Raw genomic sequence first — 1109421 nt, forward strand, 5'->3', positions numbered from 1 at the left:
AAGGCATATTTAAACCAACCAAACAAAAAAGTGCCAGAGAGATCCAAAGGAAAGTGGTAAAAGCATCACCTAGAGAAATTTTTATTCTTGAAATAAGTGTGTTAAAGATGAAGAAAACCCTCAAATTTATAAACTGAGCATTCATCTCAAAAGTTATAAAATAAAAGACTAAATGCCACAAGGGTGGAGGGAAGTCAATAATAAAGTAAGGAGCAGAAATTAATAAAGATAAAACCAAATACACAGCAGAAAGGAGTAATATAGTCCATCCCTGAGAAGCTTAATAAAAGTGTTAAATCTGAAAAGGAAAAACCAGAAAAAGCACATCTAATTGACATCAGTGCAGATCTCTTGGATGTGACCATGAAAGCATATTATGGTGAGTTTATGCCCCAAATATGACCATTTGGGTGAAATAGACAAATTCATAGAAAAGATTTAAAGTAAACATGCTGATTCAAAAAGAGATAGGATCCATGTATGTTTATGTCAAAATACACTAGGTTCCTGTATAACTAAAAAGAACAAATAAAATACTTAAAAAAAAATAGGAAACCCAAACAGCCCTGTAATCATGGAAGAAATTATATTAGTCAGAACAATTTTATACAAACAGACCACCTGGTCCTGGTGACCTGTGAGTCAGGGATAAATGCAAAGTACCCCCACGTAGGCTCCTCCAGCTGCCATTTTCTGAAGTTTTACATTGGAGGCCACATGTTCCGGGACAGCACAAGATAGTAAAGGAAGCTCTGGCTCACCTCAGATTTTGAGGCATCAAGACACAAACTGCCAGTGTTTTAGCCTCTGGGATGCTGTCTGAAGGTCTGTGTGTGGCAGTGAGTCAGTATCGTGACTCATACTCAGGTGTATTCATCAAAGAAGCCTGAATTCCTACACCCACAAATAATGACTGAATGATTGTCTGAGTAATGGCCTTAAGTAGGCATTTTGGTCTTCCTTGATTTTTTTTTTTTTTTTTTTACCTGTTAAATAGATTTTTAAAACTCCATTGAAATGATTTTACCTTAAAGTTTTGAGATAAATAAACATGGATGTACACTGGTGTTTTAGAATCTTCCTAACCAAATGGAAGCAAGAGTCATAATAACTACATAGAGTTCAAATAATATGTATGATTAAGTTAAAAACCAGTGATCAGAGGTAACTGCATTGATCGCCAGAGATAGCCGCAAAGACTCCCACCTAAGTTCCAAGCCAGGTTGCGCTCAGATGCAGTTTGGAAGAAGTCACATCCCATCTAAGTTTTATCCTGGGACAAAAGTGCCCCTTATTGTCCTAGTTGGTTAGATGGGCGCCAAGAATAGGTTAGGAACCGAGCGGAGAGGTGGATGCCAAGTCTCCTCCCGAATAGTCAGAACTTTCTTTTCAATGACTGTTTTTCCTCATTTTGTTTATTTTAATTTCTTGTTTTGTTTTTATTTGTTTGTTTGCAGTGCTGAGGACTGAAACTAGGGTCTCATGCACATACTCTACTACTACATCCCAGCCCTTAATAACTGGTCTTGAGAGTGCCGCCAGGGAAATTCAGTTATGAGAAATTAGCAAGAATGAAAACAAGGACTATTGGCAATATTTGGACTTATTCAGCAGTTCTGCAACTAACAGATTCTCAGGAGAATCCCTGCTGCCCCTGAGTCGTGGCCTGAGATGCCCCTAGAACCAGCTGCTCCTGAGAAGTGCCATCTCCATGCACATCTTTCACTTGGGGCTCCTGTCTGGAGACACTGTCACCATCTCTGAATAGCTGGCATGGTCTGAGCCAGTATCAATGCTCTGGAGAAAAGCTGTCAATCTCTCAGAGATGCTCCACCCCAGCCCCGAACTGTAACAGAGTGAATTTCAAGTATGTTTCATGATTTTAAATTAAATCTCCCACTGCTGTCTTCTGATTTTCACAAAATTTGAGAGTAGAAAAAAAATGTATTTATGGAGATATTTTTCCATTAAACACGTTTCTCCATTAAACATTTTGACAATCCTAAAAGGAAATTTAGGGTAATTTAAGAGTGATAGAATTAATATTATAGCTTACTTTTTAGATTTTTTGAAATGTTGGGTTACTTTAGCAATATTAGGTAAAATTGAATAAATAAAAAAGCAAACTGATTCACAGAAATTTTTCTAAATATTAATTCAATGTAATTCTGAAGATTACATTTTATACTTGTGCCTACACACAAAAATGTGTCTTATGCACATGAATCTATACACCTACACATGTGTGTATGTATACATATAAATCTATAAATCTACACATGTGTATGTATATGTATGCATGTAAATCTATATACCTACACGTTTTTATATATGCATACACATAGCCCTATAAACTCTTAGAGCTGTAAGAATCTTAAGAAGTAATCTTTCTTCCTTTACAAAATCTAAAATTATCTATGTGGCCTGTGGTCATTTTAAATCTATTTATGTTTTAATTTTCATATTAATCAGTTGAATTGCCTGGAATAACAGAGAAGGAAAAAGTCACTGGATATTAGAGCCAGAGGAAGCTTAGACCCAATTCAGCCCCCTGCCAGGAAAATGATTAATTTATAATCATAATGAGAGGCGACTAAGGAAATCAAGCCCAATTTTGTTAACAGGTGTCTCCCGGGAGTGATTATGTCTGAGCCAGAAGCCAATTTCAAGATCTCTCTCCTCTAAGTAGTTCCATGTTCCCTTCTTTGCTGTGTTTACAGTGCTGAAACCAAACTGCCAATTGAGCCACGTTAGTGAACATGTTAAAAAAATTTTCACGTGGTTGGTCAACATGATACTAAATCATCAAATTAACAGATGTTTGCCCTAAGTCCAGCAGATGTTTTGGTATCTGGAAGCATAGTCTTTCTGTGGGTGGGGCTTGGGACTTTCACCTTCAGCTGTCCTCCCCTCCAGAGTATTACCCAAGAGAGCTGAGTCATACGCACCACACTCAGAAATCCAGGAGTCAGTTTCAGATAGATGGAAGGCTGACTTAACCATGAAAAATAAAACAATTAAGCTTGGGAGAATATTTTCATGACCTTGAAAGAGGCCAAGGTTTCTTAAGAGGACACAAAAAAGCACCAATGATAAAGAAAAAAGATCGGTAAATTGGAAAGTTCTCTTCATCTAAAGATGTCATTTTGAGGCTGATAAGCCACAAGAAGATAAAGGCAACATTTTCAAAGACAAGGAAATTATATTAAGAATATTTAAACTTAATATACATGTTAATAAAAAATAGACAACCTAAACAAAACATGGACACAAGATATGAACACATACATCACTAACACCACACACACATGTGCGCACACACACACGTAAGACATTCAAACATATGAAAAATTATACAACATCATTATTCATCAGAAAAAAAGCAACTTTAAAGTAAAATAAGCTGGGTGTGGTGGCACACACCTGTAATCCCAGTGACTCAGGAGGATGAGGCAGGAAGATCAGGAAGTCAAAGTCAGCCTCAGCAACTTAGAGAGGTCCTATGCAACTCATTAAATAAAATATTTTTAAAAGGTTGGGGATGTGGCTCAATGGTTAAGCATCCCTGGGTTCAATCCCCAGCACCAAAAAAAGAAAAGTAAAATAAGATTCCATAATGCACCTAGCAGAACTATAGTTGAATAACCTGACCTTGCCAAGTCTTATTAAGAATGTGGAACAATAGTAATTCTTGTACGCTGTGATGGGAGTATAAATTGATATAGTGGTGTTTAGTAGCACCTACCAAAGATAAATATGGATACATTCTGCTCCTATATATGCTTACATACATACAAAAAAAGGACATTTATAAAAGTCTTCATATTAACTATATCCATAGTCATCCCAAACTGTAAACAACTCAAATATCCATGAGAAATAAAATGAACAGGTATTTTCTTCTTGTAAAGTTTTCTGAGCTCTTTATATATTTTAGATATTAATCTTCTGTCAAATGAGTAGCTAGCAAAGATTTTCTCCCATTCTATAGCTTCTCTCTTCACATTCCTAATTGTTTCCTTTGCTGTGAAGATTTTTAATTTGATGCCATTCAATTTATTAATCTCTGGCATTATTTCCTGAGCTTTATTGAGAAAGGCATTGCTGTGTCTATATACTGGAGTGTTGACCCTCCATTTTCTTCTAGGAGTTGCATAGTTTCTGGTCTAATTCTGAGGTCTTTGATCCATATTGAGTTGATTTTTGTGCAGAGTGAGAGATAAGTGTCTAGTTTCATTCTTCCACATATGGATAATCAGTTTTCCCAGCACCATTTATTAAAAAGGCTATCTTTTCTCTAATGTATGTTTTTGGCACCTTTGTCAATAATCAGATGACCATGGAAATGTAGGTTTGTCTCTGTGTCTTCTATTCTCTACCATCAGTGAATTTATCTGTTTTTATGCCAATACCATGTAGCTTTTGTTACAATAGTTTCATAGTATAATTTGAAGCCAGGTACTGTGATGCCTCCAGAATTGCTTTTTTGGCTTAAAATTGCTTTGGCTATTTTGGATCTTTTATTCCTTCAAATGAATTTTAGGACTCTTTTTTTTTCTAGTTCCATGAAGAATGTCATTGGTATTTTGATGGGGATTTCATGGAATCTGTGTATTGTTTTTGGTAGTATGACCATTTTAACAATATTAATTCTACCTATCCATGAATATGGGAAGTCTTTCCATCTTCTGAGGTCTTCTTCAACTTCTTTCTTCAATATTCTATAGTTTAAATTGTAGTGGTCTTTTACCTCCTTGGTTAGACTGATTTTTGTATATTGATTTTGGTAACCTGCTACTTTGCCAAATTTCTTTTTTAGTTCTAGAAGTTTTTGGTGGAGGTTTTGGATCTTTTAGGTATAGAATCATATCATCTGCAAACTGTGATAATTTGACTTCTTACTTTTCTTTCTATTTAGTTATACATGACAGCAGAATGCATTTTGATTCATTTTTGTACACAAATGGAGTACAACTTTTCATTTCTCTGGTTGTACATGATGTAGATTCACACTGTTCCTGTAATCATACATGGACATAGGGTAATGATGTCTGTCTCATTCCACCACCTTTTCCACCCCTTTGCCTCCTCCCTTCCCCCCATTTTCCTCTGCCCAATCCAAAGTTCCTCCAGTCTTCCCTTACCCCCCCATTGCCCCATTATGTATCAGCATTCACTTATCATAAAAAACATTTGGCTTTTGGTTTTTGGGGATTGGCTTATCTCACTTAGCATGATATTCTCCAACTCCCTCCATTTACCTGCAAATGCCATAATTCTTTTCTTCTTTAGGATTGAGTAATATTCCATTTTGTATATATACCACAGTTTCTTTATTCATATATTGAAGGACATTTAGGTTGGTTCTACAATTTAGCTATTGTGAATTGAGCTGCTATAAACATTGATGTGACTGTGTCACTGTAGTATACTGATTTTAAGTCCTTTGGGTATAGGCTGAGGAGTGGGATAGCTTGGTCAAATGGTGGTTCCATTTTGAGTTTTCTAAGGACTCTCCATACTACTTTCCAGAGTGATTGTCTTACTTTTCCATTTTTATCCCTTTTATTTCCTTCTCCTACTTGCTCTGGCTAGAATTTTTAGCACTATATTAAATAGGAGTGGTGAGAGTGGACATTCTTGTTTTGTCCCAGATTTTAAAGAAAATGCTTTCAATTTTTCCCCATTTGCTATTAGGTGGGTTTTGGGTTTTTATATATAGCCTTTTTGATATTGAGGTAGGTTCCTTCTATCCCTAGATTCTTCAGTGTTTTTATCATAAACGGGTGTTGAATTTTGTTGAAGGCCTTCTCTGCATTTATTGAGATTGCTGTGTGATTTTTGTTCTTAATTCTATTTACGTGATGAATTACATTTATTGATTTGCATATATTAAACCATCCTTGCATCTCTGGAATAAAACTAATTTGGTTGTGTTGTGCATCATACTAATATGAGGTTGAACACAATTTGCTAAAATCTTGTTAAGTTTGTTGTTGTTGTTGTTAACTTTTGCATCTAAGTTCATTAGGGATGTTGGTCTGTAGTTTTCTTTCCTTGATGTGTCCTTATCTAGCTTTATTATGAGTGTAACACTGGCTTCATAAAATGAATTTGGAAGTGTTTTGTCCCTATTTCAGGGAAAAACTTGAGGAGTATTGGCATTAGTTATTCTTTAAACATTTGGTAGAATTCAGCTGAGTATCCATCTGGTCCTGGGTTTTTCTTTGTTTGAAGGCTTTTTATTACTGCTTGTATCTCATTATAATTTATTGGTCTATTTAGATTTTCTGTCCTCTTGATTCAGTTTTGGCAGATTGTTTTTGTCTAGAAATGTATCCATTACTTCTAGGTTTTCCAATTTATTGAAATATAAGTTTTCAAAATAGTCCCTAATCATCTGCTGGATTTCTGAGATGTTCTGTGGTGATTTCTCCTTTTTCACCTGTAATTTTATCAATTTGGTGTTCCTGCCTTTTCCTTTTGATTAGTTTGGTTAAGGGTTTATCAATCTTGTTTATCTGTTTAGAAACCAACTCTTTGTTTTGTTGATGCTTTGTATGTTTTTTATTCTCCAGTTTGTTGATTTTGGCTCTGATTTTAATTGGGCAAAATGAATTACAGACATTTCTCAAAAGAAGAAATATAAATGACTAACAAAAACATGAAAAAATATTCAACATCATTAGCAATTAGGAAAATACAAATCAAAACTACACTGAGATTTCTTCTCATACCAGTCATAATGGCAATCATAAAGGATACAAATAATAATAAATGCTGGAGAGGATGTGGAGAAAAAGGAACACTTTTACACTGTTGGTGGGATTATAAATTAGTACAACCATTATGAAAATCAATATTGAGTTTCCTCAAAAGACTAGATATGGAACCACCATATTACCCAGCAATATCACTCCTAGATATTTATCCTGAAGAATTAAAATCTTACTACAGTGATCCATGGATAACCATGTTTATAATAGCCAAACTATGGAACCAACTTAAGTGTCAGTCAATGGATGAATGGATAAAGAAAATGTGATACATATACATGATGGAATTTTTTATTTTTTATTTTATTTTATTGGTTTGTTTTAGTTATACATGACAGTAGAATTCATTTTGATATAATTATACAAGCATGTAATATATCTTATTCTACCTAGGACCCCAGTCTTGTGGATGTATACAGATTCACTGTGTTGTATTCACATATTTACCTAGGAAAGTTAAGTCAGATTCATTCCACTGTCTTTCCTTTTCCTATCACCCCTCCCTTCCCTTCATCCCCCTTTGTCTAACCCACTGAACTTCTCTCCCCCATTTTGTCAATTAGCTTCTTTAGGGATGAGTAATACTTCATGCAATGGAATTTTATTCAGCCATTAAAAAATTAAATTGAGAGCTCAGAGCCATCTTTTGTGGGTATCAACACTACTAGCATTCAGTTGATCATCTGGAAGGATTCAGTATGTGAGAGGAAGTGGGTTTTAAGGACTGGATAAATAAATATTTAAATACTTGGAGGTACTTGAGGTTGTCAATTAAATTATTACAGTTGAAAATGTGTATACATGTCTTCACATTCCCAATTTTCTATAATTCCCATGGGTCTTCTGCCAGTGTTTCTGAACTAATGATTCTTTAAAAAAAATAGAGGATTCTTGATTAGTGAGTAGGGAAGAGTATTAACTGCAAAAGTACAGTCCAGTTGATGAATGATGGAAGCTTTAGCTCAGCATAAACAACTCTGAAGGTATTGACCTGCTTTCAGTTGTATTGTAGAGACAAACTTGGATTCAGAAGGCTGTGAGATTGTTACAAAGCTATGTCACTGATAACTAATCCATCACATGGTTCTCTCACCTCTCCACATCCATAGTAACCTTGTGAAATGTCTGATCATGTTATGTCTTTTAAATTTCTTTAAGATTATAAAATCTCCTGTTTCTATGTGGTCACAAGCCATACATAGTCCATTGGTATTGAGCAGACAATCATGGAGTCCATTCAATGTGGTAGGTGCTGTTCCCAACACTAGATGGTAGTCATCAATGTGTAAGAAGTGAGTACACATTTTTTATGTATTTTGATGGTAGAAGATACTTTTGTAATGAATTGAAAATGTGTGCATGGGAGGAGGGATATAAATCAGGGATGATCCTAGGTTTTTCTCTTACAAAATTAGGATGGAATTGTGATATATTAAGATGGAAAAAAATATGTGGGGGAGATCATACTTGTAGGGTGGAAACAAGGCATTCAATGTGAACCTCCTTATTAGGTTGAAAATGCTCATTAGACATCCAGGGTGGAGATGTTAAGAAAGCAACCAGGTGTCTGAGGCTCAGATTCGGGAAGAGGTCCAACATGAAAACATAGGATTTTCTTTTTGTTGTTATTGTTTGTTTGTTTTAAAGCCCAGGACAGGGTGAGATCACCAGCAGTGTATAAGAATAGAGGAAAGGACTGAGGACAGAACCCTGGGCACTCCAAAGTTTGGAGATCTGAAAGATAAAGAGACTACATCAAAGGAAATCAAGGATAGACCAGAGAAGTAGCAGAACCAACAGAGAGTGAGTTCTGGAATGGGAAGAAGGGCTATCCTGCTAGGAAGGAGGCTAGGTGAATGTAGTAGAGAGTATAAGTGCAAAACAGGTGTCTAGGAAAGTGGGAGAAGGAGCAAGCGATGGTTCGGTGGTTCTAAGGGCACACTAAAGGTTAGCACCATGAACAGACAGCGACATGACAAAAGGGGTCTGTGTTTTTCTCAAGCCTTGATCAATTGTTCCAGCATAGGCATTAGAAGACCTAGAGCTGAGCTAACCCAGGGTGTGGGCTTTCCCAGATGGCAGCAAAAGGAGAGAAAGGCATTTGTCCAGCGATGTCTAACCCTGAGTCATGGAAGCTAAGCTGGGTAGGAGGGCAGTGAGGCTAAGCAGGAGTGAAGAGGACTGAACTGGCCAGAAGGCCAGTGGCTTGGAAATCTTGGCAAGGTGGAATAATTTCTGAAGTTGGGGTGCACAAAGGGGTGAGGTGGCAAAAGAGGTGGTGATCTCCAAGTGGGGTACCTGAGACAGGGGTCAGGAAGGGGTACAGTAGTGAGTAATGCAAATGTGGGAATGAGGACTGAGAGAGGGCAGGGGCCCCAGTCAGTGGAGAAGAAGAAGCTGCCAGGGAGCTGGGGTGACAGGCAGTTGGGCAGATCATTTCTGTTGAATCTCCTGGAACCACTCCAGGACTCAACTAGTGGACTAGAAATAATAACTTGCTATGAAAAGAAGAGGCTGCTGGGGTCATTGAGTAAGTAGACTCCTTCCAGGCCTAGTACCTGGTGGTGGAGTCCCGTGCATGTGCTTTAAAGGTGGGGGAGGATATTCTGAAGGCAGGAGTAAGGCACCAGACCAGGACAGGAGGGTTAGAGAGAGGAAAGTCACCCCACTGGAGAGGGGGTCTGTGCTCACCGGAAACCCCACATCTCCTTTAGAACAAGAGATCAAGGACACCATGGATTTTGCATCTTCAGCCCATTCAGCAAGCAGAGGGGAATGCAGGTTGTCGGTGTTAGACTCAGGTTAGACTTGGGCATGGGAGACCCTGTGTTGAAGAAGGACATGGCAGTCCTTGAAAGCCTGTGGTGCTTTCAGCACAAAGAGCAGTGAGCAGGATGGGGTTGGGGCTGAGGCTGAGGGAAGGGGAGAGAGGTGGGCACAGAAGGCCCTCGGGCTCCTCCTGCCTCCCTCCCAGGCAGGCCTGGTGGCTAAGGGTCTGGCTCCATGGCTTTAGAGAAAGACATACTTCCTGAACGCCAAGCTCTAATCATAACTGTCTCCGAGAGAAGTAAGGAGAGGCCTTTGTGGAAGTGAGTGATGAGAGCTGGGAAAGGGGAGGAAAACAACTGCAGAAACAACTTCCATCATTATTTTACCCGGTTATCGATGCTCAGATGGCAGTTCCATCAGCTGAAAGCACAGGTCTATGCTGGGACTGATGAGCAGGAGGCAAGAGTGGCATGGCCCTTCTTTCTGCAGGGGGCTGTGAATAGGTTTGGGATTTTAAAACTTCCTTTCCTTTTGCGTGAAAAGCTAGGATGCCTGGCAAATTCTACCCTGGACACGGATGGTTGGTCGAGGGGAGCCCACTGGCAAACGGACACCACCTGTTGTGGTCCGACTCATCAGGAAGCACGTGGAACAGCAATATCCTGCTTACCCAGAAGAGAGGGAGTTGTTACAGACAGCGAAGAGGAAAGCCAGCCGAGTTCAGGTGTTCCCAAGGCTGCTGCTGCTGCTGCAAGCAAAGCACTGTGAAGCCTAATGGAAGGGGGGACTGAAGATCAGCCAAGAATAGAAGGCCGCGCTTTAAATGGCTAATGGATGAGGAGATCCCTGATGTCCTAGGACGCTCCTCTCCAAAAAGTCACCTTTTAAGTGATTTAATTTCACCACCACACCGTTTGCCTATAAGATAAGTACTCAATTAAGGCAGAGGAAGAGTGGCATTTGAATAGATTAACATTTTAGGCTTTTAGATCCCAGGCAGGAGGGAAAAAAAACAAAAACAGGAATCTATTTCTTTCACCTGCCAGAATGACACTATCTTCCTTCTCCTAATTGCTGCTGGGAGAGTCCAGTCTCGAATTAGTATCCAATCCAGACTGCTTTCTCTAAAAGCTGATTACTTGGAGGCCAGAAAAGGGCAGCTTTGGAGAAGGACTGAAAAGGGACAGAGCATTGCCTTACAGAGGTGGCACACTTTGCCCCAGAAAAATCAGAGGGTAATTTGTCTGTATCCTCCTTGGCTGGCTGGACATCTTTACCTGGTTTTTAAGCCTGAGGTCAGGTTCCCTAGGGCTCTGGTATCTCGTCTCTGGGAAGCAAGGTCTGTTTTAATGGGGAACATTAGTGTGAAGGAGAGAGATGAGCTTCAAGGTGAAGGGCAGTAGCTGTTTAATAGCCACGGTGTTTACATGGCCCTGACTGCTACAGAGCTCTCCCTACTCATGCTGGAAAGTGTGCAGGAAGAAGTTCCATTGTGAGGGGAATCCAAAGGCAGGGCTGCAAAGACAAGTGCTGACATTAAAAATCTCATTCAACCTCCAGATGTATCTCCTTTCCTTTGCGCCAGGGGCAGCTACTCTCAGGGGAACCCATATGTGGAAGGTCTCAAAGAACCGTCTGTCTCAACAGCTTTCCTGGTGTCCAACCCTTACCCAGCAGAAAGATCCAAACTGAACACCAGTGAGGCTATGCTCCACCCTCTGGGCGACGGGGGATGAGTCTGTCATCACACGTCTGAGAATGGTCGAAGTGCTGTGTGGACAGGTGATGGATTGCTGTGAAATCCAGTAAGAGATTACTGAAGGGAGCAGGTCACAGGAGGTCAGTGGCTACATGATTTCCTAGTGACCTGAAAGAGTCTCAGCGCCTCCCTCGCCCCTAATTTAGTAGTAGAGGGTGCCTTTTGGAGTAGCCAGAGAATCTGGATCTTTAACCACAGAATCTGGAGCTTTAACCCTAGCATCTTGGTGTTTAAGATGAGAGGAAAGAGGATGGAGTTCAGGGGAAACTGCAGAAAGTTGGTGAGTTGTTTTTTTTTTTGTTTGTTTTTTTTAATTGAAAGGAATGTATCGTAAGCTTACATTTGTGGTTTCTTAATCATGGAACATCTTCTTGGAAGTTTTGGACTCTTACACTCCTCAGTATGTGTGAATATGTGTATACCTGTGCACAGGTGTGCACAAACACAAGTAGATTTTACACACACTTGCAGAGGGTTTATATATTCCTAAGGTCTACCCCTAAAACCCATTTTAGGAAGCATTGCTCAATATAGAATGGGAGGGAAATGCTTCATCTCATAACAAAATCTCCTTTTGAAAATATTTTTCTTAAGGTGGGCAGGAATTTCTCATTGGAATAAATGTGTAGATATGCTTTCTTTTCCCCCTTCTACTGAAGTAAATTCCTGAATATCTGCCTCTGGATTCTCTTCCAGGCTTCCCTTGTCAATTTGTCACCTACAGAATTAAATATGGTTAAAATTGAGTCATCTATTAACAAAATATGTATTTAGCATTTACAAAGTGCAAACAAACATGCTAACAACCCTGCCAAGAATTCAGTGATAACAATGCATACCCTAGATGCGCAAAAAGATTCTGAACTCATTGCAAAAATGAGATTCTTGACAAAAGCAACTTTCATATAACATAGAATGTGGCATTAGAAAGGAGCCAAAGAGGGCCAGAGGAGGAGAGCTCATTACTGGATGAAATAATCTGGAATGTTTACATGAATGATATGCAATTTAAGCAGATCCAAACCAATGTTTTTCTGACTTGTTTATTCCTGTACCCCCAATGAAAAATGCATTTTATGTCATAGTGTAGAACACATATTCGGATAAATCTGAAATAAAAATTTCACAAAATAGTAATAAAAGCTCACTTCTCAGCTCTACTGGTACTCGAGGTGCTCCTTTGGTGATTGATGGTGTTCCATGTCACCCAGAGTCTGATGATTTCTGCTGAAACGTTTCCACTGTAACTACTCATCTCTCCAATTACCAACCAGCATCTCCCTGGAACCACCTAATAGTGCTCCAATTTCAGCATGTCCAAAAGAGGACTTTGGGTTTTCATTCTTTCCTACTATAACGCTACAGGATATTTTGGTAAATAGCACCAAGCTGCTGTTCAGATCCAAGACCAGAGGATCACCATCAACTCCTCATAAACCCTCACCTCCTACATCGGACCACAGGGAAAACCACTTCCCCTGCTTTCTAAAAGCATCTTCTGCACAGTCATAGGTTCTTGCTTTCTACAATGCAGTCATGATTTCTCACTGCCAGAATGTGCTTCTAGACCTCAACAATGTTCTTCTCACTCAACCCCCAACTCACCCTTGACTTCCTCCATGATGTTGTCCACTTATCAAGGAAGTGCTCAAGGAAAAGGAAATCAAGCCCAAATCAGACCATATCACTCACACAGACACCCTTGTTTCCTTCAAATATACCCAGCATATTTCTTAGTATTTGCACTTTCCTTTACTAGGAAAACACTGAACTCAAATTTTGCCATGACCTTCTCCTTCATGTCATTTTCAAGTGTCTTCTTCTGTAAGGCCTACCAGGTTACACGTCTGAAAGTCTCCATTCCATCACATTTCCTTCCATTTCCCCGTGGTCCTTGGCATTAGCTGAAATGACATTACCTTAATGTGCCCAACCACGGTCTCTCCATGTAGACTGTGAGTCAGGAGGACTTAGATGGTGCTTTGTTTATACTATACCAACACTGACCTTCAGAAGTGCCTGGCAGAGTAAGCACTCAGTGGCCATCAATCAAATGAACAAACAGCCATGAGTAAATGACTAACTGTGGGTTTTTATGCCAAGTGTAAGCAGTGCTCACAGAATATCACACAATCCAAGAAATAGGTGGATGTGGCCAGGGAATCTGCCCAGGAGAGAATGTGATGCGCCCTTCAAATATATATTAAAATGTCAGTGACATTAGTAGTGACATAAACACATATTAAAATTCTCAGGTAGCATTTCTGCTCCTAAGATTGGTACCAATTAGAAATTACCTACAATCTTTGCCATAGAAGGAAATGTGAGAAGATGGTCATTATTTTACCCTGCTGCAGAAAAGTCTCAGTTGCTACTAGAATAATCTGGTCATAAATATTAATGTGAAAACTGCACCCTCTTAACAATATTCTTAGAGGGAATCTATAATATAGAATTAAAATCACATAGAAAAACCTCTACTGATGAATTGTTTGTAGACTTCAAAAATATAAATTCCAAGGTCCTTTGATAGTAGAAAGATTTTATGATTTGTTATGCAGCTACCAAGAAGAATAAAGAAAATCTGTATATACTTGTTTGAAGGGATGTCTAGTTGCCTTAATAAGGAAAACTGGAAGTGGAAGACTAAGGTATATAGTGTATCCATTTTTTATAAAAACAGATAGCAAACAAGAATCTGCATGTGTGTACAAGCTTGTGGAAGAAGGTTGATCTGGCTGTTAGCATTACTTCAGGGCAAGTGCAGTGCAGAATGACAGAGGGACACTGAATTTTTCTTTATGCATCTTGTATTTTTTTGCACAAAATGTAACATAAGCATGTTTGACTAATCCCTTCATAACAAAAACATATTTTGTACAATTTAATTTGAAATTATTTATTTGTGAGGGAATAAAAGTGACATTGGCTCTCTGGTTACACAGGAAAATATGCAAATAATTAAACTAAGAAGTATTACATTTTTAAATTGAATCACAGTTAGAAATAAACTAAAGCTATTAGATTTGGAAATCTTGATCCAAGTCTGTTCTATAAAATATATGTTATCACAATTTGAAAAAACAGAAAACCTATAAAAATCATAGCTATTTACAAATGAAAAAGTTATCAAAGAATTACTTTTTCAAAGTCTAAGCCCTGATGAGTGTAGTAGTAACTGCCTTTAAAGAGTTGATTTTAGTGCTATAAAAAGAGGCAAGGGAAGGGAAAACCTATAAAGTTGTTTTATGCACGCCACTGAAATGGAAATATGTGTGTGTGTTCATTCATAGTCCAGAACCTTCACACACACACACACACACACACACACACACACACACACATCACTATGATAAAGAATGCATCCATTGCCTTCCTGGGAAACAAGTGTGAAACTAGAGAACAAGAAACTGAGCACTATTTGGAAGAAAAAATAGACCGGATCAGAAGGGTGGAGAAAAGAGAGAAAAAAAAATAAAGAAAAATATTACACCGAGAAAGGAAATGTGCAGACCAAAACCACACTTTCCCCCAGTGGAGCTGTGGGTCACTTAAGTTTGCAAGGGCTCATGCACTTGACTGAGCAGAAGAAATTGCTTCTGAGTTCTAACCTGGAAAATAGAACCATTTTAATCTTGTGGGCTTTGAAGAGCATATCTTAATAAATATAAGACCATTTCTAAATTATAGAAATGTAAGGAGAAATTAATGGATCTTTTCATCCAGGGGACAGCTTTCTTACCTCTCAAGCAACTGGTAGGCCTGGAAGACAAAAAATCAGATAAGATGAACAAGATTCAAACAATACCAATGGTCAGGGGAGTCTAATGACTATTATTAAAAAATAGCCACCAACCTATCTGTCAGGCAGGAGTCAAGAAGGGAAAAAGAAACCACTTCAGTGATTTAAAACAAGAGTGGGAGACTTAGAGTGAGAGAAATTGGTTCCACGTGTGAAGAAGGAGTCGCAAGACAGATGGCTATTGTTGAGACGGGAGCCCAGAAACGGCAGGAAGCCCCACCACCCCAAGGCTGGGATCGGTGGTCACGTCACGGGCAGCTTTTTCAAGGAATTTTACCATAAATTAGCTGGAAAGGGACTTGGGGTCAGGCCTTTGTTTTGCTTTTTAAGGGATCTCTTTCCCTGCTCTGGAGGAAGAGGTTTTGAGCCTCCCTTCTCTGCGGCTGGTGGAGGATTAAGGTCTAAGGGGAGAGAGCGGCTTAATAAAGAACATATGGAGACCCGGGCTGCCTCTTTCCTTCCTAAAAAAAAAAAAAAAAAAATCAACTAAATGCATTACAAGAATAATTCCCTGGCAAGTCTGCAGATTGAGGCAGGAACATACTGGATTCCCAAAACCTGTAATGTAGGAAGCTGGACACAGACTATTCTGGTTCCGCGGTTGCGCTCCAAAGATGAAGGAGGATTTCTTCAGACATCTGGGTGGCAATGTCGAATAACTCAAGAAGGGAATGACATCAGCCTGCCCTCCAACATGCCTCTGGTGACATGCAGAGCCAGGAGACGGTCGTGCTGTGTTCTGAAGGAAAGAGCCAGGGAGAACTGTGAGGCCGAATAACATCTTCCTTTCAAAACCAGCTCTGTGATGAGGAACCTCTGGTTAAAAACACATGGAGAATTACAAGAGAGTTCTGTGAGAACAGTAGCCCCAGCACAAGGCTCAGTGCAGTTCTCTGTACATACGCACAGGTTGCACACGAGCAAAGTTGGCCCAGCACGAGCCTCTTCAGCAGATTACTAGATGATGAAAATCCAGAGATGAAGGAAAATAAAGGACTTGGAAGTGAAAATACTGCACTAGTGGTGAGCATTACATTTATCTCTATATAAAACAAATACTAAAGAATGTTGGGAATTAAGGCTAGAGAATATAAATGAAATAGGAGGAATGAAATTGCTAATGTATTTATCTAGCCCTGCAGGTAATCTGCTGGCACTGTCTAAAGCTATATTGTGTATTTGATGAGACATAATGACTCCACATTCTCAATGTTTTAGTTAGTATCTTTTCTTAGTTTTACAGGGAACTTTTGTTGGAAAATCCGTCATGAAGTGAAGGAACATTTATGTGAAAGTTAAATGGTCTCACTGGTTTTGCTGCCATTTGTTTTTCTTCTCTTAAATTCAGACAAATTACATTTAATACTTTTTATTGAAAAAATATAGGATTCTGGTTTTATGAAAATCCAAATGTTTATTCACAGGTAATGGAATCTGAGTATTTTACTTTCATCTTTGCTTTCCTTACATTAATTGGATTCTTTATTAGTGGCATGTGTAGTTTTTCCGAAAGCTAAATTTATTTTTATGAAAAAATTTAGTAAAATATTACCCCACCAAGAGGCGCCAGTCTAGAGGGCTTTATTGGTGAGGTCTGTTAAATTTCCAGGTGCTGACTTTCTGTTCTGAGACTGTTCAAAGGAACGGAGAGTTAGATAATTTCCGATTCATTCCACAACATATCACTGATCCTACACCAAGGCACGCATTGCAGAAACAATCGTGCACTGATCACTTTGAACACAGACGTAACAATAGCAAGCAAAGCATTCCAGCCAATCAGTCCCCTGTGAGTGCGCAGGTGCAGCCGAGGGAGCGGGCGCCTTGGAGATGACCGCGCCACCTCGACATGGACAGGCTGGAGGTGCTCTCTTCACCTGGGCGAGGGGAGTGCAGGGCCGTGGCCACCAGAGGACCCAGCAATGGGAATGTGTAGCTTGGACTTCATGGGTTCAACTATGGTCTCCACGGTAGGGGAGCAGATAAGAGGAGGCCCTGCTGTCCTCATGGAAACTCAGAGAGCAGTGAGCAGTGCAGGGAAGGGGACCTGAAGAAGAGTACGGTCATCTCCCTGCAGTGGGCAGCAGAGACTAGAGTGTGGGAAAGACAAGCGTGGGATCTGCAGGGCACAGCAAAGTCCAGGAGAGTGCTGGACACAGCAGGAGCGCCAGAGCCACCAGCTCCTCCAGCTGAATGCTGAGTTCTGCTGCGTAGGAAACCAGGAAATGGCCAGAGAACCAACTGCTGAGGAGCCTCAAGCTGGACAAGTCCGAGAACTCAGAGGAGGAGAGAGCTTCGTGCTGCATCCAGCCAGATTGGAAGGCCTGGAGCCCAGCCAGAGTGTCCCATAGAGATGCCAGACATGTCCGATTTTGGTAGTGAGACCAAGCAAGTCCTGGTGTAAAGGGTTCTTCACTGAACACAACCTAAAAATAGACTTCAAAATCATCAAGTGGCCCATGGGTAATGTTAGTAGCTTCCCGAAGTCCAACATTCTTTGCAGGGAGATAACCAAACCCAGAATAACACTATGAAGTTCACTTATGACCACGATCCTTCCCGTGGAAGAATATCAGAGTCAGATGGATTCAGTTCAAGTCTAACAGACTTTGATGGAAGAAATCAAACCAATTCTTCACAAACTCTTCAGCAAAGAGCACCCACTTCATAAGCACAGCACACCGTTAGGAAAGCCTGACAACTCCTAAGAAAAGGAAGCCACAAAGCAATCCTTGTGAAAATAGCCACAACACCCTTAGTGAAGTACTAGAAAATTAGTGTGTTAATTTAGCAGTCATAGTAATGTGTCATTATGACATTAGTAGTAATGTTTAAATTAGCAAGATAAATATGCATTCATTATATATATATATATATATATATATGCATACACATCTACATATATACACACATACACACCAATGTTTATGTGTCAAATTTTGACATATTAATTGAACTGTACATTTAAGATGCATGCCAGTCTTTACGTATATGAAACCTCAGTAACAATTAGAAAAAAATGAATAGAACAAAATTAAATAGAAAAACATTTGCAAAATATGTTAAAGGATTTGTATCCAGAATAAAGAACTCACTATCAAAAAGACAAATAACCTAATTAAAGGTGGCAGAGTGTCCATACAGCTATTTCTCCCCATAGATATACAAATGACTAATAGGCTCATGAAAAAATGCTTGGCATAGTAGTTAATAGTGAAATACAAATCAAAACCACATTAAGATATCACATCAATAAGTTGGAGACAGTCAAAAATTTCTAGAATAAGGATGTGCAAAAGAGAACCCTTATATAGTGCTTGTAGGCGTGTAAGCTGGTATAGACTCTTTGGAAAACAGCCTGCCAGTTTTCCAGAATTAAACCGGAGTTACCATTTGACCTACCAATTTCATTCCTGGATATATATCCAAGAAAATGTATGTTCACACAAAATCTTATACATGAACATTCATGGCAGCATTATTCATTAGAGCCAAGAAAATAGAAGTGAGCCAAGTAGCCACCAACTAAAAAATAAATAAACAAAATGTGGTAGAACCAAGATAATAGAATATTATTTGACAGTAAAAGTGATCAGAAGTGCAGCTGACAGACCACACTGTGCATAAACCTGGAACACATCATGCTGAGTTAAAGATGTCAGTCACAGAAGACAGCATGTGGTATGATTCCACATGTACAAATTGTCTAGATCAGGCAAATCCATACAGAAAGAAAGCAGGCTCTGGCTGCCTCAGGGTCAAGGGCTGGGAGGTTGGGGGTGATGGTTGAAAGGATGTGAACTTTTTGGTGATGTATTAGTCAGGGTTCTCTAGAGGAACAGAATCAACAAGAAGTATGATTATAAAAAGGGGAAAAAGGGGATTTATTAGATTGGCTTACATGACCAGAAACTGGATAGTCCACAATGTCTGTCTACAACTTCTCAGTCCAAGTGGTGGAAGCCCCAGAACACGAAAGATCAACAGTGCTGCCCTAGGTCAAGACCAAGTATTCTAGAAACTACCTGGAGAATCACCAGTAGAGTCCGCTTTGGAAGGGTGAAGAAGCAAGAGACCAGTATCCTCAGAGGTTTGAAGCAGCCATCAAGAACTCGTTCAAGAAGAGCTGAGCTTTCATCTGCGTCTGTTTCCTTCTCTTCCAGCTTTTATTCCACCCAAGCCAGCATGCTATTGGGAGGTGCTGCCCACACTTAGGGAGGGGCTCCACTTCAGTTCACTATCCCACATGCCAATCATGCCTAGACACGCCCTCACTGACACACCCAGAGGCTTCTTAATCATTGGCATCTCTTAATCCAATCAAGATGACAATTCAAATTAACCATTACACGTGGGGGTAAAAATGTTTCCATTGGTTATGGAGATGGTTACACAACTATGTGAATATGCTGAAAAATGCTCAATAGTATTGATTATATGTCTGTGAATTATATACCAATAAAGCCATCATAAACAAATAGAGTAGGTAAGAATATAGGGGGAAAATTGAAGTTTCAGATACCATGGATAAGTAAATTAAGGTACAGCTATGGAAAGCAGTTTACTAGTATGGAATAATATGAAAATATACCTACGCTGGACCCAGAAATGTCATTTCTATGCATGTGATCTGCAGAGCCCATGTTTGGCTTGCCCCAGAATGTAAACCCATCCATCACTTACTCCTTGAGAAAGCCTTGCTAGAACATGTCAGGTGATTTGGCCAATGTCATTCCCCAGTATTTCTCCTTTCCCTCCTCTCCTGCAGCCCATCAGTCAAATTATATTGTCATATTGTATGCACATACAAATATGTAACAAGGAAGTCCACCATTATGACAACTCTAATGTACCAACAAAATACGGAAAAAAGAAAAGAAATGTCAGGTGAACTAAAATGTGTGCCCTGTGATATGGTCGACTCTTCAGTCACTGATTTTGTAGGACTAATATTTGTAGGTGAACAGCCAGTGTGTGGACTACACTTCAAGAAGCACAAGTCAAGAGCAACTTGACCATGTGCACAAAGAAGCATCATAAGCCACTGAAGCATGGTAGCACAGAGAAAAAACAGAAACAGTACAGCAGTCCATCAGTAAGTGCATGAATAAATTAAAGAATATTAATATGATGGAATATCAGATATTGAATAAAAGGAATCATATATGGATCACAAAATATATAATTTTGAATGTAGGAAGAAAGAATAATTTCTCCTTTATGTTAATAAAAATCATACAGATCAATGCTCTTTCATGCAAATATCTATGTATAATTTCCATTGACAGACTATAGAAAATATAAATTAAATTCCTGACCAAAGCTACCTTGGTGGAGGGAAGGATAGATTCAGACTAGAAATAGAGAGGAAAGGGGACTTCAATTTTATACAGAATGCTTTATCGTATTTACTTTCCAAAAACATATTTAAATCAAACGTGTCAAAATTTAACAGCTTTCAATGCTGGGTGATAAATAGGCTCACGGATATTTGATGTGTTGTTTGCTCTTGTCTGTATTTTTAAATTTCTTAAGAACAACACAATAAGGTGACTGTACTTTTAGTAAAATATGGCTGCATGTTGCCCAGATATCTGCTCCAGCTATACTGAGAGGCTGGAAGTGTGAAACTCCACCATCTGTTAAAGGGATCTTGACATCCACACTTAGCACAGGAACATCCAGGACTGACGTTACGACCACGTGGCACAGCAGAGCTGCTTGGCCACGTCCCAACGCCTGTCCCGCAACCAGTCCTGGAAACAAAAACCAGATTGTGCTAAAGAGTCAGAGAGGACCGTGCAGAACTTCAAGGTGAAGTTCTCAATGGTATTGATTCCGATTTCATGACTTTCCATTGATTTTTCTGCTGTGCGGGAATCAGAAACTTTTTAGCTGAATAAAACTTGTTAAAAGTGCAAGCTGTTCCCAGGAATCCTTGTGTGTATTCCAGGCGGTTTTTATGGGGTGCGGAGTGGAAGTGTGGGAGGAGCCCAGACCTTGCAGCATCTCTGCTTTCCAGGCTGTCCCTCACTAGAACCAGCTGCTCTTCTGACTCATCCTTTGTGCAGACCAAATTTATCGAAAAGCCCCTGCTGACCATAGGGCGAATTCCTTGCTGACCTTTTGTACTGGAGACCTGCTGAGGACAGACCATGGTGAAAATTTCCAAAAGTAGGTTCTCACTGTGTGAGTACTTTTCTTTGTAAATAGTGCCCCAGTTGACAGGTAATTGTGCAATCATGTAGTCATTTTTTTTCCTCATTAAAAAATCATTGATGGACTTATGCTCCAATTCCAGTCGTGGGTTTAAAGGAGACAAATCCACAAAATATATCACAATACTGTTTGATCTATGTGAGCTCATAGATATAAGAACTTTTGGAGAAAAATTGTTTGACTTTTTTATTTTAGTTCAACCAACACTTATTTAGTCTTTAAGTGCCAGATACCTCGTAAGGTACTGAAAATATAAAAATAGAAATTGCATTTCCCACCTTTTAGCTGACTGTCAAACAGCAAGGAAAACAGATACATAAGTATATTTGTAGTTGAATTAGATATTAAAAGATATTATAACTATGCAAAATTTTAAGGTCTATGTGGCAGGACCACATTTTCCTTTTTAACGACTATGTCTCGGGAATCAGCCTAGTGCCTAAAGCATTTAACATTTTGAATAAATATTTAGTTTTTTGTCTCAGTCCATTTGGGCTACTGGAACAAAATATACTAAGTTGCTTTGCTTATAAATAACAGAAATTTACGTCCGAGAGTTCTACAAGTTGGTACCAGCAGATGTGGTGTCTGGTGAGGGCTCTTTGCTTGGAAGTTGGTGCCTTCTCACCGTGTCCTCACAGAACAGAAGGTGAACAGGCTCCTGCAGACCTCTTTAGGCCCCTGGTCCCACACATGATGACAGATCCCGCCTAACCTGCTCACCTCTCAAATGCCCGCCCACCTCTGAGTACTCCCACATTGGGATTTGATCAGAGGGGCACAGACCTTCAGACCACAGTTTTTATTAGTGAGCAGAAGTGCAAGAGAAGGGCGGGTGGTTATGAAAGTAGAAGCCATATTTTGAAATCAGCATGGACAATTGGTTAATCAAAACATTTGGTTGAAGTGGGGAGTCAAGGAAAAGAATGCAAATGAACCTTAAGCATTAAAAAATCTTTTTTTTTTCATATTGTCAATCCTTAGAGAGCCAATGTTTTTACATGTTTAAAATCATAGATTGCAAAACTGAGACCTCTTTCTTGTATAAACTGCATATATAACATATTTTCTATTTCTTGTTTCAATGTACTTACAAACTAGTGAACCCAAAGCTCTCTTATAAAGCAATGGCATTTCCTAACCCTCCAGATCTATCATTGTTTTCCCAAAATTTCAAACTCCTTTTGCCTATTTAGTTTTTGTACTGTGTGTGTGTGTGTGTGTGTGTGTGTGTGTGTGTGTGTGTTTGAAGACTTAACCTTCATTGAGTCTTCTCCAAAGGGCATTTAAATTAGTGTTCAAAGACAAATATTTTGCACATGCACATTTTCTTGCTTTGTGCAAGATTTGCATTGTGTGACTACAATGACACAAACCATGGGTACAAGTGGCTTGAAGTGACTCTTAATGAGCACACATCAATTTGAAGGGAAAGCAGGCAGGGCATGGGAATACATCCTCATGGTAGCCTGTGTGAGATGAGCTGAGGTGTTTTGCAGAACAGGGAAGAAGGGGGTCAGGCAGTGACAACTGATAAGAGAGATCATTGAATGTCAGAAGAGCTGATGCAAAACCAAATTTAAAAGATGGTTAAGATTTCCTAGGTAAGCTGGGCGTGGTGGCATCCACCTGTAATTCCAGTAGCTCCTGAGGCTGAGGCAGGAGGATTGCAAGTTTAAAGCCAGCCTCAGCAACTTAGCAAGACCTGTCTCAAAAAAATAGGGGGGGGGGGTTGGGGATGTGGCAATTCCTACAAAGATATAAAGGTTTTATAAGTAGTATTATAACTAGGTGAAACTGGTTTATTGTGATACATCTTTATAAGGGTTCTTTGAAACAAGTAATTGCTTTTTTCCAACAGAGAAAAAAAAAAACCAAACCAGGATTATCAACCCTGTTATTAAAGTGATTGTATTAGTCAGTTTGTGTTACTATAAGGACATACTGGAGACAGCCCATACATAAAAAGCAAAGATTCATTTAGCTCACAATTTTGGGGATTCAAAGTTCAAGATCAAGTGGTCCTTAGTTTGGCCTGTGTGAGAAACACAGATGGCAATACATCATGCAGGGGCATGTGTAGGAACAAATCAGTCACCTCTGGAACCTGAGCAGAGAAAGAGAGAGACACCGGGGTGCAACAATCTGCAAGGGCATGCCCCCATGACCTAAGGACCTTCCACTTGGCTTTGCTTCCTAAACGTTCCACCACCTCCCACAGTGCCACTGTGGACCAAGTCACTTGAGAGACAGCTCTAAACCACAGCAGTGATTAACTGAGATAATCAATACAGTGGCTGTTTTCATGAACTCATTATTGAACACACTCTCTCCACAGAGTTAGATTTTGGGTAGGGATAAAAAAGAAGGAAGATGGGAAGGGGTAATGGAAGGAAGGACCATATGTAAATTGATTCCAAGCAAAAGCTTTCTGTAAGAATAGTCCTGACTTACATCATGCCATCCCCCTGGCAAATTTACCTAGCAACTTTCCATCTCAATAAAATTGAAAAACACAACAAATGTAGAAATTATTTTGCTCATGGATTTGTGTCTTCATCACAGACAGATATAATCCCCTTTAATATATAATTTGACTTGATAATATGAACATAAAGCTAATCACAGTCATAATTGCAATATTTATATTATAAGGAATAGAACTTATCATTATAGTCTAATAATGTACTTAAATTTCTATTAAAAGCCACTCCCAAGAAAAAATGGTATTTCATAAGATGATTCATAGGATTTACATAATTATTATTATTACAAAGATATAAAAGAGTGGAGATTGCTACAAAGTTTTTATTTCTTTAATTGAGAGACTATAATTTTGTATTCTAAGAGAGGAACATTTTGGATGTGATTGAAAGCTCACTGTCTGGATGGCTAATTATTTTTTAGATTTTTTTTCCCAATAAATTCTTCTTTATGATGTTAAAATTCTCCTGGCAGAAAGCTGTCTAAAGTTTCAAATCACCTAGTGTTTTTGGTGGGGTTTACCGGGCCCATTTAAGAGTGTACAGAAATATTTGCTAAAACCATGGAAACAAACAGAAAACCAGATCCTGGAAACGAGTCTTCATTAAGGAGACATTTTTCCTTCATTAAGGAGTCAGATTTCCTTTATTGCAACTAGAAAAGATATTTCGTGTTTTCCTCAATTACTTGTAGATAAATATTTTAATTTGTATCAGAGTAAAACATGTTCCTCGTTTCCTGTGATATTTATAAGGAAAAACCAACATCCTCTGTCCTGTTTTTATCCTCTACTTTTTGATGTTTTCCAGGAACTTGCCTCATGTTTTAATATAACAGTTTCATGTTCTATCTCCTCATTTCTAAAGTTTAGGTGTCTACAGATTCCTACTATGGTGGAAGAGAGCTTTCTTCTGTTTCCCACCTATTTTCCAATATGTGTGTATCACACTTCGTCCTTGTCAACATTGCGACTACAACCGCTGCTCACAAGTGAGCCACGTGTGTGATCAGCGTAGCCTAGGGGACTAGGAGAGCTCCTCTTGCCCGACATCACTTCCTTTCCTCCTGGGGACAGCCCTCCCAGAGTCCTCTGCTTCCCACTCCCACATGGGAGAGTTGTTACCGGCCGAATTTTGTTCTATTTTGTTCTGCCTTCACCCTTGTCTCCTGTCCTCGTAGGTTGGCTGGGTGTGAAATTCAGAGAGGAACTATTTCCTGCAGAAGTTGGAGTCGTGGCCTTATCCTATTCTAGCTGCTGTGCTGATGGGAAGAAGTCATATACCATTATGACTCCTAATGTTTCATATGGCTGACTTTTTCCTTCTCTTTGTCAACTTTCAGATTTAAGAAAACATACAGTTGGTGTTCTGAAGTTTCCAGAGATGCACTGTGCTGAGGTTTAGTTCTCTTTATTTTTTGGGGTACTCAATGGCCTCTTTCAATCTTCAAACTTCTGTCTTTCAAGGAGTTCTAGAATTTCTTTTTAATGACTTCCTTTCTATTTTCTCTTTGCTTCAACAATTCTTATTAGTCAGATGTTGGGTCATCTGATGCATTCCTAACTGATAGTCTGATATCAGCACACTTAAACACACACTCACACACACACACCCCTTATGTAACTATTCATATGTGAAGATGAGCTGATTTTTAACACCTATATGAAGACAAATTCATGAGTAAGAATTGTTGATGCAAACTTCTATAAGAATTGTTGATACAAACTTCTCTAAGAATTGAGTCCATGCTTAAATAGTGACTTCACATATTTGAGATAGGCATTGCTATATATCTGTAGTCCTATCTGTATGTAGATATTTTATAGATATAACACTTATATATTGATATTCTAAAAGGCTACAATAGGTGTCAGTACATTCTAGATGTTTGTTAACTCTGGGAAGTCACAGTGGTAAGATAAAATTGTTATATTATGAAATGCTTCAGTTCAATATTCTAAAAAATTCTTAGATTAAGCACAAACATAAATGATGATAAATTCATGAAAAATAGAGAAGGAAATCATGAAGAGGGTAAGACTGGAAAACCATCTGATACAACTCAGTCAGATACCACTAGAATGCTGGTCAGAACCCCCACACTTGTAGACCAGGTCTCCCCCAGAACACGGTGACTGTGATTCTCCAGTAGCTCCTACAGTACAGTTGGGAAGCAAGCTTGGGTTGTTATACTGTGCAAATTATTTTCAAAACAAATAATTTTTATAAAATATGTGCTCTTTCTGCCAAGCACATTTTCTGTACTGGATAGGGTCAAAGTTACTATTACATTCTACAAGAAATCAGGACAAACCTCTTGTTATTGTAGAGTTGCCTTAATTTAAAATCTGACTTTTTCTTTTTCTTTTTTTCTTCAGTTTTCTGCTTGTCACCAGCATGTGATGAAGATTATGTTACATCCCCATCTTGTGGCCATGATACCTCAGGCAAAAAGAGTTAAAACACAATCCGTACTGGAAATCTACATATTTTTCATTGTCTTAACCTCAAATTTGTTATCCAGATTATCCCCTTCCATAAAACCTCAAAGTGCCTTAATGATAACTAATGTCCTCTCCTATTATAGCTTTTCCAGTAATGCTTTAACCAGATTACAAATTGGAAAGTAAAATTAAAATGTTACCTTAAGTAACAACTCTTCTTCACAATTTTTTAATTCACTGCCTCCATAAGATCTCTCTCTCTCTCTCTCTCTCTCTCTCTCTCTCTCTCTCTCTCTCTCATGTTCAGTATTTAACTACTTGAATTATAAGAATACAGTGCAGACCATATAGCCCATCTGGTACGGTGCCTGCCTCTCATGCTGGAGACGCGGGTTCGAGTCCCCAGCACTCTGGGTTTGTGGAATTATAAGAATACTTGAAACTTTCACTTTCTCAAAAAACTGATACCTTGATATTTGTGAAAATTTTGAATGGGTAGCCATGTGTGTGACCAAATAAAGTTTAAATTCTCAACTCTGAACATTTACTAGCTACTGTGCATGTCAGGTACTTCTCGAAATTTCTCCCTCTTGAACTTCCCCTGTCCCTGAACCCAACTCTGGATGATGATGGAGGCAGCACAAGTGTCAGGTCCCACGAGGCAGACAAATAATAAATTCTGTAGTCGGTCATTGGTCAGTATATTCAATGGTAATAATGTGGAATGAACTCTGTTACTTTAAGAGAGATGTCAGAGATTTCTGAGATGCAAATCCCTCATGGTACCTAAGAATGAACATATGTCTCACTTGGAATCCTCCCTGGTACCCTCTGAGATCAGCAAGGATGGAGATGACTGTGTTAATGAAGCCAGAATTTTAATGAGCTTCAGTGAGCAGTATGCCTTGGTTGTGCTGGGGTAGGGCATGTCAGGGATAGGCAAGGTGACATTCGACACAGTTTCTTTATTTAAAAACAAAAAGTAACTTATTGTTTTGTCACACAAAATATTGAAAATAAAGCCTTAAAGAATTTCTCCCTGAAAAAAAAAAAAAAAAAAAAGAATTTCTCCCTGGATAGTGGCTATGACTAGGAGAGGAGAACATACCAAGATTTTCATGATTATCAAAAAGAGCCAAGGATCACACTATTGTGAAAAACTTATCTAAACAATGGGGGACATTACATCATCTTTCAACTCCCTGATTTAAAATCTCCATCTGGCCACATATCAGAAAGTAGGTTGGTGACAGGTATAGAGAATATTGGACAATAAGAATGATCGCTTATCTCTATTTCCAAACCATTCATAAATCGTTTAATGTTTTACATTGGCTCTTCTATTATGAGCCATGTCATTATTTTCAGACTTAAAACTCCTTTATTACTCTAGTTTCAGACTGAAACCTTTCTAAAGGCTATACCTGTTATAAGAGGTATTTTTAGAAATATTTTCTATTTTTTCAGCAGGAAGATAATCCATGTTTGATAACAAAATTCTAACACTGAAAGAAAAAGAAAGCGAGAGGTTTTCTTTCACATAGAGTGACCATGAGAGATTGGACAAGGGTCTTGGCTTAGTGATTAAAATAATCTGAGAGGGTGGTTTCCTCACAGCTCCATCAAAAAGCCCAGGTCAAAATACTTGGCTTCTGTGGGAATCACTGGATTTGCCACTAGGGGGCAGACAAGCCTAATTTTGTGACTCAGCCTTCCAGAAATGGAACTGAGGCTTCAAGTGTGTTTTTGCAGACCTGAGAATGAAAACAAACTCCCAAAGAACAAAAATAACTCCTCCTCCTCCTCAGGCCACTTTTATTTGTGCATTATAATTATACATAATACACATAGTGGGATTCATTGTTAACATATTCATACATGCACACAATGAAATGATATAATTTGGTCAATTTATTTAACCAGAACCTCCCTTTTCCCTCTCTTTATTCATTCATCCATTGATGGATACCTAGACTGATTCCACAGTTTGGTTATTGTGAATCGGGCTGCTATCATATGATGACTTTAATTCTTTGGGATGATAGAGGAGTGGTATAATGGGTCATATGGTGGTTTCAGGCAATTTCTTACAAAGAGAGAAGGAAAGGAAAATAACTGTGTGGTTTTGTTCAATTCAGTTGAAAACACTGGACAGCTGTACATTTTTATATGAATGCAGGTGAGCAAACATATTAGGGAACTATTGTCTATCGCCCGAAAGCCTAATAGAAGATGAGAGGGTAGAGCACTTTTAAGGATTTCCCAGAGGCCACATAATCAAGCGGGTGGGTAGTCAGGATAGAAAGATATGTTGCTCCTCTCACATCCATACATTTAGTAGGCTTCTGAAGCTTGGGAGATTTCCACATACGCATGGAATCCATAGGTATAATGCTTATTATATTTAAATGTACAGATGCTCATTGACTTACAATGTGTTATATCCCAATAAACAAATATAAATAAATTGAAAACACCATAAATCAAAATGCACTGAATACACTCAATCTACCACACATCCTAGCTTAGAACACAGAACACAGCAGAGTATCCATTGTTTCCTTGTGATTGAGGGCTGACTGGAGCTGTGCTTGCTGCCCCTATCCAGCCTTGCTAGAGAGTAACTTCTCATATCACTAGCTTGGGGAAAGATCAAAATTCAAAACTCAAAGTCTGGTTTCTTTTGGATGTGAATTGCTTTTGCACACTTGTAAAATAAAAAAAATAATCAGCTGAACCATTGTTAGTTAAGACAAATATTTTACCTTAATATCATTAATAATTATTTGTTGATCGTCTACTTTCTGTGTGCCAAACAAGTTAAACATCTATTTGTTAATAGACCATACAAAGTTTCTAGGACTTAAAATCAGATAGAAGAGAGTTTAAAAATTACATATATATCCATATATGTTTACATTTATACAAATATGTGTATCTATAATTCAGGTTATAATTGTGAGCCAAACGAGTAAGATTCAGCGGTAAAGCATAATAGGAGGGAAGTACTTTGTGTACTGCAGTTAGGGAAGGGTGTTGTGGGATCTTAATTTATTCCCAACCTGAGGGAAAAGACACGTGTAAATGGAATGCGGGCAGCAGGGCATGACTCCATGCGTGAAGGCCTAAGTCGGATGCCTGGGCAACTGAGGAACCATAGCTCAGGAGAGAGTGGCCACAGGAAGCTGGAGAGGTAGTAGAGGTCCTGAAGGTGAGACCTGTAGTCCACGGTCACCCACAGATGTTGAGATGCCCACGTTACTCTTTCCTGCTGCATGGATACCCTTATAAGTGGCAGTAGACTCCTTTGGGAAAGGTCAGGGTGATATTGGCACCCAAGGGCAGGAAGCGTCCTCAGGACCCCTGTTGAAGAAAGGACACTGGGGTTCATGGGCAGCTCAGTGGATCCATGGGTAATTTCCTCAGTTTCCAGATGTGTTATTGGAATGGACATAGATAGGCTGAAAGAAAAAGTATAGGAAAAGTGCTGAGCCAATGCTAGGGATTAGCAAGGTAGCGTGACTATTTTAATGTCAGACAAAGAAATCTGCAAGACAAAGTGTATTGTGAGAAATGCACAGCAACAGGTCGTACTGATAAAAGAGTCATTCAATTAGGCTAGAATAGCAGACATAAGCTTATATGACTCACAAAGAGAGCTTCAGATACACAAAGCAAAAGTTGACAAGACTAACAGGAGGCTAAGCAATATGTAATGAAAATTCAAGTGCTAATCACTTCCTTAGAATTTCACAGAGTCAGATGAAATACCAGTAAGGTTATCGAAAAGTTTAAATGCATTCCCAAACTTGCCTTCTACTCACAGTGGAAGAATACTCAACAGTTTCAAGAGACATAAATATTCACCAAAATAGACTATGTCGCTCCATTAAATACATTTTGAATCATCTCAAAAGATTCCATAATGTGTTCTTTGACCACAATGCAATTAAGTTAAATATATAATCATAATCATAATAATAATATATTTAAAAATCTCCAAATATGTGAAATCTGTTGGTCAAAGTGGATATCAAGGAAAATAGAAAACATTTTAAACTGAAAAATAAAAATAGCATGTAAAAATTTAGGAAAACAGCTGAAGTAGTGCTAAGTGCAAATGCTTATAGTAGGAAAGGTAATCATTCTAAAATCAATGATTTAAGTGCATCTTACAGAGCTAGAAACAGAGGAGCACATTAAACCTAAAGAAAGTGTTAGAATTAAATAATAAAGGTAAGAGCAGAAATCGTTAAAGAGACAAAAAAGATAATAGAGAAAGTTAAAGGGAGAAAATGATTCTTCAAAAAGAGTAACAAGTTTAAAAGGATTTATTGAGGAAAAAGAAAAAAACAGATATTGAGATTGAAAGAGCAGATCACTGTAGTAATTAAAAAGAAAAGAAGGGAATCATATAAGTATCTTTATAAAAGAAAATAAGGGAATCATATAAGTATCTTTATGCCATAAAGTTGAAAACTCTGATGAAAAACAAAACCTCCCGCTTATACAGTGGAAACAGAAGATTTTGTAAAGGAGGTTGAATTTTCTTTCAAAATTGTTCCCACAAGAAAAACTTCAGATCAGGATAGTTTCACCAGTAAATTTTATCAAATATTTAAAGAAGAAATAATACCAAATTGCTTCAGAAAGAAACAAAGAACATTTCCAACTCATTTTATGAGGACAGAATCATATAGGTATAAAAAGGCAAGCAGGCAAGCAAACGAAAAACAAAAAGAAAAGAAGTTAAAAGAAAAGAAAATACAGGTTCATAACCCTCAAGAACACACAAGGATAAACAAAACATCTTTAACAAAATGTGAGGAAATTGAATCAAGTGGTGTAAAAGAAAGAATAATATATCACAGGGCTTACCAGAGGAAGGAAAGTTTGGAAAAACCTCAGAAGAGCAATGCAAACTACCACATTAACAGAATAGAAGAAAAAAACACTATGATTCCATCTTCAAAAGATGCAGGAAGTAGCATTGACAAATGCTGCTACCCATCTGTATATTAAAATGCACACGGACTAGAAGAATAACCACATCTTCGTTTAGGCTTCTACTGAGATGGTTGAGGGTATACAGGAGGCACTCATGATATTTTCAAAATGCCTCTGTGTGACTAAATGCTATGACCTTTGGATCCTTTTGAGGCAATACTAAAAAGTTCTCCAGTTGAATTCTTGGCTTCCTTTCCAGAGCCCTCTTTATAACAGTGAATCTCTTAATTTTGGCATCATTTGCAATCTGCATCAGCTGAGAATTTCCCAAATCATTGTGTTAATTTCATTTTGCTTACCAGTTCTAAGCCCAATTTATCTCTTTCCTTTTGCATTTGACTATAAATAGGAAGTAGAAACCAGGTCACATTTTTAGCATTCTGCTGGGAGATCCCCTCAGCTAACTATGCAAGTTCATCTCTCACAAGTTCTGCTTTCCAAGCAACTGTGGGTAAAAATTCTGCTAAGCTTTGTGTCACTCTCTAGTGAGGAGCTTTCCTTTCCTCCAGTCTCCTATAACATGATTCTTTGTTTCTTTTGAGTTTCCAGTAGCATTACCTTTACTGTCCAGGTTTCTATCAGCAGTCTTTTCGTGATTAAGGGTATTTTTAAAGATAACATAGAAGCCATCCCATTACCTTATGGACTTTTGCCAGCAGAATTCTTAACACCCAAATTTCTTCTAATAGTCCATTCAAGGCAATCTCACACTTTTTAATACTATGCTCTGCAAAATTTGCCTACTTTTTCTCGTTACCCATTCTAAGGCTTTTTGGTATTTCTTGTAGCAGTACCACTCATATTCTAAGTATGAAAATCTGCATTTGTTTCCTATTACTGCTATCATAAATTAAGACAAACTTTTTGGCTTGAGACAACACAGATTGGTTACCTCATCAATCTGGAACTCAGAAGTGAGATCAGTTTCACTGGGTTAAAATCAAGGAGTCAGCAGGACCATATTCCTTCCTAGGAGAGAATCCATTTTTTTTTTCTCTTTTCCAACTTTTAGATGCTGCAAGCATGTAAGCATTCCTTGGTGTATGCCCACATCCCTTACTCTTTTTTTTTTTTTTTTTTGACATAAACATTTTATTACTTACAGGTCCTTGGGAATTTACAGCAAGAGGCCACGCAGAAGTCAGGGAATACATAAGGGGAGAGAGAAATGGACAGGGTACCCATGGACCGGTGCCTTCACAGGGCCATGGTGTTGTACAAACAGGTTTTCCATGGGGAGTTTTAATTGATGGCTTTGAAGCAAGCAGGCCTGAGTTCCACAAGGTCACACTTTGAATGCCCCACATCACTTTGACCTCCGCTTCTGCTATAGCGTCTTCGTGGACTCTGACCCTGTGTCTCCCTCTTACAACATTGAGTATATTCACATGGCACAAATGTTTAAGAAACTATAAATAAATTGCAGAAAGATCAGTAGAATAAAAGGAGAGGAGTGAGACGAGAGAGGAAGGAGGAAGGGCAAGTGCTGGAGACTGAATTAAAGAAAACTGTATTCTCCATGCTTTTGTGATTATATCAAAATATATCCTGATGTTTATGTAACTAAGAAGAATCGATCAAAATAAAAAAAAATACTTATGATCTCATGGGACTCTGGCTCACCCAGGTTATCCAGAATTATGTCCATATCTTTGTGTTCTTAACCACATCTGCAAAGCCTTTCTTGAGATTAAAAGGAACACATTCACAGATTTTTCAGGATTAGGTCAGGGTTAACTTTGGGGGAACATTATTCCACCTGCCACAAATGCTTTTATTAAGAATCATATTTTACCTGCTATAATATTTCTCTATTTGCTTGATTTAACTAATTTTCTAACACAAATACTTTTATCCATTTATTCTTATCTTCCCCACATTTTGTCCCAATTATGCCTCTTGCATACTGTCTTCTAAAATTATTCTTTTAGAAAATTAATTTGAAATTTCTTTCTCTGAATAGATAACATTAATAGAGTTTTCCAGATTTATTAATTTTTCGAAGTCACTGTATGCAGAAGAGGTGACTTTTTCTTGTTAGACAGAATTCTCTGTTATCATCTTGATTCTCCTGCCTGTTTTCTTTTCTTATGGGGTTCATGGACAAGACCCAAGTAGAGAACATTATAATCTGTAAATTTTTTATCCATCTTTCAAAGAGGACCACATGTTTGACAGTTCCTGGAAATATGACTCAACTCAGACATCTGTCTGTGCTTTTATTTGGGTATTAGATGTGTCTTCTTGACTTATGTCTTTGAAGTCTTAGATTTAAAATCCATGAGGATTGTGCAAACCATGCATCTGCTGGAACAAGGAGTAAAAGGCTTACATAAGAGGAGTCTCAAATAGTAGAGTCACATAGCAAGCCATGAGTGCTGATGATTCAGGACCAAAAGGTAGAATCCGATTGCAGCCCTGGCCATGCCTGGTCTTGAGGATCAGCCTTGGACAAGCTGATTCTTGACCTCAAAGGTTTTTCTTCTCTGACTGCAGCAGAAGACACATCTGCAGGACTGCTGCAGCCAAGACTGATCCCTGGTCAACCCCCTGTTCTCACAGGCTGGACTCTCACCTCCTAATATCCATTATGAGTCTCCGAATTGAGTGACATGGTACAAAACCTCCACCTCCCTTTATGCTACTGCTGTCTCAAATTACATCTTTATATATTATGTGCTCATCAAAACATCTGTGATTATTTATTTATTTATTTTTAAATTTTGATCATTGTGCAAAAACGGGGTACAACTTTCATTTCTCTGGTTGTACACAAAGTAGAGTCACACTGTTTGTGTAATCAATTATGTACATAGGGTAATGATGTTTGTCTCATTCTATTGTCTTTCCTTCCCCCGGCCCCTCATTTTCCTCTATACAATCCATTTATTTATACAGTTTCCCTTTAAATAAAATAGGAGAAAAGATTACAAACAGAAATTATACACTTATGTTTCCTTTTGTATTTATTTTTATAAGTTTGTGAATATTGACTGGCTAATTTTATTCCCCCTTGAATCCGAATAATGGGTCTGATAATTCCAAGTATGATAGATGTTTCTTTGAATCTCATCCGTCCATCTGCTTTTGTCCCATGGTGTCTAGGTAAATATAACTCATTGATAAGCAGTGAGGTGCTGTATGGAAGATGGATGCTTTGGCTGATGCTACAAATAGATTGAGTACTGGGTACTGCGCTAGGTGCTGTGTGTAATAAGAGATGCATGCTCACCAGAGAACTAACCCCAGAGGGGAGGAAACAGTCAAGTTATCAGGCAATTTTATGACAGTGTTTTAAGTGCAATATTTACAGGTGTGTACAGTGTACCATGGGAACATGCCAGAGCCAGCCTTGAGCAATCAGGGAGGCTTCCAAGGGAGATCAGAGAAGGAAGGCAGGAAGAGAGAGGAATTGAATAGACACGCAGATTTTTTTTTTAAATTTAAGATCACTTTGGCACAACGTGGAAACTGGTATGTAAACAGTCCAGCATAGGAGAGGTAAAAGCCAGGTAGGAAGCGTTAGTACCTTGTCCCTGAGAAATGTTGGGGAGAAGCAGGGCTGCAGAGAAGAGATGCATGAACTCTGGAGACACACCAGAGTGCGAAGTGACTGGAGAGGATGGTTGTCTGGAGTGGATGGAAACCAATGCCTGTCAGATGCCAGTCGTGGGCAAGGCAAGGAGGTGCGGTTTTCTGAGAGAGAGAGAGCCCGTAATGAGCTGACAGCGGTGGCAATGCTGGAGAAGACAAGTGGAGCTTGAGAGGACCACAACGAAGCTGCTGTGGAAGAACCCCATACAGCTATCCAGCAAGGCACACTTGGCCAATGTCCACACGCTGGACACCATTGCTGGGCACTGGCAAGACCAATGGTGCAATATGGCTCGTTCCCTGTGGAACGGAGGAAAACATCTACAATGCTTTCAAATGACAAATGGACATTATGATAAAGGACAGTAAATGAAGTGACCATATTAAATTCCAGGAGCTTTGGGTGCTCACAGGCAGGGCTCTGAAAGAAAATGAATTTTAGGGAAGAATTTCCGGAGTAAGCAATATCTAAATTCAAGTGCAGATAATGTGTAGGTAGGTACAAGGCAGGTGTGTGGTGGTGTAGGCAGGGTCCGAGGAGGTGGAAGGGGGACCATGGGGGAGTTAGAGGATGAGTCCTTTCAGAGAGGGAAAACAACGAAATGCAAAGACCTGGAGACTCGAAAAATCAAATGGACTTTTATAAGTGAGCCAAGAGTTAATGTTACTGGAATACAGGCTATGAATGGGCAAGAACAGGAGATGGCATTGCAAATGAAATTAGGAGGCAGGGGAGGCGTGAAGAGTCTCATAAACTCTCAAACTCGAGGAATTTGAACTTCATCTTGAAGAGAACAACCAGCCATCCCCATTTTCCTGGGACTGAATTTCCCTGGATGTAGGATTTTCAGAGTTGAATTAGAACATTCCAGGTAAATGGGGCCAACCAGTTGCCCTAGAGATCCATGCTGGTTTTAGGTTGGGAAGACCAGTGTGGCTAAGGTATGAAGAAAGAAGTAGCTAATGCAATAATGAAGGCAAGATATGGTGACGGTCACACTAGGAGAGGGGGCTTAAGAGAGACAGAGAAAAATGGAAGAGTTAAATTTTAAGAGATGCTATCATTTAACAGACATTCAACTATTTAATAAATGATAGTATTTGAAGGGGGAAAAGGGCAAATGGGTGGATATTGATGCCATATCCTAATTCTGAAGATAGAGACAATAGTGCCTTAATCTTGTACGATAAGATGAAAAGTTTGCTTTCGGACATGTTAATAGGGTTTTCAGATAAAATATAGGATATCCAGTTAAATTCAAATTTCAAAGAATGAATAATTTTCACTTTAACTATGTTCCAAATATGAGTATTTTTGCAATGTGCATACTTACACTAAAACTTATTCTTTATCAGAAATTCAATTTTAAATGGACATTCTGTATTTTTAACTGATATGTCTGCTAACCTTATGAATTTGGATACCTGGAGACATCCAAATGGTACTTTGGATGTTCTTTGAGCACTTGGAATATGAGTTTGAAACTCAGGCGAATATCTGACCCAGAGGATGGGGCAGGATAATCACAGTGAAATTTTTATTTTGCTGCAGAATTCCACAAAGCATGGCTATTGGCTTTCAGAGTATTTCTGGCCCAGGAATTAGTTTCTCATGAGATACAGTTTTAGATATTAGTGTAAATTGAAGGGAGCCCCTTCGTTCCCTCACCCATGCAGAATCAGGTGCCAGCTGCCTCCTCACTGCCAACCAATTTGACCAAAAGATAACCTGCATCATCCAGAAGCAAGACTTTACATCCTGCCCTTCTGCCAAATGAGTTTCCAAAAGCACAGGACCAAGTCAGAAGAGCACATTGATAGATTTTAGAAAAGGTTTCCATAAGAAACCCTGAAATAATTCAAGTTTAAGTGCATGATATTTCCTAGCTAGGCAACAGAATTCATTAGCTTAAAAGTAAACATGTTAGAGTGACAGATATTTTTAACTCCAAATAATGGACACATAGGTAGGCAGACATTCTATTACCTGATCATGGAGGCATTCAAATAATTGAAGATTTCATTCCGACTTTACTGAAAGCAACCATGTCAATTTTTTAGGGAACTGCCAGTGTTGTAGATCTATTTTCAAGAAGTGGTATGATACTTTGGGAGGAGGAGGGATGTGTAAGAAGCCCACAGCCCCATTCTTCTGATTTTCTGAAGCGCTTGCACATTCCTCCTGCCTCCAGAGTGAGCACAGGTCCAGGGCCATGGCTGGTTTCCTTCAGCATTCACAGAGTGCAGTAGCGGGGACGCTCAGTGCCTTTGCAGGGTCTCATTCCTATTGCTTTTGGTCCCATCTGCCAATATAGGACCTTTAAGCTCTGCAAATCCTGCCCCAGCAATTGGTAGGACTTCCGAGAGAAAGCCTTGCTCTCATTGATAAGCAAGTTGTGTTCACTATCACCTGGTGGCCATAGCTTTCTCTTTTCTAGGCTCCATGGTCTGGTTGGGTCCTGCTGGCCACATGGAAAGGGAAGGAATCTATGCTCTTTCCACATTTCCTCTCCTGTGTCTAGGTGCTGCTGCCTCTGAGGCACCAGAGGGGCCCTGAGCAGTTCAAAATCCATTGTGTTCCTTGTAGAAGTAAGGAGACACGTTATCTCCCTGGGCAGTGATTTTCCATATTTGTGCTAAAGCAATGTGTATACCCAATGCTTTAGAGATGCCCTAGAAAAACAGCTCCCTTGTCCTCCACCATCTTCACTTCAGCCACACTAACTCTGAGTCACTGCTGAGGCAGCGGTGCCATCTGCAAAGGGACACTCTTTCAACCAATAATTATTTCCAGATTTTGAAACTCTAGTAGGGTCAAAAACACACTGACCATAAGCATAGGCCTAATTCCTGAGTAGCAAGAATTGCTTTATTTTTAAAGTGTTGCAATGTATATTCTTACTGCTGAATGGATGTTATTTACTATTTGAATAACATACATATGAGATTTCTAACCAAAATAGGTGAGCAGGCCAGGTCAGGGAATGCCCTAGATGACACCATATTTTTGAGATTTTTTAAATTGAAAAATGCTAGTTCATCAGTTGTTGTGATATTATGGAGAACAAGTTTCAAACTAGTTGTACAGAGGCACAAAACAAACCAATGAACAACCACCGTGTTTCACACTCAGTCATGATGGTATAGCCTAATGATTAGACCTGCAGACTATATGGTAAGGATCTGGGTTAGAATTTCTCCTGTGTCACTTAGTAGTTATAATTCTGGGAAAGCAAGAAAGTTTCTCCGTGATTCCTTTTTCTTACTGGAAATAGATAGTAGTACCTATCTTACAGGGTTGTCATTAGGATTAATAGAAATAATTAATAGAATCATTTAAATTAGTAGAGCTAATATAGAAAAGTACTTAGCATGGTGCCTGGCTCACAGTAAGCACTTTATGGGTATTGTTGCTTGTATTTAATTGTTAATATTCATTATTTATTATTTTACTGTATTTAAGTATTATTTTATTTTGATAGTGTTATGAAATGTCTCACATTAATCCTGAATGATGATCTGGAGAAGGAGAGGGAAAACAACAACAACAATAACAACAACAACAACAACAACAAAAAACCCTGGGCTGGGGAGATAGCTCAGTTGGTAGAGTGCTTGCCTTACAAGCACAAGGCCCTGGGTTCAATCCCCAGCACCGAAAAAAAAAAAAAAAAAACTTAAAAATACCGGATATTTCATTACTGTCAACTCTATAGTAAAACAAATCTGCCTGGCAACCCTCAAGTTCTACAAACCTCCTTCCGAAATTAGAAAAAGAAAAGATTGCTTTCTTTAAAGCATTATAAATTGTTGTATTTCTACTAGCAACTGAATATGTTAAAAAATTCAAAGGAAGAAATAGAAAGCCTTTTTTTTTTTTTGCATGAAGATAGAGTCCTTTTAGGATTCCAAATGAATGGTTTTCTTTTACAGTTTTAAAATAGCTATATGTTTTAAATAGAAACAGGTATTAAATGCTATACTAAATATAAGCAGATCCTGAAAATCAGCATATGTTAAAGGGAATCATTTAAATAGCAATAACAGAAAGTCCACCTAATGCAAACCACCACAAAGATGTTTCTTGGTGAGGTGTATCTTATCCCCTACTTTCAGAGAGACAAAGCAAAGATGGCAACAGTAACCACAAAAATATCAGAATGCAATGCCCTATTGTTAGTGTGGATTCAGCTTATGTCTTTTGTTGTTTTAAAAGGGAGGTGTGGAAAGCCCTTGGCGCCCCTGTGTCAGGTGCACCGATGCACAAGGCAGCAGAGTCCCACCCAGCCAAGGGCAGGACCCTGTCAGCATTTTCCTTTTTAAAATTAATAATGTGGGGGATTTTTCAATTGCATTCTTAAGTTTCAATCAAACTGTACACTAGCAAGATGGGGCAGCTTCTACTTGACCAGGTTGAAGGAGTAATCCAAGTCGAGTTCAGAATCACACTGAGACATTAAATTCATATCTAAGGGCAAAAATTGATCAAATTTATACTTAAGTGCCTTCAAAACTGTTTTAGGTCCAAAGGAGGCAGCCAATCAAAAAAATGCTTTCCCTGATTAAGAAAAAACTCATAACATTTGAATATTCTGCAAGCCCATAATACTTGAACAATTGAGAAGTTGAAATCAATCCAATTTTTACCATATTTCAAATGAAAGCATAAAAATGAAGAATTTAGTGCTTTATCTACTTTAAATATGAAACGATATCAATAAATTTGTAAAGAATTTCATGGTAAAATACCAAAGTGTGTTAGCTTGTTGTCTGTTTCTAATTAAACTTATTTCATATGGGAGAAGATGAAAGCTGATATCTGCAGATGGGACCTAAGACACAAATATCGCATTGAAATATTTCATTTCATCACTGCTTCATCTAACAGAAAATCTTGTGACTTTTTTTCTGCTTATTCAACGGCTAGTAAAATTAGAACAATTTATTGAGACTCTCATATTACTATTAATATTAAAGTCATTATAATATCAATTATTGATATTAACATTATCAATATTAATTGACCAAAGCAAAAATATCCATATCCCTGGGTGAGTTTCCTTACATATCTAGGGCAGCTCTGAGAGATTGAGATTGACAGAAGATACAAATACACTAATTCTGTTTTAAAAGAGAGAAATAAGCAAAAAACTAACAAAGATTCTAAAAGTTTGTGCGTGTGTTACACAACAAAATCACCAAAAACTTGAATACCTAGATGAAAAAGATACATCTCTAGGAAAATTGATTGGAAAAAAAATTGAAATTGGAAACACAAATGGGCCAAAAGCTATGTGAAAAATTGACATTGTAATAACAAGAAGCCTCAGACCAAGAATGAACAGGTGCTTTTTACCGTCTTCTACAAATGGAAGGCAAGTGACATGCATACATCCTTGAATCCCTGCTAGAAATAACAAACAATACAAATTAACTCATGTGGAAGGGTTATTCCAATTGCCCCTACCATTGTTCTCTTAGAAGCTCACACACCTGGATCTGAGAGTCCAACATCAGCTTGGGCTGATGTTTCCTGTTGTACTGTGAGTCCTTGGCCACATCCCGGACTGATCTCTGACCCCATCAAAACTAGCAGGTGAGAACGCAGTCTTCTGCCGACACCAAGTTTTATTCAGGTTCAGTTATTGATATACAAATAGAGATGCTGAAAACTTTCTTAGCAGAGGGTTTTAGGCAATCCTAAACATTTCAATAAACTTCACTTGGGTACAGTACCAGCTCAACCTGACTTTCAAGATGTATGTAGGCGGGAGGCATTTGCCAACCTTGTGGTTTGAGTTCTTGCTAATTCAGAGGTAGATCAATGCAGACAATCTTCAAGTGGTCTTTCATATGAATCATGCACGTTAACTAAACCTGCTTAAAGATGTAACCTGCAAAAGATGTTCTCAGTTGTCTGCATGAGGTAATTATCTTATTATAGAATTGTCCTTGGACCTAATTCATGTTGAGATATGAGATAATACTGTTATTACTCTCTATTAAGATGTTTTTGAAGTTAAAAACATGTACTCATTCACTCCAGTTTTTATACAGTCAGATAAATACTATGTAGAGTTCAAGATACCAGGGAGAAATGGATGAACAACACAGACAAGGTCCTTTCTCTTAGGAAATTCATGATCTAGTAGAAGAAGACTAATAAACGTGTAACAGATACTGTAATTTCAAAGGATGCATAAAGTGGGAAAGATAAATAGTGTAATAAGAGGGTGATGTAATAGACATTGAGGGGAAAGTCAGGGTGTTATGGGACTTGTTGGAAGAGGTGACATTTGTGCCAAAACCAAAGGTTGAGGAGGTATGAGTCGTGGGAAGATCAGACAGAGCAATCAGCAAGTCTACGGGCCCTAACTTTGAAATCACTTCGCTGTGTCCTAGAAACATCAACAAGGCCAGTGTTCCTGGAGATAGTGACTAAGAAAACAGAAAAAAATCTCAGAGAGGTGGATGGTGATCCAGTGACATAAGGCCTTGGGAACCCAAGCAAGGAGTATGGTGACAGACTGCTGTTCTACTTTGTGTCTTAATGCTGAAGTGTTTTGTAAAAAATGTTTTATTACTTAAAAATTGTTATAAGGAAAAAACCATTCTTGGATGTGTCCCTAGTTTTTAAAGAATCAAGTCCTTTTGTATGCAGTAGTTTCATTAGAAATAGACAAGGGAGGTCAGAAAGAAGGAATTACCATGAGATTGGTAGGTAAAAATCAATCTCCCACAACAAACTCAATTAACTACTTTAGTGAACAAACACGGTTTTGTATAACAAAACACTCTTACCAATGTGATTTCCTTTGCTAGACATTTTTAGTCTCCATGATACATTTCAGTGGTTCCTAGAACTTTTAAAAATACTTCCAACATTGCAAAGGTCAAAGAGCTATTCTGTGAATGGAGGAAATTCACTAAATAAGGACAAAAGCAAAGATTTCACTTAAATTTTGGGGTATCTAGTATGCTTACATTCTCTATATTTTCCTTCTATTTACCTCACACAACGTCATCCCAGCTGAGCCTTCTGTCTTCTCAGGCACTCACGTTCACGGTCTTCCATGATTCCAACATTCCTTATTAAACTCTGACAGGAGGTCTACAGCTGCCTCTTCAGTTCCATTTCCAGAATTACAAACATGGACAGCATAATTTACTCTTTCCACAGAGGCCTGATTTTATTTTGTGTGCAGCAGAAAGTCAGTGTAGGTTTTAAAATGAGAGTAGTAGGATGCAATTCATATTTCAAAGAAGACTGGGGCTGCTCTCTGTTTCCTGGCAATCTGGGAGAGAAGGTAGGGACCTAGTAAGAGGCTATGGAAGTTTACCACATGACAGATGTGGGACCTCTGATGAGGAAGGTGAAGGATATGGGGGAGAAGCAGTGATAAGTGGTCAGTTTTGGGAAATATTTTGGAATTCAAGCCAACTGGGCTTACTGTTGGAGTAAATGGGTTTGTTGGAGAGTTGGATTGAGAGCAGACTCAAGAATGACTTCTCTAGGTTTGGAGTCTGAGCACCTGGATGGACACTGGTGTGACTATATACGAGATGCAGAAGGTTTCCTAGGTGTGGAGCAAAATAAAACTTCTGTCAGGTATCTGAAACCTAAGTGGTCAGTGACACATCAAGATAGAGATGACTGACAAGTTGTTCCTTCTATGTGTTTGGTCATTAAGGGAGATTTTTGGTGGATATACATTGACTTCTAGGGATTGAATGAGATTTTTCTAGAAAGAAAGTATAAATAAAAAGAAGAAAAAGAAATGAAGGTGGAGCTCTGAGTCTTTTCAGCATTTACAGAGCAGAATGGCAGAAGGATCCAGAAAAGGAGAAGATAGCAAGGCTAAAGGGACTGCTGGAAACACACCATCCCAGAAGACGGGTGAGTCAGCTAGACAGAAAGAGGGAGTGGAGGGCCTGCCCGGCACATGGGGGTCTGTGTGGACTCGTGAGGACAGGCTGCCAAATGTGCAGGAATGAATGGGCCAGCGAACATTTATGTTCCCCTGGGCCACTTGTCCTGCACAGGTGTACACTGCAGCCTCTCCGGGACATGGGCTGGTGGCCATCCTGTTTAGACACAGGCTTTCATTCTTCACAGGACGCCAGAATGTTCTCAGCGAGTCATGCATTAGCTCTTCCAGCTCTCCTGGGAACCACACAGGCCACTCTGTTCCCACTTCATCAGCCAAAGGAAGTAATTAAAGGTGACTTCGAAAGGGGCACCTAGGGCAGCATTGCCATGTGCCCAGAAGGAGTTGGAAGGGGACCCTGTAAATACCAGTGAGGTGCTGGTGGTGGTAGAGGAGAAGGTACTCTCCAGCACCTGGGTGGCCCTGGAGACCAGAGGAGGTCTTAAAGAAGCCTCTAAAACTTTAGTCACCTTGTTTTCTGGGCTTCAAAACTAACAGAGAGGAACGACTTTCCTCCAATCATTGCACAATGCCCCCAGAAAAGTCACTCAGCAGTTTCAGTGCACTCTCCTGTCACAAGGCTCTGACACCTCAGCACAACACCAGGCGGCGTGGGCCTGAGTTTCCGGTCCAACACCCATCTGCTGTGGCCCAGTGTTGCTGGTTTTCAAAATTTTCTTCCTAAGATTTGATTAACTTAAAGAAATATCACAAAAATACAAAAAGGTGTTTCCATTCTTCTTTGGGGGAAATAGCAGACCACGGTTAGTGAGATTTAGTTTTTATATAGGACAAGGAAGAAAAATCAAGAATTTTATATACTACATACACTTTAATTATACACCATAGAAGTCAACACTTCCTGAACATTGACAGAAAAAGAAAAACAAAGCCAAAACGGACAAACAAACCAAAACCCCTATTGGGGTCTCTTACCTTCTTTTGAAATTCTAGGCGATCAATGTCTTGATGGAGAGGATTTAATGGAAAGAATCATTGACAAGGTACAGGTGACCACAGAGCAGGAGGGACAAAGGAGAACTTTGAACATGAACAGGGCTGCCCATTGCAGGCAAAGGTTTTGAAGTCCTCCTAAGGCTTTGGAGTCCTTGCTGAGGTTCTGAAGTCCTTGCTGAGGTTTTGGATCCTTGCTGAGGTTTTGGATCCTTGCTGAGGTTTTGGATCCTTGCTGATTGCCCTTGGTTCAGTCAACAGGTCGAGCAATAAAGTGATAACTGTCCCACCTGTGTAGCCAACTGAGTGCTTCTCCAATGCTGTTTCCTTACCTATAAAACAGGGAGAACAGTACTAGAGAGCCTCAGAGCGGAGTTGTGGAAATAAACGAGGACATGCGCATGGCTGGTTTTGTTTCGTACCTGTTGAAAGGGTGCACTGCTAAGATGCCTCTCCATGCTTTTAGAATCTTCAACGTGAGTTAAAACCAGAGGAAATGTTTTCTGACCCACTGTATTAGACAGTTTTTCTGTCCCTGTGACCAAAATACTGGCCAAGAACATCTTAGAGGAGGAAAGGTTTATTTGAGGCTCACAGTATCAAAGTCCCAGTCTATAGATGACTGACTCCATTGCTCTGGGCCCAAGGTGAGGTGGTGCATCATGGGGAAAGATCCCTGCAGAATAGGCTCAGCTCATGGCAGGGTCAGGGGACAGAGTAGGGGTGGCAGGGGAAGGGCCACAGGGAAGATGCAAACCCCTTGGCAAGCCCCCAGTGACCCACCTCCTCCAGTCACACCCCACCAGCCCACCTCTCAGTCAGACCATTCAAACTATGATGGACTGATTAGGTTACAGCTCCACAGTGTAATCATTGCATCTCTGAACATTTCTGCACAAATACAGGAGTTTGGGGGCAGGGGGACACCTTATATCCAAACCATAGCACCACTGAGGAAATTTTTGGCATGCCCATTCATTCTCCTTTGGGGAAAATAGCACCACAAATAAATTCTGGATTTAAAGACCTTGCATTCAGACATGGGAGAGGAAACAGGTATAAAACACAAACCCATGTAGCTGGAAGACCCCCACCTCTAGAATGACCCCCCCACCAAAATCCAAATTCACATAAATCCTTCATTCTTTCAGCATCCCTAGTAATAAACTGAATTTGAGAGCAAAGCATCCAATTTAAAAAGAGTGTTATAAAACAATGTTATATAACAAGTATCAACAATGCCAACACCAAAAACACTGGACCATCGTTCTGCAAGAAAGTGCCTTCGACCGCCCCTAACTTGCCTGGGTTGGAATTTTTATTGCTCTCTAGACATGCAGCATGTTTCCCACAAAGCTGAGAGTCCTTGGTGAATTTATTTCATTTATTTTAACAAGGAAGGCTTTAAAAGGAGGGGGAAATGTCCCTGAAAACAAGCTGGTACTCATCGTGGAAGATGGCTGGAGTAAATTTGTGCTGGGAAACAACCTTAGGGATGACACAGAAATACAGACTCATTGCACTTTCCTTATACGCATCCTCAAGATTCATTAATTAACCCCAGGGAGAGAAACAGTGTGAACCTTTTGAGGTCTGCGAAAGTAGTATTCATATCATAGGGCAATTGCCAGGTCTTGTTGGTGCCTTACCAGGTCTGACACCTCAAAGACATCCACTCCCTCCCTGAACTGGCCACTCCCCCTTGTGGTATGGCTAGCATGCACCAAATCCTAAGCTAGGCATAGGGAAAACAAAGGGAACGAGAGAGACTTACAGGCTAGGGAAGAAGACCCCCTAACGTAAGACATGATCCACTGTGTCTGGCTGTGTTTAGAACTTCCTGAAAGCTCATGCATTCAATCATCCAGAGACTGGCCTGCGGTTCCTTGTTAGATTCATAAAGGGCTCATCTTGCTCCAAAGTTGTTCTTGGAGAGCACAAACAGCCAACACAAGTTAGCACTCAACGCACGGCTGCAGGCTGAATGCTCTCTGCCTTGGGCTGGTCCTGATTTCTTTAGCCAAGTCCCTGGCTGGATGCCAAATGACAACTCACTTCGTAGGTATTAGAAATTCACTGGAGAAAGTGCTCTAAAATTTTCTAATTTTGAGTCACCCCTCTTTGATATCTGGTTCTGATATCAAAGACAAAACCTCCAAGAGGTGAGGGAACAACAAATATCCATTAAGCGGTCCCCTTAGCACAAGGACAGTGGTACTGAGGGACCATAAGTTTCCCTGAGAGACGGCCTAAACAGACCAATCCTCCATATCAAAACATTAAATGAAAACTCATGAAAGAAACTCATAAAAGCATTCAGAGAAAAATCTCCCCTTTTCTAATATCAGGAGGAATCTATGGGGTTTGGGTGCTACTCTCTGACGTCCTCAGAATATTGCCTCAGTGTTTCGTTCAGCAGTGTGCTACAACTGAAATGAACACAAGATAGCCATCAACAGAGCCAGCAACAGGGGCAGGGATGTCAGGATTCTATTTTAGAAAAAGCCACCAAAAGACATAAATGAATTTTTGTCATATCCTGCTCTTCTTTTTGTAATCTTGCTGCTGCCTGGTACACTCAGATCACTCCCTATTCTCTGAAATAACCTGACCCCAACAGCCAGAAAGACCGTTTGATTCTATTTCATGCAAATATAGCATGGTGCCAATATGGTTTCACAGGAGCTGTGCAATAAGGGGCAGGCTGGCAGGGGTCCTTGTAAAATATACCAGTACTTATGTTGTCCATGGCAAAACCAGGCCCATTGGCAAGGCTGTTGGCACCAATGGGACAGGTCAGGGCTTCCTGAAGATGTTATTGCCACTCATGTCGAGCATCCAGTCTTCAGGACTGCATGATCTCTGCCTTGTAGTCAGGCCGGCAGATGCTGAGAACTTGCAGGGCGGCACATTAAGAAGTTAGTTTTTATGTGCAGGTGATTACTATAGCTTGTCACGTGGCCAGAATAAGGCTCCAAGGCCAAGACACTCAGGTTGGGTCCTTGAAAGGATTCTCAGGTTGATCTCTTCATATCTCAGTCCACCGGCTTCCGGTCTGGTCTGTATACACCTCTAGTACTGACCGAAGGAGAGGCCATGGCGTCACAGTGAGGGTCGGGGCTAGAGTTAGATTTTACAGATTTCATATTTTGGATCAGCTACTTTCCTATAGCTGCGTGATTTTTGAGAGATCGTCAAACTCACTGAGCCTCATTATCTCACATGTAAAATGGGAATAATAACAAATTCAATTTCATAAAGTGTTATTTGTCATCAATAATATCTATTACATAGTATACAGTAACATATTCAGTCAAACATTGAGTTTTTCCTCCCAGCCAGATCGTGAATTTATTTTAGATAAGCATGAAATCTTGGATATTTTTAGTTCACACCTGGTTGTAACTCCTGACTTTGCAATCGCCCTTAACAGTTTCCCTGACGGCATATATTATATGTGCAGTTTTAAAGTTGCCCAGTCTTTCTACAAAACATTAGGGAAGCATTTTCTTGAGAACATTCAGGTCTCCAGAATTAAACAACTTGTCCAAGGTCATCCCATTAGAAATACTCACAGCCCAACTCTGCATTACGGTGATTGTCATTTCAAACTCAATGGCTGCCTGCTCATGTCACTGGGCTATTCTTTAGTAGGCTCCCCCTTAATGTATGTGGCACATTGTGGTTGATTGATGGGAACACTAGTCATGGTGAACCTGAGGGGGACTTGGGAGTTCCCCAGAAGGACTGAAGAGACGGTGAAGAGATGGAAATGGGCCCTTCCACAGATTCAGCCCTACCCACTGGCTTCAAGCATGATGTTTTTGGTACCTTGCTATGTGCAGAGTATAGGTCACAGAGAGACTGATAGCAACAGTAGAGGCAGGTCCAGACTGGTTTTTGTTTATTCCTGCACATGTGCTTGACTAGGGTCAGTGCACAGGGGCAAGGAGGGGAAGGATGGTCTCTAGGACTCCAGCCTCAGAACCCAGCACACTGAACTCCTGTGTGCAACACACTCTCATTCCTTGCTTCAAGGAAAACAGTCGAAGGGCAAGAATTTGTTTCCTGAGCTTTCCATGGTACACAAAGAGAAAGATGTGGCTGGAAAGCCGCGAACTTGAGAAGCATGGGCACATTTCCCGTGATTATTTCTACTGATATATCACAAGAAGTTAAAGCAGTAAGAAGTCCTTGACAACTGTCCTGTTAGCTCTGAGGACAGAGTATTTGCAAAGTTGTAATATCCTCCTTGTCTTCAGTAATTTAATTTTTACAAAGCTTGTGCATAGAGTAAGCTTTAAAAATGTCAGGTACAAACAGATTGCTGTCTGTCACAAAGTCCTTCAGGAATGAAACCAAGTTATTGCCTTCTCCTCGCCCTCCACCCTTCTCTCTGCCGCCCCTAACCCTGGGTATGTGTACACAATGCAATGGTCCTTTGGGGCAGATTTTCAAAGGTCTCCACTGTTACTCTTTTATCTCTTAAGACACAATTACTTACATGTTGACCCCCTATGGATGGAGCAAGATCCCTGCAGGAAGAGTGCACCTGGGATGAAGGAGTCTAATAAATCACATATGTGCAAACATCGTGACTAAAGGACATTATCATTTAAGGCTCTGAGCTACAGTGACTCTGAATGGAGCTTTGCAATCTGGAATGGAATGCAATAATACACTTTTGTGCACATGGTCACTGAGAGATACAAATGTACCAGAAGCTAGTGATAATCCAGCTCACTCACAGCTTAGAAAGCCAGGAACCAGAGGTGATAGAGGCCATGCCATCAACCTCAGTCAAAGATAATCAGTTTTTGATATTTTCCAAGGTCTACAATCATTAGAAATAATGACTTAAATGCTTTGTCCAAATCGACATTTCTGAAAATGTTTTTAACTTTGATTTTTCTAGGGTTGAACTTGAGTCAAACGCACTGTATTCTAAGAGAAGGCCAGGGTTGATTTCCCAGGCACACAACTAGAGCCCCGTTTCCCACACTTGACAGGGTTCTTTGTTTGGTTTAATGCGGTGCTATGACTTTCTGGAAATCCTTAATGATGCAATCCTTGAACTTCTGTATGTAAGCAAAATATGATGGGACAATGGGGCAGGTGTGTGAGTAGACAGGGTATGTGCAAGATGCATGACCAACAGGATACTTGCAAGATGCATGCCCACCGCCCATTACCTACAGCCCTGTTTGCAAACAGCATTCACAGTGCCCAAGTCACAAAGATTCTGGTGAACACACATGGCGTTAGAGTCCAATGATACTCTAAGAACTAGGTAAGGGTGTTACATCTGTGGTTGGGCAAAAAGGCTTTGTTTCCCAGTTGAACTAGAACTTGCTTGGAACAATGAAGGCGAGGACTCCATCACAACCTATCTCATGTGTTACTACTGGATACTTGCACTACAATTATGACATAGAAAAAGAGGAAAAGAAGGGGGATCCATAGTTCATTCTTGATTTCTGTTTTTCCTTACTTGTCAGTAAACCAGGGATAGTACTGATAGAGTATGTATATATGAAAAAGCAAAAGAACAGCCAAGTTAGTCTCATGCATCCTTTCCGTTGTTCTGGTAAAACCAAAACAAAACACACCTGTATGAGTTTTGAAATATGGCTCATAAAACTCGGAGAATGCTTCATATAAGTTAAATGCTCCCATAAATGGTTTAAACGTGGCATGGCATCATATAAAGATAGATGACCAATTTTAACGTTGATAATTTAGAGTTTTAATTTTTCTTTAGAATGACATCAAATAATGAGTTTAAAACTCTGTGACAGATTGAGAGATTATAGAAGAAAAGGAAAAAAATCATATTTTAATGCCATTAAAGGAAAATTTCTCCTGATTTTGAAACTAGGAGACCCAGATTGTCATTTTGCACAGGGTCCTGTAAATAATATAGCTGACCCTGCTCAAGCAGTAATGAGTGCATAGGTATGTGGGGTAGAGACAGTGTCCACTCCGGGGCTTCATGGTGGGACACAACGTGGACAGAGCGCCAACTCTTTCACAGGGAAAGTGACTGATGGCCCTGGGTACAGAACCTGATGAAAACCCAGCACCCCCGGAGCTGTTCTTTTATCATAATTGGTCTGGAAGGTCAGTTATTCAGAGAACAGTCCTGCGACACTCCTTCCATCCTTACACACGGTCACACTCACTGGCGGCTACCCCCTGGGAATCACTGTGACAACCACAGAGAGCAAAGAAAACCAGATTTTAAAGGAGTTCTGAGGGATCAGAGTACTGGTATACCTTTATCAAATAAATAGATAATAAAACTACCAAATATGGGTGTATAACACTTTGAGATGACAGTGACCTATTTGCCCCTAGTTAAAAATAAAATAAACAGAGAACTAGGATATAAAGACTCAAAAGGCTTCTAAAGGGCCAGAGAGGTTTGCAGAGGCCAGGAATAGACCACCTCTGAATATGGAGGACAAGGGAGTGAGTTGCTCTGTTCTCCAAGCCCTGATGAGCCAAATGGAGCATACGTTGCACCTTCCGAGATCACTAGACAGTTGTGAGAATTTAACCAGGGTCTGTATACAGTTATACTCGCAATTTGGATTAAAGTAGGATTTACAACTTAAAAGGATTTTTTAAAATTCCAATTTAATGAAATATCAATTTGGTATAATGAGGAAGGGAGGAACAAATAAACAGCTTAACGATTTTAACTAACAGTCATATATCAGCATACAAAGCAGAAAAGCACAGACTCCTGAGGATTGTCTATGAGAAGCCGAGAAAGGAATAAATAGCTAACATAATTAAATTACTAGTGTTTTTATTGTTTCTAAAAGCGAGGGCTCAGGCAAGCTACTCTAAGATTAAACCCGATGCTATCTTTACATTTTGCTTCTATCAAGTTCCATTTCAATCTCCTCTTTTTCACATCAGCTGGTCCACATCCAAACCCTGTCCATCACAGAGATGAACTTGTCTGGTTTATTGTTCATAAACCCCAGGCTAGTTGAAAACTATTTTGGGTTTCTTACTCAAATCAGATTTCAACTTCGATTTTTCAAAGGTTAATAGGTTAGTACAGTGGCCCTGTTGTGTCAACAGAGCCCTAGAAAAAAATTAATCATGAAAACCATACAAAAGGTCAAAAGGAAGAAATTGGAAATGCTACAACAAAGAAATCACAGAACCTATTATGTGTGTTTCTAAGGCATTTCAATTCAAATGCAGAGGCATGACAAAGAAAATATGATATTGCCCAGTTGTGGATGCTGAAAGGGAAAAGTGACATAAGATATTACCAGGGAAAAGAGACACCTTTCAGCAGGTCTCTAAAAATGCTCATGAAAGAGGAAATGTCCTAGTGGAAGAAGGAAAGGAATCTCTGTCTACATTGTATTTTTTTTTTTTTTAATGTTAGGTGAAGTTCATGTAGTCAGCTTTGGCTCCTATAGAAAATGTAAACATAACTTCCAAAAGCCTGTGTTCAATGTTCCATTCACATGAGGATAGAACAAGGAAGTGTTCAAAGTTGAGAGCATTGCTAGAACAAATTTTTTTTTTTTCTATTCACTTCCACCTCCATCATCTACTCCTGGTCATTAGAGATGCCACTTAGGGCTCACAAAAGTCACAAGCTGCATTATGGAAAGGGGAAGAATATGGGGGTAGTTTTACATGGTAGGGATCTGTATGCATGCCTGTCAGAAGGAGGGTCTTTATGGTAAAGAGAAAGATAATGTTAGTGTGATCTACTGGCATTAGTACAGCTTCCTTATGCTGGTAGTAGACTTGACATTTACCCCTGACTCGCTGACTTGCATTAAGTAAGTAGTGTTGAGGGAACCTATATGATTTTGTCCAAAATTCTTATTATAGTTTCAAATATCCAAAAAAGAAAACAAGGAAATAAAACCTCAACCACAAAAGTAAACATCAGAAGATGAAAACCTGAACAAATAACTGAAATACAATATGTAATTCATGTCACCCCACACATAAAGAATAGAATAGGAAGGCTTAATCCTTGAGATAAAACAAATAGTTTATTTCTGACATTTCCTAAGATCTTCTTGTTTCTTTGTAGAAACTTGCTAATAAAATATCTGAACCAAATACCTGCCCAACAGAAAACCTAGTGGACGGCAAAGTGCTAAACACTTTTGACAGCTTTTATTACCCTGGCCTGCTCAAATACTCCCAGTGGCTCCCCAGGGCCTATGTAATTAGATACTAAGACAAAATCTGTCTTAGTTATCTATTTTGTATAACAAATTACCAGCAACTTGGTAGCTTGAAACAACACACATTTATTATCTTCTGGTTTCTGTGAGTCCAAGGTTAGGAGTCCAAGCACAACTTAGCTACTCTTCTGCCCAGAGTCTCACCAGACTGCTGGCAAGGTCGGCATTCCTATTAGAGGCTCAATGTGGAGGGATCCATTTTGAAACTCCTTCAGGTTGTTGGCAGAAATCATTTCCTTACAGACTGAAGGTTTCATGACAGCTAGATTCTTGTGGCCAGAATTGAGAGAGCACTTACTATCTCCACAGCAGATCCCTCCCTGTTCTATGGTTTAGAATTACCTATCTCTACTACTCTCCTAGATGGACTATTTTGGGGGGAAAATTTCCAGGCAAAAGGGACTTCATGCAATTACCTAAGCATTTCTTTCAATTCTTAGCCTTCTGTTTTGGCAGAAGCTGACTCCCTTTCTGGAATTCCTTCTTAACAATGTCTCCATTTGTCGAAAGCCTAACTAATGTCCCTCTCAAATATATGCTACATTTCTTGGAAATTTCACATTTTGCTAACATTTCTCATGAAAAGGGTCAGTCCTGCCCACCTATTTTTGTTGTTCGTTTTAGAACATTCATCATTAAGAATAGTAGAGTGAAACAGACCTTAGTACCTCCTGGACATAGATGATGCATGACGCACGTGATCCTACAATATGCACAATCAGAAAAGATGTGAAATCACACTCCATTTATGTATGATCTATCAAAATGTATAAATGCATTCTACTGTCAAGTACAACTAATTAGAACAAACAAAAGAATTAATTAAAAAAAAAAGAGGCACTGGCTTCTGCCCAAAGGCACATCCCCAAGGATCACTCATCCATGGATGGACACCCAAACTCCAGGCTGTTCCTTACTTCATCACTCCTGTCCTTTCCTGGGATTTCTCAGGCTTGTTTTCACAAGGCAGCTGTGCATCCTGTCTTGCTTTGATGAGGACATCCGTCTATTCTGGTCTTCATGTGATTGATCTTCCAAATACTGTCTCTACTCCAAGTTAGAGCTGCCCTTGCCTGCTATGAATTGCCCTCCTTTGAACCACTTTCCCTCCTCTAGCACTCTCTGTCTCACCCTCATCTGGTCCCGTTGTTCAGGACACACCCTAACTATAAGGTATGGGAATCAACTGGAGGAAATTAATATAGATGCCAATCCTCAGGCTTTGTTCTTGAAATGTGTATCAGCAGCTCTGATGTGGACCCTTAGCATGCACACTTTCCTCAAGGACCAGAGAGGGTCTGATGCAGACCATCCATGCCCACATCTTGAGAAGCAAGAGTTGTACCTATTTAACCTCATCTTATAATTTCGAACCCTTATCGGTGTTCTCAGGATTCCTTCTCTATGGTCATCTCCCTGACTCCCAGCAGATGATTTAGCGCAGTGGTTCTCAAACATTCCTTAATATCACAGTCACCTGGCAGGCCTTTAGAAACCCCAATACACAATCCACTTCCCATTCCAATTAAGTCAGATCTTTTTTTAGGAGTTAATTAATTTTTAATCAAGATAAAATTACATACAGTAAATGCACAAATATGAAGTATCTAGTTCAGTGAGTATTGACAAATGTCCTCACATCACCAATACTACTTGTAATCAAGATGTCAGACATTTACATCACCCAAAAAGTTTTCTCTTGTCCTTTCTGGTGACCATAATAGTTAAGTTTCTTCTATTCTAAAAAACAATACATTTAAAGCCTTCCTTTAAACATGTCCACCATCAAGCTACATCCTTATTTCTTTGTTCCTATTATTGCTAACAAATTTTAACTTCCCATATTTATCCTTCACCCTATTGCACAAACTAGTTCTACCATGTGACTGACTTTTTCCAAGATCACCAATAATTTCTTACCCAATTCAACCTTTTCAGTTTAGTTTTCATTTTGTTAATTTCTTGCCCACACTTTGTCCACATTTCTTTTCAGATGTTCAACTCACTGGAGAGAGACCAGTGATCTTGGTCTTCTGAAATCTAAAGAACTCAGAATTATTTAAGATAAGTAAGGAATAAGATTCTTAGTTCTAGTAATTGCCTAATACTGTAGGTAATCATCCTTGCCTTCAATATGTTGTACCTGTTTAAGGAACTGTGTGATGCCCAAAGAGGAGACTATGAACGCTTTCTCTGGAGGTATGGGTGATCTTGTTCAATGCCAAGACTCAAGTTTATGAGACTATTGTAGCTTTTAAAATCATTTAAGAACTTAAAGTGAATAAATGCAATATTGTATGGTACGAACTTTACTTGTTGTTTACTTGTTGAATTCAGAGGAGAAACAAGTATTTCTGGGCAAATAGAGTATTTAATTAAATTTTAAAGAAATTATAAGATTCAAATCAGGGCAGTCCAAGCAGGAGACTTTCCCTGGGAAAGGTGAAGAGATCAATTTCTTGAGGAATCTCTCTCTTCCCTGACTTCTTTAGACTCCTTTTCTAGGCTACATTTTCTTCAGTCTTTCCTGCCTGTGTTGGTCACTACCCTTCACCCCCTGGTGCCTCCTGAGCAGACGGGCACTCCTGTCTTTGACTCTTATCCTCCTGCCCAGCTCTGCCAACTGCCTGACTTTTTATGTGCTTCTAGAAAATCCTAGTACTATCTCTCAAACCATGCTGCAGGTGGATCTAAATAGACCTCTAACCAACATCTTCCCCAGGGACTTTTAAATTGTCCAGAAGAGAGCCCTTTTGAAAGTGTCCACGATGACACGTCATTTTGAAAACATATTAAAAAGCACTGGATGATGTTCACACAGAAGTATAGCAAGTGACTCACACTGGCACAGCAGTAACATACTTGTGTTGTTTAATAAACAAATCTTGAAGTTTCTCCTAGAGTTTTACAACTAAGATCAACTAAGATCCCTTTAATCTGGAATTGGCCTTGGAGAGTGATTTATCCAACCACTGCTTTTCCTTCATGGTCTCAAAGGTGCCTGAAAGGGAATCTCCTTTTCCGTCTAATTGAGTTGCTTTCAAAATTAAAATTTGAACCTCACACTCTGCTACTGTGGTACTGTGTCCCTCCGCAGTACCATAATGTCTTCCTCCTCATCAAAGAAATATTGTAGGGATTTGGAAACTAGAATAATAATTCTAGTTTCCAGTAGAGTGTAGATCAAAACCTGGCTTGATTTCATCAGTATACCTTCACTGAGAAATTCATCTTAAGGGCATTAGAGAATAAGTTAGCTTTTGTTTTTAAAAAAATAATCAAGGCATCTCATGATATCATGTGGTATGATATTATATTATGATATAATCATATCATGTTATGACTAAAGTTACAAAAAGTAGAACATGCTATAAATGACTAGGAGTGGCAAAGTCAGCCATAGCTGGAACAGTGGAAATGGACTTCATGATCATCCAAAGTTTGGGTAACGATGACCAAGGGAGAGAGAAACAGAATGGTCCACATTCAGACTATTGTTCCCTTCTCAATAAAACTGAATGAGAGTTATGATTTTTTTCTAATATCTTATTTCTTCCCCCTGCCAACCAAGTTAATGGCTTTTGGGAGAATGCTACCTGATGCTGCCTTCTGTGCAGTATTTCACGGGACTCTTTACAGCAGGAGACCCTAAGATGTCAGTGCTTCTTAATTAGAGAGGTTTTGAGTTTATTGATCATCATGAAGATAAACCTCATCCCTCGCTTCAAAGGTGCAATCGCAGCACAGGACAGGTGCCACCTGCCGCTTGAGTGGTTTTGAGTTCCGGTGCCAAGATCCTGTTCCACTGGGTGCTCGCTTTGAAGAAGAAAGTGCATTTCTGCATTAGGCAAGAGACCAGTTACATAAGGTCTTCACTTCAAGTTGTTGAAGGGTAGCCTCAAGGTCCCAAGTTTGAAGTTTAGTGTACAGTCTCAAAGAGTTAAATCATTTTCTAATGCAAGTTGTCTTAAGGACATATTTATTTTCTTTCTGTAGAGATTGTTCAATTTCTATATTGGGAGTTATACTCCTTGTACATATATGTATGTATATATATAAAAAAAAAAAAGCCAGCCTCAGCAACTTAACAAGACCCTAAGCCAAAAACAAAAACAAAAACAAAACCGAAAAACCAAAAAAATGAAAAAACGGGGCTGGGGATATAGCTCAGTTGGTAGAGTGCTTGCCTTGCAAGCACAAGGCCCTGGGTTCAAACCCCAGTACTGAAAAAAAAAAAATATATATATATATAGATAGATATAGGGGAGTATTTTTATTTTTTTCCCCTGCAAAGCACTAGAGCAATGGTAGGAATTTTGAATTATAACAAGCAATGTGTACAGGTAAACAATAAAATGTAAAAATACAATTAGTTCATAGTAATCATGTTGGTGGAACCAATTTAGTGTATTGAATTATGGCAATTTTATGTCTGACCAATGGTTTCCATGGATTGGCCCAGCTACTTCCAGATGGGGGATGTGGGGAAAACAGAGGGCTTGGTCAAGCTTTAGTTTTACACAGGTTTGACCTTAGGCTTGTCATTTGAACTTCTCTAATTCTCAATGTCCTTTGTAAAGCTAGACCAGGAGACTACATTTAGAAAAACAACTTCTTATAAATTGTCATTAAAATATGCCAAACATAAAATTTAATGTTTTTTTTTTTTTTTTGGTGGGAGTACCAGGGATTGAACTCAGGTACACTCACACTCAGCCACTGAGCCACATCCCCAGTCCTGTTTTGTATTTTAATATTTAGAGACAGGATCTCACTGAGTTGCTTAGCACCTCGCTTTTGCTGAGACTGGCTTTGAACTTGTGATCCTCCTGCCTCAGCCTCCTGAGCCGCTGGGATTACAGGATTGTGCCATTGTGCCCAGCAAAATTTAATATCTTAATCATTTAATGACAGTAAGCACATCCGCACTGCTATGCACTGTCACCACCACCTGTCCAGAGGAGCTTTCATCTTGCACACCTGAAACTCCATACTCATTAACCAAGTACCCCCATGACCCTCTTCCCAGCAACTGGAAACCCTCACTCTACTTCCTGTCTCTATGACTCTGACAACTGTAGGAACCTTGTCCAAGCAGAATCGTACAGTATATGTCTTTTGGGACTGAATTATTTCATTCAGTGCAATGTACTCAGGTTCATCCATGTTGTACCATGTGTCAAATTGCTTTCCTTTTTAAGGTTGACTAGTATTTCATTGTATGTATACATCACATTCGGTTTATCCATTCATCCATTGATGGATGCTTGGTTGCTTCCCCCTTCTGCCTATTGTGAACAATGTTGCTATGAACTTGGCTATGCAAATATCTCTCTGAATCTCTGCTTTCAATTCTTTAGTTCAAAATGGAATTGCTGGACATAATTACATTTTTAATTTTTAGAGGAAGCATTGTACTGTTTTTGCAGTATTTGTACCATTTTGCATTTCCAGGAATTGCCACTTTAAAATGTCTCTTCCACATCTAAAATTCTAGGACCCAATACTTGTTTTTAAATAATCTAATTTTTAGGCTACTATCTCTTTTCCTGCAAATTCTATTCACCATAGAAAAATGTCCACGAGTTTTACTCCGAGAGGCTTTTCTGATCACTCTTTTCTCTACATGAGTTCTGACCCTGTAGCATCCACATTTACCAGCATCTGACCCTAATCTCATTTTTAATTTATTTATTTTTCTCTAGGGCATTAGTTCTTGAAAGGCATAGACTTTGTGCTATTCTTCACTACCCCTTCAATACCTGAGCAGTATAATCATGTAGTGATGTCTGATGAATGAATGTATAGGTTGGGACAAAATAGGGTCAAATCATTCAAAGTGATGATGAAGTGATTAAAAACAGTAAAACAGAGTAATTTGTCCAACAATGCAAAATATTTCCCCAGAAAGGTTGACTTAAAATAATCGTAAGGGTGATAATAACCCTAATACCTGATACAGGGCTGTGCCACTCATCCACTTGGGTGAAATCTTCTCAGCTGGGCCCTGGGATACCTGGTTTAGCATCCTTGCTCCTGCTGGTGGCATTATCAGAGAATGGACTCCATTTTAGTTTTTAGAGGATCTGTTGTACTATTTTCCCAACGGCACTTGGGCCGTTTTGCATTTCCAGGAATAGATATTTTTAAATGTCCCTTCCAAATCTAAAATTCTAGGACCCGATACTTGTTTCTAGGTAAGCTGATCGTTAGGACCATTTCCTTGTTTCCTGGACTCTAGGAGAGGGTGCCTTCAACACACCTCCAGGACGAAGCACAGAGCTGGCTTCTCTGCACACCCGTGTAGCCTCCGAAGGTGGAAGAGACCTTGGAAGTCACAGCCTTGGGCCCTGGGGTGTTGACTGTTGCAGCTGAGTTTCGGAGAAGGGAAGGTGCTATTCCCAAGTCATGTGGGGACTGCGCTACTTCCTAGATCTGGAGAATCCAAAGGTAAGCCTCTTCCCACACTGGAAGAAAGGATCTGAAGCCACCTGGAGAGGTGGGGGGCAGGACTGTAAGCGGATGCCCCGAAAGGACCCCGCTCAGTAAGTTACTTCCATCCCGTGCCAAATAAGAGGCCCAGGACCGCGACCCTACTGGGGCAAGCACCCTTCTTCCAGGCTGGGTTTGCACCTCCGATGATAACACTCCCGTTGGGGCAGTTTCACGCCAACCGGGGCGGAGGACGTCCTGAGACCCCAGGAGTGGAAGCTGCTGTCCCCAAGCCCCCTCGAAAGCGGGCGGGAGAGGAGGCTGCCCGCCACTCTGCCGGGGCGGGGACGCGAGCGCGCACCTGGTTGCAGGACCGGGACGGGGGGAGGGGCCGAGGTGGTGCCCAGGCTCTGCCGGGGCGCCTCTGCCCGCACCGTCGCGGCCGGACTGCGATCGCCACGCCGGGCGTCCGCCGGGCCCAGGGCTGCCAGGTGAGCCGAGCGCGACCCGGGAGCCGGGCGGAGGAAGCGGGTGCTGGGGACCCCGCGCCGTCCCAGAGCGCGGCCGGGTGCCAGGCGGGTCCCTGTGGCAGGACCGCGGGCTGGGCAGAGCAGCAACTCCTCCCCATGGCGTCTTCTCTGGGAGGCAGCAGGGACCTAGATCCGGGAGGACGGCTGGGGTGCACTTAGAGAGAAAAAGCCAGGGTCTCATGGTCCTGGAGAAGTGCCGGACTAGCTAGCGCTTCTCAGTTTTTTCCAACATGAAGTGTGGGGTCTTTGGCGGATGGCTACTTTGGGGAACCAACCGACCTCATATTTGGAATTGGTCGCCTCCCTCCCGTATGCAGATTGAGAGAAGAGCCTGGGGCACCTAGAAGGGGTAGAGAGGGAACCTCATGTTCACCCAGTCACACATTTTCTAGGGTAAGAACTGCTGTTTCCACCTGCATGGAATCAACTTAGTGTGCAAATATGTAGACTGGAGACACGATGAGTCTTCGCGAAAGAAAGGTCGCTGTAGTCTCCTCCCAGCAACCCAAAGCGACCTCAGCTGATGAGCTTCCAAGGACTGGAGGAAGTGAAGGATGTGTACGAAGTGTATACCTCCTAGTCTAATGGCAGCTTGGGATAAGGGAGCCCGCTGTGAACTGGGCATTGGAGCAGCACCGGGAATGTCCATGGTGAGAGGGGAGACGGGGACTCCAAGAGGTGGGTGTTGGATAAATAGTTTACTGCAAAGCTAACAGACACCCTAGAACGATCTCATTTCATCAGTAGCTCCACGGAATGGGCAGGAGACCCTGTGGAGTTGGAGAGGTAGGTACAAGCTGATCCTCAAATAGATTCTACTTCGGATTCTGCCTTCTTTAGCCAGCTCCTGGGATTACCAATCTGTGAGGCGAGCTGTCATTAGGACAGGGGTTCCCAAACTGGGCATTCTCAAACACTGACTCCTGCAGCTAGCCTCAAAGGATCCTAATCTCTCCCCAACTTCAATGGAAAAGATATGAGACTTAAATGATGTTTTTTCTTCATAAAGCCCCATACCTTTGGTGTTTGCTTGTATTCACAGGCATCTAGTTTGGTTAACATTCACTACTGGGTAATGTTGAAGCTCAGGACATCAATATTTTCAGTATATAGAGAGCCCATTAATCCTAGGTGGTCTGTACTCTCCTCAAGTTCGAGAACCTCTATTGCCGCAAAACACAGGGAACTCCCCTGGGGCTGTGGCACGTTATTATTTAATGTCCTCGAAATTTAACTGATTTGTTTGTGGGTTGGGCATTCTGGGTCACTGCGGTGAATGACAGGACCCAGGAATGAGGGAGAAAGGAAACTGCTTCACCCTACCTTTCCTACTGCACAGACTGGTTTTTGTGTTTTGTTCTTAACATCACACATATTTTGTAAACTCAGACCACACCTTTGGTGAGGTTATGGAAGAGAGCTTAAATTTCTCAGTCAATCTCTTTTCCCTTCCAATTGGTTAGTCATTCTCCATTAAATTCCAAGTTGAACTGTTGTTTTTTAAAACAATAAGGTGGTTGTTTCTACCTACAACCTGCCTTTTCCTGAAGTGATTATTGTTAAAAAGGTCCTCACAACAAGGCCGAGGTTTTATTTGGTAATGACAGGAGTTGTAATTTTGATCCTTACTCTAAGTCATTAAGGAAACAAACTCTGGTTTTTGTTTTGTTATTGAATTACAGCTATGGCTGCCTTGGCCTATCAGCACAGAAAGCCTTTTGCTGATGTTACAGATTGTTCTTTAATGTATTCAGCCCCTTCCGAATATCGTCCCCTGGGTAGTATGAGGCGACTTGTGTTTCTGCTTTCAAGACAGAAAGCACTTTCAAGACCTACAGCAGCTTGGGCTGGAGTTCTCTCCTCTTCTCTCCCTCTCACATCTCTTTAAGCCAAGTCGCAATTAGAATGAGATATTCTGGAAGAGTCCTTTGGTCCTTACCAAAAGAATCCTCACCTCTTTGAGGTGAAGTGGCCTCTGACATCCTCAGAGCTGACTTTGTGAGATGGGGCTCCAGGGACTCCATGACTATGACTCTTTCTTTCAGGTTTATGTTGCTGCCTTGCTTGGTGCAGGATCCCATGGAAGGCATTTGGCCAAGGGAGAGGCTGCCCCACATGGGTTCCTGGACTCAGTGCGCTATTGTTGGTGGGGGTCTGACTCCTGTCACCTCCAGTGCTGTGAAGGTGCTAGTTCTGTGCATAGGCTTCCACTTACAGGAAGTTAACTCAACAAGAAACCCTCACATTCACCATTGCATGGTCCCAGGGAGCCTATCCCCTGAGCATCCTAACAGTGGCAGAGGCAAGGCCCGTGTCCCTGACCTATTCTTTCCCCAGTTCATAGAGAATAAGAGTAATGAATCTGGACATGCATTCCATCCTGCACCCTAAGATCTGGAGGAGTATGCTTAAGGCCAGTCAACAGGACAGGAGGACTCTATCAATTTCAGATTCATTAGTTTGGGCCAGCCTGAAACATATCTTGGCACTACGCTAAGGAAATGCTTGATAGTGTAGATTTAGATCAGATAATAGCAATAATAACAGGAAATACTGAGAAAGCACAGTCAGGAGCCAGGCACCCCTCTCCACTCCATGTTTCAATTAGTTAAATCATTTAATCTCCTCTCAACCCAGGGAAGTAGGTATTATTGGCATTTAGCCCTAGGTCACAGTCGCAGTGCGTATGCCTGGAGCTCTCCTGGGTCAATGCCCAGCTCCTCTTCATTACTGTGGGGCACTGTTGCCTCCTCACTGGGAGAGGCGGCCAGTCCTGGAGACAGTCACATCTAATCCTCATCTGTTGTGAGGATTAGGTCAATTTAAATTAGAGTAGTGCTTTCTACAAAGGAGGCACTCTTATCCTCTTTTGTGGCTTCGTCTCCCAGTGCCCCTTAACAGAGTAGCCAGGCTGGGTACTAAGGTCCAGGACCTCCTGCACTCTGCCATCTCTCGGTGCCTTTGCATAGTCTGCTGTTCCCTTTGCATAGAATGCCTTTCCCATCCTTGATTAGAAAAATCCTTCCTCTTGATAAATTCAGCTTAAATGTTCCCACCTCAGTGACTTTCCTTTAGTGACCCTTCTTGTTCTCCAGGTTACCGCTATCTCTCTTTTTTTTTTTTTTTTTTGTGATATCAGTATCCTCGTGTCATTCATCATCTATCAAATGGCTTAATGATTAACAGCTACTTAACCTTTATTGAGCTCATTATGTGCCTCGGAATGCGCCAAGTGTTTTTCTTGTTATTTTACAAAATATGTTGACAGCTCCATGTGGTAGGGTTATATTTTGTTAAAATAATTTTCTGTGTCCTTCTCCCCCAGTGAAGTTTTGATAGTGGCTTACCCATCCTTCTGTGTTATTCATTTGTTATCTCTAAGACCTGGCAGAGTGCCTAATTAATACACGGTGGGTGCCTCATGAGTGTGTAAGTGGATGTATTTTACCAACAGCTATTTGATTTCATTATAATTAAGTAACTCTTTTAAATAATCTTCATGCTTTAGTCATTGCAGAAACTCACTGTTAAAATTTTAGAAAAACACTGAGAATCCAAATTAAGGAAGTTAAAATTGCACTCCTCCCAGCCCTAGAGAGCATGAGCAATCCATTGAAGGACACAGAGCTACTAAATGGCCAAATCCAACATTAAGATCAGTCCGTCCGGCTCCAGAGCCCAAGCTGGACTACACAGCTAATCCCACCCTCCAGTCGCACCCACCCACCCACACAAATGAATACATTAGAGTTGCTGTTAAAACAGATTAGAAGAACTGAAATTTGAAGTTGAATCTTTCACACATATAATGTTGCAGTGCATCAAAAATTCAGATTTCAGAAATTCACAGTATTCAGTCTTTTCACATTTTCACACTTCCTGTTCGCTGAGTTACTGAGGATCATCCTGGTTGTTTTAGTCAGCTTTTTCACTGCTGTGACTAAAAGATATGACCAGAACAATTTTAGAGGAGGAAAGTTTATCTGAGCGCTCCTGGTTCAGAGGTCTCAGTCCATAAAAGGCTGGCTCCAATCCTCAGGACTCAAGGGAGGCAGAATATCATGGCGGAAGAGTGTGAGAGAGGGACGTGGTTCACCTGATGAGCAGGAAGCAGAGAGAGACTCCACTCTCCAGACACAAAAATATATACCCCAAAGGCATGCTCCCAATGACCCACCTCCTCCAGCCACACCCTACCTGCCTTCAGTTCCCACTCAGTCAATCCCATCAGGGGAATTAATCTACTGATTGGGTTAAGGCTCTCAAAACTCAATTATTTTTCCTCTAAACCTTCTTGTATTGTCTCATACACGAACTTTTGGGGTACACCTCACATCCAAACCATAACACTGGTGAAAACCAATAAAAAATAGATTGAGAGCTCAAAGAGGTAAGTTAGAAGGAGAACGGCTTTGAAGTCAGAAGACCATGGGGTTGAATCCCTGCTAAGCCACCACAAGTGTTACCAGGGAGAAGCCGCAAAACTTCCCTTGGTCTTAGTGTCTTCTGTAAAAGAGAGATAATAAGAAACGCTTTGCAACATTTCAAGAAGTTACAGGTAATGTGGGAGAAGTGCATTGGATTTGATGAATGGTAGGCCCTGTTGCTGGGTCTCCAGTGGTAATAGCCATGCCCCATGACTTGCCAAACAGTAGCCTTGACAGATTATTTTCCACAGTTACGTGTGGTTTCTTTCCCAATCCTTCACTTTAATTCTCATGGCAATTTAACTTTTATATTATTATTAGATGCCTTTAGTAACGTGCCTCACAGTCAGTTTCTCCGAAATTCATTCTCTTCTCCACAGGGCCTCTTTTGAGATTAAAGAGAAAAAACGTGGCAAATTTAGGGCGTTAAGAGCAATTTTCATTTAAAACTCGATCATTGTTTTCACCCCCTCTCATTAACGGGCTCTGTTTTCCCTTCTCAGCCAGTTACTCCTTATTTCATTCATATTGCTCAACCCAACCCTCTTGTTTCCTTGCAAGATGAAAGAAGACAACCAGAATGAACCACCGGATGGTTTAGCAAACGCTTCCGACTTCCCCGATTATGCAGCTACTTTTGGAAATTGCACCGATGAAAAAAACTCACTCAAGATGCACTATCTTCCTGTTATTTATAGCATCATCTTTCTGGTAGGCTTCCCGGGGAACGCAGTAGCCATCTCCACTTACATTTTCAAAATGCGGCCCTGGAAAAGCAGCACCATCATCATGCTGAACCTGGCCTGCACCGACTTGCTGTACCTCACCAGCCTCCCTTTCCTGATCCACTACTACGCTAGCGGGGAAAACTGGATCTTCGGGGAGTTCATGTGCAAGTTCATCCGCTTCGGCTTCCACTTTAACCTGTACAGCAGCATCCTCTTCCTCACCTGTTTCAGCATCTTCCGTTACATCGTGATCATCCACCCAATGAGCTGCTTTTCCATTCACAAAACTCGCTGGACAGTGGTAGCCTGTGCTGTGGTGTGGATCATTTCGCTGGTGGCTGTCATGCCCATGACCTTCCTGATCACATCCACCAACATCACCAATCGATCCGCCTGTCTTGACCTCACCAGTTCAGATGACCTTACCACTATCAAGTGGTACAATCTAATTTTGACTGCCACCACCTTCTGCCTCCCCTTGGTGATAGTGACACTTTGCTATACGACAATTATCAACACCCTAACCCACGGACCTCAGACTCAGAGCTGCCTTAAACAGAAAGCTCGAAGGCTGACCATTCTGCTCCTGCTCGTATTTTATATATGCTTTTTACCCTTCCATGTCTTGAGGGTCATTCGGATCGAATCACGCCTGCTTTCAATCAGCTGCTCCATCGAGAATCACATCCACGAAGCTTACATCGTCTCTAGACCCTTAGCTGCTCTGAACACCTTTGGTAACCTGTTACTGTACGTGGTGGTCAGCAACAACTTCCAGCAGGCCATCTGCTCAATAGTGAGGTGCAAAGAGAGCGGGGATCTCGAGCAGGCAAAGAAAGTCAGTTGTTCAAACAACCCTTGAAATATTTCATATACTCCACCAAAAATAGAATCCTGTTGACGATTTACCTATTACTTCTGAGAAGCCCAGAATATCCCCTTCAATGAACTCGCAGTCAATACTGTGTATTCAGGTAATCTTGGCTAAAGCCAAGGGCTGGGCTGCTAGGAGTTCTCTGTAATCTGCTTGTTGGGGTCCTCCCATAGGTAGAAATAAGTCAGATGCATGCTTACCAGTAGAGCATTCAAACGCAGGATTGTAGATGACCGCGACTGAGGGGCATCTCAGAGAGTATCTCATTCCACCAACTTATTAGATACACGTGGAAACTAAAGTTCATATGAGTTCTCCAGATGTCTCAATCAGTGCCAAGGTAGGAAAACAAAACAAACTTTTTGCTCCTTCTTTCATGTCCTTCAAACTTTGCTTTGAGATTATTGAACTGGGTTTGTTCACTGGGTTTGGTCAGTTCTGTAAATTGAGGCAAGCCATAAGATTCCTAATATAAGATGTATATAGTACCTGCAAATAGTATCTGCAAGATATTTGGGTACTGCATCTTCATTGTTGTAGAACATCTTAAAAGTCGTTACTGGATTTTTACAACGATCATGTTGTATTCGTAATCATCAACATATCCCGGGGAGGAAGGGTTCATTTAAGGAACGGAAGTTCTTTCTAACAGCATGCATGCCTTGGGTGTTAAATCAGAACTAACACTGTTTTAATTTCTGTGGGAAAATACTCCAGGAAATATTAATTATCTTTAAATATTTTGCTCTTTTATGACTATAAACAAAATATATCATTAAAACTGTTGAATTTATTCTTCGAATTGTGTCCGTGTGTGCTTAATTATCAGTAAGTGGAAATATTTGAGACAATATCTGGTCTAGATATTTAAAGCCCTAGTGATGTGTTGATACAATAAATAAACTTACTTTAAAATATAGGCTGGTCATTTTTTTTTTTTTCTGTGAAAATGCAACTCTGTCACTCTTACATTGACATGATACTTATTTTCTCCATGGTGAGAGAACAAAAATAAGTTTACAAATCCATTGTAGAATGAGCTGTAATGCATGACTTGGGCAGAGGAAAGTGTACCATAGGAACGTCCCACGCCCTGCAGGCTTGTCTGGGTTGGTGTCTCTGACTTAGACCCAAGCAAGCACGTTCACCAGGAACCTTGACCAGGCACGTAGGGAGGTATGGGGCGAGAAGAGGAAAGCTAACGTCTCTGAACATGAACTTCCCTGCATGACGGTGCCCTTTAACCAACACCTTCTGAACTGTCCTCTCCTGGTCTTTTTGTGACACAGGGAATGAGCCGGAGGAGGACCCCTACTTGCCCATCCACAGTCACTGCACAGGACCTGGAGTCCTATTCAGAGGTCCACTTGGAACCTCAGCAGCTCTCTGCTCTCCCCTTTCTTCTCTCTAATGTCCAGCCCAACCCCTGGGCCCTCACTGAGAGCATCCCCAAGAGCCTTATCCCACTGAGTGTCGTTCTGGCCCTGAGCTCAAGCCCTTTGCTTTCTCTCCATCACTATTTCTTCTTACTTCAAAGATTCCTCCCACCAGGGAAATGCTACCTCAACCTCCTGCATGTCCCCCTTAACTTGTCTCTATAGTTTCTTTTGTCCTTTTCTTTTCTCCCAACCAATATACAGAAAAATAAATCACCTCTTTCTGAAATGAATTCTTTAGCTGTATCTATGATCCTTATTTTGCTCTCGTTGGGACCTGGCTTTAATCCTTAATCCCGCTTTCTCAAACTTTTAACATTTTTATTACCCTGGATAATTGACCTTAGCTTGGGAGCATGCATAATTTCCCATTATCCTCAAAATACCTTCCCTCGATTCAGCTTTTCTGTCCCTGTGTTACCTGACCCGCTTCCCACAGTTGCGGGTTAGGTACAGATGACAGCCTGCCCTCCGGGGCTCTGCCAATTGAACGTAATCACAAAGATCTGAGCCAAATTGAATTCAAAGGGTCAGTTTTATTTTCCAAAGTAAAGAGTTCTGGGCTAATTGTGCTAGAGGTTGCATTTTGAACTGAGGCCAAAAAAAAAAGGGATTGATGATACTTCCCAGGCTAGAGTGGGACCTGAGTGACCTCGCCTCATAGAACAGCAGAAGAGAAAGTCTGAGGACAAAAGAACAGAGCTCAGACTGGCTCTGGGAGGGGAACTGCAGTTGAAGGACTGGCTCGGGTCAGGTCCCCTGCGCCAGCGCACAGCACTCCAGGAAAACCTGCCCCACCCTGTGAGACGCGGTCGCGCCTCGCGTTTGGTTTTAACGTTATATCAGAAATTTTCAGCCACAAAATTAGAGGAAGAAGTAAAATGCCCTACACACCTCTGTCTGAATTTCACCAGCAGTCGCTCTTCTAACTTTCTTCCTTTTCTATCTCTTTCCACGTGTGGCAGCCAGAATATTTTTTTTTAACTTTTTTTTTTAATTTATTTTTATTGTAAACAAATGGGATACATCTTGTTTCTCTGTACATGAAGTAGAGGCATAACATTTGTGTAATCATACATTTACATAGGGTAATAGTTTTTGATTCATTCTGTTATTTGTTCCTTCCCCCCACCCCTCCCACCCCTCTTTCCCCTCTATACAGTCCCTCCTTCCTCCATTCTTGCCCCCCCCATTATGTGTCATTCATTAAATAAATCGGTATTTCTTCAACTGTTTAAACATATTTAAATAGCTGCTTCCTTTTTTTTCATCTGCTTATCAGCGAGATAATTCATCCTTTGGTTTTTTGAGATTGGCTTATCTCACTTAGCATGATATTCTCCAATTTCATCCATTTGCCTGCAAATGCCATAATTTTATTATTCTTTATGACTAATATTCCATTATATATATATATATATATAATATATGTATATATCACAGTTTCTTTATCCATTCATCAATTGAAGAGCATCTAGGTTGGTTCCACAATCTGGCTATTGTGAATTGAGCAGCTATGAACATTGATGTGGCTGTATCTCTGCAGCTAGAATATTTAAAGGCAAATTCTAGCCAACAGATAGTTTCATCAATAAATGCTTCAATATTGATCTCTTTGGAAACTCACAAAACCAGAAAGAAATAAAAAATTATGCTTTAAAATTATTTAAGAGTCATCTGCTTTTCCTTTCCCCTACTGCCTCAAGACTGTCTTTTTATAGTTTTTGCCCCAAATCAGGATCCTAACAAGCCCAGGTCTTGCATTTCATTGATATGACTCTTGTGCTTCTCTTAATCTATCAGAGTTTCTCCTCCCTTTATTGCCACTTCTTTAAAGAAGAAACCAAGTCGTCTGTCCTATAGTATTTTCCACATTGTAGGTCTGGCTGTTTTAAATTCCATTTGTTACTTATTGTGTCTCTCCAAGCGCCACTTTTGCACATTTCTCTTATGACCCTCTTTCTTTCTGCTCTACTTCAAGTTCTCTTTTGTTATGTCTGATTTACCATTAAGCTTATTCAGCGAGTTTTTTATTTCAATTATTTTACTTTTTGAATCTGCACTTTCCATTTCTCTTCTCAACATTCCTCATTCATTAAATAAATCGGTATTTCTTCAACTGTTTAAACATATTTAAATAGCTGCTTCCTTTTTTTTTTTCAAAGCAGATCTAGAGTGGAACTTACTCTAGGACTTGTGCTAGAGTTTTCTGTAGCTAGATGAAATGATGGGGTGGCGATGAGGTTCTCTTCTCTGGTTGGGTCAGATTCCAATGTGCCTCATTGCCACATGACCACTGCATTTCTGTTCGCACAACAGCTTCTTCCTGAGGAGACTCAAGTGATCTCCCTGTACCAACAATCCTTGACCGAGGAATCACAGGGAAGCTACTTATATGAGTCAGCTTTTTGATGCTGTAACCAAAATACCTGACAAAAATAACTTAGAGAAGGAAAAATGATTTTTGGTTTACCATTTCAGAGGCTTAGCCATTTGCTCTGGGCTCAAGTTGAGACAGAACATCGGTGGAGGAAGGGCGGGGTGGAGGAGTGCTGTCCCATTCATGGTGACCAGGAAACAGAGAGAGAAAGGGGAAGGGGCTTCAAGGGAGATGCACCCTTCCAAGGCTTTCCTCAGGGTCCCATCTTCTCTAGTCTTGCCCCACCCGCCTACAGGTAGTATCCAGTTAGTCCCTTCAAACCAGGAGGACTGATGAGGTGGCAGCTCTCAGTTCAATCACTGCCCCTCCGACTATTCCTCCATGAACACAGGAGCTTCAGGGCCCATCTCATTTCCAAACCATAACACTATTTCTGACTTGACTCCTCCAATGCTTCCCTCGGTTTTGGTGCCTTGTTCCGAATATTGTAGACATTTCAGTTATGTCAGAGTTTGACCTCTACCTCCTCAGTTCAAAGAGACTCTTGTGTTCTGTGGAACTCCAGTGTGCTGCACCATAGCCAGGAAGCGATGTCTAGGCAGAGGGCTTGGGGGGTGTGAGACCCATGGTATTGCTCTGTCTATTGTCCCATGACTGAAAACTTTTGCTTAATATATTTTGTCCACTTCTATTGTTGTTAACAGTGAGAAAATCTCTCTCTCTTTTATTTCACTATGGCCCATCCTAGGTGAGGGAGCAGACCCACATGGAATGCTTCCTGTGCACCCATAGAAGCTTTTAGCTACTTCCCTTCTAAGGTATTTGTGTTGGTCAGCTTTTCATTGCTGTGACCAAATACCTGACAAGAACAACTTCAAGAAGGGGAAGATTATTTTGGCTCAAGTTTCAGAGGTTCAGTCCATGGACAGTACTCTTCCATTTTTCTGGGGCTTAGGTTAGGAGGTGTATCATATTGGGAGGGTATGATGGAAGAGTACTTCTTCAGTCACCGTGGCTAGAGTGAAGTGGGGGTCAGGGGGAACTGGCCACAGGGAAGGTGAATCTTTCCCCAAGTGACCCACCTCTTCCAATCACATCCCCCCTGCCTAGAGTTACCACCCAGTTAGTCCATTTGGACTAGGATGAACTGATGAGGTCATAACTCTCACAACCCAATCATTTTCACCTCTGAATATTCATACATTAACACAGGAGCTGTGAGGGGGCACCTCATATTCATACCATAAATTCTGACCTGGCCCATCAAAACTTACATCCACATCATGATGCAAAATGCATTCATTTGATCTCCAAGAGTCCCCAAAATCTTAACAGTTTCAATATCATTCAAAAGTCCAAAGACCAAAGTCTCCTCTGAGACTCAAGGCAAACTCTTTGTGAGCTCCTGTAAAGATCAAAAGAAAGTTACATGTACTCAATCTGCAGTGGCACAGAGTAAACATCTTCATTTCAAAGGGGATGAATAGGGGCATAGAAAGAAGGATGGGATGAAAACAAGACTGAAACCCAACTGTGCAAACAAGTCCTACACATCTGGCATCTGGGGCATACGGTGGCAAGATGTGAGCTCCAAAGCATGGGGACCCCCAAACTTTGGCCTTGCTCACTGTCACACTCATGGCCTCTCTTTTAGCATGGATTTTTCTGCAGGCAGCAGTTTTGCTTGGCAGTTAATCCATGTAACTGCTATCTATTAATTCTTGGGATTTCTACCCCAGCTTGGTTTCACCCTCACAGCTTCACACATCACTGTCTTAGGGGCTGCCCACGAGGATTTCAACTCCATTGTGCCTTTCCAGGTCTCCCAGGTTTTCTTTTGTAAACTGGTGGAAGCCCCCATGACTCCCTAGCTTTAATATTCAGAATGCTGCATAACCAGCACCACATAGATGACATTAAGTTGTGCCATCAGCTTAAGTAGTAGTAGGTCCCCTGGGGCCCTGTCTGCAGAGGATTCTGAGTGCCTGGGTGACTGAGCATGGTGAATCAAATCCTGGGAAAACAACTTCTGGAACATTCCTGCATAAGCAGGATGCTCCCAAGTTCTCTTCTCAAAGAAACTGCAAGGGGTCTTGCTGATTCCTGAGGTGCCCTTGAGCCATTTTTCCTAGTATCTCTGGGCAAAGTACATAACATCTCTTAAGTGACTATAATTACATAACCCTTAGCCCCACTTTTAAACACACTTTTCTGGTCAAACTGCAAGTTTTTACAATACTTCTCTGTTTTCTCACAGTAAATCTGGCTAAAGGCATATAGCAATATCCATGCCACTGCCTCATTGCTGTGCTGCCTTGAAATTTCCTCCACCAGATTAAAGTTCGTCATGAAGTCTTAGGATATGGGCAAAATGTAGACAAGTTCTTTGTGAAAATATAATATGAATGGTCTCTAGTCCAATTTCCAATGGAATCCATGTTCACCTCTGAAAGCTTATGAGCACAGTCTTTACTATCCACATTTCTATTGGCATTCTGGTCTTTTCAGTTCCCACCAGAATCACCCATTAAGTACTGTGTACAACACTTTAAGACTTCTCCAATCAAACTTTTGAAACTGCTCGTACAAACCAGTTCTAAGAGTTTCTGAACCACATTGTCAGATTAGTCACAGTCAGAACCCCACTTCCCAGTACCAATTTTTATGTTAGTAAGTTTTTCATCACTGTGATAAAAAAAAGAAAAAGAAAACCTGAAAAGAACAACTTAGAGGATGAAGACATTGATTTTGGCTCATGCTTCAGAGGTTCCATCCACAGAGGGTTGGCTGATCTGCTCTAGGTCATATGTGAGGTGGAACATCACAGCTAAAGAGCATGACAGAGGAGTGCTGCTCATCATGATCACCAGGAAGCAGAGCAGGAGAGGAGAATGTTTCATAGGGAAGATGAACCTTCCAGGGCATGCTCTCACCTCCTCCTAACTACACCTCCCCTGTCTATAACTACCAACCAGTCAATCCATTCAAACTTGGATGAATGGATTAGGTTATGACCCTCATAATCTAATCATTTTACCTCTGAACATTTCTGCATTAACTTAGGAACTCTGGGGGAACACTTTATACCCAAACCATAACACAGTGTTGGAAAGTCTTCAGTTTAAACATGGTGTCTCAGACATAAGCCCCTTCCCTTAAAATGATACAAAAATACAATGGGATTATAACTATACATATATTATAAATTTTGGAAACTGATTGCTTATAAATGAATTGTGAAACCAAATGGAACCAATTGTATAGTACTGAGAATCTGAGGCAGGATAATGCATTCTGCTTAAATCCAAACTACTCAGGAAGCAGAGCTGCCAGTCCCTCTGAAAGAGAATTACAAGAGTTACAAAAAAAGTTTGACTTAAACTTAACAATCATACATTACACCCTGGTACTTTCCCTTGTCTCATGCAAATCAAAGATTATCCCTTGTCTACACCAGAAAATTTCTAGGTTTTTCATTCTGGAGAGATTGAGGCAGAAAGACTCTTGACATGAGGTCAATTTTCATACACAAGTCCTCTTATCCATGGGGGATACATTCCAAGACTCCAGTTGGTGGCTGAACCTACAAATAATACCAATCCTATATATACTATTTTTTCTCTACATATGTGTCTATTATAATGTTTAATATATAAATTAAGCGCAGTAGAGTTTTATGATAACTAACAACAAATTAGAATAATTATAACAATATTGAAATTTCCAGCTTCATTACTCTTGCACTTTGGGACCACTATTAAGTAAAAGAAAGGTTTCTTGAACAGCAGTACAGTGATAGCGCCATTGATCTCACAACTGAGACAGCCGTTAAGTGACTGATGGGAAGGTAGCATATAAGGCATGGATACACTGAACAAAGGGAAGATTCATGTCCTGGGTGGGATAGAGAAGAATGGCATGAAGTGTCATTATGCTACTTAGAATAATGTGCAATTTAAAACTTATGGATTACTTCTGGAATTTTCCATGCAAAATTTTTGGACTGTAGTTGACCACAAGCAACCCAAAGTACAGAAAATAAAACTAGATTAAAAGCAGGGTAAAAGTGAAGTCCTAAGTCCTGGGTAGTAGCACTTTGCTCTGATATCACTGGCAGTTCATGCTTCCAATTCCTAACAGAACACTGGCGAATTCTCTACAAAAATGAAACATAGAGCAGTAATATATGTAACTTATATAGCACTCGTCATGTGCTAAGCTCTGTTTTAACTGTTTGCTTCACGAGCACAGGCAGGCTGACTCCAGAACCAGTGTGCAGAAGAACCAAGAAAGAAGAGACCATTCTATATGCCATCAGGTGAGGAGTAGCCCCAGCTGCTCACCCAGTTATGGACCTGCCTTTGTTAATGCCTTCCAGTTGAGGACGAGCAGGCAGCCATGAACAATGAGGCAGCTGAGGAAGGCAGTAGCAGGAATTAGAGACTCCAAAATTAAAACAAAAAGTCCTCAGAAAACAGAAACACTGCAGAGAGCATTAAAAAAAAAAAAAAAAACACTTCAAAAAAGCAATAATTAATACACTTAGAGACATTCTTGAAACAGAAATGAACGTTTGAAGAACAAAAAGAGCTCTTGGTTACTAAGCCAGGGGAGATTAGGGGGTTATTCCAAATGCCCTCCACTAACTGCTAAGACCGGGTATGTGCTTTGTTCCTGGGAGCCCAGGGTGGGGAGGAGGGGTGGAATCCTGGCGTCTTCTTCAAATTGATCCTGTTAGAAAAGAGTCTTAGAGGCTGGTATTATAATGGTAGCGTTATTTTCAGGTAAAGTACTCTGATTTTTGTTATTTTGTATGTATTTTGGAGATTTTAGAGGAGCAGGGTTTCTAAAACCTGCTCTTAAATCACTGTTTCTTAGAGTTGATCTAGTTGCTTATTCTTATCCTATCTTTGAGATTACATATTATATGGTGTGTGAATATATATTATAGATAACAACATAAAATTTGTTTTCCATGATTTAAAAATGTGCCTGTACCCTGAACATACTGTTTTTCTTTTTGAATATGCTCATTAGCACTATATTAATGCTGCTAAATATTTGTTTTTGATTAATCACAATGGCTTCTGTGAACATTTAACAAATAAAGCAAAGAAGCAGAAAATATTCTTTGTTTATATCTATATAAACAAAGATATTTGTTTATATCTTTGCTTGTAAGACCCAAGGATTTATAGAACTGGAGCATTCATGACTTACATGTGTAGAAATACTGTATCTGTTTTAACTTCTATTTAGGTAAGTGAACCCCTAATGGTATATACCCTGGATAAAATCCTTTATAAGAAAATAGTTTTAATTTCAAAGATAGCACATTCTTGCAAACTAGCTGCATTAATCATATGCACCTCTTAAGTTGAGTAGTTCATGTTGCTTATCAAAAGTCAACAAAATGTTTTGAGCCACTATAGTGAACCATTATATAGTTTTATTCTGAGGAACTCACAAAGGATACATTTTGGAAATATCTATCTAAATCCCTTTCACCAATAACCCTAAAGTGTGTCCCAAGTATATACGGAGATCCTTGGGTGCTAGTTCTACATGTCCAAATGCCCCACTTAGCTATTTGAAGCATGCAGGAGAGGAACAAGAAGACAGTTTTTGTTGTTGCATACTTGCTATTATCACATCATTGGAGGAAATATTGTAAATATCTGAATCCTACACTGAGAAAACCAAGAAAAAATTCCACACACTCACCATAGGCGATGCTCAAACAGCAAGCTACCTCCTTTTTATAAAGCATTTTCCAATTCATATAGTCCGTCTAAAAGGTTAAATAGCAGTGTTGATTTTTTACATTAAATTCAAGGCTAAATAGAGATTATATTCACATTAAATAATTAAAACAAGGCTAATGTTAACATTCTTCCTCAAATTTTAACTATTCATAAAAACAGTGCTAAAATTCAGCTTTTGTGAATCTTTTTACAAATACCTAGCTCAGAGTAAGCAACTACACACATCTTCTTTTCTTCACTTAAGGCATTTTCTCATACAGGACCTGGGTTCCAGTCTTCCATGTCTCTGTTTTCTCTCTCTCTCCTGTGATATGAACTTCTCCAAATGCACCTTCACATTTCTTTGTGTTCCTGACACATAGCGATATCCTAGGAGGTATCATATATAAAACTAATACAAAAACGAATTTTAGAAGGAGAAATACCTGCTTTGAATCCTATTCTTACCTGGCCAATTGCTGGATATGGAAGATAAGATTCATGCTTTAATTGAATCTTTGTGTTGCCTTTAATGATAGGGAGACTTCGGTTTTTACTAACATTCTAGATTCAGTCTGCTGCATATACTTCCAGTTGGAAACCATAAAAACAGCTAAATAAAATATTTTTATAAATATCTATAAAAGTGCTTGCTGAACTGATAAGAAACTGAAGAATCCTCTAAGGGAAAAAGTAAAGGTGGGAATTCAGACGTCGACAAGTAGCAAGAGCAGCAATTTTCTCAGCAGCATCTGCAACATCCTGGTGACTTTTTAGACTAAGTTTCGACATTTGCGTTGGTCTGTGTAGGTTGGTCATATGTCCTGGGTTCCCCAGGATCATACTAGTTAATGCCAGTATCTCCAGTACAATTATTAATAGCACCCACCTTGATACTCCAAAGTTTCTGGAATGATGTATGATCAGGCTGAGCGTGACATCTAGGATGGAAGTATGCAGCTCCACCAAGGTGGGGATTCTAACAGGAGACGTCTACAAAAGTCTGCCTGTCAATGGGCTGCATTCTCTTTAAGGCGAATGATAAATAAAGCTACAGAGTAGAAAGGGACAGTATGTAAAATAGCCTGTATTGACTTTGACACTAGATAGAGGGAAAATGAATTTGCCCCTGAGAAATCAAAGTCAGCATCCAGCTTACATGTAAATGTATTGTTTACCTGCCTGTTAAAAATTGAAGTTCAAGTGGAGAATTGATTTTAAAAGGGTGTCCAGATGGGTAGTACCACCAGGCAATTGTAGCAGCATATGCAAAACCTGTTTAAGGGAACACAAGTTCAACCCTGATCTCCAAAAATTCCCTCTGATACAGTTTCCAAGGATAATGAGAAACACATTAAGAAAGAATCATAAGAAATGCCAACAAGAAGGTTCAGTGGGAGAAGTAAATTAGGGTTAGAGAGTAAGAGAATCAGACCCTCAAAGATTTCACAGGTGGAGATATCAGAAATTTATAAGATTAGAGGGTAGAAGAATCAGATCCTGGAAGATTTCATATACGGGAAATATCAGTTGCTGGTTGTAAAATAGGATGCACATTGTGTTTGAAACAATAAAGGAGAAGCTTGGAGAAATAAACAAGGGAAATGAAGCTTTGAAAATGAATAAGTAAATTTGAAAAAAAAATGACTTCAAAAAGAACAAATATAATAAATTGAAATAAAAACAATAGATTAGATAACAGCAATCAGAAAATTATGTACTGGAAGTGAGATCAATAAAAAACTACCTAAAATGCAACCCAAAGAAGCGAGAAAATGGAATCTACAAATAACTTGATCTGGAAAAGAGCAAGGTTGTTCTGCATATAACTGAGCAGATTTTCAGAAGGAAATAAACAAGAACACAGTGAAGGAAAATAAAACAAAACAAACGAGAGCATTTGAAAAGATAGGGGTTGATAAATTTCCAGAATCACTGACAACTCCCAAGCACCCTTGTTGGAAACCCAAAAAATACGAGTGGGGTAAATCAAAACAAATTGACAACTGAACATATCAGACAAAACTACAGACCATTGGATACAATGAATCAAAATACAGTCTGTAAAAAATTAAAAGATTAAAAAAAAACCCCAAAACTACAGACCATCCAAGTCAGCAAGAGAGAAACGATAAACCTCTTGTGAAGGAATATCCATAAGACTGAAGACTTTAAAAAATATATTTTTAGCTGTAGAGGGACACAATATCTTTATTTTATTTTTTTGTGTGTGGTGTGGAGAATCGAACCCAGTGCCTCACGCATGCTAGGTGAGTGCTGAGCCACTGAGCCACAACCCCAGCCCTGAAAGCTGACTTTTAATTGCAAAATTATAAATCATAAGACAATGAAAAATATCCAGTGTGTCGAAAGAAACTGCTCATTTGTAGAGAATTTTATATTCAGAAAAAGTATCTTTTGAGGAGTAAAGCATTTTAAAATGTAAAATTACAGGTGAAAAAAAGATAGGAAGTTTATCATCCACAGACACCAAAGAAAATTCTAAGGGATGTAGTTCTGGAAGAAGGACAAACACGTCAACTGTCTGAGAGACAAAAAGACATGGTGCGCCCAAGAATGTTTGCCATCGTCTAGGTAAATTTAAACAAACATTGCCTTATGAAACAATAATGATGATGTTCTATTTGTGGGTTTAAAACACAAGGTGAAATCAAAACATTGAAAACAATTAGCCTTTACTTTGGGACAGGAGATGCTGTCATGTGTGCAAAAAGATCTTTGTACTGTTGAGGAGGAGAGTAAATTTGCCAAATGACTCTTGGGTGTGTTACATTTCACTGTGAAAACATCAAGGACTTAAAAATCTCTGAAAGAACAAACAAATAATTTAAATATATGACAATTCAGCAGGAAGATAAGAAAAAAGTGAAACAGGAGGAGGAGCATAGAGCTCAGTGAGTCAGCTGCTGTTGATACTATTGATGTTTAGTTGTGTTGTGTAATTAGAACATGAGTGTTAATTGTCACAATAAGCAAGGCAACAAAAAATCAGGCGAAGGAAGACTTTTCATAGATCAATGGTGAGAATCAGTCATAGAACTAAGAGGATTATGATTAATCTAATTCTGTCCACCTAAGAATTATAAAGGAATTATAAAGAATTATTTCATATACTTAAATAAATATCAATTAATCCAAATGAAATCCAGAAGTAAGGGGAGAAAAGAAACAAAAATGAAACAAACCAAAGCCATAAAATAAGGTGGAAGAATAGATGTAAATATGCCAGTAATCACAATAAACATAAAAGGCTTGAAAATGAGATTTGGATTACATGTCAGAGTAGTTTAATCTATGATTTTTTAAAAAGAGACAAATGTATTTTTAGATACATTTATAGATTTTGCCTATAGATTTTAGACACATCTAAAATGTAAAACAAACTTGGTAAACTATGAGGAAATCAAAAATGGAACAGACCTATAATAATGAAAGAAATAGAATTATGAATTTCAAATAGACTACAAAAAGAATACCAAGTCCAAATAAACAGGCAAGCAATTTCTATCAAACATTCAAAAAGAACATCCACAAAATATTTTGAATAGAAAATAGAGAGAATAAACTAGCTTGGATTTGCAAACAAAAAGTGAAAAGTATTGTAAAAGAAAGAAAAATTGTTGAGTTGAACTCACTCATAGACATAATGTAAAAAGCCGCCCTTCCTCCTGCCAACAAAAAGCAAAACTAGTTCAATAATGTATTTTTAAAAGAAATAATGCAGCATAATGAATGAGTTAATTCCATGAATGCAAGATTGGCTTAGTATTTTAAAATAGATTTATGTGCATTAGTCAGCTTTTCAACACTGAAAATCAAAATGCCTGAGAAGAACAACTTTGAGTCAAAAAACCAAAGGCCAAATGTTTTCCCTGATAAGTGGAGAATGATATATAATGCAGGTGGCGGTGGGGTGGGGAGTGAAAGAAGAATCAGGGAACTTTAGAATATGTAGAAGGAAATGAGAGGGAGTGGGTATGAAAAATGGTGGAATGAGACAGACATCATTACCCTATGTACATGTATGATTACACGAATGGAATGAATCTACATTGTGCACAACCATAGAAACGACATGATGTACTCCATTTGTGTACAATGAATCAAAATGCAGTCTGTAAAAAATTAAAAACTACATAAAAAAATAAGTCCAACTAAAGTTCTAAAAAAAAAAAAAAGGAATAACTTTGGGGAGGAAAAATTAAATTTGGGTCAGAGTTTTAGAAGTTTGAGTTCATGGTTGACCAACTCCATTGCTCTGGGCCTGAGGTGAAGAAAAAGATCATGGCAAAAGGGTGTGGTGGAGGCAAACTGCTCAGCTCCTGCATCCAGGAAGCAAAGAGAGAGGGAGGAGACAGAGGATTAAACCCCTCTAGGGCATCCCCCCCAGTGACCTAGCTCCTCCAACCAGGTCCCACCTCCCTGTGTCCATTTAGCCATTAACAGATTCCATCCACTGCTGAAGTCAGAGATCCCCTGATGAAGTCATTGCCTAAAACCTGACCTCTGAACCTTGCCGCACTGGGGAGGAGCTTCCAACACATGAGCTATCAGGGGACATTCCAGATCCAAACCGTAACACTGGTTCACTTAATTAAGGAAGAAAAAATAATATAATCTTTTCAATAAATACAATAACATTCAGTAGATTCAACTTCCAATTATGATACAAATTCTTAGCAAACTCAAAATAGAAGCAAACTTTCTTACCTACCTATCCAATGAAGAACCTATAACAAATATAATGATGGTAAAATGTCCAGTGTCTTTCCTTTTCTATTCCAAGCAAAATTATGGCGCCCACTGTTACCATCTTCACTCAATACTGAACTCAATTCCCTAGTTCAAGAGTCTACTAACCAACTATGACCTAGTAACCAAATCTAGTCTAGTGTCTGTTTTTGTATGACCCATTGGCCATTTTATTTTTCTTTTTCATTTTTAAATGGTTGAAAAAAATCAAAAGAATATTTTTGATGCATGAAAATTATATGAAACTCAAACTTTAGTGTCATCGATGAAATTGTATTTGTTTATATATCATCTGGGGCTGCTGTAAGTTATCATGGCTGAGTTGTATACTTTACAACAGAAACTGTGTGGGACACAAGACCTTTCTAGTCCCTGACAGGAAAAGCTGTCTGACTTCTGTACTAGCTGGCAGAAAGACAAAATATGAATTAATTAGTTAATTAATGAAATGTATGAGTTTTTCAGTCAGTTTTATTAAGGCACAAGTCACATACAATAGAATCCATCAATTTTAGATGTAAGATTCATTGCATTTTGAAAACTTTGCACAGTTGTGCAATCACCACCACAATCATTATGTAGAACAATTGTATCATGCCAAAAATTTCTCACGTATTCCTTGCCTCAGTTCTTCTTTCCTAGCCTCCAAACTCCGGAGACCTCTGATGTACTTTATTGATTTTCTAAAATTTCATATCAATAGAATGCACATTCTTACATCTTTTTCTTACTTCTTTCACTTAATGTTATGCTTTTGAGATTTATCAACATTTGTGCTCCATCAGTACTGTTCTTTTTATTAATTATTGATATCCTATTTCTGCAAAAATGCCACAATTTATTTGTTCATTTAATGATATGAAAGACTCTTGGGTAGTTTCCATTTTTTTTTGACTATTGTATATATTTCATATAAAGTTTCTGTACAAATCTGTGTATGTTTTATTTTTCCTGGGGTAAATACCTAGAAGGTGATTCATATGGTAAAGAAATGCTTAATTTATTAACAACTTTTCCAAAGTGGCATTCATTCTAGTTGCTCCACATATTTGTCAGCACATGGTGTGTTAAGTTTTTAAAAATTTAGCCCTTCTAATGGTGGGTGGTGGTATCAACCTGTTGTAATGTACATTTCCCTTATGAATAATAATGTTGCACCTCTTTTATGTATATATTAGCTATTTATATATTTTTCAATAAAATTTTCATGTTCTAAATGCCTTATCAGTCTGATATTATTGAGTTGCAAGTATCCTTTATATATTCTGGATACAAGTTCCTTCTTAGGCATTTAGTTTGCAAATATTTCCTCCAAGTCGGTTTGTGACTTGACTCTCTACTTTCCTAAAAAGCATTTTTTGAATAACAAAAGGTTTTAATTTTGATCCAGTCCATTTAATAGATGTGATTTCTGCTTTCTGCATTCTATAAGACATCTTTGCCTTAATTAATAGATACAAAGATTTTCAGCATGTTTTCTTTTAGAGTGTTTAATAATTTAGCCCTTACATTTAATTACTTAATTAGCTTTTATGTGTAATGATCCATTTCAAGTTAATTTTTATATATTATGTGAAATAATGGTCAAGGTTCCTTATTTGGCATATGGATATCAAATTGTTACTGAAAAAATTAATGAACACACTACCTGTTCCTTACTTAATTATGTAGTCATTTTTGTTAAAAATTAATTTTTCAAATGGATCTATTTCTCAAGTGTCTATTCTTTTCCATGGTCTAATAAGCTATCTTTAGTCTAATATCATACTGTCACATTACAATAGCTTTGAGTCATGAAAGTAGCGAAAGTCTTCCCACTTGGTTCTTCTTTCTAAACTTTTATTTTTTTGGCCAGTCTAGGAGCCCTTGGCTCTCCATGTAAACTTTAGAATGATCTTGCTAATTTTTCTAGAAATTTTTGCTAATATTTCGACTGAGGGTACACTTAATCAGTGAATCAACAGATCAGGAAAACAGGATGAACACCCTAACAATATTGAGTCTTCTGATTCATGAACATGGTATATCTTTCTATATTTAAATGTTTTTAAAGTTATTTCAGAAATATTTTTGCAACATACATGTCTGTTACTCTATTCTGGCCAGAAATTGAAGTTATAATGTATAAGGTTGAAAAGCAGAAACACAGTAAAACTTACAAAGATCAAAATAACCAAGAGATGCCTGAGGAACATAACTAGGTGGGGATGATTGAGCACTCCTACAAAGCTATGTGGAGTACAGTGGTGCAGTGTTGGTGCAGGGACAGGAAAATACAAAAATAGAACATAGGAGAAAACCAAGAAGCAGATCTTCACGTTTCAAACTTTGATTTATTACAGAGTCATCACTGCAGGTATGTGTGGGAAAAACTGATTAACCTATAACTAGTATTGGGAAAGTTGAAGATTCATATGGAACTGTTGATTCACATGTCATATCTTTTGCAAAACTAATTTTAGGTTGATTTATAACCTAAATTGGTCAACAATTTGGGAAATAGCTTGGTGCTACATTACTGTTAAAAATGTGAACTCTAAATTTTATTGTCTCAACAAAATAAATGCTTATTATTCATTTTAAAAAATCATTGTAAATGTTCCTGGTCAGAAGGTAGCTTTTGTCCCCACAAAGATTAGTGAACTCAAACTTCTTTCAACTCCTGACTTCTCCATTGAGTTCTCAAGGTCTTCTTTTCAGTCACCCTCTTCTTTATCACCTTACCCCTATTCATTGGAGATTGATGGTCACTTTTATTTCAATTAGATCTAGTTGTAAGTGCTCATTATCTGCCTGTTTAGGAACTAAATAGTGTTATCTGGCTTCAGTTCTCACCCTCAGTACATAAAGTCAGAGGAATTTAAAGATAAATTCAATGTAAAAATCTGACAAAGTTCAGGAATTTCCAAATCCTGCCATGTAGGCACTATGAAGATCCCTTCCTTGGCTGTGCAGCAAGTTCCTGATTAAACTTGGTTTTTTTTCTTTAGGAGAAACTTCCTTTTCACTGTTCTCCACTTTCCAGGAGGCTCTTTCTTATTCTTTCTTTTCTAAAGCAGTGGCTTCAAGTTTTTGCAAACACCTGGCATCACCTGGAAGGTTTATTTCAACAGATTGCTGAGGCCACCCCTAGCATTTCTTTTTGGTCAGTATGGATAAATTGCATTTCTAACAAGTGTGCTGATTTGGGGACTGCACTTTGAGATCCCACTGCCATGTGCCCATCTGAAATGGGCCTGATGAGTCTGCCTTCCTTAAGGGCATGATTTTCTCTGTCATCTTCTTGCAAAGGCCCATTTAGAGGGATGAGGGTTATTTTATAGTCATGAACATTTTGAAGTTGGATTGCAGTTTAATTAGCAAAACAATTCCCAACTTGATGGACTTCTCATCCATTTGCTTCTGGTAAATTCCAGGTGTGAATAAGCACAATAATTCTTCCCCAGACATAACTCTCAGAGTCACATCTTTGCTTTCTGCTCCCCATAACCCAATATTGCCTGTCTGGATGTAATAACAAGTACCTAGAAGCCTTCTCATAAAATAATCCTGAATTGGAAAGAAATAACCTTGTGATGGTCTTGGTCTCAGGGACTTGTACTTCAGTGTAGCTCAGAAATCCTAGTGGGCCTTTGGTGTTGGAAGTAATTATTTTTTCCTAACTTTTTAATCCCTGTTTAGGGCATAGAAATAGCTTTGCTAATTCCCAAATCTCTAAATTTATGGATTCTCTCTTTTCCTTTTCATCTCTGTCTCAAGACAACCACTTCTTGCTTGAACATTGTGCTCTTGCGCTCTCTCTCCTCTCACTCTCTCTCTCTCTCTCTCTCTCTCTCTCTCTCTCTCTCTCGATACCTTGATAAAAGCAGTGAATATAAACAAACACACAACAACCATTCTAGTACTTTCCAACTACTTCCAGCAGAGGTACCCTTCTGCTAGGTATGTAGTATGCTTTCAGGATCACAGACGGCAACCTTTTATGCTACTTCATGATACACCTCTCTATATTTCTGCCTTGCTGTTTTTCTTTGCTTCCTGTCATGCATCCATGGGTCCCATACTGTGCTAATGTCACCTATTTTAGAATTTGTTAAGGTAGACTCCCGCTTCAGGATACCAGTTTCCATATGCGAAAGCTGAAGAAACAAAATAACCCAAGACTGAAGTGGCTAATGCCATAGAAGACTGTTTCTTGGTCAAGGAAATGACAGTGTAGACAGTCATGGTGGGCAGGTGTCTTGGTCAGTTCAGGTGGGTATAAGAAGCTATCATAGATGTAGTGGCTCATTCAAAACAGAAATATAACTGTCACAGTGCTGGAGGGTGGAAGACTGAGCTCAGAGTGGCAGCACCATCCTGTTCTGTGAGGGCCCACTTCATGGCTCACAAATGGCTACCTCCTGACCATATCTTCTTGGGGTCTGCCCTTAAGCCTAAAAAACATTTTAAAGGCCCTATCTCTAATACCACCATATGGAGAGCTAAGATTCAATATCTGCATGTGTTAAATTCCATCTGTGCCAGTAGGTGCTTTACCTGTCTGTAGGGTCCAAGCATCTATGTTCTTTTACCTGTGCCCACTCTGGATCCCGTGCAACTTTGTGCATGAGGAAAGAGGAAAGAAAGATGACACTTCTCACACAAGGGCTATGGCACTTTTACTTGGTCCACTGGCAAGAACTAGCCACATGGTCCTTCCTAGAAGCAAAGAAAGGATCAGTAAACCCTGACTAAGCAGCTGCTTTCCAACAGCAACTATGTTGGAAGTGAGGGTGAAGCAAGCAGCCGGCAGACAGACGGCCTTCGTTAGCCACAAAGAGAAAAGGCAGTACAAGAACACTCTGGAAGACACAGGGGACTATCCTGAAGAGTAGGAGAAGGAAAGGATTTTAAAGCTCAATATAAAAATCAATAAATTATTTATATGTATGTGTGTGTGTGATTCAGTATGCTAAAATATGGAGAAGTTTCATATTTCATCAAAATACACCTGAAAGAAAGCAAAACAATAAGTTTCAAACTGGGAGAAGATGGTTGCAATGTAAACAACTGACACCACCCATCCAGAATATATAAAATTTCCTACACAAGCAGGTTAATAGAAACGAGAGGTGAAAATACATACATGAAAAAAGCACCTTAAACTCATTAGAATTCGAGGAAATGCAAAACCAACCACAGGGAGCTGCCATTTCACATCTATGAGACTGGTAATGTTTAAGAGTGAAAATGCAAAGCTTTGGTAAAGGTGTGTGGCATGGTGAAGGCATGAAGAAAGGTCATGGCAGACCAACTTGGAAAACAGTCCGGGGTTGCCTTGGAAAGGGAGCAGGTACAAGGTTATTTGCATTATTATTCTTTACACATATGCACATGCACACACACACACATGATCTATTCCACAATATAAATAATTAAGACAATAATCTTTTGAAAACATGATGTAAGAATTGTAGAAAAGCTGGTCTTGGCGGGTCTCACTGTACTACACTGAGAACAGTTCCTATCATCTAGTGCTGCTTCTGTTGAGGTTTGCATATGAGGTGTCCTTCAAAAGTTCCTGGGTTCAGGGTGAAGTGATTTGTTTGTGAGAACTGTAAACTGATCAGTGGATTAATCCATTTGGTCCATTCATAATTACAAAGACCTCACTGAGTGGTAACTGTAGGCATGTTGAGTGTGACTGGTGGAAGTAGGTCACTGTGGGCATGTCCTTGGGGATTACATATTCTGTCACCTGTCTCACCTACACTGCTTCCTGGCTGACATGAGCTGAGAAACTGTTCTCCACTGTGCCTTCCACCATGATGCTCTGCCTCACCTCAGGCTCAGAACAATGGAGTCAGCTGGCCACGGACTGAACCTCTGAAACCGGGAACCTCAAATTAATTTTTCCTTCTCTAAGTTGCTCTGATTGGGTGTTTTGATCACAGCCATGAAGAGTGGACTGATCCATTCTCCACCCGGCCATCCTGTGGGGTGCTGCTCCTCTTTTATCACCACGGAAGCAATGGATACCATAACTTGGATCAATATGAAGTCGCAGTTCTGAACAAATACACTTCATCATCTTGCTCTTTCGAGGGTTGCTGAATCAGGAGGTGGGGGTGCAGGGCCATGAGATCTCCTCCCTTCCAATACCCCCCGGTTCTCTAGAGGAAGCACACCTTCTGTTAGTGTCAGAGGGGTTAATTAACAGGAGTTGGTGTCACTTCCAATAATTACTAGGAATCACAATTTACAGAAGGCACAACCAGGGCCTGGCAGCTGTATCAAAATAAATCTGCCTCTGACCAAGCAACTGCAGCTGTTACATCTCACAATGTATTTGTCAAAGCTTTTCTCAAATCACCTTGGCTTTCTGGAAGCCCAAGCTTGAGGATCACCTAATTCCTACAGTTCTGGGGGCTTAAAACCAGAAAGCAGGGCCACACAAATCTCACTGCTGGCCCTCTTGACAGACAGGACTTGTTTTCCATTTCACTGAGAAGCGCATTTTCAAACCTCTTTTCCAGGGCTCAGAATTCAGGGACAAAATAAAGTTTTCTGGTTGATTTTCAGATGAAATAATCAGTTCTTATGATAAACTATAGAATGCAGGCTAAAGGAATGGAATTGCAAACAGCCCTGTGCTGGGGCGACAGGAAAAGTTTGGTGAAATAAAGCGGATCTTTGAACCTGCTTTCGTGGGACACGAGGTGGAGTCATCCCGGAATCCCCTTCCATCCTTAAAGGCTCTCCAGAAATCACTTCAAATCCTGCAGGAGAGAACAGCAAACCTTCCTTTTCTTCCCTTAGGCAAAATTCCCTCCCTAATTGTACATCACCTTGATTCAAATGTCAGAAACTAAACAACCACTAGAGGGCGCAGAAAACCTTATTAGTAGTAAAAGTGCCTCAGAGAAAACCATCAGTCCCTGGAAGAAAGAAAAGCCTGAAATGCTGTCTTAGCCAAATGCAGCTGGGAAAGGCGACAGGATGTCTGTCTATGAAATGCGAATCTCCACCTGGAACATGAATCAAACCGGCCAAATTAGTCAATGGACATATTCGCCCGTTGATGTCCACCAATTCCTCATCTATGCTACGTTTGGGATTAGCCCACGGACATCAGGTTGTTTTTAAAAATTTTCCACCGTTTAAGTCCTTTGTAAAAATAGCATAGTGGCTACTTTTAGGTTTAACAGTGCTGACGTTTTCCTAATTTGCTTTACTTAGAAAAGATTCCAAGGGAGCCCGGAACCAGTGGAGACGGTGGAGTAGAAAGTGCAGAGATTGCACTTGAGACCTGGCATGAATTGTGTTGTGCCCTGGGCTTGTTGGGACATAAGGTGAGTTCTGTGTGACTAGCTAGCTAATCCTTCCACTGGTGACTTTCCTGGCTCCCATCTGCATCCGTACAGGAGTTGCTATTGGTGATAGTATTCATCCTGGCTCTGTGTGTGTCTTTATCTCCAGAAGGAAAGGAGTGCACTTCAGCTTTGGAGTCCTGTTTCATGACAAGAAACGAATTGCTAGGCTGTGCTACGACTTTCTTTGCCAACAACATTCCCTCTGTGTCTGGTGAAGTATGAAATATCTCCATATGACCAAAATCACCGTAAGCTACGAGCTAACTCTAATAAGCATTGATGCATAAGGAAAAAAAAAAAAGAAATAATCTACCCGGAGGCTGCACCTGCCTGGGAAAGAAAGGAGCAGAGTCTGCAGGCCGGAGAGGAGGTGCTGAGGGAGGTTTTGCTTATTCTAACCCACAGTCATTAGTTTCCAATCCACAGGAAGACTGGAAGTCAAAAGAAAAGTTGTCTAGAAAATATCCGCAAGTAATTTGGTTAAATGGAGTTTGTGGCAAATTAGAAGGGAAAATGAGAAAGAAAAATGAACCCAAGGGACAGCCATCAGGGTGGAGTATATGTAGAGATCATTTCAACATGGAAATGGCTCTTATCTTTGGTCTCTGGGAATAGGAACATGGATGGAGTCCAGGTGAAAGTTTTTCAATGAGACTTCCATCTCTAGCGACAAGTATGGTTTCCAGACCAAAGGATCCAGCGACTCTGAGCTAATATTCCTTTGGGTGCCAAGGGATCGTAAGTGAGCAGAAATCATGAAGATTAATTTTGCTGCAAAAAACAGGTTATGTACTTAATTCTTTGCTGTGTGCTGCCTTAAAATGAACTACAGTGGAGACAAATGTTTTAAATCAGAATTAAGTCAGAGGAGCCATTATACCCCAGGATAATGATGTTGGCGATGCCAGTGATGTGGTGACTATGCAGCGGGCTCTATCATCTCACTTAATCCTTACCGCGACCTAATGTATAAGAAAGTAGTATCATGATCCTATTTTTTAGATGGAACTAAAGTACAGAGGGACTAGGGGACTTGCCCAAGATCACACATGCAGAAGTAGTACAGTGGAGTTGAACTCAAGATTTGTTCCAGAGTCTCTGATTTTCAATGCCGTGTGAGCTGCTTCTCTAAACCAATCAGTATGCTTTGCTAGTGCTTTTATTGTTCTAGTCCTTTAGTGCTCATTGGTGTGTGAATAAAATATGGTAATTTGGAAATCTCTTTCAGGTGTCCCAGACCGGCTGATGTGGATCCCTGCACCAGTAAGAATCTGTTACCTGCATACATCATCATCCATCTTGAGATATGCAATAGTACCTCCAAGGCTTGACCTTAAGGAAACACATATCTTTCTAACAGTGTCCTTTGGGTTCAAAGAGAATCCTTAGCGTTGTAGATTCCGGTCTCCCAGGAGGAGTTGCAGGGAGCAAGACGAGGAAGGACAGCCCCGTGGCTGGTGCCACAGCTCACTTCATCTCCTTTATCATCTCCTGTGTTCTCTCCTCATCCTTTCACTTTTCTAGAACTTTCCTCATGCTAGATGATTGTATACAATTCGTTCTCACTAAGAAGTTCAGAACCCTTAGTAGGACTAAGGTCATGTGCTGTTGGGTCTTTCTCTGATTAATCATTTTTTATAGAGCCTAATTGAAAACTCTACGACTTTGCTCAAACCTAAAGAAACTCCTCAACTAGAGATTGGGGGAGGACCCAGGCCATGCTGCTTCCACACATGTGATTGGCTCATTACTCTACCCACCTCCAAAATTAAGCATTATAAAACACAGGCCTTAATCAAATCGCATGCATCCAAGATTTTTGCTTACCAGGTTGATGTGAGCATCAGCCTGAAACTTAATCATTCGGATAGTCCTTTAGACCCCAGCTCTCCATGTGTGCTATGCAGGCCTCTGGAGGTCCTCGAGATTCCTTCGGGGGCCCAGGAGGTCACAACTATTTCCATGACTCTACTAAGACGTCTTTGCCCTTTCACTCTTGTCATTGTGCCCTGCTGCAGCTGATGTAACAGTGGGCCTAATGGTGTGTGCCTTAGCACCAAGCAAGACAGTGGCAACAAATCGTACAGATGACCCTCACTTTCTTCATCTCCTCATACTTGCAAGAGAAAGGAAAATTCCAGCCTCAAGCAAGAATGTTCCCATTCTTCTTATTTTTAAAAACAATTTGACTCTGAAATGCCCATCTTTTTAATGCTCTGTGGGTCCAAATGGGGTGCAAAAATAAATTCTGCATTCTGACCTCCACAGATGTCTTGTGCAAGAACACATGAGCAGTTGTGTGGGTTGTGAGCTGAATAAGTTGCTTTGTTGCCTGGGACACCCTTTTCACCAGAGAGAACTGACAGAAATACAGCGATTATTCAGACTTCAGAATTTCCCCCCAGTATTACAATCAAGAAACACCTTTTGTTTCTTTCTTAATTAATACCTTCTCTAATTCTCTCCTTGTGAAAAAAAAATTCTAGAAAAGTAGCAACTGAATTCATAGAGTCCTTGCTGAGTCTCCCAGGCACGGCTACATATATTTTATCTATATTAATTCATCTGATCCCACAGTTACCCTACAAGTTACAAGTTAAATTATATGAATGTATATTTTGAAATGTTTAAAATATATAAACATTTTATATGCTTAAAATTCCCATGCATATATATCTTTACATATGAATGAACTGAAGCACAAATAGTAACTGAGATCACACTCAAGAAGTATGGATCCAGGATTTGAACCGAGGCTGGTATTTTGTACAGGGTCCCACTGGTTCTGTGTGCATCCACAAAATACAAGAGTAATAGAAAATTGGCTTAATCACACCCATATCTGCTCATTTTAGAAAGCACAACAGTTTCCTCTCTCCCCCTGCATCAGTCTTTGCTACAAGATTGACAGCCCTGCTGTCACTTCCGTGGGTGAACCCAACCCACCCACTGCCTCCTGTCCTCCCACGTGGCAGCTCTTTTTAACCGGAGTTACTTAAACACAAGCGGATAATTGCTACCACCAGATAAACAGAAAAACACTTAACATTTTACTTCCAAATAATTGCACTTTAACCAATTGGTTGGACCAATCCCTCATCATCCATTGTTATCTGACAGTTTATGTTGACTATCTTTGAATTGCCAAGTTTGAAGAGAATGGGAAGTTGATTTTTTTGCTTACTTCAACAATTTGCATCCATAGAGACTGGAACTAGATTTTTTAATAACATAGTTACATAAATGTCCAACACACATTGTGTGTAAACTCAGTAGTAATCTCAAAACGCATCATAATTTTTAGAACAGATGCTACAAAACTGTCAAAGGAATCCAAAGAAGCCGTCGTTGGGTACCATGAGAATACTTCTCTTAATTTACTTTTTCTTCTTCTTTTCTTCTGACCCAGGTGTTAAATGATTGTCATTTGTGTCATCTCCTGTGCATGATCAAGTTAATTCACATCACCAAGTGCTTTTCTATAAGAAGACATAACGTGCATTATTTTCCCCGAGCTCAGTAAGAAGCTTGGATTCGTAGAATATTAACGCAAAAGGCGCCAGAGGGACCATCCAACTAGCCCTCTAATTTTACAGGTGGGGAAATTACTGGTAAATGGTTCACAGCAGGGAGTGGAGACAGGGATCTAGGATGGAAGAAGGATGGCCTTTCTTTTTCTAAGTGTCTTTGTCCACTCTGGCAACCCACTTTCTTTGGAATTCTGTTACTCCACTGTGTGTTTTCTTTTATTTCGTCCCTTTGTCTCAAATGAAATGTGAGACACAGGTTTTCCTCCCTCACACCCAAATGTCCTGCTCCTATGACGCACCACTAGGGGCAGGCTTTCCCTGCAGATAAGCGGGAGCAAGGTCGGCAGGGACTGCGTCTCCGAGATGACTTTACATTGCATACTAATTTCTCTTTTCTAAAAGCTTCCTGGTGGATTCTGGCAACTTCTGCCTTCTGGTGACTGCCAGCACGTTCTCCATGTGTCTTCTGCTATTCCCAACCTCTCTCCCTGTTTTGTCTCCAGTACCACATTGCCCCCTACCACCTTTTGGGGGACACAGTTCTTGAAACCGCCTGCTCACCCATCCTCAATTTCTGTTAAGCACCAGATTTTCAATGTATTTTCCTAAATGAAAACAAATCTTTCTCAAACAGAAACTCTGATGTCAACAATAAAATAATGCTTCATTCTAACCAGATTCATTATAATTGAAATACATTTAATAGGTTTTTTGAACAACCAGTGGAAGTGCTTAACTCTATAAGAGAAGGTTAGTGTCTTAGTCAACCCCAGCTGCTATAACAAAAATACCATAAGCTGGGTGGTTTAAACAATAAACATTTATTTGGCACAGTTCTGAAGGCTCAGACATCTAAGATACAGTCATCCGCTGATCCTTGGTCTGATGAGCCTCAGGTGCTAGTTTGTAAATGGCTGCTTACTCCCTGTATCCTCATGTGCCCTGGAGACAGATAGGCTCTTTCCAATCTCTTCTTATAACAAGACTAACCTCATTCATGGGGGCTCCATTTTTATGACCTCAGTCTCCAAAAACCCCCCTTCCAAACACCATCACACTGAGGATTAGGCTTCAACATGAGAATCTAGACTGGGAGGTATCCATGAACAACCATGCCACTGCAGTCAAGTAAGGCAAGATTTTTCTGGAAAATAAAGGAGGCAAGCCCAGGAAGAAAAATATATCAAGAAACAGAACTGTATGCAGGTGAACAAGTGGCAAACTGTAGTGGGTAAAGGGTCTGAAGTTCAGCTTCCTACAGCTGATGGGAGAAGATGATTGGCAGGTAAAATACAGGAGCAGGCAGCAGGGGTCCTTTTATATGATAGCCAGTGATTTGGAGGGGAGCACAAGGTACCAGATTTCCTCCTCTTGTTCTTTAACCTGCATCCTAATCAGGCTGATTCTCCACCCCCTCTGGTTCTACTCCAGTTGGGCTACCACATCTTTTCTTGGACTGTTACATTGTTTTAAGGTAAGATATATTGTGTTAAAGAAGAACACAATATTTCAGGAATGCAGACTTAGATCATGCCGAGTGCTAAGAGATGAGCTCAAGAGACAATCAGGGGCCAAGATTCTGTCAAAGTTGCCTTGCCCTTTGCTTATGGACTTCAGCTAACTAATGATCTACCCAAATTTATTTATTCAAACTCCAGGAGGGAACATTCACACCATAAAACCTTTCTTCCCACTCTACTCTGAAAGAAACATGAGCAATTTATAGTTCCAGCAAATTTCCAGTGCCGCATGAAGTTTATTACAAAAAATGAATATCGAAATAACAATATTTTATTGATAGAGACCAGCGAAACTGGTGGAGAAACTCCACATTTATGAAAGCTGGTTGTAATAACATTTAGTTATTCCAGACCATCTGTGCGCACATGGAAATAGTCTCATTATATGTAAACACATAATAATAGTAGTTATTAAAATTTGATTCTCTTCGTACCATATTCAAACAAAGGGGGAAGCAGAGAAGCTAAAGTATGTTTTCCACGAATGTGGAATCAGGAAAACAATTAGAAGTAAAAAGAAACTGTTGAATTTGAAAATTCTTTCTGGAGTATCTGAGATTTTTATTAGAAAATCCAAGATGCCCTGGAGTTCAACAAAGCTCGTGGCCTAACCTTAATCACCCAGCACTGCCAGTGTCCTGCAGGAGGACGGTCAGAGCCACTGCAGTCAGCAAGCTGGTTTTGCAAGTGCTCTCTGCCACCTCTTGCCACGTCGTTGTACTGATTGGATGAGATTGTGTCTGTCAATGTCCCAGAGATCTACTAAACCCTTAATAAATGATAGTGTCCTGCCCTTGATTTGGTGAATCAAGGGTTCTACCATCACCCTTGGGTTTTTAGCTTGATAAGTTCCGTTCAGGTTCTCTCCTGATCTTACTCTAGTTGTATAAAATCCAGCAACTCCCCTGGGGCCCTTCCACACCAGGCACTACGCACAATACTTACCTCCTGTAAACATATGTGCATACATTTTCTCAGCAAAGTGACTGCTACCACCTCCATTTTACAGGTGAGGCCAACCCTCAGCTATCAGGTAAGCATTCAAGACTGTAGAATATAAAATTAGAGCTCGTTCAGGATCTTGGTCCTTGTAATGGTTTGGATGTGAGGTGTCCCCCAAAAGCTCACATGTGAGACAATGCAAGAGGGTTCAGAGGAGAAATGATTGGGTTGTGAGAGTCTTAACTCAATCAGCGAATTAATGCCCTGATAGGGATCAACTGAGTGGCACTAAAGTGGTAGGGGGTGGCTGGAGGTGAGAACTGGGGATGTGACTTTGAGGCATATATATTTCAGATCTGGAGGGTGGAGTGTCTCTCTGCCTTCTGATCATGATGGGAGTTGCTTCCCTCCACCACACTCTTCTGCCATGTTGTTCAGTCTCACCTTAAACCCCCGAGGAATGGAGTCAGCCTCCTGTGGCTAAGACCTCCCAAACCATGAGCCCTTAAATAAACTTCCCTCCTCTACAGTTGTTCGGTTGGGTCCTTTTAGTCATGGCAGCAAAAATGCTGACTAAAACAGTCCTGGCACCTTTCCATCCTCCTGGCATCTGCTCTTCCCTGTGGGAATTGTGACGAGTCAAAGCCTTTCCTTAGATATACATTGCAAAAAGGTAGCAACACCTGGATTTATTCATCTGGGCTCCATAGTTGAAGTACATTCACTCCTCACTTCATTTACTTTTAAAACTCTTTTGGATATGAATTTTCATCACTTTACATATGTAAACTGAAACACGCAAAGTGACTTTAATCATCAATAGAAGAGGTTCTGATTTTGCTGTGACTTCTGAATATTTTTGTGTAAACAGTACTCTTATTGTCAGTTGCAAAAACATATAGCAATGATGATAATCGCAAAACTACCATGCATTTAGTAGACTATACTTAGAACATTAGAAACACTGAGAATGAAAGTGTTTCTGTTCATTGAAAAAATGATCAATGAATTACTTTCTTGTCATCACAAAACTTGCAACATGGAATGAGCACCCTTTCTATGCCTTGTTCTATGGTCACACTCCTTTCTTCACCTGGGTCAGCATTGAACCCTGGAGTCTTCGAGTCTTCAATATGGTGCGGTGTGTCTGAGAATTCCTATAATGTGAACTTTTTGCTGCTGTTGTTTCTGCTTTTGCCAGCTTTACCTTCTTCCTTCACAATGATTTCCCTCATGTTTGTTGGCACGTTCACCTTCACCAAGTTCCTCGCGATTCTCAAAGAGCAGTAGCATCAACATTCTCCTGGACCACTACTACTTCTTGACCTCCATTCACATCTGGTTCAGATTTCACGTCCAGTGCTATCAATTTTCATTTCTCTGTTGGACAACATTGTTTGAACTGGTTTGGTCAATTCACACTTTACTTACTTTTGTAAAATATCACGTGGGTTTATCCCTGGGTGACAAGGAAGAAACACAACTGCAAGCTTTGCTGTCTGTGTGGGAAATGAACACAGAGGCACAGTGACCCCTCTGTAGTGTACTGTGTGTGACTGAGGTGGTCAGTCTGGGCTGAGTATTGTGCGTATCTGCTATTTACACGATGGCTTATAGAATGAAGAGCTTGCAGCAAAGTGTGCTTCATGCAATTATTCACAGTTAAGATTCCAGGGGACTGAATTTTAAATAGTTGTTGGGAAACTGGTATTATTTAACTAAACCATGAGGACTAAGACTTGAGTATGTTGGAACCATGTATAGTAACACTAGCTGATGAGTTTCTTAAGAAAGAGCAATTGGGATAGTCTCAGATAGACCTGATTTTTTTTCTCTTATTGATTACTTTTCATATTTATACTCTGACTTCACACATAGTAGAGGAGGATGGTTTAGCTGATCCTGGAGTTGGATTGCCTAGGTTTGCAAACTGGTTCTTTGTGACCTGTAGCATGCCTGATTTTCTCTATTCCTTTATTTTTCTCATCTGGTAAAATTGTAATAATAAGCATCCCTATCTTATACAGTTTTGTGAGCATCAAATGAAAGAACCCATCTAAAACCCTCAGAGTATATCAGTCACAGAGTAAGAGCCTGGTAAACCCTTTCCATATTACAGACATTATTATTCATGGTAGGGGTTCTGAGGAGTTATTTATTTGATAAATATTTATTGGTTTTCTGCTATGTGTCAAGTGTAAAAAAGTAGAAGTGAGAAGTTTTTCCCCAGAGACATTATAGTCTAGTGAGGCAAACAAGATAGAAGCACAATTATGATTTTCCATTTAAAAATAAAATTAATAGAAAGATGAAAATAAGATTATAGAAAGACAGAAAAACGGACAAAAATAACAATTTCAGACAAATCATGTCAAGTGCTTTTGACAGTGAAGTTGTAAAACTGCTACGTGCAGAAAAGAAAAGGTGAGTTTCCTGGATACCCACCCTCAGAACTCTGCCCCTACTTTAGGTTTCAACTGAAAGAGTCCCTTTTAGTCTTTCCCAACACAAATCCATAAATCTGCTCTATAGAGAATTCTTTCTATGATCATGTATTTGCCCAGTTCTTGAAGTCAAAGAAAAAAAAATGCTTTCACTAATATTTACTCACCGCTGTTAACAGATCTAAATGTTGAACAGCAGTTGGCAACCTCAGTGCCCACTGGGAGTTTTTATCTTCTTTTAGAGTTGAGTTTGTTTGACTATGTTATCCCAGACTTTCTTTATGATAAGTCAAGGTATTTGCTCATATAAATATTTCAGAAAGCAATACAAGGGGCCTCACAAAGAACACTTGGAGAAGAGATAGATTTATGTCCAGATTCTCCTCCTACAAGACTTAAATTTGTTCTTCCTATTCTTTACACAGAAAGAAAAAGCACATTCTAAAAATACTTCATCAATGCAATCTTTCCAGATCGAAATGTCTCTTAGAGAGGCCCATGAAGGACCCAAGCAGGGCAGACAGATAGCTGCCCTCTTTAGAATGGTCATGGGAGGGTGCCTGTCACTCACCATGCTGCGGGGTCATGTGGTGATAGAATGCGGGCAGAAGAGTTCAAAATGAATATGTTGATATTTTGAAGAACTTGAATTATGGCATAAGTGGTATTTTGGTAATTTTTTAACAACATGGAGGAAAGGAAGCTTGGGGCTCAAATGGCTTCTTTCCTTGATTATTCTAAAGGTTCTCTGCATACGGAAAGGGTTCTCACCCAGAGAGAGGCATAGCACTGGGCAGACAGGAGAAAAGGGCTAGTCCTGAGCTCCCAGAGGTGGCCCAGCCACAAGGATGTGCACTAACAAAAGGAACCACGGGGTTCATGTCACACAGTAGTGACTGTAAGGTTTATGCTTCCAAATTCTCCCAAGCTTTGGAAGAGATGCAGTATGAAGCCTGCTGTCTATCAAACAAATGATAATGGCCCCAATTGTGTCCTCTCCTCCACCACCCATTGACTCCTTCAAAGTACCCAGAATAGAAGGAGTCAAATTTCAGATAAAAATTACATTTTCTTGTTGGTGAATCAGGTGGACATTTTGGCCAGAAGTGGAGTAGACGTCTTCTGAAATGAAATTATACTACAAGCTTGAGTTTTTTGTTTGGTGAATGGTAGTGAAATCATCTGCAGAGAAGTTACTTTTTAAAGAATTCTCTAGAACACTAAAAATAAAATTTTAAAATGTAAAGAGTATCGGTAATAAAGCTAATAAGAAAGTTAATGTCAAAAACAGGGGAAATGGGATTAATTTGACACATATTTAATGAGAAAATGCTCTGTGCCAGGGAGGGCTGCCGTGTATGATTGTGCAGTGTCTTGGCTGCACCAAAGCACTTGGCTTCTCACAAAGATGTCATGTGGGCTAGAAGAGGTCCTAGGATCCCATGAGACTTTTGTTCTAGGAATAAAATGATGAACGAGCTTGATAGTCCCTCTCCCAGCAGAGGAGCATTTCAGCGGAGGAGGCAGACACGTTAGTAGGCACTTATGCAGCAGCGTGTTGGTGTTACGTGTGGAGAGTCAGGTGTGCAAATGAGGACTCTGATCCAGACAGAGTCTTCCTGGAGGGAGTAGAGAGGATGCACAGCCTAAGGGCTGCTGCTAGAAGAGTGAGCAACATTTAGTCAGACTCCCGGGCAGAAGGTGGCCATTGGAATGTTTTGGACAAAGGAACAAAAGTTCCAAAATGCTGCTGAGTTTGGTACTTCAAGTCTCTGAATGAATTAAATTTCAGCAGAAGCATCCAAAGGGAGGGTGGATAATGGAGACGGAAATGTAGGCAAGGTTTGCCCATGCGGAGTCCAAGTGGCCATGCTTAAGTATTTGGAGCAGTGAGCAAGGGTTTTTAACAGGACAGAGGCTTGAGGGGACAGGATCTGCAGTCTGAAAAGACCAATGCAAATAACTCGAAGGGAACAAGAAGAAGGGGAGGACACGACCATGCCAGCAAGGCTGCTGCAAAGACGACACTCATTTCAGATCTTACTTTGGCACTATGTGCAGAGTTTATTTAAACAACATTCACATAAATTAAAAAGGAACTGCTTAGAATCAAAAGGAAAATTAAGTAAATGACCTTAGCTATATATCCATTTGGTGACAAAACCACACAGAGAAGAGTTATTGCAAGTGTCATAAAAAAAAAAGAAAACAATAAATGGTCTTTCAACCCTGGTGGGATTTAGTCTAAGGAGGGAAAAACCACTGCCAAAAAAGAGAAAAATCTTTAAAACCTATTTCAGTAATCAATCTATTGGGGGAATGTTGATATAACAATGTTGGGATTTATAAAGCCATGAAATGGAATTGTCATTTTAAAGGCTCCTTTTGTTCTTGTCTTACAGATTGTAGAAACTGTAGGAAAAGATTTAATTTTCTTAGATAAACATGTTAATGTAAAAGATTTAATTTTCTTAGATAAACAGGTGAGGCCCAAGGGGCAGTCTGAAATGGGAAAATAGGGACAAAGGAGCAAAAGCATTTTATCATTCAATACTAAGAATTTCAGTTTTTTCTAAGAATTTCAGTTTTTTCTTAGTAGTTCAAGAAGGAAAGAGATACGAGGAAGGCTAAATGCAAAGAGACAAGCCAAAACAAAGATCAAGATCATGGGAGAGACCAATTAAACGGCAGTCAGCTGGGACCTATGGAAGGAAAACATCCATAGGATCATGCCTGCAACAGGAAGTGGCCAGAAACCAGAGTGCAGTCAGGTGGGAGATCCCATTGTAAGTTGCCCAACATCTACGCCACCTGCAGAAATTCTTAAGCACACTGTTATGGTTAGCATACATGGGGTCCCCCAAAAGTTCGTGCATGAGACAATGGAAGAAAGTTCAGAGGTGAAATGATTGGGTTAGGAAAGCCTCAACTGAAAATCAGTGCATTAATCCCCTGGTAGGGATTAACTGGGTGGTAACTATAAGCAGGTAGGGTGTGACAGGAGGAGGAAGGTCACTGGGGCATGTATTTTGTCCCCGGTGAGTGGAGCTCTCTCTCTGCTTCCTGGTTGCTATGTCCTAAGCTGCTTTCCTCCTCAACACTCTCCTTTCAAGATGTTTTTCCTCATCTTTGGGCAAGAGCAATGGAGTCAGTCAACTATGGACTAAGACTTCTGGAACCGTGAGCCCCAAATAAACTTTTTGTTCTATACATTGTTCTTGTCATATCTTTTGGTCACAGCAACAAAAAAGCTGATATACAAACACACTTTCACTGAGCTTCTGTCTTATGCCACACATATTGTGAACACTGACATTATCCTAAAACCTTCACAGAAAGTTTGTTATCTTCACATGTCTGGAGTCAGTGTTTGGAGGAAGGAGAGGAGAGTAAGGCTGTGTGTGTTCACATTTTGGAGCTCAGCATCTCAGAGTCCAGCTGAGGAGGCTTGGCAAACTAGTGACAAGATGGCAGAAGATGTAGAGAAGCAGCTAGAAACAGGAGTCAAAGGAAGGAAGAGGGGAAGTGAGAGAGAGAGAAGAGCTGGAAGTCTTGATCTGAGATTAAGCAAAGAAGTGTGGTCTTGGAGAAACGTGGCCATGAGTCACTTTCCCTCTGAGAAGGCAGAGTTAGTCTTAATATTATGTAGCATCACACTCACAAGAGCCTTGGAGTCACACCTCTGGATTTAACCCCAACTCTGTTTCCTCCTAACTTTGAGAATTGGGCAAGTATTAATTCTCAGAGTCACTTCAATTTCTTACTCTATACCTTTTTTCTTCTTTTTTCCTTCTTCTTATTTTCTCCATGGCGCTGGTTGGTCCCATCTGTTCCCAGCCCCCTCCACCATACCTCCAACAGAGTGACAACGTACAACTGCATGCACCCAGAGGTGGCTGACACCCTCAACTAGTGGTTTCCCAACAGAGTAGGTGAAGGAGGTTGGTGCTAGGAGTCAGGAAGTCAGACCAGGTCATAAGAATTCTGTTCTCTTATCCCCAGATAGAACCTCTTTTATTAAATTCTTTATCCCCAGGAACATCCTAGCACCATCTTTCATGGGACAGGCTATCTTGGGCAGATGGTATTTCTCCAATCCTTTCATTTGCCTGGGCAGCCTCAAGGAGTGTCCCTGACCTGCTGTCTGCTGGTCCTGCTCAGCTAGGTGTGGCCTGGTGGTGAGCACTCCTGAGTCATCCTTCCACTTGCTACTGACAAGCTCAAGGCAGGGAGGCGGGCTGAGTCATAGCCCCGAGGGAGCTCTAAGAGCCTCAGAGCACAAGAATCACGGACCAGGTTGAGAATCGCTGACCAAATGACCAAGAGTCCTTGGAGAGCCATACAGCCGGTCCCAGAGAACAGGATTAGACTTCAGACTTGAGCAATATAATGCATATCCATGGCAGTTCTGTTTTGCACTGCTTAAAAATCCCTTTGATGCTATGGGGCTGAAAAAAGCCCATTATTTCTTAAAGCAATTGGTCTCATTCTCCAATGCATGCTACCTTTCCCATTATAGATGGAACTACAGCTCTGTTTGGGCTGCTACCCAAAATTTTCTAAGGAACATCCATCACACAAATGAGATTTCCTAATCGTTTAAGCACAAGGATTTTCCAGCATTCTAAAGAAATTGATTCCTCTCAGTTTAAATAAGAAAATGTGTCTTTCTTTTAAAATCTAAACAGTGACAGCTACAGAAGGACTATATCAAACACAGAAAGGAATTTCTTCCATTAAATAATTTCCAGAGAGTGCCATTTTCTTAAAGAGCACCACCACCACAAAAAAAAACTAATACCAATTTTAGCTGAGTGGGAAAATCTCAAATTTTGCAAACTTGTCACCATTGTTTTCTTTTCTATTAAAAATGGCAGCAGAAAAATACAATGATAAGGCTCTACAAGGTAAAATAAGATCACTGTGGACAATCCCATGCATTTGATCCTTTTTATTATATTTTTAAATGCAAGTAGAGAGAAAACAACTTGAAGTTACCATGAGATAGTAACTTCAGATAGGAACAGTTCTTGATTTTATGGTTGACCATACTTTCTTATATTAATGCATTTAATAATAATGTGTTAACAGTAACACACAAAAATATTGCATGTAGGTTTGGGTGGCAAACTTAAGTAGTGACCCAATTTGTATCCAGAGCTCTACCAGACATCTCCCATTAGCCTTTGCTCTCTCTGCTTTAGGAGAGAGAAAGCTACTTGCAACTTAAATAGAAAAAGGACATCAACTTGCATTCTCGGTGCTCTTAATTAGTGCCTCCTACAAATCAATAAGAAAAAGAAAATAAATAGAAAAATATGTGCAAGGGATATGAACACGCAGTTCACAGAAGAGAGAAGCTACGGTCGATAAGCACATGAGAATATACTCAAGCTTGCTTAGGAAGAAAGGAAGATTAAAACTGCAATGGGAGGCCATTTCACTCCTGCCCAACAGACCAGCCAGAAATTAGAGGTCTGACCGGCCAAGACTGGCGAGGACTGGAGTAATGGGATCCCCACTCAGGACTTGTGTAATGATGCATCGGGATGTGAATTCTGAAGGACACTTTGTCATCATCCTGAAAAGTTTATTTTTTAAATTTTATTATGAAATATAGAAAGAGAGAAAATATAACAAACATCTGTGTATCTTCTATCTAGCATGAAAAATGCACACCAAAAATGGCCTGTATATCTCCTCATTCCCTGTCTCCCTTCCCAGAGGAAACCACTCTCTTGAATTTGGTATTTGTCATTCTGATGCTTATTTCGCTATTTATGTATGCATCTATACACCAAGTTTTTGACCTTTATGCAAATGGCATTATTATATTGCATATTCCTTCCTGCAACCTGGTTTTTTTTTCTGCTTTAAGTTCAACAGTATCTTTTGGGGAATTATTCATATATCCATTAATCTATATATCCATGATATATGTGGCTGCACCTTGTTAATATTAACTTTGTTTAGTGTTCTTTGGTAAAAACATTAACTTATTTTGCAGTTCCCTACAGATGATCAATTAGTTTTATTCTTCCAATTTTTTCCCATTATAAATAATGCTGTAATAAGCATTCTTGTGCAGATATTTCCTATGAAAATGTGGGTGAGATTTGGGGGGTCTATATTGCATCACATTATGAGAGAGTAGAGACCAAAGCTTTTCAACCTCTATCTGCCTTTGAACTTTCTTAAAATGCAGAATCTGATTCAGTAGGTGTGGGATTGGAATAGAAATTCTTCACTTCCAATAAGGTCCAAGGTGACACCAAAGTTGCTGGTCCATGGACCACCTATGGGAGTCACGAGGTCATATGGCTGCAGCTTCTCAGGACCCTCCCATGCCCATTCATCAGCCTGACTGGTGTACTCATCCACACCACAAATGCAGTTTCCCTGGTTAACTCTTTAATACGGAATGCAATCACAATGTATTTTTCCAATCAACCAAATAAATATACCATAGAAGGGTTTTCAAGAGATGCAATAGATTTTCCCTACAAAGTCCTGAAGTTGCCCTAAAACACACTTTGAATTTCACATAGAGGTGAAATTACATGTAGCTCTGGCCTGGTGCTGGCTCTGGGCTGTCACCGAGCCCTGAACTAGATCGAGGGTCTGAATGGCAACTGCCATGGAAGAAAAATGTCATATTCCTTTCCTTTTACTTTCCTAACTGACTAAATGAAGTTTTGTTTGTTTGGGGATTTTTTTTTTTTGATATAGGTGTGTTTTATTTTAATAAAAATGTAAAACATTTATGTGACCAATAAAACTAATGAGAATGAAAGTCTCCACCCTCTCTACTCTGGCTCCTCTCTTCAGGGGCAGGTGCTGTTGCCAGTACATATTGGTGACCCCATGCTTCCCACCCACCCATCTCTCTTGACTTCTCACCTCTCTAGAGGCAGGCAGTACCTGAGCCTTGCTTCTGACCAACGGGAGGGGGCAAAGGTGAGGGCGTAAGTGTGCCGACCTGTATGTGACTGTGTGACCAAGTTAGGGGAAGACGGTCGCTCTAGTCTTGTTTGAGTTTCTTGCTCCCTTGCTGGTTTTGAGAAAGTAGACCGTGATGGGAACCCCAAGTGGCAAGGAAATTGGGAGCAGGCAGCCTCCAGGAGGTGACAGTGACCCTGCACCCACAGCCAGCCATGAAAAATTAAAGCCCTTAGTCCTACAATCGCAAGGAGCTGAATCCTGCCAGCAGCCATATGAGCGTGAAAGCAGCTGTTCTCCATTGAACACTCCTAACGAAGACTTAGGCGGCCACCAGCTGGACCAGGTATTGCCTAGGAGCCATCAGGGCCATAGTTGGTCCACAATGCACAAAAACAGTGACATAATGTGTGCTGTCCTAAGCACTAACTTCGAGGTGGTTTAATTGCACAGAAATAGAAAACAAATACAGTACCCTTCCTTCAATATATGTGTACATAAAAGCTTTATATGCGAATTTTTTGGTTCCAGTCTTGGAAATTATTTGACATGGTCATTTGTACATTTTTCCCCTTAATTTTGAAAGCTGTTTAATTTTCCAGTGAATGAGGGTCCAGATTTCATTTAACCAATCCTCATTCAATGGAGTTTTAGGTTGCTTTCCTGGACCCTTTCAAAAGTTCCTATGTCTCATCAGAAAACTATGCAGGTGGGGTCCATGCCTAGGCACAGTGGGTTATTTTTGAACAACTTGTGTTTTACTTCTCCTTACCTGTTCTCTTTGCCCCTTCTCTTCTTCCAGCTGAAGGTTTTAGGGGGTTATTAATCACCCCAGGCTGCCCAGGGCTGGAGGTTTCTGAGATGCAGGACTTTCGGGCCTAACACCAGGTGGATCCTGGGGGAAAAACGTCAGAGTCCATCACTGTAACCCTTTTCAAAGCTCAAATGAAAGGACAAAGGAAGAAATGCCAACAATTGCAGGTGACTTTCTCAAATCTCAGCCACCAGAGAAGAAAGAGCACCTCAGGCTGCTGGCAGATGGGTCTGTTCCTCCTGGCTCCGGATTCCCTTTGAGACCTCTGTTAGAAGTAAATATGCAAGTGTCTTTATCTAAGAATGAAAGGAAGACTTTGGGGTTTCAGAACATTAATCTACCTCCATTTTCAAAGGGATAAACCACTCAACCTGAAAGAATGGTTATCCACATAGGGCTTGGATTATTGCCCCATAAAGCAGCAGGGTTCTTCTATTATCACCTAAAGAAAGCCTCCATCAAGCTGGAACAAACAGGCCAGCCAGGCAGAGGAGTCTCCAAGAAAAGAGAGGCTGTGAATTATAAAGGCTTCAGAACCTTTAAAGGCAGGTGAGGCGGGGGGGTGGGGGTGGGGGTGGGGGTGGGGGTGTTTGAGTCAGGCATGCTAACGACTGCGAACTAGGTACTTCATGTCATCTGTTTTCTCACCTGTAGGCAGGATCATGGTGAGTGTCCCCTGCCTCTCCCAGCACAGGACATACTGGATTGACATAGGGGGACACACATTCTGAGAGAGGCAGACAAGCACATTCTAACTTGACGTTTTCCAAAATATTAAGTCCCTGGGCTAAGGGACACTGAGGTGACCCTGAGGGAGGGGTGGCCCTGCCTCCTGCTTGCTGAAAGGTGAAAGAATAATACTTCCTGAACCCAGGTTTACTATATCCAGAGACAGTGACCTGGCCAATTTGCTCAGTAGCACAGTCAAGTGATTCCTCGAGGAATAATGGTTAGGAGATGCGTTCGGTGCCCGATGGAAAAATGTCCTGCTGTAAGTTTATCACTTCACATTTTATGGGATGCATTAAAAGCTATCATTCTCTTTAGAAGGGGAAAAATTCACTTTCACATACTCGAAGACTATAAATTAAAGCACCTTTTAGCCTTCTCCTTCCTGGGCTCAAAAACTCAAGTCACAAACCATTTCCTTGGGAACAGCAAATGCATTTGTGTGGCAGCTTTGGGCCCTCCAACCACAGCTGCATCACACAGTCACGGTGCTCAGAGACTCTTTGAGAAAGCTGTTACCCGTGCTTGCCAGTTCAGTAGTCAGGCTAAGTGGAATGAAGAGGGACCCCAGGCAGTGGGCACCCTCCCTTCACTTGTGACACTTCTCAATAGAGCTGCAGGTGCCTATGTGTTTGTGACCTTCATTTGGAAGTGTCCTTCTTGCAGTAGGACATTTTTTTAAAAAGTCTGTTCTAGAAGGAAAATAAAATAATCAAATGGGAGTAATGAAAGGCCATGATGATCACAGAAGGGCATTACAGAATTTTAGAATCCAGAGGAACCTGGATTCACACCAGAATGTACTGTCAGAAAGACAGCAGTGGGTAAACCACTGTCCCCGAGTAAAAGGGGGCAAGGAAGGGATCTAGTGGACCTGACAGGAGTCGCAGATGGACTTCCCTGGGAAATCAGAGTGGAAAGAAACTCAAGGATCGGTGGCCCCTCTTCAGTCCTTCTGGGCAGTGTATTCTCCGAGCTCCCCCAGTCCCCACTCCCACACCCCTTCTATGCTAGGACTGCTCCGTGATAGGACTCCTGATCCTCCCAAGCTATAATTTACATAGCCATCTCTGGAAGAAGCCCGGATTGCATCCCTGAAAATGTCATTCAAGTTTTTTGCAGGAATCATTTTGGTCTCCTTGGTTACCTCAGCCCAGATGAGGTCTGCATCTTTCACAAGTACATGATGCGAGGGGGCAGTTGAGAATTCCAACCTTCAGGCAACAGGATGCAGATTACGCACATGTTAGCAATAGCAGGAGAAAAGACAAACTTACATAGCGAAGGATTGCTCAATCGTGATGCGTGTTCCCTTTTTGAGTTTCTTGCTGTCTTAAATAATTTATTCCTTTACCAGATATTTATTCCACCCCAGTCACCAGTCCCCTCATATTCTCATTTCCTTCGCAAATACATTTAATTCCCTTGCTCTTCTGTAGGCTGGTCAACAGCCATGCTGGACAAAACCCAGATACCCACTGGTTCCATTCCTGCAGCTGAGTCAGTTAAACATTGGCTAAGCAAAGCACACAACTATGTGTGTTTGTCTCACTTTAATGCATGTTCATACATTTCAAATGGCCATGCAACTTTGCAGGCTAATCTTACCATGGATTCCTAGGAGAGTGGCTCTCTCATCCTCTGAAGCGACTTTTTAACATCTTGCCCTTTCTTCTCAAACCTCCTGTTTCCCCTTCTCCCACTCCCTCTCCACAGATAACCATGCCTGAAAGTTATGACAACACTTGGAATAAGCGCAAGGGGAGAGACTTCCCCTTCTTCCATGGAATTAACCCACCTGCAGAACATGATCCCGGACTCACCTTCCTTCAGGTACAAGAAATAGGCTCTATCTGCTTTTCTCTGGAAACCACCCTCTCCTTCCTTCTGTTACTGTCTAGGGGTGGGTGCTGGGTTCATTGTCTCTGTTCAGCAAAGAATTGAACAGGACACAGAGAGAGCAGGCAAACAGCAGGTTTATTGCAAAAGCAGCAGAGACAGACTTCTCCAAAGAGCAGGGGCCCCAGAGCTGGGAATCTGGTGGGGGAGTTTGGCCTGTTCTTTCCATGGTCTCTGGAATTCCCTGCTTTCCTTGTCTCCTCCCCTGTCCATGGTCTCCTCACTATTATTGATCAGTGCCCCCTCTGTCCAAGAGTCTGCTTTAGTTTTCCTATTGATTTCCCTCTTAGGAGCATGAGTATGGAAGTGTCTATCTGATTGGGTCCCCCGCTTGTGTCCACAAGGGCAAGCACCTCGTCAGAAGACCCTCTCGTGCCCCTTTGTTCTGACCCAGCGCCTGACTTCCGGACGAGCTGTCTTGTCCTGACTTCCTCACGAGCCCTTCTACATCTCCCTCACTTCCAAGATCACTTTCGTAAATACCCCTTCTCTCTCCTGCAGTGGTAGTTTGTTCTTTGTACTAAATCATCCAATGTGAAAAAAAAAAAGTGCCTCCAAAACACAAGATGAAACAGAACCACAGACACCTCTCCTGGTACACCCCCCTGCAGCTGCCACACATTGCTGGGCCTCAGCTTCCCAAGCAAACGTCATTCCATGACTCGCCCAGAGTTTGACTTCTCTACACCCCAGCACGCTACTGAGCTGCTCATTGAAGTTCCCAATGGCCTTCACTTTGCCAGTTTCCCTCTCTACTTTCACCTCAGCTGATTTCTCAGCTGTGTCAGATGAAGATGGACCCCCTGCTTCTGCAGCCCCCTTTCCCCGCAGCCCCCCTGATTTTGCTTTGACATCACCGTGGGCACTCCTGAGTCATTCATTCCTAGTCTCTTTTGTTGAATCTTGCTCTTGGGCTTGCCCTTGAATGCCCACGGGAGATGTCTTGCCAGCCCTTCTCTTCCCAACCTATTCTCTTTCTAGATAGTTCAACATGCTCCATTTAAGTGTCATTTATAGGGCGATAAATCTCACGCTTGTGAATATGGAGCTTTTTTCAATTCTGGACTCTTAAATCAGATCAACCCGTGTCCCGGTCTTTCCCACTCATTGGCACTGGAACCAAAGGTCCTCAATGAGGTGAGGTCCCTCTCAACATACTGCTCACGTCTAGCAGATTAGAAAGTTCTGAGGGTGCTACCTTTGGAACACGTCCGGAGTCAGCCTGCTTCTCCCCATTTCCCTGAACCAACGTCATTACTTATCCAGATCATTCCGTTTGGCCTCCACTGGTTATCCTGCTTCCTTATTTTACAAATGCAAACTCATTTAAAAATAACTTTAAGCACTTGACTTGTCTCCCGTTGCTTGCCTAAATCATACAGTGCATAAGCAGTAGGGCCAGATCTCTCAGAGACCAAAACCCTGCTCTCCAGTCCCCAGAATCACAGTACTTTCAGGAATGACCCACAACATTCCCTCCAATGCAGAGATAAATACATAGAAAATAATCCAAGTGTCATTTATAAATATATCACATTCTTCTAAAGAAAAAAAAAAGTTACCAGTCTGACAGTTTGGGGAAGTTTCCTCAAGGGAGACAAACTGATATCTGGAAATTTCTCTCAAGGAGTATCTTTTCCTCTACCTGTATGGCTCCTCACCTGCATACCTTTTCACCTCACAGGACTGGCGAAAGGCTACCTAACTCTGCAAAAGCGTCACCTGTCTTGAGCTCCTCCTATTCTCTCCACGCAATGAAGTCTCCCTCTAGGCTCTGCTGTTACCTGGGGTTACTTTTATTGTGATATTTACTGTGCCGTGTTGCAATTGTCAAATGCTTTAAAATTATTTGGCATAATTGATGAATCTGGATGTAAAAAAAATCCATGTGGGGAACTCTAGATACTTAATTTTCCTTTGTAAAGTCTAACACTAGGGCTGGGGGTGTGGCTCAGTTGGTAGAGTGCCTGCCTTGCAAGCCCAAGGCCCTGGGTTCAATCCCCGGCACTGCACTGACACACATTATCATGTTTTCCTCTACCAGTCTAAACTCCCTGAAAACAAAACTTATAAGTGTTTATGGTAAATATGGTGAATGGAAATGAGGTCACTATGCCAGCAAAAAAAAATACAGTCACTTCCTTCTGATTTTTTTTCAACTAAGTACTTAAGCCTCATTTGCTCTCCTTAGCAAAACATCTAGCGTCTCTTCTACGTCTCCTCATGCCCAGGTTCTATTGCTAAGGATCTTAGCAGGTACGGGGGTTACTCAGTCTAGAGGAGACACAACTGCTTCCAAATCTAAGGAAGAGAGAGTCCTGGAAAGTCAAGTCTGAATTTATTTGTTTATTATTTGTTTATTTATTTGGAGGGTTGGTACTGGGGATGGAACTCAGGGGCACTCAACCACTGAACCATATACCAAGCCCTTTTTAAAAATTTTATTTTAAAGACAGGGTCTCACTGAATTGCTTAGTGCCTTACTGTTGCTGAGGCTGGCTTTAAACTCACCATCCTCCTGCCTCAGCCTCCCGAGCTGTTCTGGTTTGGATGTGAGGTATCCCCCAAAAGCTCACATGTGAGACAATGCAGGAAGGTTCAGAGGAAAAATGATTGTAAGAGTCTTAACCCAATCAGTGAATTAATTCCAGATGGAGTAACTGAAGCTGAAGTGGTAGAATGTGGCTGGAGGAGGTAGGAATTGGGGCGTGACTTTGTATCTGGAGAGTGGAGTCTCTCTCTCTCCCTCTCTCTCTCCCTCCCTCCCTCTCTCTCTCCCTCTCTCCCCCTCTTCCCCTCTCCCCCTCTGCTTCCTGATGATGCAAGCTGCTTCCCTTTGCTGCTCTTCCTCCATGGTTCAGCCTCACCTCGAGCCCCAAGAAATGGAGCTGGCCTTCTATGGACTAAGACTTCTGAAACTGTGAGACCTCAAATAAACTTTTTAAATTGTTCTGGTCAGAGTTTTTTAGTCACAGCAGTGAAAAAGCTGACTAACACATGAGCCTCTGGGTCAAGTTTGAATTTAAATGAACATTTTTGTGGTCTAGATCCCAATGAGCACCTGTCACAGAGCGCCTGCCTCCATTACAGCGACTGTGTTCAGAGGAATTCCAGAGATAGCAGACCCTTCCCAATACCCCCGGGGCGTGGTGGTGCTGAGCCAGGCCTAGGCCTGATCTCCTTCCTCTTTGGAGACTTCTTCCTGGGGCGAGGGGGATTGCCAATGCCTTTTATTCCTCGTGCGCTTTGACTAGAGGCACCAGCATCCAATTCTCAAGAGTCCCTCTAACTTTGAATCCCAGTGAGTAGGGAGTGTGGCCTCTGTCCTTTCCCTTCCTGAAGGCCTGAACTCTGTCGGCACCCCAATTCCAGATTCATGTTTCTAACAGTTCTCAGAGGGGTAACTCTTGCCAACTGGCAAACATTCCACTGACACCTCACAACACAACATTGGGTGCTTATGTGTGCCTTGCGTTTAGAGCCTTCCCTTAAAAAAAAAAATAAAAAAGGTGTGCCTTCAACTGTAGACAGAAATATCTGGCATAATTTAGAGGGTAACTTTTCCTGAATTTTATGACACAGAGGTATTAACTGAATGAAAATACGTGGTTCCTGCTCTCACTGGAGATCCAGGGCACAGGGTGAGCAGGAGGCGAGGCATAGCCCTAAACACTTTCAGGACTAAAACTGCTCAGGGAAGCAGGGCGTGGACCTGTCTTGCCCTGTGGGTGCTTGGGAAGCTGCTGGGCTTTCAGAGGCACGTGCCCTCTGCCAGGCAGGGAGGACTCCAGCAGTGAGAAGCACCTCGGACGAAGGCAAGTAAATGGACATGCCCACTTCCCTCTCACAGAGCACAAGTGCAGGAACTTCTGGAATAATGAACTTCTGCTTTTTCCTTCACTGGTGCCAAGTGTACATCTTCTTGTGTCTCTAGGTGCTCCAATTTGTGGTTCCGCAGATACTCATGAATTCATGAGATATTTCTATAGTTGCACATGGGCGGCTGAGGGACGTTTTACAGTAGTAATAATTCATATTACTGTTAAATTTGTATAAATGGAAGCCTAAATGTAATATACATGAAGGGCCATGCTACTTCTGTGTATAAATGACTAGAATTTTAAAGGCTAGTTTAAATAGTATTTTAAGTTTTTATTTAAAATACAGTTATACTAATATCAATTTTTAAAACTATTTTGAAATTTAAATTTTATTTCAAATATTTTAATATAAAAATTTGATATTCATTATAATTTTATTTCACCTTTTGGCTTTAGTCATCACATTTTTAATATTTCAAAGAAAAAATAACAAGTAATAAAAAAGAATTAGTTTTAAACTTTTTATATTTAATTTGTATTTTCAATAGAAATATATTAAAATTAAAATATTTTAATGCAATTACATATGTTCTATTTATTTAGAAATTGTCAAAATGAGATACAGATTATGTGAAAATATTAGTTATAATAACACAATTTTGATGAAATAAAGGCAAGAAAAATGTATCTTATGAAATACAGATATACTAAATTATGTGTTGTTTTTGTCTTAAGTTTATTACTAATCTAAATATTGCCAGAACATCAAGAATGTGCAGACTTGGATAATAATAATTTAACTCAATTACTGTGATGTTTTATTGATTTGACCTGATATCATTCATAACTTTGTACCTACTTTATTTATGTAGTAGAATATAGATAGGTAGGTAGATGGTAGATAGATAGATAGGATGACAAAACATGTTTTGCCTAACAGATTTATGTATAACTTAGCAACTTCTAAAACAGAAAGTTCTAAGTGCCATCTGGGCGCCATTGGGGCTCTTGCCCATGTTCCATGACCTGCATTGGGTGTGGCCAACACTGCTGAGCAGGTGACAGTGACCGTGAAGAGCAGGCCTTCTGGAAAGAGAGGCAAGGAAGGGCACAGTTTAAATGGCAGCAATCACGTGTATGAAGGCAAGTGGCGTAACCGAGGAGGGACTGTTTCCAGGCTAGAATTGTGCTAAGATGAACTCTGGGAGAAGCATCCAGAAAGATGATCAAAATGAGAGCTTGTGGGGCTTTTCCAGTTCGGCTTTTTAATTCTACCTGGAGGCAGGGGGGACAGTCACCCCATGAAGGTTTTGGGTTAGTGGAGCCACACTGGCCACCTTGCTGATTTAGAAAAATCTCTTGAACCAGAGCTGATGGGGAGGGGATTAAGGCTGGGAGCGTAGAGAGTAGTTGGGACATTATTAAAATAATTCAGGAGGAAAGGGGCTGGAACATGTTATGATTTGAGTGTGTCCCTTAAAATTCAAGTGCTGGAAACAGTTTCCAAATTCATACATTGATAGAATTTGAAAGTGGTACCTTTGGGAAGAAGTTAAGATTAGATGCAACCGTGTGGAAGAGGCTCCCATGATGGTATTAGTGATTTTATAAGAGAGAAGAGAGACTTGAGCTAGCAACTTGCCCCGTCTTGCCATCTGATGCCATCTGCCATGCTGTGGGACAGCACAAGGCCCCCAGCAGATGCCCAGCTGATGTTGGCGCCGTGCTTTTTGACTTCCTGCCCTCCAGAATCATGAGCCAAAAATCCTCTTATTCTTTATGAATTGTCCAGACTCAGGTATTTCATTACAGCAATGGAAAATGGACTAAGAAAGAGCCCCAAATAAAGTAAGCAATTCAGCAGAGGCAATGGGTATGGACAGGATTAGGTAGTATTTCTAAATAGCTTAGAAATACTTCAGTGACAAGTTCAGACCTTGGTTCTATAGGATTGTACTAGTGAGGATATTAATATTCCATCTCTAAAAATTTAATTTGACCTGAGCTTTTCCCTTACTGCATCGAATTTATTGTGGAAGACGGTGACAGGGCAATATGATGACATTCTGTGGGGCCAAACAAAAATCTGAAACAAACTTTTTCTCCCCTCCAGGAAGTGGGGCCCCTGTAATTATGTTTCTGAGGACTGATCATTGAAACCTCAAAGGAAATGTAAAATAGATATTTTGTTTTCATATATACATGCAATTTTTTATTCCAAATGACTTAGGTTTAATTTTAATGGCTGTTGAGACTCTTCATTCTAGGGTTTTTACCAAAGGGACATACCTGCCTTCAAGCAAAGTTAGCTTTATGAGTGCTCACTACAGAAAGAGAGACCACAATCCCAGGAAACCGCTAAGAGGGTGCAGGGAGGACTTTATTGTAGAGTTTGAGCTTGTGCAAGGTGTTTTTGTGGTGAGTTCAGGGAAGCAGGAATATGTCCTGGATAAGATACTATGAAAATGCAGAGTCAAGCTAGGCTGAATTTTGTGAATTTTGTCTAGAAGCAGAAAGAAATGGAATGAGGTTAAAACTTCAGTTGATGAAGAAGATGAACTTCTCTCCAATTCTCCAGGACAGAGGGTTTAAGCACATTCATGGTTTGCACAGTGACCCTGTTTTTGTCTGCTCTGACTTGATCATAGTCTGGTCTTGGTTTATTTCTTTATTGCCTGTCTGAAGGTGACCTTGGTGAGATTCATTTTGCCCAACGGAAGAACAGGTGATGCGGGAGTGTTACTCCAGATGTTGGCCACGAGCTGCTTCTCTTTTTCTCCTGGACCTTTTATGTGACATGGAAAGGGAGATAAGGTTTTTTTATATTTGAACAAAGGGGGAGAGAATGGGAAGCCTAAAATGAGATGAAAAAATTGCACCCCAGGTTAAAGTGTGGTCCCCACTGGGGCCATGGCCTGGGTAGCAGGGCCTTGCCCAAGTTCCCAGCATCTGCTGTATGTGTCCTTGCCAGTGATTCACACAGTGGTCACCAACCAGGCACTGAATACTATACTCTTAGAGATGGCAGGAAGCAGACAGCTTTTCAGGGAGGAAAAACAGGCTACTATTGGCCTCTGGTTCCTTCAGCCCAGACTCTGCAGCCAGACTTCTTGGGTTTGAATCCCATCTCTGCCCATCCATGCCGTTTCCTCCTCTAGCAAAATGTGTTCTTGGTAGGATTATCATAAGGATTAAGGAGTCCAAAACTGGAAAGTCCCTGAAAGAGTGCCTGGAGCATCGTGACCTGTGTCAGCTACTTTGCAATTATTTTATCTTCTCCCACCACGCATGCCTCCAACCCCAACCACATGCACACTTTACCAGAATCCTTGGGTTCCCTGCAGGGTGGTGAGGAGGCATCCCACACTTACTTGAACTTGACTAGGCAAATCCAGGCAGAGCTCCAGGGACAGGGTATGGTGAGCTCACTAGAGAAGATTCTGGATGGGGGTGGGTCATCTGAATTGGTCCTTCCAGTCCTCCAGGTGCTACCTGTGCCCTCCTAGAGAGCACCAGGGAGCATGTGCAGATAAACACGCTGCTGAGTATGTGGGCTGGAAGTGCCATTTTCCTAGGCCTCTTTCTTTCAAATGAGCACTTTCACACACAATAGATCCCAAATAAAGTCTGTAGAAGTACCACAATTTTCCCATTTTAAGAAGGGTCAGCTTCCAGTTACTGGGAGGGGCTGTGCACAGTGAGTGTTAATGCTGTAAATCACAAGGATGGGCTCCGGGTGCAGCAAGCCCCTCGCTTACGAGCATTTAATGTCTTCCTCCTTCCTGTGGAATATGCTATTTGCTCTCTGCCAGGGCTTCGGTTCCTGCCCTTCTACTGGCCATAAAAATAATAGCTGATGTTTGCGCAAAATGACAAATCAGGCAAGGCAAATATTATACCTGTGGAGTACAAATCCACCTGAAGTCCTTTTGATCCCTTATCACAAGGTTATTTGGATGTGTCAGAGTAAGAGGATTTAGTTCTGTTTCCTTATCAGGGCAAATCTTACAAGCAAGCAGGAAAAATAGGTAAATACAAAGTCTGATTTCAGGAGAGCAGGAAAGTCTCTGTCCAACCCCTTATCCTCCACAAAATCTCTCTTTTTTATTGGTCTGTTGCATGATTTGAAAGTCTACCCTTTGGGAGCATTTGCATTTCAAGGCACAACAGAAGTTTAGGTAGAAGGAACAAGTCTCTTGTTGTATAATTTGTTATCAGTTCATCTGTGGTGGAGGTACAGTCATCCCTCAGTATCCCTGGAGCGTTGGTTCCAGGACCCACTCAGATGTCAAAATCCATGAATGCTCAAGTCCACTATGTAATATGGTATAGTATTTTTGTATAAAATATATAATCACCCCATATACTTCAAATTATCTCTCAGTTACTTATAATACCTAATAAAATGTGAATCCTATGTAAAGGTTTGTTAAAGTATATTTTTTATGGAATAACAAGAGAAAAAAGTCTGTATATGTTCAGTGTAAATTTTTTTCAAATATTTTCTCCTGTGGTTGGTTGAATGCAAGGTTGCAGAACCTGCAGATGTGGAAAGCTAACTGTATTTGCTTCAGCAAGTAGATTGAGGTCCGAGGACATTTTGCAACAATTTGCTATGCATGTGAAAGTAGGTAAGCACCTACTTGGATCCTAGTGATGTAGACATTTCCTTTTATACCATGTGTCCCACTCTGGCCACTATATTCTGCTCTGGTTCAGTTGCCTGCTTATGATTCTACAATTATGAGCAGAAAGTTGCCAATATGGAGCATGATGAAAAGAACATAATTAGCAGCTCAGTGAAAGGTTCTACCTCCTAGGAACGTATGCTAGTTCCTAGGAGGAAATCAGCAATTGGACAGAATCTCTAGGAGCCTGGAAATGGCTTTTCCAGAAGTGCATTCTAAAGAAGACTATGGGAAATGAAACCTTAGACTAATGTCAACTGGTAATCACTGTTCAACCATCATGGAGGCAAGAGTATAGAACAAGGCACAATCTAGAAGAATGGAGTTAGCAGACTTGACTCAAGGTCAGGATATTCTAGAACCTTCTCTGATATCTGAAATCTACCTTACATAATTCATCTTAGATAGTGAGAGTTTGTGAATATTAAGTGAAGTACAACTTTAAGTATACATGCAATTGATAGTTTTACTCAAGAGTGCATAGTCCGGGGCAGGTTGGATGGCCTCACATTGGAATGTGACATATTCAGAGGCAACTCTACATATAACACTGCAAGCAAATCTCCACTGTCCCACGCTGTGCTAGTTATTATACTGTATGTCAGAAATGGGTGGTTTTTATTAGTGAAAAATATTGATTTGTTGACTAATATGAGGATGGTTAGAAATGGGATCAATGGACTTTACTGGTAAAATTCAAGGTTTTCAAGACATGGACATGAGTTAAAATGTTTCAGAGACATCTTCTCCACCCTTCACATCTTGCACAAGCTGACTACAAACACCCAGCAAGGTCTTCAGCCCGAATGCTTACACATGGCACCTGAGATCTCTAAGGTCCTTTGTCTACCTTTTTCTACAAAGATTTTGGGTTGCCTGATGGGCCAGAATACTGTCTCCAGAATGTTATTACGTCAAGCTCAAGACAACCTTTCATACAAAGTAAGGGTAGAATACTGAAAAGGCCTGAGAGCTAGAACTTCATTGAACTTACAGAATACATTTTGTGAAATATTGCAGAATTACCTCTACTGGCTTAGTGTTTATTTCATAAATGTCTTGCACGGGGCCAACATTTATGACACACTCTGTGTATCAGGTAGTGAGAATCTGGATGACTAGATATCCCTTAATGTCTTAATCATTTTAATCATTTTTTAGCTACTATTCTCCACCAAAAAAAGCAGAACAAGGTCTGTGAGACCATCTTTTTACCTATTGAGGATGTTAATTTGAAATTGTTTCATAGAAGTAGAATTACAATATATGAAATGCTAATACCTTTCCAAGTATAAGAATCTGTGGGAACATTTTTCTAGGGCTGTGAGGCAGGAAAAAAGATACCAGGATGGGGTAAACAGCAGCTTTGGGGCCTTGAAGTGGAGATGACATTGAAAGTAAAAAGAGCATTGGAGAGAGTCAGAGAAACCAATTTTTACCTTGGCTCTGTGACCAAATAACTGCCTGTGATTGGGTTTTACTCTTGGGCTTCATTATTCTCAGCTATAAAGTAAGGGAGATGAATAGCAAAACCTCAAAGTTTTCCTGTGGTTCTCAAGTTCAATGGCTCTCATTTCCAGGGGCCCCAAAGGACAGAAGCAAACAGACCTCCTCACTTTGGCATGTCACCAGCAAGTCCATTCTGTCCCAACAGAGTCATCCTCTGCCTGAAATTCAGCTAACTGGATCTACTCTTGGATTAACAACCTCTCCATTACACAACTGTTGAAGGAGAGTGAAATATTTTTCCCTCCATGTCTTTGTAAGGATGTAAATTAAATTTATTTAATTTATTTTTAATTAACAGAAATATTGCAGGTATTTGTGGGATTTAACGTGCTGTTTTGATATGTGATATTTGTATACATTGAGGAATATTGAATGAAGTTCATTAACAGATTCATCACCTCACATGCCTGTTGTTTTGGTAATAAGAACATTTAAAACCTACTGTCTCAGAAAGTTTGAAATTTACAATTCGGTATTATTAGCTATAGTAAATGCTGTGCAACACCTCTCAAAAATGTTTCCATCCTGTCTGATATTTTGTACCTTTTGACCAACATTCTCCCATTACCCACCCTTTACCTTTTACCTTGGTAGCCACCATTCTATTTTCCACTTCTATGAGTTTGACTGTTTAGATTCCTTATGTGAGTGAGACCATGCACTACTTGTCTTTCCGTGCCTGACTTGCTTCATCTAACATAGTGAATACCTTCCAGGGTGTGTACCAGTCTGTTTTCCATTACTGTACCAAAATACTTGAGATTGGGTGCTTTATGAAGAAAAGGGGTTTATTTGACTTACAGTTCTGGAAATTCAAGGACAACTCACCAACATTGGTTTCGCTATGATAAGGACCTCATGGTGAGTGGCATCACAATGGCAGAAACAGTTGTGGAAGAAAAGATCACATTACCAAACTAGAAGTCAGAGAGTGATTCCAGGATCAGGCTTGCTCTTATAACAATTTGCCTGCAAGAGAGGTCAGGGGTCTCAGGAGGACTACCTTAGTTCCTCTGAAGGCAGTTCCCCTAAGGACTCCCCCTTGTGTCCTACCTCCTAAAGATTCCGTCACCTCTCCCATTACCTGGCCTCCACCACCGGAATCCTGGGAGGACACACTCACACTATATCCAGCCCACAATAGGCGGGAGTTCCAAGCCTTCCCAGCTTAGTAGGGGTGGGTTGAATTGAATTGCTTGCTTTCTGATAATAGATGTTAATTTGTGCAGAAGACTGTTGTTTTTCTGTGAGAAATGGGGAGTGAACTCTGCTGAGGGGGCACAGGGTGCTTGTGAGCAGGACTGGGTGCGAGTCACAGTCTGGAATCCAGGATTCAGGAAGGGGGCGACAGGGCCCTAGGGATGGCTTAGAAGGCTTGTTCAGGGGTGAGCCTGAGCCTCTTTCCTCAGGTCCAGAGCCATTGCAGAAACCACTGATGAGGCCTGAGCTCGACTTCTTAGACCTGCAGTAGCAGAGAGCCCTACCTAGAAGGGGAGAAGGCGCCCCTGTCCTGTCAGGATCAATCTCCACAAGGAAATGTAACTTTTTTCTGGCTTTGGTTCTCCTTTTGGGTATAAAAATCTGAAATTCAACTGCTGCAGAGTGGAGAATGCCTAAGCCTTTTCAGCCACGGGAAGTTCAGAATTTAGTACATAAACTCCAAATTGGCATTATCTCCAGTTCCAGAGGTGGGCAGTGGGCAGCAGCATGTACATGCCAGATGCTAGTGGCTCCTGGGGTCAAGGAGACCAGGAGAAAGCATGGATGGAGATGGGCAGGCCGTCTGAGAATTACCAAGATTCAGTGAAGCACCTGTCGGGCTCTACAGACTCAGTACTTATAGAAAAAGTGTTGGAAAGGGCCTGGTCTCCTTGAGTGTGAGGACTCTCCATGTTTTGAGTCTGTCCACTGGGAAATCTAGTTTCAGCAGGTAAATCATGAAGGAGATGGCTTGGCAGTTGTTGAGAAATTCATCCATTCCTTAATTTCACTCCAGAGAGACAGACTTATTAATTCCATCAAGACCAAATATTTCCATCAGGATAATAATGTTCAGATCTTATAGCTAGGTTATCACTCTTCTGGGAATTTATTCTAAGGAAATAATTCTAGAAAAGAAAATATAATTTTACCTGTTCTTTGCAACAAAATTATTTATAATTGCAGTACCATTAAGACCAACCTGAATGCCACCCAAAGGGAAATGGCATATAAACTATGCTACTTCCTTGATGGATCATTAAAATAATAATTATTAAAACTATGGAGAAGTTAGAAGAAAAGATTTATAGTTAAGTGCTAGGGAGCAAGCAAAAACAGAAACTATTACCTAGATATGATTAGGAATTTAACCAACAAATTTATGTGGGCCAGGATGAGAAAAGAATGCAAAAACCAAATAATACAACACAAACTCTCAGCAGCTGCTGGTGCAAGTTCAGTCAATATCTTTTTGTTTTGATTCTACCTACTCTGGTTACCGTGCAGTCTAATTCTGGCACAGCTGGTCTGCAGAGAAGCACTTGGGAATCCTTGGTCTCTGACAATATTTCCTAAGTGTGTTTCATGGTACGCTAGTTAGTTCTTGGAGGTGAAGGCATTCGATGAAAACAAAATAGAGCCAAACAGAAAAGGATTTGGGGAATAAATGAATGTTAAGTCCATTTGATCTCAAAATCGTCACTGTAGGGATCCTGGGAACCCTCTGCACCCTGGTGTAAATGTGGCTCTCCCGCAAGGGAAGCCTTTCAGGAGCCATCAGGCCACAGAACCACATCTTCGTCCCCACTTCCCTGCTCATGGGCATTCCCTCTGCCTGGCATGCTGTGGAACGAGTGGCAGGTCATCTCTGGTTCTAACTCATACCGTCACCCTGCTCCATCGGAACTAGGCAAACACTTCCCCAGGGCCCAGAGTGCAACGAGGTGCTTGGCAGTTTCTTTTCATCCTTCAAGGTCTACTCAGTGTCCATCCTCTGGGAACTCTCCCACCCCCAGGTCCTACTCCCTTCTCCCTCCACTGTGGCTTTTGTTGTAGACACTCTACTCGTTGACAATCATTCCTGTCTGCCCATGAGCTGGAGCAGCACTTTCAGTCCTCCCTCGCTTCAGCATCAGGACCCAAGCACCATACAGATGCTGGGCATCAGCCTCAGAGAGCCAGCCTCATCAGGTCTGGGCCAAGACTGGCCCAACCTGAGTGAGGACCAAGGAGCTGAGTAGCCAGCCCTTCCTCAAGGCTGACCTGTATTACCAGTGCCTGCCACTAGTGGGCAGGCACAAACTCTTGCTAAATCATGTGCCTTAGTGGATCCAAAAAAAAAAAAAAAAAAAAAAATTCTCCTTTAAAATCTGTTTCTCTAATCCCTCTTAGTGAAATAGCATATTTTGGCAAGCTAGATTCCCTAATTTGCTAATTTGATCATGGGAAGAGAGTACCAAAGTATTTGTGAGCTGAGGGGTGAAAGAAGCCCAGGACTGAGAGGTCTTCTCCTGCAAGCTGTCCAGTGTCCATTGGTAAGTTTTCTGTTTTGCTTTCACACAATGCCTTACTTTACAAGTTCCTGGGGGGACCGGAACTTCCCCATAAATCACTGCAATGCAACTTGCCAAGCCTGGGTCATGCTGGCTAGAGAGTGACTGCCTCAAAGGAAGACTGATCAGAGCCCAGACTAGGGTGAGATGAGCATTCACCTTGGCACCAACAAATCTCAGCAATCAAGATAAATAATACATAACGCAGCATTCTGAAAATCAAAATAAAAGGAAAAAATTCATCATCAACAAACATCAACATTTTAAATAAAGACAGGATGAGTCACAATGATATGTTTAGCCAAACTGTAGCCTGAGTCAAAAAGGAAACCCAGAAATACTGATTCTGTGTTTATTTAAAGCTTTTATTGTGTTCATCATGCATTATGGTCATCATGGATTCTTGCATTCACATTGATAGTTTAAAATATTGCAATAAATAGAATTTATAAAGCATGTTATTTATCTTGATCCCTGTACTGTTTGGTGCTCTGCTCACTTCTGCTTCTGATACGTGTGTCTTGCTTGTCTGACCCAACCCTGAGATGGACACTTGGAAACTTCCCTGAAACTGACCTTCCAACTTCGTAGAGGATGCTCTTTAACAATACCAATAGTCCAGTAGCTCCAAAGAAAGAAGTTGGCCAGCAAATCCCTCCAATGTGTTGGTATTATAAACCAACATCTGTACACCCAGAATTTCTTACAGAAGATAAAAGATTCTGAAAACAGAAAGTTTCCAATTGATTGGAACAGGATCCCTAGTGCGCCAGATTGCTTGATGCAGACGGATGCAACTCCACTCTTGGAATTGTCTTAAGAGTGGCAGCAATTGAAGAAGAGGACCTGAAACAAGGCAAGAAATTCGCCAAGCCTCTGCTCAAACGTGGGCACATCTCTGAGTCAGGAAAGCAAGGAAAATCATCCTGAGAATCCACATCTTGGGCACAGAACTTCAAATGCCTCAGTGCAACGAGACTGTTGCCCCAGAGCTCATGAATATTTGCTTGGGTGAGCTATGGTCAGGACCCATGCACTGGAGAAGTCGTCGTACAGGGTCAAACATAGAAGCAGAACAAAGAATTTCAGGACTATTTTATTACGACTTTATTTTTTCCCTTTGGGAAAAAATGAACTGGGGTGGCATGAGAGATTTATGGGAATTCCTGAAGCATCTTTGCCAGAGAAGTTGAATTAGGATGAGAGAGTGAGGGAGGCAGAATTGGCCACTTTTAGGAAATATCCAGAATAGCAGAGTCAGCACCAAAAGTCCAAAGCAGACATAAGAACTGGGAGTTGCCTCTGAGTTAAGTCAGTGACAGGGGATCATGTCTCTGACACTGAGGTGATATGCCACCCTTTATTCCCAGGAAGGATGCTCTCTGCTGTAGCCGTGAGGCATAGAACCAAAATATAAGAACTGTAACTAACTGAAAAGTTAATTTCTCTCTCTCTCTCTCTCTCTCTCTCTCTCTCTCTCTCTCTCTCTCTCTCTGTCTCACTATAGCGGGGATTGAACCCAGGGGCACTAAACTCCTCAGCCACATCTCCAGCGCTTTTTGTATTTTATTTTGAGACAGGGTCTCACGAAGTTGCTTAGGTCCTTGCTTAAGTTGCTGAGGCTGGCTTTGAACTTAGATTCTTCTGCCTCAACCTCCTGAGCCACTGGGATGATAAGCATGTGCCACCACATCTGGCTGGAAAATCATTTTCTTGTACTTAGAAACACAGAATTTGTTTGGAGTAGAAAAATGTATAGGAGAGTAGAACCTGGCTATTCAGGGATTGGGGACTCAGCATTATTCTAGAGCTGGCTGTTTAGGAGACCAGGCACAGAAAAAGGATGCAGAGAAATGCTGTGTGGACAGAGCGCCCAAAGCAGGTGCATTGTCCTCCTGCTCTGAATGCGGATGCTGGCAGGACAGCCTCATGCATAGAAGGAGCCCGCCAGGCTCTGCGTGAGGAGTGTTCTTGGCTCTGAGCTCTGAGTGTTCTTGGTTCCACCCCAGGGATGCGGAACACCCTCCCTTCCTTCACAGAAAACCTGCCAACGTGAAACCAGGTTCCCTAAGAAAGAAAGAAAACGAGAGCTGGAATAGTAGAGATCTTGCATGGGGAGTGTGAAAATTTCACTTCATGGCTGTGCTTAAACGCACTGCGCAGATGTACAAGATGCAGATGGTGTGCGCGCTTTGCTTGGTGCATGTGAACCATTTTATCTTGAGGTCCAACTTGAACGATTATTCATGTTCCCCAAAGAAATGATGTGTTTCTTTCTTTCCTCCACCCCCTCAGGTCACTTGGGGTAAAAATACAAGGGGTAGATGCCCTTGCAGAGAATGCCAAGCAAGAAAAGAATGTCGCAGGAAACGAGAACAAAATGACGATGGGTGAGCCATCAGCTGGTGCAGAATTCCTTCCTACTGAGGTCAGGAACATTTTTACCCGGGCGGGTCATTCTGTTCCAAATGAGTGAGCACCTCGATGTGGTCCACTTAGGCAGGGAAACCAGAGGAACCTCAGTGACACTGGGGCGTCTCAGGAAGTCACCACGACGGACAGCAAGGCCTGCTGGAGAACGGAGGTGAAAGGAGGCGCTTGCAGGGAAGGTTGAAGAGGGTATGAGGGCCTTCAAGCCTGGGGAGTGTGATCCGCCAGGCAGAAATTCTTAGAATAGGACGGTCAAGACTCTATTTAAAGTTATCTGCCCAGTTTGCTAAGCTGTCATTTCTAGCCTCGCACTCGCTCACTTGACCACCAAGTTGGTCAGTGAAATTCTCTCTAATCACAAATGGCTTCCAAGAATTGGTGTCTTGAAGGAAAAGTACAACAAAGTCAAAAAGGGTCAATCCTCTGTGCTTGAGTGGGTAGTCAGGTGAGGTGGAATGAATACTCACAAAAGGTGAGCTTCGGGAAGTGGAGAATGCGACTGAAATAAACACGGGAGCAAAGCAAGACGAGGAGGGACCAAAGCCCTTGAAGCTCCTTGGCCCTCTGGACAGTGGAGGGGTGGAGAAATCAGGAATGGTGTTCTCCTGTCATGTGAGAGTGGCGCTCTAGCCACCATACTGCACTATTCCAGCAAAAGGTGACCTCATAAGGCAGGCAGAGATGAGGACTTTGAGGTGACTGACATAGAAATGAGGGCTTAAATGCCATCACGTGCCACATTATGGCATAATAGAGTTTCTTTTCCCAGAGTAATAATAATGCACTTGAGAGAAGGCTTTTATATGAGTAAAGAGAACATTATTTCTGAATATTTAATGCAAAATTGCTATAGAATAAAATGATCATTAAATATGTAAATGCTATTTACATGTGCTTATTACTCCAATAACTCATCTCTTATATAATACATTCTCTGTGCCCTAATTTGTCACTTGGTCATGAGCTCCACAAATCAAAATCTGGGGCAGCTTCTCATAAAGAAGCAAGTTGATGAAATGCTCATGAGGAAAAAAAAGAATCTCCTTTCCCTGATAACAGTAGATTTCTGCATTTGGCCCCCTTGCTCCTGATAGAGGGAGGAAAGAAAGAAATAAGGGTTCTACCAAAAACTGATGCAATGCCAGGTGGTAAAGGTCATTTGGATCAAAGGAAGTCCAAATACTCGGTCTCAATGGAGATGCGTGGTGGCCATATTCTCCTTTAATGTGGACCTAAGCAAAAGACCAAGAAATTTAAAAATTCCCCCTTTGTTCATCACATATGAGCCAATTTTCTGCTTTCTCCTGAGGCTTGCTTAGGGGATGTTTATTATTTTAAAAAGAAAATAGAATGAAGCTGGTGAGAACTCCCTTCTTTGCTCCAGTGCTTATTGATGCACCTTCTCCCTGATTTTCATCAAAGGGACCAAATCCTGCTACTCCAAGTGTGCTCTGGGGACCAGGAACACTTGCACCACCAGAGTTTGTTAAAAATGCTTATTGTTGGGTCCCAGCCAGAGCTGCAGAATCAGATCTGCATGTGCATAGGCCTCCCGGTGGATCGTATCCACACCTGTGACTGTGATACAAGCATTGGCCTGGCAAGAGGGAACTACTTTCCCAGAGGCCCCTCCCCATAGGATCCCAAATTGGAGTGGGTTCACAGAAAATTTGCAAGAGCTGTCCAAGGTAGAAGTGAAGCAGCCTCCCTGGTTCCGTAGCTGCAGAGACACTAATGTGTGCCCCTGAGTTCCGGCTTTCCCGAGAGCTCTCTCTTGCCCCACACCCAGCTCTTCTTTCTGTCAGCCCTTCCTTCAAAGGGATGGCCAGCCCACTTCCAAACACAGAGATGACAGTCTTCCATAGACTGTGCCACAGTCACCCCTTATTCCCACCGGCTTCTGAGATTTCTTGAAAGCTCTAACTGGCCCACACTAATGGCAATGCATGTGGAAGCTTCAGAATGGCTCACTAGTGAGTTTTCTCTGATTCTCAGTTCATCCCGCAGTTTCACTAGGTCCAACTCCTAAAATCGACCCCTTACTCCATATTGCACATGGGGGTTTTGTTCTCCTGGTTGAATAGACTAATAATACATACAAGTTGGAAACCCATCTGGCAATAAGCACTGCCAGTTGAAGATTTGGGGCAAGTCCACTTACCCCCTCCTTTTGATACCACCAGTTGTCAGTGACAAGTTCTGCTTCCTCAAATGTTGAAGTTTGAATATAGAGAAGCATCCCAATGCAAGCATATAAAGGAAGTTTTATTTAAAAGTAGTAACACAGACTTCTCCTGAGAGGGAGAAGGGGGCCATGGCTGGTATTCTGGTATCTCAAGAGGTGAGAGCATGCTACCCTTTTATAGACTAACCTTTCTGTTGTTCTCCTGCATTCTTCTCCCTTATCTTGTTCATTTCCCCCCATCCTGCATAGTGATGGGGAGATGTCTGGGGACCGCCGGGGGGTAGGCAGGTGAACTGGAAGGGCCAGGGTGGAGTACCAGGCAGGAAGGAGTGGCAGCCCAAGGGGCTTGACTAGTGGCTCTCTGTCTGCTCAGGGGTTGCTTCATTAACAACCTTTTGGGGAGGGGAAGTATCAAAGGGCTCTGGAGACATGCACATTCCCATCTCCCAGGGGCGGTTTCCAACTTCCCGGACACAAATCAAACCTTCATTTTCTTGATTCAACCCGATCATCTATCTACACTAACTGCCTGTCTTTAATTCTGGCTTTGCTTTTAGAGGGCATGACAGATGAACGAAGGATGCTTTTCAGGCCGTGTTGTAGAGAGTTGTGGAGGTCTCTGATCACTTTAGGTGGGCACCCCTTATCATGCCATCAGAGTTAATTAGGCAGAGGGGGTGCGGCTTGGGAACCTTCATCATGGTTGAGTGCTTCAGCTCAGAAATGGAAGGTAAAAGTGAACCGTTCTCACTTTGGATACCTCCTCCTTGCAATCCTTTCAAGTTTTCCAGGTCCACTTTTGAAGAATCAGTTGTGAAGCCTTTGAGTTCTGTGTTAATTAGGTCTCTTTCATTTGCAGGTAATAGACTCCAACTGATAAGCAGCCTAAGGTGGTTCAAGGGGCTGCTTTTTGTTTTTATCTCATTTTAACTACAACGTTGATTTTGTTGTTGTTTTGTAGTTGTTGTTGAAGGGAGGAGTCATTTGAATTTCCGGCATGCATTGACCCGAGGACTTAGGATATATCTGGGTTACAGATTCACTTCCCATCCCTCTCCTTTTCCCATCAGCCTCATTTTTGGAATGATTTATTTCAGTGACTGCTAGAGATAGTTCACAACTCCAAGTCCAGTGGAAAACAAATGGAAAATCCCTTCTTTCTAGTCATCCAAGAAATTCTGGGAGGAGTCAAATGGGGCATGAAGGGCTGGTTTTTGTCTCTGACCTAGCTATGACGCAACCCCTGGCTGGGGAAAGCGATGCTGTTGTGGTCCAGGCTGAGGTGGGAGGCCTGAGTCCACCCTAGCACCTGCAATTGGATAGTCTCTACCCAAGGCCTGTAGTCCTGGGGACTAGTTATGGGCAGGCACAAACCACCCCACCACCATAATGAAACACTTAGATGCCTACTTCAGGCTCTGTCTTACGCTTTGGTATTTTCTGCACTAGGTTTCTAGAAAGCAACTATAACAAAATAATTTAAAATAATAAAAAATAATTTAAACAAACTGGGGGGAATATTTGCAACATGTTATTATGAAGGATTATTTCTAAATTTCAACTGCACTAAATGTTCTTTGTTGAAATTTCAGCAAGTGTGGGAAAGCATGCTAAAAAAAAAAAATCACAGTAATCCCACTACCAAGAGAAAATCATTGTAATCATGCACGTATAAACTTTTCTGAAGTAATTTTCTAAAGAGTATTTTCCATATCATTAAATACACTTCTATATGTGCTTTTCAATACTTACATAGTTTTCCATTGTATCACAGTGCATCACATAACCAGTCCTGTATTGATAGGCTTTTTCATTGTTTCTAAATTATGAACACTGTGTTGAAAATACTTACACATAAATCTTTGTGATCATTTATAATAGTTTGCACAGGATAAATGCCAAGCACTGAGTTTGCTGGGTTAAAAGGCATGAACAGATTCCAGATTTCCAACATATTGCCATCCATAAATGTATCAGTTTATTCTTTCATCAGATGTACATTTTGCTGCTTCCTTAACAATGATTTAAAAAAGTATATTTTATGATTGCAAATTTGATAAGCAAAAATAATGTCATAGTTTTCCTGTATTTTGCTTTGTGAGAACACTCATGGGAATATTTATGTTCTTGTATTTTTTTGTGTGAACTACTTACTCAGGTCATTTGCCCTTTTTTAGAGTTCTTTATCATTCTTTGCTTTATTAGTCACTTTGCATCCTGAGGATATCAATCCTTCATAATAACATGTTGCAAATATTCCCCCAGTTTGTTTAAATTATTTTTTAAACTGAAATTCTGAAATTCGTATTTTGTTTTTGGTGATCTGTCTTTTCACTTACTTAATTTTGCCTTCAACATTCTTAAAAATATTTCTTTCACTCCACTAAAGGGAAAAAATAATGAAATAGAAATTCCAAAGTCTCTTCCAGGTGTTCTATGCTGCTGGATGGTTAATGATTGACGTTAGTTAGTTAGCTGCCAACATGAATTCCAGCAATCACACTGTCGTCCCTCCCCAAGAAAGCAAAAGTAGTAGTAATTTAAAATATTTTTACTTGGACTTTATTTCCCATATGAATTTGTGTCTCTTTGCATTTGGATTTCTCATTTCTGTTAATATGTGTGTCTATTCTGGTCCCAGAAACACATTGTGTAGAAACTGTTGCTTGGTAGCTATTTTATTTTAAGGGAGAGCAAGTCATATCTTATTATTTTGATTATTCCAAATTGGACTATTATTTTATCATAATTTTTGGATACTCTGTAGAATGATCGTCAAGCTAAACAAGGCCTTCTAAGATTTTCATTGGAATTGCTGACATGTATAAGGTAATTTATACAATGAAGTATTTCTCTCCCTCCAGTAGAGTTTTTGTATCCTGCCTCCCCTCCCCCTTCAAGGATCACCATCACAAGTGAATATGCTCCAGGCCCTTTTAAACCAGGGGATCCCTATCCTCATATCAAGAAGCCTCAGGCTTGCGACTGACGGTGGTGACATGGCACTGCTTTCTTTGTCCCCACAGATGGGCTCATCTCTTCTGGCATTGCCGGGGTTTTTCACTGAGGTCTGGGGAACTATAAAATTCTTCCCAGCCAAGTTAGATCTGACCTTGGAATTTCCACCCCGCCAAGAGAAAGAGAGGAACTGATGGGCCCCCTCCCACGGTCTTTTCTTTCAAAGAAAAGAAGACAATTTGCAGACAGGATCTAAAGTATGCTCCTTTCGGAAAACTGGCCAGAACACACAGTGGCAGAACTGGTCATTTTCTCCCACCTCAAAGCAAATTCTCCTAGAGCAGCAGGAAATGAAGTGGTATTCACACTATCAATTACGCCAGCTGTTTGCCTAATGAACTCAGCTGCAGAGACAGTCATGTTCAAGACCAAAAGAATGTAATAAGCCCATGGTAACCCTGCAGTAACAAGCACCTTGGCACACTCGAGGTCTGAATTCTTGCGATTACAGTCTAGCTGCCAGGAAGGTGCCATCCCATTATTGACTTATAATGCCATGTTATTTATTGGGATAATTATGCTGTTCTACCCCTCAGGGGCTCGAAATCAGAGAAAGTAAGCAATGTATTCTTATTCATTCAGCATGTGAGCAAATTTCAAGTCAGAATAGATCTCTCCAAGATCTATTATACTGTGTGGGGGCACCCTGCAGGCTTTGGTCCCTACCCTCCAAAATTACAGGGGCTTAGAGGGCATTGTGTGAGTCAGTGGGAAGCTGGTTCTTCTAAGTTCAGTGAAACAAATTTCCGTTTTGTCAGAGCAGTTATGCCTGGAACTCTTACTGCCCCCAAATGTGAGCATCTTGCTTCTGCTCACAGAGCTTCTTTATAGTATAGTAGGTATTAAAGTAAAATTTTTATGTATCATTGTGTGCCTTCTGTATAATTCTGCAAAGAAGTTATTATTGCAAATGAGGAAATGGAGGTTCAGAGTAGCCAAATGATTTCTTTGATTAATAATTCTCTTCTCTGAACATAATTTACTTGTTTATTTATTTAATTTCCTACTAAGCTTCTAAATCCAGGAAATTTGACATTTTCTAGTTAGATCTCTACTGCTCTGACCTCTGGTGTAGGTCCTGATATATTGTGACAGTTTGATGACAGTCTGTTGAATATTAGAAAATATTAGACTAGAAGTCAGTGATGCTGGGATCCAATGTTACAAGCCTTGTGAACTTGGGCCTACTGTTCTTCTCAGACCTTCGTTTTCCTCTTTCCTAAAATGTAGAAGATAAGGACAAATAATATGAAAATTATCTTTTCTCACAGTTTATTTTTTTTTAGGAAGGATTAAATGAAATTCAGTTTAGGACAGGGTTTTGAAATAAATTATGAAGTACAGAATAAAATGAAATCCATCTCCTAAAACATGTTAATAGAAACTCACTAGATTTAAAAAATCGTATGCAAGAGACACCCATATTAGAACTGTTTTCACAAAGCCAGAGTGCACCAAGTCTCTTTTGGTGGTCCCTTCTTGCTGATAGCTGATCTCTGGACTCTGGACTCTTTGGCATGGTGTAGTAGAAGGATCTTTGAATACAGAATCAAAATATCCAGGTTTCATGTTAGCTTTTCCATCAAGAAACCATGTGGTCAAGATATGTAAATCTTGGTCTTCAGTTTTTCTTGGTCTTCGGTTTTTCTTTGCTTTTCTATAAAACAAGGATGGCGATAGCGGTTGTGATGGTCTTTACAAAGGGAGGGGCGGGTGGAAGGGAGAGCAAGGACTAGATCATCTGGAAATTACATTGTAGCTTTATTATTCTTTGATTGCATATGCACTTTTGAGGTTGCGTCATCATCAGGACAGCGGGGGTTGGAGCGAGTGGGGTGCAGGTTGGACGCCGAGAGTTGGAGGTGTGTGTAGGCAGCTGAGTCACTGGTAAAGAATGAGAATCCGGGAGTGAGTCTCTCCCTCCGGAAAGCATTCTGCGAGGGGCGGTGGTGAGTACATAAATCCTGGGCAGGCTCGGACCTACTTGCGCTGGGGTTGGAGTGGACCCACTTCTGTCGCTGAGTGCCTTCTGATTGCTTGGCTTCCCCTCTCAGGGGCCACTGGAGCCTTGGGTCGCTGACTTCAGCTGCTGCCTTCTACAGGGATGTCATCCCAGGCATCCCGTGTGACCCTCTCCGGCCAGCATGACCCCTTGTTCCTGTCCAGCTCTGACCATCGCTCCGGTGGGTGTCCTTCCTGCAGTCTTTCCGGGTGCTCGTCCCCTCCTCCATTTCCCTAAAGAAGCCTGCCCAGTCCGCGCCACCTCCTGCGACACATCGGAGGAATTCATCCCGGTTTTGGACAGGCTTCGCATTTTGCAGCACCCTCAGAGGCCAGAAACTGAAATAAAACTGGCTCACCCAGCAGTGGGAAGAATTCAGATTTCATGAACATCCATGCGCTGCTCTCGGTGGACTTCACCTGCCTTTCCTGAGATTGGCCCGCATCGCCGTGTCTTCTGGCAGCCCGCGCTGGCCGCCTGTGCAAGGAAATCGCAGTTTTGCAAGGTTTTCGGAGGCAAGCTTTTCTACACTGGCCTTGTCAATGCCCTTTTTTAGGACCAGTTAGTTACAGACCCTGCTGAGGCGTGATTCATATTCATCGTGAGGGAAAACAAGCCTCTTAAGACATCCTTGAACTTAAGGGCAAAGAAAAATGCCTTGCGGAGGCGTTTCAGTGCCAGAGTACAGCTCAGAGCCACCGAATCCGTGAGAAAGCTGATGATGAAAGACAAAAACATATTTTAGTCAGGGATTTTATAAGCTAAACCCTGGGGATTAGTTCTTGGTGGTGGAAGAAGGCGAGAGGCACATTGGCAAACAGCCCGCTGAATAATTTTAATGACCTTTCCTATGAATAAAATAGTTTTATTGCTTTGTACCTTTGCTAAGGACGAGGGTCTAAGAAAAGGCAGGCAGGGCAGAAAAGATAGTTGGCTTTGACTCCAGTGGTGGAAAATAAATTCCCAAAATAATTGTTTTTAGTGATGGACTCTCATGAGAAGGACTCTTCCAAAAAACAAAACCAAAAACTCCCCCAAAGCACATGCTCACTGTAAATTATTGAGTTCTAAACTCAAATGGGGTCTGAGGACTGTCCAGGAGACTGTGGTCTTCCACTGTTCAGAATGGCTGTTTCCTGCCTTCTAATCTTCCAGCACTCCAGCCCCACTTCTTCACACACCCCACAGATGACCTCGAGTCCAAGTTCATGCTAAAAGTAGCACCATCAGGTCGGAATTCCCTTGCTGTCTTGTCACTGAAAATGAAAACTTATTTTCATTGGTATCGTATTAGTTTTCTGAGACTGCAAGAACAAAATACTGTAACAAAGTGCAATATCTCCTCACTTATTTGGTGTGGGGTGGGAGGACTGCAATAACCTTTTCCAGAACTTTTCATCTGTTTAGTTGTCTGTGGTCTACCATGTCTGAAAATATTAAAGGAAATTTCTAGAAATAAATAATTCATCACTTTTAAATTGAAGACCATTCTGAATGTCACGATGAAATAAGTATCTAACTGTCCTCTTTCATTCATCCCAGGACATAAATCATCCCTTTGTCAGGTGTATCCACACTGTATATGCTACCTGCCCATTGGTTATTTAGAAGCTTTCTCAGTTTTCAGATCCACGATCCAGGATCCCATAGGATTCAGTACTCTGTGGTTTCAGGCATCTTCTGAGGGTCTTGAAACATACTCCTTGCAGATAAGTGGGAGTACTGTACTATGGGCTTAAGCAACACAAACTTATTGCCTCACAGTGCTAGAAACTGGACGTTGAGATCAAGAATTGGTTCCCTCTCTTGATGGATCTGTTCCATATCCTCTTCTAGTTTTTGGTGGTTTGCGGGCAAACTTTGGCGTTCCCTGGCTTCCACTGCACCACCTTATCTCTGTCCTTACCACCTGGTGTTCTCCCGGTGTGCATTTGTATCAAAATTCCCCTTTCTTAAGGATACCAGTCATTCTGGATTAGGGACTCAATCTGACGCCCAGTATGACCTCATATAACATAACTGGTTGCATCTCTAATAATCCTGTTTCCAAACAAGTTCACATTCTGAGGTACTAGAGGTTAGAATTTAACATGTGCCTTGGGGGGGGCACAATTCAATCCATAAGGGGCACCCATCTTTACCCGTGCCTGATCTTTTGAGAAGTACTTTCCTTTGTGTGTTTCGGAGTCTAACGTTCCTGCCTTCTCCGAAGCACTGTCTAGCCGCCAACTCTCTTTTCAGGAAGTGCAACTATTTCTTCCATACTGACTCTTTAAATAGGTTTGCCTGTCTCCCCCCTCAGGCAACAACCACCACAACAAAAGCTTTCCATGTATCTCAAGCTCCACTTCAGCTCCGGTTCTGCACTCAATTTTCCTTCACAGCCCACCTTGGCTCACCTGCCTACCTCCTACCTGCTGGACACACCACAAGCCTGGTCAGCACTTCACTGAAGTTATTCTTGTTAGGAACAGTGGATGAGTTGCTTCTTCTCACCTGAATCTTCATCCCAGTTAACACTGTTGGCCTACCCTGACTTCTGGAAGTACTCAACTGTTTCAGAGTCTGCACTTCCACATTCTCCTCACACCACGTTGTCCTGGTTTTCCTTCTACATCACTGTCTCCTTTGCTGGCTCCTGTTTGTTTTTTTGTCAATCCTTTAATATGTCAGCATTACTCAGTCACTGCTCTCAATCCTCTAGACTCTCTCCTCTGATCTCTCTCATCCCAACACTGGCTCCCATCTGTACGGTCTGACCCTCAAATAAATTTCAAGCTAGGATGGCTCTCCTGAGCTTTCAGACCTACATGAATAATTATCAGTGGACAGTGTCAGATAGGTATCCACAGACAGCTGAAACTCAACTTGCTCCAGCTGAATTTATCACAAGTCATCCAAATCTATGTCTCTATCTATACCGGATATCTCAATCAATGGTCCTACTGTTTTATCCTGTGTCTCAGTCAGAAGATTTGGATTTTTCTTTACTGTTTTCTTCCCAAGAAGTCACATTCAATCACATCTATTCTTTAGTTCTCTTTTGTTATTTTCTGAAATTCTACAATTCTATTTCTGGCAGGAGCTTATTTCAGGCTATTAACATCATTCTTCCAGACTCTCACAGCAACCCACTAACAGGTCTCCTCGTCTCTGATCTTGCTGGACTCTGATCCATTCTCCACACTGCAGAGTGACCTTTCTCAGTGTAAGACAAGTCTTCTGCTTAAAGAGATTGTCAATGGTTCCCACTGCTCTGCAATTAAAATACAATTCCATAGCGTGGGGCTTCACAATCTGTCCTGTGCTTGACTCCTTAGTATCGTTGTGTGATAACCTGATGGACAGCTCCGGCCCTTCTCAAGTTCTCTTAGGTCCCCCTTGCATCTTGATTTCCCTCGCCCTGTGGCCTTTACGCACGTTGCTGCCACCACAAATGCCTGTGCTTCCTTCCTTCACTCTATGCTACCAACTCTTCAGCTGGGATACTCACATTTCCAAAGTAAGCACAAAAAGTCCTCCTGAAATTTCCCATAAAAGCAGGTTCCCACTAGCTATCCTGATGTTTACCACATTACATGTTATGCATTTCGTGGGTATTAGTATATTCCTTGAGGACAAGGCGTTTGCAGTGTATGGGCAAGTTTATGTTGCTAGGAGGAGCACACTAATGACTGCTCTGTCGCCGTCTCCAAAGGAAGCCTCTGGATTCTCCCCCAGGATTTTAGCCGTGTTAGTACAGGATGAAACATGATCTTCTAGTTCTTTCGTTTCTAGTATTGCAAGGTGGTATGGAGCCCTAGTTGAAGAGGGAAAGGGAGGATGGTTTAAGTCTAAGTCTTATAATAACAAATTCTGTCAACTTTGTCATCAGAATAAGCCTAAACCCAGTCATTTTTACTACCTCTTCTGTTCCTCTGGCTCTAATCACAATCATTTCTTATCTGAATTATCTCAAAGGCCTCCTAACATCTGCCATTGTTTCTTCATTTTCTGTGCTTAACTAAATCGCCAAAGGCATCCTGAGAAGGCAAAAGTAAGAACATTTCATTCCTCTGGAATTTAGAATAAAATCCAAAATGCTTATAATGGGCTTCAAGATGCTGCAGGATCAGCCTTCCCACCCCTGTGTCTGTTTTCATCTATCACTCCTCCACTCACTCCATTCTCTGCATTCTGGCCTCTTGGTTGTCCATCAAATACCGAAGGCCATGATTTTGCCTCAGAACGTCTGCTCTTCCTGTTCCCCTAACCTGAAGAACTATCCCCAAACATCTTCATGCTTTATTTATCTGCCTCCTTCAGATCTTTTTTGTAATGATTTCACTTCTATGGCATCTTCCCATTCACTCATTCTAAATTGCAGTCCCTTCTCAGTAACACCCATTTACCTTTTCTGCCTTAATTGACTTCTTAGCAATTAGACATCCCATATAATGTGTTTGCTTCTTTGCCACCTGATTTTTCATGTTAAGAAATCTTTAGGATTATGATTGACTATTATTCAATGAAGCATCTTCCACATTAAAATAAATGCCTGCTGCATATTAATAAGTATGTGTTAAATAAAAAAAATAAAATCAGATTTGAAGACTTTCACTTATGCCATAATGGAGGAAGAATGACCAGACTAATTTTCCCACTTGAAATGTTTTTAACTTTAAAAGTTTCTTTTAAAGTTTAAAACAGACAAACTAAATGAGACACTGTTTTCCACACATTGAGCAATTATAGCACAGCATAGTTATTACTGAGAGAAGGGCAAGAAATAAAGAGCCAAGAGTGTCTCAGTTTAGTACTTTGAGAAAATTTACTAGGTGCAATGCAGGAAGGGATTCAGCAAAATCCCTCAGTTAAGGAGAGAGTTTGGGGAGTACCAGGTGAATAGAAGTCTCAGGGAAGAGTTATGGAGTGGAGAGATAAACACAGAGTGAAAGCTGTGGATATCTATAAAAGGTTCCCTCTGACTCTGTAGCTCAGTACTCATCAGCACATGCACATGAGGAAACTACCTGAGGCTGAACTCACAGATCCAAGCCTGTTTATAATTGGCATTAGTCCACTTATGAGCACCTCCACAGGTAAAGGATAGCATTTGACAACATTCAACACCTATTATAATTACAAAACAAACCTCCCCCAAAATCAGGTATAGAGAGAAACTTCCTCAATATGAAAAAAGATCTACAAAACCAAGATTATACTCAGTGAAAACTTACTGGGAACAAGGCAAAGTATCTACTCCCAATGCTTCTATTCAAAATTATACTAGTGCTACTAGTCAGTGTAACACATCGAGACAAAGAAGCAAAAATAAGAACATTGAACAGGAATAATCAAAACTGTCTTTGTTTACAGATAGCATGACTATGATACATGGAAAATCTCAAGAAGTAAATAAAATGGCTACTAAATTTATCTAATGAATTTAGCAAGAAGGTGGGATACAAAAGTCAATTATATCCCCATATTTAGATGATTTTTTTACCTGTTTTGTATACAATATTTTATTCCTACATAGTAGCAGTAAATAATTGAAAAATGGTACTTAAATAAAATTTATTAAAAATTCAAAAGAGGCTTGAGGATAAAATTGACAAAAGATGTGTAAAATCTCTGCACCAAAAACTAAAATATTACAAAGAAAAATTAAAGGATATCTAAAGATATAGAGATGCACCATTCAGATGCATTTGTCAAAACTCAATATATTAAGATGTCAAGTCTTTCCACTTGATTCAATACTATCACAAAGTCCCCACAAACATTTCTGTAGAAATTGACAAGAGGATTCTAAAATATATATGAAAATGCAAACACTGTGCAATATCCAAAACAATTTTGACAAAGAAGAACAAGGTTAGAGGTATACATTACCTCATTTCAAGACTTACCGTAAAGCTACATTAATCAAGACAGCATGGTATTGGCATAAGGATAGAAATAGATTCAATGGAACAGAATAGAGAATAAAGAAATAGATCTACATACAATCAATTGTTTCACAGCAAATTCATCAAGGTAATTCAATGGGAAAGGGAGAGTCTTTTTAACAGATTTGCTTGGATAAGTTATATTACATTTGGAAAAAATAAAAGAGCCTCAATCACTACCTCACAGCATTCACAAGAGTGAATTTAATATCTGCAGTAAGGCTAAACATATAGAGCTTCTAAGAGAAAATACCAGAGGAAGAAGGACAACAAAGAATTACCTTTAAAATCCACAGTTAGATAACAAATCCTGAACACTTTAAACTATAAAGAAAAAAATCGATGATTGGAATTTATCAAAACAAAAAATTCTGCTCATTAAAAGACTCAGTGAGGAGAGCTCTGCTTCCTGGTTGCCATGTCCTGAGCTGCTTTGCTCTGCCATACCCTTCTGCCATGATGTTCTGCCTCATCCTGGGCCCAGAGCCATGGAGTCAGCCCACCATGGACGGAACTTCTGAAGCCCTGAAACAAAATGTATGTACATTTCATCCTCTAAGTTGTTTTCTTTAGGTCTTTTGGTCACAGTGATGAAAAGCTGACTTAAAACAGAAATTGGCACTAAGAAGTGGAGTTGTTGCTGTGACTAACCTGACCATGTGGTTCAGTAGCTTCTGGAGCTTTTCTGGAGGTTGAGGGAAGATTTCAAAAAATTTAGAGATGCAGGCTGGAAAAGCTTTAGCATGTTTAAGTGGAATGTAATGAGCGAATCTGGTAGGGGCTCAGGAGACCAGAACGCTGGTAAGACTGCAGATGTGAAGACTGGGCTCAGGAGGTGTCAGAGGGTAAGGAGGACTTGGTTGAAAATTGAACTAAAGGCTATTCATGTTACATTCTGGCAAATAAGTTGTCTACATTCTGCCCATGTCCTGAGACTTTCTGTGATGCTGAATTTGAAGGTAATGGACTAATAAATCTGACAGAAAAACTTTCAAGGTAACACAGCATTCGGCCGTGGCATGGATATTACTGGAATCTTTTAACTAAGTACAGAGGAACAGAGAGCATAGCATAAAAATTTGAAAAACTTGCAGTTTAGTCAGAAAAGTGTGAGTAAATCTGGGGCAAAAGAAGGTGTGGTTGTTAGAGAGTGTAGTCACTAAAGAAACATTAAATGATTTACCCAGAACAGTAGGAAAGATGACTTGAGGTCATCTCAGGAATTGGCAAGACCACAGCCATTTCAGGTTCAAAGGTATAAAAGTAAAAATTCCTTTGAGCAGATGTCATGGTGGTACCCTGCTTGCACAGGAGGGCCTAGGAAATTGTTTCATGTGCTCAGTTGCTCAGGTGCTCAGAGGCTGCTGTGGCCATGGACCCAGGACACTTGACCACTGCTTGAGATGGCAGCAGATCTTGGCATCAATCACATGGTACTGGTTCTGCAGGAATGCAGGATGCTGAGGGTTCATGGAGGTTTCCACTGAGATTTCAAAGGAAGGCCTGGAGGCCAGGCAAAGTGTAGCAGGGTTGGAATCTCTCCAGGTAACCTCTCAGAGAGTGATGCACCAAGATGAAAGAAGGAAGCTAAAGCTCCAGGGGAGGACCCTAAGTGATGCCAGTGATTTGGAATATCTGCTGAGGAAACTGCAGGAATTGAGCAGAGACAAGCCAAGAGAGAAGCCAGTGGACTGTAATTAGCAAGGCCACAGGGGCAGAGTTGCACAAGCCATTTGGAGAGAACATCATGATGCCATATGCCCCAGATGCTGTACATGGAGCTATAGGATTTATGTACCCAGCTGGAATTTGGTTTTCTTTGGTTCCATTCCTTCTTTCTATGCCCTTCTCTCTCCCTTTTGGAATGGAATTTTTTACTCAGTGCCATTATGTATTGCATATATGTAACTTAGTTTTGATCTTGGGGTTATAGCTAGGAGTTTGCTTTGAGTCTCAGATGAAATTTTGGACTTGGATTTTGGGCAATGCTGTAACTGTTAAGTCCATGGAGACTTTTAGAAACAGACTAAATGTATTTTGCATTGTCAGATGAGCATGAGTTTTGGGAGGCCTGGGGTAGAATTTTGTGGTTTAGATATGAGGTTTTCCCCAGAAACTCAAGTATGAGAAAATGTAAAAATGTTTAGAGGTGAAATTATTAGAATATGAGAGCTTTAACCTAATCAATGAATTGATTGCCAATGTGAATTAACCACATTGTAATGGTAGGCAAGTAGGGTGTGGTTAAAGAAAATAGGTCCCTGCCTTTGAAGTTTATTATTTGTCTCTGGTGAGCACAGGTCTCTCTCTGCTTCCTGGTTGCCATGTCTGGAGCTGCTTCCCTCTGCCATGTCCTTCTGCCATGATGTTCTGCTTCATCTCAGGTCCAGAGCTTGGAGTTGGCAGATCATGGACTGAATCTCTGAAACCATGAGCCAAAATAAAGTTTTCCTCCCTGCCTCACCAATAAACAAAAACAAAAACAAACAAACAAAAACCTTAATGAGGGAAATATACAAGTACAAGACATATTTGGAGAATGTATTTATAAAATAAATATTTGACGAAGGACATTTGTTCAGAATCTATAGGAAGATCTTACAACTAAATAATAAAGGAACAATAACCCAATTTTGAAAAATGTGTAAAAGACTTGAAAAGGCAATTCAAAGGAAATTAGAGAAATGACCATAAGCAAATGAAGAGGTGCTGAATACTTTAGTCATCAGGGAAATGCAAATTAAAACCAAAATAAAGATTTTACCTCATACTCACTAGATAATACCAGATGTTACTCAAGCCATGGAGCAACTTGGACTTTCATATGGGGCTGATTGCAAAACAGTACAGTCACTTGGGAAAACAATCCAGTAGTTTCATTCCTTTATTCTTTTAAAAAGGCAAGCAGTACTTAGCTAAGGCCTAGAAATTCCATTTCTAGGTATTTACTTAAAGGATATGAGTTGTAGGAAGGTTGTATACTTCTCAGTATGAGTCCTTTTTAGTCCTGCAACTGTTTTCTCTCACTCTGCCATTCGCCTCTCCCACTCTTGACATGTCTTTTGATCAACAAATTCTTAATTTAAAAGTAGTCCTTGGGCCAGGTGTAGCTCAGTGGTAGAGCGTTGACCTAGCTTGATTTGCAAGGCCCCGGGTTCCATCCATAGAGTCCTATTTATCAGTCTTTCCTTTACAATTGGTGCTTTTTATGCTTTTTGGGTCCTGATACAAACATATGTCCATTAGATGCCATAAAAAGTAAAAACCAATAAAAATCCAAAGATTAAGAAACAATTTGCTCGATAAACAAATTGTGTTATTTTCACATGGAGCCATGACCATTAAATGCTGATACACACAACATAGATTAATTCTCAAAAGCATTGTATTGCGTGACAAAAACCAGATACAGAAGAATTCATATTGTGTGCTTCTATTCACAGATCACATGAGATATTCATTTTATTCTGAGACTACTGTCTTTGTGTTAGATGATTTGCCTGATTGTAGGCTACTCGCTGCGAAGTGTCCTGATCGTATTTAAGATAGGCTAGGCTAAGATGGTGCTCGGTAGGTTAGGTGTATTAGACGCATTTTTGATTTACAATATTTTCATCTTATGATAGGTTGATAGGGATATGACCCCATAGTAAGTACCTGTATAGTTTCTGCATCTGGAATCCAAGAAAGAAGGGCTTGGAACTAAATGGAAATTTGCCCAACTGGGGATCTGATGAAAAACCAAGTGTGTAGCACTAGTTAGTTGAGAGCTATATTCTGTAGCCTTTTAGCAAAGAGTCAGAGGCTAAATGACTTCATGTACTCTGCCAGGAGAAAGGGGAAGGTGTCCCTGAAGGAAAGTAGAGACGGGGGATTTCAGTGCCCCTTGAAGCCTGACAGCTACATGGTTCCATGATTAGCCTTACACATGTTCAGCCTTAAGTGCAAACAGGAGCCCTGGTCACAGTGTTCAGGAGAACTCTGGAGGTTAATGCACTGGCTTTCAGCAATATTTGACACAGACAGAACAAGGTGCTGTATTATTAGCTACTCGAGAATTAGAAATGGGTTTACAGTACAACTAATCTGATTTAGAAGCTGCATTACATGGAATGATTGGGCACAGGTAAAATGAAGAAAGGGACTGAGGTGCAGAGCAGAGGATGTGTTGGAACCTCCGCTTTGGTGGCCCCTCTGGCTCTCTGCTAGCATTAAGGCATTTTGCTGCCACAAAGAATTATCTGAAGCTCTGTCCCCACTTACAGATATTTATCTTACTTATCCTGACATTTGGTAGCATTTTTGCAATCTACCATCCTTAGATACCCGTGGAAGAAAACCTCCATCTTTTCAAGTATCAGAATCATCAATGGATGCTGCAGATGTGGAAAGCAATATGACATAAGTATTATTTACCTAAAGAGCTCTTGCAAATCAACACTAACATAAGGAGCCTAGAGAACCTGAGCAAAGAGCACAGAAACAATTCTAAAAAGAAGAAATGCAAATCTCTAATTTACCTTAAATAGATCCAGGTGTCACTAGTAAGATGCTTAAGCAAAAATGAGCTAGAACTTCAGATGTCTCAGGTTGATGACAATTTGGAAAATATCGCACATATTGCTATTAATTGAAATGTAACTGGCATTACCTTTTGGAGGATCAATTTGGTGAATGTATTAAGTAACTTATAATGTTTACTATCCCTTGAATTGATCACTGTTCTTCCAAGACATGGTCCCAAGGAAATAATCACATGTTCATGTGTGGGTTCATGTGTGGGTCATATAAGAGTTAGCAAAAATGAGAAACCACATAAGAGTTTAATGAAATTAAAAAGCATGGTTAAAAATCACGTGGTATATTATGAAATATTATTTGCACATTATAAATAATGTTCATGAAGAATATGAGAAAATATTTAAGATGTAATCCTAAGTGCAAAAACAGGACAAGTGGGTGAAACTATGAATAGTTATTCCACAGAAGGAGAAGACTCAGAGGTATATGATTTTATGTAAATATGTCAAAACACCATAGCAACTAAAGTATGAGTAATAATAATGAGATACTAATACAGGCATCATAACAGCAAAACTTAGAAGAGCATATGATACAAAGTGTGTGTAAGAGTGTGGGAGGGTGGAGTCGTGAGGAGTGCTGAGAGGCCATCTGGTGGGACCCGGATGAGCTGAGGTTCCAGGACCAGGAGCTCCACTCTTGGATATGTACCATGGAGACAAGACACAGGCCCTACGGGAACGTATAAGAGACTTTCATCATGAAACCGATTGTGGCAGAGAGAAGCTAGAGCAACCTTCGTGTTCAACAGTGGAGAAAAGAATAGATAAAATCTAGCAAATGTATACTGTGAAATTACAAGTATTAGATGATACAAACATCAAAAAAAATCTGAACAGCCGCATGAAGTGAACAGAAAGTAAAGGTAGAGTGAGATTTAAAGACAGACATATTCAGGAACACATACGTGAAGCAATGCAATGTACTGCATATATAAAATGGATGATGCACCGTATTGTGTATATCAAAATCATTAGAGAAATGTCTTCGTTGGAGGGGAAAAATAATAGTTATTACGATTATAATAGATCGTGCCCTTTTTAAATTTGATGGTCAATGATGAAATATTCTGCAACCAAAAGGCGTGATACTATACATTCATTGCTCTATACCTCAGATTTTAAAAAGATAGAGAACTCTGTAAAAAACTCATACATCAGCACAGTCCCAACTTTATATTAAATATACAATTAAACACCAGGAGGAATGAAAAACATCAACACATTAACAATGGAAATCTCTGAATAATAATCAGTCAATTGCCTTCTTTGTACTTGTGGCTAGGGGGACAAACTCTAACCTTTAGGGTGCCCACCACTGGGATCTCAGAGACAGAGAGAGGGGAAGATGAACCCTTCCAGGGCATATCCCCAGTGACCCAAATCCAGCCACGCCTCACCTGCTTGTAGTTAATACCCAATTAGTCCATTGAAACTAGGATGAAGTGATTCAGGTACGGCTCTCACAACCCAATCATTTCACCTCTGCAGATTTCTGTATTAACACAGGAGATTTTGGGGGACACCTCATATACAAAATATAATAGGATCTAATATCAGTGTCTTCATAGAGAAGTTGCTTAATAAATACTTGTTAAAAGGATGAATAAGTGAAAGAATGGATGGATTTGAGGAAAATAATCTGGATAAGGGAAATTTTCAAGTAGTCCTTAAATAATAATGAGTAGGCAATGGACCCGTTCATTTACTTATCCATCACGTTGCCCATCAGTCACTAGCAAGGGGGATGCAGTGGTTGGTTTAGTCAGCTTCTTTGCCACTATCACTAAAGGATCCAACCAGAACAAATGTAGAGGAGGAAAAATTTATTTGGCGGCTCACAGTTTCAGAGTTCTCAATCCACAGACAGCCAGCTCCATTCTTTGGGGCTCCGGGTGAGGCTGAACATCATGGTGGAAGAGTGTGGCAGAGGGAACCAGCTCACATGATGATCAGAAAGCAGAGAGAGAGGCTCCCCACTCCAGATAAAAATACAGACCCCACAGCCACGCCCCCAATGAACCACTTCCTCCAGCCACACCCCACCTGCCTCCAGCTACCACTCAGTTAATTAATCAGGGGTTAATTCACTGATTAGGTTAAAGCTATAGTCTGATAATTTCCCCTCCAAACTTTCTAGCATTGTCTCACACGTGAGCTTTTGGGGGACACCATATCTAAACTATAACAGTGGTGAATAAAATACAGTTCTTGTCCTGGGTTTGCTCATACTCTGGAAGGGAAGAATGGCCCATGGAAGTGAAATAATGTCTTCATCACTGTAATTTAGTACATAGAGGAGGTATGCTCATCCAGTTTTGGGGCTTTCCATAGAGCTTCACATGTCTAGCTAGGCTGAGACTGAGAAGTAAGTAGGAATCCCAGAGGAGTAGGAGGCAGAAGGATTTAAAATATGGGGAATTCTGGTTGGAGAGAAAGTTGTGCCAAGGCTTGGAAGTGAGAGAGAAGGTAGCCTGCCCTGGGCCTTGGTGCTACAGAGTTCAGGGGACATCATTAACATCACATTTAAGTGAACAGCTCTCCCAGCTGTATAATGAAAATAGATGGTGGTAATGATCGCACACATGTGAATGTATTTAGTGCCACTGAATCGTACACCAGAAAGATGGTTAAAATGACAAATTTTATGATACATATTTTTTTAATCACAATAAAAAAGTTTTAGAAAAAGTATGTGGATAAAAAATAAAACCATGGGAAAGGCATTATAGAGATACATCAGGCTGTTACTATAAGAAGTGTATTGTTTTCTCCCTGGATTTTGTGATGTTTAATTTTTAGCTTTTATAATTTGTAATTTGTAGTGTTTTCTTATTTTGGCAAATTTTCATTTTAAAAAAATGGAGTGAATGCACTTGAAGAACAGCTACTAGTAGGCCTCCCTCTGCCTTGTTCAATTCTAGCGCATCCCTGGGCTGCCTATACAAGCGTCCTCTCTCCAAGGGGACCTGCCCATGAACTCATGCTCAGGACCTGCCCATGAGCATTTAAGCGGACGGTCCATCTGGTTTTGAAGCCTATTCTTGTACTCCCTGCACGACACCTGTCTCTAGTTTGGAAACTGCTTCTTAGATTTTAGTGTGGTTGAAGGAAATGAGCACCACACATATCCTGGAATTCCTTTCTAGGTAAATCTGTGCAGATAATTGAAAACTTTAGACTAAAGATGGTGAGCTTAACCTCTGTAGGAGGAAGCTGCCATCTGATCCTGAATTGCCACTAACAAGTTGAGGAGCCCTTTGAAAAGTCGTTTAGTTGCTTTGGGCCTCAGTTACAGCATCTGTGAAAACCAAGTCAATACCATTTATTGAGTGGCCACAAGGCACGAGACCCGGAGCAGGGCTCTAAGGACGCTGAGCCAGAGGCCCAAACTTTGCTCTCAGTGAACTCAGGATCTGCTTGAGCAGAATGGAGGCCAGGAAAGGTGGCAGGAGCCAGAGGACAGAAGCTTCGACAGTGTCTGAAGAGGTCAAGCTCCATGGCCGTCAGGAGGAGGGTGGGAGGCAGGTCATGGGGGACTTTGCATCTGGGGGCCTGGAGGTGAGGGCCTCCAATCGGATTTTGGGGTCATCTGATTGGGTGAAACCCCTGGTTTGCTCTTTTTAGTTCTCATTGTCTGCACTGAATATGCTCAAGTGCCTGCAGGTGGCTTCCGGGGGTGGGAGAGGTGGTCTCTTTATCCTCTGCGCTTTGCACAGTACAGGCACCACACACACACACACACAGGAGAAGGTGAAGTGCTTTGCTCTCTGCTCCCAGTGGTAGATGGCCACCGCCACTATTTAGAGCCAGGGGAGGCAGGTGGCTGACCGGGAGCCTGTCCTACACACTCATTCTTCCAAGTGTCCAGCCCGGGGTCCCAGGGCCCCCATCGCCCTGGTGCCTCCGCTAGCACGCGGGCTTTTCCTTGCTCCACGGAGTCCCTGGAAGGCTCTCTCTGCAATCTCATCCCCACACCCTCATTCCCTCAGTCCTCCTGTCCCTTGGTGTGCTGTCCCTTGCTGACCCTTCCTCAGTTTCTTCTTCATTTTAAAACCCTTAGAAGTGGGGTCTGCTCCCTCTGTTCCCTTCCCTCTGTTACTGCAGTTGGGTTGGTGGAGCTGGGTGTCCGGAACTTTGAGTTCTCAGGCTGGAAGAACCAAGACGGGTAATGTTTAAAGATGGAGATTCAAAATAGAAGCCTTTCTGTCTCTTCCTTAAATTTAATTTTACCCCCCAACCTTAGGAACTTTACTTGCCTATTACAAATTCTTAATTTGTAAAAACTCAGCCATCAATAATAGGCCATTTCATCTCAGAGACAAAGAGAGAAGGATGTTTCTGGAAGAGAGATCGGAAGGAGCAGAATCAGAGACTGAAAATTCACGATAAATTAAAGGCGTGGGAATAATCTAATCTGTTCAGTGCACAGGGTGCCGTCAGATGGTGGTGGCAGGAAATAAGTCCTCAGAAGTCAATTAGGGCCTCTCTCTGTTGTGGGTCTCGGGGTTACAATCAGACATGGTGGGTTTCATTTTATAGCACATGGGAGGGGGCCATTTAAAGGTGCTAGACCAATGAGGATAAAATTGGGTGTTTATTTTGGTTATTCCTATTGGTTATGTTGAATGGGTTAAGGGAGACAAAATGTACAGGGGGAATTTCTTTTTTTTAATTATTTTTTTATTTTTACAGACTGCATTTTGATTAATTGTACACAAATGGGGTACATATTTTCATTTCTATGGTTGTGCACGATGTAGATTCATATCATTTGTGTAATCATACATGGACATAGGGCAATGATGTCTGTCTCATTCCACCATCTTTCATACACTCCTCCCTCTCATTTCCCTCTACATAATCTAAAGTTCCTCCATTCCTCTTTCGCACCCCCCAGGCCCATTATATACCATCATCCACTTATCAGGGAAAGCATTTGGCCTTTGTTTTTTTGGGATTGGCTTATTTCACCTAGCATGATATTCTCCAATTCCATCCATTTATCTGCAAATGACATAATATTATTCTTTATAGCTGAATAATATTCCATTGTGTGTATATATCACAGTTTATTTATCCATTCATCTGTTGAAGGGCATCTAGGTTGGTTCCACAATCTAGCTACTGTGAATTGAGCTGCTATAAACATTGATGTGGCTGCATTACTGTAGTATGCTAATTTTAAGTCCTTTGGTTATAAACTGAGGAGTGGGATAACTGGGTTAAAAGGTAGGTCCATTCCAAATTTTCTGAGGAATCTCCCACATTGCTTTCAGAGTGACTGCACCATTTTCAATTCCACCAGTGATGTAAAAGTGTGCCTTTTTCCCCATGTCCACATCAATACTTATCATTGCTTGTGTTCTTGGTAATAGCCATACTAATTGGAGTAAGATGAAATCTTAGAGTTGTTTTAATTTGCATTTCTCTAATTACAGAGATGTTGAACAATTTTTCATTTATTTATTAATTGCCTGTATATCTTCTGTAAAGTGTCTGTCCGGTTCCTTGACCCATTTATTGATTGGGTTCTTTGTATTTTTGGTGTAAAGTTCTGTAAGTTCTTTATGAATTTTGGAGATTAGTGCTCTATTCATCAAGTATTTAGAAGTTGTCTATAATGTAGTATGCTAATTTTTCTTGAGCCTGGCTACATTAGAAATAGCAGTTTGGTCTGTGACTTCCTCATGATATGCCTCTATAATTTCCCCTGTAAATCCAAAGGGTGTTATTGTGGGGAGTGCAGAAGAATCAAACTTCAACCCAAGGCCAATAGGAATGCCTGCTTAGAGAGGCCTTTGTCTTGGTGCTCCAAGGACTGATGGTCTTAGATTCCATCTCCATTGTCCACAGCAAGGATTCAGGAACCACAGTGACTAAGTGCTGTCCCGGTATCTTGGGACAGGATGCTGATATCTTTCTCTCTTTTATAATGGTAGAAGGAAGTGACTTTCTTAAAAACAAAATCTCAACAAATGGCTCTTTATGGTCAAGACATTGAAATGTTTTCAAAGCCTTTGTATATCCTATTTAGATTAAAGTTTCCTTGACATTCCAGCATCAGTATTTCCAAGGCACCATAAATCAGTAAGTAATCTTCTTTGGATCAGAATAAAGCGAGTGGACCTCAGCTGAGAGCTAACCGGACAAGGCCTGCAGGAGATTTAAAGGATTCATAACTCATGCTTCCTTCAGTCTACATAATGACACAGCTGGACACTGGCGTGGGAGCCCCTAGTACCCCCATTTGTTTGTTAGAGTTAAATGACCTCTTCTTTCCTCCCCTGGGAGTTTTTGGTGGGTTTTCTACCCAGCTCACACTAATTTATTTGCTCAGGTCTGCCCCATCCAGCTTTCCACACAGGTTACAAAATTAAAAATTGTCAGTTCCCATAACTGCCTGACCTTTTCAATTGGAAAAGTCCAGAGACTGGCCCTTTGGGGCTCAACAGTAATTCTTCCAGGAGCAGCTGTGGCCTCAAAGAGTCAATGTAAATATTTCAACAGGTAAATAATCAGCCAGAGTTTGGACCAACAAACTATAAATGTGGAGCAAGACCCAGGATATCACGGGGAGGTGGGGGTGTGGAAAGTAAGAGGAGAGCTATAGAAGTGGAACTACACAAGAATAAAACCTCATCAGGAAAGAAGCTTCCAGGGAGAATGATCTAAAGTTCTAATAAATGGCCACTTTCCAAGGTGACTCAAGAACAAATGGAAGAACATGTGAGGGCCCCCATTTATCCTGGGCTCTGGCTGCAAGTGCTACATCATCACCATGGCCAATACTTTAAAAAGTATTCAAAAAAATTTTTTTAAATAAATGAACAAACTAGAACTTACTATAGCTGAAATCTTTGTCATGAAAGTATAAAATAGAGAGATGCAAGAATTAAAGGCACAGAAACAAACTTATTCACCTGTGGCCAATAATTTTGTCAGCACATGGTCCTAGGACAACTGAATACCCACATGCAAACAAATCATTACTTCACACCACATGCAAAAATTAATTCAGAGCGGATCAACAACCTAAAGAAAAAGAGCTAAGCCCATAACATTCTTAGAAGGAATACAAAGGGGTGAGTCTTTATGAACTTGGATTTGGCAATGGATTCTTAGATGTAACACAAAGTCACAAGAAACAAGAGAAAAACAGAAAAATAGGACTTCATCAGTTAATTTTTGCACAATAAAGAACATTATCGCCAAAGTGAAAGGGCAACTCACAGGATGAAAGAAAATATTTGTAAATTATATATTTGACAAGCACCTAAGAATAGAAAAGAACTCCTACAACTCACCAACAGAAAGACAATCAGCCAATTAACAGGTGGGCAAAGAACTTAGATGGTTTTTCAGAGAAGATCTCCAATGGTCAACAAGTCCATGAGAAGATGTTTGTACCCTTTGTCATTAGAGAAACACAAATCAAAACCACCATGAGCTACAATTTATACCCATTAGGATAACTTTAATGCAAAAAAGAAAGAAGAAAGAACGAAAGAACTTAGAAAGAAAGAAAGAAAGAAAGAAAGAAAGAAAGAAAGAAAGAAAGAAAGAACAATAGGCATTGGAGAGGATGTGGAGGACCTTAGTACATTGTTGAAGGGAAGTCAGTGGTGCAGCCACTGTGAATAACAGTGTGAGGGTTACCCAAAAAGTTCAACACAGAATTTCCACATGTTTCTGTGATTTTCCTTCTGGACATACCCAAAAGAATTGAAAACAGAGACTCAAATAAATGCACATACAGGTGTGTTCATATGAGTGTTATTCAAAATAGCCAGAAGATTGAAGCAATCAAAATGTCCATTGGTGGATGAATGGACAAACCGATCCACACATGTAATGGAATATTATTCTGCCATGAAAGGAAAGGACGTGTTGATACAGGCTGCAACATGGATAAACCTTAAAAGCATTAGACTAAGTGAAAGAAGCCAAGCACAAAGATCACATATCATATGATTTCATGCATACGAAATATTCAAAATAAATTAAATATGTACAAACACAAGTTAGTTTGGAAGTCACCTGGGGCTTGGTAGAAGGGAGATTGGAGAGTAATTGTTTAAAGGGTATGAAGTTTCCTTTTGGGTGACGAAAATATTTTGGAGTCAAATCAAGGTAATGGCTGCACCACACTGTGTTTTAAGTGGCACTGAATTATTCACTTTAAAATGGTTCGTTTTGGGCTGGGGACATAGCTCCACGGGAGAGCACTTGCCCTGCATGTGTGAGGTCCTGAGTTCCATCTCTGCACCACCAAACCAAACCAAAACCCCCAAATGGTTCACTTTACTTTATGTGACTTTCACCTGAAAACTTACTTTAAACTAGAGAGGTGTGGTGTACATACTCAGGTGAGGTCCCAAGCTCTGCAGAGAATGAAGCAGTCAAGCCTTGTAGTAAAGGAAACGCGTATCCAGAGGAGTCGGCCCGGAGGAACACCAAGCAGCTGTGAAACCTTTCTAGCTACCTCCGTCCCACGGGGTCGCGGTGGCCGGGAAGGCCCTCTCTCACCTGCAAGCTTGCTCTCGCTCACCCCACACCAGCAGGCGACCTCGGGCCTCCACCCTGCATCCCGATTTCATCCCCCATGGACCTCACCGACTTGCATACCAACCTGGGACTCCGCCAAGTGACATAGGCAGGGACCAGCTCATCAAATACAACAGCAAATTCGCGGCTGCTGTAGCGATTCACTTCTTCAGGGGACTTGATCAGACTTCGAGGCTGGCTCCACGTGGACGCCCGCTGAGCGGCCTTCCAGTGCCCGCGGCCGAGCTCCCTTTCCCGAGCGAGCTGGGTGAGCTCCTGGCAGGGTCGCCACTTCTGCAGGCCGTCAGCGAAGCACATGCCCCGTGGAGACCTGGCACTCGAGGAGCCCCTGTGCCGGGCACGTAGGTGGCCACACCCTCCCGGGAAAGGCAGTCTGGGCTCAGTAGCGGTGCCCAGGGCCCTTGGCTGCGTGTCCACCTGGGTGGGGGGCGGAATGTATTTGCCCGGGGCGGGCGTTTCATGAATGACTCGGATCACCTCACCCGATGACCGCCTGCCAGGCTGTGAGAAGCGGTCCTGCTGTGGTAGGATCTCTGACTCTCTAAAGAATGAATTTATCATTCCAGAAACCAATTGATTTTAAGCTGATTCTGCCTCCAAAATAAGCTGGTAGCTGCTTTATCAGGGTGGGGGGGCTGGTGAGGAGACCTAGACAAACGGCCAGTCGCTGGGAGCTGGAGAGCCCACGGGGGTGTGGCACCGAGGCAGACAAGGAAGCCCTGGCCACTCAGCTCCCAGCACTCATTCTTGCACCCGGCACAGGCTGACAAGGACCTTGGAAGCCACTGGCTCTGGCAGCCCCCTTCTGAGAGGGCCAGCAGGAAAAGGAGGGTGGGGAAGGTAAGAAAGTAAATGCAACTGGCAAAGCAGAGTGTCCCTCTTCCCCTGTCCAGGGTCAATCCAACTTTCCATTTCTTTGTCCAAAAAAAAAAAAAAAAATCTGACAATGATCTGATTGTTCTGAAAGTGAAGAACCCCTGTGGACTGTGGCTGCTGGTGGTGGGAGTCTAGGGAGTCTAAGAGGGTGCAGAAGACCAGGGGACTGAGGCTGAGCTGGCTCCTGGGAGCACACACTGCAGGTGTCCAGCCATGGAGTCCATGTGTCTCAGCAAGGGTCATTTACGTAAGTTGAGTTTTCAGGTTTGAAATATCCCCAGTTCTTCTGACATGGCTGTTGCTACTGCTTACAGCATGCTTTGGTTCCAAGAACTTCCATTGACCTTGTTTTCTAGTAACTTTCCACCATTTGAGTGTGTGTGTGTGTGTGTGTGTGTGTGTTGTTGATACACTCTGCAATCGTCTTTGATGAATATTGGTGTTGGGCTTTACTGCCCAAACCGTTGGAAATCATTCCATCCTGTGGTTTCCTCTAACTTCATCTAGTTGACTGTCACTAGGAAAGCCACTGTGAAAACACAGTTTGTGATGTTGGATAAGAAGAGAAGGAACTAGAGTCACTCAGATCAGGGTTACTGGGCAGTGTGAACAGCAAGTAAGTGGGTACATTGCCTATTGCCTATGCACAATTTTAAAGCAGTAGTAAAATCAACATAAAAGCATTCATTGTATTTTCACTATGTAGTAGCAATTCTACGCCACATCAGTGTTTAAATAATCCTCCCTTTCAGGGTAGATCACTTCTGCCCGTGCACCCCTGTAAACCATTGACCTGTGTGTACAAACATATGTAGCATGTTCCTGCACTGCAAATGAATAAAACCCTTAATGAATATTTATTTCAATAAATAAAATCTTTTTGAATGTAGAAACAGACTATAAAGATCAAAAAGGAACTCAGATATCATTGAACAATATTTTTTCCATTTTTTCCTTCATTCATGAAACAAAAATCTGAGTGTTAACAACTTGAGATAATGTTTAAAAAGACAAACTCTTGCCCTTGAGAAGTTTAAAGGTCAGGGAGAGTGGTCAATGACTTTTTCAAGGTCATACCAATCCTGAGAGTCTAATTCAGAGCAAAATTCATGAGATCTGCAAAAGTCCTTATTCTGGAACTCAGGGATCACAGTGTTTGAAGAGTCTCAAAACACGTTCAAACCTCTGACCCACAAACAATAATTTTAAATGCCTGGTATTTTTTATGGAAAATGTTCTCTGGGTTTTGCTTTTTCCCCTTAGTATATGAATATTTCTTGGAACCTTTCAATGGCTTCTTCTATCCACCACCATTTGGGAGACAGATTTTTCAGTAGCACAATTGCATTTTGCAGTTTGTTCTTCAAAGTCAGTACCAGCAGTTTCCTCTCCAGGTGCCCAAGACAGGCAATTCCCCAATAGCACCTCAAGGCCTTTTTAATTAAATTGAACCCATGAAGTCATGACCTGGGCTTTGGACTTCTGTTTTCCAGGTCTAAAGCTCTGTTTATACGCCATTTAATTATCTGGGGTTCTGGATGTGGAGCCTGATTAGAGCTGGACAATACAATGAGGTGGACCCACAGCTTGGCATGGATGGGAAGGACCAGGAACCGCACTTCCCTCACCAGCGCTGTGTGCTGGCTCCATGTCACCGAGGTCTTACTCTAAAAGCCACAAACCATATGACTGCTTGGCCATTTCTCTTTGCTTAACCGTCGAGGTGGTGTTACAACTGAGGCAGGTGACAAGGTGCCACACACAAGCCAGAGAGGCCAGCGATGACTCTCAGCAGACTCTGCGGGTCCCAGGTGGCTGTGGCGAGCTGTAACCTTGCAGTCTGCTGGTGGTGTCAATATTCAAAGGTCCAGGCTCAATTCTCCTCCCCTTTTGGATGGAAGCCAGGATTTAAATAAAGGAAAGAATAAGAAATAGAAATCAAATAGAAATTCAACCACTAGAGTCAAGGGCAAGCAAAATTGATTTTAAAGGGCTGGCTTCAAGCCACAGAAACAAGGAGAGTGGAGAGATGGAAACTGCTTGAAGCTCTCGGCGAATTCACTGCGAGTGCTGAGGGAGAGGAATATAATGGGGGAGTGGACCTCGATGTTTCATTTTTAGCAAGCCCAGTGTACTGGAAACCAAGATAACAGCACACTCTTTGAAATTAAAGAAAAATTGCTCCCAGAGTAGTTCTGCCTCCCCGAAATACAAGCAGAGGTACTAAAATCAGAGGAAAACGAGAGGGTGGGAAGGAGAACACAACTTAGATCCTGCAGCTATACATTTTTTTTTAAATTGATGTCTCTAAAGTCATGTAATATTTGCTGTGTAAATAGGCTGTTCAAATATAGACATTGTAGCACCACTTATATAATGTGCCATAAACTATGTGAGATTTATTGACAGGCAACCTTGCCTTGTGGTTGGGAGAGCTAGTTAGATAGCCAGAATGCCTGAGTTCAAATGTTGGCTTGGCCTATTACTAGCTGTGTGACCTTAGTCAAACAAGTTAGCCTCTCTGAGTCTCAGTTTCTTAATTTTGAAAATGGCAATCAAAATAATACTATGTAAGTCAAAGTACATAAAATGAATTAGACATGGAAGATGTTTAGGGCAGTATTTGCACTAAGCAATATGTAAAATGTTTGCTATTTTCATCTTTAAATTTTAATAATATTCCAGCTACAACTCCTAGTTATATATTTAATTTCTCTCAAAAAAAAATCCACATAAAAATATCCTGGTGGGGAAAAATGACTTCAACCATTCTAATGTTGATACTAAAATTAATTTCAGGTAAATGGTAAAGAGTAAGTTTACACAGGATTATGGTCAGAGAAAACAATTTTTAGACAGAATATACTAAGCACTGATCATAAAAAGACACTGAAATATTGGAAGACTGGAAGTTTAAGAATTTCTGGTGATTGAGACATGTTAAGAGAAGGATATGCAAGCCACAGGGTGAGGGGGGTAGTCGCAGGACTACACAGAACCCAAAAACCCTCCCCGCAACTAGCAAGAAAATACCAGAAGACACATTGAGAGAGGACAAAGGTTTGGAGAGGCACTTTACACCAGACAGTTGCCCAATGCTCAGTGAGAAACCAGCAGGGGCCCCAGGGAGGGAGGAGGACAGGGAGAGGGGACCAAACTATGTCACATCAAGTAGGAATATGGAGCAAGGGATCCCACTGTGATGGACAAGTCGGTGCACCAATAAGAACTAATCTTACAAAGGTGTCAACATCAGATGTCACCAGAGAAATTTAAACGTTAGCTATTAAAAATTCCTGATTTGCTGAACCAGAATGGACAACAGTTGTTTTAAAAACAAAAGATGCAGAACACCAAGCGTCGATGAGAATGTGCAAGAAATGGAACGCTCATACGCGACTGCTGCAGGCATCCAAGGGAAGAGTAATTGCCCAGTTATTGGGCAACATGTACTAACACTGAGCCTGTGCACACCGGGCACACAGCTCTCATTCGTTTCCGGCTTGATCTTTCAACGGGCCCACGCCCCCAAAAGTGTGTGGAAGAATGTCCTCATTGCTATTACTATTACCTCCAAATTAGAAACAACCCAGATTCCAACAGTAGAACAAGTGAATGTTATACTAATTTATGATGCAATTCTGCAGTGAAAGATTATGTAGTACAAAAGGAATGAGCTCCTGTCACACACAGCAATATACAGAAATCTAAAAAGAAAAAAACAGGATTGAAAGAAATAAGTCAGACACACTAAAAAGAAGTGCTTGAATGACTCTATTTGGATAAAATCCCAACACAGATAAACTACTTGATCCTGATAGAAGATAGGAGGGTGGTTATCTGTGGGGAAAAGGATTAGTTATTAGTAGGGGCAAAAAGAGTTTTCATAGGAGGCCAGCACTAGCCCATTTACTGATACGGGTACAAGGATATGTTCTTTTGGAAATTCATTGAGATTTACAATTTGAGGACATCTCTATAAACATGTCATATTTCACTAATGAAAGTTTATTAAAAATTATTCAGGCCATGGAAGTTAAGAAAAAGGTGTTAAATAACCAATTTGCCTCTTCAAGGGCCAGCCTTTGGTTATAATCCATGCGCATCTAAGCTCAATTCTGCATGTGCAGGCTTGTGAATACCCACGTGCTTGCCGCTAGAAGGTAAGTTCTATGAAGACAGGGAGTTTTGAGTTTGATGTATGACTCCTATCTCTGCCCACTTCAACAGTGTCTGATATATAGTAGGCACTCAATAAATATTTGTAGAATGCATAAATGAATAAATGCCTTGCATTTGATGAATTAAAGGAAAGTTAATTTAATACTGTATTTGTGGGCCAGGAAAACAGAATGGGTTCCTTCCCAGGGGGTATAAATATTATGATTGATCTACTTTTATGTTTCCTCCAGCCAGTTTTTCTCAAGCAGGGTTTGTAATTGGAGAGAATGATCTATGAGGGACAAGTAACTGTGGGCACCAGCATGCAAGGCCGTGAGACGTAAAGGAAATGAATTTCTGAGCCCACCAAGATATCTCAGTATCTATCGCTTAACAGAACACACTCATTCCAACAAAGACAATTCCAGAGCCATTTCTTTGGAAAAAAAGAAATGTATTTTCCTATGGGAACTCCCCAAAAAGGCTGAATGGGAGTTCTCACAGGAGAAAATATTCTAACATATAAAAAATATTAATGAGGATAATTTTAAAAAAAGTATTTCTGTATTGAGTAAAAGACAGTGATCAGCTTCATGACCTACTAGGTATTATAGCACCTGGAATAATCAGGGTAAACTTTCAGGTCATTTTCATTTCCTCCTCTTTCATTACTTATCTGCATAAGTTTCCCCAAATTTGGCATTTCCTCTACCCAGTCGGGGAAAACATTTCTGTGAAATTCTAGCTGTCCGACTTCCTTCTTAGGCTCGATATTTTCTGTACTTCATGAAGCCTGGGTGTGATAACTTGCTTTACCTCTCTTAGTGATGAGGTCAAACTCTAGCTTAAAACATTCCTCAAGTTTAAAGTCTAAGGTTGCGTGAAATAAAATTTTAATTTGGTAAATTTAAAAATCAAGTAAAGCACCCTTAGGTTTCCTAAAGGATGGATGCGTGCAATTTGCACACATCCCAGGTGCTCCAGCAGTCAGGTCCAGGTTGCCAAGGGAACCACACACTCGGGGGTCAGTGTCTCAGTAGACAGGGTCAGGGAGAACAGCATGGATCTATGCTCTGCTGCTCTGGGTCAGAGGTCATCATGGTCACAGTTTCCTTATTCTGTAAAACAGGGATTGAAACTCCTAGTTTGGCAGACTTATGTGTGCACCACAGAACAGAAGCTCCATAAGCAGTTTCCTCCTCCTCTTCCTCCTGCTCCTCCTCCTTCTCATCTCCACCATTTACTTCTGGACAGTCAGGAAATAGCCCAGTGCTATGAGCCCAGTGACCCAGCAGTTCCTGCTGTTATTGTCTGGATGTCAGAGAACTTGAATGGAGCTTGGCCCTGGCTGAGCTGCCTTAGCACCTGCCCTGATCATCAGCTGGAGAAACTGGCTCAGTGGATGCCATGCTCTTTCTGGCTCTGTCATTGAAAAGCAGCTCATCACCACGCCTCATCTTTCCATCTGCAAAATGGGGATGCGTACCCACAGCAGTGGCTTCGGTGCTGCCCAGCTTGGAAACTGGTTTGGCAAGTAAGCTCAATAAGCCAGACAGCTGGTCGGTGGGGGAGGCCCTTGGGTTGCTAGTTGGAAGCTGAGAGCTGGAAGCAGTTCTCTCTGATCTATTGCCTGGAGAGCGCCAGGAGCCAGCTGGCCTGAGAAGATAAGAGAATTGTTCTCCAGGCTGGGTGTGCCATACCTGACAAGGAGTTGGGCAAGATGCTTAGCAAGTGGTACTTTCGCTGGGTGCCAAAGTCTGCATGCATTTCATCTGGATTCCAATTTTTATCCTTTGCCACACTTTAGAAATTACTTTATCTCTTCCCTGGAGGGAATAACCACAATTTCACTAGCTCCTCTCAGACAGTTTGTTCTAAGTGTAAAGGATTAAACGTGGGGGTGGAAACAGACATTGCGGTAACCAAATTTGAGGGTTTGCAAAAATGTAATGCCTTAAACTGCATTGGAATCCCTTTGGAAATAACAGTAGCTTTTGCCCACACAGCCCCCTCACCTCTGCCTTCCTGTGTTTGCCTCTGTGCTTGCTCTTGCCCCCAGGAAGGGGAAGCAACTGGTCTTTTCCCAAGCAGGATGGCAGCCGTGTAAGAGTGGAATTCAACACTTGAGGGGGAATGGAATGTGTCCACTTGTCTAGGATATGGTGCACAGATTTTTAAATCAAACACCAACCTACATATTGCTATGAAGGATTTTTTTTTTTTTTTTTTTTTTAAGATTCAGTGAGGAGACTTTGAGGAAAGCAGATTGCGCTTTCCATTATGCTTCACAATGGGTGGGTCTCATCCAATCAGCTGGAGGCCTTAAGAACAGACTGAGGTATTCATTTTTTTCCATAACCTAGAAACCCTGCCTGGGATTCCAGCCTGTACCCCTTCAGATCTCGGATCCCAGAGAGCAAGATGAGTTCTTCCTGGAGTCTCCAGTGTGCGGCCTACCCTGGAGATTTCAGGCTTGCTGGCCCCCACAATCATGTGAGCTAATTTCCTTAAATCAATCTCTCTCTCTCTTTTTCTCTCTCTCCCTCTCTCTCTCTCTATACACACACACATACACACACACACACACACACACACGCACGTCCATCTTTCTTTCTGTCTCTATCTCGGTGCCCTTCGAGATAGAGATATCTCTGGCTCTATTGCTGACTCCCTCTCTCCTAGTCACCTACTTAATGTTTTCATTGGTGAATTATAGTTAAACACACTAGTAGCTTTCATTTTGAGGTAATCATGTGTGCTATTATGAGCTTCTCACTCTAACAGCACGTGGGTTTCACATGGGTTTCTTTACTTGGCTGTTAATTCTATTCTCTCTCAGTATTCAATCTTTGGTCCCTTAACATTCTTTTTATCTTTAAAGATAATTACCTGGTATGACTCTACATCTACATGTACAACCAGAGAAATGAAAAGTTGTACCCTGTTTGTGGACAATGAATCAAAATGCAGTCTGTAAAAATAATAATAAAAAACAAAACAAAAAGATAATTGCCAAGGATTCAGTTCCTATTCTTCTATTTTCACTGCAGACCTTTGCAGTAAACACTGCTCCATTTTGCAGATGCAATAACTGAGGCTGAGCTTTCTCCGGTGTCAGAGAGCAGAGTACAGCCAGCTTGGCTAAAAACTGGTATCATGCTGCTCCAGGGGGAGCTCAGAAAGGGCAGGTCAAGAAATGCCACTTAGCCTGAGAGGGACACCTGGCAGGAGCTCCCTGGGCCCAACAGGAACTGAGGTGATCTGGGAGCTACTTAAAATGAAGACCAAGGAGCTCTTTCACCTGTGAATTTAAATGCGGACATGACATTTATGGCATGATAACTCAGGAATGCTAACTGGTTGCTCTTAATTAGACTCTGCACGTTTGTACTCCTTGATGAATGCAGTGAATTTCAAAATACAATTAGCTTCCCAATACCCCTGTGAGGAGGTGGCCTCCTGTTCATTTTACAGATGGGTGAGCTGAGGCCGGCAGAAGCCGAGTCTCTGGAAGTGAACTTGTGAATCTGCGAGGAAGCAGCAAAGGAGCCCTGGCTTCTCTGCTCCTCTGGGCCTCAGCGCTCCCCAGCCGAGTGGTCTAGAAGTTTTAAGGAGTCAAACTTTGCATTCATACTTTGCCATCAAAATAATACCTAAGTAAATATTGAGGCAACAATAAAAACTAGTTCACATCTGCTTACAGCCTCTGGTTTGTGGTCAGGGCTGACCAAACTGGTACAGTCCTAAGATTTCCCTGTAGCATTTGTTAGTCGTCCAGCTTTGTTGGATTATCCCCTGGAGATTCTGATTTGGTACGTCTGAAATGGGTCTGAGGAATCTGCAGCTTTTACAAGTTTCCAGGTAACATTTATAACCAGGCCTGGTTGGGAAGACTGGGTTAATCACTCTGTAAGTACTTCCTGAGCTTCTCATTCACTTGGCGGGCACTGTGTGGGCTTCTGTCAGGTGCACTCAGAGCGTGGGAAGCGGACTTTGAAGTCCCATTTCTTCCCTTTATTCAATGCAAGGGAGAACACAACGGTCGCCTGTTGCACACCTACTCCATGGGGAGCCTTTGGCTCTTCGGGCACTAGAGCGGTCATGAAGATGGAGGTGGGGCAGGGACAGTTTAAAGGTAACTGGAAGAGCATCAGTTAACATTACAGGGAAGTGTATTCAGACATACTGATAGAGAGGTAAGGGAGCAAGTATCTCCAGTTGAAAGGAAGAGGGAAGAATGTACGGCAAGGAGGTTTAATGAGCTGGGTTTTGAAGGATGAATAGGAGTTTTCCCATTGAGATCCACTGAGATCCACTGCAGGGAAAACAGAAAAACCCGAGGAAAGAGCACGTGTGATACTAATATAGGGACACATGTGTTTTAATCCCAGCATTTTGGAAAAAAGGGCAAATGATACAGCAAGGAGAGGACCAGCACATGTCCTTGGTGAGCAGGGGGAGCAGCTAATCGAGTAGGGAGGAGCCAAGTGGCCTTGTACACCTCGCTCCTTCATTCAACATGTTGGTCTTGGGCATGGGTTGGCACCAAGCCATGTTGTAGGGTCTGAAGATTCAAACCAATTTTTAGAAACACCTTCTTTGTGAGTTTATATTTTGTGGAGTGAGAAGACCAACAAGACAAATAAAGAACAGGGGCCATAGGATGCCACAGACGCCAAAGAGACAGGAGTGGAGAGGAGACACCTGTGGTGGAGGTGGAGGTGGAGGTCCGGCGGGCCTTGCTGAGGTGGTATTGGACCTTCGTCCTGCAGGGGGCCAGGGAGGGGCATCTGGGGAAGAATGTTGCAGACAGGGGAGGAGCAACTTAAAGGTCCTGAGCACCAGTGTGCCTGGGTGTCTGAGGGACAGAAAGGAGGCTGGTGTGGCTGGTGTGGAGTCAGATGCTGGGAGTCCCAGGAGACCAGGCCAAGGGGTAGGCAGAGAAGAGGGGGCTGCTGGGGCCGGCTTCCTGGTTATTCTGCATGAGATGAGAAACAACTGGAAGATTTTAAGTAGAGGGGTGACAGGATCTGACTTTGCTTAAAAATGTTTCAAAACTCTGCTGTGATGAGGGCAACCTGTAGGGACCAAGGGCAGATCGTACAAAAACAGAGGAAAGATCGCTGCAATAATCCAGGCAGGAGACAGTGACGGTTCCAGGCAGGGCAGACGCCCTGGATGATGCAAAACGGTCGAATTCTGGATGTCCTCGGGGATTTGTTCAAAGGGTTGGAAATGGAGAGACGCCGAGGATCGCGGGCCTCATGCTAGAAACCGTTGCAGTGGTATTGCCTGATCTGTGGTTTGTATGCAATCCCTCTGGTTTCAAAGTGGATCAAGGGCAGGTGGAAGTCTGGAATAATAGGTCGGGACAGAGAGAAGCAAGACTGTCCAAGCTCCATCTGTGAGTTCCAAAGAGAATTATGGTGGGGAAAGCGTGGGGAGCACAGCTGTGGAACTGGGTACCTCATTAATGTGTTTGGTGTGATCCTTGCAGCATGGAAGGAAGAGGCCTTAACTTTGGACTCAAGATGCCTAAGGTCTTTGGATGCGGAATCATCAAAAATGAGCAGTTTAACTGTCATTGGGGAGTAAGGTATAGCAAGGAAGTTTGGTGACTGTCAGTGATTTTTGGATATTGCATGCTAATTTTAAAATGAGATATCCAGCTCTTGCCAAAGATAATGATTTCTATAATAGACGATCTTCATGTCTCCAAATCTGAGTGCAGGGGATAGAGACATGCTTGGAGATAAAGTGGGCCAGCAGGAGTGAGCGTGTGCACCCAGGACGGTGGGGAGGAGGGGTGTGGATGCCAGTTGTCCCCGCCCTCCCTGCGGTGGCCACACTTGGGCACACTGCATCAACTGTGAGTTTTGTCTTTGCTTCAGTAAGTGTGACAAACACATTCATAAATTGTCTTTGCATTTTTAATGCATGTTACAAGGATCCTCAGAAAAAATCCCCAAATGGGTCTCTAACTCCCTTTCGGAGCCATATGGCATTTCCACCCGCAGCCCCATTACGCTTACAGGATCAGAGGTTATGAATATGATAAATGCTTTCTTGATTGAGGCAGGCCAAAGTCAACACTCTTTTTCCTATGTCGACGGTTTTGCACTGGAGACAAATAAATAATATATACAGATTCTTTCTTTGAAGTTCCTTTGTTTAGAAAGTTTGTCTCCTTAATTTGCATATGGAGATTCATCTCTTGTTTCCCAAATAAATTGGAAGAAACATCCAGTGGAAATGTGCCATGAGCCTTATAGGATTAAAGCCTGGTGAGGTTATTAATAGATTTCATGTGGGCAGCAATCTTTGCCTGGGGAAAGGTTATTAAATGGATCAGGACATCCACTCAGCTGGTAGAAAGAATTCCCTATTGTCACTCACAGTGGCGTGATTATTGGCTGGAGGCAAAATCCCTTTGTGTCCACCCTGTCATTTAGCTAACCAGATCAGTCCAGGTCAGTTCAGAATATCCAAGAATGCCATTACTGGAGAGCTGAGGACTATGTCAGACCTGAATATCGAAACTTCCATCCCCATGCAATTAGAAGAATCAAAGGCTCTCTAGCCCCCAAGGGCAGCCCCCAACCCATCAGCTGCAGATTTGGGGGGAGCTTTCATATCCGTGGACCCAAAAGAGCCTTCCAGCAGCCCAGTGCAGGATTGCAGGCGGAACTGCCATGTGTCTGGTGATCTGAGGACACCAGAAGGAGAAATGGCAGCTTCCACTCTGGCTCTGTCACTGCAGCCTCAAGCAGAAGAGTCTTCCTCAAGTCCGTAAAGAACAATGGCTGGTCCATCTCACTCGCGGGATTATGGTAAGTGGAAAATGGCAAAGCCCTAATGTAATGTGAAAAACAAAATGGAGCTCTTCGGTGTTTACTCAAAGAAAAGGAGGAAGTTCTTGCCGGTGATTTGGGGGAGTTGAGAGAGGGAGGGACCAGCCCAGATACTCCCTGGATAAAAGTGGTGGGCAATCTTCTAAGGTGGCTCTCAACAGTTCCACCTCCTGGTCTCCAAGTTCCTGTGCAGTCCTCTCCTCTTGGTTGTCAGCTGGAGCTGGTGACCTGCTTCTAATGAGCAGAATACAGTCAAATGGATGGGATGCCCCTTCTGAGTCTAGATTATAAAAGCTTCCATCTGGAGGACACCTTCTCTCTTCAGCGCTCACTCTGGTGAAGCCAGCTGCCAGGGTGGAGTGCCCTGTGGTGGGGCTCAGCCAGGAGGAACTGGGCCCTGAGTTCAACAGCCTGCGACAAACAAGCCCACCCACAACCACCACGTGAGCTTGGAGGCAGTCATGCCCCAGGGCATCTCAGAGAGCTCCTGGAAAATATTAGGACCGAGGCACCAGCTCAGCCATGCCTGGAAACTGTCAGATAGTAAATGGATGTTGGATAACGTTGCTATGATTTGGGGTCATTTCTATCACAGTAGATAACTAATGCACCAGTTGACCAATGATAACCAGGGATGGTTTTAGAAGAAATGAAGGGTCTTAACAAACCTGGGAAGGTATAAACATAACTTGAAAAATATGGGGGTAAAAGCCTCCAGTAAGCCCTGTGGTGGAACCCAGAGGGAAGTAAGGAAATAAACCATGATCAGAGCAGGTTTAGTCAGCACTTCTATGACATGGGAGTCAACTGCTCTCACTTGTGTTTGGAAGGGACTCAAAGACAGGAGGAGGGGTGGTGGAGCTTTATAGACCAAAGAAAGGATGGCTTCAGGAATGTCCTGTTGGCCTGGGGAAACTGAGGCAGCTAACTAGAAGCAGGGCTGCCCATGACATTGATTAGGGAGTATATTTGGCTTCTAAGGTTGGTTCTGAAGTTGGAGTCGGGTGAAAAATTAGTGAAGCTATCAATATTAATCTAGTCTTGGCCCTTGGAGGCTGATTGCCACGGGAGACTTTGTTTGGCTTCTTGGATTGTTGGTAGAGAGAGCGGTCTGACTTTCTCAAGATTGACTCACAGATGGCAGGTAGGATTCCTGGCCTGATTGGAACAGAGAGTGGGTGGTCTCCAGGGAAGCCAGCTGAAGGTGAGAGGTCCGAATTCTCTTTCGATATGTGGTCTGGCCACTGCCAGTTTGTGTAGCCAGTTTCTCAGAAGCAAGAGCAGCTGGGGAGAGGTGGGGTGGGTGCCTGAGCTACAGTCAGGAGAGCCTCGGGAATGGGTTTGACTTCCCGACCACAGAAGGGGAATCTGCTGCCTTCTCCACACCCTCACAGACGTCCAGGGTGGACCCACAGAGGGCCACTGGGCCATCGTTTCTCGGCAATCTGGAGCTACTTCATGTCACCTATGGTCACCCGGTCACCCACCTCACCGTCCTGTGCTGCTGGCATCCGAAGCAGGGTTGGCAGCTGTTTCTGTAACACCCTGTAAAGATTCTCACCTGCTTTGCTTGGCCCTCTGTCACACTGTCTCCTCAAAGCCCACATGTCAGGGGACTCAGACCTCCACAGCTTTTCTCTGGAATGGTCCCCATGTCGCGAGTCACAGTGTCTCTTTCTTTACTGAATTCCTTTCCAGACAACCTTTTCACCGTTAGACAGTGGGAACATTTTTACCCTTTGCTTTTTACCTGCTGCTTAACTAGAAAATTCTCCTCCCCATAGGAAGGTAAATGCTATCTCATCCCCTTGCTAGAGTAAAAAATTATCTTTTAACTTTGCTCTGTAGGGCAAAAATCTACCTCGGATCAACACTCCCTCTTAGCAAGTGGTGACTTTCAGAGGCGGTCCTGCGGCCTGCGTAGTAACAGCAGGGCTGGTAATCTTCCCTGTGCTAATGAGGGTCGCATCCTACCTGACTTGCAGGCCTTCTGCAGAGGGAGTTAACGTATCTTGGGTTTTAATTAGCAATGGCTGATGGAGGGGAAACCTGCACCTTTTAAAGTAGCCATCAGTGGTTTGAACAATGCAGAGAACAATCATTTGCAGGCCAATGGCAAAGATGGTTAATTAAAATAGTGATGATGCCTATAAGAGGCATGACAGACGGGTCCCTGGTTAATGAGAACGGTCGTGTTCTCCACTCCTTTCTCCCCTTGCTCATCAGGAAATAGCAGAGTGGAGCCCCCAGAGAATCCGGCTCAATTAGGCCCTGCCGGCCGTGCGGCTGCCAAAGGGCTGTGGGAAGAGAAGATCCAGCCACCTCATTGCGAGGGGAGGGGACAGGGCAGGCAGGGACTTTAATGCAGCATGCCCCCAGCACTTATAGGTGCACGAGTGACCGGAAGTGCCACTTAGAAGAACCCTCAAAAGGGCTGGCGTGTGGCTGGCCAGGGACCCCGACTTGAAGTCACACAGGGCTGGGACTAGATCTTGGTTGTGATGTCACGCCACCTTTCAGGACATCTGTTTTCTCAGTGAAAACATAAGAAAAATGACCAGGACCTCATCACGGGCTGGAGATTGTGTGTGTGTGTGTGTGTGTGTGTGTGTGTGTGTGTGTCTGTGTGTGTGCACGCGTGTGTGCGTGCCTGCGTGTATCACACATCGTTGCACCTGGCACCCTTCCCGTGCTCAGCCCAACACACCTGCTCTGATGGACTTCAGCGCTCCCTGCCGACTCTTCCCGGTTGCTAGTCGTCCATGTTTAATTCTCACCCAATGTTACATTGAAAGGCTTCTGAAGACCATTCTTAGGCATTTTGTCTTATTTTTTTCCAGGGCCAGGCTCCTCAGGATAGGATGCATTCTTTCCCTTTATTTGTCATTCTCCTATCATGATCCTCAACATGTCCCCCATTGTCACATGAGTTGAATGTCACTCTTGTCCCCACTGTCTGTAACAAGGGGAGGTCATTGGAGGACATGGGAGCTGAAGAGCCCTGGTTCTTGCTCCTTCAGGTTTTCAGAACCCTCCTTGGGGTGAATATTTATATTTGCAAATATTTTACCAGCATGGCACGTGATTGCATCCTGTGCAGTAGAGGATGGAGTGAGGGGCTCAAATATTTTATATTTGCAAAGCAGAAGCACAAATTATCTCCTTTTTGTTCTTTCTAATGACCCCATGTGATGAGAGGGGGGCAGAAGCTCCAACGTTTAAATAACATGGCTAACGCACTGCTAGGAAGAGGCAGAACTACCAGCCAGGTGTCCAAGGCAGAGCCAAAGGTATTTTCCATTCTTCTGGAATCCACTTGCATTTGATCCTTGTCACTCAGGACAGTGACTTAAAACAGCAAAGTTGGATTTTCTCTTTATGCTGCATGTCCGTCACAGGTCGGCTGGGGTTGCCCTCACTAAGCCGCCACCTGGGATGGTTGGCACTCTGAGAGCCAGGCTGGTGGAGCAGCCACTCCTGGGCGTCACTAGCTGCCGGGACACAGGAGAGCCGAGCACACTCATGCAGCTTGCTGGCTCTTAAAGCATCAGCCTGGAGGTGACACATCTTTCCCGCTCAGGTTCCATCCACCCTGCCTGAGTTCAACAGGGCAACTTCTAACCCTCCCAGAAGGAGAAGCAGGGACATCAGAGAACAGTCCACCATCCATCCCTTAGTTCTTGGGCCCAGCTGCTCAGTGCTGTACCCAGGAGTGCTCGTGAAGTCACCGGCATGGCACGTGATTGCAATCTCTTGGGGAAATCTCGACCCCACGTCTGGCCGTAGGTTGGATGCAGAGGCAGAGGAGGCACAGGCATAGCATCGTCTGACGAGAGGGGACTTGGAAGGGTGTGTTTTGTGTTTGGATCGTGGAGAAGATAAAATGTTAGCAAGAGGAGAAGTGACATGGGCCGCGCTCCCCTCTGTGGCCCCTCCCACGGGTCATAGCCAGCGTTCCAGGCAGCAGGAGTGTTCCAGGTCATGTGCAAAGGTTTGCAGTCTTTACAGGACTTTTGAGTGTGTATGCTGGTTTGCTGAGAGGAGTGGAGAACCAGATAACTTTATAGTTACAAAGAATCTTATTTTCCCCCAAAGAATAGAAGGAAAAAACAACATTTCTAGCACGTTTGGAATTGGCACAACAAGACTGTCAGGGCCCTCAGATAGAAGGACTGATGGTTGAATTCTAGGACTGGAGCTATCCCCAGGACATGGCTTCTCCCTTATATTTACATTGTGCTTTTGCCTTTTCTTCTTATAAAACTGGCTTGTTCACCAAACTCAAATAGTATTAACCCAAACCCGCTCCCCCTATACACACATCAGATGTATTTATCTACTTTGATTTCACTCTACTCCTTCCAGGAGGGTTTGAGACAAGTTCTGCTTTACACTCGTGATGTGGGACAGCTAGGGCTGAAACGGGAGCAGAGACTGCAGCATGGGGCCGAGCAAGCTGATGTTTCCACACCCCTGCAAATAGTTAATGACTTGGGCTGAGCCCTGACTTGACTGTGAAGTTTCTGGAAGGTGCAAAAGGAATGTGCCGGCCTCCTTGGGGTGTCTTGCATCTGACAGCCTAGATGATTATGAGGGAGTACCACTCTGTGGGCTGTCCCCTCCTGCTCTGCCAGGGCCACCTCTCCAGTATGCGGAGGCTTACAAAAGATGGATTTATTAGTAAGAACGGTTTGCAGCAAAATCAGTAGCTGCAGCCTGCTCGCTAGCAGCACCCAGGCCCTCTCCAGCCTGCCTCCCTTCCCGCCTCCATAACTCATGGGGAAGAGGATCTGGTCAGATGGCAGTGGAGAGGGCTCTGCAGCACAACCTCATCCGTGAATAATTTTTGTTCAAATGCATTCATTTAACATTTCTTTAGTGACTCCTTTTTCGGAGCCTGGAAATGCAGAGATGAAGCAGGCAGAGGTCCTGAGCGTAGGCATTTTCATAGTATTCTTAGAGCTTCTCTGCATTTGTTTTTTTGTTTGTTTGTTTGTTTGTTTTGCGGTGCTGGGGATCGAACCCAGGGCTTTGTGCTTGACAGGCAAGCACTCTACCAACTGAGCTATCTCCCCAGCCCCTCTGCATTTGTGAAAAACCAAAGTTCGTCTGATTGAGGAGCACTTCAGACACCTCCTACGGTTGTCTAAGGAGATTGCCGCAGCTACACGATCAGTTACCTTTCCTTCTTCCCAAGCAGCCTCCTTCACTAGTTCTTGTCTGTGAGGCCGGGGAGGGACACACTGGTGAGTCCAACCCAGGACTGAGGCCCAGAGGGACTGTGCACCAAGAGCAGACCCCAGACCCGGGCAACCAGGACGCATCCATTCCCTCTGGTTGTGCACCTCCCACAGGAAAGGACTCTGTGGGGCCAGGAAGGATGTACCCACTGAAGCCTGTGGCCCTCCCCACCTTCTGCTGCAGGCTCCTCATGCCCACGACTCCAGAACTCTCTGTCTAAACAACTCTCAAAAGCTTCCAAGACCTGCACAGACTTCTTGCCAAGATCCTTCTGGGCCTTGGGGAAGCCCATTCAAGGGATGAGTGGTGAAGGTGGGGTTTAGCCACAGCTTGCACCGTTGGCCTGAAGTGTCCTCAAACTTGAGACCATTCCCTGTGCAGTACAGGATGGAGGGAGGGGCTCAAAGAAGGGCAGGATGGCCAGCTGCCCAGTTTGCTCTTGGTCCTGAAAACATGGGAATGGCTTCGTGAGTGGGCATTCTGGGAGGTGACTGGAGGCTGAGGTGATAGCGCAGCCCGCGTCTAGGACAGATTTCTCTTTGCTAGCAAGGATTTAACCCACCGCTGTTACCTATTTCTGATTGTTTACAGGACGATTTGATCATGAGAGGCCAATGAGAGTGTTCAGGAGGCTGATTCTTCTTGTCTATCTAAATTACCATCTCAGGAGGTAAAGCAAACCAATTTACCTCGAGGCTTTCATCAGAGAAATCCATAGACAGTCCAGGAGCCACATGCTAACAAGAGAGTGAGTTTTAAAGTCGAAACACAAAATAAAAAGCCAAACTCAAACTAAAATGTTTCCCTTTACAATAAGCTCTGACTTAATTCAGACACAAAATATCCGAGGATAGCCATATCATAGGAAATACAAATATTCTGATAAACTAAATGTTGGCTTAGGATTACCCCTCCTAACAGAATTAATTATGGAAATACGTGAAAATTGTACTAAACATAATCATTTCCCTCATTCTTTATAATCAACCTCAGTAATTCAGGCAGATTTCTTTTTCTACTTAAGTGGGCAATATGTTCTTAGGTTCTGTCTCCAAAGACTGGCTAAGGAGTAAAAGTGTCACAACATGTGCCTGCCTGTGAAAACCATAGTGTCACTCACTAGAAAGAACTGGAAATGTCCCCTAGTCACAGTGCTCTGTCTGGCTTGTGACTTCACTGTAGTGGTGGTACCTGAACACCAGGCCGGACCCTCTCAACTAGCATCCTTGCAGACTGTGTGGCTCATCAAAGAATTCTCTTTCAATACTCCTTCCTGCTCACCACTCTCCTTCTGCCTTGGGGATAGAACAGCAGTTCTGTCCCCAGCCAACCTGTGTATGTTGCTATTGGAGGCCCCTCAACCTGAAGGTTGCCCGGGTCTCTGCTGTCTTTTAGCTTCTTTCCTTATTGTCTTGATCAACTCCTCTCTCTCCCAAAGGCCCACATAGGCATATTTTTCCCTAGGCCATTTGGAGGAATTCTCCAGCAATTCCATATCACTAGAATATAGGACTGATTTTGTGGAGAGCAAGATGGGGGTGGGTTGATGGGCCCTAAGTACCTTGTCACAGAGTGTTTATTTGATCCTAAGATTAATAGTCACCATTAAGCAGGTTAAACAGAGAAGAGATATGATTGAGTCCTTGAGAGTAGGGGAGTTGGACTGAGAGGAAAGATCTGGCACTGGGAGAACAATTCTTGAAGAACAGAAGTTGAGTTTTTGGATGAAACAAAGCTGCCTTCAAATAGTTTGCTATTTGTCAACTTCATAGATATTAAAGGGCTATTTACTTTCTCTGATACTCAATTTCTAATTGGAGAAAAAGTTAAAATGCTTCCTAGTATTTTTGTGAAGGTCAAAATAAGTATAAAAATCTCTCTCTGGCAAACAAGGTGAGACAGAATGACTGTTTAAACTGGTGGTGGTTATAGGAATGGAGAGTAGGGGCAGACTCTGGGGACTGTCACCAGGATGGAAAGAGTTGCCACAGGTCCCTAGGGGTTCTATTTTGGGTGACCCCTGACCCTGTGAGTTCTGCAGGTCATGACTGAGTTGGGGGTTAACAGCGTTCAGAAGGAAGGACAGATTTTTCTTTTTTTTTTTGGTTGGGGGGAGTGGTGAAAGAGCAGATAATGAGCTAATACATCTGTTTCTGCCTTCACCAGGGGAGCTGCGTGGGGTGGCAGGATTATGGGCTGTGACTTGCAGCTGCACATATGAATGCTAAGCATCAGCAGTGGCTTCTTAGAAGAACAGTAATGTCTGTGCTTCTGCTTAAAACTTAACTGGCTGGCTTCCTGGCGGGCTCCTGGGAGTGATGCCCTGATTTGCAAGGATTTAATGACTTCTTGTAGCCTAACACCTGTAGGTGTAGAAACAAGCAGGGGAGGGCATTAGCACCTGGCTGTCCCCTCGCCATAAGGCAAGCACCGTAGACTGTGAAGGCACCATCTCTCCTTTCCAGCAAAGGGTTCTTTATATTTATTCAATCACTACTACCTTGATATTAAAATTGCCAGTGTTCTTACACAGAAATATTTAAAAATTATATTCTTTATTTAAGAAAAAAAAACATGCTATCTGCCACAGAAGGCTTCCTTCCTCCACCTCTTTGTGTCATTTATGTTGGGTTTAGCTAGTCACACATTAAACTCAAAGATAGTTGCATTTCTAAAGTTCTGATAAAATTTTCACTTCTTTATTTTTTTTTTTTCTCAATGAGCTAAATATTATTCACTGGAACTGATGACATCCTGAAAGCAAGCTCTCTCCATGGCCTTCAGACACTAATTCGTGAGGTCCAAATTTCCTCTTTATCTTCATGTCTTCTTATTTCACCTGCCACAACTGTTTGAATAACTTAAATGATCAGATACATGTGAGCATGCAGCAGAAGCAGCAAGGAGTCTGACTTTGAAGGGGACTCGGAGTTTCTAGTTTAGGATTGCAGATTTCAGTTTGGTGAATTTTTACTGTCCTGCCTCCCTTGTGTATGGATATAGTGCTGACTATAGTAATGGTGGATCAACAATGACATGGAGGTAAAGTTCTAGTTTCTCAGTAATCAGAGTGTCACTCCAGATCATTAAACAACTGGAAGAAAAGGAGGGAAACATAAAAATTCGAACAGCTTCAAATTACATAAAAGAGAGTCAAATAAATGTTGTTGCATCACTAGCATTGATTTCAAAGAAATCATAGTCTATCATGACAGAAAATAAAACAAAAGAAGCACGAATAGAAAGAAAAAATGGAAAGGCAATAATCTAGAAATGATAATAATTATCAATAATTATATTAACAATTATCATTATCAAACTAAAAGGCAAAGATGCAGATTATGTGAAGAAAAATCAAACTACAAGTTCATTGTAAACAGTGGAATGTTTAAAATAATACTCAAAATGAGGGCTAGGGATGGAGCTCAGTGACCAAGCATATGTCTAGCATGCTCAAGGCTCTGGGTTGGATCCACATTACCACAAGATAATAATGATAATCATAATAATGATAAAAATAAAATGGGAGACTTTAAGGCAAAAATTTTCAATGACTCAAAAAGGGTTGTCTCATCAATGAAGAAAATGGAAGTCATGAGCACAAATAAATGACCAAAATAAGTGAGCTAAGAATTGTTATGAATTATAGAAACACAACTATAGAGGCAGATTCTTGTGCACTTTGATAAATTGTGTTTATATATGTATATATATAATCATGTATATATGTATGTATAGTTACATTCATGTATGTAGAATTTAAATAATTCTATACGTGGATATATATGTAGGTATGCTGCTATATGTATGCTAGATATTTCTATATTTTCTGTATATGTATGTGTGTATATATATGTGTATGTAGTATAATTTAATAAGACAATACATGTTCTTTTCAGGTATTCATGAAAGTTTTATAAGAATTTAATCATATACAGAGCCTCAAAGCAATCTCAGTATAATTCAGTGAGTAAAAACTGTGCAGGTGGAATTATTTGAGACAATATAGTGTCTAAAAATAACAACTACAACAAGTCTGCTTCAAAATGAAGAAAAGGAATGACAATGGCAGCAATGAGAAATGATAGAAAATCGAGAGTAGATTCACAATAAAAATGAAAGGTTGGGCTTAGAACAAAGTTGAAATTGACAAGGTTTAAAATAAAAGATTATAAAAACTAGACACAAACACCAAATCATAAGACAAAAACTCCCACCATAAATGTAAGATTAAAAATTGAGAATTAAATTCAATAGAAAGGTAAAATAGGTAAAAACAATAAGCATAAAAGGCAAAGAAAAGACATTATTAAAGGAAATGAAGACAAAAGGGAAGTTTCAAGAAAGAGAAGAATGAGAGAAACAACTTGAAGAGCAGGAAGGAAGTGAAAGCTGATCAAGAGAATCCGGAGCTTGGAAATAGAGTGCGGTGAGCCCCCAGAGGATAGAAGGCAGCAGGAGCCGAGGCTCAAAGGGGTGTTCAAATTTAAGAGCAGACTCTTCTCTGGCAACTCCACTGTCTGAGCAAATACAGGCTTCTTTCAGTCATAAACAAGTAGAAAAATTGCCCCAAATATTTTTTAAAACATAGCTGAGCTCAGAACAGGAAGGCAAATCTCCAGACACTAAGAACAAAGAGGACACTCTCAGAGGCTCTGGAGGCTGGAACTTGCGGCACCAGGTCAGGCTAGCTCCCTGGAAAGCAGAGGCTGGGGTGGAGCCGGGCATGTGGAACCCCCCAGGAACAAAGAAGGCTGCAGAAGGAGACCCCAGGAGGAAGGAACTGAGGTGCCTGAGGACCCAGCCCTCCGCTGACCTACTGGGTGATTCAAAGCTGAGCTGCTTCGTCAGAGTTGCCACCAATCAAAAGACACAGCCTCTGCCTCCACAGAAGCAGTATTAGCTGTTGCTTGGCCCCCAAGTGGTATCAAAAGGTCTCTGTCTGAAGAGATGGCCTTCAGACTTAGTTGACCTTGGGCAGCCAGCAGCAGGTGCTTCCACCGTCTTCAGAAACAATAATCCTGGGTCAGGTGGAACGCTTCTAGAAGATTCATATAATTTTCTTTGATTACATGGACTAATCAATTTTTCATTTTTTTCACAAATCATTTAACTGCATCTATGTAATTTTGACAGTATTGATGATTTTGTCTTTTTGGGATTTTGGGAAGATGTAACCAAAGCAGCCCACTGTCTTCTCTCCAACAAGTATGCAAACCACATAAATGCTACCTATATAAAAATATATAAATTTCAGTGTTATGTTAGTGGGCAATTTGAAAAAGAAAAGTTGAGAATAACCAAAATTTGAAAATGTAGAATTACGTGCAGCTATTAAACTCATGTTTTCATAGAATGGTTTTTAAGAAGTTAATATACATAGTCCCACTGCATAGATGTGTAATTCCAATTTCCCAAAACATTTTTTAAAAATTTTGCTCTAATTGCTAAGGCGTGAAAAATTATGAAAGGTAATTGAACAAAATAATCTCAGGGTTGGCTTCTATAATGCATGGATTTTAAGTAACTTATATTTCCCTAATAATCTCAGATCTTGTGTTACTTTGTAATCATAAAATATTAACATTGTTTGTAAAGTAAAGAAATAATTGCATTGACCTATTTTATACACCATTAATTTGCAAATTTATATTTGATATGAAAACTGGCCTGTGAGAATAAAACAGTATTATGCTGAAAGGATATTTTCAATAAACTCAACAGTTTTTCAATTTTCCTTTCAATACTACAGTAGCCTCCCCTGAGTCACTGTTCCATTTTCCACACATTCAGTTACTTATGGTAAACTATGGACAAAATTATTAAATGGAATATTCTGGAAATAAACACTTCATGAGATTCAAATTGCATTCTGTTCCACGCAGTGTGATGAAACCGGCGCCATCTGCCCCATCTTGCTTGGGACATGAGTCATGCCTTTGTGCAGGGTGTCTGTCCACTCTGCGTGCACCATCCATCTGCCCTCCAGACACACAGCCATCTTGGCTTCAGATGCATTGTGGTGTCGCTGTGCTGGGTTCAAGTCACCCACATTTTATTTAATCGTGGCCCCAAATATACGAGTAGAGTTGATAATCATTTGGATATGCCAGAGAGAAGCTGTAAAGTGTTTCTTTTGAGTGAAAAGGCAAAAGTTCTCAACTCAAGGAAGGGAAAACATATATATGGAGGGTCATGGTATAGATATGAGGTGTACCCCAAAAGCTCATCTGTGAGACAGTGCAAGAACATTCAAAGTGAAATGGTTAAATTTTGAGCTGTGGCTTAATCTGTAGACTAACCTACTGCTATGGACTAAGCAGGTGGTGACCATAGACAGGTAGACTGTAGCTGGAGGAGGCAGGGATCTGGAAGGGTGCCTTTGGGGTTTATGTTTTGTTGGTGGTGAGCTGAACTCTCTCTCTGTCTCTCTCTCTGTCTCTCTCTGTCTGTCTCTCTCTCTCTCTCTCTCTCTGCTTCCTGTTGCCATGTCCTGAGCTGCTTTCCTCCAGCACACTCTTCTACCATGATGTTCTGCTTCATCTGGGGCCCAGAGCTATGGAGCCCGCCATCTATGGACCGAGACCTTTGAAACTATGAGCCAAATAAATTTTTCCTCCAATAGTAATTCTTATCAGGTCTCTTTGTTTTGTGGTGGAAAAGCTGACTACAACCCTGAGGTTGCTGAGATCTACACTAAGGGTGAAACGCAGTAGGTGGAGGGTTCTGTACTACCTGTGGTTTGGGGTGTGCACTGGAAATCTTGGAACATAGCTCCCAGGACAAGGTGGGGACTACTGTATTTTCAAGGTGAAAGAAGTTAACCTCAGGGTTCCTAGGTCTTTCTCTTATCCCAGGCTTTTCTTGGAAATCAAAAAAACCCCAAACTGTTTCTCTGTTTGTCTATGTGTGTGTGTGTGTGTGTCTAATTTCCATCTTTTGGAGTCTTTCCTAAGGATAGTTCCCTTTCCATGATTCCCATTCGATAGAGGGACACGGTCAGATGCCATTTTCCTACAGTTAAAATTCTCATCCCTAGGCAGGGAAGGAATCTATAGCTTCCACTTGCATAGAACAGAAGAAAAATGATAAATTGCATCATTAGAGGGATTTTCAAATGAATTTTTTTCTCCACTAGAATTGTCTCCTTCTTTGCTTTTATTATAGGAACCAGCTATTTTTTTAAATCTCACATTGAATCCTACATTTGAATCCACGGAGAGATCCTGTTAGAGTTCACTACTGTGTGCTTTTCTTCTTCTGTTCGGTCCTTCTCTCCCCTTTCCTCCTCTTCTCCTTTCCTTCCTTTTTTCCTTCTTTCTGTTAAATGGAATTCCCAGATTCCTTGCTCCAATCTGTTTCCCTCCCACCATCTTTCTCAAATCTTTACCTCATCCCTTCATCTCCTGGCGGGTTTTACACATTTCACAGCAGATCTCGAGGTGCTGAGGTGGGGTGTAGGGGAGCCTCTGAGAGCCACGGTTTAGAAGCTTATGTGTTCAGAGCCTCTGAAATCCCCCTTGGCCTCACAGGCTCTAAATTGTTTCAATCCATATTTCCTTTGTCTTTTATGGCTTTTAAAGTTTCCCATCCAATAACCGCATTTGTATCCACAGCATGGATTTGCAGAGTTTGACTAAGCTGATCCTGTGGATTCAATTTCCATAAACCCCTTAAAGTGTTTAAGTAACTTTTCTCATTTTGCATAAATGTCTCTGACAAAAACACAGGGGAAAACAATTGTTCTTGACATCACAACAGTTTAATATGTTAACTTACTCATTAAATTGTGCTTCACATCAATGGAAATTCTCAGTTCTACAAACTATCATTTTTAAATAGCAATAAAGGTTGATAATGTCACAATACAATCTTCTAGTAACTGAGTTCATACATATTATTGCACAGAAACAAAAGGAAATATCTCAGGAGAAATAATTTACTAGCTATTGAATAACTATCTTTACATCTAAAATGGGGCACCAGATAAAGAGCCAGATTTTTCTAACATTGAGTTGATACATTAAAAAAAATAATAATAATAATGCAAGCAAAACCCAGAAAGTTCTCCGGGGTGCGGGAAAAGGAGGAAAAGAAAAGATGGCCATATGATTAAAAAAACACGGGGCCAGGCGATGGAAGGTTAGGCGACAATTACCAAGTACAGGAGACTCTGCTCTGCAGAACAGTGCTGAGGCTTCTCAGCTCGGCCTCTGGCCCTCGGGTGAGTTTCCAGGGTGTGGCAGAACATGTGACGCACAGAGGTCCCACTCCGTGTGCTGAAGCATGGCAGTTAACAGCCATTTCCACAGACGATTTGGAACATGGCTTGAAAACCTCTGTGTGTCCACATTCCTGGATCTGCTTCCTGTCGGTTACCTCGAGTCTTTGCTGGAAGCTGAGGGCTTGTGTCTTGCAGATGTCGCTGTGTTCAATGCTCTGAACAGTCCAGTCCTCTGGAAATGCCTGCAAGGCAGGGTGGTGCTGCCAACGTACCAAACACACAGGTCTCAGCTTCCCCCTGCTGGCCCAGGATGGCTAGTTCAAAGAATCAGGGAACTCGTTCCGATGTGTCCAGGTGAATGTGGCGAGAGAAGGCAGGCACTGGCTCACGTTGGTAGAGATGGAGGGGCAGGGTGAGGAGCAGCCACAGCACCTGGGGAATGCCCGTGCAGGCCCCTGGATGGCACAGCGGAAGAAGGCTCGGGCTCATCCAGCACTGGCTCCGAGCCTGGAAGCTTTAGCCTGGAGTCCTGGTGACCAGCAGAAGCACGGTGACTGTGGCAAAGGCGACTGTGGTCAGAGGTGGCCAGCTCAGGGTTTCCTACCTACGTCCAGCCCAGCTCTCCCTTGAATCCAATTCCCCAGCCCAACCAGCCTTCAGGCCCTGCAGGCACCCCGTGTTCCCGTCCTGTCCCGGAGCCCTTCCCTCCTCTGCTCTGTCCAATGGCTAAAGGAATAGTAGTCCACATGCCGCCAGCTTGCCCTTGACCTTAAGGATAGAAATTGTATCTTAAAAATAGAAAACTGTCATTTTTCTATTTTTTGAGATTGCCTGGCACATATTTGATTCATCAGCTTTCCATCTTTGAAGGCTCTGCCTCCCTTTCAAGAGCCCCACTTTCTTCTATAGTTACCCCCCCGCCCTGGTTGCCCACCCAACCTGACCCCGTGACACAGGACTCTCTCATCTCAGCCACAGGTCACGTGTGAAGGAAAAAAATAAAAATAAACACTGTGAAGATGGTAGCTTGCTGTAGCCTGAAGCATTTCCTCTCTCCAGCAAATGTGCCAAGGAACTCATTTAACACCAGAAACCCCTCTAAGAACCAGCGCAATATTCTGCTGATAAAGTATCGGGGGCCTGGGGAAGGCGAAGAGAAGGGGAGGTATTTTATGAGCAGGGCTTCTACTGACCACCCTTAAGCTCCGCTAACAGGCGCTACTGAGTCTGCATAGTCTCCTACTGAGCTTCCCCAGGGAGTTGACCATATCCTGCCCACCTTCGTCTTGAGTAGTTCTGGGGTTGAAGAGGGCAGGTATCCAGTGAGAGGTGTCTGGATGTCTCCCCCAAGTTCAAGGGCTTCCTCAACACTGCTTATCTCTTGGGCATTTCACCCTTAACCCGAGGCCCCTGCACTGGAGGCAGAGTGGAAAGTCAGCTCGACCTTGGCAGTTTCTAGGTCACTGCAGTTCCACAACGAGGTGAGGGAAGATATAAATCAATAAAGACTCAGATTTCACATTCTTATAATTCCCAATCCCAGCACGGATGCCGAGCAGCAGTCAGTAGTGGGAAAGGCTGCAAAGTTAGAAGACTGCGGCTCTGAGCAACTTGCCAGTGACTTAGAGTCTCTGGGAAATCCCTCAACGTCTCTGAATCTTCATTCCAAACCGTCAGGTGGGATAATGAACAGAGCTCCCATTTAGTGCACAGGAATGTAATGAAGGCCAGACGAGATGTTAGATACAAAAATGCTTTGAAAAGCATTAAATGCTATACAAAGTGGTGAATTTTAATCTTATCCCTTGCAAAACATGTGACGAAATAAATGACATTGAAAAGCACTTGAAGTGTTCCATTTTGTGTCAGAGACTAATAGTTTTTATCAGCATTAATTTTCACATTGTTTCTTTAACAGTAGAACCCCCGCGTTTATCAAGGTACCTGGTGATGAATAATAAGACATAATCTCTGCAGTTAGATGTGGCAATGTCTAAGTCCTAGCCCAGAAGATGTGACTGGAAGCAATATGTGAAACTTCCCTCCACTTCCCCTCTACCATCTTAAATGAAAATTAGATGGCAGGAGCAGCAACAGCCATCTTGGACCATGAGATGAATGTCACATGTTAGAATGTAAAAGCAGTAAGAGAAGACATGGGTTTCTGGTAATGTCACACACCAGAGTTATCAAACACATTTGTCCTTAAGTGAGAGGAAAATAGCTTCAATCTTATTTATTATTTTGAGTGTCTCAGTTAAAACAGTCAAATGGGATTCCTACCTAATATGCTTAATCTTTATTTTTTGATGGTCTACTTTCAGCTCCTTATTACGTCTACCTGGTAGACTTTCTTCCCAATATTAGCACTATCTCCATTCAGACTTTTGAAATGAACTTTTCAAACTTCAAAACTGTGGTCAAACCGTGTTAAAGTTACCTCTGTTAGATGAAAAGGGACACATCTTTATAATTAATAACATACATGATTTCCTTAACCGTTGTCTAACATGGATTGTTCAGACCACTATTTTCTCCAGTTACCAAGAGCAGGCTGCTAAAAAGCGAGAAGGAGACAAAACAAGTGTGCACCTTGGTTCTTAATAAAATGTCCCCTTCCTCCCACCACACAAGGATGCCTCATCCCAGTGCAGTTACTAGAGCTTCCGTTGCCAACAGAAGGAAAGGAGTGTACACCCGGGCACTGCAGGGGTTGAGAGGAGATGGCACTCCCTGTGTGTGTGTGTGTGTGTGTGTGTGTGTGTGTGTGTGTTCTTGAGCTTTGGACATTAATGCCCCGGGAGCTAATTTGGGTTGGGACCTTGAGGCTGCTGACTTCCCGTGGATTCTTAGCCCCAGGTGCCTTCTATAGGCAACCTGTCCCTAAGTGTCATTCAGCACGTAGGTGTGCAGTCAATTTCCGGAGAGCACACTACTTCCCCAACTCTCATTTCCACTGACACAGGACCCCGGGTGTGCCAAGTGTGCTGCCTTACAATGGAGTGACACGAGGGAGCAGGCCACGTCCGTCTTTTTCATTTGCTCAGCTCTGGCCTGGGGCCAGCACAAAGAGATGGTTTCTCCTCTGAGCATCCTGCTATCTGGTCTCAAGGGGCGCCCCACACATCAAGCCTTCAGCAGAAAGGCCGTGGAAAGCCTTCTGATAGAAATCCCGAGGCGTCTCAGGAACAGTGTGAACTTAGCAGGGGCTGCCTCCAAGGCCCAGCTAGGCGTGAATTCCCTGCCAAAAATTAAAGTGGGTTTAGAAGAAACAATCCAAATGCTTTCTAGCTTGTTTTGATTTTCCACGTGACGAAAGACTAGATCACGTGTGAGTGTGTGTGTGTGTGCATGCATGTGCAACAGTGCTCAGAGGTAGGGAGAAAGATAATTTGCAGTCTTTCTATTCTGGGTGGAAAATGAGATTGGGACAACCAAATGTGAAGGTGGAAAGAGAGCTGCTCATTAATCCCTGCTGCAACGTCCCTTCCCTCCCTACCTTAGGAGCAAATCACTGGAAAGGGGAGACACAAATGTTTTGTTGGAGTTTTTCTAGCAACTGACAGGTGCTATTTACTTGGCCCCTTTTAACTCACTCTTGTATATGGCTCAGAAAGTGCAGCTGCCTGAGAGCTCATAGCTGAGTCAGTGACGTGGAAGGGACTTACCCAAAGGCAGCATGGCTCTGGTCACTGCTCTCTTGGTGCTATCACAGTTGTGCCACCTACATAGGTCAGGCTCAAATACTTCAGGGCAATAACATCTGGCTTCTTGCATGATTGGCAGGAGATTTTAGGCAGCCGGAGCCTTTATCCCATCTGGACAGCAGGAGAGGATAAGAAAAGAGACTGCACTTTGCGGTCAGCTAGGTCTACCTCACGGTCCACAGGAAAGCGACCTACGGCCTGTGGGCTTCACCTGTCTCATCTGGGAAACTGGAACCAAGACTATCTACCTTCTCAATGCAGAGCAGCCTTAAGGTATGAACAGGGCCTCCCTCAGTTGGTGGCAAAGGTTGCCGAGCCTCAGCTAAGTCAAGGGCAGCAAGAGAGCATGGGAGCCACTTCTCCAGATCTGTTCTGATGGGGACCTGGGCTGTCCTCTGTGCAGGCAGCTGTCCATGAATGCTGGTGGGCTGATGGACCCTCTGCCCCAGAGATTGTGTTCTGCAGGCTGTCAAGTGGCTTTGGAAGCTGGCTTGAACATCAGACGTGTGGGACGTCGATGCAGTAGCCTCCATCTGCCTCAGGGGGCTCACTCGTCTTCCCTGGAGGGGCTGACCTGATCGATGTGTCATGGAACTTCCTGCCTGATCTGAGCCTCCAGCTGGAGGGGAGACAGGCTTTCTCTTCCTTCCTCTGGCTTCCCCCACTGGCCAATGCACTATTGGTCACTGCACTTGTGACCAGGAAAAGGCAAGGCTAAGGAGCTCTTGGCAATACCATGTGTTTTGGTCGAGTTTCACACCCTCTGACCTGACTGGCTGTGTGTGGTGCAGTCTGAGAACAGGTGTGGACCACGTGGGAAGGAACAGCAGGCTAGAAAGATTCGGGTGCTGGAAGGTAGTGCCTGTCTCTGCCTCTGGAATAACCATCTGGTGAATGGTGTTCGTGTCTCCCGGCCCAAACCAGAGTTATTATTCATGTAGTGACCTCGAATATATTTTGTATACATACCAGCTAAGCTCCTATTCTTTAGGCCAAGTTCTTTTAAAATCTCTTTTCTTTTGGAATAGTAGAATTTCAAACCTGGCAGTACATTGGCAGAGAAGAGGATTGCCCCCAAAGAGGTTAAACTCTGAAAGATTCTTTTAAAAACTAAGATGCTGTAGCTGGTTTGGAAATGTTAAACATGTTATTTCTCCTGATGTTTTTTTTTTTCTCCCTAATTGATCATTCATTCCTCACAGTGAAGATTAAAATGGGTACAGTGTGATGCCCTCAGGTGCCAGTAAATAAGCAGTGCCCTAAAACCCCACCAAGGTTCATCTCTCAGCCACAGCCACCCCTGCCCCGTGTCCACCCCCTGTCTCCTAAAGGGTGAGGAGGAAGCCTGGCTCAGAGCCCGGGTGCCGGGGTTGGTGGGATGTGGGTCTCTAGAGATGGTTAGTGATTTTGTTGAAAAACAACTGCAGCAACGAAACACATTACTTATGATCAAAACAGCATTCAAACAGAGTTCAAAGACGAGAACCAGCAGTCAGGGGAGGCTTGGCGTAGAACCTCGTCTCAGGACAGAAGCCTCTTTCCCTTCCTCTCACTTTAAAAGACTAATATTTCCACGACAGAGACAGTGTGAAACAGACCAGGTTCAGCAGAACATCCAAGCCAGGGCTTTCCACGTGCGTCTCTGTGGGTTCCCCAAGGATCGCCTGCGATGCTGCAAAGATCACACAGACCCCTTCCTTCAGCGGCTTCTTCTCCTTCCCCCTCAAATGTGGTCTCTGTAGGATGCATTCCTACCCTACTTAAGTCACTGATTGAAAACGTCAAGAAAAAACGAACAAGGCCCACAATCTCCAGCTGGGTAAAAACGAAGACCAAGAGGAAGCGATGTCCACATTCAGCCACATCAAGCCAGAGGTCCTCGGAATGGCCCACCTTCTCCAGCAGGCGGTCAGTGCACCTGCTCACCTCCCCTCCCGAAGGAGGAGTGGGCAGGGGGTCACCATCTCACCACCTGGCTGTTGTAGTCCTCCGTCACAGTCCCCTCTGTGGCTCCATCCTCTTTGGACCACCGGTGGGCCCGGTGCTCCCGCTGCAGCCTCCGCTCCTCCCGCCGCTTTTGGCGGTCCCTCTGGTGCTCCAGCTGCTTGGCGTGGTGGTAGCGCTGCTGGAAGAGATCTTTTGCAAACTCGTAAAGCTGCATGTCTAAGAAGTTCAGCTCCTCGATGCGCTGGCGGGCGCCCTCGTTGATCTCCACGTTGGAAGCCCGCGTGATGTTGAACTGCGTGAAGGGGGAGATGAACTTGAGGTTGAATGTCCTCTCAAAGAGAAACTGTGTCTTCCTCTGGAACTCGGTGAGCCCGAAGAAGGCCATGTTCTTCAGGTTGCTCTTCGCGCTCTGCAACAGGATGGTGTTCCTTTCGCTCTCGTTCATGAAAGTCAAGTTGTAGCAGCCCACCAGGCTGAGGTCGGCCAGCATGCGCACCTGGCGGTTATTGGCCAAGTTGTAGCTGCAGTCCATGAACTCCCGCAAGCTGACCCCAGACCAGTCGTCCCCAGGGTAGCAGGTGGGCAGCTCGTCTGGGGTGGGGCTTCTTCCATCACACATATGGAGAGAGGTTTTCCACGTGGCCCCTCTCTGGACGTGTTTCCATTCGCTCAGGTAACGTGACACTGGATCCCGCAACATTGTGATGTAATAGAAATTCCTGGAAGAAATTAGAGGAAGAGTGTCAGTAGCTGACAACTCTAATACTGAAATTGTGAACCTCTGTGATTTTACATCAACACGGAGTCCATGGGCTCATCTGCCAAATGCTCAAGGGAAATCATTGCAGGATTTGCACCTCTCAGGCGAATGGGTGCATATTTCCATAAAGACACGCACTAGACCAGTTTTCAATTCTAAGTGTGCTGCGCTTTATCTCCCCAATAGAAGGTGGAGAGGATTGGGGTGCATTTGCTCATTCTATGATGCATTACTAATGCCCTTGATGTCTCACACTTAGAGAAACACCATGATTTTAAAATTTATTACTGTCTGCTACTTTATTTGATCCTTTTGACAATCTTTTGTTGTAGTTGGGGTACTACGTGAGAGCAGACCATGCAAAGAAATGAAATGGTTTGTCCAAGGTCAGGGAATCAGAAAACCAACTCTCCTTCACCTTTTCTCTGGATTATGAGCAAGATGGGGCTGGGGAAGGTATGGGTTGCCCACCCCAACCCTGTCCCTAGGAGTGTCCAAGCAGAACCTGGAGGTCCACCTGTCACAGAAGCCATAGAAAGGACCTCACGGAAGAGCAGGACAAACACAGGCCTCTAAGTTGTGTTCCTGCTCTAAAATCCCACTTTGGCCTTCTTGCTTCCACAGAAGCCAGTCTGACCCCCATTCCATTCCAATTCAGCCTGTGGCCCATTGAGTTGGGCCCACTGCAGAAATACAGGGTCAATCATACTAACTCAGAGATCCCCATCCTCGTGGGACAAGAGTGGTCCTGAAATGCCCTATGGAGAGCAGCAGGCCTGCACTGACAACCTGTGCCTAGTGCTGCAGAGAATCTAGGAACCAAGGCTGGTGCTGGATCCGACTGGATTCCGGCACGTGGTCACAGGGGGTGCACAGTGTCCTGAGCAAAAAGCCTACTGTGCAGCCCAACTGCCTCAGCCTGGCATCCAGAGGGCTGGGACCAAGCCAGGCCATTTGGGCTCCATTCATCCTAACATGTGTTCTTTGTAGAAACTTGACACCAAAACACACATACACACACACACACACACACACACACACACACACGTTTCGACAGACAGAAAATCTGCTGAAGAATGACTTTTGGTTATCCCTGAATTATGCGCTATTTTGTCAAATATCTCTGTTATCAAGCAGTTACGGGTATCATTTGCCTCAATCCTTCCTATATGCACTCAGAGATAAAGGGTGGCGTGACTGTGATTAAAACAGAGGACACCTTACAGGCGTGTGAGGACCGGAAGGAACGGCTGGGGGCTGGGAAGGCACTCTGCCTCTCTGTCCTCACGCTCATCTCCACTCTGAGGCAGTCAGACCCCGGGGGCAGGACAGCTTCCACGCTGGAAAGGGCTACTCTGCACCCACTCCAGAAGTCGCCTTTGTTGGGGAAGAGGTGTCCTGGCTTTCAGTGGGACGGTGAAGAAGGAGGAGGGAAAGGAAAACCCAGCTACATGTTGAGGGCACGTGCAGATCATCAGAGAAGCTAAAACCAGTGGGAAAGAACACTTTCCTAATTCCAAGGAAAAGAACCTAGAGGTGCTTAATAAGTACACGAGGAAAGAACAGATTGCTGAAGACTTGCTTTCAACTTATCAGAGATCCTTTGTTCAAGTTGTGTAAGAGAGATCACTCCTATTCCATTTACAACAAGTGCTCTTCAACAGGGCCAGGCAAACGGTTTCTGCTTTTGTCTTAAATTGCAATGATGAACTTTTTATTTAGATAAATTCACTGATGTGCTTCAGTGCCAAATGCTTTCCCCATAGGTGAGCACCCAAGATCCACAATGCTGCAAACCTGCGGGATGCCAGGCACCGTACAGAGACCACGGTCATGCTCCTGGGGGTCTTTGTTTTCTCTTAGTGTTGAATAAACTAAGAACTTGAAGAGTTAAATAAGCTTCCCAAGGTAACATTGGTAGTAAGTGATAAAACCTGGATTTAATCAGGTCTGGCTTCCTTCAAAAAAAAAATTTTTTTGCGGGGGAGGGAGGGGGCGGGCAGGTCACTATGTCATGAAAAGAAAACACTCTCATTGTATAGGAAACCCTCACCCCAGTATTTGTCCCAAGTGTCCAGACTAAACTGAATAGAAAAAAAGAACCCCAGTAAAAGCAATAAAAAATGCGGAGTTTAAGGGTGAAATTCTTTAAAATTCTGCCTTTTTAAAGGCATTGATAAACTACATTATTGTAAGTATGCATTTTTCTATATTCTGTTGTTGTGAATGGAGAGCTTCCATTCCAGTAAGAGAGCCAGACAGTTTTGGAATGTGCTAAAGAAACTTCAATACCTGAAGGAACACTAGCTACCCATTAATTGAGGAGGAGGAATGCACAGAGACGGCCAAGCCAGGCCAGCCTAGGCCCGCTGCTGCCAATCACCGTCCTGCATCACTCTGTTCTCTTCCTGGGTGAAGGAGTGATGACTCCATCAGTGGAAGAAAATGTCCTAAATGGTCAGAAGAGAAGCAGGAGACGGCTGACGCAGCCTCTGGGTTCCATGAGGGAACCGTGACGGTGGAGTCCTGCTCAGAGTGGATATGACAAGTGCTGAGCACTAGATGACATTGACCATGAATCCTGCTTTAGTCCTGTGTTGGGACTTATTCACGTTTCAATTCTGCCAGCAGAGACTGGTTTTTATGTCATACAACACTGGCATAATATACATGTAAATACAGTCATGATGACGATACCATAGGTCAGTGGGTTAAGGATGTCAGGTACATCAAGGTGGAAGAACTTAAATCAGGAAGATCATTGAATCAGGTCAAATTAGAACACACATGAAAAATTTCCAGCTCTCCTGTTAAAATACAAAACACCCAAAAAGATGTAAACAGCACCAATAAAAAATCCAGGGGCAATAAGTCTCCATTTCATTTATGTGATCAAATTTAATATGATCCAGATGTTCAGAGAACCATTAGAGTTGGAAGCTTTTGGAGAGGTGAATTACAAGTAGTGGTGGTGTAAAGATTCAACTGAAACCTGATGGGATAGGAGGTATCTCTGGTCTCACTGGGAAAGCTGACTTCAGAGCTTCCGGCAGTTTTGCTCCACTGGAGATTCACATGACCTTAGGGCTGAATGAAGCTGGTTTAGGCTTGAAGTGGTCTTGGATTCAAATTTAACTTTATGAAGCTTAATACTGTCTTCCACAATACTTAATGAAATTGCAGGGTGATGTTTATTAATAAAATAAATCCCAAAGTCTCCAAGTTCTATCAGCCCAAGAGGGCAACTTGGAAGCAATGCTCTCTGTGGAGACATAGGAGTGCACTAGTGGCTTGGCACTGACAAACACAGAGCTGGCCCCTCTCATGGTCTGCATCAGAGTAGCTAGGAGGTTTGAGAATTGTTTAGTCGGACATTTTCTTATGTGTGTTTTGTTTGTTTCCATCCTGCAAAGCAATCAGGATATAAAATGAGAGTAAAAATAAACCAGAAGGGTTGAAAAACATTGAAATAAGAGAAAAGCAACTGAAGAATTGTCTAACTTTTTTTTTCTTTTCTCCTTTTTTCTCTATTTTGATTTGCTTCTCTGCCTTCAGACAGAAAACATAAAAATAATCATGACATGATATTCTCTGATCTTCAGGAAGACATGTTTCCCTTCCATGAACTCCCTCCTGCTATAATTTGGATCTGAAATGTCCCTCAAAGGCCCCTATATAAAGGCGTGGCCTCAGTTAGCACTACTGGAAGGAGGTAGAAGCTTTAAGAGGTGAGGCCTAGAGAGAGGAAGATAGGTTATTGGGGACATGCTCTTTGAAGGGGATATTGTGACCCTGGCCACTTCCTGTCTCCCTCCTTTACTTCCTGGCCACCACCAAGTAAGCAATTTTGCTCTACTGCCCATTCCTCACCAGGGTGTGCTACCTTACCACAAGCCCAGAAGGAACATGGCCAAGTGATCATGGACTTCAACCTCTGAAACTGTGAACCTAAATAAACCTTCTTCCCTACAAGTTGATTATCTCAGGTATTTTGTCACAGGAACAGAAGGCCAACTCACACAACTCCAGAACAACAGAAACTCTTCTGCTCCCATAATTACCAATTCAATTTATAATGAAAGTATTTAAAGGATTCTGTACTACTAAATTCTGAAACTTGTTTTTTAGACCTCACTTGTTCAAGAGTGTAATGGAAGGGAAAAATCAGTTTTAAAATGGTAAAACAAAGAATAGAGAGGAAGGAAAAGCAACACCCAAGTGTTATGGTGGCCAGAGAAAGAGAGAGAGAGAGAAACTTCATTGACTCCTTTCCTTTTAATTTAATCTCCTAAGCCTACACAGGTTATCACTTACTCATATATTTATCCTTATAGTTTTATCCTTATAGTTGGTCTGAACTCCTCCCAGCTATTAGAAACATAAATAAGTAAAGTCTTATTAGTTCTTTCATCTATTCATTCATTCATTTGTAACTCTTCAAACATTTGAGTCCCCTTTATTTACCAATAAATTATTTATTTAATTTATTTACCAAGCACTAGGCCTAGGCATGGGAGACAGAGAAATTAGTAAGACATTGTCTCCAAACAGATCTTGATCACCCAATGTTTTTCATAAAGTGAGAGAAATGCTAACTGCCAAGTTAAGGGAAAGTTCTGCCAATCTGCTTGGACCAGAACAATCCCCAAGACAGATAACTTTGCCTTGGTGACAGTATGTGGTCCACAGGAGCTTTCCTTTGCCACCTACTTAATTGAAAGCCTGGGTGAATTCATTTAAGAAAGTACAAAGCAATCGAAGCTCTTTAGAATTGTCCCTCTGTGGCCATAGGGCAATATTGCCAAATTCTTTTATTCTCAGATAGAGAATGGGGTTCTTTTGTTACCCAGTAATTATTTTAACAGATCATTACTACGCAGGCCATCATGGTTACTAAAGTTCAAAGAAAAGGAGCACACACTTTTCTAGGACTGGTTTAGAACCACTTTTGGCACCCTGCTCTGCTGTAAGGTAAGCACATTGCAGAATTCTAAACACAACCAAGGGCATAACCGCCTTCTCTCACTTTGAAAGTCCTTGTCCTTTCCATTACTCAAGTGCACCCCAATCAGTTTTCTTAGATCAGCTCAGGATACATCTCTGCCACCTCTGACTTTCCAGCTACAGGTTTCCTGCACTACTTACCACACTTAGTTAGTCACATCCAAGATCTTAGGTTCCTCCATGATAACTGTACCTGAGACTTCATGCCCCACAGTGCCTTGCACAAAGTCTTGCTCACAGTCAATGTTCAGTGAATGATTACTAGGTTAAAAAGTGATAATTACACAAACAAATGCACTTGAAAAACTAAAATTATTATTGCCTTTCCCAAATATGCCTTTCCTTTCTCTCTTAAAAATAATCTGACTTTATTTTGTAATGTACAAAATATGGGCAAAGAGTAAAAAGAGAGAATTTTCTAATGAAGAGAGAAACTTCATTGACTCCTTTTGATTGTGATGGTCAGTGATTTGCAGAAAGTCATAGTCAACACAAACTTATGTGTCAAACATTTCTCATACAACAGGTAATTAGTAACAGTTTATTTTTAAATTTCAAACTTACTGCTTTCCTTCCCAACTGCTTCAAGAACCTATTTCACTTAACAGTTTACTGTATAATTTGCTCCCTTCTTTAATTAGATAGTGACTTAATTAACACATGTTTATTGAGGGTTTGCTATGTGTAAGGAGTTGCTGTAAGAAACGTGGAAAACATAAAAAAATAAATAAAGTGCCCTCAAGTGTTGTCAGTATAGGTGAGGTAGGGTAGAGAAAAATACTAATTAGCAAGTTACAGAGGTAAGAAGTGGCCAGAGAATATCTGAGAGAGCTCTCTATGCACTTAAGGATCAGCAGAGCAGCCTCCCTGGACCCGGAGGTTGTTGCTGTGGATTTCACTAACTGTTGGCTTAATACATGAATGAAAGGCGGGGGCATAAGCTAGCAGAGGAAGCTGAGACCCAGTAGTCCTGGGCTCTGAGTATGACTGTGGACTGCTAAAAGAGAAAAGTGTTGATCTAGAAGATTCATTTAGCCTTGGAAGTAAAGAGAGACCGACGTAGGCAGAAATTAAGACATTCTGAAGCCTTGGCAAGAGACTAGCAGGGACAGGCCCAGAATTGTGGGTGTGGAAAAGAAGGAAGCAGGAAACAGGTTCAAGTAGCACCTTACACCCATCCGTCATTGCTCCCTCCTCCCTTACTGTCAGTCTGCTCTACACCCATTCTCTCATTCCCTCCATCTCATCGTTCTCTGTCAATATTGCAAGAGAATAAAGAGGAGGTAGAGCAAGTACCTCCATCAGAATGGTGGAATAAAAAGTAGATGTCATAGGAATCACTTGCCTTGTGGTGATTAAAAAAAAAAAATTCCCTCTTTTGAGGCTGTGACTTGCCAATCCAATGAGAACACAAGTGAAAGAATTTACAAAATGCTAGACTCTCAGAAGTTTAATGTCTATGTTCCTTCCACCACCAGCTTAACCCTTATAAAACCAAGCAGCAAAATGAATCTTTCTAGCACTCTGCCATTTTATATATTCATAAAAACAATATCAGTGGGAACTCCTCCACCCAGCTGTCTCTGACATGCTCAGCGGAAGCAATTTCTTCCCTGCCGACCCAACAAAACCTGGGTCCCCCTCTTCTAGCTTCCAGGGAATACTCTCTCATTTGGATAGACTTCACACAGTCAGACAGAGGGAAGTGTGCCTTGCTCAGCTTTCTTTCTCCAGAACGTACTCCACCTGACCTAACACTCGTGGGTCTCGGATTGGTCACTGTGGAGTGAATCAATACTTAAATTATATCAGCCACTGTTTCAGGGTTCTTGGATCTTATGAAATGTATAGGACATAATAAATTTCTCAAAATCCCTCTTGCCTTACAGACTTTGAAAGCAGTTTTCCCTGGGTAACCAAGTTTTGTCAAAGCACAGTGACTCAGGAAAGGCACTGAGTGATGGTAAGGGGTGGGCTTGGGGGCACCTGGGGAGGAGGAGATTGCAGGTGCTCACCTCAGGGCCCCTGGGGGCAACCATCCACCAGCATTAGAGGTTGTGAGCATTTCCACAATGAAACAGCTCCTCCACCCGCTGTCCTGTGGATTGCAATCATTTTCCAAACGCTCGGGACGGACTTAATTTCTTGACTCCCTTTCGTGCGCTGTGCTCATCAGGGGCTGCCCATCCTCCACTATCTGGTAGCGTGCTACCGGCCCTGCGCCGCATCTGACAGGGCAAGCGCGCCGGCTGCGCAATCGGGTCGCCCTTTGACACCCCGAAGAAAGACCTTTCATTCAAGCCTTGAAAACAAACTGGGGAACTTAAGAATGATGTTCTAAGCAAACGGGAAATTGGAAACCATGATTGTTAAGTGTCATAACAAAGAACTCGATGAAGCCAACAATGGTGTGCATCAGAGCCACGGGCTCCCAGGACATCCAGCTCCACCGGGAGAAGACAGACAAGCGCAGACAGAAGCCCAGCAGCGCGACTTGCGGGCCACCAAGCTGTCCTGGTTTCCCTTCCGGTGACTTTCCAAGCAGCCAGAACCACTTGGCCAGGGCATTTTTATTTTTACTTGGTGCCCAGAGATCTCAACTCCTCTCAATTGGTAAGCAACAGGTAGGGGAACGTCTGGGGGCTTCCCTCGGAAACCAGAGGCTCAGCATCTCCCCCTCACTGCTAACCCTGGTGACTTCAAAGCATGAGTAGTTTGGACTTAGCTGGTCTTGCCAGTTTTTTTTTTTTTTTTTTTTTTTTTTTTTTTTAATATTGATTATCTCTTCTCCACCCCAGTAAGAAATGCAATATGTTCTCCTTGTTGGAAATGTAGGGCATACAGAAGAGTAAAAATGAAGAAAATTAAAATTACCTATAACCACTTCACTCAGATAATTCAGTTGAACAGACAGACAGACACACACACACACACACACACACACACACAGAGTCTACATGCATTCCTCCCCCCTTTTTTTTTCTAGATTTGAGATCACAATATACATTATATTTTAATCTGTGTTTTCAATTTAAAAATAGAGGGTGATTTTTTCCATTTATTTATTTTTTCCATTTTATTTAGTATTTTTTCCACAAGAGTACAATGTTCTTTCCAGTTGTAGATGTACCATAATTTATGGGACTAATCTTCAGTTTTGCACAATCAGGCACATCCTATTGGGGAGAGTTGTGGACAAAAAATCTGATGAACATCCTAAGAAGAAAATATTTGTGCAAAGGATAAATTCCTAGAAGTGGAATTCCTCCCATTTTATGAGAATTGCTCCTATTTCACTGTCAGAATGGCTAAACATGATTTCCACCCTTGCATCTAACCCCAGGCAGTAGGAGCAGATGGGCCACTCCATGAGGCCTGGCATCCTTGGGTGCCATGGACATGGACACCTGAAGCCAAAGGAGAGTGGGGAAAACAGGCCTCGCCCACTCCTGGCTGGAGGAGGAAGGTACCCTACTGGGAACAGAGGCCTGTGAGGGACATTCCAGACTGAGATTAGGGACATGATGGTAGGGAAACCTTTGTCCAAGAAATGATTTGTTTGTTTTTCATGAAATGAGCAGCTGGAATATCAGATGAGAGACTAAATATTTGTGGGATCCAATCCCACTCTTCAGAGCGGCAGCTATATTAAAGCTGACATCTGGAGCTGAAAGATGGAGGCCCTCACCTCATTATATTCGGTGCCAGTCCTCAAAGAAACGGCCTCTTGAGAGGCAGTTCGTCTGCAGTGTCTAGATGTTGGCTAACAATAACTATGAGCAGCTGCATGTGATGCTAACCCAACCGAACCAAGCCAGAAACAGGAGGCTCCTGGTTGATACCTGCTATTTCTCAATGATGATCAGTCCACACCTCACTTCCCTAGAGGAGGAAGTTGTATTTATCAATAAGGTAAGATTTTAAATCTTGTCACATCGCTGCCTTGTATTGACAGGGAGCCTCTGAGCCTCAGACCTGCTAAAATGCCATGATTTCCGGGCAGTTGTCACATTTGCTTTCACTTCCCCTTAAGTGGATGCCACAAGAATAAATTTCAGGGAGTGCACGTTCCAGGGGCTTGTTTTGCTGTCTTGCTGAGTACAGCTCCTCCCAGCATAGATTCCAGCGTGCCAGGGAGGGTCCTGCTCTCATGCATTATTCAGGGACTTCCGTGATTATTTGGTTCAGAGGAGCCCTGCTTCGCGCTGCGTCACTGGGATTTGGGCACCAGGACATCTCAAGGCGCTCTGTGAAGCAGTGGTTTATGCATGTGGGTATCCACCTGGAGCCTGGAGCCGCCCCGGAGTGAGATAAGGCCCCATTCAGTCTCACTCACAGCTCTAATCCCAGCCGGGCAAAGCAGAACAGAAGATAGTACACTCTGATTGTGTTATCAGGCCCTTCTGTTCACCACGCTCCCGTCTTAGCTAATTTCTCAGGTGCTGCTTCTAGGGGATGTGAGAATTACACACATTAGAAACGATGAGGTGTTCCTGTGGCCATTGTTTAGCACCGACCAATTTGGAAAAGCAAAGCAGTAAATCAGGATATTTAAGAGCAAAGCATGTGTTTCCATGTTTAGAGCTATATTTGACGGCTTTGATGACATTTCCTAAAACATCACAGGAATTAAAAAGAAATAATCTGTCTAGATTTTGCCATTGTCTTCCATTAAGGATTCTTCTGTTTTAGGATTTTCCTACATTTTTCTATCAAAACTACATAATCATTTTAGCATATTAAACAGAATTCCTTAGAGGTTCCAACCCAATTCCGCCGCTTGAGATCCCACAAAGAAAGAGAACCCCAGAGGCCACCTCCTAATGATGACTCAGAACAAAGCTAATTGAAAATATGGAAAGTTCCATGTGAAGTGAAAATTGCTATTAATAATAATGATGATGGTTAACATTTATTGAGTGCATACTATGCCCAAGTTTAGTTCTGAGTGATAATCTTGCATGGACCAATTTAGTCATCAGAACAACCCTGTGAGCTGCCGAGGGTTTAGATGACTGTGATTTCACAAGTGAGAGTGTTTGTGACACTTTCTTCTATCATCTTGTCAAAGTCAGGCTGTCTTGGAGATGCAGTTTGTGACTTAATGGTGCAGTGGCCCAGCCTTTGTTCAACTCAAGCTTGAGAGACAAAATGAGCATCTCAGGGTAAAGAATTTGTGTTTACCTGCGAGTAGGCAGCAGCAGGTGAGAGAGAGGCAGCACACTGCACCGACAATGTGGACAAGAAGTGGGAGGCATAAAGGGCTTCCATCTTACCTCGGCATGAGAGCACATGTGTCCAGAGGTCCTCAAGATATTTATGGCTTAGAAGAAGCCATGGAGATAATTTCCCTCAACTTAGCACACTCACAAAACTGCATAACCAATTTACACCGGAGGAAAGGGTACGGGAGACAAGGGGGACTTGCAGTTGGATTTGTTTTTAATGCTCCCAAGGCATCCAGAGGCAGAAAGCTGTAGTAGTCTCAGAACAATAAAGGATGGTTGGAAATAGCTATGCAAGAGAATTCAGAAAAAGCCAAAGCTCAGGCAATGGTATAATTTTCTTTTGGCTTTAAAGTAGGTCTTTTTTGGGGGTACTGAATGCTACAAAGACTTAGAAAAGTGTTCAAAGAAGCTTGCTGGATCCTGAAGTTGGCTGTTCCAAATCCCTTATTCAGGGAGAGAAAATTCAAGGCAAGTTCAAGTCAAACTACTCATTTGTACAGAGCGTGAGTGCATAATTTCATGCCTATTGGAAACTTCACTTAAGATGCAGTGAAAAGAAAATAGACTTCAAGGCGGAAAGACCTGTGTTCCAATTTCAGGCTCACTTCATTTCCAGTGTGAACTGGTTAGCTTAGTTTCATCTTATTTATTTGCCAAGGTATGAATGCTTACTTCATAGAGTTGTGGGAAATACTGAATCAAATAATGAATATAAAGGGCCCAGCGGTAGCCGAAGTCTACCAGGTCCTCAGCACAGGTGCACCCTGTGCTTAATATCCCTCCTTTCTCCTCCAACACCAGAGTCCCATAACTTGCCCAAACCCAGTGAATTGGGGATATTAAACAGGGTGTGTTGGTGATAAAAAAAAATGTCTATAATGCTTGGGATTCATGTAATCATCTTAACAACTTTCAAATATACTTCCCTTGTCCATTATTTCATTTTGTCTCACTAAGTGATCATGTCAGAGGTAGCAATGGAAATCTTCTGGCTTTCCAGATGAGGAAACTGATGCCCACAGGTCTGAAAGGAGTAAGGAGCTGTGGAGCAGGACTTCCCTATTCCTTCCGTGCCTCCTGTGGTCATTTAGTTGGTCTGTTTAAATGTACTTGCTGAATAAGCCAGACTCATAAAGTCAAGGGTCATGTTTTCCCTCATATGCAGAAGATACAGAGAAAAAAGGAATTAGAAAGGAACCTCATGAAAACAGAAGGGAGATCAATAGAGGAGAGGATGAGGGAGAATGCTGGGAGGGAAAGGGGTACTAGGGAATGAACTGACCAAATTATGTTCTGTGCATGCATAGATAGATCACAACGAACCCCACTTTTGTGTATAACTATACTGTACCAATAAAAAAAAATTAAGTAAAGTGCTTGTTGTTGATTGTGTAATTCATGCCAAGCACTCTGTAAGGTTATTGAGATATAAGATGCCCAAACACATCTTATATGCCAAGGAATTGACCCTGTCATCTGTGATGACTACCTCCTGCCCTCTACTTTTGTTGTGATCCAGTTAAGAGTTTAAAGGAAAACATCAAATTAGCACTTTGTTCTTCAAGTATGGAGGTTTCACTCATATGCATGTGTATATGAAATTATATACTATATAGATGCAACCCTTCTAGTCTTTTATCCATATCATTTGGATTTTTGTTGTTATTTTTTGCAGAGCTTGGGATTAAACACAGGATCTCGCACGTGCTAGGCAAGTGGTCTACCACTAAGCTACATCCTCAACCCCTCTCCTGCATATTCTTAAAAGCTCTTGCACATTGCAGAAACTCCATATCAAAACAGACCAGGAGGGATGGTGTCAGAGCTTGGAAACGTCTGCAGTTCCTAAGGAAGGAAGCAGTTGTTGTTCAGCATCTCGTCTTAGCCAGCATCACCTGTGCACTGCAGCCTCCACGCAGGGTTACCGCTGTCTGTGCTAATCACACCTGTGCGAGGAAGACAAAATAGGCCAGACGCCATCTTTAACTTCTCTATGTTCCCTTGGGCCCAGACGTCAGAGGGTTGCTCTCTCATTTTTCCCTTCTGTTTTTCTTCTTCATTTCCTGTCTACAGCATTTGTCTCTGTACTAGGAACAACAGGCAGGGCTAGTAATTCATTTGTGACTAGTCACCAGTGTTACTCCACAAATGAATCTAGGGGAAACCAAATTACCCTGGAAGTAATACGGAGCCTTAATCAGGTTCTCTCCAAAATCCATTTATTCACAAGAATTAGCATGAGTTTTTCCAGAAGGCCAGCTTACCACACGGACACTCAATGGGACTTTCAGCTGCAGCAGGCTCAAGGCCCTGTTGTAATTCTGTCTAATTAATAAAGCAACAGCAGAAATCTAAACAAAAAATATATGCATGATCATTGAAATCTCCCAGCAAAAAAAATCAATCTGCTCTGTCTCAGAGTTGCCTTGAGTGCTTCTTTCATCAATTCAAGTGTGGAGCACAGTGACCTTAAGTTGCAAATATTTTTCTTCAGGCATGATTGAAGCATCAGAGAGGTAATAGGTTTCAACATTCGTTTCCCAAAGATTTTTAAACACTCAAATGAGGACACTTATTTTCCCACTCTGCTATATGTAAATCTGAGAAAATAATCTTTAAGACTTTCAAGATAAATGTAGCTTGGGGCTGCAAGAGGTGACTTTTACATTTGTGCAATCAATACATGGATTAAATATAAAGGGGGCATCCCTTAAGAGGCAGAATAATGCTACTGCAATTCTCTTGCTTTGTGAACTTCCCTAAAAATGATCCTTTGCATTGACGATTTCTCTAGGTGATAATCAGGAAAAAAAAAAAAAAAGTTGCTAGTCCTTTTAAAATTGACACCTGCTACCATTTCTGCATCCTTCATTGAAATGAGGTGTATTATGTTGATGCTTATCTAAATGAAAAACAATTCAAAGGCATAAAACAAGCAAAAAAAAGTGTGTATGTGTTGTGTGGGGAAGGTGAGGGTGGATATCAATAAAAAGAGAACAAAACACCTAAGAGCTTCTCACTGGTTTTCAGTTTAGGCAGGCTGTAACCACCAGGGGGCTCTCGAATCTTCCCAAACACAGTTAAGTGCTGAGAGCTGTTTTTCTAGTAATTAATTTCCACAAATCAATATTACCCATTAATGTACATTCCAGAGACACGCTACAGACTTCTGACACTTTACACCTAAGTTAAAGAGAGAGTTTCGTATAAAAATTCAAGGGGCCCACAGCGATTGTAAGTCAAAATCGAAATTAGTTGCACCTGTGATTTCCTGTGTCTGCTCCAGCATAAAAATCCCAACGCTGCAGATTTCATCAAAGGTTAAAACCAAATTCAAAGTTCTGTGTCTATAATGAAGCATATTGACCCCCGATGGATTTTAAAAGCTATCAGCCCCCTCATGTACCCCAAACAGCCATGGAGGGTGACATAGCAATTAAAAGGCAATGACCCTTTCCTGGGGGGGTGGGTATTTGGAGAGTCATTAGTGCTGGAGGCATCGGACTCCTGCTGAAATCCGGTGGTGCTGATGGCATTATAGTCTGCACCACAAAAGACACTTCAGTGCAAGAGGCTGTTTTAATTTTCTGTTCAAGCCACAAGATTAGGGGCAGAGTCTAGTGCTATACTCAGGCAGAACTGGAGCAAATCAGGAAAAACTGCAAACACAGGCCCACCACAAGAGCCAGCACCACTTTTGATCCCTGCACAGGGAAAATCTAAGAACAGAAGGGTCCTCAACACATCCTATCAGAATGGTTAAAATACCAAAATCACCTTAACAGAAACGCAGAAAGACCCTCTGACCTTTAACCTGAAATGTTTTTTGTTTGTTTGTTTGTTTGTTTTTTTCTGCTGACTTTGGGACTATTTCCTTTTGGGTCAAATAGTTCCAAAGATGAGTCAGTGTAGGTAACAGGGTTCTGCTGCCATGGGATGGAAGTGCTTCTGGGGCACTGGGTACATGAACCTTCTCCTTCAAGATGGCTTGCCCTCCTGGAACCAGGCCCCACCCAGAGGGGTCAGGAGGTGAGAGACAGCTAATAGGGCAGCACAGTTGTACCTCATGATCGGGGTCTCCGCTTGTCGTGTTCTGACGTGCATTTGTTTCTTGAAATTGAGACTCATCACAGTAGAGCAATCCCTGGTTCAGGAAGGCTGTGTCCTTCTCAGATTCAGACCCTCGTTGTTTGGCAGGTGCCCCCCGGAACAAATTGAACTAAGCCTGGACGTAAACTGCATATTTTTCACTAATACTTTTTAGAGTGAGTGGCTCCCCAAGTTGAATTTATGGATGCAATAACAATAGCCTCTCTTTATTTGTTTGTCTTATTTGTCTTCTAAATTTCAAAAGGTGCCTTCTAGGCTCTCAGGAATGTCCTGGTTCTTCCAGGTCTTCCCACACCTCCTTTAAATTCTTCCTCTTCGTCCCTCTGCAAGTTGCTTTTGTGTTTTTCCACAGCTACACCAAGATCCTTCTGTCATTCAAGCACTGGTTTTGACCTTCTAAAAGTGCTCCCTTGTTAGATCACTCCAGCCATGACCTGGGGATTTAGTCTCCACTAGGGCCATGTGTATAGACGCGGACCCTTGGCTCCATCCCGCCTCAGAGCCCTGCCCCTCCGGAAGGACATCTGGGACTGGAGAGGGCCAGCAAGGACCAGGTAGAATCTCTCAGCTCGTGGCATTTTCCTTTTGGACAAAGCATGTGTTGTCAAGTTTCTTTCTTTGAAATGCATTTTGGCCTTAAAAATAATATAAATAAATTAACCTGTCATTGATCTCCTATTGAGTGGTGTCATGGGTTGAGTTGTATTTCCCCAAAGGACACTGAAGTCCAAACCATGAGTACTTGTGAAGGCAACCTTGGTTGGAAATAAGATTTTTGCAGATAAGTCAAGTTAAAATGAGGCCTTAATCCAGTATGACTGGTGTCCTTACAAAGAGAGAAAATTTGGACACAGGGACATACATATATCGAAGGAAGACAGCATAAGGAAACACAGAGATCTGTAAGCCAACACGTGCCTGAAGCTTCCAGAAGTTGGGAGGGAGACAAGGAACAGATTCTCCCTCATGGTCCTTGGAGGAACCAGCTCTATTCAAGCTCTGAATTTGCTCTTCTAGAGTCCAGAACTGCGACAGAATGAATTTCTGTTGTTTACGTTACCCAGTTCGTGGGACTTCTGTTGCAGCAGCCTTAGAAAACTATGGCAAGGGAGCTTTCTGTTGGAGAAACAGATAAACATAATGGCAGAGGAAAGCGGCACTAACTACCCACATTAAAGAACCTCGTCTTTCTCTACAAATATGAATAGATTCCATAACGAATGACTTAACATTTGAGGGGAAAAATGAATCAACGGAATAACTGTCTGGAAGAAGTAGGTAATCTAAGGAATCAAGGAGAACTTTGGAACTTTAGATTACATAGAGGGAAATGTGAGGGAGGGAGGCAAGAAAAATGGTGGAATGAGACAGACATCGTCACCCTATGTACATGTATGATTATTCGAATGGTGTGAATCTACATCGTGCACAACCATAGACATGAAAAGATGTACCCCATTTGTGTACAATGAATCAAAATGCAGTCTGTAAAAATAAAAAATAATTTAAAAAAGAGAACTTTTAAAATACAATGTCTATCATCAGACATTTTTGTTTCTATTAAACAAGAATAGAATAGTAGGAAAAGGACAGGAAGGAGTTCTTAGAAATTAATTTACATTCATAGATATATGTATGTAATAAGCATGAAAAAAACCAGCAGATGAGATAAATGATGGAGTCCAGGCAACCTTACAGATATGAAGAAGAGTAAGGAGACAGAGAATATTGAGAAATTAATTTAAGAGATGGGGAGATGGAATCTATAGATTTTCTACTCATCTAGAAAATATTTCCTAATAGAAAGTAAAAAGACACAAGAAACTAAAAGGGAAGAAATAATTAATGTAAAAATAAATACCACATAAGCCTGAAAAAAACTGGGTTTAAATTGAAAAGGCTTGTGGAATTCAAGGAATATGAATGAAATTTTAGAACCCAAAACATAATGAGAAGATCCAAAAGCTTCCAGAGGAGGGACCTGAAGAGAGGAGCCACATGGATTCAAAACCAAATGGCCAACAATTCTCTCATTAGAACTCTGAAATACAGAAACAATGTATCAGTATCTTCAAAATTTCAAGGGAAAATAATTTTAAATACTGAATTTTATGCTTAGGCAAATTATTGATCAAGTGTACAGGTAAAATAAACAGTGATTTGATCAAAAATGTTACCTTCTCTACACTTTCTGTAGTAAAAGGTAATGGTATTTTGAAAAAAAACTCAACATAAATTAAAAGGGATCTATGGAAATGGTGGGACCTAAGATCTTGGAATTAACCTAGTCTGTAAGGAAAAGATTTAAAAAGATGACAGCTCAGATATCTTTAAGAAAAATATACATGAGAGAAAATTATTTCCCTTTCGACAAAGGCCAAAACTACAGTTTGAATGTTTTAAATAATAATAATGAAAGAGGCAGAGATTCTTTCTTTTCATAAGGTAAAAACAAAGAAATAACAATAATGAAAGAGGCAGAGAATCTTTCTTTTCATAAGGTAAAAACAAAGACAATTAGCAACTCTAAGAAAAACAAAAAGCTGAAAGAGAAAGTTACAACTAAATGTGAAGCAACCAATAATAAAACACAGTATTATTTTAAGGACTGAATGGGATACAGGAAAGCAGAATCCATTGACCTTGCAGGGCTTAAAGGAATCCTAGTATATTCCCTTCTAATCACACCACCTGTGAATATTGACAGGATCACGTTATACATGTTATTTACTCACTTTTTCATTTTTTCAGTTTTAGAATTCTCCTAGAGAACAAAATTGGACATTTTTCTACAATTTTATACCTGGCCTACAATGAAGGCCAGATGGAAATGTCAGAAAGCCTTAGAGCAAAGGTGAGGCCAACAGCCTTGGAGGTGGAGTGAGTGGAGGGAGAAGCTAGATACAGTTGAACTAACTCCCTTGTTTTTCACAGTGGAGAGTCAACAAATCTCTGGTGGTAGAGAAAGAAATGACAGATACTGGTAACAAATACTTGTTTGGCCCCTGCACATCAGAGGCAGGAGAAGCCGCACATCAGTAAAGGGTTGTGGTCTGGGGATCTCACTCCTTATTGTGCTGTGAGGACCTGTGTGCGCACGGACTGATGCAGCCTTCTCGGAAGTGGAGTTGCATGTCGAGGCTTTTTGCAGTCTTCCATTCAGTCCACATTGCATTCTGTGGCACAGATTCTCCTAAAGTTGGATATAGAGTTCATATCAAACTCTTTTTCTGTGCTTTTAACATTTGCCTTCCTATTTTTGCTTTTATTCCTTTTTGTCAGATCCTAAGATAGCTTTGGGGTTGGTAAACCTGCACTTATGCTACCATCTTTCTGGAAGTAAATTGCAAAATTGATCTTGATACCCAACTGTCTCAGAAGCAAGGGCTTTAAATATAGTTCCTCTGCCAGACCAGAAATAAAATTAGAGAGGAGGCAGAGCTGATCTCCTTGGTAGTGAGTTCAGAGAAGAGCAACAGAAGGAGGCAGGACCCATGGCCACCCAGTCCCCAGGAGCTGTAATGATAGGAACCTAATAACCCCAACCAGATTCCCTTGAATTCAAAGCTGCAAGAATAGTCAAAGACAGAGAACTTTTTAGCAACTCCTTCATCAGATATCAAAGATGGGTCCCCACTGATCTGAGACTGATGCCTGAGAATGTGAGTGTGTGTGTGTGTGTGTGTGTGTGTGTGTGTGTTCGCTTTTAATGCAAAGGTAACTCCTTACATCCAGAAGATGAAAAGATACCATAACTGACAATTTCATAATGAGCAAAGCTTCACCTAACAGATACCCCAGAGTTTGAGGAATAAAAAGGTAACTGCTAGCCTTTCCATGTAGACCTCTGTCTCCGTGTGCTCGTGAGGAAGAGAGCCGTGTTGAAAGGTTACCAGAGTCAAGTTTAGAATTCTTTTCAGGAGAAGGTTTTTGCTCAGTAACATATCTTCATTGGGTGTGTGTTTTTATGCAGAAGCTCTAGGCTTAGCATGGAGGGTTTGGGGTCAGATTAAAGTGAGGATTCAACCACTTCCTGAAGAAGTGAACTTGACTTTGGATTAAAGAGAGGTAGAAAGGAAATAAAAAGTCCAAGAAAGAGACAGGGAATGATAGGCCATGTTTCAGAGTGAAGGCATCTGAGGATATATTGGCCAGTAAGAAGATTCTGGTGGCAGATGACAGAGAGATCTGAAGAGTAAAGATGGCTTATATTAACTTTTCAAGTAACTTCTGTGTGATTCTGTCATGTGAGCCCCCTCAGTCATGGCTCACCATCAGTAAAATCTGCTAGACAAATGTCCTGTGTGTGGGGGTAGAAACAAGAGAGCCAGCGTTCTGTAGCTGGGCCAGGGTAAGGATGTCTCTGAACTCACGATGTCTAAGGCAAGACGACTTTGGGAAAGAATATGTGCCTCACCCAGATATTCCCCAGACCCTAATTCCAGCAGGACCTCCCTAACCCACCTGGAAGACCCCAGACGCATACCCCAAACACATGCAAATCTTTGCCCCATTACCTAAGTCTGTTCTGGGCACATTCTTTTCAATCTAATAGAAATGGAGTTTGTTAGCCTAGCTGTGACATGGGCTAAGGAGCCAGGTTATTACTGGTTCTTTTATGCTTCCATCTTTGATTTCAAGCCTTGATATTCTTCCTGTGTTTAAAAAAAAAAAAAAAAAAATTTCTTTTAGTACCAAAAGACTAAATTACAATGGGAGGTACAAACAGTTATTTATTATATGTGCTTCACTTTCTAATTTGTTTTTAATGAAGTTTCCTGTTCATGTTTTTTATTCATTAATTCATCCAAAAAAATTCTTAAACACCTACCATGTTGCAGCCCCTGTATCTTCTATTCTATGAAATAATTCTACCTTTTTGTACTTGGTAATAAATACATTTGCTTCCCAATATAGCAAAAATTGAGTAATATTAAGCTCTTCTTTGATATTCTTTTCACAAATACCTACATTTTTTTCTATTTACACAGAACTCAAGGTATTTATTGAACATTTTCCAAAGATTTTTTTTTTAACACTCCAGCCAAGTGGGTGAAAAAGAATTGTTATTCTGATTCAAAGATGATTCAGGAACAGGGCCCCAATCATATCAGGAGTAAAAAAGCCCTTTAAAAATAGGGCCATTTCTTCTTGGTCCTCCCTGCCTGATGGTGCCTTATCGCTTCCTGGCTAACACTGAATGGATATTTCCTTTGCAGCCTGAGGTAAGTAACAAGAATGGCTTTTCATTTCTGCTGTTGCTTTTACACCAGTAAAAAATGTTCATTTTACTTCATTAACAAGAAAAGATTCACACTGTCTAGGGGCCTGGTGCCGCTGCCTACAGAACATTGTTGTTTGTCACTTGTCCTGAACAGACCTGACGGAGTTGGGAGGTCTCTAGAGAGCTTGTTTTTGGATGGCCTTCATTATTAGTGTGAGTGTATTGTTTGCAGCTCAGAAGCCTATACTTAAGACTATAGGAAAACTTAAATATTATAATCTCTTATTTTTTACTAACACAAGTAAAAGAAAAATGCTTCAGCTACATTTGTTGGTGTTTTTTCTATGTGTTGTGGACAGTGTCCTCTTAGGACCCCTTAGGTAAAGGCATGCAGATCCCCACACCCCGTAACACACACCCAAGCTCTAGGTCGGCAGCAGAGGCCACACCCGGGGTGATTCCTCCTTCCCCTTTATGATCAACCTAACTAGAAATCCATTTGAAACATAGTCTTAAGACTTCCCCACTAGCCAGAAGTCAAGCTTCAACTCCACTGACTTAAGCAAATGATTTAACCTTCCCGGAGCTTTACCTTGTGTCTAATTAGTGTTAAAAAAAAAAAAAAAAAAAAAAAAAGATCACCAAACACCCAGGGTTTCCTGTAAGGATTCCATGAGTCATGACATGGAAGGGGTAGCACAGAGATGTGAGAGTCCTCAATAAAGGTCTGTTCATTCTTGTCAGTCAGAGTTTTATGGCACTAATAACAAAAGTAAAAGCCCCCCAAAATGCCAGTATGGAGCTCTCCTGATGGTCCTGGTGAGGGAAGGAAACAGGCTGCTTCCTCCTTCGCTCCTCCACCCTTTTGCCTCCCTCCAACTGAAGAACAGAGAAGGGATTTCTATTCACAAATTGGCTAGATCCAGAACAAAATGGAATCTTGTCAGACTGATAGCAAAGGGCTACTGGGCCTTTAAAGAAGCCACCCTTGTGTGACCATCCTGTCTCTTCTGTCATATGGCAGAGCCAGGATGCCTTGCTATAATTCCCAGGTTCAAACCAAATTTTCCAAATCAGTTCTTCCCTGGTTTCAGTCTTGGAGGGTATTGGATGCTGACTTTGAGTCTATTTGGCACTTTTGCCCTTGGTCAGTGTTTTAGTTAGCTTTGTCGCTGCTGTGACAAAAGACCTGACAAGAACAATTTTAGAGGATGAATAATTTATTGGGGGGCTTTTGTTTTTGGAGGTCTCGGTCCATAGACAGCTGACTTCACTTCCTCAGGGCTTGAGGTGAGGCAGAGCAACATGGTGGAAGAGCGGCAGAGGGAAGTGGCTCACATGATGATCAGGAAGTCTCTCTACAGGCTTCACTCACCAGGAACAAAACATATACCCCAGAGGCATGCCCCCAATGCCCACCTCCTGCAGCTGCACCCTACCCACCTTTAGTCACCACTCAATTAATCCTATCAGGGGATTAAATCACCGACTGGGTTAATCCTTTCTCCTCTGAATGCTCTTGCATTGTCTCACATGTGAGCTTTTGGGGGACACCTCACATCCAAACCCATGTGAGCTAGAAACCCCAATGTGAGCACACTGATGTACTGGTCATAACACTATCAAAACCTACTCTAAATGCTCAACCCCAGGCACTGTGCCAAAGCCTATGGAGTCATAAGCCTGTATAAGCCTTGTTAGCATGAGGGAGAAAGATGTCAATATCTTCACCTTTCAAGGGACCAAACAGGTTATAGCTCTTGTCATAGAGCTAGTATATGCTACAGCCAACATGGAAATACAGATCTCTCCCACCGCAAAGCCGGTGTCCGTAAGTCTAATGCAGCTCTGTCTTAATGTGGAGGAATTACAGCAAGTGGCAGCAATCCCCAAAATAATAAAATACAGCCCTGGCCTCATGGAGCTCATGGTCAAGATGGGAACTCAGAGACAGCATCAGGTGTGACCTGTAGATCACCTGAGCAGCTTCGTAATGAGCAAGTGCCTGACCCCCTGCTCCACCAGACTTGCTGATTCAGTGGATCCAAGGTTTCTGCATTTTGAAATGTGTCTCCAGATTGCTCTTAAAGAAATTAAAAGTTGAAAACTAGTAGTTTCAAATTTAAAAGTGGAAAACAAGACAGGATATGAAATAGCATATTTTTAGGAAATCCTTTAAAACATTCATCCATAAGAGTGTTTCTTTTGCCAAACTTATCTTTCTAAATTCTTAGCCTGACTCTTTTCTGGGGTTGCTTAAATTCACCAAACATAACTCTCAGTTAGGAAGAGTCATGTTAGCATCGGATTACAATAAAGATTTTATTACTAGACTTCACTTTTTTAAAAATAATACATTATTACAGGGCTAACAAGAACCATAACTCAGGCAGGACTAATGCGCAAGCCCAGGTCCAAGAGCTTTTTCTTTGAGTCTAAAATATTAAGCAATAGCTCAAACGGCTAGAGGTGACTCTATAAATTCTTCCCAGATCAGCATGCATTTTGTTGTGTCCTGTTTTGTGGCTTAAAGGAGGGTCTGCCATTATTTTAGGAGGACTTCTTGCCTCTCTACATTCCATCTGTACCCCGCAGTAGGCAGACTGGCTCTCTTCATCTGTGTCCCTGTTTTAATTCCCAGGGACCATTTCCTTCATAGGGATCATCAGACTGACTTCTCATGTGTATCCTCTACTCAAAACCAACTGGAGGTTCTTGAAAGAGGTTCCCTTCGTCTGACAACATGAAATTCCCTGCCATCTGGCATCCCTGTCTTTTCTTTTTTCTTTCAGTTTTTTAAAAAGAATCTGTCTCTTTTCAAAATCAAGTCTTTGAAGAATCGGCCTAGTGATGACTCCACATACCCAGCTCTATGCTTTCGTTTCCGCCTTTCTCCGGTAAGTGCTGTATCAGTCAGACTAGGCTGCTTTGACGGCACTCACCAAACAATTCCTTACTCTCAGTGACTTAAAACAATGAAGGCTTGTTTTGTGCCAAGTGTCCGTCATAAGTCAGCAGGGCGCTAGCCTTGATTTCATACTCCAGAGTTCACTGATGATGTGACCATTGTGGACACTGTTGGCTGCCTGCCAGACCAGATGACAGAGAGATATGGAGACGCATGCTGGCAGCTACGACCTTTGACCAGGAAGTGACAATTGTGAACTTTGACCCAGAAGTGACACATACCTCTTTCACCCTCTACTCATTCGTCAAAACTAGCCACATGGTTCCATCCAACCACAATGGCGTCAGGATGTAGAATCTCACCAGTGGCTCAAATGGGGGGAAAGTATTTGTAAACAGCACTCATGACTATCAAAAGTACTTTTTCAAATCCTTTCAATACTAACACTGAGCTCAAATGACTTTTCTATTCCTTTTAAAACAGCCCAGCTGGATGGCAGTGGTCTCTTTTTTCCTTTGTTCTCAGAACTCTTACTTTCTGTTCCATTTGGCACTGTCAGATTGATACATACTCTAAATTATTATTTCATGTATATGTCTTACATCCCCTGAGACCAGAAATTGTGTCTTTTTGGAAGTCATTCACCTGATCTACCACAATTAAGAGCTCATAATAGATATTTCACAGTGTATCTAGGCATTGATTACCTTTCTAAATTACAGTTAAAATATGACATCTATAACCACACTTTCATTTTGTACTACTGATATACGCTTACTGCACATTAGAGCTTTGAACTCCTTGTGATTCAGTTAAAGGCTTATGACAATCATTTCAAAAACTATTTCTTTAGTTTGTTTTATAAAGCATCATATTTTCTGAAACATTTGTTTTTAGATATTTTTAAAATGTTTTACATGTATCCCAAACACAGGACAGTGCCTGACAAATAATAAGCACTGAGTACGTATCTGTTGAAGGATAAATTCAATCTGTGTTCAAAATGAACCTAAAATAAAGAATTTCTTCATTTTACAGATGAAGAAATTGATTGAGGTTTAGGGATGTCTGGTTAAAAAAAAATGTAGCATAGTAATCTTACATAAACTAAAACTTTTGTCCAAACTATTAAAAGAATATTGCTTTGATTTAGGATAGAATTTATATTTTAAAAGCATTTAACCTCTTATTCCAGTTGTGCTTTTCAGGACAATCAAGAGAAGCCAACCCTAGACAGCTTAGGGAGAAAAGGACATTTGGGAGGGCAGAAAAGAGGGGAGCTTGTAGAACTGGCTAGAGAATTAGGATCAGAAAGGAAAGCGGGAGCGAGGAGGCCAGGCCCTGAGGGAGTCTCATTGCAGGAAGTTCACCAAGGAAGCCACACGCCCTGTGCTTTTCCTGCTATGTCCAAGCCCCCAGGCTAAGGGGCCCTACGCCTGCCTCTATTCTTTGACCAGCAGGTCAAGTCTGCATATATCTTATAGGACACAGAGCCCGTCTCTCCCATCCTGGGAATCTCAAAACTAAGAAGAGCAGTAAACAAACCAAACAGCAAATTTTCAATACAGTTATATAGAATTGATTAGACTCCACGAGCTGGATTCGTTCCTCTGCTTCCAAATCGATAAAACATGATCAACCCTTGCACCAGAGCTTACAATGTAAAAAGTGCTTCCACACAAATTACCCCTTAGGGCTAGACATAACTGCTATTCTCATTTCACAATAAGGAAACTGAGTCATAGGTAGGTTACTCTGGAACCATAGCAGAATGTGTTAATGGAGGTAGAGAGGAATACTACAGCCTTTCTTTCTGTTTATTTTACTACACTACACTGCATTTCAATTCATATTAGAATGCAGGAACTGTAAAAATATAAATAAACTATAAGATCAAATATTATTTATTTAGAGGGCTTGTTATGGTTTAGATGTGAGGTGTCCCCCAAAAGTTCATATGCGAGACAACACAAGAAAGTTTAGAGATGAAACGATGAGAACCTTAACCTAATCAGTGCGGTGATCCCCTAACAGGGATTAACTGGGTGGTAACTATAGGCAGGGAGGATGTGGCTGGAGGAGGTGGGTCCCTGGGAAAATGCTTTTGGGTATGATTTTATACTCGTTGAGTGGAGAGCTCGCTCTCCCTCCCCCTCGCTCTCTTCCTTCCTGATGTGATGTCCTGAGCCACTCTCCTCCACCACACCCTTCCAACATAATCTTCTGCCTTGCTTTGGGCCCTGAGGAATGGAGATGGCCATCTATGGACTGAGACCTCTGAAACTGTGAGCCCCAAAACAAACTTTTCCTCCTCTAAAATTGTTCTTGTCAGGTCTTTTGATCACAGCAGTGAAAAATCTTACTAAAACAGGGCTGCTTCCCAATTTCTCATGGACTGGCACGTGTAGAGAATAGTCTTGATTGTACAGCTCACCGAGGAGAATGGATGGGGCCGGCAGAGAGAGGCTCCAGAGGATGCTGGGAGCAACGAGACCTCACATCATACTACTTGAGGAGCTCTGGTTGATTAAAGGGTTACATAAAAACCATGATGATAGAAAGCACTTTCTAACCAATGTGACTGTGAGCAGAATATTAACTGCACTAGGCCATCACCTGGGATCATCCACCAGCTCTGATTTCACAACCACTTGGGCCAGACTGAGGGCTGGGGCAGAGAAAGATACCTCAACACTCACGAAGAGCCCGCAGCTCACAGGAGAGACAGAAAAAGGAGCAAGAACCTTCAGCACAGTGCAACGCAGCCAGGAGCCAAGGAATGCTGCAGCCACCAGGACTGGACAAGGTGGGCCTCCCCAGAGCCTCAGCAGAACTGTGCCCTGCTTACCACTGGACTTTGGCCCAGTGATACTGACTTCTGCCCTCCAGATCTGTGAGAAAATATGTCTGTTATAAGCCTCCAGGCTGTGAAGTTTTGTTTTGTTTTAACAACTTGAGCTCTAGTGATTTATTGTCAAACTGGGAGTGGTACAAGTCTCAGAATCCCTTTCTCTGTATGGTTCCAGGGTAAAATGGCCTCAGAGTGAAGGTACGGAGGATTTGGGAGGCTGCAGCAGTTGCACTCTGGAAGTCCTCAGAGGCTAGAGGCAGAGACAGGCAGAGAGCCCGGGCTCCCTCTTACCGGCTCTTTCGCTCTGCTGCTGGCATGGCAGTGCCTCCAGACCAATGCTGGCCCCGTCCTGGGAACACACAGAGTAACAAGCCAGGAGGAGCCAGCAGCTCTCACAGGCTTCCACTCTGCCACCTGCAGGGCCCCTTGTGTCCGATCCCCACGCCTGGCTTCCGCAGCTCTTCCCATCTTGACTCCTTCATTCACACCAGGATCAGCTGGCAATTTTTCTTTGATTTTATGACTCTCCTGTTTGGATCTTATGCTCCAAGCTTTTCCCACGGTTGTGAAAGTTTTTCTTCCTGCTACCCATTCTTTAACACGCATGGAGGTTTTATTTCCTTGATTGAATCCTGACTGAGCTAAGCTAGGCTTGGGCCCAGTGCAGAGGAGAGACGGGGAGAACACAGTCAGAGGTGGGAGAGGAGACAGCTGGGATGGCTGAGAGTGGTAGACGGAGGTGCAGAAGGGAATGAAGGGGAGATTTCTGCTTGGGATTTGGGGCAGGGTGCATAATAAGGTAGCATAATTGGGTAACTTAAACAATAGACATTGAGCGTCTAGAAGTTCTGAAGGTCAAAAGAAGTCAAGATCTAGGTGTCAGGAGGGCTCTGAGAGTGGGAATGATCAGATTCAGAGCTTCCCCAGATTCAGGAATTTGTCTGACAACCTTTGGTGTTTCCTGACTTGGAGGTACGTCATCCAGTTCTCTGCCTCAGGTTCATGTTGCGTTCTTTCTGTCTGCAAGTCTGTGTCAAATTTCCCCTGTATACAAGGACACCAATTACATTTGTGTAGGGGGCCCACCGTGCTCCACCATGACCTCATCTTAACCAACGACCTTCAACAACCCTATTTCCAAGGAAGACTACATTCTGAGATATTAGAGGATATGAATATTGAGAGGACACACTTTAACCCATAATGGTGATGGTGATGCAATAAGGAATTAAGGAGGTGGTGGAAGGTAGTGTTCAGTTCAGGATGGAACTATAGTCAGCAGCTATCAACCGATGAGTGTTTGTGCCAGGAACTGTACTCATGGCTTCTCATGTGCTTATTCTTCGCCATTTCCACTTTCCAGGTGCTTAGAAATTAAGCCACAGGGATTTAAGCCTCTTGACCAATGTCCCAAGGCCAACTGAAATCCAGGTTGACTTTGAATCCAGGTATCTGATCCAGAACCCTCACTTTACCTTTCGATATTGCTTCCATGGGAAACCCCTGAGAGAGAGAATCTCATAGGCAGTTGTACTGGGTGAAGATGCAGATTTGGCAGATATCGGCATAGAAAAATCTTGAACATTCTAGAATCTGTCTAAATCTAGGAACATGTGAATCTTTCCTGCAATTGAACTATCAACATTAAATTGATTCACAGTTAATTTATCTTGCATATTTGTCTACCTATTCAGTTATCCAAGACTACATTTTATAAGGTTATTGCTAGAAATAGTGTTTTAGCCAGGTTTTGCTTTGTTTTTTTCTGCTGTGACCACAAGGCCCGACAAGAACAATTTTAGAAGAGGAAACATTCATTTGGGGGCTCAGTTTCAGAGTTCTCAGTCCATAGACAGTCAACTTCATTCCTCAGGGCTCAAGGTGAGGAAGAACATCATGCCAGAAGTGTGTGGTAGAGGACAGGGGCTTAGGACATCACATCAGGAAGCAAAGAGAGAGACAGAGCTTTCCTCAGCAAGGACAAAATATATACCCCAAAGGCACACCTCAGTGACCCACCTCTCCTGGTCCCACCCTACTTGCCTCCAGTAACTATCCAGTTAATCCCTATCAGGGGATTAACTTATTGATTAGGTTAAGGCTCTCAGAACCCAATTATTTCACCTCTAAGCTTTCTTGAGTTGTTTCACACATGAGCTTTTGGGGGCTATCTCACATCTAAACCATAATAAATATGGAATGTATAGTGGATCTTTGCTCTTACTGATTTTTTTGGGTAACTCAGGTAAACATAATATTTGCTTTAATGCTTTTTTTTTTAATTTCAGATTTTTTTTTAATAATCAAACAGATTATTGTGGTCATAACCAGACTAAATTCTGATATTCTTCACAATTTGTTTCTAAGTACCACTTCCTCAGAAAGAATCTTCTATAACCTACTCCCATGAGGAAGTAGAAGCTCTTCCATATGCTCATGTTGTCAGCACATCCATCCTTCCAAGGTGCTACTACACTTCATTTAGAGCACTTCTTACATTACCAGTATCTATTTCTGGATCCTATTTTCCATGATGAGCGGGGTTTGGTCTATTTGTTTCCATTATGCTTTTAATATCTGGGACATGTTCAGTAAAAATTTGATGAGTTCATAAATAGATAAATTCATTTAACCTTGACAATCCATCGTTGTGAGCCTTGGAAATATGAACATTATTTTAAGAGGAAGGTCTTGACCTGTCTGTGGATATTCTCTGGGTGAAGTTACAGTGACCTGTTTGCTTATTTTTTCTGTAGGCCTCATTCTTTATAAGACGGAATTAATCCCACCTCTAACCATGGGCTTACACTTGATTAGTGATACAGACACCTGCAATTCTACATATTTGTGAATCTGTATAAATACTTAATAGAATCCCTGAATTAGAATGTGTGCAACATTGCTTTAGGAGATAGAACAATCCAGGCTTCTAGATACGCAAAATATACCCAGAGCATTAGAGTCCTGCATACCTGGAACAAAATTGTATAGCTTTTTATGGAATTTTTAAAACTAACTTCACTTAGATATAAATGTCAAGTAACAACATAATTATTTTTCTCATGCTAACTCAGTTTTACCATAAGGATATTTTTGAGAATGTTGGTCACCACATTACATTGCAGTGGAGAAACATCAAGTCCTATATTCTATTTCTTTTGAAAAATATGTTTATTTTTGTCAAATGGTCAAGTCTTAGTTTTCTTGCTTGAAAGATGAGAATCATCATAGTATTTACCTCCTTGGGTTTGGGAGAGAATATGTGTGTTAGTGGTAGCAACAAGCTTACTTAGCCCAGTGCTTGGCACATGGTAGGCAATGAATAAATACCAGCTATGTGACGATCATTATCGTCATTGTCATTATCAGCATCACCTTCTTGATCTTGGCATTTAGGGTTGGAAAGCTCCAAGGCACATCTGTGGTCACCTCTACCAAGTAAAATCATTTATGTCCAAAACAACCTTAGATTCATTTAATTTTTCCCTGAAACCAATTTTCTCATTTACATATTTCTAAGTGCATGTCTGTGCATACTTTAAGATGCCAGCTTCCAACCTTGCAGGACAAGGTGAGTTGTTAATACATGCATACATTTGTCCATGAGTTTTCAAAGGGAAGACAGATCACAGAGAGGTGAAATGATGGTGCACAGAGAAGCAAAGGAGGAATAATTCCTGTGTTCTAAATCCTAGCTCTTGGCCTCTGTGTGTGTGTGTGTGTGTGTGTGTGTGTGTGTGTAGAAGACCACTGAAGCTTCCCTTCTGCTGTATTTCTTCATAGTGCCCTCAAAGAATCTGGTGTGACTTCTACTCCACTCCGTGTTACTTATTGTCAGAATGAAATGTTCCACCTTATTTGGCACAGAAATTGCACTGAAGGAAGGATGGACCCTGAGAGAACAGAACGCAAACGCAGGAAAACTAAGAGAGGATCCCTAGAGTGCTGGGTTCAGCTGAGGTAACCCGAGTATCGCACACTGAACTGACCTAAGTAGAGATTTTAATTTTATTTTTAAGGGAAGGAAAAGTCAATTTTTCTTCATTCCCAATAGTGCCTGTGATTAGTCTGTGGAGGAGCCACCAAACACAGAACCTTGAGGATTTATGTCTCTGTATATGTAATAAGCATAAGTTTAGAGCTGTGTTCGTCTGTAAACCCCCGGCTTTGTGCCCCCAATACTGGAGGCACCTTCCTCCTCCCTCTGTACTGCACAGCCTCAGAAGCTATATATAGTAGGGACATTTGGGGCTTCCACCAGACCCACGATCTCTAAGGAAATTCACTTTTCTGATTAAGAAAAACAATCGATCAATAAATATATGAAAAAAAGTTCAACATCTCTAGCAATTAAAGAAATGCAAATCAAACTACACAAAGGTTTCATCTCACTCCAGTCAGAATGGCAGTTATCAAGAACACAAGCAACAGTATATGCCGGTGAGAATGTGGGGAAAAAGGTACATTCATATATTGCTGGTGGGACTGCAAATTGGTGAAACCATTATGAAAGCAGTATGGAGATGCTCAGAAAACTTGGAATGAAACCACCATTTGACCCAGTTATCCTACTTTTCATTTTATACCCAAAGGAATTAATGTCACATAGTCACATTGATGTTTACAGCAGCTCAACTCTCAATAGCTAAACTATGGAGCCAACCTAGGTGCCCCTTCAACAGATGAATGGATGAAAGAAAATAGACACAATGGAATATTACTCAGCCTTAAAGAAGAATGAAATTATGACATTTGCCTGTTAATGGATGGAGCTGGAGAATATCATGCTAGGCAAAATAAAGCCAAACCCAAAGAACCAAAGGCTGAATGTCTTCTCTGATATGCAGATGCTAATTCACAATAAGAGAGGGGGAGCTAGAGAAGAATAGAGGTACTTTGGATTAGATAGAAGGGAGTGAAGGGAGGGGAGAGGCTGTAGGGGCAGGAAGGGTAATAGCGTGAATCGGACATTATTACCCTAAGTGCATATATGACTACATGACCGGTGTAACTCTACATCATGTACAATCAGAAGAATGAGAACTTACATTCCATTTATGTATGAAGTGTCAAAATACATTCTACTATCATGTATAACTAATTAGAACAAATTTAAAAATGAACAAAAAATAGAAATTCACTTTTCTCTGTTTATCACTCCCACCTCTGGCCTTACAGAATTCGGTCACTCGGCTCCGAACCATTTGCATTGGCTTGACAGAGAGGACGGCCCAGGTGGAATACTGCTACTGGCAACTGCTGCACTGCTCCTGCCTACAAGCTTGTGAACCCACACTTCAGACGCCGCCCCAGGTTCCTGCACAGGTACAACTCGAGGCGGAGGAGAGATGGGTCCAACTGTGGTTCCTTCAGATGAGCTGCGGACGGTTGAGGGCAGGACCCACGTCCACAGTCTCTCTGGCTCCGGGGAGCACGGATGACGTTAGAAATGCTGTTTCAGTACAATTCCTCCCTCCCTGACACACACATCCAGGGCTATGTTCCACATGATTTACACAGCGATTCCTTAAGCACATCACAGATGAAGCACAGCGACATTTTCCTTTCCTGCTGTCAGGAGTCCAGCTAGATGCCAGCCCAACCTGGGCCCCAGCATAAAAACTTCCCCACAAAACTTACCCACTCTTCCCCAGTCACTGGGTCTACGACTGTCGACACACACATTTCGGCAAGATTTCAAAGTTGAATATAAGGCTGTTTGCCTGGAATACTGAGCTCCAATCTTACCTTGAACTCTGAGTCGTTTACTTTTGTTTTAAAAGGAAACAAAACACATTTTTCTCATCAAGTTTGTGCAAAGTCATTCTCACCTGCCCCTCTGGGTACAGTGAGGACTAATGGCCTCTATTTCCTAACCATACCCCATCCCTCCCTGGTAGTAAGTTAGTGATATGGGCCCATTAACTGCAAATGTTGCTCCCGTGGCCTTAAAGGATTAACATACCTCCCAAAACCCTGAATTTACTGGTACAAATCTGGCTCAATGAGTTAATGGGCTAATTAGTTAATTGTCAACTCCACAAAGATGAGAAGTGTTTTTGGTTTTCACTTTATTATATTCCAAGAAGGAACAACTCAGAGAGGAGATGCTAAGAGGATTTGAAAGAGGCTGGAAGGTTGGGACATGGGAAAGGGGGAAGAGATTGCAGTCCAATTTAAAAGTCTTTTTGATGTGGGAATGCCTGTCAAAAAGGAAAAGGAAGAGTCAGGGCAGTAGAATAATGGCCAGTTCCTGTGTCACTGGGTGAGTGGAAGATTCTGTACAGATGTGTGAACCTGGACAAGATTTGATCTGCAGCGTAACTGAATATGCAAAATGGCGAGGTACTTTACAGTCTTTGAGGCTTTATTATGCCACTGGAAAATAAGTGTTTTTTTTTTTTTAAGAGCCAAAGAAAAGAGCAATGGGAAAATACTGGAAAATGTGAATATTCTATATTTAAGAGCGAGGTGAGACCAGCATGGGGACATCTGTGTCACAGATACTATTAACAAGGGGGAAGTCATTGGAAGACGTTCAACTGGTTGGTTGTGATCAGAGATTATATAGCTCAGACAACTTGTTCCTAAGGAGAAAAATTTAAAATTGTATGAGCCTCTGGATGATTTGGGAATGTGCTCAATCCCTGAGCACACCAGTGCATTCTGAAGAACCGGGATCCTACACAGAACAGTCGCAGACCAAATGATGGGTAATTAAACATTCTTGCTACCCCAGGAAGCATGTTTAATTTAAGGATCTTGCCAATACAGTAGCTAATAAGCCTTCTGAAAAAAATATATTTATTAAGAATAGTTAAAAAGTATTTCTCAAAAATGAGTTTTTGTTAGAAGAGAAAAAAGCTTCCAAATAGAAAACACACAAACACAAACATCTGGTCCCAGTAAAGGTACCTGAATTGCTCCTTGAGCCATGGAGGAGACCCTCTTGGTTGTCTCTGCAATACTCACTTTTCCTTCTTTAAAGCAGCCCATGCTCTGATTTTCTCCCCTTTCCACCTTTTCCAGAATCAGGCAACTCCTGAAAGATCTGGGTCATTAGTAATGGGCCTATTGCTGCCAACTGTTTGATTCACAGGTGGGTCTGTAGTCAGTTTTGTCAATGAGATCAGCGATGATGGTATATATACACTAGGGAGCTTTACTCAGCTATAATGATGAATGAAATGATGGCATTTGCTGGGAAATGGATGGAACTGGTGAACATCTTGCTAAGTGAAATAAGCCAGACTCAGAAAGTCAAGGGTTGAATGTTTTCTCTCATATGTGGAAGCTAGAGCAAAATAAGGAGGAAATATGGAATACTCCATGAGAATAGTAGGGAGATCAGTGGAGTAGAGGAAGGGGATCAAGGGGGAAGAAGGAAGGATCGGATAAAGGAGGAATGAGATTGACCGAGTTATGCTATGTATGCATACAACATACCACAGTGAATTCCTTTTTTATGTGTATCTATAAAGCACCAATTTAAAGAACAATAAATAAATAGAAGAAAGACCAGTAGAGTAGAGGATTGGGGTGGGGGAAGAGGGAGGGGAGAACTATAATGGAGCAAATTATATTCCATGCATGTGTGATTATGTCAAAACTAACTCCAATATTATGTATAACCATAAATGCAATAATAAAAACATAAAAGAGAGATGTCTACTGGGGAAATTTTACTTCCTGAGCAGAACTCTTTCTTCTTCAATTGCTGGACATAGTTGTATTTTGGAATATCTCTGGTACTACTTCAATGATCTTGCAATCATAAGGAGATACTGGCTTTTGATGAAGCCAACACAGAGGACAGAGTATTTAATGACATTCTTGAGCAACTGATCTTGCTATTATGTATATCTGGAGTTCTGTTCATGGGATATGCTAAATTCCATTGTTACTTATTCTTGTTGGCCTGAGTTCTCTGTTACTAGAAACAAAGATATCCTTACAAATGCAAAATAAATGACCATGACAGACCCCAATCCCTGTTTGTTCTAGTAATGTTAAATATAAGGTCATAAGTTCATTAAGAACACCAGCAATAGGGACAGCCATGTGGAGTATTGTGTATTGGACCGTACATACTTGGATAAGCCACGGAAACTCTTCAAATTGAAGGCTTCTGCCTGTAAAGGGACAATAACCACTTAAACAACAAGTTGAACATATTCCAATATCTTCCCCTTGTTAATTGTATCATGACTCAAATGTCCCACCCTGGTCTCACCTTGATCTTATTTGTAGAATATTTCATAGGGCAGTTTCCAAGATTATGTAAGAGAATGCATGCTAAATGTGGACCCAATAATAATATTTAAAATAGAAACACACATACCCTATAAAGACAACTCTGACAGCTGTTTTCAAATAGGAAAACAAATCAAGTGAGAAAATAAACACCATTCACGCAGCAGGATAAACAAACCTTGAAAGCCATATGGTATATTGGACAGCATCTGTGCATAGGACTTAAGCCTACCTTTTTTTTTAAAATACCCAATCCATAATTAAGTGAAAAAATATCAGTATGCATCTCAAATCTTTTAGGAACTTGGAGTTTGAGAGATATTCAATGTCCCATGTCCTTGAGATTATCAGAGAAGGATCAAACAAGGAGATGGAGACAGAGCAGACTGTTAGGTGGATAGGAAAAGAATGAACTAAACGTTCTCATCCAGGAGCCAAGAGTAGTGTTTATGAAGCCTGGAGGGGACCCTGTGCTGAGTGCTAGAAAAGACCAAATGACATAAGAACCAGGAAGTGACCACAAGGGTATCTGTGGAGAAAGGAGAGGAAAACATGATGGAATTGTTCTGAGTAGGAAATGAGGTTGAGAAGTTCGGGAAGTGGTGGTGCACACCCTTCATATTTTACTAGGACAGAATGAAAAGAAATAAAGCTATAACTCGAGGTGCACCAAAGGTGTGGTTTCTCTTTCCTTTAAGACATGTCTACGTACTGATGTGAATGGTGCAGGCAGAAGGAGACACTGATGGCGCAGAGACAGAGATGACAGCAGGAGGAGAGTTCTCGAGATGGGAGAGCATGATGAGAGGTCTGGCTTCCAGTAGGACCCGGACAACCGCATGCACCATCACCACACAGGAGAGAAGGCGGGTACAGGCAGGCACAGGCACATGGTGGATTTAGTTATGGGAAGACAGGGGAATTTCTGTTGGTTGGCTTCTATCCTGGGCACTATGATACACAAGTGAACAGAGACAAAAGTTCCCAGGAATGGAAAAGTCTGAAGCGTTAACTTTTTGTAGATTTCAAAATTTTGACCCTGGGATAAAAGCACAGAAGTGTGAGAATGAAGAATAGAATTAGTCTATAATTAGGCAACACTCTACATGTTCAGACACCAAGTCCCTTAGATGAATAGTTTCTTTGGAATAGTGGTAGTAGAAATGCTTTGGGACAGTATGGTCACACATTTAACACGAAAATCAATTTTTGGATTATTGTTCAAATACTTGGTAGCAGCAGAGTGAGAGAAAACAATTTGAGGTCAGAGGAAATGAGACAAGCTCCCACTTTCATAAATGACACAAGCCACGTGGTACTGGAGAAGCACTTTATCAGCTCTTCATTTCTGTTTCTCTACCTGTATGTAAATTATTAAAGTAATGATTTATATCTTATAGATTTGATATGAAAATAAAATTATATAAGAATAACAATAATAATACTCCTTATAGTAATGAAGTCTATTATTTGTTGTGTGCCGATTATGGGGCAGTAATTCAAAACTCTGATCTTTTTCTACACACACACACTCACACACACACCTGCTCTCTTTATCCTACCTCTGCAACATAGGCATTATTGTCTTCATCTTGCAAATGAGAATGCTGAGGCTTAAGTGACTTCTTTAGGTCCATATGACAGGTAAATGCTTATGAGGGTTTCTAAAGGACCCTTTAAAGGTAACTGAATATTGAAGCCATAGATACAAAACTTTAAAAAAAAAAAAAAGCTTTAAATTTTTCCCATAACCACTTTCTTAAAAGGATCCCTAGTTCATGTGCAGTGATGTCACAGCTTTGTTGAGGCTGCTGTTGTTATTTTCAGAGCTCCAAGATGGCTATCTCCTCAAGGTTTATGAGAATCTTTGAATGTCCTTCTTATTGCACCTTTTATTGGTCCCTTACTGCAAGTCTACCTTTCAAACTCAATTAAACAAATTGTTTATTTTTCCTGCTTTGTTCTCGTCCCAGCTGAGTAATGCCAGGGGGTCGCAGCTTGCCAGTTTTGCAATGAAGTGATCAGATGAGAACTCTGTGTCGGACCCTGTTCCTGGGACAGTGCTGTCCTCAGATGGCGCCTACACCAGTGCAGTCCTGGACCTCGGTGACCTGCAAGCATCTGGGCTCTCTGCTTTACCCTCCAGCATTCCACTTCCATTAAAAGCAGAGCCTAAAATCTCCTTTGTGCACCCTTGCCTGGGAACTGGGTGACTTCCAGTAGAAGGGTCAATGGATGTAATTAAAAGGCTCATCCAACTGGATCTTTCTCACTATCTTCCTTTGAAGGGCCAACCATCTCCCTCTTTTAAATGGATTTTTAAACATGAGGGCTTTGAAAGGTTGCAGATGTCCTCAGTCTATTGATTTGCATAGTTTGATGTCTGGTCAGTTGTAGTGGACAATTAAGGACACATCTTCATATGCAGAGAGCTAAAAGATAATGTCCACTGCATTATTGCCTGACCAATAGCCCTACCCAGCTCTCCTTATAGACAGGTAATAATGCCACGACTCAGCAGGAAATAGTAATGACAAAAAAAAAAAAAAAAGGAAAGAAAGAAAAAAAAAAGAAACCCAGCAGGTGTCAGTTTCTTAAATTACCATTTTATGACATTTCTTTGTCTTCTTGCATACCTTAGTCCTATTTTTGAACATAAATCTGCAAGGTGCCAATTATTACTTCTTTCTCCTTATTAAGGAAACCAAAGCTTGGTTAATTCCAGTAATATATCCAACATCTCAAAATTACAAGGTGTCTGAGAATATCCCTCCACCACCAAGGCCTATGACTTTTCAATCTATTAAATTTCTCTCAGCCAATCATCACTGACATTGCAGAGATCAGAGTTTTCTTTAAAAAGTTAACCTCTGAAACTTCATTAAGTTGAATGGTGCTTCCTTATACCACCCACCTGAGCTACTGTCTTGGTTTAGAAGTCTAGATATTCAGTGATCCTTTGAATTATTGGCTTATTGCCATATCATTCAAAAGAAATGACAGTGTGGTTCATTTTAAAAATTTCTTTTGTGTCTGAGGTTTTGCCAAGATCTGTTTATCGCTGTCATGTGGAAAAGGAAAATATGATCAGACTTGAAATGTTCAAATGTGAAGTTTCCTTTTTCCTATTCAAATAAGGGCCAGCAACAAATCAAAAGGCAAGATTTCATTTTCAGCGATTGACTTAGACAAACTAAAAGCTGAGCAAATGCTGGATAAATTAGTTGTGGTGACTACTGCTTAAAATGATGTGAACCTTAATGTTTTTGAAAGGTGACAAGCAGGTTGGAAAGAAATCTTTTATCAATACTAATGGTACCATCAAAGATTATCATGATGGTAATTTGGGTTTATGTTGCCCTTTTCCTTCCCAAGATCTCCAAGCCACCAGCAGATGTATCAGGAAACAGACCACAGCTGGGCATGCACAGCGATCACCTCTGTGTTGGACCACTGTGATTCTTCTCCAACAAGCTGCAGACCCTTTAGGAAGTTCAGCTCCTTCCCATTTGGTGGAGACTGCAAAGGAGAATTCAGACAGATGCTTGTTGCCATGGGGATAAGAGTAGGGGAAAAGCTCTTCAATGAAAACTAGTCTCCCAACAAAAAAATGTTCCTTTTAGATATGATTCTCCTTCTGCTCTCTGGAGACCAGCTGGATATAATTTGCAAAAAGTCAGAAACTTGAATGAATGCAAACATAACCTTTACACATATCTTTATAGTCACATTCCTATTGAACTTTTGTTTGAAAAATGCAACGCAGATATTAATGAATGAGTAATAGAATCACCAAGTTAATACAATTTTGATAGCTTAGCAGTTAAGAGAATGAGGTTGGAATTCAAGGAGAGTAGCTTTCAAACTCTGCTTCTGCCACTGATTAGCTTTGTGGCCTTGGGGAAGTCCCCTCATCTGTATGTTGGAAATAATCACATTTAACTCATAGAGCTAATGGAGGAATTAAGAACCATGATGAATACCATGCATATTTCAAGCACTCAACACAAAGACAACATTAACAATAGTAGACTTTAATATTAATATTGATGACCAATATTATCACAGCATTATGATGATCCTATGGGTCCTAATATCATTGGTCAGTTACAAAGGTTAGGTTTATGCTATGTATTTCCAAAAAGAGTAAAGAAAATAAAAAAAGAGTGAAGGGTTTGAGAGATAATGAAAGAACTTGTGTTGGGATGACTTTGTATAGATTTGTTTGCGGTGGAGAATTGTAAAAGAAACTAAGCTGAATATTTTTTAAAACCACACAGTAGGATACTAAGGTGGAAATCACAGTTGAAAATCAATATGATTTGCCAAAAATATAAATAAGAAAACTTGTCAGCTGGAAGAAGCATTGCTACAATGTGCATGTTGCTTCCATCTGGAAGGAAAATGCTAGAAAGACACTTAATATTCATGACTGACACATTTTCTTTGTACTGTCAGTCAGCTGGAACCAAAATACACAGCTGGTTAGAAAGCCCATCTCTACTTCATGTTCCAGCTGATGACCTTATACATCAAATCAAGAATCGTGGGCTGAAACAACACCCTTCATCCTGGTTTATATTTTTCAGAGGATGGTAAAGTGACCAAAATCTGCCACTGTGTAACTTCTTTCCTTTCTTCACCTTTCAAGTTCTTATCAGAAGTCAACACCAGATTCTAATTCCAATTATCAGTCCCAGAAATAGGGAAGAAAAAAAAAATGCACATGCAGTTCAATATCTTCTTTGCAGGCAAAGTTATTTGTCAAATAGAAGATTCATTTTTGTTTTCAGAGCACTGAAGTTATGTTGTGATATTTTAAAAACTTTTTTTCAAAAAAAACTTAGCCATAAATATGCAGAAAATCTAAATGTTTTGAAAGAATCTTCATTGTTAAAATATGTCTATTTTATAAAGATTGTAAATTTCTCAAGTCAGAGCTTACCATTTATTACAAGGTTTCCCAGAATTCTAATCTGCAAGAGAAGAGTATTTATTGGATGTGGTTTGCACATACATAGGACTTGCATGCCTGATTATAATTGCAAGTTCAGAGTTTTAGGTTTTCACGTAGGAAATTTTATCTGTGATCAGAGATTGAAATACAGGAACTCAGGCAAGAAGAATAATACTGAAGAACTTGAATTCTTCAGAAAAAGAAAATCAGTGGCCTTCACCATTTTTCTGAGCGCATGAAAGGTGTCATAAGTTCACCTACCCTTGCATTCACAATCAGAAACCGAAGCAATGTGGTCAACACACACCTCAGTCTTCCTCAATGCTTCTAATCATCCTTGGTGGGTCACACTAATCAATCAGTAAGAAAATATTTGGGTGATGATGACAAACCAAAATTACTATCCTTAAACAATATTTATGAGGGATATAATTCTTAGAGCCATATCAATAACCCTTATTCCCTCCTAAGGGATTCCTTAAAACTAGCATATAAGTCCCAGAGCATTGTACTGGAAATAAATCCCTAGCTCTCCAGCCTTCTGAGAACTGATTGCAGATTTATATACATCTTTGCTGTTTGGTATGTAGCAGACTCTAAAGATCCCAGGATGACAGACTGTGGTTGTGATCCTGCGGTATGAGAGATTTAATTAGACATCAAATGTGCATTGCCTAATGATGGTTGTTTAAATTATCAAGGCTCACGTTGCAATTCTCTGACCCACAAGCCGGAAGGAAGCATGAGGTAAAAAACCAGTAAATCCCCCTTCGACATAATGGGATGCAGGGAAGTATCATGTTACCATTGGCAGGCTCACAACTCACCACCTCTCCTTCCCTAATGGTCTGGGCTGTTGTGTATTTCACAGATGATTGGCTTATTCTGTCTCCCAACTACCAAGACTGCTCCTCATCCCATTTATCAATTTAATACCTTGGCTAATTTCACCCCAGAATAATGTTTCTGTTGATGGAAGTCTAGCCTCTGTGGCAAGCAACAAATATCTAGGGGCTTCCAGGAAGCTGGGCTAATGGATGCAGGGTGGTGAGAGAGGCTTTCCAATCAAAGCCCAGCACCCACTCCCACTGCCTCGTCAGTCCCAGCCCTGGGGAAGCAGTGATTAGAACCCTGCTGTGTGCAGCTGTTCTCAGTACAGCCTGTCATGAGATGATGCCGAGAGGGCACCTCCTTACCAGGACTCTGAGACTGCAAGGTAAAGGATAACGCAGAAGGAATCCTTCAGCTAAAGGTCAGGAGCGATGAGGGTGCGTGAGGGAGACAGGAGCGGGCTCGCTCTCAGGGCTCAGCAGTTTGTCTCACTGCCCCCCATCCTTCTAACTTACCAGGCCTGGACCCCACATGACGGAGAGGAAGCCGCTCTTGGTCATCTCAACAAATTGCCACGACGCCCGGAGGGATGGAAACGTTGCTTATTAGAGAAGGATTGATGACTGTGAATGTTTCCCAGGTATAAACCATCTGGGCAGGTGTCTTTTAACTAAGATTAATAAACATATGTCACCATGAGCTTCTCATTACAAGAAGCATGATAATGGAGCATCAACATTTCTGAGTCCAACTGCCAGGCTGACACAGAGCACGATTTCTCCAGATAAACAAAACCGTGTGCCAGCTTGGATGGGAAACGCTGCCCTCGCTGCACCTGAAATACTTACACCCAAGGTAAATAGTCCTCCTTCTTTCTGGAAAAGTGGACATGGACCAGAGGCCTCTCTGTTGGGGCCAAAACGCAGGTTATAACATTTCCTTCCAACCAGCAATCTGCACTCATATGGACCAAAATCAGCATCCTGGACTCTAAGCTCATGTCTGGAGCCAAATATGAGACTATTTTAGCAGCTCTTGTCAGGAATTGGTGGCCAGGGGCTGGAGAGACCAGTAATTTCCAAGGACAACTACAGAAAAGTTGAGGACTATGGTGACAAACATCAAAAGTGTTCCAAGGAACACCAGAGGAAACCACACAAGGTCAACCTGAAATTTCTTCTCTCCCAGAATATCAAAATGGACTAAAGCTGTGAGCTCCCAAGGAGCCATCTGAGCCATCCTTGGGTTTCAAATTCAGGATCAAAATATGTTTCCCTTCTGCAGCCTATGTGTAGAAATCTACCACTGAACATTAGCTTAAATCTGGCTGCAAAACCGTGAGCAGTCTCTTTTTGTAATGAGTGCAAGGTATCTGATCTTCTGGTCCACAAAAGCTAATTCTCAGTTTTTCCATTTGCTTAAACTTGCAGTGAAATGACAATTCATTTTCCACTTCAGAGCTAGAGTAATACATGCGTATGTTTATATATATTTTATAATATACATATATGTGTGTGTGTTTAGTATACACACATACATTTCTATAGATGTATATGCACATATGCATGTACAGGTATATATTCAAATGTAGGCAATATGTGTTAAATATATAAATATGTTATAGTATATGTAATATATGTATAGTATATGTAATGTTTACATTTTAGATCCATAGACACTGAGAAATAATAACCCTATTAGTTGACTTCAAAAAAGCATTATGTTAATGAAAAGAAGACAGGCAAACTCTTAACAAGGACTTTTAAAAAGTCAGAATTAATTTAAAAACTGTCAGGAGTAGAATTTTAATGTGAAATTCAAGCAGATAAAAGAGAAGAACAAAGGAAGAGGTGGACAGCATTGTATTGTTAAGGTAAAGCTACTCTTTCTTGCTCTATCTGGTTATGTTCATAAACATTTCTCATATGAGAATGAGCATAGGTGTTATATTCCCAGATTACACACATCATCACTTTTGATAGCTTGGCATAGTTCATCCAATGTGCCAAATCTGATGGCTGGCATGACTGTAGGCCTGCTGTGCTTAGAAGACCTTTGAGGCTGCAGCTGGGCCCAGAGAGACCAGGGACAACCAACAAATAATATCTGTCTTGGCTACAAGTTAGGTAGATAGTGATTACTCGTGTATTTGTCCTGGCTCACACCGTACCTAACAGGTGCTTATTAGATATTTATTATAAAAGATGAAGAATAGAAAATTCACATGCACCCAAAGACCAAAGGTCAGAAGTCAGAGGACAGTAGGAATCAGCACAGTGAAGAGAAGTTTCCTAATGAGACAGGTTCAGCAAGGTTCAGTAACTTGAACAAGTTATTGCTGCTCTGTGAGGGAGTCATCTCTCAACCTAGGCAGAATCTATTTCACTATTTCACATTGTGACACTTGAAGCCCTGGTACTAGAAATAGCCACTGAAGATGAAAGGAAAAAGCAGCTTCCTTGGAACTAAGGACATCAGGGAAGGAGAAAAGACCTCTAGAACATGACTTCGTGATTAACAACGACAGGTAGGGAGTCAAGGTGCATACCCTCTCTTACACTGCTCTATGTATGTATGGAGTGGTACATTCAGGGGAAAGCTAGGTAAACATCGACCCACACTTTGTGGGGTAATTACTTCATGAAGCAGCCAAAGTCAGCTGTGAGTCAGGCTGGGTATCGGGATCACCTGAGAGGCAACTACTGATCCCTACCCTGAAACCCTTCAAGCAGGGGACCCAAGAGTGTGTATTTTCTTACATCCTCAAAAAACTCTTAACTATAGACAGCACTGAAAACCACTGAAGTTTAACAGAATGTCTTCCTAAGGTTCAGTTTGGATGGGCAAAATATAACAAATAGATAAATAACAAATGAGTAAATAAATACAATATGTATGTGTGAATGATTTTCATAGTATTCAGCATGCAGTAGGATGCTCAAAAAATTGATTAACTGAATCTTAAGATAGAATGTTCTTGGATTTTCTATTTTTCAGTTTCCCCTCTTTTCCAACAATATTACAATTATCATATATAATATGCTACTTAATGTGCAAAAGGAACTCAATAAATATTAGCTGAATTTAAATTCTGAGTTAGCTTTCAAGCTTTCCTAATTCTGATGTTAACTTCATTGAGTTCATTCTCAGTATTTCCTAATTTTGTTTTTTATCATTTCCAACAATGATTTTGCATATAGTATACAAGAACAGTGTGCCCCTTTGTTGTATGTTTGTGTGTTTTAGAATTCCAAGATGAAGTTATTTTATATGATTCTATTATGATGTTAGTTTAGTGCAAGGCTGCACGAACCAACAAATCTTAAGAGACAGAAGTACTTGTCCATCAAGTGGTTAGCCTGCAGCAATATTTATCATGGAAGGAGGACAGATAACAACTCCACTGCTCAGAATGACAGTTTTCTAAAAAAAGACACTTACCTGAAGGAAAAGAGTTGCAATTCTGAATTTCTAACAAAGATTCCTGTTTGCTTGCAGTTTTTTGTTGTTGTTGTTGTTGTTGTTTTCCTGTTGAGGATTAGAACGAGCAACCATTCATACTGGCTTCAGAGCTCATTTTAACTTAATCTGATTTGTTGACTATAGTTTTACTCATAGTTGCAAAAACAACCCAATTGTAGAAATCTCTCTTGAAGTCCAGTTTTAGTTTAGATGATGCTAACAGATAGATCCTTCCCATCTCTCCTACTGAATACAACTAAGAACTTTGACACGACCCATAGAGTAACTATCTGAAGATTCTGAAAAATAAATGATAGCACGCAGCTTGGGGAAGGAAAGTGGAACTCAAAAAGCCATCAAATCAGTGGGCAGGTTCCCCGTGTATTTTTGCCTGCAGTTTCTCCTAGCTGTCACTCAAGCACCCAAAAATGCACACTGGGGTACAAATAGGAAAGTCTCCAATAGGAGTCCTCTTTTTACTGTTTGAGGAGTGGGAGAGATAGTTCTTGTGGGACAAAGGGAGTGGAGAAGAATCTCTATTTTTTTAATTAATTAATTTGTTTTTATTCTCTTCTGCCCAGGACTCCAGGCAGTGTTACCGATTGGACAAGAGCCTCAATTATGAGAAGTGAACCCTTCCCTCTAATAAGAGCAATTGTGGTGGTAAGGCACAGGGGAGGGGTCCCATTGCTTTTATTTTCCTACTTGGTGTCCGAGCAGAGGCAGGCACAGAAGCTGTGTGATGGACTAGCAAATTAAGTCCTGAGTTTCTTTCCGGACATCCTTGTAGGGGTGTATTTGGAGTGGGAGTATATGGGGGAGATCCTAGAGAAGATGAACCAAAGAAAGTGATACCATAAAATTGTGTATGAGCTCCTGGGCTCACCACTGAACTATGCATAGACAGATCTGGATCTTGAGAACATTCTAAAAGCTTTGAGGACTGAAATATGGTGTAGATAACTGTCCAGGTCCCAGACTGGCCATAAGTAGAACTGTAGATTTGGCAGATTCAAAGAAAACATAAGAGTTTGAAAAATGAACTTACATTAATTCTACAGGTCACAGAAAGTGGGTAGCAACTTTGGGTCTGAACACAATAAGAACAGTTGCCTGCTAAATGTTTTTTAAAGAAATTTTTTTAAACCAACATTCTCCATAGATTCACTTGATGTAATATTCAAAGCATGTTGGGTCCAGTTCCAAATTATTCAACATATAAGAAATTGTGAAAATCTCAATATCTCTCAAGGAAAAAGATAATCAAGAGATACCAACTCGGAGTTAAAACAGATATGGGAATTATCAAAGACAACAATTACAACCATGCTCCAGAAAGTAAGAGTGAATATTATGAAAATAAATGGAATGATACAAAGTCTGATACTTGTCCTAGAAATCAGGAGACAGTCCTCGTTCCCCCAGGTGTTGAAGATAAAACACCGAGAAACACCGAGGCAAGTGTAGAAAGCAAGTTTTATTTAAGAAAGGGACAGAGACAGACATCTCCAGAGAGAAGTGGGATCCAGAGCTAGGTGCCCACAGGAGAGGGAATGTCTTGCTCTTTTGAGGACTGGGGATCCCCCACCTTCTCTTTTTTCTTTGTGTACTGCCTAAGAACACAAAGGAGTATCTCTAGCAACTCCTGGGAAGTGCGATCTCAGAGCTTAACTGTTAGCAACCTATTGTGTTTTCTTTGATAACCAGCCTTCATCTTCTCAACCCCCAGATTCATGACCTACGTTGCCTGCTATGCCTTCCACCCTCAGTTTGTTGAGGAATGTGACATTTCCCATTCCCTCAGGTCAGGCGGGACTGCAGACAGATTGCTTTTTGGCAAAGAAAGCATGGGACGAGTCAGTACAAGGGCTAATTTTATAGAATTATTCCTTTAATCCCGAGTTCCCACCCTCCTCATCCATTTGTACCATGACAGATCCAGAAACTAAAAGGAATGGCCCAATAAGAATTAAACTCACTGGATAGACACAATAGCAGAGTGGAGGTGACAGAATGAAGGTAATGAACCTAACGATAGTTCAATAGAAAGTAGGCAATCTAAAAAAAAAAAAAAATGAAAAAAGAATGAAAAATATGAACAGTACTTTGAGGACCCATAGAATAATATCAAACGGTTTTTGTGTTATCAGATCCTAGAGTGAAATGGAAAAGTATGGTGCAGAAAATTACTCGAAGTAATAATGTTAAAATATTCAAAATTTGATAGGAAACAAACCTAAGAGTTAAGAAGCTCATAAATCCCGAACAAGATAAACTCAAAGACCATACCTGGATTTATCAAAATCACCCTGCCAAATATGAAGGGCAAAGAAAAAGGAGGTTTTTATAAGCAACCAGAGAAAAGTGTTATGTTACACACAGAGGAAGAATGATTCAAAAGGCTGTGGGTTTCTCATCAGAAATCATGGAAGCAGGGCAAGAGCCTTGTTTAAATATTGGAAGAGAAGAACCATCAACCTAGAAGCCTCAATCTAGCAACAACGTGCTTCAGGAATCAAGGCAGACATTCTCAGAAAAGGTAAACCAAGAGAAGAGGATGCGTCATCAGCAGAACTGTCATAAAGCAATCAAGTTCTTTGAAGGACAAAGAAGTGCTATCGGTGGGAAATTTGGAACTTCAGGAATGAAAAAAGAGCACAAGCAATGAATCTGGTTAATATAACGGGCTTTTTTCCCGTCATCTTTTGCTAAAAGCAATATATAGTGATTGTAATGTGATGATTAGAACATAAAAAGGAGGGACCAAAGGCCAAAATTTCCACAGTCCACTTAAAGTGATGCAAAGTTCATTTTAGGTAGACAATAAAAAGTCTGTAGATTGTAACCTCTGGACAAAAGTAGAAGTTAATACAGAGGAAAATATTTTAAAATTCAATAAAGTAAGAGGGGAAAAAGTATACAAGTAATCTATAAAAAACAAGTATAGGGGAAATTAAGATGAAAATCAAAGGGAACAAGCAAATAAGTAAATAAATACTGTAAACCTAAATCCAAGCCAGTCAGTACTTGAACTACACAAAATAGTCTACATATAAATTAAAAGAAATTATCAGAAGAGAAAACCTAAGTATATGATATCTGTGAAAAGTGCTTCAAGTATAATAGCACAAGTAATTTAAAAGTAAAAGGGTACAAAATATATTCATGCAAACACTAATCAAATGAAATCTGGGGTTGTTGCATTAATTTCAGACAATGTAGACTTCCAGACCAAGAATTTTGCTAGGAATAAAACAAACAAACCAACAAAAATTACTTAAGGATAAGAGGGTTGATATAGTAAGAACCCATAATAATTTTAAACGTGTATGCACCTAACAATAGAACTTCTGAAGACATGAAGCATATACTTATAGCTGAAGAAGAAAATGAGCAACCACAATTCAACACATTTCTATCATTTATCATATACCAATTAACAGAGAATAAACAAGGATATGAAAGCAAAAACACCCTCAACCACGGGATCTAATTGATATCCATAGAATACTTCATATGCAAAACTGCATCCTGAAGACCACAAATGCTGATGAAGAAAATCAAAGAAGTAATAATTGAGAGACCACGTTCATAGATTGGATGACTCAAAATAGTTAAGATACAAATTCTCCCCAAATCAATCTAGGCATTTAATGTAATTCCAATCAAAATCCCAGAAGGATGTCTTGTAGATAAACTTAAACTACCACAAAAATTTAGATGGAAAGACAAAATGGTATGGCCCAAAGAATTTGGAACAAGATTCATGCACTATGTGATTTTAGTCTTAGTGTAAAGCTACAGAAACCAAGAATGGGTGGCTTTGGCAAAGGAATAGACAATGAAACACAACACAGATAGATCCGCCCAAGTAAGTTCAACTGGCTTTGACGAAGTTAAAAGGCAATTCAATGGAGAAAAGGTAGCATTTCAACAATGGTGCAGGAAATTAGGTTATTGGACATGTGCTCTTAAGGAGATATTGGGACCCTGGTTCCTTTATCTTTCTCCTTCTCTTTATGTGTCCTGGCTACTAGGAGGTGTAAGCAGCATCTTTTACCATATGCTCCTACTGCCATGATGTCCTTCCTCACTACAGATCCTGAAGCAACTGGGCCAGCCATGAACAGAAACCTCAGAAACTATAGTCAAAATAAATCTTTCCTCTTTTAGGTGTTTTTCTCAGGTATTTGTCACAGTGACAGAGAGCTGACCAACACACTAAACCCTCAGACAAAAATTAACTAAGAATGAATCATTGATCTAAACATAAAATATAAAACTAGAAAACTTACAGAAGAAACACTTGGAACCTTACTGACTTTGGACTAGCCAGAATTCTCAGATAAGACACCTAAACCATGATCGATAAGAGAAATATTGAACAATTGGACCTCATTGAAACTGAAAATTTTGCTCTGAGATTGACACTGTCATAAGAATGAGCGGTTAAGCCACAGGCTGAGAGAAAATATTTGCAAATTTCATATCCTTAAAAGAAGTTATTGCAAAATGATAAGGGGACTCACTCTTAAATGTAATATTAAGGCAAATAACAAAAAAAAAATGGGCAAGTTATCTGGATACTTCAGTAAAAAGATATACAGATGGAAATGAAAAATAAAAATTAGGGAAATGCAGATTAAAATTACATAATATACTATTACACATGTATTAGAATGACTAAATAAACAATTACGTACTTGCATACATATGCATACATACACACATGAAAGACAATGCCAAGTGCTAGTAATTATGGAACAACTGTATTTCCCATACATTGCTTCAGTGGGACACAAACTGGTACAGTAACTCTGAAGAACACTGGTAGTTTCTTCATAAGCTAAACATGCATTTATCATTTCTGTGTATTGGAAGTCCTAACCCAGTCGTTCTTCTCCTAGGTATTTACTGAAGAGAAATGAAAACTTATGTTTACATGGAAATCTGTGCACAAACCTGCTCAGTTCCAAATGTCCATCAATGATGAATAAACAAACTATGGTACCCATGCAATGGAATATTACTCATTAGTTAATAAAGAACAATTAACATGCCACAAAGAATTGAACAGAGCTCAAGGAAAATAAACTAAATGAAAAAGAAGTTGATCCCATAAGGATACATATTGTGTGATTCCCATTTTATGACATTTTGAAAAGACAAACTATAGTGATGGAGAACAGATCAGTCATTACCTGCAGTTGGAATGGGGTTAAGGTTTGATTTTAAAAGGGCAAGATGAGGGAGATTTTTGAGTTAATGAAACTGTTCCATGTCCTGGTTGTGAAGGCCGTCAACAGGAATCTACATATGAGAATTCAGAATTGTGTAGCTTAAGTAAGTTAGTTTCACTGTAGGTAAACTTAATTTTTTTAAAAAATTAATCCACATTTTTTAAAAATTTATTTTTATTGTAAAAAAATGGGGTACAACTTATTTCTCTGTACATGAAGTAGAGGCATACCGTTTGTGTAATCATACATCTACATAGGGTAATGGTGTTTGATTCATTCTGTTATTTTTTCCTTCCCCCCCTCCCCTCCCACCCCTCTTTTCCCTCTATACAGTCCCTCCTTCCTCCATTCTTGCCTCCCTCCCACCCCCCATTATGTATCATCATCTGCTTATCAGCAAGATCATTCGTCCTTTGGATTTTTGAGATTGGCTTATCTCACTTAACATGATATTCTCCAATTTTATCCATTTACCTGCAAATTAAATTAAGCCACTTTCGATCATATGTAAAATCATCCTAGATTTGCAACGTTACCTCAGCAAACATGAGACTCTTATTTTGTTTCACTTCTGTGTGTGACTTTCCATCTGCCTGTGTCACCAGCTGCAGGAGGGCCTTACAGCAGAATGGAAGGGTCACGTGCTTTGGGGGCAAAACTGTTTCTAAATTCTTGCTCTAAAACTGTATCCATTTGTTAGCTGATATTTACTGAACACCTACTATGTGCCAGATATGAACTAGATTCTGGGAAAAGAAAGACATCAGAAAGAAAATCAGGTGTTTTGTCATTAAGGAACATATAAACTTGGTGAGAAAGAGACACTAGACAAAGAGTAGAATAGGTAAACAAAGATAACTAGAGACTATGGTTAGTGCTATCAAGAACACAAATATGAGATAAACTAGAGCCGACGTGGAGTCTGCTTCATTACAGAGGTCTGGAAGAAGGGTGGCTGTCAACATTTATACACAAGGCTAGAAGAGGAGACACACCTGTTTCAGGAAATAGCAGGTGTAAGGAGCAGAGGGGTCCTATGTTCTGAGACAAAGAGAGGCCCAGAGGGTTCGATAGGATGCCAAGGGACCTGGAGTCAAGTCCGTCAAGTCAGGGGATAGAGTTCCAGGTTGCACACCACATGCAGAGCCTTTTGGGACATGATATAAAATCTGTTTGATTTTCAACCATGTAAATCCACTGGTTTTAAATTTTTTCCCCTGATCTTAAGCAAAAAAGTACCCACAATCTAGTTCACATTATAACTGTGACTGTGGAATGTTCTTTTAATAGTTGCCTGTACCTGGTGAAAAAAATGCTTACAGAACAACGTTTTAGGAGAAGTATCCACATCAATGTCTAGAATTATGCAAGTTACATGGCAGGTGCTGAATCCAGTATGGGCTTCCATTCCTCCATTCTGTTTCTGTGTGTGTGTGTGTGTGTGTGTGTGTGTGTGTGTGTGTGTCCACGACACACGCCTGTCTTCGTTGCTTTCCTGTTTGTGTGAGTGCCTCAGTTCTGTGTCTCTCTCTCTTTTTTTTGCCAGCCTATATTTTGTGGTTTCTTTCTGACTTGGAAAGGGAATCTGAGCAGGTCCTCAAATGCACGTACCCATAGAGCCTCTGATTTCAGCTGCCTTGTCCCTGAGTGGAAGTGGACTTGGAGGCAGGCAGCTCACGTTCTGTTTGGCTGAACCTTGTGAAATGGCTGTTTTTGGAGATCACAACCAGGAGAATTAGGCTGAACCAATTTCGCGTGGTTCAGCTTTGCAGCACGCCAAAGTCTGGCCTCAACTGATCTGACTTGTTTCATCGCTTGCTAAAGATTAGATTATTTGGGGACCCATTCTAGCTCTGCGTTTGGTGATTCCAATCAAGCCCACGTCCATCGAAGGAATGAATGCCCTTTCTCATCAGCACAAGTGAGCGTCCATCTCTCTTGCACACTGCCTCTGTCAGCAGCAAATCTCTGGGAGGTGATTTTAGAATCACAATAGCAATTTTAAAAAGAACTTTCCTGAGTGCTGAATTCTACATTAAAAACACTTCATTTCTTAGCTTTTTATTAAGAAAAGTTTATGGTTTCATTGTATGGAACACTGTTTCTATCATTTCGAGGAGGATAGGTTTGATAGAAGATACAATGGAATTAGAGTCAAGTCTAACGAGTCAGTTGATATAGTCAGGTTTGTGGCATCTAATTTATAATTTCTTGTGGACAATATGTTACATCTATAAAATGCATTTTGAACAATAGTTTTAGCTGAGTAATTAGAAATCCATTCTCCATTGCTTCATAAGCAAAGCCAAAAGAAATCATTTTATCTGTCTGCAAGTAAGAGTGACAGTGTGATCATGTTTTAGCTGAACACTAGCCTAAATCAGATCCTGTTAGCATTTAGATGTGAGGTGACCCCCAGAAGCACATGCATGAGATAACATAAGAAGGTTCAGAGGTGAAATAATTGGGTTATGAGAGCATTAACCCACTCAGTGCATTAATTCTCTGATAGGGATTAACTGGGTAGTAACTGTAGGCTCGCAGGGTGTGGCTGGAGGAGGTGGGTCCCTGGGTCATGCCTTCGGGTTTATATTTTGTCTCTAGTAAGCAGAACTCTCTCTGCTTCCTGTCACCATATTCTGAGCTGCTTTCCTCCCTTCTTCCAAGATGTTTGACTTCACCTTGGGCCCAGAATCATGGAGTTGGCCATCTATGGACTGAGACCTCAGAAACCATAAGCCAAAAATAAGCTTTTTGTCCCCTACATTGTGATTATCAGATGTTTTAGCAATGAAAAAACTGACTAAAACAGCTTTGTGTGTGTAACAACACTGCGTGTGCCTGTGTGTGATAATACATATTAGCACGTACTATTTTATCTGGCTTTCTGCCTCTCCATCGACAAAAAAGATAAATAAAACTTTAAAGTTATGCATCTCAGAGGCCTAATTCCTGAAGAGTAGGCTGTGATCTCTTCTCTTGCCTTGATTGCTACACCTGCTAGCCCCACTTCTTAAAGCACCGACTTTCAGTTACTTTTCAGTTAGGGAGATCATATTAATTTCTGAAGGGTTTTCATTATCACCATTCATCTCCCCAGATCCTATATGAGGAGATATGGCAGATATTGATACAAATAAATATGCAATTTGTTTATTCATATCAAGGCCCCTTTATTCTCAGCAGGAAGTGAATTTCAGCCCAGTTTCCAACCTCCCAGGAGTAATGAATCAAAGCACTATAGCTGGAAGAGCTTGAAAACATTAAAATCAGGAGAGGCCTCCAGGGCCTCACTGTCCTCTGCTCTCTCCACTGAGTATTTCTTTCTTCAGGGTATTGTTATTAAACTCGCTGGTAAGTGTGGAGCTGCAGTCTAGTGAGAGTTTCTGAAGATCAATGAAGTGCCAAATATGATGGTTTTAAGGCACCCTCTTTTCAGACTAATCAATAACACTTTTTGTGGGATCTGGTAATGCAGACTTCTTACCCACATCGCTAGCAGGCTCTGTTCAATCACATCTCATCTTCTTATTCAAGAGGTTTCATTATTGGAAATGGTTTTGCGCAACCTCCAGACAAATGAATCAGTTTATATTGTCTCTAATTGCTTGACAAAGCTGTGTTGGCTCCATCCTGTCCCCAAACTAAGGTATCAATGACCATGCCCCTGGAATATTCTTTTGCTCCTTTTATAAGCCAGAACAAATATCTTTATTTTTCTAATAGCATATATGAAGAGAAGAGATCAGTGGTAATCAGTTGTAGGACTCACTATTTCTCAGTGCAAAATAGAAACTGTTTTGAATTTGAAAGTTGGAGACAATTACAGAAACTAAGACAAGGTGGAAAGTCTCAGAGATTGTAGGGTGCCAAATGTTATAAAGAAGGAGAGGTAAGGAAAACAGTCCCAACCCAATAGGGGTAAAGTGCAGGAGCCCAGAGATTAGCCAAAGCAGTTGGATCCTGAGAAAGAATCGACCCAACACACGCACTTCCTGTTCAGAGAGGGCCTAGGCAGTTCTAGAACTTCCGTTCTTACGCTTTTGCTTCATATCCATGAACCTGCTGAAGAGGCTTGATTTCTAAGACTTGTTTCTCCTTTAACAAACAGTGTGCTCTCGTTCACTCTCACGGTTTGAAATGATTTACTCAACTTATTTATAAATTCTTTCAGGTCCAGTGCCTCTACCATTCTTCTAGATGAGAGATTCTGGCCTCTCAGAATTTATCTTTCCTGCCAGTTAGTGTCTGCTCCTTTTCCTCTTCTCCCTTCATAATAGAGACCCAGCATTCCCCACTGAAGTATTGGAGGGCTGTTCCTCTCATACCTAGAACAAGTGATGCTAAGTGACTTTGATGTGAGCAAGAATACATGTACTCTGGGTGGACAGAGGCCTCTTCAACATGCCAAGCTTTCCCCATAGGCAACCCACGATGAGCCGTTGACATCTCCATATAGATAGCCATCGAATGGCAAGGATAGGTGATGAGAAAGCAGGGCACAAGGGACATGAGGGCAAGAAATGCAGCACCAAGATCCTGAAAGAGCATCAAATTCACCAGCTCCCCCTGCCAGCTCCTCCCCCTGAGTCACCCTTACCCTCCAAATCCTTGTTTAACGAACCTTCCAGATTCGAAATCTCCCTCAGTGGGTTTCCAATCTTAGAGCTGGCCAGTGGCCACCCGCAGCTCACTGCCCCTCATGCATGCACAAGGAAAGGCTCTAAACCTGAACAGGAACAAAGAGAACTTATTCTATCTATATTGATGAGATGTGTTTCTGGCAACCATTTTGGAGAATATGGAGAGCATCGGCATCTTTAATTCCAAGATAATTCTTACTCTCCTCAATTTCTAAAATAATTCGGCGACCTTCTTTGCTTGAACATCAGCATATATAAACAGAGGAAATTTGGGGTATCCTCAGGGCTGAATTGGCAGAGTGATTATGTTCTCTGAAGAACCAGTGAAGTTTGAGGAAAGAGAAAAAAGACATGGTAGCCGAGAGAAGCTTGAAAGTTCACAATCAATACAGATGTTAATATATCACAAATTATGTCTTCTCACTTCTATTTGTTTTCCTAACAGATCTCTTAAGTCATCTACAACCTTTCCTGTTTCACATGAGAAGTTTATATTAAGGCTAAGTGGATATTGGACATGAAATAATTATTTGGGAATATATTTATGAAAATAAGATTACTTTTTCAGGGTTTCAGTCCATGATTTTCCCTTCAAGGTTTGACAATGACTAATAATAATGCCAATAAACACCAACAATAACATATTTGTCATTCTGCTATAATAGCTAAGTGGAAGCAATTCTAGCTAAACATGATCATCTCTTGAAAACAAGATTTGGATTTACAAGAAATGAAAAAAGATTCACATTTTCCCTAATAATGGGAAAGAGATTATTTTTTGAGGCCCAAAGACAACATAAGTTGTTTTGAATTGGGCTTCATCTCATTATTGATATATTTTCATTTGCTGAACTGCCGCAGAGTTATGATCTGCCCTGGTTTCCTGTTGAGAGCTTTATCTTTCCATTTTTATAGTACATGCCTTTTCAAAAGAGTAAACTTCCAGAGCAATTTGTTTAAGAAGATACATGAAGTGAATATCAAGATCAGTGAGAAACTGTCATGAACATACTACAGCTTTTCCAGAGAACAAAGATCTGTCGCTGGCTCTTCAACTCCAAAATCCTTTTGGAGAATTTGGCTCAGGGCAGCTATGTAGAGTTGGGCAGGTTGCTCACTTCACAAGGGCATCTGGCAGAGGAGGTAAGGGGACTGAAATCCAGCCCACGCTCTGCTTGCTGAGCCATGCACCCTGGCATGGGATGGCATCCACCTGGAAGAAGGAGTGTCTTTTTCTAATTCACACAGAGGCGCATATATATGGGCTCATGGCAGCCCTGTTTAGCTTGGCAGCTAATACGGAATAGGAAAACTCTGAAATGTTAAGATTAATTTTTGCTCTGTAAAGGGCAGGAAGAGGAGAGTGTCACCAGAGTAAGGTGGGGGAACTGGAGTAATGGAAGAATGAACCTCTTCAAAGACAGGCATAGCTGTCAGCTCCTGACCCATCAAAATGACCTTCTTCTAGACTTGGTTTCCTCATCCCTGAGTTAAGTGTAATTACGTTCACATGGCAAGGTAAAAGGGATAATGTAGTGGCCTGTGACGTTTGCAGCTGTTGTCGCTGTGGGTGCTGCTGGTTTATTGTGCTCTAATCCCTTCCTTCCCACACTTCCCAGTAAGAATGCCTTTCTGCTCATCTGCACACACGCGCAGCGAGGGATACTCGAGAGCTGCGGACACCGGTTCAAGTCCACCGTCTGCTGCCTGTTGCGGGTGTGGAAGAGGGAGACAGACTGTGTAGCCAGCTTGTGCCACAGCACGTCCGACTTAGTCTCATCCCAGAATAGTGTTCTCAGCCAGATGTCTGAGAGGATCCTGTGAAGCCCCATGATTACAGGAAATATTTGAGGGTACAGGAGTCTTGGCAATTCTCTGAAGAGTAGGTCTCTGGGGCTCACTCAGTTCTCAAAGGGCCCCACTCAAAGGTTAAGAATGATAGCTCTAGACTAAGGAAAGAAAGAAAAAAAAAGGAATCAGGAGGACTTTTTCTCCCTTAGCCCAGGAAATGGAGATCTTATCTGGAATGAATGTGCCAAGACGAACTTGTCCAGATCTTTGCCTCCTATGAGCTCTTTTTGTAAGACTCAAGCTGTCCATCTAAAGCTGCTGGTTCTTAGTAATGCAGGAAAATCATTCCTAACTTGAACCAAAGCAAGCACTTGGCATAATATCTAGAGTATTTACTATTGCTTTCTTTGTGTGCTGTCAAGTCTCCGCAGGAATCCTTGATCCCTCCTGTCTGCTTCCCTTCCCAGCTCCTTAGTCCTGGACTCCTGCTTAACACCTTTCCCTTTTGATATCGACATTCTCTCCCAATTCTAACTGCATTAGGAATTTCGTTCCATGTCTGCCAATCCTTCACCCAAATCTGCTCTGCTTGCATGGATAGGATCAAGCCCAGCTTTTGAAAAAAATCATTTAGCAAGACATTCCAATAATAGCATTTTCTGTCTAGGATTGTCCAGGAGATCACAAAGTTTATGACCCTTTTTGGCTTCCTTCCAAGTCCTCCAACTTGAGTCATGAGCTTAGTAAGTTGGACAGCAAGGATTCAAATGTCCCTAAAGGAAAAACATTGTAAGTAAGAACAGTAGTGTTTAATCTTGGGACAGATCCAAAGAAGGTCAAAGAGCTAAGAGTCAACTGAATGGCCTGCATTCATTGACCTGGCCTCACCTTCACTCTTGTACAGTACATGGAACACTCTCCAGGTCTATATTTTGGTCTCTAATCTCTTTTTACACCATGAACTTCCAGTGATGATCACAATCATCCTGGCATGAATTTTCTGTTAGCTCCTCTTACTTACTCATATGCCCCTCGACCCTCTTCCCCCAGATGACCTCCCAACTCACACTGCAGTCAGAAGGATCTTTTTAATATGCAACTCTAGTTGTTGACTACCTCAAAAAGTCTCAACCACACCCCATCCCCACAGGACCAATTTCCATAGAGTGAATTCTATTTCCGTTCCCATAGAAGAAATTCTCACAGAATGATTTCAAACTTCTTCCAGTCCCATGGCACAAATTCCAAGATGGCATCCAATACTATAATCCATATGAGGGGTGAAGACCATGCAGTAGCCAATATTACAAGGACCAGCAGGAAAGTTCTTATGCAATGCTATTTACCTATCCATTCATAAGCACTGATTCATACATGTATAATTTGTATGGGTTTCTTAATTCCCAGTAACCATTGTTCATATATTGCTCCTAGCACCACACTTGGATTACAAAAGATGCTTAATAAGTATCAGTTCATTTCCTCATACCTGTGTGCTTAGAATGATTTTTCAATACATATCTCCAACAACAGAATCTGTGATTTCTTCCTATTTTTATTTATTATAAATATTTTAGTACTGTAATATTTTGAGCATTCGATAACCATGTCTTTTCTGTTGTGGTTCTGGGATTCATAGTCTGCCTCTACCCAAGAAATTATCCCTCTTAGCTTTTCTTTAATTCATTGTACATATGGTACAGAAAAGCACTGTAACCTACAGTCCTTGTTCTTGGGATGCATTGGAATGAGGTGCATCACAAACCTATGAAAATAAGGCAAATCCCTTTGCCTTTGGAAGGTGAGTGTGCAGACTGGGGATGAGAAGGGACAGAGGCAGAGAGTCTAACAGCACTGATTCTGAAGGTTCTGCCAACTGCTACTTCCCCATGAGTGTCTTGAACTTGGATTTTAAGGGCTTGCACTATCATTTTGGTGCCAGGTGTTTCTGCTCCTCATGTAAAACCCTGGCCTAGGCATGAACCCCAATATCTTCCCTTGTTTTCCCTTAGCAAAGCTAAAATGCTATAGAATAGTATTTAAAAAGACTTCAAAAAAAGTGAAAGAAGAACAAAGATACAACAAAGAAATTGCAGGAAGCATGAACTCAGTCATGATTAAACCAAATGAGTCCGTGGTAGTTCATACTCAGTTTTCTCAGTCCCTGCACATCCTGGTTAGAATGAGGAGTTATGGGGAGAAGGGGACATGTCCTCCTTTGCAAATCACACTTTATATGTACTTGCCTTGGGTCGATGCCTAATCTATGCTGTTTTTTTTTTTTTTTTTCCAGTCAGGTTTTGATTATGAGTATCAAAAGCAGTCCTGTCAGCATCCTCTCTGACCACCTGGGAGGGGACAGAATGCCTGCTGTGTAACAGGACACAGCTGCCAAAATCTTGAAGTCTTGGCACCTTGGAAGAGGAAACAGTGCACATTTGTTTATTACAACATTCCTAAAATGTACATATGCTCTCTCAATTCAGGGCTGGGATCATTAGGTTTTTTCCTCCTCTACCCTTCAGCCATTTTTGGTCTGTTATTTTACACTTCTCTGAACATTGCAGTGATCCCATTGGAGAATGGTTATCTAGGTTCCCTGAATTCTTTCAATAGTTGCCTCTTGGTTTCCATACGTGGTCTTACTTGATGATGCAGAGAGTCGCTGCACCAACAGATCGACTACCAGCTACAGCAATACCCTCCTTTCAGGGGCAATTACTGATTTAACAAGTAGGACTTCAGCAGCAGCCCTTGATGGGCCTCCTGCAGAGACCCCCAAGATGGCGGGAGCACCGATCTTAGAGTTACTACCTAATCGTTAATCAACCTGTAATTCAATATCTACTTATTGAGTGCTTACCATGCCATATGATAGACAGGCTTTCCCCAATATCTCATTCTACTGCATTCCCACTAAGAAAACCAAGTGCTCTTGTTTTGCATTAATTTTCTATATATTGCTGCAAACAAAATTTCACCTTATAAAGCCACTATTCATGTCAAGTAAATATAATATCCAATTAAAAATCACTTGGTTCCAAAAGGCAGGCATGTAAGTAAAACATGAAAGTGTGAGGTTTAATTTATATTTGTCTAGGTTTCTAGCCATTTAAAAAATGAGAATATGGCAGCATTAAAATTACACTCAAGAGAAATTATTTGAGAATTGGTAAATGGCAAAAAACGTAATGAGGATTCATTTTCAATTAATAAGTTCATCCACAGGAGCTCAAAACTGGCTTCCACAAATAACTAGACTGCATTGGGCAGGAAAGCCAACATTCAGAGCCAATAGCTGCGCACACACAGTTCCACACAATTTATTATTCTGTACAGTAAATGGCTGGCCCATAATTCACAAGCTGAGAGTTAATGAGAATATCTGTCCCTAATACCCATAAGAAAGATAAGGACTGGTATAATGTGGTTTATCCAGTACTTCTGAGCCTTTCAAGGACAGGAGTGAAATCTACTGACAGCCAAATGCTGCAAGAAATATTGCACTGACCTACAGACTTCTTGCTCTCTCATCAAACCAATCCATGTGTAGAGGCATTAAGGAACAATTCATTCTGAATAACTGTTCCCAAATAACTAGATCCTTTTTAATTGCTGGCATAATTAACTTAATGATGTAATTGTGTAGCTCCAAATAAGAAAGGATAGAGTGGGGGTGGTAATTTACTTCTTTCCAAAGCAAAACTAGAGTGGATACACACACACACACACACACACACACGCACTCACACAAAACACATGCACACACACAATGCACAGGCATACACACAACACAGTCACACATGCACATGTGCATAAACACAGAATTAGGAGTGAGAAACAACCAGAGGCTGAGTTCCCCCAAAGCAAATTGTTTATCAGTCTATCCATTTTTATTACCAACTTTAGAAAGTAAATATATGCTGGGGGTTTCATCAGAGCAGTAATAAATATTAATAATTACCAATTGATTAGAGGTTTTAAATGGTCCATCTAAAACAATGTGTCAGCAAGCCTCTGCTCCTGGTAAGCACAGAATGGATGTCTGCATTAACGGCTTCTCTTTAGTTTGGGGTTTTAAAGACGGGGATGTTCTCAACCGTCTATTCTAATGGCCCTCTAACTCTCTCTGCTATTTCCTCAAAGGCAGGTGAGATGTCCTATAAAGAAGATAAGTGTTACTACCCTATACTGAAATAAACCTACCAAATCTCCTGCCTTAAGTGAAAGCAGATTGTGTGTGTGTGTGTGTGTGTGGTGTGTGTGTATGTGTGTGGCATATGTTGTTTTAGGTACTTGGTTGTGGGGGTCTCTGTGTGGGCCCTTCAGCTGGGACCAGTGCTCCTCAGAACAGTTCATGGACCAGCAGCAACTGCAGGATCTCAGCTTGTCCATTGCCAACCTACTCAGTTCCTGGGGTGGATCCCAGGAATCTGGATTTACAATCCTGCAGGTAATATTTTGTGTTCACTGAAGTTTCTGAGGTAAGGGTCTACCTAGAGTTTTTTGTTTTGTTTTTTGACTTCAGAGTACAGCTCAATATTGTGCTGTAAATATAAGCAAGAGGTATAAGCAAGCATCTGTCAGATACTAAATGACATGATTGCTGGCATTTTAGATTTCATATAAATGGCTTGTAGGATCGATGACATTGTTTGCATGCTAACTGCAGAGTCTGGATATTGCTTTTTATGAAGGCGTGCTCTTGGGATCTGAAAAAGTAAAGTGGTATAAAGAGTCTTTTCCCCCTTTCTGCATTGTGACTTAGGCGACAGGAAAGAACTCATTCTATTCTAAGTTTAATCACACTTCAGTGAGAGTACAAGAATTGGAGTTTGAGTATTTGTGTTAAATTCTACACCCTAACAACTGTGTCTGAGAGAGAACGAAGAAAAAGCTAGATAAGAATACAAAAGCGACATAGCCGGAGTTTGTGATCATTTGCTAAGAAAGGCTTAGGTATGTACTTAAATGTGCTGCCTGCAAAACTCAGGCCTCAAATCACTGTTGGCAATTACTTTTCTGCACGGTCAACGAGCCGAGGGAGTGACGCTAAGCTAAGCATTCTCCTCTTTGCATATACAGTATTCATTTCCTTTTGCCTTAATCTGTTGCTTCAAAGGCACTTAAGAGTGGTGTCTGCATGCTAAGCAAGGATGACCTACCTTCCAAGCACCGGTAAGAGTAAACAAAGAGAGGATAAGGTTGGAGCTAGCGACTGGAAAAATAACAGTAAACATTCTTTTCAGTCCCTGGGGAAAAAGCGTGGAGTCTCTGAGACTCTGCCTTATCTGCCTGAATGAGAAGACAGAAGAAGAAAACATGGTGGTGCGCCCTCAGGGATGTCTTCCTTCCCCTGGCCCCATTCTTGCTGGCTAAGATACAAGAGCTAAACATTATGGCTTCCAGTGGAGGCAGAGGAGCAAGGAAGCTACCTGATTCTTATATTAGTGCCTTTCGAGGACTCTAGGTTCTAAGCCAGGCTGCTCATTGGGTACTACTCAGTAAAACTGTCTTGACACTTTTCTGTTTCCCGTTTAGCTCAGGGTAGGTTCCATTTTTTGCCCACTTAATAATTAACTTTTGGGCTGAGATTTTATACAGGTTTATATGTGACCCTCACTGGTTTTGTGCCACCACATGCATTCTTCCGATTCTGGCTTAGTTTCTTCTTCTGGATCCATCCCACATGGCTCCGGCCACCATTTATCACCAAACAGCACCAGATCTCCAATGGGCACAACCATCATCAAAATCCATATTTGCCACAAAACCCAGATTTACTTCTGGGTAGAATTTATCAGGCCAACATGGAAGTTGTATACATGAGGTGTAACCAGTTACAAATGAGCAAAATTCTTTATGTGTTTGCCATTTTCAACCCCTGCCACTCACCAAACCCAGGGTTCCATAATTGGTTACTATCACACATTTTCTCAAACCAGTGACAATGAGAATGAGACAGACCCAACTTCTGTCCAAAAGACTGAGCCGTAGGTGATCCTCATCCTCTCATATCTGAAGGCTGGGAGTGTACATGCGTGTGAGTGTGTGTATCACACATGCACAACCCCACTGTGACTAAGGTGGTCCACTGTCTCTCCCATAGGAAGCATCTGCTCAGTGTCCATTGGATGAATGATTGTGAATAGTGTTGGAAGACTTGCTATGTAACTAGCACTGTCTTGTGGTAGTGTGACGAGAATACAATGGATGGGATTGTGATGTGGGGCTGAGGCCTCCAGGCCCAGTAAGATTACTTACTAACTATAACTTAGGGAAGTATCTCAAAGCCTTCGATTAACAGGTGCCAAAGAAATGTAGACTAATAATTATGCTCTACATAAAAATACACTAAAGTTGAAATGCTAAAGGCATTTTACTCATAGATTAGTTTTGTTCAAGAGTTCTGCCCTTGGAATGAGCTAGTCCTATTTGTTAAATGTTATCAATTCTTTCAGATCAGCAAGACCCTAATGGGACAAAGTTAGTATATAATTTCTTGCATGCAACCTGAAGAGGTCTCAAATAATCTTGTCGAAGGGCAAACCTCCTGTCTGAGAATGGCCTGGTAGTTATAAATTATACTTTGGTGACAAAGGGGAGAGCATGTTCATCAAAAAGTAAAAAGAACGAAGTTGGTGCAAGGTTGCCCGAGAAATATTTCTCTGTGGCACCCCAAAGGAAGATTATCCTTAGAGAAAACTGCAGTTCTTTTGATGGATTACAAGTGAAAGGATTCCCCTTAAAGATGTTAGAGATTTTCCAAGTCCCACAAACAATTAGCTGCAATCATGTAATCAGTCATCTCCAAATGTTATCCCACCTAGGCTCATAAAACTTCTACTTAATGATTTTGTCAGGCAACTCCCCCTTAGGGAATTTCTGCCTGAAGAAAGTAGAGGGAAAACAGATATATGCTAAGAATCTTCCTAGTTAAGGGATTGAAATAACAAGCAAAAGACAATTAGCACATATAATCAGTGCTTTGGAAATTTGCTGCATTCAGGGTTTTAAATTTTCCCTTTTTAAGATGATTAACACCATACTGTTGCATTTACTTTTCAAGGGGTATAAACAGAAATTCCATATTATATGTTTCTTTTAATCATTTGTTTTTGTTTGTAAACTAAGATTTATAAATGTTTCTCACTAGATAATTAATTGCTGCCCTTTCATGTAAGTACTAGGAAAGGGGATGGAAATTCTAGTCTCTAAATTTTAACCTCTATTTTTCTGACTCTTTTTCTCTTATAACCTTGGGGATACAAAAAAGAATGGATCAAAGGCCACCTATGGTTCTGATTGATTGGCATTAGGTTCTCTTGCTAGTTTATGCTCAAAATTTGGACATGGAAATTTGGAAGAATATGTCTCATACAATTAAATAAAAATCAGCTGCTACCCTGATTTCATTAGCGGTAATAGCATTTATTACAGTGTCATTTCTAAATATCAGATAAAGCTTTTATCTCAAAATAGAATGTGTCCTCATCGCTTTCTGAGACCTGTTTCATAGTAAAATACCTGCCAACACTCATAAAAGAAAAAAAAAAACCTCTTTAAGACTCTGAGTCTATATTTAGTACACAAAGCCTTTGTTGAATACATTACCATATTCTTTTGGTTCCAACCTCCAAGGTGAATTTAAGAGATGTGCACTGTCCTGGATGGAGAGAAAGAAATGACTGGTTCACTCACTAAAACTCTCAGGGGCTCAACCCAAGAAAAGTCCCTGGAAAAACCTCAGAACGCTAGTGCCAACAGGATCTTACATTCAGCTCATCCAATTCTACTGCAGATGCGAGTAGGCTAAGGCTGAAACGATGTGGGCTACTGAATGTTTGAAATATGGCCAATGAAACGAATAGACTGAGTTTATGATTTTACTTACTCTCGATGATTTCAATAGGCTCCTATTAGACAGTGCAGAGCCCTTCCTTTATCCTTCTCTTCATCTGGACTTGAGGACATGGCCACTGGTTTAAACTCAAGGGAATTCAGAAGATGAAAGTCACTGGCAATTATTGAAATTCCCAAAGTCTTCCGAAAATCAACCACAAACATGACAGACATTCCTGAACAAAGTTAATAAGACCAATCGCTTTCAAACCACAGTCTAGTTTCTGGTTAATAAAACAAAGACCCATCCCAAAAAAATCCCTGAAGCACTTGTGAGGGCTTAAATTCTTCCCTGGGAATTCAAAGTTTGAGAAAGTGCCCAAGTGGCACAAAAGATCAGCCAGGGAACACACTTGTCCTTCTGATCTCTCAACTAGCAAAGACTGCCCGAACAGAATCGGCAGGAAGAACACTTGTCTGGATGCAATGAAGGATCCAGAAAGGGAACCCTGAGCTGAACGGTGGGGTTGGAAGGACGTGGGAGATCCTCCTGCCCTCTTCTCTCTGCATCGTGCACCAATTGATGCCAAGAGGACAGTGGGCAGCGAACACCAACCAAGTATATTGGATTTTTATCGCTGTGTTAGCAAGTTCGAGTGTGACCTTGGGAAACACACGGCGCTCACTATCTCACTGGCTTCATCTATTTAAAGAAATGATAATGAGACTTGGTTTCGGCTGCTTTGGGAAGCCTCAGATGAAAGTGTAAGATATAATCATCACTTGTCCCTTTTTCCCTTTTCCATCAGACCACGCTTGGCTCTCCAGTTAATAAGACCAATCGCTTTCAAACCACAGTCTAGTTTCTGGTTATAGAATTGTTCTTTGAAAACCGTTCGACTTAACACTTTTTAAAGCTTCTTTGGAAATACAACAATTGGAGCTAAAATTAGTGTTGTTCGTGCGCTCCATACAAAAGGCTTTGAAATATTTAACGGAGCAGCGAGAGTAAGTGAGGAAGTCCTCAGAATCTAAGAAGTGCATGTGAGTAAATGTTGAATTAAGAGTACTATGAACTCTTCTTAATTAGACTACAAATGACTGTGATTCTGTCGGGATAATTGCAACTCGTAATTTTTTTTTTCATTTCTACTATTTTTCTGCACACCATGTTTCCCTTTGAAAATCTGCTTTTTCCCCTAGATTCAAGGCTATTCAAGAATAATTATGTTTGAAATGCATATTGCTTCAATATGCCTTGTATCTTACTTTCTTGTCCAAATTTGTCCCATTTATTTTTTTATTTTATGCAGTTAAGAAGCTTCGAATTGTGCTTACTAGAAAGGCAGCACTGTTCTGAGTATTTGGCAAACATTGACTCATTTAATAGGCAACATAAGGAGGCAGGCACCATTAGAACCTTCAGTGTACACAGGCAGAAACCAAAGAACAAGGGGGTTAAGGATCTTTTTTTAAAATTTATTTATTTTGATTCATTGTACACAAATGGGGTACAACTTGTTTCTCTGGTTGTACATGAAGTAGAGTCGCACAATTTGTGTAATCATACAAGTACATAGGGTAATGATGTTTGTCTCATTCTGTTATTTTTCCTTCCCTCACCCCTCCCGACCCCTCTTTTTCCTCTATACAAACTATCCTTCCTCCATTCTTGCCTCCCTCCCGCCCCCCATTATGTATCATCATTCACTTATCAGAGAGACCATTTGGTCTTTGTTTTTTGGGGATTGGCTTATCTCACTTAGCATGATATTCTCCAACTGTATCCATTTACCTGCAAATGCCATAATTTTATTCTTCTTTATGGCTGAGTAATATTCATTGTGTATATATACCACAGTTTCTTTATCCATTCATTCATCAATTGAAGGGCATCTAGGTTGGTTCCATAATCTAGTTATTGTGAATTGAGCAGCTCTGAACATTGATGTGGCTGCATCACTGTGGGAGAAAATCTTTGCCACATATACTTCAAATAGAGCACTACTCTCCAGAATCTATAAAGAACTCAAAAACTTTATACTAGATTACAAATAACCCAGTCAATACATGGGCTAAGGAAATGAGCAGACACTTCACAGAAGATTTACAAGCAATCAACAGATATATGAAAAAATGTTCAACATCTCTAGTAATAAGAGAAATGCAAATCAAAACTACCCTAAGATTTTATCCCAACCCTAATCAGAATGGCTATTATCAAGAATACAAGTAACGATAGGTGTTACTTGTATTCTTGATAATAGGATGTGGGAAAAAAGGTACACTCATTCATTGCTGGTGGGGTTGCAAATTAGTGCAGCCACTCTGGAAAGCAATGTGAAGATTCTCAGAAAACTTGGCATGGAATCACCATTTGACCCAGCTATCCCACTCCTTGGCCTATACCCGAAGGACGTAAAAGCAGCATACTCCAGGGGTTAAGGATCTTGAGTAAGCCGTGGATTTCTTCATGGTGGAGGAACTCACCATTAGGATCCGAGCTAATGGTGTCTGGGTCTGCCTTAAAGGCTGGATCATATTACTGGTGTGAGTGTGCGTTCGTGACAAATTCTAAAATAATCTTTGTAAAATGAAGTGGCTTGATAAACTTTTTAGTAGATCACTTCTCTTCCCTCTGAGTTTCCCCACACACCCTCTTACCCCACTCAGGCCTCCTCTGCAAAGGGAAACTGGCCCAGGCCACTGTCCCATACACCGGAATCGCTTTTCTCAGGAAGAGCCAAATCACCCCTTGAACAGGAGTATTTGGGAGAGAAAGTTGGTTCCAGCCTCTCTCTTTAAATTTATTCTGTTGTTCCCAAAATTCAAGGTACAGAAATGGAGAGAAGACAGATGGGGGGAAAAAAAAAGAGTTGGGAAAGTGAATAGAAGGGAGAGAGGACAGTGGAAGGAGAGGGGAAACGTGGGGAAGAGCTGTCAGCCTCGCAGAGCCTCCTAAGGAGTTCAGTTCTCACAGCATAAATTTAGTAACTGCTAATTATTAGAGTCAGTGACTTGACTGTGGTTAAAGAACAGGTTGGAATCCAAATAAATACACCTTATTCTGCCGAAAGAAGCAGTCTTGAAAAAGGCCATTGCGCCAATGAATTAGGCTTTGTTATTTTTGCACACAGGGTAGCAAGGACAACCCGAAGAACAGAGAACAGAGCTCCAGCTGGAGTCTACACACAGCCAGCCCGGAAGAGAAAGGACCATAAACTGGAAACCCCACCTTCCACAGCGGAGGAACGGCCACAGGAAATACTGAGAATTACACTATCAGTATTTAGAACATCTTAAAGTCACTCGTCCACTCTGACCCGAGGTGTGTATCTAAATACCTACAGATCTTAATTCCCAGCAATGTAATTTTCAATCGCATTAGTTACACACATATTAAACACATTTAAAACATACATAAAGTCAGTACATAGCTGTGTGTGTGCATGTATACATATATATGTATGTCACATTTGTTTCACCTTTTAACTTATCAATTATTAGGTTCAGAGTTCAAGGAGAAAAACTGAACACAAAATTGACATCTCTTTCATCATTCATCACAGTGAAACGACAAAATAAAAGTTGTGTGTATGTTGTGTCAATACACACAGATTTCCAAAACACAGGACTCAGTAAAATCAAGCAATTTGAAGAAGCATGTTTCCCGTTCACAATGTAATATTTATATACATATAGGTTTCCATTCACGGTATGTAAATACTGTAAATGGAAATTCTGAGAATAATACATCATTTATAGGAACCTATGGAAAAGAAGTATGATTGTGTAAAAGGATGAAGCACACCTAATATACCTGCATGGTGGCCTCTGGAAAAGAGGCAGATAAAATTAGAAGGGGCACCTAGGGAGCCTTCAATTTCATTGATTTAATTTTTTTGAAGAAAGGTATTTTTTGAAACAAGTTAAAGCAGTTGCTAATTCAGAGTGGAAGATGCATGGTCATTTATCTTTTTCTTTAATTGGAAAAATATGGAATTAATTTAATGGAGAAAACAGCAAAGGAACATATACAACCAACAAAACTGGGGACTATCTCAACCAAGAGCACCTCCCAAACTCAAGGCCGAAGAGACCTGTTACTAAAGGAAGCCCCCAGATCCAATGAAAATGGGAAATTACAAATCAAGAAAGAATGGTAAGAGTGGACAGGGAAAAAGATCATCAGAGTAAGTAATTATAATTATAAAGCCATTTATGTAACAGTTGGACCCACTGAGCCCCAACCTTGCTTCTTGATAAAAAAAAGTTTCAGCATTTCATCCAAAAAGTTTCCAGGGAGAGAAAAACTAGGTTGCTTCCAGAGGAAGAGGGCAAGATTGGTATCAGTCTTCTCAGCAGAAGTATTGGATGCTGAAGAATAGAGAGAAAATACATTTTATCATGAAATTATCTACTCATCCAACCAATAAATGGTGAGGACAAAGAGAACACATCTTCAGAAACACCAAAACTCAGAATTTTACTGCTGATGTTTCCAACTTGGAAAAGAAAAAAAAATTGACAGTAAAACTTCCTGAGGAATTAATAATAATTAAGTGATACAGAATTTAAATTAAAATAAATGTGATGTCCCATTAGATTGAGACATTTGGAGGATTCTCCCTCTAGCAATTTGATGATGTGTAATACATAACTTAATCATTTAAAGGTCTATGACTTTATCATCTTCATTATCAGCTCCAACAGTCTCCTGGGTTCTACACTGAATAAAATTTCCTTATATAAGTCTAGCACTGTAAATGCAGATTTAAACATAACATTTAAACTTCTAAAATCATCCTTTGGATAGAGCATGAAATATTTAGCTATTTTTCTGTTTTTGCAAAGGAGAATGTAAATATCATAAAGCTTGACCATGCAACAGGGTCCTACAAATGAAATGGCTGGCTAGAAATGAAATGGGGAGAAGGGCAGGGCCGTTGAGATCCTTACCTCTTACCGCATGGAGGTAGTAAGTCTGTGTGAAGTCCGTAAGTCAAGAACGAGAAATCAGTTTGTAATCAAAATCATAATTGTGACCATAAGAAGAGAAAACATTTCATAAATGCCTACATCTAAAGGCTGAGTCTTTTAGTTCTCATTTTAGGTCCCTACTTCTTTTAAAAAAATTATTTTCCCATGGTAATGTATTACTTGAGTAAAAAAAAAAATACATTTTTACCTTTAAAAGGGGGTATACCTGAAGTACACAAGGGTAGATAATACCTTTCAGAGATGCAATGGACTGTGTAACTAGAAGGCCCTGGTGCGATATCATGAGCAGAGTGCAGATAAGTTATAGCAAATGTGACTTACTAAACCACTGCCACAGTTTCAAGAATATGAGGTAAATCCTCAGACACTGAACCAGGTCCTAAATCCTGCAGGATGAGCTGAAAATGAACACTGCTTCTTGGGTGGCCTGTGGCTCTAAAAATAGGACTGAGGCCAGGGTACCCAAAGCACACCAGTCCTGTGCAAGTCTGCAAGCTGGAAGGAAGGAAGAAGGAAGAAGGAAGAGGAAGGAAGGAAGGAGGGAGGGAGGAAGGAAGGAAGGAAGGAAGGAAGGAAGGAAGGAAGGAAGGAAGGAAGGAAGGAAAGGACATCCTTTCAGAGTTCTGCAGACCAGAATGAAAGCAGAGAACCTGCCTGAGCTTCCTCAGCTCCTGGTGGCTGTCAGCATTCTTGGGCTTGGGGCTGCCTCACTTCAGTCTCCAAGTCTCTCTCCACCTGCTGAGTTCCCTCTGCCTTTCTCAGTGACAACACTGAGTTTATGGCTCATGCAAACAGTCCTGGATGATGTCAGCTCAATGTCTTTAACTGAACTAAATCTGCAAAGACCCAATTTCCAAGGGAGGTCACAGTCCCATGCTGTGAGTGGACTTAGGTTGAGAGGAGGGGCACCCTACAACCTGGAATGGCAGACACATCTAATTATATTTTATTTTAAATATTATTTAAAACCTGAGAAAATATTCACAACATGCCATAAGGGAAAACAGTTTGTGTGATTCCCAAAAAGCAAATACACAGAGAAGTAAACCAGGGATAGGCAGACATCAGGAAAGGGTATTGGCTAGATTATGATCCCCTCTTTGTGGAAGAAAATAACCAATCTGGCTGTGGGGGGTGGGGGTGCACAGCTCTAATCCCAGCTACTCGGGGAAACCAAGGTAGGGGAGAGTTCCAAGCTAAAGGCCAGACTGGGCAACTCAGTGTGACCCTGTCTCAAAATAAAATCAAAAGAGCTGGGGTTTACCTCAGTGGGAGAGCACTAGCCTAGCTTGCATAAGGCCCTGGGTCTTATTCTTAGTACTGAAAGAGAGAGAGAGAGAAGGGCGGGGGGGAGAGAAGCAATTTGAATTTTACACTTTTTTCTATGTTGTTTAAAAGCGTTTCAATAAGTCCATATTTTTAAGCAGAAAAAAAATTTAAACTTTTCATCTTGAAACTAAAATGCCATTGACTGGTTATATTTTACATTTTAAAATCTTCACTCACATTTCAACTTAGGTTGACAGAATTTTAGAGGGAAGTTAATGCTGCTTCACAGTTTGGTATGTCGTGGCTGTGGCTGGTCTCCTGACTGCTAGGCACAGTTTCCAGGGCTTCTCAAGTGTCTACCTGGTTAATTGCTTCTTCTCAACAGGAGGCACAGGGGTCAGACTCATCTGAGTCTAAGGAACGTGGGGCATGTGTTCTTTTAAAATAGTTTTTTGGTTTTATTTTTGTTCATAGGTGTACAAAGTATTTAAAGCAATGATCTCATTAACAATAATGCTCATGTCTGTCTAATAACTTAGTGGAAGGCATGTGGCGTGTGCCTTTACCTTCACTGTTAAAGATGGACAGGCAAGTTGAAGACGGGACGTAGCTTATTTAAGTCACCCCATGAAGAAGGGGAGGCATAGGATTGGACCATGGACACAGCCACACTCCAGTGTCACTGGAGGTTGTCAGGGGAACATTGTGTTTCTTTTAATCCCTCCTTTCCCTCAAGGCTTTGCAGACCTAGGCAGCATATCCAAAGATGACCGTCTCCTGGGCCCTGTAACCAGTACTTTGTGACTTTTTCCCCAAGTGCCAACCTGGCTATAAATGACAACTGCTAAGCATCCTTTCCATGGTATCAGGAAGATTTTAACATGAAAAGGAGGACTTTAAAAACTTTTTATTACACATTTGTCTACCTGTTAAGCTGATGGTATTTAATTCTGGGAAAATGCATGAGGGGAATCTCTGTAGTTACTAAAAACTCTTTACCCAAAATCAAACATCTTCAGTGAGCTTATGCTCATACTTGTAGATTAGGGTAACTGATCCATCTAATCATTTATTAACATTGAATTATAATATCTCAGGATATTATAAATCAAATGATAAGTACAACAAACTAAAGCTAAAGACAACTGATGAAAGATAAAAGTAAAAATTAATGAAATAGAAAATTAACAGAAAATAGAACTGAGAGAAAGTGAATAAAAGATAAATATACAAATTTTTGGCCAAACTTGTAAAAAAGGGAAATACAAATAATAATATTAGAAAAGCAGCATTACTTCAGATACAAAAATTGTTTTTAAAACTGTAAGAGAATACTATGCATACCCTTATGCAAGTATGCTTTAAAGTATGCATGAAAGGGACAAACTTCAATTGAAAACATAGATTAATGAAATTGACTCAAGAAAATTTAAAATACCTCAATGACTGCAGAAAAATAAAATTTAGTCAAAGCTCCATCTATAATTCAGACAACCAATCCAGATACTTTTATGTCAGTAATTGAAAAACAAATTAATGAAAAGTACCTATCTTTCTTTAGCTATCCAGAGTTAAGAGAAAAATGGAAGGTTTCACATGCATTGTATTGGTTTGCATAACACTGATTCCAGAACTGGGCAAGAGGAGCATTCATGCATACACACACAACCCAAAACTTAATCTCATTTATGAATTAAATGAAAGAATAATTTTATATATTAGTGAATAAATCTAGTAGTCCACCAAGAGATTATATATGGGTATCTATATGTGTATAATTATATACACAATTATTCATAAATAAGACGACAGTGTATGCTCTGATTTCTCCATTTAAAAATGTGAAAAATAACTTTTTTGACAGTAGTACTTCATTAAACACATAGTATACCAATGAAATTACTGCTTGAATGCAAATGAAGAAATAATTTACTTGTGATGAACATATTTGAGCATCATTTGTAACAGTATTAGGAGAGAAAACCCAAATTCCTGATGGTTCTTCATTTTAGCAAGATTTAATTAACTCCTCAAATAATTATAGAGTCAACTGTTAATTTTCTATTTAAGTGGAGCCCAACATGGCAGAGGAAATAAAAGGAGTGGGGGAGTGAGAACTAAGTCTGAGACCTGATGTGCTGAAAGTACTTAAAAATATCTGGGTTATTTCTTTCCTAAGATAAAGGGTGATAGAGGCAGTGGAGTTAGGAGAGATCAAAGAATTATGGAAGTTTACCAAGTACCCACTGAAATGAAAACAATCAGAAAGGCAAGAATTTGTACCATTACAGAGCATCTAGTGCCTAACAGACTCTACACTTGACTCTATACAAGACAGAAAAAAACACCATTATTATTATTCATTTCACAAACATTTTTGTGGTTTTCCTGCAAAGCAAGGCCAGAAGAGTAGGCAAGACACGGTCACTTAATGAAGTCTGAAAATTTAGATTATAATGGATGACATCAGGAAAAACATTTATGAAAAAGAAAGCATAGAGGGGATACACAAAGTCTGCATGTGACACATTTTCAGACTAGCTTAGCTCTGGATAGCTGACCAGCCCTGTATATGTTAGACTGGTTGATCTTGTGCAAGATCAACCATGGTCAACTAATTAGCGAGGGCCTAAAGATTCCCTCCATATCACTTGTGGATTTTTGCATTTGGTTGGTGGTCTTCTTCTCCAACTGACTTAGAAGATTTTCCCACAATTATCTCTTTCATAACCCCCCACCATTTCTGGAGTCACGAGGGTACATAAGCCTGATGCATACCTGGTAAAGCATGGGGGCCCCGTTCTGCCACCCCAGCAATTGGTCCAGGGGATGATCCAGGACCCTGGCGGAGATACAGTGGATCTTGCCCTGGGAGTTGTGTGTGGGCTTTATGAGACACAAGTTTTCTTTATACTCTGCTAAATGAAGAAGTTGGAAATCTGGGGATGTCCGTGGCCATCTTTCATGCCATATGGAGAGCATTTGTTTGCAACAGCAGAGGACCAAGTAAACACAAGAGTGAAAGAGACAGACCAAAGTGAGAAATGGATCAATCAAAGTGGCCAACATCACGTGTGAAGTGAGATTCACCTCCATCCTTCTCACTCACCTGAGGGAACAAATTTGACATTTTGTGTTCATTAAAATCTCTGGCAGGTCTAATCAAATGCCTCCTGACTCTATCTTCTTAAAAACCTACCCTTAATAAAGTAGATAATACATATTTAAAAAAAATACCTACCCTACTTCCAAGATATTTCCATATGGGAATGATTCATGGAATACACTAGCATTGGCATTCTTTGATTATACTCTCTCCCATTCCCTTGAGCCTCAGCCACCCCTTCCCATAGCTACAGTCAGACCCTTCTCATTCCTCAGAAATGCCACACCAGGGAATGCTCCCCCATAACATCCCCATTTCTATTAGTTATAGAGATTCGCACATTTATTAGTAGTATGGTTGTGAAAAAATCAACAGCAGTATGTGGCAGAAAACAATTAACAGTTTATTAATTATAAAATTATGAAGAAAATCATAAATTCCATACATATAAATTCACATTTTGGATAGTGATATTGAAAAAAAACCACAAGTTTTCTATATAATCTCTAGCTAGGCATATGACATATAAAAGAATGGATCTTGCAATGATTTTCATTGCACCTATTTTAAAACACACCAAATTCTTATATATTGACTACTCTTTAACCAAAATAGATGAAAAGGAAAATCATGCCATTCCAATTCCACTAAAAGTCAAATATAATTGATCATTTTTTCCTCTTTACTTCTTCCCTCCTTATGCTGCATTTTTAGGAAGCATATAGAATTAATTGAATCTGATGAGTGACCAAAGTGTTCTGAGACGGCCTTGGTATAATAGAGAGGTAGAGAGCTAGGCCACTGTTAATCATAACAACATCCCACTTAAAAGCTGGACCGCATCAGCAATCTGCTGTTGCCATATTGATTTCACTTAGCCCTTCTGGATAGAATATCAGGGAGATTTTCCAATGCAGAATCAAGACAGATGGTAGGGAGGTTGGGAAAAAAAATAGTCTCACATTATAATGGAAGTCAAAGCAAAGCTTTTTGAAAAATATTATTATAATTCCTTGACAAACAACTGACATCAAACCAAAAACATCTATTAGTACCATGACAAGTATCAATGGCATAAGAACCTCAGGCTCTGGTGATGTTCACTAGTTGTTTACTTTTTATCAGTGATTTCAGATCTAGCAGGATTACTGATATGACTGCCACATAGGTCTGTCCCAAACATCACTTTATAAATCAGATTACATAATTTAACTAATTGAGGACAGTTTTAAGAGCTATCTCGACCTAAAAATGAAATTTTTCAAAATAACAGTTAATTATAGAGCAAGTGTTTAAATGTTATATCTTTAATTTAAAAATTATTATTCCTATTCATGAATCAAACATTTACAGTGATGCCTCATGATTTCATATGGGATCAAAACAGAAGCCAAATTTATGCTATTCTTGAGATGGAAAAAAGATGGATGCCTAGTCTTTTATGGGAAGCACCGTCGGCTTTATGCTACCCAAATCACTGCAAGTAACAGATTTAAACTAGGTAACTCTATATAGATAGTTACTACACTCTGTATTCCTTGTGTATATCTCTCACCTTATTTTGCTCCTGGCTTCAACTTTGGGTAGAAACTCAGGTAATTGCTATTTTATACTCCTATTAAAAGACAGATGTGTAGAATTTTGTAGAATTTCTGGGTTGAGGTTTTTTCAGATCCTATCACATATTATGTCTATGACCCTTGAATAAGTAAAATAACCTTGTAAAGTCTCTCAATTCTCAATGTGAAAATTAGAATCATATAAAAAAGTTAAGGGTTATTAAGAAGAGAGAAAAATGCTACACGATCTCCCTCATGTGTGGAATCTGAAAGTCGGTCTTTTAGAAGCTACCAGTGGAATGGTGGTTACCGGAGACTGGAGACAGCCAGGCATCGGGGAAGACGGGTCAACAGGGACTAGTTACGGCTAGATAGGAAAAGCAAGTCGTGCTGATCTACTGCACCCAAGATGGAAGATGACTACAGATAATGATAAGATAATGTATTATATATTTCAAAAAAGCAGCAAGAATGCTTTTGAGTGTTTTCACTATGAAGAAATGAAGAAATGAGAAATGTTTTAGTAGATAGATTTTTTTTTCTTAATTGGATGTAAGCACTTTATTTTTTATTATTAATTTTTTTATTTTTTACAGACTGCATTTTGATTCATTATACACAAATGGGATACATCGTTTCATTTCTATGGTTGTGCACAATGTAGAATCATACCATTTGTGTAATCATACATGTAGATGATGTCTGTCTTATTCCACAATCTTTCACACCCCCGTCCCTCTCATTTCCCTCTACATGATCTAAAGTTCCTCCATTCTTCTCTCACTCCCCACCCCCATTATATTTCATCATCCACTTAATCAGGGAAAACATTTAGCTTTTGGTTTTTTATCTGCAAATGCCATAATATTATTCTTCTTTGTGGCTGAATAATATTCCATTGTGTATATATATACCACAGTTTCTTTATCCATTCATCTGTTGAAGGTCATCTAGGTTGGTTCAGTTATCTCACTCCTAGGTTTATACACAAAGGACTTAAAATTAGCATACGACAGTGATGCAGACACATCAATGTTTATAGCACAATTCACAATAGATAGATATGTTTAATTTGAAAACTGCTCAGTGTACACATGCATCGAAATAATATCCAGTGATTATTTACATACTTTATGCACCAGCTATTAAGTTAATTTTTAAAACGGGGTGGGGGGAGGAGATTGGATACATGATTATAAAAGTCTTTGGATTAGTCTCCTCACTTTCCCTTAGTTTTGAAAAGAAAAGTGCACTCTGGAAGCAGGAGTGGAGGGGATGGTTTTCAAGTGGAGGTATCTGCCATCAACGTGTGTAATGCATGTCTTAGGTCTAGTCCTGACATTATTGGGGGGTGGACGCCCTGCTAATGGTATTTTTTTTCTTTTTGGGGGCTGGGTATCTAACACAGGGCTTCACGCCTGCCTGGAAAGTGCTCCACGGAGCTGCACCCGAGCCAGTGCTTTTGTTTTTGTTTTCGAACCAGACAATTCTCGCCTATAACAATGACCAGTTCAATCAGAAACAGCTGCCACAACATGCAACAGCACATTTCCCGGGCTTGATCTTTCTGTAGCAATGGAAGAGGCTGAAGAAGAAAGTAAGCGCCCCCCACAAGGTCAACTAGAAGTGTGTGCAGAAGGAAACTGCCTTCCCGTCATGGCAGCAGCCGGCCTGCTACAGGAGTAACCCTGGGGACAAAGCAGCCAGGCTCAGGGGTGCATGTCAGACCACCTCAAATGAGAAAAGTTAGAGACTTAGATCACTTCATGCATTAAAAGGAGTTCTGGGGCTGGGGCTGCAGCTCAGTGGCAGAGCGCTTGCCTAGCATGTGTGAGGCACTGGCTTCGATCCTTAGCACCGCACAAACAGAAACAAATAAGATAAAGGCGTACTGTCCATCTACAACTACAAAAAAATTTTAAAACCACAACAACAAAACGAGTTATGAGGTATTGAATATTTGTTAACTTGAACGGTAACTGACTCATACTGGAAATTCCTTGTCCTCTGCAAAGGCCTGGTCCTGCCTCTTCCTCCATGCCCAAGCCAGCTGCACCAAGGGCACAGTGACCCTCCCAAGGTTACTTTCATCATGTTTGATGCACTGCTGAAGGGTGAATGTCCCCTGCTCTGCTTTGACACCTAGTTCCCAGCCATTAGAAAATAGATATGGATCCCTGAATATCTCCAGAAAATGAGGTCATCGCTTTTGCAGTGGTTCGATTGAGCACCACCTTAAGTCCTAGCACTTTTTATCGCTACAACTGTTTTGCACTTTCTTCTCTTTTTGCCCTTTGATTTCATCCTGCTTCCTCCTTTTCAAGGTGGGAAGCAGGATCAGGTTGAGGGAGATTTTTAAAAATCAAGGCTATAATGTTTGAACTAGAAGGAATATTAGAAAATATGTATTTAAATTTCCTCATTTTTGCAAGGCTGAGAGGCCATGTATCTTGCAATGATCACTTGACAAGGGGTAGAGATAGATGCAGAATTCAGATGTCTAGAGTGAGTTTTACACTTAAGAGCAACATATTTTCTCATGTATACTACAAATTTCTGGGCACTTAGCAGATCTTCCAAAATCATGTAGGGTTAGTAGTTGTTCAACAAGTAATTTCCATGTAAGACATTTAATCTGTAAGAAAGTAGATGTCACAACAATAAATGTTGGTGAGGATGTGGGAGAAAAGGTACATTCATATTTTGCTGGTGGAATGCAAATTGGTGCAACTATTATGGAAAGCAATATGAACATTCCTAAGAAAACTTGGAATGGAACCACCATTTGACCCAGTTATCCCACTCCTCAGTTTATATTCAAAGGACTTAAAATCAGCATACTACAGTGACACAGTCACATCAATGTTTATAGCAGCTCAATTCACAATAACTAACCTATGGAACCAATCTAGATGTCCTTCAACAGATGAATGGATAAAGCAAATGTGATATATATATACAATGGAATATTACTCAGTTTTAAAGAAGAATGAAATTCTGGTATTTGCTGGTAAATGGATGGAGTTAGAGAATATTATGCTAAGTGAAATAAGTCAAACCCAAAAAATCAAAGGTAGAATGTTTTCTCTGATATGCGGAAGCTAATTCACATTAAGGGGATCAGATAGGGAAGAACCCAGTTACTTTATATTAGGTAGAGGAGAGTAAAGGGAGGGAAAGGGGTATGGGAAAAGGAATAATAGTAGAGTGAAACAGACATTATTACCTCATGTACATGTATGACTGCATGACCAATGTGATCCTATAATACGTATAATCAGAAAAATGAGAGATTGCAGTCTATTTATGTATGATTAATCAAAATGTATAAATGCATTCTACTGTCATGAACAACTAATTAGAACAAATAAGATAAAATAAATCAAAAAAGAGAAAGCAGAGGCCTCTTGGAAGTTGAGAGACAGTAGAAAATCATCTGATTTATATGTCACCAAGTTTCCTCTGTTTCTTTGGATTTGAGAATTGTGGATCACAGCACAAGTAATTAGAAAGAGCTTAACTAAAATGTGCTGGCAAATACACAGGTAACAGATTTGGTTTTGATGGGCAAATGGGTCCCATTTTCTCCTTTCATCTTGGCTACCTTGCCACCTCAGACACTTCCGCCCTCTGGACAGCAGTGCATTTGCTTAGGCTAAGTTGATATTAAAAATCGGATCCATCAAGAGAGGAAAAAAAGATGATTGTCACAGGGGGAAGGTTTCTCAGAACTGAAGACAAGCTGCTCCTTTCCAACTGAAAATGTCAAACACTTATTCATACAGTTCTTACCAGACTTGATTTATATGAGCAACTGCCAATCCTTAACCTCCCCCTTGTGCAAGCGCAAATGGGAAGCCTGTTCGCTCAGCCATTAATATCATGTTAGTTTTGTTTGATATCTTGAATAGAAAATCATCTTTTCTCTTCATGTGGGAGTTATTGATTTACCCTGTTGTTCCTTTGAAATCTTCTAGTTTCTAAATATCCATGTTGTTTACCTGCAGTGTTGTAAAAAATATGATTATTTTCTTTATGGTTTTCTAGAAGTTTGGCTTTAAAAATATAAACATTGATTACAACCCGACTTATAATTTGAATTCATATTTTCCAAGCCCAGCAAAAATTATACTCTTTATGGAAAAGGGAAAAAGATCAAAATACGATAAAATTTCATTGGTACCTTTTTTCCAAGCAATAATGTGGCTTATATATTGAAATCTATGTACTTTATAAAGGATTCAAATGTTTTAAAGGTTTGACTCTTTGCATTTACTATATGATATGTGACTAACAGAAATATTCTTTAGATAAGAATTAACAGGGAAAATGGTATGTCCAAGGATCAGAGGAGATTAAAACAAGGTTTCCAGTGAAATTTTTTAAGAGGAAGCAAAAGAAAAAAAAAAAAAAAAGAACAAGCTTGGCTCTGCAGAATGAGTCACTTATTTCGAAAGAGAAGGAGGAATCAAAGGGCATGATTTATAGCACCACACTCCAATAAATCATAGCCAGGAAAGAGAGTTGTAAGATACAAAACATTTCCTGTGATATGCTCCTTCAAGCACCAGATTGATAAATCTTCAAAAATTAGACCCTACCCCAAATGTATGCTACAGCAGAGAGCTACGGTGAGCACTCTCGATTCCGGCCCCCTCGCTGTCCAACTAACAAGGAAGAGACCACAAGCTGCGTTTGGGTTTTATGTTGCAGCACAAGGACTGAGAGTTCCAGAAAACCTATGAAGAAGCCTGCCCCTCTTTCCTAAGAGAAAGATCAGTTGTTCACTAAGCAGGATTTCCACCACCGTTACGGGATTTTGCTCACAGTACTCAGTGCTCCTACAAGAGGAGAAGAGAAGGTGCAGAGTGGCCATGTGCTGCAGGGAAAGCTGGGTCATCTTAGAGACTCTCCCTCCCAGGACAAGTGTCCCTTCCAGAGATTGCTCATGAGGCCACAGCAAGTCTGTAACAGCACTGCTGGGGCGACTTTAAATATCCTTCATCCCTCTACAGCACGTTTTTGAACTTACTAACTTTTTCCAAACTCATGTTCCCACCTTAAATGACTTTCTTTGAGAAACTCCTGATGAATAACTCACAGAAAAGGATGGCTTGAGACAGTAGAAATTAATCCCTGGCTTGACGGTAAGAAACTCATCACCTCCCGTGTATTAATCAAACCAGACTTGATTATTCAAAGTGGGCGGTGGAACCTAGAAGGGACTGAGAGTTCCTTCGGAGCCAATCCTCACTTCCGTGACCACTTGGAGAAATGTGCTACCACTTTAAAACATCAGCCATGCCTCGCTGTAAAGCCTGAAGGAGAAATTAGAGTGGACACTATCCATTTCCAAAGAAGATTCTCTCTCCACCACTGGTAATCTGCACTGCGTCTTATTAAGGAAGTTGCCCGTTCTCAGAGTTCCCTTGATTAAGATGCTGCTGGACTCGATTGTACCGCAATGGTATTCAGGTTCATGAAAAATTGGTAGGACATAGTTTCCTACCGCAGCCTGCTTCATATAAAGTGTAGCTTCATCAGCAGCATTTTGATAAGGAAAAAAATTAATTATCTCTAATAATAGAAATATGATTCTATGTTTTAAAGTAAACTTAGAAATTGACTTTTTCTGAGGAAAAATGATGAGAATTTTTAAAAAGCTTCCATATTCTTGCTGAAATATCATGCACTTGAAATTATGATATTTAATTATATGCTCTTGTTCCTTTAAAGTGTTCACGAGCTAGAAACCTTACAGCCACAGGTTACAGAATGACCTACCTGCAGTGATCTCAAACCACAAGTACATTCATTGTTAACATATGCCTGCTGTATCTTTTTTCCATCCTTTCTGTGTCCTTATATTTTAGGTATGCTCTTTTATGTGTATCACTTATAAACAGAATATGGCTAAATTTTTGTTTTCCTTTCTTCAAAACAGTATCTTTACAAGAAAATGAGAGTTTGAAACTCATATACCTACTGAAAGGATTGATGTTTAAAATTATTTCTAATCATCTTAATTATTCCTATGTGTTCTGTTTTTAATTGGTGTTTACTTTTTCCTTCTTTTCTTCAAATTTTAAAATTACATTCTTCCCTCCCCCGCCCTCTGCTGCTGGTTTGGCTATGACACACTCTATTTGTATTCTTTAATGTTTTTAGGAGCCAGTTATATTCCTAGGATTTGCTCAGAAGTAAATGAAGCACTCTGTACATTTGACCATCGTCATAACTGTTGTCTTCACATACCCTCTTTCCATGGAATGCTAGTATAACTCCAAAGATGACAAAGCCCAATCTGTCTTACAGAGACTGAGATGTTGCATTAACCTAGGGAAACCAAGGAATCACGTTGAAGACTGGACAGGATGAGAGGGGAGAGAAAGAATTGAGCATGACCATCACATTTCCACATTAGTCTGTACTGAATTCATCCATCCATTCATCCATCCATCCAGCCAGCCAGCCAGCCATCCACCCATCCATCCACCCACCCACCATGTAGTCAATGAACAGATCCTTGCTGAGTGCCTCATGCTGTTGACATACTACTTGTTAATAAAACCCAATTGCTTTATCGGCAAGGTGTTTGTCTTCATTGACTACACTGTACATTTCAAAGAAACTAATACAATAACTTGTATATCTTTTTCATTCTCTCACTCAGCAGTTCTCAGACCTTATTGAAGACCAGAGTCATGGAAAAACTTGCAAGTCAGCAGAGAGACATAGGGATTTGCATATTTATCAAGCACTCTCCTCCAAAGAAGAAGGGTGATCACACCCAAATGGTTTCATTTGTCATCTCTGCACACAGTGGTGCTCCATTAGAATTTGCCACAGTGAAGTAGGCAGTTGCTCTAGAATGAGGGGGATATAGAAATTGATATAGAAGCTCTAAACCAGTAGTTACATATTAGTTTACAAGGTGGCATGGTGGACAGTGTTACCCTAACAAAAGTTAATCAAAAATAATAATAATCATGGTTACATTGTATTGTTTTATTAGTCTGACTCATTTCATCCTATTAACTTGAATCAAGAAAACTGAATCTTTCAAAATCATCTTTGGTTTCAAAATTCTCAAAATAGACGAGGTTAGGGGAGATGGCAAGGGAGTCTCAGAGATTGTGAAGATGATGCTCCCTGGCAAGAAAAAGAGAATGTGCATTAAGAGAATTTCAAGGCTTTAATAATGCCACCTAATGTCAAATGGCAGCCAATTATACACTTTTCTAAAAAAAAGACATAGTTATGGTGGCAGTAAATTGTTTTCCAGACAGAAAGTTACTTTTAAAAATAATAAAGAATGGATTGCTTCCCCTCATGGGTTTATATTTCAGTGGAAGGGAAAATGCTTAATGGTAACAAAGTGCCTTAGCTTAGCAACATCCTAACTGCTGCTTCTAATCCCCCACAACTGCGTGCTGGCTGGTATCTGGAATTTCTTTAATCAAGTTTTGATTCTGCCCCAACCTTGCTGCCAGAGACCAAGTTGATCCATTTCATGAGCAGGTCCCCATCAGCTGGCGTCCAAATCTTCTTAGATAATATGGCGAATTCTATTCCTTGCGACTCAAGGTGAATTTGACCTTGATCTTAAGAATTAAGAACTCTTTCCACAAATTCTTTTAAAAAGTGGGGTAATAGAATGAGAAAGAGTGAACCAACAATGGAAGATATCAGAATGACCCATTCTCCTCCCAATGACTTACCTTAAATTACCATCTAGCTGGAGGGACAGATCCAGAGCAAAGGGAGTGACTGGTGACCTTGAAGGTTTCACGTTCTTATTAAAAAACTGTTAATCCATCCTAACTTGCAGTTGACTTAGAGTCTTTACCCAACATTTTAAAACTGTAAATCAAGTTGGATTGTTTCACACAGGCAACAAACATCACATTCAAAGATAGAAACCATGTGGGATAAGTTTCCCTCCCTCATTTGTCTCTTAAAACCCAGTTCTCCAAAGAGGAGTTTTAGTTGTCACTCACTTGTGTTTCCTTTCAGAACTGTGCCACCAGCACATGAGGAACTGTAACTCTCCCCAAAATAGTTACTGAGTGCTCTGTATGTGACAGGCATGGCATATGGTACATGTGTCAGTGAATAAGTCAACATCCCACACCCTCAAGGACTGCACATTCTGATGTGGGGAAACAGGCAATAAATAAGGTACATATGCTAATTTTGTAGTCAATTATAAGATGATTATTACTATGGAGAAAATTCAAATAGGGAAGTAGGGTAGGAAGCCTTAGCCAATTGTAGAAATAGGTGGTAAAATTTAAGGGTGATCAAAAAAAAAAATCTTACAGATAAAGTGACAGTTGAGCAGACTCAAAAGAGGAGAGTGAGTTCTGTTGCTCTCAAGGAAGGGCATCCAAGAAGAATGAGTTTGGAAGCAAAGAGTGGAAGATGAGGTCAATGTCCACAGGGGATCAGGCAGGATGGTATTTTGGAACTTGACTTTTTTACTGAAGGAAGTAGCCATTTGAAGGAGAAAGGAATGTTATGATGTGACTTCACTTTGGAAGGATGGACTGGATGTTTTCTTGAGAATCCTCTGAAGAGGAGCTGGAGCTTGGAGACAATGAAGGAGGGCATGACAATCACACAAAGATGACAGGTGGTGACAAGGACTGAGATGGCAGCAGGTGGTCAGATTCTGGATGTACTTGGAAAGTACAGTCAGCAGGAACAGACAATGGCTTGGTTGTGGGCTGTGAAAGGAAGTCCGGAGCCCAGAGAGACTCTAAGGATTTGAACCAGATCCACTGAAAGGAGGGAGGAGTCATTGCCTGAGATGGAAAGCCTGAGGGAGGGATCAATCTCTCGGCGGAGAGGATGAGAAGCTCAGAGTTAGATACACTAAGATTGAGATGTTTGTGGGTATGAAATTGAAGATGCTCGGTAGGCAATTGGATGTATAAGAATGAGATCAGGGAATAGAACTGAGTTGGAGATAAAAATTTGAGAGTTGATGGCAAATAGATGGTATTGAAGCAGTGAGCGTGGAAGAGCATTCCACACCACCACCACACACAAACCAAGGTGAGAGAGAAGAGGGGGGAATGAGGAGGGGGCTCCGGGGGTCCTCCAATGTTCACTAGTGACGGAGATATGGAGCGAAAAGCAATGCAGGGAGACTGAGAGAAGCCACGATGGGAGGAAGAAAAGCAGCATGCGGTGTCCTGGAGAAGACCAGTCCAGCGGGAGGCATGACCACTGTGACTGATACTGCTACAAGATTTATCAAGATGAAGGCAATACTAATATGGATGGAAGGAGTTAGAGTGCGATAAAAATGAATCAGAGTGGATTTAAGAGTATGAAGAAAGAAAAACCAAAAAACAAAACTAGAGAAAGTATGAATTAATTCTTTGAGGAGTATTCCCATGAAGGAAAGCTAAGAAAAGAGATAATAACATGAGGAGGCAAATGTGATCATGATAAATGGGAGAAATAAAAAGCTTGCTGACCACTAACAGTAATGATCCAACGAAGGGGGGAAATATGTGTATTTACATATATTTGTTTTGTGCACTTGCCATGCACAGATACACATTAAATTCAACTTATTTTTCCCACTGAACTACAGTATTTCATCAACTTTAAGTTCTCACTGACCACAAAACACACTGTTATTTTACCACTAGGAAAGAAAAACATTTCTGCCATTTTAAGTCTGACAGGCCATTATTTGAAAGACATCCTAATTTCAGAGATGTTGAAATGCTTAAATTTTGTTTTAAAAAGTGCCACTTATGAACAATTAAAAATGACTTGCATCTTGGAGCAGAGCATTGCTCATCAAAGGCTGCAGTTTTTCAGTGTACCATAACCTCTGTAACCAGTTCTGCCTTGACAATGATTTGCTGACTTGGAATTCACAGACTTTACAAAAAGGTTGCAGTCGGTATCCTGGTAGATGCAATCATTTGACCACGTGTAGGTGAGTCTGAGAGAGAAACTCCCAAGTGCAACTGTAATGCTATGAAAAATCCATGTGTGCATGGAGCTTCTACCAACTTCCAGCAACATCTGAGAAAGTTGGATGACCCCATTGCACATATGAGATGATCAAACATATTACACCAATATATATGCCAATACTGGTATAATATATAAAATACAAATAATATATAAACACATTGTGCCACCACGTTATATCAATATCAATATTAATATGGTATTTAATGACACATGTATATGATCAAATGTGTTTGATGATATGGAGTAGGTAGCAGAATGACAGCTTCCCTGAGATGCCCACATCCTCACCCAACAAACCTGACTATGTTAGCTCACCTGGCAGAAAGGACTGTGTGATCATAACATTTAAGGGTTTTAAAATGAGGAGGTTATACTGAACATTATGCTGGTGGACCCAATGTAACCACAGCACTTCTTATAAGTGAAGGAGAGACAGAGAAGGGGATGGGAAGAGAATCGATGTCAGAAAGACAAATGGGAGGGATGTGACCGCTGAGCTTGAAAATCTGAGAGGGTCCCCAGCCAAACACACCTCAGGTTCCTGAGCAGGCAAGAAAATAGATTCTCCCTTAGAGATAGTCATTTTGTTAAAATAGCACAGGCATCGTCCTCTCTTTTTGCATATTCTGAAATAGTTTTAATAGCACTGGAGTCAGATTGAATTGCACCTTGAAATAATCTCTTTTGCAGAAGTCGGACTATGTAGATTTTCTATATCCAGTTTCCTTACAAAGTCATCCTTTAATGTATTATTTTTTACAGAACTAAGAAAAATAATCTCATGATTATTTTAGTTTCTACTGCATCTGTAGTTATTTTCAGTTTTTAAAACTTTATTTTGCTTTTCTCTCTTTTTTGGATTAAGCTAGGTAAGAATTTATTTTCCACCTTCGTTAACCAGCTTTTGGGTTTACTTCGGATTTGTTCTATAATTTTTATATTGTCCAATTAATAAAATCTGCTTTTGTTTTTCTTAATTTTCTTAATTAATTTGCTTTTCTCACTTAGAAATTTAAGTAATTTTTCTTGTTTATTAGTAAGTTATTTAGTACTATGTCCTTCAAGTATAACTTACATGTATGATAGATTCTAGTCTTCTCCTTCCATCAATCTCTTCAGATTTGAGGAGATTGGGTTTTGATTTCCTCAATGTCTACAGGGCTATATGAGAGAAATTTTGAAATTTCCCCCTGCTTGTAGTTTTTGCTGTCTTTAAATTGTTATACTTTGCAATTTCTCCTTTCACTGAGCAAAAAAGTGTTTTGGTGTATTTCAGCTTTGGTGAATGGGCTGAAGTAATATTTATGGTTAGCATGTTAAATTTAGTAAATGTTTCTTGAGGGGCTTAAAAAAGTATTCTCTGGGGGGGTAGCAGATCTGATATACATGTATGAATTAAATCCTCCTCACTTACTATGATATTTAGATTTTCTATACTGTCAATTAGTTTTTGTCCATTTGGTCTGTTGATAACTGTTATAACTTAGAGGATGCAATTTTTCTGTATGTTTTCTGATGCTTTATATAGTGCATCTTGGTGCTCAATTATTCCCATTGTTAGCACTTCATTTTTACATAAACTGTACTCCATTTCCTCATAAAGTGACATTCTTTGTCTAGATTTGTCCTGGACTCAAATGAATTTGATATTAACATGGTTGTCTATGCATTATTTTCTTTTTTTTTTTTTTAGTATAACAATTTTATTTAAAAATGTCAATATTCCCCAAATACAGATGTATATCCATTATAATTTTTTAAACAAAGGGAGAACACTTTATCAACTTAAAAAGTAGGAACAATTGCATAGTTTTTCAAAATTATTTTAGGAAAAGCAAAACCAAAACTTTTTATGAGTATCACTGAATCTTGCCCATATTTTCCTGTAAGAGAAAGGCTGCTACAAATTGATTCAGTAGGCAAAAAATTCTTCTAAACACCAACAGTCTTGATTATGGATTCACATAGATTGGTATCTCTTTGCTAATTTCCAGTGATTAGTTATTAGACTACCTTCCATATCTTTTTCTATGTTCATCTCCAGCCAAGCCTGTATGCTTCCTGTATCTTCTGCCCTGCATGGAACTCTGGACACTGGCTATCAATCTTACACCACGACCCTCTGTACTCTGTGTTCCCACTCAGTTTAACTCTCCAAATCCTCATTGCAGGCCAACAAGTCAAATCACAAACAACGTTCTGTGTCTTCCAGGTTGACAGGACACAATGTATTTTGATCTAGGTTTGCCTTTAGGACTTTGCGTCTGCCTGGGATGCCTTTCCCTTTTTTGTGACTTCTCTTTGTTGGTCACTTGGTATTATGTCTCCATTTTATGCAGCGTACAAGAGGATTTTATTGTCTCAAGAGTCTTTCTTTTAGTTTAGCCAGTTTAAAATTACTTTGATGGTAGCTATATTTAATCTTAGCTCCACTTTTACTGGCTTGATTCATTTTTCAGCTGCACAGTTTATGGTAGGCAAGAGTGCACATTCCCTCCGTCGAGTGCAGGGAGCTCTCCGGGATCTCAAGGTAGCAGACCCACTCTTAAATGGCAGCAATGACAACCTTGGCTCTCTTCACTGCTCCTCAGAATATGACATTGTTTTCTGACATATATCTCAATATCTTTTCTAGGATGGAACAATTTTCACATTTTGTGCTCGATATCCCCATTTTGATAGGTCGATGGCTCTTTTATAAGAAATGCTTATAATGACCACAGGTTGGTAACATTTATGGCCAGAGTGACTGACATGTTTCCATCTGGATAACTTTCCAATGTGATTCTCAGCACTTCTAATCACGCCTCATTCCCTTTCCAAATCCCCCTCCCCTATCAACACAAAAAACACCTACTCTTCTCAGATTCTTAAAATAAAATATAATTCTTCCCTTAGGGATTTTATGTATTCTTTAAATTTTTTTCTGTAGATAATTTTCATCATATGTAACCCTAGGCTCTTTAAAAAAAAAAAAAAAAAAACGTGCAGGTAAGTAGCACATTAGAACCTCCTGGCTAATGTCCCCAGCTGAGCATTGTGAAGTGGAGAGCCTGATGACTTTACTTTCTTTGTCAACTTAATATACAATGTGCCTAATTTGAATGAGTATAAATGTCAAACTCGAGCATCCAAAATAGCCCTGCAGCATCTCAACCTTCGGCTCTTGGGGAGACTGCCAGAGCTTATTCTACAAGATGCTTCTTAACTGCTAATGATTAGCACCTTAAAGCTGAAAGGGACTCATGACTCCTCAACTGCAAAAAAAAAAAAAAGCCCATTAGCAGAAGCTATGCGGGTGAGTGTGAAGGAAGGAAAACAAATTTCTCCAGACACCATGTCCGGGCGAGAGAATCTAATGGTGGGTGTGCTGTCACTTGATCACTGTTAATGCTGCTGTAGGCATTGCTCATTTCAGTTTTGCATTAGCAAATAATCTTATTAAAAAGATGGTCGTGATAATGCTGATTGATGGAGAGGAAGCATGCCTTCTTTAAAATACTCATAATTTATAATCAACTGTGCTTTAACAATGTAAAAATGTCATTTAAAATGCTGTGTATATTTAATCTATTTCTGAGGGAGCAATTACATCTATATGAAATTCTAATGATTTGAATGTAATGTTCATCAAAGCAGTCTCCATTTTAATTTCAGCTCCCTCCTCTTTAACAAATAGTTACTTTCATCTGTAAGAACTGCATTCTTGAATACTCAATGATTATTAAATGTCAGAGTCTGGGTAGTGTAGGTGGGACCCATGGCGGAGTAGTCATAGATTCACCATTTCTCACTTCTAGACATCTTTGAGCAATCTATTTTAAAACATTGACCTAGGAAGAAAGTCTATGACCCAGCCGGGAGGAAACGATCTTTCTTTTTTCCCTGAAGCAATTGTATAGAGTGTTTCCTTCATGCAGCAAAAATATCTGCGGCTGCTTGCGGCAAGCCAGGCAATGTGGCACATACCGCCAAGCGAGTGTGGGAAGGACAGATCTGGTGGCCGCCCTCATGAGCTCCTGATCTGAAGGAAATGTCCACATCACAAATAAATAAGAGGTTTGGATTTTATTTCAAGTACAATTGGAAATCCCTAAAAGGTACAGGCAAGGCTGAGGCAGGATCTGATTCACATTCTTGAAAGGGTACAACGTCTGATGCTCTGTGGCTGGTAAGCGAGAGGAGGGTCAAACGGGAGGAGGAGGACTTCAGGCCCTGGCAGTGGTCCAGGGGCAGTGCCGTAGGTGGCAGTGGGTGGATGTGAGGCGTGTTCTTAAGAAAGTGGCAATTGAAAGAGCTACTAATTACATGGAGGCGAAATAAAGGGAGTGAACCAAAGGTCTCCTAAGTTTCTGACTTGAGCAAAGGGACAGAGAGAAGCATTTCCTATGATAGAGGAAATGGGACAGGAACGAGTTAGTCAGGTTGAATCAGAAGTTTTCCCAGCCCCTCATTATCTATGGCACTCACAGAACCCCATATAGTCAAATATATCATACTCATTTCATTGGGGTAAAATTCTAGGAAATGGGTAATGTTATAAAGACTGGATTAAACTTGATAAGTATTAAAGTTACCCTTTAATATACATATTCTTTGGTATCCTGTTTACTTTTATTATCTATTCAGTGCCCGGAGTAAAATAGAGTATGAATTATAATAAGACATGTAGAATCCCTAAATTCAGATGGTCACAAACTTAAGATGGTTTGAATTATAATTCTTCAACTTCATGGTGATGCAAAGACAATTCTCTCAGGAGACTCAGGACTTCGAATTCTGAATTTTGAGCTTTCTTGGACTAGCAGTTTGATACCCTCTGCAGCTCCCAGTTCACCACTGGATCATGAGGGTCAGCAGTCTACAGTGTGCTGCACGCCTAAGCTAGGGTTTTGGTAGGTTAGGTGAATGAAATGTACTTTTGACTTAACGATATTTTCAATTTAGGCAATGTAACCCCACTGTAAGTTGAGAGCATCTGTATGCATAAGGAGAGTGGCTTAACACTATTTTTAAAAGTCTGTCACAAAAATCAATGTTTTTTGCTGTTGTTGGTTTGGTTTGGGGTTTTTTTGGGTGGGGGTGTTTTTTTGTTTTTGTTTTTGTTTTGGTAGAAGTGAGAAGAAGCAAACACAATGAATGGAACCAACAGTTGAGCTGCTAACCCCATTTAGTTTTCGTAGTATTTACCTAATGCCTACTGTGTGCAAAGCACTCTACTAGATTCTGAAACACCCGTCAAAAGTTAGTTTTAAATGGCTGGATATGAAAACATCTGGGGAATTGGAAAGTGGTTTTGCAAATCCTTAAAAGACACCAAAGTAAAGGGCAGCATGTCAAGTTGCAAGAGGATGACCAGAGGGAGTCAGGGGAAGGAATGTCAGGACTCATTTCGAGTTACAGCTTTATTAATGATCTGGAAGAGAATCTAATGAATGGAAGTTTCCAGATGATGCCGAAAAGGGAATTGCCAAGTTCAAAAATGAAAATAGAAGATATCATGAGCAAAGACTAATAATAGCAAGAAGTAAAGGGGAGGCATAAAGATGTAATTGCAAGAAATGTCATGTTCAAAAACCATTATACCCTACATTAAGAAGAAAGATTCAAGAAATAAATAAATGCTAATTGGAATGAGCCTGTAACAGAGGTGAGAGAAACCAGTAAAACAACAAAATCCAAAGAGACAAAGGTGTTACCTACAGAAAATGAAGAGAAAGTAGGAACACTTGTTAACCCAATGGATTAAAATATTTTATGGTGTTTTAGTAGAGAAAGTATAAAACATTTTTACAAACCTTTAACAAGGAATGACACAGGTCAAGACTGAAAAAGCACTGAACAGAGCCATGCCACCCAGGTTATGCTCCACCATCCTGCTTTCCTTAGTTCCCATGTGGGATGACGCACGCCTTCTCTCAGATCAGTGGAAAGCAGAGCCTCTTTTGGTACCTACATCCCAGCTGAGATGACAGCCAGATAACCTTACCCCCAGACGTGAGTGATGGTCCTAAGCTCAAAGCCCTCTGGAGGTTGCATCTAATTCCTAGAGGGGAGACACCTTGCCATGCTCCCAGCTCAACCACCAGCATGTCATTAACCACAACTGGAAACCTATTCTTTTTTTCTCTCACTCAGAGATACTATTTTCATTGTCTCCTTTGCTAGTTAGGTTAGACAATGAAAAGAGGCCTCAGGACTTGTTCCTCAAGCATGTCCTGTGAATTCTTGCAGGAGGTGACTTGCAAGGCACCTATTTCTCTTCTGAAGATGAAAATTCACAATTTGATATTAAATCAAATTACGGCTCCTTCACGCTCATTCCCACCTACACCACACAGAGGAAGAAGATCATTTCCATCACCAGTATCATTCTGTTTTATAGTTCACTTAGGAATCAAATGATAGAAAGTACTTCTTTTAACAAGACCCAGAAAAAATTGTGGCTGTCTCTTGAACATGCTTATTTTTCGTTTGAAATATGAAATACAGATAAATTGGTGACATTCACGATTGTGGGAAGGTGCCCTATTCATTGGGTTCCCACATAATTCTTTCTAAATTTGAGCCTGTTATGTTTTAGATATGAGGTGTTCCCCCAAAGTTCACGTGTGAGGTAATGCAAGAAAGTTTAGAGGTGAAATGATTGTATTATGAGAGCCTTTAACCCAATCAGTGTGTTAATCCCTTGATAGGAATTAACTAAGTGTTACTCAGGTAGGGTGTGGCTGGAGGAGGTGGGTCACTGGGGGCATGACTTTGGGGTATAAATTTTGTGAGCTGAGCTTCCTTTTTCTCTGCTTTCTGATGACATGCTCCTAGTTGCTTACCGCCACCACACCCTTCCACCATTATGTTCTGCCTCACCTCAAGCCCAGAGGAATGGATTAGGTCATCTATGGACTAAGACCTCTGAAACTGTGAACCCCAAGTAAACTTTTTCTCAAAATAGTTCTTGTCCAGTCTTTTGGTCACCACATCAAAAAAAGCTGACTAAAATAGAGCTTGTCATACTATGAGGATGTTGACAAAATAGACGAGGGCTTGAACCTTGTAACTCTGGAAAGGACTCATTATTATAGTCACATTTTGCATAGTGGGACATCTAGAAAATTACTCAAGCAGTGAGTGGGATAAGACAGTGTTCAGTAGAAGACAATGTTAAATGTTTAAAAAGAGAATTTCAAAAATAGTATTTCAGTCCTTACCTGAAAAATGTTTACTCTAAATTCTAAGGTATTTCTCTTTTCCATCTATATTTTGGGGAGTTAGAATAATGCTATGAAAAGTAACTAATCTAGAAGACCTGAATCCTGAAATGTAGACATGAATCTGACACTAATCAGGTAAATTCACATAATATTAGGTTTCTTTTCTTCATGCAGTAAATATTTATTGAGTACCAAGTAGAAGAAATCTCTCTCCCCTCTGAACTTCTATGATACTAAAATTTAACCTCACTTATCTTGCATTCTCAGTATTTATACATGCATTCTTCTTACTTTATTTTACTCAGTTATCCAACAAGTATTTATTGCATGAGAACATTTTGCCAAGCAGGGCTGTAGGTGGGCATTATCCTTCCCTTCAAGAAGTTTTCAGCCAGAAGAGGAGACAGACAAGAAAGTAGAGAATTACAACCAGCCAAACTACAGTCAGGAAGAGAATTTAGCAGGGATGTAGGAAATATATCAAGGGATGCTAAACATGAGCACAGGCAGTCAGGCAGATTCCTGGGGGAATAACAGCTGAACTGAAATCTGAAATATGTGTAGGAATTAGTCAGATGAATAATGCAGATAATGCAGGTGTTCCACGAAGGCACTGCACGGAAAGAGACTGAGAGGTGACAAAAAGGACAACTCCTGGGGAAAAGACAGGAGAGGCACTAGGCAAGCTTGGGTGGGACTGCAATGAGAAGCTGCCTGAGTGTGAGGAAGTGGTGAGGAAGGTTGTTGAGAGTCACGGATTTGTGGGGAGTGGTTATTAAGGGTGTAAGTTGAAAGTGACACGCTTACAATTTTTCTTTTACAATAAACATTTTAGCTTTGGTGCGGGGGACAGATTGTAGGAGGGAAAAGATTCAAAGCCAAGGAAACCATCCAAGTGAAAAGTAATGGTGAGTTTTCTGAATGCGGTGGAGTTTGGAGTGAGTGGCAATGACAGTGATGGTGATCACCACCAGAACTAACGCACAGGGAGCGTTCCCGACGTGCCCGGGACTGTGGTGCACGTGGTCACGCCTTTTGTCCTTCGTTATGCCCAACGAGCACATGAAACAGTCATTGTTATTATCTCCTATTTACAGATGAGGACACCAAGACCTCCTCAAAATCTCCTGTTCACAAAGTGACAGGGTCAGTGTTTAAAGCCAAGTATATCTGACTCCATTCATAGAGTTCACATTTCTTAATGCCACTTAAATTTAGGTGCTGGATAAAAAGTGAAGAATGAAACAGATATTCTTTTACCTAAAAGCTGACTGAAAGGTTTTAACCAAATAAGTGAATTAAAAACCTAGAGTTTTATGGTCCTACTACATAGAAAAATATAGAAATTATAAGATTGCATTAAAAAAATCTAAGAGAAGTTAGGCAACTTGTCTAATATCAAAAGAATAGCAAAGACAGCACTTAAATAACGATGCATATACTTTGTAGCCGTGGACCTAAAACTTTACAATAGCAGCATATGACCTACTGCTGATATGGGACACACAGCAGGAAAGAAAAGGATAACTGAAACAATATGAATGAGAAGATAATAGAGCAATAATCTCAGAGTACTGAAAGAAAAAAAACCTTAGCTCTAACTAATAAAAGGATTCTTTCAAAAATAATGATGAAATAACCCATCACCAGCAGAATCTCACTGCAAGAAATGTTAAAAGAAGGCAGGGCTGCACTATACTAGAGGGCAATAGGGTTTCACATACAGGGATGAAAAAATTAAAAATTAAAGACTTTTTAAACTTATAGAATGACATTATTACCTATGCAGAAAGTCTAATGAATTCTATGGAGAAAAAAAAAAGCTATAAGAATAATTGAGTTCAGCAAGTTTACATGATAAAAGGTAAATATTCAAGTATTCATTACCATCCATATATCAGCAATGGACACTATGAGTTTGAAATTAAAAAACAAAACCATCTGTGGTATCAAAAATATGAAATATTTGGGCATAATTCCAACCAAAGAAGTGTACAATATTATACACTGATAACTGAAAAACACTTACAAAAGAAGTTAAATGCAAGTTATACTATGCTTATGGATAGAAAGTCTCAATTTTGTTACAAATTCAATTATCCTCAAAGGAATCTATATTTTTATTTTTCCTGGTGTCATGGATATGACACCAAGCTTTGGTCCATAAAAGAAAAAAAATTATAAACTTTCCTTATCCCAAATTAAAAGATTCTGCTCATGTATTTTATACTCACTGCTAAGAGTATAAAATACAAACCAAATACTGGGGGAAAGTCACATGTCTAACAAAGAATTTGTCCTCAGACTACATAAAGAACTCTTAAAACTCAATAATAAGGAAATGAATATTTCACTAAAAGAGGCAAAAATATTTGAAGAGATATTTTTTAAAGATATATATGAATGACAAACATATGAACACATATACAACATTATTAATCACTAGGGCAAGACAAATTAAAACCACAGTCAGATACCACTTCAAATCTATTAGATACTTCACATCTCACCCACTGCTGCTTGAAAGCATAAAATAGTACAGCATCTTTGGAAGACAACTTGCCAGTTTCAGAAAATGTGAAATATATGTCTACTGTGTGATCCAGTAGTTTACTCCTATGTGGTTATTTAGGAAGGATAAAAATGTAGGATTATGCAAGGCTTGCATGGAAATGTTCTTAGCATATTTGTTTATAACACACCCAAGATGGAAACAACCAAACTGTTGACAGGGGGAGTGGACATATAAATTATGGTATATCTATGATGAAATACTACTCAGCAATAAAAATGAACTGTTGATGTGCACAAAATGTAGACAAATTTAAAAATAATCACACCCAGTGAAAGACACCAAGTCAAAAAAAAACAAAAAAACCCTCAATGGTATGTATTTTATAATTTCATTAAGATAACACTTTACAAAATGAAAGCTAATTTATAGTCACAGAAAGCAGATCAGTGCTTACCAAGATGAGGGGACAGGGGAGCCAATGAAAGATATTACAAAGGGCCCGGGAGATTTGGGGGTGATGGGTGTGCTCATTGTCCTAATTGTGGTGACAGCTTCTTGGTGCATATCTGTGTGTTAAAATTCATCAAATTGCACACTTCAAATACACAGCTGTATGTCAACGTGCAAACCTTCTGCACATTTTTGTGTATGCCTGTGATATATGCTACTGCCTGGTGTGTTTCAAGTTAGTATAATGTGCACATTACTTTTTTATTGGTGGTCATGTCTCCAGAGTGTTGTGAAGATCTGTGGCAGGCTAGGAGCAGGCTAGGGAGAAGCCCACAGGATCCCAAGAGGAAAGAGAGCAATGAAGAGAAAGCTCTTTCTAAACTGGAAGGATGAAGAATTTGGAAGAGAGAAGGCTGAAAGAAAGCCTGGTACAGTGTTTCATAATACTCTTTCCTATTTCATCAAAACAAGTTCTCTAATCATAAAATACAAATTAAAGGAATTTAAGATGAGGTCATTACAAATTTTTTTGAAGAGTCTGCAGGAAAGGAAAGAAGGATAAAACGGAAATGTCACCTAAAAGGCCTTACAGAACAAACTGCTGGTTAAACTGAGATCGAGTTGAAGGGTGGAGAGAAACAAGGCACCTGCCAGGACGGCACTGGGGAAGAGGTCATCCGCGGCTGAGCTGCGGATGTGCCCCAGGAATTAACCAGTTGGCCCAACCGAGGAGGCTCAGAGGAGCTGCAGAGGGGGTTACGGTGGATTGTGCAGAGGTTGCAAAAGAACCAACCTTTATTGAAAGTTTTTCAGTTAGAATTGGATTCGGCTGCAGACACCAGAATACTCAAAATAATGGAGCTTAGTAAGATGGACTCTCATACAAATAATGCCCAGGCTTAGGTAAGCCAGGGCTGGAAGGCCTGGAAGGACCCACCTGGGTTTCTTTTACTCATCAGTCCACCCTCCCAGGGCTAAGCCCCTTATCCTGGTCCAGAGTATCCACTGGAAAGCCTCTTAGGGATCTCATGATAGAGAAAGAAACAAAGAAGAAAGAACAAAGGTGTAATGCCCACTCTTTCTTTAGAATAAAACTTCTTTGGTTACGCTGCCCATGATACTGTGTCATGGTATAACACAGCAGCAAGAAGACCTTTGGAACTGTTGCTTGGTGTGCTGGAGCAGGTTGGGTAGAGGTGGTCACACATCAGCGAGGAACTAAGGAGCTGTCACGGAGAGAAAGCAAGGACCTTGGGTACGCAATCTGCTGCTTTTGCCACAAACCCCTTTAGGCTAAACACTTTGGCTTGCATGTATGTTTTAAATGTCACATAAACCTCACAAGATAGATTTTAGAGATAAATAAAATGATGTTTCAAGAGTTCAAGCAAATTACTAAAAGTTGTAACAGGATTAAAATCTAGATCTGTCTGCATTCAAAACCTATGTTATTTTCACTATTCAAAGGGAAACTTGAGAGTCAGAGCCCTGGGAAAAAGTTTCTTCAGAAAAGCATAAAGGAGAGTGCTTATTGGAAACAAAGCCCAAGCAAAGTGATTTAAGACCATACATACATTTAAAAAAATAAAAAGGACCGTGAATTGACAATCTGTGAGTGTGTTTTTGTTTTGTTTTGTTTTTTGATAAGACATTGAGAAGTGATGATATCTGTGTAGGAACAGAACAGTTTGGGCTTCTGCTCCTGAAAACTTGGATCTTTAACATCCAGCTTTTAGAGGTTCACAATTCCTTTCTTCGGCACAAAATCCATAATCTCTGAAAACCACATTTTTTCCCTAGATCATTTATTGGCAGAAATGTGATTTAATTTGAGGTGAGACTCTATTTATTGAGTTATTTTGTGTAACTATTTGTAAATTTCACTGCAGCAGGATTAACAATCTGAACCACAGAGACATCCCCATAATCCCTGGGCACTGTGTGATATATGCAATATACACAATGCTATCTTATAAAAGTTTGAGATTTTCTCTTAAGACCTACACGCGGCCCTAATCGTTCATATAAGGTAAAATAATCTAGATAAACATATTTGTTATTGAAAATCAAATAAGAACACATCCCTGAGGATGTTTAAGGGTAACCAAAGAAACTTAATAGAATGGAATACAATATCATTAGTCCCTGGTCTGATTGGCTCATTTGCCTTAAGCTCTGTAAATCTATACCTGAGCTGTGCTTTCTTCTGTAAAAAGAATGTGTCTCTAAATATGCCCTGAATATACATTTTCAGGCATTACTATTAGATAAATATTGTGATTTATGCAAGCATTCTAATTAGCTTGGTTCTAATTAGCTTTGGTTGTAGAAAAATCTCTCACATGACACTTACGTGTGGCAAATCTCTGAAGACTCCTTACTGAAACACAAACCACCCACTCATCAGAGCAGGGGCAATGTGGGGTCGTTAAGTAGACACATGTGCCTACTGAAGTAATGCCAGAGTCCCACACACTCAGGGGCTACGCACCATAAGAGCAGAGGTGCCCTGCTTTGCCATCATGCAGGGACCGCCCTTAGCCCCAGTAGAGAAGCAGTCAACCTGGCAGGGGCTCAAAGAACTTAAAACTTTGCTGTAGAGTCTGCCTATGAATCCAATTTCCAGGCCTCTGCTATGTTCTTTCCATGAGTGTTTTTACAAATGGCATGATTTTCCTTCAGTTCCTGCAGTGTTCATCATTACGTAGTATTTCACCCAGCTCTTATAAAGATAGGCAATGAGGAGAGCACGGGAAGATGCGCTAATGTGAATTGTTCTCTTAATGATACTCTACAAACATGTGTTGGGAATGACAGAAAACTCAACATCCTAAGAGAATGGAAAACTTGGAAATACTGCAGGGCACATCTATGTCAGGATCGTGGGAGCCAGGGACATCAAGACGTGAGGATTACAAACAGAAGAAAACCTTTACTTTTCTATTGCTTTGCATCAATGGAAGAAATTACCTTTCACAGTATGCATTGTGTCCACTTCCAAAGGACAGTGAACTAGCTACAGAACAGGTCATCAGTAACCTGATTGGTGATGATAACCATACTAAGCAGATAGGTGAGCTCTCTTAAAAATAAGTCAGAACACAGAAGATCTCTGACATGTCCTTGAAAATCTCTCTCTTCTTTTTTTTTTTTTTTAATTTTTTCCCTGACCCCCATAAGCCTCAAAGTAAATGAAAGCTAGTATCAAACCCAAGGATGGTAGGAGAATGGACACAGGTCTCTGCAGGTTGCTCCCCTCCTTGGGTGCTTTCACGGGCAGATTTGGACCAAGAAGAGGCATCCTGGAGGGTTTGAGGCTCTTCTTTCTGTACTTAATTACCACCTACCATAGGCAAGTGGCTATGAGTAACATAAAAGGAAGGAAGATAACCTTGACCTTGTGGAGCGTATAATCTATTTTCCTGAGATGAAAGTGCATGATCAAAACAAAGTTTATAAAAGGCAGTACACGGTGAATGACAACTGGGTCTCAGAGCCTATAAATACCATGTGCGTTCAGAGAAGGCAGAGATTCTTTGGGGGTTCATCTTGAGGGCCCCAGAGGCAAATGACTTCATTTATCACTGCCTTCAGTGTCCTGGTGACCTGAAGAGGAAGGCAGGAGGGAAGAGGAGCGGAGAAACGCTGGATCGCTGCCACAGATGCTTTGGCATCTGGAGTACCCCAAAGATACACACCTCCAATTTGCTAGCACCTTGTGGGTGAGGCTGAGAGCAGCCCCTCAGCTCTGGAGGAGATGTGGTACCTCCGAGGGTGTGATTTAAAACATCAGGTCTCTCAAGGCAGCTGAGGGTGTGTGGGTATTGCTGTCCCAGGCTTCGCTGAAGAATCTCCAGGACAACTTCCTGGAAGGTAGATTCACAGCTATAGGTAAGGGCACAGGTGCTAAATTATTTAACTACGTTTTCTTTAGTCCCGTAAGTAAGGGCTCCATAAACCTGTAGAAAGACTGATTCACAGAAAAAGCTGAGTGCAGATCACATAATGTAAAACAGTAATTATGCTGGCAATTACTCATTTTAAAGTCTAAGCAAGCTGGCTTTAATAAACCACAAGCCACATATCACCAATGCTCTCCTTTTTATTACAATAAAATAGCACTTTCAAGCTTGTAATTGCTTTATAGACCTAGAAATAGAATGTTCATGAGATTATTTCCAGAGGGTTCAAATATTTATGAAAATCCTAATAATTTTAAAAGTCAAAACACAAACAGAATTTTGAAAAAAAAATAAATAAAACAGTGCTCTTTTGCCACTGTCTTTATAACCAAGAATCAACATTGGTCTCACATTTTCTGGCATCTTGAGGTAGAGCTTTCTTAGTTGCCACTTCATAGCCAATATTTTGTAAAGAAATTTGGATGGTACATGCCTGGACTATTGCTAAAGAATAAGCTTCTTAATAAAGCTGCACCTTTACTAAAAACTTCATTATTTAAGGAAAGATGTTATAGGCAGGTGGTAAGAAGGGAATAGAGTGAAAGAGAAAGGATGGACCAAGATAGCTGATGAGAAATTAGAAAATATTAGCCACATTATAGCAGTTATTATTAAATTATTTTTCAAATTAAATCTTACATCTCACTATATAAAACTGATTAAAGAGGCATTTTATGAAGCAAAATGTATATCATCAGTTCAAGTTTATAATCGTTTTTTATATAGTCAATCACTAAAGAGTGTGGCTATTTTGATGAACTGCCAAAATTGAAATTGGTAGTTACAGCAGTCAGCATCCAATTTATTTTTTGACCTTTTTTTGTTGTTGGTTCTATCATATAGAAAAAACATTTTGATTCATGCTGAAAAGGAGTCACAGTTGGTAACAGTTCCTTACCAGCATGACAACATGTCTTGTAATCTCAGGACACTCTTCAATTAAAAGGAGATGGAAGGAAAGCTTTGATCTGAGTTCTGCACAAAAATGATTTAACCTGGCATTTATTTATAGACTGAATAGGTCAGTGCAAGAGATAAAGTGATGAGAAATTCTTTTCCTGCCCTCATGGAATTTAAATCTGGTGGGGGAGATAGGCATTAAAATTAATTACACAAATGATTATTTAATAATCGTTGCAATAAGTGCTATAGCGAGTTCTGCAAGTGTGCAGCTGGATGCTGGCCAAGACTGAAGCGTTCAGGAACTCTCCAGAGATGGATGATCCATGGGGTATAGAAGATTAGGGAAGAGGGAGGGGCCATGGACTACTGAGGGTAGCCTGAGTCAGGGACCCCTGGAGTGGAGCAGGTTGGTTACTATTATCTTACTTTGCAAGGCAAGGGGTGTCTTATGTGAAGATCTCTTATGTATTAAAACTTGGAAAATCATACCTCTTTGTATGTTCTATTACATTTTTAATATATAGTTAAATGATGAATCAGAAATGAAGTTTTCCTACACACAGGTGGCATCTGGATGAGATTCTTGTTTTGCTGTCCTCTGATAGAGGCTCTTAGGGACACACACCAAGGCTAAGTCCAAGTCGGACACGCCTAGCTCGATACCAGCCAAGTTCTGTATCATTTCTGAATATTGGTTTCCTCAATGAGTTTTGGTTTCATTGTGAAACGTGAGCAATAACTCCCACCTCATAGAGTTGTGAGAAATAAAATTAAATATGAAGCTCCCTTTGCCCAGTACTTACTGAAAGCCATGTAACACATGTTATATTTCCATTTCCTTATCTCTTTCTTCTTTGCCCTTCTGCAAAGTGGGAACACACTGGCAGGGTTAGTGTGAGGACTAAGTGCCATTTGCTGGGTGAAAGTATGTAGCGTGTACTATATTCTCAAAAAGTATTAGGAAGAAAAGAAACAGGGAAACACAGGAGAAATACGGATTTTCACACTTAATTTGGACCAAACACTTTTACTCTCCCCAGAACCTTCTCCTTCTGAGAGCATATTCTATCAATTTCAGAAGAGCCATTTGCCTACCTAAACAGGAGTGTAGTGGACAGGAGTGTAGGAGACTCAACTCATGCATGTGGACAGCGCAATCATATGATCTGCCAAAGCCCTGCTCTATAAAACAATGCTTTCTTTCTTTCTTCACTACATCTTTTTCAGATTTATGGGCTCAAAAACTGAGCGACGTACACTGCTCACAAATTATTCCTGGATGTTCCCTGCCATCCCAGACACAGACGGCTAGATGTTCTTGTGCTGCTCAGTTGCACCTAATTTCCGCTCTGAGCTCCTCACTTCACATTTCTCATTTGTGGCTGGAGCAGGACATCAGTCTCCCCTGATGGAGGACGTGACACCAGGCATCTTTCCATGGCAGTCGGGCTAGCTCCCGTCTTCTGGGCGAATGCTTGCTTTTACACTTGGGCCACATCTCAACACTAATGGAGGAGCCACCAGCATTTGCTATTGGAACTCATATTTTTCTTTTTCTTTTTACTCTACTTTTACTCTATGTCGTCTTTTAAAAGTCTGAAAACCACCTGTGTCCTTTCTGGAACAAAAACAGAAATTAAATAGCTATAGATAGATAAGTGTGTATTTAGATAGAGTAGAAAGCTAATAGTGTTGTGGGCAGAATTCTAAAGATTCACCCAGCCCAACATTCCCCTGCCCTGGTTCTTCAATCAAGCACTAATCTAGGTGCTGCTGTAAAGGGATTTTGCAGATGCAAGACTCAGCTGAGCCAGGTCTAATCACTGGAATCCTTAAAACTTTCTTGTACTGATAGCAAAAGAGAAATAAGATATGTGAAGTTTGAAGATAAGGGTCTTTGTGAGAGGAAGGAAATGACCTTCCTCGCAAAAGTGATCACCGGAAGAAACTCCTGCCTCGCAATCAGCAAGGAAATGAGACCTCATTCCACAAGCACAAGGAACCAAGTTTTTCTAGTAACATGAGTGAGCCTGGAGCAGATTCTTCCGCAGAGCTTCCAGATAAGAAGAGCCCAGCCCAGATAACACCTTGATTTTAATCTCATGAGATCCTAAATAAGTGCAGGAGCCTAAACGAATGTAGACAGACAGATGGGTTGATAGACAATAGATGATGGAGAGATAGATGATTGGGATGATGATGATAGAGAGCTGATAAATGGACAGATAGATGGATGATATAGACAGACAAAGACCTGGTGTCAGCACTTTGCATTCATTAAAATATTTAGGGAGTAGAAATTACCTAGTGACATGTTATAAGAAGACTGATGATGAGTCTAGATCAAGTAAACACTCTCAATTATTTCTAGAGACCGAATTTAAGTTGCTCCTTTGGTTGCCATTTATTCAAGAAAAATTTCAACTTCTTTTTTAATATGTAAGGTTAAATATTCAAATATTCTTTGTTATTTAGCAATGAGGGGATATGCTTTCAAGCAGTTTCTTCTCCTAGGCTTTCGATGTCTGGGAGGCAATATTTAGTTAGCTGTTCAGATTAATGTCTACTTTAAAAAGAGTCCTTCCTAATCATTTCAGCCCTTCAGTGGAATGTGACATTGAAAAATATGAGGACATAACAATGGTGAATAATTCAAGAAATGAAGACAAATCAAATTTCCAGGAAAAGCAAAAAGCAATATAAGAAATTTAAAAAAGCATGATTTCCTGCTTGTATCTGTTTTAAACCACATTAAATAATCACAATACTATAAATACCCCCTATTGATTTTGATCTTTGAGAGTTACCTCAGAGAAAGTACAGAAGATTTCATTAAGATGATGGAACAGAATGTCAAAGTTATCAATCTGAATAACGTAAAAGCACAAAAGGAAAAGTCTCAGAAGTGGAAGAGAAGGTACTGCACTCAGCACCTCATGTTAGAAAAGAGAAGAGCAGAAGGTCCTACCAGCAGCTGATGGAACAGGAGATCAAGGTTGTGGTGAGGCACACTTAAGACTCAACAGGGACCAAAGAAGAAAGGACCAAAGAAGATCTCCATGTAATTATGTTTAAAGGAGCAGAGGGAAGGTAGAAGATGGTGTGAGCACAATGGGCAACAATCATCAAGGGGACGGATGCTGTTTCAATCAGCGGATGTCCGCCTGCAGGAGCGACAGAGCAGTAACCACCAGAAGAAACAGCCAACTGTGGGTGCTCCGCAGCCACTGCCTCTAGGAGGTGGAGTCAGGAATGGAAGAGAGTTTGGAAGGGGACTGGTGTGCTGTGTAAATTTTTAAATTAGAAATACTAGAAATAGGATTTGAAAAAGTCTAAATAATATCATAAAAGATATTCAAGTACACCCAGATTTATGAAATTTAGAATTTTGTCATGCTTTTTAGTTTTTTTTTTTTTTTTTTAAAGTAAAATACAGTTGAAGAACCCCAATGTGTTTTTCTAATCCTCCCTTGATCTGCCCTCTCTTGGTGGAACTGCTAACAGGAGGGCTGGTGTTTCATGCCTTTGAATGTTTTGTTTTGTCCTTTTAGAGGCATAAATTCATAAAATATATATCTTTTTAATTTCAAATGACCAGGTTGCTAACTATTTTGCCAACATCATTTCTTTATGATTTACCCACGTTGATAGATGTGGATGTCCTCCATTCTGAAGGTTCATTTCAATTTACCATTTAGTATAGCATTTTACAACTGCCCCACACTTTCTGCATTAATCCTTGCATTGGACAGATGGATGGTTTCCAGACACTCACTATTCTAAACAGTCATCAATGTCCTTCTGTGTCTGTTTTTATGCTGATACACACGTCAAGGGTTGTTCTATGCCCTGGCTTCCTGGGAGTAGCTAGAACATGGGGAATGCCTGCCTTCAACCTCCCTGCATCCTGCCATCAAATCTCTGAAGCAGATACCAATTAAAATTCAAGACAGCAACTTGAATGTCCCAGTTGCTTCATAATCTTTCTGACTTTTGACATTCTCAAACTGTAATTTTGCATACTTGATAAGGTGACATGGCAATCTTTTCATAGGTTTCCCAGGCATTTGGTTTTCCTCTTTCATGATTATCCTACACCTTGCTCTGGCCCACTTTTCAACTGTGTTGCTTGCTTTTTCTTGATGACATAGAGAAGTTACCTATACAATACTGATCTTTTGTTGTAATTTGCATTCCGAGTGCTGCTTTCTAGATTTCCACTTTGTATATAACGTAGTTTTACATAGAGCCAGTCATCTGTAAATGGAACCTCTGAAACTGTGAGCCTCAAATGAATTTTCATCCTCTAAGTTGTTCTTGTCTGGTGTTTTGATAACAGTGACAAAATAGTTAATTAAAACACCCACTTAATTCTTTAACCCACATGGAAGTTGTTCTGGGTATAGGATATTCAGATATCCAGCATCATTTATTGACTTAGCCCCTGCGGCTTGACAGGCTACCCCTCTCACACCATGTTTCTGTATATGTGAAGGAGGTTGCTAGGCTCTTTGTTCCATTTCAGTTATTTATTTCTTATTATTAGGTCTTCTGAAAATTATATTTTAACCATTCATGTATATTAGCTTCAATAAATAAGTATTACTAAAACTAGGAACCTAATTATTTTTAACTCTGCAAGTAGAGAATTTTTCATTTTTTCATTTGAGGCTCTATGTTTTTTTAAACATGTCCTCAGTAAAACCATGGATGGCTGCCTCTACCAAAGCACCACTCAAAGCAAATTACCTGTACAAATAGTCACAAAATTGTTGAATGCATATCGCTTGGAAATATATTTTATTTAAAACATTGAATAAATTACTAGTATCATCTTCTCCCTTGGTATAAGATAAAAATCACACATGGGAGGTGTTTAGGATCTATTCTTGAAGAGGAGTTAAAAACAGGTTTTAATGCATCATTTGGAGCCATTAAGCCTTGCCAGGTAAATAATGTGCGTTTTAAACATCCCTGAATCTATATTTACAGTCATATGATAAATGGTTATGGCTCCAAAGAGAAATGTTAAGGTCTAATGGACATTTAAAACAGCCCCTCGATATATATTTATGCAAGGGATTCAAAGAGACTCAAAAGCAGTTTAGTTCTATTTGATCAATGGCAATCAATGGTTTTGAACTATGAGGATATTTAGGGTCCATATTTAACACTTCTATAGCAAGCAGTCCTATAAGCTTATGGTTATAAATGCTTCTTTGTAGCTTGGGACAGATGTGGAGCTTTGAAAATCTCCTATTAACATCACGCCAAAAAAAGGCCAAGAGAATTTAGCACAGAAAAGATGACATTTCACAATAGTAAAGTTGTGGTACCAAACAAGGAAGCTGGCACATCCTTTTTATATCCTCAAATGGATTTTCATTTTATGTTACTCAGTAGGAGTCATTTTGAAGACAATTTCTTCTGAAAATACGCTTTGAAGCTGTACTGTTTTTAAAAATTCTATTTGATTCAGTTTGCACAGGACTTGGTTTCTATTCCTGCTCTTTTCTCCCTTTAGAATCTCTTGCATTTCCATTGTAGTGTTTGAATGAAAGAATATATCACACCGACTGAGGCCTTTAACAGCCCTCCGTGGTGGGGGAGGGAGCCATGGAACCAGAACTCGTCTCAGATTCTTGGGAAGACGTTATTGGCTCAGGAGAGCTAGGAATCTATAGAGATTTGTGGAAGTCATCTGATAGTTGCCTGTCAATATAATGAAGTCACCATTGATTGGGATGTTTAGCCAACTCTTCTTACTCTAAAAAGAAAAAATAATAATAATAATAAAAGAAAGAAAGAAAAAAAAACAAACAAGAAAGAAAGTGCTGCCTACCACTCCCAAAGCATTAAAGCGCAGTCCTGGGCTAGTTGCTTTTGGGGTACACAATGTCACCTCTCAACTTCACCCTGTGACTTTATACTTTTGTTTAGATGAACCTTGTATCTCACTGAGTTCCAATATGGAATTCAAAAAAAAAAAAAAAAAAAAAAAAAGTCTGTAACTGTGAATCTCAAAATTCCATAGCTTGAAACCAGTAAGTGATGTCCAATGCATTTGCTCCCTCCTTTATTGATATTTCACGTTCTTATAAGCCTTTCATGTCAGGAGGTATCAACAGAGATACTAATGTCAAGACAGATGACCCAGAACCTCTAACATCAGTGTTTGTGTCATAAAATTCTATTGTAGTCTCTCTGAATTCACTTCAGTTTGATTCAGTCATTTCACATAATCCCCAGTCCATTAAGTGAAGAAAAATCAAGAGAGGCTCATGCAACAGGTAAGAAGTGAAACCAGACCATCCTCGACCTAATGTATTATTGGGCAAGAATGTCATATTAGAGTCAGGCATCTGCTATCCCAGAAAGCTGGCATTCTACTCATGCCAAATATATTTCTACTCAATATATTTTACATTCTACTGGGACAATCATAATTAGAAATCCTAACTTCACAGATAGAATACTAACTAATCTACTCAATCTATTGCAATTACATTCAATGTCATTCTTTATATAGAACGTATCAGAGGTTAGAAAATAGTTCACAGTGTGGATTATAAATTCACAATGTAGGAGCATAAATAAACATGGTTCCATAAAGAAAAACCCACAGAGAGAGTGTGGCACCAAATATACTGGGAAACACATGGAAAATCCAGAATGAGACAGTAATGACATAAATAGAAAGTCTGTGGGAAGACAGCCCCAGAAAAATTTCTATGGATATGCAGGTGCTTAACTGACGCTTTGGATGGTGACTTAATAAGGAGACATCCTTAGAAGTGAAGAGAAAAATATATGTATGCACAGTGGAGACTGTGTAAGGGGTTCACAGAAGGACACAAAGGGAATGAGGACAGGCGACACTGAGGACCATCTAGTTGTAATCACTCATATTCCACTTTCACACAGAGAATTAGTTAATGAATTTCTGTTTCCACCAAGAAAATGATTCATGGAGATGCTAAAATGTTATTTATTTCTTATTATTATTTTATTACTGTAGTATTACTTTATTAATAAATTATGCATATATGTAGGAGGTTATACATTATGCATTGTTGGAGTGCCTACTTACTTTATTGTCACTGCATAATTATATAACTGCTGGGTGTTCTGGTTGACCAGGATCTGAGAAATCAGGCTGACGGGATAGGAGTCACAGGCAGAGGTGTGGTCAACCTGAGAGGAGGCAGATCAAGCTAAGGCTACTGGCCACTGCAGGTACAGGACTAAGAAAGATGTGGAAGCTGAGTAAGAAACAGGTGACTCACTTCATTTTAGACCAGGTAGGTTATAGCTATGTCAGGTTCAGATGTAAGACCAATTTAGGACAAAAGATAATTTTGTATTGGTGAGCCCAATCAAGGTTCTGAATCACAGAAATGTCTGAGAGAAACATGCTATTCTCATGACAACATGGTCATTCAGGTCCAACTGACCAATTCCACTCTGAAAAGATCTCATTTCTTCTTAAAGAATGGGGATGGTTAACTTAGACCTGGTTTTCCAAGGCAGCAGTAGATGGACTTCCCATCCAGAAACCACCATGACACCTGTATCAGTCAGGGTTCTCTAGAGGAACAGAATCAACAGGAAGTATGATTATAAAAGGGAATTTATTAGGTTGGCTTACATGATCAGAAGCTGGATGGTCCACAATTACCATCTGCAGTTGGAGAGCTGGAAGAACTAGGAGTTGTGCAGTCCAAGAGGCAGAAGTCCCAGAACAAGAAAGATCAACAGTGCTACCCTAGACCGAGATCAAGGCTTCTGGAAACTACCTGGAGAATCACTGGCAGAGTCCGCTTTGGAAAAGTGAAGAAGCAAAAGTCTGATATCCTCAGATGATCAAAGCAGTGAACAAGAACCCCAAGAATCAGTTCAAGAAGAGCGGAGCTTGCATGTGCATTTGCTTCCTTGTTCTTCCAATTTTTATTCCATCCTATTGGGCAGTGCTGCCATGCTTAGGGAGGGACTGCACTTCACTTCCTATCCCACATGCCAATCATTCTTAGACACGCCCTCATTGACACACCCAGAGGCCTCTTAATCATTGACATCTCTTAATCCAATCAAATCAACAATTCAAATTAACCATTGCAACACCTGAAATATTTTTGGTGAGGAATTCTCTATACACAAATAACTTCCCAGTCACCATGCCATGAGCAATAATCTACCTCATCAGAAGTGTCTTCTGCTGGTCTTACTGTCCCCTGGGCAAACAGTACCCTCTCAGAGGATTGATGACTTGGGTCCCTCCTGCAGTTTTGTTCTTTGGGGAACCCACTACAGTGGGATCAACTTACTTCTCTTCATGGAAAGAGGAGGCTGTGGTTGGAACTGTGCCTGGAACTTAGTAGATATTTAATAAACATTTGTTTAATAATCAAAAGAAGGAGTTATTTACCCAACCTGTGCACTTAATTGAAGAGAGAATCCTCCCTGTTATTCAGGTTCTCTTGAGAAAGGTCCAAGGTCTTACACAGCCTGATTTTATCACTTTAGTCTCTGGGACCTAAAAAAACCAGCTCTGGGTGGGCTGTGCTCAGGAAGCCTTGCTGGTGGGTTGAGGGCTCCGGGTGAGTTAGTGGGAGCTGCCTCCAAGCAGAGATCTGCTGAGTCAGTCTTCCAAATGCATATGGCCAATGCAAGCTAGGAATCACATTATGCTGTAATTTCTAAGTTTATTTATTATCATAAAATGTATTTTTAGGTAATACTACTTACTACTTCATCCTATTTTCTTTGGCTGTCTTTTTGAAATTTTCAAAATCTCAAGTTATACATTTAGTTGGCTAATTATATACAGCAGGAAAATTAGAATAATAGTCATTGCAATAGTAATCCAAAAGCCCTATCTCCCAATGGACCCACCCTCTAATATCTCATATTGGATATTGAAGTTTAGCATATGAATTTGAGGAACACAGACATTCGCCATAGCACTTATTACTGGGAAAGTCTCTCGGGGTACAAAGATGAATAAGATACAATTCCTACACTCAAAGAATTTGTAGTTGTGTGTGTGTGTGTGTGTGTGTGTGTGTGTATGCATATCAAGTAAGAGAAAATAAGAGGGAGAGAGAGAAAGAGACGGTGTTTAGGAATAGGGTAGAGGACAGGATAACCAAAATTTATTTTTTCCTTTTACTCTTTCTTCTATCCTACTAACAACTGAACAGCATCTCCTTTGTGACTTCACTTCCACCCCTTGTCCCTCATTGGGCTCATTGTTTGTATCTTCTCCATAACCTGCCATGCCTCAGAACTTCTCCACAGATGAGTGGAAGAGGATGCTCTCATTCTCCCCAGCTGAGTTGGTGTGGTTTGGTCAGGACTGGGTCCTCTGTGGACTCACGTTTCCCTGAAGTGAGTCAGGCTCCAGGCTGTGTATGAGCACTGCTTAGCTGTGAAAATGGCTGGCCAGTGTGTAGAGAGAGGTCAGGGGTCCTCTCAGGAGGGGAAGGAGAGGCTAGTGGTACTGGTTTTGAGAAAGTAAGTGAAGGAGTGTTAGGCAAATTGAGTATTATTGATTCCATACATCAGTATCTTTCTGACCTTCTGAAAGACAACTAAACTGACACAGGTCAGAGAAAGACCCTGGGGCATCCTCAGAGTGGTACTATCCATGTTTTGGAAGTCAGAATACTAACATTGAAATTTTCATATACCATGCTGTACATACAAGGTCCAGGTTTTCATATGGTCTCATGTTTTTCAAAACCCTAATCTAAATTCATTAGCTGCACTCAGATAATTATGGAAAAAGAGTAAAGTGGTTTGTAAGTTCAATGTTAATTCATATTCCACAAATGTACTCTGCAGTTGTAAGCATGTAAACAGAGTCCTGGAATGATTTCTACTCACTGTTTTCTTGAACTCATGACACCAACACTTAGTGCTTTTCTGCAGGATGGTTGAAAGGTTCACAAATCCAATATCCTCAGGAGTTGTTTCATTAGATTTCCTCACTCTAAAGCCTATCTGGAATGCCCGCTTTCCTTTGCAACTCTTATTGACTGACGCTGATTATGCCATCAACAAACCTCACTAACTCCAGTTCTTCCTTTAGATCATTAATGGTCAATAGAGGGCCTGAGATGGTTCACTGTTAACTTTTCATTCAGAGGACTGGCTTTGAATACTTTGCCTTTCTGTTTCATTGATGGCAAGCTTGGCTTTCTATGGGGAAAAAGAAGAGGAGAATGAAACAAATCCTGGATTCTTTCTCCATTGTTTCTGTGTATACATGAGCCCTAAGATAGTTAGAGCATCTTCATATGAACTGAGCACAGAGATAGTGCTAAGGAGAAAATGTCTGGTGTGTCCAGCTTCCAGTGTACACCGACAGAGGCCAGAAGGGAGCATGGTCGACAGGAACCTCCGCCACAGCCTCAGCCTCAGTGCTTCCTTAGTGCCAGTCCCCGGGATCAGGTCTGGCTGATTACAAGATCATGTGGAGGTTTTCAAATGCAGACTCCTAGGCCTCACCTCCTCAGACACTGATACAGTAGTTCTGGGGTGAAGCTAAGAAATATATACCTATATAGTTATATGTAGATATGCATATAGAATTATATCTACAGGTTTTTAAAAGTTACTCAGATGATCCTAATGGAAAGCTGTTAGGTCAAACCTTCAACATCTTTCCACTGCCCCAAAGTCTCAAGGGTGGAAATGAGAAGGAACACTGGATGTTGATGCAACCTGAATCAGACTCAGTCACGCCAGCATGCTGAGCAGGTGAATACTTTGTCGTTTCTCTAAACCAACTATCTTTAAATACTCTACAAAGAATTTATTTTTAGGTGAGGCAGAATGTCACATGGGGATGATACAAGACATGGGTTGCTGGAGCAGTGGTCGGTTGGTCTTACCTTTCTTGTCCTGAGAAACTCAACTTTGTTCCCAAACTCATAGGCAAAACAAAAGTCCTGAGGTAAATGAGCCCAATGTCCAGAGAAGAGGTACACTTGACTATGACTGCTAGCAAAGCCAGCCTCTTGGGACCCTCAGTGCCACCTCAAGTACTTCATCACCTCTACTTCTTATACCACGTGGTACTTGTCCTGGTAAATACATGATTTTTTTTCTTACTGTTAAAATTCCAGTGATGTTTTAGCTTCCAAATATTTTTATCATGCCTTTTTATCTGGAGACCGGGTTATGAACAGCCATGGCTACTCCTCAGGACCCTAAAAAGCAGCTTCCAGACCCATCAACATCTGATTGCAAGGGAGGAACAGGAACATGGAGATGCTGGGAGAGCGTCCCAACATCCTTTGGCAGCACCCGGATGTAACTGCTTATTTCCAACATTCCCAGGAAGAGAAATATGCTAAAGAGCATAGTCTCCTATGAATGATACCACCTGCAAGACTTTGAGTAAAACTCACACTGACAGGGGTTTTAACCCGACTCTTACTATTTTACCCTTCAAAAAGTTACACTTACTTTTGTTCACATTCAATTTTAACAGTCCTAAGAGATTGAGAAGGAGGGAGGAATAAGTAGGCAGAGTGCAGAGAATGTTTGACATAGAGAAACTCTTCTGTGTGATGGTGAATATGATGACACTGTACATTTGTACAAACCCATGAAATGTACAGCACCTAGAGGGAGACCTGATGCCAGCTACAGATTTGGGATAGGGGTGAGGCATCTCTAAGTTCATCAACTATCATAAGTGCACCACTGGTGCGGAAGGTCAATATCGAGGGAAGCTACACCTGAGTAAGGGCATGGACCATGTGGGATATCTATGCTCTTCTGCTCAGTTTTGCTCTAAAATTGCTCTAAAAATAATGAAGTTTATTTTGTTAAATGGTCAATAGAATTTCAGTCAAATGATCTTGCTTCAACAGTTTCTGCAAGTAGGTCCTATAGTAATCCCATGGAATCCACAACCACTTGAACTCCTAGAACCTCCCTCCCCATCTCTGATGGAGACCTCAGGTGGCCTATAAGGTCTAGGTAGAGGCTCAGGCATTTAGGAACTTGGGAGAATTTTTCCTCTTCCACTCCTCTGACTTGGTCCCTGGGGGGGTTCAGGGTTCCAGGGTTTCCTCACTCCTAGCTCCCTCTTTACTAAGCCTGTGAGATCCCCCCTTCGGATGTCCTAGACCTGGTTGCTTACTCAAGCACTCTTCAGCCCAGGTCTCAGGGCACCCAACTCAAGAGCAACAACTCAGCTCCAGTGGAGGATTTCAGACACGTTGCTCCTCCACGGGTTCAACAATCCTAACTTCTGATCTTAGATCCTCATCCAGTTATGATTTATTAATCTGTAATTATCTGCCCACTTGAGGCATCAACATCAACTTGACTGATCTAAACACCTTGATCTAAATGCACTTTGGGCAGACTAGCTTGGGAATGAGTCCTATAATTTATCCAGACTGAATGCACCTTGTGTGTGGAAAACCAAATGACTAACAGGTTGTCTACTTATTCTGGAGACAGGGACAGACACTACAGGACAGTACAGGTGCAGAATTCCATTTGATCTGTTTAAAATCAACCAGACACTGGCCATATCTGCTGCTATTATGACCCACTCACCTCTATTTGCTTTGAGGCAGCATATAGAACTGCCTAAGATATTTGGGGCTAAGTAGGAAGTGTCTCCACCTTAGAGGTAAGGACAAATGTCAACACATTTAAGCCAAGCATTTTGTAATAGAAGATATCTAGCATTCTTTGTAAAGAGGCCCAGTTGTGAAATCAATAATCCCAACAAATAGAACATAAAGAGCAATTGTCAGTTAAGTAGTGGTAACACTGATGCCTATGAATTTACTGCATTTTCTTTGTTATTCCCACTTTAGACATATGAAAATATTTGCAGCAATTTTATGCTGAACAAAAAGCAAGCGCTCAATCAGGCTAAGTGCCTCTGATGAGAGCACAACATTATTTTCATTCTTCATTTTTAATTAGGATGCACCAGAAAATTACAGGTTGGTTCCTCTTCTTACAACCTTACAAATGCAGATGAGCAGAGCTGCTTCTTGGGTTAACACTAACAGTTCTCAGTGTCATTGGTTAAATACAGTTCTTAAGCAAGCTAAGAAAAAGCATCAATGATGGGCAATGCCAATGTCAATAGATCATTTAGAAAAGTTTGTCTTTACCGGGAGTTATCTCATAGGCACACATGGTTTGATCTTTGAAAACAAATACTCAACTTCACCTGCCCAGTATTAGGGTTTGATTTTCTAAAGTTAAAGTAAGCAATTCAGGGAACAACTATGTTCAATGTACATAAATATTTTAGACCTGAAAGAGACTGGGCCTTTGAGATCCTTTAGTTCCATCATTTTATAAGGCAAAGAAAGAAGTCTTGGAGTAGTTGAATGGGCTAGTCCAAAGTTACAGAGAAGAAAATGACAATAATAACACCTTATGCCATATTAGTTTTTATAGTTTAAACTCACTTTCATGTGCATCTTACTTGCTGTGGAAATTGAAGCTTACAGAGTATAATCAACTTGTTCAGGTCACATCCCCATCCATCAGCACCCCCTTTGCTCATGTCTGGCTAAAATGCCTTGTGAACTTGAATACTCATGACATTTCATGTAAGATATTTAAAAGTCCCTTAAAGAGGTTTCAATCCAGTGGTCTTAGTTTTATTTCTCTTGACTGTTTTTGTAAATTAAAAGATTATATCCTCCAAAGTTTCTTTTTCATGTAACTACAAACAAGTGATTTATTTTGTAGGTTTGCTATAGAGAAATGAACATCAGATTTCATACACTTGTGCTGATGACCAAGGGGGTACCAGCAAGAAAGGAGTGGCTATCCTCTTTGTCCATGGTAGGCTCACCATTGGACTTCAGAAGCATGGTAGACATACATGGTGTTGGCTAATAGTATTGATTGGATTCATCTACAAACTTATTGACCATTTCATTCAAAGCACCAACTGAACTGCATAGATAAAATATTTTCTCCAAAGAGACACTCTGGACATAGATCTGCCAGAATGTTTTCTCTTAAAGGCTCCAGAGACTACAAAGAAAATGAGGAAAATCATGAAATCATGAAAATCCCTACTGATAAACTAGATTTCTTTTGTCTCTTTAATAGACTTTTCCATTCATGATTCTTGCCCACAAATAAAATGGAACCCAAAACCAGTGTTGCCTCTAATTGACTTCACTTCCATTTTTAACTTCATGGATATGAATAGCTAATCTGACCATTTGTCCCAGCAGGTCCTCTTCACTTTTCTTAGCCCACCTGCCTGTGGACTCCAATTAGCACCTGATCCAGCCTCTATCCTTATATCCATTGTATATGCCACATAATGTTTTCTCAAGCATCTTTTTGTTAATAGGTTATTTCTTGCATCTTTCTTGCCTCCTCATTAAATTATAAAGAATTTGGTCATCAGGGACTCCTTTGTAAGTTCACTAAGTGCCTCCTATGCAGTAGAGTACTCTGAGTATTACATTTTGACTGACTTTCCTTCCCAGTACTGTGAACTCTAGGGTTGAATTTTGTTTTTGAGCCCAGGCCGGCGGTGGGGGCCGGGGACTAAAACAGGTTAAATATGTATATTTAACCACTTGGAATAGTTACTTAAATCTAGCCTCTTCCAATTTTATTCTTAAATCCCATAATTAGGATTTGTCTATACATAATGTAGAATCTCAATGAGCTACCACATTATTCGATTAGTCATTCTCTACATCTTTAGACCAGTAATTAACATTTCACCTGTCTCAAATTGTGCATCGTGTCTTAGATGAAATGCAAACAAAGTGAAAGGCTGGTTTTAATAATACACTGTGCCAGTTGTCATGATAGAAATGTTGTGACTTTGGTAAGTATAGTACTTCTTTTGTTAGATGGCAATTTTGATTGACAGGTCAACCCAACTATTTTAAATAGCTGATTATTATCCAACATGTTTCTTCTCCCACACTCTACTGAAAAAAAATTATTCTACTTATGATGATGATCAAAACCACTCTGAGTAAACGCTTTACCCCTAAATTGTGACTATGTTATTCTTCAAGTCTGATCTCCACTAGCAGCAATGCTGCTTCTGGTGAACAGAATGAGAACCGGTTGTACTGGTGCCCTTGCCTTCTGTGAGTGAGGAGTTTATACCAATTAAGTCATTATCGAGCCTGAGGATTCAATTCAATGAAACAGGAGTGAATCATTGTCTGTGGGGGAAGCATATCATCTATTCTAAGCCAGAAGGAAACAATTTTGCAAATGACCTTTTCCAATGTGCCAAGCAATCCCTTTGGAACCTGGGGGATAGAGGCTTGTTTCTCCTCCCAGGATAATTTTTTCCTACCCCCAACACAGACCGAGAAATCATAAGATGACAAGCAAAGGATTCAACTTTTTTCTATTAGCTTGAAGACTAACAGATTTATTAGTTTAGGTTTCACATATAAGATAAAAATTGGCATCCACAAAAATGTCAACAAACTACCTAATGGGCTGTTCAAATGAAAAGAAGTTAAAAGGGATAATACAAAGCTTTGGACATAACAAACAAGCAAACAAAAAATAAATGTTTAGGTCCTGAGCAAGGATTCACAAGTGAAAAACAGGTGGGGCCTAGTCTGTCAATAAGCCCAAAAGGATTCCACAAAAGCTAATGCAATTTGAGTCCACTGTTCAGTAGAAATGAAGTATTTATTTAAAGTTATGTATTGCTCTGCCCTGATTCAGTTATATGCATAATTTTGTATTTGTTTCCATGTATTACACTTTCAAAGGTATAAAACACATTACACAAATCTCTGGAAAATATTATAGAATAATATTAAAACATTCTTAAGACAAATGAAATAACTGGTCCCTCCACCATCCACAGACAAATATTAACTGGTAGAATTTGCTGTGCAAAACCATTTTCCTTGGCACATTTGGTATAAAGGAGTTGTACTGTGTCTTCAAGCCTGCATTGCTGCTCATTACGCCCTCCTACAGAGGAGAGCTCTACTTTTGTTAAAGGTTTCTCCCTATCTGGAATTTCTCAGGATATTTTCTGAAATTTGGAGTTTTGAAATTTCACATTGATCTGTCTAGCTTGTGGATGTTTTCTTATTCTATTCAATGCTCAGTAGAAAATTTCAATTGAAAAGATTTTGTCTAATTCAGCTCTAACTTTTTTTTCCCTTTGGTTGTCTGTTTTCTAGCTTTTGCCTCTATATTTTCTCTTCTCTTTTGGTGGGATTTTTAAATGCCACATGTTGGATGCATGGATTGATTCTAAAGCCTCTAATATTTTAACTTGTATTTCCCAACTATTAGATTTTTATTATTTGTGGAATATATTTTCCTGTTTAGCCACACTTCCCAATTTAAAAATTGTCAGAAATATGCACATATATATATATTATATACAATGTCCAAGAGTAACTTTTTCCTCCATTTCTGTTAATCATGGCTTCTTATTCTTGTTTTGTGAATGTATTACCTCCTTAAATCTCTCTGAATATGAATCCTTCTTGCAAGTGATCTTTTGTTTCTCATTTTTTCTGGGTAACCCCACACTGGGGTGCAGTGTTTCTTTTTTTAATGCTGCACTGTCCCTCAAGAGTCTAAAGGTTCAGAATGCCTACTTATATTTAAGACTGAAGACACAGGTTGCCCAATAGTGTATGTGTCTGAACTACATTCAAATATTTGTTTTATTTGGCTTGAGCAGATCTTGAGTTCCCTGTCAGGTTAGGGTCTCCTTCTCAATGCTAGATAAGATTGGCATCATTCTTACTCTTCCCAGATGTTAGTTCTGCTTCCTTAGAGAAGAGTTTTCCTTTTTTCATTTGCTCATGTATAAAGGCTAGTTACATGCTGTTGTACGAACACAAGGATGAAGGAAAGATGTGAGGTTACTGACAGGACTTCAAGGAATAGACATTTTTCTGCCTCATTTTCCATACCTGCCTAGAAATTGTCCCTGGGGTTCTTCTAGGCTGGTCAGCCCCTCCTCTGCTGTGGCCTCATTGCACATTATATATACTTCCTCTTTGATTCACCAGAGAACATTCTTCTATCCATTTTCTCTCTGTATCACAGTTATGTATCACCTTGGCGAGGCTATGGTTCCCAGTTATTCCATCAAATACCAACCTCACAGTTGTTTTGAAGATGTTTCCTAGATGAGATTAAAGTACACGATTCACTGACTTTAACAAAAGCCCATCCTAGACAATCTGGCCTAGACAATTTGGGTGAGCCTGGCTCAGCTGAAAGGCCTTAGGGCAGAGCTGAGGCTTCCCTGGGAAACAAAGATATTCTACCTATGGGCAGCTCCAGCCCATGCCCAAGATGCCCACCTGTACTTGCTGGCAGCCCAGCCTGTGGCTTCTGACCAGTCTCACCTGCCCCACAGTTCTGCCGTTCAGTTCCTTAAAATAAATGTATGTCTCTGTTTTTTCTGATTGGATCCTTACTAATGCATCTGGGAATTTATTGACCTCCCTTCTCTGTAGTGCTCATCGCTGTTATTGATTTATAATTTTAATGAATTATTATGAAGGAAGACCCTGTGAGCATAAAATCTTAGTTCACCACTGAAAGCCCAAAGGCCCTGATTGTTTAACCAACTATTATTTTTAGAATAGTAGTTTTCCCACCAAATTTTCATTATTATTATTATTATTCTTAATGTTACATTAAACCTGTATACCTTAATATCTCTTTACATTACATTCCTATTAAGAGAATTTCTGGGAAAACATAGGATAAATACATTTACATTTTTTTTTTTGCTACATATTATGAAATTGTCTTCCAAGAATTGTAGACCCATTTCTCATTCCCACCTACACTACTGTGAGAGTAACTGTTAAACTTTCCAAGGAGTAAGGCAAATGGGACACCTTCCAGGAAGGCTGGCCATCATAAAGAATAGAATCAGAAGACATAATGTCAGTTGAAAGACAACCCTGTGTCAGGGCTCATGCCAATTCCAGGGGAAAGCATGGGGGATTGAGACTGTGAATGTGAAAGAACTCTGCTGGCTTTGACCTCAGTGAGGGATCATATGATCCCAGGTCACCTCTGCCTGACCTTCCCTGGGTTCTGTGTATGGCCAATCATCACCTTACTATGAGGATGCATAGCAGCAACAATCTGGTACACACAGTAACTGCAGTCGGACTCTAAAGGACCTGGCCAAGTTAGAAGACAATGGCAGAGAAAAACCATGTCTATTGGCCATGAGAGAAGGCTGTTCTGCATTCACAATGAACTTGGGATCCATTTTCATATTTTTATTAAAAACAGGTGGAGCAGGGCAATCAGCTTTCTCATCTATCACCTATACAGCAGAGAAAGCAGCTATAACTTTTACCTCATAAAAGTGAGGTAACAGAAAAAGGGTGATTTCATTTCAGGAACTAAAATGAAATTGTGAATTGAGATTATTGATGGACTTTAACCACTGGGGGTCATTGAGCCTGAGTAGAAAACTTAAGTGTTCAAATGGGGGTCATCATTTGGCCACAAATGGCCTTTTCAAACAAAAATTGCAACATGAGTTTGGTAAAATATAGACTGCACAATGTCCCTCCAATAACACATTAGAAAATGCACAATTCTAACAACAACATATTTTCTCCTTCACGGTGATTTTTGTAGTAGCAATTGAATTTGCATAATTCTGAATGCAAGACATAAAATAAATAGAACACAAAAGAATTAATAGGAGGCCAGAATTAGTAAATAAGTGAATGGAAAAAAATATACATTTTTGTTTACAAATTTGACCAAGAATAGCTATGCCAGAAAAAGAAATGAAAAATGAACATCTGTTATTGCCTGAATCATTATTAATATTCATATAGAAATAGATGCCGCTGAATCATTCAGTATGGAATCTTAATGTAGTTTAATTATTTTCATCTTCAGGATTTGCACAAGCTCTCTGAAAGCAATCTGTGATTAAAGTTCCCAACAGATTCAGAATATGAAGCCTTCTTAATAGTGGTAAGTGTCCTTGGGCATACCATGAAATCAGCAAGACCCCCAAGGCTACATAATTCTGCAGAAATGAAGAAACTATTTCTTCACTAAAAATGCTTGCTGTTTGAATGAATCTGAAAATGTCAATCTTAGCTAATGACTGAATGGTCAATCGTCAACAGTCTAAGTATTAGTTTTTCTCTTAGTCAAAATAAATATGAGATAGCTCAGTTATGGTGGCTGGAGTAAACATCTACCACATCCAACCTAGGTTCAAGTTTGAAAGCTGTTTTTCCCATTGTTCACTGTTTGACCTTGAGGTTGCCTTGCTAAACTTCTAACACTCTAACACCCATCAAATGATGATTGATTGGGGTAAGAGTTAAATGAGATGAAACAGCACTTCGATGAAGAGCCTATAAAGAGCCAGAACTCATTAAAGAGTTAAATTCTTTAGGGTGCAAATCCACCAAATCTGCTGTTTTTCTTTAATATCTTATGGCTGATGAGTGAGGTTTAGGTCATTCCAATGTTCTAGAAAGGAAAAGGGAAAAGAAAGGAAAGAAAGGGGTGATAAAGGAAAGAAAGAGAGGCAAACACTGAGTAGAGTTGCCTTAGCTGGCTAATAAGCTCTCAAAGCAGGCTAGAGAAGTTTCTCCTTATGAAGTCACAACCCTAAATCACAATGTTTATTTAAATTCTAACCACTTGCCTTCTCCTTCTGTTCTCTTCTCTATGTGAGTACCAGTGGTAAGAAAAGATGCAAAGGGGCGCATTCAACTGGTCAACAGTTTAGAGACTGGAGCTCACAGGCATGCAGGCAGAGCCATATGGAAGCTGGTTATGGTCTTCTACTTAACACTCTAGTTAAAATCCCTTATCTTCAGTAGATTGTCACCAGAGCAATCATTTATACATGGCCCTCTGACAACTTATCAATCATGAGGCAGCTGCAATTTAAATATTTTGGCTGAAAACACCCCCTCCTTATGTCAGGACACATTAATTTGAAATAAACATTTTGCTGAGATGTGAAGTGAAGCAGATCCATTAGAGGCTACTAGTCATGTGTTTTGATTTATTACTTTCTCATGCAGTGTTTGCCGTCACACAGACACTGACATAGCTGACCAGTGTGATGGATTCTCTATGGGACAGGAAGGGAATTGGAAAGCATGGAGAGCCTGCTGGGTGCCAAGGACTATGCTAGACACTTGACCTTTCACATTTTTTCATTAATGGCTTTCAGGTAGGCATTTATTTTCAACTTAGAACACTAAAAATGTTTTTAAAATGATCATAGCTCAGCAGTGACAATAAGGATAAAAACCATATTCAGATTATTTTCTTCTGTCTCTTAGGTGCATTCATTTCACATGTGATGGGACCTTCTGATGTGTTCAGAATGAAGTTTCTTATTTCCCCGCCCCTGGGTAGTTTCCATACAGAGTAAGAATCGTTGCACAGAGGCACTGTTGAAAAGTGATTAAAAAATGCATTTCAAAATTTTAAAAGTCCTTGGCAATACTCAAAGCACAATCTCTGTGCAGGCCAATGCAGGTAAGTATTATGAGACACCAGAGCCAATGCCACTTCTCAGCATTCCCTCCTTGCTTGGGAGATGACTTGCATTCAGATGATCCATGAAGGTCCTGGGGCACACCTAGAGAAGTCTGTTTTGTACTTATAGGATATCCCATTACCTAGTTTCAAATACCAAGTCGTGAGGGAGTCACACAATAGTGTGTAGAAAAGCTTTTGTTATGAACACTCAAAATACCAATCTATCAAACAAAGATGATCTGATTGCATTTTGAATAGTAAATCATACACAGCATACAATGTCTGCATATCAATTATAACCTGAGCAATTAAACCAAATGTTTTAGTGTTCTTTCCCTTTTTCCTAAGGTTCGGAGTCCATCAGTTATTTCCAATATTTTTAAATATTTTTTCCTTATTTTTATTTTTATTACTTTTTTTTCCTTTTTTCATTTAATTCAAGTATTAATCCATGCTTACAGACCTGATAGTTATAAGCATAAATGCTCCATCACAAGGATGAAGGCTAAATCAAACATCTCACATCTATGACTTTGCAAAGATCAGTCCTCAAGAGAGGATTGCTGTCAACAGCATCCATCATGACTTTTCTTCACTGCAATTCAAAACATGAGAACTTGAAGGTCACCTAACGCCTTCCTCAAAATGGGCCAAATTTTCCCACATGTGCCCCTTTCCTGTGAATTTTGCGATATAGCTAAGGTATCAATGTTAATACAACATCAAAAATAGGCACTGCAGAATATAATACAAAGGTGGTGCCTGTGACAGTACCATCTGAAGTTTACATTATATTTCTCAAAAAACACCCATTGACAAACTAACTTCAGGATGCTGAATAATGAAAAACAGAATAGCCAAAGTACCAGCATCCCTGCTCCCTAATTTTCACTGCTACCTGTCTCTAAAGATGAACCAAAGGTTGCACTGCATCTCCTTCATGCGGTAGAGTAGGTGCTGTTATTTCCACATGTCAATCAGCTACACTAGCAGTCACAAAATAAATAAATAAATAAATAAATAAATAAATAAATAAATAAATAAATATCCTACAAACACAATTGATAATCCTGATGATTTAACCAACCAGTGAACACTTTTTGAGAAACCCTCTTATTATGTATAATCCAGGAATTTGTGCTTGTCCTTATTTCACTGGCAACATAGCTGGGGACATTGTTTTAATCAGTTTTGTGTCCCTGTGACCTAAATCCCCCACAGGAACAACTCAGAGGTGAAAAGTTTATTTGGGGCTCAAAATTTCCGGGACTCTATGGAGATCGAGTCCATTGCTCTGGTCCAAGATGAGGCAGCACATCATGGAAAAGGACCCAGTGGAGAAAAACTGCTCAGCTCAGGACAACCAGGAAGCAGAGAGAGGAAGGAAGGGGTGCAGGGCAGACACACCCTTCCAGGGTCCATCCCCAGTGACTCACCTACTCTAGCCTGACCCACCTGCCTTCACTTACCACCCAGTCAGTCATTCAAACGAAGAGGGACTGATTAGGCTACAACTTTCATAATTCAATCATTTCACCTCTGAACATTCCTGCATTAACATAAGAGTTTTGGGGGAAATCTCATATCCAAACCAGAACAGACATCTACACAAACCATACCAGAAACAGTTTATCATAAATGTTAAAACTGCTACAGATCAGTATTTAGATGAAGGCAAGACATGGGAAACAGGAGAGTTCAGATTTTATTGTCTCCAAAATTTGAATTTAAATTCCAGTTTCTCTACTTAGGGGCTAGTAGGTTAGCAATGCCCACCTCCGAGGGCCCTTATGAGGACTGAGAATAGTAAAAGCCTCCTGGGTGCTGAATATGCACAGTATGCTAACCCTTCTAGATGCTGTTTTAATACAAATAACCCAATCAACAAATGGGCTAAGGAAATGAACAGACACTTCACAGAAGAAGATCTACAAGCAATCAACAGATATATGAAAAAATGTTCAACATCTCTAGTAATAAGAGAAATACAAATCAAGCTACCCTGATTCCATCTCACCCCAATTAGAATGGCAATTATCAAGAATACAAGCAACAATAGGTATTGGCGAGGATGTGGGGAAAAGGTACACTCATATATTGCTGGTGGGGTTGCAAATTAGTGCAGCCACTCTGGAAAATAGGGTGGAGATTCCTTAGAAAACTTGGAATGGAACCACCATTTGACCCAGCTATCCCACTCCTTGGCCTATACCCAAAGGACTTAAAATCAGTATACTATAGTGATGCAGCCACATCAATGTTCATAGCAGCTCAATTCACAATAGCCAGATATTGGAACCAATCTAGATGCCCTTCATTGATGACTGAATAAAGAAACTGTGGTATATATATATATATATATACAATAGAATATTACTCAGCCATAAGGAATAATAAAATTATGGCATTTGCAGGCAAATGGATGAAATTGGAGAATATCATGCTAAGTGAGATAAGCCAATCTAAAAAAACCAAAGGATGAATGATCTTGCTAATAAGTGGATGATGATGCATAATGGGGGATGGGAGGGAGGCAAGAATGGAGGAAGGAGGGATTGTATAGAGGGAAAAGAGGGGTGGGATGAGTGGGAGAGAAGGAAAAAAATAACAGAATGAATCAAAATCTTTTATCTTATGTGAATGTATGATTACACAAATGGTACACCTCTACTTCATGTACAACCAGAGAAACAAGTTGTACCCCATTTGTTTACAATAAAAAAAATAAATATATAGATGCAATTCTTGGAACACTCCTCTCTGAAGGTTATATTTTGATTATGTTTCTCTTATAGAAGGTGAAACTAGAATGAGAGCTCTAGGTCACACCTGCAGTGAGCAGCAGTTTGACTGAGTCAATACCCACTGCTCTACAGCATCTCATCACTGGTCTTCTGGCCAAGAGCACAAGGTGCCTACCATGGGGCCCTGATCCTAGATGCCCCACACATGCTGCCTCTTTGGACTAGAGAGAGAGGAAAGGCCTCCATGACAGAATCTCAGTTGGATTTGGAAGGATAAGCAAGATTCAACCAGTCACCAGTGAGGAGGATGCTTCAGGCGAGGGGCCTGGGTAAATGAGGATTGCCAAAGCAAGGCTAGTGTACCCCACACCAACTACAGTGGCTGGGAGAAGGATCTCTGCCAGGGACACAAAGTGTGCCCCTCTGCGTGGTGACGGGCAGCTTATTTAATGAAGATTATAAATACAGTTAGCTCATCATGCTAAATAGGTCACCTTAGAGGATAAGGAGCTCATGTACAACTGACAGATTCATAAGTTGAAGAAAAACTCATTAACGAAAACACTCTTAAATTCAGAGTCTGTGAATTTGACAGCCAATGGGGTTAGAATAAACCTCTCTATCAAGTGAGCATCTTTTCTCTATTATTCCTTCAGCTGTAGCCTTCATAAGACCCAAAGAGGAGCAGGTGGCAATTGAAAACAGAAGGAAGGAAGCACCCTCAATCTGCTGTCCTTGGATCCAAATGAAGCTACTCCTACCTTTTCATGCCACCAGCTCCACAAAGTCACATAAATCACAAATAATAATATCTATTAAAAATCCAAGCATCTTCATAAAAGCACAGCCTTCAGTAGAGATCCCTTGGCCTGCCTGAGTCCCAACAAGGACAGGCTGAAAAGACGTTGGTCGACACATTTGGAGCCAGAGTTGCCAATTCCTTTCACAGATTTGTTATCAAAATTAAGCAAATGGAAACTAAACCAGTGCTCATCTATCCCTTACATTGTTTTAGATTTTTAAGTGAAAAATTATACTGGATCTGTCATTGGGCCTCATTGCCCTGAATTCTTCATTTCTAGAACAGACCCAGGATCCCAATCTCCGACGACCCCCTTTTAGTACTCTGTTCTCAGAGCCACCAATAAGCTCTCCTGCCTTATGCATGGGGATATTTAGCAGTCTCTAAATATTCAGATTGACAGGCACACTGCCAGATCATTTGAGAGATGGAAAGTGCTTCAGATTTTTCAGAGATTGGCTGATATGTGAGTTGGAAATACATAATCATTTCTGCCCTTCATTTTCCACAAATCTAAAACACCAAAGTGAGTACAACTGTAAGTTTATTTAGAGATATTCTGTATATTGTAGTCATTCTTTAAAATTCACCTTGTCTAGACGTATAACAAACATAAGTTGCCCAAATTTGAAGTAATTGACTTCCAGCCAACTGTGACCAAATCTGTCTCTCTCTCTCTCTCTCTCTCTCTCTCTCTCTCTCTCTCACACATACACACACACACACACACACACACACACACATAACCTCACCATGTGTTACAGCATGAAAACCCATCCAGACTCAGAAGTTTCCACCCCAAGAAAACTTTTAATGGCTTGCCTTGAAACACAAATACTCTGCTGTGGGTAGAATAATTCATTCACTGGGGGTGGATGGTATAAATTTGTCTCACTGTACAGATTATTTTTAACAAAATTATATTGTATATTTATTATTCTGAAAATATCCACAAAATTAATATTTTGCCATTATGTTTGTAAAAACAGCTTTCTTCTTTTTTCTTTTTTAGTATGTCTTTGGTATTTGTTTAGTGTTTCTTTAATGAAAAGGAGAGAAGAGGGCCCGAGGAAAGGGAACAGCAAGTATGCATACATTAAATTGCCAGTGAATATTAAATACCCAAAACCACATTGTAATGTATCTAATTATCACAAGCATTGGACTAAACAATGGGAAAGAGTATAAAAAGTAGTTATAGACGGCAGATGCCTGCTAAAATGTGTCTGCAGCACATGGTTATTAATCCCATCCCTCACCACTAATGTTTTTCGGTTTCAGCTTCTAGTTCCCTCCACAGTGTGGAAATGAGGGGCGATGATCAGAGGCCTGGAACAAACATGTGACATTTTAATATTTTCTTGACCACAGAGAGCTTGCTTTGTTGGTAAGCCTTTCTATTTGATTATTCAGTAACACGGATCATGAACCTCTTGACAGAAGGGGCTATCTGTAAATTAAGTGCCTTATGAATAGAAATATTATTAGGTGTACTAAATTAAAACAACAACAATTAAAAAGACAAGTCCACCTAGGACAGAACATCAAAGTCATTGAATAGGTTCAGTTACCTTGTATTTGGTAGAAACTATAATAACTCAAGGCAACTTTTGGATGACTTTGGCCTCTGAGCTTTACTAAGCCCCATTAGTCTGAGCACTATTTACACAGGTAAGGAACTATAATTATTAAAGGAGAATAAACATATTGCTATGAAATAAACTGTAGTCGGGTCTTCACATCAATAAAAATATCTTTTCACTTGTGACAGTTATTTTCATGGCTTGAAAGGTCATCATTTGCGTGAATAAATAGGCAAGGAAGAAGCTTTTCAAGCTGTTTGTAAAGGAAAATGAGACCCCAGATTGGAGGAGACACGTATGGTAATGAGAAAGTGCGCTGATGAGTTGTGTGTGACTGCAGGCAAGCTCCTTCCTCCTTGTATGAAAATTTAATGACGGGTTACTTTTCCAAAGGGAAAGTAATAACTTAGGTAAGTAAAGTTGTACACTCCAAAAATGAAATTATTTTCAGTTTTAAAATATAACCCCAAAGCTATATACCTGCGATTTTTGTCAGTGTCATTAACTGAGCACCAAAAATGCATTTTGAATATCTCATTGTCTGAATTGCTCTCTGGCCCTTCCTGCTTGGCAGGGAATTTGAGCAACATGTCATGAATGTGGATCACGTTCCTAGGCTCCTTGGAAGTTTGGAGAAATTATTCTGGGCAAATGAGGGGAAATAGGAATGAAATGCAGTAGGTGTCATCCTTCCCATTGTCTGTCTGTTTAGGAGACAACGTTTTATAAGCAGAGGAATAATTCTTCTTTTCCCATGCAGGTCCTTCCTGGGACAGACACGTTCACCGGTGGGCATAGTGCACATTCAGGGCTTCCCACTGAAGGAGAAACCCTGACTGCCTGTTGCCTTGGATTTTTTGATGCTTAGTGTATATTAATTGAACTAGTGAATTGATGTCAAAGTTATCCTTTATGTAGTATATAAAACTAATAGTACATGCTGGTAGCAGGCAAACTACCCCACAAATGATTATTCAGAACCATAAATATATGCTTGTGATAAGAACAGAATACAATGTATGTTTGGATCTTCCACATTTCCATGCCAGGTATTTAAGGATTAACTCTCCTTTCTCAATCAGTAGTCCTATTTCTATTTCTAGATGACAAAAAAAAAGAATGAAGTAAGATGAGAAATGAACTGTGCTCATATAAATCTCTTTGACTTAAGTTAAATAATCAATACCTGTTCTGCTTAATGCCAAAATGACTGGTTTAACCTACATTATCACTTTTCATTGGCTAATTTTGAAATACTGGAAGAAAGAATAATAGATAAATGATACTTGATCTATTAAAAAATAGAAGACTGTCAGATTAAGAGGACCAGCCCATGTCAAATAGGTCACTTCTGAATGTTGTATGCTGAATACTCATTTCATGTATTGATTGTTTTTTTTTTTCACCCAGATGTCTTTGCTGCAAGTTAGAGAACAAAATCATAAATGTTGAACAAATATGTTTGTGTTGTACATTTAATACATATATATGCATATACATTCTGTTCTATATCTCTACCTATCTATCTAATGCACAGACACACACAGGACTTTTCAACTCCCACTGTCCTAGGAAGCCCCTCCTAAGTGCATGTCATAGCTTCTTGCTTTAGATGGGTCTCTGGCTGGCATCCTTGCTGTCATATGCCACTGTGAAATGCATTGTAATTAGTTGTACATTTCATGTCATGGAGCTGCGCTACCCAGTGATAACAGGTTAGAGCTGTCAGTTCAAGTATCATGAGTATGAAAGGATATTAAGCGCAAGGCTGACAACTCAATGGGAACACTCTCGCCCAGGAGTCATTCAAAGTCTGGTCCTCCACCAGGCAACAGGCTACCTTGGCAAGGGATTCTGTTTCTAGGATCAAGCAACATCCCTCTCTCCCCGCCCCGCACCAGTGTGTGCACCCTGAGAGGTTAGTTCATTCCTAGGCTTGAGTTTTTCAGAACCTCCAAAATTATCCACACAAGCCCCCAGCCTGGACTCAACTGCAAATGAAGACTTCATTTCAAAAGTATTCAGAAGTGTCAAATAAACACCAACATGTGAGTTAGCTACCCAAAGTTCAGAAATTGAACATCTATTGGTTCAGAACAGGGTGTTTCTGGATACACAGAAATGTAATTTAAAACATATCATCATCTTAAGAAGCATTCATGCATCAAAAACACTAAAAGGTACATTATAGAAAACATTAAAATACAAAAGAGAAATGAAAAGATAATTATTTTACTCAGATTCCTAACATATATATATATATATATGGCAAAAAATACAGAACATTTTATTGGGACAACATATAAATGTGTGAAATCTGGGTAACCTGTACCCAAATCTGCTTTCTCCAAAATTACATTGCTTAAATATTTTCAGATAAAAAAAAATGTTAAGGGACTTGTAGAAAGTGACTTAGCTCTCAACTTCCCCTCTCTGATGTTCCAGTATACAAAGATCATTTCAATTAGAGGAGGAATGCAGAGTAATTGGCACAGAAATCCCTGTTTCTATTAAAAACAAACAATACCCTTCAAACCCTTCCTCCCACACTTCAATTGTTTTCAGATTCTAGCTCTGTGGTTTGTAATTTTCTTACCGCAAAGTTTTATAAACTGAAGATAGAAGTAATTGTGTTCTATTATGTTAAGTGATTTAGGATTTGCTTTGTTTCATTGTTATCATCACTGAAGGCTCTTCCCCCCTACAGAAAAATACAAGTCTCTTCCTTGTGCAAGCAAGTAGTGAGTTATGAACATCAATAGAAATTAAACACGTGAAGAGTGACTGATGATGGTTTTGCAACAATGTGATGACTTAGCCAAATAAACCAAAATCTATTAGTGGGATGGCTACAGATCCTGTTTCCACAGTGCTTTGGCTAGTTAGCACTCACTCGGAACAAAATGAGCATAAATGAATTATGAATATATCAAACCAAAATGAAATTGCACCTGCTAACATTCATGTTCTTATGATGTCTTAATGAACATATAATAAAAAGGAGAGTCCATTAGAGGATTGTGTCCATTGGTAAAAATTCTGCCAGGACACATCAAGGTCTAATTAAAACATCAAAATGTGAAAAGAAACACAATTTGACAGATAAATGTGAATATCATGGCATTGTCACTGAGCTTTTCTAATGAGATAAGATTCCTTCTTTAATTGACATTTCCAACTGAGGCACAGATAAGACAGACTTAATGGGAGCAGTTATATATAGCTGGACTCTGGTGGGATGAATGAGTGTTTGACATTTAAATATCATAAACGATATATTTTACACTCCCCTCTCTAACCCTCTGTCAATACAGGAAGAATGTGCAGATGCTTTAAATCTACAAAGCACAGAGAACAGTACACATAATGTAAATCTACCTCACAAGAACACTGTTGCATCCAGTCATTTCCATTCAACGCAGGTAGAGTCTTAGATTAAAAAGGAAAAGGTCTCACATAGAATCCCTACAGGTAATTTAATTTATTGTTTATAAAAATGAATGGGAGGATATAAAGTTGCTTCCGAAAGTGTGTCAATGATTTTCTTTTTCAAAGCACGCTAATAAGGTGCTTTTCTAGAATTATTTTCATTTGGTACTAACAAAAGACACTGGAAAAATCCATCAACTAATGCAAGGTTGCACCATGATCAAGACAAAAGAAATAAACCCATCATTTATTTTAAAATATCAATGCGAGAGTTTCTTTCTTTATTGGCCTTTAATGAGGTTTCCACCATGAATTCACCTAAAGCACTTTAGCTTAATGAACAAAATTTGCTATTATGAAGTCTCTTTTGTATCAGGTCTAAAATCCAGGTACTGCAGCTCCAGGATCTGTAGCATGATCCACTATATTTAATTCCCTAAGAGTCCTTGGTAGCCTCTGGAGTCAAAACCATTCTCCTCCATTTGCCCAATTTACAGCTGGAGTTCTTCTGATAATGCAGCGTGCATCAAAGAATCATTGTATTCCTACACATCTTTAAATATAACTGCAGAGAAACAAAGGATGGACTAAGCATAGACGAGGAATAAAACATTAAGCTCTAGGAGGCAAGATTTTACTGAGCATGGTGAATATAAAGCGAAAATAAATGATATGAAGATTGTATGCTTTAACATGCTATTATGCTGCCTAAATATTTATGCACAAACACAATTTCAGTGAGTTCAATATATATTGGTGTATATAAAAAGGGCATATACACATTTATAAATACAAATCTGTCTGAACATGGACAGGCATTCTTAACATCTGGACTAAGCCCTGTGTACTAAATGTTTTCAGAAAAGGAAAATAATTAGTAAGTTTATGAATTGTATATTATTAGCTCCCAAAATATTTAAAATACACCCATTATGGTCCAAATGTTAAAATAAGTAATACATTTTTCCTGGCTTCTAGTAGCTTAGTTTATGGGATAGATAAGAATATACCCAAGCAACCACATTCAACAGACCCCTAACCCCCAAGAAAAGGGGATTTCTAGAGGAAGCATGAGAATATAAGACCACAGCAAATGGCCACAGGCTCAGCAAATCAAGACTTCATGGTTTAAAAATTGAATTTACTTAGAATCTCTTTGTGCAGGAAAAAGGAGCGGGTAGGAGCCATGGAAGGAGCAGAGTTACAGCTCTAGACCTCCACCCTGTAGTTCAAACAGAGCAGCTCAGCTTTATGCATTTTTCCATACGGGTCTTTAAATTGGATTTCCTTTGAAGAAAATAATCCACTGTTAAGAAAGTATGTCTAGAAATGATTTCATGAGAAGCTCATGGTCCATGTCGGAATGCTTTGGGAGTGGCATTGAAAAGAGTCTAGGTTCAGTAGGTACCTAGTTTCCTGGTCAAGGGTGTGAACTTCAATCTGGGACAACAAGGCCAATGCAGGGTGTGATCAGGTAAATGACAGGATCAGTTTTGTTTCTGTGGAAGGTCAGTCCATTAGGAGGGTGCAGAATGGCTTGCTGTGGGGTAGAACAGGTAGAACGCTGGGATGGAGAGAAGGTCCTGCCCAGCATCTGTACATGGGGGATGTGAAGGGGCAGTCTACACACATTTTCCAGCTCTACCAAAGGTGACTGGTTGAACATAGGTGCCACAATTTTTATTTTTAAAAGTATTCTTATCTTGATCATCAGCAAGCTCATTTATTTTGGTGGCTAGTTTTTCGTCTAGTATTAGGCATCTAACTGATACAGTTTATATGATGTTATTATTCTTATTGGAGAGAAAAGTGGAAAACCCTAAGCTGAGTCCATTATTCCAACTAGGCAAAGACGCCACATAACAAGATGGCACACTTTAAGGATCTTAGGAGAAAAAAGCTTAATGATGTTAAGTATTTTTCTCCTGTAACAGATTTTGAAACTGAGGCCAAGAAAATTAAATGACTCACCCATATCATAGAGCTAGTCAGTGTGAGCCCAGCATCCCAAACTGTGCTCCTGTGGCTCCTAAGCAATCATGCTCTACCTCCATGCTTCCCCACCCCACTCATATGCTCCCAGCTCTTCCCTATTTTTTTTTTTTATCATTCCTGGAATTCCACCAGTGACTCTTACAAAATATACATTTTCCTGGAAATTTAAATATCCTAGGAGTGAGGGAAAGAATATGCCTCTGATTGGAGGAGAGGACCTATATACCAAGATGGAGGATCAGGCCCCAGCACAATTTTACAAGTTGGCCCACAGGGGTCCATGTAGATATGACCAAGACGTGTGATCTAACTTCTTAAGAACCTGATAGTCCCAAGATCTCCTCAGTTGTGATAGCATATTGTCTACACATTTGTTGAAATATATGTTACTTTATGTATGCAATGGAAGTGTCCACTTTGTCCCAAGATTGGTGTGTACTAAGAAGTCCAGCTCATCCCAGGGTACATGAGTGCCCCCACCCTCATCCAGCATCTAATAGTGCTTACTCTATTGCCCCACCCCTGCCAGGACAGCCTGGGAGCTCACGAAGCTCACAGCAGGCTGTGGATGGTCACCCACACTGCAGGGGGTGCTGCAGGGCAACCTCTCTTAGGTAGTGGGGAAGCTCTGACCATGTGGTGATGAGGTGACAAGGTCGTAGAGGCCATCAAGACATGGAAAAACGACCAAGAGGCAACACATGGTGTGGTGGCCTACCTGGGTCAACGTCCCCTAGGGAAGAGTGCCAGGATGGGCCCAAGGTCTTTCATGGTAGCCTTTCCCCCTCCACCAACTCTGGTATCTTCCTATCCTGGAGGGCCAGGCTGCGATGGGATTCAAAGTCCTTTTTCTCATAGCTCAGAGTCTAATCCCTTTTCCCCCTCCTTTCCCTGCCTTCCATTTTTCTATTACCTCTGCCTTTAGGCTTAGCACAGGACCTTTGGGGCCCACAGTGCCCCTATTTTCTTGTTAAGCCCAAACTCCTTTCACAAACACTCTCAAGGCCAGAGCCAAGTCTCTCAGACCTTTTGATCCATTCTTGAATTCCAGTACCTGCCAGATCCTTAAATGTTTGATGAATGAATGTGTGATGTCTACCTCAAAGAAAGCAACAGCGAAGAACAATCTGCTGCATGCAGCTCCGTTGCCACAGTAACCAGTGGGCGACCTCTGTGTAAAAAGGTGGCTGAGGGGGCAGAGAGCTCAGAGAGTAGCATTGCAAGTGAGTTCCTCCTATTCATATGACAAGGAAGCACACTGGAGCCTGGCGGACATGGCACATGTCAAGGACCCACTGTCTGGCTCTGGTGGTGGCATTGCGGAGGCCACCAGTCAGGTTGGGTGGTAGGATGAGAAACAGGAAAACAAAGAGAGGGATCCAAATATGCAAGTGTGAATGTCTCTGTTACTGTTTTGCATTAAGGCTCCATATAGTTGCTGGGGGACAGGATAGTCAGGGGTCCCTGGTCTCTGCCTCTTGAGGTGAGATAAACCGGGATGCTCCAGAGGGCTTTAAATTCCTGATCCAGCTGGACACAGTGGTGCATGTCTGTAATCCCAGTGGCTCGGGAGGCTGAGACAGGAGGATCATGAGTTCAAAGCCAGCCTCAGCAAACAACTGAGCAACTCAGTGAGACCCTGTCTCTAAATAAAATACAAAACAGGCCTGGGGATATGACTCAGTGGTCGCATGCCCCTGAGTTCAATCCCCAGTACTATAAAAAGAGCCAAAAAAGACTGATTTAAGGAAATACTCATATTTCTAACCAACAATCAATGAACTGGTTCAGTCATCAGCCAACTTTTGACTGTTTTATTAAGATGCTCAGAGGCTAGCATCCTATAAATGCTGTGAAGACACTAGGAACCTACAGATGAGTGCTGATCCTATCCAACAGACTAATGAGAGACCAGGATGATACCTGGACATGAGGAAGTAAAATAACAAGCACAGAGGAATTTTACTGAGGACAGTCAGAGAGGTAAGGTTGAGGAGACTAAGCAGCAGCCTGGTGCTACACTCCCTGCTTCCTCTAGCAGTGACTTCTTCCTTCTGTGACCAGCAAAGGAAAGAGATGTAATTTTCCTATCATCCTCACTCTCAGGGTGAGCTGGGGTTGACACTTTAATACATTGTTTTACAAATAAGAAAAGCATCTGTCTGAAATTCTGCTCTCTTTGTTCCCTATGGAGATATATCTTCCTTATGCTAGAAGGGCTGAAAAACTAGACGGCTGATAGGAAAAATAAATAATGAAGTACACAGGAAGAAACTAGTAGTTGCACAAACAGTGAGGCAAATCAAGTCCTAAATCTAAGCAATGCTTAGATTTATTGTCAATTCTTCACATTGATTTTGAGTTGAGAAAGCCAATATTGGTTTTATCTTGATTTTAAATATTAGCCACAATGCTATAATAACATATTGAAAAGAAAAGTGTTAACAAATATAGGATCAAGTCCTAAAAATATTTCTCTAAATTTAAAAAATCAGTATGAAAAAATAAATAAGTAAACACTTTGGCCAAGTCCAATATTCACTTAAATGTGAAATAAGATTTACTGGAGTCTGGTATGACTTCAATTCTAGAGGAGAGAAAAGAAATGTAATCAAATGTTTACAATACGATGTCATCAGATATATAAGAGAAGTGTGAAGTGATATGGGCACAGACTTGCTAATAATATTCTTAAAATAAATTCTTTTTTAAATAAAAGAAATTTGGCTCAGGGAATGAAAATGATACATAACCTTCTGCTTTACTTTAATTTTTCTTAAAAAAAATGTGTGAGATGTATATTCACATACACACATATACATATAGAGCAAATACATATTATATACACACACATCTACAACATATGTGTGAGTGTGTGTGTATATGCACACACAAGTGTAAATGAAATTTAAAATGCAAATAAATATGCATGACCATTGTAGGAAGACCAGCCTGCACACATCCTGTTAATAGAAAGGCTTTTGATACAACCAGATATCAAATCTGCTAGCAAAAGATATAATTGACAGAAATCTGAGTCGTTTATCTCCTCTTTTAATGATAACTTTTTTCATTTTATTTCATCTTTATTGGTAGAGTAAACATGTCCTATCAAACTGCAAACCAACTCAAACAGCCTACTTTAACAGAGGAAACTCTGAATCTCAAAAAGCAATAACATATACGTTCTTTTGCTTTGTCCTCATATAATGTAACCTAAGACCCAACTGACATGGCAAGTAATTTTTTTCCTTTAACATGAAACAGCCCCAACCATCCAGAGGGCTGACCCTTGCTCTACCCCAGAGATTTGTTGCATGCATGATAATGTAGGAAGTGTTCAAATAAAGACAAATATGAAGTCGACTTGTTTCTACTTACTATGACCTTGACTCTCCTTCCATTTCTAGTTCACTTGGAGATATATTCTAACTAAGCTCTAAACTTGCTGATCACCACACCCAAGGAGAGGGTACGAGAAGAACTGAAATACCTTTTTGAGGAACAAATCACAGCCATCTAAATTACTCCTTTGACAGAGTAATGGATCTTACAGATGAAAGGGAGCAGAAGGTGTCATTTATCTTGACTTCACAAGACTTGTCAACTTTTCTTGGTCTTTTTTTCTGAAGAACACATTCATAAATAATTTGGAAAATTATGACTCAGACCTCAAAAACTTTGAGGTAGACTACCGCAAACTGGGAATGGGGACTCCAAAAAAAGAAATTAGTTATCTGTGTCTCTTGGGGTGGAATGGGAATCATAAAACAATTTATCTGAAAAATATATTGAGTCTGATTCTATCCACAATTGATATGAGTGACTCCTATCTTGGGTCATTCAATTTCCTCTAATTCGGTAAATACACATTTGTTTAATAGCACTGTGGCGGAGCCCAACATGGCCCTGGGCCAATAGTGGTGAATGCACCCTGAGAGTCGGCTCTGCTCCAAGCAGCCCAGGCTACACAGAGTCTGTTAGGGAATGAATCATGTCCCTTCAAAATCCATATTCTGCAGTCCTTACCTGTAGTCCCTTGGTTTACAGCATGGCCTTGAAAGAGGGAATTTAAATGAAGACATGAGGGTGACCACCACTCCAATATGACTGCTGTCATTCTCAGAGGAAGTTTAGATATAGACATGCACAGTTGGAAGAAGACCTTAGTGAAGACACAGGGAAAAAGCAGCCATCCACAAGCCAAGGAGAGGGGTCTCAGAAGAAACCACCCTGCTGACACTTGACCTCCAGATGACAAGGGAATAAATTTCTGTTGATGAAGCCACCCCGTCTTTGGTGCTTGGTTTGCATCACCAGCAAACACATGGATCACTGTGCCAAGAAGCAGCTCTGGACTGCTCATGGTACACAGGTGGCATTTACTTGACCAGAGATGAGTAAGTGACCCAATAAGATAACCTGGAGCACAGATGTCTGCCCATTCAGTAAGTAATCATGAGGCACCAACCAGACTGGCTTGTGACCAGATTCACACTGGTAGATGTGGTAGATTGACAGCTGACATTAAAAGAAGGGGGCAGATGTACAAAGAAAAAGAGACAGCACAAGGGGAGACTATGCGGCTGTTGGTGACAACTGGAGAGAGAGAGGTGAGTCCTTCAACTTGCTACAGACTGATTTCCACATCTGATTTGGATGCTCATTTAACCTTAGAATAATCTCTCCTGCCTCGCTCTTTGTTTTCTTAAGGTACTCATGTGCAACTAGATGGTCAGCTGAGACTGGCTCTTACATCATTCGAACCTGGAAAAACTATTATTCCAAATGGTAGAAACAGAAGCCTCCAAATTGGAAACTGGATTTGTCTGTGGGAGATATTGTTCTTCAGGTGATGAGAACTCTTTGGTTGGACACTTTGATTCTGCAAATAGAAGGACATTCCCAGTTATTTTATTCATGAGGAAGTCCTATCCTCAGTAAAATAACTCAAATGCCCCTTTTTTTCAGAATGAAATAGAAAATAAGCATTTTTTCTAATATTGAAAATTTAGTATATACTTTAAGTTTTCCTTTGAAAATATAATAAACCTAGCTCCTGATTTTCTCTAAATCTGGGTTTTGATTTAGATTTAGGGAGGTCTAAATTTACAGAAGCACATCTATACTTAAAATTACAATTTATACTAGGTGTGTGTGTGTGTGTGTGTGTGTGTGTGTGTGTGTGGTTTTGTTCTCATTCTTGTTCAAGCATTTTGCTCCTCAGAGGTCAGCAGTGGAGACTGAACTGCAATGAAGGCATGTAGTTGGAGCTCTGAATTTCTCTTCATCTTGTACCAGAAGACAACCTGGGCATGGCACAACAGAAGTGGGAGTGGAGCAATTGGGTGCTACGCTTACTGTTATTTCAGACTAAAGTTAAGCACGATGGGTTGAGTCTGTGTATTTATTTCTGCTTTCTCCTAGAACATGACAAAGAAGACAGTAAAGGAAAAAGAAAAGGGTACAAACTCACAAGAATCTTTTTCTCAGGAGTGGGAGAGGAGACAATAGCATTAACAACATTTTTGAAAGCAGAGCTAAAATTCAAGACTGGTGTGGGGAGGAGGGGATGGAGGTGGAGCTAGACCAAGAACTGAGCAGCTGAGGACTGCTAAACCCTCAAAAGGCTGGGAGATTTGGAGGAGCCATGTGTTTCTAAGACTTCCCCTAACAAGAAACAAAATGGTGCTTACTTTCTGTTGAGACAGAATCAGAGCAAAGTGGATTTGGAAAAGGAATCCATTAGAGAGCCATGAGGAGCAGCCAGTTAAGGGACTAAGTGGAGAGCCTGCCAGGAAGGGGAGAGAAGCCAGGCTCCTTCCTTCTCTCCAAGAGTTCACAGCCTGGCTCACACCCCAGGAGGAAGCTCGCGAAATTCTAAGAAGGACCACTTGTGTGGAAACATGAAAGAGAAAGAGACTTGGAGAAATTGGCATTTGGAGGTCACCCTGCCAAAAATCTGACTCACTTTGGGATCACCTTTTAAGTTTTTATCACCTCATTATTAAGTATGAACAATACCCAGACATTTGATGAAGTTTTACCACATAAAAAAGAGAGGTAAAAGCCAACAAAACAACTTTTTTTAAAAAGAAGCCCTTGAAAAGAAGAAATGTTATAGATAGATCTAAAAAGCTAATTAAAAAATTCCTCAGAGAAGAAGAAAATATGTGGTCATGAAATAAGAATTGTATGCCATAAAAATGAATATCGCTATATTAGATACTAAAATTTTAATACCAGAAATAGAAAATATCAGTAGGAGGGTTATAAGATATAACATAAGTTGAAGAAATGCTCCAGGAAATAGAACAAAAAGTTCAAGAAAGAGAAAACACGGGAAAAAAATATAAATAAATCCTATAAATATCTAGGAGGGTCAACAACAGACTAGCAGAATTCTTTAAAAAACAAGAAAAATATAAGAGAAAAAAGATTAAAAATCAATAGATAAAATATTCCAGAAATAGAGTACATGAGTTTCTAGATTAAATTGCCCAAAAGTACCTACAAAATAAAACAATTGGCAAAAAATAACACCCAAGCATGTCACTTTGAAATTTCAGAGAGGGAAGATTTTACTAGCTAAGCACAATGAAATACTATTTACTTCCTGTGTATGACAGAAAAATGGCTATACAAGGTATCTGGTTCTAAATTTCTGGAACCTATAAGTGTTACCTTATTTGGAAAAAGGGCTTTGGTAAATATAATGAATAATCTCAAAATGAAGATGTCATTTTGAATTATCAAGTGGACCCTAAATGCCACTGTAAGTGTCATAACTGGAGAGAGGTAAAGGGAGATTTAATACAGAAAGAGAAGGTGATATGGGGCTGGAATATAGCTCAGTTGGTAGAGGGCTTGCCTAGTATGCACAAGGTCCTGGGTTCAAGCCCCAGTGCCACCATTAAAAATAATAACAATAAAAAGAAGGAGGTGATATAAATATGGAGCAGAGAGACTTGAAGACAATGACCTCGAAGTCTGAAGTAATAAGTCACAAGCAGGGTTGTTGGCTACCACCTTCCTGAAGGTGGAAGAAATAGGGAGGGGATTCTCCCCTAAAGCCTCCAGAGGAAGCAAGAGCTGCTGAAGTCTAGTGATACTAATTCCAAACTCCCATCCTTCAGAACTGTGAGACATTACATTTCTGGTACTTCAAGCCATACAAATTGTTGTAATTTGTTATAGAAATCAGAGGAAAATAACACATCTCCAAAGGTCAAGAGTGAAAATCAAATCAAGATTTTCATTTAAACACTAGAGGACTATGGAAGCAGATTCTTACAATCCCAGGGGAAATGATTTGCAATCCAGAATTGTAAACTAAGTAAAGGATTAGTTAAACTCAGGACAAAATAAAGTCATATTCAGATTTTCCAAGTTTTAAGACAGTCTCTATGAACTTTTCTAAGAAGTTACAATGGCATGTGCCCCCATCAACATGAAGGAGGAAACCAAGAAAGAAAAAGAACTGGGATCCAAGAAATGGAGGACCAACATGCAAGAGTCATGAATGGCTCTCCCAAGACAAAAGGGAAAGAAAGCATCAGGATAGTGCTATAAAATGGTCCCAGGGTCCAGTCAAATCGGAGAGGTGTTGCTAAAGAAACAAGTGGGAGGTAGAAATGACCTGGTATGTTTGACTACACTGATAGCAGTTTGCAACAAAGCAACGTTAAGCTCTATAAACAAACAAAGGAAATATAAGACCTTTGTAGATCAACTGTGAACAATACATAATAATAAACACTGATTAAGCATTTGGTAAGGTGTCTGTACTGTGAATAGGCAGAAAGTATACATAAGGAGGTACAAGAGCAAAATTCTCATATCCCATACCATAGAACCGGTGCATAATATTTATTAGGACAAACAAATGTAGCATGAGCATGGTATTTAGAAATCCAAAAATAAATGGGAGAAGAAAAATATCTGAAAGCAACTACTACAGTCAGGGAGAAAATATCCCAAACGGGACTGGTGGAACAGGAGAAAGCTGATTTCATTATAAATCAATTAATACTTTTTGAGTTCTTAAACTGTTATTGTGTTTTTAGGTGTTACTTTAATTTTTAAAAATTACAATCGAATAAATCATAACTTGATGTGATGAGTTGAATTATGACCCTTCAGAATCTGTTTGTTGAGGTCCTCAACTGCAATACCTGAAACTGTGACCTTATTTGGAGATAGGGTCTTTAAAGAGATGATATATTAGAATGGGGTCCTTAGGATAGACCCTAGTCCATTGTGACCAGTGTCCTCTTAAAAGGGAGAAATTTGGACACAGTCACACACAGAGAGAAAACAGCAGGAAGAGGAAGACACCAGGGAGAGAGGCCTGGACAGATCTTCTCATAGCATTCAGAAGGAACCAATCCTGAAGATACCTTGATCTTGAATGTCTAGTCTTCAGGGTTGTGAGAAAATAATTTTCTGTAATTTAAGTCATCCAATCTGTGGTACTTTGTTACAGAAGCCCTAGCAAACTAATATACTTGTCAGTTACATTATGGTAATTGTCCTATTTAGGACATGGATCCAGTACACATCCTTGCAGTTAGCTGGGCATAGTTTCAGTTGAGGGGAATTGGCACTGTTCATCATGTCAGGAAGAGGATAAATCCTGATTCAAGAAGCAAGCAGTATACGTAGCTTTAAGTACGTTCATGATCAGCCCTGCAAGTACAGAGACTGTTCTTCGCTATGCTGGGGTCTGATTCCAGTTGTCAGAAGGGCTGGCCAAAACGTATCCAGGGTGGCGAATCACTGAGGAGGTCAACTGTGCCTGCCTGAGACATAGCACATATCAGACCTTCTGCGGCACGAAGCATCTCCATTAGCTGGTCGGTATTCATTTTGCAGAATGGGTTGCTTAAAGGCCTAAGAAAATATTTGACTCCATGAAATAAAATTTGATTAAAAAGCAGTTCAATATTCTATTTGATTAAATCTCTAAACTTTCAACTAAACCCATACACTCTGGCTTGCATTCAATAGTAACCACAGGTGAACTCTCTCTGGATGAATCAAGGATCAATATTCTCTTGTATATTGAATCCCATCCCCTCCCTCTTACTTCTTTTCTCTGTGGTACCATCATTTTTCTTTCTTCCTGAATTATTCTCATGAGTACACATTCTTGCTAAAAAATCTCAGACCTTTTTTAAAAATCGACTCTTGATCTCACGTTCCCCTCCACTTTCACCCTGTCCTTGGTTCCTCTTTGTATCAAACTCCCTGAAAAGGATGTCTGCATTCACTGGCTCTGCTTTTCATCTGCTGTTCTCTCATGAATCTACCTCAAAGAGACTTTTGTCCCTATTGCATCACTGAAAATGCCTCTGTCGAGGCCAACCAGTGTGCCCCCGTCCTCCACCTCCACCTCCGAGCAGCATTCCACGAAGCTAGCCACTCCCATCTCCTTAAAGCGTTGTCTTCACTCGGTTTCCAGGATACCACATCTGTCCATCCTTCTCTTTCATCTCTGACCTTCCTTCTTCTGAGCCTTCCTCACCCATCAGTCCCCCCTTTCAGACCTCTCAACGCTCAAGTGCCTGAGGCTCACTTCTTTCTGTAGTAACCTCATTTTCTACATTTATTCCTCAGGTGACCTCACCCCATTTCATGGTTTTAAAAGTAATCTATAAAGTGATGGCACTCAATTTTTAATCTCCAGTCTTGATTTATCTCCTGACCTCCATATCAGTGTGTTCCAGGCTATGAAAACCTCCATTTCCAGCTCTTCCTCACAAACCCACTTCTCTCCTGTTCTCCTGTCTGAAGGAAGAGGCGTACAACTATTTAAGTCATAACAACTGTGATGACAATTTCCTACTACTTTTGCCTTAGGACAAAAGGTCTTTATTATGCACCTCTTTTATTAGAGAGTTTTTACTATTTTTAAACACTGTCTCTTTCAGAGCAAGATCCAGAGCAAAACAAGTGTTAGGAATATGAAATTAAAAGATAAAAAGTGCTAATGAGAAGAAAAAAGAAGGTTATTTCTACTCAAGAATAGAAAAGCTGAAGAACCATCCAATGGTGCCTGTGCGCCTGTTTCCAACTCTTAAGAAATTAAACAAGAAGAGAGAGCTTTTAACCACGGCTGGAGTCACTGGGAGAGGCCTGAGGGAATCTTCCTCCGTGTGTGCTCATATGGAATGGGCCCCTAAGGAAGGTGCAGTGGTGACATATTCCTTCCAAGCACTTAAGAGACCTGGGCAGGCAATGATCTGTTCTGGAAGATCTGGAGACATGTTCTCCCAGGAGAGAGGAGGAAGGATCCAATTACCTCCCCCAGGCCCATGTAACTGAGATTTACAGTGCACCATTAGATTGCCACCACACTTTGGTGACACAGTGTGGTAAACAGGCGACATTAAGCCAGGCGACATTAAGCCAGGCGCCATCTGGGACCATTCTTGGCCTGGGCAAACTCAGTAGCCACACAAGGTTCATAATGAAGAAGATGTTCACACATGTGTGCCTCCAGCATAGTTTATTTTAATATATGGTACCCTTCAAGTCTCCTTCTAAATCTACCACAAATAACAGGTTTTAGCACATCAGGTGATATTTTGCTTCCTGAAGCATTTAAATTAATTTTCTATTACCAATGCAAATGTGTACTTTCCAATTTACCCACTGCACAATAAAACCTAATTTAAAGCAATTAATGTTCATTAATGGCCCCATCTGCATGTTTATCACTTTATCCTTAAATACTTGAGACATGGTATCCATATTTTATAGCTCACTTCTGATCAGCAAGAATTCTTATTCTCAAGGGTAAATGTAAGACTAACATGCAAGGATCTCAGATCTTTATAGAAACACTACATTGCTCTCAAAGAAAAAAGAAAGGCTTGATGAAGAGGTTGAATGCGTATAATGATAAATGTACCTAATGCAAAGACAGGCTTGCACATGCTCAGTTTCCTCGCTGATTTCCTCTTTCCCCAGAGCAGGTAGGGGAGCAGGGACTGTGTGCTGGAGAGCTTTTCGCTTTTCTAGTGGGATTTTGCCAGGAATGGGGTGTGATGCGGTGAAGCAGCCCAGGGAGGTTTCCTTGCTGCATCCCGCCATAGAAGGCACTGCCTTGGATTGGGCAAGTAGGCCTTTTCGCCTGCGTCTCAGAGCACTTTGAACATGCACTTTGGCATCAGACAGGCACTGTTTAGCCACTGGCATTAATTGCAGGCACTTGTGAACGCTGACCACACATTTGAGCTTGAGAATCAATTTTGTTACTCTGCCTAATAGTTTTGCTCAGGGCCCCAAAACCTAATATGTTAAAAGACAAAATCACATCATGACCAATAGGGTAGGCTCCACCAGATCGAATGTCAGGGTTCAAATAGCTGGAGGCATCACCTCTCACCCCTATGCATGTGATCTTTCAGTTCCTCATTCTTTACATCTACAATATGGGCATCCTCTCAGGTGTCACATCTCAAAGGATTATTGTTATGATTGAAACGAGTTAACAAGCACCAAGTGCTTAAAATATAACTTGATAAATGGTGACAAGTTGGCAAATATGAGGGGAAATGTGAACACAGTAGGTACTTAGAAATAACAGATATTTTTATTAAAGCCTCCCTAAGAGTCACAGACTATGCTGCTAACCATGTCTTCTGGGCTCAGACAAGAATGCTGGCACAAGGGCACATGGGGTGACTTTTCTCACTACCTCTTCCTCCATCCTAGGAGGACAGTAAGTGTCCTTCCGTGTTACTGTGTGCCCGAAGCCTGATACCAAGTATAATGTAATTCTTGCAAAAAAAAGAGAAGAAAGTCAAAGATGTGTTTACACCATTGTAAGAAGAAAAGTAAATGCATTCGGAGGAAATTTTTAAAATAATGTTGCCGAACAAAAATCAATCCATCTGATTTCTCTATTCCTGAAAGAAAAAAGAAAGTTAATAAATGTTTCCACACATGTGATTTCAATGAAATTTACATTTATGAGTCATTATCATTTTGGTGGAAGGCAAAATGATATTAGGCTTGTCACTGGAGGGGCAGATGGAGATAGAGTTTAGGAAGTTGACATGCTAGCTGACAGAAATGAGGAAAATTTACGTTCCCACCAACCTAATGGCAAGCAATTATCTCTGAACTAGGATAACAAATGTGCTTCTTTATCCTAAAACTTGACATGCCTTATAGAAGTTTCCAGAAGGCATATTTTCTGTAAAGAAGTAACTGCTTCTGTATTCAACATTTACTACAGGAGTTTAATTGGATACTGACCCTTTCAGAAGATTTTGTTATAACTGAGATATTAAGAGAATAGAAACTCTACCTGAAGTTTTCTGCTATGTTTTGCTATCTGTTTCTTCCTTTAAATATTGTCTTACAAATATAGTTTTACTTCATATTTTATACCATTTACAGATTTGAGCATTAGTAAAACATAAATTACTTAGCACAATCCTTAGTCCTACTATTTTATGAGTGTCATAAGTAAAACAAATACAAGTGGGACATTTGGTGTTTGTCTTGGTTTGAAAGACTATCTTAGCAGGAGAAAGATGTTTTTGATTCCATGATTAAGTCATATCCTACATAATAAAAAATTGGCAAATGTACTGGTATATCCATCATGGATGCCACTCTATAATTAAAATGTGTAAACATAAAACTTTAAGACAATGTAAGTGGCTTATATTGTGAATTTTGAACATTTTGACTTATAAATTTATTTTCTATGAAATAGTAACCAAACTAGATGTGCTCTGCTATGTATAAATTACATATCCTGAAACAAAATGCCATAAAACTATATGAATTATTTTCACGAAACCATAAAATATGATTGCTATTTGATAGAAAGTAAAAGTTTGAAAATCACATTCCACAGAATGTCTGGAAATGTACATTCACAACTTCTGGAGACAGCAATAAGCGGGCTTACACAGACCAAATGGAATTTGTTAGAAATAAGGAAGCAAAATCTTCTAACTCTGGAATAGGAAAATGATAGAGAAAAAGTAGAAATGCCTTGTTTAAAATTTAACCATAATGCTATTTAAATAATATGATAATCTTAATCTAGCAATAACACTGGGGAAAAAAGTGTATCATAAAAAAAATCAGCATGCATGTAACATATTTCAGTGAATGGATGATGGATTTATCAGGTCAAAAGGAAAAGAAAGAGAAAGGAATAGGAAGAAAAGCAGTAATCCCAAGAGCCTCGAGTACACTGTGTACCCAAATCATAGTGACATAGTTTACTGAAAAAGACTTAGTTTAAAATCTATCTTAGCATTTGCTAGTCTGTATCCAGGGGCAATTTCAGTCTTCTGAGTCTCTGATTCCACATTTGAAACTACCTGTAATAATAATCAGAGCTATGGCAAGGTCCCAATGAAGTAGTGCATATAAAGTGTTAAATTCTTCATGCAGTGTGTAAGAACACATTGTAGGCTTGCATCTCCAGGTGGCTTCTATTACTAATGCTCACGATCACACCAAGCCCCAGTCAGTGGGGGAGCTGGGACTCATATTGAGCCTTTTCAACCCCGAACCCAAGCTATTCTCATATATTTAGCCTTAAGACATTTGTACATTTTTGTCTCTTAATGAGAATTCTTTCCTTCCTCCTCAGCCCTAAATCTCCAACTGCCTGCTGCACCCTATTCATTCCTCAAAATTCATTTAAAATATAACTTTCTCAGGGAACTGTACCTAGTGTTTCTACTATATGTTCTCTTAGCATCCTGATATTTTTTCCTTTTTATTTATGAATAAATTCAATTGGTTAATTTGCCAACTATGTTTAGTGTTGCTTCTCTACTAGACTACAAGCCCCAGGGAAAAAAGGCCCAGCTCTCTCTGACACCATGATGAATTCAACCCCCAGCAGGGCATCAGGAACAGGATAGGCATGTGATACAAATTTATTGAATATTGCACTGTATCCATGAGAAAATACGTGTAGAATGAAGATGGTAAACAATTTTTTGTTTGGCTTTGCTTGTTAATGAGAGAATATTGAATAAGAAAAGGAAGTGAATGTAGTGGAGAAAATATGAGAGATGGAGTGCTGTCCCTGAGGAAGTTGAAGACTTGATCCGAGGCTAGCGAGTAAGAATTGCCAGAGGAGGGGAAGAGGTCGTGACCCTGTGGTGGGAAGGAAGGTGCAAGGGTAGTTGGAGCTGCATAAAGACTGTCAAAGTCGATCTGTTCATAGGTGTTACATTCTCTGTAACGTAAGGAGGTGGCATTTGCTGTCAGAGTGAGAGAAAGGAGGGAAATGGGGTTTGAGGAGCTTTGAGAAAGGAACAGGAGAAGGTACTGAGGAGGGAGAGACTCGGAGCTGCCAGGAAATCTCAAGCCTCAAGTCATAATGGGAGACTGGATTTTCACTGTTGCCAATCTACACAGGCATGGGGAGTATTTTCTGCTTGGAGGTCAACAACCAGGGTCCTGGAGACAAAAAGACATATCTAGACTCAATATAAACAGGAAGATGAGGATTATGATGCTGAACACTGACTCACAGTCACTCAAAGAACAGTGCAAAGTTGTTTGTAGGAAATACCTCATTTATCACACACATAACCCATTTATTACATTGATTACACACATACGTTGTATATATCCACTTTCTATAGATGAGAACAATAAGACTTATTTCATATGACCTGATTAGACAGAATTTACATACCATAAGGTATACTTAACTGCATATGAAGAACTGATTGTAGTTAATAAAATTATAGAGTTGCCAACATTGCCTCATGTCAGTTTTAGACCATTTTTGCCACTCTAAAAAATGCCCTTGAGCCAGTTTGGACTCAATCCTGTTCCTACCCCCAATCCAGGGACCCACTAATATGCAATGTCTCTTATGTCTCTATCAATTTGGCTTCTGTGGATATCTAACATAAACAGAATTATACAATATAGAGAATTGGTTTTTTGTGTGTGAGACTTTGTTCACTTAGGATAATATCTTTGTGGTTCATGTATTCTCAGGTACATTAGTATTTTGTTCTTTATTCCAATATAGCACTTAATTATATGTATCTCTACCTTTTGAAATTGATAGACATTTGGGTGCTTTCCAACTTAGGACTATTGAATTAATAATGCAATCATAAACTTTCACAAACAATTCTTTGTGTGGACATACATTTTACTCTCTAGTAGAGATCACTACAATTTAAATTACACAGGTATGTGGTAAGGTTTTATTTAATTTATCTGAAAACTGCCAAAATGTTTTCCAAAGTAAATGTGCTGCTATGTATTCCCAGTAGACATACATGACAGTTTCTCTGCATCATCGTTATAGTCTTCTATTTGATTATAGTCATTCTTGTGGACATATAATGATATTTAACTGTGGCTTTAATTTTCACTTTCTTAATGACTAATGCTGTTCTATAATTTATTATGCATTTATTAGCCAGTTGTACAACTTCTTTGGTGAAATGTCTATTACTCAAATCTGTAGCCCATTTTTAATCAGGAATTTTTTGTCTTATTTGGTCTTAAGTCTTCTTTTAATATTCTCAACACAAATCCATTCTCAGATATACAACTGGCAAATATTTTCTCTCAGTCTGTGACTTGCTTTTTCATTTTCTTAATGGTGCATTTTGAAGTACAAAAGGTTTTTGTTTAACAAAGTCCATGTTATTGATTTCTTTAATTGGTAATGCTTTTGGTGTCATTTCTGACAACTCTGCTGAACACAAGTTCATAATGCTTTCAACTGTGTATTTCTCAAGAAGTCTTTAAGTTTGGCACTTGCATTTAGGTTTAATATCCATCTTGAGTTTTTATTTTTGCAATGTATGAGGGAACAACCTAAGTTCCTTTTTTCCCTCCATGAATGGATATCCATTGTGTTTGTTGAAAAAATGTTTTCCCCACTGATTTGCCTTGGCACATTTATCACAATCAGTGACCATCAATCAAGTAGGTTTTATTTAAGGATGCTCACCTTTGCTTCATCAATCTATATCCCTAAGCTGATGTAAATCCCACACTTTTTGATCACTATATGTTATGGTAAATTTTGAAACCAAGTAGATTGAGTTTTCCAATTTCGTTATTCATTGTCAAAATTGTCTTGACTACTTTAGGGCAATGGAATTTCTATTAAAAAATTAGAATTCACTTGTCAATTTCTGGGAAAAAAATTCACCTGGAATTGTGTGTTTGTGTGTGTGTGTGTGTGTGTGTGTGTGTGTGTTTCTTGAGATTAAACTCAGGGTCATTCTACCACAAAGCTATATTCCCAGTTTTGTTTTGTTTTTTTAATTCGAGACAGGATCCCATTAAGCTTCCCAGGCTGGCCTTGAACTTGAGATCCTCCTGCCTCAGCCTCCTGAGCTCTGGGACTACAGTTGTACACCACTGCACTCGGAGTTGCAGTGTTGTAGAAGATGCTATTTATAAGGTTGAGGAAGTTCCTTTGTATTTCTAATATGGCAGACCTTCCTTATCATAAACATGATTTGTATTTTTGTTAAATGTTTTCTGTGTCTCTGAGATAGTTATACTTCTCTTGCCCTTTACATTATTCATGGCATGTTAGATTGCTTTTCAGATGTGAAGCCGACCTCACATTCCTGAGATAAACCTCATGGAATATAATCCTTTCTTTCATATGTTACTGAATTTGCTTTGTTAGCAATTTGTTAAGGATTTCTGTGTAACCCTTCATGAAAGATATTGTCTGTAGTTTTTGTTTCCTTGTTCTTTTGAGGTTTTATCTGCCATTGGTGTCAGAGTAATTTTGGACTAAAAAATGAGAAGTATTCCCTCATTTATTTTCTGAAAGAGTTTATAACAAGTAACATTTCTTCTTTAAATATTTGATAAAATACACTAATCAAGACACCAGAACTTTGTCTCTCTTCTTTGTGGAAAGATTTTAAATTATTAATTCAATTTCTTGTTCTAGATCTGGTCTCATTTTCTATTTAAATCTGTTTTGGTAATATGTAAACACAATTTTCTGCTCTAATATTTATTATTTCCCTCTTTTTCTTGCTCTAGATTTAGTTTGCTCTTCTTTTTCAGTTTCTTAAGTTGAACTTCTGAAACTTTTTTCTTTGATGATATAAACACACAGGGTTATAAATTTTCCATTAAACATGGCTTTACTGCGTTCTGCAATATTTAGGTTTTGATTTAGTGTTTATTTAACCCAAAATAATTTCTGATTCCCCCCAAAATAATTTTCATTTGTTTTCTTCTTTGACCCATGGTTTACTTAGAAAAGTGTGCTAGTACCCAAATATTTGGCATTTTTCCAGGTTTCTCTTTGTCATATATTTCTGATTTAATTTTGTTGTGATCAGAAAACATACTTTATATTACTTTAATTTTTAAAAATTTGTTGAGAATTATTGTATGATATAGCATATTTTCCATTTTGGAGAATATTCCATTGCAAAAAATATGTCTTCTATTTTCCTTGAATGAAATGTATACAATGCCATTGAAGTAACACTGATAATATTGTCCAGGCCTTTTTATACCCTTGCAGATTTTCTGTGTAATTGTTTATTAGCTATTGGATGGGATATTGAAATCTCAAACTATTAATTTTGAGTTTTCTATTTTTCCTTTGTTTTTGTTTTGTTTCAATTATTCAAGGGTCTCTATTGGTAGGTGAGGTGTATATGCATTTATAATTGCTATATCTTTCAATGTATCAATCTTTTAGCATTATGGAGTGATTCTCTTTATAACATTAACATCTTAAAGTTTATATTATTTGATATTATTATAACCATTCTAGTATTATCACAGTTACTGAGTTATTAAACAAAAATCACTGGTTGGTCCAATGTCAAAGAGCTTTTCCCTTGTGTTTTCTTCTAGGGGTTTTATGATGTCATATCTTATGTTTGTCTTAAATAATTTGAGTTACTTTTTCTATATGCTGTAAAATAGGAGTTCAATTTCACTTTGCGGGTGGATATACAATTTTCTCAACATCATTTATTGAAGAAACTATCCTTTTCCCATTGTGTATAAAAAAATTAGCTAACACTATTTTTCACTTGTCAATCTTATTATTTATTGAGAAAAATTTTGTATAGCAATTTACAATTTTCAAAGCATTCATATCCATTAATATGATTTAATCTTACAAAAATTCTGGGAGGTAGGTGTTATTATACCCAAATTATAGCCTATAATTATTCTTTACAGTTGATAAGTGGTAGAATCTTGACTGGAATTGAGTTCTTATGATGTAGTATTAATGCACTTCACACTATATGAAAGAGGCTCTCTTCATTAAAAATTTAATTGTCTTTTGATTCCTGCAGCTTTTGTGTGAAATAAGTGTGCATAATTACTCAGTGTATTTAATAGAGAAAACAAATTTAATAATTGAGTTTATAAGCCATAAGTGATTAAATAAATATTAGTGTATCTATACATTAAATCCTTTCTATCCATTAAATGCAGCATTATGTTAAAGATTTGTCATGAAAATATAAACATAACAAGTGCAAAAATATTCCAAAAATTTAGGTATAAACAGAATACATACTCTAAAAGTAGATTCACACATTTATAGTCAATTGATTTATAACAAAGATGCTACTAAAATTCAGCAGGAAAATTTTTATTTTCAATAAATAGTTCTGGAACAACTTTATACCTATAAGAAAAAAATTAAATCTTACCCCATTATTTCACATCATACTTAAAAATTAATATTAGGTGGACCATGAATATAAATGTGAAGAAAAACAATAAAACTTTTAGTAGAAAACAGAATAGCTTTGTACCTTTGGGAAGAAAACTATCTCCTTATTAATATAAAACAACAGTACCCACCAAAGAAAAATGATACAGTTCATTAAATTTAGGAAGTAATTTCCTAAAAGACACCATGGAGACAAAATGAGAAAAGATATTCACAATACATATATCCACCAAAAAGCCTGAAAGTAAAGGAACTCAAGAATTCTCACAAATGAATAAGAAAAAGGTAAATGGACCTATTTCTTAAAATTGGACAAAAGATTGAAAGAGGAATTTTGCCCAAGGAAAAAATATACAAATGACAATTCAGCTAAAATAAATAAAGCTAATTACTAGTGAAAATTAAAATCACCATGAAATACCACTGCATTCCCTAGAGAAGAGCTAAATCCAGGACTGACGCCACCCCTTGCTGGCAGGAATGTGGAGAATTTTGCTGGAGGAAACTCTGCCATTGCACACTCAAGCTCCATGTGTGCTCACCCTAAGATCCAGCAAGCACACTCTTACACACATACCCACGGGAAATAAGGGAATATATCCACCAAAAGGCAAGCACAAGAATGTTCATAGCAGCCTCATTCAGAATAGCCAGAACCTGGAAACAGGACAAATTTTCATCTGGAGCAGAATATATAAAGTATGGCATACAATAGAATAGTAGTCAACATTAAAAAAAAATCAGCAGGTTAATGATGAATCAATCTAGCAGATACTATGGTGAGAATCTAGACAGAAAAAAGTACATGAGGCATGATTTCACTTATGTGAGCATCAAGGATAGGCAAAATTAACCAACGATGATAGAAGTAAACAGTTATTATCTCTAGGGAGAAGGGGTAAAATGGAACGTTCTGGAATGCCAGCAATGTTCTAGATTTCCATGTGAGTTACATGTAACAGCTAAAGCAAGCATTGCTTCTGTCTTGATGTACATCCTTATGCCAATGTTTCATAGCTGTTTTTCAGGGTGAAGCCTGCCCACAGCCAATAGATTCTATTGTCTGGGTGGTGATTTTGAATACTGAACTTTCACTCATTAAAACGAGTTTTACATAGGGCAATGATGTTTGATTGTTATTTTTTTTCCTTCCCCCCCACCCCTCCCACCCCTCTTTTCCCTCTATACAGTCCTTCTTTCCTTCATTCTTACTGCTCTCCTTATCCCTAACCCTAAACCTAACCCTAAACCTAATGCTAACCCCTCCCACCCCCCATTATATGTCCTCATCCGCTTATCAGCCAGATCATTCTCCTTGCCCTATGTAAACGTATGATTACACAAATGGTAATCTATGTACAAATAGAGAAACAACATGTATCCCATTTGTATACAATAATAAAAAAAAAAAAAAAGAGTTTTAGAATGGGCACTCTTCCCTCCCTCTCCCTTTACCCCTTTTTCCATTTCTGCTGCCAAAAGCAATCCCATGCTAATTCTTGTATTAGCATGACCATAGCCAAATCACTTCTTCCCAAAAGTTCCTCTGAGAAAGTTGCCAGTGGCATCTCTAAACTTTTGGCACTCACAGAAAAACCTTTCTCAAACTTCCAAACTCATTTATTTCAATCAATGATGTTGGTGTATACTTGGTCATATGTGATCCAATCTCGCATCTTACAGGCAAGTTCTAGGTTGTTAATTTAAAAAAACATTTTATTATGGTTCCAATTCGGCTTTGCAAAACATACAAATAAAGGATATCTCTCTTTGTATCTGTGCCAAATAAACATTACGGCTGGCTGGGTTCTTCCTTTCATTTCCCGCTTTGCCCTTTGGGACATGCATGCATCCTCTCTTTGTCTCCACCCACCCCGCTTGGGTGTATACCCATACACACACATACCCACATGCACACATGAACATTCACACACTTAAAAGAAGAGTAAAGCTTTTGGCACAACACATCAGGCTTTGATAACCTGCATCCCTTGGACATGCATCCCAAATATGCTTTTGAGCAACCGTGAGAATGTTTTCTGTATCATTTCACCAAGACAGTCAGCTTGCTATGAAATTTAAGGTTTAAAACCTTAAATTTGGGGCTAAGGAACATGAGCTCTGGTTTCTCAGAATAGACAACATGTTGGAAGATCCCCACCAGGATCCTCTGCCACCATCTCTGTTGCTTTTTCTTTTTCTGCCATTCCACTAAGGAGGACTCAGAATGAGCACTGGCCAAAAGCAGGAAATTAATTGCAGTCTCTTCTTCAGTCCAAAGTCTTGGCCTCAAACATACCTCTCTACCCCATCATCAATTGATTTCATCATTTCTCTAACTCTCAGGCACTTATTGCTGGCTATCAAAACAAGTAGAACTTCCAGGGGTGGTCAAAATTAGTTCCAACAACATATTTCTGTTCTTTTTGAGCATTAGCTCAGTAGCTAGTAACTTCTAGACCTGAATTTATGATTAGTGATAGGAATACAATGAGTTTTCTTAACGAACAAAAGAGCATGTGACATAAACAGTATCTTATGTGTCTTGAGAAATCATGGATGGAAGGCATTATTGAAGAGTAAATCACTAAATGGCTTTACTCCAAGTGGTCTGCTCTGCTCAACTCAGCATATAACTTTAGACGTAGCATTCAAACCCACTACTGCAATTTATTTCTCTTACATATTAAAATTATCACATTAGTTATTTTTAATAATGTGTCTTCAAAGGTAAGCCAAAGATAATCTTCCTAATTCTCACAGGTAGTGCACAAAAGCACAGCAATATTAGTCTAAACTGTAAGCTCTCAAGGGGATTATGTGTACTGGTTATGTTTTATACATGATCTAATTTCCTCTTGGAAGTCACAAATTCTGAATTACAATTGTGGTAATCACAATTACAATAAGAACAAGTGACGTCTTTTACTACTATGAACTACATTCAGCTCCATCCCTGGTTCCTGAGTTGCATCGGCTCCTTCTTTATAGAAGATATGTGGAACCCTCCGAGAAGCCCAGGAGTAGTCTGAGAAGCCAGCAGGATTAAGAGACACCTCTCTTGCCTCTGCAGCAGTGTTGTGTGGTCCTGCGCCTCCTTTCCCAGTCACCCGCACTCTAGTCCCAGGAACAGCACCTGCATCACAATAGCATGGAGAGGACCAGATTGGCAGTAGGCGGAATTTCATTTTATCCTTTGTCCACAACCTGGTTGTCCTCAGTAATGTTGTTTCCCAACAAAAAGTCAGAATTCTCTTCCTGGAGATGGTTCATTACAGACATAGCAGAGTCTTAAAACAATCTTGTAAATGAAAGAACACAGGATTCTAAGAAGATTGCAATTATTTTAGGATGAACACAAATAAAAAGGCCTAAACAAAACCCAGCAATCTTCCCTTGGGCAGTTGCATTCACAAGTTTTAAGGAAGTATTTGAAATGATGATGATGTTTCCTATTCGTTTCACCCTCCTGGAATGGAACGCTAATTTTGTGCATTCTGGGCAGTTTGGCATCCCCGCTGAACCAGACTTTGAAGTACATTTTCTAAAATGTATCTGAAATGTTCCCAGATTTGCCCTCCTTAAGAAAAGTTGATGTCCAGCAGCCAGTGGTTCGGTTAGACTGAGACGTTCTGTGGAACTCAAAAGCAAAAAGTAAGGAACCGAACTGATCATTTTGTTCTCCTCTGACAGATATTAGCAGAGAGAAAATATAAACTTAACAATGTCCTAGGGGCTTGGGTGATCCTTTCCCTCCACTTATTGAAAAAAAAAAAAAACTTAAAAAATGAAGAAAATCGCTGGTGAGCCCAACAGGACAGCCAGCCGAGAAGTCCCTCCTTTAGCACCTCATAAAGTGACCTCTCCAGGGGATAACGTGGTACTGCCCCCGTCAAGTTAAATAATCACTGTGCACACATCAATTGCAGGCTCTTTCCTAATAACTATGGCTTTAGGCAAAGGCACATCTAGTGTGTGTAAGAGAGATACAGATGGGATGTGTGTTTTTAAATTGATGATTAAAAATGAAACAGAGTCCTCACCATAGATTTTACTTCCATCAGGATATTTATTTTTTGCAAGGGGAACAAAATTCCTTTTTACACATTGCCTAATATGCAGCCTGTGTTTCTCTGGCAGAGAGTGGAAGCTAAGAATTTCCGATCCTTTGCAGGCCCCTCTTGGCTCTAGAGGGACTGAGGAATGATGCCTTTGTGTGGACCTCAGAAAAGGTTTCGGTGAACATGGGACCTCAAGCAGCAGTGACGTGAGAACCGTTTTGAATGCACTTTTATCTTCCTGCAGAGCAAGCAGCCCCGATGATCAGAGCTTGATCTTCAGTTCCCCGATGAGCATTGTGATATGATGTTAATGTTGTGACCCAGTAAGAGCGTCCCTGGCACAGGCCGCTTGTATCTATGGTACTACATCTAAAGAGCAGCCCGTGTGAGTTGAGGCCAGCCTGGTAGCTCCTCTGGAAATGTGCACTTTTAGAGTAATTATGAGTCCTACTGCTGACTGCAACAGTGTTTCAGAACTCTTTCCCTCAAAAAGGTTTTGGAAGACTGGAGGCATCATTCACAGCTCAGATTCCTAAACACCTGTGTTGCTGAATTCAATCTTCCTTTCAGAGAAACATACGAAACAATTTGTTCTGATGCACTGTACAATCAGGAACAAATAGGTGAGGTGTTTTCAAACCAGAAACCTGTATATCAGCAATTCAGTACAGGGGACGGAGGCTATTTTAAACATCAGCACCATTTATTGTGTGAACCAAGTACACCAAAGCACAGTCCTGTCTTAAAGAAGAAAAATGAGGGGGCAAGGGACAGACAGAAAGATAAAAGGGAAAGAAAGGGATGGACATGAGGAAAGAAAGAAGGGATAGAAAAAGGACAGAAGGCAGGGAGGAAAGAAAAGCAAGAAAGGAAAGAGGAAGAGAAGAGGGGAGTGGAAAGAAAAGGAAAAAGAAGGGACAGAAGGAACTGCAGACTAAACACAACACAAATATGCACATGCATATGTGTGAATGCCCAGTTATACACATGCAGAGGTGCATTTATATGTAAAGATATGTAAAGATTTATATGTGCATTTATATCTAAAGATATTGTATGATCATATTATATGTAATAGTATAGAATGAACACAGTCATCTATGTATACATATACATATGTATACATAAACATGTGTGTAACACATATTCAGGTATATTTTATACATACATAGAGAAAGTTCCTAAATTACGAGGGTTCCACCTGCAATTATTTTGACTTTACAGTGGTGCTCAGCAGAAACTGTATTTCAAGTTTGAATTTGGATCTTTTTCTGGGTTAACAATATGTGGTTGACACTCTCTTATGAAGCTGAGCTCCCAGTCAACCACACTACCATGAGGGGAGAAAAACGATGCATTCCAGTGTGCTGTGTTGCTAAGCTAGGATGTTTGGAAAGTTAGGTGTTGAAATGAATTTTCAACTCATGATGAGTGTGTCAGAATGCAACCCCACTGTAAACTGAGGAGCATCTGTGTGTGTGTGTGTGTCTGTAGAAACAGAGAGGAAAAGAGTCTGTATTAAATGTGTGTATATACATACATAAAAACATATATATGTATATATACACACACATATATGTATATATGCCCAAGACTATATATATCCTAACTTACATATAAACTTCTGCATGTCTGATATGCGTCATGAAAGTAACGTATGGAGTCAAATATAAATCCATTCAATGATACCACAAACCTTAAATGAAAACTTTGCTATTAACAAACAATTGGAACAGGTACTGTGGGGATAGAGAGCCAAGGAGAACCTGACTTCTGGGATCCAAACAAACTTCAAGTCTCAGTGGAAAGAGGCATGTAAAAACTAATTAAATATCCACACGTGTAAAGCAAGTGCCCTGGTTTAGATGCAACCAGATACTGAGGAGGCTGGAGGGAGAAGAGTCATGATGTGGTCTGAGTGTGGGAAAGACAGGGCAATGTCTCCTGAAGGAGGTGCTTTTTCGCTTATATTTGTGGCTGGAGAAGAAATAAGAATTCTGCAATTACTGCAATGGTCACACAGGATAATGTGGACTAAAAACATTTTAACTAACTCTTGAAAAATAAATTTAATTTATATAGTCAGAAATGGGATAAAAAATTATAAAAAAAAGAAAGGATGATGTTAGGAAAGGGATATGAAGAGAAAAACATAATGTTGATTATTTAAGGAATGGACTAACATAAAATAAAATTTGCTAACTTCCCAGCACATACTAGGAACACAATAAATATTTGTTGAATAAATAATTTATCATAGGAAAATAGGGGGAAAAGAATTTTCAAAGTATGGGTGGGAGTTAAACTTTGAACTCTAAACTGAATAGTCAATACATTTTATGGTAGCTGTTAGAGAGGCACTAAAGGATTTGAAAAGAAGGTAATGACAGGATTATGGATGATGACCCTGGTATTGACACAAAGATGGATTAGATGGGCCAAAGATGGGCATACAGAAAGAGCAAGCCATTCCTATGAGTTAGTGTCACAGACTGAAGTTCATAAGAACATAAGTAGGAGTAGGAATTCAATGGACAGAACGAATGGATGACACATCAGAAAGACAGGGCCATCTACCTCTGTTACACAGTTTTGCCAGACTTATCCACTGGGTCCATTGTGCCACTGTTTGGGGCTTCACACTTTGCTTTCCCCTATATCATGCTAGTACTTCAATATTCTGATCCTTTGGCCAAAGGATCCTTGCCTGTTTCAAGTTTCCTCCTGACTTGAAAGTTCTAGGGCTGCAATTTGACATTTGGAACTCGTTTTTGTACTCTCTGTTCCTAGTTGTTTCAAGTAAACATAATCCTCATCCCAGTCTCAGTTCCTGGACCAAAATAGCCAAAGTGACCCACTTGTTCAGAACCTCCCCTATTCCTTGAGTTCCTTGGAGGTGAACCCACCAAGGAAGGATTTAGACAAGGTAGGACTTTGGTATAGGTTGGACATGAAAGAAAACATCAAAGATGAATTGTCTTCAAGGTGATCACTTGTTCAGAGACTCATGGAGTACCAGCTATGTGCCAGTCACTGCTCTTCCTGCTTGGTAGAAATCACAGAGCAAAACAGCCAACATTCCTGCTCTCATACAGATGAACTACTAGATGGGCAAGACACAAAATAAACAGTAAACATCTTAAATGTATAATCGATACAGTATGTTTGAAGATGTTAGGTGCTGTGGGAAAGCACAGCAGGGCATGGGGGATCAGTATCAAAGGAAGACCTAGGAACAAGTTGCTCTGTGGACAACTGAATGTAGAGAGTTCTGAGATGGACAGAGAAAGTTGGAAGCACTCAGCAAGTAAACTGTGGATCAAGTTGTGAGATAGGATGAAATTAATTAATTAGCTATGGATCTGGCAGAGAAAAGAAGAGAACCAAGGATCAAGGCCAGAGGCACTCAATGTTAAAGGACTGAGTGGAACACTGGGGATGTCTCTTGGGAAATAAGAGCGCACCTGAGTATGGTGGGAAGTAGATGGATAGAAAATGAGTTCTGTTTCATGTATATTGTATTTGAGATTTAACTATGAAATTTAAGTGACAGTTAATGATGTTCTGGCAACTATACAGTAACTAACTCTGGGTAGGGGAGTGTGATTGGCATCATTTGCCAATTTCCCTAATGCAAATACTCCATCAGGATCAATTCTGAGTATCCAAATTGAAGTCACATGCATTTAGTGTCAGCTGGAAAAATAAAGATCCACACAAAATCTATGAAATTTATTTAGAGAACTCATCTTTAGGGAGGGATAATAAAAGGATGAAATCTTTGAAGCATACATGGTGATAAGAAGGAGAAAACCAAAGGCAGGGAATGAGTGAATGTCCAAATTAAAGGGCTGGGAGAATTTCCAAGTGGTAAAAGAAAAGTAAGAATTAAATTCCAGAAGTTTTTCAAGCTAGGACCATTTTGCTACTGTTGCATAATATCTCTTTTTCTATTTCTCCCTTTTCCTCCTGTGATATGATAACACACCAGGTCCAAATAAGAACTTTACCTTTTAGCCTTTCAGAGAATGAACACAACAGGTATCTCATCATATCTATATAAGGATTTCAGTTTGAACTTGGTTAAGAACAATTTTATCCACTTTCCACTTTCCATAAAATAAAACATCATCATGATATCCACATGCTCCAACATATTCACTGTTTGATTTTCTAAAAGGTCAATGTGATTTCTCAAACTTGTTTATTTTTTCTGTAAGTCAGCCAACATTGGGTATGAGCCAGGAAGACAGACTGATTAATTCTAAAGAAAGATTATTAAGAAAGGGTAGGTACATTTAGATAATCTGCTTTCTATTTATAAACTGTACCAATGAAGAATAGAATTAAGAGTATGGTTAATTCTTAATTATTTATATACAATTCATGTTCTGGATAGCCAGAGGATATAACAATCAGACATACGACAGCACTTTTAAAAAGCTCTTTTAAGCTTGAATATACAGCACATTATGATAATCATATTTCTACAATTATCTAGGATAATCTCATTGTTGTCATAAATGTATTGATAATTAGCAAACTGAGTATTTTGATCTTTTCACATGAAAAGTGTGAACGGTATTAGCAGATTTGCTTTTGGTGAAATTAAATTTGGATTCCACCCCCAGACAGTGGAATAGACAGTGTCAGACAGCATAGACAAGCCTACCTAAGACTTAAGAATTCTGTGGAAAGAGCACTAAAAGTTGAACTTGCACGTTCACGGGGTCTGTGCTCTTAGGAAAAGCATGGGCAGCCCTCGCCTGCTGTAGTACCAAGCATTTTCTCAAATTGCACTTGAACATTTGCCCTAGATCTTAGAAGAGGCTCTGAATCTAAGGAGCTCTGTGTTCTCAGGATGTTGAAATTACGACTTGAAAAGAGAAAAAAAAAAGTCAGTTATTAAATTTTTCCCCGATTGAAGATCAAGTTGAAGACAGTGAACTTCTTCCAAAAGGCAAAGCTGTGTCTCATGGTTTGGGGTCCCTGTGCAATCTCCCTCAGGGCCCATATATGAAATGAGGACAATACGGAGACTTGTGCGTTCCCATAATTGATCCACTTTCATCCACATAAAGGGATGAGAAAGTCTCAAATTATTAACAGTCCAGTGCTTTTACAGCTCCCACCTACCATGCACTTATCGCTTTCAGATTTCCCCTAATTGAATTACTGAGAGCAGACCAAATGACCTTAGTTGTCCAAGCACTATTTATCACATTTTATTTTAAATGAATTGCATTTTTAAAGGAAAATATTCTCTTAATCCATTTCCCATCTCATAGTAATTATATCCTTGGTGCCCTAATGTTTCCGTGACTTTTATTTTCAAGAAACAACTATTAACTTTAACATATTCAATGACCTTGTTTGGATGACTCTGTCCCCTCAGGTGACCTTGAAGCAAAAATTACAGAAGCATCAATTGGCAAGTTCACCAGCACCTGGCAAAGTATGAAAAGGGTAAGAGCTCTTCATTTCCCAGCACCAGCATTCATCATGGAAAGTCACATAAAAAGAAAGGGCAAATTCCAATGACATGCATCCACTAAATTGGAGACTCTTGTCACAGTAAATGCCAATTCAGCAGTTCATAACCACAATGCATAACATGACTACATTGCTTATTTTTTAACCCTCTAAACTGGGGATTTTATTGCAGTCCTTCTGTTTCTTCCTTTGCATCCTTGAAAGTCCTAAGTTTTCTTTACTATGAGATCTTTCTAAGTCTATTGAATTTCATGTTGGCTATTAGTAGCAAATTGTTCCTGTAAGAGCATCCAGTCAAGAATGAAAGATAAAGACATAAGAGAGGTTTTTAGTTCAAATAGACCATTGTGCTAACAGAATTACAGGGGAAATAAACTATCAAATTGTTTATAAACAATTTTCAGGACAGCAAACCTAGAACTTCTCTTAGTGATCTGCATAGTATTTCTTTCCCTTTAAGTTGATGGGGTCCACATTCTCTTGCCTGGATCAAAACCAACATTCAAGATGAAATATCTCTAAATTTATTTACAAACTAAAATGGGACATAGTTCAATACAGGCTGCACTGGTGTCAATGGAGTGTCCACCTCACAAGATGTTCTCAACTAGATGGATTTGATTACTTCCTGATAGTATAAATCCTATAAGAAAGGTACATAAAATGTCAAGCACACTTATGAAGATTTCATACACATTGAGCTCTCCTGCTTCAATGTTACACTTCAGCTGAATAGAACAGAATATATGAAGTAGAGGAGTAATGTGGACAGACCCTGAACATAGGAATCAGGGGTGTGGGGTTGAAGACCAGTTCTCTAACTCTCATAAATTTTAGTACTCAGTCATTCAGATTCTCTGAGTCTCATTTATAAAACTATTTTTGAAGCTATATGATCCTACAGATGGGTAAAAGTGAATGCCAGATTAGCAGTAGAAATTTACTGCTTCTCCTCAAACAAACAAAAAAGAAAAAGAAAAAAGAAAAGTTACCAAGGATGCACCTTGCTTTCATATATACCTGAGAAGGTGCTGAATTTCCCATCTTTGTAATCCTACTCCCCTAAGCAGTCAATGTGAGAGTACATATCAGAAATGAGAAGCACTACAGGGTCAACCCAAATTCTAATGCCAGGAACTTCATTAAATAGTACATTTATTCTTAAAATTAAAAACTAACTAATTTTAGGTCTCTAAAGTCTAAAACTTTAGTTTTTCATCTTTTTTTCTTTTCAAGTGACAAAGCACAAATATTAGAATTTGAATAGTTAGTGCTTTGGGTACAGGACTGATACAGATTATAAGGCAGAATATTTCCTCCACACAAAACAAAATTGTCTTTGAGATCATCTATCAAGCAATTGTCATTTATGGAAGCACATTAGCTCTGCAGAAAGATCCATGGAGGAATATCATTCCTGGAGTTTGCTTTTCTTAAATTTAGTTTGTTGATTCATCATAACCAATAAGCAGATGACGGCGTCTGACAATTTTGTTTTCTTAAGGTAGATGTTCCTATGACATTTTCTGATCCTAAGGCATAGCTATGGGGTTTCTACTACTGATTTTCACATCCTATTTTGGGTTCACTGGCTGCATGTTACAAAAGCCAGTCTTTACCACATTCCACCAAGAACATCAGTTTCCTAGGCTGCCTCTATTCTCTGCACTAAACCTCTTTGAAGCAGTGCACTCACCTCTCCCATGATCCCTGACACATCTCCATGCCCACAGGCAAAGGTGAACTCTAACCAAGGCCCACTAACAGACTAAGCTCTGTTGCCCATATAGTGGTATCTTAGGGATTCCAACAGTTTCTTTGCCTTAAAATTATAATTCCACTTTCCTTACTGATGCTTCAAGTAATTTCAAAAGAATAAAGACATGTTTTGTCTCAATATGTATTGATCTGTGACAAGTAATACATGACAAAAGATCTATATGACATAATGGATATCAAAGCCCTTCCTGAGAATGGACATTAATGGGGAAGTCCAATTTGCACCTAAAATATGAAAAGTGTGGTAAGAGGAAGTGGAAGATAGAAGATTTTTTTTGCTTTCTTTTGATAACATGACAATGATACTGTTCTTCTCATTGGGTTGTTCAGTTAATTGAGAATGATAGCACTTTATCAAATCTTTCAATAGTCAGAGATGGCATCAGTGATACATGCTGTTAAGGGTATCCAAAAAGACTCTTTTCCATAAAAACAATGAGAACATTGGGGAAAAGTAAAATTTTCAGAAGTAACTTTTTCATAACTAGAAATTAACTAAAGGTTTATAGCAATTCAGAAAGCATTTACTTAAAAAAAAATAAAATCTAAATTTCATTAAGAAGAGAATGCTTCATGATGTTTCAATTTTCCCTATTCCTATTAACCTCCTCCCCAACTCTGAGGTAGCCTTGAAAAGTAACAGGTCACAATCACAGATAAAACTGGCAACCCAATAGCCACTGGAAAGACAGAAGGGAATAGCAGGCCCTTCAAATTCCCATTCCTAGAGAATTTCCCTTGAAAGTTCCATCCCAAAATCTGTTTTTAATTTTATTTGACCTGACTTGGAGCTAGTGTGAAAAGCCCTTTTTTTTTAAACACAAACCAGAGACTATTATTTAAATTGCAATTACTGAAGGAAGTGGATAGCAATTAGAACAATAGACTAAACAAAAACTCAAAAGGAAAATATGGGCAATGGACTGTCCATAGGAGATTTTGTACAAAATATTCTGGGAATCTAGAATCATATATGCATGTTTAGGGATGTGCATATTCCTAGGGCTGTATACATGCTTAAAAAAATGGAGGAAAGTCTAACACCTAAAGTTGAAGTTATTTGCAAGAAGAAAATAATGGCTAAGAACAAATAGCCTAAGTGAATGTTAAAGGTGTTCCCCAATACACACGGCCCTCGGTAATACTAGAAGATTTATTAGTTCCAGGAATTTAAGAAAATCTTTCTAATCACTAGCTGACAATTAAGATCATCTAATAGGAACTTCATTGGCTACATACACACAAAGAATACAGTTTTACAGAATACACTCAGAAAAGTCACAAAACAAACTAACAATAAATAATAAAAAGCTCTGAGAATAGAATCTGATTTCAAGTGTTGCCATCTTATGTTATTTAAAATATTCAGTTTTCAACACCAAAAAAAGTTACAAAACATGCAAGGAAACATGACAGTATGACCTATACACAGCATCCCACTCCCCACAAAAAATAATCAATAGAAACCATCCCTGAGGAAGCCAAAATGTTAGACTTGCTACAAACACTTTAAATCAAGTATTTAAAATATGTTCAAAGAATGGTAAAAAATTGTTAATTGTTATAATATTAACAGCTGATGTCTCATCAAAAACCATAGATATGAAAAGTAGAATAATCACTACATGGCTGTACAGAGATGATAGGAGGCAGAAGAAAACATCATTGAGTTTGAAGATAAAACTAATTGTCACATAGAGAACAGAAAGAAAAAGAATAAAGGAAATAAAATCACTTTAGACACCTGTGGACATCATCAAGAGAACCAACGTATGCATATGAGGCATTCCAGAAGGAAAGAGAAAAGAGCAAGGGAAAAGGATCAGAAAGCATATTCAAAGAAGTATTGTCCGCAACTGTCCAGATTTTATCAGAAACATGAATTTACATATCCAGTAAGCTCTCCAAACTTCATGTAAAATAAACTCAGATATTCACACCTAGACATATAATTATCAAATGATTGAAAGTTAAAGACAATTTGAGAATATTGAAAGTAGCAAGAGAGAAGCAACTTCTCATATATAAGGATCCTCTATAAGATTAACAGCTAATGTCTCATCAGAAACTATGGCGGCCAGAAGGCAATGAGATGACATAATTAAAATACTTACACACACACACACAATCTGTTAAACAAGAATTCCACATCAGCAAAATTATCCTTTAAAAATTAAGTGGAATTAAAGATATTTCTATATGAAAACTAGAAAATGTATTTGTTTTCTTTCATGATACTAGAAAATGTATTTGTTTTCTTTCATGATCTACAATAAACATAAAAGCAATCCTTCATTTTGAAATGGAAGAACACTAGACTATAACTCAAAATCATATAAAGGAATAAAGATCACTAGTACATGCAACTACCTAGGTCACTATAAAACATGGAACAAATGCCCATTCTCATTCTTTGTTTCCAACTCTTTTTTCTCTTATTTGACTTAAAAGACAACTGTATGAGCAACAGACATAAATCTGTATTGAGAGGCACAAAATGAGTAAAAATAAAATTTGTGTGACAGTCACAGCACAAAGGAAGGAGAAAAAAATGAAGATGTGTAGAAACAAACACTTTTGTAATACTGAAATCATGTTGGCATAAAGCCAGACTAGACTGTTGTACATTAACATGTTAATTGCAATCCTAGGGCAATAACTAAGCAAATGACTAAAAAATCTAATAAAAGAAATAAAAAGGCAATTAAAATTGTACACTAGAAAATATCTATCACAAAAAAGTCTATAATAGGGAAGACATGACATAAATATATATATATGTATATAGATATGATAAATAGCAAAATGACAGATGTAATTCCATCCTTTTCAGCAATCACATCAAATATAAATGAACTGAATGATCAATTAAGTTATAGAGATTGGGAGAATGGATGAAAAAAATGATATAATTATATGCTATACAAAGACACGTTACAAGACACGAGTAAATTAGAAAGAAAAGAATGAAAAAAGATATATCCTGCAAACAGAAATTGAAATAGTACTGTTATGGTTACATTAATAGTAGACAAAATAGAATTTAAAACAAAAATTATTACTAAAAAAATGTATAAGGACATATTATAATGAAAAATAGCTTCAAATTCATCAATAAAAGAAGCCATTTTTAAACATGTATACACCTAACAACAATCTCAAAATACATGTAGCAAAGACACAGAATTGAAGGGATGATTTTACAAGAATCGTTAACAAGCCAGGTATGGCAGAACATGTTTGCAATCCCAGTGACTAAGGAGACTGAGGCAGGAGGATCACAAGTTCAAAGCCAGGCTCAGCAACTTAGCGAGACTCTAAGTGACTTAGGTAGATCCTGTCTCAAAATAAAAAATAAAAAGGGTTGAGGATGTAGCTCAGTGGTTAAGTGCCCTGGGTTAAATTCCTGGTACTAAATAAATAAATAAATAAATAAATAATTTGTAACTTCAATTACCTACTTTCAATAATGGATAAAATAAGTAGCATATGACCAAAAAGAAAATAGAAATCTTGAATGACTTAAAAGTACAATTAGACCTAACAGAAGTCTATTGAAGATTCCACTCAATACCAAAAGAAGTCACCTTCTTCTCAAGTGTATGTAAACCATTTTCCAGAACGGACATCATAGACCATGTGTTAGATCTTAACAAATTTAAATGATATTGTTAAAATGTAATGAATTACAAATCAATAGCTAGAAAATCTTTATATTTGTATGCCTTATTTTATTTACTTCTCAAAAGTACCCACAATTATGGTCTGATCAGGTATGAGAGGTATGATTCTATATAATGATCATCTGCTTATAGAAGAGGGGGTTACATGAGTTGCCTGAGATTGACAATAAGAAACCAGAAGGTGCAAGCTAGCCTTAATGTCCTTATGTTTGAGGCCACAGCTTAAGTGTTGCCTCATTGGGGAAATTTTCCATCCAATATATGCAAGGTTCCTACTATCATTCAGCCTCACAGCATCTCTTACTTCATCAAACTGTTTGCAGGATGGAATTGTGCATTTCTGGGGCTGAAAATCAGTAAGTGGGCAAGACATGTAGTGTGAGCAACTCATTCCAGTTTGCCTGAGACTTTCCCAGGGTTGATACTGCATGTACTAAGAATCCCAAGTACTAAGGATCCTCTGCCCTGGGAAAGCCAGGATCAGGTCACCCTGTGGCATCAGTGAGCTACAAGAGCTTCTTCACCAAAGCCCATGGACTAGGAGCTCTCTACATAAAGGACCAAAGCTCCTACCTAGGAGACAAGGGCACTGCAGCTGACCTGCTTCCCAGCAGAAGGTCTCTGTGTCCACACACCCCAAGGTGCTCTCCTCCAGCACCATGGAAACACCATGCAGAAACAAATGAAGAATTTCACCCATCTTTGAATAAAAGAGAGAGTCTCTGGGAAGGCAGTACCATCTGGGAAGGAAGGGAGATTATATTATTGTTTGTTTACATGTTTATTCTGCTTCCTCCCAGAAGCTATGTCATAATTTCATTCTTCTTTAAAGCTGAGTAATATTCCATCATATATATATAATATATATACCCCATTTTCTTTATCCATTAGGGCACCTAAGTTGGTTCCATAATTTAGCTACTGTGAGTTGAACTGCTATAAATATTGATGTGGCTGTGTCACTGTACTATGCTCATTTTAAGTCCTTTGAGTATACACTGAGGAGTGGGATAGCTGGGTCAAATGGTGGTTCCATTCCAAGTTTTCTGAGGAATCTCCATACTGCTTTCCATAATGGTTGCACCATTTTGCAGTCCCACCAGCAATGTAAAGTGTACCTTTTCCCCCACATCCTCGCCAACACACGAATCAATTGATAGGATGGATTCACACTAAAAATAAACTTCTCAGCAAAAGAAACAATTAATGTGAAGTGAAAAACCTACAGATTGGGAGAAAATATTTACCACTTGTACCCCAGATTAAGCATTAATCTCTAGGATATATTAAGAACTCGAAAAACTTAAAACCACAAAAATAAATAACCCAATTGGAACTGAACAGACACTTCACAGAAGAAATACAATCAACAAATACATGAAAAAATATTCAAAATCTCTAGCAAGTAGAGAAATGCAAATCAAAACTACGCTAAGGTTTCATCTCACTCCAATCAGAATAAGCTTTTGACATAACTATCCTCATTTTCCAGATGAGGAAACAGAAGATGAGGCAGATTGAATAACTTGTCCAAATTCTCAAAGCTAATCTCTGTTCAGAATATATGTGCTGTATTTTCCCAACTCTATGATTCTGGTGGAAAGAAATATGTCTGTATCCATACAGTGTGGAGCACAAAATGACTCAAAACACTGGGTCAGGTGCTGACCCCGTGCTCCTGAGTGGGCCACTTCTCCACAGCCACCACCAATACTGCCCGACACTAATCCAGCAAGCTCAATATTTTTCTTATCTGACATACAGGCAGTCTCCAACTAAAGAAGTTTAAATTAACAGAGTTATATAAGGCTACAGTAGTTACAAAAATAACCTTTGAATTCATCAAGAACTTGCAGATTTTGAGTCCACAAATAATATAACTGCCTGAAGTTTTCTTCTAATTTTTTAGGCAGTAGCCTAGGAAAGCACTTTCATTCCTTTCCTTTAATTTTTTATTTTATTTGTCCATCACCAATATAGTTCTAAAACCCTCTCCTTTTTTTTTTTTTCTTTCTTTGAAAAAAAAAAAAAAAATCCTCAGGTGTACCTGCATGATATTTAAACTAAACTCCCTAAAGCTGAAAATGAGTTATCTTCAAACGGCAGAAAGGAAAAGAATAGAGAAGAAATCTTCAAATATATATAAATTCATGGCTAGCTCCTACTGAACTCCTGCCCTCGTCAACTCGTTTAGAACACAATTTTCCAAATGCCACTGCTTTCTGGGATTCAAGGGAGGGGAAGGGAGCGCTTTCGCTTCATTAGGCTGACGTCAGCTCCACTCTGAGTTTCTAGCAGTAGGGGCTTCTGGAAAGCAGGCCTTGCTTCCCTTCAGAGCTGCGCTGCTGTGACTCTGGCACCGCCAAGCATCAAAAGTAAATAAAATGACTCAGGTTGTGCTCAGGGTCAGAGGGGGTCTGTGGGAGGATGAGAAATTCAGTCCATGTACCCAGACCTGCCTCCCACGGCGGGCTGCTGGGTTCTGGAGAGTCAGAGCAGCCACTGTGGCCAAATTGAACACTCGGAGCCAAATTCTCGGCTAGGCTCAGTACAGGGAACTTCATCCAAAGTCTGAAGGTGTGGAGTGCGTGTCTGCAAGTGAGGCTTGGCAAGAGCACCCTTGAGTTCCCTTATCAGCCGCATACTTAGCACGCAGAAGCGCCTTCGCACCAATCTCCGCGCTCGCTCTGGAACTCGCCTGCTATTACGAGATGGCAGTGTGTGCTGTATGGTTTCTTCACTTTTTAAAGCGTTGTGTGTTTTGCCAGTCAGGAGCACATTTTGCAAGTCCCTGGCAAGCACAAATGTACTTTCTTCTTGGCTTAAACACTTGCAGAAGCCAGATGAAAGGAATGGCTCCCAGGGAAAGCTTTGGATTTCATCAAATCGTCAATGAAGTCGCCTGTGCCTCTCTAGTCAAGTTTTAAGGGATTGTGTTTCCTTAATTGAAGTAGTAAAAGTGCAGAAGAGCGTAAGTGCAGAACAGAGCTGAAGGTTCACCTCATTGCAGTGTTTGCTGCTCCTTCCCTCTGCCTTCCTCCCTCAGGCTGCGTTGTGCTTCCTATTCTATGAGAAGTTCCTCATCTCATTCATGAGGGGTGATGCTCACCATGTTTGAAGGTCTGCCCCGTCCAACATGGCTCCCTGGAGCAGAGTCACTACAATATTGATCTCTATATTTCTGACATAGGCAAGGGGTCTGGCAGTACAGGTCAAGAAAGGTTTGTTATCTAAATTAGGCACTGCAGCTTCTACTATGGGAAAGATGGGGTTGCATAGTTCCCTCCCATGAGAAACTTAGATTCCGTTTGACATGTTTATGTACAATGTGCTCGGAGGGGCCATAGGGCTATACCCCAGGTGCTCAAAGGAACACAGCAAATGGGAATGCAACCCTGGTGGGATAGCCAGAAAGGATGCTGGAGAAGGTTAAGTCAGGACTGAGTCCTAACCCATAAATAGGCACTAAGTGAAGAGCTGGTGGAGACAGGAGGGTGCCAGGCAGGGTGAACCACAGGTGTTAAGACAGAAAGGTATGAAAGAGGGAAGGTGGGCAGGAACGCCCAAGCAGTTTCCCCTGCCAATTTCAAGGGTCAGGCAGGCCATGAAGACTGGAGAGGTGGGCAGTACCCAACTCTGAGTACTGAGGCCTTTTTTATAATGTTCTCATTTATGAGAAAGATGGACACTGAAAAAATTTAATCCTAAGAGAAACAGGCTCATACCTGATTTATATAGTTTAAACTGGCAACATAATAAAGAGGATAGATTTTATTTATTCAATATTGAAACAGGGAACCCTACAGGGAGGCAATTTTAATAATCTTGGCAAGAGACCACAGCAGCCCCTACAGGGGTAGGGGGCAATGAGAGGAGTGCTGCAAGAAATATTGACAAAGCAGAAAAGGAAGGATGCTGTGCTTGGTCAGAGGAGGACCAGGATCCTGGAGCCCTTGGATTTCCAATGAAGAATTTGCTCAGAGAGAAGCAGTAGCTGAGAATCTTGGAGAAAGAAAAAAAAAAAAACACTATTTAGGGGTGACCTGGGAAGCAGGTAACTCTGAAGGTAGATAAGACATCTCAGAGACTGCATGCAAGGTAAAGAGAGTGTAAGTTCCTGGAGACTCAGCAGGAAAGAGTTTCATAGAAAAGGTAGAAAACACTATAAATGCCACATCATGGATAGTGGAACCAATATAGTGTAATATCTAATTGCTTGAACAGTAAAAAAGGTTTGCAAAGACTTTTCGGAAGCAGAGATACTCATTCATATTATTTCATAAGTATATGAATGAGTGAACAAGTGAATGAGACTAAGTTTCAGAGCCTCTATTACTTTAGGGTATCCAAATTGAGGCTCCATATGTTGGATGATGGTTGTGTTTCAAAGGAACCCAAATCTCTAGGCTTATATACCCTCATTTAGTACTGGTGACAGAAAACAAACCATTCTGCCTTTCATTTTCTCTTATTGGCTTCTCCACACCTCCTTGCCCCACGAATCAGCAATGACAAATGAGGTCAGTGCTAAAGTGCAAATGCAGAACGCAGGGATAGGTGCTCCCCTCCCTTGTCACAGTAAGACCCACCATCCTAACTGGTTTAGACTGCTATAAGAGAGTAGCATAAAGTGAGTGACTTATAAACAACAACAGGAACTTATAGCTCACAGTTTTGGAGGCTAAAAATCCAGTATCAGGGATTCAGCATGGTTGGGTCAGACTCTCTGGAGTCTATTTTATAAGGACAGCAATACTGTTCATGGGAACTCTGTCCTAATTATCTGCCAAATACCACCATACTGAGAGTTAGACTTTGACATGAATTTGGGGAGGGACACAAACATTCAGTGCATAACATCCACTCCACATTTACACATACCTCAGGGTCACAGGTAGACATCAAGAACATCAATGCATGTTGGAAACATGGAGAACTAGGTGCTATGCAGTCGATTTTATTACCAGCTCTTTCACCATTCCAAGTGCCTGCAGCAAAACCCATCACATCTCTGGGCCTTGGTTTCCTTATCTTTGAATTTAAGAAGCAAGCAATAAACTTCTAAATTTTCCTTAAAGTTTTTCTAGAGTCTTCACTTTCGATGTACTTGGAGCATACTGCTTTACTCAATTAGTGCTGTGCAAAGATTTCTGTCCTTAAACCAACCTTTTCTGATGGAAAAGTATTTTATTCTTAAGCAAACAGAACTGTGTGCTGTTTGTTCCTGAGCCAAGCTTGAGATTCCTTTTGCTTTCTGCAGTTGCTCTTCATTTCTGCTTTCCCTGTTGTGTTGGTACACACGCCTTCACTTTATATTCCGGCCTCTCTGTGTGCAAGTCTGAGGAACACTCTAGCCTGCTGATGTGCACACCCATGCTGGCTGATTCATGGGATGGTGCTGGAATCTGCTCCTCCATATTTTGACTCACTGCAGGGAAGAGGCAGACTGCCAACTTTGCTGCTTCCAGGGTTAGAAGAGTGGCAGAAAGCAAGATGAAAGAATAGGAAAAGAATTAGAAGAGGTTCTGATTACAAGTGTGGCTTGCAGCACAGTGAGAGGAGAAACACAAACAAATGACCCGGCTGATTGACTGTGAACATGCACATCTCATTCACGTGTTTCTGGATCTTTCTATCTTCTAATGTCTTGCTGGGTGTATTTAGATGATGCACCATATGGACAGAGGCAGTGTTTTCCTTGATCCTCAGTGTAGTGTAGTGCCTGAACTATCAAAGTTCCATCACCAGCACTAACCATGTAAAGAAAGGGTATTGCCATTGACAGTGACTGGCTTTCAGTATGGGAGCTGTCCAGGGCTTGAGGCCAGTTTATGCCCTCCACTGTTCTCAGAGCTCATTAAGCAGTGGCTAAATGGCAGAATCAATGACCTCACCTTCCTTTGCAGATATCATACTTTTAAGTCCTTGATGGTAGCCTAGATTTCTTTTGTTTTTGCAAAGATAACCTTACAAAGACATAAGAAAAGGTTGAACTGCAGAAAGTAAACAATCCTCTGATATTCAGAGAGTATGCTTTGCTAGCTGATTTTCTGGGGCCCCCAGAATATCTGTACTGGTTGATATTTTTGAACTAACAGAGATCTCCACTAGGTCCTATTTTAGTCTGTTCCTGCAACTGTAACAAAAGATCCTAGACTAAGTAAAGATCAGAAGTCTATTTCTGACACGCTGGAGCTGAGAAGTCCCTGATCAGGGCATAGCACCCAATGTCTGGTGAGATCCATCTTGCTGCATCCTCACACTGTGAAAGGAATGAAAAGGGCAAACAGGACAAATGCTGTGCCCTCACATGCCAGAAGAGATGGAACGGCCTACCTCAACCCCTCCAGACCTTTCATAAGACTCCAATCCCACCCTTGCTTTCATGGATCAATCACCTTTTAAGGGTCCTGCCTCTTAATGCTGGTGCATTGGGGATGAAGCTTCAACATGAATTTTAGAGGGGAAATCAACATTCAGACCATAATAGCTCCAATTAATGAAAAAGCTCACTCACCCCTGAGCTCTAACTTCCATTGATTTCCAAATACATCTGCATCAGACTTGTCCAATGGCAGTTCTTCCCACTCTGCATTAGCATTCAGCACCCCTTGCTTTCATTTCTGGGAGGATTTCATGAACACTATAGCAATGGATCAGACATCCTATCATTAATGGAAATGTTTAAGAAACATGACATCCCTACCAATGTGAATTGAAATTAATTGGGTTTTTGAGAATTTTGCAATATTATCTGGCAAAAATCTTGAGTTAATCTTTAAGAAATATGACATTTAGCCAAAGTATATTGAGGTTAATTGCATTTGGGAAATTTTTGCAAAATGTCTGGGATATCAGTAGGTAACTCAGATGATAGAGACTGGAGCTGAGAATCAGTCTCTAATGACAACAGAGTTTTCATAATGATTGGTATAGAGAGCAAGAAAAATGAAATATGTAGCTATTTCTTTTTCTATGCAAACTACATCATTTGCCCTTAAAATTTTCTTGGTTACCTCATTAAATTTTAAGATGATTGGACAAATTGTCTTCTATTATCAGTCTTTCAGAACAAGATTTGTAACATACATGGCTGATATTTCATGAAAAAAAATGTTTATTGTTTCTATGCTCATTTGATCTAAATAGAGCCACCAGGCTGCCATTTTTAGAAGGAGAAGAATCCATAGACAATTAACAGGTCCAAAGGGGAGGAGAAGTCCATAAGCCATGTGAGAATAAAACTACTCTGAAGGTTTTATTTTAATCTGTTCTGTGTATACAAAACCTTGCCCTTGAAATAAAAGGTACCTGCCTGAAATATCACCACTTACCCAGCTCATTTGATTACTGCCCAGTAGTGTAGACCTTTATTTTCTCATAGGAAATTGGTAATCCACTCATAGGCATTTGTACTTTCACATGGAAAATGTTTCTCTCTCTGTTTTACATTGAGGATTACTGAGGGAGGGGTGGTGGTAGGAAAAATGATGGAATGAGGCAGACATCGTTACCCCACGTACATGTATGATTACACAAATGGTGTGAATCTACATTGAGGACAACCAGAGAAACAAAAAGATGTACCCCATTTGTGTATGATGAATAAATATGCAGTCTGTAAAAATTTTTTTTAAAAGAGTACTGAAAACCATTAATTCCCAATTACAAGTGTGAACTATACTTCTAAAAAAGATGAAACTCAAAATAATTTCCTCTCCTATTCCTATTCTAAAAGGCACTATAGAGACAGCTAACTTAGAAAGGACTTCTGGTTTTGAAAAATCTATCTTTCTTACAACTTTCCTCTTGAAACCTTCCAAAAGAGTGAATATAATCATTTAAAAAGCACAAATATTTAAAGCCTTCTCAAAACTGGTGGGAAAATAAAGAATTCAAAATGAAGTGAACCAAACCCAGTGGGGTAAGCCAGGACCAAAACCTCAGCTGTCCTGAGGACATTGGTCCATTGTTTCCACCCTGCGACCTTGACTTTGTTGGGTGACCTGTCAAGGTATCCAAAGTAAGACATAAGAGCCAAGGTCTCTTAAGAGAGAGCAACTTACTAGAGCCCTGAAGAAAGCTGAGACCCCCAAAAGGGAAGAGTAAATGATAAAACATCTTCACCCCTAAAAAGAGTGAGGAGTGAGGGTACTTACCACTAGATATAAAAAATATAAATTTCCCTGAACTAGTGTTCATGCTAGTCATTATAGGAATAAGGAATTTGTGACCCACATATACGTTTTCTGTGGATTGGAAAACTCCAAGCAGAGAAAATAATTCAATGGGTATCCAGTGGTCCTGGACATTCTGTCCAGAGGAACTCAACATAAAACTGTAAAGCAAATATATCTCAAGATAATCCTTACTAAAAATGGAAATCACAATTTAAAAAGCACAACCAATAGAACACTACAGGAAAATAAGAGAATGAGAGATTGTGTAACAGCCTACAAATACCTCATAATAAGCACTCATCTTAACAGTAAAGTTATATACTTTTTTAATAATTCAGATTTTAAAATACTTTGAAAGTATTAAATTTTTAAATTAGATTTAAAATTCAGTAGGATAACTTCACAATATACTCAACAGTTGAAGGGAGAATTAATGAACTTGAATATGAACTTTAATCAACTTGGAGAGAAAAATATTGAAAATAGGAATGAAAAAGAGATAGAGAGCTAAGAATGAAGAATTGTGAAATTCATCTAAATGACATTTTAGGGAGAATGAAATATCATGGAAATCTTGAAAAAGATAACAACTAATATTTCCAACATGTTTTCAATATGCTAGACCTGAGATCCAAAAAGACTGTAAGCCAACTAAATTTTGAAAATCCATATCTAGATATGTTGTGGATGAAAGTGTAACACTGAAAATACAGAAGAGATATTCAAAGGAAACAGAGGGAAAAAAGGAATATCTCTTACAAAAGGATAATTATGCTGATGTCTGAGTTCTCAGTAAATGGCAGAAAACTGTGTAATGCAGAGAAGGAAGCTTCACCCTAGGACCCCATGTCTAACAAAGCTCACTTTCCAGAACGAGGCAAAACAAGGATGTTTTCAGAAAAGCAACCTGTTAGTGTTCATTATATGCAGACTCTCCCTTACTGAAATTCTAAAGGCTATGCTTCAGGAAGAAAAAAAAATTAGACCAGATGGGAGGTCTGAAATGCAAGATTGGATTCTGAGTAAAGATACTGGCAAATATACAATACATACAAACAAACATTGATGTCTAAAATGGTTTAATATGTGAGGGTTAAAAAAAAAAGAACAGAGTGAGTGGAAATAATAGTATATAAGTTGTAAGGATGGTGATTAAAATTAAAGCACTCAGGTTTTTGTATCATTTGGGATAAGAGAAAAATGATGTGAACGTTGAGCTGTGCTAATTATGCACATCAAAATATCCACAGTGACCATGAAAAAATAGGCATAGAGTTAGCTCCAAAAATAAGTACACAGATAAAATTCAAGAGGAAACAAGAAATGAGGGGAAAAAATTTAAAACAGGGCAAGACGTAAACTGGACACAAGAAAAGGGTACAATAAAACTCCAATGAAATAACCTATCCAGTATTTTAAAAGATTACTAATGTGAACACACACACATGCATGTGTACACATTATGTTCATGTGTGTGTATGCATATATACACACACATAGATGTATACAAACTCACAAATAAATTCTAAACTTGGGAGTGCCCCCAAAATGAAATCAGTTATGTCAAGCAAACACTAACCCCAAATATCACAAAGAGAAGAACAGACCCTAAAGGGGAAAAGGCATAAGCAGAGATAAACGAGGCCTCTTTACATTGATAAGGAGTTTAATTAACTAGTCAGAATAATTGTAGGCTTATATGAAATGCAATAATGTAGATTTAAACTTTATACATTAAAATTACATGTACACAAGGAGAAATTGACAAATCCACCAAGATATTGGGAGGTTTTATCACACTCTCATAAATTGATAATGAGGCAAACAATAAGCTAGTAAAGAGACACAGATTTGGAGAGGTGAAGTAGGTGGAGCAAGCAATTGTAGAACACCTTCCTTTTTAGAAATATGAACTATTTGTGAAAATCACCCATAAGAGGCCATAAAATATGTCTCAGTATGTTTCAAAAGACTAATGTCATGTAGGCTGTGTTCTATATACATTAAATAATTACGAGGAAAATGAAAAATGAACAGATATCTAGGACAAGAACTATATAGTTGGATTTTTTTAATACCTCTTGAGAAAAACACATGGATAATAGGGGAAGTCATGATGGAAATTTTTTAAATAAATTGTTGAATGATAAATAACATACTACATATTAAAACCTGTGAGATTCAGCTAGTGAACACCGGGAGAAATTTATAAACTCATATGCATATATTTAAAAAGCAGAAGTCTTTAAATTAATGAACAGAGCCATCTGAGGATGGAAAATTAGAAGAAAAATAGCATAAACCCAAGAAAAGCTCAATGACAAAATTAAGATAGTAATAAAGAACTAGAAAACAAATATATAATAGAAAGGATCAAAATGTCAAAAGTTATCTCTTTGAAAATACCTCCAAACTAGGTGAATTACTGATAATATTGACTCAGAAAAAAAAAGAGAGAGATGGTACAAAACCACAATTATTTGGATGAGAAAGAAGATAAAATTTTAGAAGCAGAAGAAAATTTAAATGATAATGAAAGGATATTATGAACACATTTATGCAAATAAATTTGAAATCACAGGTAAAATGGATAAACATTTAGGACATACAACATTAAAAAAACTGGCTCAAGAAAAATTAGAAGACCTAGGTAGTCATATAATTTTTCATGCAATTGAATCCATAGTTTAAAACCTTTGTACAAAGAAAATACCAGACCCAGAAGATTTTATGAAGTTTGCTAAACTCTTAAGGAATCCAAACCACAAAGCAAACACAAACTCTTTCAGAGACTAGAAAAACCACATGTTGCTTTACTCAATTTGTGAGACTGCCATAACCTTAAAGCAAGCGAAGCATTCAGAGAAGAGCATGAGAAAGTAAAACAGTATGCCAGTACAACTCATGGATATAGCTCAAAAATTCATAAACAAAACATTAGTAAATAAAATGTGGCATTGTATCAAAAATATGCTCATGATAGACAAAGTGCCGTCATGCTATGAATAACATATTTTTGGAAAATTGATTAATTTACCACATGAAAATATTAAAGGAGATATAGTCACAGAGGCATAAAACCATTAGCTAAAATTCAACATGCATTACTTAAAGCAGAAAACATCTTAGGAAAGTATTAATAGCATTGAATATCCTGTACTTATTAGAAAGGTTCTATGAAAACATTTATAATAAATGTAATATCTCAAAAGAAGTAACTTGGAAGTTAGAACAAGACAACGGTGACTTTTGTCAGCCTTTCTCTTACAAACACAGATAAGAGGTCTCTGCCAATATTGCAAGAAAATACAATGAAAGAAACAGGGCAGAAAAATATCAAAGCTGTCCTCATTAAGATATGTGTATCCATAGCACCCAGAGCAAATACATAAAATGTTATGGTTCACATATGAAGTGTTCCTCAGAAGCTCCTGTGTTAGGCAATGCAAGAAATTTTAGAAGAGAAATGATTGGGTTATGAGAGTTGTAACCCAATCAGTGAATTAATCTAGTTGAAGGGATTAACTAGGTGGTAACCATAGGCAGGTAGGGTGTGGCTAGAGGAGGTAGGCATTGGGGGCATGCCTTTAAGGTATATATTTTGTCCCTGGTGAGAAACACTCTCTCTGCTTCCCTATTACCATGTGCTGCTTTCCTCCTCTGTCACACTCTTCTTTCTTGATAAAGTTGGCCATCTATGAACAGACCTCTGAAAACATGAGCCCCAAATAAAGCTTCCTCCTCTAAAATTGTTATTGTCAGGTGTTTGGTCACAGTGGCACAAAGGTTGACTAAAATATAAAATACTATAATTCACAAATGATATTAAGGCAATTGTTGGGTACCAAATTAATATTCAGAATTATCTGCATCTCCATATACTCTAGCAACAAGAAGAAACCAAATATAATTTTTAATATGTACTATTTGGAATAGCATCAAATAATGTCAAGTACCAATGAATAAATTTACCAATTATATGCAGCATTTATTTTTAAAAATCACTCATTTTAAACAAAAAATAAAGTACAAAAAACCAAAAATTTGAAAGGATTGTCAATGAATAGAATGACCTAATATTATGAAAATAATAGTTCTTCCCAACTTTTTCTAAGGACAAATATATTAGAAAATGTATATGGAATACTGAATGAATAAGAATGGTTAAGGTACACTTGAAGAAGAAAGTAAAATGAAATATTTGTCCTACCATATATCATCATTATGATAATGATATCAGTACTTATGCTATATAACAAGGCAGTAAAATATTGATTGAAGTACACTTAAATATATTGATGAAGCAGAATTTAGAGTTTTAAAACAGACCTATGTATATGTGAAAAACAAGAATTGGCAGTCGGTTGCAAAGCTATAGAGGAAAGATAGATTTCTCAACAGTGTTGGAGAATGTTAAAATGCCAAGAAAATGAAATGTAATTCCCTATCTCACACCACACATATAAAATCAAATATAGGTATGTTAAAGGAAAATATGGAAATATCTTTATATTATTGCAGAGAAATATTTGTGCATAATACACAAAATTGCTAAATATAAAGAAAAATACTGATGAACTGAACTATGCTCAAATTAAAAGTTCTCTGCAAAAAGACTTGTAAGAGAGCAAAAAGACTACCAGAAATTAGAATAAGTTCTTTTCAGTTTATATATGAATCAAAAATTAAGATTCACAATATATAAATTTTAAAATAAAAAAATACAAAAATGAGCTAAAGTCATAAATAAGATCTCACAAAATACCTAAAACCTTCTGAATGTAAGAAATTACTTCAAACTTAATAATTTAGGAAATGTAAATTAAAAACATAATGAGATTATTTAATACCTATTTAAGAGCAAATATTAAATTGGTAAAATTTAAACATTAAATTGTCAAAATTTTTTAGTTAAATGTTGGGAAGAATATGGAGCTATGTAAATTGGTAGAAGTATTTTGGCAAATGTTTTTCTATATCTTGCAATGTTGGACATGAATATGGCTTACAATCCAACAATTCTATTCCTTGATATATACCCAGAGAAACTTCTGGAAGATATTGGTTCAAAAGATGTTCATAGATCCAGGTTTTAATAACCCAAACTGGAAAAAAAGGTAAATTAGCAAAAGAATATGCCAAAAATTGCAGTATATTCACTCAAATTACAGTTGGGTAAATGATTAATATTAAATTCACCCAATTACAGTTGGGTAAATGATTAATATACCTGCTGCATACATCAGCATGAATGAATCTTAAAAATAATCTCAAAAATAAGAAATAAAATAACAATAATAATGATTCTTTTATGAGCAAATAAAAGGAAGTTAGAAAAATATTGTTCATTTATATGAAATTAACCATCAGCAAAATTTAAAAATATATTGCTCAAGGTTATATATATATATTTGTAGGTATAAAGAGACCTGATGGTATATTAATAATGTTAAAATCAGAAATGTAGCCTCTGAAGGAATTAAGTTGTAGGGAACATTCCTTGAGCTTATTTGACAGCAGTCGCTGAAACCATGGTTTAAATAAACCTAACAGTCTGGAGGGAGAAACTGAGGAAATGGTAAAGACTCACCATGGATTATAGGCTTTTGCAGCTACTGAGGCTGAGCTACGAGCTAAGGGGAAGCCTCCCTCAGCAGGCATCACAGCAAGCTGTGGTGTGAGCTCCCCACGCTGCCTCGCCTCTTGCTTGTGCTGGAGCTTGCCCTTCCCCCAGTCCTTTGTCTCAGACTTGTTGCTGGACAGAATCACTTAGGGATACTTGGTTTGTTTACATTAGTACTACATATAGCTTACCTTTAGGTTGGTTCTGTTATGTTTTAACAAGCGTCTTAATCTGATTGGATAATGTGCCTACATATGTCTTGTACAATCCTAAGTAAAATTAGATCTGGGCCTTCTGAGCCTGGTCTCTGATGTCTGTGTTTACTGGTAGACATCGTGCGTCCTCATCCTCAGCGGACCCCCGTCCCAAATACCTACATTAAGTGTTCTGTGATCAGATAGAGAGGTTTTCTGAGGGGCTGATACTTATTATTTCTTAAACCAAGTAATGACAAACAGATTTTCATTTTATTATTTTATTTTATTATTATGTTAGTGTGCATGTGTATATATATATATATATACATATAAATACTTATATACACACCTGCACTTATTCTTTTTATTTTTATATATTTCATAATACAAAATAAATGTATGTTCCAAAAATAGCACATCACAAAAAAAAAAAAAAAAAAGCCAACATTTGGGTAACATTTCACAAACCTAGCAAAATGTGACCCCAAGGTCGATACTTAGTGAAGGTGACATCTTTGTGAGAAAGGAAAAATAAGTATGCGATCACCACAAGCCCAGGGCTGTTTGCTCTCATGGAACAAGATAGGCACTAAATAAAGAATTGTTAGGTTGACATATGAGTGACACATGGGCCAGTGTGTGACACTGGCTGCTTGGATGATCCACCTTGGCCCTGTGTTCTTACAGCAATATTCTGGTCCACTCTTGCTTTGGATTTCTATTCCTCTCTAAGCAACCTGTAGCTACTGGAGATGACCCCACTCCCAGCAACCAAGGTGGGCTCTGGGTGGTCTCAGATGATCAGTATTTCCAAACCCGTAGCAAGGGAGAGAGAAGAAGGGAGAAAGCAAGAGAGTTACAGATAGATACGCACATAAAGATAGATAAAGACAGGTCTACGTCTGGTATGTAGATACAGATAAATCTCTCCTATTGGTTCTGTTTCTCTGGAGGACTCTGACTCACAACTAGGTAACCTAGAAACCTACTTGCTACTTGGAACTTAGAAATGCCAAGTGAACTGTAACAAACTTTTTATAAGTGAACAGCTGAGTCCACAGACATTAAGGGAACTCTCCCAGCAGTCAGGGGGTCAGAGCAGAGTCACTGCCCCAGAACCCTACAGGCTGGCCAGTTAGCAACTGAGAACCAAACAAAAGATGAAGAAGGAAATGCAGACCACAGCAGGAAGGTCAGCTCAGCTAGGCAGGGACTGGCTGACCAGAGATTCAATCTGACCAAGAAGTTTGCATTTTGCAACTTGTGTGGGGACAGATGTCTTTGATCCGCAGAAGGTGAAATCCATAGCTAGGTCTGTCTGCAATGTGAAGGTCTAAAACTCACTGAAAAATGATAGATTAAAAAGATGTATCTTCCTCTGTCCCCAGCACAGGGCATACATTGAAGTCTGGGAGAAGAGATTTTTTTTCCTGAGACTACATACTCACAGATAAGTGCGTGAACTCTGGGTCTGAATCTTTACTAAATTTCATTTGAAACCTGAAAATTTACCATACAATATTCTCAGCCAGGAATACTCCTGAAATTCCTGCTGCCCAACCCAACTCCCATTTAAATGCTCAACCCAGTTCTCAAAGAAAGTCTCAAGAAAAGTTAAGTTCGTAAACAAAAACTACCCAATGACAATGAGAAAAAAGAAAAAAGAATCTACTATATGAGAATAGATAAAATGAAAAGAATAGTTCTCTAAGGATTGCAGACAGTAGAACTATGAGATAAAGAATAAAAATTAAGTATATTTAAAATGACTGAGGACATAAAAGGAGAAATTGAAATTATGTAAAAAGCATGAATGCTATCACAAATCCTGGCAGACTTGAAAAATAACCACCTGGAATTCCTAGAAATAAAATAATTGAACTATAAAACCCTAGAGACAGATTAAACAGCTAAATAAGATCCAGATGAAGACAGAATGAGTGAACTGAAAGACAGTGATGATAAAATTATTAAGAAAGCAAGACTGAGAAAAAATGCATAAAGGAATAAGTTATAAAGATACATTATAAAGGCCAGAATTTAAACATTATGAGTTTCAAAAGAAGCTATATTTAATATGTAGGCAAAGCACACAATAGGGAGAGTCATGGGAAGAGACATAAATAAGAAAGGTTATGACTTTACAAAAGCTACTTGATCAAACCTTGTCTGAAACCCTTTCTATTCCTTCCTTAACTGTTATTAGCCTATACATTTTCCCAGCCATGAATTCTAAGTATGTTAAGGACTCTGTTCTTTGCAAACTATGTTTTGCTAACTGATATGGGGTCAGAGAGATCTTAAGAAAGTAAACATTATACTGAGAAAGCGAAAAATGTGTTGGCCATTTAGTAAGCTGGAACCACAGACACAGACCAAGCCAACTCAAACATCAAGAGGAAACAGTCTGCGTCCCAGGTAGGTCCAGCAGCTGTACAGTGTCCTAACAACCCCCTCCTTGGCTGGCTACTGCAGTTGTACTCATTGAGTTACTTCTGTTCCCTGAGATCATAAACTATCAAAAACTTTCATTTTTGGAAATTATATGAGTGAAAATGAAACATCTCACTCTTGCCTCGAGGATCCAAGTCCCTTTAATACAGAAAGCAGCTTCAATTTCCAATCTAGGTACAGAGCTTCAAATATGGGGTTTCTGGCCACCACATTCTGCATCTATCTTCACTGAGCAGTTTCCAGGGAAATTGGACCTTGGATCCACTTCACAGTCCAGACTCAACGTTAAACTCTGCACACAGCCCTGCTTTGCCTTGAGCCTATCCAAACACTGCCTTATTTAAATTTCGCCTAAACTCCTTTATCCCTCAAAATCCTATAATATCCTCTGTCTTTCCCTTTGTTTGGAAAGACACCCCTTGGTCGCCCTGGTGCATGATCTCTGGGTGCATGGGTGCAGTAACCTGACTCGGCTGAATAAAAAATTCATTTCTGCTGATCTCAGGCAGATGGGACTGGGAAAGGAGATAAGGTAAAACAAACCAAACAAACCAAGACATAAAATTTTATTTTTAGCCTTTGCCTAAAAAGAGTTGTATGGAGAGGGACACAAAAGAACTTAAAATGCTAACTGGCATTGGTTGGGCTGGCATGAAGCTGCTTGGGGGCATTTTGCTTTGGTGGCAGCATCTTGGAGCAGCCGGTCTTAAGAGAGGGAAGAGGAGTTTCCCTCATGCTCCGTTAAGAACATGGAATGAGCACCATGAGTCTTTAAAGATCCTCCTTGCTCCCGTTTGCAGCTGCACATACACTTCTAAGAGAGAGATGGTTCTTTGTTTGATACAGGCAGCCCACAGGGCTCCCAGAAAATTGAGATCAGCCTCAAACGAGTGCCAATGCACACCCGGGGCCCCAGCTGCCTCCCGGGTCTAGGGCTGAACTTCTTGGCTGTATTTTCAGCAGTGAACTGGCAGTCATAAATGTCAAGCCCTGATCAGCGTAATCCCCTTAGTTCTTCCAGCTTAGTTCACAGACACAGAAAAGGTGGCATCAAGAAGATTTCTTAAGTTGGAAAAAAAAACACACAGTAATTGCTGGACTGGAATCGGCATAGTATCAGCCGTACTAATGTTACCTATGACTATTCTCTCCGCAGGTTGACCATCACTTAAGCGTTTGTGGGAATTAGACTTCTTTGTAATCAAGATAAAGCACAATGGTTCCCTGATATGGCTGATTGCTAAGTCTGCTTATTTTTCAGGTGGGGGAACTAAGAAGAAATCCATGGTGTAATGGCACAGTACTAGAGTGAAAATAAAAAAAATTAACAAATGAAGAATTATGAAGATGTGGCTCTTGGGTACTCTCAGTTCAAGAGCCTTCCCCTGTCCTCCTGCCTCCAGGTTATACAGCTTCAGCCTTGAACACTGAGATTAAGTCAGACAGTCAAGCCCAGGTAGGTTCCTCCCAGGATCTGGAACTACCAGATAAACACCGAAGAAAACAGCACAGAAATCAAGTGCAAACAGTGTTTTAAATAGCTTGAAAATGGCTCTGCTCCTAACTTGTTTCTGAGCTTGCCACAGTTTCCCGGGTGCTGGCAGTCCACTTGCGTGCTTTCTTAAGCATCGAAATGACAACAACAACAAGATGCCGGTTTTCTTGACTAAACCACACTTAACAGAAAACTATCAAAGTGGGAGAGAGGGTGGGACATTCTAGGTCAAGTATTAGGAAGTTGTTTAAGGAGACAACTTTTTTTTTATCACGACAGTTTTGGATGCTTTAAATACCTCAGATAAATCATGCAAGACAACCCCCCATCCCTCACCTCTACAAACAGCAGGAGATGCCAAGCGCCCCTCACCTGCCAGTCTCTACAGGTGTCAGCCTAATATGAAGAACATGACAACCGGCTTCTCAGAAAAGGGAAAGAATCTGCCAATTCAACCACCTTGTATATTTCACAGACAGGAAATTTTAAACGTTTCAAGTACCAAAGTTTGGCTGTTTACACGGAGCCTGCCCATGACATGTTGCTAGGGTCTGCCACCTACCAACCTTGTCCCACCTGCCCAAAGAGGAAACAGTGAGGGTGTATGTGCCATTACTGTACAATATGGGATATTAAAATAAAAAATATTCCAGCTCTTTGATTTCCTCTGATTTTGTGGGTAATACAATAACCAGAATGAGATAGCTGAAACCAATAAAATCTGATTTATAGCATTAAAGGCAATCTTTATAGCACTTATTTATGGTACATTACATCTAAAATCCAATTTCACAGGCTGCTGTTTGAAACTTTCTGTTCAATCATAAATACACTACATACACTGCACCTCGGTGCCATAGAGTTAGATTATATAAATGTCTGTATCCCCAGAAGGTATTAAAATTCGGTTACTCTGGTGGTGAGTGAGCTTGACGTGATTTTCCTAACCAACTCTTGGACCAAAAGATCCAGTCAGCACTTGATAAATACTGAAACACTAACACTACTATCATTAAAAAAAAAAAAAAAAAAAAAAAACCCACACTCAGATAACTCTATATTCTTGAATAAAATTAATTGAAAAGAAGTCATAGAATAATGGTATAATTGATGATACCAAAGGTACTTGCATTAATGTCATGAGGTATATTTTCAAGTCAATGAGCAAAAGAACTTCCTTGCATGACACCAGTGGCATTAACAGGAGACACATGGCTAAGCCTATATGTGCTACTTTGAAAATATAACCTTAAGTGTCTACATTCATACACTTCAATGGAGAAGACTATATTCTGTTCAATTACTATAATCATTGTCAAAGAGAGGGCAAAGAATACAATTTGACTTTCAGCGAAGAACTATCATTTGAATCTTAAGCAACTTCACATTGGTTTAAAAAGGTTTTTGCCTTTTAAAAAAATCCAAATCTCCATATGCTTTGGTTGCTAGGTATTAGATTAATGTAAATGGAAAGGCTGGAAGCTTTCGCCTGGTCTGACAAGCCAGTGGGCTTGCTTCATGAGAGATTACTCCCCTCAGCACTTAAGTTTTGCTTCCTAAAGGCAGCTCAACTTCACAGTCATCCATAGACGTGTATCGTGTGTCCATCACGTCCTTAACCTCCTATGGTGCCAAGTTATTCCAGGACAGAATTCAGGACTTAAATGTAAATGACAAATAAATACAAAAGCAAAATAACTATCACTTCTTAAGCAAACCTCTGTAAAATGCCAGACTTTGAACTATAGCAGGAGTGAATCTGAATTGAGACCTGAAAACACAAATTTCAAATGCAAAATGAGGTTTAAATATATTTAGATAATAAGACCTAATTTAAGAGCTTTGGGTGAAAGTGAGGGCCTCAATTTAAGGTTTATGTTGGTGTAAGCCTCCTTTGAGATATAGTAAAAGCAACTTGGGTTCTTGCTTTACCTGTATCATTTCAGACGAGGAAACTGGCACCCAGGTGGACTGCCCGGATAGCATGAAAGCTTCTGTTTGCTTGAGCAAAACCTGTGTATACACTGAGTAGGGGCTTTCATACCTGGGCTTTCCTGAGCTGAAATGTTCTTAGTTGTTTTAACCCCTGAAGAATCCCCTACAGCAAGAGAAGACCTAAAGCAGAGGTGATTAAACTTGAACGTGCACTAGAATCAACTGGAGGGCTTGTGAAATCAGTTACTGGGTCCCACCTCCACAGTTTGGCAGTCAGTAGATCAGTGTGGGTCTGAAGGTTTCCCAGGTGATGTTGATGGTCTGGGCCATCCAGTCACAACCACTGACCTAGAGAAACTGAGTTAATTCCAGCATTCCATTCATCCCTGTCTTCTTCCAGCGAAACCACACTTGCTACAGCTCAGGGTTACTTTACCAGCTCAACTAAATGGGTGTTAAACCCCAGCTTTCTGAAAATCTTGGCATGGATTAGCAGCAGCTGAAATCCAAAAGATGCTCATAAGGAATGACCAATAGTGAAAGATTATGTTGGAAGCACAGACTGATTCTTAAAACGCAATTCAACCATGATAAACTCAATATATTTGAGTTAGCTTCACTACTGTACCATTTAAAATTGTTAAGGAATTATAGTTAATATAAACTCATAAATACCCTAATTTTTCTGTAAACTAACAGAAAAATGGAATCAATGAATATGGTAAGAAGCCAAGAAAAGGACTTCTCCACATAGGGGAATAAACACTAAGAGACTAAGGGCATGAAATGTCATTTGCAATTGAGTTAGTAGGGTTTAATCAAGGTATTTAAATGCATTCTACAATAGAGTACAACTTCCATTCTGTATTTAAGCCTGATTCAATATAATAATGATGGACTTTTATTACAGGATGGCTATTCAGTGATGCCTATGAAATGATTGTAGACAAATTATCTCTATGACATACTACAAAAGTCATATCCATAAATTAGTTTAAGATGCCAGCACTAAGTATATTAAGGTTCGAAAGACTTCAGTTCACTCTGAACTCTTATGTCTCTTGAAAACACTCAGGGAATGAAGAGATGGCCCTTTTGCCACTATTAGCTCATGAATTATTCTGTAATAAACATACTTTGTATCTGTCCTTTTGTTGGGAGGCTCTCCTGCTCTCTGTTTATTCAAAGACTTGCTGACATGTACTAGGTGGTGAGGAAACAAAAAAGAAATAGACTGATCCAGCCTTCCACGGATTACTCACTTACTCTTTATCTAAGGAAAGGACACAGAATTAATGCAATTACCCAATGAGTCATCTCAGAGATATAAAAATGATTTAAGCTTTGGATTTGAGTTCTTCTGCTATGTCTGTGGAATCTGTAGGAATGCACGGCCAGTCCATGATTTTCTCATGTAGTGATTTTTGTATTATAAAACAGTATTTCTAAGAAATATTGGAAATATGGGCCCTTTTAAAAATACTCTCTGCTTCCAGGTGTAGGAGTTTGTAGGCAGGGTTTGTGCGTGTTGGCATTTCCATTGGAATGATTTAAAGAGTGGGAATGTGATTCTAAACAGGAACACGAATTTTTAGAACAGGAAATTTCTGAGGAATTGCTGATACAATGTACTCCTTAATCCAAAATGAGAAGAAAAGAAAGTTCTGCATTTCCATAGAAAATGTACCATCAGTGGTAATAAGTCTTAGCTCTGACTTCCAGCCAATTATCTAGTTTATGGATCAGGACACAAGGAAACAATGAATGCCCAAGAATTCCTATGGTGTACAGATGCCTTAATATGTCATAGACTCCAGAAAAAAATAAATAATGCTCTAGAATATCAACACTTGATACCATTATTGCTTTCTAAAAATGGCATCTATAACTTCATTTTTCACTCCACGTTTCAAAGACGGATGGTTCAGAAAATATGGTCTAACCTCGAACTAGCAAATAAGAAAATTTCCCCTACTAGTGTTTGTTTCTATCAATCTAGAGTATCTGAAAATAATTCCCTTTGATCCTCTCTTTAAATTGTTAGCAGAAAACTTCTATTTGCTATATTAAAGAAAATCAAACATCCCTAATCAAAGTAAATCACTTAAAGGGAACACATGTCTTATCAAGTCAACTCAGTTTGCATATATTGAAAGGTGCCAAATGTGGATATGAAAGCAGTTCCTAGTGCCTTCCCTCTGAAGAGGTGCTGCCCATTTGTAGGGTACCTATGATGACATGTCCAAATGCACTTTGTGTCATGGAGTCTTAAAACCTTCATGCTTCACCAAAATCTTCCAACATATTTTTCTAATGATTGTATTTATTCTGCTTCATTTCTTTTGGGTTCATATCAAGTCCAAGAACTTCGAACTATAAGGGACCTTAGAGATGATTTAGTCTCTTTTCTACCGGCACATTTTTAGATATGATTTATTGAGACTCGGGCCAGTCTAGTGATATGTACAGGGTATACACACTGGTGATGGATGGTCCAAGATTGATTGAAACTGGTCATATGACCTACTCTCCATCAGGGTTGCTCTTGCTGTGCCACTTGATCCATGATCTTACACAGGACTCTGTCTGCCGCCTTTTTGGGAATTAAATGCTCTCGACAGCGATCTGAACACATGGGATTTCTTTTTTGAAACTGGGCTAAAAGAGAAGCAGGGACTTATGGTATTCTGAGCTACCTATCCTTTGTCTAGTTCACAAAACCATTGCTAGGATCAGCTGAAACAAAGTAGGTAAAGTGAACTGAGAACTACAGGCTTTGTAAACTACAAGGTGTGATACAAACCTAAGGAATTTTCAAAATCATAAAACCTAAGATGTGTTTTTATATGACATTTTCTTAAAGACAAACCTAGATCTTGTCAGAGATGTATGGGACTCCACAAAATATCCATCCCAAATGCTATCCACAGATAAACTGATGGGAAGCATTTTACAAACACATTATAAATAAATGTTTAATGTATCCAAGATGGAAGCAAACCTAAAATTCAGCAAAAATTTAACCATCATTTGTAGAACTTAGGTAGTTTCTTAAAACGGTACCAAAATGTCAAGTCTAAGAGGAAGAAGTTAAATAAAACCACAATTTCACATTTTCATAATTAAAAGGAAATACATTTCAAAGCTCTTATAAAATGATAGTACATTATTTTGTTTCTTGTCAGTAATTTTTATACATATGCAGTTATGAGCTTTCAATAGCCTTACAGCAATTTAGAGAGCTAATAATAAATTGGATTTTCACAAATTAATAGACATTTTCCCCTGTGCAACACCAACTAGTACGAAGACTCACAATGTGGGGCTTTTCCACTATTCATGTTGCTTGCTCCCCTGTCTGGAGAATCTCCCACCCACCATCACTACCCACATACCCACCTCTACTTCCCTCCCATCCCTTGTCCGACCTTGCAAATACCCACAAGCCTCTTGTGCTACCTAACATCCTCCCCTCCACCCAGCCTCTCCTGTCACCTCCCTACCCAATCCCCAAACAGTCTGTGCTCCTGCTGGAGTAACTCTTGAACTTATTTGTTTGCTCTTCTGTCCCCTGGATGGCGAGCCCTTCCATGAAGGGACAGAGGAACACCTTCCAGGTCTGTGCTACAAGCCTCCTACAGCCTTGGCACCTGTCATGATCACTTTACGTTTTCCCAGTTGGATTTGACAACGTCCCTCATCAAATATCATTTTAGTGACTATTTCTCAGAGTGCAATTAAAAGGAGGAAATTTTTAGAGACGTGCCTTCTTTTGGTTAATTTGCTAGACTCAGCACATGACCACAAGAAAGCAGTCAAGTATTTAATATTTAGTATTTACTGCTGAGTTTACAATAGCAGTGCTTTAATAGAAAATGAAATCACACAGGCAGATTTAAAAATCTTGAGAGCTTTAAAAAGAAAGCACTTAAATGACATTCTTAAAATCAATAGTATATGGTGAATGAATAAAAGGCAACTTCAATTTCATCTTTTTATATTCTTTTTGGTTTTTGAACATGGGAAAAAGATACTGTCCAACCATCTCAAATTAATACATCCAAAGTTTTTGATTCATTACATACAGAGTCAGGCCATATTATAAGTACCAAGGAAACAAATCAGTGAAAATAACTAAGTCCCTGCTTCCAAACAAAACTGGTGGTGGTGAAGAGGTCAACTAACCACTTGAGTTTGAGTCCCAGCTGTACCACAAGCAAGCTGTGCAATCGTAAATAATTTACTTACTTTCTCAATGCTTCAATTTTCTGGTGTATAACGGGGGATAATACTACCTTGTCATTAGATGTTATGAATCTTAGGTGAGTTAATATTGTGAAATTCTTGAACAAAAGTTCAAGGTGCTTAAATTGCACCTAAAAGAGACAGACGTGAAGTGAACCTCTATATAATAGATGACGTGGTGAAAAATGTTGTGATGTAAGAAAGGCTAGGGAGTAGAGGATGAAGGTAGTTGCTATTTTATCCAAAGCAGCCTCCCTGATAACATGACTTTTGAGCAGAGACTGAATAAATGAGGGAAGAGCTCAGTGGTATTCTTTTGGAAGAATGTGGCAGGAAGGTAGATCAGCGAGTGCAAAGGCTCTGAGGAGGAAGAAGGCTTGGAGCTGGAATGTGGAGGAAGCCAGGAGAGGGTCTAGAGCATCTGATGGAAAGCCCGTGAGGAACAGAGTGGCGGAGGCCAGGTTGGAGTGGCACAGGAGGGCCTTGCAGGTCAGAGCAAGGAGTGTCCACATATTTCAAGTGAGTGAGAGGGGATCCACGGGGAATTTAAAAGGAAATGGCTGTGTAATTAGACATCTGTCTAAAAAGGATTACTGCGGCTCCTATGCAGGAGAGAGGAGTCCAGGATTACTATGACTAAGGTATGAGGTGTTCCCCCAAAGGGGACAATTCTGTCAATGCAGGACTGTTCAGAGGTGAAATGACTGGATTCTGAACACTATGATCTAATCAGTCCGTCCTAGCTTGAATGGACTAATTGGGTGGTAACTATAGGCAGGACGGCGTGGCTAGAGGAGGTGGGTCACTAGGATGTGCCCTGGAAGGAGGCATCTGCCCTGAGGCCCCTCCCCACCCCTTTGCTTCCTTGCTGCCATGCAGGGCACAGCTTCCTTCTGCGGGGTCCTTCCCCCAGGAGGTGTTGCCTCACCGAGGGCCCACAGCAGTGGAGTCAGCCATCCGCAGACAGACCTCTGAAACTGCGAGCCCCAAATAAACTCTCACTCTCCTAAGTCATTTTGGTCATGAACGAAACATGAACTAAAAGTAGGACGACTCCAAGGGTTTTGGTCCAAGCCTCTTTTAACCTTGGAGTTGCTGAGATGTGCAAACTAAGGGAAAAGCACATTGGAGTCGTTCCTTGTGACTTTGGGTGTGAGCATTTTGAGGTGTCTGGTAGATGTGTAGAAAGCAGGTCAGTGCATGAGTTTAGGATCAGGGTAGAGAGTTTGGAGTTAGAGCTAAGTGTATCACCTTTGGAGAAAACTGTTTGAGCCATAAAATTGGTGAGTGAGTAGAGACCTGTAGTTAGGAGAATCAATCACTCAGCCTTAAAATGCAATAATAGGTAGAGGTAGGGAAGAGAGGAATCTCCAAATAAAGATCTCGATGAGGAGGAGTGACATGGAGAGCCTGAAGAAAGGGCATGATCAAGCAAGCTAGAAGCTGCTCTTGGGGCCCACATAGGCTCCCCACCATGGCTCTCCTTCTGCAGTTCATGGCTTCAGTAATGTCCTCCTAATTGCTCAAATGAGAAGGCATCCTCAACAATGACTCTCCCATCCTTTCCCCACACCATACCCACCCTAGAAATCATCCATTCCAAAGTTTTCCTTATCAAACCCTTTATTTTCCTCCTCTGAGGGTCCTCTAAATCAATCCACATCGTCTCTGAACTGGACCAGTGGGTCTCCCATCTGCCTACCAGCCTCCACAATGTCACTTCTGGAATCCACTTGTACAAAGGGCATAAGTGCCTTTCCTATCACAGGTCATTTGCTTCCTTGGAAATCCTCCATCCTACATACACTGCGAAGTCCAGTCCCTTGCACTTTCTATTCATGCTCCTGCCTACTGATTGCCCAGTCATGTCTCTACCTCTTCTGTCCATGCTCTTTCTACTCCAGCAACCCTGGCCACTGCTGGTCCCTAAGCCTTCACAATTTGGTGGTTTCTTCTCGCCACCCCTTCTCCTGGAATACATATCCTTCTCTTATGTGCCTGAGAAAGCCTACTGGGACTTTTGGGGATGAACACAGAAGCTCAGCTCACTGATAAAGACGTCCTTGGAAGGTGGCTTTGGGCTTTTCACTATTTTTACCCATATTTCATTTCACCACAAATTATTCTACATAATTGTTAACTGTCCTGTCTCATTAAATAAATTGGAAGTTCTTCAAAGGTAGAGATTTTAACTGTGTCCATCAGTCCATGGTTTCCAGCACACTGCTTGCATTAAGTAGGCATTGTTGAAGTAAAATAATTTTTTTCCTCTTAACACGTTTGATAAGAAAACAGTCATTTAATCTGTCCAAATGCTCTATTTAAAAAGTTAATTTTATAATTTTGTTACTTCTATTTCATCAAATAAATGTTTATTTTTTATTTTCTTCATTTACAAAATGCTGATAGGCAAATTGGGAAAGATTGGAAAAGAGAGAAGAAGAATGAATAAAAGAAAGATAATAATGAAAAGGAGAATTGATTGTCTCTGGTTTTCTCCTTGTTTTTAAACCTGATATATTTCTTTGGCTGATCATATAGGTAATACCCTTGAGCTTTACATGATAAGGTTAAAAAATTTTCTATGATATCCCAGTGTATCGTTCAGACAATATGCCTTAAGATTTTTATTTTTTTCAGCACAGCTATAAGCTTCTCTGGGGAATGAGTTATAAAGCAAAGATTTGGTACTATCTGTCTCTTCCATTTCAAAAAACTACAAATTATGTGCTTTGAGACATGAAGAAGTAAAACATTGATTGTATAGAACATTCAGTAGCAAAGAATGTATTCTAATTAACATGATAATCAACACGAGCCTTTCATTGGAACGTATTGCATAATCGAACATTCTTTATGATTTTGACAAATATACTTTACTCTCTGATGGGTTTCAAGCTGCTAGTGCTATTTTTCCTTTCTGGACACCAAGGTATACCACTAACACAAAGGAAAAAAGGAAAATCCAATAGTAATTTTTAAATTAGCTATCAATTGATCGCAGAGGAGAATCACACTAGTTCCTCACACTTCTGGGCACTAATTAGAATAAATCATGTTGGGAGCACTGGAAATCAGCCAGGGTCTGAGAAATTCCCTAGCATTTCTTAAATTCATACACCAGCCTCACTCCCCATCTCCAACATTATTAGGAAATAAACACTTCTAGCTAAGACAAGAGTTATCTTATAACAGTTACCAGTTATCGAGCACAAACTCTGCCAGGCAAGGAGCTGAGCATTTTAGAAATAAAATTTAAATTTTCATAGTAACCCAGAAGGGTAGCTAATTTTATCTGCTAATACACAAATTGAAGCTTGGAGAAATTAAGTAACTTCCCCCAAGTACAAGAGCAAGTAACTGAGGAACTGGGATTTGAACCCAGGCTATCTTGTGCCAATAAACCACGCCCAGAGTCAGGCCTTTGGGTTAGTACTTACTTTCTGAGATCCTCTGATGTGCCTAGGTGCCCTATACTCAGTTGTCACGAGGGGCACAGTGATGGCAAGGGAACAGCTGTCAAACTGAGAATGGAATGGAGATGGATCCTATTATGGAGTTCTCAGTAGAGACTTTATTGCCCTTCTTTCTTCATTTTCAATGATGCAATTTTATCAAAAATATTATAAAGGTTTGTATGTTTTAAAATTAAAGAGTGTTTTAATGGAATTATTTTCAAGGAACATAACGATTTCTTCCCCATGACATCTTTCTTCATAATTAAAGATACCCTTTCTATGATCTGGAACGTACAAAACTCTATCTGAAAGGAGCTACTGATGGCTGAACTGGGACATGACGGCACACAGCATCCATCCAGTCTTGGTGTGGCCTTGATTGACACGGTCCTCTCTCATAAGCCAAACGTCACAAGCATGCCTCAGTTTAGAACAGATTGTTGACAACTGCCAATCCTTTGTAGTCCCCTGGAGACAGTCGGCAGTACTATCTCTCTGAATGCAAGTTCCCAAAGTCATCCACAGTCTATTTCAAAACTGAATTTTACAAAAACATAAAACAATGAAAAATAAAAATCCTCCAAGCTATAGTCACCAGGAACAACCTCCCTTTACCAAGCGTGCTGTCTGTCCAGTCATTTTTATGTTCATATGCAACAAAACAGGATCCCTGATTTCTTGTATTGTACTATTTAAAATGTTGACTTATTTAATTTTTCTGCATTTCTTTTGGCTTGGTCTTTAAATTTTAAAAGATCTCTAGCATGAAAAAAATGTATAATATGTTCTTTACTTTATACATGGGTATGGTATCACCCTAATTATACTAGACACTCTGGTTATTAATGTGGGAAAAATTGTATGAAGGAGATCATATAAACAATGTGTGGGCACCAAGAGACAGGGAAATAAAAGTATATAATACTTCACAGAAAAACCCTAAGGAGTAAACAATATGGCTTTAATTCATCTATTCCAATAGAAAGGAGATATAAATGAAATCTGATGGGATTAACATGTGTGCCTCTAAACTGGTTCACCTACTTTAGACCCGATGATTATTGCATTAAGTCATAATTGTTTGAATTTAACCATTCTTTCAAGATAATATTCCTATAATACCAAAGTAACACTGTTACTAATTATTCACCATTCTTCCCGCACAACATAGCTCTGTCTTTAAAGGGAATAATAAATCTCGACTGATAGGTAAGAACACCCTCAGGTCCCAGAACCGATAAGAACTAGAGTAGAGGCTTTTAAAAATCTGTTGATAAAATATTTAAAACTGACTGGGCTAGAAAACCACCAGGAGAGAAAATAGTTGGTAAATGATGAAAAAAATCTTAAAAATTGTCAATAGTGGACTATTTTTAATCCCCTTCTCTTTTCTTCTCCACCTCTGGCTGCACTCATCAGGTCTCCAAATGCCAGCTTGAACCCTCTGGTCAAATCCTGTTTCCGGGAATTTACTCGTGGAAGTGACACAGCAGGCATTAAAGATGTCATTAAACCGACATCTGCTCCTGGACACATGAACCTTAAATGGCCTGAAAGCATATAATGTACCATGCCAACTTAAGAGAAATAAAAGGACAGAAGCAATAAAAAAGAAACAAAGTAAAAATACATTTCAATGAAATTTTAATCAAATATGTGCAGGTGTGTGCATGTACACACACATATGCTCAACTTGTTTTAGATTCATAGCGTTGAATTCAGAATTGGAATACCAAAAGCTCAATTTTGATAATGACATATGTTTTACATTATTTTAGGAGAACTTATCCTTACACTCTTCTGCCAAAGTATTATGTTAATTGTTGATGTCATTTTTATGTGCCACCTTTGATCATGCAGAGAAAGGTTCTTTCTAGTCTTAAAAAAAAAAGTGTCCAAATCTACAAAGCTTGTGAAATAAAGATCCACATCACTAATATGTATCATTATCCCAAAGAACTGAAATTCATTTCTCAGCACTCTGACCCCAAAGACGCTCTCAGCATCTCTGTCTCCAAAATACACTTGAAATTAATGGAAAGTTGAATTACACCCACCGCCTCTATTTTTAAAAATATTTTTACAAAGTAGCAAATTGTTTCCACTCAGTAAAAATGATGGATTATTCTATAGTGCGAAAAAAATTAATGAGCAGATGGAATAGCAAACGATTATTCATTAAAATATTGCACTGGGTTAATTCAGCGAATAAAAATGGAGAATAGAGCAGATGGCCATTTATAGTTCTCTTGATTTCTTAAACTACTTCTCTGCAGTCAGAACTGCTCCTATATTTAACTTGAAATGCACAGCTCTTACCATATGCACAGTAAGCAAGCATTCATGTGACCTCATAAACTTTTCATATAAAGCAGCAATGATTTTTATGATTGAGTTAAAGGAACACTATATACTTACAGAGTAAGTTATTCCCATGTCCCCAATATTCTAGGGATAATTTAAATTTCCTAGACTCAGTAGATCCTTGCCATCATTATTGGGTCTAAAGTAGGTTCAAGTGGGCACATGGGTAAAATTTCACAAAAGGAAGTGATCAGCTTTGTTATAAACTCTGAAGTATACTTAGCATATCTAAAATTATTGCCGACTAGGTGGTGTTTCTCTTAATACAACACTTTCCTTTTTTTCTTTCTCTCTCTTTTTTTTTTTGTAATCATACCCCTAATCCTATAAGTTACCACATTTTTAAAAATTCTCTTCTGGTGTAGAGCAAATGGAACTCTCACACAAGTAAATTGAATCAACCACTCTGGAAAACGGCTCAACGGGATCTACTACAGCTGAACACACACACACCAGCAATTTCACTTCTAGGTTTACATCCAGCAGAAACACATAGTACACCTACAAAGGGCATGATGTGAATATTCATAGAAGCACTATTTACAAAAACGCAAGCTAGGACCCAGGCCAGATAGAATCAATAAATACATCTTGTCATATTTATACAACAGTATAATACAGGCGATGAACTACTGAGAGAAGCAATGCAGGTGAATATCACAAGTGTAAAGTCGAACAAAAGGAGGCGAATGCAAAAACACATACTGCATAATTCCATTCGTAGGAACTGCCAAGGTTAGCCAACCCACTCTCTGGTGATGGAGGGTGTGTGGTGGTTGCTTTGCGGGAAGTGGGAGTAAAGGGGACAGTGGGGAGGGGGTTCCGGCTACGCACTTCCTCTGGGCGGTTCTAACTTGAGTACTTCCCTCGAGTGAAACTGCAGTGAATTGCATACTTATGATTTGTGGACTTCTTATTAGGCAGGACAGACTGTAGTCTTTTTAAAGTTTACTTTAGAAAATAAACAAACCCTATGAAAGACAGAAAAAAATAAGTCTTTTGTCTCAGTGTTAAACATAGTTCAGAAATTAAGCTATGATTAATAGCAAGATGATATTGCCTCTCAGTTGACACAGTAACATAACTATATATTCTAAATAAATATTCCTTCTATACAGTTCTCCAACATCCATGTTCCAATAAAGTCCTCTGTAGCTTCCCACTGATACAGCTAAGCTGCTATTGAAGATGTACTCTTCCTTCCAAGCATTCCACCATCCTTGTTCTGCTAAGAGTACCCTGAATTTCATGCATAAAGTTTCCTTCCTCAATTCTCCTCTGTGCAGTTTATGCCCAGTGACATCAACACCAGCTCCACAGGTAAGTCCTGAATGGCCCAGTCAGTGTTTCTCTTGGGAACAATGTTCTCACTGGGGAAGGAGGACCCTTTGTCTTGTAAGACTGATCCAAGCCCTGGCGCATTATTAGCTTCCCTGGATCTTATACAAGATAACTATAGCCTGTGAAGCTTCTGATTGTTACTGCATGTATCCTAGAATCCATGATGGGTCTTCTCAGTAAGACTATGAACACAAGAGACCACATCATATTCATTGTTATTTCAATCAAGTCTAGTGGTGTCTAGGACATGGTGGATTTTCAATAAAGGTTACCTGAATGTGGCATGTGTTCTGTAAATGTTTCTTGACCATCTCTATGTACCAGGCGTGATTCTAAAAATTAGGCATACAGTGAAAAACACAGACCAAGATTTATACATAACCAGTTTCAAGAGAAAGCAGATAACAATAGCAAACAGAGTAACTGCAGGTATCCTAAGGGCTGTGAGTTAGGAAAGGGAGTAATGCGATAGACATGGAGTGGAAGGGGGCCAGTTGCTTCAGGGATTCTCAACCTGTGACAATTTTGTTCCTAGGGTCACTCGGTGATGTCTAGAGACATTTTTAATTGTCATGAAAGAGGGTGTCTAGTGGGTGGAGGCCAGTGATGCTGATGCACATCTCATAATACCCAGGACAGTCTCTCCCCCCAGTCCAAAACATCAATAGTGCCTTGCTTGAGAAATTCTTCTTTAGTCAGTGATCAGGGGAGGCCTCTCTGAAGAGGTCCCATTGGAGTGAAGACTTGAATGACTACAAAGGAGATCAGTGGAGCAGAGGAAGGGGACTGAGGAGGAGGGAGGAGGCATGGGAGAGGAACCGTGTCATGAAACTGATCAAATTATGCTATATACATATGTGAAAACACCCCAGTGAATGTCACCTTATGTATATCTACAAAGCACTAATTCAAAGAACTACAAATAAAGAGAAGGCCAGTAGAATAGAGATGGGGGAGCACAGGGAGGGAGAAGGGGAGGGATAGGGGACGTCCTGAGGACTACAGTGGAATAAATTACATTCCATGCTTATATGATATGCCAAAGTGAACCCCAATATTATGTATAACTATAATGTGGTAATAAAAACATTAAAAAGAGCCACATGAGCAGGTTTGAAGAGAGAGCATTTCAAGCCCAGGAAATAAGCACAAAAGCCCTAAGTTGTGAGCTAGTTTGAATGGTCGAAGACAATAAAGAGTAAAAGTCTGAACTTGACCAATATGGGGGAGAATAATAGTACAAGATGAAGTTCAGCAGGAGGCATAGATCATTGCAAGGCAGAGAAGAGCATCTGAATTTTATTGTAAGTGTAAAGAGCAGTCACTGAAAAGTTTTAAACGAGGAGGTGACATAGTAGGATTTTTGGAAATCATCCTACCTGTTGAGTGGAGAATGAATTATAAGAGGACAAAGTGGAACACACACGGGGTGAGTGAGAAATCTATAGCAGAGATCCCAGAGAAACAGGAAGTCCCCATAGCCTCCCTGCACAGCTGTCACATCACACACAGGAGTTCAGTTGAATTTGGATTTCAGGTGATCAATGAATAATTTTTTTGAAAAATATGTCCCATAAAATCTTTGGGATATACTTATGAAAATAAAAATTGATTGTTTCTCTGAAATCCAAATTTAACTGGGTTTTCTGTACTTTTATTCACAAAATTTGGCAACCCTGTGTGTGCATGAATGGATGAATATCTGCATATGCAAGCATGGAATGGTACGTATTTGAAAAATGAGCCAACCTGTTATATTTTCCAAGTTCAAAATACAAAAGGATCTGCATAAATGCAATATGTATGTGGAAGAAGGATGTGTACAAATATATATTGTTTATAAAGGAGATCAGTTAAAGACCTAATCCATTTCGATATTTATATCTCCCTCTTATTAGTCCGAAATCTCCCGCCACCTTCAGGAGGTCACTCTAGTATCTCTGTGAAGACTGGAACATAGAAAGTAAAGTGGTCTCCATGCCCCATAAGTCATCAACTTTGTTTTTACGTCCTCATCAACCTGGAACCCCAAGTCTAAAATCTTGGGGTAGGCTTCAGGCTCATGAGTTTTATCTTTCTATGTGATCTTACCATTTCCAAGTTGTGTCATTTCTCTGGAAATTTCTCTTTAAATTAGACCCTCCTTTATAGTTTCCTTAGATCCACTTTTGATCTGGTTCCTGCTAACTTCTTGCACAGTTGCCAAGACCCTCTCTCTCATGTCACTCTCAGGTTTAAATCTTCCAATATTCCTTATCAGGGTAACTGATAATTCTTAAACTATATTAGGCCAGCAGATACCTTTAATTTGGTGAAAACATTCGTTAACATTTAACAGTAAGAGCACCTTCTTTAAAAATCTGGGCATCTGGCTGCATTGGAAAAATCTGTCCCCGCCAAGTCTGCATTTACTGATGGGCACAACAGCTGAAATTGAATAGGAACGTTTCTCTTTAGACAGAACACAGAAGTCCTACTCACTTAGGTGGCTTAGCTGGCCTCTATGTCTATGACTGTAATTTGACTTCACTTACACACCTCAACCGTCATCACCAAAGATCTCTGCATACTCCTTCTCTCTTCCCAAACTCGGTCCAAATTCTCAGGTCCAACAATCTCATGATGTCCTCTGACCAGGCCTTTGGCTGACCTTCTTCCTGCATCTCCAGTAGCCATGAAAGCCTGAAGCCACATCATTTCTTCCTCAGTCCGGAAGTTTTCCATGTTTGGTGTTATTATCTAAAATGCTGCTCATTGCCTTGTATTGCGTCCTGAGTCAGGATGTCTCCACCCTCTAAGTAGGCTCAGATGTTGGCCTCGCCCCACAGGACTAATGGGGCAGTGCCCTCTACTTCTAGCAATTCTCGATATCCAAAAAGCACTCAGAAAAGTAGCTGCTGCACGAGATGACTACGCTGCTATCTAATCAGCATGGAAAGAGAAAAGTGGGCCTGGATGTGGTCCATTTTCCACTTTCATACTAGTATGGTTTGAAAATGATCATTTTTCCTGAAAGTATACTACTCAAAAAAAAAAAGTAAGAAATAGAAACTAAACAAGCTCTTTGAAAGTTTCTGTTTAAAGTAATTCGATAAAGCCCCTCTATTAAACCATACTATCTCATTTTATTCCACAGATAAATTTGATTCTATGACCAATATAAACTAAAAATTTCATTCATTTTGTTCTTACTTCTTATGAGATTATTAAAACTCAGAGATCCAATTTTCTATCACTTTAGGAAGACATTATTTAAATGTTAAACAGGCTTGAAGTGAAGAGATAAAGCATTTTACAGATTTGTATTAAAAACATAAGGGAAAAGATGAGAAGCCTAAAGTCTAAGAAAAGTTTTCTAATTACATGAGCAGATAGCAAAATCTATTTAAAGTGGTATATAGAAAACAGTTAGTGTAAATAATTTACTTTAGATGTAGACCTTCAAGAAGAATCAGGTTTAAAGAGGCCCTGAACTGATATTTTCTCAATCAATAGGTTAATTCCATATAATAATTACCTTTAAAAAAATTTTTTTAAAGATTCAAAATTAAAAAGAAAAAAGATTTAATAAGAAAGACATGGCAAAGATTAGCAAACAATCTGTTTTCCTAAATCAGTTCCTCTTGATGTGTAGTCAGGATTATGAGGCATAAAAAATTTCAAATGGGCCTACCACTGAGAATGCATCCACAAGGTTCAATCATTTGAGAGAAAATTCAAAGCACTGAATAAAGTAGCAAACATGCATGGTTTACCTGCCTCTATTACAGACTGGGTTAGTGAGGAAGAAAATGATAATGATGTTGCACATCTTCTAGGAAATGCTCCTACGTTGATGTGCTGCTGAAACTGATGCCAAGTATATGTTATCTCTTGGAAGATCCTTACTTATTAAGGATCATGTAAGGAAAAAAACTTCCTCAGTCAAATTGACTCTTTGGAGGCAGTGTAGAAGAATTGGGGGCAAAATATTTATACAAGGATACTAGTTTCTGATTATATTATATTAGATCATAAAATATCATGTAGTGAATAAAAGTCAAAGAAAATGTAAAAAAAATCACTAAATAGAGAAAATTAATTATCAACTCAAATGTAAGATAGTAGCCCTTAATTATCCAAGGAAAATTACATCGTTCATTAGCTAGCACACAATTTACTGATGTCAGATCATTTGCATAGAACTATATCACATCATGTTAGCACTCAGAAGGGATTATAATGAGTGTCTAAGACCCCTGTCACTGTAAAGATATCACCAGGGGACCCCTAAGCAGTGACTCACTCAAGGTCACCCAACTTGTCAACAGAAGAAAAAGAGCTAGAACTTAGGCTTTCTAGCTTAAGAAAAAAAAAAAAATACCAGTATCTCCCAAATTAAATTAATATTTCTCCCAACTGGCATCTTTCTTGGTGTTTTGTTGTTGGTGGTGGTTTCTTTCTTTGCTTAAATAAAAAGTTATTATCTGTTTTATGTGGCTGTATCAAAATACCTGACACTGGATGCTTTATAAGGACAAGAAGTTTACTTAGCTCACAGATTTGATAGTACAATGGTATGGTGCCAGTATCTGCTCAGCTCTGGGGAGGGCCCCTTGGCTGCATTACAACATGGCAGAGAAATGAATAGGGAACCAGCCATATGCACAAGGGCTCACATAGTAACACAGGAAGCAAGCAAAGAAGACAAGATGCTTTATAATGATCCATCCAGTGAGAATTAATCCCTACAAGAGATCAGCATTAATCCCTTTCCAAGGGCAGTACCCCTACAACCTAATTTTCTTCTACTAGGTAGGCCCCACATCTTAAAGATTCCATCACCCAAACACCAGCATGATGGGGATATGACTTCCAGCATGTGAATTGTTTGGGGATATACTCAAACCATATCCAAATCACAGCACAAGGCTGAGCCAATTATTCTACCTATTCTGAGAAAGTTTTGAGAGGTTAACAAGTCACTTTGATCAGGGATATAAAAATAACCACATTCATCAAGTGTAGACTGGAAGATATTGAGCAGGGAATAGGACCAGGAAAGTCCCTTCGAGGTTCTCATTTTCAACCTGTCCTAAAATCAATGAGCAAAGTGAGGTCCAGAGGGGTGCTATGCCTTGCTTGATATTACACAACCAGTCAGGAGCAGCAGTGGAATTAGAATCCCATATAATCTAAGATTCTTGTGTCTTGAATTACATCTTCAGGATGAGGCCTTATTGAAAGATTGAAAATAAATTCTTCATTGAATGAGCATCATATAAAATATAAAGGCAAATACTTTACTCCAAAGTTGGATATAGATGATTTGATGATTATTCAATGTGCTCATCATTGTTCCTTGCACTTAGAACATTTAAGATGTAGTTCACTGGAACATTTTTCAGGTATGAATCTTGGAAGTTGGACAATCATTGCCTTAGAATATTGCCCTTGTGTCTTGAATACACTTGTTCAACACAGGCAAATGGGGACCCAGGAAGCACCAACAGCTCACAGACTTTAGAGTTAAGAGTTATTTCAAGCACCAGATGAACTAATGGCCTAACGATTCACTGATGCAGGATATCTGAGAGGAATAGTATATAAAGTTGGGGAAAGTGCATTGGTTTACAAGTCTAAAATGAAGTCCTTTCATAGATATACATATCAATTATTTTGATGAAAAGGTAAGCAATAAAATGCTGCCAATCATAAGTCCTTTAGGGTCTATTTTAATAACTGAATAACTCATCTGTAATTAGCAAACTGTTTATATGCAAATGGTATTGAAAAGCATTTGAAAATATTTTATCACATTGAAAATGTGTGAATCTTATTTAGCTAACTTCAAACTTCACATGGCAAACTTTTCTCTCAAGATAGGGAAAGGAAAAAGTAGTCTAGTTCTAGTTAAATTATCAAAAAAAAGCCTCATTGCAATAAAGCTTTTAATACTATAAATTATGATGATGAGAATAATTCATTTTTATTCCTCAGAGAGAATCTGTGTATTTTATCTTAAAATTTGTATTTCAACAGAGGTTTGGGCAACAGAGGAAAAATAAAGATGAAGGGACTTGCCTAAGATCTAACAGCAATTGAACTCTTCAGTCTGGACTGGAACCTAGGCTTTGGATTGCTCCATAGCCCCTGCTCTTCCACTTAGCTTAGAGCAGATGAGCTCTCAGGCCAGTTTTCATTCCCAGGTTCTGTTTCCATGACTCTCTCTGCACTCCCAACTCAAAGCAAAAGGTTCTGGTGACGTGTGTGATAGGTTTCAAGGACTCGGGTTGCCCTTCAGTGAGTTGTTTCTGTATTTCAGGGATACTACCTGTACTCAACATCTTAACTAGTTGTTGATATGCAGTAGGTACAAACATACAAGCTATCTTTGGTTCCTTGGACACTCTCTCCTAAACAGTGGTTTAATTTTTGAAAGAAACTGAGTCAACTATCTGTAAGTCATTCTAATGGTTAAGAAAAGTGCTTCTTATCTACCACTGACTTGACCAATACCTAGATTAATGAATAATCTCTTCCCAGGCAACAATTACTATGAACCTCACTTTGACAAGATAGCAGAGACTCCGAAAGAGGAATCTTAGAGATTGATTTCTTAAACAATAAAACAGTTGCATGATAAAGAAGTCTTTATGCCGTTTACTTTTTAATAATAAAGAACATGAAATAGATAAGCATATACTTATTGTTTACTGCTCGAATCTTTTCAACTTACCCTATTGGTTTGTCAATATTATTACTGGCTTAATTTGCATTGCAATAGATGCCGATCTTCACAGCAGTGAACTGTCATTTCTTATCCTTTGTATATGATAGAAAGTTAATCTTTTTCAATTGAGGTGTGTGCATACAGAGGATGGCCCCACCATAGATTAGGTTGAACTGATAACAACTTACCAATAAGCAGAGTTAACCAACCTGCTTGGAGAGGAGAAAGAAACCAGCTTTAAATAATGCTGTGAAAACACAGAGTGAGCATTCCTTGTACCTACCAGTCTCTCATTATCTAGATTTTTCTGCCTGATTTCTCACCATGCGCATCCTCCACACTAGACCTCCTACATACTCACTGGCGCTTCATCAGTGATTTTCTTACCACTAAAAAATGACGTTCTCTGGCCCGAAATAGCTCCTTTCTCCCTTTTTTCTTCCTCATAAAGAATTCCACTCATCCTTGCAGACCAAGCTTAAACCACAAGTGCATGCACCCTTATCTGCGTACAGCAGTACTCTGGTCAAAGCATTTCTGTAGGATTTATGATGATGTGTGTGATGACTCGATTAGCCTCCTTAGTCATTAGATTGAACTTTCCTATATTTGCTACTTTTCTGTGATTCCCGGGTCACTGAACTTTCCTCTCCTACCTTGTCAACATGCTTCCCAACGCCTTGAACACTGCTGAGCAGAGTGGGTGCTCTTCAAATGCTTACTGACAGCCAGAGTGGGAGTGACTGGAGACCACCAGATCTAATGGGTGGTTAGGCTGGGGTGCAGAGGAAACCCACCCAAATACACATTGACCTAAATCTCAGCTCTCTGATCTGTCATTTAGGCTGCAACCCAGAAAGGGAGCAACTTTACTTGTACTTCTCCTCTGTTCTATGCTCAGATTTCCACCTTGCATTAATCTACCTCAGTAACTCCACCAGCTTTGTTGAGGGAAGGTATAATTTAAAACTCTGAAAAACCTTCCTGTGGCATAATATTCAAAGGTGTCAGAATACAAATGATATTAAATATTAAGTAGGCAAAGAGGCATGAGTAAAGAAACCGTGGTATAAAAAAACTAGGGCCAAAACTAAGGCTGAAACATTTCACAGTTCAATCAGGCAGAGATGGACAGGTGTCAGGGGTTGTGCATGAATCAGAAGGATGGAAAGCAAACCAGAGCATGCTGATTGCTTAAAAAATCCCTGACTCTTTAAATCTACTATAATTAATTATTTATGAACAATAAGGAAGTATTGTCAATGCATATTCCTTTAAAATGAAACATAACATAATAATGCCCCAGTCTCATCCAAATCCTTCAAATTTATGATGCAGTTTAAAAAGGATCCAGTAAATATTTAGGTGGACAGGTTCAGATGACCAAGAGACACAGGATCTATTTTAATACCTCTCTCTTCTCTCCATCAAATACTCTTTTCAACACTTAATCCACACAGAGGGTATGAAGTAGCCAACACAGCCCAGAGAGCTGATCTTGATAAGCCACAGACTTGCTGAATAACCCTAAGCAACACTTATCTTACTCTGGACACTAAGAACTTCGTTTAAATAAATGGCCTGCAACAGTTGATTTTTGTTCTTGTTAACTTGGTTATTAGATCATTTCTATTTCTAAGGTTTATTTGTTTTATCTTTCCTGTTCTTAACTCTCTAACAGAGGAAAATGTGCATGTTATGAAAAAAATTTTTGAAATTTCTAGTACATTTGTTAGCTGTGGAGTGAGTTTATTTAAATTATTTAAATTTTTTGTCATGTGTGCCTCAAGTAATAGAAAGTTTAACTTCACGCCCAAGTGTTGTCTCATATAAGGACATCCAGAGGGTGCATGGGTGGCCCAGGTTCTTCCACCTCTCTGCCGGCCACCCTCAGTCTCAGTGTCCTCCACCCTCTCTTGTCCTCCCCTCTCTTCCCCACTTCTGGTCTCCCCTTCTCCTTCACTAATAGATCCCTGTCTACTGTCAGATCATTCTTTTGTTGTTTCCATGTGTGAAAGAAATCATGTGGTACTTGTCTTTCCGTGTCTGGCGTATTTCACTTAACAAGATGTTCTCTATTCCATTCATTTTTCTGTAAATGAGATTATTTCATTCTTCTTTTTGACTGAATAATATTCCACTGACTATATAGAATACATTTTTCTTTACCCCTTCATCTGGGATGATTTCATGTATGAACTCTCGTGAATAGCGCTACAATAAACATGGGTATGAAGGTATCTCTTTTGTATGCTGATTTCACCTACTCTGGATAAACCCAGGAGTGGTACAGCTGGAGCATATGGTGGATCTATTTTTACCTTTTGAGGAATCTCTGTACTATTTTCCACAGTGACTGTAGTAATTGATATTCCCACTAACAGTGTGTAAGGGTTCCTTTTCTACACATGCTCACCAATATGTTATTTGGGTTAATTTTTTTTTTTTTTTACATTTACATAGGGTAATGATGTTTATTTTATTTTTCCCCTCCCTCCACCCCTCCCACCCCTCTTTTCCCTCTACACAGTCCTTCTTTCCTTCATTCTTGCCGCTGTCCTTAGCCTAACTCTAAACCTAACCCTAAACCTAATGGTAGCCCCTCCCACCCCCCATTATATGTCCTCATCCGCTTATCAGCGAGATCATTCGACCTTTAGTTTTTTGAGATTGGCTTATCTCATTTAGCATGATATTCTCCAATTTCATCCATTTGCCTACAAATGCCATAATTTTATCATTCTTCATTGCGGAGTAATATTCCATTGTATATATATGCCACAGTTTCTTTATCCATTCATCAACTGAAGGGCATCTAGGTTGGTTCCACAATCTGGCTATGGTGAATTGAGCAGCAATGAACATTGATGTGGCTGTATCTCTGTTGTATGCTGATTTTAAGTCCTTTGGGTATAGGCCAAGGAGTGGGATAGCTGGGTCAAATGGTGTTTCCATTCCAAGCTTTCTGAGGAATCTCCACACTGCTTTCCAGAGTGGCTGCACTAATTTGCAACCCCACCAGCAATGTATGAGTGTTCCTTTTTCACCACATCCTCGCCAACACCTATTGTTGCTTGTATTCTTGATAATCACCATTCTAATTGGGGTGAGATGAAATCTTAGGGTAGTTTTGATTTGCATTTCCCTTATTACTAGGGATGTTGAACATTTTTTCATATATCTGTTGATTACTTGTACTTCTTCTGTGAAGTGTCTGTTCATTTCCTTAGCCCATTTGTTGACTGGATTATTTGTATTCTTCGTGTAGAGTTTTTTGAGTTCTTTATAGATTCTGGAAATTAGCGCTCTATCTGAGGTATGGTTGGCAAAGATATTCTCCCACTCTGTAGGCTCTCTCTTCACATTTCTGATAGTTTCCTTTGCTGAGAGAAAGCTTTTAAGTTTGAATCTATCCCAGTTGTTGATTCTTGCTTTTATTTCTGGTGCTATGGGTGTCCTGTTAAGGAAATCTGATCCTGAGCCAACAAGTTGAAGATTTGGACCTACTTTTTCTTCTATAAGATGCAGGGTCTCTGTCTGATTCCGAGGTCCTTGATCCATTTTGAGTTGAGTTTTGTGTAGGGTGAGAGATAGGGGTTTAATTTCATTCTGCTGCATATGGTTTTCCAGTTTTCCCAGCACCATTTGTTGAAGAGGCTATCTTTTCTCCATTGCATATTGTTGGAACCTTTGTCTAGTATGAGAAAATTGTATTTATTTGGGTTTGTGTCCATGTCCTCTATTCTGTACCATTGATCTACCTGTCTATTTTGGTACCAATACCATGCCGTTTTTGTTACTATTGCTTTGTAGTAGAGTTGAAGATCTGGTATTGCAATACCCCCTGCTTCGCTCTTGCTACTGAGGATTGCTTTAGCTATTCTAGGTTTTTTATTCTTCCAGATGAATTTCATAATTGCTTGCTCTATTTCTGCAAGGTACATCATTGGGATTTTAATTGGAATTGCATTGAATCTGTATAGCATTTTGACGATATTAATTCTGCCTATCCAGGAACATGGGAGATCTTTCCATCTTCTAAGGTTTTCTTGAATTTCTTTCTTTAGTGTTCTGTAGTTCTCATTGTAGAGGTCTTTCACCTCTTTTGTGAGATTGATTCCCAAGTATTTTATTTTTTTCGATGCTATTGTGAATGGGGTAGTTTTCCTAATTTCTCTTTCTGAAGATTCATCACTTATGTATAAAAATGCATTGGATTTATGAGCATTGATCTTGTAACCTGCTACTTTACTGAATTCACTTATGAGTTCTAAAAGTTTTCTGGTGGAATTTCCAGGTTCCTCTAAATATATAATCATGTCATCAGCGAACAGGGATAGTTTGAGTTCTTCTTTTCCTATTCGTATCCCTTTAATTTCTTTGGTTTGTCTGATTGCTCTGGCTAGAGTCTCAAGGACGATGTTGAATAGAAGCGGTGAAAGAGGGCATCCCTGCCTTGTTCCAGTTTTTAGGGGGAACGCTTTTAGTTTTTCACCATTTAGAATGATATTAGCCATGGGCTTAGCGTAGATTGCCTTTATAATGTTTAGGAATGTTCCCACTACCCCAATTTTTTCTAGTGTTTTGAGCATGAAGGGATGCTGTATTTTATCAAATGCTTTTTCTGCATCTATTGAAATAATCATGTGATTCTTAACTTTAAGTCTGTTGATATGGTGAATGACATTTATTGATTTCCGAATGTTGAACCAACCTTGCATCCCTGGGATAAAACCCACTTGATCGTGGTGCACTATCTTTTTAATATATATTTGTATGCGATTTGCTAAAATTTTGTTGAGAATTTTTGCATCGATATTCATTAAGGATATTGGTCTGAAATTTTCTTTCCTCGATGTGTCTCTGTCTGGTTTAGGTATCAGGGTGATATTGGCTTCATAGAACGAGTTTGGTAGGGTTCCCTCCTCTTCTATTTCATGGAATAGTTTGAGAAGTATTGGAAAGAGCTCTTCTTTAAAGGTTTTGTAGAACTCGGCTGAGAACCCATCTGGTCCTGGACTTTTCTTTGTTGGTAGGCTTTTGATGACCTCTTCTATTTCATTGCTTGAAATTGGTTTATTTAAGTTGTGTATGTCCTCCTCGTTCAGTTTAGGTAGTTCATATGTCTCTAGAAATTTGTTGATGTCTTCGAGGTTTTCTGTTTTGTTGGAGTATAGATTTTCGAAATAGCTTCTAATTATGTTTTGTATTTCACTCGTGTCTGTTGTGATGTTTCCTTGTTCATTCCGAATTTTAGTAATTTGAGTTTTCTCCCTCTTTCTCTTTGTTAGTGTGGCTAAGGGTTTATCAATTTTATTTATTTTTTCAAAGAACCAACTATTTATTTTGTTAATTTTTCCAATTGTTTCTTTTGTTTCGATTTCGTTGATTTCGGCTGATTTTAACTATTTCCTGTCTTCTACTACTTTGGTATTGGTCTGCTCTTCTTTTTCTAGTGCTTTGAGCTGTAGTGTTAAGTCGTTTATTTGTTGATTTCTACTTCTTTTTTTGAATGCACCCCATGAAATAAATCTTCCTCTAAGTACTGCTTTCATAGTGTACCAGAGATTTTGATATGATGTGTCTTTGTTCTCGTTTACTTCTAAGAATTTTTTTATTTCCCTCCTGATGTCTTCTGTTATCCATTCATCATATAATAGTGTATTATTTAGTCTCCAGGTATTGGAGAAGTTTCTGTTTTTTATTCTGTCATTTATTTCTAATTTCAATCCATTATGATCTGATAGAGTACAAGGTAGTATCTCTATCTTCTTGTATTTGCTAACAGTAGCTTTGTGGCATAAAATATGGTCTATTTTAGAGAAGGATCCATGGGCTGCTGAGAAGAAAGTGTATTCGTTCTTTGTTGGATGGTATATTCTATATATGTCCGTTAAGTCTAAATTGCTGATTGTGTTGTTGAGATCTATAGTTTCTTTATTCAATTTTTGTTTGGACGATCTATCCAGTGGTGAGAGAGGTGTGTTAAAATCGCCTAGTATTATTGTGTTGTGGTCTATTTGAATTCTGTAATTGAGAAGGATTTGTTTGACGTACGTGGATGAGCCAATGTTCGGGGCATAGATATTTATGATTGTTATGTCTTGCTGATTTATGCTTCCCTTAAGCAGCATGTAATGTCCTTCTTTATCCCTTCTGACTAGTTTTGGTTTGAAGTCCACATTATCTGAGATGAGAATGGATACTCCAGCTTTTTTGCTGTGTCCGTGTGCATGGTATGTTTTTCCCCATCCTTTCACCTTTAGTCTATGGGTGTCTCTTTCTATGAGGTGAGTCTCTTGCAGGCAGCATATTGTTGGATTTTTCTTTTTAATCCAATCTGCCAGTCTGTGTCTTTTGATTGATGAATTCAGTCCATTAACATTCAGGGTTATTATTGTGATATGATTTGTATTCCCAGTCAATTGACTCATATTTGTTTTTGACATGATTTGGTTTCTCCTTTATTTGGCTATTCCTTTAGGCTAGCGCCTCCTGTTGCTGATTTGCATCGTTGTTTTTCATCTCTTCCTCATGGAATATTTTGCTGAGAATGTTCTGTAATGCTGGCTTTCTTTTTGTAAATTCCTTTAGCTTTTGTTTATCATGGAAGGATCTTATTTCATCGTCAAATTTGAAGGTAAGTTTTGCTGGGTATAAGATTCTTGGTTGGCATCCATTTTCTTTCAGGGCTTGGTATATGTTGTTCCAGGCCCTTCTAGCTTTTAGGGTCTGGATTGAAAAATCTGCTGATATTCTTATTGGCTTCCCTCTGAATGTAATTTGATTCTTTTCTCTCGCGGCCTTTAAAATTCTGTCTTTATTTTGTATGTTAGGTATTTTCATAATAATGTGCCTTGGTGTGGGTCTGTTGTAATTTTGTATGTTTGGAGTTCTATAAGCCTCTTGTACTTGGTTTTCCATTTCATTCTTCAGATTTGGGAAATTTTCTGTTATTATTTCATTGAATAGATTGTTCATTCCTTTGGTTTGTTTCTCTAAGCCTTCCTCAATCCCAATAATTCTCAAATTTGGCCTTTTCATGATATCCCATAGTTCTTGGAGATTCTGTTCATGATTTCTTACCATCTTTTCTGTTTGGCCAACTTTGCTTTCAAGATTAAATAATTTGTCTTCAATGTCTGAGGTTCTGTCTTCCAGGTGTTCTATCCTATTAGTTATGCTTTCTATGGAGTTTTTAACTTGGTTTATTGTTTCCTTCATTTCAAGGATTTCAGTTTGTTTTTTTTTTTCAGTATCTCTAACTCTTTATTGAAATGATCTCTTGTTTCCCGTATTTGGTCTTTTAACTGTTGATTGGTGCGATCATTTAATGCCTGCATTTGCTCTTTCATCTCCTCCTTCAATGCCTGCATTTGCTCTTTCATCTCCTCATTAGCTTCCCTGATCGTTTTAATTACGTACATTCTGAACTCCCTTTCTGACATTTCTTCTGCTCTGCTGTCATTGGGTTTTATTGATGTAGTATCTAGGTTTGTTTGGGACATTTTCTTCCCTTGTTTTCTCATAATGGTCAGTTGTCAGTGGGACCCTGAGATATTGCAGTTTTCCGCTACTGGCTTATAGTGTTCCGGTAGATTTCCAGTGTATCACCTCCCAGCCTTCAGTAGCCTGATGTCTTGAAGGAATCTGATAAAGCAGATCATCTGAAGAAAACTGCCCCTAGCCCCCTACTGGTTCCACGGTTTGGAACTGGCTCTGTGCGGAAATGCTCTCACTGTGGGCCTGCGCCGTGCAGCTGGCCGTGTGGGAGGAGCCCACTGCCGGAGTGTGGAAGGCTACCTTGGGAAGACTCTAGCTGCCCTGCCCGGCTCCAATAAGCCACCTCTATCTGGGCCTGCCACCCGGGCCGAGCTTTACCCAGTGGGCAGACTCACCCGTGGCTCTATTTCAGTCCGAGTCTCTCAATGCCTCCCCTTCTTAACTCCAGGGTTCTGGAGCGACTGGGGGTGCAGTCTCCCTCTAGGCCGCCATCTTGGATCGCCCCGTGAAGAGAGCCTGCAGCCGGAGTGGGCAGAGCCGCCTGAAGAGGTCTCTGGCTGCCCTGCCCTAATTCCAGAGGCTGTTTGCGGATCGCGGCTCTCCGCTGGTTCGTTGCTGGAGTACGCTGCGCTGCAGGGGCTCCGGGACTCGGAGCTTGTTCTGGTCAGAAAGGCTCTCACTAGCGGGCCAGTTCCGTTCTGAGAACCTGGAGAAGCTGGCTGTGTGGGCGGGGCCCACCACCGGAGTGCGCAGGGCTGCCTGTGGATGACTCTAGCTGCCCTGCCCGGCTCCGATAAGCCACCTCTATCTGGGCCTGCCACCCGGACCGAGCTTTACCCAGTGGGCAGACTCACCCGTGGCTCTATTTCAGTCCGAGTCTCTCAATGCCTCCCCTTCTTAACTCCAGGGTTCTGGAGCGACTGGGGGTGCAGTCTCCCTCTAGGCCGCCATCTTGGATCGCCCCTGGGTTAATTTTATTATTATTTTAGAATAGTCATTCTCACTGGGATGAGATGGAATCTCAATATAATTTGGATTTGAGCCTCTCTGATGGTAAATATATTTTTTATTTTTTCATATATTTACTCCCCAGTTCTGTTTCATCTTTTTTGAGAAGTATCTATTCAGATCATTTGCCCATTTCTTAAAATTAGATTCTTTTGTTGTTAAGTGTTTTGAGTTCTTTATATATTTTGGATATTCATCTGCCAGATGAATAGTTAGCAAATTTTCTCCCATTCTGTAGGCTATCTGCTCACTTTGTTGATTGTTTCCTTTGCTGTGCAGAAGCTTTTTAATTTGATGTAATCCCATTTGTCACTGCTTGCTTTTGTTTCCTGAGCTATTGGAATCCCGTTCAGGAAATTGTGAGCTGTGCTAATATCATGAAGAGTTCCCCCTATGTTTTCTTCTAGCATTTTCCAAGTTTCATGTCTTAACAATGTAATCTCATTCTTATTTACAAGAACAGAATAAATGTCATAGTTGTGAACTGCGTACTTGAAGATAATTTTTTAAATAAATTTATTATCACAGACTGCCCTTACTGTATTTTTTTAAGAAACTGAAGCTCAGCAATGTAGAATTCATTTCAGATTACAGTAGGCTGTGACCAAGAGTTATTTGAGATATTCAGAATAAAATTTTCACAAAGGAAAACATAAAGTACCATGAAAATATAATCATAGCTGATATAGATTAAAACATATAACATATGATCTGTTTCATTCATCCCCAAACCCGCTGTTCTCAAATAGGATCAAATTTTCCAAATGGTAACTATTATAGCCTTAAAATGGAGTGTGTGATGAAACAGTAATGATATCCAGGTACTTAAATGTAAAATTTCAGAGTCTAACAGTCATGTTTGTTAAATGCACCACAGTCTGGATATATCTCAGGATATCTCACTGAGTCACTGCCTGTTGCAACAACACTCTAATAAGCAGCCTCATGTGAGCTGTTCTGGTTTGGTTGTGAGGTGTCCTCCAAAAGCTCATGTATGAGACAATGCAAGAAGTTTTAGAGGAGAAATGATTGGGTTATGAGGGCCTTAACCCAATCAGTGAATTGATCCCCTCATGGGATCAACTGAGTGGTAATCGAAGGCAGGTGGGGTGTGGCTGGAGGAGGTAGGAAATGGAGACATGCTTTTGAGGTATACCTTTTGTATCTGGCGAGTGGAGTCTCACTCTCTCTCTCTCTCTCTCTCTCTCTCTGCTTCCTGATCATCAGATGAGCTGCTTCCCTCCACCACACTCTTCTACCATGATGTTCTGCCTCACAAGAAGTCCCAAGGAATGGAGTTGCCCTTCTATGGCCTGAAACCTCTGAAACCATGACCCTCCAAATAAACTTTTCCTCCTCTACAATTGTTCTTGTCAGGTCTTTCAATCATAGCAGCAAAAAAGCTTACGAAAACACAAGCCTTCTGAGCATGAGTGGCAGCTTCTCTGTGTTGGAGATGGGGTAGTGGAACTTCTGGATCATAAAATATGCACATTTTTCATTTTAAAAAGTGCTGCCAAATTACCTACCAAAATGGTTGTAGTAATTCCCACCAGCTGTATAGGAAAGTTCTTATTGCTCTATATTTCCATAAGCACATGATAAAAGACATTCTAACTTTACCAGTCTGGTAGGCAAGAAATATAATCTTGCTTTGGTCTTTGTATACATGCACTTCCCTGATTCCTAATGAGAGTGAACTAAAAAATTTGCTTAAGTAATGTGTATGAATCATGATAAGCCACTCTCCTCAAAAATGTTCATTCATTCTTTATTCTCATTTTTCTATTTGGGGTATTTTCTATTTCATATTGACTTTGTAAGTATTATGTACACATACATATATATATATATATATATCTTATTAAGAATATGTTCATGTTCATTAAACATATTCAAATATATATCCCAGATTTATATTTAGTGACTTGGCACATATATGTTTATTTTTTTTTATTTTGGCACTAGAGATTCAATTCAGGGGAGCTTAACCACTGAACTATACCCCCAGCCTTCTTTTTTAATTTATTTTGTGACAGGGCCTCACTAAGTTGCTTAGGGCCTTGCTAAATTGCTGAGGCTGGTTTCAAACTTGCAATCCTCCTACCTCAGCCTCCTGAGTCACTGGGTTTATAGGCATGCACTACCATGCCCAGGATATGTATTCAATTTTATGAAGTCAAATTCATTAATAATTTTTTCTTATAATTTGTACTTTACTATATATATTTGAGAGGGTCTGTGGGTGATAAATTTTCTGACCTTCCAATATCTAGAAATCTTTTTATTTTGTCCCTACTCATTACATAATAGAGTAGGATGCATACAGAGTATTTAATCCAAGCTTACTTCTGCTCAGATATCTTAATATTATTTTCATGTCCAATGCTGCTGATGAGAAATCTGATACTCGTCTTCTTCAAAAAATTGGTCTTCTTTTTTTGCTTTAACTCATATTTTCTCTTTATGTTTCATGCTATAAAATGTTACAATACTGTGGTTCTGGGTGTTTTTTCCCAAAATATTTGAAATTTAATTTTTGCTTAGCACTTAGTGGGATTTTAAAATTAAGATTTGTATAATTAGGGAGGAAGAGAAGTTGTAAGATAAAGAACAAGGAAAGAAAGAAAGAATAAGAAAGAGAAGCTGAAAGAAACGAGGAGGAGGGAATTACTATTAAACAGATCTACCAGAAAAATTCTAGATCATGATGCTAACTTCTAATGTGAGAGAGGTAGATACAATGAACTCCATGCATATGTCTTCAATTTTTCTAAGTTGTTATGTATGTAATACAGTTTGATTTAACAACTGCATTTAGAAAGTTTGGGGGAAAAAATTAAAACATTTGGTTTGCCTGAGCAAAACTATACAGAAAAACTATAGAACAAAACTATACAGATTCACTGAATGTGCAGAGAATTTAGGGATTCAGCAAAATAAAGTATTACTGGCATATGTTTAATGAGATAGCACATTAATTAAATGGCATAATAATCATAATTTTAACATGTCAGTCATATTTTATTTTGTTGAATCCCTAAATCTCTGTGCATATATTGAATCTCTGTAAGTTTTTGGTTAAGTAATATGATTATTTCCATTTGTAAAACTGGAGAGTTCTTTGATGAGAAACTTCTGGTTTTTCTAAAACCCCCAAATTCACAAGGCACAGTGGGATGATACATTTAGTACTTATTTCTTCTATTATGTATTCCTATATTTCTAAACAATAAGCTTATAAGGCTATTTTTTAACCTACCAAATTTTTATTTGCTTGTAGTTGAGGTTTTAACTCAAATATAATACTGTCCTCCACCATCTCCTTAATATGATATAATAACAAATTTGATTTAGACCAGCAATCAATCTTTACATTATCATGACTCTAAATATTGTACACTTCTGAGCCAAATGATTTTTTTTAAATTCAACTTTCCTTTTTACAAGGGTTAATAAATAACTAAGGTATTGGATTGGGACTTCCCTTTGTCCTTTCTTGTGCTGAATTTCTTTCCTTAGAAATTCTTTCAGGGATTACCCCCTCATTTTTGCTGAAAAACATCCTTCAATAGCTTCCTTAAAATAGGGTTCATTAAAGTAAAATATTTGAGTTCTGAAAAAATTCTTATGTTTACATTTTCACTTGAAAGAGAGCTTTTCTGGATGTGGAATTTTAAATAAAAAATAATTTCTTTTCTTTTTCTCTTGTGTGTGTGTGTGTGTGTGTGTGTGTGTGCGTATGCGCACACCTGGGTATTGAACCCAGAGACTCACACATGCTAGACAAGTGGTCTGCCACTGAGCTACAGCCTCACTAAGGAAAAAAAATCCAATCAATAAATGGCAAAGGAACTGGACAGACACTTGTCCAAAAAAATATGAATGGTCAACAAATATATGAAAAATGCTCAATGCTTCTAGCAATTAGAGAAATGCAAATTAAAACTACACTGAGATTTCCTCTCACTCCAGTTAGAATGGTAATAAATGTTGGCAAGGACGTGGGGAAAAGATATATTGTTGGTGGGACTGCAAATTGGTACAACCACTCTGGAAAGCAGTATGGAGATTCCTCAAAAAATTTGGAATGGAACCACCATTTGACCCAGTTCCTCAGTATATATCCAAAGGATTTAAAATCTGCATACTACAGTGACATAGTCACATCAAGGTCTGGAACAGCTTGGTTCACAATGGTTAAGCTATGGAATCAACATAGGTGCCCTTCAAAAGATGAATGGATAAATAAAATGTGGTATATGCACACAATGAAGTATTATTTAGCAATGCAAAAGAATGATTTTATGATATTTTCTACTAAATGGATGGATCTGGAGACTATAAACCAGTCCCCAAAAACCAAAGATGTAATGTTTTTGCTGATATGTGGAAGCTAAACCACAATAAGAGGAGGAGGGAAAGAATAGAAGTTCAGTAGATTAGACAGAGGAATGAAGGAAAGGGAAAGGATATGGGAAAAGGAAAGACGGTGGAATGAATCTGATATAACTTTCCTATGTACAGATATGAATACACCACAGTGAATTCCACCATCATGTATGTCCACAAGAATGGGGTCCTAATTAGAATAAGATATATTTCATACTTGTATAATTATTTTAAAATGGATTCTACTGTCATGTATAACTAAAGGGAATCAATAAAAAACAAAATAATTACTCCTTACTGTTCAAGGGTTCCCTCCATTGTCTTTTCAAAAAGAAGGCTCATTCTTTCAGGACTAAAAATATCATTGAATAATTTATTTCTGTCTGTCTTTCTGCAACTCTTCTCAACTGTGTGTTAACCTTCTATATTGATTCTCTAGTACTGACAATTGTATTCTCCTATTATCCCTTGTCTTTTTTTTTCTGGAATTTTCTTTGATTTAATCTCCTATTACTTTTTTTTTTTAAAATAGCATATATTTAAATCCCAGGAATTCTTTGACTGTTCTTTTGATAACTTTTAGTTCTTTTTCATAGACATACCTTTCTAACTTCAGAAGAATATTTATTATATGTGGGGGGTATTTCTGATTTTACTTCTTATTTGTTCTCTGTTCCCTTGACTTCATATTCTTTGATTTGTTTGTTTTCACTATTTCATGGAGGATTTTTCTCATGTGTCTCATCATCCTCATCTGTCAGTTCCCACTTAAGGCTGAGGCTTAAGAATGCTTACTGGTAAAGAAAAACAGAAAGCTCGTTCAGTAGATTGGCAGGTGACTGGTGAGCTTAGAGGGATCAGGCCGTGACCTGGTCTTTGGGATACCTACAGATTTCAGAACTTTGCAGTCTGCTCTGAAGTCATTGAATTTGCTTCTTTGGACTTCCAATGAAGAGGAAACACACCTGGTCCCTGGTATTCTGGCAACCAAAACCATTTCATTCAGATTTTAGAACCTCATTTATCTTGCCTTTTAGGGTTCCATCTCTCCCATGACACCTTCTGCACTAGTCTGGAGTGTCTTCGTTTCAGACTTTTCAGAGAATAAACCAGCCCCTTGTGGAATGGGGAAGGATCTTTGCATGTCTGCCGTAGAAGAGCAGGGGTCTGGGATTGCTGTCTTGTCCTCAATACAGCCTGTGTGGAGCCTGAAGATCCAAATGCTAGAAATTTCAAACTCTATGGAGCAAACTGGTCAGTACTTATTAGCCTTCCCTTCTATTATTGTTAATAAATTTAAGCATTTGCTAGTCTGCAAAGCTGAGCACAGCACCTCCATTCAATTTCTTCCAAACTTTGTTCAAATATTTTATCAGTTGCTGTCTCCTCACCTGCTGTCTGGGTTCTTAAAAATTAATGGCCTTTTAATATCTGTACTCTCTTTGTAGAAGGGTTTTAGACAGGTAGAAAAGATATAAGTATGTGGTCAGTTACTATGTCAATCAGCAGTGTCCTGGGTGCTCCTTGCTGAGGACCTCTTCCCTCTGTCCTTTAAGTGCAGTTGTAATGTCACCATAGCCTCTGTCCTTAGTCCTCGGTCATTACCCATGGTAGTGCTTCAAATTTCTTCTTGCCTCACACGAACAGACGGAAGAGAATGCTTTCATTCTGAAAATACATATGGAAAATAGATATTTTCCCATGGACTTAGTAGGAAACTTAGTTAATACAGGCTCTTTTAATAATTTTGTTTTGTTTTTATTCTAGTATTCATGTTGGAGCACTACCCCAGAGGTCAGTTGTGTACATATTTGGGGTCCTGAGGAGTAACTGGCTTGTTTCTAAAACTAGGGTGGGGGGAAGATTCAGTGTAATGAAGTTGTCCACCATTCTGTGAATTTAATTAAGAAGCCTTGTATTTTAGATTTGCCTACATCATTTCACAGAGAGCATGCCCACATTCATCCTCGTGACCTTGTGCTTTCTTTTTCTTCGTGTTTTCGTGTGTAGGTTGCTGTGGCTTTAAAGAGCCACTCCCAGGCAAATAGGGAGTTTCTTCCGGCTCTGTGACTAAATGATGCTTAAGCAGTACGCCAGTGAGACATTCATTATGCAAGGTGCTAAGGCAAAGCACCCAATGATCTGTGAAGGAAATAGAACTTCATCTTTGGTATTTTTAAAGTACTTTGCAAGACAGATTATAGCAGTTCACCACAAAGAGAAAAAAAATAGTCTCTAGTAATTTTATAAGACAAAAGGATGGCAAGTATGTACCATCATCACTTAAAAACACATAAACTACATACAGAGTTTTTCCCAAGTAAAGAGTTCTTGAATAGGTAGAAGAAAAGTTCTGCAGAATCCATCAGCCAGAAGTATTGTGCTAAATTGCCCAATTACTCATGCTCTATGGAAACTTTCAAAATGCAGTTCACACCACTTGGTGAACTTGATAGTTCATTTTCAATTGAAAGGAACAACCAAGTAGTTTATTTTTCCTATTTTGGGGTGATGAAAAATGAGTAAGGTTATAAACTAGATGTGTATTATTATCATTTATATCGGAAGGGGCTACAACCAATTATATTATTTCCTGTTTTCTGCAAGGCAAAAAAAATAGAGGAAGGAGAAGAGTCAGTAGGTATTTACACGCAGGCTGGGCATAGCAATATGGCCCAGACCTCTGGCTTGGGGCCAACGGAGGAACAGAGTTGGAGGTTAAGGTCCTATTAGCTCATTTCTCTTCCAAAAGCTTATGAACCCAGAATGAAGCTGTGTCCAAAAGGATAAATTTGGTATCAGGCTTGTCTCCCTAAAACATGGCCACAGAAAAGTCATTTCACCTTATAAGAGAAAAGGGTTTGACAATACCCGTTTCACAGGGACTCAACGGGGGTAGTGTGATGGAATCCACGCCACATATGCCGTAGAGGAGACCGGCGACTGGGTTTGTTGAAGTGTCCTTCCATGCCACAGGAGGGATCCCGTCACTGAGCTGGGGGGCACCTCCTGCTGGAAGGTGCACAGGAGACCACGGTGTGTGTTCAAAGCCCTTGAGTAACTACACAGAGGGACATGATTCCAGGCCAACTCCCCAAATCCACCCATGGCCGCTTCTGCCAGGAAGGGCTGCCAGTCCTGACCAGCTGCCTTCTTTTCCCTACATACTTGAGATTTTTTCCTCACAAATGTAGATCACAGTCTTTTGTTTTTCCCTTTGCTATAAGACTTTCTCAGGCATAAAGTAAATGCCTGAACATGGGGTGGTTTTTTTCAACTTTCCTCAGATGAAAGACTAATGGTATTCATTCCAAAGAAACCAGGACCAAAAACATGATTACTTTCAAAGTAAAACGAATGCCATTATTCTGTTATGATCTTGACCCCTGGGGTTTAATTTCTGTTAAAGTTTTTTTCCTACACTTTCATACACATAAGTGTGGTAAGTTCACTGTTTACACAGGAGCAGGGTCGGAGGCAATGTGATGGAAATCAGCCTTACCTAAGCCAGGAGACCCTTTTTTATTAAAATCTCTATATACAATGATTAGATAGTTGACTTAATAAAAAATTAAATTGAAATCAAGAAAATATTTTATTGGTTGAATTGCCAACTATCCTTCCATCCTTAGACGTTTTAAATGTTTCTTGTACCTGGCCTCATGGCTCAGTCTAGCCCTCCTTCCAGGGCATACATGACTTTTTCTCTTAGTCAGGTCTCTGGAACCTGCCAGTTTCTATCTGGAGTCTTCTCTTGGCATCTGCTGCTTCCCAGAGTTCATGAGTCACAAAGAAACATTTTTCATAGCTTCCAGAGCCAACTTCTCTTATTTCCCCATGGCTGCCTCTGGCACAGAGGGCCTGGGATTTTTATTTCTGGGTGAAAGACCCTGATCCCCCATCTAGCCTCTCTTCCGCAAGTTGTATGCACATAATGAGACAGAAATGATTCCTTTACTAGAACTCAGTTGCTACGAATGACTTTTTTTAATGTTATGATGCTGACAAAAAGAGGACAGACTCGCTCTGTTAGACAATGACTCCAGACTTTAAAAACTCTGAATTGTCAAGCACAATGTAATAAAGATAGCCTAGAAACTTATGGGACAGACATATAAATTTTGTGGTTAAGCATAATGTCTGATGTTCAACATATTATTTTTAGAGAGATACCATTTATTGAGCACTTACTAAGGGTTTTGTGCAGAAGCTGACATAACACAAACCATCTCATTTAATTCTCACAAGATAACACAATTCTCCTAAGTGATAGAGTACCATGGCCTGCACATGGCCGTTACCAGGTGCTAACTCTGCCTTTGAACTCAGACAAACATACTCAGGAGCCCCTGCTCAACCCCTACACCAACACCTTCTTCAGTGACCAGTGTACCTAGACATCTTGGTTACAAAAACCTCACGGGTATTTCTGACTAGAAGCCTGCGGAGGACCTGCGAGGAAACTCACAGACCCTACCTTAGGAATATGCACAAAGGAATAATAAATACAAGTGTTTTGATTAGGATGATAATAATTAAAAATGATATTGTAGGAATGATCTTAGGGAATACTGATTAAACCAATTTTATAAAGCCCCATCACCGCTCCACTAAAAATACATTTTAGCATCTCGATGATTTAATCGAAGATTGCTATATTGCAATTCCCAGCTGCACAGAACCTATTCTCAAGCATGATCATTATAATCTCCTGCTTTATTAAACATCTGAAAGGAATGGCATAATGGTCCTTCAAGGACAGCTCCATTAGGAAAAAAAAATAGAATAATCGACAGTATAATGTGTTTAAAATGCTTTTTAAAATAGTGTTGTCATTAAGGTGATCAGCACCTGGGTTATTCGCAGTGAAACAGCCTAAGGTCTTCTTGATTAAAGAGACAGCTACACACCCTTTTCCTGGCCCATTAAATGAACCAAAGGTATAATCTACACCTATCTTCCCATGCACAAGTGTCATTATAACCTTCAGAACCCAGTTAGGTATCAGCGCAATAAACTAGATTGGGAAATAGAGGAAAATAGAGGAAGTAGAATGATTTATTGATCCATAAAATACAATTGACTACATATATTCTTACTTAGGAACTGTTTAAAATCGTCCCAAATTTCAGTTAGACGCTAGAAGATCTGCCTTCTGAACACAAGACGGTTGTATTTTTTCAAAAACATAAGCCCACCATTATTCTCCATCTCTTGTTGCATATTACATCAAGTAATTACAATGAATCTTGCCCAAAAGTTAATTAATATTCCTCAATCTGTGTCTGAAATTATAGGTCTGAAGAGTGAATAATACGGTTAATAAAACTTACATTTCTATTATGACTAAAGATTTACAAGCACCTTTCGAGTCTGATACCATTTAAAATTTTTCACAATCAACAAGGTTATACCATTTCTTTATCAGACGAATAAAATAAAAATCAAAACGTGCAGGTGACGAGATGGAGGTGACACAGATTCCAAATGGTTCAAAGAGGATCTTAAAACAGGCTCTAGGCTCTTTGTACTATGCTTTCTTTTTATACTTAAAAGTTTTCCTTACCTGGCACTTGCAATACTGCCCAAATTCTCCAGAACATTATTACATGCTTTGTAAATGAATCTGTAAATGGTTTGAGAGAAAAGAAACTCTCAAGTCTCCACAGGCAGCAGGTAGTGATAACTGTTATCTACCTGCTGTGAGACTTAGGGCAAGTTAGCAAATCTCTCTAAAACTTAACTTTCTCTTCTCTAATATCAAAATAATAGTACATACCTGCTTTTGAGAAAAGCAATGAAATACACATAAAAGGAACTCTCCCAAAACGTGACAATTAAAGCACCCTCAAACGCACCTTACTGAATATGCATCTCAATGTGAACATTATTGGAAGCTAGGTGACAATTAAAACTGTGAATACACATATTTTCCAAAGAAGGGATTGCTGGAAGTAAAATAAATGGAGAGTAGATCTGGATGACATGCTCATTTATAAAGTAGGAAATTTTTTAAAAGAGCACCAGGTAGAAGACAGAGATAAGAAAAGAGCAAAAAGGTAAAACTAAGGACAATCAAAAAGGAGAATTTAAAGAAGAATAATGATACCTACACATCCACCTAGCCTCTGGAGGATAACTGAACAGTCCAGAGCAAATAAAGCATTTATATGCTTATTTACTCCCCCCACTAAGGATGAGATAGCTATTATTGTTATTATTCTTTATACAGAATAATAAATTCAGTTAAGCAACGTTCCCAAGGTCACACCGTTGTTCAGTAAGGAGCTGAGACTCAAATTCTGGCATTCTGTACTCTTATGACGGTAACTGTTCAGCTCCTGGTCTGAGTTGGGAATCAAGAACAGCAGAGAGGTTGAGTGGGTACTGAGGACACCCAATTGCTGAGTGGAAAGATCTCACCCAAAGGCAAAACCCACCTGTGTGTCCTACGGTGTGGGCATCACGGATTCCGTGCAGCAGGTCACTAAGAGCTTGTGATAACAACATGATGAAGTCATCGTTATTCTCCATGCACTCGCAGAGACTATTGAGGGATCACTTCAGTTGAGAGGATGCGGCGGACGGACACCACGTTTTCTCAGCAATCGAGTCCAAAACTTGAAGATGTGAGGACTGTCCTGCATTGAGACATGGAGAGCCCAAGGGAGTCCGAGCTCACCAGGCTTCCTCACCATGGTAGCACCATCCGGTGTCTCCTTAGGCCTTTCTTTGCGGCTCTTTCTCATGAGCACCACCACGTCCACTCACCAGTCACTGCACAGACACCCTATGACCTGTTCTTACCCCACAGACCCTAAAGCTGAGCCCTTTGGCACTGGTTCTGGTAGGAAAGGGTTCAGACCTGGTTGTGCCTTTGTTATGTGACCTCAGACGAGACATTTAACCTCCTCAGAAACATCTTCACCTATAAAAATTGGTACAACAGAACCCACCTCATAGGGTACTTAAAAAGGTACAGTGAGGTTAACCAGTGAGACCATCTGGCCCCCCATACACGTTTCCTGAGTCTGGACTTCAGTGACAAACACTTCTTATGAACATATAAACTGACTATTTCTAGCACCTCACCATTGGTAGACCCATCTCAACTTTAAAGATCATTTATAAATCACATGGATTAAGTAGTTAAAAAAATCAGACGTGACATCAGATAGAAAGCCATCTCTCTTCAGCACACCCAGTCATGGGTCTTGACTGTAGCCACTGCTGCTGACCCAAATGAGTACAGTCAGAATATCCTGAGCCATTATTATATATCATTAATGTCACTTTTAGTGTTGGAAAACTGCTTTTCTGTCATTTTCATGAGTAATGACTCGCCTGTGCCTGGGACACAGTTGCTATTGTTGGCTCTTTTTACAGAAGTGGGTGGTTTGGAACGCACACGAATTGGACAAAAACCTGCCTCACCTGTGTGCGCATGGGCCCATCGAGCCTCATCAACCAGGAACCCAATGCTTTCAGCATTTCAAAGCAAATCATCTTCTCAATTAGCCCAACAGTACACCCAAGCAGGATTTTTTTTTTTTTTTTTTAATAGTCAAGGGGTGATTCCAGTTGACAAATTTAGATATGACCAGTTCTGGTCAAATCTAAGTGACTCTGAAAATTTGAAGGTGTTTATTTAGATTAACAGTTTCTAAGAATGGATATATAAAAGTGGGTGTAAAAACCTAAATAAAACATAGCTCAAATTGGAAAGGAATTTCACTTTAAAGTTAAGGAAATAAGGATCCTAAATTTAATGATCTTGCTACACATGTAGTTAACACACACACACGCAAAAAAAAAAAAAAAAAAAAAAAAAAAAAAAACAGATTTAAAACCCAAGTCTTAGGTACAATGCCACAGTTAGATTGGAGGAGCAATTCATGGTGTCCTGTTACTGCACAGTAGGGGACTATAAGTAACAGTAATGCATTGCATATTCAAAAGAGCTGGAAGAAAAGACTGAATTTTCTCATCACAAAGAAATGATATTTAAGGTAAGAGATATGCTGATTACTCTGATTTGATCTTTACATATTGTTTTCATGAATTGAAACATCAGGATATACCCCCAAAAATATTATGTCAATCAAAAATGATTAAATTATTAGGTGTCAATCATAAAAAAAATAAAACAAACAAAAACCCTTCAAAGTCTCTTTCCTCTAAGTCCAGTGTTTGTAAGTGGCACAATTATGGGGCAGGAAAACCTGAGACTACTCTATTATTTTATAAACAATCAAACCCCTCCTATCCTAATACCAGGGACAATCCAGCTGTATGTCTCTTCAAATTGAAGAGACTTAGGAAGGACATATGGTCAATAGTGGGTTGATCAAAAATTCATTTCCATTGTAATAAGAATGGTCCAGGCTCAACAGGCTAAGCCTAGGGCCACCTGGACCTTCAGATCCTTCCTGAAACTTCCCATCCCTCCTTAATTCATACACAGGAGATCAAGATATTGTGATCTATGATGTTAACTTAAGGGGCTCAGATTCCAGAGAAATAAATTGTTTGAAGCAATTTTCCCACTAAAAAAATCCAGATTTTATTGTCTTGGTTTAGTATTTATTGTCCCTGACATCTGTGGAGATTTTGAGACGAGAATGTATTGTCTTCCACATCTTGCTTCATTTCCGTGTACTGTGCGCCGTTCAGAGCTTGTTTTTCTTTTAAAGAGCCATCTGTTTAAAGTGACTTTATTAATTCATTTTGGTGTGTTTTTTGACATGTCTACAAATTACAGATCATAAATTTTCTAATAACAAATTGTTCAAGGAGCTCTAGGCAGAACCTAACGTGAGAGTCTAAATATAGAAGTAATATTTACATCTATGCCCAAGTAATTCATTTGTAATATAAACCATGTTTGCCAACACCAGGAGCAAGCAGTAGACAGGCCCTGAGCACACGAAATACATTGCTGCTGTAAGGTTTCCCATCCGTAGGCCTAGGGAGCTCAGGAAGGCTGTAATTTTACTCTCATTAGACATCTCTATCTCACCATTAAAAAAATAATATCATATTTAACTTGAAGTTTAAGGAGCCCACTTTTCTCCTACTGTGAACTATTTCACCACTGGTGCTAGAGAATTCAGTCGAATGCTGTTTATTCTGATTTGAGAAACAAAAACTAAATACATTGATGGTATACTACATGATGTCTTAAAATATGTATATATTTTGGAAGAGTCAGATTGAGCTAATTAGTATATGCATTGCCTCACCTATTTATCCTCTTTGGTAGTGAGAACACTTAAAATCTACTCTTAGTGATTTTCAAGAATACGATGCATTATGATTAACTATAATCACCATGCAATACAGTAGATTCCTCGAACTAACTCCTCCTGAGAGTCTCTATGCTTTGTGTCTAATACTGTTAATTTGCAAATATCCACACAGCATCCCACTTTCCTCTAGATTATAAAGCTGTTCCATCTGCACACAGCACAACTGCACTAAATCCCACAGTGCCCAGCTCTTGATAGGAAGTGCCTAAGGGAGCCTGGGACCATGGTGCTGTGCTCAGTGCCTGAGGAGGGCTGCTGAGGACAGAGAGGCTCTCCTGTGCCCAGGGGCTGGTGGGAATGGGCTTCCCTGAAGGCACATTGGCTCATTCTTCCATCCAAGGTCCATGAATGTGCCCAGACTTTCACCAGACAACCAAAATTCAAGTTACTTGTACAGTAAACACTGATTTTATTATAGCAGATACAGGGAACTTTTGTCATCTTTTGTTTATTTTTAGCTATTCTCATTCTGGAAATGGATATTAATGAATGTATGTGCTTGCTGAGCTATGATGCTCCTATTTATCTTAATTGTTGACTTTTGCTTTCCTATCTATATTCCACTGGAAAATAATATAGTTAGAGAGATATAGGCTTTTTCTCCCCCTGCCCCCACTCCCCTGCTTCTAATTAAGGGAGAGCAAGCTGTGATACCTTCTCCATGAAACTTATCCCTTGGCTTGCTGACACTTTACTGGTTCCCATTTATTCTGGATGGCCATGCCTCTGTTTCTTTCTCTTGCTCCTTGTTTTCTTCTGTCCCTTAAATAAATATGAAATCCACGATTCTGACCTCTCTTCCCCTCTCAGTCCTGAACACCTGCCCTGAGCTGTGACCCACATTCTAATTACCTGAGCATGTTCATATCTATTCCCAGCTAGCTGCCTAATCAACCTTTTATTTGTATTTCAGTCTTGTGCATTCATTACCTAGCCTAGTCAAGAGCACACGTGTGCGGACACGCATGCACATGCATGCCCATGACAGACTCCTCCTCCTGATTTCCGGAAGCTGCTGTTTGTTGTACCAGAATTTTCTGAGTCAGGATTCAAAATAGCAGCCATCTTTGATTCCTTTCTGTCCCTCCTCAAACCATTACCACTGCAGCACTTTGTGATGGTGCCAAAATTGCTGAGGCCTTCTGCCATGGCTTTCTTCTTTGAGTCCCCTTTTAATTCACCCTGGATAAAAGTAAGCACCTCTTTCAATGCATTAATCTTATGCATAAAAAATTCAAGAAGACCCTGGGACTACCACATGAAGCTTCGATGTAACTTAGTAAAGTTAATCTGACACTTAAATCTCTATTAAATGTGTGTATATCTCCTCAAGGTTACCTTTCCATTTGAAAGCTTACCCCTTGCTTCTAACCTTTGTCTCCTTGCTCTCCTAAAGGTCCAGAAGGCTAAAGAATGCCTGTAAACCTGCTTTATTTGCAGCCTTATCCCCTTCTTCCAAGGCTCAGCTCAAACCAGATTTCCCCTGCAAAACCTTCCATGAACACTCCAGGGACGCCCTCTGTCCGCCCACAACCCACATGCATTCTGCACCATCCACAACATGGCACCTCACCCTGTGCTTATTTTGGCCCTTGCCATACCTTGCCATCACAACATCAGCATCTTGGAGTTGGGGAAAGCACTTTATTGAAGTACTGAAGCCCTCTGAGCATTTGGCGCAATGCTCCTGTGCATAGTAGGTGCTCGGTAAGCATATGGGGAATATTGAATGATGGCCAATTGGGTTCATCAAGAAAAAGAAAAGAGATGTCATAAGCCAGGAATAAAGGATCTCAATGTAAAGCCCAGGGGAGATGTGGAAAATAAAGTGTACAGGTGGGGAATTGCATGAGCCCCTTGGATGCTTGAAGTTACTAGCTCCAGTGACCCCTGAGATCTCATGGCCAAGGGGGACCCCACTGGTCCCTAGCATCAGGCTTGTCCTTTCCAGGCCTTACCCCACTCCTCTCCCTGCAGCTGGTCAATGCCAGCCCCTGCTAGACTCCAAGGGCAGCTACTACAAGAACTGCTCTAAATCCGTATTTCAGATCTATATTATAACTCTTCTTCCATTAAACACCCCATTTCTAGTAGCCGTGTTCTTTGGCTGTATGCTAGAGCACCACCTTACTCATGTCCCTTTTCTCCGGTCCCCTTAGCTTTGGATTTTAGTTATACTCCTATACTTGAACCTCAGTCAGGTGCCCTCTACCTGCAGAAGTAGCCCTTAGTACTAAATACCCACCTCCTATAAATCACTGTTGAGTTCCAGCACTTGTCCAAATGCACCTATTCCTCATTGCAGGGAAGTTTTTCCTTGTGCTCTTGCCTGCCTGGATGTCTTGCTTTGGCAGCCCCACTAGACTTGATCCAAGAGTGGGCAGCTGGATGCATGTTCACAGTGCCCATAGCCCCTGGGAAGGAAGGTCTGAATTAGGGCCCTGGACCCTTCTCCTCTGACCCTTCTTGTTCTAGTTGACCTGGCTCTGACCACAGATGTGACTGTTGGCAGGAGGCCATCTACAGAAAACACAGAACCCATGGGCCACCTTCAGAGCAGTCAATCTCAGTTGCTGCCCATAGCTGCTTCTATGCTGAGCTTATTAAAAATCAGGACCCAAAACAATGAGACCTCCCCTTGGGTGATACTATAAGGCCCTGGTTAAAGAAATACAAAAGAGCCTTGGAAAAGTAAAACACTTTAAAGAAGAAAGACATTGAAACTATCATAGTAGCCTCTGTGCTTCTGTAATAAGTGTGTAGCGTGCATCTAAGTAATAAATATCTGCACTTTGAATTGCTCCAAAACCACTGGAATAAACCAAATTTTATTTTTAATGCATGCAATAAACTTTTTCCCTAGGATATCCGTTAAGATTGCTTTAACTTTTAAAAAATAACAGCTGACTTATTCTGTATTCCTACAGCTCAGAATAAATAGATCAACTAACTTTAAAGTTGGCAGGTTTACAGTTCTTACAGAGAAGAGAAATTAAAGCCAAACTGAAGATAAAAAAGTAAGTATTTTTTTTATATTTATGAAGTCTTAAAATTACAGAGCTGAACATACAAGGTCAATACAGAGCTGGCAGAGAGCTGAAGTTAAATATTTCCTACATTAGCTTTATTTCCTCAAGTAAGAAACTGCGCTCAGGCAGGTGGTGACCGAGTGGAGCAGTGGGTGGACAAGGGACTATGGTCTGATGCCCTGGGCAAACTCTGCATCCTGAGCCAACATCTACAGTTAAATTCCCAGCCCTAGGCTCTGGCCAGATCCCTATATCCAACCCCCATGGACAATTTTTATGTGTCTATCAAAAACAAACTAAAAAAATGTCCAAATGTGAATTATGATATATGATGGTCTCTGGAACATTTACAATTATAAGGCCTTCAGTTTTTAATTATTTTGTATTTGTTTTTCCATGATTTGTGTTTCCTGTTCCCTTCCCAGTAGACTGCACAGGACAAGATCCTTGCTTTTCCTGTCAATCATCCCAGTGCTGAGCACTTCTGACACATGGCAGTTTCTCTGTTAAAACTTGTTGAATAAATGGATACATTTGTATTCTTACTATGACCTTCTCAAAAGAACTCACCAACCCTAGTACTATCTCAATACTGGGGGTGGGGGACCTTGCTTGTTCACTAAATATACAAGGACATTCAAGCACTGTAATTTAAGGTGTCATTTTTAAAGAAAATATATTATTTTATCACTTGGAGAACCTGTCTCCAAAGCATAAGAAAGAATATTAATCTTCCTGATATTCGTCTCTCTGATCACTAGAAATTTATTAACATTTAATTGTCTTGAATCTGAATTTAGTTTCCAGGAAGCTCTGATGAATTAGCATACTCTGAGTAAATCCTTGTAAGATATTAGTTTTTGATCTCAAAGGAGAGTTAATTTAGGTTGTTTACATGACAGATTTGGACAATGTTAAAGGTTAAGTTCTACCTTTGAAGTCTAAATATAACTGAGAGCTGATATTAATAATTTTATAATTACTAAAACTATGATTAGAATTGTCTAAATATTTCATACTAGGAAAAATGTCATATGAATCCTACTCTCTCTCCCTGGGAGATGACCTGACTTTTGAATTTTCATTACCCCTAAAATTATCAGCTTCAAAACAGCATTTATGGAAAGAAATTAACATAAACACTTAAATGAGGTTTTTCTGAAAAGTTACTTGCTCATATGAAACTGAAAGTCAACAATGAAATTACTTACATTAATCATCCCTTCATTTACTCAACATAAAATTATGTTAGGTTTAGGGGATACAAAAAAAAAAATAAAGATACCATCCCTATCATTAAAGGAATCTAGTAGAGGAATCAGGTTTCATTTGTTGATCTCATAAGCTCATAAGCACTGTTATCTACAAAGATGTCATGACTTGGTTCTGCATTGCGCTGGAGTTGGGAGACATGGTGCCGCTGAGTACCGGGTCTCTGCCTAGGTGCCTAACAGCAATCGTAGGTACTAATGTGTGACACCTTCAAGGGCACTGGCTGCAGAAAGGCACACAGGTCAACAGAAACAACATGCATCACTTCAAGCAGGTGACACAAGAATGCACATGGTGCTCTACTGCTCAGGTTGCCTAATCCCGGTCAGTGAGGCCAGAGACCTGTCAGCACAGACACCCCTCGGCTACAGCATGGGTAAGGGGTATCTCTAGGTGGTAGTGTGGTGGGTAATCCAGGGAAAGTGTAACCCGCCAAGGCACACAAGTGGAAGAACATGGCATGCTGCAGCCAGCCCATGAATGTCCTGGTGTAGCTGGCAAGGAAATTTGAAAGTGCTGTGGACTCAATCGAGACTTTTCTTGGGCTTTTGCATAAGCTGTTACCCAGGTGAAACAACGCATCTGAAAGTAATCTAAGAGAAAAATCACTCTTAGACTAATGCTAATTATTTACAAATAGTTCATCAAAGGGCAGAGGACTTTTGACTTGATAATTTACAGTTTAATTGAGAGTTTTCTTATCAAATATTAGTGTTTTTATTACTTCCAGGAAAACAGTTTACCGATTTCTGTACAAGCCTGGAATCATGTCGGAGCCACAGCTGTTCCCGGACATAATGAGGATTGAATATTCTAATCTTCTGTACTCTGATAAAGCCAACTCCAAAACCTCCAAAGCTGATGCCATTCCCTTATCCCCCAGCTGAGCAACTACCTCCACTGTGTCCTGGAAAACACAAATAAATTAACACATGCACTCAACAAGCAAGTAAACTGTTGTTCTCAAAAACTGAAAATTATTTTTGTGTACATACACAGGAATGATTGCTACTAAGGCAGCCTCCTTCTCTGAAGAGACTAAGGGGAAAGGGCCGGGGAGGACAAGGCCCAGTGGGGGTCACAGGAGAGGCACAGAGGGTCAATGTGTCAAGCTCCTCTGTGTGACCAGTGACTGAAGGTCAGGGTTGTTTAGGTTGGAGAATGGTATCTACGACTAGGGATGCAGCTCAGTGGTAGAAATCATGCTACATGTGCAGGAGGTCCTGGGTTTAATCCCCAGCACCACAAAAACAAAAAGACTTATATCTCTAGATGAAGAATCACGACTGGCTTCAAATGTCTTTAAGGGTAAATATGAGGGATGATTTTATGGGTCAACCTGGATGGGCCATGGTATGCCCAGAGACTTGATCAAACATTATTCTAGGTGTCTCCTTGGCTTTTTTTTTTCTTTCTTATTTTACATGGGATATTAAAATTTAAATCAGTAGGCTGAGTAATGCAAATGGTGCTTCTCAATGGACGAAGACCCATTCAAATAGCTGAAGGTCCAAGTAAGGAAGAGTTCTCCTGCCTGGCCTATGGCCTCAAACTAGCCATCAAACTGGCTCTCCCTGATTCTACTGCAGGATGCTAACCTTCAGTCTCCAACTGAGATATTGGCTCTGATGCTTTTGGATATGAGTCAATTCCTTATTTGACTGATAGATAGATGAATCATATATGTATATTATACACACATATTTTTCTCATCATGCTGAGAAAGGATGAGTCCCTCTGCATAAATCCAACTTTGAATCAAAAAGCACTGGAAAATATTTTTAGTTAAATATTAGATTGGCCAGGGATAGAAAAGAGGGTGGGTATATAGGGACATAACTCTTCAAGGAAAACAAAATAATTAGACAAAATCTAAGAAGACTGAATTTGTCCTTCAGTAAACAGTCCGCTTTTGCAACTTTTACATTTTTCTGCATTTCTCCTAAATACTGCTACACGTCAAGGAGAATTGTCATGCCTTCCTTGGGTGCCTGTGTGACAGCTTCATCTTTCAAGCAAATCTCTGGGATTTAAGAAAAAGGATTCTCAGGCCTTAAAACGCACTGTGGTACTGTAAGTCTTTAAAGCCAGAACAAACTACAGACCAAGCAACACTTAAGACCTAACACTGGAAACTCCTTTGCTGTAGTAGGTAAACACATTACTCAGACACTGGTCAAATCCCAGACAACTTGCACTACAAAGAAAGATGAGGCAAAAACAATCAAGGTGGCAGACAAAGGAATGGAACTGTATAAAGCGCAGAATTAATTAAAATGTTCTGCAGAAAGTCCTAAGTTGAATTCTCTCCCTTTGCCCCTGCAACCTTGGGCCAATACTTTTTTGGCAATAAAAACCACCAAAGTTAATCTTAAGGAAAATTATTCTGTCATTTTCTTTAAGTTCTAAAAATTCAATAAGAAGAAAGTAACACATACCAAATTAATATAGTACCTTGACTTTGACTCTAATCCAAAGTATTTATTGATAACAGAGTTGTTTCTAATGATTTTTGAGGAATAAAAAAATACTAAGTGATCGGACTAGATGAGCCTGAAAAGGAGGAAGAGATGATAGAATTGCTGCTGGAATTGCTACCAGCTCACTTTGGCACCAAGTTGACCCTGCTGAGGGGGCTCTTCAGGGTCTCCTTCCTCCTGCTCTGCTCAGCTCTGCTCTGCTCTGCAGCACTTGGCAAAAGCAAGCTTTCGCCCATTCAACCCCAGGAGGGAGTATAACAGTTGCCAAGGGCACAATGTGATGTCATAAGACTTTGAAACCTAACAATCAGACACTCTCGCTACCTTCTTTCTTCTGCAATGTACTGTCTTCTATCTGGCATCAGGGGTGGGCTACCCAGGTCACACTCTCCTCCTCCTACGATTTGGGGGAAAAAAAAAAAAAAAAAAACTACATGAGGGCCACAGAGCTGGAACTAGTGTGGACACTGCTGTCCCTCTAGGAGTTAGCCTTACCTAGTCCCAGGCTGATGCCAAAATATGTATTCTAGGGTAAATGCCCATTGTGACTTGAGAGTTTATTTTAAATTGAATCTTTAATATGCAAATGTGAGATTCACCTGGGGCACCATAAGAATGAAATCTATCCTCCATCCTGACTTGTGCTCTTACATTAAAGGGAAGAAGAGTAATTTTTAACACACCCCTACAATGGTTTTATGCAAATTCTTCAAGCTAGGCAAATTATTTTTGTGTTAAAATTTTTCAACCCCATAAAAACAGGAGTGAATTTATGTGGCATTTTAAAACGATGTTAGGCACATTGTAAAGCTATTTCATCTCATTTATAAAGAAGAGTGAACATAAAAACAGGCCATGGCATAATTAATAGTGAAGTGATTTATAGCAACAACTCCTTCTCCATACATATTTATGTATTTGTTGTAGTCTGGTGCAAGTTCTTCCCCTCCAGACCCTCCATCCTTGCCCTTGCCACAGGAGAGAAATGGTAGCAGTCAAAGCCCACAAGGTGGAGTCAACATCTTTTTTGCACACACATATGCATGCACATGCTCACACACTCGTGAAAGAGTTCTCAAACTTAGCTGCATACCAGAGTTTCTTGGAGAGCCCTAAGAAATACTGATACCTGCAGTCCATCCCAGAGGTTTAATCCATCTGGGGTGGGGTGCAGCCTGATGCACTGAGATTTTTTAAAGTCCTAGGTGAAGCTATATAAGCCTAGACTGAGACCTACTACACTAAATGTATTTTAAACTGATTAGACAAAACTATAATGCAGAATTTCAATTGCCACTGTTATTAAAATCTTGAAGAATAATCTCAGAGGCCATATAGTAGAATTATTTTATTTCCACTTCATCCTGAAATGTATGATTGATAGCAAAGTCAACAAATATCTCTTGAACACCTACCATGTGCCAGGCACAGTGCTAGACCCTAGAAATACAAAGATAAAGACAGGCCTGCTCTGTCTGTAAGAATGTTGAGTGCAGCAGATACCTGCAGGCTGCCTTTCCTCCTTTCTGTATCCCAGAGAATGTTCTACCTGCTCTTACCGTCTACAGATTGTATCAGGTGCATCTTGAAATAGGTATTGGATTTTTCCACTTAGAACATCTTTTTAAAAATGTTATTATGAATACAGATGAAAATACTGAACTCATATTTCTTTATAACAGCAATATGAACACAGGTAATAAACTGATTGTGAAACTAATTAACATTTCAAAGAATCACCTGAAAGATAAATAGGAAACATTATCTCCTCGTGGAGGTTTGATCCTCTCCTCTGAAGTTTATGCAAGAAATAAAAGTTCAGCACAAACCATACTTATCACACTGAAGATAATAATGGTCTGATCACCATCAGAAGCCTTGCATCACATCATTCTCCTACCCAGGATCGCTGATGTGGGCTTGAGTATAATTTGAGATAAGCTCTAAAATATTTCCTAAGCTTTCAAAAGAGTAGTTTTGGCTATAAAGGGAGTGTGGAATAGTAAATATGCCAGCATAGAAGGATGTCATTTAATTTCTCTTGACTATATTCAGCTGAAAAGTCTGCTCACAATGGTTTGATGAGGTAAATTAAAATAATTGCTCCATTCTTACAGGGGAGACATGAGCACAATGAGCTGAGTTATCAAACTCACAATCTGAATAAGTAGATGAAATTTGAGTGAAATTCGACTCAAAAGACAAACAAGAGTCCACCGCCACTTTCTCATGGCTGATACAGACTGCATAAATAATGCCAGCAACACGTAGATGGCATTATACAGAGATGTTTTCCACACATCTCCATTATATATTCAGCAGGCAAGGAGTACAGTTTTCCATTTTTTAGTTAACAAAGACCCATTTGATGCTCTCTAGAATGCCAATTTCAAAGGGAGTTGTTTTATTTTTATAATGTTCAAATATTTCTTTTAGTACAAGCTCTATTTCAAAGAGATATATACTTGTGAATGTCTAAATAGGTTTATTTTAAATAGCATTAAGAGCCAGGTTTTCTCCAATGGCCATCAGTAATTGCTGCGCCTTCCAGGCCAGTAGGAAATCCCCAACCATATCCTATCAGATGTTCACCTGTGGATCAGCACTGCAGAAACTGCAAGAGGGTAGAAAGACAGGAAATTGAAACTGAAAAATACTCATATTTTGAATTTTTCCATATTGTGGACCTAAAAGGAAGACTAGCATAGTTGTATCAAAGGTCATAATAATAAGCAAAATAAAGATAACTAATAATGATTTACATTTTACAGTTCTAGTCCAGCTCCTACTTGGTCATTTTCAGTGGCAAAGTGCTCACCTCTTTAGTGAACTTGGTCCCTGTAAGACAGTTCTAGTTAAAAATGCCTGTGATTTGCCCTCCATTCTCTGATACAACACCCTCGTTCCTCTACACTATAGTCCTGTGCATATTTAACATAATCAGCCTGCATAAGCCTTCTCTTCCCAGGTTAAATTCCTCAGTTCCAGAAGTGGTTCAGGGTCTTCAGTTTTCAGATGCCCTTCTATTGCAGCCAACCTGCTTTGAATGCTCTGGTGTCCATCATTTCCCTGCCAGTAAGATGGTCCCTAGGTTAAACATAATATTCCAGATTTGAGATTTCCAGCACAGACATCACTGGGAAGATACCCTGCCTTATTCTGGATACTTGTCCTTTGCAGCTTGGTATGGGTACAGGGTTAGTTCCTGTCTCCTCACACCCTCAGGGTCTTTTTTATATCAACCACTGTCAAGTTGAGCCTGTTTCTTCCCTAACCCTGAACTAGTGGAGATAAAGTTTAGGATTCAGTACTTTATATCTATCCCTGTCATATTTCATATCCATGGTTGAAATACATCATTCCATCCTATTAAGAAAAAATTTTGATTCTGTCATCTATTCTTGGCCTGTTGAACATTTTTTTAATAGCTCATATGAAGACATGCTTCAAAATTTATTTGCCATCCTTCACAGTTTGTGTCATGCACAAAATGGATAAGTATGTTTTCTATGTAACTAAAGCACAACCACCCACTTTCGTGGAAAAAGAAAAATGTTACTGAGAGAGCAGAATAGATTCTGAAACTAATTCCCTTCATACGATGACAAAAGGAGAGAGTCCTAGTCAAGAAACTGACTTTGCCTTAGATGCAAGAGAAAAGAAAATTAATTGCAAAGTTTCTGCTCAATATTTTTATAGATAAGAGATGGTCCATATGGTGCAGATGGGCCTGGTAATGGTTCCATCTTATATTTCCCTAAAGATTTCCCTGTAAAGACCAAATGGTTACAAACCAATAAGATTCGTGAAGGTGTTAAGTGATTTCCTTGCTGTGGGCAGGGACATCCATGAAGATTGTGCTTCTCTTTCTTAACATGTCCTTTTACTGCTCTGTCTCTGAGAATTCTTCTTGGGGTTGAGTGCCTCTTTGAATTTGGTGATTATTCAACGTATGACCACCAAGATGAGTAGATGTTTGGCACAAGCAACCAGAAAAGAGAACTTGACCCAACACACCCCAGAGAGGAGGCAACTAAAGTTTCCAGGAAGGTCACTCTTGACTGAGTAAATTAGGTAATGAGCAAAGCACTGCTGGAGGCCAGTGTGTTCCAGTGTCTGTAGTGAGGTGGGAAGAGAGGTAGACTCCTGCCTGCCAGAGCTGCTGGTGGCCCTCCCCAAAGGGAGCCAACTCTGGATATGTGAAGAATGAAAAAGCACAGTGCTTTTTCTTCATAGAGCTAGTTGTTTTATTAGAGCATCTTGTTTATCTGATCATTTTTAATGGCCTCTTTCTGAACATCAGCATGTAGCTCCCCATTTGAGCACAGACCACCTTTTTTTTTCCCTCATTGTCCTTGAATCTAAAATATCATATATAGAGGTTTTCAGCTATTGTGTGTGGCCATAAGGACATGTTGAAAGACAGACTGAGATGGAGCAGGACTTGAAAGTGGCAGATGAAGAATCAAAAGAATGAAAACACCCTATTCAAGATTGACCTTTATTGCTCCTTTTAAATTAGCGCATCCCTGAAAAAACGAGTAGTGGTCTTGTGCGCAGGAAAGGGATAGGGAGGCAGCGGGGAATGCAGTCACTCACCACACTTACCACTCTGCAGAAGTTCAAGCATGAGAAGATGTGACATATGCAGGAACTGTGGTTGGGAGGTGCCAGAAAGGGACCAGGAGAGAAGCAAACGCCCCTAATCACATCAGGAATAGAGACTGAGCTCCCCTTTCCCAACATGCCAGAAGAGGTCGACTACTGAAAGGCAAAGAGACTGTTATTTTCCTGGATTATGCATTTATGTAACCATTAGTGAAAGTGCTAATGAGGCTACAGAAAACCTTCTGGGGTGACATGACTCTAACACTTTAAATATGGGTGTTTTATCAGGGGACTCCACCTGACTCCATTACAATGCTGTCCAACTTCTCGCTCACCACAGGCACTTCCGTATCAGTGGAAAAGCTGCAGGATACCTTAATGAAAGAGACGCCTGGCACTGGTGGCTTACATTTTCCCCTTCATTTGCCAGGCTAGTATTTCTACCCACAAATGTGAGGAAGTAACTCTGTCATGTCTTATTCTTAATGAGTCAGGGACCATGTCTTTCTTATGTAATCGTTCAAATGTAATTTGTTAAGTGTTTTTTCTAGAGGCTTTCTGTCCCTGGAGATCCTTTGAATCCAGCGGTTTCAGATCTATGCATATGCATAACTAATCAAGAGGAGGTAAAAATGTTTTGATGCAATGATACCTAGAAAAACAAAACAGCAAAACAGTCTTAGAAAACGTACACTATGCCAAACTTTACTCCCATAGTATTATAGTTTAATTGGCATAAGTGAAGCAGTGGCAAACTGTGGAACTGTTTCTAAAGCAAATGTAACGATGAACTGTGTAGCCTACCAAGAAATTCCTCTGATGAATAATTTATCAGGGCTGAAGGTAACTTTATGTTTCGGGCTCCTCAGTGACTATTTTGGGCACCACTGTTGTAAGCCATGGCACAGAGGCCAAATATTCCTATATAGTCCATGAGAACACATAGCACTGGTTGATTTGAGGAGGCATCTCCCATTTGGCTCTGGGCAGACATTATATCATCCCCTTTTCAGAGTCTGCTCGGTAAAGTTATCATTCTCATTACATTTTGCATTTTTACAACACCTGTAATCAGAGCTCCCGGGCACTATACATTGTTAATTTATTACAGTCATTTCAATTTTGCTAGTTAACTCTCAGATCCTGTTATGTGCTAAGCCCTAAAATCAGCTAGAACTGACACTCCTAAACACCCAAACCACTGTGCATTCTGAGGATCCATAAGACCTGGGCCCTAATACCAGTTTTCCTACTTAGAGCCCCCGGGACTCCAGCATGTCACATCTTATCTTGGGGCCTTAGTCTTCTCATGGATAAAATGTCAGGTTTGGACTAAATAACTTCTAATATCCTCCCCAGCTCTAAGATTTTCCAGTTCTGTATATCAGAGTTCCCAGAAATCTATCTGACATACATCTGTGCATAGATAGAGATTAATCTGTTCCTGAGGTCACTCTTACTCTACACTCTTTAGTGCCTCATCCATCCTGTGCTGCCAGCTGCCAGCTCCCTGTGGGGGACTACATGTCAAATCTAATTCCATAAGGTCCTCAGAACCAGAAATAAATAGGAGTGCCTAGGGCTAATTTAGATGTCGCGAGCTAAGCAAAGAGAAGTGATTCCTTCATGAGATTTATTTTAGACCCAAACTGGTTTGCACAGTAAAGTGAAGGAACTGGCATTAAGTTACGAAAGCATGTTAGTTAGTAATTAATGGCACAGTGTAAATGTCAATGTAGGAGACTATCCTCAACCAGGAATCCGTTAACAAATTTAAACTACAATGATCAAGGCTCCTTTGGCTGAGGAGGCTTGGTGTTATTGGGGTACATGGCGGGAGGTTGAAAGACATTCCTAAATGCTTCCTGCTCTTCACATGCTTAGATTTTTTTTTCTTTGTTTTTTTTTTTTTTAGTAACAGGGATTGAACCCAGCAGCACTTAACCACTGAACCATATCCCCAGCCCTTTTTTTCTGTCTTTTAATTTTGAGCAAGTTTCTTGCTAAGTTGCTTAGGACCTAAGTTGCTGAGTCTGCCTTTGAACTTGCAGTCCACCTTGCCTCAGCCTCCCAAACCACTGAATTGCAGGCATGCGCCACCACTCCCAGTCAAATGCTTATAATTTAGTGGATAAAATGATTCACATATAAGTGAAGGGACAAGTTAGAAAAGGAAAAGAAAAAAAAAAGGTGTTCAAGCTTACAAGCACAAGATAAACATCTGGAGTTTCAAATGAGTTTTACATCCAAGTACTGTAAAGACCTTAGAATGAGTGTTCAGGGAAAGGCAGAATTGGTTTCGAAAAGAAATAACACAAAACATATACAAGAAAGTACTTGGGAAGAAAGGCAGTGGGGTTGAACAGTCATGTATCCGAACTGCCGGACAATTTCAGAACTTCACCTGGCCATCCCAAGGTGAGTTTTCAACATCATGTCACCATCAAGAGTTCTCTGTAGAGATGGGGTTTTAACCTGCAGTCATAGTCCCCTGCCAGGCCTGTCAATGACCCATTCCCGACACTCCATTCTTGTTATTCATCAGGTGAACCATGAGAGTAGAGGAACAAAGTAGGTTCTCATATGGAGAATGTCCAGTCCCTAGGCTACAGGAAAATACCAAACACATTTATCATGTAGGCCACAAGAGAGAAGGCTTGGGTGGGGAACTGGAACTCAGAATAGCAGTAAGGTGTTGCTCAGGGAACTGGAAGAACAAATGAATATGTCAGACTACAAAGGGAGCCACTGTACCTCTCTGAACCTAGGAGTGGGTACAGTGAGAGAGCTCACCACCTGTTGGTCAACAAGCCAACAGTCTTCCATTAGATTTCTCTTTTCAACTCCAGAAAACATTGAAATGGTAAGAAAACAGCAAACAGCTACTTGAAAATGAACAGACTTCAAATGAGTCCCCAAATGGAGGCACATGCCTGGATTGGGTTACATTTTAGAGTCCCTGTCATGCTAGACATGCTAGACATTCGAGCTCCAAGTACAGTTTACAGAGAAAACTAGTAAAGCAGTGACCATCCGGGCAGTCTGTGAACATATGGCACCTCTTCTAAATTCATGACTTCCCTATTTTCTCTATGTTCCTATTTCTCAACCATTCTGCCCAAAGTATAAAGTACCTATTCCGTCAATCATTCTTTTTTTTTTTTCCTAGATGAATGGAACAAAATCCTCAGTTGAACACCCCTTCACTGAGACACCCTGGGAAAATGAAACACTCACATGCCTGGATATCATTACAACCCACAGAAACGCTGGAGCAGGAAGAAATGTTTAGATGATGCAAAAACACAGAATGAGGAACTTGACCAAAGAGAAATTGTAATGGAGGTACAGGATCTTTGCTGACCCGCAACTTCAGCAGAACACCGCCATCAAGAAACCATGAAACTGGTTCAAACGCCACTGAAAAAGTGAACCTGGCAAATATTCAGAGACACCATCATTTTTCCTAATTTAAGTCTTTCTTTTATGATCTAAATATTGTCAAAATTAATTTTCACATATTCAAATATTTCACTAGGATATTTCCTAATATTTTAAAAACAAGTTCCTTTCCTCTCTCAAATTGTTAATAAATTCATAATGCAAGAGATCTCTATAATTAATATATAAGACATGAGTAAGGCACAGTCATCACCTTTTTCCCCTCCAAGTATGAAAAGAATTACTTCATATATTATTCACATATTTAGCTAGAATGGTAAATGGCCTCTCGTTCTCCATGAATCACATTGTGTATTTGGTGTGTTTAGCAAAGTTCTTTTAGAATGTTGTTTTGATAATGCGGAGGACAAGGTGCCTCCTGCTATGATTAGTGTTTGCTCGTCCTGTTTTGAAGTATGTAGTGCATACACAGTAGTTACATTTGCTTCATTTGCATCCATTATATGTGAAGCATAGCCTTTAAGGCATGCTGGGCTTTGGAAGAACTGTAAGGTTGAAGGGAAGCATTTCTTTACCTCCCACCCTCCCCCTTTGCTGGCACCCTCTCCCTCTTTTATAAAGCGTCACTCTCCACCAGCATCTCCCACTACAATGAATCTTTAACTTACCATATGCTTCTGCAAACAGAGGCAGACTCTCACACTCTTATTTATAAAACAGATCTCTGACACCCAACCTATCACCAATAATTTATCAGTCTCAGCAATGGTTTATTTAATAGTGTCCTTATTTTTTCAAACAATGCAAATGAAATTAACTGATCCTAGTTAAGGTGATTTCTTTTTTGTCATGTTACAGTTAGCATTTAACAATGTGAGTAGCACCCTACTAGTCATTAGGTAAGTCGGTGTTACAAGGATGTATGAAACATGTCCCTGTCCACAGAGGTGTTTACAAGCTACAGGAAAAGAAACCATTGCTTATAAGTAATAGTGGGAATGGTTTCAAAGGAAGTGGGCAGAAAAATAAAAGCCTAAGAGGGAATGAGCATGGAAGGGGCCACAACTGGGAGTGGGAACCACCTTTGGATTGTAAACCATGTGACACCTTTTGCTTAGCTTTTGGAGGCAAGAAAGAAGTGCTTTAGTCTAACTGCCAGACAGGAGTGTTGCAAAGGCAGAACACACCTTACCCAGGGCAAAGCACCTGATAAATGTTAAAGAATCATTACGTAAACAAGAGGAGGCTAAAAAGGAGGACCATCAGGTAGAGGTAGTTGAAGGTTGCCTCCTCAAAACTGGACCGTTGGCATCCTTTGAAACCAGGTCACTTTGGTGGCCTCCACACTGGACAGTGTTTTTGTACCATATTTCTGGAAAAAGTATTCCTCCTCACAGACTCTGAGATCCTTCAGGACCACAATCCACCTGGCCGATTTAGATTATCCTGATAAGACATGAAGGGGCAAATGCCAACCTGGCCCTTGTAGGACATAGTTTTCCACCTTGCCCTGTCAACTGAAGTTAGCGTCCTGGGCATCACAGTGCCTCTCCCTCCCCATGCACAGATGGAGAAGAGCCACAGTCTCCAACTGTCTAAAAAGAAGCTAAAGCCCCCAGCAAAGAATGCCCTTTTTATTTGATCATTCAGGATTGGTACAGGGTTTTTCTCCAAGCATCCCTGTGTGTGTTATGCATGCAGAGAGAAAGCATCTTGTTTTTATGTTGTCTATAATAAATTATAAGTGTAACAGCGGGAGCTTTTTCAATACTATTTGTAAATGCAGCCAGAGGCTATTAAGTGATTGGTGTATCAAATAAATATAATTAGTAAATAGAAAAATAACATGTTTGTAAACTGCCTTTGGAAATATGTGATTAGACCAAAGACAACGAATTCTGCCAAAGCTTCTAAGTATTTCTAAGAGATACCAGGAAAATAATTTAACAATTTTCATAACAACTTCAAAAAATTTCTATGTAAATCTAAGAAGAAGGTAGGATAGTTATTTAGTCCAAACTCATTTTGAAGGCTTGATGTTGAAAATTTAAGTGTGGGGGTATGCTTAAGTATATATCATAATTTTTCTAGGGGAGTTAAAATGTGCTTGATTATTGACTATAAGTTTTTAAATTGGCATTTGATGAGGTTAAAAAGGAGTTATAAATACACCTCCACGTGCAGAGTGCTCTCAGGCTGTAGAGTTATTCTCAATTAGTAACACTTAAAATTATTCCAGCAAGTCAATCAGTTTGGAAGGAGGTGAATGCATCCTGCCCTTCCCTTTTGCTGGGGTCAGGAAAGGCTTGCTTCTTCCCAGCAGTGAGTTTCTTACCCCTCTGGCAACAGAAGCAGAAGGGCCCCCAGCCCACTGTTTCTTCCTCTGAGAGACACTTTACATTTCCCCTTTATACCTGATTTCTCACACTCCAGCCTCTCAAACTCCAATCTATATTAATTACTCACTCTTATCTGTGATTTCCTGGTGAAGAACCTAAAATGCAATGCCATGCATACATATGAAGCCACAAATTTGAACCCAACCTAGCTTTCAAGAGTCTCCAGCCTTTAGTTCTACCCACACCTATGCAGCTGAATCTTCTGCTAACCTGTAATCTTCTCATTCCACTCCTGGGGCCACGTGTCCATTCCACCCCTGTGCACGCCTCTGTTCTCCAGAGCATTGTGAGGACTTTCCACCTACAACAACTCCACAGCCTGAGTCCATTCCCACTCGGCCAGACTTCCATGCACATAGCCCAGCAGGCCTACTCTGGAATTCTGTGCTTTTATGAACCATTCTGCATTTCTCTTTATGTTGCTCTGTATATTCAGCATTTTCCTTGTCTTTTTAGACAGTGCCAAGATTGGTGCTGAGCCAAAACCATGTAAACAATGATGAAGAAGAAGGAGGAGAAGATGAACAACAACAGGTGCCTAACTTGTCTTGATGTTTTGTCATGTGGAGGCCCGCTGCTTACCATGTTAATAAATTATTATACTTAAGCCTCTCAATAACCATGTGGGATGGACATGTTTGATACATCCTTCAACCTAAGAAAATGGTGGCATACGAACCTTAGTCTGATTGGCTAGTCAGTTGAAGCTGAATTCCAAAGAGGGTCAACATAATTATCCTTGAGACATTGAACAGTGTGGTCATTATGTATGTCTGGATTATGTTCAGAAATACAGGGCTCTAAATCCTGTTGATCAGACCCTCTGTCTGAGTTTCATGAGGATTCATTTATTCATTCAGTCAATATACATAAACTGAACCCTGTCTATATGCCACATGCTTATTTCCAGGTCGTGTGGGGGGGGTATGTAAAATACATACATACATACATACATACATCCCCAAGACTAACCTATAGTCTTATTTTCCATACCTTGGAGCTTGGAGAAGAAGAATGTGTGAGGCTGCAGAAAGAACATTTTAAAAACAATTGAGACCTAATAGTCATTTGGGGTGCTGGATAAGCAAGGCCTGACAGTGGAAAGAATGATGAGAAAGGGGAAATTGTATGTAAGGGGGAAAAAATAGATAGGGTAAGTGACTATGGGAGTACTAATGGAAATTTCTGGAAAAGCAAAGACCGAGTAAAGATTTCTGGAAGAATAATCTCTGGCCCCCTGGGGCACTATGCTAAAGCCCATATTTATCTGTCCATAGCAGAGGTGTGAACGCCTGCAAAGAGCTCAAGGCCAGATCAAATGAGACTGTGCTTTTGGGGGCCTCTGGGGATTACTTTAATACTGAGCACTTAGTCATCATGTTTGATGGCTTCGGCGGCCTCATTTATCAAGGATCTATAGTTAAATTTAATTTTCATGTGAGTGGAGGACAGCCATGGCAGCCGGGCTCCTTGTTGCTGATCTGCCCCCGTTGATGTCTTCCGAAGTGGAAATGATGGATGCCACATGTTCTGGCCGTGATTAAATTTGCTTTGACAAAGCAGCATGGAAATCTGATTTTCAATAGACTTCTGCATTTCACCTAGTGCTGAGTAAACAGATACAGAACATAATGCTTGCACGGCTGTCAGGCCAGTAGCTAATTCATTGTGCCCATCTAATCAGGCTGTCCATTAAATTATTATTTGTCAATAACATGCAGGATCATTTTTGAAACTCTGAGGAATGGGAAGCTTGTTTTTAAGTAAATAAACGTAGAAGGCTTGACAACATCTGGGGTTTTTCCAAGGAAGGTCCAAATAACTCATCAGTCTCTAGGTCTTCACTCCCTTGAAGAATCAAAACACCTTTTAAGAAGTTTTTAGCTTCACTTCACTTGGCTCCTATTGCAAACGCAAACAACATCATCCAATTACAAAAGAATGAAGCTACAAACATTGACTCTTGAGCTCCTCAGTTTATCTCTAAAGGAGAATGAAGCAGAAAATCACATTAAGTATGCATCTTATGTTAGAGCTTTTAACCTCCTGCCTAGAAACGCTGCATGCAGACCCCTCCTGGAACACGGAAACGCTGGAGAGAGCTGTCTCATCAGGTCAGCAAAAGTGCCAGAGACAGTGACAGGGAATACTTGCTTTCTTTTCACCCTTGTGTTCAACCAGTGCTTAAGTAAAAAACCTGGGCTCCTTGTGCTCTTAGAAAGGGTCCTCTTTGTTATGCTGACACTCTTCCCCAGTTGCCCAGATCCCAAACCCAGACCACTGTTTTCAGGACTTTCTATCTCCTGAAGTTCAGGACAAGCATTCTTCACCTTCTATGAGCACTTCTTAGGACATCTTATGCTTCTGTCAACACTGTCCATTTGAACCAACTTCTTGCCCACTGGCCCAGAGTCACTGAATAGACTTATTGAGACCTCAGTTGTTTAATGATTGTTAAAGAGCCACAAGTGTGTAACACACTTGATATCCACACTAGCAGAAAGAAGTTGAGCAAGTTTCCTAAACTCCCTAAGCCTCATCATATTATTCATTGGGAAAATCATCTGTATATTAAAATGAAGTCACAAATATTAAAAGGAGCAAAATCTATGTGTAAGAAACCATTTTCCCTCCTCTTAGATATCTCTTGTGCCTTCAATAAGAGCTTCCCTCTCTCAGAGAAACTGGGGAACCATCTTCAGTCTTCTTCCCACAGAAAAGGTGACCACCTGGAAAGACCAGGCTGTTCTTTGTATCCAGCCTGGGATAGGCCTGACCCCTGCTGGGCACTTGGGGGGCTTGGGTATGTGGGATGGCCCACTGGTACTTATCTAGCTCAGTGGCTCTTGGAGACAGGTATGTAGAGAAGAGAGCACAGCAATAAGCTGATATCAGACATTTGTCTCATTCCTGAAAAGTTTTTGGATTCAGGAGAAAAGCAGCAGGAACTCTGTATTTACACACATTGCCCTGGCAATGATGACTGGCCCCATGTCAGTCATCCAATTTCTAATGGCTTTAAAATCAAAAAAGTAATTCTTTGGGAAAAGAAAAAGTGGCGATGGTTTCTCTGCTGCTGTCTTTGTCTCATTTAGCTCTTACAACGTCCAGGTAGGCAGGTAGGGAAGTAAATCCTCCATTTCACCTGAGAAAATGAAGTTTCTTAGCTATTTGGTGATTGACTCAAGTTCATAAAACTAGAAGGATCCAGAACAAGAAGATCCAGGCTTTGCAATGCCTGCTCAAGTGCACTGCCAAAACACAGCTGCAGACTGCTTTCTTACTGTACGTGCATGTAGGAGGGGTGGGATCTGGGTTCTGAAAGTCTCTTGGATTTCTCAGAATAAGCTTTCTGTTTCAGCCTCTGTGACCTTGGGCCACTGTGCTACTTTCCTTACTCAAAAGTGTTTGTTGCCAAAGCACTTGTGCCCTCAAGGAAGCTGGCATTTCCATATTGCTTACTGTAAAGATGCCCAGAGGTTAGACCATAACCCTGTCTTAGACAGAAGGATGGTCCTGGCTGCAGAAGCACTAATGGATCAAGGTCCACCCTCTGCCCTGCTGACCTGTACTGGGAGAGCAATAAATCTAAGAAACAGTTCAAGGCATAATGCAATTATCACGATTTGAAATTTATGCTAACTACATCAAGCCAATACACAGAAAAAGATGTTCCCAGAAAACTCTTCTAAACTTTGGGCTTGTAATGGTCTTACAGGGACTTCTTGGAAAATAATCAAATTTTCAACAGTATGTCTGAAAGTCAAAAAATGGACATCTATAAAATCTGGTCTAATCCAAACAAAATTCCATTTTCCTAAATATTGATTTTCACAAAGACAGAAGAATTTGAATCTCCCAGAACCTAACTGTGGGGACAAGGTGGGAAAGGGATTTACAAATATTTTCTTTGTTGCAAATAAATTCATTGTTTATTAGGAGAATGGCAAACATAATGATGGGAGAGGAAAGAAGAGTGAGTGGAGAGGAAAACTAGAAAGAGATATGGTGAGACTGGAGATAAAGACAGTCTCTGGCCAGCACTGAATGACGATGCTCTGAAGATGAGGCATTTATATGCAATGAACAATAATCATAGCCTCACTGCACAAGAGTACAGTCGATGGACCCAGTGGTGTATGGAACTTGTTAGAAATACCAAATCATCAAATCTACTAAACAAAATCTACATTTGGACAAGACCCCAGATGACTGTAATGCACATTAAGACATAAGAAGCACTTGCTGGTCATGGTTGTAAAAATAGAGATTGGAGCATTGAGTCTATTTCAAGAGGGATGCAGAGGACTGATAAGAGTTTAAGGATAAATTATCAATAAGGAAAATCACAGCCAGGGCAACCAATTGGGATTTTTATTGTACTGGTGCAGGTGATTGATAATAAAGGCCAAACTGTTACTGGAAGTAGAATAGAGGGAATAGATTTGAAAGACATTAGAAATAGAAGAATGGGTTTGGAAACTGATAAGCTAAAGAACATCTATGTAAAGGAAGAATTAAAATGAAGTTGGAAGGCTTCTGAGTTGGGTCATCTGTCAAATAAGGGCTTGTTCATCTTGGATTCACAGAACCTATCCCATAGTGGCACAAAGAAGGCATATGCCATATGTGAGTTGAATGAGCGCTTACACCAATCTTGTCCCAGATTGCAAAACTACATTCCTTGAATCCCTGAGATCTAAAGAGGTGCTTCAGGAACTGTCATGGTGGGAAAGAGGAAGTTAGAAGTCAGTGCTCCAAGTTCTCACTCCAAAATTTTATTTGCAAAACAAAACCAACAAATCCATCATATTTCCTTATCTTTAAATTTTGAACAAATTGACTGAAGATCAGGCCCATCTTTAATTTCTGGTCTCTTACCATCCATGTCCTTGGATTCATTTTATTACTCAAGGTACTGAAACAAATAGCACTTAAAGACCGTTGGTCCTACTATCAGCAACTTCTGGAATGATAAATGGGAAAAGTGAGCATTGTTTAACATTTGCTCTTAGATAATTAAATGATAAGGGTAAGTTCATCTAAATGCATACTAAGGAAATAATTGAAGAGAAGAAAGCCATTATAAATGCAAATATCTTGGTGATTTATCTACAATATTAAAAATAAAGTCAACTAAATATTTTACAAGCAAAAATCATAAATTTAATTATGGCATATCTCCTTCACAGAGTAATATGCAAATCTGAAATGGCAGTTATTTAGATCAGGCATCCACATGACAAAGGTTTTTAATTTAAAATAATAATAATGATGGACATAAAATGTAAGGTCATGAATGGTTGCAATTATATAATCCATACATGCATATGATCAAAAGGTAGAAAGGCACATTGATAAATAAGATTGGAGTAGACTATTACAGACATCTGAGTCATCAGTAAGTTTCATAGGTTCTATCTTCTAATTATATTCTGCATTCAATTAATGCATGCCACAACTACCACAACTACCCTGATTCAAGACTCCATCTCTCAATTGGAGCGTCTCCCCTATCCTTCACACACCCCCTCTTAAAATACATTCTTATCTTCAGTGGCTACAGCAATATTCTATATAAAATTAGATTTTATCTTACCCTATGCCTAAATTCCACCTTAACTTCCCATTATTCAGTGTACAACCAAAATTTTTTACTTCAGATCAATAGTCCTCAAAAGCCTAAAAGACTCTTTAAATCCCTAAAAATTATTAAGGATCCCAAAGAACTTTTGTTTATGTAGGTTATACATACTAATATCCACACTTATTTGAAATTAAAATAGGAATATTAAGAACATTAATTTACTAACTTGTTCATAAACAGAAATAATAAACCCATTTCATATTAATATAAGCAGTATATTTTAAGAAAAAAAAATCACACTAATCCCCCCCAAAAAATCAGTGGGAAGAATGTCATTGTGCTATATTTTACAAATTTCTTTAATGTTTGGTTTAATAGGAGACAAGTGGATTAACTTACCTGCATTTGCATTCAGTCTGTTTTGATATGTTATTCTGGTTGAAGTATATGTAGAAAATCTAGCTCCCACCAAATCAGGGCTGATAGATTTCTTTGGTACTACATGCAAAATTGGGAAATGGTAGCATATTTAAGGTTGGTTATGACCTGAATTTTGTATGTTGTTATAGTAAAATACATTCATCTGGCACACACTTTGATGTATCTTTTACCCAGGAATAATTTTATTTTTGTATTAGAGATTGAAACAGGGATACAGTACCACTGAGCCGTATCCCCAATTCTTTTTAATTCTATTTTGAGACAGAGTCTCACTACCTTGCCAAGGCTCGCCTTACACTTGTAATCTTCCTGCCTCAGTTTCCAGAGTAGTAGAAAGTATATGTGTGTGCTACCACACCTGGCCAGAGTGGTTTTTGACATTATGCATTGGTCACTGGTAATTACCAGTGCTCTGAGTTGTGCAGAACTTCCAAAGATGGGCCATTTCATTGCATAGTATCAAAAATTCACATTTACTGATACTACCACCAACCTCATCAGTAAAGTCTTTGATTGTGGGGCCCCTGTCAAGTTGAGGGATGCTAACATTGGTTTCTCTAAAACTTCTAACTTTCTCATAAGAGTCAAATTTTATCATTAACAACAAATGATAGCCTTTGTTTTCCTCGATTAGGCTCACTTTTGAAGTAATAGGTTCATTATTGATAAAATATCTACCAAATACCTGAATCCAAATAATCACGATTTGTAAGAGTGAGAAACACTGATGGTTAGCTCAGAAGTCACGTGCTCACTGCTTTTCCTCAGGACGACCATTCTGTGGGGATAAGCAGCAGGAGTGCTTAATGTGTACTTCCATTTCAGTACAAAGAAAGTTAAGAAGATGTGTACTCACAGCTCAAGATTTAATGCAATTAGTGATTTCACTGCTTCCTCAAGGTCATTCTTAAGTGAACCTGGCATTGTGGGTACTGGTTCTGAATGGCAATGAAGAACACAAGGACTGGCAGAGTTTAGTGTCCCCGCCTTGATAGGCACTTGGGCTCCGCCATTACCTTCCATCATCAGTGCAAATATTAACACAGTAAAATAGTTTTGACCTTGCAGACACCCCTGACAGTTCTCAGGATCCCCAGGGGTCTGTGAATCACACTTTGAGAACAACCCTGCCTTGCTCACCAAGGCATCGCCTCTCCGCTCTCTGCTTCTCCCACCCTGGCTTTCTTGCTGCTGCTTGAACACACTGAGTGTCTTTCTGCCCCATCTGCACTTTCTTCTGCTGGTTGGTGATACACCTCCCTCTTGGGTTCAGCCGGCTTGCTCCTTCTTTCCCCTCTAAGTCTGTGAAAGTGGTACCTCCTCCAGGAGACCCTTCCTGGTCCCTCACCTACAAGAAGCTCCAACTTTCCCAGCAGCGACTCAGGGAATTCTACACCTAGCCTGCTCCAGTTTCTTCCTGACACTCATCATAACTAGAATGACATTATATACTTATTTGCTTACTTGTTGTTTATTTCCCTAACTAAAATATAAGCTCCATGAGAGTGAAGATTTTATTTGCCGCTACAGCTCTAGTAAAGTACTGGGTAAATAATTTTTATCTGATTAAAATTAACTTGGCATTAAAAAAACTCCTAAATGCTGTTTCCACATTATTTTATAAAGGAAAATGTTCTAAGTCAGTGCTATCCAATAAAAATATAATATAAGCCATATATGCAATTTTAAATTTCATGGTAGCCACACTAAAAAATAAGAAGAAACAAATGATTTAATGAAAACAGTTAAATGATTCCTCAGTTTCACCCAACATATCTAAAACATCGATTTTGACATGTAATGAACATAAAAATTATCAGAGATCTTCTCATTTTTCTTAGTAAATCTTGGAAATCCAGTATATATTTTACATTTACAGAGAATATCTATTCAAATTAACCACATTTAAACTGCTCAGTTGCCACTTGTACGTAGTAGTGAGCGTCCTGAAGAGCACAATCTAAGGCAATACTGGATAACTAGATCACACCACCTGCTTTTCCCACACCTAATGAACTAGTAAAAAATTATGGACAGTGCCAATAATGATAGTAATAATAATAATAGCAATAATTACCAAGCCTACCAAATAAGGGAAAATTCCACCTTAATACCACAAGTTTTACAAAATGGTGGCCATGGATGAAGCAGAAAATGGTGTCAGAGCTCCAGACTTTGAGACTCCACCACTCAACCTTTGGAAAGGGTACCTGGGAAAGAAAGTGAGCTACCAGTTTGGAGAGGATTAGAATAAGAAAGATAGCAGGCAGCCCCGCCCTTGACTATCACTGCTACATATCAGCAGAAATAAAGTAACTGCTCCACAGCACCACACTGGTGAAGGCATAATTTTAAGTCTCCACACGGAATTCAGAGTGACCTTTCTAAAATGCAATTCTGATCATGCCACTCACCTACTTCAAATCCTTCACTGATGCATCTTATCCTCAGGATAAATCCCAGGCCTGACGGCTGCACATCACACAAGTTTCCTCGGGGTTGAGCTCTGTGTTTTCCCTGGGACTTCACCCACCTTCCTCTTCATCGTTTCCTGTGCACCATACAGTCTTACATATCAAACAAAATGCAGTTCCCTAAATTAGGAATCTCTGTACCCTTAGCTAAGCGACTCCATCTGCCCAGAATGTACTGTATCTTCCTTTTGCTTGGCTAACTCCAAAATCTTCCAAATTTAGTTCGGCAACCTACTGAAAACTTTTTCCATTCGCTGAGTTTGTCTAATGCTATGTCCCTGCATTTGCACAATGTCCTGGGAATGTCTGTAGCTTATGCATCCACAGAGCCCTAACTGCAGCTTTACTTGGATATCTTCTAACTAAAGTACAAAATCCTTGCAACCAGGAACATTGTCTTTATGACAATGCAATCTTTGTCACCAGATCTTAATACAATGCCTGGTTCAAGTGTACACAATCAGAAGTTGTAGAACAAGTGAATTAATATATTTAAACTTGTTGTCATTTACCAGTGCTCATCATGCTCATAAGGAAAAGGAATTATGCAAGAAAACTGATAATAAAACAAAAGCATCCTAATTAGATATTAATTCTTGAAGTTCTTTCAAAGTCACAGATTATACCAGAAATAATTGATAGCAAAACAGATCACTAAAGACCTGAAATTGAACATGTTGTATATGTATGTGTTTAACATGGAACAGATTTTCATAGAAATATACCAGTCCCTAACCTCCCAACTCTATCTTAGCAGGCATCAGTGATGAACAGCTCAGAAGTCAGCTCTAGATAAAATAAACTAAATAAAACTTCTCACCCTCCTTTTTAACAAAAATTAAACAATTTGTGCAAAAGTGGTACTGGAAAAGAGAAGCACTGAGGGTCAACTTTCTGGTTTCTGTTTGCCCTACTTGGGTATATCCCATGCAAATGCCCTAAATTTAATTAATGTTGAAGGAAATATGATTCAGGTAACAAAAAAACTTTTAAAAAATGAATTATTGTCCTTGTAGAGGTTGAAGGAGACATTGCCACTATCAGATAAGAGTAGGATGTGTTATGGTTTGGATACAAAGTGTCCTCCAAAAGCTTCTGTACTAATGCAGGAATGTTCAGAGGAGAGATGACTGGGTTGTGATAGCTGTGGCCTAATAAGTCCCCCCAAGCCTGAGTGGACTGGCTAGGTGGTGACTATAGGCAGGTGAGGCTGCAGGAGGTGGGTCCCTGGGATGCACCCTGGAAGGGTTCACTTTCTCTGCAGCCTCTTCCCCACTTCCCCCCACTTCCCTCTCTATTCTCTATTTCCTGGCTGCCACAGAGATGTGCTCCTCTGCTGTGCTCTTCTGCCACGATGTTCTGCCTCACTTTGGGTTCAGAGCAAGGGCGTCCGCCCACCAGAGATTGAACCTCTGACACCAAGAGCCAAAATAAACGTTCCCGCCTCTAAGTTGTTCCTGTCGGGTATTTGGTCACAGCAATGCACAGCTGACTAACACAGGATGTTCTGATAAGGAATCATGTGCAAATGGGAAAAATAATATGATTATCTTTTATCATTAGAAACACATAATTATCAAGATAAAAATTCAAATAGTTAAGAATAATGTTTGGAAGATTAATGTAGAGACAGAAGGACAGAACACATAAAACATGAGAAAAAAAGTTAAGAAGGGAAGAGATTCAACCTAGGAGAGCCAATATTCAACAGAAGTTCCAGAGGGGGAAGGTGAAAAATGTTGGGGAAACATAAATAAATAACAGAAGAAAAACTTTAATCAGAATCAAACTTAAAAGATTCAGTATTTTGGCCCATCCTTTTTCAATTGCAGGCAATCAAGATAAGCAGAAATTCCTAAGAGCAAATATCCAGAGAAAAATAAAACATGAAGCTTATCCACAAAGTAATGAATGTTCGACTTCTCCCGATCAACACTAGTGCTAAAAGGCAATGGACGATGCATTCAAAGGACTGAGGGGACAGGCCATTTTCCTACAGGCCAGGCCAGTCCGATTATCCACTAACTGTGAGGACAGAACATTAACACGCTCAGGGAATCTCAGACTCCCAGGCACCCTTTCAGAACTTATGATGGAGGACAGGACCCGTACTGCTCGCCTTATTAAAAACTGCAACCCTCAGTAAAAAGATATGAGCCGTCAAGGCACAAAAAGACATGGAGGAACCTTAAATGAGTTTCGCTGAATGAAAGATATCCATCTGAAAAGGATACATGCTGCATAATTCCAGCTAGGTGGCATTCTGGAAGACAAACTGTAGAGACAACCAAAAGATCAGTGGTCACCAGGCATTCTGGGCAAGGAGAGAGGGATGAATAGGTGGGTATGGGGATTTTCAGGCAACGAAACTGAGCCGCATAATGCTGTGATGTGGATAAATGACATTATACATTTGTCAAAATCCACAGAAGGCACACCATATAAACATAAGGCTTTAATGTGAAGTGTGGATCTTAGTTACATATACATAGTATCTTAGTTATGTCTATATATATAAAATAATAAAATATAATATATGATATAATATGTTCAAATATATGTGTATGTGTGTGTGTATATATATGTGTATTTATATATATATAAATTTATATTTATATTTATATAAATAAAATATATTTATTAAATATATTTTATTTATATTTATATATATAAATATATTTATTTATAAATATATATAAATATATATATTTATTTATAATTTATATATTTATATTTATATATTTATTTATTTATTTATATATATATTTATTTATAAATATATATAAATATATATATTTATATTTATATAAATAAAATATATTTAATAAATATATTATATTTATATATCTATATAAATTTATATTTATATATATATATGTATATATATAAAACTACAAGAGAAACCAGGAGAAAGGTAGTACATGGGAATGTTGAACTTTCTGCTCGGTTTTTCTATAAACCTAAAACTGCTCTAAAATATATGGTCTACTAATTGTTTTTTAAATCCACTGTGCCCCCATCAGCCCTGATAGTCTGTGTTAGTCTGATCTATATTGTTTTTCCCCCTATAGCACTCATCACTATCTAACATGTAATTCTATGTAATTCACCCATTTTTTATTGTTTATCTTATTTTCCTGACTACAGTAAAAGTTCCATAAAGATAAAGATTTTGTCTGTTTTATGCATAAATGTATCATAAGAACCTACAGCAGGGTCTGGTATAAAATAGGTGTCCACAAAATACTCATTGTATAAGAACAAAGTTAAAAAAAAATTGGAAAGAGACATAAGTGAAAAATTGTTCCCTGAAAAACAGGCTCCCACAGACCTGGAGAGAATCATTCACACTGGGACAGGGGATGGGCAGGCTGTAGGAAGAATGGTTTGACATAAAGTGGACTCAGGAAAACACTCATGCTGGGGTTATTACTAACCCTAGTAATACAATAATAAAGCATATTTTAAAAACATGATTATGAATACCCCCCAAAAAACAAACACTTTAGTCATGGAAATCTAGGAAATTAAATAAAATGTGGCAAACTTTTGAACATTAAAGTCAAATTGAGAGCATATTGAACCTCGAGATATGAGAGGTATTCTCTTTCAAGGAAGAGGAGATGAGAAATAAAAGTTTCCACATTTCTATAGGGTCAAGCTTTTAGTGAGCCACACCTGCACAATGATAAACCTACAGGTTGAGGACTTCTTAAATAATTATAGAACTTTCTTATAGACAAAATATCCATAATATGGTTTTGGAAGAGAGTAAACTTTTATAAATCTTGACAATATGAAGATAATGGTAAAGCTGACAGAATGTGTGAGTTAGAAGAGGAGACAAGACTAATGCATTTCCTTCAGCTTTCATAGTGGGGAGTCATGAAACATCACTTAAAATTGATGGAACAGAAATTGGGGTTCAAATAGATTATTAAATGGTAACAAATAGAATTACTAAACATAATCATAACACTATCATCAGTTTAGAGATGCAGGGGCAGATAAGAAAATCAATAATTCATCTCTTTTCATTTTGAAGGGTCCAAAAGTAGCATCTAAATGTTCCAAATCAAGACAGAAATTAGATCCCTATAATTCAGCATTATGCAGTTACCCACTAGCAGATCAAGACAGAATTTAATTGATTTTTCACAACTAATGACCCACATAGGTGGGATATAACTCATTTGACCTATTGTGCTTGCACCTCTTATGTCATATCACCTCCTAAGTGATAAACAAATGGTGTCTCACCAAGTAAGTTCAAACCACCCAAGGGCAGAATATTTATTACTCATCCTTATATTCCCTACATTGACCAGCTCATTACAAGCCAAGCCTTATTGATGGAACCCAATAAATGTCCACAGGTCGAATCCAAAGCATTCATCCATTTAGTCCTCTGTCCCACCAATGGTGGGTTAGCCTCCAGGAGAGCTCAGTTTAGATGAAGTCATTCAAAGCTCTGAGACAAGACCTAACCCCCCAAAGCCAATGTCTGCCACAAAGCTTGGAGAAGTGTGCAGGTCACTGAGTAAAGCCACGGTCCTTCTCTAGGAGATGCTATGAAACACCATACCAATCTCCTACCAGCAATTAGGAAAAGGTGGGAGTCGATGAGAACTGAGACCACCAGTCATTAAGCAAGTGACTCATGTGCACTTAACCTTGCTTTAGACTTGGAGACTCCCCAGGCTTTTCTCTGCTGCCCCCAAGAACGCACGCTCTGAAAGTCAGGGAGAATGAACTCCATTACCTTGTGCTAAGTAAATAGCTTTTAAACAAGTACTTTGTCATTTTAGACAACTTACCAATAAAAATGGTAAAATAGAAAGCACATATTTGGATCATAAACTCTCTCTCTATTCTAAAGTCATTTCAGCCAAAATATGAAAATAAATGTTTTCTAAAGGCCTGTACATTGAAAGTATAGGGATACTGTTCCAGAACACAAAAATCTATCCTTTAGAGAAATAAGTGAAATGATTTTAGCATGTATGCTGCTTCATAAAACATGAGAACTCTAAGATGACTTTGGAAGAAGAATAGGTGTTATAAAAGAGGTCTAATAAATAAGAAGTTCAAAAGTGCTTTTAGATAATTCCTTTTTACCAGGTAACTACTTTTAATAGAAATGATATAGATGGATACTGAAATTATTGCTGTTTTAATCTGAACACTCTAATGTTTACAACTTGCATATCTATTTTATTACTCATTTTAGGTAAGTAGCTACTTATCCCAAACAAGCAATAAACAAGAATGTTTGCAGAATTTTTTTTTTCCAAGTGGGAAGGGTGAAAAAAAGTGGCAGATCTGTACACAGGACAGTATTCTTTTGTGATATTTTATGATGTATGACAGATTAAATAAATAATACTTATTTTATGAGTAACATGCTCTAAGCAACTTAATTAACTAGTACTATTCCAACTCCTTCCCATAAAAAAGGAAATAAGGATTAGTTTGCAGGCATGCCTTCTACCTAAGGTAAGACATATTTAACTAATAATATTTGACTGGTCTTAATCTGAGAGAAATTCAGAATGTTCTGGGTCTCACTGCCTTTATATTAATAGAAATTTATTTAATTTTAATAAAAAATTATTTAGGAGATGGTGTCTCCTCCTAGGAAAAGAAGTACTTCAAGGAAACTCAAAATAATCAGTGAAAAGATTAGCTTTATAACATGTTTCTGGGCCAGTAAAGTATCTAAGCTTCTCTGTCAAGGGAAATTTAAAGGCTCAGTGTAGTAGAGGGGATTGCTGTCCCCTGGTCCTGCCCTCCACCCAGACACAGACCGCCTCAGGAGGACTGTATTTCTCTGCCCCACTGTTGACAGGATGGTCACATGATTTCCTTTGGCCAATGGAATGCCAGTTCTGCACAAGTCTTCTTGCCTCTCTGGAACTTTCAAGCACTGCCATAAAAAGAGCAGGTCTCAGGTATCCCAGTGGACCTAGAAGAGTAATAAAGATGTGCAGCAGACCTGAATCTCACCATGGCTTTTCAAGACCAGTTGAGCCCAGACCTGATCACTGAGCTCCAGACAACCCACAGACCCACGTGTGAGAAGCAATGCTTATAGCTGCATGCACAAGACGTGGGGAAGCTTGTTACACTGCATTGTTGTGGCAATAGCTGAGGCTAACACCTAATCATTTTGAAAACTGCTTAGGTTGTCAATCCACCAAAATCAGAGTGGAAGCAATTCTTTTAAATGTGTTCACTGAGGTTCTAGTGCAGATGATGACTCTGAGACAACAGGGTTCTTCTGTTATTTTACTCTTTGCATCGGCAACTGAAGATACAAATTAAAACTTTATTAAAAAACAGTGCACATTGAACAGCATTTAAATTTTAACCAAATATATCAGGGATGGAAAATGTTTTGCTATTTGTGACTACTCGGTATGTAATCATTTAAAAGACAATTATTACACACCTATGAAGTGCTCAATAGTTGGTGGGAAATCAGAGATGAGAAGTATAGATTATGTAAACAGAGCACTGTCAGTCAAATAATAACTATAAGTGCTAATGCTATTATTTTCTTCATCATCATCCTCTAGATAAATAATAGCATGCACTATAATATTCATGCAATACAATATCTGCTAAAATGGAACTCTGCACAGCACCGCAACAGGAGCATACAGCACAAGGAGCCCCTATCTGCCTTAGCTACTCTGACCAGGGTCTTAGAGGAGGTAGCAGTGAAGGTGAAAGGAGAAGAATGAGAAAGAGTTTGAAAACACAGGAGAAAAAAGACATTCTAGAAATATAAGGGCACAGAATATGAATGAATTCCGTATGCACAGGAAAGAATGAAGCAGAAGCAACTCTACAAAAGGGTGAACAATGCTGTCCCTCAAACCCATTGTTGCCAAGGACCATGCTAACTCAATGCCTTAGATTATAGTCCGATCCCTGTAACTCCAACTAAGAGAGTTCTCCTGGTGGGCTCCATAGTGATTCCACAAATCTCTCTCTTCAATTCTTATAAAGAAATTGCAAGAAATTCCATATATTTTAATTTCTATTAGAGCTGCATATTAGCAACTCACTCAAGTTGTCAACTATTTGGTATTCATGAATGAATGTTATATCATTCCTAAAGTTAGCCATGACTCTGGTGAAGGAGTATAGCAAGGGGCACCAACTGCCAAGCTCCTACCTCCCAGGCAAAGGTGTGCATAAAGATAGATTGAATTCTTGCCGATTTCAGAAAAGAAACTGTTTTTAGTGCATAATCATTGTTGCCTTGAGGTAGCTCTGACTTTCGATCGCTATTCTAGGTTTTATTATAAATTACTATTAGTTTGCCTTCGTCAGTATTCGTACTTTTTCCCTGAGCTGCTAGTAGGCACCATCACTTGCATGCCTAACAGAAATTCCAATTCAACTTGTCAAAAGTCAAACTCTTTGATTAATAGCTCTTCCTTGAAATAACTAAGTGAATAACTAATAGATGCCTTACTCGTGATTACTGTACTAGTCTGCTGGGGCTGCTTAACAAGTACTACAGACTGGGTGGTTTAACCAATGGAAATGTGTTTCTCCAGGAGTTGGAAATTCAAGGTCAAGGTGCCAGGGAGGCAGGTTGCATCCTAAGGCCTCCTGTGTTCTCTTGGCTTGTGGTCACCCTCCATCTCCCTGTGCTCACATGACCCCTGTAGTATGCACATGCGGGGTGGGGAGGGATCTTCCTCTTCCTATTATCCACCAATCCTATCAGATTAAGGCCAACCCCGATGACCTTATCTAAATATAATTATTTCCTTAAAACTCTATTTCAAAAAGAGTTACACTGGAAAGGGGGGCATAGTGCATAGCAGCTACCCTTAGTGACATAACCATTTACCCCAAAATTCACACCTGAAATTAGACTTCTTTCAGACGTTTTTAGATCTCAAGTCCTGCTGGCTCTACCTTTAAAATAAAGTCCAATTCCAGTGTTCCACTCTGCTCCGTTTCCATCATCCCAGCTCAGGTTGGAATCAGATTGTTACAGTGACTTCTGATTGGGCTCCCTGTCCCCATCCACGCCTGCCCTCCTACACCTACTCTCTACACAGAAGCCAGAATGGTCCTCTGAATAATAACCATGTCATACTTTTCCACTCTGCAAAGCCCTCATTGGCTTCCCACCCCATGGAGAGTAAAGTCCACATCTGTACCATGTCCTGCAGGTTCACGATCAGACCCTGACTACCCTTCTGATGGCATAACCCCAACTCACCCTCTCCAAAACCACACTGCCCTTCCCACTCTTTCCCACACACTTCTTATTTAAGAGAGCCAGTACTTAGTTTCCCTCTGCTTGGAAACATTCTCCCAGAGAGTGACATGTCTCTTTCTCATTCCATCTCTGCTATACAGTCCTCCTAAGATGTTCTCCTAAAGGAACCACTTTCTTCATCACCCTGTTTAAAATGTGTCCCCACACTGGTTTTCATGCCTCACATTATACACTTAAATGTGTATTTGTTTTTATCTATCCAACCCCCACTAGAATGAAAGCTTCACAAGGTAGGAAAGTTCTCCTCGTTCCTCCTCCTCTTCCTCCTTTCCTTCTCATTCTTTTCTTCTCTCATTATCTTTTCTTCTTCCTACTTCTTCTTTTCCCCCCTTTCTCTTCCTAACCCAGGACATGAATTTTTGTCTACAACAGTACCTGTCATATTATCCTATTTAATTGATCAATATCAGACAAATTTAGGTTATTACAGTATATTGGTTAGTCTTACTACATGCTCTTATACATACTACCGCATCATTTTAACCTATAATTTTCCAAAAACTTGACTTGGTCTACCTATGGGCTATGTTTCAATTATAAACCATCAATGCCTTATTCCAAACCTATTAACCACTATTAAAAGAAAACTGAGATAATCAACTTAAAAAGAGAAAAGGTTTTCTTTGGCTCACAGTTGGAGGCTCTAGCCCATGATCAGTGGCCCCATTGCTTTGGGCATATGTTGAGGCAGCATGTCATGGAAGGAACACCTAGTGGAACAAATCCACTCACCTCATTGCCAGGAAGAAAAAGAGAGGGAGGTGCCAGGGTTCCCATCTCTCTTGAGGGCATACCCCCATGGCCTAAGGAACACCCCTAGGCCCCACCTCCCAATAGTACCACCCTGGGGACCAAGCTTTTAACATAGGAGCTTTCATGGGACATTCAAGGTCCAAACTATAGCAAAAAGTAAATATGCAAATTGAAACATCCCATCTCTTCACTCCTAAACTGAAAATACAAACCTAACACTCCAAATTTGCTCCTATGTTATCACTGTATTGTAGTAGTGATTTTTCCTTGAGAAAGTAAAACCTATGAATATGGACCTCAGATAAAATATGTGAGAATCACTATGTTAGACTGTGACAGGAAAACTCTCAGCAAAAATGCTGGTGAATAATCCTTGGGAGTTACATATAAATGTGCCCTCTTTTACATAAGTGTGGTTTGCGGAAAACAAGCCACATCTTTATAAATACATCTGCTATCTAACACGAAACCAGACTAGGACGAGGGGTGCAGAGCTCCTCAGGCCTCATGCAGGACCCCTGTGCTGGCCAAGCTTCCTACACAGGCTGAAAGGAACGGCAGGGATCCGTAGCCTTGAGAATGTCATCCAGGGTGCAGTCGCACAGGGGAGGTAGGTGAAGGCTCTAGAAGTCACGAGGATAGACCACTGACAGTCAGGGAAAGCCTGCTGGAGGAGAAACCATGCCACTTATCTGCTCCTCTTGTGCACCCCCAGCTTTCCCTTGAGGAGACCATGACACACAGGGAAGAGGGAACAATGGAGACAGACATGCAGGAGCCACAAGACTGTAACAAGTGGTCATGACCCAAAGAGTCACTCTGAGCCATAGAAACCCTTTCACCTCCCCATCCAAAAGGAGTATCCCAAATGAGATTGAGTGAGAAGAGGTGTCAGACTGTTCCAGCACTCTGTCACCCTGCTGCATCACCAAAGCATTCTCCTGCAGCAAATAGCTGACCTCTCACCACATGAGTCATTGTCTAAAAGGATCCAGGAGTGCAATTATGCATCAAATCTTGAAGAAGCAATAAGCAAAGGCCACTGGGACATACATTACAAGGCGGTATCTAAGGAACAGAGGCAGAGCACAGATCGTTCTCTGTTGCCTCCGAGAAATTATAAACGATATGAGGGCTCTGAAGAAAAGAGCCCAGAAAGAATACAAGAGTTCAAAGAACAGGTAAGACAATACAAGGAAAGAAAAAGTAAGCTGGCAGAGCTCAGGCAAGAAGTAAAGCGTAAAGGCACATAAAAAGCTACAAAAATCAGAATCAATACACATCGGAAATGTCACAATCATGGTGAAATTACATGAAGTAAAATGGGAATTGGCAAAGATTTTTAAGTGATTAGGGTAATGAGCACAGACATGAAAAAAAGAGAGAAACCCCTAAATGTGTATTATTGGTTTTCAGAAAGAAGAGAACAAGGGGAAAATAAATGGGAAAAAAAGTTCAAAGATAGGATAGAAAAAAAAAAAAAAAAAAAACTTCCCTAAAATAAAGATTTGAATCCTTAGATCTTGCCCCAGAAAAAAATACACAGAAAGATCAAGGCCAAAGTACATTGTGGAAAGTCACTGAACTTCAAGGGTAAGGAGAGGTACAATAGATACCTAATAAAGGAGGGTAAAGGAAGGCATTTAAAAGGAGAATGAAAGAGTTTGATCTCAGATTTATCCAAAGCAATATACCCAGCTCTGCAGTAGTATAACAGTCCACAGGATTTCAAGGGAAAGGAAAGGTTTTCAACAATCATTTAAGAATCATGCAATTAACAGTATCAGAAAGATACTCTTGAGTTTATAAGAACTATGGGAAGATAACTTCCATTTTTAGTTTCCTTAAAATCACTGAGCAACACTGTAGCTGCTTCTGTACTGGAAAACCTGTTCATAATGTAAGAAGCTACAACATCAAGGAAATAATGAGAGTTGAAGATCAAGGAAAAAAAGAGCAAACAACCTGTATTATTTAGAGATGATATAATTGTCCACACAGAAAACCAATAGAATCAGCACACAAACCTCTGGAATTAATAAGAGGGTTCTATGAGACTGGCAGATAGAAGATCAACTCATAATAACAGTAGCATTTTTCTACAACCATGAACTAGTAGATATAAATGCCAATTAAGAAACCATTTACAACAACAAGCTTATGAAGCTTATAGGAATTTAAAAATAATTCATAGCTCCTTATGTAGAAAATTTTTAACCCTACTGAAGGACCTAAAAGATACAATAGATGGTCTCCAAGTAGGAACATTTGATATTAAGAATAATCAATCCTTCCCTGATCAATCTAAAATGTAATGCAACCATAAGTCACAATCCCATCTAGATATTTGGAGGATTTTGATGAACTTATCCTAGAACTTATTTTACAATTCCAAAATAACATTCCTGATAAAATTCCAAAAAGAGCCAGTTCAACATCACAATAGAAAAGCAAAGACAGGGTACTTCCTCTAAGAGATACTTTTAAAACACACTAAAGTCATAGTATTAAATAGAATATGGCACTAAAGGAAGACAAAAAGACTCCAGAATATATCTTCTTTACATGATAAAGTTGGCACCTTAAGTCAATTGAGAAATATTAATTTATCTAGCAAATAACATTGTTAAAGTCAATTCACTGTATGCATAAAAATAAAAGTGCATTCCCATCCAAGAGTGCATATAGTTGTGGACTTCCAAATCAAAATGTGTGAATTAAAGCAATAAATTTAATATCGAAATGGGGGAGGAGCAAATTATAATGATCTTGGAACACAGAAGGACTTCTCCTACCTAGGCCTCCAGGCACTGACTAGAAGCAGCATTGATGGATTTAATTAAACAAAATAAAGTAAGAATCTCTGTTTTATTTTTGTATCATCTGCAAAGTTGAACAAACAAAAAAAAAAGGTAGATTGGGAGTTATTTGGGGTCTATACCAACATGAGAGTCATATCTAGAAAGCCCATGAAACAAAATCAAACAAAAATAAGAAAACTCAAATATATTGGTAGAGAAATTCAAATTAAAATAACATTGAGCCATTATTTTAAAGCCAGCAGATTGGTAAAAGTGGGGAGTAGTACCATGTGGCTACTGGAGGGCTGTGGAAATCTTTGTGTACTACTGATCTTGCTCACACAGTTGTAGACATTGTGAAGCAGAGACAGGGATTCATAAGGTTCTTTTTAGCCTTGAAAGTGTTCCATTTTGGACAATGAATTACACTGAATTCTATTGACTGGTGAAAGCATCAAACTAGATTATGTACACAGAAACAAGAAAAAAACCTAAATAGACCCCATAGAGTAAAAAGCAAGAAATTCAATGAGGTCTCTAGGATAAGTCACATAAGGCAAAATGACACTTCACGCTTTACAAGAAAGCAAACAGATAGGTGACAAACGCATTGGAGTGATCACCTGTCGGGTAGGTTGAGATCAATGACACTGGGGAACGAAAGGGAATTAACAATAATAATAATAATAATAATAGAACAATACTAATAATTTTTGCGTCACATGAACTGAGGTGCAGGAACAATGTGTTTCCTAGAACTGAGATTCGAATTGATGCAGGGGCTACAGCTTAACAGACCCAGCCAATTTTGGAATAAATCAAAGCAAAAATGAAAATACGAAAACCAGTAATAGAAAGACTGAGCACTCTATTAATTTAAATATCCAATAACAATAATGAAATCATGGGGATTAATATTACCGAGAAAAGGGTAAATATTACAAGCCTCAATCACATAAAACATAATCATGTAACTATTAAAAAATAGTGGGTGGAGACTCTCAGAGGGAAAGATTGTGCTGACTTCCCTGTCTTTCAGAGCAGAGAGTCAGTAGATAAGTCTAAATTTCAAAAGTGATGGCATAATAAGCACAGAGATTTCAACCTTTAAATTTCTTCATTAACTCTAGTCTTAATTTTGGACACTTGCAGGTCCCAATATTTCTTGGGAAGGACTTCCCTGAATTTCAATCCTTTTAGATTCAGCAGTCTCTTATTAACTTCAAATAAAATTCAAGGAGTTAATCTTAAAGCCACGTATATGGCACCATACATTTTAAAGTTATTTCAGTTTTATTTTCATTGCTTTCTATTTTCATTGCTCTTTATTTTCATTGTATCTGCTTAAGCAATACCTGGAATGCTGCTCACCAAATGTTAATGACAATTTATATCCAAATGTGTACGTTCAGTTGCCTCATCTTTTAAAACTGATCAGTTTTAAGATGCTTGTAATCTTTATACAAAAACAATGAAGATATTATTATTAATAAAATGAGAGAAAAACATCCAGGACATGGTGACAGTGACTGAAATGATTTTTATCAGCTATTAGACCATAAAGGTAGGTAGGGATAGATAGAAGGAGAGCCACGCCATCTATGCCAAGATGCCTGGGGGACTTATATTAATTGCAGAAAACTGAAAGCAAAATGCTATTCTGTGTGAGACCCCAATTGTGAAACCCTACCTCCCCTTCCAGGAATCAGAGCTACCTGCTTAGGACCTCAGAAAGTGGGAGCCAACCTGGGTCTGGCCTTACTTCAAGGTTCATTACTGGGAAGGCAAAACCACAATGGATAGTGAATGAGAACAATGTCATATTTGTCATTAACCACCAGGCAGTCCCCTTTCTACTCAGACACACATCATTACATTTTACATTAAAAGGTAAGGCTCACCCAAACAGTGCCCACCATGCACCAAACCGCCATGCAGAATTCTCAAGCAGACTGCAGCAGAGCAGGCCTCCATATCTGTAGTTATTTGAGTTAAATGAAGTCTGACATATTCCCACATGGAAATAGTAAGGAGAAACCTAATTTTTTTCAGTCTATTAAATTTAATTCATTGTGTATGTTTTCCTTCCTTATCAGCAGTTCAAATTAATTTTTCTCATTGTCAACAGACTGACACATCTTTAAATCCAAGCACACAATATCTGCGAGGACTATCCATACCCACGGGTGTGGAAAACAACATGTTCGTTCCATTAGGTCTTAGCAAGGCTCTAACAATTACACAAAATAATTTATCCCTGGACGATCAGGTACAGCTGTAGCTAACTCCTCCTGTCAATTTCCATTTCAGCAGTAGAAATTGTGATGTTCTCCGAAGAGGAGTGATCGGTTTTCAGTTACACACTGCTACAGGTGGAAGTCATCTGAAAGCCAAGACACGAGGATAGGGATCACCTGTGAGGCAGTGTAATGCGATCTGTACACACCCTACAAATGCTGTCCCACAACTAGGACCATGGAATCAATTTCACAGGGAGCAGAAATAACATGGTTCTCTCCATTCAGGGACAGCACTGAGCACTGAATAACAATCACCACCTAAGTGGAAGGGTACCTTATCCACTTTAGAGCTAACATACAGCAGACACAGCCTTGTGGGGGCAGCCTCCAGGAAAAGAAGACTTCCCCCCTCTTAAACAGCATGTGGTGGAGACAATTTTACCATTTTAAAACCAGGAGTTCCCTGTTTCAGAAATACTGATTTTGAAACTGAGTATTCATTCCAACATTCCTCTGCTTCAATTGTTTTTTTGTTTTGTTTTGTTTTTAATCTACAAAATGAGAAAGCTGGTATTTCTTATTATTACCTCTTAAGGGTATTTTGAGGACAAACAAAAGAATAATGTAAAAGTGGCTAGAACTTTTGGAAGAAAACTTCTCTGTTAATCCAAGCCGTTACTATTATTATCACTGCCAACAATTCAGCGGTTTCAAATCCTAAATCTAAAAGCTTTTTCAGACATCTATTATTCAAATCTTATGATAAAAAATCCCTGCATTATTTAGCTCCTTATTAGAGGTGGGTAAACTGAGACCTAAGAAGAAAAAAAAACTTGCTCAAGGTCACACAATGGCGGAGCAGGTAAAGAAACAGAAATATTGATTCTGTGTGCAACATCTCAGACACAGAGGCAAAGTGAAATTCAGAACCATTAATATCAGGGAGAGCCTGAACCAGCAGCTTTTACATTTAAAAAATCCAATTAAAAGCAGCAGTACAGCCAAAGTCTTACAGAAAAGCCCTTTGCAGAGAGTATATGCATAAAAGCATTTTTCCACCATTTCCTTAGTCATATTTCTTGATGTGACACAGATTTTTTATTGGGAATAAACTAGAAATGTATATCTTTTCTCTGTGTGCTTATGAAAGGACTTTTAAAATAGCCACAAAAACTCCTTCATTAAATACCTAGAGGTCTAGCCATGTGAAGTTGTCATGATTCCCAGTGCAATTTTAGAGTAAATGAAGGCAAGTAAATACATCTTCCTGAAAATGTATTTCCCTTGATTTATTTAAACTCAAGTGTTTTTTGAACTCTTTTCATGTGTCAGTATTTAACATTAGGTTACAGAGAGAGCTGTAGGGAGACATGACCCCAAAAGACATGCTTCCACTGAACATACCTTTGGCATACACCTGATGACACTTTGCTCCATCCCATGGAACATTCCATCACAGCCTAAGCATTCTTAGAAATACCTCCCCAACACAGAGCACCCCTGGAAGTGCTCCTCCCAGAGAGCAGGGAACAGCCCTGTAAAGGCGCATCTCTCTGCTGACCCACTTGCCGTTCTCATTAGTGCTTTGGAGTTTTAGTGGAAGCCTGCCTGTTCGTATTTTCTTGCATGTTTTTGATGGATTTAAACTGCAGCCTGCCAATCTTTGGGGAATTCTCCCATGTGATTACATGGAATGTAAAGCAGCAATTACAAAGGAATAAATTTGTTCCACATTAAAGATATTTTCAGCTGCTTTGGGAGATCATTTTGAAAATTTTGGAAATGTTTCCATCTTCCTGAAAAAGCCCTTATTTACACCCTCAAAGGGAGGATTCCGCCAGCAATCAGCACTTGAGTGTGAAATACAGAACTCTGGGTCAGAGTTTTCTCATGGGGGTAATATTTCCCGAAGGTGACAGGCCGAGAAACTGGACTTTTCATCATTTGTTACATTTAAATTTTAACCTTACATTTAGCAGTTTCATCTTGAACTCCAAAATCATTAATAAGAATCATAAGACAGGACTTTTTACATTACATGTGCTTTGCAAGCTGTCCTATCAGAACTGAACTTTTAAAACATGTGGTCTGCTATCATGAGGTAAGATGTCATACTCATAAAGAAGAGTCTCCTCATTTCCTGAGGACGGAAGGCAAGGTTGTGTTTCATCAGGTCAGGAGCTGTGGGACCAGCATCATGGAGCAAGGGTGCTACTAAGGAGCCATCATTCTGGCCCATGGCCGCCCTTCCGGTGCTTTCTCTGTTAACATATTTTCTTTTTGCCTTCCTACTGCTGACTTATGCTCCTCTCTCTATCAGTGACTCCTTTTACTGTCTACATCCTGAGACTCACTGAACCCCTCCTGGCAGCACTCATTGCTAACCCACAGCTAGTCCCTGTTTAGAATCCACTTCAAAAATCCGCAGTTTCCAGGACCTCCCATGGTACATGAATTACACAGCCACAGGCCACTAGGGAGGCCAAACAGCACAGGAGTGGTTATGAATAGGAGTGTTGCGGTGTCTGGAGTCGGGCTTCCTGGGTTCAACTCCCATCTCTCTCTCTCCTGAGCTATGTGCCCACTGGGCAAGCAGAGTAACTGCCACTAGTTCATCTTCTTGTGAGCAAGAACAATAGTAGCGACTGTTTTATAAGTGCCATGGACTGAATCTTTGTGTCCCCACAAAATGCATTTGTTGAAACTAATCTTCAGCGGGATGGTACTGGAAGATGGGGACGTTGGGAAGTACTTAGGTCATGAGGGTGCAGTCCCCATGGTAGGAACAGTGACCTTATAAGAGACAGGAGAGAGCTTGCTTCCCCACTCTCTCTTTCTGTCTTGCCATGTGAGGGTATAACAAGAAGGCAGTCATTTGAAAACAGGAGAAGGACCCTGACCTGACACCTGATCTTCCCACACCTTGATCTTGATTTCTCAGCCTCTAAAACCTGGAGAGACAAATGTTTTGCTTAAGCCTCCCAGACCATGGTATTCTGTTGCAGCTGCCCAAACAGACTAAGACAAGGTAGTCTGAGGAAGGATTAAATGTATAGGATTTAACACAGCATAGCCCATAATAAGTACTTAAGAGAAAAAAAGCGACCTTTCAATTAGCTATTAAAATATTAATCCAGACACCCTCTATCTCACTTAGGCTGGCTTTTTTTCCCCTTGATCTTTTGGAACTCCCTTCCCCTCCACCCATGACAGTCCCTTGCCCCAGCAGGTTGGAAAGCCCTCCCGAGGTTCTCCTGTGTAAATGCTAACCTTCCTTGGAGGTGCACATCCTCCAAGAGCTGTTCCAGGAGTAAGTCAGGTCATGGTGCTCATCCCCCTACCTCTCAGTCATTTAGCCCTCACATCCCTTCACTAATAACCAAACACTCCAAGTTCTATTCGCTCTCTGTCTTCCGGTCATTTGTGCTGTCTTCTCATCAACACGGACGCTGCCCTTACCTGGCTCTTTGGCAGCAGCCACTGAACAATGGATAGTTTCAAACAGGTGTTGGTCCACTTCTCTGCCAAAATCTTAGGGATATTTGCGAGCATTTAACAGAAAGGAAAAGGAGATTTCCAAGTGTCCTTTTTCTTTCTGTTTCATCCAACATGTACATTTTGAAAACAATCTATAATTCAGGAGGCATTGGATCTTTACCACCCCCTGCCCACCCCACCCCCACCCAATACATAAAGAAAGCTCACTAGGAGAACACTTATGATAAAAAGCTGTCTTGTGAGCAGCATACATGGTGGATATGATTGATGCCTGTGACTCAGCGAAGTCACACTCCAGTTGCCATCGACTGACCCAGTCAGGATTCCCACTTAAGGGGTGGTCACTCACTCTAGTCTGACCCCTCGATGGAGGAGATTCTGTAATCTGTACCTCAGTCAACAACAGAAGCTCTGCTAATTTATATCATGAATGTCAGAACTGGTGAGATTCCTGGTTTTCCCATCCACACCAAGGATGTTAGAATGGGGCTCTCATTGGTGTTCAAGATACATGATCTGGCTAAACTATTTTAGGCAGTCCGTCTACGTTCCCTTCTTGGAATAACAAGGTTAAAGGACAGTACCTGTGACCATGCCTATCACAGAAGCAGGAGGAATGCTGCCTGTTCCTGCTCCCGACACGGGCACCAGAAGCCTGCAGCTACCTAGGGCCATCACAGCGACTTCAATGAACCCTCATTTTGGAATGTCATATATCTGGTTCCAGTGAATCTTTCCCACAGGTCATGATTGCAGTACCTAAAATAATGGAAGCTGGGGGTTCATCAGGCTGCATGGCCAATTGTATGTCTGCTTTGTCCTTGCTTGCTAATAAACAGGTTCTTTAAATAACAATAGTAAGAAAGTGAGAAAATGTCAGGAGAGAATCAATACTTTGAACCACTTCTCTCTTCGTGCCAGAGTGTCTGATCTATTCCCATTTGGAGTGTCTGATACTGCTGAACAAAAGAAAAGAATGTGAAAAATACTTGCGCACACACGCACGAGGTAGGATCTGAAGGCACTTGACTGACCAGAGAGCTGGAGAAATCAAATCAGTCCATCAACTCATATTTACCGAGTGCCTGCAAGGTGCCAAGTATCATGAAACCACAAGATATCAGAAATTGGTATTTCAGGTGTCACCTAAAGTAAATCTATCTAGTTTGGAACAGGAAGCCAGCTGAATACTGCCATCTATATAGTGAGGTTATAGCATCTGAGAGCTACTAGAACATTGTTATTTATTATCCCATCTTTTCTTAAGGGGGAAAAGTTAGATCTATCTGTCATACAGGGCCTTAATGAACAGTTATGATTTATAGTCCATATTTGATTATAGATCTAGATAGAGAAGAAAATTGTACAATAAAAAGGAATAATATAAGGAGTAACATGAAGTGAGATTCATTTTTCTTAAAATCTTACTCTGTCTACCATTATAAATGTACACTAAATAACAAAAGTATTGTGGTACGTATGTGTTAAAGGCCAGGTCTACCAGTTGCCTCAACCAACAAACTCATTTGGATTTATCTGATGATTTATGGAACTTTTGATTCCCACATTCACCAGGATTTCTTAGCACACCAAAAACATAATAGATAAATTAGGAAAGTGATCACTCATGTATAACATGGTCTTGTTTTGGAAAGAGGCAACATGCAAGGCAGATGGAAAGGATTCAATCTCTGGCAGAACTTAGTTCAAATGTTGTTTCATGAGCACTTTCTAAGGGCAAGATCCAATCTAAATGCTTTGATGGTATTAACCCTCTCAACCATCCTATGCAGGAGGCCACTAGTATTGTCCATGCCCATAGATAAGGACACAGAGCACAGTACAGTTACATAATGTGCCCAAAGACATCACCTAGGAAGTAACAGGAGCCAGACTTTGAACCTAGGGGATTTGGCTCCAGAATCCATTCTCTTAAGCATAGCATCCACTCAGAGGATGTATTGAAGGTTAATGTGAAAATGTATATACAATGGGAGGCACTCACTACATTTCACTCCATTTTCCCTGCTTTAGAAACCAATTTTATGTACTATGGGTGCTAAAAGAATAGACACCCTTCTGTTAAGAAAACAGACCATTAGGTTCCAAACAGCAGCATAGGCACAATTTACTAATGATCTCATCAGCTAAAGGCATCAGCAATTTGACAGATGTGAGCTGTGATTCATCCTGATTCTGTCCCCTCTGTCTCTCTCTTCCCCTCCCCCACCAGAAGACATTTTATGACCACAAGATGTATGAACTGCATTTTTTTCTAATACTGTTCATCTTCTCCCATAATCCCTTAATTCCTTCCATCCAAACTTTTACTCTACCAAAAGAGAGAGAAAGATTGCCAAGACACATCCTTAAGTTGAAATGCATTAGTGCATTACACTAATTAATGTGGATGTCTACTACTGGTAAAATCATTTAAATAATATAACCACAAATGTGCTCTTTACAAGCCAACTACCATTATGTTTTACAGTTCTTACATTATTGGAGAATTGTATTTTAATAGATTTCATGTTGACCCAGTACAGTATCATTCCATTTATGAAAAGAAACTCTCCCTATAAAGTTTATGCCACAGGGTGGTAATCAATTAAGTATGGGTCTTTTCACATCATTCCCAGAATGGCAGGTTGACTGGCTGATGGGACGGCACTCATTCTGAACAGAAAGAGGAGGCTGTCACGGGGGGTCCATGGCTCAATTATGTCCTAGGACTTCTGATTGGTCAAAAAGTTTATCCAGAAGTCACTAAATTCTCTCATATGAAATACTGCAATAGTCACCATCCGGTCCCCATCCTTTCACCTTGACCTCCTGGTCCCAACTCAGCAGATAGCATGTGATCATTCTGCACACAGGTATACCCAAGAAATGGAAAATATGCTTCAATACAAAAACTTGCTAGGTCTGTTTTTCTGTCACTGTGACCAAAATATGCAACAAGAACAAACTAGAACAGGACAAGTTTATTTTGGTTCACAGTTTCAGAGGGTTAGTCCACGCTGGGCTGACTCATTGCTCTGGGAACAGGTGAGGCAAGACACTATGGCAGAAGGGTTTGGTGGAGAAGCACTGCTCACCTCCTGGTGGTCAGGAACAGAGAGAAAGAGAGGGAAGCAGGGCAGGGGCTGCAGGGAAGAGGAGAAGATGCACTCTTCCAGGGCCTTCTCCAGGGCACCACCTCCCCCAGCCACACCCCACCCATCTACCGTCACCACCCAGCCAGTCCATTCCCACCACGATGGACTGATTGGGTAGCAGCTCTCATGATCCAGCCACTTCACCTCTGCCCATCCTGTGTTGACACAGGAGCTGTGGGGGCACCTCACATCCACACCACAACACCTACACAGATAGCCCTCAACTTACCATGGCTCAATGTAGGCTGTGTCATCTTCATAATGGTGTGAAAGCTACATAGCCTTCAGTGGACACTGCACTTCAGGTTTTGAATTTGACCTTTTCCCAGACTAATGATAAGTACGATGAAACTCTCACAGTGCTGAGCAGCAGCCATGAACCTCAGCTCCAGGCAGCCACTGGTCCCAAGGGAAACAATTGACACTCTATAGTCCACTGTGCTGCTAAGCGTGGATGCTTCCTAGGTTAGGTAAGTCGAGGCATTTTCCACTTGGAGTGATTTCACCTTACAAGAGGTTTCAGGACATTACCACATTGTAAGTCAAGGAGCACACATACATGAACATTTACAGTAGCATTGTTCACAGTATCCAAGAGGTGTGAGCAACATGTATACCCATCGGCTGATGATAGATATATAAACTGCTATATCTGTACAATGGAAAGTTATTTGGCAATAAAAAAGAATGAAGTGCTGATACATGCTTCAACATGGATGAATCTTGAAAACATCATCCTTTGTGGGTGAAAGAAGCCACCCACAAGGAACCACACATCACATGACTCCATTTACATGAAATGTCCAGAACAGGCAAGTCCATAGAGGCAGATCAGTGTCTGGCTGGCACAGAGGGAAAGGGAGTGGAGACTGACTGCTGGCAGGTGTAGGGTTCCTGTTGGGCTGCTGAAAATGTTTTGAAATTAGACAGCAATGCTCACAACTGGGAATATACTAAAAACCACTGAGTTACGAGCTTTTAAAAGCATGGATTTTATGGTATATGAATTGTATCTGAATAAAGCTGTAATTTAAAAACAGAAACCAAAGAATGAAGACCTGTCCTTCCACTCTCTTGGCTTTGCTCTTGTCTCCACTGCTCTTGTCTTTGCTCCTTTAATGCCAGCCACACTGGGCTCTGCCCTCTTTGGGCAGGTCAGGCACCTTCATGTCCAGGGTTTTGCAAGGGCTACTCATGCTGCCCAGCAAGTGATTCTCCCAGAAGCTGGCAGGATCTTCCGTCTTTGCTCAAATGGTATCTTCCCTGTGAAGCCTTATCCTAAGTGTCCCACTTAAAACTGATGTCCTTACCTGCCCAGCTTCCTAATTTTGCTTTAATTTTCTCTATTGCCCTTATTGCCTTTAACTTACTAAATAAGTTCAGATGTTTATCATCATTTCTCTCTCCATGGGAATATAAGCCCGTACTTGGGTAGAGATTTGTAGATCTTTTGTTTGTGTCTGTATATCCAAGGCCCAAAACAGTGCATGACACATGGCATGTGCTCATAAGCAACTGGAGAAATGAGTGAAGAGTCCTTGAATTTAATTCTCTCCCTCACAAATGGTCCACCCTCCTGAATGATAGAAAATTTCTAAGAATCCAAATGACAAGAAATCTGGCTGAACATGGGCTGTTGCATCTGGTCACCTGGTCTTTACTGGGAGCCACTCAGCAATCCCAACCTCACAGGTGTATGATAAGGAGATTTCATTCAGCTCAAACCAAACAAACCAAATAAGATCTGGGGACAGCAGCTAAACAAGGAGGCCATGATCACTGTTCTTGTGAATTTCACATTTCAAAGGGATGATGACATTACAGAGGGTGACTTGAGGTGGCTGCTGGAAGAAATGACACAGGGACTAACCTGTACAGATATTCAGGAAAGAAAATTAACAACAAATCCATAAATAAGAAAAGATCAATGGAGAGAAAAGCTATGTACAGGGTCAAAATCAGGTGATGCAATAAGGGCCAAGGGGTGACATCAACTGGGCACCTAAAGAAGGTTTCTACAGGAGGGGTACTGACTGGAGTTTCAAAGACAAAATGGCAGTCAAGAGAGGCCCTGTGGTGAGAGAGTGTGACCCAGGCACTTTCTGAAGGTCAGGAGAGCATGACCTTAAGTCATCAAGGGAAGCAACTTGTGATGGACAGGTGTGTGTGGCACAGAGTTTAGCCAGCCCTGAATCCTCATTGAGAATCCTCTAACATTAATCCAAGGGCAGTGCGAAAACCTTACAGAGGCAGAAGAGGGCACCATCAGATGTTCTGTTTAAATGACCACGTTGAGCACTTTACAATGAGCAAACTGGAGGTGTCTACAAGTAAAAGCTGGGGGAGTCACTAGAAGGCTACTGCAACCATCTACTCAACAAGAAGAGGTTGCGTGGACCATGGTGGGGATATATCAAGGAAGCATAAAAATAGATCCATGCAACACATGTGTGGGAAGTACTGTGACTCAATAATGGATTGATTAGATGAGGGTAGGGGATGACTTTTAAAAGGCAATAATTATGCAACAATCTAGAATACCTCACTGTTGGCATCCCCCATTTATCAGGGGTGGCCACCCTCTCAGGATTAACCCTCTCAGGCCATGATGTAGACCTCATCAAGGCCACAGGCAATATTAGCAGTCCTCTATCACCTGAGAGGTCTGAAATTAGCCTATGGCTGAGCTCAGGTATACATATACCTACCAATGGCTCCCTTCTGTGCTCTGCTATTCCTCCCTAATGCATTCTCTATTTTTCCAGTGAACCATAGACCTATCCTTGGTACCCTAACTCTTACTATCCTGTTTTGGGCTACAAATGGCCATTCCTTGCTGTCTTGTCCAACCCACCAAATCAGATCAGAGAGGATACTGTCACCAGAATGGGTCAAGTTCACATATTACTCTGGGTCTCTTAAATACCACCCTTGAGCAGCAGGTGTCTCCCTTAGGGTAACAATGCATTTGTGTTGGTCTCCTAAATGGATGACTGGTCCTGGCTTTCTTTCCATCTCCACTGACCAAAACTTCTCAAGTCATAAGTTTGTTCAAACTATTATTAGGCATCAGCCCCTGTGTCACTTGTTAGTCACTGTGTAATAAATCACTCTAAAGCTCAATGCTTAAACAACAGCAGTATGTCCTTATGATTCTGTAATCTGGGCTGAGCTCTGCTGGACTGTATTTTTTCCACTCCCTGTGGTATCAACTGGGATTAGAATATCTGATATGGCTTCTCCATTTGTAGGCCTGGCATCTTACCTAGGATGGTTGGAAGAGTCGGGTGGGGTGTGAAAGGCATGGCTCTTTCCACACAGCCTCTCCTTGAGCCAGGCATGGACATGGTGGTCTCAAGTGGCCAGGTCTCTTATCAAGAGGGAGGAAGACCCAGAATGTCATTTCTGCCATCTTCTCTGATCAGAGCCGGTCAGCAGGCTAGCCCAGGGAGAGGAAAACAGACAACACCCCTTGGTGGGTGAAGCATCTTCAGAGTACAGGATGGAAGGATTTTCTGTGGACCATCTTTTGAATCAATCTCCCAAAACTCCATAGTGTAATTTCTATGAACCACAGACCTTTGTACCCTGAGTCCTTACTCCATCTCCCTCCCCCAAATAAAAACCACACAAAGTCAAAGATAAAATAGATATCAAGGATAAAATGTGGCCCCTGTAGTCGGGTGTGGAGTCCTTAAAAATGAGCTAAAGGATTCCAGGAGGAGCTTGACGGAAGCCCAGTCCCAGGCCTGGAGCACTATGTACTGTGGTGAGCCTCCTTTGCCTGCCCTTCCCTCATACCCTCTTCCCTCTAATGAGGCTCATATGGCACAGAGAGGCTGCGGATACCATCCACTTTTGAGTCCTTCTGCCTCTGCCCATTGTCCTTGAAAGGCCCAGCTACCCAGAGGGACTTGCAGCCAGGAAGACCCAGAGCTGGTGACTCATGCCTGCCTTGTGTCTGTGCTTGAAAAGTCAGAGGAGCCACTGTCCTGGAGGTGAGGATGGTAGGTGTATGGGGATAATCCAAATCCCAGTGAGTTAAACATTAACCATATTGCTCCCTATGTATATACATCTTACAAACCTAGTATTAGTGGTATACAGAAGGATGTATTCAAGGATACTGAGATCCGAGTATTGGCTGCACAACTAACAATTTGTGGTCCTATGAAGTCACGTCAATTACACTCCCCCTGCCCCAGGCCGGAATGATATTAGAGTCTTCATTAAATGGCTCTTTAAATAAAGAGGCAATATGCTCTTTTCATTAAGCTCTTAATAATCTTAGCTTGAGCAGGATGGAAGAAATCACTAAAACAAGTCATCAACAAAACAAGAACACTCTCTGGGCCCATTCAGTGGCTATTTTCCTCATCAACTCTTTTCACCTAACATGAAAAACACTAGCTCTCAGCTCATAGGCAGTGTTAAGGAAGAAATGGTAAGCAAAGGCGTTTTCTCCTAGTGAAGTCTATTATAAAATATTGCTAATGGGGAAACTGCTAACTAGCCAAAACATAAAAATAAAAAATAAAAAAAGGATTGGGATATCTGTTCCAAGTGGCAACCAACCGAGGAACAGACACCTTCATGACACAACATCCCCTGTGCTAGCTTTGAAAGAGAGAGATTTTCTTTTTTCCATTAACAAATTCTCCACCAATAAAATTCTTGAATCCACTTAACAAGAACTGGGTGTTATAAATGGGCTGTGTAACAAAAAGAAAAAGAAAAAGAAACATCTCCCTCCTGGTGATTGTGGAAAAGGGAAGACTGTAGTATAGTCAGGAGGAGTGAAAGAGATGTCAAGACAGAACAGGAGAAGAAAAACAACAGGACGGCTCGCAGAGGGAAAACAGCTAGTGAAAAGCATGAAAGAGACGGAAGGGTTAAAGCCACAGGGCAAAATACCGAGCGCAGTGAAGCTAGATTTGTAACAAGGGCAAGATATTCTTAATGATTCTTCAGACTGCTATATTCCTGAAGCATGGATCAGGAGAGGTCCCAATGAAAGATGTCCCAATAATCCTGGTTATGCTAAAGAACAGACCATCAGTGGGACCAGTACCAGTACAGTAGTCAGTTTCATCCCATGAACTCTGAATTAATACCCCCACGCAGAGTTCCTCTGGTACAGGAGCTGGGTATGTGGTCAAAAGCATATCTTTTCTTTTTTTAATCACATCTCCTATATGTCTCTGTGTGTGTATGTGTGTGTTTGTGGTTTCGAAACTTGATGTTTTAAATTTTCCATTGGAGTTTCATAAACACATATGTTCCTGGACTGTGGTAGTTACTGTACTGCACTGTACTGTTACTGTAAAAAAATACCTGAGACAAGTCAACTTAATAAGAGAAAAGGCTTATTTTGGCTTAATAGTTTTAGAGGTTGGAGTCCATGAGCAAGTGGCCCTGTTGTTTTGGGCCTGTGGTGAGACTTGCCCTGGTGTGGAGCATGTGGCAGAGAAACTGCTCACCTCATGGAAGCCAGAAATCGAAAAAAAGAGAGGAAGAGACCAGAACTCCACAATCCCCTTCAAGGACGCATCCTGCCTCCATGACCTAAAACCTCCCAGTAGGCCCCACTTCTGAAAGGTTCTACCACCTTCCAATTGTGCCAAGCTGAGGACCAAACCGCACCACATGGGCCTCTGGGAACATTCCAGAAGCTAAGCTATAGCATAGACCCTACCTCTAAGGATTGAGATTTGGTGGACACAGGTTGGTTCCAGTCATCTCTAACTAGCTCCAGAGAAGCCAGAGCATCACAGAAGATGAGAATTCACTGACAGACTGGGAGGACTCCACGGAGATTTAGGCTGTTCCATTTGAGTCATGACACCGAACTTTTAATAACAACCACGAGATCTGAGGTAAGTCACTAAACCATTTTACAAAAATTATAATAACACTTGGTCCTGAGATTTCTTTTAAAATGTGAGCTATTGACATTTATCCTTTAATAAATCATAACATTTCTCTCATGAATTTATATACCTGTCTCTATCAATTCACTACTCTGATCCCCAGCATGTGTCTTTTGAAGCTAAAGAGACATAACCATAAAAAGAAAGAGAAAACATCCTTTCCTCAGAGGCTTTTAGCAGAGTGACATCATAACACACTCACTATTTTGCTATTGAGGAAACAGGCAATTCCGTTCATACATCAGGGTATCAGTTTCTTCCTCGTCAGACATGAAGGTCAAGAGTGTAACATGAATTCATCTGAACAAATGAATGCCAACACCACTCTGAAGAAAAGGCAGCCCACGCCAGGCCACAAGCTGTCATGAAGAAAAATAACACTGATCTTGCAAAATGGCTGTGAAGGATAAATGCAATAATGAGTGACTGAAAACTAAATGATCTTTATATATAGCAAAGATCTCCACCAAGGACCTGTGACTGCTTAGATGTCCTACTGAGAGAGGTGATAGAGAGTTTCTCTGAGTTCACCCTTTAAAAGGGTGAATATTGAGGCCCCTGAGCCCCTGGAGTCATTAAGTTAACCTCCCTCCAAATGCTAAACCGTCTGGGAAATGGGTACAGTGAGATCTTTTGTATTTTAAGAACAAAGAGTGAGGAGCTGCCCAACAGCTAGGTATGTATCTCCAGGAGCAGAAAAGAAACAGTGGATCTGGTTTTGGAAAAGACACTCAATGAGCTGAACAGCAAGAACCATGACCTTGGGAAGCCAAGTGAAGGGCAACTTTTTCTGAGCATGGCTCTGAGAAATTAAAGTTGTCCTCGCTCAAAAGTCGACATTGGCAGAGTGCCCTTGGCCAGTGTGGAGATGTGAATTAGCAGCATCTGTCAGAGCGGAGAGCCTGATTTTGTCAACAGCCACCCAACCTGGCAGCCGCAAGCAAGCAATAGCATTAGCAAACCGAAGAGAATTCAGTCTCCCTTCTCTTAAAACAGAAATTGAACTGACCTCTCGGCTCCCATTTGGAGTGGATAAGCCCCTCAGGTTTCATGACATTTTAAGAGTGGGAGGATTTCCAAAAGGAAGCTACTGTACTTCCTGTCGATATATAAGAAGACTCAAATCAATTTTAATTTCTCTTTAAAAGTCATGCAGGAGTTCAAATTCAGTTAGAAACCCTCATATATGTACTAGGGTCCCAGGAAGGCCATTCATCAAAAATTAAATGTGCCTGTCTGAAATGGTGCCTCCACCTTGAGACCAGTCATCAGTCTGTAGATACAGGGCTAAATTTCTACACGAGAGAGGGACACAGAGAATGTCCAGACAAGCAAAGTTGTCAAGCTTCTTAGGAGAAGTGGAAGGATATGCACCCTGACATAGGACCAGGTCAAAGCCAGGGAAGAAGATGAACTACAACATAGTACCACACAACAGTCCTAGGGCAAGCCCCCTGGTCACTAGTCTATGGCCCATAACAGAACAAATTTTGAAATAAAATGAGATGCCTCCCTCTCCAAAGTCGGCTGGAAAGATCTGAGAAACATACCTATTAGGGTAGAATTAGAGTCCCCATGTGGAGAATGTGTGTGTGTGTGTGTGTGTGTGTGTGTGTGTGTGTGGTGTGTGTGAGTACCCTTGCAAAGAAGGAAAAACAAAGGGGTACCCTGCATCATGAAGGTGACCCCCTACCTAAGGGTAGCCAGGTGAGAGCCCACTAGGTTGGGGTAAGGAGTGGATTGTGAGTCCCCGAGACAGAATGTGGTTGAAAAGTCAATCTACCCACTTCATTCTAACACCACCAGCTGGTGGTTTTTCTGTTTGGAGTAGATGCAGAAAAATCAGAGCTTGATTATATCTTTCTCTTACATGGAAGGAATGAGCTACTGGGGATGACCACGTCCCCTGACCTATGTGGCAATTCACGTGAAAAATCTAACAAGACAGTAGCCATCCTTTCACAATTCCAGGTGGCCAGGCTGACACATATAAATGCATGCTGCATATGCAATATTTACTAACAACAGGCCATCAAGCCTCTGCAGGTTACAGACCAACAACGTGGGAGGCAGAAGAGTGGTGCAGGTTTCCAGTTGGAATTTTCAGTGTGGTGAGATTTTCAGTGCAGAGAAAGAAAACGAATAAGAGACTTTCAATTTAGTTGAACTCAATTAACTTTTACATGCCAGGCAGAATTAGCTATGTGCCAAGTACTTCCAAAGGAGGCACAGACGAGGAGGAAAGGAAGAGTGAGAGTAGAGCTTGTGTGAATGCTGAATTATCAGAAGTTAGAAAGAGGTGTGACCCTAACAAAATGTGAGATGTGAGATGTTTGAGTTGATTCCATGGGTCAGAAGAATTGTTGGGGGAAGTACCATGGAAAGAATTATTAACATATGTTCATTAGGATCCATAATGTACAATGAATTCAATTTTGGAGGTAGAAGATAATAAACCAATGATACTGAGGTTGACTGGAAGATTTTGGAGACACACTTATCACAGAAGTGCCTGGAATTAAGAGAGCTGGCCACGAGAAGAAAGTGAACACAATGAATCATGGCTTCACTGAAGGCTTCAGTACGTGACTAAGTATAGAAGAGGCCACTTGTAGATGAATTGGCTTTTAGGAAATTCCACTAATAACTGGGCCATAGTTCATCACCAAACCTGGTGCAGTGGGGTCCATGGGTCTATAGGACACAAACTGGGCATGCAGGCAGGTGGAGGCAAAGGTTCCATTTACCAAACTGTCACACAGAGAAGCACACAACTGAGAACCTGTGCTTTCCACCAGGCTCAGCTGAAAGTCCCATGCTTCTGTCCTGTTCTGAGGGTTTCATGCACATTAAGGCTGCAATTATAAAGATACTGATGCTATGCATTAGGACAATCTCCTTCCTCCATATATATGTATCTCCACTTTACCTGTTCTTTTATTCATAGCAATGTGAAATGTGTCCCTGAGTCCCTCCAACCTGCCACAGAACACTGAAACAATGACCATGGGAAGAACTACCAGATGGTATGCATATGGTTTTGGTAACAACTTTAAGCAATGGTCACTCTTCTCTCTATCTCTCTCTTTTTTTTAACTTTACAAAATGTGTTTAGTTAGCAAAAATAATTGGATAATTCCCTCAAATAAATTCAGTCTCCCTTGAATTTAATTAGCTAAAATATGATATTGAAATGAACATGGGTGTTCTTTGGAAGTGGTCCAAGAAGGTAAATTATGTTAAGAACTGTATTATACCCTGTGGTCCCCCAGCATGATTACCAAGGAAGTCATCATGGTAAGCATTCAGTGTAGCTCGCAAGCAGTTGCAATTCAGACGCCCATGTCCTAAGTTCATGGTAGCAGTAAAGATCCTGGCATGGTTCCCCACAGATTGTGCAGAAGTGGCTCAGTATCAATGGCTGGTATCGCAAATAGCACAACATGCTCCAGGAGTTGAAGCAGCATAGCCTAACTGTGTTAATACAATAATAGAAACGGCGTGGGGTTATCAGCAAGTTTGCCTACTACCCTGAAAAGGCTGTGAAAAGACCTATATTTAACGCATTACCACTCTGTAGATATTCTGGGCAGTTCTATCTATAGACCAGATGATACAGGCATTCTAATAAAATATGCCTCTCGAGTGACATCATAACTATGAAATGCAACTCTTTGCCTCTTGGAAAATCATAGTCTGTAGCCATGTCATTTCAATATCCTAAGCATTTTCAGGAGTGTAATGTACATATTAATATTTCAAATGCATTCTGAGCCTGGTCAATGCAAAACAGTCCTCTCATAAATCTTTCAGCATTGTAATACAGTTTTCATTTTAATTATTTTGATGCCCCTAAAATTTGACCCTGCATATTTATTTTTATGTATAACTCTTAAAAATATATCGAGAATGCTTGTTTACAGTGGAACAGGGACCCTGGCTCCTTGTGACCATTCATGCTTCAGTTCATTCTCTGAGGTTTGGGTTGTTGGACACGTGCTCTACCTTCTTTATATGTATTCCACCACTAAAACCCCACGTCAGATGCCTTTATTCTGTTGTACATCCTCAATGTGCAACAGTTCCAGAATTAAGGTCCTGGGTATGACCTAATTATGATTGGTTTCCTACTGAATTATGCTCAGCTACTGCTGAATCAAAAAAAAAATAGTTAAATAATCTAACTCCAAGAACTGGTACCATTGCTTATAATTATTGCCTATACAAACTGAAAGAATCAACTCTCAGAAATTAAACATGTTTGTCCCTGTATGATGCTATTTAATGCATCTCTGGGTTTCTTTAATATGGAAGGAATTCCTGAGAGTTTTGTATGAGAGAAAGGGCTGGAAGGAGATAATTTACTCTACATAAGAGAGTGAGATTTGTTTTTGCACATAGAAGGAAGAAGGAGGAAGTGAGAAGGAGGTAAAGAGAGAAGAAAAATTGGCTGAAGACATTTGAAGAATAGTGTTATCTGATATGCCATGGTATAAATGCACTCTTTTCCCTAAATGTCAACAAAACCTGCTCCTAATTTATAAAAAATGTAGGAACACAAGTGTGTGCATGCGTCTGCGACTTAAGCAAGCTAGTACACAGGAAAGGTTTGCATCAGTACATAGCAACCTCTTAAAATATTAGCTTTAATTATGATTCATATTAAGATTATTTGCCATTTTCAACCTTGTCTAGAGAAAGAGACACAATATTATAACACACAGAAGCAGTGCTATTAAAAATGATTTTTACAAAATGCAAGAAAGTATTGGGGAAAAAGAACATAACCAAGAACTAGGGTAAGAGTTATTATAGCTGAGCCCCAAATTTCATTCTGTTCCCTAGTTGGCAGTCAAAAATAGAAACACACTATCTTTGTTTTTGTTTTTTCTACTAATTTGAGAAAAAAATGGGTTTGTATATATAGAAAAATATTCCTGGCAGAAAATCGTGTGAGTTTATTGTCTGTCCTGATGAATTAAGAGCCACTAATTAACATGAAGAGCAATTCGCTAACTGTAGTTTATTCTTTAAGTATTCATTTGCTATTAAAAGCCTGGGAAAAGATGAAGATAGAGCATTAAAGCATAACTTTGAAGGCTGATCTTTGGGGACAAAAGCTAGTAGAAACTAAAATTGCTATTTCCTCATGTCACTAACACGAAGACCTATCTTAGAGTTCCTACGAGTGCTGCAGTCGACATGCCCGCATGATATTATTTATTTTTCCTCACAGGTATTTCTGAGCATCACACACAGTACTAATCTACCTCTTCAGTAAATCAGGTACACACCCCTGAGGGCCACACCAACTCCATGACACGCATGCGCTCCTGAGCAGCCCCACGATGTCTGGTCAGGGACACAAACATGACAGCAGACCTGCAACAGCATGGTGCTGGTAATATAGTGGCCATCTTATTTTGGGTAAGTACCCTGTGATGTTCATGCAATGCTGAAAGTGCCTAGGGAGACCTTGCTCAGAAATTATCCCCATCATTAAATGATGAGTTATTGTAGTATCTTGTGCAACCTTCTTGAACATTTTTATATTCATTTTCTTCAAGAAGTAAATATATATATATATATATATATATATATATATATATTTTTTTTTTTTTTTTTTAAGAATCCTGAAATTTTGCACTGAGTCACAGGAAACATACTCACATGTACTTACAGTAAAATTGAATGGATCGAGGAATGCAGTAGACACATTCAAAATGACCAAGAATATTATTTTAATTACATGTGTGTTCCAGTTTAAGAAAAAACAAACCACCATAGAGATGGTAGTGACCGTTCACCATGCAAAAGAGGCTTTGATTGACAGGAGTTTTCATGGCCCAGTTGTGCCCACCAAGTGCATTTGCCTAATCTTTATAAATAACCAACTACTTGATGGAGAAGTTGCTAGATAACAAAAGAAGCTGAGCTTTTGAAAACATGAGGCAGCATCACTGATGAGCATTCAACCAGAAGTTGGAACAAAAGTCAACAGGGAATGATGAATCAATTTGCACTCTAACTTTCAGGAACTCATTGCTCTTCCTACAATATCTTGGTATACAAATAAAAACACATGATTTAAATAACACTGTACAGTGTATGTCATCAATAATTTAAAGATTTCATCTTAGAGGCATCCTAAGAGGGATCAGTTTTCAAGTTTAGCAGCAAATTCTCAGCATATTAAATTAGAGCAATGGAACAGATACTGTTTTTAGCCAGATAGAACTTAGAGCACAGAAGGAATTATAAATAGTAAAATCACTCTTTCTTACCTGTTTCATGGGAGAGAAGCAGCCAAGTTCACAGGGCCCACACACATTCGAAGAGAGGAAGCCAAAAGAGGAGAAAAAAGAAAGGAAAGGATCATTTTGGGTGAAACTAAAATGTGGGTAACAATAAAAATGAATCACTTTACAAAGAAAAACGTTCTCCTCCCATACAGAAAGTTTCTGATTGTGTGGGTCTGTTCGGGTAGATCATTTTTTCTGGCAAGCAAACTTGAGTTTAATTTGTCCGTAATGTGGCTGACCACTCACACTAGACACTCTCCAGTGGCAGGGACACTTCTGTTTGTGGCGATGGATGCATAAGCCAGGCTCACATTCTGAACATAATTTGACAAAACAGGAAACACTGAGCACATCTGGCATTTCCAGTGTACACAATTTCCGCTGCAGGTACCTTGCAATCGAGTTCAAACTCACATGGAAAAGGGATTACAAGCCCAATGTGCACAGTGTGGATGTGACCCAGGATCCCTTCCTTTGTTCCACTTTTTAAAAATTGATCACACTTCTAAAATGTGCTGGCAGCCAACACCAGAAACCAAGGTGTATAGACACCAAACATGGTCTTTGTCCTTTAACATTTACTGTTCCACACGAATGCAACATGCATACCACATAAATGGTATAACTGGAAGTCCTCAGTGAATTACAAAATTTAGGTTTTCCAGAACCTAAATTTTCGGTTTTCCCGACACGCACACCAATGAAGAGCAGTTCCTGTTAAACCTGAGTTTTTTACTTCGCACTGATGTCACAATTAGAAATGAAATTTATCAAAGCAATTTCTAAGACATTTTAGCAGTCACCTATAAAGCTTCTAACACAATAGGTTCACCCACAACCTCAAGACAGCGTCACCTCAATATATCATGACAGGGGAAAACTGTCCCCTTCAATTTTATCTTTCAAAACAAGCTTGCTCTTGGTAAGTAACATGACTCTACTAGAATTTTCTCACCTTCTTAATCATGTTGATTTATTTCAGCAGGGAGTGGGGCAGAAAACCCACACCAAAAGTCAGATATCCCTTTCACAACTTCACAAGAAACAGACGAAAACATACCTGCAGAGATGGGGAAACTGCACACAAACTATCATAGCTGAACAGGGTCCAACTTTGTCCTCATTCACCTCACATGGATCCTTCCCAAACAATGAGTTATCTCTTCCTATTCCCAGGTGGCCTGTCCCTTTATCCAACTTTTGGCAGAGTTGGCACTTCTGAAACTGGAAACTCTGTCTACTATGAAGTCTGACCCAAAGGCAGTTTTGCATCTGAATATGACTCTTCATCCCAGCCCACAGCCTTTGGAGTTAAGGAAGTAATGTGCCAGAACAAGGCTATTCTAATTCCAGGCTCCCCAATCACTGATACTAATTATGCCGAACATCCAATCTATCATTTATAATTCAAGAGCTCTGACTGTATAGAGAATTAACAAGTAAGCAACTATCTAACTATGGCACCAAAGGCACAACCCATGAAAAAAAATTGATAAGCTGGACTTCATTCAAATTAAAATGTCTGCTCTGAAAAGAGAATGAAAAGACAAACCACACAGTAGCAGAAAATATTTACAAAAGACATATCTGATAAAGGCCTGTTATCCAAAATATGTAAAGAACTTTTAAAACTCAACAATAAAAAATGACACAATCAAAACTTGTTGGGCCAAAGACCTTAACATACACCTCACCAAAGAAGATACTTAACTGATAAATAAGTATATGAAAAGATGTTCCACATCCTAGGTCATCAGAGAAATGCAAACTAAAAATCAACATGGAGTTACACCAAAAAGTTACTAAAATGGCTAAAATCCAAAATGCTCCTAACACCAAATGCTGGCAAAGATGTGGAGTAACAGGAATTCTCATTCATTGCCTGTGGGAATGAAAAACTTTCCAGCTACTTTGGAAGACAGTTTGTTACTTTTTACAAAACAATCATATTCTCACCCTATGGTCCAGTCATTGCACTCCTTGGTATTTGCCCTGAGGATTTAAAAACTCCTGTATTTGGAAGTTTATAGCACCTTTATCATTACTGACAAAACTTGAAAGTGACCCTGATATCCTTCAGTAGGTGAATGAATAAATAAACCGGCATACCCAAATAATGAAATATCATTCAACACTACAAAGAAATGAGGTATCAAGCCATGGAAAGACATAAAAAAGTTGAAATGCATATTATTAAGTGATATAAGCCAGTTTGAAAAGGCTACATACTGTCTGATTCCAACTACACAACATTCTAGAAAAGGTAAAACCATGGAGGAGCTAAAAAGATCAGTGGTCCCAGGAGTTGGGGTGGGTGGGGTGGGAGGGAATGAAAGGGTGCAGTGCCGAGGATTCTGTAGGACCCTTTGGTGGCGGATATGTATTTGTACCTTTGTCCAAACCTACAGAAAGCACAGCATCAGGAGTGTACCTGATGGACCTGGGTGTTAATAAGGTGTCCACTTTGGCAGGTTCATCAAGTGTGGCAAATGCACCACTCTGGGGGGTGGGGAGCTGATGTCAATGTGGGCCAGAGGATGCACAGGACAGCTCAGCTCCTACTTCTCAGTTTGACTGTGAACCTAAACCTGCTCTAAGAGTAATCCTATTTTAAAATGCAAACACACACACGTGTGCACACACACACACACACACACACACACAGATGACAAAAATGTCTTCTCCCACGGCAGCCCGTCTCTTAAGTGAGTCACCTTGCCCACAGAGAGACACAGGAACATCATGTGTTGGTAATGTAGTAGTGAACCACAAAATACGTACTTCAAATACCTTGGATTTCTCAGTTTTCTAATTCTGAAAGCACACTACATTCTTCCCTCACAACAAAACTAAATATCTCTTTTCAAAACAAAAAGTTGATCGTGTCACAATCCTTATCTAAAATGCTTTTTAATTTCTTTCTTTAGTGTTCTGTAGTTCTCATTAAAGATCTCCCATATTCTTGCATAGGCAGAATTAATATTGTCAAAATGGCTATACTACCTAAAGTGCTATACAGATTCAATGCAATTCCAATTAAAATCCCAATGATGTACCTTGCAGAAATAGAGCAAGCAATTATGAAATTCATCTGGAAGAATAAAAAACCTAGAATAGCTAAAGCAATCCTCAGTAGCAAGAGCGAAGCAGGGGGTATTGCAATACCAGATCTTCAACTCTACTACAAAGCAATAGTAACAAAAACGGCATGGTATTGGTACCAAAATAGACAGGTAGATCAATGGTACAGAAGAGAGGACATGGACACAAACCCAAATAAATACAATTTTCTCATACTAGACAAAGGTTCCAACAATATGCAATGGAGAAAAGATAGCCTCTTCAACAAATGGTGCTGGGAAAACTGGAAAACCATATGCAATAGAATGAAATTAAACCCCTATCTCTCACCCTACACAAAACTCAACTCAAAATGGATCAAGGACCTCGGAATCAGACCAGAGACCCTGCATCTTATAGAAGAAAAAGTAGGTCCAAATCTTCAACTTCTTGGCTTAGGATCAGACTTCCTTAACAGGACTCCCATAGCACAAGAAATAAAAGCAAGAATCAACAACTGGGATAGATTCAAACTAAAAAGCTTTCTCTCAGCAAAGGAAGCTATCAGAAATGTGAAGAGAGAGCCTACAGAGTGGGAGAATATCTTTGCCAACCATACTTCAGATAGAGCGCTAATCTCTAGAATCTATAAAGAACTCAAAAAACTCTACACCAAGAATACAAATAATCCAATCAACAAATGGGCTAAGGAAATGAACAGACACTTCACAGAAGAAGATCTACAAGCAATCAACAGATATATGAAAAAATGTTCAACATCCCTAGTAATAAGGGAAATGCAAATCAAAACTACCCTAAGATTTCATCTCACCCCAATTAGAATGGCGATTATCAAGAATACAAGCAACAATAGGTGTTGGCGAGGATGTGGTGAAAAAGGAACACTCATACATTGCTGGTGGGGTTGCAAATTAGTGCAGCCACTCTGGAAAGCAGTGTGGAGATTCCTCAGAAAGCTTGGAATGGAAACACCATTTGACCCAGCTATCCCACTCCTTGGCCTATACCCAAAGGACTTAAAATCAGCATACAACAGAGATACAGCCACATCAATGTTCACTGCTGCTCAATTCACCATAGCCAGATTGTGGAACCAACCTAGATGCCCTTCAGTTGATGAATGGATAAAGAAACTGTGGCATATATATACAATGGAATATTACTCCGCAATGAAGAATGATACAATTATGGCATTTGTAGGCAAATGGATGAAATTGGAGAATATCATGCTAAGTGAGATAAGCCAATCTCAAAAAACTAAAGGACGAATGATCTCGCTGATAAGCGGATGAGGACATATAATGGGGGGTGGGAGGGGTTAGCATTAGGTTTAGGGTTAGGTTTAGGGTTAGGGATAAGGAGAACGGTAAGAATGAAGGAAAGAAGGACTGTATAGAGGGAAAAGAGGGGTGGGAGGGGTGGGGGGGAAGGGAAAAAAATAAACATCATTGCCCTATATAAACGTATGATTACACAAATGGTATGCCTTGACTCTATGTACAAATAGAGAAACAACATGTATCCCATTTGTATACAATAAAAAAAAATCTGCTGATTGGTACCTAAAAAAATAAATAAATAAATAAAATAAAATAAAATGCTTTTTAGTCACGGGCCATGTGACCTGTATGGACATGTAGCCTTGGAGGCTCAGTTTCTGTTACTTCTTCCACCTTGTCCCAAATCACTGCCCTTGTGTCCTCTGAGCTCTGAACACATAACCTCCTTTCAGTTCAGCTTCTTCAACCACTGGGTGTTTGCCCCTGCTGTCCCCTTCTAGAGGAAGCCTTCCCTAGTAAGCCCCACCCTCTGTATGGACCCAGTCACCCCTCACACCTCTAGAATCAACTGCTGACTGTCATACCCTCAAATTTTGATCGTTCCATGGTTAATTGCGGTCACAAGTCCTACTCCTTTCCTTCAGTAGATTGGCTTGATTTTATACTTTTATTCAATGATTTGTCTTGCAAGAGGTGAAGCTCCGTGAGGGTAGACACTAAACCTGCTTTTGCATCTGAACATCAACCTTAGTCGCTGGTATCTGGCATACTGGACATTTTCTCTAAACATTGTTTATTATTAATTCAGTTGGTGGATTAAGAACTCCTTATCACGTATGATGTGATAAAAGTAAAACTGGGAAAAATGGACATCTGTTGAGAAACATTGAAGAAGTCATAAAAAGTCATCAGTAGTTAAAGGCATAGGCATGAGTCTAAATTTTTTCCCTTTAACCATTTTTCCTTGTGTCTGCTTTGAATACAATATCAACAACAGAAAGTGGAATATACCCATGAGGATGAGTCTCTCTTTTTAGCTTTACTTTTTTCCTATAGATTTCCTTTTTACCTACTTAATTACACTTAATGTTTGATGGAACTTGAAGTGGGTAAAGAAACTGCTGTATGAAATTGATGGAAAGTCATTTTGAAAGCTGGTGGGCACCTAGATAGATTAAGCTGCCTCGGCCCAGGATCTGACCTTAATCAAGTCGTTTGATTATTATGGGTTTCTAATGCACCTCAAAGAAACCAAACAAAAAGTGCCATAGAAGAGACAACACTATATATAAGTTGAGACTTACCCCCCCAAAATTAAATTAGGACTATGAATCCAAAGAGATTGGAAATTATTGTCATATGAAAAGAAAATACATTCCATTTGGCTTCAAGGAGCCAGACTTGAAAGCTAATGATCTCAGTATCATAACAGGTTTCTCAGGCTCCACCGGGAGACATGGCAAAGAAAGTTAGATTGACAGTCCAAAATAATGAGCCTGCATTTGCCCCAGGAGAAAGGACCCTGAAGATCAGTGTCATAGGTAACTAGTAAATATCATTGCTGGTGTAGAAACAGGCAACTCCCTGGGTTATTACTAATAAGAATATTTATAAAGTGCCCCCAGTGTATGAGAAGCACTGTGAAGAATATGCTTAAGGACAAGAGTGGGGAGAGAGAGGAGCTCTTTGCTGAAACTTCAGCAGCAGCAAGGAGTTTTCCCCACTCACTCACTTATTTTTGGAGTCGATGAAGCACAGAGGGTGCAGACCTAAGAGCAAGGAAATGAGCATGTCGTGAAAGGGCAGATGTGAGCAGGAGACAGAGAGAACAAAGGAGAGAAGAGAGGAACAGCGGTGAGGGGAGAGAGCACCTGGCTAGAAAGGAGGATTTTGAAAAATAATTGGTTTCCCTCTCGTCTCATCACGCCTTCTAGTTTCCCAAGCACTTGGTGCACCAGACTTAACCCACCTCACGTCAAGCCTGTGAGACAGACGGGCAGGATCACACCCCAATCCTTCTGTTTCAGCTGAGTACCTGAGGCCCAGAAAAGCGGCAAGTTGCCCAAAGTCCCGGATCTAGCCAGTGGAGAAGCAGCATGGGTCTGCACGCTGCTTCTCACAGCAGAATGCGTCTGGGAGGACAACACAGAAATGCCAGGTGAGCACGAGCCTGGGCCAGTCTGCGGGTGAAACCTGCCTGGCTGCCCCAGGGAAGAAGCCCTCACTGCAAGACGGCACTCCATGCAGTTTTGCTGCTCTTAACTCATCCTACAAATGCTCACCACCACCCAACTCTGGGCCCACGTGAGCGAAAAATAAGCTCTGAATCCTCCCTCAAAGAAACACATCTTTTCCCTCTCTACTTAGGGAAAAAAGCAAGCAACAGAGCTCTTATTTGTGATTATTTTTGTTTTTAATCTACAAACACATTTTTAAAAAAATTCTATCATAAGCTTTTCTCAACAGTCTTGACAAGAATTTTAGATCGTGCGCTCTTTGATTTCAGATAGTTCATCTTCCTTTGACTTAATTGGTGTCTAAGGCAGAGGACAGAGTGATATACTTGCTAGTTAACTCAGATCCTGAAACTTATTAGGCAGAGGAAATCGAGAAATTCTCATTTCCCATTGAAAACCTAAGTCCCATTTATAAAATAGGAAATGAGGGTCTTTAGATGGAGAACATATTTTTGCAATGAATCAGTCTTATTTGTGGTTTGGTATGAATCTAAACAAAAGGTGTCCAAACCACTTCATTCTCTTTAGTACCCTTCCCGTGGATATAAATATTTCTTCAGTCCACTGGGGCTGTGCTCCAATGAACCTACACCTGGGCCACCTCAAGGACTGAGGATTGCTAATGAGTCACTTTCCAAGACTGCATTCAACTTCCCCACAAACCACTTTTAAAGGGAGATCTAACAACATCAAGTGGCAGAGGGTGGGCAGAGTGGGGGGTCAAGGAGTAGTCAAGTGGACAAAGAAGCATTCTAACAGAAACTGGTGTCTAACGGAGCAAATTCATGAACGCTAACAGGACAAGCATTTCATGAACAGTCAATCCAAAACACAGAAGTCTGCTGCTGCACACATGCACATTTGCGCGCGCACACACACACACACACACACACACAAGCATGCACACATATACCCATACACACGTTCTTAAATTTTTTAAGTGGAAAATTTATTAGCACTTGTGGTAGACAATACTAGTGTTTTCCATCATCTGAAAGGTTCCCCACTCCTGAGTACACAGAGAGCTGCACAGGTCAGTGTGCCGTCATTGGCGGGCCCATGTGACTCGTTCTGGCCAATGAGATGGGAGCAGATTATAGTGAGTCACTACTGGGCTAAGGCAGTGAGAAGCTCATGCATAATTCCCCAGTCATCCTGTCTCCCTGCATGGTGACTGCAGAGGTGTTCTCCTGGTGAGAGGTGGGTAACACAGGGTTAAAGTGATCGCATCACTGAGCATGTGGAACCACTGCCAAAAACGTTGTCTAGACCTACAGTGACCTGTGTGGGAGAGCAATAGCTTTTATTTAGCTATGGATATTTGGGTGCTGCTTATAGCAGGGTATCTTAGTTTAACCTAAGGCAGTCCATTTGTCCATCGTCTTAATCCCCAAGTTCTCCTAATTCCATCTCATCAATATTTCTCAAATCCAGCCATTGTCACTAATCCATTTTTTTGTATAGCCAGTTTCATCATTTTAAAGTTCAAACCTGAGCCTTTCATTCTTTACCTAAAATCAAGCAATGATTTCCCACTGCTCCAAGGATCAAAAACATCCACCCATGGCCTTCAAAGCCCTCTATACCGGGGTCTCCTTTTACCTCTCCATTCCTGTATCTTGACATTCCTTTCTCCACACTTCAGTCCTACACATACGTGATTTTCCTAGAACTACCAATGAATTGTTCCATTGTTGCCTCCTCCTGGAACACTGCTGCCCACCCTGCCCTATTTCCTCTCCACTAAGTACTTAAACACCTGTTTGGGCAAATGCCTCCTTTCTTGAGTTGATGCAGCTGAATTGCATGTTCCAGGTCAACTTCTGCTCACTCCTGTTAAAGGTCACTATTTTAGGATCTATAATTGCCGGTCTCCGTGGACACTCCTGGGCTAGAGAGAGAGCTCCTTGACATGGGACTGTTTTCTAGTCATCACTGCATCCCCAGGGATTCTCAGTAAACCATTAACAAGTGTTTGTCAAATGGATGGATGGATGGATGGATGGATGGATGGATGGATGGATGAATGCCTATATCTGATGTGGCTCTCCTAATTTTCCTCCTCAGTTATTCCAAGGAAATACAACAGAAGGCAAAAGAAAGGGCCTAAGAGTCTAATCAATCTGTCTTTAATTCTCCTACTACCACTTGGAAATTGTGTGACTCTGGGCAATTAACCTGATCTTTTTTAGTCACCAAAGGGCATGTGGAAGTAATCTCATCTCCCTTATGGAGTGGTTGTAAAAACTGGAGTTATAAACATAAAATAGGCACAGAGTGAGGGGCCTAAAGCACATGCTAAGTATAAACGATAGTAGAATATTATTCTTGTTATTATTATTGATCGAATAAGAGCTAGTTCAACAGCAATGGTGAAAATGCACTTACTTGCAAGTGAGATCAGATTTCATTTTGAGCAGATACGGAGTAAACAATTAGACTGGAGATGAGTCCAGAGAACTATGTGGGGATAATGGACTTCTTCTCTTCTCCCCTGCCAGCCTTGTGTGTTCTCCTCATCCTTTATATTTCTCTAAATACATTAATTTTTAAGCAACATTTCTTGCTTTTTGCCACTCAGGACTCTGTACCATTACTCCCTTTCTTTTCCATGTTCTTTTCTCTTGACTTGACATCCTTAAAAAACAGTTCTCTGTACATTTCCCTTTCTACATTTTGGGCCAGAAAAGAAGCAGGCAGTTAATGAACCCAAATGAAACTGAGTAATCTATCCTCATTTAAAATACTAAGACTTAGTTCAGCTTCTCAAATGTTCACATCAGTTATTCACCCAACACATATCGATTGGGAACCCACTGCTTCAGGCCTGGGGCACTGAGTTACATGCCATTTTTTTTTTTTCTCTAAGCAAACATTAATTAGTTACAAATTACTGGCCATACCTAATTAGGATAAAATTTCTTGGAGGAAAAGTTAGTTTCCCTTCTTGATACCTCAACCTTCTTTGGCACTCAGGCATAAAGAGAGGGTTTTGATTCATCTTGGGATTTTTTTTGTTCGTTTGTTTTATTTTCCAATTTTTAATCTTAAAAAAATACAAGCCGCGAATGGGCAATATAGTACTTCATTTTTCAGCATACATGAGACTTACTTTTTATGGAAGTTAGTCCCTCCTTTGTTAAACCGAAGACACAAGGCCATGCCTGGCTGTCCATTCTTGCACTCTAAGAACCTGATCCTACAAATGCATAAATGCACTTACCACCTTCACAGGTGTTAACAAAGCATAGAACACTGTCACCTCTGAAAGAATGCAGCTTTTAGCTTTAGCTGCATATTAGTTGAAGCTGCCCTTCCTAAATGGTTCTGATAACTGAAAATACAAAGTCCTTTCATATCCCTCTCTTCTGCTGCTGTCCCTTTCCCCAGCCCCAAAGGCACACTGCCTGCTCTATTAACAAATGAAGCAACAGTGCAGTGGAATTCCAAAGGCTCACCTTGCAGCTAGTGCTAGTCAGTGTGATGGCAGGAGGAGGCAGGGAGCTTGACCTCTGTTAGTCTCTGGATCCTCATAAGAAGAAGGAAAGAAATGCTACATGGCCAATGTTTTAATAAAAGACGCTGATTTCCAAAAAGCAGTGCACACAGGAAGTTGAAGAGTAATTAGCCTTTCTCAGGAACTCACGTCCAATATTAAATAGCTCTGACGTGCATGAAATTCCTCCTAACAACTTGCTCCAATCCTCCCTCTGTGTGAAATGCTCTGAATTATTTAGAGGAACTCAAGGACACTATCAAATCATGGCGTTGTCATTCTCAGCTCTACTCCACCAGCTTTTGATATCAACTTTTCCTCAGGGATTGGTTTCCCATCATTAACAGCGCAAATAGATTTCTCTTGCTATGATTCAAGACACTACGCCACAAATATATCCCATCCAAGTGAGCAACACTTGGCAACATTCACAAGATCTAATGTCACCACAGGTAGTAAACTGTCTCAAGGAATGATTCAAGTCTTAGTTCTCTGTCTCCCTCAGCAGCCCATCCATTGAATATGTCTAGGGATCCCAAGGAGCTGTCAAGAGAAATTAACCTAATTATCTGTGTTCCTGGAGTCTTAAGGCTCCAACCAGGATGAAGATTGCCTCTTTTTATCATGTCTATTTCAGATTTATTCCTTATATTTAACAGCTTTCACCAGCTATGAGGATGCACATTGATTCCTTTCAGTAAAAGCACAGTTACTTCTTATTTTCAGGTTATTGTTACTCTCTGCAAGCACAAATATACCAGCTGCCAAGGTATCTATGCACCTCCACAGGTGAGCCCAGGATCTTCTAAAAAATCTGAAATGAAGACTGAGAGACCAGGCTGGTTGTTTTCTTCCTTCTTCCCTTTCCTCCTTTTAGCCACGTGAGGATGTTTGGATAGGGTTGAGCTAATTATCATAAGTTTCATTTCAACATGTGAATTCCTCATTTTGGCATGTGATCACAGCTATCTGTTTGTTTTAACTGAGTTAACTTACCTGGTGTACCAGGGGACAAAGTTAAGACAATTTCAGGTGATATCATTATTGGATGAGTTAAGTCCCTGATTAGTACATACCATTAACAAAAAGAAAGTCAGAACAATTTCGGAGGATTTTTCCCTTGTAATTCTGGTTGCTGGGTAATGCAACTGTTTTTCAGGGCTGTATTCTGGCCAAATAGCTTCTGCTGACGTGAGCCTTAACAGATGCTGATGGTCAAGGGGCAGGCAGAGGTTTCCAGGGAAATAAAAGAAAACTTGTGAAAACTGGCTTGAAGATACATTACATATTTATTATCGAGAAACTGAACTATTTTTCTTGTATTAGCACCCAAGGCCTTAAGGAAAATGTGCATTTACGAAATCTATTTTAAGAGCTGCTATCAACCTTCCGTCATCTCTGGTTAATGTACACAGAGCTACATAAGCACAGACTTTCCTGTTACTAGACACTGCCTGGACCATGAAGCAAGCTTCTAAGTCATTGCCCATCTCCCTGATCCTAAACCAAAAAAAAAACAAAAGTAGAAGACGGAAGTTAAAATAGCTCAGAGAATTGAATCCATTCAGAATCCAAGAATACACAAATCTCTGTGTTAGGCATTAGAGCAGGAATCTCCAAATGCAAAATATAAATTGAAAGGCCTATTAAGGAATTTAAAAAATTAGCCTCCCTGAGTGGGAAGAGTGGCATTTTAGCCTTGAATTTCACTTTTTCTACTTGGAGAAATCCCTGTAACTCTCAAATACTCTTCCATAAAGAAATATGTGTAATAGTCAATTAACAGACAAAATAGGATTTTGTATTCTGAGCATTATGTTCAGATTCTGTTTGACCTTATGCAAGGTTTTAAAAGTTTTAATTCTGAGTTTCTCATCTGAAAATTAAAACTATGAAAAATTGACCTAAAGATTATTTGAAAGTAATAACTCAAACTAATCTAGGTACAGAAAATATTGTCCAGTTCCTCGTTTTCCCATTGGAACAAACCTCCCTGGGGCAAACATGCCAGAGGGGTCATATTTTCTGAATTTCTGATTTCTCTCCCTTGTAGCGAAATTGTTCTTCTGGCTTGTCTGTTGACTGGAAACAAGCAAAGAACTCCAAATGATTAACTTACTACATTAAATGTCTATTACTGTATACTAAATAATATTTTTTTCTTTTCTTTGAAGTCTCACAAAAATACCAGTGCAAGAACTTTGTATAATTCAAAGATCCCTCCTAAATCCCACTGTTTGACCCACACAGATTTGGCATACTCTCTCCAGGACCCTATTCTTGCTGTTCATCTATGGAAGCCAATGTCACCATTTCTTTTTTAATGTTTTTTATCCATTTGAACACAACCACTCTAGTCATTAAGCTAACCTCTCAGTCCTAACGCCATACCCCCCATCCCTCCTTTCCATGGACTCTCTAGTGTCCAGGGACAAGAGTCACCATCCCCAAGCTTCAGTCTCAGCTCACTGAGCTCCTCCAATCCTGACACGTCGCCACCACTAACGACTCCATGCCACTAAAGGAACTGTCGCTCTCAGCACTGTGCTTAATGCAGAGCAGTAACATTAAGATGTGTCCAACAAGGGAAAGGAATTGAAGGAGGGGGGCACATAAAATGAAGAGGATTCATTGACCAGCAAAAATCAATGAAGCAAAAATGGACCATTTTCCTCCCATCGATTTTCACCGCTCATTGTCTGTTGACAGCCATCTCTGCAACTTTCCACTCTTTTCGGGGTTCCCAGGGAAGCCAAGTGACAACACAGGCTCACAACACTTGGCCAGACCCTTTCCATTCCACTGAGCTGAAACCACATCCTGGAAAGAAATTCACATGGAACAAACCACTGTAGTTTTTCACTTAAGAGTAAACCGCAGCCAACGCGTTCCTGAGCGACGCCGTCCACGCCGTTCTGATGAAATCTCAGTGCGGCTCTCAGTCGGTGGCCTCTTGACTTCAGCCAGCCACATTCTCAGTATGCCATCCCACGGGAACCAAGAACTGCGCTTTTCCAGACTCAACCTCCCTATTCCAGAGACATCACATCTTACAAAAAGTGCCATCCGTCATCTGCAAAAGCCAGGAAGTTTAAGTCCCTGCCAGGAGCAGGAGCAGATATTCTGAGTAATTGAAGGCTGCCTCTGTAGACCTAGCTGCCACTGGAGCAGCTGGAGATGAGGTGAGACGAGGAGAAACCTTCCCCGGAAGAGGTAGCAGCGGCAGACACTTCAGATTTCATCTCAGAGGCAATCAAGTGTATGTCAAACTCCCTACCTATTTTTAAACTGCACATGCATTCTAAAACAAGCACACATATACTTTATTAAGAAATTATTTACCGTGATGTGTCATGCAGTCACTTAGGCTCCAGAGAACATTGGCACAAGTGCTCAGATAAAGATAAACTCCTTTTGATACATGCCTGGAATATGGAGGAACTCAGAACTGGCAACATCCATCACCCTCTGTTTTCCAATAAGAAAAAGACCTAATACCACCTAAGTCCCAATTTTCTTATTAGCATTCCACAAGGGGTACTCAAGGTTGTGCCTTTAACTGCATATCAGTCAATGACAGGGCAAGAGTGCTCCCTGTGTAATTAAACCCGCCCATGTCCAGGCAGATACTGCTTGGCAAGATTGTAGCCATGAAATATTTACAAGGAGGTGGGGAAGGGCACCTGCAAAGAGATTTGTGGTGTGAGCATAGTAAACACCTAAATAGAATATTATCAAATATACTTAGTAAATGTACTAAATATGTGGATGCTCTAGAAGAAAGATCAGTGCCTACAAAAATGAACAAACAATGGCATATTGGCTAAGGTTCACCATCTCTTACCTATAGCACTAAGATATTCCTCACATAAGCTTACTGAATGAATCTGGTACATGAGTTATCCCACAAGTAACCATTCCTTCTCTCTTCCCTTTCATTCCTTCTCTCTTCCTTTTCTCCCTCCTTCCTTCTTCCTTCTACTTTTTGGTCTTTTCATTATTCTCCTCACCTTTCATGAGCATTGACCGTGTGTCTAAGAGTCGGGCACTGTGCTGGATGCTAGGGGCATAAAGTTAAGGTATTACCTTAGCTCCTGAGGAACTTCCAGTTCTGTATGGAGGGACAGATAATAAAAGCAAGAATAGCCCAGACTTCTCAGCACAAGATGCTAAGAAACAGGGTTGGGGGAGTATCAACACGAATTCAGTGGGATCATGGAACGCTTCCAAGAGGAATTTTTTGCTGGACCTCAGTTTTAAAGGTACAATAAAAGTCAGCTAGAAAAAGAAGAGGAGGAGACTCAGAAAGAACAACAGGTGAGAAGACACAAAACATGCTATGTTCAACAGTGATATGATATGACTGAATCCAAACTGTATATATACAAGGGAAAATTAAGAAAAAATGGGGCTAGAGAGGTCAGCCAGAGGCAGTTGCATAACTATCAATGTAGCATTCCTAAGCTGAAGAATTTGAACTTGACCTTGAAAACTAAAAATTTGTGAAAATCATGTAATCAATTCAGGGCCACAGGTACATGTGGTTCTTGTTACCAATTACTATTGCCTCCTGCTGCTGTATGACCTGCCATAAGAACAGAGAAGATGACATATATATCTCCACCCCACTGACATTTAGCTTGGTTTTGTCTCTTTCCATAATAACAGGAAGTGGGTGGAGGTGGCAGTGGCCACTTCTGAGCCCAGGCCCTCAGAAGCAGCCCGTGATTCCACACAGGTTCCTGCCTGAGAAGAGTGAGCTCCAAGTAGCTTCTGCCCCTCCAGACCCCATCCTGGTTGTACCAAAATCCCAAAGAAGGTCAACTAAAATAAACCCAACTTCACCACCTACAGACCCATGACCCAGAAAAACAAATGCACATTGCTGTAAGTCTCTGGACCCGAGGCAGCATTTATTACATTGTCCCATGGTGGCAACAGCTGAGTGACATAAGAACTGAATCTTCTCCCCAACCCTAACCCTTGATTTTTTTAACAAAATAATAAGGAAATGGTCAACTCAGACTCTGTTAAGAGTACATTTTAGATAAAATTAGCACTTTTGAGAGACAATATATCCCACTGTGTTAATAAGGAAAGTGTAGAGGCAGGTTGAAGCTACCTTGGATGAAATAACTTTCTTATAAATGAGGAATATCAGTCTTTTGAGAGGTCAGATTCTTAAGGAAATGAAAGCACGCTGGAGAGAGTTGCTCAATCCTACACTGGACATTTAAGTGAAGTAGTCATGTGCTGGTGTGTCTGTCCAGCTCATGATCCCCACCCCCTAAAGACACCCAGGGTGCAACCCCAGTAACCATGTTGCTACCCCTTGCCTCTGCTCCCCTGCCATGGAGGACTAGAACCCAGGCTGTGTGAAGTGAGAAGAGAGAAAAGGAGGCAGATAAGAGAGCTGGGGCTGAGAGTGGAGTGCATGATATAGCTTTTGCCTAGTATGTGCAAGGCCCCAGGTTTTATGCCCAGCACTGTAAAACAAACAAACAAACAAACAAACAAACCACCAAGGAAGAAACCTGACCTATAAGGAGGAAAACATGAGATAGAAATGAGACAGAAATACAGAAAGAAACAGAAGTTAGCAGTTGTTTTATTCCTGAAGGCAAAGTACATCTCAGGCAAAGTGTCCTGGTTCTTACAGCTGTCTCTTTCTGTTCTCTCTGGTGGCACTTTCTGCCCTTTGACCCAAGATGTAACTTTAAATCATAGCAATACATTCTACTTTTGCTTACACTCAAGAAAGGTTCTTTAACCTGAAACAAGAGGAACTTGAGGAAAAACGCATGTCCATTGCGTGCCATGGATGTGCCAGGCATTAGGAGTACCAAGCAAATAAGACAGATAAATAAACGAATAAACACTTTTAACAGTTCCTACATTATGAGAAAATACAGCGCTTTCTTCTTTCCTAGACTTGCGTGGGTCCAGAAAGTCATCTTGGAATAACTGATTGTTAAGCTAAAATGAAAATGGCAATCTGGAGATGGCCAGATGAATCTTGATCAAGCAGGGTGTAACTGACAAGGTCAAATGCCATGCAGGAGGTCAGTAAGAGATCTTAAGAAATGGCCTTGCCATTGAGGAGTAATGGGCACCGCGAATATTCAAGGAAATTTCAGTGCAATGCTCCGGACAGCAGCAGGACTATAGTGGGATTAAGAAATGCGTGGGAAAAGTGAAAGCAGATAAGCCATACAACATTTTTGAGAAGCAGGACCATGGAAGAGGCGAGGCTACAGGTGGAGGGGCATGTGGGATGGAATGAAGAAGTTTTATTTGTTTGTTTAAGTGGGAAAGGCTTCACATTCTAAACATGAGGAATAGGTGTCACGGGCTGACACATCTTGAAGAGGGTATCTTTTGTGGGAAATGATGAGCAGAAGGAACAGTACAATGAAATTGGGAAATAATGTGTCAAGAAGATAAAGGCAGTCCATTCAGAATGTGCAAATTTAGTCAAACTAAACTGTTCTTATTATAAACCAACTGCTCGGGAGGAAATTATTTTGGGGGGAAAATGCATTGCCATCCTCAAAAGGAATGTCTGAAAACTAATTACTATTCCTAACTTATTCATCCCCAATGCCTCACCAACATGATCCTTTGTAATAGATTCATATTTCAAAGTGTGGAATAAAAAAAATGTGCAACTAACAATGACACAGAGACCATTCTCTCAGGTATAACAGTGAGGGGAAAAGTGAATATGGAAAGATTTTTAACCCCATTAAATTACAGGGTTGGCTTCCTTTTACAACCCTCATTTCCCAAGGGTATTGAGTGTGTACCAAACAAATAATTGAAAATTTATTTTGTTGGCTTTGAAGAATCATCTATGTATGTGTAGCATTATTTGATAAAGATTTAATTTTCCCTATTAAAATTGATTGTTTTTAGAGACAGAAAAATGTTAGCATGGAAAGAGAGCAACCTGGTGTGAAATCACCAGAGCATAGAAAACAAACAGAAATGCACAGACATTTCCTGGAACCTTAATTAGGATGCTTTTAAGCCACTGCATGACCCTCCCACCACTGTCAGTATCGCCATTACTACCAACAGCACCACGATCACCACCTCCACCATTCCAACACCACCCCCCCATCATCCTCACAGTATCACCAACTCTGATTCCATCACCACTACCACCATCTCTGTTTCCATTACCATCAGTGCTACCATTGATGCCATTTCTACTTCTATCCCTATGGCCGCCATCACCATCAACATCATCACTCTCACTATCTCTTCTTCCATCTCCTTCGACAACCTCTACAAATACCATTTTCCAACCAGCTAGATTCCTGGCCTAATTTCTGAACTGTGAGGTTTGCCTTAGAAATTGCAAACATGGCTCATTCCATTGCGACCAAGTTCTGGACTACTTTTGCTCTTGTAATGTCACTCCTGCTGTATTTGTGCTTATTAAATATACAAACACAGGCCAGTGGCAGGGGTAGAAAGTAGAGAATTAAGCCTGAGGGTGAAAAATGGAGGAACAGGGTACCAAGTAGCCATGCTGCCATAATGACCTGCCTCTCAAACCACTCTGGCCTGCTACAGAAGGGATTTTGATAGTAACTTCCAAAAATAGCATGTGCAGCCAGGGCTTTATCTTTAATGTCCCAGCATTGATCAAAAAAAGGGGGAATTCAACTAAGCCAATGACGGAGAAAACTAATTTCATGGTAAAATAATTCTAAAATGTATTTAAGGTGCACAGGCAAGACCATTTTCAAAGAAATCTGCATTACAAAACATGCACAGGAATTGAAGACTCCTTTCAGACAACCTCCAGCTGCTAAAGAAAAAGTGTCCTTCTTTAGCTCTCTCCCACTGTTTCATGTAAACAATTTTATGAGGGAGAAGGAGCCTGCTTACCACATCGGCCCTTGTCAAAAGAAAGGTGCAGTGTGGTGTAAATATTTTGTTTTGTTTTTTCCATTAGCAAAGGTTTCTTTTCTTTGGTAAAAGACATGAATTAACAAAAAGAAAACAGTGGCACTGGAATTATTTACCAGCTTCCTTGAAGGAGATCAATATGGAAAAGTCATCTAAAATGGTGTTTTTTAGCTCAGTGAAGTCATATCTTTCTGTGAACTGTTGTATTTTATGTTTAATGCCCAAAGATCCAAAATAAAGATTTTACTTCTTAAAAATGTCCAAAATTCTAAATTATGGTTTGCACAGCCTCTGTAAACAGGGCTTCATGGTGTATGTACAGTAGATTTTTCTCCTTGTTTATGTGATAAGGCCCTGCCCCAGCAGGTGTGTGCGGTGGCTTTACACTTGCAGTGGGAACCATAAATCAAACACAGCTTTGCATTGCCTGCCTTTGACTTTCAGTTCCCTTGTTTCCCCTGCAGAAAAAGGAGGTGGGATTGGTAGTGTTGTGATGTGTTGTGTGTTGTGTGCATGTGTATGTGTGTTGCCTGTTAAATGTTAAATAAAATTCAAGTGAGCAAGGTAATTCAATTAAATGATCACATAATGATATAAATGTTCTCTCAATTCACTTTCTGAATTCTTGTTCAAACTTATTTCAAACTTATTTCATGTCTTCCTTCCTGGGACTTCTTATAATTTATGAGGGGGAAAAACTTCCATTTGAAGTGCCCAGCACGTCATTTTATCGGCATCTGTACTGCTGTTTCTAAGCCCAACTTGTCATCCCCTGAAATTCAAGGCTTGAGCCTCTCATTTAGGTTCGTGTGCAGCAATTTCCATTATTTTAAGATGCAAACCGCTGCTTGGAAGAATCAACAATAAGGTATGTTTAAAGGAAGTAGAAGTTGTGATCATTAGAAAAATCTGACCCTTGCATGATGGACAGAAACTCAGGACTGAGGAACAATGAATATACTGCCCCAGGGCTGGGGACTGAATGAAATCAAGTTTGAGTTCCTTGCTTTCAGCTGGAATCTTGGTACTGACTAGACTGTCCTCAGTTCATACCTAGCCCCAACCTCGTTCACTGCTTTACTTTACAGTGAAGTTGAATGTCAAGTGCATAGTGGATCCAAACTGTGGGTGAAGGTTTGGGTCAGTGGTTGGGCTGCCTGTTTTCTTTAATTTTGACTGTCCCATCTAGTAACTATATGACTTGGGGCACATGCATTGATTTCTTTGCCTCAATTTCCTGATCTGTAAAATGGGGCCAGATACCATCCATGCAATACAGTCATCATAAAGATTAGGTGGGTTAATGCAAAGAGTGGTTATCATATAGGAGTGCACAGGTTGTTACTATCACCATTGACTAGTATAACTAATTATTGAGTTGGCACCCGTCCCTTCAGATTTAGGCTCCTTGAGGAAAGGGACCAGGCCCTGCAGGTTCCGGTAATGTGTACAATGCCTTGCACATGACACCAAGCTCAATAAATTAAACATGTCTAGTTTCTAGTTTTTATTAGAAATCCTACTGAGGTAAAGAAAAAAAAATGACCAGGGGCACAATTATAAAAGAATAATGAGAATTCCAAAAATATCCCATTTTGCAGCATGATCTTGCTTCTCTTTTCCTATGAGACTAATTAAAGAGAAAGAGGACTCAGGACAGATTTAGGTGGAGGCCAGTACCAAGTGCTAATGCGGCATCCCCGAGAGTTGTCCTGCGCTCCTCTTCCTTATACGCCTGTTGGGTGGTGAAGCTTCAGAGATCGCCGCCTTCCTGTTCAAAGGCGAATGGGACCCCAGAAGAACTAGGAAGTGTAATCCAGTTTTGAAACTTTAGAGAAACAACAAGGACAGGACCCTGATGTGGGACAGACACGCCAAACTCCAGCATGCACAGCTGAGGCAGTCGTGGCAGGAAGTCTGTAAGGGTACAACTTTGTAGTGAGTTTGGGAAGATTAATGAGATGCAAGCAAAGTTGAAATGCTTGAAAAAGAGGAAAGTGCCTCCCAGTGGTGCCGTGGCTTCAATAACACTTTTTTTTTTTCTGTTTTTCCTAATTATTTTTACTAAGAAGTAGAGAGAAACCAGATTCTCCTGGGTGGTGGGGGCACCCAGCTTCTTATACTGTGACCAGCAGGTTCTCAAGTGTGACAGATGTGCTCCTCTGGTCATGGAATGTCTGCATTTGACATGGAGACAAGGCGCGTGCCATGTTCTAGCCTCATTAAGGAACGATTGACATGTAAGCATTGCATGTGTTTAAGGTGTATAACCTGATGTCCTGAGATCTGTACACATTGTAAAATGACCACTGCAAGCAAGCTCATCAGCAACACGGCCAGCATCTCATATACATTTTCTTCATTCCTCCTTCATCCCCCTCTTCTCCCTTCTTTTCATCCTTTTTTAATCCTTTCTTCCTGCCTTTCCCTTTTGCCTTTTAAAAAATGGAAATCCTACTGGGCATGGCAGGGCATACCTATGATCCCAGAGACTCAGGAGGACTGCAAGTTCAAAGCCAGCCTCAGCAACTTAGCAAGATCCTGTCTCAAAATAAAAAATAAAAAGGGCAGGGAATGTGGCTCAGTGGTTAAGAACCCCTGGGTTCAATCCCTGGTACCAATGAATGAATGAATGAGTGAACAAAAGAATGAATGAACATAAATACAGAAAGGGAATCCTGACATTTGTGACAACATGGGCAAACCTGAAGGACATTGCACTAAGTAAATAAGCCAGACACAGAAAGACAAATCTGCATGAACTCACTTACATGTGGAACCTAAGAGTCAAACTCACAGAAGCAGAGAGTGGAACAGTAGCTGCCAGGGTGGGAGGCCGGAGGGAAATGGGCAGATGTGGGTTCAAGGGTACCAAGTTTCAGTTATGAAAGATGCTTAAGCTCTGAGACCTCATGTACAGTAGAGGGGCTCTAATTAACAACAGTACTGCCCACTTGACATTTGCTAAGAGGGGAGACCTAAAGGGTTCTCAACATACACACAAAAAAGAAAAAAATGAAATACATGTGTCATTTTTTTTAGATTATCATTTTCATTTGAAAAACCTAGAAATTTCAAGAAAAAAAAATTATCTGTCATTCTATGGCTCATAGAGAGTATCATTAATATTTTGGCTAATTGACTGTTTAAAATTTTTTGATTAAAAATTGACCACAGTATAGAGATCACAATGTACACACAATACTGAAACTTTTGAAGTGTCATAACCAAGTGATACCTTGTCAGCACCATCCAGGCTCAAAGGAAAAAGAGTGCCTTGCCCTATGGTCTTTATGCAATTCCAGCTCCAATCACAGTGCCTTTCCTCATCATACCCCATCCTTCCCCCTACCCCACCGCTAAGCTTCTAATCCCTTCTGCCTCCTGTGAGCTGCATCCATAATAATGTATTAAAAATTTAATTTTTAGCTGAGCCCGGTGACCCATGCCTGTAATATCAGCAGCTAGGGAGGCTGAGGCAGGAGGATCATGAGTTCAAAGCCAGCCTCAGCAACTAAGTAAGACCCTCAGCAACTTAGCAAGACCCTGTCTCATAAATGAAATATAAAAGGAATGGGAATGCGGTAAAGTGGATAAGCACCCCTGGGTTCCATCCCTAGCGCCAAAAATAAATAAATAAATTTCAACTTTACATATATGAATCATGATACTTTATCAGAGGCTTGCATCTTTTTATTCCACCTATGTCTGTGTAAGATTTATCCTTCTTAGAATCTAAGCTGTATTTCAGTTATTTTCATTGCTGTGTACTATTCCATTGTATGAGTAAGCCCACACGTGTTTCTTGATTCTAAATGTCGATGAACATTTAGAGTGTTCTCATGTTTTGCTGCTAAGGACATTCTTATGAATATTTCCTGGTGCAAATATGCAAAAGTTCTACAGGGATTCCACCTAGTAAGGGAATTGCTGGGTTCATGAGCTTGAATTTATTTAGTAACTCCAAAGTGTTTTCTAAGTATTTATACCACTATCTGCTCCCACTATCTGCTTATGAGTGGGTAAGAGACACATCTTACCCTAACAGTGATATATGATCTCCTATTTTCTCAGCCTGGTGGATGTGTGTGCTGATAACTACCAAGTCTCTCTCTCTTTCCCTCTGTGTGCACACACACAGGATAGGAAATGTCCAGGCAATGTAGTATATTCATTTTGTATACTGTAGAAACATTTTCAAATGAATCAAAGGATGAAAGAAACTCCTATGGTCAGCTACGTCTTTGTAATTTAAAACAATATAGCAATGATTAGAAAAACTGTTATGGTGAACATCATCTTTGGTCGCATAATTGCCCACATCAGAACCTGGAATCCATTCTACTTCTCTCACTCTCCATTACTCTCCTTGCTAACAGGTCATCGAATTCTGAGACAGCTCCTTAAATGCATAGTGACTTCTGAACAACTGGTTCCCTCTCCTGCCATTTTATAAATATGTAACCTCTTAAATACTTAGAACCACCTGGGTTATTTCCATTTTTTAGCCATTCCAGACTGATGGTATGAGCACTTCTGCACAGTGGTGTGCAAGCAGTCAGGACCTATACTGAAAAATGGCATTTTGAGTCATGGGTAAATTCTCTGGAAAATCCCAAAATTGAATAAGGGCTCTCTGCCACTGTCATAACTTCATGACATTTTACTTGGTTGCTTTGGTGAGTGAGTATAAATGTATCTCATTCTAGTTTTAATTCTTATTTCCCTAATTATTATTTCACATCTTGTCAAATGTCTTTTATCTCCCTTTTACCTTCCTTTTTTATTCCATCTTCCCTTTTGTTGTTGGTTTGTTTTTCTATTGGATTGTCTTTTACTTAACGGATTTGAATAAGTTCTTTTATGTAACCTGGATACTAGTTATTTGCCATCTTTGTGCTGCCAGTTTGTGACTTGTTTTTTCTGTTTACAGTGTATTTTGATAAATGAAATCTTCATTTTAATATGGTCAAATTAAATCCTTACTAAATGATTGGCATTTTTGAGTCTTGCATTATTTGTGTCTTGTTCAAGAAATCTTTTTCTACCTTGTGGTCATAAAAACATAATCCTGTATTTTCTTCTAAACATTCTATAGTTTTATCTTTCATTTTCAAATTTTAATTACTTTTAGTTTATTTTTGGTATGGGGACAGGCACTCAAATTCACTGTTATCATATGCTGAATCATTTTCCTTAGAACTATTTACATTTATTTCTGTTCTGCAATGCCAGCTCTATAAATTAAGTTTTAATGTATGCCTGGATCTTGCTCTGTATTTAGTTCATGTTTAGCCCCCTACATCGTCTAAACCAGAATGTAGGTTTGTACGTCTGATTGTTCCTTACTTTGTTCTTCAAAGTAAGGTGTCTTGGTTATTCCTCATAACTTTCCTTTTACAAATATATTTCTAAAACAGTGTGTCTAGTTACACAAATTCACACAACTCTGTTGAGATTTTTATTAAATTAACAATGAGTCCTATAAATCAACTTTGGAAAATTAACATTTTCCTTGTAGAGATAGGACAGTTTGTGTAGATTTATTTAGATTTTCTTCAGATTTCTTTTAGCAATAAATGTGATCCTTATCTGTTCACTCATTCTGTTTATCTAACCTCACACATTGTCCAAATGAGAATATAGTATTATGAAATTTTTGTTGGATTTATTTGTTACTTTATGTGTTTGTTATAGTCACTTTTTAGAGCTAGCAGCATTTAGAAGTGCAGCTTGCTTTTATACATTTTTTTCTATAAAGCAACTTGCTAATCTGTCTTATGAATCTAGCAGTTTATCTATAGGTATTTGGGGATATCTACATAGATGACCTTGAAGCAGAGACAGCTTTGTATTTTCTTCCAGTTGTCATCTTTGTTTTGTCCTGTGGCATCGGCTAAAACCTCTTGTACAATGGGGCCAAGTGGTGGCCGTGGGCACTCCTATCTTCTTGATTTTAGAAAGAGGCCTTTGAAGTCTCCCAAAGTAAACCTCGTACATATACGAATACACCACAATGAATCCCACTTTGTGTATAAATGTAATGCAACAGTCAAAAAATAAATAAATAGAAGGGAGACTAGAAGGAGAAGAAGGAAACTGGGGGAGGGAGGATAGGAGGAAAGGGGAAGCACTAGGAAAGAAGTGGAGCAAACTAACATGTGTATTTGAGTACGTCACACTGAACCCCACTATTATGTATGATTATAAATACTCTAATTAAAAGATTTAAGAGACCTTTGAGTATTTCATCACTAGGTATCTCTTTGTTGCAGATTTGGCATTAATGTTCTTTACCAGACAAATGAAGTCTTATTACTCATTGAGTTTACTAAGAATTATTCTTTTCTAAATCATAAAGAGCTGCTGAAGTTTATAGAATTCATTTTTCTTAACCTATTGAAAGTTTTTTTGTGTGGGGAGGGATACTGGGGATTGAATCCTGGGGCACTTAATCACTGAGTCACATCTCCAGAACTTTTTATTTTCTATTTTGAGACAGGGTCTCACTAAGTTGCTTAGGGCTTCACTAAATTGTTGAGGTTGGCTTTGAACTCTCCATCTTCCTGCCTCAGCCTCCTGAGTCAACTTACTGAGAGTTTTAAAAATTCTTTAATGTGTTTTATGTAATAGACTCCATTAATCTATTTCCTAGTGTTGAATCAACTTTCCATTCATGAGATAACAAAACTTGATCATTAAACACTGTCTTTCTTAGAGGTATCTGAATTTTGTGTGGTACAAATTTGATGGGGTATTTGCATCTTCATTCATGAGGAGAGAGGCCTATACTTTGTTGCTTCTGACCCCCTGGCCTTCTTTCCCAGTTTCTGTGTCACATCATGCCTGCCTTGTGTAATGAGGTTGGGATTGCACACTCTTCCTTCTTCCTAGAAAGGATTCGTGTGACATTGTCTTAGTGCTTCTCAGCTATCTGGTTGAGCTGCTCAGTCCTGATGTGGAAGTTCAAGGTCTCCGGGATTTGGCAGAAATTCTCAGGGTGAAAGCCAGCCTTGGAGCTCATCCACCTTGCAGGATTCCAGTTCTGCTGCAGCTTTGGCCTTTCAGATTCATTTCTTTTGTTAGCTCAGCAATGCACTTAAAAAGATTTTTTAAGTATATTTTTGGCAGCCTCTGGTTAGTGTAACCAGGTGGTCTGTGACACTGCCAGACTTGGAGCTCCCAGGGGCTCTGTTCTCCTGATAACATCTGACCTACCTTTATTGGTAAGACCATGTCTCTTCAAGCTCATCATCATTGTGTCTCTGGTATATAGCAGAGGCCCAGATAATATTTCCAAAATGAATAAATGAATACTACAAATGCATTAAACATATTTTGTTGCAGTCCTTGTAGTAATACATTATAATTTTCCTAACATGCTAATCACCTCTGCAGCACTATCAGCTTTTGAAGGATGTGAAGCTGTTTATATCTGTTTATATGTCTTTTCATCCCCAACGTCTAGCACATAAATATACTGAATAAATGAGTGAATAAATATACAGATAAATCTATCTCTGTAGTTAATTTGAATATATGTAGGTTAAATTTTACCCAGATGCTTTCTCATCTGCTACCAAATCGGTAATTAATGCAATGCGGGGAAACCAAGATGTAAATTATTGAATTCTGCAGCAAAGTAAATTTACTGTCATTTAATTGGGTGAATCTCTGGTTCTGTGGAGTTGCTTATGTAAAGCTCAGATAATTAAAAGCCCACAGTGAGTTGTTCCATAGCACTTAGAATGCTTTTTTCCTTTCTGCCCCAGGCAGCTAGTTTTGGGCAATAGCTGTCCAGCTTACATGTGTTATTTGAACAAAGTTATGCTTCTTGACAACATGCTCAGAACTTCACCACTGAAAGAGTCAAACAGCCCTGTGCCTGGTCGCCACCGTGCCACACCTATCTCCTTACCAAAAGCTGCCTGCAAATAGAAAATGTAGTCCTATGAACTAATTCTTAAAGCTACTGTTATTTGAAATAATGACTTCCCACAGTTACTACCAAGAATTAAGCTATCAAAAATCAATACCAATGGACATGTTCTTCTCTGAAGGAAAACAAATGCATGTGCAATAACTGACAGCATTCAGTATTTCTTTGCAGTACTGGAGATTGAAGCCAGGGGCACTTCACCACTGATCTATATCCCCAGACCCTTTATTTATTTTGACACAGGGTCTTGCTAAGTTGCCCAGGGTAGACTTGAATTTGCAATCTTCCTGCCTTAGCTTCCTGAGTGGCTGGGATTACAGGTCTAGACAGACCACTACATTCCTGCCAGCATCCATTCTTAAAGGATATGTAGAACAGATCAGTGGCTGAGCTGACCCAGGTGTGTGTGCTCATGTGCCCAGGCTGGGGATGGAACCCAAGGTTTCACTTACACCAAGCGTTCACTTTACATCTGATCTCCATTCCCCTTCAGCGTTTTTCCAAGTTTGAAAACACCAAGATGCTTCTTAAACCTGAGAATTCTGAGAAGATAAACCAACAGAATACATATTCACAAAATATTACAGAATCTTGCAGAAAATATGCGATCCCTAAAAAGGAAAAAAAAAAAAATCCAGGATAAAGCTTAGTTATCAAGTTGAAATAATTATTTTCCTATGTATAAAATCATCAACAGTAGAAGAATCCCAAACAAAAAACTTACTTTCACAGAGTAAACTCATTTAATTTGCCAAATTTGCAGTAAATTGTGTGATAATCTGAAGCCAGATTTCTCTGTCCATTGCTGGGTTTGCTTTCTTCTCCCACAGACCAACAACAGCACAGGAGTTGGGTTAAAACACTAGGAGAAGAATGGTTCAATTCTGGGGGAAACAACACTTTCATAGAAATTATTTTTTAGCTGTTATGTCATGTATAATATCCTGGCTCCATCTTGAGCTCTAAATAAAAGATTCCAATGAAACTCCTGCCTTTAATAACTGCAATAGTGAATTCAGCAACCCAATTTGCTCATTAATCATCATTACACTTGCAAGAGAATCAAGCAAATAACCTTTCAAAATGTTTTCTAAGGTCAAACTTCAAATCACTCCTACAACTTTCAAATTCTAAATTTTGAAAGGTGGTTTACAAATATATGCACACACTGTAGCAAGTTAATTAAAGCAGATTTTAATTACACCATTATTTAATTTATCATTTTAAAGTTACAAAAGCAAATGTGAGAGCTGATCAACTTCTATACAGCTCGGGAGCAGGGGGCGTCAGTCAGGAAGGAGCTAGATACATCTGTGTGCCTGAAGCTAGGAAAGGGACACACTATTCAGTTCTACCAAAGTTTGTTGGAAAAGGAGAGGAAAATTAGAAGCATCCTTTATCCCAGTGAATATGTAGGAATGAACACATTGCAACACAGCAACTGTGGAAATATCAGAATCCATCTCCATTCCACAACTGCATGCTTCGTCCTCACTCAGGGATATTAACCTAGGACTGAACCTGTATTTTCAGATATACTCTGTATTTCTATACACTGTTTTACCCTCCACCCTGACATCAGTATGACTTTCACAGTTTGCTTGGATTTTTCCAATACAATGACCAAAATGATCTTCATTATAAGAACTCATGATAGTTTTTTTTAGTGTTTTTATTAGTGCATTATAATTTTACATAATTGTGGGGTTCATTCTGACATATTCATGAGTACATTAGCATAGTTTGCTTCAATTCAATCCCCCCATCTCCACTCTACTCTTCTTCCTTCTATAATTTATTTTTTAAATTAGTGCACTATAGTTATACATAAAAGTGGAATTCATTGTGATATATTCATGGATGCACATAATATAATTTGGTCAATTTTATTCTGTAGATCCTCCCTGCCTCTTGATCTCCTTCCTTTCCTCCACTGTTCTACTTTCTAGGAGATTCCCTTTTTGAAAACAATTCCTTATTTATCTCTAACTGCTGCACATGAGAGAAAACATTTGACCCTTAACTTTCTGAGTCAGATTTATTTCATGTAGCATGATGTCTTCAATTCCATCTATTTACCAGCAAATGGCATGATTTCTTTCTACTTCATGGCTAAGTAAAACTCCATTGTGTATATATACCACATTTTCTCAATCCATTCGTCTACTGAGGGTCACCTAGGCTGGTTCCATAACTGGCTATTGTGAACTGGCCGGTATAAGCACAGGAATGCAGGCATCACTGCAATATGCTGATTTTAGTATTTTTTGATAGCCCTTTTTTGAGGTCATTCAAATCTAAGGGGTTCAGAGTAAGAGAAATTTTCTCCCTTTCTTTGATGACTGCTATAGAAATGGACTTTTTTTCTTTCTTACTTATGATAAAATTAGTAAAAATCAAATGAGTATGACTAGCAGTCTCAGAGGATCACCCACCACCAGGTCCCAGTATCTCTCTACCAGGGCCAATTACAACTTGTGAATGCTCTCTCGCTCTTTCCCCACCACGTCTTTCTTGCAAACCTCTTCATTTTTATCAGCGTTGACTGCAATCTCCATTTCCCTGATGGCTTTAATAATGTCCTAGCTCCCTTGGAATATGTATAGCAGGAAGTGGAAATATGATCCGGGAATTTCAAATCTCAAACTGCAATTCACAGATCATTCCTCTCTCTCTCTGTCTCTGTCTCTCTGTCTCTCTTTGTCTAGAGCACCTGACAAATGTAGCAGATTAGGCAAGACAGTTTTCTAGAACCTCTTCCAAATGCTAAGAAAAGAGAGTCAGATCAGAGCCAGAGCACCTTGACTACGAACTGCTGCAGCTTGCCAAGGTTTTGTCCCTCCTGGGTTACTTCCTGCCCCTGTGAGTCTGAACTTGATCTAAGCATTCAGAGAAATGGCCCCATTAGAAGACTGAGCAGAAAATACCTAAGGGAAATGTCTCTGGGTATTTTGTTAAGAGATCGAAGCTTCATAAATCAAATGTAACACAGTCAACCCACATGCTTTACATATATATATATATATATATATATATATATATATATATATATTTTTTTTTTTTTTTTTTTTACCATAAACAGGATTATGTGAATAGGTACTGAAAGTAGAAAAACATAATTGGGCTTTTCCAATATCCAACATATTCTTGATTACAGGTTATCAACTAGGTACCCTTGAGCATAGTTGTAACTCAATAAATATTTCAAATTAATGAAGGCAAGACCCCAGTCAAAGAAGGTAGAATATAAAACAAGAATTGTGTCCACTTGGGTAAAGATAGGAGAAATAAACACCGCCATGCCAGTAGACAACATTTTTGTTTTAAACCTATATTCCCCTAGTTCCTTAAAACTACATGCAATACTACTGAAAAACAAAATTACTGGGTAAGTCAGAGGTTTTTATCTACTACCTACTGAAGTCAGTAGTTAAGACCCATTAGCATTCTTATTGAGGAAAAATAAATAACTCTAAGAAGCCTTTGACATGTTTTAAAAAACAAGATAAAGAAAAACAAGTTTTACTGCAAAAAAAATGCCTACATGCAATTTATATCTCAAGTAAAATATTTTAAATCTTCTTACTCAAGAGTATCTAATGATGAGACTTCCAGGCCTAAATTAACAGAGCCACTTCTCCTTGATACAGAAATAGGTTCCTATTGATCAAATTCAGTAGAGGGCAAACTAAGCAGTCTTGTCTGCCCATCTGTATGTGTTTTGCCAGCTCAGAATATCCCTAAAGAGGAACAGAAGTGCTTGGAATCAATACTGTCCAATCCAATTTTTTTTCATGGCTATCAAAGAGAGTTCGGTAATTAAGAAGCAATTCCATTAAAATGTCTAGTACCTATACTATAATCAGCAGGGACTCAGATGATTCCCTCTTTCTGAAATACTATTTATGTATTCACTTTGTATATCACATTTATATAACTGCCACATTGTCACCAAGCAAATAACAATTTTATATTGTCTGAGCAGCCAGAGTTGCAAGTTAAGAAAAATTACTTTATATTGTTTGAGATTTGGGATTATTTTAAAGAGGACCACCCTGGAATTATGAAGCTGGTGATGCAATTTAGCTACTTTCATTTAGTATTTTAAAGATAAATGTCAATCTGGCCACATTCAAATGACATAAATTTTCCAGTTAATAAGTAAAGTTTTCATTTGATTTCTGAAATATACTGCAGAGCTACAACAATGTAAAAAGCAGGGATCTAATCAGTTATAAAGCTAGTCACAATTAGCCTTGACATGCCTGATATAATTTGAAGTCATGCAGATCAACATTTTTGCCTTTTATTTACTTTATTAAAACATTGTAATAAAATACAGATAAAAATCTTTTTCATATACTGATCGTTACAGTAATAAGTCAGAAAAATTAATTTACTTTATAAATAGGTATCATAGGCAAATATACAATGGCTACATTTTTGAAAGAAAAACTCTAGACAGCAGCCAAATACTTAATCTGAAAAGTGAAAAAATATATGTAAAATTGGAACTGTACAGTCAAATTCATTATTTATGCCAATAAAATAGATTTAAGTATATGTAAATTTTTATAATTTCATATAAATTAAATTATCAGACAAAACAGATTGCAAAACTCCTAATAATATGTCACTTTTAAAGATAATGTTATAATAAGTTGGAAGGGAAACTGTGCTCTGGAAACTTAGGGTGAACAGATTCTAGGTTGACGAAGTTACTGACATGTATAATAATAGATATTAACAGAATGCATAAATAAGATTAAACATTGCATAACCTTATCACTAAGGAAAATGCACTTAATGATAACTTAGGAAAATGCTTTTGCATGTGAGTAATTTGCATAATGGGGGATACTGGACATCCAAATCTTGATAGAATGGAACCATCTAAAAACTGATTGCAAATGGATAATGCATGTCCTGATTAATCTGTTCACCTTTACACAGCTGAAACGATTGATAGTGCAGGTTCAAATGCTGGCTCTTTGGTTAAGATTGATCTAGTCTTCAATATTACACAGGAGTAATTATAACAAAAGGGTCAAACAACTGGCTATTCAATCATTTTACACCCAGTGAAGTTACTGAACCCATTCTACCACACCCAAATAAAAAGAGAAAATAAACTCGTCTTTTAAAAATTTACCTAGAAGAATTGAGTTTTCATAATTCCATTGAAGCCTCAGAGTGCAACTAAACATATATAACAAAAAGCCTTCAGTAAAATGGACTCTTCCACAATTACAGCCTAGCTTCACCACTTACCAGACCAACTCAGAACTGGCAGTGTGCAACTCAAGAGGCCTGCATTTAACCAGCAGCTTTTAAAAGACATTCAGACATTTTTCCACAGTGATTCCACTGGCCTGGTTACTTCTGTTTCATAAGAGCACCGATTTTCTGTCTCATTATAAAGCTAACATCAAAGAATTTGAAACTGACCTAAAATCCAACAGATGACCTGAGAACAGATAAACACTGGTTTATGGTAAGGGCCAAGTTCTCAATCATCAAACCACTAAACTTTTCTTCTAAAACCAAACTGAAGCTACTAAAAGTACCCAATGATTCAAGTTTAAGTCTTAAAAGCACCTACTTTCTTTTAAACTTTTTTTAACCTATCAATTAATATACAGTAGATACTCAATAAGGATAGATCGATGTTCAATAATTCCCTTGCAGTAATGAAAGTATTGTTCTACAGAACTGGCATTTATTGGGGATTCACTTACCCTAAGATCCCTTGCTTTATTTTGATACATTCTAACATTATGCCAAATCAATACCTTTAAAAGCAAAGTGGTCTTGGTTAATACACATTGGTAAAATTAGCAGTCATACGGACAAAAATGTAGAATTGAAAGTTGGATTCCTAAACTGGAAAGCAAGAACAATTTACATCACTCACCCTCCTACACACAGTTAATTTCTCTCAGTTCAATTTACTTCAGTATATTAAGGATATTCTATACCCCTGTTTGGCTGGCATAAAAGTAGATATCATAGATTTAGGTTTGAATAATATCATTCCCTGATCATATCAAAGTGGCAAGAATAAAAAACAAGATGCAAACCAAATAATTTGCTGCTGGAGTCTCATCTTATATAATACCTGCTTTCCCACTATTTGTAACACTGTTCTCATGACAGGAAGATCAACAGCACATGGTGACTCACCATCAAAATTCCTGCAAATGGATCCCTCCATCCATTAAAAATAAACAAATAAATGTTTTAAGTTGTAAACAGGAAACTCTGCTACTTTAGCAGATGTCCAGCCAAGTGAAGACAGAGCATCACACAGGAGCAGATTTTAGTGTTATAATCAATGCAACTTAAAAACATTGATCTGACACATATTCCGTATTATGAATAATCATTGTGCTGCATGGTAATTAGAGATAAATGTGAAGCCATTCACATAAATGAGTATAATTAATGTTAGGTTTACACAGCAAAATCAAATTTTCATAGTACTACATTTTTCATTAAATTACCCCCAAAAATCAATGTTTGTGCTCATGTTATGTCTGTGCTATATTTTTTGAAAAAGCAAAGTTCTCCAGTCTTTACCCCTCATGACCAGTGAACACTGCTACCCTATAACAGCAGAGACCCTATTATGACTTCATTAATAGGCAAGAGTTAAGGTACCTTTGGTTCCTATATGTGATGTAATATCCAGAGCCCTGATAGACAGGTTCCAAAGCAAGTCCCAAAACAACAGTCCAATCCTGACAGCATCTACTGCCCAAAGAGCCAATACTCCCAACACAGTAGAAACTTGGGGAGACAGGGAAATGGAGGAGAAGAGAGAAAGACCCTTCCTCTTTTCTCTCAGCTTTCCTGAAGGATCTCAAAAATTTCTTTCATTAGCTGGGGTTGTGGCTCAATGGTAGAGTACTTGCCTAGCACGTGTGAGGCACTGGATATAATCCTCAGCACCACATAAAAATTTTTTTTAAAGTTTTAAGAAGAGTGTTTTAAAAAAAAATTTCTTCCAGTAATACCCAACAGGGAGAATAAGATAAAGGGGAAGATGCCCAGAAAGGGAAGTGTCTTAAAGTCTTCTATAAGATATTCTTTTGTATTTTAATGTTTTGCTCAAACTTTACTCATAACTATAGACGGCAGAAGTTGACAAAGTCATATCTAAATTTTCCCAACTATTCAGAGTTAGATATAAGAAAGGGTTTTATGGGGTGGGTGTGCAGTGTTACAAATATAGTCTTCCTGTCCAATTGATGTCCTGGTGTGGGGGGACTTTGAGGCTTCCTGAATGAGCAAAGTAGCTAATAAGATGGCTTGTGGCTATAACAAAAATCCTAGGAACAAATTCCTGCCGCTCCTGGTGCTACTGAAAGAACACCATTGGTCTGCCATTGGGAGGAAGGTGGATGGAGGATGGGCCCAGTTAATTGCACTTGACAGTACTAAGAGACAATATCTGTGGCATTTCTGGGCATCAGATACCTGTTTCTGTGCCAGCTTAGATTTTCAAGGTGCTTGTGTGAAACTATGACTTGAATGTGGTTTGTCCTTCAAAGGTTCGCATGCTGGAAGCTTGGTCCCAAGTGTGGCAGTTTTGAGTGATGGACTATTTAAGGCAGGACCCAGTGGAAGGTGACAGGGGCTCCACCCCATGAAGGGCTAAATGCCTTCTCATAGGAGTGGATTAGTGCTCACAAGAGTAGACTGTCATAAAGTAAGGCCACTCCATCTGGTTGTCCCCCTTCTGCATGCAGACAGCTTCCTGTCTGCTTATCTGTCATGTTGTGACACAGCCAGGGGACCCTCACCAGGATGCTGGTACAATGCTATGTGATTATTCCAGCCAAATAAACCTCTTTATTTGATGACATGCCTAGATTCAGGGATGGTAACACAAAATGGGCTAAGACATATGACAAAGAGTGTTAGAAGACAAAGATAGTTTCTTCCTCCAGGGCAAAGGCTGATCAAGTTTACATCTATCAAATGTAAATTATTGGGGTTGTCTATCCTCAGAGGTCCTGGGCTATGCCACAAATCCTTGTGGGCACAGCTTCTACCTAGGCCATCCCTCATCTCCCCCATGGGGCTTCTGGGGAGAGAAATAACTACAAAGCTCATGCCACCAGTCATACCATGAGTAAAGAACACAGGGTCTGTTGTCTTTTGCCAGCATGCGTAGAATTAAGGCAGGTGAATTTGTTAGCTCACCATGGTAAAAATCACATCTTCACAGTTCTTGTGGACAGCAAGAATAGAAATTTGCCATGGATTCTCCAACCTCCTCAGAAAAAAAAAAAGCATAAAGGATGTCTTATCCCAGGGCAGGTGGTTCAGGTGTGGGAGGGAAAATAAAGGCCAGGCAGACAAGAATTCTCCAAGATTTTGGAGCCAGCCATATTTTCCTAAATAACCTAACAACTGCCTTAAGTGCACATTAGAAAAACATATTTTATTATAAGACAAGACTCCTTTTTAAATTCCTGGTAGAATAATCAGTAATTCAAATAAAGTTAAGACATTCGGGAAGCTAACACCTTAAAATTCACATTTTTTTAAAGAAAACAGTGATGATACTGAAAATCAGATTTATTATTGCTCAGATTAATTTGCAATCTGTCCACAAAATATTAACATTAAGCCAAATGCTTTTATTGTCAATGGATTTTGTTGATCTTTTGAGAGGAGAAAAGAGAACTTTACAATTCTTGGGAGTAAGGAAAAATGTTTCCTATAGCACTTGAATTACCACTGCTCAGCTACATCATTTATTTGGAGTACCCATTCAATGATACTGTTCCAAAACACGGCTCTTTATCCTCAAGTTCTGAACCTCTATGAATTTAACATATAGACTGTGCTGATGGTTATGTTCTCCTTGGTTAATTAACGTTTTGCAACATTTAATTCTGCATTACACAAATACCAGTAAAGAGAGTAAAAAATAAAACTAGATGCAAATTTCATGTTCATTGCAATGTGAAAATTAGGCCATAGAAAAAAATTCCTGGCTGGATTTAGAGTTTCCTTGTGCCAGATAGAACCTTGAAAAAAATGTTAAATTATTTTTCACCAATTCAACAGAGGTAAAAACGATCACATAAAACCAGACTAAACAAAAACAAGTCAATGAGGCTGCTGCACATGAAGCTTTATACAAATGAAGGACTGTCAAAACATTTCGAAATGTCAGAAATTCATTTAGAAATTTACAGTATCTGAGAAAAAGGAAAACCTTCCCAGCATAAATTTGTTTTTCTGTAAAATTTAGTCTCAACCTCTCATTATAACAAAAATATCTGTCTTCTCAATTTCTAGAAATATATCTATAATGTTAATTTGCATAGCATAGCATCTGCCAGGACTGTGTCCCAAGGTGCCTACTTGATTGCAGTGTTTGAAGATGGCCTAGAAGGACAAAACTGTACACAAAAAACAATCAGCTCTGCACAAGACGGTTCAGCAAGAATCATTTTTAAACATGCATAAATCAGAGATGCATTTGTGTTAGCTAATCACTACTAATGAGGCTTGAGCAGAGAATTCAAACTTCAATATTTAGCTAAAATTCTGAAGTGTAGCATCTGAATTAAATTAATACCATTGCTTAGAAAGCTAAGATAAGGCTTTTCACATTTTGCTGCTTTCGTACAAACACTCAAGGTTAGGTAATATGGTATGGTAACCTTTAGATTAAAACACAAAAAGATGCAAAACCATCCTTGCTGATATTGAAAATCCAAAATAAAAAAATAACAGCTTATCCTTTTTGAGGAGAAAGTTCAAGTTATATTATCTATAGCAACATCATTTGGGTTTTTTTTTTTTTTCTTTTGAATAGGAGAAAAATGAGTAAGATGATTACCATCCATCCATTAGTTTTTCCCCTCTAGTATCAGGTGATTTTTAATATGTTAGAAGAAAGCATGATCTATGAAACATTAAAAAGAGCCAGAAATAATAGCTTAGGTACAGCTGCTGCCATAGAAGGCTAAATCTGCTTCGATAATGCTGTTTGGTCTTTAGACATGGCAAAAATTGACTACTGATTGCAGCTGAGACCTCCACATGGAGGTTTGAGGTGCCCCCAGCGTCACAAGCCATAGTCAGCGTTTGTCTAGCACCGGTGTAGTTGATATCCACCCAGACTGTTTTGCCAGTATCATAATTTCACCTCTTTAGCAGAGATGCCAAATGCTCTATGACAAGCTACAACTGCACTTTTGGCCACCTCTATTTCATAATGAGCAAGGACAGTCACTGCCTTTTCCTTAGCAAAGAAAATAGGGTTACAGCATGACTTCTCATTAATCACAGGCACTAGGTCTATGGACAGGTTGGCCAGAAACCTCTTGGGCAATTTGTATGCTCAAGACGATCATCTCGACTTCTTGTGAAACTGGTAAATATTTGCACTAAAGAATGAAAGAGAGATGGCCAGACTCCAGGTAATGGGGAAAAAAAATCTCAATAGTCATTCAAATCCAGCCAGCGAAAAGAGCATCATGGTAGGCAAGCAGGGGGTCTCTATTCAGTACAAAAATGTTTAAAGCCATCTTTATCTAAAAATAAGCACATCTCACAATAATTCTGTGAAAAGTCAACTATGGTGAGATTTCTCACAAACATCAATGTTCTGTTGAGATGAATAGACAAGTTTTTAAATAAGCCTCAAAACATAAAAGTTCCTATGGCAAGTACCAATGGGAAAACAAGAAAGCAACAGTTCATCAAAAAGGTTCATAATACTGATAAAAAGGCAGTTATACACCCCCCCTCCAAAAATGTCTTTGTTCTACCTATCTCTCAGAGAGCAAGTTTCCAGATTCAGTGAGCTACCACTGAGCAAAACAGTCATGCGAAATCATCAGGCAAGTTCCCTATATAATGACTAGTTGGGTTTTAGGGAGCAGAAGGCATGACTATGGGGAAGGGATAAGAATAAAACTTCCTTTTCACCTGGGGTTGCTCTTGATGTGTTTCTAAAAATCTAGGGTATATACTCTCTCTGTGGCTTTCCTAAGTCCAATTAGGGTTTTAACAAACAATATAATGAATGACAAGCAAAACATTTCCATTATGCAGAAATTTCAACTTTCAAGCCATATGACCCCTTTTTAGTAGGAGAAGGGCAACAGCAGTCACACAACACTGCTCAATATCTTTGGAAACTCTTCTTAAGAAGTAAGACTATTGTGATAAATAGCTAGATAGCATTATCTCTCACAAAGAACATGTGGATTTTTACAGTCTTCTTAAGATTTAAATATACATACCCAGATAGGTAGAGACATATTATATATATACATATGGGGACAGAGATATATATATACATATAGGTTGTATCTCTTGAATATAAATGTTTATTTGTTCATCTAACTATTTATTTGTGATTTAACAAGAACACAGCCTCTAAGAGGGTATGTTCGGTAGCATTATTTGTTAACAGTGCAGTCACTGTTTCAAAGTGGAGCACAGTAAGGGATTTGGAAGCCTAAGTCTCAAAAAGAATCCTCCCTTGTAGAAATTCTGCAAGTGTTGAAATCATTCAGACCTGTAGCAGACCCATGAATATTACTTCTCCCTGACTTGCATTGTGGATATCATAAAGCAAGCCTTAGCATTGTCTTCCTGGGTGGAAAGGGAGAGAGAGTGCTTTGGACAAGAGTTCATACTCAGCATGATCATGTAAAGAGCTTCTAGACTGAATCTATTCAAGCTGATGGAAAGAAAAAGTGGAACTAAAACTGTTCCTCATCCAAAAGTAGATGCTCATTCTGTATCTGCTAAAGTGCTAGGCATGACATATAAAGATGAACTAAACAAATAACCTCCTAGGCCCATGGAGACAACCTCAATTTCAATACAAACTCAGCGCTACAGAAGAGCTAGAGGAGTGAAGAGGAGAAACACTCAGTTGAGAATGTTTAGGTGGGAAGGGTCCCCAGGGAGGCTCTCTGGAGTCGAGTGTGGAAAGTCAAGTGGATGAAGAGGAAGGAAAACTGAAGAAGCATTAGGTGAAGGGAAACAGGAAAGAACACTATTTGTTAGAAGCCCATGTGGCTTGGGGTGGCTAAGAGCATTTCTGAGTATTTGTTAGATGTCCTTCCTGCAGTGGATATTGGAAATACCCAGAAGACAGCTGTGTGCAGGACAGCAGTGAAAAACAAGGACTGAGAGTCAGGCCAGAGGCAAACAGATGAGCACTGGGTGCCATTCCAAGTATCATGGTTTCAGTCGTAGATGCTCAAAAACAGGAGGTTCGGGGGGGGGATATAAGCCAGAGGAAAATATGGTCACACTTGCCTTGCAGAGGCATTTTGCTGGTATGTATGAGAATGGTAACAATTACTAATTAATAAACACACAATTAAGTGGGTCTGTGTAAGGAAACAGAATTCTATGCTGTAAAATGTATGTTTAGTGGGTGGATTTTTTTTAAGGGAACTCAGAAGCTTTGTGCCAAGAGAGCAAATATGTTATATAATCCCCAGGTTTTAGGCCAGAACTGAAGACAAGAGGATGTGGGAAGGGAACATCTCTAGCTTCCACAGCTACATTTACTGCACCATGGACAACTAGGCCAAGAGTCTCCATGGTGATAAAAGTTGATGGTGTGTTCAGGGAGGAGAGCTCTACCCCTTGATCACAGGAGATGGGAATGAAGGAAGCCTGGCTCTGGAGAAAGGGTACCCATGGGCAGGCCTTCCGGGAGCTGAGGATGAGTCACAAGGGAGGAAGGCCTGGCTCCCGAATGCACAGGCTGAGGACTCGGTGGTGTCAGGGAGCTAAGCCTCTCAGCTGGTAAACCTGTTGAATGGGTCTGACGTGGATGTCTTGCTGAGTGTCCCCCTCTAGGAACCAGGGAAAGCCCAGTCCACAGATGAGAAGGGAAGGCAGGGTGACCAGATTACCATAGGACCACCTGAAGAGCGACTGCTGGAATAATCTAGAAAGGGAGGGCTGTGCTCGGAAGTGGACAAGTTCAAGAATGAAGAGGAAGAAGAGAGGATGGGGGGATCCTCTTGGAGAGGAGAGATGTGGAAATGACCGGACTTCAAGGTCACTGGCCAGATAATCAAGTGGATGATGATCTCACTGACCGAGCTAAGGAAGAAGGAGAAAGGTCACATGTGGAGTGGAAACTTCTTGCCTTTCTGCACCTCAGCCTCCCCTCCACATCCTCAGAATGAAGGAGCTGTCCTAGTGGCTCCTAAAGTCCACTCCAGACTTGACTGACTCTGCAGATAAGAATCATTGAGAACATTCCACTTTCTTCTAATGGAGTTCACCCACACAGATCTCCTGGACCCACCAATGTGCTTGTTCTTTCCCACTGCCAAAGATGTGAATGAACCCAGTAAGAAAGAAACCACCAGAAAATGGATAATGAAGCCCATTGTGAGGCTGTTAGGAGGGCCAGTCTGCTTTAAGAGGGTGGTCATCCCACAGACCTTGTCCATTACTCTCCGAGACCATTCTTAGAGGAAAAAATATTACCATATGTAACCCCTGCATTTGTCCTCTCACATGTAAAGAGTTCTGTATGAAATAGCAGGGATCATTGGAAAGTATGAGTACTCAAAGGTATTAACTCCACAGGTTAATATGCATAACATGCTGTTGAATAAATGTAACTTCAGTTCATTGGTCTGAAAAATAGCATACACAAAAACTTTTAATTTAGAACCTATTTTCATAAAAAGTATATAGTTTAAGACTTATATCCAACTTATATGAATTCCAAAAACAAAATAATTTAATATTATAATTTTTTAATTATTATTACTTTTACAAAAGTGATATGGAAGGAAATCTATAATATGATATATATTCATGGTCTATAATAAATATTGCTTTGCTGCTAAAGGATTTTAGATGCTCTTTATAGGAGGTATTTTGGGGTTACCAAGGTATTCATAATCTCTAAGTCTTCATGTTATTTTTTAAAGTATAAATTTTAAATACAAATGAACAAAACTCATTTCAGTGTCATATACTTGGTCACCAACACCAATGTCAAGTCTCCCTTGACACACTTTTTGCCCAACTGATTGTTTTATTTCATAAAAATCCTAATAGCTTCAGTGTTTTCTTCTTCAGTAAACACTAGGTGATATCTGGTTCAGTGCTTTTCAGCACAAAATTACACTGAAGAAAAGCCAATGTAATAGGTTTGACCTATTATTTTTACCTATTTCTTTCCAATTTCCACAACCCATTGTACCATTGAGCATCTCTAATGTGGGGTAATTCATTTCTGAGTCTCTACAATTGACCCCTAAATACGCTGAGGTCGTTTGCTACACCTGATACCCCCATTTTTTTAAACAACTTCTCACATGTAGATTATGTTTTTATTTAGACAGAGAATTGTATGCTCTAAATCTTCTGATCTTCAGAGAATATGTTTACAAGATTCAAGTGCAGTTTGAAATGAAAGAAAAAGAAAAGAAAAAACCTTCAAAAATGCTGTCTCAGCACACACCATCCATTCTATCTATTTATAAGAAGCTACTAGATGAAACCTTTGGTCTCACATCACTATCTTGAGAGATGCCACATATATAAATAGCACAGTAACAATATCTGTTTTATATACCATATAATTGTATACTTTATCATGCTCAAACCTTTTTATTCCTCATAAAAAGGTGAACTCTACTGAACATATTCCCACATAAGAAACACTATTATTTAGGTATCATACTGAACTCAGAAAGTACAGTATAAAATGTAATTTATGTACAAACCCATTTGTGTTCCATTACAAAAATAAAAATTGTAAGATTTTAGCAGTAAGAAATGGAGATAGATTACTCAATTATTAAGCTGTACTCAAATTTTGTTCAACATACAGAAGCAAGAGTAAGTCCCCGCTGTTAGTAATTTAATTAAACATGTAACATACATTAATGGGAAGTGTTATTATGATGAAGACCCTCAAGGAGAGTCTCACAGTCAGGTCAACATACCACATGGTGCAGGCCCTTCTCTGGTCAAGTCTACAAGGTCATAGGTGTAACTATATCAGGTTGAATAGCACTTCCCTTCAGAAACTAACCCTGGACACCTGCTAGATTAGATAGTTCATATTGCAATTTTGACCAAAGCCCATGATTTAAAAGCACATAGCTCAGAAGGATCCATAATACAAAGAAGAGGCATCTCTTCATCCCTGCCAGCTCTCCACTCCATCAGCTGGTATGGAAATCTGTCGGATGGGAATCATAATGGTGCCAGTTGTTCCTATGTGAACACCTAGAGCAGTGTTAGAATCACAGTACATGCTACATATGTGTAATGTGTGATGACCATTTATTTTACAGTTCAGGACCAGACAATCCCAAGTCTAGGATGGTTCCATTTGACCCTATAACTAGAATTAACTCTTTGCTGGCAGGTTAACATCAGAAGCTGAACACTAGTAGAGAGAACTTATTTTATTACAGCCACAGGTAAACTATTCATTTCTCCATTCAAGGAACAAATATTTACCAGGAACCTGCTACAGGCCAGACACTACTGCCTGCTGTGAGCAGAGTGGTGGACGAGATCATGCTGGTAATTACATTCTAGCAAGGAAGAAACAACAGGTAAACCAATGATGATACCATTTAAAGCAGCGATTGATGTTATGCTTCCCCTATTATGCCCTGTGAATTTTGAAAGAAAATGTTCAAAGAATCATTTTGAACATCACACGATGGGTCAAAATTAGTTTGCTTCATATTTATAAGATGCTTTCCTGTATGTTTTTCCTTTCTCTGTTCTTGTTGAGAGAATTACACCTTTTTCTTTTACCTTGCTCTATATATTGTTTGACTTTTTATTCATCATTTTAATTGATTGAAATTCTTCCCTTATTCTTGAAGTTGATCAGTCTCTTAATTTGGGATAGTTATACCTATTTGGACCTTGATTCTTATAAAACTGTTTTCTATACCTAGAGTATCATTGTTGATTTTCTTACGCATTATTTTTTAAAATATTTTTTAGTTGTCAATGGACCTTTATTTATTTATATATGTGGAACTGAGGATTGAACCCAGTGCCTCACACATGCTAGGCAAGTGCTCTACCACTGAGTCATAACCCCAACCCTCTTATACATTATTGCTTTATGATAGTCTCAAATATCTTTTACTCCCAAATGTACTCTTTATTATAATGAATCCATCATTTCCCTGGAATCCTTCCTCCTGAACTCTTCTTAACTCTGGTCTCCCTAGATGTGCAAAATATATATCATCCTGTGACTTTCCTTACTGCTCCCTTGGATATATTGGTCTTGGAAACTCATAATTTTTATTTTTTAATTTTTGCTGCTGTGCATCCTCAAGTATTTTCTTAAGAATGTGTGTGTGTGAAAGGAACAGTGTTAGGATTATAGTACAGGCTATGTAAATATTTGGTTATACAAATTTAAGTATTTATGTAAGTATTGATAACTGACCTACTTCCACTATTATTATTCTGGCCTCCTGATTGATAACTTATCAAGATAAAGAATTTTTGACCAAATATTTTTTTTCAGAGTTGCAAGTCAATGTTCCATTGCCTTCTAGAATCCAGTGTGCTGAAGAGCAGTTAGAAGAAAAGTGGGTTTTCTTAGTAAATTTAATTCTATTTTGCCTTGGTGTTCTAAATTTTCAAAATTATATTGTCACTCATATCAGCCCTCCATCTTTGCAGTGTGAAAATTCGTGACAGACTTTAATTCCAGAAAGTGTTCTTATATTGTTTAAGATGTGTTCCCACCATTTTTTTTCTCTTATTATTTCTCGAGCTCCTATTTGCTGAACATGGAACATTATTAGTTGAACATGGAACATTATAAATTGACTTCTATCTTTCTCTCATGTTTCTAATCTATTTTTTGTGCTATATTCTTTCAGATGTTTTAAAATTTAACTTCCAAATCTTCTATTGTATTTTACATACCAATAAAGATCATTTTTATTTTCAGAACTCTTTTCATTCCATGATTATTCACTTTTAAGGCCATTGTATTCCTGTTTTATGGACATAGATCTCTGAGGACACCAATTATAACTTTTTTTATTTTCTGTGTTTTCTAAACTCTAAATCACCTGCTTTCTTTAAAGTCGTTTTTGCCCCCAAATTTCTGTAGGTCTTTCTCTCCAACACTGAAGACTTTCCTCAGGTATTTTGTGTTTCTTCGGTTTTCATTCATAATAATAATGTGGTCTCTGTGCTCCTGGGCTTTGTCAACTGGGAAATTCCACTGGGGATGAACAAATAAGGAATTACCATTCATTGTGCCAATGACCGCCCACCCCAAGCATTATCACATGGAAAATTTTGCCCTAAACCCTCATGTTAGTTTTCTTGGTTCTCCTCACCAGCCCCCAACAAAATTTTGCTTATTGTTTCAAATCCTTATTTCAGTTTTCATTTCCGTAACAGATCACCATGGGGGTGGTTTATAAACAGTAGGCATCTATTTCTTACGTTCTGGAGACTGGAAGTCTGTGATCAGGGAGCTAGCATGGTTGAGCTTTTAGAAAATGTCATCTTCCTGGTTTACAGATGGTGGTTTTCTTGATGTACCACATATAGAGGAAGAACAAGCTCACTCTCTGGCCCCATCTTCTAAGGGGATTAATCCCATTCATGAAGGTTTTGCCCTCATTACCTGAATACCTGCCCAAGTTCCCACCTCCAAATACCATCACATTGGGATTAGAATTTCAACATCTGAATTTGAAGGAACACAAATATTCAGCCCATTTAAGTCCTCTGTTTATCTTCTTAAAATCCAAGTAGTAAATGCTGGAGAAAAGGTAGGAACAAAGAGATTAATAATTTCACAGAAGGGTCCCTGTTTTTAAATGAATTTCTCACTCCCAACCATTTTGTCTATATTTTTTGGATTAAACCATTGCTGCCTCTGCAGCTCTGATTAGCTATGAACACTTCCATTTTATGTGAGCTAGTATTCATACCCCCACCTTCATCTCTTCACTCATGTTTATGATACCATTTTTATCCCTTCGTTGTTCTGTTAACAAATTCCCTGAAATAAGAGGAGGCAAAACCATGTGTTCAGTCTGCCATCTTGGGCTAGGAATCCCCTCCTCTCTGTTTCTATATGAGGAAAATTAACTAAGTTTAGTCATAAAGGGAGAAAGAAGACACAAATAGGTAACACTAGGCTGAAGAATGCTTACTAGAGTAAAAGGAGCATATCAATACAGTGGTCCCTCCTTATCTGTGCAAGACATGTTCCAAGATTCCCCAGTGATGCTGAAGCTACAGAAAGGGTTGAACACTATATGTACTGTGTTTTTCCTATGTGTCCCACATCAGTACCTCACAGTACCAGAGTTAATCTGTCCTTCCATGTTTTATGCCGTGGTGTCTCTTCTGTAGTATTTGTCTTACAATTTGGAAACTTTATAAAATAAAATAAAGGTCACTTGAACATGAGCACTGCCATATCCCAATAGTCAACCTAATAAATGAAATGGCTATTATGTGACTAATGGGTGGGTAGTGCATATCCTATGGATACACTGAGGAAAGACATAATTCACATCCCAGGTGGAATGGGGCAGGATGGCATGAGAGTTTATAATGCTACCTAGACTGTCTGGCACACAATATGAAACTTAAGAATTACTTATTTCTGGAATTTTCCATTTAATATTTTCAGACTACTATTGATCACAAGTAACTGAAATCTCAGAAAGTGAAACAACAGAGAAGGAGGAGCTTCTGTATAACACATTAGTCAATCAGTACCAGGTTATTTGAAATTGCGATAATTCATCATGCCCAGAAGAGATTTCTAGCTATTTTGGTCTGAGTCTTGCCTACCCATCTAAAGCAAAAGTTAGGCACTGACGGCCCCAAATGATCAAGACTGCCTAACATGAATTTATCAGATAACTGGAATCCTATTATTTAATAATCCTGGAATCCTATTATTTGCAGAATCACCTGATTACATTATTATAACAGCAGCTCTGACTCTGGGTCACCACAAACCTCTGTAATTCCTGCACACGGATCTAATTTAGGGCCAACGGTCACACTGTGCCCATTCTGAACGAGGCATCATTCCACACATTTAACATACCCTAACTTAGTAATCTTCCCAGAACCCTGCAAAGCAAGGTTCACAGGAAACTGAGGCACAGAGAGTTCAAGTAACTTGCCCTGGTCACAGAGCTGCTAAAGGTCAGAGGCATGAAGTAAACACAGAATCTAGTCCTAGAGTCTGTGCCCTCACTCCATATGCATGCTGTCTCCTCGCTGTGATTTACAATTAGTTTTTTTGAATTGTTTTACAAACCACTAAACATATGTCCCTTTGTAATTATAGTTAGAATTTTCTCCCACATGACAAAAAGAACCATCTTGCTATAATTTAAGAGATTCCCACATCCTGTCTAAAATTAATATCTTAAGTTTTTATACTTTCGGAAGCACTCGCACACATTTTCTGGATGGATCTTAATAACAGCTCTGTACGTGTGTCATTACAGGCATCTAATGGATGGCCACAAACCATAGCATTCTGGTTCCTGTTCCATTTTTCTTTCCACCAAAAGATGTTGCCTACATACAAACACAGGCTTTCATAGAAAGTGCTTAGAGCTCACATATAACCATATTATTTTAAATCAGGAAAGGCCTCAGAACTCTCAGCCACTCCACCCCACAGATGATTTCTCAAGACTCTTGAGATGTTTTCTTAGAATCAACTGCAAGCATTATTGGTCTGGAACAATTATGAAGTCTTTGAATGGAGTCAATGTGTTTTTACTGAAGGGGGTCCTCAATCTTAGCCATCTGCTCTGCTTAGGAAAAGTAACCAGGGATCAAACCAGAGGCCAAACAGTGTAACCAATAGATCAAACAAGAGCCAGGGAGAGGAGAAGAGAGACAAAGAGGGAAAGACAGAGAAAGAGAAGTAAATACAAGACTGGAAGTTGGATCTGAATATGGATTCTGATTCCACTGTTAATCAGCTGTGTGACCTTGGATAAGTCATTTCACCTTCTTGGACCTTATCTGCAAAATAAGAACTTCACTTGAGAATATTCAACATGGAGAAATGCTAAGTCAGAGTCCAAGATTTTTACCAGAATATGATTAAAATTCATGCATTCAATAAACCTTTAGAAAGCTCTTGCTCCGTATACTAAAGGTGGAGCAGAAAGGAAATCAAATCACTACACAATGAATAGAGTGTATTAAGACACAAGAACCAGTGTGAACTTAAAACAGACATCAGTCCCAGGACACAGTGGAGTATATATTGAATGAATGAACAAGTGGCAAGAAATATGTTTAGAGTAGTGAAACTCTTAAAAGATGAATGTTGCTGACATTTGTAAAGAGTAAGAAGTCATGACATCATAACAGAGTGTCCCCCAGTGAGTTCGCTGTTGAAAGTGTTACTCCTCCCTAAGACAGGTCGGAGATTTCTAATAACATTTGTCTGTGCCTCTGACTGTCAAAGGAATTTATTGTGCATTTACACAAGCAAGAAAGAAAAATTAGAAAAGAGGCCAATCCTCATACTTTTTAACATGAAGAGTATCCCCAGTAGGGTCTCCAGGAAAACAAAAGTTCCCCTAAAATAATTTAAGCAACTTTTCATCAGATGTATTGAACCGTCAGTAACTGTTTCCTTTTCCCTAGCATATTGTGAACTGACTACAGCAAGAAAGAGACTGAACAAGGAAAGACAAAGGTTTAATCTAGAATAATAAATCTATCTTTGCAATCAAATGTCCCCTTCAGTTCTGACAACAGATGTGGATCGTCCCTGTCAGCCTGGTTTCTGATGGCACATTTTCACCCCAAATGGTCATGAAGAATCAGGATTGTCAAGTCCTTGGACTTCAATTCCAGGATTCAAACATCCCAGTGAGCTCAGGGGTCCAGCAGCCCTTCTAGCATAAGGATGCGGCAGAGATGGTGGGATGGAAAGTAGAAATGAGAAGCGTTCATATTTTCTTGCCCTCAGAAAATGTACACTCTTGCAGGCAAAGAATTAAAGAAGACAAAATGCTGAAGAGGCTGAGTAATGACATGGAGCTGCTGATAACGAGAGCAACTGGTAACCAACCCGGGGAGAGTGTGGGTGCCACAGAGGGAGGATGGAGAAGATCGAGATCAGTGCAGCTGGTGGTCGGGAAGCTCTCCAGGAAAGAGGAAGCGCCCCAGGTCCTGCAGGAAGGCACACCTGGCATGGATGTGCAGGAAAGGGGGAGGTATCTGGCGCTGGCAGACTCAGCACTCAAAGATCAGCACTAAGAGGAGCTGGTTAAGCAGACGAGGAAATAGAGCACAGGGTGGCTTCGGTGTTGGAGAAACACTCTTATGACATCCTGGGCAACTACTCCGGCCTTCTGGAACACTGCCCTGAAGTCAGTTCCAACAACTCGTCTGTGAGGAGCAAGAAGGGTTAAAAGAAAACAGAACAGAAATGACCTTTTCCCCCTTTAAAATCTGCCACCTAGAACTTCAGCAATAAATACATTTGGGGGTTCACTATAGCTACAGGGGTGTGTTAGTGAGCAAGGAACTGGGTGGCTTCAACAACAGAAATCCACCTCACGGTTCTGGAGGCCTGGAGCCCATGCCCCAATCCTGGCAGCAGGATTCTTGGCGAGAGCCCCCTCCTGACTTACCGAGGGCTACCTTCTTGCAGCATCCTCACGAGCCTTTTCTCTGTGAACACGTACATCTTGTGTCTGTTTATGTGTCCAAATTTGCTCCTCTTAGAAAGATACCATAAGACCCAATTAGGACTCACCCTGAGGGTCTCGTTTTAACTCAATTGCCTCTTGGAAGACCTTATCTCCAAATACAGTCACATTCTGTGGTACTGGGGGTCAGGACTTCAATACAAAGTCAGTGGAAAAAAATATTCCATTCATAAGAAAGGTATGTGCATTTTTTTAATCATAAGGGAAATGATATAACTGTGGCTGGTACTGGGAAGAAATATAATAGACATTGGTGAAGGTGAACTTTAACTTAAAAAATATGGATGTATACAAAAGATCATATAAGTACATTCCAATGTAAAGTTAGACTGCAAAATCTTGCAAGACAGGGAAGTTACAAATTTAGATCAGGAAATGATAATGTTGACCTTCAACTTCTACTCTACAGGACTGATGAAATATCTCAATAGATAGATTTGGTGGTAAGGCTTTTTGTTAAAAACAAATGGCCAGGTCCTAGAAAAAATGTAAGGCTGAGCAGTGTAAAAGAAAGAGCCATGGATTAAGGTTCGGGTATTCTGGCTTCTAGTTCCAGACAGAAGAGGTATCCAAAGAGAATGACAAAAACAAAGGGGGAGAAGAATCAAGAAAGAGCAAGATCACAGATGCCAGGGGGATCAGTTCCAAGGAGAGTAGAGCTAAGTGCCCACAATTGTGAACAAACAGATAAACAGACTGGGAGAAGACTCCATTCTGGATACTGCACTTGGACTTCATTCATGACCTTCAGAAGTGCAATGTTAGTCAAACTGAGATCATTAAAGGCAAATGTAGTGTTTCGAGATTCCATGCTTTTATAATTATGCCAAAATGGATTCTACCTGCATGTATAACTAAAAAGAATTAATAAAAAAAATAAGTGAAATGGGAAATCAAGTACGGAGAACCGGTGATTTTTTTTTTTTTTTTTTTTTTTTTTTTTTTTTTTTTGCAGTGCTGGGGATGGAACCCAGGGCCCTGTGCTTGCAAGGCAAGCACTTTACCAACTGAGCTATCTCCCCAGCCCATGGGTGATATTTTTAAGTCCAACAGAGAAATAAAGTGGTAGCTAAACAGACTGGACAAGAGTTTTGTTGTGGTTCTGTTTGATGGTAAAAATCACACTAGAGCTTGTTAACAGGTTGAGGAAAAGGACCTTACCTGACATGGGTTTTATAGACTCTTCTGTATGAAGAACCTCTTCTCTCTTATCAACCTGATCAACTGCCCATTCTGCTGACTTCATCTCCAACTTCCCTCCTTTCCAAGGCCTTTCCAGACTCCCAAAGGACCCTTAGGGTTCTATCATCTGTGCATGCCCTTCCCTTGGACATATGAGCATTAAAACAAGTAAGTTAGACCAGTTGTCTGCATCCCAATTAATCTCTTAGCACTAAGGGTGGAAGTGAGAACACAGAGCCAGGAGGCACTAGCCATGCTCCTGGGCTAGTTCCCATAAATTAAGACGCAGTTCATCCTAACCAGATCATCCGTAAAAGCTCAAAAAGCAGGATGGAAACTAGAGAGAAGCATGGATCTTGGAGAGCTGGCAAGGTCAAGACCAGGTAAGAGAAGAGCCAGGAGTGCCAGCAATAAGGACTCTGACGTGACACAATTTGTAAGACTTCCTGGTGCCCTCCAGAGCTTGATGCCAAGTTTAGGTGAACCTGACCTTTTTTGGAGATCAATCAATTACACAGCTGGAGGACTGGAGTGTTCAAGAAATCCACTGGGCTTGACAACTAAGCCCAAGACTGATACAACCACTGCCAAGGAGAGAGGCAGCAGAGACCATCACTGTGATAACCAGGTTTGATATGCAGCAAAATAAGAAAAAATAAAAATGACCTATACAGCACATTGTTCTGCTATGGCTTCTGTAATAAAGCACCACAGCTGATGATTAAACCAAGAACAATTTATTTTCTCACAATTCTGGAGGCAGGAAGTCTGAGTTTCAGAGAGACACAATTCAAACTATAATAGATGGTATTTACAGGACTCTTAAAAACGCACCAGGTAATCAATCTTCTAACTACATTTAGTTTTGGATGTATTTGCTTATCTTTGAAAAATGAGCAATATTTGGATGATGTTCTTCTCTGTGTAAAAATGCCACCTGGCCCAATTGAGGAGCTAGAACACAGGTGTAACCTAGTCAGTGACTCCTTATCAGAACTGAGACACTTATTACATCTCACTTAGTGTGGTTTGGATGGCGAACATTCCTTACATTGAAAGGCAATGGACCCTTTAGGAGGTAGGGTCTAGTGGAAGTTATTTAGGTCATTGAGTGTATGCCTTACAAGAGGACTGGGGGTGGGCCCTTGATCACTCCTCACTATCTTTGCTCACTGGCCATGAAGTGAGCCTTTTTGCTCTTCCATGCACTCCTGCCATGATATGCTGCCTTACCACAGGCCCAAGCAAAGGGATCAACTGACCAAAACTATGAGCCAAAATTAAACTTCATCTCAGGTATTTATTATAGTGAAAGAAAGCTGACCAATACACATGATTAGTCCCCAAATCAATACATAGACCATAGAATCAATGAAAAACACTTTTTTTAATAGAGCAAATGTATTCTGTGGTTTTAGCTAGTTCTCAGCTTCATTTTTCTTACTATTTATTAGCCAAAAGGCCTGCCGAGGATTTAAAGCCAAACACGAGGGGAAAAATTACCATGTACTCTTCACTTATGATTTTCAATATTTTAAAAAGAGCTTAAAGACCTTTTATTTTATACATTTGCCAGTAATTGTCTTTATAGTTTTATTGGTATTAATTTCATACAACCCATTTAGAATGTCAAGCCACATATGCAACTTGGTAATAAAGTTATTATTACTTCATAGAGATATAATTATAAGTAATTTTGGTTCTCTCATTTTATCCTCTCACTTTCTTCACATTTCTGCCCACGTTTTATAAGAATGAAGATGAGTTTGCTGACCTTTAGCTAAAGAACATTTAGTATGAAGAAGCTGATGATTTCATCCTGGTTGAGGCCCGTGAAACTTTTATTTTAAAGCTCCATTAGCTTTTGCAAAGTAAGTCTGATTAAGTAAGTCTAATATTACTGCATTACAAATAAACTTCTAAATTCAGAAGAGAACACAAACACTACAAAACAGTAAATAATTCAGATGATATGGGGTCCCTTTTAGTCAATGAACCATGTTTCAATACAATGACTTTTTCTTTTATTAACAATATGCTAGAGAAGATATTATTTAAAAGAAATAACAAAGGGATGAGGGAAAATAAAATTTCTCATTATTTGCTAAAGATCTGGTGACATACATCATTAAATATAATACTTTAAAGTTTCTCAGTACTAGGTAAGGAATTTAAAATATGTAGTAAATATAATCTATACCACTAAGGTAATTTGCATATTTCTACAGACTTCATTAGCTATACTTCGAAGGATTTTGCAAATTTATTAATTCTTACATAAGACAGAACCCTAGCTGGTCCTTCAGAAAAAAAGGTATCATTTTGGTAAATATTTTAATTCCAAATGTAGAAGGCAAAAGGAAAAAAGATGCGGAGGTCCTAGTTCTTGACTGTGTGCTGGGGAGGGGCCAGAGTAACACTCCCTCCTGGTTGGAAGAATTGGAACCTGCAATCTTAAAACTGGGAAACCCCCACTCACTCCAAAGTCTGCACTGTGGGGAAAGGAATTAGAGTAAGTGAAATGTACCTCAGTTCTGGGAAAGATGCAGGTATAGACGACTGAGTCATACAAATGCAAAACAAAGAAAACGTAATACAGAGGAAATTTTGAGAAGGTAGGGCTTTGAGGAACTAAGTAGCCTTGCAAGAGATGATCTATGACACACGATCTCTAAGTGCAGACATCTAACTGGAGAAATAGACATCATCATCTACTGCTTGTTCTTGTGGGCAAATGTTTTGCTTTTTCCAAGCTATCCACAGAGCCTGAGAATACACAGATGGTGGAAGATCTCTGGACTGGAACTGCACTAGGCTTCACAAAGCTCAACATAGACTGTCCAACAACCAGCAAAAAGTTCAACACATGGCATTGTGTAAAAATTGAAACCCACAGATGATATCCAAATTAAAGGATGGTTCCTTTGTCTTTGTAATATAGAGGAAAATATGAGGCAATTTAGTGTCATAGCCAATTTGGGAGAGAAAGTTTCAAAAGCATACCTCTGTGAGTTAAGGGTGGATTCTAAAGGGATTGGGTATTCCCACTGTCAATCTCCCTGGAGAGGCCTACATGGGACTTGGAGGATGGGTCTAAACTGGGAAGAGGTGAATTCCTTCCCTTGTTTTCTTCAGCCAGGACCTCAAGGAGTCGACACTGAGGTAAACGTAAGTGGTAGAGCGCCTCTGAAACATGAAGGACCAGAAGGGAGCAGAGAAAGAGACCTTGTGTCAAGCAGGACACCATATGTGGCTGGGCAGAGAAGCAGCTTCAGAGTGGAAACTTAAGTTCAGCATGGTTCTTTATTCTTTTAAAGAAACCGTGGCTGGTGGTTGTTCTCAGGACCTCTGAGACCAGAAGAGCAGGCAGTGGTACAGCAGGAGGAATGCATGCCAACTCGAGCAGACTCTTAGGCTGAAGCTGCTGAAAATAGCAATAGTGAACACACACCCCCAGCTCCCAGGAGAGCCTAAAGTCAGCTCTGTGTAGCAGGAAAAGGCACCAGAGGGTTCAGGCTACCATCAGAGGATCATAGGCATGCCATCCTGGAGAGACATTAGATGATGGAGATCTTCTCACAGTCTTTGAATCTTCTAACTCTGAAATTAGGATAGGCTTAACTTCTGTCTTCACAGGAGTTACTTACATTGAATGCAATGCGCACATTCCTCCATGTCTCACCAGCTTATGGACTACAATGATGTCACCTTCAACAGTCAAGTTCAAAGCCTGCTCACTTTGCCAGGCAAAGACTGAGGTTTCTTCAAACCGAAGAAGGGCAACACCTCAAAGCAGAACTTAAAGTTCAGCAATCACAGCTATGCTAAGACATTAACTGCACTGCTGTCTTAGAGGGTGAACACAGCAAGCACACTAAATCACATCGTGAAAGCACAGTGATCAGCGTCAATTTAGATTCCATGAATGAGCCCCTGTATTTTACCATGCCTTTCTGTCAGGGTTTATTATTTGTTAAGGGGTTTAAATCTGCAATAGAAAAATATTTCTGTGAAATCCAGTAACACACAGCAGTTAACCATAGCCGAATTTTATAAACTATGATTTGTCAAATAATTCATGGTTCTTCTCAAACACAAGCCTTTGCATTATTCTGAAATAAAAAAGGGGGTTTACCATTTTCCCTGTAATTTTCTATTGAACTTCCAGCATGTCTGCTTTGCCTGAATTCTTAAAGGTTTAGGAATTTAAGCCCCAGAAGTACTTTGTGATAGAAAATGTAGTCTTACAGCTAAGGGCCTGGAAATATCATTTCACTGGTCTTCAAATAATATCACATATACACCAGATCAGGTAGAGCAGGGAATGCTGTACTCTAGATATATCTAGGGAATGAAATTATATAGGGGAGAAAGTAACAATCAATCAGACCAACAATTATTGAGCAGCAAGCTCTTTTCTAAATCTGCTAAACTTACATTAGGAAACCTGCTTAAATTACATATAGTAGCTAACTTAATACTAAAAAGAAAATGAAGCTGGTGTTACCCTATGAATAAAATTCTTCGTCCAAGTTCATACAGCTGATTAGAAGAGCTGGTGTTTAAAACAGATGTCTCTAACGCAAATGCCCAGGTTCTTTTTACAATATCATGTTTCTTCCATTTGTAATCTTTCTAGTGTTCAACTGCTTTTTGGATCAGGAAATTTTTATTCTTTTTAATCTGAATCTTACTCATTTCCATTTAAGTCTGTTGACTTGAAATCTGTTCTTGTGAAGTTTCCAAACAGCTGGTCACTGTCCTTGGTTTAAGAACTCCCTCACACACAGCACTCAAAGATAATGAAATCCCCCATCAGCAATTTCTTCTTTTGGCTGAATAAGCCCTTTTTCAATGTTTCCTTAAAAAGATTTTTGTACCTTTAAATATCTTGCTGTGTCGCCGTCTCACGTTGACTTGTACAGCTGGAAGGCTGGCACGTGATTTGCTTATAGTCATTTATAACCACAAGGACCCTTCCCACCCCACTCCCCACCATGGTCTTTAACCAACTGTCTTCTATTTAATGCCTAAGCAACTTAGTTCTCCCAGCGAGCATTTGTCCTTGTCAAGCGCCATTGTGTTTGCTGTGACCATTTTCTCCAATTTGCCAAGAAGCCGCTTCTGCCTAAGGAGCACCACCATCCTTTTCCATTCTGGTGAGACCCTTTGTGTCTTCTGTTCACCTCGCGTCTCTACCTCAGGGACCCCTCGCGTGGACGGAATTGTGTCCTCTCCCTGCAAGTGCCCAGAAACTCAGAATGTACCTTTATTGGCAGACGGGGCCTTTACAGAGGTAACCGGGGTTAAGTGAGGCCGTTAGGGTTGGTCTAATCCACCATGCAACACAGGCACAGAGGAAAGACCACGTGAAGGCCTGTGAGAAGCTGGCCATTTACAAAGCAAGAGAGGGGCTCCATCAGGAACCAGCCCTGTTGACACATTGACTGCAAACTTCCAGCTTCCAAACCAACCAGAAAATATTTCTTTGAACAATCCAGTCTGTGAAACTTCGTACAGCAGCCCTAGCAAACCAACATAACCCCCTCCAATATACCTCATTTCTCTAAATGTATTATTAATTATGTAAAAAGATTCACACATGCCAACATCATATGCTCCCTCCTACTGAGAAGGGTACTTTATTTCTGTGGTATTTTTTTGACACAAATGCCTCAAGTCAATCTATTCACAAGTAGTCATCAGACAATCCAAAATCAAGGAACATTCTACAAAATAACTGATCAGCATTCTACAAAGTGTGACTGAGAAGGGAAGGAAAAACCATGAGCCATCGAAAAATAGAAGAGATCAAGGATATATGAAAACTTAACAAAGGATCCTGGACGGGACCCTCAGATAGAAGAAGGATCTTAGGGGAAAACTGGAGACACCTGAATAAAGCCTATACTTTAGTTAATAGCATTGTTCCAATGTCGATTTCTTACTTTCGATAAAGGAACTACAGTTATATATATATATATATTAACATCAGGGAGGGTTGGGCAAACGATCCTGTTTGGAATAATATTGTAACTCTAAAATTATTTTTTTAAAAAGTAAAACAATGATACTACTTTATAAATAATTCATCACACATACTATAAGTGCATATATCATAAAATAATGCATACTATAAAATATTTAAAATATAATAAATGAAAATCAATATAAATATAATATTAAATATAAATATAATTTAAAAATATAATAAATAAAATATTTAAAATTAAGTAATATAATAAATTTTACCACTGTAAAGTATCTGCTGAAATAAACTCTATATTAGAAGCAGGAGGAGAGAAGAGGCGTGAACATTCTTTGAGATCTACTGGATGATAGTCCCACGCTGGGCATTTGACAGGTGCTATCTCATTTAATCCTCACCACAGCACTGTCATTTGTAAAATGTGACAACTGATAAAATGGAAGCTCAAAAAATATTTAAGTAGCTCCTACAAGGTCACATAACAAGTGATAGACCAGAATTTCAGACCCAAGTACATTTAATTCCAAGGCAGCATGTTTGACCTACCAGTTAAGAAATAATTTATGTGTCTCCAGTAACTATGCAGTTTCCTAATTTTATCTAACTCCATGGATCACATTCATGGCCAAATATTGGGATCAAGAATTTGAAAATTCTTTGGCCCAGATGCCATCCCCAAACTCTTTGTAATTGTTTTGGAGTTTGATTTGACCTCAGGATTTTTAAAATATACCCAGATATGTCAAATGTAGAAAGAACAACGATTCTACTAGTTCAATGTTAAGGTCATCCAGAAGAGAGCTAAAGAACTGACACCTTTGTGAAAGACAGGGTGGTCATATTTATCATTTATCTGAGGGTAAGCAAGTATCATTGAAATCAATTAAATTCAACTTCTGCAGCATATTATTTACGGGAACAACAAGAGAAGGAGAAATTCTTTAAGAGACACACAGATCAGGGCTGTCATCAGTTAATTGCATAGAGCATCAACAACTTAGAGGCAGTTGACATAGAGATAAATCTCAAAACCCTTCCAATGCAGTGAAGTGAGTAGCAATCTTTTGACTACTAGAAGTCAAATGACTAACAGTCTCTGATTTTAATTTCCTCTGGTCCCTTTAAAATGGCAAAGGGAAACCATCAAAGCTATGTAAGACTCTAATTGAAAATAAACATTTTCCTACTTTTCAGTGGAATTAAAACTGGGAAAAACGGAATAGCTTCAAGGTGAGGAATGAAACAGAAAGCAACATCAAGAAAGCTGCAATGAGGGTGTTTGGAAGCCATTCCGTTTGCTGAATTGTCAGCCAGGCAAGCACTTACAGACAATTACAACCTTAGAAAACAAATAAAAAGTGTGTAAGTAGGCACTTTGATACTTCTTCCTAATTATAGGGTTTACGAGCTGGATTCAAAACACACAAATAGAGGCAATGCGAACAATAGTAACCCCGAAATGAGGTTATGAAGCTTATTAGCTTTACATAATTACACAGCTGGGGCAGGCTGAAGGGACCCCTGCCTGTGGCAGTTGTCTTGGGTCTTAAAGCTAGGTGTCTCTTTATTTTAACTTTAAAAAAAAAAAGAAGAAGAAGAAGAAGAGTAGGGGCTATCATATGGATGCGCCAATATTTGATGTATGAAAATGGCAATTCCGTATCTCCAGTTACAATACGAGGATTCTCTCCATCCTCTTGGAGTTCCCAAGCACACAGACACTTTTCTCTAGCCTTTGCAACCCCCACAGCATCAAGCACAGGGGTGAATGGCAGAGCATGCCTGGTAAGGGTTTTCACCATAAATGAAAGAAACTCGCCCACAGGGGTAAGCTGTGTTTCCTAATGCTTCACCTACTGGAAAGCCCTGGAAACCACCATGTGTGATCAATGTCCGCCCTCTCTCAAATTTCATCCTGGCAATTAGCCTGGACACCAAATCATACCTGTGCTTCAGCTGACAGTCTGGTGTTAGTAGAGAATGACCACACACTTGCTCTTCTTCCTGATGGTTTGTGCAGGGCTAGGGAAAGGAGGTGTGGTGAGAAAACTTTTGCCATATTTAGGAACATGCACAGGAACAGGTTTGTAATTAACTATTTCGCATATTCACAACTCAAAGTGGTTCCTTTTTGATTTTTCTTTTTTTATGTGTAAGAAAGGAAATCTAGGAAAAACAAGGGCCATCCAGAAAAATGGCATGAACTAATACTTTGTTGCCTAGATTTTTTAGTAATAAACCTATGCATGAACTTCTTTGTCTCATAAACATTTTATCTTTGAAAGGGCAAATGTGGACTTGGCAGATTTTCTCATACCTGAAAGAACAATTTCTCTAGAAGACTTCATTCAAAAGAACTATAAAGTGCCTCAAGTCTTTAGGCAGCAAACTGCGGGATATAAGAAAAGCTTGCATGTTTACTGCTTGCCTTTCAAAATATTGCCTACTTCATCCTCACAGCACTCTAAAAGGCTGGTGTCATATTTGTGCCCATTTCACAGAGGAGAAGACAGAGACTCAACAGGTCATTTTCCCAGTGTCAGATGTCTATGCAGAGCAAGGCCTGGGCTCAAACCCAGGTTATCTTCCCTGAGCCAGTACTCACTCTTACTCTCCTGCCTCAGATAGGCGGTTCATCCGGTCAGCTGCAGCTTCTCTCCACTTATCCCAAAGAGATCAGCTACAATGTTCATCCACAATAATATTTCAAAATTACATAACCTGTTTGAACATTATTTTGATGATTATAGGTTAGTAGCACCAATTTTGAATGTCACTCAAAGAAAAGGAAAAGAGAGTCGCCAATCTTACATACAGGCATGAAGTGTAAGTTTCTTTTATTGTGTGATCACTTGCAATGAAATGAATATATATGCCTCCCATTCATGTGTTAAATCCTAATGCCCGGTTTGAGGGTACTTGGAGGTCATGAGGGCAAATCTCTCACGAATGGGATCAGAGGCCTGAGAAAACTCCCCGTCTCCTTCTGCCATGTGAGGACAGTGAGAAGGGTTAATCTGTAAACCAGGAATGGACCCACACCCAGAACCTTTCAGCAACTCCACCTTGGACTTCCCAGGCTCCAGAACTGAGAGAGAGATTTCTATTGTTTAAAAACTACCCATTTTATGGTATATTGTTTTAGCAGCTCAAATGAACTAAGGCATTATTTCAGGGTTCAACACAAGTTCAGTGATTAAAAGGATATTTGTCCAAAACATGAAGATGTGCCCATTGAATGTGTACCACATTTCTAAATGAAAGACTAGCAAACAACATTAGCATTCATAATCATTTTAACTTGCAGTTGCATTTTTTGTTTGGAAACTGATTAAGAGAAATCATTGACAGGTACAATCATTAAGCAAGAATTGATTGGACTCGAGTTTTATCAAAATAACAGTGAGTATAAATTGGAGCATATTAATTTTAATTGAAAATATTCTTTTGTTCTGGAATTCATTTGTTTGGTAATGTCACCTGTGGGAAAAGAACTTTTCTCTAATAAACGTGGTCATTGTAATTGGATTTCATCTGACTGAGCTAGTCAGAGCATGTGGATGCTTCATCAGAAACAAACACTTGTAATATGAATATGAATAGTCCCTGGGGTAGTTTTGAATCCAGTCTTCATGAAGTGTAAAATTGGCATAACAGACTTAGATTATTTAATGCACATGGATAATTTGGATTATCACAGCCAAGATATAATAGCATGTTTGGGGAATGAAATAAGTTTGGAAACCACAAGCACCTGGAGCCCGGCAGTAGCCTCGTCATTGGTCCTCTTAACCCCGTGTTATCCAACCCCCCAGTCTCTTCTCAGCCCCTGCAGTCGGAATCATCCATGTAAAGCATGAGTCAGATTAGTGACTCTCCTGAAGTTTGCCATCACAAGGAGAATAAAATAAAGTCAGCAAGGTGCAGCCTCATTCTGCTCCGGTATGTTGACCTCATCGCTGGTCCTCAAACTTGCCATTTGGGCTCCTACCCCGAAGCCTCTGCAGAAACACTCCTCCTGCCTGGGCTGTTCTCTCTGAAGCTACCCAAGTGGCTGGCACTCCTGCATCCTCCAGGTGCTCCAACGTGAGCTCCTCCACGAGGTGCTTGTCCTCCCATCTCAGTCACCAGAACCCCACCCAGCCTCTGCAGATCCTCCAGCCAACTGACCCACTTTAGCCTGAGAGTATCTATTTCTTGTCACCTGCCTTCTCTACTAGAAACCAAGTCCACTGAGGAAGGAGACTTTCTTTTGGACCCATGACCCAGAACTGTGCTACACACATAACAGGAATCCTCTAAAATTTTTTGTAACGAATGAATGTATCTGAAACATGGAGTGAAAGGCTATGCCTGAAGAGACCGTTTTGACTTCAAGTGGAATACCAGAATTAGCATGAAGATGGGACCTTTGTCCTTAACTAAAGCAGAGTTGCAGATTCATGGATTCTATCTGAATGGCCACTTTCCAAAATCCTAGCCAACACCAGGGAAAATATGTGAACTCCTGAAAAAAATAAGAGAGGGAGATGATTCCCCATTGATGATTTCTGTCTCAATAATATATTTGTTTCATTTTGTGCTCTTACTGTTAAGTATTTATGCTTCTTTTAGTATTCAATTTAAAATTATATTACTTAAAATGTTATGATAGTATTACATAAGCTACATGCTAGGGCTAGATGTCTATGAAAGCAAGTGAAAATGAGGAAACATGTTTTAAAAGGAACAGATAAATGGGAGAATTTATTTGTTATTATTACCTCTTGCTGGTTTCTTATTTTGAGCCCCTTCTATTATATGCGTTATTACTTTGCATATAATATCAAGAGCTCATTTAGAGGAAAGAAGTGGGGGTGGGTGTGCATTCCTCAAAAGAGGACCTCTAAAGGAATTAGCTCTAACATATAGTCATGAGATCTTTGTCCCCATAGAGATATATCACACAATGGCAGTTGCTCCTTCATCCTCCTCAAAATCTCCTGAAATCACAGCACAGTTTCTGCCCTATGTTTTGCAGACATCAGTCATAACTGTTGCACATCTGACGTATCTGCCCTTCAGAGTGTCAAGGGACTTCCACCAATCCCTAATATCCAGTTATATACTACCCCTATTTTCTAGAACATTCCTTGGAGAACTTTCAAGGCAGTATAAAACCCACATTGCAACATCCAAAGGGATACTCCATCATGGCAGAAATGTTCCCCAAAACACAAAATACACGACAAGAGAGGCCACCTCGGACCAAACTGCACATGTTGCAGAACCCACTCAACTCGGAATAGTAAACAGGCTCACGGACTGGGTGGGTTTGCAGTATGGTGCACTAACGCCGGTACAGCAGTCTACCAAAGCTCTCGCTGGCTGAGTGCGTGGCTGAAAGTACAAGTAGCGGTGTGCTGTAATTTGGTTTTAATTACTAAACTACTTCTAAGATAAATAGTGTTAAAATGAATCAGTGTTATGCAGGGAAGCACAAAACGTGCAATATATTCAGAAGGAGGTGATAATTATTTCATGAATGATAAAACAAATTATGTAAAGATATGAAAAGCTGAATTGTAGAAAAAATGAGCCAACGCATGAAAACAAGCCTTCACTCAATAAACATTTACTAATCTATGTGCCAGATCCCCAAGTGCATAAACTGGATATGTAAAGATAAGAACATATGGTTTTTGACCCCAAGGAACTTGCAGCTAGCATGGAAAATAGATAGGCAAACAAATAAACAATAGGTTGGCTATTTCACCAGAGCTGTTTGCAACACACCATGGGAACATGGAGGTGGAAGGCATCAGATTCTATGTGGTGAGTCAGAAACACCTTTTCTACCAATTATGAAAAGAGAAGTAGCATTCATTGGGCGAATCAGGCACAGGGTACCTCCCTGCAGAAGCAGCCCCGTGTGTGCGGGTGAGAAGGAAAATGGCACATTTAAGTGACTGCATGTCCGTGAGCATTGGGTAGGTCAGATCATAAAAGGCCTGCATACCACTATGTGTACCCTATATTTTAAATAAGAGGGTAATTTGATCTGATTCACAATCCAACTTCAGCAGACTATAAAGTGCTACCATCCTTTTCCCTCTCCAGAGAATCTGGGGCATTGACAATAACAAAAGTTCTGCACAGGAAAGAGAAAAAGTCATGAATAAATGGGTGATTTAATATTTTAAAAACCCCTTTTCTCTTTTCAACTGTGGTACTAAAGCAATCCTATTTTTATAGTCACCTATACAAAAAGTATTTTTGTACCACAATTTTTTTTATAAAAAACATTCTTTTAATGATTCAATTGCAATTAACAGTAACATTTTTATTAGCTTTAGTATGCGACTTTGATTTCCAATCATAAAGAACACCTTCTGAGCAGTCAATATACCTGAGAGGCTAGTATTGGTCAGGAAATCTCAATAAAATATCACAAAGAATAAATTATTTGTGGGCTACCTTTTCATAGGAGTGGAAGGAAAACAAAGGTGAAATTGCATGAAAGGTGACAGCAGAGTAGGATGGAGGCTCCACTGGAGCTAAGAAAACCCAGGTTCAGAAAAAAGTCTCCCTCTCTAGCCAGGAGAGCCTCAGCCAAAGGTTCATGCTCCCCTATAGCACTCCATCCAGGCCAATGTGGGGGGGGGGTAACTAAATTACCACGATTCTGCAGAAATGTTTCAAAAAGCAGACGAAAAAACATGCTTATAAGTACACAGCGCAAATGCTCCATCTCTATGGGGTTCCTGGTGTAAGGGATGAAGACATGCTCTTCTGATCGATGTACATAGCACAAAGAGAAGCAGAAAAACAAAAACCAAAAACCAAAAAAACAAACACGGACACTATGGTGAGGAAACAATCATAAATCTGACACTAGTTCACACTCCATCTTGATTATCAGCTATTTTTAAATCTTTAAAGATGCTCTAAAGGTAGATCTTCCCCAAATAGTCACCAAACCAATAAAATTCTCAAATAAAATTTACTTTTTACTACGGTGTTGTCTGAGTGATATGTTACAGTACATTCAGTAAGTGAATCATGAATTTGAAAATAAAAACAGGACAACAGAAAAAATGGGGAGCAGGGGGAAAAGGAAGATGAACAAAGATCCTTAAAAAGTAGACACAACACAGGGACTTTCCCGAACACAAAAATGTAAGCCTTTCTTTTTTTTCTTTACAAATGTATCATAAACTCAGGTACTCATTAGGTAATTCCAGCACTCCCCTCCCCTGCCTAGGCAGAATGAAGTTGGTTCAAGTACCAAGAGCAGGTGTATGGTGTGCAGCTGTTCATTGGAGAACTGAAGAAAAAGCTCCAGCAGAAAGAGGAGTCTGTAGGCAATCTACGACCATAAGGTTGTCCCCCAAAGTTAAACTCAGGATTTTCATTATCAGTAGAATCCCTCCTCTGTTATGGGATTAAATCATACCTCCCAAAAAGATAGTTGAAGTTCTAATCCCCAAGACTTGTGAATGTGGCCTTATTTGGAAATGGGGTCATTGCTGATTAAATCAGTTTAAGATGAGTCCACTGGTGTGAACTCTCACACAGTAGAACTGGTTTCCTTGTAAGAAGAAGGAAATGCCATGTGGGCACAAGGAGACGAGATCATAGCTGATGAAGACCGAGACAGAGACGAGGATGAGGTGTCTGAAGTCAAAGGATGCCAAGGACTGTTGGCAAAATACCAGAAGCCAAAAGAGATGAAAAGAGATGGCCCCTACAGGTTTCCTAGGAAGCATGGCCCTGTGACATGTTGATCTTGGACTTCTATCCACCAGAACTGTGGAAAATAAACAGTTCTTTTAAGCCACCTAGTCTGTGGCTTATGGTAGCCCTTTGTTATGCTACTCCTACAAAACAAATGCACTCTTTGTTAGTCAGCTTTGGGTTACTATAACAAATACCTGAGATAATCGCTTATAAGGAGAAAAAAGGTTATTTGGACTCACAGTTTTGTAGTCCATGATGGACTGGCCCCACTGCTCTGGGTCTTGAGTATGGCAGTGTATCATGGCAGAAGCAGGTGGCAGAATAAGTCATTTACCTCACGATGTGGAAAAGAAAGAGTGGTTCCAAGATCCCCTTCAAGGGCAAGTGCTCATAATATAAGACCTCCCACTAGGCGCCATCTCTTAAAGGTTCCACCACTTCCCAACAGCACCATACTGAGAGCTAAGCCTTCAACACATGGACCTCTGGGGAACACTCCAGATCCAAATGTACACCTTCTCTTATACGAATTCATCTACCTTCCTATTTCTCTATCATCAAAATATCACGCCAAGCAGAGCAAATGCTTTTGCAAAGACTATACCTCATAACTCAGCTTTCCTCTGCCCAACTCCAATCAAATGCAAAATGGCCTAAGTTGCCTTTGTTTTGCTTCATTTTTTAATTGGCTATTCTATTTTCTCCCTATACTTTTATGCAGCTTCAGTACTAAGGTCTCCCCTTACTACAGACACTTGAAGTATGGCTTCACATCAAAATAGAAAAGGCTCTCATAATTAGTGATTTACATTTGTTGCCTAATTATATTTTAACTGAAAAGCATTCACACTAAATTGTTACAACTGAATATTTTTATGATCTCCTCTTTGTCTCTATAATTACAGAATAAAAGGCTTTTCTCCTCAATAAAGGAATTTCAGGCATCTGCCTATTCAATTGATACTAGGAAAACACTCTGACTTAAAAATCTGTAGAAAGGCTGCAGACAGCTCATCAATCATGAAGGCAGTTATGGGCGCTTCGTGGCCCTGGTGCTGATCTCTAGGTTTCCAGAGGTGCAGACATAGCTCAGGTCCCTTCTGTCTTGAAAGGATAGCCAGTCGACTGAAAAGGGTTTGATCTTGGGATGGCTGGGGCCTCCGGTTCCTGAAGTGTGGAGCGACTCAGTGAAGCCCAGTTACAGCTGAGAAGCAGGAACCTGGCACAAAACAGAGAGCATGGCCCTGCTGCTGCCTGGTGGAGTTCAGACAGCTTGTTTTCTTGTTTTCACACACTGTCTCCGCTTGCCTCCTCTCCTTCAATCATTTCTTCTCCAGCTCAGCATTCACTGCATTTGGGTCAGAGCTGGTTATAGCACAAGTGGGTTGATTGAGTCATTGAACCTGTGCATCTCTTAAGGCACCTCCCAGGGTACAGGTAGAGAGATGAGGTCTGGATTCTTAAGTCCAGCACACAAGAAGAGAGAGGCTTATCCTGCATCCCTGCTCAGAGTCTGAAACTCCATTTCCAGGCTTCAGAGTACAATGCATCCAAGTTAAAGCTCAGAACTCACGGAGGAAGACAGAAGTTGCTACTCATATGTATCTATATACACACTAGGTCTTGGTTATTCACAGATTCCTTATGTGTAAAACAGCTTACTTGATAAAATTATAGGTTACACCAAAATCAATACATAGGATGCTTTCTCAGCCATTCAGACCATATGCTCAATGTCACAAAAAATTTGGGCTGCCCAATGCACATGATCCCAACTGAGGTCCAAAAGTCTACTTACCATCTCCTGGTTTCATCTTTCATAAAGCAAACAGGTATCCTCTTCATGGTCTATTTAGTGCCTTTTTGCATGTTTGTGCTTTTTATTGGTGGTTGTGCTGTTTGCAATGGTGCTAAGCATCAAGTTAAAGTGCTGTCTGGTATTCCTAAGCACAAGAAGGCTGAGCAGGCTGATAGAAAATGTGTGTGAGCAAACTTCGCCCAGGCATGAGCTTTAGTGTGGTTCCAATGTTAACAAATCAGCAACACATATTAAATAAGTCATCTTTAAACAGAAGCATACATAAAATAGGCTTATATTTTGATCAGTTGAAGAAAACATTTTGACCAGGGGCATGCCAGAACCTGACCCTGTATCTCCTCTAGGAAACTGATTTAACAATCAAGGTACACTAACTTAGTGTTCACAGCAAATTTACAGAATGCAACTACCATGAAAAATGAGAATAGACTATGTGTGCACATGCGTGTATGTGTGTGTGTGTGTGTGTGTAAAATCAACCATCTTCTCATGTATGAATATGTAAATAAACTTATATATGTATAAATTTATATGATTATATATTATGCTATGTAAATGTTCTATTAAATTTTTAACATACTTTTTACTATGCTGGGGTCATACAGAGATGGTGGTAAGATGGTGGTAAACATGACAGATATGGTTCCGTCCAGGGACCTCGAAGTTTAGTAAAGGAGTAAAAGACTAATTGGCAAGTCCTTTGGGGCTACTGCAATGAAAAACACATTCTCTAATCAGTTTCCTCAGTAGTAAAACCCAATGTTTTCATCTTCACTCTTTGATTTGTCTCTCTTTCTCAATCGACCGTGGATAAGGAAAAGAGAAAAGGTGTGGTTGAGAATGTAAGCTCATGAGGGCAGAGATCTTGGTCTGTTTTGCTCTTAGCCCCAGTTCATGGTTCAAGTACCTTAAGACACTTGATAAATAGATGAAAGTATTGGTCCACTGAACACACCAACAGCTGACACCCGAAAGGAGAGAGAGCAGAAGCAAACAGCAAAATAAAACTGCAAAGTGCGTTCACTTATCTGATAATTCTTCCAACATCTGCCTCATGGCTAAGAATTGCTGACTGTGTGCTAACAGCAAAAATGTTGTCCCATGCCTTTGCTGATAAGCAAGGAGGCAGGTCCTCCAAGGGACAGTGAAAGCCAGTCAGAGCTATCAAAAAAAAAAAAAAATACACATGGCTAGTTCATGATTCTTAAGGAGTATTCTTCTTTGTGACTGTCTAATACCTATATGTTCTCTAATCAATCCTTTTATTGAGTTCAGTTGCTCAATAAATTTGGCTTGTATAACTAGCAAGGCAAATACTTTAATCACTTCAGAGATGGTCAATAATAGCAAATGCCATTAATTGAAAAGATCATCCTTAAGTTATGTGTGTTGCTGTTTTTGTTCCTAATCCTGAACTGATTGGTTGAAAAACTTCTATTATTCCAGTTTTTCCCATTAGGTTGTATGGGGTATCACCCAATCCAGTTTTGCAAATTACTAAAACACTTAAACAGAAAAATAATTTTTTCAATTGACTGCAAATTCTCTTCAATGCAAGCACCCCAAGATATTGGCAACACCAACTGGATGAGAAGAGGCAGTTTGGCCAGGTGCCACTTTGCCACTAACTAAAAAAGCTAAGGACTGCTCTGCAAATCTCCTAAATAAAAAAGCAATCTAGTTTCTGGCAAGGAGATCAGCAATGGCCATTTCATATAAATGAATCTGTCATGATTTCATTTGCGCACAAGCTCGATCATCCAAAATAGCAGAAACAGCAGGCTGTGGTGTGGCTTTTCTTTATCTATTTTTGATAGACTGCTTCTCCTTTTCCTGCCCCAAATGATGACTGCCATTGATGAAAAACTGTACTGTGAAATGGCAAGAAAATTATTCTCAATTTTAATAGTCGACTAACTTACCGAAGAGAAATTGTCCCTTTTATTTTGTTAGTGCTTTACAGATTCCTAACACAAGATCAAGTACAAATATGATCCTCCCTATATGTATCTTCATCAAAATGAGATAAGCGGAGGATGACGAGCTGTAAAGCACACGCTTTGCTTATTGGTATGCCCACCTGTTCCAGATCATTTGCAGGGCTGCCAGTAACAGAAGGAAGTGGCATAAATGAAACATGCCTTTTTTCAGTAAGATTCTCTTGCAAGATCCACAGAGAACGTCAACCATTATTTTGTAAAGCCAATCAAAGGTCTTCCGTGCCAATGTGCACATGGACACAGCTCTGCAAGCTGGTCTCATTCCCCCCAACTAAGGCTATTCCTCTCACGTGGTGCCTAAGCTGCTTCATTAGGCAGAACCAGCAAAGGCAGCGAGGGTTCTGAAATGCTGTGCCCTTCACTCCAAATAAAAGCAGGGCACTTTATTTTTTTCTTTCTTTCAAAAGGCAATGAAAATTGCTGTAGCTTAGCAAGAGGATAATGGAAGTGCACCACTGGACTGTGAGAGACTTAAGAGTTGTATTATCCTGTGTCCCTTGCATCCACACGAGTCCGGCTACTCACAGATTCCTGAGCTCTCTCTAGTGAAGGAGTAGGATGAGTCCACGCCCTCCCTCTCTTCATCTGCTCCCACCCCATCTGTACTGAACACCATGTTCCAGACAACTTCCCTCAGGAACTCTAATTTTCTGATTAATGTTACACTGTGAGAAGATTCATATGGTTAAGCAACTCACCCCATTCCCTAAGGAAGCATAATTGTAAGGTAGCAATGTCCGAGCCTGAATTTCCTGTTATGTGTAAAATACCCCCATTTTTAAAATTACCCTTTCAAATAACTATTTATTATAACTTTGAGGGCTAAGTTAAGAGATTAAATTTGTTGAATCCTCAAAAACTTTCTCATTTGGAAAGGAAGGGGAGTTGAAATGTTTGCTCAAATGTCACAGGGTTCTAAGAAAGGTTCCACCCTTTTCTCATGAACTCCACCATTTTTTGAACAACTGAACCAATTTTGTGCAAAATGCAAACATGCCCATATTTATTCAATGAGAAGTTGCATTATGCATAGGAAGAGTACTAAAACACGAATCAAGAAATTTGAGGTGAAGTTGAAATCACAAAACTAATATTTGCCTTTGTATAAATATATTTTCTTGGACCTCATATTCTGCCTATATATCTTCAAAGGTCAGACTAAATGATATTAAAATCTCCTCAAATTCTAAATGTTCAAAATCCCAACTGGTTAAGGAGAAAAAGGAATAAAAAACATTTCCTAATTTATTTAACAGTTAGTAACTCACCAAGAAATGAATTTTCTCTTCAAAGGACTTTCCTAGATGAAATTTTTGGTTTTTAAAATGTATATCCTTAATACACATCAGAATAGCACATTTATTAAAGTTATGACTAAATAAGGTCATTAGTTTGGAACTGTAACAAAGCTGGCAAAGCTCACCATGTGGTTTAAAGAGACCCTGAAAGGCTCTTTCCTGTTTTTGCCTTTGCCATCCTGTAAAAGGATCTGGCTACTGTCCAGTTTAATTTATGTAACACTTTGTTGCTTGTGTTTAACATAATTGCAAACATGATATGCATTCATAATTGAAACCAAAGCTCAAATGGTCTATTTTTCATCTCATCAAAAACTAGCTAGAGGAAGAAAGGAATTCCACCATGGATTTTGGTAAGTCAAATGCTAAATAGCATCAGTAATCGAAAGTATTCACAAGACAATTATATTAGGCTTCATTAGCTGGTAAGGTTCTCAACAGATGATGTTTGCAAATCTTAAGAGAGAGATTTAGACCCAAAACATAGATCGTAACGATTAACACATGACATGCATTCAAACCTTAAATATCCACCAAATATATCATTCTCACAATTGTAATTGCAAATTCAAAAAGGCTTTGACAAGGAAAACAAAAATATACACATAGTGAATATTTGAATACTGTTGAAATTAAATAGTGAAGAAGAGTTCTAAAAACTATATTGCTGCAACACCCTCTACAAATTCCTAAACTTCATATTCTGTAAGAATTAATGGATAGTTTGAAAATTCTTAAGTGATTTGCATGACAGAATGCATCAGTTTCTATCTCTTCCCTCCTCGATTTCTTTTCTGACCACATGCTTACTCAGATAATGCAGTATGTTTTCACCTGCTTTTACACTATTTATATCATTCATTTTATTTTCAAAGTGATTTTATTCACAAACTTATGAAACAATTTGTCTAATCTATGAATAAAATTCATGGAAAGATAAAACAATATGGAGTCTGAAGCTGGCATCTCTAAATTCAATTTAAAAAATAATGTCAGCTGATAATGAAACAGAAAGTATCCCTTTGGAAAGGCCCTGCAAGAGGCGTTGGTTCCCATCACACAGCTGCGGTGCACTGAGGAGGGAAGGAGGGAAGGAGGTATGTCATACAAGGAGCCTCTCTATGTTTTTTTCTTTCTTCCTCCCTTCTTTCTTTTTCTTTCATTCTTTTCTTCCTTCCTTCCTTCCTTCCTTTCTTTCTTTTCTCAATTGTTTATCCAACAAATATTGATTAAACTCTGTGTCTAAGGCTGTTATACACACACAGGTATACTACATACACTATTCACCAACACATAATGTGAAATGGAAATTTTGTGGATTTGTATGGGATCTATTTCCTATAGAAACTACTTCAAACTGAACTGGAGATGTTTCGATGGAATGCTTGCAAAGTACTAAAAGATTCAACAGAAACCATTCCATACTTGTCTCACTCATCTTCTCTGCAATTTTGACATTTACTGGTAATTTCTTTCTTACAGCTACTATAATCTCTCTCTCTCTCTCTCTCTCTCTCTCTCTCTCTCTCTCTCTCTCTCTCTATTTCTCTCTCTCTCTCTCTCCCTCTTGATTCTCTTCTTAGGTCTCTGACCATGGCACCTGACTATTTCAACCCAAGAATCTTCTTAATACATCGTATTCTCTAAAAGTCAATGTTTCTCAGAATTACAGTTGACCTTCTGTATCTATGGATTCAACACACTGGAAATCAAAAATGTATTTAGACCCATAGTGACAGCATCCACACTGAGCTTCCACAGACTTTTTCTCTCGTTATTATCTCCTAAACAGGGGAGTATAACACCTCTTCATATCATTCACCTTGTCTTAGGAGTCACAGGTACTCTAGAGATGACTCACAGGATCTGGGAGGACGGGCATAGGCTATGTGCATGTACTATGCCATTTTATCCAAGGAACTTGAGCATCCTTGTGTGTTAGTGCCCACCAGAGGTCCTGGAACCAACCCCATGGGTAGTGAGGGAAAACTGTGTTCAATCCCTCCCTCTTTTCTCTACAAAACCTCTTCCTATCATGTGCTCTCATTCTTACTCTCATAATGCGTATCTCTGATCTGTTTCTCACAGGTTTATTGCTATATGAAGGGTTCCATCATTCTTCTGGTGACCTAACCCCAAAACTTGAAGTCATCGTAGATTCTTTCCTCTCATTCATCCCCCCACCTGTTCATTTATCTTCTAGTTCTGTTGTTTCTACCACCCTTTGATGTTTCAAATTCATCTTCTGTGGAGATTCCATTGCCACTTCCTTTGGTCACATCCTTCTTAATTCTCATTTGGATTTCTGCTGTATCTAACTCATTTGCCCCACTTCTAACTGGCTTTCCCACTGATTGGTTCTCTAGGTTGGCAATGAAGAGGCCCTTCTAATGCAATCTCATGTACTCCTTTTCTTGGTGCAACACAGGAATCAAACCTTGCTCACTTCTTAGCCTCATCTCCTACCATTTCTCCACAACCACCTTTGGCTCTAACCCCACTGAAATTTTCATATTCCCAGATTTTGCCATCTTATCTCACCCATCTCAGCCTTTGCAAATATCTTTCCTGTGTTCAGGATGCTCTTCTCCACATTTTGGCCTATGGAAGTCCTAAAATGTTTCCCACATAAATCCTTCTGACTTGTGTGTCTGCTCCTGATGCTTTCTTCTGCACAACCACCTGCTCCCTGACTGGCAGTGGGTACTGGAGCTCACTGCTCCAGATGGCCCAGCTGAATCGTTGCTGAATGTGGGGACCCAAGGGGTTCTATTCTAGTGTCTTCTCCAGATGAAACCCTCCTATTATCAGCTAAATTTTAAAACAGGTTTAAGTTATCAACACATAAATCATGTTTAAAGTAGATTTGATTTTATTGTTTTAGGATAAGTTGAATCTTAGATGGTCTCATTGCGTTGTGATTCTTGGTCTGTTTGTTTGCCAAAATCTCACCAAAGACGGTTTGTGTTTGTTGTGACAGCAAGGTCAAAGAACTTAATCTGGAAATTCAATATCCCCATTCCCAGCTGCAAGCTCTGTGGTTCACATAAAATTACGAACTGTGTGGCACTCATTTTCTCATTTTTAAAATCTATATTCTCCTATCATTTCTTAATTTTAGGGAATTTGGAAAATATATCTTTCATAAAATAACTAGTTAGACCTCATGATTAGCATTTAGATGTATTTTCTTTCAATCCTTTTTATCTATATTACTATTTTAACAAATAGATTAATCTATGTATGTGCTATTTACTTAATAGAGTGTTACCAGGCACTTTCTGTATCATTAATAATTATATCTGAAATGGTTAACTTATATTCCACTGGAAGCAACTAGAATAATGTGACTGATAATAATTACAGTTAACAAACCATAATTTAACATTTCCCAATGGTAGACACTTAATTTTTTCCAATCTTTCACTCTTGGAGCTAGCACTAAAACAATTACCCAAATACTACATTAGAGTGAGTTTTTCACGATTTGTTCCCAGCACAAAGTTTTATTTTTTAACCCTTATCAATTTGATAGGTAATATAAGGCAGCTCATATGGGCTTTAATTTTGACTTCTTTGAGTATCAGTAAGGTTGTACATGTTTTCACATGCTTATTGTTCATTTGTATTTCTATGGAAAATTGTTTCCTCTGCCTGATTTTAGCTGCAAAATTTGTATTTTTATCGATTTGTAAAACAATTTATTATTGTACATATATTAAATTATATCATGTATCTCACCTCCTGAAGTGTATTTTGTGTTTTTCATGACTTGCCATTTGCTTTTCAATTTTGTGCTCAGCATTCTTTGATTCCTCTAATTTATAGAACCTGCAAATATTTATGCGATCAAGTTGCCCATTATTTTCATTGTTGTTTCTTTCAGTTTTTATATTGAATATTAGGAAATTATAAACCTTATTGAATTTCCATAACTTTTTAAAAGTTAACTCTAATCCACCTGGCATTTACATTGACATACTATTCGAGGTAGGAATAGAATTGTGTCTCACTGAAATTAGCTTCATTCCTATTTATTGAATAACGTTTTATTTATGTTCTTGCTTTCAAGACCACACCTTCATAGGCTATTTTATTTGTGTGATAGATCTTTTGGGGTGCTCTTTTTGGACTCATTTTCAGGCCTTACCTACTTTGGGTCTTTGAAGGAGTTAAGCTGACTTCATTAGCTAGGTGTCTAATGCTATTTCCTGCAAACAAGAGCCAGATCTGTTTGCAGATCATTTTAAAGTTTAGAAATGATTCATATGGCCAGGTGCAGTGGCATTCATCTTTAGTAATTCCAGCCAACTAAGGAGGCTGAGACAGGAGAATCCCAAGTTCAAATTTGAGGTCAATCTTAGCAACTTAGTGAGGCCCTCTCTCAAAAGACAAAAAAATAAATAAAATAAAAAGGCCCAGGTATGTAGTTCAGTGGTAAAGTACCCCTGGGTTAAATCTCCAGAACTGAGAAAAAAATGAAAGGAAATCAAATGGTTCATGTGATTTACTTGTCATAGAACAGAGAAAGTTAGAATTACTAAACTGCAGAATTTATTACTTTTAGTTAATGTATGTATCACCTTGAGCCAGTACCACAATGACAAACACATTTTGAAATTTTCCATACACCTTGAAACATTAGCCATTGGAAGTCTCTTGCATGATTCTTTTTTTTTTTTCTTTCTCTCTTTTTTTTTTTTCCTTTGTAAGCCTAATTATCAACACTGCTCCCAACCCAGGAGCCATAAACCAAACAAATACTTGAGCATCTATTATGGGCCAGATACTGTGTCAGGTACTGTGGGGAAACAAAGGTAGATTAAAAAAACAGGAAAGTTATACCCAACTTTTCTAATCCCAACTTGCTCTTTCGTACACAACACAAACTGAATATTTATTTATTCACCCAAACACTTATTAGCCCCTGCTATGATCAGACACCATGCTAGGGGCTGGGTATTAGCATGGAGCATTTTGTCCAGGATTTGCCATACAAATCTGACCGTGAAATGTTAAGTAAATATGAATAAATATGGCACACAAAGGGAATTCACCGAGATGAACTCTCTTTTGTCTCCAGCTCAAATGCCTTCTCCCCTCTGAAGCTGACCCTAGATTCCCAGGGGAGGTAATCCTGGTTTCTTCAGAATCCTCCTGGTGTTTCTCTGTACCTGTCTTTCCTAGAAACTCAAATCCTAACAAACCACTGCCCAATTAATAATAAGCACACAAATGACGCTCTCTTCTGTCCTCATTTAACAATACTACCTGAGTCAAATGGCCTTACCATATAGCAATTTGTGTTGTAGTTACATGTGTATTTGTGCAATGTGTCCAGTTCAGGAAATATTTTTCACTCATTTTTGTGTGTCCAACTAGGCCATATTGATTCTCATGAAGTGGAGCATGGGCACTTGATTCACAAATATTGCACAAAATAAATACACTATCTACATTGAAATGTGAAGATTGGGGGAAGGAAATAGAACACATTTACTATCAGTATTGAAAATACTGCTAAAAATCCTAAATATTATCAAATATTAAGAAATTTTTCCTGAGGCTTGCCATCTTATTTATCTCCTAAGATTTTTATTATCTCCACCACTTACTTAACAGTTTTTCCATAGTCTTCAGTCATTTCATTTGTTACATAAATTAATCTCAAATTGTTCAGGCATCCAAGTCCTATTTCCCACATCTACTACTGTGATGGAAGATCCTATAGACAAGGATATTTTCTTACTCTGGTTTAGGTGTCTTAGAGCAGGAGCATAGAAGATTGATATTGTTTCAAGTAGCTAGTACCCTACTTGGGGATCCATTTAACAAATTACAATGCAACAAATACAGCCAATCTGTACAAGATATTGTACCAGTTATGGGGTACAAAAGGTGAACACCTATTGACACCCTCATATGCTCCCAATATGGGCATATCACATGTCCACCTAATCATCACAGGTCTATAAGGAGAATATTATTATTATTCCCATTTCACTAGTTAAAGAATCAAGGTTTTAAAAATCTGCCTATTTTTAAGGATGTGGTGGATAACTATGCAAAGAAATGATCTCAGTCTATCCAGAGACAACTGAAGGTCTGAAGCACTACACCGTACTCCCCAAAGCAGCATATAAGGATGTAAGAATGGTTGGCACCACTGAAGAGGAAAATTATGGTTTATGTTTCATGAGATGAAATCAAGCAAAACTTCATAAATAGTTCTCCCCTTTTAGCTTAAAGTCTTGCAAAGAATACTTCAAGTTTCAACATTAACATATTATCACATTATGTTTCAATACTAATAAACATATTCATTTCAAGGACAATCCCTGGATTTAAAATCAATTACCATAAACAATGTAACATTTTGTAAATCACCACCCTGCAGGACATTCATACAAATATCTAAAAGCTGAATTGCAGATTTATAGAATTGATTTAATTTCTTTTAAAAACATAAAAATTTATTTCAAATGTACAGAGTTTTGGTTGTTGTTGTTTGGTTTTGTTTTGTTGGCGCTGGGGATTGAACCCATAGGTGCTTAACCACTGAGCCACATCCCCAGCCCTTTTTATATTATATTTAGAGACAGGGTCTCACTGAATTGGTCAGTGCCTCCCTAAGTTGCTGAGGCTGGCTTTGAGCTTTCGATACTCCTGCCTCAGCCTCCTGAGCTGCTGAGATTACAAGAGTGCATAACCACGCCCAGAGTGTATAGGTGTTTTTGTATCTTGTCTACAGAATGTTTATTAAATGTTGGCCACAAGTCAATCATGATAGAGAACACTTGAACTTCCCACACATTTCTATCTTCCCTCCACAACCATCCCAGAAAACAGCATGGCTGTGTCAACTCAAAACCCTATACGGAGTGGAGTAACTTCTAAGAAAAGATTCTAAATACCTCTACATACCTAACTCAAAACCTGCCTTCTCCCATCCCCCAAGGCATGCACACATGCTGTGCTTAAATAACTTGTCAATGTTGCCTTTTGCATTTCACAATTCTTGTTACCCGAAGAGAATACTAACTGCGTTTTTTAAAAATCAAGCCATTCCAAGGAAAATTAAGTATAAATATAGAGCAAGTCCCACCTTCCTGTAAGATTTGTCTAGGATGAACAGCTCCCTGGTTGTGAAATGCAAATGATAGCTAAAACATCCTGCTAATTCCTACATTCCTGTGGAAGAAGAACACACAGAGCATTTTAGTGTTCTCATTTATAGCTAATGGAGAGTTCTGGTATTTTCACAGACACGAAAACAAACTAAGTACTATAATTTTATGAAACTAAGCAAAATGCACAAAAATAGGTGATGGTTGTATTTACTAGTGTCTGAGAATAAAGAAATCAGTAGCTCTGAGCCTAAGAATTATGATACACGTCTTATACTCTTCAAAGTATAAGCTGAAAGTTTTGGCATTGTGTTCATATTAAGAAGCTGTCATAATTATCTGTATGTGATGCCAGATTAATGTCTGAATAGAAATAAAAAACTGATTAGAAAAGGCTGAGACTGTAATTAAACTCACTAATCCAAAATAAACACAACAGTTTAATGCCATTAGTATTCCAGCTCCTCAAATGGATGCAGTACCTGGCATAAAAGGATTACAAAATTCAGGGAAAACTACATTAATCCCACAGCTGAAAAGTGAATTAGGAAAATACAAATTTCTTCAAAGTATTGTTAAACAAATGCAAGAATTTTATTTTTTATTGTTTTATGTAAACTACCAAATCTCAAAATTTTGCCTTTCTTGCTAGAGAGGGAATACTTTGGTTTGAAACTCACCTCTGAAAGTGTGTGAATTTGAATGACTCTAAAAAGAAACTAAAAAACACACAAAAGGCATGGAAATGTCAGTGTACCTTTGAAATTTATGATTATTCAAACCCGTCCTTTCCTGCACTGCCAGGCCTTCGATATCAGTGGAAAGTCATTGCAAAGATGCTTACTTTACCACGCCACGGGCCATCCTCTGGCAAAAGGAGCTTTGCACCAGCAAAGGAAGCAGGAAATGTAGGATGTATTTAGTATAAAAAATCTAAAAATGAAAAGGTTTGCAGCATCCTATCAAGAAAGTCCATATGAAGATGTCTCCATGTGGGGTAGAAAGCTCAGGAGTCTGATTTCACTTCATCGACTGCAGTTCTTTGGGTACCTGATAGAGGCGAGCCGTGGTGCTGATCCAGAAGGCACAAGGATGAAGACACGTGACCCTTCCTTCTAGGAGAGTGCCCACAGCCCATGGCCGGTCACTGCACTGTGTCTTCACGTGTAGCACTGACTTCCTATCACCCACCCCTCCCGTTACATTTGTTAATCTTACAAATGCTAACCAACAAAGACCTCACACTGCTCTCTGTAGGAACTGTTTTCAAACTGTGCCCATAACAGTGTACCTGGACATAACATAGGGAACTGGACCTGGTTTTGAGAAAAACAATGTGTATATAGAACTTGGTCCCTCAGCTGATTCACCCTCTGCTCTTGGACCTCTCTGGTCTCTGGTACTCAATTTTATTACCTGAGCTCGCCTCCAGCACCCTACTGTCCTTTAACTCCTGCAGGTCACTGGAGGTGGGTGCCATTTTGGGGTCCCAACTGACTTTTGGTTAACTTCTGGGCTTGTTGGCCTGCTTTGGCAGTCTAGAACTTCCCAAATTTTCCTTCCAAACTTGCCTACCTATATTGCTCCACAAAATAGCTCCCCTCCCTCTAATACTACGACTTTCACTAGCCATACAATTTTCCTTCAACCCTTCACTACAATAATAAGTTAGAGTCTTCAACAAAACATATATTGGTCACCTCCTCAAAATGTTAAATAATCTCTCTCTCTGTTGTCCAGTGAAGAGGAATAGTCGCCCCAGATAGGAGTTCCCACTCGAAAGAGACTTAAGTTCTTTTGGAAACTTCCTTAAAATTTTGGGGGTCACACAGTATAATACTAAATTGTGTCCTGGGGGCCTATAAGGCACTGAGCATCCTCCAAAGGACTCTATCTTATTCCTAAAGAATAGTTGGTACTTCCCATCCTCCACAAAATAAAATGTGATTTAAAATGCATTATTTCAAATATAACTTCCCAAGTCCTTTATATGGACTTTGGAAAGAGGTTGAATGTTAAAAGGTATGGACTTTAAGAAATGTTTTAAAATTGAGATTCCTCTCATACAAACAACAGATGCTAGAGGAATCACTATTCTACAGAAACAGTTCATTTTAAAATAAATCAATTAGAAAATGTTACCGAAGACAAATAAAAATATCAAGACATTTCTCATTTATATTCAAAGCTAAGGATTAGAAGAACAACCCAATTACTCATCCAATCTGCCCATTTAAGCACCTGTCAACTAAAGGGATTAATATGCCTTATGTTTATGGAATTAGGGGCATCTCTGTCACAGTCTTTGCCTGAGAACCATTAACAAACACATTTTCTAAGTATGTATTAACATTTCTTAGCTGTCACTCCTGCAATGACCCTGATACAAGCTAATGAAAGCATTCAAATTTCTACCTTGCTGTATGGGGAAGGCAAAGCTATCCCTACCACCCCAAACAAAGAGCTGCCCCCAAAGAAAAGGAGAAGAAAGAAAAGAAGAAACAGTTGCTTCAAATACCCAATTCATAAAGCTAATTATTCTACAGAGATTTTTTTTCTCCTTGAAGAGACAAATTAAAACAAGTATAGGAAGGAAATGATTAAGTCACAAAAGTGTAAAAATGTAGAGAACCACATAATGTAGAATCTGAGTTACTAGAGATGCCATATGTAGCATCTGCACATGATTATCACTCTCAGATGGTAGCAACACCTGCTTTGGCTCTGGTTTGGGTGTGAAATCCTGAAACAAAGGTATTGATACTTTAGAGAGTCTATTTGAGAATAAGTGAACCATTTTGGCAATGATTTCCTTCCACCGAAAGAAGGAATAAATACATAATAAGAGTGATGCATATATACAATTAATTTCTTATGTATACATTCAAATCACTATTATTGATTAAAAGTAATCAATAATAAAAACAAAAAAAAAATTAAAAATTGGCAGAAGACTTGAGTAGACACTGCATCGAGAAAGATGGATGAATGGCCAAGAAGCAGATGAAAAGAAGCTCCTGGTCATTAGTTAAGAGGGAAATGGAAATGAAAACTGTAATGAGGTCCTCTTCATGCCCAATGGAATAGCTAAAACAGCAAAGGCTGGTTGGAGAGCTGCAAAAGAAGGGACTCTCATCCACTGCTGGTGAGAACATAAAAATAGTCAAATCATTCGAGAATTGTTTATTTCCTTAGAAGCTATTTTGTACCTGCTCTTTCAGCCAAGGATTTCACTCCCGGGTGTTATCCAAGTGAAAGGAAAACATATACCCACAAAACTCTAAGTATGAGAATATATACTGGCTGGGCATGGTGGGACATGACTGTAATCCCAGCAACTCAGGAGGCTGAGGCAGGAGGATTGCAAGTTGGAGACCAGCCTGGGCAACTTAGAGAGATGGTGTTTTGAAATAATATAAAAAGGGCTGGGAGTGTAATTCAGTGGTAGAGCACCCCAAATATATATATGTATATGTATATATGCATACATAGCAGTTTTATTGATAAAAGTGCCTACAATTGGAAACAACCCAACTGTTTATCAACAAGAGAATAGATAAACAAATTGTTTATTTTTAGAAGGGAATACCACTCAGCACTGGAAAAGACTGAACCACTGACACGTGAAATAATACAAGCAAACACCAGAAACATTACAGAAAAAAACAAGACACGTGAAAGTATGTGCTCCATGATTCTATTCATCTGAAGTACCATAAGAGGAAAAATGAATCTTTGATGACAGAAATAAGAAAAGCAGTTTTCTCTGGGGACAGGGGATTGACTGCAAAGACACAAGGAACTCTCTGAGGAAATACAAATGTTCCACAACCTGATTTGGGGATGGGTTGCATGGGGGTATACACTTGCTGAAAGTCACTGAACTACACACTTAAAATTAAATTTTACCACAATAAAAAAGAGGCCTAAAATTGATCAGCCACATTAGTATTGAGATATGTTTAAGCATTCCAAATCACATAATGATAATAATCAAGACACCTACAATATTCACTATGAAACTTAGGCTCTTCTCAGGAAGTTGCATATTATCTCACATAATCCTCATGACAATTTTGTTGGAATTTTATGGCTATCCCCAATTTACAGATGAGAATCTGAGAGTATGTATAACTCTACACAAGGTCTGTCTCATTGCTTGTATACCATACATATCTTATATAGACAGGTAATAAGTCTAACCATATCTTACATCAACAGTAGAGTCCCAAGTAGTTTAGAATTTGGGACTTTTAATTCACAAACTACTGATTTGGTTTCACATGAGTGTAAATGATAAATTAATGTCATTATATAGCATTTCTGATGCATGAATGTGAATGCTTGTGATAATCTAACACTAATAGATACAGTTGTATGAAGCTGAGAAAAGATAGTTTTACCAAGATTCACTGAGCACATTCAACACTTTCAGACCACAGAGCAGGACAGATGGGCATAACTCCGGCAGAGTTATCAGGCTACCCAGGGCCATCCATTTCAGGTCCTGACACAGCTGACATTTTGAATGGTGACTTGGATGATGAGAAAACAAAAGACACTTATTAAGTCTGTATTGACATCCAACTTGGAGGGCTCAGAGGGTCAGACACAACTCCAAATGACCCCTGTGAATTGCAGTTAAAAATAGAATGATGTTCAATAGTAACAAAGATAGGCCTTTTCAATTGTGGGGGAGGGGCTTATGGTACAAAAGACAAGGAAAATCTTCTGCTACAAGACTCTCCCACAAGGAGGGTGCCCTCTCCTCAGTACCCTCCTGATCCCTCCTTCAATTTAATTTACTTGATGTCTTTTCTATAATGATAAGACATTCAATAATCAATATATTTTATATGATAGTTTCATATTCAAATAATTCTGTGTTCATTCCAGGTAGAGGTACTTTTTAAAGATATTTTTAGCGATTTACACTATCCATTTCTATTTTCATTATCTTACAAATTAACACGAAGTCTGGAGAGGAAGCAGTCACTCTCAGGAGAAGGAGAACAAAGTGCCCTGAAATCATGACGGCGTAAGACTCAAGGCTGCAATGGTGACCAGGAGGTAAGAGGGAAATAAATCGTGTGCAGACGACCGCTCTCACCAGGAGACCACCAAAGCCCTTCGCCGTGGTGGGATTTCCTTGAGCCTTTCCGTGTCAACGCCTCCTATCTCCCCACAAGTCCCCTGGGCCTCCTCTTCCCATCAGAATCTCTGTTCTGATATGCTCCTGTCACCAGGTCTCAAATCACAACCCTTCCAACACCCTGGTTCCCACCAACTGTCATTAGTTCCTGTTGTCACCTCTCCAATTATATCCACTCCCCACTTCCTTATCAATGCTAATTAACTAATTCATCAATTATCAACTCATACCTATCACGACACATTATCAAATAATCAGATATTATTTGGGACAAAATCTGGTATATGATGCTCCTCACTAAACTCAAGGAATTTCCACTCTGAGTAGCCCTGTGTGTGTGTGTGTGTGTGTGTGTGTGTGTGTGTGTGTAATTTCAGCACTACTGAATCAAAGGGACCATTTAGAGTCTATCAAGATGAGCAGAGGTGACTTGCACTAAAGAGGCAAAAAATTTCAACATCCATCTGTGAAAGAACAGCAGGGCTCAAACTTTTAAAGAACTGTGTGAACAAAAACCCAGAGGCAGAAATGAGAAGAACAGTCTCCCTTGTAAAGGAAGTTTGAGTTCTGGAGCAAAGGGCTCAACGGCAAAGGCAGCAAATTGGGCCAAATCATTGAGGAAAGGCCTTGGATAGCCAAAAGTAGTTTTCATTTATTCCATAGGCATTGTGAGTTAATTATAACTAAAGATTACATCTTCTAGAGTACACACGAACTTATTAAACCTGGGTCCCTCTGTCCTAGGTCAGAAGCCAAACCGACTCTTGGACATCACCTGGCCTATCTCAGTTCAGGCAACTGTCCATGGTCTTCCATGATGGGTTCAGGCCAAACATGAATACACTTTCTACCTTGGGCATTTCTTCACTTCTAGAAACAAATGACATAAAGAATATTTATATAAATCAAGGCTGTTGCTGGGCACAAAGGTGCACACTTGTAATCCCAGAGCCTCAAGAAGCTGAGGCAGGATGATCACAAGTTCAAGGCCAGCCTGGGCAACTTAGCAAAAGCCTGTCTCCAGAAAGGGGGGAAAGCTGGGGATGTAGCTCAGTGGGAGGGCACTTACCTAACATGTGTAAAACCCTGGGTTTAATCCCTGTTGCCACAAAAAATATGATAAATTAAGGCTGTCTTCATAGCAATCTTTTAAAAATCTCAGTGAAAATTTCCTAATGAACAGAGGCCATGCAATGTAGTAAAAACAGTGAGAAGTTAAGAAATCTTAATACTAATCTAAACTCTATTATAGGCAAGTTATATCTATAAAATTATTAGACTAACTCCAATGTCTCTTTGAGCCTAAAAGAGTCTGTTTTGCCTCTATAATCTCGCTTACATGCAATAATTAAAAATTATGAAAAGCCTCTTTCAAAATTAAAAACTAGATTTTATTTTGCTCTAATTGCAAATTAAATGTCTAATACTAATGAAAGAAAAATTGGTTAGTTAGACAAGTATTCAGAAATTAGAATTGATATGTGTATTAGTAATCTACTGCTGTGTAAGAAATCACCACGAATTTAGTGACTTAACACATGCTGTCATCTGGCAGTTTCTGTAGGTCAGGAATCTGGGCATGGCATCACCTGATGACATAGGCTGGGGTCAAGGTGTCAGCCAAGTTACATTTGTTCCTGGAGTTGGGGGTCCTCTTCCATGCTCATGTGGCTATTGGCAACATTCATTCCTGGGACTCTTGTCTGTTGGCTGGAAGTCCCCCTGGGGGCCACCCTTGGCTCCTAGAGCCGTCCTCAAGGCAGTCTTGGGACTGTCAGGAGATTCTCCCACTCCCATCCTTTAGGACAGTCTTATACAATAGCATGTCCACAGGAAGAATGTCCCATCTGCTTTGCCACAAGAGAGCAAGAAGCAAATCACAAGCTCACTGGTGCTCAGGGGTTGTGGATAACAAGGGCAGAACTCCTTGGGGTCACCTCAGGGTATGGCCTCACAGTGAGAATCGCAAAAGCAACTGCTGCAACAGCAGCCACGCTTCCTTCAGCCAGTTTTTTAAAAGGTGGGTAGCTCAGAACTGACCACGAGACAGAGAAGGATTCACTTGGACAACATTCTCATAATAGCAGCCAAGACAAAAACGAGAACGGAAAGTGCGAATTTGGTATTTCTTGTGCAGCGGGTATTGTATTCGATGTCACAAGGATCCTATGAGTGGGAATTTTTATCCTCATCTCCCAGGAAGAAAAATGAAGCAAAGACAAGTAAGTGACCTGCACAAGGTCACAGAACGAGAAAGAAGTAGGTCCTGCTCAGAACATAGTCTCACTCTCCTGGTCAGCAGTAAGAAGAATTGCTAGTTTTGTGAACCTGGGTAAGTGGATTCCTCAGCAAATCACTACAGCCTTAGGGCCATTTCACCCCTCTGTAAAACAGGTAAGATGATATGAGCTGGTCTAGATGCACCACCAGATTGTGTGAAGATAAAATGACAGAATATAGAGCACTTGACAAGACACCTGGCCCCTGGAAGAGCCCAGGCAGGGCATCTCTGCTGCCTGCCGTACGTCCGTGAGCTCTAAAGTGTTACACACACGAAGCACAAGTGAAGATGCTGAACTTAATGGCTCTTTATGTTTTATTTGTTTTTTCTGGCAAGAAACTTTCTGGATTCTTTGGTAATCAGCACACTATTTTTCTCTGGTTAAAGGACCCTTGAGACCAAAAAAAGGAATAAATATTCCATCTATCTTTCTGTAAGAGAAGCAGTAAAACTCTTGCCCTCCAATAAATTGAAATGTAAAAGACACTTTTTAACAATTCAAATTGGAGGCTCAAAAAACTGGGCTATTTATATGCTTTATAAGAAGGTTTGACTTAACTTTTGTTAAGATGGAAAGTATTGAGAGAGACAAGAACAGATTATTCAAAGAATAAGTGGATTAAAGGGAAAACAAGATCTTCAGAAATATTTAATAATATGGTAACAACCTTCCAGGACATTATGTAAGGTAAATCCTACTTAATAAGTCTACAATGTTCTTTAAAATCAGATAACTACATTATAAATTGTCTAGTCAAAAAGGCAGCTATTTCTGAGATTAGGGGTTACGTATGTTTCTCCTTGAATTCTGTGACTTTTTTTTTTTTTTTTTTTTGGGTGCTGGGGATCAACCGGGAGAATTCTGTGACTTTATCTCTGCCATACACTTGGTTTTCATTTTGTTTCTGGTTGAATCAACCTAGTTACCATTTTCAAGTGCTACATGAACATAAAGGGCTACTAACCACCATAACACCCCAGACCCTCCCCCAAGGGTAACCCACAGCACAGAGGCTGCAGGGAGGTAAGCAGCGCTGTGCTGGTAGATGGCTAACGGCTGACCAGGTGGCTGCCGGTGGAGAGGTGGTATGTTTGTCCACTTCGGTGGCAGATTCCAGGCTATGGATAGGATGTCACTGATATGTAAGTAGGAGGAGGTAGCTCTGGACACCACCTGGCCCAAGTCAAAAGATCAAAAGGAAGGCACAGAGGAAGAATTAAAATTCAGTGTAACATAGTTGAACCTATATATCTACATGCTGGGGCTTGGGATTTCTAAACCCAGTTGGCCAGGATTAATTTGGGAAAACTTCCAGTGGAAGTACAGGATTTTTCAAAAGGAAGACTGGAAGAAAGTAATTAACCCTACCAGACAGTCTATAAATGCTCTCTCAGGAGATCCCTGATTAATCCAGAGCTAGCTATCATTTTCCTCATTTTTATAAATAAGAAAATTGAGGCTCAGGCAAACTTGGACATAGCTGGTAAGTGGCGGAGACTTCCAATTCTCCCTACTTTACTCTTCTCTCTCTCTCTTTCCTTCCTTCCCTCCCACCTTCTCTCCTCTGTCCTATATGCGTCTCATTTACTAATTACTCATGTAATGCCTCCTATTACCAAGGTATAGAACCAGGTGTAAAAAGTAAGTAAAACATGTCTTAAAATCCTGTCTTAAAGAAGTCAATATTATTGGACCTGAAAGGGGTCAGAAGTCATGACATACCAAAAAACAAAGAGTTCTAATGAATGTAATGACAGAAATGTGAGTGGGCAGATTGGAGTACATGAGATGGGAGTCACTACAGCAGTCCTGTTTTCAGTGAGTGACAGATATGTTCCAACACTCCAGGAAAGTCTTAAAAACCCAGATTGTCCAAGCATGGTATATACTATGTGTTTTCCTATAAGCACAAATCTATGATAAAGTTAATTTATAAATTATGCACAGTGAGATTAATACAGTTACTAATAAAATAGTATAAATTATTATACTTTAATGAAAGTTATGTGAATACGTGCTCTGTGTCATCATCTTATTTTGCTATGCCTATCCTTCCTTTTCTTGTGATGATATGAGTTGATACAATGCCTACGGGATGAGAATGAGTGAGGTGAATGATCCAGGCATTGTGATACACCATCAGGCTACCGCGCACAGGTTACTTGAACAGAAGCACTGCAATACCACAACAATCCATCTGCTAACAAAGATGATTAATAAGTAACTAAGGGGCAGGCAGTACATACAGGGTGGATACACAAGACAAAGGGATGGAATAGGATGGAGCGAGATTCCATCACTCTACTGGGAATGGCAGACAAGTTGAAACTTGTGAATTGTCTATTTCTGGAATTTTCCATTCAATATTTTTGGGCCCCAGTAACCATAGGTAATTGAAATCCTGGAAGGCAAAACCACAGGTAAGGGGGAGGAGGGGACACTATATCTAAGTTGCTATTCACAGTCATTTCACTGAAGGCTTTCCTTTAAAACATTGTTAGAGAGTATTTGACACACTGGGAGAAAACAACATGGGACTCAAGAAAGGAGCAAGAGAAGAAAGGAAGAACGAATTCCTATTATACAGCCGACTTAGCTGTATAATAGAGCTCCCATTTAGAATCAAAGAATAGAGTTTCATCTACTATTATGGATCATTTGATTTAGTTTGTTTTAATAAAAAATAGGAAGAACTGCGGTTGCTAGAAACTTCATGGGGATACTGTAACAGCAATAAATACCTTCTTTGTCATTCTCTAGAACCATAAAAAAATTTACAATATTATAATTATTACAAAGATAGAATTTCTCTCTCAACTCAGGTGCTGGATAAAGGAATACAGTCTCTCCAACACCCTGTGAAGCAAACAGAAGACTTCCAAACAGCATAGCAGCATTAGCCAAAGGCTTTCCTTTTGAGAGACTACAGAGCAATAGATGAACAAATGAAGGCTTACTAGAAAAATCTTCTTGGTGTAAACAAGGACAGGTGGTAATCATGTAAATATTTTAGCCACCTTCACCATTTAACTTTTTTTCCTTCAGTTAATAAAATAATATAATAGAGCATCCCCATTAGTTTTCACACAGTACATAAAACTGAATAATTCTGGGTATTTGCTATTAAATTATCTCGACTTTTATTTTAAGATCCAACTCTCACTTTATACAAAAATAAGTTTGAATTTGGAGGATTTTTACACTATTCTCTTTCCCAGTTGCAGACAATGGACCATAAAGCAGGGCACAAATTCAAATAATAGGATCACACACTAAGCTCTTTATTGCAAAGATTATTGGCAGAAAGCTGTATTCATGTTTTTCTTCATGTTCTGCACAATGAGGATTACACAATTTTATACAAATCATGTTTCTACCAGATATGCACCATATCACTTCTAAAGTTAATTTATCAAATGAGAGACGTAGGTTTACAAAAATGAAACAAGCCATGGTGATTTAAAACTGACACAACCAAAGATGGAAAAGGTCCTGCCCTGACCAGAGTCAAAACGAAAGCAGGACAAGAGGGAAGATAGGAAGAGAAGCCAGAGTCTAAGAGTGACCCATATCCCCTCAGCCTAAACTACTGCAGAACTCTGGATCACCAGCTGAGACCATTCCCTTGTAGAACAACTTGGGAAACTTGCCAAGGTTGTCTCTGACTAACAGTTCTCTCAGGAGGCACTAAGTTCCCCAAGAGTAGCTGGGAAGAAGTTGAAAAGGTAAAGGAATCTCAGTTATATCAGGGCATCTCACTCCATTTCAATGGGCTCTACCCCTTAAAGATCATACTAGCTTCCAATAGCACTGCAAGCACTAAGTTGTTAGTACATGGGCCTTTGGGGACATATAACATATTTGCCTCGTCATTTAAAAATCACTGCCCAACCAAAAATTTCACAGGCCATATGACTAAGATTGTTGCTTTCCACAGTCACCTTTTTTTATTGAACAGTTTTCAGGCATAATGAACTAGAAACAATCACCCATCTAAGGTACCAAGCCACAGGACTCATCCACAAACAAGAAATATTGTCCTGTTTAAATTCAGAATTGCTCAGATTCTTCACCTCATCCCTACAACTTTATTCTTAACATGCAAGAATATTTTATTAACATGCAAATGATATTTTATAAGGTATGACAGGAGGTTTTGTTCTTGCTATCACTAAACAAGCCCATCTCACCTCCTTGTTCCAGGTTCTACAGGCCAAGTTCTTTTTTCAAAAGAGAAACTTGCACCAATTCATCTCCAACTAATTTCTTTGGATCTCAGATCATGTGTCACTGTATTAGGATGTCGTCATTTCCTTCCAACCAACTTCCTAGGTCTGCAGTTTTGTTAGTCTTTGGTGGAGTTTGGTCCTCTTTTTCACCTCCTACTTGTAGTATTTTTGTGGTTAATTATTGAGGGTTCACTCCAAGGGTCTGGAAGCTCTATTAAGACAGGGTTCTCATTTGCTCCTTGCTCAGCATTGCTTTTCCATCACTGACCACCAAGGTTGGTGCAGAGTAGATGCTCAATCATTATTAAATGAATGGATTAATCAATTACTCTTGAATGGTTTGACTAGGTCAAGGACAAGATAATTAGAAAACTCCAAGTGGAAATTGGGAAGGCAGTCAGCTTATATGTACGAACAGAACCAAACTGTTACATATCACATATGAATACCTAGTGAAGTATTGCTTCTGTGAGGATAGTCTTTATTCCAGGTCAGGTGCAAATAAAGGTGCCATCACCAGAAAGGTGGAGGGAGGTGAATGAACAGAGTTGAAAAAGTAGTTGATACAGTAGAAGTAGGCCTTGCTCACTAAGCAATACTATAAACACATTGCAAAAATGTACATACACAATCATTTGACATATTTGAAGTTACAGACATGCTTCATGTCTGTTATTTCATTCTTCATTCTTTTCTCTCTACCATCCTGTGATGCATGCAAAGTAGGTATGATTCACAGTCATTTCATAAATGATAAAGTCTCAAGGAGTGATTTACTCAGGAGCTCACAGCAAGAGCAACAACTGGAACCAAGTCTCCAATGCTTATCTCCCTTTTCATTCCACACATCATGCTAATTCATGAGTATCTCTTGCTAATTAATCTGAGAGTAATGTAAAACAATTACCATCACCTTAGAAAAGTTTCAAGAAGTCTCTTCATTGAGACTGTTGGAATGAAATTCTGTCCCTTTGTAAACCACTGCATTTGGAGCAGGACTGTGGAAGCATCTCACCTACTCACTCATCCTTCCACCCAGTATTTGCAGTCATTTCTCACCATTTGCAGTAGTTATGCTCTATAAAGTCACCATAAAGACTGAATTAGCATATATTGAACCACTGCTTTGAGGGCAAACACAGGATTAAGTTTCCATGAACCTGTGTCCAGATTTTCACCAGCAAATCAATACCTAACCTTGTTTTATGTGTTTCTGTTTAAAATAGCCTAGGCCTCATGCTGAAATGCTTCCTAGTGCCCAAGTGTAAGAAAAGTTTATGGAGAAAACATGTGTTAGATAAGCTACACTTAGGCACGAGTTACAGTAATGCTGGCTATGAATTCAGTGACAAATTAATGTCAATTATCTTACATAGTTACTATTTTGACAAGATCAGATAAAAGCTTATTTAACAAAAATCCCTAATCCAAATGCATTTTATTAACTACCATAGTACCCTCTAACTCACAGGGCATAAGTTCCAAGACCCCCCCTGGATGTCTGAAATCATGGAAAGTACTGAACCCCATAATTTACTGCCTTTTCCATTTTAAGCACTAAGGACATATCATACACTGTAGCAGTAACTTTTGTAATTTGAGGTATGACAGCAAAACTAGCACCAATTTCTTTTTCTTTCTTCTTTTTCCTATTTCACAGACAGATTTGTTCTTATAGCAGATTTTAGCAATCTCAGAATATTATTTCTTCTTTTCCTAATGAAGTCAAGAACTTAAGGAAGCACTTTATAGCTTCCCTCTTGCATATCTGAATTTCCAGCATCACTACTCTGGCACTTTGGGATCACTGCTCAGTAAAACAAGGGTTACTTGAACACAACACTATGATACTGTGACAGTTGATAACTGAAACAGCTGCTAAGTAACCAATGAGGAGGTAAAGTATACACTGTGGATACACTGGACAAAGGAATGACCCACACCCTGGGCAGGACAGAGTGGGACATGCTACTCAGGATAGTATACAACTTAAAATTATGAATTGTGTACTTCTGGAAATTTCTATTTAATATTCCATATTGTGGTTGACCAAGGGTACAGAAACCATGGAAAACAAAACCCCTGGATGAGGTGGTCTACAATATAGTCCTCATGCTGGACTTCAGCTCTCAAGACCTGATCATCCTAGAGATGTGTCACTTTGTGTCCTTGACCTACATCTCCAAATCCCCAATGATAGCCACCATTTTGTTCTTTACCTCTGTATATTTCAACTCTTTTTAAAAATGAGCTTATTGAATATTTAACAAACCCATACAATTTCCACAAAATTATCCCAACTACATTTGGTTAAGAATGCAACCAAAGACAGGAAGTTTCAGGAATTTTCAAAAAGTGTAGAATAGATGAGACTTTTTTTCCTTCTTATTGTCAGAAATTGTAGGTCCAATCATTTTCTTCATCAGCTCTAGGTCTACGAGCCCTTGCTAATTTAAAGCATTTTTTTTATAAAACTGGCTGTTTATAGAAATATTAGAAATCATTTAATTAATTATTCCTTAAAACCACATCTTGCTCAGTAAAATTAATATTGCCTCAGTATATTCATGAAAAATATATTTATCAGACATAAATGTGATGGCAATCTTTCAGAAACTATATGACACATCATCCCTCTGAACATTAAACTCTTTTCATTATAGTCTCATATCCAACTTATTACTTAAATAACTCAATATGGTTATTTTGATTCTTTCTTTATATCTATATAGAATTATTTCACACTTGCTCCATGATTAAACACTTTAAATGCAAATGAAATACACAATAATTTAGATGTGACCCGAAGTGTAGGTTAAAATAACTCAAGGTTTGTTTTCCAGAAATCAAACAATAGACACATCTGTGGCAGCCAAGCAGACCAGAGGATAATTCACAGTTTAAAGGTCATCAAAGTCATCCAAACAGTTCTTTACCTAAGAATGGTGGCAAATCCAGTGCTGAGGCTCCATGACTCAAAGACTTGGAGGCCAGGGCTACAGCAGATGACCAGCAATCAAGAGACTAGGCATAGGGCTGGGGATGCAGCTCAATGGTAGGGCACTTTCCTAGCATGTGTGAGGCCCTGGGCTACATCCCCAGCTCTGCAGTTAAAAAGAAATAAAGAAAAGAGAGAGAGTGAGAAAACACCATGGTACATTGCAAATGGCCCCTGAAGCACAAACCAAGAGAAAAGATGGACTGTAAAAACTCCCTGTTAGACCATGCAAAGTTTTGGGGCACTGGTTCATCCAAAATAAATAAGTGAATGAACAAACAAGCAAACAGTGATGAATGAAAGCTTTGATTCCATCTGGGATAATAATATCTGGGGTCTTGGAGTATCTAGAATGACCCAGTTGGTCCATGATTGTAAATGTTTTTCCCTAAAATAGAATAATAAAGTGCAATGCAAAATTTAAGAACCTTTAATAAAACACTAGTCTCCCCACTGGATTCTGCTTAGTCTATGTGGATTTTGGCTATATTATAATCCTCTGCAATTCTGAGCTACCTTTTTTGATTTCTACGAGAGAAATGTTTAAACAATATGTACAAATGATAAATAGCTCCATAGTAAGAACAATTCCTGTACAGAATAACATAATGGTTCTGCCATCTAATCCTATATGTAGAAAAAAGGATTAAATTATTAATTTTTCAGGTGTAGATTATTTGCTTTGAAGATCATCCATGGTTAATTTAAAAATCAGAATCACTCAACACACTGCTGATTATCTTTCACAGTGTTCAAGTTTGTACTCAGGGAACACAAACTGATCACAGTCTTAGACAAACATAATAAGGATGTTAGGAAAAGATGATTTTCAAAAGTCATGCAATGCATCCACAGCCACGTATTAGCGTATTCACTATGCCGCAGCTCCTTTTCATTGCACAAAGCTGTGAAAAATTACCTTAATTTAAGGACAAATCTTTAAAAACAAGACATTACCAAAACAAAGCCAACTCAACTATTTCTAAAGCACTTGTCTTTGGTCTAACACAGTCCCAGGTGCTGCAATGGACAAGGAAAAAATGGAAAGGCATTGGTCTACCTTCAGAAAATGTAGTTTTATTGAACAAAAATTCTCACATTAAAATTGTATTATAATCTCAGGCTGAACATTAGTAATCAAAGAAAACTTACAATACATAGACTATTGTCCTGTGGAAATTCAAGAAACAAAAGATCATTGGAAGCAGACTTAATTAGAGTTTCTCCGGATGGGGTGTATCATGGAACTGCCCCGGAAGGGTAATCTTCTACTTCATGGACCAGATCACCTGGCACAGTGCAAGGATTGTATAATAATTTTCTGAACTTCACTGAAGGGAATAAGGGTTTGCAATAACAAAATAGAAGTGATTGAATAGTCAAGCCAAGGAAAGAAGAAATGGTAAAATAACAAATTTATGTAGCATTTTTTAAATAAAATATTTATAAATATTTAACCTAGCCATAATCATGAGGAAACAATCAGACAAATTCAAATAGAGAGACATTCTACAAAACACTTGGCATATGATCTTCAAAAATATCAATGTATTTTTCTGATAAGAGGATGCTGATCCATAATGGGGGATAGGGAAGAATGGAGGATCTTTGGATTGGGCATAGGGGAGTGAAGGAAGGGGAGGGGGTTTGGGGTTTGGAAAGGATGGTGGAATGAGACAGAACTTATGACCCTATATACATGTATGATTACACAACCGGTGTGACTCTGCACCATGTACAGTCAAAGGAATGAAAGTTGTGCTCCATTTGTATACCATGTGTCAAAATGCATTCTACTATCATGTATAACTATCAGAACAAATTAAAAATAAATAAATAAATAATATCAATGTAGTGAAAGACAAAATATCATGCAGGGGTGTTCTAAATTAAAGGATACCATATAGACTCCCCCCCCCAAAAAAAAAAAAAAAAAAAACACAACCAGGTACAATACATTTCCTGAATCATATCATGGACTGAGGGAAAGCACCTATAGAGATCTTTGTATTTTGAGAAACCAGAGAATGTGAGTATAGACAGCACCTTCGATGATATCACTGCCTCAGTACTGAGTTCTTGGGTTTGACAGTGGCACTGCAGTTGTGTAAGAGAGGTCTCCATTTCTAGGACACGCAGATGACATATTTAGGGGGAATGTGTCACATCTACAACATGGTCTCAAATGGTTCAGAGAAAAGTGTGTAGACAGATACACCATAAAGAGGAAGATAAAGCAAATGTGACTTTGGTGTATCACAGTCAAATAGCTGTGAGAAAAACTAGGTTAGGTGGCAATTAGCACTGAGACATGATAACATTGGGGCTGAGGTGGGTGAAGAGGGATGGAATGAACTCTGAATATAAAGTGAGGAACTTGTACTTGACTTAGAAAAACAACAGAGATATTAACTGCAGGATAGTCTTTGGCTTACAAGTAAAACAATGACCTCATACACCAGCAGTGCTAGGCAGAAAGCATAGGAAAAGGGATGTTTTAGATAACTACCAAAGGGAGCATAATTAAAACTTGGGCTCCAAAGAAGCAGAAGGAATGAAAAGGCAGGGACAGATTGAAGGACAGTAGGGAAGACAGGCCATGATAGAGCCCTTGCATGGGTGAGGCATTCACCTACGACTATTTCCCTGGTTAGCCTTCCCCAAAACCTCAAGGTAGTTCTCATCATTTCTGATGATTCCACCAGAATTTGACCATAGCAATTTGACCCCAGCCAGAATGCAGTCTTCCTCACAAATCTGAAGATTCTACCACAAGTAAACTCCTCAAAAGCAGCAAGATGTAAGAGAACAAGGCCTGTGTGGGTCTGGTTCTATGTTAAAGTCCAAGACCTATACAGAAATCAAGAGGAAATAAGGGTAAGCAGAAAGGAGAAAAGGAGGTCAAAAATGTCTCTGATATAAAGTCCTGTTCATTGCAGCATTAATTACAACATCCAAGTTCTGGAATCATCTAAATGTCAACAAATATACATATGGAGAAAAAGAGAGAGAGAGCATTTTTAAAATGCATTCATTCAACATTTAAATGCATATATATTTTTTACACAATATATATTTTATATAACTACATTTATATATTTCAGATGCATATATATATGTATATATTTATATGTAAACTCAAAAGAGTGGACAGAATGATAGTTACCAGGGTGGTGGAATTGACAAATGCTGTTCAAATGTTACCAACTTTCAATTCTGGAGATCTAATACACAGCATAGTAACTAAAGTTAATAATAAATATATTTATTTGCCAATTGTTTCTATATAAAGCTGGGGCAGGGGATACCTGTGAAATTTCCAGCATGACAGGCTGAGGGAAATGGAGTCACCTGGAAAGACAGTGGCTTGGAGGAAAAGCACCATCCTCCACGTGATTTCAGAGGTAAGAGGATGTCAGTGGGGGAAGTCCCAAGTCCTATGAGGAACTGTCTGGCACAACAGTTTTCTCCCCAGATTGCTTTGTTTAATATACAGTAGATACAGTTATTCATATAATTACTTTTCCTGAATTCCTGTCAAATCAATATTTATTCACATAAATCAATCTTGTTGCTTTGTCCTTAAAGGCATTTGGTCAATCTGTGTCACTATAAAGCAACATTCCAGGTTGTTTTCTTCTATGGATCTTTATTATTTTCCTTTCTACATAGTTTTACCTGTTTTTTTATTATTACCTAATTTCTTTTTGTTTCAATTTCAATTTCTTCTATGCTGATGCAAGGCCAACATGATTTTACAGCCAAATTATGCTAGAACTGTGGTTTGTGTACTTTTCTGCATGCACTATAGGTATACAATAAGAGCCCCCTAATGGACCTAGGTTTGAGTCCTGGATCTGCTATGTACTTCAGAAATGACTTGGATAGGTTAATTAACCTCTATAAAATGGAATATTAATATACATTGAATTAAATATACACTTTAATTAAATAAAATAATTCACAAAAATTATAATATCTGAAAAATAGTAAACGCTTAAAAATAAAACTTCTTGTTACTGTAATTGTCATTAGTATTAATTTCATTACACCAGAGAAGGCAATCCTGTGACTAATAATAGTATAATTACTATACACTTACTGATAAGAATGCTAAGGAGATAAAGAGTTTCAAAGAATAAATTCTGAGGACCACTGTCTGAACCCTCTAATTCTATAAATATATCCATAGAACTGGAGTAACTTCTCTGTAGTGACACAGCCCGTGAGTGGCCAAGACCTAGGCCAGGATCTCTGACTTCCAACAAGCGGGTATTTCATCCACTTTCTCACCATGCAGTCAGGTAGAAAGGGTTGGAATTATCACCAACATTCACTGCAATTTTAACATATTCCTACAACAAATGTTACGTTGCAATACAAACAAGTCAGAAAAGAAGAATGTTAGTTGAGGTATTGTTTCTGGGGCAAGAATAGATTGTTTGTTAAAAGACAGTGAATTTTATTTTAATAAATATTAGTATACATTTTTTTCTTTGGAGTTAGAACTTGTTCATAGGGAAAAACATTTTAATTTTGAAAGAATCCCATTTGACAGCCTTTTCTGTTTATGTAAATTCAAAACAAGTTCCCCAAACTTTATCTTTGTGGCATACAACAGGACTTTTGGGCTCAACTAGAATCTGAGCTTTGGTTAGTAGGTAAATGGGATCACTTTTTCCCTCATCCATAGCTATTGGTATATAAAAGTTAAAGTTGTTGGAAAGGGGTTGTACCTGTTGGCATTGGAAGAATGGAAGGTATTGAGAATACCAAGTCTGAGTTCAATGTTTCTGAACCATATTGAGTTTAACACTGGCTAAGTCAAATGAAGAGGCCCCTGGGATACAACTCACCACAAGGATGACCAGGTCTAACACCAGGCGAAGGAAGGCTCACTCCCACTTACAGCCTCAGCAGTGGCCAGATCTAACTGAACAACAATGAAAATCTCACTAGCAGAAGAAACAACACTTCCAAGTACCTTGTAGAAGACAAGACCAATGGAGACTAACTTTTCTTTTTCAGTAAACTGTGAAGAACACAAATGGTACTTGTAGCATGTTTGCACATTTTTTCTACAAAGATAAAATACACTGGTATCCTAGTTAAGTATAATGGCAAATTTACTTTTCTTTACTTAGCTCGTCCCTATGATATTATTATCCACCCTTTTTAACTCCATCTGCTCTTATGACTGAAGTCACACCACCTACTTGGTAGAAGCCTGGATTATGTTGATCATTCGGGATTCCATATGCTTCTGGGGCCATAGTTACCATATTGCCTGACTTGCAAAGCTCGGAAAACAGATTATTAAGGAAACTAAATGCCAGGAACTCAAAACACTAGAGACAAAATATGTAAATAAACCCAGGGAGAAATGCTGGCTTAAATTATCATTGAAATAGAGTCTTAAAAATATATACACAGAGAGAAGCTGTTATCGTCCTAGAGCCTCCAGCATCACTAATTGGATGCTGGTGTCACAAAACAGTAGTGTTCGTGAAGAAAACCTCCATCAATGACATCTAACTTGTTTAAGCCCATGGGTTGTTTTCTCCACAGTAAGTAAATACAAGCATTCTATTTTCATTCAAGGTCAGGCATACAATCTTACAGTATTACAATCAGGTATCTTACAATTTTCTAGAGTTTAGGTGGCACTTGTTAATTGGCTTTAATCTCATGTTGACATGCATTAATAAGCAATAAGGACAAATAATTGAGAACCAAAATTAGTATCCTGCTATACACACTGAGTTAGGTCACAGGCCTGAAGATAGATATTCTTAGAGAGATAATTCACTGTGCGTTTTAGTTAAAAAAATTTTTTTATTATTTTGAGAGAATAAATTTGTCATTCAATGTTTTTTATTGTTTTTTGTTTGTTTTTTTGTTTGCACTTCTACCTATGCACTCTTGTAGACACTGGGATATAGCAGAAATAACTCACAGATGATTTCTGTCCTCATCGTGGGGTGCCAAGCATGTGGTAGATAATAAAAAGAAAACAAGGAAACACGATCATGACAGGTCATGATAAAGGACACAAAGAAAATAAAGAGTGATGAGCAGCAACGAGCAGTAGGAGGAAGTGGCTGAAGGAACAGGTCCTTAGAGGTGGTCAGGCAAGGCCTACTGAGAAGGTGGCATTTTGCTAAGTTTTTAATGAGAAGAATAAGGTAAGAAAAAGAACTGAAGAAAGATATGCCAAGCAGAGGGAAGAGCAAGTGCAAAGATCCTGAAACAAGAGCTCTCATGTTAATGGGAAGAATGGATGCCAGTGTGGTGATGGCACACAGTAAGGAGAGTGGCCTGGGCTGACATTAAGGAGGTGGGCAGAGGCTCCCCTCCCAGGGCCTTGTGTGACATGACAAAGTTAAGTAAGAGTTCCTTGTAACTTAGTTACATACAAAAATCACTACAGTTCGTCTGGGCTAGCTGACGAGTTCAAAGACTAATAAAATTTTAAAATCAGAGGGGAATTTATGGATCATCTATCCACTCATTATTTCAGAGAGGCCTTTTTCCTAGGTATTGTCTCATGGCTCATATCTGGTGGCTGAAGAAAGCCGCTTGAGCTCTTCTCAGAGCAAGGAAATGAAAATGAAAAGAGAGTGGTACTTCATGCCCACAGGAGGGACATCCTGAGGGTTTTCTAGTTTTGCTCTTCCTTAGACTTGCAGAAGGGACAGGAGGAAGATGTGGCAAATGCTGAAAGAAGGATAAATTTGACAAAATTACAGAAAGTAGGAAGTCCTAAAGATAAAAAATCCTTAAGTAGGGCTGGGGATATAGCTCAGTTGGTAGAGTGCTTGCCTCCCATGCACAAGGCCCTGGGTTCAATCCCCAGCACCGCAAAAAAAAAAAACAAAAACAAAAAAAACAAAAAAAAACTTAAGTAGCCTATACTAATAGGTAAGGCTGGAAAAGATATGATAAATATTTTAAAATCATATGTATAAAAATACATTAAAAATATATTATGTTATTTAGTGTTTTTAAATGTCCAATTATTGATCATAAATTGAGCAGAATTATCTTCCTAACGTATCTACTGCCCTTTTCAGTTATTTTTTAAAAACCAATTAGAAACAAACAAAAATACCACAGAGATTAATAATGATAACATATATAGTCACTTGATAGGATATTTAACTATGGAACAGACTAACAAGAATTAAGGTAGTACCTCTCTTTCTGGAGAGACAAAGATTGGACTGGTCTATCTGCTTGTGGGCAAGAAACCAGACCAAATAACTTTGTAATGCTCCTTCTTACAAAGCAAGCTTTTTTTTTTTTTTTTTTTTTTTTTACTTCTCTGAATTCAGAGAATGATTAGCTTGGCCAAAACTCTAAAAGAGAAAAGGAAAGGAGATTTACACTAACATCATGACAAAATAAGATAACTACAACTTAGATCTCTTTGTGATCATCAAACATAGCAGTGCTTTTAATGTCGATAGCATTGTGTGTCAGGCAAACCATGATTTGTATACCCTGGGGATTATATTGGGGAAAAGCCCAGCCACTCATTTCAATCAAATTGATGGGAATAGACATGATTGAAATAAGCAGAGAATGCTTAAGGAAGAATTTGCTTAACAGTCACAGCTTCACATAAAACAGCTCCTTAAATCACATATTTGTTAACAACACGATCAAAAATCTAAGCAGTGCCATTTTCATATTGGTGAGGAATGCAAGATATAAGGCACAGAAAATGGAAAGCTTATGCTCAGAAAGCTTCATCTCAATGTTAAATTTATAACTTATTTAAGCAAAAATCAACATTTATTTTCTTCTTGTTCTTTTTACTTTAGTAAAATAATACATGGCCCAAATCCTTTTTAACAATATGTCTTTTTTAAATGCATTCATACTCCAGTTAAATTTATATGTGCATTATCCATTTTCTCTAAATTGGAATATTTGAAGATCATGTACTTCCATTTTGGGAAGGTGAATGTCTTCAGTGAGTTTGAAGGTTTCCTTCAAAAGATATGTCTATGTCCTAACCCCCAGTAATCCATAAATGTGAACCTCTTTGGAAAAGGGGTCTTTTCAGATAATGAAAGGATCAGATATTAAGGATCTCAACATGGGGTCATCTTAGATTATCCAGATGGACCCTAAATCCAATGACAAGTGTACTAATAAGAGACACAAAAGAGATATGAAAAGAAGAGAAAGCCATGTGAATCTGAAGCAGAGATTGGAGTGTGACAGTAACCAAATCTTTTAGTGGAGCCAACAGAAGCTAGAAGAGACATAGCAGGAATTTCCTGTGAAGTCTTCAAAGGAAGCATGGGCTGTCAATACCTTGAGTCTAGACTTGTGGTCTTCAGAACTGTAAGAGAATAAATCTCTTCAACACAATAACAAAAGCAGGTCAATAAAGAGATAAAGTCATTTTTTAAAGATAACCACAGAAAACCTTGAGCTGAAGAATACAATGAATGAAATGAAAAATGGAATAGAGTATCAATAGAATTGATCAGCAAAAGAAAGAATCTGTAAACTCTTCAATTAATGGTATGGGGAAGATTGGACATCCACATGCATAAAATGAAAAAAAAAAAAAGGAAATTAGTTCCTTATGTTAAATGCAAAAAAAAAATTCAATTTGCATACACAAAAACCAACTCAGAATTTAACTAAAGACTTAAATATAAAACCCAAATCTATAAAATTCCCAGAAGAAAATATGGAGGAAAAGCTCCATGACATTGGTCTGGGCAATGATTTTCCAGATATGACATCAAAAAATAAACAAATGGGACTACATCAAACTAAAAATTTCTGCATAGCAAAGGAAAAACAATAAAAAATAAAATAAAAAAATTTCAAATCAATACCACAATGAAAAATTTTATACCTCTAGTATGATGTCAAAAGACAACCAGTATAGGTGTGAAGAAATGGAACCCTTACACATAGTTGGCAGAAATATAAATTGGTGCAGCCATTATGTAAATCACTGTGGGGAAATGTCAAAATATTAAAACTGGGAGCTACCATATGATCCAACAATCACACTTCCAGGTACATATCCACAAGTTGTACATTGCCATCTCAAAGAGACACATATACTCCCATATATAATGCAGCATTACTCACAATATCCAAGATATGGAACAGATAAGTGGGTTCTTTGACCAAAATCTTCTCATTTACCCCATCCCCGAGGCCTTGGAATCCATCATTCTAATCTCTCCCCCCACCTCCCACCTCTCTCTCTCTCTCTCTCTCTCTCTCTGATATTTATATATAACAGACTACAATTCAGTCTTTTATAAAAGGAAACCCTGCATTCGTGAAAATATGCATGAACCTGGAAGACATTCTGCTAAGTGGAAAAAGTCAGACATAGAAAGACAAATATTGAATGATCTGACTTACATGCAGAATCTGAAAAACTTAAACTATAGAACACAAGAGTAGAATTGTGGTTCCCAGAGTCTGGAAGGTAGGGAAAATAGGGAGATGTTGGTCAAGGAGTATAAACTTACAGTTACAAGATAAGTAAGTTCTGGAGACCTAATAAATAGTATTGTGACTATGGTTAAAAATAATGTATTGTGTTCCTGAACTGTGCTAATCAAGTAGATCTTACATATTCTCTTCACACACACTAAAAAGGGTAACTAGTAGGGCAATGGATATGTCAATTAGCTTGATTATGGTTATGTTTTCACAATGTATATGTGTATCAAACTTCAGGTTGTACACACTGAATATAAATTTTTGTCAATTATGCCTATATAAAGCTGAAAAATACTTTTAAATGATATTTATATTTAATGATCAGCTAAATATAAATAAAGGCACTACAAAATGCCCTTAATCTAATTTATATTAGATTAGCAACAATTTTGAAGGCTGATAATATAATATATTCACAATATTGAGAATAGAGTAACATGTACTCTGATATCCATTAACAGGATGATGACTAACTCAAACGATTCACACAAATGAAATATTATTCACAGTGAAAATGAATGAAATATAGCTATATACAGCATAAAGGACTCTCAGAAACAGTTTTAAGTGAAAAGAAGTAAATTGTTTAAGAAATATATTCTTTTCATAATGCACAAAATCTAGTGAAACAAAATGATATATTACATAGAGTAATAATTAATGTTTTAAAAACCAGAATGAAGAAGACAGACTCCCCAACACCAATTGCCTTAGTGGGATCAGGGCACATGAGATTTTAGAGGAGTGCATTCACAATTTCAGTAGTAATGATTCTACTCAAGTGCTTAAGTGTGTTGATGGGTTTTTGTATTATTTGTATGTTTCATAACTTACATGTTGTTACAAAAAAAAATTTCACACATAGAAACTTCTTAAAGAAAATCAAGATTGTTTTAGTCAACTTGTTTGCTGCTGTGTCCAACAGACCTGACAAGCACAATTTTAGGGGAGAAAAAGTTTATTTTAAGGCTTCACAGTTTCAGAGGTCTCAGTCCATAGAGAGCCAGCTCCATTCCTTGGGGTTCAAATAAGGCTGAACATCATGGTGGAAGAGTATGGCTGAAGAAAGTGGTTCAAGTCACAACACCAGGAAGCAGAGAGAGGTCTGCTCAATAAGGACAAAATATGTATCCCAAAATAACGCCCCCCAGGGGCCCACCTTCTGCACCCACAACATACCTGTCTACTGTTTCCACTCAGTTAATCCCTATCAGTGGATTGATTCGCTCTTTGGGATAAGGCTCTTATAACCCAATCATTTCACCTCTAGACCTTCTTGCATTGTCTCACACAAGAACTTTTGGGGGACAGCTCATATCTAAACCATAGCAAGATCAACAAAAGAACTGACAAAATTTCATTGTTCTAAAGGGAGAAAGTTGGAGATAAACAATTACAAAACACTGCTGCTGAAAATAACTTTGGCTATAGACCTGTGATTTCCAACCCTAGCTGTATATCAGAATCACTTGGTAGTGGAGATTTTTACAAAGAATAATGCCTAAGTCCAACCTCAGACCAAATAAATCAAAATTTATGGGACTGGAAACCAGTCACCAGCTTATTTATTTTCTTTTGTTTTTGTCTTTACATCACCAGATGGTTCTAACATGCACTCAAGGTTACAGATCATGGGTGTAGGCCACACTACCTATTTTATATTGAGAAATTGGGGCCAGAGGGAAGTGTCTTGTTATATTAGTACAAGATCCAGGCTTCAAATATTCCACTAATTCATCAATAAAATTATACCGCTGGGAAATTTTGCCATAATTCTAAAACTAAAAAAAGAGGCAGAAAGAATATAAACTTTAAAAAAAAATCTCTTTCTGAAAATAGTTATCAATACCCTGGCATCCTAACCCTCCTGAAATGTCCTTCAGGTGAACATAAAGCTTAGTCTTTTTTTCCTGCTCTTCCTGAGTGGGGAGAAACCCAGTCTGCTTTACTCCATTCTTACTGTGCAGTGAAGCCCAAGAAATCACCCTGAAGAGGTGTCTTCCCAGCCTCGTCCGAGTATTCATCAGTCTTGTCGGGCATCTGCTACCCAGATGACAGAAGCCCGTGAAGTGCTGACAAATGTGCAGGCTCGCTACAAGGAGCACAGATTAAAAACGCAACTTGCAACATCTTCTTTCCCAGGGCTTTGCCCGGAAAGACTTCAGCGGCAGCTCAAGCAATGACGATATGAAGGGATCCCAAATGATACTCACACTGTGTCATCAGACAGCTGTTAACAATACCTCAGGCAACTGGGTATTTTAAGGCATCTGCTTTCTGCTTCACCAGGCAGAAAACTGGAGAAGGAGGTGGTGATCCTTTGATTTGATAACCAAATACCCTCTACCTGCTCTTCTGCAGTTGCTCCAAAGGGGAATCAACTGGTCCCTGCTCAGTGGTTCTGCTCGAAGCACTGCCTGTCCCTCTCTCTTGTATGCCACTAGAAGGTTAAACCCCCTCTTGGAGGATGTGGCTTTTTCTCCAGAGGAAGGGGTAAACCTACTGAAGTACCCTGGGTCTGGGTCACCCTATCCAGATTATGTGTACACATGCACCCCAATCCCCGCAACCCACCACCAGCACATAGTGTCAGCAAGAAACCATTTTTCTCTCACAGTCCTCTTCATCCAAACATAGAGGGTACTGTGATAGAGTTTCATGTCCCTCCTAGACTCCAGTGACATTAAATGTTTTCTTGTGACAAAATGTGCCTTTAATACTTTTACACCAAGAAATAGAGTAGGGAGTTCGTAATGACTTGGATTGTTAATTATAATAAACATTGGCATGCAGCAAGAGTTTCTATTGTCCTGTCCTTGAATCCACACAATCTTTCCAATATGACAACTAACTTACTTAAATTTAATCTCCTTTCATTTCCCTGGTGAATCAAGAACATTTTGTCTAAACTCAAAAATAAAAAAGAGTAAAACAGATAAAAGTAATCTCCAACACAGACAAATTCTAAATAATTGATAGTTGACTAAGGAAAGAAAATACATAAATATGACTGACAAAAATCGAATTTTTACTCAGTTTTATTATGTTTCTGCTAAAATGAAGAATTATGCTGTAGATACTGAATTATACCATGTAATTTAAATTGAAGGAGAAAATTATGGTTTTTTAAAAGTGCTGAACATCAGGTTTGCTGGCTTAAGTATGAATTAATGTTCATGATGTGAGAAGTCCTTTTTCACTGAATAAGCCTACCAGCTGGACTGAAAATATGTCTTCTTCAAATATGATAAATTTTAATATAATAGGTATTTACATGCAGCATTCTTTATACAAAGCAGCCTTCCTTTTGTAGCTGAATTCCTGAATTTTTTGTTATATATAAACACCCCATCTTCAACTAAAATAGGGCAGTGGCACTGTAACTAGAGAGCCCTTTATTTTGAAGTGGGTAATAGGTTTTGGCCTTGAAAGTGCAGAAGAATGTAGACTTGGTACTACTATGCATAATAAAGGAGAGAGAAACACAGAACGTGTAAGAAAGTGAAAAAGAAGTAGCCAGGATTGCTAGGCACTATGGGTATTGTGAAGTGGGGTGGGGACAGTCAAGTGACTTTAGGAAACCTTGAGCAAAATCTTATGGGGAATTCCAGGGGGTCTTGGGAGTGAAATATTGAGCTCTGTGAATTCTCCCTTTGATTTCATACATTTATATGAAAAATTATAAAAATCATGCAATGAGTTTTCCTTGGATTCTCAGCAGAAACTTGCTGCAAGAGGAAGCACTCCTCAGTCCGGAAGGAGAGTCAGAACAGCCATTAGTGGGGGAGAAAGCTGGGAGTGAGCAGCTTTGCAGATAGATTAGGTTGCAAAACACACTGGGTCTCAAACAAGCCCATTCAATCAAGCTGAAGATTACCTGTCCACTCCCTCCACTGTGATTTCAAGGTAACTGCGCTCTAGAACATTCTGAGTTGTTTGCACCAGCAACAATAATGGGCAACATGAGTTTTTCTTCTTTACATTTTGCAAAGTGCTTCAAGGTTATCTCCTTTACATCCCTCTCATTTTCCTCATTGTTAACATCTAAGAAGTAGAACTGTCCTAAAGAACAGGAGAAACAGCCAATAAAAACTAAGAAGTAGGTAGGATGTTAGGAGCTAGTTTCAGAAAGTAAACACAGGATAACTGTATCAGTGTCAGAGCCAACCACCAGGATTTTGCACGTCGTGGATCAATATTCAATTACATACATTAAGCGCAGGAAACAAAATTCACCGATATTAGATTTTCAAGAAGTTGCATAAAAATAAAGTTGAAACTTATTATTATGGTTTAGATATGAGGTGTCCTCCAGAAGCTCAAGCGTGAGACAATGTAACAGTGCTGAGAGTTGAAATGATTGGATTGTGAGAACCGTAACCTAATTGGTGGATTAATCCACTGATATGGATGAAGTGGTAACTGTGGGCAGGTGGAGTGTGACTGGAGGGTGTAGGTCTCTGGTGGCGTGCCTTTGGGGTTTATCCTTTGGTCCTGGTGAGTGGAGCACTCGCGTCTTCCTGGTTGCCATGTCTGAAGCTGCTTTCCTTGCTTTAGCCCCCCATCATGTTTAGTCTCCCTTGGATCTACAGCTATGGAGTCAGTACACCATGGACTGAATCTATGAAACCATGAGCCAAAATACATTTTTCCTCCCCTACATGTTCTCCTCAGGCATTTTGGTCACAGAGATGCCAAGCTGACTAGAGAACTTGTCATTCTGAAGTCAAAAGGTTTAAAACTGTAAATTCTCCTTTTATTGTTTATTTTCCAATAAATATTGGTTTTTGTTAACATCATTAATGTCTAGGAATATAATTTCTGGAATATATAAAGTTTTAATATACATGGTAGTTTATTTTCTTTCAGATTTTCTTTAACAAAAATGTTTTCTAATGTTATTTTTTTATACTATGTTATAATATATACCTTCCTTTACACTGGAAAATATATGTAGTAATTATTCATGGCTCAATTTAGTAACCTATTCTTTGGAGCCACAATTATTAAGTGAGGAGTCTTGCACCATCCACACCAGAATCACCTGGGGGTACAGATGTCTTGGTCTTACTTTGGAATTCTCATATAATTCATGGATCTGAGATGTAATCTAGACATGGGGATTTTTTAAACTCTCTAGGAGATTCCAATGTGCACCCAAGATTGAGAACCACTAGCCTACACTCCCTAAAGAATTTCTGGGCACAGATCCTTTAAATAAGAATTCAAAAAAATTTTTAAAAATTATTAAACCTTGGCAGTTCAGAATTATACAGTGTTTACTACCTATACGGAAGATCATGAAAAAAATTTTAACATAAATTGAGATAATCTATTCCTTTCTCTGGGTCTGATATAATCTTTTGTAATGCCTGGGACAAGACGCCATTGACTTTAAAGTCTTAAAACATTTTTCTTCCAATATTATTTCCTCCTACTTTCTTATTGTGGTAAAACACACATAAAATTTACCATTTTAGCTATTTTAAGTGTACAATTCAGTGACATTAAGCACATTCATAATATTGTACAACATCAATACCATCCATTTCCAGAAGTTGTTTGCTCTCCCTAACAGTTCCATGGAACAGTAACTGCCAGCTCTCTGTGCCTCCCAACCCCTTGTAACCCCTGTTTTATTTCTGGTCTCTACTAATTAGACTGCTCCCACTAGGCACCTCATAGAGGTAGCATTGCGTAGTATTCATCCTTTAGTGTCTGACTTGTTTTGCTTAGCATGATTTTTTTTAAAGATTCATCCATTTTGTTGCATATATCAGAATTTCCTTCTCTCTCTCTTTTTTTTTTTTTGTGATGGGTATTGAACTCAGGGGCACTCAACCACTGACCCTTATCTCTAGCCCTATTTTGTATTTTTTATTTAGAGACAGGGGCTCACTCAGTTGCTTAGTGCCTTGCCATTGTTGAGGCTGGCTTTGAACTCTCCATCCTCCTACCTCAGCCTCCTGATCAGCTGGGATTACAGGCGTGCACCACCACACCTGGCTATATCAGAATTTCATTCTTTTTTTAAAGCTGAATAATATTTCATTGCATATATGTGCCACATTTTGTTTATCATCCATTTGCTGATGAGCATTTGTGCACCTTGCCAGTATTACACACAATGCTGCTATGAATGTGAGTGGACACACATCTCTGTGAGTCTCTGAATTAAATAATTTATACCCAGAAGTGGGGTTGTTGGACCAGACGGCAGTTCTGGGTTAAACCTTCTGAGGAGTCATGAGGAGTCACCGTGCTGGATGGGCCATTTTACATTCCCATAGCCAGTACACAAGTTTCAATTTCTCCACATACTTACCAACACAAAATTACTTCCCTCTCTCACACTCTCTTTTTAATAATAGTCATCTTAATGAGTGTGCTTCCAATATTTTTATAAATTACTTTATTTCTTTGATCATGTTGAGTTAAATAAATTCTTTCCTCATTTAAGTTATCTAAAATTTACCACAATATAATTTTAAAAGCCTTTTTTTATGAGGAGGGGGTTCTTTTCTTATATTTTGCATTTATGTTGTGATTTTGAACAATAATCTCAATGTGGAAAGGGAATACCAAAAAGTCTTTCATTTTCCAAAACTAAATAAATTAATTACCAAATATTTATGAAGCCCTAAAACTTGCTGAATGGAACATGAAAAAATAAAAGGGACTGCATTGTCCTCTCATCCTTTCCTTTCTCACTTCCTTTTCCTCTCGTTAACAACCAGATAAATGATCACGATCAAAAACTCCTTAATATTCTGACTTCTCCCTTCTCTTAGAACCTTATGAGGAAGTGGTATCCATGGTGTTACTGCTGCTGTTGGATAGGAGTAACCACTCGAGGGTTTGCAGAAGGCTGGGCTTCAGGAGCATAGGGGACTGGAGAGTGGATTGGTGAATGCCTTGGGGGTGAGCAGTCTGGTTTCTCTGGGAAATCCGTGGTTTTGCTGGAGCAGAGAAGGAAGCCACCCCCTGCAGCAGTTTGGGCGTAGTTTGCCTCCCACAATTTTATGTGCTGCAAGACTGGCTGGTGTAGGGATGTCGAGGTGGTGGAAACTTTAAGATGTGGGGCCCGGAGGAGAGTGGTGAGGTCACTGGGGGCCGCTTCCTTAAAAGGGTTTAATATGATTCCCTCAGCATCTCAGTTCTCAGGAGAGTGTTTGCTACAAAGTGAGGCCACCTCACCCAAGCCTTGTCCCCTTCCTCATGAGGCCATTTCCCTTCCTGCTTCTCCACCGTGCTGTGACGCAGCCAAAAGTACCCTCACCAGATGCCCAATAGATGGGGATGGCCTGATCCTCAACTTCCAGCCTCCAAAACTGTAAGAAAAATAAAAACTCTTTTCTTTATAAAATACCAAACCTTTGGTATTTTGTTACAGCAACAGAAAACAAATAATACACTGTCAAATATTTTTCCCCTTCCAAAAAAAAAAAATATATATATATATTTTCCCCTTCCAATTTTCCCAGAGCTCTTGCAGCTATATGTGGTCATGTGAGTCGTCCCAGTCAATGAAGTCTGAGGGAATGGTGTGTCACTTCTGTGCAAGTTTCTTTTCTTGAAACTTTAAATTGTGAAATAACTATGTATTCACAATAAGTTGCCAAAAATATACAGGAAGATTGCATGCACCCTTCAGTTACTCATCCGGGATGGTGTCCTGTATGACTTTAACACAACATTAAAATCTAGAAGTTAACAGAATATATTCAGACTGTGTGTGTGGGGGGGGTCCCATTCATTTTTATCACATTTATGGCTTTGTGTAACTGCTGACCCAAACAAGACACAGAACTTCTCTATCACCCATGCCACCCTTCACTGTCACAACTTCCTGCTCCTCTTCCTAAACCCTGCCAGCATCCAATCTGCTCTTTATTTCTATAATTTTTTTTTAATTTCAAAAATGTCTAATATATTGAATTGGACAGTATGCAATTTTTAAGGCCTGAATTTTTTCACCCTCAGCATAATGCTTCTGAGATTCCTTTCATGTGTGTTGCACATGTCAATCGTTTATTGGGTTTTACTGCTGAGTGGCATTCCACCGTAAGGCCATACCACGGTTTGTTTAACTACGAACCCACCAAAGGATATCTGGGTTGTGTCCAGTTCTTGGCTATAATAAAGCTCATGCAGGTTTTTGCATTTTGCTGGATGATGCAAGCACTTTAATAAATGGGCATGTCTCCTTTACTCTCTCTTTCCCTTCCACTAGTGAGATACAAATAAAGACAAGGCTCTAGGGATGACAGCATGAAAGATGAGTGGAGGAACAAGGCTTCTGAATTGTCGCATGGATGAGCGCCTCCTGTTGCCCAGGAATGCCCAGAGATAAGGTAGAGATGAACTTAAACTGTGTTGGGGTGATTCATTAGAGCAGTTTGACCTGTCCCATCTCATACCCCTTACAAACTAAAAGAAACCCAGTTAATACAGCATGCTCTAACCCAGCAACTAAGTATATTCCCTATAGTCAAATTATAATTTATGAGAATAGTTTAAATGTTCACAATTGTTTTAATTTCAGAAACTTATAAATCCTTACTTATTCATTCGTTTATTTATTTGAAAACAAAATCATCTTTAATGTGTTACCACAGCAGTTATATGGGCAGAAACTTCCTTCATTAGAGGACCCTCAAAGAGGACGGCTTGTACCCTTTCTTTGTTTTTAATTTGCTCCCTCTAATCCATCCCTTTGACTGTATTTAATATGCAACTTCTGCTCACCTGCTCCCTAGCACTGTAGTTCCCAAATTAAGCTGCATCAGGATCACCCCACGGGCTTCTCACAGACAGACTGCTGGGCTCCATTCCCAGAGTTTCTGATTCATTTGTGTTTATTACAAGTTTCCCAGGTGACACTGAAGCTGTTGGTCTGGGAACCACACTCTGAGAACTACTGACCTAGAAAATCAGAAAAATATACATCCCTAACGAGCCAAAGCAGTCACCTTACAGAGCTAGACCTTGTGGCGCCCACCCCGGCCAGGTAGAACTGGGCTCTGCTGTTGCTGCTGGTTGGCTGGTTGGTTGGTTGGTTGGTTGGCTGGTTGGTTGGTTGGTTGGTTGGTTGGTTGGTTGGTTACTTTTTCACTTGCTTCTGGCTTCTGGTGGCATTTTGGCAATCAGATCTTAAAAAGGTTATCTGATCTAATCCCTTCTGGAAGAAAAGAACTGCTCCATATCCAAAATAAACAAGCAGCCCAAGTTCTGTTTTCACACTTCCAGGAACAGGTAACTCATCCTTTCACTGTTTTCAAATAGTCAAGTCTGTCAGATGGAAAAAGTTTACTGAATTGTTACTTTAAAACAATGTGAATTCAGAGCCAAACTCCAAACCATCTTAGTTCTGACTAACAACCTTTTAAAAAATGTCATCTTTAAAACTTCACATTTTTTTCTTTGACATTATTTAGAATAAAAGGAAATTGCTTTTGTCCCTCCCAATGGACTCAGGTCCATCACTGTGAGCCTGGACTTCTTTTGCTATATGAGAATAAGTGTGCCCTTCCTATTGCCAGGTACACCATGTCAAATGGGCCACACCAAACCACTCTAAGCTGAGATAATCCACTTGTTAGCTATTAATAGCCTAATTATTAATATCATCACTTTATTTTAGCAAATATACCATTCTTGCATAGTGCTAGTCTCTTGGTTAAATATCTCTTATAGAAATGTCCCTTTGCCTCCTCCTGGATTTTTTTTTTAATAATACAAAGCACCAGATATTGGGGTTGTCTCTGTCTACTGAGAATTTCTACAGAACCATAATGGTTCCTGCCTCCCCTAATCTCCCTTCAGTGGTTCACCATGGTGGTCACCCCAAGATTTAGTCAACCTTGGTATCAACAGAAGCCTAGCCTGACAGGATAGTAACAGCTCTTTATTATAGTGGACTTGAAACATATTTCAGCAGCCTCCCCTGGCTCATCCTGCCTGTAAAAAATGTCAGAGATTTCCCTCATTTCTCTGCTCCTTTTCCACAACCAGTTTGAAGGATGAATCTTCTCCAAGGCCCTAGAGGGTTTCAACATTAATCCTATTGTTCCTGCACCACCAACAAAGAAGCACTAAGACAATTCCCCTCTCTCTCCTATTGTTGTCAATAGCTCCCATAAAAGATCCAGATGCCTTGGCCCAGATGCCCAAATGTATACCCTCCCTACAAGCTACCATCTCTTTTAACCTCAAGCCCACTTGAACTTCCCCAGAAAGCCTCTCCCTACTGCTCTCCTCAGACTGTGCTACCATCCAGTCCTTCCATGATAGGTCTAGTTCTTGCTCTCCCAGATCCTGCTCCCGGATTAGGAGCAAGGCCCAACTGACACAGCCTACTCTTCCCACCACTCTGGCCTCCTGAAGCACATCTTCACTTTCTGTCTGGGTGACCTAATCTAAGTCACTTCCCACTCTTGCCCTTGGACCTTCAGCCCGATCCGGTGGGGAAGAGGGATGGCCATGGTATATCCCTGCCCCCAACCCCCATGCCCATACCTGATTGACAGCTAGCTTCTCCTCTGCCAAGCCTTCCCCTATCCCAGGATGGAAGGACTCTACCAGCCCCTTCTGGAGACTAATACTGGACAGAACTGGCTTGTAATTTTCCAATTTTGGAGGTAACAATTCATTTTATGCTCTCTGCCTTATTAGGTCAAATCTTCTGGAATCCTTTAGTGCTTCAAGCAGGTTCATATCAATGGTATGATTTACTCTAGAATCTGTAATGACCCATCCCTTCTCCGCAATCTTACGTGACCATTCCTGGAAATGTACATGTCATGAGAGGACCTGTGGGTTTCACTGAGAGAATGTTTCTAAAAACCAGATTGCAGGGCCCAGGTCAAAAGTTTCTGATTCACTAGAATCTCCAAGTTTCCTAGGTGGTACTGAAGCTGCTGATGAGAGAACCATTCTCTGTTAACCCATTAATGATTTTTAAACAAAAAAGCTCGAATGAGGAAGGTGGGGTTTCTAAAATATACTAATTAGTTAATCCACTTACATTTCTACATTCCTGCACAGGAATCCAATTCAATAAGTTTTAATCAAATGTGTCATGATGAGCTGCTGAATACCGTTACTGACAGTCAGTTCTGAAGGACAGTCACATGAAATGCACAAGTTGTTTACACTGATGAAAGAGACTGAAGGCAAGGCTGTTTAAAAGTGTGTTCATTCACATAATTCATCATAATCGTGTTTGTTTCTAGTAAGAATAAAAATCCATGCAGATCTCCTCTTTAGGTTTTTCCAAAGCTTTGAAACTGCCTCTGGAGGTAAAGTCCACACCAAGAACTTTCTACTGTGCCCATTAGAAATTGTATAAACTACTAATTCGTACTACATAAATTTCTTTTCATTTGGCAAAAGTTCAAACCTAGAGAATATTACAGTAAATATCTGTGTGTTTCCTCCCTAGATTAAGCAATTATTATTTTAATACATTAATACTCACTCCTGAACTCTATGTGTGTACGTGTGAACCAACCATTGCTCAGTCATTTGAACATTGATTGTGACATCAGAATACATTAAAAGTTTCACCATGCAAACATTTATGTTCTAAAATAGAAATATTTTCTAAATAACTACAAAAGCACTACAACTAAAAAAACCTCAATATATAATCTAATACATGTATTTGAATGACTTCAATTGTTTCCTCAAACACCAAAATGGCTTTTATAGTATCTCTTTCTTCTTTTTCTTTTTAATCTAGCATCCAAATTTCATGCATTGCATTTCACTGTTAAGTCTCCTAGTTTTTGTAATTCAAATATACCTTCTTCTATTTTTGCATTTTATTAGATTATTTTTCTTTTTTTATTTGTTGTTTTTAAATATACATGACAGTAGGGTATATTTTAACATATTATATGTATATGGGGTACAACCCATTCCAATTTTGATACCATTTCTTGTGGTTGAACATGATATGGCATTACACTGGGCATATATTCATATGTGAGCATAGAAAAGTTATGTCCAATTCATCCTACTGTCTTTCCTATTTCCATCTCCCTTCTCTTCATTCCCCTTTGTCTAATCCATTGAACTTCTATACTTCCCCTCCGTATCCACCCTTGTTATGGGTTAGCATGTACATATCAGAGAGAACATTCGACCTTTGCTTTTTTTTGGGATTGGCTCATTTCACTTAGCATGATAGTCTACAGTTCCATCCATTCACCAGCAAATGCCATAATTTCATTTTTCTTTATGGCTGAGTAATATTCCATTATATATATATAATATTATTATACATATATATGTATATATATATCACATTTTCCTTATCCATTCATCTGTTGAAGGGCACCTAGGTTGGTGTCATAAGTTAGCTATTGTGAATTGAGTTTCTATGAACACTGATGTGGCTGCATCACTAGATATGCTGGTTTTAAGACCTTTGGGTATACACTGAAGAGTGGGATAATGGGTCAAATGGTGGGTCCATTCCAAGTTTTCTCAGAAATCTCCATGCTGCTTTCCTTAGTGGTTACACCAATTTGCAGTCCCACCAGCAATGTATGAGTGTACCTATTTCCCCACATCATCATCGACATTTATTGTTACTTGTATTCTTGATAATTGCCATTCTAACTGGAGTGAGATAGAATCTCATGGTAGTTTTAATTTTCATTTCTCTAATTGCTAGAGATGTCAAACATTTTTTCATATATTTTTGACCATTCATATTTCTTCTTTTGTAAAGTGCCTGTTCAGTTCCTTACCCCATTTATTGATTGGGTTATTTGTTGTTTTGGTGTTAAGTTTTGAATTCTTTATATATCCTGAAGATTAATGGTCTATCTGAGGTACAGGTGACAAAGATTTTCTCCCATGCTGTAGGCTCTCCGTTCATGTTCTTGATTGTTTCCTTTGCTGTGAAGAAGCATTTTAGTTTAATGCCATTCCATTTATTGATTCTTGATTTTACTTCTTGTGCTTTTAGAGTCTTATTGAGGAATCTATTCCTGAGCTGACATGAGGAAGAGTTGGGCCTACTTTTTCTTCTAGTAGTCCCAGGGTCTCTGGTCTAATGCCAAGGTCCTTGATCCACTTTTTTAAAATTTATTTTTATTGTAAACAAATGGGATACATCTTGTTTCTCTGTTTATACATGAAGTAGAGGCATACATTTACATAGGGTAATCGTTTTGGATTCATTCTGTTATTTTTTTCCTTCCCCCCACCCCCTCCCACCCCTCTTTTCCCTCTATACAGTCTCTCCTTCCTCCATTCTTGCCCCCCTCCCACCCCCCATTATGTGTCATCATCCGCTTATCAGCGAGATCATTCGTCCTTTGGTTTTTTTGAGATTGGCTTCTCTCACTTAACATGATATTCTCCAATTTCATCCATTTGCCTGCAAATGCCATAATTTTATTATTCTTTATGGCTGAGTAATATTCCATTGTATATATTTGAATTGAGTTTGTGCTAGGTAAGATATAGGGGTTCAATTTCAATCCACATCTGGATTTCCATTGTTCCCAACACCATTTGTTGAAGAGGCTATCTTTTCTCCAATGTATGTTTATGGCACCTTTGTCTAGTATAAGGTAACTGTACTTAGTGGGTATATCTCTGTGTCTTCTATTTTGTTCCATTGGTCTTCAATTCTGTTTTTGTGCTAATTCCATGTCATTTGTTTTACTATAGCTCTGTAGTATAATTTGAGGACTGGTATTGTGATGCCTACTGCATTACTTCTCTCACTAAGGATTGCTTCAGCTATTCTGGTTCTCTTATTTTTCCAAATGAATTTCATGACTGCTCTTTCTATCTCTATGAAGAACATCATTGGAATTTTAATGGTAATTGCATTAAATATGCATAGCACTTTTGGTAGTGTGGTCATTTTGACAATATTAATTCTGCCTATCCAACACGGGAGGGCTTTCCATTTTCTAAGGTCTTCTTACTGAGTGACATTGACACACCTCTCTCATCACCAGATAGATCCTCCAAACAAAAACTAAATAAAGAAGCTATAGAATTAATGCAAACAATTATTAATTTAGACTTAACAGACATATAAAATATTTCATCCATCAAAGACTGAATACACTTTCTTCTCAGCAGCACATGAATCCTTCTCTAAAATAGACAACCACATCTAAGACCACAAAGCATCTCTTAGCAAATACCAAAAAAAAAGATAATATCTTGCATTTTATCAGATCAAATTAGGAATCAAAATAAAATAAAAATGAAATTAGAAATCAATGATACAATAAAAAATAGAAGCTACTCTAACACCAGGAAACTAAATAATATGCTATTGAATGACCCATGGATGGTAAAAGAAATCAAGAATGAAATAAAAAAAAAGTACTTAGAGGTAAATGAGAATCATGACACAACTTATCAAAATTCCTGGGGCACTATGAAGGCAATTCTAAGTGGGAAGTTCATTGTACTGAGCACATTCTTTAAAAGACTAGAAAGTCACCAAATAAATAACCTAACATTACACATCAAAGTCCTAGAAAAAGAAGAACACATCAACACTAAAAGCATCAGAAGACAGGAAATAATTAAAATCAGAGCTAAAATCAATAAAATTGAAACAAAAAAATCAAAAGACAAACAGTTGGTTCTTTGCAAAAATTAAATAAAATCAATAAACCCTTAACCAAGGTAATGAAGAAAAAGAGAGAAAATTCAAATTGCTAAAATTCCTGATGAAAAAGGATATATCACCACAGATGCTATTGAAATGCAGATAATAGCCAGATAATATTTTGAAAATCTATACTCCAATAAAATAGAAAATCATGTTGACATTGACAAATTTCTAGAGACATATGACCTACCCAAATTGAATCAGGAAGACACAGGAAATTTAAATGGATCAATTTCAAGCAATGAAATAGAATATGCTATCAAGAGCCTACCAACTAAGAAAAGCCCAGGACCAGATGGATTCTCAGCCAAGTTCTACAAGACCTTAAAAGAAGAACTAACACCAGCCCTCCTCAAATTATTCCATGAAATAGGAAAAGAGGGAACCCTTACAAACTCATTCTATGAAGCTAGTATCACCCTGATACCAAAACCAGACAACTTCACATCCAGGAAAGAAAACTTCAGACCAATGAACACAGATGCAAAACTTCTCAATGAAATTCTGGAAAATCATATACAAAAACACATTTAAAAGATAGTGCACCATGATCAAGCGGGGTTCATCCCAGGGATACAAGGTTGGTTCAACATATGGAAATCAAGAAATGCAAATCATTACATCAATAGACTTAAAGAGAAGAATTAAATGATTATCTCAATAGATGCAGAAGCAGCATCTGACAAAATATAGTAGTACCGCTTCATGCTCAAAACACTAGAAAAACTAGGGATAGTAAGAACATACCTCAACAATGTAAAAGCTCTATATGTTAAACCCAAGATCAACATCATTCTAAATGGAGAAAAATTGAAAGCATTCCCTTTAAAAACTGGAACAAGATAGGGATGCCCTCTTTCACCACTTCTATTCAACCTAGTCTTGGAAAATCTAGCCAGAGAAATCAGACAGAAGAAAGAAATTAAAGTGATACAAATAGGAAAAGAAGAACTCAAACAATCCGTTTGCTGATGACATGATTCCACATTTAAAAGACCAAAAACTCCACCAAAAAGCTCCCTGAACTCATAAATTAGTTCAGCAAAGTAGCAGGATATAGAATTAACATCCACAAATCAATTGCCTTCCTATACAACAATGATGAATCCGCTGAAAGAAAAATCAGGAAAACTATTCCATTCACAATAGCCTCAAAAAAACTAAAATAAAATACTTGGGAATCAATCTAACGATAAAGGTGAAAGGCCTCTACAATGAAAACTACAAAACACTAAAGATTAATTTTTCTTAAAGAATGCAGGTCATCTCTCTGTCAAAATGTCTCACTCTCTAAATTTGTCTGATTGTTCTCTCTGGTTAGATTGGGTTTACCATATTTGACACAAACATTACCGAGGTGATACAAAATCAAATCCAAAGTCTAAAATCCAAGACTATCCACTACCAGTGACTCACACAGATAAGGTGACCTCCATGGTAGAGGTCAATTTTTCACTTCACAATAGATAGGAAATCTGTGACAAGGTGCTCTGAGACTACATGAATATCCTGTTCCCCACAATCTTTCTCCCAAAGGTTTAGTATCCACTGATGATCCCTGTCTGATCAATTATTGAGCTGGGTGTTACAACACTGCACTTTTCTATGTATTAGTTAGCATTCTTCTGTCACAAGAAAAAGGAAAGTGATCTAAAAATCACTACAGATTCCTGCCTTTTACTTCTTTTTAAGTTGGTTTAGTCTATTATTATAATTATTCTTTTTCAATGTTCAAATTTTTCAAATTTAGCTTGTGATATTTACTTCATGCCAACTCCTAGAGAAGCACACATTCTCATGTTGGTTAGTTTTTTGTTTAGTTCCTTAAATTATTCAACATACTTTCATTTTAAATGAATTTTGACATTTGCTATGAGAAACCACTTACATAATTTAGGTTCTTGGGGAAATTATTGCTCATCTGACGGAGGCTTGAATCCAAACAATCTGGGATTGTACACTGGGAAACACTGGCATACAGTAAGGCTTCACATTTGGTAGCAAGTAATTCTTATTTCAATTTTAATGGGGTTTATTTCAAGGTACTAGTTTACATAAAACTACTAATGCTAAGAGAAAAGTGGTGCTAGAAATTAAAATTAACCAGAATCTGGCAACCTTTACCTTACATTTTGTTTTCCATTTAAATCACTTCTATGAATTTTGTGTTGTTGCAATAATAATATATATATATATTATTTGTTGTTTTCAAGCAGTAGCATAATTTAATTTTAAGAGTGATTAGACACAATTTTGAAGATATAGGGACTACCATGTATCATTAAACCAAATTCTGCCACTGATTAGAATTTAACAACTAATTTGTATTACAAGATAACATGGATGCATGACAAGAAGAAAGAAAATCACTGAATAGAATCAAGGTTCAGTCTCATTCCTCAAAAGAATCTGTTCTTCATAACTTCTGAATTTCCTTTCAGAAATCTCAATTTCAGAAAAACATACATGTTTGAATACTTTGTTCATGTTGTTGTTTTTAAAAAGTGAATTTATAGCAACCAGTGTTCTGCATTTGACTGGTCCTCAAACTGTATTTGATTGCTTTCTTTTCATATCAACACATCTCCGTCAGAAAACTGTCTTTAACGAATATATTCATAGACATTCTGTGTAGTTATAACTTAATTAACTAGCTTCAGATTACTTGGGACTTTTAATTTATTAGCTTATATTTTATTGTTTCAAGCTACTGTGCAACATTTGCTATGTATATATCTTGGACACAGGGAGACTATGAATTTAGAACATCTAGTAGTGGAACTGCTGGGACAAAAGACCAAGGTATATTTTATTTTGAGAGACAGTGTCATAGTATCCAAGAGACTTCTTGCCCTACACCCTTGGTAACACTATGAAGTAGAAAATTTTTAATCCTTTCTGTGCTCAAATACAATAGGTTAAAATTAAGTTTAATTCATTCAGTATGAGATTGAGCATCCTCCATGTTTATAAATCCTCTACATTTTTGATAATTGTTATTTGTAAATTTTATTGAATTATGGCTTTTCTTTATGATTGTATATAAACTCTTTATACATAAGGAAAATCGAACTTTTGTGAATGTGATCTCTTTTCCTTAGTTTATTATTCATCTTTTGATTGCTTATGATACATTTTTCATATCTAGTCCAATTGATTGCTTTCTTTGCATATGACTGATGAGTTAAAAAGTCTTTCTTTACTTACTATAAAAAATTTGATAACATTTTCTTCCAATATTCTTACACATTTGTATTTTTACATTGTATTCCTTCATTCATGAACATCTGGTGCAAAGAATGAATGACTCTGGCCTAATTTTCCTCCACATGGCTTTCTTGGTGGTCATAATAGCACATATTGTCTCCACTAACCTGAAAGGTTGTCCATATTCTACACTACATTCTCATATGTATTTTAACCTATTTGGTTCCACTAACATTTCTCTCAACTAGTGTACTAGAACTAATTTTCATTAATATAATTTATGTTATATTAATGGGAGGAAGTGATACTTCCTGCCTCATATTTCCATGCTGAACCATCCTGGGAGCAAGTGAATGGTCCAGCATGCATGAACCTTCAAATGACAGCCAGTCTCACTACAACTTTAGGAGAGACTGAAATCCAGAGCCACCCAACTATGTGGCTCTGTTATGATTTGGATGTGAAGTGTCCCCCCAAAACTCACATGTGAGACAATGCAAGAGGTTCAGAGGAGAAATGATTGGGTTGTGAGAGTCTTAATCCAATCAGTGATTTAATCCCCTGACAGGGATTAACTGAATGACAACTGAAGTGGTAGGGTGTGGTTGGAGGAGCTGGGAATTGGGGCATGACTATGGGTGTATATTTTTATCTATTGAGTGAAGTCTCTCTCTTTCTGCTTCCTAATCACAATATGAGCTGGTTCCCTTTGGCACACTCTTCCACCATGATGTTCAGCCTCACCTCAGACCCTGAGGAATGGTCTAGCCAGCCTTCTATGGACTAAGACTTCTGACACTGTGAGTCCTCAAGTAAACCTTTTCTCCTCCACAGTTGTTATGGTTGAATCTTTTAGTCACAGAAGCAAAAAAAGCTGACTAAAACAGGCTCCCAAATACCTGACACACGGAAACTGTGTGGAAAAAATAAATATTATTTTAAGTCACTAAGTTTGGATTAATTTATTATGCATAACATATAACTTAGACACCTTCCTACTGGCAATTTTATTTATTGGGAAGGCATTGAATTTACATACCAATTTATCAAGAAATGAGGACCTCATCACAATATTGAATATTCTCATCCAAGTAGAACTTCTATCTTACTGTTAATTTAAGATTTTTTTTGACCAGATAGTCTAAGTTTTATTCCCTTGGATCTGGCATGTTTCCCTTATTATTGTTGTTTTTATATTACTTTCCATTTATTCTCACAAGTAAATTGATATTATCAATTTGAATGCTATTAATATTTTCTCCAGACATCTTACTGAATTCTGTGATTTTCCTAGTAGTTAGATAACTGATTATTTTGGATGTGTTAAGGTAAGTAATTAAACCATCTGCAAATAAAAATTTTGCTTCTTATTGTCCTCTTACAGCTATTTTCCCCTTTGTATTTTCATTGACTGAGATAGTAAATATTAGCTCTAACAACACAGTATGGTAGAAGATATTGTAGGCCATCAGTATTCATCAGTTTGATTTCTTCCATTATTCTGAATAGTCATGTAGCAGGAGACTGCCTTCTTTCCCATTTTGGTTACAATGGTTAACATTTTTATTTTATAGCATCTTATTTTAATAGAAATATGAGTGGCTAGTTTTTAAAGTTATACCAAATCAAAACTTGCTGTTAAAGTTCTTTAAAAAAATGACTAAAAAAAATGTAAGAAATGGCATTCATTGTTTTCATACCTCATCATCTTTCACTTATTACACTTAATCCTACTTGACCTTTAACCAAAAGACTTCATTATCTCCATAACCATGGAAAGCAGAAATTAGGACTACACAAATAAATAGAAACATTCCTAAATTAAAAGGTATAAAATTGAAAGAGATCATTATCTTGACATCATGTAGGAAAAGATAATCATCCCAACCCATTTGTCCTTTCACTAAATTTCAAAAGTAATACCATTTCTAAAATATTAAAGTTGAGAAATAATTTTCCAGATGAAACTGTATAGGGTGGAAGCAATGGGGTGCATTTTTGAGACCCAGGAAAATGGAAAAGCAATGCTACAACTGACAAATTGATTTTTAATAATGTTAGGAGCTTGCAAACCCTTCTCTCCGTTGTGCTGCACTAGGGAATACACCAGCAGGTGTTACACCCTCCTTGGATTTTCAGGTTCATTATTATATTCGTGTGAAGAATGGAAAGCCAAAACAACAGCCAGGTAAGTCAAAGATTCATTACCCAGAGTTGTTCAGTGCCAATTTTTTTTCCTTATCTATGCCTACCAAAAGAACAACTAGCACTTTCTACAGAAGGCAAAATGAGCACCTAAGTTTAGAGTTGGAGATCCTATATTTTACAGATTCTAATTCTGGAAATATATCTTGCACACAAATGATAATTCTGCTTGAGAAGACCCTTTTCTATGCTTTACAGGCGAATGTTACGCCAAGACTTTCCAAAGTGACTTATCGCAATGCCAGATTTCTAAGCAGGTTTGATCAACACTAGCAGAATCATCTCACACCAAACATTACAGGATTTCCACAAGTACAGACCGTGACAAGTACATGGAAGCTGGCTTTTTCTGTGCTTAACTTGAAACCACAGACATGTTCAGCTCAAACCTTTTCAAATCTCAACATCTGTTATGAGCATGATGGAAAACAATAGACTTGGGAAATTGGATTTCATTCAATACTAATTTCAGTGGCCTGACTTAATGTGGTTACGCAATTCATGTGAATAATGGCAGGAACAAGAAACACTGATCCAGACAAGGAAATTTTATGTTTGTAGGGACTTCGCAGATTTGGAATGCACACTTACTACTCTGCAAAGCATTCTGCTCATAGGCCCAGCTATGCCCTTCAGAAGCACAGTGTACTATTTGCTGCAATGTCTCATTCAACAACTAAAGATAGAGGGCTTCATCTTTACTTCATATATTATCTCCAATGATTCCCTTCAATAGAAATACTTTATTAATTTTCTATATTCCCTGTAAGAAATTCATTCAACATTGACACCGAAAAATATTATTTATTTTGTATGAATAGATTCTCCTTAGTCTTTGCTTAACAGATGTACCAAGGTTTTGGCATTAACAATGCAACCATATTTCCTTTGTAAAAATTGTCCCTCCTCTTTTACTTCTACTGAACTAAAATTAACAAAGTGGCTTAAATTTTTTCCTTGTGTTGCAATGAAGTCCAACAACACATGTCTGAAAAATGAACTTCCTTTAGACATGACTGGTAAGTTAATTAAACACAAACACCCAAGTTATATCATAATTATATTTCTGGAAGTTGGGTGAATTTCAATACTCTCAATCTTCATGGGACTGAAATATGATACCTTTTTCAGGAGGTGTTGTAATAAATAACTTTTTGAGAGAATTGTTTGAAAAAGGAGAGAAGTAAACTTAAGCAAAAAATACGATTCCAGAAGATTTTTTTTTTTTTGTGGGGGTGCTAGACATGGAACAGAGGGCATAGCACATGTTAAGGGCACACTCTACCACTGAGCTATGCTCCAATAAGAAAGATACAGTTCTAAAACCAAAAAAAAAAAAAAAAAAAAAAAATACAACACAGTAGTTTACAAAAAGACTTTTTAAAGAAGAAAATAATATAGAACAAATAAATAATATGACTCATGGCTGGCTTATTTCAATTTATGGGAAAAATAGCTCAAAAACTGAGAACAGATTGTTTAACTTTTCATCTTTAACTTAGCAGACCAATCTCCACTAGTAACTCAGAAAATTGAAATTATACTCAGACTTTTAAGATTACTGAAAATTGAGGAAGGACTCAGAGTCGAACACGGGCATGCATGTGAAATAACATCTTTCATTTAAGATTATCAATGTCTGTTTGGGAGGAATGCAGCATTGGGGGTATCTCTAGGCAGCTAAAAATCTGCCTAGAATCTTCTAGGATATAAATTGACATGAAGTTTTAATTTTATAACACCTCAATTTGTTGACTCTCCTTTCGGGAGTGTTGTCCATGTTCTAAACAATCCTGACTTGTGTTGGTGACATCAGCAGTAAAACCAGCTCTCTAGGGCTTTTATTCCTCTTTGAGCAAAAAGACTTCCTTCCAGGAGTATTCAGTACGGTCATCCGAATCACTTATTTCCAATTGATAATTTCAATACAGATAAATAATCGAACTAGCTCACTCTAGTGCTCTAGGTTTCCTTCCAAGAGCACCAGATGAAAAGAGGCTGGCTTCTCTGGCAAGTACCACCACTTTGAAGCCTACCTTGGGAAATCAGTTGAGACCTGTCGGGAATGGAGCTATTCTGATGGCCCTGAATGCTGGTTCTCTGGGTGGCAAAACAGATACCTGCAGTCCCTGTGAAAACAAGTTCAAGTCCCTCTGCAAGGGAACCTTCACAATGCAACATTTAGCTTTTTTTTTTTTTTTCATTTAATCTTTGAGTATACATGTTGGTCTCAGTAACCTTGACAAATAGATCATCAGGGAAAAAATGCTTTAGAAAGCATATTTGCCATTTATGTCACAAACAGAGTTATGTTTCATCCTACATGGTTAGTCATTGATTAGTAGTTTTAAACGCTGAAATACTTTGAGACACATTCCCTTAGACCCTCTAAATATGATACAACCATAGCTCTCAGTGTTATGTGAATAGCCAACACCTCCTGATACAGAGTAATTGGAACTACAATAATGGGTCTTCAACTTGACTCTAATGGATTTTGAATGTTACACCTCCCTAGATGGCCTTCTCTTTTGCAGAATCTATATCCAACATCCTTCAATTCTCCAGTAGAGTGCTATTATAATACTACAGAAAAGTGAATGCCATGACATAGCCTATATCTGAAGCAAGCATCTCCTGCATTTTTGCTGACTCCTTAGTAAGAATTCTCTGATTGATTGCATATGATTGACAGTCATATTTATTTATTTCTTCAACAAGTAGCCTGAAGACTATTGGAAAATGCCAGTAACTAAACAATAACTATACAGTATACATGCTCTGGAATGGAAAGCACATAGTAGGGACACCCAGCCTAACCATGGCAGAAGGAGCAGAATGAAGAAAGGAAGTCAGGTTAAGTACTGGCAGTTATTTAATTGGAACCTGAAAGGTGATTGTAAAAACACAATATAACAAAAAGAGGCAGAGGACAGGAATGGAATTTTTCCTATGCACAGAACATGTATAATATGTTTTGTTCCTCTGGATCCCACATACTAAAACAAGATGGTATCACTGCCCAGCATTTTTAATCATATTATTATTTTCTATTAATGTTAACTGTGGGTTTGTCAGAAAAAAGGAATTTATTATGTAGTTGAAATAGGAGGTCATCCTGCAGTTCAGAATTTTAATATCCCCCCAAATTGCAATGTTGGAATATTTATGCAGGGATGCTTTTAGTGGCCTACTGGTTTCAGTTATGCAATTAATTTTCTGAACAATGAGTAAGAAAACAATGATAATTTCATCAATTTTGAGTCTTAGGAGAGGTAGTAAAAGACCAGCATGAAGAACAACTGCGGTTAAGATGCATGGTCAACCCTAACATGCCTATGTAGACAACTCCATCATAAGTTTCATGACAAAACAGAAAAATCCAGAGAAGGAGCCTGCATCCATTATCTATTTCTATGTAACTAATTACCACGAAACGTGGTGGCTCAACCACTCAGGAATATTATCACATAAGTTTTGTGGATCAGAATTGCAGGTACAGCTTAGACAGGTTCTGTACTTCTTGGGCTCCCACTGGCCACAGGTAAGGGTGTCATCCAAAACTAAGTCTCCTCTGTAGCTCAACTGAGGAAGAACCCATGTCAAACTTAGGTCATTATTTGCAAGATTCAGTTTCTTCCTGGTTGCTGGCTGGATGCTGCACTCAGTCCTTGTTGTGGGGGCCTTTTCAACCACCACAGCTTACTTCAGCAGCACAGGCAAAGAAGGCAGTAGTGACTTTGAGCAAGACAGAAGCCACAATATCTTGTAACCTAGCCACAGAAGTAAGACACTCTACAAGTTAGAAGAAAGTTACTTGAGGGTGGGGGATGACACAAGAACACTCAGACCAGGAGGCTGGGATAACTGGGGGCCTTACAGGCTGACCCATTGTTCATTTTTACTGCATTTCAGTCAGTGTTAAATGTCCTCAAATTTTAGCATATTTCCAATTCTCTACCAGGAATATGTATACATGGAATTATAGAAACTTTTCTTCTTGACTTTATTATCTTAAGTAATATTTAGTATGGTCATTCGAATCACTTATTTCCAATGGATAACTTCAATACAGGTAAAGAATCAAATTACCTTACTCCCTCTGAATAGGATACAAATGAACAGTAAGGTACGATGTTGTCCTATAGTACAGTTGAAGGCAACCATAGGAAATGTAAGTAGTAAATATGGGTGTGACAAAAATGAATTCTGCTGGCCACATAAAATTCTTGCACACCTAAGGTTTTTAAATCCATGAGCTACATAACATCTTCATACTATTTCAATATATAACATTAGGCACTAGATATATGTGCCTACACTTAAAAATTAATCTATTCACCAAGACAAACATGTTTTATAAAAAGCTATCTAGTCTGATAACAATGCCCTGAAACTACAAATGAATAGGAATATTTCAGGTAAATTGCTAGAGGCTATATTTTGTTTTCTAAGTAATTGCATTTCTCAACAATTGATGGTAGCCTTATGAAAAACAAGGCACTATGAGCTGACTTTAAGGGAGATTCCTCCTGCAGGCTGCCTAATTCAATGCAGATGGAGCTCAGACACAAGAGTAAAATGTTTCCAGCACTGCTCATTCCAGTGAGTTTCCCAAATTCTGATTTATTGCTGAGGGGTAAGATTACTACTAACCCAACTGTTTCTTCAACATGAAATCTAAAGATGACTTTACTGGAAAATACAATTGTGCTCTATTACTTTTGTTCAAATCTGATCCTTGTACAATTGAAAAAAAATTCCCTGTTCTATCATCATTTATATATGGTTAAGCAAATAATAAGGGAGAAACCCAAAAGATCATGTCATAAGATTTCTCATCTATCTATGAGTAAAACAGGCATTCATGTAATATCTCAATCAGCAGGCTCATCACACTGATTCATAGGATGGTGTTCTGAAGACCCACATTGTTCATAAGCAGGGACCTTCATTAAATAGATACATCCAATGTGAAAGTGACATCAAAAGAAGGAACTGAAATTCACACTAAACACTTCTTTGTAATAGAGGACAGCTCAGGGTCAGTGTGTGCCACTAACCACCACAGAAGAGAGAATAAATTCAATAAACTCACGAAAATGCAATATAACCACTCACGATGCTTAAAAAGTAACCAATCGATGGCAGAGAAAGAGCAGCAGCAGTGCATAACCAAACCTGCAAATATTCATCAAATAAAGTAGTGTCCCATGATAAAGACCATGAGCTTTGGTGTCCTAAGTATGTATCAAATACCAACTGCCTGGCTGTGGACAAGTCTTCTAAACCTTGATATTCAATCTGGGAAATGCAAATAATTGTACCTACCTCACTGAAGATATTTAAGTAAGAATGTCATTCCTCCTAATTAGTCTATGAGTATTATTAGTTTCTTTTAATTGTAACTAAAATATATAAGTATGAAAGGATTATATTGATAGCTGAAGAATCTGTTTGACAAACTACTATTTTCTCTGGGCCCAAGGAAAATGGTATCTATCTTAAGACAACCTTATGAATTTCTTATGAAGACCAAAGTGCTAATAACACTTCTAAAGAGCTTTTTTCAGACGAGATCGGGCGCGTTCAGGGTGGTATGGCCGTATCTCTCACCCTACACAAAACTCAACTCAAAATGGATCAAGGACCTCGGAATCAGACCAGAGACCCTGCATCTTATAGAAGAAAAAGTAGGTCCAAATCTTCAACTTGTTGGCTTAGGATCAGACTTCCTTAACAGGACTCCCATAGCACAAGAAATAAAAGCAAGAATCAACAACTGGGATAGATTCAAACTAAAAAGTTTTCTTTCAGCAAAGGAAACTATCAGCAATGTGAAGAGAGAGCCTACAGAGTGGGAGAATATCTTTGCCAACCATACTTCAGATAGAGCGCTAATCTCTAGAATCTATAAAGAACTCAAAAAACTCTACACCAAGAATACAAATAATCCAATCAACAAATGGGCTAAGGAAATGAACAGACACTTCACAGAAGAAGATCTACAAGCAATCAACAGATATATGAAAAAATGTTCAACATCCCTAGTAATAAGGGAAATGCAAATCAAAACTACCCTAAGATTTCATCTCACCCCAATTAGAATGGCGATTATCAAGAACACAAGCAACAATAGGTGTTGGCGAGGATGTGGTGAAAAAGGAACACTCATACATTGCTGGTGGGGTTGCAAATTTGTGCAGCCACACTGGAAAGGAGTATGGAGATTCCTCAGAAAGCTTGGAATGGAACCACCATTTGACCCAGCTATCCCACTCCTTGGCCTATACCCAAAGGACTTAAAATCAGCATACTACAGAGATACAGCCACATCAGTGTTCATTGCTGCTCAATTCACCATAGCCAGATTGTGGAACCAACCTAGATGCCCTTCAGTTGATGAATGGATAAAGAAACTGTGGCATATATATACAATGGAATATTACTCCGCAATGAAGAATGATAAAATTATGGCATTTGCAGGCAAATGGATGAAATTGGAGAATATCATGCTAAGTGAGATAAGCCAATCTCAAAAAACTAAAGGACGAATGATCTCGCTGATAAGTGGATGAGGACATATAATGGGGGGTGGGAGGGGTTAGCATTAGGTTTAGGGTTAGGGTTAGGGATAAAGAGGGTGGTAAGAATGAAGGAAAGAAGGACTGTATAGAGGGAAAAGAGAGGTGGGAGGGGTGGGGGGGAAGGGAAAAAAATAATGAATCAAACATCATTGCCCTATGTAGACGTATGATTACACAAATGGTATGCCTTGACTCCATGTACAAATAGAGAGACAACATGTATCCCATTTGTTTACAATAATAATAAAAAAAGAAGAATTTTCTGAATAATAAAATGGCAATACTTCTTCAAAGTAATCTATAATTTTAATATAATTTTTATTTTATACAATTGTGAATTATTTTAAATTTTTCAATGGTAAAATAAATTAATAAAAACCATCGTGAACATTTTCAAAAACTAAAAAAAAAAAAAAAAAAGAGCTTTTTTCAGGAGGAGGAGGATCACAAGTTTGAGACCAGCCTCTGCAACTTAGCAAGACTTTAAGCAATTTAGTGAGATTTTGTCTTAAAATAAAAAGGGAAAGGGATGCAGCTAGGTGGTAAAATGCTTCTGGGTTAATCCCTTAACCCTCCCTCACCAAATCTGTCCCCCTTACACACATACAATACACTAAACAGGTATATATAAAAATAAATAAAATACAATCAACAGATGAGTAAAGGTTACAGTGACTAAGGGGTGACAGGGAAGAAATAAGCAAAGTAAAAAGATTAATAAAAAAATTCAGTAAGAAGCAAGCTAGGGAGAATAATAAACCCTACACTCCCTCAAACAAAAAGAAATCAATGCTCTATCTTCAGAACTTATGAGTATGTGACGTTCTGTGGCAAAGGGGACTGAGGTTTGCTCATTGCTGGTCTTAAAATGGGGAGACTGTCCTGGGTTATCCAAGTGGTTCACCTAATGACAAGAATCTTTAAAAGCAGAAGGAGGTGAAGGGGAGGTGAGCATGATGTCATGTGAGAAGACACAACTTCCCGCATTGCCTAGGAGATGGGAGGGGCCCTGAGTCAAGGAATAGAGGTGGTCTCCAGAGGCTGGAGAAGACTAGACCATGGATCCTCCCAAGAGCCTCAAGAGAAGAATGCAGCCTTGCCAACACCTCAAGGTCAGCCCAGTGAGACCAGAGTTGGACCTGCACGTAACGCACTTGTTTTGCTCTAAGCCAGTCAGTCTGTGGACTCGGGCACAGTAGCAATCGGAAACCAACAGAGGGAGGATGAAGAGTGGCAAGGTGGCATATGGCTCTGGAAGAAAAGGAAGATACCTGAGAGTCTGGTGTCACCGATGTCCTGGATTCAGAAAGCCCTCCTACCAGGACACTATTCCCTTCACCTTCAGATGAAAGCAAAGTATCCACAACCCCTGACCAGGTGCTTTTATGCCCAGACACTTAAAGAGAAGAGAGAGGAGTGCAGTTTCGAGAAAGGAAAACAGACGTGAAGTCAGAGGACAGGGCATTTGGCCCTGCAATACTCAGAAATACTTTCAAAAATATATCAGTTATCTCCAAATTAGAGTCACAGATGGAAACATTTCCTCTTGAATAACACAGAGCCCGACAATGGTGAGAAGAGCAAAAATGTGCCCACATAAATGATCTGCACTCGACACAGCGTGGCTTCTCTCTAGATAGGGTGAAATTTTTAGCTGATAATTAAGCACCAAATGAACCATTTGAAAATTTCAGTGCCATGAGCAGAAGAAAATTAAATTAAATCAGAATTAACATATTAGGTCTGGGCTGAGTAAAGACAGATTATTGCTTTGTCTGGATTCTGTCTTGTTAAGGAGAAGCTATTCTTCAAAACATCTGACTCTAAAACACAATTGATAGGATGACATTAAGCAAGTAAACGTGATAATTGAATCATTTAAGTTCAAACAAATGTGCAACAGAATGTTCTGTTGGTTGCAAGGGCGATGCTTCGGGGGAACCACATGAACGTGTTTGGTATTCAGCGCAACTCAACATGTACCACTGTGCAGGCACAGTATCAGATACCTGGGCTTTAAAGTGGAGTAGGACACAGTCCTCATCCTTCATGGAACTCAGTCTACAGGAAAGAGTCTCGTAGACAAACAGCAAAACAACAACATAGAAGAAACACAAACGTCACTGCGCCTCAAATCATAAAGTCCCAAGTACAGAAGAAACCATATGCCCACAGATGTTTCAATCTGTGAATGGCAAAACCTTAAAGAATCTCTAAAACAGCAGATCTTAATATTATTTTCACCAGACTCCTTCATAAATCTTATGAAAATCATGGACCTTTTCTGGGGGGTAAGGGGGATAGAGGGCAATCAATGCAAATCTCCTCACATGCAGACACATTCAATTTTAGGAAGCTCACCTGAGCCCCTGATTCAGAGCATCTTATATCAACTGAAGGTATGTACATTAAAAATCACCTCTAAACTATATAAACTAAATTAGGCATATGGAATAATTCTTTATAGGAAAGTTCATTAAAACTTTTGACAATAATAGAAGAGGATGAAAATACATCCCATTGAGTTTGAGAGCTCTACTTTTACTAAGAAGTTATATCCTTGAAACCTCAATTTTTGGTTTAAAAAAGCCCGTATGTATTTTTGTTTAATAATATATTACCTTTTATAATACAAGTATTTTAATTAATTGCCATTTAACAGATAATTAAAATGTCCTCTCAGACTCTGTCTCTCAAACTCATATCACTCCAAAAATCTTTTTTCAGAGAAGCTGATACTCCAGGTAGATAAGCCAAGTACCATATTCACCCTAAGGCTTCACAGTTCCCCTGGGCGTATTTACCCCAGGACAAGAATACCATAGTTTGAAAAATACAACAGGACAGAACTAAGAATGAGCCCTTCATGGAAAGAAATTTGTATGATATGATTTAGAAAAAAATAATAAATTTATATGTGGGCTACATCAAATATGTTGAAAACTATACACACACATATGCACATATATTAACAAACTCTTTCATTTGTAAGACTCGTGTGGTGCAAGGTTGCCCACGCTGGAGAAAACTTCTCCTTCTACAAACCAAGGTGTAAGCCCTTCCCCAAAATAAGTAAAACGCATGCCTCGATTTTTTTTTTAAAAAGTGATTTTTAATTTGATTAAAAATTTTAATTTTATTGTTCTAATCTATACATTTGAGAAAATAATTTAATATTAACACTAATATTTTATGCCATTTTAAGCACATGATAAATGTTTTTTAAAGTATTGTGTTTATCTTCCCCATTTGGAAAACTGGTCAAATTCTGCAACAGATGTAAATAAAATAAAAAACATTTTATAGATTATTTTTATTCCATAGTAAATAGATGCCATTTCCCCCTAACAAGAGAGAAGTCTACTCAGAAATAAAAGGTTGCTTTTTCCACATAGAACCAGAAACGACAGAATTTCAAAGACTTTTTTATTTGTTTTTTTAGCCATTTTGTCTGAGAACAAAACATGCAACATTTCTCTAAAAAATAAGCCAGAAGCTAAAAACATCCCAACATCTTGTGTGTGTTGTGTGTATGTGTGAATATTAGTTTAAGGATGGAATTAGTGATACCTAGGTGTACATTCAAAAGTGTCACTGACTGTCTATTACATACAACACTGTGGAGCTCCGAGACTGCAGAGCTATAAGCTGCACGGCGAGGCCCAGGCAAGGGTAAAGGGTCCAAATTGTTGGCATCAGATCGGCTATTTTGCTGCCACCATTATTCTTCCTCCCACACACCATTTTACAACCCAGATTGTCAGCCTGCAAACATCCCAAACAGTTACTGGTCTGCTCATCAGCCTGTGAACATTCTCGGCGTCAGTCATTGGTCTGTTATTAGCCTGCGAACTACTTAAGAATAACTCCCCCTGCCATTTTCTCTCTCTCTTCTCACTTCCATGCTCTCTCCCCCTGGCTTTTACTGTCTCTCTTGCGCACATGCACTCTCTCTCTTTCTCTCATTTTCTGTCTCTTAGCCTGCAGGGAGACACTCTACCTGTCTGCTTAATAAAATCTTGTGTGTGAGTTCCTGCGTCCGGAGTGGTTTCTGGGTGCCTTCACAAATGAGCAACAGACATGTAACTGAAAGGACACCACTGGAGAAGCGCTGGCACACTGGGGGCCTTCGCCTGGTTCCAAGGGCCCAAGCACAGTCATCTAGTTCTTCACCATCTGGGCACCTAGCACACACCACACCCCACCCCCATCTGCAGCACTAGCATCTCTATCAGGGTTGATGAATGTCCCAGAAACCAGCCTTCTGCACTTCTCTCACCAGCCCTATGGAGGAAGGACTAGTAGCATCCCCACTTCATATTTGAAAGAAACGTGGCTGAGAGACTTTCTTGTGCCCGAGGGTGCAGAGTTAATGGCGGAGCTTAGATTTGCTCCTGGACCCAGCCATCTCCAAACGCCATGCTTGCATTTGCCCACTAACTGCCACTCACATTTCAAGTGTCATTTGAATTCTGACACTTTTTGTTTTCACACCTTATATTACTTTCTGCAACCAGCTTCAAGTGGTAAGTCGGGTGATGTGTTGTCTATGTCTTAGGTCCAGAGAGAGTTCTCTATGATTCAGCAACATGAGACTAAGAGATGAATTATCTATTTCCAACACAACTAATGGACAATAGTCAATAATGACTCAAAAATGACAATTTTTAAAATTACAAAAAGAAGTTATTCAAGACAAAGAAGCTAGAAAACACTGCATAAAGCTTCCAGTCTATCAGTGAATATGAGAGTTGTTTCTTTCACAGCAAACTAGCCAACCCCAGCACTACCTTCTAGAAAGGCTTTCTTAGCCTTGGGTCTTTCGGGCCCAAGGTTGCAACAGCCAAGAGCCTCTTATTTTTCCATAGTCATTCATGTCCACTCAGAGCCCACTGAGTGATCACACATGAGGAACAAGAGATCTCTCCCAAGATCTGGAGCACAGTAGCCCACTGTCATCACAAATTGCTGGTACAGAGTGGTTGTTGGGCATTGTCCTAGGAAGTGGGCAGTCATGGTCTGTCCCTAATCCACCTGTTGGAGTTTCTTTGGCAATTACAGCTCTTCAGTTACTTAAAAACCTCTGATCTATTTGATTCTTAGGCCATCTTCACTTCTTGGAACTCCAGTCTCCTGGTCAGTCTCTGCCCTTGGCTTTTACTTTAATGACCTCTTCCGCTGCAGTTCAGATTTATTATTTATTTACTTAGCCCCATTTCATCTCCTGTGAACATCTACCAACCTGCCTCTGCTGGCTTTTTAATCAACTGATCTGGATTCAAGCTCTAGCCCAACAGGTTAGTTCTTCATCACCAAACCTGCTGTTCTCTTATCAAAACCAATTGCTCTTGTGCTACCTTTTAAAAATCAGCTGACCCTCAGTTCAACCATTTCCTTATAGGGTACCACCCAAGGCTTCAGGTACATACAGCACATGTCACGTCTACGTTTTCACTAGTTCCCTAGCATTCTAGCCTTAGCAGGCACAACAGCTATTTTCCAAGTTATAACAGGCATCGAACAAATGACCATGATCATCAATTTTTGAATCCAGAAAGAGAGGGCCCCGCTGTATCCTCGGCAATTCAAGACCTCAAAGCATGGAACCTTGTTGTGAGAGAGAATTTTAATGCAAGGCAGCTTCTCCAGAAATGTGTTAGATGGAAGTGACATGGGTGCTACCCTGCCCCCCAGAATCCCACTACATTATGGGAAAGGCATCCTAAGGTACAGCCCAACAACCATAAAGAGAGTGAAAGACAAAAATCAAACAGACAGGTGTTAATGACACATGAGGGAACTGTCACCTACGCTGGCCCGAGGCGGCCCTGGATTTGGATATGTCATACCCTAGATCTCCAGGAACTAGAGGCACCAAGAATCTCTAAAAGTGGAGAGCCCAATGGACAATTAATAGATATCAGTAATGTTTGTTGAAAGAAGTACCAAGGTCTCCACACTCTGCCTCATGCTCTAATAGAAGACTGGAAGATTATTCTGGAGAGAGGAGAAGGCAAGCACTTTTAGGTCTGGAAATACTGTGTCCTGAAAACCAGAAATAAGTAAAAACCTAGAGAAAGAGCTGTAAGACTCTGAGCAGACCCAGGGCCCCTTCTTTCACTCACTCCCAGAGGACTGAGCCAAGCTATGCCTTCCCTACAGACTGACATCCTCAGGGAAGCAGCTTCGCATCCTGGCAGGTGGACAGCCTCCAGCAGGGCTCACCAGCTGTTTTGAGAGTTGTCATTTGCCTTTTGGTATCACACCTTCGCATAGCAACTTCAACTAAGACTACCACACATTTGAAGAATGCCGCTAGAAAAACTGATGTTCAAAGTAAACAAAATGAAACAGATGATGGAGAAAAATATCTTCTAATTCTACTATAAATATTCCCAGGTATAAGAAAAGGAATCACATCTATAAAATAGAAAAAGGACATTATAAAATATTCAGGAAACAAGTGTTCCCAGTGTTGTAATGTGCACATTAAAGAAGAATTTTTTTTAAAATTAAAACATGATAGCACAAATGAAAAAATCATTTAAAGGGTTGGAAGATAAAGTTGAGGAAATCTAGAAAGTTGGACAATAGGGGGAAAATTAAAATAAAATTAGGAAATCAATCCAGGAGGTGCTACTTCCACATAACAGTTGCTACAAAGTGAAGGAAGAGAAAAATAAAGAAGGGGAATTATCAAAGAAAAGTATTTTATTTTAAAGTTTCTGATTCTAGATAAACTTCCAAAATGAGAAAGTCTATTGAATGTTCAACTACAAAGATGGAAAAAATACCTATCCCAATGTCCATCATCATGAAATTCAGAACACTGGGAGCTACAGTGTCCCAAGAAAGAAAATAAGGGTCAGGTCTGTATACAGGATCAGAAATGAAAATGGCTTCAGTTATCTCTACAACAATATTGGAAACTAGAAACAAATGTAAAAATTAAGGACCTTGGAATCAGACCAGAGACCCTGCAGATTATAGAAGAAAAAGTAGGTCCAGATCTTCAACATGTCGGTTGAGGACCAGACCTCCTCAACAGGACTCCCAAAGCACAAGAAAAAAAGCAAGAATCAATAACTGGGATAGATTCAAACTAAAAAGCTTTCTCTCAGCAAAGGAAACTATCAGCAATGCGAAGAAAGAGCCTACAGAGTGGGAGAAAATCTTTGCCAATCATACTTCAGATAGAGCACTAATCTCCAGAATATATAAAGAACTCAAAAAAACTCTACACCAAGAATGCAAATAACCCAATCGACAAATGGGCTAAGGAAATGAACAGACACTTCACAGAAGATCTACAAGCAATCAACAAACATATGGAAAAATGTTTAACATCTCTAGTAATAAGAAAAATGCAAATCAAAACTACCCTAAGATTCCATCTCACCCCAATTAGAATGACGATTATCAAGAATACAAGCAACAATAGGTGTTGGCGAGGATGTGGGGAGAAAGGTACACTCATACATTGCTGGTGGGGTTGCAAATTAGTGCAGCCACTCTGGAAAGAAGTGTGGAGATTCTTCAGAAAACTTGGAATGGAACCACCATTTGACCCAGCTATCCCACTCCTTGGCCTATACCCAAAGGACTTAAAATCAGCATACTACAGAGATACAGCCACATCAGTGTTCATTGCTGCTCAATTCACAATAGCCAGATTGTGGAACCAACCTAGATGCCCTTCAATTGATGAATGGATAAAGAAACTGTGGTATATATATACAATGGAATATTACTCAGCCATAAAGAATGATAAAATTATGGCATTTGCAGGCAAATGGATGAAATTGGAGAATATCATGCTAAGTGAGATAAGCCAATCTCTATCTCCAATCTCAAAAAACCAAAGGACGAATGATCTCGCTGATAAGTGGATGATGACACATAAGGGGGGATGGGAGGGGTTAGTGTTAGGGTTAGAGTTAGGGTTAGGGAGGGGGGCAAGAATGGAGGAAGGACTGTATAGAGGGAAAAGAGGGGTGGGAGGGTTGGGGAGAAGGGAAAAAATAACAGATTGAATCAAACAACATTACCCTATGTAAATTTATGATTACACAAATGGTATGCCTTGACTCCATGTACAAACAGAGAAACAACATGTATCCCATTTGTTTACAATAAAAGTAAATAAATAATAAAAATAAAAGAAAATTCATTTCCCATGGATTGTTCTCAGAGGGATACTAGAGGATGTGTTCCAACAAAATGAGGAAGTAAAGCCAGAAAAAAGGAGGCCAGGAAATAGGAGATTAAAGATAAGTGACAGGTCGTTGGAATTCCTGGTGTAATAAAAAACAGATTCTGGGATATAGCTAACAGCAAAATCTAGAACAAATTTATTTAAAAGAAAAACTGATCAATTATTTTCTGTGCTTTAATGTTGAGAAGAGGTATACACTTCTGTCAGAGTTGAGAATGAAGTATCAACTGGCCATAGAAAACTGAACAGAAAGCAATGAGACAATTATTAATTTCAAGGAAATGAAAGATTATGTAATCATAGGGTACTCACCTGTAATAGTTTTTATAACATTACAACCCCCAAAGAATAATTTAATATAATTCTAATATTATTATAACTTCAGGTGTTTGTATATATAAATTCAGGATTGGAATATTAAGGTATAAGAAAGTGATAATCTTACCTTTCCTATATTAGTTTCTAGAATGGGCAAAATAAAATTAATACCACAGTCTGGGTTAGTTAAACAACAGAACTTACTCCCACACACTTCTGTGGGCTAGAAGTCCAAGATCCAGGTGCCAGCAGGGTTGGTTTCCATTCTTCCACTTGCATATGGCTGTCCTCTGGTGTTTTCACATCATCTCCCTGTGAGTGCTGGTATCCTCTTCTTATCAGGACACCAGTGAGATCAGATAAGACTTCACACTTCTGACCTCATCTTAGCTTGATTACATCTGTGAAGACCTTTCTCCAAATTGAGTTACATTCTGAGGTATTAGAAGGGCTTCACCATATAGATATGGCAAAGGGACATAATTCAGCCCACAACACCCAGCAAGTCAGTGAACAATTAGATAATATCTAAAACTGGAAAAATTATGCTACTAGAAACATAAGGCAAATAGCAAAAGAAGTTCAAAGACTTCCAAGTAGTTATCTCTGAAGAGTGGGAATGTGGTAGGCAGAGGATGGACAGGGAATTGCTTTTCTGTTAAAAGTTTTATAGAATGTACTCTTTTAAAGCACATTTTAAAATATTAAAATGAACAAGATGCTACATTTCAATACAAAAATTATGAAAACATGAAAAATAGGCAAATATAAATTATTACCAATTAGTCAAAATTTTCAGCTTATTACCAGATGTTTAAGAATACAATATTTTATGACATCAAAGGAATAATTAAATGAGAAAATGAAGATAAACTAAATGGAACTTGCAGTATTTTAAAATGTTAAACACTTAAGTTTATTTCTTCCCAAGCAATAATAATCTAAAGAATGACTCATGTATATCAAGACATCATGAGTTTGACCAAAGAAGAGATTATTCTACTACTGATACAAACAAAAAGTGTCTCTCTCTTTGTTTTCTGTGTATCTTTTGAAAAAACAAAATAGTGAATTGTGCAAGTCATTTATATCCCATCAAAGAAGACTTGAAGGCTGAGGGAAACTAAGTCTAAGGAACATCAATGCCCCTCAAGTTTATAAACCTACACTCTGTAGGCAGGCGACTTAGAAAACCAGGGCCTGTGTACCAGCCAAAACTGCCCCCTCAGAGATTCCTTATTCCAGAAGTTAGAATTGCCATGGAAACACTCACCCCAGCTATAGCTAAAAGAGACAAGTGTGGGCAGCACAGAGACTCCTATTTACAGTGGCACCAGGAAGCTCAGGATGGAAAAGGGAAGCCAGTTCTATTAGGACCAGCTACTGTGCTGTCAGTGGCAAAGCCAGCAGTCAAGCCCAGCACTGGGGACACAGTATCATCCAGTTGACCAGGATGGTCAGTTCCAACCACTGAAAGATTGTGCCAGTATTTATGATAAATATACCTTCATATGGGGTGTCCACCTTGGTCAGGAATGGTGACTCCAGGAACTTTTCGAGCCCCTTCAACCTGAAGGTGTTCCTGGGACATCATACACTGGATGTAGTTTCTACCCTTTCCCTTGGCATGGTCTCCTGCTTATTTGAATGGCCTTTAATAGGCATATGAGACCTCCTATACCAGTCACCCCTAATTAGCAACAATTGACCCCCCTCCCCAGGTCAATGCACTCAAGATGGCCAGTAGCCAGGCATAGCCCAACGTGTACAGAAGATTTGGAAGGTGATCCTAAGGTCTTTACATGTATGGACACCTGTACTTTCCCACCACCCACCAACAGATAGCAGAGCCCAGAAGTATCAACTAGATACTCGAAGAATAAATACAAAAACATGTGTTGTACTATAGGTGTTTGGTTTGATTTGGTTTGGGTTTGGTATGCTTGTTTGAATGCCTGTTCATTTTAGGCTACCTTGACCCCATTTTGAGGTTCTTGGTAGAGGCAGTCAGCTCCCCTTTTTGCACAGTTAATTAAGTCTACACTCCAACCACTCCCCTTATGGGGCTTTCACACACTGGGTCACCATGTATCTAAAATCACCCCGATGTCAGGTACCAGAAAACTAGAGATAGCCCCTGTGTCCTGGAGCCTATGGGATCATTTAAATTAGACAATCCACAGGGAACTCTCAAACCTCACTAAAATCTCACCCTACTTGCTGTATGTAAACTGACCCCTATGACTTCAGCTGACTGCTACCTTGTCCCTGTACACAGTCCCTACTGCCACCCTGAGTGACACTGCCTAGTGGCCTTACCTCATTTGGAGCTGTAACAGTGTTCTGCCTTTCACCTAGACAAATGTCAGCATGTTGCATCCTGCCATCAAAAGAACCTTTGACTCTTATAAAGCATCTACCCCCAAATCCACATCATGAAGAATCTGCTTATAATGATGCACTGCATTCCTCTACCCCAAATGTAATCAGAGATTCTACCCTGCGTATTTCTCCTGCAATACAAGACTGCACTACTCCAAAACATGTCAATAGCTGGAGGAAACTACAGGCATCCCCACGTCCCCCATATCACTTAGTATCACAAACCTCCAAAGAGAAAGGGCAGATTCAGTGCCCAGACTGTGTCTCTCCACCCAGTCACTTCTCCTCTGTCTTGTACTTGCCTTTTGCCCCCAAATCCTAACAATAGACGTTCCAAAGAGTAATCACTTTATGTTTAATGACCTGCCAGGAAAGGATGAACATTTGGTGGGAATCGCCCTGTGTCCTTTACCCATATTTTGGAACATGGACTCTTTGTGGAGATTCTCCTCTGCTTTGATTCTGAGCTCAGCATTTATAGTGCCAAATATTAGCCCATGACCCAAAATAAGTACCTGCAACATGCCTGAATTTCCATTTCCTTTCCTTAAGTAGATGTAGTCAAATAAATGTTTACCTATGTGTCTTAGTTCATTGGGGCTGTTATAATAAAACCCCCTGTGGTGGGAGTATGAGGTGTACCCCCAAAGCTCCTATGACAATGCAGCTATAATCCAGCTTATAGACAGGCTGTCATGGAACTTCTGAGCCAAGTCCCGAATAAATCCCCTATCTAACACACACATACACACACACACACACACACACACACACACGTGTGTGTGCACCCACATGTACACGCATATAACTGGTTCTCTCTGGAGAACCCTGACTGGTGCATATAACAGGAACTACACTAGTCAATGCATATTTTAGGATACTAAGTGATCCCCTGTACACATTGTGTGATATCTTCATTTGTTTAGTCACAATGGAGTTCTTCAAGTTTCACAGATACAGCGATACACCAGTACTTTTTCAAATGAGATGTCCAAAAAGGGCATCTCATTATGAAAGGAGACTGAAAACAGTGCAGAGCAAGATAAAAAGCCCACCAAAAATAAGAGGACCTTTCAAATAGTACCACATAGACTGAATTCTTAGGAGGAAAAAAAACACACACACACACACACACACACACATCCACAGACTTTCAGGAGGCAAATTAAACAGACTGCTAGGGGTTTACAGATGATGAAAAAAAATCGAAAAGGCAAAATGACTTTCTCATGGCCACTAGCAAGTCAGCAAAACTAGAACTGAAACTATGATTCAAAATTTACATCAAGTACAAGCGCCAGATTCACTCAGATCTTTAGTGCTTTCATGTATTCTACAAAACTCTCGTGAATCTTTACATGTAACCACGTCTTAAACTATGATATAAAAATTGACGAAAAGAAAATCAAAACATGAAAGAAAAATCTAAATATGTCAGATATGTCTCAAGCTATGAATGTTCTAAAATAAATTGGATGCTATTCAATATTATTATTTGAGTGTAGCTTTCTCACTGTCTTTAGACTATAATCCACTTAGTATACGAGGTTCCCTCCAGCTTCATTATCACTATGGAATTTTAAACCACCCATCTCTTTTTAGATCTTTTCTTTCTTACAATAATTTCAAACTAAATTAAGTATTTTAAAAATATAGTTCTGCATGTATATTACCATATCTTAAGATGTATAATGAATACAGGAGGGAAAAATTTTAACATACAAAACCACTTCTTACTAACATTAAAGTGTGTCAATTTAAATGAATTTTACGATATCTTAAAAACTTTTTCAACCAATTTAAATGACCAAATTTAGCCCCTCAAAGAATAAACTTTTTTTTCCAAACTCCATTTACAGTCCCAATAGTTAGTTAAATATTCAAGATTATGTAAAATATTTCATTGCCTCAGAAATTTTTAAAGGGGTATACATTTATACAAATTGCATTTCTAAAGCAGTATTCATCAAAGTGTTTCTAAAGTATAGCATTAAATAGTTAAGTATAACCTGCCACTTTAATTGTAAAGTAAGTCCTCTAACTTATGTATCTAAAAAAGTAGAAAAACTCCATTTCTTTTCATCAAATGTCTGAGAATGTTTCAATGTACATCATGATTTTACTAGAAATAAGTACTAGTGGAAATTTTCTCTAGATAATTAAAATATAAAGCTCTTGGATTTAAATAAACTCTGTCCTAAAATACTATAGTTGATCTATATACACTAATCAAATAAAAATAAGGTAATACTGCTCTAACACAGCACCATAAACACTGGTTTAAACAACAGAAATGATTTGTCTTACAGTTCTGGAGGCCAGAAATCTGAGATCAAGGGTTAGCAAGATTGATTGTTGGTAAGGACTATGAGGAGCCATCTCTCCAATCCTCTCTCTTAGCTTCTGGGAGCCCTAGGAATTCTTTGCCTATAGACAGCCATGTCTATGAGTCTTCATAGCTATGTGCATATCTATATTTGTCTCTATCTCTATCTACATCTATATTTATCTAAATACATAGATAGATAGATAGATAGATAGATAGATAATGTGTGTTTTCAACTTTCCCCTTTTCATAAAGATACCAGACATAATAGATTAGGGCCCACATTAGTGACTTAACCTTATTTATAAAGACCCTATTTCCAAATAAGTTCACATTCACGTACAGTGAACTCCAATGTAGGCCTTGAGTGAGGACCAAGGTTCAAGCCAGAGCAGGTTCTAACTAAATATCATGAAATCCCATAATCTCTTTCCTTTGATTCTTTAATTTACCAAAATTAAGAGAAAGTGTACCTTTTCCCTTATCCTAAAGATATGTAGGAAACCATCAATCCTGTTGGTGAAGTTGTTATCTACACAATAAAGCTTTGGAAGATGTTTTAGGATGGATTTTTTGTTTCTCTGCCAACCTCTTAGGGCTCAAAGCCATCACTGTCAGTTTCCTCTTGGAGTCTAGCTTATTCTCTACTGCCACATTTCATAGCTAGCACAGAGGCACAGAGGGTTACACCGTAGGATCCAGTTTCTCAATGTGCTTCACTTAAAGGACACTTGTCACCTCTTGTCCTTTGTGGGAGATGCAGTTTATAATAAGAAAGAAGAAGGCTCAATTTAAACCCACATGGTATTCGTGGGACACCTACTGATTGAGTGCCTATTATGCCAGGCATTGTCCATGGTACTGAGGGACTGGACAAAAATTCTTGCCCTTAGGAAGTATATATTCTGCTGGTGAAGGAGATAAAAAATAAACAAAATAAGATGTGAAATATATAACATGTTAGATGGCTATAAATGTGATGCAAAATAAAGAAAGGAAGGAAAATAGAAAGTGCCAGAAGGCAGCAGATTGCAACTTTAAATAGGTTCTTCAGTGGAGATGGTGCTGAGTAGACAGGAAGGAGGCACAGAGGTTGACTCTCCAGGCGGAAGGAATAGGACGGCAAAGGCTCCCAGGAGGGTCTGAGCTTCCAGAGCAGCAGGGTGGCTAACATGGCTGGAGCAGTACTGAGGGGCCATAGATGACTTTGAGCAGAAGAGTATCATGTGACTTCCTTGTTGATAATAAAGTACAGGGAAGAGAAGGTGGAAGCAATGAGACCAAGATAGGAAGCTATTGATTTAGATTAGTGGGTAGTGGTGAGGATGACAAGAAGTAGCCATCTCCTGAATCATAGGATGTTCTTAAACATCGAATCCAAGGTAGCCAAAAAGAAAGAGTTTGAAGATGATTCTATATTTTTAGTCTGAGCAACTGGAACATGGTTTCCATTTACTAAGATATGAAAGATATGGCGGGGGCAGGGAGTAGATTTGAAGGGAAGTTCAGATGGTTGTTTTGGAAATATCATGGTGAGATAATCTATTAGACATCTAAATTACTACATATGCAATTGGCTGTATAAGGAGTGATGGAAAGATATGCAGTCCGGAATTATTGATTTGGAAGTGTGAAATACAGATGATAATTAAAGTCATGAGCATGGGTGAGACTCTAGGAGGAAGAAACATAGGGGCTATCCAAGAACTGAGTTTTAGGAAGTTGAAGAGGTGATGGGGGATCAGCAAGGAAGACTGAGAAGAATCAATCATGAGACAGGAGGAAAACAGCAGAGTCCGGTGTCCTGGAAGTCAAATGAAGAAAGTGCTTCAAAAATGAAATGATGCTGTGCTAAATGCTACTGGTAGGCAAGCAAGACCAGAGCTCCTCCCCATTGACCACTGGACCTAGCCATATGTAAGTCATCATGAGCAGAACATTTTCAGTGGAGTGGGAAAAAGAAACCATGGTTGTAGCAGGTTCATGGACAATAAGGAGATGAATGGAGATAGTAAATCCTCTGAGGAGATTTTATGTAAAATGGAAAAAGGAAAGAGTAGAAACTTGAGAATGATGTTGAGTCAACTGAAGACTTCTTTATTTTAATAGGAGAAAGAAACTGCATTTTTAAATGTTGATGAAGATGATCAAATAGAGAGGGAAATTGCTCATGCAGGTCAGGAAGTGGGAAATTCCTGGAGTAATGTTCTTACACAGACAAAGCAGAAGAAACTGCTAATTGGGTTGATGAATTGCCTTGATATAGATGGAAAAACGTTTGCCTCTGATCATTGTTGTAAAGGTAGAGTATGTGAGCAGATGGATGTGGTGGTGAGGGTCTAGGGGTGTTTCCCTATTGCTTCCATTTTCAGTGAAGTAAGAATAAAGTCACTAAGAATGAACATCAGAGAATTGTGTGTGTGTGTGTGTGTGTGTGTGTGTGTGTGTTAAGAAAAGCTATGAAATAGTCTAGGAAGTGAGGAGTGACCAAACCAGAGAAGCATGGTAAGGCTCATTTGAGATTCATGGTCATGACTTCAAATAAAAATCTATCAGTATGTTCATCTATTTTTTCCAGATATACTCTTCTGCATGGGTGCTGGTATACAGTAGGGAGAGAGTTTTAATCTACCCAGGGTAAAACAGTGCCAAGCAAGTCCAGTGAGGTGACAGAAGAGTGGGGACATTGAGGGAAAGGAAAGGAATAAAATGATTGACTATGAAGTTCACGCTGATGAAGGAGGTGTTCTATTTAGCTTTTTCATCACTGTGACCAAAGACCTGACAAGAACAACTTAGAAGAGGAACTTAGAAAAGGTTTATTTTGGCTCAGTTGCAGAGGTTCAGTCCATGGTCAGCCAACTCCATTGCTTTGGGCCAGAAGTCTGGCAAAACACCGAGGTAGAAGAGTGTGGCAGAGAAAAGCAGGACAAGACAGCCAGGAAGCAGAAAGACAGTATCTCTCACAGGGACAAAAATAAACCTCAAAGGCACACCCTCAGTGAACTACTTCCTGTAGCCACATCCTACCTGCCTGCAGTTACCACCCAGTTAATCCACTGATGGATTAGGTTATAGCTCTCATGACCTCATCGTTTCACATTTGAACATTTTGCATTGTCTAACACATGAATTTTCGAGGACATCTTATCTCTAAACCATAATAGGAGGGGAGAAAGGGCATCAGGGGGTGACAGTCAAAAGGTGATGATAATAAGTGGATTATACTTTCTAGAGAAATTGAAGAATTGCTGGAATCATATTATAGAAAAAATAAATCAGAAACATGAATGGTGGTCAGAGGATCGGATTCTTGAAACTAAGATGTAGAAGCACTGAAATTATTAGTAACAGTAAGATCTAGGCTACACCAACTGAGGAGGACTAAAGGAAAAAGTTAGGAGAGAAGAAATGGTGACGAAGGAAGCGAGAGGCAGAAATACAGAACATCCTCACAGATACTGAGATCCCCAGAAGTCATGACAGGAGTACTAAAGATAGACAGTGAGGTAGGTACAGAATCTTCAAGGACTTGGGGGTAGTAATCTGGGGAAAGATAGATAACTTCAACATGAAAACAATCCTAGTTCATTTACTCAGAGAGCATGACATTCAAAGCAGAGAGATGGAAGGATTTTTTTTTCTTAATAGTTTTCCGTGTTACTTAAGAAAATCAAACAAAGATAATCATATAATACTTCTTTTTAAAAAATTGAATTTACTAGACAGCAAAAAAATAAAAGCATGTTGATTATTTATCATAATCAGGAAGGGATAAAAGGAAATCACTGTACATTGGGACCAAGGAAATTATCTTTGCTGCATACCTCAGCCCTAGGAAGGGGTCAGAAAGTGAAATTATAATAGTCGAACTAAGTATGACACAAACATTGGTCTGACCTGGACCAGCACCTATACCAAACAGACATGATGAGCCTTGACACAGAAACAGGAGTCTCTGTGAGGAAGTGGGGCTCACCAAGGCACTGAAGATGACGGATTGATGCAAGGCCCCCTCACATGGAAACTGGGGTCCCAGCATCCTCACACTTGCCTGACTCTGGGGATGCTGGAGCTTACTCAAAACCCTCCACACCAGCTGCCAGGCCATGCTGAGGCTAGCAGCTGCCAACAGTGTCGAAGTCAGCTGAAATGCTGTACTGAACAATGATAAATAAGACACACTCAAATGTCGGAGGAAAATTAAAGTGGAAAACAGCACTGTGGTGAATCTCAACCCTATCTCCAAGATAAAAAAGGCCTACTTTCAAACCTTCTGTGTTTCTTTGTCAGCTTTCTGTACACATTTATGCTTCAGCAGAGTCTATTTCCATAACAACACAGCCAAGTACAATCATGAGAAGCAAGTAAAACTTATTAGAACTGAATGTTCTCACATCTCAATAAAAACTTCCAGTAAGACACAACACAGGACCAGGCACTGAGAAGGTTCAGAATCTCCTCTTCCCTCGGTTCAGCCTGGTGTCCAGGAAGCCCCACAAAAGTGCTTGGAACTGTAAATAAACAGTGAGAATGAGTTCAGAATCCTAAGGAAGAACACAGGACCAGCTTCTTGCTAAGAAGACTGAGTAAAATATCACAGCGTTCCATGTATGCACAGGGGTGACTTTTCAAGCCAAAGGAAAGATGCCATAGGAAGATCTGTGTTACTTCTGCCAGGTGCTAGGGAGTTCTCTGGTACGTTCTTCTCCTTCTTTTCCTTCTCCTCTTCCTTTTTCTTTTCATCTTCTCCTTCCCATCAGTATACAAAGAGAAAGGTGTATTTGAGGAGTAACCAAGAAAAAAAGTACCTTTGAGGCACTTATGGCTACAGCCTCATCAGAATCTCAAACCCCAGAATCATTTCTGATGTCCTCAGACAACAAAGAAAAGCAATTTCTGAAGCAGCAATCCTGTTTTTTTCCAGTATTCAGAGAGCTCTAATATTGGAAAATTGTTGGCTCCAACAAGGAACTATAGAAAAGCTGTTCTCAAGGGCTTTTACAACCAAATCCTAAAATACATCTGTACAAGTCATTATGAGTTTGTTAAGTACTGTTTCTGGTGTTGACATTCTAATGTCGAGGCAAAGTATAGACATTTTTAGTCTAGTGTGGCTCAACAACAACAGAAAAATTTAAAGCTGAAGACACGAAGCAATTGTATCCCTCATCAAATCATTCCTGGTGCAAATGGAAAATGGTGCAGACACTTCGAGACACACTCTGGCAGTTTCACAAAAGGGTAAACATAGAATTACCTTATGAACTAACAATTCTACTTCTAGGTATATACTCAAAAAAAAAAAAAAGAAAACATATGACCACAAAAACATACAGACATTCATAGCAGCATTATTCAAAAAAGCCAAAACATGGAAACAACACAATGTCCAGCAGTCAATGAATGATTAAATGAAATATGTCATATCCATATAGAGACAAATTACTTGACAAAAAATTAAGTATTTATATGTTTTAGTCCGTTTTCTGGCTCCTACGACTAAAAGACCTGACCAGAAAAATTGTAGAGGAGGAAAAGTCTATTTGAGAGCTAATGGTTTCAGAGGTCTCAGTTCCTAGATAGCCAACTCCATTCCTTGGGGCTCAAGGTGAGCTTAGACATCATGGCAGAAGAATGTGGTGGAGAAAAGTGGCTTACATGATGATCAGAAAGCAGAGAGACTACACTCATCATATATAAAATATACACCCCAAAGTCACACTCCCAGTCACACCCTACCCACCTTTAGTTTCTACTTTGTTAATCTCATCACAGGATTAATTCACTTAATTTGGATTAAGGCTCTCAAAACCCAGTCACTTCTCCTCTAAACCTTCTTGCATTGTCTCACACATGAGTTTTTGGGGGACACCTCACACCCAAACCATAACACAATACATGCTTCTGTGTAGATGGACCTGGAAACATTCATGAAAAATTAAAGAGGTTAGTTATTAAGGACCACATATTTTTATTCCATTTATATTAGCATACAGAATAGGCAAATCCATAAATACAAAATATAGATTAGTAGTTGCCAGGATCTGGGGGAGGGTGGAAGAAATGGGGAATGACTGCTAACCTCATAGAGCTTCGTTCTGGGCTGCAGAAAATGTTCTAAAATTTATTGTAGTGATTGCACAATTCTGTGAATATACTGAAAACCATTGAGTTGTACACTTTAAGTGGATAAATTGTATCTCCATATGGCTATTATTTTTAAAAAGCTAAGAACAGATATCCAAACAACATTTTCCTTTGCAAATATCTACGTGCCAAAGCATGTTTTTTCTTTTAATGTCATTGTTAGAATTTTAACAGGTAACCAACATCTAAGAGTCCGGGTGATTTAAAACTTCCTGTCCATTTTTTTTTTTTCTTTGCTGCTTCATATATAACATAGAAAGTAGGAAGAAAAACGAAGGGGGATAAGCATATTTGTTCAAATGAGGAGAAGAAATGTCCAGGAGCCAGAAAAGTAGCATCTGCTCCTGCTGGCTGTGACTAAAATTAAGCTCTAATTTAGCTTTCAGCTAAAATTATCATAATTGAAATAAAACTAACAAACTGGATGTGACTTGCAATTTTCTCATCCTTTAGGGGAGAGGAGGCCAAATGGCAACTTTAGAATAGTAGGCTTCTCTCCTGAAGGGCACCCTTAGGGTCTGAGATGGATAAAGACTTTTCCTAGCTATCTCTGCTCCATTGAAAGAGCTACATTTCTTCTTCCCAGATCCTCCAAATCCAGAATAAATAAATTTTATTTGGAGTAAACCCAAGAAGGCAATGGAACTGGGCATGTCAGGATGGCTTAGAATTTAGGAAATTATGTTTTTCTCTATTTGACTATTCTTTTTTGGTTCTTGCTTAAAGCAAGACTTTCACACACAAACATCCACTGCACACACATGAGTATATGGAATATATGTACATGAATATATGTGTGTGTACATGTATATATAATACATGTTATATATACTTATATATAAAATCTTTCACCTTATAACTAGTGATTCATGAGCACTGGTTAACAGAAACAAAATAGCACTTAACGTGCTCTGAATATGAGTTATATACAAACTGTAAATATTAAGACAATAATGAGAATTTTAAAAGTACAACCAGAAGTGAGCACTCCAAGCTTCTGGTAAGAAGCCAAGGGCTAAAGTACATCTAGCTTGCTCCCCAATGGTGTCAACTCCTGTTTTTCTTACAAAGGGAAAAAAGGGAACATGGTCTTATTATAGAGAAAACCCACTGACTTCATACAGAACTGTGAAAAAGTCCCATCTCTCTTGGGTATCTATTTTGTCCATTCAAAGGACTGGTGCATTGTTATTAAAAATGCAGAAGAATACAAATACTCTCTGCTGAAAGGTACCAGTCTGTGAAAAAAACATATAATCACATGATTAACACAAACAATCCATTGTTTTAAAAGGTGACATTTTCATTTGTTATACTGGGTGACAAGGAGAACAGAGAAAAGAAATTAATGCATACAGACAGGTAAATTGCACTCTATATTATATAAAGCTTTAATTTCATTGTGAGCTTTGAAACATTTTGCATAGGGAGATTTCTTGAATTTTTTTCATTTTTAATCTCTGAAAGAGGATACAATATTAATTTAAAAACCTAAATGCAAACTTTAGCAGAATTATTGTTCTGAATATAAATAAAGTGTTTAAAGCATATCTTTACACTTTCAGTAAAAGATCCCTAGCTATGTTTATTCTTATTTATTCTGTAACTATTAATAATAATTGGCTATATTTAAACTTTTTCTGTTTCCACAGAAAGGATGATAGTCTGTTCCTTCAGTTTCTTTGTAATGACTTGGGTCATAACCAACCAATATCAGTTGTCAGGATCTTAGAGAAATATGTCTGAACCTCCCAAGAATAATTAATCTAAATCCTTTGTGCAGACACTGGGTGTAGTATGTCATGAGTCACTGATTTTCTCCTCTACAGTTGATATATATTCAGCAAAAAGAAAGACTTTGTTTTAGTAACAATTGTGCCTTATTTTTTCCCAAGGTCAAATACATTTAAATAAGATCTGTTTATCCATAGAACTAATACTAGATTTTAGAAATGTAAGGATTCTGACACGTTGTTTTGTTCATATTTATGGGAACTTTTTGTTTTGCTTTTGTTGTATAATTTATGTATGTATTGTATTTTGAAATGTAGCATATATATGTATAAAGGAACATACAAAAATGTATAAATGTATATGCACAGTTTAAGGAATGATAATCAAATGAAATATTTACATCTAACTCCAAGCCAATAAATAGAATATTCCCATTGATTCTAAAATTATTTGGGGGTTCTTTTATATGTAACCTTAAACAGTACATAATTTCATTTTACCTGTTTTTATACTCCACGTAAATGGAATACTGAATATACTCTCTTTTGAGATTCGTTTATTTCACTTCACATCATGTTCTTGACATTCATCTGTGTTGCTGAATGCAACTATTGTTCACAGTCCTGAGCTAGTTTTTACACAAAATATCTACCCCTCCAAAGTCATGTAGACTGATTTGCCTCTGGAATAGGCTAAGCACAAGATTAAAGGGTCTGGTCTATTCATCCTAGCAATTGTGAGTTCATATTCAAAGCCTTCAAAGACAGAAGTGAGCTGTCTCCATTTCTCTCTCTCTTCCTCTTCTTCTGCACCCTAAACTCACTCCCCAAAGAAGCCATTTTTTTATAGATCTGTTCCAGTTTTTCTTATTGTGGACCAGCAGAAGATATAGTACCAAGAGTCAGAAAGCATGTAGAGCCAAAGGAAAAAAATGTTGAAAAAAAAATTTTGTCATATACTCCTTTTCTCCTGCTCAATCTCATCACCAGAAACAATTGCAAAACTACAATCCACCTGAATTCTTACCTCCTAATGACCACACTGCTAATGGCAGACTTGCAAGAGAGCATGAGGTTAGTCTTGAGCTGCGAGAAGATTTTTTTGAGTAGGGAAGAAGTGATGAAAACACTATCAGAGATTTGAGTTTAGGCAACTACCTTGATAGGTAAAGTGTATCACAAACAATAACAAACAATAACAAGGTAAAGTGTATCACAAACAACAAATGTTTTACATGAATGGGTGTCTGCAGAAATTAAGAAAGATAATGAATGTCATGTCTGGATTGATATGGTACAGAACAAAAAGAGTAAAGATGGCATATAAAATTGACTCATAAATAGCTAAACTGTGTAAACAAGAGGTTGACAATAGATACCAAGTACCATACTGGTTCTCCCACCTGGAGAAGATGAAATAGCGTGGGGAGAATCAGGGGCAAGTACTCTGTATGCAATGGAGATTCAAGTCAATCTCATCTACAATCAGACACAAGGAGATTCCAATAGGTATCAGGATCGATTAGAGCAATAATACCCTAACCTCTTTCTAGTTTCTACCTAGGGTCATCATAAAATTAGAGAACAAGACAAAATTACAAACCATAAGGTGCTCGTTCAGTGACACAGGCAAAAAAAGTAATAGTGGTCTGGAATGGAACACATCAGGGAGGATCAAAATACTTGATGCTAACATGGAGGGCAAGAAATTAGTATTAGACTTGGCAAGAATCTATGGCATTTAGGAAGATGGGCAGGAAGAGGGGAGACATTGGTGGGAGAAGTGGAAAAGACCTGCATGAACCAAGATATAAAAATGAGAATAGTCTAAGACAGAATCAAATCAAGGCTTAGAAATATAAATAACATGGGGAGATTCAGAGGTAGGGATTAATTCTGTCTGACAGACAAGCTCTCTAAAGAGGTAGCTTTGGAGTCTTTAAGTAAGATAAGGATTTAAGTGGGCAGAAAATGGAGAATATCTGTTTCTCACAAGACACCAGGTGAAATTAACTTCCTAACAATGTTGGATATATTCTTTTTTTAAAAAAATCTATTTATTGCACAGCTGACCTTGCGAGACAATACAAAGATAAAGGAAATCCTCAGAAGATAATAAAAAGCAAGAACAACAATCCAAGGAGGTAGCACTCAGCCCAGCAACTAGTCTGAGGTGCTGGCCAATTCCTGGTACCCTAGACAGAAACATTCTATGGGCAAACACCCCCCAAAAGGAAGATAATGTCATTTTTCATGTCAATAAATACATTCTAAAGTGGTAAGTGTTTTGGGAGCCATGCACAATACCTAAAGATTTAATCCTCTAAGATACAACGATTCTAAACTTATGTTCACAAATAACACAAATTCCAAATAAAAAAGAAATATATGATAGAACTATTGAGAAAACGTGAAAATTTTATTATAACTTTAGGAGAATTTTAACAGAGATCTTTTAGTAACTGATGACAAAGGACAACAACACAGACATAAACTAAAGATGTAAAAGAAAAATTAAAGTGAAATTACCAAAAGAATTTTACACAGACACACAGTTACCTTTGGAAAGTTTATAAATATTTACCATATACCAGGTCATTAAACAAGTACATATACAAATTTTTTGAATTTTTTTATTTGTTTGAATTTGTTGTATATGACAGTAGAATGCATTTACACATTTTGTATGATCTATGAAAACATATACATTTTTTGAAATATAGTATCATACACATTATATCTGTTGCCCACAATGCAATCAAGTTAGAGGCCTGTAACAAAGAAAACTGAACAAAATATTATGGTTGATGATTTTCAAAATATATAACTCAAGGATCAAATAACGAGCCATAGAAGATTTGGAAAGTAATACATATCAAAACCTGAGAGGTCCAACTAAAGTATTACTTAGTAAGAATTTATATCCTTAAATGTTTGAATTAGGAAACATGAGGGTTGAATACTGTCGGGTTAAGCAGACAATTTAAGAATTTAGAATCTTAATAAAAAACACTCTCAGATATGCTGAAAGGCCTTGATGGACCAGATTACATGGTGCCATTATGCAGCACTATGGGGCTCTGCTTTACTCTCCAGTTAATATAAAATCCGTGTGTTTTCAGGAGGGGACAGATGTTGTATCAGTTAGGAACCTTCCCGTTGTAGATGATAGATAAAAACAACTCAAAGTAAATTAAACAAAAAGGGAACTTACTGGCTCATGAAACTATGTTCCCAGAACCTACTCTCTCTCTCTCTGTCATGGCTTCATTATCAAATTCTACTTGGTGGTAAGACAGTTGCCAGGAGCTACAGATCCATACCTTCCTTGGATTTACCCAGCCCGAGAAAAAAAAAAAAAAAAAATTCTATCTCATAACCCCATTTCTGAACCAATTACTTTTAACTGGATATTACAAAATACTCTCTTTGGATAGGACTTAGACACCTCAAATATATGATATATATGGACAAGACAAAAATGTGCTTCTCAAAAGAAATCCAGTTTACTTTAAGAAGACAGGGTGTAGATAATATCAAGCCAAAAAATGAGTCACCACTTCAACCTATTACATGCCCTTGTTTCACCATGACAACTCTTAGGTTGTATCAAAAAGTGAGTAGAGCAGTGGCCTCTTGGCTGATTTTCCATTTTCATTTAAAACTTCAGGAAGGTGTCCTCTATCATGGTTTGGATATGATGTGTCCCCCCAAAATTCTGTGTTAATGCAGAAATATTCAGAGGTGAAGTGATTGGATGTGAGAGCTATAACTTAATCAGTCCATCCCAGTTAGAATGGACTAACTGGGTGGTAACTGTAGGGAGGTGGGGCATGGTTGGAGGAGATGGATCACTGGGAATGTGCCCTGGAAGGGTTCATCTTCCCTGTGGCCTCTTCCCCCCAGACCTCTCTGCTTCCTTGTCACCATGAGGTAAGCAGAACTTCTCTGCCATGCCCTTCCACCATGATGTTCTCCCATACCTGGGGCCCAGAGCAATGGAGTCAGTTGACATGGACTAAACCTCCTGAAACCATGAGCCAAAATAAACTTTTCCTCCTCTATGTTATTCTTCTTCAGTATTTTGGTCATACCAAAAAAAGCTGACTGACATACCCTCAAAATGCCAAAGATTAAATTTCATACATTTTGATGACTTGGGAGATATGTGTACACTGCCATTCCACAGTGACAGAGCTATGGCACATGGAAAGAGAAGACAGAAATAAAAGAACACATAGACTGCCTATGTCACCAAGGTTCTTCACTAAGTGTCACATCTGTACCTTCCCCGTCAATTCCTAAACCATGGGCCCAAGTTCCATCAATGGTTTGCATGGCCTTGCAGATACTGGGATTCCTTTCATAAACATGACATAAAATATGGTTGTATTTTACAGTTTATGTTAACTATGAAAATTTGTTATCAGATTCATTCATGAGAGTACTTTTTGTTGTTTATTTGATTTCTTGGCTTAATTAGTTATCTGGCCTGAGGAAAAATAATTTGATTTCCTCTTACCTGAATTAGATAATTTTCAGAGGTGTGTTTTGTTTGGTGACGGGGGGGTTGGTTTGATGGAGGATGGTCAGGAAGATCCACTCAGTGTTTAGTGGGAAGGGACAGATGTAGCACAAAGCAACAGAAAATATTTGTTGATAAACCTTTCATTTCCAACAAAACAAAACTCATCAAGAAAGCTATAGGTTAATAAATACAAAGGTGAATTATGTAAGGTAAAAAGAGGAAGAACTTGAAAGAATGCTCCATACAATGTTAAAGGGTGTGAAGAATATGTGGATGCATGTTTGTGTACATATATGTATATATCCATGTGTGTATATGAGAGAGAGACAGAGGAAGGAGAGGGAGGAGGCAACCTTAAGTCCCCTTCATAATCCTTACTAATCGTATACATAATTGGCACTTCCCTTTCTCTTCATCACTGGCAGGTAGATATAATTTGTTTTCTCCAGCTCATCTATTTTTATGTTATATCCAGTTTTCTACCTGTACCTCAAAAAATTGAGACAACTATCCTACTTGCTATAAACCTAAGACTCTCAAGAGAAGAAGGACAGATTCCTTGGCAATGGAAACATAGGGTCCCCACAAGACAATGATAAAAATTTGCTTCATTCATGTTTAAATTATTATTTTGTCATTGAAGCAGATTGCTCCCAGTTTGATTACATATAAGCATACATATGAATGTGTGAATGTGTATATAGATATGTGTGTGGCTATGTTTATTTTTAAATGTTTGGAAAAAGATGATCAGCATGACAAAATGTAAAAAACAACTTCTAACAGAAAAAAATGTTTCAGTACTAGCCACAAGCCACTATATATATATATATATATATATATATATATATATATAGAGAGAGAGAGAGAGAGAGAGAGAGAGAGAGAGAGAGAAAGAGAGAGAGAGAGAGAGAGAGAGAAAGAGAGAGAGAGAAGCAGAAACATTATATATATGTATATGTATTTGAAGAGCAGATTTTAAAATACAGATTTTAACAGCAAAAAAATTTCTGTAAGATCCACCCAAGAATAATCACTGCAGATCATTAGAAAATTTCTTTCATGTATTTATTCTATGCATTTATAAATATTGCATTTATGTGAAATGCATTTAATTATATTCCACCACTGTAATTAGCTACTGATTTTCTTTACCAATATTACTCATAAAGGCTTTTATGATTATTAAAAATAAGGACACTGATGTGTTTTTTTAATCATAAAACATTGAATATGGTATTGAATGGAATGAAACATTTTATTTCATTTTTAAAATTTTTTTTAGTTGTCTGCTGATGTACTTTTATTTATATGTGGTGCTGAGAATCAAACTCAGTGCCTCTCACATACTAGGCAAGTTCTCTACCATTGAACCACAAACCCAGCCCCTTTATTTCATTTTTATCAAAATTTAATTCAAGTGATAAGGTACAAAGAGAACACAGGATAAGTGACAAAATCAGGATAAGTGACTTTTCACCAAAACAATTACTCTATAACTTAGTCATTTTAAATCTTGTTTAAGTCACAGACCTCTTCAAAAATCTAGTAAAAGCTTTGATCCTCTCTCCAGAAACACACAGGCATGCAATATCTTGCAAACTATTTCAAAGAGCTCATATTAATATTAATTCCATCAATGGAGCCCCAGTGGACTACATAACTTGATTCAATACTTCTGCTATATGCAAAAAAATATCTGCTAAATAAACTAACATTACTGTAATCATAAGTCATTGAAACATTTTTAATCTCTTAAAATGTTACATTTAAATTTTTATCAATCAAAAATGAGGTGATTTCTATCATCACTGAATTGACTATCCTCATCCATTAGTACTTATTGAACACCATGTATGTGCTATGCTCAGCCTGGAACCAAGCAAATGTTAAAGTAATGTCACCCCCTCTGTCCCTACAATGTATGGGTAAGTGAGAACAACAAATAATAAAACCTGGAAGGTGGTGAAAACCAAGTTAGGAGTAGATGAAAGCACTCTGAGAACTCAGTGCATGGCCTTGAACAAAACTGGAATAAACTTTGAGAAAAGTAAATGTTTGCTAACAACGCCAAGTGTGTATTTGATCACAAAATATGCTTAGAAAGTATTTTTAATTGTTTTTCTGCAGTTGAAGACTGTGTAAATATTTTGTACAAATATAGACGAAACATGCCAAATACAATTCCTCTTTCTTTCCCTCTAGACAAAGGCTAATTTTCCTAATCTTCCAGGAAAGTCTCTTGATGTCCTCTCAGTCCTCTTCAGGCAACACAGGTATGCAATTTTCCACTGTGACTGGTAGTATCACCCACACTCCTGGACAACAAGTAGAATGCTTATTTATGAAACCGTGGGCTTGAAAAGTGCAAGCTCCTCTTAGCCAAGCATGGCTGCTGAGGGGAGTTCTTGCTGGATCCCGTCCTTAAGAGTGGACAGGATGAAAGGAATAAGAAAAAATGGAAAGGAAGCGAGAATGAAAACGGTATCTCAAGAACGACTTCTACCTCCAACATTCCAGAGTCATTAACAAGGATTTAAATAAACCTTACACTGCCTTTTACCTAAGTCCTCCACCTGATCGGTGTCTACTAATTAGTTACAGAGAAGGTGAAACCGTATTGATTATTTAAATGATAATTCATCTGACGTTTAAACTGTCCACAAGTTTAAAAGGTGACTTTTCGGCACATTGGGCTCCCTATATTTTCTGTGTTTTCTCTCATCTCCAGCACTGTTGTAGCAATAATTATTTTCTAATCATAATTATTTGTCTAAGAAGAACTGAAATAAATCTCAGTTACTCTTCTGGTGATTACCAAACTTGAAGACCATCACAAATGCTTTCAGTGAAGAAATATGTAAGGAATCAATTGTGTTCGTCATAATGTCACGTCCATTATTGTCAGTTAAGCAAAATGAAAATCATCAGAGAAATATAAGAATTATTATTTTCTTAAAACACTGAAATGTATCTATGAAGTCTGGTGCTAACATTTTAATAAATGCTTTCTCTCATCTTACTGATCACCATATCAAAGTGGTAGTTAAATGTTATTGCTTTCAGTATTGATACTCTCAACTCTTCATCTTATCTCTCTCTTTAAAATAAATTAGTTCTTCATTTCTCAACAACCGATGGAAGTAATGTAAATCCAAAAAGCAGCAATTATGCAAAAACTAAAGTCAAAACCATTTTCTTTTTCCCCCTCTCTAACAGCTTGTAAGCATAATTAATCAAATCAAGCTTCCCTCTCATCCTGGAGAGCTGTAATTTAAAAAACCAAATTACAGCATCTTTGCAGCAGCACATATAAAGTATATTAAGAAAACATGTATATGAAGTAGAAGCTTGTTCCTGATGATAAATTATATTTTATTAAACCCCACTCTGTATCCTGAACTAATATTCTTATTATATTTACTGCCCAGGGAAGGAGAAATCTTATTGTTTGAATTTTGAGTAACTCAAAATGTCTACAACAAATTTAAATATTTTCTGCATCACAACAAGTAAAAAAAAAAACAAAATTAATAAACACCCATTGTTCAGGAATAATCTCAAACCAATCCAATGTATTACTTTAATGACTTTGCCAGAGCAGTTTTTAAACATACTCATCATCACACATATGTAAAATAAAAGATAGCCTTAAAAATCAGAACAATCTGTTGTGTTACAAAATATCACAATTAGGATGTTACCAACTTTTAGCAAGATAAGTCTTTTTTCCATTTTTCAAAGAATCAATAATTACTCCCATCATCTGCAGAAATGTATGATTATTGCTTCTGTTATAAAGTTATATTATATCTGTGTGTCCCAAGAATTGCTCAAGAATATGAATGCCAGAAAAATACAAGCATTAGAAACATCAATAATACAAACAGTAAGACAGGCTCTTAGAACACTTTGTTTCATGGAAACATATCTTGAAATCCCTCCTCTGTCTTAAAACCTTTCTAGACCAACTCAATATAGAGGTTAACCAAACTGCCATGGCTTACTACCACCCTTTCCTATGTGATTATTCCCCTCAGGATTATAATGCAGTTTAGCCATGCACTGAGTGTAGGAACGTTTTATTTTAACATTGATAGAAAGCTGTCTGCATCGCCTTTGTGTTGATCTGCATCAAGGTTGCCTGTCTATTTGGCACCCAATCCAGGAACCGCTCCAGATAAGGCACTTCCAGCAGCAGCTTGGTATAAACGATGGGGATGAAAATTATTAGTTAAAGTCAAGATTTCTTATCATCTAGAGACCAGTTTTATAGGGAGGTAAATATATTTTCTCTTAAAAGTAAAGAGCTAATTTATTTGAGTTAAGCACTTCCTGATAGCAATCTTGGAACACAAAAAGAAGCTGTCAACATGCGCACAGAAGCGAGAAGGGCATTTATGCAGAGCAAGCAGAGAAACTGACTCACAAGGCTGGCACCTTCACCAGCATCCGTGAGATTCCTCTGGCTCCCACTGAAAGGGCACTTTCACTCAAGGACCGTGTTTAACACACTCGGCTACTTGGAGGAAAAATAATTTGTATTAACTTCAAGTAAGGGAGAATAGCAAATCATGAATGGGATAACAATTCACAAGAAAGCAACGGAATCTTCACAAGATATACTATGCATTTCATGTATAATCTTGTTGACCACATGTATGTTGCAGTAAGAAGTAACAAATAATTGGTTTTTGTATAGTCATTTCTGAGGATACGAAACTGTTAATGAGTTACACAAGACTTGGTCTTGGATTCTAAAATTATTTACATGTTATTTATATAGACAATGTAAATAATTTACATTATTTTTATACTAGAAATCTCTAGACAAAAATAAATGTATTTACACAGTAAAATCTACAGATCCTATAGCATAAATTAAATAATTTGTGTAAATACAGAGCTGTCTAAAACTATAAGAAGAATAAGACGAGTTTAAAAAAAAGGAAATTATGCATTTTTTTATGTTCTTTGCATTTTGACAAAAATTTGTTCTCAAAGTATATTGCCTTTCAAGATTATAAATATTAAAATATTCATGAAATGCCTTAAAACTAAATGTTTACTTAGGGAATAAATATGGACTTTTCAGAAATCTTTATAAGTATAGCAAGCAAATATGAATGATAATATTTGACAACCAAGTTTATCATTGTCAATAGTGTTCCCATGAATACTTTTTCCAAATAAAAAATTATTAGATTTTTCCATGCATAGTAAGGTCTAGATACACAATACCCACAATACAGAGTTTGGAACTAATTTCTGAGGAATTATTAGACACCTCTGATCTTCTCATAAATAAATACATGTGGAAGGATGTAAACATGGGAAATTCAGAGCAAGAAAATCATTAGAAAACTGTCCAGTAGTGCTTCTCATGTAGGTGAGCTTTGAAACCTTCCAAATTATATATGTTATTCTGTCTCCTCTTTCCCAGTCACTAGTTCACAGTGGTTTTGAGACATACCCAGCTCTGAAATAAACACCTCTCTGAACTCCCACCACCATTGATCATTCCTGTTAACTGAGGCAGATCTCCATTAGATGGTCACTTGATTAAATACCGGCCCTAATGTGTAACAAATAATTCAATGCTCCTTCAGTCTAATCACATTTTAGAGGCAAAGAAAGGAATTTTAAATCAAATAAATGTTTAATCAAAAAATCAGGAAGGAAATATTTTTAAGCAGAGGAAAGTCTGGTGTCCTTTGCTGTTTATTCTAAATGAGACTCCACCCTGCCCTCATAATAAACCACCAAGGAATACAATTTCTCAAGGACCAATATTGCACCATAATGGAATCTGCATAGGTCAAACAGGTGGAGCAAAGTTAAATACATTTAAAAGCTAAAAAATCCTAAAAATTTCGAGCTAAATCTCCCTAGTTTTAGTCGTTACAAACCTTAGGTGAAAAATAAACTATTCTCAAACCAAGGGGGAAATATGGTCAAAATAAATATGAGACCCCCCCACTCAAACCTTTCACAGATTTATTCATATATTTCACCTTCATTTTTGCAAATACCCATCGACCCTCAAGGGTATTTGCATATTTCCTCAGATCTCAGGTGTCCTTCCTGACCATATTGGCCTGTGTTCTCCAAATTCTACCTTTGCCTAGAATGTGTGTCCTTCTTGGTTAGATTCTTTGTTTTCCTTAAGGATGGGGATTCCTCTCGCCTCCTCTTACAGCAGGCTACAGAATCCTCATGCAATGAATATTTGTTATAGAGATGAATGCAATACTGCACCTTCAGTTGAAAAGTGCATTAACCACCTTGCAAAAATGGTTATCCCTTACCTTTCCCACAAAACTAGACTGGAAATAACAGTTTTTAGCCCACAAAATCAGGACACAGAAGAATGACAGCAGGCTCAGGATCTTAACGTCCCTGCTAGATTTAAGCTTCTCAGTTCTATGAAAGAGTCAATTTGGATCTTGCTCTTTCCAAGACTGTGAGTTCCCTATTCACAAAATTTGTTTAAACAAAGTTCAAATCTCCAGAGAAGGTTAGGTGCTAAAATTTATGTGAAATGTTCATTTGAAACTGCATTTTCACTGAATTAGTATGTTATTTTAAATGATGAAAATTTCCATTTCAGTGTTCTAGAATAGGGGTCAGAAATTTTTTACTGTAAAGGGTCATATAATCATTTTAGACTATGCAGTCTCTAGCACAATACTCAATTTTATCATTGTAGCATGAAAATAAACAATATGTAAATGAAGGACCATAGCAGTGTTCCGATAAAACTTCATTTGTAAAACCATATAGCAGGCAAAATTAAGTCTGAGGGCTACAGTTTGACAATCCCTGTTCTACAATAAAAGTACAGAAATAAAGACCTTTAGGCAAAGAGTGACACTATAAATCATCTAGTTTAGCAAAGTTTTCCAAATCATAATAATATGTAATAATTATTATAATTTGGAAAATACATTTTAATGATTGAATTTTTGAAATAAAAATTTAAATTTCATATATATTCAATTTGATCCACATGTTTGACATAAAAAGCTCATATATATAAACCTCATATATTTATACGTACTTTTTTGCCAAGTACTTACCACACTATATACATAATTTTTTAAAGTATTTATCAATTTAACAACTTTTTATAAGTATTTACCAATGTTTGTAAATAACCTTCAAGAATCTTTTAAAAGGGTATGTAATTTTGTTAACATTAACTGTATATGTCATAATTTATATAATCAGTTCTTTATTACTAGGCATTTTTACAGTTGGTGAAAAAATCTTAGGTAGTCAACATATATTCATCTTCTCTAAATTTTGTTTTTGGAAAAAAGAATAATCAATCTCTCTCAGTGATTTTAAATATCCTGGCAATATTATCTACATAGTGAAACTTCTTCATCTCATTATCTGATGGTTTAGTTCTCTGGCCCATTACCACCTTCCTTCCAAACATCAATATCTGTGATTTTTCTTTGGAGACCCACGTATGCCACTCTGTTAAAAGCTTCATGGGTTTCTGGTAGTCTTCATCCTAAAGTGCGTACTTGCATAGCTCTAAAATTCTTTCATACTCTGGGCTTGCTGTTTCTACGACTTACCATTTGACCCTCCATCCAACACAAACACTGCATGTTCCCTCACTCCACTGTGCTTTTCCACTCTCTCTCCCTTTGTCCTGGAATGCCCATCACAATCTCTTCTACCTGGTGCCATTTTCTCGAAGAATGGTGACTTTACACGCCCTTCAAGACTTTGCTCAGGTGGCACCATTCATGGGAAGCCCTGATCACCTGGATCAGATGCCATTTCCTGAAGTTTCTTCTCTATCAAATTCCATATGACATTGCATACATATTTACTTGGTTTCTGCCACGTGCAAGACGTTTTGTTTGACACTAAGAAAGAAGCAGTAAAGAAGACAGATGCGATCCTACTTTCATGGAGCTTTATATTCTAAACTTTACATTACATTATCATATTTTCATTGTTGCTTTATTTGGATAACTTGGATGACAGATCACAAATTCCACAGAAGCAGAAACTGTTTTATCTTTAAATTCCTAATACCTGGATTAAAGCTTGGAACTCAATAGTTCAACCCTCCAGGAGAAATAATCCAAAGAAATGTGACAAATAAACTGCTAGTTTTTTCCTCTATGGTAAAAAAATTCAGAAACAATTACTAAAACATGGTGATTGGATGAACTAAGAATACTTAAACGTCAACCTTCCTTGAGAAATTAATTATTTCAAAATATAATTTCTCTGCTACTCCTGGATTTATGGGTAGAAAGGACAAATTGTTTTTCCTTGTCTCTAATAGGTGTTAGTAATCTCCACTTTTTTCCATGCACTATAGAATTTCTTCCACATCATTCCTGGTGTTTGGTAGAAATAAAATCTGCTCAACCAAGAAGAGGTATTCAGCTTCACTTCTGCTGAGCTGTTTCTTCCTGCCCTTAAAATAGGCAGAGGACACAAAGGTCAGACACAATAACCTCATTCCTTGTGATGGGTCAACTAATATCTATAAAGTTGAAATGGAGTTCAATAATAAAAAAAAATACTTTTGCAATTGCTATAGAACAATTTGGGTGCTGCTTCATCTTGGTTTCAGTAGCAGTCTATCAGAGATGTCTCAGGATTCAAAGGCACACACAGAAAGAGGGCATGCCATGCGGCCTCAGAGAACCCTTCGTGAAAGGAACAAACATAAACCCTAGTGTTTGATCTAAGAAGTAGTGTTCTTGGTCAGTGAGTCTAGGAGAAAATTGACCTTATAATATTCTTCTTAGAAGAAAGCCTTTTAGTTACTTGTAATGAAAACTCATTTTGTCTTCTAACCAGTGCCTCTCCCATCTTCTAGTTCCACCATCTTCTCTTTCCTGTGACATGTTATGTACTTTGTGCGTGCACATGCAAAACCATTTGGATGCACAGACCTCTGCTCACTTCATTTGAAACTCTCTATTTCTTTTCTATTAAAAATTCTGACACCTTAGCATTGACAGAAACAATGAATCCAAAACATAATCATTAGTAGGTTTAGACACTTAAATCTAACAAATTTGAAAATTTTCAGTAGTCGTCTAAACACAACACATCTAACCAGCTGTATTAAAATTTAATCATTACCTGATCTAATACAGAGTTTATTCATGGAAGAGGCAAAATACATGGCTTCTCTAAGCAATTTTCATACGAAATCAGTAGTGTTCTAACTGGTTTTCAGAGAAATGTTTAGGCTTCTATTCATTCAAAACAGAGTTTTGGTATATGTGGTGTATGCAAGACTATGCCAGGTATTGCAGGGAACAGAAGAAGCTGAATCAGCACTACCTGGTTGCCAGGAGCTCCTCTGCCAGTAGTCGAGATCATGAATGACAAGAGAAATGATGGACCTGGCTGCAGGAGTACAGATGAGGACATGAGCCTTGCACAGGGAGGGAATCAGAAATGCTTTCATCTGGGACATGGCATTTGCCTGGATGCTCGAAAGTGTCTCCAAACGAGGGAGAGGAGAACTTCATTTAGAAGAAAGAGCACTGGGCATGGTAAGGAGTTAGCAAGGCAGAGAGGAATTCCCCAGGCATCAGCCCCTCACAGAAGGAACAGGATGAGAGTTAAATCCAGCAATTCAAGTTTGGGCCACATTGGAGTGTGCCTTGAACACCAAAGAGCTTTTTCACTTTACCCTGCACTTCAGGAAGAATCTACTAAAGGTTTTTGAGTGAGAATTCCAAGTTCAGCTTTGGTTCAATAAATTTAGAAGAAGCAATATTTCTTCCCCTGAGAAGAGTGGCCAGGAAAGAAAACAGGTGAAATACAGAGAAATATAGAAATGGAAGAGAGCGAAGTTGTGAAAGCCACCTCTGTTTTTACAATAAAACAAAAAGGTCACTGTAGAGAACAGTGATAGGGATGAAGCTAGGAACCTCTGCAGAAAGGGAAAGGTATGTTTAAAAGACTGAAACATCTATTAGAAATACATGAAATAAGAAAGATGGTAAAAAAAAGAAAAAGAAGGTAGTTGAAAATATTGTTTAAAAAGTAAATAAGGACCATGATGTAACACACCAGTGAAGAAAATACTAAATAACTTGATTTAATACATCCAGCCATGGAAATGCAACTTTCAACTGGTTTGAGACATGATCAGGCTGGGAAGGTGACTCTAGCAGCAGTGTTAGAGGCAGGAGAGGAGAGACAGGCAACAACGAGAGAGGCTTCTAGGCTAGTGCAATAAGCTGGGTGAGAGATGAGAATATCCAATGAACTGTGTTAATAAATCACCACATCAATTCAGAAAATGGGGACGAGTAGATCTAACAAAATTAGGGAAAATGTTCCCAGTAAAACATGTGAATGAAATTATGTAACTCGAAAAGGTATTTTATATTATAAAAGAGATGTAAGTTGGAAAATTGGAAACTACTCAAATCTATTCACTCACAGTAGGCATAAAATGAATATCAGGGTAACATAATCATGATTTCATCCATTTAAAGACATCTTAACAGCCATAGCAATAGAAAATCATTTTGTAAATTTTATAACATACAAAAATAGCCCAGAAAATGTTGGTGTTTTCTAAACCCTGGGAATTTTTTGCAGCAGTTTTTCTCTTTGTTATACAGTTCACAGCATGCAGACAACCGTCAACTGCCCAGCAGCCTCCTGGAGCGTTACCTGGGTATCTAAGAAAAAAAGGAGCTATCCCAAGAACCCATGCCCAAATCACAAAGTCTAAATCTTACCCAAAGATTCAATGTGAAGCCAGAAGTACTGGAAGTTGATCATTCCTCTAGGGAAAAGAAGATGTGTTTCCTTTTTATACTATATAGTTTTAGAAATCACAAACCCATTGGAAAAATCCTTTTTAAGATAGAATATAACAGTAGAATAGGGACATCAGAGCAGCACTATCAAGTAGAATTTTCTGCAATCGTGGAGATATTGTGTTCACATTACCCCAATCAGGAACCACTATCCACGTATGCCTACTACACACTTGAAATGTGCCAAGCATGACTTTGGAACTTAAATTTGACTTTTATTTAATTTTAATAGTTAAGTATGGCCAGTGGCTCCCGGATTGAGGGCTCTGGACTAGACTAGAGTATGGACACCTGCTGGGAAACCCTGTCCCACACATTTGGTAACAGCACAGTAGTCTATTAACACGCCTCTCAGGGAAGACACAGGCCCTCCCTCAGCCACAAGTTAGGGGCAGCCACCAGCCCTCCTGCCTGTGTCAGCCCAGTCCCTCTCCACTGACAATCAGCAAACCAGACCATGAAGTCTCCCACTTCCAACTCAAGTCAGCAGCTCACCACAAGACATCCTTGTTAGTGTGTGCTAATGATTTCCACTTGATAGTTACTAGACACCAAAACTGTCCATAGGACAAAAAGTGTAAACACAACATTCAATAAAGCCTGGTCGGCTTTTAATAAGGCATGTGGGAGCGTACTAATCCCGATTTCCATAGGCAGATACTTCATAAAAGGTTAATCAAAGGGCTGGGCAATGTGGGAACATCTGCATCAGGCTCAGCATTTTTTTTTCCCCTTTTTTTGAGAGAGAGCTCAACATCTGTAGAGAGGCCAGAATTGCTCCATGGGGAGAGCTCTGAGCCTTAAAACAGAAAGATTTGCAACTACATCAACTGTGGTTATGTTAACACCGCTTCTCCTCAGCAACCACTTCTAAATCACAATGACGGGGAAAGAAAAGGAAAACATCTGCGTTCTGATTATTTAATATTTTCCTTTAAAAAAGACTTAAGAGGTGAGTATGAACTATTATATCATAAGGAAACAGTATTCCTATTAATGAAAAAGCAAAATGTGATTATTACTGCCATCAAATTAATAAGCTTTAAAGGGAAGTATTTTCATTTTATTACAGGTAGCCTATCTAAAAGGTGCAAAATACCTAGCTATAGACAGCTGGTAGAACAGCTGGAAAGTAAAGCCTGTTCATTGATCATCTTGTGATTGTTACCATGACCCTCATTTTAACCACACACTATTTAAAAAGACTAATCATAAAACTTCAGTGGTTTTGCTTCTTGCTATGACTTCTTTATAATAACTTCATTCTGGTCACACAAGGGAAATGTTAAATCATAGAGAGTCACAGCAATGCAACTGAAGATCAGGAAAGTTTCCATCACACCCCTGCGTGCCACACTGTATTTATATGAACACATTCTCCTCATTCAGAAGAAAAGTCCACTCTCATTACCAGCAGCCACACATTCTTTTTATCTAAAACATACAGCACATAATATCAGAGTATTTTTAAAGAAGCTGAAAAGCAAAGAAACACTATGAATTTTCAGAGATAATAAAACTGTGCACTTTAATCTATTTTATATAAGTATGTAAGCTTATAATTGTAGCCTTTTTCACAAAACTGTAATTTGAATACTATTTCCAGCAATTCCTTTACCAATCTATATTGTTCTACTTAATCTAACTCCTCTGGGATAAGAAAATTACTTTTTCTTCTTATAACTCGAGGTATTTCTTGTAAACTAAGAAATAACACTGTAATAACTTCAGCCATACTGAATTATTCCTTTATACCATACATTAGTAATATAAATGTGAAGACGTGTTGCCTGAAATGTGAACAGAAGAGGATCAAAGATAGCTATGTAGAAACTCCTCTGAAATTAACCTTCATATTATATTAGTAACAAATAGTGATTGTAATAACAGTTCCTTAAATAACATTCGCATTTGAATAACGAATATAAGTAATTTCCTATATAGCCACCTCTCTCTATGGAATCTTGCCTAGAGACAAAAAGGAATAAATGCCAAATACAGCCTTACCAAATCCATCTAAGCTTGAAGACCCACAAACACAATGTCATTCCCCTAGACATTGATAGCCCATTATTGACTCCCTACGCCACCGTGAATCTGTGTATCTGGAACTATAAATTTAAGGATATTGCCACCACCATGCAGCTCCAAGACTCCTGAAAATGCAAGGTAAGAATGGTACACTGGCAACTAACATCCTCTCTCACCCCACTACAGTGCTCTTTCTCTACTCAAAGGAGGCCCTACAAGGGTGGTAACTGGATATCACAGTGTTAGGCCATGAGATCTATCAATGACCCTCGCTCTGAGCTTCCAAAACAGGGTATAAGACCATAGATCAAATCTAAAAGCACCGGTATTGGAGCAGAAAACCTTCAGTAGCCAGCCCTGACCTTCAGAAAATTTTATTAAAACTGATATTTTTATTCTGAAGAAATACCAAAACATTATTAAACAAAATCTCGAAAATTCTATTGGATGGATAAGATCCTAACCGAACTTATTTTTTGAACAATTTAACAAGTTGTTCTTGCTCTATTTCAGGATACTATTTTTATTTTATAAATATCCATATTATACTTTTTTTTCAATAATAAAATCTTGATTTGAGGGTGGGATGTCATACCTTCTAAATAACTCTATTATCTCTCATTTCCAAAGAGAAACTACAGAAGCCATTATCAATGAAGATCTTCACCCATTAATTATAACATAAATCTGTGACTTGAAAATTTAGAATCTTATAATACAGTATATAAAAGCAGTAAATCATGTTCAGCATAAATAATTTTGTCTAAGAAATGTTTTAAATAATTTAGAATTTTCAGTAGAAAATTTGAAATCATTTGAAATGGAAAAAATGGAAAAATTTTTTTTCCATTGAATAATTTGAAAGAAGGTTAGTTATTCTAATGATGATGCTATTTATTCAACAAGTTGAAATCCGCACTGGAATAAATTTTGGGGAGCAAAGGCCATATTTCTGGGTTCCCAGTGCCCATACAGTTCCTGGCACAGCAGTGAGCTCAGTAAACACTTGTCAGACCCCTGGATGTTTTGGATTTTGTGTTTTGTTTTTTGGGTTTTTCCAACCTAAGTACTGTTTTTTGTTTGTTTGTTTGTTTGTTTTTTAACAGAACTTTAACCAAAATCAATAATTTAAAAAGATCCATTTTCTTTATATAGATCAAAACAATGTCCTGAATAACAAAAAATGGTCTGGTATTTATAAAGTACTTTTAATTTAAATGACTTTTTTTAATAGCAAAGTTTGGAAAACATAGTGCCCCATGTTATTCCACTGCTTAGAGGATTAAAATTAAAATTACTTCACTAATACTTATCTTGTTAAAATAATCAGATTATCATTTTTTTCAGGTAGAGATGCTGAATTAATATCAAAAAGTCACTATTAACTGTTACTTTAAAGCAGTGCAAACCTTCAAATAGAAATGTGTGTGTGTGTGTGTGTGTGTGTGTATGTGTGCACACAAGCATGTATGTGTGTATATATGTGTGGATATATGTATTTATCATAAATGTTTATCATTTATCTTCAGAAGTCATATATATAAGCATTATATGTCAGTGTGTCCTAAATTCATCTTCAGAGAATACCACTGTCCAACACGTTGACAGGTATTTTGTAATAGAAGAGTTCCATGGGATGGGAATTATGACATATTTCAAAAATAATATACTCTTAGATATTTACATCAGAAGTCAAGATTTTCCAAACATATTTTATCACAGAAAATCTTTTGTAGCACAACTCTTAGCTTCTCGTAGTATAGCTTTCCATGGAACACCAGTTTGACAAATGAGATGAAGAGCATGCACTCAATAAATACTGGATGAAATGAACAAGAATGTGCTTTTGCCAAAAGCCAATCATTAGCATCTTCCTGGATGGTGAATTAGATCACTGTTCTGTATTGATTTCATTGGGATGGAATCCTGCCTATGTGAGCTTTTTAAAATCAATCACGTTTTTGTTTTTATTTTGCTAGCAGCACTTATTTTCCAGTTTTAGGTCAATAAAGAAAGCTCCATCATAACACAAATCAGTATTTCAATAACTCTTCATATAATTAGATTTTAAAAGTTTGATCTTCCAAGAATATAATTTTTAAATCAATGTATTTATCTTATTCACTTGTCAGAACCATCAATGTTTTTATTAAAATCAAAAGCTTATTTTCAAGCTGAATTCAAGTCAGTCAATATTCCAAGATTTCTCAATCTGCCCCCAACATACAGATTCACCTTATTTCCTCTTCATACTCAAGAAGATAATAGTTCCTACCTTATCTCAAACCTGGACCAAACCAGGGATGAGAACTCAGGGATGCTTCTTTCTAGCACCTAATACCAATGCCAACGCTTGTCACCAACACTGTAAAACTAAGGCCAGAAGCATCTAGCCCTTATTCTTGTTTCATTGGTCATTTATTCATTTAATAAGTATTTATGGAGCATCTACTATATGCCAGAGATTGTTCTGGGCTCTGGGGATGCGGTAGTAAATGAAACACACAATCTAAGTGTGAGGCAGAAAAACACACACACACAAGTAAAATATGCACCATGTTATATTAGTAAGTTCTAAAAGTAAAAGAAAAATAGGTAAAATAGAAGAATACAAATGTCAGAGGCAAGGGTTTGGAATCCTCTCAAGAGTAGTCAAAGAAGGGCCTCACAGAAAAATGTGACTTATGAGTAAGAAATGAGAGAGAATACAAGCCAAGTGAATAGCCCAGGGAAGAGCATTATCTAGCACATACAAAGGTCCTACAGGAAGGCCTGTGATGAGTAAACATGGCCAAAGATAGGACAAGGTGATAGTGACCATAGATGAAGTCAGAGAGCTCATCAGCCACGTCAGGTGGAGCTTCACAGGTCATCGCAAGGACTCTAGCTTTTCTCTAAGAGAGATGGGAAGCCACTGGTGGTTCTGAGCAGAAAAATGAAATGCTCTGGCTTCCATCTTGATGGAATTACAGTGGCTGCTGTAATGGAAATAGAATCCGAGAGTGGGAGGAAATGAGGGGGAAAGCTAACTCACAGGCCACGTCCTTCCCATCCGGGCAAGAGGTGATGGGAGCTCTGGCCAGAGCTATGGCAGCAAGATGCATTAAAGATCAGAATAACTCCAAAGTGTGAGAGGTTCTTGACTACACCCTCTTAGAGTGGCAAACACCCAGAATACTAAATCTACTGAGGCAGTCATTTGCCCTGTCACACAGTGCTCTATTTACATCTTTCTGCTACCATATTGGATACAAATCTTCTGTCTTTCCAGGTCTCCTTGCTCATACCACCTGTCTAGGAAGCCCATTAACATCACCAGGATCCAACCAGTCACCAGCCTGAAGGGACAGCCACACCTACTGTGCTGGGCCCTTACTGTGCTGGGCTGACAGGCCCAGGCTGGGTTTCTGGATGCCAGTCACTCCCAGACTTGGAGGAGCACCTCAGTGGGAGACAGGGGTAGGAGCATGGCGGGATCAAATGACACCCTCTGAAAGTTAAGTGCTCATAGGCAGTTAGCACTGCCCTGTGGGAAACACGGAGGTGCTAGGCAGCGGGCCCCCTTCCCTCCTCCCAGGACTTCTACGAGGAGGAGTCTTCCTTGCAGCTCCACTGATAATGCCAGATGCTGAGCAAGCCTAGCTGCCAGCACTTGCGGTGACCTCCTCTGTCTTGTTGTGAAGCAGTAATACATCACTTCAGCAGCAGCATGTCTTCCCTTGCTTCTCTTTCTCCAAAACCCACCCTGGGTTTGCATTTCACAAATAAAGCCTTAGCACCTGATCTTTCCCCAGACTCGGCTTCTTGGGAAATACGAATCAAAAATATCTTTTCAAGCTGTGGCCTTTTTACTGTGGTCATGGTGCCTGCCACTCTCAAACTCTTCCTTTTTTATATAGCAAAACGTGTTCTCTTTAATCGTGTCTAGAGTCCTTGTCTTGGTTAGAAAGGTCTCCAGAATCAGTATTTTAAGATATGAACAACTGATTTTCCTCTAGAATTTTTTAAATTTAGGACTTTTACTCACCTGAAATTAATTTACTTGCATATGAAGTAGTGCTCCCCATATCTTGTGTTTTTATTTATTAAATAAATCATCCTTTTCAACATGAAATAAAATGTTAGCTTTACCACTAATGTTTCCAACTACACTGTTATCTGTTTCAGGGACTTAGGCTTATCTACCAGTCTATTTATCTTTGCTCTGTTTTCACACTATGTGAGGTCATTGCAGCTGACGTAGAGTATGTTTCCATATCTGATAAGAAAAATGACTCTTCAATATTCTTCTTTTTCATGATTTAATTTTCTCTCAGATATTCATTTTTCCTAAACTTGTATTTTTTATTCAATTCCAAAAACAACTTAATATTCTAAATAAAATTACATACAGTTTTTATATCACAAGAGCATTAGTCCTTTTATTTATATCTTGTTTTATATACTTCAGTACTGTTTTATAATTTTATTCATCTAAATTTTGTGATTTTCTTGATGAAATTAAACCTAAGCATTGTACATGTTTTGCCATTCTTGTGACTGAAATGCCTTTCCTACTTCCCTCCCTATGTGTCTATCAATAAAATAAAGTTTTCTTATAAAGAGACTCTTTTATGAAGTTTCCTCATCAAATCTACTTGTGTTTATTAGCCTCTCTTGGGGCCTCTGGATACATAAGAAATATCTCCAGGAAAAAGATGACCCTGATTTTTCTATATTTACATTTACAACTATTCTTTTATCTTCTGTTTTTCATTTACTTCAGCCTATAAAATAATGTTAAATAGTAGTAGAAAAGAAGGTACCTTTTTCTCTATCCTGATTTCATAGAAATGGATTGAGTGTTTTACCATTTAGGGTGATGTTTGCCATTGGTTTTAGCAAATAGTCTTGAAATATTTTCCTTTCATTGCCATTTTACTTAGAATTTTTATTAGGAATGACTACTAAATTTATCAAATGCTTTTTCAATGAATGCTGGATTTTTCTCCCTCAATTTGTATTAATAGTTTTCTTGATACCAGGTTCCTTCTTATATCCTTAGAATTGCTACTAGTTGGTCATAGTGCATATTTCTAAATATATCACCACATTGCTGAATTCTGGTTGGTAACATTTTGAAAAGTCTAGTCCAAAACAGGTATTATTTAAAAAAAAAACCACAAGAATAAACTATATTATAGAAAACTATTTAAAACCAAGAATTTCCAATAATTTGTTCAGGAAAAATATAATACAAATCATGAAAACAAATCCATGTGTGTATATTTATTACAAAGGGAAAAGTTAACAAGTTAACAAGTCTAATTACATCAGTCATTCTCAAATTTGAGCATGGATCAAAATCATTCTTGAGCTTTTAAAAGATTTCCAGGCCCCTTCACCAAAGTTCCTTATTCAATAAATCTGGGGGAGGCCTGAGTATATACATTGCTAACGAGCTCCCAAATGTGTATGTCTGGTCTACATTTTGAGTAGCACTACAATGTAGCACACAAAACTTTTTTTTAATTGGTTCTTTTTAGTTATATATAACATTCATTTTGACATAGTTATAAAAGCATGGAATATAATTTGTTCTAATCCAGTCCCCAGTACTTCCACTCTTCTTCACCTCCTCTCTTCCCCTGGTTCCTTCCTTCTGTTGTAGTGGTCTTTCTGCTATTTACTTTTAGGTTTGGGGAGATACACAATTTTTGTTTTGTTTTTGTTTTTTTAGAGTTAGTGTCTACACAAAGCTTTTTAACTACTTAAATTTCAAGACACAAAATTAATATAATACCCAGTACCTGCTGACTATTTCCATTTTGTGACAAGATCTAGCATAGGAATTTTATAGCAAGAAAACTAAAAATTGAGTAGAGGAGAAATATTCATCTCTGTGTGAAGTGGGGATTTTAAAAATACTGTAATGAATTTCAACATTGAGCCTTAAATTCACTGAAAAGAAAAATAAAATAAATCACCAGAGTTACTTTAAAGTTGATGAGAGATATTATTCCATTTTTAAATTTTCTCTAAATTACTTTCCACACATAGCTTGATACTAAGTAATGGCATATTGAGCTATACGTGAGTAATGCTCTTTAAAGATCTTAAAATATCTCTAAAGAGATAAAGTTCCCTAAGGATCTTAAAATAGTCAAATATTAAAATCTTTTAAGGTATTATATAAGATTTTCCTGTACATTTTTATGGTTCAGACTACTTGAAATGTGGTAAATCAGATTTATCTCATAGATATTAAACATTTAGAAATAAACCTTAATAAAGAAGATTCATTTATATCTTTAATTATGAATTGAACAGGGACTTCCAGGATGTTATATGGAAGCTCACCTGATTTACCTTTATGAGAAAATACTGGGAACTAGGGGACATGGCTGCTGGTGTTCACTTTTGCTCTGTTGACTTGTCAGCAAAGATGTCTGTCTCTGGCTCTGCCCTGGCTACTGCCATATACATTAGGAAAGTCAGTTTCTCTTCCAAATCTCTCCTTCCCTGCTCTGCACAGCCCAGCCTGGCAAGTCCTCCCCAACACACAGTACGCGTGCACGCACACACACACACACACACACACACACACACACACACATACACACACACACACACACACACACAGCCACCTCTCTCCTTGGGCAAGGTTAAGGATAGGTTGTCTGCACCATCATGGAAACAGGAACACTAGGCCAAAGTTTACACACCCAGGGTTAAAACCCTGAGTCTTCCTCTCAGCTCCGCTACCAGGGTAATGGGGCCTAAGCATACATGAGTTTATGATGACTTAAGCTCTGGATTCACCCATACCTGAAGCTTGGGTGCCATAAGAAACTGCAAGCACAGAAACTCCCCTTTTGCCTTAAACCAGTGAGATGATTTCCTCTTTTTTGAACAGGAAAGATATCTATTCCTTCAAACTAAACTTCAATTCTTTTATCTCTATTCAGGCTAGAAAGACTCTCCAGTCCATAGCACACTTACCAAATGTGTTGTTATTTAGAACAATGGTAAATACTGTGTGAGGTAATGCATGACTTATTCCTCAGCACACGAATTCCTCTCACTAAGGCAGGCAACTATTACAACCTGAGAGCCCAATTCCATATTCTGTACCACTTTATTACATCACATATAATATGTGACCATATTTTCCATTTTCTCCATGGCTTAATATGCTTTTAAAAGGGGAACACAATAGTAGTTTTGTACTTTAGCCACTGTGAATTCACAAGTAGAATAAATTGCACAAAGTAACAAATAAGAGAAAAATTATTGCTGTATAGTATATCTTGAAGCCCATTAGAAGTACCTGATCCTCCTTGAACTTATCTTGCTGTGAATGATAAATCACCCACTTGTCAGAGTAGCAGATCTTTCTGTGGAATCCCCCTGAAGAGGTGCTCAAAGCTCTAGCATATACCTCCCTGCTCTTTCCTTAGAGATTAGTTACCTTATACTATTAAGACCACACAAGAGCCAACAGTTCAGGAAGTGATAAAGTATAGGACTATAGTGATAAAGTATAGGACTAACAAGGGAAAATATGCTTTCAGTCTTAGAGTCCTACAACAGTAAAACATACATAGCCAACACACATTATAATTATCTGAAAATTCCAGTTTTCTAAAAAATGTTGACCAGTAGTATCCTCTCTGTAGGCCTTGTGAAGGGAAAGCACCCAATTAAATGCAACAACAGGAGGGAACTGAGCTTCCTATGACCCCAGTGACTTTGTTCTTAGGTCAAAGGGAGCCAGCCCTGTGATTATTTAATAATTTCTCCCTTTCCATTGAGAGTTGGGGGGAGAAATAAATTTGATGAAAATGTATGTTTCTAGGAGGGTAGTCAGTCCTTCATGGAATAAACAAATCACTTCATAGGAAGGTACCTTCCATTAATTGTGAACAATGTATACCCTCCATAATCTTGCTGGTCACAACATGATCCATAAACCATCTGCATGAGCAAAACCTGGGAGCCTGTTATAAATGCAGAGCCTCAGGTCCTGTGATGGGCAGCCTGAACCAAACTCCATACATTACTAAGCTCCCAAGGTGATCTGTGTACACATTAAAGTTTAGAAAGCACCATTCTATAAGGGACAAATCATAGAACTATATTGCATAATTTGGTCAGATAAAGAGCAAATGTAGAAAATTATAGGTATCAGTATCCATTTCAAGATTAAGAAATAAATGAAATTTAGGGGTATTTTGTTCAACAATTCTGACTTATGTGACAAAACTACAAATCAAAAGGCAGTTTAGAACATTGGTTACCCCTAGATATAGGTACAGAGATGAAGTAGGGCAGGGATGAATTCACAGGTGTCCTTGGGATTATGATGCTTACAACATTTCGTATACTCAAGTGTTACATGATAAACATTTTCGAAAGTAAGGAAACATAATCCATTAGAATACAAATAAAATTTTAGGGTCATAAAATAGCTTGGCTCAGCTAGTGCATGGTCCAGGTATGTGGAGAACTGAAAAGCAGAACTGATAGCCGCCTTGCCAAAAGTTCCCGAGCAAGAACAATTTAATCTGTATGGGTAAAAAGAGTGTTTTATAATTTGGGAGTGGAAAGATGATGAGCAATATATACATAAAAAATAAGCAGACAGATGAAACACTTGTTTGAATTTTTATTCAAGCAAAATAAGCAAACAAAAAACCCCACCCTCTACCACCATCACCGACTTGTCTCTGAAAACTGGGAAATGAACATGACTGTGGGCAGAAGAGGCCTGCAGCACAATGAAGACACCACAGCGGCCCTTCCAGGTTACTCACCCAGGACTGCAGAACAGGGCACAGTTGGCCGTGAGCGGGCTCTCCAAGCAACAAAGATGCCACAACACTCCTTTGAGTGAACCCTGAATTCTAAAACTCTGTTTCAAAGACAGCAACCTGAGTGAGAGAAGATGCAGTCTCAGGTTTTCATGGTGCATGCCTACCCCGATACTGTTTCACAAACTCTTTCTGAGTCCAATGTCTCATAGACTAGAGAAAGTGAATCTTGGATGCCATGTTTTTCATAAAAACTCTACATAAGAATTTAAATAAATAACAGATATGGAGTACCCCAATGCTGACAATGAGAGGGTAGAGAAGAAACTAAGTATTGTGTTTAGAAATAGAAGGAAATAAATATTTTATTGAGAGACTGTAGTCAAAATATAAGTTTAATTTCTGGCATCCCATTGCACGAGGACCGAACAACTTTGAGTAAGTCGGTTTGTGCCACCAACCTTCTTGATTTCCTCCACTAACCCTCACGATCTCCCCATCTGTTCACTGATGTACAGATCCCTTGCCCCTCTCTCTGCTTGTGGGTCCCTCATTTAACATGCATGATGTATCTCTTGAACACCTAGTCTGATTGCACCTACTTCATTATTTCTTGACCTCTTGGATACTGACCTTCACCTGTTATCAGTTCAGGCTGCTGCTAAAGCACATCCAGTGGGACTCCTACCAGCCACCAACCCTGACTGGACTTCCTGGCTGCTGACTACTCTCTCTCCCATGGGATACTGACTCCAGAAGAGTCAGTTTCTTCTTTCATCTCTCCTTCCATCTCTTCCATCTCACCTATGCATGACTGGCTGCAGGGGAAGGACTCATGACATGCTCTATTCTGAAACTCATTTTGCAGACCAAAGAAGATACTACCTGTGAAGGCACTGTAGAACAGCTATGGAAAGGAATTAGGAGATGAATATATAGTTAGGTTAACATGTCAGAGGGGTTCAGTAAATTCATTAAAATGAATGCTTTTCCCAACTATCATGCAATTCTCATAAGTTCACAACCTTACATAAGTAAGGTTCACCACTGGAAGTCCTATGTCCAGCTTGTTACCAAGTGGATCCACTGGAAAAAATCTTATTAAAGATCTTAATCTGTTTCTGTAGCACTAACTACATACACAAATGGTTCCCAACTTACAATGTATCAACTTAATGATTTTTTGATTTTTCTTGGTGGGAAAGCAGCACATATTCAGTGGACACTGTACTTCAAATTCTGAATTGGGGTCTTCTTCCAGGTTGGGTGGGCACCCACAGTGAGCTGCGTGCAATCCCAAGGGGAACACCTGATAACTACAGCATGTGTTGTAGGCAAGGATGTCCAGTAGTTTAGGTGTATGAAATGCACTTTCAACTTCAGATTGGTTCAGTAGGCGGGATGTGACCCCATTTTAAACAGAAGAACATCTGTAATCTTAATTGCTATGAGGATAAAAGATGGCCATGCACAATATGGTGACCATAGTTACTGACTGCTTCACGTTGAAGGCCCAAAAGAACTCACAGTCCCAGGAAACCTTAGAGACTCTCCTATATAATTCCCTCATCTTCTATTTTTGGAAATATGCCTACTGTGTAACTACTACCAGAACCAGAACTAGAATCCAGGTTCTACGATAAACTTATTTTCAATGATTTTAAGGTATCTAATAAATACTTATGAATGCAGGCAATTTATGCACTTCAGGCTGCTATTTTTAAAGCTCTCAGGACAAAAATGGCACAGTGGTCTTCAGAATTCAATTGCAGAACTAGAGTGATATTACTGCTGGTCTTTCTACTCACAGTTCTTTCTCTAAATCATACTTATTGCTACTTACTGCAATTTTACCTATTTTCCTTTTTTTTGACCTTAAAAAGAAAGCATGCACAGTTGTTTTTATTCCTCACTACTACAATACTCAGAATTACAAGAAATAGGCTGGTTTTCTTTACAGATTTCAAGGCAATCATTAGCCATCCTTAAAGACATAAATTCCTATTGCTGTATTAAGGAGACCTGTCCCTAAGAGAAGTAGCATATCAAAACAGCCACAATTCAGAGTAATGGTTCTTATTACTTTGAATTAAATCATATGTTGAAATTCCACTTGCTTCATAAATATATGGTGTCTTAATATGTGTGTTTTGTCTCTCTGTTACACGTACTTCTTATTCTATCACAATATTAGTAGTTGCTCCAGAAAATGACTGCCGTATTGGAGAATAGCAGCATAAATTTGTGTTGACCTCAAAGCTCTTTTAAGATAGACTCTATCAAACCTATCCTCTAGATTTCTCTCCAGCTGAAAATACATCTAGCAGGTTTTTACGTTATGTGGTACAAGATGGACAAAAACATAATTCACTTTATATTGATTACAAAATATATACTCTCTTCAAAGAGTTTGAACTCTGATTGTTCAAACAATTCAGTGAAAACCTATTTTTCTGTGTCATTTGTTGTTGAATGGAACACATCCTGAATTTTTCATCTCTTCTTTCTCTACCCTGAACCCCTTGTGTTGAAGGCAATCACTCAATCCATTTACAATATAATGCCTGATAGATTGCAGTTACACATTACTTCACTGATAGGAATAATAAACACAGAATGGAGCAATGGTCGGTTTTTTTAAATGAACAGAAAAAAAAAATGTTTCACTGGCAATTTTTTTGGCAAATATATCATCAAAAACTAGAACATATGGCTCAGAAGAAATGGCTCATTTCTTGAAGAAACAATATTTCATTGCAGCCATTAGCCACCAGGTAAGAGACTTGTCAAAAAAGAAAATTCCAGTGACACATGACTTCTGCAGAACCATCCAATAGCTAATACTGTACACAAAACAAGAAGTGCGTTGACAGACAAAAATGATCTGCCAGTGGAATGTGTTGCAACCTCCTGCTTGAAGACACCAAGGCAAGGAACCGAGGAACCCCAAAGCTATGTCCACACACAGCTGAGCCCCAGGAGCACACGTTTACATTTTAGGGAGCTGTGATCCCTTGCCATTCTTTACAAAATCTGACCATTTTCAAAATGCATTAGATCCCTTGTAAAAGTAAAATATGAACAATCTCAATAAGTAAAATTAAAATAACACAAAAATATGGTTTGATGAGGTGATGCTGAGAAGAAACCTCCAAACACAGCACAAACAAAACTGAGAATGTCCACATGTGCAGTTGCTCCAGATGTGGAATAAGACACGGGACTGGTAGTGAGATGAAGGCAAGAAAGAGGAACAGCTAAGAGAAGCAGTAAAATTCCTGAGCAGGAATGGCCATGGCCCGGATCTAGATAGACCCTATGCAGCTTTAGTTCTCAACTTGGCCATTTATTTTCCACAACAAATCTTTTCTAGCCTCTCCAGACAAGATTAAATCTTTCTGGTGAGTTCTCTCATAAAATACTGAACCTTGCCCTTTGTACCACTTACGACTTGTGTAATGATGTGCTTACAGTTTACATTCTCCCACCACTCAGCTGTGAGCTCCATAATGCTGGAGGCCCTGTGTGTCTGGTTCACTACAGTAGACACAGAGCCCAGTATATACTCCGGGCTCAACGAATATCAGAATCGACACCTGCATTATGTTCATTATGTTAAATAAATAATCTATAACGTCATCCATTCTTTCATGTAAACCAAGAGTTGACCAGTTTCACTATTTGACTGCCACCCAGAGCCACTGTTCTTGGTGCTGCTTCACAGGGTATGTCCCTGTCTTCCCTTCTGTTGATCTAGATTCTGTCCATCTGTATTAGTTAGGATATAGAGTCAGCTACTCCACCAGGGAGGCCCAAATTAACAATGGCTAAAACAAGAGATGAGTTAATTCTCTTATTTATAAAATTCTCAGCTGGCACAATTCTGATGACATTGACAGTGTTCAGGCCCCTTCTATCTCGGCATCTATCATAAGCACACAACTCTAATATCATAATCTAAGACGGCTACTCCTGCTCCCAGACATTTTATCTCTGTCCCACATAGTAAGGACAAAAGTAGTAAGAAATGAGCATACTTCTTGCCTTAATGGCAAGAACTAGAAGCTATAACACACTTCTGCTTACGTTTCATTAGGCAGAGGCAGATCCCATGATCACACTGGCATGCACAAAGTCAGAGAACTGTAGACTTCAGCTGGGCGTCCAAATTCTGTTCCTATCTAAGAAGGAAAGAATAGGATTCTCAGCCACGCCACCTGTCACATAAGTCTCATACCTTCTCAGGAGCTCTAAGACTACTCCAGCTTTCTTTCTTTTCTGAAATCACTTTGTATTTAATATGCTACATTGAAAGTCAGTGATTCATGGTGGTTCTATGGATTATGTGTTCCTCCATTGAGACCATAGAGTCTTTAAGGAGCAGAACCACAACCTAAGCTGCTTTGCTCTCATTGTTCTGCTTCCGTGGAGCCTGGCACAGTGTTGGAATTAGAGCAGATATTATATTTTTACTAGATGTTGTTAAAATAAGCAGATATAATACTTGAAGAACACAAAATTACATTAACATTTCAATAAACGTGTTCTTAAAAGGTATTAAAAATGTGATTGCTGATACTCATGAGCAAATTGATAAGTTGTAGCTCCTCCAAAATACTGTTCAAATCATTTATGAGGCTTTGAATAAGGTTAGATAACCTATTACTTATATTACTGTAGTTATTTTAAAAAAAACTATAGTCAAAATTAGAGCTGATTCGTTTTATTCACAGCTGATTAATTACAAGACTTGATCAAAATTAAGCAGTCAATGTGAAACTTCAAAAGAAATTATTGATTCTTCTCATGAGCAGCAGCCAATTAAAACAGTATGGTGCAAGACTGCTCTAGTTCTTAGCGTTCTAATTTTGGATTTTTTCTCTTCATTTTTTTAAACAAAGAACATTATATAAAGACTTCAAATTAGCTCTTGGCTTTTCCTATTCAATATCAACCACTTACCAAGTGCCAATCATTTCTGCTGAACCCTTCTTTAAGAAAGAGTTTTGCCAGTGGCACTGCAAATGAAAAGAGATGATGAGATAATCGTAGCGAAATCTCACTCCGGTGTGCTGCCTTTTCTTCCCTGATGAAAACCCCACAGGATATTGTTATGTGGGAAAAGGACATGATGATTCAAAGACAAGAGACCGTTTTTTATCACATAAACAAAAAAACAAGAAAGCCCCCCAAAAGAGCTTGAGTGAGAATTTGGAGTAAAAAATACCTTCAGGGTACTGATTGTCCTAGGTCTTTAGCTTGGTATAGCTTCCTGGCAGTTCTACCTGGGGGGAAGTCGCCATATGGAGATTACAGTACATGCACAGGGCTTGATTCCAGGATGGGTCTCCTAAGACACGCATGCCGCATTTTAAATATCTTGCCTATTAACTGAGTAGCCATGGTTGTTTAAGCTAAAAGTTAAATGCATGTGACTATCAGAATTAGTAAATGCAGGGAAGTCTCCTGAAGTCTCTATATAACTCATTTCATTTTCCATTCCCACAAACAGTATTATTTTCCATAGCTAGCAACAGTCCAGACTCTTTCTACTTGTATGCTTTCCAACTATTATGAAAGCAGTATTATAGTATTAAAAGAAAATAATTCACCAATTCATCTATTGCCCAAATGTAACTATTTTCATATTTGTGCTCTCTCCCAGCCTTCGTTCATGTTTTCCATAGCAATAATTATAGTATAAATATGATTTTATGTCCTGTTCTCTTCACTTAAAATTAAAATAGAATTTGTGACATTTTCATGTTGATATACCACCATCATAATTGTGATTTTTTAACAAATGCATATATTTCATTTAATCAGTACAATATAACTAACCAACAACATTTTCCAAGGACATCTGAAAGTTCTATCATCTTTCTGAAGATTTTCACTTTAAAAAATTCTTACCTAGTAGTGTAAAAGCTCTAATCTTTGCCTTTGCATTCAAATAGCTATTAAAAAGATGTGTATTTACTGAGCACCTATTACAGGTTCCACATAGAATGAAGAGAAAAATCTAGAAGCAGAACACATATCTCTAGTTGTGACAAATTTACACAGCAAATAATATAAAACAAGTATGTATGTGCATGTATAAATATGCCACCATGAAACCCACTATGTTGTATAATTAATATACACCAATAAAAAAAGAATTAAGAACATTTTCAAAATGTTAGGCGAGGAGTACATAGTAAAGAACATTTTAAAATAAAGCTATTATTGCTTCAAATAAAATTCAAATTGTTAATAAAAATATATATAAAATAAAGAGGATAAAATTCAACCAAGATTTCAGTGGAAAGCTATGTGCCTATAGACTGCACTAAATGAGAAGTTCTTCACTTAATAGTTTAGACTTGGGTAGAGTCTGAAATATAGAGAAAGTGTTGGGATGGGAACAGAGACAGGAAAAGCATGCTCAAAAGGAAACAGCATTATTTTTTAATATGTCAAAACGAGGGCTTTGGAAGAGTCATGGAGCCTATTTCAAGTTGAAGCAGGATTGGATCTATTAAATGGAGATTCCGTTCTTTCTGATTATGAGACAGAATAGATTTGGAGACAACTCAGTAGATGAGTAAACCCACCCACTCCCTTGGTACTGTTCATTAAACAACAGCAAAGAGGGAATTCTAACCTCAAGAACTGTGAGACAATAAATATCTGTTATTTTTTTATATATTGTTTAGCTGTCAGTGGATCTTTTAAATTTTATTTATTTATATGTGGTGCTGAGGATGGAACCCAGGGTCTCACACATGCCAGGTTCTACCACTGAGCCACTGAGTCACAACTCCAGCCCCTAAATTGCTTTTATTTAAGCACCTAGTTTGCGGTTTCTTGTGACAGTAGCTATAGAAAAATCATATGTGGTGCTTAGATTCCTAAGCCAGTTATGGTGGCACACACCTGTAATCCCAGCGGCTTGGGAGGCTGAGGCAGTTCAAAACAAGGTGCTAAGCAACTGAGTGAGACCCTGTCTGTAAATAAAATATAAAATAGGGCTGGGGATGTGGCTCAGTGGTTAAGTGCCCCTGAGTTCAATCCCTGGTACCCACCCCCCCACCAAAAAATACAGATTCCTAAACTCCACAGCAGATCCAAAGTTAGTATCTATAGGTATGGGACCCAGAAATATACCTCTGTAAATCACCCCAGATAATTATGACACATGTAATAGTATAAGAACTTTTATATAACCTCAGTCAATGTTAAATTATAACCCCAACATAGAATTTTCCAGTCAAGATTAACCAATAAAGAGTATAGAGATTATTTTCAACAAAAATCCATAAGTTTTATCTCCAGTGAAATAAAATAATGAACTCAGACCAGTAATGTATGTAGATACTTTCACATGTTTTACTGTATTGAATTCTCAGAACAGCTGTATAGTAGATGAGGTGGATATTTCTATTAGTCCCTTTTTCTAAATAAATAAAATAAGGTTCAGGAAGTCTCCAACTTGATAAATATCACACAGCCAGTAAGAAGCCAGTAAGAAGTTCAGCAAGAGCTCCTTGTCAAGTTGGGAATCTGCTTAAAAATATTTGCTGGGTGTTCAGGTCAAAGTGGCAGGAAAAATTACGTAATGGGATGAGAGAGAGGCATTATGGCTCCAGACAACCGGCCTGTTAGGAGCAGGGTGCCAGTTAAGATAATGTTCTGGACCCAGCTCTGTGGAGCAAGAAGTAGGAATAGAGGGAGGAACAAGACAGGAGTCCTGCCTCAGTGGGAAGATGGTAGGCTGCTTAGACAATGTGGATAGCAAACTCATTTCTGAACCCTCGCAAAACCACATGGACAGGTAAATCTCCCATGCTAGCAGCAGAGGACAATCAGAGGCTATGGAGACATGAGGGGAACAGCAATGCATGCTGGGAATGTTGGGCAGGTCCTCATGGAACCAGGCCAAGTCACTCCTGCCCCATGACCACAACCCTGTACCAGGCTGCTCTTCACAGGCATAGAGAGGTGTTGAAGACATAATTTCATGTATGTGTGGGAAATTAATTCAGCACCACCACCACCACAAGAAAAAAAAAAAAAAAAGAAAGAAGAAAATCAAAAGAAGGAGAATGTTACTGGCATTTAGATTATTTAACTTCACAGCCACTGACATTTCAGAAAAGTCATGATTGTCACCTTGATCCTTACATAAAAGCGGGAGAAAACAAAGGAATGCAACTTGAGTAAACAAACATTTCAGAAAAGAATGCATTGAGACAAAATGATAGCTTATGGATATGTCTTACACTCCTTTTGCAAACTGAGTTTTACTCTCAATACGTAATCCACTCTTAACATCATAGATAAATGGAGAAAGTATGATATGATATTTTGACTTCAAGAACATTACTCTATTGATTAGAAATTTCAGTAGAAATGGGAAAAAAGGAATACATGGAAATTCTCTAAAAGAGAATGAAAATACACAGCCTATTGCTGTATGACTCAAATTCCCCAAATAATTATTGGTAGGGCCCACTGCCATCTAGTTGTATAAACATAATGAGCCTATGATAACACCCAAAGCTCAAAGAGTAATGACAAAGGTGGAAGAGATGGTCTAGTCAGGCATGAAATTGATTTTATAATAACAAATATCTGTTGCCTTCTATGTACTAAGTAAATAATTCTGAAGCAGGGGGTAAAGATAATAAAAACAAAATCATTAACTGCTTCTACTAAATCAAACACAGAAAGAAACCCATTGTCACGCTGACCCTGAAGCCTGTTTGATGGCTAATTAAAGCAATTATTTTCATCCAGACACAGCCCTTAATCATAGGTACCTTCCTTGGAGCCGTAGGAGTTAGGCTGGTAACCTTGTTGGGGGTGCATTTTCTATTCTATCCCTCAAATTTCCAGTTGGAAATATGTGAGACTCTGTGCTCAGGTTAGGCAAGAAAGGGAGACAGCAGGAGAGAAACTGGAGCCACAGCCCCCTCCACCTAACCTTTGGAAGGCAGGCTTAAGTTGATGCCATCTAACTTTTTAGTTTTGTAGCTATTTTTTTTTTAAGGCTAAGCTAATTGCAGATAATGGAAGTTTATGGTTAGCTTTAAAAAACCACTTTGAATGTCATTTTATCATTTATATTCCCATGCCTCGGTTCAGTTGATTAGAATGTAATTCTACTAAGAGCAGCATTTCTGATTCGATGCCCAGGTGGGTCAGTTAGCTTTACTCAGGTTTTTGGCCCCACATCTCATTTTTTGCCCCACAACCTTCTTCCATACCTAAGGTTTTTATCCAAAAGGATTCACAAAAGAAAATATAGAAAAAAAAATAATGATTAACTTTTCCCAGTTCCAGAAAGAACTCCAGAAAAAGTTCAAGCAATACCTTGTTAATGGGGTCTACACACATCCACGGACACATGTGGAGTAAACACCTGTGTTTCCATCTTCCTAGCACCCCATTCTCCTTCTTGAAGCTACTCCTTTCCCTGTCCCAGTGTGTTTCCCAAGGAAAATGCTTTGGTCCTCTGACTCAAACATCTGAGCTCCACTGATTGCTTAGGAGGTTGACATCTTTCCAAACCTGAGCCAAATTTTTGCCCAGGAGTTTTGAAACTTAATTCAGACAACCTATGTAATTCTGACTTTCTCTGCTGACAGAGTCAGAATTTTAGAATTCAGGAGCTGCTGACCATGTTTTATCCTCCTGTGCAAGAGACTTGGCCTTGGTAAGAAAGAGTGAGGCCACCACACTCAGAGAAATAGAGCCAGAAGGTGGAAGAGGAGGGTCTGGCAACATTCAGTTCCCAAGCTTGATTGATCCTGAGGCTGGGTTCCATCTGTGCCCTGTCGTCGTTTTATTTTGTAACTCTTTGTTGAACTTCCAGTGCTGCTAAATTCCTTTGGTTTTGCCCCAACTAATTTGAGCTGTATTTGCAACTCGACTAATAGATAACCCTCACTTACAAGCAGTGCAGAAAGAGAATGCCATCTTCAGTACTGGCAAGCGCTCCCTGTGTCAGTCTGAGTAGAAGGTCAAGCTGAGCAACAAACAACCCCACCCCTTGGTAGCTTAAAGTGGTAAAGGTTTAAGTTCTAAGTGACCACATGTCCCTGTTGTCTCAGTCTCCTCTTAGTCTCAAAAAATGCTCTGGTTTGAAGGAAAAACTATATGGTCACATTATTGATTTCTAGTCATCATGAGGGACCCAGGCTGATGGAGCAGTGTTATCTGGGACATATTCGGTCATTGTAGTCAAGGAAAAGGAGGTCTACTGTCTCCAACCAGCAATTAAATAGTATATACTAGAGACATCATCCAGAAGCATCATTTCTATCAACAGCTCATTAGCTACAACCTGTCACAGCCCCATCTCATCACAAAGCTTCCAGGAAGAGTCAGGCACTACCCAGAAGATAAAGAATCTGAAGTGTATGGTGAGTAGCACTGATTGCTACTTTGGCTCCATATAAGTGTACATCAGTTTTTCCATTTGTAAATCCATAAATCTTACTCATTCTTTCTAATGGAATATTATGTGGGTCTTTAGATTTTATTCTAATATTTTAGTTTATGGTTCCTTTTCTAAATTTAGCTTTTTAACAGGCTATATTAGTTCATTTGACATTCATTGGATGCCTGTTTGTTAGAGCACCAAATCCTGAATGATAACACAATGAATAAGACATGATCCCCATCCCCAGAAATGGAGAGCTCTCCTTAGTATTCTTTAGGGTATCTTTTGGTTCATTGTAGCAGTAATTTACTAAATGATTCCTTTAAGAACTGCCAGAGCTAATATCCCCAAGGTATGGTTCACTCACCTGGTAAGACCTACCAAAGAAAATGTCTATGCAAATTTAATATAGCTTATTCTTCTAATTTAATTTTAACTGCATCGCTTATATTCTTTTGCAATGAAAACTTTAGACTTAATTAAATAAGCATAATACAGAAAAACCCAATATAAAACACTAGCAATTCCTCTTGCATATTTCACATAGAATTTACTTTTATATTATAGTTACTAGAACCTCTTCCCATAGTCAGATTTTCCATCTATTACTGGGACACTCAGAACATAAATTTTCCTGTTATAATTAAAATTGAAACTACATTAAGATGCTTCCCTTCTAAAGTCTGTACAGGTATTGGGGAGGAGAAATCCCTTTACTCATTGCCAGAGATGCAAAAGCAATGTGGATCTAGCACCAGAATTGGAACTTAAAATGCAGTTTCTCGTACACTATTCTCTAAGGTAGTTGAGCTATGACATTATTAGTGCTATATTTCAGCAACATTGTGAGTGAAGTGGCTTTTTATGGACCAGTATAGAGACCTCACTGACATTTACATCATTGTTATTAGGCAGAAATATGCTTTAAATTCCAAGCAACTAAGTTACACATTAACTTTCAGAATACTAACTATTTCTTAAGTCAGGCTTATCTGAATGCTACAGGTACTGGGTCAGGATGATTTAGTGAGCTGTCCAAATAAATCTTTTGTTTTAAAGGCCATTGCTCTTCAAAATGGTTGTGTTTCAGACTTTCAACACCTTGGCTTTAGTTATTCAACCAACATGTGCACAGCACCTCTGGTGTACAGCATCCACAGTGCTGGAGCTAAGTGAGTGAGCAAGGTAGGCAGCATGTCTATCACTGACCTGGTCTCATCTCTGCCCCTTTTCTGGACACTCTGAAATACAAACAGAACCCTGCCAGTAGTCAGAATGCCCTGCCCGTGTGGTGCCAGGTGAGTTACATAATGAGAGACATCCACGTGGGATCTGAATTACTCTGGCCGCAGTTGCAAGCAGACTCATGGGCAGAAGGTTAGTTTCTGAGAATCCCTAAGATCAGCAGTGGTGGTTCCCACTGAGAGTGAGAGATCTGCTGAGACAGCTTCTAGGTAAATTTCTGCACATCACTTGCTTCCAAGCAACCTACTTCTGTGATCTTCCAAGGTGGTATAAGCTTCTAGTTCCTTGCATAAAACCCTTCCTATGAGGAACACTTGGTGGTTTCTATTGCCCCCACCCCAATGTGACTAAGAGAACAAAGAAAACACAGCCCCTACCTTGATGAGCTAAATAAGTGACTTCACATGTAATGTGATTGTCAGTGGTGTGTTAGAACCAGCTCCTACCAGAGTCATTTGCTAAATTTTCAAAAATTTTGGACAAGCCAGTCATTAAACACAGTCAATACTAAAAATTAAGTTATATAAGTTTTCATCAATTAGAAAATCAAAATGTTAAGTACTTTAAGTTCACCATTTCCTATTTTACTGTTTTCTGTACTCATGAGGTAACTTGAATCCACATTTGCATTTGTATGGCGGGAATGCTATAAGTCTTGATATTTACTGAGTATCTCTTCTCAACTACAGGGGCAGTGACAACACCAAAATCAAGCAACACTATAAATCAGGGTGCTTTTCTCCTATAACCATCTGTTAAACTGTTCCAGAGACAGTTAAACATTTATTAAAACATCACAGATAAAACAGTAATTGCCAAAAATATAAAGATATAATACCATAGACCACAGATACTCTGCCTAACCCAGGGCTTCAGGGAAATTTACTAAAGGAACTGATCCTGGAGTAGTACTTGAATTGAGCTCTGGAAATCCGTTGAGTGAAGGAATTAGAGAAAAGCATTCCAGGAAAGGAAAAAGTAGATGTGAACTCTGCAAGGAGGGAAGATCTTGGTCTGGCAAGGAACTGATGGGGACAGAATGCAAAGAAAGGTGTGTCTTTCAGCTCCATTTGTTCAAGCTTCCGTTTATTTTTTATTTTTTGCCATTCACCTTGCTCTGCCTTGTTGTATTGTTATCCCTGTCACTCGACAATTTTGTTGAAGACAAACAAAATCGCTATGTACCTGCCACAGCTTCATACATAGCCTGAGCGTATTTCTAAACAAGTGAGGAAAACCTCAACACTAAGCTCAGTATAAAGGAATGGTCCAATTCCCAGAACCAAAAATAACATTCACAATTGTTAATTTAAATTACATTGGATAATAGATGTTTAAAGTTAAAAGAGTGTTAGATGTGTATATTCACTAACTATAAGTTATAAAAATCAAAACTGAAATAATATCAAAGAATGACGTGTATTAGTATGCTCTGGCTGCCATAACAAAGCTCATAGACTGAGTAGCTTATACAACAGACATGTATTTCTCACAGCTGTAGAGTCTGCACAGCCCAAGATCATATTATCAGCAAGAAAGTTATCAGCAAGAAAGTTTTCTTACTGAGGCCTCTTCTCTGAGCTTATAGGCATCTACCTTCCCACAAGATGCTCACAGGACCTCTGGGCACACCACACTCAAGCACATAAAGACAGAGTCCTCTGATGGCTCTCCCTCTTTTATAAGGACACCAGCCCTATCAAATCAGGGCTCCACCCTCATGACCTCAAGTAACCTACTTAACCTTCACCATTTTCATTAACACCTTTTATCCAATATAGTCACACGGGAAGTCAGAGCTTCAGAATATGAATTTGGGGATGACTCAATTCAGTCCACAGCAATATGGATTAATTTAAGAATATATATCAGATATTTGTTTCAAGCATACCAAGAAACCATTTCTAAAATTTCATTAGTTATCATGAAAACCATTAATGGGTATAAATGTACAATATTCTGAATTTATATAAATCTGATAGATACTCAGAATTTATAAAAATCTGAAAGACACTAACTTGAAATGGTATGACTTAGTCATTCCATATATATATATATGTGTATATATATATATATATATATATTAGATTATATACATAACATCTTATGCATAAAATAACTTGACATGAAAATTTGAAGTTATACAACCCTGCACAGGCACATACACACACACACATGCACATACACACACACACCACACTTTGCATTCATGAATCACACCCTTCAAAGCTAGGAGCTGGGTAGATGACCATTGCTAGCATGTCTGCCATTTCATAAGGCAGCAGAAATTTGACGGGTAAGCAGAAATACTAGAAATAAAAGAACCCATGAACCACACTTGACTTTATAGCCTAGGAGCACTCCAAATGGTTTCATAACTGTTGTGCTGTTCTTTTAACGTTCAGTGCTATTATAATTTATAATTGTTTCTGTATCCCATAACAATAGCCCCAAACACATTCCATGGTAATGCTGTTAAAAGTTCCCCAAATCAGGAACCATAGAGAGAAATTAGATGTGATAAAAAGCTATGAGAAGGGTCAAGGTTTTTTTATAGCCTATTTATTCATGTGTTATTTTTATGTTATTTGATGTACATAAAAAGTATATTCAAATTAAAATTGCACTACAATTGTGCTGGATTTATGAAGTCTGGGAACATATCCCCCTGCATTACAATTTATTATAATAGAAAAATTAGTGTTGAATTATGTGAGTTTTGAAAAATGGAAGGTCTTTATAAACCTATTGCTCACATAAAATGTAACTGCCACATGCATACAACTGAGAAGTGTGGACAGCTCGTTAACACAGACACAGGGTGGGCTTCACAGGAAACCTGAAGAAACCTGCTGTCCTGCCACTCCACAGATGTGTATCTCTACAACTCTTTAAATAGTCCATAATGTGAAATCTGTGTTCATTTCTTTGAATTAGCACCAGGATGGAACTGACACAATAATATCAGGAATACTAGATCCAGAGAAAAGTTGTCTTTAGCTCTGACTGAGCTTTCCACCTCAAGTCAGCTTTCCCAAAGATCACATGCTATAAGAGACACACCCACAATCAGAATCACAAATGTGCCACCTGGCCAGGAAGTGAGAGGATACACAATATGATCTGATGTCCTTTGCAGTCTAAGAACTGTGGGTAACTTTGCTAGTTCATAGATAACTATGTTAGATTTTATCTTTGCCTTGAGTCTAGCTCCTCTCAGCTCTAATCAACTACCTCAGCCATTTGGAGAATCATCTGATAAATCTTGCTGGTCTCTAGTTCCCTACAAGCAAGCAAGATTTATCAGAATGCAGCCAAGGGCAACCAAACTATGTCCTTGGGTCAACTATGGGAGCCCAGATCTACTTGGGTATCATTCCTAATTCTTTTCCCCAGACTCCACTTCCAATCTGTCCCTTCAAAAGTCCACTTCCTTGAGTTATTTAATGGCATAAATATACCAAATCTGTTCCATGTCCAAAGTTAAGCCCAAAGGGAATCTCCCAGCAGTGAAAATGTACCTCTTCCTAACACACATGCACATACACACATTCCTTGATATTTCAGCATAACATAATTTCTCATCCTAGTCACAACTACTTTGCAAATGTTATAAACACAGCACTTACAAAGTCAGTCTCATATTTAAAAATTTACAAAATGGTTAATGCAGAATGATAATTAAAAGATGCGAGCTAATAGTTCATTGTGGAACTTAAAGTAACTACACAGGACTACATGACCCAGGGCCTTGAAAAAGCCTAATAATGATTTTAATATTATAAAATATATTCAAATAAGAGGAAAGATTTTCTCCTTTCCCACTGAGGAAAAGCAGAAAGAAAAGCTTAAGTTGTAACCAGAAGAAATTTATTACACAGAAAACAAATTCTGCATATTCTCTCTCATATGTAGAAGCTAAAACAGAGTCCATCTGAATAGTATAGAGATTCCAAGAGACTGAGAAGGGTGGGAGTGAGGGAGAGGAGACTGGAGGGCAATGGACAATTGATACCAAGCACAATGAGAAGTTCTAATGTTCCACAGTCAGTTTTGTGACTTGGGTCACAATAATCTATTATGCATTTTACAAATAAATAGAAGTAATGCAAAGCTTTGTTGTAGTCAGTTTTTTCATTGTTGGGACAAAAAAAAAAACCAACAAGAACAACTTAGAGTAGGGAAAGGTTATTTTGGTTCACAGTTTCAGAGGGGGGAACCTCGTACTCAAACCATGATAGTCTCCAAACAAAGTGATGATAAGGAAAAAGAAATACTAATTACCCTGATTTGAGCAGTACACAACGTATATGTGTATTGAAATATCACACTGTAGACCATAAATATGTGCCATTAAAATTATAATGACTAATAAAAATTAAACTAACAAAGATTTAGAAATTGTTATCTAGAATTAGGGAAGGAAATCCAAAATATTCTTTCCTGCTAACGTATGAGAGATGCCAATCTTGCAGGAAAAGTTAGCATGTATCATTCAGCACAGCCAGACTGATAACTCTTTTGAGGCGGGAACAATTTACTGAATAGGTATTCAATAAATATTTGTTGAAGGAATGAATGTTCAAAATCTGAAGTCAAATATGTTATAGCATTTTCATCTTAGGTAACCCTGGTAGTCACTGAAAGTGAAAAGGACCTTAAAAATCTGAAAGAAATGCTCATAGTTAAATAGAGAATGAGGGAAACCTAGAACATGGGTCCCCCAGTTCTACATCCTATCAGTTCAACAGCCATGAAACTCACCCCACTTTGGGGGTGGGGGGAGATGTGCAGAATTAAAGTGGGGTGCTACAGTTTAGATCTGAAACTTCCCCAAGGGCCCATGTGTTGACAGCTTGGTTCCCAGCCCGTGGTGTTGTGAGGCGGTGGAACCTTTAGCACATAGGGCCTCAGGGATAGAAGTTAGGTCACTGGGGCATGCCCTTGAGAGGGATATGGGGCCCCAACCCTGTCTGCCACGAGGTGAACAGGCCTCCTCGTGCCACCACAAGCCCAAAAGCAACAGAGCCAACTATAGATGGAAACCTCTGAAAGCATGAGCCAAATTAACCTGTCCTCCTTTTAAGTTGATTCTCTCTGCAATTTTGTTACAGTGATGGAACATGGATGAATATTTAACATGACGTTTAAAAAGTAAATTTTTATTTTCAAATTTTCACTGATAGAATTCTACTGTGCAAACCATCAGGTATGGACAACAAGGAGTAAGTCACTGCCTCCTGTCTGTGATGGTTCAGATCTAAAACTCCCCTAATGGCCACGTGCTCTATTAGGAGGTGGTGGAACTTTGGCATGTGGGGCCTGTTTGAAGGGAGGAGGTGGATCACTGGAGGCATGTCTTTAAAGGATATATCTTATCCCCTCCCAGCCCCTTGTCGCCTCCCAGCCCCTTCTTCCCTTCCCTCCCTCTCTCTCTCCCTATCTCTTGATCTTTCCCCTCCCTCCTTCAGGGCCAGCATGAATTGAGTACCTCTGCTTCACCACGCCCTTTCCATCATGACTCTCTGCATCATCACAGGCCAGCAAAAATGGAGCCAGCCAACCATGGACTGGAATCTGAAACTATAAATCGAAATAAATCTTTCCTTCTCAAAGTTGATCTTCTCAGGTGTTTTGTCACAATAAAATGCTGACTAACACACTGTCCTTCTGCCCAGACCTCTGTTCCAGGTGACTGCACATGCTTTTCACCCCAACTCACATTCCTCTTACAAAAGATTTTCCAGCCTCTGGGTGGTATGATACCTGGCCCACACTCTCAGATTCGAGGTCAGAAAGGACCATCCCTCTTCTCACAGAAGTTTAGTCCCCAAACTAGGAAACGTGGATGACACTCTCCTTTTGGGGGAATCCCCAAGGAATGAAGATTTATGATTCATATTTCCCCAGGACATCTGATGATTCCACATATGGAGCTCTCTGAGACCCAATCATCAGCTGTAGGGTCGGACTTAAGGAAAACACCTTGTCCATAGTTACTAAGAATTGCTTCTTGGCTCTTCCATATGGAGTACTGTTTAAACCTCTGAACCATTCCATGAAATAGGAATTATTGTCATCCCATTTTACAGACAAGTAAAAAGCCACAGAAAAATGAAATAAACTGCCCAATATTCCTCAATCACAAGGGAATTAAAGCCAGGTATTTTGATCCTATTTCCAGTGCTCCTTCTGCTACACCTGAAATAAATACAGAACTCACTGGACAATTAGGCAGAGTGACCATTGAGTTTGTTATTCCTATGAGGGAAGTTTTGAGAATAAAATGACTGTGACAACAAGCATGAACAGGCTCTGCCTGGGCAAACTGGGAGGAACGGCTCTATGGTCCTATCCACGGACCCCTCTCTCCAGCCCAGCAGGTGCATAAATTCACCATAATCCCAAGCCACTTCTTGATAAAGCCTTACTTCTTTTGGATCAGCCTATGTGCATGTTGTTCTTAAAATTCCTAAATAGGAACTTTCAATTTTCACACTACAAAAATAGCTGGAGTGTTTCAAGGGATGCTAAGTGAATCAGAGTCAATAATGTTATGGCATATTAATTAAATTGAGATTGCTTAAAGAAAGTCAATTTCTATTCAAAATTTCTAAAGAAGAGTAAATGCTTTTTCTGTTTGGGGTAATATCAATAGCGCTATGCAGGCAGATTGAGCAGGGTGGAAGCAGGTTGGATGCTAAGACCTCAATTTTCTGCACAGTACCACAATGTCATTCTATACTTACATAATGGCTTTGGGTTGAGTATTACATATAAGGGGGTTATTAGCTGGGAAACTTCTCAGTGAATGGTAGAAAATGTCAATTCCCACTTATTACTGCTTAATTAGAACTTTTTAAAAGTTATTTTCAAATTTCAGCATTTCGAAATGTCAACTTGTAACACTTGCAAAGAATTTTGTTAAATCTGTGCAAACCAAGCCTTCTACCTTCGACTTTTAGATACAAGCTATGGTGACACTGGGTTGCTTTGGAGAACTGCAAAACCTCTCATGTCCCTGGAGTTCATTTCCCTGTACTGTAAAATAAATTTTTGAAAAGGGCTTGAATAGAAGCTACACAGGTTTGAGTTCAGAGTTGACCAGTTTATTTTCTTTTTTGCAGCCATCCATGAGGGTCAGGCTCCCCTTTATAGATAGGGTATCTTTAAAAAGAGACCAGGTTGTTCATTATTTGGCAGCAACAGAAATAGAAGTAATCTAATTTTCTCTGGTCCATGAACTGTGTGAATCACCTCCCCAGTGTGGACAAGCCAGGGCCAGCCAAAACACTTTCCTAGAATTCCGAGGTCTTTCTGCAGCATGGGAGAAGCTGGCACTTTGTTTTATAGCCTCTGGAGCACCTTTCAGTGAAAGCTAGTTTAGAATGGCTCTGCATGAACAAAAGGCACACTTCCTTCCATGAGCTTTATTCTAGGGGTCTCAGCCCTTATCTCACTTCCACACCTCTTCCAGGGTCAACACAGATGGTCCAGAGAGGCATAGAAATACCTGAATAAATGTAGATGAATTTTTAACATTCTTTGCAATGAGAAACTGTGTTGTCTGAGGTGAACCAAAAAAAATCTATTATAACCATGTATTTGTGTTCTAGGAATAGTTTCACTTACTGTGCCCAAATGACTACCCAGATGAAGCACTAATTCTCCAACATTCTCACACACCTAGGGTGGAGAGGACATGGAGGTGCTGCCTGCACCTTGGCTGACTCATAGCCCTGTGATATAGGCCAGGGAGTGGTCCCCAGACCCAGGATACCAGGCTCCCTCCTGAGATCAGGCATATGACTACCATTACAGTGAATTCTCTGGCCTCACAATTTGGAGTCCTTTGTCAAACAATCTGCTTCCCTTTATAGAAATTTGTTTATTGTACAAAATACTGTATGTCAAAGTGAAACATCCAGATCTGAGCCTGGGTCAGTGGCTACTCTGTTCTGGTTCAAATCTGTCCTTTGTAAGCCAACCATTTATGCTGTTTAATAAACATCTGAACCATGGTTTTTGTCATATACTATAATCTACACTAAATCTTTGTGACTCATTGAATATTTAAGAACTATGCATCACAGGCACAAAAATAACCTCATTTTCTAATTATAATTGTTCACAGTTTTTGAATAATTTTCCACCTAATTTCTACCAATGTTCTTATATCTTAAGGAGAAAGTTGGTGCTGGAAATATGCTCCAAAAAATTCAATATTTTCTATCAGGATAGAGTATTCTAATTATAATAAACATTACAAAATTCATTTGTTTTCCATTTATCAAATTAATGTGGGCCTTTATATCTACTTTCTCTTCCTCTGTGAAAGTTAAGTCAATGAGAGAGTAGACTGGGAAAAACTCTTAGGAGACTGGTTCTTAACCTGGGATGCTTGAACTCTCAAAGGAACTGCAGTAGAACTAGGAAATCCATTAACTTTCATAGGGAAAAAATTACCTCTTAATTTTCTCTTCCTCCAGTAGAAATTCAATATTTCCTTGAATTATAAAAACAGGGAATATGTCACTAAAGGGTTCCCATCTTATGACTATCACCAAAAGAATTCATTTTTTCATATCACATTAGGTTGTAAAATCTCTCAGAATACTAATTATAGCCATTCTTACTACAAAATCATAGTACTTAAAATATCTACCCCCTCGTGTTTTTGCTTTATAACTTTTGCAAACAGCATTTTTAAATATAAATATTTTCTTTTGTAATCCTATATATTTAATTGTATTCACTCAAAAAGTTACTCTGAGAATTGATCCAAAACTTCTACAGACAAAACAAAGAGGACCGAGGCACAGAAAATGTTAAGAATCACTACTAGGCACTCATATCTAATACTTTAAGTAAATTCAGGAAGTCATATATGATAATATATACATGATAATCATTTAGAAATGATCTGTCCCCCAAAAGCTCAGGAACAATTAGAGGTAAAATGGTTATATTATGAGAACCACATTCTAATCAGTGGATTAATCCATTGGATGGGTTAATAAGTGAAAGGACCACTGTACTGGGTGGTCTTTGTAGGAATGTGGGTGTGACTAGAGGAAGTAGGTCACTGGGAACATGCTTTGGGTATTACACTTTTTGTTCCTGCTCCTTCTCTCTTTGCCTTCTGCTACCAGAAGGTGAGCAGAATTCTTCCATGATGACCTTCTGCCATGATGCGCTGCCTCTTCTCAGGCAAGAGTCATGTATTTGGCTGATCATGAACTGAGTCCTCTGAAACAGTGAGCCCAAATAAACTTTTCCTTATCTAAGTTGTTCTTGTCAGATATTTGGGTCACAGTGGCAAAAACCTGACTGACACATCCTACAATAAAAAGCTCTCTATGCTCAAATGCTTAAACAATATTTCATGATAGCATGTGCCTTATTCAAGTTAACTGCTGATTTCATTTCTTACTGGTTCTAGTTTTTTAAAAACGTGTTCCTTCTTGAAAGTTGCAGAGAGAGAAACCCATCTAGTTCTCTGGTAGATGCATGAATAATTGTCAGGTGGGTTGGATAAGGACTGAAATGTCCCCCAAAGACCCATGAGTTAAAGAGTTGGTCTCTAGTCCAGGGCACTATTTGGAGAGGGTGGAACCTTTAGGATGTGGGGCCTAAGGGAAAAAGTTAGGTCATTGGAGCCTGCCCTTGAAGGAGATATTGAGACCCCAGCCCCTTCCTCCCTCTTTGCCTCCCTGCCACCATAAGGTGAAAGATCTCCTCTGTCACATACTACCACCACGATGTGCTATGTTGCCACAGGCCTAAAGTAGCACAGCCAAGCAACCACAGACCAAAATATTTTGAAACCAAGACAAAATAAACCTTTCTTCCTTATAAGTTGATTTTCTTAGGTATTTTGTCAGCAATAGAAAGTCGACTACCACAACTAGGTTGTTCCTTGGTAAACCCAGAATAGATTGATGGGTAGATGATGCTGCTACTCATGAAAATTATTCACAGAGAATATTACTAATGTATTCTTTGCTGCCTGATTTTTTTATTCCATTAATTCTGGTTACACACTGAACAATACGCCTAAAATCTAGGTTTTCTTATACTTTTCTTGATTATTCCCCTCCAAGGCACATGCTGTCTTCAGATAATAAGTCACAGACAATAGAAATATTCATATGATTCTTCATTGATTTCCATCTTACTCATTTAAATACTTCTCTCTTATGGTTCTTCCAAAAAGTTCAGGCTAAGACATAAGGTCCCTCTGCTCTAAGTCTTGAAAAGATATAAAATGCTGGCCTTAATTCCCATTTTTCTTTCATCCCCCCCCCCCCACCCCCGACCACCAGTTAATGACAGACTTTTTTCTCTCACCCTCATTTATTTAGAGTCAAGGAGCTAGATGCCCTTCTCAATTTCCTGGGGATGAAGATCCCTAGCTGTGATGTTGCAGACATTTTTTTAACACTCTTGAATGATAGTTGTGATTCATCATTCTAGTAACTTTCAGTCATCCCAGGTAAACATCACAAGGGATAAATCCTTTCACTGTCATGGTCATATACATTTCCTTTCAAAGAGGATTCTAGAGTTCCCACTGAACCTTCATAAAGACAATTGATTGTTTTCTGTTTCTTTTTTAAGAGTCTTGGTTCAGATGACCTGTGTGCATGTTGTAGATCCCTAATGCATTGACCAGACTGTGTTGAAGTATATTAGTCCAGGATCATAAAATCCTTTATGTTCAGATATCAATGTAAAAAGAAAAGCAAAAGAAGGGACCGCTTTTCCTATAGAATTGTTATGAATTAGATATTAGGTGCCCCCCAAATGCTCATAGGTGGGACAATGCAAGAAGGTTTAGAGGAGAAATGATTGGGTTATGAGAGCCTTAACTTAATCCCCTACTGGGATTAATTAAGCAGAAACTGAAGGTGGGTAGGGTGTGGGAGGAAGTGGTTCTCTGGGGGTGTGTCTTTGGAGTATATATTCTGAGGTGCTGCCTCACCTGGAGCTCTGAGAAATGGATCCAGTTTTGTATGAACTGAAATCTCCAAAACCATAAACCCCTAAATAAACTCTTCCTCCTCTAAAATCGTTCTGGTCAGGTCTTTTAGTCCCAGCAGAGAAAAAAATGACAAGGGTCAAAGCCCCTACTTAGTTCAATCTTCATACTACTTACCAAGCATTGGAAGACAGCATTTTAAAGACCCTATTGTTCAACTATTTTCATCTCCTGACTTTGAAGATAAGAAAGGTAAACAGGTTGGGTGACTCATGGAAAAGTATTCCACTATTAGAACTGTTTCCTGTTCTTTTTTCCACTTCATCATGCTGTCTCCTGACCCTCAACTATAAAGCCACTGTATTCTTATGTTCATACACACTTAATACTGAAAAAAAAAAAAGAAATCTATTATCAAGGATATTTACAAACAGTTTAAAAACAGCAGTGCACAATAAATTTTCTTTTTTTATTCACTGCTCCATTTGCCCCTTTTTACTTGATACTCTCCTACATCTTATTTTAGTCCCCAAACCCTACCATTACTTAAAAACATACACCAAAAAAACTATATCACATCAAAGTGTTCATGTTATCTTTACAACCTCTAAACAAAGAATCAATTCCTGTATGTTATTAAAACTTATTGGTGTTTACTAATGAATTTATGCAAAACTAAATATAGACTGTTTTGGTTACAGTTCAAAGACTTTTTAAAATACTTTATTAAATTGAACAATCTTCCTCTAAAAAACATAATTTGCATAAATATATGAATTTCTGTTCAATTCTATTTGGCTATTACTGTAAAGTCCAGGATATCAACCTCTGTAAAGGAAACTAAAGGGAGGCATACAGACTAAACTATAAGAGAATTTACCTAATGAAAGGAAAATATTTGACAAGTCAGTGAACCTTGCAAAGCAGTGATCAAGGGATTCAAACAAGGGCATCAAAAATATTCACATGTAGGACTCATATGGAGGGCTTTGTTTTGTGTTTGGTTGTTTCAATGAAAGAAGATACAATAAATAAAAGGTTTAGATTCTTTATGAATTTTGCATACCCAAGAACTCTGAAAGAAACAATATAGTCTTCACACAAACCAGGCATAACCAAGAAAACAATATTTATGGAAAATATGGCTACATATGCAAATCACAGTAATGAATCCACTGGTTGGAAGTTCACATTGTAATACAAATTTAATTAGAGCTAATAAAAAAGAAACAAAATGTTTACCTCTTCTCTTTGTCTATGGCTATTTTCTGACAAAGATATGAATCAATGGTTCCTTTATAATTTTTCCAGTTAAACTACACGTAGAAGAAGGAGAGGTAAAAATGGATGGAAGATCCAAAGATCCAAGTTAAAGTTCATGAGGACATGAATCTTAAGGAAGAACCACTATAATTAAAAAGATGAATATTAGAGTTGTAGCTTTCACATATTAAACCACTATCTTTAGAGTCAAGTTAGAAAATCATAAATACAAAATATTGTCTATGATTCTTAAATATGGAAGAATCTCTACTGATACAACTTAAACTGGGATTGGATTTCTGTAGATTTTACACCCAATCAGTCCCACAGTGCTGTCGCTCTTGAATGCTGAGATTTTTGGAATCAACCCACTACTCAGAGTCACCAAGCACCTTCACAGCCACCTCTGTCCTCAGCTGGAACTTCACAGAGCTATCTGTGGTAGCCAGAAGAGCCTCTCTAACTCTGGTCCTGGTGTCATGGTTTAGATGTGAGATGTCCCCAAAAAGCTCACGTGTGAAACAGCAAGAAGGTTTAGAGTAGAGTGTTTGGGTTATGACAGCATTAACGCAATCAGTGAATTAATTCCCCGATAGGGATTAACTGAGTGGTAACTGGTGGCAGGTGAGATGTGGATGGAGGAGGTGAGTCCCTGAGGTCATGCCTTTGGGGTATATGTTTTGTCCTTATTAAGCAGAGTATTCTTGTGTGGGTGCGCTCTCGCGCTCGCTCTCTCTCTCTCTCTCTCTCTCTCTCTCTCTCTCTCTCTCTCTCTCTCTCTCTCTCCATCCTTCCTGGTGTGATGTCCTGAGCCAGTTTTCCTCCACCACACTCTACCACCATGATGTTCTGCTCATGTTCTGCTCATCTGGAGCCCCAGGAATGAAGCCAGTCATCTATGGACTAAGACCAAAATCAACTTTTCCTTCTCTAAAATTGTTCTTGTCGGGCCTTTGGTCACAGCAGCGAAAAAAGTGGACTAAAGCACCTGGCTTGAAGCTGGAGGCTGCATCAGGTGCCTGATCCCATCCTACAAGGCCTTCTGTGACCTGTCCCTGCATAATCTTTCACCCTGGGTCTCTCCCCCGTGCACACATGCAAACACCATGTACTCACACATGTACACACATATGTACACACACACTACTGTCTAGATAAGTCGTGATTCTTGCAGTTCACAGAACATGTTCTCTCCTCCCCCAAATCCCTGAAAGTGCTACTTCCTTACATACAGTGACACTTCTCTCCTCCCCTCACTCTCTGTTGGATGGACTTAGTCACCTATCTGCTGTGAAGCTTTTCCCACTTAAACTGAGGCTCTTCCTTGTACAGCTCCAATGCATTCACAGTGCATGTTCTCTTTCTAGTTAGAACCACCTATAGCAAAGGGATTATGCTGTTCATCTCTATTAAGTTTTTAGTCGAGTAACTGATATGAAATAGTTACTGATTGATGAATGAATAGATTTAGTTAGATCATTACCCATTCATTATTGAATCAATATTCATTAAATAAGAGCTATGGTTTGTTGGGGATCTACTAATATAAAGGATGATTTCTAAGATCAAGAAACAGTCTGAGGAATGCCAAATAAAGGAAAGAAAAGAATCTACACTGAGGACCTACTTCATGCAGCTGCTTTGACACATGATTTTATTTGATCCCTGCTCTGAGGGACAAAAAAAAAAAAATAGGAAGCTGTCAGTCTCATGCCACAGATAAGCTCAGACACTCCAACAAATTATAGAGGCTCACACAGTTAATCCAAGCACCGGAATTTGAATATTATTCTACCTATTTCGGAAGCCCTCAGCCCTTTCTTCTGTCTTTGTATTTTTCCTAAGTTTAAACTTACTCTTTTTTTCTTGACATCTGACACAAGAACTGGAAACTAGATAATAAGATGACCTTACTTAGATCACTCCGTGGCAGTGATTCTGAGACCATTCTGTCTAGGATTTAGAAGCAGTCATTACCCAATGTAGTGCTGTCAGATCTATGAATGTTTCTATTTTCCAGTTTCATTCAGAGAACTCAACAATAGACACACTAAATCCACTATAGTCTCACCCAGACTTCAATAAAGAGCTATCATTTCAAAACCTCTAGCTGCACTGGCTGGACCCTTGTATTTAACTGATATACAGAATTGCAAAAATCAAATGGAATTTAATACTATGTGACGATTAAAATATTGAGGACAGTGGTAACAATGTTAACAACAGTGAAAATAACTGCAGCAGAACCCCTGAAAAAAATGAATGACATTAAGAATAAAACAATGGAAAGTTTACCTTTATTTCATGAATACATTGTACCAAATAAAATACTAGTTCTTCTAGTATAGAGACTTCCACCTTTAAGTCTCCTATAAAGTATATTTCCTACTATTCTTCTCTCTAATGCCCTGGTGCTGATCATGATTTCTTATTTTTTCCCTTGTAGTCCTGTGAGCATTTCAATGTTAATATCATGAGTTTGTGGTTATAGGTAGGAATTTTATTTATAGTTTCTATTTACAAATATTAGTTCTTGCAAACATTAGTTCTTACTAAGTAACACGCTCTGTATAAGCATTTTACAAATATTCATTCAATCCGCTCAACAATGCTGAGGTAGATACTATTATCATCCCTACATTTCTTACTTTATTGACATATAATAATTGCACACATGTATGGGACACAATGCAGTGTTATATGTATATATAGGGCAATGATCAAATCAGGATAATTAGTATGCCCATCACCTTAAAACATTTAACATTTCTTTGTTGTGAAAACTTTCAAAATCCTCTCTTCTAGCTATTTGAAGTATTGTTAGCTTGAGTCTCTATAAAGTGCAGTGATACCTTTTTTTGGTAAAAAATTTGAAGGCAAAAATTAGGTAACTTGTTAAAGGTCACCAAATTAAAGAGCAGATCAAGGTTGCAAACCCAGTCTGGAAATAAGTCTTTGCTCTAACCACCAGGCAGGTTACCTCTCAGATAAATATGATAAACCATATATCAAACTTGAATAGTAAAGTCAGCACAGATCATTGCAAAACTGCAAATGATTCTTCAACAGTGTTTGGCTTTGAACCAGAGCTTGCCATTCCAGGTACTATCGCAAGACTGTAATTAATCTCCCAGGTGATACCCAGTAGGAAGAGGGTGAAGACTCTTCTGGGGCGAGGGGTGGTAGGATTAGGAAAGGGGAATGTTTTAATCTCTGGATAAACCCCTTATCTCGAGGTCCTGGCAGAACTGCTTTAGTAAGTACAGTTGAGGAACTAAGCATCTGCCTTCAGAAGGATCACTAACACTTCTGAGAATGATCATCCCCAGGAATAATTCTGCCCATGCTTAGAAGGCAATTATCACACTAATTCAATAGAAATACAGAACCTTTTGAGAAATGCTCCACCTGAAGTTAAATCAGATCCCAAATAAAGCATGTCAACCACGAACTGGCGGGCCATACATCGTTGCTTGCCTGGGACTATTGCAGATTTTACCAAAGGTCCAGACATAAATATTAATAGCATATCCTTTCACTCTCAAAAGCATACTTACTGGTTTGGGTGATAAAATATGTTGCATCATGGATAACCAAAGCCTGACTGTAGCTCTTAAAACATCCAGGAGAGAGTTATCTCTGCAGATGAGCATGCACAGTCCGTCTAAAATTCTCTAAATTTACCATATCTGTTTTACGACTCTTCATCTAAAATTCAGTTCTATTACTAAATCACCTCAAATGTCCTAACTGGAGGAAAAATTAGCAAATAAAAAATACCTATTACCTATGATACCACCTGTGCAAAGCCCTAAAAAGGCAGGCAAGAGTGATCCTTGCTCTCCAGGAGTGCACCATTAGCCAAGTGATAAGAAGTTGAAGACGCTGCACTGCTGGCCCCCACCACACAGTCAGGACTCTGCCAAATCCTCTAAGCACATCACTGAGTCCTCACAGCAGCCTGTGAGGTAGGATTCTATACCCTCTTTTTAGAAAAAAACGGGGACTCAGAAGTCACTATCAGATTGATCAAGTAAATTAATAAATCAGACACTGGAATTTTAGCTTTTATCTCCACTGCCATTTTGAAGATGACAAAAAATATTTAATATTTTCATAAGAAGTTTCATATCACTCTTGTTTCCATTCATTATACAGTGAAACTCCATTTCCCTTCTGGTACCAATTGCAGTGTGCATGTATCTCCTGTGCAAAGCTCTGGTCTGATGGCACTTTCCTTGTCTATATAGCCACATTTGGGAAAATATTTAAATATTTAGTTGCTTTTTTGTTTTCTATTTTACACATCAGATTAAAATAAAACTGAAAATGTTAATACCAATACTAATGCGATTTAGGAAATGCACACTATCATTAGGCATGGCAAAAGTAGGACATCGAAAGCTCCTGGAACATGAGCTGGTCAATTGTGAGTTTATCTGTGAAGGAAATAGCAATTATTTAATGACATACACAAAATGATGAAACTAGGGTCAAACAGTATCTATAATCGGGGTCTAGGGGTAGAGAAAATGAAGAGAGCTATAAAATCATAGACTAAGATTCAAAATCAGAAAAGTATTTTAATAATTCGGATTTAAAGAAAACTCAGAAGTCACTAGAGTTGCTTATATGGACAAAGTTTTGTATTAGTCACCTTTTCATTGCTGGGACCAAAATCCCTGACAAGAGCAACTTAGAGAAAGGCAGGTTTATTTGGGCTCACTGTTTCAGAGACCTCAGTCTGTAGTCAGCCAAATACGTGACTCTGACCCAAGGAGACGCAGAGCATCATGGCACAGGTTTCCGGGGAGGAAAGCTGCTCAGCTCCTGGCAGCAGGAAGCACAGAGAGCAAGAGGAACCAGGGACAGGATTCCAAGAGCACACTCCCAGTGACCTACTTCCTTCAGTCCTGCCCATTGCCTACAGTTACCACTCAGTCGGTTCAAATCATGAACCCATCAAATGGATGGATCCACTCACGAGGTTACAGTTCTCAAAACCTAACCATCTGACCCCCAAACATTCCTGCATTGCCTAACACATGAACTTTTCAGAGGACATTAAATATCCCACCCACAACAGTTTTCTACAGATTTACTAACAAGGAAAGGCAAAGGCTCACTTCCAGTTCCTCTGAGCAAATTCTGTATGGAAGTTAGTAAGTGCCCATCAAAATCAGATCTGAATCAGAATCTCCTAGATTACAATCAGAAAAGCCTACCCAAATGTTAACAAAAACAACATTTTCAAAATCACATGAAATAAGGTGGCAGACCTTTAAAATCTTTGGTAGGCCTTTTTTTTTTTTTTTTTTTTTTAATTTAGCAGTGCTGAGGATGGAATCTGACCTCTTGCTTGCTAAGCAAATGTACTACTACTGAGCTACCCACCCTCAGCTCTTCAAAGTCTTTTAAAAATAAATTCATATTGCATGAACTTAATGCTTACTACAATTTTTAGTATACTACAAATTTATTATAAAATTGAGAAAAACAAGCCCAGAACCCATATACCATACTTGATGCTATCATTAGGAATTTTATAATACTTTCATTTCTATGTAATTATCTGCCCTCATCTCCTTGCTATTATTAACCTTTAAGTCAGTATTACTCAGCTTTTGCACAGTTTTCATCCTGGTTTTCAGGAAGATATTGTGTAATAAATTACAAGAATATAAAACCTGTTTGCTCTCACATTTAGCCTATAGCAGGTTAGGGAGGTCCCTTGGCCCTAATCTAGAAGATCAATTCCCTGTGGATGGAGACTCGCTTATCTCTGAGTCTTCCAGTCCTACCCTTGTTCCAGCTAGGTGGCAGATATTAATTACTTGTTGGATGAATTTTTCGAAGAATCTAAAAAGTTAAGAATATTTACAAAAGAAAAATAGTGTCTCTTCTAACCTAACTTTCAACATTTACTCTGACTCACTCTTTTTACAATTGGTTTTTCAACTGCTGAAATCCATTTATAATTCTCACCGAACAGTACTTTCTACTCACTGCTATGGAGAAAGCCACAAGGTCAAGCATCAGCCTAGTCAGCTTTTTTCTTTTGGACTTTCAGAGAATATAGACTTCTCTTTTCTGGAATAACTTGAAGTTCCTTCCTCTAAAACAAAAATTTCCTTTTAAGCGAAAGGTCTCTTTCATTTGGTTCCTCTAAACTAGACAGCCTCTGAGTTTCTTTATGGTGTCAGTCCTTTCCTGTGACCTTTTCTATCTCTTTATACCTTAGGGACCTAAAATGACGTCACTTTCTTAACTGATTGCAATGGAGCTATTCCAGTTGCAACTTTGAAGACTGTCTATGATTGTCTTTTTAAAGGGCCAGGCATTGGGGAAGTAATAAGGTAGATTGCTAGGCACAGATAAGGAGGGCTATCCACTATGTATTTGTCAAAAGAAAATATATTATAAGCCAATAGGCTCTTCTGTGGAAAAATTACCTTTATAAGTTGTATACATCAAGAAAAAGCAGGAAAACTGCAATTAAGAACAGAATTTGTTCTTTCACTTTCTACACTTATACAATGTTTGAAATTTTAACAGCAAGGACACTTATTAAAATTAAAATGATAAAGAAAAATGCTCAATCTTTTTTAGTATGCAATGCATTCTTTTTGCAAAGACCCGTCCTAGAGATAAGATGTACAGAGATAAAGTAAATGTGGCCCCACAAGAGAAGAGCTCATGATCTCAGGGAAGTGAATGCATATATAGTCAGCAATACCGCTCATTTTGATCTGGATGCAAAAGAGCAGTTATGTAGCTATTTAACACCTAGAAGCTCCACTGACTGTTCTCATATCAACAATATGAAAACACATGAAAGTAAAAAAAAAAAAACTCAGTGGCAATAGTAAATATACGTCCAACTTCAGAATACTCTAAGATTTTAATTATGTTGCATCATCACATTTTTAACTCAAGGATAAAAGTTAGAAAAACAAAAGTATTCAAAATATAATTGCAATTCATTTGTTACTGGATGCATGGTATTAAAAGATGTAAAAATTGTGACATCAAGAACATAAAGAGGGACGGCAGAGTAAAGGCAGAGCATTTTGTATGTGATGAAAACACATACAACTCTATTAGCTTAAAATAGATTGTTAAAACGATATTGCTTTATGTTAGTCCAGTGACAGTCCTGGAGAAAGCACCTGTGATTGATACACAAGACAATGAGGAAAAGGAATAAAAGCATATCACTACAAGAAATCACCAAATGACAAGGAAGACAGAAAAACAGGGAAGGTGAAACTATAAAATAATCAGAAAAAATTAAATGACAATAGTAATTCTTTACCTATCCATGTTACTTTAATATAAGGGGATTAAATTCTCTAATAAAAATACACAGAGTGACTGAATGGATTTTTTTAAAAAGATCCAATTGTATACTGCCTACTATTAACTCAATAAAATCACAGAGAATAAAATTCAAGAGATGTAAAAAATGTTCCATGCAAATGATAACAAAAAGAGAGCAGGTCTGGCTATACTTACTTCAGACAAAATAGACTTTAAGTCAAAAACTATCACAAAAGACACAGAAGATCATCATGTAAAGGTAGAGGGGTTAATTCATCAAGAAGAAGAAACACAATTACAATCTGATGAACATAGATGCCAAAGTCCTCAACAAATACTAGAAAACTACATCAACAGCACATTAGAAGGATCTTAGGACATAAGCAACTTGCATTTTTCCTGGAGAAGAAAGGATAGCTGAACTTATACAAACCAATAAATATGACACACTACAATAAAAAAAATTAAGCATATGACGTATAAAAAGCATACAATCATCTCAGTAAATGCAGAAAATATGTTTGACAAAATTCAAATCCTTTTGTAAAATCTCTCAAGACATTAGGTATAGGAAGACTGGACCTCAACACAGCAAAAGCAATATATGGAGAACCCACAGCTAACGTCATACTGAAAGATAAAAATGAAGTTAGGATAGCTGTATAAAAAAGATAACAAGTCTTGGCAAGGATGTAGAGAAAACCCTAGACACTGTTGGTGAGAGTGCAAACTGGCATAACCATTACAGAGAATATGGGAATTCCTCAAGAAATTAAAATTCAACCATTTGATCCAGTAATCCCAATTTTGGAAATATATTGAAAGGAACTGAATCAGGATCTTGCAGAGATATCTACACCCCAATGTTCACTTCAACCATTTTTACAATAGTCAAGATATGCAAACAACCTAAATGTCCATGAGCCAATGAAACCATGAGCCAAAATAATCTTTCATCCTTCAAATTGTTTATGTCAGGTATTTTTGTCACAGTCACCAATAGCTAACTAATAAAACATACGGAATATTACTCCATTTTTAAAAAGAAGGATGTCCTGCCACTTACAGCAACAGAAAAGGACCTGGATGATATCACGTACAGGTGAAGAGGGGGTGATGGAGAGGTGGCAGTTAAAAGATGCAATGTTTTAATTATGCAAGACAAATAAACTCTGGAGATCTACTGTACACATAGTACCCAGAGTCAACAATACTATTGTATATACCTGAAAATGCTAAGACAGTAGGTCTTACATTAAGTGTTTTTGCCAGGATAAAAGGGGCGGGATAAAACTTTGGGAGGGGACAGACATGTTTACAGCCTTGATGGTGGCAATGGTTCCCAAGCATACCATTTATCCCCAAATTCATCCATATAGGTCCATTAAATATGTACAACTTTTTTTGTGTCCATTGTATCTCAATAAAGTGGTTTGAAAAGGTGACATTAGAAAAAGGCAGCTAGTTTTTGAAAGAAAGTCAAATGCTTTCTGGAAATAAGAGCTGGGTTCAAATACTTGTTGTGTCTTTTGCCTGCTATCACATTTGAAGTAAATCATGTTATCTCTTAGGATAGTGGTTCTCAAAATCTACTATGCACAGAATCACTGAAAGGTGCTGAAAATGCACATTCCTAGAGACTATCCAGTTTCTGGCTCACTGGGTCTTGGCCAGATCCCAGGAGACTACATTTTAAAAAGTAACAAACAAGATCCTGGTGAAGCTGAATCATACTCTCACAAACATTAGCATGGAGCCTCAGTTTCCCTGCCTGAAAATAGAGATATTGATACCCACCTTCTTTTTGTGGCACACATATCAGACCTGATAAGGGTGGGGTCTAATTTTTTTTAATCCAAAAGCTGGCTGAGATGCCTAAGATACTGACGGAATTAGCCAGAAGTCTATTCTCTATGCACTCAAGAGCTGCTACATCTGGCCAAAGTTTGGTCAGATTTTCCAGAGCAGAAAATATCTGGAGGATGTATTTGTTTTCTGGGGCTTCTATAACCCATTTCCATAAACGCAGTGGCTTAAAACACAAATGTATTCCCTCGCAGTCCTGGAGGCTGGAAGTTCAGAAAGCTGCACTCCTCTGAAGACCCAAAGAGGAGAACGCTTGCTGGTTAACCCCAGGAATTGCCCTGATATCACGTCCATCTCTGAGTGTGTCTTCACATGGCCTGCTCCTCTGTCTTCTGTCTCCTATAAGAAACTTGTCAATGGATACTAGGCCTACAAGGAAATTCTAGGTGACCTCATCTCGAAATTCTTACTGACATCTTTTCCCCAAGTAAGGTCCCATTCTCAGTTTCTGGCAGCTAGAACACAGACATCGAGGTGGGGGTACACCATTTAACCCACGACAGAGGTTTACCCCTCTGCTCTAAAACCCATCTCTGCTGAAGTGATTCAGTTCCTGGTTCATCTTTCCATCCTGCACAAACCACAGGACCCCAGATATGGCGTACAATCGCTATCCCTATCTCATCAGCTAAAATTTTCCATTTTAGACATTTTTAAGAGTACAGTTCTATAGGAGGATGCTCAACTCTGTTATGCAACTATCCCTGAGATTCTTCAGACTGAAACTCTGTACCCATTAAACATGAACTGTAATCTTCTTTTCATCATTATAAATTTAACCACTTCAGATGCTTCTTATAAGTAGAATCATACAAAATGTATAATTTTGTATCTGGATTATTTCATAGCATAATGTTTATCATGTTGTCACATGGATCAGAATTTTATTCATTTTAAGACTAAATAATGTTTCATTCTGTGTTTACACCAACATTTTGTTTATATGTTCATCCATCATTGGGCATTTGGGTTGTTTCTGCCTTTGAGCTATTATGACTTAATGCTGCCCTCATCTCTACATTTTGACATTTAAAAAAAAAAAATCCACCCCCAGCAAGCTGTTGTGTATGCAGCAGATTTTATTGGGGAGACAAGGCATTCCTATTGCAAAGAATATAAGCAATCTAAACTTGACTATCAGATCACCTTGACCTTACAAAGTCCTTGGCTTTTTCTACCAACTCGGTTTCTACTTTTCTGTAAGTTTTCTAATCACTTTTCTGCCTTCCCTTCCTTTCCTTTCACCTACTCCATTTTTGTCCTTTCCTTCCAACCTTAAATCTCTGCCCATTACACACAGGGTGATTTAGCCTCCTTTTTCCCTTATCTCCCATCAGTCTTTTCTCTTGGGTCTTCCTTTTGCAGCAGCACACAGCAGGGCACTTCCCTAAGCACTACTATCCCAGTGCCTCCTGAGAAAGATTTCCAGAGCCCATTGTTAAGACAACATATTTCTTCCTTACTGTCTTCTGCTTGAAGTGGTACTGAGCCACAAATGTAGAAAAGCAACTAGTTAAAAGTAGGGACAGGACGGGGAGAAAGAGAACAGGGTTCAAAAATAAAGAGTTCAGCTCTATCTCCCCAGAGGTTGATGACAGAGGAATGAGAATGAAGGTCATCTTTTTTTGTTTTGTTTTTTGTTTACTCTATTTTTAAATTTTTTTATTTATCTTTTAAATTTTTACAGACTGCATTTTGATTCATTGTATACAAATGGGGTACATCACTTCATTTCTATGTTGTACACGATGTAGATGCATACCATCCGTGTAATCATACATGTACATAGGGTCATGATGTCTCATTCCACCATTTTTCATAACCCCCTCCCTCTCATTTCCTTCTACATATTCTAAAGTTCCCCCATTCTTCTCTCACTCCTTACCCCCCACCCCCATTATATATCATTCTCCACTTATCAGGGGGAACATTCAGCCTTTTTTGGGCTTGGCTTATTTCCCTTATCAAGATATTCTCTAATTCCATCCATTTATTTGCAAATGCCATAATATTATTATTCTTTATGGCTGAATAGTATTCCATTGTGTATATGTACCAGAGTTTCTTTATCCATTCATCTGTTGAAAGGCAAAGAACCTGCAAAACTTTACACCAAAAATACAAAGAACCCAATCAATAAATGGGCCAAGGAACTGGACAGACACTTTACAGAAGGAGACACACAGGCAATTAATAAATATATGAAAAAGTGTTCAACATCTCTAGTAATTAGAGAAATGCAAATTAAAACAACTCTAAGATTTCATCTTACTCCAATTAGAATGGCTATTATCAAGAACACAAACAATATTAGATGTTGGCATGGATGTGGGGAGAAAAGCACACTTGTATATTGCTGGTGGAGTTGCAAATTGGTGCAGCCACTCTGGAAAGCAGTATGGAGAATCCTCAGAAAACTAGGAATGGACCCACCTTTTGACCCAGTTATCCCACTCCTCGGTTTATACCGAAAGGACTTAAAATCAGCAAACTACAGTAATACAGCCACATCAATGTTACAGCAGTTCAGTTCACAATAGCTAGATTGTGAAGGTCTAGCTAAGGAAAAGAGAAAAGACAAGACCAGAGGACAATGACCACTCAGAAAGCAGGAGAAGAAAATGCAGTCAGCAATTGACAGAACTGTCAAGAAATTCATGAAAGGTTACAAACCTATTGAGAGATTTAAAAGGCAGCCACATCAATTACACTATATGGCAGATGTGAATATCTGTCATGGAAAAGATTTCAAGATAACTTTACCACTATTGTACATATGTGTACTCAGAACACAAATACAGGCATACCTCAACTGAATCCAATTTTTCTGAAAATATGTTGCATAGCAATTTTCAGGTGGTAGGAGCCTATCATCTATTATTGTACTTGGGAAAGTTAATATGTTCCCAACCCATCCAAAGACCCATGCAGTTTCCCCAAATATCAATAAAACACTTGTAAACACCTATATAACAATCTAAATCCAGCCAGGACTTCTGACTGATATAAGTTACATCATTAGAAATACCAGTTATCTAATTATTTAACACATAATGAAGTGTTTCTAGGGTATGTTTATACATAGTACACAAAGAATCCTTCCTTACAGTATCAAGTAGGAACTGATTCTCTTTTAGATGTACAAGGAACACATACCGTCATGCACATAAGAAAAAGCATAATATGTTAGAGATTCTAAAGAGTCCATCTAAATTAGATTCTGGTTAGAAGTGAAGACGTGAACTGGGACTCAGGAAAGACCAAATCTTTCCCTGTCCAAGGATGAGAAAGGTCATCAGGATCATGCAAATATGTCTTAAAACCTGAAAAAAGGATGTAAGACTGCAGCTTGTTCACACTATGCCCTCCTGCCCAAACTAACCACAACAAAAGGTTTTGGTGGTATATAGGTGCACACTGACAAAGGTGAGATTTTGATTCAAACAGTGAGTTTAGGGTTAAGATGTCTGAAGATCTTCAGGGCAAGTATTTGAATAGTGAGACTTTACATACTGAAAACATCTACTTTAGAAGGAAAATGGATGATAGGGAATTAGATGATAATCTTAAATATTCTATTATATTAATTCTGGATTAAATCTGGATTCTGTGGTCTATCAGATTACTGTTACAGAGTCGATTTATGACTAAGAATTCAGCTGGAAGGTATATTGATAATACAACTAGCTCCATATAGACAATGACCTTGAGATTATATAAAAAGGTCCTTCACTCGAACTCAGATACTGAAATACAAAACTGCAGTATACAGTGTGTACATTAAATTTCCAGATTCACACAAAAAGAGCCACATATAAAAATAGGCTCTGTTATACTATCATGTTGATTTTGCCAGTTCAAAGTCATTCACTTCAAAAAGGAAGGAGGGTAGCAGAGAGGGAGAAAGAGTGTGGGAAGGAGAGAGAATAAAGAGGCTGCATCCTGGCAGGTGTTTCTCCTACTAAAATCCTGTTAAACAGACACTGGCACCAAAAAAGAAGGACCCAAGGACCAGAAGTGTCCTGGGGTGAAGAGTAGGAGGGAAAGTCCTTCTGGAATTTCTCATGCAAGTCCAGGTTTCAGATATTACCAGGGGAAGAGGAAATGACTGATTGACTTCTCAACATGTCATTTTTACCCTCACAGTCAAGGAATAATGAGGTACAAAACAATCTCTCTAATGTCCATCCTAATGTCCATCTGAATCTCTATCCATCCTCAGGTACCTATGAATACTTTGTCCTTTTTTTCCTGCAGGTTTGTTTTTCACAGACACTAAGTAAAATCAATTATCATTCTCAAGAAATAGTGCCAAGAAAAAATTATTTTTGAAGCCTGTGACATCTTTTACTCTATCCTTTCCCATAAAGTTCTAAATCTTCTTTCCCATGGAAATCCATCTCATTGCAAGGAGGAAGCTGAAGTCCTATGCAGTCCAATCTTCTCTAGGGATCCAAAGACAATTTTACTCTTTAGTTTTTGAACATCTTGAAAAATCCTTACATTTGGTTGAAAGGGCAGATTGATGTTCCCTCCACACACACAAAAGAGGAAACAAGCACAGTGTATTTCTGGAATGTAGGGAAGATACAGGGACAGTTTCTCTGGTAAATAATTCAATCAAGTCTATATTTGTAAACCCTTTCTGAAGTATCTGCCTTAAAATCATGTGATCTAAAAATGAGGTAAAGAAATCAGCTTCAATCAGCCCTGACTCTACAGGACTGCCCTGGGCCAGAGTGGAAAGCTAGCTGTCTGGCCATTTTTTTCCAATAACCCTTGCAAATGTCCTTGATAATGTATCTCAATGTTTCCACCTATTAACAAACAAAACAATCTTGTTCTCAGTCACAGTGGGGGCTGAGGGGAGGGATAAGCAAAGAGCTCTGAGTCAGTTGTTGGTCTCTGTATCTTAACTATTCAATGATTGGGCTGGATGGTCTTTACAGATATAGATCTTATCTAGGAAAGAGAAATTAATTACTCTTCATATATATATATATATATATATAATTGAAAATATAATATATATTTCACTAATATTTCAGATAGCTTTCTTTTACTCAGACTAATCCTATGCTTTTTTACATTTTCAAAAGTCTATTCAGTTTGCTTGTAGCTTCAGAAAATAATAATTTAAAATGTTAACAAATACTGGATTTTTTTCCCTCTATATTCCCTAATAACCCAGAATATTTCCCTACTACCACCACCTTCTTGAAATCTAGGAAACACATAGGCACTAGGGGACTTCTATTCAGAGAAGAACCAAATAAATGATTCTTGCCTTTTGCAAGAATCTATAAAAGGCATGATCAGTTGACTAACTTGGAAGAATATGCTGTCACTCAGCTCATTTCCAACTCCACCAGGTAATGGCAAACAATTAAATTACAGGGGTGTCTAGACACCCTAGACAAACCAAGAGAGAACCTGATGATTGAAGAAGTGGCTCCAAGGGTGACCTTATCATCAGATCAAGGATAGCTTAGCAGCAATCTATAAGGACCAACCAACTAGGACCAGAGAAGAAGTTGAGTGTGCCTCATGTCTTGGCATCTGCAAATTCTCTGGAAATTAGATGGAACCAGTGTGGAGGTAGAAACCATTAATTAACTAGGGAAAGTGAATTCAGGGCTATGACCTTTAATTGTCAAAAGAATTGAAATGAAAAAAAAAATGTAGCAATTGGAGACAGTAAGATGATGGTCCTAATGCAACATCCCTTACACACTTCTCTGATTCAATTCTCTGAATCTTAAGTTGTAGAGTCCAAAGTCCATGTGATCACTGCTACGAGAGTTCTAAATAGAGTCCAAGATTAACCTCCTTGTCTCATGTCAATTCCAAATCAGCCTTGGGAACTTGATTTCAATCATCTGGGATGATTTAGTAATAACAGAGAATTAGCACCTCAGTTGCTGATCTCATTTTTCCAAGTGGGTTATGAAGCAAAATTTCAGTGCTATGGAAAGTGATTAAAATTAATGTTCAGTACATGCTGTGACTTCCAAGCACAGACATGTGAATAACATTTAAAGTTAATCGGTATTAGTGGCAACAACAATTTTATTTGCAAATATAGTTATACCTACCTTAGAGAGAAAATACAATATATGAAATTTCCCTTGAGGAAAACTGACAATAGTTCATTATCTGTATATAGAATAGATAATATTTCGCAGAGTTCTGTTATAGGCCACCCATAGATTTCAATCCCTGGCAGAATACACCTCAATAATTAACACCAGAAGGCATCATATTTCAATTCTATTTCTTCTGGTAAAAGTTTTTTTTTGTTGTTTTGTATTTTTTTTATTGTAAACAAATGGGATACATGTTGTTTCTCTGTTTGTACATGGCATAAAGGCATACCATTTGTGTAATCATAAATTTACATAGGGTAATGCTGTTTGATTCATTCTGTTATTTTTTTCCCTTCCCTCCCACCCCTCCAACCACTTTTCCCTCTATACAGTCCTTCCTTCCTCCACTCTTGCCCCCTCCCTAACCCTAACTCTAACCCTAACACTAACCCCTCCCACCCCCATTATGTGTCATCATTCACTTATTAGCGATATCATTCGTCCTTTGATTTTTTGAGATTGGCTTATCTCACTTAGCATGATATTCTCCAATTTCATCCATTTGCCTGCAAATGCCATAATTTTATCATTCTTCATTGTGGAGTAATATTCCATTGTATATATATACCACATTTTCTTTATCCATTCATCAATTGAAGGACATCTAGGTTGGTTCCACAATCTGGCTATTGTGAACTGAGCAGCTATGAACATTGATGTGGCTGTATCTCTGTAATATGCTGATTTTAAGTCCTTTGGGTATAGGCCAAGGAGTGGGATAGCTGGGTCAAATGGTGGTTCCATTCCAAGTTTTCTAAGGAGTCTCCACACTGCTTTCCAGAGTGGCTGCACTAGTTTGCAGCCCCACCAGCAATGTATGAGTGTACCTTTCTCCCCACATCCTCGCCAACACCTGTATTCTTGATAATCGCCATTCTAATTGGGGTGAGATGGAATCTTAGGGTGGTTTTGATTTGCATTTCTCTTATTACTAGAGATCTTGAACATTTTTCCATATGTTTGTTGATTGCTTGTATATCTTCTTCTGTGAAATGTCTATTCATTTCCTTAGCCCATTTGTCGATTGGATTATTTGCATTCTTGGTGTAGAGTTTTTTGAGTTCTTTATAGATTCTGGAGATTAGCGCTCTATCTGAAGTATGATTGGCAAAGATTTTCTTCCACTCTGTAGGCTCTTTCTTTGCATTGCCGATAGATTCCTTTGCTGAGAGAAAGCTTTTTAGTTTGAATCTATCCCAGTTATTGATTCTTGCTTTTATTTCTTGTGCTATGGGAGTCCTGTTGAGGAAGTCTGGTCCTAAGCCAACATGTTGAACCTCTGGACCTACTTTTTCTTCTATAAGACGCAAGGTCTCTGGTCTGATTCCGAGGTCCTTAATCCATTTTGAGTTTAGTTTCGTGCATGGTGAGAGATATGGGTTTAGTTTCATTCTGTTGCATATGGATTTCCAATTCTCCCAGCACCATTTATTGAAGAGGCTATTGTTTCTCCTTTGCATATTTTTGGCCCCTTTGTCTAGTATGAGAAAATTGTATTTATTTGGGTTTGTGTCCGTGTCCTCTATTCTGTACCATTGATCCACCTTTCTATTTTGGTGCCAATACCATGCCGTTTTTGTTACTATTGCTTTGTAGTAGAGTTGAAGATCTGGTATTGCGATACCCCCTGCTTCACTCTTTCTGCCAAGGATTGCTTTAGCTATTCTGGGTTTTTTATTCTTCCAGATGAATTTCATAATTGCTTGCTCTATTTCTGAAAGGTACATCGTTGGGATTTAATTGGAATTGCATTGAATCTGTATAGCACTTTTGGTAGTATGGCCATTTTGACAATCTTAATTCTGCCTATCCAAGAACATGGGAGATCTTTCCATCTTCTAAGGTTTTCTTTAATTTCTTTCTTTAGTGTTCTGTAGTTTTCATTGTAGAAGTCTTTCACTTCTTTTGTGAGATTGATTCCCAAGTATTTTAGTTTTTTTGATGCTATTGTGAATGGGGTAGTTTTCCTAATTTCTCTTTCTGAAGATTCATCACTTATGTATAAAAATACCTTAGATTTATGTGCATTGATCTTATATCCCGCTACTTTACTGAATTCACTTATGAGATCTAAAAGTTTTCTGGTGGAATTTCCTGGTTCCTCTAAGTATACAATCATATCATCAACAAATAGGGAGAGTTTGAGTTCTTCTTTTCCTATTCATATCCCTTTAATTTCTTTGGTCTGTCTAATTGCTCTGGCTAGAGTTTCAAGGACGATATTGAAAAGAAGTGGTGAAAGACGGCATCCCTGCCTTGTTCCAGTTTTTAGGGGAAATGCTTTCAGTTTTTCACCGTTTAGAATGATATTAGCCATGGGCTTAGCATAGATGGCCTTTACAATGTTAAGGAATGTTCCCACTATCCCTATTTTTTCTAGTGTTTTGAGCATGAAGGGGTGCTGTATTTTATCAAATGCTTTTTCTGCGTCTATTGAAATAATCATGTGATTCTTGACTTTAAGTCTATTGGTATGGTGAATTACATTTATTGATTTCCTGATGTTGAACCAACCTTGCATCCCTGGGATGAAACCCACTTGATCATGGTGCACTATCTTTTTAATATGTTTTTGGATGTGATTTGCTAAAATTTTGTTGAGAATTTTTGCGTCGATGTTCATTAAGGATATTGGTCTGAAATTTTCTTTCCTCGATGTGTCTCTGTCTGGTTTAGGTATCAGGGTAATATTGGCTTCATAGAATGAGTTTGGGAGAGTTTCCTCCTCTTCTATTTTCTGGAATACTTTGAGAAGTATTGGAATGAGCTCTTCTTTAAAAGTTTTGTAGAACTCGGCTGAGAACCCATCTGGTCCTGGACTTTTCTTTGTTGGAAGGCTTTTGATGACTTCTTCTATTTCATTACTTGAAATTGGTCTATTTAAATTGTGTATGTCCTCCTCATTCAGTTTAGGCAATTCATATGTCTCTAGAAACCTGTTGATGTCTTCGAAATTTTCTATTTTGTTGGAGTATAGATTTTCAAAATAGCTTCTACTTATGTTTTGTATTTCAGTCGTGTCTGTTGTGATATTTCCTTGTTCATTCTGAATTTTAGTGATTTGGGTTTTCTCTCGTCTTCTCTTTGTTAGTGTGGCTAAAGGTTTATCAATTTTGTTTATTTTTTCGAAGAACCAACTATTTATTTTGTCAATTTTTTGTATTGTTTCTTTTGTTTCAATTTCGTTGATTTCAGCTCTGAGTTTAACTATTTCCTGTCTTCTACTACTTTTGGTGTTGGTTTGTTCTTCTTTTTCTAGGGCTTTGAGCTGTAGTGTTAGGTCGTTTATTTGTTGAGTTTTACTTCTTTTATTAAATGCGCTCCATGAAATAAATTTTCCTCTAAGTACTGCTTTCATAGTGTCCCAGAGATTTTGATATGATGTTCTTTGTTCTCATTTACCTCTAAGAATTTTTTAATTTCCTTCCTAATACCTTCTGTTATCCATTCATCATATAATAGCATATTGTTCAATCTCCAGGTGTTGGAGTAGTTTCTGTTTTTTACTCTTTCATTTATTTCTAACTTCAATCCATTATGATCTGATAGAATACAAGGTAGTGTCTCTATCTTCTTGTATTTGCTGACATTAGCTTTGTGGCATAATATATGGTCTATTTTAGAGAAGGATCCATGTGCTGCTGAGAAGAAAGTATATTCGCTCTTGGTTGGATGGTATATTCTATAAATGTCTGTTAAGTCTAAATTATTGATTGTGTTATTGAGATCTATAGTTTCTTTGTTCAATTTTTGTTTGGAAGATCTGTCCAGTGGTGAGAGAGGCGTGTTAAAATCACCTAGTATTATTGTGTTATGGTCTATTTGGTTTCTAAAATTGAGAAGGATTTGTTTGACATATATGGATGAGCCACTGTTTGGGGCATAGATGTTTATGATTGTTATATCTTGCTGATTTATGCTTCCCTTAAGCAGTATGAAATGTCCTTCTTTATTCTGACTAACTTTGGCTTGAAGTCCACATTATCTGAAATAAGGATGGATACTCCAGCTTTTTTGCTGAGTCCATGTGCATGGTATGTTTTTCCCCCTCCTTTCACCGTTAGTCTATGGGTATCTCTTTCTATGAGGTGAGTCTCTTGCAGGCAACATATTGTAGGATCTTTCTTTTTAATCCAATCTGCCAGTCTATGTCTTTTGATTGATGAATTCAGGCTGTTAACATTCAGGGTTATTATTGAGATATGATTTGTATTCCCGGTCATTTGATTCATTTTTTAAATTTTATTTATTTATTTATTATTTTTTTTTTTAATGCACCTTGGTTCCTCTTTTATTTGACAGTTCCTTTAGGATAATTCCTCCCTTTGCTGATTTGCTTCTTTACTTTTTATCTCTTCCTCATGGAATATTTTGCTGAGAATGTTCTGTAATGCTGGCTTTCTTTTTGTAAATTCTTTTAGCTTTTGTTTATCATGGAATGATTTTATTTCATCATCAAATTTGAAGATAAGTTTTGCTGGGTATAAGATTCTTGGTTGGCTTCCGTTTTCTTTCAGGGCTTGAAAAATGTTGTTCCAGGCCCTTCTAGCTTTTCGGGTCTGGATTGAAAAATCTGCTGATATCCGTATTGGTTTCCCCCTGAATGTAATGTGGTTCTTTTCTCTCACAGCCTTTAAAATTCTGTCTTTATTTTGTATGTTAGGTATTTTCATTATAATGTGCCTTGGTGTGGGTCTGTTGTAATTTTGTGTATTTGGAGTCCTATAAGCCTCTTGAACTTGATTTTCCATTTCATTCTTCAGGTTTGGGAAATTTTCTGATATTATTTCATTGAATAGATTGTTCATGCCTTTGGTTTGTTTCTCTAAGCCTTCCTCAATCCCAATAATTCTCAAATTTGGCCTTTTCATGATATCCCATAGTTCTTGGAGATTCTGTTCATGATTTCTTACCATCTTATCTGTTTGTTCAACTTTGTTTTCAAGGTTAAATATTTTTTCTTCAATATCTCAGGTTCTGTCTTCCAGGTGTTCTATCCTATTGGTTATGCTTTTTATGAAGTTCTTAATTTGGTTTATTGTTTCCTTCATTTCAAGGATTTCTGTTTGGTTTTTTTTTCAATATCTCTAACTCTTTATTGAAATGATCTTTTGCTTCCTGTATTTGCTCTTTTAACTGTTGATTGGTGCTATCATTCAATGCCTGCATTTGCTCTTTCATCTCATCATTCAATGCCTGCATTTGCTCTTTCATCTCATCGTTTGCTTCCCTGATCATTTTAGTTATGTACATTCTGAACTCCCTTTCTGTCATTTCTTCTGTCATGCTGTCATTGGATTTTATTGATGTAACATCTAGATTTGTTTGGGGCATTTTCTTCCCTTGTTTTCTCATATTGTTCAGGAATCAGTGGGTCATTAAGATATTGCGGATTTCCTCTATTGACTTATAATGTCCCTGAAGATTGCTAGTATATCCCCTCTTATCCTTCAGTAGCCTGCAGTCTCAGAGGAAGTTGATAATGCAGTGCTCCACAAGGAAGCTGCCTCTCTAGGGTTGGTGACCTTCAGGTGGGGTATATTCCCTGATAGTGGGCAGAGGTGCCTCCACTTGTTGACCAATGGTCGTCCAAAGGGGAACTAGACTGTGGGCTGAGGCAAGGCCTGTTTGAGCCTGTGTCTCTGGTTTTACCGTCCTTGTGGGAAAACTTCACCCGGCAGGGAAGACTCACCCAGTGGGGAGGTCTCGCTGGTCGGTTCCCCTCCTAGAGGTTCCCCTCAATCTACAACTGCCGCCTGGGCTGGGCTGTCTTCCTCTGCAACGTTCCCAGGGGCCCGGACCTACCTCCTGGGCCTGGGAGCCTCACCCTTAGCAGGCGAGTCTCCTCAGATAATCAGCCTGCAGTCCTGGAAACTTCGCTCCGCCCCTAGGCGTGTCTCTGTGCGGCTCTTCCACCAAGAAGCCGGTCCTGGGACCCTGCTCTGCACCTAATCGCCTGGCTATGCGGTCCCTCCTCTTCTGGTAAAAGTTTAAAACTAACTTGTATAAACCTCTTCACAACTTTGAATTACCTAGAAGTAGGTGAGGAACATGGTTGTTGTTGTTGTTGTTGCTGTTGTGTTTTCTTTTCGTTGTTTTTTCTTTTTGTTGGTTGATTAATACCAAAAAGAACTCAATTTGCTTTGTATTGCGATAGGATTAAGCATCTCCAATTCATCACACTAACATCTCCCATTCCTTTACAGCTCTTAGGAAATCAGTTCCATCAGTTAGAAGTAAATTAACATATCTTCTTGATTGCTTTAGTACAGTGGTCACGATTACAGGGGGAAAAATGTTCCCCTTTGCAGGCAAAAGACCTCCCGTGTATAATTGCATCCAAGGCTTTCTATTATAAAACTGGTTTTGATATGTTTATTTTAGCATAAAGTCAAACCTCCTTCCTTTTCAGCACACCTGAGAGATTTTCTAATCTCATATAGCTGCAGTTCAAGAATTTGCACTGTTGAATTCAAGCCACTGCACTCATGATGGAGGCCAAAAGTGGAAGAGAAATCCCTGCTCTGAATAATGACTGTTTTTTTCATTGAACCACCATGTAAGGGTGATGTAATTTTCCCAAAGGAATGGTTAAAGGACTTGTAATGAAATAAAGGCCAGCTTTTAAACAGCTTTCTTATCTTTCTACATTCATTTTAATTTGAACAAATTAAGATTCTCAAGGGGCCTTTTGTCAGTTTGTTTATACTGAAGGCCACATCTCTCAGCATAAAGCTTATCAGAAGTGATAATGACACTTCCAGAATCCAGGCAAAGCCCTCTTCATCCCCTTAAAAAAAAAAAAAAGTGTCTAAGGGACTAGTTGGGACAGTTAAGCTAAGCCAATTTGTCTTCAAACTAGGTTCTCAGTAGGTTAAATATAAGTGTGACAACATTAACCAACTTGATAAGCACCCCAGGGCAAATTTAAATTCATAATTTTCTTAAAGAGCATCCAATACTTTTCAAAGAACTACTAATTTGTACATAAAGATGTTCATACTTAAAATAAAAGCTGTTGTGACTGGAAGGAGCAGAAGACACGACAGTCCCACCCCCCGGATGCTCACAAATTCAAATGACTGTCTAATTACACAAGCAGCAGCTATTAGCAGCCTTGTCAATTATTTAAAACCCTGACAGCTTTGTTGTTCCGAAAAGAGCAATCCCATTCCCAAAGGGCCAGTCAACAGAGCTGTATTATCTAGGTGGCTTAACCAAAAGTTTTATTAGTTAAAATAATTCAACAAATGTGGTCCATCAAGCGTCTTACTACGGCTGAGCATTGTGCCGAACACCTTGAAAATATTAAAGAAGTTTAAAATGTGATTACTGCCCTGAAGTAGAATAAAGTCTGCCAAGAAAACCAATACTCAAGAAACAAGTAAATAAAAATAGAATGTAGCACTGACATTCACCATATAGATTCACACTGTACAGTGCATTAGCCACCAGCTACTGTTTCATTTTACTTTTGGAAGTTTGTCTACTAGAAAATTAAAATTACAGTATATTAGGTATGTGACGCATTTTCCTTACCGTTCATCTGTTTCTGGACACTAAAGTTGACTCCGTGTCTTAGCTATTGTGAATAATGCTGCAATAAACATAGGAGTGCAGATGTTTCTTCAAGATCCTGGTTTCAATTCTTTTGGATATATACCCGGAAGCTGGATCATAACTCAATTCTGTTTTTTAATTTTATTAGGAACCACCATACTATTTTCCATAGTGGTTACATCATTTTGCATTCCCACAAGAACGTACAGGATTCCAATTTGTCCATATTGTCACCAGCATTTGTCATCATTATTTTTAGCCTTTAAGGCAATCTTGCCATAAGCAATAATGTGAATGAAACTAAAGGGTATTATGCTAAGTGAAACAAGCCAGTCACGGAAGGACAAATAGTGCATGATTCCACCAACAGGAGGCATCTGAAATAGACTCAGGAGACCAGAATGGTGATTGCCAAGGGCTGTTGAGAGGAAGATGGTAAATTACTGTTTAATAGAAAATGGTTTAATTATAGAAGGGGAATGAGTTCTAGAGATCTGCTATAACATATTGTGTCTACAGCTATCAGTACCATATTATTCATTTAAAATTGTATAGCAGGGTAGGTCTCATGTTGAGTGTTCTTATCACAATAAAACAAGTAAGTAACAAAATAAAATCACATGTGACTCATGTGTAGTTTGCATTCTTTTTCTCCTGGACAATGTTTGTATAGATTATAAGTACAAGTGGAGTTTGGAAAATCAGGGAAAGAGGGGATAGGTTTTGCCCCTAGATGATGCCAATAAGTCAATTTAGGAGAAAGAGGTGCTCCAGGCAGGAGCTGAAATGCTGAATTCTAGGGGAAAAGAGGAAACTGGTCTGGAAATGTATTGGGGTTTTGAATGTTTTGGTTGAGACCAGGTGTTGGGGTCCTGTAGAGGGGCACACACCCTTTTCCAAACTTCTCACCTCATTTCAGATGTTCTTTATAATAAAATTCTCCAAAAGACATAATGCAGAGAAGCACAAGGTAACCTAATAAAACCCAGCAGGAAAGTGAGAAGTTGAGGTTCTATCTGCCACCACAAAGGTGACCTTGGACACCTGATTTATCATCTCTGCCTCAGCGATTTCCATGACCCCTTAATATTATGCAATTTCTAGTATTTCTATTAATGCCTACATTTATCCATCCACTTTAAGAATTTCTTGCCAATACATGCTTGAAGACTATCGCATAGCAAACAGATTGCTGTCACTCTAAGGTCACAGTCAGCTACCCTGGAGACTGGTTTCTCCACTCTCAGAGGTTGCTCCTGTGCTCCAGTCTTAGGCTCTCTTTAGAAATCTTTCCCCACCATTTCTACCATCTGCAACAGCCTAATTTCCAATCCCACCAAAGCAACCTGCAAAATTAAAGCAAGTCAACCTTCCCTGGCTTCCTTCCCTTGTTACACGGGTGGAGGTGAAGGACCCTTAACTATGATGCTCTTGGGAATCTAAATTACACCCTTTTCTTTTTTTTCATCCCACTTTACTTCCCAAAACCAGAAGCCTTCAAACCTCTGTGCTCATATGCCCAAACCAAAAAAAATTTGGAAAAATCCCTCTCACATTTTAAAGTCAACATCAAAAAATTACCATATGTCTTCGTATAGGATCTTATTGGCAAAGAATGTAATTTCCTCCATTTGGGAAATTTTATAACCACATTTAAAAATATCTCAGTTACTTCATTCTTTAAACACATCCAATGTTTAAAATGTGTGAAATCACCACAGTGATTTCATTTCTCTCTTCAACCAGTTAAAAAAATACATGAATAAGCACTTCTTTAAGATTAGGAAATTTTGCATCATCCTCTTTGAGCTCATAATTCTGTTCTACTTCTTCAACAAAATTTAAACTCAATATATTCTATGCTTGAAAGTCTTTTATTGATCACCTTATCATACATCTCTGTAAAAAAAAGTTGGTAAATTTAATATTTTTTAATCTCCGGGGCCATAATGTTTTAAGTGATAACATTTTTCTCCAAGATTGGGTTATCATTAAAAACAATTGATAAACACAATGTAACTTTTTATATTTTGACAAATATATATTAATTATATAAGCCAGAATTTAGATGATACTTAATTAAAATGCTTTTGACTTTTTTCAATTATTGCATAGGTCCATCAAGAATATAACATGTAAGAATGAGATGATGTTCTACATCAAGTTTATTCCTACTTTTCATTTTTTATGTAAAGGCCTAGAAGGCTTTTCATATAAATAAATAGATAGAAATGGAATGAGTTTTATTTTAGCAATGTCATTCAATTTTTTAAACTCCTGAGTTATGTGCCAGAAAGCAAATACTGATCTAGCATAAAAAAATTATTTTTAATGTTCTAACATCTGACAGTTCTATTAAGCATCCCTTTCATTTTATGGAAAACAAAAGAAAAACAGAAAGTAACTGAGTTGCAAAAGGGTTTATCGTCCTCTCATTTGGGCCATTCAGTTTCTTGATATAAATGCTATTGCTTCTGTGGGGCTCAGAGAGGCACTGCGGTAGCAGGAAGAGGATGCAGGCCTGCCTTCTTCGTCACTTCTGTCGGGCAGTATAGAAGGCCAGGCTACCCTCCTGGGATTCAGAATCACCGACCTCCACACCTACTGGTCATTCTAAATCATAAAACTCCCCAACTCCAGCTTCTTGTCTATCCCTGCCCTGCTCTTGCCCAAGAAAAAAGTCACTCCAATGTCTTGCTGGAGTGCCTCAAAGGCATCCTGACTTGTCCCCACGCCTGCTCAGGGGCGCTTTCTTTCCCACCTGCTCTCCACACTGAAGTTAGAATGACCAAGATAAATATGGAGCATGCCTGACCCATTCCCAACCTGCAGGGGCTTCCTAGTGCTGGGGCTCAACACTCATCTCTGCACCTCTTAACATTCCAAGTTCTAGACAGCCTGCATGCCTTTTTTTTCTCCAAAGGTTCCAGGACCCACAAACATACTCATTCCTCTATCTCCTTTGCCTAATTAACTCCTATTTACATTGAAGTTTCCTCCAGAAAGCCTTCCATGACCCCTATGTTAGGTTAGAACAAACCAGATGAATGTTCCTGTGGTATATTTTAAGTACAAATGAATTATCATTTATTATAGTCACAATGATGTGTTCCAGATCACCAAAGCTTATTCCTCCTAACTAAAACTTTGTACCCTTTGGTCAGCCTGCCCCTAATCTTGTCACCCCCCCATCCTGTGGTGTCCTTAACCCTTCTATCATAGCACACATCATATCATAGCACATATCGTAACACCTTTAGTGTTTCATATATGCCACTTTGAGACCTTCAACTTTATGCAAGGGCCAGCCAGACCTATCTTTTTCTTATACACCTAGTACTGAACCTGACTAATACTTCAGGTTGAATAGTTAGTGAACAAAAATGTTTTCTTATTATTTCACAAGCCAGATTTTATTATCAGTGTATTCACCCTTCTCTGAGCCCACTTGCTTGAAAGACACTATTCTCATTATCACTTGAAGGCAAGTTCAGAGTTCCTTTCTGACGACTACTAAAAGATCAAATATTCCAAAATGACTAAAGATGAAGATCTGAGCATAGAGAGTTTGCTTGTCAATTGTGTTCAGGTTGAAACAATTGAAAGAAAAAAGCCAGCTCTTTTGAGAGGACCCTGACTGTCGCTTTTATTAGCATTCCATTTAGATTAAATCATGTCAGCCATCTACATGGATCCAAGTAGGAATCTAATTGATTTAAAGGTTTTCCTTTTTCAAATGCTCTAAAGAGGCTTAAAATAGAAGTTATTAATTTCTGACAAATTTTCATATACTATATTCATGTTTGCCTTGCCTCTTATATATCAACTCTTTGTGTGATAACATTCATTATTTTTATCTGCCTGCTCACAGTAATTGACTATTAAGTATTCCAAAGTTTCTTTTGTACAGTAAAAATTAGCAAAAACAAATGTATAATTGGCTTTAATAAAACAAATGAGTGCATTGCAAAAGAGCATTGTATTTGCTAAGAACAGTTAAATTGTACTCTCTAAAAGTGTTTTCCTTATTAAACCACCCATTACAACTGCTTTTATGGAGAGCATCTTTCATGTAAAGTAGTGCAATGTGATAAGCCAACTGCTACTAAATGATCGATTTCATTTATGTAGCCAGATGAAGAGATTTCTTTCATATTAACAATCTAAGATGTACAACAATCAAGGGACTCCTTTGATAATCAATAAGCATTATTCATGTAAATAACTGATTTGCATATCAACCATTACCATGGTAAGCATTTATGTACTTGCTGGCACATAGGTAGATACTGAGGACCAGATACTTGCATAAACTTTTTTGACTTTAATGTCTTTAAAGTTTCTGTTCTGTATTCTATGCTGAGCAGTTTCATGAATTCTATTTTTGAGTCAGGTTACCTGAAGAGATTCTGTAAAGATAAGGGTCCCCATAAAAGGCAGAGAATACTGAACTCCCAGTATTGCTTCCTCAATCCCTTCCACTACTCTATTTCCCCATCCTGACAAAGATATCATCATTTTGTCATTTTTCAAGGTCTGAATCTTGCTGTTGTATTTTTCATTTCCCCATATTGTGCTGCCAACCCTCAACATTTATCCTGGGTCACCCAGTTACATGGTAATCATTTTACAGCCTGGATCATTTTTATCTTTGTCCTCACATTGGCATCAACACTTGGCAAATATTCATCTGTTCATTTTTTCCACAAATATCTACTGAAATTTTTTTTATGTATTATGCACAAGTGCTGTGCCAGGTATGTGGTAAAACATGATCAGAGGACAGGAGACAGACCTGACCTCCTGGGGCTTCTATTCATATGCATAATTCTAAGTCATAAGTGTCGTAAAGAAAACTAAACTGGTGCTGTACTGGAGAATAACAGTGGAGACCTAACTGTATGAAGAGGTTAAGGAAAGCGTCACTGAATTAATTACACTTAATATGAGCCCGAGAGAATGAGGTTGCAATATCAAAAGGAATAGAGGCACAGAGTGAGGCTAGAATACTAGACAAAAGACCTTGGAGGCCATCATAAGGAGCCTAAATTTAACCTAAGAGATGAAATTGGATTTGACTTCTAGAAAGGAAACATTTTGGTTCACAAATGCAGGAAAAGTGGGAATATTGTGCACTGAGAGAGAGAGTTAGGAGGCTGTGGTGCAGTCCATGCAAAATTATACAGCCAGCTTAGGAGGTTGAGGAGGAAAATGGACAGCAGCAGAAGGCTGGAGACAGAGAGGGTGAGAGTTATAGATTTCAATGACCAAGTAGATCTGAAATATAAAAGTGACCAATTACAAATGAGCCCCAGTGTCCTTTCTTAAGCATCTGGGTAGGTGACAGTAGTCCTTACTGAGGTAAAGGAGACAGAAGGGAAAGGGTGGGAAGAAGGATGGAGAAGCATTCCATTTTGGACACGTTCAGTTTGACGAGGCTTTAGACAGCTGATGGAGAGGTCAAGGTAGCAGTTGGAAACAATACTAAATTCACAGGTAAAGAGTAAATCTAGCAGAGAGAGGGTAGAAACAAAGGTGGGCCAAAAGGGCCTACATTAGCTGTTAGGAGCACCAACATTTCAAGTCAGAGTTGTGAAAAACAATCAAGTGAGATTCAAAGAAAACCAGGAGGGCCTGGGGTTAAAGAAGACTAGTTGAGAGTGTTTCAAGAAAGTAAGAGCTGCTCTCACAATGTCTTTTAGAAAAAAAAATGGTTTTTACTGATTGAAAATGTAACAAATATAACTTTGCAAAAATTGAAGCAATTCAGAAAGGTTAAATACTAGAAGTCCTCTTATAACTCCTGCTAGAGAACAGTTTGTGAAATATTCTTTTAACTCTTCCTATGCATAAAAACATATTAAATACATAATATTATAAGTTAAAAAAAAGGGGGAGTGGTCAATTAAATCTAGTGCTGAATAAAACCTGAGAAAAAAAGCACTAATTTAGTGTCCCTGAATGAGGTCATGTAAAGGTCCTGGTGACCTTGAAAAGAACAATTTCAACTGGGTGTTGAGGTTAAAAGCAAGACTAGAAGTGAAGCATCAGAGACAGTGTGTATAGACAATTTTTTGAAGAGGATGATTATTAAAAGTTAGGAATAAAGCAGATGTCGGAGAGGAATATGAGTTTAAGGGTTTTAAGTTTGTTTTTATACAGAGAAGGAGGAAGAGGACAAGAAGTACGGAGAGGGGATGTTTCCCCTACTGTAATAAAAAGAACAATCCAGGTGTTTGGTTATGAGAAAATAAATAAATGTCTTTTGGACACCTTCTGATATCCTAATAGCCTAAAAGGCAAGGTAACCAGTTGGTGGAGAATTGGGAGGAAAAGATCTGAAAAAGACTTGAGAGGACAGCATTTCAGGAAGTGAGAAGGTGAACCCACTGGAGCAGGATCCTAGGACAGGAGTTTAGCACCAACAGGTCATTGGAGGTTTGTGATCACAAACTTACAATTAAACCTCTGTAGTCCTCCTGGGTGTTTTATCTCTAGGACTATTCAGCTGCTTGGTGCTAGCATGGAGACAGTGGGTGACAGATTCACAATATCTGTTTTTCTAGAAATAAATGATAGAGGGAGAAAGGTAAAAGGAGTTAAGGGCTTTTGCAAGGGAGTTGCTACAGGAGAAAACACAGAATCTAAGCTGGGTAGGTAGGAAAGTGAAGAGGACAGTGGAGGCAATGTGTTGTAGGTAGCAGGGGAGAAGGCACTGGCAAGGTAGGGGCGGGGCAGGGATGAGTGAATCAGTGTCCAGGCCTCTAACAGCGATAGGCTTAGGGAGAGGAATAGGACCATGAATCAGGTACCCAAATCTGAAATGACTGAACAGGGATGACGAAGAGATCAGTAGATGACAAGGATGTGAAGATGAAGATGGTTATCCCATCAGTGTAAAATCCAAAAGACTAAGGGCTTTGGATGAGGAGGACAGGGAGCATTAAAAAGTAACAGAGAACCACGGGGGGAAACAATCCATCCCCCCACCTCCATTTATTTATTTATTTATTTATTTATTTATTTATTTATTTAACCTTTCACTGAAATTATATTGGCCTTTTGGATAGAAACAGAAATTCATTTTCCAGGGATGCTCTCACCATATTTCAACACAGGGCTTCCTCTGATCTTTCTTTTTGGACCCAAAGTAGCCTGTTCTAGAGCACCCCAGGTTCTCAGGTACTCAGGCTGTGACAAAAGAATGATTTCTGTCTGAGGAGACCATGGAGAAGCCCAGAAGGGAACATCGGGTGGCCAGAGTGCAAATCCTGGTTTTCTGTCTGCTCACACCACAGAACTTCCTAAAAGCCGGACCCTGGATACCCCTATCTTCCATTCCTCTGCTACTAACTACATATAACGATGAAACACCCAATATCCATCCACACATTCAGACACACATTTCTTCTAATATTGTACAAACTACTCAGGGAATTGCTTCTTTTCCACTTAAAGACACTCCACAGAGATTTTTTCTAATGACATTACATATTCTTCTATAATGTGACCTTAATAAATTCATCACATCACATTGGCTAAATCAGCAGAGAGAGATTTAAGCAATTTACTATCGTCGTACATCTAGACTGTTTCCAAATTTAGGATATTATAAATAATGCTGTAATGAACACTTAAGCCACATGTCTTTGAAGACATCACTAATAATTATTATCTACAGCAAATCCCTTGACATGGTGTTTTTGGTCATAGAAAAGAGGTGTTTTTAAGGCTTTTGTGATATGTCACCCCCTTGTCCTCAAAGGAAGTTTGTATAGGCAGTATCTAAGAATCCTCTTGTACCTTGCCAATCCTGCAAATATTATTTACTTATTTTTAACAGATGAAAGAGCTGGACAGAGGAGTCTTGTTCATTATCAGCATCCATTCCAGAACCTGCTACGCTGAAGTGCCGTGCCATTGTCTGTCCTATCCCACACACAGTACCTAACAACATTCATTCCACACAATTCCTCTAAAATGTCTCTCTCGCACTTCTTTCTGCTCCTGCATCCTGAATATAAATTATTTTCTCTGCTGTTATTTTGACCAGGTTAACTCTTTATAGAAAAGTCCCCCACAGGCTTCCTGGACTAAATGTAAACTACTTCACAATTTTTATTTCTCATTTACAGACTGGCTCAGACCCCGTCACTAACCTCCTAGAAGCTTGTCATTAGCCGGCTGCCCCACCTCCCCAAACCCCCAGGCCTATCAAATTTAATTTTGGGATGAAAGCTTCAGGTAAACACAAATTGCTATCATTTCATCTTTTTCTATTATATTTCATTATCTCTTTTATTATTTTCCCAATTTCCTTCTGTGTTTTTGCTCTTCCACAAAACTGGTTTTATTTTGATTTGTTAGGTATCTTTTCCAGTTTTCATCTCTGTATCTCTTTCCAGTTCAGATTTATTTTGCTCTAGCTCCTCAAACTATGGTAATTTCTTATGTATTTCAAACCCTTTATAATCAAATGAGTGCTTTATATTTGTCAAGTTCAAAATTACATTTCCCACTGGCTTCTGCTTTCAATAAGACAGTAATAGCTACTATACAAAACTAAAGGAATAAAAAGAAAAAGAACCAATATAGAACACTGTAAAGTCCTACCCATTCCTATGGACATGACAAACCCTTTATATATGGTATGTTCTATAGCTTCAAGAAAAAAACAGTCCTTTTCATGGATGAAATTCTACACCTGCTAGCCTGAGAGTGGTCTCACTTACAGCAGGAAATAGAATTTAATTCTACTTCGACTTTTTTTCCAATTTGTAGGGAAAAGAAGCATATCCACACCACAATTAGAGGAAAACACATTCTCTCAATAAAAGTCAATGGTTTATTAAGGGAAAACAGATGTATCCATCAGGCAACAGATTCTTTTGCATTGTCATTCAAAAAGAATGCTTAACATGCTCAGGAAAGCATGGAATTAAACTGTGATGGTTTCTTGTTTAGTGTGCACAAAATAAGTAGGTCTCTTTTTAGTAGAGCAAGTCCATGTGACCCTGGGCTCACACACCTCAATACCTCCACTCTTGGAACAGGATGGCTGATTTCCTTCCAAGCAACTTTGTAACCCAAGTCTCCGTGGGAACCTCACGATCAGTCGAAGGCACCTCTGCCACTCCTGCTTGCTGTCATTTTTGAACACTACCCCAGGGATGATCATCTTTAGGTGCAATCCTTTTTTCTGCTCTCATCTTCTTACTGCTCTTCCCTTCCTCCTGAATCCACCTGATTCCTCCCACAGCCGATGCCTCTCCAGTCCTTTATCTCTGGACTCTCTGGAAACATCCCTACCCACTCCCCCTCTTTCCCAACACTCCACCCACATCTTCGCAAGCTCACCTCAGAATGCTGAGAATGCTTCATTGCCCTATCTAGATCCTGCCTTTTTAAGAACTGGCTCTCCCTCACACCCTTTTAGCCCCTTCTAATGAGACTGCTTATCCTCTCGCACTTACCCCACATTCTTGTGTAATATTTGCTCTGCCATTTCCAAACTGTTACTTTCCCGCCCCTGCATGACACCTCTTGGAAGCTGATGCCATCTGCCTCTACTATCCCCAACTAGTTCTCTTCCTTGTTACCATGATCCTGTGATCTTTCTCACAACCAGTGAGGGCTTTGGCATCTGTCTTTCTCTGGCCCTCACATCCTGCCATTCATCTGAACAATTCCTTAGCAACTCACATTGACAGCCATTGTTGGACAGTGTCATATATCAAGCTACCTCTCCTGTCATCCTCGGAATACACACTCTGAAGACAGTCTCCTGACATTCCATTTTTCTCACTCTTACACCTGAACTCCCTCCCAGTCTACGTGCTTTGTTTCCAGGTCCAGGACAGATCCACTGGGTCACTTGTGCACCTGCCCAGCTGTACCGTGCTTCACTCCAGCTACCATGTTCATCTCTTATGGGTGTACAAACAGCACCGCCAGAAACAAGCGTGTGGTCATTCACATTGGTGCCATGAACATTTTTATTTTCACCTTTAGGGGAAAAATAGCTTTTGCCTCCTATGACTGGGAGGGGCCGAGGTGGTGTCGAAATGTCCTGATTTTCACGTATACTCTCTCAGCACTCTTCTTCAAACCCCACCTTCCACATAAACACATAATCTTAGAAATAATAGTGAGGATAAACTAGAAAGCATCTTACTTGCTACTTGAAATTGGGTGCATGGGCCTGTGGCATCAGCATCACTCAGGACTTGGGAGCTTGTGACAAACTCAGGATTTTCAGACACACCTCCAACCTAATGAATCAAGAGCTGCATGTTTGCAAGATCATCAAATGATCTATAAGCCCATTAAAGGTCAAAAAACCCTGCCACGGCCCCACCTGTTCTTTTCTCCAATCCCTCCTTACGTGCAAACACACACACACACACACAATGTAAAATTATGAAGCCTCACTGAGATGGTCCCCTCTCCATTTTCCTAACTGGCTATTTCCACTTCCATCTTCATACCTCTTTTCCTATCTCTGACTCTGGCCTTATACTTCCTTTAAGATAAGACATATATCTGGGTGGGAGCTCCCTCAGTTTCCTTGACTCTAGTCCTAAATTTGTAAATCTTCCCAATTATCCTCCTCTCTTTCTGTTCATCTTGAGCTCTCCATGTTAATTCCTCCTGTCCCATCTAAGTCCTTCAGGACTCTGATGTATGAATCCCCTACTTTCTCTTTTAAATCACTTGCCGTTACTCTCCATTGGCTGGCTCTATTACCTTAGCCGATACAAGCATTCAAACACTGCCCATCTTTGTGTGTACACATGCTGGGGATTGAATCCGGTGCCTTGTACATGTTGAGGCAAGTTCTCTACCAGCTAAGCAACATTCCCAGTTCTGACACTGCTTGTCTTTTCCAAAACTTCTCTTGTCCTTGACTTTCACACCAAGCACCACCTTGTCACTTCATTTCATTTGGTTTTCTCAAGAGATATCTACATTCATGCCTCTGCTTCCTCTGTTCCCATCCAGTCCTTTCTTGGCTTCCTGGCTGCTTCTCTATGCATCCATGGATACTGGCCACCATCAAAGTTCCATCTCTTCTCACGTGACTCACTGGTCCCAAGTTTCCTCAGCTGTAGACTTTGACTTTAATTTTATGCTTTTGACTCTCAGATCTGCATCTTTATTCCCATACTTAGAGCTGGAGGTCCAGATAAATATACTTAGGAGCTCAAATTCAACATATCCAAAACTGATTCTGTGATCCCACAAAATCATTTCAGTGACCCCATCTGGTTGATGAATAAATCATCTATCTAGCAGTTCAGACCAGAAATTAAAATTTTTCCTGGACTTCATTTTCCCCTCCTGCTACTTCTCCATTCCTAGCCTGACATGGTCCTAGCTTATTTTCCTGCCATAACCTTACAGCTACTCCAATCCATCTTTGAATTAAATGTTCACTCTAGTCATATCATTACTCTGCTCAGGGTCCTTCAATAACCCATTACTCACAGGATAAAGTTTAAACACTTCAGTATTATATGATAGATCTTTCATGATCCTAAGTTCTAATACCCTTTTGAACTTCTCCTGCCAATCCAACATATTCTTCCTATGACAATCACATATTCACATACTTGCCTTTCTTGAACATAACACATACATTCCCAACTCTATACATACTTGAGACTATTCTTCTTTTCAACCCAGGTAATTCTTTCTCATCATTTGAGACACTGCCTAAATGTTGTCCCTTCTGTGAATGCTTTCCTTTCCCTACCAGTCCAAGAAGAGTGAAGGGTTTCTCCCAGTGTGCTCTCCAAGCAAATTAATTTTATATCCCTTTATTTCTGCATGCATCACTTTATTTATTAGAGCTTAAGTGGGGTTTCCCCTTGAGACATTGATCCCCTAGAAGGCTGAAATTGTGTTCTATTATTTATATTCTCAATACCCCTCTGATAAAGACTATTTGTGTCCTAGTCATATGGCAAAGTAATATAGTGAAGCTCTTACCCTGAATGTGATGGTAGAGGTAGGACCTTTGGGGGGTAAATAGATTAGATGAGATCAAGAGGATGGGGCCCTCATGGTAGGATTAGTGCCTTCTAAGAAGAGATATTGGAGGCCTGGCATGCCCATGTGCTCTTTCTCTCTCCCTCCCTTTACCCCCACAACCCCTGAGAGAGTGAGAAGGTAGCCATCTGCAAGCGGGGTGCTGAATCTGCCATAACCTTACAGCTACTCCAATCCATCTTTGAAATAAATGTCCACTCTAGTCATATCATTACTCTGCTTAGGGTCCTTCAATAACCCATTACTCACAGGATAAAGTTCAAACACTTCAGTATCATATGATCACCTTGATCTTGGACTTTCCTGTCTCCAGAACTGTAAGAAATAGATGTCTTTGTTTAAGCCACCTAGACCATGATAGTTTGTTACAGCAGCTCTACAGCATTTTGTCCTAACGCCAGTAAACAGACATGACCAACGTGCCAGCCAGTTCTTAACTTGCACAAGGTATTATAAGTGATAACTGAATGAACAGTATATAGAGGAATGAAGAATAGAGTGTGTTCTCTAATACCAAAGTGACAGCCTTCACAAAATCAAGAGAAAACGAATCAGTACCTCTTCTGGGTTTTATAGCACAAAATATGGCTCACAAATTGAGCATATTTTTAATATTGCCTTTTGCATTATGTATGGCTCTACAAAAGAGTAAAACAAGATTTTGAAATGGTCAAAGTTCGGGTTCCCTTATTATAACCGGAAACTTTCTAAATTTGAAAAGTATCTTCTGCCATTTCTTGCCTGAACTACCTGTGCCTCAGGACCTCAGCCCTCCAGGGTTCCTCCCACCATCCTGCTCCCCTCACACTCCTTGACTTATCCCATCTCTCCCTGGTTCTTCTTCCTCCTTCCAGGGTTAGTCAGAGAATTAGTATGGTTTAAGGTTGGGAATGAGCATTTAATTACATTCTGTTTTGTAATATGGATATGCTTTTTCCCATCTGAATGAAAAGTTCCCTGAAGGCAGGGATAAAGCTTAATTACTTTGCACAGAGTTTCATGAAATGTATTAGGGCAGGGCAAAAGCAAACTACAGCCCATGGACCAACACTGACCCACTGTCTGTATCTGTATGGCCACAGGTTAATTATGTTTTTATATTTCTAACTGGTTGAAAAAAATAAAGAAAAATAATATTCATGATGTGAAAACTACATGAGATTTCAAATTTGGGGTAGTTATAGCGTCTTACTGGAGCATCGCCATACCTACTCATGTATGTATTGTTGATGGCTGCTTTCACATCACAACCACAGAGCTAAATAGCTGTGACACAGACCATATGGTCTGCAAAGCCTGAAATATTTCCTTGATTCTGTTTTCTAACCTCCACATTAGAAAGTTGAAGCAATTGAATTTGGTTCTCTGAGGTTATTAAAATATCATCTCAACATACCTCTCCCTCATCAAAACAATTTTTTTAGTGAGTAAGTAGAGAAAATAAGAGGAATCATAAATCCTCTCTTGGAGTTCTCAATAGTGGAACTGTCCAAGGCCTAATTTGATCCTGTGAGATCACCAAGAAGACAGGAATTCAAAAGAGAAGGTCATGTCACAATGTCATTTTGCACTAAAAGTCTTTCTGATCATGAAGAAAGCAGTGACAGAATCCTACACTCTTTACCTCGATAATCTATAATGAAATTAATGTAAGAAGACATAAAAGAGCTTTGTTTCCTGCAGTTTAAATCCTTGTTGTGCAGGAGGAATATGAATCATAGATTGAAAACAACGAGGCTTCTTGTCTAATTAATCATTTTTATGCACTTGTCTCTCACTGCAGGATAGGGATCAGTGAGGGAAAAAAATGACCTGAAAGAGTTGAAATTTCCATAAGTGCTTTGACCTCCTGTCACCCTGTGAATAAATGCAAGCTGCAACCATGGTGCCCCAGCACCAAGGTTCTGTGGTCAAATGATGGGAAATGCAAAACCTGGACACTCGACAAAGTTAATAAAGTGCTGCCTCTACCTCGCTGTAACATCTGTACTTGTCTGGCCATGGCCATACAGGTGCCAACACCTAACTCAATCGGCTTCCTACCTGAAACCTCAGCTTAATTAGGACCATTTATCAAAATGACACCTGTTTTAGAGGCCAGATCAAATTGACTACTGTTGTTCTGCTGGATCTACACAAATGCTAAGTGCCTATTTTTGGAGCAAAAGATGGATAAATATGTATCCTAAAGTTGGTAGTAAATACAGTCTGTTCATGAGAAGAAACATATCTGATATGTAAAGCACATCCATACTTAAAAAGTAAAACCTTACTTTTATTTATTATTGAACTTTACTTATTACAGGATCATGCAAAACAACATTCTAGGGCATATTCTTTCCAAGAATTGGCCAAAAATGTTTTATCTTTTATCAAGATCAAGTGTCTAACCCCTACAACCATGGATTTAATAGACTACAGTATTGAATATAATAAGAATATTTATGCAGCATGCTAGCCAGATAAAGTCATCATGGAGTATCAAGAAACTATCAGCTGTGTGAAAACTAATCAATTAATGTGAAAAATATCAAGACTGACTGCACTTATCAATAATATTCATTGTTAAAAAACTTTGCCTATTATGTACCTGACAAAAATACCTTCCATATCTTGGTTTAATATTTCATTTTACTGTGTGTATGTGCCATAAATGTGCATTCATACCAAGATAGCTATACTAGATGGAAGACCTCAAGGAAATAACATTGCCATTAAATTTCTTTAAACAGAAAAATATCACACCATATATAACAGAAATTACAACTATAGAGTATTGCTCCAGTTAAATGGTATGTTAGAAGAGAGTTCACATACTCTGATTAACACTAATGTGACCAACCAAGACAAATGGTATTGTGATGTTTTGATTTCTTCATCTAAATCCTAAAACTCATCAAAGCATTTCCCCTTTGAACTGTACAAAAATTCATTTGTTGTTTTCAGATGTTCTAAATTATTAAAATTAGGACATTAGATCCACTTTCAAGAAGGCCAGGTCACTTCCAAAATCTATCATCCTACACTAAGTGATATATCTAGTTTTGTTCTCTCTTAAATCTGAGCATTCCCACTCTCAATGAGGAGCATCAGAAACCCAGAGACACAAGAAAAGGCACTTAATAAAGATTGACCAGTTATTAGCAAGACATAGAGCACGTTTCCTAATTCCAGCCTCCCAGGATTCTTTACCATAATTGGCAACATGCATATAAGTTACTTCTCCTTGCTCTGTTAGACTTCTCCTTTTTTATCCAACAGAAATTTCTGATTTTGACTCATTCTCTAATATTAAGATATTTAATTATTACCCATTTTAGTAGTCACAAAGAAAAAAGTAGACGTGAAAGTTTAAAAAATCTGTCTATGAAATTGTTGTAGAATCAAATAGATATATAATATGAAAGAAAAATAACAATTGTAAGTTGATCACTTATTATATTTTTAGTAAAGTGAAGTTCCTAAAGTGTTATATCAGTGATATTCTGGTGCAAATAGGAGTAGATGCACAAGAACTTTAAGATACGCTGTTTTCTTTGCCTTTTCCAATACTACCTCCTCCACTAATTAAAAAAAGGTACACATTCAACCTGATTATCTAAAATAATCCTATTCATGCAGTGAGAAAAATATTAGAAAATACAGCAATTGCTTTCAGAAAATATGTGCCACTGTGGGAAGAAACACGCCTTTCCAAATATTAGTCTACTGATTCTTAATTGGCAGGCTTTAGATATTACTTGATGGTTCACCAAAAGGTTTCCAAATAGAATACAGAGTATAACTTGTATGCACCTCCTAGTGTAGGTGATTTGTAATAACAGCATTAGCAACTTCACATACTTACCTCCCCCAGATAATTTAATTAGACCAAACTCGATTTGATTTGTATTTACTTCTAAGTGACTTTGAATATAGGTATACCTGTGACCAATTAAGTCTACTGTCTACAAAGAATGTCTGTGATCAAAATTCATATTTTAAGCTCCCAAAATACTTAGGATGCTTGTAGGAAACATTTTATTCTCAGTGACTCCCTCAATTGGCAGCTTACAAGCTAATATATTGCTGTGCATAAACCATGCATTCAACTTCAGAATAATTCAATTACCCTTTGTAAAAATTAAATGAACTCCCAGTTACAATGCAAACATGCTCCGCTTAAACAAACATAGAAGTCTCCCCAAATTATTTCAGAATGGCCTAAAAGAAATCTAAGTAATGGATGATGGAGCAGACATTCATTTTTAGAGAATGTAAGATTCTTATCAGAAGAATCCTGCAGAAAGACCACTGGTCCGGGCATCATGAAACAATCTGGTGGCCCTGCAGCCTAGGCCAAGCACTGCCCATCTCTAATCCTATGTATTTTCACACTAGAACAGAGCATTTGCATTCTGCCTAGAACACAAGATGGTGAGCATACATAAGCAAGGCTGTTTTCTTAATTTCAGAAAGGTACTAAACAGTTAATCTCAAATTAATCAAATTAGAGTTTGGTGCAGGCTTCAAGATTTTACTTTATTCTCCCCTGTCCAAACCAGCAGTGCTAACGGTGATGGGGCTCTGGGGGCTCATCTGCAGTCATTAGCCTTAAGAACCACAGGATAACTGAAAGCACCACAGAGGCTAATATCCTGACATAGAAATTAGAACATCTTGAAAACCCACAGGTAACATGTAAAGGAGTTATGTGAGCTGCAAGGATGGACAGCTTACTGCCACTGGGCTAAGACATGCTCCTTTATCTTGTTAATTTATACTCAAGAAAAGAAAGAAATGAGAAGAAAAATAACTAGAATATTTCATTTAAGACTATATAAAGAATAAGTTTCTGTAGTATGCTGATTTTACATCCTTTGGGTATAGGCCAAGGAGTGGGATAGCTGGGTCAAATGGTGGTTCCATTCCAAGCTTTCTAAGGAATCTCCATACTGCTTTCCAGAGTGGCTGCACTAATTTGCAGCCCCACCAGCAATGTATGAGTGTACCTTTTTCCCCACATCCTCACCAACACCTATTGTTGCTTGTGTTCTTGATAATCGCCATTCTAATTGGGGTGAGATGGATGGAAGATGACATACAATGGGGGGTGGGAGGGGTTAGTGTTAGGTTTAGTGTTAGGGTTAGGGTTAGGGAGGGGAGCAAGAATAGAGGAAGGAAGGACTGTATAGAGGGAAAAGAGGGGTGGGAGGGGTGGGGGGAAGGGAAAAATAACAGAATGAATCAAACAACATTACCCTATGTAAATTTATGATTATACAAATGGTATGCCTTTACTCCATGTACAAACAGAGAAACAACATATATCCCATTTGTTTACAATAAAAAAAAGAACAAGTTTCCATCTGAAATAAATTGCTCATGACTCAGAGACAGAAAGATTGGAGTCCCCCAACTAGATATCCAATGATAGCATTTTGACCTTTTATGTTAGCAACTATCAGGATTAGTTATATAGTTATTGCCAAAAATCGTGATGTGTACATTATTACAACTTCTGAGCAATCTTCTTCCTTCTCCCAATGCCCCCTCAAGTCAGACACAAAGAGAGAATAATGTAAAAATGAGAAACTAAGTGGTTTTCCCTCACATGCACTTCAGACAGAACATCCAAGGGTTTATTTTGTGTCACTACAAAGTATAGATATGCTGTTCTATAAGTGATTGCTCTGGTTCACCCATGAGTGTCAACACTAGAGATGGTTCTTGGGTTCAGGCCCAGACTGGGCATCATCAGAAAGATGCTCCATGTATGTCAACCCTGCCAGCACCAATACTGAAACTAGCTGCACCATGTCAGGAAGGGTCAGAGCCTCTGTGGGGTCCACATTGCAAAGGGCATTGGAACAAGCTGGCCTGTCCTAAATCCTGGGGGCTGAGTCATCCAACCAATAAGCACACCTGTATGTGTGAGGTCACCTCCACCAATAGGGCACTTACTAAATGGCCACTATCACATTTCCTATTGCAGAATAAGGATGACTCATCTTCCTGTCCATCTCTGCCTCACTCACGATTTGTCCCATTGATGTCCTGACTGAATTAGAAAACCGACATACTAATTCAGAAAACTGAAACCAAAACCAAATTATTTTTGTTTTGCTTCAATGAGACAAAGTATCCCAAAACAGGCATGGCTCACAATGAGATTACTTAACACAAAAACACATCCTCTAAATCATGAACAAATACAAAATCATATTACATGATCACACTCCATTTATAAACCAAAATGCACACCACCTTCAATTTTGCAGTTTCATGATACAAAAATGATAAAGAGTCTCCTAATTTGACACTCTTTTACCAAGTTCATATCTAAAATTCCACCGAAATGTATACACACAACTACCAGTAGAGTCATCTCCACTCCACAAAAAGAATACTATCACTAAACTGTGTGAGCTAAAGCATGCATCCAGATAATGAGAAATTAATTTTTAAAAGAAAGGGATAGAAACACAAGATATCAATGGGATAGAAGTCTCAAATTTTAAACTGCCTAATTATTCATCTGAAATTCACTAACACATAATAATAATTCTTTGAAAATAAGTTCATTCTGATTATACCACTACTGACTCAGTCACTGGGCAAATACTAATTGTTAGACCTGAATAACACACTCCTGTTTAAAGAAAAGTGCTCTAGGAGAGAAATGCTCCAGGAAAGAGGTGAGACATTCACCTAGTATAATTTACCTATTATTATTTCATTAGGCTCTTTTCATGGAAGAAAGTTAGGGGGTGCTGTAAGCTTTTACTGATCTCGTTAATGCCTCAGTTGGATACTCACCTTCCATTAGCTGTTCTGCTTCTAGTGTTGTCTAAGCTTTCCTGTGCTCTTTCATTTCCTGTGGTATTAGTCTTCAGCCTAGGGAAAATGAAGTTTATGTTGTACCACAAGAAATGTTGCTCATCGCCTCTCAATACAGACATCTGTGGCAATTAGAAGGCCAGGAAATTATTAAAGCCCATTTCAAGGTCTTTATTTACTTTGTCTTATGTGATTTGTGCCTCGTTAAGGAAGGAAATCAATTTATTCCCTGTTACATTATAAAGTGGTTAGGAGGAGAACCATAGTGACTTCAGCATCTCTAGATTGTCTTATAAAATTTTAAATAAAATTTTTGATTAATGTTTTATGGTTGCCCACAGAAATATAACCCTGATTTTTTTCCAATCATACTGTCAATTTCATTATCTGTATTTCAGACTCTTAACAATGTTTAAGTCTACATGCTATAGTATATATAGTTCAGGCACCTAAAATCTATTATAAAATTTAAAATAACAGTACGTCATCTTATAAGAAAACTTAGTGTTAGAACTGAAGTTGAGGGGGCTGGGGAGATAGCTCAGCTGGTAGAGTGCTTACCTCGTAAGCACAAGGCCCTGAGTTCGATCCCCAGTACCGCAAAAAAAAAAAAAAAAAAAAAAAAAAAAAAAAAAAAAAGAACTGAAGTTGATTGATTTTCTTCCATTTTATGGAGAAGAAAATAATGTTTTCAGTTATCTGTTCTGGAGTAACAGATTACCTAAGGTAGGGAGCATGGCTTAGCTCTGTATCATAGCACCCAGCACAATCTTCCACACTGCTTATGTCTTAAAATATGCTGATAATATTCCAACTATCCAGAATTCCAGGAGCCTTTTCCCTCTGATTCAGATTTTTAAAACCATGCCTTAGCTTGCAAAGGTCATCAGCCCTGACAGTCCTTGCTGACTGCCTTATATCTGATGTCACTGTGTGCTGTTTGCCAAAAGGACTTTATTTCAAGCCTTTGCGTGAATTTCCTCCCACAAGTCCTGTCTACTGAACCCTGCTGCAGTTAATTAGAATGCAGGTAACATTCACTTGACAAATATTTATTGGAAGCTCCCATAAGTTTGTTCTCAGTATCTAGAACACTAAGGTGCTTAAGACCACCAGAATCCCTAGCTGGAATTCTGCAGGTGGGAATAAACCCTAAGCTGTGGAACAAACACGTGAGTTTCAGGGGGTGGTAACCACATAGCTACCTTCCAGGATCAGCTCTGTATTTCCCCGACCAACAATTTGACAAATGACAAAGCACTGATAGAAAATTATCCAATAGACAGATAAATACCTGATAATTATTTCCCAAAAAGGATCTCCCTAACCCTAGCTGCTTTCTGATCAAAAAGTAGGAGTATCACAAACCACCTATCTACAAAATGGTACCCATTTTACATATAAAAATGGGGGGGGGGTATTTGTTTTATGGTGAAGGGTAGGTAGGAGAACTATTTAGGACAAAGGAAAGGTAAATTTCTTCTTTATTAGCTATCTCTGCCAATTCATTTTGACTGAAAGCACAATAATATCTAAGATGTTCAAATTTTTAAGTATCTTAAGTGAACTCTACTAGAATTGCAGCAAGAAATAGAAGGAATATTCAAATTGAGTAAGGGACATTGAATAAAGGAACTTCTTACAAAGATGAAGCAGGTTGCAGAGAAATTAGAAAAAGCACAGGAACAGTGCAGTGCCCAGAAACCAGTCATATCAGGCTGTCACCACCACTGGGCCTGCAGGGAGAGACCCAGTTACTGCAACCTGAAGTGGAGAGGGCTTCCTGGGAAGAGCTACAACCTCGTATCAAGGGGCACAGTCGGGTCCTTTGACTTTGCTTTCTCCGTCCCTCCATCACATCCAATGTTCCCCATTGGCCAAACTCAACAGTAGGCAAGAGGCTAAGAATGCCTTGAAATAGTCTGTAAAGGTTTGCTTCCCTAGTGTTATGGTTTAAATGTTTGTATCCTCCCCAAATTTGCATGGTGAAGCCCTTACCGCCATTGGTATGGTATCTGGAGGTGAGGACTTTGGAAGGAAATTAGGATTAAATGAGGTCTTGAGCATGAGGCTCCCATAATGGCATCTATGCCCTCATAAGAGGAGACACCAGAAGGGCTCACTCTAGCCTGTGCATCCTCTCTCTCTCTCTCCCTCTCTCTCTCATGCAACAAGAAAAGGCCATGTGAGGACACAGCAAGTCAGGAAGAGAGCCTTCACCAGGAATCAAATCCAGCCAGACCATGGTCTTCAATTTTCCAGCCTCCAAAACTGAGAAAATACATTTCCATTATTTAAGCCACCCAATCTGTTCTGCTTTATTATAGCAGCTGAGCTGACTTAAGACAAAGCAGGTGGAGACAGACAGAAACTGTGCCTAGAGAGGCAAATGGACAAATCTGAGCACCCCCGGATGTGTTCTAAGTTATCAACAGTGTGGCTCAAAGTAGGAGCTGCTTGATGGATAATTATTAAATTCAGTCAGATAATGCACTACTGCTAGAATTGTTCTTACTGAGTTTATTTGAGTCACCTAAGAATAAAAGTCCTCTATTTTTTGTCTATACTGAAAATACCATTAATAGTCCAGTTAAAGCGTTCAAAGTAGTTGACAAAACAATTGTGCGTTAGTGCTCCAGTATTATCATTTTAGGAAGTATTTTTTTTTATATTGATATTTAATTTCTTCATGAAATTACTGCTTTGGAGTAGACTGTTATGGTTTCAGTAACCACATATTCACCCCAAACAACCCTGAGGCAGAAAAAATATGGGAAAATCATGACATTGTCAGACCACATTAATTTCAACAATTACAGAATTAAATTCATGAAACCAGTGGGACAGCCTTAAAAATTCACATCATATGGCTCAGCTATCTAATATGTGAATTTATAGAAGCTCTGGGCCAGATAAAATGTCATAGATTTATTAGAGGATATAAAACTATTAGCAGTGAAAGAAGTTAAAATAGTTTCTTTATACTTTTTTTAAGATAAGGTATCTGTATGAAACAGACCACCACAACCAACATGGCTAGCTCAAAGAAGCTGATAATTTAGAGAAAGTGAGAACTGCCATCATGTCTAACTGGAGCTATTTATGTAGCAGAAGAAACAAAGGTGACTTTAAATGTGTGTGAAATCACTGCTCCACCTTGCACTCTTTAAAAAAAAGTGTCTTCTTTCTCAACTTAAAAGCCAAAAAGGAAAAAAAAAATAGCAATTTTAAGACTTTAATGATGCTCGAAAATGCTTTACAAAAATATTTTTCCTACAGATGATCTTTCACAAAAGTCTTTAAAATGTATCTAATATCATTTTTACTATGGGAAAGGATGACAAGTAATATTTATTAAGCAACTATTATGTGCCAAATTCTGTTTTGGTTGCTCTACATATCTCATCTCATCCTAACAGCCACCCTCTGAGGCAGACATTGTTCTCACCTTCTTACAAAGGATGTGCTCCAAGAAGGAAGGGTAGGAGCAGATTTGTCTGTCTCCAATTTGCCAGAGCCTGCATAAGTGCCTGGAACCTAAGAGGCACTCCATATGCTCTTGAAATGAATGAATAAGTCAATGAATAAAATGAAAGAATGAGTGAACAAATGATGTTACTATAGTTAAGATTCTACCTGTGGCAATGTGAGCTTGGGTCTATCCGCTCCCATCACCCACACTTTTATGAACATGACACTTTAAAAGAAGAGACTCTGAAACAACAGTCACAGGAATAACACCACACAGTGTTGTTCTCAGTAAACACAGCCTCTATCCCTACAGCAACGTATGTATATTACTGAGATGGTGCTTGGCCTTTAAGATTCCTTAGCAAGGATGACAAACTAAGATTGGAAGGAAAACTGGAGAAAGTTAAACAGAAGAAGTACCTAAGTTGAGAGTTTGGGGCAGAAGTTGAAGGGGAATAAAAGAGAAGATTTTAAGTATTCTCACCAGAAATAAATGAGAACTAGATAACGCACATTACCAATTAGCTTGCTTTAGCCACTTCACAAGCTATGCATGAACATACATGTTACTTGTCAACTTAAAATTAGAAATAGAAAAGAAGGCGGAAGAGAATAAGACCACCTGTGAGTCAGGTAAGCTACCCAAGTTAATAGAATTCTGAAAACATGTTTGCAATGCAAGGCTCCTGATTTAGGCAGGCTAATGAGAGGAAGGTGTACAGTTGGCCCCAAGGGCACCAACCTGTGAAAAGACACAACCCTGTGAGGGAAGGGTTTAGGGAGCTGTGGGCACCATTGTGGGAAACGAAAAGGCACACCAGGCTCAACCATGGGCCAAAGCTCCAGGCTGCAGAAAAGTTGTGTGGTCTGAAACTACAGGGAAAAACCAACCTGATGATAAAGACTAACCCTGCCAAGAGCAGTCAAAGCCTTGAGGAAGGAAGGGTGGTGCATTTTCAGGCTTGCTGCCCACCAAGGGAGGTCCACCTGTCAAGTGATAGACAGCAACCAATATCAGATAGCAGAGGACAAATGGACAAATATGCTCAAAAGGCCCTAAAGCCCCGACCCAGACATCCTTCTGAATTTAATTAGAACAAGTCACAGTTTTTTCCTTGCACTATCCATCTCCAGCCAGTTACTGACTTGGGCTTTTAAACACTTGCCTTGTCCCTACGTGGCTGCAGGTGTCTTCTAGTAACTGGCATTCTCCTGGAGAAACTCCGACTTCCTGGAAATAGATTAGTAGAAGACATTCTCTGCCAGGTCCCTGGGCCACTCCTGATCTTCCCATGTTCACCACCCTGCCCTCTGACCTGGGGGCTGATTGACAGGGACCACAGCAGGTGGATCCCATGCACCCGGCTTCTCTCTGGGGTTGACTGTTTGGAATCCCTGACAGGAGACTTGAAGAGGGAAATAAGGGAAACACAGTCCCTCCTTTGGCCCCCCACCCAGCAGCTGTGTCCTTACAAGATAGACAGTGGTGCTCTCCTATGGTTTCAGAAATCTCCCCCTTATCTCTGTGGACACCTGGATGGTGTAAAGCATTGCTGCTTCCCGTCCTGAGTCCCTGGATTACCCGTGGATCCTCTAGTCTGCCGTCTTCAGAGGGAATCTCTTTATAAATAAATCCACCTTGAATTATTTTAGTTTCACAGCACCCTCTCTTTCCCATCTTTCCTTTTTTGTATTTATTTCTTTGTTTTTTAATTATATGTGATAGTAGAATGTATTTTGACATATCATACATACATGGAATATAACTTCCCACTCTTGTCATTGTACATGATGTGGAGTTCAGTGGTTGTGTATTCATATATGAACATAGGAAAGTTATATAAGATTCATTCTACTGTCCTTCCCATTCCCAACCCCCTTCCCTACCCCTGTTAACTCCTATCCAATTTGAACCTCCACTCCTCCCTCCCCCCAACCACCGTCTATTATGAGTCAGCATCTACTGATCAGAACATTCAGTCTTTGGTTTTTTGGGATTGGCTTATTTCACTTAGCATGATAGTCTCCAGTTCCATCCATTTACCAGCAAATGCCAAAATTTCATTCTTCTTTATAGCTAAGTAATATTCCATTGTATATATGTACCACATTTTCGTTATCCATTTATCTGTTGAAGGTCACCTAGGTTGGTATAGCTTAGCTACTGTGTATTGAACTGCTATGAACACTGATATGGCTTAGTCATTATAGTACGCTGATTTTAGGTCCTTTGGGTATAGACTGAGGAGTGGCATAACTGAGTCAAATGGTGGTTCCATAACAAGTTTTCTGAGGAATCTCAATACTGCTTTTTCAAGTGGTTGCATCAATTTGCAGTCCCACCAGCAATGTATGAGTGTACCTATTTCCCCACATGATGCAAATACTTACTGTTCCTTGTATTCTTGATAATTGCCATTTGGACAGGACTGAGATGGAATCTCAGTGTAGTTTTAATTTGCATTTCTGTAATTGCTAATTATGTAATTGCAATTATGTAATTGCAAACTCTGTAACATTTTTTCATATATCTGTTGACCATTCATATTTCTTCTTCTGTAAAACATCTGATCAATTCTTTTTGAATTGATCAATTCATTTATAGATTGGGTTATTTGTTTTTTGGTGTTAAATTTTTTGAGTTCTTTATATCCCAGGAGATTAATGCTCTATCTGAGGTACAGATGGCTCTCTGCTCATGTTCTTGATTGTTTCCTTTGCTCTGAAGAAGCTTTTAGTTTGATTCCATCACATTTTTTGATCCTTGATTTAACTTCTTGCGCTGTAGGAGTCATGTGAAGGACGTCAGTTTCTAAGCTGACATGATGGAGATTTGGGTCTACTTTTTCTTCTAGTAGCACAGGGTCTTTGGTCTAATGCCTAGGTCATTGATCCACTCTGAGTTGAGTTTTGTGCAGGGTGAGAGATAGGGGTTCAGTTTCATTCTACCTCATATGAATTTCCCAGCACCATTTATTGAGGAGGCTATCTTCTCTCAAATGTATGTTTATGGCGTCTTTATCTAGTATGAGATAACTGTATTTATGTGGGTTTGCCTCTGTGTCTTCTATTCTGTACCATTCCTCTTCATGTCTGTTTTGATGCCAATACCATGCCATTTTTGTTACTATAGCCCTTCAATATAATTTTTTAAGGCATGGTATTGGGAGGCCTCCTGCTTTACTTTTCTTGTTGAGGATTGCATTGGTTATTCTGGGTCTCTTGTTTTTCCAAATGAATTTCACGATTGCTTTTTCTATTTCTATGAAGAATATCATTGGGATTTCAATAGGAATTTCATTAAATCTGTATAGTGCTTTTGGTAGTATGGCCATTTTGACAATGTTAATTCTACCTATCAAGAGCATGGGAGAGCTTTCCATCTTATTTTTTAAACAATTTTTTAGATTTATTCTAATTAGTTGTACATGACAGTAAAATGTATTTATACATTTTGGTAGCTCATACCTAAATGGAGTATAATTTTCTCATTTTTCTGATTATACATACTGCAGGATCACACAGATCATGCAGTCATATATGTACATGAGGTTATAATGTCTGTTTTGCTCTACTATCCTTCCTACCCCCAAACCACTTTCCCTCCCTTTACTCCCCTCTACCTAATAAAAAGTAACTTTATTTTTCCCTATTCCCCCCCACAGTTATTGTGGATTAGTATCTGCATATGAGAGTAAACATTCAGCTTTTGGTTTTTTGGGTTTGGCTTCTTTTGGTTAGCATGAGATTCTCTAACTCCATTCATTTACTAGCACTTGTGGTAGTATGAACATTTTGACAATATTAATTCTGCCTATCCAAAAGCATGGGAGATCTTTCCATCTTCTAAGGTCTTCTTTGATTTCTTTCTTTAGTGTTCTGTAGTTTTCATTGTAGAGGACTTTCACCTCTTTTGTTAGATTGATTCCCAAGTATCTTATTTTCTTTGAGGCATTGTGAATGGGGTAGTTTTCCCAATTTCTCTTTCAGTTGATTCATCACTGATGTACAGGAATGCATTGATTGATGGGTGTTAATTTTATATCCTGGCACTTGGATGAATTTATTTATGAGTTCTAGAAGTTTTCTGGTGGAGTTTTTTAGGTCTTCTAAATACAAAATCATGTCATCAGCAAATAGGGATAGTTTGAGTTCTTCTTTTCCTATTCATATTCCTTTAATTTCTTTCTTCTACCTAATTGCTCTGGATAGAGTTTCCAGGACTATGTTGACTAAAAGTGGTGAAAGAGGTCGCCCCTGTCTTGATCCAGTTTTTAAAGGGAATGCTTTCAATTTTTCTCCATTTAGAATGATGTTGATCTTGGGTTTAGCATATTTAGCTTTTACAATGTTGAGGTATGTTCCTACTATCCCTAGTTTTTCTAGTGTTCTGAACATGAAGGGATGCTATATTTTGTCAAATGCTTCTTCTGCATCTATTGAGATAATCATGTGATTCTTTAAGTCTATTGATATGATGAGTTGCATTTATTGATTTCCATTCCTGGGATGAACCCTACACGATCATGGTGCACTATCTTTTCAGTATGTGATTTGCCAGAATTTTACTGAGTATATTTGCATTTATGATCAGCAGGGATATTGGTCTGAAGTTTTCTTTCCTTGATGTATCTTTGTCTGGTTTTGGTATCTAGCTTCATAGAATGAGTTGTAAGCGCTCCCTCTTTTTATACTTCATGGATTAGTTTGAGGAGGGCTGGTGTTAGTTCTTCTTTTAAGGTCTTGTAGAACTTGACTGAGAATCCATCTGGTCCTGGGCTTTTCTTAGTTGGTAGGCTCTTGATAGCATATTCTATTTCATTGCTTGAAATTGATCCATTTAAATTTCCTATGTCTTCATGATTCAATTTGGGTAGGTTATATGTTTCTAGAAATTTGTCAATATCTTCAAGTTTTCTAGTTTTTTAAGTATAAATTTTCAAAATAGTTTTTGATTGTCCTATGTGTTTCATTAGTGTCTGTTGTGATATTTCCTTTTTCATTACAAATTTTAGCAATTTGCATTTTCTCTTTCTCTTCATTAGCTTGGATAAGGGTTTATCAATTTTATTGATTTTTTTGCAAAGAACAAGTTTTTGTTTTGTCAATTTTTTGGATTGTTTGTTTTGTTTCAATTTCATTGATTTCAGTTCCGATTTTAACTATTTCCTGTCTTCTGCTTTTGGCGTTTATTTGTTCTTATTTTTCTAGGGTTTTAAAATGTAATTTTAGGTTATTTATTTGTTGACTTTCTATTCTTTTAATGAGTAAGCTCAATGCAATACATTTTCCTCTTAGCACTGCCTTCATACTTGCCAGAGATTTTGATATGTTATATTGCTATTCTTATGTACCTCTATGTATTTTTTATTTCATCTCTGATTTCTCAGCTATCCATTTGTCATTCAATAGCATATTATTTAGTCCCCAGATGTTAGAGTAGCATCTATTTTTTATTTTATTTTTATTTGTAATTTCATTCCATTATTATCTGGTAGAATGCAAGGTATTATCTCTATTATTTTGTATTTGCTCAGAGATGCTTTGTGGCCTAAGATATGGTCTATTTTAGAGAAGGATCCATGTGCTACTGAGAGAAATGTGTATTCAGTCATTGATGGATGAAATATTCCATATATGTCTATTATGTCTTAAGTATTAATTGTATTTTTTAGTTCTATGCTTCTTTATTTTTGTTTGGAGGATCTATCCAGTGGTGCAGGAGGTGTGTTAAAGTCACCCATATTATTGTGTTGTGGTCTATTTGATTCTTGAAATTGGAAGGGTTTATTTAATGTTTGTGGATACTCCATTGTTTGGGACATAAATATTTACTATTGACATCCTATTGATACATGATTCCCTTAAGCAGTATGAAACATCTTCTTTGTCCCTTCTGATTATCTTTGGCTTGAAGTCCACTTTATCTGATATAAGGATAGAAACCCCTGCTTATTTACACAATCCATGTGAATGATGTTTTTTCCCATTCTTTTAAATAAGTTGTGGATGTCTTTGCCTATGAGGTGAGTCTTTTGGAGACAGCATATTGTTGGGTCTGATTTTTTAATCCAATCTGCCAGTCTATGTCTTTTGATTGATGAGTTTAGGCCATTTACATTCAGTGTTATTATTGAGATATGATTATTATTCCATGGAATTTTGATTATTTCTGGTTTTTAATTTGATTTTGTGTGCTCATTGGTTCACTATTCTTTTAGTGTAGTTTTTCCCTTTGCTGTGTTCAATTTTATTTTTCATTTCTTCTTCATGAGACACCATATTGATTGTGTATTGTAGTGCAGGATTTCTAGTTGTGAATCCTTTTAATTTTGTTTATCATGGAAGGTTTTCATTTCATCATCAATTCTGAAGCTTAATTTTGCTGGGTATAGGTCTTAGCTGGCACTCATTTTCTTTCAGAGCTTGGTATATATCATTCCATGATTTCCTGTCTTTGAGGGTGTGGGTTGAGAAATCAACTGAGATCCAGATTGCTTTCCCTCTAAATGTTATTTGTCATTTTTTCTGGCAGTCTTTAAAATTCTATCCTTTCCTGTATGTTAGGTATTTTCATAATATTGTGTTTTGGTGTGGGTCTGTTGTAATTCTGTATATTTGGGGTGCTATAAGCCTTCTATTTTCCATTTCATTCCTTGGGTTTGGGAAATTTTCTGATATTATTTCATTGAAAATATTGTGCATTCCTTTGGTTTGTATCTCCAAACCTTCATCTATCCCAATAAATCTTAAATTTGATCTTTTGGGGTTATTCCATATTTCTTGGAAGTTCTGTTCATGGTCTCTTAACATCTTTGCCCCATGGCCAACTTGTTTTCAAGATTATATATTTTATCTTCATTGCCTGGAACTCCCAACTGATCTATCTATCTGTGATGCTTTCAATTAAATTTTTAATTTGGTTTGTTGATTCCTTCATTTTGAGAATTTATGATTTTTTTTCAAAACATCTCTCTTTATTGAAGTGATCTTTCACTTCCTGTATTTTTTTCTCTGATTTCACTCCTTATACTGTCCTTTACTTCACAGATCAGTTTAACTATGAACATTCTATACTACTTCTCTAACATTTCTTCCACTATGGTGTCAATGGATTCTGTTCATTGGGGTAATTTGTTCCTTTTTCATGTTGTTTGTGTGTCTACCCATTTAACAATATGAATCTGAGGCAGCAGAGTTTCTACCCTGTGGATTTATAGTGTCCCTGAAGGTTTCCAGTACCTCAATGTTTTGGGGGAGACAATACCAATAACAATGCAAACAATATACAGCATTAAACCAAATAGTTCCCACTATAATACCTACCATGTAATTATCACAATAAACAGAAATGATATGATCAGTTATTGCCTACAGTAAAAACAGGTTTACAAAAGGGTTTATGATTTCAAATGGTGGACTGGGAGAGAACAGAAGTGATATAGGATGTGATGATTATGAGGGAGGAAAGAAGGTAGAAGTGAAATATCACTGCCCTCCGCCGGCGGAGGCAATGATAACGCGTACGCTTCTTTTTCACACGAACAAAAAAGCCCAAAAGACAAAGACCAACGAACGACGAACAATGAATGACGAACAATGCCCAACAAACAATGCTCTTTATTCGAGGAAGTGTCTGGGTTATATAGCAAGCATAAGCCAATCAGAGTCAGCCTGAGATCAGTCTCTAGGCAGTTACAAGAATCACCTCATATACAGCAGCCAATCAGAGTTACTGAGCATGTGGGGAGAGCATGATAACAATGTAATACAATAAGGGCAACAAGAGGGCACGCAGCGAGCATGAGTCAGCAGTATTAGCTGTTTGTTGCAAACCAGGGGCCCCAGACTGAGGTCCTCGATGTTGCAAACTGGGCCACCCCGGCTCAGTGCCAGACTAGGGTGGGGTCCGCGGTACCCCGACAGTGAAAAATAAAGGAAGAGTGAAAAATAGAGACTGGCTTTTAGCAAAAGAAAAGAGAGAAAGGGAATTGGGAAACAGGTAAGAGGAAAAATGTATCTAAAGATTTTAAAACAAAATTAAAATAAAAGAATACAAAACAACACTAAAATATACTAATCAGACATCCTAGTCCTCAAAAAGTTGATCCAAGAAAAATAACTGGCTTCAAAAATGCAACAAATGAGAAAAAAAGAAATATGAATTTGTATGTATGTCCATGTACCATTAAGGTCACAATGAAACAGAGAAATGTAGGAAAAAGTGGAAAAGAAAATACCTTGATGAAAGTTAAAGAATTCTTTCTATTGGAGTTAAAAAGGTTCTCAGCTTCTCTTCTCAGCAATTTTAGGTGGGGCCATCTGAAGCGTGATGCTCCACCCTACAGTTTGCTGGAGTGAAAGAGGTGATCCCATAGGCAGAATTCCTGGAGGCAGGGCTTAGGCTTAGGTGGGTCCCAGGCTCTTCACTGAATGCCAATTTCTCTGGAGATTTTAAATAAGTGAACCTCTAGGGCCCAGAAAGAGCAGTCTACACTGGGAGGCTGTACCCCAGGGATCTCCTTGGTTCCACTTGTGTAGTGGAGGAGCCAATTCTTAGTCCCCTACATTGCCTGGGGACCTAATGTTTCCTGGCCTTGGGTTCATTCTCTAAACTCAATCTCTCCGTCACCCCACTTCCAAATTCCTGGCCAGATGGGTCTCTCCCAGCAGGCCCTGCAAGCAGCTAGATTGGAGGGGAGGGGTAGAGCCAGGTGGGTTTCCACAACTCATCGTGCCCTGTGTAAACCTCTCTCCACATTTGCTGCGAAAAGGTTCCTCCCTTTGTCCTCTGCACACTGGCTGGAGAAACGACAGCTTCTTTCCTGCATAAGGATATTGTACAGCACGCCTTTCAGGTTTGTCAGGCAGTGTCCTTGATCTCTAAACACTCCGCACCTAGACACACCTCAGGCCTCCCAAAAATGCAGTTTCTTTTAATTCAGTTATCCTCCACTTTGCTTGCAGAGGGACTGCTCTGGCTGCTGCTTCTGGTCTGGCTGTGCAGTGTCTGCGCCACTAGGGATTTCTTCCTTGTTTTATTAAAGCCAACCTCCTGAGTCCTCAATCTTCTTTGAATGTCCAGTTTTAAATTTCAGTAAAGTCCCTCCCTCCCCTTTTTTTTTTTTTTTTTTTTTTTGTTCACCCACCTTGCTAAGGAGCTGCCTATCTGCTTTCTTGGTTTTATGCCATGAAGCAGCCAGGAAAGTGACCTCCGCTATTCTGCCATCTTGAAAACTCCCTCCCTATCTTTCTAATGGAGATGTAGATGATATAAATTTATTCATTCATGCAGAAAATATTTCTTAGATATCTACTGTGTACCAGGCAGTATTATATGTGCTAGAAATACAGTGGCAAAATTGCCAAAAGTTTTTATATATATACATCTATATACATTTATGCATACTTACACATACACATATATATGCATATGCATATAAACAGGTAGATATATACACATATATGTATGCAGTCACACACACAAACACACACATATGCATGCTATTTCTCTGCAGTAGAACATAGTTATGAATAGTACAGACTCTAGAATCAGACTATCTGGTTTCAAATTCCTGCCCTACTCAAATAACTGAAGATCCTGCCAGAATTTAACCTCTTCATGCCTTAGTTTATTTGTTTGCAAAATAAAAAAATAGATGAATGGATGAATGGATGGATGGATGGATGAATAGATGAGTTAATGGACTGGCAGATAATAGGACCTACTTCGTTAGTTTGTTGAGAGAATTGAGATAATACAAGTGAAACAGTTATAGGTACCCAGTAAACCCTGAATGAATGCAAATATTTAGTATTACCTTATGAGAGCTTCCATTCCAATGGAAGAGAGAATAAAACCAATCTTGGTTATACCATCACCATGCCACCATGACCCTGAATACAGTACTTTAAGTATCTGAGATTCAATTTTTTCACTTGTTAAATGAGAAAATTAACCATCTTGCATGGGAAGAATTAAACTAGACTGTATATGGGAAACAGTTAGTACAATTATGTCTTCTGTCCTTTACTTCTAAATTCCAAGACCTCACTTCTTGACTAAACATGATGTTCAAAATCAGTGAGCAGCTGACTGGATCCCTGGAAAACTGCTGGTCTCCACTGTCAGAAGAGAAACTGTCAACAGAAGCAGGGAAGTAGAGTTCCAGAAACACATCCTTGCATTGACAGCAGGACCCAGTATGGGATGAAGGCATGGTGGAGACAGAGTTTTGTCAGCAGAGGGAACCAGGAGATTCAGGGTCCAGGATAGGACCACAGAGAGCAGAGAAAGAAAGGTGCATGCTGGCAAAGAAGTAGACTGTGCCTCTTGTGTTTCCTTTTCCTTCCCCTGTGTTTTCTCTTTACTTTTAGTAAAATTTTAATTGGAAAATAGTAGCCTGTCTTAGTGTACTAAGAGAAAATACTAAATAGCCAACCATCCATGCTTCAGCCCAGAGAACAAACATCAGCAGTGGTAACCTCCAGGGCAAGAGAGATGCCTGAACAAGAGGCAGCCTTCAACCCTTCCTAAGCATCACTGTTCAGCTGATCATGTCTACCTCCCACCACTTCTCTCACCTGTTCACTCCCACAATGACATATTCCTTAGAAAAAGAAAAATGTAGAGTAAATATGCTCATCCAGTTGTCAGGTCATGGCTATTTCTTGTGCTATACTTTGTACATAAGAAGTATTATAAAAATTAATATGTATATGTATACACGAATGGTATGAATCTACATCATGCACAACCATAGAAACGAAAGATGTACCCCAATGTGTACAATGAATCAAAATGCAGTCTGTAAAAATAAAAAAAAAATTTAAAAAAAGATACTGCATAGTGAAAAAAAATTAAGATACAACCCAACCCTTAGAAAATAATCTGAATTTTAAACAGAGGTATAAGTTCAATCTTATTTGTCTAAATATCACTTATCACAGAGAAAATGAAAAGAAACTTTTGGTGGCTAATACCAAAGCAGTGGCTCAGCGAATCATGGTGTTTCCATCCAACAGGAGCAGCAAGTCGTCACAAGGACTGCTTGCCCACAGGAGAAGGCCTGGGTGATGCGAGAAGTGGAACGAACAAAGCATAAGCAGTGCAAACTACAATATGCTATGAGCACTGACTGCCCAGAAATTGTATTCTAATAATTAACACTTACCTCCTATGCAGTAGGTATTACTTTATGTTGTTTACATATGCATACTTTTATAATTCTCAAAACAACTCTGTGATTAAATGGTATTATTTAGCCTCGTTTTATGGATGAGAAACTGAGACATTAAAGAACTTCACTAAGTTTATAGAGCCAGCAAGTGGCAAAAAAGGGATTAGAGTCCCAGCAGGCAGCTCTGGAAGCCTGGTCTTAACTATCATGCTACACCACTGCCCGTAAATACGCCCACAATAACAATAGCTACCAATTGTCAAGGGCAGTAATCATGTCAGTTAATCCTCCCAACAACCTGAGTGTTGGTATGATTAACCCCATTAAAAAGACGAAACATTTGGAGAGGGCTAAGTAATTTACCCAAGGATGCAACACTAAAAGGGAGAATCCAAATCTCACCGCACAGCCCAGATCCTAATCTTGACACTACTATTTTAATTCTCCTTTGCACTATTTGCTAAATCATCTAATATGATTAGAGATCATAAGGTCTCTATAAGTGTATTATGATCATAAGATCTGAATTTTAAAAAAAAGGAAAAAGAAAGATAAAATTCAAATGGTTTCTTTAAACAACAAAGAAATGTGACGTACAAAGTAATAAAACATTTTTAGATTAAAAAAAAACAAAATTTAAACTCCCATTTCAGGGCCTTTAACTCTTTTTTAACATTTATTTTTCACAGTACTGTAAAAGAGAACATACAATTTTATGTCACCTAGAAATAATTTTGACTGGTAGTGCTTGGGCAAGGCAACATTTCCTCATCTGATTGGCTGGATAAACTCACTGCCATCGGCAGCTCACATCTAGAATTCAATTTAATGGAATGACCAATGATTTTCTCTCCAAGCTATCCAAGTTGTGTCTCATTACCCATTAACAACCAGGAATTACTAATCACTGGGTGAGCTGAAAACCATCCCGAGGCACATAACATATCACAGGAGCAGAGTCCCTGCTTCCTCGGAGCACGTTGCTGATATGCAGCCCCACAGATTGGACAAAACAGCCCCATATTTTGAAGCTGTTGTTGTGATGCAGACAGTAGGGAAAAAAGAAGAAAGTTCTGAAAAGCAAGCTGCCTTTGCCACCCTCTTCATCCCATTAGGAAACCCTGTTTCACCTCTAAACACCCATGCCATCAAACCCCCTCTGTCCACTCTGGTAAATGGGTCTCAGTAGTGGGAAGGTCAGGGAGGGGGCAGGGACTGGATACAATTTATCCAACAAAATATACAGAGGCCAGCACCAAATTCCTGCCACTCTCAGCTCACACTCTGAGCAACGTGTCTCATTCTCAGAATTCAGTTGTATTTGAATGGTTTACACTTCAAATTCTGATTTTTCCTCTTAACATGACAAAGGTCATCTTTGTTTACTTTCAAATAACATCTCTTTGCTTGATTTCCTTTTAAAAAATGTAAAGATAGCTATTTCTACAATTCGTACGTTTCCTAATTGTGGTAACTACAGAGATTCAGGTTGCAACAGGGTCACCTACTCACAGCTTGGGCTTTGCCAAATTTCTGCCAGTTCTAGGCCCTCAATATGTTCAGTCACCCTCCCTTTTCCACAGGGGAAATGTCCATCACCCCCAGTGAGTGCCTGAAACCAGTACCAAGCCCTATGTATACTATGTCCTTTCCTATATGTATATACACCGATAATAAAGTTTCATTTGTAAATTAGTCACAGTAAGAGATTAACAACAAGAATAATAAAACAATTATAACCATATGCTATTGTAAAAGTTGTGTGAATGTGGTCTATGCTTCAAAATACCTTATAGTGCTGTTCTCACACTTTTTGGAAAAGATGATGTGAGAGACACTGGCTATATCACAAGATGTTAGGCTACAGCTGCCCTTCTGATGGCATGTTAAAGAAGACCATCAGCTTTGGGTGATTCTGGATCCTGGCACCATGATGATTTGGGTGGTTGGGTGTCAGAAGCAGACAATGTTGATGGTTGGGGATCCTTCATTGTTCAAGGTTTAGTGGTACAAACTTCTGCAATAACACTGTAATTGGAAGTTATCGTTGCTTTCCTTTTAACTCCAAAAAGTGTTGCTGCAGAGGCTCAAATCTTTCAGTGACTTTAATGCTGCAGTCCATCTGAGAACTACACTCCAAAACTTTGTCTTTTCATGTCTGTGCTATTTGAAATACTTCAGCAGATTTTGGTAATGTCCACATTGCTGGTTCTGCTTCAGTTTCTTCTTCTTCCTGCTCCTCTGTTGACAACTCTTCAAGTTCCTCCAATTCCTCATTTGCTAACCCTTCTCAATGGCCTTTGTTATGTTCTTCCACTTCTTCAACAAGCTTATCCAGTACTTTTTATATTTTTCTATCCAAGTCTATTCCTGAATTGATTCCTGATGATTCCTGAACCATCTCTTAAGAAGTAAATGACTTGATGCCCCCATTTGAGGGGATTCATCCCTTGCTGAAGTCTTCACACAGTCTCAATGCTTTGGGGCACAACACATTATCATTAAACAGAATACATTTTATGTTCATGTCTTTCACCCACAAATGCAATGCCTATTTCATCTTCATTAGGCACTTATCACACACCATGGCCCTAACTTTTGCAGTTTGAGGCAAGACGGCAAAAACAGCACAAATTTCTTGTTCCTGCTTCACAATTTCATGGACAGATGATTGATTTTTATCCTAGATCTTAGCAATGTAAGCACACAAATTTTTTTCTTTCCTTAAAACAGTATAGAATATCCACCTTTTCATTTAAAGGAAGTAACTTAAAGTTTCTCTTTGGCATGTGTGAACTGCTAGCATGACTAGTTTTGTAGTTGGAGGCAATTGTTAAGTAAAATAAGTATTATCTGAAAACAAACACTGTGGTATCATGACAGTGGACCTGACAATGAAGTGGCTACAAAAATACAAACTACAGAAACAAGGAGCAAGAAATAAAAATTCTTGAAGAGTTTCTTAGCCACTTTGGGTTGGTGCATGAGATTTTAAAAAAGAAACTAAATTGATAAAATAGAGTAAGAATAAAAATTGCACTTAAAAAAAAGTGAAGAGAAATCACAGATTAGGAAAGAGATCTCCACCATACTTATAACAAAGGGTTAGAACACAGAATATATCAAGCATTGTTACAAACAAGTGAGAAAAAGATCACCATCAAAAAATGGCAAAAGCTATGAAAAATAATTCACTGAAGAAAAATTTTAATGATTAATAATCATATGAAAAGTTGCTTACTAGTTATCAAGAAACTGCAAATAAAATTACAATAAGATACTATTTTATATGCACCAAATTGACAGTTAAAAATTACAAGTCTGACAATACCACCTCTGGCAAAAAAGATGTAGAGCAACTAAATTCTTACACATTGCTGATGGAATTATTAATCAGAGAACAATTTGGCAATATCTAAATAATAATAAGAGGTAAACACCCAGCAATTCCACTCCTAGGTAGATGCCCTAGAGAAAAATCTCACATGTGTACACATAGAAATGGGTTCTACATTACAGCTCATACTAGGAAAATCTAAAAGTCCATCAACAAGAGAAAAGGTAAATTAAATCTAGAAATATCACATAATGCAAAATTGCTGTTCAATAAAGAAACAAACTCTATTTATATGTATTACTGTGATCAATCTCCAAAACACAGTGTTAAGCTAAAAAGCAGATTGTGCAAGTACAGCATGCATCATGATGCCTTTCATGTGAAGTTTTTAAATATGCAAAAGTGATTCCATTTTTTTGTTTCAACTTGCATGTGCCTGTAGGAAATCTATAAAAATTGCAGAAAATGACTGCACCAAATTCAAGCAAGTGATTGCCTCCAGAAGAAAGAAGTTTGTGAAAGTGGGAGGACCCACAGGGACATTCCAGAGTGCTTCCAGGAATTTCCCTAATTTTCATTCCTTTGGTAGAGGGTCACTGTTTCTGAACAAGACAGATATACATTGTTCATTATTCCCTGGTGTCACAATGTCACACACTAAGTCAGGAGTTGGTTCTAGGCACAGGCTCCTACTGACCCAAGTATGAATCACTTACCTTGATCTTCTCCTTGGCTATCAAGCAAAGGTAGGAAAAAGGGGACCTCACAAAAATACAATGCAGGATCATGAAGACTTGACAGAATAATTAAGAATATATCACTAGCAAATTCAGAGAAAAGAACCACGGGACACAGGTACCCACAAAATTATGTGTCTTGATTAATGAGAAAAAAAGTAATATGTGTGGACACCACAGTAGCACTTTCCAACTCTAAACCATTCCCTTTTCATGGCTACATGATGGGGAAAGATACAACAGTATATACAAGGGGAACAAATCTTTAAGGAAAATCATGGCTGTCTTATGAAAACCCCAATGGGTTAAATTCATTGTAGGCTTTTTTTATCCTCTGGACAAGTCAATATTTGGATTTGTAAAGTCCTAGATAAGCCAGTACAAAATAGCATAAAAATCCCTTGACCTAACTCACAGTTTATACATTAAGTCAAACCAAAAATAAGTTATCAGCTGCTCTGTCAGTATAAAAAAATCAATATTTTCCTATCATACCATCTGCTTTAGCTGTACAAGTTAATAAATTTAGCAGGTGAAATTTTCTTCTCTTTGGATTCTGGAGAGAGAAAATATATTTTCAATAGTTAATCTAGTCGTTCACTATACAGAGGAATGAAAAATGAAATACTATTATTTGAGCATGAGAGTTTGCCATGTACGGTAATAGAATTCTTCACCTCTGAAATACCAAACCAGTATGACATCTATGATTCGGTGCACTCTGTCCTCAGTCTTACTGCTTCAGAATTTCTTGCCCTCTTTACCCCTAGAAAGGGTTCCAGTCAATCAAAAAGATAAAATAGTCCAAACCTCAAAAGGGAACTTAGCATTTGAGACTTATTTTTAAAACTGAATGCATTTTCTTTCTCACTGAAAATAGAAAATTACTATATTTATATAACTTGAACACACACATACTAGATGCACAAAACACTAACAATTCAAAGGAGTTTTCCTAATTTCATCTAATTTTGTAGGAAAACATTGTTATTGAAAGAGATGCTGAAGTTCAGCATACCCTACTCATATTCATCTTTTGATGAAATGAGTTAAGTATGACGTCAATCTTCAAACCCAGGCAAATAATCCACAATGGAAACAGGTTTTTATAGAAATTTTCAATATCAAAACAATGAAATATATACTGAGCACTTCTCATGTGCCTAGTACTTAGGATGGTTTCATATATTCTTTAAAGTGTTGTTATAATAATACCCAGGCATTAAAACTGATGCTGGTATTTCAATCCCTCTTTTAAAATATATCAAAAGTTCTACAAAAAGCACTTAAAATTTTTTTGCCCTAGAGATATATTTTCCCATTCATGTACCTGCAATTGACCAGTTAAATAAAATCTCCTTTGATGTGAATTTTTAAGTTAGGAGAGTATGTCCAAATTGGATGAACCATCCTAAATCAGGAAATGCTCTGGTCTGAGAAATTGTGAAATTAACAGAACTTTCCTCCTACTGGTATTCTCTGTGTTGTCAAGGAAATTGCCTATCCTTTCTGTAACTTTCTTTCCGGTTCCCATTTATCTCAGCCTCTGGGGTTGTTGAGAGTTAATATCTATAAAAGGTTCTGTGTTTTCTTGACAAAAAGAGGGTAAGTGAGAGAAAAGCAGCAGTATATCATCACAATGTGCAGACATTTGGGTGAGTTCTGTGCAACCTGAATGTAAAATTTTAGGTTTCCCAGAAACACAATATAAAAGTCAACTACCCACAGTCCTGTACATCCACAAGAAAACAGCATCCTCTTTATTAGTTCCCTTTTTTTTTTTTTCCTAGAGGGAAAGAAAATAAAGATCCTTGGAATAAGAAGGTATCTAATAAAATAATAGAAAACAATATATTTAAAAGGTTTGAATAGTTTCACAATCTAAAAGACACTTAGAGGATCCATAGCTTTGTTCTCTGAAACTGGAGCAGCTAATTCAGTCCTGTCAAGTACTATCCTGAGATTCAACAAGCCTAGGATACAGCTATATGCAAACATAAAAGACCAAGCTGGACATGTAAACATGATGCAGTCATTGGAGTGGATGATCATGGTTCATGCTCAGAGGGACAGTGACCATGGACTGTTGTAAGTGGGCAAGGCAAGACTGGCTGAGGACCAACAGTGGTCAAGTGTTCAGAAGCCTCTGGGGACCAGAAATTTATCTGCCAACCAAATCATAACTCTAATGTTAAAAATAGAAGTAATAATGATGGTGATAATGCCATAAGCAAGTCAGTATCACAGAAAAAGAATATAGAAAAATAACATTTGCATCTCTTTACCTACAAAGACTGTGGATAGGTGAGCAGGGGACTGCCGAATAATCCAGCTCACATTTTAGGTCATGGCAAAAAAAGCAAAATTGACTATGACTTCCCCCCTAGTAGGGAAGACCACTAACCCAGAAGGCTATGAGGAAAAATCTCTTCTTCCCCTACTTATCACTAAGTGGGTGAAGGGCATTCAATGTTTGAAATTTTAGCCATTATATAACATATATTCCATGACCTCTGAACTTGCCTACAAAATCTAGCCTGGTTGGGTGATAAGGAAACTGGTGTAGAAATTGAGAGACCTCATTATAATACGATCTCCCACTGCCAACTCACACTTTCTGTAAATTGCTTAACATCCCATTTTCTCAATTCCCTCATGTGTAAGATCAAGGGATTGTATAGATAATCCATCTTTCCAGTTATATTACTACATTGACCTCTAAAAACCATCTGTATTGCTACAGTCAAATCCATACCCTATACTTCTTATCTGCAGTTGAAAAGTTTATGGTAGTATTGTGTCCCAAACCAAGTTGAGAAATCAGAAGTTATCTGTTTCATAGCTTTGAAGAGTACACAAACTCATGGGGTTAATAACAGGCTGAGTGAAGCAGTAATTTAAAAAACAGTAGTTTCACTTTCCTAAAAGGTTTCCTGCTAATTTCCCCAAATGTTCTATATTTCCAAGAAGATGTTTGTACATGGAAAAAGTCTTCCTTATTATCTGTAATATAACTATTCCCAAAATAATGGGAGTAAACAAAGAACAATAGAAATTCTCAGTTCACCCAGTGCCCTTTTAGCTGAGGATATCAAAGTATGTTATTTACATAATTGCAAATAAAAGGACTGTTCTGTTTAACATGGGCTAATGTTGTGTTTTGAGTAAAATATCAAATGAAAATTGCATATTAGCCTTATACAGTGGTTCCTTCCACACTCAGCCACATTAGATAAAAAACATAGTTACTAATCCTCAGATGACAACTGGCAATTCTCTGAAGAATCATTTGAACCCTAGGAAATTAGTCAGAGTATTAAAATGTTAAATGCACATGTCTGGCAATCCCACTTCCAAAAATTCATCATACAAAGATAATTGCTGGGCTGAGGATGTAGCTCAGTTGGTAGAGCTCTTGCCTAACATGCACAAGGTCCTGCATTCAATCCCCAGTACCAAAGAGAAAAATGAAAAATTGTTTACGTATGTACATGTCTAGAGATAACATGCTCAGCAAGGCATTGATAATAATAGCAAAAAACCAGACATAGTCTAAAAGTCCATCAGTGGTAAAATAACCTAATAAGGTATGGCATACACATATAGGATCCTTTGTAACCATGAAAAGAATATGTTCTCAGAAATATCTATGATATATTTAATGAAAAAATGCAAGGTGAAGAGCAATGTAATTTACAAGACAGTGTGAGAAGGAAATAAAAAAGGGTATGTAGAAGGAGTGAGGTATTTTAGTAAATTACTTTAGAATTTAAAAAGTAATGAATATTTTTGCAACAAATAAAACTATATCAATGGTTTTGTGTCATCTATTTTTTAATGATTTGCAGATATGTGCACATTTTAAGCAAAATTACATTTTATAACACATATTGGTCTGACATCTGCCGTTAAGCCTTAACATAATATGGTATTATAATTATAGTATCGATGTACCAAAATTTATTCAATTAGACTTCTTTCAATGGATATCTATCCATTGCTTCCTTTTTTATGTTTATAATCATGTGTAATATCAAGGCATAAGTATGAACAGAAGGACTACACATACAGCAATCTCTTTGAGGGTGGAAGGATGTACAGAGACTCTGGTTTACTTAATTTCTTTATATAATACCAAAATGAAGGTGGAATTTTGAGTGCCATTTCTTACTTTCTGTCCTTTTCAGATACTTTAAACTTTGAGCCCCACTTTGGACACTAGACAGTGTGTTCAAAATATAAAATCCAGCACCTGCAGTTCCCTCTAAACTTCTCCCAAGGCATCTGGCAAACAGCATCCTCTAATATTGCTTCTAGCATCCTTCCCATGTGAACAGGTCAGTCAAGAAAAAGGTAGAAATAAATAAAATTTAAAACAGACTAGAACTAGTCTAGGACAGCTTGACAGTATGAGATTTGCTAAACTGAATGTTTGTGTCCTCTGTATTCATATGCTGAAATTTAACTTTCAGTTGTGATAGTATTTACAGGTGAGGCTTTTGGGAAGTGATCAGACCTTGAGGGTAGAGCCCTCTTGAATGGAGCTACAGCCTTTAAAAGGAGATACCAGAAAGTTCCTTCACCACTACCGCCATGTGAGAACACAAAAAGGAAGCAAATGTCTGTGAACCAGGAATAGGGCTTCATTAGACAATGTGTTTACCAGTGTCTTGATCTTGGACTTCTCAGTCTCCAGACTGTGAGCAATAAACTCTGTTGTTAAAAGCTACCCAGGCTATGGTATTTTGTTACAGTAGCTGAAATGGACTGAGATGGTGTTTATATTTATAAACATCAAACCCAAAATACCTGTTTAAGGGAAAATGTGGCTGGCACCATGAGAAATAGTAAAGGAAAAAAATAAATGAGTATATGAATCAGTGAATGAACTGATAAATTGGATGAATGGAAAGAGGCTTTTATTATTGAATATCCTCTTGAATCCTTCTCCATTACTGAGAACTCCATTTTTCTCCTCAGTTTCATCTAGGGGCTCATCATACAACTAAAGACGTCTTTGAAAAGTCAGTGGCATGATAATAAAACACAGAACTGAGAATTTCAAGAAACTAGTTTCAGACTTACCATTCTGGCAACCTGAGTAATTTCTACAATAGACAAGTCAGTCCTAAATCCCCAACAACTCAAGACAGAATTGGACAACCTAACCTTTAAGATCGGTTCCTAAAGCTTTGAGAGATGAGGGCTGGGGATGGAGTTCCCTGGTGAAGTGTGTGCTTAGTGTGTGCAAGGCTCTGGGTTCAATTCCCAGCACTGAAAAAAGAAATTAAGAGGTGAAAATTCCCTGAGAGGTCCTAGGATGGTGAGGAGAATACAGAGGAAGTAACTCAGATCCAACTGGTCCACCTTCCTAGGGCCTGGAACAGCTGCAGATGGTGGGGAGAGGCTGTTCCAATTCAGCTTCTTAGAGAAACATCAGAGATACTGAAGTGCAAATTATCACTTGATAATTTGGGCAGTGAGCAGGATGTCACAGCATGATGGGATGGAGGATGTGACCTGCAAGATCCTTGAGAGACAGGACAGTGGTGCTGATGGCTGCAGATAATCAGGGCAGGGAACAAGGACTAAGGCACTGGATGATATCAGTGCAGTTACAGAAAAAGGAAGTGGATTGCAGAAGGGACAGTAGCTAGAAAGCATTAAAGCCTTTGATCAGGAATTTCAAATGGATGTGAGGGGTACCTGAATAAGGGAAATACATTTCCCCTCCACTCCCTCTAATCATTTCATGGGGCACCAGGCATTAAAATGCAGTTCTCTGCTATGATTCATTATAAAAAGTTTCATTGGTGTCAGATCAATTCGTTTTTTAAAAGACATTTTAAAAAAGGATTTAGGAGATGAAATAATCTTTTATAGCCACTGCAATGTATCATGGTAGTCAGCAATATGCAGGTGTTAATCTTCAAGTGCTTATATTAGAGCATCTATGTTGAAATGGTTTGGATGTTCAAATTTATTGCGATTTTAATTTTGACTAAACATTTCATTTTGTTTCACAGTATGCAAATTCTTAATTTTAAGATCACAATTCCTTTGATATGAGCCTCCATTATTTGGCAAAAATAATCTACTTCAGAAACACACATAATATACAAATATTTGCATGCGTTTAAAAGAATGAATAAGTTCAACAAATATATAGATGGAAATCTATTTTATATTGAAAAGTGCAATGAAACTGTGCTACACTTATTACCTAATAAATATTAAATATCCGTCCTCATCAATTTCATGAAAAAGTATTCATATAATGCTCACACGGTGCTGGCAGAACATTATAAAAGTAAGTGATACAGAGTCTCCAGCTCATTATTTAGAATTTTTCAATTCAGATCTAAAGCTTACTCCCTAAGAAGAGTGCTAACACCAACATATTATATGGTTCATAGAGCCATGTTATCTTGAGCACTGGAAGGAATCCTGCTCAACAGGAATTATATTTTAATGTAGTATCATTCATGCAATGGCACCAAAACATACCTTGCCTTAAAAATTATGAATTTTTGCTTTCTATATAAAATTTTAAATTTTCCTATTTGGTTACATTTCTTGTGGATTTCCCCAGGAAAGACCACTATTAGTCACAGAAACCTGGAGTGGAAGATATCATTATTCCAACCAGCCTAATCTAGGATGGATTTCTCACAAAAAGACTTTAGAAATTTGAAATGGAAGCTAATTGGAAAGCAGATCAGCTCTCATCTGAAATTCTGATGATGCCATTTTGTAGGCCAAGCTTCCTTTTAGGCAAGGAATTTCACCCCTTACATCAGGTCCCAAATCGCTCCATCTATTTAGTCCCCATCATCAGAAATTCTGAGACATGCCAGAGCTCAGAGTGAAACAGGTGCATCTGTACACAGCCGAATGAGGGATGCACACCCAGCCCCATGCACAGCTGGGATGTAGTAATGGATGCTTGGCAGGCTGTCATTTATCAACTGAGTCTCTAATCTCAGAGATAACCAGGCAGAATACCATGGCCACCTGCCATGAATTCATAGCCATAAGTTTTCTAGCCTGGGCTTTGTCCTAACAGGTCCGTGGTTAGCCCTGGAACACACCAAATAAATGGAATGATGGGACCAGGATAGGGATGAATGGAAGTTACAGTCCAAAGCAAAGTCAGATCACATACTGAACACAATCTAACTTGTGAGGAATTTCAAAAGAGAGGTATCCGGGATCTAATGTAAGACATATCCTATATCACCCATTCAATAAACACAGCCAGGCACTGGTCTAAGAACTTGAGGCATATTATTTAGCAAGACAAGTGAGAAAATAATATAGTTACAAAATGATAGGTAATATGAGTGAAGAGGACCAGATATGCAAAAGTGTGGGGGAAAAGGAGCATTGAGGGCAAACTGCAAGTTCATGTAGAATAGACAAGGTAGGCCACACCAAGAGTGTGATATTTGAGCACAGACTTAAGGGAATTAGTCATGTGACTATCCAGGAAAGGAGACTTCCATATAGATGAAACTTCCAGGGCAAAGTGCTAAGACAGGACAATGCCAGACCTATCAAAACATCAAGTAGGACTATGTGGCTCAAGTCAAGAATGCAAGCAGGGAGAGGGACAAGAGATGAGATCCAAAGGCAAGAGGACCCACATCATGTGGGCCATGATAACCACTGGAGGGGTATGGGATTTTACTATGAGGGAAATGGCAGCCATCACCAAGTCAACCATTGGTGTTCCAACCTTTAATTTCACTTTGGGGTTTCACCTCCAACTGTGAGAGACATTTTGGGTACACTGAGGCACAGAAGTGAACTTTTTTGCAAATCTCAGTTCTGATTCTTTATCTCAAAGGAAGTATATTTTAAGTGGGAGTTTGGAATAAGCCCGGTCTGTAGTTCTTAAAGGCATTCTATCTGGGGACTTGAAACACATAGATGTCATTCATTGTCAGTGTGAGAAATATTTTTCCATTCTGAAAAGAGCATAGAAGTCCACAACGAATGTTGTTAACTACTATGAGAAAGTTTAATTTTAATCTTATTATCAACCTACTGGCAAGCTATTAAAAAATCATAGGAAACCACAATCCATAAATTCCTTAATTATGACACTGACTAAAAGGCATTCCCAGGTTTATTTCTAGTCAAAAAATGAATAAAATTGTAAATGGGCTGCTTTCTCATAGGTTGACCTTCCACAATTCAGGTCAAACTGAAAAATAAGGTGTATTACAATTTGCCAGAGCCTCAGTCTTATCTTAGAACAAGTTATAGAATACCTTTTAAAATTAAAAATGAAATGAAATACATAGAGGCAATGCAGAAATAAGAACTCCCAAAATCAATAAATGTTTAATGGTCTTCATTTCTTGGTAGCTAATACTCAGTTATTAAAATGAATTTAATGCTGAGTAGGCACTTGGCTACATGATAGCCTGCTAATTTCTATCCAGTGAGCTTATAATCAAATTTTTAAATAATGTAATTAAGATCCCAGGGGAAAATACATAACTATCAAGAAATTCCCTGTGGTTGTTCTTTTTTTTCAGTAATCTATGCTATGTATATAAAATCTCTCCTCCACAATAATTGTTTCAGCAATACTCACCAAGAATACAATTTCATGGCACCAAAGCCTTATTTTAAACCTATAAGGCACATTCATTTATATACTGTTAGTGTTCAGATGTATGTAGCCCTGAAAGCTAAAGAAAGTTTCTATCATCTACCTGTCAAATATATTTCGATTACACATCCTGTGATTGATTGGCACTGGACCAGTCCTCAGTGAACCACGCAGATCCACTGGGAGATTGCACGGAGAAAGAGCAACAGAGCCACAACGTGATCCTCAGGATGGTGCAGAAACACTGGATGGAAAGTGCCTGTGGAGCTAAATACTAGGGACCCATAACAGAAAGAGTAAATGGTGACTACCCCAGAGCCAGATGTTTCATTCATGATCCTCTGGAGAAAGGTCCCTTGTTGATCTCTGATGCTCCCCAGAACAGTTCTCTCTCCACAGGCATGAGCTTGCTGCAGGGTGGGTATGGCACCAAATCTCTTCTTGAGTTCCTGCTCTGAGCTGCACAGTCACCAGAGTCACCAACCATTACCCACATGGTTGTCAACACCAAGCAAATCATTCATCAGTCACGTGGCCTTGGGAAGTTACCCTTTCCGTGCAGTTGTGCATCGATGGCTCAGGAGAATACTAAAATACTGACAAGAGTTTAGTCTGTTGTGGGGGTTTTAGACAACACATACCTTTCTCTTTCTTCTCTGATTTACCTTGCAGACAGTCAGGAGCAGAAGACATACTCTGAGGTAGGCAGTTAGGGAGATGCCAGTCAAAAACCCAATAGACTATGCATGTAGGTCACAGTTTCAATAAGCAAGACCAAGATAGACTTATCAGCCAAGACACCAAAGTGACAAGGATGGCTGAGACCAGATCAGATTTGAATGTGAAGGTGGGAGGCAGGCTCCCAGGAATACTGTGGACCACCCACAGCAGCTACCTCCATTTATAGGTATTGTGGAGAGGAAGTGGCCAATGTGTTGACCCAGTGTGACACTCAGACTAAATCACTCTTTCCTTTCACTCACATCTATGCTCTCAGGAACATACTGGAAAAGTACAAAATTAGGCCTTTTACTTCAGGAAAAAGCACACAACTAAAAACAGATCTGAAATAAAAGAAATCATTTGGTCCCTGGAATTGATAAACTCAGGACTACTCTTAAGAGCAGAAAAAACAGAATTGGTCTGAAACCAACATTTATCCAAAGCATATTTTTCTATGAACCGTGCACTGCTCAAGATATGCCAGGCATTTTATTTCATTTACTCTCACAACACCTTTAGATGAGAGATACACTATGTCCCTGTCTGGCAAAGGAGGCAACTGAGGCACAAGGAAGTCAGAGTACAGCAGGCCTTCTGTGGACATCCGGAGTGACCAGGTGGATGACAATTTGTTGAAATGGCCAAGCCATGCTTCTCAGGCGCGGGCTCCACAACAAATGCCTGATCCCGTGTGATGATGACCACCAGGAGCTCACATCCAGCCTTACAGCCCTCAGAGACAAGGTGCAGAGTGATCACCCAGGGCCATGTTTTGCATGAAGCAATACAGCCCCACGGACAGCACTGCTTGCAGTTATTTAAGAGGAGGTCGTAGCTCCTTCCCGACAGAATTTATGCATGTGCATGAAGATATGTAGGGCTATGAAGATGGAGTAAGCACGCCACTGGGAGTGCACTTATGCACAGAGACGGGAAGATGCTCTGCAAAGGATGAAATATTTCTGCAAAGTGTTTTTTTTTTTTTTTAAATCTTCAGAGCTATACAGTAGTTTCTTTTAGCAAGCAAAAGCTCAAAGATGGCATTAAAGATTTTCTCTGTTATTCACTGCTATTTTCAGGAAGCGGGGAAGTCTGCAAAAAAAAAAAATGTTCCATCTTCCAATTTGACATCCTCAAATAATATAATTTCCTACGTGGGTCTGTTAATGTTATTTTTGTTTCCCTTTTTAGTTTTGACATTTCGAAAAAGAAAATCCTTGCAACTAGCAGACAAATCTTGAACTACCAACAGTGAAAGCATCATTTTTTCCTCCAACGTATTGCTCTCTTGAAAGAAATAAGGGGTTTATATCTGAAATCAATAAAATTACATTTTAAAATAACTGTTAAACATAATATTCTCATTATGTGAGTAGCACATGACCCCCAAAATCTAATCAATAGCAAAATGTTAATTAAAATTTGGAAATGGGACCAATTTACCTAACAGAAATGATAGATACCAGTTATAAGAGAGGCTAAAAGGAATGTTTTTTAAAACTAAGAGGAACATAATAAGATGAATCTATAGAAGTTGAACCAATGGAGACAAAGTATAAAGGTGATTGTTGGGGGTTAGGGGTGCAGGAAGTGGAAAAATTTTGGTCAAAAGGGTACAAACTTTCAGTTACGAAATGAATAAGTTCTAGATATCTAATACACAGCATATGAGGATAGTTAATATAATTTTATGCTTGAATTTTGCTAACAGGGTAGCTCTTAAAAGTTCCCACTCCATGCACACACACAGATAATAACTCTGAGGAGATGGATGTGTTAACTAGCTTCTGATGGCAATCCCTTAATGATCTATTATCAAAGCATCATGTTGTACATCTTAAATATATACAATTTTTATTTGTCAATTACCTCAATAAAACTAGAGGGCAATCAATACATTTCTTAAAAATTTTAAAGATGAATTTTCTAAGTACAAAGATAAGTCTAGAAAATGGAGATCTTCATACTTACCTGGGTTTAAAATTGACAAAATTCATCCAAAAGAATGATATTAAAAATTCAGAGACTAAGACCACACAACTTCAAATGCTCTCTCTTTTATAGATCACTGTTTTGGTTTGGCTTAGTGGCAATCAGATTTCCACAGGCAGAATGCATTCTCTGCAAGCAGATTTTCGTGTCCTCTTGGTTCTACAATATTATATACATAATGAGATGACGATGCTGGAGAACAGCTGTAATTTGGGAAATTGCAACAAATAAGGGAGATGAAGACTGTGGGAATGGGCTGGGGAAGCTCCTGCTCACAGGACTATTGTGCAGATTAAAGGAGGATTACTAACAGCTCTGAGCAAAGTGCCTAGCACATTGTAAATGTCCAATAACTCGTGTCTATTGTTATTACGGCTGAAAAGCAATGGAATTATCCCTAGAATGCACATCTTAAAGCTTCATGGGCTCCTCAAGGAATTCCACTTAATGAAGTAGCAGATTACCAAATGTATTAATTAGCTCTGGTGGCCTGAAAGAATTTATTCAATTTCCAAAATAATAAGATGGCAAGAAAGGGGCTTACTGAAATCCCATAAGAAACATCACTGCCCCTCTTTCTAAATGCCCTGTGCACTTACACCATCTATACTCAAATATTACCCAAGCAACTGCCAACTCCAAGACATAGGGCTCTGTTTTCTTTTTAAAATCTGGAGCATCTTCTACAGTTTTTGAGAGGGTCCTACAATCAGTGTGACCCTAAATGCTGACGACATGTACACCACACAGCCTCTGACCTCTTTAAACTGATTGACATTCTGAGAGCTCAGCACTTAGTGTACCCCATCGCCTGCTTCACAGCTCTCTTAGAAACCTTGCACCAAAGCTCCTTTCACTTTTCCTGCCCTCTGCCTTTAGTCAACCATTCATCCCCTGTGTTTTAGTTATTTACACTACCTTAATGACATCTCCAAGTAATACAGAATCAAGCACCCAGTGGGAGCTGAAAGTGCCGGTTGAATGGAATTGAACTGTCGAGCCCCGTTCCTTCCCATTTCTTTATGCTTTTCATAGATGATTCCACTCCAGCAATAAAAACATTAGCAATTTTGTTAGGAATGAGATAGAGATAGGAAAATCCACTAGGTTCATAGGATCCCACCCCAAAATTAAGAAGAGAGATCTGTGAGCCATGAAACCTTGATTTCTCTCATTTGGTTGTAAACAGAAAGTTAGAGGCAAAGACATCAGAAAGATCAGGGAAGACCAGAGGGAGGGCTGGGGCCGAGGAAGGAATGGGCTTGCCACTTCTCAATCTGCCAAGAGGAGTAAGCAGCACTGAGGGAGGCTGAGAGACTCCAGAAGCCCTCTGCAGCCTCTCGAGTGCCACAATGCTTCTGAGAGAGCCCAGAGAATCTCCGTCCTGCAACCCATTCTCATATTTTGCCATTTTCCCAACCTTATGTTCATTCTAACTGAATATGTTTCTAAACTAACTTACTACCAATATTGCCTTTTTTAAATTATCGTATCTGGTTGACACCGTAACCCCTGATAAAAATATTCATATTTTTATTTTAGTACTAATACTAACCCTTGACAAAAATATTTATATTTGTGTTTTAGTTCTAGTAATAACAGTAATATTTGTCAGGCAATTTTCTCAGTGCTTTCATTATCCCACTGAATCCTTACATTAATCCTAAAAAGTGGATGCTACTGGTCTTACCGTCAGATAGAAGATAAATATCTTACCCAAAGCTATAATCAGTAAATACTACAACCAGATCTGTACTCAGGTCTCCAACTCTGGAGACCTGTGCTATGTAGGGTACTTGGCCCAAGTCAGGCAGTGAGTAGTAAGAGTCAAACCCTGGTGCTCTGAGGGTCCCTATTTCCTCCTCTGCACAGAGCTGATTTGTTCTGTTATGGAATGATGCTCCCTTTTTCTTTCCATTTGACCAACCCTACTTCTAATTCAAGAAACAGTTTATATATCACATACTCACACAAACACACACACACACACACACACACACACACGCACATACACTTCATTTATTTCAGCTAGTTTATGCAGCACACCTTTTATTTACAAAGCACTCACTGACCCATAAAGAAAAGCATTTCTCCTCATATCTTTGACCTTTTGAATACACATATAGATCCATTCAATCAATGGATATTCTTAAGCATGCACTAGTGTCAGACCCTGGCCAGGCTCTAGATAGACAAGAACAAATGAGATAGACAGAGCTCATTCTCTGATGAGGAAGACAGATGAGTAAAATACAGAGTGCTGCTTAAATGAGGAGAAATGACACAAGAGCCAAAGGGTGTACATAAGACAGGTGATTAGCCCAGACTGGATTGTTGGGGAAGGAAAACTCTACTTATGCTAGGACTTGGAGGAGAAGTCGAAGTTGACCAGGTGTGAGAGTGGGGAAGAAACAGAATGCACAGGAACTGAGCATGCCTAGTCATGGAGGTGAAAGTTACCACAGTGCATTCAGAGATTTACAACTATGCAGCACAGCAGAACTGAAAGACTGAGCTCTTGTGTGTATGTGTGATGTGATGGGGACATGGGGTTGGAAGTGGCTGAACAAGGTGACTGGAACCGTTGGAGGTCTTTACAATGGAGTTGGCTTGATCAAAGTTGCATTTTAGAAAGATTACTCTTGCAGGGAGGTGGAGGCCAGGCTGAAATGGGCAAATCTAGAGGCAGAAAGACCAGAGGGAAGACGCCCTGAATGGTGATGGTGTGAACCAGGGAAGCAGCAGGGAGGTAGTGAGGTGAGTAGTACCAAGAATTTTGTGGAAAACAGAAAGAGAAAGTCATAGAGATTGACTGGATATAGTAATCAGGAATGAAGAGGTATCAAGATAATGCCTGGGCTTCTGGCTTGATGGTGGATCCCATTACTGGCTTCTCATCACACTTAGACCACATCTTCAAAACCTGTCATGCCTGGGTCTGTCCACCACCCCCTGGCCTAGCTTTGTGTCTGAGTTTCTTAGATCTTTACATCACTGGTTTCTTCCCGTCTTTCATATCCTCATGAAATGCCACTTCCTAATAGAATTTCCCTGACCACCCTGCTTATTATTTTAATTTAATGTTATAGTCTTCTCACTATCTGTACTTAGTTTCTTTGCTATTTGGTAACTGCTTTCTGCTGTCTTATCACTTCTGTAGTACAAACTTTCTGAAAGTAAGAAGCTTGTTTATTCATTGCTGGATCTTCAACACCTTAAGCAGCACCTAGCATATAAGTACTCAGTAAATATCTGTTGAATGCATAATTAATCAACAAATCACTGAGTGCAGAAATGAGGGGTGACTCATGGAGAGAATAGGCTTTGGAGGTACAGGGAGTTCAATTTTGACATGAGGTACTAGAAGGGTAGAAACTGACCAGAGTGCAGGTATCCATCTGAAAGATAGTTAACATGCAGGTCAGGACAGAGTCTGCCCTATGAACAGGTTCGGTCAGTACCACACAAATGGCAACTGAAGCCCAGGACGGAGGAGAATGCCTGGGCAGAGAAAGCATGTATGAAGGCAAGCGAAGGAGCCAGTACCTACAACAGACTGAATCACAATAAATGCTTGGCTGAAATCCATTACACAAATTAACAAATTAATGAATGGATATGTCACAGTTACTTGAAAACACATCTGATCCTATAAAGAATTTCTATAAATTTCATTTGAAATTTGAAACTTTGAACCATTTATCTTTTCAACACTTACAGCCTCCTACATAGTTCAAGAAATGCCAGGTGTGGGAATTCATAATATGTTGTGAATTTTTCTCATCTCATTTCTCCCCTAACATCTAGCAATATACAGAAAAGTTGAGTTAATGTGGGCCAGATTACATGATCACTCACAAATAGCCACTTGCCCCTCCTGTGGGGTTGACAATGTGACTTGTTTCAGCCAATGGTCTCTGAGCAGACATGAAGTCACATCAAGTCCGGGCTTTAAATTGGGTTGTGTAGCCAATGCATTGTCCCAAGACGGAAACTGTTTCTTTCATTTGGGGTTCCAGAATGATAACACACATAAAATAGACCATAGTCATTCAGCAGTCTGGACCAAAGTCACATCCCAACCATAGCCATAACTAACACAAGCAAGAAGCAAATATTTGCTGGCATAAGCCACTGGGATTTGAGGGTTATTACTGCAGCAAAAGTTGATTGATTCCTGCACCCCACAAGGCACTGAATGCCTCTGAGATGGGAATAAGGGAGAGAAGATCTCAAGACAAGGTCCTCATGGACAAACTCCATATCAACCCACATTGAGAGAGAGCCTTGCATCCCTTCCAAGAAGAAAAGACAAAAGAATGTAATTTTTATTTAACCTAGTAGAGTGTGCTGACCATCCAAGAACTTATATACATTGTTAATGAGCATTCCATTTGAATTCACTGTTGCCAACTCATGACTTATACTATCTCCATGCCTACTACCCCATCTTGTATTTGGCCCCTACATACCAACTCTGATTTGAATGCTATCATTTCCAAGCCTACAGTCCATAAACTCCCATGCAAGAAAACTCAATAAAACTGTAAACATAAAGGAGCATTCAAATTAAACTAATGATAATAAAAATAATCAATTTCCATTTCTTTTACAATCTATAACTTCTATAGATTTAATCAAGTCATGAAATTTTATTTATAGAAAATTATAGATGAAGAAAAATGAACTGAAATGCATTTTCCATTCTTGCTTAATTGAAATGATTCCCTCAAATAAGACAGTATAAATACCTGGACTAAAAAGCTTGTTGCTGGCTATTCTTACATATTTTTATGTGACAACATTGACCTTAATATGTGTCAAAAATTAAATGAATATTTAATAGTATATTGGGAGAAAGCTTTTAAATTAGCATTCAAGTAACCCATACACTCATATTCATATTCTTTAGCCAACTCTTTCAATTATGGATAATAAATATCCCAAGTGCAGTCATCTGATAACAATACAACAATTATATAATGATGACTATAATGATAAAGCAAAATGCAAAGAAAATGAGTTAAAATTACTGTGTGATGATTCACACTTTATGGGGAGAAGAGAAATATTATTTTGAGGACCAACATTCTAGGCACCATCCAAAGCAATTTGAGTATATGTGTGCACACGTACATATGTATATGAGTGTGTATAGACACATATAGTCCCTTTCATTAACAATATCTAAATGAGGAAGCATGCATATTAGCTCTGATGAGGCAAATGACTCAAGAAGATGAAGAAATTTTACCAAGGTTTTACTTAATTTTCTAAAAATTCAACACTGATTTTGAAACAAAAACAATACTAAGTATAAATTATTATGAAGACCAGCATTCAACTTTACCTAAATATTACTACAAACATCATACTTAATAAACTGTAGCCTATATACCTAGATATCATACTATATCAAGTCCTGTAAGGTATGTTACACAGGACAGAACATTTGGGGAGGTAGGAAAATGGAAGAACAGAGAGGTCACTTCCCTGGTGGTTCTGTGGCATGAAATCAAGAAGAGCAGACAGACAGCTTTTCAGACAGGTGGATAAATGAGCAAAAATTAAGGAGAACTTTACTGGAATTTAATACTGGACACTCAAAATAGACCGGGGACTCAGGAGATTGAATATGATAAAATGAGGAAGAAATCCCCAGTGCCACAGCCACAACACCAGCTGGAGGCACAAGCCGGAATGGTCCCTCCACAAACACAGTAAAGCAATAAGGGAATTAAAGGAACCCCCACTATGGGAAGAACTGAGGCATGTCAGGCCACAGAGTTTAGAGATCAGAATCACTACCCAACTAAAAAGTGCACTGAACAATATTCTTTTATGGGAAAGAAGCCACTATCTCTCCTGGTGACATGAGCAGAGGACACCAGAAGGAACCATTTTGCAGCTGCAGTGCAGGGGTCAGCAGCTGGAGGAGCCAATTTCTGGCAGACCTGAGTCCGGCTTTAAAAACAAGCCAGGTAAACCCATGCTGTGCAACAGAGCACATGCCTAAGTGACCAGGAGAAAATCAAGGGTGGAAAGAGGTTTACACAGGGAAATACTGCTCATGGAAATAAATCCATCCAGCTTCCCCCTCCTGCTTCAATCTGCCTGCTTGAGGGACTGGCCAAGAGAGAAATGCCTGACAGAGAATTCAAAAGGGAGGAGCAGAAGAAATTGAGTTTGGAGACTAAATTAGAGACCAGGAATCATGGGGTCCACAGTCAACATAGTGGACTAAGAACCGGCTCCTACACCACACAAGTGGAACCCAAAGAAGATTCCTGGGATGCAGTCTTCCAGCATGAACCGGTAGTGGGGGGCCATGGAGGTGTGCTGATTTAAAATTTCCAGAAGAATTGGCATTTAGCAAAGAGACTGGTGCATACATAAGCCTTAACCCCACCCCCAGAGTTCCACCTCCAGAATTAACCCTCTCACCCTAGCAGTCCCACCCTGAGGGTGAAGCAAGCATCATACTTCAGACAATCCTACCTAAGCGCTGAGAAGAGAAGCAAAGAATCCTCTGAACTCCAACAGAAACACTGGTTCAATTTTTCATCAATTTCTCTATTTTTCTTTTTTCCCTCACATTTCTACCATTTTCAAAAGAAATTATTTTTCATGAATCAATTTATGGAGGACTAGAATGTCTGATTAGTATATTTCAGTTTTGTTTTGTATTATTTTATTTTTACTTTTTTCTTTTCATTTTTTAATTTTTACTTCATATAGATTTTTTCTCTCACTTATCTCTTTCCCTCAATTCTCTTTCTTTCATTTCTCCTGCTAACAGCCAACCTCTATTATTCCCTTTCACTCCTCCTTTAACATTCTACTCATATCTTCTCTCTTCCTTCCTCATTTACATCACATCCTACACCACTTTTGTTCTCTCTTTGCCCACCATTTGAAATTATAAACTCTTTTTCAAACTTCCTGTTCTTATTGTTGGTAATAACTGAATATATCATTTCTGTTTATTGTTACCAAACTGTAGACACGTTAATAGGAGCTATTCGGTTTAAGGATGTCTGTTGTTTGCATTGGTTGCTGTTATTATTTGTTTCCCCCTTAATGGCAAGGTACAAGAAACCTTCAGAGACACTATAAGTCTACAGGGTAGAAACTCTACTGCTCAGATCCATACTCTTAGATGGATAGACACATAACAACATGAAAAATCAAGGGAATAAATGCCCCAAACAAACCAAGATGCTCCAATAATAGATACATTGACACCACAATGGAAAAAATGTCAGAGAAGAAGCTTAGAATGTACATAGTTAATAAAGAATGATGTAAGGAGTGAAATCTGAGAGAAAATTCAGGAGGTGAAAGATCACTTCAATAAAGAGATAGAGATTCTGAAAAGAAATCAAGCAGGAGTCTTCAAAATGAAGGAATCAAAAAACCAAATTAAAAATTCAGTGGAAAGCATGACCAACAGACTAGACCATTTGGATGATAGAGCTTCAGGCAATGAAGACAAAATATACAGTCTTCAAAATCAAGTTGACTATGGAGAAAAGATGTTGAGACCATGAACAGAACTTCCAAGAAATATGGGAAAACAGGAAAAGACCAAATTTAAAATTTACTGGGATGGATCAAGGCACAGAGATACAACTCAAAGCAATTCACAATCTTTTCAATGAAATAATATCAGAAAATTTCCCAAACCTAAAGAATGAAATGGAAAATAGAAGGTTTACAGGATCCCAAATATACAAAATTACAACAGATTCAACCCAAGGCACATTATTCTGAAAATGCCTATCAAACAGAATAAGGATAGAATTTTAAAGACTACCAGAAAAAAATGTTAGAGTATGTTTAAAAGGAACCAATTTGAATGTCAGATGATTCCTCAACCCAGAACATCCAAGTTGGGAAGTCTTGGAATAATATATGCCAAGCTCTGAAAGAAAATGCATGTCAACAAAGAATACTATACCCAGGAAAATTAAGCTATAGAATTGAAGGTGAAATAAAAACCGTTTGTGATAAACATTAAAAGAATTTGCACCTAGAAAGCCTGCACTACAGAACATTCTCAGCAAAATATGGAACTCATTTATTAAAAGACTAAAAATTGAACAAATAAATGACCTAACATTACATCTTAAAGCCCTAGAAAAAGAACAACAAATGAACACCAAAAGGAGAAGACAGGAAATAATTAAAATCAGAGCTGAAATCAATGAAACTGAAACAAAAGAATTCCAAAATTGGGGAAAAATTGGCTTTTTGAAAAAAATCAATAAAACTGATAAACCCTTAGCCAAGCTAATGAAGACAAAAAGAAAACTGAAATTACTAAAATTCATGATGAAAAGGGAAATATCACAACAGACACTAACGAAAGACAGACAATAATCAGAAACTATTTTGAAAATTTATACTCCAATAAAACAGAAAATCTTGAAGACATGGACAAATTTCTAGAAACATATGACCTACCATTGAATCAGGGGGGCATTCGCAATTTAAACAGGTCAATTTCAAGCAATGAAAATAGAAGATGCCATCAAAAGCCTACTAACTAAAAAAAGTCCAGGACCAGATGGATTCTCAACCAAGTTCTACAAGACCTTCTAAGAACTAATACCAGTCCTGCTCAAATTATTCCATGAAATAGGAAAAGAGGGACCCTTTTTTTTTTTCATGTTTCTTTTTTTTTATTGTAAACAAACAGGGTACAACTTGTTTCTCTGTTTATACATGAAGTAGAGGCGTACCATTTGTGTAATCATACATTTACATAGAGTTATGGTGTTTGATTCATTCTGTTATTTTTTCCTTCCCCCCCACCCCTCCCACCCCTCTTTTCCCTCTGTACGGTCCCTCCTTCCTCCATGCTTGCCCCCCTCCCACCCCCCATTATGTATCATCATCTGCTTATCAGCAAGATCATTCATCCTTTGGTTTTTTGAGATTGGTTTATTTCACTTAGCATGATATTCTCCAACTTCATTTGCTTGAAAATGCCATAATTTTATTATTCTTTATGGCTGACTAAAATTTCATTGTATACATATACCACAGTTTCTTTATCCATTCATCAACTGAAGGGCATCTAGGTTGGTTCCACAATCTGGCTATTGTGAATTGAGCAGCTATGAACATTGATGTGGCTGCATCACTGTAGTGTGCTGATTTTAAGTCCTTTGGGTATAGGCCAAGGAGTGGGATAGCTGGGTCAAATGGTGGGTCCATTCCAAGTTTTCTAAGGAATCTCCACACTGCTTTCCAGGGTGGCTGCACTAATTTGCAACCCCACCAGCAATGTATGAGTGTACCTTTTTCACCACATCCTCACCAACATCTATCATTGCTTGTATTCTTGATAATCACCATTCTAATTGGGGTGAGATGGAATCTTAGGGTAATCTGATTTGCATTTCTCTTATTACTAGAGATGTTGAACATTTTTTCATATATCTGTGGATTGCTTGTAGATCTTCTTCTGTGAATTGCCTGTTAATTTCTTTAGCCCTTTTGTTGATTGGATTATTTGTATTCTTGGTGTAGAGATTTTTGATTTCTTTATATATTCTGGAAATTAGTGCTCTATCTGAAGTATGAGTGGCAAAGATTTTCTCCCACCCTGTAGGTTCTCTCTTCACATTGCTGATAGTTTCCTTTGCTGAGAGAAAGCTATTTAGTTTGAATCTATCACAGTTATTGATTCTTGCTTTTATTTCTTATGCTATGGGAGTCCTGTTAAGGAAGTCTGATCCTAAGCCAACATGTTGAAGATTTGGACCTACTGTTTCTTCTATAAGATGAAGGGTCTCTGGTCTGATTCCGAGGTCCTTGATCCATTTTGAGTTGAGTTTTCTGCAGGATGGGAGATAGGGGTTTAGTTTCATTCTGCTGCATATGAATTTCCAGTTTTCCCAGCACCATTTGTTGAAGAGGCTATCTTTTCTCCATTGCATTTTTTGGCACCTTTGTCTAGAATGAGAACATTGTATTTATTTGGGTTTGTGTCCATGTCCTGTTCCTTTGATCTACCTGTCTATTTTGGTACCAATACCATGCCGTTTTTGTTACTATTGCTTTGTAGTATAGTCGAAGTTCTGGTATTGCAATACCCCCTGCTTCACTCTTCCTGCTAAGGATTGCTTTAGCTATTCTGGGTTTCTTATTCTTCCAGATGAATTTCATGACTGCTTGCTCTATTTCTGTGAGGTATGTCATTGGGATTTTAATTGGAATTGCACTGAATCTGTATAGCACTTATGGCCATTTTGACAATCTTAATTCTGCCTATCCAAGAACATGGGAGATCTTTCCATCTTCTAAGGTTTTCTTTAATTTCTTTCTTTAGTGTTCTGTAGTTCTCATTGTAGAAGTCTTTCACTTCTTGTTGTTAGATCGATTCCCAAGTTTTTTTATTTTTGTTTGTTTGTTTTTAGGCTACTGTGAATGGGGTAGTTTTCCTAACTTCTCTTTCTGAGGATTCATAACTTATGTATAAAAATGCATTAGATTTATGAGCATTGATCTTATATCCTGCTACTTTACTGAATTCACTTATGTGTTCTAAAAGTCTTCTGGTGGAATTTCCCGGTTCCTCTAACTATATAATCATGTCATCAACAAATAGGGATAATTTGAGTTCTTCTTTTCCTATTCATATCCCTTTAATTTCCTTGGTCTGTATAATTGCTCTGACTGGAGTTTCAAGGACAATGTTGAATAGAAGTGATGAAAGAGGGCATCCCTGCCTTGTTCCCGGTTTTAGGGGGAATGCTTTCAGTTTTTCACCATTTAGAATGATATTAGCCATGGGCTTAGCATAGATGGCCTTTACAATGTTAAGGAATGTTCCCACTATCCCTATTTTTTCTAGTTTTTTGAGCATGAAGGGGTGTTGTATTTTATCAAATGCTTTTTCTGCATCTATTGAAATAATCATGTGATTGTATTGACTTTAAGTCTGTTAATATGGTGAAATACATTTATCGATTTCTGGATGTTGAACCAAACTTGCATCCCTGGGATAAAACTCACTTGATCGTGATGCACTATCTTTTTAATATATTTTTGTATGCGATTTGCTAAAATTTTGTTAAGAATTATTGCATCAATGTTCATTAAGGATATTGGTCTGAAATTTTTTTTCTCGACGTGTCTCTGGTTCAAGTATCAGGGTGATATTGGCTTCATAGAATGAGTTTGGGAGGGTTCCCTCCTCTTCTATTTCATGGAACACTTTGAGGAATATTGGAATGAGCTCTTCTTTAAAGGATTTGTAGAACTTAGCTGAGAACCCATCTGGTCCCAGACTTTTCTTTGGTAGGCTTTTGATGACTTCTTCTATTTCATTACTTGAAATTGATCTATTTAAATTGTGTATGTCCTCCTGGTTCAGTTTAGGTAATTCATAAGTCTCTAGAAACCTGTTGATGTCTTTGAGATTTTCTGTTTTGTTGGAGTATAGATTTTCAAAATAGCTTGTAATTATGTTTTGTATTTCAATCGTGTCTGTTGTGATATTTCCTTGTTCATTCCAAATTTTAGTAATTTGAGTTTTCTCTCTCCTTCTCTTTGGTAGTGTAGCTAAGGGTTTATCAATTTGGTTTATTTTTTCAAAGAACCAACTATTCATTTTGTAAATATTTTTGATTGTTTCTTTTGTTTCAATTTCATTGATTTCAGCTCTGATTTGAACTATTTCCTGTCTTCTACTACTTTTGGTGTTCTTCTTTTCTTTGTTTCTTCTGTTCTTCTTTTTCTAGGGCTTTGAGTTGTAGTGTTAGGTCGTTTATTTGTTGATTTTTTCTTCTTTTATTGAATGCACTCCATGAAATAAATTTTCCTCTAAGTACTGCTTTCATAGTGTCCCAGAGATTTTGATATGATGTATCTTTGTTCTCGTTTACCTCTCAGAATTTTTTTTATTTCCCCCCTGATGTCTTCTGTTATCCATTCATCATTCAATAGCGTATTATTTAATCTCCTGGTGTTGCAGTAGTTTCTGTTTTTTATTCTGTCATTTATTTCTAATTTCAATCCATTATTATCTGATAGAATACAAGGTAGTATCTCTATCTTCTGTATTTGCTAACAGTAGCTTTGTGGCATAATATCTGGTCTATTTTAGAGAAGGATCCATGTGCTGCTGAGAAGAAAGTGTATTTGCTCTTTGTTGGATGGTATATTCTATATATGTCCATTAAGTCTAAATTATTGATTTTGTTATTTAGATCTATGGTTTCTTTGTTCAATTTTTGTGTGGAAGATCTGTCCAGTGGTGAGAAAAGTGTGTTAAAATCACCTACTATTATTGTGTTGTGGTCTATTTGATTTCTGGAATTGAGAAGGATTTGTTTGATGTACATGGATGAGCCACTATTTGGGGCATAGATAGTTATGATTGTTATGTCTTGCTGATTGATGCTGCCCTTAAGCAGTATGAAATGTCCTTCTTTATTCTTTCTGACTAACTTTGGCTTGAAATTCACATTATCTGATATGAGGATGGATACTCCAGCTTTTTTGATGAGTCCATATGCATGGTATGTTTTTACCCATCCTTTCACCTTTAGTCTGTGGGTATCTCTTTCTATGAGATGAGTCTCTTGCAGGCAGCATATTGTTGGATCTTTCCTTTTAATCCAATCTGCCAGTCCATGTCTTTTGATTGATGAGCTCAGGCCACTAACATTCAGGGTTATTATTGAAATATGATTTATATTCCCGGTCATTTGGCTCATTTTTGTTTTTTTGACATGACTTGGTTTCTCCTTTATTTGGCTATTCCTTTAGGGTAGTTCCTCCCTTTGCTGATTTACATCGTTGTTTTACATCTCTCCCTCGCGGAATATTTTGCTGAGAATATTCTGCAGTGCCAGCTTCCTTTTAGTAAATTCTTTTAGCTCTTGTTTATCATGGAAGGATTTTATTTTGTCATCAAATTTGAAGGTAAGTTTTGCTGGGTATAAGAATCTTGGTTTGTATCCATTTTCTTTCAGAGCTTTAAAAATGTTGTTCCAGGCCCTTCTAACTTTTAGGGTCTGGGTTAAAAACTCTGCTGATATCTGTATTAGTTTCCCCCTGAATGTAATTTGATTCTTTTCTCTCACAGCCTTTAAAATTCTGTCTTTATTTTGTATGTTAGGTATTTTCATTATAATGTGCTTTGGTGTAGTCTGTTTTAATTTTGTATATTTGGAGTCCTATAAGCCTCTTGTACTTGATTTTCCATTTCATTCTTCAGATTTGGGAAAATTTTTTTATATTATTTCATTGAATAGATTGTTCATTCCTTTGGTTTGTTTCTCTAAGCCTTCCTCAATCCCAATAATTCTTAAATTTGTCCTTTTAATGATATCCCATAATTCTTGTAGATTCTGTTCATTATTTCTTACCGTCTTTTCTGTTTGGTCAACTTTGTTTTCAAGATTAAATATTTTCTCTTCAGTGTCTGAGGTTCTGTCTTCCAGGTGTTCTATCCTATTGGTCATGCTTTCTATGGAGTTTAACTTGGTTTATTGTTTCCTTCATTTCAAGGATTTCTGTTTGTTTGTTTGTTTGTTTTTCAGTATCTCTAACTCTTTGTTGAAATGATCTTTTGCCTCCCACATTTGCTCTTTTAACTCTTGATTGGTGTGATCATTCAAAGCCTGCATTTGCTCTTTCATCTCATCGTTTGCTTCTCTGATCATTTTAATTATGTACATTCTAAACTCCCTTTCTGACATTTCTTCTGCCATGCTGTCATTGGATTTTATTGATGTAGCATTTGGTTTGTTTGGGACATTTTCTTCCCTTGTTTTCTCATATTGCTCAGGTATCTACCCCGCTAGTAGAGAAACTCTGGGATAGTGCAGATTTCCTCTATAGACTAATATTGTCTCTGTAGATTTCCAATAACTCACCTCTTAGCCTTCAGGAGCCTGAAGTCTTGGAGGAACTTGATAATGCAGTCCTCCACAAGGAAGCTGTCCCTCTAGGGGTGGTGGCCTTTGGGTGGGGCATATTCCCTGATAGTGGGCAGAGGTGCCCCACTTGTTGACCGATGGTCAGCCAAAGGGGGACTAGACTGCAGTCTGGGGCATGGCTGCTCTGGGCCTGTATCTCTGGTTCTACCGCCTTGGAGAAAACCTCGCCCGGTGGGGAAGTCTTGCTGGGCATCTCTCCTCCACGAAATTCCCTTGGTCCAGAACTACCATCTGGGCTGGGCAGTTCTCCTCTGTGATGTTCCCAGGGGTCCAAACCTACCTCCTGGGCCAGGGATCCTCACCCTGCAAGTGAGTCTCTCACTGGGCAGCCCTCCTCTGAGCCATTCCCTGGGGTCCGAAACTACCGCCTGCTCTGGGGAGCCTGGCCCTGTGAGGGACTCTCTCGCTGAGCAGCCCTCCTCTGCAACGTTCCCTGGGGACTGGACCTACCGCCTGGGCCAGGGAGCCTGCCCTGCGCTGAAGTCTCTCACTGGGCAGCCCTCCTCTGCAATACTCCCAGTTGTCCAGGTTCATGCCTCCAGTGGGGGAGTCTCACTGGGCAACTCTACTCCATGAATTTCCCTGTGTTCTGGGACTACTGCCCCATCTGGGGGGCCCGACCAGTGGGAGAGACTCACCCAGCTGCTCTGAGTTGGTCCCAAGTCTCTCAATATCTCCTTTTCTTGATCCTGAGTCCTGTCAAAGGGCCTCCAGTCTCCTGTAGGTGTCTCAAGAAGGGAGTCGCCCTTCCAATGATGATGACCACGCCCTGAGGAATAATTCAAAATGCCTGCACCAGCCTCCAAAGAAGCTGGGGAGCCCCAGCGAGGGTGTGCTGAGTCAGCACCAAGGCAATTGCAGTGTCCCTCAGAAGTAGGGGGGCAGGTAGGCAGGCTCAGCCATGGCGTCCAACCTTGGTGTGGAGTCGGGCAGGATCAGTGATAGTATCCGACTTCGGTGTGGGGGTCGGGCAGGCTGGCTTGCTCCGCAATGGTGTCTGACCTCAGTCAAGAGGGAACCCTTACAAACTCGTTCTATGAAGCTAGTATCACCCTGATACCAAAACCAGACAAAGATACATCAAAGAAAGAAAACTTCAGATTAATACCTTGATGAACATAGATGCAAAAATTCTGGCAAATCACATACAAAGATGTATTGAAAAGATAGGGCACCATGATCGTGTGGGGTTCATCCCAGGGATGCAAGGTTGGTTCAACATATGGAAATCTATAAATGCAACTCATCATATCAATAGACTTAAAGAATCACATGATTATCTCTATAGATGCAGAAGAAGCATTTGACAAAATATAGCACCCCTTCGTGTTCAAAACACTAGAAAAACTAGGGATAGTAGGAACATACCTCAACATTGTAACAGCTATATATGCTAAACACAAGGTCAACATCATTCTAAATGGAGAAAAATTGAAAGCATTCCCTTTTAAAACTGGAACGAGACAGGGACGACCTTTCACCACTTCTAGTCAACATCGTCCTGGAAACTCTATCCAGAGCAATTAGATAGAAGAAAGAAATTAAAGGAATATGAATAGGAAAAGAAGAACTCAAACTATCCCTATTTGCTGATGACATGATTCTGTATTTAGAAGACCCAAAAATTCCACTAGAAAACTTCTAGAACCCATAAATGAATTCATCCAATTGCCAGGATATAAAATAAACACCTATAAATCAATGCATTCCTTTACATCAGTCATGAATCCACTGAAAGAGAAATAAAGAAAACTACCCCATTCACAGTAGCCTCAAAAAAAACAAATACTCATGAATCAATCTAACAAAAGAGGTGAAAGACCTCTACGATGAAAACTACAGAACTCTAAAGAAAGAAATTGAAGACCTTATAAGAAGAAAAGACCTCCCATGCTCCTGGATGGGCAGAATTAATATTGCCAAAATGACCATACTATCAAAAACATTATACAAATTTAATGCATTTCCTATTAAAATCCCAAAGACATTCTTCATAGAACTAGAAAAAGTAATCATGAAATTCATTAGGAAAAACAAGAGACCCAGAATAGCCAGGGCAATCCTTAGTAAGAAAAGTAAAGCAGGAGGCATCACAATATCAGACCTCAAACTATAATACAGAGCTACAGTAATAAAAACGGCATGGTGTAGTCACAGAGGCAAGTCCACATAAATACAGTTATCTCATACTAGACAAAGGTGCCAAAAATATTCACTGCAGAAAAGTAGCCTCTTCAACAAATGGTGGTGGAAACAGTGGAAAGCCACACGTAAGAAAATGAAATTAAAACTTTATCTCTCACCCTGCAGCAAAGTCAACTCACAATGGGTCAAAGAACAGAGACCCTGTGACTACTAAAAGAAGAAGTAGGCCCAGATCTTCACCATGTCAGCCTAGGATCTGACTTCCTTAATAAGACCCCTAAAGTGCAAGAAATTAAACCAAAAATCAACAAATGGGAAAGGTAATAGAATGAGACAAACATCATTACACTACATACATGTATGATTACACAAACGGTGTGACTCTACTTCGTGTACAACCAGAGAAATGAGAGTTGTACCCCATTTGTGTACAATGAATCAAAATTTTAAAAAGTAAATAAATAAATGGGATGGATTCAAACTAAAAAGCTTCTTCTCAGTAAAAGAAACAATAATGTGAAGAGAGAGCCTACGGATTGGGAGAAAAATCTTCATCACGTGCATCTCAGATAAAGCATTAATCTCTAAGATATATAAAGAACTCAAAAAACTTAACCCCAGAAAAACAAAAAACCCAATCAATAAATGGGCTAAGGAACTGAACAGACACTTCACAGAAGATATGCAATCAATCAACAAATAAATTAAAAAATGTTCAACATCTCTAGCAATTAGAGAAATGCAAATCAAAATTACTCTAAGATTTTGTCTCACTCCAATCAGAATGGCAATTATCAAGAATATAAGCAATAATAGGGGTTGACGAGGATGTAGGGAAAAAGGTACACTAATACATTGCTGGTGGGAATGCAAAATGGCACAACCATCATGGAAAGCAGTATGAATATTCCTCAGAAAACTTGGAATGGAGCCACCATTTGACCTAGTTATCCCACTCCTCATTTTGTACCCAAAGGACTTAAAATCAGCATACTACAGTGATGCAGCCATGTCAATATTTATAGCAGCTCAACTCACAATAGTTTAACTATGGAACCAACTTAGGTGCCCTTCAACAGATGAATGGATAAAGAAAATGTGATGTGTGTGTGTGTGTGTGTGTGTGTGTGTGTGTGTAGACACACAATGGGATATTACTCAGCTTTAAAGAAGAATGAAAAAATGGTATTTGCTGGTAAATGGATGGAGTTAGAGAATCTCATGCTAACCAAAAGAAGCCAAACTCAAAAACCCCAAAGGCTGAATGTTTTCTCTCATATGCAGATACTAATTCCCAATAAATGTGGGGAAGATAGGGAAAAATAGAGTTACTTTATATTAGGTAGAGGGGAGTAAAGGGAGGGAAAGTGGTTTGGGGATAGGAAGGATAGTAGAGCAAAACAGACATTATAACCTCATATACATATATGGCTGCATGATCTATGTGATCCTACAATATGTATAATCAGAAAAATAAGAAATTATACTCCATTTATGTATGATCTATCAAAATGTATAAATACATCTTACTGTCATTTACAATTAATTAGAATAAATCTAAATTTTTTTTTAAAAAGAAGCTGGGAAGATCTCCCATGCTCTTGATAGGTAGAATTAACATTGTCAAAATGGCCATACTACCAAAAGCACTATACAGATTTAATGAAATTCCTATTGAAATCCCAATGATATTCTTCATAGAAATAGAAAAAGCAATCATGAAATTCATTTGGAAAAACAAGAGACCCAGAATAGCCAATGCAATCCTCAACAAGAAAAGTAAAGCAGGAGGCCTCAATACTATGCCTTAAAAAATTATATTGAAGGGCTATAGTAACAAAAATGGCATGATATTGGCATCAAAACAGACATGAAGAGGAATGGTACAGAATAGAAGATACAGAGGTAAACCCACATAAATACAGTTATCTCATACTAGACAAAAGCACCATAAACATATATTTGAGAGAAGTTAGTCTTCTTAATAAATGGTGCTGGGAAATTCATATGAGATAGAATGAAACTGAACCCCTATCTCTCACCCTGCACAAAACTCAACTCAATGGATCAATGACCTAGGTATTAGACCAAAGACCCTGTGCTACTAGAAGAAAAAGTAGGCCCAAATCTCCATCATGTCAGCTTAGAAACTGACTTCCTTCACATGACTCCTAAAGTGCAAGAAGTTAAGTCAAGAAATGTGATGGAATCAAACTAAAAGCTTCTTCAAAGCAAAGGAAACAATCAAGAACATGAGCAGATAGCCATCTGTACCTCAGATAGAGCATTAATCTCCGGGATAAATAGAGAACTGAAAAAACTTAACACCAAAAAACAAATAACCCAATCAATAAATGGGCAAAGGAATTGATGAGACATTTTACAGAAGAAGAAATACAAATGGTCAGCATCTCTAGCAATTAGAAAAAAATATGTTCATATGTTCAACATCTCTAGTAATTAGAGAAATACAAATTACAACTACACTGAGATTTCATCTCACTCCTGTCAGAATAGCAATTATCAAGTATACAAGTGACAATAAAAGTTGGCAAGGATGTGGGGGAAAAGGTGCACTAATACACTGCTGGTGGGACTGCAAATTGGAGCAACCACTTGGGAAAGCAGTATGGAGATTCCTCGGAACACTAGGAATGGAACTACCATTTGATCCAGTTATTCCACACCTTGGTTTATATCCAAAGGACCTAAAATCAGCATACAACAGTAACACAGGCACATCAATGTTTATAGATGCTCAATTCACAATAGTTGAGCTATTGAACCAACCTAGGTGCCCTTCAACAGATAAATGGATAAAGAAAATGTGGTATATATACACAATGGAATATTACTCTGTCATAAGGAAGAATGAAATTATGGCATTTGTTGATAAATGGATGGAACTGGATACTACTGTGCTAAGTGAAATAAGTCAATCCCCAAAAACCAAAGGCTGAATGTTCTCTCTAATATGTGATGCTTACTCACAATAAGGATGTGGGGTAGGGAAGAATAGAAGTACTTTGGATTAGACAAAAGTGAATGAAGGGAAGGTAGGGGGAATGGGAATAAGAAAGATAGTAGAATGAATCTGACATTACTATCCTATGTGCATGTATGATTACATGACCAATGTAACTCGACATCATGTACAACCAGAAGAATAAGAAGTTATACTTCATGTATAATATATCAAAATACATTCTACTATCATGTATAACTAATAAAACAAATCAAAAAATATTTTTAAAAAGGCAGAACATTTTATGGTAAGCATCACTTATAAGTGATCAGCCTAGGGATATAGTTCAGGCGCTAGACTCCCATGTCTCAGTGCTATGATAAAGGGAGACACACCAGAAAATAGGCATATACCCATTCTTTTAATATGCCACAAGTAGTTATGTGTATAACCAGCATCACTCCACAAATGAAATTATTAGAACTTCGATGGTTAAAATTTAGAGATTCCAGAAGAGAATTAATCTGAATATGAATATTAGCTTGGGAGAATATAAAGTCATTTACAGGTATTATTTATCAATAGAAAGAAAAAATTATAATTCTGCTAGTTGGGTAGCAATCTAACAGTCAAATTAGAAAAGGCAACACCTCCTTCAGTAGGACAGCCTGTATGTGCTGATCTTCCAATAAAGGTGTAGTTATGGTGTCAAGTCCACAATGCATTAGGGAGGCTTGGATCTGCCATAAATGATACATTTAGAGTTTTGGAAATTGGCCATAGAATCACTGAGTTATGCTTCACTAAGAAGAATCAGGGCCAACAATCACATGCCAGAACCAATTGTATAACCAAATATGAAGCCCTGGGTCACTGTGGTCACATCGTCTTGGAGTCAGAGAGCCCTGGATCCTGAACCGGCTCCACCTCTTATTACCTGGGAAATCTTGGGCGAATTGTTTGATATTCTAGTCTCAATTTCTTTACTTGTAAAATTACACATCTTGCCTTTCTGGGAAAAAAAAAAAGTGAAACATCAGAGGTAAGATAACTGGCACTTAGAAGGCACTCAGAAAATAACATCTATTTGTGTTATTAATTATCTGATCCACTTGAAAATAGTGTTTTGAGCAGTATATTAACTCCTTTTTTAAAGATAAAGTTAAATATATTTGAATAGATGGTGCACGTCTCCTCTTACTCTTACCAACAGATAGCTTAATGAATCCCAGGGCTCACAGAGTACAGCATTGAATCGTTGAAGAACCCACACGCACTTGACAAGGCATAAGTGGAACATCCATATGGCATATGACATACACATCATGGGAAATGATGGGAGACTTGAGTAGCAATATTGCTTTGTAAATAAATGCTAGTTCATATTTTTGCTGTCATTACAGAATATTCTGATCCACTTATAGAACTTTTGGAGTGAATTTTATTTTAGAATATCAAAGAAATTCAGACATTTTTGTTTCAAATATTACTTGGAAAACCCAGTCATTGGTTATATTAATAATGTTTATTTGTTTTGGGTATTTTATTCTTGCTCTAAGTTCCCTAAACTGATTTATAAGATACTTTGTTCTGAGAATCTATACATTCTAGTTTAGATAATGTGCAATAACAACAATGTGCATACAGAGGTACAGAATTGCTTAGATGGTTAGATCATCTATGAGATTTTTTTTTATATTGACTCTTAATTAGCATAGGGTAGAAATGGGATATCACAAATTTGCTACAAGGTGAACAGAATTCAGACAACTAAAAAACAGCAGAAATCTTTTGTGAAGGCACAGTGACACACCACCTCAAAAAGTATGCCTTGACTGGCAAAATGAGGAGAAGCAGCCTCCTCCACCACCCAGCGATAGGTCCTGTGCTAGGGAGCCTCCCTAGCAGCAGCAGTGTTGGATGGGTTTTAAGAACGAGAGCCTGGGCCCCCAGTGTATCGGATGGGATCACAGCTAGGAGAGTCCTGTGCCGCATGCCCAAAACCAGTGTTCATGGCAAATCACACCACAGGCAGCATCGTCTTCAAACCCAAATAAAGCAAAAATAATGCTCCAGGGTCCATTGTGAATCAAAGGGAAGAAGATGTGCTGAGAGTTGTAAGCACTCACAGACCTAAAAGCAGGAAAGGAGACTTAGCTATCCGAGAGTCTGATTAGAAAAAGATATTGAAGGAACAGTCATGGGAAGAAAATTGTAGCTTCCCTCTGAGAAGTGTTTTATACATTTGTTCACAGAGTCAAAAATAACAGAAAAAAATAGTGACCCCAATGTACACAATTTATTTGGATTTTCAAACATCTTTGTAGATACGGATATTTTAGAGAAGGCTCTAAGTCCTCAGGTGCTTTCTACCCATCAACAAAGGTCTCCTTGGTGGAAAGACACTCAGATGTTACTTTGAATCACATCAAACTTTCAAGACCCGTCCACTAAACAAACACCAAGTGCATAATAATGTAAAGTCAAAGTTCAAACTCATATACATATGCCATAAGTCTGAGCCAGAGGAAGGGCACCAGAGGCAGGCCAAAGAACTTCCAGCTGAGGTAGAGGAGAAGGGGTGGGGCAGATCTAACCACTTCCCAAGAGCGCCACCTTTCTCAGACTCTGAACAGCTGATGATGGCCAAGTATCCTCTTTGCCCTGAGCCATCTCTCCTTCCTCCTTTCATTTTTCACAAAAGGAAGGCACTTTGAAGGACCTTTCAGCTCTCATGCACACATGAAAGGTGATGGCTCAAGGAAAATAGCCCATTTAAATTGCTCGTTGTCGGGAGGAATAATGTGTGTGTGCCTGTGTGTGCGCACGCACATGCATGTGTATGTGTAATGGATGTACACATACATGTATACATATGAATACATGTATGTGCATATATACACATTAGATGTACATTCATGTACTGTTTACACATGTAAATATGTATATAGATAAAATACATGTGCAAGTAGGGGTATATCCACACACATATACATATATAAACACATATACAGTATAAAACTTTATTCAGACCTACTCTACCCAATTTGGGAAGAGAAGATGGGATTTGTACATGTTAATAACTATTTCCAATTGCAAATACCAAAATGGTAAATATTCTCCCATGGCCAAAAGCGTGTTCAAGAGAGACAGATTTAAATTCAGAAGCTAGATCACATCAAGCACCTTTCTTTCCTCCATCTCTAAATTCAAGCAAAATATACAATTTTGGAATTGAATGATAACTACTGAAAACATGAGGTGAAATATGTATATTTGTGTGTTTTTATACCATCCAGGTGCTTAATCAATTAACATGTAAGAAAATGCAGCAAATTAATATGGGTAAAATTTACCATGATTAAAAATCATGATGCTAACAATGTTTGCTTTCATTGCAGTTTAGAATGTTTGGATGGTTGTCTGCCCCTCAGCTGAGGTATAGTGAGGAGGCAGCACCATGCCAAAGATAGAATAAAAAACACGTAGAGAGCAGTTTACAGCTCAGCCTTGCCATTCACTCACTCTGGGATGTTGGAAATGAGGTTCCTCCTCTATAAGAAGTTAGATAATCATACCTACTTCCCCAGGTTGCTATGAGGCATACATAAGAAAACATTTTGTAAATGTTAAAGCACTCTATAAATAATAAGGAGAAAAACATGGTGTTTATAACTACTGCAAAGTGGATGCACAAGTATTACCGACTTATCATCATAGAAAGGAAATTCGGTGTGGTCACACAGCAAAGGAGACTGGCGAACCCTAGGTCGCTCCTCGTAGAGCAAATGTCTCGTGTTTATTATTAGCTACTAAGGTCACATCTTTTAAAATATCTTCAAAACCACGAATACATAATTTCTTCAGAGCCGTGTTTTTTGCAATATCCTGATGGACTACATAACATGTTTGAAACGTTAATGGAAATTATTTTAGAATAAGGAAAGTAATACAGACGTAGAATCTTGTTCATTTATTTGATCAATTTTACTTAATACCTACCATGTTCTCTGCTCTGTGATGGGCCTCTGGGGACACAGCAGAGATGAGGAGATCCCTGGGCTCCAGGAGTTTGTTTTCTCCTGCAGAAGAGAGTCAACAACCAACCAAGCACACAAGAAGAGGGCACCATGTGATAAGTGTGGAAAATAAAGAGGGGGTGAGTTGGGGAAGAGCTGAGGAGAGGTGAAGTGGAAGAGGGAAGATATAATAGCAGATGGTGACTGTTATCTGACCTCTCGGTTGAGAGCTACTTTTTTCATTTCCACAAATGAGTGAGAACATGTGCTCTTTCTTTCTGTGCCTGGCTTATTTCCCCTAACGTGATTCCTCCAGTTTCCTTCACTTAGCCACAAATGACAGAATTTCATTCTTTTTATGAATGAATAATATTCCATTTGTCTATGTAACACATTTTCTTTATTCATTGAGGTTAAGGATAAGATTGAGGAACACTAGGGAAACTAGCACACTAGGGAAACTCCAGAGTACAACAATTATGATACATTTCAAAATACCGGGAAAAGTCCAAAGCATCCTAACATGTACGATTGATCGACGCATGAAAATATAGAAAAGGAAATTACCCTGATTTGATTGAAATACATTGTAAACATGTATCAAATTATCATATTGTACCCCATAAATATGTACAAATATTAAAAATTCTTAAGTAAAAACAAATGGTGAGAGGCCCTCTTCAAGTCATGACCTTTTCAGGAATACCTGAAAGATGGAAACTATTGGAGGAAGGACATTTCAGGCAGAGGGAGGACCAGAAAAAAGGCTGGGAAGGACATGGCTGGAGACCAGTTAGGAGGCCATCCCAGATGTCCAGCGGAGTGAGAATGGCATTCTGTCCTCTGGTCACTGTGGCAGAGTGAGTGGTAGAAAGAGTGAAGAGAAACTCATGGATTAGATGAGTGGTATGAGAAAAAAGGAGGGTACGAATTTTGCATTTGAGTTCCTGGGTGAATGTTTTATAGCTAATAATTAAAAAGAGCAGGACTACCTAGTTGGAGAGAGAAAAACCCACGTATGACAGACGGCACAATGGAAGGGAAGTTGAAGGTCATTTTAATTGTGGTAAGACTCACGTGAATTGGCCATCTTACCATCTTCAAGTGTGCAGTTCGGTGGCATGAAGCCCATTCACACCCCTGCGTAACCATCGCCACCACAACTCTCCAACTGGCAGAACTGAAAGTGTACCCTCTGAAGAACAACTCCCATTTCCCTCCCCAACGTCAGCCCCTGACTACACCAATCCACTTTCTGTCTCCATGAATCTGAGTACTCTAGGTTCCTCACATGAGTGGAGTCACGGATTACGGGTCTTTTTTTGTGACTAGCTGATTGTTTTAGCATAATGCCCTGGAGGTTCATCCACGTTGTAGCATGGGTCAAAATGAACTTTAGAAGGAGATATTTTTATGATGCAGCCATGGGAAAAGTAATGGAATCTCAAGCAAAGTCTACCTGGGCCTCAAACTGAAAGGAACAGGGAGGAGACATGCTCAGCTGTGCTCTTGTTTCCGAGGGGGATGAAGACTAACACATAACTCAGGTACTGGGAAGGAGAGTTAAGAACCACCACCAAGTCCCTGGCACATGTAGCAAAGTTGCCTTGTCCACTTCTTTTCCCCTCAGCTCAAGTATGTGAGTCAGGGTCTCCTACTGTCTTGGGCCCTGAGAGGAAGTCAGCATATTTCAGTTGGGTCTCTCTCACCAAACATGAAGCTGGACCCAAACAATAGCAAAAGTGAAGAAACATCAACTTTCATATGAGATTTCCCTAAGGTTTGAACATAGCACTCTGTAATTTCCAAGCTTATATTTTCAATTCAATCATTTTCCAAGAAAATGGAGGTTATCAAAATGATTGTTATTATCCACAACATTTGGTAAGAGAAAAACAACAGGGCCATGTCCTACGCTCATTTCCATTGCTGTTGAGAATCAGCTTTCAGACCATTTCTATCACTTCTTTAATTCACCCAGGAGGAGTCTCCTGACAACAGCTGTCCTCCACAAAATAGAAATCCTTAATCTCCAAATGCTTGAATCAAGAAAGAAATTGCAGAAGACTTTGAAAAGGAAGCTAATAATTTAGATTTGAGTGACTGGGCTGGCGATTTCTCTGATACACTCTTACTTCACTACTAATCCCACAGAGGTCTTTAGTTCAGAAGAGAGCCTTCACAGATAAGGTGAGACTATGACATTATTTTGCAACTGAGTGCTAGCAGGAGGAATTTTGTTAAGGATCTTATTTGCTTACTCACAACAGGTATATTACATGTGATCTGATGTCTGCTACAGATTGCAAAGAATTCTATGCTTTTATTCACAACAGGTACTGAGCAAGAAGAGGCAAAGGAACAAAAGAGTCCTTAACAATCTGCAGTAGGTATATTCTTAAATGTAGTATAATTAAACTAAAATAAAATCAACACTCCTCTTCATTAACATTCTACTTCATAAACTTAAGAATATTACCCGTGAATATCTAATTGCAGTTTTCCTTCATGAAGCTCTATTTTGAAACCTCTGTCAAACTAAAATTGAGCTCCCTGATCACATTAGTGAGCAAAGTTATTTTAGGAAGAAAGGATTCTTGTCTTAAATCATTAAGACATTGCCTTTATGGCCCAGCATACTTCCCGCAACTGCTGGAATCACTGTGCCCCAGAAGTCAAAATGAATTGCAGGGTTCGACATCATTTTAGTGAAAGTCAAGGACTGGCAATACAGCAAAGTCTCAGAAACTCAAATTAATGTAAGGGATGAATTCATGGGAAGTGTTATTTTGAGAACGCTTTATATGAAGAGTAGGGTCTGGTCTCAAGAGGCATGGACTAAGAGTGACAATCTTTAAGGCTGATATTCTGATTTCTTTGCCAATTAGTTGTGCTATTACATGAGTTATAGAACTTTTTCAAGGCTATAGTTTCTCATCTAATAATATTTTTTTCTCCTATTAGGGTCATGAAGCAGATTAAACAAAATAGGGCCACGGTGTGCTTTTAAAGACCCCCCAAAATTACTAAATCTGAAAGTTATTATTAAGTAAAAATAACTACCAGATAAAAATCATCAAGTAAAAATCCTGATAGCCTGCAGTTAAAGAGAGAGAGAGGTACTGTGAAATAAACCAGGGCAGAGGTGTGGGGATAACTGAGGGCTCTTTTTAGTCTAAAGAAAGAGCTTAAGGGGACGGCAGTTCCAGCCAGCTCCCAGCCATGTTCAGTCTGAGGATTCCCCCAAGGCTGGTTCAGAGGCAGGGATTGTTTTAGGAGAGTACTGGGTGATCAGAGTTCTTCCATGAAAGCAAACATCTGTCCTAGATCAGCCTTCCAGAGCCTACCATGCAGCTGGAACTCAGTGCTCACCATCACAAGATTCTGAGAAGCAGAGGTCTGCTCTGCAGCTCTGCCAGGGCAAGGCTGTGCAGAGATGGAAGACAGTGAGAAAACCCAACAGCTGCTGGCGACTGAGCTCAAAGAAGGCAGAGGAAACCTCTTCTTTCCTAAGGAAAATATTTGGAAGAAAGTTTTTCCAGTCATTGCTAACTATGATAATTGCACTTGACATTTTAGGAGCATGGCTCAATAACTAAAATATATCCATGTAAATGACTTGCAATAGGAAATATTTAAATGAGTATACATTCAAAGACCATTTGCTCCTTTTCTGTGGAAACACACCTCCAAAGTTTCCCATGGTTGCAAGTTTTTAAAAGTTCCATACGGCACCACAAATCTTGAGCATAAATCATCTTTCTAATCTAGTACCAACTAATATAGTAAGCAAAATTGCTTACTACATTCATAATTGAACATATTCAATTATGCTGAGTAACTTTTGTAAGAAGATTACAAAGTATTTTTCTACTACCTGTAAACTTTAACAACTAAAATTCAATCAGTGACTACTGACTCAATAACAAATGTATGTGATGACAGAATATTAATTATTACCTTAAGCAGAATGCCATTTTATACAATTATGCCTTGTTAAATTAACTTGATAGCATCATGCAAATGTAGTTATACATTCTGGTTCCCTATACCTGTTTATAAGTTATCCGCACTAAAAAATATAAAAGTAAAGGAGGGAGGGAGGGAGGAAGGCAGATATGTGTTACTTTATACAATTTTTGTCTTTGGTTCAAATCTCAGAATCGCCATTCCATAGCTATGAACAAATTATTAGTGGCTTTTAGTCTCAGAGTCTTAATCTGCTAAAAAACAAAAATAAAGGTGCCTGTCTCACAGAATTGTTGCAAGGGCTAAATGTTACTCCATTAAAAAGACATGGCATAGTGCCAAGCACATGTAAGTGCTCAATCATTCTTATTGTTTATATGTCAAACATTTGCTACACAACAATTGATCTTGTTTTCAAGATTCTATTGATATCATTAAGAATAGCTGAAGTTTAATAAATACTTATTAGCCTGTTCTCGTTTCTTTTGCTGCCTTTCCAGCAGGAATTCCTGAAGTTTAATGAATTAAGTTACTAAGTTTTTTCAAAAGCAAAAACAATAAAACTTTTGTAATTGAGATGGAAGACTTTTAATGATAATTCTCAGAATCAGAGAAGGGAAGCAGATATAATTCTCACTCTGCTGAAGGAACACCTCACTAATAGGAAGGCAGGCACCAAGGCAGGCTGGGAGAGGAACCTGAAGGCTTCTGGTCATCTGCTTTGGAGCCCCTCACCAAAGCAAACGAAAGCAGTCTTGTTAGTTGGCTGGTTTGGAGTTCAGTCTGTCTGTCTGTGTGGTTAGAAAGTCACAATAATTGCATCTAAAAAAACAAGAAATGTATAACATAAAAATAAAGGTATGGTAGGTGGAAAAGAATAGCCCAAAATCAATGATTCTGGTACTAATCTAATGGAAGATATATACTAATAACTACTTTCTAAGACAGATAATGGCAAATACTATTTTAGAGATGCCTAGTAACAGGTGGTAATAGTGTGAGAGACTGACTTAGTAATAGTCTCCTATATGTTGGCCCAAGGGAGAAGAGGGTATGAACGACCTCTGCAAGATTCTGAACCACCACGAATGCAGAACCACATCTCATTCCCTTAGTGTGCCCAGTACTTAGCACAGAGCTTTACAGACTGCAGATACTGATAAATATATGTTGGACGAATGACTGCATAAATTAAATAGTACTAGGTGATGAGTCCAGTAAGTAGTAAGACAGCATTTCCATGAACTTCAATGGGCAACAAAAAGATGATGCTTGTTTGCTACAGGGAGAATGGAAAGGATAAAGAGCTCAGTTATTGATGCAGTCAGTCTGCAGATGTTTTTGCAGGATGCAGAGGTAACAAGTGATCTTCAGAAGTGTCCATATTAGGGTGGTCACAGAACTCAGAGTAAATAAGATTTAACCTATTAAAAATAGTCTGAATTAAAGGGACTTTATGGGGAATACTCACACTGAACTCTATTCCAACCACCTACCTTGAGAGAGTTTCACCATTTAGCCTTACCATCTTAATATGTTACTATTTAGTCTAGATTGTCATTTCCCAGTCTAGAAATTTCATTGTTCTAATTTGTTTCTTGATTACCTACACAAAATTCTGTGAATCCTTGAATAATTTTATTATATTTACCCAGTAATTTCACTCACTGGAAGACTTATTTCCTTAGTGTAAGTTTCTCTATTTCTCAGTATTTGGCCCATTGCCAATATAATTTAACTTATGAAAATATTATTTTATATAAAACTTGGTCAGAAACTTTTAGTAACCTAAATGAAAAACTCAGTCTTAGTTCCAACTTTATCAGACATACACTCATTTGAAGCAGCACTGTCTTTCCATTGAGTATAATTCCAACTTTCCCTACTCTTCTTACCTGTGAAGAAGTATTCCTGGTCTCCAAAAGAGCAAGGTCAGATCCGTTTCATGAACGTCTCCTAGGAACGATCCTTGGAAACATAGATATACCAAACCAAAAGATCTCAGGTAGACAGCATCCCAGGTTGGCTGAAGAATGGTAATCAGGTTATCAGAAGACCTTTATCAGAACACTCCCACCCCTGTGGAGACGGACAGCCAGAACATGTGCCCTAAGAGAAAGCAAGAGACTCACTCTACAAAAAGAAGGGAGGCAGAAATTTCACTCTCTTCCTGATAGAAAAAGTCAACTAATATGAAGGAAGGAAGGCATCAAGCCATGGGACAGGAGAGGAACAGGGCAGAAATGGGTGCCCCCCAAATGCAGCCCTGCTTCTTATGTCATTTGAAAAAGCAGTACATATCCCAATACCCTCAAGCGATACAGGCCAGTATAAAGGCTCCAACTACCAACATAGAGATCAGACTCAACACTCATCACAGAGAAGAGTGATGGCTTTTTGTGGCTAAAAAGTTCCATTGAATCACTGAAAACACCCATGCTAGCTACCTTATTTTAACTCAAATTCGTTTTTATTCTTTCATGCTTACAATTATAAAAATTCCAAATATATAAAGTTAGAAATGATAGTATAATGTATGTTTACATACCAAACACCCATTTCAAAAGTATTAAATCATGACCATTCTGGTATACCACATAACCCAACCTGATTCTTCAACCCACATTATAGTTCAGAAATTCCCAGACACTATAACACTTCATCAGTAAATATTCAGGGGTATAACTCCAAAAGACAAAACTTCCCCTAGTCACAATGTCTAAGTCCCTGTCTCCCAAAAATCAACAATTTCTTGATTCTATCACTCACTGTCCCTATTTCTTAATTGTCCTATAATTGATCTTTTATAAAAATAAAGTTTGCTTATTGAATTAGGTTCCAAACCAAGAAGCATATGTCAAGAGTGGTTGATTAAGTCTCTAGTTTGTTACACACTATAGATTTCCTTTCCATCTTCATCTTCCCTGCAATTTAAATTTGTTGAAGAAATCAGTTTCTGCTCTAGAATTTCTCAAAGTCTGAATTCTGTGGGTAGCCTCTCCACAGTGTCACTTAACGTTCCTCTGGTGTCCATGTTTCTTGTATATAGATAGATTTATTGGAAGCATGATCCAATTTGAGTTGAATTTTTGTTGTTGTTGGAAAAACCATCTCAAAGATGTTGCAAGTACTTCTACCAGAAAATACCTAATGTTGAGTTACCCCTCTTTCTGATGTTATGAACCATTGATAATCACTGCCTAGAACAAACCACTCATTAGGATTGCCTCAGAATGATATCCTCATTGATCATTGTTCTTCATTTACAACCTGAAATACTTCTATAAAAATTAGTTTCCTTTCATCAAATATGTGGTTATCCTGAGGTACTGTTTTTAATTAAAAAGTAGGATAAATTCTACAGTTCTTCCTTTTATTCAACTATTTTTTTAAATCTTTGAGTTTTATTTCTTACAAAGTTCCATGAGTGTGGAGTTCTTTTTCTTTGTTTGGGGGCGGGGAGTTGTTTGCTGTATTATGAATTCATCAATTTAAACATACATGTTTGAAATCATTGTAGCTATTCTTTTTTATATAAAAACTGGCCTAGTTTTGTATATCAGATGCCTATCCAAGGGAGTTCCATAATCCTTTTGACTTGACCCTAGTAGTCTTTGATAGGTTCCTAGTTCATCTTGTATATTTTCTTACCCCTTACCAGGAAGAACTTCTTCCATTTTAGTGAGAGATGGTGTTTAGAGACAACCAGGATGTTCACTGCTATGGGGGCTGGTGCTTGTCTCTTTGGTTTTAAGTGGACAGAGATAGTAACACATACTTGTATGTATATACATACATACACAGAAAATACTCCACAAGTTCATGATGATACTTCAATTCAGAACTCAACCTCATTTACTATATATCTTTAACACAACAAAATCCCAGTCCTCAATAACACCAATATAATGGCTAGATTTTTTTAATTACATTAAAAAATAGTCTTAGAATACTGATACCATGAATATAATCAACAATATTATTGTTGAAATACAAGAAATGAAATAATCTCTTGTATGGAATGGAATAAAATTAGAAACAAGTAAGAAAGCTACAGAAACTGTACAACTACATGGAGAGTGAACAGAATGCTTTCAAATGTGAGTGAGTCACTAAAGAAATTAAGCAGGAAATTTAAAATTTTTTAGATACAAAAAAAGATGGAAATATAACATACCAGAATCTCTGGAATACACTGAAGGCAATTCTAAAAGGGAAATTTAGAACAATGAATGTTCTCAGATAAACAACCTGATGCATCTTAAGGTATTAGAAAGGAATGAACCAATCCTAAAACTAGTAGAAGGAAAGAAAAAATACAGAGTAAAAGTGAAATTAACAAAACAGAAACCAAGTGAACAGTAGAGAATCAAAGAAACAATAAGTTGGTTCTTTGGCAAAATAAATAAGATTGATAATCTCCTAACCAAACTAACCAAGAGAATGATTGCCTTTCCCCTACCCTCCCCCAAAAGGGAAGGGGAGAGGAGGGGAAGGGAGGGAAGGGCAGGTAGGGAAAGAGAGTTTTTTTTAAATAGACATACTCTCTAGATCCAATGACACTGGACTCAAAGAACCCCCCAAATGTCAAACAGAACCACAACCTAACCCAGCCTTGAAAAATGTGAAATATAAAGGAAATATTTTAAAATCTTCAAAAGAAATGGGGAAGCCTACTATGAAGGGAAAGGAACCAGACAGGAATCAGAGTCGACACAGACAACATTAGATGATGGTCAGAAATGTGCAACTACCTGGGAAAATTAGTTTAAGACTCTGTATTTCCACCTACTAAGCCTTCATTTTAAATCACATATTAAATGAGAAGGCCAAATAAAGACTTTTACGGTAATGTAAGGACATAGGCATGTGTCTTATGAGAAAATTACACAAAGGACTCCAAAAAAAGAAGTACAGGGATCCAAGAAAGTGAAACTAACTCAGCAACCATGAAAAACATTCTAGGATGACAGGTGTGCAAACCCAAAAATAATGTTCCCAAGATGGGAATAGATTCCATTGCATAAAGCCATCATTTTTAAACTGGAAGATGTAATGGGATGGTAAAGAGGGCTTATGTTCATTGTATCAACAAGCACAAAGCAAACCATTAGCAACCTCAGGAAAAAAGAAAGTAGTACCTGGACACCAGGGTTTACATTTGGAGCAAAATGAAACTTTTGCTTGATTTTGAGGAATATATTTTTTTCATAAAGAGAGGTTGAGATAGATCATTTGGACTGTAATTGTTACACATTCTCCTTTGAGAAATAGGATTTCACTTTTGTGGAACTATATTCTTCTGTGAAGGTCAAATCATACAATGGGTTCTATAATGGATAATATTTGCTTGATCACAACATTACATATGTTTATTTGCTTTGAATTTCTAACTATTTAAATAAAGTTTATAGAAAAGGTTAATATTTAAATCCTGCTGATACAAAAGTAATTGAACTAAAAATGGAAAGAGAAGATCACACAGAGGTATCACTTCATACTAAATTTAAAAAGCCAACTGAAAATCCGAAAATAACAGATTTTAAATTTTTTCATGAAAGAGAAAAGGATGTATGAGATAAATTCCTCTTTCACTGAGATTCAGTAAATGGTATCCCAAGTTGATAAATCAGAGGATAAACATATATATTCACATATAATATTATAAAAATATAGGTATATGTTGAAAAATCCTGAAGTTGTCTCCAGAGAGTGAGACTGAAATTCTGAAGCCATGTGTTTTTCATTTAATATCATTCTGTATGCTTACATTTTTTCATGATATTTTAATTAAAAGTAAAATGCAAATACATAAATGAAAATAAGAGAGTGTTTTTATGTTTGCATCTGCAACCTCTTTTGGAGCACTAAGGAACTGAGGACTATTCTTACCTGCTGAAAACCTTTCAGGGGTTTATTAACAGGTGATAATTTTCTCTGATGCCCAAAACACAGTGTGACAAGCAAGATTTACCTAGAGCTAATATATTACCATGGAGCCTGTCCACCCTCCTCTGTCCATCACTCTCTTGCCCTCTTTTCCTTTTCACTTGCTATAATAATGATACAAATACATGACTATCCTTTATGTGTTATCTTCATCATATAACCCATTTTTAAAGTTTATTTTTCTTTCATAGAGAAATTAAACTGTTTAATTTGTAATGTGAGTCCAAGTAAAATTTTATTTAATAACCACCAATGAAAATGAAAAGCATCTGTCTTTCTTTAGATATTATTATCCTCTGCATCCCATTTTTGACAGCCTCCAAATTTGCCTCCTTAAAGAAGTCAACTATAGTAGCCAAGTCTCACTTGTCCTCAGGGAAATCATTACGCCCTTCTATAATATTGCTTAATAATAAATACAAGGTGAACGATTCCTTAAGAGAGTAAGACAAAGAACGTTTTATGTTATTCTGCCCTCTCCATTTCATTTCTAACTGGATCAGATCTATCACACTGGAAGTAAGGTGCATCTGAGCCACTTATGACTGAGCTCTACAGAGACCATTTTAAGAGAGTTTTTAAATGCTTATAACAGTTATCATAGATAATAATTTATAAATGCAGATAAAAGTGTAATATGTTCCTAGTAAAAAGCAACAGCAAATATCTGTTATAAATTGAAGTACAGTATTTTTTGATATACTATTGAGAGCAGTTAAGAAAAAGGAAATAAGTGGACCCTTTGCTAAATGGATCAGTTAGTGAATCAAAGTACTCAGTGGTTCTCAAACTGTGAACTCCAGGTTACCAGGATGAACTCACAGGGCATCTCAGGTATTTTTAACTCTTGAAGACAGCAGAGTACCATCTGACAGACACCACAGGACTTATCAGCTCCAGTGAGTTCACCATTTCAACAGCAGACTGCATTGCATACCTTGGATGATGTCATAACTATAAAGCTGAGTTTTGGCAGTCGACGTGATAAAGTTGACGTGACATGAAGACGAACGTGGAATGGAAAACCAGGGCAATGATATTCAATCTGACCACCCAGCACTGTCAATCTGCACAGTGCTCAAGACTGGCACACATACCATTAGTTAAGGAGTTGTAGGAACTTATTTTTCTTTCAAACTAAGTGTATTATTTTCAACCAGCCAAAATTTTAGGACACACTACTCCTTAAGTTTTTTAAACCTAATATGTAATAAGAACCATTAAATGTGTTTGGTTGGTTATATCTACAGGCATCGTGGAAAAAAATTACTGGGAGACTAGGGGATCCATGAACTGAGGATATTTGAGAAACTCCATAGTATGAGTTACAGAAAAAAAACACAGTATCACATGTGAGATGAGAAAACAAAACTCATAATTTGCCAAGAAGTGTAGGGTGAGGTTGGCTGGAGGCCCACTGAGAAAAGCATGTTGTCAAAGAAAAGACATTCAAGTCACCAGACAGGCCTGTACCAGCTCCTCAGATGCTGAAGCAGAGCAGGAAAGCAAGACTTTGGGAAAATATCTCTTCCCATAAGAACGGCACCTGTAGCTTGGGTCAGCCTTCTCTGTGACAGAGAAAAACATTTTGAACTGCAAAACCACCCATGTCATGCAGATGAAAGGATGAGAAAGGCAAAGGGGTCAATGAAGTAAGAGGGACAGGGAGGATAGCACTGTGACACTATCAGGATTTCAGTGAGAGTGGTTGTCCTTCACCACAGGTTTATGTCCATAAAACAATATTCACTTTTTAATGTGACATCTGAGCATTTCCTACAGTAGCTTATTCTTAAACTGTGATTTTGCAGTCTCAACCAGAAAAACATAACGTAAACCTTTCTTCATTAAAAGATAATTGATGTGAGTATACTTATGGTACCCCCCTTATCGGCATTATTTGAGTTTAAATCTTTCCCATTTTTTTAATAAACTCACTACAATCTCATTGGCCCATGCACAGGACTTAAATGATATGAATCCCTCCGTCTATCATTTCTACTTTCGGAGATTCAATACAGCTTCACGCCAAGTTCTAGACTACATCAAGATCTCCCTTGCTGTCAACTGCCTGACTAATAATTTTGGTTTGCATTTCTACCATTTCCTGTGCCCATCAGTTATGCAATTAAATGGATTTCTATTTCCTCGTCCCTATTCTCCTCCACAACACAGTTCCCTCTGACAGTTCCAGCAAGGCTTTTATCAATCTGAGTCTTAAGCTTTCCCTTACCTCATCGGCTTTTCTTCAGTTGTTAGTTTAAAAAAAAAAAAAAAATCCACTCTCCCACCATTTTTAAACTTCAGGAGTTCTGCACACTTAAGAAAATTCTTTGGCTGCCTGGCTGCCCCTGCAGGAAGCGCTAGCTAACAGGATCACATGAAATGACTTTATTTTTAGGCAAGAGGAAGAAAATGAAAGTAGGCTGAGCTCCACTATCAAGTTGCTATTCTCTATTTAAAGTTTTCACCTCCCTGGGAGATAGCAGCCCAGGTTCAAATCCTAGCATCACCACTACTTATCAACCATGTCTCCATCAGAGGGATAAAGAACTTCCCAGATGCCCAGGGTCCTCATCTATAAGATGGTGACAACAGTACCTTCTTTACCCCAAGGTGTGGACTGAACGTGGTGCCTGGCAGGCAGGTTACCATTCAATGTCCTTTCTCTCTCTCTTCCTCTCTTGGACTGTTCACTCTTGGTTCTTAATTAACTGCCAACCAGTCAACCACTTAAGTTATCAGTATAGATTACATGATGGTCATGACAAAAGTGGAAACACTCTGAAATGCAGATCAGGGACTCTATCTTTATCATAAGCAAGCTTACTCTCATCCTTCAACAAAACAGTAGGCAATGATTCTAAGTAGGCTGGATATGTTAAATAAGCAAGACAGGGCTGATTTGGACAGAGATCCCTGCTTCTGAGCCCTCTCTCCTCACAGCTGTGTCCCCATGCATTCTGAGGGCCATTTATAGGATGATCAGCAGCAGGCAGGTGCAGTATTAAAAGCACATCTGCTGGGGCCTCAAAGCAGCACAATGAACTATATTCCTGCCTAAGGTCCCTTTCTACTCTGCAATTCCAAACCACTCAGTGATTCTGTGCCTTATAACTTTTATCATGACAACTTCCAAAATTACAGCACTACCAATTTTCCTACAGCAAGAACTTTGTTTTATGTGGAATCAGTGGGATTTTCCCCCCTCTCAGTCTAAAAAAAAAAAAAAAAAAAATCAGCGCTAAATGCTACACCGGGCATCAGGAACTCTCAGTTAAATCCCACCTCTCCAACCCTGGTCACTTGATCTGAAGAGCATGGGCTGAGCTCAGCAAACTCTTCAGGTTCATTTCCACTCTGAAATTCTGATTCGAGGGTAAGGTTGCAGTCCTGCTCAGGGCTAGGTCCAACAGCAGGCCACAAATAGGCACGTGGGGAGCACTGCCTTTTCAGAAGTGTCCTATGATCATGCAATGTTCTGTACTTGTCTCTGAGGAAGGGGGGTGATTGGAGAGCAATGATTAAAGAAAAAGGTGTTACAAAGGTATCGGCACCAACAGGCACTCTCTACTCACTGAGAAAATAGGGACTTTAAACAACTGGTCAGGAATGTGTCTTTAGACGCCAGAAACATCCAGAGAAAGAATCATCATGTGTGTCTTAGAGACGATGATTCTCTGTACTGATGATGCTATTTCCTTTGGGAACTCAGAAATGAGCCACACTCCTGGCTTCTGTGGCCCTCTTTTCCCTCTAGACAGCCTGCACATTTCCTCTCTGCCTGCCCTGCAGAGGGGCTAATCAGAACTATTATGGGCCCAAAATAAATATGGACTATCTTCACTGTCCAAGGCCCAGATTATTTTAATATTCCAAGAGTAACCAAGGCAACTAGAGTTTAAGGAACTCAATAATACTGCCAATAAAGCTTTCTGATTTGTTCAATTTTGTAAGACAATCATTCTTTAAAATTGAAAAAAAAACATGGTGTTAAGTTTTAATGACACTTGGAAAAAAATTGGTATTAACTTCCAGCTTTATAATCTAAGCCCACACCAATTTAAAAAAACTCAAATAATCATCAAGCAATGCACACGTGCACACACACACACACACACTGAGTTTATTTATATATCAGAGATATCACATCTTTGGGCACATGTTTATAAATAGATCCAAAGAGAAATTTTCATAGAAAGGGTAATGATTTCCATAAAATCCTCACATACTGCACGACACTTGCATATAACATTTTAATTAATTACCTATTCATGAAAACTTGGGTACTTGCACCCTCCAGCATGATAATGCAGCGGTAGAGGGAGGACGTGGTAAAGACAGTCTCATAAACCTCTGCTCATGATGCTTCATATTTGCAGAGCACCATGGCTCAGTAAATGACCCAGCAGCCTTGCAGATAATGTTCTAATCTTTTCTGCACAAGATTCTCTTCTTCCAGCCCTGTTCGATTTAGGCCAGACGAGTCACATGGGAGATCCTCGGGCTACGAGGAAAGATAGAGCCAGAGCATGTGGCACTTTGCAGCCCCCAGAAGCCAATTCAAAAATAGACTCATGTCCTTCCTTCCTCTCAAACAAAAGCTGGGATTGTGATTGCTATTGACAAAAATCTGGCGGAGGGGAAAGAAAGAGAGTTAAGGAAGTTCCTTTCTTAATAATCACTGGCATTTATTTGTGCCTACCATGTGCCAGTGCTGCATACTCCGCAGATTTTCCTGATCCTTCTCCCAAAACCCCTGCAACATGAGCATGAAAATCTCCTTTTATCTCATGAAAAACCTAGAACTAAGCTAGTGGCAGGGGTCCAACTCCTGATCATTGTAGCTTCAATGACTGTACTTTGCTTCTCCTTTTAAGGAACCAAGTAAGGGAATCTTGTTATTCTAAGAGAGGTATTCATGTTCCTAATTGATATACCCACAAGATTTCCTGAGCCCCAGTCATCCATTCATCCCAACTTTGTACAAAGAGCTTAGAGGAGAGAAAGTGGCCTCCATGTGGCTGAACACTTGAAAATTTGTGAGGCTGGGCGAGTGAACAGAGGGGTCAGAGCAGGAAAGGACACATTCCAGAGAGATCAGGGGATCAGACCAATCCAGTGGGTTGTTGTCCATTGAAGGGTCCTCAGAAGAGACTGGAAAGAAGAAAGTGAAAAACTTTCTTCAGAGGGTAGAACTTTCTTCACAACCACTCTATCTACCCAGGACCAGTGTGAGGACATCAGTAGTTTTGTGTTTCTTCTGTGTTTTGCTTTGTCTATACAACATTCTCTTTGATTGGTGGGAAGGGGTTACCTCGAGTAAGGTTCGGTCTTGGTGGAACTCATTGCTACAACTCTCATTACCAAAGCCCAAACGAGCTTACTCTCTCCATAGCACCAGTAGGTGCGGGCACAGCCGGGAGAGTGTCCCTTTCCCATTACCTGGAGACCAAGGCTACCGATCAAGATAGTCCAGTCCAGAAAACAACTCTGGAACAAAACTAAAGGGGTGGCCAGCATTTACTCACAGAGGCTACAGAAGTGCTGGTGACAGTCACATCTTTGTCTTAACAGTGGAAAAGTTCTTATTGTACTGTACCTGCCAAAGTTCCTTCCCAGGACCCTGCTCTCTAAATGTCTGTTTATTCAGGTTCCATCTACTCTGCGAGCTCCGAATGGTCTTCAAAGGCATTTTTCTGCCTAAGGTAACCAGGATTCACCTCTGTTGCCTGTAATCAAGTAAAAAACTGACATCCCCTCACACACACACTACATGTGCTCCCCGGCCCTGGGGTAGACTGCTCTTTTGTTCATATTTGTTTACTAGGACAGCCTTACTTGACAAAACTTTAGACAGACTTCTTGATTCTGGTCTCTTAAAAGTGCTTGCTTTAGTAAACATCATTTTTCATTCTTTCCCTGCCTCTCTTGCCAGTTTTGCCACCCAAGAATGTTTTTCTCAAGACCTGGGAGCCGTCTCTTTGAAATGTAATCATCAAGAAAGACAGAGTCCCTGTTTTTCAGTCTCTGAGAAAGGGTAAAAACCTAATTTAGGTGGGCATCGTCCAATAAATCTGAGAGACTACCCATCGTCATGAAGATATGAGAAAAGTGACTTTTCCTGTGAGTAAAGTCAATTAGCAAATACATAGGGCCTGTGATTCCCACTCCGGCTCTTAAAAATTCTAGTACCCTTTGTTTGAGCAGAGTTGAGTTTAGACCATGTTTTTGGTCTCTCACTCTCCTACTGCAAAAACCTTGAATAACCTAACCTGTTAGGTCTTTCTGACCTATTTAACTTTCCTCATACAATTTTGGCTTTGATGTTATTCATTGTCTCTCCCTAAGGGAAGACCATATTCCTCACCCCAACTAACTCTGGGCTTTGTTTAGGTACCTGCTCTGGTCATTGAAAAATGAGCAGAAGGGACTTGAAGCAGGAAAAAGCTCTGGGACCTAGCCTATAGCCTATGGCCTCTTTCCTATAATCTCAGATCTCTTTCACAGGTAGAAGTTATCCACATAGCTGGATTATCAAGCAAAGACAAGTGGAGTGTAACCACAGCTGACCCATTCATGCATACACAGCATGAGTAAGAAATACATCTCAGAAGTAGTAGGCCACTAAGATCTTCACATCAGTATAACCACAGCATAACCAGTAACACAGCCTTTCTGACACCTGGCACTGTGCTACAGTCTGGATCTTAAATGTCCCCCAAAGGCCCATCTTCTCTAGCCTGCAGCCATTGGGAGAGGGTGGAACCTTTAAGATCTGGGGCTAATGAGAGGAAGTTAGGTCGCTGGGGTGTGTTCTTGAGGGTGTACTAGGCATCCTTGAAGGTGTACTAAGACACCATCTCCTTTCTCTCTTTTTTTGCTTCTCAGTCACTGAGGTGAGTAGCTTGTTCCACATGGACTCTCTGTCATGACGTGCTGCCTCAACAGAGGCCCAAAAGCAATGGAGCCTCCACAACTGTGAGCCAAAATGAACCTTTTCTCTTTTTCAGCTGATTATCTCATGTATTTTGTTGTAGTAACTAATACACCCAAAAGGGAAGTTCTGGAATGAAGTCATTATTTCCAAGAAGCCTATTTTCTGACATTGACTTTCATAAGCTAAGGAGTCTCCCAGGGCTTTATAAGTCTGCCAGGACAGAAACATCCAGAGGAATAAAGGACAAACTCTGAAGTTTCAAAAGCAGCATGTGTGTTACACCAAGAGAGGTAAACCCATAGGAACAAGAAGCCTGCTGACACATCTGGACAACCCCAAGTGTTATTTCAAGGAAGACTCTTTTCAGTGTTCTTCAAAAATACAGTTCATATTCCCCATAACAGTGATGCAGCCACATCAATTTTTATAGCAGCTTAATTCACAAAAGCTAGATCGTGGAACCAACCTAGATGCCCTTCAATTGATGAATGGATAAAGAAACTGTGGTATATATACACAATGGAATATTATTCAGTCATAAAGAAGAATGAAATTATGGCATTTGCAGGTAAATGGATGGAGTTAGAGAATATCACCCTAAGTGAGATAAGCCAATCCCAAAAAAACAAAGGCCAATGTTTTCTCTGATAATACATAACAGGAGCAGTGGGAGGGGGTAAGAGAAGAATGGAAGAAGGATGGATTGTGTAGAAGGAAATGAGGGGAGGGGAAGAGGCAGGGGGAAGGAAAGATAATAGAATGAGACAAACATCATTACCCCTATGTACATGTATGATTACACAAATGGTGTGACTCTACTTCGTGTACAACCAGAAAAATGAAAGTTGTATCCCATTTATGTACAATGAATCAAAAAATAATAATAATTTAAAAAAAAGAATTTGGGGGGAAAATTTTGTGTCCCCTTGTATATTTTTAAATTACCACCCAATTTTTTCATCATGATTTTAGAACTTATGATGAAATTTAATTATTTTTTGTTAATAGAAGTTATGAAATATTGAATATTTTATAAGACAAAAATAATCTGAGGATTGAATGAAATCAATATTTCATTACCCACTTTGATAAAATAGGTTTTAACTATCTTATTGAAGAACTTCACTGAAATATGCATTTCTGGTTCTGTCTAATGTATCTTTAAAACTTTGTCAGTCCTAGAAAAAAAAAAAACACATAGCTCTTATTTTTTTGAATAATCAGTACTACTAATCTAACTTTGCAAGGCCTGGCTTTATCTTTACCAGAAATACATGTAAGATCAGAAAGACAGGAAACCCACAGGTTTAAGTCTCCTTAATCAATTATTAAAGGAGCCCTCCTCCAAAACAAATACTTCTAATCATCCCTTTCTTTGGCTTAATGGAGGTTCTAATCCTGGGGCAAAGGTGCTGTATTAACACTTAAGATGGGTAAAGGCTAGTCCATTAGTTGATTTTTTAAAAAATGGTATGGTTGCTTTCTGGATTTGCAAAACAAGCTTGCGCAGAAAGCCTAATTCCATTTGGAGTGACTCTCCCCAAGACCAAGGGCCTCACCTGCCCCCTAGACAAGGCCAAACTTCAGTGGCGTCTGCAGCAGGTAAGTGAAGCACCAGGAATCACTCCTGGGGCACCTCTGAAGATTGAGAGCCATTTCTCAGAAGGCAATCACGTATTGTAAGATGCCAACAAGACCATAAAATGTTTCCCCAGTTTTATACATATTTAAGAACTCATGGGTAATATATTTAAACTCTTCTACTAAAAAGACCCCTGCTAGCAACTACAGTTTTGAATAAAGAACTGTCAACACTGGCAGATTCAGAACTTCTGCTGGGAAGAATTTACCACAACAGAATGACCTAAGTACATCGTTTCAGGCAGTACTACAGCAATACTGGTATATTTCCAAGGTAGAGGGGGGAAAACTTTATTAAGCTATGGATGTGCTAAAAATCATTATAAATGTCATTATAAATTAATCCCATAATATTGTTTTGATGGCATTTTCTGAACAGGGCACAGAAGAACACAGCACTGGGGCAGGCACCAAAGAAAATACTGTATGCTGTCCAATTTCTTTTCAATCTTTCTCAGACTTACACACCAGAATGTATTGAAATGATACAAAAAATATATATACTTACATGCCCACTGCCCCCATGAAATCATTATTCCACACCAAGAAGAACAACTCCATAAAATCAGGAACTTCCCTCCTTTCTTAAGAATTGGTGACTATGATGGTTCCAGTCTTGTTAGAAATTTGAGGTCAGATCCAAAAATAAAGTTGTGTGTATGTTGTCATCAGCTTATTTGGGAAAACCTCTTATTTGCATAATTAGGAACTACGATGATTTAGTCATACATTTTGGGAGAGAAGAAGATTGTAGAATAAAAATAATTTTTAAAAGCACATGGCTAGGGAGACCGTGCCCACCTGCGTGCCCCCACCCCACCTCAGACGGATGCCTGAGACCGTGCCCACCTGCCACTCCCACTGCAGACGGACCCCAGCACATCCGAGCTGCGGCTCCCTGGCTACTTTGGAGGCTGGTGCAGTCATTGTGAACTAACCCTGAGGGTGTGACCACCATCACTGGAGGGGAGGCTCCCTTCCTGAGACACCTACGGGAGACTGTAGGCCCTTTGACAGGTACCACACTTGCATTGAGATACTAAGGACTGGGAGGTTTGCGGGGTGGATGACTGAACCATAGATTTCTTTTTGTTTTTAATTACTAATTTTTTATTTCTTCCTTTTTTTCCTCTCTCACTCTATTTTCTTTTTATTTACCTATACCCTTGGAGTCTCCTTCTCCCTTTTCTAATTGTAAAGACCAACTTCTTTTGACCATGCTCTCATTCTTCCTTTGATCAGGTACCTCTGTTTACTCACTTACATGCTACACCCCTCCCCATCCTCTTCGTCCACCACTAGAAATACTGTAGATAATAATCAAACTAATCCTGTTTATTATGATAATGTTAAAGACTTTACAGGGACTATCTGGTTTAGGGCTGCATATTGTTCCTATTGGGTGCTGCTGATATTGATCTCCCACTCAAAGGAGAGGTACTGGAAACCTGCAGGGTCACAATAAACCTGCGGGGAGGAAACTTCAGTACCTCATATCCTCACTGCTAGAGGGGAATATACAGAAACAATATGAAAAAACAGGGGAAGAAAGTGTACCTAACAAACCAAGATGCTATTTTGATAGAATTCAATGACAGCATGGTGGTAGAGATGACAGAAAAAGAGTTTAGAATCTGCATAATTTAAAAAAATTGTGAAACAAAAGATGAGATAAAAGAGCAAACACAGGCAATGCATGATCACTCCAATAAACAGTTAAAAAAGCAAATGCAGGATACAAAAGAGCACTTTGATAAAGAGACAGAGATTGTGAAAAAAAAAAACAGAAATACTTGAAATGAAAGAAACAATAAACCAAAGTAAAAACTCAATAGAATGCATCACCAACAAAACAGATCTCATGGAAGACAGAATGTCAGACAATGAAGATAAAATATTTAATCTTGAAAATAAAGTTGACCAAACTGAGAAGATGGTAAGAAATCATGAACAGAACCTCCAAGAATTATGGGATATCATGAAGAGACCAAATTTAAGAATTATTGGGATTGAGGAAGGCACAGAGATACAGATCAAAGGAATGAACAACCTGTTCAATGAAATAATATCAGAAAATTTCTCAAACCTGAAAAATGAAATGGAAAATCAAATACAAGAGGCTTACAGAACACCCAAATGCACAAAATTACAACTGATCCACACCATGGCACATTATAATGAAAATACTTCACATACAAAATAAAGATAGAATTTTAAAGGCCGCGAGAGAAAAGCATCAGGTTACTTATAAGGGGAAACCAATATGAATATCAGCAGATTTCTCAGCCCAGACCCTAAAAGTAAGAAGGGCCTGGAACAATATATTTCAAACTCTGAAAGAACATGGATGCCAACCAAGAATCTTATACCCAGCAAAACTAACCTCAGATTTGATAATGAAATAAAATCTTTCCATGATAAACAAAAATTTTTTAAATTTACAAATAGAAAGCCTGTACTACAGAACATTCTCAGCAAAATATTTCATGAGGAGGAAGTGAAAAACAACAATACAAGTCAGCAAAGGGAGGAACTACCCTAAAGGAAAAGTCAATCAAAGGAGAAACCAAGTCAAGTTAAAAACCAAAAATAAGCTAAAATGACCAGGAATACAAATCATATCACAGTAATAACCCTGAATGTTAATGGCCTAAACTCATTAATCAAAAAGACATAGACTGACAGAGCGAATTAAAAAGAAAGACCCAACAATATTCTGCATTCAAGAGACTCACCTCATAGAAAAAGACATTCATAGACTAAAGGTGAAAGGATGGGGAAAAACATATCATGCACATGGACTCAGTAAAAAAGCTGGGGTCACTATCCTCATATCATATAAAATGGACTTCAAACCTAAGTTAGTCAGAAGAGATAAAGAAGGAGATTTCATACTACTCCAGGGAACTATAAACCAGCGAGTCATAATGATTTTAAATATTTACGATACAATGGAGTATCTATGTATATCAAACACACCCTTCTCAATTTTAAGAATCAAATAAACCAAAACACAGTAATAGTGGGTGACTTTAACACACCACTCTCACCACTGGATAGATACTCCAAACAAAAACTGAACTATAGAACTAAATAATACAATCAATGATACAGACTTAACAGACACAGAGAGAGTATTTCATAGAACATCGTAAATATACTTTCTTCTCAGCAGCTCATGGATCTTTCTCCAAAATAGATCATATGCTATGCCATAAAGAAACCATGAGTAAATACAAAAAAATATAGATAATACCTTGTATTCTATCATACCATAATGGAATACAATTAGAAATCAATGATAAATAAAAAACAAAACTACTCCTATACCTGGAGACTAAATAATATGCAATTGAATGATACAACGATAACAGAAGACATCAGGGAAGAAATAAAAAAAAATTCACAGAGGTAAATGAGAACAATGACACAACATATCAAAATCTTTGGGGCACTCTAAAAGCAGTACTAAGAGGAAAGTTCATTGCATTGAGCTCATACATTAAAAAAATAAAAAGTCAATAACTAAATGACCTAACATTACATCTCAAAGCCCTAGAAAAAGAACAGATCAACACCAAATATAATAGAAGACAGGAAGTAATTGAAATCAGAGCTGAAATCAATGGAATTGAAACAAGAGAAATAATTCAAAAAACTGACAAAACAAAAAGTTTGTTCTTTGAAAAAGTAAACAAAAATGATAAACTCTTAGTCACACTAATTAAGAGGAGAGAGAAAACTCAAATTACAAGAATTCATGATGAAAAAGTAAGGATCATGACAGACACCATTGAAATATATAACATAATTAGAAGCTACTTTGAAAATATACACTCCAACAAAATAGAAAATATCAAAGATATTGACAAATTTTTAGAGATATATAATCATCCCAAACTGAATCAGGAAGACATACACAATTTAAACAGATCAATTTCAAGCACCAAAATAGAAGAAACCATCAAAAGCCTACCAACCAAGAAAAGCCTAGGACCAGATGGATTCTCGGCTGGATTCTACAATACCATTAAAGAAGAACTAATACAATACTCCTCAAAGTATTCCAGGAAATAGAAAAGGAGAGAACCCTTCCAAACTCATTCTATGAAGCTAGTATCATTCTGATACCAAAACCAGACAAAGATGCAACAAGGAAAGAAAACTTTAGACCAATATCCCTGATGAACATAGATGCAAAAATTCTTAACAAAATTCTGGCAAATCACATACAAAAACATATTAAAAAGATAGTGCACCATATTCATTGGGGTTTATCCCAGGGATACAAGGTTGGTTCAAGATCCAGACATCAATAAATGTAATTCATCATATCAATAGACTTAAAGTTAAGAATCATATGATTATTTCAATAGATGCTGAGAAAGCATTCGATAAAATAAAGTACTCCATGCTTAAAACACAAGAAAAAATAGGGATAGTAGGAACATACTTCAACATTGTAAAGGCTATCTATGCTAAGCCCACAGCCAACATATTCTTAACAGAGAAAAACTGAAAGCATTCCCTCTAAAAACTGGAACAAGACAGGGATGCCCTCTTTCACCACTTTTATTCAACATTGTCCTTGAAACACTTGCCAGAGAAAGTAGACAGACCAAAGAAATTAAAGGGATATGAATAGGAAAAGAAGAACTAATACTGCCACTATTTGCTGATGACATGATTCTATATTTAGAGGATCCAATAAACTCCACTAGAAAACTTCTAGAACTAATAAATGAATTCAGCAAAGTAGCAGGATATAAAATCAATACACATAAATCTAAAGCATTTCTATTCATAAGTGATGAATCCTCTGAAAGAGAAATTAGTAAACCCACTCCATTCACAATAGCCTCAAAAAAAAAAATAAAATACTTGGGAATCCAATCTAACAAAAGAGGTGAGAAACCTCTACAATTAAAACTACAGAACACTAAAGAAAGAAGTTGAAGAAAACCTTCGAAGATGGAAAGATCTCCCATGTTCTTGGGTAGGCAGAATTAATATTGTCAAAATGGCCATTCTAACAAAGATGCTATACAGATTCAAAGCAATTCCAATTAAAATCCCAATGACATTCCTCATAGAAATAGAGAAACCAATCATGAACTTCATCGGGAAGAATAAGAGACCTCGAATAGCCAAAACAATCCTGAACAGAAAAAGTGAAACAGGAGGTATCACAATACCGAACATTAAACTATACTACAGAGCAATTATAATGAAAATAGAATGGTATTGGCATCAAATAGACAGGCAGACCAAAGATACAGAATAGAAGACACAGAGACAAAACCACATAAATACAATTACTTCATACCAGACGCAGGAGCCAAAGACATACAATGGAGAAAAGGTAGCCTGTTCAACAAATGGTGCTGGGAAAACTGGGAATCCATATGCAGTAAAATGAAATTAAACCTTTATCTCTCACCCTGCATAAAACGCAACTCAAAATGGATCAAGGACTTAGGAATTAGACCAGAGATCCTGCACCAAATAGAAGATAAAGTAGGCCCGAATCTTCATCATGTTGGCTTAGGATAAGAGTTCCTTAGCAAGATTCCCAAAGCACAAGAAATCAAAGCAATAATCAATAAATGGGATGGATTCAAAATAAAAGTTTTTTCTCAGCAAAGGATACAATCAAGAATGTGAAGAGAGAGCCTACAAATTGGGAGAAAATCTTTTCCACGGGCACTTCAGATACAGCACTAATCTCCAAAATTTATAAAGAACTTACAAAACTTTACACCAAAAATACAAGGAATCCAATCAATAAATGGGTCAAGGAACTGGACAGACACTATACAGAAGAAGATATACAGGTGATTAATAAATACATGAAAAAGTGTTCAACACTCTAGTAATTAGAGAAATGCAAATTAAAACAACTCTAAGATTTCATCTTACTCCAATTAGAGTGGCGATTATCAAGAACACAAATAATAATAGATGTTGGCGTGGGTGTGGGGAAAAAGCACACTTGCACATTGCTGGTTGAGTTGCAAATTGGTGCAGCCACTCTGAAAGCAGTGTGGAGATTCCTCAGAAAACTTGGAATGGACCCACCTTTTGACCCAGTTATCCCACTCCTCAGTTTATACCCAAAGGACTTAAAATCAGCATACTACAGAAACACAGCCACATCAATGTTTATAGCAGCTCAATTCACAATAGCTAGATTGTGGAACCAACCTAGACACCCTTCAACAGATGAATGGAAAAAGAAACGTGGTATATATACACAATGGAATATTATTCAGCCATAAAGAAAGATAATATTACATTTGCAGACAAATGGATGGAATTGGAGACTATCATGCTAAGGGAAATTAGCCAATCCCAAAAAACTAAAGGTTGAATGTTTTCCTGATATGTGGATGATGATAAATAATGGTGGTGGGGGTGGGGGTTGAGAGAAGAAGGGAGGAACTTTACACAGAGGGAAATAAGGGGAGGGTTTGAAAAATGGTAGAATGAGGCAGACATCATTACCCTATGTACATGTATGATTACACGAATGGTATGAATCTACATCGTGTACAACCGTAGAAACAAAATGATGTACCCCATTTGTGTACAATGAATCAAAATGCAATCTGTAAAAATAAAAAAATATATAAAGTTAAAAGGGTAAAAAATACACATGGCTATTTATATGAAAAACATTTACAATAACCAAACACAATGGCTAATCAACATATCAAACATAAACTAAACAACTAATCCAAACAAAAAACATGAAAAGAACTGCTAGATAAAGTAAAATGTGTCATCTTTCATCTTCAACTATAATAAACTTGTAATGGGATGGACCTATTTGTACCAACTTTGATTTAATAAAGTTAAGCCACATAGTACAAGAAATGTGTATCAAATAGGATTCTTCACACCATATTTCATGACATTATCCATCATATCATGTGCTTGAGTCCCTTCAAGTATTGCCTTGGTGCCATTTCATCCCTAACTCTCCTCTGAGCTTCTGACTTGGAGTTTCTACTGCTGGGTGAGAACATCAGTATAGATGCTTCTCCAGCATCTCAAAGTCAAAAGGTCCAAAATCAAACTGAAATATTTTGCCCATGACTTTCTGCTTCTTCCTATATTCAGTAGAACCATCACCTACCTATTTACTCTCTTGGTACGAGCCCAATGTTTTCATTTTACACTCTGCATATAGACATTTAATGAGTGCTCCAAGTTTCTCACATATTTGACCCTTTCTTCTACACAGGTTGAGTATCCCTAACCTCAAAAGCTTTACTCCAAATAAATCTGAAATGATTTGAACTCCATGATACCACAAGAGAAAGATTCTACACCTGACCTCATGAGACAGGTTGCAATCAAACACAGATGCACTGAAAATATTGTGTGAAAGAGTTTTAGTTTCTGTGTATATGGTTTATATGAAACAAAAATAAATTTTGTGTTTACACTTGGGGTCTCATCCTCAGGATATCTTGTTATGTATATGCAAATATCAAAAAATCAAAAAAGAGCCTAAAATTTGAAACACTTCTGATCCCCAGCATTTCAGATAAGAAATACTGTTATGGGTTAGATGTGAGATGTCCCCCAAAAGCTCATGTGCGAGACAATGCAAGAACTTTCAGAGTTAAATGATTAGATTATGAGAGTTGTGATCTAATCAGTGGATTAATCCACTAATGTAGATTAACTGGGTGGTAACTGAAGCAGGCAGGGTGTGACTGGAGAAAGGAGGTCACTAGGGCCATGCCTTGGGGCTTACATTTTGTCCCTGGTAAGTGGTGCGTGCTCGCCCCCTCTCCCCTCTCTCCTCTCTCTGCTTCCTTGTTGCCATGTCCTGAGCTTCTTTCCTCCACCATGCCCTTCTGCTATGATGTTCTGTCTCATCTTGTGCCCACAGCAATGGCATCAGCTGGCCATGGACTGAACCTCTGAAACTGTGAGCCAAAACAAATTTTTCCTCCTCCAAGTTGTTCTTGTCAGGTCTTGTGGTCACAGTGACACAAAAGCTTTCTAAACAAATACTCGACCTATCTTCCTATTATTCCGCTTCTCCTCCCTTTTTGTCTTTTCACCTTCTGTTCTTTCATCTTATTAGATGAGTGCTGGAACTGCTAAGTTCATCCTACATGTCTCTTACGTTTTCTATGATTTTTCAATGTCTTTATTTCTGTGCTGCACTTTGGAAAAGTTCCTTAAGGTGATCTTTCAAATAGCTGTGTTCCAGGCTGAGATACAGCCTGTTAGCTAATTTTTCTATTTGAGTAACTTCGGGGGTTTTTATTTCAAAGATCTCCAAATGGATTCTTCATAACTGCCCACTCTTATTTTGTCAACATTTATTTTTTATAAGCATGAACACATTTACCACCCTGAACATATTAAATACTTTCCTTTTGAAGTCTTTTTCAGATTAGTCTATTGTCTCTGTTTCCTCAAGAGCAGACCCCTGTGTGTGTTAAGTAATGGTGATCTCATTCATGCTGCTGACTTCCAATTCTGTGAGAAAACTTCCCTGTGCTCATATATGCTTCCGCTTAACCCCATTTGCTTTCTTCTTTAGCAGAGATATGTATTTGTTGGTTTTATAGTCTTTCTTTTTGCATATTTCTCTGAGCTTTGTGTGGGAAGGAAAGATCTTACAGTACCCTTTCTTCATGGATCTTGAACTAGAGGTCTGTCCATGACCTTTTGGCAACAGCCTCCTATCTCATCTCCTCTTTTTTGGCAATTAATGCTATCCTCAAAGGCTCTCCCAAGACCCAGTCATTGAGCTTAGTCTTGTGCTTTTACCTAAAGAGCAGTCAAACACATTCCTCCAGCCTCTGCTCACAAAAGAAAAAAGAACTCTATGGCAAAGATCTAAGCAGAGATGAAACCCCCTCCCCATTCCAACCTATTCCCACTGCGTCTCTTCACCAACCCCACCCTCTGGCCATTCCAGCCGCTCAGAGAATCTATGCAATTTCACACTTACTGCCTTCCCTGAAGCAACTCATTTCACTTCCATGTCCCATTCACTTGTCAAGATACAGATAAGATTCTACTATCTCTTCTATGAAACCTTCCATAAATTATAGATATTTCCTTAACTGGGCTCCATAAGACATATGGAGGAGCCCTATTCCAAAACCCTAAATCTAAAATGCTCCAAAATCGGATTTTTTTCCCCAACATGACACCATACATGGAAAGTTCTACATCTGACCTCATGGGATAGGATGTAGTCAAAATGCAGGCACAACTAAGAATATTATATAAAATAACCTTCAGACTGTGTACAAGATGTATATGAAACATAAAGGAAGTTTGTGTTTAGACTGGGATCTCAGCCCCAAGATATCTCATTAAGTATATGCAAATATCCTAAAATTTAAAAAAATCCAAAACATCTCTGGTCCCAAGAATTTCAGCTAAGGGATATTCAACCTGTACTACCCATATCCCTATTAGTGTGCTTGCATCTCATTTTGCCTGAATGCATTATAATACCCAAGTAGGTCATAGCATCTTGAGGGCAAAGGTTAGTATTTCTTTCCATATTTCAAGTGGCACCTAGCACAATATCCAGCATATAATCAGCAGTCCACAACTTCTTATTTAGATGCCTCTTGTTCCAATGCCTAGAAATGCTATTCAGAAAATATATATTCATAAAACTAAATTCAAGGAGTAAAAATAATTGAACTTTAGGGGAATGGAGACAGTCAAACCAGGATTCAATATTACAGTTTTAGACTGTAAGAAAAACAAATTTCTTCTTGAAATTCTGAATCTGTACCAGCCTCAAGTACCACCTCCCTGACTGAGAAGCCCCTGGTGATGGCCCAGCCCCCTAGGTTCTGTTTCCTACCTGTATTTACTTCCCTGCCCTGTAAGTATGTCTCCATCAGCCCTACTAGATGACACACCTCTGGGAGCAGAGAAAATATAAAATATGTTGACTCAGTAAATGCTTAAATACCACCACTTCCCTCATATGTCCTCAGAATTGCACTGAGCTGTAAGGAAAGCTGTTGTTGTTTTTAAAAGATGAAGTAAATTGAAGTTAAAGGAACTCACCGTCCAGAAGAAAGGAATCTGGTAGCAAAATCAAAATCTTCTTAAAAATCAGTTGCCACTTCCAGACCCTTCTGCATAATAGGAAGCGTCTGTGACCAGTGACATAGCAATGGAACATCTTGGACCTCTTTACACAAAGGAAACAACCCTCCCTCTAGCATAAGGAATAAAACTGGCCTTTGAACAATCCAGAGTTCTGTTTCACTCTTTGACTCCCTTCAAAGAACTTTCAGAACATAACTAATGTTGTCAGTAGAGTAACACCAATTAGCACAGCATCATGATCTCTAGATGCCCAGGAAAACCTCACGAAGCTAACCTCCTCAGAAGGACTCTAAAAAGCTACAGTCATCACCAGATTTAGTACATATTAAGTTCTCCCATTTCTAGCATTTTTCATTATCCACAATGTCACCTACTACAAACAAGATGCACCTATGACAACCTCACATACCTACATAGATTTTAAGTCCATATTGCCATCATTATTCATTTTACTAGTTGTTATTGAGTACTTAATATGTGCCAGGCACACTGCTAAGAACTACATAAAGTATCTCATTTAATTCTCACAAAAAGATTATGAAGCAGGTACTATCATTACTACATTTTTAAAATGAGACAATTAGTGCTCGCAGCAATGAAGCAGGATGTCAAAGATCATGCAGCAAATAAGTGATATAGCTGGGATTTATTCCTGACCTTTCTGGGCCACAGTTCAGGCTCCTACCCACTGTGGACACTGTACCTCTTAATGTCCACTGGAACGATATATTCAGTCTGACACACTCATGTGTGACATTATTGCCAAATTCAGCTATACAAAATCCCTGTTTTTAAAGATATAAAATGGTCAAAAGGTTTGGCCTAATAGAATAACCTTTAGATAATAATATCTGCAGCCTTTAGAGCCAAAGTATTATGTTATTTCTATCTTGAATAATATATTCATTAAATGACCACTGAAGTAATTATTATAATGACAGTATAACCATTGAGATGCAAACACTAGTCAGTCCTTTAAGTAGTTACCTAATTCTGATCTCAGATTTATCTGGATATTGATTACGTGAGAAAAGCATTGAAAAGACTTGACCAGAAGTTCTTTCTCTAAAAAATCTGCTTCCAGATCAGCACATGAGAGAGCTATGGATGATGCTGCGTTCCTGCAAACCTGCAATGATTTACTACTACAATATCTACATTTCTTTTAAAATGCAAATGAAAAGACTAAATAATTCCAAGAAAAGAGAATAAAATAAAATAACTGCTGTTGCTGCTTCCTCTGCAGATGCACATGCCAACCCCTCTCCTCTTTTTCACCTGCATTGATCTCTTTGACCTTCCTGCCCAGAGGGAAACGTGTTCTGCTTCTTCAAGAAGGAATCCTCCCATTTGTCCTCTTTATCCCAGCCTCCGTCACCTCCTCGGAACCTTTCCTCCATGAATTTTCCCCTCTCTGCATCCTCAACCACACCCTCCTTCCTGGCTTGACTCTCAGCACACGTACACACTCAGGTAGTCTTCTGCATCTGGCATACACACATGCAATACCATCCTCAAAACCCTATTTCCCTTCTCTCTCTCCTGCCAAGAGGAGAAACACAGCAGTACTGCTTGTGTGCGCTTCCTCACCTTTCCAGGATTAAGGCCAGGGGCCTCCTAACGACTCAGCTCTCATCTTCTGCTGCCTGACCTCTGCCTACCTCTGTGTTAGAGTCATCTGCTCCTCTTCCAGCACTCTTGTCTGCGATTGATGCTAAACTTTCCTGGTCCTCCTCCTACCTCCGTGGCTCTTCTCCACAGGCTTCCTTCTTCACCTCTTATCACTGCTCAGCAATCATCTATCCACACACATCCTGGATGGCCCAGGGCTTTCCACCACTACACAACGGTTTCCTTCACTCCATTCAGCACGGAGCCTTCAGAGTTCTCTCAAAGTGTCATGTTCAGTGTCTTTCTCCAATCTTCCTAAAAATACCCATTTCCTCCTCAATGCTCCCAAAGTACAGCATGTGCACTAGGACCGCAGCGTTTGCCACCTCGGTACCCATGGTAACATGCAGAGTCCTGTGCCCCTTCATTCCTGCCTCTGTCCTCATCATTCCCTGAAGGGAAGAATCGCGTTGCACTCCCCTGGGTGCCCACCAGCAAGCAACCGGCGCACATAGGCTTCAAAGATGTCTGTGGCATCGACCTAATCCGCCTGTCTGGTGAGGTTTAGATGTAATCCTGGTTAGAGGTAAGAGCTTATATGACATGATTTTTAAGCCCCTTTTAACATTAATAATGCATTCTGTTTGATGAAAAAAAATTCAAGAGGTAATTAATATAACACTTTTTTCCTTCCTGAAATAGATGCTTTCAGGAAGCATCTGACCCTTTAAGGTTCTTATCCAGAGAAGGTTACCTGTGCTGAACAAATAAAACAGATTCTCTTGAGAACAGTGATCAGCTTTCCAAGTCATCCAACAGCTTACTGCTGTTTTCTCAACTTCCGCTTTAAAAGTCCAAAATGACAAATTGTCTCACCAGTACCTGGGCAAGTTCTTCAGTGCCCTCTGAAATGTCAGTGCTAATGCTTATTCCTACCTAGTTGCCTCATTTTAAACCAATAGAAATAGTTCTTCCTAAAAAGTAGGTCCAAATCTTCACCTTGTTGGCTTAGGACCAGACTTCCTCAATAGGACTCCCATAGCACAAGAAATAAAAGCAAGAATCAACAACTGGGATAGATTCAAACTAAATAACTTTCTCTCAGAAAAGGAAACTATCAGCAATGCGAAGAGAAAGCCTACAGAGTGGGAGAATATCTTTGCCACTCATACTTCAGATAGAGCACTAATTTCCAGAATATATAAAGAACTCAAAAAACTCCACACCAAGAATACAAATAACCCAATCAACAAATGGACTAAGGATATGAACAGACGCTTCACAGAAGATCTATAAGCAATCAACAAACATACGAAAAAATGTTCACCATCTTTAGTAATAAGAGAAATGCAAATCAAAACTACACTAAGATTCCATCTCACCCAATTAGAATGGCGATTATCAAGAATACAAGCAACAATAGGTGTTGGCGAGGATGTGGGGAAAAAGGTACACTCATACATTGCTGGTGTGGTTGCAAATTAGTGCAGCCACTCTGGAAAGCAGTGTGGAGATTCCTTAGAAAACTTGGAATGGACCCACCATTTGACTCAGCTATCCCATCCTTGGCCTATACCCAAAGGACTTAAAATCAGCATACTACAGAAATACAATGTTCACAGCTGTTCACAGCTGCTCAATTCACAATAGCCAGACTGTGGAACCAACCTAGATGACCTTCAATTGATGAATGGATAAAGAAACTGTGGTATATATACACAATGGAATATTACTCAGCTATAAAGAATAATAAAATTATGGCATTTGCAGGCAAATGGATGAAATTGGAGAGTATCATGCTAAGTGAGATAAGCCAATCTCAAAAATCCAAAAGGCGAATGATCTCACTGATAAGTGGATAATGACACATAATGGGGGGTGGGAGGGAGGCAAGAATGGAGGAAGGAAGGACTGTATAGAGAGAAAAGAGGGGTGGGAGGGGTGGGGGGAAGGAAAAAATAACAGAATGAATCAAACATCATTACCCTATATAAATATATGACTACGCAAATGGTATGCTGTTACTCCATGTACAAACAGAAACAACATGTATCCCATTTGTTTACAATAAAAATAAATTAAAATAAAAAATTAGTTCTTCCTGCCAACTTATACTTTGTTTCATAAAACTTTCTTCTTTTTCTTGTTTTCCAAGATTTATTTTCTTGAATGAGCTACTCTTCATTTCTAAATCTTAAGGAATTAAAAATCTCTATAATTTCATTGTCCTATTGAATGGAAGGGAGAAGAAATGAACTTCCAAGGATAGCAATAAAAATGGAACCTAGAAAAACCACAAAGTTTTTTTCCAAAGGTAACATTTGCTAAATGGCATCAAATACTGAAGTAATAAGAAAGTAGATTTAGCGATTAAAGACCTTATTAGCTAACTTTAATCCCCATCAAAGCCCTGCAAGGTAAATGTCATTATCCTTGTTGAACAGATTAATAGCAGAGACTCAGAAAGGTTTAGTAATTGCCCCAGGTTACCCAGATAATAAGTGGTAGGCCCCTGCCTATGCTGGACTGACCTGACAGAATTTTCCAAGGGAAAAATGGCCTTCCTGAAAGTGCTCCTGCAGCTCATGGGCATGCCTTCCTGATCCAGCATGATTACACTCATGAGAGAGCATCAATCCTAGACTCTGCCTTCATTTATGCTATGCACTATGTTACAGGCCTATAATACAATTTTTTCATTTAATTACTGAATGAGTTATGAATAGGCAGTAGGATTTATCAAGTTATAATATCATGAATTATGAATGGGGTGGTATTAACCCTACAGATAAGGAAATGAACCTCAGGACCTGAAGTTAAGAAACAAACTCAAAGTCCCCCAGTTAGTGGAGCTGACAAACCAACCATCTCCAAACACAAAGCCCATATCCTCAAAGCCAATCCTGCTGCCTCCTTTGCTGTCAACTGGGTTGATGTTTCTCTAAAGCAGCAGGACCTTGCCTAAGAACTTCACCAGGAACTCAGCTCCACCATTCTGCCATTTGATGATGAAAAGTCACATTCAATCCTACTGGTCTTCTAGACACTCTAAAACATTCTCCTACCATGCCCCCTAATTAGAGAAAAGGGTATCTTCCACTGTTGGATTTCTCATAGAGTTACCCGCCATGTATGGATTTTGAGGGGCCTCAGTGCCACTTGTTTGCACTGAGGGACACTGTGAGAAATAGTAAGGTGCAGTGGTAAAACACCCATGCTCAAAACAAACTTCTGGGTCCCTGTCCTAGGCCTGCCATTTACTAAGTCACTTACCCTCTCTGTGTCTCAGTTTACTCACCTATGAAATGGGCCTGGTGGTCCCATCTGCCTTGAAGGGCTTCTATGACAATTTAGCAAATGAACACCTTCAAAGCCCTCATAATAGTGTACACGCCCTGGTGAATTCAGTAACTATAGCCTCAGCATTTTATGGATTGTTAAACGAGCCTACATTGTGAGAAAACAGAAGGAAAATCATGAATGTAGCTTGGGGGTCAGGGGTACCTTGCCCAGGGTGAGGGGTGGGGATTAAAGGATGGAGAAGTCAGTTGCCTGATCCAGTTAAAGGTTACTGAAAAGAGGACTTTGGGGTTTGGCTAAAAGGAGGCCTCTGTGAACTTTTTTAAAAAAAAGTTTCATAACTATGACTTACCCAATAATGCAGCATGTTTATGATCCTCTCTACTTATTCAGAGAAACATTTTTGGAAGATTAAATGCAATCCTAAATTTCACGTTTTGACAGGAAAATAGTATGATAAATTACAGATTGAGATAAAGTAATTTCACTTATGTTGTTGGCCATAGAAACCAGAAGTACTTGGTATACACCGAAATCATTTTTCTGTTATCAGGTTTCAGTTATTAAAAATCACTGCCATTCTTAGCCTTTAAAAAAAAAAAACCCTTAACCTTGTTTTAAAGGAAAACTCACCAGAACAGCATGGACATGAATTTTCATTGTATAAATTATCCCAATCAAAATTTGTTTTAACCTCTGACATCTTCATTGGCCCCTAGTGCTGAACCTGGGGCTAATTAATATCTATTTAAGCATTCAGCTTCTGCCCTGGAGGCCAAGATAAACTTGTCCACAAGGCAAGAATATATTTGCCCAACAGTAAATCTCAATGAGGAGAAAATTGCTTTTTTTATTATCATTATTTCATTAAATTTTTTTCCCAAAAAATAAAACTATTGCAAAGAAAATTCACAGACTGTATGAATGGGGGAAAGCATGATACCACCTCTTTAGGTAGTTACTACTATCATTTGGGTTGTTACTTCAATTTTTTCCATGCATATGTTTATAGAACTTATTTTACTGTACAAACAATTTTATAGTCTTTTTTTTTCCTCCATCAATACTACTACCAGCATTTTTCAACTTGGTACATAGTTTTACATATATTGTAATACATGTGTATTGATAGCACATTGTATAACTGATTGCCTTAGTCACTTCTATGGTCGTGAACATCAATATTGCTTCTAGTCTTCATAATTTTAAATAACATTGTGACGAACATTTTGCTGCGTCTATCTTTTTCTATCATTACATTTTTTTAGGTTTAATTTCCACAAGTGAAATTAAAGGTCTGCTGGTATATTTATATAGTTCTTGTTACATATGCTCCAAATGCCTCTGGAAGGGTTGAACCAACTTTATGACCACCAATAGGCTAGGCGAGTAATCAATGTCACTAGATCCGGACTTTCTGTATCCAAAAGATTTCCCGTCACAATAGGCTAGAAAACAAAAAGACACTTTGCTGTATTAATCTTTACTTTCCTGGTACAAAGAACATTTTTTTCCCCATGGCTGTTTTCCTTTCCCTCCATGAGTCATCTATTCATTATCTGTATCTGCTCATCCATTAGAGCCTTGTTTTTTCAAATGATTTGTATGAGGCCAACTCTTTTATAAATTAAGACTCTTACTCTAAAAGTAAGAATATTAGAAGAATTCTTGGCATTTTGCTCATGTTGCATCCTGAGCTGAACAGTAAAACCACAGTCACTAATAGTTGAAAATTAAAATATAATAAGAACTCTTCACCACTGAGACATTACTCTAGGCACCATCTAGGGAGGTTTGAAAGTCTTTACTTTCCCTGAAACTTAGAGACTTGTTATAGTTATCTTTAGAAATTAAAAGTTTTTCTTTTCAAATTTAGTATGAGAGTCATCTAAAGACAAATTGTCATATCCCTTATCTTTCCCCTAACCTTTCAATGCATTTTGGAAACAATTCGACAAATGAAAATGAAAGTGATGATTCTGCCACTCTAAAACTGATGCTATACTAAATATTAAATTATCTAATATCACTTACTATTAACATTATTCAGCATCTCCATTCACTGAAAAAAACATCATGTGCCATTTTATATAAATTATTTTATTCTGTCAATAAAACTTTGGGGGCATTTTAGTTTCTGTGATCTACAACTGAGAAAACATGAGTTCAGAGTGGCTAACCAGATCCAGTCAGCTAGTGATAAACTCACGGTCCCTGTCTCTCACCACTGAGTGTCAACTTCACATTAATGCAGTTCCTAGCATAACAGTATTATATACTAACTAATAGTGATCAAATTTAGCAGCAGGCATTTCAGAAAGTGCATTAGTAAATATGTATATGTGTGAATAGTATGTGTGTGTATATAGATATATATCCTTTTTTATTTCTGGATGGAAAGTCCTCAACTGATACCTCCATTAATAAAGGGTGACATCACTGATTACATTTTTAAAGTTTAGCCTATATAACTTACTAAAATTTAAGGCATAATTTTTCATATTGGTAGTTTTCATAGCAGAAATGACATTTATGTAAATATTATATATTTTTTCATATTAAATACTCTGCTCACTTTTGATGTATTTTGCATACAGAACATTAAGCTGATTCAGATAAACTACATGTCCTGGAAAGTGATCCAATCATTGCATCTTCTAATCAATTACAGATGAAATACAATCCACCTCCTGTATAGCAGGGGGGAAAGTGGGTAAAAGACCCCAGCCCAGCTAGCACAAAGACTTCCTGAGTGAAAATGAGTGCAGATCCCTACAGTGACTCCACAGCACCTCCCTGGGGAAAATATCCCAGTATCCAATAGATTTAATAGGCTATTTTCTACATTTGGTTGTCTATACTCTGATTTTTCTTAATTGAATCTGCCCTTCTGAACTCCACATCACCCTCTCTAATTAGTAACAACTTAAGGCCTGTAAAGAGGACTAACAGGTTTAAGGAAGCATCCCAGGCCACTGTAGAGAAGGTAAAGACAGACAAGACATATTCTCTGTCTTCCAGAGCTTTGCAATTTAGGAAGTGGAGGTGTATCTGTGTGTGTCTACAATACTCACACTTAACTGGGACATGAGTAGAGAAAACCTTACGTACAATCACCAAAGACAAAGCAAGACAGATGCCTTAAGTCAGATCTCTAAAGTATGTGGGGTTCAAGTGAAGGTTAGAGAGCATCTGGATAGAGGACCTGGGAAAATTCCTGAGAGAAGATACTGATGTGCAGTTGATAATTTAACAGAGAGGTACAGTAGTCCACTTTGCATAGCTACAGTGAAATACCTGAGGATGGGTTCAAAGTCTAAGATCAGGCAGGTCTATTGTTTTGGCCTGTGATGAAGGTTGTGGACAGTGGCACATCATGATGGGAACACATGTTGGAGAAGAAGCAACATCTCCAATGCAAGCAGGGAAAGAGAAAGAGAGCCTGGAGTTCCACAATCCCCTTTAAGGGCACACCTCCAATGACATAAGGGCCTCCCACCATGCCCTACATCGTAAAGATCCACAGAATCCTCCAGTACACCACCTGGGGACCAAGCCTTTACCCATGGACCACTGGGGAACACTCAACATCAAAAGTACAGCAGGAGGAGAAACAGGGGACATAGTTCAATGAAAGCAACCAGTGTGAGTTAAACTGAGGAGATGGAAAGTGCAGGGCATTTGGGGAGAATCACAAGCAGTTGGGCTAGGCTAGAGGACAGAGATTGTATATGAAAACTGTGAGAACTAAGATAGAGAAAGGAGCGCCAAGTCATCAGTGACCTTCACTGCCAAAGTGTTAAGCTTTGCATATTCAGAGAGGGCACTGGATGTTTTGGAGCAAGAGAGCAATAAGATAAGAAATGCAGCTTAGAAATGGGATGGACTGCATAAGGAATCATGTAGAAGTGCTCAGAACACACTGAGGCCAGGCAGTGTAAGACAGAGGGCAGGGGTCAACTAGAAACACACTACAGCATCTCAGCTAGAAACAACGGGAGTATGAACTGGGGAGGGCAATAACAGAAAAAGGAAGATTTGAGAAACATTTTATCTCATAAGATCTCAGTGATACGGGGCTACCTAAATAGAGGGGGAAAGGAAAAGTCAAGTAAACTGTCCATCTTGATGAGTGAGACACAGAAAAAGAACTATTCAAGAGCAGAATGTTTTGAAAATAAATAGATGATTAGATAAATTCTGAATATGTGATTACTATGGGCTGAATTGTACCTACCCCCCACCTAAAAATGGTATGTTGGAGTCCTAACCCCCAAAAGCTCAGAAGGTGACCTTATTTGGAAATAGGGTTATTTTACAGATATAGTTAGTAAAAATGAGATCATACTGAATTAGAGCAGGACCTTAGTCCAGTATGAGTGGTGTCCTTATAAGAAGAGAAGAGACACATGGGAAAGGGGTGCCATGGGAGGACAGGGACATACAGAGGGAAGACACCATGCATGGCGGGGGCAGAAACTGAAGTGCAGCCGTGAAAAACTGAAGAACACCAAAAATTTCTTGCAAACACCACAAGCTGTTAAGAAGCAAGAAGGGGTCCTTCCCTACAGGTTACAGAAGGACCATGTATGTCCCTGCCATACCTTGATTTAGGACTTCAGTTCTAGAATTATGAGATAATAAATTTCTGTTGTGTCAAGCCACCCAACTTGTCATACTTTGATACAATAGTCCTAGGAAATTTATATGGTGATTTTAAAAAATAATATTAATAAATACCAGATTTTTTTCTTTGACAAAAGTTTCACCTATAATCTCTCCACTTAAGAAAAAACACTGTTAACAATGCAAGTACATCCATCTAGACATATGTGTGTGTGTAACTGTGCATGTATGATTTTAAAAATGGAATTTACATCGTTCATACTATTTCATAACCATGTAGTCTCAATTTAGCAGACTGGTTAGTACTATATCACAAGGATGTGCCAATTTAATTGATTCCTTATTGATGGCCATATTTAATGTCTATGAGGCATCCACTTAGAAATGTTTCCATTTCATTAATTATATTTCATTAATTATATTTCAAAAAGAAATTAATAAGCTTGCTATCCACATTTCCTCACTGAAGTTCTTCTCAAGAACTTGAATAGATATAGATGTATAGATTAAATTAAATATAAAAATACAAACATATGTATGTAGTTCAGTACATTTCTATTTTTTACTTATATCCTTTCTCATAAATTTTCTTCACATTCAAAACACAGCATAGATTCAGAGTGCCTGAGATGGTGTTTTAAAGGTACCTAGCCTAGTCAACATGAGAATCAGAAAGTTAGAGTGTCCTGCCCAGAGTCACAGGAGAACTACTGGGAGAGGAACCAGTCTTGTTTCCAATACTATCACTATTCAATGTGCTGCTTTTATGACCTAGTTACTATTTTTTAAATTGATGTGGACCTTTCTGTCAAGATTCTGGGTAAATCATAGACCTTTAGAGTGAAGACCAGACAGACAATCTATTTCTGTGTAATTAACTTAAAAAAAAAACTATAAATATTCCATCAAAACTCCAACATTAGGAGATCCAAGATGGTGGAATAGAGATGGTCGCGTTCCTAGCTGCTCCATGGAGTGAAACCAAAAAAGCAGATGGGCAGCTTTTCCACAAGGTGGGTGAACAAAAAAAAGGGGGGGGGTACTTTACTGGAACCTAAAACTGGATATTCAAAGCAGATCAGGGACACAGGAGGTTGGTAAAATAAAATAAGGAAAAAATCCCCAGTAGCACAGCCACTGCCATAGCCAGGCCAGAAGTTCCAGTCAGAGAGGTCGCTCTGTGAGCATAATAGAGGGATGAGGGAATTAAAGGACCCCGCATTTTGGGGAGGCCTGAGACACATCTGGGTATGGAGCATTTAGAGATCAAGGACATTGCCCAAAAAATCTGAAGAACCCACTGCACAATATCCAAGTGTGGGGAAAGAAGCCACCATCTCTTTAGGTGGTGGGTGGAGGACAAAGGACAGAGCCATTTTGCAACTACAGCTCAGGTGCTGGCAACTGAGGAAGCTGATTCCTGGCAAAACCGAGTTTGGCCAGAAATACAGGCCCAGTAAACACACACTGCATAACATAGAGTGTACTGAAGTGACCAGAAGAAAATCAAATGTGAAGAGAGCTTTACACAAGGGACAACTGGTCACAGAAACCCACCTAGCTCTACCCCTTCCCCTCCAATCCAACTGCTTGCAGGATCAGCTGGGAGCGATGCATCTGGTTGGGAAGTTGGAAGGGTAGGGACATGAGGAATTGGAGACCGAACCTGATACCAGGAAACTTGGGGTCTGCAGGTGACATAGTGGACTAAGAATTGGCTCCCCCACCACGAGTGGAACCAGGGAAGCCCTGGGGTAAAGTCCTCCAGCATGGATGAGCAAGTACTGGGCACTGGAGGTTCACTGATTTAAAAACCTCCAGACCAACTGGCATTCATTGAAGAGCCTGGAGCCTGATTAAGCCTAAACCCTGCCTCCAGGAATTCTGCCTACGGGATCACCTCTCTCATTCCAACAATCCAGAGGGTGGAGCATGACACTCCAGAAGACCCCACCTAAAACTGCTGAGAATATTATGAGCTTCAACAGAAAGAATTCTTTAACTTTTCATCACGATTTTTTGAAATTCTTTTTCACTGTTTAAGTGTGACCTTAATGGTACATGAACATTTATACAGTTTCCTATATTTTTTGTCTCATCTCCAGCATTTTTGAAGTCAATTATTTTACATCAATTAGTTTTTTGTGTACTAGGCGATTTGATTAGTATATTTTAATTTTCTTTTGTATTCTTTTAATTTTTAATTTTATTTTAAATTTTTGCTTTATGTATATTTTTTCTCCTACCTGTTTCCCTTGATTCTGTCTTTTCTTCTGCTAACAGCCAATCTCTATTATTCTCTTTCACTCTTCCTTTAATATCTTACTTCCATCATCTCTCCTCCTCTCTCATAATCATTACATACTGTATCACTTCTGTTCTATTCCTGTCCACCATTTGAAAATGTATTGCAAACTTGCTTGATTTTATTACAGGCATAACTGATCATATCATTTGTTTATTCTGATAATTAACATTATAGACATCAAAGTAGGAACCATTTGCTTAATGTTGTAAATTGTTTGCATTGGTTGTTTTATTATTTGTCTCCCCCTAAAAAGTGAGGTACTAGAAACCTTCAGGAACACTATAAGTCCACAGGGTAGAAACTCTACTGCCTCAGACACATAACTGTCAGATGACTAGACACACAAAAAACATGAAAAAGCAAGAGAACAAATCTCCCCAAGCAAACCAAGATACTCCAATAAAAGAATCCATTGATATCACAGTGGAAGAAATGTCAGAGAAAGAGTTTAGAATGTACATAGTTAAACTGATCTGCATAGTAAAAGATGATGTAAGAGAGCAAACACAGGTGGCAAAGATCACTTCAATAAGGAGACAGAGATTGTGAAAAAAACAAACAGAAATCCTTGAAATGAAGCAAACAATAAAACAAATTTAAAACTCAATAGAAAGCATCACCAACAGACAAGACCACCCGGAAGAACCTCAGGCAATAAAGATGAAATATATAATCTTGAAGAGAGAGTTGACCACAGAGAGATGTTAAGAAACCATGAATAGAACTTCCAAGAATTATGGGATAACATAAAAATGTAAGATTTATTGGGATAGATGAAGACATAGAGATACAAACCAAAGGAATACACAATCTTTTCAATGAAATAATATCAGAATGATCTCACTGATAAGCAGATGATGACACATAATGGGGGTGGGAGGGGGCAAGAATGGAGGAAGGAGGGACTGTATAGAGGGAAAAGAGGGGTGGGAGGGGTGGGGGGAAGGGAAAAAAATAACAGAATGAATCAAACAACATTACCCTATGTAAATGTATGACTACAAAAATGGTATGCCTTTACTCCATGTACAAACAGAGAATCAACATGTACCCCAATTGTTTACAATAAAAATAAATTTTAAAAAAAGAAAGAAAATTTCCCAAAGTTAAAGAATGAAATGGAAAAGCAAATACAAGAGGCTTACAGTACCCCAAATGAGAAAAATTAGAACAGACCCATATTATAGTACATTAAGGCACATTATAAAAAAAAAATGCCTAGCATACAGAATAAGGATAAAATTTTAAAGGCTGCAAGAGAAAAATATCAGATTACTTATGGGGGAAACCAATTTTGGATCTCAACCTAGACCCTCAAAGCTAGGAGATGCTGGAATAACATATACCACACTCTGAAACAAAATGAATGCCAACCAAGAATCCTATATCCAGCAAAATTAAGCTTCAGATTTGAAGATGAAATAAAAACCTTTCATGATAAACAATAAATTAAAAGAATTCACAACCAGAAAGCCTCTACTTCAGAAAATTCTCAACAAAATATTCCATGAAGAGGAAATGGAAAAAAAAGTGAAAACCAGTGAAGAGAGGAACTACACTAAAGGAATAGTCAACCAAAGGATAAACTAATTAAAAACTAAAAAAATAAACCAAAAGTACCAGGAACACAAATCATATCTAAATAATAACCTTGAACATTAAAGGCCTAAACTCATCAATCAAAAGACACAGACTGGCAGATTGAATTAAAAAACAAAACCCAAAAACATGCTGTCTCCAAGAGACTCACCTCATAGGCAAAAACATCCACAGACTAAACATGAAAGGATAGGAAAAAACATACCAGTCACATAGAATATATAAACGAGCAAGGATTTCTATCCTCTAAAATAGAGCAAGTTATGTAAGTTATATAATTGTAATTATACAACTGTACTATTACCATGATACATTTTTAGCATCTGTAGGGTTGTTTTGAGAGCTCCCTTTCCATTGATAATTTTTCTTATTTTTTTCTTGATTAGACTTATTAGATTTTCATCAATTTTAGCTGTATTATTTCTTTAGTATTTCACGTTTTTCTTCTCTTATTTTTTCCTTCCTACTAATTTTAAAATAATTTGATTATTAATATGGCTTCTTTCTGATACAAATACTTTAAGTTTTAGGTGTGCATCTGAGTCCTATTTCATCCCAGAGATTCTGATATTTTAAGCTTTTATTATCACTTAGTTCAAAGCACTTTTTATTTACTTTTCTTGTATTTTCTTCTTTGATCTGTGAGATATTTATAAGTGTGTCATTTAATTTTGAAGTAGTTGAGACATGGGGTGGGGTTCTATATACCTCAAGGCAATTCATTTCTAATGTAATAAATCATGCAGGAAAGTCTCGTGATTTCAAATTTTTTAAATTTCTCAAAACTTATTTTATGACAGAATATAGTTTATCCTTATTACTTTTCTACTTGTCATTTCTGTTTATAGTTCTCTATAAATAACAAATAGGTCCAAGTAGCTGATAATGTTGTTAAGCTTCTATATCATTACACCTTCCAGCAAAGTGAGGGGGCTTAAAACCTCCAAATATGATTGCGAATTTGTCTTTCTAGTTTTATTAATTTTTACTTCATGAATTTTGAAATTTTGTTATTAGGTAAACATACAAATTTATGATTGTTATACTTTCTTGAAGAAGCTACCCTATTATGGTTATGAAATGTTCCCCTTTATCTCTGAAAATACTTTTGCTTGAAATCCATTTTATATTAATAGCTCTACTTTGGATTGCTCATGCTTATTTTCCCCTTCTTTTGCTTTTAATTTATTGGTATACTGATATTAAAGTGTGACATATGTATAGAGTATATAGTTATTTTTTGTTTTTTACATATGTTAAACATTTTATAACTTCTAATAACAATATCTAGATCATTTATATTTAAATTAATTATTGATATTGTTGGAAAAAAGAACACCTGGCATGAAGATCAGTAGAAAATTGAGTAAATGATAGGTTTGATGTAATATTTTGGAAAATGGGTTGAATAGTCCTGCTGTTGGGCTCAGAGAGAGGATTGTTGGAATGCTTCTGTTGCAATTGTTCATCTTCTCATTTATCATATGGTACACAGTAACAGGTTTATTTTATTGTCTGTTAACACTTTATTTTGCAAATAAAAATAATATATACATATGTGTGTGTGTGTGTGTGTATACACACACATAGATTGCCTATGATAATATATACATAGGCAATTTCTTAGGTATCCCTTTATGGTTTAATTCCCTAACAACAAATAATGCTGGGTATTTTTTCATATCCTTATTTATCATTTGATTATCCTCTTCAATGAAATACCTGATTATGTGTTTTTATAATTTTTAATTGCATTATTTTCTGATTGCTGAGTTTTCCAGTCTTTGTATATTTTGTAAAGTATGTGTATTACAAAAAATAAACAAACAACCACAAAAAAACCCTCCAACATTACTAGTTTCACCAGTGCTAGCGAAGCTAGTTGTCTTTAAACAACTAATCGTCAAACAACATCTTATGGTCCATTGAATTGAGTCATTCTCAGACATTTTAAGAGAAAATATTAATTTATAAATACAGGCATTTTTAGCTACTGATGAATAGATTGTGTAGTTTTTTCATAGTAGTTTTCCAGGTCCTTCAAATTCCCATTGTGTTTTTAAAATGTAATGTTGTGCCTTGTATTTTGTCATGAACTCATAAAAAGTGGCCTTTATGGAGATAATTTTGCTTAACAGCATATATTTTCTTTAGTTGATCCAAAATAAAATGTTCACATTTTGAACTTAAGATGACAGGGTCAACATGAGGGTCATTTTTTTGTTCACTCTTTTCTGATGCCCTGAGTCACTGGTGGCTTTGAGACACACAGATTGGCTTCTCTCACTTTAGACAGATCCAGAAGTTTTAAAATTATTACTTCTTTTTATATATGACATTAGGGTTCATTTTGACATAATTATAAAGGCATGGATTATAATTTGTTCTAACACAGTCCCCAGGACTTCCCCTTCCCCTTCCCTCTACTCTATTGATCTTTCTACTAGTTACTTACAGGGGTTTGTTTGCTTAATTATTTTAACTATTGCCTGTGGACATACATAATGGTGAGATTCACTGTGGTATATTCATATATGGACATAGGAAAGTTAGGTCAGATTCATTCCACTATTTTTCCCATATCCCATCCAATCCCTTCCCCTCAATTCCCTAAAATCTCCTACCTGTATTCCACTGATCTTTCTTGGGTTTTGATGAAATTTCCCCAATTTTCTTTTATTCTTTTTACCATTATTTTGAACTATCATTTATATATCAGAGAAACATTTGACTTTTGACTTTCTGTGACTGGCTTATTTCTCATTTACCAACATGGTCTCCAGTTCCATCCATTTACCAGCAAATGCCAAAGTTCATTATCCTTTATGACTAATACTCTATTATGTATATATACCACATTTTCTTTTCTAAAAAAATACTTTTAGTTGTAGATGGACCCAATAACTTTATTTTGTTTATTTATTTTTATGTGGTGCTGAGAATTGAACCCAGTGCCTCACACATGCTGGGCAAGTGCTCCACCACTGAGCCACAATCCCCGCTCTATACCACATTTTCTTTACTCCTTCATCTATTGAAAGGCATGTAAGTTGGTGTCATAGCTTCACTACTGTGAATTGTGCTGCTATAAACATTGATGTAATTGCATCGCTGTAATATGCTGATTTTAAATCTTTGGAATATATACCAAGGAGTGGGATAGCTGGGTCATATGGTGGTTCTGTTCCTAGTTTTTTGAGGAATTTCCATTCTGCTTTCCAGAGTGGTTGCACTACTTTGCAGTCCCACCAGCAACATCTGAGTGTACCTTTTCCCCCACATCCTCGCCAACACTTCTTGTTAATTATATTCTTGATAATTGCTATTCTGACTGGCGTGAGATGAAATCTCAATGTAGTTTTAATTTGCATTTCCCTAATTACTAGAGATGTTGAACTTTTTTCATATATTTGTTGACCATTTGTATTTCTTCTTTTGAGAAGTGTCTGTTAGTTCTTTTGACCATTTATTGATTTGATTATATGTTTTTTGAGTGTTATGTTTTCTGAGTTCTTTACATATTCTGGATGATAATAATGCCCTCTCTGAGGAGCAGGTGGCAAAGATTTTCTCCCATTCTGTAACTCTCTTCACACTCTTGTTTCCTTTGCTGTGAAGAAGTTTTTTAGTTTGATGCCGTTCCATTTATGATTTTTTTTTTTTTTTTTTTTTTTTTTACTTCTTGTGTAAAATCACCTTCCTCTACTTTAGCAGTCTAGTGGACTAGGTCAATTCCTAAGCCAACATGTTGAGAGTGTTGGTTCTATATTTTCTTCTAGTACATGCAGGGTTCCTGATCTAATTCCTAGGTCTTTGCTCCACTTTGGATTGAGTTTTGTGCAGGGTGAGAGACAGGGGTTTGATTTCATTTTGCTACATATGAATTTCCAATGTTCCCAGCAGCATTTGTTGAACAGGCTTTTCTCCAATGTTTTTGACACCTTTGTCTAGAATGAAAATTTATGTGGATTTGTCTCTGCATCTTCCATTCTATTCCATTGGTCTTCATGTCTGTTTTGGTGCCAGTACCATGCTGTTTTTATTACTACAGCTTGTTAGCATAATTTGAAGTCCAGTATTGTGATGTCTCTAGCATCACTCTTTTTGCTCAGGATTGCTTTGACTATTCTAGGTCTCCAACTGAGTTTTAGCACTGCTTTTTCTAATTCTGTGAGGAATGCCATTGATAGTTTGATAGGGATTATATCGAATTTGAGTAACACTTTTGGTAGTATGACCATTTTGATAATATTAATTCTGCCTATCCAAGAACACTGGAGGTATTTCCATCTTCTGATCTTCAATTTCTTTCTTCAGTGTTTTATAGCTTTCATTTTACAGGTTCTTTACCTCCTTCATTAAATTAATGCCCAAGTTTTTTGTTTTTTATGTTATTGTGAATGGAATAGTTTTCATAGTTTATTTTTAGCAGGTTAATTATTGGGGTATAAGAAAGTTATGCATTTATGTATGTCAATCTTGTATCCTGCTACTTTGCTAATTTGCTTATCAGCTCATGATGTCTTCTGATGCAGTTTTCTGAATCCTCCAAATAGAAGATCATGTAAACAGCAAACAAAGATGATTTGACTTTTTATTTTTTCTATTTGTATCCATTTAATTTCCTTCTCTTTCCTGATTGCTCTGGCTGGAGTTTCAAGGACTATGTTGAATAGGAGTAGTAAGAATAGGCAACCTTATTTTGCTCCTTTTTTTTATAGGAAATGCTTTCAGTTTTTCTTCATTCAGTATGATATTGTCCTTGGGTTTGTCACATACAACTTTTACAATGTTGAGGTAAGTTCCTTCTATCCCTAGTTTCTCTTGTGTTTTAAATATGAGTGGGTGCTGGACTTTGCAAAAGCTTTTTCTTCATCTATTGAGATAATCATGTGATTCATGCCCTTAACTCTATGTGATGAATTACATTTACTGATTTGCATTAGAATTCTTATTGTGAATACAAGTCACTTTGATATGAGTTAAGTGTTTTTTCCCAGTACAGGAAAATGGGAAGTCACACTACTTTGGCTATAAATAAAGAAGAAAAGAGCTATAAAAATGTAGGTACTTCCTTAAAATGATCATGAACTACACTCATAATAAAAAATAAATTTCAAGTTGTGTCCTTTTTGACATAAAGCATAATGAAGGAGACACTAATAGTTCACAGTGATCTAAAAATCACTAAGAACAGTTTTCTACTGTAACAAAAAGATATTATTTTTAGCACCTTAGAGCCAGAATCATCAATAATTGGCATTCTAATTTGAAAGTCATCAGGACCTGTTTATTTAAATGATCTTTGATCAATTTCCTGCCAAGTCTAGTTTGTTTTCCTGTCCTTCAACCACATTGTTTTCTATTCCCTTTTCCAAATTAAAGACTACATTTAATCGTGAAGGTGAAATTTTCTCAAATAATAAATTTTACTTTCGTTTTAGTCCAATCCTTCTCTCCTCCCCTTCCCTCTCTCCCCTGCCTCTCTCCACCTAATAAAAAGGATATTTCCCAGGCTTCCTCTCATCTCATCCTACCTGCAGGATATTTTGCCATTTTGGGTGCATTTCACCTTCCAGCCACCATACATTTCCTGGTTATGTTCTTACATGGTACAACTGGTATGCCTTATTCCTGGTTTAATACTCATTTCTAATCTTTATTCTTGGGCATTCCAAATCTGCCACACTATGTAACTGCCTGGATTTCATCCTGTACTCTTCATCCTCTTGTTTTGCTGGGGTTTTTTGTTTGTGTATGTGTTTGTTAGTTTTAGTTGTAGATGAACATAATATCTTTATTTTATTTATTTATTTTTTATGTGGTGCTGAGGATTGAAACCAGTGCCTCACATTTGGTAGGCAAGTGCTCTACCACTGAGCTACCAACCCCAGCTCCCCTCTTCCTATCATCACAAGAACTACTGCTTTGAGACATAATCTACTGCCCATGGATACTTCCACTTACAGGTCATTTTCTTGTCATTTATTTAAGCTCTCCAAAGATGACTTTCCTAAAGTTCCTTTTTCTTTAGATTGTTGTCTTCATTTCTTTGGGGGTTTTTGTGTAAAATTTGATCTTTAAGTAGATTTTCTAACTAACTCAAATGTTCATTAAAGAAATAACTAGCACACAGGTCAAAAGCAAGAATAGCTAAATACCAATGCAATCTCACCTCCCCTCTTTTCTTTCCTGTCTCTCCTGTTCTCTCTCTCCACAGACCCTACCCACAAGTATTTCACCTGACCATGATATGGTAGGTTCTCCTTTGCTATGCTAAAATTCTTACATTAAACATATAGTCTTGGCCAATGTGCATTTAAGAAGATGGTGAATGAATCTTCAATCTCATTATGACTCCTTATCATGACAGATGAAACCTGGCAACATCTATAAGAGACAGTTAATAAACTGGCTAAAGGGCTAATTCGATATGGTTTGATAAAGTGTTTGAGGTCACTTGAAAAAATACAAAGTAAAATGAGAAACGCATGCAGCCTTAATTTATTAATGAAATTGGATTTATTATGAATGATACTCCCTATAGTGATTAAGAATTAACTTAATCATTCATCATGTGTTCGGTTGATCATTATTGAGAATAGCAAAGTAGGTTTTCCCCTTTTTTCCACTAAAATATGCATATATACAGAAGTTTGAGAAAACAGAATTTGACTTTAAAAGGTTCCTCAAACATTTAGTCACTCCACTGGCTTTTCTTCACTCCTCTGCATTTCAGTTCCTTCTCTGGAAACCACAAAAAAAGGAGGTCTCCCTGTGCTGCTCATGATAGATGGTGCAGCCATTTCCTTGGCAGCCTGAGTCTCCCCATCAACACCACTTTCGCCTTGTTCATGGCTCAATGGTTTAACAATTCAACACTAGCTAATACAACTGTTTCCTTATTGAAAGTACTAATCCATGCGTTCTCTGAATTTACAAAATAACTTTTTAAAATAAACCACAATGTACTTGAAAAACTATTTTTTCCAAGAGATTAATTCAACTATACCTGTGCATGAATTCATTTATAAATTTGCTTTTGTCCTGGGCCAGCATGAAAGTTCTGGGAACCAGGGTCAGGCAGTAATTAGAAAAATAGGACATCATTTCTGATCATTTATGTATCTTAAGGAAATCCAAATATGTGTTAGAAGCAACTATCAGAAGTTTCTATCCAATTTCTTTGAACATCCAGGTTTTCAATTTTTTTCTGATATTTATTCAATTTAAATATTATAGCTTTTAAAGAATTTCATTTATAAGTGACTTCGGGATCATGTATTGTCCATACACAAATTTAAGTCTTTTTATACAGCAGGATTTGATAGTGACCACACTCTGAAGGAAACTGGGATCTGGAGGGTCCTTGCTTTCAAACCTTTCTCCTGGATTTTTCTCCTGATTCTGAAGAGAATCTTCTATGCAATAAGTAAAAGTGATAAGGCCTTTTCTGTGAATTGGGGTCACCACTCTGTGAACCTTTTGGTCATTTACATTCATGTATTAAAACTTATGGTCATTGATAACTATTTTTCAGGTATACTTAGCAATCTTAATATAATCAAGGAATGAGCCTCCAATATTAAATATATTCTAACAAACTGTTAGACACACTCAGGTAAGAATTATAACTATGACATAGAATAGATTTTTAACATACATTGTTAATAATTTCCATAACAACTCTTCCAAACAGATATCTTATTCTCCAGGAGATGATGAAGAGACAAAGGCTAATAAATTTAAACTCTCTCACCACAGCAGAACTGGGCATTAAACCTCACTGTGTCTGATCTTCACTATATCTGTCTTTTTTTTTTTTTTTTTCAATTTAGTTTAGGATTCCCTAAATTAATGAAAGACACACACTCGTCATAAATTAAAATCAACAGTACATTGGAAACCTGATTTTTAACTAACAGGCTTTGGGCAAAACATTTTCTTAATGTTAATAAGAAGAACACTGACTCACCTAACTTCTGCCTCTCTCTTCCCCTGCTTCCCTTGCACAGCCCACCCCATGAGGACTGCTGGTAAGCAATGATATGAACAGAAGGTCAGCAGCAGCCCGTGAAGGGAGGGAAATAGGACCTGAAAAATTTGCGGAATAACCCCCTCCCAAACATTCAACAGGAAACTGAATGGTTGGTTTAGTATATTTAGAAAGAGAAAACAATTCATTTGCAATGATAAGGAATAGACTTTATTGGCTTTTTCAATAAATGGTAATCATTTGAAAAATGAAAACCTATCTCATGTTCTTAAATCATACTAATTACCATTTTTAAATATGTCCTCAATTTAAATAATTTGGAATTTTAATTGTAATCATTTGCAATAATCTATTTATAGGTATTTAAGCTTATTCTTGAAACCACCTTATCTACTTATACATCCTTCTTAAAACTATATTATCTGATTATGTACATGTAAATATATATACACATATACACACATATATTTAGGTGGTTTATACAATTTTTTAAAGCAGAGAAGGTACTTTCTTTAGCTATATATCAGATCAGAATATATATCAGATCATTTGCCTAAATATAAAGTGTTTAAGGGACATTTACATATCATTATTTTTATTCCAAGTTTTTATTTTGATCTGTAAAATAAGTTTTTGGAAGCTCACTAAATTTTAAAAGCTCATTATCTTATTTCACACTGATATTAGCTTCATTATGCAATGATAGTGAGGCATTCAATAGCTGCTATCAATAGGATTTGTGTTCATCCACAGAGACATTTCAAATGAAGTAAAAAACATTTGCAGACTACATTATGTTATGATAGTGAATGATTTTAAAAGATGTCAAGTTCTGCTTAAGGAGTTTTATATGAAATAGCATTTACATTAGAGAAAGGTTTGGGGGAAGTGAAAGATGTAAGTCATCAGAATTTCATTTATTTTTAAATACAATTAAGCTCTTGGAAAGCATCAGCACTTTAACTTTGAAATATCTTTTTTTAAAACATTACTGAAATATCATATTACTGTCTTTTGATTTTCTATTGCATCCCTGAAAATGAGTTCACTTTAATAAGTGGGAGGATTTGTGAAGAAAAACAGACCACAAGCACAAAAGAAGAATAAAGTTATGTCATAGCATTAATTGTCCCTTCATGATAGGCCATTATCTCTGGCATGTATATTAACCACAATTATAAACTTCTAGAATAATCCTGTGATAAGTACATGTGCATCAGAATTGTCCACAGCAACAATTTGCACATCTTTTTGCCACAAAGAAACATAAGCCCAATGTATACCCTTCTGATAATGCAACGTACAACTCATTTCCTTGTGACTAGTACACCAATATTATATGTCATATCATCCATTTACATTTTGGCTGAAAACTGAAATACCTGTCTTTGGAGTCACTGACTTGTTAACAGATGATTTTCAATTAAGTCTCATTTTGCCTCTGCTAATCCTAGAATTTGGATGCAATATACTAAATGATCACTTCCTTGGGTGGAGTGTTTCTAGGAGAATGACCTACCCAGCGTGAGAGGTGACACTGCTACTAAAAGCCAGTTAAGAAAAATAAGTGCTTATCTTCATGTATTCATGTTTCATTTTGTTTTCTTACTGGTACCAGGGATTGAACCAAGAGGCACTTAACCATTGAGCTCCATCCCCAGCCCTTTTGTATTTTTTATTTTGAGACAGGGTCTCACTAAGTTGCTTAGGACTTTACTAAGTTGCTAAGGCTGGCTTTGAACTTGCAATCTTCCTGCCTTCGCCCCCTGAGTCACTGGGATTTCAGGTGTGTGCCACCAAGACTGGTTTTCATACATTTTTTATAGAATATATTCTTTTGTAAATGACCCAAACACTAATTTTAATGGAAATTAATAACTATATTGATCAATGCTATCACTTTCAATTCCCTCTATCATACCAATGGGTAAAAATAACAATTGAAAATACCAATTTTCAAACTCAAAATAGGTACTTGGTTTTAGACACAAGTTCTCATCAAAATAGTGTACTAAACTCCATGCCTTGAGATCACTCTTTCCCCTTTTCTTGTGTTTTTCAGAGGCCTACTAACATGACAGGCAATTGGTTAAGTAAAAATAAACATAAATACTTTGTAATCATTGTTTGTGTTGCACATACTGTAAGTCCTATGCAACACTCAAGAAGAAAAATCACTCTTCTCTATGAACGTCATTTATAAGAAATTATAATACCCTTCCATGTAACAAATTATTTTAATTTATACATGGATTTTTTTTTGTGTGTGTGAATCTTTCAGTATTTCAGGAAAAAGGATTTTTATTCCCAACTGGCTATAGGGAAGATCAGCTCATCCTTAATTCATTAAGTACCATTTTTTACCCGCTTACATTTGTCAAATTATAGGATTCATTATAACAGGGATGTAGAGTTATGGCTTTAGTTCTTTTTGTTCTAATCCTTTTTCATGTATTCTTCCTTTTGATTTGTGACCTTCATTACCTAGAGCTCACATAATGCTTTCAGTTCAGTTCCAGGAGGATAAGTAGTCAGATACTGTAAGAATTATTTTACATACCATACTTATTAACATGATTACTCAGAGAAATTATATTAATATCCAAGGCACTCCAACACTTCCAGAAAAAAAAAATGTTTCTTTATCTCAATTTTTCTTTTAACACGGAGGACACATTCTTAACTATTTATAGGAAAAATCCCCAACAGAAACTTCCTCAGCCACTTGGAAATGCACCATGAAGAGTTCATGTTATACTCAGATCAGTCAGTTCACAGCATTCTTCATTTTTTTTTCATTACTTGACTTTTCTATTGTAAAATAATGTATTCTGATTACACTAGATCTAGAAAACAGAAGAGTATCAATTACATAAAATCACCCACAATCTCACCCAGAAAAAAATACATCATTTCAGATGAATCTTCAGAGAGAGAAATTAGGAAAACTATCCCATTCACAATACCATCGAAAAAAATAAAATACTTGGGAATCAATCTCACAAAAGAGGTGAAAGACCTCTACAATGAGAACTACAGAACACTAAAGAAAGAAATTCAAGAAAACCTTAGAAGATGGAAAGATCTCCCATGTTCCTGGATAGGCAGAATTAATATTGTCAAAATGGCTATACTACCTAAAGTGCTATACAGATTCAATGCAATTCCAATTAAAATCCCAATGATGTACCTTGCAGAAATAGAGCAAGCAATTATGAAATTCATCTGGAAGAATAAAAAACCTAGAATAGCTAAAGCAATCCTCAGTAGCAAGAGTGAAGCAGGGGATATTGCAATACCAGATCTTCAACTCTACTACAAAGTAATAGTAACAAAAACAGCATGGTATTGGTACCAAAATAGACAGGTAGATCAATGGTACAGAATAGAGGACATGGACACAAACCCAAATAAATACAATTTTCTCATACTAGACAAAGGTGCCAAAAATATGCAATGGAGAAAAGATAGCCTCTTCAACAAATGGTGCTGGGAAAACTGGAAAAACATATGCAATAGAATGAAATTAAATCCCTATCTCTCACCCTACACAAAACTCAACTCAAAATGGATCAAGGACCTCGGAATCAGACCAGAGACCCTGCATCTTATAGAAGAAAAAGTAGGTCCAAATCTTTAACTTGTTGGCTTAGGATCAGACTTCCTCAACAGGACTCCCATAGCACAAGAAATAAAAGCAAGAATCAACAACTGGGATAGATTCAAACTAAAAAGCTTTCTCTCAGCAAAGGAAACTATCAGCAATGTGAAGAGAGAGCCTACAGAGTGGGAGAATATCTTTGCCAACCATACTTCAGATAGCGCGCTAATTTCCAGAATCTATAAAGAACTCAAAAAACTCTACACCAAGAATACAAATAATCCAATCAACAAATGGGCTAAGGAAATGTACACTTCACAGAAGATGTACAAGCAATCAACAGATATATGAAAAAATGTTCAACATCCCTAGTAATAAGGGAAATGCAAATCAAAACTACCCTAAGATTTCATCTCACCCCAATTAGAATGGCGATTATCAAGAACATAAGCAACAATAGGTGTTGGCGAGGATGTGGTGAAAAAGGAACACTCATACATTGCTGGTGGGGTTGCAAATTAGTGCAGCCACTCTGGAAAGCAGTGTGGAGATTCCTCAGAAAGCTTGGAATGGAAACACCATTTGACCCAGCTATCCCACTCCTTGGCCTATACCCAAAGGACTTAAAATCAGCATACTACAGAGATACAGCCACATCAATGTTCATTGCTGCTCAGTTCACCATAGCCAGATTGTGGAACCAATGCCCTTCAGCTGATGAATGGATAAAGAAACTGTGGCATATATACACAATGGAATATTACTCCGCAATGAAGAGTGATAAAATTATGGCATTTGCAGGCAAATGGATGAAATTGGAGTAATATCATGCTAAGTGAGACCAATCTCAAAAAACTAAAGGACGAATGATCTCGCTGATAAGCGGATGAGGACATATAAGGGGGGTGGGAGGGGTTAGCATTAGGTTTAGGGTTAGGGATAAGGAGAGCGGTAAGAATGAAGGAAAGAAGGACTGTATAGAGGGAAAAGAGGGGTGGGAGGGGTGGGGGGGAAGGGAAAAAAATAATCAAACATCATTGCCCTATGTAAACGTATGATTACACAAATGGTATGCCTTGATTCTATGTACAAATAGAGAAACAACATGTATTCCATTTGTATACAATAATAAAAAAAAGTTTCCTTCATCTTTTTTCTATACATATTGAAAAGATTTTGTGCATGTGAATTTAAGATCATTCTGGATTTATAATTTTATATCATTTTCTCACCTAACATTATATCATGAGTCTCATGTAATTAAAAATTCTTCAAAAGTATTTTAATTTTAACTTATTTTAGTTGTACCATAACTTGTTTTAACATCCCCTTATCAAAACTCTAGAAACAAAAAACTAATCTACAGTGACAGAGAGCTCATTAAGGATTGCTGGAGTTTGGTGCAAAGGACAGAAGAGAAAAATTTATAAGAGACACAAAGAAATTTCTGGAGATAGAGAATGTATTCATTATTTTGGCTCTGATGAGGGTTCCATAACAACATTTGTGAAAAGGTATCAAATTTTATAAACTATAAATATTCCCAGTTATTGTTTGTCCACCATACCTCAATAAAGTTGAAAAATGTTAAATTATTTTTTAATTTCATAATAAGTTGTTTCCAAAGTTTAGCTATTATAAGATGGTAAAAATATATTTTACCATTTTATTTTAAAGGTAATATAACTTTGCACATTTAAAACTTATCAACAGATATTGTAAACTTATTTACAGAGACAAGTAAAAACTGGTGCAATTCACAACAAATTTTAGAAATTACTTGAAAATGTTCTGAAACTCATTTTACTAAAATATTTACTAACTTTCACAGATTTCTAAAGAGCACCCTACTGCATCCTATTAGACCACTTAAGTTTAAGACAAAAAAAATTATTTGGAGCAAAATTAGATAAACAATTAATTGCTCTAATTAGAGTTCTCACATTAATTGAAGATTTTCCATGAGCTAGACACTTATTAGTATTTTATTTTACATATCAATTATCTCCATGTTTCTTTCAATAAAAATAGTCATGATGAAGTCAAAATATGACAATACTAAGTAATGCAATCAGAAAGAACTTTACCTGCAGAATTAAAACTCCTCTGGAAATACTCAGCATTGTTTCTCTGGGTATCAAGAAATAAAATCTTCAGAAAGTAAAATGGATAATTTATGTTTTCAAGTAATAAAATGCAATATAAAATAACAAACTACTGATACCTGTGATAACTTGCATGAACTCCCAAACATTACAGTGAGTTAAGAAAGTCAAACATCAATGAGTACATTTGTACATTTCCATATATATGAAGTCCAGGAACAGGCAAATCTAATCAGTGGCTACAGAAGTCAGAATATGGTTTATCAGCGGGGTTGTGGGGGATGAGGGAATCAAAGGCAGGAAGGAATGGCAAGGAAGTGGCTAAACGGGTATACACAATTGTTGAGACTCACACTAAGTTTGAGATTATGCATTTTATTATATATTATTTATAACTCATTGAAGAAAATGAAGATAAAGTCAATCTCTGGAAACTTTAATATTTGGCTCTAAAATGAATCCAATCCAATGCTCACACCTCTTGTTCAGCAGGACCCTAATTTCCACACAATGAGTCCAACTGGATATGAGGACAATGACCAATGCTTAATGGCATATAACCAAAAATTATGCAGAAGAGAAAGGATTTCTTTTCCACTATGAAAAGAAATAAAAGCAGATGAGCAAACTCGTTTTAAATGCAAATACCCTCTTTTAAAATAGGCTAATCAGAGCATTTGGATATGTTAATTTGCTTCACTATAGTAACCATGTATATATGTGTGTGTATATATACACACACACATATATATATACTCACACATATATATAACCATTATGTTGTATAACTTAAATATATGAAATAAAATTTATTTTCTAAAACACCCAATTTAAAACCAGAGGTAAAAATGAGCACAAGGCTGAAGAATCACAGAACCTTCCTCCTCCCTTTCACACTAGCCCTCTTAGCTACTCTGCAGCAGCAGCCTATGTGGTTCAACAGTTTTCATCTTTGAATTTTCTCCATAAACACAGCCAAACCTGGCTCCCTATAAATTCCACCCAGTGCATCTAGTTCTGCCCTAGTTAGCAAACCCTTCTTCCATGACAGCCCTAGGGATATGTGCCAAGAGGAAGCACATTTCCTTTAAATTCCTTTTATAATTAAACAGCCTGTCCCCTTATCTCGTCCTCATACAGCATGACTTTTATGTTACCCCATCATTCTCTTTTTAAAGACTGTGTCCCAGACTTAGGATCCTCTGTGTGGTCTAACCAAAACAGCAATTGAATTCTCCTTTCATTTGTCTTGCATTTGATATTAAAAAAAAAAAAGGAATCCAGTGGTGATTGTCAGAGCCCAGGTGTCCCTTGTCATGGGACCATGCAGGAAGGAGAACCACACAATCAGGATTGTCCCTTAAACCTTCCAACAGGGCTGGCAGGTCAAACTCCACATGCAAAGCATGCTGAGGTACAGCAGCTTTCAGAGCATGGCAATGGTCTCACTATAAAGCTTCCTTCCAGAATGGTCATCTAGAAGTTTCTCATGCAAAGCCAGGCCCCAACGGTTGGTGCCCCTCTGGGCTTCTCTACCATGCTCAACGTGGTATTGAGCAACTTTCTGGTCCTAATGCTTGTGTCAGGATGAATGTGGGAATGCCTGGCTCCTAATCAATAATTGGCCAATATGGGATACAAAAAAAAAAAAAGGAAAAGTTCTAATTTGAATATAAAATGTGTCCCATCCATAAGGAGAATCATTTTCACTGTCTGAAAATAAATGTAATATACAACACTGGAGGTATGCTGACTACTTTTCCTGAAGAATCAATGAAGCAGGAAAATGGAGAGATATTCTACAAGTCAAAAAAGTAAATGCTGGAGACAAGAACATTTAACCTCTGTGACTACTGAGAAGAACACCCTCCTGATTCTCACCAACCAAAATGTTTGTGTCCTTTATTTTTTAAAAATACTAATAATAAAATAAATTAAGGAATAGAATACAATAGGAAAATAAGAAATGGATAAATAACAGAAGACTTTCGGTGATTACAATACAAAGAACTAGTAAGATTAAAACTCAAAAAACAGGTAAAACTGAAATATCATGAAGAGGAAAATTACACTGTTAAGAATCCAAAAAAAAAAGCAACATAAAAACCGTTCAAGATTGAAAAGTAAAGAGAGAAAATAAAGGTAAAACTATGACACCATAGAAGAGGAATTAAGAAATACAACAAGTGAAAAAGAAAAATTATTATAAATAGTATTAGAATTAGAAAGAGACATTAAAAAGAACATAAAAAATCATAAGCTGAGATATTTAAGGGTAAAACCAGGTAAGACAAATATAAAACAAATTTCAACAATTAAGAGATTAATATGATAAAGAAATAAAAGAATATCAGAAGAAAATAGCAATCAAACACCAAACTACTGTCAATAAAAATAGACGCATGGGGGGCTGGGGTTGTAGCTCAATGTGAAGTAATTGCCTAGCATGTGCGAGGCACTGGGTTTGATCCTCAGCACCACACAAAATATATATATATTTTTTTGTATATATATATATATTTTTTGTATCTACATATATACAAAATAAAGGCCTTGTGTCCATCTACAATTAAAGAAAAATTTTTAAACAGATGCATGAACCAAGGTAATGGAAAAGAGACCCCAGAAGGGTCTATGCACTTACAGTGAGTTGATTTTCAACAAATATGCCAAGCATATATAATAGGGAATGGACAGTCTCCTGAATAAATAATGGTGGAGAAACTAGATATCCAAATAAGAATTAAATTAGACCTTTATCTCATACTATATGAAGTGAATGAAATACAGATTAAAGACTTAAATGTAAGTCCTGAAACATAGGGGAAGAGCCCCAATGGGCAATTATTTGGGGGGATATGATCCCAAAAGCACAGCAACAAAGGCAAAACTAGACAAATGGATTACATTTTTTTAGATTACAGCAATGAGTAAAAGGAACAATCAACCAAGTAAAGGGATAATCCTATGGAATGTGAGAAAATATTTGCAAACCATACATCTGATAAGGGGTTAGTATCCAAAATATATAAGACACTCAAACAACTCAGTATTGAGAGAGCAAACAACCTGATCAAGACTAGGCAAAGTATGTGTACACACATTTCTCAAAAGAAGATGTACAAATGTCAACATGCATACAGAAAGAAATGCTTAACATCACTAATCATCAAAGAAATAAAAATTAAAACCACAATAAGGTATCTCCTCACATCTGTTAGAATGGCTACTACCAAAAAAAGTAAAGAAAGATAACAAATGTTGGTGAGAATGTGGAAAAAGGGGAAGACTTGTGCACTGCTGGTGAATGTACACTGGTATGCCCATTATGGAAAACAGTATGGAGGTTCTTCAAAATATTAAAAATAGAGCTATCATGTGACCCAGCAATCCTACCACTGGGTATACATCCAAAGGAAATGAAATCAGTATGTCAAGGAGACATCTGCACTCCTGTGTTCTTTGCAGCATTTTTCCCAATAGTCAAAAAATGGAATCAACCTCAATAGCCATAAGTGGATGAATGGACAAAGAAAATGTGATACATGATACACACACACACACACACACACACACACACACAGAGTAATACTATTTAGCCTTGAAAAAGAAGAAAATCTTTTTATTTGCAACAACGTGGACGAACCTGTAAAATGTTATGTTAAATGAATTAAGCAAAGCACAGAAAGACAAATGCCACATGATTTCACTCTCATGCAAAAATCTAGAAAAGTTAAACTCAGAAGTAAAGAGTGGAATGGTAGTTACAAGGTGCTAGGGTAGGAGAGGATTAAGGAGATGTTGATCAAAGACCACAGACTTTTAGTCAGGAAGAATTAATTCAAGAGACCTAACAGGGTGACTAATATTAATGTCAATGTACTAACCCAGTTATTAAGAGAGTAGATTTTAAGTATTCTCTCCACAAGTAAATGACACACATGCGAGACAATACATATGCCAATTAGGTGATTTAGCCATTTCACAATGTATTCACAATTTGAAACATTATATTGCATACCATAAATACATACAATTTTTTGCCAATATAAAATTAAATGAAAAAGTGGCAAGAGATGTTTTTTAAGTTAAACCAGGAAAATTTAAAAGATTTTCTCAAAGAAAATACACCTTGGGCATTAAGTGGATTAATAAACTAAAACAAATACTTTAAAGGAGAACATATATAAATAGTTTCAACAAAAACAAGAGACTCTAGTGAAGTGAAATAGCTTCTCCCAGATGCAGTTAAGGACTTGTTTTGAGTTCAATGCAAAGACAGCAGATGTGAAGATTTGACCTTCCAAGTCTTAGAATTCCTGGCAAAGCATTTCAAGGCGGTTGTAATGGAAAACTGAGGGCAGGGAGCTGATGAAAGCCAGGGAAGATCAGAAGCAGCACACTTCCCATGGCAGAAGCTCACCCAGCCCTGACACTGCTCTCAAACTACCCGGTGGTAGGAAGGGAGGGCGACAGTGCAGGAAGCTGAGCTGGGAGGCAGAGCCTTCCAAGGGTATTTTAGGATTTCACAAAATGAGTAAGGCTTGAACATTTCTAATAACTACACAGAATAAGCCATCAGAGAGGGAGAGGTTGAAAGTCTGAGAGCAGTGATAATTGAAGGAGGAAGTTCCAGACTAGATAGGATAGGATAAAGAGCTCAGAGAAAGCTGTACCAAAATTCATTAAATGTAAATCCTTTTATAAGCAGTTTTTAATGCAATACTACAGAGCTCACTAAAAAGCCCATGGCTTAACCAACAGGACCAATAATGAATGCAGATTTGGGGATATAGTTGCTCTTGGCATTACTTCACGAAAAGAGAATTAGGGAGAGACAAGTTCACGATGATTAGTTAGGTAAGTCAGTCTTCCCCCATGGTGTTCACCCCATGTTCTGTAGACCCTAAAACCTTCCCCAACTAGGATCTGGTGTATCATTCCAAATTACATCATATTCACATAATCACTTTCCCAGGAATGATAGATATTTCACCTATAGACATTGTAAATGGTAGCAAATCCTGATCCATGTGGAGTCTAATTAACCCCTCAGGCACAGCTCCTTCTTTGATTCAGAGTAGTTGCCAATAATATTCCCACTGTCTCTTAGGGTTAACTTTCCCTGCCAAGTAAGGTTTGGATGAGGTGGAGAGGGGACAGCGACAGGCCCCCTCCCAACATATACAGGTGCCCTTTCAACCAAAGCAAAGCAGCTCTGCTGTTGCCTCCCCTGAAATTCCTTTTTAAAAACAAATGGATAAGTTGGGCACAATGATGCAAGTCTGTAAACCCAGCAGCTTGGGAGGCTGAGGCAAGAGGATCTCAAGTTCAAGGCCATCCTCAGCAATGGCGAGGCACTAAGCAATTCAGTGAGACCCTGTCTCTAAATAAAATACAAAAAAGGTCTGGGGATGTGGCTCAGTGGCCGAGCACCCCTGAATTCAATCCCCAGTACCAAAACAAAACAAAACAAAAACAAAAACAACAACAACAACGAATGAACAAATGGATAAAGAAATGTAGTATATGTACACAATAGAGTTTTACTCAGTCATAAGGAAGAATTAAATTATGTCATTTACTAATAAATGGATAGAACTGGAGAACATCATGATAAGTGAAATAATTCAGACTCAAAGTAAAGGGTTGAACGTCTTCTCCTATATGAGGAAGTGAAAGAGAAAAGAAAAAGGATCTCACAAAAACAGAAGAGAGACCAAGAGAGTAGAGAAAGAAGATCAAGAAGAGAGGAGAGGAGGACATTTGGAAGTCCGGGGAACAAAATCTACCAAATTATGCTATATTCATGTACAAAGATGCTGCAATGATTCCCACTTTTATATATAATTATAATGCAATAATTATAAAAACAGTAATAGAAGGGAGATGAGTAGAGAAGAGCAAGCAGATGAGAGACAGGAAGGAACGGAGGGAAAGGGAAGGAACTGGGGAATGAGATTGATTATGTTATGTCCATGTGTGGATATGGCACAATGGATCCCACTGTTATGATTATAATGTACCAATAAAAAAGAAAAACTTTATGCCAAGTGGAATGTGAAAACCCTAAGAGAAATTATTGTGTTTATCAAAATGTTACCATCCTTTTCCCCAAAATAATATATTCTTATTTTTAATGGGAATATCTTTCAAATAACTTTGATATTATTTTCCCTTCTCAAACTAGAGCTAGATTATTCAGTTTAGTATTCTGCATAAGAAATGAGGCACACTAGAATAATTTGCTAGGTAGGGCTGCCATAACAAAGAAACACAAACGGTGTGATAAACTCGAAACGTATTATCTCACAGTTCCAGAGGCCCCAAGTCCAAGGTCACAGTGTTGGCAGGGCTGGTTCCCTCTGAGGGCTGTAAGGGAAGGCCCTCCTGCAACCCTCTCTCCTGGGCTTGCAGAGGGCCATCTTCTTGTTCACATTGCCTTTTCCCTGCATGTGAGTCTGTGGCCAAATTTTACCTTTTTATAAGCATACTTGTCAGATTGGACTAGGCCCAGCCCCCAACAACCTCATTTTAATTTGGTAAAGACTCCATCTTCAAATAAGACCACATGCTATAGTACTGAGTGTTAGGACTACAACATATGAATTTAGGGGATAACACAATTCAGTCCATCCCACACACTATGTACAGAGGATCATTACTACTACTTAAGATAATAAACCAGATGAATTTTTAAAGATAGGACTAAGTGCTCCATATTTATCTTCAATTTTTGGTTTCCATGCACCCTTGGTACCATGCCAAGGTACAGATCCCAGGAACTTGCAATAACTTTATTGTAGTATAAGCTTAATATCAGAATAGACCATGTTTTGGTAAACCACACTCCAATCCCAAATTATGTAAAGCAAAGCTATGTCACAGTTCCCACCCTCTGTAACTTATTCCTTAATCCAGTTACCAGACTATCTGGATGCATTCTCGCCAGCTATAACATCCTCCTTGAGAAGTATAAAATGATCTTGTAGAAATAGAACCATGGCCAGAATAAATGGCTCACAAGATTGCCTATATCACCACCAACACTGTCATTTTTAAGAAACATCTTTGAAGGAGACATCTTAGAAAGTGAGACAGAGAAATTTTATTGCCAGAATTCCTCTTAGGAAAAACACAGGGGGGAAAAATAACAACTTGATAAATCTCTTGGAATGAAGAGAAAGATCCCAAGCACATTCAAATTTTAAAGTGACAGTTACCAAATTCTGTGAGTCAAACAAGGAGAGAAATGTGAATGGCTTTTGGCAGAGAGAGGGAAGGTAAGTAGGTGAGGGGAAAAGAAAGAAGGGAGAAAAGCCAGGAGAGGGGAAGACTGGGATGTGCATTGAGTCTGCAGCTTTCAGAAGTAATTTACACATGAACCCCAAATCTCTGGTAGACTCACAGAGGCAGTAGGTATCATGGGAATTTAAAAGGTAAGGTAAAAAAAAAAATTTAGCATGCTCCTGGAGCAGTTAGCGATGCATGAGTATCAGCTGACATCTGTGTTACAGGAAATAATTTCTTCCATTCAGTTATTATGGGATTTACTTTAAGCCTAACTCACCCTGGACCCACCCTGATACAGCACTGTCCAAAGCCAATGACTATGCATAAGAAGCTATCTATGGAGCAGATCATCAGAAAATATCTGCCCTCTAAATAATTCTGGGCTACCACACTGACAGCACCTTGTAAGATAGAACCTAATACTTGGTCAACTCTACTTATCAAAAGCACACTCAAAGGGGCTTTCAGACCAAAGTTCTGATCCTGCCTATGGATCCTCCAGCAGCCAGAAAGCTTCCATATTAAGTGGAGAATACTATAAGGGTTTTAAATTTCCATTAACAAGAAGTTGGTTCCTAACTTAGACAAACAGTACATTAGAAGTAACGCAGTTAGGCTTTGACAACACAGATTCCCAGACCCACCCCAATTATTTCACTTAGAAATTCAGGGATGATGTCAGTTAGATATATTTAAGTGATTCTGTTGCAATGAATGTGGGGATCTTTCTTCAAAACCTCCAGGAATATGATAACAGTAACTTCCTCCTGCTTCTTTGTGCTCTAACCCAAATATGGTTCTAATAACCAGAATGTTATAGGTTTAGTTAGTCTCATTCTACTTCCCAGTCAACAAGCACACAAGGGAGAGATGACACCATGAAAATGTGTGAGATTTTCCAAGTTCTAGAACAAAAGCAAAACCAAAGATATGTCTAAATAATAGGAACATCTGAAGAAAAAGGGAAATTTAGAAAGATAAAAAGTCAATAGAAAGATAGAAGGAGAATCACAAAAGCATAATAACTGACAGCTTCAGTGAGTTAATCACATCGAGGAATACCAAGTATTCCTTGGAATTAACATACCAGATGTCACCAGTGGCCTAAGCAAAAGCGATCTTACAAGAGTGGTAGAGGTGGAAACCAAACTGCAGTCACTGAAGAGAGAAGAGACAGAAGACAATGACAGCAGGCGCAGAAGGTTCGATAAATGGAATGAGATGGAACAGAGTGAGACTTCTGCTCAATCAGGCGATGTTGTTGATATCTGTGTTTTAAGGAAAGGAAACACTTGAGATTCTTTCAAAGAAAGAGATATTGAGGATTCAGAAGAGGTAGCAGTTAATAGAGTAGGTTACATTAGAGGAGGAAGAAGATTTGGAGCTTGGGCATCATGGATGTTTGGTGATATTTTTGTTTGTTCTGGGCACTATAACTAAGTATTATAGATGAGTGGCTTATAAACAACAGAAATTTATCCTCCACAGTTCTGGTGGCTGGGAAGTCCAAGATCAAGGCACTGGGAGATTCAGTGTCTGGTGAGAACCCATTCCCTATTTCAAAGATGATCATCTTCTCACTGTCCTCACATAGTGGAAGAGGGTGACAGCTTCCCAGTGTCCCTTTTATAAGGGGACAAACCCCATTCATGAGGACTCTACTCCCATAACTTCATCCTATCCCAATTACATCCCAACAGTCCCAACTACCACCCTCATATTGTGGGGTAGGATTTCAACATATGAATTTGGCAGGGAGAGGGGACTCAAAAATTCAGTCTGTGATAGGTATGAATTGAGAGCTAGACACTTTTTCGGAGAAAGCAGGCTAAAGACAGGTGAAATGGTAGCCATTCTTTTAGAGGAAGTGGGGAGAAGTGAGGATCACCTTGACAGGCCCAGTCTTCTTGATGCAGCAGAAAGCAAAAGCTAAAAGTGAGAGGTGGAGATTAGAAGGAAGAGGAGGAAAAGGGAGCCTCAGAGAAGGGAACCAATGTTAATGAGGAGTCCATGATAATGTCAGGGCAACAGCTAAAACCGTCTTATGGTTTTCTCCAGCAACTAGAGTCAGGAGAAGAGCAACCAAACGGTAACATCGACCTTGACCCCAGGGTGCAGCAGAAGCATAAGGGCAGCCTGGTTAAAGATGCTGGTGATGAACCACCTGACTCCTACTGGGTTGGAAAGGAACAGAGATCAAGAAGGAAATTACTGCAGATGTAGAGAAGAAGAATAAGGGATTAAGGGCCTATATGAAATCAACAAGCTGACAGCATAGAAGTGCAGCTACAAGAGATCAGGATGGGAGGAAGCACATGATTTATAGAACTAAAATAAAAGCACCTCAGACACTGACTTCAATGTTCCTAACAGAATCTTGACAACATGCTGTTAACTTGTGAAACTTTATCAGGTGTCAATTGTAAATTACCACATTAAATGATGCTTCATATTTTATAAAACCTGAAATTGAAGACCCTGCCCATTGTGTTCCTTTTATTTTGCTTACACAGTGCCTTATGCTATGTAGGTTTTGGATGGCTTACAAGGATTTGAAAATATAGCATGATAGAACACATTTAAAATAAGAGAGATAAGATTAATAAATAAAACAAAACTGGAAATGAGACTGGTTTATGAAGCTTAGTGCTCCTTAACTCTAGATCAATGCAATAAATTTATTAGAATTTGGTGCCAGATAAAAGTTTTCTCCTACAATACTAGCACATTTCCTGCTATTAAACAAAGAGTGTTGCTTAACTCATTCCACTTCCATTTGGATTTGACTCCAGGTAACTTGAAAGTAAGTATTTTCTCCACTTGTTAATCGCTCCCATAACCCAGATTTTTTCTATTTAAGTTAATACCTAACTTTATTATTTATACCTTGCTTTTATCTTTTATTTAATTGAGTTATAGTGGTTTGAACTGCATGCCAACTCAAACACTGTTGGAGTGTGTACAACATAAATTAAAAATAAATATTCTGAAATCTCATTCCTAATTGCAGTTCAAGTAGCCAATGTTTTACTTAAAATTGCTAGCTCCATACTTAATTTCACACACTAAACATCATTTCTTAAGTCATCCCACTCTAAAATCTTTTTTCTTATTTTCCCACATATGGCAGAATGTCACACAGTGAAATATCCTCCCTGAGCCTGGCTTATCAGTACATTTATCAGCCTACATTCAGGAGTGGGATATCACTGGTAGCATACTGTATATTAAGCCAGTAATAAATTGCATTACTTATCAGCACTCTATCCTGCTTTCTGCTACCTATTTGTATCCTGTCATCAAGAGTAAGAATCTTTAAGAGCAGGTAGTAATCCAGGTGTGGTTAGGTAAGAAAGCTGTTTATTTTAACCACCCCTTAATGTGGATGACCCATTACATCAACAAAATATGTCTTTACCTGATTATGCCCTCAGAATTTATTCCCGACTTGTCTGGTTTAAGACAAGAGTTGAAATCCATGGCTAACCCCAAATACCATCCCAAAGAATTATCTATACTCACTGCTGTTAGAAGCTTACAGGATTTTTAGGTCAAAGTTGCTTGCATATTCTATTACTGAAAGAAAATAAAACAATGTCTACTTTATTCTTCCCTTTATCTTATCTTGCATATATTCCATGGAGCAAGGAGTGAGAAGCACCAGAGTAAGAAGGCAGACTGGTGGTGTCTGCTTGGCTAAATGATTTTGTCCACAGGGATGGACTTTTAATGCCTGGAATCAGTTCTCCCATTTAAGTCCCCAGCGATGCCCTTGTCCTAAAGGATAACCCTCTTGAGATGGTTAATAACTTCACACCTAAAATCGCTGTTCCTGGCAATTCAGGATAGAAATTGCCATCAAGAGAGCAATAAGCCCCAGTTTTAAAAACTATTAAGGAAAGATCCTGGATGTTTTACTTCCTTTTCTTTTTAATATTTGAGATGCTTCAGCCCCCGTATGAAAAATATGAGAGTTTAAATCCACGATCTTCAACAGACTTAAGCTAACGCTATGAATGGGTCAAACCTCCCCATCAGCCCATGCACACAATGAACATTCCCATATGCTCTGCATTCTCAATTTTCAAAAACAACCAAGTGTTTTTTTCTGTGTTTACAAAAGGAAGGCACAATAGAGATTTCTTAACTCTACAATTTTGAATTCTCAATAAACCAGCTTTTCTGCAAGAGAATTCAAAAGAATTTTTCCATTTTCATTGTGAAAATTAAGGGATAGCTAGGTTATAAAGGCACATGTGAGTGTAACAGGTTTGCCCTTTTATAAATCATATGCCAAAACTCCTTTGAGAATAAACTCTGCCTCAAGCCTCATCTATAAAAGAGATCCTACTGGTCACTCTAGTTGTAGTCATTGTCAGACTTCTAGGTACTGTTTTCCTCAGTAATGCAAACCAGTTCTCTGTAAGGATGACAGAAAGTCCTCACTAGCTGACATGAACCAGTTCAAAAACAAATCAGCATGAAGAGATTGAGCACTGGCTCCAACTCTCCTTTTCCAAAACCTTTTCTGGTATCTTCACCCATTCACAAGACTGTCCAACACTCACTTGACTACTGAGTTTGAAATTCCATTCAATATGAATACCGAATAAGAATGAAAATCTGTTGTACTTGACTAAAACATGCTTGCTCCATTATTTAAGAATACTCAATTCTCCTAAGAAAGATAAGCAAAACATATACTGTAGAATGGATGGAACTCAAGAATTGTAAAATGCAGACAATAAGTAAGCTTATGGCTTAAGAGGCAAAATCCACAAGGTATATTACATAGAGATAACAAGTAGCTGGTAAGACCTAGTCACATCATAGAGTGTTAAATATAGTTAGGAAGATAGGAACCTGTAAGATCCATTAAAGTTACAACATAAATGGAATGTATGGTGGAACCAACAAGAGTATCACTCTGTTTAGAAGATTCAAAAAGAACAAGACTTAGAAGGCTTATGTAGCAGAAATGACATGTATGAACATCGTATCCAGCATTCAGGTTGTAGGGTTCCTTTCATCCTCTTGCATATTATTGGCATATTAACCTACATCATCTTTTCCTCCTCAATTCTATATGTTTTAAATTGATTTAATAAACAATGCAATTGGACTGTCATAATTTTACCTATGAGTCTATTCAGTGGTCTCTGGTAGTGTACGTGGAGGCTACTATCGCATCATTGTAATTTATGATGACAACATAAGTAAGGAATGATAATAGGCTTAGGTGAACACATTTTTTTTCAAAAATAATTGTGAGATTATGTTACTAAAAATATAATACATTATACTAATGATTTAGAAGAACATGTCTTTGTACATTGTCTTATAACAACTGGAAATGACAGAATTAAATAAATAGTTGGAAAGAAGCAGTTACGTATACTAAGTGTCCCTGCTTTTGAGTCAGAACACCTGAGAGCAGATCCTGGGTTCCAATACTACCCATCTTTGTGACATTGGGCAATAACCTCTCCATGTCTTAATTTCCTTATCTGAAAAATTGAGATAATAGCACCTACCTGAAACAGTAATGCTAATGATTAATGAATTGCTAACATGTGAATGTCTTACCCTAGCCAGCTCACAGGATATGCTTTAAAGTTTTTAGCTATTGAAAAAAAGAATGAATATTATTAGAGTATGACCTAAGGGAACAAAGTCTTGGGTGACAGGGGCTTGCACAAACATTACTCTTCATTGCTGTAATCATAATGAGACTCTCTTGACACACTAATGCCAGTATAATGGGCAAAAAACTGCAGCATCTACAGCAATAGTAATAATCAATGTGGTATAATATGGAGTCTAATGAGTTCCTCTTCAAGAATGCGATGAGTTTCAGGGAAGTTGGAATATAGGACAAAAGAGCGAGCTCACCTGGGGAAGATTTAGTAGGGAGTAAATAAACAGGGATTCAGGGAGTCCAGCAGCTGGAAAACACCCAAGTCCAGCTGCTCCTCTAAATTAAGTGACCACAGACAATAAAAATAAACCAAGTGTTCATGAATCTGTAACACCCTACTCTTAATCATTGCTACCAGAAGAGACCTTGGACCAAAGCAAAGGTGAGCCCATCCTGGGTGGCTATTATGAACTAGCCTGGGCTGTTAGCAATGGAGGTATGAAAGAGATCCTAACCACCCAAGGGAGGGAGGATGGCCACAATGCTTCAACATACACTATTACTGAGCAATATCAATAAGCATATGCCTTTTCTGTAGACATCACTATTCCACATATCTCAGGTGACACTCACCTGGAGGAATTCTAGCCTCACTCTCCATTTATAAGTCTTCTTAATAAGCCTCTAGTTAACTACACAAAAAGTCCATAAAACCAACATGTTTGAATATAGCTCAATTCGGGTAACTTAAGAACATCTTTAAAATTCAAAGTATTGGTATATTGGTAACTCTGAAATTGTGGGTATTTAAAAGCCCAAAGAGAAATGTAGGCATTTTTAAAACCTTACGGTGGTTAAGAATACAGTTGTAAATAACTTAAAATATTCCTCAGATAGGTATGCAAGCATACTTAAATCCTCTGTAACTACTTCTAATAGTTTGTGCATTAGGAGATCTGGGATTTGGAAAATGAAACTCTGGATGTTCAAGTTTTATTAGTCAATTTTCCTATCCAACCCAGAATAAGACACATAGATCTCCATTAGCTTCAGAACCTCTTCAGTTTATCCCAAACCTTATCCAGATTCCAAAGTCAAACCTGCTATGCTATAATGTGTAACTTTCTAATGCTTTTATAATGCATGTCCCTTAGAAAATCAGTCTCCCATATTTTATGCATTCTAACTGATTCATCAATGCTAGGCCTCTTACGTAACAGAGCTGTAAATGGTTCTACCAAGCTCCGTGTGCTGAAATTTAAAGTGAAACCACAAGCTTATAACTGTGACTTTTACTAGGAGCATAGCTGCCTAAATCACAGAGGATAATACCAAGTAAAACTTAATATTCATAGATTTTTGTCTCCTTAATAAGTTTGAATACTTCAGAAAAATATAATTAAGGAAATAAAGTCTAAAATACCAAAGAAAACCATTTTAACACTATGGTGTATGGGAAACAAATTGGAGGAAAGGATATATAGCTAATAGGAGTCACAGCATACTGAATATCTTATAACCTTTTTAGTTATTAATATGTTGTGAGAACCTTTCTTATAGTCTTACAGTATTCAAGAAGATGCTTTAAATGGCTGCAAACACTGCACAGTCCCTTCAGTAGTTTCCCAGGGTTGCCTAGTTCTACAGACTCAGAGCTTAAAACAACAAAATGCATTGCCTCCGAGTTCAGGAAACCAGGAATCAGAAACCGCAGTGTCAGAGGGCCATACTCCCTCTATCATCTGGAAGGAACACTTCCTTGTCTCTTGCTTGCCTCTGGTGTTGCCAGGAATCTCTGGCACTCCTTGGCCTCCTCTCTCTGCCGTCATTCTACATGCCTCCTTCCTGTGTCTCTCTTCTCTTCCTACATAGACATCACTTATATTAGATTAGGGTCTCACCCCTCCCAACTGTGATCTCATTTTACTAAATTACATCTGCAACCCCCTTATTTCCAAACAAGATCACATTGTAAAGTACTAGAGGTTATTAACTCAACACATTTTCTGGAAAAGGGTACAAAATTCTATCTTGAACTGTCTCCATTGGTAGAAAATAATTCCCTTTTATTGCTATTATATTTCATGCCGCAGTCTTTGAAAGTAATTTTCATCATAATCTAATATTTCCAAACTCATTAACCCTCACAACAACCAACCTCATTCCCATTGTGCAGAGTGAAAACTGAGGAATAAAAATATTAAATAACAATTCACAGGCACTCAGAAAATAGATGCAAGCACTACTAAGCACTCATCTTCACAGTGTGGGATTGCCCATACTCTATAGTAGAAAATGGGATAAATTCAATGGAAAGTTCACCTAAGGGGTCAAAATAATTGATCACTGATCAATCAGGCATTCTTTGTTTTCTCAGCACTGAAGTATTTTAAATCATCTTAAAATTTACCTTCCCCCACCCCCCGATTTATTCTGAGTCTATTTTGGTATCCTAAATTCTAATGATAAAACAATATCTGGCATCCAAATATTACTTTTTTGTTTGTTTGTTTTTGCTGTCCTAGGGATTGAATCCATGGTCTTTCATATACTATTGCAAGCATGCTACCACTGAGCTACACCCCCAGCCCCAAAATCACTTCATAATTTACAAAATATATCACTATTGTTATATTTAATTCTACTTAAGAAAAAGATATTACAATTATCTGCAATAAGGTCTTCTGAAGTAAAATATTACTTTTTCCAAGTTTTTAAAAAATACTTCCTTATTACAATAAGGTCTTCTGAAGTAAAATATTACTTTTTCCAAGTTTTTAAAAAATACTTCCATTACTTTAAATTTCCTCAAATAGCTTTCATATTCTGCATTAAATTAATTATGATTATTTAATGCTACTTAGATCATTTATAAGGATATTAATTTGTATTATATTTTATAGATATATGGAGCATTTGAGACCATAGATTTATGTGCTATAATTTTATTGAACTCTAATTACTGTAACAGTTTTTAGTTGATTTCTTGGGCTTTTTAAGTTCACAGTCATATATGTATTTAGTAATAAAAGTGACTCATCTTGCCCTTTATGCTTCTTCCACTCGAAGTCCTGGAGGCAAACACCTCTGATACTATTAATTAGGATAACTGATGGAAAGCAGCTCAAAAATTTTGCTATCTTTCCTTTCATAAGTTCTTCTTTTCCAAGTTAGAGGAAGTCCCAAATCCTTCCTATGGTTTCCATGGTGACCATCCAATCACTTTTCTTTGTGTGTGTCTATATTAGTTTACTAGAGCTGCCAGAACAAAGTACCACAAACTTGGTAGTTTAAACAAAGAAAATTTATTTTCTCACAGTTCTAGAGGCTAAAAGTTCAAGATCAAGGTGTTGGCAAGGAAGGTTTCATTCTGAAGCTTTGCTCCTTGGCTCATAGATGGGCACCTTCTCTCTTCACCTTCCTGTGGCTTTCATGTGTGTCTCTGCCCTGATCTCTTATGAGGACATCAGACATATTAGATTAGGGCTTACCCTAAGACCTCATTTAGCTTCGATTATCTCTTTAAAAGGCTGTATTAGCCAGCCTTTCCTTACTGTGACAAACACCTGAGAAAAACAACTTAGAGGAGGAAAGCTTTATGTTGGCTCACTGTTTCAGATGTTGCAGTCCACGGTTGCCTGCTTCTATTGCTATGGTCCTGAGGTGAGGCAAAAATCATGGCAGGAGGGAGTGGCAGAAGAAAACTGCCCAGCTCAAGGTAGCAGGAAGCAGAGGTGAAGAAAGGGGACGGAATGAGATATAGCTCCCAAGAGTATACCCCAGTGACCTACAGTTTCCACCTGCCTATAGTTTGCACCACCTCCCAGTAGTCTAGTCAGCTATCAACAGGCTAAACCACTGATGAGGTTAAAACCCTCATGATCCAGTCACTTCCCCAAAGCTCCACCTCTGAACATTCCTGCTCTGGGGACCAAATATTCAATACATGAGTCTTTGAGGTACATTTCATATCCCAACCACAGCAAAAGATCTAGCTCCAAATATATTCACATACTGACACAACAGGGATTAGGACTTTGACATAGGGTTTGGAAGGGGACATAATTCAGTCTGTAACAGTGTCCCTACTACAAACATATAAACCTTAATGTATTTTCTCTCCTCAAGCAATCTATTGCATATTTTTAATTCAATAACATGATAATTTACAACTGATGTAACACTTCACTCCAGTGCTCTAAGCCTACCCTTTGTTGCATGCCTTGTTTGTTGGTATTTCTGCAGCATTCCCATGTGCTGCAGTAATTCATCATCACTGCATATTTTTATAGATATTGTGCTTTCTTTTCTATCTTCTTGTGGATATCATCATTCGATCTTATCTCTTTGTGGTTTTTGATATTTGCTTTCAGTCTCTACTAGTTACCCTCCAAATATGATCTTCCTTTTTGGTGCTAAAGTATTTTTTACAATTCAATCTGGTTTTCTTTATTTTACTTTCATTTATTGTTTTTAAAGCTATTTTCCTTTTGTGATATTTAATACAACTTTTAAATTTTTTCTGCTATTTTGATATGTTTAGACCATAGAAATCATCATAAAATGTTAATCTGCTAGAATTTTCCTAAAGGTCCTTCTTTTATAAAATATTCAGATCAAATGAGTCTCTTACATGCTACTGAAATCAAGACTCAGGACTCTATTCAAAATAACTCTCAAAGCATTTAAGGAGATACGAAGCAAAGAGAGAAAAAGGGAAAGGTATTAACTTACTAATGCCTACTTCATGCTAGAAATTTTATTTCACTATCTCATTAAGCTCTCAGTCTAAACAACTGAGTTAAATTATTTTTCTCATTTTACAGATGAGTAAATTGAGGCTCAAAGAACTTAGTGACTTTCTCAAGATTGAATATGTAATAAATGAAAAAGCTGGGAGTAAAATTTAATTTGTATGTTCCAAAACCCAAGCTTTGCCTGTTACTTCACATAAACTCCCATCTCTCTTTAAATATATTTTCACTGCCTTCAAGTTTCCCAGAGCCTCTCCAAATGATGATAACACAAGTCAGGTGCCAACATAATCAGGACAGGATGGCTGTTCTGCCACGAGCAACAGCCGTCCGCTTTCATCAACAGTTTAAAATTGTGTTCAGGCATTCATTGGGAAATTTACTGCAATTTAGCACTTGCTATAATGAGCGAACTATCAGAATTTTGGAAGTTTGGCTCAGTACGTGTATGTCAAGCACTTTCTGCATGCTAGACGCCATGCTGTTTGCTTAGAACACACAGATGAATAAGATGCTCATCTGTCATTGAGGAACTTACAGTTTGGGAATCAACTGAGGAGGGGGGACTGTTATACAATAAACATGTATTGGGAGTGCTTGCCAGGCTGTTTTCCTCTTTTTAAGATCCTGCCTCAGGCCGCATCTCTATTGATTAGGAGACAGCTGCATTCCACATCACCACTATACCATCTCTGGCCACCCAAACCCCAGGTGAATTAGGGTAGATACCTGACTATAGGCTGAACAGCAATCAGAAGACCTCATAAAGATGAGAAGGGCCAGTCATATTTCTCAGCCAAAAACATATAATGGTGCCTATAAAAATCAAATCAAGAAGTAGCAGTGTAAAAGAAGCCAATAAATGAAGAGAATATGTCCCCATGTCGTTGAAGGAGAGATAGTGTGCCTACATTTTTGCTGCCCAGTTCCCCAAAATTGACCAATCTTTTAAGACTCTTCCTAACACCTGTTGGTTTATTATCTGTTTTTATTGTTGTTGTTGTTGTTGTGATACTGCAGTGGTCTGCAACAGTTTCCTTAAAAATAAACGCCACTTTTAGTATGATCCAGTTAGATTGATTTCTGTCCCTGAGAAGTAGGTGAGCACCAATGAATGCAAAATGTAAATATTATGTGACAAAAACTATGAAAGACACATCAACAGGGTTCCATAACTCTGACAAGAAAAAGCTCCTGACCCAGCCTTGATAGAACGTGCATTGGTCACCTCCTAAAAATCAGAGAAACAGAGGCGAGGGAAGGAAATGAAGTCAAAGGCAGGCACAAGGTCAAGAAGGAACAATTTCTATGGTTACCTAAGCTTGGCCTATTTATCCAAATCTTCAGAAAGCCATATATTTGGGAAATTCAGTCAAAAACATAGTGATTACCATGAACCAGCATGTTTTAAAAATGGGTAAAAGAAGTCATGACCCAATGTTGAAGGCTTTGCTGCTTACACAAAAACTTATGAAAAATCAACGTCTATTAACCAGGCCGTGGGGGATGGTGTTTTGAGAGAACACAGTTTGGCTTATTTGGGGTTTTTTGTTATTAAAAACCACATTATATTAATAGATAATACTGACAAAGTGCTTTCTACATGCCAGGCAATTTTCCAAGCACTTTATAAATACTACCTCATGTAATCCTAAAATCTCTATATGGTAGACTCTTAGCATACCTATTTCACAGACAAGCTAATTGAAGCCGAAAACGGTAACTTTCCCCAGTCACACAGCTAGTAAGTAGCAGAACTAGGATTTAGCAGAACCCAGTAATCTGAGGATCCATTCTTAACCACTACTCACACTATTTCTAAAAATAATAAATAAGATAGGAATGAAACTAAAAACCTACACTTCCATGGTTTTTTTCATTTTATTATGATCCTTGGCAGAACTTAACCAAAAGGATACACAAATGTGATAACTGGATAGATACCATTTTGTGTCCTTTTTAACAGTGTCTCATACATTTTTTAATACAGTGATCTTCATCATTATCATTTTAAAAGGGATGATATTTCATCAGTTTATCCTGCCATAGTTTAATAGTTATTCTCCCACTATTCAAATCCCTACTTGTTCCCTGGTTTTTTCATGTCTTTGCCATTTTAAATACTGGTTGAAAGAATATATTAGTATATAATTTTTTTCCTTCTCTTGAAGTATTTCTTAGGATAAATTCCCAGGGCAAGGAGGTGGAATGAGCTTCCTAGTACAAATGTCAATGGGCAGTCTTTAAATCCCTGATATATAATCAGACTCCTTCTCAAAAGCCAACAATGAAAAGTTGCAAACTTCCAAATGAACCCATTTCACCACAATTTCATGAGAACTGAGTTATTATATCTATTTTTTAATGTCTACTCATTTAGAAGGTATAAGGTGTACTTTTTTAAATTTGTATTTTACTTCCATTGCTTACTGATGAGGTTCATGTTTATCTAGTTGTTTACTTACTAAGGTTCTTAATGAGAAAATTCTCTGTACGTAAGGTTTGCCCAATTATCTATTGAGAGTGTAACAGTTCTCCCAATTTGAATGCCTTTAAGAAAGTCATTTACCTCAACCAGTTTACACACAGGAGTGAGCTTTCCATGGTACTGAAAAGCAAACCTTGGAGACACTGCTCACAGACATGGAGGCTCTGAGACAGCTTTGGCCCCACGGAATGAAGATGTGACCTTGAGGAAGCTGAGTTTGGCTCAAGAACCAAGATAGCATGATATTTATGAATGGCTCCTTAAGTTTAAGTGAATCAATTTTTATGTAATTCATCCTGGGATGGTGATTTTTAGCCCTGAATATAAAGAGGTTGAAACACAGCAAGATGAATTCCTCAGATCTGGAGAGAGTATCTCTCTCCCCAAATGAACATAGTGCCATCATAGAAGCCCTGACACCCCCACCTCACTAGAAGATCCCAGGACAGAAGAGGGCTGCATCTGCTCCTGCTCTGTGTGACCTCTTTGTTCCATTAAACCCTGCATCCCTGGCTACATAAATCAGAACTAATCTTACAGTGGAGTCTGGTATTACTGCCAAGGCAAGCCCATGGAAACCCTGCCCTCTTCTTCCCCATTTTTTAAAAAATATTTTTTAGTTTTAAGTGGACACAATACCTTTATTTTATTTTTATGTGGTGCTGAGGATTGAACCCAGAGCCTCATGCATGCTAGGTGAGCACACTACCTCTGAGCCACAACCCCAGGTCATCTTCTTCCCCATTTTATTTCACTTACATTGTCTCCACTACATGTTTCATATTTTTACACAGATAAATCTTTCATGGTTTCCTTTGTATTTTCTTTTTCCCTTAATCCATTGGAAAGAATCACTCATTCCAAGGAACATGAATACACCCAATTTTATATTATCCCAAAGCATGTGTGACTTTTTTATGTTCAACTAGTGAATGCATCTGGGACATAGTTTGTTAAATAATGTTGGATATGAATCTAAAAGAGTTTTCTGTGTTTCTAAATATTGTTTAGAAATTGTTTATTGAGTATTCCTTTCCCTATAGTTATGTAATAACTACTATATTGCACATTTAATTCATAAATGCAATTGTATCTATGTCCAGGATTCTTGTCCTATTTGTGTTTGCTTCTAATTATGCATCCATACATGTTGTTTTTGATGTTTTTTTGTTTTGTTTTGTTTTGTTTTTGGTACCAGGTGTTGAACTTAAGGGCACTTGACCACTGAGCCACATCCCCAGCCCTATTTTGCTATTTATTTAGAGACTGAGTCTCACTGAGTTGCTTAGTAGCTCGCTTTTGCTGAGGCTGCCTTTGAACCACGATCCTCCTATCTCAGCCTCCTGAGCTGCTGGGATTATAGGCATACGCCATCGCACCCAGTCATAGATGTAGTTTTAATTATTGTTTCTAAAATGGTTTATATCTGGGACTGCCTCTACCTCGCCACTTTTCTTTTCTTTAGTAATACTTCTGATACCTATGATTTTTTTTCAAAATGCTTTATAATGATTTTTGTCAAGAAAAGGCCAGGTAGATTTTTTATTCTTAGATTTATAAATTAACTTGATAAAAATGTACAACCTTTACAATGTGCATTCCTCCACTCAGCAAACATCTTTCAATTCATTCATGCCTCGATTATATCTCCAATGAAGTGCTATAGCTTCCTTTATGTTGGTCACAGTCATCCCTAACAAAAATTACTCCTAAGTACCTTATGTCTTTGTCACTATAGTGAATGAGATTTTTTTCATTATATTTTCTAGTTACTTATTACTTACATGCCAAAATCTGTTTTATAGAAATGATGTGAGTAACAACTTTTAAAGAATGTTTCATTATCTTTGATAAAACTATTGTGAACACATTGTTCATGATGTCATTCCATGTCCCTTTAAGCAATAAATTCCTTCTAGAGGTCAGAAAAAGGGGTTACTTTTTTCCCCCTCAAACAAACTTAACCCTATGATAAACGTTCTTTCAGGGTTTTTTTTATCCCTTAGAAGTTAAGATATTAAATGCTGAAGTTCACATATAACTTTTAAATTAACAAACTTAGATGCCTGGGACACACATTTTTCTGTTCCTTTTAATTGGTTTTGGTTTTACCCATGTTTTTAATTCTCCCATTTAATTCTGTAGTCCACTTCAAATTGTCTTTGCAAGTATGCAGTTAGCCTAGGAAGGTTATGTACTTTAATGTGCACATTCACAAGTAATTAAGTTATGTGATAATTGAATAGTATTGTTCATCTTTTCTTAATCACATGCACTGAAAGTGGAGTAATCGACCTTTTTCCTCTAGGACACAGCAGGCAACATGTCATCCAGACACATGCAGGACACAAATGGGTGATGAATGGTGAGGAAATGACTTTGGAGAGTTCCTTGACAAGATTAAGAAATTTGTGCAGTTTCTGAACTATCCCTTCTGAAGTCTCTACCACACCTTTCAGAGGACATTGACCACTCTTTATTCTGAATTCTGATGACTCTTTAATTACACCATTTCCATCTACTCACTTTCTGACATATGATCTGCTGAGTCATCATTTGCTCCAGTGCTCATGTGAGGTCATCTGCCGACCGGAAAATCTCATGCATCTGAGAACACTGGGAGCCCTCACCAGCCTTGCTGGCTCTGCTCTGGCCCTTTACCACACACCCTTTGTACCTGCCTCATGGCATGTCCCCGCACTACACTACAATCATTCAGTTTAGGGGATCAGTCCTTGAAAAAAGGACAAAATTTATTTCACCTTCTTTATCCCCAGTACCCAGCACTTGCAGGCTGCTCACACTGTACCTTAGTTAGTTGTTCACATTATTTTCTTCCATCAATAAAGAGAGATTTCTATCTGCAGAGCCTTGACCATCTCTGTGTGTTCAGGACATGTCATATACTGAACATTAAGTGTAAAGACTTAATAAACTTTGGTTGTGGTGCACAGTCCACACTCTGCACCCCTCCTAGCCAAGCTAGGTCTTCACCCCTAGGCCTTTCCTGGGCCTCTCTGATACCTCAAAGTCACTAGCACCAGTGTAACTTATTGCACTGCCACAACACTTCTCCAGAACAGAACAAAAGGATAACAGATCCTGAATAAACATAAGTAGCTCTCCAAATGTGTGGAGAATAAAGCCGCAGTCAAAATGCAGGTGAGTTTATCCACAAATGAGGTCCCTTTCACAGACAAGCAATGCATCACCTCTTGGAAACTATAAAAATTATCCCCAACTACATTCTTCTCACAGCCCATCCCATCAAAACCAGAAGTGGCTCGAAACGGTCTAACGCTCCTTTATGAATTTGGATTTTTTTTTCTTTGAAAAACATCTACTTCTCAGGAACCTATCTGCTCACATCCTGACAAATTATCTGCTGAGTTCCAACTCACATCCAATAATCAGACTTGTTCCCTACGATCATCCGTCTACTGGAAAACCTCAAGTATCTGGCAACCTCGGGATAGAACTGGCCCTCACAAGGAAAGCATTCAGATAACAGAGGCCTGATCCCTTGGGAACCAAGGCTTAAAATTCTAAATATGCTTTTAGATTAGAAAAAAATTATATATATTATCTACAAATGTTTTGTTCAGAATGTTCAACAAACTCTGCTGTTTCTTGTTAACTGTGGCTGAGTTAGATAAAGGCAGTAGAAGTCATGCGCTTGACCTTTCATGGAATGTACCCCGATCTCCTTACTGTCCTGGAGCTCTTACGCCCCTCATGGGATAGTGAAGTGGGGAGTCTTTGAATTTCTCTGAAGAATGGAATTCAGGTTCTTGCACCTCTTTGACTTCCTTTCCATATTTCTTTTTCTTTTTCTTTTTTATCTTCTGCTCTCTTCTCTAGCCTTTATCCCTTCCCTTCCCACAGTCTTACAAAACTGAGCATCCTAGAGGTCTGACTTACAGGTGAGTGAGGAGTTATGTTTCCATAGGCTCCTGGAGCACATTGTCAGTGTTTGTCACCTTTGCCTACAGCGCTGGCACCAGGGACCTCCTAAGTTCCAGCACCAGGCTCACCGCTTGGACTCCCAACTCTAATTTAATCATCGTGCTTGACGTTAATAGTTCCATGGATAATCCATCCACTATCTTGTCCCTACCATTTTTAACCTTCTAAGTTGCAAAGGTCACTCCCTGCCCTACCTCAGGTGCCCATTCACCCAGATCATACAAGAAACAACATCCACTCTACCATCTCAGCTTCAGACACCCTGTTCTCTGAGCACTGTCTCCTAGAGCCCAGCTCACATAAGCCCGCACTCCAACTGCTCCTGTTCTCAACCCCAGCAAGACCTCTAGCCTCAACTCAGACCTAGAATGACTGACCCTATGGCTTTTCTTATTACCTATCACACATTCTCTCATCCTTGCTTATGTCTTAAAGAGACTAAATGAAACAGTGTGACACTGTAAATGCTCCTTTGCATCCATCCACAACTCCCTTGCTCCTCACTGGGTAAAATTCCAATCCTGGTTAAAGCAAGTGTGTTCTTAGTCTGTACCTCTACCAAAGCAGTTAAACGTCACTGAAGAAATCACAGAACATTTGATTTCAAATGTATCATCACAGATACCAAGCAGAACTCACTACTGCCAAACAACATACTTTCCTAGGGAATGTGTTTTCCCAGCTTCTGAGATAATATTCACAACTCTGTTCTCAAATTTCCAATGTCCTTTCCCTCTCCTCACCACTCTCAGTTAATGACCTCACCTGGTACTTCATGGAGAAAACAGATGTGATCAATTTAGAATCAACTATCAATCCTACCAATGATCCTGTATCTGTACTCAAATATTCCACCTGCCTCCATTTCTGTTAGAAGGGGAAGAACAGAAGATCCTATGTTCTGTGACTAGATTATCTTTAATCTTCTTAAAAATATTACTCCTACAATCACCCCCTTTGTTTTTTCATTTCTTTTAACATTAAACTCTGGCTCAGAATCTCTCACAAAGCTGCCATCTCTGAAGACGTGCCCGAGGATGAAGGATCCCCTTCCAACTTCACTTATACTGCTGCTGGTAGGGGGTCACAGTTTCTCTCAGGCAGGTATCTCTCTGACACTGGCCAAAACATGGCTTCCCTCAGAACAGGGATGGGGTAGGGCAACAAAGATGGAAACCACAGTCCTTTTATAACCCAACATCAGAAACAGCATCTCATCCCTTCAGTTGTATTCTATTTGACAGAAACAAGTCATTAAAGTGAATATTGGAGGCAAAAGGATGAACTAATCTTCAAAAGAGGAGTTCATGGGCATTTTTCTTTTTTTACTTTTCAAATATTGATGGAAATTTCTTTAATTCATTTATTTATACATGGTACTGAGAATCAAACCCAGTGCCTCCCATGCTAGGCAAGTGTGCTCTAGTATTAAGCCACAACCCCAGACCCCATGGGCATATTTTAACAACCACTACTGTTTAAGAATTTTAAGTAATTCCAAATTCTTATGGAATCAAAAATAATTTCTTCCATCCAGTACATCTTCAGGACCCACTATAAAAAGCCCTACTTCTAACTCAATATCACCCCATCTCTTCAGCTAATTCCAACCCTTTATTACCTGTCTTGTTCAATTCTATAAATATTCACACTCTTTTTAAGTGCACCTTCTTCATCACTTTTTTAACAGTTCTGATTATAGTACCAAGAATTTACTTAAATGTCATGATGTACACATTTGTCAGCTATTTTGTCCAAAATATAACTATGATTTTGCTCCTTGAGAGCTCGAATAAAGTCTTCAACTTATATCCTCCACAGTGCCTGGTATTAGGCTATATACAATCAGAAATTAATCAATCAATCCATCCATCCAGTTAGCTAGTCATAGAAAATAACTTCAAAGTAAAGTTAGATATTATATCTCTCCTGTCAATCATCCCATGCTTTTATAGCATTGTTTAAATCATAAGGAATTGGTTGTGTCTGATTTTGCTTGGTGTCACAGCTCTTAGATCCCCTCCCTCCTTTTTCTCTTTCCTCTTAGGTACATGTCTTTCTATAGCTTGGAACATGTGACTTGGAGATTCAGTCCCACTCCAATCTCAAACCAACCCACAATCCTGACTGTGGATTTGAGGGCATTAATTAGTCTAATCCTAGATCTGGTCTCTGCTTGACTTTGCAACTGCACTCTACTCTGACCGCTGGCTACTGCACTGTTTTGAAACCACTTGTTGCCACCTTTTCCTGTGATTAACTAGATTCTTTGTCTAGTGCTTGAGTTCCAGTTTTGGTAACTGCTTTAGGAGTACTCAGGATTTGTTTTGATCAGGGTCAGTAAGACAATCAGACACGGAAATGATTGTCATACAGGAAGACAGTTTTCATACTCACAGATCCCTCGAAATAAGAGGTAAAGACACCATGCAAGGCCACAAAGGGAAGCACCAGGGTTGGTCTGGAGGCAGAGGGAAAGGGGGAACATAGGCAAGATCTTTTATCAAGGTTTCCATAGAAATGAAGAAGTGAGACAAGGTAAGTATGTTTAGGACTGGTTTAAGTTATTTCAACTGGGTCTGGGGCACAGAAGCTGCCTCTAGCTGCCTGATATCTGACCCTGAGGTGATCAGGGCAGCCAGTTACAGTGGCCTAGAAGAGCCCATTAAAGGAAGTGGTTATAGGTATGGGCTCTGGATTGGTTGGTTTGCATTTGAAAGATGTGCTAGAAGGTGAATCATTTACTTTCTCTAGAAATTCGCTAGCCCTAGGGCCCTAGGACAGGTAGCCCCTCCAGGGAACAGCAAGGCCCCAGATGTCAAAGCATGAAACATCACACTGAACCCTATGGTTTTCTGTCAGTTTAATGACCTTCTTCCAACACTCATCTGATCCTAGGAGTTATGTTTACTTGTAGATCTTGACCCAAGCAAATCTGTCATATCCCAAAATCGATCAGGACCATGCCTCATATATGAAAACCAGCTCATAATAAGAAAAATTATTTGGCTAATAGATCTTCATTATGCTACAAACTCTAGAGTCTAGAAACTTCTATTTTCATTTGAAACTAATGTCTTGCTTTCTTTGTAATTAGTTGTAAAACCAAGTATGTATAGATTTCCTCATCCTAAAGTATATAGCAGATTCCTACATCCTAAACCAGCTCCAATGAAAAAGAATTACATTCCCAGCTCACTTTCAGGACATATTAACTCACAGTTATAATTTATATCTATCATGCAAAGACAAAAGTCTTGAACACAAAATTTAAAACATAAATGAATTTTAGGATAGTTTCCTTAAAATGGTAAAGCAATGGAGAAAGAAAAGAATAAGAAAAAGAACCTCCGAACCTTGAGCTGGGTCCAATCCTTGGACAAAAGTTTTCCTGATGGTCTAACGGAAAGGTTTATGCATTCAGATAAGTCTTCTGTGACGTATTTTTTCATGTTTTAACTGGTCATTATCCTAACAAGTTGTTGAGCTGAATGTGTGTTTCGTACATTGTCAACTTCATCTTTGTCATCCCTGATTTTTTAAACCATCTATAAAAGTTGAATAATATATTCATTGCATTTCCAAAATCCAACTTGCCTTCCTTTTTCATTTTATATCAAAAGACCTCTCACTATCAATGTAAATTTAAATTTGTATAGTAGTTTATACTTTAAAAGGTGCCTTCATACTCATTTCTTAACCCACAGCAACTCTGAAAAATGGGAAGGAAGTGCATATTCTCATTCAAATTGTCTAATAAATTAGCAAATGTATGTGTGCTTTCTTTCCTTCTTTTTTGTGTGTTTTCAGTCAGCGTTTGTTTGACAGCCATTATGTACCAGGCACTATTCTAGGTGATGATGATGCAGAGGAAAACAAAATTAAATCGCTGTCCTCAGGTAATGCTGGCAGGGAGGGACATAGTCAAGAACTAAACAAATAAATGAGAAAGCCCAAATTCAAACCCTAGTTATCTCATTACAAACTTACAGCTCTTTGCAGGTTACTCCTCTTCCTCCCTAGTCTAAACTATCCAATGCAAAAGTCCTCTTTGCCATGAATTTTTGCAGTGTGATTTCTCTGATTCCTCTCTCTCTCAATCTCCAGAAGGTCTCAGATTTCTCCCAATCTTAAAAGTGATTCAGTTGTCAACAGTCAAAACATCATTTAATAAACCATCCTGCTCAGAATAATATAGTAGATAATTATGAAGAACTCCCTCTACTTATCCCCCCTCCAAAAACAAGATAAAAGAAGCCAACCTGAATGTAGAATAGTAATTACTAGAGGTTGGGAGTGGGAGGGAGAAGGCAAATAAAGAGAGGTTGGATTTGATCCATGCACTCCACATGCATGTACTTAAATATCACACCGAACCCCATTAATATGCACAATTTGTACATGTTAATCAAAAAGAAAATAAAAAGAATATACATTCACAACTGGAAAAATATATACCCTAAAACTTGAAAGGACAAATTAATAATCTGCAAGAGCATACACATTGAATTATTAGTAGTTGTCTGCCCACACAGACTTTCTATAGGAGAGCATTTCAAATTACTCCCCTTTGCCTGTTTTCCCTCTCGCAGCACTCACTAGGAAGTTAACTTGCTCCATGTATCATTAGTAATTCATGACTTGCTTGTGAAAGTGCAGGGACAGCACTACTACAGACCTAATACAATGAATATCTTATTAGGAAGAAATTAACAAATGAATTGTTACCGATCAATAGGTGTTGAAGAGAAAATTACAATGATAGTAAAGCCTAAATAATTTATACATGGTATTGATTTTTTCATTACATTAATTATTCTTTATAGCACACATAAGGAACTTGGAGAATAAAACCTTCAAAGCAAAGAAATTTATCTGCAGTAGTGTTTTAGGCTTAAGTCTGAATTTAAAAGACAAAGAATGGGCCATCATCACAAATATTTTTAGATTAAGAATGTATCCAACAATAAATTTGGTGTTTCCAATGTACCTGAATTTCTCCATGGCGTCAGAGGTTTTTTATATTTATCAATGAGGGTAGTAATAGAAATGTCTTCTAATAAAAATATTAGAAATAGAAATAACTATTAATTCACCTCTTTCATCACATACATAGAAGGCATAATAAGAAATCCACTGAAGCTGTGTGGGAAAGAGAATCTTCCCTGTCACCTACTCCAGATTTTTTAAGTTAATAGAACTTAAGTCCAGCTCAACGAAGCGCAAATTCCTTACAACTATTAATTTTCATAGCCAGCCCAAGACAATTCCCTAGGCAGATTTATCATGGTAAGTAACTCCTCTCACAAAGACAAGGGTCCAAAGATGACCCTCTTTCTCACAGGCCATTGCAGCCTATAGCTATGGCATAAAATGGGTACAAAGGAAAAACAAGAGAGAGAGAGGACCATGTGTAAAAGTGGGTCATGAAAAAGACAACATAGGGTGTTATATTCTCTGGGGATGGCCCTGTTCCCAGGAATTCAAAATCCCTTCCAACGGATGGGAAAAACAGATTTAACATCCACAGCAGTCCCAACAGAGGTAATACATACAGATATTCCATTAGATACAGGTTTATTTTTTATCTATAAACATGTGTATTGACTACCATTTTTCATGGCATTTGATTCTCAGAATTAAAGTAGTGACTTGGTGATTCTTATGTCTAGTTTCATCAGATAACAATTTTAATTATTTTTCATTATCTAATAATAGGAAACAATACATTCTGCAAAGAAAGGTGCAAAAGGCACACTTTCATGCATGTCACATCTCCCCCAAAATAAATACAGAAATAGTATTTCAAAGTCCTTTAAAATTGAAACTAAATATATTAGAATAATTTCAAATGTGATATCATTCTTTCTTCCCTCACATTTTCTTTTCAGAGACTTAAAGCTCATAAATGTTACTCTGAAGAATCTTAATGCTGTTGGAAGAAAATCTAAGCAACAGAAAGCATCTCATCTCATAAATATGTTTTTCAAACTATAGCCAGTTTTGCATACAACTTGTCATGCCTTAACTAATATTATTATGTAACTCTAAATTTATAAAATGCCATACATATAACATAAAATGTGTTGTCTACTCTGAATCATGATACAGATTTCACTGCTCAAATCTGTCACTATTACCAGTCAATTCTTATGTGCTACGGTGACATACACCTAAATTTAGCATTATTTTTATTACTCAGGAAAAAGTCACTTGCCTATGGTGGCTGTTCTTTTGAACGTGTTTTTTTTTTGGGGGGGGGGGTTATTATTGTTGTTGTTGTTTGCTGTGTTCATCATTATTTAAGTAGAAACTGTGATCCATGAAGAGGACACATGGTACAGGCACTAAAATGTAGTATCTGTTCTTAGTCTAATTTGTTGAACAAAACCAAGGCATCCATAAAATGAATTAGAAGAAACTTCAAACTATTTTAAGATGCTGTGCAAATTGTTCTCCAATTTCATTCCTTCCATCTCAGCAACTCCAAATACATTTCCATCTTTCTCTGCCTTGCCACAGGCCAAGGAACACATCAACTAGCTCTTGTGCTGATAGCCTCCAGGTTTATTCACTCGGTGGAAGACAATGGAAAAGATGGACAGGTGGGAAGAGAAAGTGGTCCAGGCATCTCCTCCCCCACCCCTCATTTCTCCTACCCTTCTCTCAGCCTTAGGTCTGCAGTTCTGGTAGTAGTTGCTTTCTACAAATCTCTTCTTAGGTTTCCCCCAGAGAGACTGAATGTCTTGCTAGCACCCAGAAGACGATATGAGAAAGTCATTCTCTCCATTTGCCATTTAACAAAGTCAGTGCGGTTATCAGTTGCCCCTTTGTTACTAGTTGCAAGATACCTTGAGGTCCAATACTGCTTCCCTGACCTCTGTCCATAATTCTGTAGTGAGTTCCTTCGAAATCCCAAAGAGGGCTTCTGTTTGCCAAGACTCTGGCTAGTAAACCTGGTAATGCTGTAAAAATAGCATCACAATACAGAAGAAGAAGGTATAAGTAAATAAACATACAGGAGCAGCATTTAAATATATTTGTACTGCAAATCGGATGGTCTCATGGATAGTTCATTACTTCCCATAAATGCACTAATGAAACAAACCACTGCACATAAGACAAATTTCTGTCTTCCACTTTCAGTGGTACCTTCTTTCTGCTTTATTTCTTTTAGCCCTTCTTCACCTTGACTGCTTTTGCCTTCTCTCCCTCCTCTGTGGCTTCCTTCTAATTTACACTCCACATGACCACTGTCTGCTCTCTTCCTTGGCTTGTCAACTTATTCTTTACTGTATTACAGGGATCTTCACTTCAGATTCCACACACACACATTAAGTTAGCATGTGTCTGTTTAAAATCATGTTTACCCCATCTTTTTAGGTCTATGTTTTCACATTTGAAGTAAATCCATACAATTTTACAAGTTTCTAATTAGAGTCCACCAAATACAGATGCCATCATACAAGTAAGTATACAGCTACATATCCAGACCCTTGAACACTTTGGAAGAAATATTCTGTAAATCTAATACATAAATATCAAAGATATCAAGGTGATTAGCATTTATACTCTCTTATGTTTATAAAGAAACTAGAATGTAGGGACAAACGAATACAATGTAAAATACCAAGGTTCTAGAAAAAGAATAACACTGTAGTTACCAATAAAAAATGGTAAGATATTCATAATAGCAATGAACTACAAATATTTATGTGCCCACAGGCAACTAATTCAATTTCTCTGCAGGACTGTTCCATGTATGAATTTAATTGTATATGTTTAAACATTTTTATTGCTGTTTCATTAATTTCCCATAAAAAAAACAATATGCTGGAAAAAAAGACTGCAAGTTTCCATTCAACAGTAGTCACTGAGTGTCCATGGAGTATCCACAGAGTCCTATGAATTAACATTTGGTTTTTATCTTTTATAGTTTTTCTTTGCATTATAACTTGCAAATTCATTTTTTCATTATTTATAATGACAACCAGGTTCAAAAAGGATAATTCAGGTTTACTTATAATTTTATCTTTTCACAAAACAGCATGTACGTATAAGACAAATCCCTAACTCATAAGATTTCCTATGTTCCAAGAGCACCACATGGATTATTAATGCTCACAGCAAAATTTACTCCCATTTTCCAGAGGAAGAAATGGCAGTGTGGAGCAGATAATTGACTCAACCCAAGATCACATGGCAGTGAATGGTTGAATTAGATGAAAATCCAGGTAGTTTGACTTAGGAGTCTGTGCTCTTAAACATCACTCTACTTGCATTCATAAATCAGCAACACAATTTTCAGTAATTTTCAGTGACTGATGTTTGTTATTGATTTCCTCTAACTGCTCTTAAGAACTTTTTTCTAATTCAAAATCTCTTCCTGCTGCCCTTCAGTACCATGACCTCCAACCACCAACAACTCAACCATCCAGTTAAGACCAGTAGTAATCCCCTCTGTATATACCAGAGGTGACATACACCTCTCTCATCCTTTCATCCTACATCAAAGTCCCCATCCTCTCAATTTAAGCTGATTTTTCTTCTAAAGTAAAAATGAATGATGGAATTAACTTTTCCAAAAGGCATCTGTTTGTCCCCAGATGAACTTCTGATTTGCGGCATACTATCTGATAGGAGAAACCTCCTAACACCGCTCAATAAGGCCTGGCCTCCATACTAACTTTATCTTCTCTTTTAGAGAAAGAGGGGAGTTGAAACCTTACTGATTATGAATGTCAACCACTAACAATTAGAATTTGCAGATATTCTGCAAATTAGATAGCAGTCTTGCCACAAAGCATTTGATAGCTCCATTCTCTAAAGGACCATAATCTTGTCAAGTTATACTGATATTTTTTAAGGGTAATCTAAAAGCTAACATTTGCTGAGCATCTTCTATAGGTTAATCTCTGTACTGGGTACTTTACATGTGTTTTACTGAGCAAGTGTATTTACCATAGGAAGATAAAAACAAATAACACTGCCTAAGTTAACAACAGGTTAGTACATTTTCCAACACTTGGGTAAATGCTTAGTTATAATTTAAACAATGCTATATTAGCTAATCAAAATCAATAGAAAAGATATACATCATATCACAAACCCAAAAACAAGATAATGTATTACTATAAAATATCAACAAAGGTTCCCCATTTAATCGTTTTCATACTGAACCAATTCTTGGCCCAATAATTTGTTTTGTGACTTTTAAAATCACATTAGGATTTGCTTGTCTCAATTAAACTGTTTAATTCATTATCAAGCATAAATAACTTTCAAATGACATAAGCTTCTGATTGTTTTTAGTCAAAATGAGATAATTAACTTTAGGAATAATAATACAAGAGTCTGAGATTAAGCAAAACCACATTATTGGTGGCTAAATTTACATCCCTTCTAATTATTACATTCTATTTCTCAAAAATCAACCCAATCGGGCTGGGGAGATAGCTCAGCTGGTAGAGTGCTTACCTCGTAAGCACAAGGCCCTGAGTTCGATCCCCAGTACCGCAAAAAAAAAAAAAAAAAAAAAAAAAAAAAAAAAAAATCAACCCAATCAAAAATCCTAAGGTGGGGCTGGGGTTGTGGCTCAGGAGTGGAATGCTCGCCTGCCATGTGTGAGGCTCTGGGTTCAATCCTCAGCACCAGATAAATATGAAATAAAGGTATTGTGTCCACCTACACTCCCCCCCAAAAAAATCCTAAGGTGACTAGCAAGAAAAAGGCAGAAGGATAAATCATCCATTACCATACACTACTTCCAATTTATATACTCACCACTCACAAAAACTGAATGAGTTTAATTTAATCTTTCTGATTTATAGCAAATATTGGTGGTTTGAAGCAGAAGTGACACGTTAAGAGACCCTGTAATGAACAAGTAAGTGGGTATGGCATACAGACAGAGCAAACTCTTATCTCTTAGTTTTACACTGCCACACAAACCTTATGGTAAAAAATTAACCTTCTTGGCAGTTCAACATTTCTAATTAGAAGAGACATCAAACAGATTATGCTTTAGAAAGCAGCACAGGCCATAATATTCTGGAATCTTTTTGAAACAGATCCCTTCAGTTGCTGTATATACTTTAGCCTGGTGTCTAAAGGAAAAGCAATAACCAGATGATGTTTCAAAGTGATTCTGGCTTTTTGTGGCAAGTCGTGTTATATTTTCTCATCTTATCTTTTTGTACTTATTATTAAGAAGCAGACAGTCTAATACACAGGGCCCATTTGGTGCTTTTGACCTTGAATATGTAAAACAGTCACCATCATATTGTTCTTTACCGAAAGTTTCCTAGATAGAAATGTTTACAAATTCTGGAGAATGGACTACTCTTTTCTTTTCTTTTCTTTTCTTTTCTTTTCTTTTCTATGCACGAGGCATGAAAAGGGAGAAAAAAAGACACCCTGAACTTAGCTTGGATCCATAAAATAGAAGGCCACCCAGGTTAAGCCTTCCCCAAAGAGTTTCTCTCACCACCTCAGTGGCTCACCAACCATTCCTGCTGAGAGACATGCCACTTCACACAACAGTTCATGGACTTTGTAGACAGTTACAAATCATGAAGTTATTACTCTGAGTTGAAATTCCATCGCTTCTTATCCTAATTCTATCCTTTGCAGTGATACAGAACAACTCTCCTCTACCTTCAGTATATTCCTCAGAGTATTTAAAGACAACCTTTGTGTCCTTATTTTTCCCCTCTCCATATTAAACATTACCAATTCCTTCAATCAAATTCCACATGAACATGGTTTCCAGATGCTGTCAATAAATCTGAATTGCAGTTTGACTCTAAAATTTCCCTAAGTTGAATACAAAGAAGAGATCTGAAGATTCACTTATTTCTCACTTATTTTCTCCTTTACTTAACACAATTGAATGGACTGTTCAGAACCCCATAGGCCCATCCAGTTAGGAGCTATATTCTTTCGGGTAAGTGATGTCCCCACCCTCATCCCACACACATGCAAACATGTTTTCTCTCTCTTTCTCCCCCGCTTCTTTTGTCCTCCTCACCACCACCACTAACACACACACACACACACACACACACACACATCCCAGTCATAGGGATAGTTCTGTAATACATGAAGGGTCAGAGAACCCCAACTATCTGGCCGCAATGATTGGTTGAAAGAACACACAAGTTGAAATTAATCAGTTATTCTCCAAGATTTCTCAGAAAAGAAACTCTCAAGGAACTCAAAGAAGGCCTGCTTTCCTCTTGGCTTGTTGAGCTATTAGATGTGAAGGTCATTCATCCACCTCATGGAATGAACCCATTTAGTAGAATGAGATCACTATGCAAAGGAGTGTGGGGAGAGAGACCCCAAATCCTAAGTTCCAGTCATTCCTAAAACCACCTCTACTCTTTCCTGGGGAGTAGTTACATAAGTAAGTAACCCCCTCTGGCTGGAGTAAGTTTGGGTTAGGTTTGTATCAGTTGCAACCCAGAGAGTCCTATCTAATATAATATCCAGATGGCTCTCAGTAAAATGAGACCAATGGAATACATGTCATAAAACAGAAGACTGCCACCTCATCCTATAAAAGGAAGTGATGGGATATCTTCCAGTATTACTTAAGAATTGGAGTGATCCCATTTACCAAAGTCTGTGTCTGTCTTCCCTAACTGCCCAGGCTCCGTGGGACTGACACTGCTCAAAATTCTAAGACCACCATCATGTCTGGCACATAGTGAATAGGTTACTTAAGACACCTTCTCCTACAGAGACAAACCAATGATAAACTAGGCAAAACACTGAATGCAAATTACAAAAACAAAACATGAATTCCCTGGAGAAACCCTAAGCATATCATTCACATTTTTAGAGTTAGATTACCCATGCAAATTGTGGGACTAGATTATCTCTTCAGTCTTTTTTAGCCATAAAATGCTATTATCCTATCCATACTCAATAATCATAAAGAGTAATCTCCTAAGGATCAGTTCATGCAGATCAAGAGGAAAAACATACAGTTAAAAAGAAGGAAATATAAGATAGTGAGAAACAATAACATACCAAGTAATAATTGGGAGTAAGAAAAAAACAGAAAAATAATGGGAAGAAGTTATGAGTAATATGAGAAAAGAGGTCATTGAGATGTGCCATCAGATTTCCTATCTTATTTCTAAGCAATTTGTGATCAGAAATTTCTTCTGTGCTGGATCCACACTGCTAACCCACAGGCTTGCCCCTTCATGAGCCTGTGTGATTCCTATCATGGGTCCTTCAACTCCTCCAGACTTCCCTTTTCAGAGTTATACTCCTGCTTCTGCCTTTCTCCTGAATTTTCCTAACTCCTCTCTCAAAAACTAATAGTTGTTCTTGTCATCAATAGAATGCCTATTATTTTATGTGTCTCCCATCTCTTGCTCCTTATCTGTCCCCTGCAATGACTGATGTCCAAATGTCCATAATTTCCAATTTATTGCTTAAGTTTAGAACTTAGGATTCTCAGTACAAAAAAAAATCATAAAATGGCATCTCTATAAGTAAGCCAAGGTGACCCATTTATACCCAAGCTGCTGTAAGGTACTGATCTCAGATCTTTTTGTGAAGAAAGGCCTTGATTAGGCAAAATATTATTAAAATTAGCAACTAATATCACAGTACTTCTATATATCCACATATTAAGTTTTAAGTACTGTATACCAGCAATTTATATTATGCATATAAACTATGCTAAGCATTTCAATATATTAACTCATTTAGTTCTCATAATACCTCTGTGAGGGACATTTCTAATTATTATTGACACCTTAAAGGTAAAAAATTCGAGGCTAAGAAAAAGTAACTTACTGGTTACATGGCTGGTTAATACAAGAACCACATCCATCTGACTCCAGATTCCTTGCTCGTACCCATTATGTGATCCATAAGGGCACTGATCTTTGAGAGAAATGAGGAGGTGATACCAAGGGGGAACCAAAAGCAGAGAGACTAGGCAAATAAAATCAGAGGATCTACTTCTCAATTTTGCTCAGAGTCAGCCCTATTTGAAATAGAACCTTGTTCCCATTATGTAGCAATAGATTATCTGCCATTTTGCATTGTGAAAATGTACCCTCCATTATCCAGGCTAATCTGGTTGACTGTAGAATGCTGTACACTGACATTACAATGACAGACAACTAATTCAGTCCTCTCTGCTAGGAAGATGCTAAGGTTAACATCTTTTCAACTCTACACCTATAGCTTTTGATGCAAGATACTTCACGTATGCCACAACTATTCCTTCCTACAGTATCTAGGACAGAAAAGCAATTGAGGATTGCTGGGAATGAGAGTGGATGGTATGAAAAAAGAAAGAGGACTGATTATAAAAAGTGGTACAAACAAAATACTACCACGAGAAAAATTTTAAGAAAATCAGTATAAGTGAATTGAATATTTGATAACTTGTGATTTTGGAGAGAAATTAATAATTATGACTCATCACTAAACGAAGGAAATAATTAGACTGTGCCATCAAAATCATATGTTTAAATGGTGGAGGTGAAATTTTCTACATTATGAAATAGAGATATTCAGTATTTCCTACAAACCTTACGGTTTGTGATCTATGCAGGGCTTCATTTAATGGCAGCATCATTTCATCACTCAACAAAAAGCCATTGATTTTTAGGTTCCATGTTCTCTTCTAACTCCTAAACCTTCATCTATTCATTACAACACTGGTTTAAAAAAACTAATTAATCCCTACTAAACAGTCATCAGATGTTTCTGTGTGATAATAAAAGTCTCAGTTTTAGTGAAATGAAAGCTAGGAAGCAGACTAGCAAACTCTGGTGTCAAACAGGAATGCATAATATCTGCATAAAAAGAGTAAACATGGGATGAAATGTAACAAACTCATTTAAGTGATAAAACTTATGTTAAAAAGTTTGGAAGTAATACTTGGCTGTTTTAGGTCCAAATGAAGTGGCAGGATCTAAAATAATACACCATTAAAATTTTAAAAATAAAAGGTCCTCAAGTATCCTACTGGGAGAGCCTAATGCTCTCATTCCAAGCCCAGTCAGTTTCTTATTCTAACCAATTTCCATGAAACAGGGAAAGGAGCAGGGAGGAGAGAGTATTTGAAAAACTGCCAGAGTAAAAAATCCCATAATGAAATTTTGCTCGTACTTGGAGAAATGAAGTAGAATTAGATGCTTCAGTGGTGGCGAATTCCAGAATCTGGGTAGCTTCCAGTAAATGAAGCTTTTCCATAATGTCAAATGAAAAAGCTATCTGATACCAACATTACTGAGCTGAGTGTTTAAATTCCTATTTCCTTACACCAAATTGTTTGAAACCTTTGAGATAAAAACTTCAATAAACTAGTGTTCCAAGCTTTTAATATTTTAGTCCCTTGAGCAAGCATGTCAGATTAATCTTCAGATTGCAATGGGCATAAAGAGCATTCAACCAAATTCTTAAACCCATGCCTCTCTCAAAGGATGTTAATAGCATAAGCAGTTTCATTGACTATTAGATTTCAAACTTTCCTAATCTTCGACTGCGTTACCACTTTCTAAAGGGGGGGGGGGCGGAGTGGGGGAGGAGCCATTCTCTCCTGAAAGCAAAGTATGTTACTTATTTGATCTTTGTATCCCCTCAGTTGGTTGCACACTACCAGGCACACAGTAGGCATTTAACAAATATTTTTGAAATAAATTGATGGAATAGCCTAGGGGAGAGTGGAAATCTTACTGAGAACAGCAGGAGCACAAATCCGGGCACTGCTGGGTAACAAAGACCATCTCCAGAATTAGGGTTATCGAGGTAAAGCAGGAATTTGCACGTGGATCTTAAAAGAGGCATCAGGAGGATTGTTTTCTGAGCTGGCGAGCAGCCACTCAAGAGCCACTTACAAAGGGATTATGTCTCCGCTTCTTCACGCCTGGAAAACTCCTGCCCTGCCTCTCTACTACCACCTCTCCCTTACTTTTCCCGGGTTTGGGGTTCCACCACAGAACTTAAGTATAAGATTCCAGCCCCTCTGATTTAAACCAGTCCCCCGACCCCCTGATCATTCCATGGTATTTACTGAGCAGGCAGGATACACACCAAGCACAACTCTCTACCCCTTTGAAGGTGAAAGGGGGTCCGGGTGGCGGGAAGCAGGGGGAACTAAAGGATCAGAGAGTTCGAGCCCCCGGTGCTATCCAGAGATTTCTCATCCCTCACCCAAAGCCTCTGCCCCAACCGATACAAGAGGCAGACAAGCTCAGGGAACACGGGCCGAGACGGGCGGGTGGGAGGGGCAGCGAGGTGACAGGAAGCTAGACGGGACAGGGGACAGTACCTGGTGTGGCTGTGGTTGCGGGGACAGTCCTTCTTCTCCATGATGGCCGGCACGCAGTTGGTGAGCTCTGTCCAGTCTGCATGCAGCCCGCAGCTCCAGCCGGTGGAGAAGCGGGAGAAGAGCCACGTCTCCTTCTTGCCGGGCCGGTGGCAGGTGCACTTCTTCTGGCCGGCTTTGCAACTACAGGGCTGCTCCAGCCGGATGTTCTTCACCAGGTGCCGGCCGAACGTAGTGCCCCCGGTCTTCTGGATGTGCAGGAACACGATCACGTCGCGCCCTTTAATGTTGAAATCCACGAAGCGAGTCAGGTCCTTCAGGGTGAAGTTGAAGCGCGGCACAAACCGGGGCAGGGACCCGTTTTCGGGGGCCTCGGAGTCCGGCTCCTCTTCCTCTTCCTCCTCCTCCTCCTCTGGGTCCCCCGGCTCCTCTTCTTCGTCCTCCGGCGCCGCAACCCCCTGCGTCCCTTCGGGCGGCCCCCGGGGAGGCGGCGGCAGCTGGGGCCGCCGCTCCCACTCCTCCGGCGGCGCCTGTGCCCGGCGGGCGGGACTCGGGGCGGCCGGCGGGCGGGCCTCCCCCGCGCGGGGCTGCTCCCCGAAGTTGGTACAGGAGCTGGTGCAGGAGGGGGACACGTACTGGTACATGATGACCACGAAGAGGAGAGTGAGCACCGGCGTCAGCAGCCACTTGTTGAACCTTTCATCCATGGTCCCGCTCTCAGGCCGGCAGGTGAAGCGGCGGCGGCGGCTGCAGCGGCGCGGACCAGCGCCTGCTCGGAAGTTTCGGGGACTCCGGGGCGCGGCTCCGAGCCCGCCGCTCCTCCATGCCCCTGACGCCGAGGCGCGCGGCTGGCTGGCGGCCCCGCGGCACTCCGGGGCTGACGAAGCCGGGCCTGCGAGCCGCGCTGGGAAGGCGGGCGCCGGCGCGCGCGGCTGCGGCTGCGGCGTGGGGCGCCCTGCACTCCCGGGGGCGCCGGGCTCGGCCCGCTCCGTGCTCCCGCCCCAGCGCGGCGCGGCGCTCTCAGGCTACGCGGAGCATCCCGCCGCCGTCTCGCAGACGCTCAGGCGCTGGGAAGCGGGGCTCGGGTCCTGGACCTGCCCGGGGCAGCCGGGCAGCCCGACTGCTGTGGCCGCGAGCGCAAGGGCTGCATGAGGCTCGCCAGGGCGCCCGCCAAGGGCGAAGGCGCGGCCGGGCCCCGCCGCCCCAGGCGACCGTGGTCACCTCGCCCCGCACGGGTACCCAGCACCTTTGCCTGTAGGTCGCCGGGCTCGGGACCCGCGAGAGCGGACGGCGCCCGCCGCAAGTTTACAGAGCAGCCTCCTCAGCGGCAGCGGGCGAGGCGCCTCCGTGGAGCCGCCGCTCCTGGAGAGTCGCACTGCTGCTCGGGTCGGTCAGCTCAGGCGCAGGGACGTAGACACACTCTCACACACAGGCTGGCACCGCCACAACCCGCCAGCCGGTGTGACAGGAGCCCTGCTACCCGCAGCAAAAACCTGCCCTAGGTACGGAGCATGCGCCAAAGCCTTCCCCAGCCCCGGAGGAGTTTCCAGGGGAGGAGTCCGGGGCTCCGCGGGGCTCAGAGGCGGCAACTGGGGGTGGGAATCCCTTCAGCCTAGAGCGAGGAAAGATTTGGCAGAATGGCTAAGGTGGAGCAAGAAGCAGCCCTGAGGAGGGCGTCTCTGGTGCTGCTCTGACACCTCTAAATTCGCAGCTTTCTCAGTTTGAGAGTGTACAGAAACCTGGACGGCCTTCTTTGCAAAAATACATCTCGAACCGCTGGAGGAACCCCCTAAACTAGACTTCACACGGGTTCTCTGGTTCCTCCTGGGTAGGGGAAATTGGCTCCAGACCGCATTTAATTGCTACCCAAGACATTCTAACTGCTGCTCAAATTTTATTTCAGTCCTTCCTTAACTACGAACTTAGTGTGTCCAACTCTATTCAACCAGCATCCATTAGTTGCCTTCTGTGTATGAGGCTCTATGTTCAATAAGCCTTCCATTTCTTTCAGCACCGTACAATCCAGCCAGCCCACAACCATGCAGGACATACATGCATGTCACCTCCTAAATTCATTCTACTAACATGCACTGTGTTCCTTAATGTTCAAGCCACACTGCTTAGCACCAATGTGAAAGATAAGACTTACTTTTACCTATATTTCTTTCTTAAGAATACTTTTTAGTTGTTTATGGACCTTTTGGCTAGTTATTTATTTATTTATTCATTCATTCATTCATTCATATGCGTTTTTGAGAATCGAACCTAGTGCCTCACACATGCTAGGCAAACGTTCTACCACTGACCTATAACCCCAGCCCCTTTGCCTGTATTTCATAAGTTAAGCCCTTTTCTGTGTGTGCAGATGGTTTTGAAAACTTTATTTTTCAATTATTCAAGTATTGTATTTACCCCCAAATATTTGCTTAAAATCAACTTCTGAAGTTTACCATCAAATTAGAGTAACTGCCCCACCATAATCCCTAGACCTGCTTGACCTGCTTTCCCAGTGAAGAGTGGCAGTGTATTGAAGTTGGAGTCAATGCAGTGTGACTCCCTGGCCCAGGCCCATCTGTCTCTCCTGGCTACCCTGCCAGCGCAGTCCATCACACCTAGCACTCCACACCTCCATAGCAGTCCACCTGACCTCTTTATATCCATGCAATACTTCCTGAGACACTTCATCTCTTACCCTTAGCATGTCCCCTTTGCAACCAGGTCAGTTAGAATCCAGATCTCTTTAAGGTATGCTGAAGCTTGCCCATAGGAAATTTATTTTTATTTTTCTAAACAGGTGGGATTCTTCTCAACAAAGTTTCCCTCCTTTGCTTCCTTTCCCCTTTGTGATTCTATAAACAACCACAAACTGCCCTTACTGATACTGTAGGAACTTATATTTGTAAGAAAGGTGTTGGGTAAGATGAATCAACTTCTCTAAAGTTCATTTGATTCTATTTATTTTACTCTCACTTAGGTTTAAAACACTATTAATGGCATCACACTACACTTCAAAGCAAGAAATTGTGATAGAACAAGAACTAAGTAGAATCCATCAATTATTTCTTTTTTAAAACAAGTTTTTAGTTGTAGATGGATACAATACCCTTCATTTCATTTATTTATTTATTTTTATGTGGTGCCGAGGCTCAGTGCCTCATACATGCTAGGCAAGTGCTCTACCACTGAGCTACAACCCCAGTTCAGAACCCACCAATTATTTCTTGAATACATCTGGCTAATGGTGTTGTGTGTGTGTGTGTATATATATATACATATATATATATGTATATATATATATACACGCACACATACATACATATATAAGCCTTTGCTTTAATCAAGTAATAAAATCATTATACCTTTTCATATAACCTTGTTTGAGAAGTTTCTTATTTTCTATGCAATTGCTTGATATCACACAGCAAATAGAACCTTGTTAGTCACCTAAATGGGTAACCTTGAGTGCTAGTGATAATTTCCATAGTGGAAAGTGCTGCCCTAGCCATCATACCCTTTGTACCTCAAAACAACATTCTTAAGGAGATGAAAGAAGTATAATATCCCATTTCAGAGATGAGGAAACTGAACCAAGAAAGCTTGGTGAAAGCAAAATCAGGTTTAGAAACTAGTAACTTCCCTGAAGTATATTCAAATCACCACTGAAAAAATCCAATGAACATCAACAACAGAGCTCATAATTTCCTCTCTCCCCTCTTGGGACACTTTGAGTCAGGAAGCAGGAAGAGACAACAGAATTGAAACAGAATAATTAAATTATTTTCCCTCTCCCCTGGTTTTATGAGCAAAGCTGAGCAATCCTACATCCTGCAGTATTTTAGTACCTAGTCTGCGAGTTTCCAAATAAACAGGGGAAAGACAATAACAACCATAAAATGATTACACCATTATTAAAATAAGTTATCAAGAAGAATTTCAAAAGAAAATATTGTAACAATTATAACAGCTATGTTGCTAATACAACTTTTGTGTCCATAAGTATGTCCTTAACATTTTTCAAAGAACGTTATTCCAGAAGTTCTCTTTCTGCTTTCAGTAAAATAGCTAATGGAGTGCCACAATTTCTTTTAGGTAATCACAAGGAAAATAACACATAGAGTCAGGGCAATTACATAGATAATTCAGGCATGTACCAGCTATTCGTTTTTAACGATAGGTAACGTTGGTTGGGTAAACACTGTCTGTCCCAGATGTGGTCTCCTTCTTATAGTTGTGGAACTTGGTGTGGACCTAATCAAAGCTCTTAAATCATGCAATAAACAGGCTTCCTTATCTACAAAGGCAGACCTCACATTTGGGCAAAAATGAATAGAAACTTTCTAAAATTGAATGTTCTCCAGGTAAAAAGGAAAAACATGTTTGCATTCAGCCTACTATAGTTACTCCAACGATGACACCAGCTGGCAATTGTTTTCTGGATAACAGATTGCAGCTACTATGATTCCTACACAAATTATTAAAATAATAAAAATAATGTTTTCAAAGAGCTTTCTTCCACTTCCTTTGCCAGTCTAGCAATGAGCTTAACACTATCTGTGAGGCAATTTGTTCACCTAATTTTATGCCTTAATAAGCTTTACTACAATTATTTTCTTGCCTGATTATTTTTCTGCCTTAAATTCAGTACTCTTCCTCTCTGTTCTTCTCAGATATACTCAAACCTGTTAACAACATTGCACTCCCCCAGGATTCAAACTTTTGATTAGAACAGTCTCCATTTAATCAAGTTCAACTGGGAGATAAAATTGCATCTCAACTTCTTCCTTTCCCTTTGGTGCCAGAAACTGCCTTGAGAATGTTGAGGAAACCCTGGAGAGATTAACAATCCAAACAATAACAGAGAATAGTTTTGGATCCCTACATTAGTACACAGGAATATATAGATATGAATGCCGTTCAATGGCAATGGAAAAGTAGATTATGTCAGTCATTGGCAGTGTGAATCTCTCAAGAATAGAAAATGCTCTTATGCATTGTAAACAACACCCCCAACCCCCTAGGATAAGCAGTTTGCAAATAACAGCAAAGTAGTAGCTTTTTTTTTCCCACAGGAAACTAAATAAAAGACTTTGTACAGTCAGGGCAAACTGCAAAAAGAATTGTGATATATAAAAAATGTATTCCAGTTCACTACATGATTGTAACTTTGGGGCAACTGTGACCCTACATTCTGCTTCCAATAGCTTTCTATTTTTATGAACAGCCCATGTTTTGCTTTATTGTAAAACCTCTTTATTCACCATAGATGGCAGTCTGAGTGAACAGTGGAAACTATGTTAACTGTATGCATGATGTATTAATTCAATATAATGTAAGTAGATTCTCTCATTTGTTAACAGTACATGTGCATTTATTTCTTCAACAAGAACTTGTTAAGCACTTACTGTATACTGGGTATTGGTCTGAGTGTTTTAGACACACCATGAAACAAGAACAATAAGGACCCTGCCAGCATGTATCTTACATCCCAACAGTGGAAAAATAAATGATAAAGAAATAAGTGAGGCAAAGATTTTCTCCCACTCTGTAGGCTCTTTCTTCGCATTGCTGATAGTTTCCTTTGCTGAGAAAAACCTTTTTAGTTTGAATCTATCCCAGTTATTGATTCTTATTTTTATTTCTTGTGCTATGGGAGTCCTGTTGAGGAAGTCTGGTCCTAAGCCAACATGTTGAAGCTCTGGACCTACTTTTTCTTCTATAAAATGCAAGGTCTCTGGTCTGATTCTGAGGTCCTTAATCCATTTTGAGTTTAGTTTCATGCATGGTGAGAGATATGGGTTTAGTTTCATTCTGTTGCATATGGATTTCCAATTCTCCCAGCACCATTTGTTGAAGAGGCTATCTTTTCTCCATTGCATATTTTTGGCCCCTTTGTCTAGTATGAGAAAATTGTATTTATTTGGGTTTGTGTCCGTGTCCTCTATTCTGTACCATTGATCCACCTTTCTATTTTGGTACCAATACCATGCCGTTTTTGTTACTATTGCTTTGTAGTAGAGTTGAAGATCTGGTATTGCGATACCCCCTGCTTCGCTCTTTCTGCCAAGGATGTCCTTCAATTGATGAATGGATAAAGAAACTGTGGTGTATATATACATATATATATGTATATATATGTATATATACATATATATATATAAAATGGAATATTACTCAGCCATAAAGAATGATAAATTTATGGCATTTGCAGGCAAATGGATGAAATTGGAGAATATCATGCTAAGTGAGATAAGCCAATCTCAAAAAACCAAAGAACGAATGATATCCCTAATAAGTGGATGATGACACATAATGGGGGGGTAGGAGGGGTTAGTGTTAGGGTTAGAGTTAGGGTTAGGGAGGGGGGCAAGAATGGAGGAAGGAAGGACTGTATAGAGGGGAAAGAGGGGTATGGGAGGAGTGGGGGGAAGGGGAAAAATAACAGAATAAATCAAACAACATTGCCCTATGTAAATTTATGATTACACAAATGGTATGCCTTTACGCCATGTACAAACAGAAAAACAACATGTATCCCATTTTTTTACAATAAAAAAAAAAAGTGAGGGGCTGGGGAGATAGCTCAGTCGGTAGAGTGCTTGCCTTGTAAGCACAAGGCCCTGGGTTCGATCCCCAGCACTCAAAAAAAAAAAAAAAGAAAGAAAGAAAGAAAGAAAGAAGTGAGACTCATACATTTAATTCAAAGAAATATGTTGGCACCCTACCATGTGTCAGATACTTTTAGGTACTTGGGATACTCTAGTGAACAATACAGGTAATAATTTTTGTCCTAAAGAGTTCAAAAGTCAATAGAATAAAAAAAGTTATACTATTGTATAGAAAAGTATAGTAGTATAGTATAGAAAAAGTTAGAGAGATAATGGGAGATAGGTCATGTCAGGACTTGTGAGCCATTGTAAGAATTTCACTCTTAGAGAACTAGGGAATCAGTGGAGGATGTGAACAGTTTCTAAAGGGTCATTTTGACTGTTGATAATAGACTATGAGAGGACTAAAACAAGCAGGAAAGCTAGGCAAGTGGTTGTTCCAGTAACCAGGTTGGAGGTGATGATGGTTCAGAACAAGATAAGGAGACACGAAGATAGCAGAAAAGGTGGTAGGAAGCAGTGAGATTGCCTGCAGTTTCAGGACAGAACCATTGATGTTCCCTGGTAGATTTAATGTGGAATATAAAAGGAAGAAAAGAGTCAAGGATGATGCCAAGATTTGGGGCCTAAGCAACTGGAAGGATGGAGTTACCATTAACTGAATGTCAACTAAGCCCACTACAATTGCTAGAAAGGAAATAAAAAGTGTTACGTGACAAAGATTAAATGGCAGGGGTGAAGAAAGTGGGCCAGTTCTTTTCATTTTGCCATCATAAGAGACTGTTGTCACAGGGACATAGAAAGGCTGTATCCCAACATATTGGAGTGAACTAACCATGTCAAACACCCTGGAGATGTTCTTTCTAAGCAGACAATTAATACAAAGTTCTAGAGTTGGAAAGAGCATAGGGAACTCAAGGTAGAAAAGGGGCATTAGAGGAGAGGTTGGGGATATGTCATTCAAAGCATGATGATGGGTACAAAGCAGCCATTGGAGACTTGAAAGCAAGGAACTGACATAACTAATGGATATTGAAAGCTCAATGAGGGCTTCATGAAGAATGGACCAGAATTAGAAAGAAAGCATGGAAACCAGATAGAAAGCAAGTACAATTGTCCAGGCAAGAAATGATGGGGACTTGGAATAGGATGGCAGCATTGGAGAAAACAATTTACCAAGTCACGAGTCCAAAGACTTGCTCTGGAAAAGTACAACTTCATTCATTGGTCAATAAGACAAAAACTGCCTGTAAGATTCCATTGCTAGAAACAGAAGGAAATGAAAAGTATTCAATTTAAGTTAATTTATTCCCTTCTTGGTTAACACCTTTCTTTTCAGTGTAAACGACCAAGGTCATGTTCCTCACCGGTCTCCCCCTAGGGTTATCTAAGTTAGGGAGTTCATACAGCATCTTTGCACTGACTGAGAAGTGTGATCTGTGGGGAGTTTTCTCTTTCTCCATTTTAGTTCTACCTGGACTCAGACACATTTTTAATTTCTGCTGGGTCTTCTGCTGCCCTGTTACAGCCTCAGCTACCATCTTCCTATGATTGGCATCTTCTGCAACTAAGCTATGAGACCCATTCTGTTTGCCAGTCTCTTCAACTCTTTGATGTCTTTTTCTCAGGGGCCCATTACTATGGAAACCAGTGATTTTTCAATCCCATCAGACCCAAAACATTTTTACTGAACAAATATTTTGAAATACTTCTCTTAATAATCTCAAATTAAGCATCATAGATAACAGAACCTACCTATATAATCTCAAAAATTAACACGATAGCCTGATTATAACATAAAGAAAATGTAAAGAGAAAGCAAATTAAAAAATACTGGGTACTTCAACATGTAAATGCTCAGACCTGACAGTAGACAACATAAAGGAGTCCTCTATCACTTGTGTCTCTTAAATATCTCAGGTTTGGATATAAGAGAAGGTCAAAAGTCATTCCTTTCAAGAAGAAAATAAAAGAGCTGAGATGTTAGTGGACACCAGAATTAAAAATAGCAGTAGGATAAGTAAGAATAGATCCAACTTAAATAGATATACGATAAGAAAAAGAGGAATAACCATAATTGAAGCAGAGATCACACACCAAGACAAATGATAGATTTTGGGAAAAAAATGAGGAAGTTTGATATTCTCACAAATGAGCTAGGTTTCTTTTTAAATACAAGATCAAAATAATTCTCTATAATATAAAATATCTCAAAAAACATCCCTTCTATTTTAAAACCCTACTATGCATCAAGGCATAATTCAAATTCTGAATGTGGGAGAATACTTGAAAGTCACCTAGATACAAGACAAGACTTCCCATTGTGTGAGCTGTACACCAAATCCACCCCAACCCACATACTGCAAACCCTCCCTACAGTCCCTTTGAGAATCTTTTCCCTGACCTCCCAAAAACATATCCAGTTGGGGAGATAAAAAGGTCAAGTCAGTACACATTTTCCCTCCCTTTTCTTTGACTTTTGATAGGCAAAGTCACATTTTAAAGTTTAAAACTTATACATATTTTGTTCTTTTAAAAGTCTAGTTTTCCATTTGAAATTATGGTCATGTACTTGGTAAGTGACATTACTTGGATTTGAACCAGGTAGTTTGATTCTAAGGATGGAAAGAAATGATTATATCCAAGACAGATGGTGGAAGCCAAATCAATAGATTTGCTGAAAAATTGGATAAGGGGGAATGAGCAAGGGATGAATCAAAGATGATGCTGAGGTTTGTCCTTTGAACTGGGAAACTGAGAATTCCCCTTACTGAAAAGGGGAAATGAGAGAAAGACAAATTGAGAGGCCTTAGAGATAGTGTGGTGGGGGCAAAAATAGTGAAGTCTGAGTTCTGCTTTAGATATGTGGGATTTAAAGTACTAATGAGATAGCCAAATGGAGATATCATACAAATAGCTGGCAATAGGACCAGGAGATCAGGTATGAATTCTGCACAGGAGATTAAAAATATGGTTTTTATAAGAGGTAACACATAGCAGTGAGTGCTCTATAAATATTTGTTGACAGAATCTGTGAAACACTAAGTAAGCAGTTGCTAGGGTCCAAGAGAGGAACAAGGCTTCAAACAAAAGGAATAATAGCAATAGAGCCAAAGAACAGAAATTTGAGAAATATCCCAGAGTAGAACCAACAGGATTTAGTGACTCTTTATGAAGGAGTAAGAGAGGAGGATAAGGATATTTCAGAGTCCTAGCTCAGAATGCCTCACAGATGATAATGTCATTAATATGGGCAGCAAAAGACACAGGATTAGGTGCAAAAACCAGTGTAGACAATTATTAGTGCTTTTAGAAAATTAAAATGTTTGCATTTTTCAAATGGATTTGAGCTTCAAAACATTTACATTTCATTTTAGGAAAGCAAGCTTTAAAAATACACTTTAATTTTTCTGCAGCAAGACAGATAACCTTGGTTTAATTATTAGTTTTGGAGAGAAGCGTCTAGGTAGAAGTACATTTTGTAAAGACTATTTTCTCTTTCCTAACATTTCATATGATAATTCAGAATGGAATGCACCTTGTTTCTACATTGGCAATGAATTTTACTCACACACTCTCTTTCCTTTCCTCTCTCTCTTTCCCGATCTCTCTCCTTCTCTCCATATATGTGGATAAATGTTTTTAATCATAAGAAGTCAAATATCTAAAGCAGACTCCAAGAGGCATTTTCAGTGAGTGTTCTTTACTGCATAAGAATGGCATTTTTTCAACAGCACAGAAAAACAGTCTGAAACTTTCCCAAGGACAGACTTCAAGTAGGACTCTTATTTTGTCAAAGCACCTAGCACAGGTCCCTGTACTTGGTAGGTATTCTGGTTTGGATCTAGAATGTCCCCCCCAAAAGCTTATGTTTTGAAAACATAGTCCCCAAATGCAGCAAGTTTCAGAGGTGGGGCTTTAGGCAATGATTGAATCATGAGGGCTATGACCTCATCAATGGAATGATCCATTTAATGAATTAATCCATTGATAGTTAAATGGACTACTGGGAGATGGGACCTAGTTGGAGGAAGTAGGTCACTGAGGACATGCCCTGCAAGGATTTATCTTTTCCTTAACCCCCTTCTCTCTGCTCCCCAACTGCTGTGAGCTTAGAGTTTTCCTCCACCATGCACTTCCACCATCATGTTTCTGTGATGGAGCAGGCTGACCATGGACTGAGACCTCTGACACTGAGCCAAAATAAATCTTTCTTTCTCTAACTCCTTTCTGTCAGGTATTTTAGTCACAGCAACAAAAAGTTGACTAACACAGTAGGCATCCGAATAAATGTTCTCTGAATATGTTAAGAAATAAATATGCTCTCCTTTTAAATTACCAAATGATTTTCCACAGATTCTCTTGCTAACAGGTGCCTAGCTTCAAAACCCTGACGGTTCTCACTTACGTTTTATCTAAGGTGAAGTGAGCTCAACTTCCTTGGCAAATCATTCAATGTGTTCCTACTGCTGATAACAGCCTTTTTAGTGTGACCTTTTGCTACCATTTAATCGGATGTTCCTAGTGAAATGTCTGATGAATTATACCACACAAAAGCAAAATTCTATTACATATATATATGAATATCTGTATTCATTTATCAAAAAGACCGGTCACCTTGTCATAGAAGCATATTAGCTATCTGACAAAATTATTCTTTGCTACCTTATAATGGTTATTATATAGAATCTTCTTATTTTCAAAACTTTTTAAATTATTTCTCTTTTGCCCCCCTAAGGAATCAGGTAATAAAATCTTATTTTACTCAGAGCCTGCCTAATGCCTTGAGATCTGTTCACTACTGTTCTAGCTGTCTACTTTATTTTAAAAAGTATAGTCTAAATGCTAAAAATATCAGTCATTTAATGTAACATAAACTTACCCACCCAAACCCAAATCATTATCCTACATACAACTTCTGCAGGCATATCCATTGTTATTCAATTAATTAAAGTATTTGTTTTTTAACTCATGCTGACTCATGTTTTTTTATCCAATTAATTCTTAATTGTACCCCAGACACCCAAATTATATATATTTATATATATATATATATATATATATATATATATATATATATACACTTTTTTTTTTTTTTGCACAAAAATGGCATTTCAAGAGTTGCTCCTTCATTTTTCTTCCCTCCATGGATGTAGATGCCTACAGCTCATTCTTTTCTGTGAATTGCTTTTAAGCATTTAATGTTAATTCTTCCTAACTATTGTTAGTTAAATGTTATTCTTGTGATTTTATAAGGCAATGATACATCATTTAAGTGTCTCACTCTAAGGTACTGTCCTGATGTAGCAAGTGCAAAAACATCTCATTCTTTTGAAAAAAGGAAATTGAAACATCTGTCTTTCTGGGTCTTTGTTGCGAGAGGTTCTATTTGCTACAAGCACAAAACAGCATAGCGAGATAAAACGATCACATACGTCACATGATGGTTACTTATCCAAATCAAGTAAACCACCTACTGAGGAGTGTTTGCCTGTGAAAAGCAAAACTCCAGCACTTGGACTACTGCTTTTCCTTCCTTTGGTCTCTTTTACCAGCTCCTTTTGCATCACTTATCTCTGTGTTACTTGACTAGATGCAGCATCAGCTCCCTCTTCTCACTCTACTGCACTTCAATGTCAAAGAGCCTTCTTCCCAACACACACACACACACACACACACACACACACACACACTTTCTATGCTGGCAGGCTTCCATCATAAAATAACTCTTCTCTGTGTTCTCCACCTGATGACTCAGAGGGCCCTTCCACACTCCACTAAAACATCTCTTCTAATAAGGAGATTTAGAAACTCCGTTATCCCTCTTTTCCAGTAAAGTTCATTACTTCCTCCTCTGATGCACCTTACTACAATTATGTAACTCTATTGCCATACTGCATGTTTAAATTATCTCTGTATGACTGACTCTTTCAAGAGATTGTGAACTCTCTGTAGGGAGGCACTCTTGATTCCTGGTGTCTGTATTGATTCAGCTGAGGAAGGCAGAATTCCAAGATAACTCCCAATAATCCTCACCCTTGTATAATCCATCCCATGGAATGCTGGCAAAGCTGTGACAATGGTATGGCATGGTATGGTATGTTAATGGCAGGGCATGGTATGGTATGGTATGGTATGGTATGGTATGTTAATGGCAGGGCATGGTATGGCATGGTATGGTACTAGCAGGGCACCATAAGGTATGGTGTGGTATGGTGTGGTATGGTATGGTATGGCAAGACATGGCGTGGAATGGTATGGTATGGTAAAGGCAGGGCATGGTAAGGTATTGTATGGTACAGTATGATATGGTATGGTATGGTATGATATGGTGTGGTATGGTATGATATGGTATGATATGGTGTGGTGTGGTATGTTATGATATGGTGTGGTATGGTACGGCAAGGTATTACATGGCATGGTATGGTATAGTAAAGGCAGGGCATGGTATGGTATTGTATGGTACAGTATGATATGGTGTGGTATGGTATGATATGGTGTGGTATGGTATGATATGGTGTGGTATGGTATGATATGGTGTGGTATGGTAAAGGCAGGGCATGGTAAGGTATTGTATGGTATGGTATGATATGGTGTAGTATGGTATGATATAGTGTGGTATGGTATGATATGGTGTGGTATGGTATGATATAGTGTGGTATGGTATGATATGGTGTGGTATGGTATGATATGGTGTGGTATGGTATGGTATGGTGTGGTATGGTATGATATGGTGTGGTATGATATGATATGGTGTGGTATGGTATGATATAGTGTGGTATGGTATGATATGGTGTGGTATGGTATGATATGGTGTGGTATGGTATGGTATGGTATGGTATGATATGGTGTGGTATGGTATGATATGGTGTGGTATGGTATGATATGGTGTGGTATGGTATGATATAGTGTGGTATGGTATGATATGGTGTGGTATGGTATGATATGGTGTGGTATGGTATGGTATGGTGTGGTATGGTATGATATGGTGTGGTATGATATGATATGGTGTGGTATGGTATGATATGGTGTGGTATGGTATGATATGGTGTGGTATGGTATGATATGGTATGGTGTGGTATGGTATGGTATGGTATGATATGGTGTGGTATGGTATGATATGGTGTGGTATGGTATGGTATGGTGTGGTGTGGTATGGCAAGGTATGGCATGGCATGGTATAGTATGGTAATGGCAGGGCATGGTAAAGTATTGTATGGTATGGTATGGTATGAAGCAAATAGGAAATTACCCTGGTTACACATGACTTAAATCAGAGGAGTCCCTTAAATGCAGAAAGGTTTCTCCAGCTGATTTCAGAGGAAGAAGTGTGACAGACATACTCTTGCTGACCTGGAAGGGAAACTGCCTACAGGGGCCACCTAACAAGGAAGTGCAGGCATCCTTCAGGAGCTGAGAGAGGTCCCTGACCAACATTCAGTAAGAAAACAAGGACCTCAACCACACTGCTTCAAGGAACTCAATTCTACCTGCCCCTGAATAAGCTTGGAAGTAGATTCTTTCTCAACAACTTCACACAGGAAATCAGTCCAGTTAATTCCTTGATTTTCCCATTGTGAGACCCTAAGTAGAGCCCAACTCTGGCACGCCCAGAATCATGCCCTACAGAACTGTGAACTAATGAACAATTGTCATTTTAAATCATTGTTTCTGGTAACTTCTTATATTACAATGAAAAACTATATACTAGCCTAGTGCCTGGCACAGAACAAAATAAAATATTGGCTGGTTAGTTGATGGTTGGTTTGAATTAATGAATGGAAGGAAGTAAGGAGAAGGAAAGAGAAGAAAGTGAAAGAAATATGCTATTTACAAAAAGGGTTTATTTTGTGACCTATTCAAGTACAAATGAATCTTCAGAGAATGAGCAGATGCCTCCTTGGAATGATTGATGGGCCTTTCTGAGTTGAAGAAGTGTGGTAGACATATGCCTGCCTAAATTAGTTTTTTTCTGTTCATGTTTCCTAACTTCTATCCCATCCCTCATCCCTAATCTTTCCTTGACCCTTTTGTCATTTCCACCTTGACTCCAACTTGTTTGATGGAAAAGAAAAACACAGCTCTGACAACTGTCAGCTGGTAGCTGGACTAGTTGCTACCAGCTAGGGCACAGTGTTTCCTGCTGAATATAAACAACTTCACATTATTTCAACATCAGGTAAGCACTCACCACAATTATGAATGAGATAAAAACAAGTCCACTCCATAAATGTGCCTGAAGAGAGATCAAAAAAAAGACACTGTACCACTGCAAAATGACCAAACATTTCCTCCAAAAAAATAGGAATGACAACCATTTTTTTTCCAATGACAACTCTAGCTTTGCCTCATTCCTCCTGTTCCCTAAATAAAAAGCATTAAGATATCCATTCACCTAATTGCTCAGCATACCCTGATCTAGATCCCTGCTTCTCTAAATCCTCTCCCAACTCATTTAATACAAACTCAAATCTTAAAATAAGCCACTCCTAACTTCCTCTTTTCAAGGCAATCCATTGTTCCCCATATCATTAAGGGTCTCCTTAATGATAGCAAGAAATAAACTCATCTTTATCTTACTACAGGCATATTCCTGTACTCTCTGGCTGGGGCCTCTATGGGGTGAGAATGTGTCTTGGATTCAATGTTGTGAATGTTTAATGATTCATTGTTGGGGCATGTCAAAGTGAAATAATTCAATCTAAAAGTTTGCATCAATTAGTCAAGTACCCTCTTCTCCAAAGCTGAAAGCATTAGAAAATCATCTAAAGATACAAGCTCTCAGGATCTGGTTTCCCCCACCCAACACAGTGTGACTTGGGATCAAGTCAACATTGCTACTAATCTGAGTCACTACCCAAATTCTGATTCCCTTGCTCCTTCCCCATTTCTGAGCCTCCTAAACTCTCTGAACCCTTACAGCATTAACCTTGCTTGGACTCCGCTTGGGTCCCTATTCTTATGTGGTAAGAGAAACAAATTCCTTGAGTAAATTACCAAGTTCATAAAGTATGTAGGTTGGTTTGAGGCTAAGGGCAGGGATGTAATTGCAGTTATTTTTTATTTAAAAAGAAACAGTGCAGTTACAGGTTTCGCTAAAATAAAAATTTATGATAGAATCAAACAAAATATGATGAATGAGATAAAGTAGGGGAGTCAGGCTCAGATTTGATTGACAGTCAAAGATGTGTTCCAGGTAAGCATACAGGGAAAAGCTGGTAGGAATAGGTAACAGTGAGTCCTTGGGTGTTGATTGCTGTAGACCAGAAGTTCTCACCCTTGGATGGACAATAGTGCAACTTGGGAGGTCTAAAAAGAAATCCTAATATCCAGACTGCATTCCTACCAATTAAATCAGAATCTGAGATCCAGGCACTAGAATTTTTTAAACTCTTCCTATAATTTCAATATTAAGCCAAAGTTGAAGGCCATTCCTCTGAACAAAAGACTGTAGCCTTTTCCCATTTGGTCCTGTACCTGGATGGTTATTTCTGCACTGAAAGGTCCAATCTTCTCCAGATAGGTGTAGATTGATGGCCAACCTCACTGTTGACTCCTCAAAGAGCCAATGTGATGGCCTCATTCAGGATGCATATAGCATTGTGTTTGGGGAATCAAAGCATCGATCAGGAAGGAGTGGTTGTCTGAAGGTGGGAAATGAATTTTTCCATGGCCCCAATTTTTTTTTTTTAATCAAATTGAGGAGCTACAGCCCCAAATCTTGATACACCCACTGGATTATGAGCTACGAGTCTACGTCATCCTCTTCTTTGGATTGGTACTAGTGGTGCCAGGTGTCATGGCTGACAGTAGGGTTCTTTTTAATATATATACTTGAAGGAATGAATGATTTTTATTAAATCTTTCTCATTTTGCTGTGCCACACCTTCCACTAGAACTAGAAAGCTGGGTTACATATTCAGTTGCCATAGACGACTTGAGCTTTGAGACCATGCCTTTTCAATCATTTGAGTTCCCCAAAGTTCAGTCCTAGGCCCTCCTCTCTTTTTACTCTAAACCCCCTCTACCCAAAGCCTCACCTATGGCCCAGCATTATCCTACCACTTATGTACAGCATTACCCAGACCTCCCTGTCTGTAGACACACCTGTCCTCTGAACTGTAGCTGCTGGTAACCCACTCCTTTCTCATCTCTATTTGGTTGTTTTACTAATATCTCCAATCCAAAATTTCCATTACCAAATTTGGGATCAACCCTTGATTTGTACCCTAAATTAACAGCAATAACTTCTTTCTCAGGAACCTGAGAGTCATTTCTTTTTTTTTTTTTTTTTTTTTTGGTGCTGGGAATTGAACTCAGGTGCACTCAACCACTGAGCCACCTCCCCAGCCCTATTTTATTTAGAGGCAGGGTCTCACTGAGTTGCTTAGTGCCTTGCCACTGCTGAGGTTGGCTTTGAACTCCAGATCCTCCTGTCTCAGCCTCCCGAGCTGCTGGGATTACAGGAGTGCACCCTGGAGCCCAGCCTGAGAGTCATTTCTGACCCTTCTTCCTCTTCGCTCCTCATCTTCAATCTGCTTCCAAGTCCTATAGATTTCACTTTCTAAATACGTCTCATAGCTTAGCATGATAAGCTGAGGTACTATTATCTACTGCTTTGGCTCACAATTCACCTAGGAGGTCCCTTTGCCTCTGCATCTTTCAGTCTATTCTACATATTGAAATAATAGTATCTTTTGCATGTACCTTATCATGCCAGACCCATTTACAATACTTCGTGCTTTCTCATTGTTTTTAAGACAATGACCTAAGTCCTCAACATAGCCTTCGGGGCCTTTTCTCCTACTCCCCTTGACTCTCTTATTCTATGCACTGGATTCACATTGGTCCTCTCTTATTTTCTATAATGGACCATGCATACTCAGTTCTATCTTTGGACATTGGCCTTCAGACCTATACTTTCTCTTCTGGAGCACAACCCCCTTTCTTCAACAAATAATTTCTCCCTGTTCTTCGGGTGTTATCTCAAGTGTCACTTCCTCAGAGAAGTTCTTCCCGATAAATTCCATCACTAAGTCAAATCCCTTCTCTTATATAGTACCTTCTGTTCTAGCACTATGAACCATAGCATTTTAGTTATCTTAGGTTATACATCTCTTTGTATGTTATTTGATTAATGTGCATCTTCTTTACCAGACATGTGTTCCAAAGGTTGGTGACAATGTTTTTAGTCATCACTGCAACCCCAGGGCTAATATGGTGCCTGGCTTATAGTGGGTATGTTTGCTGAATGAGTGAATCTAGACTTTCTGAATGTCCTTACCCTGCTCATCTTGCAAGACAACTTTTACTTTGTCTTGATGTGTACATATTAGGAAAACTGTCGTTCCTTTTTGGGCAAGAGACAGCTTAAGTTGTGAAAAAGGAAAGTTTTAAAAGCCTTCCTGAGTTTTAAGGATATCTGTTTGTTGTGCCCTAAAGTTCCCCTTTCCCTCTTCAATGGCCTGTTGTGTTGGGAATGTTATCTGCCCATACAAACTCTAGAATCCCTCACTCTGGAAGTGGCTTAGTACAGAGAGAACATTTTATTACTGTATTCCCAATAACCTCTAGGGGGCACCAAGAATAATAACTACTTCAACAAAGACCTCTAAAGGAATTTGCTCAGGGTTTTATTAAAAAAAAACAGTAAAAAAGAAGCACATTTATATGGCACCATATACTACAAGGTTATTTTCATAAATACCTCTTTTCTGAGTTCTGAAACCAAGCAGGATTCCACTCTCCACAGTAGCTCAGTCTGAACCTTTTTCTTCCACTCCTTGGAGCTTCTCAAATTCTTTCCCTGAACCAAACACTACGATAAAAGACAATGAATGAGCACCCCCAAGTGGGGTCAAGCTTAAAATGGCTCACTGAAAATAGCAACTTTCTTGGCAAGATTTGTATTTTAAAAACTTCATTCTGATGCTATGTTTTGTTTCCATAAAATAATCCAGAATACTTTTTTAGATGTTTTGCCCACAATGTAGATTTAAAATGATACCCCAAAGAGATGTGTTTATCTTGTAGCTTTGTATAACCTTTGACACAACTCCCTGCCACACAGCTATCTAGATGACCGTTTTATATGGAGGTGGTAAAGTCACAGTACATCTTCGTTTTTCAATATTAATTATATCCTGTATGCAAAAGCACCTAAAACACACAGGTATAACATTCAATATCTAACACACAGTTAAAGAAATAAAATATTATCTGTACCTTTGGAGTTCCTTCTGTATGCTTTTATTTCCTTCAAGACTTTCCTTTCCTTCTGTCCCTTCCTTTACATCCCTAAGAGTTGCAGAGTTCACCTCTTGAACTTGGTGTTGACATTCTATTTTCTTTATAGTTTTAACACTGTAATGTATCTTTTTTTTTATACCACAGTTTCTTTTTTTATATATATATTTATTTTTTTTTAATTGTATACAAATGGGATACATGTTCTCTATTTGTACATAGAGTCAAGGCATACCATTTGTGTAATCATACGTTTACATAGGGCAATGATGTTTATTTTTTTTCCCTTCCCCCCCACACCTCCCACCCCTCTTTTCCCTCTATACAGTCCTTCTTTCCTTCATTCTTACTGCTCTCCTTATCCCTAACCCTAAACCTAACCCTAAACCTAATGCTAACCCCTCCCACCCCCCATTATATGTCCTCATCCACTTATCAGCGAGATCATTCGTCCTTTAGTTTTTTGAGATTGGCTTATCTCACTTAGCATGATATTCTCCAATTTCGTCCATTTGCCTACAAATGCCATAATTTTATCATTCTTCATTGCGGAGTAATATTCCCTTGTATAAATATGCCACAGTTTCTTTATCCATTCATCAACTGAAGGGCATCTAGGTTGGTTCCACAATCTGGCTATGGTGAATTGAGCAGCAATGAACATTGATGTGGCTGTATCTCTGTAGTATGCTGATTTTAAGTCCTTTGGGTATAGGCCAAGGAGTGGGATAGCTGGGTCAAATGGTGTTTCCATTCCAAGCTTTCTGAGGAATCTTCACACTGCTTTCCAGAGTGGCTGCACAAATTTGCAACCCCACCAGCAATGTATGAGTGTTCCTTTTTCACCACATCCTCGCCAACACCTATTGTTGCTTGTATTCTTGATAATCGCCATTCTAATTGGGGTGAGATGAAATCTTAGGGTAGTTTTGATTTGCATTTCCCTTATTACTAGGGATGTTGAACATTTCTTCATATATCTGTTGATTACTTGTACATCTTCTTCTGTGAAGTGTCTGTTCATTTCCTTAGCCCATTTGTTGATTGGATTATTGTATTCTTCGTGTAGAGTTTTTTGAGTTCTTTATAGATTCTGGAAATTAGCGCTCTAGCTGAGGTATGGTTGGCAAAGATATTCTCCCACTCCGTAGGCTCTCTCTTCACATTTCTGATAGTTTCCTTTGCTGAGAGAAAGCTTTTTAGTTTGAATCTATCCCAGTTGTTGATTCTTGCTTTTATTTCTTGTGCTATGGGAGTCCTGTTAAGGAAGTCTGATCCTAAGCCAACAAGTTGAAGATTTGGACCTACTTTTTCTTCTACTGTAATGTATCTTTAAGCAATGTATTGTTTTCCTTTATCTACTTTTTAACCTCACACAAGGCAATTTATTCTGTGTATGTTCTTCTGCAATTTGCCTTTTCACTAATCAATATGTTTTTAAGATTAATCTGTGTGGATATATGTAATTGTTGTTCATTCATTTTCTTTGAGATCTAATTAGTTCTTCCAAGCAATGTCTCAAATCTCAATTTCTCTTCTTTCTTCTTGCCAGAGGACACAGGGACAACATGAAAGCTGAGAGATATGTATGACCATAAATATCCATTCTTTCTGAAAGGGAGGTATGTAAACTACCCCTAATTACCACCTTGGGTTACATGTATTTCTTGCTTCTTGAATAATTTGCACTTGATGATTGTTTTATTTACAAGAAAGATAACAGTATGGCCCCCTTTCCGCTCATATAAAAATTTTTTGAATTTCAGTTTTTCTGTTTACCACTTCCACACAGTTTTATTTTATAAGTACATTTCACAAATGGATGAGATCCTATTGTAATATAGCTATTGAAATTTTTGAAAAAATGGTATTCCCCCCAAAAAAGAGTTCTGAATTACTTTTCTATCCTGCTTGTTTTAGAACTGTCTTGACTATTGAAACGTGTTATTACCAAGTTTACCCTTCAAGATTGTACTATGCAAGGGAAATTTTACCTACAAAAGCACTTTAAAATAAAACTACACACGAATCAGAAGATGCATGTAAAAAACTACATTCGATCTTGTGTAGATAATTACTCACCATCTGCTATGTGTAAGGCACTGATCAGCATCTGAGTGGGACACAGGATGAGTAGAACAGGATCCCTGTCCAAGGGGCTCCTATACTCATTATGGAGAGAAACCACCCCATGTGGCTTGTAATACAAGGCAGTGGGTAACAAGGGTAACAAGAGTGACAAAGTGCAGGAATAGGAAGTAAAAAGAAAATGCTTTCCTACCAGGAGTCATAAATGATCTTAAGGAAAGGTGGTGTTTAAGCTTTGGAAGATTAATAAGATTTAATTAATTAATAAGGTGGAATGGAAGTGATATAAGATGTTAAAATAGAGAGAGTGCCAAGGTATAGAGTTAAGAAGGGGCAAAGAGAAGTTCATTCTACTGTAGTGGATAATTTAGAGGGCAATAAACAAAGTGATTCCATTTTTAAATATTCTTTTCACACTGTCTCTCTCCTTTGGTTGTCTCTGGATCAGCTCTGCTTTTAAATAATGCCCAACCACATGTGCTGATGTAACAAATAAATATGCACACACAAACAGAAATAATCTGTGTTATTCGATAGTTTGGTTGAAATTATAGATAAGGGAATGACATCATGCATCTCGGATATAGTTTGAATCTGGAATGTCCCCTTCAAGGCTCATGTGTCGAAGTTTGGTCCCCAGTGCAACAATGTTCAGAGGTATGGCTTTTGGAAAGTAGTTGGATCATGAGGACTGTGGCCTCATCAAAGGATTAATCCACTGATAACTCAGTATACTTCTGGAAGGTGGTAGAAACTGTAGGCAGGTGGGGCATGGTTAAAGGGTCAGTCACTGGAGGCATGCCCTTGGGGACAATATCCTGTCCCTGGTGCTCTCTCTTTCCTTCCCAGATGCCATGAACTGAGCAGCTTTGCTCCATGATGCCCTTCCACCATGATGTTCTGCCCCAACTCAGACCTGAAGCAATGGAGGTAGCTGACCATGGACTGAAACCTCTGAAACTATGAACCATAATAAATCTTTCCTCCTCCAAGTCATCTGTGTCAGATATTTTGATCACGGCAATGAAAAGTTGACTAACACAACCTCATGCAACATTTCCTGAAAATCCTTATTATACATCCCTTTTCCTCCAGAAGTCCCAAGCACCACAGCTTTGCAGAACCTCTCTAGCAACCTGAACTTACCATCAACTTCCCTCTCCCATCCCCTACTGGTATTGCCTCTCTACCCTCCTAACTCTCTTTTTCCTTCTGAATTTCCCTTTCTCTTTTTACCATGAAAAGCCAGCTGGCTCTCAGTTTCTTTAGTTTTCTCCCTCAAAAGCCCTATTAGCTTCAGGAAAAGAGAAGGAAGATGAAGAGGAAGTGGAGAAGGAAAAGAAAAAAGAAAGGAAAAAGGAGGGGAAAAAGAAATTCCTTTCCAAGAAAGACTCTAGGGGAAAGATACAAAAATGTGTACTTTAATTTTTCTCTGAACCAGTCCAAAAATTATTTTAATCTCAACCAGAGCATTGAGATAATATAGAGGAATTAGAGGTCGTCAGGATCCTGAAAGTATCAAACCATATTCATTTATGTCTGACTGCAACATTTGTATCAGGTCTTTACTTTTCAAAATCCTCCACTAATTGTCTCTACCATCATTCTGGGTTTTTTAGTGCTATGTCTCTACCACTCCATTTCCAATAGCCTTTGCTCTCCATTACTTTCCACCATTGCTGCTTGTTGATTTTTCCCATGGGCAGCATAATCAGGCAGACTATATTTTGAATATTCATGGCTCAACCTGTGCAATGAAAACATAGAACAAGTAAAACAGCTGTCAACAACTCTACAAAATTCTGTTTCTTGGATTAAGACCATAGGATGCACCTGCAGATAAATGTTATTACATCTTTTTTTTTCCTTTGCACACACCTATTAAGCAAAGAGATATTGTAGTCATTGATTCCTACAAACTCTGTTAATAACCAACAGCATCAGGTGCACACAAGTAGAAGGTAGTTAAGTACAACCTGCTACTGCCAAGAACAGTCCCCTGGAGCCTCTCCTACCTAATCGTTTACTTTTACAAATACACAAGAAAGAAAGTCAGTGCAGAACTAATGTAAAACCCAGGGGGCAGAAAGTAATAGGAAACTCAACTACTTAAGCTGCCTGGATCTCTGGAGAAAATCAGTTCTAAACAATTATAGTACATTTTGTTAGCATCATCTCCTCCAAGCCAAGAAACATAATAGCTTTTGATTAATAAGCAAAAGAGAAATGGGAAATAGTAAAATTAAAATAGCAAAGTTTGCATTATATCTGATTAAATAGTGGTCTATTCCTTCTTCCTAAGATCAGCTTTCTAAAAAATCTACACTTTCATTTGGAAATATGAATTTTCCAAATTCAAAGAAAGTGTTTTATATCACATCAAATTATAGACAGCTTCAAAATGGAAGCCTTGTCATTATTGGTTATCAACATTGCTTAAAAATATTTCTCATCCTATTGCTGTTCCTAAAAAAGGGATTCATTGGCAGAAGCTCACTTATTAAGAATACCAAAGATACCTAGGAAGTCTGGGAAACTCCAGTTAGCAGACAGCTATCACTTTTATGATTCATATGGTATGTGTGCATATACTAACCTAAGAAAAGAGATCGTTTGCAAGATCCTCAGTAAATTAGCAAGGCCCTAAGCAACTTAGCAAGAACTTGTCTCAAAACAATAAGGGCTGGGGTTGTGGCTCAGCGTTTAAACACCTTTGGGTTCAATCTTTAGTACCAAAAAAAAGAAACAAAGAACAGGTTCCTACCACTAACCAAGTGAATAAACATCTCTGCTTCTTTAAAATGGATACAGTCCTCCGGTATGTAACAGAGAAGTTGAGAGGATTAGAACTGACCTCTGAAAAGTATGCCCCCTCTTCCCCTCTTACCTATCCTTGATCAGTGATCATGTTCCAAACATTTGCATTTTCTTAGGACACAGTGAAAAACTTGGGACTAATCTCTGCAGAATGTGGAACAATGTTCAAAGAAACAGCAGATTTTCATGTATTTGTATTTGCTTGCTTATTAGTTTATTTGGTGTGGGGGCAAAGGAGGGTATAATTTTTATTTTGCCAAAAAAAAAAAAAAGCTAGATGAACCTTCATCTTCCCATTTCCTCACTAAACAAGCAAACTCAGTTCAAATATTCAATTGTACTTAATTATTCCATGAAAAGGACAAAGATTGTGACAATACTGGAGGTTTCTTTTATACTGAGTCCTCCATCAAAAGAATAGGACTGGGGTCAAGAGTATATAGACTGTAGTTAGATTTGCCAAAGCCTGACCCCAAAGTTGACATAAATAATGTAGATTTGAATTCTGTACATTCTTTTGGGCAAAGTTGTAAAAAGCCAAAAAGTACTTCATCATTGTCCCCTTATATCTTTTATAATTTAGTTTCCCTCATTGATATCATGAATATTTCTGAAGTATTAGATTCAGTAAGACATGACTCTATATTTCAGCCATTCTATAAGGACCATAAAGATCAGATTATCCTAAATTTTTGTCTCATTCCCTAGTGGGTCTTTTCAGCAAAACATTCATATTAAAATAAGAAAACCTTGGTAGGAACAAGTTCTTCACTGGTCCAACATATTACATTCATTGTAGAATACAAGGCGTTTAGCAGAGATCTTGTTTCAGCTTCAACCTTAAATACTCACACATAAATCTCATGATACAACCTTTTATATTTCAAATAATTAACTTTTTTGCCAACTCAAAATAAGCTGAGTGTTTTTATTAATTTTTAATTATTTTTAATTTTGGCAAAATGTACATAACATAAAATTGGTGTGACCTTTTCTATTTTTAAGATCTCATTATTAAAATTCCAAACTCTGATGAGTACACCCTAAATTGTTACATAGAGATATGGGCCAATCAGGAATTCAGCTGATTCTTCACTTCTATAGGCCTTATAGAACTAGTATTTAGAGTTACAAAAGTCCTCAAAGATTTTCTTTAGGTAGACATACTAAGTCTCCAGAGACAACAGGTTATGGATTAGTTAATTCTCCCATCACCACAAAATGCAGGCTACCAGCATTTCTCCCAGATATTGAGGGAACATTCACTGCCCCTTATACCACCCCTTCACTATGACCCATGTAACCCATGTCCTTCACTTCCTGCGAGATTCTTGTATATCAGCTTGGTTCCAACTTACACTGACATTGGGGTTGCAAGGAACATAGAGTTACTTCATTCCACGTTACATGGAAATAAGAAGAAGGTGAAGGTCAGACCTGTGGAAATCCAGAAAAAAGTCAACCAGTCCTCATGAGAGAGTACTGGGGCAGAGCTGATTTACAGAAATATTTGGTTTTGAGCGTATTTAACTAAGTACCACAAACTGTTTGCTTAAAAACAACAGAAATTTGTATCATGTTTCTGAAGGTTGGACATCAGAAATCGAGGTGTCAACAGAGCCATGCTCCCTCCTGAGACCTGTAGAGAATGATCCTGCCTCTTCCTTATAGCTGGCAATTGCTGGAAATTTTTAGTGTTCCTCTGCTTGAGGTCGGGCATTTCCATCTCTGTCTCCAGCATCGCATGTTTTTCTCTGGTGGGTCTGTGTCTTCCCTCCTCTTTTAAAGGCACTAATCTTGTTAGATAAAGACCTATTTAATAATCTCACTTTAACTTGAGAACTTCTGCAAAGACTCTATTTCCAAAAAAGGTCACCATCATAGGTACCACAGGTAAGGATTTCAATACATCTTTTGGGGGAATATAAGTTTACCTATAACAGGGACTGACCAAAAATTGTTTCAGACCAGCCCTGGCAACTTGCTTACCTAGCTACTACCTCAGAAACAAGATTTTTATGGATCCCTATTGCAACAATTCCCTATTAACATGCTGCTGCATCTTTATTTTCATTTTTTTAAAAAATTCTGTTCCATCTACCAACTGCTCAGCTTTCTCTGAATCTCACATTCAAAACTGCATGAATATGATTATTCTGAGTTATCAACTCTTCCCTCATACAAAGCTCTTAATCACCATACAGGCCCTTGACAAGTCTATACACTGGAGAAATCTGTAGGGTGCCCACCCACCCCTTATCTCTGCTATGACCAAGGGAACAGGATCATGAGATATTACTGTAGCCACTCACACTTATGCAATCATTTAGGACTACTTTGCTTAGGTGGGACCCTATTCAGGGAAAAATCAGCCTGCCCACTATACAAAGTCCTTAAATATAGAACAAAATTATTAAACATATAAATCTATGCCTAATAACTAAGACTATAAGTTTTGCAATTTAACCAATTCAAACATATACCATAAGTTCACCTTGCCAGAGATACATTATAATGTAAACTTAACATACAATGCAGTGATTCATAATGGTATATTAACCTTGCTTAGGGAATCATAACATTAATTACCTGAATTTTACTCATTTAAGTCTGCATATATATTATTCCATTAGTTCAGATTTTAAAACTATATATGTAGAATATATATATATATATATATGAAATGTGATAATGTGTATATGTGTGATTATAACTGAACTCAAGGGATCCCCATAACGATTTAATAAAAGGAAGAAAAAAAATCAAAGCCAAAACAATAAATCTATTTTAATTATGTGTGATAGCTTGTGGCTGCACTTTTTCATACATACCCATTCATGTATGCCTTTTATGTTTTGCATTGATTTTAAAGCTGTTTCTTCAATGTTTTATAATTATGACCTCATGTAAATCACCTAAGTTGAAAATGTTACATATTCAAATTAATGGAAAAGATATCAGATATTCATTTGCATTATGGAAAATAATTTCACCATGGTTAGGCTAAATATAAGGGATTACATGGACTCAATGATTAAATGCCTATATAGTAAATGTTGTTTAAAATCTTGAAAATAATATGCTGTCATACAGACTCGAGGTTTTTAAGAAGAAAATATCTCGTTTATAAGGGACTTTTTAGTTTACCAGTTTGAAAAGCAATAATCAGAGTATGATTTATTATATTTCCCAAAGCATGATATTTGACTTCCCAAATATCCTGATTGTCTGGTAATGTTTGATTTTAAGCTATTAGGGAGTTTTGGGGTTTTGTTTCACTGCTTTTGAAATACATGAGGAATTAATTTTAGTAGGGGTATAGCTTCAGTCCTAATTTGGTTAAAGTTGAATATAATACTAAAACTTAGGCAATGTGTCTTCTCTAGACTCTGAAAATTCTTCTTCCAGAAATTGCAGTGGTGCACTAAGCAGCAGCAAACAGAGACTGGTATTAGCACATTTTTTGCTTGAGTCTTGTGTAGGCTCTATTTATACGGCATGAGAGAGCCATCTACAGAAAGTTAAGAAAAGAACTGTCTCCTACAACAAGAACAGAAAGTCTGAGAGTGTCTGTTAAGAGAGATGGTGATAGGTTAAGCATTCTACAGTAGCACAAAGGACACAGGTTTGAGTCCAAACAATCTAAAGCATCTTTTGGTGGGCCTTAAGATCCCTTTGTCAAAAAAAAAAAGATCACCTTGTCATAGTAATATACACCAAAACTGAGACTGCTTTAGGGTTCAGAAAGATCTGATGTCAAGAACAGCAGGCAGGCATCAGGAATCTGGACTGATAATCAGGAAGCAAGCCTCAGCCGGAAACAGCAAGCCCAAGGGCAGCATGGAAAGGACTGTTTAAGACTTGAGGCAGTGCATTCCAAAATCACTGTGATGGTTAACTTTACATGTCAGCTTGACTGGGTGAAGGAATGCCCAAATAGCTAGTGAAACATTTCTAGGTGTGCCTGTGAGAGTGTTTCTGAAAGAGATTTTGGCATCTGAATTGGCAGATTGAGTATATAAGATCTACTCACCCATTGTAGGTGGGTATCATCTAATCCATCCAGGGATTACCTGGTTAGAACAAAAAGGCAGAGGAAGGCTAAATTTGATCTCTTCTTGTGCTGGTATATCCACCTTCTTCTGCCCTTGACCATTGGAGATCCTCTGGTACTTGGCCCTTCAGAAAGACTTACACCAGAAGCCTCTTAGATTTTCAAGTCTTTTGTCTTGCTTTGAAACATATTCCCGGTTTTCTTGGCTCTCTAACTTGCACATGTGCAGCTCACAGAACTTCTTAGTTTCCATAATTATGTGAGTCTGTGAGTCAATTCCTATAATAATTCTTTTATATCTAAATACATCTACTGGTTCTACTTCTCTGGAAAGCCCTGAATAAGATAATCACAGAGACCAAGGTTTGAACAAGGTGATCCTTGTTTTGCTGGACATGTGCATACAGTTTCCTCAACACTCTGGTAGCTCCCCCTAGACCAGCATCAGCAGTTCTCTTGATTTCCTGACATTTGTTTAGGAGGGTCTTTGTGTGGTGGCTCTGTAAGCACATTTGTGTCATCGGTTATATGTCACAGCTCTTTATCTTTCACTCCAAATGGTCTGTGCCCCTTCAAGTTGGGGATTTTTGCTTTTACTTGGTTTGGGTTCGTTGGTTTCTTGGTTGATTTATCATTAAATCCCCAGGAACTTGCTTAGATTTGTAGTAGGAGTTCAGTAAGTGTTTAAATAAGTGAATCATTACAGCACATAGTGGAGGTCGCTCTCTATTATTCCTAAATCTAGGAATAATCTAGAGTTATCCAGAACCTGGACAATTTGACAGGTCATGGGAGACTGTTTCAGATAGCCGAGGAGTAAGTGACCCTCTACAGAGTGTCTCACCCCTGAGGATATGCTAATTCCCTAAGCAAATGGCTTCCCTAACTCCACCCCATCCTGTTCCTCACAGAAGAAGCCCTGCCCAGTCTGGGTCCCTTTACCTGTGTAACCATAAATGAAGGTAAAGGTGGGGTTCTCCATTTTGTTGGAGGACAGATCTGGAATGGCCCAATCCACCACACCCCCTTTCAAATTGAAAAGAGTGTTGGCTCTTGTGTGTTTATTGATTAGATAAGCTTATTCGTAATTGATTTATTGCCAACACTGCCATCTTCAGCAGTTAACCCTTTCCTCATCCAAGCTGGACGTGGTGGAAACCCCCACACTATTAACATAAATGATGTGAAATTTGCTGAGGGCTATGTGTTTGAGATAAGGGCTATTATTTTTCCTATTGAACAGACTCATTCATTCAAAAGAATATTATTTGCACACAGTCTATGGACCAGGTGGTGTTCTAGGCCCTATGGATGCAGTAGTGAACAGAACATAGTTACTGCTTATGGAATTTAAAAACTAAGACAAGAGAACTTACTCCAAAAGCCCACATATTTAGTCATTATACTATGGTGTGCTTATGATACATAAAGAAAATTAAGTATGCCTAAGCAGGAAAATTAAATTGTGCAGGTAGAATTTTGCTATGGATTAGGGTTATGATTCATTTATAAACATTATGAAACAGAAATGGCACCAAAATGATTTTAAGATTAGATATAATTTTAAGCTCCCTTCTAGCTTTTAAACATTTTATTTTGAAATTTTTCAGTTATTTAAAAACCTTGAAAGAATAATACAATAAATTCCCCTAAAATATCCATTTAATTCCAACAATTTAAACATTTCCAAATATACACATTTTTGTTGAATCATTTGAAAGTGTATCATAGAACATTTGGAACTTCATATATCTTCTAAACATAATGCTTTCTACATAATCACAGTTCTCTTTGTTACATCAAAGTAAATGAACAATTCTACAACTAAATATCTAGTTTATATTCAAATTTCCTCCAAAATGTCCTTACTAGCTATTTTCTTTTTCAAACAAAATTTGTTCCAAGTTAACACATTGCATTTTGTGATTACAGCTCTTAAATTTCTTTTAATCTAGGACAGCCCCACCATTATTTCCCCCTAAGTTATTAACCTACAGAAGTTCAAGGCTGTTTTGTTGTAGAATGTACCCATAACCTACAATAAAAATTTAAAAATGTGTTTGATTGGTCTTCAGGTGATATAACTTGCTCCTCTCTTTCCTTCATTTCCTATAAATTGGAAGTCATATTTTCCAGTTTGAAGAAATTCAGGTTTAACATTCTGGCCAAAAACACTTTATAAGCATGTTGTGTACATCTGATTGTGTTTCATCAGAAGGCACGTTGACAGCATCACATTGTCTTACTCCGTGTGATGCTAAATTTGATCACTCAGTTAAGGGAATGTCTACCAGAGCACTCTACTGTAAAAACAAATTATCCTTTTATAATTAAGAAGTAACCTGTGAGGTGATCCTTTGGCACTGTTCAAACATCCCACATTTCTCCAAAAACATTTTATCTAATAGCGCTAGCATTTATTCATGATTGAATCAAGTCTTACATTCAGGGTTTCAAACTGTGTTTCTGATATCATTTCCTCCATATCTATTAGCTTTCCTTCTCTTACTACCCCCACTTCCATTCTTTCCTGCCTGATAATTTACAACTCATTCCTCAACCCTTCTTTTCATACATTTTATCAGTGAAACATTCCTTACTGAGAGTATTAAGTGCTTTCTTCCCCTATTGTTCTTAGGTATTGCTTATACCATTATTAACATTTATACACAATAAATTTATAGGCTTGCCTCTCCATTAATTTATAAGGACTCTGAAATAAGAGATATGCATATACTTGGTATCCCAATACTCAGCATGATGCCTGGTGAATATGCATTCTGACTGATCAGTGACCTCCCTTGTCCAGCTTAATCATTCATTCTCAAGTTTGTTCCCCTTTCCTCCTACCTTGTCTTGATTTCATACCTCAATTCCTACCAAACTACTTACCCAACTAAAAGTGCTTTTTTGTGACATTATTGATAGTAACCAATTTTAAAGAATAAATTAACGCTCCTTTCTTACAGAAATGAATGGCCTCACAGTTAAAACTTAGGTGACTAATTCCTGATGAATATGAGCTGAAACGACTTCTAAGATTGGCATGCTGCCCTTGTCATCAGTGACAAAATGCTGATGTCTTCTTTTCCCTCCACAAAACCACAAATGCTGTTTCTATTCCAGCAATTAATCATGGACTGGTTGGGTATCACTATCATGGCCTTTTTAAACTATGCCAACAAGAAGAACAGCTGATAGTCTATGGAGCACTTATACATTTCCAAGTGCTTTTAAATATCTTATTTTATCCTCTCAAAAAAAATACGTTTTCATCCCAGACTCATCTATTTAGCTATCGATAATCTCTAAGTGGATTCCTCACAAGTGCCTCAAACTCAGTATCTCTAAAATGCATCCATTTCCCTAGATCAGTGAATGTCAATATTAGTCTCCAACTTTCTCAAGTCAAGTCCTGAGGACCCTCACTCATACTTCCTTTCTTTGCTGTGTCCTTCCCCCAGCTATCCAATTCAACAAAGATTTTGCACTCTGATTTCCTAATATCTCGAATTTTACCCGTCTCCTTGCCATGTTATATCTTAAAGTGAATGTGTCCAACATCAAACTCATCTCTTTCCCCTAAAACATGTGCCTTCCTCTTGGTGAATGAAAATACATCCATCCAGTTGTCAAAGCTAGAGAACTGTAGACAGCCCAAGTCCCTCATACTCCACACAAACAAGACGTGCATGTTTGCTCCTTCTTTCCCAGCCCTATAGCCACTCTCTCTCACCTACACTATTTTTATCATCTCTTACTTAATCATTGTATTTCAAGTTTATTCTTTGAATTGCTGCATAATGATCTTTCTTATCACATGTATATGGTAGTATACTCCTACTTTCAACCACTCTAAAAAATAGCACAGCATTATGGCTTAAAAAAAGAGATAAAGTGAATTTATTATTTAAGAACTCAGGTTAGTGGTTAGCTTTGCCAAGAGAGGTGAGGAGGCAAAAGAGGTGCTGCCAATATGCACTATTTGTTGATCTGCGTAGAGGCTACATGAATGTTCCAGTTCTGAAAAGTTTTTGCTCTGTACAAATATAATGATTCAATGTGGGCACTTTTCTGTACAGGTTTTTCTTGAACTAAAAAGTTAATTAAATTTTAAAAATTGATTAGCCAGTTACTCTTCATATTAGGATAGAGCAGCAAATTTTTCTAAGCATTTACATCATGGTGAGTTTTGTTTTTAATTATGTTTAGAACCAAAAGTGTTCTGTTCTCAATAGTTAATCATCAACCACTGGCAGAAAGTCACATACTCATTCTTATTTATTATTGATAGTTGGGGTCTATTGATTTGCTTCATGTCACTGTGATAATACACCAACTCACTGTGAAACATATTTTCTTCCAATGGGCAACTGTTCATCCACTCTGGGCTGATTACTGTCAGCTCTCTTTTGTCACCACACATGTTTAATGCCTATGTGAGGCAGTTTAGCAAGACAGAGAAACATTTTGGTGTCACTAGCATCAATATGCTGATGCAGGAACATCAATATGCTGATACAGACTCAACTCTATGCCAGCTGGTATTACTATTCAACTCTACCAGTCTGGCTGAATTAGAGATAAAAATGAAAGCCAAATGCTTAAATATAAATCCAGACAAAACAGCAGAGAAAGTGGTAGGCAAAGAGATATCTTCTGAATCAATGGTAGATATTATTCTGACATTCTGAATTATAGGAACTTGGAACATAAATTTTAGGTAAAGATATGGCTTCTCATTCTCAGCAGGATTTAATACAAAGTCCACACCAGTGTTCCCATCAGTTTGGGGAATTTATGAACAGAGAACTCTGCTACTTGGACATTAAAGATATAATGATATGATACAAAGATAATCTTATAAATTTCCTATTAATTAATTAACTTATAAAACATCTATTATTAATAATTGTTATAATAGAAATGTTATCATATGATAGATGTAAAATATGATAACATTGTTAATTATATATTTGCAATTTTTAGTGCCTACATGCACTAGGCATGCATAAAGCATTTTGTAAAATTAATTTAATGTAATTTTTTCTATACTTCTTGTGATACATTACAGTGAGTTTAAAAATAGAAATTCATTTAAATTAGTAAGATTGCTCTAGGAATTTATTTTCTTTGGTTTTCTCGTTAGTTCTCTAGTTAATTCTTTTGTATCCACAAAGTACCCACATTGACTGCTTTAATCTGTTACAGTCATATGTATGTTAATGTGTTAATATAATGCCCTAAGATACCTAAGTCCTGAATCCAGCCCCCAGAAGCCAACTCTCAGGATATTTTGTTCTCTGCTCACTCATAATGAGCCCTCTGATTCCTCTTTGCCCACTGTGTCACCCTCTCTGGGATGCTGTGAGAAGTACAGCCTCTGGATTTGTTATGTAGTCACATCTATCTCCTTAGAAGTCTCAGATGTTATGGATGCCAAGTGATTCAAAATTAAGTCTTTGGGGAATGAGACAAAAAGGCAAGTCTAGAGGGTGATGAGGGCTTGGGAAGAAGAAGCAGGACAGCTGAGCTAAAAGTGATGACGTGCAGAAAAGTCTGACTGACAGCGACTAGAGTGTAGAAGGCAAGCATGTATAAGACAGAATCCTGTTACAAAGCAGAATAACCTGTGCTCTCTTAGGTCATGGCCTAGGTCCAGTTTTCTCCAGGTGTAGCTACAACTTGGAGGAAAAGTGACCTTTGAGTACACAACACATCTCTTTCAAATAGCACTCTAGTCTCTGAAATGCATTCACAATAAATCAAAATTGGATGATACCAGAACTTAACAGTGGAAAAGGAAATGAGAAGAGAGAAGAGAAAGCAAAAAATACTCTAAACCCCAAAGGGGAATGGAAACAAAAATGAAAATAAGTGAAAAGGTTTACCAATTCTGCTAATATTATAAAACCTTTCACCTTCTCTCCATTTCTTTGCTCTGTCCAATAAACACAATATACAAAAAATGAATTCCCATTTGATGTGGTACTTAAACTACCTCTTGACTTCTTTCTTTTCCAGAATCCCATTTCCATCTCTTTATTCTAGAGTACTCAAAAGCACATGAGAAGGCAAATGGGAAAAATGAATTTCTCTGGTCTTCCTTTAGTTAGCCAAGAATAATCAAACTTTGGCCTTTGAAGTAAAAATAATATTATTTGATTATATTAAGATCCATTGCTGGCTAGAAGAATTTCTTAATCAAAATTACATAACCAATATAAATTTTCTAGGCTCATGATACTTGATACAACTAATTTTAGACAGAGTGATTTTTTAACACTTCCAGCTGCAAATATAACAAATTCAAGATAACGATTCAACAATAAATTTTGACATTTTGTTACTTTTGAGTTATAGTATTATTAAAATAAAGGTACTTTTTAATTCACTGTAATTCAATTTCCAAGTGATTAGGCATTTACTTTCTTCAACCAATTCAGCCCACATTATTGTTCTCATTTTAGACTACAAGGTATTTATTTATGGCAGACAATCCTTTTCTTGTTGTTGCCCTACAAACAGTCCTCTGGCTTCTGGAATCTTACCCCCTCCCCACTCTCCAAGCCAACTCACTGCCTCAAAATGAGACACTTAAGAATGGAAAGAAGGGCTGGGGCTGTGGCTTAGTGGTAGAGTACTTGCTTGCATGCATGGGGCACTGGGTTCAATCCTCAGTACCACATAAATAAAATAAAGGTATTGTATCCATCTACAACTAAAAATTTTTAAAAAGAACGGAAAGAATACATAGGTTTAGGAAACACAGTCATGGATACATATACTACTGCACACTTTACGCCCTGATTCCTTAGTAACAGAATCCCAATTTTGTTGGAGGAGGGAGGGAGAAATATACCCATATATTAAATTGTATTTCCCAACCTCTCATGCAAGGAGTAGTCCCAGGGTAGAGAATGGTTAATAGTCATTTGATGGGATTTCAGGGAAAGTTTATTAAATAGAGCTAACTCAGTTGGCAGTCAGGTTTTTTCTTTTGTCCTTGCTCTTTCCTTTCCTCCTCCTCCTGCCAGGAATATATTAATGCCTGGAGACCAGGCGTCATCTGTGATAGTGAGGTTAAAATCTATGCATTTCAGACAAAAAGACACAAAAGATTGAACGCCCCTGAGCTGCCACAGCACCCCTAGATTGCTTATTTTCAGTTTAAGATTTTTTTTAAAAAAGCATCTTTTACTAGTTTAAGCTACTCTTTCAAAGGTGTCAATACTGTCTACATGAGATAGAATTAAAGTGAGTAAAGAGGGACAAAGGAGATTGTCTTCTACCTATGCAGTTATGGAGTTATTGTCTTGAATAGCTCAGAGATTAGCTCTAAAAGTAGTTCTAAAACCTGTTTCAAAACTACTTTGACCAATTAGGGAGATGCAAGTCAAAACCACAGTGTGATAACATTTCACTCCCATTAGGATGGCTACTAATTAAAAAAAAAAAAAAGTGAGTAATGGGAGTGTGTGATTTGGATCTGGAATGTCCTACAAAAGCTCAAGCACTGGAGGCTTGGTCCCTGATGCAGCAGTGTTCAAAGTGGGGTTCTTCATGTAACAACAAACTCCACCATTATGTAAAACTATAATGTACCAATAAAAAAATTTTAAAAAGAAGTGATTGGATCGTAAGGGTTCTGACCTCACCAATGGATTAGTTCCTTGATGGATTCATAGCTGATGGCATTATTGGGAGGTGATAGAAATGGTAAAAGGTGGGACCCAGTTTAATGGCATGGGTCCTTGGAGCATGCCCTTAGGGACTCCTCTTGTCCCAGCCTTTTCCTCTCCCTCCCCGCCACTTCCTGCTTGCTACAAGGTAAGCATCTTTCCTACACCATGCCCTTCCACAATGATGTTTCTGCCTCAACAGAGACCTGAAAGCAATAGCTGGTCCATGAACCAAAATAATTTTTATTTCTTTAAATTTATTTTATCAGGTATTTTGTCACAGCAATAGAAAATTGACTAACAGTGAGGATATGGAGAAATTTGAACACTTGTTCAAATGGAAATGTAAAATGGTGGGGCTACTATGGAAACAGTATGGTAATTTCTCAAAAAAACTAAAAACAGAATTACCATATGACTCAGAAATTAAATTACAGGTAGATACCCCAAAGAGTTGAAAGTAGGCACTTGAAGAAATATTTGTTCACTTGTGCTTGTAGCAACATTACTCATAATGGTTATAATGTGGCAGAATTTTAAATGTCCATGGATAGAGGAACAGATAAACAAAATAGATATAATGGTAGATAGATATAATGGAATAATATTCAGCCTTTAAAAGGAAAGCAATTCTGACATATGCTATAATATGGATGAACCTTAGGACATTATGTTAAATAAAATACACCAGTCACAAAAAAAAGACAAAAACGGTATGATTCTATTTGTATGAGTATCTAGATTAGTCAAACTCACAAAAGCAGAAAGTAGAATAGGGGGCTGTGCAGAGGAGAGGATAATTTAATGGGTAAAGAGTTTCAGTATCACGTAAATTTATGATTACACAAATAGTATGCCTTTACGCCATGTACAAACAGAGAAACAACATGTATCCCATTTGTTTACAATAAAAAAAAGAGTTTCAGTATCACAAGGTGAAAAGTTTCTAGAGCTTGAAAAACAATATGAGTGTTAAACTTAACACTTTAAAATGAACTGAATATTTAAAAATAGCTAAAAGGGTAAGTTTTATGTTACTATTAAAAATATCTTAATCATATAATCATGCATGTAAATATATAAGACAGTTGCCAGGGTAAATTTCACATTCTTATATTATTCAAAATGTTTAGTTTAAAAATCATTATATTTGTCACATCATTTAATATTTGAAAGTCACTATGTTACAATGCACTACAAATCTTCATCAGACATACATGAAGTTAGGCATGTATAAGGAATTTGTAAAGTATTTAAAACAAAACAAAATATGAGAACTTAAATTGCTGACCCTTAAATTTATAAAAACCAAAATATTACTGATTTGATTATGATTTGGTATAATCTTGCTTAGGGAGTAGAAGTATAACAAACTACCTAAGTTCATAAATTCTTCTCTATGAAGAATGAAGAATAGGACACTTTTGTGTTTTTAATACCTTCAGATAAAAAATGAAAACGAGAATTGGGTCTTTTTTTTTTTTTTTTTTTGCTACCAAGGATCGAATCCAGGGGTGCTTAACCACTGAGACACATCCTCATCCCCTCCCTTTTTATTTTTTATTTTGAGATGAGGTTGCTATCAGTCTTGCTAAGGTGCTGAAGCTGGCTTCAAAACTGCAATCCTCCTGCCTCAGTCTCCCAAGCTGCTGGGATTACAGGCACGGGCCATCACGCCCTGTGAGTTCTTCTTTGCTTATTTGTTTCTTTTTTTAATTTTAATTCATTGTACACAAATGGGGTACCACTGTTGTTTCTCTGGTTGTGCACAATAGAGTCGCACCATTCGCATAACCATACATGTACATAGGGTCATGATGTTTGTCTCTTTGTTATTTTTCCTTTCCCCCACCCTCTTCCCATCCCTCTTTTTCCTCTATACAATCCATCCTTCCTTCTTGCCTCCCTCCCACTCCCCATTATGTATTATCATCCACTTAGCAGAGAAATCACTAGGCCTTTGGTTTTGGAGATTGGCTTATCTCACTTAGCATGATATTCTCCAACTGCATTCATTTACCTGCAAATGCCATAATTTTATTCTTCTTTATGGCTGAATAACATTCCATCGTGTATATATATACCTCAGTTTCTCTATCCATTCATCTATTGAAGGGCAGTTAGGTTGGTTCCACAATCTAGCTATTGTGAATTGAACTTCTATAAACATTGATGTGGTTACGTCACTGTAGTATGCTGATTTTAAGTACTTTGGGTATAGACCAAGGAGTGGAATAGCTGGGTCAAATGGTGGTTCCATTCCAAGTTTTCCAAGAAATCTCCACACTGCTTTCCAGAGTGGCTGCATTAATTTGCAACCCCACCAGCAATGTATTAATGTACCTTTTCCCTCACATCCTCGCCAAAACCTATTGTTGCTTGCATTCTTGATAGTAGATATTCTAATTGGGATGAGATGAAATCTTAGGGTGGTTTTGATTTGTTTTTTTGAGTCATACATGATAGAATTCTTTTTGATACAATTATAAAAGCATGGACTATATCTTACACTAACTCAGTCCCCAGTACTTCTCTTTCCTCTCCTCTCCCCACCACCCCTGCTCTCATCCCTCTACTCTACTGATCTTTCTGTTACTTACCCATAGTTTTTTTTTAATTAATTTCTTATGGATGTATATGATGGTAATATTCACTGCATATTCATATATGTGCATGTATACTCATATATGTACATAGGAAAATTAGGTCAGATTCATTCCACTGCCTTTGCTTTTCCCATTCCCCTTCTTTCCTTTCATTCCCCTGTCTACTCTACTGAACTTCTTTTTTAATCCCCCCCAACACCCCGGCTTATTGTGTGTTAGCTTCCACATATCAGAGAAAATATTCAATCTTTGGTTTTTGGGATTGGTTTATTTCACTTAGCATGATGATCTCCAGATCCATACATTTACCTGCAAATGTCATAAAGCCATTGTTATTTACAGCTGAGTAATACCCCATTGTGTTTATATGTACCACATTTTCTTGGTCCATTCATCTGTTGAAGGGCATCTAGGTTGGCTCCAGAGCTTGGCTATTGTGAATTGTGCTACTATAAACATTGATGTGTCTGTATCAGTACAGTATGTTTATTTTAAATCCTTTGGATATATACCAAGGAGTGGGATAGCTGGGTCATATGGTGGTTCCATTCCTAGTTTTTTGAAGAATTGCCATACTACTTTCCAGAGTGGTTGTACCAATTTGCAGACCCGCTTTCAGTGCATAAGTGTACCCTTTTCCCCACCTGCTCAACAATACTTACTGTCATTTGTATTGTTAATAATTGCCATTCTGACTGGAGTGAGATGAAATCTCAGTGTAGTTTTCATTTAGATTTCTCTAATTCCTAGAGATGTTGAACATTTTTTTATATATTTGTTAACCATTCACATTTATTTTTTAAAAATATTTTTAGCTGTAAATAGACACAATATCTTCATTTTATTTATTTATGTGGTGCTGAGAATCAAACCCAGTGCCTCACACATGCTAGGTGAGTGCTCTACTACTGACCCACAATCCCAGTCCACATTTCTTCTTTTGAGAAGTATCTGTTTAATTCCTTTGCTCATTTATTGATTGGGTTCTTTGGTGGGGGGAGCATGAAGTTTTTTGAACCCTTTGCATATATTGGATATTTTTGCCCTATTTGAAGATCAGCTGACAAAGATCTTTCTCCAAATGGTTGGCTTTCTCTTCAAGCTCTTGATTGTTTCCTTTACTGTAAAGAAGCTTTTTAATTTGATGCCATTCCATTTATTTATTTTTGATTATACTTCTTGCACTTCAGGAGACATGTTAAGGAAGTCAGTTTCTGAGCCAAATGTTGGAATGTTGGGCCTACATTTTCTTCTAGCAGGTGCAGGGTCTCAAGTCTAATTCCTAGGTCTTTGAGTTTTGTGCAGGACAAGAGATATTGGTTAAATTTCATTTTACTACATATGGATTTCAAGTTTTCCTAGCACCATTTGTATTTTCTCTAATGTATGGTTCTGGCACCTTTGTGATGCATGAGATAACTGTATCTGCCTCTTTGTCTTCTATTCTAGTCCATTAGTCTTTTTGTCTGCTTTAGTGTCAGTACCATGTTGTTTTTGTTACTATAGTTCTGTAGTGTAATTTAATGTCTGGAATTGTGATGCCTACTGCTTCACTTTTCTCACTAAGTGTTGCTTTGGCAATTCTGGGTCTCTTATTTTTCCAAATGAATTTCATAACTGCCTTTTCTATTTTTATTAAGAACATCATTGGAATTTTGATGGGATTTATATTGAATCTGTATAGCACTTTTGGAAGTATGGCCATTTTGACAATATTAATTCTGCCTACCCAAGAACATGGGAGGCCTTTTCATCTCCTAAGGTCTTCTTCACAAATTTTATTCTTTAGTGTTCTACAGGTTTGTTGTTGTTGTTGTTTGTTGTTGTTGTTAGATTGATTACCAGGTTTGTTTGTTTTTTTGAGGATATTGTGAATGGGATAGTTTTTCTAATTCTTTTTCAGCAGATTCATCATTGGAGTATAGGAACACAATTTATATATGGGTATTGATTTTGTATCCTGGTACTTCACTGAATTCATTTATAAGCTCTCCAAGTATTCTTGGAGTTTTTTGAGTCTTCTAAATGTAGAATCATGTTGCTGGCAAACAGATAATTTGAGCTGTTATTTTCCTATTTTGTAGCCATTTAATTCCCATCTCTGGCCTATTTGCTATGACTGTAGTTTCAAGGAGTATGTTGAATAGGAGTGGTGAAAGTGGGCATCCTTGTCTTATTCCTGTTTTTAGAGGAAATGTTTTTAGTTTTTCTACATTCAGAATAATGTTGGTTTTGGGTTTGTCATATATAGCCTTTACAATGTTGAGGTATATTCCTTTTATCCCTGTTTTTCCCAGTGTTTTAAACATGAATGGAAGCTATAAATTATAAAATTCTTTTTTGCATCTATTGAGATAACTGATTCTTGTCTTTAAGTCTATTTATGTGGTGAATTACATTATTGATTTCTATATGTTGAACCATCCTTGCATCCCTCAGGTGAAACCCACTTGATCATCATGGTGCACTATCTTCTAATGTGTTTTTGCATGTGATTCACCAGTATTTTATTAAGGATTTTTGCATCTATGATCATCAAGAATATTGGTCTAAATTTTTCTTTCCTTGTGTCTTTGAATGATTTTTGGCAACAGGATGATATTGGTTTCATAGAAGGAGTTTGGCAGTGTTCCTTCCTTTTCTATATCATGGAATAATTTGAGGAGGACTGGTATTAGTTCTTCTTTAAAGGACTGGTAGAACTTGGCTGAGAACCCATCCAGTCCTGGGATTTTTCAATGGCTTCTTCAATTTTATTTCTTGAAATTGATCTGTTTGAGTTTTCTACATCCTCCTGGCTCAATTTGGGTAGTTCATATATCTCTAGGAATTTGTTGATACCTTCAAGATTTTCTAGCTTATCGGAGTATACATTTTCAAAAATGTTTTCTGATAATCCTTTGGGTACCAATAGTGTCTGTGGTGATATTTGCTTTTTCATCTTGTATTTAAGTAACTTGAGTTTTTCCCTCATTTTTTTGGTTGGTTTGGCTAAGGGTTTATCAATTTCCTTTATTCTTTCAAAAAAGAATCTTTCACATTTTTTTTAAACTCAATTTCATTGACTTTAGTTCTGATTTAAATTATTTTCTGTTATCTACTGATTTTTGGTGTTGGTTTGTTCTTCCTTTTCTAGGACCGTGAGATGTAATGTTAGATTACTTGTTATCTTTCTATTCTATGTATGAACTCAATGCTATGAACTTTCTTCTTAGAACTGCCTTTATAGTAACCCAGAGATTTTGATATGTTGTATCATTATTCTTTTACTTTTAAGAACTTTTTTCTTTCCTGATTACCCATTATCCTGATTATTCTCCTAGTATCCATTCATCATCAAAAGTGTATTATTTAATATTCAGGTATTAGAGTGGTTTCTATTTTTTATAATTTTTTTAAAAATTTCATTCCATTATGATCTGATAGAATGTCAGGTATTATATTTATCTATTTTCTTTCTTTCTTTCTTTTTTTTTTTTGTATTTGCTAACAGTTGCTTGTGGCCTAAACTATGGTCTATTTTAGAAAATGTTTCATTTGCTGCTGAGAAAGAGAATTCAGTCATTGATGGATGAAATAGTCTATAGATGTATAAGTCTAAATTATTGTGCTTTTTAGTTCTGTAGCATCTTTATTTAGTTTTTGTTTGGATGATCTATCCAATAGTGAGAGAGGCATTTAAATTCAACCAGTATTACTGTGTTGTTATCTGATTCTTAATATTGAGAAGGATTTGTTTGATGTATGTAGATGTTCCATTGTCTTGGGCATAAATATTTATGATCATTATTTCTTGTTGGTGTATGATTCCCTTAAGCAGCATGAAATGTCCTTCTTTGTTTCTTCTGATTAATTTTGGCTTGAAGTCCACTTTATGTGATATGAGAACAGCAACCCTTGCTTATATACAAGAAGCATGTAAATGGTAGGTTTTCCTATGCTTTCACTTTCAGTCTGTATGTCTTTGCCTATGAGGTGAGCCTCTTTCAGCATATTGTTGGGTGTTAGGTGTAAAATTTTTCAATTCAGTATCCCAAATTATGTCTTTTGACTGGTTTAGACCATTTACATTCAATATTATTCTTGAGAAATCATTTTTATTTCCCATTATCTTATTTACTTCTAGTGTTTAAATTCACTTCTTCCTTGAGTGACTTTTCTTCTAGTGTAATTCCTCCCTCTGTTGATTTTCATTTTTATATTTAATTTCTTCATTATGAAATATTGAGGATGTTTTTTAGTGCAGGTTTTCTAGTTATGAATTTTTAGCTTTTGTTTATCTCCACGATTTTAACTTCATCTTTAATTCTGAACCTTAATTTTGCTGGGTAGAGTATTCTTGATTGGAATCCATTTTCTTTCAGAGCTTAGTATATATTATTCCAAGACCTCCTAGGTGTTAGGATCTAGGTTAAGAGATCAGTTGAAATCTCATTGTTTTACCTCTAAATGCGACCAGTCATTTTTCTCTTGCAGCTTTTAAAATTCTATCCTTATTCTGTATGTTAGGTATTTTCATACTAATGTGTCTTGGAGTGGATCTGTTATTTCATATATTCGAGACCTTTATGCTGTCTGTATTTGAATTTCCACTTCATTGTAATGGTTTGGAAAATTTTGATATTATCTCATTGAAAATATTGTGCATTCCTTTACTTTGTATTTCAGAGCCTTCATCTATCACAATGAATCTTAAATTTGGCCTTTTAATGTTTCGTTTTTTATTTCCACAATCCCACAGTCCTGGGGACTCAAACCCGGGCCTCCAGCATGAGAGGCAGGCACTCTACGAGGCGCGCTATATGGCCTGCACTTGGCCTTTTAATGTTATCCCAGATTTCTTGAATATTTTGTTCATGATCTGTTAACAACTTTACTTTATGATTGACTTTATTTTCAAGATTATATCCTTTGTCTTCGAGGTCTAATAATCTGTCTTAAAAGCAGTCTAGTCTATTGGTGATGCTTTCTATTAAACTTTCATTTGGTTTATTGATTCCTTCATTTTGAGAATTTCTGATTGATTCTTTTCAGAAGCTGTATCTCCTTATTAAAATGATCTTGCACTTCTTGTATTTTCTCTCTGATTTCACTCCTTACATTTTCTTCTAGCTCACAGAACAGTTTATGAACTTTCTAAAAATTCTTCTCTGACATTTCCTCCATTTTAGTGTCAAGGAAGTCTGTTGTTGAGGCATTTGAGCTTGTTTGGAATGGTTTGTTCCCTTGTATTTCATATTGTTTGTACATGTACCCATCTATCAGTATGGTTCTAACTTCTTTTAAGTGAAGGATTACTTTGTAAGCTTCTTTTTCTTAAGAGCCCTGTGTGGATGAAAGTCCAGATAATAGTATTTTAATTGTGTGATCTCTTCTGATGCCAATATCAGCCCCAATTTTAAGTGAAGCCACTGAGCCCTATTTACTATAGTCACTTCTGAGCCAGGCCTTGTTCTGTTTAACCTTATAACAACAAAAATTTGTTGCAGTTGATATCTGCCATTCTTCAAGTTCAGATATATACCTATAATGAAGTTCTGAAACAGGTCAAAAACACGGATGTTAAGTTTAGTAAACATACTAGGCCCTTAAGTGAGGATTTAAAGTGCGGGAGGAATAAGATTGGAGAAGGAGAAGAAAAAGCTATAAAGGGTAATATATACCAAGGTATAAAGGAGACAGAGATGAATGAGTGTTATTTGAGGTTGTAGCAAATAGTGCCAGGAGTAAGGAGGGGATAAGAGAAGCAAGTATAAACTAGATGTAGGAAAGCAAAGATAGAAAACTGATTCCAATTAATGCTTTAGATGAAATATATTCAAAAAAAATCAGTTGAAAGTACAAAGTTGCCAATTGAGTTAACAATTATCATTCAAATTAAGAAGTTATTTAGATGATCAAAGTTGATGTTAGAGTTGTTTATAGTTTACTATGTCCAGGTGAAGAAAATTCTTGTTGAATCTTGATTTGTATCTCATTGGGGTTTGGACATTTAGCAGATGTCCATCAGTCTTAGGTCATGGATCTCTCCTGAGTTTCTGGGGGATAGGAGTCAATATCCTAGTTGCTATGATTGTCCTACCAGCAACTTCTTTATCAGCTCAAGGGCCTGTCACTGACTGCTTGGTTGGTGCAGTGTTTCTCTTATGTGTAGTAGTTCAGGATGTAGGCTCTGGAGTGTCTTATGATAGCTGATTTACTGTGTATCTGTTCCCCTCTATTGGTTCTTTTTTTTTTTTTTTTTTTTTCTTTTTTTGGTGGTGCTAGGGATTGAACCCAGGGCTTTGTGCATGCAAGGCAGGCACTCTACCAACTGAGCTATAGCCCCAGCCCTATTGGTTCTTTTTGTAGTAGTAAAGGTCCTGGTGGCTGGCTGTGGGTGTAGGAACTCTGGTGATTTGTGGTGCAGAAGTATTCCCCTGGTCAACACAGCTCTCTGAGGTTTGGTAGTAAAAGAACTCCAGTGGTTCAACCAAACTGTAGTTTCCACTGCCCAGGTTGTGAATGGCATGCATCCATTTCTGATGTAAGGACCCACAAGTATCCCAAACAATGCCCTGTCACTTGCCAGTTATGACAGAGCTGGTATCAGTCCCATCTGCTGCTTAGCCTCAGGCAAATTTTCCACTAGGTCTCTATGCCACTGGATATTCAAGGCAGCTTCCCTCGGGTAGGCTCAGCAATCCCAGTCCTGCAATGTGGGTCCTGGGGGAAGGTCCCTAGTCTTCCTACAGCGCCTCTCCCCAGAGTGAGTGGTTAGGGACCTGGTGAAACTGCCTTCCCTTGTTCAGTGCCAAAGCCACTTCTTTGTTATCTCTAAGTGGGAGGACTCTGCAGAGCTTTTGCAGGGGATCACAGATGCTAGCCGGGCTTGCTTCCCCAGCACCAGTCCCCTCCAGCCTGCTCTGCTCCCCTGGGTCCCGGTGAGTAAGGAGGATGAGGGCAGTTTTAGCAATTTAGAGCTAGTAGTAGTCCTTCTTTCTGGCCAGATTTTGAGTTCCCACTGCAGGGGACATCCCTCTGGTTTAGTGTGCTGCTATCTGGGTGTGGGAAAACGCGGTGCTGATTTAGGAAGGTGACCGGTCAGCTGATGGCTCTACAAGATAGTTGTGGACCCCCAGCTCAGCTTGTGTTTCACAATTTGGTTTTAAGTTGTTTCCACTATTTTAAGGAACTTTCTGTTACTGTTGCACTTTAAGTTTTGTCTGCCTTTTCAACCATTTATAAGTGGGTGAGCCTGAGAGAATGCCTGCTCTCCACTTTCTCTGACGCCTCTTCCTCCTTATCCACTGTTTTTTGGGTTGAGGGGGTTAGGGTAGTTTGCATTTGTTTTCTACTCTGGTACCCTATCTTCTAGTCTCTGCAGGTCTCAGACTATGTGATATTGAGTCTTAGTGTATTTATTTCATCACCTACCTCTCAATTCCTTTGCTGCCTCCTTTCTGAGTTGTGAGGAGATCCAGTACTGCTGCCTAGCTCATTTCCGCCATCTTCCCCAGAATTGGGTCTTTCTTACAATAAAGGAAATCTGGAAAACCTACCGAATAATATTTTTGAAAGTCATTTCAGTGATGCGACTTTATTTAGGTTCAGAAAATTAAGATTTTATTAGTTAACAAGATATTTTGGACCTAACTTTATCCTCACAACCTCTATTAAGTAATATAGCCACCTAAAATATATTATTAAACATATATCCCATTTTGTGCCTAAAAAGAATTTCATGACTTACTCTACTCAACACAAGATTATTATAAAGCACTCAGCAATCACTTTTCCATTATGAAAAGTGCTATCATCATCATTTTCATTCATATTAACCTGACGTGAATAACTTTGAATTGTATTTTGTGAAAAAATTTACTAAAGTGCAAGTATATCTCTAAGTACACACAGTTCCTGGCCCATCTATTCAAGGCCATTGGGTTATTGACAATAGATTTCAGAATACTACTCTGCTCCACTGATTTGAGTGGGCTTTACTGAGTTATTTTTACATTTTGGTTTTTCTGTCTGTATCATGTATTGCATAAAGAAGGAAACTTAAATATCATCTGGTTTTATTCTTTTGTTCTGCAGATAAGGAAGCAAGCCTGGAGATGACCAGTGTGAGGAATTTTCAAGCTAACTTAATTTCTATGAAACTATTACATAAGTTAAAAATGTATGAAATTAGGTGAATGAATGGCTTGTTAATTACATTCTTTTAAAAAGATAGTGTAGCAGGCTTCACTCTTCTAACCTCATACTGGACTGTATATTAATTTATTTCACTAGGGTTAGTAGTGTATTTTATGTGGCTTCTATATAGCAAGTCATTTCCTAAGTATTTGCAACCCCTGAGATATGGTGGCATTTAAGACATTCTGTTAATATTTTATTTCCTCTAGCCCACAGTTTCAATAAAAATTCAGTCCAAAATCAAGAGGAAATTAGGAAATAATTAGATCAAATACTTGGAAAGAGTCATGGTATAGTCTGTCAGGCACCTTGGATAGAAATGAGGCTTACTTTGCCTTAGCTTTCTGCCTACCTATCCATAAAACAAAGACTTCAATGTTTACTGATTCTCCAATAACATAAAATATTGTGCTAGGTACTGCAAGGGGATGCCAAAATTGAGTAAGACATAAGTCCTCAGGGAATATACCATATCTGGTAGGATAATACCTAATGTATTTAAATTCTAAAATGAGACTGTGCTATATGACAATTAAAGAGCTTATGAGAAATTAAAGTAGGTATAGATTTTACTGTGCAGGAGAAATCAGGAAAAGAAGTCTAAATTCTGGAAATGAAACATGTAGGAACAGAATTTCCAGAGCAGTCTTCTAAGGAAGGGTATAGACGAAATAAATGAGGGAAAAAATAAAAATAGGGAATGACCGTATTTTGACAACTTTAAGAGATTCAGTTTCTCTATAGGGTAAAGGAGTAAGGGGAAGCATTGTATTAGTGCATCCACTAAACTATTTTTCCTGTTTCTTTTTTTACCATATATCTTACCCTTGCAAAACACCGACTACCTTATATGCACTTTTCTATGACTTCCACTTGTAATCCTTTAAAGCAGTGCCTCTCAAACTTTCATGCGCATAAGAATCACATGAAGTTCCCGTTAAACGAGGGATTCGGATTCAGCAGCTTTGCGTTAGCCAGAAATGCCGCAGTTCTAGAGCTCCAAAGGCGATGCCTATGCTGGACCACACTTTAGCGTCCAGACAGCAGCGTCAGCATCACCTGGGAACCTGAAATCGAACACAAATTCTCGGGACCCGCACGCCGGATCTAGCGTATCAGAAACGCGGGCACAGCACTCGGTTTCGGCGGCCAGCGAGCAGCTCAAGACGGAGGTCCGCTGGTAAATCACGGTCTTCCACTGTGACCGCGCACTGGCCTCACCTGGCGGTCTTTAAAATACCCACCAGCCCGAATCTCTTCCCCCTCCCGAGAGCAGGTGCGGTGGGCTGAGCAGAGGCCTTTTAAAGCTTTGCCAGCAGCTTCTCATCCACGGTAACACTGAGGCCTCCGCGAGGCAAGTGCTGCACTCCTACGGCCTCGCTTTCCTCCCATGCAAGAGGCGGCCAACGTGCCGGGGGTCCCGCGCTTCTCCTGACGTCGCCTCTGCAGGCGGCCTAGCCTCGCCGGGGACCGCGCCCCTCCTCTCCAGGTCGCACGACCCGCGCCCGCACCGCCCGGCCGCGCAGACGTGTCCGCGGGCGTCGGCCGGCGTGGGCTCGCGGGGGCTCCCGGACGGCGCCCCCCGGCACGCATGCGCGGGCTCCCGCCGGGTAACCGACTCCCGCTCCTCCCGCCGGAAGTGGGCGGCCACGCGCCGGGAGGAGCCGGCTGTGGCGTGGCGGCTGTGGGCGCGGGTCCGAGGGGCTCGGGCTGGCCTCTGCGCGCCATGACGCCGGCGAAGGCCGCCACCGCGGCGCGGCTGCTCCTGGTCTCCTCGGTGCTGTGGCTCTGGCTGCTGGGCGCCGGCACGGCCTCCGCGTCCAAGGCGGTGACGGCTCACTTGGCCGCCAAGTGGCCCGAGACGCCGCTGCTGCTGGAGGCGAGGTGGGTGCGGGCCGGGGCCTCGGCCGAGCCCTGCGCGGGGCGGGCGGGGAGCGCGCGGGGCTGTGCCGCCCCGCAGACCCGGCGCCTCCGCCTTGGCGGCCGCCTTTCCCGCTCGGCGCCTCGCCTCTCCTCCCCTGGCGCCTGGAGCATCACCGCCTCTCCCGCCCGAGCGCAGCTCCTCCGCTCCTCCGCAGTGCTCGCCTGCAGCTCCTTTCCCGCTCGGGCGTACTCTATCTGTGGTTCTTAAAACTTCTCTGCCCTGGTTTAATTGATGTGGCTTTTATTAGCGTTTACGAAAGAGGAAAAGAATGGGCGGCGGATTGTGGCATTTAATGCAAGCACTTGGACAGAGGCAGACAGTTGTGTTCGGATGGTACCGAAAAGCGCCTGGTTCATAATTGATCATTGTCACCTCCTAGGTGCTGTGGGGAAGACAACTTCTACAGACTTTTTCCGTCTCTTTGACTGGAATCAGTTCACTAGGTATCAGTTACTCTGCAAGAACAAAACGACCCTGCCGAATTTTACTCCTTAACACTCCAGTAAAACTCAAGACTTCTTTTAGCCAGCAAGACAATTGTCTTTAACCAAAGAAGCTGTTTGTGGTCCCTGAAAAGAGACTTCATCACCTCAGATTACATTGCCTTTATTTGATGCTAAGTTTTTTATTGGCTAAATGATTCTAGTTTTCCACAGTATCTTCCAGAACTTGAGCCTGGATTTGATTCCACACTTGGTTACAAATCATTCTAACTTTTTCCAACCTTAGATTGCTAGTTGCAATGACTACTTTATTTCAAGAGACAAATTTGGAATTCCTGTAGGATATCCTTGACATCTTTCACTATCTAGATTTAGTTCAATTTACTACTTTCATTGCTTGTAGTGGACTGAAGGATGGTTCTCAAAAGGATATGTTCATGTCCTAACAAACCTTTGAGTGTCACCTTGTTTGTATAAAAGATCTTTGCAGTTGTAATTAAGGGTCAGCATGAGCATGGGTTATATGATGGTTCCCAAATCCAGTGTCATTATAACAGATGAATTTGGGAAAAGACCCTGTGAAGATGGAGTCTGATTGGAGTTCTGTAGCCTCAAGCCACAGAGCACCTGAAGCACTAACCTTGAAAGTGTCTCCCCTAGAGCCTTCAGGGGAAATAAAGCCAATACCTTGATTTTTGGACATCTAATCCCCAGAATATTGAGAATACATTTTGTTTTGGGCAACTAAGTTTTTGGTAACTTGTTACAGCACCTCTAAGAAACTAATATAGATTTAGGTACCCAAAAGTGGGATGTTGCTATAACAAATTACCTAAAATTGTAGAAGTAACTGTGGAATTGGGCAGTGGCTGGAATTTTGAGCAACATGCTAGAGAGTTTAAACAGCCTGCTTGCTAAAACATGAATAGTGAGGGAGAGTTTGGTGAGATCTTAGAAAATGGGTAAGGAACATGGTAGAAGTAGGTGCTGTCATCTCAGAAAATACATGATCTGAACAGGAGGTTAGTAGAAATATGAACATTGAAGACACTCCTGGCAAGGGCTCAGAAGAGGGGGACCTGTTAAAACTAGAAAAAACTAAAAGGTGACACTTGTTACATACTGACAGTACTGGCTATCAATGAACTTGGTTAAGATGATTTTCAAGCAAGGTCCACCTGGTTTCTTCCTTGCTGCTGTGAAAGAAATGAGATTAGGAAAAAAAAAATTAAGGAAAAAGGAGGTAACACTTGATCTGGAAGATTCTCAGCCCTTTCATATTTTAGAGTATGTTCAAATTAAAAAATTCAGTGTGAAAATGTGTACTCTAGAGAGGCAAGAGTGTGACAACTTTGTACTGAATAGATTAGACATGTGATCACTCAACCATTTCAACTGAAACCTGGCATGGAGAAAGAAATTCCAGAAGTGCTTAGAACAGTAGTATGATGAGGGAATAAGTGTGAGTACTTAAGTGATCACTTTGAAGAATCATACTTTTATCTGTAATTGAACAGTACAAGTTGAGTATCCCAAATCTGAAATGCAAAATGCTTAACAATCCAAAAGTTTTCAAATGCTGACATGACTTCACAAGTGGAAATTTATACACCTGACCTAGTGAATCAATGCAGGTGCACTAAAAATGATGTAAAATTGCTTTCAGGTTATTTGTATATAAAATGTGTTTAGTCTTGGGTCCCATCCCCAAGATGTAATATTCTGTATATGCAAATATTCCAAAATATGGAAAAATTCAAAATGCTAAAATCCCAAGCATTTCACATAAGATACTCAACCTGTATGAGTATATTTAAGGTGTTTGCACAAGTCAATTGAATATTAAATGTTGCTTCCTATTTAATATTTTGTGCCTTTTCAGGTCTTATCCTATTTAGTATTTCCTCTTTTAGATTTTCTTTAAGCCTGTTGAACATCATTAATAGACATAGTTGTTTTGAAGTTCCTTATTAGTTTAAATTGCTGTCTGTGTCATGTTTGTTGATGAATTAATAGGTCTTTGTCACCTCCATTTCCCATTCCATAAACACAAGAAATTCTTGGATGTCCTCAGTATCTTCCATTTATATTAGCATTTGTTAAAATTTACCAAGGTCGGCGAGAAAGATAAAGTGAACACTAACAAAGGATCTATAACATGTTTGGTGGCTATTTCTTTTGTTCTATACAGGACTAAATCTTTCATTATTTCTAAAAGATTTTGTTTTGTTTGGGGTGCTGGGGATTGAACCCAGGGCCTTGTGCATGTGAGGCAGGCACTCTACCAACTGAGCTATATCCCCAGCCCTCTAAAAGATTTTAAATGACTTTGGCCATTTTCTTACTCTATAAAAATGGCATCATCTTTGAGCTTTAAGGCTAAAGACCTAGTTCAGTATACCAGTTTCCTGTTTTTTTTTTTTTTTAACTAATGTCTCTTTCTGCTCCCCATATAAACAAGTAATTAAATAAAATAGAAAATAACTTTTATGTTGTGTTTATAAACCAATTTTTCATAATGTTCCTTGTTCATATGCAAATACACCAACAGTGTAACTCTGCATCAATGTACAGCCACAAGAATGGGAAGTTACACTCCATGTATGTATAATATGTCCAGATGGTCCACTATCCTGTATAAAAAGAACAACAAAGCACTTAAAAAACAATTTTTGATGAAAAACAGGTGATCTGAGTATGTGTATATAATATTTTCCTTTATATAATTCTCTCTTCATTGCCATTGTTTCATTGTGGTATTTCTTTTGAAGTAGTAAATAGTCTAGTAAGGAAAAGCCAGAAGTAATCTTTTATGCAGTCATTTCCTGCTATGATTATGTGTATATGATTGAGAGTGTTACCTCAGTTAAGAATCATCCATTTGTTTTGTTATGTTACAATAAATGGAAATTAGTTATTTGACATTAGTTTTTGGAGGATTGTCATAAAATTATTTTGTTCTACAGTGTAGTTTATAGTATCTAAATCATTTTACTTTTCTATTAACTGATTACTTTTTTAATAGTGAATTTATGGCAGAAGAAAGTAATGAAAAATTTTGGGCAGTTTTTGGAAACTGTACAAGAATTAGCAATTTATAAGAAAACAGGTAGGTAATATGCAAATTTTAACTTACAAAATCTGTGTTTATGTGCACACATTTGATATGTTTATTTAATGGTAACAATTAAGAGTGAGTACCTAATTAGGCTGGTAAATCTGAACATTAAATTTGGAAAGGTGTTTTAATGGAAACGAATCTATCACCCATTTCCAAAAATATAAAGCTTATTACTTTATTATAAGAAAACTCAGTAAATTTTGGATATTGCATTAAAATTAAGAAGAAATCAGAATTGAGTAATGCTTTTTTACCTAGTTTTCTTTGAAATACTGTTAGTTTTGTATCTGGTAATAGTACTTTTTTTTTTCTTTTTTGATACCTACTTTTAGAGCAGTTTTAAGTTCATAGCCAAAGTGAGCAGAACGTAGATTTCCTGTATACTCTCTACCCTCACACATGTATAGTCTCCCTTATTATCAGCATCCCCCACCAGTGTACATCAAGTATACATTTGTTACAATTGATGGACCTAGAGTAGCACATGATTATTATCCAGAGTCCACAGTTCACATTAATCTCCATTATTGTTGATGTATACTGTATGAATTTGGACAAAGGTATACTGACCTGTAATACTGTATTTTTTTCTGGGATATTTTTCTTCTTAAACACTTAAAGAGATTTTTTTTAATACTTGCTCTCAAAAAGTCAGGCAATCAGTATTTTCATTCATTATAAAATATTTTTGACATACATCTGAAAGTATATCTGCAAACATGTCTTTCTCAGAACTAAGAAGTGTTTATTGTGCTTCTTAGGGAAGGCCAAAAGATTAAAGATACCAAATTTGGGTTTTAGCAGCAGAAGCTAAAGGTTATTATTCTAAGGAAAGATTATTCTCTTGATAGATGGCATGAACATAGAATCCCATGAGAGTAAAATGTTTAGCCAATTTGACAGAAAACATTTTACTCTGTGATTAAGTAATTTGTGATTTTTATTCCTGAGTGTGTGTGTGTGTGTGTGTGTGTGTGTGAGAGAGAGAGAGAGAGAGAGAGAGAGAGTAATATATATATGACAGTTTCAAACGGTTTAAATGTTCATTTGCTAAGGCCTCAAGAAGGTTTGAAGCTTAAAAATTTTATGGTTTAATAATATCTTTAAATAGATCAAACATGGCTTTAATAATATTTTAAACTGAAATATTTTAAAAATAAGTAACTGTCCCTTTCAAAATGTTTTCCTGAAAGATTTAATTATTTAATCTTTATTTTAGTTATACAATGCTGGTAATACAGAGATGAGTAAATATGGTCTATGTTCTTGGGACAGCAAAAATGTGAAGTGTGCTTTAGGTAATAAGAGCTTTAATAGGGGTATGCATAAAATGAAAGCACATTTAAAAAGGTACTTGCCAATATTCTGAGAGCAGGACATTTCCAGTGATGAATGTTGGAGTTGAGTTTGAATGATTGTTTTAGTCAGCTTTCTTGCTGCTCTAAGAGACCTGACCAGAACAGTTTTAGAGGAGGAAATATTTATTGGGGCTCATGGTTTCAGAGGTCTTGGTCTATAGCCGGCTCCATTCCTCAGGCCTCAAGGTGAGGTTGAACAAAATGGCTGAAGAGTGTGATCACATGATGACCAGAAAGCAGAGAGAAGAGACTTCCGCTCACCAGAAACAAAATATATACCCCAAAGCTATGCCCCCAGGTACCCACCTCCTCCAGCCACACCCTACCTGTCTTCAGTAACCACTCGATCCTATCAGGATTAATTCACTGATTGGGTTAAGGCTCTCATAACCCAATCATTTCTCCTCTAAACCTTCTTGCATTGTCTCACACGTCAGTTTTTGGGGGAACACCTCACATCCTAACTATAACAATGATAAATAGAATTAGCCAGGTGGTAGGGAACATAGGAGTGCTAGAAATGAAGTAGAATATGTGGAAAAATTTGGCTACTTAGTAATCTTTCAGATCATGTGGAAAATTTTGTTTCTGCATTTGTTTTAGTAAACTTAGTTGTAGTAATAAGGTACACATAGACTAGATTTATATGCCAGGTTTTCATAATAGTTTTTAAAAAATCCAATATCAACTTTTCTCTCACCTAAAACCTCAGTGTGTATATCTTAAATCTGCTCTCAGTACATACTTTGACCTTATCCAGTGCTATTTTTTTTAATTGGAGAACCAATTTTAAAAATTTGTCACTTTTGAACTGGTCAGTTGCTTAGCTATGTCAGTGTATTTTTGTACCTAAACAAAGAGAAATACTTGGACAATCTGATGGCAGATCATTAACAAATGGGAATTTGAACTCTATTTCAAATACTTATTATGTATTGATGCCTTAAAATTCAAGAGGCAGGGTATTAGTTAACCTTTGTAGTTTTCTGTGGTGAATTAGAAATGTCAACCAAGATTTATCTGATTACAAAGTCCCTGTTTATTTTACTTCTCTATGTTCAGTATTTAAGAGGGCAGTTATCAAAGTCCTTGAAGATTTTAACAGTTTCTATACAAGTAAAGTGTTCATATATTATGTGGGGTGAGGATTTCAGAAAATACTACAACTTCTTGGGTACTTGTATCCAAGAACCAGGTTTCGGATAGGAAGATGACTAGTTTGGATGTGTCCCATTTGAAGTACTTTTGGAATATCCAGGGGAGATATCCAGTAAGCTAACCTGTGAGACAGATTTAGGTAAAAACAACCTAGGATAAAATTTGGGAGTTACCAATGTAAAGAGGTAATTGAAGTTATAGGTAGGAGACATAGAATGAGAATAAAAAGGAACCCAGAAACAGGATCCTGAAGAACATCAATGTTTAAGGGATGGTGTGAGGAGAGCACATAAGAGACTAAAGGAGAGTACCCCGAGAGATAGGTGGATACTTAAGTGTGATGTCATGAAAGCTAGGAGAATATTAAATGGAAAGTGATCAATTTTAGTTAGCCAATCAAGTATATGAATATTAAGTACTTTTTAACAAATTATTAATGATTTGAGAACCATTTCACTGGTATAGTAATCAAGATTACACTAGGATAAGGTATGAGTTGAAGTTGAGAAAGTAGAGGTAACTTTGAGTTCTTCAAGATATTTGACTGAAGGGAAAGGAGCTGTGTAGGCTACTGCTATTTTAAGTGTTAGTGTGATTTTTGTATACTAGTTGCCAGTGGACAGTAATCAAGTAGAAGGTGAGTTTGAAGATAAAGGAAGAGAATATTGAAAAGGCAAAATAATTATCAGCAGGTTAGTTGGTAAGCAAGAATTAGTTAAAAACGACACCTAAAATACCCAAGGCATTTGTTTCTACTTAAAGAGATGATTTTACTACTTAAAGTATAGAATTTCACTTTCTGAAACTGAAACTACATCTATAACCATCACTACATTAGGGACAACCTTGACAATTTAATGTCTGTGGGCAGGCAGTACTCACATTCGTTTCTGTTGACTATTATTTGTGTCCCTGGATAATCAGTCCCAACTGGTGTAGTCATATTTTAGTTATGTTATTAATTGTTTTCTTGTCCTTCTAGCTATTATATCTTCTAAAGATCATTTTAAAATAACATTTCTGATCTGTTATGTGTTACCTAAAGATGAATCTTTATCTTGCATTTTTTTTCAGATTCTTAGGGGGGAAAACTGACCATAACACCTTAGTTCTCAGAGTTCACCTACAGTTTGTTAAAGAAGTAGGAGTGAAAGAGCACACCTATTCTCATAGTTGGCTATTTAAAATTACTGGACTAGGAAAATATTGTCTAGAATGAAGAGACCCTCTTATTAAATATAAAAGAAATTACTGAATATATATTCTGTGTGTCAGGAGTGGAAATGAAGAATTGAAAGACTACAAAAGATCCCTACTTTTAGTTATAGACTTAAACAACTATGTAAAATTTTATAGTTTAGAGTAGTGATCTAAAGATGGTATAAAGTTCTATCAGTGTATAACATGACTAGCCTTGAGAAATTAGCGGAAAATCTTTCCAAACAAATGATATTTAAACTGAGACTTGATGAGCAGGGTTTTACCAAACATGAATCTCTCCTCCCCTCCTGCATTTCATACCAAAGGAATGACAGTGTGTAGACCTGAGTTCTTGGCTGCCTCTTCAATTTGTTGGTTCACCTACTGTAACCAGTAATGAAAGAACTAGTGACCCTGCCTTCCCTTTGCTATTATGTGATTCAGTTCACAATACTTTCTCAGTCTTGTTAAGTATACGTAAGTGTCTACTACTTTGTTGATTTCAATGAGTCTTTTTCTCTTGGCTAATTATGAGGGATCACTGAGTTTATTTTAATTTCCCCTTTATTACACTTCTGCTACTGGTATATTTTTTCCGCATCATGAAAACATGTATTTATAGTCAGTCTTCTGTCAATGTTAACCTCTTAATCTAGTCTTTTTATTTCTGCAGTTAAGTATATATAGGATTCATCATTAGACTTTATGGTACAGTTTCTTTATTCCTTGTGTATATAAAGTTTATTCTTATTGAGGGCCATGAATAATGGCCCTTGAGTTCTTCACATACATACATAACTGCTCATGTATGAATATTACATTTTATGTACACTCTAAGATTTTAAACTTCAGAGTCCCACAGTTTTACTAGAGAACATTGCAGTGCTGACATTTCATGTGTTAGTTTTGTGTAGGTAGTAGATTCCTTCTATTTAGTTTGGGAGACTGCTTATATTATAATTTTATTCATTCTAGTCTATTCCCTTTATTTTTGCTTTAAGTACTGCAAGTATACCTATTGCAGATTTCATTTGTCTGACCTACTATATCTATCACTTAACTCCCCAATATTTTTTCCCTTTTCCTTTTCTTTCATTATTCTACTTTCCCTTGGGTATTGCTCTGTTTTTCCTACTGTTTTTATTGGTATCTATTTACGTTACATTACATGTAATTTCATCTAGCATTTTTTCTATTTTTCTTGCACTCTTCTATAACTGCTTTCCTATCCCTTTTTTGTTGTCTCATTTCTGAGAAAGATATTATCTAGTGATATAATCTTGTTTCAGCCACCCCCATTTGTGATCCCTCTTTGTACCAGGGAACCATGATCTTTAGGAACTTCTGTGCATTACCCTAACTCTGCCTTTTTTTAATATGAGAAGCTTTTCAGTTGGTAATTACACTGGTTGGTCTGAAATGGTGGCATCTCTCAATAGATTTAATGGCAAGATTCACAATTGATTCATTGACTCACTGAAAGATTCAAAATAAAGTTAATAATAGAGTGCTTGATTTTTTTTTTCTCTAACATCATCCAAACTTCAGTATGACTGACATTAAGTTAACTGGGCAATGAGGAATGTGCTGTTGTGTTGGTTATAAAATATTAACTTTTTTTCTATTATAGAATCAGATTATTCCTATTACAATTTAATCCTGAAGAAAGCTGGACAGTTTTTAGACAATTTGCACATCAATCTCTTGAAGTTTGCCTTTCTATAAGGGCGTACTCTCCAACTATTCAGATGTTTCAACAGGTATGTAAAAATACCCAGATTATGTTCAACAGAGAGGCATGTTACCAGTGTACATAAAGCTACTTAATGTGAACATCTTTGGTTTGAAATTATCTAAAACTTAAATACTTGGTTCCATAATCTATCATTGGTTATATTATTGTTGATTATAATTGATATAGCATATTTTTAGTTTTTGGAATAAGAAAATTATAAAGATACATCATCACTGAAATTCTTGTTTTAGTAGATGGACACAGTAACCTTTATTTTACTTACTTATTTGTATGTGGTGCTGAGAATCAAACCCAGTGCCTCGCACATGCCAGGCTCTATCAAGCTACAATCCCAGCCCTGTAATAAAAATCTTAATCTTTTGAAAAACTTGAAACATGTATTTCCTACAATAAAGATGATTTTATTAAAATATTTAGATTCTACCTACATATAGATTTTTTACTTTAATTAGACCAATAACTTAATGGTAGTTGATGGGTTATTTTAATCAAAGTAATGTGAGTTTTTTAAATCATACTATAATTAACAACTGTAGCTAAATATCTTTGAAATCTTAGATTGCTGCTGATGAGTCACCACCAGATGGTTGTAATGCATTTGTGGTTATCCATGAAAGGCACACCTGTAAAATTAATGAGATTAAAAAGCTGCTGAAGAAGGCTACTTCAAGGTAAAATAATAGTCAAGAGTAAAAGAAGTGGTTTATAAAGAAGTGAGTTGAAATAGCAGAAATTTTATATTCTAAAACATTTTATATTTAACAATGTGATATTGTTGAAAAACGAGATTATTTTGTCTGAATTAGCTTTTGACTTTGGAATACAGATTATACCACAATACCAATAACATATGAGATGTATATGGTTTGTATAAATGTTTTTTGAAGTAAACATGTGAAACTTTCAGTTTATTTAGAATGTATCTCTGTATAAACTGAAGGCCTGGAATAACAAAAGTAATTTAAAAAATAAAATAAATGGAATTGCTTTTTGTAATGTGTTACTCAAGACATTTTATAAGTAAAAGCAATCAGAAGGAAATTATTTATAGTTTTGAACAAAGTAACACCTAGCAATATGTGTTTTATTTTCTGTTTAAAAATTTCTCTTGATGGGGCTGGGGAGATAGCTCAGTCGGTAGAGTGCTTGCCTTGTAAGCACAAGGTCTTGGGTTCAATCCCCAGCACCCCCCAAAAAAAAAAATTTCTCTTGAAATAGCTCCGTATAGTCATATTTAGTACTCATGTTAATACTTATTTGTTATAAACCTTTCTATATTTTCCTATAGTTCATACTGATTTAACATACAGAAGGCTTTTATTAAGTAGCCAAATTTTCCTGGGTATGACTTTTACATTGTTTTATATTTAGTAAATTCTCTGAATTGGTTTTGGAAAAAATGATATTTTTCCAATGGTTTTCTTTTTGCTGTTATTTTAAAATTTTAATTCATCTAATTTATTTTCACCAAAATATAAAGATCCAATAAAAAATTTTCCCTAAGATAGTAGTCAGTTATTATGTATTATGTTCATTATATTATGGTTTTCCTAGATGTTTGTTCTGTTCCATTATGTATTTTATTCCTGTTTTTCCCCAGGAATTGAATCTAAGGCCTTGTATATGCTAAGCACGTGCTGTATCACTATATCTCCAGGTCCTCCCCCACCCTCCATTTTTGAGATAGGTCTCACTAAATTGCCCCATCTGTATTCAAACTTGGAATCCTCCTGCCTCAGTCTCCTGTGAAACTGGGTACAGGTGGGCACCACCATGCCCAGTTCCAATTAGGTATTTCTTACGGCAGTGCCGTACTTATTTAGTATTTTCTACTGTACAATTAAATATTCGATAGGGCAGTTTGTTTCATTTTTGCTGCCTTTTGTTTTTGCAAAATTTTCTTAGTACTTGGCATGTGTTGATGTTCTTAAGTTAACATTAGAATCCTTCCCTCTGCCCTCCGCCCCCAAATCCTGGCAGGGCTTAACTTGAATTATGTTGAACATATTGGTTAATTAGGAAGAATTTAAATCTTTATTAACTCTTTCATCAGGTAACATGGTATGTCTCTAGTCATAATTTCTGAACAATCACTTTGTGTTTTCACCTATTAAGATGAATATTAAGTTTTTCACCACTGGACATATTGATGTTTTTGGATATATTTTTAAATGTTTGCATTTCTAACAAAATTGCTCATTAATGGTATGGTATTTTAAATTCCTTTCTAATGAGGATTACTTTGTTCTCATGTATCTGTTTTACTAAATGAGATTAGCCATACATTATTTAAATTATGACATTTAATGTTTTTTCAGAATCATTCTAGCTTTATATAGTGAATTAGGCAACCACGTTAGTCTTACTCTGGACAAGTTGATTAATATAGGAGTTATCCATCTTTTATAGTATTAATAGGAACTATAACATTGTTAGTATGAGTACATGTTTTTCTTTGTTGAATTTTTAAAGGAAATGTTAATAATTTATAAATTTATTGTCGTTGATTTCTGGTTTTATATTTTTTGTTAGATTTTAGTTTTTGATAGAAACTAATATATCCTGTCAAAAAAAAAAAAAAAGATGTTGGGAGAGAGGCCATCTGCCATGGGCTTTGTGTGAATTCTTGCATATTTTTTCTTGATCTGACCAACAAAAAATGCAAGGCCTTACCTGGGTCATTTCTCAGAATTGTGCTTAAAGCCTTGAGGATTGAGGTACTTCTTTTCAGGAATCAGGGAGGAAGCAGGCTTGTTGACTGATTGCTGAAAACAGTGCTTCCCCAATTCCAGTGTTCCTCAGGTGAGTCTTTCACCCACTGTTTGTAGTGTGGGATAACCAACTGGGTCCATATTTTGTACTCCCTACAGATCTAAGGGGGCAAACATGCTCATGCTGCTTGCTGTGTCTTGAGCAATGGCATCCTTTGTCTTTGACACAAGTCTTCATCCTGTCTTCTTCCAAAATCCCATGAATGCTACAAGTTTAACTTACTAGTTTGCAAGTTGGGCAAAATCAAACCTTAGACTTCTGGAGATCTTTCAGTTTTGGAAACAAAGATGGGATGTCAACAGACACACGAATTTCTAGGAAAGGAAAGACAAGGAACCCATGGGCTGAGGAGAAAAAAAGGTCTATACTTTGGTCACCACTACCCACCACACTCTCCCTCTTCTCTGATGGCTGATAGCAGTCTTCTGATTACTGTAATAGTCCCTGACCCACATTTTGTGACCCACATTCCTGTAGGAAAAGGTGCCCAAACTTCTGTACATTGTTTTAGCTCCCACATTTTAATGTGTATTTGGTATTTAATTTTAAGTGCTCACTTGTGAGATCATGAAGTCTAGAGGGAGACTCTCAGGGCTGTCACATGGACTATCTATTCCAGGGCAGTTTAGAAATAACAAAGAATCCCAAGAGGCGTGAGAATAATCACAACTTCAGTTATATGCTTAATAATTGCTGAACTACCTGGAGAAGTTGTTCCCAAGTACAACATTGCCACCTGCCTGACTCTGCCACTAAATACATCCTTTTTTTAAAAAAGCAGCTCTTAGCTATCTATAAGCACTTAGAAAACTGAACACCTGACCCCTGGAAGCCTCATGACTGTCATCTGACTTTAATATTTGGGCATAGGTCAACTAGGATTCAATGACAAAGGACCCCAAAAGCTCTCAAATGTACATGGTGTATTTAAGAGCATAGCTGCTTGGCCCTAGCATGGTCTCCGGTATAAGTGAAAATGTAGCAACTCCTTTGGGGCAAACCAAATGCCCCATTCCACTACTTGAAGTAAAATAGTTAGTTCAATGGGACCCTCAATTCAAAATAGTTTCCCCCAAATACCTGATCTAGGTTACTGATATGTTCAGCTAAGTTAAAAACTGGTAATCTGGGCTACTACAGCTGCCTTTTAGCCAAGCACCAGCTGTGTAAAACCAAATGCTTATGTATGTAGCCACTCCACTGGTCAAAATTCAAGCCACTCCTCTTTTCCCCGACTCCTTGATAACGCTTCCTACGTTTACACTGACTCTCGGGCTATTGTTGCCTACCTGGTCTAGTCTGCCACTTGGAAGACTACAATCTGGAAGATTAAAGGCATCACTCTTTGGGGCTATCTGCCATAAAAATAAATTTCAACTGCAAGTCCAGCAGTGTGGTTTACTTCCGTAGAGGCACACAGTTTGGGCTTACTTTCTGATAAATCTGAGGAAGGCAGGCTGCTTAACAAGAAGGCAGCACCCAGACTAGTGCTCTTGCTACCTGAATCCATCATTAGGCAGCACAATAAAGGACCATATGTTTAATGTGAAAGCTATCACAGCATACCTTGTGACTTCTGTTTAGAGATGATTGATTTGCCCTATGGTGAAGGAGACCATATTGTATAGGACTCCACCCAATTGTGGCAAACTCTGTCATTCCTTCGACTCTGTTCTTGGTGTTACCATTGTCAGTACTTTTCAGGCTGTACTTCACTGCCTAAATCTAGTCTGCTAACTCTGGCCATGCTACGGTGGCCCTTAAAACTAAACAGACATTTGGAGTTTTCCAGATCATCTACAGCCTGACAGTCAGGTGCCTGATCTCACTGAGACCACCAGCATTGAATCAATAGTTAAGTATTGTGTGAACATTCCTTATTGTCTGTGATTCATAAGTCTGATTTTATTACACTGGAATGTCTTCCTTGAATATAAATGAAAGATTTGACTCTGCCTTGCTCACCTCTGCCTGGTCCATATACAGCAGTTTGATCTCTGAATGTGATCACCCTCAGTATTTACCTCTTGTCTGCCGCCTATGAAGTAATCGTGATAAATGAGGTGGGAAACTATAGATCTAGTTTAAAAATTCAAGATGCCATCCTGACCATTGCTGGCCATAATGCATCTTTCCCTCTGCCAATAGTAATCTGTTTGTCCTGGTTGGTATATTGATATAGTACTCATATAGGTGCCCAGCCAAAGGAAGCTTAATTAAGGACTCCAAACTTTTGTTTTAGCCCAACCCCCTAAATTGTTTTGTTGGAAACACTTCGTTCCAGATCATGACCATGGCCACTTAGTTGAGATTACTTGCCAAGTGCACCTATAGTGGCTCATAAAGGCCAAGGTGTGGGACATAATGGATCTTTGTTTTTTTCTTTTAAATGCCCTTGTCTCATTTGAATCTAATTCTTCCCAATGAAAGTATGCATGCAAGTAGAGAATGGTTAGAAAATAGGTAAAATTGTTGGTGTTGGGATGAAAGACATTGATTTCATGGCTATTGAGGAGAACTTCAACCCCATACCTGGGAAGTGAGTTGCTTAGACTCTGGAAGGTAAAGGAAGATCTTTGACCCCAAGTCCATCACAGCAGCCTCTCAAAACCGTCATGTGGTCTTTCCAGATTGACTAGTAGCTGACTGAAAATCTTTCACCTGCTGCTGGGTTTGTCACCATCTCTGTAATATGAACATGGCCAGTTCTGATCCATTATTTTTCTATCATTGGCAGCTCCTGAGCACATATTTCCTCTCCCCCAAACCCATGTGTAAATATGACCCAGTAGAAAATTGTTTAATCTTACTAGTACAAATTAATGTATTTTTTCTGTTTGCTGAGCAACCTTGAGTTATGCCATAATGGTGATTGAGGCAGCAACTACTAGATGATCCAGATCTAGTTTAACAGCAGTTTTCCAACTGGAGTGACATGTACCACCTTAGGTTTAAATGTTTGTATTGGGAAAAGTGGGCCCAGAATGTTTCTACTGAGGATGAAGATTGTTTTGAGACCCATTTCTTGCCCTTAGTAATATTTGCAGTAACAGTGAAGTTTAGCAGGTTCATTTAAACTCTTATGCAAGTTATAATGGATACTCTACTGGCCTTACACTACATCCGGTCTGAAATAGATGTACTGGTTTGCTTGAGACTTACTCATAGCTGATTCTGAGACCCTGGGAGTGTGGTCAGGTCGGCACTGTTGGCCACCTCCTGCTACCTGGATTCCTGATGGTAGATGTCATAATTAAATCCTGGTGAGACAAATTCAATATATCTACTCTAACAAATAAGATGTCAAAGTCTGTTTATGATAAGGAGCATAAACATAGATCATAGGACTCCTGTTTCTGGGATTGTTCTTAATGATTTCATTACTATTTGTTTATACTTTGTATTGTTAATCTTTGTATAAAGTAATACCTTTGTATTTTCTTTTAATATTTGGAAACTGTTTTCAGGAAATGTGAGCTATAATGAAAACTTATTCTAATTAAATTTTATTTTATTGAAAATTGTTGTGATATTGTTTAAAGATAACCTTATTGAAAAGTAAAATCTTTTTAATGTTCAATTTGAATTAATCAAATTTCTTTTCCATCTTTAATAGAAGTTATACCTACAAAGTCATCACAGGAAATTTTTTTCTGTGATTATATTATGAATTGTTTGATAAGCAGAAATTATAAAGTATCATACTGTATGTCTGATATGCTATTGACTTTCTTTTAAAAATTTGTGCTTTGTTTTCATCTTAGGCCCAGACCTTATCTATTTAAAGGAGATCATAAATTTCCTACAAACAACGAAAACTTACCAGTGACTATTCTCTATGCAGAAATAGGCACCAGAGCCTTTGTTGAATTTCACAAAGTATTGACTGAAAAAGCTCAGAATGGTAAAATTCTGTATGTTCTTCGCCATTATATTCAGGTACGTGCTTGGTTTTTAGAATATTATTTTGGCTAAGAAAATAATTTATTGGTAATTTCCTTACTAGTTTTACATAGTAGTTTTTCTCCAGGATAGCTGTTTAAGATTTTAAAATGTAATACAATAAACGTGAATTTTATGTGAAAAATATATTAGGGTTCTGTTTTCTCAGTATCATGTTATAATCCTTTACCCTTAGGCATCTGTCACAGTACAAGTATTTAAACTTTGATTAAAAAAATACTTCAATAATGTGTATAAAATATGCTAAACTGTTATCTTTGATAAAAATGTATCAAGAAGAAATCTTGATAGCATATATATATTAGGTCAGATGCTAAGCGTAGTATAGGGAATATTCAGTCCTATTTCTTTTGAGAGATGACTACTTCTCAGATTTCTTGTTAAATGTGTTTTATTGTCTTGTACTTTTCCCAGCTTCCTGTTGCTATCACACTCTTATCGCATTATTGTTTTCATAACAGTTACACTGTGGTTCAAATTTATTTCTTTAACCCCCCCCCCTTCCACACCAGAGCATTGGAGAAAAAAGTTGCTTTTTATAAAAAAATTTCCAACATGGAGGGTGCTTGATTTGCATTTCCCAAGTTATTAATGATTATATATTAATACATGATGTAATAAAGAATTTCAGATATTTGTAAATTGCCTGTCGATGTCCTTTGCCTATTAGATTTTTTCTAATCATCGATTTTATAAGTATTTTTCATATTTTGATTACTCATGTTTTCTTTGATAATTTGCAGACATCTCCTAGTGTATTTATGGTCTTTCTGGTATTTAAAAAATAGTTTGACATCTTACATTGAGAACAAATATTAATGGGATGTCAGATTTATCTAACTAAATGATGTTCTCATAATGTCATAAAGACATTCTCATCTTTTGTTATAACGGGTTAATTTTCTGTTCTTTGTTTTGGTCTTTAATACATCAGAATTTATTTTACTATGTTATGGGGTATAGATGTAAATCTGTTTTCCGTATAGAAAGTCATTGGTCACCACCTAACTCATTTAACAATCAATTTATTTCACCCATCATATCCCAGGTTTTCATATAGGCATGTATTTATTTTAGATTTTTTTTATATTCTAGTAATATATATGTCTATTCTAAAATAACAATTTAAATTGTTGGGCTTTTAAAATAACATCTTGATGTCTGATAGTACAGCTCTGCCTATTTTTTGTTTTTTCTGAATATCTTGGCTGTTTTGCATGACTTGAATTTATGTTGATTTTAGAATCAGTTGACCAGTTTCATTGAAACATTTTGTGTAGGAATGGAGAGACTTGCCTGTATATATTGGACTTTGTCTTCTGTGAACCAGTTAGTCAGGTATCTCTTTAAAAATTATCACCAGGCACAATGGTGCACGCCCATAATCCCAGCAGCTAAAGAGGCTGGGACAGGAGGGTCACAAATTCAAAGCCAACCTCAGCAAGCTAGAGAGGCCATAAGCAACTTAGTGAGACCCTGTCTTAAATAAAAAATAGAAAGAACCGGGGTTTTGCTCAGTGTTTAAGTGCCCTGGAGTTCAATCCCTGGTATCTCCCCTCAAAAAATTATCATCTGCGATATACAGTATGGATTTCAGCAGTCATATAGACATGTCAGTCACCTTTGTACCATCACATTCATGGATTTTTGTGAAACATGTTTTCAGTTCACTTGGATAAATACCTAGTAATGCTATTGCTCAGTTATGTGGTAAGTCAATATTTATAATAAACTGTACAATATAATAAATTTTACTACCATTTTGCATTTACCCCAGCCATAAGAGAGTTATGCTTTTTTTCCTGACCCTCATTTGTTAATAGTAGTGTTTAGATTTTAACCACTCTATTAAGTATACCATGGTATTTCCTTATGGTTTTAATTTTCTTTTCCCTGATGACTAATGAACTTGAGTGACTTTGTAACTTTTTATGTGTGTTTTTTTTTTTGCCACTTGTATACATTTTTGGTGAACTATCTTTTGTTGAATTTTAAGAATTCTTTACATGTTTTGGATACAAGTCATTTATCAGATATGTGATTATACCAATCTGTTACTCAGCTTGTCATTTTTTTAGTATCTTTTGCAGAGAAGAGGTTTTTAATTTTGATAGTCCAGTTCATCAATTTTTTTTCTTTCATTATTTATTTTTAGTCTTGTATCTAACAGTTTATCGCCCTCAAGGTCATACTGATTTCTTCTAGAAGTTAGTTTTGAATTTATGATCCATGTTTAATTTTGTGTAACTTGCGAGTTGTTCATTTTTCTGGGTATGGAGTCCAGTTCTAATGTCATTTTTTGAAATACTGTCCCCCTCCACTGAATTTCTTTTATACCCTTATATAATTGACTTATTTGTGTGCTGTTTCTGGGTTCCCTATTCTATGTCACTAATCTATAATCATCTCATTGATAATGCACTGTTTCATTACTGTAACTTTTTAATCCCTGAAATCTGGTTTTGTGAGTCCACCAGCTTCTTTATTCTTTTTCAGAATTATTTCAATATAGTTCCTTTGCCTCTTCATGGGAACTTTGGAGTTGGCTTGTCTGTATGTGAGGGGGAAAAAGAATATTGCTGTCCTTTTTATTGAGATTACACTGAATATATAGATCAATTTTGTGAGAATTAACATCGTAACAATATTGAGACTTATGTTGATGAAAATGGCATATCTCACCAGGTGCGTCAGCAAATAGCTGTAATCCCAGCACGTTGGGAGGCTGAGGCAGGACGCTTGCAAGTTCAAGGCCAGCCTCGCAACTTAGTGAGACTCTGTCTTAAAAAGGGCTGGGATATAGCTAGTTGTAAAGCACCCCTGGGTTCAACCCCCCAAAAAAGGCATCTTTCTCCATTTATTTAGATATCCTTTGATTTCTTTATCAGTATGTTTTCTTTCTTTCCAATCTGTATATTTGTTTTTGTCCTGATTAGGACTTTTAGCTCAATGTTGAGTGGGAGTGGTGAGAAAATATCCTTGCTTTTATCCTGGTCTTTGGGGAAAGTGTTAGATGTTCCAGTCTTAAGTGTTAGATTAGAGTTTTTTTTTTTTTCTTATAAGATGACCTTTATAAAATTTAGGAAATTCCCTTCTATTCCTAATTTGTTATTTTTAAAAAATATTTGCTATTTTTTAAAATAGTTATGTATGTCAACTATTATCAAATGTGTTTTCCTGCAATTTACTGGTAATCATATGATTTTACTTGTTCACTGTTTACATGGTAAGTTACTTTGAATGATATTCAGTGTTCAAACAGCCTGATATTCTTTGGATTAATCTCATTTAGTTGTGACATAATATGATTTTATGTTTTACTGGGTTAATCTGCTTGTACTTTGCTCAGGGTTTTTATATATGTTCCTAAGGGTATTGATTTCTAAATTTATTTTCTCTTAATGTGTTTTTTAGTATTGGTATTAAAAATGAGTTGGGAAGCATTACCTCTTCTATTCTTGGGAAGAAATTGTGCACACTTTGTATTACTTGTTCCTTAAGTGTGGGTAAGAAGTAAAACCATCTGGATCTGGAGTTGAATTTACTTTTAAAAAATATTTTCATATTTAAAAGTATTTTAATATTTTATTAGTTTCTTTAATAAATACCAAAACTACTGAAGCTATTTCTTCCGTGGTTTGACTTCCATGGATTTGGTCCATTACATTTAGGTTGTCAAATTTTATGAATAGAAAATTGCTTATAGTATATTTTTATTTATTGTCTGATGTAACAGTAGTACCATCTCCACTCATTTTTTTCCTTTCTGATTTAATAATTTGTCACCTCTCTTCTCCTACACCCCCAATTTTAGTAATCTGTGTCATCTCTTTTTTTTTTATTGTATACAGATGGGATACATGTTGTTTCTCTATTTGTACATAGAGTCAAGGCATACCATTTGTGTAATCATACGTTTACATAGGGCAATGATGTTTGATTCATTATTTTTTTTCCCTTCCCCCCCACCCCTCCCACCCCTCTTTTCCCTCTATGACAGTCCTTCTTTCCTCCATTCTTACCACCTCCTTATCCCTAACCCTAAACCTAACCCTAACCCTAACGCTAACCCTCCCACTCCCCATTATATGTCCTCATCTGCTTATCAGCGAGATCATTCATCCTTTAGTTTTTTGAGATTGGCTTATCTCACTTAGCATGATATTCTCCAATTTCATCCATTTGCTGCAAATGCCATAATTTTATCATTCTTCATTGCGGAAGTAATATTCCATTGTATATATATATGCCTCAGTTTCTTTATCCATTCATCAACTGAAGGGCATCTAGGTTGGTTCCACATCTGGCTATGGTAAATTGAGCAGCAGTGAACATTGATGTTACTGTATCTCTGTAGTATGCTGATTTTAAATCCTTTGGGTATAGGCCAAGGAGTGGGATAGCTGGGTCAATGCTGGTTCCATTCCAAGCTTTCTGAGGAATCTCCATCCTATGGCTAAAGGTTTATTGATTTTACTGATCTTGTACAAGAAATAGATTTGGTTTCATTGTTATCATTTTAACATCATGTATTTCTATTCTAATATTTCTTTTTGGCTTAGGATTTAGTTTCTTCCTGTCTCTTCAGTTTCTTGAAGTGGAACTTTGATTACTGAGTTTATATCTTTTTTTCTTTAGTATTTATTATCCCATATTTCCCTGTAAGAACTATTAGTGGAATCCATTTATATAATTTTACATTTTTTAATGTTTATCTGAGTAATTTTTAAGTTTCTCTTGAGACTTTTAACTCATGGGTTATTTTTAAGTGTTAAATATCAAATATTTGGTAATCTTTGATTTTGTTAATGATGTTTAATTTTGTTATAATCTAATATGGTTTTGTATCATTTTTTGAAAAAAGTAGCTTGGCTCAAAATATGATTTTTGTTTTGTGAAATGTTCCATGTGCACATGAGAAGAGGAATATTCTGTTTTTTGTTTGGAATGTTTTATAAATATTAGATCATGTTGATTCATAGATCATCTATATCCTTAAGGATTTTCTATCTATTCTGCCAATTATCAAGATAAGAATGTTGAATTCTCTAACTATGAATACAGATTTGCCTATTTTTCCTTTCATATCTGTCAGTTTGTTTCATTCAAAGTTTTTATTAATGCTCACACTTTTATATTGCACATCCAGTTATAGAATGGAGCCTTTCATCACTATTTTACTTCTTTGTCCTCAATATTCTGTTCTGAAATGTTTTATCTGAAATTAATATATCTGTTCCTACTTTCTTTTGGTTAGTGTTGTTGGCATATATTTTTATCTATCTTTTACTTTTGACCAAGTTTAAGGGTTAAAAAACATGAATTACCAGTATTTATGAGAAAACATCAATTCTTTGAATTAGAAATTTGTAAAGAGTCAGTCATCCCCTTCTTCCCTCACTCTTTGCACATTATCATATGCTGTGTGCCTCTGAATTGCTGTGTGTTTAAAAAAAAAAATCTTTCCCAAACTTTGTGACTTAAGGCAGTAATTACTTCTATGGATTAAGACTCGGCATTTTTCTGCAAGTGTCATTCACACGGTGGTGGTCTTTCAGCACTGGGTTAGGGCTCATGGTTCAAGTTATCCTCACACGTGTGTGGCTGATGACTGGAGTTTCTTGGTTATCTTCCATATGGCCTCTTACCTTCCAATAGGTTTGACTGCCATTCTTCAAATCATGAAGATATAGGCTCCCCAAAGAGTACAAGTTGCAATGCCTCATAAGCCCTAGGCCCAAGAACTCATACACTTCTGCCACATTATTTAGTCAAGGCAAATAACAAGGTCAGCCAGAATAGAAGAACACTTGATTTTTTGGTGGAAAGCGGCAAGGCACATTGCAAGGAGGAATGACATGCGAAAGGGTTATTAGGATTATATGCCACAAACATCACCAAGTTGGTACTATGCTCAGTACTAGTAATGGAAGATGAATAGCTCATTTCAGCATCTTAATTTTGTTTTCTATATTTTGATAATTTGTGAAGCAGGTTATTGTGCACCATTACCAATCCCAGGACTATAAATACCTCGTCAATACTACGCACCAGCGGCAGTTTGCTTGTATGAGCCTGACGAGGCAGAACATTGACACAAGTTAAGTGAAGTAACATTATTATTCACACACAGCAGAGAAAAACAATAGATGTTTAGGATCGTGGCTAGCTATTCCCCCAAGGATCAGGAAAGCTGCCTGGGATGGATGGAGTCTGTTGTTCCATGGCACACTGCAGCTGAAGGACTATGAAAGGAGGCTCTACTGTGAGTTTTATACTTGAGTGGGGAGCCACTGGACAAACTGGGCTAAGTTTGGACTTGCTGTTCTAGGAGAATTGAACAGAGCCTGGGCTGTCCCAGGCTTATATCTGTGATAGGTACAAGTAAATGTCCCATCCTCCTTACCTCAGGCTGTTGTGGTTCAAGGAATACAAGTGAGAAAGGGGTAAGAACTGGGTCACCAAGGCCATAGGAAGATTTGTCCTACAATAATATCCTATAAAATGATAGTGATTTGGGTGTATTAGTGCAAATGGGGAAAATCTTAGTAAATATTCTTGAGTGTGTTGGCAAAGTAGAATATTTGCAAAGTAGAGTATTGCATAATTTACATAATGATTATAAAGTAAATAAGAATGCGTAGGGTGTGTTAGATATGTGTATGATTTGTAAATATTTACATGTCTAAGTCATTAATTTCATAATATTTGAATACCTCTGTGTCAGACACTATTCACATAACAGTGAATAAGAGATTCTTTGTTCTCAGAGAACTTCGATTTTAGCGACAGGAGGTACAAAACAAATACATTATGGTAGATGATAAAGCGTTTCAAAAAGGAATGAATCTGAAGAAATATGGGAAGCAAGAGTGATGGGGTTAAAGTGTGCATATAAACATTTGATATAATCTTATCCTCTTAAACCAATACTTGATTTTTTTCTGAGTTTGCCAGAAGGATAACTCTCATTGATAACAGTGGCATACTAAAGCTGTGATCTCTACTGGGTGGTGCAGAGCAGAGGCAAATTAGCATAGGAATGGGAGTGGCAGATGTTAAGTATCTGTTTATCTTTCTTTCTTTTTTTTTGAAAGTCCCCACTTTTCTTACATGCCCCATAGAGGATACGCCTATCCTTTGAGAATCTGTCTCAAGTTATTTTTTGGAGAATGTGACCATAAATATACTAAATCATATTAAGCAAGTATCAGGGTATTTTGTAGCATCAAATTATAGCCTTCTGTCTTATGAAATCTTTATATGATCATAGTTGCTATAATGTAAATTTAGTCAGCATATAATTTTAATAAAATAGACTTTATCCTACCTTTGGAACAGATGCCTTTTTGTGGGAAGTAATAAATTGGAAAACAAAGAATTTTCTTAGTGGACATTGGCCAGTGAGCATTTTGGTTTGCAAATCTAAGCTTATTAAACTACAATTCAGATTTATAATTATGCATTTCAAATGAAGAAAGGAAGTATGAACTTAAACATTTTTTTATTGAGGCACAAAAACACTTTTCAGTACTGATCATAGATATTGGTATGTGGAATTGCATTTTTTTATGAACTATGACAAGATTTGTGGCCTTATAGTTTCAGTTTACTAAGCTACCAATGATTGTCTTTTGAGTGGATATTCAAAATGTGTTTTTAAATGGAGCTGTATGAAATTGAAATTGTTTTTAAATGTTTTCAGCTTTGTCAGATTAGTGTAATAATAAATAACCCAGTTTCCACATGCTGTCTTTCATTACAGGATGACCTGAGATGTTAGTAAATGAAATTTTAGTGTAGAGAGCAAAGTTAAATATGTTGTATATCTGAAACTAATTCTTAACTTCCTCTTGTTTGGAAATAGAAGAAACCAAGGAGAATAGTCACTGTGGTCATATACTTAATTTAAGTCTTGGGGGAAAGTTCAGGGAGGAAAGAAGAGAATAAAAATAATACATGATTAGGGTCTTCATTCCCTCTGCTCTCTACCCCTACAACTTACTCTGTCATATTTAGGATTACAAACTGCCCCATGCAAACATGAATTAAGAAAAGACACAGCGTCTTCTAAAATTTTGCTGAGGAGTGATTAAAGTGGTTTCCTAACCTTTGGGAGTCTCTCAGCTATGTCCCACGTGGATGAGGAAAGAGTTAACTGCCAGAAGATGGTGTTTGTCTATCAATTACCCATAAACTTATCTCCTCAATAAGTGCACAAGAGCCAATACTCCTTTTAAATGAGAAGGGGCATGACGGGTCTGGCCATACCTGTTCTGGCCTCTAACCACAACATGGAGTCACCCGACTCTTTTATTTATAACTCACAGGTAAAAGGGGACCAAGATCAGAAGGACCACCTTCTGTGATGGATAGGATAGAGTGGAGTTAGGGGAGCCATCCTCTTAGGGGGAATATTCCAGAAGGAGACAGGGAACCTCTCCCACACAACGCCACATGCTTCCCGACAGTTCCCAGAAGCCAGGCATCTATCCCATGGCTCAACCAAGTCTGATTCTGCTAAATAAGGACAGCTTCCCACACTAACCTCTGACATAATTTGCCAAATGATACTGATTACAGCACAATTGATAAGATTTTCAGTCTATAACCTGGAAAAAAAAAAACTTAGAGATCTTTTTAAAATATTGTGTATATTTCTGATTGCCTCCTTTTGAATAAAATGACTTTTCTTGCTTGATGGAGTAATCTCTAGAGGTATGTTTTATATTTGTCACTTATAGAAAGAAAATTAGGTACCAAAATTCTGATCATAAATACTTAAAAATACTCACTTTTATTTTAGTCAGTTATAGCCCTCATTCCAGAAACAAATATTAATTTAATTTTATAAATGTGTTTGAACAGAAACCAAGTTCACGGAAAATGTACTATCTGGATATGGTGTGGAGCTAGCAATTAAGAGTACAGAATACAAAGCATTAGATGATACCCAAATTAAAAGTAAGTTTGCTTTTATTTTCTGTATTTGAGTAGAATGAAAACTTGGAGGCTTATGTAACTTCGTTTTTTAAAAATTAATATAATCCTACATGTATTACTTGAGGCTGGAGATGGGATAAATGTGTTCCTCCTTACTTTTGAATTTAATTTTAAACTGAAAGAAAGGTATTAATATTATGGATTCTTAAAACTTCTTTAAAAATAGGAATTGTGTATCATGCCCAGTAGCTTCCCAACCATTTTTGATGCCACTTACAAATAGTAGTTTACCTAAGGTACATTGAAGCAGCAGATGAGGCTGCTTATGACTAGAGATGACTGGCCCACAAGTTCTGTGAAATGGAATTCTTTTCATTGAACTCTGATTTTTTTTTTTATTACTTGTTCCTTTCCCAGTCTGAAATATTTTTGTTTTGTTTTTACTTCCAAAATGTAGCCATGACTAATACTATAGAAGATGAAACTGAAGCAAATGAAGTTCAAGGATTTCTTTTTGGAAAACTAAAGTAAGCTTGAATTGGAGTGAAATTTGGTATTGTTAATATGTTTTGTTTCTAAAGGAATTAATTCCATGTGCTGTGTTGGCACATGTTCTTTTTTTACATATGTATTCAATGTTGTATCATAAAAGTAATACACAGCTAATGTCAGATAGGGAAAGCAGAAGAGCACAAAGCTAAAAATAATCACCCTAATTCTAAAACTGAGAGGTAACTGTAACTGTCAATGTTTTGGTGTCTTTCTTCCAACCTCCTATGCATGTCTTATAGCTACAGATAAATGCATACACAGACTATGTTTTGCATAGTGGAACAGTACAATGTAACTGCTTTTTTCATGTCCTGTGGAATATTCCATCTTTGGAAAAGTTCCACAAAATAGGACTTTACATTCTTTCCCTACTATTTAATTGAAATTTTTGTACCAATTCATGTGCATCTCAGATTTCTTTAGCACAAATTCTAGGGAAAAAAATTGATAAATCAAGGTATATATGTTTCTTAAAATTTTGATACATCTAATTTCCTTTATCAAATTATACTTATAATACTTTTACCCCTGTATATGAATGTGTCCATTTCCCAAAACTTTACTAACCACTGATACTGTTTTAATAATCGTGGCCAATTTAATAAGTGATATGTTTCTTATAAATTCTACATTTATTTCACTGGACTGAACCATTTTGTAATTTGAATTCAGGAACAATCAACTATTGACAGTTATTATTGCAAGGATTTAATTTTTTCATGTAAATTTACTGGCCTTTGAATTTCTTTTTATATAAATTGTTTATTCCTTACCTCACTTACGTTTTTCTTGCTGGGTTTACTGTTCTTGCTAATTTATAACAGCTCTTTATATACTAAGATTTCTGAGTCTTTCACCATATGCTGAATTATTTATATTGACATCTATTTTCATATTAAGCTTAAAGATGGAAATCTGTTAATTAGTTAGATATAACTGATTCCATTGAGAGTTGAGATTCCATTTCTAATACTGGTCTAGCATCCCTGGAATAACTTGAAAAATAGAAATTTAGAACTTTGGATAACCTGTATTAAGATCACTATTAAATGTGGTTTCTTTCTTTTACCCAGAAAAAAAAAATCCCATAAACAAAGACTTGGCATATACAGAATTGTCTAAACCTTGAAAATATGACAGTGAACATAAGCCAACAAATAAATTGTCAAAAATTTATAGCATTTATAGCCTTGTAGCATTTTTTATTCCTTTTGTTCATTCACAACATGAGCTGTCCAGTATGCATTACGATTTTCCATACTTGAAAGTGGTAACTTGTTTTAAGTTGATTCTAACTGTTGCCATAATAGGCAATAATTAGCCACATACCAAATACTTGGTTAGGAAGTTTTTATGTTTTGAAGAGAATAAATAATTTATAATTTACTAATAAAAGTCTTAGAACAGTTCATGGCAATTAATCAACATTACATGAATATTAAAAATGAATAAAACAAATGGAAATTATGGATTATCAGGTTATTAATGTGATTCATTTAAATGATGCTAAAAAGAGCCGGTTATAGTGGTGCACACCTGTTCCCAGAGACTCAGGCAGAAGGATCACAAGTTCAAGACCAACCTCAGCAACTGGGTGAGACCCTGTCTCAAAATAAAAGGTCTGGGGATGTATCTCAGCAGTAAAATGCCACTGTGTTCAATCCCCAGTACTACTACTACTACTACTACTAATAATAATAATAATGATGCCAAAAGAAGATACTGCCTGAATTTTTTTTTTCTTTATGACGCTGAGTATGAAATCCAGGGCCTTGAACATGTTAGGCAAGCATTCTACAAACTGAGTCATACCCCCCAGCCCCTAAATTGAATCTTTAAAAAATAAAACTAAAAGATTATTTTTAAAAATATTGTAGAGGGGCTGGGGATATAGCTCAGTTGGTAGAATGCTTGCCTTGCATGCATAAGTTTGACTTAGAAAAACAATTGAAAAATAAAAATCATGTCTACCAGAAAATTTCAAAATTTATTATATCTAAAACTTTACAGATATGAGTTACAAAAATCATGAATAATAATGGATCTTTAGCATGAGGAAATTTATGCCCCACCCGAAAGAAATGTTTCCCTAAATTATTTTTCCACAGATTGTCATGAAAACTTTTAACATCTGGTCTTAATTTTATATACTCCTTTAAGTAACCTTTTAAAAATTGTGCCCTTTTTTTTTTTCTGCCATGCTGATTGAAGACAAGGAATAGCATGGTGAGTCTTCTGTGAATTCTAGTGAATGGGGGTGGCAGTGATGTTATGCACACTTTACCTTTTTACAAGAAGGTAAAGTTGGATTTCTTTACACAGGCAAAAATAAAAAATGTTTTTATTAACACCTTTAGTTCTTCATTAATGTTACAATTGTAAGTTACAAAGGACACTAAGATGGGTTTTCCTGGCAAATACATAACTGTATATAGAGCAAAAGTGACATTGTTGGGAATGTGCTTATGCAGATAAATGAATTAAATTTTTAAAGCTTATTGATCAAGCAGTATACTAGTGGCCTTAAAAAGTTAATGCACCTTACAGATTTATCCTAATTCAGTTGCTTCAGTATCTTGGAATGTATAATTCTTTCCTATTTTTAAGTACAGCTTTTTGCAGGAATAAATTGCAGGCCTCCAAAAATCCCTTGGAATTCTGAGTTGTTTTTATAAGGAATACTTAGTTCTTCCACAGTGACTCAATGACTTATTTAAAGCAAAGATTGTTTGCTTTGAGGTGTATTATATGAATAATACATATATATATTGCCTGAATTATGTAAAAATTTAGTAAAAATTATGATTATGACTCAATACAAAACATAATGTGATAGCACTTATAAACATTATTCTGTAACATTAAATATTTATAGTGAACTTTTAGGAAGAAGTTACTTTTTTACCCTGAAAGCTGTCTTCATTAGTCTTGATTTATTTTCAGACTATGGTCTCACATGTAGTAAAGTTAGGAAATATTGACAATGTACTATATATCTTATCTTTAACCATAAAATTAATGTATTTCTGTGTATATCTGTACATTTTTTCATTTCACTTTTTAAATCTTCAGTTTACTGTGAAAATGTGTTTTGTAAGTTGTGTTGAAATGTGTTTTATAAATTAGCTGAAGTTGTTTTAATTTTTACTTGGAAAAAGAGAGTCTGTTTGTTTTGTTTTTGAATGGACCTGGAGATCAAACCTCAGGGCCTCATTTATGCTAGGCAAGTGCTGTAGCACTGAGTCACATACCTAGCTTAAGTTGTTATTTTTTTTTTAAAGAATTCTATTTAAATAGAAGTGACCACTATTCTTTTTTTTTTGTACCAGGGATTGAACCCAGGGGTGCTTACCACTGAGCCACATCCCCAGCCCTTTATTATCTTTTATTTAGAGACAGGGTCTCACTGAGTGCCAAGGGCCTCACTAAGCTGTTGGGGCTGACTTTGAACTCTGGATTCTTCCCGTGTCAGCATCCAAGCCACTGAGATCACAGGCATGTGCCACCACTCCCAGCAAGTGACACCATTCTTACTTTCATGATTGATGAAATATTATAATTTAAATGATATGTAATGTAAAATGTCATTCTGCTACATTATTATTTGTCTCTCTTTTAAATGCCTAGATATGTTTACTGTTGGGCAAAATTATCCTATTTTAATTTTTTATGAGAATCAGATGGAACTTTTCAAAAATAGAACAAACTCAGATTCAAGAAGATCTTTTTAGCCTTTAGGCCAAGATAAAGTGAAAATTGTGTAAGAACTATTTTTACTTTCCTTAAAAATAGTTTTTATTTTAAATTTTAAAAGCAATACTTAAAATTTTAAAAATTGTTGAAACATAAAAATAATAATTCTGCCTTCATATGTAATATTTAACAATTGAGAGAGTGCATCCTTCCAGGCATTGTTTTATATGAGAAAGGAGACATATGTATACATATGTGACTATATATCCATTATTTGAATTCTATAGATATAGCTATATCAGTTTATTATCTTAATGATGAATTATTAGTTTGTGTCTAATATTTGCAAGACAGTTTCAAAATTACACTGGTTATATAATTTGTGGTAGATTATTAACATTAATTACTATTTGATTCAGAGAAATATATTCAGATCTTAAAGATAATCTGACAATATTCCAAAAATACCTGATTGAGAGCAACAAAGAAATGATGCCTTTGAAAGTCTGGGAACTACAAGGTATAGTATTTTAACTACCTTAACATAACTCTTTGATAACCAATCACTGTTTTATTAAATAAGTTTTTATTAAGTGATATAAATTATGACCGTATTGTTATTTATGAATAATATAAATTATATTTTGTGGGAATACATATTGATTAAAAGATTATGAAAGTCATAATTTTATGTTTGCAAGACTTAAATTTCTGAGGTGTTATTTTATATTTTTTCATTTTTAAAGTATATAATGATTTATAGATTAGTTTCAAGTATTAAATCACATTTCAGAGAATCTACTAACGTTGCTTGAAAATCCCGACTCAGAAGTCAGGATAAATCAGAACTAACCTTAGTTTTCTTCTTTTATTACATTTTTACCTTGTTACTTCTTTGCATGTTTCCTTGATAAATTCCTTGATGAAAATATGAAGTTTGAGACTACCTTAATTGAATATAAGTGATAACTTTCCATTTAAAACTTAACATTGTTAAATATGAGTGTTGACATGTTTTTATATTAATATGTCATACAGGTTGAGTAAAATATTTAAATTGCTTGGAAATATCTCTGAAGATCTAACTTGTGACATTTCTCAATGATATTTTTTTTTCTTACAGATCTTAGTTTTCAAGCAGCTTCTCAAATAATGTCCACTCCAGTATATGACACCATAAAATTAATGAAAGACATCTCACAGAACTTCCCCATAAAAGCCAGGTACTTTAAAGTTCATTGGTTTGATTGTAACCAGAACTCTTTCCATTAAGCAAATTTTATGAGAATAGCTGATTTCATTTAACATAAGGATGTCAGTTCTAGTATCTGTAGCTTTTTTGAAATTGGAAACTTTCATCATTTTTTTTATAAGTACAGAAAGCACATATTATGTAGTCACACTACAAAAGAGAACTATTGAATTAGAGGCTTATGGAAAGGGAAAAAATTAAATAATTTAAGTAAACAATCTAAGAAAAAAACTTGTTTATGCAGTCAATATTAAGGGTATTTTTCTCTTTCCGTTATTAAAGATAATGAAAAGTATTCTACACAGAAAATCTATACACAGAGTTGTCAAATCATGTTCTTGTCTTTTAGATTTCAGTTAATGACATCTCAAAAGTACGGAGTGTTTTGTGGAATACCGTCTTTTCTTTTTTGCCAGGAAAACATTTAATTAAATTGCTTCCAGAAAATACTGATGTTTATAGTAAACATCTTTGTTTTAATAGATAATACATTTTTTGCATATCTATAAGTGATCAATAGGTGCATTTTAGATTTTGAGGATTTACAACATAACATGACTTTGATGCTTTTGTTTTCTGGTTAGAAATGACATCATAAAATTGTAAGCAACAAGTAAAATATAAACAAAGTTAACCTGTATTTGAGAGACACACATGTGTGTATGCAGCTATATACAGAGAGAGGTATATATGCTACAATAGTATTTTATTAGAATTGGAGAGAACCTGTGCTCTCAGCACATCTTCTTAATCATCCAGTGATTGCTAAGTCTTTGTCTCAAACAATGTTTTGTACATTTATCCACAGTACAAATTGCAGAATATTAAATCTAGGTATTCTTTATCTTTGAAAGATAAGTAATGCACCAATAGTAAAATATCAAACATCTTTTAATGGTACCCTGAAAATAGAAGTATTTGTAGCTTCACTTGCAGAATAATGAATATGTTGATATGACTTTTTTTTATCAGATTTAAAGTTGAGAATTAACTAGTCAAGAAAAATACTGAGAAATCAGTATTTATATATTAAAACATGAAATATGTTTGGGTGTATGTCAATACATGTAGTTAGCCTCACTACTCTTATTAACAGCTTTTGAAATTATTAGTCAAATTTAAAGCAATTTAGTTTTAATGATAATTAATCAGTATGACTTTTTAGGAATTATGCTAAATTCTGGTCTTATCTGTGGTTGATCATTAAGAAAATTTGCAAAATATGCTAGCATTGTTTAACAGCTAAATTGTAGGTTTGAACATCTCTGAAGACAGACATTTAGTAAATGTTTGTTAAAATGAAATATTTGTTAAATTAATGAAAATTTACATTAATAAATTTTGTTATTTCCATTAATGCTGCCAGACTGTAGGGTATGATACACATTTGTGGGTTTCAAGATTCATCTTTCTTTTTAAACTTTCCTCAAAGCAGAACTTTGAATTAACCATCTAAATTTTTAAATTATTTTAAATGGATAGATGTTAAAACTAAGCATTCTTGGGAGTTTTCAAGTTAAACATAATCCACAGGAAATATATTTTAAAATTATACTTAAATTACAAGAGAATTTAAAGTCTTAAAGAATGAATAATATAAAGTTTATACAGTTATTCCCCTGTATCTGTGTATATTGCATTTACAAATTCAGTTAACCATAGATGGAAAATATTCAGAAAAGAATTGTCTGTATCAAACATGTACAGACATTTTTCTTGTCATTATACTTTAAACATTATAGTATAATAATTTCCATAACATTACATACATTAGGTATCCTAAGTAATCTAGAGATATAATGTATTCAGGAGGATATGTGTTTATTATATGCAAATACTATATTGTTCTATGTAAGGGACTTGAATACCCATGGGTTTTGGTATCTGATCCTGGAACTAATGCTATACATACTGAAGGAAGACTATATCAACTATTTTAGAATTTATTTGCTGTGGTAAGATCCCAGGTTAACAAATTATTTATGTATAGATAATTCTGAGAGTTGCCTGTTTGCATTCACACAAATGATAACATTGGTATTTTCATACAGAATGTCTTTCTATGGGCAAACCAATACAAAATAGCTATTTTCAGTCTAGAATTTTTGAAAACTTAAGTATTCAATAATAAACTGTGAAGTTATGCAGTTAAGACATTGGAATTTTGAGTCTCTGTTCCACCTGAATCAGATACTATGTTGAATAAGAACTATATTACCATTGTCCAATTAGGTAATATGGAATGTACATTTTCTAGTCTTGAAGCATTTGGGGTTTTAGTTCCTTTTCCAAAGTATTGTATTATATTGAATTAATTATTAGTCCTAAAAATTTAGGAAGAATGAATTACAGCAAAATTTATTTTCCCAGATCTCTGACCAGAATTGCTGTAAATCAACGCATGAGGGAGGAAATACAGGAAAATCAGAAGGTTTGTTGGAATTAATAATTACCACACTTAATCTTAATAATTTACCTCACTAATATCACTGTTTCACACTTTGGATCTTTAGTTCTCATAAAAGTTGATTTGTTCTTTTCTGATAATTTAAATTAGTTAAAGTTCTTATATTTTTATATTATCTACTACATGTAGTATATACTGTGATTCTAGCCAGTTTTTCCTGACATATATCCTATTTATTTCACCCCATCCTATAGACTTTCTGCTTCATAGAATAAAGTTAATATTCCTTTATAACAGGTTTTCTTAAATGCTTATGAGGACCTTGTTTTAGTCAGCTGTTTAACTGCTGTGACTAAAATATCTGACCATAATAATTGTAGAGGAGGAAAAGTTTGAGGGATCACAGTTTCAGCGTTCTCAGTCCATGTTCAGCCAGCTCCATTCCCCAGGGACTCCAGGTGAAGCTGAACATCATGGCAGAAGAGTGTGACAGAGGGAAGCAGCACACGTGATGATCAGGAAGCAGAGAGAGAGATCTCCACTTGCCAGATACAAATACATATGCCAAAGCTGTGTCCTAATGTCCCACCTCCTCCAGTACACCCCACCTGCCTTCAATAACCTTTCAATTAATCCTGTCAGGTGATTAATTCACTGACTGGGTTGGGCTCTCATAACCTAATCATTTCTCCTCTAAGACTTCTTGCATTGTCTTATATGTGAACTTTTGGGGGACACCACATCTGAACAATAGCAGACCCAGTCAGACTGTTAGACTGCTGAAGCATCATGAGAATTCTGTGGCATGCAGGATACAATTGATCGGAAGTTTGATTAGACCCTGCCAGAGGGCCTCTTAAGTTACCTCTAGAACCAAAATGACCCTAATAGTTCATACTTATAAAGTGTTCACATTGGCAATGACCTAGCTGTAATTCATAGGACTGATTTGGCTTTAAGTAATTAACTACCAGACTTACAGGACCCTAAACAGTATAAGTTTATTTTCCTCACACAAAAAGTCTGAAAGTAGATGTCTGTGGATATTATGATTCTGGTGCTCTAAAAGTGTCAGGGAGCATTCATGAAAACACCTGGGTCTTTTGTGATTTCAATATGGCAACCTTACCTCCTGTCATCTTATTCAAAAGAGGCAGGAAGAACAGTAACAACCACATTCATCCTTATTAAAGCCTTCCTGAACCACTTTAACAGACTTTGATTTCCATCCCTTGGCTGGGATTTTGTCATGTAGTCATTCATAGCTACAGGGGAGTGTTTGCTTTCCTAGAGATCACAGTAAGAGAGGTGGACTAGGTATAGTGCTGGGTTATCCACCCAACAAAGCATGTCACACTTGGACAGAGTCAGCTGTCTTCTCTGCTGTTTTGATGAAGATAACCAATGATGATGAGGAAAATGATGTATAGTTCTTTGGATCATAGGTGTTAAGAAAACCAACATGTCCTCTCACCTCAGACATTTCTTTGCTTCATAGACCATCTTAGAAATTCTTATTTATCATTCAAAACTGAGTTGTTTAATTGTTCCTCTCTTTTATTTTCCTGCTTGCTAAACACCATCATTCAAGCAGAATTGTTTTCTTATGAGAGTTCCTGCACTTGTTTTTTTATAATGCCACCTACAATAAGAAGGAAGAGAGGGTGGGAAAGAGAGGAAAATTAAAGGAATACCAGAGTGTCAGTGACTTTACCCAATCAACAATGTTTTCTCTGCTCACTTAACAGTCCAAAGTGGGTAATCTTCAGAGCTTTCCTCCATGTGGTAATTTGGGTGAAAAAGCTTAAGAATTTCATGAGGTTAAAGAGGAGATGTTGGGGGGAATAAAGGATAATTGGAAAGGATGAAGAGTCTAAATCACCAAATGGAGTAATTTCAAAGGAAATATTTGAAAGACTACATAGTATTCCTTGGTGGCAAAGAGGCAATTAGAACCCCTGAACCAGTCTGGTATTTGAGAATCTGAGAAAGACTGACTGCATTAGGTGACTCAACTTAAACTTTTGATTACTGTACGGAGCCTTCAAGCTGAGAAACCTGGGAAGCCATTTTTGATCCTTGCACCCCAAAACAATCTAATGTCTCTTTCAAGAAAGTTTAAATCATATGACTTGTCAGGAAGGTAAAACTGCTATATCTACTTAAAGGTTTACTGTATAACAGAGAAAGCAGCAAAACCACTAAATAGAAAATTGCTATACACAATTCAGACATGAAATTAAATCTGTTATTGAAGCTAAAAAGTAACACAGGTTTGAAAGGCAGTAACTCAAAGATGAGAGGCACTATGATACCCAAACAAGAGGATGTGAAATCCCAAACAGAAGAATGTTGCAAAAATATAGAAAGTAGAGATAAAACAATTTCAGAAATAAAAACTAATATTAAAACAAAGGAGAATTGATCTTATAGAAAACATGGTTGATGACTTAGTAGATTAAAAATAAGTAAAACATCACCAGTAGATTAGACCTCCACATTGAAGATAGATTTTCAGGCCTCAAAGACAAAGTATAATCTTGAAAATAAAGTTGACCATAAAGAAAAGATGTTAAGAGACCAGGAACAAAATATTCAACAAATCTGGGATAATATTAGAAGGACAAATTTAAGAAAGATTCATTAGGATAGTTGAAGACTCTGAAATATAAGCCATAAAATGCACAATATTTTCAATGAAGTGACATCCTAAAGTTTTCCAAACCTTTAGAATGAAGTGAAAATTCAAATATATGCTGCATGTAAGACTCCCTAAATACTTAATCACAATAGATACACTCCAAGACACTTGGTTATGAAAATACCTAATATACAGAATAAGTTTAGAATTTCAAAAGCTTCAAGAGTAAAACAACTGATCACATTTAGAGGTAAAAAATCCAGATTTCCTCTGATTTCTCAACCCAAAACTTAAAAGCCAGGAGGGTTTGACATAATATATACTAAGTTCTAGAAGAAAAATGGATGGCAACCAAGATTACTATGCCTAGTAAAATTAAGATTCACAATTGAAAATGAAATAAAAACCTATAATAAGCAGAAGCTAAAGAATTTATAACTAGAAAGCCTGTACTACAAAACATATTTCATGAAGGATTGAAAAATAAAAATGAAAACCAGGGAGGAATTACACTAGAAGAATCATTAATTGAAAGATTCAAGTCTAATCTAAGCATTAGAAATAAATCAAAATAGTAGGAAGTAAAGATCATTTCTCAATACCATTGAATGTTGATGGTGTGATCTCTTCAATCCAAAGACAGGTTGACAGATTGGATCTTTCATACTTCATAATGAATTTTAGGACTTTTTTCTACTTCTGTGCAGAATTTCATTGGTATTTTGATGAGGATTGCATTAATCTCTATATAGCTTTGGTATAGCCATTTAAACAATATTATTTCTGCCTATTCATGAACGTGGGATATCTTATATCTTTTGAAGTCTTTTCAGTTTCCTCAGTGTTCTATAATTTTAACTGTACAGCTCTTTTGCCTCCTTGGTTAAATTAATGCCTAGGATGATTTTTTTTTTTTTGAGGTTTTCAAATGAAATTTTTTCCTTAACTGAATTTCTTAACTGAATTACTGTTGGAGTTTAGGAAAGCTAATGATTTATGGGTGTTGATCTTTTATTCTGCTACTTCACTGAACTCACTTGTAAGAGCTACAAGTCTTCTTGTGGAATTTTGGGGTCTCATAGATATCATGTCATGGGCAGTTTGACTACTACTTTTCCTGTTTATAGTCCTTTGATTTCCTTTTCTCCCCTGATGGCTGTGGTAGAGTGGACAGTCCTGTCTTGTTCCTGATTTTAGGGCAAATGCTTTTAGTTTTTCTCCATTAAATTTCCATTGTGTGGAATTATTTGCAAAATAGTCTGCAAAGGATTAATATCCACAATATATAAAGAGTTCCTGAAAATCAATAAGAAAAATTAGTGATTCATTAAAAAAAAAAGAGGCAAAGGACATGAAAAGATAATTACCAGTGAAGAAATACAAATTGATTATATTAGCCCATTCGTGTTGCCATAACAAAATACAGTAGACTGGGTAGCTTAAATAACAGAAATGTATTTTCTCACAATTCTGGTGTATGATGGGTTTCTCATAAATGACCTTTACAATGATGAGGTAAATTTCTTTTATCCCTAGCTTCTCTAACATTTTTAACATGAATGGGTGCTGGATTTTATCAAAGGCCTTTTGTGTATCTATTGAGATGATTAGGTGATTCTTGTCCTTAATTCTGTTTAAGTGGTGAATTACATTTATTTATTTGCATATGTACGAACCAACTTTGCATCCTTGGAGTGAAACCCACTTGATCATGGTATAGTATCTTTTTGATGTGTTTTTGAATGCAGTTTGCTAATATTGAGGATTTTTGTTTCTTTTCCTCAAGTATGTTGCTCTGAAGTTTTCTTTCCTTGATACGTGCATCTTTATTGATGGTTTTTGGTATCAGGGTTATACTGGCTTCATAGAATGTTTTTGGGAGTGTTCCTTCCCTTTCAGTTTCATGGAATAATTTGAGAAAGACTAGTGTTTGTCTGTAAAGGTCTGGTAGAACTTAACTGAAAATCCATCTTGTCCTGGGCTTTTGTTCTTTTTTGGAAGACTTTCAATTTCATTACTCAATATTGAATTGCTCTTTCAATTTCAGTACTTGATATTGGCCTGTTTAGGTTTTCTGTATCTTCCTGGTTCACTTCGAACAGGTCACATGTGTCCAGAAATTTTTCAATATCTTCTAGATTTTCCAGTTTATTGGAGTGTAATTTTCAAAATATGCTCTGTTAATCCTCTGGATTTCAGAAGAGTCTGTGGCAGTATCTCTTTTCATCCCTAATTTTATTGATGTGGGTCTTTTATTTTGGTTAATTTGGCTAAGGAATTAATCTTTTTATAGCACCAACTCTTTGCTGCATTGGTCCTGTGTATTTTTTTAAATTCTCAATTGCATTGATTTTGACTCTGCTCTTAACTATTTTGTATCTTCTCAGTTTGGAATTCTTTTTCTAAAGCTTTGAAGTGGAACATGTTTATTTGGGATTTTTTTTTAATATTGGCACTCAGTACTATAAATTTTCCTCTTAAAACTTCTTTCATACTGTTCCTGAGATTTTGATATGTTGTATCTCTGTTCTCATTTGTTTATACCAGTTTCTTGATTTGTGTTGTCATTTCTTCTTTGATCCATTCCTCTTTATTTAAGAGTATTGTTAAATCTCTATATGTTTCTGTGGTTTCTGTTTTTCTTGCTGTTGATTTCTAGTTTCATTCCATTGTAATCTAATAGAATGCATGGGATTATATTTGTTTTTTGCTAAGATTTGCTTTGTGACCTAGAATGTGGTCTATTTCAAAAGAGTTCCATACATTGCTGAGAAAGTAAATTCAGCTGTTTTGGGGTGAAATATTCTATAGATATTTTCAGGTCCATTTGATTTATAGCATTATTTAGGTTGGCAGTGTCTTTATTGATTTTATGTTTTGAAGACCTGTCTATGGTGATAGGGGTATGTTGAAATCACCCAGTATTATTGTGTTGGGATCTATCTGGGATTTAATGTCAGAGTATTTTTTTCCATGTAATTTGGTGCATTGATATTGGAGCATAAATATTTACTATCATTGTGTCTTCTTGTTGAATTGTTCCCTTTTCCAGGATGTAGTTTCCTTCTTTGTTCTTCTGATTAATTTTTGCTTGAAATCTACTTTGTCAAATATGAGAATAGCTACTCTACTTGTTTTCAGGATTCGTATGCCTAGAATACTTTTTGTCATCCTTTTATCTTCAGCCTTTTGGGTGTTTTTGTCTATGAGTAAACACCATAGTTAGATTTTTGTGTTTTGATCCATTCTTTTTTTTTTTAATTATAAACAAATGGGATACATGTTGTTTCTCTATTTGTACATAGAGTAAAGGCATACCATTTGTGTAATCATAAATTTACATAGGGTGATGTTGGTTGATTCATTCTGTTATTTTTCCCCTTCCCCCCACCCCTCCCATCCCTCTTTTCCCTCTATACAGTCCTTCCTTCCCCCATTCTTGCTCCCCTCCCTAACCCTCACTCTAACCCTAAAACTAACCCCTCCCACGACCCATTTGATCCATTCTTAACCTGTCTTTTAATTGGGAAGTTGAGACCATTAACATTCAGCATTAGTATGGATATATGTTTGTGGTTTCCTGTTGTATCAATATTTTAATATTTAATACCATGTTGATTTTCATTCATGGATTGCTCTTCTTTTGCTCTTCCTTTATTTGGGAGCTTTGGTATTTGTTTTAATTCCTGTTGTGGTTCAGATATAAGGTGTCCCCCAAAAGCTCATGTGAGAGACAATGCAAGAAGGTTTAGAGGTGAAGTGATTGAGTTATATGAGAGCCTTAACCCAATTGGGTGAAAAAATCCCAATAGGAATTAACTGAGTGGTAACTGTAGGCTGGTAAGGTGTAGCTGAGAAGGTAGGCATGCCTTTAGGGTATGTATTTGTTAAGCTGAGCTTAGTCTTTCTGCATCCTGGTCACATCTAGTACCACTGTCCTCCACCACACTCTTCTGTCATGTTGTTCTGCCTCATCTTGAGCCCGAGGAATGGAGCCTGCTGTTTATGGATGACATCTCTGAAATCGTGAGCCCCAAATAAACTTCCTCTTCTAAAATTGCTCCTCAGGTCTTTTAGTCACAGCAGCAGAATAACCAACTAAAACATTCTATGTGCTGTTTGGGTATTCTTTGTAATGCTGGCTTAGTGATCATGAATTCTTTGTTCATTCTTGTGAAAAATTTCTATTTCCCCCTCAAATTTGAAATGGCTTTGCTGAGTATAGTAACTGTGACTGGCAGTTGTTTTCTTTTAGTACTTGAAATACCTCAATCCAGGCCCTCCTTGAATTTAGGGTCTGAAATGAGAAGTCAAAAGTGAGCCTTGTGGGTTTGCCTCTAAATGTGACCTGATGTTTCCCTTTTGCAGCTTTTAATATTTTTTCTTATGTTCTATGTTGGGCATTTTGATTATGATTTATCTTGGAGAGCGTCTCATTAGAATAAGTTTTTTTGGGGTTTGGTAAGCCTGTACAGTCTTAATATAAATGTCCGGTGTCTACTTTTGACATCTGTAACACTAGTTGTCACCTATGTAGGAATAGTGGGGTCAGCGTTTAACGATAGTGCCAACAATAACAAACTGAACTAGGTGTCTGTTATCCCCTATGTTAATAATCACAACAACTTGAATGGGGTAATAATTACACAGTCTGTATAGGTTCTATTTAGTGGGATACCATTTGTTAAGTGGGAGAAAATAGAAAGGCAAGAGAAAGTTTGAAATGTTCAAGAAAGTGATCAAAGATGCATGAGATAGGGAGCAGGTGTCATCTATAAAGAAGAAGGAATAGTAAGTTACTGAAAGTAATGAAAAAAGGAGGAAGGAACAGGAGGTTCTGGCTATTACTGGGGGAAGAGAGTTATAGTAAGTATAATCTAATCTAGGCTAAATAATGAGCACATGCAGGAGAGAGCTATTAATGTGTAAGGAAAGTTATGAGTATATATATTCAAACATATCCATGCAGTGAGAGCACACACAATCAAACACACAATCATGCATAATTTTAAAAAGTGAAGAATAATACAGTACAATAAAATGTTTGGGAAAATGGGGAAAAAAGTTAAAATTTAAAAAGTAAAAAATTGGAATATGGATTTAAAAAGGAATAGAAAAAGGAAAATGAAAGTCTTAATGAGAGATAAAGTTCTTGTTTATTCTGTGGTGGTCAGATCTGCTACCAGGGACAGTCTTTGATTATTGGTTCTGTAATTTTGGCTGCTGTCCTTGTGCTCCTTGCCCAGCTACCAGCCAGGTGTAGTAGCTCTCAGCTTCCAGTCTCCCAGCATTGGGTGGGATAGACTGGGGAATGCTGATGATCGTGTAACGGGTATCCACCCTGGAGTGCAGCTGAGTGTCACAGTGAGTGTCTCCATAATAGCTCCCATGGGGTGCCAGCCACCATAGGATCTTTCTCTCTTGAAATCCAGATCCTGAGTGGTCCAGACAAAATTTCCTTGTGCCTGCCTCAGTTTCTCCACTGCAGGTACCCTCTGGGAGGTTTTTCATCAGCTATTGGTAACTTTCTCCATGAGTTCCTAGTCCCTGCTTCTGCAGTTACATGAACTGTGTGGGGACAGCTGTCAGCTCTTAGGAACATTTTCCTCATCTGCCAGCCTATTCCATTTCTGAGGAGGGCTGCGTCAGGGGTAGGGTCTTTCCATACCACCCTCTTGGAGGGCTTGCTGACCCCAAGGAACGCTTTCACCCCAGTGGGCCACTTTGGATTTGTTTTCACTGAGGGGCTTGTCCTGTCAGCTATGTGTCCATTAAAATCAGCCTTCCTCTGTAAACCCCAGGCTTCCCTAGGATGATTTCTTTTTTTTCTTTAATATCTTTACCTGCCAGCCACTCATTTCTTTGTCCATGGTCCCTACTTTGCTCTGATGGTAGCAAGAGCTAGTGCATCTCTAAGATATTATTTCTTATGCTCAAGTTACCTACTTTTCTGTAGCTCTATGAATTTTTAAATTTTTTTTTACTTTTACAGACTGCATTTTGACTCATTGTACTCTTTACCCTATGTACATGTGTGATTACAGGAATGATATGAATTTTTTTTTTATTACAGTTCAGTGTTGTTTTAGTGAGGTTCCTTTGATACTTACCTCTCTGCAGAGAAGGCTTCCTGTTTTATAAGTGGGGGACTATTGGGACATGCTTCCTTTCTCTATTTAGCTATCTTCCTTCCCTCAGCCTCCTTCCTTCATCCTCAACCAGTATTTTGAGGTCCACTCATTTGGAATTTTTTTTAGCTTCAGATTATAGTTCAGTTTCATTGATTGTTGAAACATAGTGGAATAAGCTATTCCCTATTTTTTTTAAGTGAGTGTATATTTCTCCTTGGGGATTTGGATTTATTTCCACTCAAAACTCAGAAGTGTTACCAGTTTAATTTCATTTAAAATAAAAAGTCTGAGTTTATGGGGGTTTTATTGTTTGTTTGTGTGTGGGTTTTTTTGTTGTTGTTTTGTTTTTTTTAAACCATAAAACTGTGAAATCAAACCCTGAACCCATGTGAAACTAAGTCTGTGGGCACAAATTTGTTTGGAAGACTTCTTTCCCCACCAACAAGTAAGATTGAGAGACAAGTTTCTGTGCTGTTTCTGCAGAACATTTAGTTTACCTTTTCCCTGTGAGTATAGCACTACTTCATGTGGACATGAAGAGAGCTCTGAATCTACTCCCCATCCTTTGCAGCTCCAAGGCTTTGTCCATCCTTCTTCAAAACCCAAGTTTTAGGCCATCTAGGAAATTGTGAATTTCCTCAGAACAGGTCCTTCACTGTTGGTTTACATTTTTGGATTCATATTTCTACTTTTTCTCTGCCCTCAGATGAATTCTTTAATTTCTTAAAAACAAAACCAAGTTTGGAGGACTTTATTAATATTTTCATCTAGGTGTTTTTGTACTTTATTTTAATAAGAGAATTTTAGGATCTTTGGTTTGTCACATTACTATAAATTGAATTTTTACCCCTTATTTAAGAAAGGCCACTTTGAGTCTTTGACTTATTTGTCAGCATTCAAGCCTCGCCTTCTAGAGTGGAGAGGGATATGGCAGGCAACGTAAATTCACTGGCATTTGTAAATTTTGAGGTTGCAATATAGACTTGTTAAACTAATTTTTTGATAGAAAGGACCAGAAGTAGCTAAAGACAAATCAAGTTCCCCTTTGAACCTTGTGTTAGGATTTACTTTCTTGCCAGTATTCTGTATGAAATAGTATAAATATCTTGTCCTTTTACAAGTTTTCTTCTCCCTTCTCTGGTTGTAGCTCACCTGTTATGTTGATGAGTAATCATATAAAAATATTCATCTTTGTCAAGCTTTCTCTGAATTGCTTCAAATTAGTTGCTTCATTTGCTTTTTGAGGTTATTTGTACACATCTCTAAAATGTCACTTATGATAATTGAAATGCAGTATTTAAAATTTTCCTCCTAAACTGATTGACCTATTCCAATAATAGTTAATAAAAGCTTTCATTTTACATGTGAAAAAGCACATATATATATATATATAAATTGATATAGATATCAATGTCTAAATAGATATATACAGTTAACCTGTGAGATAGGTACAGTCATTCCCATTTTATAGATGAGGAAATTGAGGATTATAAACACTAATTGAATTTGTCCAGATTTTACTCTTAATAAGGAGCAATACCGGGATTTAAACCAGATGTGATATACCACATTCTAGGTAACTGGACTGTACTTGGCAGAATGTTAACCTTTTCTTTCCTTTGCTATTGCTATAGCACCTAGAGTCGTTTCTATTGCATGGCATACACTTAGGAAATGTTTACTGAATGAAAGGCAGTGAAAATTCTAACCGTTCTTTAGTAGAAACTTCATGAATTTAAACTGAGCTTCAAATATTTACACATACATTAAATTTTTTCTTGGGATATTATTGCATCAAGGAACAGGAATGTGCCACTTATTAAGTTGTGTGTGTGAACATATATTCACTATGTAAAACATAGTAGAACTTTAATGGCATCTATTGCAAAATCAAAATGTTCTGGTATGGAATTCTAACCTATCAAGATTTTCATCACTTAGATCAGGAGAGGCTAGATTTAACCTGCCACCTGTTTACTGTAAATGAGTTTTATCACAGTATAATCATGACCATTTGTTTACATATTGCCTAAGGCTGCTCTTGTGTGACAGAGGCAAAGTCAAATAGTTACAACAGAGACGGTATATCCTGCAGTGCATAAGTTATTTACTACCCAATCTCTTACAGAAATAGTTTGGTGACCCCTGACATAAATCACTAGTCTTGAAGCATTTGTTTAACTGTTGTTTTGCTTTATTTCAAGTATCTCCAAGATAGATTTGAAATTCAGCCAGGTGATGCTCGCCTATTTATAAATGGTCTTCGTGTTGACATGGATGTTTATGATCCTTTTAGGTAAGTATTAAAATTATTAATGCAATCTATGGTTTAGGTAAAGATAAAAATTCTCCTGAACTTAGTATGTCAAAATATCAAGAATGACTTTAAATATAAATGCATTTTAAATAATTTTAATTGGCAATAATTGTACATATTTACGGAATACAAAATGTAGTATTTTGATATGTGTGTCCAATGTATAATAATAAAATCAGGGTTGCTAGCATTTCCATAACCTCAAACATTTATCATTTCTTTGTGTTGGGAACATTCAAAATCATCTCTTCTAGCTATTTTGAAGTACACAGTAAATTATTGTCAACTATAGTCTTCCAACTGTACTGTAGAACAGTAGAACTTACTCTGCCTATCTAGTTTGGCACCTATATCCTTCCTTCCTTTTTTCTTCCTCCCTCTTAAGTGCATGTTTTTGATTGTGTAGCACAAGTCTATTGTTTTTGGTAGAATATTCTACCAAAATATACAAGCCCAAAGCATATTAAAATGTGAAAACAGAGAAACCTTGGAGATAATTGTTCCAGTGAATGCTAGACCTGTATTTACCCCATTATTCTAAACTGTCTTTCAGTGAAAAGTAGGTTGTTGACTTAGCAGTCAAGTTCTTTGGGACTAGACCGAGCAGCCAGGATCTTATATCCTCCAGAAAGAAACTGAAAACAATATGAAGTGTTTTCCCAGAAGGAAGAAATCAACAAGGGTATTTTAAAGGACTGTGTCTATCAGGAACTTTGAAATTATGGAATGTTGAATGTGCTACCTTGTGCCTTAGGTCAGAAACTTCAGAAGTGCTCTAAGGCAGAATGAATTAGGAAGTCTTTTGTTAGTCAGTGGCCCCCTCACCCATAAATCTAAACTTAGGAGTCAAAAAGAAGAGAAAAAATGGAATTCGTTTTACTCTTAGAAGCATAAAACTACTTTAAAATTTAACGTTTGCAGCATAAAATGAATTTAGTAAATTGTTTTTGTTTTGCTTCTATATGAGATGATTGCTCCTGAGCCCACCAACAGCAAGCTGACACCAGACTTCTTCAGATCCACATTCTTTTTTCCTTCCATTGAAAGATCCATTTTCTTACCAGTTTGGAAATACAGAAAAATACAAAAAAGACATAGAAATAGGGTAGTTCATTTGGAACTTATTGCAATTTTATAATTTTTATCTCAGACAGGGCTTTTCTCTATATTTAGTTGAATCCTTGGACCTGACAACCTGAGGTAACTGCATAAACATTACCATAGAAAGAATAGCAGCATGTGTGCCATAGTTCTGTTCCCCAGTGATGTGATAACTAGTGATGGCAACCGGGATTCCCTTGAAGGAGAAATAGCAAATATATGAGGGTAATTGTATCTTCTGACATTTTTCAGTGTAACATAATCAAAGAGGTTCTCAGAAAAAGATCACAAGATACAGAATAAAATCAATGAAAAAAGGATGAATGAATGAATGATATGGAAAATAGAGAAAGAAAAATGTTCTATTACAGAGACATTACATAGGGAGAGTTTTGCTTTTGCTACTAGTACTTCAGAATTGTATATTTGAGGAAGAAATAAATAAATTATATTTTGTTTCTTTCCCATCCCCTGTCAATAATTGAATTTCTAGATTGTGGAGAACCAATATCATGTCCCAGATCTGGCCCCATCCTTCTTCCTCAGCTACCCAAATAGTAGAAGGAGCTTAAATTCTCTGTCTCAGGGTCAGGACAGCATTGGTCTTATTCCCAGGGAGGCTGAAAGAGTAAGAACCACATGACTGTGACTAGGGGAAAGACTGGCAAGACATAAGCAGGGCTTTGTTTCTCCACCTTAGAACACACCGTCCTGGTCCATCAAGGAGGCACTGCTGCATCTCTGCCTCGTAGTCACCTCAGTCACAGACTTGCCCAGTGAGAAATTGACTCTAATACAAATTAGGTATCACATTTTGATAGCCCGTCTCTTCCTACTTGAGCAATGCCACTACCAGAAAGATGTGACAAAGGGGTCTTGATATCACCACTCGGGTAGTTTTTTTGGTATCTTAATAAAATTTTCTGCTCAGAATTCTTTGAGTTCTTGCAAAATATGTATTTTAATGCAAGCAGTATTGAAATGCAGTATTACAAAATCAATTTAATTTTAAAATTCAGTTTATGTATCTAAGTCCTGTTACACTGTCAGAACTGTTGCATGTTGGGGATATAGTGGTGAACAAGATAAAATAGGTCTTGCCTAAGTGGCATTTGCAGTCTAGATGGGAGCATATTAAGTAAATAAGAACAGTATGATAAGATTTATAAAATGTTAGGTACAGTGCTTAGGATTTATAAACCCAGAGAATTACACTATTTTTTTGATGGAACTTTGAAACTTCAAGGAAGTGTTTTATTTAAGTAGGACTTAAAGGATAAATTGGACAATGGGGAATGGAGGTTGTAACAGCACTGGCTTGTTTGAGAACTGTGGAGAACCAGGAGGAGCTAGGTCAAACAGGTCGACAAAGATCAGATTGAGAAAACAAGTTATAGATTTGACCTTTTGTCTCGAGCACAGAAGAAGCCATCAAGACAAGTCCATAGTGTTTAAAAGGGAAGCATCAAAAGCCATTTATAAGCCGTAAGATCCAATAAGTTTCCTGATAGATATATCTAGTTTACTAGATACTTAGTTTTTATTAATCATCCAAAATTCAAGACTTAGGAAGATCAAGGAACAGACTAATGCTTATTATGTGTGCCTGATAGTCAGTTCATCAGTCCTAATACTCTGGAAAGGGATTATTGCCTTTTCTTTTTTAAATAGATGTGGAAACTGAGACTACAATTTTATATAAAACTAAAGACACAAATAGTAAATAATGGCAGAATTCAAAATCCCATTCCCTTTCTAATGTACTGTGCTGTGTCTGGTTTTCCTTGAAAACAAGTTGAGAAAAAACAACCATGGGAAATACTCAAATTCTGTCATACCAAAAAAATGGGTCTGATCAGTGAGCATCACAAAATTTTTGGAATGAAAAATACATTGGCAGTGTACTCTGAAATTCTTATTTAACAAATCAGGAAACTTAAGACTAAAAACTTTTAAGGACTTCAGGAAGTCACACATGAAGCAGTGAGCTACTATATTTTTAGCATGCCTGAGTATATTTTTACTAAATATATAAATATAATTATAAATAAGCATATAGTGTTATATATTATTATATATTTATGTATTATGAGTACATATTTAAAATTTATTTTACATTTTAACATGCCTGCCCTATTCTGAGCATATGCTGAGCTTCTATATTTTTAACATGCCTAAGTTTTTACTACAACCCATCCCATAAGGTCAGGTGTGAAATTTTTCATTTGTCCTATCAAGCCAGGCTACATCTTATTTTTAGTTTGGTGATTTGTGATGTTTAAGCTAGTATTCTTTATAGCGCCCATCTCCTCATAGTTTTTTAAATATTTTTTTAGATGTTGATAGACCTTTATTTTATTCATTTGTTTATATGTGGTGCTGAGAATTAAACCCAGTACCTTACACATGATAGGCAAGCACTCTACCACTGAGGTACTACTCCAGCCCCCATAGATTTTTTTTTTTCTTGGTCAAAAGCTTGCTTTTTGCCGTCAAAACTGTCTAGGATACAGAAATGTAAAGCCAAAGTTGTACATACAGATCAGCTTGAAATTTACACAACAGCTTTACTAAGAGTTTTGGTATTAAATCTCTCCCCAGTGGATCTCTATAGTTTCCCTGAGGACTGTACGCTACTCAGTTCACTTGTTGAGGGGGAAAATGATTTTGGTGACTGGATTTTTTTAATAAAGCCCTTAGGTTAAATACAATAAATATGAATTTTAGCAGTTGGTTTAAAAAGTAAGAGTTCCTCCTTGCCTAGTGTATGTTTCTTTTTTAAAAAAACAATTATGCTACAGTCAAGTCTTACCATTACAGACAAGGGGAGACAGGGAAGTATTGCCTCTAGCATTTCTGGGCCTGCTCTGATCTCCACTATCTGAGCAGCCATAGGCAGGACACATGGCCTGTCAGCCTCAGTTGTATCACCTGAGATTTCTGAGGTGGTTTGGAGGCTCTGAGGAGCTCTTGTCAGAAAGTACTTAGCACTTTTATGGCATATACAGCTTGATAAAGAGTAGTTTAGAGATTCGCGTTGCCCAAACTTTTTGAGAGTAGAGTTATTTACTATTAATATTGTTTGAATAGTAATAGTCTTTTATGTTTAAGAATTTTTGAGTTATTATTCAAATCGATTACCTCTTTTCCAAAATGCGTGCGACCAGAAGTGTTTCAGATTTCAGATTTTTTTTTAATGTTTACATGTATAAAATGAAATCTCAGGAATGGGACCTAGTCTTAACATGAAAGTTTATTTTTGTTCACATACACCTTACACACATAGCCTGTAGATAATTTTATACTATATTTTTAGTATTACTACAACCCATTACATGAATTCAGATGTGAAGTTTTCTACTCATAATATGTAAGTGCTCAAAAGTTGTGAATTTGGAGCATTTTGAATTTTCAGATTAGAGTTGTTCAACCTGAATATATAATAAGACAAATTAATTTCTATTCTAAACAGATATGAACTTTCACACACTTTAATGGGGCTTCTTATATACTAACATTTATTTTTTTATGTCTGTCTGATCTTTCATAGATTTTTCATGGGCGACCTAATGTTCTTTTTCCCTTATTTATTTTACTTAGGGCTAATCATATCCTCACTAGTTTGATAAAGAATACAATATTATTTCTGTCTTATCTTTTAAATAATAGGATTGTTAGCACCCCCTCAAAGAAAAGCATATATCCTGGGTAACTAATTAGAACTATTTCTTTATGAGTTTAATAATATATTTTTCTGCTATTAATAAAAAATATGAATGGAACTTAGTTTTGAATGCTTTGAGAAATGTCTGACACTTTAAAAGATTCTTAATTTTGGCAAATCAAAATAAAACTTTTCCTTTTTTTTGAACATCAAGTATTTTGGATATGCTGAAATTAGAAGGAAAAGTGATGAATGGCCTTCGCAATCTTGGGATCAATGGGGAAAATATGAGCAAATTTTTAAAATTAAATTCACATGTTTGGGAATCTGCCTACATACTAGATATTCGACATTCTTCTATAGTGGTAAGTGTTTGTTATTCTTTGTTCTAAAAACTTTAATATATTTAAAGCTTCACATAAAACCAAATGCTGACAGACTTTAGAACAAATTTGTCATCATTTTGGAGGTGTACTCAGTGAAAGGAAAGACATTAGACGCATTTTCCCTTATCTTGTAGCTTCTTATAATACCCACTTATCCAGTATCCTTTTAGGTTCAAAGATAAAAATGGAAGTGTGAAAACAGAATAATCACATGAAAAACAGCAGAAATAAAACACTGAATGATTAAGAACCAAGGAATTAAGAATGCTGTCTTAACATGATGAAAATCTTGCCTAAACAACTTGCAGTGAACTCCTAACATTCTGTTGTGCATGTTGTAGTCTGGGTGAAGTTTTTCAGAAATCTGATCACATCTCCCTCCCTTGCTTAAGCACAAAAGTGGTTATTAGTATCATTGGCAGGCTGCAAACGCCTGTTCTCCCCCAACCTTTTCAGTTCTTTAACTGAGAGATTCTTTCCACCACTCTCCCTCATCTCATCTTGGAAATTTCTTTGTCCATGTACCTCCTACTCTTTCGGAGTTCAATTCAAACAGTCTCTTCAGTCTTTCCTTAACAATCCAGATTATGTGATGTTTTCATAAACCACCCTCAAGTTCAGTGATTTTTCCAGAAGGACTCAGGAGGCCCAGAAGTTGTTAGTCATAGTTATAGATTTTTAGAGCAAAAGAATACAAAACAGAATCGGCAGGGATGAAATCCAGAAGAAACCAGGTACAAGCTTCTAAGAGTTCTCTCCTGGTACAGATGTACAGGATGAGGTTAATTCTGTGAGTGACAATATGTGCAAGGTGCTTCCATCTAAGGAAGCTCAAGTACACCTAGAAGTTCAGGGTTGTGAAAGGGGATCCATCACATGGGCATACAACAGTCTGTACCTGCCCTCAGTTTCTGAAGTTCCAGACTCTCAGAAGAAAAGCAGAAGTTCATTGTAAATGCCATTGTTTGTATAAATTCTCTAGACAAGCTGTTAGAACTGCTGCAGCATGGTTCAAGACCCTAAGCATGCAAAACAGAGCGTTCCAAGAGGTCAGTTCCCAGAAGCCAGCCAAGAGACAGTCAGGAAAAATACCCTTCTTGGGACTGTGTAAGGTGTGAGCACCCCAGGCCTACTGAGTTAACCTTTTCATATACACTCATGTATATGCACATATATGGATGTATTATATGTCAGAACTATCCCTTGTCAGTTAAAATTTTACATTTATCCTGTGATTTTAGTTTAGTTTGAAAAAATTTTTAATTGACAGTTACACAAATTTATGGGGTACAGTGTAATAATTCAATCCATGTACATAATATGTGCCAGTCAAATCAGGATAGTTAGCATTTCATTCTTTTTAAAACACTTAACTGTTGGGAATCTTCTAGCTGTTTATAAACCATATAATTATTTTAAACTACACTTACCCTATTATGCTATAGAACTAGAACTTAACTATTTTGGTAACTGTTAATCCTCCTTCTCTCATCCCTTCCCCCCCGCCTTTCTTGGACATTAGTGACAACTGTTCTGTGTTTACTTTTATGAAATCAACTTTTTTTGTTTCCATGTATGAATTAACACCTACAGTGTTTGTCTTTCTGTGCCTGGCACATTTCACTTAACATTATGTCCTCCGGTTCCATCCATGTGGGTATAAATGACAGTTTTACTCCTTTCATGGCTAAATAATAAACCTAGCCATTCATCTGTCATTGACACCTTGATTGATTCATATCTTGGCTATTGTGAACATTGCTACAGTGAACATGGGAGTGCAGGTTTCCTTTGGATACATGCCCAGTAGTGGACTAGCTGGAACACAGGTTAATTTGAGAAAATTCCATACCATTTGCCATAATGGCTATACTGATTTACCCTCTCATCAAAAAATATACTAGGTTCCCTTTCTCTGCTTTCTTGCCAGCATCTATTTTTTGTCTTTTTGATTATGACCATTCTATCTGGAATGTGATGATATCTCATGGTGAATTTGATTTCCCTGGTGATTATAAGCATTTATTTCATGTCTGTTACTAAACTGTAAAAACTTCTTGCTAGTGCATAAACATAAGACAGATATCATATATTTATCCTGCAATGTTACTGAATGTTTGTTAGTCCTTGTAGTTTTTTGAACATTCTTTAGAGTTTTCTTTGTGTAAGATTTTCATCTGTAAATAAAGATAATTTTCTTCTTTCTAATCTGTTTATTTCATACTTGTGGAAATATTTCAACAAATATTTCACTAGAATTTCCTTACAGTGTTGAATAAAGTACCAAGAACAGACATCCTTAACTTGTTTTGTTCTTTAGTCAAAGCTTTCAGTCTTAACAAAGTAGAATGTTATCAATTTTTTTTTTCATAGCTTCCCTTTATCAGATTAAGGTATTCTATTCCTATTTTAAGTGTTGTGCATTTGGGGGTCAGTTAAAGGGAATTGAACCCAGGTGTGCTCTACCCCTGAACTATATCCCCAGCCCTTTATATTTTTTAAGACAGGGTCTCACTAGATTGCTGAGACTGGCGTCAAACTTGGCAATCTTCCTGACTCCACTTCCTGAGATTACAAGTGTGCGCCACTGTACCTATTTTTATTATGAAAAGGAGTTAGATTTTTATCAAAAGCATTTCCTGCATATGTTGAGATAATGAGATTTTTTTATTCTTTTTATATGGTGTATTTCATTGGTTGCTTTCCATTGGTTTAACTAACCTTCAATTTTTGGGATAAATTCTATTTGGTGATGAATTATTGTTTTGTATGTTGCTGAATTCAGTTTATTTTTTGCATGTATTTTTGTCTATATTTTAAGGGATATTTGTCTACATTTTTCTCATGTCTGTCTGGCTTTTCTATCAGATTAATATTGACCTCAGTGAATGAGTTAGTATTTTCTCCTGTTTTTTTTGGTAGAGTTTGAGGATTGGTGTTGTTTCTTCAAATATTTGATAGAATTCATCAGTGGAATCATCTGTTCCTGGACTCTTCTTTGTTGGGAGGTATTTAATTACTGGTTCAACCTCATTCAGATGTCCCGTTTTAAAAAAAATATTGTTAGTTGTAGGTGGACACAATACCTTTATTTATTCATTTTTATGTGGTGCCAAGGATCAAACCTAATGCCTTACACTTGCTAGGCAAGCCCTTTACCACTCTACTATACCCCAGCCCTAGATGTCCTATTTTTGAGTCAGTTTTGGGAGTGATTTGTGTTTCTTGGAATTTGTTTATTAAATAATCCAATTTGTTAGTATATAGCTCATAATAATATTATTCTTTTCATTTCTGTAAGGTTGGTACAAGTGTAAAACCTCATCCTCTTTAATTATGTTTCTTTTTTTTATTGTATACAAATGAGATACATGTTGTTTCTCTATTTGTACATAGAGTCAAGGCATACCATTTGTGTAATCATACATTTACATAGGGCAATGATGTTTGATTATTTTTTTCCATTCCCCCCCACCCCTCCCACCCCTCTTTTCCCTCTCTACAGTCCTTCTTTCCTTCATTCTTACCGCTCTCCTTATCCCTAACCCTAAACCTAACCCTAAACCTAATGCTAACCCCTCCCACCCCCCATTATATGTCCTCATCCGCTTATCGGCAAGATCATTCGTCCTTTAGTTTTTTGAGATTGGCTTATCTCACTTAGCATGATATTACTCCAATTTCATCCATTTGCCTGCAAATGCCATAATTTTATCATTCTTCATTGCGGAGTAATATTCCATTGTGTATATATGCCACAGTTTCTTTATCCATTCATCAACTGAAGGACATCTAGGTTGGTTCCACAATCTGGCTATGGTGAATTGAGCAGCAATGAACATTGATGTGGCTGTATCTCTGTAGTATGCTGATTTTAAGTCCTTTGGGTATAGGCCAAGGAGTGGGATAGCTGGGTCAAATGGTGGTTCCATTCCAAGCTTTCTGAGGAATCTCCACACTGCTTTCCAGAATGGCTGCACTAATTTGCAACCCCACCAGCAATGTATGAGTGTTCCTTTTTCACCACATCCTCGCCAACACCTATTGTTGCTTGTGTTCTTGATAATCTCCATTCTAATTGGGGTTAGATGAAATATTAGGGTAGTTTTGATTTGCATTTCCCTTATTACTAGGGATGTTGAACATTTTTTCATATATCTGTTGATTACTTGTACATCTTCTTCTGTGAAGTGTCTGTTCATTTCCTTAGCCCATTTGTTGATTGGATTATTTGTATTCTTGGTGTAGAGTTTTTTGAGTTCTTTATAGATTCTGGAAATTAGCGCTCTATCTGAAGTATGGTTGGCAAAGATATTCTCCCACTCTGTAGGCTCTCTCTTCACATTGCTGATAGTTTCCTTTTCTGAGAGAAAGCTTTTTAGTTTGAATCTATCCCAGTTATTGATTCTTGCTTTTATTTCTTGTGCTATGGGAGTCCTGTTAAGGAAGTCTGATCCTAAGCCAACAAGTTGAAGATTTGGACCTACTTTTTCTTCTATAAGATGCAGGGTCTCTGGTCTGATTCCGAGGTCCTTGATTCATTTTGAGTTGAGTTTTGTGCAGGGTGAGAGATAGGGGTTTAATTTCATTCTATTGCATATGGATTTCCAGTTTTCCCAGCACCATTTGTTGAAGAGGCTATCTTTTCTCCATTGCATATTTTTGGAACCTTTGTCTAGTATGAGAAAATTGTATTTATTTGGGTTTAATTATGGATTTTAGTTTTTTGAGTCTTTTTTTCTCTGTTTTGGTCTACCTAAACTATTGTCAATTTTATTGTTGAACAACTTAGTTTCCTTTGCATTTCTGTTTTGCTTTTCTCTTTTGTCATCAATCCATATTATTTCTTTTTTGCATTTAGTTTTACTCTTCAAGTTTCTTAAGGTGGAAATTTATTTTGAGAGTTTTTCTTGTAGGCATTTACAACTATAAATTTCCTCTGGGCATTGCCTTTTTTTAGAGGAGTTCCTTAAGTTTTTTCAGTTCCTCAGTGTTTTCTTATTTCCCTGATTTTTTTTTCTTTCACCCATTGCTTAAGATTATATTGTCTAGTTTCCACATATTTGTAAATTCTCTAAATTTCTTACTTAGTAAGATTTTTAATTTATTTCATTGTGGTCAGCGAGCTACCCCGTATGGCTTCAGTCTTTTGCATTTATTAAGACTGTTCTAGCAAATCATCTATTCCAGAAAATGAGCACTGGAGAAGAATATGTACTCTGGTGTTGGATAAAATATTCTGTTGTTGCCTGTCAGTTTTAGCATTATTCAAATCTTGTTTCCTTTCTCTCTAGTTCTTTCTGTTTTTAAAAGTGGGATTGTTGGGAGACTAAGACAGGAGGATCGTGAGTTCAAAGCCAGCCCCAGCAACTCAGTAAGATCCTGCCTCTAAATAAAATACAAAATAGGACTGTGGCTGTGACTCAGTGGTTCAGTGCCCCTGAGTTCAATACCTGGTACCCCCCCCCAAAAAAAATGGGATATTGAAGTCTCTGCTTGTATTATCTGTTATATTAACTTAGTGACCTGCTAACAATTAGAGATTAATTTAAATTTCTGGAACTAGGAAACCTCCAGTCTTTGAGGGGCTTTGTGTATAGCAGGTGAGAAGAAGGGGAAGGGCACACATTTAACATTCAGTCAGGAGTTTATATATTTGCTTTAACTCCCACTTCATGCCCTAATAGAGGATCAAAGTCAGCCAGTGGAAAGAGGGCTTTCTCAGGTTGTACCCAAGTATGAACAAATCCCAGGGCATGCATATGGCTTTCAAGATTTCAAGGAATATGCCAGAAATTTTCAGTTTATTTCCCAAAGTAGTCCCCAATGTTTCCTCACTAGCTTTTTGGTTAGTCTGTTGCTTGTCCCAATTGTTTTCTACAGCCTCAGGCAGTAGTGACTAAAACATTTGCTGTCTATAAATGTTTTCACAAATTGAGGTAGCATCTTTTTCACAACTAGGTAAGTCATGAGTTAGGCAAGGTGTAGACAGATAGGCCTTTTAAGCAGATTCTCTAGGCAGTCATCAGACAATTCGAAAGAGGTAATTACATTTATTTCAGAGTGAAGTTCATCCTGCTCCCTCCAGTTTCAGTATTGGAAATGCAAGCTGTTATTGTCAAGGTTACTAATGAACCTAAGAGCATGGAATGGGGATAAAATTAATTACATCACCTCACGTCTCACTTTTTCTAAAATTCAGCTACTTTTCATAAATAAGCACCCTTGAATTTGCTACAAGCTTCTGTTGGTTTTCACGTTTTTGATAGAAGTTAATCCTACATACTTGCCAATTTTTCATTGCTTTTAGAGGATGAAGATTTGAAATCTCTTAGTCATCTTACCTGATATCACTCTCTAAAGAAAATTCAGAACACATGGTATTTTAGGTTCTTTCTTACTCCCCAAAAGAGTCATGCACTAATACGAGACCAGTTTTATGTTAATTTGTTTTTCCCTTGAACACTGAGGAGATCATCCTAATACTTTCTAATTTATAAGCAATTTTTCTCTTCCTTTTATTCAGTGTCTTGGTAACTCAGTGGGTGGTGTTGACCAGAGTTACGACCAACAGAACTAATGGAATTAGTGCCAGTTCTTCAACTTTTGTGAGGTTTTACTTCCTTGTTGTTGCTGCTTCTACATATTTACCTGAGACCAAAGAGAAGGTCCAGTTGGTCTAAATCAACACCGTTTGGTACTGAATAGTCTCTGTGAGATGGCCTGTTCCAGGTGGTTTTCAGCATCGTCTCAGGGAATTTTCCAGGATGGATCAGGCTGTCACCTCTGATTACTCAAACTGAGTTTATGTATTATTTCTTTTTTTGTGTACTTTAGTTGATGTAGGTGCTATTGACTTGTTATCCAGTTTACTAGTCTTTTTTTTCCTCCTATGTCCGGTCTGCAATTGAACTCCCTTAATAAACTCATATAGTTCATAATTATAAAAATTGTGGGTTTTTGTTTGTTTGCTTTGATTTGGTACCAGAAATTGAACCCAGAGGTGTTTAACCACTGAGCCTTATCCCCAGCCCTTTTTAATATTTTATTTAGAGACAGGGTCTTGCTGAATTGCTTAGAGCCTCACTAAGTTGCCAAGGCTGTCTTTGAACTTGCGATCCTCCTGCCTCAATTTCCCCAGTCACTGGGATTACAGGCATGCACTACTGCGCCTGGTTGCATTTGTTTTGTTGATGCTGATAATTGAACCCAGATCCTTGTGCCTGAAAAGCACATACTTCACCATTGTGCTCCACCCCCAGTCTACATGTTACATTTCTAAATTCTCAATTACCCCTTTGATTCTTCCTTAAAAAATATATATTAATCAGACTGGGGTATAGTGATGTTTGATCTATAGTCCCAGATCCTTGGGTGGCAGAGGCAGGAAGATCACTTGACCCTAGGACTTCAAAGTTAGACCATGCAACACAGGGATACCTCATCTCCAAAAAAAAAGCAAAAGAAAAATACATATACATACGCATACACATGTATATATACACATATAAATAAGTCGGTTTTTATCTGACCATTCTTGGTAAAAGCCAGAAATTGACAAAAAACTATAGAAGCAAAAATTAAGGTTTTCTTTGGCAGCCTGAATATAGAATATCGGATGCTTACTTACCTCAGATGAGACTTATTTTTAGGCTTTGTGAGTGCTCTTCTGTTTTGTCTTTCTTCTCACATCTGGCCCTTACCAATCTCAAATGAAAATCTGTGGTGTTTAACACATGAACTCCAGTTTGGCCTCTGTCTTCTCAGTGCCATATAATGCTCTGGCTTCAACCTCTTGGTTTCCCTTTTCTTCTGGCTTTTTGGAGAGTGTTGTCAGTGCAGGTTAGAAGTCGGCAAATGATTTCAGAAGACTCTGTGGAGATGTTTTTGGTCTTCTCTCAGATTTCTGTTTTCCCCCTTCAGATCCCAGTAGTGTGACAGCCTTAACTTTAACTTCTGCTTTTCAGCCCAGTGCAATTGTCCCTGTCTGTTTGAACTCTGTGCTTCTAAGCTGCCATTTTAAAAATGCATCCCAGGGTAAAATTGAGGTGAAAGCAGAACTTGCACTTATGCCCCCCTGCTTTGGGCATGTTGCTTAGTGCCCCCACCACATGTTCCTAAACCATGGCCAGTATGTTTTCTTCAGCTATTAGGACAGCTGGTCTAATACAAACTACTACATCTAAGGTGTTGATTATAATTTAACTTCTGTAAGCCATTTTATTTTCCTTGTGCCTAACCCCTTAAGAAAAGGGTAGGTGGAGTGCCTTATTTACTACTGATAATTAAGACTGAATATTGAGTGCCTTATTTACTACTGATAATTAAGACTGAATATTCATCTCACTTAAATTTTTATAGTTTTGTGAGATGAAAATGTGAAAGGAATCAATTTTTAAGGGAAAGTTTAATGTAAAAAGCTATAGAAATATAATGTATATAACGTGATCCTTAATTTAGAGGATATTGAACTGGATTTTTATATTTAATCAAATATAGGAAATTGTGTTTTTACTTGTCATTTGATATAATAAAACTGACTTTGAGAATTATTTAAGTGTTTATATAGCTTTCAGAGACTTTTGGATTCTTTTCTAGTGGATTAATGACTTAGAAAATGATGACTTATATGTTACATGGCCTACAAGTTGCCAGGAGCTTCTGAAGCCAGTATTACCTGGAACTATACCTTCCATAGGGCGTAATTTTCACAATTTGGTGAGTTTTATATTTTGATGGCAATATGTAGCTTATAAAAATTCTTTTTGAGTTACCCTTCTGTTGGTATGTAGGTATCTCAGTTGTGGAAGTATTTGCCTGATGCAACAGGCTTCAGGTGGTGTGACTGACTGGGTATCCAAAGCTAGTAATGTCACATAATCTGCCTCTTATTTAGTCCTCATGAAGTTTTATTACAGAAATATTGTTACATTTGCTCAAAGGAATATGATAGAATTTTTCTTATATTACAAAGCACTAATGATTAAAGTTTAGTCTGTTTTAGAGAAAAATATATAAATACCATGTCTTGATCTATGCATATAGGTTCATCCTTATTGGAACTTTGAAACATGGGGAAAAAACCTTAGGGCTCTACCCTTAGATTTTTACATAGGAAGTGAATATCTTATTTCCCATAAGAATCTTGAGCAGGAAGATATGTTAATGCTATTTTTTGTAGAAATTTAATTTCTGATTCTTTTTTTAAAAAAATTATTTCTCAAAATCTGTGAATGTTTGGAATAAGGTATCTGACTTCATATGAAAACTATGTTGTACTTCCAAAAAAGATGAGTAATCTCATAATTAATTCCATATGTAATTATATTTGGATGTGAAGATTTAGAAATATTTCATAAATGGTGAAATTCTTATATAGTCCTCAAAATTCTTTAGAATTGCTAGAAATTTCTTTAACAGTTATACTTTGAATTTCATACTTTAAGCTATAAAAATCAGACTTAATTTGAAATTTTTGGAAATTCAGAAGTATTAAAGTAGTGATTATATAATTTCTTCCTTGTAGGTTCTGTTTATTGATCCTGCTCAAGAATATACCTTGGATTTTATAAAAGTTGCCGAACTTTTCTATTACAATGAAGTTCCTCTTCGGTAATTGTAAATTTATGTTATTAGATTGTCAGTTGAAGGATATACAGCGATGTTTACAATATGTTACACAGAATATTAATGTGGAATTCAAAACAACAGGTAGCTCCCATGCCTGGCACAGCATGGCTTTGTTGTGAAGTGTGATATACTCTTACAATAGACTCTTTTAATCAAAGCTACCTAATAATCTCATTTACCTTGTCACCTTCCCAAGAGAATAATCTGATCATCTTTGTGCAATTGTGTTGAATATATTTACCTTTTATTTTGCCAGGAAAAAAGTGTTTTTTGATGCCACCAGCCGAGGATCTGACATTTTACAGGAGTTCAGTAGCTTTGGGAATTTGGGTGGTAGACGTGACAATCAGACTTTTCCAATAATATTCCTTTTTCCCTTATCTACTAATGCATTTCTTCCATTTAGAGGTTAAAGCCCAATATTTTTAAATAGTAGTTTATTTTAGTTCAAGAGGTAGTTGTGACATTGCTTATTCATCTTGTTTTCCCAGAATTGGCTTTGTGTTCATTCTTAATACAGATGATGAAGTTGATGGAACAAATGATGCTGGAGTTGCTCTTTGGAGAGCTTTCAACTATATTGCAGAAGAAAGTGGTTTATCAGAAGCATTTTATTCCATAGTACTTGTGAGTTAATGCACCAAATAAAAATTCTTTAGAATGTATACTTTTCTTACATTAGTATAATTATTAGAACACTTCAAATTCATGAAAACTGAGAATTAATACAGATGATAAATTTAATTCCTGCGACTCTCTGTGGAAGTACATAATATTGTAATAAATTAGGTACATAAAAATATTGTACATAAATTAGGTAACTGAGGCTCTGCCAAAATATATTAATTTTCTTAAGTTTACCTAGCCTTTAAAATTTTTATATATATTAGAGGAAAACATAATAAAAAATGATTATTTGAGGAATTGTTGAACTAGTTTCTGAATAAAATCATTAATGTAGAGATTATTGGAAAGATAAATATTCCATGTGATAAAGTATATTGATACTTCTAGACAATTTCTAAGTAAGAAGAGATTACTTAGTAACAGCAAATTTTGTGAAAAAGGGAAGATTGATACTGAGTCTGCCAAAGAGATTGTATAAGAAAAGTCATAAATTGGTATGAGCCTGATAAGGAAAGAATAGCATAATAGATTATTTCATTATTGAGGCCTTAAAATTATTACAGCTCATCTTGGAAAAATAAATGCATTAAAAAGCAATATTATTAAGAAGAGTCAATTTATAGCTTGAAAATAATTTGTATTAACTTTAATATTCATTGGTCATTAGCTTGTCAACCAGTTTTATAATAAGCAATGACTCTTCTTCAAATGGAAATTTCTAAAGTGTATACGTTTCCTACCCTACTTCTGCAGCTCCCAGAGAAATCACTAAGTACCTTCACTGTCCTATAGCATAGAAACTATCTACATGTCAATTATTTTGTAGTATAGTTTATAAAATGCTGCCATGAAATGTGTGTCAGTTTTATATCTTTATTAGTTTTACTAACTTACCAACTAAGAGATTGTAAAGGACGTAATCAATTTGACTTATATCTTTTATTAAGAGACAACTATTTCATTACACAAGCATCTATATGATATTCAAAATCGAGGATCTTGAAGACATTTATAAATTATCTTTATATAAGTAATCTTAATTACCAATATCAAATATCTATTTTGTAAGCATTTTATTGGATATTAATTTGAAGCTGATGGCATATCACTTGCCTTTTGAATTATCTGCTGTGATGTTTAGCAAAGTGCTATTATAATCTTTCGGAAAGCCAAATTACACGTGAAACCATAGGTTTCACACAAAGCATGAGAGAATAATTAAATGGGTGGTACAGCTTATATGTTACACTTAACTAGGAGGAAGAGGAGGGAAATAAATGAGGAAGGAATAGTTAGAGGCTCCACTGACATGTGAGAATCTTGGTAGTCAACTCAAATTTTCTGTTTCTTATGGGCTAGGGTTATGGCTCAGTGGTAACGTACTTGCCTAGCATATGTGAAGCACTGGATTTGATTCTCAGCACTGTATATAGATAAATAAAAGTCAATTGACAACTAAAAAAATTTTTGTTTGTGCCATCAGAATTTTGACTTCTTAAAATTCCATAGAGAAATTGCATTGAGCCAAGTGTGTCCTTAAGATGATTTAACTTCTCTAATTTAGAATAATTTTAACAAAATGCAAGTTTTAAGAAAATACGTGAGTTATAAAATCTCTTTTAAAACATTTTTGATTGCTTTCCATGAGCAAATTGCTTTATCAGGAGTGAGAAGAACTATAAAGACTAAAATTGTAATAAAAATATATGGTAATTACTGTAATGTGAAACAGAATTACAGAAAAGGTAGTATGCTGTGGTTTGGATCTGGGATATCCCCTAAAGTCCATATGTTGTAAATACTTAGTCCCCAGCATGTGGGCCTAAAAGTTTGGGCATAGGGGAAGGTCTTAGGTCATTGCAGGCATACCCTTGAAGGGAAATTGGGGATATGGCCCCTTCCAGTATCTCTTCACTTCCTGGCTGCTATGAGGTGAATGCTCCTTATGCTCCTTATGCTTACCCTTATGCTCCTGCCATGATATACTGCCTCACCACAGGCCAAAAGCAATGGGATCAACCACCCTTGCTAACTCAGTATTCATGTTTACATTTCAGCTTAGATTTGCCTTCTCTCCTGGAGGAAGTTGGTCTTCTTTTTTCATGCCTAGAACAGCAGTTGAGTCATAGTAAAGGATCTAACACTTCTTATTAAAGGGAGAAATGAGGAGAAAAAATTAGAACTACCAGTGTGCATTCTGCACATGCGTTTAGAACATTTGACACTGGGGGAAGAATGTAGGTACAAAGAAAATTTAGTCAAGATATTTGCTGAAGAGCAATCAGGAATGTAAATAAACCATTTCTGAGTAAATCATTTAAAAATATTTCATATATATCTTTTTAAAATCATTTAATTACTATAAAAAGAAAAATTCATTATTTTTTTCCACAGATGTACGAAAAAGTGAAGGATCAAAATATACTCACTGTGGACAATGTGAAGAGCGTTCTACAAAATGAATATCCTCAGGCTGATGTTTGGGATATTTTGGGAATTCATTCTGAATATGATGAAGAAAGAAAGGTAAATTGAGACACTATGTTAAATAAAATTAACCAGGCACACAGACAACTATCCCATGATCTTATACACGGAACCTCAAGCAGTGGAACTCACAGGAACAGAGAGTAAAATGGTGGTTACCATTTTACTAGAGGGTGAGAGGATTGTCAAAGGAAATGAAATTTCAGTTAGACCAGAGGAATAGGTTTAAGAAATCTGTTATACATTATGGTAACTAAAATGGATATCAATAATGTGTACTTGAAAAATTACTTAAAAAGCTTTTAAGTCCCTCTCACCACAAAAACAAATGGTAAGTATTTGAAGAATGCATTTATTAATTAGCCATTCCACAATATATACATGTCAAAACATCATATTTTATACCATAAGCATACAATTTTTGTCAATTTAAATAAAAGGTAAATAATTGAGACTGAGCCAGATGATTCTGAAAGAACAGAAAAAACAAAGGCAGCAACACAAATTCACAAAGAGAAAATAGAAATAGCACAAAGAATTTTTTAAATTGATGGACATGACTTCATTGGAAGAACCCCACCAAATGTGCAATACATTAGATGAAAGAAACAGTCTTAAGAGCTAAGGCTAAGGAATATTCTTTAGAATAAGTGATGTTTAAGCTGAGTCCCTGAGCAAGAGAAAAGAGTTGGACAAGAGTATAAGTAAGTGGTAAGAGATTTACATTCCAGACAGAAATGTTAGGAGGTCCGGAGTTGTGAGGGAACTAAGAGAAGCTGGTGTTGCTACTATATAGATTGCAGGTGTGTGTTGCATTTGTGTATGAGGGAATATTCAGAAGATAAGCTGGAGAAGGTACATAAGGGACACAGTTGTACAGTGTCTTATAAACAATAAGTTGATCCTTGGTATCCATGGGGAATTGGTTTCAGGATCCCCCATGGATACCAAAATTCATGGACATCCAACTCAGTTACATAAAATGGAATACTAGTTTCATATACCCTGCAACAATCCTCCCATATACTTACCTGTACATTACTTACATTATCTAATATAATATTAATAATATGTAAATTCTTGTTATACTGTATTAGAGAATAATGATAAGAATAAAAAGTCTGTACATTTTCAGTACAGGCACAATGTTTTTGATCTACATTTGGTTGAATCCTCAGATATGAAACACATGAATTGAGTTATCCAGCTGTGTTTAATGTACACTCAAAACAGTAGAAGACCTTGGCAACAGTGAAAACCATGAAAGCTATCAGTCACAGATGTCACAGTGAAGTGACAGTGGCCTGCATTTGTTTGAAAGCACTTTCTCCATTGTTGAGTATGCATGTTGAAGGGTAGGAGTGTACAGATGATACAGATTAAGAAACACAGAAGAGAGTCATAATAAGGTGAGGAAGTAAACCTTGGAAGGATTAGAGGCAGAAGAATATGGACATGTTCAAGTTATTTAGCATGTATAATCCAGTGCCTGCTGCTGGATTGAGTAGGTTAGAGAGAAGTTGAGAAATTATTAAGAATGGTTCCCAAGGTTCATTTGAATAGCTGACCTGAAGAGATAAGATGCTATTACCAAGATGGAAAGGAGTGGAGAAGGAGAAACAGATTTGTAGATACTTGAGGTCCCTGTGAGACTTCCAGCAGAGATGTGAAATAAGAACTTGGATAGTGTCTGAGGCTCAGAAGTAAGGTGTGGACTGAAAGTACAAAATTTATTACTGGCTTATTTGTGGTAATTAAAGCTTTTGAATGGATAGGTTGCCTAATTGGAAGTCATGGAGTAGGATCAGAAAGAGGACTTGTATTTCTAGCAGGGACATCTTTCTTAAGGTCCAAACCCATGCAATCAGCTAACCTAAATGTTTTTCCCCAAGCATCTAAAATAAAACCCATCATCCTCCTTATTACCTCAAACTTACTTTCCTTCTTTATGCCTTATCATAGAGGGTAGATAGCATCACCATTCCCCTAGACCACCTATGCTGAAAGCCTGTAGTCATCCTAAACTACATACTTTCCCTCATATCATCCAAAAAAATAGGTCATTAAGTTGGGTCAGTTCCACCTATTAAATATTTCATACATTTCATCATTATCTCCTTACCCATTTATTGCCACTAATTTTTGTTCTGGCTCTTGATATTTTCTTTCCCATACTACTGCAGTAGCTTCCAACCCAATCTCTAGTGTATGATCCTCCTGTACATTGTTGCTATTGTGTTCTTTTTAAAATAATCAAATCAATCATTGTTTACCACAAACTCCATTCCTGGATAGCATTAACAATAACCCATTGATACTCCTAGATACATGTTCACACTTGTTTTTAATGTATTCATCTCTTCCTCTATTAAACTATAAGTTTTTTAGGATAGAGTTTACATGACTTTTATATAAATTCATAAGCCCAGTGCATAGCAGGTGGCTAGCAAATTCAGAAGGGGAGTATAGTACTGTGGTTAACAGTTTAGACTGTTGGTTAGACAGACATGAGTACAAATTCTGGTTCTAAAATATAGTAGCTTTGGCAAATGGAAGTGATTTAATCTCTCTGTATCTGTTTTATCATGTGTAAAATGGATGTAATAGTACAAGTTGAGCATCTCTAATCTGATCTCTGAAGTGCTCCAAAGTCTGAAACTTGTTCAAAAATATTCTAAGTTTTGTGAATTCCTATAAGTTCAGGTTTTTGGATTAAGGATGCTCAATTGGTAAAGTCTATGAAGATATTCCAAAATCAAAATACTTCTGTTTCTGATTTCAGATAAGGAATATTCAACTTGTAGCTTCTTAGACTATTCTTTGAGAATGCTGACTATAATAATAATCATAATATTTAATATTGAATATTAAAGAAGTTGTTGAATGACTTAATCATTTGTAAAATAAATCTGACTATTGAGGACCTTCACAATCTGACCTCTGATTGCATTATCCAACAGCTCTTCCCTCTCATATCACACCTATATTCACTTGCCATTGCCTAAATATGCCCTATTCTCACTCCCTTCTAGTCCTGTTGTGCTGTCTTTTTCTTGGAATCTATTTCTCCGTTTTTATCTTCCAAACTTGTTCACCCCTTAAAGCTTTCAGTGTCACTGTCCTACAGAGGCTTTTGTGATAACTTTCCATTTTCAAGCTTGGTTAGATGCTGCTTTTCTGGACCTTCTTGGAACCTTGATGTAACTATTTTGCTTTTGGTATTGAAACCCATAGGAAAGACTTTGAGCTCTGTTTTAACTGGGTCTATCGCAGTTGCTGGTGGCATGATCTAATAAATGTTTATTGAGTGAATGAATGTAAAAATAAATTAGGTTAATGCACGTAAGTTTTGTTACAAATAAATGTTACTGTCTCTTTTGAAGATCAGCATGCCTCACTGCTTTTTTCTTTTATTTTTTTAGCTGTTGATGGACCTTTATTTTATTTATTTATATGTGGTGCTGAGAATCAAACCCAGTGCCTCACACTTGGTAGGCAAGCTCTCTACCTCTGAGCCACAACCCCAGTCCCTCGCTGCTTGTTTTTGTAAAGTGTTTTGAGGGCACAGTCATGCTTACTTTTTCATATGTTGTCTGTTACTGCTTATACACTGTAACATCAAAGGCGAGTTATTTTGACAGACCAGATGACTCGCAAAGGTTAAAATATTAAGTCTGACCTTTTACAGAAAAATTTTCCTGACTCTTCCTCTGTGCAGGTAAATGACTTTCCTTTTCATACTATTTGAAAAGGACAGAGGAAATTAGTAAAACTGACTTTTTTTTTCTATGAAAACATTTCTATAAAAATATGGCAATGTCCCTTTTCTTTGTTTTCTATTTCAAACAGTCATATTTTTGACCCTGATGTTTGTTAATGAACAGGCAGGTGCGAACTTTTATAAGATGACTGGCTTGGGTCCTTTACCTCAAGCTCTTTATAATGGTGAACCGTTTAACCATGAAGAGATGAATATTAAAGAGCTAGAAATGGCTGTTCTTCACAGAATGATGGATGCATGTGTATATTTACAAAGAGATGTTTTTATGGTAAGTAAACATTTTGAGGAACTACATAAATTATATTTTCTAATTAAAATTGGTAATGGTACAAGTTAACTTTAGAAATTTTCATTCTTATAATTTCAGTGATTAGAAAATTTCTTGTACATAATTACATCTTAAAATTAATTTAAATTCTAGTTTTTACAAGAAAATTTAATAGTAATCCCAAGTTGTATGCTATTTATTGATTTATTTCAGACTAATCTTCAAATTATCTGCATAATTTTATAAATACATAAAAATTGCTAATTTTTAACATTATTTTTGTTGTCTTAGGGCACGTTGAATGATCAAATGAATGCAGTAGATTTCCTAATGGATAAGAATAATGTTGTACCCCGTATAAATTCCTTGATTTTGCACACTAAACCTCAGTATCTTAATTTAATATCTTCATCAGGTAAAATAACCCTCCATATACTATTCTAAAGATGCTTTCTGTGAATATTTTATTAATTCATTATTGAACATTTAATATGAAATTTTTCAGTAACTACTGATATTGAAGATTTCTCTACTTACTTTTTCTTGGATTCACAAGATAAGAGTGCTGTGATTGCAGAGAACATGGATTATTTAACCCAAGAAGATAGTAAGTTTATTTTATGGAATTTATTCGTAAAGTAATGAAAACTTAGCATTTTGTTACTTTATTATGTCGGTGTTATTGACTGGAGAACATGAATCAATTTGTTACTTTATAATTTGTTACAAAAGAAGGATTATGCTGGGAAAATTGTGCCTCTTATCCTAACTTAAGCATAGATGCAATAGACATTCATCTTGTGTTTTTGCCTTGTTTTAAAGTAAACTGTTCCATTTTCACCTTTTTAAGAACGTGATAAATCTTTTTCATAGCTATGTAAACTGATAAAATACATGAATAAAGGTGCAGCTCCTAGATAGAGGGGAATATAGTTTTCTGCACTGCAATTATCCAAAATCTGAATGTTTTGCTTAGTTTGGGATCATAACCAGAAAATGAGAGATCAGAACAGTAACATTTTTGGAAATAAGGATTTATTTGGCTTAAACAAAGAAGTCTGCAGTGAGATGACAGATTTGTTAGTGTATAATTAATTATTCAAATAGGTGAAGATGATTAGTGCAGGGGTTTTTGTTGTTGTTGTTGTTGTTGGTGGTGGTGGTGGTGGTGGTGGTGGTTGTTTCGGGGGGTTTTGTTTTTTGACCTGCTTTGCTTTGGAAATAAAAGTAAGAGTTAATAAGTAAAAGATAAAAGAATGCTGACTCGTGTTTCAGTATATAAGAAGTAACTTTGTAACAATAGAAATGATCTAAAGATAGTGAACTGTTCTAAGGGGTGAACTTACAAATCAGAGATTTAAAGCAAAGTCTACACAGTTTTTAAGAATGCCATAAACTGAGTCCAAATTGGCACCTGGATTACTTTCAGATTCCATGATTTAGGTACATGAAGTTACATATCTATAAGAAATCCATCAAATAAAATACAGTTCCATATTATGACATGTTGTGTCCTTGATCAGATTCTGGGTTGTATTTTAAAAATGCCTCTTGGCATCTGACTAAACCTTTTTGATAATGCCTTTTGTTAACTGTCTGCCAATTAAAGGAATAATAAGAATCTTATTTGTGTTCATAAAAATGTGTGAAGAAGTAATGCAGTTTGAAACTTAACAGTTGAGGTGGTGAAAGTGCTGATATTAAGGCAGTGTTGGGATTTGTCTTTGAAAAGAATGCGTTAGTGCCCTACTCTTGTTTCTAAAGGTTGAGAGGGGAATCAATGCTGTGCTGAGTGTGTGTGGTTTCTCTTATTAACAAGGCCAATTTTTGCAGAGTTAGATAGCATTGACTATGGTAATTACTGTAGTTTCAAATCTGTTCAGGAGTAAGTTTGGGGCACAGCAAATTTTTATTTTAAATTGGTGACCTAATCTAAAGGATTCATTTTTCTGTAGGTTTTAATTATCATTTCGGATGTTACATACCAATGTTGGATGGAATTATACCCATTTAACTGTGAAAAAAGAATTAAAAATGGTTTCTTCCTATGGACTTGAAATTTTGAAGTTTTTCTGAAAAGAGAATTATATCATCTATTGATAGGATAAAAAGATACAAATTAGCCAAGTAAATGATAGCTAGAAATCAGTAATTATAAGCTATTTTCTGAATCTATTAACAAACTTGACTGTCTGTTTTTACATTATGTGGGGTATGAATAACAATTTTTCAAATAAATATATCTAGAAGACAGTTTTACTTGCCAACCCTGGAATCATGAAAGCTATAAAAAAAATTTCGCTATTGGTAAAGGTATTTCACACATCTGTCCCTTAGGGATTATTCTCCTATTTAATTTTTAATTTTTTGTATCTGCATTTATATAAAGAATATACAATGAATTACTCTTCTAACACTTTTAAATGTTTGTACATATGTCCACATAACACATTTTTCTGAAATAATAATATAAATATTTTGTCTTGTGTTGGAAAACATTTTTTAGTTTGATTTTTAGAAAGAATTAATTTTACTTGACTATTTGAAACTTTCAGCTGATGATGTAATCTCTGCAGTCACTCTGTGGATTATTGCTGATTTTGATACACCATCTGGGAGAAAACTACTTTTTAATGCATTAAAGCACATGGTGAGTTACTGTTCTTCCTCCAAAGTTGTACTTTATTACAATTTCATGAAAGCATTCATTAAATTTTTATTTCCCCTTGTGTTAACATTTTAACTTGATTAAAACATAGCACTAAAGAAACTAAGGAATATAGTATCCTTGTAAAACAGGTAACCTTCCCCAGAAGAAGATAAACCTATCTATCTTCTATAACCTATAACCTATTTATTCTCTTGAAGCCTTTATGAACCAAAATATACATGTCTAATAGTGATTTTGAACAGATTACTAAAACAGAATATTAGAGCTTATTACTAACTTAATGATCCCAGGATTGCTTTTTATCAGTAGTAGCTAGTAATAGCAGTCTTTGGTTACATAAGGTGACAGTACTTTCTGCCTTAATATTTAAGAAAAATTAAGTAACCTTGTCTTAAAAATATTTTAAGCTTTAATTAAATTTCTTTTCTTATTATTAGAACATTGTAAACAAATATACTTGAGGATTCATTTCTGTGTTTATTTAAAAGTACTGTTTAATAACCACCTGTATTTCTTTTTTTTAAATTCATTTTTATTGTAAACAAATGGGATACAACTTGTTTCTCTGTTTGTACGTGAAGTAGAGGCATACCATTTGTGTAATCATGCATTTACCTAGGATAATAGTTTTTGATTCATTCTCTTATGTTTTTCATCCCCCCCACCCCTCCCCACCCCTCTTATCCTTCTCTACAGTCCCTCCTTCCTCCATTCTTGCCCCCCTGCCCCCCCATTATGTATCATCAACAGCTTATCAGCGAGATCATTTGTCCTTTGTTTTTTGGAAATTGGCTTATCTCACTTAGCATTATAGTCTCCAATTTCATCCATTTGCCTGAAAATGCCATAATTTTATTATTTTTTATGGCTGAGTAATATTCCATTGTGTGTGTGTGTGTGTGTGTGTGTGTGTGTGTGTGTATATATACCACAGTTTATCCATTCATCAACTGAAGGACATCTAGGTTGGTTCCACAATCTGGCTATTGTGAATTGAGCAGCAATGAACATTGTTGTGGCTGTATCTCTGTACTATGCTGATTTTAAGTCCTTTGGGTATAGGCCAAGGAGTGGGATAGCTGGGTCAAATGGTGGTTCCATTCCAAGTTTTCTAAGGAATCTCCACACTTCTTTCCAGAGTGGCTGCACTAATTTGCAGCCCCACGAGCAATGTATGAGTGTACCTTTTTCCCCACATCGTCTCCAACACCTATTGTTACTTGTATTCTTGATAATCTCCATTCTAATTGGGGTGAGATGGAATCTTAGGGTAGTTTTGATTTGCATTTCTCTTATTACTAAAGATGGTGAACATTTTTTCATATATCTGTTGATTGCTTGTAGATGTAGATAGGAACAAGTGTCTGTTCCTATCCTTAGCCCATTTGTTGATTGGATTATTTGTATTCTTGGTGTAGAGTTTTTTGAGTTCTTTATAGATTCTGGAAATTAGTGCTCTATCTGAAGTATGAGTGGCAAAGATTTTCTCCCACTCTGTATGCTCTCTCTTCACATTGCTGATAGTTTCCTTTGCTGAGAGAAAGCTTTTTAGTTTGAATCTATCCCAGTTATTGATTCTTGCTTTTATTTCTTGTGCTATGGGAGTCCTGTTAAGGAAGTCTGATCCTAAGCCAACAAGTTGAAGATTTGGACCTACTTTTTCTTCTATAAGATGCAGGGTCTCTGGTCTGATTCCAAGGTCCTTGATCCATTGTGAGTTGATTTTTGTGTAGGGTGAGAGATAGGGGTTTAGTTTCATTCTGTTGCATATGGATTTCCAGTTTTCCCAGCACCATTTGTTGAAGAGGCTATCTTTTCTCCATTGCATATTTTTGGCACCTTTGTCTAGAATGAGAACATTGTATTTATTTGGGTTTGTGTCCATATCCTCTATTCTGTACCATTGATTTACCTGTCTATTTTGGTACCAATACCATGCCGTTTTTGTTACTATTGCTTTGTAGTATAGTTAAAGATCTGGTATTGAGATACCCCCTGTTTCATTCTTCCTGCTAAGGATTGCTTTAGCTATTCTAGGTTTCTTATTCTTCCAGATGAATTTCATGATTGCTTGCTCTATTTCTGTAAGGTACATCATTGGGATTTTAATTGGAATTGCATTGAATCTGTATAGTACTTTTGGTAGTATGGCCATTTTGTCAATATTAATTCTGCCTGTCCAAGAACATGGGAGATCTTTCCATCTTCTAAGGTCTTCCTCAATTTCTTTCTTCAATGTTTTGTAGTCTTCATTGTAGAGATCTTTCACCTCTTTTTTGAGATTGTTTCCCAAGTATTTTATTTTTTTTGAGGCTATTGCAAATGGAGTTGTTTTCCTCATTTCCCTTTCAGATGTTTCATTGCTTGCGTATAAAAATGCTATAGATTTATGCATTTTGATTTTATAACCTGCTGTTTTGCTGAATTCATTGATGAGGTCTAGAAGTTTTCTGGAGGAGTTTTTTGGATCCTCTAAATATAGAATCTTGTCATCAGCAAATAGTGACAACTTAAGTTCCTCTTTTCCTATTCGTATCCCTTTAATTTCTTTGGTGTGTCTAATTGCTCTGGCTAGAGTTTTGAGGACAGTGTTGAATAGAAGTGGTGAAAGAGGACATCCCTGTCTTGTTCCCGTTTTTAAAGTGAATGGTTTCAGTTTCTCTCTATTAAGAATGATGTTGGCCATGGGCTTAGCATAAATAACCTTTACAATGTTCAGGTATGTTCCTATTATCCTTATTTTTTCTAGTGTTTTGAGCATGAAGGGGTATTGTATTTTGTCAAACACTTTTTCTGCATCTATTGAAATAACCATATGATTCTTATCCTTAAGTCTATTGACATGATGGATTATGTTTATTGATTTATGGATGTTAAACCATCCTTGCATTTCAGGGATGAACCCCACTTGATCGTGGTGCACGATTTTCTTAATATGTTTTTGGGTATGGTTTGCCAATATTTTGTTAAGGATCTTTGCATCTATATTCATCAAGGATATTGGTCTAAAATTTTCTTTCCTTGATGTGTCTTTGCTTGGTTTGGGTATGAGGGTAATATTAGCTTCATAGAATGAGTTTGGCAGAGTACCCTCCTTTTCTGTTTCCTGGAATACTTTGAGAAGTATTGGAATGAGTTCTTCTTTGAAGGTCTTGTAGAACTCGGCTGAGAATCCATCTGGTCCTGGGTTTTTCTTGGATGGTAGGTTTTTAATGGCTTCTTCTATTTCATTGCTTGCTATTGATCTGTTTAAATTGTGTATGTCCTCCTGATTCAGTTTGGGAGGAGCATATGTTTCCAGAAATTTATCAATGTCTTTGGTAGTTTCTATTTTGTTGGAATACAGATTTTCAAAGTAACTTCTCATCACGTTATGTATCTCAGTGGTATCTGTTGTGATATTTCCTTTTTCATCACGAATTTTAGTAATTTGAGTCTTCTCTCTCCTTCTCTTTGTTAGTGTGGCTAAGGGTTTGTCTATTTTGTTTACTTTTTCAAAGAACCAACTTTTTGGTTTGTCAATTTTTTGAATTGTTTCTTTTGTTTCAATTTCATTGATTTCATCTCTGATTTTAATTATTTCCTGTCTTTAACTACTTTTGCTATTATTCTATTGTTCTTTTTCTAGGGCTTTGAGCTGTAATGTTAGGTCATTTAGTTGTTGACTTTTCATTCTTTTCTGGAATGTGCTCCATGCAGTGAATTTTCCTCTTAGTACCACTTTCATAATGTCCCAGAGATTTTGATATGTTGTATCGTCGTTCTCATTGACCTCTAAGAATTTTTTTATCTCCTCCTTGATGTTTTCTGTTATCCATGTTTCATTCAATAGCATATTATTTAGTCGCCAGGTGTTGGAGTAATTTCTGTTTTTTATTTTGTCATTGATTTCTATTCTCAGTCCATTATGATCTGATAGAACACAAGGCAGTATCTATTTTTTTGCATTTCCTAAGGGCTGCTTTGTGGCATAACATATGGTCTGTTTTCAAGAAGGTTCCATGTGCTGCTGAGAAGAAAGTGAATCTGCTTGTTGATGGATGGAATATTCTATATATGTCAATTAAGTATAGGTTATTGATTATGTTATTGAGTTCTATGGTTTCTTTGGTTGGTTTTTGTTTTGGAAGATCTATCTAGTGGTGACAGTGGTGCATTAAAGTCACCCAGAATTATTGCGTTGTGGTCTATTTAATTCCTGAAATTGAGAAGGATTTGTTTGATGTACAGGGATGCACCATTGTTTGGAGCATAAATATTTACTATCATTATGTCTTCCTGATTTATAGTTTCCTTAAGCAGTATGAAATGTCCTTCTTTTTTTTTTTTTTTTTTTTTTAGTTTTTTATTTTTTTTTATTTTATTTTTTTTACGTTTACATAGGGTAATGATGTTTATTTTTTTTCCCTTCCCCCCACCCCTCCCCACTCCTCTTTTCCCTCTATACAATCCTTCTTTCCTTCATTCTTACCGCTGTCCTTAGCCTAACTCTAAACCTAACCCTAAACCTAATGCTAACCCCTCGCACCCCCCATTATATGTCCTCATCCGTTTATCAGTGAGATCATTCGTCCTTTAGTTTTTTGAGATTGGCTTATCTCACTTAGCATGATATTCTCCAATTTTGACCATTTGCCTACAAATGCCATAATTTTATCATTCTTCATTGCGGAGTAATATTCCATTGTATAAATATGCCACAGTTTCTTTATCCATTCATCAACTGAAGGGCATCTAGGTTGGTTCCACAATCTGGCTATGGTGAATTGAGCAGCAATGAACATTGATGTGGCTGTATCTCTGTAGTATGCTGATTTTAAGTCCTTTGGGTATAGGCCAAGGAGTGGGATAGCTGGGTCAAATGGTGTTTCCATTCCAAGCTTTCTGAGGAATCTCCACACTGCTTTCCAGAGTGGCTGCACTAATTTGCAACCCCACCAGCAATGTATGAGTGTTCCTTTTTCACCACATCCTCGCCAACACCTATTATTGCTTGTATTCTTGATAATCGCCATTCTAATTGGGGTGAGATGAAATCTTAGGGTAGTTTTGATTTGCATTTCCCTTATTACTAGGGATGTTGAACATTTTTTCATATATCTGTTGATTACTTGTATATCTTCTTCTGTGAAGTGTCTGTTCATTTCCTTAGCCCATTTGTTGGTTGGATTATTTGTATTCTTGGTGTAGAGTTTTTTGAGTTCTTTATAGATTCTGGAAATAGGCGCTCTATCTGAGGTATGGTTGCAAAGATATTCTCCGACTCTGTACGCTCTCTCTTCACATTTCTGATAGTTTCCTTTTCTGAGAGAAAGCTTTTAATTTTGAATCTATCCCAGTTATTGATTCTTGCTTTTATTTCTTGTGCTATGGGAGTCCTGTTAAGGAAGTCTGATCCTAAGCCAACAAGTTGAAGATTTGGACCTACTTTTTCTTCTATAAGATGCAGGGTCTCTGGTCTGATTCCGAGGTCCTTGTTCCATTTTGAGTTGAGTTTTGTGTAGGGTGAGAGATAGGGGTTTAATTTCATTCTATTGCATATGGTTATCCAGTTTTCCCAGCACCATTTGTTGAAGAGGCTATCTTTTCTCCATTGCATATTTTTGGAACCTTTGTCTAGTATGAGAAAATTGTATTTATTTGGGTTTGTGTCCATGTCCTCTATTCTGTACCATTGATCTACCTGTCTATTTTGGTACCAATACCATGCTGTTTTTGTTACTATTGCTTTGTAGTAGAGTTGAAGATCTGGTATTGCAATACCCCCTGCTTCGCTCTTGCTACTGAGGATTGCTTTAGCTATTCTAGGTTTTTTATTCTTCCAAATGAATTTCATAATTGCTTGCTCTATTTCTGCAAGGTACATCATTGGGATTTTAATTGGAATTGCATTGAAACTGTATAGCACTTTAGGTAGTATAGCCATTTTGACGATATTAATTCTGCCTATCCAGGAACGTGGGAGATCTTTTCATCTTCTAAGGTTTTCTTTAATTTCTTTCTTTAGTGTTCTGTAGTTCTCATTGTAGAGGTCTTTCACCTCTTTTGTGAGATTGATTCCCAAGTATTTTATTTTTTTCGATGCTATTGTGAATGGGGTAGTTTTCCTAATTTCTCTTTCTGAAGATTCATCACTTATGTATAAAAATGCATTAGATTTATGAGCATTGATCTTTTATCCCACTACTTTACTGAATTCACTTATGAGTTCTAAAAGTTTTCTGGTGGAATTTCCAGGTTCCTCTAAATATATAATCATGTCATCAGCGAACAGGGATAGTTTGAGTTCTTCTTTTCCTATTCGTATCCCTTTAATTTCTTTGGTTTGTCTGATTGCTCTGGCTAGAGTCTCAAGGACGATGTTGAATAGAAGCGGTGAAAGAGGGCATCCCTGCCTTGTTCCAGTTTTTAGGGGGAATGCTTTCAGTTTTTCACCATTTAGAATGATATTAGCCTTGGGCTTAGCGTAGATTGCCTTTATAATGTTAAGGAATGTTCCCACTACCCCAATTTTTTCTAGTGTTTTGAGCATGAAGGGATGCTGTATTTTATTGAATGCTTTTTCTGCATCTATTGAAATAATCATGTGATTCTTAACTTTAAGTCTGTTGATATGGTGAATGACATTTATTGATTTCCGAATGTTGAACCAACCTAGCATCCCTGGGATAAAACCCACTTGATCGTGGTGCACTATCTTTTTAATATATATTTGTATGCGATTTGCTAAAATTTTGTTGAGAATTTTTGCGTCGATGTTCATTAAGGATATTGGTCTGAAATTTTCTTTCCTAGATGTGTCTCTGTCTGGTTTAGGTATCAGGGTGATATTCACTTCATAGAACGAGTTTGGGAGGGTTCCCTCCTCTTCTATTTCATGAAATACTTTGAGGAGTATTGGAATGAGCTCTTCTTTAAAGGTTTTGTAGAACTCGGCTGAGAACCCATCTGGTCCTGGACTTTTCTTTGTTTTTAGGCTTTTGATGACCTCTTCTATTTCATTACTTGAAATTGATTTATTTAAGTTGTGTATGTCCTCCTCGTTCAGTTTAGGTAGTTCATATGTCTCTAGAAATTTGTTGATGTCTTCGAGGTTTTCTGTTTTGTTGGAGTATAGATTTTCAAAATAGCTTCTAATTATGTTTTGTATTTCACTCGTGTCTGTTGTGATGTTTCCTTGTTCATTCCAAATTTTAGTAATTTGAATTTTCTCCCTCTTTCTCTTTGTTAGTGTGGCTAAGGGTTTATCAATTTTATTTATTTTTTCAAAGAACCAACTATTTATTTTGTTAATTTTTCCAATTGTTTCTTTTGTTTCGATTTCGTTGATTTCGGCTCTGATTTTAACTATTTCCTGTCTTCTACTAATTTTAGTTTTGGTCTGCTCTTCTTTTTCTAGGGCTTTGAGCTGTAGTGTTAAGTCGTTTATTTGTTGATTTCTACTTCTTTTTTTGAATGCGCCCCATGAAATAAATCTTCCTCTAAGTACTGCTTTCATAGTGTCCCAGAGATTTTGATATGATGTGTCTTTGTTCTCGTTTACTTCTAAGAATTTTTTTATTTCCCTCTTGATGTCTTCTGTTATCCATTCATCATATAATAGTGTATTATTTAGTCTCCAGGTATTGGAGAAGTTTCTGTTTTTTATTCTGTCATTTATTTCTAATTTCAATCCATTATGATCTGATAGAGTACAAGGTAGTATCTCTATCTTCTTGTATTTGCTAACAGTAGCTTTGTGGCATAAAATATGGTCTATTTTAGAGAGGGATCCATGTGCTGCTGAGAAGAAAGTGTATTCGTTCTTTGTTGGATGGTATATTCTATATATGTCCGTTAAGTCTAAATTGCTGATTGTATTGTTGAGATCTATAGTTTCTTTATTCAATTTTTGTTTGGACGATCTATCCAGTGGTGAGAGAGGTGTGTTAAAATTGCCTAGTATTATTGTGTTGTGGTCTATTTGATTTCTGGAATTGAGAAGGATTTGTTTGACATACGTGGATGAGCCAATGTTCGGGGCATAGATATTTATGATTGTTATGTCTTGCTGATTTATGCTTCCCTTAAGCAGCATGTAATGTCCTTCTTTATCCCTTCTGACTAGTTTTGGTTTGAAGTCCACATTATCTGAGATGAGTATGGATACTCCAGCTTTTTTGCTGTGTCCGTGTGCATGGTATGTTTTTCCCCATCCTTTCACCTTTAGTCTATGGGTGTCTCTTTCTATGAGATGAGTCTCTTGCAGGCAGCATATTGTTGGATTTTTCTTTTTAATCCAATCTGCCAGTCTGTGTCTTTTGATTGATGAATTCAGACCATTAACATTCAGGGTTATTATTGTGATATGATTTGTATTCCCAGTCAATTGACTCATATTTGTTTTTGACATGATTTGGTTTCTCCTTTATTTGGCTGTTCCTTTAGGCTAGCGCCTCCTGTTGCTGATTTGCATCGTTGTTTTTCATCTCTTCTTCGTAGAATATTTTGCTGAGAATGTTCTGTAATGCTGGCTTCCTTTTTGTAAATTCCTTTAGCATTTGTTTATCATTGAAGGATCTTATTTCATCGTCAAATTTGAAGGTAAGTTTTGCTGGGTATAAGATTCTTGGTTGGCATCCGTTTTCTTTCAGGGCTTGGTATATGTTGTTCCAGGCCCTTCTAGCTTTTAGGGTCTGGATTGAACAATCTGCTGATATTCTTATTGGTTTCCCTCTGAATGTAATTTGATTCTTTTCTCTCGCGGCCTTTAAAATTCTGTCTTTATTTTGTATGTTAGGTATTTTCATAATAATGTGCCTTGGTGTGGGTCTGTTGTAATTTTGTATGTTTGGAGTCCTATAAGCCTCTTGTACTTGGTTTTCCATTTCATTCTTCAGATTTGGGAAATTTTCTGATATTATTTCATTGAATAGGTTGTTCATTCCTTTGGTTTGTTTCTCTGTACCTTCCTCAATCCCAATAATTCTGAAATTTGGCCTTTTCATGATATCCCATAATTTTTGTAGATTCTGTTCATGATTTCTTTCCATCTTCTCTGTTTGGCCAACTTTGTTTTCAAGATTAAATATTTTTTCTTCAGTGTCTGAGGTTCTGTCTTCCAGGTGTTCTATCCTATTGGTTATGCTTTCTATGGAGTTTTTAACTTGGTTTATTGTTTCCTTCATTTGAAGAATTTCTCTTTGTTTTTTTTTTCAGTATCTCTAACTCTTTATTGAAATGATCTCTTGCTTCCCGTATTTGGTCTTTTAACTGTTGATTGGTGCGATCATTTAATGCCTGCATTTGCTCTTTCATCTCCTCCTTCAATGCCTGCATTTGCTCTTTCATCTCCTCATTAGCCTCCCTGATCGTTTTAATTACGTACATTCTGAACTCCCTTTCTGACATTTCTTCTGCTGTGCTGTCATTGGGTTTTATTGATGTAGTATCTAGGTTTGTTTGGGACATTTTCTTCCCTTGTTTTCTCATATTGGTCAGTTGTCAGTGGGACCCTGAGATATTGCAGTTTTCCTCTATTGGCTTATATTTTCCCGGTAGATTTCCAGTGTATCACCTCCCAGCCTTCAGTAGCCTGATGTCTTGGAGGAATCTGATAAAGCAGTGCATCCGAAGAAAACTGCCCCTAGCCCCCTACTGGTTCCACGGTTTGGAACTGGCTCTGTGCGGAAATGCTCTCACTGTGGGCCTGCACCGTGCAGCTGGCCGTGTGGGAGGAGCCCACTGCCGGAGTGTGGAAGACTACCTTGGGAAGACTCTAGCTGCCCTGCCTGGCTCCAATAAGCCACCTATATCTGGGCCTGCCACCCAGGCCAAGTTTTACCCAGTGGGCAGACTCACCCGTGGCTCTATTTCAGTCCGAGTCTCTCAGTGCCTCCCCTTCTTAACTCCTGGGTTCTGGAGCGACTGGGGGTGCAGTCTCCCTCTAGGCCGCCATCTTGGATCGCACCGTGAAGAGAGCCTGCAGCCGGAGTGGGCAGAGCCGCCTGAAGAGGTCTCTGGCTGCCCTGCCCTGATCCCAGAGGCTGCTTGCAGATCGAAGCTCTCCGTTGGTTCGGGGGCTTGTGGCTGGTTCTATGTAAAAAGACTCTCACTGGGCGGTCAGCTCCGAGAAGCTAGTCTTGAACGGCACCTCCCACTGCAGGGGTCCAGGCTACTTGGGGAAGTCTCTGGCTGTCCTATCCTGGTCCCTGAATCTGCTTGCATGCCGGAGTACGCTGCGCTGCACTGGCTCCGGGACTTGGAGCTTGTTCTGGTCAGAAAGGCTCTCACTATCGGGCCAGTTCCGTTCCGAGAACCTGGAGAAGCTGGCTGTGTGGGAGGGGCCCACCGCCGGAGTGTGCAGGGCTGCCTGTGGATGACTCTAGCTGCCCTGCCCGGCTCCGATAAGCCACCTCTATCTGGGCCTGCCACCCGGGCCGAGCTTTACCCAGTGGGCAGACACACCCGTGGCTCTATTTCAGTCCGAGTCTCTCAATGCCTCCCCTTCTTAACTCCTGGGTTCTGGAGCGACTGGAGGTACAGTCTCCCTCTAGGCCGCCATCTTGGATCGCCCCCTGAAATGTCCTTCTTTATCCCTTCTAACTTTGGCGTGAAGTCCACTTTATCTGATAGAAGGATGGAAACCCCCGCATTTTTACTGAGTCCATGTGCGTGGTAGGTTTTTTCCCATCCTTTCACCTTTAGTCTGTTGATATCTTTTTCTATGAGATGAGTCTCTTGCAGGCAGCATTTGGTTAGGTCTTTCTTTTTAATCCATTCTGCCAGTCTATGTCTTTTGATTGATGAGTTTAGGCCATTAATGTTCAGGGTTATTATTGAGATATGATATGTATTCCCAGTCATTTGGGCTTATTTTTGGTTTTTAATTTGGCTTGGTTTCTCCTTTGAGTGGTTTTCCTCTAAGGTAGTTTCTCCCTTTGCCGACCTCCATTGTTGTTTTTCATTTCCTCCTCATGGAATATTTTGTTGAGAACATTCTGTAGCACAGGCTTTCTACTTGTAAATTCTTTTAACTTTTGTTTATCATGGAAGGATTTTATTTCATCTTCAAATATGAAGGTTAGTTTTGCTGGGTATAGGATTCTTGGTTGACAACCATGTTCTTTCAGAGCTTGAAATACGTTGTTCCAGTCCTTCTAGCTTTTAGAGTCTGGGTTGAGAAGTCTGCTGCTATCTGTATTGGTTTCCCCCTATATGTAATCTGATGCTTTTCTCTTGCAGCCTTCAACATCCTACCTTCATTTTGAATGTTAGGCATTTTCATTATAATGTGCCTTGGTGTGGATCTGTTGTGATTTTGTGCATTTGGTGTTCTGTAAACCTCTTGTATTTGATTTTCCTTTTCATTCTTCAGGTTTGAGAAATTTTCTGATATTATTTCCTTGAACAGGTTGTTCATTCCTTTGGTTTGTATCTCTGTGCCTTCCTCAATCCCAATAATTCTTAAATTTGGTCTTTTCATGATGTCCCATAGTTCTTGGAGATTCTGTTCATGATTTCTTACCATCATCTCTGTTAGGACAACTTTATTTTCAAGATTAAATATTTTATCTTCATTGTCTGAGGTTCTGTCTTCAAAGTGGTCTAGTCTTTTGGTGATGCTTTCCTTTGAGTTTTTTATTTGGTTTATAGTTTCCTTCATTTCACAGATTTCTGTTTGTTTTTGTTTTTGTTTTTGTTTTTGTTTTTTTTGAGAATCTCTCTTTGTTGAAATGATCTTTTGTTTCCTGCAGTTGCTCTTTCAGCTTATTGTATTATCATTCATTGCCTGCATTTGCTCTCTTATCTCATCCTTTGCTTCACGAATCATCTTAATTATGTATAATCTGACATTTCTTCTAACATACTGTCATTGTATTCTATTAATATAGAATCTAGATTTGTTTGGATCATTTTCTTCCCTTGTTTTTTCATGTTGTTCTTGTATCTTCCCCTCTAGCAGTGCAGATCTGGGGTATTGCAGATTCCCCCTATACGCTTATAGTGGCCCTATAGGTTTCCAAAACCTTTTCTTTAAGGGGAGATCAATATTAGCATTGCCCAATTCAGACACTATGCAATCCTAGACCAAATAGCCCCTATGAGGACAATAACAGTATTGTCATAATAAACAGAATGAGTTCAAATATTATCTTCAGTGAAACAAACAGATTTGCAATAAGGTCTGCAGTTTCTAATGGAGGACAAAGAGGATGCAGAGGATGTAGAATGTGGCTGTTAATGTGATAGGAAAAGAATATACAGGAGTTCTAGATAATAGAAAGGGTGAGAGTGTAATCAAAAGAAATTGGATGTTAGCATGCCAAAAAGGGAGAAAGAGACTCTGAGGGAATAGGTAAACAAAAGGAAAAGAGAGCAAGAAAAGTAAAGAAATAAAAACTTAAATTTTTTCAATAAGGAGAAAAAAGAAAATCTATAGTATAAACAGTCATATAGTAATGAAACCTCCCAGTCTTCAGTAGCCTGATGCATGAGAGGTACCTGACAATGAGCGTCAAGTCTCCAGCAGGCATCTCAGGATGGGTTTTGCCCCACCTAAAGATCGGAGCTATGGCTTCCAGGATTATCCAAGATGGCCACTCTGGTTTCCAAATCTGTTGGCAATTGAGAGTCTGCAGTTCAGGGTGAGATGTGATCAGCAGGAGGTCCTGGAAGCGGGATGTGGTTGGTCAGGCAGGGGTCCTGGAGGTCAGGTGTGTTTGGTGTGGTTGTGGGATCCTGGAAGCCAGGTGCAATCAGTCGGTCTGGGGTCCTGGTGATAGGGCGCAGTCAGTTGGTCTGGGGATCCTGGCAGCAGGGAGCAGTCAGTTGATGTGAGGACCCCAGAGGCAGGGAGTGATCGGTCTGGCTGAGGGATCCTGGAGACAGGGCTCAGTCAGTTTGGCCAGCAGTCCTATGGGGCCTGGCTGTTGTCTCAAAATGGCGACAGCCACATGTAATCAAACCTGCAGGTACTGTAACAGTGAACTTCCAGGCAACAGCAGGCAGCTGGTGCTCCACTGGCGGTCCGTGGTCAGTCTGCTGACTGTTGTTAGACGATCAGGAGGTGAACCTCGGGGGATGGGTGATGGATAGGTGTAAGGCAGGCGATGGACAGGTGAGAGGCAGGCAAATGGCAGATGATAGGCGCCTGACAGTGAGTAATCAAGAAACAGATATCCTCTGCTTGAAACCGGAGTTATGGAGCAAAAAGGAGCGCAGCCTCCCTCTAGTCCACCATCTTGGATCCTCCTCAAATGCTTTTTCTGCATCTATTGAAATAATCACGTGATTTTTTACTTTAAGTCTGTTGATATGGTGAATTATATTTATTGATTTCCGAATGTTGAACCAACCTTGTATCCCTGGGATAAAACCCACTTGTTTGTGGTACAATATCTTTTTAATATATTTTTGTATATAATTTGCTAAAATTTTGTTGAGAATTTTTGCATCAATGTTCATTGAGGATATTGGTCTGAAATTTTCTTTTCCTCAGTGTGTCTGTCTGGTTTAGTATCAGGTTGATATTGGCTTCATAGAATGAGTTTGAGAGGGTTCCCTCCTCTTCTGTTTCATGAAATACTTTGAGAAGTATTGGAATGAGCTCTTCTTTAAAAGTTTTGTAGAACTCGGCTGAGAATCCATCTAGTCCCGGACTTTTCTTTGGTAGGCTTTTGATGACTTCTTCTATTTCATTACTTGAAATTGATGTATTTAAATTGTTATGTCCTCCTGGTTCAGTTTAGGTAATTCATATGTCTCTAAAACCCTGTTGATATCTTTGAGATTTTCTATTTTGTTGGCGTATAGATTTGCAAAATAGATTCTAATTATGTTTTGTATTTTAATTGTGTCTGTCGTGATATTTCCTTGTTCGTTCTGAATTTTGGTAATTTGGGTTTTCTCTTGTCTTCTCTTTGTTAGCGTGGCTAAGGGTTTATCAATTTTGCTTATTTTTTCAAAGAACCAACTATTTATTTTGTCATTGTTTACTATTGTTTGGTTTCAATTTCATTGACTTCAGCTTTGATTTTAACTATTTCCTGTCTTCTATTACTTTTTGTGTTGCTCTGTTCTTTATCTAGGACTTTGAGCTGCAGTGTTAGGTCATTAATTTGTTGATTTTTTTCCTTCTTTTATTGAATGTGCTCCATGAAATAAATTTTCCTCTAAGTACTGCTTTCTAGTGTCCCAGTGATTTTGATATGATGTTTCTTTGTTCTCATTTACCTCCAAGAATTTTTTAATTTCCTTCCTGATGTCTTCTGTTATCCATTCATCATACAATAGCGAATTATTTAATCTCCAGGTGTTGGAGTAGTTTCTGTTTTTTACTCTGTCATTTATTTCTAATTTCAATCCATTATGATCTGATAGAATACAAGGTAGTATCTCTATCTTCTTGTACTTGCTAACATTAGCTTTGTGGCATAGAATATGGTCTGTTTTAGAGAAGGATCCATGTGCTGCTGAGAAGAAAGTGTATCCACTCTTTGTTGGATGGTATACTCTTTAAATGTCCGTTAAGTCTAAATAATTTATTGTGTTATTGAGATCTGTGGTTTCTTTGTTCAATTTTTGTTTGGAGGATCTTCCCAGTGGTGAGAGAGGTGTGTTAAAAATTATTGTGTTGTAGTCTATTTGATTTCTGGAATTGAGAAGGATTTGTTTGACATACATGGATGAGCCACTGTTTGGGGCATAGATATTTATGATTGTTGTGTCTTGCTGATTTATGCTTCCCTTAAGCAGTATGAAATGTCCTTCTTTATCCCTTCTGACTAACTTTGGCTTGAAGTCCACATTATCTGATATGAGGATGGATACTCGGCTTTTTTGCTGTGTCCATGTGCGTGGTATGTTTTATCCCATCCTTTCACCTTTAGTCTGTGGGAATCTCTTTTTGGGAGATGAGTCTCTTTCAGGCAGCAAATTGTTGGATCTTTCTTTTTAATACAATCTGCCAGTCTATGTCTTTTGATTGATGAGTTCAGGCCATTAACATTCAGGATTGTTATTGAGATATGATATGTATTCCCAGTCATTTGGCTCATTTTTTTTTTTGACACGACTTGGTTACTCCTTTATTTGGCTATTCCTTTAGGGTAGTTCCTCCCTTTGCTGATTTGCATCGTTGTTTTTCATCTCTTCCTCATGGAATATTTTGCTGAGAATGTTCTACAGTGCCGGCTTTCTTTTTGTAAATTCTTTTAGCTTTTGTTTATCATGGAAGGATTTTATTTCATCGTCAAATCTGAAGGTAAGTTTTGCTGGGTATAAGATTCTTGGTTGGCATCCGTTTTCTTTCAGAGCTTGAAAAATGTTGTTCCAGGCTCTTCTAGCTTTTAGGGTCTGGATTGAACACTCTGCTGATATCCGTATTGGTTTCCCCCTGAATGTAATTTGATTCTTTTCTCTCACAGCCTTTAAAATTCTGTCTTTATTTTGTATGTTAGGTATTTTCATTATAATGTGCCTTGGTATGGTTCTGTTGTAATTTTGTGTATTTGGAGTCCTATAAGCCTCTTGTACTTGATTTTCCATTTCATTCTTCAGATTTGGAAAATTTTCTGATATTATTTCATTGAATAGGTTGTTCATTCCTTTGGTTTGTTTCTCTAAGCCTTCCTCAATCCCAATAATTCTTAAATTTGATCTTTTCATGGTATCCCATAATTCTTGTAGATTCTGTTCATGATTTCTTACCGTCTTCTCTGTTTGGTCAACTTTGTTTTCAAGATTAAATCTTTTTTCTTCAGTGTCTGAGGTTCTGTCTTCCAGGTGTTCTATCCTATTGGTTATGCTTTCTATGGAGTTTTTAATTTGGTTTATTGTTTCCTTCATTTCAAGGATTTGTTTGGTTTTTTTTTTTCAATATCTCTAACTCTTTATTGAAATGATCTTTTGCTTCCCACATTTGCTCTTTTAAGTGTTGATTGGTGCGATCATTCGATGCCTGCATTTGCTTTCATCTCATCATTCAGTGCCTGCATTTGCTATTTTATCTCCTCGTTTGCTACCCTGATCATTTTAATTATGTACATTCTGAACTCCCTTTCTGACATTTCTTCTGCCATGCTGTCATTGGATTTTATTGATGTAGCATTTGGTTTGTTTGGGACATTTTCTTCTCTTGTTTTCTCATATTGCTCAGGTATCTATCCCTGTAGTTGACAAACTCTGGGATAGTGCAGATTTCCTCTACTGACTAATATTGTCTCTGTAGATTTCCAGTAACTCACCTCTTAGCCTTCAGTAGCCTGATGTGTTGGAGGAACTTGATAATGCAGTGCTCCACTAGGAAGTAGCCCCTCTAGGGGTAGTGGCCTTCAGGTGGGGTATATTCCCTGTCAGTGGGCAAAAGCGCCTCCACTTGTTGACTGAGGTCAGCCAAAGGGGGACTAGACTGCAGACTGGAGCATATCTGATCTGGGCCTGTGTCTCTGGTTCTACTGTCCTGGTGGGAAAGCCTCACCCAGCTGGGAGGACTCACCCAGTGTGGAAGTTTCACTGGGCAGCAGCTCTCCTCTGAGCAGTTCCCTTTGGTCCAGAACTACCACCTGGACTGAGAAGCCCTCCTCTGTGATGTTCCCAGGGGTCTTTCAGGACTACTGCCCCATCTGGGGAGCCTGACCAATGGGAGAGACTCACCCGGTAGCTCTGAGTTGGTCCCGAGTTTCTCAGTACCTCCTCTTCTTGACTCCTGGGTCTTGTCAAAGTTCCTCTAGCCTCCTGTAATTGTCTCAGGAAGGGAGCTGCCCTTCCAATGATGATGGCCACGCCCTCAGGAATAATTAGAAATGCTTGCACCAGCCTATAAAGAAGCCTCTGGCTAGCTCCATGATGCAGGCGGGCTGGCTGGTCTGCTGGCTTGCTCCATGATGGCAACAGACATTGGTGTTGTGGTCCAGGCGGGGTCCCTCAGTGATGGCGTCTGTGCTTGGCCTAGTGGTTGGGCAGGCTGGCTGCTGTCCGCCTAGTTCCACAAGGTAGGCGGGTTGGGTGCCCGCCTGCTACCCCTGTGGTGCAGGCGACCTGACTCACCCGCCAGCTCACTCTTCGACTGCAACCGACTGGTGATGGCACCGCCCCTGATGTAGGGGTCAGGCGGGGTCCCTCAGTGATGGCGTCTGTGCTTGGCCTGGTGGTTGGGCTGGCTGCCGGCCGCCTAGCTCCGCAAGGCAGGTGGGTTGGGTGCCCGCCTACTACCTCTACGGTGCAGGCAACCTAACTCGCCCACCGGCTCGTTCTGCCAACCACCTGTATTTCTAAGGCAATATATACCTATCTAGATAAGAAGTAGGAGCCAAAATATCTTGTGAAATTATTACTAAGCATAAATTTATTGTTGCATAGCAAATGGCCCTGTAAGTGAACAGCTTAAAACAATGAACATTTATGTTCTTACCTGTTTCTGAGGTTCAGGAATTCAGGAGCAACTTGGCTAATTGTTTCTGACCTGGGGCCGCTCTTGAGGATGCAGTCAAGATTTTGGCTTCAGTTGCTTTAGATGATCTAAAGGCTTGAAGGAGCTGAAGGCTGAGTTTCCAAGATGGCTCATTACCTTCCAGTTGGCAGGAGGCCTCATCTTTTCTCTGACTGTTAGAGGAGTACTTCACTCCATTGTCACATAGACCTCTTTTTGGTGTTGCTTAAAATCTTACAGCACAGCAGCAGCTTTCTCCAGAATGAGTGATGGATAGACAGCTACCATGTAATAATGAAGTACTCTTCGAAGTCACAAACTGTATTTTCTGTTTGTTACACAGAGCACTTGTATTCAATGTGAGAAGGTGCTACATGAGGTCACAAATACCAGGAGATGGAGATCATTGGTGCCATCTTGTAGGCTGGCTACTACATTAGGCATAATTAATATATCCCAAGTGAAACTTAACATTTGTAAAGGGTTTTCATATCATATTAGACCATATCAGAATGCATTTGGGTTTATCTCAGTGACCTGCAGACCAGCAAATTTCCAAAAAGGTAATTTGGAATATGTAGAGCAGCAGTCACCTTCAGGGAAAAATTAACTTCTGCTTGCTATTCTCAGGAAGTTCTGGGAGCATGTTCTCCGAGAAGCTCACAATCTGTGTTTCTCTAGTACTTACATTATTTATCACAAATAACTTTGATCTGACTTGGTTGCTTCTTCCATAACTTTGAGAAGTGTTGTCTTATTAATTTCTTCTTAAAGGATGGATGTTTATTTTCATTATATGAAAACTTTTCAAAAATCAGGACTGGGACTGGGACTGTAACTTAGTAGTAGAGTGCTAACCTAGTACATGTGAGGCACTGAGTTCAGTTCCTAGCATCACATAAAATAAATAAATAAATAAATAAATAAATTATGTCCATTTACAACTAAAAAAAAAATTTTTTTTTTAAAATCAGTGTATCTTAGCTGAGCATGGTGGCACATGCCTGTAATCCAGTAACTGGGGACGCCAGGCCAGAAGGATCCAGAGTTTAAAGCCAACCTCAGCAAAAGTGAGGTACTAAACAACTCAGTGAGATTCTGTCTCTATCTGAAATACAAAATAGGAGTGAGGATGTGGCTCAGTAGTCAAGTGCCTCTGAATTCAATCTTTAGTACCAAAAAAAAAATATATATATATATATATTTATCTTTATATATATATAAAGATATATAAAGATATATATATATATCTTTACAGCAATAAATTTTAAATATTATAACATGAAGTACATTCATCTTGAAATGTAGGAATAATTTTGGATGCTAAATGCTATCTGTTGGAAATAGAAAAATTGAAGAAATAATTAGTATAACAAAGCCATCATTTCACTGTAGTTTGTCTGATTTTCACTCAGGTATTTTAAGGTCCCCCCACCTTGATTTTGAAAATATTACCTATTTCTTTAGAAAATTGAAAGTATAAAAAAACAAAGATGTACAAGGAAGAAAAGTACTTAGCCATAGAACCCATTACCTAGAGTCAGTCAATTAATGTTTAGTTATATTTCTTGCCTGAAATTTTTTGTTTTCATTTTTACATGACTGAAATTTTCATTTAGAATTTTATCCAGATTGTTTTCCAATAGTGAAAAATTTGTGTTGTCAAGAATTTGAATGAATACATAATTCTCCTTGTGGAATTATATAATAACAGTAAAAATTCAGGTGAAGTTTTTTTGCTACTATAGATAATCTGTCAAAAAACTTTGGGGCTGGGGAGATAGCTCAGTCAGTAGAGTGCTTGCCTTGTAAGCACAAGGCCCTGGGTTTGATCCCTAGCACCCCCCAAAAAAAAAAAAAAAAGAAAAAAGAAAAAAACTTTGAATATGTAACTTTCCTATATTTTTACTAGTTCTTAGAATAGGGTATTAAAAATCAGTGTCCTAAAAAATTCAACATCCTGAATCTAAGGGTAGTTAACATTTTTAGATACTTGATAATTCTTAGCAAAATGCCTTTCCAAAATGGCTAACTTCCATAGTTTTTTTAGAGTATCTGTGACATCACAATGTTAAATCTTGATTTTTGTTATATCTGATTCTTTCTACCAATCTAAAACATTGATAGCTTCTTTATTTTTATGTGGTGCTGAGAACTGAACCCAGTGCCTCAACATGTTAGGCGAGTAGTCTACCCCATGTTAGGTGAGCTACAACCCCAGTCCCTTGATAGCTGTTTAATTGTATTTGATAACTAGTGACACAGAGCATTTCATTGATTAGCCAATTATATTTCCTCTCTGTTGAATATATCCTTTGCATCTAAACAAGTTTCTTTTGTATATGTAGGACTGTATTTAACAGCATATTCACTTATTCAGTAAATATTTAAATAACTTATATCTAGTTACTGGGGATATAATTAGTATACAAAACGAAGACCCCTGTTCTGGTGCAGCTTTTAAGCTGCACAGGAGGCAGGGTGAGTAGGCAAGCAGACACTATGTAATAGATATAATAAGCTGAATTATATGTTAGAAGCTAGGAAGCACTATGGAAAAGAGAAAAAATCAGTCCAGAATCAGGTTGCAAACAGATTACAATTTTACATAAGATTGGCAGAATAGACCCAATGAAATGATGACATTTTAGCAGTGACTAAAAGGAACTGAAGGAACTAATCATTCAAATACCATGGAGAAGTATATTCTCAGAAGAGAGCCTTGTCTACGCAAAGACTCTATTGTAAGAACATATTTAAATGTAGGAAAATTAGGTAAAGTATGTAGCTAGAACACAGTGAGCAAGAAGGAATGTTAAGAGATGAGGTGACAAGACTGAGGTGCCAGATCATATCAGGCTTGTAGGTGTTAAGGGTATTTTTTAAATTTATTTTGATTCATTGTACACAAATTGGGTACAACTGTTGTTTCTCTGGTTGTACACTAAGTAGAGTCTCACCATTTGCGTAATCATACATGTACATAGGGTCATGATGTTTGTCTCATTTTGTTATTTTTCCTTCCTCCCATCCCTCCCCACCCCTCTTTTTCCTCTATACAATCCATCCTTCCTACATTCTTGTCTCCCTTCCACCCCCCATTATATGTCATCATCCGCTTCTCAGAGAGATCATTCAGTCTTTGGATTTTGGGTTGGCTTATCTCACTTAGCATGACATTCTCCAACTTCATCCATTTACCTGCAAATGCCATAATTTCATTCTTCTTTATGGCTGAGTAGTATTCCATTGTGTATATATACAACAATTTCTTTATCCATTCATCAATTGAAGGGCGTCTAGGTTGGTTCCACAATCTAGCTACTGTGAATTGAGCACCTCTGAATATTGATGTGGCTGCATCACTGTAGTATGCTGATTTTGAGTTTTTTGGGTGTAGGCCAAGGAGTGGAATAGCTGGGTCAAATGGTGGTTACATTTCAAGTTTTCTAAAGAATTTCCACACTGCTTTCCAGAGTGGCTGCACTAATTTGCAACCCCACCAGCAATGTATGAGTGTACCTTTCCCCCACATCCTCGCCAATACCTTTTGTTGCTTGTATTCTTGATAATCACCATTCTAATTAGGGTGACATGGAATCTTAGGGTAGTTTTGATTTGCATTTCTCTTATTACTAGGGACATTGAACATTTTTTCATATATCTGTTGATTGCTTGTAGATCTTCTGTGAAGTGTCTGTTCATTTCCTTAGCCCATTTATTGATTGAATTATTTGTATTCTTGGTGTAGAGTTTTTTGAGTTCTTTATAGATTCTGTAGATTAGAGAGTGTTAAGGTTTTATCATCAAATCTTGGGAGCATTTATTTGGTAGATTAACATTTTGTATCTCAGCTTATTTTTTTGCAATATCTTATCACTAAAATCAGCATGAGTTTTTTTGACAGATAAAAATGTTTCTATATTAGAACTATCAGACTTTTAAAATTCCTTTCATCATTTTTAATGTTTTAATTGTTTACTTTGTAAGTGTGTATGTGTATATGTACATATATATAGTTATGTATAATTTATGGTACGTTTCACAGGTTGTACTTAAGTTCCCCACACCTACTTACTATAACTCTTTACCATTGAGTGTGTACATGACTTGAAGACTGTTTCAGTTCAAGGATTTTGTGGTTTAGTTTTCCCTGTGTTCATCCTTGGAATAGTATCTTAGAATTTCCTTTTCTGATCATTCCTAGGAAGCTTCAGCCTTTGGCATGAACACGGTCTTTCAGACTTCACAGAATACGTTTAGTGATATTTTTAAGTCTGATTTCCTAGGAGTTATCCAGAGTCAGAGCTGCTTTTCGTTCAATAGTGTTTATTCAGAGTTTTTGCCTGAGTCCCTTAAACCAGTAAGCCATCTGTCCTTTTCTTATTCTTGTGATTTAGGGAAGTGTTTCATATCTGTCCCATTCCCTGTTCTGATTGCTCTTGAGTGGAGCCAGTATAGTATATGTGCACTTTTCCATACCTGCAGGAATGAGTGTGATAGCAGAACAGTTCTTGACTATTTCTTTTTCTAATTCTCTATTAAAATCTGATTACTCTGCCATTTTGTTTGGTGCTAGTATCATGGAGCTTCCACACCTTCTTAATTACTTTTCACTAAGATCTCAATTATTTTTGACAGTGTCCTTAGGTATGCACTGCTCTATACTATGATGAAAATAAAGTTATTCTTCTCAGACAGCTGTGGAGCTCTGTCCTTAGGTCCTCCTCTTCCCTCAGGTAGAACATCTGTGCCACTACATTGAGCCTGAGTCAGGAATGGTGACTTTTTTCTTCCAGATTGCCCTTGTTCTGTGAGTGAACAATAGTAAGGACATGGTGATAGCCAGTTAACTTTGCCTACGCCTCTACCCTATGAGTGAGTTGGTGCTGAGGCAGTTGAAATGCTAGTGTATTCAGCTGGCCATGCTTGATACAGAGGTTCTGCCCAACAAGTGGGGGCAAGTAGCGGGAAGGGAGTTACAGCCTTGACTGCCTCAAGAGTTTATGCAACATGGACCTATCCCGTCCTTCCTGGGATGGAGGGTAAGTCTAAACTGAATCTGAAAACAAAAGGAGCCCCTACTTCTTGACCACACCTACCTGAAGTTGAAGTCTATAACTTGGAACTCAGAGGCATAGAGGATGGGAGCAGATTGTGGCTCAAAGGCCACAGATTCTTATGTTGTTCATGAGATTTAGTGTATTTTCCTGAAAACAGTTTTCTTTATAAGCTGTATGCCCTTGAGAACAATTTTCATATATTTTAATGATTGATAGAATTTTTACCAGTTTTAAGAGTGTTCTACTAGAAAGTCCACCAAACTTCTCCCATAGCCATTTCAGAAATATGCCTCACTTATAAAAAACTACAGAAACTATAGATTTAACTGTTTTTTACTTGCTAATTTTTCTGTTCATACATTGTTGTACTACAACTTTATTGTTATGATAATAAAAGTGTTGTTGGCGCCATTGGTTAACTGATATATATTTTGAAGTAATTTATTGAGAGGGCATTTTTCTAGCCTTTTAAGTGAATATATTCATTGTTGTTGCCTTCTAACTATTGATCAAAATATTATTTCCTCAAAACCAACTAGAAATTGCTTTATTATTCTTTCCTGTTTTTATTGTAGAGCAATCTGCGTACTTTTAGGTAGGTATTTTTTCCCTTTAGAATTAAAAGAAATAGTATTTCTAAGTATTGATAGTTTTTATTTTCTTAAAAAATACACAGTCTTTCCCATTTGCAGCAGCAAACAAGTTTTCCCCCAACTTTACTTTTGTAATTATTTTTTCAAATTTATTTTTAACTATTCAGTTTTTTCATATGTTGAATTTTCCCTTTGTCCTTCTTATCTATTTTTCTTAAGCTTTTCATCTTTTTGTCATTTCTTCTGCACTCTGAAATAAAAATTCTTACTTGTGATCCAGATTAGAGGTCAACAAACTCGTATGACCAGATTATAAAGGTTTTCAATTTTTACATGCTATATATAGTCTTAATCACATATTACTCTTTATTTTTCGCAACCCTTTAAATTATAAAATAACACTTTTGACCAGTGGACCACTTAAAAACAGGCTCCAAACCAGGTGCAGTGGCACACGCCTGTATCCCAGTGACTTGGGAGACTGAGGCAGAGGGATCATAAATGCGAGAACAGCCTCAGCAACTTAGTGAGGCCTAAGGAACTTAGTGAGACCCTGTCTCAAAATAAAAAAGTGGAGAGGGTGCTAGGAATATGACTCAGTGGTTAAGTGCTCTGGTTTCAATTCCCAATACTAAAAAAAGAATCAGGGTCCAAGCAGATTTTGGTCTATGGGCTATAGTTGCAGGCTGTTAACTAGTTTATTAACTGAATTATTCAGACTATTGGTCTTATTTTTTCTTTCTAGTGCTGTTTGTGATTCTCTTATTTTTATTTCAGCTAGCTTATTTTTAATTCCTTTTTTTCTTATTTGAGTCTCTGCTGGGTGCAGTTTGCAGAGGCCATGTTTTCTTTCATTGATATACAAAATTCAAAAACTAATATAATGGACACTTGTATACCTAACCTAAATTTAAGAATTAATGTCTTGCCTTATTTGTTTAATGTGTCTGAGGAGATGGGGGAGGTGAGAGTAGTCTAGATTGTTTTTAATTTATATATAGATCATCTCATAGTACTTCAACATGCATTTTCTGAAGAGTAGGATATTCTTCTACATAACTCCAATACCACTATCATATTATTAGTATTAAATCTGTATTAAATTTACCCTTGGAGGTATACAAAAAGAAATTTAAAACAATTTCCCCCATCATTCTTAAAGAGATTTTTTTTCTTTCAAGCCAGAATCCAGTTTTCTAACAGTATATTTCTCCAGTGCATTTCCTTAGTTTTTTATTGCTAGAACAATCCCACCCACTGTTTGCACTGATTAAAGAAAAAGAGACCAAAATAATTGTAGAAAAATCTCACATTCTCATTTTCTGATTATTTCCTTATTGTATTTCAACTAGTTCTTACAACGTATGCATTCCCGTTATAAATGAGGTTTTGTCAGCACAGATTCAGCCTCACCATTTTTGGCAAGAAGACATGAATTCTTCATGCAACATCACATCAAGAAACCATGTGAATGCCATGTTATCTAATGGTACATTTAAAGTGCAGAGTGATTACAACAAATCTCTACCATGTAAATGTGCTTTTTCCTTAATCCATCAAGTACTATTTTGATACTGTGTGAATAACCGTTTGCCCACAAATATTTAAGGATTTTAGAATCTATTGACAAAACATGCCTGAATGCTTATTTTCTTTTATTACTAAATAAATAGTATTCTACTTTCATTAGCTGGTATTTTGAAATGATTTTTCTTTCCCTCGTCAACCAAAAATGACAAAATCCTTCCTAAGAACTCTAAGGAAATTCTTTATATTTAGTAACCAGTTTTCAGAGAAAGAGAATGACTTGATTATTGCCTCTATTGATGAGAAATAGCCTTTTTTATTTTTCATTTGGTTTGTGGAATTTTTTTTTTTTTGCAGTGTACTTCAGTCATTTACATACATTGTTCTTTTTGATGGTTATAGAACCTACTTTGACTACCTATTTAAGTTGATTCCTATGCCTTTTTAGCACCAACTCCACAAAGTAGTCTCTGGACACTTTTCTTGCTTTCTAACAGGTTTTCCCTTTCTTACCTTGTGTTCTCCTTGTCCATGGTCTAAAATTATCCCTTTTCCAGAATTGACTCCTTTAGTGGAAATGGTAATTAGAAAACCAGATCTAGGCACTAAAAGTATTATTAGGGTCTCATTGTGTCCAGGTCATTTCAGTGACTGGAATGTAATATATGTTTTCTGCATAATTTTTTTCCTATAGAAAAGCACTTCCAGCAAAATAGTTTACCTCTTAACCTAGGCTCAAAGAATATAAAGTAAAACTTGACCAAACCTCATTGAGCATCAGACAAACCCATGAGTCATGAAATTTTATTACACCTCTCTAGGTAACAAGTTGAACAAGTGTACAAAATAAGTAGGGCACATAGAAGAATGACAGAATTGGCAAACTTGACATAATGGATAGTGATAAAAATGTAAATGGTGCAGTCTATGTTCTTATAAAGCAAAAATGTAACATTTAAGAAAAATTTGTAGATGCTGGGCTATAAAGCAAATCTCAATTTTAAAGGATTGAAATTATAGTAAGTATATTCTCCGTGTAATTAGAGATCAGTAGCTGAGAGAAAAACTGGAATATATCTATGTATTTGGAAATTAAGTATTTCTGTATTACCTGTACATAAAATATGCACATTTGAAAATATTTTTGAAATCAGTGTTACTTTAAATGACATTAAAACTGGATGAATATATAAATGTGTTGTCTGCATTTGAAAAAGAGGTTGAAAATCAAGCACTGATCTTATTTTTTTTTAAAAGCAACAGCAACTTAACTTCTATAAAAGAAAAGGATAAAAGGCAAGAAAAGAAATAGAAGACAAACATGTGGTACTTAAGATCCACCAAGCCAAAAGTTCCTCCTTTATAAGACTGATAGAGTTATAAAGACAGAAAGCAAACCAGAGGGATGTTACTCACTATCCTGTGAACCTGGTAGAAGTAGTAAGAAGATATTTTAATTCTCAAAAAAAACCAAAACATTAAATCTGTAATTTAAGTGTGCCAAAGCAGAAAACTCTCATATGATCATAATGGTGAATTGTCCCAAGCATCACTAACACATCTTTTTTCCCCACAGAGGGCAAAACTAAACAACATACCCAACCTTATTTTACAAGGCTAGCATTACTTCAAAACAAAATGCCTATTATGTAACAATGGGAGGTTATAGAGCACTTCTTTTCATGACATAGATGCAAAAATCTTTAAGTAATAAATAATATAAAAACCCAAAGAAAGTTCATTTTTTTGTAAATTGTTAACAGGAAATGCATATATTTTCATAAAAATTATTAGAATTTTTCAGTTAAACCAGGTGTAGTTCATTCAGTACCAGATCAGTATATAGGAGTTCTGAGTGGCAACAAACAAGAAAAGCAAGTTGAATAAAGATTCTGTCTACAGTAGTATAAAAATATCAGATTTTAGGAATAAAAGGTTTTAATGAAGTATAAAATAACCCCCAGAATGAAATATGATATTTGAGATCAAAAACACACAATATTTAAAAGTCAAACTCCTGCATGTTAGAGGGGACAAATCCAGTAAAAACTGACAAAATATTGAACAAATCGGAAAAGAGCCAATGACCGTATTAAAAGATGTTTGGTATTATTAGTGATGAGGGAAGAGCAAGTTAAAGCATGGAGGAGATACCTTTACCTATGCACCAAAATGATTGAAATTAGAAAGTCTAGAAGTACAGATGTTTTTGAATTTGTGAGACATTGGAACCTCTTATATGTTACTAATGAGAGTGAAAACTACAACTGTGCTTCTAAAATTAAAGGTACACATATTCTATTTGTAATGCTGTAAACTGGAAAATGCTCAAATGTCCAGCTGCAGTAAAGACTATATTCATACCATTTTCTGTATGGTATCAAAAATAACTTCAGCTACAGAAATCAATATTGATGACTCACATTATATTGAGCAAGAAGAGAGCACAAAATAAAGAAAAGCAAGAATGTTAGCACATATGACAGGGTAGTGGTTGTCTTCAGAAAGGTGATGGCCTAATCATGCTGGGATGTAAGGGGTGTCTTAGGGTTATTGACAATGCTGTATTTCTTCATTTGGTTGTTTTGTGATGATTAATTCAAGCTCTGCAATTTTGGATTTGCATATTTATGTGTATTATTTCATCACACAAAAATAGGTTAAATGTTAAATTACTCATGCATTAGTCCTTATGCAAAGAGGTGAAATAAGTAGAGTTACTAAAAATGATTTTTTTTCAGGCTATCTTAGTGCACATTCAGTACAGTCATCATAGGAAGACTGATAGTGAAAGGCAGTATATGGTATAGTTAACAGACTTGATGGGAAAGAAAATATGTTCAACTATAAAAAGATACATGAGATACTGGTCTTCATAATCTATACATGTGTTTTGCAGGAAACAAGTGTTCATAGTCGGTTGGGGGTTATTTATAATCCTACCTCAAAAATAAATGAAGAGAATACAGTGATTTCTAGAGGAATTTTGGCAGCTTTCCTTACACTGCAAAACAACTTTTTGAGGAACAGTCTCAAGAAACTGGCCAGGGAAGAAATTGCTACAGCTCTTTACTCTGGAGTTAAAATTAAAACATTGCTTCTTGAGGTGAGTAACTATTTGAAATAATTAGTGTTGGATAATTCAAAACTGTGTACTTGTAAATGTGTTAATGAAAAATATTAGTAATAATAGGGAATAATAAACATTATCTGTATAAAGGGAAGAAATAAACATTAAATGGTAAGACTGCATGGAGTTACCTAACGAATCAAATTTCATATATTTCACTGTTTCAAGATCCTTAAAATCGATGGCAGTCTTACAATATGTACTCAAGTGAAGAATAAATAATTAAAGAATTACATAAACAATGAAGTATTTCACTGAAAGTGTCCAGTATGAGGGAAATTTTAAAGTTAGAAAATGATCTACTGGAAGAAAGATTGATCCTTTCAAAAAATATTTTTCAATCATCTACCAGACAATGGAGATATCCTTGTCAAAAGAGAAAGATGGACAAAATAAGTAGTACTAGAGAAATGTAAACATTAGAGGATATGTATTTGGAGAATGCTATTTTAGTTGGAGTGGTCAGGGAATTCATCTCTAAATGGCTTACATTTGAGCAGTTTTGCAAGAAGTAAGATCATGTGATCTGTGAGAAGGGTGTACTAGGTTCAGGATCACAGCATATCTGAGGGCCTGACAGAAACAGTCTTGCCAGGTCTGAGGTAGGCAGAAGGTGGTTTTGACCAGAACAGAATGGTCATATGGAGACTATTAAGACATGAGGTCAAAGAACCCCAGATACTTTAAGTAGGCCATGATAAGGAATTAACATTTTTTTGAGTTTATTGAAAAGTCACTGGGAAATCTTAAAGAGGTGAGGAATCTTAAAAAGATAACTCTGGATGTCAGTGAAGATTTGATTGTAGGTGGATAAGAATAGAAACATGATGAACAATTACAATGCTGTTGCAATAATCTGGACAAGGGGGCGATCCAAGATGGCGGACTAGAGGATGACTGCATCTCCAGTCGCTCCAGAACCCAGGAGTTAAGAAGGGGAGGCATTGAGAGACTCAGACTAAAATAGAGCCACGGGTGAGTCTGCCCACTGCGTAAAGCTTGGCCCGGGTGGCAGGCCCAGATAGAGGTGGCTTATCAGAGCAGGGCAGGGGAGCTAGAGTCTGCCACAGGCAGCCCTGTGCACTCCGGCGGTGGGCCCCTCCCACACAGCCAGTTTCTCCAGGTTCCTGGAGCAGGCCCCCTAATGAGAGCCTTTCTGATCAGAACAAACTCCCAAGTCACAGAGCCAGCGCGGCGTACTCTGGCCCACAAGCGGCTTCAGGGACCAGGACAGGGCAGCCAGAGACTTCCCCAAGCAGCCCGGCCCCCTGCGGTGGGAGGCGCCTTTCAAGGCTAGCTTCTCGGAGCAGACCGCCCAGTGAGAGCCTTTCTACATAGAGCCAGCCACAAGTCCCCGAGCCAACGGAGATCTTCGATCCACAAGCAGCCTCTGGGATCAGGGCAGGGCAGCCAGAGACTTCTCCAGGCGGCTCTGCCCACTCCGGCTGCAGGCTCTTTCCTCGGGGCAATCCAAGATGGCAGCCTAGAGGGTAACTGCATCTCCAGTCGCTCCAGAACCCAGGACTCAAGAAGGGGAGGCATTGAGAGACTTGGACAAAAATAGAGTCACGGGGTGAGTCTTCCCCACTGGGTGAAACTTGACCTAGGCGGCAGGCTTAGTTAGGGGTGGCTTATCAGAGCAGGGCAGGGCAGCTAGAGTCTTCCCCAGGTAGCCTTTCACACTCTGGCGGTGGGCTCCTTCCACACGGCCAGCTGCACAGTGCAGGCCCCCAGTGAGAGCCTTTCCGCACAGAGCCAGCTCCAAGCCCTGGAACCAGTAGGGGGCTAGGGGCAACTTTCTTTGGAAGCACTGCATTATCAAGTTCCTCCAAGACTTCAGGCTACTGAAGGCTGGGAGGTGATACACTGGAAATCTACCGGGAAAATATAAGACAATAGAGGTAAGCTGCAATATCTCAGGGTCCCACTGACAGCTGACCAATATGAGAAAACAAGGGAAGAAAATGTCCCAAACAAACCTAGATACTACATCAATAAATCCCAATGACAGCACAGCAGAAGAAATGTCAGAAAGGGAGTTCAGAATGTACGTAATTAAAACAATCAGGGAAGCAAATGAGGAGATGAAAGAGCAAATGCAGGCATTGAAGGAGGAGATGAAAGAGCAAATGCAGGCATTAAATGATCGCACCAATCAACAGTTAAAAGACCAAATACGGGAAGCAAGAGATCATTTCAATAAAACGTTAGAGATACTGAAAAAAAAAACAAACAGAAATTCTTCAAATGAAGGAAACAATAAACCAAGTTAAAAACTCCATAGAAAGCACAACCAATAGGATAGAACACCTGGAAGACAGAACCTCAGACACTGAAGACAAAATATTTAATCTTGAAAACAAAGTTGGCCAAACAGAGAAGATGGAAAGAAATCATGAACAGAATCTACAAGAATTATGGGATATCATGAAAAGGCCAAATTTCAGAATTATTGGGATTGAGGAAGGCTTAGAGAAACAAACCAAAGGAATGAACAACCTATTCAATGAAATAATATCAGAAAATTTCCAAAATCTGAAGAATGAAATGGAAAACCAAGTACAAGAGGCTTATAGGACTCCAAATATACAAAATTACAACAGACCCACACCAAGGCACATTATTATGAAAATACCTAACATACAAAATAAAGACAGAATTTTAAAGGCCGCGAGAGAAAAGAATCAAATTACATTCAGAGGGAAACCAATAAGAATATCAGCAGATTGTTCAATCCAGACCCTAAAAGCTAGAAGGGCCTGGAACAACATTTACCAAGCCCTGAAAGAAAACGGATGCCAACCAAGAATCTTACACCCAGCAAATCTTACCTTCAAATTTGACGATGAAATAAGATCCTTCCATGATAAACAAAAGCTAAAGGAATTTACAAAAAGAAAACCAGCATTACAGAACATTCTCAGCAAAATATTCCATGAGGAAGAGATGAAAAACAACCATGCAAATCAGCAACAGGAGGCGCTAGCCTAAAGGAATAGCCAAATAAAGGAGAAACCAAATCATGTCAAAAAACAAATATGAGTCAAATGACGGGGAATACAAATCATATCACAATAATAACCCTGAATGTTAATGGCCTGAACTCATCAATCAAAAGATATAGACTGGCAGATTGGATTAAAAAGAAAAATCCAACAATATGCTGCCTGCAAGAGACTCATCTCATAGAAAGAGACACCCATAGACTAAAGGTGAAAGGATGGGGAAAAACATACCATGCACACGGACACAGCAAAAAAGCTGGAGTATCCATACTCATCTCAGATAATGTGGACTTCAAACCAAAACTAGTCAGAAGGGATAAAGAAGGACATTACATGCTGCTTAAGGGAAGCATAAATCAGCAAGACATAACAATCATAAATATCTATGCCCCGAACATTGGCTCATCCACGTACGTCAAACAAATCCTTCTCAATTCCAGAAATCAAATAGACCACAACACAATAATACTAGGCAATTTTAACACACCTCTCTCACCACTGGATAGATCGTCCAAACAAAAATTGAATAAAGCAACTATAGATCTCAACAACACAATCAGCAATTTAGACTTAACGGACATATATAGAATATACCATCCAACAAATAGCGGATACACTTTCTTCTCAGCAGCACATGGATCCTTCTCTAAAATAGACCATATTTTATGCCACAAAGCTACTGTTAGCAAATACAAGAAGATAGAGATACTACCTTGTACTCTATCAGATCATAATGGATTGAAATTAGAAATAAATGACAGAATAAAAAACAGAAACTTCTCCAATACCTGGAGACTAAATAATACACTATTATATGATGAATGGATAACAGAGGACATCAGGAGGGAAATAAAAAAATTCTTAGAAGTAAACGAGAACAAAGACACATCATATCAAAATCTCTGGGACACTATGAAAGCAGTACTTAGAGGAAGATTTATTTCATGGGGCGCATTCAACAAAAGAAGTAGAAATCAACAAATAAATGACTTAACACTACAGCTCAAAGCCCTAGAAAAAGAAGAGCAGACCAATACCAAAAGTAGTAGAAGACAGGAAATAGTTAAAATCAGAGCCGAAATCAATGAAATTGAAACAAAAGAAACAATTGGAAAAATTAACAAAATAAATAGTTGGTTCTTTGAAAAAATAAACAAAATTGATAAAACCTTAGCCACACTAACAAAGAGAAAGAGGGAGAAAATTCAAATTACTAAAATTCGGAATGAACAAGGAAACATCACAACAGACACGATTAAAATGCAAAACATAATTAGAAGCTATTTTGAAAATCTATACTCCAACAAAACAGAAAACCTCGAAGACATCAACAAATTTCTAGAGACATATGAATTACCTAAACTGAACGGGGAGGACATACACAACTTAAATAAATCAATTTCAAGCAATGAAATCGAAGAGGTCATCAAAAGCCTAAAAACAAAGAAAAGTCTGGGACCAGATAGGTTCTCAGCCAAGTTCTACAAAACCTTTAAAGAAGAGCTCATTCCAATACTCCTCAAAGTATTTCATGAAATAGAAGAGGAGGGAACCCTCCCAAACTCGTTCTATGAAGCCAATATCACCCTGATACCTAAACCAGACAGAGACACATCTAGGAAAGAAAATTTCAGACCAATATCCTTAATGAACATCTACGCAAAAATTCTCAACAAAATTTTAGCAAATTGCATGTAAGTATATATTAAAAAGATAGTGTACCACGATCAAGTGGGTTTTATCCCAGGGATGCAAGGTTGGTTCAACATTCGGAAATCAATAAATGTCATTCACCATATCAACAGACTTAAAGTTAAGAATCACATGATTATTTCAATAGATGCAGAAAAAGTATTTGATAAAATACAGCATCCCTTCATGCTCAAAACACTAGAAAAAATTGGGGTAGTGGGAACATTCCTTAACTTTATAAAGGCCATGTACGCTAAGCCCGTGGCCAATATCATTCTAAATGGTGAAAAACTGAAAGCATTCCCCCTAAAAACTGGAACAAGGCAGGGATGCCCTCTTTCACCACTTCTATTCAACATCGTCCTTGAGACTCTAGCCAGAGCAATCAGACAAACCAAAGAAATTAAAGGGATGCGAATAGGAAAAGAAGAACTCAAACTATCCCTGTTCGCTGATGACATGATTATATATTTAGAGGAACCTGGAAATTCCACCAGAAAACTTTTAGAACTCATAAGTGAATTCAGTAAAGTAACAGGTTACAAGATCAATGCTCATAAATCCAATGCATTTTTATACATAAGTGATGAATCTTCAGAAAGAGAAATTAGGAAAACTACCCCATTCACAATAGCATCGAAAAAAAATAAAATACTTGGGAATCAATCTAACAAAAGAGGTGGAAGACCTCTATAATGAGAACTACAGAACACTAAAGAAAGAAATTAAAGAAAACCTTAGAAGATGGAAAGATCTCCCATGTTCCTGGATAGGCAGAATTAATATCGTCAAAATGGCCATACTACCTAAAGTGCTATACAGATTCAATGCAATTCCAATTAAAATCCCAATGATGTACCTTGCAGAAATAGAGCAAGCAATTATGAAATTCATCTGGAAGAATAAAAAATCTAGAATAGCTAAAGCAGTCCTCAGTAGCAAGGGCGAAGCAGGGAGTATCGCAATACCAGATCTTTAACTATACTACAAAGCATTAGTAACAAAAACAGCATGGTATTGGTACCAAAATAGACAGGTAGATCAATGGCACAGAATAGAGGACACGGACACAAACCCAAATAAATACAATTTTCTCATACTAGACAAAGGGTCCAGGGCTGGGGAGATAGCTCAGTCGGTAAAGTGCTTGCCTTGCAAGCACAAGGCCCTGGGTTCGATCCCCAGCACCGCAAAAAAAAAAAAAAAAAAAAAAAGTACATTAGACATAGGGTCCAAAAATATGAAATGGAGAAAAGATAGCGTCTTCAACAAATGGTGCTGGGAAACTGGAAAACCATATGCAACAGAATGAAATTAAACCCCTATCTCTCACCCTACACAAAACTCAACTCAAAATGGATCAAGGACCTCAAAATCAGACCAGAGACCCTGCATCTTATAGAAGAAAAAGTAGGTCCAAATCTTCAACTTGTTGGCTTAGGATCAGACTTCCTTAACAGGACTCCCATAGCACAAGAAATAAAAGCAAGAATCAACAACTGGGACAGATTCAAACTAATAAGCTTTCTCTCAGCAAAGGAAACTATCAGCAATGTGAAGAGAGAGCCTACAGAGTGGGAGAATATCTTTGCCAACCATACTTCAGATAGAGCGCTAATTTCCAGAATCTATAAGAACTCAAAAAACTCTACACCAAGAATACAAATAATTCAATCAACAAATGGGCTAAGGAAATGAACAGACACTTCACAGAAGATGTACAAGCAATCAACAGATATATGAAAAAATGTTCAACATCTCTAGTAATAAGGGAAATGCAAATCAAAACTACCCTAAGATTTCATCTCACCCCAATTAGAATGGTGATTATCAAGAACACAAGCAACAATAGGTGTTGGCGAGGATGTGGTGAAAAAGGAACACTCATACATTGCTGGTGGGGTTGCAATTAGTGCAGCCACTCTGGAAAGCAGTATGGAGATTCCTCAGAAAGCTTGGAATGGAAACACCATTGACCCAGCTATCCCACTCCTTGGCCAATACCCAAAGGACTTAAAATCAGCATACTACAGAGATACAGCCACATCAATGTTCATTGCTGCTCAATTCACCATAGCCAGATTGTGGAACCAACCTAGTTGCCCTTCAGTTGATGAATGGATAAAGAAACTGTGGCATATATATATACAATGGAATATTACTCCACAATGAAGAATGATAAAATTATGGCATTTGTAGGCAAATGGTCGAAATTGGAGAATATCATGCTAAGTGAGATAAGCCAATCTCAAAAAACTAAAGGACGAATGATCTTGCCGATAAGCGGATGAGAACATATAATGGGGGGTGGGAGGGGTTAGCATTAGGGTTAGGGTTAGGTTTAGGGTTAGGGATAAGGAGTGTGGTAAGAATGAAGGAAAGAAGGACTGTATAGAGGGAAAAGGGGTGGAGGGGTGGGGGGGAATGAAAAAAAATAATCAAACGTCATTGCCCTATGTAAACGTATGATTACACAAATGGTATGCCTTGACTCCATGTACAAATAGAGAAACAACATATATCCCATTTTATACAATAATAAAAAAAAATCACAAATAAAAAAAATAATAATCTGGACAAGTAATGGTGTTAGAATAGAATAGTGGTAGGATGGGGTTGCGGCTCAGTGCCTGGCATGTCATATCTTTTAATCAGTGTATCAATATTGTATCATATTCAAAGCTAAGAGATTAGATGAGATTACCTAGGAAGTGAGTGGGAGGGTAAGGAAGAAAAGGATAGAGGATAGAAAACAGCCCTGAAACATTTCAGTAGTAGGTATAGATATGAAAGGGTTGTTGCAGTGAAGGAGATGGGTGGAACAGCCAATGAGTCAGGAAAATAACTAGGAGATTATGATATCCTAGAAGCCAGTTGGAGAAAGGATTTCAAGGAGGGAACGATCAACTGTCCCACGTATTCTTAAATGGAGGCCTCATATTTTCACCATTATATTTGATCATGTGGTCATGGTGTGTGATTAGAACCATTTCTGTGGAGTTATTTGTGTATAAGTTTATAACTGAATTAGATTTAAGAGGAAATAGGAAGTTAGGAAATGAAGACAGCATAGGTAGCTTTCTTTGTTGGTTCTTTTTATTTATATGTAACATTAACAATTCTTTATTAGTATATCATTTATTCAGAAAGTCATTATTATCATAGTTTATCATAAAGAATTTTTTGGCATGAGTGTATTTCAAATATTAATTTTCAGCTCTACAAAGTTTCTCATTCTAAGTTTTTTTGGAGGGGAGGCATAGCAGGGTTGAACTGAGGGGCACTTGATTACTGAGCCACACCCCCCAGCCCTATTTTGTATTTTATTTAGAGACAGGGCCTCACTGAGTTGCTTAGCACCTCGCTTTTGCTGTAGCTGGCTCTGAACTCGTGATCCTCCTACCTCACCCTCCTGAGCCACTGGGATTATAGGCATGCACCACTGCACCCAGCTTCTCATTCTAATTTTTAAAAAGGGAGATTTGAAAACATGTATGTGTTTTCCACTGTGATTTTTGCCCCCTTTAGTTTCTAATAGGTTAGTTGCTCCTTTTTGACACAGTTGTAAAAGCTGGAGGATAATTTGGTCTAATTCAGTCCCCAGTACTTCTTCTTTCTACTCCTCCTCTTTCCCCTGTTTTCTTCTCTTTTAGATAGCTCTTTTTAAGATATTTTCCTACATAGGGTAATAGAAGTAGGACTGTATTCAACTGGAACTTGAAATCAAGGGAGGTTTTCTAAATTTGGGAAATTTCATATTTTTTGTGTGCTAATTGGAGTAGTCTGTCTAAAAAATGACCAAGTGCAGTGTTCTAAAGAGCAGAAGTCATCCATTTTAACCAGAAGAAAGGTAGGACCTGTGCTTAACAAATATAGGAGGTCAGATTTATTTAGTGACAAGATGAAGTATGTCTCTTCTGATTGCTTTTCCTTTCAGTTCCTGTCATTAGCTGAATATTAGGGTAAGAGTAGTTGTTAGAGGTTTGATGGAGAGAAGAAAAAACGTCAAATTCTCTTTTCTGAAATTGAGAGAGTGAAATAGGTGCATCATTGTAGGAAGATTTCTGGTCACTGCTGGAAGTTCACTTGAGGTTGCTGACTATAAGCCGATAAGCACTGGCTGCATGTTTCTCCTCCAGGTCTGTTCCACTGTCTGCATCCAGTTGCAGAGTAAGCAGAGTTGTGTTTAACCAGAGTTTGGGGCTTTGCCAGTGAATATGACTGAAAGCATTAAAGGGAGCTAAGCATGGACAATTTTGTTGTAGTAACAGACTCTGGGATATATTTGGAAAATTATGCTATGGTAGGGTTGATGAACAATAAGTAGGAGGTAGGGTTTGTAGACTTGGTCTGGAGATTGATGACAAAGAGGAGATGATTAAAATAAGGATTTTGGAGACAAGAGTTCCTGTGACTGCACTGTCCAATGCTGTAGCTACTGATTGGATGTTTTATACTGAAATTAAATTTAATCCCTCAGTCATGACACCTTTCAAGTGCTAAATGAGTAATGGTGTCTGTGGCTCCAACTACCATATTGAACAGTGCAATGGAACATTTCCATCATCATAGGATCACCCAGGAACTTATTAAATATTCAGAATTTGAGACTCCATCCTGGTCTATTAAAGTAGTCTACATCTTAATAAGGTATACAGGTGATTTGTATGTACATTCAAGTTTGAAAAATACTGATAGAAGTGTGCCTCATGTAAAGGTGTAAAGACGTTATTTGTGGTTGATTTTATGTGACTATGCATATTATTTTTTATACTGACCAAGGATTACTCTCAGTATTTCAGTATTTACATAAACTATTACTAAATTGGTCTTCTTGGATTGGGCACAATGGAATAAGATAAGGTACTCCTATATAAAACACTTATTTTTTTTGAAAGTAAAATAAGGGGTGCTAAGTTCAGAATTTAACAGATATTTTATTTAAATTGATGTCATAAGCATTTTGTTTTAGTAACTTTCCCCCCTTATAACAAAACTTATACTATAAATGACTTTGCAAAAGGGAATTCTTTTTAAAATGTTGTCTCAGACGAAAAAAATCTTTAAAATCATAAGTTAGTACAATTTCAAATGTATACTAATATTGATAAAAGTGGGTTTTGTTAAAATGCTTATTGTCCTATTATGTTCATCATTTTTAACTTGTATTTTAGGGAATAGATAAGAATGCTTTTGAGAAAAAATACAACACCATTGGAGTGAACATTTTCCGAACTCATCAGTTGTTCTGTCAGGATGTGCTAAAATTGCGTCCTGGAGAAATAAGTATTGTCAGCAATGGGAAAGTAAGTAGAACAAGCAGTTGCTCATTTTTTTTTTTTTTAATTGACACTGAGGTATTGGATCTGAGATATTTTGATGTCACAACACACCTGAAGTAACACAGAAGGTGGCACTCCTAATGAACACATCAGTCAGGGCTCAGCTTAAGTAAAATGGATGCATGACCCCTGCCTGCTCCTGGAGTTTTTCTTACATGCATAATAATACTCCTCCATTCTTGAATGCAGATACAGGTAAGGAAATGTCCTTTATGCATCTAGCTCCTGCTTTGTTCTAGTATATTAGAAAAACAGTATGTGTTACAACATTGAGAAATTAACATTATAGTAGGTACAGTAAGTACATTGTTACATCTTTTTCTCTATCACTGTTTGTCAATTGACAATTAGATACTTTTGTATAAAGTAGTGTAAGTTGCCACATAGTCTTTATTAACCTGCTCTTTTAAAAAGCTACAGAAAAAAAATCACTCCCACCATTGTAATAAAACTATTACGAGCTTGTTTTACATTCTGGCGCTTTTTTTGCTATAGACATTTATTTCTTTTAAATACATGATTATAATCCTACTACATGTATAATCTTACACCATTTTTTTTTCTCTTAATGTATCACAGGCATTTTTTTCTGGATTTAAAGTCTTCACTGACATGCAGAATAAGTGGATAATAGCCTCTCGTTAATACATTTGAATGTGATAACTTGTTTTTTCTAAAACTATTCATAACAAACTCAATCCAGGGCTAGATTCATTAAGCAATAAACTAATTTAATATATTTGATCTATCTCTTGCTTAAATTATCAAGTTGGAAATCCCTAAATCATCCTCAAAATTCGAGTGCACTGAATGTTTTGTTTTCTGCATTTTTATAAAGTGTGTTTATCTCTGTGTTAGAATAAGATTCATCTGTGAATAGCACTATTTTTAACAATTGACATTTATTATAAAAAGTATTAATAAATTTTGATAGTGAGCTATGTAGAAGCCCAGGAATGACATTACTTTTTCTCCTTAGCAATTGATTTAGGAGGAAATAAAGCTTTTTGAAACAGTTTTTGAGAATGTGACCAACATTGGCTACCTTGTATTTTTTTTGTTGATTAATGTAGTGATATATTAATATAGTGTTAAGGTAATAACAAATATCATTATATTCAACTCAGTTCTCCAGAAACTTTATCCTTATTTTCCCTAAAATTGACAAAAAATATTCATGTTAAAAAACCTCATACCTGCTGTGAACTAAGCAGTCTTCTAGGGAGAATGCAGTTTCTATAGATCAATGTTAGGAAGACTGAAGAATGAGGGAGATTAATTAGAAGAGGAAAGATGAGGAATTCAGTCTGGACCTCAGGTAGACTTGTTGAGTAGGAATTGAATATAAGAATTTGAATTGGAGGAAAGAAATGGGACATAGATATCAAGTCAGAGTATGTTGACTTTTTGTGTTGATTAATGGAAAAATATATGTGGTTTGAATAGAAAGTATATGACTGAAAATAATGTAGTTTATGAGCTATGAGTCTATTACTATCTCAGAGTATTACTATAAAGCATAATAATCATAGCAGTTGAAGTAAATAGTTATAATTCTGAAGCAGATAATTTGATGCTTCAAATAATTATGATATTTTAGCATAGAATCTGTTCAGATGTTTACATTAGAATTTGAACATAGTCAAATTTTAAATTATTTATAAACAGTCAACTGGGGTGCAGTGATTGCATGATTTCTGAAGAATTAAAAATTCTTAATTTAATATTGAATAAAACCCCAAATAATGCTCTTGCTATAATTGTATTTTTATCATATCACATGTTCACAGATCACTGAAAGATATGGTAAGTAGGAAAAAAGAAAGCCCTTTTTGGTTTAAGCCTAAAAGGTCTGGGTTCAAATTCAATTGTACTTCTGTGAGGCTTGGTTTCCTTTTTTGTAATTTGTATTTATACATTATAATTATACTTAATAATTCATTATAATTATACTTAATAATTGGATTCATTATAACATTCATTCATGCAGTCTTCAGTTTCTTTCTTCAGTGTTCTAAAATTGAAGACTTTCATTGTAGCAGTCTTTCACCTCCTTGGTTAGATTTATTCCTAGGGTTTTTTTTTGTTTTTGTTTTTGTTTTTGGTTTTTGTTTTTTGTGGGTTGTTTTGTTTTGTTTTTGTGTGTGTGTGTGTGTGTTTGTTTTTGCTATTGTGAATGGAATTGTTTTCTGATTTCTTTTTTCAACAAATTATTGATGTATAAGAAAACTATTGTCTTTTCTGTGTTTTTTGTATTGTGGTACTTTTTTGTACATCCTTATCAGCTCTAGAAGTCTTCTGGTAAAGCTTTTTGGATCTTCTAAGTGTAGGATCATATCATCTGCAACATTGATACTTTGACATCTTTTCTGTTTGTATCCTTTTTTCTTCTTCTCCTGCCTAATGCTCTGCTACAATTTCCAGTACTGTTTTGAATAGGAGTGGTGAAAGTGGACGTCCTTGTCTTTTTCCTGATTTAGAGGAAATGCTTTCAGTTTTTCACCATTTATTATGATGTTGGCTTTGGGTTGTCATAAATAGCCTTTATGATGTTTAGGTAAATTCCTCTATTCCTAATTTCTGTAGTGTTTTTTTCCTAACATAAATGGGTGCTGGATTATATCAGTCTTTTTCTGCATCTACTGAGATGATTGTATGATTTTTTTTTTATTGATTTGTGTATGATGAACCATACTTCCATCTCTGGGATAGAACCAACTTGATCATGATGTGCAATCTTCTTAGTATGTTTTACTATTAATTATTAATATGTTCATTAAGGATTTTTGCATCTGTGTTCATCAGGGATATTGGTCTGTAGTTTTCTTTCCTTGATGTAACTTTACCTGTTTGGGGTATCAGGGTGATAGTGGCTTCGTAAAATGAATTTGGGCATGTTCCCTCTTTCTCTATCTTGGAATAATTTGTTCTTTTTTAAAGGTCTGGTAGAATTCAGCTGTGACTCCATCTGATCCTGGTCTTTTCTTTATCAGAAGACTGTTTATTAAAGCGCTTCAATCTCCTTGCATATTACTGGTCTGTTAAAAGTTTTCTGTATTCCCTTGGTTTAATTTTGGTAGGTTGTGTGTGTCAAGAAATTTTTCATGTGTTCTAGATTTTCCAATTTATTGGTTTATAAGTATTCTGAGTAATCCCTAATGATATTCTGAATTTCAGAGGTATCTGTGGTGCTACCTCCTTTTTCATTTCTAATTTTATTAATTTAGATCATATATCACCCCATTACATTGGCAGTCTTGCTTCTTTTCAAGAACCAACCTCATTGTCTCATTGATCCTTTTTTTTTTTTTTTTTTTAATTTTATCTCTTATTTCAGCCCTCACGTCCTTCCTTCTACTGATTTGGAAAAAAATTTTTTTTTGGTTTTTTTTTAGAGTTCTGAGATGTATTAGTGGGTTGTTTTTCTGGGTTCTTTCTGATTTTTATGTAGGCATTCATAAACTTTTCTCGTAGAACCACCTTCCTTCATGGTGTCCCAGAGATTCTGGTATATTGTTTCTCTATTCTTACTTGATTCTAGGAATTTTAAAATTACTCCTTTAATTGCCTCTCTTAACTATTCATCATTTAAAAGTATATTGTTCAGTATTCTTTTGTGAGTTTTTTTTTTTTTAGCTGTTGATCTTTAATATCACTCCATTATGACATAAAAGAATTATATGGACTTTTTTGTATATGCTAAGACTTTGTGCCTAAAATATGGTCTGTTTTGGAGAAGGTTTTATGAATAGCTGAGAAGAAAGTGAATTTTTCTGTTTTTGGATGAAATATTCTATAGCTATCTGTTAGGACCTTTTGATTTATAGTATTTCTTAGATCTGGAGAATCTTTACTGATCTATTGGTGAAAAAGGTGGGGTGAAATCTCCCAGTATTATTATGGTGTGGTCTGAGTCTTAATATTGAGTAGTGTATTTAAGTAGGTGCACCTATGTTTGGGGCCTAAATAATTTCTATAACTATATATTTGCATTGGATTTTTCCCTTTACCGTTATGAAGTGATGCTCTGTGTCTTCTAATTTGATTTGAAGTCTACCTTATCAGATATAAGGGTACTTATTCCTGCTTGCTTTTGGTTTCCATCTTCCATCCTTTCAGCTTCATCCTGTGGATATCTTTGCCTATGAGTCTCTTCATAATGTATAATTGGGTCTTGTTTTTAAATCCAGTCTTCCAGTTTGACTCTTTTAATTGGAGATTTTAGACCATTTATATTCAGTGTTATTAGAGAAAGATGCTTATTATTTCTGTCATGCTGATTATTTCTAATGTTTTAATTCAATCCTAATTCTCCTGTACTTGGCTACTTTTCTAATGAGACTTGTCCCTTCATGGTGTTGATGTTTTGTTAAATTTCTTCTGCATGTAGTGTATCCTTAAGTATTTTCTATAGTACTGGCTTAGTAGTTATGAAATCTTATGTTTATCTTGGACACCCAGATATGGGAGCATGCCTATTCAGAATAAAAGAAAAAAAGTAACATTGAAAGTGCTTTCAGAGTTACCGTAAAAATTAATGTCCAAATCTCAAGGACAGGAAATGTTTTTATGAGCACTTTCATATTATATTACCCTTTTAGTGTTTATAAGAGCCCGTGATTTATATTTAAGTTAAAAGTTTGATATTCAACACCTAATACAACCTTTAATGACAATTGAGGTAGGAGATTCAAGACCTATACTGCAGTAATTTTTAGACAGTATTAATTGCAGAAGCAAATACAGGAGAAGTGAGAAAATTTGAAACCATTACATTCTGGTCTTTTTATAAAAAAGAATTTTGATTGAAATATTTTCTAATTGTCATTAATATATATTTAGTTTTGTACATAAAACTGACAGTCCTCTCAGCTTCTGTACCAGGACTCTATGTACATATTATGATGATTGCTTGTAATGGATTCCTCAGAAAATGCTTATTGAAGGTTGTGATAGCATAGCCATCCAGAGAAATATGTGTTTGGTAATGAGACAGCTTCATACCTTGTAGTTAATAACTATTCTTTAGTGATTAAAACTAAACAAAATGGAATACAGAAAGATGGAAGAAGCAAGCTAGGCAACAAATCCAGATCGCCTCATAACACAAAGGAGGCAGTGAAGGAAAAACAGAATTGGAGAGGTGGGTGACAAAATAAATGTTCTAAGACTCAATAATATAAAGTTGGAGACCTGGAGAGACTAGAAGTTAGGTTACCAGAGTAGAAAATAAACTCAAGTCCCCTACCCCTAACCTGAAGCTAGAGATGAGAAGGGGATAGGGGCAATGGGAGACTGGTGGGGAGGGGTGGGAATCTTAAGCTCACACACTTAAAAACAGTTGAAAAGACAAAATTTTAAGCACTGTAGCCACAGAAGGTCCTTAAAACAGGGCAAAACAACTTAAAACCAAATTGTGCAGAGAAAACCAAGCTGGGAGTCTGCAGCCATCTTGTGAAGCTCTCAGCCAGCTAGTCATTCCCCTTAATCAGCACTGTGTCGTCTCACACCCAGACACTGCACAGAGGGAAGTACCCTGCAGTGGGACCTCTTAGGAATCCAGCCAGAAAGAACTTTTAAAAGTACCACTACCAGCCAAAAATCAGTGAAACCCCCTTTCCCTCCCTCTCACATGATTAAGGGGAAGGGCTGGTGGGGACCTGTGCTGGGAAGTGTGCCTAACTCCACTAAGGTCTGCAGGACATCCATTCACTGGATTTGGCAGTGAAGCGGTTTTGGCCCTGAACAAAAGGAAAACAGATTCACCAGGCCCTGCCAGCTAACACTGGGGGAGGCTAGAGATGGTCCCTGGGGCTGTGGGGCATACCAGAGGGAAACTGCCTGAATAATCAGGGAGAGACCCAGCAGGAAATTACCAGAGTCTTTCACAGCAGGAAGAAGCTGATCCCTTCCTTAACTGGTGACACAGCCTGAACCATGACCACAAGTGGCAAGTGACAGGGCATTCTGGATGCTTGTGGGACCAACTCCTGCAATTCACATCTGGGCAGTGGAACAGAGTCCAGGTGAACCATGTAAGATCCTTCACTACAGTAATCTCAGAAAATAGCAGTGACTTGGGGGTGGGGAATACATCTGCACCACAGAACACCATGGAGAACTGCTGGTAGAGGGAGCAGCTGTGTATTGACCACAGCCAACAGCGGGGCACTCTAAAGCCTGCATCTTGAACTGCTGCATACAATAGAAACAGCAAACCCATAACACTGCACCCTCCAAGGCAGTTAGTTGCAGGCCCAGAACTGACATACCAAAGCTGTTGGTAGGTGGTTTTAGCAACTAGGAAATTGACTCCTGTGCCCTACAACTTGGGGGGAGATCCACAGCCAAAGGACTGATGGACATCTGCTAAATGTCCAAACCCCAGTGAAATCCAAACCAAGATGCAACAAGGATTCTATCCACCTTGCCATAGTATACCATAAACAAATCACAGGGCAACTGTGATCATATAACTCTTTAACTTGAGCTATAATTGTTAATCTAATAACCAACATTGTACCTTCAACCCACTTGAATGTATTTCATTTATGATTTAAAAATTAATTGGAATCAATATTCCTATCTTTATTTTCCTAACTGTAGTTTTATACTTGCTCCTATTACCCCCTACTCTCCCTAATGCATTGTCCACTACTACTCCAGATAGCAACCATTCATTCATTTCTCTTTCTGCCTTGGTGTAAGTTAACCTTTTATAGCTTTCCTCTCTCCCTCCTCTGCCCCTCTCTTTTTCTATTTGCCCAAATTTATTCCTTACCCCTTTTAGTCCTCACTTAAGGTTATAGTAAGTTTACTAATTTTGTTTTTTACCCATTCCAGAAATTTATTATAGGTTTATAACTGAATTTGAGGAAACACAGAATAATTGCAGGCATGTTTTTGTTTCTTGTAAGATTGAATGAATGAGGCTTGTCTCTGAAGTGAGTACAGTAAATAGGGCTCAGTAGCATCTCTTAATATAGTGCTGATAATTGAATCGGCAGAGGTCCTCACACTTTACTGAAAATTTATTATCTGGATATTCAAGCCAACCCAGAGCTCTTAAGAAAAAGAAACTCACATGGTCCTTCACTTAAAAGAATTGAGAACCATACTGATAGACATATAAATAATATGAAAAAGCAAGGGAACAAACCATCCCAAACAACTTCAAATGTCTGAACAACAGACTTCATAACAGTACAGAAGAAGAATGTCAGAGAAGGACTTTAACTATGAAAGTTTGTAGTTACACTGTTCTGTGAGCTAAAAGGAGATGTAAGAAGTCAAATCAAAAGTAAAATATAAGTGAAAGATCACTTTAATAAGGGAGATATTCTGAAAAAGAACTAATCAGAAATCCTCAGTAAAAGAATCAATAAACCAAATGAAAGTTCAATGGAAATCATCACCAGTGGACTAGACCACTTTGAAAATACATCTTCAGGCCTCAAAGACAAATATATAATCTTTAAATAAAGTCAACCATAAAAAAGATGTTAAGAGACCATGAACAGACTATTCAGGAAATCTGGAATAACATTAAAAGGACAATTTTAAGATTATCAGGATCAATGAAGACTCTAAATACAACTGAAGGAATGCACAATCTTTTCAATGAAATAATATCAAAAATTTTTCCAAACATTTAGAATGAAGTAGAAATTCAAATACACATGGCATATAGGACTCTAAATTTAAAAACTCACAACAGATCCACTTCAAGACACCATTAGTATGAAAATGACTAACATACAGAATAAATAGTTTTAAAACTACAAGAGAAGAATGGTCATAATCCAGATTTCAACTGATTCTCAACCTAAACCCTGAAAGAATAATGGCTGCAAACCCAAGAGTACTGTACACAACAAAAATTAAGTTACAGAATTGAAGATGAAGTAAAAATTTTGCATGATAAACAAAAGCTAAAATTCATAACTACAAAGCATGCACTTTAAAACATACTCAATAAACTATTTCATAGAGAACGCATGAAATATAAAAATGAAAACCAGAGAGAGGAACTACACTAGAATAGTCAAAGTTGAATCAAATGTAATTTAAACACTAGAAGTAAATAAAATGACAGGAAATAAAAATTCTCTCAGTAATAACATTGAATGTAAGTGGTCTAACCTCTTAATCAAAAGACATAGTTTGGCAGATTAGATTAAGAAAACTACACCCAGTACTCAAAAATAGGCTGAAAAAGACTCTCTTCATATGCAAAGACATCCACAGACTGAAGGTGAAGGGAAAGGAAACACATACCATCACATGGGTCTTGTAAACAAGCAGGGGTTGCTATTGTCCTATCAGATGAAGTGAACTTCATGTCAGAGTTAATCAGAAGAGACAAAGAAGGGCATTTCATGCTACTTAAGGGACTTATACAAGAAGTAACAATCATTATCCCCAAGCAATGGAGCATCTACATATATTACACAAACCATTCCCAAAATTAAGAAATGGACCACAACACAATAGCACTGAGTGACTTTAATATGCCTCTTTCACTATGAAGAGTCATCCAAATCAAAAACTAAAGATGTTATAGAACTAAAAAATACAATTAATATGGACCTAACAGACGTCTGTAGAATATTCATTCATCAGTGACTGAATTTGCTTTCTTACCAGTACATGGAACATTTTCTAAAATAGACCAAATTATATGTCACAAAGCAGATCTTAGCAAATACCAAAGAATTGAGATTAATACCTTGTATTCTATCAGATTATAATGGAATGAAATTAGAAATCATTGATAATATAAACAAGAACTACTCTTAACACCTGGATATTAAATGATACACTTTTGAATGATAATACTAGAAGAAATTGGGAGAAATAAAGAATTCTTAAAAGTAAATGAGAATAGTAATGCAACATATCAAAATCTCTGGGACACTATGAGGGCAATTCTAAGAGGAAAGGTTGTAGCATTGAGTTCATACATTAAAAGAATAGAAAGATATCAAATAATCTAACCTTACATCTTCAGACCATTGAAAAGGAACAATAACCCAAAATCAGTGGAAGAAAAATAAAGTCAGAGCAAAAATCAGTGAAATTGAGATTTAAAAAAAAATCACAAGATCAATGAAACAAAAAGTTGTTTTTTTAAAGGATAAACATTGATAAACCCTTAGCCAGACCAACCACAGAAAGAGTGAAAAAAACTCAAATTATCAAAATCCAAGATGAAAAAGCAAACGTCACCACACACTACTAAAATCCAGAGTATTGGAAATTTATACTCTTGATATGCTAGAATTTGAAGATATGGAAAAATTCGTAGAGACATATGACCTATCCAGATTGAACTAGGAGGATATAGAAAACTTAAACAGTTCAATTTCCAGTATTGAAATTGAAGCAGCAATCAAAAGCCTTCCAACAAAGAAAAGGTCAGTACAGATGGGTTCTCAGCCAAGTTCTGCCAGATCTTTAAGGAAGAACTAATACTAATCCTCAAATTATTCCATGAAATAGAAAAGGATTGAACACTGCCGTACTCATTCTGTGAAGCCAGTATTCCCTGATAGCTAAACCAGAGAAAGACACATCACAGAAAACTTGAGACAAGTATTCTTGATGAACTTAGATGCAAAAATTCTTAATAAATTATTGGCCAATTGCATATAAAAACACATGAAAATGATAGTTTAATATAATCTAGTAGGTTCATCTGAGCGATGCAATTTGAGTGGTTCAACGTATAGAAATCAATAGTGTAATTCACCACATAAATAGAATTAAAGACAAGAATTACATGATTATCTCAATAGAGCAGCAAAAGCATTTGACAAAGTACAGCACCCATTTGTGTTTTAAAACATAAGAAAAAATAGGGAAAGAACTTACCTCAACATTGTAAAGCCTGTATGACAATCCCAAGACCAATATATCTGAACGCAGAAAACTAAAAACATTTCCACTAAAAAGGAATACAGAAATGCCCACTTTCACCACTCCTTGAATTGCCATAGCAATTAGGCAGAAATGGAGTTAAATGGATACAAATAGGAAAAGGACAGCTCAAATTATCTGTTTGCCAACAACATGATCGTATTTAGAAAGACCCAAAAAATTCCACCAGAAGACTTGGAGAGCTTTAAATGAATTCAGCAAGTAACAGGTAACAAGATCAATGCCCATAAATCAGTTGCATTCCTATACTCCAGTGATGAATCTGCAGAAAAAGAAATTAGGAAAATTCCCATTCACAATGACCTCAAAAAAAAAAAAAATATATATATATATTATGTGTGTGTGTGTGTGTACATATGTATACATATAAGTATATATATACAAACACATACTTGGGACTCAATCTAACAAAAGAGGTGAAGGACCTCTACAATGAAAAATACAGGACCACAAAAGAACAAAATTTTGAAGACCTTAGGAAATGGAAAGGCCACCCATGTTCTTGGATAGGCAGAATTAATATTGTCAATATGGCTGTAGTACCAAAAGTGCTATACAGATTCAGTGCAGTTCCCAACAAATTCTAATGACATTCTTTGCAGAACTAGAAAAAGCATTCATGAAATTCATTTGGAAAAATAAGAGACCTAGGACAGCCAAAGCTATCCTTAGTGAAAAAAGTGAAGCAGGAGGCATCACAATTCCAGACATTAAATTATACTATAGAGCTATAGTAACAAAAACAGCAAGGTACTGGCACCAAAGCAAGTATGAAGACCAATGGAATAGAAGGCACAGAGAAAAACCCCACATGAATATAGTTGTATCATACTTGACAAAGGTGCCAAAAACATACATTGGAGAAAGGATAGCCTTTTTAACAAGTAGGGCTGGAAAATCTTGAAATTCATATGTAGTAGAATGAAATCAAACCCATCTCTTACCCTACACAGAACTCAAAGTGAATTAAAGGCCTAGGAATTAGACCAGAATCCCTGCACATGCTAGAAGAAAATGTAGGCCTAACACTTCCAACATATTGGCTCAGGAACTGACTTCCTTACAAAGATTCCTAAAGTGTAAGAAGTAAGATCAAAAATCAATAAATGGGAATGCATCAAATTAAAAACTGCTTCACAGCAAAGGAAGCAAGTGTGAAGAGAGAACCTACAGAATGGGAGAAGATTTTTACTACCTGTACCTCACAGCATTAATCTCGAGGATATACGAAGAATTTTAAAAATTTAACACTATAAAACAACCCTGTTAATAAATGGGCAAAGGAATTGAACAGGAACTTCACAACAAACATAAAAAAAAATGTTTAACCTCTCTAGAAATTACAGAAATGCAAATTAAAACTACATTGAGATTTTCATATCACTCTGGCCAGAATAGCAAATATCAAGAATACAAGTAACGATGTTGGCAAGGATGTGGGGAAAATTGTTGGTGGGAATGCAAATTGGTTCAACCACTATGGAAAGTAATCAGGGAGATTCCTTAAAAAACTAGGAGTGGAACCACCATATGAACCAGGTATCCCACTCGTTGGTATATACCCAAAGGATTTTAAGTCGGCATGTTACAGTAATACAGTTACATCAGTGTTTATAGCTGCATAGCACATAATGGCCAAGCTGTGGAGCCAGTAGGTGCCCTTCAACTGATGAATAAAGAAAATGTGGTATATATACACAGTGGAGTTTTACTTGGCCATAAAGAAGAATGACTTAATGACATTTGTCAGTAAACGGATGAAATTGGAGATTATCGTGCCAAGTGAAGTAAGCCAGTCCCAAAAAGTCAAAGATAGAATGTTTTCTCTGATATGCAGAAGCTAATCTAAAATAAGGGGGAATAAAAATAATAAGGATAGAAGAGTATTGTGGAGTAGATAAAGGGAAGGTAGGAGGAATGGGATAGGGAAAGACAGTAGAATGAATCTGACTTCACTTTCTGTGTACATATGTGAATACACAACGGTGAATCTTGCCATCATGTGAATCCCCGAACACTAATTAAAAAAAAAAAAAAAAAACTAAATAGTCAAAATCAGCAGAGGGAAGGGAATCAGAGAAGGAAAAGGAAGGGGAAGTACTAGGGACTGAATTAGAATAAATTATATTCCATGCTTTTAGGTAAAAAAAAAATCCTTTTTCCTATGTGACTAAAAAGAACCAATAATAAGTAACCTTGCTGTGCTTGAAATCATTTTGTATAGTACTCAGTTGAAGATCAGTTGGTGTTATAATCATGATTTTCTTTTTTACTATTTTATTTCTTATATATTAACATGTACATAAGAGACTTCAATTTATAAATGAACATAAAATTGAAATTTAAGAATTTATTAAATAATGACAATTTCTTTTAAAATTTACAGTGAAAACCACACATATCTGGAAGCATTATGGTTTCAAAGTTGAACTTTCTAAAGGAATAATTTGGTACTTTATAAATATGTTGTCACTTAAATTTTGGTGTTTATGCAAATGTTACTTATAAATTCAAAGTGAAGAAATATTTTTCTCTCTTAATGTATTTAAAAATGATGTAAATAATTGGCATCATCTGTTCAGTCTAATCAGTTTTTGCTTACCAAAGAAATATCTATTTGATGAGAAAATAGTTTCCTAAACTGTTATCTTCTATAAAGATGACTGCTTTCATTTTAAGTTCTTAGGACCTTTAAATGAAGATTTCTATGTAGAAGATTTTTACTTGTTGGAGAGGATAACATTTAGTAATGTCGGAGAGAAAATTAAAGAGTTTGTTGAAAATATGAAAATCAGTTCAAAAAAGTAAGTATTTAAAATCATGAGAGTAATCATTTTGGGGTTTAGTATTTTGCATTTGATATTTTGTTTTTAAGATTAGAAAATGTTTCAGACATGTAGATAAAAGATACATAAAAAGAAATATAGCAAATATAAAGAACTAATAAAACATTCATTTATTCACCACCACCAAACTGTAGATGTTATTTTATTTGCCTTGGATCTTGCTCTTTTTTGTTTCTTACCCACCCAGCCCCATCTCCCTCCCTGGGAGTGAACCATTTTCTGAAAGGTTATGTGTGTGATTCCTATCTTTGTGTTTATACTTTTGCTTCAGATGTAAATTCTCATTATCAGAGAGGGATGGCTTGGCCATAATTGAGAAATGCTTTTATACTGTTAATGTCCTTTGTAGTATACTTCCGTAGAAGTTGTACTACATACATGTATATAGAGCCTTTCTTGAGTTGTTAATTTTAACTTGAAATATGAAACTTTCACTTCTTTAAAATTTCATACATTGTTTTGTCTTATTTGTCTAGCATGAGTGACCTTATTATGAAAGTTGATGCCCTTGTTTCCTCTTTGCCTAAGCAAGCATCTAGGTATGATGTCACATTTCTTAGAGAGGGTCACAGGTAAGAATGTAATACTGTTTTTTTTCTGTCGTGCTACTTTCAGTTATTGTTTACATTTGTTTTCATAACGTAGTAAAACAAAGTAAAATTAACAATTCTTTGTTGGAAGATAAATGTATTTGACAATGTCTGGAAAAGAAATTCCAGGTCTGGGGATGTAGCTCAGCAGTAGATCACTGTTACCTTGCACATGAAAAATGAAATTCCAGTTAGTTGTATGTTCTAGCAGACTAAGTATGATATATACAGGATACGAAATTTTAAGTAAGTTACATTAAACATATTGTCTTTTAAAATAAAATTTAGTTGTAAATGGACACAATGCCTTTATTTTTATGTGGTGCTGAGGATAGAATCCAGTGCCTTGCACTTGCTAGGCAAGCGCTCTACCACTGAGCTACAGCCCCAGCCCCATATATTGTCTATTTTCATGATCAAGATCATTTGTAATTTTTTGCAATATCTTAAAATAATCATACATAATACTTTCAATGTTACCAAAGAATTCTGGTTAAACAAATGTAGGAGTACCTTGCACAAAGTTGGCTGCATATAATCTTGTGAAATTTCAAATATTTTATAACAGCATGTCCTAGAGCGTGATCTACTGAACACTGCTCTGCAGTATTGACACATGCATTGAGGGGACAACTGTTCTGTGATCAAGTGGATTTAAGGACCACTGCCTTTAAGCATTTTTTGTTGTTGTTTTCTGTGCGTTTACCTGTGCATGATGTATTTATCTAGATTGGCTTAGGGTCATGTGGTATAACATGAGTTTTTATGTCAATAAAAGAAAAACATTTGAGTACCCGATTACCACTTAACTAGCTGTAATCTCAATCTCAATTTCTAGTCTGTAAAATGTAACCTTCAGGGGTTGTATGAAATGCAGGCCTTGTGTCTAGTAGATGCCTTATAACTATCATTTGTTACACAATTACTGAGGTATCTCTTACAACTTGGAAATTAAAAAAAAAAAAAAAAAGATCGAACTTGAAAGTTAAACCATAAAATAAGCACACATAGATCATAGGATAAATATGAGCATCTACCTGAGATGGGGAACCCAGGTCAGCAAGATGCAATGATATCATGATCTAAAGCACATTGCCCACACCCCTTATCCACAACTTTACTTTCCATGGTTCCAGTTACCCAAGGTCAAAAGTGATCCTAAAACTGATGAGGATAGTACAGTGATCCTAAAACTGATGAGTATAGTACAGTTACCACAAAATATTTTTGAGAAAAAGACCACATTCCCGTGAATTTTATTATAGTATATTATAATTGTTACAGCTTGTTATTAGATATTATTAATCTCTGTGCCTAATTTATAAATTACATTTTGTCACAGATGTGCATATCTTGAGAAACCACTCAGTTTTGGGTATCCATTAAGGTTCTTAGGACATATCCTCAATGATTAAGGAAGGATTCCTGTATTAATCTGTTGAAGAAACAATGACTTTATTGGATTTTTCTTGTTGGAAGTCTAGGAAAAGTAAAAAGTCCAGCATTTGCAATGCTAGACTATAATTAGGTTTTCAATCAGAGTAGTAGAAACACTGCGTACGTATGTTATGCATGCTTGTATATACGTGAATATGATAATTGAATAAATCAGAATTTGTTTAGGAATTATTTGTAAAACTTGGTCTTACACAGTTGTGGGATCTGGTTAAACAGTTTGTTCAAGATTGTTAATTTCTAATATGAGAGCTTGAAATTCAGAGACAGATATGAAGATGACTATAAAGAGGAGAATCAAGAGCAAGTTGAAACCCCACAAGCGTAGATGGAAACCTTTGTCAGCACTTGTTGCCTCATGACCTTATTATATAGTGGGCTTCATACCAAAGATGGGAGCCCTTTTTCACAAAGCTAAGTCCACATGCCTGACCAGGAATCAGAAGCGTGGAGGGAGAGGACAGGGAAGGTTAAACAAGTTGTACACCCAGCCGCTGCCTCATGTCTCCAGGGTGAATCTGCAGATCCAAAATAAATATGTGAGGTGCCAAGTGGCTCTTACTGCTTTTTGGCCTTCTAAATCTACTAGAATCTCTCTTGTGGCACATTCAAATCAGAAACATTCTGGGAAATATAGTTTAAACTGGTTGGCCAAGTCAAGTTGACACATGATAAAGCCACTGAGTGGACCAAGGGTCCACAGATTTGCTTTGCTAGGTTCTAGTAGTGAGATGTAAATAAAAGACAGTTTAACCATTATCACATATGATTCCTTAGTCATTTTTAAGCTCATATTTTCTGTTAGAGTGCCTGTTTAATTGTAAAAATAACTACACAGTTTTCTTTATACTATTAATGATTACCTCAGTTTACCCAAGTATCTTGAAATTATCACATTTAGTTATTTTCTCTAGAAATATTATTCTTCATCAGTGAATATGCTTTCTTTGATTTTTTTTTATTAAGGAAAATTGTAACTCTTAAGTTCAATTCTATGTTAAAAATTTTCTGTGTATTTTCTGTTAATTTTAGAAAATATTAGTGAATTTTTGGAAATCAATATTAGGGTGATATACACCAGAGATGAGCAAGTACTTTGTCACTTTTCATTTAAGTATGCATTATAAATATGATTTCTTTAGTTATGTGTGTGTATTTTAGTCAGCTTCTGAACTGCTGTGACCAAAAGGCCCAACAAGAACATTTAGAGGAAAAGTTTATTTTGGGGCCCACAGTTTTAGAGTTCTTAGTCCATAAATGGCCAACTCCATTCTTTAGGGCCCAGTGTGAGGCAGAACATCATGATGGTGGAGTGTGGTAGAAGAAAGTGACTTAGGACATCGCACCAAGAAGCAGAGAGAGAGGGCTCTCCTCACCATGACAAAATATATACCCCAAAGGCACACCCTACCAGCCTATGATTACCATTCAGCTAATTTTTTTTAAGATGTTTTCGAAACAATTAATTCTACATACATACATACTTCCTTTCCTCTTTACTCAACAGTTGCATGGGGGGTTGGGGGAGTAGGTCAGTAAAAAGGAACAGATGTTTTTCCAATAAGATTTTGCTTTAGGATTCATAAAAGTGGGTAGAAAATGGTAGGTATAGTTCTAACTGATTGGAAAATTTCCTCACTTATCCTAGATTTAAACATGTTTTTTATTAATACTTACACAAAAATTACCACTTTTACTATTTAAGTGTGTAATTCAGTGGCATTAAGTACAGATTTTTTTTTTTTGCAACCATTACTACCATCTATCTTCAGAATGTTTTCAGATTTGCAAACTGACACTCTATACCCATTAAACAATTCCTGATTGCCCCCTTCCCTATGCTTTGGCAACCACCATTCTACTCCTAGACTACTTTTAGTTTCAATCTCTCACTTAATAAGAGGGTCTACTGCTGACCAATGCATATACGTGATTTGAGTTTATTGTAGAGAAAGAGGTAGAGACAAATGATGTGGGCCTCCAATCCACGTCTCAGCAGCCCTGCCATGGATCTGCCCAATTCTTTTGCATCAAAAAGTTGATCTTTCGAGCCATTTCCGTCTTGTAGATCCACCAGCAGTTTTCATAACTTTCCCGCTGTCGTTTGCGGCAAGGTTTCTCATAGTGTCTTCGTCGTTTAATGTCCTCAGTGAGCCCATCTATGCTGAGGATTCTGTTCAGGGTCCTGTATGTACCTTCCACGTTCCCTTCCTGTACCATCACAGTCCTGGCAATGAACTTCAGGTGTTTTGCCATGACCTTGGATTTAAGTCTTTACTTTGCAGGACCCATCGCCCTCAGCACTGGACCATTCAGCTAATTTCTATCAGAGGATTAATACACTCATTAGGTTTCGTTTCTCATTACCCAACCATTTCACATCTAAACTTTGTTTCATTGTCTTACACATGAGCTTTTGGGTAACACCTAATATCTAAACCTTAATATTTTTCATGAGCTTATGTATATACTTCTATAATCACATGAAATGCACTCATTAACAGCTTTTTAAGCAGTTCACACATTTTTTTTTTAATACAGCATTGTATCTTTGCCATTCTGCTTCCATGTCTGAAAGGAGTCAGTTTATAATACTAACAAATGTTAAAACAGGTATTATAAATCTATTAGTGTGTTAACATGTCTGGTTGTTATTCCTTCCAAAAGTGTAAATTGGTTTATAAAAATATTTAAATTTTACAAGGTAACTTAAATTAGAAGGTTTGCAAATGGAAAAAGAAAAGGGTATAGGTGAATTGAAATCACAGAGTGAAAAAGGAAAAGCACAATGACATTTTTTCTTTTCTGTTAAGGATCTCTGTTACCTTATTTCCTTCCCTCCAGACTATGTGGATTTTTTATTCTTCTAACATCTTTGTCAAAAATATCAATCCTAACCTGTCACCCCATCATGCCAGGAATTCACAGTGACAAACACAGGTTGTACAAGAGTATATGTGAAACCTCTTAGAGGAGACCTTGCAGACTGCTGCAGTAATGAACTTCCTTCCATTCCAGCTGTGAGCTTACCATGAACTTAGTTCTGAGCTTGCCAGTTTACACAGTAACCAAAGTTCATGAGATGAAAACAAACTCATTGTTCAGGTAGAATGTGACTATTAGAAGGTCAAAGAAATTTCTCCCAGAACCTTCATGAGGAGGATACTTATAATGAACAGTGTCTTCAACATCATTCTTAAAATAGACTTGACCTGTTTTGTAAATAGATTGACAGCATTATAATAAATGCAGTTCAGAGCTCTCCATTGCTGTGGCCTATTTGAAATGTGTTTAGTATATCTAAAAGAGCTGATGAGTTCCACAAATACTAAATAGTTTTTTTTGTTGTTGTTGTCCACCCACAACACATAAGCTTTAATAAACTTGACATTTTTTTTCTCCTGGCCAATGGCATGAAATGTTACCAGTAGTTTCTTAGAGATCCATGACCTTAAATATATGATAAAGGTGGCATTAGCACCTTGTTAATGTTGTGTGGAAAAAAAGATATTCTGCTTCCATTCTTGTCAGTTAATCTAATATCTACTATTAGGCTCAGGATTCTGCTCATAAAATTTGTTTTAAATCCTAGATTCAAGATACACATAATTAGATGTTGAAGACTAAACAATTCTGACTCATAATCTCACATAATTAGCAGTATTCTAGAGGAAAAACTTATAGCAACAGTAAACAGATGCATACTTAAAACATAATAAATCATTTCAAAGTTTTTTGAGTGCTTCTACAAGTATAATAGTAATTTGGCAAGTTTTCAGAAGATAACTTAGCAACATTGTAGAGAGTCATTAATATTATAATGTCTGATTTATAAACCTTATTTCTAGAAATTAATATCCAGCAAGAGCTTTTGTCTGATTCCTTCACTCTTATTTTAATATAATTAAAATCATATACTACTTGTAAAATGTCTTTCAGTTCTATAACAGGAGGACCTGTATTTGAAATGAATGTTTACATTGACTTTTATTTAATTGCCGAGCAATCAGTCTTCTCACTGCAAAAAGTAATTTGTACCATAAGAGAATAATATTCCTGTAATTTCACATATGTAACTCTTGGTTTGGTAAACTTTTTCCCTCTGTAATATGTGAAATATATAATTCATTCATCCTGTATCTCAAAAAATTATTTCCTTTATGAACATGGTTTTAAAACAATACTTCTATTGGAACATTCTATACCTTAATCAAATATATACTGTTATCTTTTAATTATATTAAATGTAGAAATGATTATTACCCCTTTTCTGTACTTGTAATATTTTCTCATTTCCCTTTGAAGATTAGTCTAGCTTTTAATTTACAACTTAGATTAGAGGAAGACTGGGATCAACATAATAAGGTATAATAAACTTGAGGATGTTTGTTCCTAAAATTCCATTTTATGGAATTTGTGAATACATTGATTTTGCAAAATACATTAATATGCTGAATAGTTAATTTTATCCTCAAATCTGAGGAAATACATTCAACCAACCCAAAAGCATCTTGGCTTAATTTTTATATTAAATGATCTATGAGAATTTTAAGTATCTAAAACTATCAGAATTTTTACTGTAATGTCATTCTTTGAATGTTTTTTTTATCACATTTCCAAAATCTTACTTTGATTTTTTTGAATTCTTTCAGGTTTTATAATTTGTAGAAAACAAACTTTCCAATATGCATTTTATTGTGTGAAATAACCAGAATTTTTTAATCTAGTGAGAAAAAATAATTCATAAGACTGCACACAGCCAACATCATGATTAATGAAGTGTTTGTATAAGTTGTCTTTCATCTTACTTGTTTTTTCATTTTTCTAGCATTATAAAGATAAATCCTCAAGAGAATGATATGGTCTTTGATGTCATTGCTATTGTTGATCCCTTAACAAGAGAAGCACAGAAGATGGCACAGTTATTGACTGTAAGGAAATATAAATTAGTCTAAAAATTTTTATTTGAAATTTATCTTTTAAAGTCTGTTTTTAAGTACTTGTGCTCTTAGTTTTTTATATCACCCACCCTTTCAATAGATTATCATATTTCAGTGTAGAAAATGAAATGATAGAACTAACACAGGGTGTTACAGTAGTATGGAGGTTAAACATTGCTCTGGGTTGAATTGTGTCCCCTGTAAAATTCATATCTCAACATACAAAATTTATTTCAATTTAAAAACCTATTCTCTAGTGTGACTGAATGTGGAGAGAGGGGCTTTAGGAGGTGAAGTTAAATGAGGTCATTAAAATGGGACACTACCCTGTCACGTTGGTGTCCTCATGAGAAGAGGAAGAGAGATCTTTGTCACCTTGCACACACAAAGAGATCATTTCAGCACGATCACTGTCTAGATGTTCAGCCATCCTCGTGAAGCATCTTCTGGGTCATGGTCTAAGTCACTTCAGGCTCCTAACAATCTCTCTCTATGTTGCCAGCATGAAAGGAAGAACAAGGCACAATCACAAAGTTAGACATTCTGTCCTGTCTTTTCTCAATGACAAAACGTAGCTAGTCATCTGACTGCACTTAATGATAGGTAGGCTGAAGGTATGGCCACAAAACCTACATAAAACTGAAATTCTTGGTGAATTCTTTCACTAAGAAAGTAGGAAGAACGAATGTTAGGAGCTACTGTTCTTAAAAAGGACAAGATGCAGCTTACCGTTACACTGAATTTCAGAGGTTCAGATTATGATGCAATCTTGAGTAACTGAATTGGAATAAGCTAGTTGGATTTTAAAACTGCTTTTCTAGTGATATTCAAAAGTTTGGCTTGCTTCTATTTGAAATCACTCAACACCTTTTAAAGACACCTTTTTAAAAACTACTTTTGGAAAAATTGTCTTTTGATAGTTGGTTTTGCTTTTGGGACCAGGCAAAAGTAATTAGATATTAAATAATATATTATGACTATTGTAAGTTATCAAGCTGGATAATACTGGTATATATTTTATCAAAATTTCAAATTTTAATTTTTCTCAGAAGTTAGTTTGTATTATCAAATGATGTCAAAAAAGGTATTATATCTGTTCATTAATGTAGACAATTTTGGAAAGACTGCTGCTTTTTCTGTTCAATACATGAATAGTTAATTCCAAACTGATTTCCCCATTCTTTTAGCATTTGTATAGCTTCAAATTTTTCCTTCTTGAGCTCTGCTCTCAAGATTATTCTTTAAAGCAGCCATCAGTATTTATCTCTAAGGATGGGAACCAGTGCCATGCTTTTTAGTGTACAAATTCCATATTCCTGTGGAGGGTCATTTTTCAGAAATAAAGATTATTTATATTTAAAATGTTTTATGTAAAAGTAGAATTTAGGAATAAGAAATACAGAATTATACAGAAACAAAATGTGAAATGACACTCCAGTTTACATTATTGGTGGTAATATCATACATTATTTCTAAGCACCTTTATTTCTTTATAAAATAATTATTTATTGAAAGAAATATATGGTGTTTCATGTAACATTTGGGGAAAACAAATGACCTCCATAGTAGTAAGTGTTAGGAGTGATAGAATGGAAATTAATTTAAATTAATTTAAGCTCTTAGATCCTTAAATCTGTATATTATAATTCATTATCAAGCCTGTATCCTTTCTGTTATATATATCTGGGTTTTGGTATTTTTTCTTCTTTATCCATCCTTCATTTGTCTTTAATAGCTTTCAAATATTCAGTATTTTATTGCCTATGTAGAAATAGGATTTTTAAAATAATTCTTATCCTACTTATTATTTCAGGGAAATAAAGAGAAAATAGAGTATTTCATCTGTATAGAACTTCCTACATCTCTTATAATGTAGAGTGAAATTCCAAAAGGATTAGGAACCCTGGCCAATGTTGTGAGGTCACTAATTTGTGTTTGCAGATTAAAGTTCTAGTAATTATTTTACTTATTCTTTAATACTAAGAAAATTTAGATACTGTGAAAGAAAGTTACTTGAGACAAAAGGCAAGTGGCTTAACCCTGGGGTAAAGAAATCAATTGTTTGAGTTCAAATCTTACCTCTGCCATGACTTACTGTGACCGTTAACAAAGTATTTAGTCTTGTGCCTTAACTGTAAGTGTTACATGGAGGGGTATATGAGGATAACAAGAGATAATATAAAGTGTTAATGCAGTACCTGGTACACAGTACATACTCATTGAATGTTTACTATTAATATTTAAAATAACTATGGGAATTTTTTAAATAGGTACTTGGCAAGATTATAAATATGAAGATAAAGCTGTTGATGAACTGCAGGGGTAAGCTTTCAGAAGCCCCTTTAGAGAGGTGAGTCAGAATGAACCTAATTTTATTTTGAAAGATTTGCAAATACTAAAAAGAGAAAAGGAGGCTATTATTTACTGGGCCTGGTGTGTTTTTTTTTCCCCCCTCATTGAATGCTTCACTGATATGCATTACATAGTCAATTTATTACCCTTAATCAATATAAATTCATACAAAAGTAACCTAACTCAATAAATATATTCAGTCTTATTGCAGAATTCATACGGATTTATATTTATCCAAAGGTATTTTTATAAATGTGATCTAGGAATACCCATTTAGAAATATTTCTGTGGGAAGTAAGGTGAATTCAATCATTTTTGGTTTATTTATTTAGAGTTGAATTTCAAAGTGATCTCTTATGTCATCACATTTACTATTTGGGGGTTAAGAGGAAAGTAGTTTAGAATAATCTATCAATGGTACAGAAAATGTTTATCATTATATACAAATATTCTTCTTACTTTTGTGTTGAAATAATCTCTCAAGAGGGAACAAAAATATATCCTTCATTTTCTGGATCATAATTACTGTGATTCTAAGCCACTTACTGGTAGAAATATTTAGTATCCTTCAGGTGTCATTGGGCAGAAAAAAGGATATAAGCACCAATCAACTAGCTTTGAAAAGCTTGCTAATGTACTTTTCCTTACATATAATTATGTAACTCTAAACCAAAAATATATGCATACACAGAATTCAGTTACTCCCTTGTTTATCTGTCAAATTGTATTTGTTATAATTGACATACTGCACATTGTTGCCTTGAGTGGACATTTGAGCATGGTATGTTGTGTGGGGTTCCTTTTTGTTTGGGTTTGTTTTTACTTGGAAAGCAATAAAATGGAAGATGTGGAAAATTGGTTATTTATCTTTTATATTTCAAATGTTGTCACATACCTTTATAAATCTGAATAAAACCTATAAGTTTTTTAGCCTCTAATTAAAAGTTCTATGAGTACAGTATTTTTATTCACAGGAATGGGGATCCTCTTCAGAGTATCACTATAAAGCTTTGAACATAAAATATAGAATGGAATGTTAACTTGATAAACAAACATAATATTTTGAGGCAGAAAGAATGAACTTCTGTAAATGAAGTAATTCCTAGAGTACTAGGTAGACAGTATATATACAGTTAAGGCATCATTTTTTTTTTTTTTTTTTTTTTTTTTTTTTTTTTTTTTTTTTTTTGCGGTGCTGGGGATTAGAACCCAGGGCCTTGTGTTTGTGAGGCAAACACTCTACCAGCTGAGCTATATCCCTAGTCCAAGGTATCATTTTTAAACTGCTGATTCAATAGACTTTTACTTAGTAGTGTGTGTCAAGCAAACTGACTTACATGTATATTCCCAGTCCTTTCCTTTTGAGTAAATGCCATCTCTTTCTTCTCAGAGGAGAGAGCACAAATGAGCAGGAATTCCCTCAGCTGCCTTCTGTAACTTCTGTGCCTCTGCAGCCTTCCTGGGTTGCAGGGGAGCAGTACTATATCTGTCCCTTTTGTTAAGGTGAATATTCACCACCTGTTTTTATTCCATGGTTCCCTGTTTGCTCTTGATCCTTGATGTATCACATATTTGCTCTGTTCTGTATCTTTAACCTATCTATTGACCTTTTACTTCAGTCCTTGAAATTACTCAGTTTTATAAAATTTGCTGCCTTAATTTCTTCGAGTAGAAAGTACCAGCTTTTCTTCCTTCTCTGTTTTCCTCTCTTCCTTCCCCTTTCTCATCTAAGCCTCTTCAGAGAGTAGTTATATTCTCTATTCTTCTGTCATTCACATATTTCCACTGCAGTTCAGCTTTTAACGTCCTTGCCACAGTAATTGTTTTTACTAAATCACACACACACACACACACACAAAATGCCATTTGCAGCATGCATGGGATAATTCTTCCTTGGCATTTCTGCATTTGACAGTACTGAGTACTTGTCTGGTATCATTTATTTCATGACTGTTCTCTTTCCTGTGTCTCCACTTATGTTTTTGTTTTAAATGTGGAGCTATCTCAGTGACATGACTTCCAGTAATCACCATCACCTGGGATTCATGCTCTGTAGTTTCTTTTGGAGTGAGGGCTAGACTGATTCTCCTGAACAAAATGTGACAAAAATGATGGACTGTTTCTTGTACACTTAGTGACTTGTGTCTTGTGTTCTCTGTCTCTCTTTCTCTCTGGCTTTCCTTGTATGTTTCTCTGTGAGGCATTTTGGAGATGCCCTTGTGACAAACACCTGAAAGCACTCTCCTGCCAACCACAAGTGAGAACTACAACCCTCTCCACTGCAGTACAACAGGGACAAGACCTAGTAGTAGTAGATCCTCTCCCTGACAACACAGCTGACATCCCTGATTAGTCTTTAGCTATTCTGAACCTGTAACTAATTCGTATTATACCTCATATTAAAAGATGAGGTTAAAATACAGTGAAACTGCAGATATGTCTAAAAACTCTACTAAGCAGCTGCATTAACTCAGTCCTGTTTTTTTTTAATTCAACTTTTAAAATTGGTACCAAAACTACTTCTTGAATTTCTTTTCTGGGTATAATTTTCTCTTCATATTTGGAGTGCTAAGATTTAATAAAAAAGCCATAAAAAAAACAGACCATGGTCAAACACGAAGGATCAGTAAGTCAATTAAGACCATAAATTATTACAAATTGCATTAGTCAAATATATCTTAAAGGGACTCAGATCATGTTCATTAAGAGAAAATAAGATTATTATACTGTAATAGTCTTATAAATAATAGTGTCAAGAATAATTGTCTGTTCTTCATTAACTTCAGTACAGGGCATATTTAACCTTTTTGATTTAAGATTTTGTGACCATGTTAAGTCATTTTTAATTTCAAAATATTTTAGAATATTTTCAATTTTGATCACAGTAATTTTATGTTTTATTAACAGCTTCTACCGTTTTGTTCTGGAACCAGAACTGATGTCAGGGGCTAATGATAGCCCTCTTGGACCAGTGGCAAAATTCCTGGACATCCCTGAATCACCTCTTCTGACCCTCAACATGATTACTCCTGAAGGCTGGTTGGTTGAAACAGTACATAGCAACTGTGACCTTGACAATATTCACCTTAAAGATGTAAGTTATTAATGCAAAGTCATAGAAAGAGAAGAATAAAATGAGTTTTTAGCAGTATTACAGTTGTAGGAAGTGAACCATCATCCTACACAGATGCTCACCAGCATGTTCTTTGTGATTCTAGCTCTTTTTCTTTAAGTTTCCTTAACTTCCAAGTTCAGCCTCTCATTTTCCAGGTTCCTAGGTGCCTTCACCTTTTTTATTGTGTCATATACCACTAGCCCACAAAGACTATGCTAAGATGAACAATGTAAAAGATAAGAACACATGGCAGCTTAAGACAATACTATGAATTACCCATTTTGCCTTCAAGTTTTGTTTTTAACTTCAAGAGGGAGTCTCATTCAAAGCCTTTTGTTACTCATGGCTCACAGCCAGAGAAAGCTGTCCTTTCTAAATTAGGGTAAAAAGCAGGAAATAAAATTGATTTCAGGCTGGGTACACCTGCTTCCCATCTGTTTTAGTCAGCTTTGTGTTGCTGTGACCAAAAGACCTGACGAGGAGGAGGATGGAAAGTTTATTTGGGGCTCACAGTTTTGGAGGTTTCAGTTCACACAGGCTCATTTTATTCTTTGGGACCTGAGGTGAGACGGAATATTTTGGCATAAGGGTGTGGCAGAGGAAAGCAGCTGGGGACATAGCAACCAAGAAGTAGAGAGAGCTCTATTCCCCGAGGCCAAAATATGTACCCCCAAAGGCATACCCTCAGTGACCCACCTCCTCCAGCCACACCCTACCTGCCTACAGTTAATACCTAGTTAATCCCTGACAGGGGATTAATGCTATGACTAGGTAAAGACTCTCATAACCCAGTCATTTCACTCTGAACTTCTGCATTGTCTCACACATGAAATTTTGGGAGACACCTTATATCTAAACTATAACTCATCACCTCCAGTGCGACCTTAGTCTAATAAATATTGAGACTTCTCTTCCTGGCCTATTGTCATTCATATATAACATAAAAAAGAACATTTTAAAATATACCAAATCATTCAAAACATTGAACTCAGAATGAGAAAGAAGATTCCAAAACCACAACAAAATTTTTAGGACATCTTACCTAAAAATGATGCTCAGAAACTGAGGAGAAATGCTTCCTTCTTGTTGTTTTCCCTCAGACCTGTTTCTAGGTACTGTGATGATTTGGTTAAGATTGCTCATAATAATATTTATTATGCTTGTCATGTGTTACTTTGTGCCTAAGGCAAATTTTTTTATTTATTCATGAGTAGATTCTGTGGGTTCCTAATCATTTCCCTGTAACATACTTTCTAGTAGCCCCAAGCTGACCCATTCAGAAAATACCTAAAACTGAGTCATAGCCACCATCTGAAATTAGTTCTTCAAATCTAGGGAAAGATTAGGAAAGCAGCAAAATAATAAAATCTATGAGAAAAATTTCAAAAATGAACTTTGCAAGAGGGGGGGAAAAAAAGACAATATCTGTTTTTTTTTTTTTTTTTCCGTAATCAGTCAGATCTCTTAACAGAGTCAGTGGGATTGTTTATGAAGAGAGTACAACATTATGTATTGGTAAGATAACACTAACCAAATGTAAGAGAGGGAAAAGTTAGAAGTTTGTAGCAGGAGAAATAATATAGTTAGAAAAGGAAGTGGAGCCTCTGGTGAGTCTCAGCAGCTGTGGAATAATGGAAGTTAGCTGAACACTTCTGTTGATGAGTGGCAAACCCCATGCTGTCATTTTAGAAACTATTCAATTGAATAGTAGCCTTAACTTTAAAGTTAGAACAGTAAAATAAACAAAAATTTCCTATATCTTCACAGATTTAGGTGAATATAAAGAAGGGAATTAGAAATTCTAGCATCCATAAAAGTTTATTGCCTCTCAAGCTCTTCTGTTGTGTGCTGTAATACCTAAAATAGTATCCACAGTTATCCTAGAAAAATGTGAGGTAATAACAAAACCATTTATCAGAGTAGCGGTAGAAGTGGTTAAGGGAAGAAGTACATTCTGGCAAGAATGAGAATAACATGAGAGATTTGTCTTGTGCACTGGCCTTCACAAATGTCCCACATAACATCAAGTTTCCAAATATTGCTTAAGTACCTGGAAAATAAATTAATCCAGAAAAATCCTCCTGTAATAGGACTTTGTTCATGTGATTGTAACTACAAAGACTTTATTGCACAACCAGCATTAAGACCACAATTAAAGGAGAAGGAAGTGGTTACAGGAAAGCTAAAAGTGAGACAGTCACATTTAAAGGCCTGTTTTAAGAGGAATTTGGGTTTTTCAAAATGGCGGACTAGACGGTGACTGCCTTTTATGACGCTCCAGGACTTAGAATTCAAAAAGAGGAGGTATTGAGAGACTCGGGACCAACTCAGCTGCCAGGTGAGTCTCTCCCACTGGGCGAGGCTCCCCAGATGGGGCAATAGTCCCGGAATCAGGGAACTTTGTGGAGTAGAGTTACCCAGTGAGACTCCCCACTGGAGCGGTGAACCCGGACAGCTGGGAGCATTGTAGAGGAGGGCCGCTCAGCGAGAGGCTTTGGCGCAGAGCAAGGGTCCCAGGCCCAGGCAACAGGATTGGACCGCAGGCAGCTTCTCGGAGGAGGGCCACCCAACGAGAGACTTCAGTGCAGGGCCAGGTTCCCCGGCCCAGGCAGTAGATCTGGACCCCAGGTATCGTCGCAGAGGAGGGCTGCCCAGTGAGAGACTCACTCCCAGGGCAAGGCTCCCTGGCCCAGGAGGTAGGTCTAGACCCCTGGGAACATTGAGAGGAGGGCTGACCAGCCCAGGCAGTAGTTCTGGACCAAAGAGAACTTCTTGGAGGAGAGCTGCCCAGCGAGATGTCCCCACTGGGTGAGTCTTCCCCGCCAGGCGAGGCTTTCCCACAAGGGCGGTAGAACCAGAGACACAGGCCCAGACCAGCCATGCCCCAGCCTGCAGTCTAGTCCCCCTTTGGCTGACCATCGGTCAACAAGTGGAGGCACCTCTGCCCACTAGCAGGGAATATACCTCACCTGAAGGCCACCACCCCTAGACGGGCAGCTTCCTTGTGGAGCATCGCATTATCAAGTTCCTTCAAGACTTCAGGCTACTGAAGGCTAGGAGGTGAGTTATTGGAAACCTATAGGGACACTATAAGTCAATAGAGGAAATCTACAATATCTCAGAGTTTCACTACTAGAGGAGTAGATACCTGAGCAAATATGAGAAAACAAAGGAAGAAAATGTCCCAAACAAACCTAGACAGTACAGCAATAAAATCCAATGACACCATGGCAGAAGAAATGTCAGAAAGGGAGTTCAGAATGTACATAATTAATATGATCAGAGAAGCAAACGATGCGATGAAAGAGCAAATGCAGGCTTTGAATGATCGCACCAATCAACAGTTAATAGAGCAAATGTGGGAGGCAAAAGATCATAGAGTTAGAGATACTGAAAAAAAAAAAAAAAAAGAAATCCTTGAAATGAAGGAAACAATAAACCAAATTAAAAACTCAATAGAAAGCATAACAAATAGAACACCTGGAAGACAGAACCTCAGACATTGAAGACAAAATATTTAATCTTGAAAACAAAGTTGACCAAACAGAGAAGATGGTAAGAAATCATGAACAGAATCTACAAGAATTATGGGATATCATGAAAAGACCAAATTTCAGAATTATTGGGATTGAGGAAGGTACAGAGAAACAAACCAAAGGAATAAACAATCTATTCAATGAAATAATATCAGAAAATTTCCCAAATCTGAAGAATGAAATGGAAAATCAAGTACAAGGGCTTATAGGACTCCAAATATACAAAATTACAACAGACCCACACCAAGGCACATTATAATGAAAATACCTAACATACAAAATAAAGACAGAATTTTAAAGGCTGTGAGAGAAAAGAACCAAATTACATTCAGGGGGAAACCAATACGGATATCAGCAGATTGTTCAATCCAGACCCTAAAAGCTAGAAGGACCTGGAACAACATTTTTCAAGCTCTGAAAGAAAATGGATGCCAACCAAGAATCTTATACCCAGCAAAACTTACCTTCAGATTTGACGATGAAATAAAATCCTTCCATGATAAACAAAAGCTAAAAGAATTTACAAAAAGAAAGCCGGCACTGTAGAACATTCTCAGCAAAATATTCCATGAGGAAGAGATGAAAAACAATGATGTAAATCATCAAAGGAAGGAACTACCCTAAAGGAATAGCCAAATAAAGGAGAAACCAAGTCATGTCAAAAAAAAATAAAATGAGCCAAATGACTGGGAATACAAATCATATCTCAATAATAACCCTGGATTTTGTTTTGTTTTGTTTTTTTTGTTTTTTTCAAACTGTTTATTGTGTATGCAACCCAAACATCAGTTTATGTGCTGTTGTGATTTTATTACTAGATTCCATACCCCTACAGTTGATAAATTTATACCATTTTAGATATATAATGAAATACTTAGAAATACTAAGAAAAAAATCAGTAGTCAAAGGATTAATTTTGTTTATAATAACAACAAATTACTTCATCATCTTCTTCAGTTCAAAATCCAGTTTTGAACACGAGGAAGGCTTTCAAATCATGTTAATTAAATGGTGGTCCTTTAACCAGTAGCAGTTTGATTACCAATTACTCGGAGGATCTCTTTGTGAATGCTTCCTTCCTGTGTGTTAATATTTGCGTCTCCCACTTGACCATCTTCGTAGACAAAAAAGAACCATGTGCAGACATGATCCATATTTGGGACAACCCATATCTCCCCATGTTTGTGCAGGTCAGGTGAGGTGATCACTTCACATAAGGCTATGCATTTTAAGTTATGGCTTTGCAGGAATTGGGATTGTTGTCCTTTTTTCTGCGATTGAGAAGCACTGCTGTTTTTACTGCTCAAAGCTGACTCGTCCTTGACTGACACCTTCTGCTTGTTCATCCCTGTGTAACCAAATGATATGCTCGACATTGGACTTAGATTCTACTTCCATACATTGCACCGTGGAGCTGCAGACGTGTATTAGAAGCAACAACCAGGCCATTCCTCAGGATGGAGTGCCAGTTTTCAGTGTGTGAGCCATGAAATGCAAAGTGCTTCCAAAAAGTTTTTTAGCAGCTCTAAAATTGGATTCTTTGGCTGGTGGACTGCTGAGAAGCAGGAATTGATGTGGAGTGTGCATAAACTTCAATTGCCTGTTAACTGGCAGTTTCACAATATGTGACCTATTACTTGAAATAACCCATTGCAGTAGGGGATGAGCGAGAGGGTCCTGTTTATCCATCTGCTTCTTGGTTTCCAGATATGGTGCTTGTGTCATTTCTCTGATAGAAGTTATGCTGTCCAGTGCTTTCATTACTTGATCTTAGTTGTTCTTCTGGGGTTGAAGGCCAACATCTGAGGATCATTAGGACCCACCACAGAAGTATATGAATTGAAAATGACAACTTTTCTAGGAGATTCCAATGCAGATCTACATGTGGACACCAGCAGATCTACCACCTGAGCTCCAGTTGCTATTTCATCAGCAGCTTCATTCATTACCCCCAGGGTTTGAAAAGCAAAGACACACAGCTCTTGTTACACAGTAGACTTTTGGGGCCACCAGCATAGGTAAAAGTAAAGGTGGAGTCTGAGTATCTGAAATCTATAAACAGGCAGTCTTTCTCGGCTCTGGACTTCTGGATCACGACATCAATATCCTTCTGAATTCGCTCTTGCCTTGAAAACATCCCCATGAAATAAATCCCTCTGTCCAAGGCAGGGGCTGAAGGCGAAGTGGTTTTGGAAGTGATCCCATGTAATAGAGGATGAAGGGTGGAGGAGGAGGAGGAGAGGGAGTTCAGCTTTGCATTCCCAGATGTGACCACCCAGCTGCTGCTCTCTGCTGCTGGATTCCAGTTTTCTCCCCTTCACAATGGATGGTGATGACACCGAGTCTCACTTTCTCCCTCCCCGTCCCAGACTAACCGCTGTAGGGGACTGAGGTTGCCGGGGACGCGAGAGAGCGATCACCGGCGGGGCTGCAGGCACCGGCGAGGGGCGAGCCCCGCTCCAACTCTGAATGTTAATGGCCTGAACTCATCAATCAAAAGACATAGACTGGCAGATTGGATTAAAAAGAAAGATCCAACAATTTGCTGCCTGAAAGAGACTCATCTCATAGAAAGAGATTCCCACAGACTAAAGGTGAAAGGATGGGAAAAAACATACCATGCACTTGAACACAGCAAAAAAGCCGGAGTATCCATCCTCATATCAGATAATATGGGTTTCAAACCAAAGTTAGTCAGAAGGGATAAAGAAGGACATTTCATACTGCTTAAGGGAAGCATAAATCAGCAAGACACAACAATCATAAATATCTATGCCCCAAACAGTGGCTCATCCATGTACGTCAAACAAATCCTTCTCAATTCCAGAAATCAAATAGACTACAACACAATAATACTAGGTGATTTTAATACACCTCTCTCACCACTGGGAAGATCCTCCAAACAAAAATTAAACAAAGAAGCCATAGATCTAAATAACACAATCAATAGTTTTAGACTTAACGGACATTTATAGAATATACCATCCAACAAACAGCGGATACACTTTCTTCTCAGCAGCACATGGATCCTTCTCTAAAATAGACCATATTCTATGCCACAAAGCTAATGTTAGCAAATACAAGAAGATGGAGATACTACCTTGTATTCTATCAGATCATAATGGATTGAAATTAGAAATAAATGACATAGTAAAAACCAGAAACTACTCCAACACCTGGAGATTAAATAATACACTATTGTATGATGAATGGATAACAGAAGACATCAGAAAGGAAATTAAAAAATTCTTAGAGGTAAATGAGAACAAAGAAACATCATATCAAAATCTCTGGGACCCTATGAAAGCAGTACTTAGAGGAAAATTTATTTCATAGAGCGCATTCAGTAAAAGAAGAAAAAAATCAGCAAATTAATGACCTACCACTGCAGCTCAAAGTCCTAGAAAAAGAAGAACAGAGCAACACAAAAAGTAGTAGAAGATAGGAAATAGTTAAAATCAAAGCTGAAATCAACAAAAATGAAACAAAAGAAACAATAGAAAAAAATGACAAAATAAATAAACAAAATTGATAAACCCTTAGCCACTCTAACAAAGAGAAGGAGAGAGAAAACTCAAATTACTAAAATTCGGAATGAACAAGGAAATATCACGACAGACACAATTAAAATACAAAACATAATTAGAATCTATTTTGCAAATCTATACGCCAACAAAATAGAAAATCTCAAAGACATCAACAGGGTTCTAGAGACATATGAATTACCTAACCTTAAACAGGAGGACATACACAATTTAAATAGGTCAATTTCAAGAAATGAAGTAGAAGAAGTCATCAAAAGCCTACCAACAAAGAAATGTCCGGGACCAGATGGATTCTCAGCCAAGTTCTACGAGACCTTTAAAGAAGAGTTCATTCCAATACTCCTCAAAGTATTCCATGTAATAGAAGAGGAGGGAAACCTCCTAAACTCAATCTATGAAGCCAGTATCACCCTGATACCTAAACCAGAGAGACACATAAAGGAAAGAAAATTTCAGACCAATATCCTTAATGAACATCGACGCAAAAATTCTCAACAAAGTTTTAGCAAATCGCATACAAAAACATATTAAAAAGATAGTGCACCATGATCAAGTGGGTTTTATCCCAGGGATGCAAGGTTGGTTCAGCATTCAGAAATCAATAAATGTAATTCACCATATCAACAGACTTAAAGTCAAAAATCACATGATTATTTTGATAGATGCAGAAAAAGCATTTGATAAAATACAGCACCCCTTCATGCTCAAAACACTAGAAAAAATTGGGGTAGTGGGAACATTCCTTAACATTATAAAGGCCATGTACGCTAAGCCCGTGGCCAATATCATTCTAAATGGTGAAAAACTGAAAGCATTCCCCCTAAAAACTGGAACAAGGCAGGGATGCCCTCTTTCACCACTTCTATTCAACATCGTCCTTGAGACTCTAGCCAGAGCAATCAGACAAACCAAAGAAATTAAAGGGATACGAATAGGAAAAGAAGAACTCAAACTATCCCTGTTCGCTGATGACATGATTATATATTTAGAGGAACCTGGAAATTCCACCAGAAAACTTTTAGAACTCATAAGTGAATTCAGTAAAGTAGCAGGTTACAAGATCAATGCTCATAAATCCAATGCATTTTTATACATAAGTGATGAATCTTCAGAAAGAGAAATTAGGAAAACTACCCCATTCACAATAGCATCGAAAAAAATAAAATACTTGGGAATCAATCTAACAAAAGAGGTGGAAGACCTCTATAATGAGAACTACAGAACACTAAAGAAAGAAATTAAAGAAAACCTTAGAAGATGGAAAGATCTCCCATGTTCTTGGATAGGCAGAATTAAGATTGTCAAAATGGCCATAAGTGCTGTACAGATTCAGTGCAATTCCAATTAAAATCCCAATGACATACCTCACAAAAATAGAGCAAGCAATTATGAAATTCATCTGGAAGAATAAGAAACTCAAAATAGCTAAAGCAATCTTTAGCAGGAAGAGTGAAGCAGGGGATTTCACAATACCAAAACTTCAACTATACTACAAAGCAATAGTAACAAAAATGGCATGGTATTGGTACCAAAATAGATAGATCAATGGTACAGAATAGAGGACACGGACACAAACCCAAATAAATACAATTTTCTCATACTAGACAGAGGTGCCAAAAATATGCAATGGAGAAAAGATAGCCTCTTCAACAAATGGTGCTGGGAAAACTGGAAATCCATATGCAGTAGAATGAAACTAAACCTCTGTCTCTCACCCTGCCCAAAACTCAACTCAAAATGGATCAAGGACCTTGGAATCAAACCACCTGCATCTTAAGAAAAAGTAGGTCCAAATCTTCAACTTGTCGGCTTAGGATCAGACTTCCTTAACAGGACTCCCATAGCACAAGAAATCAATAACTGGGATAGATTGAAACTAAAAAACTTTCTCTCAGCAAAGGAAACTATCAGCAATGTGAAGAGAGAGCCTACAGTATGGGAGAAAATCTTTGCCACTCATAGTTCAGATAGAGCACTAATTTCCATAATATATAAAGAACCCAAAAAACTCTACACCAAGGATACAAATAACCCAATCAACAAATGAGCTAAGGAAATGAACAGACACTTCACAGAAGATGTACAAGCAATCAACAGATATATGAAAAAATGTTCAACATCTCTAGTAATAAGAGAAATGCAAATCAAAACTATCCTAAGATTCCATCTCACCCCAATTAGAATGGTGATTATCAAGAATACAAGCAACAGTAGGTGCTGGTGAGGATGTGGGGAAAAGGTACACTCATACATTGCTGGTGGGGCTGCAAATTAGTGCAGCCACTCTGGAAAGCAGTATGGAGATTCCTTAGAAAACTTGGAATGGACCCACCATTTGACCCAGCTATCCCACTCCTTGGCCTATACCCAAAGGACTTAAAGTCAGCATACTACAGTGATGCAGCCACATCAATGTTCATAGCTGCTCAATTTCACAATAGCCAGATTGTGGAACCAACCTAGATGCCCTTTGATTGATGAATGGATAAAGAAACTGTGGTATATATATGTATTCAAAGGAGTGTTACTCAGCCATGACGAATGATAAAATTATGGCATTTGCAGGCAAATGGATGAAGTTGGAAAATATCATGCTAAGTGAGATAAGTCAATCTCAAAAAACCAAAGTACAAATGATCTCACTGATAAGCTGATGATAATATATAATGGAGGGGTGGGAGGGAGGCAAGAATGAAGGAAGGAGGGACTTATAGTGGGAAATGAGAGGTGGGAGGGGTTGGGGGGGAAAATAGAATGAATCAAACACCATTTCCCTATGTATATATGGTTACACAAATGGTATGCCTCTACTTTGTGTACAAACAGAGAAATAAGATGTACCCCATTTGTTTATAATAAATAAAAGAAGGAATTGGTGGGACTGGGGTTATGGCTCAGTGGTAGAGTGATTGCACAGTATATGTGAGGCACTGGGTTTGATTCTTAGCACCACTTATAAATAAATGAATAAAATAAAGGTCTATCAACATCTAAAAAATATTTTAAAAAGGAATTGGTGACTAGAAAGCAGCATGGAGAGTCCTCAAAAAAATTAGGAATGGAACCACCATTTGAACCAGTTATCCACTCCTCAGCATATAGCCAAAGAATTTTAAATCAGCACACTACAGTGACACAACATCAGTGTTTACAGCACAATTCACAATAGCTGGCTATGGAACCAACCTAGATGCCCAACAACATATGAATGGATAAAGAAATTGTGTCACATATACACAATGGAATATTACTTAGCCAAAAAGAAAAGTGACTTTGGCATTTGCCAGTAAATGGATGGATCTGGAGACTATCATGCTATGTGAAATAAGCCAATCCCAAAAAAACCAAAGGTTTTTTCACTGATGTGTGGAAGCTAAACCACAATAAATGTGTGGGGGGGGGCAGGAAAGAGAATTATGATAATTAGACAAAGGGAAATGATAGGGAGGGGGATAAGAATAGGTAAGACAGTAGAATAAATCTAACATACTTTTCCTGTGTACATATGAAAATACCTAAGTCAGGCTGAGGATATAGCTCAGTTGGTAGAGTGCTTGCCTTGCATGCACAAGGTCCTGGATTCAATCCCCATCACTGCAAAAGAAAAGAAAATACCTAAGTAAATCCCACCATCATGCCCACCCACAAGAATGGGATCCTAATTAGTGTAAGATATATTCCATGTTTACATAATTTTATCAAAACGGATTCTGCCATCATGTATAACTAAGAAGAACCAATAAAAAATTACTATAATAGTCACTCTTGCTTAAATAAACATCACAAGACAAAAAAAAGGAATTGGTAATTTTGGTATTGTAGTTTGAATAAGTCAACAGAATTTAAGTCTGTTAGTAAACCTATAAGAATGAGAGAAATTTTCACATTAATATAAAATGAAAAAGAATAGTCAAACTGGTTAAATATAGTTGGGCTCTGTCCTGATACCTAATTCATAATTAATGTTATTAAGCTTAACTTAGTCACTTTAGGGTACTGTTTTCTTATCTATAATGTGAGAGTTGAACTAGGTTATCTCTATAATCTTTTTCTAAATAATGTTTTCTTATTCTAAATCTCTTCCATGGAAATATTTCCATTCAAGCAAATTGCTATAAGGACTCTGGGTAGTTTAAGTATCTGAAGTTCATCATTAGGATAGTAATAATTAAAAACATTTAAAATCTAAAATTTTTGAAACATTATTGTCTTCAAAGATGTTCTTTAATCAGTAAAATTATAACAGAACTTAAACACTATGCATAAATACTCTTTTTCTGAGATAATTTAAGGAGAAGCATCTTTATAATATGGAATATTTCTAAATACTCCATCCTGAATAGACTGAAAATAATGTAAAAACCTCATGTTAAAATAAAATCACACTGATATCACTGTTATTGTTATTCTAACAATTCCCCAAATGTCAAAATCCCCACTTGATTATTTTCATGTTTGGTTATGTTGTTCATATGAAATAGAGAAAAGCTGTATCCCTGAAATAGTATAATGTTTGCAATACAAGAAACTCTGGAAACAGTTGGAATGTATAGCCATATAGCAAGATGTTTGTGAAGGCTGAGCTTGGCGACTTGCATCTGTAATCCCAGTTGCTTGGGAGTTGGAGGCAAGAAACTGGGAGTTCAAGGCTACCTGAGCAACATAGCAAGATCCTGTCTCAGAAAAAGGAAGATTTTTATGGAGGAGAGGGACACATTCTGAGAAACCCATGTTTAATGAAAAAGCAAGGGGGTTGGGGTTGTGACTCAGTGGTGGAGCCTAGCATGTGTGAGGCACTGGGTTCAATTTTCAGCACCACATATAAATAAATCAATAAATATCCATTGACAACTGAAAATAGATTTAAAAAAAAAAAAGCAGATCACTTTCTTAGGGAAAAGATTATAGAAAAAAATCAGTGTGTATATGCTTATACAAATATTTAGTCTGTGGGTGCTTTCTATTTTTCCTTTTTCCTTTTGAAATTTGAAATTTAATCTTAACTTTTTTTTTCATTAAAAGAAAACTGCCGGGTATGTTGATGTACACCTATAATCTTGGTTACTTGGAAAAGAGAGGCAGGAGGATAGCAAATTCAAGACCAGATTGAGCAACTTAGAGCCTGTCTCAAAATAAGAAATAACTTATTTCTTATGGGGATTTAACTCAGGTTAAACACCCTGGGTTCGGTCCCCAATAATCAGGGGAAAAAATTATGAGAAACTGAAGAGAAGATACATTGGCTTTTTTGCCCAATTCCAAGTGGGTGCCCCAGAGCAATAGCAAACTGAAGGAGATTTTTTTTTTTTTTTGAGAACTACCCCATCTAAATCTAACTCCAAAATATCCTTTGACTACTACAAATTAACAACACCCATCTGTGCCCAGTGTCTTTCCCACTTGGTGATATTGGTGCATATGTCATGAGATTGGGAAATCAGATGCTATGAGAAAAAAGTATTCATCATGAGCTTTAGTCTTGAAGAAATTGATGTTGCTAATCAGTTTACTCATGTATAAAATATGCAGAACTTAATTGACCCACTGAAATACACTGGCTAATAAAACAGTCACATTTTTAATTATGAAATTTGTATTAGGATTACTAATACCAAAAACAATGATATGCTCCCTTCACAGATTGAGGGAGCTGTTACAGCAGAATATGAACTAGAGTATCTACTACTTGAAGGACATTGTTTTGATGCAACAACAGAACAACCTCCTCGGGGTCTGCAGTTTACACTGGGCACAAAAAATAAACCTGTTGTGGTCGATACGATAGTGATGGCCAATCTGGTAAGTATCCTAAATATCTAAATTGATGATACTTAACTGAATGTTTTGGTGACATTCTCCAAGTATTCCTACCAGCAAGATGAAATGCTCTTTATTCTCCTAGGCTGAACAGCTCACAAAAAAAAAATGAATCTTTGAATAAGATAATTAACTGAAAAATAGGGAAAAAAATCATACTTTTAGAATATGCGTTTTTTGTTCCTTTTAGATATACATAACAGTAGAGTATATTTTGACATACATATGTGGAATATAACTTAATCTAATTAGGATCCCATTTTGCGGTTGTATGTGATGTGAAATTTCACTGGTTGTGTATTCATATATGTACATAGGAAAGTTATGTCCAGTTCACTGTACTGTTTTTCCTATTCCCATCTCCCCTCCCTTCCCTTCATTCTCCATTGTTTAATCCAGTGAACTTCTATTCTTACCTCTTCCTCCCTTACTGTGTGTCAGTATCCACATATCAGAGAGAATAGTCATCCTTTGGTTGGTTGGTTGGTTAGTTTGTTTTTTTCTGGATTGACTTATTTCACTTAGCATGATAGTCTTCAGTTCCATCCACTTACCAGCAAATGCCATAATTTCATTCTTATTTATGGCTGAGTAATATTTTATTGTGTATATGTGCCACATTTTCTTAATCCATTCATCTGTTCAAGGGCACCTTGATTGGTTCCATAGCTTAGCTATTGTGAATTTAGCACTGTAAACATTAATGTGGCTGTGTCACTGTAGTATGCTGATTTTAAGTTCTTTGGGTATATATCAAGGAGTGGGATAACTGGTTAAGATAGTGGTTCCATCCCATGTTTTCTTAGGATCAATTTGCATTCCTACAAGCAATGTGCGAGTGAACCTTTCTTCCCATATCCTCGCCAACATTTATTGTTACTTGTATTCTTTTTTTTTATATATTTTATTTTTAGTTGTTGATGGACTCAGTATCTTTATTTTATTTTATTTATTTTATGTGGTGCTGAGGATCGAACCCAGTGCCTCACAAGTGCAAGGTAAGCTGTCTGCCACTGAGCCACAATCCCAGCCCCACCTGTATTCTTAATGATTGGCATTCTGACTGTAGTGAGATGGAACCTCATTGTAGTTTTAATTTGCATTCCTGTAATTGTTAGAGATGTTGAACCTGTTTTCATGTATTTGTTGACCACTCATATTTCTTCTTCTGTGAAATGTCTGTTTGGTTCCTTTGCCCATTTATTGTTGGGTTATTTCTTTTTTTGTGTTAAGTATTTTGAGTTCTTAGTATATCCTAGATATTAATGCTCTGAGGTGCAGGTGGCAAAGATTTTCTCCCATTCTGTAGGCTCTCCATTCAAGTTCTTGATTGTTTCCTTTGCTATGAAGAAACTTTTTAGTTTGATACCATTCCATTTATTGATTCTTGATTTTACATCTTACACTTAAGGAATCTTGTTGAGGAAGTCAGTTCCTAAGTCAACATGATGGAGAATTGACCCTACAATTTCTTCTAGTAGGTGCAGTGTCTCTGGTCTAATACCTAGGTCCTTCATCCACTTTGAGTTTTGTGCAGAGTGAGACATAGGGGTTAAATTTTATTCTACTACATATGGATTTCCAGTTTTCCCAGCACATGTTAAAGGGGCTGTCTTTTCTCCAACGTATGTTTATGGCACCTTTGTCTAGTATGAGATAACTGCATTTATGTGGGTTCATCTTTATATCTTATATTCTGTTCCATTGGTCATTATACCTGATTTGTGCCAAAACCATGCTGTTTTTGTTACTATAGTCCTGTAGTATAATTTAATGTCTGGTATTGTGATGCCTCCTACTTCACTTTTCTCACTAAGTATTGCTTTGGCTATTCTGGGCCTCTTATTTTTCCAAATGAGTTTCATGACTGCTTTTTCTATTTCTTTGAAGAATTGGAATTTTAATAGGAATTGCATTAAATCTGTGTAGGACTTCTGGTAGTATGGTCATTTTGACAATATTAATTCTGCCTGTCCAAGAACATGAGATATCTTTTCATCTTCTCAGGTCTTCTTCAGTTTGTTTCTTTAGTGTTTTGTAGTTTTCATTGCAGAGGTCTTTTACCTCTTTTGTTAGATTGATTCCCAAGTTTTTGTTTCATTTTGTTGTTTTGTTGTTTGGGGTTTTTTTTTGTTTTGTTGTTGTTGTTGTTGTTGTTGTTTGTTTGGTTTTGAGGATTTTGTGAATGGGATAGTTTTCCTAATTTGTCTTTCAACTGATTCATCATTGGGGTATAAGAATGTAGTTAATTTTATATCCTGCTGCTTTACTCAATTTGTTTATGAGTTCTAGAAGCTTTGTGGTGGAGGTTTGTTTTGTTTTGTTTTGTTTTTTGGGTGGGGTCTTCTAAATATAGAATCATTTCCTTAGCAAATGAGAGAGCTTAAGCTCTTCTTTTCCTATTTTCATACCTTTAATTCCTGTATTTTGCCTAATTGCTCTAACTGGAGTTTCAAGGACTATGTTGATAGAAATGGTGAAAAAGAGCATCCCTGTCCTATGCCTGTTTTTAGAGGGAATGCTTTCAATTTTTCTCCATTTAGAATGATGTGGGCGTTGGGTTTAGCATATTTGACTTTTACGATGTTGAGGTATGTTCCTACTATCCCTAGTTTTTCTAGTGTTTCAACATGAATGAGTGCTGTATTTTGTCAAATGCTTTTTTGGCGTCTGTTGAGATAACCATGTGATTCTTGTCTCTAAATCTATTGATGTGATGAATTATATTTATTGATTTCTGTGTCTTGAACCAACCTTGCATCCCTGGGATGAACCCCACCTGATCATGGTGCACTATCTTTTTAGTATGTTTTTGTATGTGATTTGCCAGTATTAAGAATTTTTGCATCTTTGTTCGTTAGGGATATTTGTCTGAAGTTTTTTTCCTTAATGTGTCTTTGGTTTTGGTATTAGGGTGATACTAGCTTCATCGAATGAGTTTGAAAGGGTTCCCTCCTTTTCAATTTCATGGAAAATTTTGAAGAGTATTGGTGTAAGTTCTTCTTCGAAGGCCTGGTAGAACTTAGCTGAGAATCCTTGGTAGGCTTTTGATGTTGTGTTCAGTTTCATTGCTCGAAATTGATTTGTTTAAATTTTCTTTGTTCTCCTGATTCAGTTTTGGTAGGTCATATGTCTGTAGAAATTTGTTGATGTCTTCTTGATTTTCTATTTTGTTGGAGTTTAGATTTTCAAAATAGTTTCTGGTTGTCATCTGTATTTCAGTAGTGTCCCTCGTGATATTCTCTTTTTCATCACAAATTTTAGTAATTGGCATTTTTTTCTCTTTGTTAGCTTGGCTAAGGGTTTATCAGTTTTATTTTTTCAAAGAACCAACTTTTGGTTTCATTAATTTTTTGAATTTTTTTAAATTTCAATTTCATTGATTTTAGCTCTGATTTTAATTTTTTTCCTGTCTTCTTGTTGATCTTCTTTTTCTAAGGCTTTTAGATATAATATTAGTTCCTTGGTGACTTTCTAATCTTTTAATGAATGAGCTCTTGCAATAAACTTTCCTTTTAGAACTGCCTTCATAGTGTCCCAGAGATTTTGACATGTTCTCTCATCATTCTCATTGACATGTAAGTACTTTTTTTATTTCATCCCTGATTTCTTCAGCTCTTCATTGGTCATTCAGTAGCACATTATTTAGTCTCTAGGTGTTTGAGTCAGCTTTTTTACTGCTGTGATTAAAAGACCCAACCAGGACAATTGTAGAGGAGGAAAAGTTTGAGGGCTCACAGTTTCAAAGAAACTATAAAGGCTGTAGAAGACTGGCTCCATTCCTCAGGGCTCAAGGTGAGGCAGAACATGATGGTGGAAGAGTGTAGCAAAGGGAAGCAGCTCACATGGTGATCAGAAAGCCGAAAGAGACTCCATTTTCCAGATACAAAATAGATGCCCTATAGCCACACCCCCAGTGAACCACTTCCTCCAGCCACACCCCGCCTGCCTCAGTTACCACTCAGTTAATTCTATTAGGGATTAATTTGCTGACTAGGTTAGTGCTATAACCCAATCATTTCTCCTCCAAACCTTGCATTTTCTCACTTGAGCTTTTAGGTGATACCACATCTACACCATAACAACCAGGTGTTGGAGTAGCTTCTATTTTTTATGTCATCATTGATTTCTAATTTCATTCCATTATTATATGATAAAATGCAAGGTATTACCTCTATTTTTTTTACATTTGCTAAGGGTTGCTTTGTGGCCTAAAATATGACTATTTTAGAGAAGGATTCATGTCCTGCTGAGAAAGAAGTGTATTTGGTCATTGATGGTGAAATATTCTGTGTATATCTGTTTAAGTTTAAATTATTAATTGAATTTTTTGGTTTTATACCTTTTTTATTTAATTTTTATTTGGAGAATCTTTCCAGTGAGGATAGAGGCATTTTAAAGTCACCCAGTATTATTGTATTGAGGTCTAATTGATTTGTGAAATTGAGAAGGATTGATTTGATGTATGTAGATGCTTCATTGCTTGAGGCATAAATATTTATTATTATGTCTTTTGATGTTTAATTCCCTTAAGCAATATGAAATGGACTTCTTTGTCCTCTCTGATTAACTTTGACTTGAAGTCCACCTTATTGGGTATTAGGATAGAAACCTCTGCTTGTTTACAAGCTCCATAGGAATGATATGTTTTTTTCAGACTTTTACCTTCTGTCTGTGGATGTCATTGCCTAGGAGATGAGTCTCTTGGAGATGCCATGTTTTTGGGTCTAGTTTTTTAATCCAGTCTGTCAGTCTCTGTCTTTTGATGGATGAGTTCAGGCCCTTTAAATTCAGTGTTATTATTGAGAGATAATTTTTATTCCCTATCATCTTAAGTATTTCTGGGTTTTAATTTGAATTAGTTTCTCCTTTGATTAACTATTCTAGAGTAGTTCCTCCCTTTACTGGTTTTCACCTTTATTTTTCATTCCTTCTTCATAAAATATTTTATTGAATATGTTTTGTAGTGCAGTCTTTCTAGTTGTGAATTCTTTTAACTTTCGTTTACCATGGCAGATTTTTATTTCATTGTCAATTCTGAAGCTTAATTTTGCTGGGTATAGTATTCTTGGTTGGTATCCATTTTCTTTCAGAACTTGGTCTATAATATTGTAAGACCTCCTAGCTTTGAGGGTCTGACAAATCAGCTCTGTAAACATGACGTGTTTTTTTTTTTTTTTTTTGCATGTGCATGGCAACCTTTAAAATTCTTTCCCTAATTGTATGTTAGGCATTTTCATAATAACGTATCTTGATGTGGGTTTGTTGTAATTTTCTACATTTGGGGTTCTGTATGCCTCCTGTATTAGATTTTCCATTTCATTCTTAAGGTTTGTGAAATTTTAAGATATCATTTCATTGAAAAAATGGTACATTCCTTGGTTTATATCTCTGAACCTTCATCTATCATGATAAATCTTAGATTTGGTCTTTTCATGTCATCCCATATTTTGTGCAGTTTCTGTTCATGGTCTTTTAACATCTTTTCTCTGTGGTCAACTTCATTCTCAAGATTATATATTTTGTCTTCATTGCCTGAAACTCTGTCTAGTTTGCTGGTGATGATTTCCAGTGAATTTAAAATTGGTTTATTGATTCTTCATTTTGAGAATTTCCAACTGATTCTTCTTCTTGTATTTTTCTCTCTGATTTCATTTCTTAGGTCATCTTTTACCTCATCAATCAGTGTAACCATGAGCTTTCAGAATCTATGTGACATTTCCTCTGCTGTGGTGTCAATGGAGTCTGTTGTTGAGGTGTTCTGTGTTGTTTGAGACAGTTTGTTCCCTTGCTTTTTCATTCTGTTTGTCTGTCCATCTATCTGGATGGATCTGAAGCTGTAGAGTTTCTACCTTACAAGTTTATAGTGTCCCTCCCTCTATGTTACTAGTACCTCACAGATTGGGGGAGAGCCCAATGATAGCGACAATCTCTGCAAACAATACATAGTAGTAGACTAAGTACTTAGTTCCTAGTTTTGATATCTACAGTGTTAATTGATAGAATACACAGAAATATTAGGATCAGCAATTTCCATCCGTAAAAATAGTAAATAATCATGAATTATGTCTGGCATAAGATCAAACAATAGGTGTTGTCTATGGCTTTGTCATATTAATTACTGCTGTGGCATTGATGGTAGGGGCAGATGTTATATATCAACTAATAATTAAGATGTGTTAAGGATAGAGTTGAGTATGAGGAAAGAAGAAGAGATAGGATGGTAGAAAAGTGTTTGCAATTTCAAAGGGTGAAGAGGGCAGAGGCAGCAGTAACTTAGGATATATTGTTAATGAGGAAAAAAGGAAAGAAAAAATAGAAGTTAGAAATATAGAGAATGAAAGAGAATGGAATTTGGACTTCAGCAATAGAAAAAAGAGAAAGGGAGACAAGGGAGATAAAGAGTGGCAAAGACTACAGATTCAAAATATGCTAGTCAAAAACCCTATCCCTTAAAAAACAGCATGGGAAAATAACACCTTCAAAAAAAAGAAAGAAAGAAAAACAAGGTTAGAAATGAGGGGAGAGAAACAAATATGTATAAGTGTCTTTGAATCAATCAGTACACATTCACATAAAACAAAAACCAAACACAGAAAACTAAAACCAAAAAGCAAAACAAAACAAATCAACAGCCAAAAAAAAAAAAAAAAAAAGAAGTGAAAAAACTTGGTGTGAAAAGTTGGGAAATTAAGGAGTTATTTCCACTGTGGTGGACAGAATAGTCAGTGAGCATATGTGTTTGCTATCTGTGCCCACCTAGTTTTCATTTCTTCTTGATGGATGAACCCAGTGTAAGAGTCTGGGCTGTGGGCTGTGAGTCCTTTTTATTGTGTTGGTGACTGAGTTGAAGGTTCAGGTTTAAGTCTTCCCAACTTCCCTTCTTGGGAGATTGCAGTAGGGGGACTGGGCTGTGGCCTGGGTGGCAGAGCCACTGGCTTGGCCAGTGGTGAAGCAGCTAGTTATGTCTGGCAGGCCCAGGTGCCAGTCGGGGCCAAGCTGTGGTCTCTGTGGGCCAGCAGTGCATCTGTGGGTAGGCCTAGTGGCAGAATGGCAACCTGGCAGGCCAGGCTGTGGGCTGGCTGAGAAGTTGTGGGCCTAGTGGGCAAAGTGGTAGATCAGGTGGAAGAACTGGGGAGACCCAGGTGTGTGCCAGACTGGTGCCTGACTTGGGGGGCACCCAGGACCCAGGGATCCATTGGGTACTGGACTGGGCGGGCTACAGTGACGGGTGGGTGCTGGCAACCCAACAGGGTGCTAGTCTGGGTTAGAGCTGGACCAGTTCTGGACCAGGCAGGTGCCAGAGTAAGGAGGCCTCCAAGGACTAGGCTGGTGCTAGAACCCAGTAGATACTGACCCAGGTGGGCACCTGGACCTGGGAACCTGGTGGGTACTGGACCGGAGGTGCTAGGAACTGGGTCGATTCTAGGACTTGGCAGGGTGGGCCCTGGAAACCTGGTGGGTGCCAGGATTGGTCAGCCAGGCAAGTTGAGAGCCAAGTGCCCTCACATCCACCCTTCTAACTTCCTAATCCTCTGTAGCTGGCCTGTGAGCTGCAGGACTCATGGGGTTGGGAAGGGCTGGGTTCTCTGTAACCTCTCCAACTTATGTTTCCCCAGGTAAAACGCTCTCAGTTTTTGATTTTCTATGGATTTCTTAGGTTCATTTAAGTTTTGCTAGGCTCAGATAGATTTGCACAGACCTAGCTGTGAATTCGTGGATCTGAGTTTCCTGGTTCCATTGACGCTGCCATGCTGTAGTCCCAAGATGGCTCCTGGATTGGCTTTCCATGAACAGTTGATCAACTTGGCACCTTTTTTTTGTTTTAGATCCGTTCAAACGAGTCAAGCAATCTCTGATTTGGCTAGGGAAAACTGTGCCTCCAGTCTCAGGATTTTTCACTCTAAGCCTCAGGGAGAAACAATATTCCTGCTGTTTGAGTTCTAGGTAGCTGAGTTAGAAGAAATGCTGCCTCACTCTAATCCATCATCTTGCCACCTTCCCAGAACACACTTGTCAAGGTTATTGTAAAATATCCTTTCTTGGAACTCATTTGTAGAATTTTTTCAAATTCTACTCATTTGTAGAATTTGTAGAATTTCCACAGTTAGTAAATGCTTCCTTGAATAATTTATTTATAGCCTTTTATGAATAATTGGATGTACTTAATTATGTGAGTCAGTGTTTTTTTTTTTTTTTTTCTCATCTTAAAAGGGCTATTTTCAATTAAAAGCAAACCCAGGTGCTTGGATACTGAAATTACGCCAAGGAAAATCAGAAGATATTTATCAAATAGTTGGGTGAGTTATATTAACCTCTTTAAAATTTTTATGTGTGGATAATTGTTTAGTGCAATATAACCAATATCATCAAAACAGCAATTAAAATGTTAAGATTGGTCCAAGTCCAATTATCAGCAAGATGGCAGAATATGATTTATCGGGACTTATCTATCCTATAGAATTTGAACAACTGTTCGTGTACAAAAATCCCTGTATAAAAACTAAGGAAATCAGGTAAGATACTATAGCACCTGATTGTAGCACAGAAATAAGGAAAAATGCATTGAAGAGGATAACAAGACCAGTTTTGTTTATCTTCAGCACCTTCTTCCAACTCCTGCTAGCATAGCCTAGAGAGAGATAGATCCTTTACCAGAGAGAGAAGAAAGCGAACACTGAACTTTGTCTTGGATTCAAAACCCAGGCCCACTCTAGTAACACCCAGCACCAAGCAGGCCTCAAAGCCATTACAGCCCTAGACTCCCAGCCAATACCCACAAACTGATCCTCCAGGACCTGGTTTCAAGCAAGATTCCATAACCCCAGGCTCTAGATCTGCCTGATGGACTCAGTTTCCAGGCCTGCTCCACCGTTAGGCCTACCCCAATACTCTGGGCCAGCTCCCACAGACTTGAGTGTCTAGGTCCATCCTAGGGCCAGGCTAGCCCCTAGAGTTCAGATCTCCTAGGCCCTAGCACCAGGCCAACCCAACCTCTGCTTTTCCAGCTTCATGATGAGCCCAGAGCCTGGGCAGCTCCCATAGTTCCAGGATTCAGGCCTCCCATGGATACAGGCTCTACATCTGTTCCAGCATCTTGCTGGACCTCATGACCCAGGCTCCAGTGAACCTAGAATCTAGGCCCACCCCACTAAACTCCAGTGTCTGACTGGCCCCCACCAACTGTTGACCCTTATAGACTCAAGTTTCTAAGCAGCCCCTGTAGACTCCAAGACCCAGGCCCACTTGGACTCAAACTTTAAGGATCACCCTATATACACTGGCTCTAAGCCCATCCTAGTGGACTCAGGTGGCAGGTATGTCCTGTAGACCCACTTACCAACCCTAACCCAGGTCAGCCCCTGTGAACTCAGGCATTAGGCTAGACCCTGCAGATTTAGGTTCCACATCCTCCCTCCTATAGATCATACCACTCAGGCCACACAGAAGGCTTACTGACAAAGGGCTCTCAGAGAAAACCAGTCTGCAAATACTGGAATAAGTCCTTAAACTTCCTCAAGTGTGCTGACACCAACATAGAGCCACAAGGATCATCAACAGTCAGGGAATTGTAACATCACTAAAGGAACAATGCCTTACGATAAGGAAATTCTGCCATTTGTGGCATTGTGGATGAACCTGGGGAACATGTTAATTGAAATAAGCCATGCATGGAAAGCCATATACTGCATGATCTCACTTTATATGTGATACCTAAAAAGGTTAAATTATAGAAACCAAGTGTAGGATTGTGACCACCAGGGGTGAGGGTGGAGTGGTGAAGGGATGGAGTTGGGGAGGTATTGGTTTACCTGAACTTTCATTTAGGAGAAATGAAACAAGAGCTCTGTTGTACACCATGGTCACTGTGGTTAATAACAGTGTATTATATTCCTGAAAATCTCAAGAGTAGATTTTTAAGAGGTTTTTTTTTTCTGTAGATGCTCTCAGTGGGGTAGGGGTGGGTGGGTTGGAGGTTCACAGGCTTAGACAGGGAGGTAGGGGAGGGGGAAGGGGGATGGGAATGGGGAACGAGAATAGAATGAGTGGAACATAACTTTCCTGTATTCATATATGAAGACATGACCAGTGTAACCACATCATGTACAACCACAAGAATGGGAAGTTATACTCTGTGTATGTATTATATGTCAAAATACATTCTACTGTCATATATACCTAAAGTTTTTTAAAAAGTTTTCATCACAGAAAAATATTTGAAACAATGTCTATGTGAATTTGCTCAATTTAGCCATTTCATGATGTTTGTGTTTCAAAATAAGCATAGTAAAAATATATAATTTTTAATTGTCAATTTTAGGATATTATAAGAAAGTTCACAAATAAAAGTAAAAAATACAAACTACCTGTAAAACTGTGATGGTTGCTTGTACATTGTTTTATTTCAAGGATGGAAATTTATTTTCTCACAGTTCTGGAGGCTAGAAAGTCCATGATCAAGGGACCAGCCTCTGGCAAGAACCTTCTTGCTGTGTCATCCCATGACAGAAGGCACAAGGCGACAGTACAAGAGAGGGCCACACTCACCTTTAAAATGGCACCAAACCCTCCACAAGAGTGGAGCCCTCCTCACAGCCAAATTCCTATGGGTCTTACCTTTTTTCAAAATAGATTTTGGTTTCTTTTTCTTTTCTTTTCTTTTCTTTTTTTTTTTTTGGTAATATTCTTTTTAGTTATATATAACATTAGGATAGTTTTTGACATAATCACAAAAGCATGGAAGCTCTCAGGGTCTTACCCTTTAATAATCCATCACAATGGCAATTAAGTTTGAACATGAGTTTTAGAGGGGCAAGAATTCAAATCATAGCAGATGGTTGATTTCCCATATTATCTGAGAATTTAGCAAAAGGAACTGATGCTTTTACATTGTGTTAGGAAGAATTGAAAGAGAGTAAGTTCTCCAGGAGGGCTGGCTTGCAGAAGTGTTCTATAGTACAGAGTTGAGAAAGTGACCAAAGAGAAAGTCCTCTCCTAAGATTCCAAAAGTGAAAAAGCAAGAAGCTGCTCTCAGCTGTCTGACAGTACCCAGAAAGCTATGCATTTGACACTGGAACACTGATGTAGAAAATCTCATGTATCCATGACTGCTGGCCAAAAGAAACTAGCCAAGCATTAGCACATAGCCTCACTCACTTCTCAGGTCCAGAAGCTATCTGGTAGTAGAATCTGTCAACCAGAACCATAGCTGCAAAAAAGTCTACAGCCAGCCACCAAAAACATGTTCAATTTTCTGACTCCTGCTTTATAAGGAAGTTTCCTACCTTATCTTGGTATGCACCTCATTTCCACAAATAAGTTCTTTCCAAAAACATTAACAGTGTCATTGATCATCACTATTACCTCTGCCACCTGGTAGAGTGGGGTTGAATTAAAAAGCATCTACTAATTTGATTTCTGTTTTCTTCCCTTTGCTAAAATTTAATGAAGTTGTAAGTAGTTTCTACAACAGAATGTTTGAGTACACAGTAAAAATATCAAAAGTATTTAAGCATAACTTCATACTCAATCATTCAAGCAATTTTGAAAATTAAAGAATGATCTGCAGTATATATAATATAAAATAAAAATAATAAGGTGTTACAAACAGACATCTGTTTTGTGAGTCTTTGCATCAGTGACCAAATACCTGACAAGAACAGCTTAGAGGAGAAAATGTTTATTTTGGGGATCAAGGTTTCAGAGGTCTCAGTGCATAGATGGTTGACTCCCTTCCTCTGGGCCCAAGGTGAGGCAGCACATCATGGGAGAAGGACCCAGCTGAGGAAAGCTGCTCAACTCATGGTAGGGTCAGGAAGCAGAGAGAGATAAAGAGGAAGGAACCACAGCAAAGAACAGTCCTTCTAGCCACAGTTTTCTAGTCAGCTCGTTCAAACCTCTAAATATTCCTACATTAATAGGAGCTTTTGGGGGACACCTGATATCCAAACCATAACATCAGATACATTTTCAGTCTTGTATGTTTTACAATACCCTTCAAATTTTGGCATTTGAAAATGTTTAGTGGATATTGAAAAACTGACAATGTAGAATTCATTTAATATATTAAAAACTTACTTTAAGTCTAGAAAATGTTTCATATTTTTTAAAAATATTTTAGTTGTCAATGAATATTTTATTGTATATATAACATATATATAATACATACACATGCGTACACACACACACACACACACACACACGCACACAGTGTTGACTATTGAACCCAGGACCTCACACATGCCAAGCAAGTGCTCTACCACTGAGCCACAACTCCAGCCCCACAAAAATGCTTCAAATTTTAATTGTCATTGTAACATAACAAATTTGAAAGTTTTGAATTTTGTCATAGCCTTATTGTACAACAGCAAGGAAAGCAGTAGTTTAAACTTTCCAAGTGATACTCAGTATCAAATTTAATCAGCTATTTTTGTGCAGTTTAAATTTATATTAAACATTATTAGATGATTTTTTAAATATACTGTGTATCTTATTAACTGAGTATAGACACAGTAAATGATATACACATAAGTAATACCACACATTTATGGCAAAATGAATTGTTTGTGTCATCATGATTGTATGTATAGTCTTAAATTATGAACATCAGTGTTTAACACCTTTCTGATTTTAGGCATAGAGGAACTGACTCTGAACCAGACATTGGAGATGTCATTGTTGTATTAAATAGCTTCAAGAGCAAGATACTGGAAGTACAGGTGTGTGAGGCTGAAGCTTTTTACAGGCTTTATTCTTAATATTAACATGAATAATTTTCCTTCATTTTCATTCTACAAAGAATGTTCCAATTATACTGCCTAAAATGTTATGTTGAAACTCTTGCATCGAAAGGAAGGAAGATTAATGTCATGAAGGGAAACAGCTTGAAGAAAGAAGGAATAACTTTCTTTTTTTGGTTATGCTGTGTTACTGTAGTTGCCTTACCTATAGCCAGATAATGTTACAGATTATATTCTAGAGCTAAGATCAGGAACACAGGTTGAAAAATAAGCCCTAAAAAGAAAAGGTGATGTCTCTTTCCTCAAAGAGAGAAAAAGAATATTTTTTTTACTTTTTAAAAATGTTCATTTTTTGTCTTTTATTGCCTTTATTACAAGGGGAATATTCAGTGTTGGCTGGTATAGTTCTTTTAAATAAATCAAACTTTCTACTTAAGGCTAGTAAAAATGTTGGATAAATGTTTAAATCTAAAAAGCACTTTAGGATCTGACAATAATGAAATAGTAAGGACAGAAGGAAATAAAATGAAAGGGAAGTTGAGAACCTAGAAAATTTAAGCACAGAAGCTTCTCTTGGTCCAAGAAAGCAGCTATTCCCTGGGAACATTTGTCTTGTCACATGTGAACTGTCATTTTTATTTAATTTGCTGGGTTACAGGATCAAAAATTAAAACCTGGGACCCATGTAGAGCAGGTGATTTTTTTAGAAGACCCCCCTGCTATGATAAACTGTCGTATCTTCAGGGTAAGGACAAAACAGTAAATTATCATGTAATTTTTTAGTTCAAGTTTGTATCAACAAAATAATCCAGGAACTCTTAATCTTGAGTTGGTACTAAAATAGTTCCAGATTGATAGCATGTACAGACACCTGGCAGAAACATTCATAACTCTGGAATAAGATTAAAACAACCTAAACTGCAAATCAAATTTTCCAGATGTAGAGGACAGCACATGGCCAAAGATAAGCAAACACACAAAACCAGGAGAAGCAACAGAAAACAGACATCAAGATTCCAGACTTTATATTTGTTGACACAGACTCTGAAATAACTTTGCTTATTTTATTTAAAGACATTAAAAAATGCTTGAAAATAACTTCAGGAAATGGAAAACTATAAAAAGTGCATATCAGATTTTTTAAAAGTAGAAACCAGCACAATGCAGCACCAAAATTAAGCATTCAGTGGTTGACTTTTACGTGCCTACAGTGAGAATTAGCAAGTGCAAAGATGGATAGCAAGTATCCCAAACGCAGTAGGAACAGGAACAAAGGAAAATACAACAGACAGCATAAAAGATGCAGTGAATACAGTGAGAAAGTTTAAGATAGTAGGAGTGGGTATGATACTGGCTGTGCCACTCAGCAGCTGTCTGACCATAGACAGATTACTTAACCTCTTCTGTCTCATTTTGCTCATTTACAAAATGGGTTTTAAATAGAACTTACCTTATTAGAACTGTTAGGATAAGACAGTTTAGCTTTGTAAAGTACTTCATGAGTATTTGTTGAATGAATCAAATCAGTTTAAATGGAATTCCAGAAGATAGTGAAAAGAATGAATATAGGTAGTATTTGAAGCAATAAATGGCTAAGAATATTTGAGTCGTTGAAAAATATCAGTTAAAAATAGTCTACACTTTAATTATACCAATGTTCTTGAGATGTTTTCTAGTAATAGTTTGATCTTCTAACTCTCTGACTCTCAGAATTACAGCAATAAGGCAGGAAAAGGCAACTTAAAGGATCAGCCCTAAACACCAATAACCCACTAAGAGGAATTCCAGAAAGAACAGATAAAATGGAGGAGAGAGAGTATCTTATAGCAAAGAAGAGAAAACACATGTTCATGTCAAAAGAGAACACAAATTACCAAGTAGGATAAGAGAAAATGACTCAGAAATCCTAAGAGCTAAGAAAAAGCAGGTCACTATAATAAATACACACTGTCAGTCTTAGAATTTGCAAAATTAGTGACAAAATATAGCAAAACAAAGCCTTTAACATTCTGAGAAAATTTATTTTGAATCTAGGTTACTGCATCTAGCCAAATTCTTAATCAAATATGAAATTTTCTGAAGTGTAAAGATTTAGGAAAACTTCTCACATCCCTTCTTGAAGGTGTTTGTCAGCACAGTGAAGATGAGGACTAAGAAAGAGGATAGGTAGTTCAGGAAAAGGTGCACATAACCTGTAAACAAATGAAAACAGCATATAGTAAGAAACAGTTAATTGTGAACTCCAAGAAAAATTTCTTCAAGACAGGAATTTCAGATAGATAGCAAGAGTAATAAACTGCAAAGTGTTAGAGGTATGGGAAGGAGACATGTATGTAACTACACAAGAAAAGATAACATTCCAAGGCAAAAAAAAAAAAAAAAAAAATGCTCTCCATTGATGGAATATAAGGAGGAAGAATTCATTTGAAATAGCAAGTGTCCTATGAGTAGAACAGTTGTGGTCTTATTTTAACTGTACAAAGGAAATAGGATTTTCACTTAGCTTTTCAGCCTGCTTTGTGGATAGTATTTACTTTGTCAAAGCAAGCACTGAATACTGTTTACTAACTTGTAAGTCTTAGAATCACCATAACAAAATGCAAAGGATGCAGTTATGTTTGTCTAACAAATGTGTTACCTACATTTGCAAAATTCAGAAGTAAAGGTTTAACTATTATCAGTTGGGAGATAGAGGCAAAGGTTGGAAATATTAGTATCCTTATAAAAAGGATGCAAGAGAAACTGTTGAAGTTGCTGGAATAAATAAGTATTGTTTAAAGTTAAAAAATTCTCATTAGAAGAACTAGATGAAGATATAACTACCAAAACTTCCAGACAAAGAAGAGAAGGAAGACTAATGTGAACTGCTCATCCATAAGCACAAGAGTAAATGATGTCTCAATTCTCTGCACACAGAAATAACTACCAAATAATGTGTAAAGTTGATAAATGAGCAAACCCAGGTGTAAACACGTTATTTAATGGCATAGAAGTAACAAAAAAAAAATGAAAAACAAGAGACTGAATTGATAGTTGAAGACTAGACTTAATTTATAACCTTGTGCTTTGGTTATCTCCCGGATCCTGACCCTGTTTAACTAACCTTCATAACGTTTAAGTCTAAAATTTTTCTTTCCAATGTTATCTAGGTACAAAAAAAACCAGACAAAATTAATGAAGATATCCTTTTTGATAAGCATGAGAAAAAAGGAATGTGGGACTCCATTAAAAGGTATTTAGTATGAATAGTCTAATATATAACTAGATTAATAGAGTCAACTATGTGGAAATCCTGCATATGGTAAAAATTCAAGTGCACAGATCCTCTCCTCAAGGAGAAACTGGGGACAGCTTAAAGTATGTACTGTACAAACCAAAGGAGAAAAAGGGTATATCCAATTACAGGGAACCTCAAGAAAGACTTCTTGTGGGGGTGTATAGCGAAGATCTGCTCTAAAGGAAAAGTAGGATTCAAAAGTTGGAGATAGAGTGAAGGTACCTGATTACATGAAGGCAAAAAAACTAGATATGTTTCTCAAAGAACAGAAAGTAGCCCGGCTTAACTACAACATTGAATATAATGTGGAATATATACATTACATTTTTATTCAAAAGAGGAAAGTATTGGCTCTTGTAGAACCCAGTAAGTAGGCCTCTCTTTAGTCATTAAGGTGATATGGTCTGGAAGTTTCTCCATCTTGGTTTTTACTATTTCTTTACCACTTTCCAAATAATACCAGTAAAAGTTCCAAGGTTGACTTAGTGGTCCCAAACTGAACTAACCACCATAACTCCAGTGACCACACCTGGGTCACATGCCTATCTCTAGAGCCAGTGGTAAGGCCTGTCCCACCTAACCTTCTTAGAGTGAAGTTGGAAGAGAAATGATTCCCCCCAACCAAATCATTGTACTGCAAGGGGAACAGATGTTAGACTGGTAAAATCAAAAGCTGTCTGCTATAGAGAGAACTTTGAAAATAACGTTTTAATGATTTGGACTTATTTTGAATTATGATGGTAAAGCATTTATCAAAGGTAAGAAGTACAAACTTCAGACAAAGTAGACTCATCAACCTAAATAGATTCTGTTATACCAGTCAATTTTGAACTTTGCCCATTTTAGCTATCCTTTCCTATAATTGACTTGTTCGGTAAGAAGAATCATGTTATTCTTCCATAATTCCATTGTTTTCTTACTTGGAGGATTACAATAAAAGAGTTGAGGGCTGGGGAGATAGCTCAGTTGGTAGAGTGCTTGTATTGCAAGCACAAGGCCCTGGGTTCGATCCCCAGCACCACAAAAAAAAAAAAAAAAGAGTTGAGGGCAGGGGCCAGAGCTCAGTGGTAGAGTACTTAACCTATCATGTGTGAGGCCCTGCGTTCTAACCCAAATACCAAAAAAAAAAAAAAAAAAAAATTTAAAGAATACTTTTGTACTTGGCAAACCATCTACCAGGATGATTGTAAGTTGTTGAATTTTCCAAATTTTAGTTATTCTAAACATGTTTATATAAGTGATTATTAGTTAAATATAAATTTTATATAAGAAAAATAAAAATTATATACAATATATTTATACAATATGACTACCTCAAGTAAGAGTCAATCATTTTTGTATATACAAAAATGAGATAGGGCTTGTCTGGATCCAAAAAGTAATAGAATGACAGGTGATCCTAATTAAGCTCTGGGATGGATGTAAGCCATTGAGTGAACACAGCTCCCTAGCCTCTCTGTTAGGGTACCCAGGAAACGTAGATCTTTGTAGCCTGTGTGGTTGGAGAACATACCTAATCAGAGGAACTCCAAGTTATAGGAATATTTAAAATAACATTTTAGCATGGGGAAGCCTTGTTAGCAACACTCACAGACCTACTCTATTACCACATAAATCCTGGATGTTCCATAGTTACACTTCCGCATTTTATTCATTCTCTCATCATTAGCCTGCTCTTAAAGTTTCAAAAGACTGGATATGGCCATGGCAGGCTATAACCCATCACTGGTTTTTAAAACAACTTCTGCAACTCACAATGATTCAAAGATATTACCTTATTAACCTAGAGATAGTATAATGCAATCTATGTTATAAATAAAAGCTCATAAAACTTCAAGTGATATTGTCACATGTTCATAAATAATTCATTAATTGTCCTGATAAGTGTTTGCTTAAAGTTAATAACTATTTTGAAAGCCTTCAAATATTTATTGTTTATCAAATGTAGTACTTAGGCATGTAAATTTTACAAATATAATTAAGAAACTTAATTACTATTTTTATTCCAAGTTTCACAAGAAGGTTGCATAAAGATAACAAAAAGGAAAAAGATGTTCTAAACATTTTTTCAGTTGCTTCTGGACATTTGTATGAACGCTTTCTAAGGTAAGTGTAATTTTATCTAATATTTTGAAAAAGTAATACATGGCTCAGATCAGTTAAAGGATAAAGGAATGTACAGGCAGGAGAAAACTTTTCATCTCTTGTTTCCTTGATACTTAATTTCCTTTTCATACAGAAAACCAATAGTATTTTTATATCCTTCCAAATATATACTATAGGTAAGCAAATATTTTTTTTCCTTTTCTTAACCTTTTACCCAAATAGTAACAAACTGTGTACTGCTTTGTGCCTTGCTTTATTTTAAGTTAACAATTATGAGGTAAGTATATTATTTAAATACAGTAAAATTTCATGTTTGATTTGTTTCGGAGTAATCACTTTCTTTAATGCTAGAAAATATATAATTTATAACAAGATGTGATAGGGGAAAAAAACATGTACAGTGAATTTTCCTGTTTTAAAAAGAAGAGGGAGGTGGGAAAAGGAAAACACATTTACAGAGTACAAGGGGATTTTTTTTAACTGTTTCTGTAGAAGGATCACGATGCCTCAGAAAAGTTTGAATTGTAGTGTTGATATTTTAACATGGATCTTTAAGCATATTCGTACCTTCTCCATTAAGAGGTGTAGAATAGAAGCAAGAGGATCAGGCCCAGGGAGGAGCCAGTGGAACCCTGAGGCTCCAAGAAGGCTGCAGGCTTATGGGGGCTGAGGTCTCCGCTGCTCTCCTCCCTGTCTTTTCCTACCTTTCTTTTCCCTGGGCATCTCTGAAAATTTCCGTTTGGAGAATGTTGGGCCTAGATAAAAAGTGAGGCTAGGAAACTCAGAACGAGAAAGTAGGGGCCACACCTTTGGCCATAGGGCAAGAGAGGAAGAAGGTGGTAGAAGCCAGTTAGAAGCACCATGAACTCCCAAATGGGGACAAATTCCCTCAAGTTACTCTCTCAGACTTGGATGAATCTTCACCATAAACCATGGAGACAGAACTGCAAGTGAGACATGGCGGCAGTAGACCTGTAGTCCCAGCAACTCAGGAGGCTGAGGCAGAAGGATCACAAGTTCAAGGCCAACCTGGGCAACTTAACGAGATTCTTTCTCAAAATATAAATTTAAAAAAAATGTCTGGGGATGTAACTCAGCAGTAGAGCACTCCTGAGTTCAGTCCCCAGCAGGTTGGTGGGAGGGAGGGAGGGTGTCCTGCTGCTGTAGGAAAAAAAAAAAAAAAAAAAAAAAAGGATGGCGGGGGAAAAGAAAGCGGGATCTAGGATAGCAAAAGAGTGGCCTGTGCAGTGAATTTATCAGTGGAGACATGTCATTTCAGGGTTTGCAGACCTGATCCTAATTCAGCAGTAGAACCATAGTTAGGCTCTAGCTCAGCTAGGTAAGGCCATTTCAGACTCGCTTCTTTGTCAGCTAGAAGAAACATAACCAGTTTTGTCTCTGCCAAACATATAGATTTCTACCTTTACATAGCATAAATTTGATCAGACATAATAATCTTTGAAGATATTTCAGTTTGAGTCTCCACAATTCATAGTGGAAAACTACAGATTCATGTCTTTAAATATTTAAAAGTGAGGATGGACTCCTATTAAGGTTAATTTATTATATTGCATTTAATATTTTTTATACAGAATTATGATGCTTTCTGTTTTACGTAACACCAAAACACCGGTGAAATTTTGGTTCCTAAAAAATTATCTCTCACCAACATTTAAAGTAAGTACATTACTCATTTCATAGAGTGTCTAAAAATAAGTTCATATAACATTTCCTTTTTTAGAATGAGCCTTTGAAATGTATATTTACTCAAATAACAATTTTTAATGAATTTTAAAATGTGTTTATATCTAGCTGAAGAAAACTTTCATGAAATTCTTATTTAGAGCCATGTTCAAAGAAAAATGACAGCAGGAAAGTATGTTTAAGCAAGTCAAGACCAAAATGATGGGGCTGGGGAGATAGCGTTGCAAGCACAAGTCCCTGAGTTTGATCCCCAGCACCGCAAAAAAAAAAAAAAGATCAAGATGATTAGTTGGTTTTCATGATAATATAAAATTGCAATAGGAGATAAATTTTTAATTAAGAAAATTGGATTTTGTCATATTTTTACATAGACAGACAGGAATAGTGGTAGTACAGAAAAAGAAAAAGAAAATTGTACTCTAGAAAATAGTTTTATAGTACTGAGAACTGTCTTCATACAGTTCATTAATTGCTGAGTTAGCGTGGACACCACAATCTCAGGCTATCAACATCTGTTACCCTTTACTCTGCCACATACTTGTACTGCAAAGTGCACTGTTCCTCCCTAATCACAGGTTACTAGGTACTTAACCTGCATTATTCAGTTGTTCTTCGTAACAGTCCCACGTGGTAAGAAAACCAAGCCTGCACAGTTGGGAGGTACCTAAGACTACCCTTACATTCCATAATTCCCTAGGACTCTCACAAATCAGAAAAACACTTATACTCAGTTTATTACCCCAGAAGTGTGCCCAAAAAATCAGTAAGGAAGAGGTGCAGAAAGTAGAATCCATATAGTCTCCCTGCTGTCCTCTCCCAGTGCAGTTGCACCTACAGGACTTATTTCTCCTAGCAACGGTGTGACAGCGCTCATGGAATATTGCCAACCAGGGATGCTCACTTAGACTCTGATGACTGGCATTTTTATTGGGTGTCAACCATGTAGACCCAACTGACAGCCTGCCTAGGCAACCTATGCTCTTGCCTCTGCAGAAGATGTACTAATGACTTGTGGCCCAAGGTGTTAGTTAGCATTGATTTTCTACTGTGGCCTAAGGTCCCCAGAGAAAGACATTTTTATGAGGCAGTTCATTCTGTAGGTGGAGGTTATCTTATGGGAGTCAGAGCAAAGAGTCACAGCTCTGTGTGTGTGTCCTTGATAGCACAGGCCTGAAATCACTTACTAGGAACATAGCTGAGATTTGAATCCAAGCATTGTGACCTCAAAGGTCAGGTGCTTAACCCTATGGAACAGCATTTCTGTCTCCTACCACTAACAGGGCATCCTGTGCTCATCTGATAATAGACCAAAGAAAAAAAAGAAAAAAAACCAACTCTGAAAAAGAGTTACACTGTTTTGTTACTCAATATTTAACAAGTTAATTTAACCAAACACCGCGTAGTTGCTAGGTGACTACATAAACTGAGATAATACAACCTAAACATTGTCTTAGCAGAAACTTATATTACTCATTAGAAAAATAGTGCTAATTATGAATTTAAAAATTCATATGCCATTTCTCCATGGCCACAAGAATTACCCTATTTGAAATATTTTTCTTCTTCTGTAATTTGTTTCTTTCTGTTGAATTTTTTTCTTTTGAAAACTTCTTAGTGGGGCTGGAGACATAGCTTAGTTGGTAGAGTACTTGCCTTATAAGCACAAGGCCCTGGGTTCAATCCCCAATTATCGCGCTCCCTCTGGCCGCAGAGAGAGACACGACAAATGTCTGAAGCTTTGGAAGTTTATTATGCACAGTCCCTCTCCTACACTTCTCTTACTCCCAGCTTCCGCGCACTCCAGCTTCTCCTCTCTCAGCTTCTTCTTACTCCCAGCTTCCGCGCACTTCCAGCTTCCAGCTCAGCTTCAGCCTCCGCCTCCTCTACTCTCCCACCCACCAGGCTTATATACACTTCAACCAATCAGGGGAGAGTACACGAGGTAAACGCGGACAGCTGCAAGCATAGGATAGGTACACGAGGGGGGCATGCTCTAATCACATCGTTAACTAGCCAATCATTGGAATTCGCTGGTTGTTTACTGTATAGCTGGCCGCTTTTGGCTCAGTGCCAGGCGCCATCTTGACCGTGCTCAAGGCTGGGGGTCCCGGAAACCCCGACATATCCCCCTTCTTTACTATTAAACTAAGGCTCGGGACCGTGTCTGTCTTAGGCTGAGTGGTCAGCATATGTCCTTACCCGTCATCAGAGCCTGCAGAGCATGCTGCAGCTCCTGTCTTAGGTTGGTACACAGCCACCTCCTTCATTACCCGTCTTTGACTACCGGTCCAGCATCAAGAGCCATACTAATGGGGGGCTGTCGGCCTTTAGGGCGGTCATGGCCTGATGAAAGATAATTTGATCTCTCTATTGGCTAGCTCGTAGATGCATGCCAAAATGAAGAGAAGGAGAGAAGAATGAAGAGAAGGAGGCCAAGGCAGAGGAGTACCACCATAGCTCCTAAGCTTGCCCGCTGTTTGACAAATCTATAAACAGAAGAAAAACCATATAGCCATATTAAATACAGAAACAATATACATCCCAGTAGAGTTACAATATGGGCAACACAAAACAGCTCTCAGGGAATAAATGCATCCCAGTCCCAAAAGTTCTTGCAAGGTATCCACTTGTTCTTATAATGAGTCCACTCTCTGATAGAGTCTCTATGGTCTGCAAGGCTGCAGCTGTATCTTCGACCAAATGATCGTTGTTATGGTTGTGTCAATGCTGCTACTGCAAGGACTGTGGTGGCAATGATCACGGCTGTTGCAATGTCAAAGCCTCTCCTGCTTCTCGACAATAGCACTGGCAATTCTACATCTGCAACAGAAACTAGGACTGGTAGGAAGATAGAAATGTGCATCAAATTGCACGGGTGGCAAAAGAACCATTCCAGCATTGTGAGAGATAGCACACGATTAGTGAACAGTTAAGAGGTGTTATTAGAAATGTTAGTTGGTAGAAGCATAAAAGGGAGGAAATACACAAGCTGATGTGGGAGGAAAAGCAATATCACAGCTAGGGTCAGCAGAACGAGTTGCTCTACTCTGGGTCTGATTTGTAGTATGATTCCAATGGCAAAGTGCAAAAATTCCTCCTGTTAAAGCAAAGAAAGGCTAGAGATATCCTTGTCACCAAAAGCAGCACGACCTGAAAAATCATCAGTAGAATTGACAGGCTTGTAGAGGAATTGGTGAAAAACAAGAAAAGGAAGGATAAGAAATGTGTTAGTTAGAAGTAAAAAATATGGCCAGGCTAACAATGGCCCATAGGTTCCGGGTTTGCCTTTCCGTCTGAGTTTTTGTTATTGGAGGAAGGCTCAGGCTCGCCATTGCGAGGAGGAGCAGCATCACTTGCATGCTGCTTTCCCTCAACAGTAACCAATTTGCACTCGTTAGCCCAACGTGTTTCCCTTCTGCGCCTTGGGCAAAGTCCTGGGGCATAGGGTGTAACAGATTTTACTATAGTTATCTCTTATCTTTTGTTAGGGCATTATCTCCTTGCTGCCGATTTTGTGCATCTATTGAAACGTATTGGCCTTCTCATCTCAACATTTCTATCGGGAAACCTTGCCACTATGTTTCTGCAAGCAGTTTCAACAGCTATTTCTTGCCACTGAGCTCTCCAATTAGACATTGTCCTCCAGATAACACTGCTCTGCATAGCTGTATCCAATAGTCTTAACTGCCTCTTTAAAGTTTTTCTAATGGTTGATGGTATCTCCATTTGCTCCTCAAATACGGGCAGGTTCTACAAATTTTGAAGCTCTTTTTATTAGGCTTAGGTTTCTCCTACCTTTTTCCCTTTGTTCTTAAGTTTTCACTACCACTTGGTTATTCCTTTTGGGGGTTCTTTGTGTTAGACTTAGTTCCCTTTTTTCCCTTGTTCTTAGATTTTTTGAGCAATTATTTTCTAGGTCACCACCACTCAATTTTTCCTCACTTTATTCTTTTTAAGAGTTCTTTTCTGTTACTATTAGATCCTGTTCATGAAGATCCCCCTTGTGGCACACTGAGCAGCTTTTCTTACTTTAGCTGTTTTTTTATTTTAATGGCGTCCCATGGTTTTTTAATAGCTCCCTGAGGGGTTGCTGCATTCAGACCCCATTGTTACTAATTTGAATGGCTTTAGTCATGGCAGTTACAATAACAAACAGTGGCCTAGCTGCCAGGAGCAACGAGATTACTGAAAGGAAAACTATCAAGTGTGCATTAGAATTTTTATAGCGGCTTTTCACGTACTACCTACACCCTAATTGGACCGCTTCAAACGTGTTTCTACTTTCACTTTAATTAGACCGCGTTCCACGCGTCAGGACCGCTGATGGCGTATCCTGATACCTTTTAACCCGCGTTCCACGCGTCAGGACCGCTGATGGCGTATCCCGATACCTTTTAACCCGCGTTCTACGCGTCAGGACCGCTGATGGCGTATCCCGATACCTTTTAACTGGACCGCATTCCGCGTGTCCCCAGGACCGCTGATGGCGTATCCTGATACCCTTTAACCCGCGTTCCACGCGTCAGGACCGCTGATGGCGTATCCCGATACCTTTTAACTGGACCGCATTCCGCGCGTCCCCAGGACCGCCGATGGCGCATCCTGACACCCTTTAACTTTTTTATAACCGGTTCAACTTGTATATAAAAAAATTTTTTTAAATATCTTACCTTGTTTTCTTTATAAGGCCTTCATCTTCCCGGGTTTCGGCACCAGTTATCGCGCTCCCTCTGGCCGCAGAGAGAGACACGACAAATGTCTGAAGCTTTGGAAGTTTATTATGCACAGTCCCTCTCCTACACTTCTCTTACTCCCAGCTTCCGCGCACTCCAGCTTCTCCTCTCTCAGCTTCTTCTTACTCCCAGCTTCCGCGCACTTCCAGCTTCCAGCTCAGCTTCAGCCTCCGCCTCCTCTACTCTCCCACCCACCAGGCTTATATACACTTCAACCAATCAGGGGAGAGTACACGAGGTAAACGCGGACAGCTGCAAGCATAGGGATAGGTACACGAGGGGGGCATGCTCTAATCACATCGTTAACTAGCCAATCATTGGAATTCGCTGGTTGTTTACTGTATAGCTGGCCGCTTTTGGCTCAGTGCCAGGCGCCATCTTGACCGTGCTCAAGGCTGGGGGTCCCGGAAACCCCGACACCCAATACTGACAAAAAGAAAAAAGAAAACTTTTTAGTGAAATACAACTTGTATACATAAAGGTACACAAACCGCAGATACACAGCTTTCCTGAACTGGGTTGAAACACCTGTGTCTCCAGCAGCCAGATGCAGAAGTTGCCAGCACTCTGGATCTATGCCTTCCAATCTGGAAAGTCTCCCCTCTCTTCCTTCACATCTTTGCTAAAAGTACACTTCCTTTGCTATAATCTTTTTTTTGATTGCACTATGCCAACTCTAATTCCCTCTTACCTAATCACTTTATTTCCTTCCCTTTTTTTCCTCCATAGCACTATCTTCTGTAGGTAACTCAATAAATAATTTCATTTATTTTGTACCTGCTGCCTCTAAAACATAAGCGTCTCCAGGGCTATCATTTATGGTTGTGTTCACTACTATATCCTCAGGACTACAACAGTGCCGGGCACATCATTTGTATGCAGTATGTTTGTGCATAGTTGCTGAATAAAGAAGAAAGTTTTCTTTCTAATTTTTCTTAATGTTTTATTTTGAAACTAAATCAGTGACTCCCAGCAGGTATTCTAGATACAATTTTAACATTTCAATTCACAGATAAAAATCAATCTTTACAAAGTAAAAAAAAAAAAAATTAATTGATCCTTACATTATTTTAAATCTACATTGTTCTTGCAAAAACAGAGGAAAAAACTTATTGATATAACCAGAAACTCATTATGGATAAAAATTAAAGGAGAAAAAGCGGATTTTAAATTTGCTAGCCTACCTTTTCCTGCACCGTTACCATCCCTCTGTTTTTATCCTCTTGAATGAAACTGAACCAAAATTTCATTAGCTACTTCTGGGCTAAACAGGGAATAAGATGCACCCATATGCTTCATAGTGTTTCCATTTAACAACAGACCACACATATAATGATGGTCTCATATAATTATAATGGAGCAGAAAAATTTCAATAGCCTAGTGACCTCAAAGCATGGTAATGTCATGGCACAACACATTACTCACATGTTGTGACGATGCTGATATTAACAAACCAACTGTGCTGCCACACAGTTATGTATAGTACATAACACTGTGTAATGATAATAAACAATTATATTTATTATTCAGAAACAGACATTGTTCTCATAGGAGAGGACTGCTCCATTTCATGTTCAGGCTAATGTGTGTTTTTGTCTTAGTTTTTAACAAAGCAGTTTAAAAAGTAGAAAAATAAAGTGTAAAAAATAGAAAAAGACTTTCAAAGTTTATGAATTAAAACTGTTTCAGTAAGATAAGGCTAATTTATTATCGAAGAAAGAAAAGATTTATATAAATTTCATAAAGCCTAAGTATAGTGTTTATAAAGCCTACATAGTGTTCTAGGCCCTCTCATTCCCTCACTACTCACTTCACTGACTCACCCAGAGCAACTTCCAGTCCTGCAAGCCCCATTCATGGTAGATACCCTATAGAGGTTGTCAATTTTTTATCCTCTATTCCATATTTTACTGTACCTTTTCTGTTTATATAAAATGCTTATGATTGAGTTTTAGTTGCTTCTACAGCAGCAGACTGCAGGTTTGAAGGCTAGGAACAATGGACTATACCATCTAGGTATATGTAAGCAACCCTGTGAAGCTGCAGTGACAAAATCATCCAATGACACATTTCTCAGAACATATCCCAGTTGTTAGCTGACACAGAGGTGTACTGCTAATATGTGAGAATATACAGAATCAGGTATCAAATATTCAGACTGTGGTAACTATCATGTATATTTAATTCTTGAATCAGTTATAAATCTCAAACATGAAACTCCTGTACAGGATCTAATTTATCAATTTATGAATCACTTTGTGCCTTTTGTTTTGTCATTTTTCTGATCAACCAGTATGTTAGCATATTCCTAAACTCTGATACATGGGTATTTTAAGATCAAAGGCTTTTCTTTCTGAAGTCAAGTTATCTCCAAACATGAGTAGTAAAAGTATAAAAACATTTCTCTTGCTTAATTAATGGACTAGTTAACATAGTCCCCTTACTTTAATGGCAGTATATAATTTTATATACTTGTCACCATTTTCATATTTGTCATCAATAGTTGGTGTTGCTCAGCTTCCTGTTAAACTGTAACACCTGGGATAACCAACTTGGGAGGTTTATTTCAGCTCACAGATCTGGAGGTTTCAGTCCATGGTTCTTTGGACCTGTTGATTTGAGCCTGTGGTAGCACTGTACAGCATAGGAGAGCATGTGGTTGATGACACCTTTTCATTATGTCAGCTGGGAAGCAACGAGGAACCACTCGGGTCCCAGTATCCCCTTCAAGAACACCCCCTCAATGACCTAACTTCCTAGGTACTACCTCCTAAAGGTTCCACCACTTCTGAATAGTACCACAGACTAGCAACCAGGATTTCCACACATGGACTTTTGGGAGACACTTCCCATAGAATTATGTCTAGCACAGACATAATTTATAGAAGTAATATTTAGACATTTTCAAGTTTGCTTTTGTATAGAATTGAACTACTTTCTCTTCCTCAACTATATGATTTTGTATGTATGTTTTTAGGAGATAATTCCTCACATGGCTATGGAGTATGGATTCCAGTATGAACTGGTCCAATATAAGTGGCCCCATTGGCTTCATCAGCAGACTGAAAAACAACGAATTATTTGGGGTTACAAAATTCTTTTCCTTGATGTACTTTTTCCACTAGCAGTAGACAAAATCATATTTGTCGATGCTGACCAGGTAATAAGATTAATTATTGTTTTTTAATAGTAATCAAATTTCTTTTACACTTCTGCTTGAATATAAGGGGTTAATTTATGTTGCTCATGTTTGTTGTCTTTGTTGCCATGCTACATAAATATGTAAGTCAAGATTGTAATGTATCGAGCTGGGGTTGTGGCTCAGTGGTAGAGCACTCACCTAGCATGCGTGAGGCCCTGGGTTCAATCCTCAGCACCACATAAAAATAAAATAAAGGTATTGTATCCACCCTAATGTATCAACAGAGTACCTTTAATTGAAAAACAAAAGGTCAGAATTCCAGGTGAAAATTCAAGGAATTGCAAGAGTAACACTTATTATTTAGGACATAACAGTTTTATATCGGTAGTAGTTTTTTAAGTCTGGGAATAAAAATATATATGAATCATAAGAGTAATTATATGAATTTTTGCAAATATGAGCTGAAATTTTTAAATTAACTATTTCTTCTTGCTGGAGAAGTTAACAGCAATAACAACCATCCTGTCATTTTTCCATCTTCAACATCGACATTCAACTAGTAACCAAATCCTTATCACTCTACAACTTAATGAAAGTAATGCCTTAAATTTGCCCCCCCCATTAAGGTTCTCAACTTTCAAAATTTATATCTAAAAATTATGACTTTCCCCTTTACTCCTTGCATTGCCTTTGTAATCATTAATTGAAAAAAAATTTGAAAAACCTACAAAATTTCTAATAACAGTAATATGTACATGTAAATGTAACAAATGTTATTTTTATGTTTATGTATATGAATTAGGATTCATATACATAGAACAAAAGATAATATTTTCAGGTTCTGTATTAGAAGTTACTTATACTCTGTTATACTATTTTCCAAGTTGATAAATATGAACCATTGTCATAAAAACAAAAAACAGGCAAGTATAGGTGATGAAGTAGCATTTCTAAACATTAGCTGATAGTTTTTTCTCCTACCTTCCCTAACATAAAGTAAAATAAAACAAAACCTACTAACATTATCTTTAAAGCCATGCAGAATAATCAGATTTTTCTTTGATTCAAATTAATGTTTTTCAACATATGACATTTATCATAAAACTATTTTGAAATATTAATCCACACATTAAGAAACTGAGGCCTCTGTACTTGTATAATATTTAATCCTTCCCAAAATATATCTTATGTTAAAAAAAACTCACTTAGAAATGATATAACAGTGGCTGGTTGTGGCTCAGTGGTAGAGCACTTGCCTGGCATGTGTGAGGCCCTGGGTTCTATCCTCACCACCACAAATAAATAAATAAGCATAAAAGATCCATCGACAACTAAAAAATATTTTTTTAAAAAAAATGATACAGTATTCTTACTGGCAAGACCACTGTTATATAGACCGAGAATGTAAATTTCAGGTTTCTTTTAATATGTAAGGACAAGACAGTAAATTCACACCAAGTGAAAGCAACATGAGGAAAATGTAGCTCTCTCTATACCTAACCTAGGGTGAGATTTGACAAACCCATGAAGGGCATATATTATTTTACTTTCTATTTTAATTATTTAGATAGTGAGACATGACCTAAAAGAACTCCGAGATTTTGATCTGGGTGGCGCTCCTTACGGGTACACTCCATTCTGTGATAGTCGCACTGACATGGATGGATATCGTTTCTGGAAAACAGGATACTGGGCATCACATCTTGTGAGAAGGAAATACCATATCAGGTAATAAAATTTAAATAAGAAAATTAAAATAAATGATGTATTGAATTACAACATTCACTTTTCCTAGGAATTATGATAATGATAACCAGTTACATAGTGCTTATTACATGCCAGGCACTGATCGATGTCTTTACATATGTTAACTCGTAAAATCTTTGACAGCCTTTGTAACAGTTATTATCTCCATTTTATATATTTGGAAACTATAGCATTCAGCATTTGTATAACTTGCCAGGCTAACCTTGCTAGTACATGGTTGAGCCGGTTTAACTCCAGTGATAGGGCTCAAGTATAATGCTCATAACCACTACAGCAGATTTAAGCTTGGTTTGCCAAGCAATAAAATGACTGCACTATCTTCAAAGCTGTTACTCTTTTGTAGGGCCATGAATTTCATGACAACTTGAAAAACTTTGAGGTAACTCTAGAACATAGGTCTTATCAGAATTGTAACAAACTTCATACTCCATGGAAGCAGTGTTAGGTATTGAGAGCAACTTTGTGAAAGGACTTATTATTATTAGATCATAGGATGTCTGTAGTTAATAGCATCACCATAGACATTCACTGGGGCAAGTACAACTACATTAGCAACATAGGCTCTCAAGAAGTATTCACTTTTGCAGTGCCTTATACGTAGTGGATCTCAAGAAATTCAGGAGAATTGCAGCAGGTGACAGGCTCAGGGGCCAGTACCAAGCTCTCAGCCAAGATCCAAACAGCCTTTCAAACCTAGATCAGGTAAGTAAAATGTTAACAAAAATGTTTTAATACATATATATAGACTGTTTCAGTTCCCTGAATCCAGACTTCATAATCATATTTTCTGTTTCTCAAACCTCTGCCCTTTTTGTGAATATCTCTACTTACACAAGTTTTCATTTGAAACTCTCCATGAAATTCTTCATTATTGCATCTGAAACATTTTAGACAATTTAAGCAGAAGCAAAAGATCCTGTAGCTCATAATCACCACTGTTTTCCCTTATTTTTACTAAACCATACATATTCACTCATTCATTTAGCAAGTATCTGTTGCATACCTGCTAAGTGCAAGACATTCTACTAAGGCCTGAAACAACAGAAAACAAAAAGATACTTGCATTCATGGTGCTTTAATTCTAATTCATTCATTCTATTTGGAATTCATTCTAATTCATTCTAATTGGAAGATAAATTTTTAGAAAAACAATATTTAAAGGTAATCAGTATTCCAGAGGAAAAAATAAAATAGGAAATCATGATAGTTCAGAACGGTGAATAAGATTTGGGGTTTGCAATTGTATTGGGCACCCATGTGTCCCTACGAAGGTGACATTTAAGTGGATTTCAGATGGGAGCATAAAATTGACCATACAGATGTCTGTGAGGATTCTACACAGAGGGAATACCTAGTGCAAAATTCCCAAGGTGGGAGTAGATCTTACATGTTTGAGGAACAGCAAGGAGGCCAGTACAACTGAAATAAAATTAGGATGAGAGGAGTACACCATGAGGGCAAAGGGTCAGATAATGTAGAAAGCTTAGGCACATTGTTTAAATATCTAGTAAATGAAAATTTAGATCAGAATATTAATGATTTATTCAAGACCACACTGGTAAGGGACTAATTTAAACCATTCTTGAAAATTAGGAGAATTCGGAATACATATGTGAGCACATACAAAATAGGATCTTTTCAGTACTGCTAGTTAGTGAAAACTGATTTAAGGTCCTTGGTAAACTCCAATAACATGCCAAATTTAGATTTTAATGCCATGATTTTTGTAATTTTTAGTAATTTTACCAGTAGATTATTTATATGAAATGTTTAGTCTTAACATATAATTGAAAGCTTGTGAATTTGCCTTTTACCTGTCTGTACTAGAGAAAGGCCTGATTTTTCAAGTTTTCCATGAACTCTGTTCTCCTAACTTTGCAGTACCGTATTTGGGGAACCATTGCCCTTATTCTGGTGCAGTTTCCCTTTCATTCCCACCACTAATCCAGTGAACACTTCTCACTAAAGGCTATTACTTAAAATCTAGGTACAAGTGTCCTGTAAACTCTCCTTTATTCTGATGTGCTTTCTTTGCAATACGAATGCATATCACATCTTCAAGGTTCTTCCCTGACATCTGTGACTTTCCTACTGCAGTTGTGTTGGTGAACTATTTTTCCTGTGCTTTTCAAATAAATGTTGCTATTCTGTGAGTCTCACTCAGCCTTGGCCCACTTCTCATTCTGTACCAACTCTGTTAGCAGTCTTACGTTCATTCATTCATCCTTTCAGTTTCCATCTTCCTACTAACAATTCCAAATTTTATCTCTGTATCTTAGCTATTGATGAATGCCAAACTCATTTAAATCTACCAACATCACCACATTAATACCCTAAACTCTCTCAAGTTAAGAGTCAAAAACTTAAGTTCTGTTCTGCCTCCACCATTACCTACATCAGCAAATGCCTTTTAACTGCCTGTCACAGGTTGGATTTCTGAGGAAACAAACTAACTAAAATGGAAGTTGGCTTGCAAAAAAATTATTGGGAAATGCTCTCAGGACCAGGAAAATTCTACAAATTCAAGAAAGACTCAGATGAGTGATCCCCAGGAGCTCTGAAGCTGAGGTGGTCTTTCTGAGGTGATAAGGCACAAATTTGGGCACGGAACCCTGGTATTTATTCCTTCACATCAACAAATTATTGGATGTAGGCTTTCCCCGGTCAGAAGTTCTCCCCCAGTGGCAGTTCTTAATGATAACTGACAGTTGAAAGTTGTCAGGCAGCAGCACTTGCCAGCAGCTAGTAGCAGTTTTCAGACTTGAATGGAGATGTGGGTGCTGCAACACAGCATCTGTTATAGTGCGCACTGTACTACATGAATCTACCCCTTTGAATAAATTCAGAAAACTTTAAGAAGGGAGTTAGTGGGACAAACTTCAGCCTGTATATCTGGATCTGGTCTGTAGCCCATATCTACACCCATCATCTCTGCTGCCCATTGAGGATTCCCCTAACCTAGTGAACCACAAAGTGATTCTGGGTCATATCAGTTGGTTGTGGAGTTGTAGGGATAACAAGCACAACCTCCCTAAAAGAATCCCCAGGAATGATAGAAGGGTCTTATCACCTTACTTTGTGCCCTTGGACATATGTAATTCTTATGAATGGTAACAGCACTATATGATGGTTGTTGACGTAGAGTATAATGCTGCATATGAAGGATGGCACCTTACCCTTGCAGAGAATTATCGTGAAAATAGCACCTCTGCTGCCTCTGCTGTCTTCAGTAGACTCTTCAGTTGTTCTTTCGGCCAGCATCTTCTGTGTGGTATAGTACGTTGATAGGATTGTAAAATCTCATATGCCCTTTGCCATGATATCTTTGCTGTAAATTTGGTCTCTTAGTCTAATCCAGTATTATATCAAACCCTGTGTCAGTGGATAGCTCCCTAACCTCTTGGATCATGGTGCTGGCTAGGATTCTGTGAGCACAGAAAGCAAACCCATACACAAAATATGTGTGTATTCAGAAGAATCTATGCCCTTCCCAGGGTAGAAGAGGTCCAGTGTAGTTAATTTGCTACCAGACTTCTAATTGATCCTTTCAAAGTATAAATGCTGCCTCAGATTCGGTGTTTGTCTGTTCTCTTGGCAGCTGTAAGAGTTAGATCAGCCTTGGTAAGTGGGCACCTATGCTACTGGGCCCATACGCAGACTCCATCTCGCCGTCATTCTACACTCCATGTGCCCATTGTGCCATGGGAGTAACCATTGACCACGGTTAGCAGACATCAGCAGACTGTATCATTTTGTCTGGTTTATCATTTAGTGTAGCATCTCTGTTAAGTGCTTTCTGGTGGATTTTTAAGGTTTGGTACCTAAAGATTGATCCATAAACCTCCACTCCAGAATTCTTTCCCCTTAATCTTTCAATATTTCTCTTTCTGAGCCTCTTGCCCGTGACATTGTTGAATGTCACATCATTCACCACTTCTAATGAATTCTGATACATTCTAACTGTAGGATACTTTTCTTTCTGTATGAACAAAATGATGTGTATCATGTGAAGCAGTTAAAATAGTTCTTTAGATATAAACTTAAAGGTACCAGAGGTACCACTAAGTACCTCTGTTAAAAAAGAAAGAAAAAAAGTCTGAAATAAATAACCTCAGCTTCTACCCAGAAACTTAAGGGGAAAAGAGAAAATTAAAACCAGAAGAAGGTCTCTGCTAATGCAGACAAGAAAAGAATAGAAAATACAGACTAGGAAGAAAGAAATGATCATGTCTAATAAGTGACAGATTCATCTGTGTAGAAAACCCAAAAGGATCATCAACAAAAACCCCGGAGTGATAAGGAATGATAGCTCAGAAATAAAGATACTAAGTTAATATACCAAAATGAAATCACTTTTCCATATGACAGCAGCAAACAAGTGGAATTTGAAATTTAAAACCATCATTTACATTAGCATCAAAAAAGTGAAATACTTAAGTTTAAATCTAATAAAATGACATTCCATCCCTTATTACTAACAGTCTTTTCTCCAAACTTCTGGACTCCCTTGTTTCATAGAATATAATCTGAAAGTGCTGAATAATTTCAATACAATCTTGATGGCTCCTCTCCCCATTTTGTCCTTTTTTGCTGTTTTTTTGTTTGCTTGTTTGCAGTCAATATGAGCCTCTATATACAAAACCCTATGTACTAAAAAAGTTTAACAAACCAATAACTGCTTTTAATAAGACTGTAAGATAATACTGATTAATGAAAATCATTTCTATTTCAATGTACTATCAACAGACAACTGGAAATTAAAAGAACAATTTCTAATAGCATTTTTTAAATGAACAACTTGGGGATCAGACTTAAGACTTAAAGATTGAAAACTACAAAACACTGCTGAGAGATATTAAGGATTGCCTAAATAAGTGGAAAGATAGATACTTCGTTCATGGTTGGAAGACTTAATATGGATAAATATGGTGTCCCTTCAAATTGATCTCTAGATCTCTAGATTGAATGTAATTATAAAATATATATATATATATACATGTATTTATATATATATATATTCTAGTAGGTGTTCTTGCAGAAATTGATGTTAGTTTTAAAAGATCAAAGTTCAAGGAATTATCCCGAGTTTAAGGTTTAATATAAAGCTAATTAAAACAGTGCAGTGTTGGTGTAAAGACAGAACATTCAATCCGTAAGTAAAATGGTAGAATCTAGAAATAGATCTACATATATGATCAGTTCACTTTTAGCAAAGTTGCAAAGGTAATTTACTTGACAAGGGATAGCCTTTTCAACAAAAAGTGTTGGAACTGGTAAAGAACTTTATGCTAAACAAAAAACAAAACAAAAAAAGCAGAAACCCTCCAATTCATGAACAAGCACCATAAAGAAAAACTAACTCCAAACATATTATAGACCTAATAACTATAAAATTTCTAGAAGATAGAAGAAAAATCTCTATTTTTAGGTTAGATGAAGGTTTCTTTGATATGACACTGAAAAATGATTAAAGAATTGGTAAATATATAAAGAACTCTCAACTCATTTATAAGAACATTCTTTTTTAATCAAATTTTTTATTACTTTTTTAGGTATACATGATAGTAGAATTCACTTTTATATAATTATACGGCATGAAATATATTTTATTCTAGTTAGGACCCTTATGGATGTACATGATGGTGGAATTCATTATGGTGTATTCATATAAGTACATAGGAAAATTATTTCATTCTGTTGTCTTTCCTCTTCCTATCCCCCTTCCTTCCCTTCATTCCCTTTTGTCTAATCTACTGAATATCTGTTCTTCCCAATTTGATAAAGAAATTGTGATACATATACACAATGGAGTATTATTCAGCCATTAAGAAGAATGACTTTAATATTTGCGAGTACATGGATGGACCTGAAGATGATCATGCTAAGTGAAATAAGCCTGTCCCCATTTGACACAGGTCAAATGTTTTTAATCAAATTTGAATAAACCCTTCATCAAAGAATGATCAAATGGAAATAAGTCCATGGGAAGTGCAAAGTAAAACTACAAAGAATAACTCTACACACCTATTAGAACAGTTTACCACAACAAGCATTAGAGAAGCTACACAGTCAGGCAGGGTGGTACAGGCCTGTAATCCCAGCTGTCCAGAGGCTGAAAAAGGAGAATTTACCCAAGAGAGATATAACAGAGCAGCTGAAAAAACAACATAGTTTCTCTGGGTCAGGAAGCCAAGTCTGACAGTTACATACAGTGCTTCACCATCTCAAGTTTCTAGTCTTGGTGTCAGCTAAGGGACTGCCATCTGATCTGAAGACTTGACTGGGCAAGGTCATTCACGTGGTTGTGGATAGGATTTACTTCAAGAGTTATTGTACTGAAGGCTTCATTTCCTTGCTGGCTGTTGACTGTAAACAGTTTCTTGCCAAAAGGCTTTATTTATTAGGGCAAATAAGAAGATTCAAAGAAAGAATGTCAGTAAAATGGAAGTCACAGTCTGTTATAATCATTTTTTCCTTTCAATTTATGTTTTTCCTTATTAACATATTAGCTTTACATATTAATGTGGTTCAGTATGATATTTGTATACATGCTTTAATCATCCAACCACCCTTCTTCTACCTTGCACTTCCCCTCTTCACCAGCACCCTTGCCAGTCCCTAGTAGTCACTATTCTATGTTCAGGTAGACTTTTTTATATGGTAGCATATGTGATAGAGAACATGCAATATTTGTCTTTTCTGTATCTGACTTATTTCACTTAACATGGTATCCTCAAGATCCATCCATTTTGCTACAAATGACAGGGTTTCATTTTTTTTCTTTATGGCTAAGTGATACTTCATTGTGTATATATGCTATATTTCCTTTATCCAATCATCTCTTGATAGACATATAGACTGATTCTATATTTTAACTATTGTGATGTACTCTAATCACAGAATTGGCATCTGATTTCTTTTACCATATTGTTTGTTATATGGAAGTGATTAGGTCTGGCTGTGTAAGAAGGAATTGTATAAAAGAATGAATAATAGGAGTCAGGTATCCCTGGGAACCATACCAAAAACTACCTACCACAGACCCTAATAAATATCAAGAGGAAAATAGATTAAAAGATGCAGAGTATCTAGAATGTAGTATTACTCAACAACAAAAAAGGATGAACCATTCATATGCATAACAGCATGAATAAACCTGATAACAATTATGCTGATCTAAAGTAACCAAAAGAATACATATATACGGTTTTATTTATATAAAATTAGAATGCAAACTAATCCACAGTGGCAAACAGCAGTTAATGCTTACCTGAAGACTGGATTGAGTAGATGAAGTGAGAACAAAAGGGAGGTATTGCAAAAGGGCAGAGGAAACTTGAGGGTGATGAATGTTTGCAATGACCTTGACTATGGTAATGGTTTCACAGAGGTGAACATACCTTTAAATGGAATAGATAAATAATCAAAAAATAAGCAAGCTTCTGTAGCCATTCGGTTTTTGACAAGCATGCCAAGATAATTTAATGGGGAAAAATATTTTAACATGCACTAGGATAATGGGATATCCACATATGAAAAATAAAATTGGCCTGTCTCACATCATACATATAGATTAACTCAAAATGGATCAAAAACTTAAATTTTTAAGGACTAAAACTGTAAAAACCCATAGAAGAAAACATAGGTATAAATTTGTGACTTTGGGTTAGGCATTGGTTTCTTAAATATGGCAACTTAAAGCACAAAAGAAAATAAATTTGACAACATCAAAATTATAAAACTTTATCCATTAAATTCAGGATCAAGAAAGTGAAAGAAACTCATAGAATGGAATAAAATATTTACAAATTATATATCTGACAAGAGGTTCATCTACAGAACATATAAGGAACTCTTTCAAATAATATCACATTGTCTTGATTACTGTAGCTTTTATATAGTAAGCCTTTAAGAGTGGTAATGAATAAATTTCTCTTTTTGCTAATGTAAGTGGCATTGTGGGTATTTCTTATTTTAAATTCCAGTTATTCATTGCTGTTGTACATAAAGTAGTTGACTTTTATGTATTAACTTTGTGTCTTGTAACTGTATTATAATTGCTTATTGGTTTCAGGAGATTTTTTTCACTGATGCTTGAGATTTTCCGCACAAACAGTACTGTTCATTGCAAACAACAGCACTTTTATTCCTTCTTTCTAATTTGTATATCTTTTATTTCCTTTTCTTCTCTTACTGTATTTGCTACACTATATCATGTTTAATCAGAGTGTTGAAAGAGGAACCCTAAAATTGTGAACCTTAGAGTTTATTCCATTGCTCTGGAATGTAAACACCTCTGGGGATACAAGCACATGCATCTCTGCTAAAGTGTCCCTTATCTCTCCAGAGGTCTCTAACTTATTAGTCTCATTTGTCAAACATCCTTGAACCCATGTGTCAGTAGTCTTCTAAAAACTATCCTGAGCATGCAGAAATATGAATATATTTATAGAGCATTATTTCCAACAGGGAGATGAAAGGTCACCTCAGAATCAGGAGAATGTGGTAGTGACCAACATAAACATCAATAGCAGGCACATGTGAACAATTAACTCTGACATTACAAAGCAAATTAAGGTACTGAGGCTGTTCAGTGGGAGAACATGGAGTGGTGGATTTTGGGGCCTCCCTTCTGGGAGGAAGCCTAAAAGGGTGTGGGCGCAATTCCAGTGCATGAGTTCGTTCCTAGGACACGAGAATATTGGATCAAATCGGGCATTTAGGGCTTTAAAAAATGGAGATATCTCAAATTTACATGTTTTTATGATTTGTTCATAGTCAAAATGATATCTTCAGCTTCTTCTGACTCTAATTTCTATATCTCTACTTAAATCATTTTTTTCTATAGGATCTTCCTAACAATATGATTTACCAAGTTGCCATTAAGTCTCTTCCTCAAGATTGGCTGTGGTGTGAAACCTGGTGTGATGATGAATCAAAACAAAGAGCCAAAACTATAGATCTGGTGAGTGTCTGTTTTCATTTATATATAAACAGATGTGAAAATGTTCCAAAGAGAAAGATTTTGTTTTACAAAGGATGGCACATACTTTACCTCTTTCTGCTGCTTAATTTACTTTACCTTTTTCTTAGTTTAGCAAGTAGAGGGCTGTGTTGGGGGGCCCCCAAGGCCACCCTCAGATTTGCTGATTCAGAAGGAAGAACTCAGAGGATGCAAAATATACTGTACTCCTGACTGTAGGTCATTGCACTGAAAGGATACGAAGCAGAGTCAGCAAAGGGAAAAGGCACATGGGGTGAAGATAAAGTCAGGTGCAGGGTTCCCAGGGTCCTCTCTGAAGTCACACAAGACAAACTTAATTCCTCAAACTCTTAAATTCTGCAGCATGTATGAAGTGTTGTCTACCAAGAATGCTTTTTAGAAACCTAGTTCCCTTGGCTTTTCTGGGGAATTTGCATGGAAGCACCCTCTACCTGGGACACACCAAAATTCCCAAATCCCAGAAGAAAAGCAGGTGTTCTGCATAAACGAAATTTGCAGTTTAGGTACAGTGAGCCACTCTTATCACAGTATGGTGGGACCTGTTCTGAAACTTGAGTTCTCAGTTGCCAGCCAAGGAACAACTTCATGAGCAGACCTGTCTAAGAGTAGCAGTCTTGGATTTGCTGTGGTAAACCCTTTCTACTCAGGGTCTTTTGAAAGGAGGATCATGAACTGGCTGAAGGTGTTCGTAGATCAGCTAGATCATCTTAACAATCCTTGCTTCAGTTCTCTCATCAGTATTTTCCCCAAAGGAGTTAACCAAAATAATTTTGTCCACTGAGATTATCTTACTTTTCTATTTTCCTTCCTTGCTTATTTTTCGGAGATTATTTTTCTTAGATTTTCATTTTAAGCTGTTTATACTGCACAGCATAGTTATGCTTTGTGGTACACAAAATATTTTAAACCAATTTGTTTTCCAGCTGTCTAGAACTTACATTCCAATATTGTAACATAATACAATTCTTTTTCTGACTATAGTATTGTTAATGAAAGTGTTTAATTTGAGTATAAATAACCATTTACAAGTTCTCTTTAAAGAATAAACTATCAAGATGTTAGCATTTCTACTATTTTGAACAAAATAAGGGATGTCTATAAGATCCTGGGACATTTACCCAGATATATGTAGATAGGTATATTTTTTAAAAGTAGCAAACCACCATGGTCGAATGCAGCCAGAGGTGGTAGAATGTAATAGAAACAAATAAAATGGCCTTGCTAAGAGGGAAGCAAGAGAATTTTATAAAGCCAAGTCAAGAACATTAGTGAACATAACTGTTAAAATGTTAGGGTTGTATTATGAAGATAAGGTTGTGTCTGATGTGGTAGAGCCACAGGTATCCCTGGAATCTTCAGTACTTGACTTAATGTGAACTACTGTAGCCTACCCCATAACTTCTGTGGTGTCACACTCATATAGCAGACCTAAGTAAGCATTCCTGTTAGCGAGTAGCTTCCCTGTGCCATGACTCAGGGACCACTCCCCATCTACCTGTGACGTTTCATATCCTAGGGTTCTGTCACCATCTCTGAGCCTCTGAGGCCACTCCTTCCAGTACAACAGCCAGTTGCACTTATGGCTTTGGAGCACTTAATATGTCACTAGTCTGAATTGAGATAGGCTATAAAGGTGTAAATAATATGCACCAGATTTTGAAGACTCAGTGCAATAAAAAGAATATTAAAATGTGTCATCACTATTTTATATTGATTACTTGTTAACTAATTGCATTTTGGGTATATTGAGTTATAGTATTGTTTTATTTCACTCTTCCTTTTACATTTTATAAATGTCTGCTAGAAAATAATCAGGGCTTACCTGCTTTCCATCATACCTCTATTGGACAGTGCTGATCTATCAGAGAAAAGGTAAATAGGAGTGTGGAGAACACATCCTGAACACATCCTGGACTCTTAATAGGTGTTGGTCAACTTCCAAATTTTAATGTAAACTAGCTGAAAAATTTCATTCTTGGATGGATAACTACCTCCTAGCAATAGTGCTGCACAGAAAAATGAGGATGGTGTACATTTTGGTTTTCAGAAAACTACCTCTCACTCAAATACTTAAAATCATGGAGTGAGCTATTCTTGAGCAGTCTCTTAGGGGAAAAGTTAAGGGAATGCAAAAAAAATCCTAAATAATGGCCTGAAAGTGAGGAAAAGAGCATGATTAATGGTGTTGAAGATGGAAATGTGTTAGACTGCCGTCTCATTTTTGCAGTCAAGGTTTCTTTTTTTTTTTTTTTTTTTTATTTATTTTTTTTTATTTATTTTTTTTTACGTTTACATAGGGTAATGATGTTTATTATATTTTTCCCCTCCCCCCCACCCCTCCCACCCCTCCCACCCCTCTTTTCCCTCTACACAGTCCTTCTTTCCTTCATTCTTACTGCTCTCCTTAGCCTAACTCTAAACCTAACCCTAAACCTAATGCTAGCCCGTCCCACCCCCCATTATATGTCCTCATCCGCTTATCAGCGAGATCATTCGTCCTTTAGTTTTTTGAGATTGGCTTATCTCACTTAGCATGATATTCTCCAATTTCGACCATTTGCCTACAAATGCCATAATTTTATCATTCTTCATTGCGGAGTAATATTCCATTGTATAAATATGCCACAGTTTCTTTATCCATTCATCAACTGAAGGGCATCTAGGTTGGTTCCACAATCTGGCTATGGTGAATTGAGCAGCAATGAACATTGATGTGGCTGTATCTCTGTAGTATGCTGATTTTAAGTCCTTTGGGTATAGGCCAAGGAGTGGGATAGCTGGGTCAAATGGTGTTTCCATTCCAAGCTTTCTGAGGAATCTCCACACTGCTTTCCAGAGTGGTTGCACTAGAGAAAATGTCCCAAACAAACCTAGATACTACATCAATAAAACCCAATGACAGCACAGCAGAAGAAATGTCAGAAAGGGAGTTCAGAATGTACGTAATTAAAACGATCAGGGAAGCTAGTGCAGTCAAGGTTTCTTAGTCTTAGCATCTGGGGCTGGATAATTCATTCTTGCCCTGTCTGTTGTGGGATATTCAGCAGCATCCCCTGATGGTTACCCACTAGATGGCGGTAGCACCCCACATCACCTCAGTAATGACAACTGCAATCCCCAGACCTTGCCAAAGTTTCCTTCTGAGGGACATAATTCCCCACTAAGAACCACTGATAAAGAGCATAGAAAACACAAACACCCACCCCCACATATATTGTAGTATATGACACACACACACAACCTAAAGAAAACACTGTTTTTATTTTAGTAGTTGCTTTCACAATTAAAAAGAAAGAAAATAGTTCCATAACTTTTACTTCATAGAAAATATTGCCTGTGAAGTTATCTTCTGTGAAGAAGATCCCATTTTCCATTTACTTTTGGAATATATTACTGTAGGGGGAAAAAAAACCCACAATGGAATTAACTGAATATATTTGACAGCAAGCTTGTGGCTCATGACTAATAACTTTCCCCATGGCAGTAAGAGAAAAGCCAGTTGAGAAAGTGTCACATAGAAGCTAGCTTCAAGACACTTTCTGTATTAATGCTTTGTACATAGCAGATGGGATGCCTTTGCAACTTGGTAAAGTTCACACTCCTCTGTTGTCTCTTCTGTCTCACTAAGTGGTAGCTGCATTCTTCACAATGCTCAAGCCAAAGGTACTGGGGTCATAAGTTTGATGCCTCTTTCTTCTCACTGCTTATGTCCCGCACATGAGCATATCCTATCAGCTGTGCTTTCCGAAGTAACCAACATCAGATCCTTATCAACCTCATAACTTTTGCCTTTTAACCTTCTTTTAAATTTTCCAAAACAACTTTATAGTGGGACCAAGTAAATTAAGTTGATGATATATCAGCAAACCCTGGAGATTGTTATTTTAGTTTCTTTTGTGGGTAAAGAGACTAAGACCAACTCCTGCCACTTTCTTTTACAGAATGGTGTGTAATTAGATCTTTCATCAAGCATTAGACAGAATTGTTTGACACTCTTCTTATGAAGACCAAATTGTCTTTCAGTATTTTTCTAAGTTTCTGATTGAGGTATTTGCATTAAGCAATTATTACGTACATAGGAAAGTTGTGATTTGTCATTCCATTTGATACTACCTATATTAAACTTCTAGTATTCAAGTTTTGAGTAGGGCTCTCTTTTATAAGAAGTATTTTGTTTGCCCTAGTAATACAGAAGTGTCCTCAAGTATTTCCACAAATACATGTGCACTTCCAATACATTTTATTAAAGCATGATTTTTCACTAACAAAATCTTTTTTAAATTTTTAGTGCAATAATCCTAAACAAAAGAACCAAAATTAAAAGCTGCTGCCAGGATTGTCCCAGAATGGATAGAATATGATACAGAGATACGACGATTACTAGATAATCTTGAAAATAAGAAGAAAAGTACAAGTAAGTCATCACCTTGCAGTGATATCTGAACCATATTGCACTGACACGATCAGAATACTGAAGATTGCAGACTTAGTTCTTAATGACATTCTCAGATGATTGTCAGATTGACTTTAAAAATGTCTGTATAATGATTAAGAATTTCATTTTATCTAGAATATGGGTTTGTTATCCCCAAGGATATCTTTACCTATATCTCTATGTAGATAGTATATTAGTCTTCTGACACAGAGAGAGGTAAAAAATAAATGTTTTTAAGATTACACTGAATTTACTGCACATGGGGGCACATGCTTAATCCCAGCAGCTCGGGAGGCTGAGGCAGGAGGATTGCGAGTTCAAAGCCAGCCTCAGAAAAGTGAGGTGCTAACAACTCAGACTCTGTCTCTAAATAAAATACAACTAGGGCTGGGGATGTGGCTCAGTGGTCAAGTGCCCCTGAGCCCAATCCCTGGTAACCGCCCCCCCCCAAAAAAAATTCAGATTACACTGAATTTCCCAAATGTGAAAATTCAAAGTGATAAGAGCTTTTAGATAGCTCACTGAAAACATTACCTCTTATCTTCTAATTACTCTTAATTATGTTCCTGGTTTTAGTATGCTTAGTCGTGATCTGGAGAGTGACCTGTTTTGGATTAGATCTGCTTCCATTTCTTAATATTTGAAAAGTTGCTTTTTCTTTGACATTTCATCACCTTACAAAAACTTCCACAAATACATGTGCACTTCCAAGAATTTGTTCATTTCATCTTAAGTTATAAAAATTGTTGTCATATAATTGTTCATGATACTCTTATAATTCTTTTTTTCTATAAAATATGTAGTAATGTCCCCACTTTTGTTTCTGATTTTTAGTGATGTCTTTTTTTTCCTTAATCAGTGTAGCTAAAGGTTTGTCAATTTTGTTAATCTTTTCCAAGAATCAACATTTGATTTTGTTGGTTTTCTCTATTATTTCTGTTCTCTATTTACTTATTTGTTAAATTTATTATGGTATTGTGCTGGTGATTGAACCCAGGCCTGGTGCATGTTATGCAAGTTCTCTACCACTGAGCTATTGCTCTAGCCCTGTTATTTATCTTGATGTCAGTGTTTGGGTTTTGTGTGTGTGTATGTGTGTTTACAGAATGCATTTTGATTCATTGTACACAAATGGGGTACAACTTTTGTTTCTGTGTTTGTACATGATGTAGATGCACACCATTTAGGTAATCATACATATACATAGGGTAATGATATCTGTCCCATTCTACTGTCTTTTCTACCCCCGCCTCCTCTACCCTCTCATTTCCCTCTACACTTTCAGAAAACTTGGAATGGACCCACCATTTGACCCAGCTATCCCACTCCTTGGTCTGTACCCAAAGAACTTAAAACCAGCATACAACAGTAACACAGCCATATCAATGTTTGAAGCAGCTCACTTCACAATAGCTAGATGTGGAACCAACCTAGATGCCCTTCAGTTGATGAATGGATACAGAAACTGTGGTATATACACACAATAGAATGTTATTCAGCCACAAAGAAGAATGAAATTATGGCATTACAGGTAAATGGATGGAACTGGAGAATATCTTGCTAAGTGAGATAAGCCAATCCCAAAAAAACCAAAGGCCAATGTTTTCTCTGATAAGAAAAGAATGGATGTCAGTGTTTATAACAGTTAATTTCCCTCTACCACTACTCCTTTTGCATCTCATCAGCTTTGTCTCCTTGTATGTTTAAAGACTCATCTCTCTCTGGCTTTTGACATTTTTTTCATTGTACTTTGGGAGTTTTGAGAAAAATAATCATCCTCTTTCCATTTTTATGTTATCTCTTTTCAGAATTCTAATTAGTTGAAATTTTTTATCTCTTCAATTAATCCTTTACATTACTGATTCATTTTTATCATAGTAGAAAAACACAGAATGTAAAATTTACCATCTTAACCATTTGTAAAAAAAATACAATTCACTAGTACTAAATATGTTCACACTGTATTGAGACATATCTTCTGATATTTTTCATTTTGTAAATCAAAAACTATATCTATTTAAAATAGTTACCCTTTTCCTCCTATCCCCATCCTCTGGTAACTACCACCCTACTTTGTTCTCTATGCATTTGACTACTCTGGATACCTCATATAAGTGGCACCACACAGTGTTTGTTTTATTGTGGCTGACATTTCACTTAGCACCATGTCCATATTATAATATTTCCTTCCCTTCTAACCAGTGTGGTTCTGGGGATCCAACCCAGGGATCACACATGGCACACAAGGCATGCTCTCTCCCACTGAGCTACACCTCCAGCCCTCCTTCCATTTCAAAGGCTTAGTATCCCATTGTATATGTGTGCCGCATTGTGTTTACCCACTCAGCCATCAGCATGCATTTGGGTAGCTTCGACCTGCTAGCTTTTGTAATGCTGCAGTTGATATGAATGTGCAAGTATCTCTTAGAGACCCTGCTTCCAGTTCTTTTATACACCTACCCAGCAATGGATTGTTGAATCATATGATAGTTCAACTTTAAATTTTGATGACCCCCCCATACTGTTTTTCATAGTCGTTGCAACATTTTATGATCCTGCCAACAGTGCACTAGAGTTCCAGTTTCTCTACATGGTCACCAATAATTGTACTGTTTTTTTATAGTTGCCTTCCTAACGAATATGAGATAACAATCTCATTGTGTTTTTTATTTGCATTTTTCTAATGATCAGTGGTGTCAGACATCTTTTCATATACTTTTGACCATTTGTATATCATCTTTAAACGTCTGTTAAAATCCTTTACCCACTTTTTAATCAGGTGATTTGATTTTTTGTTGTTTTATGAGTTCTTTATATATTCTAGATATTAACCCCTAATCACGTAAGTGACTTGAAGGTATTTTTCTCCTTTGGTAGGTAGACTTTACATTCTGTTGATTGTGCCCTTTGATGCACAAAAGTTTTTAGATTTAATGTAGTCTCAACTGATTTCCTTTGTTTGCTTGGACTTTTGGTTTCATAGGCAAGATGTCATTAACACATCTAATGTCATGAAGCTTTTTCCCTGTTTTTTTCCTAGGAGCTTTATAGTTTCAGACCTTACACTTTAATCAATTAAAATTTTCTGTATATGGATAGGTTAGGGGCCAAACTTCATTGTTTTGTACATGGATATTCATTTTTTCCCACCTGCTAAAGAGACTACCATTTCCTCTTTGAGTGATCTTGGTACTTTTGTTGAAGGTAAGTTAATGATTACATGCAGGGGTTTATTTCTAGGCTCTCTTACTCATTGGTCTATATATCTTTCTGTCTTTTTGCCAGTACCACGCTGAGTTTTTTCCATATTTTTATTAGTGTATTAATAACACTGGGGTTCATTGTTACATATTCATACATTTACAGAGTATGGCAATATAATCTGGCCAACATTATTTCCCAGTATGTCTTTTTTCCTCCCCTCCTCCCTATCCTGAGTCCCCTTTCCTCTAACTCTACTGATCTCCCTTCAATTTTCAAGAGATTTTCCCCCACATATTTGTTTTTCTTCTGTAGTTCTCACATAGGAGAGAAAACATATAACCCTTGACCTTCTGAGTTTGATTTTTTTTCACTTAACATAATGTTCTCATGTTCCATCCATTTTCCTGCAAATGACAGTTTTATTCTTTTTTTAATTTTTTTTTTTTTTTTTTGGATGCTGGGGATCGAACCCAGGGCCTTGTGCTACAAGGCAAGCACTCTACCAACTGAGCTATCTCCCAGCCCTCTTTTTTTAATTTTTAAAAACATATTCTTTTTAGTTGTCAATGAACCTTTATTTATTTTTATGTGATGCTGAGAATCGAACCCAGTGCCCCACGCATGTGAGGCAAGCACTCTACCACTGAGCCACAACTCCAGCCCATTTTCATTCTTTATAACTGAATTAAACTCCATTGTATATATATACCATATTTTCTTTATTCAGTCATCCATTGACAGACATCTGATTTCATCAGACTATTGTGAATTGTGCTGCTATAAACATGTGTGTGCATGTATTGCTATAGTATGCTGACTTTAATCCTTAAGAATAAATAGTGAGGAGTATGGCTGGGTCATATGGTGGTTCCATTCCTGTTCTTTTGAGGAACTTCCATACTGATTTCCATATTGGTTGTACTAATTTACAATCTCACCAACAGTAAAAAAGTATTCCTTTTCTTCACATCCACTCCAGGGTTTATTTTTATTTATATTCTTGGTGGCTGCCATTCTGACTAGAGTAAAACTAAGTATAGTTTTGATTTGCGTTTACCTAAGTGCTAAAGATGTTGAATACTTTTTAATGTATTTGGTGGACATTTGTATTTCTTCTTTTGAGAAGTATCTGTTTAGTTAATTTGCCTACATATTAATTGGATCTTTTTTTTTTTTTTGGTGTTTTGAGTTCTTTATTCTGGACATTAATCCTCTATCAGAATAAAAGCTAGCAAAGATTTTTTCTCCCATTCTACAGGCTCTCTCTTCACATTCTTAATTGTTTCCTTTGCTATGCAGAAGCTTTTAAATTTGACGTCATCCCATTTATTAACTCTTGGTATTATTTCCTAAACTTTAGAACTCCTATTGAGAAAGTCATTGCCTGTGTCTATATGTTGGAGTGTTGACCCTACATTTTCTTTTAGAAGTTACCTAGTTTCTGGTTTATTTCGTAGGTCTTTGATCCCTTTTGGGTTGACTCTTGTGCAAGGAGAGAGAAAAGGATACCATCTCATTCTTCTACATATGGATAATCAATTTTCCCAGCACCATTTGTTTAAAAGGATGTATCTTTTTGGCACCTTTGTCAAGGATCAGATGACTCTAGATGTGTGGATTTGTTTCTTTGTCTTTTATTCTGTACCATTGATCTGTGTGTCTGTTTTTATGCCAGTACCATGAGGTTTTGTTACTATAGCTTAGTAGTGTAATTTGAAGTCAGATATTGTGATGCCTCCAGCATTGCTTTTTTGGCTTAGAAATACTTTAACTCTTCTGGGTCTTTTATTATTACAAATGAATTTAGGCTCTTTTTTCTAGTTCTGTGAAGAATGTCATGGGTATTTTGATGGGGACTGCATTGAATCTGTATATTTCTTTTGCTTTTATGGCTATTTTAACAAGATTAATTCCATCTAGCCATGCACCTGGGAGATCTTTCCATCTCCTGGCATCATCTTGAGTTTCTTTTCGGTCTTCTACAGTTTTCATTACGGGGTCTTTCACCTCCTTGGCTTGATTTATTTCTAGAGAATTTTTGGTTTTAAGGCTTATTGTGATTTCCAGTTTATTTTCAGCAGATTCATTATTGGTGTGTTGGAAAGCTATTGATTTTTGTATGTTGACTTTATATCCTGCCACTTTGCTGAATTTATTAGCTCTATCAGAATTCTGGTGGAGCTTTTGGAACTTCTAAGTGTACGACCATATCTGCAAACTGATGATTTGAGTTTTTCCTCTCCCACTTTTATCCCTTTTATTTCCTGCTCTTGTCCAATTGCTCTAGCTAGATTTTTCTAGAACCCTATTGAATAGGAGTGTAGAGAGTACCCATCCTTTGTCTTCTTCCAGAATTTAAAGGAAATGCTTTCAGTTTTTCCTTTGGTTTGTTTCCATGCGTTTATGACAGTTAAGTTCCTTCTTTAGTGTTTTTCATCATGAATGAGTGCTGAGTTTTGTCAAAGAATAATTCTGCATCTATTGAGAGGACTATAATTGTTGTCCTTAAATTCGTTTATGTGATAAATTACATTCACTGATCTCTTCATGTTGAACTATACTTGCAACCCTGCAATAAAACCAACTTGGTCATACTGTACAGTCTTCTTTTTTTTTTTTTTATTGTAAACAAATGGGATACATGTTGTTTCTCTGTTTGTACATGGAGTAAAGGCATACCATTTGTGTAATCATAATTTACATAGGGTAATGTTGGTTGATTCATTCTGTTATTTTTTTCCTTTCCCCCACCCCTCCCACCCCTCTTTTCCCTCTATAGAGTCCTTGCTTCCTCCATTCTTGCCCCCCCCATAACACTACCTCTAACCCTAAAACTAACCCCTCCCATGCCCCATTATGTGTCATCATCCACTTATCAGCGAGATCATTCTTCCTTTGGTTTTTTGAGATTGGCTTATCTCACTTAGCATGATATTCTCCAATTTCATCCATTTGCCTGCAAATGCCATAATTTTATCATTCCTTATGGCTGAGTAATATTCCATTGTATATATATACCACAGTTTCTTCATCCATTCATCAACTGAAGGGCATCTAGGTTGGTTCCACACTCTGGCTATTGTGAATTGAGCGGCTGTGAACATTGATGTGGCTGTATCTCTGTAGTATGCTGATTTTAAGTCCTTTGGGTATAGGCCAAGGAGTGGGATAGCTGGGTCAAATGGTGGTTCCATTCCAAGCTTTCTGAGGAATCTCCATACTGCTTTCCAGAGTGGCTGCACTAATTTGCAACCCCACCAGCAATGTATGAGTGTACCTTTTTCCCCACACCCTCTCCAACACCTGTTGTTGCTTGTATTCTTGATAATCGCCATTCTAATTGGGGTGAGATGAAATCTTAGGGTGGTTTTGATTTGCATTTCCCTTATTACTAGGGATGTTGAACATTTTTCATATATCTGTTGATTGCTTGTACATCTTCTGTGAAGTGTCTGTTCATTTCCTTAGCCCATTTGTTGATTGGATTATTTGTATTCTTGGTGTAGAGTTTTTTGAGTTCTTTATAGATTCTGGAAATAGGCGCTCTATCTGAGGTATGGTTGGCAAAGATATTCTCCCACTCTGTAGGCTCTCTCTTCACATTACTGATAGTTTCCTTTGCTGAGAGAAAGCTTTTTAGTTTGAATCTATCCCAGTTGTTGATTCTTGCTTTTATTTCTTGTGCTATGGGAGTCCTGTTAAGGAAGTCTGATCCTAAGCCAGCAAGTTGAAGATTTGGACCTACTTTTCTTCTATAAGATGCAGGGTCTCTGGTCTGATTCCGAGGTCCTTGATCCATTTTGAGTTGAGTTTTGTGTAGGGTGAGAGATAGGGGTTTAATTTCATTCTATTGCATATGCTTTTCCAGTTTTCCCAGCACCATTTGTTGAAGAGGCTATCTTTTCTCCATTGCATATTTTTGGCCCCTTTGTCTAGTATGAGAAAATTGTATTTATTTGGGTTTGTGTCCATGTCCTCTATTCTGTACCATTGATCTACCTGTCTATTTTGGTACCAATACCATGCTGTTTTTGTTACTATTGCTTTGTAGTAGAGTTGAAGATCTGGTATTGCAATACCCCCTGCTTCGCTCTTGCTTCTGAGGATTGCTTTAGCTATTCTAGATTTTTTATTCTTCCAGATGAATTTCATAATTGCTTGCTCTATTTCTGCAAGGTACATCATTGGGATTTTAATTGGAATTGCATTGAACCTGTGTAGCACTTTAGGTAGTATAGCCATTTTGACGATATTAATTCTGCCTATCCAGGAACATGGGAGATCTTTCCATCTTCTAAGGTTTTCTTTAATTTCTTTCTTTAGTGTTCTGTAGTTCTCATTGTAGAGGTCTTTCACCTCTTTTGTGAGATTGATTCCCAAGTATTTTATTTTTTTCGATGCTATTGTGAATGGGGTAGTTTTCCTAATTTCTCTTTCTGAAGATTCATCACTTATGTATAAAAATGCATTGGATTTATGAGCATTGATCTTTTATCCCACTACTTTACTGAATTCACTTATGAGTTCTAAAAGTTTTCTGGTGGAATTTCCAGGTTCCTCTAAATATATAATCATGTCATCAGCGAACAGGGATAGTTTGAGTTCTTCTTTTCCTATTGGTATCCCTTTAATTTCTTTGGTTTGTCTAATTGCTCTGGCTAGAGTCTCAAGGACGATGTTGAATAGAAGTGGTGAAAGAGGGCATCCGTGCCTTGTTCCAGTTTTTAGGGGGAACGCTTTCAGTTTTTCACCATTTAGAATGATATTAGCCATGAGCTTAGCCTAAATGGCCTTCATAATGTTAAGGAATGTTCCCACTACCCCAATTTTTTCTAGTGTTTTGAGCATGAAGGGATGCTGTATTTTATCGAATGCTTTTTCTGCATCTATTGAAATAATCATGTGATTCTTAACTTTAAGTCTGTTGATATGGTGAATGACATTTATTGATTTCCGAATGTTGAACCAACCTTGCATCCCTGGGATAAAACCCACTTGATCGTGGTGCACTATTTTTTTAATACATATTTGTATGCGGTTTGCTAACATTTTGTTGAGAATTTTTGCATCAATGTTTATTAAGGATATTGGTCTGAAATTTTCTTTCCTCGATGTGTCTCTGTCTGGTTTAGGTATCAGGGTGATATTGGCTTCATAGAACGAGTTTGGGAGGGTTCCCTCCTCTTCTATTTCATGGAGTACTTTGAGGAGTATTGGAATGAGCTCTTCTTTAAAGGTTTTGTAGAACTCGGCTGAGAACCCATCTGGTCCCGGACTTTTCTTTGTTGGTAGGCTTTTGATGACCTCTTCTGTTTTATTGCTTGAAATTGGTTTATTTAAGTTTGTATGTCCTCCTCGTTCAGTTTAGGTAATTCATATGTCTCTAGAAATTTGTTGATGTCTTCGAGGTTTTCTGTTTTGTTGGAGTATAGATTTTCGAAATAACTTCAAATTATGTTTTGTATTTCACTTGTGTCTGTTGTGATGTTTCCTTGTTCATTCCGAATTTTAGTAATTTGAGTTTTCTCCCTCTTTCTCTTTGTTAGTGTGGCTAAGGGTTTATCAATTTTATTTATTTCTTCAAAGAACCAACTATTTATTTTGTTAATTTTTCCAATTGTTTCTTTTGTTTCAATTTCGTTGATTTTGGCTCTGATTTTAACTATTTCCTGTCTTCTACTACTTTTGGTATTGGTCTGCTCTTCTTTTTCTAGCGCTTTGAGCTGTAGTGTTAAGTCGTTTATTTGTTGATTTCTACTTGTTTTTTTGAATGCGCCCCATGAAATGAATTTTCCTCTAAGTACTGCTTTCATAGTGTCCCAGAGATTTTGATATGATGTGTCTTTGTTCTCGTTTACTTCTAAGAATTTTTTTATTTCCCTCCTGATGTCCTCTGTTATCCATTCATCATATAATAGTGTATTATTTAATCTCCAGGTATTGGAGAAGTTTCTGTTTTTTATTCTGTCATTTATTTCTAATTTCAATCCATTATGATCTGATAGAGTACAAGGTAGTATCTCTATCTTCTTGTATTTGCTAACAGTAGCTTTGTGGCATAAAATATGGTCTATTTTAGAGAAGGATCCATGTGCTGCTGAGAAGAAAGTGTATTCATTCTTTGTTGGATGGTATATTCTACATATGTCCGTTAAGTCTAAGTTGTTGATTGTGTTGTTGAGATCTATAGTTTCTTTATTCAATTTTTGTTTGGACGATCTATCCAGTGGTGAGAGAGGTGTGTTAAAATCGCCTAGTATTATTGTGTTGTGGTCTATTTGATTTCTGGAATTGAGAAGGACTTGTTGACGTACGTGGATGAGCCAATGTTCGGGGCATAGATATTTATGATTGTTATGTCTTGCTGATTTATGCTTCCCTTAAGCAGCATGTAATGTCCTTCTTTATCCCTTCTGACTAGTTTTGGTTTGAAGTCCACATTATCTGAAATGAGGATGGATACTCCAGCTTTTTTGCTGTGTCCGTGTGTATGGTATATTTTTCCCCATCCTTTCACCTTTAGTCTATGGGTGTCTCTTTCTATGAGATGAGTCTCTTGCAGGCAGCATATTGTTGGATTTTTCTTTTTAATCCAATCTGCCAGTCTGTGTCTTTTGATTGATGAGTTCAGGCCATTAACATTCAGGGTTATTATTGTGATATGATTTGTATTCCCAGTCAATTGACTCGTATTTGTTTTTGACATGATTTGGTTTCTCCTTTATTTGGCTATTCCTTTAGGCTAGCGCCTCCTGTTGCTGATTTGCATTGTTGTTTTTCATCTCTTCCTCATGGAATATTTTGCTGAGAATGTTCTGTAATGCTGGCTTTCTTTTTGTAAATTCCTTTAGCTTTTGTTTATCATGTAAGGATCTTATTTCATCATCAAATTTGAAGGTAAGTTTTGCTGGGTATAAGATTTTTGGTTGGCATCCGTTTTCTTTCAGGGCTTGGTATATGTTGTTCCAGGCCCTTCTAGCTTTTAGGGTCTGGATTGAACAATCTGCTGATATTCTTATTGGTTTCCCTCTGAATGTAATTTGATTCTTTTCTCTCGCGGCCTTTAAAATTCTGTCTTTATTTTGTATGTTAGGTATTTTCATAATAATGTGCCTTGGTGTGGGTCTGTTGTAATTTTGTATGTTTGGAGTTCTATAAGCCTCTTGTACTTGGTTTTCTATTTCATTCTTCAGATTTGGGAAATTTCTGATATTATTTCATTGAATAGATTGTTCATTCCTTTGGTTTGTTTCTCTAAGCCTTCCTCAATCCCAATAATTCTTAAATTTGGCCTTTTCATGATATCCCATAATTCTTGTAGATTCTGTTCATGATTTCTTACCATCTTCTCTGTTTGGCCAACTTTGTTTTCAAGATTAAATAATTTGTCTTCAATGTCTGAGGTTCTGTCTTCCAGGTGTTCTATCCTATTGGTTATGCTTTCTATGGAGTTTTTAACTTAGTTTATTGTTTCCTTCATTTCAGTATTTCAGTTTGCTTTTTTTTTCAGTATCTCTAACTCTTTATTGAAATGATCTCTTGCTTCCCGTATTTGGTCTTTTAACTGTTGATTGGTGCGATCATTTAATGCCTGCATTTGCTCATTCATCTCCTCCTTCAATGCTTGCATTTGCTCTTTCATCTCCTCATTTGCTTCCCTGATCGTTTTAATTACGTACATTCTGAACTCCCTTTCTGACATTTCTTCTGCTGTGCTGTCATTGGGTTTTATTGATGTAGTATCTAGGTTTGTTTGGGACATTTTCTTCCCTTGTTTTCTCATATTGGTCAGCTGTCAGTGGGACCCTGAGATATTGCAGATCTGCTATTGGCTTATATTGTCCCAGTAGATTTCCAGTGTATCACCTCCCAGCCTTCAGTAGCCTGATGTCTTGGAGGAATTTGATAATGCAGTGCATCCAAAGAAAGCTGCCCCTAGCCCCCTACTGGTTCCAGGGTTTGGAGCTGGCTCTGTGCGGAAAGGCTCTCACTGGGGGCCTGCACCGTGCAGCTGGCCGTGTGGAAGGAGCCCACCACCGGAGTGTGGAAGGCTACCTGGGGAAGACTCTGGCTGCCCTGCCCTGCTCTGATAAGCCACCCCTATCTGTGCCTGCCACCCGGGCCGAGCTTTACCCAGTGGGCAGACTCACCTGTGGCTCTATTTCAGTCCGAGTCTCTCAATGCCTCCCCTTCTTAACTCCTGTGTTCTGGAGCGACTGGGGGTGCAGTCACCCTCTTGGCCGCCATCTTGGATTGCCCTGTGAAAAGAGCCTGCGGCTGGAGTGGGCAGAGCCGCCTGAAGAGGTCTCTGGCTGCCCTGCCCTGATCCCAGTCTATGTCTTTTGATTGATGAATTCAGGCCATTAATATTCAGGGTTATTATTGAGATATGATTTGTATTCCCGGTAATTTGACTCATTTATTTATTTATTTATTTTTGACACGACTTGGTTCCTCTTTATTTGACAGTTCCTTTAGGATAGCTCCTCCCTTTGCTGATTTGCTTCTTGTTTTTCATTTCTTCCTCATGGAATATTTTGCTGAGAATGTTCCACAGTGCTGGCTTTCTTTTTGTAAATTCTTTTAGCTTTTGTTTGTCATGGAAGGATTTATTTCATCGTCAAATCTGAAGGTAAGTTTGCTGGGTATAAGATTCTTGGTTGTCATCCATTTTCTTTCAGGGCCTGAAAAATGTTGTTCCAGGCCCTTCTAGCTTTTAAGGTCTGGATTGAAAAATCTGCTGATATCCGTATTGGTTTCCCCCTGAATGTAATTTGGTTCTTTTCTCTCACAGCCTTTAAAATTCTGTCTTTATTTTGTATGTTAGGTATTTTCATTATAATGTGCCTTGGTGTGGGTCTGTTGTAATTTTGTGTATTTGGAGTCCTATAAGCCTCTTAAACTTGATTTTCCATTTCATTCTTCAGATTTGGAAAATTTTCTGAAATTATTTCATTGAATAGATTGTTCATTCCTTTGGTTTGTTTCTCTATGCCTTCCTCAATCCCAATAATTCTTAAATTTGGCCTTTTCATGATATCCCATAGTTCTTGGAGATTCTGTTCATGATTTCTTACCATCTTCTCTGTTCAACTTTGTTTTCAAGGTTAAATATTTTGTCTTCAATATCTGAGGTTCTGTCTTCCAGGTGTTCTATCCTATTGGTTATGCTTTCTATGGAGTTCTTAATTTGGTTTATTATTTCATTCATTTCAAGGATTTCTGTTTGGTTTTTTTTCAATATCTCTAACTCTTTATTGAAATGATCTTTTGCTTCCTGTATTTTATCTTTTAACTGTCGATTGGTGTGATCATTCAATGCCTGCATTTGCTCTTTCATTTCATCGTTTGCTTCTCTTATCATGTTAATTATGTACATTCTGAACTCCCTTTCTGACATTTCTTCTGCCATGCTGTCATTGGATTTTATTGGTGTAACCTCTAGATTTGTTTGAGGCATTTTCTTCCCTTGTTTTCTCATATTGTTCAGGAATCAGTGGGTCATTAAGATATTGCAGATTTCCTCTATTGACTTATAATATCCCTGAAGATTTCTAGTATATCCCCTCTTAGCCTTTAGTAGCCTGAAGTCTTGGAGGAAGTTGATAATGCGGTGATCCCCAAGGAAGCTGCCTCTCTAGGGGTGGTGGCCTTCAGGTGGGGTATATTCCCTGCTAGAGGGCAGAGGTGCCTCTACTTGTTGACCAATGGTCATCCAAAGGGGAACTAGACTGCGGGTTGAGGCAAGGCCTGTTTGTGCCTGTGTCTCTGGTTTTACCGTCCTTGTGGGAAAACCTCACCCGGCGGGGAAGACTCACCTGGTGGGGAGGTCTCGCTGGTCAGTTCCCCTCCTGGAGGTTCCCCTCAATCCATAACTACTGCCTGGGCAGGGCAGCCTTCCCAGGCAACGTTCCCAGGGGCCCGGACCTACCTCCTGGGCCTGGGAGCCTTGCCTTTTGCAGACGAGTCTCCTTAGGCTGCCCCTCCTCAGAGAAGCTGCCCCGCAGTCCTGGAACCTTCGCTCCTCCCCTCAGCTTGTCTCTGTGCAGCTCTTCCACTGAGAAGCCGCCTAGGTCCCCGGACTGTGCTTTGCACCTAATTGCCTGGCTATGCGGCCCCTCCTCTGAGCAGCCACCTAGAGCCTCGTACAGATGCTCCGAGCCCCAGCGACCTGCCACACGCCTCTTCCTCCAGGCAGCCACCCCGTGTTCTGTGTGGTCGCTTGGAGACCAAGCAACTCACTGTGCACCTCCTCCTCCTCAGGGCAGCGCCTCCCCCGCCCCCCCCCCCCAGTTGTTCAGGAGGTTGCTCTGAGTCCAAACCTCTGGGCAGCTGCCGGAGCCCCGGTGGGTTGCTCCGAAACCAAGTGTTTTGCTGAGTGGCCTCTGCAAAGCTCCCAGTTGTCCGTGTTCGCTCCTCCAGCGGGGGGAGGGGTGTCTTGCCCCCTGGGCTGGGCTGTCTTCCTCTGCAATGTTCCCAGGAGCCCCGACCTACCTCCTGGGCCTGGGAGCCTCACCCTTCGCAGACGAGTCTCCTTAGGCTGCCTCTCCTCAGAGAAGCTGCCCGCAGTCCTGGAACCTTCGCTCCTCCCCTCAGCTTGTCTCTGCAGCTCTTCCACCGAGAAACCACCTAGGTCCTGGGACCCTGCTCTGCACCTAATCACCTGGCTATGCGGCCCCTCCTCTGGGCAGCCTCCGAAGCCTGGCGGGTTGCTCTGAAACCAAGCGCTGTGCTGAGCGGCCTCCTCTACGATGCTCCCTGTTGTCTGAGTTCACTGCTCCAGCGGGGGGAGGGGTGTCTCGTTGGGCAACTCTGCTTCACAAAGTTCCCTGCGTTCCGGGACTACTACTCCATCCGGGACGCCTCCCCAACGGGAGAGACTCACCCGGCGGCTTTGAGTTGGTCCCAAGTCTCTCAATATCTCCTCTTTTGAATCTTGAGTCCTGGAGCAACATGAAATGCAGCCACCCTCTAGTCCGCCATCTTGAAAAACCCCAGTCTTAATATATTGTTGAATATGATTTGCTAATATTTTAGTAAGGATTTTGCATTTAAATTCATCAGGAATATTGGTCTGTAGTTTTCTTTTCAGTGTCCTTATCTGGTTTTGGTATGAGTGATACTGCCTTCATAGAATGAATTTGGAAGTCTTGCATTTCTTTGTATTTCTTGGAATAATTTGAGGAGCATTAGCATTAGTTCTTCTTTAAAGATCTTGAAGAATTTGGGGAATTCATCTGTTCCTGGACTTTTCTTTGTTGGAAGGTTTTTTATTACAGCTTCTGTCTCATTTCTAATATAGGTTTGTTTGGGTTTTGTGTGTCCTCTAGATTCTGTTTTGGCAGGTCAAATGTGTCTAGAAATATATCCATTTCTTCAGGGTTTTCTAATTTATTGAAGTATAAGTTTTCAAAATGGTCCCTAATGATCCTCTGAATTTTTGTGATGTATGTGGTGATTTCTCTTTTTCAACATCTAATTTTATTAATTTGGGTCTTCTCTTTCTCTTTTGGTTAGTTTGCCTAAGGATTTACCAATCTTACTTATCTTTTCAAAGAAACCACTCTTAGTTTCACTAATTCTTTTTCTCAAATACATTGAGTTCAACCCTGATCTTAATTATTTCCTTCTATTGTCTTTGGAATTGGTTTGTTCTAGTTTTTCAAGGGCCTTGAGATGCACCACTTGATTGTTTATTTGGGATCTTTCTGGTTTTCTTACATAGGTGCTCAGCTATAAACTTGCCCCTTAGAATCACTTTTTAGTGTCCCCTAGGTTTGTGTGTGTTGTATAACTATTCTTGTTTGATTCTAATCATTTTTAAATTTCTCTAGCACCCATTCATCATCCAAAAGTGCATTATTTTAGTTTTCAAGTGTTTATATAGTTTCTGTAGGTTTTTTTTTTTTTTTTTTTGTGTGTGTGTGTGTGTGTGTGTTGATTTCTAATTTCATTCCAGTAGGATCAGAATAAGATACAAGGAATTGGGGCTGGGGTTGTGGCTCAGTGGTAGAGTGCTTGCCTAGCATGTGGGAGGCACTGGGTTTGATCCTCAGCACCACATATAAATAAATAAATACAATAAAAGACCATCCACAACTACAACTAAAAAATATTAAAACGAAAAGATACAAGGAATTGTAGCCATTTTTTGGTCTGTATTTACTAGGAGTTGCTTTGTAGCTTAAAAGAATGTTTGGAGAAGGCTGCATGAAGAGCTAGGAAAGTGAATTCAGCTGTTGTTGGATGAAGTATTCTATGGATTTCTGCTAAGTCAATTTGATTGATAATGTGTTTCAGATATAAAGAGTCCGTACTGAGTTTATTTCTAGATGACTTATATATTGGTGAGAGACATGTGTTGAAATCACCCAGTATTATTGTACTGGGTAAGCCAAGTAGTTTCTGCTTTATGTAATTAGCCACAAACATTGGGACATAAATAGGGTTTTGTGTGTCCTCTATCATTATATTTTGTGTGTTTACTATCATTATATCTTCCTCCTTGAATTTTTTTCCTGGATATAGCAATCTCAGTTGACATTTATTTTCTTTGGGGCTTGAATCACATCATTCCAAGCCTTACTGGATGTTAGAGTTTGTGCTGAGACATTGGGAGTAATTATTATTGTCTACCTTTAAACGTGACCTGACATTTTTGAGTCTTTCAAAATTCTCTCTTTAAATTATGTACATTAGGAATTTTAATTATAATATGTCATGGAGAAGTTCTTTTTTGATCTCTGTTTTGGGTTCCAAATGCCTTCTGTATCTGGATGTCCATCTCATCTCATTCTTAAGGTTTGGGAAAATTCTGTTATTTCCTTAAAGAAGTTCTCTCTGCCATTACCTTTCATCTCCCAACACTTTTTAATTCCAACTATTCTAAAATTTGATCTGAAAAGTTTTTGTATACTATCATCATGGTTACTTATTTTCTTTAATACTGTCTGAATGTTCAAGGTGAGTCACTTTGTTTTCCAGCTCTGAGATTGTCTTAGCATAGTTTATTAGACTTTGAACTGATCATTTTGATTCATTGTGTCTTTGATTTTAAAGATTTGTTCTTTTTCAGTATCTCTATCTCCTTGTTAAATTTTTCATTCATTTCTTGTACTGACTTCCTTTAATTCATTCAGTTGTTTTTCTATGTTCTCTTGGAATTAATTATTTTTAGAATCATTCTTTAGAATTATCTATCTGGTATTTCATCCACTTCACTATCTTTGGAGTTAGTTTCTGGTGAATTATGAATTTTAGGAGGTATTATTGTTACCTTGTTTTTTCATGTTTCTTATATTCCTATATTGCTTTATGCATCTGTTGAGATGAATTTCTCTTCCACTTTTTTGTGGGGGTCTTTTTAGGGCACAGCCTTCTCTTGCCAATATGTTGTGGGATATCAGGTTGTTGTGGATTTTTCGATATATTTACAAATGAGTTTTGTGTTATAGTTTTGCTGCTCATTCTTTGGTGACGATCCATGTATTTTGATACAGTGTATATTGTGTGAGAGCTTGAGGATTCCACTTTTCCGATAGGTATCAAAAGACTGAGTTCTTCCTATAGATCTGAGAATGGTGTTATATACATCAGGATATGGAATACACCCTCTGTAGTTGCTCTTAATACTCTGAATATTCTAAAGGGTATGGGCATGATCTACACTGAGACCCCTCAAATGTGGTGGTTTATAGCCTTTATGTTAATTCTCTCTGGTTTTGCTGTAGGAGTGGATGTCCATGAGTGGGAACTGAGAGTGTCCTGGAGGCATTTCTACTTTGGGTCTGGTTGTTAATTTGGGGGTTTTGTCTCTTCTACTCTTTGTATTAAAGTATTATTGAAATTTGACATGGTTAATTTGTGTGTGGATCAAGGTATACTCTCTCAGCTGAGTTTAGCTCAACACCTGAGTTACCTATTTTGTGAACTTACAATGTCCCAGTAGATTCCCAGCAATTTACAGAAAAAGGGAGAAAGAAAAACAATAGCAAGAACCAAAGCATACAATGTGTAGCATTAAAAAAAAAATGTTGACTGCCTACTATGACATCTACAACACTAATTACCACAAAAACAGGAATGGTGGAGTTAGCAATTGCCAACAGCAAAAATGATAAATAGCTGTGAACTAGAACTGTCACCAGTGCCATCTATAGTAATAATAACTGAAACAACGTAAATGGTGGGGTCATGATTTCTTTAAACCAATAGTTCTAGAAGATGGTAAAATATAGTTCATTAAGGGAAAAGAAAGTATGAAAGGGAGGGTAAAAAAGTTTAGAATGTTCAAAATCTGAATAGAGAGCAGAAAAGATGAATCAAGTGATGACTATAAAGAAGGAGAGGAGAAATAAAGAGAGAAAGAAAATAAGAGACTTTGGCAATTATAGAGTGAGAAGAAGGAGAAAAACAAGAGAAACATTCAGAAACAAAACCAAAATAAGCAATCCAAAACCCTAATCCTTAAAAGACAAGACAGAAAAGTAACAATTGTTTAAAAATGCTAAATATGAGAAAATAGAAACATATACATATATATTTTTCAAAAACCAATCATCACATCAAGAACACCAAAAATAATAATACAAAAAAGATTCTTAATGAAAAATGAATTATTTCCACTGAGGTGGTCAAAACTGTCAACAAGGATGACTGATCACTGCCTGCGACCAACTGCCTTTCTTTTTGTTTCTTCTTGGGCTATGCACCCTTTAGAGCAAGGACTGGGAGTTGTTAAAGACTTCCTCTTTTTGTGGCAGTCATCACACTACCTACTGAAGTGGTCTAAAACTAGTTGAAATAGCTCTCAACTTTCCTTCTCACCAGTATAAGGTAGAATGAAATAGGAAGTACTGTCGATTGGACATTTGTCTGCACAGACTAGATCCATGCACTTGCATGGTGGGGCTGCTGCAGAGTTCTAAGTGGGGAGTTCTAGTGCTGGGGCTTAGCTCTAATCAGAGCTAATGTGGGACTCTGCTGGGTGGTATCTGTTCTGGAAAGATTAGATCAACATATCCCTAGGACCCGGCAGATGCCAATCTCTGATGGAAGTTCAGATCTCAGGATCCTCCTGAGAATTCTGCTGGTAGGGCCAGAGAACTGTCCCTCTACAGGCCCATGGCCATGGCTTGGTGTCTTCACACCTGCATATTCAGTTTCCTGACCTGCTTCAGCTGGTAACATGAACCACCAGACTCAAAGAGAAAGCAAGTTGCATTTCCCTCCATATATCTGACTTGATTACTCCTGGATATAGTTTTCTCTGTGCCTGTTCAAGTCACATTCCTCTATAGTTGCATGGTAGGCCACCTTAAGGCTGCTTTCTGGGACAGTATGGCATAGTTTACCATGATCTTCCAGGCTCCCAAAGTAGTAAACTGCAGCATGGCCCCCTCATGATTGCTCCCCTTCTCAGCTGTCCATTTGCCAATTGAAACCCACAGCACATTTTAAACACCAGTTCTCTGCGCTGGCTCTGGATCGGCCAAGTTCAGGCTGCTTTTCTGTTCTACAGGTTTTTCCTTGCCAAATTTATACATTGTGTTTCTCTGTGTGTTGTACCAATGCAGCTGCCACACCCGACTTGGCTCCGATGTACTCCTCCTTGTTCTTTGTTCAGTGCACCCATTTTCTGAGTCTGTAAGAGACTCTGATTGTCAATACTGAATTTCAGTGAAGTCCCTCTTTTACCCACCTCACTGAGAAGCAGTACTCCTCCTGCTTGAATCCCAATCCATGGAGCAGCTAAGAATACAGCCTTCCTCTAATCCACCATCTTAAATTCTATCACACTGTTTTGATTACTCTAACTTGTAATGTAGAACTCAGGAACTATGAGTGCTTCAACTACATTTGTCTTTTTCAAATTTTTTTCAGTGTTCCAGGGACTTCATATGAATTTTAAGTTTAGTTATTTTCTTTTTTTTTTTTTTTTTTTTTTTTTTTTTTTTTGTGGTGCTGGGGATCAAACCCAAGGCCTTGTGCTTGCAAGGCAAGCACTCTACCGACTGAGCTATCTCCCCAGCCCAAGTTATTTTCAATTTCTCAGAAAATGTTATTGGGATTTTGATAGGGATTGCATTGAATCTGTAGATTGTCTTGGGTAGTATAGACATTGTGACAGTCTTTCAATCCATGAACATGGATGTCTTTCCATTTTTAATTTCTTTTAGCAATTTGTAGTTTTAAGTATGCAGATATTTTACTTCTTTGGTTAGATTTATTTTGTTCTTTTTGGTGCTGTTATAAATAGGATTATTTTCTTACTACTTTACGTTTTCTGTTTATATTATCTTGTATATTTTTTCCTTCCATCTGTTTAGGAAAATTCTTTCACTTAATCTTCAGCTTTTTAAAGTTGGGTAAATATTCCTTAATTCTTAACATCTTTCTTTTCCCTGCTTGCTTTCCTTTTAATTTCAGTTTTGTTCTAGTTTTATGGCTTCAATGACTTATCTCTTGAAAATACTAAGTAGAATTATTTCAGGTGTTGCTGGGTTCTCTAGGTTACTATGTTTCTTCAAGGTGAGCTGTTTGGTGAGTGCATCTTGGTCCTTTCTCCTGTTGTTATCTGTCTTGCTCTAATACTTGGAGATTCTTGGTTGCTTGTTTATGTTTAAGAATGAAAGATTACATTGATCAAAATAGATAGCTAGCATGATTTTCTCTGCCATGGTATAAATGTGTCTGTTTCTCCAGTAGACTTCTTTGCTAAACAGTAGTGTTAGTTGGTAGCTATAGGTGCAACTAACAGGCTTCCCTCTAGGTGTGTGGACAAGGAACATACCAAAGCCCATCCCACACCTGCCCCCCAAGAGCCCAGGTGAAGACCTTTTACTCAAGAGCATCTGCACCCACCCAGAAATACCGCTCCCTGCCTTCCTCTTCAACATCTTCTTTCAAGAATAGGCTTCCACTTTTTAATCTTGGAATAAATACCAACTCCCTTTCTCCCTGCAGTGTGGAAGAGTATGTGGGGGCTTGATGGGCACAGATTTCCTACATAGTCCTTCAGTTTGTGGCATCATTCCTTAACTCCTGACCCTGCTAGTGTGCTCTGCTAGGAGGTCTCCCAGGAAAGCAGCTCATCATCTCAGCTGTTGTGTATCAGGATGCTTCTTTATTCCATTTCTGGAAATTCATTGATAACTTTGGCACTTGTCTCCTCTCATTATTGTTATTCCCTTATATACTTATTATCTTTCCAATGGAATTCAATGTAGAGAGATATGGTCTGGCATCTTGAAATGGAGAACAAGTTGTGTTTAAATCATATTTTAATCAATTCCTGCCAGAAAATACCAGTATGCACCTGTTGTACAAGTTGAATAATCTATTAAATCTATTTATCTTAAACTGAGGTTTTAATCCTATGCTCTATTTATATTATGGATTTTCAAATGTTTCTGATTTTATTTTATAAAATAATGTTTGTGAGCATATCTAGATCTTAGAGATAACAAAGGTAAAAAGGGTATGCTCCCTGTCTCATAGACTCATGGGAGCTCAATTATAGGTGATTAAAAAGACAAATAGTTATGATATAGTATAATGAATACAAGATGTACAAAGAACAACTCTCATGTCAGTATGGTAGAATACACGTACAGATACTGAACCGAGAAAAGGATCTTTGGATAACACCTGTGCTAAATTACACACACATCTCCATCCCATTCCTTAGTGAAATTTAAGCTAATTTTCTATTTAAGGTTTCAAGAACTAAATAAACTTTCTTCCCTACAGTTTTGGCACATGATGAACTCTAGCACTGGTACATGTGAAGGAAGAGAAAAGTGTGAACAGAAATCTGCCGCTTGCTGGGGAAGTGTGGAACTACTGCTGAGACCATTGGGAAGTCTCATTGATATCAGTGACATTCTTCAGTTTTAAAAACTTTATTTAATAAATTACTTAATGTATGGAATAAGTCTAAGTTATATAAGAAATGACCATTGTATATTTAAAACTGGATTGTTCCTTTTTCCTGATGGCTAAAACACTGGGTTTCTGTTTGGTGTTTTGCCAACTAACCTGGTAGAAGATATCTGACTGGCTGGTCTTCATGGGTGTTTGTTGAACCATCAGATCCTTTTGTATTCCAGCTTTATGTGCATCTCTATTCCTTATTCACAAATACATTAAAAAAAATAACTCATGGTAATCTTTGAATAATAAAAGCAATTAAACCCTTAACTGTTTTTTAAATGGAATTTAATGTTACTCTATAATCATTTATTTATCTTAAACCTTATGAGGTTTTTATCCTAGACTTATTTATGTTGCTTTTTAATGCTTATAATTTTATTTCATAAAATGATATTCATGGGCATATATCTATGTATTCTTTTTTTAAAAAAGGACTGGATACATCTATAAAAACTAAGTTATAGATGTAAACAGTTTGTTTTCCTGTTTTAATGATAGGAAGTAGATGAATAGGAATAGTAAGTATTAAACTATCCAAATAGCCTAGAATCATAGGATCTTGGAACTAGAAGAGATTTCAGATCATTTAAATCTCATTTCCTAATGTCTGATTCAGTAGGTCTGAAGTGCATATAGGAAATCACAATTGTTTAAAAAGCTCTCCAGATGATTTTGTTGATGAATAAAGTTTGAGAAACATTAATAAAGTTTAGTGGTTGCTCAGTGTGCCAGCTACCCTTTATAGGGCTCTGTCACATAGAACCTCAGGTCATCTTGGAAACCTCCAGGGCAGAGGGGAACTCTCGTCCTCTACTCAGAGGCCATTCTGTCTTGGGACAGCTATATAGAGAGTTCCACAGTGAGCCCAGAAGCTCTCTGCTTACTCTTTTGAGCTGTTAAGAACTGGACTAATTGTAATTTGAATGCAGCCCCCTAGAGTATTTGAGAAATACCTGTTAGCTTTCTGTCACTATGACAAAATACCTGAGATAAACAGCTTCAAGAAAGAAAGGTTTATTTTAGTTCATGGTTTCAGAGGTTTCAGTCCATGGTTGCTAACTATGTTGCTTAGGGCCTGTGGCAGCATAGTACACCATAGTAGGACTACATGGTAAAGGAAGTCTGTTCACCTAATGGCTACTAGGAAGCAAAGAGAAAGAAAGGGGCCAGGACCCTACATCACCTTCAAGGACAGGCCCCCAGTGACATAACTTCCTTCCACTGGGCTCAACCTGCTAAAGGTTCCACCAGCTCCCAGTAGTGCCACAGGCTGGTGAGAAAAGTGCAAGCAGACAGCCTACTATAGAGTCTGAACTAGAACTGTGGTAACCTGTGAGGTTAAGGTTGATGGCAGACCCAGAACATAAGCTGAAGACAGCCAAGTCTTCCTAGCACTTGATGTTTGGGTATGCAAGGTTTTCTTGGGAAAGTGCTCATTGTGTGGTTCCACTTACTCAAGTTCCTAGAGTGAAAGAATTGAATGCTTCCAAAAGGCACCACAGGCCACATATGAGCTGGAGCTGATAAAATCAGACCTCATCAATCCTAAAAATGTAGCTTGACACACGAGTGGGACCCTACACAAGAAAGGTTGTTCCTAGAAGCTGTAGCAGGCCTGTGAACCCAGCATCTGAGAAGGAACAAGACAGGAAGTGGCCACCACTCAGAAGAGGTTCCAGGGACCCAGGCAGAAGAGTTGCAGAGGAGTAAGTACACAGCCAGTCAGAGCTTCCTTCTGTATGACTTCCTTCCTTAGTATGACTAAGAGAATTTTCTTCTCTAAAATGTAGCAGCAAAGAAGTTTGTGGAACATAACTGCTCACAAGTAAGATTGGGCCTCAAGGGACTAATGTATCTCAGATCTGTGGTTCCAGAGATCACATGACAGGTGCTGATGGATCCATGCTCCATAGTGGAAAAGTATAAGTTATACCCCTGATTTGCCTGATTCTTTTACTTCATAGACTCTAGGTAGTGCACAGATTTCCAAAGAACCAGGTAGTTGGTTAAAATCTCACCTTTGTGGCAAAGTGAAGAAGCAAAGGCAGAACTTTGAAGGCCACAGTTCAAATTACAGGCAACCTTGATTTAGAGGTGCTTGGTCATATATCCAAGTCTATACTGTAACCACTTTTTTCTGAGTCTTGAAATGTTGTGACAATGGAACAGCTGTTCCCCATTTTGCACCTTTATTAACCCAGTTTATCAACTGTAAACTATTTTCTTAGTAATTCTTGACTTACAACTTACTATTAAATCCTCATAAAAATTTCAGATTTGCCAGATAATCTTACCCTCCATAGTGCTTATTGTTTACTTCAGTCATGTAGATCTGACATGTCCAACAGTAGAGTTGGTATGCTTCCTGATGTCTTCTACTTTAGAAGTTTGAGGTTTTATTAGAATTGAAGGAAAATTACTAGTATTTTAAAAGAATGACTCAAAACCAAAATGGTATTTGAATGACAAAGGTCCCAAATCAACCTAATGTTTTATTTAAAATTTGGGAGAGCTGGAAGCTGTACAGCTGGAGAATGCAATCTTTCTACTTCTGCGAGGTTTTGATAACTTGGGGTTACAGAGACACTCAAGTTGCAAGGAGTTAAACATTACAATAGCTGGTGTATGGGAAGAGAAGTACTAATAAAATCTAAGAAAACTGCACCCTTCACTTGTGAGAGAAAAATAACATCCTTTTAGAGAAACCAGTATGGGGGGGAGGCTTTTTAACTATAAATGACGTACTGTGCTCAGGGAAATATGCAAATACCAAAAGACTTAAAATAGTTAAAGTCCCTCGTGCTTTGTAAAAATGTTTGATTTTTATTTTCTCAGATATACCTTGGGCACTAACAGTGCAGGTGGCCTTTCCAAGACAGGGCTGCTCATTCCCTCGGAGTGTCTCAGCCAGAGTGAAGCTAATCCCAGAAGACTGACCCCCTACCTGTGCTGGTCAAAAAACAGACCTGAATGAAAGGTGGAAGTGTGTTCAGGACAGACGCTACAACCTGAGTTGTCTCTCACTAGAAACTGTGCTGGCTGTAGAGCCGTAAATGTGTGTAGATTCTATTACACCCCATTCCCGAGGGAGGATTTGCCAGGCAGAAAAAGGTCTCTAGCATTCAAGGCCTCCTGGGTGTGAACTGTATGTCTCAAGACTAGAGTAACTGGGTTGCTTTTTTAATGCTCGTGAAGCCCGATCCAGGCTGAGAAAGGGAGGGAGTAGAGCTAGTGACTGCTGAGCAGCAGCCAGAAGCTCTGGAAAGAATCTGTTCCTCCCCTAGTCTGATGTCAGGCAGCCCTCAGCTGGCTGCTTTCGCTTACATCATCCTCACACAAGACTGACAGCTCATATGTTGACAGGATGCCAAGAAGATTATGAAGTTAGGAGACTGAGCTGCTCAAAAATTTCTACATAAATATAAGTGTTCTAGTTCTCCTTACATCTTAGGATATGCAGAATATATAACCAAGAAGAAAGCTACCTTTGTTGGTAGAAATTTAATCTAAAGGCATCCCGGCTCTCTCAGGACAATAGAAGTGAATAAACTAAGTGGAAGGGAAGGACTGCAAAGCTATCTGAGTGTTAGATATTAATATGAAAATGGAAGAATTGTCTTTTTAAGTTCTGCTGTCCTAGGACTTGGAGGTTACCAGATTCCAGCCATTCCTGCTTTTGTGCTCTGATCTTCCAGGCCAACTCATATACAAGAGAGCACTCTACTGTTGGGAGAAATCCTGGTTCTTGGCTGGCAGCAGTGAACGTCTCAAGTGTGTAAGGAAAACCTTCGCACATACAGGCCTGACAGGAAAACGCAGGGAGGAGTGTTCCGCTTGGGCCACCTAGGAAAGTACACAACTGCCCTAAATTGACTCAAATGTTACCAAGGGAACCCCTATAGGAACCTGGTGGTCTGATACCCCATGGCACACTGTGATTGGGCAAGAAACCTATAAAATGTATAGCTGCTCCTGCAATAAACGAGTTTGCAAGCTGCTCACCACAAGCCTGCTTCCACCCAACTCCAGGAGTCTGGGTCTTGACTCTGTGCCACTTACCTCGCGTCTGAGTTAGTTCGGCACAAGAAAAGCAACATCCTATCACCACAGCCACTGATTCTGTGTAAGTAAGGTTGGAAACAGATTTCTAAGATGGACTTAGAATTTTTAAACTCAAAGGCCAAACATGAATCAAAAGAAGAAAGTACTGATATGACCATAAATATTTTTATTAAATGTGAAAATACACGGGCATAAAAATAGTACCCATATTTGTAGACATGTCTGAGATCCATTTCAAATAACTTTAGATTCCTTTTTTATTAAAACACTAAATCGAGATGGATTAAGTTAGTCATTTCTCTTATTCAAAACAACCTTAGGGTAAAAGTAATAGCTTAACTTCTCCAACATCTCCAGCTTTCACCTCCCCTGTGCTCTGCTTTCCTCTACAGGTTAAGTGTTTCATC

The 1109421-nt window shown here is 38.3% G+C and overlaps 4 protein-coding genes and 1 pseudogene across 6 annotated transcripts; 2 read left to right on the plus strand and 3 right to left on the minus strand.

Moving 5' to 3' along the window:
* The first annotated feature begins 58861 nt into the window (after window positions 1-58861).
* Oxgr1 (oxoglutarate receptor 1) lies at window positions 58862-65790 on the plus strand. 3 transcript variants are annotated; one of them, XM_047554065.1, is made up of 2 exons: window positions 58862-58892; window positions 63920-65790. In XM_047554065.1, the coding sequence occupies exon 2, from the start codon at window positions 63920-63922 to the stop codon at window positions 64946-64948; it is 1029 nt and encodes a 342-aa protein (XP_047410021.1). In that variant the 5' UTR covers window positions 58862-58892; the 3' UTR covers window positions 64949-65790. The 3 variants fall into 3 exon arrangements, with proteins under 3 accessions (XP_047410021.1, XP_047410023.1, XP_047410020.1); XM_047554067.1 differs by lacking the exon at window positions 58862-58892 and adding an exon at window positions 59387-59609; XM_047554064.1 differs by lacking the exon at window positions 58862-58892 and adding an exon at window positions 59387-59581.
* A 112219-nt stretch (window positions 65791-178009) lies between these two features.
* Window positions 178010-849331, minus strand: Hs6st3 (heparan sulfate 6-O-sulfotransferase 3). The gene is made up of 2 exons (XM_047553220.1): window positions 848487-849331; window positions 178010-179458 (listed from the first exon to the last, which is right to left on the minus strand). The coding sequence occupies exons 1-2, from the start codon at window positions 849188-849190 to the stop codon at window positions 178750-178752; spliced, it is 1413 nt and encodes a 470-aa protein (XP_047409176.1). The 5' UTR covers window positions 849191-849331; the 3' UTR covers window positions 178010-178749.
* A 47070-nt stretch (window positions 849332-896401) lies between these two features.
* Window positions 896402-1086437, plus strand: Uggt2 (UDP-glucose glycoprotein glucosyltransferase 2). The gene is given in 43 exon segments (XM_047554270.1): window positions 896402-896646; window positions 900155-900191; window positions 900193-900238; window positions 905597-905683; window positions 905686-905726; window positions 906281-906393; window positions 912259-912433; window positions 921326-921347; window positions 921350-921421; window positions 921858-921927; window positions 926065-926165; window positions 926769-926868; window positions 929268-929328; window positions 940281-940372; window positions 945373-945523; window positions 954143-954262; window positions 955071-955156; window positions 955666-955801; window positions 958196-958327; window positions 962173-962337; window positions 962629-962752; window positions 962843-962944; window positions 964893-964987; window positions 992501-992707; window positions 1002603-1002734; window positions 1015389-1015513; window positions 1016032-1016127; window positions 1022429-1022531; window positions 1024811-1024890; window positions 1027800-1027986; window positions 1040729-1040887; window positions 1049120-1049205; window positions 1053540-1053624; window positions 1056795-1056877; window positions 1058933-1059028; window positions 1060621-1060705; window positions 1068444-1068626; window positions 1070176-1070336; window positions 1070963-1071077; window positions 1079224-1079340; window positions 1083668-1083677; window positions 1083680-1083793; window positions 1086349-1086437. Coding segments are annotated over 43 exon segments (4599 nt in total). The 5' UTR covers window positions 896402-896488.
* Window positions 1019593-1019856, minus strand: LOC124985179 (28S ribosomal protein S21, mitochondrial-like). Its single transcript, XM_047553665.1, has one exon. It carries the CDS (start codon window positions 1019854-1019856, stop codon window positions 1019593-1019595), a length of 264 nt encoding a protein of 87 aa, XP_047409621.1.
* LOC124984772 (protein mono-ADP-ribosyltransferase PARP8-like) lies at window positions 1032526-1037624 on the minus strand (annotated as a pseudogene).
* Window positions 1086438-1109421: the final 22984 nt, after the last annotated feature.

This window comes from Sciurus carolinensis, chromosome 5 (genome assembly GCF_902686445.1).
Source record: "Sciurus carolinensis chromosome 5, mSciCar1.2, whole genome shotgun sequence".
In the NCBI taxonomy this organism is placed as follows: Eukaryota; Metazoa; Chordata; class Mammalia; order Rodentia; family Sciuridae; genus Sciurus; species Sciurus carolinensis.

Excerpts from the sequence above, each read along its gene's own strand:
- Oxgr1 (XM_047554064.1), top strand. The coding sequence starts at position 59,486 with ATGTGTACGAAGTGTATACCTCCTAGTCTAATGGCAGCTTGGGATAAG. Across the intron at positions 59,582-63,919 it reads CAGCACCGGGAATGTCCATG|ATGAAAGAAGACAACCAGAA; the intron begins GTGAGAGGGGAG and ends TTTCCTTGCAAG.
- LOC124985179 (XM_047553665.1), bottom strand. The coding sequence starts at position 1,019,856 with ATGGCAAAACACCTGAAGTTCATTGCCAGGACTGTGATGGTACAGGAA.
- Hs6st3 (XM_047553220.1), bottom strand. The coding sequence starts at position 849,190 with ATGGATGAAAGGTTCAACAAGTGGCTGCTGACGCCGGTGCTCACTCTC. Across the intron at positions 179,459-848,486 it reads CGCAACCACAGCCACACCAG|GAATTTCTATTACATCACAA; the intron begins GTACTGTCCCCT and ends AATTTCTTCCAG.